Consider the following 916,612-nt stretch of genomic DNA (forward strand, 5'->3'; position numbering starts at 1 on the left):
CTTTGCAATATAATGAAAGAAGGAACACTGTTCAGTTTTGAAATGCTTAAAGAGAAACACTTATTAGAAAAAGAAGACTTTTATCGGTATTTACAGATGCGACAATATGTTAATAGGATGGTTAAAAATGTAACTAAGGCAAGTACATGTTTGATAGAGCTATTTAGAAAAGCATATAATTCAGATAACGGTGGTAGAATCATTTCAAGCCTGTATAAGGGTTTGTCAAATCTTAAAACACATTCGACTTCATACATTAAAATAAAATGTGAGAAGGAAGGAGGGATAATTATATCTGAGGAAGAGTGGACAATAATATGGAGGTATCAATGGAAGTGTACCAGTTCACAGAAATGGAGGGAGTTTGGATGGAAAAACTTGATAAGATATATTATCACACCCTCTCAGAAATCCCGTTATGATAGTAACCTCCCTGTTTGCTGGAGAAATTGTAGAAATCAAAATGCAAACCATTATCATATTTTCTGGGAGTGTCCCATTATCAAAGACTATTGGAGTGGGATACACAATGCCCTAAAAGACAGCTTTAAATGTGAAATACCCTTAGAAAGTAAGACAGTATATTTTGGATATATACCTCAAGAATGGTTGAAAAGAGATAAATATTTAATTAATATACTGTTGGTGACTGGTAAAAAGACTCTTACTAGGAAATGGTTATCATAGGAGAGCCCAACCTTAACTGCGTGGATGGAAATTACAATGGACATTTACAAAATGGAGAAGATAACAGCATCTGTTAATCATAAGTTGGAACAATTTGATTCGTACTGGGGAAAATGGTTTAATTACATAATACCTCATAGGCCTGATTTTATTCTCACAAATCAACGAATATGTTGTAAAAAATCACTCCCTACTTCTACATAGTTTTCTCCTTTTGCTTGTTCTTTCTTTCCTCTCTTTTCTATAAGTGATAAATATTATGTGTAGATTTTTGGCATATAATATCTGAACTACATCTTATGGAAATGTTTGATGTGAACTTCAATAAAAAATAAATTACAAAAAAAAAGAAATCGATCTCGCATGCACCACGTCTGCTGGCAGCACGTTCCACACTCTCACGATCCCTCAACTTCCCCTTAAAATTTTCACCTTTATGATGGAAATTTGAAACAAAAATTAAACGGTCCAACGTTTGAACGTAAGGATTCTGGTCAAGCGTGTTCATTTATTCCACTTTCGCTCAGCGCTGTCACACGTGAGAGTGCATTGAACCACGTGATCGGTAGAGCCGGGCCGCGTTTGGTTGCCACAGTTACGGTTTGGGAGTTGCCATGGCGACAGCTGGACAGTGGCCGGTGAAAAACATTGGGGCGAAGTCGTTACTTCAGCTCGTACTGGACCCCGATCTCAGCGGCTGCAGGTAACGGCCTTGTGCCGCTGTTGTGTCCCGATGGCCCCGATATCTCACCTTGTTCAGAAACGCCAGCAAAGGGAGGAGTAATTGCAGACGTTTCTTTGAGGGAAGCGCCGTTATTTACGCGCTCTTGCAGCAGATCTCTGGTGCAAAGGGGTCGATTCTCGGAATAAACAGTGGGGACTAGAAATAGCTATGATATCTTCGGGGTATATGCCCTGAGTTATTTGAGCAGGATAGGGACTTCCTGGGACTCGCTGGTTCGCCATTGGTCGAAGGCTGTCAATACCATGTTTGGGATTTGGACAGGGGACTGGTGAATTGAGAAAGGGTTAGAGTAGCGGAGAAGGTGAAAAGAGACAATGGACTAGAAATTTAAATGAAAATGTGATACCTACTGGAAACTGAACTATTTGATTGTCCAAAGGCCAAGCACGATTGTTTTATAAACTAAAAAGCAAGAATTGGAATTGGTTTATTCTTGCCATGGGCACAGAGATAATCAAAACTTTTCTTGCATACAGTTCATACAGATTTCAATGTCTTCTGCCTGAGGGAAGAGGAGAGAAGAGAGGAATGTCCGGGATGGGTAGGGTCCTCTCTGCGGATGCTGGAATTTAAAATAAACCAAAAATGATGTGGGAGGCTTAGCAGATCACAGACAACATCCGTGGAGAGGAAATTTGCCATAATAATGCGACTTGATAACCGTTCATCATCACTGGTAAATCGGGAAAATAAATGTGTTTAAAGAAACGGGGGGGGGGGGAGGTAGAAGTTGGAGGGAACAAAAGGAATGTGTGGGACAGGAGTCTAAGATTGTGCAGGAAGCAGAAAGTGTGGAGTAGTCCACTCTGTGAGGGCCAACTACAACCTGTTATGTACAAGTGAATTGTTCCTTATCCTGGAAAGATTATTTGGGTCACTAATTTGTGGGAAGGGACTAGGTAAGAGGGTTTAATATACCTTCATGTTTCCACAAAACTCCACTCAGTCAAATGTAGCCCGTGTCATTCTGTAGATAAATACAGAAAAAGGTTTCACACAGCAAGTCTGCAAAAATGACCTTTGTTGTTATTGGTGGGTATACAGTTGTTATATGGTTATACTCTTGTTCTTCTAAAACCGGCAAGGAGTATTTTTAAATTTACCAGAACAAAGCAATTCAGTTCAATATCTTACCAAAAGGAACACATCAGTACTTTATATACTGTATGCTATTAGGGTACTGAAATAGAATTTGAAAATGCAACCTTTTAATTAATGTAAAAAGTTGATATTTGGACAAAAAGATAATTGTGTAAAACTTTAGAAGTCATTGTCAGCTTTCAACAGTGTGCTCAGACTTGGGACATCTGATATTTAGGGATGATGCCCAGCTTCAAATACATTGAAATATATGGCTGTTGGAAGACAGAAAAAGGATACTTTGCCCAATACATTAATTTTCACTCTCAAGGAGATCTGTTTCATTATTATCACTGGGTCCATTAGACCATAATACACAGGAGTAGAATTGGGCTACTTGCCCCATTGAGTCTGCTCGGCCATTTCATCATGGCTGATTTATTATCCCTCTCAACCCCATACTCCTGCCTTCTCCCCATAACCTTTGACATCCTGACTAATTAAGAACCTATCAACCTCCATTGTAAATATAATGACTTGGCCTCCACAGCCATCCATTGCAGTGAATTCTGCAGACTTACCAACCTCTGGCTAAAGAAATTCCTCCTCATCTCAGTTCTAAGTGGACTTCCCTCTATTCCAAGCTTGTGCCCTCTGGTCCAAGATTCACCTGCTTTAGGAAGAATCCTCTCCGTATCCACTCTATCTAGGCCTTTCAGCATTCAATAAGTTTCAATAACTCCCCTCCCCCACCCCCACCAATTTTCTAAACTTCAGCGAGTACAGGCCCAGAGCCATCAAATACTCCTCATTTGTTAAACTTTCATTCCTGGAATAATAATCATGAACCTCCTCTGGACCCTCTCCAATGTCAGTACATCATTTCTTAGATAAGGGGCCCAAAGCTGCTCACAATACTCCAAGTGCAGTCTGACCAAAGTCTTATAAAGCCTCAGCATTACATGCTTGTTCTTATATTCTTGTCTTCTCGAAATGAGTGCTAACATTGCATTTACCTTCCTTGTCACTGACTCAACTTGCAAGTTAATCTTTAGGGAATCCTGCATAAGGACCTCCAAATCCATTTGCATGTCTGATTTTTGAATTTTCTGCCCATTTAGAAAATAGTCTGCACCTTTATTCTTTCTATCAAAGTGCATCACCATACACTCTCTATACTATATTCCATCTGCCATTTCTTTGCCCATTCTCCCAATCTGTCCAAGTCCTTCTGCAGACTCCCTGATTCCTCAATACTAACTGTCCCTTCGTCTATCTTTCTATCACCTGCATACTTGCCTTTGAAGCCATCAATTCCATCATCCATATTTTTGACATTTTACGTGAAAAGAAGCAATACCAGTACTGAGCCCTGCAGAGTATCACTTGTCATTGGGAGCCAGCCAGAATAGGCCTCTTTTATTCCCAGTCTTTGCCTCCTGCCAATCAGTCAATCTTCTATCCATGCTAGTATCTTTCCTGTAATACCATGGGCTCTTAGCTTGTTAAGCAGCCTCATGTTTAGCAGCTTGTCAAAGGCCTTTTGAAAATGCAGGTAAACAATATCCATTGACTCTTCTTTGTCTATCTTGCCTGTTCCAATTCATAGAAACATAGAAACATAGAAAATAGGTGCAGGAGTAGGCCATTCGGCCCTTTGAGCCTGCACTGCCATTCAGTATGATCATGGTTGATCATCCAACTCAGAACTCTGTACCTGCTTTCTCTCCATACCCCTTGATCCCTTTAGCCACAAGGGCCATATCTAACATCCTCTTAAATAAAGCCAATGAACCGGCCTCAACTGTTTCCTGTGGCAGAGAATTCCACAGATTCACCACTCTGTGTGAAGAGGTTTTTCCTCATCTCGGTCCTAAAAGGCTTCCCCTTTATCCTTAAACTGTGACCCCTCGTTCTGGACTTCCCCAACATCGGAAACAACCTTCCTGCATCTAGCCTATCCAATCCCTTTAGAATTTTATACGTTTCAATAAGATCCCCCTTCAATCTTCTAAATTTCAGTGAGTATAAGCCTAGTCGATCCAGTCTTTCTTCATATGAAAGTCCTGCCATCCCAGGAATCAATCTGGTGAACCTTCTCTGTACTCCCTCTATGGCAAGAATGTCTCTCCTCAGATTAGGGGACCAAAACTGCACACAATATTCTAGGTGCGGTCTCACCAAGGCCATGTACAACTGCAGTAGAACCTCCCTGCTCCTGTACTCAAATCCTTTTGCTATAAATGCCAACATACCATTTGCCTTTTTCACCACCTGCTGTACCTACATGCCCACCTTCAATGACTGGTGTACAATGACACCCAGGTCTCGTTGCATCTCTCCTTTTCCTAATCAGCCACCATTCAGATAATAATCTGTTTTCCTGTTCTTGTAGCCAAAGTGGATAACCTCACATTTATCCACATTAAATTGCATCTGCCATGAATTTGCCCACTCACCTAACCTATCCAAGTCATCCTGCATCCTCTTAGCATCCTCCACACAGCTAAGACTGCCGCCCAGCTTCGTGTCATCCGCAAACTTGGAGATGCTGCATTTAATTCCCTCGTCTAAATCATTAATATATATTGTAAACAACTGGGGTCCCAGCACTGAGCCTTGCGGTACCCCACTAGTCACTGCCTGCCATTCTGAAAAGGTCCCGTTTACTCCCACTCTTTGCTTCCTGTCTGCCAACCAATTCTCTATCCACATCAATACCATACCCCCAATACCGTGTGCTTTAAGTTTGCACACTAATCTCCTGTGTGGGACCTTGTCAAAAGCCTTTTGAAAATCTAAATATACCACATCCACTGGCTCTCCCCATCCACTCTACTAGTTACATCTTCAAAAAATTCTATAAGATTCGTCAGACATGATTTTCCTTTCACAAATCCATGCTGACTTTGTCCGATGATTTCACCTCTTTCCAAATGTGCTGTTATCACATCTTTGATAACCGACTCTAGCATTTTCCCCACCACCGATGTCAGACTAACCAGTCTATAATTCCCCGGTTTCTCTCTCCCTCCTTTTTTAAAAAGTGAGGTTACATTAGCCACCCTCCAATCCTCAGGAACTAATCCAGAATCTAAGGAGTTTTGAAAAATTATCACTAATGCATCCACTATTTCTTGGGCTACTTCCTTAAGCACTCTGGGCCCTGGGGATTTATCTGCCTTTAATCCCTTCAATTTACCTAACACCACTTCCCGACTAGTATGTATTTCCCTCAGTTCCTCCATCTCACTAGACCCTCGGTCCCTTACTATTTCCGGAAGATTATTTATGTCCTCCTTAGTGAAGACAGAACCAAAGTGTTTATTCAATTGGTCTGCCATGTCTTTGTTCCCTATGATCAATTCACCTATTTCTGACTGTAAGGGACCTACATTTGTCTTGACCAATCTTTTTCTTTTCACATATCTATAAAAGCTTTTACAGTCAGTTTTTATGTTCCCTGCCAGCTTTCTCTCATAATCTTTTTTCCCTTTCCTAATTAAGCCCTTTGTCCTCCTCTGCTGGTCTCTGAATTTCTCCCAGTCCTCAAGTGTGCCGCTTTTTTTTTGCTAATTTATATGTTTCTTCTTTGAACTTGATACTATCCCTAATTTCCCTTGTCAGCCACGGGTGCACTACCTTCCCTGGTTTATTCTTTTGCCAAACTGGGATGAATAATTATTGTAGTTCATCCATGCGATCTTTAAATGCTTGCTATTGCATATCCACCGTCTACCCTTTAAGTATCATTTGCCAGTCTATCTTAGCTAATTCACGTCTCATACCTTCAAAGTTACCCTTCTTTAAGTTCAGAACCTTTGTTTCTGAATTAACTATGTCACTCTCCATCTTAATGAAGAATTCCACCATATTATGGTCACTCTTAATCAAGGGGCCTCGCACGACAAGATTGCTAACTAACTCTTCCTCATTGCTCAATACCCAATCTAGAATGGCCTATTCTCTAGTTGGTTCCTCGACATGTTGGTTCAGAAAACCATCCTGCATACATTCCAAGAAATCCTCTTCCTCAGCACCCTTACCAATTTGGTTCACCCAGTCTATATGTAGATTGAAGTCACCCATTATAACTACTGTTCCTTTATTGCACACATTTCTAATTTCCTGTTTAATGCCATCCCCAACCTCACTACTACTGTTAGGTGGTCTGTACACAACTCCCACCAGCGTTTTCTGCCCCTTAGTGTTATGCAGCTCTACCCATATCGATTCCACATCCTCCAGGCTAATGTCCTTACTTTCTATTGCGTTAATCTCCTCTCTAACCAGCAATGCTACCCCACCTCTTTTTCTTTCCTGTCTATCCCTCCTGAATATTGAATATCCCTGGATGTTGAGCTCCCATCCTTGGTCACCCTGGAGCCATGTCTCTGTGGTCCCAACTATATCATATTCATTAATAACTATCTGCACATTCAATTCATCCACCTTGTTACGAATGCTCCTCGCATTGACACACAAAGCCTTCAGGCTTGTTTTTACAACACTCTTAGCCCTTATACAATTATGTTGAAAAGTGGCTCTTTTTGCTTTTTGCCCTGGATTTGCCTGCCTGCCACTTTTACTTTTCACCTTACTACTTTTTGCTTCTACCCTCATTTTACACCCCTCTGTCTCTCTGCACTTGTTCCCATCCCCCTGCCACATTAGCTTAAAGCCTCCTGAACAGCAGTAGCAAACGCTCTCCCTAGGACATTGGGTCCAGTCCAGCCCAGGTGCAGACCGTCCTGTTTATACCAGTCCCACCTCCCCCAGAACTGGTTCCAATGGCCCAGAAATTTGAATCCCTCCCCCTTGCACCATTTTTCAAGCCACGTATTCATCTGAAATATCTTCCTATTTCTACTCTGACTAGTACGTGGCACTGGTAGTAATCCAGAGATTATTACCTTTGTGGTCCTACTTTTTAGTTTATCTCCTAACTCCCTAAATTCACCTTGTAGGACCTCATCCCATTTTTTACCTATATCATTGGTACCTATATGCACCACGACCACTGGCTGTTCACCCTCCCATTCCAGAATGTCCTGCAGCCACTCAGAGACATCCTTGACCCTTGCACCAGGGAGGCAACATACCATCCTGGAGTCTTGTTTGCGGCCGCAGAAACTCCTATCTATTCCCCTTACAATCGAATCCCCTATCACTATAGCTCTCCCACTCCTTTTCCTTCCCTCCTGTGCCGCAGAGCCACCCATGGTGCAATGAACTCAGCTGCTGCTGCCTTCCCCTGATGAGAGATCTCCCCCAACAGTATCCAAAACAGTATATCTGTTTAGGAGGGAGATGACCTCAGGGGACTCCTTCACTACCTGCCTACTGCTACGCTGTCTAGTGGCCACCCTTTCCCTTTCTGTCTGTGTAGCCTTTACCTGCAGTGTGGCCAACTCACTGAATGTGCTATTCACGACTTTCTCAGCATCGCGGATGCTCCAGTATGAATCCAATCGCAGCTCCAGATGCTCAATGCGGTCTGCCAGAAGCTGCAGTTGGACACACTTCCTGCACACATAGTCGTCAGGGACACTGGAAGTATCCCTGATTTCCCACATGCTGCAGGATGAACAAACCACGCGGCCGATCTCAGCTGCCATGACCTACCCAATACTTGCCTCAACTTTTGAAACCTTCTCCTTTGAAAGGAACTTACCTGGCCTTACCTCACTTGGAGTGAAGCTCGTCCTCAGCCTCTTCTCGTCAAAGCCTCTTGAGTCAAAACCTCAAATCTCTACTCCTTCACTGGCCACTTTCCACAAAATTCCAACAAAGTTCAAAGTGCATATATTATCAAAGTATGTATACTATATACAATCTTGAGATTTGTCTCCTTACAGGTAGCCACGAAACAAAGAAACCCAAAAGAACCTATTAAAAAAGAATACCATCAAACACCCAATGTGGAAAAAAAATCAAATCATGCAAGCAACAAAAAGTAATCAATTAACATCCAGAACTAAAATTCACAAAAGTGCGTTCACAGCCACAAAGCCAGTCACAGCTTATCCAGGAGCCTGTTAGTTGCAGGCTACAGTCTCAGTTCAGCACAGAGACAAGTAAACCTCGATAAGCAGCGAGCTATCTGCCTAAACTGATAACACACAAATAATTTTACTTCTCATCAATACTGAGTATACCATTTAAACAATCACAGTCTAGGTTCAAAAAAGTATTTGAACCTCTGGGGTAATGTCTTCTACAAAAGCTAATTGGAATCAGGTGTTCCAATCAACGATTGCTGAAGGAGGTGAAAAAGAACCCAAGGGTAACAGCAAAAGAACTGTAGAAATCTCTAGAACTTGCTAAAGTCTATGTTCATGTGTCATTATAAGAAAAACACTGAATAAGAATGGTGTTCTTGCAAGGACACCACGGAGGAAACCACTGCTGTCCAAATAGAAACATTGCTGCATGTCTCAAGTTTGCAAAAGACCACCTGGATATTCCACAATACTTCTGGGACAATGTTCTGTAGACATATGAGACAAAGGTTGAACTTTTCTGGCAGCAATGCACACCGCTATGATTGGAGGAAAAAAGGCAATAAAATAATGCACAACACCACCTAAACCACATCCTAACTGTGAAGCATAGTGAAAGGAGCATCATGGTTTGGGGCTGTTTTGCTGCCTCAGGGCCAGGGCAGCCCACAATTGTTGAGGGAACAATGTATTCAAAATTGCATCAAGATATTTTACAGGAGAATGTCAGGTAGCAGTCCATCACCTGAAGCTTAATTGAAGTTGGATAATATGCAAGAGAATGATTCGAAAAATAAAAGTAAATCAACAACAGAATGGTTTAAAAAGAAGAAAATTTGTGTTTTGGAATGGCCAAGTCAGAGTCCAGACCTTAAACCAATTGAGAAGCTGTGGCATTACCTGAAGAGGGCTGTTCATGCAAAGGAATCCTAGAAATATTGATGAACTGAAACAGTTTTGGATGGAGGAATGGTCTAAAATTCCTCCTCACTGTTGTGCAAGTCTGATCAGCAACTACAGGAAATGATTTATGGAGGTTATTACTGCTAAAGGAGGTTCTATCAGTTACTAAATACAAGAATTCACATACTTTTTCTGGCCTGGACTTTGAATGATAAAACGTGTTTACTAAAGAAATGAAAAGTACAATTGTTTGTGCGCTATTAGTTTAAGCAGGTTTTGTTTATCTATTATTGTGACTTAGATGAAGATCAGATCACATCTTTTGAGTAATTAATGCAGAAACCAGGGTAATTGCAAGAAATTCACAAACTTTTTCTTGTAACTGTGTTAGATTTTGGGAGATCAAACTAGGGTAGCACTTAGGGGAGTATATGGAACAGAGGAACCTAGGAGCACAAGTGCTTAGTTTTTCTGAAAACTGCGTCACCAATACATAGGGTAGTGAAGAAGGCATTTGGCATACTGGTCTTCATCAGTTAGAACACTGAGTATAGAAGTTATAGTTATAGAAGACGTTGGAGAAGCTGCACTGGGAGTATTTTCGTACAGTTTTGGTCACCCTGTTATCAGAAAGATGTTAAACTAGAAAGAGTGTAGAAAAGATGTACCAAGATGGTGCTTGGAGTTGAGTTTCTGAGTTACAAGGCGAAGTTTCATAGACTATTTTCCAGAATGTAGGAAATTGAGGGGAGACCTGATATAGGTATATAAGATCATAAGGAGCATAGACAGGGTGAAGGCACATTGTCTTTTTTCCAGGGAGGGTTTAAGAACAAAGGCTGGGGATCTGGTTCACGAAACAATAGGCTAGAGATTTGAAAGGGACACAAGACGCAGTTTGTTGCACAAATTATGGTGTGTATTTTAAATGAGCTGCCAGATGTAGTGGCTGAAGCAGGCACTATTTAAACATTTAAAAGAATTCTAGTTAAGTGCATGGATAGAAGAGGTTTAGAAGGTTATGGGTCAAATGTAGATGTGACTCTCTGGGCAACACAGTCGGCATAGATAAGCAGGGCCAGGGTATCTGTTTCCATGCTGTATAACTTTTACCCCATTGGAGGCTTCAATGTCCATTACCTAGAAAGACATTATACCACTACCATCAAGCCATTCTAACTAAATTGCTTAAATTTAAGGGACATAGTTTCCAGATTGGTCCTACGGCAGTTACAAGGAAACCTCACATATGAGAGTGAATCGTACTTGTCCTATTTTCCATCAATCTGTATGTCACAGATGTCTGCCAAAGTACAGACAGAGTACCCATCCCACAGTCCTGTCTTTACACTGAGAATCCATCCTGTTGTGATTTATTTCCTTGTTCTACTCAAAACTAATATGGAAAAGAATTAATAGCTGGTTTGGCTATCCACAAAATACTCCAGGCCATCAACAGCAGGCATTTCCCCCCATTCTTTTAGTTTTATTTTCTTAAATCATAATGATTTAAATATCAATCACAATCTCATTGCAGATGATTGCAGGGAAAGCATTTCAACACAACACATTGATTAAATGTTCTACAGGAAGGAGGCTGAATAAGCTAATGAAATAATAGAAGAAACATTGAACTAGCTGTGAATACTTCATGTCAAATGTCTGCCATGAATTTTAAACTATCAGAATAACCAAGATATATTTAAGTTCAACAGATGCCACATGCCTTTGTATTTATAGCTCCAAGTCTTGTGGTATTGTTCTGAGGACTGCCAACACCAATGCCTATTAAAGGTATAAAAAGTCAGCACATTCCATGTGTCAAAGGATTTACATTAGGATAAGATCTGTAACTTATGCTTTCAGATATGTGCAAATGCATTATTTCCTTCTGTTCTTGAATATGTTTGCTTATTGGAAACAGAGAAATAATTCCACTTAAATTATATACTGTAAGAAAAATTAATGAACATTTGCAGTTTTTTTTTGTGCTGAAGCTCTTGCAACTTGTTTCAAACCCCCTGGTTTTATATTAGATAACTCAATGTGCTGCATATTTTACTCATTTCCATAAATAACCCTACTTGTAAGCTAATCTATTCAATATATTTGTTCTTGAAGTGATATGATGCAGACAAGAACCCTCATGGTCAATGCAAAGATTATTTTCCCCATTACATGCTTTGTCTAAGATAAAGAGCTTTTAAGTTTTTAATCATAGTATCTGCAGACCTATTCATGGAAGCTGACTCTTATAGTGAGAACAAGAAAAGTAAGAAGGATCAAGTGAAGGATTTACTGAGTGATTTATGAGTTGACCTTGCTAGATCATCTGCAAAATATCGTAGATACTAGAAGTGTGAAATATAAAGAAAATTTTCCAGAAACCCTTTGCAGATCAGGCAATGTCTGTGAAGAGAGAAACAGTTCAGATTTCAGGACAAGGAAATTACATCTCAAATTGATTTCAGCAAGAAACTCAGTAGCTTTTTTAACCATTTGCGATAAAAAGGCCTAAATGGGAATTTTTAAAGGAGAGATCATAGAAACATAGAAAATAAGTGCAGGAGTAGGCCATTCGGCCCTTCGAGCCTGCACCGCCATTCAGTATGATCATGGCTGATCATCCAACTCAGAACCCTGTACCTGCTTTCTCTCCATACCCCTGATCCCTTTAGCCACAAGGGCCATATATAACTTCCTCTTAAGTATAGCCAATGAACCGGCCTCAACTGTTTCCTGTGGCAGAGAATTCCACAGATTCACCACTCTCTGTGTGAAGAAGTTTTTCCTCATCTCGGTCCTAAAAGGCTTCCCCTTTATCCTTAAACTGTGACCCCTCGTTCTGGACTTCCCCAACATCAGAAACAATCTTCCTGCATCTAGCCTGTCCAATCCCTTTAGAATTTTATACGTTTCAATAAGATCCCCCCTCAATCTTCTAAATTCCAGTGAGTATAAGCCTAGTCAATCCAGTCTTTCTTCATATGAAAGTTCTGCCATCCCAGGAATCAATCTGGTGAACCTTCTCTGTACTCCCTCTATGGCAAGAATGTCTTTCCTCAGATTAGGGGGTCAAAACTGCACACAATATTCTAGGTGCGGTCTCACCAAAGCCTTGTACAACTGCAGTAGAACCTCCCTGCTCCTGTACTCAAATCCTTTTGCTATGAATGCCAACATACCATTTGCCTTTTTCACTGCCTGCTGTACCTGCATTCCCACCTTCAATGACTGGTGTACAATGACACCCAGGTCTCGTTGCATCTCCCCTTTTCCTAATCGACCACCGTTCAGATAATAATCTGTTTTCCTGTTCTTGCAACCAAAGTGGATAACTTCACATTTATCCACATTAAATTGCATCTGCCATGAATTTGCCCACTCACCTAACCTATCCAAGGCACCCTGCATCCTCTTAGCATCCTCCTCACAGCTAACACTGCCACCCAGCTTTGTGTCATCCGCAAACTTGGAGATGCTGCATTTAATTCCCTCTTCTAAATCATTCATATATATTCTAAACAACTGGGGTCCCAGCACTGAGCCTTGCGGTACCCCACTAGTCACTGCAGCCTTGCGGTACCCCACTAGTCACTGCACTAGTCAATTGTGAAGTCTTTGGAATTGAAAGGCAGGAGAGATTAAATGATAAAATAAGTTGTGTAAAATGAATTGGAGAATAAGTAAATGTGAAATGAAGTCTGGAAATCTGAAATTAAAAATATCTGAAATGTTGTCAATATGAAATTGAACTCCATATTGACTGAGGAAAAGCTTTAATGTCCCCAGTAGATCTGCTTGAAGAATTGTTAAGGAATGTCAAGAGTCATGACAAAAGCTGGCAAAGCCAAGACAAAAAGTTTTTATCACATTAAACTTACTGCAACTCTTTTCACTGTACATTGCATAGTCATATATTGCACTGTACATTGCCTGTCCTAGCCCCAGTTACAAGATTGTTATAGCCTCTAGCTGCACAATTTACATTCTAAATATTGAGCATTTATACCTATTCTTGTGGCTTCATAACTCAGTGTGTGTGGATCAAACACGGATTTATTTTTAAATCCTGCAGAATGGTTTTGGCCCGAAACTTCGACTGCACTCGTTTCCATAGATGCTGCCTGGCCTGCTGAGTTCCTCCAGCATTTTGTGTGTGTTACTTGGATTTCTAGCATCTTCAGATTTTCTCTTGTTTCAATTTAACATATCATAATTACAAAAAAATGTTAAAGAAAGGACAAAATCAGTATAAAAATCAGATTTGAGAAATACTAAATAAAACCAGTGAACAAAACAGTCAAAAATTGTCATCAAAATTTCATAGGATAAAAGTAAAGCTTTTTTTTTGTTAGGAATAAAGGAAGCAGCAAAGCAAATTGTAAATATAAACCATCTTTGAGTGGTATCTACTATTAAGAACTGATAAACAGGACACAGAAATAATAATAATTATAATAATAATAATAGTCAACAGGAAATTAAGAGAAGTAATTCATGTTTGGAAAATTTCTTTTTTAAGGTTATAACATATATGATGGCAGATAAGATGGAGATGACCCAGTCTGTCTTTTCTTTCTGTTTACTTTCTATCATCAGCAAAATAATAGGAACTCTTATTGACAATGCTTTATTCACCATAACTTGTTATTTAATGCCCATTTTAGATTTCCTCTGATCCATTTAGCTCCCAATCTCATCAAAGCTGTGATCCAGCTGTCAACCTAAGAATTGAATTCCAGGTGTGAAGCCACAATTAATGGCTTTGGCATAAAGGTAGCAGTTTACCAAGTGTGGCATCACAATACTCTGGTAAAACTGAAATCAATGGGAATCAACAGAAAAAACACTCCAGTGGTCAAAGTATTACCTTGCACAAGCCAATATATTTGTTGTGGTCAATCCCAACCTGGAAATCTGCAAGTACATTGTCCCATGCCCAATAATCTTCAGCTGTTTTATCAGCAACTTTCAATCAAAAGAGGACATCTTTGCTAATGATAGCACAATGTTTGCAACCCTTCAGTGAATGAAGCAGCCTTTGCTTGTATGTAGCAAGATCTAGATGATAAATGACAAATAACATTGTGCAGAAGTGCCAGGTAGCAACCATTTCCACCAAAAGAGAATCTAGCCACATACCCTTGACAATCAATAACATTAACAATACTGTGCCCCCCACATCAGTATCAACAGTAATCAGAAAATAGTAATCAAATGGACCAGCCACATAAATACCTTGGCAACGAGGGAAAGTCAAGTCTGGGCATCTTATGGAAAGTGGCTGATATTCCTGACACTCCAAGGCCTTTCCACCATCTACAAGTCTGGAGTGTGATGAAATATTCTTTACTTTGCTGATTAAGTGTAAGTCTAACAACTCCCCAGAAGCTCAACACCAACCAGGATAAAGCAGCCTACTTAACTGTCCTTTCATCCACCAGCCTGAGCATTCATTCCCTCTATCTCCAGCACCTAGTGATTACAGTGTGTACCATCTGTAATTTGCCCTGCAAGTTCTTGCCTAAGCTATTTTGACAGCACCTCCCAAACCCTTGATCTCTACTACCAAGAAGGACAAGGGATTTGAATGATGAGAACTCGTAGGTTCCCTCCCAAATTTCGTGTGATTCTTCATTGTCACTAGATCAAAACGCTACAGCACCATGCGAGTACCTTCACCAGAACGACTGAAGGTGTATAAGAGGGCAGCTCACCTCCACCTTCTCTAAGACATTTGGGGATGAACAATAAATGCTGTCTTTGCCAGTTCTGTCCAGACCCTGAAAATGAATAAAAGTTATGTTTTTTCTGAACTCCCAGAAGGTCCTCAATAAAGTGCCACACAAGAGATTACTGAACAAGATGTGACCTCAATAGGATTGGAGATTTAATACCAGTGTTGCTTAAGGATTGGTTAGTAAACAGAACAGGAATAACTGGATAATTTTTAGATAGTAGGTCCCTGCTGTTCAGTACTAGGATCCTGACTGCTTGTGATCTATATCCATAATAAGGTTGAGGAGTTCAAATGTAATATATAGAGTGTTTATACAAAGCTATGGGGTGGTGTGTGTTCTGAATAAGATGCTGAGATAATTGCTAAGTGAATGGGCAAGGACATAGAAAAGGGACATAATATGGGAAAAATGATATCTACTTTGTTAGAAAAAGTGGAAAACTGGAGTACTTTCCTTAAATGGTTTAAGTGTTCAGAGGGACATGTGTGTTCTAGTACATGAATTGCTGTTTATTCTGCAATTGGGAAAACAAATAGTAAGTTGATCTTCATTGCTAGGGCATTTGAATTGTGAGAAGAACATCTTACTTCAATTATTTAGGGTCCTAGTGAAGCTACATCTGGAATATGGACAAGGACTGATAAACTGGAGGGAGCACAGCATAGATTCACCAGATTGATGCCTGGGTCAAGACTAGATTGATATATGAGGAAACTAGGATTAGACTTTCCAGAGTTTAGAAGAATGAGAGGTAGTCTCATTGAAACCAAGAATTCGCATATGGTTTGACACAGAGATATTTCTTCTGATTGGCTCACTTTGAACCATTGGTTAAAGATTATAAATAAGGTGTTAGCTATTCAACAATGAAAGACACAGCACCACCCTAGGTTAGTGAAGCTGGAATTCAGCTATGTCACTGAGTGTATTCATGTCAGAGATCTATAGTTTTTTTAAATATTTGGACAAACAAGAGGTATTGGTTAAGTGCACAGAAGTGTGCTGAGGTGTAAGTTTAGGCATAACTTAATTGAATGCAAAACAGGGCTGCATTGCCTACTCCTGTTTCTGTTTGTAATGTCCTTGTGAATTCATGTGCATATGTATCAAAGAGAAAAGACAATTGTACAGTACTGTCTTTGGCAAATGCTCTGATTTCTTGTTGTAACAGGAAACTGCTATTTGAATGTACAATCTACATAACACCATATTTAATGATTTCATGTTATAGCTAACGCATGCAAGAATTAACTTTTGGGATTTAGAATTACAATTTAAATAATTATTATACCTATTATAATCAGTAGGTATGTATGGATAGTAATGTAAAATTTATTTTATGATGTTCCAGATTAATCTATCATCAACTGAAGGAGTATAATGAATGACTGTAAAATCATTGACCAATCTGGTAGGTAGTTTCAGAATTCATTGGTTCAAATATCTAATTTGATTTCATCATCAATTTGTAGTTTTTTATGGTAGAATAAGTAAATTATAATAAATCTAAATATGATGATAATATATCATAAAGTGATCTAAAAATATAACATCTCACTTTATTTGTTTGTAAGCATTGGTAATAATATCATTACCAAAAAAGTTTTAATTATCATATTTTGTCAATTATCCATTAATTCTATATTCATTATATATAATAATGGATTATTATGAACAGAGGACTATAATAATACTTAAATCTCCAGCAGTGTTGAAGCGATGTCATTACAGTTGACTGTTCAAGAAAAAAATATGCTTTGCTGATGGAGATTTTATTTTAATGCTTCCTGTCCTCCAGCATAACTTCTTTTTCATAGTGACTACCAGAAGCAAGCCATCCACAAAAAATCTTGAAGAACTATTCATACAATTTATCATTGCTTTCTATTTCAATAGTTTTATAACTAGAAATTTGATCATGACATTTTTTGCTAAATCCCCAAGCCACGATCCTTTACCAAAATGCAGATTTCTACCAGAACTTTTGTTCTGCTTTGCACCAGTAGGCATTGGAGGCCTAATGCATCAAATGTACACAGAATTACATCATACATTACATACATACCAGAGAAGGCACAGAAGAGATTTACAAGGATGCTGCCTGGACTGGAGGGTTTGAGTTATAGGAAAAGCTTGGCCATGCTGGGTCTTCATTCTTTGGAGTGTAGGAGGATGAGGGGTGACCTCACAGAGGTTTATAAAATCATGATGGGTAGGGATAATGTGGACAGTCATAATCTATTCCCTAGGCTTGGTGAGTCTAAAACTAGAGGGCACCGATACAGGATTAGAGAGAAGAGATTTAAAAGAGATCAGAGAGATAACTTCTTAACACAGAGGGTACTGAGTATCTGAAATGAGCTACCAGAGAAAGTGGTAGAAGCAGGTACAATTATGATATTTAAGAGGCATTTGACTGGGTACGTGGGTGGGACGGTTTTGGAGGATTACGGGCTGAATGTGGGTAACTGGGACGTTCAGGGAGGATGTTACGGTCGATATGGACATGTTGGGTCTAAATACCTGTTTCTGTGCTATATTACTCAATGATACTAGTTATAGTGAAACGTTCATCTAAAGTATTTGAAGCTGAAATAGACACATACTGTTTCAGAAAATCCAGAGAACCATGTTTTCACATGCTGTTTAGAGAACTGCTCAGCTACTTGATACTTAGTTTTCTGAATCGTCACTAGAAAGCTATTAGATATTCTTCATTGACTTTACCAATTTCTCATGTTGCATGTTTGGCAAAAGTAGTTTTGCAGTTGTATCACAGGATGTACTTCATGAGCTGGAGCCATCTCAGTCAGATCAAGGGTGACTGAGATCTGCAAGAGGGGATGCAAAGTCAGGCTTATATCTGCAGAAATAATCACATAGTTTAGGGACCAATCTACTATCTCCATCTCTCTGAAAAAATATTGCTGAGATAAATATTTTTTAAGTTAGTAGTGATAGAGAACTGCAACCTTTTGAGGACACTTTTGCCTGGACTGTGTCACTGAGTTCAATGTCAGTGACTTGAAGTTATTTTTGTACTGTCTGATCTATGCAATAGATCTGCATGGCAGCACTAGGGAAACTACATTTGTTCTCTGCTCAGGAAAACTGGACTTGGTCTGTGCTCAAGCAAAATGGGACAAGAGAAAGGAATACAAGTTTTCAATAATTGCAGATTTTGTGGAAGTTCAGAGAGTCATAGGCTATACTTCTAAATGAAATACAAGGCTCAACACTAATTGTTCATGTAACTAAACACATTCTCTAAAATTTCTCAAAGTCAGTGGTATGTACCAGGGAAGCTTGTATATTCTTTGACAGTCCGCCATTCATATTTCATTTACTACTCTGTAAGAGATGGATTTGTGGAGATAACAGGTTGAATCTTTGAAGGTAAGATATTTGCCCTCTTTCCTGACCCTATGTTCCAGCTAATGCAACATGCTCGTTTTTAATGGCTATGACCAGAGCCTGCAGGAGAATGATCTTGAGATCCTCAAAATCAAGTCTCTGCGTCATCAAGAGATTAAAATGGAAATAGACCCTGCAACACTCCAGAGATTCATGGCATTCAGAGTTCAGTGCATTGTTGATGAGAAGAGGCAGTGAGGTAGTTCCTTACTGTCTCAGGTGTGTATCAGTAGTAGGTCCTGAGACAACCATATTTTCAAAATGCAGTTCTGGCTTGAACCCCATTTGATCAGCCCAAGTCCTGACCAGCTCAGTTACTTAATCCTAGTCCCATTGCTCTTCTATTGTTTTGAGGCACTCTGTACCTCAGTATCCAAGCAGCTGCTCTGAGGCAATTCAAAGCTTTTAAGTTTGCTTCACACAATTAAAGAAAATCAATATTAATTTCAACAGTTAAAATTAAACTTACATTATCTTTTTTTCTGACTCTCCTGAATGCCAGTTAAGTAATGTCATTGTGGTTGAGGAGACAAAGAATTGATGAAACATCACTGAAAGTCAGTGATCTCAGAGGTCGGGTCAACAGGTATTGAGAAGACCAGCAATCCCCAGGTCGGAGGTTGTACAGGCAGGAGTTCTAAGTGACAGTCAGCAACCTGCCACCCCCTTTTCCCATTACCGGGGTTGGTGGTCCATAATCGAGACCCAAAGATCAAAGTCCTATGATCGGTGAGTCCTGGGTCGATACCCAGAGGTCACTGAGGTCTGGAAGGAAAAGACAGAGATCTAAGTGCAGAGGTCGGTGAGTCCTAAGGAAGAAGACTCTGCATCAGCTTGTCTGGAGATCAGAGGCCTGATGACTGCAAGTCTGTGCCAGGAACTTGAGGTTAGAGGCCCAAAGGCTGAGACTGAGAGTCCAGGGGCCAAGGACTGGAGACCTGCAGGTAGCCTTTCCTGAAGTTGGAAGCCTGTGCAAGTGGGTGGGTCAGTGGAAAAGAGCTTGATGTGCTGTTGTTGTTGCTGCTAATGCTTGTGTTGTTCTACTGAACATGGTGAACATGCTGTGTTGGCACCAGAATGTGTAATGACACTTGCAGGTTGCCCCCACAGATCTTTCAAACTACGTATCTCACTGTATGTTTCCATATACATATGATAAATAAATCTAAAACTGAACTTCAAAAGCATTAAAGTTAGGAGGCCAATAAAACATCAAACTAAAGTAAAATAAGTAAGATAAATCAAACACCTTTCTTACACTTTCCTATCTATTCCACAACATGAGCCTGAAAGAACAATTCCTCAGAGCCATGTTGTGGAGTGCCAGCCAGCACAATTGTCTCCTGGGCTGGCATAAGTCCAGGATTTACTTACCAGGAGGCAGCTGAAAGAGATGATTCCCTTCGAAATTCCAGCCAAGCAGTTAAGGCACATTAAATGACTAACTCAAAGGAGAGTATTTATTTTCCTGATCCTATTTCTGATTGTTTCATTTTTTTTTCCTGTTCTAATATCACTGAAATCAGAACAAATGTAATTCTTATTTTTTTTTATTTCAATGTGCTTAAGTTTTTAGCAAATTGAGAAGTGTTTGTGATGACCATTTTCTGTAAATAACAGTGCTGACAATGTACTTGTTTTCTGTTGTGTTGGTGCCTTGACTCGACTGTCCAAATCCAGGCATAAAACAAATGACTATGTTCACATTATTTGTGAGAGAATGCACCATTGTTCACTCATAGTTTAGACCGACATATGGAATAGGCAGTTGGATTACAAACAGAGCTTCAGAATTTCATGAGTGTTAGGAATTTGCAGTGTCTAAATCCAGGCCCTCATCCCCATAAGTAGCAAATAATCCATCCATGTCCAATTGATTTAAAAGCATTCCAAATCTGCAGTAAAGTCAGCAGAAAAAGCTATATTTAACAATGTTCTTTGAATAGATTGCATGCAATATATCTTCTCTGCTTTTGTTCAGTAATCATATCCATCTTGTTAATGCTGAGACTCAGTGATAGAATTAGCAGGTTATGAATTAACAGAGGTATTCCTTTATTATCTTCAATTCAGTTGTTTGACAAGAAGATTGAAAGCATGCTGAGTCGATACTTGAAAGTCCTTTCAGCACGTGCAGATGCTGCATATACCCAGTAAATGAAAGCGGTTTCTCTGACACAACAGTTCAAGCTGACAGCTAATATAAGGAAATGATGTACAATAGGATGATGCATTAGAAATATACTAATTCAATTCAATTCAAGTTTAATTGTCATTCAACCATGCGTGAATACTCATGAATACAGCCAAATGAGACAGCGTTACTCCAGGGCCAAGGTGCAAAGCACAGTACCAACAGTCACACATAGAACGAAGCACACATAACATGTACAAGGTAGGAAGCACATATTGGTATCGTAGCCACGCAAAAATAAGAGTCCAAACTCGAGCCATTGATCTACAGTCAACCGAAATAGAGCATGTTTTCTGCCGCGTGACCACTGGTGGCATCATCGACTCTAGCCTGGATGCCCTAGTGAAGTGCACCAGTTCCAAAGCCTCTCTCCTGGTGGCTGTAAACAGGCGACACTGCAGCTTAAGGCCTAGTCCTTGCATATACAAGGTAACAAGCACGTATAGTAGAATTAGATCATGCTTTGTTTTTTTTTTAATTCTGACCTGTATCATTGCAACCCTGGTACCAGGAACTCCTCTACTATCCTGGCATCCAGCTTCTGTGTGATGTGCTTAATGAGTAATTTTATAATTGACTCAGCACTCTATCCCCTTTTAATGGACATTTAAAAGAAAAACAAATTTACAGTTATCAGAAGAAAGAGATTCTTGTATGTAGTGGCTATGCAGTGCAACTGGTTAAAATCTATCTTTAGAGATTTCCTTCACTTAACTAAAATGTATTTCCAAATCACAGAGTCTCAAAAAATTTGGTTGCAATCAGGGATAGATCATTGATTGGACAGGGACTTCTCAATTAAACAGAGTTTTTTAGGATTCCCTAAAATCTTAAATCCCAGCTTAAGTGTCAACAGAAAAGTTAGGAAAAGTTAGGAATATAAATATTTGATCCAGTCTTCAGGGTATCTTGAGGTAGATTATACTGTAAGTGTTGTTTGCTACTTCCAACCAATAAAAAAGCACATAAAATGTCATGTAAAAAACTTTAAGAAATGCATTTCTGTTTTTTATGGACAGAACAATTGAAACCAATATCAAACATGAAAGAAGAAAATTCTAATAATAAACAACGGGAAACTTCACTGATGCCTGGTCTTGGCTACATGACAACTGGTGAGGAAAGATTCCGAGGACGCCGTAATGTCATTTTTGATTCTGATTCTGACTACGTGAAGTTGGCAAAGAGAGGTGGTCTGCGAGGTAATGCTCTTGTATCTAAAAAAATATTACCTCCACAACTGTCAGTGCTTCTCAGAATATAGCAAGGCTCGCAACTTCTGGAAGTCAAAGCAAAAAAAAGCAAAAAGCAGTGGAGGGACCTTTACAGAATAATGGAATGTAAATGATGTCTGCTAGTTTGCAGCAAGAGAGCATTTGATCTATCTAGTATCCTTGCACTTCTAGTAAATAACTTTTGATTCACTGTTTTCAACCCCCTCGTCACCTCCCTTTCTCCTACCAGCACAAAGTTACAGATTTCTGAAAAAGAGTTATTAAGAAAGAAGTCTGCATTCCCAGTTTGCATTCTCCCACCCCATCTGAGAAGAAAACTTACCTGCATTATTGAATTCAGCAACTAATGAAAATACCATTTTTTCTCAGCAGAAAAACATATCAGCTCATTATCGAAATCTACAATTTCAGATAACACTTTTGTCAGAACTGGCCAATTCCACTGTAAGCCATCTAGCTAAGATATTGGCTTTGTTTTTTTTGCTTTTATTAGCATAGCCTGACCAGGATATATATTGTGATAAGGTGATTTGGGGCAGGTTTGGTTGGATAAATAGAGGATTTAGCAACTATGGCCGAACTAGCAGAACCACTTGTGATATCACTCAGTAAGACTTGTAATGGATGGAGAGCCCGATATGTAGCTTTCACATTATGCAGGCTAACCTGATCAAACCGTTGGTGTATTTGGCTTGGAATGCATTGAGGATAAAAGCAGCGACTAAGTTTTATTCAGTATCATCAAAACAGTGTTAATGTATTTCAGAATTGTGCACACAGTAATGGAGTTTCTAAAATACCAGTATTATTGATAGTGGCAGCAAGGTCAAAGTGTCTTTCAAATATTTGTTTGCCGAAAGTGGATTCCTTTGAGATAAATTTCAATTAATTTGGTCAACATAAAGACATGTTCTGTTTAATATAAAATACGGCTGTCAGAAACCACACTGTGTGTGCACATTCCCCTTGCTAGCCTCCCATCCTTCCTTCCTCCCTCCCATCTCTGCTTCACTAACATAGATAACATTTCTAAGCTACTTTCTCTTTAGTCGGTGATTCTGTGCCGTTGCATGTACAAGCAAAATGCTACAACAAAACACCAAGAAACACCAGCAATCAGGATATTTCTGACAGCTAACTTTTGCCTGTTTATTTATTTATTTATTGAGATATAGCATGGAATAGGCCTTCCCAGCCCTTTGAACCTCATTGCCCAGTGATCCCCTGATTGGCCAGTAATCCCCTGATTTAATCCTAGCCTAATGACAGGACATTTTACAAGACCAATTAACCTACCAACCAGTTCATCTTTGGACTGTGGGAAGACATCACGGAGCGCCCAGAGGAAACCCATATGGTCACAGGTGGAACATACAAACTCTTTAACAGACAGTGGCGGGAATTGAACCTGGGTCACCTGTACTGTAAAGTGTTATGCTAACCACTAGACTACCATGCCCCCCCCCCCATGTGTTATTGACTATCAGATTGCAGAAATGTATTTGAAAATCTGGAAAACATTGCAGTTGTCCTTCAGCCCTCACAAATCAAAGCCATTCCAGAAATTAGTACTGTTATCGAACTGCTTTGCTGGTAATCGTGCCTCTTAACTGAAGTCTCTTAAAGCTTCCACCAATTCTAAATCTCCCAGTTCAGTAAATCTACCAGGAGAGGCATTATCAAAGATTCAAAGATTCTAAGTACATTTATTATCAAAGAATGTATAAATTATACAACCTTGAGATTGGCCTGATTACAGACAGCCACAAAGCAAGAAACTCAAAAGAACCCAGTTAAAAAAAGACCGATACCCAATTTTCAGAGAAAGCAAAAAAACCCCCACAAATCATGCAAATAATGAAAGTCAACAGCATTTCAAACCAAATTGAGCCCATAGTCCCAGAAGCGGGAGCAGCAGGAGTAGGCCCATAGTTTGGTGTCAGTTCATCACACAGCAGGGCTTCACACTGTGAAGCTCGCAGACATGAAAAGCATAGCAGCCGGAACAGTCTCACAGCCTCAGTGCTGTGATAGAGCAGGCGGAATCAGACTGACTCTCACCTCTGGTCCCAACACACAATCTCTTCAGTCAATGTGTTCTCTCTGAAATGAGAGCATCTATATACCAATTCACAATGGAGAAGTTTATCTGCTTCATTTCTATATTGCCAAGGGATAAGAATTCAATGATTTCTCATATACTTATATATCATTTGGTAATAATTTTAGTACTGTTAAGTTGAATATTGTTTTCATTTTGCTTACAGATTTATTGACTTTTAGTGACTTCCCCACAAAAACTGCATGTGCTTCCTTCAAGAAACCTGAGTGGCTGACTTCTGAGTCTACATTCCAAGGAAATAATCAGTAAGTGGCTGTAGAATTTGTTCCTCTATGACACCATTTTTCTTCATCTCTGAAAATAATTTGTGATGTAATTAGGAGCATTTTTTGTATCATAACAATATTTTACCACCCAAAAGATCTTGCAAATCTACAGATGTGATAGAAATGATTGGCTTCTTATTTAGTTCAACTGTTATGATTCCCTTGAAAGCCATAATAATATAACATTTAGGTTATTTTTATATTTTTAGTGAGTTGTCAAAGTACCTAAAGACTTAACACAATACATTGCTTGGAAACAGGCCAGTTAAAATAGGATGAGTGACTTTCCCATCCTGCAAAGTCTACCTATTTTCTGTTGTAATCTTGTCATCTGAGTATCCAGCTGGAGCATAAATTTGACTGTCTCAGATTACATTTTAGAGCATTTTTGAGCCCTGTAAGAAATGTTAACTGGCCACCAGAGCACAGATGTTTTGGAAAGAAATTCAGTGAAGGACAGAAGTAGCATATTTTATCTTCTGCACATATCATTTTGTAAGGATAAACTATGGACATTTTCTAATATTTTCAGAAATGTATCAACTTTCTTGTGGTAAACCATGTATATTCTGGTCATGCCCCTCTGCTGACTGCTCCTGTGGCTCCTCCCACAGACCCCTGGATAAAGGCAATTGTATCACTGCTCCTCCCACAATCCAGGGCGGTCATCCAGCATGGACGTGGTCCATTTTGCTGCTAATAAAAGCCTTTCAGTATTTACTCTACTTCCAGTCTTTTGGAGTTATTGATAGTGCATCATTTCTTCAGGTTCCTTTTGTAACCCTCAGGTTCTGTCAGCTGCATAAGTCTAGGAAAGACAATCTTTGGCCCCACCAAATGTATAAGATTGAGGTGTAAAACCTCCTGTTTGTGTGGATGCTGCGTGATGTGTCACCTTATTACAAATCAATACCACGAAATAACAGACAGTACATATGCAGACATATAACAGACATATGCAGTTAAATGATTTAGCCTTATAATTCGTAATTTGACTAAAGGGTTACTAAAGTAAAACAAAAAGAAAAGGGCCCATTTATATGGAACAGTCTAATGTGCACAAGTTGTAGCTCACGGTTTCCCTTCTGCTGGTCCTCCATCAATTTCCCAGGGCTTCGTCGACTCTTGGTCTTACTCCAAGTCCACTCCTTTCTGGAGTCTACAACCTCTCTGTTCTGGCACCTTTTCTCTCCATCTTCTGCCAAACAAAAGACCCAGATCACCTGGGTCTCAGGCACATATCAAGAAAAACACTTTCTCTTCATTGGACGGCGCACATTACAAAGCCCCCGTTATCTCTAGCCATAACCCAAGCACTGCTGCTACAGAAAAGCCATTACATTAACAGTGCTTCTACAGAAAGACCATTACATTAGCAGTGAAACCTTTCCCAGGGTGTTACACTTGCTAGTGGGAACCTGGTTATTGCTTTCAACATTAGATTCTGCCATCAGATGTACTATTTACGCTATGAAATATTACTCAAAGCATTCCCAATATTTCTCATACTTCCCTTACAAGATAAAAAGCCATTCAACACAATGGCTCTCAGAATTACCCCAACTATCTTATTCCCTTACTTATTTCTCTGTAATCTATTCCCTCTCACAAGCTCATTAACTCTCTCAATTCTCTTATCACCCAACTCCACTAGGGACAAATTACAGCTACTTACCAACCAACATAGATTTAGAATGTACGAAGAAACTGGAGCATCTGGGGAAAACCCATGTAGTCATGTGCTGGATGTGTAAACTCCATGCACATAGCAATTAGAGATCAAGATTGAACCCAAGCTAAAGCAGCAGCTCTACTTGACTTGGCACTGTGCTGACAATATAAAATACACTTTCTCCTTACAGGATAATCCAGAAGAAATTTTCAGATTCTATGTCTCAAGACACATTCCTAGATGAATCAGAGGGCAGAAACTGCAACCTTTCACCAATTGAGGCAGCTGAACGACAGTTACATGAGAAGGAAGAAAATCAGGAAGAGTCAAGAAACATTTGGGTAATATTGCAAATTATAATTATGCTGAAACTCATAAATATAATTGTGAATGTGATATTTATAAAGAACTCTTAATTTGGGGAGGGGGTTTGTCAAATATGTCATTTGGGCTCATCTGATATAGTTTTTCTTCTAATGCTAAAACAATGATGAATGATGGAAAGATTCTTTCAGTGGCAGAGGTTTATCATCACGTTCTCTCATCAATGGCATTTTAACCTACACTTTTGAGCAGATATTGAGTAGACAAACCTGGACCCAGCTGTGTTTTCATTCAGAAATGTATTTGGGTTCCTAAGATTTTATCAGTGCTGATTTTAATTTTAACCATGAGATGAGTATGTGAAGCCATTATAATTGAACTATCAGATGAAGGGGGCATTCATGTTTTTCTTTAATTTTGAAATCTAATGGTGATATTTATTCAGGTCTTTTGAGGGTTTGGACCTTCTTTATCCCATGTCTACCCTCATAATGGGTCTCAGCAGCAGTTTTTCTGTCGCTGAGTAGTCATAAATTCAGTTGGCTGGCACATTGGACCAAGTGAGAGCATATATGAATAGAAAAGAAAGATACTGGATTTATTTTGTATTTTTCATATAACCAGGGCAAAATGTTTCATAGCTAATTAAGTTCTTTTGAATTGCTATGACTGTAGAAAAGCAAGAAGCCACAACTGCCAATTGAGCACACGGCATCTCACATAAATACTGAGATTATCTCTCATGGAGGTGTTGTTTAAGAAAGTAGTGTTTACCAGAACTCTGCTGCTCTTTATGAAACATAGTATTGATCCACTTCCAATTCAGATTCAGTTTATTGTCATTTAGAAACCACAAATGTAATGCAGTTAAAAAATGAGACAACATTCCTCCAGAATGATATCACAAAAGCATATGACAAAACAGACTACAACAGAAAATCCACATAACGTTTGGCAATCCCCAATCCAGAGTCTGGAGAGGCTGCTGCGTATTAATATCACGCTACCGTCTTAGCGTGTTCCCCAGAAAGGAGCTCCAAATCCAAATCACTTGACACAGGAATCCCCAGTTTAATATCCCACCTGAAAGGCTGCACTTCCACTATGGCCAGAGCCCAATGGAGTCGATCACCCAATCACAACATAGCCTTCCTGGAGAAATTTGTCCACTTCTGGGAGAGACAGTCAAATTTTTAATTATTATTACCACCTAATTCATCTGCCACATAATCAATTCTGTACAAACAACATGCAGGCAGCGAGTTCAGATAGTACATGTACTAAACATAGAATAGTACAGAGAAAATCATCATGGCTCTAGATATGAGTGGCACACAAACTCATGAAGCATTTAAGAAAAAGGAGTATAACAAAGAGAGACAAGAGATGGCACCCCATGTTAGCTGCACAGAATGGATATCTGAACCTCTTGTCCTAGACTATCTTACCATGGGAAATAAATGGTAGAAGAGTCTAGTTCAAGAGGGCAAGACTTCAGGATTGAAGGATGTCCTTTTAGAACTGAGATGCGGAGAAATTACTTTAGTCAGATGGTGGTAAATCTGTGGAATTTGTTGCCAAGAGCAGCTGTGGAGGCCAAGTCATTGGGTGTATTTAAGGCAGAGATAGATAGGTTCTTGATTAACCAGGACATCAAAGATTATGGGGTGAAGGCAGAGGAGTGGGGATGACTGGAAGAATTGGATCAGCCCATGATTGAATGGCGGAGCAGACTCGATGGGCCAAATGGCCTACTTCTGCTCCTATATCTTATGGTCTTATAATTACAAAATTTCTCACAATATTACAATACCACTCTTCCTTGCATCAGCTGATACACAATACATGCATAGGCAATGATCTGAATGTTTCACTAAGAACCAAGAATTTTGAGGCTCAGAAATTTTTACTAGCTTTGAAAATGGGAATTAATTGTAAATGACTTTTAAGTTATTTTCAGTTCATGGTTAATGATGCTTTATCTTGAGGGATAACACCAGGCCATTTTCATAGTTATGTCCAAGAGCAAAAAGAATGCTATTCCCATTGCATTCCCAATGTATACAGGGAGGTAGCTACACCCAAATTGCAGGAAGCAGGTAACTGGGTGACCATCAGGAAGGACAGAGGAGATAGGCAACCAATGCAGAGTACCCCTATGGCCTTTCCTCTCAACAGCTGGTATACTGCTTTGGATATTGTTGGGGAGTTGAACTAGCAGAGGAAAGTCATGGTGGTCAGGTCTCTGGCATTGAGTCTGGCTCTAGGGCTCAGAAGAGGAGGGTGAAGAAGTGACGTGCAGTAGTGATAGGGGATCCATTGTTAACGTAGCAGACAGGAGATTCTGTGGACATGAAGGAGACATTCAGATAGTATGTTGTGTCCCAGGTGCCAAGGTCAGGGATGCCTCAGATTGGCTCCACAGCATCCTAAAGTGGGAGAGAGAGCAGCCAAATGTCATGGTACATATTGGTGCAAAGGTAAGAAAAGTGAGGAGATCCTAAAGAGAGAATATAGGGAGTTAAGTAAAAAGCTGAAATGCAGGGCCTCCAGGGTAGTAATCTCTGTATTGCTAACTGAGGGTAAGAATAGGATGATTTGGCAGATGAATGTGTGGCTGACGAATTGATGCAGGAAACAGGGTTTCAGGTTTTGGATCATTGATATCTCTTCTGTGAAAGGTATAACCTGTACAAAAATGGATGGGTTACACCTGAATCCTAAAGGGACCAATATCCTTCTGGGCAGGTATTTTAGAACTGTTGGGGAGGGGTTTAAACTACTTTGACAGGGGAATGGGAACTGGAGTGATAGAGCTGATGATGGGGTAGTTAATACATGTACATGCAGCGCATAGTGAGACTATGAGGAAATACAAGTAGAGGACAGGGCAAAGATTGCAGTCAGTTGGAGGTGTAGCATGGAAGCAATATTGGAAAGGGTGATGAATCCCTGGCTGAAGGTGTTATATTTGAATGCACGTAGTATACAGAATAAAGTAGATGACTTGTAGCATAGTCAGACATTGTCATGTGTGACATTGTGGGTATCACTGCGTTGTGGCTGAAAGAAGATCATAGTTAGGAGCTTAACATCCAAGGACTCACATTGTATTGAAAGGACAGGCAGGTAGGAGAGAGTGTAGGATGTGTCTGTTGGTAAAATATGAAATCAAATCCTTAGAAAGTAGTGACATAGGATTGGAAGTTGAAGAATTCTTGTGGATAGAGTTAAGAAACTGCAAGGGTAAAAAGACCCTGATGGGTATTATATACAAAGCTCAAACAATTGCCAGAATGTGGGGTATAAATTACGATGGGAGATAGAAAAGGCATGTAAAAAGGGCAATATTACAACATTTGTTGCTATTACTTAGAAGGCACTCGGGAGGCTGAAAGATCTGAAGGTAGGTAAGTCACCTGGACCAAATGGACTACACCCCAAGGTTAGTAATGGTTTTTCAAAATTCACTAGATTCTGGAATGGTTCCAGAGGACTGGAAAATTGCAAGTGTCACTGCACTCTTTAATAAAGGAGGGAGGCAGAAGAAAGGAAATTATAGACCAGTTAGCCTGACTTCAGTGGTTGGGAAGATGTTGGAGTCAATTATTAAAGATGAAGTTTTTGAATACTTGGAGGCACATGATAAAGTAGATCAGAATCTGCATGCTATCCTTCAGGGGAAATCTTGCCTGACAAATAACCGGCAGGATAGACAAAGGAGAGTCAGTGGATGCTTATACTTGGATTTTTAGAAGGCCTATGACAACATATGAAACTGCTGAACAAGATAAGATCCCATGATATTACAGGAAAGATTGTAGCATGGATAGAAGAGTAGCTGATTGGCAGGAGGCAAAGAGTGGAAATAAATGGGGCTATCGGAATATTGAAAGGCCTAGGAGGAGTGGATGTGGAGAGGACGTTTCCTATAGTGGGGGAATCTAGTGCCAGAGGGCACACCCTCAGAATAAAGGGATGTTCATTTAGAACAGAGTTGCAAAGAAATTTCTTTAGCCATAGGGTATTGAATATGTGGAATGCATTGTCAAAGACAGCTGTGGAGGACAAGTCATTGGGTATATTTAAAGTGGAGGTTGATAGGTTCTTGGTTAGTCAGGGCATCAAAAATTATGGAGAGAAGTCAGGAGATTGGAGTGAGAGGGATAATAAATCAGCCATAATGGAATGGTGTAGCAGAGTCGATGGGCCAAATGACCTAAATCTGCTCCTATGTCTTTTAGTTAATGTATTTGCCCTGTGACTGAATGTCCAATGAGTAAAGTGATGGCCTTCCATTCCTGATCTGAAATTGAATTTATATAAAATATGAAAACTTAAAGGAGGGGAGCAAAAGAAAACAGTTAAAGGTGTTTTGCTGTCAGGTGATACTTCTTGTAAATGGTAGATTGGTGTTTCTCAGACTTGAAATTGTATTCCAGAATTATCAAGCCTTAAAGTACCTTCAAGACAGCACTCTTTAATACAACCACGACCTGCTTTTTTTTTCGCAGATTTCCAGTGTATAAAGTTTTTTGATTTTATGAACCATTAACCTGGGATGCCTCTGTGATTATAATAATTTCAACAGTAACTCTAGTATTACTAAAGTTCAGTGTAGTGTCACAGTAATTCCCTGCAAGTAGTTAATTGTTTTATCTGCATTTAGTATTCAAACTAACTACACTCTATTTTTGACAATTCAGGTGAAATAGAGAACCTGTTTCAGGAAAGGAATTTAAAGCAAGCACTTACTTTCCATGCTCCTATTGATTTTTCAAAATAGTTTAAACACTTGACACAGGTCGTGGATGAAAGTCAGTTATTTTAGGATATTGTCTGTCTTCTAGCAACAGTCATTGACTGGTTGGCTTCATCTACATAAGACTACAGTCTCCTGCCCAACCATTTCACTGAAAATAATACATGGAGTAGAAAGAATAAAAACTAAAGAAATACAGTAGATTAAGTTGTAAAGATGAGACAGGCTGTTTTTAATCTGAAAGAATTGTTAACATCTGTAGATCCCTATATAATGAGAATATTAAAATCAATACCAAAACTTTTCATGAAATTTTTCTCTGGTGTAACATTTTCAGCACTCAGGGTCTCCGGAAGTTGACATTAGAAGGCAGCAGGATATAAATACACCAACCCAGCTTCAGATGGAGGCCATGACATTAGATACTGAAACAAATCAGCAAATGTTGCATCTTGCTATGCCGGTCAACCGAACAAGGTAAGTGCTACAAATTATTACTGAATAGAAAGATACCAAATAGAAAGTATCATTTTAAAAAATGGATATTATTTCCTTCTTCCTGGAAAAATCTAGGCTCAGATCAATGGCAGCATTTTAGTGAAATTCAAAGTTCCTTTACATGTTCAAGTTTGGGGGGTATATGTGAGACTCCTTCTGTATGAAATGTTGTGTTGAATTTTAAGAGGCCAAGTACTTCCAAAGATATGTATTGCACACAGGTAAAACTCCAAAAACCTTAGCTGGAATTTAGTACTGTGATGCACTATATACCTGTTTCATAACACTATTGAATGTCTGAAAAGACAATACGACAATGTTATCCTAAAAGAATCCTATCCTCCTCTGAAATCAGCAAAGGAGATAAAGGAAATGGCTGTTATGACAGAATTTTGCTTTGGGCTAGAGATGGGGAAACTCAGCAAAACAAGGTTCTGTACATGTACAGTAAGCATATTTTAATTTAAATGCATTTTCCATTAATATCACCAGTAGTAATTTACTCTTCGTAATAATATCAGTTGTATCAGAATTAGCATTTTACTTAGATACCATCCCTAGCATTTCAATAAGTTTATAACTCTGGCAAAAATAAACATCAATGCGGGTTCCAACGACCATGGATTGGCCCTGGCCGTCGATCTCGGCTGCCCCAGCAACCCAGGGTATATTCACAACCCGGACTCCGGCACCATCAACGCGGGTTCCAACGACCATGGACAGCTTCAAAGCGATTGCGCAACCACCGACTGCGACTCCAGCCTTGAACTCCAGGCCGGGTCTTCACATGCTGTGATTGTGTCTCCCGTTTCCCCTTCCCCCGTCACCACTCTGCAATCCCCTCTCCCTCAGATAGAGAAAAAAGAAGATGAAGGGTCTCAGCCCAAAACATCGACAGTGCTTCTCCCTATAGATGCTGCCTGGCCTGCTGCGTTCCACCAGCATTTTGTGTGTGTAACTTGTATGATATAAGCTTAGAGCCCAGTTAGCAATAAATTATCCTCCTGATTTGAATAATTACTAAAATACAGTAAGTTTGCTTGGAAGGATCAAAAGATTTAAATAACACCATTGTTCTTAAATATCTGCAACTCACCATCATTACGAGACCTTTCCTTTATATATTTTTAATATAACAGAAATGCTCCTATGTATCAAAGAAGCATTGTAATACTTGCATCATACACTGGGGTGCTCTCTTCAGTTACCTGATGAGGTAACCATAACCTTTGGCCAGGAGCAGATGGTGTCAGGTGGTGCCCAACCTTCATAGAGTGTTTCAACACTTAACCGCTGCGCTCTCCAGTTGGCAGATCAGCAGTGGTGACCAAGTCACTGTCCATCAGCTCCTGACTTCCAGCTCAACTCTTCTTGCCTGCTCCATATCCAGCAAGAGGTTCTTTCTGCTTCCCCCACCATCCTGCAAGCTGATTAGTTCCTGCTCTTTTCATCAAGCCCCAGCACAGACAGCAACCTCCATGCCAACCTTGCCGGGAACTCTCTACAGCAATCTCCGCATCTGCACTCCTGGACCTAGGACTGGTACTTCGGGGCCTTCCTCTCGTGAGCCTCCTCGCATCCTCCTACGGTACTGTGAGGTCCACCAAGATGATTTTCTTGTCTTTGGTGGATCACAGTATGATGTCTGGTCGAAGTGTGGTTTGCATCACCTCCGGGAACCGCAGCTTCCTCCCCACATTGGCCCTCATCTCCCATGATTTGGCAGTTTGCACCACATTTAGACCTCTCTGATATGACTGGCATGGCCCTCTCCTTGATGAAAGTGACTGCCCTGTTTGTCTCTCTGCCAGCTGGTCTCTTTTCATACATCTCCCACTCCAGTGTGTCAGCAAGGGACAGCAGGACCTTGTCATGGCACCACCAACACCTTGCTTGTGTTAAAGCTGTTTTGCATCCTGATAGTATGTGTGCCAGTGAACCTTGCTGACCACAAAGCTTGTAGCTAGGGTCCTATCTCAGCCCCCATGCGCGCATCTGTGTAGATGTAGAGAGATGTAAGGAATGCAGAAGGGCTCCAATCTCCAAAGCTCTGCCCAAGTGATCATGTGCTTGGGAAGATCCCATTTCATCCAGGCGCCCTGTGACTTCAACTCCACTGCCTTTGATAAACACCTATCATCCTCATGGTTCCGTACCTCTGCCTGGACCAGGTCATGCCTATCTCTTGCACTTGCACTCCCCCATCGTAGGAAATGTGCAGAGCTAAGACCTTGCCGTCCCAGGCATGGGTTGCTGATTGTGTCTCTCAATTGCAGGGAGCTCACTGCCTGGTCTGTGGTCGTTAGTGGCCCACTTTTGGCCCGATCTTGTTGTGACTCCTGCTTGGCTTATTGGCTTGTTGCTAGAGCCCCTCAGTGTTAGCACAACTCTACACTTTGCCACCTCGAACTCCTCCACTACCGATGGGAATGGGAGCTGCAGCTGGCCTGATCTTATGTAGAGCCCCACTGAAGAAAAACTTGGGGAGATCCCCAGCCACATTCGCAGGTGCTTGTTGACTTTCCTCTCAATCCTTCTACAGCGGCCATGGGGAACTCGTACATTGTGAAAAGCCAGGCAGTCTTGATAGAAGACCATGTTGGTACAGCCATGTCTTAAATTTATCAGAGAGTCCAGTTTTGTCGATCTTCTTCAGCCACTCTTCAGTCTGCTGTACAGTGTTGGTGATGTTAGTGCTGTCCACCATTGCTGCATTAAACCACTTTCCAAGACACTTTACTGTGTTGTCCTCTATGAATGGAATGACTTCCCCTGTACTTGAAGACTGAACTTGCTAGTAGCCTTTCCCTTTTTGATCACCATGCATCTGGACTCCTGGGCTTGAAGGGTATCCTAACAACATAGGTAACTATGTTGTCCAGGGTTTCCAATACCCACCTTGCTTGGACGTGGTTACAGTGGTTACTGTGATGTCATCCATGAACCCCTGTATTGCAGGTTGTCGGAAGTTGGGCTTCAACGCTGGCCCTCAGGTTACATCTGCTGCTGCCTATATGAGGAGGTTCATACCATGACAAACAAGATGGGGGAAATGGTACAGCTGGTTGGAATCCCTTTTTGGAGGTCTTGGTACCTGATTGTAATGTAGGCAAGAGTGAAACCCTGCTTGAATTCTTCTAGGTAGCTGGTGATCATGTCTTGTGTTACTGGCAGGATATGGTAGTGGTCCAGGGACAGCCTGGACCAGGATGGGTGGAATTGATCCATAGGCATTGGCTAGGTCTAACCAGATGACTGTTAGATCACCATTCTTCTGCCTGGCCTCACAGATCAATTGGCTGATTATTGAGGTGTGTTTAAGGCACCCAGGAAAACCCAGGATGCCACCTTTCTGGACAGATGTGTTGTTATAGTGGTTCTCCACTAAGTAAGATGTCAGTCTTCTCACAAGGACTAAGAATATCTTGCACTCCACACTAAGGAGTAAGATTGTCCTAAACTGTGTGATTGTGGAGAAATCTTCTTCCCTGGGAAGAAGATTCCTTCAGCCTTTTTCAGCGTGGTGGGATAGAGCCTTTGGTCCAAATCTTCCTCATTATCTTCTCTGGAGGAGTTTTGGGCACTTCTTATAAACCTTGTAGGGTATACCACTTTGTCCTGGGACAGCAGATGACTTTGTTTTCTTGATGATATCCTGGACCTCATGTCACGTGGGCTCTGCCATATTCAGTTCAATTGCTAGGATTCTTGGTTGGGGACTTTTGGATTGAATTTTAGTCCCTGATCCCTTCGGGGATCACTATGTGAATCCCACAGGAATTCTTCCACCTCCTGTTTTGACCTAGTTAGGGTGCCAGATTTTTGCTGACAGTGAAGAGCCCAGGCAAACCTAAATGGGTTTTTAAGAAACTGCGCTCTCTTCTCTCTTTCTTCCTTCTCCACTTTCTCAGCTACTCCACCCTCCTGAGCTTGTGCAGCTGTTCCCGCAGTTTGCTGGTTAGATCTTTGACTCCTTTTTTGTCAGGTGAACTGTTTTTGAATTGTTTGTTCAGGGTCTTTATTTTGCATCTCAGGTGACAAATCTCCATTTCCCTCCTGATTGGTTGCCATGATGGCACAGCAGCATCTCCACTTCCTGAGGAGATTGAGGCGAGTGAGGCCTCTCCCACCCAATTCTAACCAGTTTTTGCACCATTGATAATGTCTTGACCAGCTACATTGCCCTCTAGTATGGGAATGGCAAGGAATCTGACTGCGGATCCCTGCAAAAGAATGTGAGGATGGCTGAGAGGATTATCGGGGTTTCTCTTCTACCGATCAGAGATATTTATCAGGAGTGCTACTCACGCAGGGCCCTTGGCATTGTCAATGATCCCGCCCATCCATCCAACAATCTCTTTTATCCCCTACCATCAAGCAGGAGATACCATAGCATTAAGACAAGAACTATTAGGATAGGAAACAGCTTCTTCCCCCAGACTACTGAACTCCCGCCACCACCCAGGTCAAATCACATATGAAGTAGCATTAGTGTTATACTGCTTACTTTTTAACCTATGTCACAAATCTTATTTCTTATGCACTTTCTTATTTCTTAATTTATTTGTGGTAATATTACTTAGTGTTATGTTGTTGAGTTACATGTACTCTGTTGTGCACCTTGGTCTGGAGGTTAGTTTAGTTTGGCGGTATACATGTTGTATGGTTGAATGGCAATAAACTGAACTTGAACTTGAAGCACGAAACAGAAAACAAGTGAAGCTTTTAATAGACAGCTTAGTAATATAACCAGTAAATGCAGATTTCAGGAGATGGAGAGAAGTTAATAAGGTTCAGAATGCCCATACTTGCTGGAAATTTTGATTTTGATCAGACTAGAAGAAAATTTTTATCAGACTAAAAGAAGATTGTGCAAAAGATGTGGATAATTGGATGAAGTCACAATGAAGAAAACTGCATTCTGCATACAGATCAAATTGCAGATTATGCAGCAATCTCATCCATTCGGCAAAGAAAGTGCAAATTGAAAGTCAAAACATACAGAAAAGCTGGGACTACAAATGTGAAAGACCAAAGCAAAAGAATCAAAACCACAATTGTGTCATGGAAGCTAAAGTGTTTGAGAGCATATTAGGTATTGCAATTAAACATGTGCAAAGGGTAACTGTTCTGACAGTTATCAGATTATTTACATCAACTTAATTACTTATTACACAATTTATAATAAAATCGGTATTACACAAAATAGAGAATACCAAGAAGAAGTAAGGATAACAACAAGGGTACACACAAAAGAAGACTAACACTAAAATAGTACAACCTCCATGCTAAATCATCACCCAAGGACCAGCAGTCCATGTTAACATTCAATTATCAACAAAGACAACCAGGTTTAAGTCAAAAATGAACCTAATGCCCAAGAATGCATGTCATGGTCAACAGATGAGAAGAAACCAAATCTCTGTTCTGCAACAGAGCTGATAGAACGGGAAGTATTGGCAACAGTACCGGTGGTGAGTATTATCAGTCAATAAGTGAAATTTCTGCAGAAATAAAAATAACTAAATTTGTATCAAGAATGCAACAACCAATCATAGAATGCCTACAGTCATCAAAATGAATGCATACTATTTTCCTGCTTTAATAAAATAGGAGTAGATTTTTTGTAGCAAAAATATTCAAAATGAATTATAACAGATCATCGAAGTAAAACAAAGTTTCAAATACTTTTTATTTTCAACAAAGAAGATATTGATAGTTTATCTTGCAAGGAGAAGAAGAGAATGATATTATATGGTCACATATTCTGTGTTATGCTTGCAGTGCACACATTATGATGTTGGAAGAATAATCATGTTATGAGCCATAGGTCTGAGTTAGGAAATCTAATTATCAAATATTACTCTGGAAAACAAAACATCAGACTACCAGAATTTTGGATGTCTCCACATATTAAGATGGCTGTTTAGGAGTAGTGTTCAGGGATTGGAATCAACCAGGAATGTGCCAAAATAGTCAAAGCTAGAGACATCAAACCTAATTGAGATTTCAGTATCACATGTGTTAGGTAAAGTGAAGTGATATTGCCACATGCAAGTGGGAGGTTCTACTGATGGCATGGAAGTGAGATCCATAACTGGTGATGAATGTTCCTGTTTAGTTCCAGACATTTGCCAGAAAAGAAGAGGAGAGTTGTTGGTTAGTGAACAGCTAGTAAAAGGGACAAAAGAAAATAACTATTTCATTCATTATAATTAAGAAGACCATAAACTATAGAAGCAGAATTAGGCCAATCTCCTTCACCCCATATCCCTTCACGGCCTGTCCAATCAAGAATCTATCACCCTCTGCCTTAAATAAACATAAAGACTTGGCCTCCACAGCTGTCTACATCAATGAATTCCATAAGACCATAAGACATAGGAGCAGAATTAGGCCATTCAGCTCATTCAGTCTGCTGTGTCATTTCATCCTGGATCCCAATCAACCCCAGACACACACCTTCTTGCCATATCCTTTGATTCCCTGACCAATCAGGAAACTAACAACCTCTGCCTTAAATATACCCATGAACAAGGCCACCACCCCAGTCGTGACAGAGTATTCCACAGATTTACTACTTTCTGGCTAAAAAAAATACTTCCTTATCTCTGTTCTAAAAAGTTGATACTCAATCTTTTAGCTGTGCCCTCTAGTTCTGGGAATCCCCACCACAAGAAACATACTCTCCACATCCACCCTGTCTAATACTTTCAACATTCGGTAGGTTTCAATGAGATCCCACCGACCTCCCCAACATTCTTCTAAATTCCAGTGAGTACAGGCCCAAGGTTGCCAAACTCTCCTCATATGTTAACCCCTTCATTCCCAGAATCATGCTTGTGAACCTCCTCTACACTCTCTCCAATGACTATAAATCCTTTCTGAGATATAGGGCCCAAAACTGTTGATAATACTCCAAGTGTGATCTGACTGGTGTCTTATGAAGCCTCAGCATTATCTCCTTGTTTTTATATTTTATTCCCTTTGAAATAAATGCCAACATTGCTTTGGCCTTCTTTAACACAGACTCAACCTGTAAATTAACCTTATGGGAATCTTGCACAATTTTGAACCTTCTCTCCATTTAGATAATAGTCTGAACTATTGCATCTTTTATATTATTATACATTTGCCAATACTGTATTCCATCTGCCACTCTTTTGCCCATTCTTTGAATTTGTCTAAATCCTGCTGTAATCGTATTGGTTCCTCAGCACTATCTACCTCTCTGCCTATCTTCTTTTCATCTGCAAACTTTGCCACAAAGCCATCAATTCCATGAACCAAATCATTGACAAACAATGTGAAAAGTAGCAATCCCAATACTGACCCCTGAGGAACACCACTAGTAACTGGCAGCCAACCAGAGAAAGTCCCCATTATTCCCACTCCCTGCCTCGTGCCTCCTGTCTGTCAGCCATTTCTCTATCCATACTAGTATCTTTCCTGTAATGCCATAGGATTTTATCTTGTTAAGCAGCCTCATGTGTGGCATCTTGTCAAAGGCCTTCTGAAAATCCAAGTAAATGACATCCTCTGCCTCTCCTTTGTCCACTCTGCTTGTTACTTCCTCAAAGAACTCTAACAGATTTGTTGGTAAAATCAAGTTGGTAATAGATCTCAAGAGACGGCTTTGTAGAGCAGTTTGTTGTTGAGCCTACTAGGGGATCAGCTATATTGGATTGGGTGTTATGTAATCAACCAGAGACGATTAGCGAGCTTAAAGTAAAAGAACTCTTAGGAACCAGTGATCACAATATGATTGAATTCAACTTGAAATTTGATAGAGCAAAAGTAAAGTCTGACGTAGCTGTATTTCAGTGGAATAAGGGAAATTACAGTGGTATGAGAGAGGAGCTGGCCAAAGTAAATTAGAAGGTGCTGCTTCCAGGGATGTCAGCAGAGCAACAATGGTGTGTGTTTCTGGGAAAAATGAGGAAGGCGCAGGACATGTGTATTCCAAAAGTGAAGAAATATTCAAATGGTAAAATAGTACAACCATGGCTGACAAGGGAAGTCAAAGCTAATGTAAAAACAAAAGAGGGGGCATACAACAAAACAAAAATTAGTGGGAAGATAGAGGATTGAGAAGTTGTTTAAAACCTACAGAGAGCAACTAAAAGAATCATTAGAAGGGAACAGATGAAATCTGAAAGCAACCTAGCAAATAATATCAAATTGGATAGTAAAAGCTTTTTCAAGTATGTAAAAAATAAGAGATGAGAGTGGATATAGGACCGATAGAAAATGAGGCAGGAGAAGTAATAATGGAGGACAAGGAGATGGCAGATGAACTAAATTGAGTGCTTTGCATCAGTCTTCACTGTGAAGGGCACTAGCAGTGTGCCAGATGTTGTAGTGTGTGAAGGAAAAGAAGTAGGTGCAGTTAATATTACAAAGGAGAAGGTGTTCAAAAAGCTGAAAGACCTAAAAGTACATAAGTCACCAGGACCAGATGAACTGCACTCTAGGGTTCTGAAAGAGACAGCATGAGAGATTGTGGTGGCATTAGAAATGATCTTGCAAAAATCGTTGGACTCTGGCATGGTGCCAGCGGACTGGAAAATTGCAAATCTCACTCCACTCTCTAGGAAAGGAGGAAGGCAGCAGAAAGGAAATTATAGGCCAGTTAGTCCAACCGCAGTGGTTAGGAAGATGTTAGAGTCAATTGTTAAGGACAAAGTGATGGAATACTTGGTGACACAGGACAAGATAGTACAAAGTCAGCTTGGTTTCCTTAAGGGAAAATCCTTCCTGACGAATCTTCAGAAATTCTTTGAGGAGATTCTAAGTAGGATAGATAAAGGGGATGTAGGGGATATTGTATATTTGGACTTACAGAATCAAGTCCACACATGGTGCCACACATGAGGCTGCTTACCAAGTTAGGAGCCCATGGTATTACAGGAAAGTTACTAACTTAGAGCATTGGCTGATTGGAAGAAGGCAGTGAGTGGGAATAAAAGGATCCTTTTCTACTTGGCTGCCAGTGACTAGTGGCGTTCCGCAGGGGTTGGTGTTGGGACCACTTCTTTTTATGCTGTATATAAATGATTTAGATGATGAAATAGATGGCTTTGTTGCCAAGTTTGCAGATGATACGAAGATTGGTGGAGGGGAAGGTAGTGTTGAGGAAACAGGTAGGATGCAGAAGGATTTAGATTAGGAGAATGGGCAAGAAAGTGGCAAGTGAAATACAATGTTGGAAAATGCATGGTCATGCACTTTGGTAGTAAAAATAAATGTGAAGACTATTTTCTAAACGGAGAAAATCCAAAATTCTGAGATGCAAAGGAACTTGGGAATCCTTGTGCAGAACACCCTAAAGCAGGGGTGTCAAACTCATTTTAGGTCACGGGCCGGATTGAGCAAAATGCAGCTTCATGCGGGCCGGATCAGTCGGACGCGTGCGAACGCAGCTTTCGTTGCCTCCGTTTTTTCAGCCTGCTCTCATGTGTCTCAGTCTCTGCTATAACTACAAAGTGTTTCACTTTACAAATTCCGTTTCTTATGAAGAAGACTGCCGAATAAACACTAAAAACCCTGAAAACCTGGTACCTGAATAAACTCCGCATTAGCCATATCATACACCATAGGCGTTTCGATTACTGGGGCCAGCTTTAATAGTAATTAGATATTATCTCACGGGCCAAAGATAATTCCACCGTGGGCCGGATTTGGCCAGCGGGCCTTGAGTTTGACATATATGCCCTAAAGGTTAAACTTGCAGGTTAAGTTAATGGTGAGGAATGTTAGCATTCATTTCAAGAGGTCTAGAATACAAGAGCAGGGATGTGATGCTGAGGCTTTATAAGGCACTGGTGAGGCTTCACCTTGAGTATCATGAACAGTTTTGGGCCCCTCATCTTAGAAAAGATGTGCTGTCATTGGAGAGGGTCCAGAGGAGGTTCACAAGAATGATTCCAGGAATGCAAGGGTTATCATACAAAGAACATTTGATGGCTCTGGGTCTGTACTCACTGGAATTCAGAAGGATGACGGGGTTCTCATTGAAACCTTAGAATGTTGAAAGGCCTAGACAGAGTAGGTGTGGAAAGGATGTTTCCCATGGTGGGAGAGTCCAGGACAAGAGCCTCAGGATAGATGGACGCCCTTTCAAAACATTGATAAAAAGAAATTTCTTTAGCCAAAAGGTGGTGAATTTGTGGAATTTGTTGCCACATGCAGCTGTGGATGCCAGGTCATCGGGTGTATTTAAGGCAGAGATTGCTAGGTTCTTGATTGGACATGGCATCAAAGGTGATGGGGAGAAGGCTGGGAAATGGGGTTGAAAAGGAGAAAAAAAGAATAAGCCATGATTAAATGGCAGAGCAGACTCAATGGGCCAAATGGCCTAATTCTGCTCCTAGGTCTCCTTCCTCAGATAACGGACCCAAAATAGCTCACAATACTCCAAGTGAGGCCTCACCAGTGCTTTATAAACTTTCAACATTACATCCTTGCTTTTATATTGTAGTCTTCTTGAAATGAATGCTAACATTGCATTTGCCTTCCTCACCACAGACTCAGCTTGCAAATTAACTTTTCGGGAAACCTGCACAAGGACTACCAAATTCCTTTGCCCCTCACATTTTTGTATTTTCTCTCCATTTAGAAAATAGTCAACCCTTTCATTTTGTCTACCAAATTGCATGACCATACATTCCCGACACTATGTTCCATCTGCCATTTCTTTGCTCATTCTCCTAATCTATCTAAATTCTTCTCTAGCCTCTCGATCTCCTCAAAGCTACATGCCCCTCCACCTATTTTTGTATTGTTCTGCAAACTTCGCAACAAAGCCATCAATTCTATCATCCAGATCATTGATACAAAACATAAAAAGAATCAGTCCCAACACAGACCCCAGTGGACCCTTGTGGAACCAGCTGCCAAACAGAAGAGGCTCCTTTTATTCCCACTCTTTGCGTCCTGCCAATCAGCCACTGCTTTATCTATGCCAGAATCTTTCCTGTAATACCATGGGCTCATTGCTTGTTAAACAGCCTCTTGTGTGGCACCTTGTCAAAGGCCTTCTGAAAATCCAAGTACATGTCATCTGATTCTCCTTTGTCTATCCTGCTTGTTATATTTTCAAAGAATTCCAACAGATTTGTCAGGCAAGATTTTCCCTTGATGAAACCATGGTGACTATGGCCTATTTTATCCTGAACCTCCAAGTACCTCAAAACCACATTCTTAACAATCGACTACAAGATCTTCCCGACCACTAAGGTCAGACTATCTGCCTATAATTTTCTCCTTCTGCCTTTCTCCCTTCTTCTTGAAGAGTGAAGTGATATATACAATGTCCCAGTCTTCCAGAACCATTCCATAATCAAGGATTTCTTGAAAGATCATTCTGAATACCTCCACAATCTCTTCAGCCACCTCTTTCAGAACCTTGAGGTTTACACCTTCTGATCGAGGTGACTCATCTACCTTCAGATCTTTCAGACCTAGTAATGGTAACTTCACACACTTCATGCCCCACTGACACCTAGGACTTCCACCATACTGCTAGTGTCTTCCACAGTGAAGACTGATGAAAAATACTTACTATTTCCTTATTCCCCTCCCCATTATACCCCTCCAGCATCATTTTCCAGCAGTCCAATATCTACTTTTGCTTCTCTTTGTACTTCATGTATCTGAAGAAACTGGTATCTTCTTTAATATTATTGACTAGCTTAATTTCATATTCCATCTTTACATTCTTAAAATTGCTGTTTTCAGTTGCCTTCTTTTGGTATTTAAAAGCTTCCCAATCCTCTGACTTCCCACTAATTTTTGTTCTGTTATATGGCTTTTATGTTGGGTTTGACTTCCCTTATTAGCCATGGTTGTGTCATCTTGCCATTAGAATACTTCTTTCTCTTTGGGATGTATATATCCTGTGCCTTCCAAATTGCTTCCAGAAATTGCAGCCATTGCTGCTCTGCCATCATCCCTGCCAATGTTCTTTCCCAATCAGCTCCGGCCAACTCCACTCTCATGCCTCTGTAGTTCCCTTTTACTCTGCTGTAATACTGATATATCTGACTTCTCCTTCTCAAATTTCAGGGTGAATTTGATCATATTATGATCACTTGCCTCTAAGGGTTCTTTTACCTTAACCTCCCGAATTAATTCTGGTTCACCGCACAACACCCAGTCCAGAATAGCTGATCCGCTAGTGAGTTCAACCATGAGCTGCTCAAAAAAGCCTTCTCAGAGGCATTTTAGAAATTTCCCTTCTTATGATCCTGCACCAACCTGATTTTCCCAATTTACCTATAAGCTTCTGGTTTAAGACGGTGCTGGTGAACTTCTGCAACTTCTGGTTGGTGGCTAATGAAACAAGGAAAGCAATTAAATACTTTGTTAACCACATTTTTCTAGGAAACGATCATCACAAGTAATAGTTTGTATCTTCCATTTGGACTTGGAAGCAATTTGATGTGGCAGGATTAAGGCAAGGCAAGGCCTGTTGGTGAGAGTGTAGAAGAGCATGAAAGATTGGGCAGGGACTGAGTCAAATCCATGAGGTCCAGGCACCAGGTGCGACTGAGCACAATGTGTGGATGGAGGTTTACAGGTCAAATTGAAGCGGTGAAATCTGGCGTATCCGAGCGGCAGAACTTGTTGTTCGGACGGAGAGTTAAGCACTAGGCCAGGTTGAAAAGTTCAAGATGTCAGAAAGGTCAGGGTGTTGGGGCCCAAGGCAATGTACAGGCCAATTAAGATTGTTCCTCCATCACGTTTATTCGGCTCTGCACTGAACTATGGGACTCCCTTGTGGACTTCAATTCAGAAACTCGATTTGCTTGTGATTACTGTTTGCATGATGATGCAAACAGTAACCACACACCAAACAAAGCCACACCACCCCTTCTGCCTTCCTGCTTGTCCTTTTGTCACAATGTCTATCCTTGAACATTAAGCTGCCAGATATAATCTTCTTTCAGCCATGATTTAGTGATGCCTACAACATCATATTTGTCAATCTGTAACTATGCTGCAACTTCATTGATCTAATTCAGATTTATCACATTTAGTCCTGTATTCACCCTTTTCGATTTTGTCTTTACATTGCAATTCATCCTGTTGACTGTAATTTTGCCCTGTCATCAGCCTCTCCTTGTTAGGAGTCTCACTACACATTTCTCCTTTTCTAACCCAACTACCTCATCTTCAGCACCATCACTCCAATTCCCATCCTCCTGCCAAATTAGTTTAAACCCATCTGAACAACTTTAGCCAAACTGCCCGCATGGGTATTAGACCCCCTTGGGTTCAGGTGTAACCTATTCCTTTTGTATAGGTTATACCTTCTCCAGAAGAGATCCCAATGTTCCATAAATCAGAACCCATGCCCCCTGCACCAGTTCCTCAGCCACAGATTCTCCTGCAAAATCATCCTATTCTTACCCTCACTGGCACGTGGCACAGGCAGCAATCCAGCTTGTCTCTGTTGCTGTGTCTAAAGGATCTCCTATCAATACTGCAGTCCTCTTCACCTCTCTGCTCTTCTGAGCCACAGTGCCAGAGAACTGGTCACTGTGGCTCTCCCCAGTGGGTCGTCCCCCTCAATAGTATCTAAAATTATAGGCTTATTATTGAGAGGAATGGCCACAGGTATACTCTGCACTAGATGTGTGTTTACCCTCATTCTCCTGACAGTCACCCAGTTACCTGTCTCCTGCAACCTGGGCGTGACTACCTCCCTGTCTATCACCTCCTCATCTCTCCTGTGTAAGTCGAAGGTCATCCAGTTCCTTAATACATTCTCTCAGGAACTGTAGCACAGTACACCTGATGTAGATGTGTTTATCTGGGAGACTGGAGGTTTCCCAGACTTACCACATCCCACATGCAATACAAAATAATGCCCCCTTAGCCATTCTCACTATTGTATGCACTGATAGATGAGAAATGAACAAATAAGAACACAGAGAGAGTAACTTTCAAGACAAACTACCTCACCCAAGCCTGGACCTCACCTAAGCCTGAAGAGCTAAAGCCACTCTGAAAGTTTTTATATATAATTTATACTGTCGGATTCAGACAATTTAGATATAGCAGACAGGGTCAAAAGAGGTGATTGTATAGTAGCACTAGATACCAGGATATATTTGGAATCACACTGTATTTTTCAATGATATTGCCAGGCAGCATGGAAGTGAAATAGTAAGAGAGGTCAAAAGATGGAGCCCTGAAGGACATAACAGTGATGATAATGACTTGGTAAGGTAATCTTCTCCTGGTGATTCACTACGAATGGACACAGCCAAGTGTGTTCCAGCTGAATATGATGATAGTGGAGTGTTATTTGAGGAGGAGGAGGATACTTTGGTCAACCACAAAGTTAAAGACAGATTGTGAAGGACAAGGAGGAATCAGAATCAGAATCAAGTTTTTTATCACTGTGTTACATGACATGAAGCTTGTTGTTTTGTGGCAGCAGTACAATGCAAAGACATAACATTACTATAAACTACAAAGGAAATAGTGCAAGATAAAACAATAATGAGAACCAGTCAGAAATCCAGTGGTATCGAGGAAGAAGCTGTTTCTGAACCATTGAGTATGGGTCTTCATGCTCCTGTACCCTCTCCCAGATGGTAGTAAAGAGAAGGGTACATGTCCCAGGTCACAAACAATGATATTAACGATATTGATTAGGACATTTTTCAAAACTAAGGAAGTGATTGAAAACTGAAAGATTCAGAGAAGTTAAAGGATAAATTGCATCTGCAGCAAAAGAAAAGGGATTATTTATAGTGCTCCAACAGAAATATATGAACAGCACTGCATTATTAGATGGCAGTGGGAGGAGGTTCTAAATGATGCCTTTTATAGTTGCTGACTATATTCAGTACTTTGATAAATTCAGGAATGAAGATCACAGGTGGGCTTCTTAAATTGTTTGTGAACATTGAGGGATGTTTTTTTTAAGTGCAGCTGATTCTCTTTTCATTGAAACAGGCAATTTATTTCCACATAAATTGCATAACCATGTTTGTTTGTATTAATAGTTCATGCCCAGTAGGTGCTTTTTAATAATGGAACAGTATACATGAAAAAAATGCTGAGCAAATATTTTCATTGAGCAGGAAACATGCATAATTTTGGCAAGTGATCATTTTCTCCTTTTTGCAGCATTCCTATTAATTCACTGCCTTTATCAGTTTACTGTCACTCTGCTGTATGGCTGAAGGGTAGTTGCTGTGTTCCTGGACTGAGAGTGTGGAGAAAAAAGAACATGTTTTATCAGCTTTTATAGTTTGAGTATGAAAAGTACACATAAGAAAAATCAATAAGTGAATATGTTTCTGGAGAGAATCTGATAAAAAAAAAGAGCAGAAGGAAAAAAACAAGAACTTGAAGGTTTTGGCCTTAGCTCAGTTATAGCACACTAACCTCTGAATCTATAACAAATGAGAATGTATGCTATTAGAAATATCAGAGCTAAAAGTGGGAAACCAATGATTTGAATGTGAGGACCATGATCCAGATTAACCTGTTCCAATTCCACCAAGTGCAAACAATACTACACATTTGCTTATCCAGATATTTTCTTAAATGTTGTGAGAGTACCTGCCTCCACCTCTTTTCTCAGAAGTGCATTTCAACCATACTTAAACTGTGACCATACTCAAAGTGATAGAAGATTTTCTCATGTGCCCTCTAATTTTTCTGCTCCTCACCCTGTTTTAGTCGTCTCTGTGTCTCGGTTATGGGGAAATGTTTCTCACTGTCCTCTCTGTCTCTGCCCCTTATAATTTTGTACAACACAAACTGGGTTCTCCCCCCCCCCTTAGCTTCCTCTGTTCTAAAGTAAATAAATCCAGCCTATCCAGTCTCTCCTCATAACTAAAACATTCAATCCTAGTAACATAGTTATCCATCTCTGCTGACCCTATCCAATACAGTTAAGTCTGTCCTCTTAGGTGTGGCCACATATGCACACAATATTTTAGATGTTGTATAACCAAAGTTTTATAAAATTATATCATAACCTTCATGCTTGTATATTCAGTAGGGCAGAATCCAGAGTGCCTTCTTCATCACCTTCCCTATTTGTCCTACTTTAAAGGATTTATGGACTTTGGTACTAATTTCAAAGTTTTGAATATATTATCAAAATACTTATATGTTACCATATATAACCCTGAGATTCATTTTTGTGGGCATTCACAGTAAATACAAAGAAACACAATAGAATCAATGAAAAATGCACTCAAGAAGACAGAGAAAGAATCAGTGTACAAGAGACAACAAGCTGTAAATTAAAGATATTTTGGGGAAGGCATGACTTATACAGAAACGATGGGTTGCACCTGAACTCAAAGGGTACTAATATTCTGGTGGGATTGTTTAATATAGCTGTTAGGGAGGGTTTAAACTGAGTTGGCACTGGGAAGGAAACCAGGGTGTTAGGGTCGAGGAAGAGGAAAATAGAAATAAGTCAAGGAAGTCCTGCTGTTCAGGAGGATTTAAACTAATGTGGCAGCGGGATGGGAAAAAGTGCAGAGAGACAGAGAGGTGTAAAATGAGGGTAGAAGCAAAAAGTAGTAAGGTGAAAAGTAAAAGTGGCAGGCAGGCAAATCCAGGGCAAAAATCAAAAAGGGCCACTTTTCAACATAATTGTATAAGGGCTACGAGTGTTGTAAAAACAAGCCTGAAGGCTTTGTGTGTCAATGGGAGGAGCATTCGTAGCAAGGTGGATGAATTGAATGTGCAGATAGTTATTAATGAATATGATATAGTTGGGATCACAGAGACATGGCTTCAGGGTGACCAAGGATGGGAGCTCAACATCCAGGGATATTCAATATTCAGGAGGGATAGGCAGGAAAGAAAAGGAGGTGGGGTAGCCTTGCTGGTTAGAGAGGAGATTAACATAATAAAAAGGAAGGACATTAGCCTGGAGGATGTGGAATCAATATGGGTAGAGCTGCATAACTCTAAGGGGCAGAAAACGCTGGTGGGAGTTGTGTCCAGGCCACCTAACAGTAGTAGAGAGGTTGGGGATGGCATTAAACAGGAAATTAGAAATGCATGCAATAAAGAAACAGTAGTTATAATGGGTGACTTCAATCTACATATAGATTGGGTGAACCAAATTGGTAAGGGTGCTGAGGAAGAGGATTTCTTGGAGTGTATGCAGGATGGTTTTATGAACCAACATGTTGAGGAACCAACTAGAGAGCAGGCCATTCTAGATTGGGTATTGAGCAATGAGGAAGGGTTAGTTAGCAATCTTGTCATGCGAGGCCCCTTGGGTAAGAGTGACCATAATATGGTGGAATTCTTCATTAAGATGGAGAGTGACATAGTTAATTCAGAAACAAAGGTTCTGAACTTAAAGAAGGGTAACTTTGAAGATATGAGACGTGAATTAGCTAAGATAGACTGGCAAATGATACTTAAAGGGTTGACGGTGGATATGCAATGGCAAGCATTTAAAGATCGCATGGATGAACTACAACAATTGTTCATCCCAGTTTGGCAAAAGAATAAACCAGGGAAGGTAGTGCACCCATGGCTGACAAGGGAAATTAGGGATAGTATCAAGTCCAAAGAAGAAACATACAAATTAGCCAGAAAAAGCGGCACACCTAAGGACTGGGAGAAATTCAGAGACCAGCAGAGGAGGACATAGGGCTTAATTAGGAAAGGGAAAAAAGATTATGAGAGAAAGCTAGCAGGGAACATAAAAACTGACTGTAAAAGCTTTTATAGATATGTGAAAAGAAAAAGATTGGTTAAAACAAATGTAGGTACCTTACAATCAGAAACAGGTGAATTGATCATGGGGAACAAGGACATGGCAGACCAATTGAATAACTACTTTGGTTCTGTCTTCACTAAGGAGGACATAAATAATCTTCCAGAAATAGTAGGGGACCGAAGGTCTAGTGAGATGGAGGAACTGAGGGAAATACATGTTAGTAGGGAAGTGGTGTTAGGTAAATTGAAGGGATTAAAGGCAGGTAAATCACCAGGGCCAGATGGTCTACATCCCAGAGTGCTTAAGGAAGTAGCCCAAGAAATAGTGGATGCATTAATGATAATTTTTCAAAACTCTTTAGATTCTGGATTAGTTCCTGAGGATTGGAGGGTGGCTCATGTAACCCCACTTTAAAAAAAAGGAGGGAGAGAGAAACCAGGGAATTATAGACTGGTTAGCCTGACATCAGTGGTGGGGAAAATGCTAGAATCAGTTATCAAAGATGTGATAACAGCACATTTGGAAAGCAGTGAAATCATCGGACAAAGTCAGCATGGATTTGTGAAAGGAAAATTATGTCTGACGAATCTTATAGAATTTTTTGAGTATGTAACTAGTAGAGTGGATAGGGGAGAACCAGTGGATGTGGTATATTTGGATTTTCAAAAGGCTTTTGACAAGGTCCCACACAGGAGATTAGTGTGCAAACTTAAAGCACATGGTATTGGGGGTATGGTATTGATGTGGATAGAGAATTGGTTCGCAGAAAGGAAACAAAGAGTGGGAATAAACGGGACCTTTTCAGAATGGCAGGCAGTGACTAGTGGGGTACCACAAGGCTCAGTGCTGGGACCCCAGTTATTTACAATATATATTAATGATTTAGACGAGGAATTTAAATGCAGCATCTCCAAGTTTGTGGATGACACGAAGCTGGGTGGCAGTGTTAGCTGTGAGGAAGATGCTAAGAGGATGCAGGGTGACTTGGATAGGTTAGGTGAGTGGGCATATTCATGGCAGATGCAATTTAATGTGGATAAATGTGAGGTTATCCACTTTGGTGGCAAGAACAGGAATACAGATTATTATCTGAATGGTGGCCGATTAGGAAAAGGGGAGGTGCAACGAGACCTGGGTGTCGTTGTACACCAGTCATTGAAAGTGGGCATGCAGGTACAGCAGGCGGTGAAAAAGGCAAATGGTATGTTGGCATTCATAGCAAGAGGATTCGAGTACAGGAGCAGGGAGGTTCTACTGCAGTTGTACAAGGCCTTGGTGAGACCACAGCTGGAGTATTGTGTGCAGTTTTGGTCCCCTAATCTGAGGGAAGACATTTTTGCCATAGAGGGAGTACAAAGAAGGTTCACCAGATTGATTCCTGGGATGGCAGGACTTTCATATGAGGAAAGACTGGATCGACTGGGCTTATACTCGCTGGAATTTAGAAGATTGAGGGGGATCTTATTGAAACATATAAAATTCTAAAGGGATTGGACAGGCTAGATGCAGGAAGATTGTTTCTGATGTTGGGTAAGTCCAGAATGAGGGGTCACAGTTTAAGGAAAAAGGGGAAGCCTTTTAGGACCGAGATGAGGAGAAACTTCTTCACACAGAGAGTGGTGAATCTGCGGAATTTTCTGCCACAAGAAACAGTTGAGGCCAGTTCATTGGCTATATTTAAGAGGGAGTTAGATATGGCCCTTGTGGCTAAAGGGATCAGGGGGTACGGAGAGAAGGCAGATAGAGGGTTCTGAGTTGGATGATCATCCATGATCATACTGAATGGTGGTGCAGGCTCGAAGGGCTGAATGGCCTACTCCTGCACCTATTTTCTATGTTTCTATGTTAGGCAATAAATGTCAAGAACATGAGATGAAGAGTCCTTGAAAGTAAGTCCATAGGTCCTCCACCACCTGTATCAACATGTTGACATCATGTGGAGGCTTGCGTGCTTCAAAGACTCCATCAGGCAATGCCACCTCAGGGCCACCCATGTTGGAGTGGCTGTGGAGAAGATGCTAGATTTTGTTTAATCCAACCCTGTCTTCCGAATAGACAGACTCCCATCTGCCCCTCCTGGGCCACATTTCATCATGAATCAAGGAGGAGTGGCTGGACAAAAGCCAATTGGAAGTGTGAAGAGAAAAACACCTGCCATATGAAACAACAATGTCCATAGGTTGTGGGAACAATTCGGTGTTGGGGTGAGTGAAGTTGAGGGACAACTCTGGTTAAAGGGCCTGATGGTTGAAGGGTAATCATTTCCTGAACCTAGTGGTGTGGGTCCTGAGGCTCCTGTACCTCCTTTATTATGGCAGTAATGGGAATAGAGCATGGCCTGGATGGTGAGTTCCTTGATGATGGATGCTTGATTTTTGTGGCAACGCTCCTCGTAGATGTGCTCCGTGGTGGAGAAGGCTTTACTCTGAATGGATTGGGTTGGATCCACTACTTTTTTTAGGCTTTTCCATTTAAAGGCATTGATGTTTCCATACCAGGCCACAATGCAACCAGTCGGTACACTCTCCGCTGCACAACTTTAGAAATTCGTCAATGTTTTAGATGACACTTGTGAACTCTGGTCCTACACTCTCCCACCATAGGAAACATCTTCTTCATGTCCACTCTATCGAGGCCTTTCAGCACTCAATAGGTTTCAATTAAGTCAACCCTCATTCTTCTGAAATCTCTGCATATGTTGGATGGACAATAATGTGTATGTGATTATACCTTTCCCACTGTGTTGGCAACTATGACCTATACCACAGAGGTCCATTAATAACCAATTTAGAACTAATTTGACATCTACTGTGCCAAGATAATAAGCCTCAAGCTGCCAAATGTTGTGGCTACAATCTTATTAGCAAACAAGTAAACCAAAGCTCTCAAATTCATAGGTCACCTCAGGTAAACACAAAAAAATTCAAATATAATATTTTAAGAATAACAGAGGATATGTGCAGGATAACATTTGTCCCTGAAACAACGCAACTGCAGGAAATTATCTAGTCATTTGTCATTATACTGTTGTAGAATTGGTATGCACACATATAATGAGTCAATTTTCCTTAGGTCATAGCAGAGAGATACATTTTGTTTGTATTTCATTGACTCTCTAATTCTTCAGGACATCCTGAGACTGTGGTAGCTGGTATATAGGAGCATTAGAAGAGGAATAGACTAATAATAAATTTGAGCATTTGATGCACCATCAATAACTCACTCTGAGACATAAAGGCGAGATATCGGCTTTTATTGACTGGAAGAAGGAACAAGCAGTGAGTGACCACTATACTACATCCTGGAGACAGAGAGGCCGGGCTCAGACCTCCATCACCTTTATACAGGGGTCTGTGGGAGGAGCCACAGGAGCAGTCATCAGGGGGCGTGTCCAGACAGGTATATGTAGTTCACCACAGCATTTGCTGCCATTCAATTTGATTATGCGTAAGTCAGAGCCCCTATACCCCATCTCCTGATACACTTACAGAACAAAAATCCATCACCTTCAGATTCCAAGGTGGTTAATTTATCCACAGCCTTTTGGGAAGTGAGTTTCAAATTTCAACTAATGGTTATAATCTAGTGGGGTTCCTTGCTTTTGCTACTAAACAGCCTGGATAGACTACCACAAAATAATCTAGTTGTATCTGTTAAAAATTATTGTTATCTTAACCATTTTGTTCCATTCAAATTTTCCTTGTAAACCCTTATGTTCTTTCTTCATCACCTTAGAGCAGGGGTTCCCAACCTAGGGTCCACAGACCCCCTTGCTGAATGGTCTTAATAGTCCATGGCATTAAAAAGGTTGGGAACCTCTGCTTTAGAGCATCTTATAGTACTTATTTTTTGAAGTGTAGTCATTACAATATAAGCAAGTGTGTCAACAGAGCCACATATGCACCCACAAACAGAAAATGAAGTGCAAACCCATTAATGATATTGCACGAGTGATACAGTGTTAACTAAACCACTAGAATTACTTGCCTGCGGTTTTCAGGAATTGTTATGGGATTATTTATCCCCTAAAATGGACAAAACCAGGTTTCATTAATGTTCTAAAAACAACACCCACAACAACTCAAGAGTCTGATACAATTTGCTGAATTTTGTCCTTGTTCCTGTTATCAAGACTTGAAAGAAGCTCTTAAAACTACAGTCTGCTGGATCAGAGTTGAGTGTTTTACAACTGTATTAAATTGAAGAGTTTAATAATCATGCATGTAGCAAGCATGCCAATACCAAAAGAGAAGGGTGGGCTGAGTACGATCTTAACTAATTAAGGTGAACTATTTATTTCTGGTTACACAAGGGTGACAATACTTTTCATGAACAACACAATTTTTCTGAAGAAACTGCACTTTTATGAAACCATCCTGCAACAGTAGCCCAAACAATTTAAAATGTGCAACTTGAACCAGATACCTGAGAGATGCTGGCTAATGGATTATTTTGGGGAATGAGTTATTTTCTTTACAAAATAAATAATATCTGGTATCCAACAATTAGTAAGCAGAAAACTGTAGTAAAAAAAATAATAATACAACACTTGGATCATTTTGTTAACACCAACGAGGATTAAGAATTTCAGAAATATTGCAAGATTTTATTTATGTTCACTTATAAATATCAATGCATTATGGCTATAGTTTTCAATTATAACTAACTTGATATTATGTAACATGTTGACAAGCTTTGTGTGGGATTGCTTAATCAATTAATGTGTCGATTGGTGTATTATGACTTTTTATGCATGTTTTAATATATTTTCTGAAAAGCATGTTAATTACTTTAATTTTACCTTAAGTCTATAAGACAGGTGTGTAGTGAAACCTTTTCTATTGTAATATATTGTTTTCAATTTTCCTAAACAATAGATTTACACGTAGAAAGGAACCTCCAGTTAGCATGCAGAAGCTGCTTAGTTTTGGCTATGCTGATGATTGGTTTTCAGAACACAAGGATGCAAAAACCACCAAAGAGCAAAATATGGGTACAGTATCGTATTTGATCAGTTCTATGATAAATGAATGGCCGTGCATGATCATATTTTTGTAATTAGGAACGTTATGGCGAATGAAAAAGGATCTAGTGCTTTCCTGGAATACATGACAAATAAACTCAAGATGGCAGAGTTTTTCATTGAAACATTGGTTAACATCGACACCTGTACCCAGCTGGACACCAGGGAAGAGTTTATTCGTCTATGGAGGATGTACAATAAATGCCATGTCATATGCCTTGAGGTTTCAAATGCTAAGAAGACATGTGCTGTTATTTTGACATTATTTGCTTAGTGGGAATGCTCAGGCAACTGTGGTGCTTGTTTCTAGCAGGCTGCATCAGTGATACTGTCAATAGAGCTCAATTTTCTGTGGTTTCTAGGCAACAGTAGTGGGGTAGGCAATCTAATTCTGCACATGAGAGCCTTTAGGCAAGGGAACCAGTAATACCATGTTCAATGCTCATAATGCAGTACATTTTTCAATGATAGCTGTAATGGCAATTTGTGATTTCATTCCCCAATGTATAAGCCCCATGATTTGGTTAAAGTATCTGAATGCAGCATCCATTTTTAATGGTACAATGTAGAGGATCTGGAAGCTATTGTGACTCCTCTCTCGCTTAAAGAGGAATCTTACTTTTAACTACTGCTCTGTTTGCTTCTTAGTACAATGCACCTTTAATTTACTTTTTTTTATTGAAAACTGAACTTATTTAGAAATTCTTTACAACAATATTCCATTTTCTTTATATGACTCTTTCCTTAAACGTGCTGCTTGTAATAACTGTATTTTCACTCTGGTTATCTCTTAATTTGAAGGTTCTACAAGAGAGGATTCAGACCAGATATCAAATATAGGTTTGTACCTTGCATTTTTTCAGCAATCTTCTGACTGTAACCGAGCAAATCAAATAGAACCCTGCTTAACGCACCAGTGATATCGAGATTCTGTTCACCTACAGATCACCAGACTCATTGATGACATTGATGGTTTCCAGTGGAAACAAGCTGATTGTGTGAATGCTGCTTTCTCTCATGATGGCATTCCTCACACCACCTCTCAACTGACTATGAATCAGAAAACAGGCATGGTCAGATTGCTCTGCGGAATCTGAAGTTTGAAACTGATCAGGTTTCTATGCTCCCAAGAAGAGAGTATCAAATGAATTTCGGGTAACTCTTCTGGAGACGCAGGTGTAACTACTTCCCTTTACATTTCCAATAGGTTCAAACGAGAGGCAGAGTAAAACATCACCATGATAATCATCAGGCATGCACTGTTATTTAGATATAATATTGTAGCTCACTTAACACTGCATAATCTTGAATAATTTGATTAGGGTCATGGATCTAAAACCTATAGAACAAAGTAAGGCTAGTTCATTGGACTTAGCTGAGATGTCTCAGGATTGAGATGATGGAGCCTTTTTGAAATCCCAGATACCATCAAATTGAACCAGTGCTTTTTTTTTCGAACGTAGGTATTAGAAAATCAATGGTAATGTACCTACACTATTAGTCAATGGAAATGCTAGTTATATCCAGAGCCCACGTAAATAGCTTTATTGTAACTTTACCCTTGAGCAATAGATATTCAGCCATTAAATACCAACAAACTAATATGATGCATTAGGTCTTTATAAAGGTATCTGTCTTGATCTATGACAGGTTAAATAACTAATGTTATTGCAGAGTCTGGTCAAGAGTTGTTTTTTTATCAGCCTTGGTTTAGAAATGTCCAATTTCTAAGGATAAATCAATGCCTATTTGCATGTAATGCTAGATTCTTTCTGGCATTAAAATTTCATTAAAGTTAAACATAAAGTGAAATGTTTGAGCAACAAACTATGTTCTTTCTAAACCTTTTGGTTTTTTTTTTAAACAAGAGCATTCAGTTGCTGTGAAAGATGACATTTTGCTTGAGGGATATCAGCCCATATATCGAGGAAAAAGGATGACTGGCATCAGAGGATGTGGGAAGAGCAAAGGTACTCCTGAAAATGATTCCTTCTTCAAAATCTTTGGCGAGCACAGGCAAGTTATATTGTCACACCCAAAAACCTTACAAGTGAAGAGATTATCTTTTCTGACATTCATGTATAGTATAGATTGTAAGAAGGTTGAACCTTTTTAAAAAATATTTTTGTTATTTACTTTCTGTCAAGATCAGATCTTTGACATTAACGTTAAGTTACAAAATATTCTTGTGACTGAGCACTTGTTAAGCGTGCACACACACACACACACACACACACACACACACACACACACACACACACACACACACACACACACACACACACACACACACACACACACACACACACACACACACACACACACACACACACACACACAGAGTCATTTTTCTGTCATTGCACTGAGTGTGCCCACTTCAATGTCTTTTCCTGGTATATTCTCATAATGGGTCCTAAAGAGTTGGCTTTAGAATCAGAATCGGAATCAGGTTTATTATCACTGGCATGTGACATGAAATTTATTAACTAAGCAGCAGCAGTTCAATGCAATACATAATCTAGCAGAGACAGGAAAAAATAGTAATAATAAATAAAATAAAACATAATAATAAATAAACAAGTAAATTACACATATTGAATAGACTATTTAAAAATGTGCAAAAACAGTAACACTGTATACTAAAAAAGTGAGGTAGTGTCCAAAGCTTCAGTGTCCATTCAGGATCAGATGGCAGAGGGGAAGAAGCTGTTCCTGAATCGCTGAGTGTGTGCCTTCAGGCTTCTGTATCTCCTACCTGATGGTAATAGTGAGAAAAGGGCATGCCCTGGGTGCTGGAGGTCTTTAATAATGGACACTGCCTCTCTGAGACACCACTCCGTAAAGGCTGTATGGCACCTTTCCCAACATACACGGTGGAATATTCCATTTCATTAGTAATGAGGATATGTAAATGAGTATATGTTGTTTGTATACTGCATTTAGGGTCGAAACCTGATTGTAAATACATTATGGAGTGCATTATATTCTAATTCATGTGTAGTCTTAAGATAACTTGGTTGGCAATTAAAGATGGTATGTCCCAGTGCCTAAAAGAGAACTGGGCTCACTCTCAGTAGGAGGGAGAGATCGAGCTGCCATGAATTCATACTGAACAAATAGTATGGAGCTATTTGTTGTGTTTTCTGGCAGTTATCTTTTTCTAAATATTAGCAGTTTCTGCTATTTTCACAAATGTTTGACACACTTCGTAAACTTTTTGCTCCACAGTGCCAAGTGACTCCAGCCATTTTTTCCTTTCGTCGTAATCCACAACCTATTCGTGACTCATTTACTGGTCTGGTGCACTGTTTACTTTTTTTTACAATAGCTTCAATTATAGAATTGTGGGCTTAGTAGAAACCAGTATTGTAATGTTTATAAGTATGAATACAGAGAGAAGGGGTGGGTGATCTGATTTCAATACTGTATTTGTTTAATTGGCAGTTGGTGGAAGCTATGAGATATGAATGGCAATATTGAAATACTGTAGCTTGGTGCATTTTATGAGTGTATACTGTAATGTGATAAATTGGGCAAAAATTTGCAGTAAATGCAGGTGTTTCTGCAAGTACATTTCAATTCCAGTTCTACAATTTGCATTTGTATAGTCCTAGCACAGGAAATTCTGGTCCATTAATGCCAGTAGACAAGGACTACTACATGAAATTAATGTAAGCTTTAGTATCTTTACATTGTACTTGAATTGGTTAGGCTTATCTGAATAATTTTAGATTTAAAGTGCTTCTGAGTCTTATTTGTGTATCTTTGGTATCTTTTTATTGTTTCTTTATTTTAAAAAAAGTTTTAAACATGTGTTAATTATTTTTAGTGGTTTGGGACTATGCTTTGGCCACTTCTCAAATTGTACTCTGCTGTTTGATGGGTTTCCCTTCCAATGTCCCCCATATAGTGGGATTAACCAAGAAGGCCCTGCTGCCCCATTCACTTTGGCTCTGAAGTTACAGCTATTTTCTCCCAAAAGGTCACTGCTTAGGATGAGAATAAAATGTTCCCATTCTGTCCAGAAACTCGTTTTGGCAGCTCCATGTTGATGGCAAAATATGAGCCATCATTTCCAAACCTACTCAACAAAAATTGTTAACTAAGTTTGTGGCTGTAACACACAAAGTAGCTGGTGACGCACCTGAGTGTAAGGGATGTGAAAGTGTTTTCACTTACCTTGACGGTGTACATGAAATCATTAATATTCTTCCTGTCCTTTGGGGTGGACTCGGCAGCCTTCGAGTGAACCTTGATGTTTTGCCTTGAGAGTTTCTCCTCATTTCCTCATCTACTAGGGCCTTCAGAGTGCCATCTAGAAAATGTGGGACTCACTCTCTTCTACGCTCAGGCAACTCTTCCCTTGGTAAATTTGCAGCGGTGTCATGCCTTCCGGCATCATTTGTAGCCACAAAGCACCTGCTCTTTGGACACACTAGCCACCTTAGACACTGAAATAATAAGTAGCAACTGTCCAATCCGCATTGATTTGTCACCACATCATGGTAATGAAGTCTGGATTTTGCCCACAAACTTCAGCTCAAACATCAGCTGGAAATCATACATAGTGGCCCCTAATTTTCTTCTTGACTTTTAGGAATCAAATATTACCTATCCTTAAATTATTCATGTACTTTGCAATGTTTACAAATATTACCATGAGGTGAAGATCAATGTGCAAGGTTATTTTAGAGAGTAAACACTGATTTGTTTCTTGCATAACATTTAACGTTTCTTACAAATATTTATACAGTCATTGCAGAGATATATATTGCCCCTCCCCCCTCCATCTACCTCATTTTCTGATATATCCTCAAATATTGGGATACATTCAACCTCAATTCCAATGCTAATGATGTAAATTACTATGATATCCCATTAGAAGTCCCTCAGGATATCCAAAAGGGTGGTGTAATGATTTACAGGTCTCTTAGCTTCCAGGCTGGAAATCGCTGCAGAGCCTGAGCTAGTTTAAACCTGGCAAAAGCATGTCAGTCCTATTCAATTTATAGCAGACATTGCCTCTTGGAAAATAATATTATGTATTTGGTATTTTTTTTAGTTTCAATTATGTTTAGTGTGTGGAAGTACATTTTAAAGGTAAAAAATTTTCAATGGTTAGCAGACTTATTGTCTGTGTCCCAAGCAGACCCAGATGCTCCTAAAGGTCAGAGTCATTCATATTCAATGGCCAATGACAGTGACAACATTGACAGACTGTGAATCAGACATTAGAGCCATTCTGTTGTCCAAGTGCCACTGTGGCTGAAGCCACCTGCCAGTGGAACATAGAAGCATAGAAAACCTACAGCACAATGCATGCCCTTCAGCCCACAAAGCTGTGCCGACCATGTCCTTACCTTAGTAATTACCCAGGGTTACCCACAGCCCTCTATTTTTCTATGCTCCATGTACCTATCTAGGAGTCTCTTAAAAAGACCCATTGTATCCACCTCCACCACCGTTGCCAGCAGCCCATTCCACACACTCACCACTCTCTGCATAAAATAACCTACGCCTGACATCTCCTCTGTACCTACTTCCAAGCACCTTAAAACTGTGCCCTCTCATGCTAGTCACTTCAGCCCTGGGCAAAAGCCTCTGACCATCCACACAATCAATGCATCTCATCATCTTATACACCTCCATCAGGTCACCTCTCATCCTCTGTCGCTCCAAGGAGAAAAGGCCGAGTTCACTCAACCTATCTTTCATAAGGCATACTCTCCAAGCCAGGCAACATCCTTGTAAATCTCCTCTGCACCCTTTCTATGGTTTCCACATCCTTTCTGTAGTGAGGTGACCAGAACTAAGCACAGTACTCCAAGTGGAGTCTGACCAGGGTCCTATATAGCTGCAACATTACCTCTCAGCTCCTAAACTCAACCTCACGATTCATGAAGGCCAATGCTCTGTGTGCTTTCTTAACCACAGTGTCAACCTGCACAGCTGCTTTGAGTGTCCTATGGACTCAGACACCAAGATCACTCTGGTCCTCCACACTACCAGGAGACTTACCATTAATAAAGCTTATCTGGGTTGAACTCCATCTGCCACTTCTCAGCCCAGTTTTGCATCCTATCAAAGTCCCGCTGTAACCTCTGACAGCCCTCCACACTATCCACAACAGCCCCGACCTTTGTGTCATCAGCAAATTTACTAACCTATCCCTCCACTTCCTCATCCAGGTCATTTATAAAAATCACGAAGAGTAGGAGTCCCAAAACAGATCCCTGAGGCACACTACTGGTCACTGATCTCCATGCAGAATATGATCCATCTACAATCACTCTTTGCCTTCTGTGGGCAAGCCAGTTCTGGATCCACAAAGCAATGTCCCGTTGGATCCCATGCCTCCTTACTTTCTCAATAAGCCTTGCATAGGTACCTTATCAAATGCCTTGCTGAAATCCATATACACTACATCTACTGCGCTAACTTCATCAATGTGTTTAGTCACATCCTCAAAATAATTCAATCAGGCTCATAAAGCACAACCTGCCCTTGACAAATACAAATACTTTATTGTCACCAAACAATTGATACTAGAGCGTACAATCATCACAGTGATATTTGTTTCTGCTCTTTGTGCTCCCTGAAGTACAAATCGAAGTAAATATAATAAAAAAATTAATTATAAATCACAATTAGAAAATAGAAAAGGGAAAGTACAGTAGTGCAAATCAGGTCCAGATATTTGGAAGGTACGGCCCAGATCCGGGTCAGGATCTGTTCAGCAGTATTTTCACAGTTGGAAAGAAGCTGTTCCCAAATCTGGCCGTACATATCTTCATGCTCCTGAACCTTCTCCCGGAGGGAAGTGGGACAAAAGGTGTGTTGGCCATGCTGACTATTCCTAATCATACTATACCTCTCCAAATGTCCATAAATCCTGCCTCTCAGGATCTTCTCCAACAACTTACCAACCATTGAAGTAAGACTCACTGGTCTATAATTCCCTAGGCTATCCCTACTCCCTTTCTTGATTAAGGGAACAATATCTGCAAGCCTCCAATCCTCCGAAACCTCTCCCATCCCCATTGCTGCTGCAAGGATCATTGCCAGAGGCTCAGCAATCTCCTCCCTCGCCTCCCACAGTAGCCTAGGGTACATCTTGTCCGGTCCCAGTGACTTATCCAACTTGATGCATTTCAAAAGCTCCAGCACATCCTCTTTCTTAATATCTACATGCTCAAGCTTTTCAGTCTGCTGCAAGTCATCTCTACAATCGCCAAGAACCGTTTCCTAGTGAACACTGAAGCAAAGTATTTATTAAGTACCTCTGCTATCTCCTCCAGTTCCATACATACTTTTCCACTGTCACACTTGATTGGTCCTATTCTCTCACATCTTATCCTCTTGCTCTTCACATACTTGTAGAATGCCTTGGGGTTTTTCTTAATCCTGTCTGCCAAGGCCTTCTCATGGCCCTCTGGCTCTCCTAATTTCATTCTTAAGCTCCTTCCTGCTGGCTTTATAATCTTCTAGATCTCTATCATTACCTCATTTTTTAACCTTTTGTAAGCTTTTCTTCTTGACTAGATTTACAACAGCCTTTGTACACCACGGTTCCTGTACCCTACCATCCTTTCCCTGTCTCATTGGAACTTACCTATGCAGAACTCCACGCAAATGTTCCTGAACATTTGCCACATTTCTTCCATACATTTCCCTGAGAACATCTGTTCCCAATTTATGCTTCCAAGTTCCTGCCTGATAGCCTCATATTTCCCCTTACTCCAATTAAACGCCTTCCTAACTTGTCTGTTCCTATCCCTCTCCAACGCTATGGTAAAGGAGATAGAATTATGATCACTATCTCCAAAATACTCTCCCACTGAGAGATCTGACACCCGACCAGGCTCATTTTCCAATACCACATCAAGAACAGCCTCTCCTCTGTGTCAAGAAACCTTCCTGAACACACCTAACAAACTACACCCCATCTAAACCTCTTGTTCTAGGGACATGCTAATCCATATTTGGGAAATTAAAATCTCCCACCATGACAACCCTGTTATTATTACACTTTTCCAGATTCTGTCTCCCTATCTGCTCCTCGATGTCCCTGTTACTATTGGGTGGTCTATAAAAACACCCAGTAGAGTTATTGACCCCTTCCTGTTCCTAACTTTCACCCAGAGACTCTATTGACAATCCCTCCATGACTTCCTCCTCTTCTGCAGCCGTAACACTTTCTCTGATCACCAGTACCACGTCCCCACCTCTTTTGCCTCCCTCCCTGTTCTTTCTGAAACATCTAAAGCCTGGCACTCGAAGTAACCACTCCTGCCTCTGAGCCATCCAAGTCCCTTTAATTGCCACAACATCATAGCTCCAAGTACTGATCCTCGCTCTAAGCTCATCCGCTTTGTTCATAATACTCCTTGCATGAAAATAGACACATCTGAAATCATCGTTCTGAGCGCTTCCCTTCTCTATCACCTGCCTATTCTCCCTCTCGCACTGTCTTCAAGCTTTCTCTATTTGTGAACCAACCCCCTCTTCCTCCGTCTCTTCAGTTCAGTTCTCACCCCCCCCCCCCCCAGCAATTCTAGTTTAAACTCTCCCCGATAGCCTTAGCAAACAATGGTGATACCATTGCTGTGTTGGACCGTATAAAATCATTAGGAGTTGGGATGTGGCAGAAGACTGTGCTCTGGGCCACACTGAAGCAAACAGTGCAGCTGAGGAGCAGACACTCAGCAATTTGTGGGTAATGCATGGGAGATCTGCTCTTTAAGGAATATACATACCTCTATATACACAGAATACTTCGAAGGGCATCTGATTATCATTTCAAAAATAATCAAGACCTAGAATCAGGAGACACTGAAGCCTATAATCTAATGTCAAGGCAATAAATTAGAACAAGATCTGGTCTTGTAGCTCTAGCAGGATGTTAAGCCAAGGATCTATATTTCTCAGTACTTGTAGCAATTTTGACAAGATTGAGGCTTCAGGTAGAAATTGGAGCTTAAAATATATTAAACATTCATTTGCTTTGCTAAAAAGATCATCTTTACATCAGTCTATACCTATCCCACATTTACAAAATTCCTAGTAGATATCCCCTTTGCGGAAGTGAATTTACAGGTAGACGCCACATTATGGCAATTTTGGCAGAATGTTGTGGGCCTTGATAGGACATGATTTCAATCACTCTCAACCACAATACAACGATATCCCTGACAAATTCTAGACTCTTATCACACTATCCAGACCCTAAGAATAAGATGGCACAATAGCAAACACATCAATTTCCAATTTTGAGTTGCCAGATTACCATTTCACACAAAAGCATGTCAGTGCTTTCTCATAGAGCTGTTTCTGTGCCCCATACACTGTAATCTAGTTAAGCTTTCCATCCAAAACCTTATATGTAATCCAGTTTGATGCATGTGGTAATATTTTGTTTTGTATTTAAACGGATACAATGGAATTCATAATCTAAGAAACATATTTGTAACTAACACTGATCATACATGGAAAAATAAACAGATATGTAGAATTTAGTCTCCAAAACAGCAAAGCATCATGGGAAGTCCACTTTCTCATATAACATTGTTCATATCTAGCATTGTTCATATTGTACATCTTTGAATACAATTAGATTTCACACGGTTGTTAGTTTTGTTCTATCAAATGCACTCAATTTAGATTTCCATGTAACTATTTTAATACAAATTCAACAATTGCTATTTAAATTTAAATTTGTTTATGTGCACCATTCATAACCAAAAGAATCAAAATAACAGTGAAATTGTTGATTTTGTTTTGAAAAGTCCGTTATCATTTATTTTATCAGCATCCAAACCACCTTACCACAAACACCACTAACCAGCAGACTCGCCCCAAGCAGAAGTATGCAAAAAGCAATTTAACTTACCCATATGATTATTATAAATGCATCACAACAACTTCTGACCCCTAAACTAAACTTCTTTTCGGGTCTGATGATTGAGTTTATTGCCTATCCTTAAACTAGACACAACATTCCCAGGCCAGTCTCGTGCACAATGCCTCGGTTTGTCATTCAGCCCTCTTGAACACTTAGCACAGAATAGTACTTTTCCAGATTAATAGAAATAAGGAACATGATAAACTTGGTAGCTGTTCAAACCCAGCAGATCAACCAATTTGATAACACCTTCTTCTTTTTGCAGTAATTGATTTGTATCTGAATCCTGAGGATTCAGATATAAATCAGATCCTGAGGATCACTAAGAATTACCATCATCCATAATCAACATAAAGGAAACAATTTGGTAGTGTTTACCATCTCCCCTCCCTCAGCCCAGCAATAATCCTGAAGCAAATTCTTGGGTAATTGTAGAGTAGGAGGTAATTGTAGATAGAGTGAGAAATATAGGTGATCATTAAGATAATGGAATCATTTGCTCCAGAGAAAGATTTGCAAGAGATATTAGAAATATTAAACTCGCCTTTAATAAAGGGGACGAAGGTGAAGAATACCAATGAAGGAGGCCAACAATATGGCAAATTCTGTTAAAATTGTAATCAGAATTGTTTTTTGTTGTGTACTTTTAACAACAAAAGTCAGTTTTGCTGGTACCTTTGAAAATCCAGGAGAGCATAGCTAGTACAAATAGTACCTAGTCACTTGTCATAACCTTGCTTTATTTCCAGATCCTGCTAAGTGCTGGAATTGATCCTTTGATATCAGAGAAGTTGGGAATGAAGCTGATTGTTTAACAATTCATTGTGTAGTGGATATTCTTGGGCAATTGTATGTCAATGTCTTATTAGTACTGTGTCAACTTAGCTAGGTGCATAGCTATTTTTGGTATGCAGGTCAAACTCTATAAAAACCTCCGGACTTGGTTCCATATGGTGAATGAAAGCAGGGCTATATTTCTCAAGCATGGCGTGAAAGGACTAGCAATGTAGAATTTTGCCTTCTACACTAGAAACATTGAATATAATGAATCAGCTGGCTTCGAAAGTTTCATCATTACCAGCAAGAAAGTGCAACAGTTTCACTAATATGTTTCAACAATGACAGCCTTGACATTTGGCCTACATTGCCTTGTTTGTCTTTGAAAAAACAAGTTTTCATACTAATTTCAACCTTTCTAAGGCTGTTTGTGGCAAAAATAAGATAGCATTCAAAATGTAATTGTTGGTTAAATGAAGGCAAGTATAGAGAACATAAGAAATGGAAGCAACACTGAGTTACATGACTATTAATGTCAACACCACTACTCAATAACGTCTTACTATCTTTCCTTTCAGTTAGTCCTGACGAAGGGTCTCGGCCCAAAACGTCGACAGTGCTTCTCCCTATAGATGCTGCCTGGCCTGCTGTGTTCCACCAGCGTTTTGTGTGTGTTGCTTGAATTTCCAGCGTCTGCAGATTTCCTCGTGTTTACTCAATAAATCATTGTTTATCTTTCATGATCTGTTTCATTGCATCTATGCAAATATGTACTTATGCACATGACAATAAGCTCAGTATTGACTTTGACACTTTTGTTTCCCTTAATTTCTTTAGTATAACAAATTTTAATCATTGAAGTACTCATTGGCTGAGATGTATACCCCTTGGCTGTAGAGTTTCAAAATATACAACCCTTTGAATAAAGACATCTGTTTGCATTTCAGTCCCTAATACAGATATGATTGTTACCCCAACTCTAGATTCTCAGGCTACAAGAGAGAGTAGGCTATCTCTATATTAGTTTGAAAATCAGTGAAAGCAGAAAAACTAAGAACTTGATGAACATGACTTGTAATGGAAGTGCCAATCTGATGTTGCAGTTTTGTTGTTGCCATCATAGAAAATGGGATTATTGATATGTGACCTGGAATTCTCAAAGTGGAGGCATCGCGTCTTCTAGCACAGAAAGAGATCCTCTGGCTCATTGAGGCCATGCTAACCATCACAAATCTGAATTAATTCTCACCACTTCCCATAAACTTCCTTCAGCGCCTGCCACACTCTCACTAATGGCAATGCACAAGTAACAATTAACTTGCCAAATCACATGTCTTCAGGATATGGGAAGAAACCAGAGCACTTGGAGGGAACACACACAGTCACAGGGATATACCACACTGGTTTAGAGGTTAGAAATCAATCTGAGTTGTTAGAGCTGTTAGGCAATAGTTCTACTAATTGCACCTCTATGCCCCCAAGACCCAAATATTATATGGCCGTCCTGTCTCTAGTGAGTAGTTTCCATATTTATTACTGCATGTTTCCACCCTTCTGGATATACATGAAAAATGTGATTATTGTATTTTAATAGCGCTCTGCAGCAGGAAAATAATAGTGATTTGTCAAAGTGCTGTCACAAAACTTATGATCACATAAACTTTGGTGTCATTTGAAGATGCTCTTACACTGACAAGTTTCTGAGCTCATTATCTGCACGTTTAGTTTCTCTCTCATTAGGCAAATATTCCCACCAGAATCAGACCAAAAACTTTTAGAAGGTACTCAAAGAATAGTGGTTGCTGAGAAGAAAGGCATCTAATTAAAAACAAATTATATTTTGTAAATTTAAAAAAGATATCAACAGTTAAGTTATTAATGCACTAATATGCAAAATTAAGACAATTACTAATATTATATGTTACTTTCCTTTAAGATTTAAAATATGCTCTTTAACCACATTTTCTTAACATCGTGTTATAGGATGGAGAAAAAAAACACTCTTTAGCATGCCGATTGTACGATGAATTCAAACTCAAAATGAGTAGAAATGAGTTATCTATGGACTGAACACAAATCATAAAATGACAGTTCTATCAGCTGGATTCACCACTATTTTTTCCTAATGTCCCACACCTTGCTGAAAATTGAAGCATTTTGACTTGCTGAAAATATTTATTAAGTTCCTAGGTAGTAGAAGGCCCAGTTATGAATGTGAGGGTTCCAGTGGAGTGTAAAGGAACTGCAATAATTGGCAGGTGGTCAGGTCACTCCCAAAAGCCATTCTGAAATGCTATAGTTAAAAAGCTTGCTGACATGTTTATGAATATATTTAAATACTTTCAAAAACTTACACACTTCTGAAAATTATTGGTAAATTTGATAGTTCAATGTACATGCAAATTTTTCATAACTGTTTAGAATTTTTAATAATCAGTTTATCATTACAGTGAAGGTAGTGGAAAGTTATCAATTCTTGCAGTGTCTGACTCCCCAAACTGAGCTGAAGTATACCTGACTATATGCATTGGGTTTGGATGCAGTTGTACCATTCAGGCACAAAGAGAACGTGAGAGATGGCAGGCAGTGTAAGCTTGCAAGAGAGTAGGGGTCACAGAGAGAATCAATGCTTGCATCAAGTCCAGAAAATAAAATATAGGTTCTTGGGCATGTGTTGTGCCTGGACTGGCTGCTCTTAGTTTTGAACCCAGGCCGAACCCCAGTTTTATACCCAACCAGTCCTCTAAGTACTTGAAAAAAGTTAGCAGTTGTTGGTTTAAATGCTAATTTCAAAACTTCTGTATTAGTCTCTTTTTTCAAGTTTTCAAGTTATTTTTCTTTGTCTCCTTCTTTCTGTGCTAAGTTTGTCTTATTAATTTGCTCATTGTTACTGTCCAGGTCACATCATAATCATACCTCATTAAGATCAGTGGGGTTGCTGATCCTGCACTAAGACTATCCTGGAAAAGGATCTGTAAAGGTTTTCCACAGCATAACTGCTGGAAGTTCTCAGCAAGTCTATGTCCCTCCTAGGGAGTCCTCATGGTGTCCAGCAGAAGGAAAAGTTGATAGATTTGGGGCCAAATCCTTTGGTAAATTCAAGATTTCTGCAAGATGGCACACATACCAAACTTTATGACTTTAAATAGTTAAAATTTACCAATCTCTGTAATGCAACAAAAGAAACAGTTAGAACAAATAGGTTTATTTTATGCTGTGCCAATGTGATTTGAAGGGATAAGATTTGAAATTTTTATGGCATCAGTATTGTGGATTAACTATAGTGCAAGTCACAAGAAGCTTTTATTAAACACAAAAGAAAGTAGTTATCCATCTTCAGGAACCCAAGATCTACATCTAAGAAATTCACATGAGCTAGTCTTTCATGAGGGGAGAGCCTCAAAAGTGGTGCAAACTACCAAGGAAATTCATACGTACTTAAATATGAAGGTTCTCGGTCCAAAGCATCAACTGTTTATTCCCATTCATAGATGCTGCCTGACAACTGAGTTCCTCCAGCACATTGTGTATATTGCTCTAGATCTCCAGCACCTGCAGAACCTCTAGTGTCATACTTAACTGGAGTATGTTTCATTAATACACTAGCTCCAGTTGGTTTGTGCAAATTTCCCATGTGAAGCCTACATAAACTTTAGCCTGAACAGGGCATTCAAAACCCCATGCCAAGAGCAGTATGATAGCACCATCACAGTTGACTCCCTCATGATCTACTACCAGACAAGGTCTACAGTAGATGGTAAATGAACTAGCACAGGAATAAAGCCATTTGACTTTGTCCTCACAAGTTTACTCTTTGCAAATATATTTTTCTACAACAGTAGTGATCCCTTTATAAAAGGCAGCTGCCATCATGTCATGTGATTTTGTTTAGCGTATGCAATGTAATGTAGCTAGTATTGCCAGGTAGCTTCCCATCAAAGTACTGAATAGGCTTAAGTCTGCTTAACTGCATACTCAAAGGGAGTGCAACAAACATCTTGATCCATTGCTGTCCACTATTATGCTAAATGTGATAGAATCAGAACAGATCTGGCAACTCAAAATTCAGCACCCATGAGGTGCTTTTTGCCACCAACTACAGAAAAGTTCTGGATTGTACCACAATCTACAACCTTATGGTCTCTCATTTTCCTACCTCTGCCAATACCACCAAGTAGGTGGATCAACAGTGATTTAATGAAAACTGGCCTGCCAAGAGTGGCTTTATGTTTTCCAAAAAATGAGGTGACAATCTAACAAAGCTGTAACATATGACCATGTCCATGCTAAGGGACATGAGCAATATGCAATAAATAGAACTGAACAACTCCAGAGCCAACAGATACGATCAAAGCTCCACAGTTCTGTCATACTGAAACCTGCTGGAATTCGTTGAAGAGGTTACAAGTCAGATAGATAACGAGGATGCAGTGGATGTTGTATATTTGGACTTTCAAAAAGCCTTTGACAAGATGCCAGACATGAGACTTCTTACCAAGTTAAGAGCCCATGGTATCATAGGAAAGTTACTGGCATGGTTAGAGCACTGGCTGATTGGTAGAAGGCAGTGAGTGAGAATAAAAGGATCCTTTTCTAGTTGGCTGCCAATGACTATTGGTGTTCTGTAGGGGTCGGTGTTGGGACCACCTCTTTTTATGTTGTATACCAATGATTTAGATGGTTTTGTTGCCAAGTTTGCAGATGATACAAAGATTGTTGGAGAGGCAGGTAGTGCTGAGGAAACAGGTAAACTGCAGAAGAATTTAGACAGATTTGGAGAATCAGCAAGAAAGTGGCAGATAAAATACAATGTTGAAAATGCATGGTCATGCACTTTGGTAGAAGAAATAAATGTGCAGACCATTGTCTCAATGAAGAGAAATTCCAAAAATCTGAGATGCAAAGGGATTTGGGAGTCCTTGTGCAAAACAACCTAAAGGTTAACTTGCAGGTAGAGTCAGTGGTGAGGAAGGCAAATGCAATGTTAGCATTCATTTCAAGAAGTCTCAAATACAAGAGCAGGGATGTGATGTTGATGCTTTATAAGGCACTGGTGAGGCCTCACCTTGAGTATTGTGAACAGTTTGGGGCTCCTCATCTAAGAAAAGATGTACTGGCAGTGGAGAGAATTCAGAAGCGGTTCACAGGAATGATTTCAGGAATGAAAGGGTTACCGTCTGAGGAACTTCTGGCACCTGTGGGTCTGTACTCACAAGAAATGAGAAACGTTTGATGGCTCTGGGTCTGTACTCGTGGAATTTAGAGGATGAAGGGGGATCTCATTGAAACCTTTTGAATGTTGAAAAGCCTAGTCATGGTAGATATGGAAAGGATGTTTCCGATGGTGGGAGAGTCTAGGACAAGAAGACACAGCCTCAGGATAGAGGGGCATCCATTTAAAACAGAGATGCAGAGAAACTTCTTTAGGCAGAGGGTGGTGAACTTGTGGAATTTATTACCACAGGCAGCTGTGGAGGCCTGGTCATTGGGGGTATTTAAAGCAGAGTTTAATAGGTTCTTTACTGGACACGGCATCAAATGTAATAGGGAAAAGGCGGGAGAGTGGGGCTGAGGAAGGCATTAAAAAAAGGATTAGCCATGATTGAATGGTGGAGCAAACTCAATGGGCCAAATGGCCCAATTCTGCTCCTATGTCTTATGGTCTTATGGTCATATGAATGCAGCAATTAAACTGCAAAATAGGGTAAGAGTGGCAGAGCTCAGCAAAACTGTAGCATTTTACACCAACTAGAATCTATTCGTGAGGTTAAAAGTGTGAAGCAGCAAGTGGAAACATAGTAAGCCTTCGATTAGCCACCCATTCACCCAGTTTTCTTCGATTAGCCACTCATTCACCCAGTTTTCTTCGATCAGCCGTTCATTCACCCAGTTTTCTTCGAGGAAGATGGGTTGTGGAGATGGTGCAAAATTAAATCCTAGCCTAGTACAGGCATGTGAGAATTAGAAATGAAACTAGGTTTGAAAAAATATTAACTTATGTTAAACCATTGGCTCTTGGCACTCAGTTTAATAATATTTTATTCTTGCATAATAGGCTTAACGATATTCCTGGGAATGTGGAGAACCATACGCAGTCTGAAATTGCTCTTGCATGAAAACTGGATGACTCTTGATGGTAGATATTAAGTAAATTAATGTAAAAGTAGTGCATGTTTTTGAAATACTGTATTTTTATAGTATTATCTGATTGATACTCAAATAACTGAATAATGCATAAATATGAAAAATTAATTCAAATACTATCTGTTGATTTAATATCACCTACTTTTTGAGTTGAATATATTAATACAAATAAATACAACATTTTTATTGCATTGGTTAAGATTTAATTAAAGTACTATTATTTTGTGGAAATTGTTTAAGCATTGATGTTGAATTCAGTAATAAAATAATTGTTGTATAAAATGAAATATGGATTTGATCTTAAATTTGACTAGTTTTAAGAGGTCTAAGACATCTATGTGTTCTATAATTTGTCACCAGGGTCTCTGAAATACAAGAATATTGGCATGAATATTAACATAGTGAAAAAAACATACTTATTTAACACTTAATAAACATAATTTAAGATGGAGCAAATATCATTTTGAATTCTAGCATTCTTGTAATATTTAAGGGAACATATAATTAAATAGATGTATTCTTCAAGAGAATAAATGATCTCCATGCTGTATTTGAAGACAAATGAGTACTGAATAATTTTCTTCCTGCCTTTCCGTCATTGACTCACCCAGTTTTCTGAGTTGGTGGTCATTGAGTTTCTGGTAAAATTCATACTGTAGCCGTGTGCTACGCAGAGCGCTGGAATAATGACACGCAGACGGTGAGTTGCAGTTGCGTAAAAGCTTTATTCAAACTTCGCGGCCTCGCTTTTAAGCCTTCCCGTTTCCACCCTCCCGGGAGGGAATACTGTAGGGGGCGCATATTCACAGTCCCTTCCCATGCACGGGCTTTTCCCCTTGCTGGTGAAGAAGGCCTGGTGCCCTTTTTGGGGCTGGTCTCCCTGCCGGCGCGCGCCTGATGCACCATCAATAACTCACTCTGAGACGTAGGAAGCGAGGTATCGGCTTTTATTGACTGGAAGAATGAACAACACTACATCCTGGGGAATGAGGCTGGGCAACAGGCCTCAGTCGCCTTTATACAGGGGTCTGTGGGAGGAGCCACAGGAGCAGTCCAGACAGGTATATGTAGTTCACCACAGCGCCATTTTGTGAGCCGGTTCGAGTGCGCTGGAAAATGGGTCACCACAATACTGTATTTAGAAAGAGTTTGCAAATCATGGTCCTGCTACACTGACAGAAAATTCCTGAAGATCAGGGAGTAACAATCTTCTGCATGCCTCCACTTAGAAGCAAATTGGAGTTTATACAGAGGAAGAGGAACCCCATTCTAAACTCCTAACTCTCTGTGCCATACAACTCCTAACCCTCTGTGCCATACCCCAAAGCAATTGTCTTTACCCAGACAAACTTGCAGCATCTCTCAAGGCAATCCTGGGAACAGCTGTATTGGGAGTACAGTGATCCGGAGACCCTATCCGGCAGGTGGTATTTACAGTCTCAGGTGATGTAAATGCCTTTTGCCAGGGAATTGTAGGAGGGTATTGGGTTTAACATTATCTTTTGGAAAAACAGGCCATAAGCCACCTGATATTTCAGTCTTTATGATAGTCCCTTGATTTTTCCCCTTTTTAAAGCTTTCCCAGCTGGCAGCTACTGTAGCTGTGAAGGAAAACAGGGCTGGCAGTCTGCCGTCAGTTCTGCAACTCCTGAACTGCTACCAGGAAGCTCCTGAATTGATGGTAGATAATTCACAGATTTGTTTTCCATACTCTATGGAGATGTATGGTAAGTGGTCATCAGGACTGTGGCTAAAATTGGTGACTCAGTGAAGTTAACAAAAGAAAATCTGTGTGCAGATAGTAAAAGGTGAGCACTTATTAAGCATACTTGCATTACACAAATACAGATCCTTAAAATTCATCAATAATTATTTGGGAGGAGACCAGATCCTTTCTTGTTCCCACCTTAACACTCCTCAGGAGCCATACACAACCTGTAAATTGTGTCCTACCATTCAACAGCACAGCATAGTCATGTTATTTGAGCAGATTTGGTGGGAACAGCTGAAGTAATTGAAGTTGGTAATTTGAGGAAGAATTATACAAAGGAATGGATTTATACTTGTAGAAAATGTTCTTTGATCTCTCAGTACAAACCTGTTTCTTAAATTTGAAATTGGATGTTTGGTTGTATTTGATAAAGAAAATGAAACAGCAGAGTCAAGAATTATTTTATTAGGTTTACAAAATAGGTCTTGAACAAATTTCAAGGTTTTGTAGAAAGATTCTGATACCCTTGCCAAGTTAAATTGTTTTAGCTCATTAATCACAGACAATTTACAACAGAACCAGTTCCCTGTGCAGATCGTTGACTTTATTAGTGAACATAAAGAGTCTGTCCCTGAAGTTTATATCAACAGTCAAAAGTGTGCTTCACAGAGTTCTCTATTAATGAAAAAAAATGGCAACCTAAAGTGACATGATGCATACTCCCTGTAGGGAGGCACATAAGGAAAATATGCTTTTGTAGAAATGGACTTCATTCAAAGGTTCCCCTATTTTTTTGAGAAAACTGCAAACTAAAGGAATTAATGTGTGAGGACTACCATGGAGGAGTATTTTTTGAACAAGAGCTTCTTCATATATTGATCTCTAAGTTTTACCTTATCTTCTTCTTTGGTTGTCCATCGGAATCCGATGATGATGTCCACTCCTTTAGCGGTGAGATCTTTGATGACTATACAGTCCTATCCTGGACCAACAAGTTCTATTGCAGGTGGGACATGTATATGTGGTGGTAGTCGTGGTAGTGATGGCAACCATGGCTGCATTTCTCCTGGCTCTCTTCTGCTGTCTTCTGGTTGTTCTTTCCATATCCAGAATACGAACCCCATCCCTACACAGCTGTCGCCAAGTGTTACGGTCAGCAGCAACATCCTCCAGGTCCTCAGGTCTGATCTGGCACTTCCTTAAAGCATTCTTCATCTGATCCTTACAGCGCTTCTTATACATAACCAGGATACAATGTTTTGTTCCTGTAGCAAGCAAATTTTGTGCATTTAGGTGCTCTAGAAAATAAATAAATAAATAAATAAATAAATAACTAAATTATCTATCAGTCTGGGGAGTCAACAAACTAGACCTCAAAGGATACAGATTCAGATTTATTTATCATATACACTATACATAGAAACATGCAGTGAAATATGTCATTTGCGTTAACAACAATCACACCCAAGGATGTGCTGGGAGCAGCCTGTAAATATCACCTCACATTCTGGCACCCACATAGCGTGCCCACAATGCTCAGCAAAACAATGCAGAGCCCAAGGGACAAAGCAACAACAGCAAACCAAGCCTTATTCCACCCTACAGATTAACAGTCCTCTAAACCCAGGACAGTCTGTCTTCAGCCTCCAACCTCCAGTGGAATTGTGGATTTGCAGATGTCTGGGGCTCAACTTCCCCAATAGGCATGCAGTAAGTCAATTCCAGCAAGTAGTCTTACTTTTGTTGGAGGTCATTTTGCCAATCATGTTTATTTTAAGTTCTCCAGTTTGTTTCACTCCCTTCTCATCCCTCCACCACTTTAAAATTCCTTCCGTTTATTTATGTAATAAATTCCCTTTTGAAAGCTAGAATCGAATAAGTTTCCAGCACCCTTTTAATTTAAACAGTTCATTCTAAATCATGCCATAACAACAATACACACAATATACTGTAAATGTCCTCATGAAGAGCCTTGGCCCAAAACATCGACTATTTATTCCCATTTATAGATGCTACCTGGCCTGCTGAGCCCCTTCAATACATTGTGTGTACTGCTCTAAATTTCCAGTCATCTGCATACCTCTTGTGTCATGTCGTTTCTAAATATAATGATGTGAAACAGTTGAGTTACATTAATTTTTAAACATTAAAATTAATTAAAACATTAAAGTGACACATTTATTCAAAACTGCATTGATTTTTATGAAACTCCTTGAAACATGAGTTAAATAAAATAGAAAAATGAACGAGACGAATGTGATCAAGCTATTTTTGAAAAAGCTGAGGGTCAAATATAATTTGCTCAGGCCCACAGTTTTGTACTCTTAGGAATGACTCTAGATTAGCCATGAGATGTCAATGTGTCCACTTGTGACCTCCAGAACACATTATATCTCTACACTGATATACATACATGAGCTACTTTGATATGGCTGGTCAAATTAAGAAAGTGAATTCTAAAGCTTACAGCCAAAGCCACGGAAGTCATGGCAACTGAGAGTGGAAGAGAAAAAAATGGAATACATAGATATCTAGAAGAGTGCAAAGATTGTAAAATAATGAGGAGCTAGAGGATGTTATAATACGTGAAGCACCAGGAGAGACTTTTAAAATGGACACAAAGAAGTCATTATCAGTGAGTGAGCACAGGAATTATGGGTGGACTGGACGCTGCAGAGTGTTGGATGAACAAGTTTTCAGGCAAAATTCTGTCATCCTGTCCAAGAAAATAGTTATGATGACCCAAGTGACGTTGTTTATTTGTATTACAGTTAGTCCCCGAGTTACGAACATCCCATTTACGAACAACTTGTACTTACAAACTGAGGAAGGAGAACGCCGTCCGCCATTTTAAGTCGGATCGTGACACCGTCCGCCATTTTAAGTCATTGCTGTTGACACTGTGTTGAGTGTTTAACTTTGTATTTGGCTTAAATTTTTCTTAGTAAGATTCACCCTGACCCCACCCCCATTCCAGTCAGCTGGTGGCACATTGAGATCAGCGCGGAGCTCGAGAACAGAGGTTCCCGAGTTCGATCCAGTGACAGACAGCTCCCATGCTGGGTTGATGTTGATCCAGTGACTCCCGTAGCATTCGTGCCCGGTTGATGTCGAGCTCGCAACTCAACCTCGTAAAAAAAAACACTGTCACCTCCAGTTTAAATTCCCACACGGAATATTGTGGAGGATCGAATACCCAAACCCAGCACAGCCCCCACTTGTCTTATTTAGCCTGTCGCAGTGCGGTGGTCCTTAGGACCTAGCGGACCTTGGGACCCGCTGCCCACAGTGTTTCTGTTCCATTGACGGGAAGCGATCGCAATTGAAAATAAAGTGGAAATAATAAAGCATTTGGAAAGAGGTGAAACGCCTTCGGTCATTGGAAAAGCATTAGGCTACAGTCGGTCAATGATTGGAACAATTTTAAAGGATAAGGTGAGAATAATGGAGCATGTGAAAGGCCCTGCCCCGATGAAAGCTGCAATTATTACTAAGCAACGCAGTGGTTTAATTATTGGAATACATACGTTTCTTAAGAGTTTTATATGCATAGAAAGATAAAATATATACTATATACTGAGAGAAACGTTTGACTAACCGACGCTAAATAATACCGGATGAACTTGTTCCGACTTGCGTACAAATCCGACTTAAAGATGGACTCAGGAACGGAACTCGTACGTAACCCAGGGACTGCCTGTAATGTTAGATTTGGTAGATTAAGAGGGATTATCCCAGTTCTGGATTGGGAACAAGATACTAGTGGATAACAAATAGTTCAAATGGTTCCATTTTAAATCAGAGAATGTATACAGTATACAACCTGAAATTCTTACTCTTCGCAGACATCCATGAATAACAAAAAAATTAGAAACCCAAAGCCCCCTCTCCCCCTCCCCATACAAGCAGCAGCAAAACATCAAGCTCACCCCACCCATTTCAACAGAAAGCATCACCACCAACAACCAAGCAAAGAAAAGCCCCAAAGAGAGACCATGATCTGCAGTCAACAAAAATTACTGTTTACCCGACAGTTCAACATGCCACAGCTCTCTCTCTCTCTCTCTCACTAACAAGGGACAGAGAGATGTTACTTACTTTGTAGCAAAAGGGGAGACTAACAAACAGTTGCTGTTATGATGTTACAAACTGCTGTGTCGCTTTTTATTCTGAGATTCCCCGATTCAAGAATTGGCAGCAAATTCTCCCCACCATCAAGAGAAAGAGAGCGATTGGTCAGCTACAGAGACCTCCGTCACAACATCTGCCACCACAAAATCCTGATTTTCCTTCTCCTGCAACACTTCAGCCGGCAGCACTGGCCTCCCAGCATCCCAGAAGTGCAGGTCTCCCAGGCTGCTCCTGGAGAATGTCGGAAAACGGACAATCGGTGAATTCCAGGAGCGGGAACTCATTCACCATAAAAAAAAATGCAGTTTGAGTGCTGTTGCAGATCATGAACTTTGACAGAACCCCATCCATCTTGAAAAGGAAAGAGACATTAAAAAGAGGAATTCAAGCCGTTTCCGCAGTTGAACTTGAAGAAGCAGCCATTTGCTGCCATCTTAACTCTGCCCACACCCAATTAAATTTAATATGAATTATATTGTATTAGTTAAATCATTGACCCAGTAATTCCTATCTGTACAGATGATATAAACATGTGAGTTTGTAATTCCACAATGTTAGATGTGATTTTCAGACCTAATAATCAGACACATCTCACAAATAAATGGTGTCAGTAATGATGATTGTGAAACTGACAATCATTTATAAAGGTCCTAGGAATTCTCAATGATGACCCCAATCTTCATAAGGTCTCAAATGGAGACGATGAAACACTTGCCAATGATCACCTACTGCCCTTCGTCAGCTGAACAAACCAGTCCTTCCTCAGGCTGAACAATACTCAGAAAAAGGACTGAAAGAAACAAAGACACAAATTGTAGTTAGGAGTCTGTCACTGAGAATGGGTGGGGAACGTCGCCATCATGCAAAAGCCTGAATGATGTAGCTGCAGAATTAGATCTGTGTCTAATATTGAGAGACTAACATGAGAGACAAATCTACCTGATGTCATCAAGAAGCCAAAGTCCACCTATCGTCAAAACAAGAACGTTCCCTTTCAGTCATACGTAAAGCAATAAAGTGCAGAAATGGGCCCTTTGACCCACCAAGTTCATGCTGACTATCAAACAGCTATTTGTTACATTGGTCTATGGCCTCCTCTTGTACCATGATGAGGCCATCCTCAAAGAGGAGCAAGATCTTATATTCTGTCTGGGTAGCCTACAAACTGATGGCATGAATATCGATTTCTCCTCCCAGTAAAAATACTTCCCTCCTTTCTTCCTCTATTCCCCATTCTGATCTTTTACCTCTCCACACCTGCCTTTCACTTACCCTGGTCCCCTCCTTTCCCACCCACCTGGTTTCATGTATCACCTTCCAGCTAGCCTCCTTCCGGTTCCCTGCCTTTTTATTCTGGCATCTTCTCCATTCTTTTTCAGTCCTGAAGAAGGGTCTCAGCTCAAAACATTGACTGTTCATTCATTTCCATAGTTGCTAAATGACCTGCTGAGTTCCGCTAGCATTTTATGTGTGTTGCTCTGGATTTCCAGCATCTGCAGTGCCTCTTGTGTTTATGTTACACTGTTCTATGTTCCATAGCTGCCATGAGCAATGTTCTTAAAAGGTCTGAGGCCCTTCCAATGATCAGTGTAGCAGTTAGTCAAGGCTTTGCATGCAGCTCCCCTTTGGAGCTCCACATATCTTTCTTTGATGCATAATTCTGCATCAAATGCAGTATAAAAAGAAGTGGGTCCTTGTGGGTTTAGCTTCAGATGCAGCTTATTTAGTGCTCCAGAAAAAGATGAAATCTAATTTTTAGACAATCTTTAATTGGGGCATTGTCAAGTTCTGGCGCAGGCAAACACAAAGCAGACACAAGAATTTTTTAGAAGCGTGGTTCTCTTCTGATAGATAGATAGGCATCCGTTAGTCTCGTGAGACCATGGATTTGTGCCTTGGAAGGTTTCCAGGGCGCAGGCTTGGGCAGGGTTGTATAGAAGACCGGCAGTCGCCCATGCTGCAAGTCTCCCTCCCCACGCCACCGATGTTGTCCAAGGGAAGGGCACTAGGGCCCATACTTGGCACTGGTGTCATCGCAGAGCAATGTGTTGTTAAATGCCATGCTCTAGGACACCACGCACTGCCTCAGCTGAGGCTTGAACTAGTGACCTTCACATCACTAGACCGATGCCTTATCTAGGCCACGCGCCAACACTCTGATAACATAGTAAAGAAACATATTGAAATAGATGTTATCTATGAACCCTTAACAGCCAAGAAATATGAGCCAATAGAATTCAAAAGTCAACTGAAGGAGTGGCCAATCAAGACCAAGGCAAGCGAACAGGTGGCTATATAAATGCAAATACTCCTAAACAAAAAAAAACAACAATTACGCACTGAGAATGTCACCCTGACTGGTGATGAAACGCCTGCAAGCTAATTGCCGAGTTTGGCAAACACCGCAACATCAGATCTTCTCTGCACGTCACAGACAGCTTGTCCATCAGCTGACAGCTCACTTCAGTGCAGAAAAATATCCTTTCAGCCACTGTGGAATTTATTACTGGATGTATCATTAGCTGAAGGAGCACCATTAATGAGCCGGATCATATTCAGCTCAGGTCATGCATGTCTCACATTCAGCTCCCACAAGATACCCGGAGAGATGCTTTTCCACAGCAGTATCGCATTCCTGGTTGCACTTCCAGTCGGTGACATGGAGCAGTTCACAAGTGGCCATGAAACTTCAGGTAGCGCAAACAGTTGATACTATCAGAGGGCTTTTCTAGTGTCGCTAAGTGTCTCTGACGACCAGAAATTTACATAAACTATTGAGATTCATTTGAACAATTTTAAAAAGTTAGTTATTTTAAAGGTTCAAAGGTTCATTTTATTGTCAAAATATGGATGTACAATATAACTCTGATAATTGTCTTCTCCAGAGAGCCATGAAATACAGAAAGACCATGGAGTTGATGAAAGAAAAGACATCAACTACCTCCCCCCCCCCCACCCCCATCGGCATGATAAAGAAAAGATCAGAACTTGCAGACCCAAAATCCATCCCCACTGAAAAGACAACAACAATACCCAAATAAAATGACAGTAACTATCTCCAATCCTCTCACCCACAGAAAAAAATGTGACAATAACAAAAACATGGAAATTGGGTAAATTAATTTCAAAATCATTAAATAAATGAAAAATATCAAGTTGCTTGGCTTCACACATTTTTCTAATGAAAGTCAGCAATCGCATTCATATTATCCAGGATCATTGCTTGAACACCAGCTATGGTTGGGGTAAGACTGTCAGGAGAATTACAAAGTTCAATAGTACAGTGGGAGCTCAGATGGATCAGTATTTCAATTCCAGTGAGTTCGGAGTTTCGGTGTTACAGTGTGCATGCACAAAGGTCCAGAACGTGCTGACATACCCATTGCAACTAGCTACCTTGAGCACTGCCAAGGGTGGTTAGCATGATCCATTCAATGCCACCAACATCAATGGATTAGGGATAGAAGGTGCTGAGTCTAGGAACAAACAACTAACAATGCTTCCATTTCAACTGCTTGTTAGCGGGGGTGGCACAGTAGAGTAGTGGTTAACCAGCGACCTGAGTTCAATTCCTACCACTGTCTGTAAGGCGTTTGTACATTCTCACTGTGACCACATGGGTTTCCTCCAGGTTCTCCAGATTGCTCCCATGATAGAGTGGCGTACAGTTGTAAGCTAATTGTTCATTGTAAATTGTCCCATGATTAGGCTACGGTTAAATTGGGGGTTGCTGAGCAGAGCAGCTCAAAGGGCCTATTCCACACTATATCTCAATAAATAATAAATAAGTAAATAAATAAGGTTCTGTATCACTTCTATATTATTACATTGGTACTATACAAAATGCAGATATGCAGTACTTTAGTTAGATTGTAGATAAGTCCCCTGAAGCCTGTGATCAACAGTAAATTGGAACATAAGTACAAGGACAATATTTCCAGGCGTAGAGTGGAGGCACTCGGTTTATTATTCTGGCTGCAGACCTTTGACTTATTTAACAAAATGTCATTTCTTTTCCCTTTGGTGCAATATTTTTTGCCTATGTCTTTTCAGAAAAAGAAGTTCATTCCTTCCTAATTTGACAACAATGTTACGCAAAATTAACTTCACATCAATAATTGCAGACTGATATACTGTATTACTTTATTATTTTAAGTTAGTTTCCATGTCATTCTACAATTACTTCCAGTGCTGCTTCCACTGTTGTTAAATAATATTTCAAATGTAAATTAATTTTCACCACTAATATGCACAGGCTCCTCAACTTTCCAAGTTACACAAGATTGTACATAAACAAGAAGAGCTCAAAGATCATGTTAATCGATATGATTCTTTTTAATTAGAATTATAATCATGTTATCTTCAAAGAAAAATATGCTTTTCTAACATACAGTATATCGTTTATTGAGAATAATAAGTTCCTCAGATCTTTTTTTACCTTCCAACCATTTAGTGAAAGGTTAATGGTAATCATAAGATGATAATTACCACTCAGCAATCCCCTTGCTGAGCTTACTGAATTATTCAGCTTTTTGATGACAACTCCAAATTCAAGTTGCAGTGAACGTTGGTCTGGAACACTTAAATATTCAGAAACTACAGTAGGACTCCAATTAATAGGATCAAACCAGTAATAATGACCTATTTTTTTCTTTCAATTCCTGATAAAAGCAACTTGTTCAAACATAGGCTGCTTCCCATCCCTTTTCTCATATTAGTCGTGCACCGCATTTTTATATATTTTTGTCTCCTACAAATCTGAACTGTACACTAGCTTCAATTTATATGGTACTGTATCTTTAATATTTCATGACACAAGTACAAATTAAATGAAAATTTGGCATCAAGCCCTATAAAGCTTTATAGACAAAATATGCTGCATGTAAGCAGGAAAGAATGTTGCAAGTGCAACAATTATCCTTTTACTAAGATGCTTCACACCAGGGATCATACTGCATATTCAGAGATTTTATTTTATGAGTGGTCAGCACTACCATCTCTGTTAGAAGAAAGTGTGATCAATTTTCATTTCTCACATGGCAGGTAACTTCCATAAACTGTCTGATTTACTTTTCAGTTGAAGCCAAGTGAATTCAAGACTAAAACAGTATTTTATATATATTATCCATGCTGGCTTTTCAAGTTTGAGGAATGGTTAACACTGGAACTATCAAGGTTAAATTGGACAACCTTTGAAATTACCTGTGGGTATCATGATATATGATTATGTACACATTTTTACTTCTGTTACAAGCTACAGCCTACTCATTTACATGATTGTCACATTTAGCTAGCACCAGCTGTGCCATTTATTAACTGAATGTAGCAGCATGGAGGTTAAATTCAAGCATGAGTGTGACACTTGCAATAGGTCTGGTTTTTAACTCTGAACACTTCAGCAGCATTGTAACTGCAGGGGCTCGTTCTTAACCTGGTAAACAGTCAAGAATGGCACAAGGGAGAGAGCTGACATTGCACTTTTCAATCACAGTAATGGAGGTCTTGGTGCAGGGAAAGGAAAGGATGAAAGATGCCCTGTGTCCATCCAAAACAAGGAGGCTCTACAGACACAAGTACAAAATTGATGGGAGGAGATGGCTTTAATGATCAATGTCTAGGTGACTGCCAAAGGCCTGAATATGAGCATTCACCCACCAATAATCTCTATTAACCAAGACATACATATCACATGCTCCACTGCACCCTTAAACACTTAGCATTGCTGAGAGTCTCATGCCCACATATCATAGCTGATGACCTTGTCCAGAAATCAGCCAACCATGTGCAATATGCATTAACACACTTCACTCTCAATCAGGAGACACTAACTGACAGGGCACGGATGCTGCTGCCAAGCCACCGTGAAGAATGGCGCTCACCATCATTGTAACAGCTAATGCTGACCCATAGTGGCTAACGGAAGGCCTGAAAACATCCACAATGGCAAATTCTTCACGGTTAACCCTTTTTCATTCCATAATCTCATCTAATTTAAAACGTGGAGTTGTTGAAAACACATATGTAACTTTACTGAGACAGAAGAACTTACACTGTGAAATAAAGAAGTGGCTGAAATGCTAAACAAATATTTTGGAGTCTTCATGGAAGGAAACACAGAAAATCGCTTGGAAATAGAGGAGGCTGACGGTTTTAGTGTAACTCAAAGATATTAACAACAGTTACTTGGAGAAATTAATGAGACTAAAGGGCAATAAATCCCCAGAACATAATGAACATGATAAATCATCTAAAATATGATCATCTGCCTCCAAGGTTTTGGATGTAGATGACAATGGAGACAGTGGATCTACTGACTGTCATTTTCCACGTTCTATAGATTCTAGAGTAACATCTGGAGTAACAAATGTAACTGCACAGGGAAAATATCTTTAAGTCTGTCATCTATAGTGGCAAATATGCTGAAATCTATTATTTAAGTGGGAACAGGATTTTTGAATATTATAATAATAGGCATGAATGGGATGAATTTGGATTCATGAAAGGGAAATCATTATTTTATGAGGTTGTAATGAGCAGAAGAGATAAGAACCATCCAGTAGTTGTGCTTTACCTGGATCTTCAGGAAGCCTGTGACAATGTGCCACATTAAAAGTTGTTAAAAACAAAATTAGAACCCATGTAATTGTAGTAATATATTGTGGAAACAAAATCAAAGAGTAGGGCTAATAATGGGTGATTTTTGGCTTGAGAGAGTATATACATTAGTGAAGCTGTTCACGAACAATGCTAAGGAATTAGATAAACAGATTGAAATGTATGGATCTATCTCTTTTAGGGAATGACACCCCCTGCCCTTATTGATCTCTTGTTTGCGCATGCACTGTTGTCTACACATGCAAATTGTTCTCTCTCTCGCTGCAATGTGAATACACCAGTTAAAGCCATCTCCCACGTGCAAACTTTTATTTAATTGATATGTAGTTGTGTACAGATACAACAAATTGGCAACGAGTACGAACCGGAATGTCGGAGAGCATCACCAACTGCACCGATAGTTCCGAGATGAAACAACAAGAGTTAAACAGCACAAGAAGGCTGTCGCAGGTGCAAACAAAGGAACACACAAGTAACAGCAAAAGCCATGCTGAATTTAAAGTGGCGATGGATTCAGTCAGGAAAGTCGACGAATTTGATAGCACTAATGAAGACCGGGACATATATCGAGGGTTGAACTATATTGTAATGTGAACAACATGGAGGAGCAAAAGAAAGCCCCTACATTTCTTAATTTTGGGCCCAAGAACATACTGTCTCTTACACAACCTAGTAACCCCTGCAAGCAAGATGTTTGACAAAGTTGTTACAATTTTACAATTTTACAATTTTACAATTTTACAAAATCACTGGTATTAGCTGAGAGATTTAGATATTACAAAAGGAACCAGTCAAAAGATGAAAGCGTTTCTGAATACGTTGCAGAACTGTGCAAACTTTCCCAGTACTGTGACTTTAGAGATGGACTTTCTGATGCATTATAGGACAGGCTCGTATGTGGCATGCATATTCAAAACATTCAAATGAGGCTACTGGCAGAAAGAGACCTAACCTTTGAATGGGCATTGACCATTGCAATATCGTTAGAGACTGCAGTGAAGAATGCAGCAGAACTACAGAAAAGCAGGTTAGAATGTGAAATGTACAAAATGTCTCTGAATGATGTAAAAAGCCAAAGATGTTATAAATATAACAAATCCTCCCATGGATGCAAATGAAAAGGAAAAAAATGCAGAAAGTGTTGCAGACAAGGTTTCATAGACTTAGTGTACAAGGCAACAAAAAGCACAACTAAATGAAAAGTCTCAAACACTAAACTAAGCAAATTCATAAAGTGACTGAATGTAAAGCAGAATCAGACAACATAGAGTCTGACAGATTACAAAATAATCGGGACCACAATAGGTGTGTCCAGTGTAAATGGAACTGGATACGTAATTCCAGAGGCTGACTACAACAGACTGTTTTCTAAGTTTCTTAGAGAAGACCACAATATGCTAAAGACCCACACAAGTGAAAAAGTGTCTCCCACAGGCAAGCTGAAAGTAAATGTGACACATGGAAGCCAAACACAACAGTTAGAGCTTTATGTAGTGAAATGTGGAGGGCAGCACTTTTTGGATGTGAATAGTGAGAAAAATCCAACTAGACCGGCACTCAATCAAAGCTCTCAGTGTAACATCAACAGACAAAGGCAGCCTAATGGTAGCTCTAACTAGAGACTGGCACCACTGTTTAATGGAAATGGGAAGGTAATTGAGAAGGGAATAGATAAACAGATTGAAAACTTGGGCACAAAGTTCAAAATGCACCTCTACAGGCATTGTTACACCTGTGGGAGTGGCTGTGGTCACCATGGCAAAGAGTACATTTTGACTTTGCTGGGCCATTCATAGACTCCATGTTTCTGATTGCAGTGCATGTTCATTCGAAATGGCTGGTGGTCACACCAATGAAGTCAACCACCTCAGCAAAGTCTGTCTCTGCTCTGAGGGCTATCTTTGCCAGGAACAGCTTACCAGAACAAATTGTAAGTGACAATGGACCACAATGCATGTCAGAAGAATTCCAACTGTTCATGAAGAAAAATGGCAACAAACATTTCAAGACAGCTTATCGTGAATGGGATAGCTGAAAGGCTTATCCGAACCTTCAAGAAGTCCAATAAAGTGATGGACATGGAGGACATTTCTCTACAACACAAGGTGAACAACTTCCTTTTTGTGTATCAGAACTTTGCTCATGTGACGACAAATCAAACAGCCGCAATGCTGTTCGTGAACAGACCTACAGAGGGAAGTGCAGAATGCCAAGTGAAGCAGCAAGGAGACTCGAGGTTGAACAGGAAGTCCTAGCCTGTGATTACTGAGAAGACAAGTGGATTCCCAGTAGGATAGCTACAGGAACTAGAACACTGATATACACAGTGGATGTTGAGATCAGACATGGAGATGTCATGTGGACCAAATACTGGATGCTCAGCCAAAGAATACACCTGAGTCAACTGCATCCAACAAAATGGACACATTACAGTCAGCAGACCTACAGTGGTGCTAGAAAGTTTGTGAATCCTGTAGAAGTTTCTCTGTTTCTGCATAAATATGACCTAAAGTGTGATCAGATTTTCACATGTCCTAAAACTAGATAAAGCAAACCCAATTAAATAAATAACACAATAACATTATACTTGTTCATTTATTCATTGAGAAAAATGATCCAAAATTATATGTATTTGTTGGAAAAAGTATGTGAACCTCTCAGGTAATGCCTTCTACAAAAGGTATTTGGAGTCAGGTGTTCTAATCAATGAGATGAGATTGGATGTGTGGGTTGTAGAGGTGCCCTGCCTTAGAAAAAAGACACACATATTAAGATTACTGATAGAGCCTGCTCTTCTCAAGAAAGATCTGTTTATGTGCACCATGCCTTGATCAAACCAGCTTTCAGAGGACCTTGGAAGAATTGCAGAGGTGCATGAAGCAGGAAAAGGCTACAAAAGCATTTCTAAAGATTTGAGTGTTCATTGGTCCACAGCAAGAGAAATTATCTACAAATGGAGGAAACTCAGTCCTGTTGCTACTCTCCCTAGGAGTTACTTATTTAATTGGGTTGTCTTTATTCAGTTTTAGGACGCATGAAGGTCTGATCACATTTAGGTCATATTTTTGCAGAAATAGAGAAAATTCTACAGTGTTCACAAACTTTCTAGCACTGCTGTACCTCTCAGAGATGATGTCACTGACAGCAACATGACACCAGAAACTGGGAATGTTGTCTTAAATAAGACACCTGCAAACCCACTGCTACTCCACAGGTCCAGAGGTGCGATGAGAACGTTATTGTTGACAAGACAGCCACCATACCTGATTCCACTCCGCAGGTCCAGAGAGGTCCAGGTCCTGAAAGAAACAGAGCACCTTTAGACTGAAAGACTGAACCTTTAGAAATGTGAAGTTGGTTAAGGACTGTTATTGTGAAAGTATGTTTATTGGGAATATGGGTTCATGAAAGGGAAATTGAATGAATTGAATGTTTTGTACATATACAGTTTTATTTTGCATTAATCTAAAGGGGGAGAAACTGTAGTGTATAGATCTATTTCTTTTAGAGCAATGCACCCCCCCCCCGTAGAATGTATTGTCTGCACATGCACATTGTTTTCTCTCTCTCCCTCTCTCTCTCTCTCATTAGAATGACAGATCAAATTAACTTCTTGGAGGAAGAAATTTTTATGATGGGAGTGAAGTTTTTGTTTTAACAGTCCTATAGCATTTTCCAAAAGGCAGTTTGCAGGGTAGATAGACCCTGCAATGACTTTTTCCTGCATGCTTCTTTATCCTGGACACATGCATGTCCTGTGGTGATGATAGACTGAAACCTATGACCTTTTCAGCAGACCTGACAATTCATTTGTAGTTTGACATGTTCTGAGAGGATGCTGCACCAAACCAGACAGTAATGGCTGATGTGAAGTTGCTCTCTCAGATGGCAGTGTAGAATTGCTTCAGTATGTTCTCAGGAAGATGGAATTTTACCAGCTGCCACAAGAAGTACATCCTCTGCCAACCCTTTTTGTTAATGAAGGAGACAGTCCTCCCACATGAGGTCCTGCAAAATAATGATGCACAGGGACCTAAATGTTGGAAAGGTGCCAATTGTAGAATTGTCAATTATAAGCAGATGGAGAGTAGATACATTTTTCCTGAAGTCGATATGCATCTCCACTTCTCCAAGTTGTTATAATTACATCAGGACACAAGCTTGCTTATTTCCTCTGGTGATTGATTATCCAATGATAGTGGTGTCATCTGCAAACTTTATCAGATCACTGGAGATGCAATCATTGGTGTATGGAGAGAATAGGAGAGGGGATAGAACACACCCCTGTGGCACAACAGTGTGGAGATGTGCTTGCCTAGTGTCACATACTGCTTTCTGTTGGAGAGTTTCTCTTGCAGAAGTTCAGGGCTGAACTGAAATCATCAAAGAGAATCCTGCCACATGTACCAGGGGAATCGAGCTACTGCAGTATGAAGTCAACACCAGTGTTAACTGCATCACCTACGGATCTGTTGGCTCTGTAAGCGAACTGCAGGGAATCTAGAAAATCTTGAGTTATGGATCTGAGAAATGACAAGGACAGCCTTTCAAAAGTCTTCATTATGACTGAGGTGAGTGCAACTGGTCTGTAATGAAGTCCAATGATCTTTGATTTATTTTGGAGACTGGAATAATAGCAGATTTTTAGAAACATGCTGGAACAGTATAAGAGATTGTTTGAAAATGTTTGTGCAGACTGTAGACAGCTGGCTAGTGTAGTGTTTAAGGATGGCGGGGAGATAGAGTCAGGGGCAGCAGCCTTCTTGATATTTTGCTTCCTGAACACTTTTCTCACCTTCTCTTCCTTGAAAACAAATGGTGTGAGGCACTGCTGATAGTCTGACTGAACGGGCTCTAGTGTGATCTGTGAGTCAAATCTGCAGAGGAACTCGTGAACTGTTCTGGGAGGAGGGGGTCACTGGGGCAGGGTGGAAGGGGGTGTCTTCTTTTTGTGGATGGTAATGAACTGAAGGTCTTTCCATACTAGAACAATCATTTGTTGACAAATGGTTTTCCAGTTTGACTGAATGTTAGTATTTGGTTGTTCTGCTTGCCTCCTACTGCTCCTGCAACCCCCACCATTCACCAGAGCTGGTGCTAAAAGCAAAGTTAATTTTACTGCAGACCAGCACGTATTTGCATCCAGTAATTGTCCCGACAAATAAGATGCAAGAAAAGAAGGTGGAGGTAACATATACACTCCCTTTCCATCAGGGCTGACTACATTCAACACTGCCTCTTCTGAAGCACTCTAATGTAGTTGTTACATTACTGGACTGGTAACCTGGAGTTCAAGGCCAATTTTCAGGAGACAGGAAGTTAAATTGCACTCTGACAGCAGGGGACATTACATTCAGTTAATTAATTGAACGATGTGTGGTGGAGAGTATATTGACTGGCTGTATCATAGCCTGGTATGGAAACACCAATGCCCTTGAATGGAAAATCCTACAAAAAGCTCAGTCCATCATGGATAAATCCCTCCCCACCATTGAGCACATCTACACGAAGCGCTATTGCAAGATCCTCATCCATCATCAGGAGCCCCCATCTCCCAGGTCACACTCTCCTCTTGCTGTTGCCATCAGGAAGAAGGCACAGGAGCCTCAGGACTCACACCGGCACCATTTTCAGGAACAGTTGTTACCCCTCAACCATCAATCTCTTGAACCAAAGGGGATAACTTCACTCAACTTCACCTGTCCCATCATTGAAATGTTCCCACATCTTATGGATTCACTTTCAAGGATTCTTTATCTCATGTTCTTGGGATTTATTGCTTATTTTATTATTATTATTATTAATAAATTATTTTTGTATGAAACCCCTTTTTACTGGGCATCTCTAGAAACATTACTCGTTAGCCCCTTGCTAAGAGCAGGCATTACATGAAGTGCGCAAAAACAGTGCAGGCATTACAATAAATAATAAACAGGACAGTAGGGCAAGGTGTCAGTCCAGGCTTCGGGTATTGAGGAGTCTGGTAGCTTGGGGGAAGAAACTGTTACATAGTCTGGTTGTGAGAGCCCAAATGCTTCAGAGCCTTTTCCAAGATGGCAGATGGCAGTGGACTCAGCAGTGAGAAAACCACCTTTCTCGAACTCCATACATCTAGGGTCAATATGACTTGCGTCCCACCAAAACTGGGAAATTGGGATGTCTCGACCATCCGAAACCCAATCTGTGCAAATCCTGTGTAAATACAGCCCCCGTGCAACTATCCGCTGGCAAGAAGTAACAGATTGTACATTGCATACAATTATGAAGGAAGTGCAGCTTTATCAAACAGTTAGTAGGAAAAAGAAAAGAAAAATAAATAAATAAAAGGGTCCGTTACAGTTAACCCAGTCCAAACGTGTACATAAGTTGGAGCTCGTGTTGAATTTGACTTTAACTCACAAGTTGGACCCACTGTCTGCATGAAAGCACACACCATCTTCCAAACGTCGTTCAAAATCCATCTTGAACAAACAGGCTCCCCCACGGGAGTATTGGCCCTCTTTCTTGAAGCCATTCATCAGCACAAAGCACCTTGTGCAACAGGGACTGTATCCTCAGTCATTTTCCCTCCTGTCTTCTCCCAGCTCCTGCCAAAAAGACCTCGACCCACATCAGTGTACGTCACCAAAAACCCCTCTGCCCAGCTTTCTTTAGAACCTCCCAATTCCACCATCCTGATTGGCTGACACTACATTCCTAAGTTGAACAACATAGCCCATTAACTTTAGCTCAAACCCAAACATGCCAAAAGCAGAACAGACTGCTCTATAGAGCTGCTGAAATGAAATACCTACTTCATAGCAGTAAAAATCTTAACCAGGGCATTATCTGTACATGTATTTACACAGTTTGTTGTCTTTTGCACACTGTCTAAGTTCATGTGGTCTTTCATTGATTCTATTGTGGATTTATAGAGTATGCACACAAGAAAATGAATCTCACGGTTGGATAAGGTGACATATATGTACCTTAATAATACATTTACTTTGAACTTTGATTCTTGAATAACCTCCACCTGTGCCAGTAAAATTACAGAACTGTAGTAAAACCCATGTAATTAACTAATATTATTAAAATAATTTTGCATCCCTACCAGTCTCTTCATGGCAATAAATGCTCTCTCAAACCAATCAATTCAAGAGATTGGCACTGCTAAGCTTGTGCAGGAGTTCACAGACTACAGCACAAAAACATACTGAATATCAGCAAGAACAGACTGTCCAGTACACCAAACATCAGGTCACAGTATAGTAATTACGAATCCCATTTATTTGTAACAATCTGTCCAACTTCTTGATATCTACTAAGGTTTCTTTTACTAAAACTCGAACTAGCATTTCACTCTATAAACCTACCTCAGAGTAGATTTTCTCCTTCACTTCCTTCTTCCAAATTTCCTCTTAATTTTTAAAGGTGACTCTTGTATTTAAATTCTGCAAATGATATAAAAATTACTTAGATCTAACTTGTCTAAATTGTTTCTAATCTTAATTATATTTACTGAGGCTCTATTTGTATCTCTCAATTTCAAGAAGAAAGGAAACCAGAATAATGATTTAAAATTCTGGTATTTACTCTAAAATCCTTCTTGGGAGTATACATAGTATTTCCTTTGAGGTGTCTCTAGGGCCAAATATAGATTTAATGTAATCTCTATAGTTTTTAGTTTGCAGCTTACTAAATTCTCAATATGCCCTGTTTTTAATAGTTGGGGAGCATTGTGCGAATGCTTTTAGTAACTAATGTGTTACAACATAAATCCATTTCCTTCTCCAATATTACAGGTAGAGTTCTACTGAACACAAAATTCACACCATTCTACTAAATTGATTCTGCCTCTCTCTCCTCACCAGTTAATGGAGTTTGTAGATTTCCTTTGGAATTTCTGAGCGTTGATACTCATTATTTGCTACTGTTCCCAGAGTGGCTGCAGGAAATTGCAATTCCACAGCATTATTTTAGCTGGAAATCCAAGAAGCCATGAACTTCGTCAGACATTCTGAGAGTGTAAAGGGGACTCTGCGTGATAATAAAATATGGATTTCTTCCTCATCTTTCCAGGGGAACAGTGTTGCAGTATATATGGTAACAACCTCCAACTGCACTACAAGACCATGGAGATTCTGAACGGTCCCTAAAATCTGTATGTGGAGAAGGCTGTTGTTTCCTTTCAATCCAAATGGCATGTATGTGACTTATAGTCTCGTTCAACCTGAGGCACTTCTTTGTAAGGATGATGACAGCACTTATAATTTATTCATCTGGATGCTTCAAGTGGATAATTACGGCATTAATCATATAATTAATTCTAGGTACTCTTATTAGTGCAGGAGTTCCCAATCAGGGGTCCACAGATCCCTGGTCAATGGCATAATAAAGATTGGAACAAAAATTGTGTCAAGCTTTCCAGTCAATGTTGTTTTAAGGACATTCAATTGAAAATTAGGCTCGAAAAGGACCAGGGTTACAAGTTCCATATAGTCGATTAGACTTAAAATTACCATTTTAGCTGAACTGAACATAGTTTACTCCAGCAGGTCCAGTTAATAGGGGCCATAGAACCACATACTTCATTAATTTGAAACTAAAATACAAAGAAGAAAATTTGAAAGCAAAGGTATATTGATATTCAAGACAACTCTTTTAAAGAAGAAATTATTTTTCAACCACCCTGAGGGAAAAAGCCAACTGGTTTATTCTTAAAATGTCAGCAGCAAGTGCTGTGAAAAGATATTTTCTTATACACAGTGTTATTATTTCTACTTGGCTGACGAGCCGTGTTTGTAAAAGGCTGAAAGACACATGCTGCAGAACAGGCAAGTAGTTAAATCAGTAGATATTTGATTAATTTTTTTCAAACTGGTCCCTCAGAAAGGAAAAGATTAGAACTTCCAATAAAAAAAAACGACAAGAAGCAAGTCATAGGACATACAGCTCCAGCAATGGTGGACAGCATGTCATATTTAATACAAGAAAATGGAATAGATGAACATCATGGAGTTTATTTTAAAATCAGTTCTCCAAAAGGATTAATAATTACAGTAAAAAAAATGCTTCTAGTTTGTAAAAGAATTGAACCTGCTGACCAAGCAATCTTTTCACCTTCTGTGCTTTCTGAGCTGCATTAAAACTGCATAGTTCATTGAAAACAGTAAAATGGGTAGACAGGGTGGTGAAAAAGGCATTTAGCACACTTGCCTTCATCAGTCAGGATACTGAATGCACGAGCTGGGACACTCAGCTGCGGTTGCAGAATTCATTGGTGAAGCCACAGATGGAGTACTGTGTACTGTTTTGGCCATCCTAATACAGAAAAGAAGGGGTTAAAATTGAAGGAGTACTGAAAAGAGAAGGGGGAGGGAAAGGACTGCAGTAGTGATAAGAGATTCCATAGTTTGACACAGTATGCGCTGGCAACGACTGCACCTATGTGCGGAGGAACAACAGACTCCCATATAGAGCTAGAAACAGGAATTTATACATAGGAATTCCAACAGAACATTGATGGCTTCTCTAAGCGATACCACAGGAAAAATCATTCTCAGAACAAGGACTCTGGGATAATTAGGAGCCTGCTTTAAACAATCACAGTATGTGGAAAACCCATGCCAGTCAAAATAAACTTGACAAGATTAAATAGAAAGCACAAGGACTTCATAACTCTAGTTAAGACAACAATGAACAAATACAGGTGTTCCAGATATCTTGGGTCCCAAAGTTCTTGTCTAGCTGCACAGGCCCACAGTGTTCATGACATAGTTAGAAGAGTAGACACAGGATTCTGGATGGTGTGTTGCCTCCCAGGTGCCAGGGTCAGAGACATCTCAGATTGGGTCCATAGTATTCCAAAGGGGAAGGCAGAGCAACCTGAAATCTTGATACTTTTACCACCAATAACATAGTAGGAAAAGGGAGGAGGTCCTGGAGAGAGCATTTAGGAAGCCAGGTAGACAGCTGAAAAGCAGGACCTCCAGGAAAGCAATCTCTGGATTGCTAGTGAGGGTAAGAGGATGATTTGGCAGATGAATGTGTCACTGAGGAACTGGTGCAGTGGGCAAGGTTTCAGATTTATGGATCATTGGTAGCTCTTCTTTTGAAGGTATGACCTCTACAAAAGGGATGGGTTACACCTGAACATAACAGGGACAAATATCCTTGCTGACAGGTTTGCTAGAGCTGCCGGGGAGGGTTTAGACTATAATAATAGGGCTGAAGATGGGGCAATTGGTTTACAAACAGAGGTAATGTGCAATGAACTGACAGGAAGGACAGGCAGATGATAGAACAAAACTGTAGTCAGTGGGATGAGTTGCAGTGTAACATGTGGACAAAATCTAAAAGGGTAACACTTACAGGATTGCAGATGTTATATTAGAATTAATGCAGTATACATTGTAGCACAGTTAGAAATTGGTAGCTATGAGGTTGTGGGCATCACAGAGTCATAGCTGAAGGAAGATCATAGTTGGGAGCTTAACATCCAATGATACACATTGTATTGAAAGGACAGAGAGATAGGCAGAGGGGTGGGGTGGCTCTATTGGTAAAAAATGAAACCAAATCCTTAGATAGAAGGTGATATACTGTGGGATCAGAAGATATGGAATCCTTGTGGGTCATTAAGAAACTGCAAGCATAAAAAGACTTTGATGGAAGTTATATACAGACCTCCAAATAATAGCCAGGATGTGGGCTATAAATCACAAAAGGAGATAGAAAACACATGTCAAAAGGGCAATATTATGGCACTCAAGGGGCAATTCAATATGCAGGTAGATTTAGAAAATTAGGCTTGTGCTGGATCCCAGAAGAATGCCTGCAAGATGGCTTTTTAGAGCAACTTGCGGTTGAGCCCATCAGGGAAAGGCTGTTCTCGATTGGATGTTAAGACCATAAGACATAGGAGCAGAAATAGGCCATTCAGCCGATCAGGTCTGCTCCACTATGGCTGATCCTGGATACCCCCTCAACCCCATACACCTACCTTCTCACCATATCCTTTGATGTCCTGACTGATCAGGGAATGATCAACTTCTGCTTTAAATATACGCACAGACTTGGCCTCCACCGCAGTCTGTGGCAGAATATTCCATAGATTTAGTATTCCCTGACTAAAAAATCCTGCTTACCTCTGTTCTAAAAGGTCGCCCCTCAATTTTGAGGCTATGCCCTCTAGTTCTGGATGCCCCTACCATAGGAAGTATCCTCTCTACATCCACGTTATCTAGTCTTTCAACGTTCATTAGGTTTCAATGAGATCGCCCCGCAATCTTCTGAATTCCAGTGAGTACAGGCCTGAAGCTGCCAAATACTCATCATATGTTAACCCCTTAATTCCTGGAATCATCCTCGTGAACCTCCTCTGGACTTTCTCCATTTACAACACATTCTTTCTAACATATGGGCCCCAAAACTGTTGACAATACTCCAAGTGTGACCTGACCAATGTCTTATAAAGTCTCAGCATTACCTACTTTTTATTACATTTGCCTTCTTTAACACAAACTCAACCTGTAAATTAACCTTCTGGGAGTCTTGGACGAGGACTCCTAAGGCCCTCTGCACCTGTGATGTTTGAGCCTTCCCCCCATTTAGATAACAGTCTGCACTATTGTTCATTTTACCAACATGCAAAATCATATATTTCCCAACGGTGTATTCCACCTGCCATTTTTTTGCCCATTCTTCCAATTTGTCTAAGTCCTGCTGCAATTGCATTGCTTCCTCAGCACTACCTACCCCTCCACCTATCTTTGTATCATCTGAAAACTTTGCCACAATGCCATGAATTCCATTACCAAATAATTGACAAACGATGTGAAAAGTAGCAGTTCTAATACTGACCCCTGAGGAAAACCACTAGTCATTGACAACCAACCAGAAAAGTCCCCCTTTATTCCTTCTCACTGTCTTCTGCCTTTCAGCCATTCTTTTGTCCTTGCTGTATCTTTCCCGTAGCGCCATAGGATTTTATCTTATTAAGCAGACTCATGTATGGCACCAAGTAAATGACATCCGCTACCTCTCCTTTGTCCACCCTGCTTGTTACTTCCTTGAATAACTCTAACAGATTCGTCAGGCAAGATTTCCCTTTACAGAAGCCATGCTGACTTTGACATTTTATCATTAGTGTCCAAGTACCTCACAACCTCATCCTTACTAATGGATTCCAACACTTTCCCAACCACAGAGGTTAGGCTAGCTGGCCTATAATTTCCTTTCTTTTGCCTTCATCCCTTCTTAAAGAGTGGAGTGACATTTGCAATCTTCTAGTCCTCCAGGACCATGTCAGAATCTTCTGCTTTATATTTATTGGCTAGCCTGACCTCATATTTCAATTTCATTGTCTAAATCATTGACAAACAATGTGAAAAGCAACGGTTTTTAGATGTGTTGTGTAACGAATGAGATTTGACTTGGGAGCATAAGGTAAAGGAATGTTTAGGAGACAGTAATCATAATGTGATAGACTTCATCCTGTAATTTGAGAAGGAGAAGCTGAAGTCAGAAGTATCAGTATTATAGTGGAGTATGAGAGAGGAACTGGCCAAAGTTCATTGGAAGGGAACACGAGCAGGAACTGCAGCAGAAGAGCAATGACTGGAGTTTCTGGGAGCAGTTTGTAAGTTGCAGGATAAATACATTCCAACAATAGAGATGTATTCTAAAGGCAAGTTGGTGCAACCATGGCTGACAAGAGAAGTCAAAAACATTAAGGCAAAAGAGAGAACATACAATAGAGCAAAATTAGAAGGAAGTTAGAACTTTAGGAAACTTTTAAAAACCAACAGAAGGCAACCAACACGCCATAAGGAGGGAAAAGATGAAATATGAAGGTGAGTTAGCCAATAATATCGAAGAGGATAACAACAGTTTTTTCAGATATATAGAGTAAAAGAGAGATGAGAGTGGATATTAGACTGCTGGAAAACGAAGCTGGAGAGGGGGAAAAGAAAATGGTAGGTGAACTAATAATTATTTAGTATTTATCTTCACTGTGAAAGGCATAGCAGTTTGCCAGAGGTCTGGGAGAGTCAAGGAGCCGAAGTGAGTGCAATTGCTATTACTAAGGAGAAGGTCCTTGGGAAACTGAAAGGTTTGAAAGTGGATAAGTCACCAGAACTAAACTGACTACACCCCAGCTTTCTGAAACTGGTGGTTAGGGAGACTGTGGATCTTTCAAGAATCATTAGATTCCAGTATCATTCTGGAGGTCTGGAAAATTATAAATGTCACTGCACTCTTCAAGAAGGGAGGGAGGCAGAAGAAAGGAAATTATAGGCCAGTTAGCCTGACTTAAGTGGTTGGAGTCTATTATTAAGGATGCGGATTCACAGTACTTGGAGACACATGATAAAATAGACCAAAGTTAGCATGGTTTCCAAAAGGGGAAATCTTGTCTGACAAATCTATAGGAATTCTTTAAGAAAATAACAAGCAGGATAAACATAGGAGTAGAGTCCTAAAGAAGGACCTTGGCCCAAATTGTTGACAATATAAACATTTCCATAGGTGCTGCCTGGCTTGCTGAGTTCCTCCAATGTTTTGTGCATGTTGCTTTAGACAAAGGAGTCAGTGAATTTGTATACTTGGATTTTCAGATTGCCTTTGACAACGCATGGGGCTGCTTAACAAGGTAAGAGCCCATGATATTACAGGTGAGATACAAGCATTGATAGAGGATTGGCTGATTGGCAAGGGGCAAAGAATGGGAATTAGGAGGCCTTTTCCAGTTGGCTGCCAGTGATTAGTGGTGTTCCACAGGGATTGGTGTTGGGACTGCTTTTTATGTGATATATCAATAACTTGGATGATGGATTTAATGACTTTGTAGCCAAGTTTGCAGATGATAGTTAGAGGGCTGGATAGTGTTAAGTAAGTAGAGGCTGCAGAAGGATTTAGACAAATTAGGAGAATGGACAAAGAAGTGGCAGCCAGAATACAATGTCGGGAGGTGTGTGGTCATGAACCAGTAGAAGGAACAAAAGTGTAGACTTTTTTCTAAAATGGGCAGAAAATTCAAAAATCCAAGTTGCAAAGGTATGTTGGAGTCATCATTTAGGACTCCCTAAAGGTTAATTTGCAGGTTGAGTCAGTGTTGAGGAAGGCAAATGCAATGTTAGCAGTCATTTCAAGAGGACTAGAATATAAAGCCAAAGATACCCTCTTTTCCATGAATGCTGCCTGGCCTGCAGAGTTCCTCCAGCACTTTGTGTGTGTTGCTTGGATTTCCGGCATTTGCAGATTTTCTCGTGTTTGTCAAGGATGTATTGGCTGGAGTGTTATAGGACACTGGTGAGACCTCACTTGAACTATTGTGAACAGTTTTGGGCCCCTTATCTAAGAAGGAATGCTTCGACGTTGGAGAGGATTCAGAGGAGTCATGAGAATGATTCCGGGAATGAAAGCGTTATTGTATGAGGAGTGTCTGATGGATATGGACCTGTACTCACTAGTTTTTAGATGAATAAGGGTAAGGATTTCATTGAAACCTATGAAATGTTGAAAGTTCTTAGACTGAGTGGATGCGGAGAGTAGGTTTCCTATAGTGAGGAAGTCTAGAGGGCCTTAGAATAAAAGGGCGTCCATTTAGAACAGAGATGAGGGGGAATTTCTTTAGCCAGAGTGTAGTGAATCTGGAATTCATTGTCACAGGTGGCTGCGGAGGCCAGGGTATTGGGTATGCGTAAGGCAGAGGTTGATAGGTTCATGATTAGTCACAAAATGGAAGCTTATGGGCAGAAGGTAGGAGAATGGGTTTGAGAAGAAAAAAGAATCAACCATGATCAAATGGTGGCCTACTTCCACTCCATATGTTATGGATTAATGGTCTAAAATATTCACAAGCATGTTACCAGGACTAGAAGGAGTGAGTTGGTCAGGCCAGGCCTCTATTCCTTGGAATGTCGGAAAATGTGGAGCGACGTTAAAGAAATGTCTAAAATTGAGAATCAGCGACAAGATGGATGGCAAGAGTCCAAATCTAGGGGGCATATGCTTACAGTGAGAGGGGAAATGTTTAAGATGGTCCTGGGAGTTAGTTTCTTTCACAGAGATGAGGATGAGCATATGGAATATGCTGCCAGAGGAAATGGTTGAAGTAGGTAAAAAACTGTCATATAAGTAGCGCTTGCATAGGTCCATGAAAGGACAAGGCTTTGAGCATTATCAGCCAACTGCAGGAAATTGGGGCTAACTGGTTGGACATTGGGGTTGGCATGGACTAGATGGGCCAAAGAGCCTGTATGCATGCTGTGTTGCTCTTTGACTCATGTGAAAAATGTGAAAAAAAAACATTTAAACTGCCTACTCCCATCAACCTGCACCAGGACGGCAGCTCTCCATACCCCTACCATCCTTGTAACTGCCCAAATTACTCTTAAATTGTGAAATCCAGCTTGCATACACAATTTATGCTGACAGCCCATTCCACACTTTTATGACCCTCTGGGTGCAGAAGATTCCCCTCACATTCTCCTTAAACTTTTCACTTTTCACTCTTAACCCATGACCTCTGATTGTCATCCCACTCAACCTCAGTGGAAAGAGCCTGCTTGCATTTACCCTATCTATACCCCTCATAATTTTGTATACTTCCATCAAATCCCATCTCAATCTTCTACATTCCAAGGAATAAAGTCTTAACCTTTTCAATCTTTTCTTATAACTCAGGTTCTCCAGAACTGGCAACATCCTTGTACTCTTTCAACCTTACTTACATCTTTCCTGTAGGCAGGTGACCAAGACTGCACACAATACTCCAGATTAGGCTTCATCAACATCTTATACAACTTCAACATAACATCCCATCTCCTGTACTCAATAATTTGATTTATGAAGGCAAAGTGCAAAAAGCTCTCTTAATGACCCTATCTACCTGTGATGCCACTTTCAACTACTTATGTCCTTTCTGTAACCTGCTAGTGTAGGACTTATCCACTTTTCTTTATCCTAACATCTTATCACCTTCCTGTTTTTGAAATGTTATGGAAATCAGCACGTCTATGCTACTAATTCTAAATCAAGTTGGCAGCTTTGACAGACTAAAGCTCTCGTAGAACAGGAACAGCTAATTAATATCTTTGAGCCTTTTCTTCCAGCAAATTTTAATATTCATTACAGGTTTATACTATGCCTATTCATTAACTGTCAGGCCTGCATAGGCGGGCACCTCCTAGTCTCAACCTGCCATTCTTTTTCAACTCATCATCTGCAGCTTATTTAAACCCAGCTCTCATCCATAACCCTTATTCACTCATCAAATCAGCCAGTCTCAATCAGTTGCTCCTAGTTATCCTCTCCCAGCAAGAATCAGACAGGAGACACACCCTTGTATCCTCTTCTCATGCAAGTGTATCTCTACAGAACGCAGCTATGTGGTAGAAGATATGGAGCTACTTGCCATCAAATGGGCTTTGGAGGAATGGAGACATCTGCAGATGGGGAACACTGAGCCCTTCATTATCTGGACTGACCACAAGAACCTGATATCCACACAACAGATCCATCAACTCAACCCACATCAGACTCACTGAGTCCTCTTCTTCATGCAATCCAACCTCACCATCTCCTAATGAGCTGACACCAAGAAAACTAAGGCAGATGTCCTGTTATGACAATTCAGCCCAGATGAAATGGAGATTGACCCTTAGCCCATCATTTCATATTCCCAGAACCTCAACCTGATCATCCAGGACATTGAGAACCAGATAAGCCAGGCACTACAGCACGAGCCTTCTCCAGCTGACACACCTGACCACTGTATGTACTTGCTGGTGGCCATGTGCTCTGAGGCACTCCATTGGGCCCACTCCTCACCTCTCTCACGATGGATGCTACATTTTCTGCGATGTTGTTCTGGTGACCAACCATGATCATTAATATATGTTGCCGCTTGCTCTCAATGTGCCTACTCCAATTACTCCAACTAGCGGCCCTCTGGGTTCCTGCAGTCCCAGTCCCAAATCGCCATGGATCTTATCATGGCTTTCCCACCTTCCGATGAGGTCACGGTGATCATGATAGTGAACTGGTTCTCCAAGGAGGCCCAGTCACAAACAAGAAAAAATCTGCAGATTCTGGAAATCCAAGCAACACATATAAAATACCAAAGGATCTCAGCAGGTCAGGCAGTATCTGTGGAAAAAAGCAAACAGTCAACATTTTGAGCTGAGACACTTCATCAGGACCCATCATCTTTTTTCTGCAGTCCTGATAAAGGGTCTCAGCCTCAAACGTCGACTGATTACTCTTTTCTATAGATGATGTCTGGCCTGCTGAGTTACTCCAGCATTTTGTGTGTGCTCCAAGGAGATCCAGTTCACTGCTCTCCCCAAACTTCAAGGCAGCCACTTAGATGGTGGACCTGGTTCCCCAACATGCAGTTTGCCTCCATGGTTTCCCCCAGGACACTGTCGGACTGGAGCCCACTGTTCATCTCCCACTCCTGGCAAGCCTTCTGCTCCCTCTCCTGCATCTCAGTGACTCTGTCTTCTGGCTATCATTCACAGACTAATGGAAAGTCAGAAAGAGGCGATCAGAGAGTCTTTGGTGGTGCTTCACTGCTTCTAACCCTTCTGCACGGAAGAAGTATCTGCTCTGAGCTGAGCTGACCCACAACCTACACTCCTCCTCTACCATCAGTGTATCACCCTTTGATATGCTTCATGGCTACTAACCTCTATTGTTCCCCATGGAGGAGCTACAGTGAAGGTCCTATTTGCCAGGGCCTTGGTTCAGCACTGGTGGAATGCCTGGAAGGAGGCACAGATGGCCATCCTAGTTATCAATCACACCTATTACTGCTGGGCCAACCGCTGGTGCCACCCAACTGGATTACTCAGGCCAAAGGACTGTGTATGGCTGTTCACTGATTCCCACAAGTTCTCTCGCTGATTCATTGGACCCCTTCATGACTACCCATCACATCAATCCAGTCATTTACCATCTCCAGCTGCCACCATCTCTCAGGATCACACCTACCTTCCACATATCCTGCCTGAGGCCCGTGGTTCATGGAACACCCAATCCACCTGTGGAGCCTTGGTACACCTATGGAACCTCAGATAGAGGAAGGAGGTCCAATGTACATGGTTCATTGGTTGATGGATTCACGTCATCATGAACAGGGTATGCAGTACCTAGTCAATAAAAAGGTATGGCCCAGAGGTGAGGCCTTGGGCGTCACCTATTTTCATCTTGGATCCATCACCCAACGAGGAGTTCCACCGGACCCATCCAGATCACCCTGGGCTGTTGGATACCAGCCATAGGATGGTGTCCTGTCAGATCTGCACAGGAGGGCATTTCTCTGTCTCCTCCCAGCTAACAGGAACAACCTGCCATTTGTTCCCAACTCATCACCTGCAGCCTATTTAAACCCAGCTCTCATCCACAATCCTTGTTTACTCATTGAATCAGTCAGCAGCAACCAGTTACTTCTAGCCTTTAGTTACCATGTTGCCTTGTTGAGTTAAGTATCTGTTCTCTCTTGTTTGTTGGTCCCTCGTGACTTGATGATTTGCCGTTTATTATTAAAGTTATGACTCTCCACTAAATCATCTACACTGTTACATTTGGGCCAAGCCTCCTCTACGTCTTCTGACATTAAAAACATATTTGATTATTATAACTTGTCAAGTAAATAGATGATTTCAGACTGAATCAGAATGCACAGTTGGCTCAAACTCATCCAAGAGGCAATAAAATCTTTCAGATTTTATTTTTTATAAATGTACATTATTACAAATTTCAGTCCTGCCCTGTATATATCCTTGGGTTCAAACTCGCACTTAACATCCTCCAGTGTACACCATCATCAGGAAATTTACCTTATTCTGAGTGTCTAGTTATATGTTAACATACCCTGGGGTGCCCAAATACAAGGTCCTATTTTATGAATTGTATATTTGTGTAATCTTTCTAATAGTTCACAGATTTTTACTTAACATTAAATGCAGGCCATTAATCAGAATCAGGTTTATCAGAAAACTCAACAATTAGTATCCTGTTATAATATCTTATTTTCTATATACCTTACATTACGGAGAGTAACAATTTACTACAGTGGTGCTGTCAGCAGGCTATACATACTGTAGATGTTTTCTAGTGATGCTTTTCTTTATGCCTAAATGTACCTGAACAAGCTTTCTGTCTGTAATATCAGACTTTTCTGCAACTGTTCTCAAGTCATGACCTTTTCAGTCCTTTTTCTCCCTAATAGCAGAAGAGGTTATCCATTTTTTTTGATCTGTCAATAGATCACCTAAATAAAGCAGGCAATTGGATTCAGCTATTACTGTCCCCAAGACATGCCTCCCTTCATTCTTTGCTATTCTCAGAATGAATAAGCCTATCCCAACTCTGTGGTAGCTTGCTGCAAAGACAAAATCTACCCTCACTTTCAAAAACAGTACAAGGTTCCAAAAATAGGACCATCAGGCTCAGATCTCCATACTTTCCACCTGCCTCCATCCTACTAAGGCCGCAGGAATTCCTCGACATGAAATAACCATAAGTTGAGAAATGAAGCCGGCTCAATTGCAAAACTCACCACCAACAAACAACATCCACACAAGTAGAATTTGCTTCTGATTTATTTACTTCTCAAGATATGGCTTCTGCATTTATTGCCCATCCTCAAATGGCCTGGAGGTGATGTTTCTTCTTGAACCCCTGCAGTCTTTCTGGCAAAGGTCATCACACAGTGCTGACAGCGGGATGGGTTCCAGAATTTGGAATTGTGAATGAAATACTGCTGATCCATTTCCAATTATGGAAGCATGAATTGTGAAAGGACCTGCAAATGGTATTCCCATACACCTCATGCTCTTGTCCTTCCTGGTGCCAGAAGTTGCGGTTTAGGGAGATGAGGTCAGACCAGTACAGACAAGCAACCTTATATATTTTGTAGATGATGCACCAGTGACTATGGAATGAATATTTAGGCTAGTCACAGATAAGTGAAATGCTTTGTCACAGATATTGTTGAGTCTTGTTGAAGCCACACTCAGTATTACTAGCAGGAAGTAGAGTCATAGAGCCATAAAAATCTACAGCACAGAAACAGCCCCTTCAGCCTATCTAGTTCATGCCAATCCATTTAAACTGTCTAGTCCTATCGACCTGCTCCTGGACCATACCTCTATCATCCATTTATCGATCCAAATAACTCTTAAAAGCATTGAAATCAATATCATGTCCACCAAGCGACTGAACCTTCTTGACCAACCTTCCATTCAGGACCTTGCTAAAATGCCTTGCTAATGACCATGTAGACAACATCCACTGCCATGCCTTCTTCAACTTCCCTGGTAAATTCCTTGAAAAACTCTATAAGTTTGGTTAGACATGACCTACCATGCACAGAGCCATGCTGACTATCCATAATTAGTACCTGTCTATCCAAATACTCATATATCTTGTCCCTTAGAAAAGCTTCCAATATCTTCCCCACTACTGATGTCAGGCTCACTGGCCTATAATTTCCTGATTTATTCTTAGAACCTTTCTGAAACAGCGGAACAACACTATCCAATCCTCCAGTACCTCACCTATCACTAAGTATGATCTAAATATCTCTGCTAGGGACCCTGCAATCTCTGCACTTGCCTCCCACAGCATCTGAGGGAAAACCTTGTCAGGCCCTGGGGATTTGTCCAACCTGATTTACCTCGATAGCAAACGCCCCCTCCTCCATAATCCGTATAGGGTCCATGATGAGCTGCTTCATTGCCTCCCTTCTAGAGATTCTGTGTCTGTCTCCTGAATAAATACGGTTGCAAAAAATGTATTTAAGATCTCCCCCATATCTTTTGGCTCCATGCATAGATTACTGCTCTGATACTCCAGAGAACTAATTCTGTCCCTTACAATCCTTTTGCTCTTTACATATCTGTAAAAGTCCTTAGGATTCTCCTTCACCATATCTGCAAGAGCAAACTCATGCCTTCTATTAGCCCACTTGATTTCTGTCGTAAGTGTTCTCTTGCATTTCTTATACTCCATATGAAACTCATTTGTTTCTCTCTGCCTATACCTACTATGCACCTCCTTTGGTATCTTAACAAGGTCTCAATATCTCTCAAAAGCCAAGGTTCCCTAAACCTGTTATCCTCGCCTCTTACACAGGCATGTACAAACTTCGTAATCTCAATATTTCACTTTTGAAGGCATCCCACTTATGATGCACACCTTTGCCGGAAAACAGCTTGTCCCAATCCACACTTGCCAGATCCTTTCTGATAATACCACAATTGGCCTTTTTTTTTAAAAAAAACTTTTTTTATTGAGTTTTCAAATGATTACAGAAAGAAAAAAATATATACCCTTCCCCCCTCCCCTTAGCCCCTCCTCCTAACATCCCTATAGAAAAAAAGAAAAAGAAAAAGAAAAAAAAAGAAAGAAAGAGTGCCTGGATATCGGAAGATCCCCACATGCTCCACAGAGTTCGTAATAACTTTAGTATATATTTTATTATATATTTAAATAATTAATATATAGTATATTTATTTCTTTCCCCAAATAACCAATTATTTTATCTTTGGAGCACCTATATATTTAATCCTGTCTTTTGTAAATAAACACAATTGGCCTTCCTCCAATTTTGAATTTCAGCCCGAGGACCAGACCTACCCTTTTCCATAATTATAATTGTGTCCTTGAGCAAGGCACTTAACCACACATTGCTCTGCGATGACACCAGTGCCAAGTTGTATCGGCCCTTGCCCTTCCCTTGGACAACATCAGTGGCGTGGAGAGGGGAGAACTGCAGCATGGGAAACTGCCGGACTTCGATACAACCCTGCCTAGGCCTGTGCCCTGGAAACTTTCCATGGCGCAAATCCATGGTCTCGCGAGACTAACGGATGCCTATAATCACTAGATGCAAAGCATTCCACTACACTAAATGCTGTCACCTGCCCTGTCTCATTCCCTAACAGGGGATCAAGTACTGCATGCTCTTCCATTGGGACTTCTGTGTATTGATAAAGGAAACTTTTCTGAACACATTTGACAAACTCTTTCCCATTAAGTCCTTTTACATTATGAGAGTCCCAATCAATATGTGTAAATTTAAAATCACCTACAATCGCAAACTTATCTTTATTGCAACAGTCTCCAATCTCTCTACAAGTGTGTTCCTCTAAATCCTGCAGACTGTTGGATGGTCTGTAATATAGCCCATTAGTGTGGTCATACCTTTCTTATTCCTCACTAGATGAGTTCTCTAGTCTGTTCTCACCGGGACTGTCATGACATTTTCTCTGATGAGTGAAACCACCCATTCTCCCTTTAATCCTTCCCACTTTATCACGTCTAAAACAGCAGAACCCTAGACTATTGAGCTGCCAGTCTCACTAATGGCTGCAATATCATAATTCCAGATGTTGATCCATGCCCTGAGCTCATCTGCCTTTCTTACAACACACCTTGCATTGAAATATATGTGGCTCAGAACACTAGTCCCACCATGCTTAACCTTTCGATTCCTGATCTTGTCTGAGGTCTCAACATCATCTGTCTCCACAACCACTCTATTATCTGTTCTGGCACTTTGGTTCCCATCCCTCTGCAACTCTAGTTTAACCACCTCCCTGTGTAATACTAGCAAACCTTCCCACTAGGATATTCATTCCCCTTCAGTTCAAGTACAAACTGTCCCTTCTGTACACCTTACCTGGAAGAGAGCCCAATGATTCAAAAGTCTGAAGCCCTCCCTCCAGATCAGCCATGAGTTAAACTGTATGATCTTCCTATTTCTGGCCTTACAAGCACATGGAATGGATAGCAATCCTGAGATCATGACCCTGGAGGTCTTGTCCTTTAACCTAGCACCTAACTCCCTGAACATATTTTGCAGAACCTTATCCCTCTTCCTACCTATGTCATTTGTACCTATATGGACTTCTGGCTGCTCACCCTCCCACTTAAGAATGCTGAGGGCTAGACCCTGATACAGGGAAGGCAAAATACCACCTGGGAATCTCATTGTCATCCACAGAACCTCCTTTCTGTTTCCCTAACTAATAAGTTCCCTAACACTGCAGCTCGCCTCTCCTTCCCCCCACCCTTCTCAGCTACAGAGCCAGACTGAGTGCCAGGTACCTGACCACTGTGACTTTTCTCTGCTAGATCATCACCCCCCCCCCCCTCCCCGAACAGTATTGAGGAGGATAGCCACAGGGGTACTCTGTACTGTCTGTTTAACCCTTTTCACCCTCATGACTGTCACCCGGTTTCTCATGTCCTGCACCTTGGGTGTAACTATCTCTCTATATGTCCAATCTATCACTCCTTCAGCCTTCCGAATGTTAAAGATTTCCTCCAGTTCCAGCTCCAGCTTCTTAGCATGGAGTGCCTGAATCTGCAGCTGAATGCACTTCTTGCAGGTGAAGTTGTCAGGGACACTGGTGGACTCCCTGCCCTCCCGCATCCTGCGAGAGGAGCATTCATTCATCCTGCCTGGCATCCCTACTGCTCTATCTGTACAATTATAAAGAAAGGAGCTATTAATAAACTGAAAAAAATCTACCTACAGCTTTTCATCTTCTCTCACTCGCTTCTCCATGCAGAAGCTTCAAAGAACTAAAGCCTCAAACTCCTATACCAGCACTGTCGACTCCACCAATGGCTGGTCCAACAAAGGCTGCCTACCTACACTTGCCTTATTTTTATTTGCCCTTGTTAATGAATCCCGAGCTCTGATTGGCCACTGCTCCAATGGCGAAATTCCCGCAAAGCGGTGCCTTTTAATGCCCACTCACCGATCTGTGCGAGTCACCTCTCCTCTCATTCCCAATCTCTGATTGGCAACTGTACAAATGGCCAATCATTTGATATTCCACCACACTCCTGCTTTGTAGATGTGGCAAGGTCTTAGGGCATCAGGAAGTAAATCACCAGTCCTTGACCAACTAATTTAATTGCAGTAGTTATGTGGCTGTTCCAGTTAACTTTCTGGTCAATGGTGAGTGCAGAAATGTTGATGTTGGGAACCCAGCAAGGATAATAATATTTGATTAGCTTCTCTCTTGATGGAGATAGTCATTGCTAACTGTTAATAGAAAATAGTTGGATAGACTCTGAAGTTATGACATTATACAGTACCACTTCAACACTTATCCTTGTTTTATTTATAATTTGGGTTTTTAAGGCATCAGTCTATTTAAAATATGGAATGTCAAAATGGTCACCATGAGGATCTCTGAGTAATGATTGCATTTTCACTACCCAAACTCTTTCCACCATCTACAACTCAGGAATATGCTGTAATACTGAGCACCAAGGCAAAGAATCTCCATGTTTGGCACGGAATGCATCAACATAAACATCTGGTGCCTACAGTATCGGCAAACTCTGATATTGGTGCATTTCATCTACAAAATGCAGTGTTGTTCACCAGTGCTCCTCCTGCTGCGTTTCCCCAAGCACACAGGCCCTATGGACTGGAAGGACGGAGCCAGTGGGGACACAGGACATCACATCTGTGAGTTTCCCTCCAAGCCACACAAACCAATTTGGAAAAATAGAGCTTTTCTTTCATCATTACTGAGTCAAATGTGTGGAATGCCATAACTAATAATAATGTTTGTCACAGACAGTATGGTAGTTCAAAAATTGAACTTTAAGGTTTGGGAATGCAGCCATTGTCAACAATATCACACTATCCCTTGAAATGAGGTTTTTATTTTGAATTTCATGATATTGACTAACCACTGTGAACCAGGTCAAATATATTTACGGGTAAACAAACAGAAGTGACCAACATTGAGAGGAAAAAAAACAAAACTATCTGCTTACCAAACCAAAGTTCAATGCACTCAGAATGGAATGGTTAATATCACTTTATTAATGAGGGAGTGCAGATGGGTAATTGAACCCATGAAATAAAGAAGAGTATCCAGGTTCCAAACTCCAGAAGGACTTAAAACCATTTAAATTATACTTGAACAATTGTTTCATGTTCCTCTCTGCTACGTGGCTGTTACTGTAAGTTATTTCATTTATAACCAATTGCACTTTTCTTTTTAGAAATAATGTACTTTAACCCTTTGCTTTTATAAACTTTGATATTAAATTTCTGCAGATTATATAATTCTTGGAGTACATATTCAGCATGGCTCCAATTTTAACTCATAATTCTGAAGTGACTGCAAGTGAAAGGAGTGACAATAAAGAGTAAGTATTTTCTGTTTTCTGAATAAACTGGTAAAAATATCCAAAGTCATGAAGTGGTGAAAATCTGAACTATAAAGCTGTTTATTCTGACAAATGCAAAGTAACGTAATATGTAACACGGGAATTGAACATTATGAGCTAGATGTTTTTTCAATTATTTTAGAAATAGGATTGTGCAAGTGAAGAATCCTCATCTGGCATCAATGCCTGAAGATTATCTTTATCATTTTGATCTGGGAACACAAACACACAATCTACAAGCAATGTTTGGAGATGTAAAGGTAGGAAGTTTTTTGGAGAGCAAAGAATAAAGCTAAATGCAAACAAAAGCCTGCATTTCTTTCACGACGATCTTTTAAGGAATGAAAAAATGAATAATGATTAAAGAAATTCAGAGATTAAATTTAGTGGACAAAGTAATGTGAAAGAAATAAATATTGCATATAATAAATGTGAACCCCCCCCCCCCCCTCACCTTACAACTCCTCCCTCGGAGTGCCAGACACCCTGAGCCAATAGGCTGGTCCTGGACTTATTTCCACTTGGCATGATTAACTTATTATTATTTAATTATTTATTGTTTTATATTGCCATATTTCTTCACTATTCTTGGTTGGTGCGGCTGTAATGAAACCCAATTTCTCTCGGGATCAATAAAGTATGTCTGTCTGTCTGTCTGATATCGAGATTGCTAAAAAACTCTAATTCTGCATTGAGTTCATTACCCCTGCATGCCAACATTTCTTGCCTTATTCCATGCAGATTTTGCAGCCTTTGAAATAGAAATGGAAAGGCATAGATATAAATGTAAACCATCTGCCCACTGCCTCGTTATAAGTAAATTTATTTTAAAATTTTAATGGCCTATGTAGATCAAATCACAGAAAGCACAAAATTTACTTTTATGTAATAGTTCATTCATCTTCCTTTATGGTTGCTTAATTCAAATCACCAGTTAATTGCACAGAATTTTGTCCAATGCTATTATTTATGTTACTTGATTCAAATTATTAAATGATCATTTTTAGTTGAGTGCTCAAATGACAACTCTAAAGCACGTCCAGTCTGCTCCTCAAGTTCTACGATTGACATGGTATATCCATTTCTGTTTCCCTCCAGTCCTCTAAATTACCCAGTGCCTATTCCTAACTAACATTATGAAAATTTTCTGTCAGGACGACCTCTGCTTGTTCACAGGGCTGTAAGTGTGATTCAGAGGATGAATATAAATGTGTTTATATCAAGAAATGTACCACAGGAGGGTACTGCAGTGTCAGCTCAAGCCTAATTTCTGAATTAGACTTGAGCTTACACTAAAGACAAAATAGAGCAGTTCTAAAGGAGGGACATGGGTATTACAAACCATCAAAAGTGGCAGAGGAAGTTGAGAGAGTAGTTTGCAGAATATTTCAGATCCTAGCATTCATAAATAAAGACGGTTATTACAATTGGGGAAGTTATATTGAACTTTTACATAATACTAGTTCGGTCTTGACTTGTTCATTGCATTCAATCCTTCCATGACATAATACTTCTAAAGACTTTGAGAGGAAAGCATTATGATTATAAGTATAGTAAACAAATATTTTGCATCTGTCTTTACTCAGAAGATGTTGTTACGTACCCGTGACACGTGACAGTGGTACCCTTGTCACGTGACTGGGGTTGAAGTTATACTGGACTTGAGGTAATGGTCTTGTGATGGTGGAGTGACGTCATTTTCCCGCCAGTAGAGGTCATGTGACAGGTTTTTTTTACAGGGTATAAAAGGAAGACCCACCCTGTCAGGTGGGGCAGTTTGTGGCGGGATTTGCCAAGCTGACTTCATGTCCCTGCGTGATTTAATGTGATGACGCAGTTTAGTTGAAAAATGAAGTTTTATATATTGCCTAAAGTTTAAAAGGTCATTGCCAGCAGTTTCTTTACTGTGGAGAGTGAAAATAAAAGTTTGGAAGATAAAAATCGAGGAGAATCGATTTTCGACGGTGGATTGGTTTCGACCTTATTTGATCCTCATTCGGAAGGATTTCGTTGACTGTTCTCGTGTTAATCTCCACTGGGATAGCGGGAGATTGAGAATAGTGTGGAAAGAAGGTCAGTGCCTTTAAGCTGTTATATTTCATAAAATTCTTTGTGGAAAAGTTCGACGCCGGGGGAATCGAAGGACAACGACGTGGAAGAGAATTTAAATTGCTTTAAAAAGTCTCTCCTTTTAAAAGGACTGTGAGCTTTTGAACTTTCGGCATACCGCTTTAAAGAACTGTTTTTTTTCAATACCGCTTTAAGAACTGTTTGAATTGCAACGCTATTAAGAACTGTGAATCTGCCGCACAGCAGCTGAGTTCCAGTTAAGCTAATGTTTGTTTACTTTTGGGGGGTTTGTTTTCAGTGTTTAATAAACGTGTTATTTGTTATAAAAACCCTTGCCTAACTCATATATATTTATTGTTGCCTGAATACGTAACAATGTAGATTAAGGAAACCAGGGCCATGATGAATGTATGGAAAATAGAATTTCACAGCACTAATGATAAAGCACTGGAAAATCAAGGAGATCCAGACATATCCTAACAACCCTCCACAATTTTCAAGCTGGTATTTCATGGTTCTAAGAAAGGAGTTTATGTGTGGATGTGTTAATGATCATTTTCCAAAAATCTCTAGATTCTGGACCAGTCCTGATATTTTCAAAAACAGCAAATGTATTGGGACCAATTCTTTTCACATTATATCAGTGATTTGGATGACGGAATTGATGGCTTTGTGGCCAAGTTTGCAGATGATACAGAGATAGGTGGAGAGGCAGTTAGTCTTGAGAAAGAGAGAGTCTGCAGAAAGACTTGGACAGATTGGGAGAATGTGCAAAGAAGTGACATATGGAATATAGTGTAGGGAAGTGTATGGCAATGCACTTTGATAGAAGGAATAAAGGCACAGACTATTTTCGAAACAGGGAGAAAATTCAAAAATCAGAGGTGCAAAGGGACCTGGGATTCCTAGTACAGGAGTCCAAAAGGTTAACTTGCAGGTCTATTTATTTATTTATTTATTAATTTAGTTGGGTTGGTTGCAAGGAAGGGAACTGCATTGTTAGCATTCATTTTAAGAGGACTAGAATGTAAGAGCAAGGATGTGATGCTGACACTTTATAAGGCATTGGTCAGACCACACTTGGAGTACTGTGAGCAGTTTTGGGCCCCTTGTCTAAGGTGCTGGCTTCGGAGACGGTCCAGAGGAGGTTCACAAGAATGATTCCGGCAATGAAATAGTTGACCTATGAAGAGCATTTGTTGGCTCTGGGTTTGTACTCGCTGGAGTTTAGAAGACTGAGGGAGGATCTCATTGAAACCTATCGCATATTGGAAGGGCTAGACAGAGTAACTGTGGAAAAGATATTTCCTATAGTGGGTGAGTCTAGGACCAGAGGGCACAGCCTCAGAATAGAGGGACTTCCGTGTAGAATAGAGATGAGAAGAATTTTTTTTCACCAGAGTTTGGTGAATCTGTGGAATTCATTGCTATGAGTTCTGTGGAGGACAAGTCATTGGGTATATTTAAAGTAGAGATTGATCAGTACTTGGTTAGCCAGGGTGTCAAAGGTTATGGGGAGAAGGCAGGAGAGTGAAGTTGAGAGGGAAATTAAATCAGCAATGATGGAATGGCAGAGCAGACTTGATGGGCTGAATGGCCTAACTCTGCTCCTATGTCTTATGGTATTATGTAACATGGCTATTTCATAAATAAGGAAAAGAAATGACAAGAAACTCTGGACCTGCCAGCCTAACATCTTTTGTTGACAAAATGTTGGAATCCATCAAAAAGCACATGTTAACAGTATACTTAAATTGGTGAGGTAAGGTCAATAGAGTTCTAAGAAGGGGGTGGTGTGTGTTTTTGAAGGTGTAATTCAACAGGCTACAAAAAAGGAAACCATCAGTATGACGTACCTACATTTCAAACAGACATTTGAAAAGACACCACACAAATGTTAAATAAAAAGGGTACAAGGGTCTGAAGCTAACATATTAGCATGGAGAGAACACAAAACCCATTTGCTTTTGTGTCAGCAGACTGCTGGTGAGGAGGCACGGGTGTACGCTTAAAAAAATGAACTTTTTGAGGAAGTTATATGTACTGTTAAAGCATGACATTATTTAAATTATGACACTTAAAGTCTAAAATGTAACCTTGTATCTTTCAGTTTGCTTGTGTTGGTGGCAGTGCAAATCGAATGAGAACTTTTGCACAGTTTATGCACATGGAACTTGGATTAAATGGCAATGGGAGTAACATTCTGGATATTTGCGCAGGAACAGACAGATATAGTATGTACAAGGCTGGTCCTGTATTGGCCGTAAGTGTAAGTATATAGTATATTACGGACAGATTGTGCTGGTGAATTTTCTTGCTGTTTCTAGCATTCTGTGGTTGTAAAATGCAAACAATTCCCTTCAATAAAGAAATACTTCCTGCCAAAATTCTATGTTCAAGCAGCTCCTTCCATATTTGCTCTTGGTTTCTGCCATTTTCCAAGAAACATCAAATTACCACTTACCCCATTGAAGGGTCATCGACTTGAAACATTAGCCTGCTTCTCTTTCCACAGATGCTGTACAACCTGCTGATTATTTCAGAAGGATTTGAATTGACTTTACTTTTTACATCCCTCACATACATGAGGGGTAAAAATTTTCACGTTACATCTCCATCTGAATGTGCAATGTGCAAATTAGTAGTTTGGAATAAATAGTATAGCAAATAGAATTTGTAATTATACAGTAAGATATACACCCAAACAGACAATATAGCTTAGAAATACAATTGTGTCAGTGTGAGTTAATCATTCTGATGGCCTGGTGGAAGAAGCTGTTAAGTTTAATTGTTATTCAACTATACAATGTATACAGCTAAACAAAACAGTGTTCCTCCGGGCCAAGGTAAAAAAACACAGTACATGCAGTCATTCACAGCACAAAGCACATATAGTCACAAACATAATATTAGCCCAAGTCCCTGAGTGGCCTGAAGATTGATCCAACATTTTTTGCCTTTATTTCAGATTTCTAGTAATTGAAGTTTTTTTAAAAAATTTGAATCTCTGGCCTTACACGAATAGATTAAAGTAGGAGCCGGTGATAAAGAATGAAAGGCATTTTCTGCAGATAATTCAGCTATTTATATTGATTTCAGCTGATGGTGTCACAGAGTTATGAATAAATAATGATGTAGCTTGTGCGATCAATTTTCAGGCAAAAATTGTATTTGAAAGAAGATATCCAGAATTCATTTCTTCCCCAAATTAAATTATTTTTCAGCAATGCTCTATGGCTTAAAATTAAATAGTAAATCAGGCTGAATTTTTTGAAGCAGAAAATTGATTAGTTTGCAACACAGAAACTTTTCTGAATCAGAATCAGGTTAAATATCACCTGCCTATGGAATTAAATTTGTTAGCTTTGTGTCAGCAGTACGTTGCAATAAATAATAGAGAAAAACAACTGTGAATTACAGTAAGTAAAATATACATATATAATAGTTAAATTAAAAAAGTAGACATCGGAACTAACCACACTGAAAGGAATCTTTTGCTCAAACTATGGTGGTGTTATCCCTGTGGTAATGTCAGAGCCCCTAATTTAACAGGGCTGAAGGGTGCAGTAGAACTTAGGGCCACAACTCCTGCAGATCATGGTCTTAGAACCTGTGAGTCCTGGGTTTGGGAACATCTGAAAAGAGAGCTCAGTGTTTTGGATCATTAGCATTGAGAATCCAGAAACAGGGACCATGTGTCCTTCGAATTGGGAAGAGTGGAATATGAGGAACTGTCAAAAACCTGGTAGAAAAATGCCTTTTGCATAAGGTTGGAAAATAAATGTAGTGTAGTTGTTGTAGAATTTCCAATACAAGTTAAACATTTTCTTCACAGCAGAGTTTAAAGTATATTTTGTTTCAAGTTGATTTCTGATTTAACTTTTAGTATACAGTGGAGTTTTAAAACATGTTTCACCATAGATCGTTGTTGTTTTTGTTCTCAAGAGTAAGTTTTAAAATCATGAATAAATCAAATTTGGAAGTTCATTAATGAAATAAAATGTGATTAAAATTATGATTTATGATTTTCCTTTAGCCAAGGTATCAAAACTATAATTGAATATTTTTTGCTCTTTGCTTGTTGTTTAACCATTTTCTTTGAACATTAGAACTTCGGGCTTTTGCTGGTGCAAAACAAACTTAAAAAGCATACTAAATAACTAGATTCGGTCATCACCATCTCATGGTGACCAAACATTTAAATTGTATAGTGTCAAAATGAATGTCCACAGGGCCAGCTCTGCTGTTAAATACTGACACAATTATTTGCAAAAATTGCAACATGAATTGTGATTTTGTACTTAAGAATTATGATTTAATATGATATAAAAAATACCCACACACAGATGTTACATGACTGGCTGATTATTTCCACCATTTCTGATCAAGTTTTTAGATTTGTCGTAGGCAGCCCTTGTATCTAATGAACACAGGAACAATTACCACTCTACGGCTCACAACGGAATATCATCTTAGGTGATTCTTTATCAGGCATCCAGCCAACATGAATAGCTGAACTCAATCATCTCTTTACCATCATTGCTATAATGCAAGCACAATTGCCCTCGGGAGACCAGCACCTGTATCATTTGCCTCTGAACAGTTTTGTGACCTTTCTGAGGCAACCTAGGTGGAAGTGAATTTATTTTTAGATGTGTGTCTCTACAATATTTTGTATAGTTCTGTATTTGTGAAATACTGTACATTCAGCAAAACAATAGGCTAAGATAAAACTGTATGTATTCAACAAGTCAAGGTCACCGTGTGTGCAGAACCATGGATACTTTATGGAGCTTAGTGAACAAATCACCCATCTCAAGACAAATTTAGGAACAGACTTTCATGCAAACAGCAAAATTCACTACCTCATACAGTATTAGAACTAATGAGTGAGGCTACAGGTCGTGGTTGTAAATTACACAGAATGGCTCTTTATAATGGGGGAAGATCACTTTTGAAATTAAACTTCCAGTGGGGTGCTATATCAAGTGTAGAAGCACATACCTACTGATAACACCTTATCAAAGCTGCAGCCTGTTATGAAGTGTCTTACAAGACTCTTATCTCACATGCAGCTTTCCAAGACAAAAATGTTTTTTGATCATGCAATGGAAAAACGCTTTTAAAAAATCCATGGCTCTTTTTTTTGTCACATTAGGCACAGCCACTCCTCTAATCCTTAAAATAAACTTTTCATCTGATATAATGTCTTTGTGCTTTCGCCATTAACACTACTAATAGATGTAATCTGCTACTGGCCACTAATCCTCTCTAATAAATTAATATTGTGTCTCTCTTGTATCATCAAGGTGTGTTATTAACAGTTTAACTACGGTCAACCGTTGGATAAGGTTTTCCAGACCAGATTGGTACAAAATAATGCCATTTTTAAATTAATAATGAGGTCAGTGATACCCAAAGTAATGTAAATTGGATTTTGTTTTTCTCATAGCATGGAATGGGTGTGCCATCGATATCTATCATGCTTCATGAACTCATTAAGTTACTTCACCATGCCAAGTGTTGTGATGTCACTTTCATACGTCTGGGAACATCAGGTGGTATAGGTAAGTCAAGAAAATCTGAAGCTCTCTGTCTCTTCCTTTCCAATTAAATTCCAAAAAGGAATGTAAGGAGCTCATATGTGTCCAGCAGGACCTCAGCCAACCAAATAAACAATAAGCACGCTCTAGATAGATGTGTGTGTTACCAAAGTGATCAATGTCAAAATCTAGTCAATGTAATATTGACTAGAATATGAAAGCAAGGGTGAAATGGTGAGGCCTTACTTGGAGTATCGTGAGCAGTTTTGCGCCCCTTATTTAAGACAGGATGTGCTGACGTTGGAGAGGGTTCAGAGGAGATTCACAAAAATGATTGCAAGATTAAAAGGCTTATCATTTGAGGAGCATCTGACAGCTCTGAGCCTGTACCCATAGGAATTCAGAAGAATGAAAGGGGATCTTATTGAAATCTATTGAATGTTGAAAGGCCTCAATAATGTGGCGAGGATGTTTCCTATGGTGGGGGAGTCTAGGAACAGAGAAAACAGCCTCAGAATAGAGGGATGTCCATTTAGAATGGAGATGAGGAAGAATTTCCTCAGCAAGAGATTGATGAATCTGTGGTATTTGTTGTCACAGGTGGCTGCGGAGGCCAGATCATTGGGTATATTTAAGGCAGAGGTTGATAGATTCTTGATTAGTCAAGGCATGAAAAGTTAGATAGAGAAGACGGGAGATTGGGGCCGACAGTGAAGAAGGATCATCCATGATGAAATAGCAGAGAAGACTTGGTGGGCCAAATGGCCTAATTCTGCTCCTATATTTCATGGTCCATGATCTAAATAGACCTCTGTGCTTTTTTTTTGTTCATTTGTCTTCTTTCTTAATATTTAATCTGATGTCATATCATCTGTAGAAATTAGTTTGGTTTCCATTTATAAAACCATAGAACCATAGAACATTACAGCACAGTACAGGCCCTTCAGCCCTCCATGTTGTGCCGACCCATATAATCCTTAAAAAATGTATTAAACTCACACTACCCCATAATCCTCGATTTTTCTTTCATCCATGTGCCTGTCCGAGAGGCTCTTAAATACCCCTAATGTGTTTGCCTCCACCACCATCCTTGGCAAGTCATTCCAGGCACTCACAACCCTCTGTGTAAAAAAAACTTACCCCTGTTGTCTCCTCTAAACTTCCCTCCCTTAATTTTGTACATATGCCCTCTGGTGTTTGCTGTTGGTTCCCTGGGAAACAGGTACTGACTATCCACCCTATCTATGCCTCTCATAATCTTGTAGACCTCTACCAAGTCCCCTCTCATTCTTCTATGCTCCAAAGAGAAAAGTCCCAGCTCTGCTAACCTTGCTTCATATGACTTGTTCTCCAAGCCAGGCAACATCCTGGTAAATCTCCTCTGCTCCCTCTCCACAGATTCCACATCCTTCCTATAATGAGGTGACCAGAATTGAACACAATACTCTAAGTGCGGTCTCACCAGAGATTTGTAGAGTTCCAACATGACCTCTCTACTCTTGAGCTCAACCCCCCTGTTAATGAAGCCTAGCATCCCTTCTTAACTACCCTATCAACTTTCACAGCGACCTTGAGGGATGTATGGATTTGAACCCCAAGGTCCCTTTGTTCATCCACACTCTTAAGTAACTGATCATTAATCCTGTACTCAGTCTTCTGTACTCATCTTATATTTGAAGATATCCAGCTTTACCTCCACACCATCATAGAAAATGATAGCTTATATCTTTTGCTATCATTACAACCTCTGTAGCCTCATCACTGTCTTTTATTTCTTAGCTACTATATAAAGTTAAACCAGCCAATTTACATCATTGATAATCTTAATACTTTCAAGGAACTTTATGCCCACATGCTCACCATTTTCCACAAGTAATGGCTTCTAATCTATCTCACAAACAGTACTTTCTCATTCATGAGAATGAAAGGGTTAACTAAGAGGACCATGTGATAGCTCTGGGTCAGTACTCACTGGAGTTTAGAAGAATGAGGGGGGAATCTCATTGTAATCTATCAAATATTGAAAGGCCTAGACAGAGTGGAAATGAAAAGGCTATTTTATATAGTGGGAGAGTCCAGGATCATCAGGCTCCTATTCAGAATAGAAACACATCCCTTTAGAAAAGAGAGAATGGGAATTTCTTTCAACAGAGGGTGGTGAATCTATGGACCTCATTGCCACAAATGACTGTGGAGGCTAAATCACTGAGAATATATAAGGTGGAGGCTGATAGGTCCTTGATAAGTAAGGTATCAAAGGTTACAGAGAGAAGGCAGGAGAATGGGGTTGAGAGGGATAATAAATCAGCCACGATGGAATGGTGGAGCAGACACAAAAGGCCAAAAGGCCTAATTCTTCTCTTGTACCTGTGGTGAACTACATATACCTATCTGGACACGCCCCCCCCCCCCCCCCCCCGTTGACTGCTCCTGTGGCTCCTCCCTCAGACCCCGGTATAAAGGCGATTGGAGGCACTGCTCCTCCCTCAGTCTCCAGGATGCTGTGTGGTGGTCTCTTGCTGCTGACCGTGCTTTCTTCCAGCTAATAAAAGCCTATCTCGACTCATGTCTCCAAGAGTTATTGATGGTGCATTAGTACTATGTGGTCTTCATAAAATCTCAGCCATTTGCTGCTGGAACCTCATCCATGGGCATTTTTTAATACTTGTTCCAAGGCTCTCGTCTTCCATAAACGTCAGCTCATCTCAACAATACATGATACGAAACTAAATGTCCCAGTGAAATGTAGGTATCAACACTTCTACATACACAGAAAAGCCATCACTGCACTCTAAAGTGAAGAGGAATACATTAATTGTTGAAGAGGCAAAAAGCATAATCAAATATAAAATAGCATACAATCATTTTTTTAATTTCAAGGGCAAGTACTGACAATCAACTCATAGGAATGTCCAGTTGTCTTGAAAATAGTTCACTGCATTTCAGTCCTCTGGGCAAGAAAGCAGGCTTATTTTGAGTTTTTGGTATGTATTTTTTACTTTTAAAAGTTGTAACAAAAGATATTAAAACACTTTATAAAATTATCTATAGTAGTTACCGATTAGATGAAACACAAAAGATTAGCATGTAGTTAGAAATAGTAATTTTGGAAGGCTAATGAAATGTCTATTTTGAATTATAAATGCCAGGAAACTTTAATATAACTTTGCAGAACTTAGTTGAAACAGCATGTGGAGTACTGTATGAAACAAACATGTTGGAAAAGTTGAAAAGATTCAAAGGATATTCAACTAGGTAAAACGATGCTGTGATAAATGTGGAACTGGGTAGAACAACACTAGACAAAAACACTTCTATTGTAAAAGGTGTAGACACACATGAGATTTACTCCAAAGCATGAACACAAAGTGTTGGAAACACTCAGCCTCTCAGGCAGCATCAAGAGAAAGTAAAACATTCAAAATTTCAGTTGAAACCCTTTTGTCAGAATGAAGATTTTTCCACTTGGACAGACTGAGATGAAAAAGCCAATAGTTACTATGCTTTCAAAATTTTCTCATACTGCCAGCTATGTAAAAAAAAAATTCCTCCAAAATGTATGAATTTAACAGGATATAGGAAGAGACTGTTAAGTCTTTTGATCAAAGTAGAACAGGGTTGTGAGAGTTCAATAAAGATATATGTATTGTTCAGTAATGCCAGAAGAAATACTGAGAAACAGAATTATCTTTTAAATTTTAGACTCATGTCTGAGAAAAATTGCTTTGAGAAACTAACCTGACATTTGGGAAAACAGATGTGATTTATTATGCAGCAGAAATCAGGGAAGCATAAAGTCACCTGTGAGATAACAGGAAGCAATGTGAATGCAGTATACATATCTAAGCCAGTATCTAGGGATGACAGAGAAAGTTTTAAACTAAACCTAAAGAAACTTCAAGGCCATGAGTTTCTGGCAGGAAAGGAAAAAGCCACAATAGCTTCCTGCATTTCTTAAAATACGTAACAAAGGATGTAAGAGCCAGGATTTTAAAAAATGGCCGAGGACTTTGCACCAACCTTCACAAAATTTGCTATATCTATTGGCAAACCAAGAATCCAGTAAGTATGAGCAACTGAAAAAAATTATTAAAAATTGATGAGACTGAAAGCTGATAAATCCCATGGACCTGATGATCTATATCCCAGAGTTTTGTAAGAGGTAGCTTTAAAGACAGGTCCTTACTACTCACCATGGGTTTATGCAGAAGCAAAACTTCATTCTAATAACAATAAAATTATATCACTAACTCAGATGCTGGTCACAGTGAGTAGGTCAATGCCAAATATATAAATTGTCTTTGGAACATGGAACAAAGTCTTGGGGCACCTATGGACTGACTCTAAAGGAGCCTTTCATTCTGATGAAGCCATTGAGAAGAGGGGCACATTGTCCTGGCCAAACTATAGAGGGGGATATTATTACAGATTCTGGGATCTGAGAATGAGAATAATGCTGAGATTTGAGAGGTCATCTACAAATATACAGAGGTCATCTGCTCAGCTAGGTAGAGATGACAGACAGAGTAGTGCAAAGCTCCTCTTGTGGGAAGTTGGAAAACAGGGAGAGCTCCAGTGTCCTTGACAATACAACTGCAAGAAGTGCATCCAGCTGCAGTTTCTAACAAACCATGTTAAGGAGTTGGAGCTCAAAATGGATAAACTCCGGATCATTCGGGAGGCTAAGGGGGTGATAGATGGGACATAGAGAGAGATAGTTACACCCAAGGCAGGACACAGGAAACTCGGTGACAACCCGGAAGGGGAAAGGGATTAAGGAGCCATGGTGGAGTACCCATATGACCATCCCCCTCAACAAATGGTATATAACTTTGGATACTGTCGGGGGGATGACCTAAAAGAGGAAAGTGGCAGTGATGGTACTCTGTGGCAGTAGTCTCTGGTACTGAGACTACTTCTGTGACTCAGAGTGGAAGGGGGAAGAAGAGACACACTATGGAAATTCGTTAGTTAGGGGAATGGACAGGAAGTTCAGTGAGCAAGAACAAGATTCCAGATGGTATGTTGCCTCCTGGGTGCCAGAATCTGGGACATTTCAGATTGAGTCCTCAGCATTCTTAAGTGGGAGAGGGAACAGCTAGAAGACCTGTCCATATAGGTACCAATGACTTGGGTAGGACAAGTGACGAGGTTCTGCATAGGGAGTCCAGGGAGTTAAATGCTAAGTTAAAGGGCAGGACTTCCAGGATTGCTACCTGTGCCACCTTCTAGTGAGTCTAGAACTAAGAAGATTATACAGTTTAATATGTCGCTAAGGAGTTAGTGTAGGAGGGAGGACATAAGCTTTTTGGATCATTGAGCTCTCTTCAGAGAAGGTGGGACCTGTACAGAAGGGACGGTTTGCACCCGAACTGGAGGGGGACTAATATCCTAGCAGGAAGATTTGTTAATGCTGTATGGTGGGGTTTAATCTGGAGTTGCAGGGGAATGGGAACCAGAATGCCAGAACAGTTAGCGGAGAGATTGTGGAGACCTTAGACAAAGTTAGGAATCAGAAGATTGAGCACGGTGTGAAAAAATTGAAAAGGATGAATACAGGACTGAAGGTGTTGTTTGTATCTGCATGCGAACAGAATATGGAATAAGGTAGCTGAGTTCGCAGCACAGTTGCACATTGACAGGTATGATGTTTTAGGCATCATGGAATCATAGCTGAAAGATTATAGCTGGGAGCTTAAGGTCCAAGGATACACACTGCATCGAAAGGAGAGGCAGGAAGGCAGAGGGGGCGGTGTAGCTCTGTTGGTAAAAACTGAAATCAAATCATTAGAAAGAGGTGAAGTAGAGTCAGAAGGTGTTGAATCATCATGGATAGAGTTAAGGAACTGCAAGGGTAAAAAGACCCTAATGGAAGTTGTATACAGACCCCCAAACAATAGTAAGGATGTTGTCTACAAATTACAATGGGAGATAGAAAACACATGCCATAAGGGCAATGTTACAATAGATATAGGGGACCTTCAATGTACAGGTAGATTGGGAAAATCAGGATGGTGCTGCATTCCAGGAACGGGAATTTCTAGAATGCTTTCGAGATGGCTTTTTAGAGCAGCTCAAGGTTGAGTCCACGAGAGGATCAGCCATTCTGAAATAGGTGTTGTGCAATGAACCAGAATTGATTAGACAGCTTCAGGTAAAAGAACCCTTATAATGAAATTTACCCTGAAATTTGAGAAGGAGAAACTAAAGTCAGATTTATCAGTATTATAGTTGAGTAAAGGGAATTACAAAAGCATGAGAGAGAGAGGAGTTGGTCAGAATTGATTGGGAAAGAACACTGGCAGGGATGACAGCAGAGCAGCAATGGCTGGAATTTCTGGAAGCAATTTGGAAGTCGTAGGATATATACATCCCAAAGAGGAAGAAGTATTCTAAAGAAAAGATGACACAACCATGGCTAACAAGAGAAGTCAACACAAAAGCCATTGAGAGGGCATATAATAGAGCAACGATTAGTGGGAAGTTAGAGGATGAAATACCAACAGAAGGCAACTAAAAAAGTAATTGAGAAGTTAAAGATGAAGTATGAAAGTAAGTTAGCCAATAATATTAAAGAAGATACCAAAAGTTTCTTCAGATGCATAAAATGTAAAAGAGGGGTGAGAATGGATATTGGACTGCTGGAAAAAGATGGAAAAAGACAAGGAAATAGCGGATGAACTGAATAAGTATTTTGCATCAGTCTTCATAGTGGAAGACACTAGCAGTGTGGTGAAAGTTCCAGGTGTCAGGGGCATTAAGTGTATGAAGTTACCATAAGTAGAGAGAAGGTTCTTGGGAAACTGAAAGGTCTGAAGGTAGATAAGTAATCTGGACCAGATGGTGTACACTCCAGAGTTTGGGAAGAGGTGGCTGAAGAGATCATGGTGGCATTAGTAATCATCTTTCAAGAATCACTAGATTCTGAAATGGTCCTGGAAGACTGGATAATTGCAAATGTCACTCCACTTTCAAGATGGGAGAGAAGCAGAAGAAAGGAAACTATAGGCCAGTTAGTCTGACCTCAGTGGTTGGGAAGATGCTGGGGTTGATTACTAAGGATGAGTTCTCAGGGTACTTGGAGGCACATGATAAAATATGCCATAGTCAGCATGGTTTCCTTAAGAGAAAATCTTGCCTGACAAATCTTTGGAATTCTTTGAAGAAATAACAAGCAGGATAGACAAAGGAGAATCAGATGATGTTGTGTACTTGGATTTTCAGAAGACCTTTGACAAGGTGCTACACTAGAGGCTGCTTAACTAGCTATGAGCCCATAGTATTACAAGAAAGATTCTGGCATGGATAAAGCAGTGGCTTATTGCAAGGAAGCAAAGAATGGGAATAAAAGGAGCCTTTTATGACTGGCTGCTAGTGACTAGTGGTGTTCCACACAGTTCTGTATTAGGACCGATTCTCTTTACGTTGTATGCCAATGATTTGGATGAAGGAATTGATGGTTTTATTGCAAAATTTGCAGACTATATGAAGATAGCTAGAGGGGCAGGTAGTTTTGAGAAAGTAGAAACACTATGGAAGATTTAGATTAGGAGAATGGACGAAGAAATTGAAGATGGAATACAGTGTTGGGAAGTGTACGGTCATGCATGTTGGTAGAAGTGAAAGGGTTGACTCTTTTCTACAAAAAAACTGAGGTGAAACAGGACTTGGGAGTCCTTGTGCAGGATTCCCTAATGGTTAATTTGTAGGTTGAGTTTGTGGTGAGGTAGGTAAATGTGATGTTAGCATTCATTTCAAGAGGACTAGAATTTAAAAAGCAAGGATGTAATGTTGAGACTTTATAAAGCACAGGTGAGATCTCACTTGGAGTATTTCAGCAGGTTTTGCTCCTTATCTTAGGAAGGATGTGGTGAAACTGGAGAGGGTTCCAAGGAGGGTCACAAAGATGATTCCAGGATTGAATGGCTTTACATATGAAGAGCGTTTGATGGCTCTGGGCCTGTATTCATTAGAATTCAGAAGAATGAGGACTGCCCTCATTGAAACTTATCAAATGGTGAAAGGCCTTGATAGAGTGAATGTGGAGAGGATATTTCCTATGCTGTGAGAGTCTAAGGCCAGAAGTCTCAGCCTCAGAAAGAGGGACACCATTTTCGAATGGAGATTAGGAGGAACTTCTTTAGCCAAAAGGTGGTGAATCTGTGGAATTCTTTGCCACAGGTAGCTGTGGAAGCCAAATCTTTCTGTATATTTAAGACAGTATATGTTGATAGATACTTGATTGGTCAGGGTATGATAAGATATGAGGAGAAAGCAGGAGACAGAGGCTGAGAGAAAAATTGGATCAGCCATGATGAAATGGCAGAGCAGATTCAATGGGCCAGATTATCTAATTCTTCTCCTGTACTCTATGGTTTTATGGTCTAACTGTTAGGATACTGAGAAGTTTAGAGGAACAGAAGTGTCTTGGAATGTACATCCATAAGTCACTAAAGTGAACAGGACAAGTTACTAGCAAAAAGAAATGGATTATTTTATTAGATGTGGCACAGAATAAAAGAACAGGGAGATTTTGCACATATTTTACAAAACATCATTTAGGCCTAGGATTTGCAGCCTGGGGCTTACGGACTCCTTGCTCAATGGTATTAGTCCATGGCATAAAATGGCTATAAAAGATTGGATTTAGACCAAAGCTGGAGTACTGCAAAGAGGTCTCGTCATCATAATACAGAAAAGGTTTGATTACACATCAAAACTATCATCAGGACAGTAGATCTTTTTCTAAAAAGTTATAAGCTGGTTCTCTTGGCATAAAGGAAAGTGACATAAGATTTAATAAAGGAATATAAAATTATAAGAGGAATGAATGGCTGGAAAAAAATCTTAGTTGAGAGTACAATAACCAACGGGTATAATTTTAAATGGTTCAATAATTGGAAGACATGTTGTCACTCAATGATTAATGGGGTTCTAGAACTCATATAAAGAAAATGATCATGAATTCTGCTGCACCTGAATTAGCTACATTTCCAAATGCACCTCATACCATAGCCTACAGATGAAGAACTAGAAAATGGCTATATACGTACTCTTGAGATAGTCCTGACTCATGGGCTAAATGGCTTCCTTCTCTGCTGTAGATTTCTAGCACTCCATGATCATCTGACCAAGGCAAATATTATTGATTATATGCTGGCTGTTCAAAGGAAATTTGTGACAGAAATTCAAAATTGATATATGTAAAATATGAAAATTCAATCACCAGTTTTGTTTATTATAATTTTCAGGAAAGAAGCAAAGAAAACAGATTTTTATTTGTTTCACCTTTCACTTTATATGAGCACAAAGACAGCATAAATGGAATTCTGCAATTAGTACATACATTTGTGTACATTATTGAAAACTGTGGATAAATGCTACAACTTGGAACTATATTATTAGTCTCCATGTTTTTGAGAGGGCACAAATGCCCTTAAAATAAACTATTACATTTTTTAGACATTAAGGACAGGATAAAGTTTAATTATTCTGCTCTTATTTTGAACCATAGTTTTCAAATGTGGAAGAATTGCCAGTTATATTTTTTATATTTAGAGCGATTCAATTAATCATTGATAATGACAATCAAATATTCATAACATTTTTTAAAATACATGTTTAACTAAATAAATTCTGTATTAAAGGTAGACAGAAAATAACAGTAAGTTGACTACTGTAATATTATTTGGTTGACAGACAAAGCATGATTTGTTAAGAGATAGTTTACCTTGCAAAACATGAGAATAAGGCTAAGCTCATAGCATGGAGCTTCTGAAGATTAGAAACAGCTAACAGAAACCATCTTTTCTCTGAGATATCTTCCTATTTAGAGAGGCTTGACATAGACTGCAAATTTAAATTGTTATAATGTGACACAATGATGTCCCCTCTTGAAATATTAAATGCACTATATGACATTTTGTTGGAGAATTAATGTATTTCTGCAGGTCTGGATCCTGGAACTGTGGTTATAACAGGTACAGCAGTAGATTCATTATTACAGCCTCAGTTTGAACAAGTGGTTCTGGGAAAAGTAATTACTCGAAGCACCGAACTGGACAGGGAACTGGCACAAGAATTATTGAACTGTGGCAAAGAGATTGCCGAGTATCCTATTATCATTGGAAACACCATGTGCACACATGATTTTTATGAAGGTACGTTAAAAATATGTTGGGCTTTGGAAACCTGTAATATCAAACAAATTCTGATAACTTGGTATTTCGCCTGTACAAAAATCCCTATATGAGGGAACTTCTTCATCTGGCTTATCAGGTGATATTTCCCACACACCACCAAGACTCACCAGCCCATTTCCTGCACTCTTTTTCAACTTACTGAGTTCATTCAAAAGATCATGGCACTATTTAGAAACATCTTTTTAAAGTAAATTTATAATATCTTGGCAACAGATTTGCTTAGATTTCCAGCATCTGCCAATTTTATCTTGCTTATAATGCCTTGGACTACTTTTTTGGAAATAACAAAAATAGGCTGCAAAATCTGCCAGTCCCATTCTATTTCTGGTGGTTCCAGATTGTTGGAGCTTCACTTTGTCAGGGAACAAATTCTACCTTAAATAGAAAGGATGAATCAAGCTGGTTTCAGCTAAGACCCTCTCCACATGCTCCATGCATCTCAACACTAATCTGGACCAGATGCAGAAGGCCGACTGGGCTTAAACCCTGCATTTGGCAGGTGTTCATTTGGACAAAATGGGGTCTCAGAAGATCAAGACCCAAGAGCAACAAACAGGGCTGACTGGTAGGTTCATTGTTTTTTTTTCCCCTTTTCTTGCCCTATTTAAATAACCTCTTCATATATTGACTCTAATCTGTCTCTCCTTGGGCAGTCCCTTTCCACCTATATCCAGGACATTTTAGTCATAGAGTCATACAGCATGGAAATGGGTATTTCATCGCAATTTGTTGATGCAAACAAAGTCTAAGCAAGTACAAATTGCATGTTTGACCATACCCTTCTAAATCGTTCTTAACTATATGCCCATCAAAATGTCTTTTAAATGCTATTGTACCTGTTTTAACCACTTTCACTAGCATGCGCTCTACTATTTTGTTAATTTCTGAGTCTCCGCCCTCACCAGCTCATTTTCACTCCCTCCTTTTCTCTCTCTCTCCTTTTGATCCAATTCCAATCCTATTGTTGTGCCCTTTTGTCCACCTACTACCTGCCTACTTCAAGCACCATATCTCAACCCCAATGTGCTTCTATCTGCCTTTCAATAGGGCTTTAATAGGTACACTTAAAGTCAGAGAAATGTATACAATATATATCCTGAAATTCTTTTTCTTCGCAAACATCCTTGAAAACAGAGGACTGCCCCAAAGAATGAATGACAAAGCCCCAAAGCTCCTGCTTTTTTTCCAGGATAGGAGGACCTAAAACTAGGGTTTAAAGCAAAAGAGGAAATATCTAAAGGGAACCCAAGATATGAGCTATTAATACAGAGCGTGGTTGGTATGCAGTATATGCTGCCAGAGGATGTGGTGGAGGTAGATACAACATTTTAACCTATAAAGACCATGCAGGCAGGTACATGGGTTGGCATGATTTAGAGGGAAATGAGCCAAATGCAGGTGAATGGGACTAATGTAGGTGAATGTAGGAAGGCGCCTTTGTTGGCATGGACGAGTTAGGCTCAAATGTCTATATTTAGTATAATTTTATGACTATAACATATTCTCAATTCCATGCTCAACAGTAATATTTCATCTGATGTCCCATGTATCACTTCAAGCAAAATATTAACCATATGCACAATGATTATAATTTCCTTTTGTTTGCTGCAGGGCAAGGACGTTTGGATGGTGCTTTATGCTCATTTTCAATTGATGAGAAGGTGGAGTATTTGAAAAAGGCCTATAGAGCTGGTGTTAGAAACATTGAAATGGAGTCCACTGTCTTTGCTGCAATGTGCCACAGTTGTGATTTAAAAGGTACAAGAGTTGTAAGCGCAGGATAAGCTGGCACGTTTTTAATTGTTACTTAAGGAAGTAGAATAAACTTGACACTGTAGAAATTAGAAGAATATCATATTTAAATTTTTGTAGATCTTCATATTTGATGTTTTTACATTTTGACGTATTAAAAATCTCGTCTGCTATTGTCTACTTTTTCCTCAATCCCATGCCAATAACCAATTAAATTGAGGTATCTTATTATTCAAATTTAAGATACAAAATGATTGTTTCATCTAAAATTTCACATGTAGCTTACAGAAATAAGCTTGTCTGTATACTTTATTTTCTTGTGGCATCAATTTTTGGAAAGCGAGATTTAAGTCAAAAGAGAAATTTGATTGGAAAGACTAGAAAAAAATATGAAACTCAACCTTGGAGAAGAGGGGGAGAAAGAAACCTTAATGCATACTAACATTCAAAGCAAATTTATGCTTACTAAAAATAACAAATTAGATTGGTTTTTACACAACTGGAACATTAAATTTTACCTCAAAACCGTTATTGCTGTAACCATGAAGATAGAGTTTTAGTTGCACTCAGGTGTGCTATAGGCAGGAAGTTGATTGAATTCAGAATCAGAATCAGGTTTATTATCACCAGCATGTGCCGTGAAATTGGTTAACTTAGCAGCAACAGTTCAATGCAATACATGATAATATAGAAATGAATAAATAAATAACTCAATCAATTACAGTCAGTATATATGTATTGAATAGATTAAAAATAGTGCAAAAACAGAAATAATATAGATTAAAAAAAGTTTTTGCCCTCCACTTGTTTCCCATTGAGCAGCAGTTGTTTGATTCATCCAGAGTGTCAAGGAGCATGGCTCATTCAATACCACAGCATTACTGCGATCCCTGGTTTCATGCAAATTATATCAAAACATTATAAAATTTAAAAAATGATAAGAGCCTTCATTATTATTACCTTCCACGCTCCTTTGAAGCTGAAATAAGAAATATTCATGTGTCAAGCTGCACTAAAGTTAAAGATTTACATGTAGTTTTAAAAGACTTTTTATTGAACACTTTTTTCTACATTCAGAATATTTCTGCTGGCTAAAGTTTAGGGTTGTATTACATCAACAGTAGAATTATTCAAAAGCACATGACATTCATGCCAACCAAGTGAAAAGTGTTCGCAGATTAACCTTCATGCCACATTCCCAGTACAAATTAGTTAAACATATTCATATATTTATACACACGGTATATAACACATCGGCAGAGAAACAAACTGGAATTTTGACAAAAGACATTTTACTGTAAACACCAAAACAGCTGTGGAAATGCCAGAGGCCAGGCAGAGGGAAAGCCGCTTTCTTCTGAAGGTCACTGTGACACATAACAGATTGCGGAGCCCTTGCCTGCCAGAACATTTTTCCAAAAGATTGCTGCTAAAATCAACAGCAGTTTTTGTTCCACTTCTTAGAGTGGTGCTGAAGTCTGTTGCATCGGAGTCAGCCCCTACTCCAGAAGATATTTCTTCACAACATTCCCTGATACTTCATTGCCACTTTTACAGGATACTTCCATCACCGTCATTGTCCTGAATTACAAGCTACCTAGTGTGTACCATAGTGCTATTTACTCAAATGGCTCAAGTTCACTACAAAGTTGCAAAACTTTGGAAACAGTTGATAACTTAATCAATAAATTCCATTTCCACTTTTTAGAAATGCCATAAGGTCAACAATTTAAAAGCAAGATGCATATTACTATTCTTTTTCTTTTAGCTGCCATTGTGTGTGTGACCTTATTAAATCGGCTTGATGGTGACCAGATTACATCTCCACACGAAGTTTTACTGGAGTACCAAAAGCGTCCACAGAAAATAGTATCAATGTTCATCAAGAAACAGCTTGGGCTGTTAAAATAGAATGAAGTATGTCAGTGTAGGTGTACAGTAAATCGTAAACAAAAATAGAATTCCAGGTTTGCATGAGCCTGTCAGATAGACTGAATAGCTGGATATTAATTTCAAGAATAATGCTTACGATTTCAAATACTTAATAGAGATGTGCAAAAACAACTCTTAATTTTAATGAAATTCAGTTGTACTTATTTGCTTTATTATGGCACATTGATAGCTTTCAGTACTGTTGTATAATATAATACTATATATCCTGAAAGTTCTGATTTGACTGTCAATGTAATGCAACTGATTAGTTGATATTGATTTCTGATGCAATAAATCCCATGAAATTGGCCCCATTGTCAGATTAAATGCTTTTAGTAAAATATTTCACTTAACATTAATACTATGCTTTGCATATTGACACAAAATTCAAAATAATGTTTTACTTCAAAGATCAAAGTAAATACATGTCTCCATATTTTCTTGCAAGCATGCTCTATAAATCTATAGAATAATAACCATAACAGAATCAATGAAAAACTGCAACAACTTGGGCATTCAACCAGTGTGCAAAAGACAACAAACTGTGCAAATATAAAAAGAAAGAAATAATAATAATAATAAATAAGTAAACAATAAATATCAAGAACATGAGATGAAGACTCCTTGAGAGTGAGTCCACGGGTTGTGGAAACATTTCAATGATGGGGAAAGTGAAGTTGAGTGAAGTTATCCTCTTTAATTAAAGAGCCTAATGGTTGATGGGTAATAACTGTTCTGGACCTGGTGGTGTGAGTCCTGAGGCTCCTGTACCTTTTTCTTGATGGCAACAGTAAGCAGAGAGCATGTCTTGGGTGATGGGGGTCCTTGACAATGGACGCCGCTTTCCTGCGGCAACACCAAGTAGATGTGCTCAGTGGTAGCGAGGGCTTTCCTGTGATGGACTGGTCTGTAGACTACTTTTTGTAGGATTTTCCTTTCAGGGGCATTAGTGTTTCCGTACCAGGCCATAATGCAGCCAGTCAATATACTCTCCACCATCTATCTATTGAAGTTGTGGTCTTTCTTGATGTACAATATACAATATACATCAGTAGGATGTTTATGAAATTCCTGTCCATAAATCATATAACATTTGAAAACTAAAAAAAATTAGATTGCTCAAAACCTTTCAGATTCAATCCCATTAAAAAGGGATTCAAACAGACACAGAAGGCAAAGTGGTTATTGTATAAAAGAACTAAATTTGGTACAGAAAGATGCAATATTCAGTCATATGCATTGTCACACTGGATAAGGTCAAAAAAATGCCCCTTGCCCAAGTCTGAAGGAAATAATCATCCCTTTGTACTTATGAATAACAGGTCTTAACATATAATGGAGGTCATGTCTTCAAAACTGTTTACATTGAGGTCATTCATCTTACATACAGTAAGCAGTTATTAGAGCACATGCCAATCAAAAAGGCAATGACTTATCTGAATATGAGGCAGAAGGAAAAATTCTGCTCTTTCCATCAGTCTTAGAAGATCTATTTACTCTTCATCATTGACGTCACTTTTCTACATTGTACTGTACCTTGACTAATTCAATGTCTCACTCAAGCATTCAAGTTTATTTTATATTTAAGTTAGCAGCATCTAAAATCACAGTTATCAACAGTAAAACTGTGTGCAGGGGTGACACCATAGGTCAGAATTATGTGAATGGAGAATTAGAAGTCATTGGTAAAGCCGGGTATAGTTGCAGGGATGTTGTCTGTCACGGTCCAGTCCGTTGAGTCCTCATTTCTGTGAATTTCCTTTTCCCTGTGTTCTACCTGGCTCTTAGGGCAACTGGTTTTCATACAAACCAGCAGCATAAAAACTTCGGCTTACATCTACTTGGGGCTGGTCTGTCACCTCAGCCAGAGCAGCAATGCACATTCGGGGCCGCCGAGAATAGTGGACTCTAAGTTGCTTCGGTGCCTGGGGTTGCTTTGGGAATTCTGTCGTTTTCGTGTCCAGCTGAGTTTTGCAAACCGTTTCCCGCTACTCCGAGTCAAGATACAAATTCTGTCGTTTTCGTGGGCAGCTGAGAATTGCCGGCTGTTTGCCGCTACTCCGAGTCAAGATATGAATTGTCTGTCGTTGTTTGGTTCCGTTGTCTCGTGTCCAGCTGAGGATTGCAGGCTGTTTGCTGCTACTCCGAGTCAAGATACGAATCATCTGTCATTGTTTGGTTTTGTTGTTACAAGTTTGAGACCCGGCTCTGTGTCCAAGGTTCAAGTCCCAGCTCCGTGTCCAAGGTTCGAGTGTCGGCTCCATGTCTGAGTCCAAGTCCAAGTCCAGGCTCCATGTCTGAGTCCAAGTCCAAGTCCAGGCTCTGTGTCCGAGTTCAAGTCTAGGCTCTGTGTGTAAGCTCATCCTGTTTGTTGTCCAACGTTCACGTCTACGTAAGCAGCTAATCCTTGCTCCCCAGCTTTCCTTGCAACTACGATAAACACACTTCTGTTAATGCTACCTATGTGTCGGTGTCCTGCACTTGGGTCCGCTTCAGTCACTCACTGCAACAGTGTTGGGGTAGGGGTGGGTTTAAACATGCCACTAAGGATGATAGTGTTAGACAGCATATGCCAGTGAGAATCAATAAGGACATAGTAGATGGTTGATTGGCAAAAGTTGCAGTTTCAATGATATACTTCTATTCATCTTATAACCTGGACCATCAATTACAATTAATCCCCTGTTCCAACTCTCTCTGTTCTGATCTAGAACAAAGACAAAAGGGGATCCAAAGAGATGCAGCATTGATGAGATGGAGAGCACACAGAGGGCAAGGGAGTGAAGTGTGCAGTCCCTTGTCAGGGGTCAGTCATCACAGAGTGGGTAAATCATTCAGCAGAGTAAACTGTCTGGATCAGCCCACCCCACTAGTGACGGACAGCCAATGGGCTGATGGAACTGCTCCAGGGCTGGAGAGCAAATGCTGGTGCCACGTGTCCCAATTCTAACTTAGAGGGAGCAAAACACCTTAACTTACCCTCTCCCCAAATTTCATTTCTCATGCCTAAGCGATCAGTGCCCAGTTCACTTTCCCATTCTTACTTAACTATGATGCTGTAACAGCTGGCAGCAATTAGATCATTGTTTTCCTTTTTTAATGGTCCATCCATTACAGAAAAAATACCATTACCTCTTTGGTGTTTTCTTTATGTATGTTTCTAGAATACTGTACATTATTCAATAAAAAAAAACAATCCTATCTACTATAGCCTATCAGATGATTCCCCTCATTTCAACAATTCACGGAGAATATTATTGACAGCTGTCTCCAGTCTTTATACCACATAACTATTTCACTTCTCTTCTTAAGGTTGTATTTGAAATCTGTTTGTAAACATTTGCTATCTTGATCCTAACCAACAGTTCACAATCAGTAAGGATAAGCAGCAACATCTCCACCATTATCAACACTCGCACCCCATCAGGGTGTCCTCAGCTCGCTAATCAAATCAGATTCTGCTCTAATTCCCTCGACAAGTTTGCAGATGATACCACTGTAGTGAGCTATATCTCAAACAGTGATAAATCAGAATACAGAAAGGAGGCAGAGAACGTGATGACATGGTGTTATAATAATGACCTTTCCTCCAGTGCCAGCAAAACAACCGAGCTAGTTATTCACTTTTGAACGGGGACAGTGCACATGCTTCTATCTATATCAATGGTGCTGAGGCTGAGGGGTTTAAAAGCTTAAAGTTCCTTAAAGTAAACATCACCAATAGCCTGCCCCGATTTAACCATGTAGATGCTACAGCCAAGAATGCTCACCAGTGCCCCTACATTCTGAGGAGGCTAACCTGTCCACCCTCACCAATTTTTATTGATGCACCATAGAAACCATCCTATCTGGATGTGTCATGGCTTGGTATGGCAACTATTCTGTGAAGACCACAAGAAACTGCAGAGAGTTGTAGGCACAGCTCTGCACATCATGGAAACCAGCCTCCCCTCCATGGTCTCTGTCTACATACTTCTCAGTGCCTCTGCAATGTAGCCAGCATAATCAAAGTTCCCACCCACCCTGGGCATTCTCTCTTCTCCATCTTTCCATCAGGCAGAAGATTAAAAAGACTGAAAGCACATACCATCAGACTCAAGGACAGATTCTATCTCACTGTTGCAGGACCCTTGAAGGCTGTTCTCACGATGCATTTGCCATGTACACGTGACAAATAAATTTGAATCACGATCTCTTGAATCATAATCAGCTCTACATAACCTATACATAGACTACTTTTAAAATGGTTTCATACTATAACTTTTTTCAGTGGTAATCTATTGTTCGCAACTTAAGTTCTCAAATAATGATCTTTTAGAAGAAGTGGCCAACGTACTCTGTAAATAATGTACAACAAAAAAAGAGTAATTTAGATTCTACTTTGTATAGTAAAATGGTCATGCTGAAAGTGTGACAAACCTTAAGGAAAATCAGTCCTTAAAAATAGTAGATTCCATATCTCTTCTTGGAGGTCTTGCTGGAGGGATACTTGATAAAACTTCTCTTGCATAAAATGTATTGTGAAGTCCTGCTTCTCGCAGTGCATGTTCAATTCGAATACGAGGGTCAGATACTATCTGTTCAGAAATAAATGATATTTTTGGTTTATGGTTAACTATTACAATTGGAATACTACCAACAAAAAATTAATTTGAGTCATCAATTTATAGGATGAAATTCTGGCACTATCCAATAGGTCAGTGCAAGCACAGTTCACTTTAATAGAGTTGACCAGTGCTAAAACCAGCATATCTAAGTGCTTAAAAATAAATAATGGTTGTTTATTCAGACAAAAGAAAACTCACTGCACCTTATGGCAGAATACTATAGGAAGAGGAAGCTCTGACTATGCTAATTAAACAGTTATAATCTGGAAGCCTACATCACATTTGGTGATATTAATCTGTACTGTGATTATATGTTTAAATACACTTCTCATTTCCTCATCTAAATGATAAAAGTGCCATAAATACAGCATCCAAATGCTGTACTTTCCAGTTTTCCAGCATTGATTATATAACCCATACAAAACCTATTTCATGCATGACAAAACATAGAAATGAATTCCTATGACTTACTAGAATCCCTCTGACTTACATGGATAGGGACATGAGGTGTTCTTATAAGAATATGAGGCCAAATACTTCCATTGGATTTTTTCAGAGTCACAAACATAGTTTCCTAATGTAGTTACCGGTAGTTGTTCATGGCCTTACTAATTATAAAAAAGATGATGAAAAAGGTGATTGAACGAAGGCTGTCTCCCATTTCAGATTCAGATTCAGTTTATTGTCATTTAGAAACCACAAATACAATGCAGTTAAAAAATGAGACAAATCATTTCACAAATAACTTACAAGATATCATGTTGACAGTTAAAAGGGCTTGAAATGAGATTGTGCTTTCAATTAGCATGAGGAGGAAGCTTGCAGCCAACACCAAGAATGATATGTCAGCCTGGTATTCAAAAGCAAGTACCTGATCCCCTGATTCTAACTTCAATATCAAAAAAGTTTAATGATTTTGTGAGATTAAGAATAATGAAAACAATGTCACATTCATCTCCTCCTTGATATGAAGATATCTAACTGCTTCACTCTGCTCTTTTAAGTCCATTGCATCACCTTTCACACCTTTGCATCTGGCTGTAGAAATTGAATTAACTGATGCTTTCAAAGGAGAAAGATGTGGACACTTAAGAGAGAATAATTTCCAGAGGAAGAACAGGAAACAGGATTTGCAGAATTTCTCTATCAGAAAGCAGTATTGACTGAATGGAATAAATGGCTTCCTTCTGTACCACAACAATTCTATGATATCATAAAAAATGAGAAAAATTTTAAAAACAAAACCTGTTATTTAATTTTAGTGGATGCCCTGGAGCTGAAAGGCACCCTCAGCAAGCAGCTAATATTATAAAGCAAATGTAATCACATTGTACCTGTTTGTCAGTGTATGTACATAAATGATATAGTGGTTTTTGGGGCAACGCTTCTTCTTGTGCTACAAATCCAAACCGAGCTTTAGATGCTTCTGTGTTACTCATCGTTCGGACAGGATCGGCCTCTGCTGTAACAGCAAACTATGAAAACAGCGGATGAATCACAATTAGTGATTAGTGAATATACTAAAGTTTACTGGAAATATTATTGCAAATTGTCTTGAAGGTAAATATTATTGACTGAGTTACATATTTGAATTTGCTTCTGAAGTAATCATATAATATGAGCAGAATAAATCTATTCAAAACAAGGTACAAAAGTACAAAGTGCAAAGTAAAATTTATTATCAGAGTGTATACATGTCAACACATACAACACTGAGATTCTTTTTCCTGCGGGCATACTTAGCAAATCTATAGAATAGTAATTCTAAATAGGATCAATACAAATATAAACAAATAGCAATAAATAATAAGGGCATGAAATAACAAGATAGAGTCCTTAAAATGAGACTATCGGTTGTGGGAACACCAGAAATAGAATAAGTGTAGTTAACCCTTTTTGTTCAAGAGCCTGATGGTTGAGGGGTAGTAACCTTGTGATGCGAGTCCTGAGGCTCTTGTACCTTCTAACTGATGACAGCAGTGAGAAAAGGGCATGGCCTGGGTGGTGAGGATCTTTGATGATGGATTCTGCTTTTCTATGGGAATGTTTCAAGTAGATGTGCTCAATGGTTGGGAGGTTCAACAAACCATGGAATAGGCAAACATTTAGTCCACTGAGTGAACACCACTTTGATTAGGGTACCTAATATTAATTCAAGGTGCCCTCCAAAGCAGACAATCAGTTCCATTGTTTGTATAAGTTGGAGGCTGAATTCCTGTTTAGACTGCCAAATTAGATCAAGGTCAGTGTACAGGAGCCATATCAGTGGTCCCTAAAGTAATGTTAAATATGACACCAAAACATGAAGCACAAGGTAATATGCGTTCTTAACTGACTCTAAGGACAAAAGCCACAGGAATGTGCTTCTCAGTTCCATACTGTGATTGTTAAAATTGCTGGTTCACAAACACCAACATTGTTATAATTCTAGCCACCATCACTTCTCAAACTTATCTATTGCCTTTGGCTCAGTGAGCCAGCCAATTAATCTCAGCTCACTTCCTAAGTGGTAAGCTAATATCTGGTAGCATGATTCTTCCTGCATCTAATTAGTAACATTCAAGGAAGGTCAACAAAACAGCTTGCTTGTGGTCTATTTGGCCAACTATTGTAGCCATTGAATGCAAAGCTGAAGCAACCCTATTTCAGAATAAATTCTGATTAATTTGTGCAATAAAATGCACAGTAAAATTGCAGGTGGTTATTAATTTCAGATTTAGGACAACTAACTAGTCCAATGTGTTGACTGTGAAAAGACTAGAGATGTTTTAAGGCCTGGAACTCAACTAAACAGAACTCCAAAATGTCAACTGAGACCAGAATCATTATCGTGAACCTCCTTTGAACTGCCTCCAGTGTCAGCACATTCTTCCAAAGACAAGGTGCCCAAAACTGCTGATAATACTCCAAGTAAAGTCTCAATAGTGCTTTATAAAGCCTCAACATTGCATCCTTACTTTTATATTCTAGTCCTCTTGAAAAGAATGCTAACACTGCATTTGCCTTCCTCACCACAGACTCTACCTACAAATTAACTTTTAGGGAATCCTGCACAAGAACTCCCAAATCACTTTGCACCTCAGATTTTTGAATTTTCTGTCTATTTAGAAAATGATCTGCCCTTTTATTTCTTCTACCAAAGTGCAGTACACTTCCAAACACTGCAATCCATCTGCTACTTCTTTGCCCATTCTCCTTATCTAAGTCCTTCTGTTGCCTTTCTATTTCCTTAAAGCTACCTACCTCTCCACCTATCTTTGTATAGTCTGCAAACTTTTCAATAAAGCCATCAATTCCATCATCCAAATCATTGACATATAATGTAAAAAGAAGCAGTCCCAACACAGACTACTGTCGATCACCACTAGTCACCGGAAACCAACCAGAAAAGGCTCATTCCCACTCTTTGCCTCCTGCCAATCAGCCACTGCTTTATCCATGATAGAATCTTTCCTGTAATACCACTGGTTCATAGCTTGTTAAGCAGCCTCATGTATGGCACCATGTCAAATGCCTTCTGAAAATCCAGGTACACATCATCTGATTCTCCTTTGTCTAATCTGCTTGTTATTTCTTCAAAGAATTCCAACAGATTTGTCAGGCAAGATTTTCCCATGAAGAAACCATGCTGACTACCTCCTATTTTAGTGTGTGCCTCCAAGTATCCTGAGACCACATCCTTAACCAGCGACTCCAACATCTTCCCAACCACTGAGGTCAGACTAACAGGCCTATAATTTCCTTTCTTAGGCCTATCTCCTTTCTTGAAAAGTAGAGTGACATTTAAAATTTTTCAGTCTTCCAGAACTATTCCAGAATCTAGTGGTTCTTGAAACATCATTATTAATGCCTCTACAGTCTCTTCAGCCACTTCTTTCAGAACTCTGAGGTGTATACCATCTGGTCCAGGTGATTTATCTACCTTCAGACCTTTCAGTTTCTCAAGAACCTTCTCCCTAGTGTTGGCAACTACAAACACTTCATGCCCTTGACACTCTGGAACTTCCACCATACTCCTGGTGACTTCCACAGTGAAGACTGATGAAAAATATTTATTTAGTTCATCCACCATTTCCTTGTTTCCCATTACTACCTCTCTAGCATTTTAAAAATTATTAGCTAGCTTACCTTCATATTCCATATTTTCTTTCTTAATGAGTTCTTTTAGTTGCCTTCTGTTAGTTTTTAAAATCTTCCCAATCCTCCAAACTTCCCGCTAATTTTTGCTCTTTTATCTGCCCCCTCTTTGGCTTTTATCTTGGCTTTGACTTTTCTGGTTCACCATGGTTTTGTCATCTTGAATACTTTGGGATGTATATATCGTATGCCTTCCAAATTTCTTCCAGAAATTCCAGTCATTGTGCCTCGCCGCCGCTCCTGCCAGTGTTCTTTTCCAATCCATTTTGGCCATTTCCTCTTTACTCCACTGTAAAACTGATGCATCTGACTTTAGCTTTTTCTCAAATTCCAGGGTGAATTTGATCATCCAGGGTGAATTTGAGAAGACCACTACTTTCAAATCTCTTAGTATCTTTCCTTTCAGTTAGTCCTGATGAAGGGTCTCGGCCCGAAACGTCGACAGCGCTTCTCCCTATAGATGCTGCCTGGCCTGCTGCGTTCCACCAGCATTTTGTGTGTGTCATTTGAATTTCCAGCATCTGCAGATTTCCTCGTGTTTGATCATGTTATGATTACTTTCTCCCAAGGGTCCTTTTACCTTAAGCTCTCTAATCAATTCTGGTTCATTACACAACACCCAATCCAGAATAACTGACTCCCTAGCGGGCTCAACCATGAACTGTTTTAAAAAGTTATCTTGACGGCATTCTAGAAATTCCCCCTCTTGGGATCCTAGTACCAATCTGATTTTCTCAATCTACCTGCATATTGAAATCCCCCATGACTATTGTGACATTGTTCCTTTGGCATGTATTTTCTATATTATGTTGTAATTTGTAGACCGCACCCTTCCTACAGTTTGGGGTTCTGTATATAGCTCCCATCAAGGTCTCTTTAACCTTGCAGTTCCTTAGTTCGACACACAATGATTCAACACCTTCCGACTTCTGCAAAGCAAAGCTCAGACTACTGTTTATCGATTGCAGCTCAGCATTCAACAGCATCCATCCTTCACTACTAAAAATCAAGTTTCAAGAACCTGGGCCTCCTCTGCAACTTATCTTTGGCTTTCTTACAGAGAGACAACAGTCAATGTGCATTGATAATAACATCTTTTTGCTGATTCCTGATAACCAGCTTCACTAGTTACACCACCTATTTTAGTGTAATCTACAAGCTTACAAACCATGCCTTGTACATTCTCATCCAAATGGTTGATGTAGATGAGAAATAGCAATGGGCCTAGCACTGCCCTCTAAAGAACATCACTAGAAAGCCTTCAGTCCAAAAAGCAACTTTCTATCATCACCCCTGCATCCTACCTCAAACTGGTACACCCCAGCAGTAATGTGAACTATCCTTAAGGCATCCCCTATTTAACTATCTTAAGTTCCAAATGTTTAACTCCATGGTAAAAACAGTGAAGAAATATTCACTGAGGTTTCACCCATTTCTTGCAGCTTTACACAAAGATACCTAATTTGGTCATTGAAGGATCTTGTTCTTACCCTAGTTACTCTTTTCCTTCTAATATACTTATAAAATCTTTTTGGATTCTTCTTAATCTTCTCTGCCAAAACGATCCCATACCCCCTTCTGATTTAATTCTTGAGTCTACTCCTTCATCTAGGTCCCATGGAGTGGTCAGGAATTATAAATATGTACCTTTTGCCAGTAGGCATCAAGATACTTCTGATGTTCCTCTTCTTCTTGCATTTTCTTCAGAATGATTGCCTTCTTTTCTTGAAGACGAGTCTGCAACAGCTCCTGTCTGTATTTCACCCTATTAACAATCCAACATAGAGTTGACACTTATTAATAACCCTGCTGTGGAGGAGTGCACTCTAAGGAAAAACAGTTTTGAAGTGGGCTGAGTTATAGGTTGTTATATGAGTAAAAACAGTGAGGAAAAAAGAAGGAACAAGCGATAAAAAACACAATATAAAATCCATGAATCATAAGCACAAAAGAAGAATAAATTGACCAATTGATAGCGACAAACAGCAGATCAAAACTACCCATGCCACAGTTTCTCATCATAGCCCTATTGGAGAGAGTAAGCTTTAGCATCCTGCCAAGCCCAGCTTTGTCAGAACCTAAAATACAATCTTATTTTAAATTTAAATAGATCTAGTACATCAAATATATTTGCCACAAGGATAGAGGGATGCAGGTATTTTCAACAAAATTACTTTATATATCGTGTTTTCACCCTTCTCTGGTAATTCATTCCTATTTATAGGAAAAGCTTATTAGTTGAGAAATACAAGGGAAAGTTCCAGGTGATCAAAACAACTGTGCGTGTTTTGCCAGGAAGCAGTTTCATCAAATGAAATCAAATGGTTGGTATTTATTGTTGACAACTGTGCTTTGGGGTACTTGCTCCTGCCTGGATCTGATTGCTCTCTTCTAGTGGATTTGGTGCCTAATTAGCATTCTCTTACTCCAATCGTACACAAATCCCTTTTGTAATGTGTTATTATGCAGCAAATGTTTCTTATCTGGACACAATTGCAGTATTGTAGCACAACATACTATCAAAGTAGTCTAAACAACTGAACTATTGTTTGTCCATAGATCTTAGATGTGTTGCACTTTAACTTGGTAATGGCTACATTACCAATAAACTGCTCTGTTGGATTTCAAATTGATATCAGGAGCCTGGCTGTGATGGGTAGTGCCGGCTTCCAAATTGTTATCTAATAATCTATTGCCAGCTTCAAACAATAGATCAGATTTTGCAGTAAAAATAAAGTAAGGTTCACAATATTCAGTTTAATGAGCGTAAATAGAAACTTCAAATGATAAAACAGGAGCAAATTCAATAAATCTTAAATACTGCTAAGCAAATTCATATTTCATATCAAAGAAATCATAGAGAAATACAGCACAGAAGCAGACCCACCATGTCAGCATTCACTATCACATACGCAATAATATCTCAACACATGCTATCCTCCCTTCATTTCCATTCACTTTTCCCCACTCATCTATACGCTACAGTCACTATTCAGTGGCCAACTAACCTACCTATCGGCACATTTTAGAAATATGGGAGGAAACCAAAGCACCCACAAGGGGACAAGCCTTCACAGGAAGAACATGCAAACTCCACACAGACAGCACTAACTGGGTCTGGGTTACTGAGCTATGAGGTTACAACAGTATTAGTTGTGTCAATGTACCACACATATTTCATCATATGTTAATTAGTGTCGATATTTTAAAATTTGACTGACATTTATTTTGCCCTTACTTTTAGAATCTTCTATTGCTCTTTTAAACTCATTTTTCTTTCCCTGATGAACAATCTTTCAATCTGTTTCCTTCCCTGCATATGCTATTTTGAACAGCTAAGTATTTCCAACATTTTTTTAAAAAAAATTTATTTTCACTCTGTCATTTTATTTTCTGTATCTGATTGGACATGAAATGCTAACTAATACTTCCTGGTTCAGGCTTATCGGTACTCATTAACAAATTTTTAAACCTTATTGGTTAAAGTAATTGATAATTGAAATCCCTCTTAATATAATTCCTTTATTAAAATTTTGCTTTAATAAAATTTGGCTGACAAAGCAAGAGACCTCAGATTGTCTTTGGTAAGTGAAAATTAATGAAGCATGCTATTTAATCAGATGTGCTCCTGAATTTGTCATTTCTCTTTCACTGGTTATTGCATAAATTACAGAAATCAATAGTGTGCTTTTCTGGCTTGTTTATTTTAGAGTTTGTGAATATGTGCCATTATTAAACATGGTTCACCACATCTTCAGTGTGAATTTTGTGGTAGTCAATAGATTGTTTTCCAGTCTATTAGGTTATGTATGTATGTGCTCAAGCAAATCACTATTCTATTTTTGGTCTTTTTATTATTGCATTAAAATAAAATTACCATGTCTTTGGAGAAAATGTTAAGAATGAAACAAACGTATAAAATTACATAAGTCCACCTGATGAGACTGTCTCAATTTTCATTTACCTTTATCCTCATTTCTCCCTTTCTTGGATGAGCCCCTCACCTTCCATATACTGCTTGATCTTTCTCTCTCAAATACTTTCTTCAATATTCTTGTGCCACAAGTAAATTTAATACACATCCAAACATCAGCAATAGAGGGTAATTGAAGGACTCAAAGAATAGCACCCTACTCTGAATTTAATCAGTTCTCAGAATATCAACTTTTTGCCACAGAATAACACTTTCACATTTTTGTTATTCTTATTCCTCTTAAAAAGTAGACACGTTTGAAATCTGGTGTATTGCAGTTCATGATAGTGAAAATAATCTGTAGTTCCGTAAAGTTATGGAAATCAATTGGTGGAAGAGAATGTTTAAATGTAGGGTTTGGAATTCATACACACCTTTCCCTGTCTGTTTCTGCTTGCTTAGCCATTTCACTTTTCAGTTCTTCAAGTCGCTGTTGGTATCTTTGTTCTAAGGTTTCCCTTCTACATTGCTTCTCAGCATGACATCGCTCTATCTAAAGGCAAAGAGATGAATATTTTAATTTTTGGAAGCTGAAACAATTTTACTTTATGGAAAAGTGGAAAAAGAAGGCATTTAATCTCTTCAAAATAAAAAAAAAGATGAATATCACAAAAATGTGTTTGCATTTCTTCTTGATCCTTCAGTGTGTAATACAGCATGAAATGGTATAGCAAATTATGGGACCAGAAACAAGGCAAACATGAGCAGAGCTGCAAACAGATACAAACAACCAGGTTTATCATTCTTCATTATTTACACAGTTGTCTGATTTGAAGTACATATTCATAGGTGACAGGTAAAATCAAAACTGAATTACACAGTCTGCAACTATAACACTTGTAATGTAGAACAGAGAAGTGTACAACACAGGAACAGGCCCTTCAGACCACAATGCTGTGCCAAGCTATTTAAACTAGTAATTAAATGCCAAATTAAACTAATCCTTTCAGTTTACACAATGTCCTTATCACTTCCATTATTTGCACATTCATGTGCCTGTCTAAGAGCTGCTTGAACATCTCTATTGTAATTGCATGCACCAAAAACCCTGGTAATGCATTTCAGGTCCCTACCATTCTTTATGTAAAAAACTTGCCCCACATATTTTCTTTGAATTTACCATGCCTGTTAGTATTAAATACATACCTTTTAGAATAAGAAGTTTCGACTACTGAAGTCAAACATACAACACACATTCTTTGCCTCCCTTACAAGCTGGATAGCTCCTTTCAGGGAGCTATGGACCTGGACCCCAAGATGCTATTGTACACCGTTAGGATTCTTGCCATGAACAGTGTACTGCCCCTTCACATTAGATCTCCCAAAGTTCAATGCCTTACGTTAGCCAGGTTAAATTCCATCTGCCATTCCTCTGCCAATATCTTCAAATGATCTATATCTCGCTGTGTCCTTTGGCAATCTTCTAAATTATCCACACCACCACCAATCTTTTTTTATCATCTGTGATCTTGTTAACCTATCCATCTACATTTTTATCCTGGTGATTTATATATATATCATAAACAGCAGAATCCCTGCACAGATCCCTGTGGAACACCACTAATTCCAATCTCTAGCCAGAATAAATTTTATCAACCACTACCCTATGTCTTCAAACCAATTCTGAAATCAAAGGGCTTATTCACCATGAATTCCATGCATCTTAATCTTCTGAATGAGCCTAAACATAATTAAGATAGATATTAATTATATTAATCTCAATGCTCTATTTGTTTGAGTCACTGAGGATATGTAAAGAAGCACATTGCAATTAGCTATACATCATTTCATACAGTAATTTAAAAAGGGAAAGAAAGCTGCCAGATTACTAGTTAACAATTTGCAATGTACAAACCACCTACCTTTTCTTTATTGATAGCTCTATGGCACATTTCCTTTTCTACTTCTTTTTTATGTTGCTCTATTTCTCTCTCTTTTTTCTCAGCAGCTATAACAGCTTCCAGTCTAGCCATTTCTTCCTGTTGTGCACGCATTTGTTGAACCTGGATAGAACGGCCACAGTATTAATGACAATAGAAGTTCACACCTTTGAATGTTCACATTAAAATCACTTTCCTCTTCTTCAAAATAGAGTTCAGTAAAGGTAGAAGCACCACATAATGGATATGCCACCAGCTCAAGCGTAATTTGAGCAAAACACGCATCATCCGAAGCTCACCCACAATTGAAGGATGATGAATTGGGAGACAAGTTGACAAGGTGACAAGATATAAGAGTATATTAAAAAATTTTGTAAAATAAATATCTACTAATTCCTCAATTTAGCACTACAATCATATTTTAATGTCTCTATGAATCAATATTTCTGCATACCTTTTTGTTTAATTCAGCACAGATTTGTCGCTGCTTCTGTCTGTCATATGCTTGTATCATCTCAGCTTCATGAGCAATACAGGCTTCAGCAAATATCATCATCGTCTTTGTCAGTAGGTCTTTCTTGTCTCGGGCCCAGCTTTGAAGCAAAATCTTCCAGCGTTCTCTCTTATATTGAAATGTGTCCCATAATCTCCAATGATCAATCTGGAACAAGTACTTTATTATTTTCTCAGCAATAATCTATTTTTCACACATTTCTCTTATTAATTGATTTTATTCTAAACTCTGTTCTGTGAAAGAAAGTCTTAAAGGGAAGTCATTTATGGGATAATGTTATCTAGAAATCAGGTAATTATTTAGTGTTGATGAATGGTATACATATGACTTAATTTGCCCAGTATCAAATATTTCTAGCTAAGGCACCCACTATTCTGATCATGTGATCCCATTTCCAAAAGATCCATTTTGTTAAATCAGCATGAAATCTTGATGTCTATACAAGTCACATAAAATGTGGAGTACTAAATTTTGTAAATGTATTAGATGAAAGTCTGAACAATTCCAAGTGACACTTTAACTCTGTGTGAGCTTACAGCATTTAAGGTGTCTATACAAGTTAAACATTGTAGGTTTGTTAAATGTTTGTTTATAGTGGCTGGATTCTTTCTGGCCTCAGGCACAACGGCATGAGAACAAAAGATCAAATAGTTTGTCTCTGTGTGTCTCGCTATACTTGTGGATTGAACCACTGATTTGCTTCGTTCTTGGGACTTCAGCTAGACTAAGGGATCGCGATCGGTGCCTAGGATGGACCCAGGGTGATTTCACAAGTTGAAATTCAGAATTCCCCGGAGAACAGCAACAATCAAGTAGGGACTATGAATCACGAGTCCTGAAATCTTTGTGGAAATCTTTGTAACTTACTATGTAGCATTTTGTGTGGTTTATTTTGTGCCTTCTATTTTATGTTAATAAAGTAGGCTTAAGTTACTTTGTTGTCCATGTATGCATATTTCCACATTTCCTGGACACACACTTGAATTGGTTTGGGTCTTTTGGATCTGATTAACCCAGGCCATTACAGACACACACTATTACGATAATGTGATCCCACTTCCAGAAGAGCTGTATTGTTAAATCAACTTGAAATCTTGATGTCTATACAAGTCACATTAAATGGGGTCACATTTGTCCGGACCAAATCTGCCAATTTCATTGGAGCAAATTTCCAGCCATCAACACTGAATGAATTACACACGTACTCAATCAAAGAAAGTGAGCATTTACAAATAAGTAAAAGCAGGAGCCAAGGGGTTCATTCATAAGATTTTCCAAAAGACACAAACTGAAATAAATTGAACTTGGTTATTCCCACTAAATGTCACATCCTGAAGCAACTGAGAGCATTAAATACATGAAAGCTCCTGAGACTAAACAGCTACAGTGCACTCCAGAACTAACCACTTCTCTAACCAAGCAGTTTTAATAGTTACAAAACTGTTATCTATATTAGTAACAAACAAGAGAAAATCTACAGATGCTGGAAATCCAAGCAACACACACAAAATGCTGGAGGAACTCAACAGGCCAGACAGCACCTATGGAAAAAAGTACAGCTGACGTTTCAGGCTGCCTGGCCTGCTGAGTTCCTCCAGCATTCTGTGTGTATTGCATCTACTTTAATAAATTTGGAGTCCTGATACAGGGCTTCACCACAAAATGTTGATTATCTCTTTGCCTCTACTGCCTGACCCATTGAGTTCCTCCAGCAACTGTTTTTTTTTGCTCCGTATTCCAGCATCTATGGTCTCTTGTAGTCCGCCTTTGGAAAATTGCTCAGGTACATTCTATACACAGAAAGTAGAACAAATCCAGTATATTTAAGTCCCACAGTTTTATCTCAATCATCAGCATAGTTTTGCAAGATGCTATCAACAGTTTATCAATGGGCACTTATTCATCACTGACTTCCTCACTGATGCTCAGTTCAGTTTCACCAAGAGCACTTAGCTCCCAATATCATCTCAACCTTAGCCAAAATATGGACCAAAATGACAGCGATTATCCTTGACATCAAGATAGCAAGTGATGACATGAGACATCAAGAAGTCCTGGTGAAACTGAAGTCAATAGTTATCAAGAGGAAAACACTCCGAAGGTTGCAGAATAATGCAGGGGAAAAAAGATAGTAATTGTTGGCAATCAATCATAGCAGCCCCAGAAACAGCTGTTGTATATTCAACCATCTTTAACTGCTTCATGAATGATTGCTTGCATTCATAAGTTTTGAACTTACGTCAATTGTTGATTTTACCATGTGCAATTCCATTAGTAAATCCTCCATTTGGCCCATCAAGTCTACTCTGCAATTCCATCATGGTTTATTTATTATCCCTCACAATCCTATTCTTCTGCCTTCTCCCTGTAATCTTTGACAGCCTAACTAATCAAGAATCTATCAAACACCACTTTAAATATATAGAATGACTTGGCCTCCACAGCATGAATTCCACAGATTTACTACCCTCTGGCTAAAGAAATTCCTCTTCATCCCTGTTTGAAATGGATGTCCCTCTATTCTGAGGTTGTGCCTTCTGGTCGTAGGATCACTTTCTATAGGAAACATCCACTCCACATCCACTCTACCTAGGCCTGACTTGTACATCATTCAAGGATGGTCTAATAAGCAACATATAGATACAGCTGTGATCCATTGAACAGAGAGTTGGCAGAAAGAGTACAGAAGACCTAGCTAATCACTGATGTGCAGATTCTCCAGTGCTGTGAAAGCTATCTGCTGTCCAAACATCCAAGGGACCAAGCCTCTATGACAAGAATGGAGGTAAACTTATGAAGGACTGAGAAGCAATCAATGCTTACTTTGAAGAAATCCTCACCTGAGACTTTATTTTCGATGAAGGCGCTTTTGGCTCCATCTCACAGCACCCTATCAAGTCTGGTCTTGACATCGCCCTAGACTGATAAGGTCAACTATCGACTAAAATTAAGAAGGCCTCAGGACTAGATGGCATCCCTGCTTAATTTATAAAATTTGATATATGTTACAAATGAATAACTTCATCTCCTGCATTCAGGAAGAGGAGGCTTGCTTGGAGGCCTTAGAGATGCTATAAAGTTGTCCATCTTCTAAAATGGAGACAAATCCAATTATGGTAAATCTCTGCCATCTACTACAAGAAAAATGATCACAAAGTTCCTCCTCAACACCTCCCTCCTAATGGTCAAAGAGCTAATCTCTAAATTGCAATGTGGATTCCATCCATCGAGAAAGACGATGAGTATAATCTTCATAATGTGAAAACATCAAGGAAAATATAGTGTGGCAGGATTAACAATATATGTCCCTTTTTTTAACCTTATAACCTTACAAAAGTTTTTAAGCAAAGGGGATTATATGCATCCTTTGCACAAGAAATTCATCTCAATTCCATATCTGCTATATGAAAATATGTAAACCATAACTCTAATCGATGGGTTCACTATAGACAAAATTTCAATGAAAACTTGAATCAGATAAGCTTGTTTCATCATTTCAATCCTCTTTAAAATCTTTTGCACAGCATGTTCAACAAGCTCCTTGTGGGGTGATTCTTCCTTAATGATTAATGTGAAACTCTTCAACCTGGAGAGTCAAGTTCCAAATCATCATCAACTCATTCACTGAAGTGTTAAAAAGGAGGTTTTAAACTAAACATTCTGTCTGGTACTACACCACTGCATTTCCCAAACAATAAAGGTCTGCAACAAGGTCATGGAAAACATATTATGGGAGCTCTTTCTCTGTGAAGGATGACATAGAGGGCTGTAGTTATGAGGTGTGATTAGTTAGGGTGAGTTTATTCTCATTTAATTGAGAATGACTTTATGAAGATTATAGTATTAATAGGGACAAAGATAAGGTGGATAGTGATAAATATTTTTCCCAGGGCAGTAAGTCGAGAGTTAAAGTCCACATGTTTAAGGTGTAAGGGGACAAATTTAAAGGAGATTTAGGCCTAAGCGTTCATATACAATTGTGAATATATGTAACAAGCTGCTATCAGTGCAGACAAGGTGATTATTGTTGGTGAAATTCACCACCACTTCAAATACAATAGCACAAATGGGGGAAAGCATGTCCGGAGATTAAGACTTTAAAGCAAGAGCAAAGCTTACACTCTACCAGCTACCCGCTATAGAATATTTTCAGCTCCACACTGGTGCAGTTAGTAGATCTGCTGTTGCATAGCTACTGCATTCCAGATTCAATTCCTGATCTCCATTGCTCTGTGTATAGAGTTTTTAACTTCTCCTTGCAACTGTATGATTCTTCAAGATGCTCCGGTTTATTCCAACATGCTGTTGACATTAGCAGGTTTAAAGGGTGGCTTTCAGTCCCCATGTACTTCAGTCATTCAGTATAACATATGCCCCAGGGAGAAGGTGAAAACAGTTCAGAAATCTACAGCACATTACCATAAGTCCATAAGATATAGGAGCAGAAATAGGCCATTCGGCCCATTGAGTCTGCTCCACCATTCAATCATGGGCTGATCCAATTCTTCCAGTAATCCCCACTCCCCTGCCTTCTCCCCATGACCTTTATGCCCTGGCTAATCAAGAACCTATCTATCTTTGCCTTAAATGCACCCAATGACTTGGCCTCCACAGCCACTCGTGGCAACAAATTCCACAGATTTACCACCCTCTGATTAAAGTAATTTCTCTAGAGTAATTTAGAATCTCTGTTCTAAATGGACATCCTTCAATCCTGAAGTCGTGCCCTCATGTCCTGGACTCCCCTACCATAGGCAATAACTTTGCCATATCTAATCTGTTCAGGCCTTTTAACATTCGGGATGTTTCTGTAAGATCCCCCCCCCCCCCCCCCCCCGATTCTCCTATACTCCAGGGAATAAAGTCCAAGGGCTGCCAGACGTTCCTCATATGGTAACCCTTTCATTCCTGGAATCATTCTCATGAATCTTCACAGAACCCTCTCCAATGTCAGTATATCCTTTCTAAAATAAGCAGCCCAAAACTGCACACAATACCCCAAGTGTGGTCTCACGAGTGCCTTATAGAGCCTCAACATCACATCCCTGCTCTTATATTCTATACCTCTAGAAATGAATGCCAACATTGCATCCGCCTTCTTCACCATCGACTCAACCTGTAAGTTAACTTTTAGGGTATCCTGCACAAGGACTCCCAAATTCTTTTGCATCCTTGCATTTTGTGTTTCATTTGCCACTTCTTTGTCCATTCCCCTAAACTATCTAAGTCTCTCTGCAGGCTCTCTGTTTCCTAAACACTACCCGCTCCTCCACCTCTCTTTGTATCATTGGCAAATTTAGCCACAAATCCATTAATCCCATAGCTCCAATCACTGACATCATAATACATTGTAAAAAGGATCGGTCCCAACACTGACCCCTGTGGAACTCCACTGGTAACTAGCTGCCAGCAAGAATAGGATCTTTTTATTCCCACTCTGTTTTCTGCCAGTCAGCCAATGCTCCACCCATGCAAGGAACTTCTCTGTAATTCTATGGGCTTTTATCTTGCTAAACAGCCTCATGTGCAGCACCTTAACAAATGCCTTCGGAAAATCCAAGTACACCACATCAACTGCATCTCTACCCTGCTTGTAATTTCCTCAAAAAATTACAGTAGGTTAGTCTGGTATGCTGGTTTTGGCCTATCTTGTCATGTGCCTCCAGGTATTCCATAATCTCATTCATAACAATCGATTCCAACAAATTCCTAACCACTGATATCAGGCTAACAGGTCTATAGTCTCCTTTCTGCTGCCTCACACCCTTATCAAATAGCGGAGTAACATTTGAAATTTTCCAGTCATCTGGTACAATGGCAGAATCTAACGATTCTTGAAATATCATTGTTAATGCCTCTGCAATCTCTCCAGCTACTTCCTTCAGAACCCAAGGGTGCATTCCATCAGGTCCAGGAGACTTATCCACCCTCAGACCATTAAGCTTCCTGCACACGTTCTCAGTTGTAATTATCACTACACCTACTTCACTTCCCCGACACTCTTGAATGTCCAGTATACTGCAGATGTCTTTCACTGTGAAGACTGATGAAAAATACCTGTTCAGTTCCTCTGCCATCTCTGAGTCTCTCAATATCTCCAGCATCATTTTCTATTGGTCCTACATCTACTCTCAACTCTCTTTTACCCTTTATATACTTAAAAAAGCTTTTAGTATCTTCTTTGATATTAGTTGCCGGCTTCTGTTCATAATTCATCTTTTCCTTCCTAATTAGATTCCTTCTGCAAGTATTTAAAAGCTTCACAATCCTCTATCTTCCCACTAGCTCTGGCTTCCTTGTACACTCTCCCTTTTGCTTTTACTTTGGCTCTGACTTCACTTGTTAGCCACATTTCTCCATTCGAAAATTTCTTCTTATTTGGAATATATCTGTCTTGCACTTCCATCATTTTTTGCAGACACTCTAGCCATTGCTGCTCTGTTGTCCTGCCTGCTGGTGTCCCTTTCCAGTCAACTTTAGCCAGTTCCCCTCTCATGCCATTGTAATTTCCTTCATTCCACTGAAATACGAACACATTGGAATTTAGTTTCTCTTTCTCAAATTTCAATGTGAACTTGATCATATTGTGATCACTGTTTCCTGAGGGTTCCTTAATCTTAAACTTTGTTATCACCTCCGGATCATTGAACAGCACCCAATCCAGCACAGCCAATCCCCTAGTGGACTCAACAACAAGCTGTTCTAAAAAGCCATCCATATATAATCATATAACCATATAACAATTACAGCACGGAAACAGGCCATTTCAGCTCTTCTAGTCTGTGCCGAATGCTTACTCTCACCTAGTCCCACCTACCTGCACTCAGCCCATAACCCTCCACTCCTTTCCTGTCCATATACCTATCCAATTTTTTTAAATGACAAAATTGAACCTGCCTCTACCACTTCTACTGGAAGCTCGTTCCACACAGCTACCACTCACTGGGTAAAGAAGTTCCCCCCTTAGACATTCTAAAAATTCTCTCTTGAGGTCCAGTACTGGTCTGGTTTTCCCAATCCACTTTCATGTTAAAATCCAAATGATTATCATGACATTGTCCTTCTGACATGGCTTTTCAATCTCCTACTGAAATTTGTAATCCACATCCCGGCTGCTGTTTGGAGGCCTGTATACAACTGCCATTAGCGTTCTTTTACCCTTGCCATTTCTTAACTCAACCCATAGAGACTCTACACCTTCCGACCCTTCGGCCCACAATGTGCTGACCATGTAACTTACTCCAGAAACTGCCTAGAATTTCCCTTCTGCATAGCCTTCTATTCTTCGAAGCTCCGAGTTTGCATCGATTTACTCAAATACACATTGAATAGATTTCTTTCATATTTTTGGAAATATTTTGTAAATTACTTGAGACATAACGTGGTAAATACAACACACAAACTCAAGGCTAATTAACTGGAGTGCTTAGTCAATTACATTATTAATGTTATTTTATTAGAAAGCAAAGCAAATGAGTTTATATCTTAGACTCATTTGTCCAGAAATGCTTCATTTCATAAATTAATGGGATAGCATTCCAGAAGCAAGAATACTAGCCAATTTTTACTTAACCAGACAAGTGGTTGACTAACTATCGAAAAAAGATTGCTACATGGGCTCAAATATTTAACTTATCATGACTGGGCATTCTTGGACTGCACAATTGACTCCATGAAACATACATTTAAAATACTGGATAATAGTGTCATGGTGGATGTGAGGATTTTTTGTTAATTTAGAATGCAGTCAGCATGTGGAATTCGTTTGTGTTGCAAAGGTGCTGAAAGCATAATTAATCAGAGCTTTCAAAGATGAATTTAATAGGATTAAAGTGAGACTTCACATGTTATGTAGAAGTAACGGAAGAATGAAACTGATTGGATTGCTTTGAAGTGGCATTGACTTGTGGATTAAATGGCCTCAAGTACCAAAGCTATTTTATGATATAAAAATGCAAAAAAAAAGATTTTTGATTTAAGTCAATCAGCCGCCTCAGTTATTTTGGTTTGAAAGAACATAGTATATTTACTAATATAAGGAGTACAGACATTCCTTTGCAATGCTCCCAAAAATGCTTGAATTTTCTGTGTGATGGGTGTTTTCGATATTAGTCCCAAATTTTACTTTTGAAAATATGAATTTTACACCACAACCCTGCTTTCAAAGAGCAGTGTCAGTTTCATCCTTGGATTCCAACATTTATATAGCAAGATCAATAGCAGGTCAAGTGCAACACAGCACCTCTCCAACAGCAGGCAATATTATTTGGGACTGTTTTATAATATGTTAAGCAATCTGGCTACATCCAGATGGTTGAGGAGCACAGTGAGACCTTCATGACATATCAAAGGCATTTAATCAGTCCCAGTTTCATCTACAGCCCTTTAAGGCATTATCTGGCTGAAATACAAATATCAAGAAACAACAAATGTAGTAATAAAAAACAACACACTTGCTTCAAGTTCATCCTTTAGAGTATGGGTAGCCATAGACGCTCAAACAATATTCAACCAATGATGAAACAAACTGATATACTACATACTTTGCCTTACTTAACCATGTTCTAAGCAATAGTAATTCTTAACATCAAGTTCTGCATTATTTTCAGAATTTGCATGTCTCTATTGTATCTTGAAAACCAAGTTAGAGCACACTTTTAAGGTGCTATATAAATGATAGCTTAAATAATTTTAGTACCAATCTACTGTACTGATAACATCATTCTCCAGTATATTCTTATGTGCAATAATTTACTTTTTATTAATTTTACATAAATTGTCTGTTTCTAAAAAGACAATCATTTATTGACCCACACCTGTTGCTCTTGGTAGGTGCTAAGGAACCAACTTTTTCAACAACTGCAGTTTAAGGCTCTCTCAGGGTTGATGAGTGGAATATTACAGAACTGAGATCTGGCAATAATGCCAAACAGCAATATATTTCAAAGTAGAGATGATGTGTGACTTGGAACTTGGAGGTGGTGGTGATCTCATTATGCTTCTGTCCCTGTGCTTCTCGGCAGCAGAGGTCACAGATTTGGAAGGCACTGGAAATACTGTACTACTGAATACTAGAAGCCCTGTGTAGCCTTTATGGCATTTGTTTAGTTTATAATATTTTCACTTTAGTAATTTGTTTGTTATCATTTTCTAGTTAAAGTTAAGATTGTTTAAAGTAAATTCGTTGTCTGTGATATATCGTGGCATGCGATGACGTCACACTCGGTTTCCCACACTTGTGGGAAAATACCGGTTTGGAGAAACGGGAAGGAGGGGGTTCACGTTGCAGGATCAGCGCAAGAAAAGTTTTCTTTCTACGCACTAGAAACATCAGTGAAGCAACGCCGTAAGTTCATGAGATAATCGATATGTTGAATTAAAAATGTTAACACTGATTCTGTTAAAAGTAATGACAGTGATAAGGTTTATGTTTTTGTTATTTAAAGAGTTGCGGATAGTTTGTGTTGAAGTGTATTTAAAGCAGTCAATGGCGTAGGTAGATTCTGACTGTATGTTGCACTTTAATGTAATATAGTTGTTGTAGTTTTACTTTTGCAAGTATTTACGATGTAAATGTGATATCAAGAAGGAAACAAATAATGTATATATTTTGTATTGTTTTATCAACAGTTTTCACCATACATTAATGTGGAAGAGTGAACAGTAAACGGTTAATCTTACTGCGATCCTGTCTTCATTGACTACGGTTTACCTCGGTGTTTAATTCAGAGTTCTTTTACACCTGAGCGAGAACACTACAGTGAAAAGGCGGCATTATCAGGTGTTTCAAGTGCTGCAATGACAACTCGATCCAGCATCAAGTCGTTGCCATCCAGCGACAGGGGCAGTAGGGCATCAACAAGTAAGGCTGCCCATGCAAGAGCTAAGGCAGAAGCCGCCAAGGTGCGAGCGTTCTACGCTGAACAAGAAGCAAAATTGAAAATGGAAGTGGCTGCCAGAAAAGCCAAAAACCAAAAGGAAGCGGCTGCCAGAGAAGCCGAAAACCAGTTGGAAAGGGTAAGGATAGCGTCAGAGTTAGAAGTGCTAATGCTACACCGAGAAGCAGAAGCTGCCAGGGTGGAAGCAGAGTTAATACAAAATGCTGAAGAAATGCATGATCTGGTTGACGTAAAATCTATTTCAGAAAAGATCAGATTGGAACGCACAAGCGACTATGTCTGATCTCAAATAGACTTGAAGATTCGTTCTTCCTCTCCATACTTATACGCTAACGTCCCATTTCATGAGGAGTCTCAGAGAGGCCCAATTGCATCACATCCATCCGAGGAAGACAATTTACCCTTGCAACTCCGTGATGAATTCAAGAATGAAAGGGCTGATGACAAATACTTCTCGACACCAAACTTACCAGATTTGGCGAGAAGAGAGGCAAAGGCTGAATTCAGAACAGCAAATTCCATAACAGATGTATGCCCTCAGTCATATACCCGCTGACATATTCCCCCAGCCCGCATGCCACTTGCAGTTGAACCCATGGCACAGTATTTAGCACGACGAGATCTCGTCACTTCAGGACTATACGAGTTCGCCGATAAACCTGAAAATTACCGTGCATGGTACTCCACATTCACCAATGCTATCCACGGAGTCCAGCTCGGAGCAAGCCAAGAGTTAGATCTTATGGCGAAATGGCTGGGAAAAGAACCATGCGAACAGGTGAGACGCATATGTTCAGTGTACATTAACAACCCCAAGCTAGCCTTATGCAAAGCATGGGAGAGACTTCGGGAGTGCTATAAAGCCCCTGAAATTATTGAAGCGGCACTATTCCGACATCTGGAAAATTTTCCTAAGGTGTCAGCTAAGGACCACACTAAGTTAAGAGAGCTCGGAGATTTACTTATGGAGATTCAAGGCGCCAAAGAAGATGGCTATTTAACTGGGCGACGGCTATTTAACTGGTCTATTATACCTAGATACTTCATACGGGATTAGACAAATCGTGGACAAACTTCCATTTGGGCTGCAGGAAAGGTGGGTGTCTGTTGGCTCAGAGTACAAGGAAGAGAACGATGGTCGATTTCCTCCCTTTGAGTATTTCATTAGGTTTGTGTGCAAGGAAGCGAAGAAGCGAAATGACCCTAGCTTCATGAGTCCAGATAGCAGTACAATTTACACCAAGCCAGGTAAATCCACTTCGAATAATTTCAACATTAATACACCTGTTTCAGTGCTTAAGTCTTTACAACTAACAATGACCCTAGCAAGAATTGTCCATTGCATAACAAACCCCACCCCCTCAAAAAATGCAGAACGTTTAGGGAAAAACCCCTTGAAGAGAGGATGGCCCTTCTCAAGGAGAAAAAAAATATGTTTTAAATGCTGTTCCTCTACCTCTCACCTTGCTAGAGAGTGTACGATCTCCGTGAAGTGCCCGGAATGTAATAGCACTAATCATGATGGGGCCATGCATCCCGGCCCGTTACCGCAAACCGACAAAGCTCCTTCACCCTCACAACAGGACGGCGGGGAGGGAGAGGCTCACTCCAGGACAACCGTTGTCAGCTCGAGCTGCACAGAAGTTTGCGGTCAAGCTCAGTCAAGCCGTTCTTGTTCAAAGATCTGTCTCACTAAGGTGTACTCTAAGGGAGCCAAAGACAAGGCCATCAAAGCCTATGTAATTCTGGATGATCAGAGCAATCGCTCACTAGTCAGACCAGAGTTCTGTGACTTGTTCAACATTGAGAGTAATCAGTTCCCATACTACCTTAGAACTTGCTCAGGCAGCGTGGAAACTTATGGAAGGAAGGCAGAAGGCTTCCAGCTCGAGTCCCTGGATGGTAAAGTTGTCAACTGTCTCCCTCCACTCTTAGAGTGCAATGAAATTTTGAATAACCGCACTGAGATCCCGACGCCAAGTGCAGTGCTACACCAGTCACATCTCCACCACATTGTCAATCACATCCCAGAACTGGATCCAAAAGCAGAAAAACTCCTGCTATTAGGAAGAGATGTTCTCCAGGTGCACAAGGTTAGGCAGCAGGTCAATGGACCACACGACGCCCCCTTTGCCCAACGCCTGGATCTGGGCTGGGTGGTGATAGGAGAGGTGTGCCTTGGCAATGTACACAAACCGACAGTTAACACACGCAAGACCAATGTGTTAGAGAGTGGCCGCCATTCAATTTTTCAACCCTGCACAAGTTTCATGTGTATCAAGGAAGCATGACAAGGCTTTAACAAATGTAAAGTAACCGACAAGACACTGGGTCAGTCAGTCTTCGCTCAAACTGAGCATGATGATAAACTTGCTCCATCAGCTCAAGATGCCATTTTCTTCAAAATAATGGACACCAAGGTCTTCAGAGAGGAAGCAAATAATTGGGTCGCCCCACTACCTTTCAGAGAACCACGCCAGTGCTTGCCAAACAACAAAGAGCAGGCAGTCAAGGTTCACGTCCTTGCAAAAAACCCTGAAAAGGAAACCTGAGATGCAGCAACAATACGTAGCATTTATGGAGAAGATCTTCGCTAATGGACATGCTGAAGTAGCACCGCCACTGAGGGAAGGCGAGGAGTGCTGATACCTCCCAACGTTTGGGGTTTACCACCCACAAAAGCCCAATCAGACCAGGGTGGTCTTTGACTCCAGTGCTCAGTGCATTGGTGTCTCCCTTAATGACGTGCTCCTTACAGGCCCTGACCTTAACAATACCCTTCTTGGGGTCCTGCTGCGCTTCCGGAAGGAGAAGGTCGCAATCTTAGCGGACATCCAGCAGATGTTCCATTGCTTCTTAGTACAGGAGGACCATCGCAACTTCCTCCATTTCTTATGGCACAAATGTAACTTCCTTCGCACTGCGGACGAATTGGCCCAGGCAAAAGACGCCATCTTTAAAGCAACTCAAAGAGCGGCTTTTGCAGGGGAGTTTTCAGCTCTCCAAGTTAATAAACCAATACCAAAGGACAGCCCTTTGAGGAAATTCAGCCCGATCCTGAAGAACAATATCATCTGCATTGGAGGCCGGTTAATACACTCCCAACTTACAGCTGCAGAAAAGAGTCCAGTAATCCTGCCCAAAGACAGCCATGTGTCCTTACTGCTCACTCGCCATCACCATGAACAGGTAAGGCATCAGGGCCGTCACCTGACGGAAGGAGCAGTAAGGGCAGCGGGACTGTGGATCTTGGGAGGTAAAACACTGATCAATTCAGTACTTCATAAATGTGTAACCTGCAGGAAACTGCGAGGCAAGTTGGAAGCTCAATTTATGGCGGACCTCCCACCAGAACGCCTCGAAGCATGCCCTCCTTTTACATATGTGGGGCTCGAGGTATTTGGTCCCTGGACTATCACTACGAGACGCACCAGAGGAGGACAAGCAGAGAGCAAGCAGTGGGCCATCATGTTTAGCTGCATGAGTTCAAGAGCGGTACACATTGAGGTCATCGAATGTTTGGATACATCCAGCTGCATTAACGCTCTCAGGCGCTTCTTTGCGCTAAGAGGCCCTGCAAAACAGTTAAGGTCTGATTGCGGCACGAACTTTGTTGGAGCATCAAAGGAGCTGGGGATGGACAAAACGGTGCAGAAGTACCTCAGTCAGCAGGGATGCAACTGGGAGTTCAACACACCACACACCTCTCACATGGGAGGCGCATGGGAGCGGATGATTGGTATTGCCAGAAGAATTCTTGATTCAATGTTTCTGCAGCAACGCACCCGATTGACCCACGAGGTACTGTGCACACTAATGGCAGAGGTCACAGCCATTATAAATGCACGACCACTCCTACCTGTGTCTTCTGACCCGGAAAACCCCTTCATACTCTCGCCATCAATGCTCCTTACGCAGAAGGCAGGAGCTCCCCCTCCACCAGGGGACTTCTCTGATAAGGATTTGTACACAAAGCAATGGAGACAGGTCCAGGCTCTGGCAAATCGGTTCTGGTCTCGTTGAAGACATAAATATCTACCTTTGTTGCAACACAGACAAAAGTGGACAGAACCCTGCAGGAATCTTCAAGTTGGAGATTTAGCCCTGCTCAGGGACAAGCAAATCGCCCGCAACAGCTGGCCAATGGCCAGAATCACTGCCACATTCCCTAGTAGGGATGGACATGTCAGGAAGGTTGAGTTGAAAACTACCGACCAAGGTGATGTGAAAATTTACCAAAGGCCAGTTACAGAAGTCATTCTACTTCTACCTAAGGACTGATTTAGAGACTGAAGTTTGTATTATGTTCATTGTGACCCTACGAAAGTCAAGCGGGGAGTGTGTTGTCTTTATGGCATTTGTTTAGTTTATAATATTTTCGCTTTAGTAATTCGTTTGTTATCATTTTCTAGTTAAAGTTAAGATTGTTTAAAGTAAATTCGTTGTCTGTGATATATCGCGGCATGCGATGATGTCACACCCAGTTTCGCCGCGTCTTGTGGGAAAATACCGGTTTGGAGAAACGGGAAGGAGGGGGCTCACATGTGCAGGATCAGTGCAAGAAAAGTTTTCTTTCTACGCACTAGAAACATCAGTGAAGCAACGCTGTAAGTTCATGAGATAATCGATATGTTGAATTAAAAATGTTAACGCTGATTCTGTTAAAAGTAATGACAGTGATAAGGTTTATGTTTTTGTTATTTAAAGAGCTGCGGATAGTTTGTGTTGAAGTGTATTTAAAGCAGTCAATGGCGTAGGTAGATTCTGACTGTATGTTGCACTTTAATGTAATATAGTTGTTGTAGTTTTACTTTTGCAAGTATTTACGATGTAAATGTGATATCAAGAAGGAAACAAATACTGTATATATTTTGTATTGTTTTATCAACAGTTTTCACCATACGTTAATGTGGAAGAGTGAACAGTAAACGGTTAATCTTACTGCGATCCTGTCTTCATTGACTATGGTTTACCTTGGTGTTTAGTTCAGAGTTCTTTTACACCTGTGCGAGAACACTACAAGCCCCTAGATTTCTTTCTCAAAATCAGTCACAGGAATTGTATGTTACTATTTTAAACTCCTTACAGCACTCTGAATTTTATTCACAATTGGAGAAGTATCATAAATACAGGTATTTTATCTATTTGGTTTTATCGATTCTTAAGTTTCAATTACAAACCCAGCTAATCATTTGTTGGAAGTTTGACTACTCAAGGAACTCTAGCAGTTTCATATCACATATCTGGAAAAAAGAGAAATTACTTCAAAATAACATTTTGAAACAGTGCACACATCTTTCACTGTTTAAATGACAAACCATATCTTGCTTCGACTTGTGTGGTAGCAACCTCATCATCATATCCAGGTAAAGCATGTTTCGATTCTGTATCTCATGAGAATACAAATCCGCAATAACTTGAAAAGTCCAATGTTCTTCTTCATTCCAACCACAATTTCTGAAAAAAGATATGCTAATCATTATAAACACAAAAACATACTTAATCATAACTGTAATATAATAAAGGTAAACTTAAAAGAAGTGCCTTTTCTTATTTTGATGAGCAAGATGAAAGGAATAAGTATGAAAATTTCCATATGGATATTTTCTGCTCATTCTGATTCCTGTAAGTTTCAAAGATACTTCTCTTGAGTTGCTTCACACATTTGGAGCCTTCCAGTGATAAAACTGCCTATTTTCCACTGGAATTATTTGAAAAAGTTAAAATTCTGAAGATTTAGTTTTGCCCAGTTATGCCCCAGTATGAATTGCACTTAATTAAGATAGCAGACACAAACAGTAGGTTTCTGACAAAAAAATTGTACTTTTCTTAGAGCAAACTCTTTAAAAAAATTTAAAATGTCAAGACAAGTCAAGTTTATTGTCAATTAACATACATGTATGTAACATGCATAACCATATAAGGTATATAGAAACAAGTTATTTCTCTGAACCAGTGTGTAAAGCATAGTAGTACACATACACACATAACACACAATAACTTATGAAGGCAAGGATAACATCTACAGATGATTCACACATAAATAATAAACTGAAGTGGATTAATATTAAATATTGTAAGGTACAGAATAGACTAACCCGTAACACTTTGAATAAAGTACAGCAGGGAGTTCAGGAGCCTAATAGCCTGGGGGAAGAAATTGTTTCTCATCCTGACCATTCTTGTTTTTATGCTCTGTAGTCTCCCGTCTGATGGTAGAAAATCAAAGAGATTGCTGAATAGATGTGTGGGATCCTTCATAATACTAAGGGCCCTGCATATGCAGTGCCTCTGATAAGTGTCCCTGATGGATGGTAGGGAGACCCCTATGATGCTTTCAGCTGTTCTCACAGTCCTTTGTAGGAACTTCTGTTCTTATGCTCGACTGCTCCCATATCAGATGGTGTTGCAACTTGTCAGGGCGCATTCAATGGTAAAGCACAGTAATGATGAGGAGGGGGGCTTGTATTCGCAGAGGGAGGTTGGTTCATCTGCACCTTCCTGAAGCCCACAATGATATCTTTTGTCTTCTCCACATTCAGGCTTAGGTTGTTCTTCTCACACCAATCCACCAGCCACTCCACTTACACTCTATAATATTTCGTCTCATCATCGTTCTTGATAAGGCTAAGCACTTTTGTGTCATCCACAAACCTGATGACACGGATTGAGCTAGGTCATGCGACGCAGTCATGCGTCAACAGTGTGAGCAGCAGCAGGCTGAGCACACAGCCTTGGTGAGCGCCAGTGCTCAGTGTAATGGGATGAGAGACATTGCTGCCCACGTGGACTGACTGATGCCTTACTGTTACGAAGTCTAGTGTCCAAGGGAGGAATGTGCTAAACAACACAATTACTGGAGACAAGTTGGATGTACTGGTATATGCTTTCTCCCATGGTCCGCTCTTCTCTTCTATCAGATGCCCTTTCTCCCATGGCTCACTCTCCTCACCTATCGGATTCCCTTTCTCCCATGATCCACTCTCCTCTCCTATCAGATTCCCCTTCTCCCATCGTCCACTTTGCTCTCCTATCAGATTCCTTCTTTTCCAGCCCTTTTACCTTTTTTCACCTATCACCTCTTAGCTTCTTACTTCATCCATCCCCCTTCCCTCACCCATCTTGCTTCACCTATCACCTTCTAGCTTGTATTCCTTCCTGTCCCCCCCACCTTCTTATTCTGTCATCTTTCTAGTACTGATGAAGGGTCTCAGTCCAAAATGTCGACTGCCTAGTCTCCCCCATAGATGCTGCTTGACCTGCTGAGTGCCTCCAACATTTTGTGTCTGTTACTCTGGAAGATCTTTTCCCGGTTGCATTGTTTCACATTTATATATACATATATTGCTTCAGAACTGAGGGAATACCATCTTATTTGAATGGAAGCCAGGTATAAGTTGACCGTTGTCTATGGCCTTTAAGCTTGGGAAAAAGGATGTAGGAAGTCAAATCCTGCTGCTGTAAGATTAACAACAGGTCTTTTAATCCACTGCCAGAAGAAGGCATTCAGCCCAAATCTCTGACTCAACTTTGTGAAATGAAACTATATCTAATTTTTTGAGGGCTCTGATATTTGTGTCCAAAGTCCCCTTGTTGGCAGAAAATCTTGGAGCAATGCAAAAGTTGCAGAGATTAATGATATAAATGTATCATGCTGTCACTTTCAATATACTGATTGTTCAAAAGTGTCATGATTTTGCAATTCGACTTCATTGAATCATACAGTCACAAAACAATACAGCAGAGATATCAGTCCCTTGACCCCATGAGTCCATGCCAACTATGGTCCCAATTTCCTGATTTTGGCCCATATCCCTCTATGCCCCACCCATGTGTATACCTATCCAAATGTTCCTTTCTGATACTATTGTACCTACCTCAACCACTTCCTCCCGTTATTTACGCCATATGCTCACTACTTTCTGCATGAAAAGTTTGTCCCTCAAGTCCCTTTTAAATTTTTCCCCTTACCCTAAATCTATAGTTCCCAGTTTTGGACTCCCCAGAGCTGGGAAAAAGACTGCCACTCATGATTTTATTAACTTCTATAAGCCTTCTTCATTCTTAGTTGCTCCAAAAAATAAAGCCTAGCCTGGCCAACCTCCCCCTATAACTCAGTCTCTCCGGTCCTAGCAACAATTTTGTGGATGTTTTCTGCATGTTTTCCAGTTTAACAATGTCTTTCTTATAACAGGAAGACTAAAACTTTAGAAAGTACTCCAGGTATGGCTTCAGCAAACACTTATACAACTGCAGCATAATGTTCCAACCCCTATATCTTGATGAAGGTCAGCGTGGTAAACTCTTTCTTCACCTCTCTGACACTGTCTACATATGAAGCCACTTTCAATGATTTATATAACTGTAGTCCCCAGTTCCTCTGTTCCATTACATCCCTAGTGTCCTACAATTCCTAGTATAATTCTACGCTGGTTTGGCTTTCCAAACTGCATCACGTCAGATTTATCTGATCCATTTGCCATTCCTCAGGCCACTTCTCCCCCTGTAATCTACAAGAATCTTCTTCACTCTCAACAACACTTCTTCAACTCAACAAAATAATTTTGTGTCATCCCCAAACCTACTTGTGAAGCTTTCTGCATTCACATCTGAATCATTCATATCAATAACAAATAATAAGGGTGCCCATGTCAACCTCTGCAGCACACTATTAATCATGAACCTCCATTCTGAAAAACAAACCTTCAACCAACACCATTATTTTTCCTACCTCTGAGCCAATTTTGAAGCCACCTAAGAAGCTCTCTCTGTATTCCACAGAACCTAATGATCCAGACCAACCGACCATGTGGGACTCTGTTGAAAGCCTTGCTAAAGTCCAAATAGACCACATCCACTGCTCCATGCTCATCGACCATTTCAGTTACCTCTTCAAAACAACTCTAAAATGTTCATCAAGGTTTGACTTTTCATGCAAAAAGCCATGCTGACTACAAATAATCAGTCTCCGTCTATCCAAATTTTAGTAGATCCTGTCACTCAGAATTCCCTCTGGTAACTTACTCACCTCTAACCTCAGGCTGACTGGCCTGTGGCTCTTTAGCTTGTCCTTGTTACATTTCTTAAACATGAACCACCTTCCAGTCTTTAGGAACTTTGCCAGTTGTTAATAGTGAAGCAAAAACACCTCTGCAATTTCTTCTTCAGCTTTCCACAAAGTCCTAGGCTGCACCTGGTGAGGCCCTTGGAACTTATCTATCTTAATATGCTGTAATTGCAGATTTTCAGTCATCCACAAACCTGTTGATCTAGTTTACCATATTATCAACTAGATGATAAACATAAAAAGAACCCAATGCCAATCCCTACAGCACTCCACTAGTCCCAGGCTTCCAGACAGAGAGGCAACCATCTACTACCACTCTCTGGCTTCTCCTGTGAAGTCAATGTCGAATCCATCCTGAATGCTCAGTGACTAAATTTTCTTGACCAACATCCCATGTGGGACCTTGTCAAAGGTCTTGCTAAAGTACATTTAGACAACATCTACTACCTTTTCTTCATTAACTTTCCTGATAACCTCCTTGGAAAAACTCTATAAGATCAATTAGATACGACCTACCATGCATAAAGGAAGTCAAGCCATAGTCTTGATTTCACTGGACAACAAAGATTTTGCTTCCTGAATACTTTTGGCTGTACCTTATGGATTTTAGGCTCCTGATCATGAAAATCATGGAAGTTCACTATGAAGCACCATTTTTTAAAATAGCCTATACATGTTATTTCAATTCATAATTCAAGTCAACTAAAATGCTGCCCACAATACTGGCTGATGAGTGTTGGACACTTAAGCAAGAAGCCTCAGACACTGAGTACAAATGAAAATCATCAACAAAACGTTTTTAGCTTAGTTGCACAATTCAAAGCATCAGCAGTTCTATGCAATTAAATGCATTATATTCAATAAAAGTTAATTTATTGTTTCTCCAAATTCCTATGTGATTCAAGTACCGTAGTCTGAAATTATGTGTTCAGCTTCATGTCATCTATCTTAAACAAAAAGCAGTTTGAGGAAGCAACACTTCCAAAACATATTGTTGTCCAGTGTATTACATATGAATGACAAATTAAGATTGACTCACATTTCATATATATTCTTTACAACTACATATATTACATTTTCATGAATTAACCATTCATAAAACAGGAAAATGTTTGGATTCATTCTTTGTACATTTGTTAATTACCTGTCTGCAGACTTAAGTTGTAGATTGATCTCCTCGAGCTGAGATTTATATTTTGCATTGAGATTCTGGAACTCCTGCATGACAGAGGCCTTTAACCCAGGATAGGGGCATTTCAAATAATGTATATCCTCTGGAATGTCATCAAGATGAGGGGGAATTTCTTTCTGATAATACGGGAAAACATGTATAGATATTGGTAAATATTCTCATTGTAATCATGTCCATGCCTAATAATATTCTAAATTAAATTTGTAATCAGCACAGAACTTGTTAACAAACAAAAGAAAATCTGCAGATGCTGGAAATCCAAGCAACACACACAAAATGCCGGAGGAACACAGCAGGACAGGCAGCATCTGTGGAAAAGAGTAACGTTGACGTTTTGGGCCAAGACATCTCAGCAGACCTGCTAAAGGGTCTTGGCCCGAAATGTCGACTGTACTCTTTTTTTCGCAGAACGTGTTAATGCTGATTGAAAAACTACAGATCTCTACCAAATGAGAGAGTAACAATTGTTGGCAAATATTTCAGAATATGCAAGCTCAATTATATTTGAGTATTAGTAAAAATTTCAGTATTTCCTATTTGCATTGAATGATGTTTGTCAAGTTCTAAAGACTTCTATGACATCTCAGAGGTTGACGCTTTATTAGTTAAATTTTGAATATACATATCCACAGACAATACAATGTTTTATGTCATGCTGAATAGTGTAGACAATTACCAAAGGATACACAACAGGATTTAGATCAGTAGCAAATATGGACAGATAAATGGCAAATGAGGTTTAATCTAGCAAAGTGTGAAGCACTACACTATGAGAGATCAAGTATATGGGAGAACCCTAACAATGTTGATGTACAGAGGGATTTTGTGGTCTAAGTTCATGGCTCATTGAAAGTAGTTGTACAGGTTGATAGGGTGGAAAATAATACAAACGTTTGTATATTTTGCATTGTATTGTTACTGGTTTATTATTGTCACTTATACCAAGAAATATTGGAAAGCTTGTCTTGTATATCACTCATACAGATCAAATTATTATGCTGCACATTGATATAGAACAAAGTAAAACAATAGTAATGTAGAATAAACATGAAACTACAAAGTAAGTGTAGTGTTGATAAACAATAAACAGCAAGATCGTAACAAGGTAGATTTTGATGTCAATAGTCTGAGGTTCATTCAAGAGTCTAATAACAGTGGATAGAAGCTGTACATGAATCTGTGCTTTCAGGTATCTTCTGCCCAATGGGAGGGGTGAAATGAAAGAGGGAATAACCAGGGTGGGTAGGATAATGCTGGCTGATCTACTGAGCAGCAAGAAGTTTGGGCAGTGTCCATGGGGAGGTGTGGGGGAGGGGAGAAAGACTGGTTTCTGCCATGTGCTGAGCTGCATCTACAACTCTTTACAGTTTCTTATGGTCAAGTGCAGAACAGTTACCATACCAGGTTCTGATGCATCCAGTTAGAATGTTTTCTATGGTGCATCGATAAAAAGTGGTTGATGCTGATAAGCCAGATTTCTTTAGCCTTCTGAGGAAGGAAAGTAGTTAGTAAGATTTTATGGCCATGACATCAATGTGGTTAGACCAGAATTGGTGATGTTCACACCTCAGAACTTAAAGTTCTAAAGCTTCTGAACATTGTTGATGTAGACAGGACCATGAGCATTGCATCTCCCCTGCACCCCCACCCCAACCTCCCTTTCTGAAGGCCATAACCAGCTCTTTTGTTTTGTTGACATTAAGGGAAAGGTTGTTGTCATGACACCATATCACTGAAGTCTCTATCCCAATTCATCATTATTTGAAATATGGCCCATAATTGGTGGTATAATTTGCATATTTGAAGATGGAGTTGAAGCAGAATCTGCCCATGCAGTCATGAGTGTACAGAGAGTAGAGTAGGGGGCTGGGGACACAACTTGAGGAGCACGTGTGTTTAGAATAATTCAGGTGTTGCTGCCTACCCTTACTGATTGCAGTCTATTGGTCAGGAAGTCAAAGATCCAGATACAGAAGAAGACACTGACTCCCAGGATCCAGAGTTTGATGATGTGCTTGTTTGGAATAATTTATGGAAAGTGGAGATGGCATGAATTCATGAGTCAGGAAGTTACGTTGCAAGTTTAAAAACTCTGGTGAGGTTGCATCCGGAATATTGCATTCTTTTGTTTTCTCTGAAGTAGCAGAGGCTGAGGGGACACATGACAGAAGTTTATAAGGTTATAGGAGACACAGAGTACATGACCAGTATCTTTCTTCCAGGGTCAAAATGTTATTTACCAGACAGCATGCATTTAAGGTGAGAGGAGGCAAATTCAAAGGAGATTTGTGGGGCAAGACTTCTACTGCATGGTATGTGCCTAAAGTGCTCAATCAAAGTTGGTAGAGGAGGCAAAAATGACAGAAACATTTAAGTATCTTAGATAGGCACATAAATGTGCAGAGAATAGCGAGATGTGGACATTTTGTAGTCAGGATCAGTTTAGTTAGGCATTTTATTTAGATCATCAGACTCTCTTCCAGGGCAGGAAACACCTATACAAATGGGACAGTTCCCACTTGAACTGGAGGGGAAGCAAAATACTTGCAGGAAAGTATGCTAGAGCTATTTAGGATGGTTTAAAATAGAATTGCAGGGGATTGGGAACCGGAGAGGTAGGGCAGTCAGTGGAATGGCTGTGGGGAAATGAATACAGAGATTACTGCATGATGGCATGTCAGCCACAGTATTCAGCAGTAGTGTCACTGAATCAGAACCTTTCACTCTCAAGACAGGAGTCAAACAGGGCTGCATCATCGCACCCACCCTATTTGCTATCTTTATTGCTCCCATCTTCACCTCACTGGCCAAGAATTGTCAAGAATCATGTATAGAATGGACAAGAGGATTTTCAACATCAACCAGTTCAAGGCCAAGAACAAGGTCACTATCAAAGAGCTTCAGTATGTGGATGACAATGCAATCACAGACCTCTCAGAAGAAGACTTCCAATGTATCCTAAATGCCTTTGCCAAAGCATGTAGAGCCCTGGGCCAACCAGCCATTTATGCAACCCTCCATAAAAGTTGATGCTATTGCTCTTGAAAAAGTAGGCCACTTTCCCTACCCTGGCAGAATTCTCTCCTCAAAAGCAGATATCAACTAAGAGATCAACCACCACCTGAGTAGTGCTAGTGGAGCCCACGCAAGGTTAAGGAAAAGAGTCTTTGAAGACCATAATCTACAAGTCCAAACAAAACTTTTGGTCGTTAGAGCAGACGTCCTTCCTACATTCCTGTATGTAGCTGAGTCATTGACCACTTACAGTAAGCACTTGAAAGCTCTGGAATAGTATGACCAAAGAGACTTATAAAAGATTTTGAGGATCCACTGAAAGGACATGCACACTAACACCAGTGTTCTAGAAGAGGCTAAACTGAACCTTGTCTCCAGTACAATAAAGTAACGCTTACTCTGATGTCATCCAGTTGCTGAACTCCATCTCCCCAAACAGATCCTTCACTCCCAGATGAAGGAAAATTAGCGAGCTCCCGGTGGGCAAAGGAAATGCTTCAAAGATAACATCAAAATCAGTCTGAAGAAATTCAAAATTACATCTAAAAACTGGGAGGACATTGTACTCAATAAATACAACTGGAGGAAATCTGTTCAAGACGGAACTGTGCTATATAAGAGTGACCTCCACTGTGCTGCAGAAAACAGTAACTACAAAAAGAGAGACAAGCAATCAAAAGACCCAATCACTAACTACAGCCACTGTTTACTTTTGCCCACACTGCACCAGAACGTATAGATTCAGAATCAGCCTCTACAGCTACATGAGGACCAACCAAATGACAACCCCTTAGGATAACAACATACTTCACTCAAGTAATCGCATTACTAAATGTCTAACCAATCCAATAGCTTTTCAAGAAGGTGACTAAGAAGGTTGATGAAGGAAGGACAGTGGACATTGTCTACATGGTCCAGAAGGTTAGGTTACCAGACATTGTGGATGAAGTAATCAATTAGATTCAACACTGACAGAGACAGAAGTCCGAGAGTGGTTGCTGATAATTTTGTCTCAAGCTGGAAGCCTGTGTCCAGAGGAGTGCCACAGAGATCAGTGCTGTATCTATTATTGTTTATAATGTATATTAATGATTCATTTGATAATGTGGAAAACAGGATCAACAAATTTGTGGATGACACCAAGATTGGGACATAGTGAACAGTGAAGAATACTATCGAAGCTTGCAATGTGATCTTGACCAGCAGGGAAAATAGACTGAAAAATGGCATCTGGAATTTAATGTAGAGAAATGTGAGGTGTTGACTTTGGAAGGCCAAACAAGGATAAGACTTATGCAGTGAAATGCTAGAGGGTTTCACTTCATGTGTGTTTCTTGAAATTTCCAGCATCTGCAGAATTTATGTTGCCACTTTGTGCGGGTTTTTTGAAGGTTTGTGAATTGAATTGCTACTGTTGAGATCAGTGTTTCTCATCTGTATCTACCAAGAACAACATGGAATAGTGTGCAGTTCTTCTCACCATACCAGAGGAAAAATCTAATTAAGTTAAGGTTTGTGCAGAAAAGGATGTTGCTTGGTCTGGAGTGCTTGAGTTATAAGAAAGTACTGGATATACAGTCCAGGGATTGTTTTCCATAGAGCAAAGAAGCCAAGAGATAACATTATGGAAGTTTATAAAATCATGAAGGGGCATAGATAAGGTAACTGGTCACAGTATTTTCTCCAGGGTAGAGGAGTTTAAAACAGGAAGACTTAGGTTTAAGTTGAAAGGAAAAAGATTTAAAAGGTACTTGATGGGAAAGTTTTTCCACAAAGGGGCTTGAGGGTACATGAAACAAGCTGCCAGGTGAAGTAGTAAAGGTGGGTACAATTACAACATTTAATGAACAGGTACACAGATAGGAAAGGTTTAGAGGGATATGGGCCAAATGCAGGTAAATGGGACTAGCTCACCAGACAGCTTGGTTGGTATGGTTGAGATGGGCCAAATGGCATGATTCCATCTGACTCTATGCACTAGTCACAGTCCTCCAAATGGAAAAGTATTGCGCCCTCTACCTTCTACCAGTTTTATATCCAGTTGGCTAGCTCACCTGCGATAACTTTCCAGACCATATGGAACTTTGTCAAAGGCCTTGTTGAAGTCACTTATACAAAATTTACAACCCTGCCCTTGTAATACCTCATATGTAACTGAGGTCAATAAGCTTTCCATCAATGATACAGAAATTATTAGACATTTTGATAAAAAGGGGCTAATTAGAGATGGTCAGTATATCTTATCTTGTTAATTTGATTGAACTTTATGAAGAGGTAACTTAAAAGATTAATGAAGGTGGAATAATAGACGCTGTCTATATCAACCAGTAAGACATTTGATAAGGATCTACATAATGTACTCGTCCAGAAGATTAATCACAGAAATGGCTGTATATTCTTTTCCTGATTGCGTGGGAAAGTGAAGCTTTTGCTGACCTAAGAGCTGTCTTATTACCCAAACTGAAGGCAGTATCCTGATCTCTCAGCAGTGCCTGGACCTCTGCTGTCAACCTTGGCTTCTAATTTACTCTCACAGAGACATATTTAATAACGGTGACATCCTCTTTATATAGCCAGTCATAGATCTCGGATATTCATCGGTGTTAATATGAGTCGTAAGTCACCTCCTCCCTGAACATGCTCCAGTCCCTGTTTTCAAAGTAGTCCTGTAATGCTCCTTCTCCCCAGGTATTTATCTCCCTTTGAACTGGTTTGACACATTTATTCAGAAGTCCATATGCAGAAATTAGCATAATAGTTAAGTGGTCTGAGTATCCAGGATGGGGGCAGACAGCAGTCTTGTGTGCAGCATGGATTTTGGTATAAACCATGTCTAATGTGTTCTCACCTCTGGTAGCAAAGCCAACAAGCTGATAGAACTTAGGCAGGACTGTTTTTAAGTTAACATAGTTGAAGTCACCAGCAACAATAAAGAAACCATTAGGTATGTGGATTGGAGGTCACTGGTGGCACCTGATTAAAAGTCTTCCTGATTGGAAGTCTGTGACGTGTAGTATACTACAGGGGTCAGTACTGGGAACCTCAATGTTTGTGGTATATATTAATTGCTTGAATCGAACGTATGAGATCTATTACTGTGAAAATTTGTGGTGTTGTGGATAAGGAGAAAAGTTGTCTAAGGCCAGGATATAGATCATATGGAATGTAGGCGAGGCATTGGCTGATGGAGTTTAATTCGGCAGTGTGAGGTAATGCATCTTGGGAAGTCACAGAGAGGGTAGGACTTGTTCAATAAATGGCAGAGGGCTAAGTAATTATTACAGGAACCTTGGAGTTTCGTCTATAGTTCCTTGAAAGTAGAAAGACAGTTCGATAGAGTGGCAAAAAAGGCAATATGGCATGATTGCCTTCATAGGTCAGGGCATTGAATGTTGGGATGTTTTGTTGTAACTTCAAAAAGCACTGATTAGTCCAAACATGGAGTATTATGTGCATTCGCCACATACACTACAGGAAAGATGTGATTACACCAAAGGAAGTGCAGAGGAGCTGCATTAAAATGTTACTTTGATTGGAAGTCCTTAGTTGTAAAGGAAGATTGTAGAGTTTGGTCTTGTTTACCTTTAAGTGAAGCAGGCTGAGAAGTAACCTGAATAAGTATATAAAATTATGAGAGGCAAAGACAGGGTTGATGGTCAGAATCTTTTTCTCATAATAGGGTTATCAAAAACAAGGTGAGAGAAGGAAGTTGTAAAGGGGATTTGAGGGAAAGTTTTCTTTTTAACAAAAAGTGGTTGATATCTAGAACCAATGCCAGAAGAGGTGGTGGTGTCAAATATAATCACTACATTTAAAAGATACTTAGGCAGGCATTCAGATAGGCAAGATAAAGGAGGACACAATTCTAATGCAAGCAAATAGGATCACCAATAGACTGTACTTGTCCAACCATGTAGACACCATACCCAAGAAAGCTCAACTCTGCCTCTTGTTTCTCATGAGACCAAAGAAATTTGGCATGTCGCATTTGACTCTCATAAATTTTTCCTGATGCATCATAAAAAAACATTCTACCCCGGTGTTTCATGGCTTGGTATGGCAACAGTTCTGCCTGTGATCGCAAGAAACTACAGAGTCATAGACAGAGTTCAGCACATCACAGAAATCAGTCAACAGTCTCCCCTCCATGGACTCTGTCTATACTTCTCGCTGCCAGCATAATAAAAGACAACACATCACTCACACACTCTCTCTTCTACCCTCTCTCATCAGACAGAAGATACAAAAGCTGAACACACATACCACCAGGTTCAAGGGCAGCTTCTATCCCATTGTTACAAGACTATTGAATGATAAATGGACTCGGCCTCCAAATCTACCTTTCTATGGCTTTGCTCCTCATTGTCTGCTTGCAATGCACTTTCTCTGCTACTGTGACAATTTATTCTGCATTCTATTATTGTTTTCCTTTGTACTACCTCATTGATATGGGAACATCAATGCCTTTGAACAGAAAATCCTACAAAATGTGGTGGATTCAACCCATCACAGATAAAACCCTTCCAACCATTGAGCACATTTACATGAAATGTTGTCGTAGAAGAGCAGCATTCAACATCAGAATCAGAATCAGAATCAGAATCAGAATCAGAATCAGACTTTAATCGCCAAGTACCTATGCACATACAAGGAATTTACTTCCGGCAGATGTTGTCTCTCTGCTCATAACAGTAATAATGATAAATATAAATGAAAATATAGATTATACATACAGGTAGTGCAATCCAAGTAATAGTTAGCCGACAGTTAACCGGCAGTTAACTGTTCAGCAAAGTGACCGCAGTAGGGTAAAAACTTCTCCAGAGATCATCAGAGATAATCACCACCCAGGCCATGCTCTTTTCCTGTTGCTGCCATCAGGTAGAAGGAACAAGAGCCTCGGGACTCGCACCATCAGGTTCAAAAACAGTTACTACCCCTCAACCATCAGGCTCTTGAACAAAAGAGGATAACTACACTCATTTAAAGACTCTTTTATCTTGTTATTTCATGCTCGCTATTTATTATCTGCATTTGTACAGTATTCTTTTTACAGTTTACGGTTCCTGATGTCTATAGTTTACAGATCCTGTTTACAGTTACTGTTTTATAAATTTGCTAAGTATGCCCACAGAAAAAGAATCTTAGGGTTGTATGTGGTGACATGTATGCACTCTGATAATAAATTTTACTTTGACTTTGACTTCAATGCCTTGTTTCAATGAAATGATGTGTATGGATGGTGTTATGTTTTGTAACTTCAAAACATTTAATTAATTCAAAGGAGACACGAGAGTACAGAATGTGGGTGTAACTTCATCTTTACTTTAAGTGGAGCATGAACATATCATGTGGTAGTGTGATGATGATGCAATTAATGTATTTTTACATATAATCCATAATTAATTATTTAAACAAACAAGAATATTTAATCAAACAATATACAAAGTGCCAATAAAAAGTATTCACCCCACCCCCCTTGGAAATTTTCATGTTTTATTATTTTACAAATCACACGGTTTTAATTTGGTTTTTTGACACTGATCAACAGAAAAGACTCTTTTGTATCAAAGTGAAAACAAATTTCTACAAATTGGTCTAAATTTATAATAATTGTTAAACACAAAGTAATTGATTGCACTATTTCTCACTCCCTTCAAGTCAGTATTTAGTAGATTCAACTTTGGCAGCAATTACACTCTTGAATCTATGTGGATAGGTCTCTATCAGCTTTACACATCTGGACATTGCAATTTTTCCCCAATCTTCTTTACAAAACTGCTCAAATTCTATCAGATTGCATGGGGATTGTGAGTGAACTGCCCTTTTCAAGTCTAGCCACAAAATTTCCATTGAATCGAGGTCTGGACTCTGACTTGGCCACTCTAGGACATTAACTTTGTAGGTTTTAAGCCTGTGTAGATTTCGCTTTATCCTTTGGTCATTGTCTTGCTGGAAAACAAATCTTCTCCCAAGTCACAGTTCTCTTGCAGACTGCATCAGGTTTTCGTCCAGAATTTCTTCTATTTTGCTGCATTCATTTTACCCTCTACCTTCACCATCCTTCCAAGGCCTGCTGTAGTGAAAAATCCCCACAGTATGATGCAGCTACCACCATGCTTCATGGTAGGGATGGTATGTTTTTGATGATGTGCAGTGCTTGGCTTATATCAAACATAGTATTTAGTCTGATGGCCAAAAAGCTCAATTTTGGTTTTATGAGACCATAGAACCTTCTTCCTGTTGACTTCAGAGTCTCCCACATGCCTTCTGACAAACTAGCCAAGATTCCATGTGAGTTTTTTAACAGTGGCTTTCTACTTGCCACTCCCCCATAAAGCTGTGACTGGTAAAGGACCCAGGCAGTCGCTCCCATCTCAGCCACTGAAGCTTGTAACTCCTCCAGGGTTGTCATAGATCTCTTGTTGGACTCCCTCACTAGTCCCCTTCTCAGATGGTCACTCAGCTTTTGAGGATGGCCTCTTTGGGCAGATTTACAGCTGTGCCATATTCTTTCTATTTCTTAATGATTGACTTCACTGTACTCCAAGGGATATTCAGTGTCTTGGAAATTTTCTTGTATCCATCTTCTGACAGGTTTTTCAATAACCTTTTTGTAGAGTTGCTTGGAGTGTTCTTTTGTCTTCATGGTGTAGTTTTTGCCAGGAGTCACCGGCAGTTGGACCTTCCAGATACAGGTGTATTTTTACTGCAATCAATTGAAAAATCTTGACTGCACACAGTGATCTCAATTTAACTAATTATGTGACTTCTAAAACCAATTGGCTGCACCAGTGATGATTCGGTGTGTCACATTTAAGGGGGTGAATACTTGGGCAATCATTTATTTTGTGCTTAATATTTGTAATTTAGAACAGTTTGTAGAGATCTGGTTTCACTTTGACACAAAAGAGACTTTCTCTGTTGATCAGTGTCAGAAAAGCCAACCCAAATTAAATCCACTGTGATTCAATGTTGTAAAACAATAAAACATGAAAACTTCCAAGGTGGGTGAATACTTTTTATAGGTACTGTATATACAAGATCATTCAAATATTGAGCTATTAAATACACAACAGGTGGCATATAAAAGAAAGATTTTCACTGTACTTTGGTTCATGTGACAGTAATAAACCAATTTAAAACTAGTGTAAATGAGCAAGAAAGTTAGCATGAATGTGGTGGGCCACAGGGCTGTTTCTGTGCTATGCAATCCTATGACTCCATAACCCTGTTATCATCAATATCTGTAGCTACTCAAATACACATTGGTAAAGACAGCTACTTCTAAATGCTCTAGATCTGCAAGGAACCAGTTGCAAAGATGTGTCGTCCACCAAACATAACAAAACACCATTTCACTTTGAGTTATCTACAACTTCCCTGATATTGAAAAGATATAATTCTGAATCCTAAATGATAAAGGTAGTTTTCTGCAACTTCATGATCAGAAAATACACCTTACTTTTTTTTTCAAAAAGTCACTTACCTCGAATTCAATATTTTTGATTTCTTCTTCTAAGGTCCGTCTCTCTTGTTCAAGCTTGTCTATTATGGTCTTCTGTTGTTCTTTTACGTATTCCACCTAATTTAATGGAAACAATATGAAAATGATGTTTCTTAACCGTGCAAATAGTATAAACATATTAAGTATACTAAGTCTAAGTCTGCAGCACTGAATAGTCCACAACTAAGTTATGCTGATAATTATACTTTTATGGAAGTTTCTAGTGAGGGCATTCAGCTGTTCATGGATAGACTGTCAAATTTCACTGGTAGCCTCAGGCTTGATATTCATATAATTCATTCAGCAACTCCAATTGACCACCAGTGGCAAAAAATAATTTAAATGCTTTTTGGGAGTTCACCTTTCCAACAGAATTACATCTCTTGAAACAAAGTCAAGAAATAAATAACATACATAAGACAACAATGTCTTTTGATGAATTATTTAAGTCTGCTGAATAAGTGTGGTAGTGAGATTGTCACTAAACCAAAGGTTCATAAGACAGTTGTTGATAAAATATACCCTAGAAAAGTTTCACTAAAGTGACCTTTATTTTCATCTTCATTTGGTTTAGACACATGCTGCTATAGAACTGAGGTTGAAGACTATGAAATCACTCCCACTCAAAGGATGAACGCATAACATGCATTAAGTTCAAGTTCAGTTTATTGTCATTCAACTGTACACAAGTATATGGCCAAACACAACATTCCTCCAGACCAAGGTGCACAACACATAACACAAAGTAATATTACCACATATAAATTAACAAATAATAAGTTGCATATATGATACAAGTTAAAAAGTAAACAGTATAATGCTACTGGCACTTCATACATGATGAGAATGTATGATGGGAGTCTTACAGCCTGGGGAAAGAAACTGTTTACATCCTAACAGTTCTTGCAATTCTTGTCTAAATGCTACGGTACCTCCTGCCTGATGATAGGGGGTCAAAGAGATTGTTGGAGGGATGGGAAGAATAGGACAGTATTAATTTGATACTTGAACTATTGAAGGTACTGTACTACCATTCAGAAAAGATGTTTAACCAATAGCCTATCTCCCCACTTAGATAACATAAGAATAATCTCATGATACTATTTGGATGAGTATAAAAATTCCATTTCCCTGTAATGTGGTGGCAAATATTTATTACACACAAAAAAAAATCCAATCAAGTTATTTTGAATATCTTGAGAATGTGAAAATTTATAGAAATAAGAACATCTTTTTCAGTAGCAGGTTAAAATCCTTAATAACCAGTCAGATGTTGCTTTGTGATTATAATATTTAACGTTCAGATCTAATGAGTTAGAACTATTGTTAGGAGAAATATTATAAAGAGGATGTCAGAGCTTTTTCCCAGGGCTGAATGGCTAACATGAGAGGGGACAGTTTTAAGGTGCTTGGAAGTAGGTACAGAGGAGATGTCAGGGGTAGGTTTTTTACTCAGAGAGTGGTGAGTGCGTGGAATGGGCTGCCGTCAACACTGGTGGAGGCAGATACAATAGGGTCTTTTAAGAGACTCCTGGATAGCTACATGGAGCTTAGAAAAATAGAGGGCTGTAGGTAACCCTAGGTAATGTCTAAAGTACATACATGTTTGGCAAAGCATTATGGGCTGAAGGGCCTGTATTGTGCTGTACGTTTTCTATGTTTCTATATAGTTACTGAAATGGACGCTTTATTGAAAACCAAAAAGCTGTAAAACATTGGAGGGCAAACAACAAAAGCATTACAGATATGAAATGAAAATTAGGTTAGAGCATGATCTTCAACTCTACAGAATCTTTCCACTCTGACTAAAAGGAATGTTACAATGAGGAGGAAGAACCAATAAAAGGTTCTGAGCTGGATAGAATGGCAAAAGGGGTGTATTTGAAGGGCTGGCATTGTCAAGGAATCAATAGTAGAATCCTTCAGGGATGCAGGCACCATATAGTCATCAACTGACCTATTTCTATTATGGATAAGTATGTTTTCTACATTGATAACACTGTCAGCTCCAAGACTACTTCACTTTTTTTTTTATCACATTAGCCTTCTATTTTAATGCTACTAAGCAATGAATTCATGTACAGAGCATTAAATGTGTAGCATTATTCTAGTGTGATATGATATTTCAGTATGAAGTAATACAAATACAAAAGCTAAACATTAATGGAAATTAGTATACAAGTGCAATAGGTTAGATGCAAAGTTGGGAAAATATAATTCCATGTTTAGTCAACAACTTTGAAATAACAAAAAGATCTAAGTGAAACTAAAGTCAGATTAAGTATTTTCATACCTCTTTTAATATCTGACTGGAATTAAATCCATCCTTCTGCAAAGTAAAATGCTGCATTTCAATTTGTTTTTGTTTCAAGTCTCTCTTTAATTGTAGGATGGGATCCACTGTAGCTATTTTGAAGACTTCTTGGTCTCTGCACAACAATATACCTTGAGTTGGACAAAAAAAATCACAATGTATCTACTATATAATGATTTTTGTTTAGAGGGTCAGGTTCATACAATGTCAGTTTAATGCAGTTTAAACATTAAAAACATATTTATTAGATGTCTTCAGCCCTTCAAGATGGAAATGGAATTGATTTATTATTGTCACATGCACCAAAATACAGTGAAAAGCTTGTCTTGCACAGAGTTTGTGCAGATCAAATCATTACACTGTGCATTGAGGGAGAACAAGGTAAAACAATAACGAAGCAGAATAAAATGTAAAACCTACAGAGAAGGTGTTGTGCAATAAGAACACAACGAGGTAGATGTTGAGGTTAAGAGTTTATATAATCATATGAGGTCTAACTAAGAGCCTAATAACATTAGATAGAAGCTTAGAAGCTGTCCTTGAGCCTGGTGATACATGTTATCAGGCTTTTGTATCTTTTACCCAATGGGAGAGAGGGAAAGAGAAAATAATCAGGAAGGGTAAGGTCTTTGATTATGCTTGCTGCTTTACTAAGGCAGCAAGAAGTATAGACAAAGTCCATGGAGGGAAGGTTGCTTTCCACAATGTGCTGAGCTAATTTGGCAGTTTTTGGCTGTGACACGAAACGCAGTTGCTCTGCTAAGCCATTATGCATCCAGACACAATGTTTTCTAAGGTGCATCAAAAAATGTGTAAGAGTTGCTGGGAACATGCAAAATTTCCTTATCCCTGAGGAAGTAGAGACATTAGTGAGCTTTCTTGACCATGGCACCTACCTGGTTGGATCACAACGATTGGTGATATTCATTCCCAGGAATATGAAACCCTCAAACTTCTCAATCTCAACACTTTTGATGTAAACCAGGAGTATGTGCACTGCAGCGCCTCCTTCCTGAAGTCAATGACCAGCTCTTTTGCACTGTATCATCCCATATTAAGGTATTGACAAACACCATATAAAGGGGACATTTCAAATATGTTTAAAGCACCTAAAACTCCACCAAATTCACATCTTGACTGATTTCAATTTCTGGTCTCACCCAATCAAGAACATCGAGGTTTCAAGATGAATTACAATAAAATAAGGAAGAGAAGTTATTTTACTGGGAAGCATTCAGTAGCTGCCTTCCAGAACCTTACTCAAATAATCGTCCTTCTTAAATGAAGTTTGCCTGTGTTACTGCACACAAATGACTACCATCTACATTTGAGTTTAGGTAAACCTGAAGATTGCACTAATTACCCAAGATCAGTTATTAGCTAAAGACATTGCTGGCTGGAAACACTGAAGCCTGGTCAAGTTGGTGGGCAGGTTCATCTGCATTCAGGAATTGTAGTGTGTAAATTTTATTTGGTATTTAGTTCTGGAGAAGGGTCTCGCCCAAAATGCCAACTGTTTATTCATTTCTATAGATGCTGTCTGACTAGCTGAGTTCCTCCAGCATTTTGTGTGTGTTACTGATGTTCTAACTTTCCAGGTGGAGCTCACAGATCATTCTCAAGGGAAATTAAGAAAATTAAAGCATTTTAACATCTACTCAGAAGGAGAAATTGAATATATGACATCAAAGAGCAATGAAAGGGACATTCTGGTCAGTTTGACTTATTATTCTTAACATAAAATTGCTACGAAATTCTAGAGTAAGCATCTTATTTTCAAACCTTAAAAACTGTAGATACACAAAAGTGAACTGGGAATTCAATTTACAAGATTTTTTTTTGGGCTTCAGCAACTTACACTATTTTTAAGTTGCTACACAAATTTCTTACTACTATTTCAGTGAGATATTAAAAGTCTCATGGAATTTCAAAATAGCCACTATTTCCTTGTTCCAGACATTTCCACAAACAAAATGAACTATATGCAGATAATACACACCATACTTCTTCATTTCAAAATGGAATTCATTCTCAAAGCTTCCAACTTCAAGGAAGTTCTGAAGATGCAATTCTAACTTTTCCCTATTAATAGAACAAACATTGGAAGTTTAGTTTATTTGTTTAAATTATAGCAGTTGTACCATTATTAAATTAATAAAATTTTTAACAAAGAAAACAAAAAAAAAGCAAAATCTCTAAACTGTAAATAAGAGCAAAACTTACGATTGCTATGAGGAGTTGTAATTTCTCTCTGACCATTGTATATATAACAGCATAATATATTACCTATTTGAGTTTGATATTATATGCTTTTTGTCTTTAATATTGCTGTTTATATGTCTTTTATATTATCTACTTGTTAAACTCCTCTTTCGATTTGTATATTCTTTATTTGAAAATCAATAAAAAAGATTGAAAAATGAAAATGAAATGAAAGAGCAAAACTGTATAAACTAGGGGAAAAATATCAAAGTGGCTAGAATAAAGATTTTGAAAATATTAGAAGACCCAAGCAGAAAAGAGGACAAAACAAGAATATCAAATGCTTAAATACTTGTTGGTTGTAGATAAATAATAAGGCTGGTGAGGAAGGGGCTGTGGGGAAATGATGTGGAAAAAGTCAAGGAAATGTAAACTGAAGCTCCAGCTAAACATGGATAGATTTGTACAAGAGCTGAGTTATTTAAAGCCAGTTCAGTGGAGAACAAAAAATGTCAAAGACAACATAAGCAGATCACCATATAGAATTATTGAAGCAAGCAGAAACAAATTTGATGAGCACATTGAATGATGCCCACCACAGAAAAATCAAATATGAATTTCTATCAGATTCACTGATGATACAAGCGATTTTCAAACATGGATAACCAGTACTTAACAGGTGAAATTTACAGACAATACTTCTAAAGAAAAACAAATATCAGTCCATCTTTATATATTTAAGTGGAATCAACATCAAAGAAGCAATTAAGTTCATTTAAAACAAAGATTACTGAATTTCTGTATGTTAAGGGATATTAAAAGAATCAACGGATAAGGAATGAACACAGGAAGAACAGTGTTGAAGGACAGTGTGATCTTGACGAATGCCTACTTTTTGTGTTCTTATTTTCTTTGTTGGTTAACAATTTGCACCTAGCCTAAATGCATAAAAAATCTCTATTTGATGCTATCAGTTGAGAAAAATATTGTTTAGGGCACACAGTGAACACAAAGTTGTCTTTGACTTGTGATACGCAATATTTTATGACCATCCTAAAGGGAAGGAAAGACCTTGTTTTAGGTTTCAACATCCTATCCATGAAAAGTGGCCAAAATTGGAACATGCTTAAGAATATGTTAAAGCATTATAGGGAGATCAATACTAATTTTGCCCAATGGTCCTACGTGAAATAATTTAGGTGCACAAATCCCACAGAAACATACACAGTAGAATAGGTCTTACAACAGTTTACTAAACCTGTCTCATACTCTGATTAGGGACAGTCAGTATGGTGCAAGTCATGCTTCACGAGCCTGAATGAATTCTTTGAGGATGTGACAAAGCACATTGTTGAAGGTAGAACAGTGGACATAGTTTATATGGATTTTAGTAAGGCATTTGATAAGGTTCCCTATGGTAGGCTAATAAGTCAGGAAACATAGGGTCCAAGGAAATTTGACAGCGTGGTACAGAATTGGTTTTGCCGTAGAATGTACAGGGTGGTTCTAGATTGACAGTATTCTGCCTAGAGGTTGGCAACCAGCAGTATTCCACAGGAATCTGTTCTAGGACCCCTGATCTCTGTAATTTTTATAAATGACTTAGATAAAGTGGAAAGGTGGGTTAGTAAGTTTGCAAATGACACCAAGGTTGGTGGAGTTGTGGATAGTGTAGAGGATTGTTAAATGTTGCAACAGGACATTGACAAGATGCAGAGCTGGACTGACATTGGCAGATGGAGTTCTACTTGGAGAAGTGTGAAGTGATTCATTTTGGAAAGACAAATTTGAAGGCAGAATACAGGGTTAATGACAGGATTCTTGGCATTGTGGAGAAACAGAGGGATCCATTGATTCCTCCCAGTTGACATACAAGTTGATATGGCTATTAAAAAGGCATATGGTGGGTTGGCCTTCATTAGTTGGAAGACTGATTTCAAGAGCCTTGAGGTAATGTTGCAATTCTATAAAACCCTGGTTGGACCACATGTAGAACATTGTGTTCAGTTTTGGTCACCTCATTACAGGAAGAATGTGGAAGTGTTAGAGATGGTACAGAGGAGATTTACCAGGGTGCTGCCTGAACTAGAGGGCATATCTCACAATGAGAGGTTGAACGAGCTAAGGCTACTCCCTTTAGAGTGGAGGAGGATGAGAAGTCACTTGATAGAAGTGTACGAGATGATAAAAGACATAGCTAGAGTGAATAGCCGAAGACACCTTCCCTGGGCGGAAATAGATAGTTCAAAGGGCCATAATTTAAAGGTGATTGGAAAAAGTACAGCATGATATCTAAGTTCTTTATACCAAATGGCAGGTGTGTGGAACATCCCACCAGAGGTGACATTAAGAGCCAGATACATTAGGGTTAATAAACTCTTAGATCGGCACATGGATGACAGAAGAATGGAGAGCTGTATAGATAGAAAAGGTTATATTGATTTTAGATTTAAAGGTTGGCACAAGATCATGGGCTGAAGGGCCTTATTGCGTTCTAATATTCTATGTTCTATATTATGCCCATTCCCAGATCCAAGATAGCCTGCATCTTTCTGGTTAGCTCCATTATATATCATTCCAGAAAACCATCCTAAATTTACTCTATGAATTTGTTCTCATAGCTACTATTTTCAATTTGATTAGACCTGAACATATGAAGATTGAAGTCTCCCATAAATGCACTGTAGTTTTTACAGGCTCTCATTAACTGTTAATTTATACTTCCTCCAGCTACAGTTTTAAAATTGATTAAGCTCATTTATGTGAAATTAAAGTCTGCCATAATATAGCACTATTCTCTTTGCATGCTCCCATTAATTGTTTACTTATACCCCTTCCAACAGTATGGCTACTGTTTGGGGTCCATATATGATTTCTACCAGTATATTCTTTATCTTGATATTTTTGATTCTCCACTCAAAATAGATTCAATATCTTCTGAGGCTAGATTATCTCTCATAACTATATTTATTATCAGAACCACTGCAGCAACGTTTTGTGAACTATCCTTCAACATTAAGTGTCTATTTTCAATCCCTTTGCAACTATATTTATGTAGTGGCTGTCGGATCAACTCCATTTACTTCTATTGGTGCTGTTAGTTCATCAACATTATTATGAATGCTTTGTACATTAAGATACAAAGCCTTAGGCTTATATTCTTGCCAATGCTAATCATCTTGCCTTTTTTAAGTATGTGACTTATTGGTCTCTTGTCCTTAATTGCCATGTTTTTTGTTTTTACATTCTATTGTTCTTTCTTTCATTTCTGTCATTTATCAACCTGCTTAAGTTCCCATGGTGAAGAGATGAAGAAGAAGAGATTGTTCCACTGAGGCATAGCCAGAAAGGCATGGAGGTACAAAATACTGATGTTAGAGACAAAAGATACTGTTAAAGATGGTGGTTAAGGTGGTTTTAAGAACATAGGAAAAAAAAAGGGACAAGGGATTAAGATGGAGAGTATTGAATGGTTAGACTGCTCATAGTTTCATACAACATGGCAAAAGGTTCTATGGCCCACAAATTCTACACTAACTATCAAACATCATCTATACTAATCCGACATTGATCCCATTTTATTTCTCCCATGAAGGTCTCTCTCTGTGATAAATATATGCCTATTTACCATTTACCTTCTTAACAGCTTTTTACACCTGGGCATTTGTTTCAGTGACTTGTTTACAGGACATCCATATCTCTTTGAATATAATTACTAGTTAAGCAAAACTCTGCCTTTCAATTTTTTTCTAGCAAAGTAGGTAACTTCACACTTATTTACATTTTAGAATTCAGAGCATAGAAACCTACAGCACATTACAGGCCCTTTGGCCCACAATGTTCTGCTGTCTACTTTTCTAAGCTCCATGTATCTATCTAAGAGGCCTTTAAGAGACCTATTGTATCCACTTCCACCACTGCTGCCAACAGTGCAGTCCACGCACTCACCACTCTCTGTGTGAAAAAGTTACCCCTGACATCCCCTTGGTACCTATTTCCCAAGTACATTAAAATTATACCCCCTCGTGCTAGCCATTTCAGCTCTGGGAAAAAGCCTCTGGCTATCCACATGATCGAGGCCCCTCATCATCTTATACACCTCTATCAGATCACCTCTCATCCTCTGTCACTCCAAGGAGAAAAAGCCGAGTTCACTCAACCTAATCAAATAAGGTACACCGTCCAATCCAGGCATCATCTTTATAAATCTTCTTTGCATTCTCTCTATAGTATCCACATCCTTCCTGTAGTAAAGTGACCAGAACTGAACACAGTACACCAAGTGGGGTCCTACCAAGGTCTTATATAACCATAACATTACCTCATAACTGTTGAACTCAATCCCACAGTTGATGAATGCCAATATACCATATGCCTTCATAACCACACTGTCAACCTGCGCAGCAGCTATGAGTGTCCTATGGACATGGACCCCAAGATCTCTCAGATCCTCCATACTGCAAAGAGCCTTACCATTAATATTACATTCTGTCTTCAAATTTGACCTACCAAAATGAGCCACTTCACACTTATCTGGGTTGAAGTCTATCTGCTACTTCTCAGACAAGTTCTGCATTCTATGCAGGTTACCTGCTGTAACCTCTGACAACGCTCCAGACTATCCACAACATCCCCAACTTCTGTGTCATCAGCAAACTTATTAACCCACCCTTCTACTTCTTCATTCAGGTCATTTATAAAAATCACAAAGAGGAGGGGTCCCAGAACAGTTCCCTGTGGAACACCACTAGTCACTGACCTCCATGCAGAATATGAACCATCTACAACCACCCTTTGCCTTCTGTGGGAAAGCCATTTCAAGATCCACAAAGCAAGGTCTCCTTGTATCCCATGCCTTCTTACTTTCTGAAGGAGTCTCATATGGGTGACCTTATCAAATGCCTTACTGAAATCCATATACACTGCATCCACTGCTCTACCTTCATCAATGTGTTTTGTTACATCTTCAAAGAATTCAATCAGGCTTGTAAGGCACAACCTGCTCTTGACAAAGCCATGCTGACTATCCCTAATCAGATTATGTCTCTCCAAATGCTCATAAATCCTGCCTCTCAGGATCTTCTTCAACAACTTGCCCACCACTGAAGTCAGATTCACTGGTCTATAATTTCCTGAGTTATCTCTACTCCCTTTCTGAACAAGGGAACAACATCTTCAACCCTCCAATCCTCCTGTACTTCTCCCATCCATATTGATGATGCAAAGATCATCGCAAGAGGCTCAGCAATCTCATCCTTCGCTTCTCACAGGTATATCTGATCTGTTCCTGGTGATTTATCTAACTTAATGCATTTCAAAAGCTCCAGCACATCCTCTTCCTTAATCTCTATATGTTCAAGCAGTTCAGTCCATTGTAAGTCATCCCCACAATTGCCAAGGTCTTTTTCCCTGGTGAATACTGAAGCAAAGTATTCAATAAGTACCTCCACTACCTCCTCCAACTCCATGCACACATTTCCACTGTCACACCTGATTGGTCCTATTCTCACATGGCTCATTCTCTTGCTCTTCACATACTTGTAGAACATCTTGGGGCTTTCCTTAATCCTGCTCACCTTAATCATTCTCATAGCCCCTTCTAGTTCTCCTAATTCCATTCTTGTAATTTTCTAGAGCTCTAACAGTAACTACTTTCTTGAACCTTCTGTAAGCCTTTCTTTTCTTCTTAAGTAGATTTTCTACATCCTTTGTACACCATGGTTCATTAACCCTATCATCCTTTCCCTGCCTCAATGGAACATACCTATGCAGAACTCCATGCAAAAGTTCCCTGAATATTTGCCACACTTCTGTTGTGCATTTCCCTGAGAACATCCATTCCCAATTTATGCTCCCAAGTTCCTGTCTTATAGCATTATATTTCCTCCTACCCCAATCAAATGCTTTCCCAAATTTTCTGCTCCTATCCCTCTCCAGCACTATGGTGAAGGAGATAGAGTTGTGGTCACTACCTCCAAAATGCTCTCCCACTGAAAGATCTGACACCTGACCACGTTCATTTCCCAATACCAGATCAAGTACAACCTCTCCTCTAGTTGGCTTAACTATATATTGTGTCAGGAAACTTTCCTCAACACACCTAACAAACTTCACCCCATCTAAACCCTTTGCACTAAGGAGGTGCCAATCAATATATATCGAGATACAAAGGGGGGAGGGGAACCAGAGTGTAGGAACACTCTCGATGTATGGGAGAAGGAATAAAAAGAAGATAGTAAAGTTGTTTGTACTGTTAGTGATAAGTAAAGAGTAAGAGGTGGAGAATTTCTTAAATGCATTTATTTTAATGCTAGGAGCATTGTAAGAAAGGTGGTTGAGCTTAGAGCATGGATTGATACCTGGAAATATGATGTTGTAGCTATTAGTGAAACATGGTTGCAGGATGGGTGTGATTGACAACTAAATATTCCTGGATTTCGTGCTTCAGATGTGATAGAATTGGAGGGACAAGAGGGGGAGGTGTTGCATTGCTTGTCAGAGAAAATATTACAGCGGTGCTCTGGCAGGATAGATTAGAGGGCTCATCTAGGGAGACTGTTTGGGTGGAATTGAGGAATGGGAAAGGTGTAGTAACACTTATAGGGGTGTATTATAAACCACCTAATTGGGAGCGAGAATTGGAGGAGCAAATTTGTAAGGAGATAGCAGATATTTGTAGTAAGCATAGGGTTGTGATTGTGGGTGATTTTAATTTTCCACACATAGACTGGGAAGCCCATACTGTAAAAGGGCTGGATGGTTTGGAGTTTGTAAAATGTGTGCAGGATAGTTTTTGCAGCAATACATAGAGGTACCAACTACAGAAGGGGCGGTGTTAGATCTCCTGTTAGGGAATGAGATAGGTCAGGTGTCAGAGGTATGTGTTGGGGAGCACTTCGGGTCCAGTGATCACAATACCATTAGTTTCAATATAATTATGGAGAAGGATAGGACTGGACCCAGGGTTGAGATTTTTGATTGGAAAAAGGCAAACTTTGAGGAGATGCGAAAGGATTTAGGAGTGGATTGGGACAATTTGTTTTATGGGAAGGATGTAATAGAGAAATGGAGGTCATTTAAAGGTGAGATTTTGATGGTACAGAATCTTTATGTTCCTGTTAGGTTGAAAGGAAAGGTTAAAAGTTGATAGGGCAATATTGAAGTTAACAGGATGAGTTACAACATAAAAAGCAAACAAAATCGAAAAGGGTGAATACAGGATTGGAGGTGTTGTATTTGAATGCGTGCAGTATATGGAATAAGGTAGATTAACTTGTAGCACAGTTGTCAATGGGCATGTATGATATTGTAGGCATCACTGAGTCATGACTGAAAGAAGATTATAGCTGGGAGCTTAATGTTCAAGGATACACATTGTATTGAAAGGACAAGCAGAAAGGTGTTGCTCTGTTGGTAAAAAATGAAACCAAATCATTAGAAAGAGGATGACATAGGGTCAGAAGGTATTGAATCATTGTGGATAGAACTAAGGAACTGCAAGGGGAAAAAGACCCTGATAGGAATTGTATACAGACCCCCAAACAATAGTAAGGATGTGATCTACAAATTACAATGGGGTATAGAAAATGCATGCCAAAAAGGGCAATGTTGCAATAGTCATAGGGGATTTCAGTATGCAGATAGATTGGGAAGATCAGGTTGGTGCTGGATTACAGGAGGGGGAATTTCTAGAGTGCCTAGGAGATGACTTTTTAGAACAGCTTATGGTTGAGCCCACTAGGGGATCAGCTATTCTGGGTTGGGTGTTGTGCAATGAACCAGAATTAATTTAAGAGCTTATGGTAAAAGAACCCTTAGGGGAAAGTGATCATAACATGATTGAATCCGCCCTGAAATTTGAGAAAGAGAAACTAAAGTCAGATGTATCACTTTCACAGTGGAGTAAAGGGAATTACAGAGGCATGAGAGAGGAGTTGGTGAAAATTGGTGCTGGGGAGTAGGTACAGAGGAGATTTCAGGGATAAGTTTTTTTACACAGAGAGTGGCGAGTGCGTGGAATGGGCTGCCAGCAACAGTGGTGGAGGTGGATACGATAGGGTCTTTTAAGAGGCTTTTGGATAGGTACATGGAGCTTAGAAAAATAGAGGGCTATGGGTAAGCCTAGTAATTTCTAAGGTAGGGACATGTTCGCCACAACTTTGTGGGCCGAAGGGCCTGTATTGTGCTGTAGGTTCTCTATGTTTCTATGTTAAGAGCTGCACTCTCATGTGCCATCAGGAAGGAAAAGTGTGAGTACCCAAAGAAAACCTACAGGCACCTTTGTAACACCTAGGACACGTGGTACATGTGGCATAGTGTACAAACCATAACCAATTAGAAGTCCACCATGCATCTCAACAACAGCAATGGCTCCCTTTCTGAGGACTTGTCCAATTGAGTGATGTGACATTGAGGAAAGCCACCTCTCTTCCCAAGGAACAGGCACCCTGTCTGATCACAGCTAAGGTGAGGAGGAGCTTAGCCAGGGTGAAGTCATGCAAAGCTGCAGGGCTGGACAACATACATGGTCAGGTGCTGAGTACCTCTCTGAAACAGTCCACAGTCCCTGCAGGCTGCAAGGTAGCCACCATCATTCCAGTGCCCAAGAGAGCAATAATAACTGGCCAAAATGATTACCACCCACTGGCAGGGACTTCAACAATTGTGCAATGCTTTGAGCAGCTGATAATGGATTATATAAAATCCCACCTTTCAGCTACACTGGTACCTTTCTAGTTTGGCTACCACTCAAACCAGTCCACCAATGATACAATAGCCTCAACTCTCCACTCCATCCTGTCCCAGCTAGAAAATAATGCCAGGATGTTGTTCATCGACTTCACCTAGGCATTTAACACAATCATCCCTCAGAAGCTGCTAGGTAAACCACCTTCATTGGGACTCAACACCCTCTATGCAACTGGATCTTGGACTTCTTGACGGAAAGATTGAAGTAGGTCTGATTTGGCAGCAACATCTCAAACTCCATCATGCTGAGCACTAGTGCCCCCCAGGATTGTGTGCTCAGTCCACTGCTATTCATGCTGCTGACTCACAAATGCACTGCCAGATTCAGCTGAAATGTATCATCAAGTTCACTGATGATACCACAGTGATTGGTCTCATCAGAAACAATGATGAGTCGGCATACAGAGAGGCTTGTGAAATAGTGCAAGAACAACAACCTGAGTCTCAACATGGACAAGACATAATAGATGATTGTGGGCTTCAGGAAGGCACAGGTTGACCACTCTCCATCACACGACAATAGTTCTGCTGTGGAGAAAGTGAAGAGAACAAAGTTCGCTGGTGTGTGCACATAACAGATGATCTAACCTGGACCTACAACACCTCCTCTCTAGTCCAGAAGGCACAGCAGCGTCTACATTTTCCAAGGAGATTGAGATGTGCAAAGCTCTCTGCCCTCATTCAAACAACTTTCTACAGCAGCACCATTGAGAGTATCCTGTCTGGCTGCATCATTGTGTGGTATGGAAGCTGCAAAGCATCGAACTGCACAACCCTACAGAGGATAGTAATAACTGCTGAAAGAATCATCAGAGTTTCCCTCCCTCCTATGTGTGAAATTTGCTGGAAGTGTTGCAGAAGAAGGCCAAAAATATTATTGAGGATTCTTACCACCCATCCCACAATATCTTTTGACTCACTATCATCAGGAAGGAGCTAGAGAAGCCTCAGGACTAGGACTGCCTGACTGGATAGCAGCTTCTTCCCTCAGGTTATGAGGCTAATAAAAACCCATCCATGACAGAGGTCTTGTCACTAGGATAGCGAGCTGTTTACTTCACGGTTTACTGTTTACCTGCGCTATGCTTTATGACATGCATTTTGAATTATATTTTGTTAACTTATTTACAGTATATGGTTTATGTGCTGTGTGTGATATATGGTGTGTGGGTGCACTGTGGGACAGAGAACTTTATTTCATTTAGTTGTATATATGTATAGTCAGATGACAATAAACCTGAACTTGAACTTCAATTTACAAAGAAGTTGTGGAGATCTGTTTAAAATTTAAAGAATACTTTGCAGTATAGACCATACATAGGAGCAGAATTTACCCATTCAGCTCATCGAGTCTGCCCCACCATTCCATCCCGTCTGATCCAGCATCCCACTCAACCCCATACACCTGCCTTTTTGCCATAGCCTTTGATGCCCTGAGCCATCAGGAAACTATCAATGTTCACTTGAAATATACCCAAGGTCTTGGCCTCCACAGCTGTCTGCCTGTGGAGGCCAATTATATTACATTATATGCCTTTTCTGTGGCTTTTATGCAGTCCTTAACTTCACGTCAGCCACAGTTGCCTATGTGGTAAACCATGTATATCTGTCTGGACCTGCCCCTCTGCTGACTGCACCTGTGGCTCCTCCCACAGACCCCTGTATAAAGGTGATTGGGGCACTGCTCCTCCCACAGTCTTCAACATGGTCATGCCTATTTTTGCTGTTAATAAAAGCCTATCATCTTGTACTCTACTTCCAGTCTCCTAGAGTTATTGATAGCGCATCAGCCTACCCCTACCATTTGAGAATTTCTTCTACAGAACATTTCTGTCCTGCACCTTGTGAACTATTCCCAGAAACTTCAGCCACCTTTGCTCTGCTATCATCCCTGCCAGTATTCTCCTCCAATTCACCCGGGAAAGCTTCTCTCTTCTACCTCTGTAATTCTCTTTATTCTATTGTGATACTGATACATCTGAACTTCTCCCTCTGAAATTGCAGTTTGAATTCAGTCATATTATAATCAATGCCTCCTAAGGATTCCTTTACATTAAGCTCCCTAATAAAATCTGGATTATTACACAACACCCAACCTAAGATAGCCTTGAACAGAAACAGCTCTAAAAAGCCATCTCATAGGCATTCAACAAATTCCCTTGTTTGCGATCTGACACCAATCTGATTTTCCCAATCCCCTTGCAGATTGAAGTCCCGCATTACCATTGTGACCTTACACTTATCACATGCCATTTCCAGCTCCCTTTGCAATCTTAATCCTACATCTTGCCTACTATTGGAGGCCTATGTATGATTCCTGTAACGGTTTTTTTTACACTTGCAGTTTGTTAACTCCACCCACAAAGATTCAACATCCTCTGACTCTATGTCACCTCTTTCTAAAGATGTAAATCCACCTCTTGCCAACAAAGCCATACCCTACCTGCCTTCCTGCCAGTCCTTTTGATACAAAGTATATCCTCTGCTAACCCTTTTTACAAAGTATAATCTCACTGGATCAGCAACAGGAGACCCAACTTGCTGGAGGAGACTATGGAGTGAAAGATGACAGAAAGGGAAGTGGTTTATTTTTCTGCAGAAGGCAACACACCAAGATATGGTAAGTATTGTTCAGGATGCAAAAGACAAATCGATTAGAAAAGAAGCAACACTGGGAATAGCAGCTGGACAACAGATGTGCAAGTGCATAGAAACAAATGGCATAGAAAAATAACTGGGGAAATTGTCCAAACATAAATTTCAGAGACCTTAAATAGAGGATGACGAAGATATGCTTAAGGAACACTCAGGTATGGATATGGTATCATAGGATATAAACTACTGCTCTATAAACCTGTCCAAGAACTATTCCAGATGTCCCTTGACCCATAGCACTTTAGTACAGTATAACAAAAATAGTAGCTCTCAGATTCACCACTTTAGTTCATTTAAAAAGAACACTGGCTGATTGATTGCCAACCTGAACCTTGAAATAATATACTTCTTAATTACAATAGTCAACGGCCAATGAGAACCCACTTACGTGATAGAGGTCTTGATTTTCTTAACAAAAAGCAATTTTAAAAAGTAATCTGGTGAATAAGGGTCTCCTAATGTCCCATAAATCTAGTGTTAGGAGGTATTATTTCATTTTTTTAAATATTTCATTTCATACTTCAAAGTTAGAATTTTCAGAAAAGCCTTTATGCTTTAGGAAGTTCATTTCATTTAAATAGCACAATACGTTTTGAGTAAATGTGAATCTATTTAACCTTCCAAACTGAGAAGGAATCTACCCTTCAGATTCTTGTGGGTGGAGTTCAGAAACTGCAAGGATAAAAAGGCCCTGTTAGGAGTTATATTGTAGCAGGATGTAGGCTGAAGATTATAATGGAAGAGAGAAAGGCATGCAAAAAGGGAGATGTTGCAATAATCATGGGAGATTTTAATATGCAGGTAGATTGAAAAAATCAAGATGGTGCTAGATCCCAAGAGAGGGAATTTGTAGAATGCCTATGAGATGACTTTCTAGAGCAGCTTGTAATTGAGCACTTGGAGAAACAGCAATTCTGGATTGGCTGCAATGTAATGACCCAGATTTGCTAAGGGAGCTTAAAGTAAAGGAACCCTTAGGAAGCAATGATCATTATATGATAGAATTCACCCTGCAGTTTGAGGAAGAGAAACAAAAGTTGTATTTATCAGTAATAAGGTGAAGTTAAGGGAATTACAGAGGCATGAGAAGGGAGCTGGCCAAAGTTGATTGAAGGGACACTAGGAGGAATGATGACAGAACAGCAATGGCTTGTGTTTCTGAGGCAAATTCGGAAGGTGCAGGAAAGATAACATCCCAAAGACAATGAAATATTCTAAATGGAGGATGGGACAAATGTGGCTGACAAGAGAAATCTATGAAAGGACAAAAGCAAAAGAAAGGGCATATAGTATTGCAAAAAGTACTGGGAAGGAAGAGGATTGGGAAGCTTTTAAAAACCAACAGAAGTCCAATAAAAAGATATAAAGAGGGAAAAGATGAAATAAGAAGGAAAGCGAGCCATATTGTAAAAGAGGATACCAAAATTTTTCAGATATGTAATGAGTAAAAAAGAGTCGAGAGAGGGTATCAGATCATTGGAAAATGATGCTGGAGAGGTAGTAATGGGGAATAAAGAAATACCAGACAAAATTAGTAAGTATTTTGCATCATCTTCACTGTGGTAGACACTAGCAGAATACCAAAATACAAGAGTATCAGCATCAGAATTGAGTGCCATTCCTATTACTAAGGAAAAGGTGCTTTGAAAGCTGAAAAGCCTGCAGGTGGAAAGGTCACTTATACCAGATGGACTTCACCCCAGGGTTCTGAAAGAGACATTATAGAGACATTAGTAATGATCTTTCAATAATCACTAGATTCTGGAATGGTTTCAGAAGACTGGAAAATTGCAAATGTCACTCCACACTTTAAGAAGAGAGAGAGGCCAATGAAAGAAAATTATAAGCCAGTTAACTTGACTTCATTAGTTGGAAGGAAGTTGGAGTCTATTCTTAAGGATGAGGTTTCAGGGTACTTGGAGGCACATAATAAAATAGGACATAGTCAGCATGGTTTTCTCTAGGGGAAATCTCAACTGACAAATCTGTGGAATTATTTGAGGAAATAATAGGCAAGATAGACAAAGGAGAGTCAGTAGATGTTGTTTATTTTGATTTTCAGAAGGCCTTTAACCAGGTGCCATATATTAGGCTGCTTAACAAGATAACAGCCCATGGTATTACAGGAAAGGCATTAACATGGTATAGAGAATTGGCTGACTGGTGGGAAAGAAAGAATGGAAATAAAGGGGGCTTTTTCTGTTGGCTGCCCAAGACTAGTGGCGTGCCAAGGGTGTTGCTTCTTTTCACATTATATGTCACTGATTTCAAGAAGGAATTGATAGCTTTATGGCCAAATTTACAGACAATGCAAAAATAGGTGAAGGAGCGGATAGTATTGCGGAAGCAGGGTGGATTGGGGAAATATGCAAAGAAGTGGCAGATGTGAAGTATAGGGAAGTGCATGGCCATGAGGGAATAACGGTACAGACTATTATCTAAACATGGAGAAGATTTAAAGATCAGAGGTGTAAAGGGACTTGGGTGTCCTTGTGTAGTATTCCCTAAAGGTTACCTTGCAGGTTGAGTTGGTGGTAAGAAAGGAAAATGTAATGTTAGCATTCATTTTGAGAGGACTGGAATACAAAAGCAAGGATGTAATACTGAGGCTTTATAAGAAATTGGTCAGACTCCACTTGGAATATTATGAACAATTATTGGTCCCTTGTCTAAGAAAAGATCACTTATAAAGTCTACAAAAGTGTCCAAAGCTTCTCAAGAGGATGTGGATGCTGATGAGAGTCATCTGGTGGAAGGGCCAGATTCCACCTTGCTGGCAAGTGGCTGAAGGTTGGTTTGTGCCAAAAGAGGAAAACTCAACTGAGATCAAGCAGTTCAGAACCATTTCCCTCCTCGACATCGAAGGAAAAATCTTCTTTGCTGTTCTAGCAAGACAGATTACATCATACATGGTAGAAAACCAATACATAGATATGATAGTATAAAAGGGAGGGATTCCTGGATTCCCAAGATGTCTGGAACACACAAGTGTTATATCCCAGCTGTTAAAGGAGGCTGAGGCAACCAAAGGGAAAGTGATGGTTGTGTGGTTGGATTTAGCCAATGCCTATAGCACAGTGCCGCACCAGGTCATCAAGACAGCACTGAAACACCACCATATCCTGGAGAAGGTCACCAAGATCCTAGCAAGCTATTTCGAGGGGATTCACCTAAGGTTCAGCGTGCAGGACTACGTAACATCATGGCAGCGAGTAGAGAAGGGCATTGTGACTGGCTGCACTATATCCATAGTCCTCATCGTCATGGCCATGAGTCTACTTATAGAGGCTGGGAAAAGGGAGACCAGAGGGCCAAGGACAAGCACCAATATCAGACAGCTGCCAAGCAGAGGATTTATGGATGACCTTACAATTACAACCACAACACATATCCAGGCCGGATGGGTACTCCAAGCAATGGATGAGACAGCCACACAGGCGCAAATGAAATTTAAACCTGCCAAATCAAGGTGTTTGGTGATAAAGAAAGGCCAACTTACACAGAAGTTCACCTTGAAGATCCAGGATGAAGAAATTCCGTCTATCATAGGTAACACCATCAAGTGCCTAGGGAAATGGTATGATGACAGCGAGATAAGGAAGAAAGAGGAGAAGGCTAAATATGTGCGAGCAGTGGAGATGGGGAGTCAAGGGACCTGGACAAAGTGGGAAACAGAACAGAGAGTGTTGACATCGGATGACATATGGAAATATACATCTTTCCAACTCCAGTTCTTACTGAGGGCTGTGTACGATGTACTACCAACTCCAACAAACCTGCGGAACTGGGGAATAACAGAAGACCCAACGTGCCACCTGTGCCAGAAACCAGCCAGCCTAGAACATATTCTTTCTTCATGCCAGGTTGCCCTTTCTCAAGGACAGTACAGATGGAGACATGACCAGGTTTTGAGATCACTCACCCACACTTTGGAGACAGAGAGGAAGAAGGACCACAAAAAGGATAGCCAACCAAACTTCATCAACTTCATCAGGACCGGGGAACATGCTGCAGCAACAAACAAGTGCAGAGACTGTATCCTGAGCACGGCAAAGGACTGGGAGATGAAGGTCAATCTTGAAAAGAAGCTGGTGTTCCCACCAATAGTAGAGGCCACACTTCGACCAGACGTTCTACTATTATCAGAGAGTGCAAAGAAGCTCATGGTGATAGAGCTAACAGTACCATGAGAGACCCGATGCCAAGAGACCCACAAGAGGAAGCTTGTGAGGTATGAAGACCTGGTAGCGGACTGCAGACGACAAGGCTGGCAGACGTAGAACTTCCCTGTCGAAGTGGGGGCAAGAGGGTTTCCCACCATGTCATGCTAGAAGATGATGGCTGCTTTAGGCATACAAGAGAGAACCAGGAAAAGAGCCGTTAACACCATGGCTCAAGCAGCAGAGAGAACGTCCAGTTGGCTTTGGCTGCGAAGGGACGATAGTAGCTGGAAGTCTGACCATCGGGGGTAGAAGATTGATCACCTTCTGCTGTCCCACCATCCTGAGGATGTTCCAGGTTAGGGGATGAAATGTCTGGAGACGGATGGACCCAGCTGATGACTCAATGGTCCAGCAGCAGATATATCACAGCTATTGAAGGTAATGCTGGCATTGGAGAGGGTCCATAGGTGGTTCAGGAGAATGATCCCAGGAATGAAAGGATTAACATATGAGGAACATTTGATGGCTCTGGGCCTGTACTCACTGGAGTTTAGAAGAATGAGAGGGGAGGTTCTCATTGAAATCTATTGAATGTTGAAAAACCTCAAAAGAATGGATGTGGAGAGGATGTTTCCTATGGGTGAGTCTAGGACCAGAGGGCACAGCTGCAGATTTGAGGGACATCCATTTGGAACAGAGATGAAGAAATGTTTCTTTAGCCAGAGGATGGTGAATCTGTGGAATTCATTGCTACAGACAGCTGTGCAGGCCAGTTCATTGGGTATATTTAAAGCAGATGTTGATAGGCTCTTGATTAACCAGAGCATCAAAGGTTAGAGGAAGAAGGCAGGAGAATGGGGTTGAGAGGGATAATAAATCAGACATGATGGAGAGGACTTGATTGGTGAAATGCCCTAATTGTGCTCCAGTGTCTTATTGTCTTATGGTCTAATTTAATGCAGTAGCAGATAGTTTATGTACACTTTAAAATAACACCCAGTAACACAGTGCCACAGTATTTTACTAATGGATATGCATATTTATTGTAATATTCTTGTGAAATTCAATTAAAAATAACTTTCAAATGAACAATTCATACATAAATCTTACCTAGCTTCCAAAAGTTTTGAATGCTCCTGCCACCATGCTTGCTGATGCTGTTTAATAATTGTATTTTCTTTGTTCGTCTTTGCTGCTTGTAAAATTTTCTGAATCTATACCCATGATAATAAAAATAAAAAGAATAAGATTCTCCACTTATTATTAGTCAGAGGATGGTGAATCTCTGGAATTCATTGCTACAGACAGCTGTGCAGGTCACTTCATGGGGTATATTTGGTGGTTGGCCTAATCAGAGGGGATGACGAGATGGCCTACAGGGATGAGGTCCAGCACCTGGCCGCATGGTGTGCCGACAACAACCTGGCCCTTAACACCCAGAAGACCAAGGAGATCATTGTGGGCTTCAGGCATGCTAGGAGCCACACTCATGTCCCCATCTACATCAATGGAGCTGTAGTGCAGCATGCATCAAGCTTCAAATTCCATGGTGTCCACATTTCCGATGATCTCACCTGGTCCCTGAACTCCTCCATCCTGATCAAAAAGGTGCAACAGCTCCTTTATTTCCTGTGGAGCATCAAGAAAACTCACCTCTGTCCCAGAATACTGACGGACTTTTACCGCTGTACCATTGAGAGCATACTCACCAACTGCATCTCAGTGTGGTATGGCAATTGTCCCGTATCGGACCTCAAAGGACTCCAGCAGGTGGTGAAAACTGCCCAGTGGATTATCGGCACCCAATTGCCCACTATTGAGAACATTTACCATAAACGCTGCCTGGGCAGGGCGAAGAGCATTATCAAGCATGCATCTCACCCTTACCATGGACTTTTTACTCTCCTCCCATCTGGTAGGTGCTTCAGGAGCCTCCGCTCCCATACCAGCAGGCTCAGGAAGAGCTTCTTTCCTGAGGCTATGACCCTACTGAACCTCACATCACAGCACTAAGTAGTATTGCACCCATATTGTACTGTCTCAGTACAGTACTTTTATATTTGTATGCTGTAGCACTTACTTTTCATTCACAGTTATTTTGTAAATAACACAATTCTTTTGCACTTCTGGTTAGATGCTAATGGCATTTCATTGGCTTTGTATCTGTACTCAGCATAATGACAATAAAGTTGAATCTAATCTAATATTTAAAGCAGCTGTTAATAGGTTCTTGATTAACCAGAGCATCAAAGGTTAGAGGAAGAAGGCAGGAGAATGGGGTTGAGAGGGATAATAAATCAGACATGATGGAATGGCGGAAACTGGTTGAAACCAAACTCAATCAATAAATCTGGTTTCATTTGAGTTGATATTGAGAGATATAATCTCAGGTAACAGCAAGAATGTTATAATTAATAGAGGATGAAAGGGAAAACAGGACAATTAGACTTTTGTTTTTGACTTAAAGAACTTGATCCTTTCATCCAAGTGTGGATGTTAGCCAAGGGCAAAATTATAATTGGTTCTGAAATGGCTTGTTAAAATTTCAAGTACTCTGACATTTAGCAATACTGTCTACGTGAAGGATAAGTCAAGTCTGACAAACCTATTTGAAGAAAACTGAAACTGTGGACAGGGGAATGTCAGTGGATGTTATTTATGTGGACTGCCCAGAAAGTAATTGACAAAGTCTCTCAAGAGCCATTATTTAAAATTGAAGTCTGTGGAATTGAAGGCAAATTATTGGCTCACCTTGAAGAAGAGCACTACCCTAGACCAATATGCAAGTCTAAGGTGATCTTATTCTCAGATATGTCAGGGTGAGAAACAAAAGATGGAGAGTGAAAAAAGGGGTGGGGGTATGGAGGGAAAGAGTTTGGGAGAGAGAGAACATAGAAAGGGGTAAAGAAAAGGGAAAGAGAAATGTCATGCCTCTTCCTCTCCTATCTTATTTTCTTCTTCCCTCCCTCTTTTCACATTTCTCCACCATATCTTACCCCTATCTCCCCTCCCCAATACCTTCCTCACAATCTCAATGCTGTCTGCTTCTCTCAATTTTCTCTTCTCTTCTTTCTTTTTTCCCCCTGCCATAACAATCTTAAAAATCCTGTTTCTCTTTCACACAATAGTTCACTGGATTCAGAAGCATAACCCAGCATTATTACAAGAACCCAGGGCTGTAGTGGTAGTAAATATTTTCAGCCACAAGAGCTATGTGTATATTTCATTTCAACCAACTTCCCTGGGTCCTATACTGAGAGAAGCAAGCTTACAATAAATTTGATGTTCCTGGACCCAACACTATTATGGAAGGACCACAAATCTTTAGTACTATGGCTGGGTCCTGGCAAAATCCCAACAAATCCTTATCTAGCCTCTCCTCCAGTCTTCTATTATGGCATCAGCCTGGCATTAATCTAATGAGAGTATCATGTCTCTATGTTATTTACCTCACGCGTAGACATCAAACTGAGGTACAGCTATAATTGAACATACTTTATTGGAGATAGTTAATCTCAACTGAATGTCAGTGTTCGGTTACAACAACATCCCAGCTAGTACAATTAAATATACTGCACATTACATCTCTTCTCCTTTAAATGGAAGTAGCCCCATAAAATTAATTGAACCATTTACCCATGAAGTTATTAAAAAATAAATAGCATGCATTACACAGTTGTAAATCACATGTCTTCCTCCTCAATGAGAACTATTTTTCCTAAAAATATACTTCATTTAAAATAGATGAAGTAATTACAGATGGGGGTTCATGTCCCCAACATTTCAATACATTTTCTTACTATGTGTCAACACTAATGTTTCTCCTTAAACAATGCACCTGTGAAGTACTTGAGAGGCTTTTGCACAGGGCCCAGCCCTTAATACCCAGTAGGAACAGAACCCTAGACTGTAGATCTTCCTCAGAGAGTCTTTGCAATGGCTACATTGAGCTTCAGTGCATCCTTCAGCATAGACTCCTGTATATCCTTGTTTCTTCAAGATGGCGCCAGCGACCAATGGCGACACCCTACATACAGTTCACAAAGCTTCTTCTTCTCCTTCTTTTAAGTATGCTTCTGCTGCTAAACTGTATGTGGTTGGAGCCTGCAATTTATATTTTGACGAGGTGTTTTTGGGCTAACTGGTGCTTTTGCTGTCTTAGAGGGAATTCGGCATGGTTGAGACCAAGGTTGGGTGACCAAGTTGCAGAGTGTGAACACGTGATCAGCTCCATTGCTCACTGATTTCGTTGATTAAAGTCGATGAGGACAAGAGTGGAAGTGAGCAGGTGTTCAGCGTCATTTGTCTGTGTTTGACTTCTCCCTCTCCCTCTCTCCCTCCCCTCCCCCTCCCTCTCACTCTCCCTCCCTCCTCTCCCCCTCTTCCTCCTGCTTGCAGCTGCTGGAGGAAGTTGCAGGAATCAGGTTTTGGGCGAGATTTGATTGGCGTGGTTTGTGGATTGGACTCATTTTTAGAAGCCTCTTTAGTTCATGTTACTTGTGTTTCTGGTTTCTTTTTTTTGCTGTTTTGCAGGATTTGAATGCAGTCAATGAATGACACTGCGCTAAATTGAACTGAACTGAACTGAACATTCCTAGACTGGTTCAAGAACTCCATGGTTTGATGTTTAATATTCTGAGTGTTACTTGCTCATTTTATGCCATTTGCACAATTTGTTCTTTCTTTGCATCTTGCATGTTTGATATTTTCTCTGAATGGTGTTTATTTGTTTCATGGCTGCCTGCAGGAAGACGAATCTCAGGGTTGTAGACAGCATACGTACTTTGATATTAAAAGTAATTTGAGCCTTTGACCTTGGAACATGACTGTCTATATGGTGGAAAGGTGTGAGGAGTGGGCCCACTGGAGTGTCCACTGGAATTATCATTCATTGCTGAATCATCTCCGCTGCTCTACTTTTGGATCAAACCTCCTCTACATTTCCTGACAGTATGGGTGAACCAGCACTTGACCCAGCAAAGTTTAGTTGCCTAAAGAAAGTCGTCCATCAACATGAGTACATGATCCAGAAGCAGCAGGAAACCATTCACCATCTGCATGCCACTCTGAGCCAACTCTCCATCACATTACAGCAACCCCCTAGCAGTGCTCCTGGTATGATCTTCTCTACGTTGGAGAGATAAGATACAGATTGTGGGATTGCTTTTTGAGCACCTTCACTTTATCTGCCACAAAAGGCAGGATCTTGTGATGGCTAACCATTTCAATTCGACTTCCCATTTCCATTTTGACATTTCTGTCTATGGTCTCTGATGCACCATCAATAACTCATGCTGAGACTTAGGAAGTGAGATATCGGCTTTTATTGACTGGAAGAATAAACAGCACTACATCCTGGGGAAAATGAGGGAGAGCAGCAGCCCACAGTCGCCTTTATACAGGGGTCTGTGGGAGGAGCCACAGGAGCAGTCAGCAGGGTCTGTGGGAGGAGCCACAGGAGCAGTCAGACAGATATATCTAGTTCACCACAGTCTCCTCTGCTGATGAGACCAAACTCAGGTTGGAGGAGCAACATTTCATATTCCATCTGGATAGCCTCTAACATGATAATATGAGCATCAATTTCTCCAACTTCGAGTAATCGGTCCCTTTCCCCCCTTCTCCCTTTTTCTATTCCTCATTCTGGTTACCCTCTCACCACTTCTTTTCTCCTTGCCTGTGCATCACCTCCCTCTGGTTCCCCTTCTGTTTCTTGTTCTTACATGAGATACTATCCTCTCATTTGATTCCTCCTTCTTCAGTCCTTTATCTCTTCCATCTATTCCCTCAAAGCTTTTCACTTTATAACACTCACCCACCCACCCACCTACTTTACTTCTCACCTGGCCTCACCCATCATCTGTCAGCTTGCACTTCTTACCCTCACCCCACCCTTCTTATTTTTGTTGCTGTCCCCTTTCTTTGCAGTCCTGAAGAAGGGTCTTGGCCTGAATTGCTGACTGTAGATTCTCTTCCATGGATGCTGGCTGACTTGCTGAGTTCCTCCAGCATTCTGTGTATGTTGCAACTAAATTGAATGTTGCATAGCAATGAGGAATAGGTAGAACCTCAATATGTAGTGACATTTGGTGTTAATATATTCAGGCTCCATGTTCAACTTGATACAGCCATACAAGTAAGTGACCATTAGTATGAGGACTCTGTAGGATACATTTCACCCCTGCCATTCCCTAGAGTACAATTTATCAAATTCAGCTGGATTCGATCCTTTCTGGATTTCCAGATAAAATGAAGGACAGCTTGGTTGTCTGCTGCAATGCAAACCACACCTGCACCACATATAGCAATAATGAGATCACCTCACACCTGATGGGCAGGTCCTTACCATACACTGTGAGGGAACTCCACTCCCACATTGCCAACTCCTGTTTTACCTTGGCTCTCGACTTATGTCAATTCCTGCCACATAATCTTGCTCCTCTGATCCAGATTCCCAGCACCTTCAGGTAATTAGACTTGACGGTTAACAATAAAGGAGGTCATTCAAACCATTTGAAAAAGAAAATGACTATTATTTCTATTATTAACTATGGACCCTGAAATCAGTTCAAATAGGTCATATTTACTCAAGTGCAAAAATGCATTTGTTTACAGGGACCTGAAATTTTTGTGGATTGCCTTCTCATGCAGACTGTGGCACATCTAACTCTTTGTGGTCACAAGTGCCTCCTGATGCAAATTCTGTCTAGGAAATGCTGCATCTTAATAACTGTTTTATATCTCAGGTCCTCGACCACTCTAATACTCATATTCCTACGCCATTTTCTTGGGTATTTAGTGCACACACAAATTCATTTATATGATCTTTCAACAGCTATTACCATCTGTACTGTTTCAGATTTGTCTCTGAATGATTTGCAGCTGAAGTTATTGTACAAAGCTTATATGCCATCTGTTCCCCTACACTCCAATGCCAAGACTCCTCTTTCTGCAATAATTCATGAACATGATTTAATGTGGTGGCCAAACTCAACAGAATCATCAACTAATGCTGGTGCATCCTTGGTGAAGAGCTAAGCTCAGTGATGTTGGTTGGTTCTATTGCATCCAACAGTCTTCATCTTTTCCTAGACTTTATTTTTCTTTCTTATCAATTCTGAAACCCAGATAAATGATTTCAAGTTTCATAAACACTTTTTTCATTTCAATTTTTTGAGAGGATATCAATTCTACAACTAAATCCTGTGAGATAGCACTGTTTTAAATAAGTTCTTTTCAACTGATTCCCCACGACTTTCTAGTATATAAAAGTTTGTGGAATATCCACTATTTGCTTTGAAGAGCAGAGTTCCAAAAGCACTCATATAGTTTCGTGTCATCCAGGACCAAGGATTCATATCCTATTGATCACCCTCAACATTCAAATTCATTGCTGCCAAATTGCTATATGTACGATCCACAGCTATGCTGCAGCACTTTCCAAGGTGTCTTTCAAAGTTCCTCTGAAACTTACTCGAAAAGGACAAATGCACCAAATGCACAGTAACAATATTTTCTGCATGCATTCTGCTAAATCACACATTATAATGATCTGACTACTTCTTTATTTTCATACAACTACTTCTTTATTTTCATTGGGTCAGAAACCAGGAACTCTCTTAAAAATAGCATTGTTCCTCTACCTTTAATTACTGGAAAGTGGTGGATGTTATTGCCTTTTCAGAATACTACTTGTGATAAGTATTAAATGCTGCTCTTCCATCAATGTCCATATGCCAAAGAGGTTATCCCAGATCCAATTTCCACACTTTTGCCCTCTTCAACACCTTTTCCTTCATTTTGGATATTGGATGTTCAATTTTCATGACCCATCCCTAATGATTGGTATGCCTTCCTATCTCTCTCCTTTGCCTTTGTGTTCTCCTCCTCCCTGACCACTGTCATTTCGGTCCACCCCTTACAACTAATATCCTTTTATCTTTTTGTTCAATTTTCTTCATACTTATTTCCTTTTCTGGATTACTTTATACATTAAAAGACAATGAATACCAGTAAGCCAAGAAAAGCTGATTAAATTCCATATTTACAAAGCCATTTTCAGGATGCAGGGAAGTTTAGAAATATACTAATACCAGAGCATGGGGTGCATGGGAGGGGTAGCACCTCTAGATGGGGGGGCTTGTCGCACTCCTTGAAGTGGCTCATCATCTATTGGTCTCCACCAACGCACAACTCTCATCTGTGGCTCCTCGTTGCTGTTTGCATGCGACAGCGGCCGCACCCCGGGCAACTGCTTCGACAGGTCAGCTAAACCAGGTGAGGGTAACCAATGGGTCTGAAACTCTTGGTGAGATAGGAATTTGCTCATCCCAACATGCAATGACTGCTTCGGTGGATCAGGCGGAGGAAACCCTGGGGGCTCAATGGCTGAGGAGGCATTGCAGCAGCACATTGTGGAGAGTGTAGGGCGCGACAGAGCACTTAAGAAGACGCGGCCATCCAATGCAGCCAAGGAAGTTGCCAGACATAACAATTTTTCGTACCACTAGATCCTGACTTTTGAGACCGAGAGAGTGGGATCGTCTCTGTGCAAGGTTTTTCCACTTTAATATCTTTCACGCACTGGTTACATTGTGCAACATTCATCTTCCAACTTTCAATTCCTACCAGTCTTCTACAAGTCCTACGGCGAGGGGGGAGTGGCGAATCAACAGGTGGACGTGACCACTGGGAGCTGTAGTCACAAACCCGCACGTAGGCAGCCTTTGGACAAGTGGTTGTTCTTCTCTTTACCCAGGGCAGCAGAGGAGTCCGGCAGCACCAATGGCGACTGAGCAGCCCTTTCCAGAACAGCACTGCTCACCCTTTGTTAGGGAGGGGCATAGAAAAGGTGTTCTAGGATCATGGAATGTCTGCACACTCATGGACAGAGAGAACTCAGCAAGATTCCAAAGAAGAACAGCCCTTGTTGCCAAGGAACTTTCACATCAACATCGCAGCCCTAAGTGAAACCAGGCTTGCGGAGGAAGGATCCCTGACTGAAACCACTAGTGGCTACACTTTCTTTTGGAAAGGAAAAGCGCAAGATGAAGAGAGGATTCATGGAGTTGGGTTTGCAGTCAAGTCCAGCTTCCTGAAACAACTCTCTGACCTGCCCATGGGAATCAATGGAAGGAACTCAGCAAAGGAACTATTTACGAGGAACTAGATGATCCTCCCTCGATAGATGAAGTTAAGAAGGCTATCACGCAGATGAGCAGTGGCAAGGCAAGGATGGAATACCTGCTGAACTGTACAAGGCACTCAGCAAGGAATCACTTGAGGCTTTCCACAGCACCCTGACTAGCATTTGGGAAGAAGAAGAGATGCCCCCTGACCTCAGAGATGCAACGATAATCGCCCTCTACAAAAAAAAAGGTTCAAGGACCAACTGCGGGTATTACAGAGGCATCTCACTACTTTCCCTTGCCAAAAAAATCCTCACCCACATCATCCTCAACAGACTGATTCCAACAATGTCAGTAGAGAACGTTCCCGAGTCGCAATGCGGCTTTTGTCCCGAACGCAACACTGTCAACATGATCTTTGCAGTGAGACAGATACATGAGAAATGCCTGGAACAGAACATGACATTATACTCTGTCTTCATTGATCTGACGAAGGCATTTGACATGGTCAACAGAAATGCGCTGTGGATCATCCTTAGAAAGCTTGGCTGCCCACAGAAATTCACTACACTCATCCGCCTGCTACACGATAGTATGACAGGAGAAGTGTTCTCAAGAGACTTTCAACATCTCAAATGTCATGAAGCAAGGGTGCGTTCTAGCACCAGTGCTCTTCAATCTCTTCTTCACCCAAATGCTGAAGCATGCTGTTAAGGACCTAGACCTGGGTATTTACATAAGATATCGCCTAGACGGATCAATGTTTGACCTGAGACGCCTTGCTGCAAAGACCAAAACATTGAGGAGGCTCATCACTGAAGCCCTGTTTGCTGATGACTGTGCCCTCATGGCCCACCAGGTGATCCACCCGCAGACAATTGTCGACAAGTTCTCCACAGCCTCAAAGCTGTTCTGGCTGACAATCAGCCTCTGTAAGACAGAAGTTCTCCTAAACCTGCACCAAACAGTCACCCTCCATCCTGAAAAATGTGAAGAGCTTCAAGAATCTAGGAAGCACCATCTCCAGTGACAGATCATTTGACAAAGAAATTATAGCAAGGATCCAGAAAGCCAGCCAGGCACTCAGAAAACTCCGTGTCAAAGTTCTGGAGCACAAGGACATTCAGCTTTCAACTAAGCTCAAGGTGTACAAGGCTGTGGTTCTCACCTCTCTCTTGTACGGCTGTGAAACCTGGATTCTGTACTGCAGGCACATCAAACAGCTGGAGCAGTTTCATATGCACTCTCTGCGGTTGAACATGAGGATTCGATGGCATGACCGAATCACCGACCAGGAAGTCCTTGACTGGACTGGCCATGTAATCCGCATGGATGAAACAAGAATACCCAGGCAGCTGCTCTACAGTGAGCTTGAGCATGGCAGTCACAATCAGGGCCATCCCAAAAAAAGATTCAAATACAATTTGAAATCGTACTGTACATCAAATGGGCAGACCTCCAGCCTCGACAACTTGAGGAGTCCACAGCCGACAGGGCTGCTTGGCGCGCCCTGACCAGAAAAGCTGCATCTGACTGAGGATGACTGAAATCAGCGTCTTGCAGCAGCACGAGACCGACACCTCAAAGCTGTGTACGCACCTGTTCCAACAACCACCATTCCATGTCCAACCTGAAACCGCATGTGTGCTTCGGCCTTCGGCCTCCGAAGTCACAAGCATATCCACAGATGACTGCACAATGTTTAGTCTTCCTCAGATCCCGAGAGACAACCACCACTGCCAGAGCAGAAAGAGTATAATATTACTCCATAACTAGCAATATAAATGGAAAGGTCTCAGGGAAATTAGTAAATTCTACTTTAAGCTATGAGATTTTCTGCCCTTCACCTCAACACTATTTACCTTACATCTACAATCAAAATTACAGCCTCATGATCTACTCTTCGGCTTTCACCTTCAGAGTCCTCAGAGTATAAAGGCAGGACACAAGTAGGGTAATATTGGTAACTTTTACATCTCAATATTTCTTTGGAATTGTTGTCTTTATGCAACCCTTGCTCAACTCAACAACACTTGCGAGTTCTGGAATTTAGTAGAATGCAAAATGTACTGTATCTGGGTTGGATAGTAAAAAAACAGTGCCCATGGTGGGGATTTTAAGACAAGGCAGTATAAATTTAGGAAGATGGAGGAGGTTTGGAGAGGATCTGAGAACATTTTTCACACATACTATAGGATGATTGGTGAGTCAAATGTACTCCCTTAGGAGGTGGTGGAGGCAGATATTCTCACGGCAGACAGGTAGGTAGGATGAATGTAGATAGACATAAGAGGCAGCATATCCATAGTGTGCCGAAGGACCTGTTTCCTTGCTGTGCAACTGGAAAGCTCTGACATCATACTTGCTTCCAACAAATGGTGACATCAACCTCTAATCACTGGAAATCTGCATTAATTATCTTAATTATTATAAAAGGAAATAGTGCAAAGTAGAATTATTTTAAAATGTTTAAAATGCTGATTAAGTTTTGTCATTAATGAGAAATTGACATAGATCATGTGTGGGTGTACATGTATTGTAAAAGGTAAACCAAGTGTGGAAAGTTCTATTAATCCCTGCAATTAGTTATTCAGCATTGTCTGTGGCACTTTGCCCATAGAGACAGGCTTTGTAAAATTAAAGGATGCATATAAAGTAAATGAACCATTTTCAGTTTTGCTTTAATCTACTAAAGAATTAAATTTGTATTTCCAATCTTAAGTTTTCAGATTCTTTTAGATTTTCTCTGTACTATTCCAAATGAACTGCACTGCACCGTCATGATTCTATAAATACTAGGTTTGCATCACTGACTAAAATGTGTGCAATTGCATTATGGCTTGAATTTTTCCCTTTGTTTTGTGGGATAAGTATGTGTTTGGCACTTATTTCTGATATTTAAGCATATAAACCATGGCCCTTTCCATCAATCTTTCAAATATGAGAAAAGGATCTTACTCATGTGTCCAACTGCACCAGAAATGTGTTGATTGTCCATCTTGTTTGATGCTTCGCTGATGAATACATTTGGGATGAGGTTCCACTTCATGAACTTCAGAGTTGAATTATCAGAATCATACACATTTATGCTCACTGTCCTGGCAGCTGTCAGAGTTTATTTAGTTTATAATAATCAATGGCTTATTTAGTGCAGGGTTTCCCAACAATTTTTATGCTATGGACCCCTACCATTAACCGAGGTGTCTGTGGGCACAAGGTTGGGAATCCCTGATTTACTGCATTGAATGCATAATTGAGTACGTACTCGAGAGACACAGAAAAGCAAACCTCCATTATTTTTTAGCTTGTTAGTTGGTAACATTTAGATTATCAACATCATGATTTTGGCAGCATATTCAAGAATACAGTGATACACCTTTAGTCTGTTGAAAGAAGTATTTTGATAATCACACAGTCTCTTTTATATTTGCTTTGTCAATCAAATGATGCTGCCAAATATAACTAAATCCTTGTAAGGTAGGCTTATCTAAGAGGCCAGTCTCACATACACAGTTGGAGGAAATCTTCCTATGTGTCACAGAAATACAATACAATACAATTTGAGCTTGAAACGATCTGGAGCACAGCCTCATCAAAATACCTAAAATTATTTTAGCTTCTATTTGTTCTATATGTTTTACTATAAAGGAGCATTCTTATTGAAAAGAGGCAACTATAAACAGTGGAAGAAATGTACCTCAACTGGGATTCAACCAGAAGTGGTAATAAAAAGAAATGGTTTTACTACCAGCAAATCAAGATTGCATTAGCAGATACCATACAACAGTAAAACTGAGAGGATTTTTAAAATTTCTAATATTCTACAATTCCTTACAGCCAAGAAGTTCTTTTAAATTGCAGAATTATTGTAGGATAGATAATGTCGCTACTAATTTGCATAAAGCAAGGTCTCACAATACTGGCAAAACACATGACCCTTTTTAGTTTTTTGTAACTGTTGGTCTGTAAATTAGGAGAACTTTGCTGTTCATATTAAAAAGTATTACAAGATCTTTTATTTCCACATGAAAGGACAGATGAACCGCCGCTCAATGACGATCTATCTAACAATACAACAATCCTTCAGTATTGCTCCTAGTGTCCCTCAGGGATCTGTTCTGGGACCCTTACTCTTCGTAAGGGTTTTGTTAAAAATGACTTGGATGAGGAAGTGGAGGGATGGGTTAGTAAGTTTGGTGATGGCACAAAGGCTGGGGGTGTTGTGGATAGTGTGGAGGGCTGTCAGAGTTACAGTGGGACATTGATAGGATGCAAAACTGGGCTGAGAAATGGCAGATGGAGTTCAACCCAGATAAGTGTGAGGAAGTTCATTTTGGTAGGTCAAATATAATGGCAGAATATAGTATTGATGGTAAGACTCTTGGCAGTGTGGAGGATCAGAGGGATCTTGGGGTCTGAGTCCATAGGATGCTCAAAGCAGCTGCGCAGGTTGACTCTGTGGTTAAGAAGGCATACAGTGCACCAGCCTTCATCAATCAGGGAATTGAACTTAGGAGCCAAGAGGTAATGTTGCAGCTATATAGGACCCTGGTCAGACCCCACTTGGAGTACTCTGCTCAGTTCTGGTCGCCTCACTATAGGAAGGATGGGGAAACCATAGAAAGGGTGCAGAGGAGATTTACAAGGACGTTGCCTGGATTGGGGAGCATTTCTTATGAAAACAGGTTGAGTGAACTTGGCCTTTTCTCCTTGGAGCGACAGAGGATGAGAGGTGTATAAGATGATGAGAGGCATTGATCATGTGGATTGTCAGAGGCTTTTTCCCAGGGCTGAAATGGCTGCCACAAGAGGGCACAGGTTTAAGGTGCTTGGGAGTAGGTACAGAGGAGATGTCAGGAGTAAGTTTTTTTTACGCAGAGAGTGGTGAGTGCATGGAATGGGCTGCCGGCAATGGTGGTGATTGCAGATAGGATAGGGTCTTTTAAGAGACCTTTGGATAGGTACATGGAGCTTAGAAAAATAGAGGGCTACGGGTAACCCTAGTAATTTCTAATGTAGGGACATGTTCGGCACAACTTTCTGGGCCGAAGGGCTTGTATTGTGCTGTAGGTTTTCTCTGTTTCTATGTTTCTAAAATGTAGTCTGGATGATGTACATTCACCTATGGAGAAGGGATAGATCACTGAAAGTTTCTCAATTGAGCTATTCTTCAAGTCTTTGTATATAAGTAGATACTTTAAATTTTGAAAACAAAGTTAGATTGCAAAATGAATACAACTTGTCAGAATAAAAGTGGAGTATAGTGAATCCAGTATGTGGACTGAAGATGAAAATAATGGTTTAAGCAAGAACCACAGCTGCAATGAATATCTCACAAAAGCACAATGAACAGATCAGATGAATCCAAAAAGATAATGAGATTATGATTAAACTTTTATTGAAGTGGTCACCCCTGGAGTTCAGGCTTCAGATATAGATGGGTGACCACCAGGAGAAGTAAGGGGAGTAAGCAGTCAGTGCATGATGGCCATTCCCCATAGCAGTGTATCTGTTTGGATTCTGCTGGGGAGGGGCGGGCGACCAATCATGGCACAGCAGCAGCCACAGCAGCCAGGCCAGTGGCACTGTGGCCAGCTCCAAGGCTCAGCAGAGAAGGGGAAAGTGAAGCAGAACAATGGTGAAAGGAGGCCCGACAGTTAGAGGAGCAGACAGCAGATTTTGTGGCTGAGAAAGATACACCAGGATGATGTGTTGCCTCCAAATTACTAGGATCCAATTGTCTTGGAGCGGCTGCAGAATATTCTTGAGGGAGAAGGTGAGCAGCCAGATATAATGGTGCACATTGGCACAATGACATACATAGAAAGGGGGGAGAGGTCCTATATAGAGAGTATAGGGAGTTAGGAATGAGTCTGGATAGTAATCTCTAGATTACTCCTGATGTCACATGCTAGTTAGGGCAGGAATAAGATGATAGTACTGAGGAATGAGTGGCTGAGGAACTGGTGCAAGATGCAGGATTTTAGGTTCTTGGATCACTGAAACCTCTTCTGGGGCAGGGTTGACCTGTATAAGAGGTGTGTTCCCAGAGGACTGGTGAGTGTTCAAGAAGAAAATCAGGGATAATCCTGGAAACCATAGGCCAGTGTTTCTCATGTCAGCAGTAGGGAAATAACTGGACAGAATTCTTAGGGATAGGATTTATGAATATTTGAAAAAAACATGGCCTAATTAGGGACAGCCAGCATGGCTTTGTGCAAAGTAAATCATGCCGTACTAACTTGTTTGAGTTTTTTGACAAGGTGACGAGGGTGATTGATGAAGATAGAGCTGTGGATGCTGTCTACATCAATTTTTAGTAAGGTGATTGACATGGTCCCACATGAGAAGCTCATCCAGATAATTAAGGTACATGGGATCCATGGTGAATTGGCCATTTGGATTCAGAACTAACTTGCCCATAGAAGACAAAAGGTGATGATTGAAGGGACTTAACCTAGCTGGAGATTTGTGATAAGTGGTGTTCTGCAGGAATCTGTACTGGGGCCTCTGCTGTTTGTGATGCATATAAATGACCTGGATTAAAATGTAGATGGTTGGGTTCGTAAGTTTGAAGATGATACAAAGATTAGTGGTGTTGTGGATAGCGTAGATGACTGGCAAAGAATACAGCTGCATATAGATCAGTTACAGATACGGTAGAGAAATAGCAAATGGAGTTTAACCCAGACAAATGTGAAGTCTTGTAGCCTGATAGGTCAAATATAAAAGGACAGTACACTGTTAATGGCAAAATCCTTAACAGTGCTGATGAGCAGAGGGATCTTAGGATCAAAGTCCATAGCTCCCTGAAAATGGCTACACAAGCTGATAGTGTGGTTAAGAAGACATTTGGCATGTTTACCTTTATTCGTTGAGAGAATTATTTCAAAAAATCAAGAAGTTACATTGCAGCTTGATTAAACTCTTATTTAGGCTGCCTATGGAGTACTGCATACAGTTCTGGTCATCCTATTTGGAGAGAGTGCAAAAGAAGTTTATCAAGATGATGCCTGGATTACAGGGCATGTGCTATAATGAGAAGTTGAACAAACTTGGTTTATTTTTTCTAGAGAGACAGAGGCTAAAGGGAGATCTGATAGAGGTTTATTCGTTTGTGAGAGGTATAGAATAGACAGGATCTTTTTCTGAGGGTTCATATTTCTAGTAGCAGAGGGTATGTATTTCAGGTGACAGCAGGTTACTTTAAAGGAGATGTTAAGGGCAAGTTTGTTTACATAAAGAGTGGTTGGTGCCCAGAATGAGCTGCCTGGAGTGGTGCTAGAGGTATATACACTAAGGACTTTCAAAAACATTTAGACATGAATGTGAGGAAACTTGAGGGATATGGACATCATGTAGGCAGGAAAAGTTAAGTTTAGTTAGCTGTTTGATTACCAATTTAATTGGTTCAGTACAACATTGTGGGCTGAAGGGGCTTATTCCTGTGCTGTATTGTTCTATATTCTAAGATTGTCATAAATATGAAAGGTTACTATGCCTTGAGGAAAATCAGGTTACTAATGATATAAAAATGACAAATATTTCAACTTTTTAATGTTACTCAATTTAGAAAGAAACTTCAGGACTTCCTGGACAGGAATAGAAATTGAAACCAACAGATGCAAAAACTATTTTTTATGCTCTTCAAAGATTATGACTGAAGATGACAAACAAAATTAGTTACATCCCTTAGACAACTTTAGACAGCCTGGGGGAATCAGGAAATGGGGAAATTGTCAAGGAACAAGAGAAAGGTAAAATATTTTACCTTTTTCACTATTTCACAATTCACAATTACACTAAGGATCCACAGGTAACAACTGGGGTGGCAGATATATCATATCATTCCTCTGTTTTGTAATTGGAAAAAGTGGACATGACATTGAGGACGGGTACAAGGTTATGAGATAAGTACATTTAGAGGATTGGTGGATAATTAACATAGTATCTGTGTTTAAGAAGGGATAAATATGTCTAGCAAATTAGAGATTATTTATCTTTACACAGGTGGTAGGATATAGAAAGAAATCTTCACTAAAGATGAGAATACAAAGACATGATCTTAAAGAAATGTATAATAATGAAGAGTGGGCATGGATTTTGAAAGGGAAAATCTTGCTGGACTATTTTTATCAATTTTTTTGAAAAGGTAACAGAGTGAACAGGCAATGATAATGCTGTAGTGGTAATTTATCTAGATTTTCAAGAGAAATGAACAAGGTCAAGAAGTTCAATTGAGGACAAGTACCAGAATGGATTGCTTGTTGACTTCAAGTTAGGATACAGAGAGCAGGAATAAAGAGTAAATATTCAAAGTAGAAGAAGGTGAGTACTGGCATTCTGCGAGGATCAGTGCTCTGACTACTATTATTATATTAATGATTCAAATTTCTAGATAATACCAAATTAAAGATGAATACTCAATCTAGAGAAGTATTGAAACAAATTACATGAGGATGTCAATAAACTTGCAGACAGAAAAATATTGGATGTTTATAACATTGTATTGGGTGTCCAGTGAGGGGTAGCAGCTCTGGAGGCAAGCATGTCATTCTCCACCCAGAGGCAGCTCATCCACCTTTGGTCCCCACCTGCCACCCAGCTTTCATCTGTGGCTTCAAGTAACTGTTTGCATGCGACAGTGGCCACACCCCAGTACACTGCTTCAACAGACGGGCTAAACCAGATGAGGGTAGCCAGGAAAGTCCAACCCTAGTGAGATAGGGATATGCCTACCCCAGCATGCAAAGCCAGTTCCAGCAGACTGTGTGGATGAGATCAACTACAAGATCCAATGGCCAAGTAGGCTGTGCTGCGACACTTTGTGGAGAGTGAAGGGCATGACAAGGCACAGAAGGCGTCATGGCTATCGACTGCTACTGAGGAAATCTCCAGACCTGACGACTTTTCGCACCATCGGATCAAGATTTTTGAGGCCAAGGGAGTGGCCAGTGCAATGGCTTTTTCCATAATAAAACTGGAACTGCCCCAGTGCAACGGCTTTTTCATGATAAAACTCCTCCCGCATAGGTTTTTCCCCATGCAGCTCTATGAGCTACACAGACAAACATAAATCATTGGGAATGACAAACAACTAACACAAAAGGAATTCCAGAGAAGAGAATGTAGTACCAAATTATAAAGAAAGCATGAAATAAGCCAGAGAAGTCTGTGGATTTTATATCAGTTGCAAGAGAAATAATATAGAATTGTGAATATTCACAGAATGATTAAAATGTATTTCATAAAAATTACACATTGAAGAGTATAAGAAATGCAAAAGAACACTTAAGGTGGAAATCAGGAGGGTTACAAGAAGGCACTAAGTTGCTCTAGCAGATCAGTTGAAAGAGAATCCCAAGGGCTTTTACAGATATATTAAAAGCAAAAGGGATAGCAAGGGACTAAATTAGTCCTCTTGAGGATCAGCATGGTCATCTATGCATGGAGCCAAAAGAGATGGGGTTATCTTAATTGTATATTTTTTTGCATCTGTATTTATTCAGGAGATGGACACAGAGTGTAGAGAATTAAGGCAAAATAGCAATGAAGTCATATACAGATTACCAAGGAGGAAGAGTTTGCTGTCTTGAGGCTACTAAGGATGGATAAATCCGTGGGGCCTGACAAGGTGTCCCCTCAGATCTTGTTGGAGGCTAGTGCTACAATTGTACGGACCTTAGCAGGGGAATTTAAAAAGTCCTTAGCCACGGGTGAGTGCTAGAGGAGTGGACAATAGCTAATGTTGTTCTATTGTTTAAGAAAGATTCTAAGACTAAGCCGGGAAGTTATAGTCTGGTGAGCCCAAGATCAATAGTGGGTAAGTTACTCGAAGGTATTCTAAGGGACCAGATATGTAAGCATTTAGATAGAAAAGGACTGATTAGGGATAGTCAACATGGCTGTGTGCATACATGTCTAATGAATCTTGTAAAGTTTTCCGAGGAGTTTGCCAGGAAAATTGATGAGGAAATGCAGTGGATATTGTCTACATGGACTTTAGCAAGGCCTTTGACAAGGTCCTGCATGGGAGGTTGATCAAAAAGGTCCAGTCGCTTGGAATTCAGGGCTTCTTGGGAAAAGCAAGAGAGTGGTAGTAGGTGGTTGCCTCTCTGACTGGAGGCCTGTGACTAGTGGTGGACCACAGAGATCAGTGTTGAGTCATTGTTGTTTGACATCTATATCAATGATATGGATGATAATGTGAGAAATGGATCGGCAAATTTACAGATGAGGCCAAACTTGGTGGTATAGAGGAGAGCAAGGAAGGGTATCAAAACTTGCAGCAAGATATGGGCCTGCTGGAAAAATGGGCTGGAACTGACAAATGGAATTTAATTCTGACAAGTATGAGGTGTTGCACTTTGAGATGACAAACCCAGATAGAACTTGCACAGTGAACAGTAGGGCACTGAGGAGTGTGGTAGAACAGAGGGATCTGGGAATGCAGATCTATAGTTCCTTAAAAGTTGTAGGTAGCCAGGTAGGTAGTGTCGTAAAGAGAGCTTTTGGCACGTTGACCTTCATAAATCAATGTATTGAGTACAGGAGTGGGGATGTTATGTTGAAGTTGTATAAGACATTGGTGGGCCTAATTTGGAGTATTGTGTGCAGCTCTAGTCACCAACCTACCGAAAATATATCAAGAAGTTTAAGAGTACAGTGAAAATTTACATGGATGTTGCCCGGACTTCAAGACCTGACTATTGGAAAGGTTTGAATAGGTTAGGACTTTATTCCCCAGAATGTGGGACAACGAGGGAAAATTTGATTAAGTATATAAAATTATGAAGGATATAGAACACAGAACAGTACGCCACAGGAAGCGCACAATGTTGTGCAAAACCAATTAAATTAGTAATCAAATGGCAAACTAAACTAATCCCTGCTGCCTACACACTGTCTGTATCCTTCCACTTCCATCACAGTCATATGCCAATTTAAATGCCTCTTTAAAAGTCCCTAATGTATCTGCCTCTACCACCAAGGCATTGGTGTTTCCGTACCAGGCCATGATGTAGCCAGTCAATATGCTGTCCACCACACATCAGTAGAAGTTTGTCAAAGTTTTAGATGTTATGCCAAGTGTTATGTACCCCTAGGGTTTATATTTTCTGTGGACTATTACTTTAAAATGTCAGGAGAATGAGACTGGTTTTTGGATACTTTGAGCTGCTATTAAAAGAAAGAGGGAGGCATCCAACGCAACGAGAGAGAGGGAGACAGAGACTGCTCGAAAGATTGATGTTATGGTTTCCCTACATGCTTGTTTACCTTTCCACAAGGACACTTGCCTGCTTGTAAAACTCTTACAGAGAGAGGAGGGAGGAGCAGGTTGATGGACAGCTGGTGTTGAGCATGCTGAAATGAATACCAGGTGAGCTGTTGGACCCGGACACACATGGTTTTGGACACTGGATGAGTTTGTTATGCCCACAGAAAGGTGGGTTTGTGGAAGATTGATTCGGGGAAATGGATCAGTGGCTCTCGCAGTACAGAAAAGGTGTGACTGGTGGGGAGTTATCTGTGTGTCCAAGCCTGGCCTGGGTTGATAATTCCACCATGGAAGAATGGTCACCTTTGTTTTGTGGTCACATTCGGTGACTTTAAAGGAAGAGAAGAGGGGAGAGGAAGGTTTGAAACAGAAGAAACCTAGTGACCAAGAGGTCACTGTTTGGACTCTCTCCTCTGTAGCCCGTAAGGGTGAGTTTGAGTTCCATTCGAATACGAAGGTGTGACTGTCATGTAGTTAATCCATAGGAGTGGGTCCTCTGGTGAGGTGGAACCTTTGTGATTACCACTTGTGTGTTACCCTTGTTTAGGTGTGGTAGTTCACTGAAGAAAGGCATCCCTGTGGCAAATCACTGTAGGAGTTATTCCGTATGTCGTGGAACTGGATAAGTGGCTATCACTGTTGTGTGTTTGGGGTAACCTTGTGTGGAAACTACCTGTGTGTGATAATCCTGGCCTGGGTTGGTAGTTTTACCATTTGAAGATGGTACCTCAGTGATAAGCTACTGTTGGTGATAATCCATACATGGATTCTGTTTGAGTATCCTGTAGCTACCACTTTGGGATGACCCATAGTTGAATTTGGGTGTGGTACCACTTGTGTTAAAAGGATATTTGTTGAAGATCACTGTCGTTGATACTTTGTGTGTGGAGTGGAACAACTTCAGAGATAAAACCTACTGTTATTGTTGTTTTGGAATATCGACATAATTGCCTTCTCACAACATACGCCTTTGGATTACAAATCTCTCTCTCTCTCTCCAATGCTACTCAACTAAATACCTCAAACTGAACTGAATTCTCTTGCATCATCATAAGACTATATCCATTCGCCCCCTAGGTTTGGAAGAGCCTAGTTTTGTTCCTATTTCCACACTTAAGTGTGTGTGTATATATATATATATATCTCATTGCTAACCTGTTTGATATATCTGAATTTATAGTACTGTATTGCGTAGTTACTAATAAACACTATTAGTTGATAGCAATACCAGACTCCAATGTGTTTTCCATTTCTGCTGGTTCTTTAACCCGTCACGGGGTACGTGACGCAAGATACTGCCACACTTTCTTCATAATGGCAATTAAGTGCTGGGCTGAGGATAGATCCTCTGAAATTACAATACCAAGAAATTTGAAGTTGCTGACCCTCTCCAATTCTGATCTCCTGATGAGGTTTGGCTCATGGACCTCCAGTTTCCTCCTCCTGAAGTCAATAATCAGCTCTTTGATCTTGGAGAAGTTGTTGTTGTGGCACCAATCAGCCATATTTTCATTCTCCCTCCTGTACACTGATTCGGCCAATGACAGTGATGTGTGCTTAGCCTCACAGTTATAAATATAAAGCGAGTAAGTGAGTAGAGCCCGGGGCTAAGCATGTAATCTTGTTATGCACCTGTGCTATTGGAAATTGTAGAGGAGTTGTTGTTACCAATCCAAATTGACTGGGGTCTGCAGCTGAGCAAATTGAGAATCCAAGTGCACAAAATTATACTGAGGCCAAGTTCTTGAAGCTTATGATTAGATTTGAGGCAATGATAGTACTGAATGCCAATCTGTAGTCAATAAAGAGCATCCTGATGTATGTATCTTTGTGTCCAGGGTTGAGTGAAGAGCCAATAAAATTGCATCTGCTGTTGTGATGGGAGGCAAATTGCAATGGATCCAAGTTGCTTCTCAGGCTGGAGTTGATATGCTTCATCACCAAACCCGAAGACTTGTTGCCACCTACATTGCATGATTTCACTTTGTAAAAGGTAATATTGTTCAAGCCCTGCCACAGTACATGGATGGGAAGGGTATGGAGGGCTATGGTCCAGGTGCAGGTCAAAGACACTAGACAGAATAATAGTTTGCCATGGACTAGATGGGCCAAAGAGTCTACTTTGTGCTATGACATTGAAGCTCCTGTTTGACAAAGCTATTTGAATGGTTTGAGTACATAATTGAGTTAGTTAACTATGCAAACTCATCAGACCAGTAGTGTAAAGTGCATAGTTTGCATGGCCTGGGGCAGGGGTGTTGAATCTTTTTCAGAATGTGACCAAATTGACAATACTGTTCTAAAAATAAACTCTCTTGTGTCATGGTAATTTTGAACAGAGATTATCAAAGATTACTGAATTAGAATCATTTTTTTAATGGAAAATTTCTAGTTCTAGTTCAGCTCTTAAATTGATAAATTTTTGCCTCAAAATTGAGCTGTTTTGTAAATCAATCCATTACATTTCAAAATTATCAATCAATTCACTGCAACACTTCCAAATTCAGTTTCTCTAATATTACACTCTCTGCTATACCACATGCAATATTTACTGTTAGTATCACTGAAGATCCATGTTTACTCTCAAACGAGAGAAGAAAAAATATAAGCAGAGTGAAGCTTGTGCAAATTGGTCCATCCGTTTACTACCCAAATACTGATATGTGCGACAAGTCTGCAACAATTTCAAAACATATTGTATAATGTCATGTGTTCTCGCAACCATCTAGCTGTGAAAACATCTCACTGCTCTCAGGCTGTAAAAATTCATTCGTTGCTTCATTTGGCAACAAAGATAATCATTATGTATCTTTTTATTATGAAGTGGGTTTTGAAGAATCAAGTGGCAGGACTGTATGCTACATGCCAACAAAATGTTTGCACATGCCATTTTAGGTTTGCTACCCGTATCCCAGGGAGACACACCACTTCCTACTGGTCCAAGGCAGATTATTTATGCACTGAACCTTTTTACATGCTTCTATTTACCATCTTCTACAGGTCATAAATAACAACTGAAGTAAAATGAAAATCTACGGACTCTCACGGCTACCTGGACTATTCTGCTTCCCACCTGTCTCTTGCAAAAATGCCATCCCCTTCTCGCAATTCCTCCGTCTCCGCCGCATCTGCTCCAGGATGAGGCTTTTCATTCCAGGACGAAGGAGACGTCTTCCTTTTTTAAAGAAAGGAGCTTCCCTTCCTCCACCATCAACTCTGCTCTCAAACGCATCTCTCCCATTTCACGCACATCTGCTCTCACCCCATCCTCCCGCTACCCCACTCGGGATAGGGTTCCCCTTGTCCTCACCTACCACCCACCAGCCTCCAGGCCCAACATATAATTCTCTGTAATTTCTGCCACCTCCAACAGGAATCCACTACCAAGCACATCTTTCCCTCCCCCACTCTTTCTGCTTTCCACAGGGATCGCTCCCTAAGCGACTCCCTTGTCCATTCGTCCCCCCCATTCCTTCCCACCGATCTCCCTCCTGGCACTAATCCTTGTAAGCAAACACGTGCTACACCTGCCCTTACACTTCCTCCCTCACCACCATTCAGAACCCCAGACAGTCCTTCCAGGTGAGGCGACACTTCACCTGTGAGTCGGCTGGTGTGATATACTGCGTCCAGTGCTCCCGATGCGATCTTCTATATATTGGTGAGACCTGACGCAGACTGGGAGACCATTTCGCTGAACACCTACGCTCTGTCCGCCAGAGAAAGCAGGATCTCCCAGTGGCCACACATTTTAACTCCACATCCCATTCCCGTTCTGATATGTCTATCCATGGCCTTTTCTACTGTCAAGATGAAGCCACACTCAGGTTGGAGGAACAACACCTAATATTCCGTCTGGGTAGCCTCCAACCTGATGGCATGAACACTGATTTCTCTAACTTCCGTTAATGCCCCTCTTCCACTTCTTACCCCATCCCTTATTTATTTATGTCCCCCCCTTTTTTCTTTCCCTTTTATTCTCTCTGCCCCTCTCACAATCACTCTTTGCCTGTTCTCCATCTCCCTCTGGTGCTCCCCTCCCCCTTTCTTTCTACGTAGGCCTCCCGTCCCATGATCCTTTCCCTTCTCCAGCTGTGTATCCCTTTTGCCAATCAACTTTCCAGCTCTTAGTTTTATCCCTCCCCTTCCTGTCTTCTCCTATCACTTTGGATTTTCCCCCTCCCCCTCCCACTTTCAAATCTCTTACTATCTTTTCTTTCAGTTAGTCCTGACGAAAGGTCTTGGCCTGAAACATCGACTGTACTTCTTCCTATAGATGCTGCCTGGCCTGTTGCATTCCACCAGCATTTTGTGTGTGTTGCTAAAATGAAAATCTGTGGCTTTCTTAAAAGTTTTCACTGGGATGTTTTGGTCATCTTGACTAGCTAGCCACATTCTTACCCATGAAAAGATAAGACTTACAAAACAATCCAATTCCTTAAGAATATTTTAACCATATAACCATATAACAATTACAGCATGGAAACAGGACATCTCAGCCCTTCTAGTCCGTGCCGAACGCTTACTCTCACCTAGTCCCACCGACCTGCACCGACCCTCCATTCCTTTCCTGTCCATATAACTATCCAATTTTTTTTTTTAAATGACAATATCAAACCTGCCTCTACCACTTCTACTGGAAGCTCATTCCACACAGCTACCACTCTCTGAGTAAAGAAATTCCCCCTTGTGTTACCCCTAATCTTTTGCCCCCTAACTCTCATGTCCTCTTGTTTGAATCTCCCCTACTTTCAATGGAAAAAGCCTATCCACGTCAACTCTGTCTATCCCCCTCATAATTTTAAATACCTCTATCGTCCCCCCTCAACCTTCTACACTCCTAAGAATAAAGACCTAACTTGTTCAACCTTTCTCTGTAACTTAGATGCTGAAACCCAGGTAACATTCTAGTAAATCTCCTTTGTACTCTCTCTATTTTGTTGACATCTTTCCTATAATTTGGTGACCAGAACTTTACACAATGCTCCAAATTCGGCCTTACCAATGCCTTGTACAATTTTAACATTACATCCCAACTCCTGTGCTCAATGCTCTGATTTATTAAGACCAGCAAACCAAAAGCTTTCTTCACCACCCTATCCACATGAATTCCACCTTCAGGGAACTATGCACCATTATTCCTAGATCACTCTGTTCTACTGCATTCTTCAATGCCCTTCTATTTACCATGTATGTCCTATTTTGATTAGTCCTACCAAAATGTAGCACCTCACACTTATCAGCATTAAACTCCATCTGCCATCTTTCAGCCCACTCTTCTAACTGGCCTAAATCTCTCTGCAAGCTTTGAAAACCTACTTCATCATCCACAACGTCACCTATCTTAGTATCATCTGCATACTTACTAATCCAATTTACCACCCCATCATCCAGATCATTAATGTATATGACAAACAACATTGGACCCAGTACAGATCCCTGAGGCACACCACTAGTCACCAGCCTCCAACCTGACAAACAGTTATCCACCACTGCTCTCTGGCATCTCCCATCCAGCCACTGTTGAATCCATTTTACTACTTCAAATAATAATACCTAACGATTGAACCTTCCTAACTAACCTTCCATGTGGAACCTTGTCAAAAGCCTTACTGAAGTCCATAGAGACAACATCCACTGCTTTACCCTCGTTAACTTATTTAGTAACCTCTTCAAAAAATTCAATAAGATGTGTCAAACATGACCTTCCACTCACAAATCCATGTTGACTGTTCCTAATCAGACCCTGTCTATCCAGATAATTATATATACCATCTCTAAGAGTACTTTCCATTAATTTACCCACAACTGACGTCAAACTTACAGGCCGATAATTGCTAGGTTTACTCTTAGAACCCTTTTTAAACAATGGAACCACATGAATAATACGTCAATCCTCCGGCATCATCCCCATTTCTAATGACATTTGAAATATTTCTGTCAGAGCCCCTGCTATTTCTACACTAACTTCTCTCAAGGTCCTAGGGAATATCCTGTCAGGACCCGGAGATTTTCCACTTTTATATTCTTTAAAAGCGCCAGTACTTCCTCTTCTTTAATCATCATATTTTCCATAACTACCCTACTTGTTTCTCTTATCTTACACAATTCAATATCCTTCTCCTTAGTGAATACCGAAGAAAAGAAATTGTTCAAAATCTCTCCCATCTCATTTGGCTCCACACATAGCTGTCCACTCTGATTCTCTAAGGGACCAATTTTATCCCTCACTATTCTTTTGCTATTAATAGAACTGTAGAAACCCTTTGGATTTATTTTCACCTTACTTGCCAAAGCAACCTCATATCTTCTTTTAGCTTTTCTAATTTCTTTTTTAAGATTCTTTTTACATTCTTTATATTCCTCGAGCATCTCATTTACTCCATGCTGCCTATATTTATTGCAGATCTCTCTCTTTTTCCAAACCAAGTTTCCAATATCCCTTGGAAACCATGGCTCACTCAAACTTTTAACCTTTCCTTTCAACCTAACAGGAACATAAAGATTCTGTACCCTCAAAATTTCACCTTTAAATTACCTCCATTTCTCTATTACATCCTTCCCATAAAAAAACAAATTGTCCCAATCCACTCCTTCTAAATTCTTTTGCATCTCCTCAAAGTTAGACTTTCTCCAATCAAAAATCTCAACCCTGGGTCTAGTCCTATCCTTCTCCATAATTATATTGAAACTAATGGCATTGTGATCACTGGACCCGAAGTGCTCCCCAACACACACCTCCGTCACCCGACCTATCTCATTCCCAACAGGAGATCCAACACTGCCCCTTCTCTAGTTGGTATCTCTTTGTATTGCTGCAAAAAACTATCCTGCACACACTTTACAAACTCCAAACCATCCAGCCTTTTTACAGAATGGGCTTCTCAGTCTATTTGTGGAAAATTAAAATCTCCCACAATCACAACCTTATGCTTACTACAAATATCTGCTATCTCCTTTTTGGTTGCCCATTTCCTCTAATCAACCTGGAAAGTGAACAGGTGAAAAGTTATCATATTTATAATTTGTATACCCCTCCTGGCCACAATCCTCGGGGAGTAATTTCTCATTATACCACTAAGTGAGCAAAAGTCAAGATTCAAAGAATTTATGCACCATTATTTTTAAAAGTATACCCATCCCTTCAATGCACAAAGCTGAATTGGGGAAAACTGATATAAATGTGGCTATAAGATCATGAAACATAGGAACAGAATTAGACTCTTTGGCCCATCGAGTCTGCTCTACCATTCCCATTCTCCTAGCTTCCCCAGAAACCTTTGGCACCCTTACTAATCAAGAGCCTATAAACTTCCACTTAAAATATACCCATTGACTTGGCTTCCACAGCCGTCAGTGACAATGAGATTCACCATCCCTTGGCTAAAGAAATTCCTCCTCATCTCTGTTCTAAAGGATGTCCTTGTGTTCTGACACATGCACTCTGGTTCTTGACTCTGCCACTATTGGAAACATCCTCTTCATGGCTATTCTATCCAAGTCTTTCAATATTTAGTATTTTTCAATGAGACCCCTCCATATTCTTAAAAACTCCAGTGAGTACAGGCCCTGAGTCATCAAACACTCCTCATACATATACCTTTTCATTTCCTGGATCATTCTCATAAACCTCCTTTGGACCCTCTCCAATTCCAGCACATCCTTTCTTAGATAAGGGTCCCAAAAATACTCCAAATCTGGTCCAGCCAATGCCTTATAAAGCCACTGTATTACATCCTTGCTTTTATTTCTAGTTCCCTTGAAATAAGTGCTAACATTGCATTTGCCCTCCTTACCCAACCTGCAAGTTCCCTTCAAGGAATTCTGCACTAGGACTCCTAAGTCCTTTACGCCTCTGCTTTCTGAATTTTTTGCCCACTTAGAAAATAGTCTATGCTTTTATTCCTTCCTCCAAAGTGCATAACCATATACTTCCTTACACTATATTCCATCTGCCACTTCTTTGCTCATTCTTCATAATCTGTTCCAAGACCTTGTGCAGTCTCCCTGTTTCCTCAGCACTACATGCCTTGCCACCTATCTTTGTATTGTCTACAAATCTGGCCACAGTGCCATCAATTCCATCATCTGGATCATTGACATGCAACGGGAAAAGAAATGGTCCCAACACCGATCCCTGTGGAACACCACTAAACTCCTGCAGCCAACCAGAAAAGGCTATCTTCATTCCTAGTCTTTGACTCCTGCCAGTCAACCTATATTTCTGTTCATGCTAGTATCTTTCCTGTAATGCCATGGGCTCTCATCTTGTTTAGCAACGTCATGTGCAGCACTTTGTTGAAGGCCTTCTGAAAATCTATGTAAGTAATTCTTCTTTGTCTAGCCTGCCTGTTACTTCCTCAAAAGTTCCAACAGATTTGTCAGGAAAGATTTTCCCTTCAGGAAACCATACTGACTTTAGCCTATTTTATCATGTGCCCCAAGTACCCGAAAACCTCATCCTTAATAATGGGCTCTAACATCTTACCAACCAGTGAGGTCAGGCTAACTGGCCTATAATTTCCTGTCCTTTTGCTTCCTTCTCTTCTTAAAGAGTGGAGTGAAATTTACAATTTTCCAATCCTCTGGAACCATTCCAAAGTTTTAAGGATTCTTGAAAGATCACTACTAATGCTTTCACGATCTCTTCAGCTACTTCTTTCAGAACCTCGCAAGATTCTAATACTTAGTCTTATAGTATCAGGAAAATAGTATTAGATAAAAGGAAAAGGACAAGAAGAGTAATAAGACTGAGGATTAGGAACATGTTAGAATTTAGCAAAGGATGTCCAAGGAATTTACAAAGTGTTAAGTAGAATATGAACAAAATTTAAACATAAACTTTGATACTAAACCTTCTGTGCAAGATGAAACAGAACAAATTACATTGGAGACTAAGAAAATGGCAGAGAAATTGCAGAACAGTTGGCTAATAGTATTAGTAAAAGTAAAAGTTAGAATTTTTATTAAGAAATGATAAAGGATAGAGAATGTAATAATAGGACTGGAGTGAGTCAATGTGGATTTATGAAAAGGAAAGCTAATCTACTGAATTATTTTGACGTTGAAATTATAAGCTGATAGATAACAGAAAGCCAGTGGATATGATGTCTTTGAACATTCAAATGTCCTTTAGTAACGTGTCATTAACAGGTTATTAGGCAAAATTAGACACATTGAATTGATGGCAAAGTACTGGCATGGATTGAGGAGCGAAAAACTTCTCCATCTCCAGCCCATTTCCTGTCCCACCAGGAGCCTAAACACTCTTGAGGATTGCTACACACCAACAAAGATGCCTACTAATGACTCAGTATCAGATGCACTTAGAAGTTTGCGTAGATTTGGTATGCCAGCGAAAATAATGACTATTTATTACAGATGCACAGTGGAGAGTATCCCGAATGATTGCATCACAGCTTGTATGAAAACACCGATGCCCAAAAACAGAAAAGTCCATGCCCTCTTCTCACTACTGTCATCAGGCAGGCAGTACAAGAGCTTTAGGTCCCACACCAGCATGTTCAGGAACAGTTATCACCCTTCAACTATCAGGCTCCTGAAACAGCATGGATACCTTCCTTCATTTTAATGCTGAACTGAATCCACAGCCTAGAGACCCACTTTCAATAACTCTACTCATGTACTCAGCATTATTTACTTTCTTATTTATTTATTATTGTTACAGTTTGTCCTCTATTGCACATTGGATGTTTGTCAGTCTTTGTTATGTATAGTTTTTCATAACTGCTATTGTATTTCTTTATTTTCTTGTAAACACCTGCAAAAAAATGAATATTGTGGTAGTATATGGTGACATAAATGTACTTTAATAATAAATTTACTTTGATCCATCTCTCACTCACACTTTGGTAAGCCAGACTAATAGGTTGTGCAGCTTCTCTCTAGGTTCAAACAAAAACTAAAACATAAGGATCTGGTACTGAAAGTCATACAGTGCTAGTCAATGGAATTAGAAGAGCTTCTACATGACTGTATTGAGTTAATAGAGCCAACCCAGATGAGTATTCACCAACACTATAGATTTATCACCAAGTGTATAGAGGACTGTGTACCAAAGAATGCAAGCTGGCCATTCCCAAACCAGAAATCACAGATGAATGAAGAGATCCACACCCAATAGGGGTCCAGGACAACAGTGTTCAAATCTTTCACCCCTTCACTTCTCCTTCCCTACCCTCATGGCCATCACCTCTCTCTGATTACTCACCTCCTTCTCTTTATTCTATGCTCCACTGTCCTCACCAACTTGATTCATTCTTCTTTAGCCATTTATCTCTTCAACCTATCACCTCCCAGCTTCTCATCCCTCCCCCAACCATTCACCTTTCTCCTCATCTATCACCTGCCAGCTTATACTGCTCCCACTCCCCTCACCTTGCAGCCCTCTTCTTTTCCAGTCTTGATGGGCCTCAGACCTCCATAGATGCTGCCTACTTGCCATGTTCCTCCAGCATTTTATGTGTATTGCTCAAGATTTCCAGCGTCTACAGAACTTTTTGTGTTATTATCACGACCTCCTAATTTATACAATCAGCAGACCTGCTAATTATGTCATGAACATACATACCCAAATCATTTATATACATAACGAATAACAGAGGTTCCAACATTGAATCCTGAAACACCCTACTTGCCACAGGCCCACAGTTGGAAAATTGACTTCTACGTGTCACCTTCTGCTTCCCATCATCAAGCCAATTCTAATCCACCTCACAAGCTCCCCCTGAAACCCATGCAAACTAATTTTCCAGATCAGCCTGCCATATGAGACCTTATCAAAACCATATCTAAGTTAATTTCCACCTCATTGACAATCACACAGCAGCAGATCAAAGATGAGTGATTGGCCCATTGCTCTACTCTCTCTTCATTCATGACTGTACGGCTAGGCACAGCTCAAATGCCTTCTCCTAATTCACCGATGACACTACTGTTTGTTGGCAGAATCTAAGGTGGCAATGCAGTGGAATTAATGAATGAGATAGATCGGCTTGTTGAGTGGTGTTGCAACAACAACCTCGCACTCAAAATCAGCAAGACCAAGGAATTGATTGTGAATTTCAGGAAATAGAAATCAGGATAACACACAACAGTCCTCACTGCACAATCAGTGGTGAAAAGGATGAGCCACTTCAAGTTTCTGAGCATTACAGTCTAGAAGATCTATCTTGCGTCCAACACATTGATGCAATCATGAAGAAGACATGCCACTGGCTCGACTTCATTAGATGTTTGAGGATATTTGATACAAAGCCAAACACTCTTGCAAATTGCTACAGATGTACAGTGGAGGGCATTTTGTTTGCATCACAGCCTGGTAGGAAGCCTCTAGTGCACAGAATCTCAAGAGACTGCAAAGGGTTGTAGACTTAGCCAGCTCCATCGTGGGCACAACCCTCCCCATTATCGAGGATATCTTCAAGAGGCAGTGCCTCAAGGAGGCAGAATCCGTCATTCAAGACCCTCACCACCCAGGACATGCCCTCTTCATATTAATACCATCAGGGAGGAGGTACAAGAGCCAGAAAACCCATAGTCATCATTTTAGAAACAGCTTCTTCTTCACCATCAGATTTCTGAAAGGTCATGACCAAATGAAAGCTAACTCATTAGTCTTCTTCTGCACTATTTATTTATATTTGGAACTTGTAGTAAATTTTATGATTTGCACTGTACTGTTGCCACAAAACAAGTTTCACAACTATTGTCAGTTGTAATGAACCTGATTCTGTTTCTCACATCTGCTGCCCTACCTTCATATACTGTATTTTATGCTTTAAGTGAATGCCAAGGTTACTCTTCAGGAATTCAAGATACCGTGAAATAGTAAATAAGTTTTTTATTTTCAATATGAACCAGTTAAGAGAAAAACATTAGTCCACTGCCGTTCCTCATTCCCAGATATAGTAAAACTCTGTTAATCTGGCTTCTTTGGGACTTCGGTGGTAACAGACTGGCAGATTTTCAGGACATCTGAATAGTATTGTAATTAATACTGCAACATACTTTCAATCTGATCTTTTCTTAAGAGATGTTACACAGAATAATTACAATAACTTTTAAGTGAATGTAGTAGGTTTAAAGAAAGCACAGGAAAAAGAGCCCCACTGAGTTCAAAGGGAACACGATGAACAGAACCAGATGAGTTGAAAGAAGCACTGGAACCAAGGTCAATGCATGTTAAAGAGAGCACAGTTACCAGGGCCCTTTGTTAAAGGGAGTGCAAGAATGGGGACCGCAGTGTGTTAAAGGAAGCATCCACTGTTTCCATGGCAACTTCTTTTAGTAGTTTGGGATTCAGATGATCAGGTTTTAGTATTTTATTGGCTTTCAGTCTGATTAATTTCTCCAGTAATTTAGTTTATTTATACTATTTTCCTTCAATTCCTCCTTTCCATCATACTCTTCATTCTCTTGCATTTTGCCTTCTTTCATGAAGACCAAACCAAAATATCTGATTATTTGTTCTGTTATGTCTTTGTTTCACATTATAAATCCTCATTTTCTCAGTGTAACAAAAGAAAAGAACAAACACTCAAGAATAAGTTCTAAAGTAACACCTCAAATAAAATTGCCTTTTATTATTTGGTAATTACATAGGGTTGATATTTCCAGTCTTCAAATAATATTGCAGTTCTTTGAATAGTCCTAATATGTTAAATGAAATCAGCCTTCAATATACAGTCGGCCTGTCATGGTCCCTCCTGGCAATCGCCCACCTGGCTATTTACCTCAGCAATTGGGCCTCAATCACTAAACGTTCCAATCATTCCCAGGTTCCACTAACGACAAACACCTGCTTTCCATCAGCAAGTGCAGTATAAAAACTCTGTGTGCACAACAAGGAGCTGCCAGTTCACTGGTTGACTCCTGTGTGAGTAACCTTGGTTCATGGTTCTTAGGACTGCCAGTTCTAAGTCTAGCATTGCTCCTGGATACCGATTCCACACTCACTACATCAAGAACGCCTCCTGACTCTGCCTCTGTGCCCATGTTCTGCACTTAGGTTCATCCTCGGCCTTGTCCTTGCAACATGGCCCTCCTTAGCTGCGGGGGATTGGTTACGGGACCCCCCCCATCGGCAGATACCAAAAAATGCGGATGCTCAAGTCCCTTATTTAACCTGTCTCAGTGTGGTGGACATTAGGACCTGGTGGTACAGCTCTGAGTCTGCAGTGTTCATGTTCATGAAAATAATGACAATCACGATTGAAAATAAAGTGGAAGTAATAAAGCGATCAGAAAGAGGTGAAATGCCATCGGTCATTGGAAAAGCATTAAGCTACAGTTGGTCAACAATCGGAACAATTTTAATGGAGCATGTGAAAGGCCCTGCCCTGATGAGAGCTCGGGACCTGCTGCCCACAGCTATTGCTGCTGAATCCGCAGTATTTCTGTTCTGTTGACAGAAAATTATCACGATTGAAAATAAAGTGGAAATAATAAAGTGGTCAGAAAGAGGTGAAACTCCATTGGTCATTGGAAAAGCATTAGGCTACAGTTGGTCAACAATCGGAACAATTTTAAAGGATAAAGTGAGAATAATAGAACATGTGAAAGGCCCTGCCCGGATGGAAGCTACAATTATTGCTAAGCAATGCAGTGGTTTAATTAATGAAATACATATATTTCTTAAGTGTTTTATATGCATAGAAAGGTAAAATATATACTAAGATAAATGTTTGAGCTAAATAATACCGGATGTACCTGTTCCAACTTCAAATCTGACTTAAAGACAGACTCGGGAACGGTACTCATTCATAACCCGAGGAATGCTTGTACTTTAAAATCATCTCTAGATTACTTATAATAGCTAATACAACGTAAATAGTTGTTATACTGTCAACACAAGTGAATCTGCAGATGCTGGAAATAAATAGGGTTTCGGCCCGAAATGTCGTCACTACCTCCTCCCATAGATGCTGTCTGGCCTGCTGAGTTCTGCCAGCATTTTGTGTTTTTAGTTGTTATACTGTATTGTTTAGGGAATAATGACAAGAAAAAAATTGTCTGTACATGCTCAAACAATGAGTGCTGGAGAGAGAACTTCCGGGTTTTCCCGATCAACGGTTGATTGAATCTGCGCATGCGGAACCCACGGATAAGGAGGGCCGACTGTACTACAAAACTTTAGCAAGTCTACTTGAAATTAAGATTTTTGTGACTAGTGTGCACTTTATTTTTCTCCTGCTTCTGTCCCTATTTCTTGCTTCATTACTATGTTTAAGTCCTCAGCAGTGAAGACAAGTTGGCAACCTACTTCCTAAAAGTAAATCTATTTCTTTATTTTTGAGATACAGCACAGAATAAGTCCTTCTGGCCTTTCGAGCCATGATGGTCCAGCAATCCCCCAATTTAATCCTAGTCTAATCATGTAACAATTTACAATCGAATTGTAAACCTAACAAACCAAACAGTTTGACTTTTAACTATAGGAGGAAACCGGAGCACCCGCAGGAAACTCTCACAGTCATGGGAAGAACATACAAACTCCTTACAGGCAGTAGCAGGAATTGAACCTGGGTCACCTGTTCTGCAAAGTGTTTTGCTAACCACTACACTACCATGCCGCCCAAACATGCAGAGACATACAACAATAACTTAAGATATTTTTCATTACAGTTAGATACTTATAATTACTTAATGAACAAAAATGTGAATCTACCACAGAAGGAAATAAATTAAAAAAAAAACAAAACCTTTAAAAATATATGCGAATATATCTTTGATTATAACTAAGTCTGATATAGACATTTGGCTTTGAAATTGATTTACCTTACGATCAGTATTAAGGCATGCCATTCTTTTGGCTTCAACGAAGGCTTGAAGTTGTTCATAATCAATTGGTTTGTATTTCTGACTTCCAAGACCATTTTTTATTCTTATAACCAGCTTCTCTAACGGAAAATTATAGAAACAAAAGTAAGTTGCAAATACAGTCCCACATGTGCAAGGGAAACCTCTGTACAAGAAAACTAAAAATAATTAAGTCACCAGTTAGTGTGAGATCTTAAGTCATCCAATAATATTTAATCTTGTATTGACTACTACAACTTATAATGTTTATGTGCTATTTTACTGTTAACAAAATTCTGAGTCCCCCCTATTCCTGCTGTTTAAGTTACAGGATAAATTCTGAATCCATTGATATTTTATTTGGTACATTTGAAATTTATAAATTTCAATCAAACATCATGTAATTCTTAGAGGAAAAAGATTAACACAATGTTCAAACCACATTTTGTATTCAGACAGGTGTCCTTGACAGTGGCAATTATTAGTTTTGTTTCATAATTCAGCAATTTATAGTGAATGTAAGTAAAATATACAAATAACCGAAACAACTGATAGGATAAGAGAACATGACATTGTAGGATACAATACAATGATTATTGTTAAAAATACTTAAGGGCACCTCAAATATACAGTTGATACATAAAATACATTCATGGCTAATTGTACTGATTGTTGGTCCACTTTCTGCAAGATGTTCAGATGAATTCAGTGTTTATCTTTGTTAAATAATGTTTATGTTTGGATTATGGAAAGCTCCTGTGCACACTGTCAATGAGAAGTCAAATTACTCAAGATGAAGCTGTAAGTAGTTTGTCTTGGGGAATGAAAAAATTATTGATTTAAGAGACATTGAAGCATACATTATTGATAATAGTCAATTACAATTTCAATTTTATTGTGGTTACCTTAGATTTAAAAAAGAATAGTATGAAATTGTGACTTTTTTAACAAGTGGTCACTTCAGAATACAGTATGTGTGTCCATGAGTTTTGTTTGCATTTTTCATTCACTTGATTTTTATTAACTTTTTTATCCCATCAAATTTTACTGCACATGAAAAATAAACTGCCTCTAAATAAAATGCAGGTAGTTCATGAGAAAAACACAGTATATTGATTTAGTTTTGTAAATCTCAGAACTTTCCAACTGAGGTACTGAGTAGCAATTAGAAAAGACTAAAAGTGATTTTTGTCTTGCTTAAAGGCATCAAGCCTTCAATCTGTCTTTCCAAGATCATCTAACTCCATACAAGTTGAAATTCAAACCTGAGGTTTTCAATCTGTGGAGCTCAGCAACATTCTACCTGTAGTATCAACAAACAGTCCACACATTGGTTCATTCACCTGCCCTTTCTAAACTCCAGCCCTGCTCCCCTCCCTTACCTGGTAGAACCTCCCTGTCATCTTACACCCCTTCTCAGTCCACTAATCACCTCACACTCCTTTATCATCACTTTCCTTCTCCTCTTCATATTGCCCATCCCGCCTCTCTTGGTTCTGATGTTGGGTTTTGACCCCCAAAGCTAACTATTCCTTTCCTCCCACAGAAACTGCTCATCTCACTGGGTTCCTCCAGCTTGCTCCATATTCAAGTTAAACCACATTCTCATAAATATACTAAAACAGGAAATTAAATCTTCTGCTTTGTAAAAACCTATTCACACTTATTTTCCTGTTCTCGCAAGGCCTTTTGCTACATCACTCCCTCTGAAAGTATTTTCCCATTACAATTTTTACTGCTCAGGTCCATTTGTTAAACTGTACAACTAACATTTGAAAATTAATTCTCGTGATTTTTGTGTCGATTCAAATCTATATACATGCAGTTTACAACAAAGACATCAGATAGCAAACGAGAATGATAAAGCGGGAGGCATGAGTCTTTATTAATATAGTATTTCTTTAACAAATAGGAATGCTAAAACAACCATGGAGCTCAGCTTGAGGATGCCCAGCCTAAATTGAATAGATAATTGCATAAACCAGCATAGGAGAGGAAGATTTATTATACACTACCTGCATCTTCTGCTCTGTGATTTGTGATGAACATTCTAAGGTCTCTTCCACTCATTATTCCTATGAAAAGTGAATTGCACAAATCATTAAAACTCTAATTGTGAACTAGACTATTTTCTTAGAAGAAAGCTGGAATGTAAAATACCAATGAACTATATTCAAATTATGAACTTGTTAACAATTATGTCTATATCAAGTGAATAGATTTGGTCAGTAGCCCTAACACATCTGAAGCATTAAGTTAAGGCTCAAGACCCACTGCAGAGCAGAAAGGTCCAGGCTAATCTCTTAGTGCAACACCAAGTAATCTTGCACTGATGCCATCCTTCTGATACCAAATCAAACAAAGACTCCATCTGCTTTCTTAAGAGGATGTAAAAGAAAATACGACTCTGTGATTTTGCATGGTCAATTGGGTGTTGTTTCTAATTATGGTGTCTAGGCCAACACCAGATCTGATATTATTCTTATTACGTTTAGTTGTGCTAGTTTTCTGCTGTAAATCATTCATTTCAGAGGATGATTAAGAGTCATCAACATGGTTGTCATTCTGGATCAGCAATAAAGGACTGTGGAATAATTTAGATGTGGAGCTTATAAATGGCCCTTGTAGACGCAGCATCCGAATGCTTATGCAGTTGAGTTTCTAGTCATTAGCGACCTTCAGAATGGTGCCACTGATGGTCAAGGATATTTGATTCAATTCTCTTGTACTGGGCATGGCTATTGCCTGGCAATTCTATGGTACAAAATGTTACTTGTCACTTACTGACCTGTATCCAGGTAGTGGAGGGAGAAGTGTTTTCTTCTTCCTCACTTCAAATAGAATTAAACATTGCATCAGCAAAATTCCTCAATTCTGACCTTGATGAAATAACCACAAAGGGTTAGGTCTAGGACACTGCCCTTGGGCTGGGACAATTGCCTCCAGTAACCACATTGTTTTGCCTTCTGCAGGTTATGACCGTTGACCCCTTGATACCCAATTACTTCAGTTACACTAAACCTTCCTGTTGCAACACTTGGTCAAATGCAATTTAGATCCCAGATACCTGACCTATGAAATTTGGCTATGTTTGGATTAAACCTATGATGAGACCTAGAGTTCAATGTTCCAAGTGAAACTGTGCATTGATGAGCAGATAAGTGGGAGCGAGTGTTGCTTGAAGGTAACTTCCATCACAATGCTGATGATAGAGGAGGCTGAATGGTAATTTTATGAATTTCAATTGCCCTGCTTTTTATTAGAGGCATACACGAGCAAATTCCTACTTCTTTGAGCAGATGCCTGTGCTGTGACTGTTTAGAACAGCTTGACAGCTGGGGCCTCGAGTTACAGAGCCTAGATCTCCAAAAAAAACTCTTGACAACTGTTTCCTCAGTTAGTCCAGTTTATTAAACCATGATATTAAGAGTTAATATTACTTCAGTTAGTAAGTAATAACATTTTAATAAGTTAGTCAATTTATTGTATTTCAGAGGAAGGATTAATCGGCAAAATCTCCTCTCTGAATGTTTGAACTGATCAAACTATAACTCACGCCCGAGTTGTCCCGGTAGTGACAATCACACGTTGATTTCACGTGGAATCACTGAGGAGAAACGGGGATGATGGCCCAAAGCACCTCTCCGGCTTCCAGCGCCCTGAATCACAGCGCCGCGGATTGTTGACAGCCGACACCACGATGGCAACCAAGTACGTGCTTCCCAGTTGGCTTATTTTTGCACCGGACTGGGCCAATGGAAAGGAGGATAGCTGATGGGCTGACCAATGCGGACTGGCCGTGCCTAACTCCAGGGCGGTGACGCATCGGCAGTCGGCTCGGATTTTGCTCGGTGCTGGGAGATGTAAGCACGAGAGGTCGGGCTTTGGATGGCTTTTTTGCTCATCGCTAACCTTTTGTGGCGTCCTTTTCCGAGGCCACATCTGGTTGTGTATCGTTAGCCCGAGCGGTAAGTGTTTCGTTGTGTGCGGGACCGCGGGCGGAGGTTGGATCTCGGGGTTACAGACAGGTGTTCATGGCCCCGGGCCGGCAGAGTAATGTGTTGGAAGCTGGAAAGGGTAGGGAGCCGGGTGCTGGCTGTTTGCCTTATTCCCCATCTCTTCTTCTCTCCCCCCCATGTCATTAGTGATTACTTTTAAGGGAATTTGTTCCACTTCTATTCTCCGCAATCTTTGATTTTTTCCCCCCATTGTTCTTGGGGTGAATCCCAAAGCAACACTCTCTGAAATGTTTTCTGTTCATTGAAATGGGGTTTCGATGTTCCTGTATACTTCGATGAGTGCCGAATACAGTGAAGGTGTGGCGATAAAGCTTTCTATTTGAGCTGTGTTTGGAATTCGAGTACCGACAGACCGTATTCTCCTGTTCATGTGTTTTCCAGTGTAGTGATCGTGAAATATAAAAAAAAGCTTGCATTGCAACTGGAGGGATCTATCGTTTGTTTGTATCATTTACTGGAACGTAGTACGCCTTTGCGCCAGTTATGCTGCATTGGCTATACTAGTCTGTCGAGAATATGATCGCTGATTGTGAATGGTGATAAAACAGCCCTTGTGCAGTAATTGGGCGTAACTAAATCTCAGCGGGTGTGACTGGTTTTTGTTAACTTTTAACTGGAAAGCAAATTTTTTTTTAGATAAGGTAATTTCACAGTTGCATATTTAAGAATTTTAATCCTGTTGATTATGAATTATTGCGGAACAAAATTCGAAACATGCAGCGCTCAGTGTATTTCAGATCGATAACTGTCTTATTTTATAAGCTTACTTCAACTCGGCCAATTTAAATGAAATCATCAATTGACAATTCAGTACTTAAATTTCTTTTTAAAAAACAAATATGTGGAGCAGGGGTTTTACGGAAACGTATAGAAACCTGTGAATGACTTGAGACTAGGTTCGTGTAATTCATCGGTTTGTCAAATCCCTTATGTTATCGATACTTCATCATTCAGCATCTTGTTCTCAGATGAAGTATTCTTAATAATGCTTTTGTTTTGACCATGAACTTATTGTCTTTGTTTTTAAATAGAAATGTGCCTTTTATCAAATCTATACCATCTTGAAAAAGAGCTTGATCGTGTATTCTGCTTTTTATTTCAAAGATGAAAACAGCATAGGAACCGAAAAATCATAAAATAAACTGTTAGGTGGCTTGTAGATCATGCAGTAGAGAGAGAGAGACCCATAGAAATTTCAGTCTTGTACTAAATTTAAATTCCAGAGAATTTAGCTTTGTTAGATTAGATAAATGTTAAAAATGTCATTGAGAGTAAAGACGGTAGTATTTACAGCATCATTTGGCTCATGTACTGAACATGAATTGCTTTGAGGTTCAAGTAAATACTATAGATGCAACTGTTTTGTGTACAAAAGGGTCGAGCGATCAACAGACTGCAACACAATATTAAAATGCTTTTCTGTATTGCACACAAGCCTTACTGTATGTATTGTATCTCATTGTGTGCCACAATCCTCAGGTGCATCAATATCTTTTGATGTATTTAAAAACAAAATTTGAAGATCTGTAATAGACTTAAAGGAAATGTGGACGAAATAGGCAGATGTACAATAAAATGTAATGCTGGGAAGTGTGGAATTTGGTAGGAAGAATGAAAAGAACCAATAGTGACTTTCAGAATTGTGCTGACAAGAACTGGTTGTGTGTGTGTGTGTGTGTGTGTGTGTGTGTGTGTGTGTGTGTGTGTGTGTGTGTGTGTGTGTGTGTGTGTGTGTGTGTGTGTGTGTGTGTGTGTGTGTGTGTGTGTGTGTGTGTGTGTGTGTGTGTGTATAACCTGTTGAACTTGAGAGTGTAGGTTGGAAATGTGGTTTAAGTGCAGGTGGAATCTCTAATCTTTATAAGCAGCATAAAGTATATTAGCATGAATGTGACAATGAGCCCTTAGAAAATGCATTTGCCTGCAGCTGTAGTATCCAATTAGATCAGGGGTTCCCGACATTTTTTTTACGCTGTGGACCCCAACAATTAACCAGGGGTTCTGTGGACTCCTGCTTTAAATGAGCCACACTTTTTGGGAAAGATGCAGAAGCTTTAGAGACAGTGTAGAAGACAGTTTCCAAAGGATTCCGGTGATAGGGACCTTATGTTATAGATTTGTCAAAGAGTGACGTAGAGATTGTGTTTACACGGTAGGATCAAGAATTATGGAATATAGAATGAAGGAAGGTGATTTGCAAATAATAAAAAAGTGTGATTGTTTAGGTTCTGAAATGCAGTGCCAAGGGTGGTGATGGGAGGCATGTTCATTTGTAGTATTCATATGAAATTGGGTATGTATCTGAAAGGCAAGAAGTGGAGCACATAGTGCAGTCTCTGCCTTCTAGCACCAGAGACCAGGGTTCAGTGCTGACTATGGATCCTTTTGTGTCAAGTTTGCACCTTCTACCTGTGACCATGTACGTTTCCTCTGGATGTTCTGATTTCCTTCCACATCCCCAAGACATGCAGATTAGTGGGTTAATTTACCGTGATAAATCTGTAGGTGTGGTGAATATGGGGGGAGTTTATGAAAATGAGGAAATTTGCTTTAAAAAAGGAATTGGTGCAGATGGGTGGCTGATGGTCAGTATGGACTCAGTGCAACAAAGACCCTGTCTCTATGAATTTACAGATCAATGAATAGTGCTTACAAAGAGCTCGTACTACTAACTTTTTTTGCAGAAATATTTGGTGATAGTGCATTATATCCTAGTGTCTGCTAATCCTAGCTTCTTAAATTTCAAGGGTGAAAATGTGTGAATTGCTGCTGAAGATGCCATGTTGAATTGCTGCACTATCATTGTAGATGTATTACAGAATCATTGTATTATTATGGAAATAGTAAAAATTTAAGGTACTGGATGTTGTAGAATCACACAGCTGAATTGTAGTTAGCATATAGTAGGAAATAGGAAGGTAAGTCTCTAGTCTGCTTCTGCAGTGTAGTATTTTTTGCAGCAAACAAATTTAATTTTCTGTCAATAATAATCTCTGTGCTTTTGGTAGGGAATTCAACTCTGGCTGAAGTACTTGACGGTCAAGATAGGTGGACTCATTACTCCTGCAGTTGGTCCCAAAGCTTAATAAACAAATAATAAGTCATGGGTTTACTGGAAATCAATTTTCTCACTGAAATTGGTCTCAGGTTACAACATTAGCTTGAGTTCTCAGTTTTGAGCTTCTAAACACCATTTTGATTTTTCTTTTACAATGAGCATAGAACTTTACAGTACATACAGGCCCATCCCTTTTGTACAGGTCATGCCTACCCTAAAAGTGATTCCAGGGATCCACAAGAGGAAACCTTGCTCCCTGCTCCAATTCTTCAGCCACACATTCATCTGTCATATCCTATTTTTACTTTCACTGGTGTGTTCAAAGTACATATATTATCAAAGTGTGTATACCATTTACAACTTCAATTTTTCTCTCCTTGGAGGCAGCCACAGAACAAAAAAAAACAGTAGAACTATTTAAAAAAAAAAGTCAGACACACAATGTGCAGAGAAAATTGTGCACAGTAGTACTAATGTGTATCACAACTTCTGTCTGCACACCCTCCCCCTTAAGAATGCTGTTGACCTGAGCTGAGATGTCCCTCAGCTTGCAACTGGGAGACACCATCCTGGAGTCTCATTTTTGTCCACAGAATCTCCTGTCTCAAACATGAGAAAATCTGCAGGTGCTGGAAATCCAAAGCAACACACACAAAATGCTGGAGGAACTTAGCAAGCCAGACAACATCTATGGAAAAGAGTAACCAGTTGACGTTTTGGGCCAAGACCCTTTAGCAGGACTTCATCAGGAATCTTCTGTCTCTTCCCCAAGTATTCAATCTGCTATTTTTTTTCCCCCTTTCCCTTCTGAACTGTAGAGCCAGACTCATTGCCAGAGACCTGGTCATTGTGGCTTACTCTGGTAGGTTGTCTTTCCTCCCATCCACCAGCATACAAAGTGGTATACTTGTTATTGAAGGGAATGGCCATGGGGTACTCCACATGTCCACTCCCTACTCACCTGACAATCATCCAGCCTCCTGCAACTTGGGTATGACTGCTTCTCTGTAGCTCCTACCTATTAGCTTCTCATTCTCCTGAATGAGCTTTAGGTAGCAATTAAAGACACCGCAAGTCTTCCAGATCTCTCGTATCTTGCAAGAGGAGCACATCACTGCGAGGGATTCCATTCTTGCTGCTAATAATGAATGAAACTAATAAAGAAGAAAAACAGAAACCTCAACCAAGCCTCCATCTCTTGCCAAAGCCTCAGGTCCCTGCTTGAACTCTGCTGCTCACACAATGACTTAAACTTTTTATTGCCCCTTGCCAATTGTCTAATAACCCAAACAATCCTAAGCTCAGCAGAAAGTCTTGGAAGTTTCAACTTGCTTCATAAATCTGACACTAGCTATGATCTCAAGCTCAGCAGAAAGTCTAACACATGGTAAATAGTATGTAACCTGCTGTTCATTATAAATAATAGTAAATAACACAGTAACTCCACTAACTCCAGTACTACTTAATTGTTTTCCCCTCAGTCACCTTATGTACAGCCTACAATCACTTCATGAACATACAGTCAATCTATGTATAAAAGCTACCTTGTGTGTTTATATTTTTTATTACTGTTATGTTCTTTATCTTTTGTGTTTTGTTTTGTACTGCATCGGCTCCGGTGTAACAGTTATTTTGTTCTTGTGTGCAGGAAATGACATTTAACAGTCTTGAATTTTGAAATGCCATGTAACACAATGGAATTCCTCATCAATGTAACAATAGAGCTTATCTCCATGAGTATTGTTTCTGTCTTCAATGTGACTTTATTCTGCAGTTTACTTGATTAGTCTCTGAGACAGCTTTCCTTTCTTTATCAATCTTTTTATTAGTTAAATAAAAGAGTACATATATAAACAAGAGGAGAATTATCTCAAATATCTATATCAATAACAATTCATATAAAAGGTAAAATAAACATTATCAAGATGGTACATAGTATTTATCTAATAGTATATAATAAAGAAAAACATAATTGATTCTCCTCTTATCCATAAAAAGAAGAAAAAAGATAAAGAAACTTTTATAATTAAAATGTACACAAAAAACCCCAAAACAAAAAACAAATTCCAATTTAGACATATATTGATGCACAGAAAGTGGGCTTTGATGTTGGGCGTGCTGAGCCTATTGCCTGGGTTAGTGCCATATGATCTTTAACCTTTTTATATAACACAATACATTACTACAGTACTGCATTTGTGGTCTGATCAATGCCTTAAAAAGCCTTAACATTGCATCATTGCTTTTATATTCTAGCCTTCACGAAATGAATGCTAACATTGCATTTGCCTCCCTTATCACTGACTCAACACACAAGTTAACCTTTAGGGAATCGTGCACAAGGATTTCCAAGGTCCTTGTACCTCTGACTTTTGAATTCTCTCCTCTTTGGAAAATAGGCTATTCCTTTCTTCCTTCTCCCAAAATGCATGACCATACACTTCCTATACTATATTCCATCTGCCTCTTTACCCATTCTCCCAATCTTTTCAAGCCCTTCTGCAGACTCCCTGCCTTTTTAACACTACCTGCTCCTCTACCAATCTTTGTATCATCCACAAACTTGGCCACAAAGCCATCAATTCCATCATCCAAATAATTGACATAATGTGAAATGAAGTCCCAACACTGATCCCTGTGAAGCACCACTAGTAACCGGCAGCCAACCAGAAAATACCTCCTTCATTCCTATGCTCCTGTCAGTCAACCAATCTTCTATCCATGCTTGTACATTTCCTGTAATATCATGGGTTCTTGTTAAGCAGCCTTGTGTGGCACCTTACATGGTTGATACAAAATACTCAAGTTTGTCTGCCATTTCTTTGTCTCTTACTACTACCCCATTCAGCATCACTGTCCAGCAGTCTTAAATCTCCAACATCCCACTAATTTTTGGTATATGCCTTATCTTTAATTTTTATCTTTCACTTCCCTTGTCAGCCTGTTTCTGTCATTTTCCCCCTCCCCCTTTAGAATACTTATTCATCTTTGGGATCTATTCTGTCCCTTCCAGATTGCTTGCAGAAACTCCAGCCATTGCTGTTCTGCTGTTATCCCTTCTAGTTATTGTTGCATTTTCTTTAGCATTTGTGTTTTTTTTTAAGAAGCAGAATTGCTAGCTCGATTCTCAACCCTGCACAGATGGAAAGTGTGCAAGGAGCTGACTGGATTTGAACCCTGGACCATTCGCCTCGAACTCCAGTGCAAATACCATTACGTCAATCACCAACTGCATCCCATCTAGTGTCCCCTTACAATCAACTTTGGCCAGGTCCTCGCATACCTCTGTAATTCCCTTTATTCCACTGTAATACTGATATTATCTGACTTTGCTTCTCCCTCTCAAGCTACTATACATGTTGAGTTCTATCATATTATGATCACTGACTCCTATAGGCTCCTTTATCTTAAGCACCCTAATCAAATCTGATTCATTACTCGACACCCAATCCCGAATTGCCTTTCACTTATTGGGCTCAACCACAGGTTGCTTAAGAAAGCCATCTTGTAGGCATTCTATAAATACTCTCTCTTGGGATGCAGCACCAACCTGATTTGCCTAATCTATTTGCATATTGAAATAGCCCATGACAATCATAATGCTGCCCTTTTCACATGATTTTGTTATTTCCCTGCGTAATTTGAATCCCACATTGTGGCCACTGTTCAGAGTCCAATATATAGCACCCATCAGTGTCTTTTTATCCTTGTAGTATCTTTACCCACAAGGATTCTACATCTTCTGATCCTATGCCACCTCTTTAAGGATTTGATATCATTTTATACCAATGGAGCCACCCTGACCCCTCTGCCTACCCACCTGTTGTGGATAACACTTCGGTCACAAATAAGCTGAGACTGGGACAGGGCTGAAGAGAGAAGTTTTGTTGATGGTATGGATACGAAATTAGAAAAACTAGGTTAAAAATGACACCCATGACTGCTAGTTGCGGAGAGAGGCAGGGAATTTGTGATGGTGATCAATAGATGTTTTGCTTTCTTCAATGTTCAATTTCAAATTTCTGCATATTCAACATCTAATAATGAGCAAGCATTCTGACAGTTGCCGTGTAGGAAATGTGAAAGGAAATGGAGATGTGATAGAGCAAACTGTTATTGCGTGCAAATAAAATCTCCTTTTTCCTCAATGATGTTACCAACCGCCAACATGTAGTTCATGCATTGGGGAAGAAGAAGGTCGAGGCACAGGTTTGGAATTGGGAAGAGAAGTTAATGCTGAGTTTCCTATAGCTATGACTATATGTATAAAAATGTAGCTAAGTATGGGAAATACTTTTATCATCAAGCTTTGGAGCTCTTTGGTGTGGTCAGCAGTGCTGAAGGTTGAAGGTAAAGGGTGATGACTGAGCAAGAATAGATTGCATTTGTCACAATCGCATATCTTAAGTTACTTGTCTCTCTAGTTATACATGTTTTAGTGTGCTATCTTCCAGCAAAGATTCTAGTATTTTCCATACTGTTGGATAAGATACACGAGCAGAAATTCTATGTATCTGAAGTACTGACTTAATGTTGATTAGAATAATATCCCAAAGTACATTGATTATGTCATATACTACCATTTTCGTGCCTCTTCCTTGATACTATATATAACAACTTAATCACTTAGTTTTTGCATATATTATGTGTTAGAACAATATTAATGTGATTCTTTGTGCTTTTCAAAATATTTCATTTTATTAATTTTGAATGGTCCCTTGATAATTTGTTAACTTATGTGTTGTCAAGTTTGTGGATGGTGCAACGATAGGTGGAAGGACAGGTCATATTGAGGAAGCAGTGAGTCTGCAGAAAGACTTAAACAGATTAAGAGAATCGGCATACAAATGGCCAATAGTATTAGGTGTAGGGAAGTATTTGATCGTACACTTTGGTAGGAGGGATAAATGTGTCAATTATTTTCTAAGTGGGAAGTTAATTCAGAAAGTGGAGCTACAAAGTGACTTGGGAGTCCCAGTACAGGGTTCCCTGAAGATCAACTTTCAGGTTGAGTCGGTGGTAAGGAAGGCGGATGCGATGTTCATTTTAGGAGGTTTTATAAGGCATTGGCCAGACCACATTTGGAGTATTGTACGCAGATTTGGGCCTTTTATTTAAAAATAGATGCGCTGGCATTGAAGAAGGTCCAGAGGAGGTTTGCTAGAATGATACTGGAAATGAAGTAGTTAACGTGTGAGTAGTGTTCGAAGGCACTAGGCCTGTACTTGCTGAAGTTTAAATGAATGGGAGGGGGGGGGGGGAATCTCATTGAAACCTCAAATGTTGAAAGACCGAAATAGAGTGGATATGAAGAGGATGTTTCTTACGGCAGGGAAGTCTAGGACCAGAGGTACCAGCATGTCCCTTGAGAACAGGAAGGATTTCTTTAGCCAGCAGATGGTGAATCTGTGGAGTTCATTGCCATAGATGGCTCTGGAGGCTAAGTCATTGGGTATATTTAAAGCAGAGCTTGATAAGTTTTTAATTAGTAAGGGTGTTAAAGGTTATGGGGTGAGAGTAAGACAGTGTGTTTGTGTGGGGATTGAATGGTGGAGCAGACTTGATGAGCCAAATGGCCTAATTCTGCTCTTGTAGCTTAGGGTCTTCATAGAAACAAATTTTCACTTATTTTCTCTATCCCTCACAGCATGTAAACGATTGGTCGCTATTCTATGCGCCGGAGAAAAGCTTTCATTCTTTCTCATCTAATGTCCTGTCACTTGTAAAGTGAAGCTAAGTTACGACCTTTTTCATGACTGTCCTTGAAGTTGCAGTACCCAGCAGTGCATGCAACTGTTTCTAATTGTGCATTAGCTACTAACCTCAGACAAGAATCTCAGTTTTTGGGATAAGGTAAGTTTAGTTGCTGACTTTTGAGGGTATTATTTTAACCCTATGATGAATAGCAATGAAAAAATCTGCACTATGTATTTCTATGCAACATTCAAATTGCTTCTCAGATCGGAGTTCTGAGAAGCGGGACTGCGCAGGCGCGTGAAGGAGGCCTGGGAAGGAGGGAAGATATAAAAAGGAGAGAAAGAGTGAGGTAGTTCTCTTTTGGAAGGAGACAGCGAGGCTTTGAGAGGAAGTGCGGCGGCGGCCATTTTCAAATTGCTTCTCAGATCGGAGTTCTGAGAGGCGGGACTGCGCAGGCGCGTGTAGGAGGCCTGGGAAGGAGGGAAGATATAAAAAGAACGCAGCCTTAAGCAGCGGGCAGCTTCGTTTGCGGGCAGCGGAGTGAGCCGGGAGCAGAGTGTAGGGCTTGGGCTCAGAGGGCTTAGGCGGAAGAGGGCACAGTAGGCTTATCTTCTAGTTCTCCTTGTTATTTTCAGTTATTCGGGAAGTATGAGTGTGAGGGCAGCTTCTTGTTCTCGGTGTCGGATGTGGGAGATCCTGGAGTCCCCGAGCCTCCCGGACGTCCACATCTGCACCAGGTGCGCCGAACTGCAGCTCCTGAGGGACCGAGTTAGGGAACTGGAGCTGCAGCTCGATGACCTTCGCCTGGTCAGAGAGAATGAGGAGGTGATAGAGAGGAGTTACAGGCAGGTGGTCACTCCGGGGCCACAGGAGGCAGATAGGTGGGTCATGGTCAGGAAGGGGAAGAGGCAGTTACTAGAGAGTACCCCGGTGGCTGTACCCCTTGACAATAAGTACTCATGTTTGAGTACTGTTGGGGGGGACAGCCTACCTGGAGGAAGTGACAGTGGCCGGGCCTCCGGCACAAAGGACGGCCCTGTAGCTCAGAAGGGTAGGGATAGAAGAAAGAGGACCATAGTAATAGGGGACTCGATAGTCAGGGGTTCAGACAGGCGGTTCTGTGGAGATGATTGGGAGTCCCGGATGGTAGTTTGCCTCCCTGGTGCCAGGGTTCGGGACGTTTCTGATCGTGTCCAAGATATCCTGAAGTGGGAGGATGAGGAGCCAGAGGTCGTGGTACATGTAGGTACCAATGACATAGGTAGGAAAGGGGAAGAGGTCCTGAAACGAGAGTATAGGGAGTTAGGAAGGCAGTTAAGAAGAAGGACCGCAAAGGTAGTAATCTCGGGATTACTGCCTGTGCCACACGACAGTGAGAGTAGGAATGGAATTAGGTGGAGGATGAATACGTGGCTGAGGGATTGGAGCAGGGGGCAGGGATTCAAGTTTCTGGATCATTGGGACCTCTTCTGGGGCAGGCGTGACCTGTTCAAGAAGGACGGGTTACACTTGAATCCTGGGGGGACCAATATCCTAGCGGGGAGGTTTGCTAGGGCTACAGGGCAGACTTCAAACTAGTAAGATGGGGGTGGCGGGAATCAATTTGAGGAAACTATGGGAGAGGAGGTTAGTTCACCAGTAGAGCAAGTAAGTAGACAGTGTGTGAGGGAGGAAAGGCAGGTGATGGAGAAGGGATGCGCTCAGCCCGAAGATGTAGGGGAGAAGAAAGAAAAGGATAATAAATTTGAATGCATTGTTAGGGATGAAAAGAGAGGAGGAGGTGGAGAGTATCTTAAATGTATCTATTTTAATGCTAGGAGCATTGTAAGAAAGGTGGATGAGCTTAAAGCGTGGATTGATACCTGGAATTATGATGTTGTAGCTATTAGTGAAACATGGTTGCAGGAAGGGTGTGATTGGCAACTAAATATTCCTGGATTTAGTTGCTTCAGGTGTGATAGAGTAAGAGGGGCCAGAGGAGGAGGTGTTACATTGCTTGTCCGAGAAAATCTTATGGCGGTGCTTTGGAAGGATAGATTAGAGAGCTCCTCTAGGGAGGCTATTTGGGTGGAATTGAGGAATGAGAAAGGTGTAGTAACACTGATAGGAGTGTATTATAGGCCACCTAATGGGGAGCGTGAGTTGGAAGAGCAAATGTGTAAGGAAATAGCAGATATTTGTAGTAAACACCAGGTGGTGGTTGTGGGAGATTTTAATTTTCCACACATAGATTGGGAAGCTCATTCTGTAAAAGGGCTGGATGGTTTAGAGTTTGTGAAATGTGTGCAGGATAGTTTTTTGCAACAATACATAGAAGTACCGACTAGAGATGGGGCAGTGTTGGATCTCCTGTTAGGGAATGCGATAGGTCAGCTGACAGATGTATGTGTTGGGGAGCACTTCGGGTCCAGTGATTACAATAGCATTAGCTTCAATATAATTATGGAGAAGGACAGGACTGGACCTAGAGTTGAGATTTTTGATTGGAGAAAGGCTAACTTTGAGGAGATGCAAAGGGATTTAGAGAGAGTGGATTGGGTCAAGTTGTTTTATGGGAAGGATGTAATAGAGAAATGGAGGTCATTTAAGGGTGAAATTATGAGGGTACAGAATCTTTATGTTCCTGTTAGGTTGAAAGGAAAGGTTAAAGGTTTGAAAGCGCCATGGTTTTCAAGGGATATTAGAAACTTGGTTCGGAAAAAGAGGGATGTCTACAATAGATATAGGCAGCATGGAGTAAAGGAATTGCTTGAGGAATATAAAGAATGTAAAAGGAATCTTAAGAAAGAGATTAGAAAAGCTAAAAGAAGATACGAGTTTGGTTTGGCAAATAAGGTGGAAGTAAATCCGAAAGGTTTCTACAGTTATATTAAAAGCAAGAGGATAGTGAGGGATAAAATTGGTCCCTTAGAGAATCAGGGTGGTCAGCTATCTGTAGAGCCGAGGGAGATGGGAGAGATTTTGAACAATTTCTTCTCTTCGGTATTCACTAAGGAGAAGGATATTGAATTGTGTAAGGTGTGGGAAACAAGTAAGGAAGTTATGGAACCTATGACAATTAAAGAGGTGGAACTACTGGCGCTTTTAAGAAATTTAAAAGTGGATAAATCTCCGGGTCCTGACAGGATATTCCCCAGGACCTTGGGGGAAGTTTGTGTAGAGATAGCAGGAGCTCTGACGGAGATCTTTCAGATGTCATTAGAAACGGGGATTGTGCCGGAGGATTGGCGTATTGCTCATGTGGTTCCATTGTTTAAAAAGGGTTCTAGAAGTAAGCCTAGCAATTATAGACCTGTCAGTTTGACATCAGTGGTGGGTAAATTAATGGAAAGTATTCTTAGAGATAGTATTTATAATTATCTGGATAGACAGGATCTGATTAGGAGTAATCAGCATGGATTTGTGCGTGGAAGGTCATGTTTGACAAACATTGAATTTTTTGAAGAAGTTACGAGGAATGTTGACGAGGGTAAGGCAGTGGATGTAGTCTATATGGACTTCAGCAAGGCCTTTGACAAAGTTCCACATGGAAGGTTAGTTAAGAAGGTTCAGTCGTTAGGTATTAATGCTGGAGTAATAAAATGGATTCAACAGTGGCTAGATGGGAGATGCCAGAGAGTAGTGGTGGATAATTGTTTATCAGGATGGAGGCCGGTGACTAGCGGGGTGCCTCAGGGATCTGTTTTGGGCCCAATGTTGTTTGTAATATACATAAATGATCTGGATGATGGGGTGGTAAATTGGATTAGTAAGTATGCCGATGACACTAAGGTAGGAGGTGTTGTGGATAATGAGGTGGGTTTTCAAAGCTTGCAGGGAGATTTATGCCGGTTAGAAGAATGGGCTGAACGTTGGCAGATGGAGTTTAATGCTGAGAAGTGTGAGGTTCTACATTTTGGCAGGAATAATCCAAATAGAACATACAGGGTAAATGGTAGGGCATTGAGGAATGCAGTGGAACAGAGAGATCTAGGAATAACAGTGCATAGTTCCCTGAAGGTGGAGTCTCATGTAGATAGGGTGGTGAAGAAGGCTTTTGGAACGCTGGCCTTTATAAATCAGAGCATTGAGTACAGAAGTTGGGATGTAATGTTAAAATTGTACAAGGCATTGGTAAGGCCAAATTTGGAATATTGTGTACAGTTCTGGTCACCGAATTATAGGAAAGATATCAATAAATTAGAGAGAGTGCAGAGACGATTTACTAGGATGTTACCTGGGATTCAGCACTTAGGTTACAGAGAAAGGTTGAACAAGTTAGGTCTCTATTCATTGGAGCGTAGAAGGTTGAGGGGGGATTTGATCGAGGTATTTAAAATTTTGAGAGGGATAGATAGAGTTGACGTGAATAGGCTGTTTCCATTGAGAGTAGGGGAGATTCAAACGAGAGGACATGATTTGAGAGTTAGGGGGCAAAAATTTAAGGGAAACACGAGGGGGTATTTCTTTACTCAGAGAGTGATAACTGTGTGGAATGAGCTTCCTGTAGAAGTAGTAGAGGCCAGTTCAGTTGTGTCATTTAAGGTAAAATTGGATAGGTATATGGACAGGAAAGGAGTGGAGGGTTATTGGGCTGAGTGCGGGTAGGTGGGACTAGGTGAGATTAAGAGTTCGGCACGGACCAGGAGGGCCGAGATGGCCTTTTCCGTGCTGTGATTGTTATATGTTATATGATTATATGTATAGTACATATTAAATTATTTGTAAATTGCTAATTATTTCCATTTGATCGCTTATCCTTCACAACCAAGTGTTTTCCAATTCCATTTTCTATTTCCTGTTTTTGAGAGTGGTAGGATGGTGGAAGAAGGTGAAATTGCACAGTCATTTAAGTGCCCTTAAAATTGAATTTTCAAGTTCTAACAGCTTGCTGCATGTTCTTTCTTCACTGCACTACCCCAATTGTTCCCTCTCTATCTTTTAAAACAAGAACAGCCCCACCCACCCTCCCTCAGTCCACTCTGTCTGTACCAACCTAGATCTAACCGATGGTCTGTTACCTTCAGTTCCTTGTTAGTTCACGTGTGTCTAAATGCTGTTGTATCTCAAGTAAACTCTTCTCAGGCTTCCAGCCTGATACAGGTATTAACTTTAACTGATGTTTCAATGACAAACTCTGCCATCTTCATCAGGGATGATGCCTGGGAATGTCTTGTCTGGTGGTGTTTGTACCTCCTTCATCTGTCCCTCTTGATTGGTTAGTCCTTATCCAATCAGGTTTCTGCTGTCACACCTTTACAATTGAATTCCAGTTTTTACTTAGAGTGAGACCTTCATCTTTGTTAAAATTCTTTTCCTCTAGTTTTATTCCACAAATGAAGGTCTCGCTCTAAGTAAAAACTGGAATTTGATTATAAACCAAGTGAGACAGCAGAAACCTGATTGGTTGGGGCCTCATCCAATCAGGAGGGACTGAAGTTGGGAGTATAAATACCACCAGACTAGATATGCCCAGGCATCATCCCTAATGATGAATTTGTCATCGTAACGTCAGTTAAAATCGATATCTGTACCCGGCTGGAAGCTCGAAGAGTTTATTCGTCATATACGCTAGATCCTTTTTCGCTATTGTATCTTCTCCCACCTATCCTGCAGAGCATTCCAGGCATCTACCAATCTTGTTTTCTTCAAGAAAATCTTGTCTTCTATGTCTGTGAATGAACATGCCATTTTTGCCACTAACCTCATCAAGACCTGAGTATGGCTTCAAGACCCTTGATGAACCAGGAGATTTGCAATCTTTTGAGGGCTAGATCTGTGGTGGTCAAGACCAATGATCCGGAGTCCTAGAAGAAGTACAACTATGACCTATAGAAAACCATAGAGAGCAAAAAGGCATTTTGTGTGAAGAGACACGTGATAGCTGTGACAGTGTTTGTATACTATCACTTACAGTAACGCAAAAACCTATCAGCATAAATGGCTGTGATGCTTCACACCCTGGTGAACTGAGTGACTTCTATCCACAATTTGAAAGGGAGAATTTAAACTACAATTGTGTGACTCCCAAGAGCATCTGGCAAGCCCTGATCTGTGTCAGAGGCCAAAATCAGAACATCCTTCAAGAGTAAAACCAGCAAGGTGTCTGGCCCAATAGTGTACCTGGTAGGGTAATGAATACTTGTGCTGACCAACTAGCTAGAGTGTTCAAAGACATCTTCAGCCCTTGTTGCAGTTGGAGGTTCTAACCTGCTTCAAAAGGGCGTTGATCATACTGGTACCTAATTGATAAGCTGCCTCAACAGCTATTGCTTGGTACCACTTAAATTTAATAAATAAAGTGTTTTGCTGGTTGGTCATGGCTAGAATTAGCTTCTGCTTGGGCAAGTGCCTGGACAAATACCTGGACTAGTTGCAGATTGTCTACTGCCACTACAACAGATGCTACCTCATAGGTTCTCCATTCCGCCTTGGACCATCAGGACAACAGCAACACCTGTTTCAGGTTGATGTTGATGGTTTACAGCTTGCCTTTCAATTCCATCATCCTGCAGTACTAATCCAACAAATTTCAAAACCTGGGCCTCTATCTCCCTCTGCAGTTGGATCCTTGACTTCATTACAACAAGACCACAGTCAGTGCAGACCAGTAACATCATCCCTTTGTGGACTATGAACACATCTGCATATCCAAGGATGTGTGCTTAGCACATTGTTCTACTCTTTCTACTCTCATGACTGTGGCTGAGCACAGCTCAAGCACCATTTATAAATTCACTGATGACACCACAGTTAACAAAATCTCAGATGGTAATGTGGAGGCATACAAGAGCAAGATTGGCTGGTTGAGTGAAATCACAATCGGCCTTGAATGCAACATCAGTAAGATCAAGGAATTGATTGTGGACTTCAGGACACAATGTTCTGTGGACAGATGAGACAAAAGTTGAACTTTTTGACAAAAATGCCCACTGTTATGTTTAGAGGAAAAAGAGCACTGCACACAAACACCAAAATCTCATCCCAACTGTGAAGCATGGTGGAAGGAACATCATGGTTTGGGGTTGCTTTGCTGCCTCAGGGCAGCTCTCAATTGTTGAGGGAACAATGTATTCAAAATTGTATCTAGACATTCTGCAGGAGAATGTCAGGGCAGTGGTCCATCACTTGAAGTTTAATAGAAGTTGGATAATCCAATAAAACAAGAGTAAATCTCCTTGGTTTAAAAAGGAGAAAATTCATGTTTTGGAATGGCCAAGAGTCCAGACCTTAACCCAATTGAGATGCTATGGCATGAGCTGAAGAGGGCTGTTCATGCAAGGTATCCCAGAAATATTGATAAATTGAAACAGTTTTTTGCAGAGGAATGGTCTAAAATTCCTCCTCACCATTGTGCAAGTCTGATTAGCAGCTATATGAAATGTTTGGTGGAGGTTATTGTTGCTGAAGGAGGTTAAATACAAGAGTTCACATACTTTTTTCAGCCTGGACTGTGACTGATTTAAACAATGTGTTCAATAAAGGCATGAAAAGTACAATTGTTTGTGTGTTTATTAGTCTAGGCAGATTGTGATTTAGATGAAGATCAGACCACATTTTAATTCAGAAAACCAGGTAATTGCAAAGGGGGCCACAAACTGTATATTGACTATTACGTTCTTGTGTGCCACATTTCAAAACTATGACTAAAAAGTATTGGAATTGGTTTATTCTTGTCACGTGTATTGAGATAAAGTGAAAAGCTTGTTTTGCGCACTGTTCATACAGTTCAATTTATTACACAATGTGTTGAGGCAGAACAAAGTAAAGCAAGAACAATGCAGAATAAAGTGCAACAGTTACAGACAATGTACAGTGCAGATAGACGATAAGGTGCATGGTAATAACAAGTTAGTTTGTGAGGACAAGTCCATCTTAATATACTAGGGAACCATGTAATAGTCTTATGCCAGCAGGGCTGTAACTGTCCTTGACCTGGTGGTACATGCTTCCAGGCTTCTGTATCTTCCACCCAATGGGAGAGGGGAGAAGAGAAACTGTCCAGGATGGGTGGGATCTTTGATTGTGGTGGGAGTTGTGCAGAGGCAGTGGGAAATATAGAGTCCATGACTGGGAGGCTGGTGCCCATAATCCTTCTGTTCATGTGGTCATGTGCAGCATGGTTGTTATACCAAGCCATTATGCATCCAGACAGGAAGATTGGAGCTTTGAATTACAAAATGGAGATGGATACTCTTTTAAAGTAAAGGATGGAATAACAATCTAAATCACTTCCAAAGGTTATATTCATGCAATGTTTTAAATTAAAATCACAAACTGATGCAAGTTATTAGTGTCTGGGTTTTTTTTTTACACGCACATACTAGAAGCATTAACAACCAAGCTTCTGTTAAGATCATAATGGAACTACTGCAAGATAACATTTTATTTAAAATGCATGGAATTATGATACTTCCAAGCAAATGTGTTTTGAAAAATATAAAATTAGGCTTCAGTGCTAGACCCTCACTCAGAAGAGCATTCAATTTTCAAAGTAAATTTATTACAGAAGTACTTGTATGTTATCATTTGCTATCTTGCATTTTGCCTTTTTGCATAAGTAAGTAAATATAATAGATTTTTACAAAAAGCTGTACACAAAGGCTGACAATAACCCAATCAAAAGAAGACTGCGCTAATAAAAATAATGCTGAGAACATAAGACATAGGAGCAGAATTGGGCCATATGGCCCATCGAGTCTGTTCCGCCATTCAATCATGGCTGATCCTTTTTTCCCCTCAGCCCCACTCCCCAGCATTCTCTTCCAAGCCTTTGATGCCATGACCAATCAAGAACCTATCAAGCTCTGCCCTCAATACACCCAATGACCTAGCCTCCACAGCTGCCTGTGGTAACAAATTTCACAAATTCACCACCCTCTGGCTAAAGAAGTTTCTCAGGTATCTCTTTTTTAAATAGACGCCCCTCTATCCTGAAGTTGTGCCCTCTTGTCCTAGACTCCCCAGCCATGGGAAACATTCTTTCCACATCTACTCCGTCTAGGCTTTTCAACATTCGAAAGGTTTCATTGAGATTTCCCCCTCATCCTTCTCAATTCCAGTGAGTACAGACCCAGAGCCATCAAACATTCTTCGTATCATAAGCCTTTCCTTCTTGGACTCATCCTTGTGAACCTCCTCTGAACCCTCTCCAATGCCATCACATCTTTTCTTAGATGAAGAGCCCAAAACTGTTCACGGTTCTCAAGATGAGGCCTCATCAGTGCCTTATAAAGCCTCAGCAAACACATCTCTGTTCAAGACCTCTTGAAATGAATGTTAACATTGTATTTGCCTACCTCACCACCAACTCAACCTGCAAGTTAACTTTTAGGGTGTGCTGCACAATGACTCCCAAGTCCCTCTGCATCTCAGATTTTTGGATTTTCTTCCCATTTGAAAAAAATGCACACATTTATTTTGACTACCAAAGTGGATGACCAAGCATTTTCCAACAGTGTATTTCATTTGCCTCTTTCTTGCTAAGCTAAGTCCTTCTGCAGCTTACCTGTTTCCTTAACACTACCTGTCCCCCCACCAGTCTTTGTATCATCTGCAAACTTGTCAACAAAGCCATCAATTTAATTCTGTAAATCACTGATGTACAGCATAAAAAGAAGCGGTCCCAACACCAACCCATGTGGAACAGCACAACTCACTGGCAGCCAAGCAGAAAAGGATCCTTTTATTCCCACTTGCTGCCTCCTGCCAATCAGCCAGTGCTCTAACCATGCAGCAAGTTTCCTGTAATAACATGGGCTCTTAACTTGGTGCCACACATGAGGCTGCTTACTTTGTCAAAAGGCCTTCTGACAACGGAAACCATGCTGAACTTGTCTTGTCTTGTGCTCCAAGTAAGACATAACCTCATCCTTAACAATTGACTCCAACATCTTCCCAACCACTAAGGTCAAGCTAATGGGTCTGTAATTTCCTTTCTGCTGCCTTCCTCCTTTCTTAAAGAGTGGAGTGACATTTGAAATTTTTCTGTCCTCAGGCACCGTGCCAGAGTCCAATGATTTTTGAAAGATCATTACTAACGCCTCCACAATATCTACCACTACCTATTTCAGGACCCTAGAGTATAGTTCATCTGGTCCAAGTTCTTTCACCTTTTTGAGCACCTTCTCCCTTGTGATAGTAACTGCACTCACACCTGCCATACCGCTACTTCAGCATCTGTCACATTTCTAGTGTCTTCCACAGTGAAGACTGATGCAAAATACTCATTTAGCTCACCTGCCATCTGTCCCCCATTATTATTTCTCCAGTCTTTTTTTCAAGTGGTCCTATATCCACTCTCATCTTTTTTTTTTACATACTTGAAAAAGCTTTTACTATCCACTTTGATATTGTTTGCTAGCTTGCTTTCATGTTTCATCTTTTCCTTCCTAATGGTTCTTTTAGTTACTCTCTGTAGGTTTTTAAAAGCTTCCCAATCATCTCTCTTCCTGATAATTTTTGCTTTTTTGTATGCCCTCTGCTTTTACATTAGCTTTGAGTTGGCTTGTCAGCCACGGTTGTACTATTTTGACATTTGAGTATTTCTTCATTTTCCCCCAGAAACTCACGCCATTGCTGCTCTGCTGTCATCCCTGCCAGCAGCTCCTTCCAATTTACTTTGGCCAACTCCTCTCTCATACCACTGTAATTTCCGTTACTCCACTGAAATACTGCTACATCAGATTTTACTTTCTCCCTATCAGATTTCAAGTTGAACTCATTCGCATTGTGATCGCTGCCTCTAAGGGTTCATTTACCTTAAGCTCCCTAATCATCTCCAGTTCATTAAACAACACCCAATCCAGTATAGCTGATCCCCTAGTCGGCTCAGCAACAAACTGCTTTAAAATGCCATCTCGTAGGCATTCAACAAACTCACTCTCTTGACTTCCATTACCAACCTGATTTTCCTAATCAACCTGCATGTTGAAATCTTCCATGACATTACCCTTTTGACACACCTTTTATGTTTCTCATTGTAATTTGTGGTCCACGTCCCAGCTACTGTTTGGGAGGCCTGTATATAACTGCCACCAGGGTCTTTTTCCCCTTGCAGTTTCTCAGCTCAACCCACAAGGATTCAATATCTTCTAATCCTATGTCACATCTTTCTACTAATTTAATGCCATTCTTTACCAGCAGAGCCATGCCACCCACTTTGCCTACATGAGTTGTAAAGAGTCCTTGAACATTTTTAGGTCGTAGAATCAGTTCATGTAGTGGTGAATGAGATTATCCACACCAATTCAAGAGCTTGATGGTTGCAGGGTGATAACTATTCCTGAACCTGTTGTGTGGAACCAAGCTTCTGGACCTCCTAACCAATTGTAGTAGCAAAGAAGAGGGTATGGTCTGCATGGTGGAGGCCTTTAAAGGATACTGCTTTTTTGTGACAGCACTCCATGTAAGTTTGCTGAGAGGTGGGGAGGGCTTTGCCTGTGATAGACTGAGCCTTTTTCAGTGTGCAGAACATGGCACAACTAGTTAAGATGGGCTCCACTGTATAGAAATTTTGCAAAGTTTTTGACATTCTATCGTTGGTTTTAAAGTACTCACTGGTTTGCAAATCAAATTAAACTTCCATTATTATTAAAACAATATAATCTTTCATTTATCTACTCCTGCGCCAACCAGTTCATGCCCAGATTCATATTGCTTGGTCACTTGGCTCTGAACACCCAAACAGCTTCAGTAGTACAATGTTAGAATAACTGAAATTCTGTTGGTTTAGCATGTAATAGATGTCATTCATTTCTCCAGCTTACACTTTAGAAATTTGGAATAGTCGATGTGTTTCAATATTGAAACATATTGAAAAGCTTAGATCGAGTAGATGTGGAGAGGATGTTTCCTATAATGGGAGACTTGTGGACCAGAGAGCACAGCCTCAGAATAGATCGGTGTCCATTTAGAATGGTGATAAGGAATTTCTTCAGGCAAAGGGTAGTGAATCTGTGGAATTTGTTGCCACAAGATGGCTGTTGAGGCCAAGTCATACAGCATATTTAAAGTGGGAATTGATAGGTTCTTGATTAGTCAGGGTGTCAAAGGTTATGGGAGAAAACAGGAGAATGGGGTTGAGAGAGAGAATAAATCAGCCATGATGGAATGAATGGTAGAGCAGACTCAATGGCCCAGATGACCCAATTCTGCTCCTTCATCTTACGGCCTTTAACAAAGGGGGGAACCAACATTGGGAGCTACCTGAATACGCATCGGATAGGTACCAGTGTTTAATAAACTAAGAAGCAAAACATCTGATCCCATCAGAGTACTAAACTCACATTCCAAAGGGGAGGAAAGGCATTTACTTTAGAAACTGGTGGAACTACTTTTCATTTTAGTAAAAGGCATAATTAATATTTCCCAAGAATTTCCCTGCTTACATATTCAAATTACCAAGACTTTTGTGGGGGGGGGGGGCATAGAATGGAAGAACATCTATAAGCATATCTTCCAAACAGAAGTTGTACAAGTTAAAACACTTCATTGACTTGATACAGAAATTCTTCGTCAAATACCTTTTTAGTGGTGAGAAAGTTCAGTGACTGACAAAATATAATAGGTTTTCATCAACACTGTAGGAGCAAAGTGAAAAGGAGACCTTGCTTATCCAATGCAATGCACTTTATGTATCATGTGGAATGCGGCCATTAGCATCATGCTCAAGAATGGTTCTAAACTCTCTCTCAATATGCATGACAAACTAGTATAATTTTCAACATTCAGGAGACTGGGTAGAGAAGGTAGATGAACTCTGCCTTTAAATGGATTCTCGTTCGTTTTCTTCTCCAGAATTGTTTGACTTGCTTTAATCTTTACACACCATGCAATTTGCACTGACCCATGGACAGCTTTTGTATGTTGGAGAATGGGCTCCAGCCTCAACAGATTTGAAGAAACAAACCTGTAAAAGTCTATTGAGCAACTCCACAATGGTTTGCATTTGTAAGATAATCTGCTGGATCTCTGCTTGAGAGTAAATGTATTTTATTGCAATTAATCAAATGCTGCTGATTTCTGATATTAATTTGGAGATGAGGACAAAACCTTATTGATGAAGAAATTATTAGATGATTGAAAAATACAGAGATGAATGGTCTACATGCTTTTATTCAGTATTAATCATTTTGTGTTTGAAAACTGGATGTTGGTGGATTTAATTCATTTCACTTCGTAAAAGCAGATAGTTGTAAGTTTATTCAGTGTTGGAAGATTGTCATCACATTGAAGGGACATTTGCTGACCTGAAGTACTTCCCATGTGTATGATACTTATTTGAGAACATGGGGTGGATCAACCTTGATGTGGACTTTTTTGTATTACTGTACACAACATACAATGTACTTCTATATTTCCTTTACCTCTTTTAAGCTTCTATTCCCCCCCCCCAAGTGAATCAAAAGTACGTTAGTGAATTCTAGACATTGTGGCCCAAAAGAGATGCAACAATGGAGCAGTCCATCCTTAGCATCTCAGTTGTGGCCATCATCTTGGCCACCTTGTCCAATTGGTCAAGATGCTAACTAATCTTTACAGGAATCCACCTGAAAGTTTGCTCTGCTCACTGGCCCTTCTAGGTTCTGCTTTGCCCTTAAGTGTTGTTCTGTTGTTTTTTTTTGAGACAGGAAAGACTATTCCAAATCAATCACTGATTTTGATGCAATTGGAAAGATGATGAGGGATGTCACAGACCTGTCTCAGAGCTCATTTGCGTTTCAGGACAATTTCCAAAGGGCACTTTGCTAAGAAAAAAAAGTCTAAACATTGCCAATCCTGACCATCTTTCACTTCAGCTGGATTAAATGTGGCCTATTTGTCTGTTCTGTTCTGCTGATTAATGTCTACTATAAAACATTTTCACTGTGTATCCAAAGCTGTGCTGAAATAGCTAAAATAGCTGGATAACAAAAATAAGTTCAAATCCAGACTTTAAAAAGGATGGCTTCTTACAATGGCTTGGCAAATTTGGATTTTTATAAATCTAGTCACTTTTATTTGTTGTGTTACAGTATAGTTCTGCTTTGTTTAATGCAGTATTTGTTTAAAAACGGTGGTAATCCTGGTTTCATTATCCAAAGGATTATTGCAATAAAATCAGTATAGTTTATATGACCATTTCTTCTGGAACATTGTTACTTCTTTTCCTTGCACCACTTTTTCTATTTAGTCTCAAGAATTAGATTTTGACAGGTGTACTTGGGGGTAAAATTTTAGTCTTGGATTTGTAAATGCTTATGGTGTAGTAGTGTTATAAATGAATGTGTTGAGATATTTGTATTGCATCCTTTCTTGATGTGTCTTTCCATTCTTGCAATGTGCAGATATTAGCATGCCATTACCAAATTCAGAATCTCATATTCTAACTTACTGCTTAATGAATTTGTGATTGGAAAATGTTTGCTGGGGTTGAGTTAAGAGAATTGGTTTATGCAATTTTTGGAGATGATGGTTCACTGTTTCAGCATGATTTTTATGCCTTTCATACAATATTAAATGGGATAATATTGCCATGTGTTTTGCTGGTAAGGATATTAGTAGAATTTATTTCTGTGGCAATGTATTCCTTTTTTGTAGACATTGATATCTAAGACTAGTAGATTATTGAATTGTGATTTAGATTAAATTGAGTTTTATAAAATACTTACTATAACACTTTAAAACATCTTAATATACGCCACAGTGTCATTAAGCAAAATTTTACTCTGAACCATTTGAATAAATAGGATGGGTGAACAACATTTTTGGTCAAAGAAGTAGGTTTTGAGCAGGGAGGTTTTAAACATAGAATTTCAGAATTTTTGCCTTGGCACCTGAAAGTATGTAGCCTGTCACCAAAAAATTAGATGCCCAGAGCACCAGTGTTAGAGGAGCGCCCAGATTTTGGCGATTGGAGAATTTCAACAGAATGGAGGAGGTTACAGAGATGAACAAAGTCCAGGGAGGATTTAAAATAAAATAAAGAATTTTGAGGTAAGCATTGATTAAGTTAATGAAGTTAAGCATGAAGATAGGATTCTATTGTTTATATGTCATTGACAAGGTCCTGAAAGGTTGGGTCACGTGGGATTCAGGGTGGAATTAGCAACAATAATTGAGATTGGTTTGATGGGAAGCAGAGGGTGATGGTTGACTCTCTGACAAGAGATCTGCAACTAGTGGAGTGCCCCATGGATCAGTGTGTGACCACTTATCCATTGTGCATGGAAACTATTTGGTTATGAATGAGGGTTTTGTTGATCATGAAGCAAGTTACATGAATTACAAAGAGATTTTTATATTTTAGGGAGATGGGCTGAGGAATTCCAATGGATTCCAACTTGGATAAGTGTAAGGTGGTGCATTATGGACAATCAAACCAGGGTAGACCCTATCAGTGAATAAATATTGTTAGAGTAGAGCAACCCAGGAGTAGAAGTGTGGATGCTTGTCTTCATCACTCAGGGCACTGAGTTTAGGAGTAAGGAAACTATGTTTCAGTTACACAAGTTGTTGGTGAAGCCAAATTTGGAGTATTGTTTAATTTTGATTAACCTGTCACCGGAAAAGCTATCAAGTTGGCGAGGATGCAGACGAGGTTTAAGTATGCTGCCTGGAAGGGAGGGCTTGGGATTTGGGGAGTGGTTAGCTGTGCTGGATGTTTTTTTTGAAGCATAGGAGAAATGAGGGGTGACTTGAAAGTTTATAAAATCATGAGGGGTATGGCTAAAATGTTTTTCTAGGGTTAGGGAGTGCATAACTAGAATGCTCCCCACTGATCTCCCTCCTGGCACTTAGCTTTGTAAGCAGAACAGGTGCTACACCTACCTCTATCCCTGCCCCGACCTCACTACCATTCAGGGTCCCAAACAGTCTTTCCAGGTGAGACGACACTACCTGTGAGTCTGTTGGGGTCATGTACTGTGTTTGGTGCTCCTTGTGTGGCCTCTTGTATATTGGTGAGACCCAACATGATGGTGTAAGGGGTTTCTTCTTTTATGTTACTGCTAAGGCTAATAAAATGGCTTCTTTGTTATGTTAAAAGTAAAAATGCCTCTTTGTTATGTTAACTGGTGAGAGAGAGCTTTCTCTCGCAGCTTGTTTGTGTTATAATTGCTGATAACGAGAATTGTATTCATTTGTTAACCAATTGGGATAGCTGTTATTCTTTCTTGTGGGTCTGTAAGCTACTTTTGGGGAGACAGCGCGAGGGGGTTAGAGGGAGAAGACACGATGTTGAGAGCTGGGCGACGGAACGGACCCCAAGTGGGGGTCTGAGGCCCAGGGTTTTCGGCGAGGAAAGGAGACGAGGACAGATTCGTGTGGAGCGTCTGGTCGACCACCGTGGTTGGTCCCCGGTGGTGGGTCAAGGAGGTCTGAGGGGATCGAATGGTGGCAAGAAGACGTCGTTAACTGAGCTCCAACGGTTGTGCACGAAGTGGTTGAACTTTGATAAGTTTGGCTCCTTTTACTTTTCCTTTTATATTGTATCTCTATTAAGTACATAGTTCCAGTACAATCTATAAAGTGTAATCATTTAATCGCATATGGTATACTGTCTGTTTTTTGGCATGGTGGGGACATCACATAGCGTCTACACAAGCTGATTACCCAGTTTGGCGGGGCTGAAGGCTGCACCCCCTAGACGGAAGTGAGCTGAGCGAGCCTGAGGCTTACCAGTGGGCTACAATGGTATTAGGAGTCTGAAGAGATTTGGCATGTCAACAAATACACTCAAAAACTTCTGTAGATGTACCGTGGAGAGCATTCTGTGACAGGCTGCAACACTGTCTCATATGGGGAGTGGGGCGAGGCTACTGCACAGGACCAAAAGCAGCTGTAGAGGGTTGTAAATCTAGTCAGCTTCATCTTGGGTACTAGCCTACAAAGTATCCAGGACGTCTTCAGGAACTGGTGTCTCAGAAAGGCAGCGTCCATTATTAAGGACCTCCAGCACCCAGGACATGCCTTTTCTCACTTACCGTCAGGTAGGAGGAACAGAAGCCTAAAGGCACACACACTCAGCGATTCAGGAACAGAGTCTTCTCCTCTGCCATCTGATTCCTAGATGGACATTGAACCCTTGGACACTACCTCACTTTTTTAATATACAATAATTCTGTTTTTGCACAATTTTTAATCTATTAAATATATGTATACTGTAATTGATTTACTTTTTGTCTTCTATATTATATGTTGAACTGCTGCTAAGTTCAACAAATTTTACGCCACATGCTGGTGATAATAAACCTGTTTCTTATTAGGAGACCAGTTCATCAGCGCATCTACACTCCATCTGCCGGAACAAGCGGAATTTCCCAGTGGCCACCCATTTTAATTCCACTTCCTATTCCCATTCTGATATGTCTATCCATGGCCTCCTCTTCTCTGAGTATAAGGCCACACAGTGTCTTGGAGGAACAATGCATTCTTTGGGTAGCCTCCAACCTGATGGCATGAACTTTGATTTCTCAAACTTCCAGTAATGCCTCCCCCCCCCCCCGCCCCCACCTTCACCATTGCCCATCCCCTTGTCCCTTTCTCATGTTATCTCCTTACCCACCCATCACCTCCCTCTGGTGCTCTTCCTCCCCACTTTTTCTTTCTTCCATAGTTCCTCCAGCATTTTGTGTGTGTTGATCAGATTTCCAGCATCTGCAGATTCTCTTGTTTGTAAGAAAGATGTTTTAATTGGTATTGGTTAGCTGAGCTAAAAGACCTGTTTCTGTGCTGTTTTACTCTAGACCAGTGGTTCCAAGATTTTGGCTCCAGACCACATCCTCAGGCGATTGTACATAAAAAGTTAAGAAATTTGACTTGCAATACAGTGGAAGAAAATAGAAACTACAAATTGAAAGCAGCGACAAATAATTGCAAAAATATTGAAATTTATATCTAAAAAAATTATTACAGTGAAAATGATTTTCATCAACAATTATGTTGTAGTCCAACTGTTCTCTACTTCATTGCTTTTTCACCTTTGATTGAAATGGATGGACGTGTTGCAGTGATATCAGCTTCTCAACGTTAGGCTGAAGGTCACACAGGAGTCTCACATCCCCCATGTTCAGTAGTTTGTAGTCTGTTACGTTGCTTTGAGTGAAGTTGGGCAACTTTATTGAAACTGTTCTCCACTGAATATGATTGTTGGAAAGGCAATAAAGAAAATTTGACTTTCCACAGCGCAGGAGAACATTCAGAGATTGCTGCAACCAAAAGTCTTGACATGAATTATTTTGAATGTTGGCTTCAGTTCAGAATCATTTTGTAGTGAGATCAGTTCTTCCTCCATCCTTCCTGTTAATTCCTCATTGCGAATGTTCAACAATGGATTTATTACCCAATCTGGAATTTGGATCCGGAAGAGATCCTGAAAATTCTCTGACATGTCTTGTGGTGGCTTACCCGGATAGGCACAATATACACTTGAAGATCATCATCTGGTATTCTTTCTTTCTCTTCCAATTCAGAGAGGCTTGGAAATTGGAAAAGGTAATGACTGCCAGTGTTTTAAATAGGGTTAACTTGGATAGAAATGTGGAGATGACTGATTTTGACTCTGATAAGATTCACATAATTTCATTGCAATTGAAGATTGATTTCATTAAACTTTGCGAATAATTCTGACAAATAAGCAATGGTATGCCTTAATATTTTTGAGTTGATTACTGAATGAAGTGTTCAAGACTTCAAATAGTTTTTATCACAGTTTCAAGAACTGCAAAAAGGCATCTCAGGCAATTTCCTTTTGAGAGCCATCTGACTTCTGTGTGCAACAGCAAGTATTCCAACTCTATTATTCTCAAAACACAGCTCTGATTGAGAATTGAGAGCATGGGCCTTGATTTCATTTACCTCTGATAACAATAATTAATGATTTGTGCAGCTGATCACTTAGGTTTTTCTGTGACAAGATGTCTGCGAATTACATAATGAATGGTAAATATACCATACACCTTTTTCAAGAAAGTAATGACTCCGTGGTGACGTTCTGTCATTGATGGCGTCCCATCCATTACACAAGGAAGAATGTTGGTGAGCAGAATATCCCTTCCTTTGAAAAATTGCTCTACAACCTGAAATGTTGACTTCCCTCTAGATATATCTACTTTTAGTCCCCTTGCTATAACAACTCATGCTTTCATCTTTTATGAAGCAAACATAACCAAGAAGCAAAGATGCGTTGCCCGACAAAGTTGACTCGTCCAACCACAGAGCAAATTCTGTTGGCCTAAGTATGTTGCACAATGTGTTTTAAACATCTCAGACATTTTATCTATCCATCTTTGAACAAAGCTGTTGCCTAGCAGAATCACTTTAATTATTTGGACTGGTGACTTATCCAAATCCATACTTCAAATTTCCCTTGCTTCTGGCAAAATCAGTTCTTCTCCATTTATATGGGGCTTTCCAGATTTAGCAATGAACAATGCAATGTTGTATGAAGCATGCAAACCATCACACTTCCGTTGTTAAGTGCTAGCAAGTGTGTTTTGAAATGTTTTAATGCTTCTGCAAGTTTTCATGAAGTGACTGAAAATAAGTTCTTGTTTGTTCTATCAGAGTGTTTTCTCTTCAAATGTTCAAGGAGCCTGGACTGTTTCAGTGCCTCAAGAGTGGAAGCTTTTTCACACATCAGACACATTGACTGCTGTTGATTGCTTGATGCTGGGCTGCTGCTGCCATTGTCGTTTTGGATAAACGACCATGGTCAATCGTCTATTGTTTAAGTCCAACCTCAAGCACTGCAATCAATAAATGAGAATGTTATGATGGCATAATAGCTCAAGCAAAACCTGATTCTGCTTGAAGATACATCGGTTGGGCCAAGAGCTAGAGAAATGCAGTCAAGGCCATTCAAAAGGGTAGATTCTGAACTATATGCCATTGAACGCCATACCATAATTCACAGGAATTGCATCACTCTGATTAAAGTGTGGGAATCCTCCAAGCTAACACTGTACTATAGTAGTCAATAGCAATAATGTGCGGGTCAGACCCAGAAATAACACTTCTTTTTTAGTCCAGATTTCTCATATACCAAATACAGAAGTGTCATGTTGGTTTTCAACAGCTATAACGTGCTTCAAGCAAAGTCCAAGAGAATGGTGGGCTAGCAAGAGATGAGGTAATTACACAATTATTGTAATCAATTGAGGACTGAGAATCCAGTGCTTATAATAAATAATTCATTTCTTATATTAAGCCTGTATTTTCCTCAAATCTTCTCCTTTCTACTGAGCTGCCCCTTGCCCCCTGCCACTCCCTTTATCTTTATCTTTAGAAACACCCACCATCCCCAAAGGGGGCAATATTGCCTGCTTTAGGAACCAATGCTCTAGACTAACTTGGAGCTAGTGTAGATCAAGGGTAAAGGGAATTTAGTATGAATTCAGATATGGATGAAACAAATTGCTAATGTGTGCTATGGATGTTCTCATGAAACTGTAGGTTAAGGAAGTCTGAAACGAAGATAAGGTGTTTGTCAAAGACATCTTCCTACTGCAAGTGCATCGTTGGGTCATAATATTTTCAGAAATGTTTACATGTGAAGAAAAATTCTGATCCAGTTAATAGGCAGTGAGTTAGAACAAGAAGTTGTACAGTTAGGGCTCAATGTATCTAAAGTCAGTGTGAACGAAAATCAGAAAAGAACCCAAAAGGTGAGGTTTTGAGGAATTGCTGGGATAAGCAGGAGAAATATTGACTGTACTTTTTTCCCATAGATGCTGTCTGGCCTGCTGAGTTCCTCTAGCACTTAGTGTAAATAAGTGGAGTGTTTTCAGTCTAGAGTTTGGTTGTGAATGTAATCAGATAAGTGTATTCCCACTTGCCTGAATGATGGATAGAAACATAGAAAACCTACAGTACAATACAGGCCCTTCGGCTCTCAAAGGTGTGCTGAACATGTACCTACCTTAGAAATTACTAGGTTTACCTATAGCCCTCTATTTTTCTAAGCTCCATGTACCTATCCAAAAGTCTCTTAAAAGACCCTATCATATCTGCCTCCACCACCATTGCCGGCAGCCCATTCCATGCACTCACCACTCTCTGAGTAAAAAAACTTACCCCTGACATCTCCCCTGTACCTACTCCCCAGCACCTTAAACCTGTGTGCTCTTGCAGCAGCCAGTTCAGCCCTGGGAATAAGCCTCTGACTATCCACGCGATCCGTACCTCTCATCATCTTATATACCTCTCATGTCACCTCTCATCCTCTGTCGCTCCAAGGAGAAAAGGCCGAGTTCACTCAATCTGTTTTCATAAGGCATGCTCCCCAATCCAGGCAGCAACCTTGTAAATCTCCTCTGCACCCTTTTATGAGGAAATCTGCAGATGCTGGAAATTCAAGCAACACACACAAAATGCTGGTGGAATGCAGCAGACCTGGCAGCGTCTATAGGAAGAAGTACATTCGACGTTTTGGGCCAAGACCCTTCGTCAGGACTAACTGAAAGAAGATATAGTAAGAGATTTGAAAGTGGGAGGGGGAGATCTGAAATGATAGGAGAAGACAGGAGGGGGAGGGATGATGCTAACAGCTAGAAAGTTGATTGGCAAAAGGGATATAGAGCTGGAGAAAGGAGAGGATCATGGGACAGGAGGCCTAGGGAGAAAGAAAGGGTGAGGGGAGCACCAAAGGAAGATGGAGAGCAGGTAAGGAGTGATTGTGAGAGGGACAGAGAGAGAAAGGGGGGGGGGGGGAACAATAGGACAATAATAAATAAATAAATAAATAAATAAAGAATGGGGTAAGAAGGGGAGGAGGGGCATTAATGGAAGTTAGAGAAATCAATATTCATGCCGTCAGGTTGGAGGCTACCCAGACGGAATATAAGGTGTTCCTCCAACCTGAGTGTGGTTTCATCTTGACAGTAGAGGAGGCCATGGTTTCATCTTGACAGTAGAGGAGGCCATGGATTGACATATCAGAGTGGGATGTGGAATTAAAATGTGTGGCCGCTGGGAGATCCTGCTTTCTTTGGCAGACAGAGCGTAGGTGTTCAGCGAAACAATCTCCCAGTCTGCAGTGGGTCTCACCAATATATAGAAGGCTGCACCGGAGCACCGGACGCAATATATCACACCAGTCGACTGTACTTTTTCCTATAGATACTGCCTGGCCTGCTGCGTTCCACCAGCTTTTGTGTGTGTGTTGTCTGCCTTTCTATGGCTTCCACATCCTTCCTGTAGTGAGGCGACCAGAACTGACCACAGTACTCCAAGTGGGGTCTGGCCAGGGTCCTATATAGCTGCAATTTACCTCTCGTCTCTTAAATTCAATTCCACGATTAATGAAGGCTAATACACCGTATGCCTTCTTAACCACAGACTCAACCTGCACAGCTGTTTTGAGTGTCCTATGGACTCGGACCCCAGGATCCCTCTGATCCTCCACACTGCCAAGAGTCTTACCATTAATACTATATTCTGCCATCATATTTGACCTACCAAAATGAACCACTTCACACTTATCTGGGTTGAATTCCATCTGTCGCTTCTCAGCCCAGTTTTGCATCCTTTCAATGTCCCGCTCTAACCTCTGACAGCCCTCCACACTATCCCCAACACCTCCAATCTTTGTGTTATCAGCAAACTTACTAGCCCATCCCTCCACTTCCTCATCCAGGTCATTTATAAAAATCACGAAGAGTAAGGGTCCCAGAACAGATCCCTGAGGCATACCACTGGTCACCGACCTCCATGCAGAATGTGACCCTTCTACAACCACTCTTTGCCTTCTGTGGGCAAGCCAGTTCTGGATCCACAAAGCAATGTCCCCTTGGATCCCATGCCTCCTTACTCTCTCAATAAGCCTTGCATGGGTACCTTATCAAGTGCCTTGCTGAAATCCATATACACTACATCTGCTGCTCTTCCTTCATCAATGTGTTTAGTCACATCCTCAAAAAAAATTCAATCAGGCTTGTTAGGCATGACCTGCCCTTGACAATGCCATTTTGACTATCCTTAATCATTTTATACCTCTCCAAATGTTCATAAATCCTGCCTCTCAGGATCTTCTCCATCAACTTACCAACCACTGAAGTAAGACTCACTGGTCTATAATTTACAGTGCTATCTCTACTCCCTTTCTTGAATAAAGGAACAACATCAGCAACTCTCCAATCCTCCGGAACCTTTCCCGTCCCCATTGATGATTCAAAGATCATCGCCAGATGCTCAGCAATCTCCTCCCTCGCCTCCCACAGTAGCCTGGGTTATGTAAAAGCCTCCAGCACATCCTCTTTCTTAATACCTACATGCTCAAGCTTATCAGTCTGCTACAAGTCAGCACTACAATCACCAAGATCCTTTTCCATAGTGAATATTGAAGTAAAGTATTCATTAAATAGCTCTGCTATTTCCTCCGGTTCCATACACACTTTCCCACTGTCACACTTGATAAGTCCTATTCTTTCACATCTTATCCTCTTGCTGTTCACATACTTGTCCAATGCCTTGAGGTTTTCCTTAATCCTGCCCACCAAGGCCTTCTCATGGCCCCTTCTGGAACTCCTCATTTCCTTTTTAAGCTTCCTGTTAGCCTTGTAATCTTCTAGATCTCTAACATTACTTAGCTCTTGGAACCTTTTGTAGGCTTTTCTTCCTGACTAGATTTACTACAGCCTTTGTACACCACAGTTCCTGTACCCTACCATAACTTCCCTGTCTCATTGGAACATACCTTTGCAGAACTCAACACAAATATTCCCTGAACATTTGCCACATTTCTTCTGTACTTTTCACTGAGAACATCTGTTTCCAATTTCCTGCCTGATAGCCCCATAATTCCCCTTACTCCAATTAAAACAATTTTCTAACTTGTCTGTTCCTATCTCTCTCCAATGCTATTGTAAAGGAGATAGAATTATGATCACAATCTCCAAAATGCTCTCCCACTGAGAGATCTGACACCTGACCAGGTTCATTTCCAAATACCAAATCAAGTACAGTCTCTCCTCTTGTAGGCTTATCTACATATTGTGTCAAGAAACCTTCCTGAACACACTTAACAAACTCCACCCCATCTAAACAGATGTTCAGAGGATGGTGTGCTCTCTGTGTCAATGTCCACAGACAAGTTGAAAAGATGAACAATGGTGCTGGCAATGCACACAATACGTGAATTTTTTTGGCACTGATGTGAATCAAGCCTGGAGGTTGACATTCGTGTTTGGTTTCAAAATTTGTTAACTAGTGTTCCATTAGTAATTCTCACTCAGCTGAATCCTGGGATGTAAGCAGTTGGTCTTAGTTGGTTGATAGAAAAAGCTAACGGACTGGGATTTAAAATAATGCGAGGTGATTATTAAAGCATAGGTTCTGACAGGATTTAACAAGATAGAATTAGAATCAGGTTTATTATCACCAGCATGTGACGTGAAATTTGGTAACTTAGCAGCAGGAGTTCAATGCAATACATAATCTGGCAGAGAGAGAAAAATAATAATGAATAAAACATAATAAATAAGCAAGTAAATTAATTACATATTGAATAGATTCTTAATAAATGTGCAAAAACAGAAATACTTTATATTTTTTTAAAAGTGAGGTAGTGTCCAAAGCTTCAAAGTCCATTCAGGATCGGATGGCAGAGGGGAAAAAGCTGTTCCTGAATCGCTGAGTGTGTGCCTTCAGGCTTCTATATCTCCTACCTGATGGTAACAGTGGAAAAAAGGGCATGCTCTGGGTGCTGGAGGTCTTTAATAATGGACATGTTTCTCCACCCCCCCCCCCCCAACAAAGGAATTTGGAACATTATTTTAGATAAAGGAGTTATTCATTGAAGATAAATTTCTTCAAAGATTGTTAATCTTTGAAATTATCTACCCATAGACCTGTGGATATTCAGTTGAGTTATGCAGATATTTGGTCTGTAAATGTATCAAATGGTCTTGAGTTGTATCCATGCCAGGACCACCAGATTTAAAAACAATTACAGTCAGCCCTCCTTATCTGCGAGGGATTGGTTCCGGGCCCCCTCGTGGATACCAAAATTCGTGGATGCTCAAGTCCTTTATTCAACCAGTCTCAATGCAGTGGACTTCAGGACCCAGCAGAACCCCAGACCTTATTTAACCTGTTTCAGTGCGGTGGACATTAGGACCCAGCAGCAGAGATCTGAATCCGCAGTGTTTCTGTTCACAAAAATAATCACGATCGTGTTTGAAAATAAGGTGGAAGTAATAAAGTGATCGGAAAGAGGTGAAACACCATCAGTCATTGGAAAAGCGTTAGGCTACAGTTGGTCAACAATCGGAACAATTTTAATGGATAAAGTGAGAAAGGCTGTGCCCTGATGAAAGCTACAATTATTAGTAATCAATGCAGTGGTTTAATTATTGGGTTTTGGGGTTTCGGGTTTTTGATCCTCACATCAACCCGGCATGGTGGAGAGCGCACTCGATAGTGGTCTGACACTGGATCGAACTCGGGAAGAAGTTCCTGAGCCCGGCGCTGAAACATACGTTCTTAAGTGTCTTATATGCATAGAAAGGTAAAATATATACTATATAAGATAAACGTTTGACTAACTGACACTAAATAATACCGGATGTACCTGTTCCGACTTACTTAGTAAGAGAACTTCCGGTTTATTTCGATCCCGATCCACGATAACCCACGCACACGCACATCCTCTCGTATACTTTAAATCATCTCTAGATTACTTATAATACCTAATACAATGTAAATGCTATGTAAAATAGTTGTTGTACTGCATTGTTTAGGGAATAATGACAAGAAAAAAGTCTGTACATGCTCGAACAACAAGTGCTGAAAGAGCACTTCGGGTTTTCTCAGTTCGCGGTTGGTTGAATTTGCGCATGCAGAATTCGCGGATAAGGTGGGCTGATTATACTTTCCTGAAGCAGTACTTCTGATTAACACCTCCATCCACTAACCCACCCCCACCCCTCCACATCTCACCCCCCACCCAGCCATCACTACAGTACTTTTAACTTTTTCTGTTAGTCACCTTGTGTCAAGCATCACTTTATGGACATACAATCAATTTATGTGTGTAAGCTATATATTTATATTTATTGAGTTTTTTAAATTATTGTGTTCTTATTGTGCTTTTTTTGTGCTGCATCAGATCCAGAGTAACAATTATGCCCTTTCCGTTTACATGTGTATTGGAAATTACATTTAAACCATCTTGAATCTTGAAATGTGAGAGCCTCTGCTCAATGACTCCTTCAAGCACTGTGTTCCAGATTCCAGCCATTCTCCCTCTGGGAGAAAGAATACCTCTTCCAATCCCTTCAAGCCTCTAACCTTCCCTTAAACTGTATAATCTTGCTGTATACCTCATTACTGTACTTCGGGTTCTCCCTCAGAAAGGATTGGATAGAATTTCAGTTGTCATGCAATGAGAAGGTTATACTTAAACTGGTGAAGTTGCAGAGAAGGTCAGTAAAGTATCACTTGGGATTGAATGTTTCGGTTCTGAGGGGTCTTGGTACCTTAATGGTGAAGGGAAAGTGATGTTTGAGGCATAATCTTTTTTCAGTAGTTCTAGAAATTTATTCTGTTCATTGACAGTCTCCTTGAATAAAAATCCTGAATTTAAACAGCTGTACTAAATTTCCCTCTTCTTTCTTGAATTTTAAAGTCTTTGTTAGGATCTAGGCCAAGGAAATGTAACTTGTCATTTTCTGAGAGCCAATCTTGTCAGTACAAGTGTGTGCATGCATAGAAAATGTAATCTTGGTAATGCTGGTGTTAATTTGTCTGATTGCTAGATGTAATTGCTGTCTATTTTTTTTCTGGGCTTTCATCTTGAGCTGACAAGGAAAGTCCTCTGGCAGTCGGGGCCCAAGCAGACACTGAATGCAGATAGAAAGCTTGTGTTGAAATTCATAGCCCAAAAAAATTCTATTCATCTGGGCTATGATTAGGTAGGAAGATGTTAAAACTTGCCCAACCCAGAAACTGAGAAGAGTAGTTCTGTGGTCCAAATTGCTTATTACTGGAACACCAGGCAATTTATTAATTTGCCAAACAGTTAAGGTAGATCATATTCTGTTGTACAACATGTGCTGTCTAGGTTTTCTGTTCAGATCTTGTAACTCAAGTAATCCTCCATGTATAGTGTAGTTTGCAAGCTATCTAAATGTTCAGCAAGCTGTACTGGATAACTGAGTTTTCCTGGCAGTGATGGAAACATTTGAGTATTAGGTAGTTCTTCAGTTCTGAAGTTGAATAGATCTAATATCATTATTGTTGCTATCGCTAAATAAGAAAGTAACTGACAGATTCCAAACAAACTGTTTCTATTTCAATAAATGTGGAACTATTTTTTTTAGACTGTTTGAATAATCTTTGGGCCACTTGTCGCATTCTTGGTCAGAAATTCTCTTCTCATGGTAACTCAAAGTTCCATAGAGATTTAAGAAGAAAACTATATAGAGAATACAGTTTCAGATTTTTAATTGGTTGAAATGGAAGATACTTAGTAATGCAGGCAATTATTATGTACAGTACTAAATCTTAAAGCGCTGGAAGCACTCTAATCAACCAGAATATGGAAGAAGTATGTATAACACTTCAGGCTGAAGTCCCTTTGTTAAAACTAGCAAAGACAAAATGAATTAATTTACAGAGAATTTGGGAGAGGAATAAATAGGGAATATCTATTAAGGATTGTTAGTGTCAAATATTGTGAAATAGTGGCTTCTGGAAATTCTTGGCAAGTTAGGCTGTGCAAATAGAGAGAGCTAATACCACAGATGATTTGAGGTGGAAAGGACAAGTTCACACAGAGCTTTCAGGGGTAACATGCTAGGAAGGAAAAAGTCTGAAGAGTAGACCAGAGAACTTGCTGAAAAGGTGTTTGACCGCCTGTCCAAATAACGACCAATGCTTTGATATTCTATGGGCAACTATTGAATGCTAACTAGAAGGAGGAGGACCCATATTTTAAAATTTGGATCGAACTGTTCCTGAGGTTCAAAGGTAAGTGAAGTACAGCAACTGGTCAGGTCTGAAAAGTAATTAGAGGATGACAGTGGTATTGCATGATAGAAGCTTGCATAAAATGAACATCATATAACAGGAAATTGTTCAGAGATTTAAAAACAAATTCTCTTAAATATTCCAAGTCAGGAAGCATCTGTGAAAAGTGAAATGTTTAGTGTCTGGAAGCCTTTGTCAGAACTTCAATGTTTCCATCAATTTCAGATTTACAGTATCTACAGATTATTTTTGTTTTCATTTTCATTTCAAGGAAATGTCCAAGAGATCCATGTAAAATGCCAGGAAGAGAATTTACAATATCAACAGATTATTTTTGTTTTCATTTTCATTTTAAGGAAATGTCCAAGAGATGCATGTAAAATGCCAAGGAAATTTATGAACTGGTGATGATTGGTGAAGTTTACCAGTAGCAGATCAGAAGTAGAAAAGGGACTGGAAAAGGAAGGGTCCGTAGGATGGAGAAAAATAGTTCCACTAAACTCTGACTTGGAATATAAATCTGAATGAGCTGAAGAGATGGCAGTGAATTGCTGTTTTTCCCAATGTTCATTTTGTAACCTTGGAATTTGAACGTGGTAACTATGGATGCTTAGAGAATTTGGGCTGAAAAATGGCAGATGGAATTTAATGTAGATAAGTGCAAGGTGTTGCACTTCAGTAGGACCAACCAGGTTAGGTCTTGCATAGTTAGGCATTGAGGAGTGCAGTATAGCAAAGGGATCTGGGAAAACAAATCAAGAATTCATTGGAAGTTGTGTCACAGATCGATAGAGTTTTAAAGAAAGCTTTTGGCACATTGGCCTTTACGTCAAAGTATCATGTATAGGAGATGGGACGTTGAAGTTGTATAAGACATTGGTGAGGCCTAATTTGGAGTACTGTGTACAATTTTGGTCACCCACCTACAGGAATGATGTCAATAGGATTGAAAGAGGACAGAGAAAATTTACAAGGATTTTGTCAAGTCTGGAGAACCTGAGTTGTATGGAAAGCTTGAATAGGTTAGGACTTTATTCCTTAGAATGTTGAAGATTGAGAAGAGACTTGACAGAGGTATACAAAATTGAGGGGTATAAATAGGGTAAATGCAAGCAGTCTTTTTTTCCCACTGAGTTTGGGTGGGACTACTACTAGATGTCATAGGTTAAGGGTGAAAGGTAAAAAGTTTAAGGGGATCATGAGGGGTAACTACTTCACTTGAAGGATCATGAGTATATAGAACAAGTTGCCAACTTAAATGGTGAATGTGAGCTGGATTTCAATGTTTAAGGGAAGTTTGGATAGGTACATAGATGATAGGTGTATGGAGGGCTATGGTACTGATGCAGGTCGATGGAAGTAGACAGTTTAAATGACTTGGCATGGACTAGGTGGGCCGAGGTGCCTGTTTCTGTGCAGTATTTTTCTGACTTTAGATTCTTCAATCCACTTCTTTAACACTTGGCTACTGGCTGAGTATCTAGAGACAGTGGGAATCTCTCTGCTGGTCCTATCAATAAAATGTTATCTTGAGTTTCAATTAGTTAAAAGTTTGTACTGAACGAATGAAAAATTTACTATCATAATCACCTTACAATTTGACTGCACCCAGTTGCTCAATCACATGTTGAGTCAAGGTTGAAATAAAACAGTATTGCGTTCTGAAATGGGCATGTAATGAATGACTAATATATAGAAAGTGCTGTGTTTAAAAGGAAATGCTCTGACAAGTTATAACACTTGAACTATTAATGTCAGTCTTGAGCAACTTCTGCTAGTTTTTCTACCGCCTATCCCTCCTTTGCTGCTCCCTAAGCAGGGTGTTAGTGACAAAGCCATGATTCTCTGCAATTGCAAAATTCACATTGCTATGACTAATACAGAGAAATATTTAACTATAGGTACTATTAGAATGTGAAATGAATTTACTTTTTGTAATACCATAATATGAACAAAGCAATTTGGTTTTACCCTTTCAAGTATCAAATTCAGTTTTAATTGTTTCCTTTTTATAACTTTTGGACTTGCAGAGCCTTTGAACAATATTTGAAGTTATTAAACAAAATAACTCTGGAATCTAGACTAAATGTGATGATTAGAAATACTTTTAAATTGTTTTGGCCTTATTGGTTAGTGCGTATATCACAGCTTTGTTCCAATTAATTAGGTAGGAGCGCCATGGTAAATGCTGAACGATTAAAACTAAGAACTTTACTTGCCTTCCTCTGACCTCCTCCCTGCTGTCCCAATCCTTTGAGTCTAACATTTTATTATCAGAAATGTTGAAGGAAAAGATTCACTGGGAAAACAGATTGATAGAAATGATAGCAATGTTGATTATAAATGCATAAATTTATGTATAAATCATAAATGCATGAACAATCTATAGAAGTTACCTTTTTCATCCACTCCAAATGAATAGCATTTTGATATGAAAAAACAAAACCTCAGAAGATTTACTGGAAGTGTTCAGCAATTGATTGTCGTGGCAGTGTAGTGATTAACATGATAACACTATTGCAGCTCGGTATCAAAGTTCAATTATGCCATCATCTTTAAGAAGTTTATTATTTTCCCGTGAATGCATGGGTTTCCTCCCACAGTCCAAAGATGAAGTTAGTAGATTAATTGGCCATTGTAAATTGTCTCATGTTTCGGTTAGGGTGAAATTGGTGGGTTGCTGGTGGTGTGGCTTGAAGGGCGGGTAGGGTCTGTTCCACACTGTTATCTCCAAATAAATACTAAGTAGGGCAACATTAACAGAGATGATTTTTTTGGAATTTTGAGGAAGCAGTTGGTCAACAGTATAGCTGCATACAATCACAGGTGATGCAGGGGGTATGTGAAGTGGCAGATGGACACCTCTGCCTTTTTTCATTGGTGTTCTGCATACAAAGAGACATGAGTTCTTGGTGCCAGAATAAATATTGACCTCCCAATTTGAGTGGCCACAAGAAATTTGAAATCGTTTTTTTTTATTCTCACGTTCATCTGGGAATCTCTTCTGGTGATGGTGCTCAGAATACTGAATTTGTTTTGGGAATCTAGTGTTGGGTTCACAAACAATTTGAGCCAAATTTGTGTAATCAGAGCATGGATCTTAGCCTGGGAAGGGACTTTAATCTGTTGTTAGATTTGGAAGATTTTGAAGATGACATCGCTATATCAGGACTGAAGGTGCAATGTCTCAGAAGCAAATAAGGTAGGGGTCAATGCTTCCCAGTAGAGTGTGGGCAGCCTGTTATCTGTGGCAGGACATTCTAGTGTCTGGAGCTGGCTAATTAACCAAATAACTTGACTGCCTTACTTCTGCAGTACTAATTCATCTGGTTGTCATTGGAAGTTTATAACTATAGTTATTGGCACAGAAACATGCATATCATCCAAATGATCAAATGGCCCAGTCTTTGAGATCCAAAGATAGGCCTGCATTCATCTTCATCTAGAAGTCTTCAGGGATGAATCTTCTTGGCCTTTGAATGAAATCACACCTGAAGATAATTTACTTCACTTCCATGTTGTCAAAAAGCAACACCCGAGTACTTGATAATCTATACTGCTGTAGAAATAGATCCCTGGACTACACACAGTTAGCTTTAATCTGTATAATTGTAATTCCAGCACCTGCACAAAGGAAAATTAGTTCTGTTCTATCAACAAAAGAAATTTAGACTGTATCTTATTGATAAAACGTGATGTTGATTGTGATATAGAGTGTTTATTCTCAGTCACCTGCTTGTCAACATTTAACAACTGATCACTGAAAATTTGGGTATAAGATCTGGATTCAAAGGAGATGATCAATGTCTTTGCAATAGCATTTGATTGTGACAGGTGAACTAAGAACCCTTGCAAAACCTGTTGTTAAATGGGAAACAAGGTGAAAGTTCTTCACTAGTAAGATTCATGTTCTCAGATGAAAGATGGGTTGTGGTTGTTGGCTGTCTTGACTCTGGAAGTACCTCAAGTTGGCCTGCCTCATCAATGACTCTGCATTGGAAGTAAGGCTGCTCACTTGTGATTACACACAATTTGTATTGGCATCTTGAAGGAGTTGCACCACTATGTAGACAGTTTGGATTTGAGAGATAAATAATAAGTGTCCCAAGTGCCAAAGAATTGTAGTAATCAAAAAAGAATTTATACCTCCTGATATTCCATGGCATTACCATCATTTAATCCCCTAATATCCAAAGGAGATCATTATCAACCAGAAGCTAAATAAGGCCAGCCTTATGAAAGCAAAATACTACAGATGCTGGAAACCTGAAATATTTTTTAAAAAACCAGAATATTTAAAGTACTTAGTGAAGTGGTCAGCTGGAGGAGTTTTCATCAGAGCTGATTATCATCACTTGTGATTCAGGTCATAAAGCTGAAACTATAATACTGCTTTTCTCTCTGCAGATGCTGCCTCAGCAGCCGAGTAGTTCAGCAATTTCACGTCATTTACTCCCCTCCAAAGACTGCAACGACAAGAGCAGGTCAGAGTCTTGGTATCTCGTGGTAAGTCACATGCCTACCATATCTCCATAACCTTTTCCAGAAAGCAGGTCAGGAATGCCATGGAATTGTTCACTTTTTGCCTGAATGATTATAAGATCAGTATCAGTTGGAGTTCAACACCCTTTAGTATGTCGCAACCTGTTGGTGCCAATTCATCACTTGTTGATCCACTTCATTCTGACTGCAATTTGAACCAACAACAACTTGTACTGCAGTTACCTGTCATGTTAAATGGTGGCTAATCAAACCTGCAGGCTCTTATCTCCACATAGATATGTACAAACACAATTACCTGCAAATTTCCCTATAAATTATTCATTATCCTGACTTCAAAAAAACATAATGGGTATTCTGTACTGGAATCTTCGGGCATTGTCAGAATTTCACAAGATGAACTGCTTTTGTTCATGTTGGTGGCTGGTTACCACAAGCTGGGCTTTAGGGGATGGAAAAGAGGTCCTGATGTTTGTGGTGAGACATGCATTCTCTAAAGGAATTGAGTATACTGGGAAAAGAGTACATGAAGTAACAAAAAGAGGTCATGAATGCAGGCTATAAAGGTCCATCATAGTAGACCTTCCTGGGAAGGTATGCAAATATCTTTAGCTTGTTATGGTTTACTCAAATGTGTTTAGAGTGAAACAACTATGCAAGAAGGGGGAAATCTGCTTTTTTAATCAATTGAATTGCTGTTTAGAAATAATATGCTTATTGAGTTCTGATTATCAGGGAAATAATCTTTTTAAAGAATTAATGAATGTTTCTTAATTTTTAGGGAACATGTCAACAGCTTTGGATTGATGGAATAGGGGCTGCTTCCCATGTGGGAAGCCTCCCACTCATCTAGGAATGGAGTCTGAGACGACAGCAACCACCATTTTGGCTTCAGTCAAAGAACAGGTATGATAGTTGTGTACAATTTTGATTAATTTCATTTCGTTCTAAGCATAAAGGCAATGCTTGATTTTTAACATTCTTGCTTTATCATCTCCTGAATTATACTGTTCTGTAAATACTGAACTGATGAACTATAAGTGCAGGTGAACCTCCCCGCCCCCCACACCCACCTGCATTTGCAGCCATTCAGATTACAGAAACTCATCCTTGAGAATTCACAAGTGATTACCCAAAGTTGTGAGATGTAGAATAAAATTCACTCTTGTGAAAAGCTAAATTCAGTCTGTTTTTGGTCTTCCAGTAGTGAGGCAATAAGATTTGGATATAGTATCAATTGTGTTGGCAGTCCAGGCCCCTCTGCTGTACCTCCTCTAGTCCAAGGGTATGAACAACACACTCTTAATATTCAAAGTATTGTCTCTGGCTGCATTGTGGAGAGCTGCAGTAGCCATGGTCAGCTCCTTAAAGTAGTCCCTCTGCCTTTTACCACTTACACAAAATCACTCTGTTTTAACCCTTAACCCTACTGATCTCCTACACCACCTTTCTTCACGTTCCTATCCCAATTAGCCTTGCACGTCAGAGAAATGCCTCGCCAAAGAATGCAATGAGGGTGATTAAAACTAAAAATTGACATTTGTTTCTTTTGCACAAGATTTGTTTATCCCTAAATCTAATGTTAATGTTGAATATTAAATTAAATGGCAGTCACATTTGACATACACAAAAATGCTGGAGGAACTCAGCTGACCAGACAGCATCTATGGAAAAAGGTAAACAGTTGACGTTTCAGACCAGGACCCTTCATTAGCACTGGAGAGGAAGGGGAGAAGTCAGTGTAAAAAGGGGGGGGGGTGTGGAGGAAGAAGTACAAGGTGGTAGGTGAGTGGTGAAACTGGGAGAGAGGGTGGAGTGAAGTAAAGAGCTGGGAAGTTGGTTAGTGAAAGTGATAAACGGCTGGAAAAGGGAAATTCTGATAGAGGACAGAAGACCATGGAGGAAAGGGAAGGGGGAAGATTACCAGAAGGAGGTGATGGGCAGGTAAGGAGACGAGGTGGGAGAGAGAAATGGGTATGCGGAATGGTGGGTGGGGGGGTGCAGTTAGTGGAACTTCGAGAAATCTATGTTCATGTTATTGTCAGGGGTTTTGGGCCCCATACCTCAGAAATGTTGTGTTGTCATTGGAGACCGTCTGGAGGATGTTCACAAGGATGATTCCGGGAATGAAGGGGTTTACATATAAGGAGCGTTTGGCAGCTTTGGGCTTGTACTCACTGGAACTTAGAAGAATTTGGGGAGGGGGGAAGATCTCATTGAAACCTACAGAATACAGGTGTCCCCCGTTTTTCGAAGTTCACTTTACAACAACTCGCTGTTACAAAAGACCTACATTAGTACCTGTTTTCGCTAACCAAAGAGGATTTTCACTTTTACGAAAAAAAGACGCCTGCTTTATACGTGTGTTTACCCAAGAAAGACTACAATGACCATGAAGCCTTGTGTGGGCAGTTGTTCGCACATGCGTGTATGTGCCGATTTTGATATGTGAAACTACACTGTACCTACAATATTTCTACTTTATATAGGGTGTATATTTATCATATCATTCCTGCTTTTACTATATGTTAGTGTTATTTTAGGTTTTATGTGTTATTTGGTATAATTTGGTAGGTTATTTTTTGGGTCTGGGAACACTCAAATCTTTCCCATATAAATTAATGGTAATTGCTTCTTCGCTTTACGGCATTTCGGTTTACAAACAGTTTCATAGGAAAGGTCTACCTTTGGAATGCGGGGGAAGCCTGTATTGAAAAGGAGAAGGTAGGGTGGATGTGGAGAGGATGTTTCCTATGGTGAGGGTATCCAGAACTAGAGGGTACAGCCTCAAAATTGAGGGGTAATCTTTTAAACAGAGGCAAGGAGCAATCTTTTTAGCCAGAGAGTTGTGAATCTGTGTAATGCTCTGCCACAGACTGAGGTGGGGGCCAGATCCGTGGATATATTTTAAGCGGAAGTTGATCGTTTCCTGAACTGTTAGGGATATGGCGAATGTATGGGGTTGAGTGGGATCTGGGATCAGGTATGATAGAATGATGGAGCAGACTTGATGGGCTGAATGGCCTAATTCTGTTCCCGTGTCTTATGGTCTATGCCATCAGGTTGGAAGCTACCCAGACAGAGTACAAGGTGTTGCTCCTCACACCTGAGTGTGGTCTCATTGCAGCAGTAGAGGAGGCCATGGACGGAAGTGTCTCTTGTTTGTGGATCACTTTGTCATCTGATTAGAACAGTGTAATATAGGGGAAAACAACATCTTGTAAAAATGTATGTTTGTTTATAATATGGGAGTTAATGGAGAACAGTGGGTTCACATTATAGAAAATAATGGTTTTCTAGGAATGTAATGCAACCACTACAGTAAGGTGGGAGTGGTTTGCTTCTACTGAGCTAATTGCCAGAATTATTTCTAACTATTCTCCATTCCAATTCATTTGAAAGTGATCAAAATAGCACTTTCCTAAAATTTAGTCTGCATCCATAATTTACAGAACCTGAAGCAATCTTGTTTAACTTGATATACTGAGCTCTGGAGAGCATCTTCTGAAATGGATTTCTTAAAACTCTGAATTTTAAAAGAAACTTGCAGCATTTGAGGTTTGTGCTTCAGATAGTTTTTGAGAATGTTCCAAAGAATATATTTTTATGAATAAAGTTGTTAAACTATTGGTCACTTTTCAGCTTGTTCACCAGTGTTTTTCTGTGTCTGTCAAATAATGATAGAGGGTATCAATGAGGCATTGTGCAGAGGCTGCCAGTGAGGACCAGATAGGGCTATATTGGGTGGTGCAATTACTTAGTGTTCAGATGCAGGCCTCAGTGCTACACCCTGGCTGTCATGAATGCAAGGCATTGTTGGGGATTAACAATAGCTGTTCCATGTGTTGTTACACTTCTTATACAGGCCTTGTAGATTTTTAGCATCTCCTTTTGGATATGGTAGAAATTCTCCATTCTCTTGTGTTTATAATGCTCAGCCTGAAGATTGTGATTTAAAAAGCTCAATTAACTATCCCAGCCTTCATAGGCAACCATTGTACCTTGAGCTATTGTAAAGCAAAAAGTTTGGGGAAACAAAATACATTTATCGGTAAAAGAATGGAATGAATAATGGAGACCTGCAGTTAAAATTGTATTCATAAAATTAATATGTCATTTCAAGCAGGGTGATCTTCAACGTAGTAAAGAGGAATTGGTAAATTATCTTGCTTGGTGGGATAGCTTTAGCATTGTCATAAAATAAAGCAGCATCTGATCTAAAATTTCTAAACTTTTGGAGAATGATTATTAATCTTTAGCATGCTTCCTGATTCCAATTTGACTTTTATTTCTTACTTTATTAGTCAACTGCCAAAGGATTATCTGAATGTTAGTTGCAAACAGGTTTTTTATTTTGGTCCATAAATACTGAGCACTGACATCACCATTGTTTTGTTTGCTTGTAACAAAAGAGCATTGCATTATGAAATGATACCACTTGAAATTTAAGATCCAAGTGATCAAACTAAAATTTGTTTAATAATTTTGTACTATTTTAGTAAGAATAAAGAACAATATGAAACAAAAACACTGAGTAAATGGATGTGCATAGTGGTTTAGATGGCATCAAAAGAAACTGAACTTGGTAACATTTCAGATTGTCCGCAAAGGGAAAGTTTTACAGATTGGCAAAACCTAGGGAGGAATGGAATTAAGACTTCTTGGAGGAAGACAGAGGGGAAATTTAGGAGGAAAATTTAGAGAGAAAAAATCAGTGTAATCTCCATATTCATCCAACCTGGATAAAAATATCTTAATTGGCTTTTTCAAAGAACTCTCTGGCTCTGTTGCCAGCTGTTTACCATTGCTTTTCATTTCATATCTATGTTTGTGATTATTATTTTTTCATTTATAAGCATTCTGCAAGTTAGTGCCAACTATTTGTTTGTATACTCACACACTTGCATCGCTTGTGTTTTGCTGTTGTATCTGACTATTTATCAATTAATATTAGAGTACCAGCTAAATTTATTTGATGGTAGCATCTTTTTTTTTGGGTGTAAACCGTTTCAATTTTGGCAAAATACCAGTTTAAAACACCAGGAACTGCATAGTTCATTTCTGGGAAGCCGTATCTATGAATGTAATATTGGTTACTTTAGCACATGTATTTTTCTGCAAGAATTTGTTTGTGCCACTTAAAGAAGTAAAATTTAAAAATTAACAAAGTTTTGTGTGGTATTTCTGTTTCTGCCCTTGCTGCCTTAAAAATGAGATTTGACTTTTTTAATGATCAAACAGGGCACTTTCTTATGCTATTCTATCAATACTTTGTGACGAGTTAGGGTGATGCCTGATGGATTTGTGTTTTATAACTGGTTTACTGTAAATCTTTTTGAATTTCAGCCACCAGAAGCACTTCCCTGAAATTTGTCCAGTTCATTAAGTGATCCACTTGGAGTGGATATTGTCTCAAAATAGCAGAGATTTAGATCTGACACCACAGCTACTGATGTTATCAATTACGATTAATTTTTACATCTCATTTCCAAAGAAACATGTTTAAGTTATCTTGTTACTTGTATAATCTCAATGGATAGCAGCATTACATTTAATATACTCCCAGTTTGTATTTTGATACTACAAATAGAAAAATGAAAGAAATCTCAATTTGTTAAGGAACACATTGACAAAAAACCCTAAATTATTATCAATAGTGTGTTGACTCTGTTACTCCCACCTCCGAAAACTTAACATCTACATTTATTCATACCCTGTATGTAGTTTTATTCTTAGCGCTCACTGAAATGAAGATAATTCAATTACCATTCAAACTTCGTGACTTCACTGCTACAGTTGACAGTAAAACAAATATGCAAGTTTGATTTCATTCTCTGCATTTTTCTTGAAAAGATCCTGTTTTATTGGAAGTAGCTCATTAGTTTTTCTTCTCTGTAAACGTTTATTAACCATTGTTTACTGTATAGTTCACCAACTTTGTAACTGCAGACCTAGCTTTGCAGCACTGAATGGTACAAGTTCTTGATGCTATTTACTTTAACCTACTACAAGCCAAAGTGTAATGCTCTTCTGTTTTACTAATAGGGAATTTTTGATACGTTTACAGGAGTAACACCAAAGGAGGTTATTTTTGCCTTTTAAGTTGTAGAGGTTAATGATGAAGGTAGCTTTGTGTATGTGGCTTCAATTATAGACTCTCCTTGCCTAATGAACAGATTCCATTTTCACAGACATCCTTAAGTCTATTTTGTCCACAAGTTGGAAAATAAACAAATAATTTGATTATGGTAACCATATCTCCATAGTGCTCTAATGAATGGTATCTGAAGCACATTGGACTGATAAGAGCAATTACTAAAACTGGTAGAGTGATAGGAACACACACAAAATGCTGGTGGAATGCAGCAGGCCAGGCAGCATCTATAGGGAGAAGCACTGTCGACGTTTCAGGCCGAGACCCTTCGTCAGGAGTGATAGGAAACTAGCTCTACTGTTCATAAGAAGAAATGCATGTACATCAGTCTTCTGAATTTAATAGCATTTTGGAGCTCATTCCTATGAAGGGTTATCCATATATCAGGAATTTGTGACCAGAAGATGGCTTGTATTTGAAAAGACTGAAAATTGTTTTCCTTTAGACAATGAAACCTTTCTTTTCTTGAAATAATAAACTAGGATATATTGAACCAAAATAACAGGAGTTCCAAAATTTAATTATATTTGTTCTGATTGGTATCATTCCAGAATTTGGAATGGTTGACAATGATAAAGCCTACAGGTCTTAGCAATAAGTGAACTATTAAGACTTTAGTTAGGACTTGTCTATTTTTCCCCATGCATAAATAATTTTTTGCCTAACCAGGGAAAGGCGGGGACAGCTAGCCATTTTTAAAAATAATCTCCAGGGTTAGTCATTATTTTCTATTTAAAATAGTTGATTAACACAGTTTTAAGTTAAGTAATCTTACCTGCCACCTGAAGATTTTGCCAGTTTTACCAAACATTGCCAGGAAATGCTATTAGAAAAATACTGGTCTTGCTGTATTTTCCTGATTCTGGTATAATGGGCAATATGCTTCAAACCTCAAGGCACGGGCACTCCTTTTGTTCCTTCAGCCAATCTTCCCTTTTAAAGTGCACTCCCTAGAATTCTTCCTGTTGAATGTGAAATGCAGAAGTACTGGTTTCACTGACTGTACTTGGCCGGATTGAATTTGTTTGATGTCTAAGAAGATCAATGTGTATTGCATTCCATTATTTGGCCAGTGATCAAAAGTCAAGTTGATGTTTGCATGGTAGGATATCAGTGTGAGGAAGAATATGCAGAGTAGTGCAAACACTTTTGTGGGGGGAAGGGGGCAGTTACACTAGGATTGAACTTGCTCTTGCTTACCTTTTTAACCTCTCCAGTCTCTTTGTTTTGAGTGGTTAGATGTGCTGTTGGTCTGTTGTGAGTATGCTTGCAGTAGTAAATTTTGTTCATTAAGACACCACAGACTTCCGTGCAATTGGGAAACCAGGATCAAGCCGATATATGCTTGCCTGATTTCACATTTCTCTATCCAGACTTCAAGCCCCTTTCCTTTTATATCTCATTACAGGGTTATGGAATCAGGAGAGTTAGAGGTGGGACAAGCCCAAAGAGGAGCTTAAACATAATATGGTGGATTCTGGTTAATTAGGCCATCATTTAATCAGAGTAGCTTCTCATTTGTGGTAAATCTTAAAGAACAAAAACACATTGAGAAAATTGCCAGGATTCCCTTCGTTTAGTAGGGACCTACTACTGATCTACTGGGAAAGGAGACTTGCTGAATAGGTTCTAACAAGCATGAGTCGCTTACACTTGTGTGGCCATTAGAAACTACACAGTGCTAAAAGCAAACAGTTTTTAAAGTGTCTGTTGCATTTGTTTTGTTCAAAAAAAAGTGATTTTTGTATTTTTGTCACTGGTGGTTGGTACGAAATAAGCAGTAAGACTATTCTGAGCAGTTTTGCTCACTGTGGTTTCAATCATTCTGGCTTAGAGATGCCAGAAACAGCAGGGAGTGAAAATGAAACAATTTCACAGCTTCAGGTTAGGAACAACAAAGAATATGAAGATATTGACAATCATCTTGAATGTTACAATGAAAGTGAAGGGTTGGAGATTGCAATTGTTCATATAAATATTGCATATTGCAATTATCTGTACTGGCTGTACTGATTTTTGTTCATTGCATACACTGGATAAATTCTTCCAGTAACCATAGGAAGATAGTAGTTTTACAATACTGTAGTATTACTGGTAGTGCATTAATTCAGTCCTGTATTTGATTTAAATAAATAATTGCATCAGTTCGTCTTTTTTTAAATACCTGTTTTAACTATTTCTGTGAATCTTTGGCTAACTGGGGCAGCTGCTTAATTGGGCTGAAATGTACTGGCCCCAATGTGTCCCAATTAACTGGAATCCGCTGTAACTTGCAGTATGGTGCAATAGTCTTGGGCACCCTAGATTAATTTTGTATGGTTCCAGATGGCATGACAGAACCTGGATCTCAACATCACATGGAGGCTGTCTGGAATTACCTGGAGAGGCAGAAGCAAGTGAGACAGCCAAAGTCTGCAGAAGAACTGTGGCAAGTTCTCCAAGATGTTTAGAACAACCTACCAGCCGACTTTTATTTTTCTCTTATAAAACTGCACACCAGTGTACCTATTGATTTGATTTTGTGTTTTTTTACTGTCTACTGCTCTTTATAACTTTTTTGATATTTAGAAACTTTTCATTTCATTATTTTTGAAATCATCTTTGCTTTACAGAATTTTTTTTACATGTGCCTAAGACTTGCACAGTACTGTATGAAAATGTAATTAATTCTGATGAAGGCAGAGACATTTTCCTTTGTGTTTAAAAAAAAAAAACTGATCTACTAGTGTTTAAGAGTGCAATGAAAACTGAGTATTTCTCAATTAATGCCTTAAGGTAGCATAACTCTACCTTGGCTAGATTCCCTTTACAGATGAATAAATTAATGTTGACAGCTTACCCATACTCTAAATGTTTAGCTTGATTGTTTTTAAAGAAGGCAGGAAATGTTAGTTTATTTATAAACTATTATATAAAAACAATTAAAGAGGAAAGTGTATAGTTCCTGATCACATGGATAAAAATGATTTGTACAATTTGTAGTAAGTGAAATGGACTTTGATCCCTTGAACACTATGTTAATACTTTTTTCTCTTTTTGCACTACATATTTAACTTTTTTAATAATGATATTAAAGTATATTTATTATGTATTGCAATGTACGACTGCCACAGAACAAATTTCATGAATATGCCAGTGATATTAAACCTCATCCTAATTATTGATTCTGGAATATATCCAGGTCTGTTAGTGTTTATCCTGTATTCTGCACTAAAGAAATTATACAGTGAGATGTTTGAGTCTCTTTTTACTCTCTTCGTTTGATCTTCAGGTTAACTATGTTTGCTGGTTCTGGTCCATATAGTCAAAGCATTTTTTTCCCCCCTTTTGAATGACGGAGTTTCCAATCTCGGAATCACTTGCACTTATAATTCTTGATTTACGTCATTCTCCATCCTGATTGTTCCTGATAGAGAGGCCAAGTCTCCTTATAAGTATCAATTATAATGGATTTCAGAGCAGCTGTAAATACCTGACAATCCCTACAGGCAGGGTTGGTATAGCACTAAGTGAGTTGAGCTACCTGTTCTTAACTTTGATATTGGTCATCATGTGATGCAGCTGTTGTTTTGAGGCTATGTCGTTAGAGGTCATAGAGGAGATTCAGCAGTCATCAGTCTAAGCAGTCATTGGTGCTTGTCATGGCACAGGTGATAATCATCTTTAAGTCCCTTGTTCAGACAGTAATCAAACTTGGCACGTGCAAGTCCTTAAACCGGCAGTGTTCTGAGGTCCTTGTCATAATAGCCTGTTTAATTACAAAGCCATGCTTCGTGCCTATTGTCAAGAGAATGACACTGTTGGAGAGTTGGTTCCTATTCCTTCCCTGCTGATCACACCTTGGTAGAGGATCGAGTCCCTCTTCACACTGACATTGAAGTCACAAACAAGGATCAATTTGTCTTCGTTTGGTAGGCAGAGCACTTTCTTTTATAAGTGCTCTTTGACTTCATCCAGAGCTTCCAGGATTGGGACCAACTTGTTTACATATCTGACACCAGCCTCCTGAAACTTAAGATGTACTTAAAAGCATCATCCCCATAAATTCCTAGGAATCTCTAGTCCTTGATGCTGACAATCTTGGGTCCCTGCAGCAGAAGCACACTTGCGGCTCCTCATAAGCAGAGGATGGAGCAGACTGCTGAGTAACTTATAAAAGTACCCACCAGGCTTCCATATTAGCCTTGTGTTTCACAACCCTCTTAACTGTCTTAGCAGTTTATCCTCAGTTTCAGTCACTGCTATGAGTGAATTTTGTAAATTCCTTTTGAAGAGTGGTGATGGGGAATTCAAACTCTGGGCTTCATAATTAAAAATAATATAATAACCTGCAGATGCTCTTAAATTAGCAATTAAATCAAAATAATAACATCACTTATCTCCTCATTATTTTTCATCTGTTTTTACAGGGCCACTGTATATGCATCACATCTAATCTGAGGCAGTATTAGATTGGCAGTCATGGAGCTTGCATGTATGGAGTTTGGCACTTCCCCATTCAGCTCCATGCTGTGGAAACACTTGCTTCAGTTCTGGACCATCTGTGGTGCTGGCTTGAGTAGAAGGCTGTGTTTCAGTCTACCCTCAGGAATGGCCCAGCTTGTAAGAAAATCTGAGTACCCCTCAGTGGAAAATTGACTTGCAAAATTTATCTGAAAGGCACAGCGGTAGTTTGCCTGCACATGTCATTGGGATTCTCTATATATTTAGTTCTGATTAGCCATCAGAGTTTTATATGAATAAACATGTACAGAAACAAACTCTGGAAATCTAAGTTTGCCTCTTGATAACCTAGTTAAATTATAACTTTTTTATTCTAATTGGGAATTCATAAGTTTAGTTTGCATTTGAAAGTGTAAATCAGGAAAACACCATATGATTTTTGAGTTTGTGCTCAGATTTACACCAGATGAAAGTTGAATCCCCTATTCCTGCCATGAAATGGACATCTGTGCTCTTCACATGGAGAGAATCAGGCAGCATTTTATGAAACTTGAACATTATGCTGGAATTGAATTTGAATTGAATTGACTTTATTTCTTGATCCTTCACATACATGAGTTAAAATCTTTACATTATGACCCTGTCTAAATATCCAATGTGCAATTTATTGTAATTTGTAATAAATAGTATGTACAACAGGACAGTCAATATAACATAGAAATACAATTGTATCAGTGTGAATTAATCAATCTGATGGTCTGGTGAAGGAAGCTGTCCTGGAGCTTGTTGGCCCTGGCTTTTATGCTGTTGTACCATTTCCTGGATGGTAGCAGCTGGAACAGTTTGTGGTTGGGGTGACTTGGGCTCCCAATGATCCTTTGGGCCCTTTTTACACACCTGTGTTTGTAAATGTCCTGAATAATGGGAGGTTCACATCTACAGATGCACTGGGCTGTTCACACCACTCTCTGCAGAGTCCTGCGACTGAGGGAGGTACAGTTCCCATACCAGGCAGTGGTGCAGCCAGTCAGGGTACTCTCAGTTGTGCCCCTGTAGAAAGTCCTTAGGATTTGGGGATTCATGCCAAACTCCTTCAACTGTCTGAGGTGAAAGATGTGCTTTTTTTCCCACTACACAGCTGGTATGTATGGACCACGTGAGATTCTTGGTGATGTGTATGCTGAGGAACTTAAGACTGTTCACCCTCTGCAATATCAAACCAGCTGGTAGCTTACATTACCTCAAAAAGGTGGCAGCCATTAATAAAGACCCTCACATGCCACAACATGCCCTCTTTTCAGTAAAGGTCAACCTTCTATAATCCGGCACCATTGGGACCTGAGGAGTGCTGGATTAGTGAAAAAGCCGAATTACAGAAGGATCATATTAAGCAATAGCTAACTGCCTCATCTTACCTTTAAAATATCATGTAAATCAGTACAAGTTAGATAATAATGAAACAGAAATATTAAATGAGTAGCAAGTGAAATTTTAATAAAGTAATATAACGTACAGGCACAGATAAAATAAATGGTACAGGAATTAACTTACTCAGGACAGTTGAGTACTTACACTTCTAAAGTGAGCTGTTTAATATACCTTTAGGCAAAGTTACATGTCTGCAAGTGTGGGGTTGTCAGGATTATCAACATCTTCATCTAGAAAAATGAGTGAAGCATCAGGAATTGGTGCTGAAACTGGCACAACAATTTCTTCAAAAACTGTTGATATTGGTTGCAGCACATTTGGGTGAGCAGAAGCAGAAATCGGAGAAAGGAGGTTTTCTATACATCACATTTCATGCAACCGCCAGGTGGCCAGGTACTCGGCTGAGGGAATCCTCATTAGTTTCTTTTCCTCCGCTTAGTAATATGCTTAAATTCAGCGGGTCTGATCTGAGGTCATAGGCAGAAGAGAACGGCGCGCTGGCTGGGCGATGCCAGCAGGCGGGCGAGAAGGTGGACCGAGCCAGCACATGCCAGCTCCCCAGCCGCTGGTGGGTAAGACGGGCGGGTGCTGGGCGGACGCTCCTCACGCAAATGATATTAATAAATGCAGGAAAACGAGCAGGAATCACCTGTCTGCACTTACAAGAGTGCGCCAACACGTGAACAGATCTAGCGGAACCAAAACAATGCACAGCAGTTTGGTATGGTGGCCCGGGAAATTTGAAATTACAGTTGCGCTGAAAATTTGAAATCAGTGCTGGTTTTTTGAAGGAGCCGGATTACAGGTAGTCAGATTAGTGAAGGTCGACTGTACTAACGTCAGGGAGGAGGTATCTGTGTCTGAAGGCTGACATTTACTGTTTTCAGAGCCGATCTTCCCCTCAACTATCAAATTTCTGACTGATCCATGAACACTACCACACTACTCCTCCTGCACTAGTTATCTTTTTATAACTTGTTGCAGTTTTGATGTACTGTACTGCAAAATAACATCTCATAAATACGTCAGTGATAACAAACATGGTTCTGATTTAAGAAGTCTTGCAGTGCATGCAAGCTTGCACACATACTTTATAAAACAAAACAGGCACCCCGTTAAGATGTTTGCTGACTTGGCTAGCTGTAAGATATGCTCAATGTACTGACGTTCAGAAACTTTACAGCTTGAATTTTAATATTTAGAAAGTAATTTTGTTTTACAACACAAAGTTTAAATTTAACTTGCAATAATCCTTTACACCTATGTCTTCCATATCAAAGGAAGGAATTCCAAGTTTAGGAAACAGCATTTAAAAAAAACAATTACTGCATAGTAGCTGGAAAGTGTGTGCAAGTGGTGGGGAGGAAGAAAGCTGAAGGGGTCACCCGGGTGCCTTTTAAGCTCCTGACAGTAGAGCTTCTAGAACCTACTACGGCAATTACTTGTGAACCTGAAAATGTCACTTCAAAGTGGAGCACATCCCTTCCTGTGTTGTTGAGAAAATATTGTTTAGGTATAGCATGAGGAGGATAGAGTTGTGGTTCTCATGGAATTTGGCATGGGGAGCATGGATGAAATTGGAAGCGAGGTGATACAGAATGTGTGAAGAAGACTGAGGACCAAAAGAAAACTGGAGAGATGGTCCTCATACAGAAAGTGAAGGGAAGAAGAACAGTCAAAAGAGTGAGGCTTTATACAGTGCCCATAAAAAGTATTCACCCCTTCTGGAAGTTTTCATGTTTTATTGTTTTACAACATTGAATCACAGTGGATTTAATTTGGCTTTTTTGATCAACAGAAAAAGTCTCATGTTAAAGTGAAAACAAATTTCTACAAATTGATCTAAATTTATTACCGTTATTAAACACAAAATAATTATTTGCATAATTCCTCACCTCCTTCAAGTCACTAATTAGTAGTAGGCAGCCATTTCTGGCCTTGAGTCTGTGTGAATATGTCGCTATCAGCTTTGCACACCTGGACACTGCAATTTCCCCCCATTCTTCTTTAGAAAACTGCTCAAGCTCTGTAAGATTGCATGGGGGTCATGAGCAAACAGCTCTTTTCAAGTCCAGCCACAAATTCTGAATTGGATTGAGGTCTGGAGTCTGATTTGGCTGCTCCAGGGCATTAACTTTGTTTTAAAGCCATTCCTGTGTAGCTTTGGCTTTATGCTTGGGATCATCATCTCGCTGGAAAACATATCTTCTCCTAAGTCACAGTTCTCTTGCAAACTGCATCAGGTTTTCCTCCAGGATTTCCCTTATTTTGCTGCATTAATTTTATCCTCTATCTTCATAAGCATCCCCACAGCATGATGCGGCCACCACCATACTTCACGGTGGGGATTGTGTGTTTTTTGATGATGTGCGGTGTTTGACTTACACCAAACAAAGCTTTTTAGATTTCTGGCCATCATACTCAATTTTGGTTCCATCAGACCATAGAACCTCCTTCCAGCTGACTTTAGTCTCCCACATGCCTTCCGGCAAACTGAGATTTCATGTGTGTTTTTTTTCACTCTTTGCCACTCTCCCATAAAGCTGCAACTGAAGCACCAGGGCAGTGTAGTCTCTCCCACCTCAGCCACTGAAGCTTGTAACTCCTTCAGAGTTGCCCATAGGTGTCTTGGTGGCCTCCCTCACTAGTCCCCTGCTTGCATGGTCATTCAGTTTTTGAGGATGGCCTACACAAGGCAGATTTACAGCTGTGCCAAATTCTTATCATTTCTGGATGATTGACTTAACTGTACTCCAAGAGATATTCAGTGACTAGGAAATTTTCTTGTATCATGTGCTTGTCAATAACCTTTTTGCAGAGTTGCTTGGAGTGTTTTTTGACAGGATACTGACTCATCAGCAGTTGGACTTTCCAGATACAGCTGTTTTTTTACCACAGTCAGTTGAAACACCTTCCCTGCTCTCAGTCTCCAAAAGCAGATCTCCATTTAACTAATTATGTGACTTCTAAAACTAATTGGCTGCACCAGTGTGATTTGTTGTGTCATATTAAAGGGGGGGGGGGGGTGAATTCTTAGATAAAACACAAAATAATTGATTGAATTTATAATTAATTTGGATCACTTTGTACAGGTCAGTTTTCACTTTGAATGAGTCTTTTTCTGTTGCTGATTGTTAAAAAAAAAAGCCAAATTAAATCCACTGTGAGTCAATGTTGTAAAACAATAAAACTTCCAAGGGAGGTGAATACTATTTATAGGTACTGTATATCATATTTCCTTGCAACAGAAAATCAGTTTGACCGTTTGAATCTGTCAGTTCAGAGTAATCCAATATCTTGCTAAGCTTTTCAGCAAGTTATTATCCCACTATTCCCATCAACAAACAACATCCAAAATTGGAAGGGTGGGTTCTCAGGGAGGGTGGGAGAGGTTAGAGAACAAGAGCATTATTGAAATCAAGAATCATTTATGGGGCAGTGGGACATGAGTGACAGTTGGTAAAGGTATTAGTGCCTGAGCCCACACTGATGAGCATCTATATGTGTGTGTGTTCATGTTTGTAAGGTTTGGTCTCTGGTTGCTTTGGGCCCTCTTCTTGCTGGAACAAAGTTTTGCTTTATTAAGTAGTAATGTAGTTGATATGCAATGCCTATTCCACATTAAACAAATTGTGCAGAAGTTTGCACTCCTGAAATTGAAGTCCCTACAAGGAAGAAATTTTAATTTTATTCTACAATCATAGCACAGAGATCTAGGTGCTTTGAGATTTGCATAATACCTTATGTAAGACTTTAAAACAGCTTAAATAACTGGATGTCAGGTTTATCTTCAGGAATGGCAAACAATGAGAAGAATGGCATCTTCATTTGGTGGGTTTTTGTATGACAAAGGGGTTAGTCTGACATTTCATTAACACGCTCTGAAATGGGACTGTGGTGTGACTCTTGGCATGCCTCTGGCCTTGGCATATGTATTCATATTACAGGACCAAGGATGATGTACACAATCCTTGGAAAACTACTGGGCCATATCTCTGAGGGAAACAACTCAATCTGCCAAAGTGGATTTTGTGCCAGATCCAGGAACACGTACAATTCTCTGGCGAAGCATATTTGGCCAGGGGAGGGAATGACTTCAGAGAGACATGGATAAGACTTTATTGCAACACCTCTGTCCAGGCACTGGCACATGTCTGAGTAAAAGAGCTCTAAGGTGTCCTACTACTCATGTGATGACTGGAACTGGTGAAATCTAACACATGGTTCATGTGTGAATCCTCCAAGATAAATTTTTTTAAAAATTGATTGTTATATCCATCATTTGTTCTGTAGCATAACTTAATAATGTTTATCAGAATCAAGTTTATTATCACCAGCATGTGTCACGAAATTTTCATTATATTCATTAGCGTGACCTCAAAGCAACTGAAAACAGAAATACGCAAAAAAAAAGTTGAAGTTCTCAGAGGCTTCATCAGGTGAATTCTTTGTAACACTTCACAGATAATCAGACAACCCATGACCAATTGGTGCTCCAAATTTTCTGGACTGCCATGAAGTCTATCATAAGTAGCATCAGTAACAAGACTCTGTTCTCTATCAGAAAGCAAAAGGACTGGTTTGAGGTGAATCACTGAAGAAATCCAAAAGCTAATTAATTGCTACAGCCTCCTAACTCTTCCACAGGTGATATTTTTGCCCATTGAAATAAATCCCGAAGCATCAATCTTGTGCAGAATATTCAAATGGATTTCTCGTGTGGGATATTCAAATTGGTTCCCCACTGTTGGATTTTGATGCTTTAATCTGAGGTTCTTTTAGAAGTCAGGAAAAAGGCACAAAACTGGTTGCTTCACAATCATTTTGTTAAACATTAATAGAAGAGAGTTGAACACAGACAGTGATAGAGGTCAACAATTTGAAGAGAGGGAGATTCAAAAGATCCAAGATCGTTCTACCTCATGGTGCAGCTCCTTTTATACTACAAAAAAGAAAATTCTATTCAAATTTGTAGATAAGAGTTAACTAATGAGAAAGCTCTTATTCAAATAATACACAACCAAGAAAAGCTTCCAGATTTATACCAGTGTGACCAGTAGGAGTTATATTAAACAGCAGTATATACATACTGTGTCCACTAGGAAGCAGTTACTTGTATAATGATATAAAATACAAGCAGACTATTAATTGTTAAACTGCAAAGAAAGTAACCATTTAACAGTCTAATCTAAGAATTAAACAGTTGGATCCAACACCAAACAGAACACCAGAGTTGGAATGCAGTTGGAAGAATATTTATTTTGAAAGTTGGGGCTGGAGGTTTTGGAAAGTTCAAAATGATATAAGGTTATTTGCCTTTCATTCAGAACCATTCCTTCTTTCTATTTAAACAAGCATGCCTTTTAAAGTTTGAGACTCATTTATAAATTTGTTTTTCAATATGTAGCAATGATTAATGGGTGTCATGTTAGCGTGGAGGTTAACACAACATTATTATAGCTTGGGCAGTCCGGAGTTCAATTCCTGTGCCATTCCGTAAGGAGTCTCTGTACACCCTCCCCATGAAATGTATGGGTTTTCTCCGGTCCTCCGTTTTCCTCTAACAATCCAAAGACGTACTGGGTAGGTTAATTGGCCTTTGTAAATTGTCCTGTGATTATGTTAGGGGTAATCAGGTTTGTCTCAGGTTGCTGAGGCAGCACAGCTAGAAGGGCCTAATCCATGCTGTATTGCTAAATAAATGTGCCATCAGTGTTGTTTGAAACTGCCCGAACCCTGTTGTTAGCTTAAAATAAAAGTGAATTGAACTCAGATTAGTTGCAATCACAGAACACTGACATTGCAGAACATTGTGAAAATAAAATGTAAGTGAAAAGGGGTAAATACATGTGTAACAGCAGAATTTATTAACTGATTGTACAGTACATCAAAATGCCTCATACTTTTTAAATAAATGTTTGTTTAGGTAAAGAGCATAAAGTGGTTAAGTGAAATCTTGATTTCTATAAGATCAGATAATCAATAAAGGTAATATTAAATGTCCAGTGAAAACTACCTATTGAATGATGCATCAAAATTTATATTTTCATGTCATTAATCTAGTTGTATCTAGGAGTTTTAGTTTTTGAAAAATGGTTTATTGATAAAATTATAAATTTGTTTGCATCCAAACTTACCCTAGTTATTGGAGGATAAATTCTATAAAATAGTTGAACCAATTATTCATAAGTGCAAATAGTTGCTAATATAGTTGTCTTTTAAAAATTTTTCCCCTTCCTCACCCTCCCGCCAACTTTCTACTTTCTGTAGAGATTGCTCTCTACGTGACTCCCTTGTCCATTTATTCTTCCCCACTGATCTCCCTTCTGGCACTTGCCCCACAAGCAGGGCAAGGGATTTGCCAATACACAGCTGTTGGCAGATTCTCAGATGATGATGAGGTGGTGTGCAGGAGTGAAATGGATTGACTGGTTTAGCGACAACAATGTTGCTCTCAACATCAGTAAGACCAAGGAATTGATTGTGGACTTCACAAAGGCAAAATTGAGGGAATACACATCAGTGCGCATTGGGGTGTCGGTAGTGGAAAGGTCGAGCAGCTTGAAGTTCCTAGGTGTCAATATCTCTGAAGATTTATACTGGGTCCAACATATTAATGCAATTACAGAGAGGGTACACCAGTGGTTATATATCATTAGGAGTTTGAGGAGACTCTAGCAGATTTCTACAGATGTACATTGGAGAGCATTCTAATTGATTACATCACCATCTCAGCCTGCTTCATCATGGGCATGAGTCTCCACATTAACAAAAAGTGATGCCTCAAAAAAGCAGCATTCATCATTAAGGAACCCCACCACCCAGGACAAACCCTCTTATTATTACCACAGAAGAGGATCCAAGAACCTGAACACTCAACATTTAAGGGACAGCTTCTTCTCTTCTGCCATCAGATTCCTGAATGGGCAACAAACACTACCTCACCATTTTTGCTCTCTTTTTACACTACTTTATTCAATTTATATGCATGTTTCTTATAATTTATTGTATACTGTATACAGTTGCAAGATAATTTGTGAACTCCTTGCAATTACCTGGTACAGTAATTACTGATAAAATGTGGCCTGATCTTCATCTAAGTCATAATTAAGTCTTCATGCAAGACTCCCAGAGGTTAATTTACAGGATGAGTCTGTGGTAAAGAAGGCAAATGCAATGTTGACATTTATTCCAAAGGGAATAGAATATAAAAGCAAGGAGATAATTCTGAGACTTTATAAGACACAAGTTAGGCTGCACTTGGAGTATTGTCAACAGTTTTAGGTCCCATATCTCAGAAGGGATGTGTTGTCATTGGAGAGAGTCCAGAGGAGGTTCACGGGGATGATTCTGGGAATGAAGTGGTTAACAAATGAGGAGCGTTTGGCAGTTCTAAGCCTGTGTTCACTGGAATATAGAAGAATGCAAAGAGATTTAAGTGAAATCTATCAAATGTTGAAAGACTAGATAGGGTGGATATGGAGATAATCTTTCCTATGGTGGGGGTATCCAGAAATAGAGGGCACAGCATCAAAATTGATGGGTGACCTTTTAGAACAGAGGTAAGGAGGAATTTTTTTTTTTAGCCAGAGAGTAGTGAATCTGTGGAATGCTCTGCCAGACTGCTGTAGAGGCCAGGTCCATGGGTATATTTAAGACAGAAGTTGATAGTTTCCTGATCGGTCAGGGCATCAAAAGATATGGTGAGAAGGCAGGTGTATGGGGTTGAGTGGGATGTGGGATCTGGGATCAGCCATGATGGAAAGGTGGGGCAGACTATGGACTGAATAGCTGAATTCTGTTCCTATATCTTATGGTCTTTATTGAATACGTTGTTTAATTATTCATCGTCCAGGCTGGAAAAATTATGGGAACACTTGTATTTAATAACTGATAGAACCTCCTTTAGCAGCAATAACCTCCACCAAATGTTTCCTGTAGCAGCTGATCAGACTTGCACAACAGCAAGGAGGAATTTTAGAAATATTCCATACAAAAGCTTTAGACAATTATTCCACACAAAACTGTTTCACATCATCAATATTTCTGGGATACATTACATGAACAGCCCTCTTCAACTCATGCCTTAGTATCTCAGTTGGGTTAAGGTCTGGACTCTGATTTGGCCATTCCAACACACAAATTTTCTTCTTTTTAAGCCATTCTGTTGTTGATTTACTCTTGTGTTTTGGATCAGTGTTCTGTTGCATCATCCAACTTCTGTTAAGCTTCAGGTGATGAACCACTTCTGTAAAGTGCCATGATACAATTTTGAATTCTTTGTTTCCTCAACGATTGCAAGCTATCCAGATGCTGAGGCAGCAAAGTAGCCCCAAGCCATGATGCTCCTTCCACCATGCTTCACAGACGGAATGAGATTTTGGTGTTGGCATGCAGTGCCCATTTTCCTCCAAACATTGTGGTGTGCATTTCTACCAGAAAGGTCAACTTTTGTCTTACCTGCCTTCAGAAGATTGTCCCAGAAGCATTGTGGAATATCCAGGTGGTTCTTTCCAAAGTTGAGAGATGAAGTAATGTTTTTATTTTGGAGAGCAGTGGTTTCCTCTGTGGTGTATTTCGATGAACACCATTTTTGTTCAGTGTTTTCCTTATAGTGGATACATGAACAGAGACTTTAACAAGTTCTAGAGATTTCTGCAGGTTTTTTGCTGTTACCCTTGGGTTCTTTTTCACTTCCTTCAGCATTGCACATATATGTGCTCTTGTGATTTTTGCAGGATGTCCAGTCCTAGGGAGAGTAGCAGCAGTACTGAATTTCCTCCATCTATAGAAAATTTCTCTTACTGTGGCCTGATTGAACACGCAGGTTTTTAGAAATGCCTTTGTAGCCTTTTCCAGCTTTATGCATCTCTACAGTTCTTGTTCTAAGGTCCTCTGAAAGTTGTTTTGACCGAGGTATGGTGCACATAAATAGATCTTTCTTGAGAAGAGCAGAAGTAACTTTGTGTGTTTTTATAGGGCAGGGCACAAGATCCTAAGAGCTAGGAGTACAGGTTTCATATTTGGTCTGGCAATCCAATGATTTAAAGCACAATTGATTTTTGGAGTCCTTTTAATTGAGTTCATAAGTCTTCATTGTTTTTCAGGAAGACTACACTAATAGAATATTACTTTTCTTGGTATTATCCTTACCACCTTAAATAAAAGATGAACAAAAATTATGCACCTCGACAACCCACACCTCCAATCTCATCTCATTGTTGGAACATTTGGCTCTAATAGCTTTTGCCAAAGGCATTACCCTAGAGGTTCACGTACTTTTAAAAAATCTAGACCGTGTTTGTTTAAATGGTGTAGTCAGTATTAAGAAGAAGTACAACTGTTTGTGTGTTATTAATTTAGGCAGATTGTGTTTGTCTATTGTTGTGACTTAGATGAAGATCAGACCACATTTTTTGAGCAATTAATGCAGAGAAACAGGTAATTACAATGGGTTCACAAACTTTTTTGCAACTGTATATTGCAGTGTACTGCAGCTGCAAAACAACAACTTTCAGTTGTGTCAGTGATAATAACCCTAATTCTAATTCTGAAGTGCTACACCTGTCCCTACACTTCTTCCCTTACCTCCATTCAGAGCTCCAAACAGTCCTTCCAGGTGAGATGACACTTCATTTGCGATTCTCTTGGGGTCAAAACTGTATCCGGTGGTCCTAATGCGGCCTCCTCTATATCAATGATACTCGGTGTAGACTGGGGAGACCACTTAATTGAGCACAAAAAAGTAGGGATTTAGCCAGTGGCATTTCAATTGAACTTCTCATTCTAACATATCAGACCATGGTCTTCTCTACTGTCACAGTAAAGCCACACTCAGGTTGGAGGAGCATCATTTCAAATTCTTGTCTGAGTAGCCTCCAACCTGATTGGATGAACATCAATTTCTCTGACTTACAGTACTTTCTCCCCCCTCCCTTCTCTCTTTCTCCCCTCTTCACTGCTAACCGGCCCATCATCTCCCTCTCGTATCTCTCTTCATTCCCTTTCTTCCATGATCTCCTGCCCTCTCCTATCAGATTCTTTCTACCTTTATCTCTTCCACCTATCCCCTCTCTCACCCATCCACCCACCACTCATACCTGGTTTTAGCTATCATCTGCCAGTTTGTGCTCCTTCCCCTCCCCTACCTTCTTATTCTGGCTTCTTCCCCCGTTCTTTCCAGTGCTGATGAAGGGTCTTGTTCAAAATGTTATCTTGTTTATTCCTCTCCATGGTTGCTCCTCCAGCACTTTGTGTGTTTTGGTCTGGATTTCCAGCATCTGCAGAATCTTGTGTGTTATTGTATTAATCATAACTTTTCACTGGAACATTGTGATACTTCAATTTCTAATTGTACATAGGCTTGAATTTTACAATCTATTTTGTAACCCTCAGGTTTGGCCGGTGGCGGTGTCTAGGGGAAGACAGTCTCCAGCCCCTCCAAACTTGTGAAATCTTGTTTGTGTGGATGCTGTGTGATGTGTTACCCTGTTACTAGTCAGTACCACAAAGTATCAGACAGTACACCATATGCAATTAAACGATTGAGCTTTATAATTCTTAATTTGACTATAGGGTTAGTAAAGAAAACAAAAAAAAGGGCTCATTTTAACGTAACAGCCAAATGTGCACGTTGGAGCTCATGGTTTTCCCGTCCGTTAGTTTCCCATCAATTTCCCCCTGGTGATTTCAATTCTTGGCCCCATTCCAAGTCCACTCCATCCTGCAGTCTACAATCTCTCCGTTCCGGCATCTTCTCTCTCCATCTTCTGCTGAACAAAAGACTGCCAATCACTTGCTCTTGGGCACAGAAGAAAGAAAAAACACTCCCCTCATTGGATAGCGCACATTCCAAAGCCCCCGTTATCTCTAGTCATAACCCAAACACTGCAGCTACAGAGAAACTATTACATTAGCAGTGAAACCTTTCCCAGGGCGTGCACATTGTTGGAGTATGTGCATAATTTTTGTTCATCTTTTATTTAAGGTGGTAAGGATATACCAAGAAAAGTAATATTCTATTAGTGTAGTCTTCCTGAAAAACAGTGAAGACATATGAACTCAATTAAAAGGACTCCAAAAATCAATTGTGCTTTAAATCATTGGATTGCCAGACCAAGTATGAAACCTGTACTCCTGGCTCTTAGGATCTTGTGGCAAAGGTGGACATTTCTGCCCATTAATACCGGCTCCCTGCTATCACATTGATCTAGAAATTTCACTTTTCACTGCCTTACCTCTCCATGTAACCATGTTACTTTTTATGTACCTCTTAAGCTTTAACAGCCATTCATAACATTGACTGCCACTTGTATTACAACGTATATCAAAATTGTAATTCAAAATTCATGTAAGAAATGTTACAGTCCACCTAATATTCTAATGCATTAGATGTTACCACGTTCTCGTGTTTAATATCAGCAGTGTTCCACACTCTCATCACCGTCTGAGTGAAGAAGATCCCCCTCCTGGTGTCTTAAACATTTCACCTTTCACACTTAATCCATGATCTCTATTTTTAATTTCACCCAACCTCAGTGGAAAAGGCCTCCTTGTTCTTACCCCTCATAATTTTGTATGCCTTTATCAAATCTCTCCTCATTCTATGCTCCCGGGAATAACATTGTAACCTATTCAACCTTTCACTATAACTCAGGTCCTCAAGTCCTGGCAACATTTCTGCACTCTTTCAATCTTAATTTCATCTTTCTTGTAGATAGGTGACCAAACCAGTACACAATACTCCAAATTAGGCCTCACCACTGTCTTATACAACTTCAGTATAACATTCCCACTCTTGTACTCAATACGTTGATTTATGAAGGCCGATGTGACAAAAACGTTTTATATCTACTTACCGTATCTACCTGTGACACCACTTTCATGGAATTATGGATCTGTATTCCCAGATCTACTGCACTCCTCAGTGCCCTACTGCTCATTGTGTAAGTCGTACTCTGGTTTGTCTTCCAAACATGTGTCTGCATTAAATTCCATCTGCCATTATTCTAGCTGGTCCAGATCCCACTGCAAGCTTTAGTAGTCTTCCCGCTATCCACTACACCCCAGTCTTGGTGTCATCCACAAATTTGCTAATCCAGTTTACCACATTATCATCTAGAACATTAATTATAGATTACACACAATAATGGATACAACACTGATCCCTGCAACACTCCATTAGTCACAAGCATCCAGTCAGAGAGGCAACCTCTCTAGCTTCTCCCACAAAGCCAGTGTCTAATCCAGTTTACTACCTCTTTGAATGCTGAGTGACCAAAATTTCTTGACCAACTTCCCATAAAGGACCTTTTCAAAAGCCTTGCTAAAGTCATTTAGACAACATCTACAACTTTGCCTTCATCCTTTCCTGAATGCTTCCTTGAAAAACTATGATTGGTGAGACATTTATTTACCATGCATAAAGCCATGTTGACTTTCCTTAATCAGTCCCTGCCTGTCCAAGTACTTATATATCCAGTCCTGTAGAATACCTTCCACTAAGTTTCTCACTTATAATGTCACCTCACCAACCTATAATTTCCTGGCTTATTTGTAGAGCCATTCTTAAACAATAGAACAATATTAGCTATCCTCCAATCCTCCAGCACTTCTCCATGGTTAAGGATGTTTAGAATATGTCTGCTAGAGCCCCTGCAATTTCTGCAAAGGCCTCACACAAGGTCCGAGGGATCACCTTGTCAATCTCTGGATTTACCCACCCTAATTTTCCTCAAAACAGCAAATACCTCCTCCTGTCTAGTCCATATACCATCCATGACCTCACTCATGCTTTGTTTCACTTCTGTAGATTCTGTGTCTGTCTCCGGAGAAATATAGATGCAAAAAATTCATTCAAGAACTCCCACATCTCTTTCGGTTCCATGCATTGAATACCACTCTACTGTTCCAGAGGACCATTTTGTCACTTGCTATCCTTTTGCTCTTAATATAGCTGTAGAAGTCCTTGGGATTCTCCTTCACCTTTTCTGCTAGGGCAACCTTGTGCCATCTTTTAACCCTCCTGATTTAACTGTTCTCTTGCATTTCTTATACTCCTCAAGTACCTCAGTTGCTCCTTCTTGCCTATAATTGCTGGGCACCTCCATTTCATTAACCAGGTCCTAAAATCTTTCAAAAGCCAAGGTTCCCTAAACCTGTTATCTTTGTCTTTTATTCTGACAGGAACATATAAACTCTGTATTCAAAATTTCACTTTTGAATGTCTCCTACTTATCAAGTACATTGCTACCAGAGAACAATCTGTCTCAATCCACACTTGCCAGATGCTTTCTGAAACCAATGGCATTATGATCACTAGATGCAAAGTGTTCCCCCAAAGCGTCATCAGCCCTGTGTCATTCCCTAATAGATCTAGTATCGCACTCTCTCTAGTTGGACTTACATGTACTGATTAAGGAAACTCTCCTGAACACATTTGACAAACTCTGTCCCATCCAGCCTTTTAGAGTATATGAGCCCGAGTCAATATGTGGAAAGTTAAAATCACCTCAGATTCAGATTCAGTCTATTGTCACCTATTTATCACAACCTTACGTTTCTCTCAACATTTTGCAATATCTCTACAAATTTGTTACTCCTGCAGACTGTTGGTAATCCCTTTCTTATTCCTCAGTTCCACTCTGGCAGCCTCAATGGACAAGCTCTTCGGATGTCCCATCTGAGCACTGTCATTTTCCCTGACTAGTACTGCCACCCTTTCCCTTTTAATCCTCCAGCAATATCACATCTAATACAGCAGAACCCTGGAATATTGAGCTTCCTGTCCTGCTCCTCTTGCAACTAAGTGTCATTAATGGCTCTAACATCATAATGCCTTGTGCTGATCTGTGGCCTAAGCTCATCTACCTTTCCTATAAAACTCATTGCACTGAAGTATACACAACTCATGACTTTAGTCCCACCATGCGTAATCTTTCGATTCCTGACTTTCTATGTAGGCTAAACACTGTCTTTCTCCACAACCATTCCACTAACTGCACTGGCACTCTGATTCCCACTTCCCTGCAGTTGTAGTTTAAACCACCCCCTTTCACCCATGCAGCACTAGCAAACATTCCTGCGAGGATATTAGTCCCCCTTCAGATCAGGTGCATACCGTCTTCCCTGGAAGAGAGCTCAATGATCTAAAAATCTGCATCCCTCCCTCCTACACCATCACCTTAGCCAATTGTTAAACTGTATGATCTTCCTACTTCTGGCCTCACTAGCATGTAGCATGGTAGCAATCCTGAGATCACAAACCTGGCAGTCCTATCCTTCAACTTAGCACCTAATTCCCTAAACTCACTTTGCAGGACCTTGCCACACTTCCTGTCCATTTCATTGGTACTGATGTGGGCCACTTAAGAATGCTGTGGACTCAATCCAAGATGTCCCTGACCCTGTCACACAGGAGGCAGCATACCATCCAGGAATCTTTTTCTTGTCCACAGAACCTCCTGTCTGTTCCCCTTAGCACTACGGCTTGCCTCTTCTCCCCCTTCCCTTCTGAGGGGGAGCTGTATACCTGTTGAGGAGAACAGCCGCCACAGCGGTACTCTGCACTGGCTGCCTATCCGCTTTTTCCCCTCCTGACAGTCATCCATTTGACCGCGTCCTGCATGTTGGGTGTAACTACCTCCCTGTGTCGCCCTTCGATCAACCTCTCAGCCTTCCAAATGATCCAGAGTTCATTCAGCTCCAGCTCTAATTCCTTAACATGGTCTGAAAGGAGCTGCATCTACATCCACTTCTTGCCATTGTCGTCAACAGGAACACTGAAGGTCTCTGCCTTTCCACATCCTGCAAGAGGAGTATGCCACTATCCTGTCTGGTATCCCCATTGCTCTAACTATGCAATAAGAAAGAAAGAAAACATAAATGAAAAAGAAATGTGCCTACAGCCTTTGCCTCTCCTCATTGGAGCTTCTATGAGTCAGTCTGAACTCCCCACTCACACAATGGTCACTCTGCTTAAACTTAACTCCTTTTTATTGGACCTTAACAAGGGCCTAATTACACACACTCAAACATCTCCTCAGGAACAGTGGCGCACAGAATGTTCCAACTGACCCCACTCGCTTCTTTAGAAATTTCTCTCCTGCTATGCAGTCTATCATCTCCTCTGTATCCACAGCATGCAGAATGTCTTCTGGAAATCAATAACAATGACATTTAGTAGTTTGCTTTCATGAACTTTCTCTTGTTACCTCAACAAAAATTCAATTCCAAAAATAAAACAGATTTTTTAATAAATCCATGCTGAATCTCCTTGATTTAACTCAAAGGTTTCCTATTCCCTATTTATTATTGAACTCATTATGTTTCTATCAGCTGCATCATGAATATAGTTTCTGACCAGCCTGTAATTATTGGGTTTGTTCTGAACCACTTTGTGGTCAAAGGTGTAACTATTACCACTGTCCTGTTCTCTTAAGACCATCATTCTCTTGGACGGTCTAGAGTATGATGGCATGCCCTTGACATGATGTGCCAACTCCGTGCCCATCTCCACACCAAGTATTACAAACAGATTAAGAGATTTGTTTATTTTCAGCACAAACAGATATTGAAACCTCCTCCTTAACAACCTCTGCCTCAACAGGGATATTGGCAGTATGTATTTCTCTGGCAGCAAATAGTACAATTGCTCATTGCATATTCCGCTCCTCTGCACCCTACCAATGAATAGATTAAAGCGGAACTGTGTCTGGAATAAAAATAAAATTGTGATTGACCCTCAGATCAATTGAGATTATTGCTTTCTGTTTGTATCTAGTATGCATGAGAACTATTATCATGGCAGTAAAATGGTATTAGATATTGTTGCTAAATGATTAGGTAAATAACTAGTTTTATTTGTATGCATCTGGATTCCTGATAAAGCCTAACATTGTACATTATGCTTTCTGATACTTTTTTATGACACTATATGAATAGTGTCTTCAGATTGCAAATCCTGTGTATTCATCTCTCTCCAGCACAGTTTACATGTGATCAGCTTTAGGGAAGGGTGCTATTATGATGTAAAGCTATGCTGCTGAATCTGGCCAATAGAGTTCAGAGGGTTTTTTTCTCCGTCTCTCCCTCTCCCTCTCTGTAGTCTGAAAATATATTTTTAACAGGCAGGAATTACTTGCAACAGTGGTATCAGTATAGACATTTTAGCTGATTTATGCACTGAAAATAAGTTTAAATTGCTAAAAATATGGGAAATAACCACTAGGGAAGCGTAGATGATGTCTTTTCCTCCATTTAAAGACAAAATTGAAGGATTTCTATGTTCAAGCCACCATGTCATATACTGCATGCTGCAGTAGTAGTGATTGTTGGAACGCTGCATGTAATTGCTGAGAGGTATGTGTGTAAGATTATTAGGAAATGTTTGATCTTTTGCTAAGATCTCAGAATCTGAATGCAACAAATTAGGATTTTGACAAGAGATTTATTTTGCCACAGGGGATAGATGTTGATAATGAGTAGGAGGAGTAAAAAGAGAATAAACAGTTTTCCGACAAAGTAGAATGCAGCCGTTAAAGTAAATTTGAACTCATTCAGGCATGCAACAGAATCAAATCAATTTTTGTTTCATATTACTTAGCTTGTTGAACTTACTATCTTTTTCTCTTTGATGCAGGAGCTCCAATTTGAAAGGCTTACAAGAGAGCTAGAGTTGGAGCGGCAGATTGTTGCAAATCAGCTTGAAAGATGCAAGCTGGGAACTGAATCACCAAGTGGCGCAAGTGTCAGGTACAGACCTGTGTTTTGTTTTTTTTGCTTTAATTATACCTGGTTTTGCCTGAGTAAGCCAAATGTTACTGACTCTTCTCTGTACAAATCATCTGTCAATGAAACAACATTTTCAATTCATGTTTTATTTCCATGGGGGAAGAAAAGTCTTTTATGGTAATGACTTTAGTTGCCTTTACTAAGTGTTTATCAAGTCAATATGAATTGCCTGAATAGTTTTATTTTCACTCATACAGTAAGTTTGATGAATTCTCAGCAAGAAGACATGATTTTGTTAAATTGCTGGTTTTTACGTTTGAACATTCCAGTGTGGGGAAATAGTGAAATGTTCAAACAGAATTTCAGCCTTCTTAAAAAGCTTTTTAGGGAAGTCCTGAACAGTAACCCTCTAGCTTCAAAAGTTATTCCCTATTGTGTTATGAAAAAACTAAATCCAAACTGATGAATAGTTGGTATTATTGATACTATATTGATAAGTAGTTGGTATTATTGGGAATCTTAATTCCATCAAAAGTAGAACACATGCCAAAGCAAATTGGTAAGTCAATTACCTAATATAAACTCTGTACTTGTAAATAAAAAACAGCTCAACAAGAGAACATAGTAACAGCTAACACAGGGAGCATAGTGCTTCTAAAATGCATAAGAGTTAACAAAGGGAGCATTGATGAAAGCAGCATTTTCTTGTCACCATACCAGCCTAGCATAGACTGGCTGTCATTGGTATCCATATACAATGCTGGACATGCAGTATTACATGTGATGCAGAATTATACAGTGTTCTAATGATTAAGGTGGGATTGATGGCATTAAAATGGGGTGTAATAGCTCTATACTTTGAATGTTTTTTTAATTGAGGTAGTTCTGCTTAACACAGATCCGAAGTTGCTAGATGGCAAGCAATGTCTTTATTGTAGCCTTCTGTAGGGGAAACAAACTTGTACTCTATGTCTAACTTTGTTCTATTTAATTTGGGACAAAATAAAAAATATTATATTGCATGAATCCTTTAACATTTTTTTCTCCAAGGTTGACCAGAAATTTCCTGGCAGAATATCATTTTGGATAAAAAATATTTTAAAAATATAAGAGCCAAATCTTTATTGCCTGATTCTATAACCTAGAATCACTATCCATTATTGATGGTCTCCGTATACTCATACTTAGCAGACCCTGCCTAGCTAGCCCGAAGAATCCCATTTTCTAGCTTTGCCCCAAATTTGCCATCTGCCAAAGATATAAATGCATGAAATGCCCAATATATTCAAAAACACATCAGAGAAACTTTTAAAAATGAAACAATTGATATAACACTGTGTAGGCTCAGGTGACCCTGGATCCTCCCCCACTTCATCCCACTCCCTGTCCTTACTAAATAAAAGCTGAGAAATCTAGACAGGTTTGAGCTCTATCACATGTCTTCCCAGGAATTTTAGTGCAGAATAATCTGATAACTTTGACATTCCAAATCTGTGAGTAAGTTCTCGGGAAGGAGTCAGGGCAAGGTTTTGGAGAACCTTACTTTCTGTCTTGTCACATACTGAAGTAAGACTTTCTACCAAGGAAAACTACGATTGGCTCTTCCCATGAGAAGTTCAGTTTATTATCAAAGTATATGTATCTCACCGTATACAACCGTGAGATTCATTTTATTGTGGGCATACTCACTAAATCTATAGAATAATGACCATAACAGTATCAATGAAAGACGTTCGACCAGAGTGTAGAAGACAACAAACTGTGCAAATACAAAAAAATAAATAAGTAAGCAATAAATATCAAGTACATGAGATGGAAAGTCCTTGCAAGTGAGTCCATTGGTTGTGGAACATTCCATGAATGGCATTTCTTAGATTCCTCAGCCCCCATCTTAAAAACAGCATCATAAAGCAGATGGTACACATAAATGTCCAACTGATCAAGGCAGTTTTTAATAGGTGCCATCTGTCTGCCTTCTCAAAATAAACATGGCTAGCATTATTAAACTTGCCTCATAATTTCAATCAGTGATGCCCAGAATTTTTATTCTAGGTAGTTTTCCCCAGGTTCAGATTTTGGACAAGGTTGAAAATTTGCTCATGCACATTTTAAAATCATTGGTAGAGAATCATGTTGGAACATTCTTACAGCATTTTCCCTTGCAATCACAAGAAATGTAACACTTGTGCTTTCACCTCTTCCCACTATACAGTCTTTCCAGGCGAAGTCACAAAACACTTGCACTTCTAATGTGCTGCATTTGGTGTTCACAATGTGTGATTGTGAGTTTTGTTTGCAAAAAGAATTGCTTTTTAGTGACTACTGGGCCAATGGACAAGGGGCATGTTCTTAGCTGTGATTCATTGACCTTAGACAGCTGGGAGATCTTTGACCAGCTTTGCCTCAATCTATATGCTGATTCTGAAAATCAGCTAGTGTATTGTTGCTTGTCATGAGACTGTATCTGCTTATTAGATGATTGTGGATTAGTAAAGCCAGTAGTTTCATTCCTCAAAAGTTCAATGTACTGTCATTCACCAATTTCAGTTACTTGTTAAATGTTTCCTCATGTTTTGCTTGCTGTCCGTGCATATTTGATGACCTATTTCAAGTGGTGAATTCTGAGTGAAAATGGATTTCTTGATATTAGATGTAAATTGCAGGTCAGCTTCAATCCAAATCTCCTTGTCCTTTCCTGACTTAACTTAAAATTTTATAGGTTTTTTTTGCCATTCTGGTAACAGTCATGGATCATGTGTTCAGATTATCCCTACTTTTAAAAAGTGCAAGTTTATCAAATTATGTAACATTTCAATGTTGTAGCATTAGATTTTTACACAGGCTTCAATCTCCTTAGATCTCTGTCTTGAAGGCTGACGTCAGAACATCATTCAAGAGGGTGAACCCTCACAAGGTGTCAGGCCCTGATGATGCATATGGTACGGCTCTGAAAACTTGTGCCAACCAAATGGCGGGTGTGTTCAAGGACATCTTCATCTCTCACTGCTGCAGTTGGAGTTCCCCATTTGCTTCAAAAGGGCAACAATCATACCAGTGCTCAAGAAGAGCAGGGTGAGCTACCTCAATGACTATCACCCAGAGGTGCTCACATCTACTGTGATGAAATGCTTTATTTATTTATTTTTTATTATTTAGTGATACAGTGCAGAATAGGCTCTTCTGGACCTTCAAGCCGTGCCACCCCAGCACCCACCTAACAACCCTGATTTAACCTTAGCCTAATCACAGGATGCTTTACCATGACCAGTTAACCTACTTGGTAGGTTAACGGATGCTGCCCGACCTGCTGAGTTCATCCAGCTTGTTTGTATGTGTTAACCTACTTGGTATATCTTTGGACAGTGCAAGGAAACCTGAACGCACAGGCAAAACCCACAGATTGCACAAGGAGGACGACCAGGGAAGACTTCTTACAGATGATGCCGGAATTGAACTCCAAACTCCAGTGCTTTGATCTGTATTAGCGTCATGCTAACCGCAGTGCCCTTTAAGAGCTTGGTCATGGCTAGAATCACATCCTGCTGAACCAAGAACCTGGAAGAGCTGCAATTTGCCTATCTCCACAGTGGATCTACAGCAGATGCAATCTCGCTGGCTCTCCATTTGGCCTTGGATCACCTGGTCAGGCTGCTGTTTATTGACTACAGTTCAGTATTCAGCACTATCATACCTCAGTTTTAATCATCAAATTCCAGACCTTGGGCCTCTGTTCCTTCCTCTGCAACTGGATCCTTGACTTCTTTACCAGGAGACCACAGTTGATTCAAATTGGAAATAACATCTCCTCACTGACCATCAACACAGACAAACCTCAAGGATGCATACTTAGCCCACTGTTCTACTCTTTCAGCACCCATGAATGTGTGGCTAGGCACAACTCAAACACCATCTATAAATTTGCTGACCACACAACTCTGGTTGGCTGAATTTCATGTAATGAGGCATACAGGAGCTAGATAGATCAGCTGGTTGAGCATCTTCTTATTGCTACCATCAAGGAGGAAGTACAGGAGCATGAAGACACACACTCAAAGTTTCAGGAACAGCATCTTCCCCTATGCCATCAAATTTCTGAATGGACAATGAACCCATGAACACTTACTTCCTCTATATCTTATTTTCATCTCTTTCTGCAGCAACGACCCTGAACTCGGTGTCATTAAGATCAAGGAACTGATTGTGGACTTCACGAATGGGAAGTCAAGGGAACATACACTAGTCCTCATCGAAGGATCAGAAGTGGAAAGGATGAGCAGTTTCAAGTTCCTGGCTGTTAGCATCTCTGAGCATATATCCTGGGCCCAGCATATTGATGCAATTACAAAGAAGGCACTGCAGTGGCTATATTTAATTAGGAGTTTGAAGAGAATTTTTATGTCACCAAAGGCACTTGCAACTTTTTATAGATGTATCATGGGGAGAGCATTCTAACTGGTTGCATCACAGTCTGGTATGGAGGGGCCAGTGCACAGGATCGGAAAAAGCTGCAGAAAATTGTAAACTCAGGCAGCAAAATAGTGGGCACAAGTCTCCCCAGCATCCCAGACACCTTCAAATGGCAATGCTTCAAAAAGGCAGCATCGATTGTTAAGAACCTCCATTACCCAAGATCTACCGTCTTCTTATTGCTACTATCAAGGAGGAAGTACAGGAGCGTGAAGACACACACTCAACATTTCAGGAACAGCTTCTTCCCCTATGCCATCAAATTTCTGAATGGACAATGAACCCATGAACCTTTACTTCCTCTATATCTTATTTTCATCTCTTTCTGTACTATTTATTTAATTTTTTATGTATATGTATCATAATGTATAGGTTTTTATTATGTATTGCAATGTACTACTGCTGCAAAGCAGCAAATTTCATGACATGCCAGTGATATAAACCTGATTTTGATTCTTGGAGCCTCAAACTGAACACTAAGTTTGCAGTCTGCTGGATAAGTCTATTGGAGCTCTTTGGGATAGATGGCTCTGCATTCTTTATGACTGTTGATTACTGCACTAAGTTGGATATGTTGAGTGTAGAAGGTTGAAATGTATCTTCCTTTCCTTAGCTTGTTTCATTCCTTAGCTAACAAAAAGTACACTGCAGATGCTGTGGTCAAATCAAGACGTAAAAACAAGCTGGATGAACTCAGCAGGTCGGGCAGCATCCGTTGAAATGAGCAGTCAACGTTTCGGGCCAAGACCCTTCGTCAGGACTGAAGAAGGAGGGGGCAGGGGCCCCATAAAGAAGGTGGGGGAAGAAAGGAAAACCAATCAGAGGAAAGATCAAGGGGTGGGGGAGGGGATAGGCAAGAGAGGTGAAGAAAGAATCTAAGGGGAAGCACTATAGGTAGTAGAAGAAGGCAGAATCATGAGAGAGGTGATAGGCAGCTAGAAGAGGAGACAGAGTGAAAGTGGGATGGAGGAAGGGAGAGGGAGGGAATTACCAGAAGTTGGAGAATTCAGTGCTCATACCAAGGGGCTGGAGACTACCCAGACGGTATATGAGGTGTTGCTCTTCCAACCTGAGTTTGGCCTCATCATGGCAGTAGAGGAGGCCATGTATGGACATATCCAAATGGGAATGTGAAGCAGAGTTGAAGTGGGTGGCAACCAGGAGATCCTGTCTGTTGTGGCGGATGGAGAGAGCTGCTTTATTTAAGAATCGTGGTTTTCCTTCTGCCGTCATCAACGATGCCCTTACCCGCATCTCCTCCATTTCCCGCACTTCAGCCCTCACCCCATCCTCCCATCACCACAACAGGGACCGTGTTTCCCTTGTCCTCACCTACCACCCCACCAGCCTCCGGATCCAGCATATTATCCTCCACAACTTCCACCACCTTCAACAGGACCCCGCCACTAAGGACATCTTTCCCTCTCTACCCCTCTCTGCTTTTCGCAGGGATCATTCCCTCCGCAACTGCCTGGTCCACACGCCCCTCCCCACAGATTTCCCACCTGGTGCTTATCCCTGCGAGTGTAAGTGCTACACCTGTCCCTACACCTCCTCTCTTACCACCATTCAGGGCTCCAAACAGTCCTTCCAGGTGAGGCAACGCTTCACTTGAGAGTCTGTTGGGATAATCTATTGCATCTGGTGCTCCCGGTGCAGCCTCCTCTACATCGGCGAGACCTGACGTAGATTGGGGGACTGCTTCGTCGAGCACCTCTGCTCCGTCCACCACAACAGACAGGATCTCCCGGTTGCCACCCACTTCAACTCTGCTTCACATTCCCATTCGGATATGTCCATACTTGGCCTCCTCTACTGCCATGATGAGGCCAAACTCCGGTTGGAGGAGCAACACCTCATATACCATCTGGGTAGCCTCCAGCCCATGAACATTGAATTCTCCAACTTCTGGTAATTCCCTCCCTCTCCCTTCCCCCATCCCACTTTCACTCTGTCTCCTCTTCTAGCTGCCTATCACCTCTCTCATGATTCTGCCTTCTTCTACTACCCATAGTGCTTTCTCCTTAGATTCCTTCTTCACCTCTCCTGCCTATCCCCTCCCTGCTTCCCCTCCCCCACCCCTTGATCTTTCCTCTGATTGGTTTTCCACCCTCCCCCCACCTTCTTTATGGGGCCCCTGCCCCCTCCTTCTTCAGTCCTGACAAAGGGTCTCGGCCCAAAACATTGACTGCTCATTTCAATGGATGCTGCCCAACTTGCTGAGTTCATCCAGCTTGTTTGTATGTCTTCATTCCTTAGCTAGTGCACAATGTTTTGTAATTGTTTCCTTGTATAGTACTATATATTTTATACATTATGTTTTATTTATTGACACCTTTATACACTTTTCTGTCACCTGAAATGTCTGACAGCATGCAGCTTTTCTGTTTTTTATTCATTGAAGGCTGAAGGCTGCCCTTTTCTAACCCAACATATAAAACCCTGAAGTTGAAATTCTAAAATCAAGGCAATTCATGCAATCCCAAGATGGGTTTTTTTGTATATTTTGTAGTCATGATGTGTTTCTATCAAATGGGACTCACTGAACTTCTGTGCTGAGCACCCATTGTATACCCAACACTTAGCTCTTTACAGAAGGAAAAATATAACAGTGATTCTGCACATTGATAGCTTTGTTTCTGTGGTTCCTGACATGTTTCATAAGTTAATATTATTTTTCCCAAAATTTCCATGAATGGATTCTATAATATTTATCAGATTGAATTGTTCTGAATCCAGAGGGCAAAAATGAAAAGATAAAGAGAATGGGGGAGGAAACAGAAAAGGTGAACCATTATCACAGATGTACAACAGAGAAATCAAGTTACCTGAAATTGTAGAAATCAGTATTAGAATCATCTGGATGTGGAAGATTTGCTCGACCTCAACTGGCAGTCATGCCTTCCTGCACTGCCTTTTTGTAACACTCTTTCTATGTTCTCACTCTCTGTTTCCATTCACTCATTTATCAGATAACCTTTTTTTTTTACAGTTTATCTCCATGCTCAGCAGATTTCCTTCTGTCAGAGACACCCCACCCTCCTCGCAGTTTAACAAGCTTCTTTTGTCTTCTTTCCAGTTCTGATTAAGGTTCTTTAACCTGAAACATTAACTCTGCTTGTCTTCCCACAGACACAACCTGACCTGCTGAGTATGTTTTCACTTTACATTTCCAGCATCTTTAGTGTTTGATTTTCACTTTGTCCATCTCAGGATTGTGTACTGGAAGCGTTGTCCATTTTAATTCATTACATAGACTTCTACCACTAATTATGCAAAAATGGAAATCTCCCTTTCTTATTGTCATACTTTGAGTGCTGAATTAAAAGTAGAAAACACTCAGTCAGCAGATAGAATTTACTTCCATCAGAACTGGTAAGAGTCTGTGTTGCATGTTCAGAATATGTACGAGGGGTGATTGATAAGTTTGTGGCCTAAGGTAGAAGGAGTCAATTTTAGAAAACCTAGCACATTTATTTTTCCTACATGTACACACTTAGTCCAGTGGTCATGGAGCATACGGGTCCCTTCTTTGTAGAAGTTGGCGTCTTGGACCTCCAGAAGTGGTCCACAGCATGAGGTGATTGATAAGTTTGTGGCCTAAGGTAGAAGGAGATGAGTTACTAACTTCAAACTTTCCGCATTATCACTCAAAGAGTTGAACTGCATGTGCATTTAACGAGAGCTGTTTAACTCATCTCCTTCTACCCTAGGCCACAAACTTATCAATCACCCCGCTGTGGACCACTTCTACAAAGAAGGGATCCGTATGCTCCACGACTGCTGGACTAAGTGTGTACATGTAGGAGGGGACTATGTTGAAAAATAAATGTGTTTCTACCTTAGGCCACAAACTTATCAATCTCCCCTCATATAGGGACAAGGAAAGACATAATAAGGAGTAAACAAGAAAATTTATACCTTTAGTTTTCTTTTCCCCATTGATTGAGATGTTAGCTTCTCTGTGATGTTACTATATATATTTGCACTTTCCCCATATCCCTTGAGAACAAAGAAAGTAATGGGGTAGAAGGAAGTAATGGGTCAAGTGACAGGGATTACATTGGAAAGCAAAATAGAGGAAAAGGTTGCAAAGGGGAATTACAAGAAATGAATGTTATTTTAACCTCTTGTTTATTTCTTGGTGAACCTTTTTTTACAAATGTTGAATAACAATTTTAATTGAAATCCAGGAGCTTCATTCGTGTAAATATAGAAACCTAAATATCCCAGAATATAAATGAACTTTTACCATTCAAAAAGGTCCTCAGTTTAGAATTCAATGAGACAGGTATATGTGTAGTTCCTATGGTGCATTACAACTGTAATATGCCTTTTGAATGAACTTTTTTCTTTTTTTTCTTCCCACCACCCCAACCTCTCCCAGCAGCTCAACTGAAAAATCCTTCCATTGGAGGCCAACAGGTATTAGCAAAATGTGATTTGTATTTGTAATTTTGTTTTTGCTTGTAGCTTAGAAATGCAGTTGATAAATTGAATAATAAATTTTCATTGTTGGAACTGTGTGTTGCATGCATTCATTTTAACCTGGCTGCAGCTGTTTGCAGAATTTAATATATCTCTACAGATGGTTATGGGCAATGGGGCAAAGGAAATTTATCACTTTTTGAACTCAAAATGGGAGGAAGGAAACATCAAAGGTTTTGGTGCCAATTTATGTTCCGTCTTTAAATATGCTGTAGTTACATGTATTTTGGATTTAATCTGTAATTCTTAAAACACTGGTTGCATATCCAAGTCAAAATATTTTACGCTTAATTTGCAGAATAGTAACACTTCCCATTACTTATCAACTTTGGAAGAGTCAATAACGCAGAAGCAATCCTCTTAACGGATTACCTCTCAAGTGAAGAGTCAAATGATTTACAATGATTATGCAACCTTAGTTTCATTTTTCAATAAGACAGGAGCAGAATTAGCCAGTCAGCCCATTGAGTCTGCTGTGCCATTCATTTGTTTTCCCTCTTATTCTCCTGTTCCCATAACCTTTGACCACTTGTTGTTCTTTTTCATGCCTTGTGACGCATTGGGCAGCTTTTGTTTTGCTGTTTCTGTAAGCATTTGATTGTTTTTTTATGAGGCTGAGTTGCTAGCTCAAAGCTCAACCCAGCACAGATGGAAAATGTGCAAGGAGCCAGCCGGATTCGAACCCAGGACCACGTGCCTCGAAGTCCAGTGCTGATGCCACTACACCACCATTGATGCACTTACTAATCATGAACATGTCAACCTCCACTTTAAATATACTCAGTGATTTGGCCTCCATGGTTAACTGCGGCAATGAAGTCCACAGAATAACATTTCTTTGGGTAAAGTAATTGCTCCTCATCTTGAAATATCCTCTCCATGTCCACTCACTATAAGCCTTTCAATATCCAGTAGGTTTCAATGAGACCCCACTCATTCTTCTAAATTCCATCATGGACAGACTCAAAGCCATCAATCGCACCCCATTTGTTAATCCTTTCATTTCTGGGATCATTCTTCTAACTCTCCTCAGGACCCTCTCCAATGCCAGCACATCATTTCTTAGATATGAGGCCCAAAACTGTTCACAATACTCCAAGTGTGTTCTGACCATTACACCCTTGTTTTTGTATTCTAGTCATTCGGAAATTAATGTTAACGTTGCATTGCCTTCTTTGCTATCAACTCAACCTGAAAGTTAACATTTAGGAATCCAGCACCAAAACTCCCAAGTGCCCTTGCACATCCGATTTCTGAATTCACTCCCCATTTAGAAAATAGTCTGAGCCATTATTCCTTCTACCAAAATGCATGATGATATGCTTCTCTACACTTCTTTGCCCATTCTCCAAATCTGCCCTAGTCCTTTTGTAGACCCCCTGCTTCTTCAACAATACCACCTCTCCATCTATCTTGGTATCATCCACAAATCTGAAGACAAAACCATCAATCTCATCCTCCAGGTCATGAGAATATAATGTGAAAAGTAGTAGATCCAAGAACAATAACTCACATTGTTATATATGAGACATTAAATGGTGTGCAGTTCAAAATGTCCATCTGCAATGGAGGACATTAAGCTGGATAGAGTGCAGGAAATCTTCACTAGGATTTTACCAGAACTGGAGAGCTTGAGTTTTAAAAAGAGCTTGAATAGGCTGGGACTTGTTTCCCTGAGGCATAGGATTTTGAGAGGAGTAAATAATGGATGGTCAGTCTTTTTTTCAGGGTATGAGAGTCTAAAAATCAGAATGCATAGATGTAGGGTGAGGGGGGATTTGTTTTAAGTATCAAAGGAGCAACATTTTCACGTAGTGTCTGGGTGTAAGGAAGAGCTGTGAGGAGAAGCTATAGAGCTGGGAACAATTATAATGTTTAAGGGACACTTGGATAAGTCCATGGTTAGAAAAGACCTTGAGGGATATGAGTCAAAATGGGAATAGATCAGATAGCCATCTTGCACAGCATGGATAAACCATGTAACTCTATAACTCTTAATATTTTTTGCTGGAAAAGGGGGAAGAGGTAGAGGAGAGAATGGTTATAACTTTGAAACAGTAAAGGGCACACTATTCTCCTCAACTCATTGAGGCAAATGTAATAAACAACTTGGATGTAAGACAGGATTGATAGTGACCTTTAGGAAAGTAGATTAACTAAAGGTAGGATGGCATGGATTTTTTAAGACTTAGCAAATTGTGGTTAACCAACTCTACAATTTTATGATGAGCTAACAGATGCTAAGAGTAATGTAGCTGATGTAGACCTTAAAAATGCTGATGACAAAGTGCAATATTACAAACGTATCAGAAGAGTTGAAGCTCATTACATAAGGCACATTGGTAGCATGACAATGAGCTAAAAACAGAAAATGCTGAAGGCACTCGGCAGGTCAAGACAGCAGCTGCGAAATGACAGTCCCACACCTAAAACTATTTCTTTTTCCACCGATGTTACTAACTTGATCATTCCTAGAACTTGCATTTTTTAGTTCCGATTTCCACTATTTTTAGTTTATTTTACTTACAGCATCTTGAAAGTGCAGTAGGATAAGCTGCAGATGGAAGAGAGTCATGAAGAATGTTTTTTCAGACTAGGTAAAAGTGAATAATGGTGTTCTCCAGGGATCAGTACTAGAGTCAGTTCTTCTTCTTGATCTACACTTGGGTGGATGTGGGGTGAGAAGAAAGAGCCACAATTTGTAAATTTGCCCATGTGAAAAATTTGCAGTATTTTGACGTGTGAATGTGAAATTCATAACATGAAATAAACAGTCTGAAGTAATGGACTGATGCATAACAAATGAAGTTAATGTAGAAAAGTATGATGTAATTTAAAATGAGGAAAGGCAATATAGGTTGAAAAATACTGTTCTAAAATGATTATAGGAGAAGAAGGACCTGAGTGTTGATGTGCACAAATCACTGAAAGTGGCAGGGCAAGTTGAGAAACCAAGTGATAAGGCATCAATACCATTGGACTTTATCAAAAAAGGCAGAGTGCAAGAGAAGGGAAGCTTTGATGATCTGATGGTCTACCCTAAAGGGAAATACTGTGTTCAATTCTGGTCATCACAAGAATGGTTTCTGGAGTAAAAGACTAACGCTACAATGATAGATGAGAGAGGCAAAGTTCTTTTTTCTTTGGAGAAAAGGAGGCTAGGGGAAGATTATGCAGAGTATGTAAAATGATGAGAGGTTTGGAGAGAGTGGAAGGTCTTTTTGCTTTGGTGGAGTTGTTGAGGACTGGAGGTCATAGGGACAAAAGGGGAAGCAAATAAAATAATGCTTTTATGCATTCTATGATTGGAATTTGACTGACATGCTTGCAGATGTGATGGAGGCAGATTCCATTGTGTCTTTTAAGAGGAAACAGGATAAGTGTTTGCTGAAGAAAACTTGCCAAAGGTATAAAGAAAGATAGGTGGCGGTGTAGATTTAAGTTGCTCTTCCTTCTGCTAGCCTGCAGGTCACCCTTGGACAAGGTGTAGCACCTGCTTAGAATCCTGATCAGGGTCCTGTGAAGCCATCTGAGCAGATGGTGGATGGTCATATGAGCAGCTGGCGCATATCAGCAAGTCCTGGTTATGTGACCACTGACGCCAGGAAGACAATCTCTGAAGAGTGTTGATAATGGCTGGGGTCACTTGTCTTGTAAAAACAATGGCCAGAAGAAGGCAATAGCAAACTTCTTATGTAGAAAAATATGCCAAGAACAATCATGGTCAACATACTGATCACATACATCATACAATGCAGCTCTGTGTAAAAATCCTCTACCTGACATTCCCCCCCCCCCCCCCCCCCCCCATAATTTCCTACAATCAACTTAAAATTATGCACTGCTGTATTAGCCATTTCTGCCCTGGGAAAACAACTCTGGCTGTCCACTAGATCTATGACTCATCACCTTGCACACTTCAAACAAGTCACTTTTCATCTTGCTTTGCTCAAACTATCCTCATAAGACATGTTCTCTAATTCAGAATCCTGGTAAATCTTCTCTGCATCTTCTCTAAAGCTTCCACATCCTTAAAAGGAGGTAACCAGAACTCTGTGTGTAGTCTAACCAGGGTTTTATAGAACTACAACATTACCTCATGGCTCTTGAACTCAATCCCCTGAAGTACACTGAGCTGTAGCTCCTTAACGACTGTGTTAAAGAACTGGAGCTGCAGCTGAATGCTCATACAAGCAAATCAGGAGGTGATAAATAGGAGCTACAGGGAGTTTATCACCCCTAAGTTGCAGGAGGCAGGTACCAGGGTGACAGTCAGGAGAGGGAAAGGGTATAGGCAGCCAATGCAGAGTACCCTTGTGGCCATTCCCCTCAATAATAAGTATGCTGATTTGGATACTGTTGGGGGAACGACCTACCAGGTGTAGCTGCAGCTACCAGGTCTCTGACGCAGTCTGACTCCACGACTCAGAAGGGAAGAGTGCAGTAGTGATAGGGGATTCCATACTCAGAGGAGTGGAAAGCAGATTCTGTAGACGTGAAAGAGACTCCTGGATGGTGTGTTGCCTCCCAGGTAGGTACCAGGATCAGGGATATCTCATATCAGATCCATGACATTCTGAAGGGGGAGGGTGAACAGCCACAAGTCATGGTACATATTAGTACCAATGACATACAGTACTGAAGTAATTTTATATATTACACTGTACTGCTGTCACAAAAAACAAACTAAATTTCATAATTTCATGTGAGTGATGATAAACCTGATTCTGATGAGGGTCTCTATTGTGGACTGAGAGTGGAAAGGGGGCAAAGAGAGAGAAATCATAGTTAGGGATAAAGGGAGAGGAGAGGGAGAGAGAGCACAGAGAGGTATTCTGTAATGACCAATAAATCAGTTGTTTGGGATCAAATGACCTTGCCTTGTATCTCAGGTCTGGGTGTGTCTGCACCAGTGCCAACCCACTGCAAACACACCCAGCTGTGAGACACCATGCAAGTCATTAAATTCCTAATAGCTAGAATCCTATCAGATTTACAAATTCACTCTCTGCTCCATGTTGACAAATGCAGTCTTACCTACCCTAGCTATATATATGCCTATGATCTTTGCACAGTACTGTAGGTAGGAAAAGAGAGGAGGTACTAAAGAGAGAATATAAGGAGTTAGAAAGCTGTAAGGCAGGACCTCCAGAGAAGTAGTAATCTCTGGACTGCTGCCTATGCTACGTGATAGTGAGGGTAAAAATGGGATAATTTAACTGATGAATGCATGCTGAAGATTTGGGGCAGGGGCATTCCAAATTTCTGGATTATTGCTATCCCTTCTGGGGAAGGTATGACCTGTACAAAAAGGATGGGTTACACCTGAACCAGAGGGAAACTAATATCCTTGTAGGCAGGTTTGCTAGAGCTTTTGAGGAGGGTTTAAACTAATTAGACAGGGGTGTGGGAACTGGATTGATAAGGCTGAGGATGGGACAGTTGGTTTAAAAGCAGAAGCAGTGTGTGATGACATTTTAAGGAAAAACAGGCAGATAATTGGGCAAAATTGCAGTCAATGGGATGAGTTGAAGGTTAACATGGGGGAAAATCATAAAGGGTGATGAGTACAGGATTGAAGAAGCTATATTTGAATGCATACAGTCTACAGAATAAGGTAGATGATCTTGTAGCACAGTTGGAGACTGGCAGGTGTGACATGGCCATCTCTGAGTTATCACTGTAAGAAGACCATAGTTGGGAGCTTAACATCCAAGGATGCACATTGTATAGAAAGGACAGGCAGGTAGGCAGAAGTGACGGGGTGGCTCTGTTGGTGAAGAATGAAATCAAATCCTTAGAAAGAGTGACATAGGATTGGAATATATGGAATCCTTGTGGGTAGAGTTAAGAAACTACTAAGATAGAAAGAGTTTGATGGGAGTTATATACAGGTGTCTGAACAGTAGCCAGGACATGGGCTACAAATTACAATGGGAGATAGAAAAAGCATGTAAAAAGGGTAATGTTGTAATAATCATTTGAAATTACAATATGCAAGTAGATTCTGAAATTCCCAAGAGAGGGAATTTGTAGAATGCCTACCAGGTGCCTTTCTACCGCAGCTTGTGGTTGACCCCACTAGGGGAATGGCATTTCTGGATTGGATGTTATGTAGTGACCCAGATTTGAATAGGGAGCTTCAGGTAAAGGAACCGTAAGAAGACAGTGATCATAAAATGATAGAATTCACACTACAGTTAGAGAAGGAGAAGCTAAAACTGCATCTATCAATATTAGTGGATTAAAGGGAATTACAGAGGCATGAGGAAGGAGATGGCCAAATAAATGGTGGACGAATTTAGTAAATATTTTTTTTGTCTTCATTGTGGAAGATGCTAGCAGAATGCAAGCAATGTCAGAGTGTCAGGAGCAGAAGTGAGTGTCATTGCTATTACTATTAAGAAGGTACTTGGGAAGGTGAAAAGTCTGAAGGTAGATAAGTCACCTGTACCAAATGGAGTACACTGCAGCGTTCTGAAAGTGGTAACTGAAGAGATTGTAGAGACATGAATAACGTTCTTTCAAAAATCACTGGATTTTAGAATGGTTTTGGGGGACTGGAAAATTCAAAATGTCATTCCACTCCTTAACAAGGGAGTGAGGCAGAAGAAAGGAAATTATAGGCCAGTTAACCTGACTTCAGTGGTTTCAAAGATATTGGACTCTATTATTAAGGATGAGGTTTCAGGGTTCTTGGAGGCATATGATAAAATAGGCCAAAGTCAGCATGGTTTTCTCATGGGGAAATCTTGCCTGACAAATCTGTTAGAATTCCTTGAGGAAATAACAGGCAGAATAGACAAAGGAGAGTTGGTGGGTATGATTTATTTGGATTTTCAAAAGGCCTTCCTTTGACAAAGTGCCACACATGAAGCTGCTTAACAAGATAGGAGCCCATGGTATTAAAGGTACTAGCATGGATAGAAGATTGCTGACTGGCAGGAGGCAAACTGTGGGAATTATGCGGGCTTTTTCTGGTTGGTTGCCAGTGACTAGTGGTGTGTTGTAGGGGTTGATGTCAGAACCGCTTCTTTTCATGGTGTATGTCAATGATTTGGATGAAGGAATGGATATATTTGTGGCCATGTTTGCAGATGATATGAAGATGGGTGGAGTGGCAGGTAGTTTTGAGGAGAAGTGTGTCTGCAGAAGGACATAGGCAGATCGGGGGAATGGGCAAAGACGTGGCAGATGGAATATAGTGGCATAGCTCAAATACCATATGTAAATTTGCTGGTGATATAACCATTGTTGATAGAATCTCAGGTGGTGACGAGAGGGTGTATAGGAGTGAGATATGCCAACTAGTGGAGTGGTGCCGCAGCAACAACCTGGCAGTCAATGTCAGTAAGACAAAAGAGCTGATTGTAGACTTCAGGAAGGGTAAGACAAAGGAACACATACCAATCCTCATAGAGGGATCAGAAGTGGAGAGAGTGAACAGTTTCAAGTTCCTGGGTGTCAAGATCTCTGAGGATCTAACTGGTCCTAACATATCAATGTAGTTATAAAGCAGGCAAGGCAGCGGCTATACTTCATTAGGAGTTTGAAGAGATTTGGCATGTCAACAAATACACTCAAAAACTTCTATAGTTGTTTTACAGGAAGGATATTAATAAGGTTGAAAGAGTGCAGAGAAGGTTTACAAGGATGTTGCCGGGACTTGAGAAACTGAGTTACAGAAAGGTTGAATAGGTTAGGACTTTATTCCCTGGAGCGTAGAAGAATGAGGGGAGACTTGATAGAGGTATATAAAATTATGACGGGTATAGATAGAGTGAATGCAAGCAGGCTTTTTCCACTGAGACTAGGGGAGAAAAAAACCAGAGGACATGGGTTAAGGGTGAAGGGGGAAAAGTTTAAAGGGAACATTGGGGGGGGCTTCTTCACACAGAGTGGTGGAAGTGTGGAATGAGCTGCCAGATGAAGTGGTAAATGCGGGTTCACTTTTAACATTTAAGAAAAACTTGGACAAGTACATGGATGAGAGGTGTATGGAGGGATATGGTCCAGGTGCAGATCAATGGGACTAAGCAGAAAAATGCTTCGGCACAGCCAAGAAGGGTCAAAAGGCCTGTTTCTGTGCTGTAATGTTCTATGGTTCTATGTACTGTGGAGAGCATTCTGGCAGGCTGCATCACTCTCTGGTATGGGGGTGAGTGGGTTAGGCTACTGTACAGGACTGAAAGAATCTGCAGAGGGTTGTAAATCTAGTTGGCTCCATCTTAGGTACTAGCCTATAAAGTATCCAGGACATCTTCAGGGATCAGTGTCTCAGAAAGGCAGCGTCCATTATTAAGGACCTCCAGCACCCAGGGCATGCCCTTTTCTCACTATTACCATCAGGTAGGATGTACAGAAGCCTGAAGGCACACACTCAGCGATTCAGGAACAGATTCTTCTCCTCTGCCATCCTATTCTTAAATGGACACTGAACCCTTGGACACTACCTCACTTTTTTAATATGCAGCTTTTCTGTTTTTTGCACGTTTTTTAAATCTATTCAATATACGTATACTGTAATTGATATATTTATTTATTATTATATTTTTTAAATTTCTCTTCTATATTATGTATTGCATTGAACTGCTGCTGCTAAGTTAACAAATTTTACGTCACATGCCAGTGATTATAAACCTGATTCTGATTCAGAAAGTGTAGGGAAGTGTATTGTCATGTACTTCGGCAGGAGGAATAAAGCTGTGCATTATTTTCTAAATGGGGAGACAGTTCAAAACTCAGCAGTGCAAACGGACTTGGGGATCCTCATGCAAGATTCCCTAAAGGTTATTTGCAGTTTGAGTCAAAGGTAAGGAAGGCAAATACAATGTTAGCATTCATTTCAAGAGGACTAAAATACAAAAGCAAGGATGTAATGCTGAAGTTTTATAAGGCATTGGTCAGAGTGCTCTTGGACAATTGTGTTCTGTGAACAACCTCCACATTTTCCTTATACATTTTCCTAAATACATCTGTTCCCAATTTACGCTCCCAAGTTCTTTCCTAATAGTATCATAATTCGCTAATACCGTCTGCTTCTATCCCTGTCCAAGGCTATACTAAATTTTAAGGAGTTTTGGTCACACAAAACGCTTACCTACTGAGAGATTTGTAATCTCCATATCCTGTACTTAATTTCTAACCACGTGTGTTACTGATTTTAATTCTTCTGAATGAGCCAAGGATTTCCATGAGTTAGTGGCATATTGCATCAGCACTGGAAATCTTTGCCCCTTGTAGCTGAAAGTAGGTCTTTGATGCTGGAGATTTTGTTCTGGGAGAAAAATTGTGTGATATGCTCCACAGCAGTAATTGTTCTCTGCTTCTGAAAGGACATTGAATGCAAAGTCATCCTTTTTTCTTTTCAACAGTGAATGATGAGTTGGAGCTTGCCTCTGGGAATATATAAATGTAAGCATTATCCACATTCTGCAGCTTTATTTCTGAGGCCTGGGTGATCTTGGTTCTGGAATCTACAAACGCCATTTCCAGAAAAGTTGGGATATTTTCCAAAATGCAATAAAAACAAAAATCTGTGATATGTTAATTCACATGAACCTTTATTTAACTGACAAAAGTACAAAGAAAAGATTTTCAATAGTTTTACTGACCAACTTAATTGTATTTTGTAAATATACACAAATTTAGAATTTGATGGCTGCAACACACTCAACAAAAGTTGGGACAGAGGCATGTTTACCATTGTGTTACATCACCTTTCCTTTTAATAACACTTTTTAATCGTTTTGGAACTGAGGATACTAATTGTAGTAGATTTGCAATTGGAAATTTTGTCCATTCTTGCTTGATATAAGGCTTCAGCTGCTCAATAGTCCGTGGTCTCCGTTGTCTGATTCTCCTCTTCATGATGAGCCATACATTTTCAATAGGCGATAGATCTGGACTGGCAGCAGGTCAGTCAAGCACATGCACTCTGTGTCTACAAAGCTACGCTGTTGTAGCCCATGCAAAATGTGGTCTGGCATTGTCCTGCTGAAATAAGCATGGACATCCCGGGAAGAGACGTTGCCTTGATGGCAACATATGTCTCTCTAAAATCCTAATATACGCCTCAGAATCAATGGTACCTTCACATACATGCAACTCACCCATGCCGTGGGCACTGATGCACCCCCATACCATCACAGATGCTGCCTTTTGCACCTTTCGCTGATAACAATCAGGATGGTCGTTTTCATCTTTGGCACGGAGAACTCGACGCCCGTTAAAACTAGCTGAAATGTGGACTCATCTGACCACAGCACACGGTTCCACAGTCTTTCGGTCCATCTGAGATGAGCTCGGGCCCAGTGTACTCGCCGACATTTCTGCATAGAGTTGATGTAAGGCTTCCTCCTTGCGTAATACAGTTTCAAGTTGCATTTCTGGATGCAGCGACGGACTGTGTTAAGTGACAATGGTTTTTCAAAGTACTCCCGTGCCCAGGTGGCTATAATTGTCACAGTAGCATGACGGTTTCTTAGGCAGTGCCGCCTGAGGGCTCGAAGATCACGCGCATTCAACAGTGGTTTCCGACCTTGCCCTTTATGCACTGAGATGTCTCTGGATTCTCTGAATCTTTTCACAATATTAGTACTGTAGATGTTGAAAGACCTAAATTCTCTGCATTCTTGCGTTGGGAAATGTTCAGTTTGAACTGACTAACAATTCTCTCACAAATTTTGGCACAAAGGGGTGAGCCACGACCCATTCTTTCTTGCAAAGACTTTTAATAACTTTGATGGACGCTAGTTTTATACCCAGTCATTATACCTCACCTGCTACCAATTAGCCTGCTTAATGTGGAGTCTTCCAAACCGGTGTTACTTGAATATTCTGTGCACTTTTCAATCTTATTTTAACTCTGTCCCAACTTTTGTTGAGTGTGTTGAAGCCATCAAATTCTAAATTTGTGTATATTTACAAAATACAATTAAGTTGGTCAGTAAAACTAGTGAAAATCTTTTCTTTGTACTTTTGTCAGTTAAATAAAGGATCACGTGAATTAACATATCACAGATTTTTGTTTTTATTGCATTTTGGAAAATATCCCAACTTTTCTGGAAATGGGTTTTGTAGTAGCAGTAAAATTGGTCCACTACTGACAAGCATGTTTCAAGTCCTCAATACTGGAATCCCTGACTAAAAGCACTCCATCTCAATCTCTTCTTTTCAAAATGGTCTGTTATAAGTACATCTGACTAGTTCATCTCTTAAGTACCTTGATTAAAATTTGTCAACACATCTGGAAAGTGTCTAAGGATATTTTCATATAATAAAATAATTATAGTGGTAGTTTGATACAAGGCATGTGTGCAAACAGCTAAGCATCAATTAGTCTACAAATATATAAATTCTCAATTATTGCCAGCTTTTTTTGTTTAAAAATTCTGGACATTGTTGCACCAAATCTAAGAAACAGAAGTCATATTACATCTTCAAATTAGCTTGAATTTTATTTGAAAATTGGTAATACTGGAAGTTAATGGAAATTTTATTGCCCTTTCAGAGAAGTTAAAGTTCTACCATTTTGTGATTTACAATTCAGAGTATTTGCTTAGAAAGAAGTATTTGTTTTAAGAAAATGGAAGGTAGATATATGTATTTGTTTTTGATAACTAAACCATGTTAGGCGTTTCTGTGCATTTAGTAATTTTCTAGACTAAGGCATTGTGAATGGTAATGCACAGAAGTACTGAAAAAGGTTTAACCTTTAAATTGTTATGACTGAAACAAGGAAATTAAATACATTATTTAGCCCAACATTTAGAAGTTTGACTAATGTAAGATATTCAATTTAAATTCTAAAGTTAGTGCTTCAGTAACCTAATTTATAGTGCATAATCATTAATCAGATCAGGTATTTTAGTTTGTACCACTATATACACAAATTTTGAAACTACTTTAAAACATGTATTCAGAATTCCTTCTGTAATAATGAAATAATTTCAAAATGGTCAATATATTGATCATGGTTGCAATATTTTCTAACCCCTGCAAAAGTTAAGGCAGAGAATCTAAAAAAGGGAGCAAAATATGAATGGAGTCATAGTTATACAACAGAGAAATAAGGCTGTTTGGTCCAACTCATCTGTGATAAAATGGAGGAGAGGGGAGATTAAGTCCATAAGATATAGGAGCAGAATTAGGCTATTCAACCCATCGTGTCAACTCTGTCATTTCATCATGGCTGATACATTTCCCTCTCAGCCTCAATCTCTTGCTTTCTCCCCACATCTCTTCATGCCCTGACTAATCAATAAACTATCAACTTCTGCCTTAAATATACCCAATGACTTGGCTTTCACAGCTGCCTGTGGCAGCAGAATCCACAGATACGCCACTTTCTGGCTAAAGAAACTCCTCCTTTCCATTCTAACTAGACGTCCCTCTATTCTGAGGCTGTGTCCTCTGATCCTAGACTCCCCCACCATAGTAAACATACTCTCCACATCCATTCTATCAAGGCCTTTCAACATATGAGATGAGATTTTCCCCCTCATTCTTCTGAATTTCAGTGAGTATGGGCCTAGAGCCACCAAATGCTCCTCATATGATAATCCCAAAATCATTTTTGTGAACCTCCCTTGAACCCTCTCCAGCGTCAGTCCCTCCTTCCTTAGATAAGGGGCCCAAAACTGCTCACAATACTCCAAATGAAGCCTCATCAGTCCTTAAAGCCTCAACATTACATCCATGCTTTTATCTTCTAGACCTCTTGATATGAATGCTAACATTTTAATTGGCTTCCTCACCACTCACTCAACCTGCAAATTAGCCTTTAGGGAACCCTGCATGAAGACTCCCAAGTCCCTTTGTGCTTCAGATTTTTGAATTTTCAGTTCTCTCTCCATTTAGAAAATAGTCAACCCTTTCATTTCTAACACTAAAGTGCATGACCATACACTTCCCAACACTGTATTCCATCTGTCTCTTTGTCCATTCTCCTAATCTGTCTAAGTCCTTCTGCAGCCTTCCTGCTTCCTGCCCCATGTAGTTATTTACTAACTCATAAATAGGATGTGAGCTAAATTGGAGTGCAATGAAATGTCAGCAAAAGATGAAAATTAACTGAAGTGATTTGCTATTTCTAATTGAAAGGAGTTCATCAAGCTACATTTCATGAATATTGATATATTTTATGAAACTGAGGGCAGAGAGGGAGTGAGAATGAAGCAGGGAATTGATAGTCATTAAGCAGTCAATCATTTTATTTGGCCTCCTGACTTTGGAGGAGGTTACACAATGAGCAACAAAAATATAAGAAAATCTGTGTGTGCTGGAAATCCAAGCAACACACACAAAATGCTGCAGGAACTCAGGAAGCCAGGCAGCATCTATGGAAAAGAGTAAACAGCATTTTGAGCTGAGATCCTTCATCAGGACTGGAAATAAGAGTAAGAAAGTGGGGTGAAGGGAGGAAGAAGTATAAGGTGGTAGGTGATAGGTGAAAGCAGCAGAGGTTTGATAACCAATCAACTTCCCAGCTCTTTGCCTCACCCCTCCCCCTCTCCCTTTTTCACCTTTCACCTACCATTTTGCACTTCTTCCTTCCCTCCCCCTTCTTGCTCTGACTTCTCATCTTTTTTTCCAATACTGATGAAGGGACTCCGTCTGAAACGTTCACCGTTGACTCTTTTCCATAGATGTTGCCTGACCTGCTGAGTTCCTCCAGCATTTTGTGTGGGCAACAAAAATAGCCCATCAAATTGAACAAAATATATATATATTTGCTGTTTTTACTGGAAGCAATGTTTGTAGCTCTGAAAAGTGGGACTGTAGAAGGAGCAGAAGTTGAATCATCTGCACTCTTATCCATAAGCTCTTTGTAAAGAAGAACTGTTGGAGTTTTCAGAGAGTGGTATTATCTCACTTCCTTCAGAATATAAGCAAATGAACATTAATATTAGAAGCTTGAGCAGGAATAGGCTGTTTTGCCCACTAATTAGGCTGTGCAATTCAGTAAGATCACAGCATTCTTCCCAATATCCTTTCCAAGATTCTATCTAGCTATGGTGGTGGGTGTGGATATGTCTGTACCAAAGGAGGTATAAGGTACTCCTTCCCTCTGCTAGCCTGCAGGTCACTCTTGGGCAAGGTGTAGTACTTGCTTGGCCCTCCTGATCAGTGTCACGTGAAGTCATGGGAGCAGGGGGTGGATGGTCGTATGAACAACTGGTGCATATCACAAGTCCTGGTTATGTGACCACTGGCATCAGGCAGACAATCTCTGAAGAGTATTAATAATGGCTGAAATCAACCATCTTATAAAGACACTACCTAACAGAAGGCAATGGCAAGCCACTTCTGTAGAAAAATTTGCCAAGAATATTTGTGATCAAGACCATGATCGCTCACGTCATACGACATGGCACATAATGAATGAATCTATCTCTGCCTTCAAAATATTAAAAGTCTTTGCTTCCTCAACATTCGTAGGAAGTCTTGTGACCTTCTAGCTTAAAGGGGCAATTCTTATCTTTAGATGGTAACATCTGTTTCTTAATTCTTTCACAGATAGAAGTATCCTCTCCATATCCATTCTATCAAGATCACATAGGATCTTATGTGAAAATCAAATCACTATGCAGTCTTCTAAATTACTTTGGATTGCCCATCCAACCTTACCACATAAAACAGCCCACGCATTCAAAGTGTCATCCAGTAAATCTGAACTGCTTCCAACATATTAACATCTTTAAATAAGTGCAACAGATGTGCTCTCATTAAATTTGCACATAACTGAAACATGACATCCCTACTTGTGTATTCAATTCCCCAAGCTGTGTATAATAATGTCCTGTTAGCTTTCCTAATTAAATTAAGAAAGATTTTATTTTAATTATTGCCTACTCGCCTTCTGCAAATTATGTACCAGGACACTCAATTCCCTCTGCATTCAGAGCTCTGCAGTCTTCTCCTTTTTATGGTTATTTTTAATCTACTGTACCAAAATGGACAATTGCACATTTTACTTGTTCACTATTTGGGGAAGCTTTGTGCAAGAAAGTAGAAGTAGAGAAAACAACTGAGAATCATCCTTGAAGGTGGAGGTTTGTTGCATTCATAAATGTCCCCAGAGTGACACTTGTGAAGTAATTTCAACCTGCAGTATATGTCTGAGCATAATATAAAGTAGATGGTCATCCAGCAAACTGTCCTTAAATCCTCGGTGAGTGGCACTCAAGCGGGTTCTCAACAACTAATTTCAGTGATAATGGCACTTTTTTGGAATGCAGTTTGATGACTGCTGTGAAGGACAAAAAGTGTGCAGCTTGAGTGCTCATAGAGGATTCTACAATTGAGTTGCAAATGGGAATTTAAGCATGAAACCAAAATGAATCCACCATTATGTATTTTCTTCTGTGGCCCCAGAAAAAAGACAAAGACAAATAGAACACAGAAACAGTCCTTTCAGAGTGATTCATCCACATCAACAAGGTTAGTTCCATTTACTTGCATGTGGCTCCCATCCCTCTAAACCTTTCCTAATCATTTACCTGTTCAAGTATCATTTACATGCTGAAATTATACATTAAAATGTTTCCACTGGCAGTTTGTTCCATACACCCACCCATCGCCCTCAATGTTGAAAAACTTGCCCTTAGATCCCCCTTGAATGTTTCCCTTTCACCGTTCATCTATGCCCTAAAGTTTCAAACTTCCCTATTCTGGGTAAAAGATAGTGAGTATTTTTCCTATCTCAAAGTTCTAAGCATGTTTATTATCAGAGTATGTATATTTTATACAGCCTTGAGATTCATCTCCTTTTTGACAACCACAAAACAAACCCTATATAACCCATTTTTAAAAAAAGACTATCAAACATCCAATGTGCAGAGAGAGAAAAGAAAACAAATCATGCAAACAATAAAAGTAAGCAAATAGCATTCAAAACTAAAGTTTATGAAAGTGGGTCCACAGACATGAAGCCAAGCATCACTGCAGCTAAAGCAGGACACAGCCTCAGTTTGGTGCAGACTCGAGTAAACTAACTATGTCTCTCATCATTTTATAAACCTCGATAAGATTACCCTTCAGTGTCCTTTGCACTGGATGATTGGAAGGTGCTGAATAATTTTAAATGGATGTAGAGGCAGGTGTAATAACCAAAAAAAATTCATGTGGGGCCAGATGACATGAACAAAACGAATAGAGTATGTACAGTTAGATTCAGGATACGGAAGATCATAAAGCCAACTTCAATAATTGCCTGAGGTACTTGTATTGCCAATTGCTAAGGAGCAGAGTTGTAGAAGATACGACCCTGGGTATGTACCATGGATATGAGTTTTGTTCTTTGGCAGGAGAAGCCGATTCAAGACAATCAGTGCATGATGGCCTGTCTTGTAAAAGCTGAGACCTTTTGGGGTGCACTAGTATTGGTGGAAAGTAGCTTGACACAAATGTGAGTGACCTGTCATGCAGCAAACTGAAGAGCAGTTTATGTTAAAAGTAACATCCGACCACAATATAATCAATGAAATACTTTTAAAGTTTTGTTACATTCGTATATTCAAAAATGCAGTGGTTGATGTGCAAAGACAGATCCTAAACCCAGTCTGTTGGTTAAACACATGAGATTCTACAGTTGCTGGAAATCTTGAGCCACGTGGACAAACTGCTGGAAGTCCAGTGCTGATGAAGAATCTCAGTCCGAAACATTGACTGTTTACTCCCCTCCAGAATATTACTTTTTTTTTGGATGTTAATCACTGAATAGATATTGGGTTACAAAAGCTGGACTAACTCTCTTGCTCAAGAAGATAGTATCTTTTACATCTACCTGAGAGAGCTTCTATTTAATCTCACATCTGATAAGAACATTCCATCGTTCAAAGTGGCGTTCCCTTAATGCTGTACAATATTAAAACATCAATAGACTTTGGACCTCAGATTTCTGGGCTAGAACTTCAACTCTTGACCTTATCTTTCCAGTGAGAATACCACCCATTGTTCCATGGCTGAGAGTTATAGAGTCATAGAAAAGTACAGCACAGCAACAGGCCCCTCAGCTCATCTAATCATTTAAGCAGCTTACTCCTATCAAGCTGCACCAAGACTATAGCCTTCCATACCCCTACCAACCATGTACCATTAACATTGAAATCAAGCTGGCATGCACCACTACCACTGGCAGCTCGTTCCAGTCTCACAACCCTCTGAGTGAAGAAGTTTCCCCTCATGTTCCCTTAAACTTTTCACCTTTTGCTCTTATGCGCTCCTTGACCTCTAGTTGTAGTCCAACACAACCTCAGTGGAAAAAGCCATGCTTGCATTTACCCTATCTATACCCCTCATAATATTGTATCTCTCTATTAAATCTCCTCTCAATCTTCTACGTTCTGAGGAATAAGGTCCTAACCTATTCAATCTTTCCTTTACCTCAGGTCCTCCAGACCTGGAAACATCCTTGTAAATTTTCTCTGTACTCTTTCAACTCTATTTACATCTTTCCTGTAGGTAGGTGACCAAAACTACACACAATGCTCCATATAGGCTTCACCAATGTCTTATACAATCTCAACATAACATCCCATCTCCTGTATTCAATACTTTGATTTATGAAGGCCTATGTGCCAAAAGCTTTCTTTACAACCCTATCTACCTGTGATGCCACTTTCAAAGAATTATAGATGTGTATTCCCATATTCCTTTGTTCTGCTGCATTCTTCAGTGCTCTACTGTTCACTGGGTAAGACCTACCCTGGTTGGTCTTACTGAAATACAACAACACCTCACACTTGTTTGCACTAAATTCCTTCTGCTACTTTTCATTCCATTTTTCTAGCTGGTCTAGATGCTAATGCAAGCCATGATGGCCTTCCTCAACGTCCACTACACCCCCAGTCTTGGTGTCATCCACAAATGTGCTGATCCTGTTAATCACATTATCATTCAGATTGTTGATGTAGATGACAACAACAGATCCAGCACTGATCCCTGCGGCTCTCCATTAGTCTCAGGCCTCCAGTCAGAGAGGCAGCCATTTACTACCACTCTCTGGCTTCACCCACAAAGCCAATGTCTAATCAAATTTATTACCTCATTTTAAATGCCAAGTGACTGAACCACATAAGGTCTTTCTGACAAATATTATGGCTCAGTTGTGCATCAGTTTTTCATCGTGTGTTTTTAGAAAGCATATGATTTCCTTTTAGGTTAGTCTGTTTTCACATAGTTCCTAATATTCTTTTCTGCAACATTTTACCATTTAATAACATGTCAAGAAGGTAAATGCAATGCAAAAGACAACTTGTGCAAATACAAAAAGAAATGAATAATAATAATAATAAATAAATAAGCAATAAATATCGAGTACATGACATGAAGAGTCCTTGAAAGTGGTTGTGGGAACATTTCAGTGGTTCAAGAGCTTGATGTTTGAGGGATAGTAACTGTTCCTGAACCTAGTGGTGTGAGTTCTAAGGCTCCTGTACCTTCTTCCTGATGACATCAGCGAGAAGAAAGTGCGTCCTAGGTGATGGGGGTCCCTGATGAAGGATGTGGCTTTCCTGCGACAGTGTTTCATGTAGATGTACTCAATGGTGGGGAGGGCTTTACCTCGATGACTGGACCGTATCCACTACTTTTTATAGAATTTTCCATTCAAGGGCACTGGTGCTTCCTTCCATACCAGGTTGCAATGCAGCCAGTCAATATAGATAGATAGATAGATACTTTATTCATCCCCATGGGGAAATTCAACTTTTTTTCCAATGTCCCATACACTTGTTGTAGCAAAACTAATTACATACAATACTTAACTCAGTAAAAAAAAATATGATAAGCATCTAAATCACCGTCTCAAAAAGCATTAATAATAGCTTTTAAAAAGTTCTTAAGTCCTGGCGGTAGAATTATAAAGCCTAATGGCATTGGGGAGTATTGACCTCTTCATATACCCTCCAATTCAGATGTATAGAGGTTTCTCAAAGTTTTAGAGGTCATGCTGAATTGCCGCATACTCCCAAGATCTTCTAAGTAGTAGTTAGTCATGTGTATGGTTGAATAACAATTAAGCTTGAACTATTTCATGACTATTAAAAATTAAATCAAAGATTGCCTATGTTGATATTCAGCCTAAAGATACTCCAGCTTATTGTAGCATTAGTCACATTGAGAAGATATGTGTGATTCTCAGCCTGTAATTCATTAAGTAATTTGTGCCATCATAGCACTTAATCCTTGAAATTACTTTAACTATCCCTGGGTTGGGAGGGAAAAAATCAATCAGAATTCCCATTCCTGATTACTTTCTAGTGATTCTTCATATACATTTCCTTTATGGATCAATATAAATATTCGGCAAATATTTCAAATTTCCAGGATCTCTGGTGTTTTGCTTTTCTTCTGCCTAAATAGTCTGCTGACAATCAGATGGCTATCTGGACAAGATGCCCAAGATGTTATGTATTGATGAACTATGCAAACTGATAGGCAATCCTGTTAGGATGGAAGAAAATTGAAAATATATCATTGTAAATTTGAAAACTTAGGTTTCATCCATCGTAAATAAGGCATTGGAGCTGAATCAGGCCATTCGGCCCATCAAGTCTGCTCCATCTTTTGATCACGGCTGATCCATTTCCCTATCAACCCCATTCTCCTGTCTTCTGCCCACAACCTTTCACACCCTGGCATAAAAAATCTTATCAACCTCTGCTTTAAGTACACTCAATGACCTGGCCTCCACAGTCACTTATGGCAACAAATTCCACAGGAATGAATCTGTAAATGCAGCCAACATTTTTTGCACAATTGAGTTTATCCCTAAATGATAATTCTTTTGGCTTCAGACTAATAGAGGACCTTTGAATATGTTCCCTTTCTGCTTTTAAATATGGAGGCTACCTGGAATAAAGCAAGGTAGTTTAGAAGTGGACTGTTTCGCCTCTCAAGCCATCATTTGCCATCATTTGTAAGATATTTTCTGATTTGTGAATAAAATACTTACTTCTACTGTCATTTGCAGCAATGTGTTCCAAACTTTTAGACATCTGCGTTTCTTATTTTTACTCCTGAAAGCCCCAGTTCTAATTTTTATACCAGACTCCTCAATCAAAAGAAATAATCGTATTTCTGTTAATATCATGAAAACTTACTGCAAATCAGCCTCTGACAGTCAAAATTCCAGGGAAAGCAACAATTTATTTGTTTAATTGAATAAAATCCAAGCAATTTAATGCTTGGCCTCAGTTATTATTCCACCAGGTCTACACTGCACTCCCTCCAAAGTCATCTTATTTGCTCCCTATACAATACACAGATAATGACAATGTGTAAGTATAGCATCTTCTTGCATTCTCATCCTCTAGTTAAAAAGGATCAGAATTTTGCTAACATTTTTAGTCATAGAGTTGTACATCTCAGCAGTGGGTTCTTCAACCCACGATGTCCATGCTCATGGTTTCACACATCTGCAGTGATCAAAATTTGTTGGCATAAAGTTCACAGCTGTCTATGCCATCCCAATTCAAGTACCAGTCAAAACCCCTCTTAAACACGGTGATTGTATCTGCTTCCGTAACTTCTCTGGCTGTGCATTTCAGATACCAACTACTTCTTCCCTCAAAACTCCTTCCTCTCACTTTAAACCTGGATTGTCTTCTTTTTGATATCTCAACATGAGAAAAGCATCTTGTCCATCTGTGCTATGTCTCTCATAACTTAAGGCCATACCTCAGCCTCTTTTCCTGCAAGGAAAACAAATTGAGTTTATTTAGTCTCAATGCAAAACATATTCTCCAAATCCAATAGATTTTTATCTCTATGCATTTATGGCATTTACTTTTGATGCTTCCTCGCAATTGTTTATGTTTCTGCTGCCTCTACTATATACTTTGTCTTCTGATGTTGAAAGTAAATGACCTCAGGCTGTGAAGATTAATATACAGTATAATTAGTATACAATGTGACAATCAGAATACAAATTCTGTTTTTCCAAGCTGATAATTAATCTATTAATATCTTTGTAATTATTGCAATGCTTATTTTGTCCTCTGCTATGTAATTCTGACTGTCAATCTTCCATCCTCACTTTCTCTTGACACTTATATGAAGTTTACATCTATGTCATCTTGTCTATGCCAGCAAAAAATGAGCTATTCTTCTGAATTTATCTTCCCTGTACTTAAACTTTTACTTGAAGGTTAGGGCAATTCAGATGCTTATCTCAGCCACTAACTGCAGGTAATCATATTTCAGATCAGTATTAGTACAGCTGGTCCAACTAAATTTCTGGTCGGTGACCCTCGCAATGTGGATGATTGTGGAACTGCTCTTAAATTATTCCCTCTATTTTGTCATCCTTATGCTACTCCATAGCATCATGATATAATGTCTGTTTCTGTCTGTACCCAGGCAACACTTATCACCATCTCATCACCAATCTTGCTCTGTCCTGAAGAAGGGTCTTGGCCTGAAGTATCAACTATTGTATTCCTTTCCATAGATGCTGTCTGACCTGCTAGGTTCCTCCAGCATTTTGTGTGTGATGCTTTGGATTTCCAGCATCTGCAGACTTTCTGGTGTTTATCCTTGTCCTTTGCACTTTAGAATGCACCTCCAACAACCAAATCAGATGAGCAGAAATTTCTTGCAACTACATTTTGGAATGTCTAAGGTGATTGTCTTCAACTCTGTCACCAACTCCTCAGCAAATCTTGAAGCTGACGAGGTTATTCACAACACTGAGGTTCTGAGATGAGCTTAGCCACAGGGAATATTGTGTTGCTGGTTCAAAGATTCCTTTTTATTTTCAAAGTATGCTTGTACAGTACAACTCTTAATATTTTTCTTCTCTGGATAGCCAGAAAAACCAAGGGAGTTGACATCAGCACCCCCCACCCCCCAGCACAAAAACGAAAAATAACAAAACTTGCAGACCCCAAAAACCCCCACTACCTCCTCTGCAGAAAAAGCCATGTAATAACAATCCGCAACTCCCTCACAGAAAAATCAGCAACAAAAACAATCCCCAACCCCCTCACTCGAAGAAACAAAACAGTGAGTAGTACGTCAGAAGTCCAATGCCACCATTTAAAAAAGAGCATAAAGACCCTTTGAATATTTTGCCAACACCACCTGTTTTCTTTTATTTTCAGATCTTATCTGAGCAAAGCAGGGGTTGTTTGCCAAAAGTGACTACAATAATGTTTCATTTGTTCATGACTCAAACACGTAAAAGTTGAGATGCATATTTTTTCTTGTGATAAGAGAGATGTGGGTATCTGATATGTCTCCCTTGTCTAAATTTTCAGTGTGAACAGTGAATGACCAAATTTTGTTTTCAAAATTACCTTGGAAGCTTGTCCAAAATAATGTTTGAATGGCCAGGGAATAGATGGCTGGAACTCCTATCTCAATATGCAGGAGACTTAGTGAAATATTTGATTGGATGTTGTTTCTCATGTATAGGAACATGGTCCAATATTTGTCTTCCATTAGATGGAATAAGCTTGGAATTGCATTTTAAGCAGCTCTACTGAGATTGAAATAAACATTACTGGAGGGTACTCAGGGAAAAAAAACAAAGAGAATTTTGAGCATTTTAACATATGAGCAGATTTGGACAAAAAGAGGTTGTATTTAATCTTAATATCTTCATTGATTTAAAGTTTTATCGGTTTGTTATTGTGTACTGGCACAGAAGTTAGCCAATCAGATCATAGGATGAAGTCCGATCAAGGGAAAACAGTACTGAGCTATCTACTGCAGTCATATGCATATGCTTCTATAAAGGTTTTATTTTTAAAGAGCTCTGAATCACATTTTTTCTTGCAGAAGAATCAACAGGAGGAATTAATCGATGCAGAGTTTCAGAAAGCTCACATCCCCAGTCCTTTAATATTGAAATAGGACGTGAACAATTGCCAATTCTTGGAACTGAACAAACATCTCTTCATGAAAGTGAGGGTCTGTTCTGTATCAATTTTAAATATCAAGAATATGTCAGAATTTTAAGATTTTTAAAAGTATTTGCTGCAACAAAATGCAGTTCTATATTTTCCCCAGTTCATTATTATAATAAAAATGTACTTGTCTCTTTTAACTGCACAGGATCGATTGGAAACTCACGAAGCTCCACACAAATGAATTCCTATTCTGATAGTGGTTACCAGGATACTGCCAGTTACTACAGTAGCCAGAATTTGATCAAGACTATCCCAAGAAGTCTACAGGAATCTGTTCACATTAGCACCAACAGTAATCACCTAACACGAAATTCTAGGCCGGAGGGACAGACAGTAGGCCAGGTACTATAGCTTTAAGCAAAGTAATGGCTTGTGTAAGATGATTTTTCAATCACATTGTTCTTGCTGGTATTTTTAAAAAGTGCAGATGCATTCATTTGAAAGGTTGTTGATTGCAGTTAGCTGCAGTCTGTGCTTCAGAAGCTCCAGACCCCAGAGCCTTTTGGTTGGGTTCTGTCACCTGAACTCTGTCTTTTGTTTGCTGTATCCTAGAAATAACCTTACTGGTTATAATTTGTGAAGAAATGCAAAAGTAATCCGTGAATACTGTGTGAAATTGACATTCTGTTTGCAGTAGAGCAGAACTGAGAAAATTCTAACTTCTTATTTTGTAGTAATTTTCAATGATGTGTCATTGGGCGAAATTATAACAATATAGTAAAATGCATTTTCTACAAAAATAGATGTACAGGTGCTAATAATATATCTTTAGTTGCTATATTAATGGACAAACTTTATGAAGTGCAAGAGCAGCATTGAGAATTTTTGCTGATTTGAGATCGTATTTGTGTCACTGTGTTTGACCATTTACATTTCATCTATAGAATTTGTGTGTGGCCATATGTGCTTCCAGGTTGGCATTAATGATGCTGTAACTCTGTTTAGGAGAAGTAGCCCCATTTCCCTTTTGTTTTTAACCACTGTCCCATGAAATGATATGTCATCTCCAGTAGGTGTCTCGCAACTATAATGGCAATGGGTCCGGGAATCTTGCCAAGTTGGGATTCATCCTGGCATTTTATGGCATTGTTCCTATAAGCTGCACTGTGTTTGTTTTTTCTTATTTAACTGTTTTAAAATTTGTGCTGTATTTTTAAATACAACAGGCATATTTCCCTGACTTGTAGTGGTAGATACCGTGAAACTTAATGTTGAGCATGTAATTATTACAATGCTTTCAAGGGCTACTTATTTACTTATTTGATACAGTGCATAATAGGCCCTTCCAGCACTTCGAGCCATGCCACCCAGTAATCCCCCTATTTAATCCTAGCCTAATCATGGGACAATTTACAATGACCTATGAACCAGTATGTCTTTGGACTCTGGGAGCAAAACATAGCACCTGGAGAATCCACACGGTCTCGGGGTGAACATGCAAACTCCTTAGAGACAGCAGCAGGAACAGAACCCAGGTTGCCTGCACTATAAAGTGTTGTGCTAACCACTTCATTTCTGGTATCTTAATAGTGTCAATTTACTAATTTGATGGATAAAAAAACTGTTGAATTTTCCTCATGATAACTTCCCACTCTTGATCCATTGCCTTGATCACTTTAGGGAAAATAGAGTCAGTATTCAAAATCTGAGCAAAGTGGTACATGCTGATTTTTATGAGGACACGTATAATGTTACCATAATACAAGTAGCTAATACATTTTTGTTACTTGAGTTTTCCTTTGTACATAGAGTTGGGATGCAAGAGTGTCTTTGCCAATCCCATAGTTACTATTTTTTCAGTGTAATGTCTGTACCTAATTCTATTCAATTTAAATTTTTAATCCCATTTTTCCAAAACTTCTGTCACGTAAAAGACGCACAAGGGAAGGATGAGGATTGTAATGAAGTAGAATTTTTTTGTGTGCTGAAATAGTCTAATTCTGATCAGCTGTATTGTGTATGCTTCTCTCTGTGCTTGTTCAGAAGATTTAATTATTTGATATCATCTTTTTCAAACAGGGTCCAATGAACACTGCTGTTGCCACAGGTAGGGCAATGAGGAGAGTTAGCTCAGTTCCATCTAGAACACAGTCACCATCTTATGGTACAGGAATGTCACCATCAAGGGGCTCTCTTAGAACATCACTAGGAAGTGCTTATGGCTCACCAGCATTAACTGAACCTCGTTCCAACAATTCTGCTGTGTATTTGTCCTCGACTTTGCCTGCTCAGAGAGCGGGCTCGCCACGTACTACACAGAGATCAATGTCACCAGCTACAATCAGACGAATTGGTTCAGTTACAAGGCAGCTCACTAGTTCCAGCAGGGCGACGTCTCCATATCAGACTTTGGGCTCTTCATTGAGAATGGGATCGCCCCTCGCCTTAACAACTGTACAGACGAGAGTAAACTCTTCACCCCAGGCTCAAACCGGATCGTCATCTCCAGCAAGATCCACAATGACTGCTGTCCCACAACGTATGGTAACACCACTACAAAGATCTCATGCCATCGATGGTGATTTTTATTGTCTCCAGTCACCAGAAATCTATGAGAGGATGGTTCCAACACGACCAGACAGCCTTGCAGGTCTGTTTTTGTGAAAGAAAACGCAAACGCAATATTCATAAATGATAAGTGGCTCTTTAGGCATTTTTCTTTGGTAGAAACTGTGAAATATTTATTGAAAGGCAAACAATTCCAGCTGTCCTGGCTTTACCAGCTAGAATTTTTACTTACATCTCCCTATGCCTATACTAGCTTGGACCAGATGAGGAGCTTTTGTTCTAATTATTTTCAGCTCTGAAGGGTGCAAGGTTCAAAAATTCTAAGTAAATTTGTTATCAAAATACACATGTATTACCGTATACCACCTTGAGATTCATTTTCTTGCAGGCATTTACAGGCAAAAAAGAAATACAATAGAATTTTATGAGAAACTGTACATGAACAAACACTGACACAAATACCAGTGGCACAACAAAAGAAACTGTGCAAGTGTGAATGGTAAATAGTCCTTGAAAGTGAGTCTGTGAGTCATAGAATCAGTTCAGAGCAGTGGTGAATGCAGATATCCACTCTGGTTCCGGAAACTAGTGGTTATCGAGTAGTAACTGTTCTTGAACATGGTATGTGGGACCTAAGGCTTCTATACCTTCTATCCAATGGTAGCACAATGGGTGCTCAATATAAATACTAAATACTGTGGAGGGCTTTGCCTGTTGTGATCAAGGCCGCTAGTAGGACACTAATGAATCACCATCCTTGAAATGTCCCTAAAGGTCTTAATAGCTAACCAAACTTAACCTCCAGCTGTGCAGTTGTCAAGGCTGCAATAAATTTTTGATCATTTTTGTAAAGATTTTTAATATAAGTGAAGTAACCATTTTAAAATGTTATCTAACAAAAGAAGTACCTCAGAACTCCTTTAATTAATTAAAAATCTTTTAGATGAACCGAAATAAATATACCCTTAAGCTGCTGCCCTGCAGTCATTACTGAAATCAGTGGATTTCTGATTCAACATTAGGTTGACTGTCTGTAGTTTGTCCTCCTCATTATCTCCTCCTCCAAGATAGACATCACTATAAGATGGAGTTCAACCACTCTGAGCTGATAATAAGTGAGTTTGAAACTTGAATAATTGGTAGGAAGTCCTGGACTAATTGTCAGTTGAGGTAGAACTATCAGCATTTATCAACAAGATTTGGGAACTAAGTTCAATCAGTATGAAGCTCTCTATTAAATTAGCAGCATTCAAATAAACATTCAAAGTTTCATCTCAGCAAAATAGCATTAAAATGATACCATACAAAAAATTAAATCTTTATGAAATTACACCGAATCGGTTGTCTTCACCTTTTCTCTTGTTCCCGGTTAAAGTAAGTAATCTCCCAATGATGGATCACTTTGTTATGTGATTTTTATGGAGTAGGGAAGAAAAGTAATAGAGGCATAAAAGAAGAATTGGATTTTCAAGAGTTTTTAATCTTTTTAACACTTCAATTGCTTTTGGGATAGGGTTATTGGAGGATAGGGACAAAGCAGCAGATCCTTTGCACACAGCACACACAAAATGCTGGAAGAACTCAACAGGCCAGGCAGGATCTCTGAAAAAGAGTACAGCCGATGTTCGGTCTGAGATCCTCCAGCAGGATCCTTTGCACTTTTAGCCATTCTGTGGCTTTTCTAACACTCATTATAATGAGCTTGTTCTTTTCAGTTGGGAGTTGTCTGTCCATCCTCAATTTCAACTGTCTTCCTACAGTCTTCATCTTAGTATAATTCTTTTAAAAATATTTTTATTCTCAGTTGCTTTCAGTAGTAGCAACGTGACGAAATACCAAAGTGTGGGACTATCATAGGCCTTCATTCCAACATGGTTTGTACAGAAATGAGAATGTTGAATTGACACATTATCTCAAACTGTTCCTGAATGTTTCACTTTTGCATTCATAACCTTGCCTAATCATATCACAAGGAATAAGCAATTTCTATGGAATGCAATTGTCATTTCTGATTAATCATAAAATTAATTCATCATTCTGATTATACTGGAGTATAACTCAATTCTTTACCCATCTTGAAAATATTTTAATTTGGTAAATATGAAAGACTGGGTCAAAGGAAAATTCAAACATTCTAAAGATTTCAAAAGATAAGCCTCCAGGATAATACCAAAGCAAAGATAAGAGAAATTAGAAAGGGATCATGGATAAAGGAATTTATTTTAAATACAATTTTACAGAATAATGAAGCAAGGAAGAGAAATGAATTCCAAAGTCATACTCCAAATGAAAGAAACCGTTTGTTTTATGCTGATTAGCGTCCAGTCAAGCCCTTCCAATGTTTTAAAATTAGTAAAATAAGTCATTATAATTAAATCTAACGCTTTGTAAATTGGATCATAAGAACATAAGATATAGGAACAGGAGTAGGCCATCTGGCCCTTCGAGCCTGCTCTGCCATTCAATAAGATCATGGCTAATCTGGCCATGGAGTCATCTCCACCTACCTGCCATTTCCCATAACCCCTAAGATTAGATTATATTCAACTTTATTGTCATTGTGCCGAGTACAGATACAAAGCCAATGAAATGCAATTATCATCTAGCCAGAAGTGCAAAGGAATAGTGTTATTTACAAAATAACTGCGAATAAAAAGTAAGTGCTACAGCACACAAATATAAAACTACTGAGACAGTACAATATGGGTGCAATACTGTTTAGCGCTGTGATGTGAGGTTCAGCAGGGTCACAGCCTCAGGGAAGAAGCTCTTCCTGTGCCTGCTGGTGCGGGAGCGGAGGCTCCTGTAGCGCCTACCGGATGGAAGGAGAGTAAAAAGTCCATGGTTAGGGTGAGATGCATCCTTGATATGCTTTTCGCCCTGCCCAGACAGCGTTTATGGTAGATGTTCTCAATAGTGGGCAATTGGGTGCTGATAATCCGCCGAGCAGTTTTCACCACATTCTGGAGTGCTTTGTGGTCCGATACAGGACAATTGCCATTCCACACTGAGCTGCAGTTGGTGAATATGCTCTCAATGGTACAGCAGTGAAAATCCGTCAGTATCCTGGGACAGAGGTGAGTTCACTTGATGCTCCGCAGGAAATAAAGGCACTGTTGCACCTTTTTGATCAGGATGGAGGAGTTCAGGGACCAGGAGAGATCCTCGGAAATGTGGACACCAAGGAATTTTAAGCTTCCCCTACTATGTAAAAATCTATCCAACCTTGTCTTACATTTATTTACTGAGGTAGCCTGCACTGCTTCATTGGGCAGAGAATTCCACAGATTCACCATTCTCTGTGAAAAGCAGTTCCTCCTCATCTCTGTCCTAAATCTACTCCCTCGAACCTTGAGGCTATGTCCCTTAGTTCTAGTCTCACCTACCAGTGAAAACAACTTTCCTGCCTCTATCTTACCTATCCCTTTCATAATTTTATATGTTACTATAAGATCTCTTCTCATTCTTCTGAATTACAGCGAGTACAATCCTAGGCAACTCAATCTTTCCTCATAGTCTAATCTCTGGAATCAACCTGGTGAACTTCCTCTGCCAAAGCCAGTATATATTTCCTCAACTAAGGAGACCAGAACTGCACACAGTACTCCAGGTGTGGCCTCACCAGTGCCCAGTGTACAGTTTAACCTTCCTGCTCTTAAATTCAGTCCCTCTAGCAATGAAAGCCAGCGTCCCATTTGCCTTCTTGATAAGCACGTACAAACAAGCTGGATGAACTCAGCAGGTCGGGCAGCATCCATTGAAAGGAGCAGTCAACGTTTCGGGCTGAGACCCCAAAGCAACCTTTTGTGATTCATGCACAAGCACTCCCAAGTCCCTCTGCACAGCAGCATGCTGCAATTTTTTATTATTTAAATAATAATCTGCTCTTCCATTTTTCCTTCCAAATAAAATTCTTACAGTATCACCTTGTTTTTACAATTTCTGCAACTATTAACAAAGTCAAAGAGTTCCCATGTTTGTTATGGCTTTCTTAAAACAAAACAGGTGGACAGATAGCTTTCTGAGCCTGCTCTGTCATCCACTAAGTTTGTGGCTGTTCCTTTATCTCACTCTTCACTAGCTGCTCCCACCACACTCAAATCCCTTTGTCTCCAAATGTCTATCAGTTTCGAGTAATAAAAATAAGTGTACACAACCCTCCAGGTTTCATTTTGCCTCTCCATTAGGAATGCAGCTTTCAGTTTGTATTTCCTCACCTAATTCTTCCAACGACATTTATCACTTGATGAGTTAAAGTTGAACTGTAAGTTGACCACTTTGCCCGCCTCTGTCCACCTCAAGCCTGTTGTTAAGTTTCACAAATAAGAAGTCCGAAAATAGACCATCATCAATCTATTATCCTGCCAGAAATAAGCATTTTTAAATATGTTTGCCACTGCCACTTTTAATTTAGTTTTTTTCACCAGCTCTATTGATATTTCTCTGAGAGAGTTTTTAAAAGTGGGTTGTGAGCTGATTTGCTGCAGGTTTGGAATCAAGATCTATATGTACTTAAAGCACAATACTTCTGAAATAACCACAAGAAATTCTGCAGATGCTGGAAATCTAAATCAACACATATAAAATGGTGGAGGAACTCAGCACAGATTCCTTGGAAATGAATAAATAGTTGACATTTGGAGCTGAGACTCTGCTTCAGGACAGACAATACTTCAGACAGTTCACTGATTATCATGGCCAAATGCTGCTTTAAAACCCATCGTGGCATAAATTGTTTTGTCCTTATTAATTAAAGGCATAATTTTGCATAATTAATATTGATTTCTGTATTTCCCTACTATCAACATTTTTGAATTGAATTGACTTTATTACTTACATCCTTCTTATACAGGAGGAGTAAAAATCTTTAGGTTTCATTTCCATCTAAGTGTGTAAAGTGCAATCTATAGTAATTTATAAGAAATAGTGTGTACAACAGGACAGTTGATATAACATAGAAATACAATTGTATCAGCATGAATTAATCAGTCTGATGGCCTGGTGGAAGAAGCTGTCCCGGAGCCTGTTGGTCCTGGTTTTTATTCTGCGGTACCATTTCCCAGATGGTAGCAGCTGGAACAGTTTTTGGTTGGGGTGACTCGGGTCCCCAATGATCCTTTGAGCCCTTTTTACTCACCTGTGTTTGTAAATGTCCTGAATAGTGAGAAGTTTTACATCTACAAATACGCTGGGCTGTCCGCACCACTCTCTGCAGAGTCCTGCAATTGAGGGAAGTACAGTTCCCATACCAGACAGTGATTCAGCCAGTCAGCATGCTCTCCATTGTTCCCCCTGTAGAAAGTTCTTAGGATCTGGAGGCCCATACCAAACTTCTTCAACCGTCTGAGGTGAAAGAGGTGCTGTTGTGCCTTTTTCACCACAGAGCCGGTATGTACAGACCACGTAAGATGAATGAAGGACTTAGTCACTGAGCTGACCTATCTTCTCTTTAACAAGAGCTATAACATTGCAAATGCACAACTCTCTGAATCAGTTATTGTCAACCTTATTGATTGAAAGCCCAATTGTTCACACTTGGTAAAAAAAAATATACTCCTTCTCAAAAAACACACAAACACACAAATAAATATTAGTGATGTCATGGGCTGCACCTTCTGAAAAGTTAAAACAGTTTTGGAAATCCCACAAACGGCTCACAGCCCATAAATTGGGACAGATTAGCATGCAAGGGTCCTGCTAACTTTTTTCTCCAGCTGTGCAGACCAACCATTACTCTGAGCAGGGAATGTTCACATGGCCTGAAAACTGCACAGCTTTTTAAATGTGTTGTTTTGTAATATGCAAGATATGAATATTTCAAATGAAAATTGGGGGGGAAAAATTACATACCTTTGATTTTATTTAGTAATTGAAAAGGCACAATAAAGTACAGTACAACAAAGAAATCTTTCATGGTTTGTAAAATTTTTCTAGCTGCGTCCAATTCCAGCTGCACAGAAACAAGGCTACGTGCACGCGAACATTTCAGTTACTGTACAGCCGCACACCCGTGCAACTTAGAGGGAATAGTGATAGTATGCCAAGTATTTTCTGTGAACATTATCCCAATATTATAAACCATCTGGTCAGAGTGTAACCTTGTTCAGCAAGATTATACTTCCGCATAATATGATGGAGGTTTTTCATAAGGATAGGACTTAGTCTCCACGAGGTCTGTGCAGTGATCACTTCTACCATTATTAGCATACTCAAATGCAATTCCACAGTAAGTTTGTTGTGGTCAAGTAGGTTTATTTTTTCTGCTAGTTTGTTCATTAAATACCACCAATCCAAATTGCAGCTAAATCCTTTAGGATACTGCTTTGGTGTAGAAATGGCCCACAAAACTCAAATGGTCAAAGCCTACTGCATGCTACACAGAAATCTCTTCACACCCTCTAAAGCCTCTACTTATTTTTGTCTTGGTTCTTTCCTCTTAATTTCAACAGTGCTGTTGGCCTCAGTACTTATTCTACATTCTCCTGAATTCCATGTTATTGGTGACAGGAAACTAGCTTAAAGACAGCAAATTCTGGATTCTTCCTGAGATTCATGATCACATGTCCTTAGAGTAAAGTTTACTGTATGAGGTAGATCAGTTAACAATGATGCATCAAATGAACTTATTTGTTATTAATTATTTTTAAAAGCTATTAATGGAATACACACAAAATGACTGGAGGAACTCAGCCAGCCAGACAGCATCTAGGGTCCCGATGAAGGATCTCAGCCTGAAACATCGACTATTTACTCTTTTCCATAGTTGCTGCCAGGCCTGCTGTGTTCCTCCAGCATTTTGTGTGGATTGCTATGATTTAGGGCATAGCTATTAATGGATAGTTTATATTCTTTGTACTATTGTTAGTTTCTTTTTACAACACAAGAATACTGATCAATGTGAGAATTTGTGTGTACCAAATGAAATCTATTTGAATCAGTCATCTCTGGCTTCTGTTGTTTTTCAGGATTGCGCAGTTCATATGCCAGTCAACATAGTCAATTGGGAAATGAATTTCGTCCTGCCATGTCACCTGATTTACATATTACTCCCATCTATGAAGGAAGAACACTTCAAAGCCCAGTTTTTTGCAGTCCCACTCATGCAGGTGTGGAGCTTCATCATGGCACTCAAACAGCAGTATTCCGTACAGGCTCAGGTAAATAGTTTTTCTTCTTCCTGAGACCACATCGAAGAAAACAGTTTTAATCTAGGGAGCAAGCTGTTCGAAAATATGTTTACTGGGAAGTGGTAGCAAACTATGAAATGGTGGGGCAGGTTAGCAAAAGCCAGTTAGCCTATTCCTGCATCCATTTTCTTATGTTTTTGGATGTATTAAAATATTTTCTGGCAGTTAAAATCAGCAAATTAGTGCTAAAATTATCTATTTAACAGAGAATATTAAAGTGCAACTTACATTACTCTACCTCCAAGAGGACCACAACCTTGTCGTAGGGCTTGGACGCTTGCATATTACAATGACCCAGTGAGCTATGTTGGCTGGAGTCAGGGCTTTGTGCTTTTATTCTTGGTAGGGCCACCCATGCCAAACAGGTTGAAGAGTAGAGGCCAGACTAAGAGTGGTGTACCCATCCTCCAGGTTCGGAGGTTCACCTCAGGGCTAACAACCCTAACTGGTTAAAGAAAGATGTTATGGAATCAGCAATGAAGATGGAGGACCAGCGGCATAACGGACAATAAGTAAATAAGTTCACTACTCAAGTATGAAGTTATTTTTTCCATTTTGAACTCCTTTGTCAGGAAGAGTAATTTACCTTTATACAGTAAATGCCATTTGATGAACTGGATAAATATTTACATTGTAATTGAACACCTTCACGGTATCACTGGAAACCTCATTTCCATTCCAGTGCCCCAAAGAAACAAACATTGCACCCCCACCAGAAGCTTTGAATAGTCAGTTGAATATTGAAACAAGTAATAATATTAATTGGTGGATAAGTCTTTTCTGTAGTTTAAAGGTTTGTTTTCTGGTGCATAAACATATAATTGTCAGTTTGTGATATTAAGGAGCTGTTGGTGCTAATGTACTGTTCTCCCTTGGTAAATGTAGGTGGAATTTTATTCCTCAGCTTTGTTAGTTTTTGGTCTTACCAAACTTTGTGATTCCAGCCTTCAGGGAAATGCTGCTTATTCGGTTATTCTGTTATCTGATTATTTTGAAGAATTGTTCTGCCCACACATCCCCAGGAGAATATCTTCCCAATCTTGTGATACTCTTTTCGTAAAAATCTTACTTTAAACACAAGAAAGTCTGCAGATGCTGGAAATCCAAAGCAACATGCACAAAATGTTGGAGGAACTCAGCAGGCCAGGCAGCATCTATAGAAATGAATAAATACAGCATCATAAATAAATTCTGCATCCACAGATTCAACCAACCACAGATCGGGAAAACCAGGAAATTCTCTCTCCAGCACTTGTTGTTTGAGCATGTACAGACTTTTTTTCTTGTCATTATTCCCTAAGCAATACAGTATGACAACTAATTACATAACATGTACATTGTATTAGGTATTATAAGTAATCTAGAGATGACTTAAAGTATACAGGAGGATGTACGTAGGTTACCGTGGATCGGGAACCGAAAAAAAAACTGAAGTTCTTTAAGTCGGAACAGGTACATCCGGTATTATTTAGCGTCAGTTAGTCAAATGTTTGTCTTGGTATATAGTATATATTTTACCTTTCTATGCATATAAAACACTTAAGAAACATATAATTAAATTAACATATAATTTCAATAATTAAACCACTGCGTTGCTTAGCAATAATTGTAGCTTCCATCGGGGCAGGGCCTTTCACATGTTCTATTATTCTCACTTTATCCTTTAAAATTGTTCCGATTGTTGACCGACTGTAGCCTAACACTTTTCCAATGACTGGTGGCGTTTCACCTCTTTCCGATCGCTTTATTTTTTCCACTTTATCTTCAATCGTGATCATTTTCCAGAATAGAAACACCATGGGCGGCAGGTCCCGAGCTCCGCCCAGTCCTAAAGTCTGCCGCACTGAGACAGGTTAAATAAGCTCCGGTGCTCCGCCGGGTCCTGAAGTCCAACAACTTGAGCATTGTTTTTTTGGTATCCGCGGGGGGTCCCGGAACCAATCCCCGCAGATAAGGAGGGCCGACTGTAGTCAGCATTTCAAGCCAGACCCTTCTTCAGGATTTCTTACTTTATCCTCCTTTTTGATTTTGGTGCAGCTTTTAATAGTAAAGACTGACACAGAATGAAACATGCAGTGTTAACTTTTGAAGAACAATGTTTTGTCATCCACAATTAGGCATTTAGGAGACTATGCAGTGACTTTGACACTAATACTTGTGTAGTGATCTAACAACTAAGGAGCTGGATTGGCACTACATAAATTAATTTAACAAACAAAATAAGGCCATGGTATTGTATTAGTCAGCATGACACTATTACAGCTCAGGGCATCAGAATTCGGTATTCAATCCTGGCGTTCTCTGTAAGGAGTCTCTATATGTCTTCCATGTGGAATAAGTGGGTTTTCTCCAGGTCCCCTGGTTTCCTCCCACAGTCCGAAGACCTACCGGGTAGGTTAATTGGTCATTGTAAATTGTCCTGCGTTTAGTTTAGGGTTAAATCAGGATGGTCAGGGATTGCTGGCCAGTACTGCTCAAAGTGCTGGAAAGGTCTTATCAGCATTTTATCTCTAAATAAAATAATAAATACATAAATACCTTTTGATCTTGCAGAAGCAAGTTCCACCCTTGGGGCCTAGCTAAGTTTAAACCTAATTTCTACATGTGAAATCTCATTCAGCTTTTCTCGATTAATTTCATTTGGCTGGAGATACAATTAAATAGTGGTTATATTACTGAATTAGAAGCACATTTGATTAATCTGTGCAATGTATTTTCTTTAATTTGGAACTTAAAAGTGTTTGTAGCAGTGAACCTCTAGAAGTTAGTTTATTCATCAGGCACAGCTAATTTACTAGTGACCTTTGGGATAAGAAACCTGCCCGTAACTATTCAGGCTTATGCATGCAGTTCCAGTCACTTGCTGAAAACAAAAGGGATTCTGGAATTTGGAAAAGAAAACAGAACTCGGGAAGAAATCAGCTGGTCATGCTGCATCTGGGGAGACAAAGAGGGATGTGTTGATGTTTCAAATGGTTCCATTTATTATCAGAGAATGTATACAGTATACAACTTGAAATACTTGTCTTCGCAGACATCCACGAAAAACAGAAGAACCACAAACGACAGAAAAATGTTAGAACCCAAAATCCTCCTCTCCCTCCTCCCCTGTGCAAGCATCAATGCATCAAACACCCCCCCACTGCCCCTTTCAGCAAAAAACATCTGTCCCTCCACCCACCAAGCAACAGCAAAGCACCCAAATGAGAGACCATGGTCTGCAGTCAACAAAAACTGCTGTTTACCTGACAGTTCAAAATGCTGCAGACTCTCTCTTTCTCGCTCGCTCTCTCACTAACAAGGGACAGAGAGATATCACCCATTTTCACAGTGAAAGGGGAGACCGACGGTCCTTGTTACAATATTATAATCTGCTGCGTTGTTTTTCCATACATCTGCCGCAGCAAAATTGTGATGTTCCGTCTCCTGCGATGCCTCAGTCAGCAACACTGGTCTGGAATTGATCTTCCACAGGGCCTCACAGTGCTGCACCCCAATGCACCATCTTCCAAGCCGTGCCTGCAGAATGTTGGAGAACAGTCGGCCAACGAGCTCTGGAAAGGGAACTCATCCGCTGTAATTGACACTTGTAGATCAGGACCTCGATAGAACCCTAACCGCCTTGAAACAGAAAAAAGAGAGACATTAAAGAGAGGAATTTAAGCTGTTTCTGCAGATGAGCTTGAAGAGGCAGCCACTTGGTGCCATCTTAACTCCGCCCACCATTTTGGATCGAGGCCTGATGTTGGGTCTCAATCCCAAACATCAATATACAGTTCTAGTCTCCAGAGAAACTTTTCAATACAGGCGCACCTCAAGGATACATGCTCAGTGCACTGCTCTACTCTTTCAACACTCTCTGACCATGTGGCTAGGCACAGCTCAACCACCATCAATAAATTTGCCAATGACACAACTTGCTGTTGGCAGATTCTCAGATGGTGACAAAGAGGACTGCAGGAGTGAGATTTATCAGCTGGTTGAATGGTGTAACAACAACAACCTTGCACTCAACATCCTTAAGACCAAAGAATTGATTGTGGCCTTCAAGAAGGAGAAGTTGGGAGAATGCACACCAGTCTTCACTGAGGTGTCAGTAGTGGAAAGAATGAGCAGATCCTAGATCCTGGGTATCAACATTTCAGAGGATCTGTTCTGGGCCCAACATATTGATGCCCAACACAAAGAAGCCAGCAAATACATTTCATCAGGTGTTTGAGGAGATTTTGTATGTCACCAAAGACTAGCAAATTTCTAATGTGATGAGTATTCTGACTGGTTGCATCACTGCCTGGTCTGGAGGCTCCAATGCACAGAATCAAAAAAGCTGTAGTCTCAGCCAGCTTCATCATGAGAACAAGGGCTCCTCTTCACAAGGATATCTTCAAAAGGCAGTTCCTCAAGAAGGAGGCATCCATCATTAAGAACCTTCACAATCCAGGACATGCCCTCTTCTTATTACTACCATCAGGGAAGAGGTGCAGGAGCCTGAAGATGCACACTCAATGTTTTAGGAATAACTTCTTCCCCACTGCCATGAGATTTATGAACAGTCCATGAACTCATTAATACTACCTCATTCTTTTGCTCATTTTGCACTTTTTTTTAAATGTTTCTTATTGTAACTTATGGTAATTTTTTAGGTGTTACACTATACTGATGCTGCAAAACAATAAATTTTGTGACAGTTCAGTTAAATGTATCTGCCGATTCTCATTTATCTGCTGAGATCTTCCAATGTTATGCTTTTAGTTATAATCTCTGGCAAACTAGCTGTAAAGTGGCAGGCAATGTCTCTTACCATCTTCTCAGGATATCTGTGGATGCGCCAAAGTGACAACATTGCCAGCAAACCTTGTATTCCAAGAATGATTTTTAAAGTTACATTTTTGACTTGACAACTTCAAATAAACTGAAATGCTGAACATTCTTAAATAACAAACATGAGAAATTCTACAGATGCTGGAAATACAAAGCAACACGCACACGATGCTGGAGGAACTCGGCAGGTCAGGCAGCATCTATGGAAATGAATTGCAGAGATCTGGAAATCATCTCCATAGCTGCTGCCTACCCTTCTGAGTTCCTGCAACATCTTGAGTGTGTTGCTTTACATTCTTAAATAAGTCGACTTCAAGTGAAATCTGTGAACATCCTGCAATTGGAAAAGTTGATCACTTTTGAAGACATTAGCAAAGATTCATGCTTTTAGTTGAAATGATGTATATTTTTAACATAAACTGTGCGATATTGTTCAAGAAAAATTACAGGCAATATGCACATAGGTATTTGTCTGGAATTGTATTCAGGGAATAATTGTGATACCCAAGAATAAACTGCTACATTGAATTCCTATGTTGGACAGCAGAATTGATTTAATAACAAAGTCAAATAACTGGTAAGTAAACGGTTAAGACTTAATATATTTTATGTATGAATTTCACTAATGGTGTTCAGACCAGTATGAAATTAAACAAGGGATTTAAAGGAGATACATTGAAGGTATTTTCATTAATGGCATTTATTCCATATTGTAATTCAACAACAGGAATAGTTGGATTCAATTTGCGTTTGAATTTAAAGACCTTGAATAATGTAGAGCAACTTTGTGTGTGCTTCATATATATTAATTTTTTTATTTGTGAAGTATAAATATCTCTGTATAGATTTCTATATACAGGAAAATGTTTATGAAATGTTATTTCTTACCATTTTTAAATTAATATAATCCTTGTATAATGGCCATACTTTAATCTAGTTCTAATCACTTCATTCAGACAGTAGCTAATTCCTGCTTTTTAGAAGATGAGTTTAAAGATGTTGATTTAAGAGCAAATGTTCAAAAGTGTTTAAAAAGACTCAATAGTTTAATGTTTTTTTTCCCTATCTGTAGGTATTGGAAACCTACAACGATCAGCCAGTCAGCGTAGCACAATGACTTACCAAAGAAGCAACTTTGCTCTAAATTCAGTGGGTAATTATGGTGATCCATACAGAGCAGTTCCATACCGGCCATCTGAATCTAGTTATTCTAGACTTCATTATAACATTCCAGCTGATGAAACGACAACAAGATCCCCATCAATTGACAGCATACAGAAGGATCCAAGGCAGGTGTAACTGGGCTTGAAGTGTTGAATTACATATGGGACATTATATATCTTAACTGTTCCAGCTACATTTTCCTTGGATTTGTTGATTTGTAATAAACAGTTTGTTCATTATGCACCACGTCGTATGACGTAGGTGATTATGGTCTTTCCATGACCATGATTGTTCTTGGCAAAAGTTTCATCAGAAGTGGTTTGACATTGCCTTCTTCTGGTCAGTATCTTTACAAGACGAGTGACCTTAGTGATTATCAATACTCTTCAGAGATTGTCCAGCATTAGTTGTCACATAACCAGGACTTGCACTATGCACCAGCTGCTCATATGGCCATCCACCATGTGGATATGGCTTCTCATGACCCTGATCGGGAACTAAGCAGGGGCTACACATTCCCAAGAGTGACCTGCAGGCTAGCTGAGGGAAGGAGTGCCTTACACCTACTTTTGTAGAGAGATACCTCCACCCCGCCAACCTATAATAAGCAGTAGTTACTGAATCAGAATTCTGGTAACTGCAGCTGTCCTTGCATTCCCCTGAACCTAATACAAACTTGAGTCATTGCACATATCACAGGATAATTAGAAATGAGAAAACCACTTAGGTGTATCAATCTAATCAGAGCAAGAAACAGCTCTAAAATTTTCCATTATAATGGAAAAGGGTGTAAATGATGGACTCACATAGATGCAGTGCTTTGCAGGCGTCTCCAGAGTAACCTGTAGAATTTATTAAACTGATAAGAGAAAGGTATCTACAAACAATGCTTATTATTTTAAAAAATATTAAGGCAAATGTAAAGAAGAAGAAAAAAAGCCTATTAAATTTTTGAACTTAGAATACCAAGAATTTTTATACATGAACTAAAATATACGAATCAAAGTTGAAGAGATAAGCTTCAATGTCCATAAACGTAATTTGTGCATGTAAGCACTATTTGCCTTGAAGAACAAGGTTGTTATTTAAAAATTGCAGATTCGGGTATCCTCTAATCAAAAACAAAATGTCATTTTTGGAAAAAGATTGTAATAGGTTGCTGACATTGGAGAGGGTCAAAAGGAGGTTCACAAATGTGATTCCAGGTTTGAAAGGCATATCAAATGAGGAGCGTTTGATGGCTCTTGGCCTGTACTCTCTGGATTCAGAAGAATGATGGAGTATTTTATTGAAACCTATCGAATGTTGAAAGGCCTCAGTATACTGAGTGGATGTGGGAAGGATATTTTTTATGGTGAGGGACCAGAGAACACAGCCTCAGAATAGAAGGATGTTCATTTAGAACGGAGATGAGGAAGAATTTCTCCAGTCAGATGGTGGTGAATCTGTGGAATTCGTTGCCATAGGCAGCTATGGAGGCCAAGTCTTCGGGTATATTTAAGGCAGAGATAAAAAAATTCTTGATTAGTCATGGCATAAAGGAATACAGGGAGAAGGCAGGAGATCGGGGTTGAGAAGGAAATAGATCAGCCATGATGAAATGTTGGGGTAGACTCGATGGGCTAAATGGCCTAATTCTGCTCCTGTGTCTTATGCTCTTGAGCACTGAGTATGGAAAGGCTGGGAAGAACTTTGTAGAACAAAGTGTTTAGAGTTAAATTTATGTGTTCTAAATTAATTTGTCAAACTTGTAGAGAAAGATGCTTATGGAAGAAACTCACTCGTGTTTATGACTTCATTTCTTTTTAAATCAGGGAGTTTGCTTGGCGTGACCCAGAGTTGCCAGAAGTGATTCATATGCTCCAACACCAGTTTCCTTCAGTTCAAGCTAATGCAGCAGCTTATTTACAGCACCTTTGTTTTGGAGATAACAAAGTGAAAACAGAGGTATGATTCAAATATAAAGAACTTTTGTTTTCTTTCTCAGGAGAGGTATAAAATAACATAGTACAAAAACAAAATAAGTTTTAGGACATTACATGATTTCTGATGCTCAGGCGATGAAGACTAGTCACCTGCAGATGTTTATTTATGTTTTTAAGTCTAGAACTTCCTGATTAATGATAGTTCCTAAATTTAATTAAGAGGAATTCTATAATATGTGCCTTTCTCTCTTGGCTTCTCTTCACAGTGCTGATTTTCTCAGTCTGAAAACTACTGTAATTGATAAAATAATCGTAGCTAATTCCTCTTGTTAATCTACTGTATGTCCATTTAGGTAGGCTTTTACCATCATTATTGCAAGGAGACAAATGGAAAAAGGATGCAGGGACAAGGAAAATAAAATCAGGACATGCCCTCTTCTCTGTACAGAACTCTTTCTGCTTCATTCATTTCCTTCATTACCAAGCATTACTTGATCAGTTGCACCATCGGTTCCGCTCTCATCAGAGCACTATTGTTCCTTGATTCTCCCAATAATCTATTCTTGGCCACCTCATCTGAAGACAAAGCACCAAGTTCTCCCTAAACTTGGATGGCACGCAGATCTGTCTCTTTTCTACTCTCTCTACAACCTGTGTGTGGTTAGATTGTTTGTTGGTCATACAAATCTGAAATTGGTTTCCTGGACTGGTTGCATCATGGCCTGGAATGGAAACACTAGTGCCCAAAAACAGAAAAGCTTACAAAATGTGGTAGATACAGCTCAGTCCATCACAGGAAAAACCCTTCTGCCATTGAGCACATTTACAAGAAGCACTGCCACAAGAAAGTAGCATCCATTATCGAGGACCCCCACCATCAGGAAGGAGGTACAGGCACCTCAAGACTCACACCACCAGGTTCAGGAATAGTTATTACTCCTCTACCATCATGCTCCTGAACAAGCACTTCACTCACTTCAACACTGAACACTTTCAAGGACCCTGCAAATCATGTTCTCAGTATTGTTGATTATTTATTTATTTGTTTGTTATTATATTTGCCCAGTTTGTCTTTTTTTGCACATTGGTTACTTGTCAGTTTGTATGTAGTTTTTCATTGATTTCTATTGTATTTATTTGTTCTACGGTAAATTTGCAAGAAAATAAATCTCAGGGTAGTATATAGTGACATATGTACTTTAATAATAAATTTACTTTGAACTTTGGAAATGGCTGGATTGCTGAGCTTTGATCTGTCATGTGGGATTGCTTATGCCTGTGCTTTTTCAGCATGCCTTTGATTCATCAGTTGACAGCATTTGAGATGCATGCATTTGCTCTTGACAAGTTCTTTAATACTCTTTGCAAAAATTTGTCATGTGACTGGTGTGTTTTAAATGATATCTCAGGTATGTAAAATGGTGGAATGAAGCTCTGCATGGCTTTGACATGCTATATGTATTATTAGTCTATCCCTCCTAGGATAGTGGCAGCCCTCATTAACTTTGGTCTGTGTTTGAAGATAATTTTAACAAGGAGCATAGCAGGTACAAAGTTTGTAACCAGTGCCAAAGACTGCAGCTTTATTCTTTTTGAAGTTGATATCCCTGATTATAAAACTTCAGGGCCCATCATAATTTGTTGTCATGCTGTCCATCTGATAAAGTGTACCTAGCACAATGACAGGAATTCACTAGCATCCTGTCTGGAGAAAGACCCAAATCCATCTTGGTAATAAAGTGCTGATGTTTGTTTTCCATTCTCTTTCCAATGAAGGAGTTTGAAATTTGGGGTGATGTAAAAGATTTCTGAACGAAGTTGCACAATTGTGTTAGTTGTATCATAATTAATTTTAATTGGAGAGGACTGCACATGCATGTTAAGTCATGGATTTTTGGAGTATGCATGCAATGTCATTGATGGGAAATTAAAAATTGCATGAAACAATGTTTTGGCACTTGGATGACAGTATTATTTTGAAGATCTGTTACTGCATGATGTCCTGGAAGATACAGGAAAGGAACATAAATTAATCTGATTTATTTTGTGTTGGCAGGAAATAGCTCTTTGTTTCAAATTATTATAAACATGCTGGAAGCGAAAACATAGGATTGAGTGAGCTTTGTGTGTGAGATAGCCAAAACTGGCTTCAAAACAAGCTAAAAATTAATTTCACCCTTTACAAGTTAAAGTCATGTTTATATTATGCAGGGACAAGACCAGCTGCAAATTAAAGCATGAAGTCAAACATTAAAAATGATTATGTAACTTCAATATAATTACAAAACCAGATTTTGTTTTTGCCTCAATTTACTTGGCAGATAATTTTTTCTTTATCACACACCTTTTAAAGTGTGAAATGGTTGATTTTTGTACTGAAAAGATTTACATGCCAGCAGCAATTACAAATTTAGTTGGAATGACTATTTCTCATATCTTGAAATGAATGTCATAAAGAATATCTACTTGAATACTTTATTATGCAGAAGTAGAGAAGGATACAGATTCTCAGTGATCCTTTTCCATGTATTGTCCCCCAAGGCATATGGATAAACTGAGTACCATTTAATAGACTATTTAATGAAAGGGATTGCAGCTTTGAACTTTAAGTATTTAATTAATGGTGGTAAAATTACTATTTTCACAATATTACATTATTTGAAACCTTAAAATTGGCATATATTTTAAATATACTAATTGAAACTGCTTAATTGGAACATCTCTGCAAAATAATTGTTTATCAAACAGCCTCCTATTCCTGCTTAAAGGATAAGTACCCTTAATTTAATTTCCAAAGATCTCATAATCAAGAATATTTAATCGGTTTTGAAGAAAGGTGTAGATTTCTGACATTGTTCATAGTATTAACGCATGGAAAAACTTAAATAGCAGCAATTGTGTCTAGCAAGGCATGACGAGATTTTTTAAAAATGGAATGGTTCTTTCAGCTGCTCTTTAATGGTCCCTGGTAGCCACTTACAAAGTTGCATTAGAAAGAAAATAAATCCCCAACTGGAATAACTTGGCCAAAGTTAATGAGGAATTTGACTTTTCTAGAGTCAGATAAATTTGAATGTTAAATGCTAGATGTTTTTGCACCTTCCTCATTGATCTAAACAACCAGGGATATATTTGACAGCATTCAGTGTAGATTTGAACAGGAGTTCCCAAACCCGGGGTCCACAGACCCCTTAGCTAATGGTAGGGGTCCTTGGCATAAAAAAGTTGGGAATCCCTGATCGGAAAGACATTAATGGTTTGTCGATTTATAAGGTGCCTTGATATGATGAGGGTTAAATTCAAATGTATAAGGTCTTGAATTCAAGAGATTTGTACCCTGTAGTTTTTGTGAGATTACTAATGAATTATTTTACTTTGGAAATTTCAGCAGAATATCAAAAGATGTACAGAATAATAAAGATGAGTTATATATCTTGCTTATTTGCTCAAGGTGTGCTTATTAGGTGGAATTAAATACTTAGTTGATCTTCTGGATCATAAAGTTCTTGAAGTACAAAAGAATGCATGTGGTGCCCTTCGCAATCTGGTTTATGGAAGAACAACTGATGACAATAAAGTAGCTGTGAAAAATGCTGGTGGAATCCCAGCTTTATTGCGCTTGTTACGAAAAACTGTCGATGCTGAAATGAGGGAGCTTATTACTGGTAAGTGTTGGCTTCTTTGACTACTTTAATAAAATAAAACGTTGGAACTGATTCGTTTTATACTTATCGAGTTTTGCCTCATCGTGGATTCTAAATCCTTGTCTTGAGGGTCTCAACCTTGGGGCAAATTTTACTTTATGTGGCTCAGTACCAAGACGTGTTCACCAAGCCGTCTAAAGGTGATTGCAAATCAATATTCTTTATAATTTTTAAAAGGCAATTTGTGTGGTTTCAATTCATGGTGGCAGTAATTTAACTTTAATTATATTTGTGAAGTTCTGTTATTGATTGCTGTGAAGAATGCCATTGCTTGGAATCTAAAACAAAGGCCTGATTGCATCATTATGTACTGCATCATAATAATACTGTTCAATTCATGTAATTTACTGACCTCCTTCCTTCTCTGCAATATGGTTGTGTCTTGAATGGTTCATTTCAATCAGCTATAATTTGGCAGAGTGTCACTTATTGGTAATGACATGATAGTCCAAACTACTGCCGCTTGTAGTTGATGTTCCATAATTCGACAGTAAGCATAATCAAATAAAATGTAGGGAATAAATAGAAAACAAAATAATTTCAAGTTATTTATAATGCTACTTTACAGATCTAGATTTCACAATGAAAGACCATCTGGTCCAATTTCTAAGATTCATTTTGGGTTTTTTTCTTTCATTGAAAATCGTTAATTCTTCAAATTTTAAGTAATTTTGGATATTCTTCCTCTAATATTGACACCCTGTCGGGAGGTTGACACACAGGAGGCTTGAGTTTTTCTTCTTATTTTCTGTTTTTAATGCCAGTTGTGGGATTTTTGGAATGTGGTGGATGGCATTCTGGAATAGAGATAGTCATAAACTTCAGAGGGTACATTTGGTTTAAAATTAGACTTTATGCTGAATAGTGTGACTGAAGAACTGCTTCCTCACTCAGTATGCATTTTGCTCAGATAAAACACATTTGAGGTGTATGTTACCTGCTTTATTATGTTAAAGCCTTTATTTTTAAAACAAAAGCATTTTCTATTTGTAAGTTAAACATCTTCCATAATTTTATTTTGAGCAATAAATTTTGGCTATGGTTGAAGTTTTCACCTTGGCATGATTAACATTTTCTCGGTATCCTTGTCAATTACATTGCACTGATAACAGTCGCCAACAAAGTTGGGAGAATAGGAGCCTCTTTCAGTGTACAGATTATGCCACAATAGTAAGACTAATTTAAAATCGTACAGATGTTTCAAGTGGGTATTTGCTACCCTTATCAACCAGTGTTCACAAACCATACTGCTGCTGCTTCCGGGATTTGCTGCAACCACTTTTGTTTCAACTCCCTCTGCACCTATAGCTGAACACTCTTCTTGATGTCACACATCCTGTGTAATGATTTTGTCATAACTTGCTATAATTGCTAATATCTAATATAACACCTGCTGACATTACTATTAATGAGTAATGCTATAACACCTGCTTGCATTACTGTTATACTTACCTTTCATTGCCTTTCAGTTCTCCCATATAGGCAGCATTAGCCCATCTGACATTTTCTTTTTCAACCTTTTTAACTGGTAAGTTTTGTTTTTAATTTTTATCTCTCTTTTTAACATTATATTTTATGTATGCTCACTGCTCTATTGCTTGGCCAGTATAACCTTTGGCACACTGCTTGTTGCTTGTGACCTCTAGCTGCTTTTTATTATCGTCCTCAGCTCAGCATTATTTCTGTCCAGCTCTCTACTCACCTCAAAAGCCCAAGCAGCCATTTTTTGAACACTTAGACCACAGCTGTTGGCTCTGCTCTTCTGGGAAAAGTAACAACTCTGACAAGAAATACTGCACAGTGAGAACCACTGAGGGAAAAATTATCAGGAAATGTGGAGAGCAACTAACAAGGGGGATGATTGCTGACTTAGCATGACAATCACATAAAATTTGCTAGCAACATTTCTAACTGAATTCCAGTACAACATGTAGCCTTCATAAATTGACTACCATAAAATAGCCGGATCATTTATTTGAAAACCAAGTATTTTTTCTGACGTTGTTATATACAAGGCTGTCAAGAGTGAAAGAATTGGGATGCTTTTTCTCATTTGAGATATTTGGAACTGCAGTGATTTAAGTGGAACCTGTCATGAAAACAATTCATCTGTAAAATGAAGTTCTAAATGAACCACCAGTATAATAGTTCCAAAAAACACCAGAAGACAATAGCATTTTTATTAATTTTAGGTAATTCCTAAAATATGTGAATTATTAAAGTGCCTATGTACTTTTAAACACAACTTAAAAGAAACTCCATTATAAAAAGAAAAAAATCACAGCACTTTGATTTAACGCTCTGAAAAGTGTTTCAAACCTGTATAATTTTTGAAAATATTCATTAAATATCAGAGAATATTACAATATCTCCTAAATGTCTGGTTTTCTTAAATGAAGCAATTTTTTTCTAGTAGCAGTATTTTTCAAAATACAGTTGATGAAGAGGTAAGAGGAGATATTAAGACGAAGAATAGGTAATGAAGGAAGTTAAGAAATTAACCTTAAATATTTTGCAGTAATAAAAGTGCTATTAGGAGGGAATTGATTGAAACATTGCAAAATATCCTGCATTTTAAAAAACATTTTTGCAGAAATCAAAAAAGATGAACGTAAAAAGATAAAAAGAAACAAAAAGAGATGAACATGCAAAGATGAATAAGGGGATTATTATAATAATTCTATCGGAAGATTTATGTGGTAGTTTGCAAATAGTAACCAATGGGTACTAGCAACTTCAAAAGGTAAAAACTACTTTGTCCAAGGAAGAATTGCAGGAAAATTGTCTATTGAATGGATTTTACAAGAGCAATAAGAAATGTTCGGTAATCCCTGGCCAATGAATAGAATTCATTTTTTACCGACCCATAAGATTTTATTCATAAGTTAGAAAAAGAATACAAAGATCACTCACTATGGTAACTGTTGCTCCACAGTATTATAATGAATAACATCAAAAACACATATGACTAATAAGAAAGGACAATTACTGAGAGTGGAGAGAGAGAGGAAACTAGTTCTGCTGTTAATGTCACTTTTAATGATATTATGGGAATATGTTGGTAGATATAGGTGTCCATAAATTGAGCATTTGTAATCTGAAGATGACCTGTGATATGAAAATAATTCAAAAGATTAAAGGATATATAAGAAGGATATGAAGGGAGAAAAGTGCAGTGTATACCGTCAGTGTGATTTGGAAAAATCACAGGGCAATGATGTTGTGCAATGGTTACAGATTTTGCCTTCAGTGAGTACAATAAGTTAATCTGTCCAGAATTTTTGATTGAATGAGCCAAAAAAGGCTATACATTTTAGAAAGTTGTGTTGCACTTCTAACAGTTAAGCTTGTTATTCTGAAATTAAGTGATCTGTTCTTCTCCTGTATTGGCAACAGGGATTGAACATAGGGCTCGATCTTCCTGAACCCTGCCTGCCAGAGTCCATACCTCTTTGACCCCACCTATCTGCAGTCAACTGCTGCTGATGCAAGGGCCTTTCACTGGAGTCAGTTAGCAAAGTCTCAATAGCAGGCATGCCTCAGGCAATGCAGTGGTGAAGATCCTCATAGTAAAGATCTGACAGGCCTTTACAGAAGACAAAAATTAGTGAAAGAACTTGGCTTCTTGATTTAAACAATTGAAATGTTGCTAACATTTAAAATAATAAAATTAATCTTATTTCTAAGACTTACTTACAAATATAAAATGTATTAAAAGAAGTGAAGAGTAAACAATTAGTAATAAAAATGATATAATAATTAAACATATTTTATCTTGGGTCTGGCATTACATAGGATTGAAGTGTGAGTTTTAGTGACATTTCCAACCTGCGAAATCTTGAATTTGACATTTGATCTGTAAGCAATGGTCAGCAAAGTGCAGAATATTCTGTTACCTATTGTCTTCTGGACAGGAATTGCAGCCTCCATGAGGCTTTGCCTGGCACCACTGCCTCTGTCCTCCCACCCCATCATGTCTCAGTACTGACAAGTCTAGGCACCCTTGGTCTGCTGGTATACCAGATGTGATCCTCAGAACATCTTATCCCTTTTCTGTTTAAACGTCTTGGGCCCTTGGCTATATATTTCTATGCTTCATCCTTCTGGAAATTCTTTCTTATATCTTGTTCATTCTGCATAGCCCAGGGAGGAATGATTATAAGCTTAAATAAAATTTCAATTGATCTTAAAATAATGCCAAGTATGGCTATTTGTGACCCTTTCATCATTTGTTAGCTTATCCAGCAATTTAGTAGTATTTCAAACCATGTATTGATGGATCTCTTATTGGAAATGCATTGTTTGTGGTCTTCAATTCCACAAAGAGTGATATATTCTCTGAAGTTCCAAGTCATTTCAGCCTTGGATACCACACAAAAAAAATCTCCAACTGGTAGAAGGCAGATGGTGTTTATTTTTTTAATGGGGGGAGGTTCTTTTGCTTTTGAATCTCACTTCCCAAGCATTCCTATCTTGATAATTTTACAAAAAGGTTAGATACACTGTCACGTTTCAAAATGCATTCGGAAGTTAAAAGGTAATTTTCTAACAAAATAAAAGGTAATACTTCTCATTTGTACTTATTGTGGAGAAGATAGAAGCTAAGAAATTTAGTGAGGAAAATTGAGACAACCTGAAACATAACCACATAACAGATGAGGAGGTGCTGGAGGCCTTAAAACACAGGAGGTGGATAAACCCTCAAAGTCTGACCAGCTGTACCTCAGAACATTGTGTGAAGCCAAGGAAGAAGTTGCTGATGTTTATACTTGATTCATTGTTAGCAATGGGTGGGGTACTGAAAGACTAGAAGATAGTTAATGTTGTGCTTTTATTTAAGAAGGGCTGCAGGGACAAGCCAGGGAACTACGTCAGTGATGGGGAGGGGATTCTGAATTTGGAATGGTAATACTGTGTGGGAAATTGTGTCTACAATTTTAGAAAAGTCATAGAAAGGTTTAGCACAGAAACTGGCCCTTTGGCCCATCTAGTCTATGCCAAACCATTTACACTACCTACTCCCATTAGCCTGTACCGGGACCATAGCTCTACCAAATTTCTCTCAAACATTGAAATTGAGCTTGCATGCACCATGTGCTGGCAGCTCATTGCACACTCTCACGACCCTCTGAGTGAAGACGTGTCCCCTCACGTTCCCCTTAAACTTTTCACCTTTCACCCTTAACCTATGACCTCTTGTTGTAGTCCCATCCAACCTCAGTGGAAAAAGCCTGCTTGCATTTACCCTGTCTATACCCCTCATAACAATTGTATATCTCCATCAAATCTCCTCTCAATCTTCTACGTTCCAAGGAATAAAATCCTAACCTATTCAATCTTTCAGGTCTTCCATACCCGGCAAGATTCTTGTAAATTTTCTCTGTACTCTTCCAACCTTATTTACAACTTTCCTGTAGGTAGGTGACTAAAACTGCACATAGTACTCTAAATTAGCCCTCATCAATGTCTTTTACAACTTCAACATAACATCCCATCTGCTGTACTCAATACGTTGATTTATGTAGACAAATATGCCAAAAACTTTCTCTATGACCATATCTACCTGTGATGTTATTGTCAAGAAATTCTGGACCTGTATTCCCAGATCACTTTGATCTACCACACTACACAGTGCCCTGCCATTCACTTGTGTAAGACCTACCCTGGTTGGTCCTACTGAAATGCAACACTTCGCACTTGTCGGCATTAAATTCCATCTGTCATTTTTCCAGCTGGTCCAGATCCCACTGCAAGCCTTGATAGCCTTCTTCACTGTCCACTACACCCCCAATCTTGGTGTCTTCCGCAAAATAGCTGATCCAAATTTTTTGATTGAATTATTTGAAAAGATTACGAAAGCAGGGTGGTAGACGTTGCCCAAGTATACTTCAGTCAGTTCTCATATGTAGGCTAGTCTGGAAGGTTAGATCACATGGGCTCCAAGGCAAACCAATCATTTGAATACAAAATTGTCTTGATGGTAGGAGTGAGAGGGTAGTGATGGAGATTTGTTTTACAGCTGAGAAGCCTGTGGTTCATGGTGTGTGCAGCTAGAATGCTGTTGAATCCCCTGTTGTTTATCACCTATATTAATGTCTGGATGAGAATGTTGGTGGGATAGTTAGTCATTTTGCAGATGACATCAAAAACTGGGGGTGTAGTGGACAGGGAAGAAAGTTATTAAGATCTAGATCATCTGGGAAAGTTTGACAAGGAATGACATGTGGAGTTTATTATGGACCAGTATGAACTGTTGCATTGTAGGATGTTAAAACCGTGCAGGATTTGCACAGTGAATGACAGGACCCTGGAGAATGTTGTAGGGGTACAAGTACATAGTTCCCTGAAAGTGATGACATGGGTAGACGGAGTGGTGAAGTGGCATTCGCCAAGGCATGAGTACAAGAGCTGGAACATCATTTAAGCTGTATAAGACATTGGTGAGACTGCGCTTCTAGTTGCCGAGCAAGAGGAAGGATGTCATTAAGAGTAGGGTAGTGTAAAACCAGAGAGCACTGGCTTACACTGAGAGAGGAAAATCAAAAGGGAACCTGAGTGGCAAGTTCTTAACACAAAAGGTGGTGGGTATATGAAATGAGCTGCCAGAGGAAGTGGTAGAGGCAGGTACAATTACAATATTTAAAAGACATTTGGACAGCTATGTAGATAGGAAAGGTTGTGACGCGATCTGGCTAAATGTAGGCAAATAGGATTAGCTCATGGAAGCATGAACAAGTTGGGACGAAGGACCTGTTTCCTGTATTCTGATTCTATTATAATTCAAATGTAAAAGTTAATAGCTAAATAATGAAGAACTTAATGTGGAGACTTCCAGGATCCACTTAGTTCGTACATGTACTGTATAGCCACACACAAAGGCTCAAAGAATCAGTAATAATGAAACAAATAAAACATGCCTAGTTATTATTAATGACTCCAGTCTTCATCTACAAATCACAAAGTTGCAAAACGTTAATCACTATTGTTCAGAGCACAGAAAATGCCTTTTATAATTTTATATTGTCATTTGGTTTATTGAGTGTAAGTTGATCTGTATTACGTCATTGGGCTAAGAAATAACACGTATCTTAATGCATTGCAGAAGTAGAAATGTGTGTATTGGAATGTGAATGTATTTATCAGTGAATTTTCTTTAGCAAAGCTAATAATAATAATATAGTCATAATCTTAAGTAAAACTACCCAATTAGTGTGAAATAATTAAGTAGGCTAAACATTTGAAATATTAAATAAAGTATAAGATTGCTGTATTACAGAGAGAGTTACTAGTGTGCAGGTAATCTGGAGATGAGATCATATTAAGCTAATTGGGTCCCCAAACATTTACTTTATTTAGATAGCGGACCATCAATGCATTTGCTATTATGTTAAATACCAGTTTCTTTATATAACTTGTAAGCCAACCACTAAAGTCTCATGTTTTATCAGTCTTCCATGTCACAATATCTTCATGTGCATTGCCAACCCTGACATAGGTGGAGCGCCTACTGTTCAAACTGCCTCCTGGAAATGGTGCTTCCTTTATCACACCAAGTACTTTTTTCTTTTCTACCTCTCAACTCTTTATAACCCAACTCTTTGCATTATTTAAATACATGCCAAATGAGATCCTTGTGGTACCGCTTTCTGATTCCTCGACAAAATACAAGAAACATTTTGCCACACAGTATGATCCTTCTCTTGCTTAAATTCCCAGCTTTTTTTTTTCTTTTTTTCCCTATTTCTTGGTCTTACATTAGCTATTATTCCCAGTACTATGAACTTCCATATTATTCTTATTCTAGAACAGGGGTTCTTAACCTTTTTTATGCCATGGATCCTTTTGCCAGTCCAGTGAAGCCTATGGACACTTCCTCAGAATCATGTATTTAAATGTATAAAATTAAATATGTAGGATTATGAAAGAAAACAATTGTATTGAAATACTTTTAAAAACAAGTAATTGAAGGAAACACTAAATTTCAGTAAGTAGTTAGTGAAAATAAAGATGTAATTTTTTTCCCCATCCAAGTTCACAGATCCCCTGGAATCTTATCCACAGACCCCAGGTTTGGAACCCCTTTTCTAGAAGTACATCATCATTTATTAATTTTCTGCACACGAATCCCATTGAAATCAAGATTCATTGCTTCCCACAAAGGCAACAAGTTAAATGTCTTCCTTCTGTGATTCAAGTCTTTGTGATCTTATGTAATGTTCTGAGAAACATTTCTAAAGAGTGCAGGGGTAAAGAAAAAGACCAATGTAATTCAAGAACTTTAGGACCAAAATATTTCCAGTTTAAACATCAGTCTATGTTTTACTAAAAAAAATTCTGCTAGGATTTTACCTCAAACAATGGAACACTATATCAGTCACAGCTTCCACTCTTTTCTAAAATAGAGTAAAGTCTACATTCACAAGTTGAAGGCAATTAATTCACAATGGTCTTTAAGTAAAGAAATACTTATAAAAATAACATATAATGCTGAAATTACTTTACAGAAAGGTCATCAATTTAAAAGGTAGACCTTGTATCTCTCTTCATAGATGTTGCTTGATGTGCTAAGTATATCCAGCATTTTCCCGTTTTTAATTGACATTGATACTTACCATCTACATTCATACATTAACCTTTGTCATTAAGGCAAATTACAAGGAGCAGTGTCCTAGCAAAAGGCAGCAATTTCAGAAAGGTAGTGTCACATGAACACCCAGACTGAAATTTATTTCTCTTTCTCAATTGATATCTCCACCCAAATTTCAAACTGTATGACAATACAAAAGGTTAAGGTTAATCGTCTTGAAATTAACTGAGGCAGATATATGCAGTCTAAAAATCTAGAAAATTTAGGAATGGATCACAAGGATAAGTAATTTAACTTAGAAATCTTAAAAAGAAAGCTGTAATATGAATTGATTTATATACAAAATGGGATTTAGGATTTCCTATTTATCTTAATTATAGCTAATGTTTGTCAATTATAAATATTTTGCTTCTTATCTATTAGCATGTTTATTAATATTCAAATTTTCTTGTATCAGTTTTTGATATCTGAAATCCAGAAAATCAGAATTGCAAACTTTAAAACATCATCATTTCTGGTGATTAACAGAAAAGTTTTGAAAAGAAAGATGACAAATTAAGTGCTGAAATATGATTTCAAAATAGTTGCCTGTTATTTCCAAAGGGATTCTTTAAATAGCCCATCATAACTAGAGAAAAGAATTGGTGGAAACCTTGGAGCTATAGTCCTTTCAACCTAATTAGCAAAAGACAAACTGCAAATCTACTTAGAAATGATCAGTAATGAAAGCAATGACAGGAAAAGAGCCTGTGGTCTATTCAGCTGTCCCTGAAAAGGCGATCATCCACCAAAACACAAATCTGCACAATTGAATTTCTTTCACTCCTAAGAAGCAAGCTACAGGTATAAATCCAGTAAATACTAGGAAATGAATGAACACTTTTTTTTGAAGGAGTCCTCTGGAATTTGTCTTCATGTGATGCAGTGAAGATGCCAATTATCCGCGATGCTCTAACAACTCTCACAAACAGTGTAGTGATACCTCATTCTGGATGGAGCAGTTCTTCTTTTGATGAAGACAGGAAAGTGAAATTCCATACTTCATTAGTTCTACGAAATACTACTGGATGTCTAAGGTAAATAACCCAATAGTCTTAGCTTTTTAACAACATTTTAGGCTTGATGTAAAAGAGGTGGAGCTAAAACAAGTCCTTGATTACAAACGGTTCAGTTCCGAGGCTGTTTTTTCCATAAATCAGAAATGTCTGTTTTCTCTCATAATCCATACCATATCACCATTTGCTATGTCTTTTGTTTCATTGAAAAATCACCCAAAAGTTACCCATAATTAAAGTAATAAAATATGTACCATCTACCATATGCTGTCATTAACATGGGAGAATTTGGGAGAATTTGCATAATATTGGATTTTTCTAAGTCTGGTCAATTTTTAACCCAGGGAGCCCCTGTAGTAAGTATTTCATGTAAAAAATTATTGATAATCCTTGCTTTACTTGTTTTTTTACTAGCTAAGCCATAAAACTATTTCATAATGTTTAGCTAATTCTTCTTGCAAAAATTCACCTCTTGTCACCCCTTCACAAAATAATAATTCTGAACATAGAAAAAGCAAAAAGCTGTCTAATTATCTTTAAAATAAGTTTTAATACATTCACTTGAATCTGTTGGCCAATTGTAATTTAGTAAATTTGTTATCTTCCAGAAATCTTAGTTCTGCAGGGGAAGAAGCTCGTAGGAAAATTCGATCTTGTGAGGGTTTGGTGGATTCCCTACTATATATAATCCAGATGTGTGTGAATACTGCAGATTATGATAGCAAGGTTTGTGATCTCTCTTTCCTGAACAGTATGTTTCTCTTTATATATTGCTGTAATTTTAAGTTAGTCCATTTCTGTAAGTCCAGACAGTTTAATAACAGTCATGGCCAGCTGGTGGCGCAATGGCATCAGCGCCGGACTCCGGAGCGAAGGCTCCCGAGTTCGAATCCAAGTCGGGCCATCCCCCGAACACGCTTTCCATCCATGCCGGGTCGAGCGTCAAACTAGCCACTCAGCCTCGTAAAAAAAAACAAGGGTCGTGTCAGGAATGTTCATATCGTGACCCGGTTAATCCGAAAGGAGACTAATCCTGACACCACGCGCCAGACAAGAATGGCTGACTGGTGCGACATGCTTAAAAAAAACAACACAACAGTCATTCAACTTCAATATACAGTATAGTTCTCATTTTTTCCTCCTAAAGACATCAAGATTTGGTTTTGAAAGCAGCAGTGTTTTGAAGAATCACTGTTAAGGGTATTTTTAGGTGGCACAGTGGAACTATACAATGATTCAGCACAGAAAACTATTCAGCCTCTGTGCCCATGCTGGTTTTTTGTTCAGTATTGCTATTATCTCTGGATATTTCCATCCTTATAATTATCCAATTTTATTTCCCAGTATTATTTTTGAACCTGCTCCTATCATGGTCAGAACATAAAATTCCACGTAATCACAAACAGTACTCCATCTGAACACAATGAGCTGAGCACACCAGTAGGCAGTGAACTAGACATATTGCTGTTGGTTTAAACCACAATAGAGCTGTGAGAAGCTTTCAAAAAGTAATTTAGACCATTATACCAGACAGGAGCTCTAGTTACCACATAAAACATCCATGGACAATCAAAGGAACAATATAAAATTAAATATATTTAAAAATGCCAAAGACTAACAGATCCTAGTGATGGAGAAAGAAAACACAACAAATTGCATATAAAAACTCTGTGACATAAGACCATAGGATATAGGAGCAGAAATAGGCCATTTGGCCCATCGAGTCTGCTCCACCATTACATCATGCCCGATCCATTTTCCCTCTGCCCAAAATCCTGCCTTCTCCCTGTACTCCTTCATGCCCTGTCTAATCTAGAATCTATCATTCCCTGCCTTAAATATACCAGTGACCTGGCCTCCACAGCTGCCTCTGGCAATGAATTTCACAGATTAACCACTCTCTAACTAAAGAAATTCTAAAAGGATACCGTTCTGTTCTAAGGCTATGTCCTCTGGTCTTAGGCTGTCCCATCAGAGGAAATATCCTCTCCACATCCACCTCTTTGAGGCCTTTCACCATTCAATAGGTTCAATAAACACAGAATTTAAATTATATTTAGGGTCCATCAAAACAAATAATAATGATACCATAAAATAAAAATCAAATGATTTTACTTCCATTTACAGCTGATGAATGAAAAGGATAGCAATATGACTCAATATTCTCAGGAACAAATATCAGTACCTTCAGGAATAGCCTCAAATAATGTAAGCCAAGTAGTACTAAAGAAAATATTGACACTGAGGAAAGACAGATTGCCAAGTCCTGATAGCTTCTATCCCAGGGTTTTGAAGGAATTGCATTTTTGGCTTTTACTGTAGATTAATTTTTTGGGATTTGGGTAGTACATGCAAGATAAATTGCCCATCCCTAATTGCCTTCGAGACAGTGGAGGTGGGCCGCCACCCTGAACTGCTGTAGTCCCCTTGATGAAGGTATTCCCACAGGGCAGGGAGATCCAGGATTTTGACTGAGTGACATAGAAGGAACAGAATCAGATTTAATATCACCGGCATATGTCATGAAATTTGTTAACTCAGCGGCAGCAGTACATGATAATATAGGAAAGAATAAATAAGAAAATCAATTACAGTAAATATATATGTGTATATTAAATATTTTAATCAAAAACAGTGCCAAAACAGAAATAATACAAAAAAGTGAGGTAGTGTCCAAGGGTTCAATATCCATTTAGGAATTGGATGGCAGAGGGGAAGAAGCCATTCCTGAATCACTGAATGTGTGCCTTCAGGCTTCTCTACCTCCTTCCTGATGGTAACAATGAGAAGAGTGCATGTCCTGGGTGACATATCAGTGATATATTTCACAGTTTCTCATGCTTTTGCAGACCTTGTCCTGCTTGATGGTAGAGCTCTGCAGTAAGGCAGGTGCTGGTGAATAATCTGTGCAAGTAAATACAGTACATTTGTAGATGATTATGAAGTGCAGTGGCTTTAGATTGTAAAACCAGAAAAGGTATACCTGTGAAATGGAAATTCGGAGATTTAATTTCTGTTTAGAAGAAGGCTTTCTGCTATTGTGGCACAACTCTTCACTGACTGCACTGCTTCACGAACGTCTACTTTTCTGTCCCCACTGCACTATCAGACCTTTATGGTATTGCTCAGCTTATTCTGATCCTGAAATTGTATGTTAGCCTAGGTAAAAGAAAACTTGATCATTTTATTTGATTAATACAGGTATAGTTTAGACTTAATTTCAATTTGATCTACTGCAGAAACGGACCTGCAAACGCATATTTTCAGCCTTTAAGTAATCTTTTAACTCTAGTGCCCTTAGCCACAGAAATAATCTGATTTAATATAAGAAAACAAGTAACTTCAAACAGAAGATAAGCTGGCTTAGTGGAGTCCTGCACTTGCTGAAGAGTGTGGTGCACAGTTTGGAGAGGAACCAGCAGCTGAAACATATCTTGTTCATTACCCAGACTAAACTTTTACTTATTTATTGATATAGAGATACAATGCAGAATAGGCCCTTCCAGCCCTTTCAACCATGCCACCTGCAACCCCTGTTTTAATCCTAGCATAATCACAGGACAATTTACAATGATCAATTAACCTACTAACTGGTACTTGTTTGGATTGTGGGGTGAAACCAGAGCACCCAGAGGAAACCCACGTGTTCCACAGGGGATGTACCAACTCCTTACAGAGGATACCAGGATTGAATTCTGAACTCTGATGCCCTTTTTTCACATATTTCAATGGCTCACTCTGACAGATGCAAGACACAATTCTTGAACTCAATCATTTTTCAAGGATTAGGCATCTCAGCACTTAATGCCCATTGCTAACTTCATTTGGAAAGGCAATGAACTATTGTTGGCAGAATTTCAGATGGTGATGAGGAGGTGTATGGGAGTGAGATAGATCAACTGGTTGAGTGGTGTCACAACAACAACTTTGCACTCAACATCAGTAAGACCAAGGAATTGATTGTGGACTTCATGAAGGGGAAGTCGACGGAACACACACCAGTCCTCATTGAGGGGTCAGCAGTGGGAAAAGTGAGCAGATTCAAGTTTCTGGCTATCTACGTCTCTGAAGATCTATCCTGGGCCCAACATATTGATGCAATTACAAAGAAGGCACAATAGCAGCTAGATTTTATTTGAAGTTTCAGGAGATTTGTTATGTCATGAAAGACTCGAGCAAATTTCTACAGATGTACCGTGGAGAACATTCTAACTGATAGCATGACTGTCTGATATGGAGTGGCCACTGCACAGGATCAGAAAAGGCTGCAGAAAGTTGCAGACTCAACTAGCTCCATCATGGGCACTATCCTCCCCAGCATCAAGTATATCTTCAAGAGGCGATGCCTCAAAAAGGCTGCATCAATCATTAAGGACTCCCCATCACCCGGGACATCCCCTCTTCTCATTTGTACCATCAAGGAGGAGGGACAGGACCCTGAAGACACAGACTCAATGTTTTAGGAGCAGCTTTTTCCTCTCCGCCATCATATTTCTCAATGGATCATCAACCTAGGTACACTACCTCACTGTTTTATTTTGTTCTCTTTTTGCACTGCTTATTGAATTTAAATGTTTTAAATGTATATTTCCTTATATGTACTGTACAGTATTGCTTCTCAGTAATAGAGTCACAAGTTTTGCAGGTGCTGTCACTGTAGCTTAGGCAGGTCACTGTATCGCATTTTATAAATAGCACTGTTCTCATGGCACTGTGAGTTTCCATAAAACCTTTCAATATCCCAGCCAAAGCAACAAAACTTGAATGTGGAGGTTAGGTAGGTTTGGCAATCAGGATTGAGGTTTAAATTTTGTCGTTTTAAAGTGATTCCACTTTTCCGCAGTACACTCATTGAAAATAAAAATGGTGTTAATTGAAATGCAAGGTATTTATGACATCCGTGAACACTTCTTATTTTAGACTGTTGAAAACTGTGTTTGCATCCTGAGAAACCTGTCATATCGTCTGGAACTAGAAGTTCCACAGGCTCGTTTGATGGGAACAAGTGAACTGGACGGATTACTTGGTAGTGACTCTCCCAATAAAGATACTGAGACCAGTTGCTGGGGTAAGAAGAAGAAGAAAAAGAAAAAGGAACCACAGGAAGAGCAGGTAAGTCTTTGTTAGTCTCTGAAACAATGAGGTATAATTCTGAGACTTAACTGCAGTTAGGAGTTAAATAACCAATAAATTTATGGGCCTTTAGCAGAAAACAATATGCTGAAGGAACTCAGAGGATCAGCCACCATCTGTGGAGGCAGACGGATGCTCAGTACTTTGGGTTGATGAAGGATCTTGGCCCAGAATATCCACCATTCCACTGCCTCCTCAGTTGATGCCGGAGTAATTAGTTCCTTCAACACTTTGCTCTTTGCTCCAGATTACAGCATCAGCAATCTCTTGTGTCTCCCAGTTTGTAGGCCTTCATTGTCTTTTTTTTTTAAAGTAACCACCATTGTGCATATTTAAAAAGTATTTCCGATTCAGATTCAGTTTATTGTCATTTAAAAACCACAAATGCAATGCAGTTAAAAAATGAGACAACCTTCCTGCAGAATGATGTCACAAAAACACATGACAAAACAGACTACACCAGAAAATCCACATAACGTTTGGCAATCCCCAATCCAGAGCCCGGAGAGGCTGCTGCGTATTAATATCATGCTACCGTCTTAGCGCGTTCCCTGGAAAGGAGCTCCAATCCCACCAGACAAACAAGACCAAAAACTAAAGCTACAAGACCTGCACAAAACTACATAGTTACAACATATAATTACAACAGTGCAAACAATAGCATAATTAATAAAAAACAGACCATGGGCACAGTAAAAATAGTCCAAAGATGTTAAAAGACTATAAGTTCAAAAGAAACCACCACACAGTTTCCACAAGTCCTCAGGGTCCCCGATTAACTCATCATCCCACGAAGGCGGCAGAAGGGAATACCCCCGCTATGGACTTCCATGGCACCGCCCGACTCAGCCTCGCAGATGCAGCACACAGTGAAAGCGACCTGACCACAGCGGACTCTGAGTCTGTCGAACCTCCGAGCCTCCGACCATCCCCTCCGAGCACCATCCTCTGCCGAGCGTATTAAGACGCCCCTGCCAATGGCCATCAGCAACGCGACCCCGAAGACTGGGGGCCTGTTCTTCCCAGCAGAGACCCGGACCTCACAGCAGCAGCAGCAATGAAGAAGGTCTTCCTGGAGATTTTCAGATGTTCCTCCGTGCTCCCACATCCGTTTTTCATCCGATTATGATTGCGCACGACACCCCGCTTCACAAATAACAGATAATCAGCTGAGGAGTGGCCGCTGCAAGCTGCGTTGCGCCGCCATCTTGGATTACTTGATTATTTGCTAATACTTGATGTTTTGTCACCCATTTCAGAGAATGCAGACTGTTTGAATACAAGTTTTTTTTTAACATGGTGACAAAATCGAATCAAAAATTTATCATCTACCTTCACTACCTTAATAGGCCTGACTTTAACCACAGATGGTAGATTTCAGTAGGCCCTTCCTCCTCATTATTTAGATCCAGATTGGGGCAGCTGCCACAGTTGATCAATAAAACCAAGATTCCCTGACATTTGTTGTTATTCCAGTATAAATATTAGTTGTTTAATCTCTTTATATTTCAGGATGTAATCATTCCTCTCAGAGCTACTCTCTATTGTTCATCCTTAATTGACCCTGAACAGAGCAGCTTGCTGGGCCATTTCAGAGCTAAAGCACAGTGTTGTGAGTCTGGAATCATACGTAGGCCAAACTAAAAAACTGTAGCAGGTTTTTGCCCATAAATTATACTAAGGATTGAGATGGGTTTTTAGGAAAAACCAGTGATTTTATTGTCTTGGTTCGTGATTGGCTGTTAGTAATTGAATGTAAATCCACAGTTGTCAGCGTGGGGTTTGAAAATGGATCTCTGGGCTGTTATGGGTTTAGATGGAGTGGAGTTTGTTAGGTGTGCTCAGGAAGGTTTCCTTTAAAAATATGTAGATAAGCCAATGAGAGGAGAGGCTGCACTTGGTCTGGTATTGGGAAATGAACCTCGTGAAGTGTCAGATCTCTCAGTGGGAGAGCATTTTGGAGATAGTAATCACAACTGTATTTCCTTTACCATGGCACAGGAGAAGGATAGGAGCAGACAACTTGGGAAAAAATTTAATAGGGGTAGGGGTAAATATGATGCTATTAGGCAGGAACTTGGGAACATAAATTGGAAGCAGATATTCTCAAGAAAATGCATGGCAGAAATGTGGCAAATGTTCAGGGAACATTTGCATGGAGTTCTGCAAAGGTATGTTCCATTGAGGCAGGGAATGGATGATAGGGTTAAAGAACCATGGTGTACAAAAGATGTAGAAAATCTAGTTGAGAAGAAAAGAAAAGCTTTTGAAAAGTACAAGAAACTAAGTACTGTTAGAGCTCTAGAAAATTGCAAGGGTGCCAGGAGGAGCTCAAGAATAAAATTAGGAGAGCTAGAATGGGCCATGAGAAGGCCTTATCGAGCAGGATTAAGGAAAACCCCAAGGCATCCTACAAGTACGTGAAGAGCAAGAGGATGATACGTGTGAAAATAGGATCAATCAGGTGTGAGAGTGGAAATGTGCGTGGAGCCGGAGGAGGTAGCCGAGGTACTTATGAATACTTTGCTTCAGTATTCACCAGGGAAAAAGACCTTGGCAATTGCGGGGATGACTTACAGCAGACTGAAACACTTGAGAGTATAGACATTAAGAAAGAAAATGTACTGGAGCTTTTGAAAGGTATTAAGTTAGATAAGTTGCCAGGACTGGACGAGATATTCCCAGGCTACTGTGAGAAGTAAGAGAGGAGATTGCTGGGCCTCTGGTGATGATTTTTGCATCATCAATAGGGACGGGAGAAGTACCAGAGGATTGGAAGGTTGCAAACGTTGTTCAAAAGGGGAATAGAGTTAACCCAGGAAATTATAGACCAATGAGTCTTATTTCAGTGGTGAACAAGTTATTGGAGAAGATTCTGAGAGGTAGGATTTATGAGCATTTGGAGAAACATAATCTGATTAGGGATAGTCAGCATGGCTTTGTCAAGGGCAAGTCGTGCCTAACAAACCTGATTGAATTCTTTGTGGATGTAACAAAACACATTGATTAAGGTAAAGCAGTGGATGTAGTCTATATGGATTTCAGTAAGGCATTTGATAAGGTTCCCATGCAAAGCTCATTCAGAAAGTAATGAGGCATGGGATCTAAGGAGACTTTGCTTTCTGGATCCAGAATTGGCATTCCCACAGAAGGCAAAGGGTGGTTGTAGATGGTTCGTATTCTGTATGGAGGAGAGTGACCAGTGATGTTCCACAGGGATCTGTTCTGGGAGCCCTCCTCTTGGTGATTTTTATAAATGACCTGGATGAGGAAGTAGAAGGGTGGGTTAGTAAGTTTGCTGATGACACAAAAGTTGGAGGTGTTGTGGATAGTCTGGAGGGTTGTCAGAGGTTAGAGCACGACATCGATAGGATGCAGAACTGAGCTGAGAAATGGCAGATGGTGTTCAACCCAGATGACTGTGAAGTGGTTCATTTCAGTAGGTCAAATTTGAGATCAGAGCTTTCCTTCTCCTAGATGAGTTGGCAACCACAGCTGACGAGCTCCATCTGCCCAAAGTAACTGGTTTTAGGCCCACCTTTGCCCCTTCTGTTGTCATTAGTAACAGGTCTGCTGGGCTTAGTAGTTAAGCCACGTGTGAAGGCTAGGAACTGGATTTCGTTATCAGAGGCTATTTGAGACACACGCCATTGAGAGCATTTTATAGGTAGTGTGAGTTCATTCCCAACCCACTCCAGTTATGACAACCTTAAGGAACCTTTAAAATTCTTATAAACAAACTAATCTATGACTAAACCAACAGTAATTTCCCAATTTGATACAAAAGCATTGTCCAAATTAAATACTGAAAATTGTAATTCTTTAACAAAAATGTATTTTACTCCAGAATGTATCTTCATCGAAAGGCTTAATAGACTCGTGTTACTAATTACAGCTGTAGTTTACGTCTAATTTCTCAGATAGTCTCGCCATTTAATGTCTGTAGAATTAAGCAATAATTTAAATTAAACCATGTCATTTAAATATATAGGAAATAATACAAGAAAATTAAATTACTGGACAAAATAAAATTCTAGAGATTTTGTTGTTCACATTTATGCTTTCTTTTAACAGTGGGATGGAGTCGGTCCAATCCCTGGGTTTTCTAAATCTCCTAAAGGGGTTGAAATGTTGTGGCATCCTTCAATAGTGAAACCCTATCTTACACTTCTCGCTGAAAGTTCAAACCCAGCTACACTGGAAGGGTCTGCTGGATCACTGCAGAATTTATCTGCAGGAACCTGGAAGGTATGTGCAGAATTACAGATATACACTTTTAGTTAAGTTTAATTGTTTATTATATATGTTTGTACTCATCAGAAGTGAATGGTGTCATTTTTACATTTTACACTTAGTTCTCCATGATGGGAGCAGACTATTTTAATATCTACTGATTTTAATTTTGTTTTGGTATATCCACATGTGGGCTTAAAGCCCTTTTCCATGCTAATCTTATGTTCTACCCTTAAAATTGAGTTCCACCTGCTGCAGTAGTACATTCATTTATCATACTAACAATTCTGAATGACAAATGAAACAAGGCTGTGCAAGTTTTGATGAGACTTCATACCAACATAATATGGTTACTGTTGATCACAGAACCCTGCACAAAGAGAGCAATCATTTGGTTCACCTTACTTTTAATAGGTTTGTGAAGCTTGCCACTTGATTTCATTTCCTGGCCTTTTACTTACTGCCTTCTTAATTGTTCCTTCAATGAATACAGACGTTTTTGGAGTATAAAAACCACAATGGGCTTGTTCGGCTGAACAGTTTATCATTATTCACTGCAATTGACTTTTGAAAAGTAGAAACATAGAAAACCTACAGCACAATACAGGCCCTTCAGCCCACAAAGCTGTGCTGAACGTGTCCTTACCGTAGAAATTACCTAGGGTTACCCATAGCCCTCTAATTTTCTGAGCTCCATGTACTTGTCTAGGAGTCTCTCAAAAGACCCCATCGTATCCGCCTCCACCACTGTCGCCGGCAGCCCATTCCACGCACTCACCACTCTCGGTGTAAAAATCTTACCCCTGACAAGTAGTTACAGATCCTTATTCCAACATATTTCTAGTGTATTGTATCACGCAATCCTCAGCAGGAAAAATATTATTCTTCTCGTCATTCTTTTTCATGATGGTGACAAATTATTATTATCCTTGCGAAAAGTGTTACTGGATTTGTTTTCTCAAAATCTGGACTCAGTTTTAAACATCTGTTCTAGCTCTCCATTTACATAAACAAAACAGGCTGACCTTCCATCATATCACTGCATCTCTTGTGTGTCTCTAAAGTCTTCCTAAAACTGAACAGTAGATATACCAATAATTTCATGTCTTCTTACACAATGTAGAATCTGCCTTGTTTTTATTTTTTTCATTATCCTTTCACCTCAGAGGTGGATCAAGTTTCATCTGCTTGGTCTAAATATGAGTTAGTGAAAGCATAATGAGTTAAAATGTTATATGGCTGATGCTTTAGAGAGAGTGATTTTTTAAAAAGGTATTTGCATTAAAATTATGTTTTCACCCCAGAAAGCTTGATTAATCATTTCACACATGCACTGTGCCAACAGAAAACATTAACCTGAAAAACAGTTGCCTTATAATGCCTAAAATGAACAAAATTGATGTGGCTTTCTGCATTGAAATATATACAACTGCCTCATGAACATCACCTAGTGACTAGAACTGAGTATTGCGACTTGATGGGAAATTTTTTTAGGCTCTATCATAGTGGAAAATTCTTCATGAAGTTAATGTGAGTTTTAAAATGTTGAATCATGGTTTATTTGGATCTGATGTTCTAAAAGCCTCAAGATAGATATAACTTTCAACTTTGGTAAAGTAGCAATTGGTACAACACTTTACAGCACTAGTGATCACCAATCAGGGTTCAATTCTTGTTGCTGTCTGTAAGGAGTTCGTGTGTTCTCCCCATGTCTGCATGGGTTTTCTTTGAGTGCTCCCACATTCCAAAAGGGTATAGTTAGGGTTTGTAAGTTGTGAGCATTCTATTTTGGCGCTGGAAGCATGACTGCCCCCAGCATAATCCTCAGGCTGTGTTGGTTTTCGATGCAAAGGATGCATTTCATAGTTGTTTCAATGCTCTGATAAAGCTAATCTTAAAGATATTTTATCTTTTCAAGCAGAAGATAATCAGAGATTTTTTCAGACCTATAAATTGGTTTTAATCGATTAATTTTTTTTCATTGGATGTCCAATTTTCCTTCGTTCCCTCATTCAATAACTTAGTCCTGGTCCTGACTTCTTAATTGCTTACAATCTAGAAGAACCAGACAACCCCAGGTTATTTCATCCAAGTAGTTGTTACTTAAATGAGCATTGACTGATGTGTGAAGCACACTCGAAGGGCTGGATGGCCTACCACTGCTCTGAATTCATATATTTTAACTAGTATCAATTTCTCATCTTGGAATCTGGGCATCATTGGTAAGGCCAACATTTATTACCGTACACTTATTGTTCCCAATAAGATGTCGGTAAGCAACTACATTGAACTTATGCAGTCCTTTTGGGCTGGGTGTTCCACAATGCTATTTAGTAAGGGATTTCAGGATTTGGACCTAGCAACCAGAATCCATCAGTGACATATTTTAAAGTCAGCATGGTGAGTGAAGGAATGAAACACTAATTGATTCTTCTTCATGATAATCTTCCATGTATTAAAGTGCGTAAAGTCTTCCTTTATAGTTGATGTTGACAACATTATCAAATTTCACTGCGTATTAGATAAGAATTTTCATTAACCTACCTTAATATAAGTGGCAATTTAATGTAAATTGAAATGTTATGTACTGTATATAAACTATAATTTTTACATTTAGTTTTATGATAAGCAGGGCAGTTTCTTTGTCCATTATCATCAGTTGGATCTAACTGATCACCACCAGAACAATAAGACATTAATAACACTTAAATATCCTGGTGAGATCTTCGTATTTATTGACAACACAAATGTTACAACTGGACATTAAAAATTTAAGAAAGATAAAAGTTTGTGGAAATATAAAAACATATGTCACAATTTTGGAAAATCATTCCAAACGGGCTTAGAATAGCTCGTATTTTTCACTAAAATCCTTTGCCGAAGTTCATGGGTTAAAGGGGTAAGAAACAACGGACACAATTGGAGTCACGCATATGCAGGCTGGGAGCTGTGCTGGATGTACCAGTCACATGCCTCAAAATGGTGTCATCCATCATTAAAGACCCCCATCCCCAGGTCATGCCCTCTTCTCATTGCTACCATCAACGAGAAGGTATAGAAGTACCTGATCACACACACTCCTGTACCTATTTTAGGAACAGCTACTGCCCCTCCACCATCATATTTCAAAATGGATAATGAACCAATGCACACCACCTCACTATTTTCTCTTCTCTTTTTGCACTACTTATTTAATTTGATTTTTTTAATATATATATATTTCTTAATTTATAGTGCATTTATTATGTATTGCACTGTACTGCTGCCACAAAGCAACAAGTTTCACGGCATATGCCAGTGATATTAAACCTGATTCTGATCCTGATGTGGACTTTGCCAGCAGATGGCACAGCTTTGCAAAAGGCTTAGTTGCCTTAAACACAATGAAAGTATTTGTGCATTGAATTTGCACAAATGAATTGAATTTGTTCCGAAGTAACATGTTAAACAAACATGCATATATTCATCCATCATTACACTGCTTAATGATTATTGAGGAGTTTGTGTCCTTGCTGCCGTCCCTCCCTCATGATGTCGCAAAGTAAGAGAGTGGCACTGCCAGTAAAAGTTAATTCTGGCTGATCACCCTGCATTCAGAGTTGGTTGAATGTAGAAGTTAGAGAAAATGTGTTTAAAATATGGATATTTTGAGCATAAATAGTGCCACTTTGCTGTATACATATTTGTGCAAGTCAGGTCAAGTTTATTGTCACTTAACTATATACATGAAAACGGTCATTGAGACAATGTTTCTCCTGACCAGGGTATAAAGCACAGTAGTACAAATAACACACATATAACCCATAATAACGTAGGAAAGTAAGGATAAAATCTACAAATGAATTTCATGTAAACAAAGTAAAGAGCATAAATTAAATATTGTCAGGTACAGAATAAATTAACTGGTGATACTTCAAATGCGATGTGGCAGGGCGTTCAGAAGCCTAGTGGCCTGAGGGAAGAAACTGTTTCCCATCCTGGCTGTTCTTGTTTTCATGCATCGGAGTCTCCTGCTTGATGGTAGAAAGTCAAAGAGGCTGCTAGATGGATGGATGATACCATTGATAATATTAAGGGCCCTGCATGCGCAGCGCTCCTGATAATGTGCCCAATGGCTGGTAGGGAGACCCCACTGTTTCTCTCAGCCGTTCTCACAGTCCTTTGTTGGGACTTCGGGTCCTATACTCAGCTGCTTCCATACCAGATGGAAATACAATTCGTCAGGACGCTCTCAATAATACATCCTAACCGGTGCTTCAGTGCTGCAAACATATTTGAGTTATTTTTGTCTCCTGAAATATGCTTTCCAAAAAAGAACAAAGATTTGAATTCTGAAACATTGTCCTTTTTTTACTGGTTTGTAATAGTTATATACAAAGCTTTGGGAAAAAGAAACTCTCTCTTTTGTGTAGAACTGTTAACAATTCTTTTGTGAGGGATTACACACACAAAATGCTGGAGGAACTAAACAGACCAGGCAGCATCCATGGAAATGAATAAACAGTCAACATTTCTGGCTGGTCCTGGTGAAGTATCTTGCCCAAAAACATTGACTGTTTGCTCATTTCCATGGATGCTGCCTGGTCTGCTGAGTTCCTCCAGCATTTTGTGTGTGTGGCTCTGGATTTCCAGCATCTGCAGAATCTCATGGTTTGTGAGGAGTTCCTTGACAAAGTGAGGGTAAAGTAAGATATTATTAAGCATTAGCAAATAGTTTGTAAGGCATAATGTATTAAGTTTTCAGTTTTACCTTTTTTTTTGCTCAGTGCAGCTTTCTTTATTTCTGGCTGTTTTCTATGCTGCTATTATTAAAATGCCCCTGGGAATCATGCTGGGAAAATGACTGCTGTTGCTTAGCTCTGCTTCAAGTGACAAGAGTTTCTTCTTCCATTCATGTGAATGACTAGATGGCACAGAACATACCATAATAATCCAAAATAATTATGTTGAAAAGCTGAATGGAAGACTAGAAAGTGATAGATCATCAAAAGTGATTGTTAATTGTTATCTTGGATAAAATACATTTAGAATGATGATATGCCAATAAAAATTTGAGATACATATGAATTGAATCCATTCAGAACTAGATTAGACTTAAATTGTGTAAAGCATCATTTTCTGTCTCTGTCTAACTATGATATTTTTCCCTTCTTGTTATTAGTGGGCAGCATATATTCGTGCCGCAGTCAGAAAAGAGAAAGGTCTACCAATCCTTGTGGAACTACTAAGAATGGATAATGATCGCGTCGTTTGCTCTGTTGCTACTGCCTTGAGGAACATGGCCCTTGATGTACGAAACAAAGAACTTATTGGTATGTGACAAACAATATTTCAGAAGTGAAAGGCAGGGGGTCCCAATCAGGGGTCTACAGGCCCTTCAGTTAATGGTAGGGGTCCATGGCATAAAAAAGGTTGGGAACGTCTGGTGAAAAGGGTGCCCTCAGATTTTGTGCTAATAATAATGATGACTCTGTCTGTAATATTACAACATAGAAATCTAGTGCAGCCAGTTCTGTCATAATGCGTTTCCATAGTGCGACTGATGGATTGGGGAACACTGTTTGCATTATGTGCCACATTGGGTGTAATGCAATCGTGAGCAGGAAGACCTGTTTAACTTTGTTCTTTGAAGGCAAGTACAGCCTGTTCTGCTATAACAGACTTACTATAACACAAGGTTTCTTAGAAATAAAACTATTGCATTTTAGCAGAACTACGAGCAGTTGTCATTAGTTACCTTATTTCTCTATTAACTGCACTAAAACTGTACTTAGCCAATAAGCTCAATGATCACATTCATAACAGCAGTACGAAGTTGGATTTCATACCTAATGGTGGCAATTACTATCAGGCAGCGGGCAGCAGTGATTTTAATTGTACTAATGTGTTACGAGAGCCCATGCTTGCTCACTTTAGATACCAGAGCACATGGGTATGGGTGGGGCAAGATTGCAGTGAGGAAGGAATGAGAGGACAGGGAAGCCCATGCATTCATGAGAAAATAGTGCATAGTCCACATGGACAACACCAGAGGACTGAACCAAGTCAATAGAGCTGAAGCAGCAACCATCCCTGATGTAACAGTGTCCAATCACTCCTTCTATCCACCTCCCCTCTCACTCCCCTTTTTACTGTATCTCAACTTAATGATTATTTAAATAAAATTCATTAAATTAAAATGATTCAACTGTTTTCACTGTTTCTTTTACAAGTCATTTCAAACCTATAACCTCTAGTTATCAGTCATTCTGTCACATGGCACAGTTGCTCTTCATTCACTTTATAATAGACAATAGACAATAGGTGCAGAAGTAGACCATTCGGCCCTTCGAGCCTGCACCGCCATTTTGAGATCACGGCTGATCAATTCCTATCAATACCCGGTTCCTGCCTTGTCCCCATATCCCTTGATTCCCCTATCCATAAGATACCTATCTAGCTCCTTCTTGAAAGCATCCAGAGAATTGGCCTCCACTACCTTCCGAGGCAGTGCATTCCAGACCCCCACAACTCTCTGGGAGAAGAAGTTTTTCCTTAACTCTGTCCTAAATGACCTACCCCTTATTCTCAAACCATGCCCTCTGGTACTGGACTCTCCCAGCATCTGGAACGTATTTCCTGCCTCTATCTTGTCCAATCCCTTAATAATCTTATATGTTTCAATCAGATCCCCTCTCAATCTCCTTAATTCCAGCGTGTACAAGCCCAGTCTCTCTAACCTCTCTGCGTAAGACAGTCCAGACATCCCAGGAATTAACCTCGTGAATCTACGCTGCACTTCCTCTACAGCCAGGATGTCTTTCCTTAACCCTGGAGACCAAAACTGTACACAATACTCCAGGTGTGGTCTCACCACGGCTCTGTACAAATGCAAGAGGATTTCCTTACTCTTGTACTCAATTCCCTTTGTAATAAAGGCCAACATTCCATTAGCCTTCTTCACTGCCTGCTGCACTTGCTCATTCACCTTCAGTGACTGATGAACAAGGACTCCGAGATCTCTTTGTATTACTCCCTTACCCAACTCTATACCGTTCAGATAATAATCTGCCTTCCTGTTCTTACTCCCAAAGTGGATAACCTCACACTTATTCACATTAAACGCCATCTGCCAAGTATCTGCCCACTCACCCAGCCTATCCAAGTCACCCTGAATTCTCCTAACATCCTCATCACATGTCACACTGCCACCCAGCTTAGCATCATCAGCAAATTTGCTGATATTATTTTCTATGCCTTCATCCAAATCGTTAACGTAAATGGTAAACAGCTGTGGTCCCAATACCGAGCCCTGTGGCACCCCACTAGTCACCACCTGCCATTCCGAGAAACACCCATTCACCGCTACCCTTTGCTTTCTATCTGCCAACCAGTTTTCTTTCCATATCAGTGCCTTCCCCCCGATGCCCTGAGCTTTGATTTTACCCACCAATCTTCTATGTGGGACCTTATCAAATGCCTTCTGAAAATCGAGGTACACTACATCCACTGGATCTCCCCCGTCTAACTTCTTGGTTACATCCTTGAAAAACTCCAACAGATTAGTCAAGCATGATTTACCCTTGGTAAATCCATGCTGGCTCGGCCCAATCCTATCACTGCTATCTAGATATGCCACTATTTCATCCTTAATAATGGACTCTAGCATCTTTCCCACCACCGATGTCAGGCTGACAGGTCATATTCTTACACATCATATTAAATTTCTTCTTGGGTTATGTTTAATCTAATGAGAACAATCCCACCTTCTCCCAAATCTCTCATTCTCAGAGCTCTAATAAATACATTTTCCACAGCTTTCATATCTTCCTAACGATAAGTTCTAGGGCTTTCGTACTGTTCTTATACATGGGTTTTGACCAGAGAAAAGATGGCTTCAGTCACTTAGCACTCATGCAGGGGTGTTTAAGTGTGACAAAAATCAAACTTACAAAAATTAGCAAATATAGTGAAAACTGCAAATATTTACAAAAAGATATCTACCAGAAAACACAATAAATTGCTCTATTCTATTTACATTGTGAACTCCTGGCCACCCGATCATTTGCTCCCTCTCTACTGAGAGCTAACCACCCCATTTTTCTCAGGCACCAGGACATACCACCTTTAATTACCCACAATGTTAACTTAAGACTACACATGAATCAGAATATGATGCATTCCACAATGTAGTTACAATCATTATACAAAATAAACAGAAATAATCTACCTTAAAAACAGTATACAAACAATATATACATATTTACACATCCCCCAATACTGAAGGAATGGAATGTTCTGAAGTGTATGACAGGGAAGGCACCATAAAGCAAAACCCTTTAGGAACCATTATTAGAATATACCAGAGGGAAGATGTCAAAGTGCAAATACTCAGCACAACAGCAGAATGACAAGGCAATGTTTGTGTGTGTTTTTGTGTAAATACCCATGTGTAAGGAGTGCGTTTAGCACGATCTCTCTGTCACACGTACCCTTCCTAAAGTATTTTGACCATTATTAGATGCTATAATTCAGTTCCAGTCAAACTATTGTTTTGTAGAGACTCAGTGTTACTACTTTGATTTTGTACTCCACAAGCACAATACAAGGCATATAGACTTTACCAATCAGTCTATCTTTTCAGTGTCAAACAACTTTGCAAATTTCCCTTTTCCATCCTTCTCTTTAGAATTGTATATTGCTTCACTGTTCTTTGTTCTTCCTAGCAGAATGCACCATCAGGTTAAATTTCATCTGGCAGTATATCATCCATTCCAGCAGCCTGAGAACATCACTTTGAAGTCTTAGCACTATGCTCTTTGTTGTTTATTAATTTTAGCTTAAGATCATTTATAAAAACTGCATTTTGATTTTATTCTGAAATCCAACCTCATGTTTATTTTATGTCATCACTTGGTGTTAAGGATGTGGCTTTCCAACTGCAGTCATTGTTGGTAAATTATGCCATGTGGAAATAAGGAAATAAATTCTAGGAGTTTACAGAACATAAGAATACATATTAAGCATTTTAAAGAAACAGTAATGACAGATAATATTTCACCTAAATTCGCTTAAAAACTGTTTGCTGGTAATAAATTAAAATCACTGAAGCAATGACTCATTTGAAGTGGTAAATATATTATCATTATGACATTAATTGAAATTTATTATAGAGGTCAAAAACTGAAGCATAACTGGAAATAACTGACCTGGTCTTGAAACTGTGATGTCTGTAGGAATGACTGGCAATACTTTATTCAAGAGTGAACCCAGGGGAGACCTGAATCTTGTTAAATTCCCTGAAGATATTTCTCTGGGGTGAACTGCGATTTTTAATAACACCCAGAAATGTTTAATAATAAACATAATGCTAAACATGGGTTATAAACAGAATCTGAAAGAATTGATTTGCTTTGTTGGTGATAATTCCTAGTTCCAGCCAGTGCCAAACAAGGCCCGATTATCCAAGCATTTAAGATCAATTTGATTTAATTAAATAAAAATTATTAAAAGAATAAATGCATTTAAATACATTAAATGGCATAGATGGGATTATTAATGAATTCCTTAAACATCTTGGACCTAAAGCACTCCACTAGCTTCTGTCCCTTTTTAATTGTGGTCTAAGATCATTAAAAATACCTAAAAAGTGGAGAAGAGCCAAAGTTGGTGCTCTCCTAAAACCCAATAAAGACCTCAACATTCCTAAAAACTACAGACCGATTTCCTTGCTCTGCACCCTCTACAAACTCTACGAGAGACTCATACTGAAAAGAATATCCCCTTTAGTCAAAGATCTTCTAACACCAGACCAAGCCGAGTTCAGGCCAGGCCACTGTGGTCAAGTCCCGAACTTAACCCAGTATATTGGGGATGGCTTTGAAATGCGACAAATTACAGGGGCCTGTAAATTCGTTGACTTTACAGCAGTATACGACGCTGTGAATCGCAGAGGCCTTCTACTGAAGTTATCTAAAACGTTAAAGAACAAAACCACACTCAACATAATAAGAAGCCTCCTAGAAAATTGTAGATTTTGTGTAGAAATGATTGGAATTAAGAGTAGGTGGCATCCACAAAAGAACGGACTACCACAGGGATCAGTCCTGGCACCTCTACTATTTAATGTTTACACAAACGACCAACCAACCTTTCCTAACACACACTGGTTTATCTATGCAGACGACCTATGCATAGCAACACAAGCTAACTCCTTCCAAGAAGTTGAAGTACGACTTACAGCAGTCCTCGAAGCAATGAAGAAGTATCATGAAAAATGGTCACTGAATCCAAATCCATCAAAAACTCAAGTGTGTGCATTCCACCTGAGGAATCGAGAAGCAGCTCGGAAACTCGATCTTCTGGTGTAGGAAGGAGCTTGAACACCATCCGACTCCAATTTACCTGGGTGTGCCGCTGGATAGGACGCTCTCATTTGCCACCCACATCCAAAACCTCTGAGGGAAAGTTGGCTCTCACAATTCTCTCTTGAAAAAATTAGCAGGCACAAAATAGGGAGCTAATGCTCACATACTTAGATCAACTGCCCTAGCACTCTGCTATACACCTGCAGAATACTGTGCACCTGTGTGAGGCAGATCAGCCCATGTGAAGAAAATAGACCTGTTGCTTAACAAAGCCTGCCGCATAATCACGAGCACACTGCATCCCACACCCACTAACATCATTTACAGACTTGCAGGCATTGCTCCCCCAGAGATCCAAAGATACACTATAACAAAAATTGAAAAAGGTAAACAGAACTTGGATCCACGGCACCCACTACATCATCATGTGCCAGTTTCCAACTGCCTAAAATCGAGGAAAAGCTTTGCTACAGTGGAGGAACTACCACACGGAACATCTCCCCAAACATACAGGATTGACCTCTGGCAACAAACAGAAGGCAGAACCCCACCAAACAATACAGTGCGAGACCCCACAGAAATGTTGCCAGACGGGGCACTGTTTGACAGACAGAGAGTTGCACTCTCAACAGAGCGAGAGCGGGAGTTTGTAGGACGGGAGACAATATAGTGAAGTGGGGTTTAAAGACCAGCGAATCCTGTGAGTGTGGCAAAAGGGTGCAGAATATTGAACACGTTCTGTGCAACTGCCCACTCTCACCTGATTTATATAACCATATAACCATATAACAATCACAGCACGGAAACAGGCCATTCCGGCCCTCCTAGTCCGTGCCGAACTCTTAATCTCACCTAGTCCCACCTACCTGCACTCAGCCCATAACCCTCCACTCCTTTCCTATCCATATACCTATCCAATTTTACCTTAAATGACACAACTGAACTGGCCTCTACTACTTCTACAGGAAGCTCATTCCACACAGCTATCACTCTCTGAGTAAAGAAATACCCCCTCGTGTTTCCCTTAAACTTTTGCCCCCTAACTCTCAAATCATGTCCTCTCGTTTGAATCTCCCCTACTCTCAATGGAAACAGCCTATTCACGTCAACTCTATCTATCCCTCTCAACATTTTAAATACCTCGATCAAATCCCCCCTCAACCTTCTACACTCCAATGAATAGAGACCTAACTTGTTCAACCTTTCTCTGTAACTTAAGTGCTGAAACCCAGGTAACATCCTAGTAAATCGTCTCTGCACTCTCTCTAATTTATTGATATCTTTCCTATAATTCGGTGACCAGAACTGTACACAATTAGCTGACACTGACCTGCGCAACATCAACCAAACACCACTAGAGTGGCTGGCTGTCTGGTGTGACAAGCTATGATGAATACATTAAATTGTTCATGTGACAAATAAAGCTAATCTTCAGTTGGTACATTTAATGTCAGAGAAATGTATACAACATGCATCCTGAAATTCTTTTTCTTCGCAATCATCCACGAAAACAGAGGGCCCCTGATAAAATCTTAGGGGATTTTCAGATTCCTGTAAATAATGGTTAAGGTTGAGTCTGTGTATTCTGGTTTGAGAATGGCTGCAACGTGTTTGAGCAGCTGCTCTTTGGAGTGAGATAATGTCTCCTGATTTTTCACACCTTTTGGTTTGGACAAAAGGTGGTTGCTGATGGAGATTAGACAGAACATTTCTTTCTTAATTAAAGCATAAAAGTCGGTGGATGTTCTTATCTTTGTAATTTAAGTTTTGGCTCCAACAAACCAGGTAGGGCACTCCTTTCTTAATTAAGGTGGCTGAAGTATCTATCAAACTGATTGTCCTTGTGTATCAATAGTCCACTTACTTGACAGGATGTATTTTAGTATTTTCATTCTGCACTCTCTATAGGACATTCACATCCTTTCTAAATCCAGGAATTGGGTTTAGTTTTCCAGCTTTAGACCTACTGCTTTTGTTTATAGGTTCATCATTACTGATTTTGTCCTAGTGTGAAAAAAAGGGGCTGATCACCCTCAGTGTGAGAAGGAGATCGGGAGTGTCTCTATTTACATGTCTCCAGTTTCCATTTGCTACATTTGTTGATCTCTAATCATATCCTGCCATTGTAAGGAATTTTTAGATACAGAAGGTATAACCAAAGGAAAAATGGCTGGAGTCGCTTTGCACTTCAGTGCAAGGGTGTTTATTAGGTGCGTCAAAAACCAAACTTACAGAAATTAGTAAAAATAGTGAAAAGAAAGGTGCCAATGTTTACAAAATTATATCTACCAAAGAACACAAAAATGGTTCCATACTTATTATAGTCCAAATGTGAACTGACTGTCCCGATCTCCCTCTCACACTGAGGGTGATCAGCCCCTTTTTTTCACACTAGGACAAACCATCTTCAATTACCAACAAAGTTAACTTGGACTCCAGTATGCATGAATTAGAATATGATGCACCCACAATGTAGTTACAATCATATTACAAAATAAACAGAAGTATCTGTATCCAGTATATAAACAACATATACATACTTTCACATCCCCATTACAAAAAAGTGGAATATTCTGCTGGAAAAGCACCATAAAGCCAACCCAAGTGCATCAGCCCGGTTTAGGACCCATTATGAGAATATACCGGGGAAGACACTGAAGTACACACACTCAGCACAATAACATCAGAATGACAAGGCCACGTCTGTGTGGAAGTGTGAATGCGCGTGTGTAGGGAGTATATTCACCAAGTGCTCTCCATCACAGGGATATACCCAAGCTGCACTGGTCCTGCACTCCTGTTGGAATTGTACTGTTTATTCCACATTATGCCACATTAATACATTCATCAATTCATACTTATTTATATTAAATTTCTTCTGCCACTTGTATTCCAATCCTTCCAATGTGTCTGTGATTACTTGGAGTTTATTGCTATTCACATTTTTGTTTTGTTAAAGCATCACTTGTTCTGACCCAGTAGGGATTTAAAATAATGACCAGCTTCTCTGTTGGGAGGTTGTTCTATCAATTAATAAAGAGAAAAGAGAAGCAGTATGATGAGCAGTCCAGGGAAGCAAGGAAAAATATATTCTACTCAGTGATGGACACAAACAAAGTACAATCAGATTGCACAAAATATTGAAGAATCATCTACAAAAGACTTCCTATTACTCTCTGTAATAAAACTGTAGGGATAGACTGTGTATTTTCTCTTCATAATTGACTTCTATGTAAGTGGGTAATACTGGGCTGGCACAGAAGCACAGTGCTTAGCACAATGCTTTACAGTACCAGCATCCTGGGTTTAATTCCTACCACTGTCTGTATGTTCTCCCTGTGACCACGTGGGATTCCTCTGGATGTTTCGGTTTCCCCCCACAGTCTAAAGACATACCAGCTGGTAGATTAATTGGTCATTGTAAATTGTCCTGTGATTAGGCTAGGGTTAAATCAGGGGATTGCTGGGCAGCACAGCTCGTAGGGCTGGAAGGGCCTGTTCCACGCTGTATCTCTAAATAAATAAATACAAGCAAGCTTTTCCTTATTTGTGAAACTACTTTCAAAAATATATACGGTAGTTTTAGTAGGGTTCTGAGCTTTTTTCAACAGCTTTGAAGTTTTTAGTCTTTTTTTTATTGTTTTTAAAGTTATGTACGTAACTAAAGGGACTGCTGAGCACAGAGACACATTGAAATAAATTAATATTGTTTAGTAATTCCGTTTGAACTTTTCCTTTCCTCCAGGCAAATATGCAATGCGGGATCTTGTGCATCGTCTCCCGGGAGGCTCAACACTGATCATGCTTTCGGATGACACTGTTGCCGCTGTATGCTGTGCTTTACATGAGGTTACTATAAAGAATATGGAGAATGCCAAAGCATTAGCTGATGCTGGAGGGGTTGAGAAACTCGTAAACATTACAAAAGGGAAGGGAGAGAGGCAAGTACAAACCTGGGAAATAAATCTCCCATCATGTTATGAGTACTCTGTTTCACAATGCTTTATGGTACCAGCGACACAGATTCAAATCGCGCCGCTGTCTGTAAGAGTTTGTATGTTCTCCCGCGCCTACGTGGGTTCTCTCCTGATGCTACGGTTTCCTCCCACAGTCCAAAGATGTACTGGTTGATAGTTTAATTGATCATTGTACATTGTCCTGTGATAAGGCTAGGATTAAATCAGGGGATTGCTGGGCAACACAGCTTGAAGGGCAGAAGGGCCTGTTCTGTACTGTATTTCAATAAGTTAAATAAATAAGTAAACAAACAGGGTTTAAAAAAAATATTCAGCATAATAAAGTTAAAATGTAACAACTCCTGTAACATGTAGTTCATAAAGCTTTCATCTAATAATTTATTTTGTCTTTCTTCAATCTATGGTTTTTTTTCTGAGTACTTATTGATATTTGACCAGGTGGTGACTGCCAGGAGTGATTTAAAGATTCAAGCCTTTTCCAAAAAAGTTGAACAATTTCATATGACACACACTCTTAACCTATCTGTCCATCAGAGCCTTAGCGGATTGCACACTTGCACACATGTTACCAAAGGTTATGGAAGTTGTTAGCTGCAGCCAAATAGATTTGGTTCTTTGATTCCTGAAACAAATATTGTTACAGTTGTCATGTAGTCTCCTTATTTTAAACTGTGAATAGATAATAGAGCTGAACTAAAAATCATTTATAGTTAGGAAAATTTGTAGCAAATGGGAAAGCTTGCACTGATGACCAGTGTAATCCTTATTTGAATACAGATTATACACAAGAGGCAATATTTAATTTCACTTTTCTCAGTTGATTTCTTCTCTCTATGATTTTGCCATTTAAAAAATAACACCTGTCTAACTTTTTTGTTTGGTCTACTGAATCACAATGTAAAAACATTTATTTCCATTTGTATCCCCAGAGTAAAAGGCTTTTTTTTAATAGTTTCTTATAGTACAGGTTGAGTACCACTTATACAAAATTCCAAAATCCGAAAACCTCCAAAAAATTTTTGAGTGCTGACCCAAATGGGAAATTTCCATAATGTGCTGGGATGATTCCCAGGTGATGTGCAGGTCTGTGCACCACAGGCAGTTCTGAGAAGTGACCTCATATATGTAATGAAAAATGAAAAACACTGCATAAAGCGAAAAGATGAAAATTTCATGTGTATTGAAAGAGTGAATTCATCAGCATCTGAGTGAACGTACACTGCTTAACAGTATGTTGATCATGAAACAAGTGAAGATCTATCACGACAAACTGAAAATTGAAGGTAATCGTGAATATTCAACAGGCAGGTTGCAGATATTTAAGAAAAGACACGGCATTATATTTTTAAAGATTTGTGGTGATTAAAAGCGTCTGTTGATCACAAAGCCACAGAAAAATTCTTTGATGATTTTGCCAAGATCATCACTGATGAAAATCTAACATGCTGAATGGCTGCATCTTTAAGTATGTGTGATGAATAAGTGTAAGACAAAGACTGCCTACCAGTAGCACATAAACTCAGAGTTGGAAATAGTGGTGATCCCATGCTATCTCATTATATAATTTGAAAAAATGAGAAATCCAAAACACTTCTGACCCCAAGGAATTCCCTAAGGAATACTCAATCTATACTGATTTTTAATGCAGTGGAACTTACAAGGAATTATAACAGGAATTCCTTAGAGAATTCCAATAGCTCAACATTGTAGAGCTCAGCGCTTTCTGATTTAGTTGAGTTTGTGAAAGTTTATCATGAAATCCTGTGATCCATGAAAGACGTTGCCACCTAAATGGGCCTGCCAGGAATCCTGTGTTCATTTTTTTAATTTAAAGTACTGTGCAAAAGTTTATTCATTACCCCAACCAGAAATAATCAGTTGCGGAGATAAGATTTCTTCTATGAACAAAATAGTGTGGGAATGATCACTTTCCAAATTTTTTAAAGTTAATTGGCAATTAGTAGAGATAAAATAAATAGAAAACTCCCTTGATCAACTCCCTTGATATCTCATCATAAGAAATAGGAGCAGAAGTAGGCCATATGACTCAGTAAATTGGCTCTACTTTTCAATGACAATAGACAATAGGTGCAGGAGTAGGTCATTCGGCCCTTCAAGCCAGCACCGTCATTCAATGTGATCATGGCTGATCATCCACAGTCAATACCCCGTTCCTGCCTCCTCCCCATATCCCTTGACTCCGCTATCTTTAAGAGCTCTATCTAACTCTTTCAACTCTATCTAACTCAATGAAATAATCGTTGATCTGATTCTGGTCTCAGTTACAATTTGTTGCCTGTTCCCTACAAGTCTCAAATCCACTGAAGTTCAGGACACTATTTTTCAAACCTTGAGTATGTTCAGTGACTTGACTTCCCTAATTACCTGTGACAGAAAATTCTGAAGGTTCAAAACTCATTGAAAGAAGAGCTTCCCCCACTGTTTTAAAGAGGCAGCCCATTATTCTGTTCTGAAATTATGGCATCAAGTTCAGGACTGTGTACGAGAAGAAACACCCTCTCATGTTGTCTTCTATGATTTAAGAAATAAGGCCTATAAGGAACTTGTGAATGCGGGTTAGGGGTGGGGGGGGGGGTCTCTGAACTATAATTGAACTGGGGAAAATTTTACCTAGTCCCTGGAAAAATGTTTAAGAAGTCAGTAGAAAATGATTTATGCAGAGGGATATTTAGGCATGAAATGATTTATAAGAGATGGTAATGAAAGCTGAATATAGAATTCATAAAAGAGAAGTGGGTTAATAGTTGAAGTAAAGTTTGAACAGGTAGAGAAACAGAGCTAAGTGGGTAGTTGTTTTTCCAGGATTATTTCTTGAAATGACACATTTCTGATAAATTAATATTTGTTCTTTTTTAAATGAAGGTGGAATATTTAATATTATCTGGAACATGTTAATATAGAAGTAACATATAGAACATAGAACAATACAGCACAGTACAGGCCATTCGGCCCACAATGTTGTAACATACTGTAGAATAACCTTAAATGACCACACAAATGTAAATTTATCCACCATATTTTTCAGAACCTGGTGTGAGCAGTAAGTTCACTCAAATATAAGCACAAAATCTGTATGTATTAAATTTAGCGATACAGCCCTTCAAGCCGCACTGCCATAGCAACCCCCAACAAACCCAATTAACCCTCATCTAATCACAGGACAATTTACAATCACCAGTTAACCTACCCGTTGCATCTTTGGATTGTGGGAGGAAACTAGAGCAGCTGGGGAAAATTCACTCATTCCACACAGAGACTCCTTACAGAATGACGCTGGAATTGAAGTCCAAACTCGGGAACATCCCGAGCTGTAATAGCATCGTGCTAACCACCACACAATCGTGATGCCCACTTGGGAATGCTTATTTTTAGAGTTGGGGATCACCAGAATCAACCTTTCAGATCTGTTACGTTTCAGAACTGAAAATTTGTTCCAATTTAGATCTCCCATAGTTAATTATCATTTCCTGAAAGATTCTTTGCTATAACAAAGGGCTTTATGTAATTTTCCATTTAACAAAGGTGTCATTTAGTACCAACAAATGTAGGCAATACATTTCAAAGTTATCTTTCAAACATACGACTGTGAAAATTAGTAATATTTAACTGTGTTTTTGCTCGGGTTAATGGAAAAGAATTTGAAATAAACAAGCTACTTAAAATGGTGGAAAAATTCTCTTGAGAACCTGTACTCTTTCATCTGGCAACAGTGGCCATTAGATGACTAATATGTAAGTTTCAGCTGGCGTGTTTCAGCTTGTCAAAACAAGTGCAGATTGTTTTTGATTTACAGGGAGGAGATTGGTTCAAAAAGCTACTCAATCTCGACAGCTGTTATCCTCTGCATTTACTGTACTTACTGGTTTGTGAATTTTTGCACAACAAAGAGCTCTTTAAGAACCTAACCCTCTTGTAAACTGAGGAAAACCTATATAACCTGTTTTAGGCAGGGAATGGGGCACTGAAGAAAAGAAGAAAATGAAGGTCTCTAATAAGCTGGGAAAGAGGAGTGATCTGATCTCAAAGTTCAAACTTAGAAGTTCAAAGTACATTTAGTATACGACCTTGAGATTCATCTTACAGGCAGCCACAAAACAAACAGCCTCAGTCCAGTGCAGAGATGAGTAAACTTTTCATTGACAAAAAGAATTATTATGCCAAGGCAAGGAGATTGGTACTGGGACAAGTAAAGGAACAAAAGAGAGATCTCAGAGTTCTAAGTAGCAATGTATTTTTTTAAAAAGCTGCAGACTTTTCAACTGGCATTTGACATTTCCAGGGTCAATAGAGAGATGTTCAATGGACGGTTGAATGCATATTATGTAGAAAGAACTGAAAAAATATTCAACTTGAATTAGAATGTGTTTGATGTGGAAAAGTAACAGCCCCTACTGCTTCTTGAATAGAGGATAACATGCTGGAAATATTCAGCAGATCAGTCCTCATCTGTGGAAAGAGAAATTCAGATTCAGATTCAGTTTATTGTCATTTAGAAACCACAAATGCAATGCAGTTAAAAAATGAGACAACGTTCCTCCAGAATGATATCACAAAAGCATATGACAAAGCAGACTACACCAGAAAATCCACATAACGTTTGGCAATCCCCAATCCAGAGTTCGGAGAGGCTGCTGTGTATTAATATCGCGCTACCATCTTAGCACGTTCCCCGGAAAGGAGCTTCAAATCCACCAGACAAAACAAGACCAAAAACTAAAGCTACAAGACCTGCACAAAACCACATAGTTACAACATATAGTTACAACAGTGCAAACAATAGCATAATTGATTTAAAAAAAACAGACCATGGACACAGTAAAAATAGTCCAAAGATGTTAAAAGACTATAAGTTCGAAAGAAACCACCACACAGTTTCCACAAGTCCTCAGGGTCCGGATTGACTTGTCATCCCACGCCGGCGGCAGAAGGGAATACCCCCGCTATGGACTTCCACGGCGCCGCCCGACTCAGCCTCGCAGACACAGCACACAATGAAAGCGACCTGACCGCAGCGGACTCTGAGTCCGTCGAGCCTCCGACCATCCCCTCCGGCACAGCTTCTCTGAGCACCATCCTCTGCTGAGCATATTAAGACGCCCCCGCCAGCGGCCATCGGCAACGCAACCCCGAGGACTGGGGGCCTGTTCATCCCAGCAGAGACCCGGACCTCACAGCAGCAGCAGCAACGAAGAAGGTCTTCCTGGAGATTTCCAGATGTTCCTCCGTGCTCCCACGTCCGTTTTCAACCGATTATGATTGCGCACGGCACCCCGCTTCACAAATAACAGATAATCAGCTCCGGAGTGGCCACTGCAAGCTGCGTCGCGCCGCCATCTTGGAACTCTTGCTTTTTAGATCAAAGACTCATCAGTGTATTTCATGCAGATTCTTTAGGCTTCTACGACATTCATCCCTCCTGCATCATTCCATCCCATATCGCTTGATTCCAATAGTATACAAGAATCAAGAATTGCACCCTTAAGAATGCTCAGAGCTGAGCGTCCACAGATCTCTGATGAATGAAATTCCAGGTTAACAACCTTTCATCGCTCAATCTCAAATGATGACCCCTTATTTTGTACTGTCATTCTTGGTTCTAATGTTTCCAGGCAAGGGAAACTAACTCTCAGCATGCTAAATGCCCAGCCCTCTCAATACATCATACATTTCAATGAAATTACCTCTTAAAACTTTTAAATTCTAAGAATATATCGACATTTTCTATCAAATCTCTCCAATAGAACGACCCTCTTAATATGAGCAATCAATCTTATGAAATAAAATACAGCTGACCTTTATTTATATTGGTTTTGTATTGTCACATGTATCGAGATACAGTGATAAACTTTGCTTTGTATGCCATCCACACATACCAGTTCGGATCAGTACATTAAGGGAAAACAACAACACAATACAGAATAAATGTTGCAGTTACAGAGCAGATGCAGTGAAAGGCTATAACCAGGTTTTAATTTCTTTTCTGAATTTCCTTCTGGAATCATTGTAGATTAGAAGATAGAACAGTACAGCATGGTACAGGGCCTTCAGCCCACAATGCTGTGCTGACTCTTTAACTTATTGTTAGATCAATCTAACCCTTCCCTGCCATGTAGCCCTCCATTTTCCTTTCATCCATATGCCTATCTAAGAGTATCTTAAATGTCCCTTAGGTATCTGCATCTGGCAGTACAATCCACACACCTGCCACTCTCTGTGTAAGAAGAATACCTACCTTTGACGTCCCCTGTATAATTTCCTCCAAAACACCTTAAAGTTATGCCCCCTTCTATTAGCTATTTCCACTCTGGGACAAAGTCTCTGCCCACTCAAATAATCCCTCAAAATGTAGTTTACTCTTTATTAATTCACCTCTCATCCTTCTTCACTCCAAAGAGAAAAGGCTTAGCTTGCTCAATCTATCTTCATAAGAAGCGATCCCTAATCCAGGCAGCATCATGGTAAATCTTTGCAATGTCTCTAAAGCTTCCACATTCTTCCTATAATGAGGCAACCAGAACTAAACACAATACTCCCAGTTTTATAGAGCTGCAGATTACCCCACAACTCTTGAACTCAATCCCCTAACTAATGACAGCCAGCAAACCATACACCTTCTTGACCACCCTATCAACTTGTATGACAACATTCAGGCATCTATGGATGTGGACCCCAAGATCCTTCTGCTCCTCCACATTGTCAAGAATCCTGTCGTTACCCTGGTACTCTTCTTTCAAGTTCGACCTTTCAAAGTGAATCACTTCACACTTTTCCAAACTTATCTCCATCTGCCACTCCTTAGTCCAGTTCTGCATCCTATCAATGTCCCATCATAACCTACGACAACCTTCTACACCATCCACAACCTTTGTGTCAGCTGTAAACTTACTAACCCACCCTTCCACCCTTTTTGTCCATGCATTAATAAAAATCAAAAAGAGCATGGGTCCCAGAACAAATCACTGTAGAACACCACTGGTTACCAACCTCCAGGTAGAATACACTCCATTGGGTTAAATTGGATTGAATAGGGCTAACGTGTTACAGATTGCTGACATATGTAATATTTACATTAAATTTTATATTTCATTAAGATATTCGCTGAAAGTAGTTAAGGCAGCAGCTCAAGTCCTAAATACGTTATGGCAATACCGTGACCTTCGCAGCATTTATAAAAAGGTAAGTAAAAATTCGAAGACGTGTTGTTTTGCATTGAAATCTAAAATCTAATAATTATACTTGCATCATGACTTTCTTTTATTTCTTTGAAGGACGGATGGAATCAAAGCCATTTCATTACACCAATTTCTACATTGGAGCGAGACAAACATAAATTTTCCACATCTCACCCAACGCTATCAACAACTAATCAAAATATGTCACCTGTTCTTCAATCTGGTGAGTTGTCTACAATTAACTTAAGAAAATTGAAATTGTTACTTGAGAAAATTTAGCTTTGTAAATAATTAACAATGCATTTGCAACAAAACTCCCAGTTAGTTCTGTCAAACTGAGTACTTAACGTCATTCCATTCCCATACAAAAGAATGCAGGATAAGTTTCCTGGATTTGTGCCTGTCTTGTGCAACTTAATTTGTGCCCTAAATCTTATGCACAGGAAAACTCATGCTTTCAATTGCTTGATTTCAATAACAATTCACAAACATGAAGTCTGCAAATGCTGGAAATCCAAAGCAACACACAAAATGCTGGAAGAAATCAGCAGGTCAGACAAGATCTATGAAAATAAATCCCTTCTTCAGTTCTGAAGAAGGGTCTCAGCCTGGAACGTCAACTATCTACTCATTTCCATAGATGCTGCCTGACCTGCTGATTTCCTCTAGCATTTTGTGCGTGTTGGCTTCAATAACAGTTGATTCACCTTTGAGAATGACATGGTTAACTGCACTTAGTTTCCTTGAATCAGAAGAAACCACACGTTGGGCACAGTATATTAGGTTGTTAAGTGGGGAGGCCAAATTATTTATGTGGTTAGGATTGTTTACAGCAGATATACTAGAGGTTGTATGTATGTGCAGAGCAAGATTAACAGAACAGTAGGAATAAACTTTTTTTTGAGTCATGTTAGCCAATGTACACACTGAGCAACTTACAGTGTCAGAGCTAAGATGAAAAGCAAAAGTCCGCCCGAAAAGAGAGAGCCCTCCACGTGTAGGAGGCTCAATCGATTCACTGCGTAATCCATCGACTGCATACGTACTTGCCACATTCTTGCAATTGATCCGATACAGTTCAAAGGCAAATGTTTTTTGAGCTACGTATGAAAGCTACAATGAGAGGAGGAGGGGAGGAGGATGCAGAGATGATAAAGGAATGAGCCAAGTTACCCTGGGAAGAAGAACAACAGAAAATCAAAGGGGTGGGCGTTTGTAGTGAAGTGCAAGATATCTCTGCAAGTGAGATTGCAATGGATGGTGGTTAAAATACTAGATTTTATTGTCAGTGCAGAAGATCATGGGGAAGAAAGTTCTGGTAAGCAAGATGGAAAGTGTATTTGTTGGAATTAAGAAATACAGAGTTCAGGACTTTGTCAACCAGGGTACAGTGCTGATCTGTGGATATTGCAACCCAGTGATGAAAAATCCAGAAGTCTGTATAGGAAGAAAATATGAAAAAGAATATCATTAAGGCAACTGTTAGAATTGATGTATTTGGTGAATATATTAGAAGGTAGTTTCTGTATCAAGATAGAGCAGTTACAAAATGCATGAATGGTAGAGGTGAGCCTGAAGCATTGAGAGTTGCAGGGGAGTAAAGTGAGGGGAAATGGAACAAGTGGAATTGCTGCCCTGGAAGCTGTAGTAAACTAAGTGGGCTAAATGGTTATTATAAGATGACAAAAGCCAATGAATCGTTAATTCAATTGGCTCCACAAGGTATCAAAAAATGGCTGGTAGCATGGCATATAACTAGGGCTATCAGATCTGAACACCTTCTTGCTAAAGTGATGAAGACTTTCATTCCAGGACTAACCATGCTTCTAACCAAGCTACTTCAGTATAGTAACAACAAAAGCAGTCACCTGGCAATGTAAAAAATTTGCTCTGGAGTTTTCTATTCAGTCTGGCTAATTTCACTCAAATCAGTTTACTCTTGAATAGCAATAAAATGCTGGAAGGTTTAATCAACATGATCATCTAACAGCACTTAACTTACAAAAGAGTTGTCAGCTGTATCCAGTTTAGATTTCAGCAAGAGCACTTGCTCCATATCTCGCCGCAATCCTGTTCCAAAGTGTTAAGTTCCAAAGGTGAGCTGGCAGTGACCGCCCCTGATATCATGGCAGCAATTGATGAACTGTGGTATCAGCAAAACCTGGTGAAACTGAAGTCAATGGACATTAACATAGAACATAGAATAGTACAGCACATTACAGGCCCTTCAGCCCACAGTGTTGTGCCGACCCTCAAACCCTGCCTCCCATATAACCCACCCACCTTAAATTCCTCCATATACCTGTCTAGTATTCTCTTAAACTTCACTAGTGTATCTGCCTCCACCACTGACTCAGGCAGTGCATTCCACGCACCATCCACTCTCTGAGTGAAAAACCTTCCTCTAATATCCCCCTTGAACTTCCCTCCATTTACCTTAAAGCCATGTCCTCTTGTACTGAGCAGTAGTGCCCTGGGGAAGAGGCGCTGGCTGTCCACTCTGTCTATTCCTCTTAATATCTTGTACACCTCTATCATGTCTCCTCTCATCCTCCTTCTCTCCAAAGAGTAACGCCCTAGCTCCCTTAATCTCTGATCATAATCCATACTCTCTAAACCAGGCAGCATCCTGGTAAATCTCCTCTGTACCTTTTCCAATGCTTCCACATCCTTCCTATAGTGAGGCGACCAGAACTGGACACAGTACTCTAAGTGTGGCCTAACTAGAGTCTTATACAGCTGCATCATTACATCGCGACTCTTAAACGCTATCCCTCAACTTATGAAAGCTAACACCCCATAAGCTTTCTTAACTACCCTATCTACCTATGAGGCAACTTTCAGGGATCTGTGGACATGTACCCCCAGATCCCTCTGCTCCTCCACACTCCCAAGTATCCTGCCATTTACTTTGTACTCTGCCTTGGAGTTTGTCCTTCCAAAGTGCACCACCTCACACTTCTCTGGGTTGAACTCCATCTGCCATTTCTCAGCCCACTTCTGCATCCTATCAATGTCTCTCTGCAATCTTTGACAATCCTCTACACTATCTACAACACTATCAACCTTTGTGTTGTCTGCAAACTTGCCAACCCACCCTTCTACCCCCACATCCAGGTCTTTAATAAAAATCACAAAAAGTAGAGGTCCCAGAACAGATCCTTGTGGGACACCACTAGTCACAACCCTCCAATCTGAATGTACGCTCTCCACCACGACCCTCTGCCTACTGCAGGCAAGCCAATTCTGAATCCACCTGGCCAAACTTCCCTGGATCCCATGCCTTCTGACTTTCTGAATAAGCCTACCATGTGGAACCTTGTCAAATGCCTTACTAAAATCCATGTAGATCACATCCACTTCACTACCCTCATCTATATGCCTGGTCACCTCCTCAAAGAACTCTATCAGGCTTGTTAGGCATGATCTGCCCTTCACAAAGCCATGCTGACTGTCCCTGATCAGACCATGATTCTCTAAATGCCCATAGATCCTATCTCTAAGAATCTTTTCCAACAGCTTTCCCACCACAAACGTAAGGCTCACTAGTCTATAATTACCTGGACTATCCCTACTAACTTTTTTGAACAAGGGGACAACATTCACCTCCCTCCAATCCTCCGGTACCATTCCTGTGGACAACAAGGACATAAAGATCCTAGCCAGAGGTTCAGCAATCTCTTCCCTTGCCTCATGGAGCAGCCTGGGGAATATTCCGTCAGGCCCTGGGATGTCTCTGACCGGGTGCATGACATCCTGGTACGAGAGGGAAAGCAACCGGAAGTCATGATACATGTTGGTACCAACGACATAGGCAGGAAGAGGAATGAGGTCCTGAAGTGTGAGTTTCAGGAACTAGGCAGAAGGCTGAAGAACAGGACCTCAAGGGTAACGTTCTCAGGATTGCTGCCAGTGCTACGTGATAGTGATGGTAAGAATTGGAGGAGATGGCAGTTGAATGCGTGGCTGAGGAGTTGGTGCAGGGCGCAGGGTTTGAGATTTTTGGATCATTGGGATCTCTTCTGGGGAAGTTGGGACCTGTACAGATTGGATGGGTTGCACCTGAACTCGAGGGGGAGCAATATCCTTGTAGGTAGGTTTGCTAGCATGGTTCGGGAGGGTTTAAACTAATTTGCAAGGGGGATGGGACCCGGAGCGATAGAGCAGTGAAAGAAATGCATGGAGTAAAGCCAGATGTAACATATAGAGAGGTTTAAGGAAAGAGAAGTAGAATAAAGGGTGTAAAGGTAGTAAGGTAGAAGGGCTAAAGTGTGTGTACTTCAATGCAAGAAGCATCTGGAACAAAGGTGATGAACTGAGAGCTTGGATACATACATGGAATTATGATGTAGTGGCCATTACGGAGACTTGGCTGGCACCAGGGCAGGAATGGATTCTCAATATTCCTGGATTTCAATGCTTTAAAAGGGATAAAGAAGGGAGAAAAAGGGGAGAAGGGGTGGCATTACTGGTCAGGGATACTATTACAGCTGCAGAAAGGGTGGGTAATGTAGCAGGATACTCTTTTGAGTCAGTATGGGTGGAAGTCAGGAACAGGAAGGGAGCAGTTACTCTACTGGGGGTATTCTATAGGCCCCCTGGTAGCAGCAGAGATACCGAGGAGCAGATTGGGAGGCAGATTTTGGAAAGATGCAAAAATAACAGGGTTGTTATCATGGGTGACTTTAACTTCCCTAATATTGATTGGCACTTGATTAGTTCCAAGGGTTTAGATGGGGCAGAGTTTGTTACGTGTATCCAGGATGGATTCCTGTCACAGTATGTTGACAGGCTAACTAGGGGGAATGCCATACTAGATCTAGTATTAGGTAACAAACCGGGTCAGGTCACAGATCTGTCAGTGGGTGAGCATCTGGGGGACAGTGATCACTGCTCCCTGGCCTTTAGCATTATCATGGAAAAGGATAGAATCAGAGAGGACGGAAAAATTTTTAATGGGGGAAGGGCAAATTATGAGGCTATAAGGCTAGAACTTGTGGGTGAGAATTGGGATGATGTTTTTGCAGGGAAATGTACTATGGACATGTGGTCAAAGTTTAAGGATCTTTTGCAGGATGTTAGGGATAAATTTGTCCCGGTGAGGAAGATAAAGAATGGTAGGGTGAAGGAACCATGGGTGACAAGTGAAGTGTAAAATCTAGTCAGGTGGAAGAAGGCAGCATACAGGAGGTTTAGGAAGCAAGGATCAGATGGGTCTATTGAGGAATATAGGGTAGCAAGAAAGGAGCTTAAGAAGGGGCTGAGAAGAGCAAGAAGGGGTCATGAGAAGGCCTTGGCGAGTAGGGTAAAGGAAAACCCCAAGGCATTCTTCAATTATGTGAAGAACAAAAGGATGACAGGAGTGAATGTAGGACCGATTAGAGATAAAAGTGGGAAGATGTGCCTGGAGGCTGTGGAAGTGAGCGAGGTCCTCAATGAATACTTCTCTTCGGTATTCACCACTGAAAGGGAACTTGATGACGCTGAGAACAATATGAATGAGGTTGATGTTCTGGAGCATGTTGATATTAAGGGAGAGGAGGTGTTGGAGTTGTTAAAATACATTAGGATGGATAAGTCCCTGGGGCCTGATGGAATATTCCCCAGGCTGCTCCACGAGGCAAGGGAAGAGATTGCTGAACCTCTGGCTAGGATCTTTATGTCCTCGTTGTCCACAGGAATGGTACCGGAGGATTGGAGGGAGGTGCATGTTTTCCCCTTGTTCAAAAAAGTTTGGCAGGGTTTGAAGGTTGACACAACATTGTGGGCTGAAGGGCCTGTAATGTGCTGTACTATTCTATGTTCATAAGAATGTAGTAAGTAAATTTGCTGAAAATAGCACAGTTCAATTCCATTCACAGCTTCTGATTAAATGAAGTAGTTCATGCAGCAAAGATTAAACAATGTAAATGGACTGAGAAGTCCCACAAGAATGCCAGTCAATATTCAACTTCAACAAGAGACAGTGTAATGACTTCCCCTCATTGTTCATCGCATTGCTATCACTGAGAGCCTAACATGCAAATTCTGGATCAATACACACAAAATGCTGGAAAAACTCAGCAGTTATGACTAGGAGCACAACTGGAAAACTATATAAATACTGTGGCAACAAGAGCAGGTTTGGAGAGCAGGTACGATACCTTCCAACTACCAACAATTGAGTTATCTCCTGACACCCCAAAGCCTTCATGTCTACAAGCACAAATCATTTGCCTTGATGAGAACAGCCCCAGTAACATTGAAGAAGCTAACCTGTTTCCAAGACAAAGCAGCCCATCTACTACTTATTCTCTTTCTCTTCCACCTCTAGCAAACAACGTGTACAACTTACAAACTGTCCAGAAAAAATGTGTGATATGGCATCGTCCTGTGTTCTGGTGTTGTTCACAGAGTGACAATAAAGTGATTCTGATTCTCGTTCTGAAAATTACTTAGCTTGTCTACCACAACACTTCCCAAAACCATGACTTCTACCTCCAAGAAAGACATAATACGTGCATTGGAAGGCTGCCACTTGCAGATTTCCCTCAAGGCCATGTACCATCCTGACATAAAAATATATCACTGCTTCTCCACTGTCCTTGTTCTAAATACCAGAACTCTCTCTCCAAGAGCAGCTTCACCATAAGTACTGTAGCTGTTGAAGTAAGTGGCTAAACTACTTTAAAAGGGCAAGTAGGCAAGGACAATAAATTCTGGCCTTGCTATCTTTGCCCAGGCCCCAAAAAATGAAATTTAAAAATGGAAGCAATATTAAAAGCCTCCCAACTTAAGGTGTTCACAGCAAGTAATATCAGTGGTGATATTGAGCTTCAAAATGTGATCTTGAATAGGTATAGAACATGTAATGCACAAGCATTATTAATGAAAACAAATAGTAAGGATCCATCTGGGTTCCCATTGCAATACTTTATTTTGAGGGAGGTGAAAGGAACATTACTTGAAATTGAGAGCTTGTTCAGCCAGGAGGAAGCACTAGGAGAAGGAAATGACACCACTCTTCAAATGTACTCTACTGTGCAGTTAATCACAAGACCTGAAATGTGAACAAGTTCACATTCAAGTTTACTGTCATCTGACTGTACATAATGTATATACAACCAAACGAGACAACATTCCCCCAGACAATGGTGCACCCACAATGCGAACAGCACATAGTACATATTATCACACACAGCACATAAAACTAAATATTATCACAAATAAGTTAATAAAATATAATTAAAAATGCATGTGAAGTACGCACTGCAGGCAAACAGTAAACACTAAACAGCTCGCTGTCCTATTGATGACACCTCACTGGTGGCAGTATGTTCATTTGCCTCTCTGCCTGAGGGAAAAAGCTGCTACCCAGTCTGGCAGACCAAGTCCTGATGCTCCTGCACCTCTTTTCTGACAGTAGTAGTTCATAGATTGTGGGGTGAGTGGTAGGGATCCTCAACAATGCTTCAGACCCTTTGTATACAACACTTCTGGTAAATGTCGCAAATGGGAGTGGGGGAAGACCCCAGTGATCCTCACAGCAGTTTTTACTACCTTCTGTAGGGTCTTGAGATCCTCTGCTTTCCACCTTCATACCACACAATGATGCAGCCAGATAAGACACTCTCAGTGATGCTCCTTTAAAAAGTTTTTAGAATGGAGGCAGGGAGCCTTGCACACTCCAGTCTCCTCAGAAAGTGTAGATGCTGTTGTGCCTTCTTGACTAATAAGGAGGCATTGTGAATCCTGGCTAGATCATCTGCTACATGGAAACCAAAGAACTTTGTGCTCCTCATTCTCTATTGGCAGAGCCATTAATGTCCAATGGAGAGTGGTCAACCTGTGCCACAGTCATCTCTTTTGTCATGTCCACATTGAGACTCACACCATTTGACAAGCCCCTTTACCTCCTTTCTGTATGCTGACTCATCATTGTTGCTGTATCATCAGTGAACTTGATAATGTAGTTTGAGATGGATCTGGCAGAGCAGTTGTGAGTCAGAACCATGAACAACAGTGAGTTGAGCACTCAGCCTGGGATGGAGCTTGAGATATTGCTGCTGACTTAAACTGTTGAATCCTTTATTCAAGAGGTCTAAGATCCAGTCACAGAAATGGGGGTTGAGTTCCAACAAGGATAGTTTACCCACCAACCTCTGAGGGATGATCATGTTACACACAGAGCTGAAGTCGATGAATAACATCCTGGTGTTTGTGGCATTGTTCTTTGCAAGTGGGAAGGGACAGAGTGGAGGGCTGAGGTTATGGCATCATCAGTGGTCAAGTTTGAGCAGTAGGTAAACAGGAAAGGGTCCAATGTAGCTGGAAAATGGGATTTTATACAATTCATTACCAGCCACTCAAAGCACTTCATGATTGTTGAGGTCGGTGCCACTGGGCAATAATCATTTAGGCCAGTTACCATCACTATCTTGGGCACTGGAATGATGGTGGCTGCCTTAAAGTCTGCAGGGACAGTTGACTGTTGCAGAACAGATGTTAAAGATGTCTGTTAAAACCTCTATTAGCTGAGCCATACAATCCCTCAGGACCTGACAAGATATGTTGCCTGGCCCCACATCTTTGTGTGGGTTTACCCTGACTGGAATCCTTCTCACTTTGGTGTGCCCAGAAAAGGTGCCTGTTCCTCAAAGGGGGAGAGGACTTTCCTCAATGTCACATCATTCATTTGGTCAAATCATGCATAGAAAGCACTCAGCCTATCAGGAAGGGAGGTTTCACTTTTGTTGATGTGTAGGGTAGACTTGTAATCTAATAAGGTTTGTATACATTGCTCCATGTACCGTAAGACCCTGGTGTCACAAAAATGGCTGTGAAATTTCTTCCTGATGACACGGGAGAACATGGCTCTTGCTGACCTTGGGGGTCTTCTTATTTCCCAATCTTGAAGGCGGCGTCCCAATCCCTAAGCCGTGAACAAAGCTGTATACAATCAGCCATGCTTTCTGATTTGCCCTGGCAGTATAGTGTTTAATCACAGTAACATCATCAATGTATTTTCTTATGTAGCCAGTCAATGAGCCTGCATATTCATCAATGTTGACATGATGATCGTTGGTAGCGCTCTCCCTGAATACTCTCCAGTCCATACTTTAGAAGCAGTCCTGTGATGTTAAGCTAATACCTTCTGGCCAGGTCCTGATTTCTTTGTGAATTGGTTTGTATGCGGGTCCTGAGGGATTGTATGGCTCAGCTGATGGAGGTTTTAACGGACATCTTTAACATCTCTTCTGCAACAGTCAACTGTCCCTGCAGACTTTAAGGCAGCCACCATCATTCCAGTACCCAAGATAGTGATGGTAAAAAATGGATATGTGGTCTGCATATCTGAGATGGGTCAAGATCAGTCTTGCAGGCTCCACGAACATCAGTACAGACCAGGTCTAGTATATTCTTTCCTCTGGTTGTGTAGTTGACATGTTGGTAAAACTTTGGCAGGACTGTTTTTAAGCTGGTATGGATTGCAGTCACCAGCAATAATAAAGAAACCATTGAGGTGAGTAACAAAAATATCACAATGACAATGAACTCTCTTGGTAAGTAGAAGGGCCTGCATTTCACCATTAAAACTCTATTTGCGCTGAGCAGTGGGCTATTACTTCTGAGATGTTCACACACCAGTTCTTACTGACATAGGCACACAGACCTCCTCCACGGGTCTTAGCCGAGGTCGCAGCATTTCTGTCCACCCAAAAGGAGATTAGGTCTTTCAGCTGGATGGCTGAGTCTGGAATGGTGTCCTGGAGCCATGTTTCTGTCAGTAGCAGTCCCTCATCTTGCATTGGCTCAGACATAGATGCAGGTAATCCAGTTTAATATCTAGCGATTGGATGTTAGAGAATAGAATTGACAAGAACACTACTTTCCCCTCCCTACTAAACACTTATTTTTTGACCAACTTCCAAAACAACTTCGTGTTGGACAAAGTTGTTTGCAACCAAAATCACTTTAACTTTCCTTAGTAAAGACATAATAACTGGGTTACCATTACATTCTGGTTTAAAATTTGGTCAATGCAACACATGTAGAGTACTGTCAATACATCAAAACATACATTTTTGGTTATAGAGTGCTTTGTAAGTCAAAGTATTATCAATAATTATTGATAAATAGATACAAGTTTTTGAATTAGTTTGAATGTATTATTTACAGTGGCTAGCACAACATCTTCACCAGCACTCTTGGGAATCAAGGATCAACGATCTAATTACGAGAAGACAAAGACTTCTGTGCAATATTACAACAGCCAAGGAGATGGTATAATGCACAAAGATTTAACCATGGGTAAGAAATGGAATGATTACAACAGTATGTATAGGTAAAACTTTTATAAACATAAAACGTGTTTTATATTTTTTTATTGGAGTTGTTGAAATTTGGTTTGCTAAGTTGTTTGGTAAATTCACATTGAAGAATTAGAATTCTTTCCAAGTATCAGAGTGTCATGGTGATTGTAATTTACAAGTAAATGTATGAAGTAAGAGTAGGAGTAAAAATTTCAGCCTCTCAGGCCTGCTAAACCATTTAATAAGTCCATGGCTAATTTGATTATGACCTCAACTCCACATTCCATCTTTTCCACAATAACTTATTTTCTTGCTTATGTAGTATCTACCCATCTCTGCCTTAAAAATATTCAAAGACCTCTTCCACCACTTTTTGAGGAAGCAAATTCCAAAGATTCCTGGTCTCTGAAGAAAAAGAAAATTGACTTGCTGTCATCAATGGACATCTGCTTATACAGTGCCAGATGAGCTCAATGCTCACTTTGACCATCCAAACATGGAGGAACCATCATGAACTCTCACCACCCCTGACGATCTTGTGATTTCAGTCTCTGTGGCTGACGCAAGAACATCCTTCAGGAGGGTGAACCCATCCATGGAAAGCATCTGGCATAGATGGGATACCTGGCCAAGTAAAAGACCTGTGCTGATCAACTGGCTTGAGTGTTCATTGAGACTGTTAACCTTTCACTTCAACTGTTTGAGGTACCAACCTGCTTCAAGCAGCTTCAGTTGTACCGGTGCCTAAGAAGAATGTGGTAACCTGCCTCAGTCACTATCAATCAGTACCACTTACTGTATATCTACAGTGATGAAATAATTTTAAAGGTTGGTGATGAAAGGTTTCAACTCTTGCCTGAATAGTAACTTGGATCCATTTCAATTTGCCTACCAGCACAATAGGTCCATTTCATTGGCTCTTCACTCAACCCTGGGACATCTGGACAGCAGAGATGCATACATCTGTGTTCTCTTTATCAATTACAGTTTGGCATTCAATACTATCATCCTCTCAAGTCTAATCAATCAGCTTCAAGACCTTGGCCTCAAAACCTCCTTGTGCAATTGGATCCTCGATTTCTTCACTAGTAGTTTCCAGTCAGGTCAAATTGGCAACAACTTCTCTACCACAATCTCCATCTGCACAGGTGCACCACAAGGCTGTGTGCTTAGCCCCCTGCTCTACCCATTTTACACTTATAACTGTGTGGATAAGCACAGCTCCAATGCCATATTTAAATAAAACCACCATCAAAGGCCACAACAATCTCTTACTCAATGTCAGCAAGACCAAAAAGCTGATATTTGACTTCAGGAGGAGGAAACCAGAGGTCCATGAGCCAGTCCTCATCAGAGGCAGAGAGGGTCAGCAACTTTAAGTTCCTCAGTGTTATCATTTAGAGGACCTGGCCATGGGCTCAGCACGTGAGTGCAATTACAAAGAAAGCACGGCAGCGCCTCTACAGCCTTTGGAATTTGCGAAGACTCAACATGACATCTAAAATTTTGACATACTTCTATTGATGTGTAGTGGGGAGTATACTGACCGGCTACTTCCCAGCCTGGTATGGAAACATCCTTGAATGGAATATCCTATAAAAAGTTGTGGATACAGCCCAGTCTATCAGGGGTAAAGCCCCCATCACCATTGAGCACATCTACATGGAGGACTGTTGTAGGAAAGCACTATCCTGGAGAACCCCACCACCTAGGTCATGCTTTCTTCTCACTGATGCCATCAACAGGTTCAGGAACAATTACTACCCTTCAACCATCAGGCTCTTGAACCAGAGGTAATAACTTCACTCAACTTCACCTGCCCCGTCACTGAACAGTTCCCACAACTATGGACTCAGTTTCAAGGACTCTTTATCTCATGTTCTCGATATTTATTGCTTACTTATTCATTATTATTATTGCTTTTTATTCTTTTTGTATTTGAATGAATAGAATCTTTCATTGATTCTATTATGGTTTTTTGATTTACTAAGTATGCCTGTAAAAAAACACAAATCTCAGGGTTGTATATGGTTACTTTGATAATAAATTTACTTTGAACTTTGCTCCTTGTTTTATATCTTGCAAAAGAAAACATCCTTTCTACTTCGACCCTGTCAAGGCCCATCAGGATTTTCTGTGTTTCATCTGAACTAAATTCCATCAGATATAAACCTACCCTGTCCAGTTTTTCCTTATAAGCTAATCTACCCATATCAAATATTGGTCTCTTACACTTTCTTTGAAGTACTTCCAGCACATTTACAATCCATCCTTAAAAAGGCCAATACTTTATACACTATTCTACATGTGGTCTCTCCAGTGCCCATATAATCAAAACATAACCTTCCTGCCTTTGTATTCAATTCCCTTTGCAATAAACAATAACATTCTGCTAATTTTCCACACACTAACATTTGTAAACCGGGCACCGGGTCACCCAGAACTCAATAGTCTTATAGAATTCAGAATTGTTTTCCCTGCCAAAAATTTCATATGTTCCCACCTTATATTCAGTTTATCAAATGTTTGTCCGTTTGGTTAACCTTCCCTTGTAGCCTTTTAATATCCTTTTCACAACTTATATTACTATCTTTCTGTCATTAATAAATTGAGCAACAACCATACCTTTGGTGCCTTCATCCTATTCATTTGTAGAAATATATCATTCTCATAGTTGATGCATACTGTTTTTTTTGTTGCATGTCACTGCAACACACCACAGCAAATTTCCAATAGTTGTAAATGTATAAGGTAAACCTTTGATCTTTGAGATTGTAAACAGTTTAGGCTCCTTGCTCGTCATCACATCGTACCCACACAATAAAAATAGTGCCTGGTCTATTTCCTTTTAGCTGACCAATTGATGATCCTCAGCAATGTATGATCTCCTACACAATAATCTTTAATTTTTTGCAATAACTTTCATTGTAGCATCTTATCAAATGCAAATTCGAGATTAGTACATTTGACAGTTCCCCTTTATTCACAGCTTGCAATAGAACATAGAATAGTACAGCACGTTACAGGCCCTTTGGCCCACAATGCTGTGCCGACCCTCAAACCCTGCCTCCCATATAACCCCCCCACCTTAAATTCCTCCATATACCTGTCTAGTAGTCTCTTAAACTTCACTAGTGTATCTGCCTCCACCACTGACTCAGGCAGTGCATTGCACGCACCAACCACTCTCTGAGTGAAAAACCTTCCTCTAATATCCCCCTTGAACTTCCCTCCCCTTACCTTAAAGCCATGTCCTCTTGTACTGAGCAGTGGTGCCCTGGGGAAGAGGCGCTGGCTGTCCACTCTGTGTATTCCTCTTAATATCTTGTACACTTCTATCATGCCTCCTCTCATCCTCCTTCTTTCCAAAGAGTAAAGCCCTAGCTCCCTTAATCTCTGATCATAATCCATACTCTCTAAACCAGGCAGCATCCTAGTAAATCTCCTCTGTACCCTTTCCAATGCTTCCACATCCTTCCTATACTGAGGCGACCAGAACTGGACACAGTACTCCAAGTGTGGCCTAACTAGAGTTTTATAGAGCTGCATCATTACATCACATCTCTTAAACTCTATCTCTCGACTTATGAAAGCTAACACCCCATAAGCTTTCTTAATTACCCTATCTACCTGTGTGGCAACTTACAGGGATCTGTGGACATGTACCCCCAGATCCCTCTGCTCCTCCACACTACCAAGTATCCTGCCATTTACTTTATACTCTGTCTTGGAGTTTGTCCTTCCAAAGTGTACCACCTCACACTTCTCCGGGTTGAACTCCATCTGCCACTGCTCAGCCCACTTCTGCATCCTATCAATGTCTCTCTGCGATCTTTGACAATCCTCTACACTTTCTACAACACTATCAACCTTTGTGTCGTCTGCAAACTTGCCAACCCACCCTTCTACCCCCACATCCAGGTCTTTAATAAAAATCACAAAAAGTAGAGGTCCCAGAACAGATCCTTGTGGGACACCACTAGTCACAACCCTCCAATCTGAATGTACTCCCTCCACCACGACCCTCTGCCTTCTGCAGGCAAGCCAATTCTGAATCCACCTGGCCAAACTTCCCTGGATCCCATGCCTTCTGACTTTCTGAATAAGCCTACCATGTGGAACCTTGTCAAATGCCTTACTAAAATCCATGTTTATCACATCCACTGCACTACCCTCATCTATATGCCTGGTCACCTCCTCAAAGAACTCTATCAAGCTTGTTAGGCACGATCTGCCCTTCACAAAGCCATGCTGACTGTCCCTGATCAGACCATGATTCTCTAAATGTCTATAGATCCTATCTCTAAGAATCTTTTCCAACAGCTTTCCCACCACAGACGTAAGGCACAATACTTTTTAAAATTCCATCTACTGATCAAAAGAGATTGAATGTGTGATTCAACAATTTAAAGTAACCAGTCTTTCCTGTTTGTGTCTAAATCAATGGTGCTGAACTTGCAGATTTTTTGAACTATTGGATCCTACCCCAAGATACTTTTCATTCATTTTTTGTTACATCACAGCATAATACATTTTCTTGTGAATATAAGAAGTTTAAAGTAAGCTGAAAACAGATCCCCCAGTATGATTAAAGGGAACATGAGAAATTGGAACCCATTGTCTTTAAGGGGAACATTGGAGATGGTGTATGAGTCAGTGCCAAACCTTTGAGATTTCCAAGCAATTGGACAGCATATTACCAGAATTTTATGGTATTTCATAGGAGTGAATATGATTACCTTTGTATTATTACTTTGAGAGTGTATGGAAAGAAAATAGTTACCAGTTTATTATGATTACACAATATTGTTTTTTCCTATAGCATTTTATATTTAAATTTATAAATTACTCTCTGCCATTTCTGCATTAATAAGCAGTATACTGTAACTTCTGCCTAACTTGAATCATTATTTAATATACTATAAGATTATTTACAAAATGCATAATGTAAACTTTGATGCACATTTTCCTCATTTCCATATATTTCACTTTCCACACTTGTTTTTCATTCTGCCTTTATGCTGAATTATCACAATTATTGTGTATCTTTTAACTGATTGAGTTCAATGTATTGATCTTCAGGTTCCAATAAGCTGTCACCTATTTACATAGGTTCCTATTCTTCACCAGCAAAGGAGGAATCTAGACGACTTCATGTAAGTATTGAATAAGAAACTATAAAGTGGAAAATATCTGCATCAGAGCATTCCATAATCATGAAATAACCTTGTGGAAAATGCAGGACTCAAATCTATCTGTTTTGAGATTATGTCCAGTAGATATGAATAATTAAATCTTCTTTGCCTATAGCAGTTGAGATTTCTGTGAATTGAATTGAGAAATCTCAGTCCATTTCAAGCAAATACGTTTTATGACTTGACCAACTGGAAAGAGTTAAAGTTAGGAATCATTTTTAAATTGTCCTAGGTCATTGAGGGTCAAGGAACAGAATCATAGAACATTACCCATTGTAGAAAGAGACACCTTGACTCATCGTGGTTGAGAAATGTACAGTATAACAGGTTAATCCTATTATCTGCAGCAGATCCATAGTCTTACAGATTATTGTTCTGCAAATGCTTATCAGGGACCTCTTAGTTTTCCTGTACAAAGACTTTCAGAATTGAGCTCCAGACGTCTATCAATGTGTGAGCGAATTAAGTAGTAGATATCCTCTTCAGAATCGGAATCAGGTTTAATATCACTGGCATATGTCATGAAATATGTTGTTTTGTGACAGCAGTACATTGCAATACATAATTTTAAAAACTACGAATTACAATAAAATAATTGTAATTTGTACAATTTTCAATAATAAGTAGTGCAAAAAGAAAGCAAAAAATAAGAAAAGTAGTAAGGTAATGCACATGGATTCATTGTTCATTCAGAAATCTGATGTCCATGGGGAAGAAGCTGTTCCTAAAATGTTGATTTCACGTTTTTAGGCTCCTGTACCTCCTCCTTGATGGTAACAATGAGAAGAGGGCATACCCTGTGTGATGGGGATCCTTAATGACAGATGCCGCCTTTTTGTGGCATCGCCTTTTGAAGATGCCCTCTGTGCTGAGAGGCTAGTGCCCATGATGGAGCTGGCTGAGTTTACAAATTTTTGCACCTTTTTCTAATTCTGTGCAGTTGCCCGTCCATATCAGACTGTGATGCAACCAGTTAGAATGCTCTCCATGGTACATCTGTAGAAATTTGTGAGACTTTGTTGATATGCCAAGTTTCCTCAAATCCCTAAGGAAATATAGCTGCTGTTGTGTCTTCCCTGTAATTACATGAATATGTTGAGCCCAGAACAGATCTTCAGAGATGCTGACACGCAGGAACTTGTTGATCACTCAAAGGGGATGGTTTATGGTTTACGTTCCCTCGATTACTCATTCCTGAAGTCCACAGTCAATTCCCTGGTCATACAAGGTTGAAAACCTGTGTAAACCAAAGGGCAGTAATGTTCAAAGACATCTTCAATTGCTCATTGAGATTGTTGTTTTGACACCACTCAAAGAGCTGATCTATCATCACCACCTGAATTGCTGCCAATAATAGTGTCATCAGCAAATTTATAAATGGCATTTGAGCTGTGCCTAGTTACACAATCGTGGGTGTAGAGAGAGTAAAGCAGTAAGCTAAGCACGCATTATTGAAATACACCAGTGTTGATGTCAGCAAGGAGGAGATGTTATTTCCGATCTTCACTGACTGTGGTCTCCAATGAGGACATCAAGAATCCAGTTGCAGAGGTCAGAACAGAGGCCCAGATTTTGGAGCTTGTAATCAGGGTATGATGGTATTGAATGCTGAGTTATAATCAATAAACAGCAGCCTTAGGTATCATTATTGTTTAGATGATCCAAGGCCAAGTGGAGAACTAGTGACATCGCATCTGCTGTGTAGCTATTGTGGCAATAGGCAAATTGCAGCAGGTCCAGGTCTTTGCTTCAGCAGGAGCTACTTCTGGCCATGACAACCTGTCAAAGCATCTAATCACAATAGATGTGAGTGCAACTGGGCAATAGTTGTTGAGGCAGCTCACCCTGCTGTTCTTGGCCACTGGTATGATGGTGGCCCTTTTGAAGCAGATGGGAACCACCGACTGCAGCAGTGAGAGGTTGAAGGTATCTTTGAACACTCCCCATTTGGTTGGCACAGGTTTTCAGTGCCACACAGGAGGTACACATCAGTGCCTGACTCCTTGCAAGCGACCACACTCATAAAAGATGTTCTGACGTTGGCTCCCAGACCAAGATTACGGTGTCACCAGATGCTGCAGGGATTTGCACAGGTGTAGTTTTATTCTTCCTTTCAAAGTGCACATAAAAGGCATTGAGCTCATCTGGGAATGATGCATCACAAGCATTCATGATGCCAAGTTTCAGCTTGTAAGAAGTAATGGCCTTTAAACCCTGCCAGAGCTGACATGCATCCAAGTACATCTCTAACTTCAATCAGGATTGTTTTCTTGCTCTTAAATAGCCTTCAATAAATCATACCTGGACTCTTGTATATTTCTGGATCACCAAGTTTTGATGCCACAGATCTAATTTTCAGCAAACTGTGAATCTCCTGGTTCATCTACGTCATTTGGTTTGGGTATGTCCCATAAGTTCTTGAAGGCACATACTCATCCATACTGGTCTTGATGAAAATGGTGACAACTGTGGCATATTCATTCAGATTTGAATGCAGAACAGTTCTATAAGTGCTTCTCCGTCTCCCTTGAGAATATCTTCTTGGCCTGTATGTCTGGAGTAGAAGTACAGCCAGTTGATCAGACTTTCCAAAGTGCAGTTGTGGGATGGCACAGTAACTCTTTTTGATGGTGGTATAACAGTGGTCAGTGTGCTAACACCTCTGGTTCCACAGGTGTTTATGTTGGTGGTAGTTGTTCAAAGACTTCTTCAAGCAGGCCTGGTTAAAATCCCCCGCAGTGCTAGGGAAGGCATCAGGGTGTATTCTTTTATGATTGCTGATCATGGTGCTCAGCTCCTCCATTGCCTGCCTGAATATACTCCTTCCCCCTCCAATTCTTTTACTAGTTATATAAAATCGATGCCTTTTGGTTTTTGACCCTTCTGCTAAGGAATATAAGTCATTCTGATATCTCAAAGCCAGAAGTCAAAGTTTATATCTAAGCTCCTTATATTTTTAGACACTTCAGTTAAAACTCCCCTCAACCCTTCTGTTTGAAAGAAAATAACCCTTGCCAATTCAATTGTTCCTCAGCTAATCCTGGCAACATTCTTGCACTTCCTCTGCAATTTTACATCTTTCCCGTGATATTGTGACCAAATCTGATCATAGAACTTAAATTACCATCTTACTGGCAATCTAACAGAATTTCTTTGTTCTTAATTATATATCATTGTTAATAAAAGGAAGCATTCCTACTACTTGTTTAACCATTCTGTTAAAGCAACTTGCTACTTCGAAGGATTTATAATCAACAGTCCAAGATCCATCTGTCCCACCATATCTTAGATTCCCTTTCATTTTATGGTATACTGTCTTGACTTGTACCTCTCGAAATGCATGATTTTGCACTTCTGGATTTTACTCTGAGTGCCACTTTTCTACATAGTTTATCAATCCATCAACATCCTGCAGGAGCTGAAAATGTTCTCCTCACTGTTAATCTCAAGAACAGTTTTTGTATCACCAACAAACTTCTCTATAACAACATAATAAAACAGAAGTAGAAGTAAATTCTTTGTCTCTTCGTGCCTGTTCTATCATCCAATAAGATCATGCCTGATCTTTGGCTTTAGCAACATTTTTCAAAGATCAAAGTAACTTTGTTATCAAAGAACATGTATGTCACCATATATTACCCTGAGATTCATGTTCTTGCAGGGATTCACAGTAAATACAAAGAAACAGAGTAGAATTGCAGAAAAACACACACAGCAGAGATGGACAAACAGCCAATGTACAGAACACAACAAACTGGAAATACAAAAAATAAAAAAAGTAATAAGAAAAAAACAAGCAGGTTATAAATATCGTGACCATGAGTTGTAAAGTCCTTGAAAGAAAATTTGTAAGTTGCAGAATCAGTTCAATGCCTGAAGTTGAGTGAAGTTAACCCCTTTGGAGGGGTAATAACTGTCCCTGAACCTGGTGGTGTGGGATCTAAGGCTACGTCCACACTACACCGGATAAATCCGTAACCGAAGCTTTTCCTCTTCATTTTAACCCTTCGTCCACACTAAAACAGTGTTTTCGTCCCCCGAAACCAGAGCTTTTCAGAAACTCTGTCCAAAGTGTGTATTTTTGAAACGCTGGATTGGCCAGATCAGTGTAGATGGGGTAACCAGAGACTTCTGAAAATGCTGTCAGACGGCAGCGCGCTATTTCATTGTTTTCTTGAATGCAACCTAACAATTTCAGAACAGACGGCAACGAAACTGACACCAGAAGAGTTAGAAATGTACTCACCAAATACTTTGACCCATAACTTACTGAATAAATAAGTATACTCACTTTGCCCTGTTTTCTGTCCTTGCTTGTATGAAGGTGGTTTACCTATTTATGCAAGTACTTCTCTGACAATAGATGTTTAACAGCCTAATGTAACATAGTATGGAAATACAAGATAACACTGATGCAGACATGTTTTATACGTTTAACAAGTTGCTTTATTAATGCAACAGAGTTAGTCAGTTTTTCAATGTTCGTCGTCAGCCAGGTCAATCTGTCCATGAACTCCCTGTTGGTTCCCTCCATACGCGCCAGTATTTGGTTTTTTTTTACTTTTAAGTTCTGCGCCAAAGCCAACAGCTGTCCATCGTTTTAAGTTTTTCTAGTCTGTAACTGCACAAACGCGCACTTTTACGGCGAGATTCGACACCGAACATGTCGCTTGTTTTTGGTAGGTGTGTCCTGCGCATGCGCAGGAGGAGGAGATTCGCCAAAATCTCTGTTTCAATGTGGATAGAGATATTTTTTAAAACGCATAGTGTGGACGCCTGTCGTTTTTACGCGAAACTGGCGTTTTCAAAATTATCCGTCAAAATTATCCGGTCGAGTGTGGATGTAGCTAAGACTCATTTATCTCCTTCCTGATGGCAGCAATGAGAAGAGAGCATAGCCTGGATGTGGGTGGGGGGGGGGGGGGGGGATCCTTGATGATGGATTCTGCTTTCCTGCAACAGTGCTCCTTGTAGATGTGCTCAGTGGTGAGAGGAGCTTTTTCTGCAGTAAATATCCTATCCCTTGTTTATTTTTCATATCTCTAAGTTTGTTAACCTCAGTCTTAAATATGCTGAGTGACAGAGTCTCCTCTATTTTGGGTAGAAAATACCAAAATTTCACCATATTCTGGGTAAATAAGTTCTCTTTATTATGATTGGCACTATAAAAACAAGAAATGCCCAGCAGGTCAGACAACATCTGTGGAGAGAGGTACAGTTAATATTGCAAGTTGATATCTAGTATTAGAACTGGTCAGTCTTTTTAATATTTGATATATATTGGAAAAACTGATTATTAGATATTGTTGGACTCAAAGTTCAGTCCTTAGAGCTGTAATGCACCTAACAGGGATTTGCAGTCTATTTCTTGAGCTTATGTTGAGCTCAAGGGGCCAAAGATGCCCCTTAAAGTGCATAATAATCTTTGCAAATTGATCAGTCTGATTTCTCTAATGTAGAGGAGGCTGTGAGAAATACTGAATGCAGTTTACTAAATTGGAAGAGATACCATGAATTTCTACTTCACCTAGACGCAATGCTTGGTAAGAACGTAAGAAGTACAAGGCTGATCTTGCATCTCCTGTAGTTGCCTTGATAAGAAATCAGGTATTGGCAGATGGTGATGAGAGTTTCAATTTCTTTATGAGACCAAGAAGCACCATTAGTATTCATCAGTGTACTGGAAAATGAGTAAAGAGACAAGAGACTGGACGAAATTACACTGGAACTTTACAGAGACTTACAAACCATTACAGAGAATTAGTTGAAGGAACAAGACTGGATGATTAATGTTCCAGTCTTTGAATATTTCTAAAAAGATTGGGGGAAGGGTAGTGGAAGCCACCGCTCAAAAGCCATCGATAAATATGCCAGTGACACCACTGCTGCTGGCAGAATGTCATGGCAAAGAGGGAACATACAGAAAGTAGATAGATCAACTGATTGAGTGGTGTCACAACATCAACCTTGCATTCAACGGCAGCAAGACCTAGGAATTGATTTAGAAAGGGGAATTTGGGAGAACACACACCAGACTTCATTGAGTGGTCAGCACGATGGAAAGGGTGAGCAGCTTAAAGTTCCTGGGTGTCGTCATCTCAGTGGATCTATCCTGGTCCCAACTCATTGATGTAATCATGAAGAAGCCTTGCCAGTGGCTATACTTCATTAGGAAATTGAGGACTGCACAGGAACAAAGTAAGCTGCAGAGAGTTGTAAAATTAGCCACCTCCATCATGGGCACCAGCCTCCATAACCTTCAGGTCATCTTCAAGGAGTGGAAGGCGGAGTCCATCATTAAGGACCTCCACCACCCAGGACATGCCCTCTTCTCATTGTTACCATCTGGAAGAGGGTACAGAAGCCTGAAGACATAGACTCAGTAATTCAGGAACAGCTTCTTCCCCTCTGCCATCTAATTTCTGAATGGAGATTGAACCCATGAACACCACCTCATTACTTTTTTTAAAAAAAATTATTTTATTTTGCATTACTTATTTAACTATTTATATATATATATACACACACACACACACACACACACACACACACACACACACACACACACACACACACACACTCACACACATATACTCATACATATTTACTGTAATTCAGTTTTATCATGTGTTGTACTGCTGCCACACAGTTAGCAAATTTCACAACATATGCTGATTCTGATTCTGAGCCACCAGGACATTGAGAAACAGATATACCGGAAGATTAGGGAAAGGTATAAAAATAGCACAGAGTTATTGTCATGGGTGACTTCAACTTCCCTAATACAGAATAGGACCTCCTTGGTACAAGCGGTTTAAATGGCCAGAATTTGTGAGACACATCCAGGAGTGTTTTTAAATCAGTATTTAGATAGTCTCAACAAGAGGACGGGCTGCACTGGACCTGCTGTTGGGTAATAAGCCTGGCCAGGTGACTGACCTTTCAATGGGAGAACAGTTCAGGAATAGTGATCACATCTCCTTAAATTTTAAGGTAGCTACAGATAAGGAGGGTATTAAATCTGAGCAGGTCAAATCACCAGATTATTTGGTAGGAACTCGGGAGAATTAACTGGCAACAGTTGTTTTTGGAGAAGTCCATATCTGACATGTGGAGGGTGTTTAAAGACCAATGCACAGAGTACAGGATAAGTATGTGCTAGTAAAAAGGAAGGACAAGAGTGGCAAGGTAAGAGAATCTTGGACGTCAAAAGAGGTGGTGAGTTTGGTCAAGAAGAAAATAAGTGTATGTAAGGTTTAGGAAACTAAATCAGGGCCTTTGAGGATTATAAAACAAAAGCCAGAAAAAATTCAAGTAAGGAGTTAGGAGGGGGCCATCAAAAGTCGTTGGCAAGTAGGACTGAAGACAATCCCAAAGCATTCTATGCATGCATCAAGTGCAAGAGGATAAGTAAGGAACAGTTAGGATGACTCAAGAATAATTGAAAGGTCTGTGATTAGTGGTGTTTGACCTCTGCTCTTTGTGAAATACATAAATAGCCTGGATGAAAATGTAGATGCGTGAGTTAATAAGTTCACAAATGAAATAAAGATTGGTGGTGTTGTGGATAGTGTAGAAGATTGCCAAAAGATGTTGCAGGATTTAGATTAGTTGCTAAAATGGGTAGAAACAGCAGATGGAATTCAGTTCAGCCAAATGTGAGGTGTTGCTCTTTGGGAGATCAATGTAAGGGGACAAATGTGCAGCATAAGTAACAGTGTTGATATACAGAAAGATCTTGGGGTCCAAGTCTGTTGCTCACTGAAAGCAGCTGCAGAGGTTGATAGGGTGATAAAGGCAGAGTATGACCTGCTTGCCTTTAGTAATCAGGGTACTGAGTTCAAAAGTCAAGAAGTTATGTTGTAATTTTATAGAAGTCTAGTTAGGCCACATCTGGAGAATTGCATTCAATTATAGTTGCCCCATTATAGGAAGGATGTGGAGGGTTTGAAGAAGGTGTGGAAGATGCTGCGTAGATCAGTGATTTACCAAGGTGCTGCCTAAATTAGAGGGTGTATGCTTTAAGCAAAGATTAGACAATTTTACTTTGTTTTCTCTAGAGCATCAGAGGCTGTGGGGAGACCTAATAGAAGTTGATATGATTATGAGAGGCCTAGGCAGTTGATGTTTTTCTCAGGGTTGAAATGGCTAATAGTGGAGGGCATGTATTTAAGATGAGAGGGGAAATTCTAAGGAGATGTTCAGGGCAAGATTTTACACAGAGTGGTGGATGCCTGGAGTGCACTGTTGGAGTGGTGGAGGAGGCAAATACAATGGACATTTTTAAGAGAATTTTAGATAGGCACATGAATATGCAGAGAATGAAAGGATATGGGCATTACTTAGGCAGATGGATTAGTTTAGTTAGACATTTAATTACTAGTTTAAATAGTTTGGCACAACATTATGGGCTGAAGGGCCTGCTCCTGTGCTGTACTGTTCCACGTTCTAACAAGGACCATTGCGCGTAACTCATAAAGTGGACCCACACAGATTTCCACAGTTCTGCCTACTGCTTTCAACAGCCTGGGATATTCTCCTTTTTCATGTGCTGATTTTAGCTGCTTTGAAAGGAACTCAAAATTTTTTATTACTTCAGTCTTTACCTTCTTTATCTCATCCAAAATATTACTTTTTAGAAAACAACATTGTTGGCATAATCTCCTCCTTCAGTAAATACAGTTGAAAAATATTCATTAAGAACATTACCATATCCTCCATATCCACATAATGGTTACTCGGTTTGTCCTTATGAGACCCTACTCTTTATTAATAACAGAAAATTCTGAAAATATTCAGTTTCTCCAGAAAAAGAAATAAAATTAATATTTCAGCTCGGTGATCTTTAATCTGATTGAGGACTTGCTCCTATCCATAAGAAATAGGAGCAGGAGTAGGCCATCCGGCCCATCGAGCCTGCCCCGCCATTCAATAAGATCATGTCCGTAAACTCAGCTCCATCTGCCTGCAACCCTTAATTCCCTTACTATGTAAAATCCTAACTGTATCTTAAATATATTTAGTAAAGAAACCTCAACTGCTTCCCTGGGCAGAGAATTCCACAGATTCACCACTCTCTGGGAAAAACAGTTTCTCCTCATCTCCATCCTAAATCTTCTCCCCTGAATCCTGTGGCAATGTCCCCTAGTCTCACCTACCAATGGAAATAACTTTCCTACTTCTATCTTATCTAACCCTTTCAAAATTTTGTATGTTTCTATAAGATCCCCTCTCATTCTTCTGAATTCCAGAGAGTATAGTCCCAGGTGACTCAATCTCTCCTCATAGGTTAACCCCTTCATCCCTGGAATCAACCTGGTGAACCTCCTCTGCACTGCATCCGAAGCCAGTATATCTTTCCTCAAGTATAGAGACCAGAACTGCACATAGTACTAGGTGCAGCCTGTAGAGTTGCAGCATGACCTCCCTGCTCTTGAATTCAATCCCTTTAGCAATGAAGGCCAACATTCCGTTTGCCTTCTTAATAACCTGTTGTACCTGCAAGACAACTTTTTGCGATTCATGAACAAGCACTCCCAAGTCCCTCTGCATAACAGCATGCTGCAATCTTTCACCATTTAAATAATAATCTGCTCTTCTATTTCTCCTTCCAAAGTGGATGATCTCGCATTTACCAACATTGTATTCTATCTGCCAGACCTCGGCCGACTCACTTAACCGGTTTATATCCCTCTGCAGACTCTCCACATCCTCTGTACAGTTTAGTGTCATTAGCAAATTTTGCTACGCTACACTCAGTCCCCTCTTTCAAATCATCAATGTAAATGGTAAACAGCTGCGGGCCCAGCACCGACCCCTGCAGCACCCCACTCACCACCGACTGCCAACCAGAGAAACACCCATTTATACCAACTCTCTGCCTTCTATTGGTTAATCAATCCACTATCCATACCAATACACTTCCTCCGACTCCATGCATCTGTATCTTATTTATAAATCTCTTGTGCGGCACCTTACCGAACACCTTCTGGAAATCCAAGTATACGACATCCACCTGCTCTTCATGGACAGATAAAACATCCTTGGATTTTATTTGATTTTGCCTGTAAGTCTTTACTTAATGTTTATAATTCTTCATAATTTCACCTTGCATTTTTTACAATACATTATAGCAGTTACGCTGTACTGAGCTTTCAATATATAACCCTCTACGCAGTTCATCAAATGATGAGCTCTAGGTTTTGTCCTAAACTGCTTCAATGTTTTTATTGAGTGCCTTGCACAGCCTTGATGCTGATGTATCTCAGGTAGCTGTTTCCACTAGCAAGAGAGCATTTTGTGGAAAATATCGTGACAAGTCTTCAATTTTGCATTTAATCTTGTCTAAGAATATGTCACAGCTAGCTGATGAAAATTACTGGCCAGTATTAAATCAGATTAAATTCTGAAAATGAATCTACCACATTTTCAAGCCTATGGGAACTTCTGATAAATGTCATGTTTGGCTATGAAACAATTTCCTCAACTGCTTGAGTGAAAGACTAGAATGGAACAAAAACTCGATACAAAATCTATCTTAAATCAAGTATAGTACCAATATTTCATTTATAACCTGCACATTGTGTAACCAACTGCATTTTTTACAAAATATTTTAATATTTAATCTGTATTAAATATTACTGGGTTGGTAGTTCATATGGTGTTGCTATAATTCTGCTTTATTAATTGTGACATTTTTACAGCATCCACAGATGTACTATGGTCAAGATGACTCAAGCAGAAGAAATTATGATGCTTACAGAATGTATATGCAGTCTCCCCACAGTTATGAAGATCCTTATTTTGATGACCAAATACATTATCCTGCAGTCACAGATTATACATCACGTGGACTAAAAACTTCAACTAATTATGTAGACTTATATTCCGCAACACGACCGCCTTACAGAGCAGACCAGTACCCAGGATCCCCAGACTCCTGGGTTTAATATTAGGAAGACAAAATAGAAGAAAAATGTCTTTTTGCTCCATTTTTGAGATTTGATTGTAAGTAATCATTGATGTAAAAGATTTCCAGTGGAGACAGTGTGAATGTAACTTTTAAGAAAGGGATTGAGGATGTGGATCTATTGAATAAGGATATGAAAGGAACAGAAAAGGAAAATTGATGAGCGTCTTAAGTCAGACTAGATTTAGATTACTTATGTAGCTTTTATAGTTTGGTGGTGGTGTGGGAAAAGTGATGAAAGGTTTGCGATGGAAGAAAATAGTTGGATAATGTATGAGCAAAATAAAATGTGAAACTTCTGTGAATAAAGTGTTACCTTTGGTTTGTACAGACATTTTAAATATATATGTCCATTTTGTTTTATTGAAATATTGGATCTTCAAATTATGTATACCATATACCTTGTAAATTTTGCTTTCTTTGGTGTAAATATGGAACTGCCATGTGAACAAGGTTGAAATCATTTCTTAAAGGAGTGTCCTGTATTGAAATTAATTTTAAAATACAGGACTCTTAAAATAGATGAATTAATCCAAATGAAAATAAGTACATTTTGTTTTAAAGAAGTTTTGTAATTTCAAAGAATGTGTATTTCCCAGTAAACTGAAAACTTATTTTTCCATTCCCATTCTGTGGCTGGTTTCACTGCCATTTGCTATATGCATTTATAAATAAATGTGATCATTCCATACACTGAAGTTCTGAGCTCAAGATTTTTTTCTTTTTCTTCTCCAATTTAGCAAGATTTGCTCTCTGATACTAATATTTATTAGAAATAGAAAACTGCAGGTGCTGGAATTCTGAAATTCAAGCAAAATACTGGAAATACTCAGCAGATTAGTCAGTTTCTATGGAGAGAGACAAAGTTAATGTTTCAGTGTGATGACCTTTATCATGATGGATCTCAATGTTCAAAATAAATTTATTATCAAAGTGCATATTTGTTAAAATTTAAAACCCTGAGATTAGTTTTATTGAGGGCATACTCAAATTCATAATGCTGAACAAATTTTTTTTCCAAAAGTATTGCTCCCTCAGAAATTACTTTTGGTTATGAGAGATCACTTGAAGCTGAACACAAATATAATTTCAGATGACTTGTATCACATAGGAATTTGGAGAAACAAGAAATTAACTTTTATTGAATATAATATGTTTAATTGCATATCAGTGCTAATGCTTTGCAATAGTTCAACTCAGCTAAAAATGTTTTGTTGATGATTTTTGTTGTATTAGGTGTCTGAGGCTTCGCGCTTAAGAGTCCTACAATAATGAGCCAGCATTAATGGATTCCAGTTGTCCTGATACAGTGTTTTCATGACCGCACTGTCCTGGTGAAAACTTTCACCGTGCTCATCATTGACAGCGCCAAGATTTGTAGGGAAGAAGCCTAAATGGAAATGCAACAAATGTGAGGAGCCCAGGCTTTGTCTTGGTCGCCAATTTTACACCCAAAGTAGAGCTCATCAGTATTCTTAATAAGAGGAGTTATGCTCCGTCGTTAAGATTTAAGCGTATACTCGCCAGACAGAAATATAGCCAAGTACTTGTTTCGCAACTGTTGCAACATTGGCAAGATATTATGCCGTCACAAAAAGTCCTGAAAATGTAATTATTTTATTATAATGAGTACACACAGTATGCTATGCACATAGAACATGTGCATCAGCTTGAGCATAAACCAGCATATGAACATGTAAATGCAATGCATGGAATGGAGTGTGCATGATGCTCTTGTAGTCTTTCTAAAACCTGTCCTGCCATGTCTACGCATGGGCAAGATAAAAAAAAACTTTTCAGCTTACATTATGGGCAACATTTTAATTGGCTTGAATTATTAATTTAAATAACAAATATAGGTGATTACAAAAAATGGTGTATGATAGGGAAATTTCATGGTGATTTCATAATCAGCAGCCCAAAATCCATAAAATACACCGGAATGTATTCAGGAAGCAAACCTTTGTTGTCCAGTGTAACCATAATAGAATCAATGAAAGACCATACCAACTTGAGCATTCAACCAATGTCCAAAAGACAACAAACTGTGCAAATACAAAAAGAAAGAAATAATAATAAAAATATCAAAAGTATGAGATGAAGAGTCCTTGAAAGGGAATCCATAGGTTGTGGGAACATTTCAATAATGGGGCAAATGAAGTTATCCCCTTCGGTTTAAGGGCCTGACGGTTGTTCCTGAATCTGGTGGTGTGAGTCATGAGGGTCCTGTACCTTCTTGGCAGCAGTGAGAAGACAGCATAAACTGGGTGGTCAGGATCCTTGATGATGGACACTGCTTTCCTGCAAAAATGCTTCGTGTAGATGTGTTCAATGGTGGTGATGGCTTTACCCGTAATGGACTGGGCGGTATCCACTACTTCTTGTAAGATTTTCGCTTCAAGGGCATTGGTGCTTCCATACCAAGTTGTGTTGAAGCCAGTCAATATACTTTCCACTGCACATCTATAGAAGTTTGTCAAAGTTTTAGCTGTTATTCCAAATCTTCACAAACTCAAAAGGAAGTAGAGGCACTGTTTTGCTTTCTTCATTATTGCACTTACAATATCAATGACATTTTCACTTTTTACGACCAGTATATTAACTTGATATTCTAGATTATGAGTTTCCAATATTAATGAATTCCAAACAACTTTTATTGCTATTATTGTGCAGCAACATCAGGTTTTATTCCCTCTTGATTTTAGCATACATTTTTTATGTCTGTCTTTATAATATTCTCACACCATGTTCAAGACAATCACTGCTTATCAAGTATTTACTTTAAGTTATTTTTCATATCTTTTGGATCACAAAATTAGTGTTGCTATCAGCATAAGCTTATCTTCTCAGAGGTACACATGCCTTGTAAGTAGCCTTGAAAACAATATAATTTGCTCCATTACTGTCCTTACATCCTGTCTGCATTACTTATTGCTGTTAAACTTTTCATCATACATAAGTAATATAATTAACTAAAATGTTTCCCATCTAGTACAGGATTGTTGTCTTCCCCTTTGACTATGTTTACAAGAAACCAGCAGAGAAGATCCTGATTAGCTGTGGTGAACCCTGTCATGTCAACAAATACACTCAAGAACTTCTATAGTTGTGCAGTGGAGAGCATTCTGCCAGGCTGCATCACTGTCTGGTATGGAGAAGCTACTGCACAGGACTGAAAGAAGCTGCAGAAGGCTGTAAATCTAGTCAGCTCCATCTTGGACTCTAGCCTACAAAGTACCCAGGACATCTTTAGGGAACAGTGTCTCAGAAAGGCAGTGTCCATTATTAAGGACCTCCAGCACCCAAGGCATGTGATCAAGTTACCATCAGGTAGGAGGTACAGAAGCCTGAAGGCACACACCCAGCGATTCAGGAACAGCTTCTTCCCCTCCGCCATCCGATTTCTAAATGGGCATTGAATCTTTGAACACTATCTCACTTTTTAAAAAATATACAGTATTTCTGTTTTTGCACCTTTTTAAATCTATTCAATATACATTGTTGATTTACTTGTTTATTACTATTTTTATTTTATTTATTATTATTGTTTTCTTCTCTGCTAGATTATGTATTGCATCAAACTGCTGCTGCTGCTAAGTTGACAAATTTCACGTCACATGCCAGTGATAAACCTGATTCTGATTCTGAAGGTTGAGGGGAGATTTGATAGAGGTATACTGTACAAAATTATGCAAGCAGGCTTTTTTCCACTGAGGTTGGGTGAGCCTACAATTAGAGGTCATGGGTTAAGAGTGAAAGGTGAAAAGTTTATGGGGAGCATGAAGGGAAACTTTTTCACTCAGATGGTTGTGTGTGTGCAACATTCTGCCAGCACAAGTGGTGCACACATGTTCGATTTCAACACTTAAGAGAAGATTGGATAGGTACACGGATGGTGGGGGTATGGAGGGCTACAGTCCTGGTGCAGGTCAATGGGAGTAAGAAGTTTAAATAGTTTGGCACAGACTAGATGACCCAAAGGGTCTGTTTCTGTGCTGTACTTTTCTATGACTCTATAAAGGAGAGAGGGAGGGCAGAGGGGAATGTTAGAGAGAGGGGATAAGACTGTGTAGCAGATGGAGAAAGAGGGAAGGTGTCGGGTGATAGGACGATTTGGGTGGACCAGAAGGGGAGAGATTAGGACAATGGGAGAAGCAGTTCTCTGACCTTTGAGAATGCTAACTTACTAAAAACTGTTTGGGGCCTCCACCAATCTCATTGACACCCATGTCACTAAGGTTCATCTGCATTAACAGGGTTAAATGTTATATCTTTTAAATGCTTTGAATCTGTTTTTAATTATTTCATCTGCAGTTAAATCAAGTGATATCATTGTATGGAGATACCGTGCAAATGATTGCCTCCAATGAACCGCTTGCAATCAAAAATAAATGCAAAACCAGCTGTTACGGGTCCTTTCTATCACCGTGGAAAAAGTTGCTCGTAGTCTCTTGGAACTGAGGCGCTTTCACATTTGGAATATGAAAGACGGTAAAAGTGAATTATTCTCATTGTGTGATTTGATTTTTTTCTGCTTTTTGTCTCAAGGTGTTTTTAAATGTTTTAACTTTTCTGGAATGCGCTCAAGTTGTCATTCCCAATAGGCATTTTCTAGGTATAAACAGGAAATAAATACTGTAGAATGTTTCGCGTAACATAATAGAGAGGGGGCAAGCTAACGTATCTTCACATGGGGAGAAGCTCCCTTTCTCTAGTGGGAAATAATTTTCCTTTTGGGCACTGGATTAAGGTGTGGGTAATTACTGCAAGAACTTTTTGATGAAATTCTTTTCGTAGTGTTCACGTTTTTGTCCATAAGTTCTCCGTGTTACACCATGTTTTTTTTATTATAAACTGGTAGGGTTATTACTTAATGTGCGGAGTAGGATGGCTAAGTGAAGCGATATTGAGGAATATTGGGTCTATTGAGGAATATAGGATAGCAAGAAAGGAGCTTAAGAAGGGGCTGAGAAGAGCAAGGGGGCATGAGAAGGCCTTGGCGAGTAGGGTAAAGGAAAACCCCAAGGCATTCTTCAATTATGTGAAGAACAAAAGGATGACAGGAGTGAAGGTAGGACCGATTAGAGATAAAAGTGGGTAGATGTGCCTGGAGGCTGTGGAAGTGAGCGAGGACCTTAATGAATACTTCTCTTCAGTATTCACCACTGAGAGGGAACTCGATTACGGTGAGGACAATATGAGTGAGGTTGATGTTCTGGAGCATGTTAATATTAAGGGAGAGGAGGTGTTGGAGTTGTTAAAATACGTTAGGACGGATAAGTCCCCGGGGCCTGACGGAATATTCCCCAGGTTGCTCCACGAGGCAAGGGAAGAGATTGCTGAACCTCTGGCTAGGATCTTTATGTCCTCGTTGTCCACGGGAATGGTACCGGAGGATTGGAAGGAGGCGAATGTTGTCCCCTTGTTAAAAAAAGGTAGTAGGGATAGTCCAGGTAATTATAGACCAGTGAGCCTTATGTTTGTGGTGGGAAAGCTGTTGGAAAAGATTCTTAGAGATAGGATCTATGGGCATTTAGAGAATCATGGTCTGATCAGGGACAGTCAGCATGGCTTTGTGAAGGGCAGATCATGCCTAACAAGCCTGATAGAGTTCTTTGAGTGTGGGGGTAGAAGGGTGGGTTGGCAAGTTTGCAGATGACACAAAAGTTGGTGGTGTTGTAGATAGTGTAGTGGATTGTCGAAGATTGCAGAGAAACATTGATAGGATGCAAAAGTGGGCTGAGAAGTGGCAGATGGAGTTCAACCCAGAGAAGTGTGACGTGGTACACTTTGGAAGGACAAACTCCAAGGCAGAGTACAAAGTAAATGGCAGGATACTTGGTAGTGTGAAGGAGCAGAGGGATCTGGGGGTACATGTCCACAGATCCCTGAAAGTTGCCACACAGGTAGATAGGGTAGTTAAGAAAGCTTATGGGGTGTTAGCTTTCATTAGTCAAGGGATAGAGTTTAAGAGTCACGATGTAATGATGCAGCTGTATAAAACTCTAGTTAGGCCACACTTAGAGTACTGTGTCCAGTTCTGGTCGCCTCACTATAGGAAGGATGTGGAAGCATTGGAAAGGGTTCAGAGGAGATTTACCAGGATGCTGCCTGGTTTAGAGAGTATGGATTATGATCAGAGATTAAGGGAGCTAGGGCTTTACTCTTTGGAAAGAAGGAGGATGAGAGGAGACATGATAGAGGTGTACAAGATACTAAGAGGAATAGACAGAGCGGACAGCCAGCGCCTCTTCCCCAGGGCACCAATGCTCAGTACAAGAGGACATGGCTTTAAGGTAAGGGGAGGGAAGTTCAGGGGGGATATTAGAGGAAGGTTTTTCATTCAGAGAGTGGTTGGTGTGTGGAATGCACTGCCTGAGTCAGTTGTGGAGGCAGATACACTAGTGAAGTTTAAGAGACTACTAGACAGGTATATGGAGGAATTTAAGGTGGGTGGGTTATATGGGAGGCAGGGTTTGAGGGTCGGCACAACATTGTGGGCCGAAGGGCCTGTAATGTGCTGTACTGTTCTATGTTCTATGATATTGAACGAGGTAATGGTGATGTCCAAAGCCGGACTAATATATCTACACTTAGTAATCATTCGAGCTTCGGGTATATTAGAACATACTTATTCGAAGTAATATATCAAACTGATTAAGCCTAATCCCCATTTAATAAAACTTGCAATTTTCACTATGCATTCTTGTCTACCCGCTGTAACCTTTCACCTCATTGTTGATCAAGTATTCTCCAAACTCCGTCTTAATTTTATAAAAATACTATTTTAAAGCACTTTCACTGTTCTTTGAGGAAGGACTCAAAATATCATTTCCCTCTGAGAGGAGATGTTTTGGCCTCATTTGCATTAAATGAGTGAACTGTTATTTTTAAATATTGACCTCTCCAATTTTAGATTCCTCAATAAGAGAAAACATCCGCTCTCTCAAAAGTCCCCGAGAGCTTTTGTTTCAGTCGTGTTTTTTGAAGTTCCCGAAGTGTTTTCTTTCCCCTCACACACACCCTCCCAATCCTTTGCCAATTCATTTGGCAATTTGAGAGCTTGTGATAGAGGTCATTATGCCCATATTTCTTACAGAATTATTGTCTCAATATGCAATTTTAAATAAGCTTTTCATAGGGTAACCAGGAAGGAGTTTAAGAAGGCATTAGGGAACAGCATTAAGGGAAAAAAAAAACTTCCTACTAGTACGAGAACGGGTCAATGACTGATCAGGAATAAAAGAGGCAACGTATGTGTGAAGTTAGAGGAGGTCCTTAATGAATACTTTGCTTAATAATCATCAGTGAGGGGGATATTAGTGAATGAGTTTAGTGTAAAGCAGGTTGCTATTATGCTAGAAAATCTCGATTGATGTTGAGAAAGAGACGTTTAAACTTTTGGAAAACATTAGGATAGGTAAGTACCCCGAGACAGATGGGATAGACCCCTGGTTACTACGGGAAGTGAGGGAATGGGTCATTGTGCATTTGGTGATAATCTTTGCGTCCTCACTGGTCGCACAGAAGATTGGAAGATGGCAAATGTTATTCCTTTCTTTAAGAAAGGTAATGGGGATAATCACGGGAAATGTAGACCAGTGAGTCCTCCGTCAGTGGTTAGAAAACTGTTGGAGAAGATTGTTAAAGACAGGATTTCAGAACCATTGAAGAAGCATAGTCTGATTTGAGGGCAGGTTGCCCACCGCTAGCCTGATTGAATCCTTCCAGGTAGTTACAAAGCAATTTCATGAAGATGGAGCAGTGGATGTGGTTTACATGGAATTTAGAGTCTACAATGAGGCAAAGGCTAATAGAAGGGAGCATAATTTTAAGGTGATTGGACGAAAGTTGGGGGAGGGGCTTGTTAGAGGTATTTTTTTTACACGAGTGCCATGCGTGGAAATGGCTGTTAGAGACGGTGGTGGCAGTGGACACATTAGGGAGATTTTGAAGACATCCTGGATAGGAATATGGATGAAAGAAAAAATGGAGGGCTATGTGAGAGGAATTGATCTTAGAAACACACAAAGTATGGAGGAACTCAGCAGGCCAGGCAGCATCTATAGAAAAAAAAGTACAGTCGACATTTCGGGGCGAGACGTTTCGACAGGACTCAATCTTGATCTTGGAGTAGGTTGGCACAGCATCGCAGCCAAAGGGCTTGTCTTTGCTATACTGTTCTACGTCTAACATGCAGTCCACTCATGGTTGAATGCAATAGCTGGGATAGTTGTGGAAACAGATTCAATTTGAATCGGGAAGTATTTTCCCATCTGGGGGGAGTTGGGGAGCCTTGTATATGAAACTGGTGCAAACTCAATGGACTGGATGGCTTCCTTTGGTTTTGGGAAACTTTGGCCTGTTTGGTCCTTGAGGTGAGGATGACTAAAATTTGGGATATGTTTTCATTAGTTGAGAATTAGGTTATGAATTTTAGATCTAGTAGTAGCAGCACTATTATGGGTGCCTTGGTTAGCGCAATGTTACTACAGCTCGGCCCGCCGGAGTTAATTCCAGCGTCATCTGTGAGGAGTATGTACATCCTCCCCGTGGAATGCATTGGTTTTCCCCGGGTGCTCCCGTTTCTTGAGTATGCCAGCAACAAAACGAATTTCGGTTGCATATGAGCGACATACTCGGTATAAATTTGAACCGTGAACATCAGAAGTTTTGCTTCCGGTTACTTATTCACATTGAAATACTAGGACTTCCTCTATTCTAATTGAGGTTCCATGAGAATCACCCTTACTAGTGCGATCTGTTTTGTCTTTTATCTCAAGAATTTTTCTACATTGCATCTAACACTTTAAGCGTTTGTTTTGCGATCAGACTTGATTAAGTTCTCACCAAAACACTCAACCATCGTTCTGGCTTTCACAAAGTAAATTGACAAAACTCTCGCTGTTCAGCACTGATTGAAAGTAGCTGTTAATAGCCATTCAAACCATCAGTTGTAGAAAATTGCCTTGAGTTTCGGGCACAATATACTTCGAAAGCACATTCAGCTTCATCTACATTTCGCAACCAGCGAATGGCTTCTCGTTCATTGAATCTTCATGATCACCAAAATACTCTGTGTAGATTTGGGTTGAAATCCATTGTTTTCCTTAGGAATGAAACTAATATTAAGAGGTTTTCTTGCATGCATTTCGTATTTCTCTATCACAACGTTTGTTTGTGCTGATTGATGTTTATTATAACAAAATAGGTCGTGTGTTAAATAACACTTTATTTTCAACCCTTCATATAATTAGTTTGGCATGGAAAATACTTTGCATTAACTCCTTGTGGCTGACTAGTATTATTGGGTGGTATATATTTGATTTTAATGTTGTTAACTTGACCTCCCACTCAAGGATATATAAAAAAAGACAATAATTTTGTAGTATTACCATAATTTTCATCATTTTAATATTAAATGGTCATATTTGGAATAAGATTATCTTCAAAAGAAAGTTTTAATGGAATATAAATTACTGATCCAATACAAAACACAATGGTTGGAAATAGAAACAAAACAAAACAAAATGAAAAGCTTTGCTGCATCTGTAGATAAACATTTCAACATTACAAGTTGGAAGATAAGATGCTATTGCCACAGGGATTGAGGCTAGAAGAGAAGCAAAATGAAATGGGGCATCTAAACCTTGTGCCTTCAGACTAAATGGAGGCATTCTACAAAGCAGTCTTTGGTCCCCATTTTCAAGATAACCATGTGAGGAGGAATTTTTTAAGTTAAATTGTTGTAAATCTAGTCAAGAAGAAAAGAGCTTGTGAAAGGTCCAAAAAAACTAGATAATGAAAGAGATCTAGAAAATTATAAAGCTAGCAGGAAGGAGCTTAAGAATGAAATTAGGAGAGACAAAAGGGGCCATGAGAAGGCCTTGGCGGACAGGATTAAGGAAAACCCCGAGGCATTCTACAAGTATGTAAAGAACAAGTGGATAAGACGTGAAAGAATAGGACCTATCCTGTGTGACAGTGGGAAAGTGTGTATGGAACTGGAGGTACTTAACGAGAACTTCAGTATTCACTACAGAAAAGGATCTTGGGAATTGTAGGGATGACTTGAAGCAGACTGAAAAGCTTGAGCATGCAGATATTAAGAAAGGGGATGTGCTGGAGCTTTTAGAAAGCAACAAGTTGGATAATTTGCTCGGACCAGACAAAATGTACCCCAGGCTACTGTGGGAGGTGAGAGAGGAGATTGCTGAGCCTCTGGTGGTGATCTTTGCATCACCAGTGGGGTCAGGAGAGGTTCTGGGGGATTGGAGGTTTGCAAATGTTGTTCCCTTATTCAAGAAAGGGAATAGAGATAGCCCAGGAAATTATAGACCAGTCTTACTTCAGTGGTTGGTAAGTTGATGGAGAAGATCCTAAAAGGCAGGATTTATAAACATTTGCAGCATTAGGAATAGTCAGCATGGCTTTGTCAAAGGCAGGTTGTGCCCTACAAACCTCATTGAATGTTTTGAGGATGTGACTAAACATACTGAAGCTAGAGCAGTAGATGGCATGTATATGGATTTCAGCAAGGCATTTGACAAGGCACCCCATGCAAAGCTTATTGAGAAAGTAAGGAGGCATAGGATCCATGGGGACATTGCTTTGACGATCCAGAACTGGCTTGTCCACAGAAGGCAAAGAGTGGTTGTATACGGGTAATGGAGGTCGGTCACCAGTGGAGTGCCTCAGGTATCTGTTCTGGGACCCTTACTCTTCGTGATTTTTATAAATGACCTGGATGAGGAAGTGGAGGGATGGGTTAGTAAGTTTGCTGATGACACAAAGGGTGGAGGTGTTGTGGATAGTGTGGAGGGCTGTCAGAGGTTACAGCGGGACATTGACAGGATGCAAATCTGGGCTGAAAAGTAGCAGATGGAGTTCAAACCAGTTAAGTGTGAAGTGGTTCATTTTGGTAGGTCAAATATAATGGCAGAATATAGTATTAATAGTAAGACTCTTGGCAGTGTGGAGGATCAGAGGGATTTTGGGGTCTGTGTTCATAGGAAACTGAAAGCTGCTGTGCAGGTTGACTCTGTGGTTAAGAAAGTGTATGGTGTATTGGCCTTCAATTGTGGAATTGAGTTTAGGAGCAGAGAGGTAATGTTGCAGCTATATAGGACCCTGGTCAGATCCCACTTGGAATACTGTGCTCAGTTCTGGTCGCCTCACTACAAGCAGGATGTGGAAACCATAGAGGGTGCAGAGGAGATTTACAAGGGTGCTGCCTGGACTGGGGAGCATGCTTTATGAGAATGGGTTGAGTGAACTCAGCCTTTTCTCCTTGGAGTGACGGAGGATGAGAGGTGACCTGATAGAGGTGTGTAAGGTGATGAGAGGCACTGATCGTATGGATAGTCAGAGGTTTTTTCCTGGGGCTGAAATGGCTAGCATGAGAGGGCAGATTTTAAGGTGCTTGGAAGTAGATACAGAGGAGATGTCAGGGGTAACTTTTTTATGCAGAGAGTGGTGAGTGTGTGGAATGGGCTGCCGATGATGGTGGTGGAGGCGGATACAATAGGGACTTTTAAAAGATTCCTGGAGAAGTACATGGAGCTCAGAAAAATGGAGGGCTATGGATAACCCTAGGTAATTTCTAACGTCAGGACATGTTCACCACAGCTTTGTAGGCCAAAGGGCCTGTATTGTGCTGTAGGTTTTCTGTGTTTCTATGATAGTGTACTGAGTGAACCCTCAGAGCTGAAGTGGGGGGGGGGGGGGCGGCAATGGGTGATTGGAAAATCTTGAATGTGGTCCTCCTTAGACGAATGTAGGACAATTTCCTGGACATGGCATTTGAGCTCCGCTAACTTCTGGTAATTTCACTGTTTCTCTTGAACCTTGTACTTTTTTTCTTGATCTAAAATGCACAGGATTCCTTTGTTTCACTCCCTACTGCAGACTTTTACTTTTGTTCTTTGAGTTCTTTGAGGCAAAAGTACTGGTAATAACCGTTCTTTAAAAAATAAACAATTGAACTTGAGTTGAAATGGGTAAGCCAAGCAATAAACATGTTTCTCTTTTAGACTTGTTATTTTCCTGCATTAACTCGAAAACTTGATTTCTATTATTTCTTTAATTTTAGCTGTGGAGTTCTTGTTCACTTTAAGTTCCAGTGATCAAAAGTGATTCTTTCATGCATTTAGATCATAATTTAATTTTCAAAACGGTCTAATGCAGAGTTTTGTCTGGTTAGTCAATGAAGAAATATTGTTATTACTGCAGAAATTTACAAAGTAAGAATAGAATTACTATTGAATTCCTGGGTTTTCAAAATAATACTGTAACTATCAACAAATGTGATTATAGAGAATAATGTGAGCTGCTTTAATGACTATCACCTGGTAGCACTCACATCTACAGTGATGAAATGCTTTGAGAGGTTGGTCATGACTAGACTGAACTCCTGCCTCTGCAAGGACCTGGACCCAATGCAATTTGCCTATTGCCACAATAGGTCAATGGCAGATGCAATGCCAATGACTCTTCACGTGGCTTTAGACCACCTGGACAACACAAACACCTATGTCAGGATGCTGTTCATTGACTATAGCTCACACTTATACCATCATTCCCACAATCCTGATTGAGAGGTTGCAGAACCTGGGCCTCCGTACCTTCCTCAGCAATTGGATCTTCAACTTCCTAACTGGAAGACCACAATCTGTGCAGAATGGTGATGACATCTCCTCCTTGCTGACGATCAAAACTGGTGCACGTCAGGGGAGTGTACTTAGTCCGCTGCTCTACTCTCTCTCTCTACTCATGACTGTGTGGCTAGTCATTAGCTTAAATACCATAATTTAATTTGATGATACAACTATTGTTGGTAGAATCTCAGATGGTGACAAGAGGGCGTACAGGAGCAAGATATGCCAACTAGTGGAGTGGTGTCTCAGCAACAACCTGGCACTCAACATTAGTAAGACGAAAAAGCTGATTGTGGACTTCAGGAAGGGTAAGATGAAGGAACACATACCAATCCTCATAGAGGGATCAGAAGTGGAGAAGGTGAGCAGTTTCAATTTCCTGGGTGTCAAGATCTCTGAAGACCTAATCTGGTCCCAACATATCGATGCAATTGTAAAGAAAGGCAAGGCAGAGACTAAAGAATTTGAAGAGGTTTGGTACATCAACAAATGCACTCAAAAACTTCTATACATGTACCATGGAGAGCATTCTGACATGCTGCATTGCTGTCTGGTATGGGGGGGGGGGGCACAGGACTGAAAGAAGCTGCAGAGGTTGTAAATTTAGTTGGCTCCATCTTGGGTACTAGCCTACAAATTACCCAGTACATCTTCAAGGAGCGGGATCTCAGCATCAATTATTAAGGATCTCGAGCACCCAGGGCATGCCCTTTTCTCACTGTTACCATCAGGTAGGAGGTACAGAAGACTGAAGGCACACACTCAGCGATTCAGAACCAGCTTCTTCCCTTCTGCCATCCGATTTCAAAATGGACATTGAACCCTTGGACACTACATCACTTTTTAAATATATATTTGTTTTTTTGCACAATTTTTAATCCTTTCAATATAGATATACTGTAAATGATTTACTTATTTATTATTTTTCTATATTAGTATTGCATTGAACTGCTGCTGCTAAGTTAACAAATTTCACAACACATGCCGGTGATAATATACCTGGTTCTGATGATTCTGATTCTGAATATCATACACCTTTCTATTCAAAGGTATGAAAGTCCTCAAACAAGAGGTGAAGCATGATCAAAAAATCAAATCTCGTCAAAACTCAAGGTAAATGATTCTACATTCTTTCCAACATGTGTTGTAGTGAATGCATAAAGCAAACTACTTTCCACATGATATGAGAATATAATAATAGCTTTTCAATCCTGCCAGTAGTGGCAAGGGATTAAAAACATTTTTTAAATTGAGGTTAGTAATCTGAACCAAAGCCATTCTTATTTTGAAGCCAATTGCCATGTTGCTTATGGTGCTCAGTTCTTCATGAGTAACTGCCAATGCATCCTTCATATTTGGAAAAGATCTTCTGCATGAATAAACTCTCACTCCCAGCCAGGTACAGGTATTGATAACAAATTCTGCCATCTTCATCAGGGATGATGCCTGGGATGTCTAGTCTGATGGTACTTATACCTCCATAGACTGCCCCTCCTGGTTTGGTTGGTTCTCCTCCAATCAGGAGGGACGGACTACGATGTATAAATACCACTGGGCTAGACATGCCCAGGCATCATCCCCAATGAAGATGGCTGAGTTTATAATCAACATTTTGATGACAATTGATATCTGAACTCAGCTGGAAGCCCGAGAAGAGCTTGTTCATCATATACTCAGGGAAAGCACTAGATCCTTTTTCACTATTTTGCATGTTTGCCTCTTGTGTGAATCCCTATTTGAATCTGTGACAAATTTAACATCAATAAATTGAATATCTGAATTTTTTCTTTTTAAACTGTCAGTGCCTGCTCAAATTCTGAACTTGGTTCAGAATGTAAATTTTGTTGAGCTGAAGTAACTGTAAATGCTGGAGGAACTCAGCAGGCCAAGCAGCATCTATGGAAAAGAGTACAGTCAATGTTTCGGGCAGAGACCGAGTTACTCGAGCATTTTGAGTGTGTTGCTTGGATATCCAGCATGTGCAGATGTTCTCTTGTTTGTGTATTAACTGTACTAACCTTTAGGTAAAGGAAAATTCATCAGGGTTTTTCCACTGGAGTTGTATTTGATTCTCTATTGATTGGGAATTTATTTGAGGTTTTGGACAACTTCCCAAACCAAATAGTTTTGTTTTCCAGTTTAGTCACTGTTTTAGAGAATTGGTCATTTCTGTTATAGTTCATCATTAGTCCAATGTAACTGAAAAATTGAGTGAACAAGTTGACAATAGAATAGAAAACTCTACCTCCATATAGGTTTCCTTACAAGTCTATAAATTCAACTTGGAGCTTTATCCATTTTACCTATTTGGGAGACAGTAGACCATAAATATAAAATTATTGATACTACCTTGCATTCCTCCTGCCATACAAACCATTTAAAATCTGGATGTTTAAAGTTCTTGGTACAGTCATGTATATACAACATTATCAATCTTGCTTCATGGGAAAACACATTTTAGAGGGTCATTCAGTCCAGTATCCTGGCATAAATGTTTAATAAGCAGCAACTGCATAAATTATTTAACTATGTTAAAGAATATTATTTAAATTCCACTTTATTTAATGTGTGAAATTGGATTTTCCACCATGATGATATTAGTCAGTCCAGCATTTCACTTCCTACTTTGATTTTTTTTTTGTTTGCTTGGGGGTGGGTTTTGAGAAACAATTCCAGTTAATTAAGACAACTTTTTAAAAAAAAAGTAATGGAGAAAATGGCTTGAATTCCCTTAGTTTATCTGGTATATTATGCTGCTTAATTGGAACAGGAGACTTGCAGAACAGTTTCTAACTGGTGTCATTCACATGCATGTGTGTGGCTATTGGACAGTACACAGTGCTTAGAGTGAGCAGTTTAAAATAGCATCAGTTGCCTGTGTGTGTGTTCAAAAAGCAGTGATTTGAACAGTAAGACAACTCAGAACTGTTTTGCTCACTGCGGTTTCAAACAACGAAGTTTGGAGATGTCAGAAACGGCCAGGAGTGAAGATTAAATGATTAAGTTGGGAATTATGAAGAATTTGAAGGTATTTGCAATCATCTTGAGTGTTACAATGAAAATGAAGACTTGGAGAATGCAATCATTGAAAGCATTGTATGAAGGCAGTCCATTATCTGCTTTAGATGTCTGCATTGATTTTGTTCATTTACACTGAATAAAAAGAACACCAGTGTACAATGAATTCTTCTGTTGATAATTGTTAGGAACTAATAGTTTTATAGTTCTGTAGCATTATCAATGTTCTAATTTGTTACTCAGTTAAATGGTAGTTTTTATACTTTTTAACTATATTCATTAAACCAGCTAATTGGGATAGTCACTAAATTGGGACAAAATATACAGGTCCTGATGCATCCCAATTAATTGGAATCCACTGTATTTTTCCACAGCTGAAGCTGGTGATATTTACTCTTTTCATTGCTTGTGTGGTAGTGCTTGTCTGCTTTGCCTTTCAAGTGTTATTTGTTTTCAGCTTCCTGTTGAAACGGATCACAAATGCACCAACTTCCAGATACTGTATGTAATAGAATTAATTTATTTCTATATTTTTCAGAGCTATCGATGCATCTAAAATGAGTTTTGCCTTGGCTAGAACTATTTACAAGGTGAGTACTTGAATAAAAATATTACCACAGGCAATTCAAAACAATAAGCTTGCATAAATTAGTCTGCATTCTTTCTTTTATATGCTTATGAAAAAGAATTGTTTGTAATATTGATGCACATTTCTGCCTTCCCTATGAAAATTCATGGTCCAATAACTCAAACATCTATGTTTTGAGTTTGAAATGCCAGAAACTGGCTCGCACCCATGTAACTATTACTGTCTTTCCTTTCCTTTGTAGTTCTAGTTGAAGTGGGAAGGAGAGGGTATTGACAAAAGAAAGGTAACATGAGTTAATTTCATGTGAAATTTTGCACAATAGCTTGATTGTAGCAGTCAGTGAATTTTAGGTTGTGCCTGTAATTTTTAAACGGCACTTTTTGGTTGTCTGTAATTTGAACTACATAACAGGGCAGTACAGTAGCATAGTGGTTAGCATGCTTTACAGTACAGGCGACCTGGGTTCCATTCTCGTCGCTGTCTGTAAAGAGCTTGTATGTTCTCCCCATGCCCATGTGGATTTCCTCCAGGTGCTCCAGTTTCCAGATAGTAGGTTAAGTTGTCATTGTAAATTGTTCTGTGATTAGACTATGGTTAAATAGGAGGGTTGCTGGGTTGCATGGCTCAAAGGGCCTATTCTGTGCTGTACCTCAATAAAATAAATTGCTTTGATTTATCCCTTTTGGTGGGGGTGAGTGGGAAAGAGGGCCCATACTGGAGTGAATGTGACTCTAATGTGGATTAATTTATGTAATGTCTAAATTGTGATTTGTGGTTAGCTTTAAAATTATTAAATTACAAGAAAATGTTATGCAAGTTCTGTAGTCAAGCTCAAATTTTAATGAAGTAAGAATTATAGATACTTGTCCAGAATGGCAAATATGGGAGATGCCTTAGCATCTATACTTTAGATCTTGGGTTGTTTCCTTTTCAATATCACCTTAATAAACTGCCAGTCTAGTTCAGCAGCAGTAAAGCCCTCCCTTGAACAGTCATTGAGATGGTTTAAGATTTAAACATAGCATCTATTACACTGTATGGTCATCACTTACTTGCATCTGGTAACAACAGCTGGTGGGGTGGGGAGAAGATAAGGGAAGAAACTAAGAAAACAAAGAAACCAATTGGTTTGGAGTTTTTGGCATTATGCTGGTTGGGTGTCAAAAGTGGTACTTCATATGACTGTACAGAAAAGCTATAATTGCATTGACCCCAAAATTCTGGTCAAATGACCATAAGGGTTATCTTCCTTGATAGGCTGGGTATAATTTTGCTGTTTTTACAATATGAATGGTGTTAATAAATTGCTTACAAGCTCCACTTTTGAACCTGCACCTGAAACAAATCCTTCAAAGATTAGGCTAGTATATATTGATTTCCAATTTTCAGCTGAGCTATAACTTTCCATGTACAATTGCACATCAAAAGTCTCTGCCAGCTCAGAAGTTCTCATCACGAAGGTACATTCACCTTATTCATCAGCCACGGAAGTGTTGAAATGTGATTACTTGCCAAGTGTATATCCAGCAGCAGCCACTAAAAAGATTGAAGAAAACAAGATTAAAACTTCAGCAACTACAGACCTAGAGCTTTGTATCTTTGTAAAAGTTGTTTCAGTGCATTCGGATGTTTCATAACATATTGGCTCAAACTGCACACCATGAAGTGACCTAATTAGTTCCTCTGGTGATTTAATTGTAGAAATTTGAATTAATTTTGTGGCTGTCTTTCAAACTAAATGATTAATTTCAAGACATGGTAGATGAACTTTCAAAAGATAATTGACTTGCAGTTATTAGGGAAAAAATGCAAACTTGTTTAACCTTCCCCTGTTGTAAATAAACCATTGTTGACCTACTCATCTATGCTAACTTCTAATGATGCATTTTAATTCCTTTAACTACTATCCTCCTTTGCCTGAATATTTACCACATGGAAAGGCATTTTAGGATTAAAGTCTGTACAGGCTTTTGTAAGAATAATCTAGTGAATTCCACTTGCTTGCCTTCTACTATTATGCCTCTGCCACTCCACCCCCAACTTCTCTCCATCAGCTATCCAATTTCCCCATAGCTCCAAGTTATTCTTCCTATAGTTGCACAGGGTAACTCATTAACCCATCTAGCCAACTAATGAATAATGAATCTTGCTCCTATGGTTTGGTTTGAGGACCAAATCTGTTGCAAATATATCCATGATGATGCCAAAAAAACAGATAACAAAAGAGCTAGAATGAATGAAAAGCTAATAGAAATCCAGTAATTTTAAAAAATGAGACTGAAACTCTAATCTCCATCCTGTGGTGAATGACATCTGATTTAGTTAGGTAGAAGACCATTCCAGCAGCAATATAAATGCATCAACTGATTATTTCATTAAAAGAAATGTCACAGATCTTTATACAGATTGAGGAAAAGGATGGAGAGGTAGTTATATGATTTCAAATTTGAGAACTAAAATTCTGTCAATTTATTCATGAATAAATATGTACTTGTGTGAAGTGGCTTGCTTGTAGAAGGATATTCCATTAATATTTTCATTCTCAAACTGTCAAAGCCCAGCCATTAGTACAGGAAAATGAAACTGAAGTATTTGCAAGCTTCATGAAGTTGATCCAGTTTAACACTCCTTACTGAAAATGTAGAATGTGGCAAATCCTACGGAACTTGCGAATTTCAGACTTGCCTTTCTGGGGTAAGTTTTCCAAGCAGAGGTATATTAATTACCCAAACAATAAATGCCCAATTATAGAAAATCTCATTAGCAATGTTAAATGAGATTGCATTCATTTGCTATTAACCTGCTTATTGAGGTTCAGATGGCATGGTTGAGATGGGCTGTAAGAGCCCTGTTTGTGTGTAATCTTATGAAATGTAGGTCAGATGGCATCCACAAAGGGAAACAATGCTTCAGGCTGATGATCTTTCACTAGGAATAGTAGTAATAGAATGTGCATTGTTTCCAAGGAGTGGTTGGAAGGATTCAGAAAATGTCTGCTTGGAGATCAAGAATATGTAAAGAGTGGGGTTAGTTGAGAGGAGGTAGTGCAGGCTTGTTTATAGCAGCTAATTCCTCTAGAATCAGAATCTGGTTTAATATCACTGGCATATCATGACATTTGTTAACTTTACGGCAGCAGTACAATGTGATACATGGTAAATACAGAGGGAGAAAACTGAACTACAGCAAGTGTCTTAAATAGTTAAGTAGTGCAAATAAAAGGGGGGAAAAGTAGTGAGGTAGTGTTCATGGGTTCAATGTCCAAGAAGCTGTTCCTGGATCACAGTCTGTGCCTTCAGGCTTCTGTACCTCCTTTCTTATGGTAGCAATAAGAAGGAATGTTCTGAGTGGTGGGGGTCCTTAATAATGGATGCCACCTTCCTAAGGCATTACTTCTTGAAATGTCTTGGATACCATAGAGGCTAGTACCCATGATGGAGCTAACTAATTTTACAAGTTTCTGCAACTTTAATCTTCTACAGTAGCGCTGTCCACAGTCAGAATGCTCTCTATCTACATTTGTAGAAGTTTGAGTGTTCTAGTTGACAAATCAAATCTCCTCAAACTCCTAATGAAATATAGCCACTGTCTTGCCTTTATAGCTGCATCAATGTGTTGCCACCAGGTTAGGTCCTCAGAGACACTGATACCCAGGCACTTAACATTGCTCACTCTCCACATCTGACCCTTCTATGAAGACTGGTTTCTGTTCCCTCATCTTGCCCTTTCTGAAGTCCACAATCAGCACATCACTGCAACATCACTCAACTAACAGGAATATCTCGCAATAAAGATTAGAGTGAGGACAGAGGGAAATTTAAAAAAGAAAATCCTGTAATTAGTGGTAATGGAACCCAGCAACCGCTAGAAAACTGAGCTTTAAAATGATCACTTATTTCAGAAGGACAGGCAGCTTCTGTGGAGAGGAGAAATTGTGATGTTCTACATTGATGAATTTGCATCAGCTCTGGCTGCAGCATGGAAAGCAAAAGCTGCAGATGCCAGTTAGCAGAAATAAAACCAGTTGGTGGTTGATAGAATGGAAAACATCAGTAAAGAAAAAAATTAAGCCAATGACTCCAAGCTATTAGTTTGTCAAGTGCAATGAGCATGAAATGTAAACTTACTAATTAAACCATATGCTGAGAACAAATGGGTTCCCATACCAGCAAAGCTGATCTGCAGATAGCATCACCCTGTAGCACAACTCAAGCCACTCTACCACATTAAGGGCAAATATTGAGTATCTCGACTAAATCTCCCATTCGTCTAGCTGGTTTTCTAATTTTGTCAAGTTCCCTTGATTTATAAATTGGCATCAGCTATCACTGCAAACCAGTAAACTGCACTCCAAATGGGATCTTATTTTCTCCCATTACCCTCTACTTTTCAAAGTGGTTGATTTCCTTCAACACTGAAGTACACAACTTCATAATTTCCCACAAAATGATCCATGTCCACTCTTGACCGCTCCTGTACTCTACCCGAGTCTTTTGCCTGAAATAGCCACCTTTTTAGTTGCCGCCGACGGTCTGGGTACCACTTCATTGTTCAGGTGACTTTTAAAGTGAGCATCGTAGTCAACGAGGCAAGACGTAACCTGTTCGGTGGGCTTCTCTCAGTGGGCGAGCCAGGAGGAAGACTGACAGTCTGGAGCCCAGTTATCCAATGCAGAAGGTGTACGGGGAATTGCAGACTGTGAGTGAGCCAGTGAGGATCAGGAAGAAGAGGCGGGATCTGGGTTTCCATTCCAATGACCTCATTGGTGTCGGTGGGAGGAGAATGGCTCTCGGTTGGGTCGTAATGTGGCGAAGGGCGGCTGAAAAATAGGAAAGTTCCATCCCGAGTCGGCGAGTCTTAAAGCTCAGCCCAGGAGAACCCGCTTTCATTTACCGCCCCTGGTAAAGCCTCCTTGGTGAGTTGGAAGGTTTTCTTTTTGCTTTCCCGAACTTTTCTCGGATCAGTTGCGTGGGAGGATTGCGGATCCTTTGATGACGGCGGATTGAGAGCGGTACTGGGCCGAACGGACTGGGGACCCGTTGCCCCGGCGGCGCTGGGGGAAAGTTCTGGAAGATTGGCGGGGCGCGGGGAGCCCCGGTCCCGGAGCCGGAGCCGGGAGGCAGGTCGCCCGCCCGCTGGTGGTGGTGGCGGGAGGGGGGGAAGGGAAAGCAGCGCACGCTTGTTGTGTCACTGGCTGGAAAGGGCAGGGTGCGGGCTGGCTGGCTGGCTGGCTGCGAATTGCAGCTGCGACGACTTGTTGCTGAGTCGCTGGAAACGCCCTGACCACCAAAAGAAGTTGATTGTTTGATGTGGATGTCGACCGACGGGTGTGAAGCAGACGATCCCAATCACTCAAGCGACTGTATGTTGTTTTTAACCGCACTCGCTCTCTCTCCTGTATGTGTGTGTCACTTAGACTTCAAATCGTCCTTTTCTGATTACAGATTACATTTTTTTTCAGAAAAAGTTGTAATTGATGTCTATACGCTTAGAATAAAGAGTACCGAAGACGGACTATCATGTAAAAAAAATGTGGTGAGGGGGGACTTGAGACGCAAAGTTTTGAGTAAATTGCAAGCAGATTCTGTAAATAAGAACCGTTCAAATTATGATTATAGTTCTGAGCTCCATTACATGTACTTTCATCCTTCTAGAAATGCTTAGTTATTTAAATAGGTGGGCATTACCAAATGTAATCATTCAAAAACAATTAAACTAGAGGAAATCAGAGATGCAGAATTTAATGTTAATGAACATAACATTTTAACATAATGAAGCATACAAACGGACAGAGACTGAAAGAACTCTGTGGTGTGAAAGTATAAGTACTGTCTGTGGCTTCTTTCCTAGCCTATTTTGGTTCATCTTTAACCACAGACCCTAATTTTGTGTTCTGTTTGTTCTAAAATAACTTCAATCTAAAACATAAATAAAAACAATGAATTTTGGAATATTATCCTTCTTGATCAGAATACATTCTATCCTTGAGTTTTGCACCATTTGAGAAGGTTTCTAGTGATCTAATGGACACATACAAGCCCGTATGCTTCCTATGCTCTAGGCTTGAATCTCCCTTGGAAGATAACAGGTGGTCATCCCAGTTTCTGAATGATTACTTGGCCAGGCCCAGTGAGGAGATCCCCCTTAACTGCTCCACCTCTGACCAGTTTCTTATATGAGACCAGATCAGAGGCCTTACTGAAATCTACATTGATTATATGTAGATCTCAATGATGTACTATGATATCAGCCAGCTCCATGGGGGGGGCACAACCCTCCACACAATCAAATGCACCTTCAAGAGGTGGTACATCAAGAAGGCAGCATCTGTCACCAAAGATTCCCATCATTCTAAGATATCACCACTTCTTGTTAATACCATTGCAGAGGAGATACAAAAGCCTGAAGACCCACATTCAGTGATCAGATTTGAGGTCCCTGAATTTGAGGATTATTTCATCATTCCCTTGTCTTTAGCACTATTTATTTATTTTATAATTTATAGTAACTTTGTGTTTTGCTCTGTGGTGTTGCTGCAAAACAAATCTCACCACATAAGACTGATAACAAATCTGATTCTGTTATCTTTGTGCAAAATTCAGTCAAATTGGCTAGACAGGGTTTCCCGCAACAAAACCACACTATCTTTGATTAACCTCTGCCTTTCCAAGTATAAATTAATCCTGCTGCTCAGATTTTTTTCCAATAACTTCTCAAAAGTTCAAAGTAAATTTATTATCGAAAATACATATGCATCACCACATACAACCCTGAGATTCATTTTCTTGCAGGCATACTCAATAAATCTAATAACCATAATAGAATCGATGGAAGACTGCACCCAACAGGGTGGACAACCAGTGTGCAAAATACGACAAACTGGGCAAATATAAAAGGAAAAAAAGAAATAATAATAATAATAATAAAATGAGCAATAAATATCGAGAACATGAAGTTGAATCCTTGAAAGTGATTCTTTAGGTCGTGGGAACACTTCAGTGATGGGGCAAGTAAAGTTATCCTCTCTGGTTCAGGAGCCTGTTTTTTTCAGGGATAATAACTGTTCCTGATCCTGTTGGTGTGAGTCTTGAGGCTCCTGTACCACCTTCCTGATGGCAACAGCAAGAAGAGAGCATGACCTGGGTGTTGTGGGTTCCTGAAGTTAGATGCTGCTTTCTTGCAACAAAGCGTTACCACTGATTTGAGACTTAGGCTTATAATTACCTCACTTGTTCCTCCTGCCTTTCTTCAAGAAAGCTATCAGATTTGTAGATCTGCTATATTCATCATTTCACCTTGACCAGCAAAGATTTAAACAACTGTTTTCTAATTATCTTTGAGTTTCTCAATGAAAATATTTGTTGTTATCTTTTACCATGGCCACAAATTATTTCTTTGCCAATATCTTGGGTTGTACCAGATTATTTATATATTTTTATGTGTGTATTTCCTCAGTTCAGCCTATCACTCCAGCTTGCACACCTACTTAATTTGTATATAGGTCCTTAAATGTAATCTGAATTCTCCTACCAAGCACCTTTGTGGAAACAGAGGCACTGCAAGGGCTGCAGTCGTTCTAGTAGAACTGCCTTTCTGGACACCCCATCTCAACATTCTGTAGATATGCTGTTCGGCCTTGCTGCCCAAACAGGGAACAAATAATAAAAAGTTCATTGCTCATCTATTAGAATTTTTCCTTCGATATCTTTAGATTTGATTATCTTAATCATTGTCGTGGCTGACCACTCTGCATAAATTTGTTCAAACAAGACCATATTCTGTTCTGTGTCAGTCATCATACATGATTGTCAATGTCAATGCATATCGCTGACCTGTATATTGAGATGCTTCAAATGTTAAAAGCATTTACTTTTTCATTTATATCACAATTTTGCCTTTCACTTCCTTGTAATCCAATCACTTTTCACTCTTTAAATTGAAAATGAATTAAATCCAAAACTCTGGCTCATTTTCTATTGTTTGTACAACCCCAACCATAATGTTATACACTGTGCAAAATTATATATTCAGAATGAACACTTCACACTAGTATGTCTGTAATGTATCAGCACTTGGTTTAAGGTTAAGTGCTCTGCCCACAATTCCTCAGTGGTTCTTGGCAATGACTATGCTGTTAATAGTCAATTCACCTTCTGGTTCAGTGAGTAATGCTGTGGGAATGTACCAAGTGGATATTAAAGGGGCAGGTCATGTCTTTAAAGACTTGACTGAGTTTTTTTGAGGAGGTGACCAAGGTGGTTGAGGGTAAGGCAGTGGATATTGTCTATGTGACTTTAGTAGGACATTTGATATATATCCGAGATGACTTGAGTCTCGATGTGGACTAGACCAAAGAGGTGATTGTAGACTTCAGGAAGGTGCAGGCTGACCACTCCTCACTGTGCATACATGGCTTTTCCATGGAGAGAGTTGGAAGCACCAAGTTTCTGGGAGTGTGCATAATGGACAATATCAGATGGTCTCTCAACACCACCTCTTTGGTCAGGAAAGCACAGCAGTGTCTCCACTTCCTGATGAGATTTATGCAAATTAGCCCCCTCACCTCCATTTTAACCACATTTTACAGGAGCACCGTTGAGAGTGTCCTAACCAGCTGCATCTCTGTTTGGTGCGAGAATTGCAAGGCATCTGACCACTGTCCCTACAAAGGATTGCGAGGACTGCTGAGATATTTATCAAGAGCACAGGGCCCTTAGCATTGTCGATGAATCCTCCCATCCATCCAACAATCTCAGACCCCTAACCATCAGGCAAGAGGTACTGTAGCATTAGGACAAGAGCTGTTAGGATCGGAAACAGTTTCATTCCCCAGGCCTTAAGACTAGTGAACTCCCTGCCACCATTTAGACCTCCTCTTGCATGAAATGCCAATAGTGTTAATTCTCAAGCACGAGGAAATCTGCAGATGTTGGAAATTCAAGCAACACACACAAAATGCTGGATTGAACGCAGCAGGCCAGGCAGCATCTATAGGAAGAAGTACAGTCGAAGATTCGGGCTGAGAACCTTCGTCAGGACTAACTGAAAGAAAAGATAGTAAGAGATTTGAGAGGGGGAGGGGGATATCCAAAATGATTGGAGAAGACAGGAGGGGGAGGGTTTTTTCCTCCTTTCTTTTCTTTCTCTGCCCCTCTCCCAATCACTCCTTGCCTGTTCTCCATCTCCCTCTGGTTCTCCCCTCCCCCTTTCTTTCTCCCTAGGCCTCCTGTCCCATGATCCTTTCCCTTCTCCAGCTGTGTATCCCTTTTGCCAATCAACTTTCCAGCTCTTAGCTTTATCCCTCCCCCTCCTGTCTTCTCCTATCATTTTGGATTTCCCCCTCTCTCTCCCACTTTCAAATCTCTTACTATCTTTTTTTTCAGTTAGTCCTGATGAAGGGTCTTGGCCAGAAATGTTGACTGTACTTCTTCCTATAGATTAATGGTCACCAACATTTTTAAGCCCGGGATTCCCTACCTCGGCCTTAGTAAAAGGCAAGATCAACCCCAGATCAATTAGTTACATGCATGCGTGCCGGGGCAGAAAAGACAGGAAGTAGAAATAATGTATAAACACCGGGGGTACCCAACCTTTTTTTGCACTGTGGACTGGTTTAATATTGACAATATTCTTGCGGACCGACCGACGGGGGGGTGGGGGTGTTAAACACGAAGGGAATACAGCAGTACTTGAAGAAGGTTCCTTATGTCCAGTCTATTCTGCAATTTAGTTTCGCGGCTCTCAGCACTTAGTTTCTGTCCCGCACTGCTCACGTTTTTTCTGCTGAAAAAACTCAACGGGTTTGTCTTTAAGTGCTGGGTGCTTGGACTCAGGGTACCGAAGCAGTTTTGAGGGCTTCATTGCCTCATTAGACAGCCTCTGGGTCCAAACTCCAGCCTCCTGCCCACCCGCCACCAGACGCCTTGGCCAGGTGGGGTTGGTCATGGGTCAGGTGAGAGGACAAGGTCAGGGCCGGAGGTCCCCGTGCCGGGGCCATGGCAGTTGCAGTCCGGAGAGAGCGACCGACCGAGCAAGGAATGTGACAGGGCGCGTCCCTGTCCACCCTTGTAGGATCTGTCGGCCGACAAAAGTTTGTTTCAGTAGATCGCAGCAGGGTAGCTGCTCTGATACTTATGAAACCCTGAGCCCAAATTAGGTCGTCTGCAAATATTTTAGGACCGGGTTCCCCACGAACATTCAGTGTGGTAAACAGGTTTAGAGGCAGCGCTCTAGGCCAGCAGCAACGGTACTTCCCGCCAGCAGCCCGAGGCCAACCAGTGATTCCTGGCGTGAGGGTATCACTGCGGTTAGGCGACTGCTGACCTCGCATGTATTCAAGTTCAACACTTGACCGGCATGACAGGGAATGAGGAAAGGTGCAGCTGACTCATCGTTTTCTCGCGGCCCAGTGGTTGGGGACCACTGAATTACACTGTGCAGTGCGGGGGAGCTACACTCATGCACACTGGACAGAAAGAACGGAACTAAAACCCCGCAACCCGGAAACAATCTCTCAACAGTATTTGTGTATTTATTTTTCTTTTTTTTCGGGATCTACTGGGAAAGTCTCAAAGATCGATGGGTTGGCGACCACTACTATAGATGCTGCCTGACCTGCTGCATTCCACCAGCATTTTGTGTGTGTTGCTAGTGTTAGTTCTATTTATTTTGTAACTTGTATCATAAATGCACCTATTTTTGTTAACTTGTTTGTAGTAATCTTACTTTGTGTTCTCTATGTGAATTATATGTACAGGTGGCCCCCGTTTTTTGAACGTTTGCTTTACGACAGCTCACTGTTACGAAAGGCCTATATTAGTACCTGTTTTCGCTAACCAAAGAGGATTTTCGCTTTTACGGGAAAAAAAGGCATCCGCTTTATACTTGTGTTTACCCCGAGAAAGAGTACTATGACTGTGAAACCTTGTGCGGGCAGTTGTGTGCGTATGTGCCGATTTTTTTTTCTCCAAATTGATTTTGGTTCACTGTCTTTCCGATTTTGATAAATGAAACTACACCGTACATACAATATTTCTAACTTTATATAGCTGTGTCTTTATCATATCATTCCTGCTTTTACTATATGTTTGAGTTATTTTAGGTTTTATGTGCTATTTGGTATGATTTGGTAGGTTATTTTTTGGGTCTGGGAACGCTCAAAAAATTTCCCCATATAAATTAATGGTAATTGCTTCTTTGCTTTACGACATTTTGGCTTACAAACGGTTTCATGGGAACGCTGTACTTTTGGATAGCGGGGGAAACCTCTGCAGTGTTGTGCATTTGGTCTGGAGGAATGTTGTTTCATTTGGCAGAGTGCAATTGAATGACAATAAGCTCGAAATTGAAGCGACTTGGGCAAAATTGTAGATGGATTGGTTAGCAGGTTTGCCGATGAATGCAAAAGTCAGTCCAGTTGTAGACACTGAAGGTGGTTACCAAAAAAACAGAGCGGGATTTTGAGTACCGGTAGTTACTATTATTGGCAAAGAAATGGTAGATTGGAGTTTAATCCAGCAAATGTGAGTTGTTGTACTTTGGGAGGTTGAAAGTATACAGTAAATTCAAGGGCTTATAGCAGCATTGATGTACCTAGGATTTTTGGTGAGTAGGTGAGTGGGAAAGAAGCCAACTTCCCTTCAGTGCGAGGGGCATAGTATTACTTGGGTAGTCATGATGCACTGGTACATAACTTCAGCTAGGATACATTAGGAGTATTGTATATAATTTTTTTTGCAGCCCAGTAACAGGGCTTTTCCAGCCCAATCCTGTGCCATCTATTTCATCCATGTGACCTATTAACCTGAAAGTCTTTGGAATGTGGTATGAAACTGGAACACCTGGAGGAAATTCACACAATCGGGAGAACAGAGGCGCTGGAATTGATCCTGGGTTGTTCGCACTGCAGCGGTGTTACTCTAACCAGTATGCTACTGTACCATACCATTTCTGGTTGGATTCCAAAGTGGAGGCTTTGGATAGATGGCAGAGAAGAAGTACCAGGGTGCTGCTGGCATTAGGTATAAGGAGAGGTTGATAGACTTGGATTGTTTTCTCTGGAGCATTGGAGACTGAGGGAAGACTCGATAGTTTATAACATTTGAGAGATAGGCTAGATAGCCAGAATATTTTTCCCAGGCTATAATTGTTAAATACAAGAGAGCATGTGTGTGGGTGGGTGGGGTGGAGTTTAAAAGAGTTGTACAGGCCAAGTGTTTTTTTTCACATAGTGGTATGTGCCTGGAATTTGCTGCCAGGGATGGTAGTGGAATCAGACACTATAGTGGCATTCAAGAGGCTTTTAGATAGGCACTTCAGCATGCGGAGAATGGAGGGATATAGATGCTGTGCAGACAGAAGGATTAGTTTAATTTGGCGTCATGTTTTTGTTCCAAGTCTGGACTCCCAAGGAATTAAGGAGGCTTTGGAAAGGTAGAAAAGAGAGTAAAATGATTACTGAAATGGCGAGGTTCTATTAATTTTCCAAATGTGGAAAAATCATTGCTAATGAAGCATTTAAAGAATTTACCCCCCTCTCACACCCACCCTTTGGATTCCCCATTTTGTTCCTCCTTGGCATATTACCAAAGAAAATATTGACATTTAACTATTGCTGTACCCTAAAATTTGCTTTCACATCAGTATCCCACATCCAGTGCTAATGTGCTGGCACTTGCATCTCATACTTTGGCGACCAGTCAAAAATCCCTCCTGTCTTGGCATTAGCCCCATGGTTATTATTCATCCATACATGGTTTTGGCATTCCACAAGCTCCTGCATCCGCTTCTTCTCTACCAGCTCAGCACTTATACCCCAACAAATTCCTTGAAACACTCTGCAGATTAGAAAATTTTGAAAATTCACTTAAGCTCCCAATTTGGCAATCTGACTATATAGTTCATCGAATCTCTTTATTACTTATTCATGGAAGTTTGTATTGGTGTGTATTTTTCTTTCTGGTATGGCTACTTTTTTAAAACTTGAGGTAAAATTATCTCCAGTGAACACAAATATTGGAAGTGGACAAATGGTCAGTCAGCATCAGTTGAAAAAGAAATCAGTTAACATTTCAATCGGGGACCCTTCCTTTCAACTGGGATTGGAGTGAAGGATCAGCAGTTTTTAAAACCAAGTTAGTGGAAAAATTATTTACCCAATTAGTCTTTCTTTTTAAAGTAGTCAAGCTATTAATTAATTAACAAGTTCCTTTCAAATATGCCAGAATAATTGTAGAATTTCATCCCCAAAATATCACAAACATTCAGTGTATACTGAATAAGGATCTAGTGCTTTCCTGGAGTATATGACAAATAAGCTCTTCTCGGGCTTTCAGCTGGGTACAGGTTTCAGTGACAAACTCCACAATCTTCATTAGGTTTGATGCCTGGGCATGTCTGGTCCGGTGGTATTTATGCTCCCGTAATCTGTTGGTTCGTCCTTGTCCATCGGGTTTCTTCTATCCCACCTTGTTTATAATTGAGTTCTAGTTCTTTCTTGGAATGAGACCTTCGTCTAAGATTCTTTTCCTCTACTGTTATTTCAACGGCTTCCTTTACCAGGCAGGCTCAGAGGACATTGGCACAGCACAGTAGTTTTGTGTTGTCAAAGTCAATCCTGTGTTGTTTAACAAAGTGGAAAGTCTCACTCCAAGTAAGAAATTGAAGTTGATTGTAATGAGGTGGGATTGCGGAAACCTGTTGGATGCAGACTGACCAATCGGAAGGGATGGATGCGGGGGTGATACCACCAGAGTAGACATGCGCAGGCATCATCCCTGATGAAGATGGCAGAGTTTGTCATCGAACTATCGGTTATAGTCGATACCTGTATCTCACTGGAAGCCTGAGAAGAGTTCATTTGTTATCTTGAATAAATTAAATTGTTTTATGACTCATACTTTATATTTCTTACAATAAACACTGTCTGTCATACCACAAGATTTGTAAATTGAAAGATTTAAACCTTGTCTTTGTTTAAAGATAAAAATTTTCTGGACTGTTTTCTCATAATCTATGAATTTGAGATTACTAATTTTTTTCCATAACATTGTTCTCACCTACTTCTCTACATCCTTGAGGTCTTTGAAATCAAGCCTAATCATCATAAGTATCCTTGGTTATTCCCTGCTTCCTCCACCTGTTAGTCCCATATACTTACTTTCTTACTCTTTCTACCACCTTCTCACTACATTGATTTGTCTCTTTGGTAAAACCTCTTGAGGTAGTAAAAACAGGTGCACTTCAAAAGGAAGATCTTTCCAAATCTTTGCTAAGAATTCTGTTATATTTTTTGTAATTGGTTTTTACAAACTGCTTACCCTTAGTTATTTTTAAACATCTGTCAAAGCATGAAAGAGTGTTTTTTTTTTAGTTTATCAAAGCTTTCTGTCAGCCATTTTTCATGGTGATGTGTTCAACTTCACACTTCAAGTTTTATTGTTACGTTTTATGGGGCCTTGTGTTTAGGATTGGGTTGCATCATTTTCAGCAGATCCAACATAAGCAGGTGATAAATAATACTGTACCATGACAAATGAATTCTGAAGAATTCCTGAAGGTTTGCAGTCATGCTTCTCATTGCCTAATTGCCTGTGTCACTTTTAAACAATGAAAAGTATAAAAGCAATTTTGGTCAAAATGTAAATTATTTGTACTTGCCTATTGCTCTGTTCCTTTCCTTTCACATGAATAGAATTAGGCCTTTCTGGCCCTTCAAGCTGTACTGCCCAGCAATCCCCCGATTTAATGCTAGCCTAATCGTGGGGCAATTTACAATGTCCAATTAACATACCAATTATGGGAAGGAAACCCACACGGTCATGGGGAGAATGTGCAAATTTCTTGCAGGCAGTGGCGGGAATTGAACCTGTGTTGCCTGTACTGTAAAGCATTGTGCTAAACACTACACTACCGTGCCACCTACTTGGTCATGCATGGCATAAATTCAATAGGGAGATCCCTTATGTTAACTGTTTTTGTACTGAGAATTTGTGGATGACTTGACCTGCAATTCGGTCCACTCAATTTTCCCTTTGCCATATTTTTCCCCAGATTTTAGCTAATATTTGTGTTCTTTTGCCTTCAGCCAATATCCAGTGACCATGAATAATCTCTTTGAAGATCCAGAAGTGTCATTACAGGTCCTGGTTTGATCCATAATCCATACTTGGACTGTGGTTGATTCCCCAAATATGGGCTATAATTTGGTGACCGTGGAACTTCCTTTTGCTTTTCTCCTGTCTACGGACTTCCACTGAAACTACTTTTCCCACATCAGAAGCCTTCTATCAGTCTTGATTTATTTTTCATTCTTGACTTCAAACATCAGGAGCCAGCATTATTTTTTTTACCAAGTGTATGCTCATTATTTATCTGGGAACCTAAAAAAAATTAAAAATTATGCGGTTGACTAGTCCTGTTTTGTTTTTGTTGAATCCAAAACTGTTGAGGCATTTTATCTAGAATTGTAGAGATATTTGGCATATTGTAGCTGAAGTTCAGTCTCATTTAGTCAACCAACTAATGATACATCAAATGGTTATCCAGATACACTGTAAATGTTTTTGTTATAGCTCTAAAATAGATCAAGTTCCAGATATTAATTTCTGTCTTAGGTGCAAAAAAAACCTTTGATTCTCCTGTAATCCTTCTACTATCTCAAATCTATGCAATAGTCATTGATCTCTGTGTCAAGGGAAATAAGAGTTTTCCTTCAAACTTTCATTTCACTTGAAATTCTTCAACACTTCAGCCTCTTTAGCCTGTTCTGAAGGAAATGACCTCACCCTAGATGTCTTTACTCAAGGGCAAATTTCTCTGGTACTGACAACATTGTCATAAATCGCCTCTCCCATTTTAAAGAAATTGCATTCTTTCTTTTAAAATGCTGAACAGAAATGTTTTCAGTTAACACTTCTATATTCTAGCATAGCCTTTCTATTTTCGTATACACTCTGCATGCATTCTTATCTATTGTATACATCCTTCAGGAATCTATAGACAATCCTCTTGTATTACCATTTACTATGTGCTCCTCTCTCTCTCTTTCTCCCTAATGAAGAACTTCTGTAGATAGAACTCTTTGTTAATTTATTGCTCTCCTGATTAATCTGCTGATATCTTCAGTTTCTTCTTAGCAACCAAATTTGTATCAGGCCATCTTTTATGGTTGAACTTTTAATCCCATATTTCCACACATATTGTTTTGATTTTTAAATAATTTTTTTCTTTACCATCACAGATGTTGTTTACTCTCTGCTTTTTGACCATACCCTCATTGGCATGGTACAATTCTCCTCGTGACTGACTGACATTAATTTGCACTTGTAAAGTGAAGGATTGGGGAAAAATAGCTTAAAGCTAAATTCTGTTGCTATGATGGATGATCGTAGTGAGAAAATGAAAAGGCATGACAAGAATGTGCAAAGCTAAGACTGACAAAAACAAAAGCCCATACAAGGAAAAATGGCAAAAATGAGGGAGAGAAGAAAGTGCAAAGTATTTCTTACATCCTTCACATACATGAGGAGTAAAAATCTTTACATAATGTCTCAGTCTAAGTGTGCAATATGCAATCATAGTAATTTATAATAGAACAGTCAATGTAACACAGAAATACCCTCAAATTGGCATGAGTTAATCAGTCTGATGGCCTGGTGGAAGAAGCTGTCCTGGAGCCTGTTGGTCTGTCTTTTATGCTGTGGTACAGTTTCCCGGATGGTAGCAGCTGGAATAAGTTGTGGTTGGGGTGACTCAGGTCCCCAATGATCCTTCAGGCCCTTTTCTCACACCTGTCTTTGTAAATGTCCTGAATCATGGGAAGTTCACAACTACAGATGCGCTGGGCTGTCCACACCACTCTCTGCAGAATCCTCCGATTAAGGGAAGTACATATCAGGCAGTGGTGCAGCCAGTCAGGATGCTCTCAATTGTTCCCCTGTAGAAAGTTCTTAGGATTTGGGGGTCCATACTAAATTTCCTCAACCATCTGAGTGAAAGAGGTGCTATTATGCCTTTTTCACCACACAGGGTCCTCAGTGATGTGGATGCCAAGGAACCTAAGCTGTTTACCCTCTCAACCTCAGCTCCATTGATCTCAATGCGGGTTAGCCTATCTCCATTCATCCTGTAATCCACAACCAGCTCCTTTTTTTAGCGACCTTGAGGAAGAGGTTGTTTTCTTGACACCACTGTGTCAGAGAGATGACTTCTTTCCTATAGGCCACCTCGTTATTGTTTGAGATTGGGCCAATTAATGTGTCATCGGCAAATTTATGTAGCAGATTAGAGCTGTGGGTGGTAATACAGTCATGGGCATACAGGGAGTAAAGGGTGGGATTTAGTACACGGCCCTGAGGGGCTCCTGTATTGAGAGTCAGAGGGGTCGGAGGTGAGGGAGTCCACTCTTGCCACCTGCTCTACCATTCGATCATGGGCTGATCCAATTCTTCCAGACATTCCTACTCCCCTGCCTTCACCCCATACCCTTTGATGCCCTGGCTAATTAAGAACTTATCTAGCTCTGCCTTAAATACACACAATGATTTAGCCTCCACAGCTGCTCATGGCCACAAATTCCACAGATTTAGCACCCTCTGACCAAAGTAATTTCTTCACAGCTCATTTCTAAATGGAGGTCCTTCAATCCTGAAGTCATGCCCTCTTGTCCTAGAATCCCCTATCATGGGAAATAACTTTGCCATATCTAATCTGTTTAGGCCTTTTAACATTCTGAATGTTTCTATGAGATTCCCCCTCATTCTCCTGAACTCCAGGAAATACAGCCCAAGAGCTGCCAGATGTTCCTCAAACGATAACCCTTTCATTCCTGGAATCATTCTTGTGTATCTTCTCTGAACCCTCTCCAATGTCAGTATATTCTTTTAAAAATTAGGAGCCCAAAACTGCACACAATACTCCCAAGTGTGGTCTCTCAAGTGCCTTATAAAGCCTCAACGTCGCATCCCTGCCTGCTATTATATTCTACACCTCTAGAAATGAATGCTAACATTGAATTCACCTTTTTCACAACTGACTCAGCCTGGAGGTAACCTTTAGGGTATCTTGCACAAGGACTCCCAAGTCCCTTTGCATCTCTACATTTTCAGTTCTCTCCCCATCTAATTAATAGTCTGCCTGTTTATTTCTTCCACCAAAGTGCATGACTGTACACTTTCCAATATTGTATTTCATTTGCCACTTCTTTGCCCATTCCCCTAAACTATTCAAGTCCCTCTGCAGTCTCTCTGTTTCCTCAACACTACCCATTCCTCACCATACCTTTGTATCATCGGCAAATTTAGGCACAAGTCCATTAATACCATAGTCCAAATCATTGACAAACAACGTAAAAAGCAGAGGTCCCAACACCGACCCCTGTGGAACTCCACTGGTAACCGGCAGCCAGCCAGAATAGGATCCCTTTATTCCCACTCTCTGTTTTTTGCCGACCAGCCAAAATTCCACCCATGCTAGTAACTCCCCTGTAATTCCATGGGCTCTTATCCTACTAACCAGCCTCATGTACAGCACCTTGTCAAAGGCCTTCTGAAAATCCAAGTACACCACATCCACTGTGTCTCCTTTGTCTACCTGCTTGTAATTTCCTCAAAGAATTGCAATAGGTTTGTAGACAGGATTTGGTTTTCAGGAAACCATATTGGCCTTGGCCTATCTTGTCATGTGCCTCCAGGTACTCCGTAATCTCATCCCTAACAATCGATTCCAACAACTTCCCAACCACTGATGTCAGGCTAACAGGTCTAGTTTCCTTTCTGCTGCCTCCCAACCACCTTCAATAGCAGAGTAACATTTTCCAGCCATCGGGTACAATGCCAGAATCTATTGATTCTTGAAAGGTCATTGTTAATGCCTCCGCAATCTCTCCAGCTACTTCCTTCAGAACCCGTGGGTGAATTCCATCAGGTCCAGGAGATTTACCCACCCTCAGACCATTAAGCTTCCTGAGCACCTTCTCAGTCGTAATTTTCACTGCACATACTTCACTTCCCTGACACTCTTAAATGTCCGGTATACTGCAGATGTCTTCCATTGTGAAGACTGATGCAAAATATGCATTCAGTTCCTCTGCCATTTCTGCATCTCTCATTACAATATCTCCAGCGTCATTTTGTATGGGTCCTTTATCTACCCTTGACTCTCTTTTACTCTTTATATACTTAAAAAAGCTTTTAGTATCTTCTTTGATATTTGTCACCAGCTTCCTTTCATAATTCATCTTTTCCTTCCAAATTACCTTTTTAGTTTACTTCTGCAAGTTTTTAAAAGCTTCCCAATCCTCTATCTTCCCACTAGCTCTGGTTTCCTTGTATGCCCTCTCTTTTGCTTTTTCTTTGGCTCTGACTTCACTTGACGGCCATGGTAGTGCCCTTCTTCCCTTTTGAAAATTATTTCTAATTTGAAATGTATCTGTCTTGCACTTACCTCATTTTGTATCTGTCTTGCACTTACCTCATTTTTCACAGAAACTCCAGCCATTGCTGCTTTGCTGTCCTTCCTGCATATGTCCCTTTGCAGTCAACTTTGGCCAGTTCCCCTCTCGTGACATTGTAATTTCCTTTATTCCACTGAAATCCCGACACATTGGATTTTATTTTTTCCCTCTCAAATTTCAGTGTGAACTCGATCATATTGTGATCATTGTTCCCTAAGGGTACCTTCTTCTAAGCATCTTTCTTCTCCAGATGTGAAAGGACAATATGTTGAGCAGTGGCTATTATGTCGTCTGTCGATCAGTTGTGTTGGTAGGCGAATTGTAGGGGGTCCAGTTTGGGTGGTAGCATGCTGCAGATGTAATCCTTGACCAGTCTCTCAAAGCATTTGCTTATTATTGAGGTGAGTGCGACAGGACGCCAGTTGTTCAGGCACCTGCTGCACACATCCTGAGTACTTGCCCTGGGATGCCGTCTGGTCCCGTAGCCTTATGACTGTCTGTTCATTGGAAACCTCATAGATGACCAGGTTGCAGGTTGTAGCAGTGGCTTTCCTCGGAGGCTCAGAGTTAGCGACATTGAACCGAGCATAAAAGTAATTGAGTTCATCTAGGCGAGAGGCCGCAATGTTGGCGGCACCACTGTGTTTGGCTTGAAGTCTGCGATGGTCTGCAACCCTCGCCACAAGTCACCTGTGCTATTCGTTGTGAATCTTGACTCGGTCTTGAATCCTGTAGTTGAAATTTCTTACTTCACTTTCAGTGCAGGGCATTGCTAGGTTCTGTTTTTATAGGCATCCAAAAGTTAATTTTGTCCATAAATTGGGAAGTACACAAAATCACTATGATCATTGTACCTCCAGAGTATAGTGATCAAAAGCACGTAAGACCTATGAATTGCTAAAAATGGAGAAGGGAGGAAATTAATTCTGTTGCCTGTAGGAATGAGTGTATATATGTACATCAAGCTTTTAGATTTAGTAATATTGAAGGAGCTGTTTCAGGTGTGGGGTGTCAGTAAGTTGGACTTCCTTAAATCGGGGATGAAAGAATTCTGTAAAGGCAGCGTCAGAAATCGGATTCATAAAGGTGAGACTTAGCCATAAAATAGAGGCATTATCAATGCAGTCATCCACTGTAGACCACAGAGGGATGCACAGTAATCTTGTTAGTAAAGTATATGTTAGACATTGGGCAATGTGCTTGATTTGGATGGAGAAACTTGTGAATATTCTTCTAAACAATTGCAGAATTTTGGTGCCTGATTCACAGATTTTCCAGAACATCCAGTTATAATCTTGTAAATACCACTAAACATTTTAAATTGATTTTTTTAATGTTATGCAGTAATGGAACACATTTTTTGATTACTCAGGCAGTTTAAAGAGAGCATAGGAAACTAAACCCGGCAAATTTAAGAGAGAATAAAGAATTTAAAAGGAGTGCTGCAGTTGTGAATGGGGGCCCCAGCGGTTTAAAAGGGCTGCAGTAAATATCAGTTGGTTAGCTAGATACTGAACCTCAAAATTTCTGATCACTTGGATAGAGCAGATCATCAATATTTTCTGTATTGCTGTCTGTTTACATATGACTTCTGGTTGAAAACATTTGTGTCAAATAAGATGTTGAAAGCAGAGTAAAATAAGAGGGGAAATAGTCCTGAGATTCCTAGACTGTTTCAATGACTTTGTGGTTTGTTGTTTTATATTCTGTTTTTTTTCTCACTCGTTTTTTGCTGTTAGCGTAATTTGCTCTTTTTTTGCATGTTGGGTGTTTGATGTTTTCTTGTTTCATGACTATGGGAAGACAAATTTCAGGGTTGTATACTGCATACATACTTTGATAGTAAATATACTTTGAACCTATCCTCCTGATGGTGCCTCTAAGTAGGATGCCTGTGCTTTGTCCTTGTGTTTTGTAACAATTCAAAAAAGTTTAACAGGCACAAAAAGCCACTTGGAAAATGATGGATGTATGATGTCACATGTAATAATAAATTATTTTTTTAATATACAAACCAGCTTTAATATTTTCTGTTAATACTTTAACCAGAATTTCTTTATAGTTTTGCACTGGAGGTTTTAAAATTTAGGCTGAACTTGCCAGGACAGTTGAAATGTTCAAATCTGAGATCAATTGATTGATATCTGTGTATTATAGAGTATAGAAAAAAACAGTACAGTGCAGGACTTTCATCCTATGATGTTGTGATGACCTTTTAACTTACTCCAAGATCAGTCAAACCCTACACTTCCACGTAGCCTTATATTTTCTTTCAGAATATATCTGCCTTCACAGCAGTACATTCCACACACTTACCATTCTCTGTGTGCAAAAGTTCAAAGTAAATTTATTATCAAAGTTAGTATATCTTACGATATACAACCCTGAGATTCATTTTCTTGTGGAGATACTCAATAAATCCAAGAATTATAACAGAATTAATGAAAGACCGCACCAATTGGGCAGACAACCAGTGTGCAAATGACAACAAACTGTACAAATAAAAAAGAAAGTAATAATAATAAAAAAACAATAAATATGGAGAATATGAGATGAAGAGTCCTTGAAAGTGAGTCCATTGGTTGTGGCAACATTTCAATGATGGGCAAGTGAAGTTGAATGAAATGATCCCCTTTGGTTCAAGAGCCTGATGGTTGATGGGTAGCTTTCCTGAGTCCCTTCTTCAGCTCTTTCCTAGTTACTTTATAACTCTCAAGCACCCTGTCTGATCTTTGCTTCCTAAACTTTATGCTTCCTTCTTCCTCCTGAGTAAATGTCCACTTTCTTGTCAACTATGGTTCCTACACCCTACCATCCTTTCTGTGTGTCAATGGGACAGACCTATCCAGAACCCCATGAAAGGCTCTAAGCAACCTCCACATTTCCCTGCGAACGTTTGTTCTTAATTTATGCTCCCAAGTTCCTGCCTAGTGGCATCATAATTTACCCTCCCCCAGTTACCTTCCCATACCAACTGCTCCTATCGTTGTCCAAAGCTGTGCTAAAGATCATATTAAAGTATATTGAACAAGGAGGTAAATGGCATTGATTAGATCATCCATGATCTAATTGAATGGTAGAGTAGGCTTAGAGGGAAGAGTTAAACAAAGCTTCATAAACCTTAGAGGAATACCTATGTAATTAGTTTCTAATTAAATTAGCAATGAAGATCAAATTGGATGGCTAGAAAACAAAACCTTGTGTTTTTATGGTAGCTTCCACAATCTCCAGGCTATCTCAAAACATTGCACAGCTAATGCATCTTTTGAGGTTTGATAAATATGAAGGCTATTTACATTGCAAGATTGCATAAATAATAGTAATAATAATGAGTTGATCCAATTTTAGACATTGCTCGAGGCATAAGTTGAGCTAGGGTTGTGAACTCGTAGGGTAAGAAATGGGATACATGGAAGGAAAATGAGTCACTATGATGGCATTTGGGTCCTTTTGTTATGCTCACAGCTTGAATTGAATCAATCTGACACAGTTAACTCTCTTTAATATGGCAGTCTTCACAAGAATCTTCCAGTTTCATATTTCAGCCCAGGCAAAAAAGGAAGTTGGCTTTAATATATGTTATATTGAAACTGTCTGTCAAAATTTTATTCTTCATTCAAGTAATGATATTGCATTTTTCGGATATTTCCATTAGTTTTGAAAAATTCCTTGAGCCTATTAACCACAACAAAGATAAACCAATTTCACTTTCCAAACCGTAACGAAGTGTTACGATGTCCTATTACTTTAAATTCTTTATTATTCCAGTGAATTTTCATGCCCAGAAGATTTTATTTCGAAGTGGAATGTCCAGGCCTAACAACTGCAAAAATTAGGTACATTTTTGAATGCTGTTATTGAAATTCAAAATCCTTTTTCTCTTTGTTACCTATTTCCTACTTTTTCAACTATTTCTGTCCTTGTACTTTTGAAAAGTTAATTTAGATTTCCATCTTGAGTTGCTATTATGCACATACAGCAATAATACAAAAGAAATCCTCATACTAGCATTTTGTTTTGGCTCTGAGGAACTATTCCGCTTAATTTGTATAATCAAGCTCTTCATAAACGTAAAACGAGGTTCTAATATAGAACTGTTGGCATTTTATAATCTATATTTTGCCAAAACACAAGTTCATCTATCATTTCTATCACCATCTTAATGAGACTACTATTCCTTTAGTACCAAGGGAATATTGTAGCGATGTGCTACACACAGCGCTGAAATAACTACACGCAGTTGGTAAGTTGTTTAGAGACTAGTTTATTCAGACTTCGCGGCGCTGGCATTTAATCCCTAGCGCCCGCCCTCTCCGGGCGGAAATGACATCAGAGATGCATTACCAAAGTCTCCTCCCGCGCGCTGGCTATTTGTGAGCCAGTTCGCCTGCGCAGAAAGTGGGTCACCACAATATCATAATTTTATCAATGGTTTCTAAATTATTCCACTGTATTTCCTTTATGTAATCACTTTTATTATAAAAATATTATTGGATGTTTTCTTGGTTTCTTGGATTCTGATGATTAATGTGATGTAGTCTCTAACTGTTAACTGGATTCTTGTGTAAAGAACTTTGTGCATAGTTTGGATGGAAATTGTTGAGGAGGTTGGAATGGGGTTGGATAGAGAGTTTCATTTCTCATCTGCTGAGAACTGTTTGATCACCTTGAGATTGAGCACAATCATATATGTGCAAAGAGTTTTGGATTCACCTGTTGTTTTTCAGCTTTTTGAAATATTTATATAATGTTGTCATATTTGTAGAGGGCTGTTGGATTCTGGGGTTTTAATCCAAGGTACCTTTAGAAGTCAGGAACGAGGCACAAAGCCTGTTTTATTAATAGTTGATAAGAACGGAGAAAAACAGGACAGTGCTTTGGGGTCTACTAGATGAAGAAGACCGAGAAACTAAAGATGGCGTCTAGCATAAAACAGCTATTTTTATACTACTGATAAGGAAAATTCCATTCAAATTTGTAGATAAGAGGTACATTAGAAAGTGCTCATTCAAATGCTGTAGTGCCAAGTTTATGAATATGAAAACACTTGAGGCAGAACAAAGAAACTTCCAGAGTTTGCTAGAATTATACTTAGTATAACCATTAGAAGCACATTAAACAGTTCTGTGCATACTATAGCTACTAGGAATCATAGTAAGCAGTTACAGTACTTGTATATAAGTAATTATATAAAATACAAGCAGATATTTACTTGTTAAACTAAAAAGAAAATAACAATTGAACAGTTTAAGAGTTAAACAGTTGGATCCAACAATTCCCTCCCTTTGATTCTAAATCATATGTTTAGAATCATTACATCTGAAAATTCAGAGGTAGAAAAACTTGTATCTATGCTATGTATGAAATAAAAAATGAATTACCGTAGATTCCGGATTATAAGCCGCTACTTTTTTCCCACATTTTGAACAGCTTTGAACTCTGCGGCCTATAATCCAGAGCGGCTAATACATGGTTTTTTTTCATGCCGCCTCGTAAACATTTTGCCTCGTAACAGTAGACCAATAAAATTGATGAGTAGTTCACAGAGGTCCAATGAAATTGTACGATAAATCAAGCGCACTTTCACAATTAAATTATTGTAAATCAGTCATTTGTACTCACCCTCATCAACATGGAAAATACTCGAAGAAAAGCAAGACCCGAGCGCGTCAGACCCGATTAGACCCGATCGCATTGCGCAAGCGCGTCAGACCCGATTAGACCCGATCGCATTGTGCAAGCACGTCAGACCCGATTAGACCCGATCGCATTGCGCAAGCGCGTCAGACCCGATTAGACCCGATCGCAATGCGCAAGCGCGTCAGACCCGATTAGACCCGATCGCATTGCGCAAGCGCGTCAGACCCGATTAGACCCGATCGCATTGCGCAAGCGCGTCAGACCCGATTAGACCCGATCGCAATGCGCAAGCGCGTCAGACCCGATTAGACCCGATCGCATTGCGCAAGCGCGTCAGACCCGATTAGACCCGAGCGAAAACGCTGCTTTTAAGTTAAAGTCGATCAATAACTTTTCCTGGTAAGCTGCAGTATATATATTTTTACCAGTCGCTAGGAGATATTGGAATGTTGTTCGTGCTGTTCAGTAAAAAAGTATATGCAACGTAATTTGTGTTACCGATACGTATGTATATTTAAAAGTAGCGGTGCGGCCTAAAATCTGGTGCGGCCTTTACAATTAAAAAATTGATTTTATTTCTAAAATTAGAGCCTGCGGCTTTTAATCAGGTGCGCTCTGTAGTCCGGAATCTACGGTAAGTTATGAAATATCAAAAGGTATTTATTCTTTAAAGTATTCATAAGATTATATCATGATTAGGAAAATTAGTAGGCACACTTACCTGAGTTTGAACTATTAATCATTGCGTTAAACAACTAAAGAACATATAAATTATGGTAAAACATGTTAGTATGAATATTGTACTCATAGTAGGCAAAATTGGCAAAAATATGTTAGAATATATTAGCAACTGATGTTAGAATAAACTTCATAATATTTACCAGTTGTCAATTTGCTTGAAATCTTCTGGCTGGTTAGTGATTTGCTCACTGTAGCCCAGCAGTGTAGGCACTGTGACCAAGAGGTTACCGGCACATTAACCACAACACTTGGCTGTCCTCATCATATACCACTTTAGCTTGCTTGCAGTGGCTGATGTGTATCCACTTAATTTTACATTTTACTTTCATGGCCCAGTTGGTAATTAACAGCACTTGACAGGAACCTTTCCATCTATCTCCCAGTGGATCCTTATGTGTTTCTTTTTAATCAGGACCCACCTTTTAGGAATCAAGGTGTGTCCACCTTCTGTTGGATCTTCCAAAGTGGCAGGGAAGCTTGTTGAGAATTATACTGGACAGCTTTGGTTAATTTCCTACAATAGTTAACAAATCATCTGCCATAATGTGTATATCAGCCTCTCTGAGATCGAGGGTTCCCAATAGTGACATAGGATGCTCTGTTACCACCTTGAATAGGCCAAGTTTAGTTTTCTTGTTTGGGGTTGCTCTGATGCAAATAAGACCACAGAAAGACTATAGTACACCTTCTTCATGATATTTAGTTGTTGTTTGATGGTTCAATTTCATTCGTTCAACTTGTCCTGATGACTCTGGGTGATGTGGACAATGAAAAGGCCATTCAATGTTCATCAGTCGATATAATTCCTGACAAATGCTCTCGGTGAAATGTGTTCCTTGGTCAGAGTCGATGTGACATAGTAATCCCCATTTAGGAATGTAGTCTCTGATCAGAGATTTTGCTGTGTGTGTGGGGTAGTGGCTTTCCTTGCTGGAATAGTTTCCACCAATCTTGAAAGCTTGTCCATTATTACCAGAATGTCGAGGTAAACAAAAGTAGTCCACATGTAAGTGTAAAAATGGATCAACTGGGCAGGAGCACTTAATTGTGGTAGCTTTTCCAGTACTCTGGGATTTGTTTTCTGCTATACCAGACTTTTTTCAAAATGTTTGTCGAGCTTATGCCCTGAACTTTGGATTCCACCACCTTTGGGAGAATCTGTTGATTATGTTTTTTAGTCCATTGTCTCCTAGGGAGTATATTTGCTGTGCTAGATAAGGAAGCAATGTAGTTGGGGCTACCAGTCTATGTTTATTACCATATTCCTTACTCTTATCTCTGCTTGACTTCCTGACATTTTCCAACCTGAACTACTTTTCCTGTCTAGAGCATTGAACTTGTATAGTAACTCTCAAATATCTTGTTGGCTTCTCTGTGAAATAGAGTTCAACTTTGTTTCCACAATTCCAGTTGTCGAGTTCACTGTATATGTTCTTTGTACTTATTTTACTCCTTCCCATGCTGCCCATTTTGCAATTTAATCTGCAAATGCATTTCCACAGCTTTCCATTGTAGTCATATTGGATGGCTTTTACATTTTAATACAGTAACTTTTGTCTGTAGTTGTATGTCATCTATAAATTCTTGCACTAGTTGGCTATTCTTGATTGGGGTTCTTATAGCCATAAGAAATTCTGTTTTTCTCCATATGTTTCCAAAATCTTGAACAACTCCAAAAGAACATTGAGAATCAGCTGATCTTCCTTCTGCCAACTTACTGGCTTCAATTAGAGCTTTTAGTTCTGCATGCTCCACAAAATTACCAGGAGCTATGCTTCCTTATGCCAGCATTTCAGTTTCAGAAACAATTGCCCATCCAGGAATTCGAATTTCTCTCAGTTGTTCAGGAGCCATCAGTGTACAGAATCAGATTTTTGGCGGAGTGATTACCAACAGGATGCTGTTGGTCTCCATGTTCTGGAGTTAAGACTGCCATCATATGTTTCTGGTTGACAGACAGGGTAAATGGTGTACCTGTATCAGGGATTCTTGATGTAGGTGCCGTACACAATATCACCTTTAAAGTTTGAAATGCTTTCATTAGTTCTTCATTAGAAGACTGCCCTTCAGCAGATCATTAAATGATTAATCAGTAGTTGATGAATCTGCCACTGGCTTGTCAATACATTGATTAACAATGGTTTCATCTTCAGTCCTGTGTGTCTTCACTCCCAGGGTCTTTTTTGGAGCAAGCTGTGCCATAGCTGTCATTCTTACTGTTTTGTCACACTCATCTTCACTTGAGTCACCAGAGACCACTGTAGAGTCCATGTTACGTCTATCCTGTAATTCTCCAGAGTTTAGATGATGTCACTGTCTCAGAGGACTGTCTGATATAGACTGTAATTCTTCGGAGTTTGGATGGTGTTCCTCTTTCCGGGGACTTTTCAATATTCATGGTGGAGCTTCAGAAGTAGGTGTTTCCCAGAGCGAAGCACCATCAGTGACAACACCAACAGGACCGCCAAGTTGAAGTGCAGCTCTGCTTTCTGAATTTGTTTCAGTTTGCTTTGAAACTCCGTATAATGCACATTCCAATTGAATTACAGGTCTCCCCCGTTTTTCGAAAGTTCGCTTTATGACACCTCGCTGTTACAAAAGACCTACATTAGTTTCCTGTTTTCGCTAACAGAAGGTGTTTTCACTGTTACGAGAAAAGGCAGCGCATGCCTCGAACAGCCAAGCTCCTCCCCCGGAACTGCATTCTAGCCGGCATTGCTTAAACACATGCCTGTGAGCATCTGTGCTTTATGTCGATTTATTTTGTGCATCCGTTAGCAAGATGAGTTCCAAGGTATCAGAAAAGCCTAAAAGAGTGCGTAAGGATGTTACACTTGGCGTAAAACTAGACATAATTAAGTGTTTCGATCGTGGTGAACGAAGTAAGGACATAGTGAGTTTGGCTAAGGAGGGTGGGTTTGTGGAAGTTGACAAAGATGACGTTGAAGAGGTTTTGGCATCCCATGACCAAGAACTGACAGATGAAGAGCTGATGAAGAGGAAAGGATAACAATTGAAACCGAACACAGTAGAGAATGGCCCAAAAGTGAAGTTATCCAGGAACTGAATGTGAAGCAATTGCGTGAGATTTTCACTGCAATTGACAACGCTGCAGTGATTGCAGAAAAGTATGACTTTAATTTTGAAAGGGTAAGTAGGTTTAGGGCATATTTGCAGGATGGTTTGAGTGCTTACAAAGAACTATGATAGAAAAATGCACGAGGCTAAGCAGTCAAGCATACTGTCGTTTTTCAAGCCTTCCGCATCAGCCACAGCAGACGACAAACTTCGACATTGAGGCAGGCAGACATAGAAGAAGGGACCTGCCTGCCCTGATGGAAACATGATGATGAGATGACACCCCAGTCTCCCACCACCCCAACCTCAGATGAATCAGCCTAACATACCATCATCAGTGTGCTCACTGTCTTCCCGATTCCGATAAGTGAAAATACTCTGTATGTACATTATTTCTACTTTATATAGGCTGTGTATTTTTATGTGTTATTTGGTATGATTTGGCAGCTTCATAGCTTAAAGGTTACTGGAAAGAGTGCTTCTGCTGAGAGTGCTTGCGCCGTGTGTTTCTGCCAAGAGCACTTATGCGGAGTGTTTTTGCCGCGAGTGCTGCTCAGAGCACTTGCACCAACTGTTTCTGCCGAGAACGCTTGTGTGCGATTTTCACTACGATGGACTGTGCTGCAGTGATTGCAGAAAAGTATTCCTACTTTATATAGGCTGTGTATTTATCAGATCATTCCTGCTTTTACTATATATTACTATTATTTTAGGTTTTATGTGTTATTTGCCATGATTTGGTGGGTTATTTTTTGGGTCTGCAAATGTTCACAAATTTTTCCCATATAAATAAATGGTAATTGCTTCTTCACTTTTTGATATTTCAGCATACAAACATTTCATAGGAATGCTCTACCTTCGGATAGCGGGGGAAACCTGTACCATGTTATTCTTTCACTCGTTTGGTTAATGCAAAGATTTGCTCTTTAGACTTTTACAGTCTCTATCATGCTGTTTTTGTAGTCTATCACAAGTTTTGCATTTCTTTCAATTAGAAGATTTTGCTCACCTTGTTAACTTTCATTCGGACTCACACTTGCTCAAACTGATCACGCAGTCTTATCTCTAAATAAGTAGCAGAAGTTTTCTTTATCTGAGGCATTTTCTGGATTTTAATAAACTTCATTGTTGGTGTTTTTCCTCTGGACTTTTTCATTAACTCTATCAAACTGAGATGTTCTCGTCAGGTAAGAGCTCTTGGAAAGTTTTGATTATGACTTTTGCTTTGATTTACTTTGACCACAATCTCAAAATATCAAATAGATTGATCTAGCAACCAATTAAGTTACAACCAAATAAGTTGTACAACCACTGAGTTCACCAGGTACCGAAATAGATCACTGTGAAACCAAAATAGATCGTAACTGAATAGGTTATGGCTAAATAGGTTACAACCAATGTTTTCACAGCTGTTTTTGTAGTAACACAGCAGTCCTCAATCCTGATTTCTATCCAGTATTCCAAGCCAGAACTTTCCTTTAAAAAAGGGGAACAGAAAAGTTCTTACCCCTTTCGTTTAGGTGCCGAAATTTCAGAATCCTGCCAACTATGCCACATGTTGGATTTTGATGTTTTAATCTAATGTTCTTTTATGGGTGTCATGGTAGCATAGCGGTTAGTGCGACACCATTGTACCTTTGGGGCATCTAAGTTTAGAGTTTAATTCCTGTGTCCTCTGTAACCAGTTTTTTTAATGTCCTTTCGCTTGTGCGACTGAGTTTCCTCTGGGTGCTCTGATTCCCTCCACAGTCCAAAGGCATACCGATTAGTAAATGGTCATTGTATATTGTCCTCTGATTAGGCTAGGGTTAAAATTGGTGGCTTGCTGGGCAGCATGGCTCAATGGGACTGATGGGTCTGTTTTGTGCTAATGTCAGAGCAGGTCTGTCACAAGTAATTTCTCTTCCTCCCCACCCCCCCTCTCCTGTGGCCTTGTAATTCTCATTTTCCTGTCTTCTGGCAGTACTGAGGTAATGCTCATCAGGTGCATGTATTCATTGTGAGACGGTGCCAGAGACACTCGCATGAACACCAGGACACCAGGGAAGCGTCTCTGGCACCGATGAACATGGGTGCAATGAGCATGTGCTCCTACTAAGCATTACCTCAGCACTCCAGACAGAACAATGAGAATTACAGAGCTTCTGGGAATGTAGGATAGGTAGGAGAAATTATTTGTGGCAGACCTGCTCTGTCATAGTGCAGTATCTCTTAATAATGTAAAAATAGAAGTCAGGAACGAGGCACAAATGAGAATGTTATTTATGCTTTATGATGATCTTATTAAAAGTTGATAGAACAGGAAAACTGAACAGACAGTGGTAGGGGGTCTGCTAGTTGAAGAAAAAAGAGAAACTAAAAATGGCACCTAGCATAAAACAGCTATTTTTATACTACAGCGAGAAGGAAAATTCCACTCAAATTTGTAGATAAGAGATAACTATTAGAAAATATTCATTCAATTTTATTTTTATATTTATTCATTTATGGGATGTCAACATTGCCAGCTAAGCCAGCATTTATTGCCCATTCCTAGTTGCCCTGGATAAGGTGGTTATGAGCTGCCTCCTTAAACTGCTGCAGTTCCTGAGGTGTAGGTACACCCACAGTGCTGTAAGGAAGGGAATTCCATGATTTTGACCCAGTGACAATGAAGGAACGGCTATATGTTTCCAAGTCAAGATGATGAGTGAGGGAAATTTCCAAGTGGTGGTGTTCCCAGGTATCTGCTGTTATCCTTCTAGATGGTAGTGGTCATGGGTCTGGAAGGTGCTGCCTTAGGAACTTTGGTGTGATGTTACAGTGCATCTTGTAGATAGTACACACTGCTGCAATTATCTGTCAATGGTGGAGGGATTGGATGCTTGTGGATGGGTACCAATCAGGTGGACTGCCTTGTACTGGATGGTATCAAGCTTCTTGTGTGCTGATGGAGTTGCACTCATCCAGGCAAGTAACGAATATTCCATTACACTCCTGACCTGAGCCTTGTAGATGGTGGACAGGCTTTGGGGAGTCAGGATGTGAGTTACACACCACAGGATACCTAGCCTTTGACCTGCTCTGGTAGCCACTATACCAGTTCATTTTCCTGTCAATGGTAACCCCCAGGATGTTGATGGTAGGGGATTCAGTGATGGTGATGCCACTGAATGTCAGGGGCGATGGTTAGTGCCTCTCTCGTAGGAGATGGTCATTGCCTGGCACTTGTGTGGCTTGAATGTTTCTTGCCACTTGTCAGCCCAAGCCTGGATATTGTCCAGGTCCAGCTGCATTTGGGTATGAACAGCTTCACTATCTAAGGAGTCATGATTGGTGTAGAACATTGTGCAGACTTTTGCAACCAACCCCACTTCTGACCTTAAGACGGAAGGAAGGTCAATGATGAAGCATCTGAAGATAGTTGGTCCTAGGACACTTCCCCTAGGAACTCCTGCAGTGATGTCCTGAGGATGAAATGACTGACTTCCAACCACCAGAACCATCTTCCTTTGTGTCCGGTATGATTCCAACCAGTGGAGGGTTTCACCCCAATTCCCATTGACTCTATTTTAGCTAGGAAACCTTGATGCCATACTCGGTCAAATGCTGCCTTGATGTCGAGGGCTATCACTCTCACCTCACCTATGGTATTTAGCTCTTTGGTCCATGTTTGGACCAAGGAAGTGATGAGGTCAGGAGCTGAGTGGACTTGACGGAACCCAGGCTGGGCATCTGTAAGCAGGTTATTGCTGAGTAGGTGCTGCACAATTAGCACTGTTCATGACCCCTTCCGTTACTTTGCTGATGAGTGAGAATAGACTGATAGGACGGTAATTGGACGTCCTGTTTCTTGTGTACAGGACAGAGCTGGGCAAATTTCCATGTTGTTGGGCAGATGCTGGTGTTGTAGCTGTACTGGAACAGCTTGGCTAGTGGCACGGCAAGTTCTGGAGCACAAGTCTGTAGGACTATTGCCAGGAATTTGTCTGGGCTGATAGCCTTTACAGTATCCAGTGCTTTCAGCCATTTCTTGCTGTCACGTGTGGAGTGAATTGGATTGGCTGCATACTGGCATCTGGGATGCTGGGGACTTCTGCAGGAGGCCGAGTGGATCATTACTTGGAACTTCTGACTGAAGTTAATTCAAATACTGCAGTACCAAGTTAACCAATGTGAAAACACTTATTCACTTAATGTAGAACAAAGAAACTTCTAGAGTTTTCTGGAATTATACTTTGTATAAGCACCAGAGGCATATTAAAACCACTAGGAATCATAGTAAGCAGTTACTAGTATATAAGTAATTATATAAAATGCAAACATATACTTGTTAAACTGCAAAGAAAATATCAATTAAACAGTCTAATCTAAGAATTAAACAATCGGATCCAACAAGGCAGAATAGTATTTGATTAATAATTTGAACAGGGTTGGTGCAGTCACATTTTGCAGAAGTTCTGAAAATTTCACGAGTACCAAATGCATTTTGGATTCAATTTAGAATCTCCTGTATGTTTATGTAAGGTCAAAACTAGAAGACTTAATTGTTGGGTTGAAACTTAATATTCATTCCATTTGGTTGCTTCATCCCACAGTTTACTCTAAGCTGTTGTATTACTGTATCCTATTAAAACTTCTAGACATCTCCCAGAAACCATAATGGATTAGGTGAGATTCTTTAAGCTTCTAAGAATGGGGATGTATAGTTTGGTTTTCATGCAACTGCGTCTTGTGTTAACAACTACCTCAAAAAGCAGCATTGACCAGAAACAGTAACTATTAAGATGGTGTTGATTCTATGGATCTTTTGAAATTATACATTGGAGAATTTATCATTTTTACAATTCAGCCATGCTGGCAGAGCTAGTATTTATTACCAATCCTTAACTTTCTTGTGAAGTTGGTGGTGAGCCATCTTTCTCAAACTACAGTCCTTTAAAGTGTACAATGCTGTTGGGTGGGTGTATCAGGGTTTTGACTGAAAATAAAAAGAGAATGGTAATACATTTTGATGCTTGCATTGTAAGGCAAAATGCAGGTAGAATTATGTGGCATCTACCCTTATTGGTAGAGATTTGGGTTCATGACGGGCTATGAGAGTAGGTTAGGTGAGTAACGGCACTTAGAGATGACATATTTTGTAATCACAGCAGGAGAGCGAATGAAAGTTTAGAATAGTGCTTTTTCTGGATGGTATTGATTTTCCGTTATTGGAACTCATCAGAGAGGCAGAGAGTATTCCTTGGGGTCTTGTGCATTGGCAATGATTAAATGGCTTTGGGAAATGAAACCATGGCATTAGTCTCTGACCTGCTCTTATAGCTGTAGTGTTCACAGTAAGGCTGATAATTTGTTCTACCCTCTGGTAACTTGAACACTTCCATTTTGTTTTCAGCTTTTACACAGGTATGCTCCTTTTAAAAAGAAGGTATGTTTAAAGGGATCATATAAATAGTGCCTCAGCAAATGTGTGGTAAACAAGATCCCAGTAAATGTTGAACAATCAGGATTTCTGAAGTTAGGTGCATTTCCTGCAGATTTAGTCATCTGGAAGACTTAAGTTCCCTGCAAACCCACATCTTACAGGAGTATTCCACTGTGTACACTTGTTATACCTTTGGGGGTCCAATATCCTTGTGGGCAGGTTTGCTATAAGTGTTGGGGATTGTTTAAACCATTGATAGCACTGTCAATAACCCTGATAATTCCTGATCATGAATATATCATTTAAAAAAAAAATATACCGTAGATTCCGGACTACAGAGCACACCTGATTAAAAGCCGCTGGCTCTAATTTTAGAAATAAAATCAATTTTTTACTTGTAAAGGCCGCACCGGATTTTAGGCCGCACCGGATTTTCGGCCGCAGGTGTCCCACGTTGTAATATGAGATATTTACACAGAAAGATATTACACGTGAGGATTTTTTAACTTTTAATTAAATCCATATGGTAACAAAAACAAATACATATTGCAAATGCTTTTTTTCGAACCGTGCCCGTAACGTGGCTACTTTTAAATATACGTTGCGTATACTTCTTTACTGAACAACATTCCAATATCTCCTAACGACTGGTAAAAAATATATATACTGCAGCCTACCAGGAAAAGTTATTGATCGCCTTTAACTTAAAAGCAGCGTTTTCGCTCCGCCGCTCGACCCCCTCCTTTCCGTTTATCGCAAACGGCATTTTTCCCACAAGACGCGGCGAAACCGGGTGTGACGTCATAGCATCCCGCGATGTAGTACAGAAAACAAATATAGTTAAAACTCTTCTAACTTTAACTAGAAAATGAATTACTAAGCGAAAATATTATAAACTAAATAACTGCCATAAGGCAGCACAATGCTTCGAGTGTTTTCCATGTTGATGAGGGTGAGTACAAATGACTGATTTACAATAATTTAATTGTGAAAGTGCGCTTGATTTATCGTACAATTTCATTGGACCTCTGTGAACTACTCATCAATTTTATTGGTCTACTGTTACGAGGCAAAATGTTTACGAGGCGGCATGAAAAAAAATCATGTATTAGCCGCTCCGTATTAAAGGCCGCAAAGTTCAAAGCTGTTCAAAATGTGGGAAAAAAGTAGCGGCTTAAAATCCGGAATCTACGGTATATATATACATACACACACACACTGCGTGAGTGTGTGTGTATGTATATATAATATAATGCTTGCACTCACAGTACAGATTGAGTTTAATGAAAGCTGAATTCATTCATGAGGTGGAAATGGATTATCCAGTCTAGAAGCCTGGTGAAGTTTGCTGTAAACACTCCAGCCTCAACTTTTATTTTGCTTCCTCCTGGTAGTTTTTTAATTACTCATAACCAAGACAACATAGTAGACCTATAGACCTCTGACCCAATGTACTGGTTTTGAAATAGCTCAGCTGTTTCCTGCAGACTGTTGCTAGTGCCAACCAAGTAACCCTGTGACGCAGCTTTACAAGGCAAGCACTTTATTATTTACACATTACTGGAGCTCCTGCTGCTGTCTCACCTTTCTGTATTTTACTGAATAAGTTTAGCTCTGCTGGTACAGTGAGAAAAGCAACTGGCTGCAGATTATGATGGAGTAAAATTCTGCTGCAACTAATGGTCCACAATTCCTCAAATCAAAGTTCAAAGTAAATTTATTATCAAAGTACATATAGGTCACCATATACAGCCCTGCGATTAAATTTCTTGTGGACATACTCAATAAATCCGTAATAGAATAATAACCGTAATAGAATCAATGAAAGACCGCACCAGCTGGGTGTTCAACCAGTGAACAACAGACAACAAGCTGTGCAAATACAAAAAGAATAAATTAGTAATAATAAATATTGAGAACTTCAGAATCAGGTTTAATATCACTGGCATATGTCATGAAATTTGTTAATTTTGCGGCAGCAGTACAATGCAATACATGATAATAGAGAGAAAAAAATATATATACACATACATGTGTGTGTATATAAAAAATACACACACACTTGCAAGAAAAAGTTCTAAGTCACTATAAGAGACAAACACAATCTGCCTAAACCAATAACACACAAACAACAGTACTTTTCATGTCTGTATTGAACATTTTTTTTTTAATCATTCACAGTCCAGACTGGAAAAAAAGTATGTGAACCCTTGCATTTAATAACTGGTAGAACCTCCTTTAACTGCAGTAACCCCCACCAAATGTTTCCTGTAGCAGCTGATAAGACTTGCACAACGGCGAGGAGGAATTTTAGACTATTCCTTCATACAGAACTGTTTCAGTTCATCAATATTTCTGGGATACCTTGCATGAACGGACCTCTTCAGTCATGTAACAGCATCTCATTTGGGTTAAGGTCTGGACTCTGACTTCTTGTGTTTTGCATCATTGTTGCATCATCCAACTTCTACTAAGCTTCAGGTGACAGCCTGCTACCCTGACATTCTCTTTTAAAATGTCTTGATACAATTTTGAATTCATTGTTCCCTCAATGAGTATAAGTTGTCCAAGCCCTGAGACGGCAAAGGAGCCCTAAACCATGATGTTCCTTCCACCATGCTTCAGAATTGGGATGAGGTTTTGGTGCTGGTTTGCAGTGCCCTATTTCCTCCAAACATAGTGGTGTGCAATTCTGCCAAAAATTTCAACTTTTGTCTCATCTGTCCACAGAATAATGTCCTAGAAGTGTCATGGAACATCCAGGTGGTTGTTTGCAAATTTGAGATGTGCAGCAGTGTTTCTTTTTTGGAGAGCAGTGGTTTCCTCTGTGGTGTCCTTCCAGGAACATCGTTCTTGGTCTGTTTTTCTTATAGTGGACAGAGACTTTAGCAAGTTCTAGAGATTTCTGCAGGTCTTTTAATGTTACCCTTGGGTTCTTTATCATCTCCTTCAGCATTGCACTTTGTGCTCTTGGTGTGATCTTTGCAGGACATTTGCTCCTAGGGAGAGTAGCAGCAGAACCTAATTTCCTCCATTTATAGACAATTTTTCTTATTGTGGACTGATGAACCTGCAGGTCTTTAGAAATGCTTTTGCAGCCTTTTCCAGCTTTATGCATCTCTACAATTCTTTTTCTAAGGTCCTCTGAAAGTTGTTTTGATCAAGGCATGCTGCACATAAAGATTCTTGAGGAGAGCAGGCTCTATCAGTAACCTGACTTTGTCTTTTATAGGGCAGGGCACCTCTACAACCCACACCTCTAATTTCATCTTATTGATAGGAACACCTGACTCCAAATAGCTTTCGTAGAAGGTCTTTCCCCAGAGGTTCACATACTTTTTTTTTAACCTAGACTGTGATTTGTTTAAATGGTATACTCCGTATTAATGAGAGGAAGTTCAATTGTTTGTTACCAGTTTAGGCAGATTGCGTTTGTCTATTATTGTGACTTAGATGAAGATCAGACAACATTTTATGACTAATTAATGCAGAAAACCAGGTAATTGCAAAGGGTTCGCAAACCTTTTCTAGCAACTCTGTGTGTGTGTGTGTGTGTGTGTGTGTGTGTGTGTGTGTGTGTGTGTGTGTGTGTGTGTGTGTGTGTGTGTGTGTGTGTGTGTGTGTGTGTGTGTAAAGATATATATATATACACACACACACACACATCACATACAGTAAATATATGTGTGTGTCTATATATATGCACACCCCCCCCCCCCCCGAAAAAGTATCAGCCCTCAACCCTTTGTTTATAAAAATGGTTATTACAACTAGGGATTTTGACCAATTTAACTGAGATTTTTTTATTTTTGAGTCACATGCTCTTTTTTTCACAATAGAGCCCAAAAAAGGGGGAAATTATAAAGCATAGAAAATTAAAAAATCAGAAACTGAAATGTCAGCAGTTTAAAAGTATTCATCCCCCTTTGCTCAATTCTTAGTTGAACCACCTCTTGCAGCTATTACAGCCAGTAGTCTTTTTGGATAAGTCTCTATTAGCTTTGTGCAATGTGATGGAGCAGGATTTGCACATTTCTCCTTGCAAAATTGCTCAAGCTGAGCCAGATTAGTTTGGTTGTGGTGGAGGACAGCAATCTTGAGGTTTTGGATTCAATCGGGTTAAAGTCAGGACTCTGTCTGGGCTACTCAAGGATGTCAATTTCCTTCATTTGAAGGCACTCCATGGTTAATCTGGTAGTGTGCTTTGTGTCGTCGTCCTGCTGGGAGAAGAATTTCCTCCCCAGTTAAGCTTTATGGCAGAGGCTAGCAAGTTTTTATCCAGGATCTCTCTGTTTCACAGCATTCATCTTTCCATCAACCTAACCAGATTTCCAGTCCCTGCTGCTGAAAAGCATTCCCATAGTATGATCCTTCCTCCACCATACTTTACAGAAGGGATGGTGTTACCTTGCTAATGTGCAGTATTAGATTTACACCATATGTATCACTAAAAATGCATATCCTTGTCCATAAAGACTTTGCAAAGTGCCACTTGGAAGATACTGTAATGACATGGAAGAAAGTCTTGTGTTGGGACGAGAATAAAATGGAACTTTTTGGCCTCAACACTAAGCAGTACCTGTGGTATTTATCTTAGACTATGGCAGAGACTGGAAATCTGGTCAGGATTGATGGGAAGTGAATGCTGCTAAACAGCATCCTGGATAAAAGCCTGCTAGCCTCTGCAGAAAGCTAAAACAGGAAAGGAAGCTTGTCTCTCAGCAGGGCAACGGCCCAAAGTACACTGCAAAAACAACTATGGAATGACTTCAAATGAAGAAAATTGATGTCCTTGAGTGGCCTGAATTTGCCTGACCTTAACTTGATCGAACCTCTCTGGCAACCTCAAGATGGCTGTCCACTTTTGCTCCCCAAATAAGCTGGCACAGCTTGAAGAGTTTTGCATGGAACAATGGGCAAATCTAGCTCCCTCACATTGTGCAAAGCTAATAGAGATTTATCCAAAGACTACTGGTTGTAAGAGCTGCGAGAGGTGGCTCAACTAATTACTGAGCATAATTAGTGAGGGAGGGATGCATACTTTTGAACTGCTGACAGTTCAATTTTTGAGCAACATTCAACAGGTTGGGCAGCATCTGTGGAAACAAACAGTCAGCATTTTGGCCTGAGACTCAAGTGTCTCAGCCCGAAACATTGACTATTCAGTCCTGACAAAGGGTCTCAGCCTGAAACGTTGACTGTTCGTTTCCACGGGTGCTGCCCAACCTGCTGAGTTCCTCCAGCGTGTTGTACGTGTTGCATTGACCCCAGCATCTGCAGAGTATTTTGAGTTCAATTTTTGAGTTTTTAATTTTTCATGCTTTAAGACTTCCCTGTTTTTTTTTTTAGCTCTACTGTGGAAGAAAAAGGAACATGCAATTCACAAATAATAATTCTCAGTTAAATTGATCAAATGGGTATTACAATGAGAGATTTTGAAGGGTTGGGGGCTGAATACTTTTTCAAAGCACTGTGTGTTTGTGTGTGTAATATATATTAAGCTAAGATAGATTAGAGCAAAAAAAGGAAATAATATATCCACACAGAAATCAGATGGCAGAGAGAAAGAAGCTGTATCTGAATTGTTGAGTGCTTGCCTTCAAGCTTCTGTATTTCCTTCCTGATGGCAATAATGAGAAGAGGGGATGTCTTGGGTGGTAGAATGGTGGTGGAGAAGTGGAGAGAGTGAACAGTTTCATTTCAAGTTCCTGGGTGTCAAGATCTTTGAGGACCTAACCTGGTCCCAACATATCAATGCAGTTATAAAGAAGGCAAACAGTGATTATACTTCACTAGGAGCTTGAAGAGATTTGGTATGTCAACAAAAACACTCGGAGGGAGAAGAAAGGAAATTGTAGGCTAGTTAGCTTGCTTGCCTAGTAGGGAAGATGTTGGAGTCCATTATTAAGGATGAGGTTTTGGGGTACTTGGAGGCACATGATAAAATAGGCCAAAGTCAACATGGTTTTAGTAAAGGGAAATCTTGCCTGACAGATCTGTTCGAATTCTTTGTGGAAATAACAGGCAGGATAGATAAAGGAGAGTCAAGAGGATGTTAGTTACTTGGATTTTCAGAAGGCCTTTGACCAAGTGCTGCTCGTGAGGCTGCTTAATACGGTAACAGCCTATGGTATTCCGACTGGCAGGAGGCAAAGAGTGGAAATAAAGAGGGTCTTTTCTGGTTGACTGCTGGTGACTAGTGGTGTTCCACAGTGGTTGATGTTGGGACCACTTTTTCATGTTAATGTCAATGATTTGGATAACAGAATAATGGGCTTTGTGGCCAAGTTTGCGGACAAAGTGAAGATAGGTGGATGTGGAGAGGATGTTTCCTGTAGAAGGAGAGTCTTAGACCAGAGGAAAAGCCTCAGAACAGAGGAACATCCATTTAGAACAGAGATGGAGTTTCTTTGAGAGGGGAGTGAATCTGTGGAATTAATTGCAGCAGATGGCTATGACAGACAAGTCATTGTGTATATTTACAGTGCGAGAGGCAGGAGAATGGGTTGAGAGGTATAATGAATCAGCCATGATGGAATTGCAGAGGGGACTCAATGAGCTGAATGGCCTTAATTCTGCTGCCGTGTCTAATGGTGTTATGGTCAAAGCCTCCCAAAACTGCTTGTCATACTTAAAATGTAGCCTACAAATGTTTAATAGAGCTGCAACTTCACTTGACAATTTCATTCTCAATACCTCCAATAAAGGCAACTACACCATATGCCTTCTTTACTACCCTATCTACTCATGTTCATGAAGCTATGGGCTTACACCTTAAGATCCCTCTATACATCAGTGAGAGGTTTGCCTTTTGGCCAAGCCAACTTTGTGTACGTAGAAAATAGTCCACATCCTGACTTTTCTATAAAAACACATGTGAAGAAATGCAAGTTGATTAAAAAATAAGTTAGTAGGAATATAGGGGAAAATCCTAACCTTCACGAAAAGCTTCATCAATGAACATTCACCACTTGGTCAGTAACAGGAATGTTTGCAGATGACAGGATATTTCAGGATATGAATGACATGCAGTGCTGAGAAGTGGTAATATTTTGTGGTATAGTACTGTGCAAAAGTCTTGTATATCTACACCTAACGTGCCTAAGACTTCTGCAATGTACTGTAGTAATTTTATGTATTGCATTGTACTGCTGCAAAAAACTAATTTAATGATATATATAAGCGATGATAAACATGATTCGGATATGAGTCTATTGTGGACGAAGGGTGGGAAGGAGGCGGGGAGAAGGAAATCATAGTTGAGACAGGGGAGGAAGTGGGCAGCACCGGAGAGATATTCTGTAATAATCCATAAACCAGTTGTTTGGAATCAAATAACCTTACCTGGTGTCTCAGAGCTGTGTGCGCCCTCACCCATGCTACCCCCTGCCCCAGCACACCCCTGCCACCAATCCCACACCCCACCCTCGACACTCGCCCTTGCCATTCTCAACATCCTTTGTTCCCACCAGATTTACAGTGGAGCTCTCCACTCCAGGTTGACAAATACAGTATTGTATATAGGTGCATGGTAATGGCCATCACTAATAGGGGAGTCTGAAATACTTTCTTCAGCAATCAACACTCTTTTCTCTCTACTAGTTGAGCAACATTAGTGTCAGAACCTCAGTTGATCTGGCTGCATATATACTGTGACTACATGAGCAGAACAGACTTGACCTGTTGCAAAGGCTGATTCCCTATTACTTTTCCACCATTTGCAAGAACAATTCAGCTGTGGTTCAAATTCCAGTTTATTGTCACGGGCATAAATGCCATGAAAAAACTGTTGGTTGCATCAGCAGCAGAGTAAATTACATTCATGACAAACATAACATGAACTTACCATAAAATTATGCATAACTTATGACAAAGTAAACATAATGATGTTAGTGCAAGTTGAGAGAGAGAGAGAAAAAAGATATGTAGTCTGAGGTAGTGTTTGGGGTTTTCAGGTCCTTTCAAGAACATGATGACAGTGGGGAAGAAACTATTTTTGAAACTTCAGGTCTGAGTCTTCTGGCTCCAGTGCCACCAGCCTGATGGCATAATTGAGAATGGCCTTTGTCAACTACAACACTGCATTCTGTGCTATCATCCCCTCAAAACTAATCAACAAGCTTCAAGTCCTTTGCCTCAATACCTCCTTGTAACTTGATCCTTGATTTCCTTACTTACAGATCCCAGTCAATTCGGAGTGGCAACAATATCTTCTCTACAATTTTCATAAGCACAGTTGCACCAAAAGGCTGTGGGCTTAAATCCCTGCTCTACTCCCTTTACTCTTAAGACTGCGTAACTAAACACAGCTCCAATGCTATATTCAAGTTTGCTGACGACACCACTGTTGTAGGCTGAATCAACATGTAGGAGAGAGGTTGAAAATCTGGTTGAGTGGATAGTAATATTCTCTTACTCAATGTCCGGAACACCAAAGACCTGATTATTGACTTCAGGAGGAAGAAACCAAAAGACCATGAGCCAGTCCTCGTCAGAGTATCTGAGGTGGAGAGGGTCAACAATTTCAAATACAAACTTCAAAGTAAAATTTATTCTCAGAGTACGTACATGTCACTATATAAAACCCTGAGGTTCTTTTTCCTGCGGGCACACTTAGCAAATCTGTAAGACAGTAACTGTAAACAGGATTAATGAACAACATACAAATATAACAAATGCAAATATAAATAAATAGAGTATGATATGAGTCCTTAAATTGAGACCATTGGTTGTGGGAAGTTCTCACCTTTTGCTCAAATTCCTCAGTGCTGTTATTTCAAAGGACATGTCCTGGGCCCAGCACAAGTGCAGTTACAAAGAAAGCGTGGCAGCGACTCCACTTCATTCGGAATTTGCGAAGATTCAACATGAGATCTAAAACTTCGACAAATTTCTATAAATAAGTGGTGGAGAGTATATTGATTAGCTATATCACAGTATGGTATGGAAACACCAATGCCCTTGAACAGAAAATCCTACAATAAGTAGTGGTTGAGACCCAGTCCATCAGAAGTTTAGCACTCCTCACCATTGATCACATCTACACGAAATACTGTTGCAAGAAAGCAGCATCCATCATCTGTGACCCCAACTGCCCAGCTCATGCTCTCTTCTTGCTGCTGCCATCAGGAAGAAGGTACAGGAGCCTCAGGGCTCATACCATCAGGTTCAGGAACAGTTATTATCCCTCACCCATCAGGGTCTTGAACCAAAGGATATAACCACTCAACTTCACTTGCCCCATCATTGAAGTGTTCCCACAACTGTGGACTCACTTTCAAAGGACTCTTCATCTCATGTTCTCAATATTTATTGCTTATTTATGTATTATTATTATTATTTCTTACTTTTTGTATTTGAGCAGTTTGTTGGTTTTTGCACACTGATTGAATCCCAAGTTGGTGTGGCCTTTCATTGATTCTATTATGGTTATTATTCTATTACGGATTTAATGAGTATGCCCACAAGAAAAATGAGTCTCAGGTTTGTATATGATGACATATATGTACTTTGATAATAAACATATTTTGAACTTCCAACTTTTTGAACATTGAGAATGGGTCATGGCCCAGTTAGTGGAGGACTCTATTGATGCATGCTGCCTTCCTGAGACATAGGCTCTTGTAAATGGTCTTGACAGTGGGAAGGTAAGTACTCATGAGATGGCATCTTCACTTATGTTTGAATGTGTTTTGTGTAATCCTGCAGAAGATTGCCTATTTGATACCCATCACTTTAAGCATTCATTAATTAGTCCACTTTGTGTACCATCTATTAAATGCAGTGCAGTAAGGATTCTTGACTAGCACCTGCGCACATAATGTTGAGAAACAGCATGTCATTATCACAGGGTCTGAATCCTATTCAGTGGCATGACAGTAGCACTTTGAGAGTTGCATTTACTTACAGGTGGACCATAAATGCTAACCTTTCCAGTCATTTCTGACTGCACCCCCATTCTATAAATTAAAAGGTTCCTAAAGTTATTTTCAAAAAATATTTAACAATCCTGAGTGCATAAAATTGACAATCTTGTACAGTTAATTTTTACCTTATTATTACAGAAAAAAGAGCTCCAAAAGTTTCTGAGATGTTCAAAGCTGTTTTGAAAAAAAGTCGAGAAGGTGGAAAAGGGAGCAAGAAAGACTTTGGTATGTAATTGAACTTTGTTTTTCACTTAGTCTAACAACATGACTAACTAGCCCCTTGGACAAAGCACTCAATCCAAGGAAATTAAATCCTGACCACCTTTAAAGTGAGAGGACAGAAAGGAAAAAAATAAATACAGGCATCTACTTTATGAAGAGGTGAAGAATCAGGAAGTGATGCTAAAGCTCTGGTAAGGCTGCAGCTAGAATGGTTGCTTCAGCTTTGGGAATATCTGGGATGATGATTATCAGAGACTTTTAGAATTACATAGGAGATTAATTAAAATAAGGCCATGAGTGTTTTGGCCTTTGAGGATAGACAGAAATTTCGTTAAAATAAGAACTACAATAAACCTTTTTTTCTAACAAAAGGATGCATTTTACTATTTCCAACTGAGGTAGAAATTTACAACTATCACCAAAGAAATGACGAACAAAAATTTGTTTCTTGTACTTTGCTCTAAAATTTGTTGGAATAAGAATATGCAATTACTTTAAAAAGAAAAGCTAAAAAAGGCAATTACATGGAGTGTAAACTGTAATACATAAAATCTGTAGCACAGCTGTGAATTATTCAATCCAGTTGCTCAACACTGGCATTTATGTTCCCCGTATCTGCACCCTGATGAAGGAAAAATTCAGAAGGCTGCTGGTCCAAGGTAAGGAATTGGAGGTGGGTAGGTATTTTCGTGACATAATGGACCAATGTCCATGTTACAAATTTCTGTGACTGTGCAGTCAACGAATGTCCTCTTGAATGGCATGAACTCTCATTAAAATGTACATAATTTTGCTTCATTTGGCATTAAGAGTTGCTAATATAACATGGAAAATCCACTACTGCAGCTGATGCTGCTTCAGTAAAAACAGGGCATCAAATCATTAGGCAAGCTTTAAAAAGAGTTGAAATCCATATGTAGATACCTGCTAGATGCCAAAAATGTAATGTAGCATAGAAATGACAACAAGCACTTTTAGTGAAGACAAACTGTTTAAACAAATAATTAACTAAATACAAACATTTTCACATGTAACTTCAAATTTACCTTTTAAGTTCTTGCAGGTGAATTCTGTAGGAAATTAACAGATCATTTCAACATAGCTGGTTTCAAGTTTTCATAAACAAGTGTTGAGGTACAGTTTCACTATTGAAGGATAGGTACATTATGTCATAAATGGAATGAATAACTAAATGATAATAGAGCTGGTGGTGCAAAAGTAAAACGCAAAGGTGCAAAGGATATATAAAATTTGTAAATGACAAGTGCCAGAACTTTTGATAGAGATGTTTTTAAAAGTGATGAATGATGATTATACTTGTACAAAACTTCTTTGAATTTGTATGCAGTACTTACTGTTTATACTGCATTAACCTCTACGCTGGAGTTTGGATGCTTGAGCGGCAGGCTAGAGTTGGCTTGGTCATGAAGGCATGGTCCACTTTAAATGCTTAAAAGAAATTTAAATTACAACTTGTTTTAATTAAGTTTTTGGGGTGGTTTGGCAAAAGATATCCATGGGGAAACACTGTCGAGTTAAACTCATTGTTATAGAATATTTTATGAATAAAATGATGACACCATTGCCAAAAAATCTTTACTGGCACTGGTCACTGCTCTTAACAATATGTAGATCTTGCTTCTTGTTCAGTTTTGTGCAATATTTTTGTGCACAGCCTCAGAATAGAGGGACGTTAATTTAGAATGGAGATCCAGAGAGATGAATTCATTGTCACAGATGACTATAGATGTGAAGTAATTGTGTTTATTTAAGGCAGAGATTGGTAGATTCTTGTTTAGTCAGTGCATGAAGGGTCACAGGGAGAAAACGGGAGATTGGAGCTGAGAGGGAAATGGATCAGCCATGATGAAATGGTGGAGCAGTTCAATGGGCCAAACGGACTCATTCTGCTCCTATTTCTTATGTTCTTGTGTTGACATATTCAGAAGATATTCTGGGTCATGGGGGAAAAACAACCAAAGAAGCAATTGTTTTCTATTGTAAATTAATTAATTACTGTTATATTGCTGTCAATAATTAAAAACATGTAATTTTTGCATATGTTTTACATATTATTTTATTTTTTCTACTATTTTACTTGATAAATGTCTGATTACACTAACCCACAAAGTCAAATCTATGTGATTTTCAGAATTAATTACTTGATTTGCAAGATTTGGAATTTTTGTTTTTGAATTTATGATTTTATACATACTTGCTTATGTAGAGTTTTTAATGAACACAGTTCTACCAGTGAGGGTGACTGTCTTAAATATTAAAGAAACTTTTGACTGAATCAGGCATCAAGAAAATCATGTAAAACTGAAGTTGATGTGAATTTGTGAGAAAACTAGCTAGAGCTAAATCATACAAAGATCATCGTGATTGGAATTTGTTCATCTTGGCCATAGAACTAGCTGCTGACTTCCTTGCATCGTGTCATTGGTCTAAGTATCTTCAGCAGCTTTACCAAAGGTAAACCTTCCATTATAAGGTTAGAAGTAAAGTTTTTTGCTGTAGATTCCACATTGTTCAATTGATTTGTAACTCTTAAATAAAATGAAGCAGCTCTTACCTGCATATAGCAAGATGGCACACAAGATTTATGCCACAATTATGCCTGGCACTAGCTATCCCTAATAAGAATGGGTTTAATTTTCTATCCTGTATCTTCAACAGGACTCCCTAAAATGTTTCCACCAAAATGCAAGACATAAGACAGGAGTGTGATGGTACACTTTCCACATGCATGACTGGTTATGCAGACAATTGCACTTAAATTCAAGAACAACCAGGACAGCCTTGTTGATTGGTGGCAGCAGGGTGAATATTCTCTCTCTGCACAAACTGGCAGCTATGTGTAACACTGACAGAATTCTTTGCAATTGCTAGCCAAGGTAATGTCCCTACCACCTCTCAAAACCACTTGAGGACACCTCATCCAGATTTGGTATTCATTCACCTTGCCTGGGTGATTGCATCTCAGACAACATTTAAGAAGCTCAATATCATTAAAGTCAGAGCAGCCCATTTGATTCACATTGCATTCATAAGGCTAAATATTTACTTTCTGCACCATTGACACACCACTAAGGCAATCACACACTATGTTCAAGTGCATTTTGGTTGCATTTCAGTGCTCTATCCACACACAAAACCCATGATCATTCACAAGTTATTCTGATTTGCAAACATAATGTCACACTGTCATTGTCACTAGTTCTAAATCTGGAACTCCCTATGCAATAACACCATGTGAGTCAGGTCAGTGGAAGGTGATTGCAGAAGGCCCGCTTTTGATCTATTTATTTGTCTGAGCGAGGAATAGGCTGTTCTGAGCCACGCCACCCAGCAATCTCCTAATTTAATACTAGTCTAATTGTGAGACAATTTTAAATGACCAATTAACCTTCCAATCACTGCATCTTTGGACTGTGGGAGGAAACCAAAGCACTTGGAAGAATCCCACAGAGTCACGGGATTCCTTACAGGCAGCAGTGGGAAATGAAACCAGGGTCACCAGTACTGTAAAGCTTTGTGCTAACCACTACACTACTGTGTTGACATGTTTTGTGATATATCATCAGAAAATCTTGTCTTTACTAAGCAACAGGTAATTAAAGTCAGTTTTAATTTTGTTTTCATCCTTTCAAATTGCTGGCAAGGTTTGAGCATCATTCAGCTTTCTGGTCATAGAGGAGAAGATCCCCAATGGACAGAAAGCCACCTTGTACTGCCCTTCTTGGCTGCTTCTATTGAAACCACTCTTGATATTGGCCCTGACCTTTTTTTTTTGAAATTATTGAAATAATTTATTAATTTCTGCTGACTTATGGGAAACTTCACTCAGTAGTGATACATCTTTCTGCGTCACCATTTTAAAATTTACTTTGTGTAATCTCATATTCTTTTATAACAGGTTTTCTGTTTTAAAATATCATGTCTTTATACTTTATCAAGTAGCACTAATTGTTTTAACCAAAAGAAATGCCACTAATTTCTTGAATTTACTTTGTAATAAGTTGTTTTAAATTCTATCTAATAATTGTCAACAATTTTATGAAGTAATTTTCCTCTTTCTCATTGCCTAGAAAAAACAGAAGCATGTAAAATGGAACACCGAAAAGATAAGCTGCACCTTGGTGTTGACCGTGGACAGCAGAGGCAGAAGAAGGGTAAACAATATAATGCATTTTCTTTCAGTCTAATTACACTGTTTTATGTGAAAAAAAACGAGTATGAGAACATGCAAAATATAGGGCATTCAGCCTTTTGTGCCAACTCTGTTATTCAGTGAGATCATGATTTCAGCACTACTTTACTGCACTGATACCATGTCTCTTGAGTCCCTTTAATGTGTAAAAATCTTTCTGACTTTGTCATGAATCTACACATTGACTAAGTTTCACCAATCTTCCAGCATTCCGAAGGTTCATTACTTTCCAGGTGAAGAAATTACTTTCCATCTTTGTGCTAAATGGCTGAACCTTTATTTTGATGCAAGCATTGGTTGGAGATTTCCCTCAGCTAGGAAGAGCATTGCTCCTGAATCTATCATAGCATATGCCACCTCACTTGAAATCTTTGTCCTTCACTATTCCTAGGTTGATTTTAGGCACATAAATATTTTCATTGTATCTTCCCTATTCCCTAATATAACTTTAATGTTATTACTGATTATTATTATTGATTAAATTGAAATTAAATGAATTAAAATTAAATTAATATATAAACTAACAACAATTTGCAAAGGAAGCTCAGAAATGTGGGATACAAGGAAACTTGCCTTTGGCACCATAATTCTAAACTAATTCATCTCCAAGGAACCTATGACATAGCACCACCCTCTGCAAGTGGATCCTTGACTATCTGACTTAACACTGAAGTCAGTGAGGATGGACGGCAACATCTCCACCATGATTATTCTCAACACTATGACCTGCAAAGCTGCATTCTCAGACCCTTTACTCCCTGTGCACTCATGAGTGTGTGGCCACATTCTGTTCTGACTTTAACTGCAATTTTGTAGATAATACCACTGTAGTGGGCAGAATCTCAATGACTAAATGGAGTACATGAAGGAGATAGTGAGCATAATGGCATGGTGTCAGAAAAACAAAAGAACTGCTCATTGGTTTCAAGAAGCAGCATGAAGCACATGCACCCATATGTATCAATGGTGTTGAAGTGGAGGTGGTTGAAACTTGTAGGTCCCTAGATGTAAACATTATCAATAGCTTGTCCTGTTAGACTGTATAGTCAGAAAAGCATACCAGCACCTCTACTTTCTCAGAAAGCCAAAGAAATTTAGCATGTCTCTTGACTCTCACCAGTATTTATAGAAACCATCCTAACTGCATTTTTCACACTGGTATGGCAACTGAAGACCACAAGAAATTGTAGAGAGTTGTAGACACTGCTCAGTCTGTTATGAAAATCAACCTCCCCTCCACTGACTCTATCCACACTTCACCCTGCCTTCAGGAAACAGCCAACATGATCAAAGACACCTTCCAACTCTGTTACTCTCTCTTCTCTCTGATTACAATGGGCAGAAGATACAAACGCTTGTAGGCATGTACCATTAGGCTCAAGGGCAGCTTTTATCCTGCTGTTAGAAAAGTCTTCAACAGTCCTCTTGTTTGATATAGATGAACTCTTAATTTCACAATTTACCTTGATTGTGCTTTACTAGCACTTTATTTGTTACCTGCACTGCACATTCTCTGTACTTGCAACGCTATGTTCTACTGTGATTGATTTTTTTCCTTGTGTCTCCTTATTCTGGTGTTAAGGATGGATGAGAATTGCAAAGTTTTTCACTTTAGCTGGGTAGGAGTAACAATGATAAACTGATTGCCAGTTTTCAAATACACAACTTTCAAAATATCAGAAGTCATGAAATGCAGTCTGAGGGTAATGAATGATATGGCTTGTTCTGCTTTTGTCCAATAATGTTTTGCAATTCTTCATTTACCTCCTTGCAACATTTACCTCATTCATCAGTTTCATTTGTCATGCTTCTGCTGCCTCTCTAACCTTGGGGCACCTTTATTTCTTGTTAGAATACATACACAACGCTGGAAGAACTCAGCAGGTCCGGCAGCATCCGTGAGAAAAGAGTAGCCAACGTTTTGGGCCGAGACCCTTCATCAAGAATGGGGGGGGGGGGGGGGGGAAGAGAGGACCAAAGCCCAGTAACAGAGATAGGGGAGGGGGTAGGGCCTAGAGGCACCAGGTGGAAAACCAATCAGAAGAAAGATAAAGGGGGGAGGGGGAGGGGATAAACATGAAAGAACTGTAGAGATAAAGAAGCAGAAAGTTGAAAGGGGAGAGAGGCAGAGGAGGGACCTGGGATAGGGGGAGGGGGAGGGAACTACCGGAAATTGGAGAATTCAATGTTCATACCACCAGGCTGGAGGCTACCCAGACGGTAGATGAGGTGTTGCTCCTCCAGCCTGAGTTTGGCCTCATCATGGCGGTAGAGGAGGCCATGTATGGACATATCCGAATGAGAGGCAGAGTTGAAGTGGGTGGCAACTGGGAGGTCCTGTCTATTGTGACAGACGGAACATAAGTGCTCGACGAAGCAGTCCCCCAATCTGCGTCGGGTCTCGCCGATGTAGAGGAGGCTGCACCGGATGCAATAGACGACTCCAGCAGACTCGCAGGTGAAGTGTTGCCTCACCTGGAAGGACTGTCTGGGGCTCAGAATGGTGGTAAGGGGGGAGGTGTGGGGACAGGTGTAGCATTTGCGCTTGCAAGGATAAGTGCCAGGTGGGAGTTCTGTGGGGAGGGACGTGTGGACCAGGTAGTCATGGAGGGAACGATCCCTGCGAAAAGCTGAGAGGGGTAGGGAGGGAAAGATGTGCTTGGTGGCGGAAGTTGCGGAGGATAATATGTTGGATCCAGAGGCTGGTGGGGTGGTAGGTGAGGACAAGGGGAACCCTGTCCCTGTTGTGGTGTTGTGTTTTTATTTCTTGTTATTTCATTGTCACCATCCTATACTTTTAGCTTCCTCCTTTCACCATCATCTGCTTACGCTTATTTATATTGGACACAGTGATTGAAGCTGTGCAATCAAAACTATGAATGGTATTTTTAACAAATGGCTATTGTTATATTGTGAAAACTATTATTGTTATATTGATACATTGAGAAAACTGCCCAGCGGCACCCAATTGACCACCATTGAGAACATCTGCCATAAACACTGCCTGGGCAGGGCAAAAAGCATTATCGAGGATGCAGCTCACCCTAACCATGGACTTTTTACTCTCCTCCCATCTGGTAAGTGCTACAGGAGCCTCTGCTTCCACACCAGCAGGCACAGGAAACATCACAGCACTAAGCAGTATTACACCCATATTGTGCTGTCTCAGTACTTTTATGTTTGTGTGCTGTAGCACTTACTTTTTATTCACAGCTATTTTGTAAATAACACTATTCTTTGCATTTCTGGTTAGATGCTAACTGCATTTCATTGGCTTTGTATCTGTACTGGGCACAATGACAAAGTTGTATCTAATCTAAAATCTAATGTTTTCATTCAACAGGCAACTCTGGTCTTTCTGGGCAAGTCGGCTTTTCAGATTGCAGTTCTGCCCCATTTTCAGTACAAGAGGATATATGCAAAATGAATGTCTCCAAAGGTGTATCTATGTCTCTTCCATCTTCACCTCTCTTACCACGTCAGCCATTTACAATGCATGCATGGACAGGCAAAAGGTCCCCAGGTATAAATTTTGAATTGTGCAGCCTTCTTATTACTTGAAGTATCTCTAGAAATGTTGAATTTATAGCTATTGTTTTTTCCCAAAAATATATTACAACTGTGTGTGTTTTAATAACAGGCTTGAATACCATATCTTAATAATTTTCTCTGTTTTCTTTGTTAAAGTATTGAGTTTTTTTCATTTGTGTAGGATTTGTTTAATGGCTTGATTCTCCAGGGGAAGTGAATACATAAGTAAGGAGGTTATGCTTTTCTATTGAAGTTTAGAGGAGTGACTTGATTGAAATGTGGAAAATCCTGAAGGGTTTTGACAGAATGGGTATGGAGAGGAATTTCTCCTGTGGGAGAATGTTGGAATAAGGGTGACATTGTGTGGTGTCAAAACAAAGGTGAGGTGAAAATATTTCTTGGGTGTTAATAGTCCTTTAAATGTATCATCAAAGAGTGGTTTGTTGAATATTTTTATTCCAAAGGTAGATAGTTCCTTGATAAGCAAGGGATGAAGAAAGGTATGTTAGAGCTGTTGCTAAGTGTTTAAATGTCACGGCTGAAAGAAGATCATAGTTAGATAGATAGATAGATACTTTATTCATCCCCATGGGGAAATTCAACTTTTTTTTCCAATGTCCCATACACTTGTTGTAGCAAAACTAATTACATACAATACTTAACTCAGTAAAAAATATGATATGCATCTAAATCACTATCTCAAAAAGCATTAATAATAGCTTTTAAAAAGTTCTTAAGTCCTGGCGGTTGAATTGTAAAGCCTAATGGCATTGGGGAGTATTGACCTCTTCATCCTGTCTGAGGAGCATTGCATCGATAGTAACCTGTCGCTGAAACTGCTTCTCTGTCTCTGGATGGTGCTATGTAGAGGATGTTCAGAGTTTTCCATAATTGACCGTAGCCTACTCAGCGCCCTTCGCTCAGCTACCGATGTTAAACTCTCCAGTACTTTGCCCACGACAGAGCCCGCCTTCCTTACCAGCTTATTAAGACGTGAGGCGTCCCTCTTCTTAATGCTTCCTCCCCAACACGCCACCACAAAGAAGAGGGCGCTCTCCACAATTGACCTATAGAACATCTTCAGCATCTCACTACAGACATTGAATGACGCCAACCTTCTAAGGAAGTACAGTCGACTCTGTGCCTTCCTGCACAAGGCATCTGTGTTGGCAGTCCAGTCTAGCTTCTCGTCTAACTGTACTCCCAGATACTTGTAGGTCTTAACCTGCTCCACACATTCTCCATTAATGATCACTGGCTCCATATGAGGCCTAGATCTCCTAAAGTCCACCACCATCTCCTTGGTCTTGGTGATATTGTGATATTGAGTAGGGAGCTTAATATCCAATGATACACATTGTATTGAAAGGGCAGACAGGTAGGTAGTCAGGGTGGGGTGGCTCTTTTGGTAATAAATGAAATCAAATCCTTAGAAGATGTAGAATCCTTGTTGGTAGAGTTAAGTTGTAAGAATAAAAGGACCCTGATGGGCCTCTGGCAATAGCTAGGATCTGGGATACCAATTATAATGGGAGATGGAAAAGGCACATAAAAGGGGCAATTTTACAATAGTCATGGGGGATTTTAATGTGCAGATAGATTGGGAAAATCAGGATGGTGCTGGATCAAAAGAGATGGAAGTTGTAGAATACCTATAGGATGGGTTTTTTTTAAGCAGCTTGTGGTTGAGCCTACTAGGGGAAAGGCAATTCTGCGGTGGGTGTTGTTTAATGAGCCAGTTTTGATTAGGAAGCTTAAGGTAAAGAAACCCTTGGGGCACAGTTCAACACAATACAGTACTGTGCAAAAGTTTTGAAGTTTGAACTTTGACCACATTGGTGTTCATTATCCTGCTGGCAGTTGTCAAACTCTCAGTGAAGATTCTCTCCATTACCTCTTCCAAATCGTGATTCTCCCTGCAGACAACAGACAACTCAAACATCGCCAGCGACCACTCAAATTCCTTAAACCTGATTCTGATTCAGTCCCCTTATTTTGTCAATCATCTCGTGAAACTACCACATGATGCAGCCTCAAACCATCTTGGAAACAGACATCAGAGCATTGAGTTCTCAAATGCTTGAAGGTAGATTCAGTAATATTACATGTACCGGTAGTTAAATACTTGAAGTAGAAAAGTATTTCAGTGCTTTGGATAAGAAACGGGATTGGAAATAATTGGATAGATTTTTTCAACGAGTGTGCTTCTCAGAATGGGTATAGATGGCTTCCTTCTGTGATTTTCAATTTTCTGAAATGGAGTTTGAATCTACAAAACTTTAAACTCTCATGTGAGAATGTTATTATTTATGATTGATGCTTGATAGGATGAAAGAAAAGAGGCACTGATATGAAAGGGCATCAAATTAGTTCAATGTTCTTAAAACCAGGAAGGAAAGTTAACTTAATAAATGAATAACAAGAACAAAATAAACTATGTGTTTTAAAGTGTATTATTCTAATGATACCCACACTGTCATTGCTTTGACTTTGTGATATGGTTTACATTACTTTTGATTTTCTTTCATACAGGTCCAATCAGGAAGCTGAAATATGTAGAAAGCCCAAAGATACCAGGAGATACAATTGCCTCTGCATTGACCAAATTGGCAGAGAAAAAGGACCATTCCCAGTTTGTACATAATGGTAGTTATACCTTTTAAAACTATTACCCTCTTTCAGCAGTCTTAAAATTGTTGACACTGCTGTAGTGTAAAAGCACAAATAGTAAGATGGTGGTGATGGGTTGGTAGGGTGCAGATAACTGAAGTATTAGTTACATCAGCATTGTTTTTCCATTCTACACAATTTTTGTACAATGCACTTAATGTGAGCATTAATAAAACAACGTGGTTATCAATTTTGTTTGTTTTTGCCTGACCTATTAAATTTGAATCTATCTTTACCTGTGAAATTAAATAAATAATTTGTTCGGAAATTATAAATATTTCCTAGAGAACCATAAAATGCCCAGAAAGCTCAAAGTATATCATACATCCTGATGGTTTGTGATTCAACTGTAACCATTTTGCTCTTTTTCTGAAGTCTATTATGTTAAGGCAACAGCTGGAAGTACTCAGCATGTCATAACTTTTCATCGAAACTCGGAAAGATTAGAGATGAATGTTTAAAAGATATGTCAAAGATTAGAAAAAAGGCAAAGTCAATGACAGGAGAAATTAAATGAGAAAGGTGAAAGATGGTGTAATCAGAGATTTTAAAAACATTGGTTTTGGTTAGTAGTTGTGTAGAATGATTTCCTGACATAAAAAGATAAAACAGTCTTTTGGATATCTAAACACTGGAAAGTTTATTGTTTGAAATTACTGAACTTGTTTTTGAATCTGAAAAGCAACAATGTGCCTAATTGAAAGATGAGGGGTTTTTTCCCTTGATTTTGCTTAAAACTTTGAATGGAACATTAGAAAAGGGTGAAATCTGAGAAGCTTAGAGTTGGACGTGGAATAATAATTAAATAGACGGGACTGGGAATTTTGTGTCATGCTTGTAGACCAAGTGGTCCTCAAGCTATCACCCAGCCTTCATTTAGTTTACCTGTTGTTTTTTGAATAATCAATACTAAAAGTAAAATGGTATGGGAAAAGAGGAAGTGAAAAAGCAAGTTTTGTGTTTTTCTTTGCTGCATTGCAGTACATAGAAAGGCAACAGTAGGGTATGCCATTTTCTGCATCACCAATGTCCATCACCTTTGCAATGCTGAAAGGAATCAGGTTTATTTATACTTACATATGTTGTGAAATTTTTTGTGTTTGTGGGCAGTAGTACAATGCAAGACATCAAAATAAAACAAAGTGTAAAAGAGAAATACTGAAATAATGTCCATAGTTTCAAGGAATATTCAGAAATCTGTTGCTGGAGGACAGAAAAATAGCGGATACGTTTGGTGTCGTCATGTTGGAAAATTTTTAAATAATAGAGGATTTGTTGAACAGCAACCTATTATGATTTGGAGAGGAGGAAAGATGACAGTAGAAATATGGGGATAGAACTGCCACGGTAACGGTCCTGTTCAACTATGGTGGATGAGAATTAAGACATTGAAGGCATGGAAAAGGAACATGTGATGTAGACAGTAAATTTTTTGAGAATGGAATCAAATCTCTCTGGAAGTAGATTGAGAAAGTATAGTCAATATAGTCATGAGCACATGTAATCATGTAAGAACATAAGAAATAGGAGCAAGCCATCTGGTCTGTTGAGCCTGCTCTACCTTTCAATAAAATCATGGCTGACCATTGACTAATCTCCACCTGCCTGCCTTTTCCTCATAATGCTTAATTCCCTTACTGTGCAAACATCTATCCAATCTTGTCTTAAATATCTTTACTGAGGTAGCCTCCACTACTTCATTGGGCAGAGAATTCCACAGATTCACCACTCTCTGGGAAAAGCAATTCCTCCTCAGCTCCATCCTAAATTTATCCCCACGAATCTTGAGGCTATGTCCCCTAGTTCTAGTCTCAACTACCAGTAGAAATGACCTTCCTACCTCTGTCCTATCTATCCCTTTCATAATTTTATGTTTCTATGAGATCTCCTCTCATTCTTCTGAATTCTAGCAAGTACAGTCCCAGGCTACTCAATCTCTCCTCATAGTCTAACCCCCTTATCTCTGGAATCAACCTGGTGAACCTCCTCTGCACCACCTCCAAAGCCGGAATATCCTTCCTCAAGTAAGGAGACGAGAACTGCATGCAGTTCTCCAGGTGTGGCCTCACCAGTACCCTGTACAGTTTCAGCATAACCTTCCTGCTCTTAAATTCAATCCCTCTAGCAATGAGGGCCAATATTCTATTTGCCTTCTTGATAGCCTTTCTGCAAACATGAACAAACACTCCCAAGTCCTTCTGCACAGCAGCATGGTGCAATCTTTTACCATTTAAATAATAATCTGATCTTCCATTTTCCCTTCCAAAGTGGATGACCTCGCATTTACCAACGTTGTACTCCATCTGCCGGACCCTTGCCCACTCGCTTAACCTATCTATAGCTCTCTGCAGGCTCTCGCTATCTTCTGCACAATTTGCTTTTCTATTCAATTTAGTGTTACCAGCAAACTTAGATACACTACACTCAGTTCCCTCTTCCATATCGTTAATGTATATTGTGAACATTTGCAGGCACAGCACCAACCCCTGTGGCACAATGCTCACCACTGATTGTCAACCAGAGAAACTCTCATGTATCCCAACTCTCTGCTTTCTATTGGTTAACCAATTCTCTATCCATACTAATACATCACCCCAAACCCTATGCATCCTTATCTCATGGATGTCTTTTATGTAGCACCTTATCGAACGCTTTCTGGAAATCCAATAACGCCCATCTGTTCCACTCTATCCATTGCGCTGGTTATATCCTCTGAGAGCTCCAGTAGTTTGTCAAACAGGACCTGCCTTTGCTGAATCCATGCTGTATCTGCTTGATGGATCCATTTCTTTCCAGATGCCTTGGTATTTCTTCTTTAATGATAGCTTAAAGCATTTTCCTAACTACAGATGTTAAACTAACTGGCCTATAGTTACCTGCTTTATGCCTACATCCTTTTTTTGAACAGTGATGTGACATTTGCTTCCAATCTGCTAGGACCTGCCAACAGTCCAGAGAATTTTGATAAATTATCCCTAAAGCCTCACCTATAACCTCTGTCATTTCTTTCAGTACCCTGGGGTGCATTCCATCTGGACCAGGGACCTTGTCTATCTTTAGCCCCACAAGTTTGCTCAGCACTACCTCTTCAGTGATGGCTATTGTATCAAGGCCGTCACCTCCCATCGCATCCATATCATCTCTCTTCAGCATGTTAGCGTGTCGTCCACTGTGAAAACTGACACTGAATAGTCATTCAAAGCCTCAGCCATTTCCTCATTACCTAATATCAATTCCCCCTTCTTGTCCTCCAAGGGACCTATGTTCACTTTGGCCACCCTGTTCTGCTTTATATAATTATAAAAACTTTTGCTATCCATTTTTATATGTAATTTTTTTTATATATAATCTATCTTCTCTTTATTGCTCGCTTAGTTGTTCTGTGTTGCTTTTTAAAGTTTTCCCAATCTTCCTGTTTCCCATTACTCTTGGCGATTTTGTATGCACAAGCTTTTAGTTTGATGCTTTCCTTTATTTCCTTAGTTATCCATGGCTTGCTGTCTCCACACTTACTGTCCTTTCTTTTAACTGGATATACTTTTGTTGAGCACCGTGAAAAATCTCTTTGAACGTCTTCCACTGTTCCCCAACCATCCCACCATATAGCCTGTGTCTGTCTTATCCAACTCCTCCCTCATCCCGTTGTAGTCTCCCTTGTTGAAGATTGAACTGGTTTTAGATTGAACCCTGTAGATATTAGTCTCTCCTCTGAAGCGGAAGTGAAAATGAAGGAGTCGAGGAAGGAAGCTGTTGAGGATTAACCTTATGGGAATCTGGGGTCCAAATGCAAAACTCCCTGAAAGCAGCCATACTGGTTGATCGGGTGGTAAAGAACGTATATGGTATGCTTCCTTCGTTGGTTGGGGCACTGAGTATAAGAGAAAAGGAAATGATTTTGCAGCTGTATTGGGCCACATTTGGATTATTGAGTGCAATTCTGGTTGCCCCATTACAGGAAAGATGTGGAGACTTTGGAAAGACTGTTGAAGAGGTTTGCCAGGGTGTTGTCTGGATTTAGAGGGCATGAGCTATATGTGGAGGTTGGACAAACTTGGGTTGTTTTCCCTTGAGTGCCGGAGGCTGAGGAAAGACCTAAGAGACGTTACTAAAATTATGACAGGCATAGATAGGGTTAATAGTCGGAATCTTTTTTCCAGGTTAGAAAGGTCAAGTACCAGACGACGTGCACTTAAGTTTAGAGAGGGAAATTTTTTTTAATGCAGAAAATGGTAGATGCTTGGGATATGGTGGAAGTAAATACAATAGCAACGTTTAAGAGGGTGCTGGATAAAGACATGAATATGCAGGAAATGGACGGGTAAAACAGTAAAACTATCAGCTTGTATGAAAAGAAGCAGAAAAACTGAGTTGAACTAGTAAAGCAGAATACTCCTTGCATCCATCAGAAGATGGGCATAGTCACCCTACACTACTGTACTTGTATACCAGTTTCTGCAAATATAGTTTTGATTTTACTTTAACCTTTGAGGTCTACTTACTCTCCTGCACTCACTTTTTATTTAGAAATGCTGCTTTGTGTGGACATTTTACTGTCCAGGTTCAGTAACAGTGATAAATTTTTGTATGTTAAAATAAATACAGCTTTGTTTTGATAATTAGCTTAAATCAGACCATCTAGAGTAACTTTATTCTTGGTGTGTAGCCAGTTACATTGAATTAATCGCAAACTACTTTTGATAAAGTATCTCCATTTTAAAAAGTTTGGTGATCTTTTGACAGATGGTGTTTGACTTCATGTTTAAGCATTTCCTGCTTTTGTGTTAACTTTCCAGGAACTGCATTGTTAAAATTGGTTTGAAACCTAAGATGCATGGTGAGCCTACTGTGAATGAATATTGAAAAGTCAGATGAAAAAATGTATTCTGTGTAATCTGGGACCAGAATTCTCTAAATGGTCCATATGCTTGTTACACAACTATAATTGAGATAACCAGGTAAAACTTCAGTTGCAGCATGCTGAATAATTTATTTTTAACAGAGTCACAGAAAGGTAATGAACGAGGCTCTTCCCCTGCTGCTCAAGAACTGATGACAAGATTGGGGTTCCTATTGGGTGAAGGGGTTCCAAGTGCTGCTCGTCTGCCTGTAGAAGAAAAGATCGAAAAAATGGTATTTTTATCAAATATGGTAAACCAGATATTACCTCAGAATAATGCCTGCCTGTATGAAATATGTTAGATTTTATAAGCTCTATTAAATATGAATTTTGAAAGTTAATTGAATTTTTTGAGGATTTATTGCAATATGTTGATTATTCCACCTCTGTCCAACTGAATCTCTATCTCTCTCTCCTCGTCCTCTCATCTTCACCTGTCTGCCTAACTCCATGATTCTGTATGACATAGAAGGAAGGAGTGTTTTGTGCAGTGTGATCACCTACCCACAGGAAAGATAATAAGATTGAAAGAATACAGAGAAAATTCACAAGGATGTTGTGGGATTTGAGGCCCTGAGTTGTAGGGAAAGATTGAATAGGTTAGGACTTTATTTCCTGCATCAGAATGTGGGGAACTTTGGTAGAAATAAACAAAACTATGAGGGGTATGGATAGGGTAAATGTAAACCCCAAGGTTAGATGAGACTAGAACTAGAGGTCATAGGTTAAGGATGAATGGTGAAATGTTTAAGGGGAACATGAGGAAGAACTTCAGTCAAAGGGTGGTGCAAGTGTGGAAGGAGCTGCCAGAAGATGTGGTGGATGCAGGTTAGATTTCAACATTTATGAGAAGTTTGGGTAAGTGCATGGATGCGAGGGATATGGAGGGCAATGGTCCAGGTGCAGGTTGATAGGACTAGTCAGAACAACAGTTCAGCACGGACTAGGTAAACCAAAGGACCCGTTTCTGTGCTGTAGTGTTTTATAACTCTATGACTATGAAGCCATTTCAGTCTCTGCTGGCTGATATTTCCTGTAACCTATTCTACAAGCACTCTCCCTACTGACATCTCCTGCACACCAAACCTTTCTCACTGGCAAATTTGACCTCGGCATACAAATTAGGTGCTTGCAGTGGCCAGTTAACCTATGGAGTCCCATTTCTTTGGCATGTGCAGCTTCTATCCTGGAGAATGTGCAGACAGTGCCGCGAAGTCAGGATTGAGCCTGCGTTGCCGGATCTGTGAAGCACCAGCTCTGCTAGCTGTGCCTTTGTTCTTCTATCTTTAAGCTTGCTCTCTCTTTCTCTTTTCTTTTCTCGCCATCTCATGCTCTTCCGTTTTATCCTGATATAAAATAGTAATTTAAAGTTCACATTTTCATCTGCAAAATCTTTCGATTTCTTGAATAGTTATCAAACTCTTGTCCTACAAATGTTGACGGAATTAATCTTTCTGTTTTAAATCCTTCATGGTTTTCAACTGCTGTTCAGAGAATCAGTCCATGTTCGACACTAACAAGCAGTACTGCATCTCCAGGCACGGACAGCCCAAGCTCAACTCTGAATAGCTCTATCAGCAAACCACCTCAAAAAAAGAACAGTCCTTGTGGAACTATTACCAGCTTAAGCTCCACATTGGAAAGCAAGGATAGTGGCATTATAGGTAAGACAATGCATATCCTGAAATGTTCTCAATATTTGTTTCTCATTTCAGCTAAAGATGGATCAGTGACTCCTGAGTCAATTCATAAGAATTACAGTTCATAATCACTTGCTTTACTGAAAGCTAAATATTCCAAATCAACCATGAAATATTCTAATAATTTATAGTTAAGGTGCAAAAAAGTTGCGAGGTAGTGGGGAGGGAGTGCTACTGCACAGGGTCAAAGTCAGCTGCAGAGAGTTATAAAATGAGTCATCTCTATCATGGGTACTAGCCTCCATAGTATCCAAGGATCTTCAAGGAATGGTGCCTCAGAAAAGGTGACTTCTAACATCAAAGGCCCCCACCACCTAGGACATACCTCCTCTCGTTGCTGGTACCCAGATACAGAAGTCTGAAGGCACACACTCAGAGTCAGGAACAGTTTCTTCCTTCCTGCTAACTGATCCCTAAATGAACATTGAACCCATAAATGCTATCTCACTACCTTTTTTTTTACACTACTTATCTTAACTATTTAATATACATATATTTACTGTAATTCAATTTTTTAATATATTTATCATATATTGCATTGTAATGCTGCCACAAGGTTAACACATTTCACAACATATGCTGGCGATATTAAACCTGATTCTGATGTTATCCTTGCAAATTTTTTGCGATTATGAGAACATCTCAGTTTTTACACAGATTGCCTCAGAACTGCTGGCAAATGTGCATAGGTGAATATGATAGGAACAATGAGGTAGATCCCTTCACTCTCAGATCCACTGCCTTTGAATTTTATTCCAGTGTCAACCCTGATTACTGTGCTGTACTGGAGGACCCCTTGTAGGATATATGGTGGTAGCACAGACTTATAGTTTTCTCGTGCATGGGCTATAAGTTCTTTCTGTTGAGCCTACGCCCAGTTAATCTGTTGCAAGAACTGTAGCACCATAGAAATCAATAGGAGGACACAGCTACAGAGAGAATAGTTAAATAGAAGATCTAATTTTCATTTTATAAAATTCTGGTTTTTTATTTTTATTTCATTTTTAATCTCTTTTTAATTATGTCTGAACTTGAGTGTTGAAGTAACATAATTCTGAGGAGCAGGTTGAATCCATTCCATCAGGATTGCTTCCAATTGGCAAGCAATTCTGCAGTTCAGTAGATTCATTATCGAAACTAGTTTCTCAATTTCAGAATTTGATTAGCTTAATTCTAGTTCTATCTCTAGTAAAAATATTGTTGACCCAAGCACCTTTTTCTGTTTTGTGTTCTTGGTGGTTGCTTGGTGTTTTTTTTTTTGAAGATGCATTGTAAAACATTATCATTTGTTGCCAAATTTATTTCATTGTTTCAAATGTTTATATATTTTTAAAAATCTTATTGTTAACTTATTCTGTGTCATTTGGCCTTTTGAGTATACTATAGTGGATATTTGCACCTGTTTAGTTGACATCAGTGTTTATTTATTGAGATACAGCCGTACAGCCCAGCAGTTCCCCCGATTTAATCCAAGCCTAATTACGGGATAATTTACAATGGCCAATTAACTTAACAATTGGTAGGTCTTTGGACAGTGGGAGGAAACCAGACCACCCAGAGGAAACCAATGCATTCACAGGGAGAATGTACAGACTCCTTACAGGCAGCGGGAGGAATTGAACATAGGTAGCCTTTACCATAAAGCCATGTGCCACCCCGCTATCAAGCAGTTGAAACAGAAGCACTTTTAGCTGTTTGTTCATTGACTGCATCTCTATCCCAAAAAATGAACCAAAATTTGATACTGATATCATTTTGATTCTGAAACCAATGATATACTGAATGAAAGGCTAATTTTGGGGATCCATATAAAATCCAGAAGGAAAGTAGTTTTATTATTCTTTAGAAGAACACAGAGAATTTATGGAATTAATAGCACATATAATACATGTCTAAATATGCTTGCACTTTGAAGTTGGGAAGTTTAGTTAATTAAATAAATGTAGAATTAAAGGCTACTTTCACTAATGTCATCCATGAAACCACTGGATTAAAATCCATCTGGTTCTGGAAGGAATGTGAGAAATAGAGATTGGCAATATATGTAAGCTCTTATTGAGAATTAATTTAAAGAAAATTGATAGTGCCGTAGAACACTATAGCAAGAAGCAGGCACTTTTGGACCACCTAATCCGTGCTGAACCATTAATCTGCTTACTCCTATTGACCTGCACCCGGACTATTGCCCCCCCATACCCCTCCCATCCATGTACCTATCCAAATTTTTCTTAAATACTGAAATCGAACCGACGTTCACCACTTGTGCTGGCAGCTCATTCCACACTCTCACCACTCGGCGTGAAGAAGTTTCCCTTTGTGTTCCCCTTAAACCTTTCACTTTTCACCTCGAGTTGTAGTTTCACCCAACCTCAGTTCAAAAAGCTTGCTTGTATTTACATATCTATACCCCACATAATTTTGTATACCTCTCTTAAATCTCTCCTCAGTCTTCTACGTTCTAGGGAATAAAGTCCTGACCTATTCAACCTTTCCTTATAACTCAAGTCCTCAGGTCCCAGCAACAACCTTGTAAAATTTTCTGAGCACTCTTTCAATCTTATTTACATTGTACCTGTAAGTGGGTAGCAGGGTAGCGTAGTGGTTAGGACAGTGCTTTACAGTCATGCAGCAAACTGAGTTCAATTCCCACCGCTGCCTGTAGGGAGTTTTGTATGTTCTCCCTTTGACCATGTAGGTTTCTTCCGGGTGCTCCGGTTTCCTCCCACAGTTCAAAGACATACCAGTTGGTAGGCTCATTGGTCATTGTAAATTGTCCCTCATTTAGGCTAGGGTTAAATAGAGGGATTGTTGGGCAGTGTGTCTGGAAGGGCCTGTTCTGGTGCTGTATCTGAATAAATAAATAAAACTGGACACAATACTCCAAATTATGTCTGATCAATGTCTTATACAATATCAACATAACATACCAACTCCTATACTCAATGTGTCAAAAGCTTTCTTTATGACCCTATCTACTGTGACCATTTTGCAGGAAGAAGTGGATCTTTAACTGTTGATCTCCTTGAATTTCTAGCTACAATCACCAGCTCATCTGAAAATGAAGAAAAAGCTTCTAGCCTGGAATGGAACAAAGATGGAAGCAACTGTTTACAGCTTGGTATCGCAAAGAACTTGAGACTTGAGGGTAGCTTGCCTGAAGTAGAAGAAGACACACACAGTTCCGCCTTAAGTCTGTCTAAAATAGAAGCCGGTTTAGATGGCTCTGCTGGTTATTTGAACCAGTCTGCGTCATCATATCTTCTGCCACGACCTAATTCAGTTGCTGGTATGTTCATTTATATTCATAGGCAAAATTCTCTCTTAGATTAAGTATGGAAGAGGTATTGATATTGAAACTATAAAATAAAAAAATGCATAATGATTCTGTGTGAGATCACTGACTTGGGGATAGCTATCAGCAGTTTTAAATGATGGATTTGATTTCCTTCATAATTCATGCCTAGAATTGTGATAAAGAAATTGTTATTTTGCATTTTTTTACAGAAATATATGATTGTGACCTGTATATTTAAAGAGGGAGAAACCCACAGTGACTTTTCATTTTCTTGTCATGTTTATTTGGAGAATGTTCAATTTCAAAGCATTTATGATAATCCCAAATTAAAATAATATTTATTGATTTCAAGACATTTTGTATTTAACATATTATTATTCCTTATTTATTTTGATGTTCTATCAGCCCATTCCAGAAAACTTAAACTGGAGATAATATGCATGAGTTGGTACTGGATTTTTAAATGCTGCACGTGTGGTGGATTTTTTTGTTGATCTACGTAGCTGAGAATGTTTTGGGCATTGCTGCTTTTTTTAACTTCCAGGATGGGAAGAGAAAATTGGTTTTGCTCTATTCCCATAATGCACATTAAAGCCAACCTCAAAACAACAAGATTCAGATGAAAGGTTGTCTCCCTGAAATGTGACTTAAAGAGGCCTACCCAGTTGAGGTTTTAAGTGTCTTTAGTGTTTTACTCCAAAACACATTCCTTTTCTGCTGTTCACAATTATTTTTGAATTCTGTGATTCACTAATGTCCTCCAAGTATTGCTGCCAGTTTGTGATAATTTCTTTAAAATTTGGTTCTGTAACATGTACCCTTTAGAATTCAAGGGTTTTCAACCTAACCCCCTCAGTTAATGGTAGGGGTCGACAGGATACAAAATAGTTAGGAATCCCTGCTTTAGATTCTACATTATGCTGTTTTTAAAAAAAATACTTGTATAGGCAAATTAAAATTCTTGAAACCTTTTGTTACATTTATAGGTTCAACGTGTGCCCTGACAACACAAACTTTGTAAATAATTTCTTTATAATTAAGAAAATTCAGTTGAAAATGTTCCATCATATCATTTAATTATGATTAATTTTCTGTAGTGAATGGTACTAGTTACCTGAAAATTGATTTATTTTCAGGAACCAATGAGAAGAAATCACAGGAAGTTCAAGATGAGCTCCTGTGGATGGAAGTCAGATGCTTTTCAAAACAGTTGGTCCTGTGCTTCCTGTTGTCTACTGCTTAGATTTTCTATTGCAGTCCCATTCTGACTTAACTGTGGCATCCTGCATAGTGTCAATAGGGCTCAATGCAAGCTTTTTACTGTTAAGCATGTAAGCGTATGTCTTGAATAATATGGGAAACTGCAGAAACAATATGTCAGATGATACCAGAATACTAAATACATTAGAAGTATTGTGATTTTAACCATTGGGCTACATAGTATAGAATCTGTTAATTGTACACTTATATTTTATAAAGATATGGGACTGTGTTTAGCAAATATGACATCACATGGTTTAACCTTTTTATTGTCACAGCAACTAGCTCAGCAAAGTTGGAGGATTTGAATTATTTGGATGAAAGAAACACACCACTGCGTACCTCTATTAGGATGCCCTGGCATAATACAGCTGGAGGAAGGGTACAGCAAAATATAAAAGGTTTGGATTGTGATACCTTTTTGTAAACAGATTAACCTTTAGATTAGTCATTCTGTAGTATGGTCCTTTACATTAAACAAAGCTTATTTTTCTAATCTTAATTATTATGAAACCTGAGTGTTACAGAAGAAAATCTGAAAGGAAGTATGACATAATAATTCTGTGCTTTTCTTGGAGTTGAAATGGAGATATGTATGTGCTATTTGTAATTTTCTTAAGTACATAATTTCTCCTAAAATTTATTAACATTGTCTGAAATTAGAAGTTTCAGTTATCTCTGAAGAGGATATGAATCAATTAAGCTGTAGTTCAAACTTGAAACTCTCTTTAGGTGCTGTCATCACATGGTATTTTTATGTGTTGCCCATAACATTAGCTCCTCTTCCCTCAAGCAAAGTGTTAGGAGTTTAAGATTCTGAAAACATATCTTTGGAATATATAAGCATAGAACTAGTTGAATGTAATAATGAGTGCTATGTTCTTGTATATAAATTTAGATAAATTGAATGGGATACTGCCAGCATTTGACAGAGACAAATGAGAGTCAATTGCCAGAGAAAATATATTTTGTTTTTATTTTCTAATTTTCAAAATAATCATAACCTGAGGAAAGATCTGTCTGCTTTCTTACATACAAACTGAACTTGCTAACCATGACCTTCATTTTATGTGCCATTCTTGTATTTTACTTTTGGTTTGTTCATGTCAATTTACCTTGCAATTCACTGTACTGAATATAAATGTTTCTGTTCGAGTGAAATAGAGATATTTTGTTTATCCAAATGTAGATATATATTTTGACATAATTAAAACCAGTGATATTTTTGCACCATTAGTGCAAAAGAAGTACTGTGATATGCTTTATTAATGCCTGTAATCTGTTCTTGTAGAATTTGGGGATGGATTTTGTTCTAGCTTGCTTGCCTGTGTCACTCAGTCAGAATATTGAAGGTCAGCTGTCCTTCAAGAGCTTACTCCCCATCTCCAGTGCCTATGGGCCTCCCTGATAAACTTACTAATTCTGAACAGTTAAAAATTGTGGTTTGTTCTTCTTTCTTGTAATACATCTGTTTATCCTTGATTAGACTTGATGAGCACATACTTAACTTTGGTTTTCTACTGCTAGGGTGATTTTTTTTGAAAACTATTTGCTGAGTAAAAAGTTTGCAGTTATGTTTGAATGAATTTTAATGAGATCTAAGTTTAAGAAAATAATCCAATCTTTTTGTTCTTTTTAGCACGATTCACCCACTACAAGCCAGTTGATATTATCTTAAAGCCGTTATTATTTGAGGTGCCAAGCATTACCACAGATTCAATATTTATTGGTCGTGATTGGCTGTTCCAGAAGATAGATGAGAATTTTAAAAATGATGCTTCTCCAAGGAACAAAGGAATAATAATTGCTGGAAATGTTGGATTTGGGAAAACAGCTATTATTTCCAGACTGGTGGCACTGAGCTGTCATGGGGGTCGAATGAGACAAATTGCATCAAATAGTTCCAGCGTGTTGTCAAAAAGTGGGTATCTTCATTTCAACAGTTGAATTATGGTGGGGTATACCAAGGGCTATCTTAAAAATAAAGTAATGCAGACTTTGGCTGAATAAGTTTTAGTATCCTGCTGGTAGAGGAATAATGGTATTTGCATATTAGTGAAATAGATACACTACACTATGTTAGTGTAATTTAATGTAGTTGTATTTAAATAATAGAGGCAGTCTTATAGCAAATTCTGAAACAGCAGCATCAATGGGGTATATTATTAAAATCAACTTTTAAATAGTAATTTTTTTTGTGCTGTGAGTAGGGGTCTGCAGATGCATACCTGTTAACCGTATCCTTTGATTGTTGCAGATGCAAAATACCTACTGATGCCTGATATTTATTTGAAATATAAACAGAAAATAGTTGAAGTACTCAGCTGGCTTTTATAACTTTCAGTACTTAATTTTGAGTTCAGATTCGGAAAGTGGGTGTAATTATTTTGCACAATTCCTCAGTATATATTTTCTTGTCTTTATTTACCTCTTTACTATTAATTTCTTATTAACTGTTCATCATTCTTCCATCCATTCCTTTTGTTCTTTCTTCCCCTCTCTCTCATTCCAAACCTCTGTACTTGTAATATTGTCTGCTTCTGATAGAAGTTCATTGATCTGATAAATTAGTTCCATTCTTCATTCCTCAATTGCTGCCTGACCTGTTACTTTCAGTATTTCCTGTAGTATTTTCAAATGAGATATTGCATATATCTTTCTTTGTTCCTTTTTTCCACATAAAATTAGCTTTAAAGATCGTAAGGAAGCTTCAGTAAAGGATTAACATTAAATTCATATTCAGACAATTAGCTGTTTTTGGTAGAATATTTACATGTAAAAATGGTTGTTTTTGATTTATGCCTTCTTTGAAAGACACCTTAATTTTGTTCCCTGTTAGATTTCCATATATTTATTTTTTGACCAAACATATTAGTTTGTTTTGTGTGTTAAACTTTTATTTGCAGGGATGAGGAGAAAGAACCCCTAAGCATGTATCATTGTTGCTTTAGTTATTCATGAATTTATTTTTAAAGAAATAGTTGAATCATGATGGAGCAGGAAGTCTTGTACATTAATTAAATTTTTATGCCATTGAGATGAAATATAGTTTGTGAGATATAGGGACCAATGACATGGGTAGGTTGAGTGATGAGGTTCTGCATAGGGAGTTAGGTGCAAAGTTAAAGGGCAAGACCCCAGAGTTGTGATCTCAGGATTGCTACCCGTGCGAATTGCTAGTGAGGCCAGAGCAAGGAAGATTATACAGTTTAATATGTGGCTAAGGAATTGGTGTAGGAAGGAGGGCATAAGAGTTTTGGATCATTGGATTCTCTTCCAGGGAAGGTAGAACCTGTACAGAAAGGATAGTTTGCACCTGAATGGGAGGGGGACTAATATCTTAGCGGGAAGCTTTGTTAATGCTGCATGGTGGGGTTTAAATTGGAGTTGCAAGGGAATGGGAACCAGAGTGCCAGAACAATTAGTGAAGAGGTTGTGGAGGTAGATGTTGGTCAAACTTCAGACAAGTTGGGAATCAGAAGGTTGAGCATGGCATGACTATTGTCCTGAGCTGCATGTATTTCAATGCAATTTGTAGCAAAGGTGGATTATAGTGCTAAAGATGAGACAAAACACACAAAATACTGGAGGAACTTAACAGGCCGAGGTAGCTGGTTTACAAACTGAGACAAGTATAGTGAGCAGAGGCTGTTGATATGGCAAAATTGGAGTCAATAGGATGAACTGCAATGTAAAAGGCAGACAAAATCAAAACGGATGGATGCAGGACTGAAGGTGTTACGTTTGAATGTGCGCAGTATATGGAATAAGGTAGATGAACTTGCAGAAGCTGTAGGCATCACTGAATCATGGCTGAAAGATTGTAGCTGGGAGCTTAATGTCCAAGGATACACATTGCATCGTAAGGACAGGCAGGAAGGCAGAGGAACTGGTATTGCTCCGCTGGTAAAAAATGAAACCAAATCATTAGAAAGAGGTGACATAGGGTTGGTAGGTGTTGAATCATTGTCGATAGAGCTAAGGAACTGCAAGGGTAAAAAGACCCTGATGGGAAGTGTATAGAGTCACCCAGACAGTAGTAAAGATATGGTCTACAAATTACAACTGGAGATAGAAAATGCATGCTAATAGGTTAATGTTACAATAGTCGCGGGGGACTTCAGTATATGCAGGTAGATTGGGAAAATCAGGTTGGTGCTGCATTCCAGGAGGGAGAATTTCTAGAGCGCCTACCAGATAACTTTCTAGAGCAGCTCGTGGTTGAGCCCACTAGGAGATCATCTATTCTTAAATGGGTGTTGTGCAATGTACCAGAATTGATCAGAGAGATTATGGTAAAAGAATCCTAGGGGGCAAATGATCATAATTTCATCCTGAAATTTGAGAAGGACTAGATAAAGTCAGATGTTTCAGTATTACAGTGGAGTAAAGGGAATTACAGAGGCATGAGAGATGAGTTTGCCAGAATTGATTGGAAAAGAACACTGGCAGGCATGACAGCAGAGCAGCAATGGCTGGAATTCTAGAAGCAGTCAAAAGGTACAGGATATATACATCCCAAAGAGAAAGAAGTAATCCAAAGGAAAGATGACACAACCATGGCTAATGAGAGAAGTCAAAGCCAACATGAAAGTCAAAGAAAGAGCATATAATAGAGCAAAAATTACACCCCAGGGATCTGAAAGAGGTGGCTGAAGAGATTGCGGAGGCATTAGTAATGATCTTTCAAGAATCACTAAATTCTGGAATTGTTCCAGTAGACTGGAAAATTGCAAATGTCACTCCCCTTCAAAAAGGGAGAGAGGCCATTTTGTCTGACCTCAGTGGTTGGGAAGATGTTGAGTTGATTATTAAGGATAGGTCTCGGGTTACTTGGAGGCACATGATAAAATAGGCCATAGTCAGTGTGGTTTCCTCAAGGGAAAATCTTACCTGACAAATCTGTTGAAATTCTTTGAAGAAATAACAAGCAGGATAGACAAAGGAGAATCGTTTGATGTTGTGTACTTGGATTTTCAGAAGGCCTTTGACAAGTTGCCACACATGAAGCCACTTAACAAGCTGCGAGCCCATGGTGTTACAAGAAAGATTCTAGCATGAATAAAGCAGTGGCTGATTGGCAGGAGGAGAAGAGTAGGAATGAAGGGAGTCTTTTAATGATTGGCTGCTGGTGACTAGTGGTGTTTCACAGGGGTCTATTGGACTGATTTCTTTTCACATTACGTGTCAGTGATTTGGATGAAGGAATAGATGGCTTTGATGCAAAGTTTGCAGATAATACGAAGATAGGTGGAGGGCAGGTAGTTTTGAGGAAGTAGGCTACAGAAGGACAGACAGATTTGGAGAATGGGTAAAGAAATGGCAGATGAAATACATTGTTGGGAAGTGTATGGTCATGCACTTTGGTAGATGAAATGAAAAGGTTGGCTATTTTCTAAATGGCGAGAAAATACAAAAAACTGAGGTGCAAAGGGACTTTGGAGTCCTTGTGCAGGATCTCCTAAAAGCTAATTTGCAGGTTTATGAGCAGTTTTGGGCCTCTTTTGTAAGAGAGGAAGTGCTGTTATTGGAGGGAGTTCAAAACAGGTTCATGAAAATGATTTCTGGATTGAATGGGTTGTATGAAGAGCGTTTGATGGCTCTGAGCCTGTATTCACTAGAATTCGGAAGAAATGAAACCTATTGAATGGTGGAAGAGTTTGATAGAGTGGATGTGGAGAGGATATTTCCTATGGTGGGATAGTCTTTAAGACCAGAAGACACAGCCTCAGAATAGAGGAGCATCCATTTGGAAAGGGGATGAGGAGGGATTTCTTTAGTCAGAGAGTGATGAATCTGTAGAATACTTTGCCACAGGCAGCTATAGAGATGAAGTCTTTATGTATATTTAAGACAGAGATTGATAGATTCTTGATTGGTAAGAAATTGCTGAACGTGCAAGCTGGTGCAGTGTGGTGGAATTAGATTGTGTAACTGTTGACATGGACACTATAGGCCAAATTTGCGCTTTTTGTGCCATACATTTTTGAGATTCTGTGACTTCACAAGTGCCCAAAGAAGTTTTTTTTTCCAACACTTTTTTACTCTCCTGCCTATGTGATCTGATATACGAATATTGAGCAAGGACGTGACATCATATCGATCAGCTGATCAAATCAGGACACGTATATTCAGATTTGTCTCATGATCAGGCAAATGTAGGGCAACTCAAGCAGCAAGAGTAGACGTGTGTCCCTCTCTTTAAAATCTAGGTTGTAAGGTGATTGCTGACAAATCTTTATTTTTTCAGCTTATCTGGCCACTTAATAATCCAAATTAAATTCACATTAAAGGGTAATTGTTCAGAATGCAAGGTCATATTTGCTAGTGATGTTTTGATGCTTGGGTCTTTTCCTTTTTTTGTAGAATCAGGGAGACGTGCTAAATAATAGACACGAGGTTCTGCAGATGGAGGAAATCTTGAGCAATGCACACAAAATGCTAGAGGAACTCAGCAGGAATGTGCTGATGAAGGGTCTCAGCCCAAAACATCAACTGTTTATTCCCCTTCATAGATGTTGCCTGACCTGCTGAGCTCCTCTAGCATTTTGTGTGTGTTGTTTAAATATTTTTATTAATATAATTCTTATTATTTTAAATGACAATTGATCTACTTTCACCATTAATAGATGTAGACCCACAACAGGAGCATCATCAGAACCAGCCACTCCAAATCTCTTCGTTTCATTGTTCTGTCCCATTGGGCAGTGAGAGTTATTCTGGAACATCTGAGTTACAAAGACAAAGGGAAGAAGCTTTGAAAAGACTTGGAGCAGAGGTAAACTACAGATTTGTACTATATGATGCAGAAATATTTGCTTTTGTTGTCTGTTCTTTTCAGAAAGAGGGCAAATATTTTGGGTTTTCTCAAAACTTTGAAGTAGTTAGAATTATGCAATACCAGTCTCAATCTATTTATGTTCTGAGAAAGAAGTATCAAGTTTGCAACAAGAGGCTGCCATTTTTTGCCTATTAGTTTGTAGTGAGAAATGTAAAATACTCCTTTCTCTTAAACTGTATAATCTTTCCCAGTGTTCTAGGAAACACATTTCACAATTCTATCCCATTCTTCAATGAAAGTTGAGAACAATGGCGTTATAGAATGTTCATTGAATACTGGGTTTGTAACTCACTATTTTGATGTCAACAAAGTACTGCAAAGAATAAATTCTGTTTTTTTTTTAATGAAAGTAAATGAATTTTATAATTAAAAATGCAAACACAGTTTTAAACAAAAATAATGAAATGATCTATAGATTGGGAAGAACATTCATTAGGAAAGATTATCAAAGTTTTGCTTGATTTGTCCTTTCCACACAAATTGAAAATTTCACCGCCACTCCCTGATAGCGATCTCAGTTGTATCCCTATAATTTTGACATATCCTGCTAGTTTTTGGAAATTCTACAGTATTGGCACTTCATTAAGTGAATAATGATTCTGCAGCTCTCATTGCATATAGGCAATCCCCACATTAGGGACATTTGGATAACAGAAATTGACCCTTATGAAGTTCACAAATCTCTAATTGAAAACTTGAGATGGAATATTATTGCTCTTACAGAATTTATGTGGGGATAAGTAAATAAACAGAAAATGCAGCAGAAACAGCAGATGTTGTTCATTTTTGTCTCTAGCTACTCACTGCAGTGGAGCAATAAGTTTTGGTGTGATAGTGCTGTGTCAATTGGGTTGGCAGTCACAGCTGAGTCTTTCCTTTCCATTGCCTTACCTGGTCTGAAAACACTGCTGCACTTTTCATCAATAAGGCATTTTCATTCTAGCTGAATATTCAACAGGCAGACATCAAATTGTCAGTAACTACTCCTTTTTAATAATTTTTGCAATTAGTCATATTTGAAAGCCTGAGGCCCCAGATTCAAGGTATGAAATTCACTGTTACTAGAACAAGTATGAGAATGGCAGATATTTTTGCTTCCCAGCCCTTTCTTAGTTGCTGAATACCTCCTGGTAACTACATCCCTCTCCCTAATAAAATTCTGAAGTTCAACCATACTTTATGCAATCTTGCTGCAATATTTGTCTCTGAGATCACTATTCAGATCCATGTCATTACCCCATTTCAACCTTACTGATCTTATGAAACCTTTATTACCTTGAAGCTGTTATTCCAGAACATTCCAAGTCTGGCCTCCCTTTCTGTTACAGATTATCTTTGCAGTTTTTATGTTTTTTCTCTGCTGCCTAGAGTTAGCAGGGTAACAATGCTGGTTGTAACCACTAAAGTGATCAGATGTCGCAATGCAATAGGAGTACATTTGTGGATTGAAACATTAGTTGATTTATAGTTGGAGATAGTTAAAGTACTTGTCAAATGTTATCTTGTAAAATCTTTGTATATTTTTCTGACTGTAGTGCCTGGAGCTAGATAGTAATTGGCGTAAGAGTTAATTTTTGACTGCCAGGAAGTGTATTTTGCAGATTATATTGTTTGCTCTGACCTTGGACTGCAAAATCAATTGTTTTGCAATTCTTCAATTCCATTACATTGGCCGAGGAAGGATGCTTTATCGGCGATTAGCTGTGTGTTTCCTCATTTTGAATATTTGAAACCCACCTGTTTTCCACACTCTCAAATCTTCCTGGCTGCAAACTTGCCAGTGGTAGTTACTTCACAAATTGCTCTGATTACTTTGCTGTTGTGCTAATTAGAACAGTCATTTTTCACTGCCTGTTTGTTAATGTTGTTAGCAGGCTCACCCCTTTATGCACACTTATTCGGGAAAGGGGGCGAACGGTTTATCAGTCACAGAAAGTGAGATTTAAAGCAGGAGAACCAGAGAAACCAGTGGGAATTGAATGCTTAACACAATTATAAGATGAATGTGTATTTTAGAAGGCAGAAAATCTTTATAAAATACTCCTGTTTAGCCATTAAGAGCCAAAAACCTTGATAAGTTAAAGTTGTGTTTTTTTTTAAACAGGTTGTTGCATATCACTACTGCCAGGCTGACAATACATATACCTGCCTTGTACCAGAATTTGTCCACAGTATAGCAGCTTTACTTTGCCGTGCACCTCAATTAACAGCCTTCCGTGAATTGCTGGTGAAGGAATCACACCTTCAGAATGTGCTCAGTCTGCGTTCTTGTGTCCAAGATCCAATTGCTGCATTTCAGAGAGGTATTTTGGATCCACTTGAAAACCTGATGAAGGGTAAGGTCTTTTTTTTACTATAATGGTTGACAAAATGTGTAAAATTTTGCTGAACTTCTGTTTAACAGGAAATTATTTAAGAAGTGTGTTTGAAATCTCTAGAATTCGTTGCCACAGATGGCTGTGGAGGCCAAATCATTGGGTATACTTAAGACAGAGGTTGATAGATTCTTGATTACTCAGGGCATGAAGGGATATGAGGAGAAGACAGATTGGGGCTGAGAGGGAAAATGGATCAGCCATGATGAAATGGTAGAGCAGACTCGATGTGCCAAATAGCCTAATTCTGCTCCTATATCTTATGGTCTTAAGTTAATAACATTTGTTTATGTCCACCCTGTTGGTGTTGTCTTTCATTGACTCTGTTATGGTAATTGAATTTATTGACTATGCCTGTAAGAAAATGAATGTTAGGGTCTGCCATATGTGTACTTTGACAATAAATTTACTTTGAACTTTGATCTAGGGTATGTTGAAAGTTTTTAAAATGAAACATTAAGACAGGCTATAGAGGGCATTTCATGGGGTACCCTAAGACAAACTTGTGCATATTTCCCTGTGACACGTGTGGCCAGTCAGCCCATCATGTCTTTGCTGGTTCTCAGATTATTTCCACCAGTTTCAATCCTCCACTTATTTTGCTGTAACCTGTTCTCAGTTATGTGCCTATCAATTATTCCCTAACTCTCCTGCCAGGGACAAGGTACAATAGTCAATTAAGCTACCAACTCATTTTTGGGATGTGGGAGGCAGCAAGAGAGCCTAGGAAAAGCCTGCACAGTTGTATGGAGAATGTGCAAACTGTATGCAGTCAAAATCTGAAGTCAGGATGAAAGCTGGGTTGCTGTAGCTATGCAGCATCAGTTGTACTACTGGGCTCTATTTGTTTTATGGAGGTACAGTGTAGAATAGGCCCTTCTGGCCCTTGGTGCCATGCCACCCAGCAATCCCCTGATTTATTCCTATCCTGATCATGGGATAATTTACAATGACCAGTGAACTTACCAACTGAACTGTGGGAGGAGACCCGAGCACCTGGAGAAGACACTCGTGGTCACAGGGAGAAGGTACAAACTTCTTACAGACAGCGGCGGGAATTGAAACTGAGTTGCTAGTACTATAACGTGTTGTGCTGCCCACTGGAAATAAGAATTAATAAAAAGTGCATTGAGGAAAATGGAACCCCTTGGACTGTAGTGAATAATGGGACAAACAGTGCATTTTTTCAACAAACTAAATTGCTAGACTGAAAAGTAAAGAGTTGAATTAGAGTTGGTGAATTGAAATAGGTACAAAAGAAATACATAGAAATGGAAAAAAGGTTAGAATAACAGATGATAATGAATTTTATCTTTGTCCTACAGAAAAGAAGATCTCTGCAGAGGAGTATATTATTTTAATAGATGGCTTAAATGAGGCAGAGTTCCACAAGCCTGATTATGGTGACACAATTACTTCTTTTATCATTAAAATAATTTCCAAGTTTCCATCTTGGCTGAAGCTGGTTGTTACTGTAAGAACCAATCTGCAGGTTTGTGTTTTTTTTTCGCATTTCTATAACTCAGAAATTAACAATTCATGTTTGAAAAGCAACATAGTGAAGTATTAACTTAAGTATATTATTCACAGCTATTAATGTTACTTCCCTGTTTCCTCAATATGCATTTGTAGACTTATCATAAATCAACAGGTCTATCGAATTGAAACTTATCAAATGTTGAAAAGCCCTGATAGAGTGGATGTGGAGAGGATGTGTCCTATAGTGGGGGAGTCTTGAGACCAGAGGACACAGCCTCAGAATAGACGGGTGTCCTTTTAGAATGGAGATGAGGAGAAATTTCTTTAGCCAGAGAGTGACGAATCTGTGGAATTTGTCGCCACAGTTGGCTGTGAAGGCAAAGTCTTTAGGTATATTTAAGGCAGCAGTTCATAGGTTCTCAATTAGTCAGGGCATGAAGGAATACAAGGAGAAGGCAGGATATTGGGGCTGAGAGGGAAAATGGATCAGCCATGATGAAATGGTGTACTCTAAGGGCCAAATGGCCTAATTTTACTCAAATATCTTATGGTGTTACAACTTAGAGTAGGAGATAGAAAAGGCATGTCAGAAGGGCAATGTCATGATAATTATTTGGGGATTTTAACATGAGAGTGGATTGGGAAAACCTGGCCAGTACTGGACCGAGAGCGAATTTGTAGAATGCCTAATGGATGGCTTTTTAGAACAGCTTGTTGTTGAGCCCACTAGGGGATCAGCTATGCTGGATTGGGTGATGTGCAATGATCCGGAAGTGAAAAGAGAGTTTAAGATTAAGGAACTCTTAGGGAACAGTGATCACAGTATGATCGAGTTCACTTTGAAATTTGAGAAGGAGAAACTAAATTTCAGTGTGTGGGTATTTCAGTGGAATAAAGGAAATTACAATGTCATGAGAGGCCATTGTTGACTAGAAAGGGACACTAGCAGGAAGGTCAGCAGAGTGGCAATGGCTGGAGTTTCTGTGAAAAATGAGAGAAATACAAGATAGATTCCAAATAAGAAGAAATTTTTGAATGGAAGAAGAACACTACCATGGCTGACAAGTGAAGTCAGAGCCAAACTAAAAGCAAAAGAGAGGGCATACAGTGAAGCCAAAGCTAGTGGGAAGATAGAGGATTGGGAAGCTTTTAAAACTTGCAGAAGGAAACAAAGAAGGTCATTAGGAAGGAAAAGATGAAATATGAAAGGAAGCTGGCAACTAATATCAAAGAAGATACTATAAGTTTTTTAAGTATATAAAGGATAAAATAGAGTTGAGGGAAGATATAGGACCCATACAAAATGACGCTGGAGATATTGTAATGGAAGATGCAGAGATAGCAGAGGAACTGAATGCATGGTTTGCATCAATCTTCACAGTAGAAGACATCTGCAGTATACCAGACGTTCAAGAGTGTCAGAGAAGTGAAGTATGTGCAGTAAAAATTATGACTGATATGGTGCTGAGGAAGCCTAATTGTCTGAGGGTGTATAAGTCTTCTGGATCTGATGGAATGCACCCTCGGGTTCTGAAGGAAGAAGCTGGAGAGATTGCAGAGGCATTAACGATGATCTTTCAAGAATTGATAGATTCTGGCTTTGTACCGGATGACTGGAAAATTGTAAATGTTACTCTGCTATTTAAGAAGGGTGGGAGGCAGCAGAAAGGAAACTATAGCCTAACATCAATGGTTGGGAAGTTGTTGGAATCGATTACGGAGTACCTGGAGGCACTTGACAAGATAAGCCCAAGCCCACATGGTTTCTTGAAAGGAAAATCCTGCCTGAGTAACCTACTGCAATTTTTTGAGGAAGTTACACGCAGGGTAGACAAAGAAGATGCAGTGGATATGGTGTACTTGGATTTTCAGAAGGCCTTTGACAAGGTGCCATACACATGAGGCTGCTTAGCAAGATAAGAGCCAATGGAATTACAGGGGAGTTACTAGCATTGGTGGAGCATTGGCTGACTGGCAGAAAACTCAGAGTGGGAATAAAGGGATCCTGTTTTGGCTGGCTGCCAGTTACCAGTGGAGTTCCACAAGGGTCAGTGTTGGGACCGGTACATTTTACGATGTTTGTCAATGATTTGGACTATGGAATTAATGGATTTGTGGCTAAGTTTGCTGATGATACAAAGATAGGTGAAGGAGCAGGTAGTGTTGAGGAAACAGAGAGACTTAAGATAGTTTAGGGGAATGGGCGAAGAAGTGGCAAATGAAACGCAATGTTGGAAAATGTATGGTCTTGCACTTTGGTGGAGAAATAAACGGGCAGGCTATTTAGATGGGGACTCAAAGTGCCGAGATGCAAAGGGACTTGGGAGTCCTTGTGCAGGATACCCCCTAAAGGTTAACCTCCAGGTTGAGTCGGTGGTGAAGAAGTCGAATGCAATGTTGGCATTCATTTCTAGAGGTATAGAATATAAGAGCAGGCAGGGATGTGATGTTGAGGCTCTATAACGCACTTGTGAGACCACACTTGGAGTATTGTGTGCAGTTTTGGGCTCCTTAGTTTAGAAAGGATTATACTAGCATTGGAGAGGGCTCAGAGAAGATTTGCAAGAACAATTCCAGGAATGAAAGGGTTACTGTATGAGGAATGTCTGGCGGCTCTTGGGCTGTATTCCTTGGAGTTCAGGCGAATGAGGGGGAATCTCATAGAAACATTCTAAGTGTTAAAAGGCCTGAACAGATTAGATATGGCAAAGTTATTTCCCATATTAGCAGATTCGAGGACAAGAGGGCATGACTTCAGGATTGAAGGATGTCCATTTAGACCAGATATGTGAAGAAATTACTTTAGTCAGAGGGTGGTAAATCTGTGGAATTTGTTGCCACAAGTGGCTGTGGAGGCCAAGTCATTGGGTGTATTTAAGGCAAAGATAGATAGGCTCTTGATTAGCCAGGGCATCAAAGGGTATGGGGTGAAAACAGGGGAGTGGGGATGACTGGAAGAATTGGATCAGCCCATGATTGAATGGCGAAGCAGACTCAATGGGCCAAATGGCCTACTTCTGCTCCTGTGTCTTATGGTCTTTCAAGTACATATGTATAAAGTAGCCATAGATCATACATGTTGTGGTCTTAATAGTGTTATGAACTAAATAACTTCTTTCAGCAGTATGATTTGCAGTTGAGATCATTTAATTTATTTCACCATGAATTACAAAAAATTAAATAATCTAAACTACAGATCTTTCTATTAGTAGTCTCTGCATTTAATGTTGTACTTTGTTATGACATCAAATTTGTAAATGAGGACTCATTGAAACTAGTTCAGCTTCAATATTTGGTGTGAACACTTACAATAAAAACTACCCAGATACAAAGTTGGAAAAATAAGAATCTAAGATTATTACCATTATTTTTACTACCAGAACAACAATTCTGTAATCTAACCAGGCAGAGCAGTGAAGAGGAAACATTTTCACATTCTATTGTTTATTTTACTGGCATGAAAATAAATTTATTGGTTGAAAGCCAAATGGCTGAAAACCAGTGCAATTAAAATATTTGAATGTTTGTTTCATTCATTTGGCTGGCAAATTTAGCTTAATTGCTCTTGTAGCTATTTTGCTGAAAGGTTTTCTGTTATTTCCCAATACTGCAAATTGCTTAAGTGTTGCTGGAGAATATTTGTCATTCAGTATGTGATCTTGTTTAACAGAGCATGAGGTGATATAATGCAGAAGCTGGCAAAGTGCCATACCAAGCTCAGTGCTGGAAAACTGAAATATGTTCCCATCACTTAAGTCTTAGTTATTTTGTATATCTTTAATTCCTCAGTATGATACAACACTCTGTGGTAGTACTTTTTTATAACTGGAAATTGACATAATTATGAATTGTAGGTTAATTGACCTCTGATGTAGATTTAATGATCTGTTCCATCTGTTGCTTGTTAAAATTTAAATTTCACGTTTTCCATGTATATCACTAGAAGAAAATGTTAATTTATGCAACATATTAATCTGTAATAAAAAGAATTGCTTCTGTAAACACTTTCTCCCAATCTCCCCATTGTTAGTTCCTAAATTCAAATTGGTAACAAAAGCTCCCATGAAAATACTTCAATCACCATTGTATTCCCTACCAGTTTTTGAAAATACTTGTTTTGCATTTAATTAAACATGATAGGTCAGGATTTTTTCCAAGTGGGCATTAATATATGTTGGTTATATCAGAATAAGGATAAAATGTTCAATCTCAGAATGTGATTGAATGGCATTGCTCAAACATCTAATTAATGTGGTTGTGTTCCCTTGCGGCAGTTCATTTTCTGAACTTATAAAGAAAACAGATTTGTTAAGTGAAAGATTAACAGAAGAGTTATTTATTCATTCATAGCCTGTGGATGTCAGTGCTAAGATCAGCATTTGCAGCAATCCCTAATTCCCTTCTGAGGAACTCTTGATGATGATTACCTAGAGCTATTAAAGTCCATTGGTTGAAGTTAATCCTACAGTACATTTAAGTACAGAGGCTCTGCCTTTAACAATAAAGACACAGCAGTGTATTTCTAAATAGTAAGGTATAAAATCCTGGTTTGTAAGGAGATGTTTTGGAGTTGCTGTGTTCCAGATTCTAGATGACATTGTTTGTACATGGTAGGTAAATATGGTAACAAACTATATTGTGATGGATATAGTTGATGCCTGCGTTCACCTGAGGCCAGATGCTTGAAAAGTTTTATGACGTCAGAAGGTAAGCTAGGTGTAAAGGAAATTTATTTACTTTGTAAATATCCTTTGAACTTTGCCTTTTTTTAGCCTCAGTATTTACTTAATGCAGTTATTTTTACTTGTGTTTTTGATGGTGGAATTATTGCCTGGTGAGTGTTATGATGGATTAGACTCTTTATTGGAGATAGTTATTGCCTGGCCCTAATGAGCCAAGTATCACTTGCTGCTTAGCCCCCTGATCTGGCTCACTTGAAGCCATGGAGCAGGTGGTGGATGGTCATATGATTAGCTGGTGCATATCTCAAGTCCTGGTTATATGACCACTGATGCCAGGGAGACAATCTCTGAAGAGTATTGATGATCGCTGGGGTCACCTGCTTGAAAAGACACTGCCCAGAAGAAGGCAATGGCAAACTACTTCTGTAGGGAAATTTGCCAACAACAATCATGATCATGAATTGCTCACGTCATACAGCACTGCATATAATGAAAGAACGATTATTTGCTGCACAAATCAGCCAAGCCTATGCACTTTTCAGGACTCTGAACTTATAGGAACAAGCTGCTTCTTTCTCTGAGAAAGTTTGAATGTTATAAAGCAATAGCAAATGATTCTACAGAGGTCAAATACTGCTTTGATCTCACAGAGATTTACATCTTTTTCTGGCATTCAGTTACTTTGTCCATTTGTGGGCTGAGAACGCTGTTCCCTCTAAGCTGCACGGCCATGCAGTAACTGAAATGCTGCTGGCACACAGGCTTCGTTGCCACACAATTAACAAGTTACAGTCACAATATCTTGACGATATCATTTAATGGATATAAAAAGTGTAATTGCTTGTATCTGTGAGTTCTGAGGTTGATACTGCGCCCGTAATTCGGTTCATTCAATGTGTATGTAATCACTTGGCTAATAAATTTCCTGGTGATGAGTTCAGAGAATGGCAAGCTTTTGAGCCTGTTGGTATTGCAAACGCAACCAACTTTGAACTTGGAAAAGAGAATATGATATGACTGACAAAAAAAATACTCGGCTATTATTATGTATTACAATGACGACGTTACCTCAAAAATATCACAGCAATACTGTGAGTTTAAATCTGTCGTTTCTGAGGAAGTTAAGACTGGTTCAATTAAGACATTTACTGATGTGTTGAACTGTGTGCCTAGAAACAAAAAAATTGAAGAATTGTCAGTTCTTGTTGACATCGTTAGAATATTTCAAATTTCTAGTGCTGAGGGTTAACATGGATTGTGTCTTATGTAGTCAGTCAAATATAAATCCAGAAACAGACGAAAAGTGGAACATTTGGATGATCTAATGAGAATTAAGATGTATCTTTCTTCTGGATGCAAATTAATCTGGAAAGTGTTTATAGATAATGGAGTTGTAACAAAGAATGATGAGAAAAAGTTTACGTAATGTGAATGATTTTTTTTGTTGCACCACGTTATTATACCCTTCAATTAATAAATAAAATCAAACATATTTTCATTATAAATATTCATAGTATACATATTACCAAAAAAAAGCGCATGGCCAAGTAGATAAGGCATTGGTCTAATGATCTGAAGTTCGCTAGTTCGAACCTTAGCTGAGGCAGCGTGTTGTGTCCTTGAGCAAGGCACTTAACCACACATTGCTCTGTGACGACACTGGTGCCAAGCTGTATGGGTCCTAATGCCCTTCCCTTGGACAACATCGGTGGCGTGGAGAGGGGAGACTTGCAACATGGGCAACTGCAAGTCTTCCATGCAACCTTGCCCAGGCCTCAGTCATCATCGAAAATTGACGGACAGCCAAACATTACAAAAAAAAGCAATTAAAGTGCCATGCAGTTTTCAGGCTCAGATCAATGGCTGATCTGTGCAGCTTGAAAAAAAAACAGAGCGAATATTGGCTGAGTGTGATAATTATGATCATCAGAGTTTTGCTTGTCTGATCTACAGAGGAATTCTCCCAATTTTTGCTCATTTTCACACAATGGGGAAACTATTATAGGATTAGGAAGGCTTTTATATGTCAAAAATAACTGCTGAGGTCAGTACTGTTTGATATATTAATCATTAGATAATGTATGAATCATTATGCAGTATATAGTTGAATGCTCATCTTATAATTTACCATTAAATTTACTCTTAAGTATATAGTCAGATTCACTAGTGTTTTAAAACAAAATGTCTGAATCATTCTTAGATTGCATTATTGTATAGAAATTTCTATTTTACTTGGGAGTGACAGGAGTACATTGGGAGATTGAGGATGTGGGACAGGAGTGCTTTGAGAGGTTTTAAGGGAGGGGTGGGAAAAGTAACCTAACCACTTTTTTTTATTATTGTGTGTGACTTTTGGAATAAAGAAAAAACAATTTGCATTTATGTACAGTGGCATGCAAAAGTTTGGGCACCCCTGGTCAAAAGTTAAGTGAGTAAAAAGTCATAAAGTTAAAGATGAAATGTTCTTTTCAACATTTTAAGCAAGATTAGTGTATTATTTTTATTCTGTACAATTTTAGAGTGGGGAAGAAAAGGAAAGGAATATAGAACATAGAACATTATAGCTCATGCAAAAGTTTGGGCACCCTGAGAGATCTGAGCTATCAGATAACTTTTACCAAGGTCTCAGGCCTCAATTAGCTTGTTAGGGCTATGGCTTGCCACTGTAGTGCCTTTTAATTTAACAAAACATCCTGAAGTCAAGATTTTAATGCCTAGTGGACTAAGGGAAGTAGCATGGCTGATGGCCAAGATGTTAGTTGAAGCAATAAGTTTCCGTGAACTGAGTAAAGATTAGCGATGAGTTTAGGGAGGAATCTAAGCCATAGAAGAAGAAGTTAAAATGTGGAATATGAAAAATGTCAGAATTGACAGAATGCAAAGTTTGTAGGAATATATTGAAATTAAGAAAAGCAACTGTATAAGGAAAATTGAAATCAAGGATGAGAATCTTAAAGTGAGATGTTTTTAGAATAGATGTGAATATAAGTTATCAAGTATGCATGAAAAGTGAATATGACTTCTGTTTAGAAATAACAGAAGACAATGAGACTGATGAACTGAGGTGGGAACAGAGTCTGTCAATGTTATGCAAGTTGAAACAGGTCATTTTGGTAAAAGGCATACACAGTGATCACGGTTAAAAACAAGATCATGAATTGTCAAATATAGCCTTGTCTGGGTTCTGTAATTTCTAACAGACAAAATGAATTTAAGAATAGCAGAAGATGCTTCCTAATTGATAACGACTGTTCTTTATAGTTCACATTTTGTGATCTCTTCATCCGTGTTTCAATTCTAAACTTGTTCTACTATTATGAGGTTCTCTAATACAGTGGTCCCAACCTCCGGGCCGTGAAGCCGGGCGACACCTAATTAATTAGCTTGTTTATTTCGGCTTTTTTTTTTAAAGATGTGCTGGGTGCGTTCCAGCTGCCGCTCCACCCCAGCATGCTTCGCGGCCCGGAGGTTGGGGACTGCTGCTTTAATAGATTCTCCCATAACCTTTTAATTACTAATGATGTATGTAGGGGAGGCTATCTGGAGGAAACATAACTTTACTAACAAACAATAAATAACATACATATACTTTAACACAACATTGAGTAAATAACATCAATGTTTATTAAACTGGCAAACTATAATTTTCTTGGGTATATGGAGGTTAGAACGAAAGCTTTAAGGACACTTAGCTATATGACCTTTCTGCTTGTGGAATGTGTATTTTGTTACCTGCTAGTGAATATGGATCTGTGTGTCCAATTAAAGTTCACTCTAAGATTAAGGACATTAGTAAGAAGCAATCTGTTCAAGTTCATAAGGGATGGTTGTTTAGTTTTGGCGTGATCAGCTCTTTCATTCTATGTCTGGGAAGTCTCTCTTGAAAGAAACAATGTTAACAGTTTCCTCTGGAGTTTCCGGAAAGAAAAATGTCTCATGGGCTGACATGAAGGAAGGCTATGTCCTTGTAAACCAGCAAGGAGGTGAGCAGGCATGTACATTATGGAGATTCTCTACTACTATGACTTTGCAACAAATAAACAGTAGAATACTATTGAATCTTTATCTTTTAAAAGGAACAATACCATTGTATGGTTGGTAGGGTGGATGTGAGAAACAGTGAATTTTGATCTGCTTTAATGAAGGGATGTTAAAATTGTAGCTAAAAGTTCTGTTTAAAGTTCAATATGCAGAGAAAGCATGTGACATTTATAGAAAAATGACAGAATTCATAAGGCATGTCCAGACTCCCAACGTTCCTGCCCTTCCAGATGTCACTTAAATGACAAAGGATGCAGGAAGGAAGAAGGGAGCATTGTGTAAAATTGAGGGAATTTCATATTAGAGATGAAGTATGCATCTAAATAAAATCATGTTGCTTTCTATAATGAATGGCTTTCACATGCCATAGTTGTGAAGAAAACTGCAGCAACTGTAACATGGACTTGCCGTTAGTAATTACAACCATGTTACAATTGCTGAAGGAGAAAAAGGTTGAAGGAATTGGAAAATGTGCTGTAATTGCCTCTACCAAAAACAGTTCACTTAGTTTCCCATAGAGCTGATAGAAAATGTAGAATATTTCTTTTGAATATCAGGAGATGTGTATTGAAAATCTGTCATCTCATGATAGGAGATTCCAAAGAGAGCTTACAAGGCATTATGGTTACCAATATATCCCATTTTAAAGAATGATTTTTGGTATGCAATCTAAGTTATTACAATTTGAACTGAACATCTTAAAATGCATAAGAGTTCATTTGAATAAACATGATGTAAAGTTTCATTTTGGATTGGTAATAGTAATCCCTTATAGGTAGAAGCTTGTAGGTCCAACCATATGCTCCCAGAACTTGCATAAAATTAAAAAAATTAATACTACAGTACATTATTCAGGGTATGTTACATTATTGGAGATGTTTAAAAAAGTGTTCTGCCTTATCTGCTCAATACTGTGAGAATATTGAAATGTATGGTGTTTCTCCCAGTGTCCTGCTGTATATGTATCCCTTAAGCTAACACTATGAATATGAACTGATTACTTACTTTTCATTTCCTTTTTTGGGGTTACTCTATGTGAACACTGTTTGCATTCATGAGTACTTTGCCTTAAAGGAAATTAGCAGATTTATAAGATGGCACGGATGGCCCATTTCACTGCATGTAATTTGCATCGAAATAAATCCTGTTGCATGACAATAAATATTCAGAGAATTAATGGAAAAGAACTTTTTGATAGAATTCAGATTATTAAAGGATAGAATCTGGGGGAAAAAGTACATGTACATATCAGAAAGACTGATTTTTAAAAAATATGCCTTTTGAGGTAAAAATTGTTAGCATTTTGGAAATGTGAGGTTATTATAGTATGCATTATGTCACAAATTTACATAAATGTTTTGTAGTTTTTAAATAAGTGACGAAAGTTATAGAAATCTATGGCAAGTGAATATAAAGCATAAATGCTTTTGCAATAGAACAAAGGTTTGAGATTAGATTTAGAATATTTAGCGTATTTGTTCTCATTTCCGATTTGCCTCAAAATTTTTTTAAAAACTTTGTTTCCTATAGGATATTACTCGTCTACTTCCATTCCATAAAATTTCTCTGGATGATTTTCCAGAGAATGAAGATATTAACAGGGACCTGAGTGCATTCATCCATCACAGAATTAACAATAGTCACAGCATACTCAGTAACATCTCTTTGAGTGGAAAGACTGATACCATTACTGTGAACAAAGTCACCAATCATCTTATCATGCGAAGCCAAGGATCTTACCTGTATTTGAAGTTGACTCTGGATTTGTTTGAAAAAGGTCACCTAGTCATTAAGAGTACAAGCTACAAGGTAGTGCCTGTCTCCCTGTCAGAATTGTACCTTCTCCAATGTAACATGAAGTTTCGAACACAAACTTCCTTTGAAAGGGCCCTTCCTGTGTTAAATGTTGCTTTGGCATCCCTTCATCCATTGACAGATGAGCAGATTTTCCAAGCAATAAATGCTGGCTATGTGAAGGGAGAATTGGAATGGACGGATTTTCAACAGAGGATGGAAGGCCTTTCAAGTTTCCTCATTAAACGAAGGGACAAAACACGAATGTTTTGTCATCCATCATTTAGAGAGTGGCTGGTTTGGAGAGCAGATGGTGAGAACATGGACTTCCTTTGTGATCCAAGGTTAGTATATAAGAATTGGAACATTGGAAATGCATATACAGATTAAACTAGTTTCATTCACTTCTGTCCATTTATTTTAAAAAACATTTGCCATTGGGATGGATTTGCCAGCTGCTGTGTGGCTGCAAGTATCTTCTGTCACGTGTGAATGGAACATTTCTGCAGGACTTCCCTTATTCCCTTCCCTCCCTCTACCACTCCCGATCTGCAACAGCCAAGCCATATGAAGTTCGGAGTGTTGAGCAGCCTTGCCTGCTCACTCACAGAGTCACTGAAGTGGAATTGGTATCTGTACAGAGGTACAGTGAAATGCTTGTCTTGCTTATTGTTTGTACAGATCTATTTGTTGCGCTGTACATCAAGGTAGTACAAAGTAAAACGATAATGCAGAATAAAGTGCAGCAGCTACAGAGAAAATGCATCGAGATGCACAGAAGGTGCAAGATTATAGCAAGGTAGACTGTGAGGTCAAGAGTACATGTTGTATTAGAGAACCATTCAGCAGTTTTATAACAGTGGGGTAAAAGATGTTCCTTGAACCTGGTGGTACAGTACTGTGCAAAAGTCTTAAACATAGACGGCTAGGGTTCCTAAGGCTTTTGCATTGTACGGTAGTAATGTTATGTATTACACTGTACTACTGTCATTAAAAAAAAAACAAATTTAATGACATGTGAGCGATGATAAACCTGATTCTGATATGGGACTCTATTGTGGACTGAGAGGGGAATCATGGTTTGGAAAAGGAGAAGGTTGAGGAGAGGGCATGGGAAGCACCAGAGAGACATTCTGCAATGATCAATAAACCAGTTGCTTGGAATCAAATAACCTCGCCTTGTGTCTCAGGGCTGGGTATGTCTGCACCCACCCTACTCCCTGCCCCTGGTATCCATTCTGTCTCACCTTCAGGCTTTTATTTTTTTATATCCAGTTCTCTTCCTGTGCCTGCTGTCTCCTCTTAGCTTTCTATTGTTTGCAGTCTTCTCCCATGCATTGTTTTTGTTCATTTCCAACTTGCAGTAGTTCTCAGGAATGGAACCCTGTTGTAACTTAGTGTGTAATAGCTTTAACAACGCCACAACAATCCAGCTACACAAAATTGCACTTCCCTGCAGTGGAATATAGCACACCGGCGTGGTCACAAGTGTTAGAACTATCCGCTTTGTGGGAAACTTGATATTTTAGTAGAAGTTTCACCCATTAGTTTGCAATAATAAAAGTAAACTACATTTGTCCAGAAATTATTTAGTTCGGGTTATTTGTAAAGCTGCAAATAGTTAAACAGTGTCTGCATTTATGTGAATGGGTATGTTCATTAGTTTATAAGTACACATAACTGGCCAAATGTTTATCAGCTGTAAGATGCCTCTATCTTTCTAGAAAAGCAATTTGGAAGTACTGTGAAAAACATGGTCTCACTTAAAAGGTGCCAGTTTTCAGGATTGAGACTTGACTGGATTGGAAGTACTGAAGGAGAAGGTGGTCTTTTCTGCTTTAGATGAGCCACAGGGATTAGCTCTTGGATTAAGAGTTTGTTAAATATTTGCACTCTTACATTGCCTGGAATTGGTAAAGCAACTGAATTCATTTGTTTTTTTTAAATTAAAGCCCCAGGATGTGTGAGTGCGAAGGTAAAACAGATCAAGAGAGATCTTGATCCTGAGGAAGAAGGACCAAAAATACTTGGGCAGCAGAATTTGCACATTTGCATTGTTTACAGGAATCAAACAGTACCTGGGTATAGATCATGTAGTCTTAGGTTAAGTGTAAAGCTCAAGATTTGACAAATTATGTTTAGACCTTGAATCGTCAAATGTTCCTTCTATTTCTTTTGTCGACCTGTCTTTATTTTGCATCTTAATTGCAGTGCACAGTTTGAGCCTTTGTCAAGCAATTTTTGAGTGTAAGTTTCCATCAGTGGGCAAATCATGCCTCATATGTTTCATTGATATTGATATTCAAGATTTTAGATAATTAGAATATACTTGACCCACAAAAAATAATAACTAACCAAGATCAAGAGAGAGTAAGATTTCTGACTGACATAAAGTAAATCAGGAGAATCCAATCTCCAGCTAGGTTTAAATGATTTAGAAAATTAAATTTGTTTAAAATCCCTCTATGGGAAGCAGAGTGGAAGAACATTGATATCAGATGGAGACAAGAGAGCATACAGGAGCGAGATATATCAGCTAGTTGAGTGGTGTTGTAGCAATAAATCTGCACTCAGCGTCAGTAACACTGAAGAGCCGATTGTGGAGTTCAGAAAGGGTAGGACAAGGAAACACAAATCAATCCTCGTAGAGGGATCAGAAGTGGAGAGAGTAAACAATTTCAAGTTCTTGGGAATCAAGATCCGTGAGGATCTAATCTGATCCCAACATACTGATGCAGCTATAAAGAAGGCAAAATAGTGGCTATATTTCATTGGGAGTTTGAGGAGATATGGTTTGTCACCTAAAACATTCGACCTCCTACAGATGTACCATGCATTCTAACATCATTCTCTGGTATGGTGGGGCTACTGCATAGGATTTAAAGAAGCCATAAGAAATTGTACAATCAGTCAGCTCCATCTTCAGTACTAGCCTCCAAGACATTTTCAAGGAGCAGTGCCTGAGAAAGGTGGCATCCATTATTAAGGACCCCCATTACCCAAGGCATGCCGTCTTTTCATTGTTAGCATCAGCAAGGAGATACAGAATCCTGAAGGCATACACTTAGCGATTCAGGAACACTTATTCCCCTCTGCCATTTGATTCTTAAATGGACATTGAACCCATGAACACTACCTCACTTTTATTATTTCTGTTTTTCACTATTTTTTAATTTGACTATTTTATATATTTACACACACTCTTATAGTAATTGATTTACTTTTTTCTATATTATGATGTATTGCATTGTACTGTTGCTGCTAGGTTAGCAAATTTGATGACATATGCTAGTAATATTAAACTTTGATTCTGACCATAGCATGTCTATGTAATTGAAATATTGCAGATTCCCCTCTCTTCTCCAGTGCTATATTCAGCAAAGAAGACTATATGTAGCACAGTATTATTGGAGCTTGAATAGTCTGTTATGAAAAGCTAGTGACTTTTTTGTATTGTTCTACAAATATTTAAATTTTTATATTCTGGCCTTTTGTCTTTTCACAGAAGCGGACATGCACTTTTGGCATTCATGTTCTCTCGCCAAGAAGGAAAGCTAAATCGACAACAGACTATAGAATTTGGCCATCACATACTGAAAGCACATATTTTTAAGGTGATTATAGGAACGTATTCACATAAGAAAAAGTGGATCTTCAATATAATTTAGATGGTATTCTAAATAATTATTCCCCATAATTTAAACTTAGAGAAATTTATTAAATAAAACTACATCTGTTAAGAAACTTGTTTAATCCTAAATGTATAATCGGATCATTCAAAAAGAATTATTACATACAGTAAAACTCTGATTATCTACCATCCTTAAGACTTTAGTCATGGGTAGCACACTTCCCCGACTATTGAATATTACTCATATTAAAATCCCAAAACAGTTTTGTTTAATCTTTTGTAACATATTGTTCAATTATATCACTTTTCCATTGAATCTATTAAGTTTAAAGGGAGTGGAAATTGGAACCCGATGAATTTTGGCTTGAATGCTTCTGGCACATTGGCCTTCTAAATCAAAGTATTGAATACAGGAGTTGGGATGTTATTTTGAAGTTATACAAGATATTGGTGAGGCTGAATTTGGAGTACTGTGATCAGTTTTGATCACCTACCTATTGGAAAGATATCAATAAAATTACAAGACGTTACCAGGACTTGTCATGCTTTCCAGGATGTTCCCTGCACCATGACAAGTTCTGCACCTACCCCCGTACCACCTCCCTCACTACTGTTTAGGGCCTGGTGAGGCAACACTTTACCTGTGGGTTTGTGGGGTTATCTATTGTATCCGGTGCTTCTGGTGCAGCTTCCTCAAGACCAGTGCAATCCCACACAGAATGTCAAGAACCTTCGCTGTTTGCCTCAATGACCAGTGGCTACCCATTTCAGTGCAACCTCCCATACCCATTCTAACATGTCAGTCCATGGCCTATATTGCCATGGTTGGACCAAACTCAGGTTGGAGGAGCAACACCTTGTATTCTATCTGGATAGCCTCTAACATGATGGCATGAACACTGATTTCTCCAAATTCCCATTTTTTGTCTCCCCCCCCCCCTCCACTTTCTCCCCTTTTCCATTCCCTATTCTTCTCCTCACCTGACCACCACCTCCCTGGGTTTCCCTGGCTCTTTCTCTTTCTACCATAATTCACTGTCCTTCCCTATTAAATTCCTTCTTCAGCCCTTTATCTCTTACACGTGTCCCCTCCCTGCTTCATACTTCATCCATCTCCCTCACCCACCCACCTGCTCCCTCAACTGGTCTAATCTATCATCTATCAATTTATATTCCTTTCCCTCCCCCACCTTCTTATCCTGGCTTGTGCCCCCTTCCTTCCAATCCTGATGAAGTACCAAGGCCTGCAGCATTAGCTGTTTATTCCGCTCACATGCTGCCCGACTTATTGAGTTCCTCCAGCATTTTGTGTATAATGCTCAATATTTCCAGCCTGTGCAGATTATCTTGTCCTTATTTCTATGCATGTGCTAACTTTGCCTTTCCAGTTGGCATTCAGATGAGGAAATGATGCTGTAGAAGCTTTAAGTTCCTCCATCTACAGAGGTTATGCATTCTAGTCATTGTAGTAGTTGAAGTATTCAATTTTTACATATTCAACTTCTACTCACTATGCTGGATTCATAGAGAATCATATTTTGTTCAAATTGTCTACCAATTTATAGTTACATTTTTTTATACCTTTCTATTCCCCGCACCACAATAAAGTACTCTCTCACAATTATTCCTAACCTTTCCTTAAAGTACTTTAATTCAGTATTCCAGTTTTGATAGAACTTAGAACAGAACAGAACTCTTTGGCCCATGATGATGATCAATCTGATCCGTCCCTGTCACATAGTCCTCCATTTTTCATCCATCCATGTGCCCATATAAGAATCTTACATATCTTTAATGTATTTGTTTCTACTACCACCTCCATTCCAAGCACTCATCATTCTATGTTTTAAAAAAAATATACCCCTGTCATTCCCCCCCCCCCATACTTTCCTCCAGTTACGTTACAGTTATGCCCTCTTGTATTAGCCAGTGCTGCCCTGAGGGAGATAAAGGCTCTGGTTGTCCACTCTATTTATGCGTTTTATCATATAATACACACCTATCAAGTCACCTCTGATCCTTCCTCACTCCATAGAGGAAAATCATAGGTCACTCAACTTCTCCTCAAAACAAATGATCTTTAATCCAGACAACATCCTGGTAAAATTCCTCTGCATCCACATTATTCCTATAATGAAGAGACTAGAACTGAACACTATACTCCAAGTATTGTGCTCCTTCCTCTGTTCAACCTGATACACTCCTTCACTCCTATATACTCTCTTGGTCGAAACTTTTGGTGTCTCTCCTTCATTATATTTCACTGTACCTTAAATGCCAGTAAAGATAGAACAGTCCTATAGTTACACTAAACTGAAACCATAACTTGAATGGATTTGCTTCACAGCTAATAGCAAAGATAGAATGGGTTTTAAATATCTGTAGCTTTAAATATTTAAAAGACTTCCAATAATGCATATTAAAATTTGACTTTGAAACCAGTGATCATGATTTCCACATTTTTTAGGGTCTGAGCAAAAAGACAGGGATATCTTCTAGTGTCCTTCAAGCCCTTTGGATGAGTTATAGCAGTGATGGGTTGTCTGCTGCATTCTCGTCCTTGCGAAATCTTTACACTCCCAATGTGAAGGTAAGGAAATCTGTGTACTTGCATTACATGATCGCAAAAGCAGTAATTTTAAGAAAGGTATTTTTCTTTAAAACCATGAAGGATACCTGTCTTTCACAAAACTGGAATGAGATTTAGTTATGAAGGCATTGATGAATATACAGGTTACTAGTTTGTAATCCTAAGTATTTCATATTCACAGGGATTTTTACTGATACTTTATCTTCATTTTATGTATGGTGATGACATTATTTTACTTTATGTATTTTGATAGTTATAAATGTTAATAAGTAAACAACAATTTTAAGATGAAAAGGATGCTTGAAAGAAAACTAATGGAATACATAGAGCTGGTGGCTGAGAACAGAAATGATTGCTGTTTGCAATAGAACTGTTGATCAAAATCTAGACTATGCAGTATCAAAGAAAATAATTGATATTCCCTTAATAGAGAGATTTAGATATGTGGGTTGTATTTGAATAACAATGCACTTAGGGGTATTCTCATTGTCACTTAATTGCACTCCACATCTTCATAGCAGAAGTAGCTGAAGGATGCTTGGTGTCTCTATTGAGCTACCTTCTAAGTAGAGATTGTATTAAGATGCTTTGTTCTATGTCATGGGGAAATAACAGTTTTACTCTGATTTGGTATATGTATCACCGACTTTAAACATTCCATGACCAGAAGCTGTGGATAGAAAAGCAGACGAGGCTATGGTGGCTGGGTATCCTGATTCCTCAAAGTCCTCCATGTGGTCGACTACTGTTAAATTGCCTGGATAAGTGGAGTTCTAACAATGAGAAAAATAGGCTGTTTGATTGGCAACCATTGCTGTTGTAACTGTTCATGCGTCCATAATTTATAGATGAATGTTGTAGCATGTTTCATCCACAAATTACATTCATTTGCTCACCTAGTTTACTGTCATAGTACCTCACGGACAGGAGAACTCTACAAGAGGAATAAGAGCAATGAAAGCTGCATCACCTCTGGGTTCCCTTTGAAGACGCACACCAGACTTCCTTGGCAATATACACTTCCTTCATCTCAAGGAATTTACTGCACAGTGTCATTTAACATCTTCAGCAGGAGGATTGTAGTTGTTCATAAAAGTGCTTGGTATCATTTCAACAAGCAAAACTAAAATAGGCATGGTCAGAAATGCTCACTAATGCTTACTTATTAATGTAAGTTAATAATATAATGCCATTGTTATTGTTTTGTGGAAAGTTGTATCGAAAGTATATTTATATTTTTTCTAAATTATTACTTCCTAAAATTATTTAAGATATAAAACAACTGTTGAAATTTTCAACTTGGACTATAACCTCATTTGGCATCCAGGATGTGTTCCTGAGAACAAGAGGACTAAATAACGATTTTTTTTTGAGTTGACACAATAAGTACTGTGCCCTCATTGGTCGAATGCCAGTAACACAATGCGCCGTCATTGGTGGAAGGAACAAGAACAATGTGGCTCTTGGCAGGTTGTCAAGTTTTGCTGATGGATTTCTGTTTTTGTTTGGCTTGTTTTGGTAGATTCAGTCAGAAGCACTGAGTATTTCATGCTAAGCAAAGTAGCAAAATAGCAGTAATAAAATAAATTCATTTTAGACCATAAGACAATGGAGCAGAATTAAGCCATTCAACCATTTGAGTCTACTCCACTATTCAATTGTAGTGGATTTAGTTTCCCTCTTGAACCCATTATCCTCCCTACAACTTCTGACACCTTGCTAATCAAGAAACTATCAAACTCTGGCTTGGGCTCCACAGCCTTTTGTGGCAATAACTTACACAGATCCATTACCTTCTGGCTGAAGAAATTCCTCTTTATCTCTGTTCTAAAGGGATGTCCTAAAATTCTGAAGCTGTTTCTGGACTCCCCCACAAAGAAATACCCTTTCCATGTCCACTCTATCTAGGCCTTTCATATTCAGTAGGTTTCAATGAGATCTCCTTATTCTTCTAAGCTTCAGTGTGTACTGGCCCAAAGTAATCAAACACTTCTCATACTTTCATTCCCGCAATCATTCTCATGAGCTCCCCTGGATCCTCTCCAGTGCCAGCACATCCATTCTTAGATAAGTGGCTCTAAATTGTTTAAATACTCAAGATGACATTAGTGATATGCAGCAATATTTTGAGGGCAACAAGCAAAACTACTAACTATTCTTCTAAATATGCTTTTTCTGGACTATGATCACTGCAATGCACAGCCTTCAAGAGATGTGCTTTTTAATTGTCTGTACAATCTGACGTTTATGTGGTATCCTGAAGGATTCAGCGAACTGCACTCTTGAGAAAGCAGATGCTGCTGGAGTGAACTTTGGGCCAGATTCAAGCGGTGAGGCCTGGGCCCGAGAGGGAATAATTAACTGATGTTCACCCGATTTAAGCATTAAGACAGATTAAAAAGATTGAGATGTTGAAGCCAAGGCCGGTGGATAAATTGGTGTACTGCTCACTACTTCGCATCTTACTTGCCTCAGCACTGAATGGACTGTGCAACTGTGGCCTGTAGCCGTCAGGCTCCTGGATGGCTGCACTCGTCTTAGCACTAAACTGGCTCTGTGGTTGTGGACTCACTTTCAGGGATCCTGTGATTCATGTCCTGTATATTATTTATTTACTTTTTTAAATGTTTACACAATTTGTTCTTTTTTCCACACAATGAGTGTTTGACGGTCTTTGTTGTGTAGGTTTTTTCATGGCTTCTATTGTGTTTCTTTGTTTCAATAGCTGCCCACAAGAAGATGCATCTTAAGGTTGTGGTATACATATTAGATAATAAATGTACATTGAGTTTTGAAATGTGGTCTGACCAAAACCCCAGTATTACATCCTTGCTCTTGTATTCTAGCCTCTTGCATTTGTCTTTCTTGCCATTGATTCAACCTGCAAGTTAACTTTTAGGGAATCCTGCACAAGGACTCGTAAGTGCCTTTGCACCTCTGATTTCTGAATTTGCTCCCTGTTTAGAAAGTAGCTTATGCCTTTAACCATTCTTCTAATCTACTAATCCCTCTGCAATCCTCACCACCATCTGCTCCTCTAATAATCTCTGTATCGTCCAGAAATTTGGGCACAAAGCCACCGATTCTGTCATCCAGATCATTGACGTGTAACATGAAAAGATGCGGTGCCACTGCTGCGGAACTCTGTGAGTCACTGGCAGCCAACCAGAAACGGCCGCCTTTATTCCCACTCTTTGCCTCCTGCCAGTCAGTTAATCTTCTATCCTTGCTAGTATCTCTGCTGTAATATCATGGACTCTTGTATAGCGCCTTGTCAGAGGCCTTCTGAAAATCCAAGTAAAGAACATCTACCGACTCTCCTTTGTCTATCTTGCCTGTTCTTTGCTCAAAGAACTACAACAGATTTGTCAGGCAAGATATCCTCTTAAGGAAACCATGCTGACTTCTGCCTATTTTATCATGTGCCTCCAAATGCCCTAAAGCCTCATCCTTAATAATGGATAAGTCAGACTAACTGGCCTATACTTTCCTATCTTTTTGCCTTTCTCCCTTCTTAAAGAGTAGAGTGACATATGCAATTTGTTAATCCAGTCCAGTCCTCCAGAACCATTCTAGAATCTAGTGATTCTTGAAAGATCAAGCTATGCTTGAGATATATAACTTTTCAAGATTTTAAGAACCTTAAGTCTTGCTGGATCAGAATTGTATAACTCTTAATAGGGCTGAGAAGATGTGTTCACCACAACATCTGAGGTGGTTTATTGAAGGCTAACAGTTATCATCTTGGTGAAGGCTAAATGCTGTCCTTACCAGAAATGCCAAGAGTTAATACATAAATGAAGGTATGTAGCAGTCAAGTTTAATCTGAGCAGTCTGCGTAAACTAAGAGAAAAAACACTTATTAGTAATGAACATTATGAAATAAAGGTTTTGCGAATTGGCCATCTATAAAAAAAGAGCAATTAGTTGATGTTCCGGAGAGCTTTGAAGAAAGATCTCATCCCGAAATGGTGACTGTTTACTCTTTTCCATTGATGATGCCTGGCATTTTGAGTTCCTCCAGCATTTTGTGTGTGTTGTTTGAATTTCCAGCATCTGCAGGTTTTCTCGTCTTTATGAAAAGCAAATTTTGTCAAATACATGCAGGGTAAGGGGCATGTACGTTTCAAGTCATGATAGTAGAAATACTCAGCAGAAGAACATAAGAAACAGGAGCAAGAGTAGGCCATCTGGCCCATCAAGCTGCTCCGCCATTCAATATGACCACGGCTGATCTGGCCATAGACTCATCTCCACCTACCTGCCTTTTCTCCATAACCCATAATTCCTTTCAACATCAGTAATACTGATTAGAGTATGCAAAATGCTGTTAAGAGTAGTCATGATGTTTTAAGTAGTATCTTACATTGACTTGGAACAGTTGCTCCAGCAATATTCAGAGAACCATACCTTTTTTGATTTTGTAGATTGCATGTAACTTATATTATAACGAGGACAATTCTGTATCTGCTCCCGCCCTTTGGAAATTAATGGTCAGGCTGTGTCTGGGGTCAAGTCATTCAAATTCCTGAGGACGACTGTTAACAATACATTGAAGTAGGACAAGCACATTATGCTCATCACTTGGAAAGCCCTGCAGAAATTGTTCTTCCTAAGCTAGTTTAGGAAACTTAATATCTGAGGATGTATTCTGATTTGAATTTTTACTAAGTTATCATTGAGCACTAGAAGGTTGCGAATGAACGGCTGATTTCGGGAGCGAAGGCAGTTTTACTACTTGGGGTAAAAGAGAGGCAAGACTGCACAGGCGCATGACGTCAGCCAGTAGAGAGCGAAAGGTTTAAAAAGAAGGCCACCATATCCAGCAGGCAGTTTTCAGAGTGGGCAGCAGAGTGAGAGGCAGCAGAGTGATAGGGCTTTGGCTCAATGGGCTTAGGCAGTAACGGGACGAGACGAGGTAGGTTTACCTGTGTTATTTGTGGAAAGAAGGAAGTCTGTGTGTGAGGTCAGTTTTCTGTGCTCCGTGTCAAATGTGGGAGGTCCTGGAGTTTCCCATCCTCTCAGATGGCCATATCTGCTCCAGATGGATCGAGCTGTAGCTCCTAAGGGACCGAGTTAGGGAACTGGAGATGCAGCTCGATGACCTTCGCCTGGTCAGGGAGAGTGAGGAGGTGATAGAAAGGAGTTATAACCAGGTGGTCACACTGGGGCCACAGGAGACAGACAAGTGGGTCACAGTCAGGAGGGGGCAGGGGAAGAGTCAGGTACTAGAGAGTACCCCTGTGGCTGTACTCCTTGACAATAAATACTCCTGTTTGAGTACTGTTGGGGGAGAACACCTACCTGGGGGAAGAAACATTGGCTGTGCCTCTAGCACAGTCTGTCCCTGTGGCTCAGAAGGGTAGGGAAAGGAAGAGGAAGGCAGTAGTGATAGGAGACTCTATAGTTAGGGAGTCAGACAGGCAATTCTGTGGATGCAGGAAGGAAACTTGGATGGTAGTTTGCCTCTTAGTTCCCAGGGTCCAGGATGTTTCAGATCGCATCCAAGATATCCTGTAGTGGGAGGGAGAACAGCCAGAGGTCATAGTACATATTGGTACCAATGACATAGGTAGGAAAAGGGAAGAGGTCCTGAAAAAAGACTACAGGGAGTAAGGAAGGAAGTTGAGAAGCAGGACCACAAAGGTAGTAATCTCGGGATTACTGCCTGTGCCACACAACAGTGAGAATAGGAACAGGATGAGGTGGAGGATAAGTGCGTGGCTGAGGGATTGGAGCAGGGGGCAGGGATTCAGATTTCTGGATCATTGGGACCTCTTTTGGGGCAGGTGTGACAAGTTGCACTTGAATCCCAGGGGGATCAATATCCTGGTGGGGAGGTTTGCTAAGGCTACTGGAGAGAGTTTACACTAGAATTGTTGGGGAGTGGGAACCGAATTGAAGAGACTGGGGAAGAGGAGGTTGGTTCACAAATAGAGAAAAATTCTAGACGATGCAAGAGGAAGGATAGACAGGTGATAGAGAAGGGACGCGCTCAGACCGAAGGTTTGAGATGTGTATTTTAATGTAAGGAGAGTTGTGAACAAAGTGGATGAGCTTAGAGTGTGGATCAGTACTTGGAGCTGTGATGTGTGGCCATTACAGAGACTTGGATGGCTCAGGGACTGGAATGGTTACTTCAAATGCTGTGTTTTAGATGTTTCAGAAAGGACATAGAGGTAGGCAAAAGAGGTGGGGCGTGGCACTATTGATCAGAGATAGTGTCACGGCTGCAGAAAAGGTGGAAGCCATGGAGGGGTTGTCTACAGAGTCTGTGTGGGTAGGGGTTAGGAACAGGAAGGGGTCAGGAACAGGAAGGGGTCAATAACTTTACTGGGTGTTTTTTATTGGCCGCCCAATAGTAACAGGGATATCGAGGAGCAGATAGGGAAACAGATCCTGTAAAGGTGTAACAATAACAGAGTTGTCGTGCTAGGAGGTTTTAATTTCCCAAATATTGACTGCCATGTCCCTAGAGCAAGGGGTTTAGATGGGGTAGAGTTTGTTAGGTGTGTTCAGGAAGTTTCTTGACACAGTATGTAGATAAGCCTACAAGAGGAGAGGCTGTACTCGATTTGGTATCGGGAAATGAACCTGGTCAGGTGTCAGATCTCTCAGTGGGAGAGCATTTTGGAGATAGTGATCATAATTGTATCTCCTTTACAATAGCATTGGAGAGAGATAGGAACAGACAAGTTAGAAAAGTGTTTAATTGGAGTAAGGGGAATTATGAGGCTGTCAGGCAGGAAATTGGAAGCTTAAATTGGAAAGAGATGTTCTCAGGGAAAAGTACGGAGAAATGTGGCAAATGTTCAGGGGATATTTGTGTGGAGTTCTGCATATGTATGTTCCAATGAGACAGGTAAGTTATGGTAGGGTACAGGAACCATGGTGTACAAAGGCTGCAATAAGTCTAGTCAAGAAGAAAAGAAAAGCTTACAAAAGGTTCAGAGAGCTAGGTAATGTTAGAGATCTAGAAGATTATAAGGTTAATAGGAAGGAGCTTAAGAATGAGACCTTCTGTGCGGAACCTTGTCAAAGGCTTTACTGAAGTCCATATAGTGGATTTTGTCTATATGGACTTCAGTAAGGCCTTTGACAAGGTTCCGCATGGAAGGTTAGTTAGGAAGGGTCAATCTTTAGGTATTAAAATTGAAGTAGTAAACTGGATTCAACAGTGGCTGGATGGGAGATGCCAGAGAGTAGTGGTGGATAACTGTTTGTCAGGTTGGAGGCTGGTGACTAGTGGTGTGCCTCAGGGATCTGTACTGGGTCCAGTGTTGTTTGTCATATACATTAATGATCTGGATGATGGGGTGGTAAATTGGATTAGTAAGTATGCAGATAATACTAAGGTAGGTGGCATTGTGGATAATGAAGTAGGTTTTCAAAGTTTGCAGAGAGATTTAGGCCAGTTAGAAGAGTGGGCTGAACGATGGCAGATGGAGTTTAATACTGATAAGTGTGAGGTGCTACATTTTGGTAGGAATAATCCAAATAGGACATACTTGGTAAACGGTAGGGCATTGAAGAATGCAGTAGAACAGAGTGATCTGGGAATAATGGTGCATAGTTCCCTGAAGGTGGAATCTCATGTGGATAGCTTGGTGAAGAAAGCTTTTGGTATGTTGGTCTTTATAAATCAGAGCATTAAGTATAGGAGTTGGGATGTAATGTTAAAATTGTATAAGGCATTGGTAAGGCCTAATTTGGAGTATTGTGTACAGTTCTGGTCACCGAATTATAGGAAAGATGTCAACAAAATAGAGAGTACAGAGAAGATTTACTAGAATGTTACCTGGGTTTCAGCACTTAAGTTACAGGGAAAGATTGAACAAGTTAGGTCTTTATTCTTTGGAGCATAGAAGGTTGAAAGGGAACTTGATAGAGGTATTTAAAATTATGAGGGGGATAGATAGAGTTGACGTGGATAGGCTTTTTCCATTGAGAGTAGGGGAGATTCAAACAAGAGGACATGAGTTGAGAGTTAAGGGGCAAAAGTTTAAGGGTAACACGAGGGGGAATTTCTTTACTCAGAGAGTGGTAGCTGTGTGGAACGAGCTTCCAGTAGAAGTGGTAGAGGCAGGTTTGGTATTGTCATTTAAAGTAAAATTGGATAGGTACATGGACAGGAAAGGAATGGAGGGTTATGGGCTGAGTGCGGGTCAGTGGGACTAGGTGAGAATAAGTGTTCGGCATGGACTAGAAGGGCCGAGATGGCCTGTTTCCGTGCTGTAATTGTTATATGGTTAAGGAAATTAGGGGAGCCAGAAGGGGCCATGAGAAGGCCTTGGTGGGCAGTATTAAGGAAAACCCCAAGGCATTCTGCAAGTATGTGAAGCGCAGGAGGATAAGACGTGAAAGAATAGGACCTATCAAGTGTGACAGTGAGAAAGTGTGTACGGAACCGGAGGAAATAGCAGAGGTACTGAATGAATATTTTACTTCAGTATTCACTATGGAAAAGGATCTTGGTGATTGTAGTGATGACTTGCAGCAGACTTAAAAGCTTGGGCATGTAGATATTAAAAAAGAGGATGTGCTGGAGATTTTGGAAAGCATCAAGTTGGATAAGTCGCTGGGACCGGGTGAGATGTACCCAGGCTACTGTAGGATGTGAGGGAGGAGATTGCTGAGTCTCTGGTGATGATCTTTGCATCATCGATGGGGACAGGAGAGGTTCCGGAGAATTGGAGGGTTGCGGATGTTGTTCCTTTATTCATGAAAGGGAGTAGAGATAGCCCTGGAAATTATAGACCAGTGAGTCTTACCTCAGTGGTTGGTAAGTTGATGGAGAAGATCTTGAGAGGATTTATGAACATTTGGAGAGGTATAATATGATTAGGAATAGTCAGCATGGCTTTGTCAATGGCAGGTCATGCCTTATGAGCCTGTTTGAATTTTTTGAGGGTGTGACTAAACTAAAGGAAGAGCAGTAGATGTAGTGTATATGGTACCCTATGCAAGGCTTATTGAGAAAGTAAGGAGGCATGGGATCCAAGGGGATATTGCTTTGTGGATCCAAAACTGGCTTGCCCACAGAAGGCAAACGGGTTATATTATGCATGGAGGTCAGTCACCAGTGGAGTGCCTCATGGATCTGTTCTGGGTCCCTTACTCTTTGCGATTTTTGTAAATGACCTGGATGAGGAAGTGGAGGAATGGGTTAGTAAGTTTGCTGATGACACAAAAGTTGGAGGTGTTGTGGATAGTGTGGAGGGCTGTCAGAGGTTACAGCGGGACATTGATAGGATGCAAAACTGGGCTGAGAAGTGACAGATGGAGTTCAACCCAGATAAGTGTGAAGTGGTTCATTTTGGTAGGTCAAATATGATGGCGGAATATAGTATTAATGGTAAGACTCTTGGCCATGTGGAAGTTCAGAGGGATCTTGTGTTCCAAGTCCATAGGACGCTCAAAGCAGCTGCGCAGGTTGACTCTGTGGTTAAGAAGGTGTACAATGTATTGGACTTCATCAATCGTGGAATTGAATTTAGGAGCTGAGAGGTAACGTTGCAGCTATATTGGACTCTGCTCAGACCCCACTTGGAGTACTGTGCTCAGGTCTGGTTGTTTCACTACAGGAAGGATGTGGAAGCCATAGAAAAAGTGCAGAGGAAATTTACAAGGATGGTGCCTGGATTGGGGAGCATCCCTTATGAGAATTGGTTGAGTGAACTCGGCCTTTTCTTCGTGGAGCGATGGAGGATGACAGGTGACCTGATAGAGGTGTATAAGATTATGAGAGGCATTAATCGTGTGGATAGTCAATGGCTTTTTCCCAGGGCTGAAATGGTTGCCACAAGAGGACACACGTTTAAAGTGCTGGGGAGTAGGTACAGAAGGGAAGTCAGGGTTAAGTTTTTTACTCAGTGTGTGGTGAGTGCGTGGAGTGGGCTGCCAGCAACGGTGATAGAGGCAGATACGATAGAGTCTTTTAGGAGTCTTTTGGATAGGTACGTTGAGCTTAGAAAAATAGAGGGCTATAGGTAAGCCTAGCAATTTCTATGGTAGGGACATGTTCGGCACAACTTTGTGGGCTGAAGGGCCTGTATTGTGCCGTAGGTTTTCTATGTTTCTATGTTATGTGACCTCCTCTAGTCCAGGTTGCAACGAGTGGTCCATTCAGCAGAGATCATTGGCTGTCAGCTACCAACATTAGAAGACCTGTTCATCGCCAGAGCGAAGAAAAGAACTGCAAAAATTACTGCTGATTCCATCCCCCCTAGCAGTCACCTATTCACCAAATTGCCATCAGGGAGATGCTACAAGTCCATCACCACCAGGACTATACGTTGTCTCCGAGACTTCTTTCCTGAAGCTATCCAGCTTCTCAAAAAAAACTCACTCAGATTTAATACCCCTACTGTCCCTGCACAGCATCTATTAAATGGTTTTTTCCTGCTTCTCCTTGTTCTGTTGATAATTATTGAGATTGTCATATGTTCATTTATTTAAGTTTGATTGTTAACAGCTTTGCTGATTGTTGATTGCTTATGGTTGTTTGCCCTATTGTCTTGTAAATTGTTGGTTTCTCTTGTGCTGTCTATTGTATTCTGTATTTAATGTTTGGCACTGAACCATAATCAATTCTGGTCTGTTGCATTTACTGGTAAAAAAGTGGTTCTGATTCTGAGGCGCCCACTATAGGTATTCCAGGTCTTGGAGGTTCACTTGTTTTGTGCCAGGTCTGAGGTCTTGATTTTCAAGCAGTCTTTTCTCAATCAACTATTGCAGCTTTTCCTGCTTTATTTATTATAATCCGTAGCTTGGATGCGTTTGGGGGTATTTTAATGAAGCTTTTTCCTTCTCAGATTTATAGTTGTATTTTAAGCTTAATATCTAACTGTACAGTATCTAAAGGAGACTTTGCAGTAATATTCTGTTTTTGATCCAAAATACAGGTGAGTCGATTATTGATTTTGGGAGGAGCCAGCGTGAACTACCAAACTGAGGTTTTAAACAATGCTCCAATCCTTTGTGTTCAGTCGCATCTTGGTCATCAGGAAATGGTAAATCTACTGGTTGAATTTGGGGCTGCAGTTGACCATGCATCTGAAAGTGGTGTGACAGCCTTATGCCATGCTGCAGCTGCAGGACACCTGAATATTGTGACTCTTTTGTGCAAGAAAGGAGCTAAGGTAAGGATCTGGTATTGATGTTGATTTCCATGATTCATAAAATGGGCGTGATCTAATTAAAAATACTATGATTTTAAGCGTTAGGGTTAATGTCCTTGAAACATGAGAATTATAGCAGGTAGAGGAAGCCGGTGATATATAGTCTAAGGAATTTACTTAAAACTGCAAAAGGCAAACTGAGCATTTTATTGTTCCTTAAGATTAGGTTATGAGCAAATAAATGAATAATATTTTTGAATTACGGTACTACATCAGGCATACAGGCTGATATTGTTCAGAGGTAACAAAATGCTGGAGGCATTTCAGCAAGTCAGGAAGCATCTATGAAGGAAGAAACAGTCGACATTTTGTGCTAATACTGTTCACGATTGATGAAGTCTTGGCTCGAAATGTCAACTGTAGTCTAGTGTGAAATACTATTTATTCATTGTCTTCTGAATAGTAGGTAAGGTAATAGCTCTAAAGGAAATATTCCCTTTTTGCTTCTCTTATGAAACGTAGCAGAGTGATGCAGCAACTAGTGATGTGTTTTACAGCTCCAGCAATCCAGACTTGATCTGGACCTCTGATCTCTAGAACTATTTGTGTCGAGTTTGTACTGTCTGCAGTGTTTCGCTGGTGTCTCCATTTTCCTCCCACATCCCAAAGATGTACTGCTCAGTAGGTGAGGGAATGGAATAATTGTGGGGAAGGGGATAGTTAATGGGATTTTGTGACAGAATAGATTACAGAGAAATAAATGGGGAATTAGGATTCATGTGATTCCTTGAAGAGCTGGTGAAAACTCAATAGTGAGGCTAGTGGCCTTGTGTAGTATAGAAAATAAGCCAAGGAATAATGTGCAGCTAGTGCATTATACAAAATTGTATTAGGTAACTGGCAGTAACTCTACGATGGTTAGTAAATCATCTACTTTCAAATCTCTTAGTATCTCTCCTTTCAGTTAGTCCTGACGAAGGGTCTCGGCCCGAAAAGTCGACAGTGCTTCTCCCTATAGATGCTGCCTGGCCTGCTGTGTTCCACCAGCATTTTGTGTGTGTTGTTTGAATTTCCAGCATCTGCAGATTTCCTCGTGTTTGCTCAGTAAATCATCTTGACTGTATCACTGAGAGCCAAAGCAATTTTAAGTTTAATACTGCAGAATAAAATTATTTGTTGTGTTGATATTCACTGTGTTTAATGTACACAGTGAATACTGGTTAATTTGGCCATTGATTAATCAGGGCAGCCCCTTATTTGGGACAACTGCTAAAGAACAAAAGCTAGTTAAAAATATAGTCAGGATTCTCTTTATTTATCTGGGACACTATGCTGCTTAATTGGGATAGGACAGTTGCTGAACAGTTTCTAGCTAGTGTTGGTCTCGTACACTTTGTGTGACTATTAGACACTACATCGTGCTTAGAGAAAATAGTTTTTAAATACTGGCAGTTTTGTGCATTTGTGTTTTAAAAAGTAGTGATTTTTGTCTCTGATGGTTGACAAGAAATAAACAGTAAGGCAGTTCAGAATTGTTTTGCTCACTGCGTTTTCAAGTATTCAGACTTGGAGATGCCAGAAACGGCTGGGAGTGAAAATAAAACGATTAACACGTTAGGAACTATGAAAAATTTGAAGGTATTGACAATCATCTTGAATGTTACAATTAAAATTAGGATTTGGAGAATACAGTCGTTGAAAGCATTGTATGAAGGCAGTCTATTATCTGCATTAGGTGGCTGTGCTGATCCTGAGTTGGAAATTCTTTTGTTTCAGCAGCAACATTTAAGAAAACACTTAACAGTGTTCAAACTTAATTAATAATGATGGTAGGCAGCCGTTGATCCTAGGGAATCATGGGTTTGTCCCTCTAGTGGGCTGTGTCCTCTTCAAGGCACAGGCCTGGGCAGGAAGATTTGAAGAACTAGCTGTTGCCCATGCAGCGGGTTCCCTCTCTCCACGTCATTGATGTAGTCCAAAGTAAGGGCAAGCATCAATACAGCTTGACACCAGTGTCGCCGCAGAGGTTGCCAGAGTGAGGTTGTGAATGACATCTAACTGCCTTAGGGACCCCGGCTCGGGAGTCCTTCCCCAGGGTTTACTCCCGAAGTCTTTCCCATGAGTATGGCTGGAAGACAGCAGAGGTTTAAAATCAGAGTTTCCCTCTCCTAGGTGAGCTGCTGTCTGAGGCTGATGAGCCCCACCTGCTCGATAACTAATAATAAAGTACAGAATAATAATATACACAATGATAATATATCAATGTGCAATAATAATAAAACAGAAACTATTCTACAATGATGTGTTCTCCTGTAACACAGAGATGAACTGTTGTACAGGTGGCCCCTGTTTTTCAAACGTTTACTTTACGACAGCTCGCTGTTACGAAAGACCTACATTAGTACCTATTTTCGCTTTTACGAAAAAAGATGCCCACTTTATACGTATGTTTACCCCATGAAAGAGGCAGTTGTGTGCGTATGCGTGTACGTGCCGATTTTTTTTCTCCGAATCAATTTTGGCTCGCTGTTTTCCTGATTTTGATAAGCGAAACTACACCGTGCATACAATATTTCTACTTTATATAGGCTGTCATTCCTTTATGACAGCCTATATATCATTTATGATATCATTCCTGCTTTTACTATATGTTAGTGTTATTTTAGGTTTTATGTGTTATTTGGTATGATTTGGTAGGTTATTTTTTGGGTCTGGGAACACTCAAAAATTTTTCCTATATAAATTAATGGTAATTGCTTTTTTGCTTTACGACATTTCGGCTTACAAACGGTTTCATGGGAACACTACCTTCGGATAGCAGGGGAAACCTGTATATGCTTATTGCATTTGGTAGGAAAGATTTTCTGTAACGATTCTTATGACAGCGAAGCTGATTGAGCCTGTTTGAAAGTGTCCTCCGCTGCTTATTCAGTAGGTCATGGAGAGGATGTGCTAGATGGTCCATGATGGATAACATCTTGTTTAGGGACCTCCTCTCTCTCTCTCCACCACTAACTCCAAAGAGTCCAGGTTGTAACCAAGGAAGGATCCAGCCTTTTGATGAGTTTATTTAGACTTCTTGCATCACCAGCACCGATGCTTCTTCCCCCCCCGTAAGCAGCAAAGAAGACTGAACTTGCTACAACAGACTGGTAAATGATTTCCAAAACCCTGCTGCACACATTGATCTCAGCTTCCTTAGAAAATAGAGTCTGCTCATTCCTTTCTTGTAAACTGTATACAGTTAATGAAAAGAACACGGTATCGTACACTGGATGAATTCCTCTGTGATAACTGTTAACAACTAATACACAGTTTTACAGTAATATTGCTGAAGTTCTAATTTGTTCTGCATTTCATTTAAAAGCATAATTTGTTACTCTGTTAAACAGTAGTTTGTCTTTTTTTATATAGCTTTTAAACTATTTCCATGAAACTTTGGCTAATTGGGGCAGCCACTTAATTGGGCCAAAGTATACTGATACCAATATATCCCTATTAATCGGAATCCACTGTATTTATATTCTGTATATTATCTGTAATGTTTTAATTAGTGAATATATAGGGAACTATTCCACATTAATTCAGTGCTATTGCTAACATAGTGAAGCAGTCTCTTATGGTAACATTATTTATGGACGTTTTGGAAGTACAATAGATCCTGATTAATTGGGACACATCAGGACCAGTGCATTATGGTCCAATTAAGTGACTGTCTCAATTAGCCAAACTTTATTTGGAATAGTTGAAAAGGTATTAAAAAAAACTGAGTAACAAATTATGTATTTAAATAAAATACAGAACAAATTAGAATATTACCAATACTACAAAATAATTGTGTATTAGTTCCTAATAGTTATCGACGGAAGAATTTATGCTGCTGTTTTGATTGAATTGTAAATGAACAAAATCAGCACAGACACCTAGTGCAGGTAACAGACTCCCTTCATTGCCTTCCTGCATGAAGTAGTTTCGTAATCCAATGATAAGATTCCTGGCATCCTGTGTAGTCAGTAGCTCACGATCAGATGTGTCATATTTTCCACTGTCTCATCTTCATATTTCTCAACTTAGTGTTTTAATACAATGCTTTTGACAGTTGCATCCTCCCAAACTACATTTTCATTATAATATTCAAGATAATTGTCAATAACTTAACATGTTCATAGTTCCTAAATAGTTAGTTGAAGTAGTGAAATAATTTCATTTTCACTCCCGGTTGTTTCTGGTGTCTCCAAGCCTGAATGCTTGAAACCACAGTGAGCAAAATAGTTCTGAATTGTTGTACTGTTCATTTCTCACCAACAATCAGTGACAAAAATCACTGATTTTTGAATACAAGCACAAGCAACTGACACTATTTAAAACCTGTTCACTCTAAGCACGGTGTAGTGTCTAATGGCCACACAAGTGCACACAACTTACGCTAGTTAAACTGTTCGGCAACCATCTCCTGGCCAAACTGAGCTGCATATTGTCGAAATAAACAAAGGGAATCCCACCTATTTTCTTGATTAGTTTTTGTTCTTTAAGGCAACCTAAGTAAATGGCTGTCCTGATTAACTGACAGCCCAATCAACTGGAATCCACTGTATATAAATGATCCATCTAACTCTATCGGTTTCGAATGAAAAGAACTTTGATTATAGGATTTACCATTTATCTCTGTACGTGTCATATCAAAACACATATTTGTAAAAAGCTACTAAACAGATAAAATTATCAATAATAGAGCATTCATATAATTAAAGTTTAATAAATCCCATGTTAGTCTTTGAAAGCAGCATAATGTGTGTGTGTTTGTTTATTTAAAAGTAATATGTATGTTTTAACTCCCAGGTTGATTGCACAGATAAAAATGGCCAATGTGCATTGGTTCATGCTGCTTTAAGAGGTCACCATGAAGTTATTGAATATTTACTCAAAGCAGATTGGACATCGAGTATACAGTCTTTCAAGAAAAGTCAAGCTCTTCAGCAAGCACTGATTGCAGCTGCAAGCATGGGACACACTGAAGTATGTTTTCAGAAGTTGTTAAGTTGACTTCTTTAAACTATACATAAATTAAATAGACACTTTGAGGAATATCTAATACACTATACAGCATCTGGAATTGCAACCATTTTAAATCTTTGGATGCAGATCTTCATTAGATGATCCTTCTATCATGGAAATCAGCCCTTTGGCCCAATTTGTCCAGGCCAACACAATTTTTTCCTGAGCCTGTCCCAAGTGCTTGCATTTAGCCCATGTCCCTTCAAACCTGGTGTATCCATGTACCTGTCCAAATGCCTCTGGCACATTGTAATTATACCCACCTTTGCAACTTTCTGTGATAGCTTGTTTCATACACAAATTGTCCTTTGTGAAAATCCTTTGCTGCTCATATTGCCTTTAAATTTTTACTCATCTCTCCTTAATCTTATATCCTTTAGATATTCCTGCCCCGGGAGGAAAAAAAAATGCTGTGACCATCCATCTATGTCCTCATGACTTTCAAAATGTCTATAGGATTTCCCCTCAACCTCCTTCGCTCCAGGGAAAATAGTTCCAGACCATCCAGTCTTAACTCAAGCCTTCCAGTCTCAGCAACATCTTTGTGAATCCTTTTTGCACACCCTATAGCATAATGATGTCATTCCTGTAATTGCACACAATATTGCACAACATTGTGAGCTGAAGGGTCTTTTCTTGTGCTGTACTGTTCTGTGTTCAAGTATTGCAGGTGAAGTCTCACCAATGTCCTGTATAGCTAGCTGTGGTATAGCTTTTCAACTCTTGTATTCGTTGTCTCCATAGGCTTTCTAAACCACCTCATCTATCTGTGTTGTCATGTTCAGAGAACTATGTACTTATTCTACTTGGTGTTTCTGTTCTTTCAACGTTCCCCAAGGCTCTGTCATTCACTGTGTATGTCCTACCCTTGCACATCGAATGTTGGAGCACAATTTTACTGAGCTGCAATAAGGACTTAGTATATAATTCTCAATAGCCAAATTTATTTGTTGTTGAAGAAGTCACCTTTAATGGCTCTCATGTTGCTTGGTGGTATCAATGTAGGTAAACACAAAATAACTAGAAACCAGGGAATAATTTTTTAAAAATTATTAATAAATATGCTTTGTACTATATTTCAGTCCATAAAAATTAGAAGGGAACCTTTTAACTTTGCTTTTTAAAAAGGCACCAATGCATGAAGAGAAGCGATCTGTTTTAACTAATTTATGCATGCAGAGCAGAGAGAAGGGAATCCCTTTTCTACATTGTTGTGAGAGAAGAGCATCCAGAAATGAATTTTGTTATATTCTGTTTGTTGGGTCCTGTATACAGTCCAAATAACCAGTAGTACTCAACCAAACTGGTAATGTTATGAACATATAAATAGTTGACTTATCTTCTGTGTGCTAACCATTCACTTAAACCCATTAATGGAAAACCTTTTAAACATTGGAAGTAATTTGTGCACATTATATTTAATTACACAAGTTAAGTGCTTTCAGTTTTTCTGTGCTATTTATAGGTTGTGAAGAATCTTCATGCTCTTGATGGTGAACACAGAATAGACATCAACAGCTTTGATACTCTTTGGGGTGAAACAGGTAATAGAGGTTTTTCTGTGTTTCCTTTATAACTTAAATGTTGCCTGTTAACATTATACATTTTTATTACTTTTCAGAACAAAGTTATTCTTTATGATTTCTTTCAATTCACTTTTAGTTACTCATTAGTGAATGTTACATATATAGAGTAAGTTGGATAAAAAATATTCACCATATTGGAGTTACTACCTCAAATTTCAGTGCCATTTCATGTCATTTCTGTAAACAACAATTAAGTATTCACTGGAAAAAAGCAGTTTTACTTTGTTTTATTGCATTTGTTAATTTGGACTGTTTATACTGATCCAAATTAGAGTAATTTTAATCAGTTATTGTCATTACAAGTTGGAAACCATAAGAATGCAGTTCTTTGTACGACTGATAATTAGTGAATTGAGTCGCATAAATAAAAATCAAAACAATTGTGGGGGGCAAAATATTTCCTCTGCTTGGTCACCAGAGTTTGTAAACTTAAAATAATTTGCAACATAGCAGGAAGAGAGGAGTGTTTTTTTTTAAAAAATGAGGTCCTTTGATGCTGAGCACTGTGTTTGAAACGTTTGTATAATCATATTCAATTAGATAGATAGATAGATAGATACTTTATTCATCCCCATGGGGAAATTCAACTTTTTTTCCAATGTCCCATACACTTGTTGTAGCAAAACTAATTACATACAATACTTAACTCAGTAAAAAAAATATGATATGCATCTAAATCACTATCTCAAAAAGCATTAATAATAGCTTTTAAAAAGTTCTTAAGTCCTGGCGGTTGAATTGTAAAGCCTAATGGCATTGGGGAGTATTGACCTCTTCATCCTGTCTGAGGAGCATTGCATCGATAGTAACCTGTCGCTGAAACTGCTTCTCTGTCTCTGGATGGTGCTATATTATAGCACTCAAAAAGAATAAGATATATAAAGACAAAAAAAATTGTAGAACAACAAGCAAAGGCAAGGAAATGGGACACTGTCTCAATCATCCATCTATTTTATAGTCTCAACTTGGTGTTATTCCTTGTGGCATATCGGGCGGCATTTTTTGCTGTTTCTTTAACATCTGTCTTTTTTTTAATGAAGCCAAGTTTCCAATTCAATGCTCAACCCAGCAAGGGGCCTGCTGGATTTGAACCTGAGACGATTTGCCCCAAAGTCTGGTGCTGGTACTACACCGCCACTGGCCAGCAATTTCAACTTGTGTAAGTGACTATTTTTTCTTCACTTTAGCTCTCACAGCAGCAGCAGGAAGGGGTAAGTTGGAAGTATGTGAACAACTTCTGCACCGTGGAGCTGTGGTGTCACATCCCAATCGAAGGGGTATTTCTCCAGTATTTTGTGCAGCAAGGCAGGGCCACTGGCAGGTAAAATATTTTCTGTTTGTTGTCATAATGTTCTTATTTGCTTGCAAAAGGCATCTTATTGTTCATTATGAAATTTTTAAAACATTAGCAGAATTTTAATTTCTGTAGAAGTCACTTTTGCTTAAAGTATGTGTTGATTATAATGTGATTTGCATTTCTGTTCATCCTTTGCATCGCTGCACTAGTGTCAATTTGGAATCATGTATTTCACTAAAATATCAGTAAATAATCTAAAATGCCAACGACACCACAAAATATTATTTTGTTTATCATTTTGAACATTTAAAAACATTCCTTAAATTGTTAAAGACAGGAGCATAGAAAATGGCAGCATGTACAGGACCTCTACTTTTTAGAGTTGGCTGTGTCATTCAGTGTGTCGTGGCTAATTATCCATTTCATTGCCTTATTTCTGTTTTCTCCCCATATTCCTCTACATTAAGAAACATATCTATCTACTTGAAAATATATTTAACAACAAGGTCTGTGCTGTTTTCTGTTGTAGAGAATTCTACACCAATTGGGCGAAGAAATTTCTCCTAATCTTGATTCTAAATGGTATTCTGGACTCAGCAGCCTTTAGAAACACCCTTCCTATATTTAGTCTGTTCAGTTTTGTTTGAATTATTTAGCTTTTGATGAGAGCTCCTCTCATTCTTCTATATTGCAGTGATTTGAAGTCTAACTGACCTAATCTCTCATTGTACACTGATGCTATTCCAGGACCAATCCAGTAAACTTTGTAGCATTCCTTCCATGGCACAAGCATCCTTTTCAGCTAAATCCCATGGTCATCAATCTTGTGTTGATTGTCAGAGGCCATCATAAAGCCAGAATGATGATGTTTACTGAGTTTAGACTGCCCATTTTTGTTGACATCTCCTCAAAACTATGTGCTTCCTTGAGCAAGATCTGGATAATGTTTAGGCTGATGCTGATAAGTGGTATGTAGGGTTTCCCCTGAGATTGGGTAACTACTTACCCATGTAATGTGGAATTATTAGTGCAACATTTACATCAGTTAACCATTCACCAGAGATTCAATTGACCCGGCCACATAGATGCTTTGATAGAACTCGGGGAAAATTGAACCAAGTGGTAAGTTTCCAGACTCCTAAAGTATCATCTCCAAGGTGCACATCTATAGCATGATGGCCTATTTTCTGATTGTTATTTGGAGATGCATTCATCCAAATATTCTGGATGTTCAGTGGATCAAAGAAAAAGCAGTCACTGGCTTTGACCTCACAGCTTTAAACACTATGGCTGCAGTGTGTGAAATCAACAAGGTTCACAAAGACATTTTGCAAAAGCTTCTTCTACCGAACTACAAAAAAATGGCATCTAACCAGATGAAACAGCAAGGCATAAAGGTATAAATATATCCTTATTGACCATCGTTCAGATGGCAAAGAGAATAATTGGCTGGTTTTAGGCAATTGTTTAGTTTTGAATGTAAATATTTTAAGTGCTCAGACTAATTCCATTGGAATGCTGATTGATTTATCGTTTTGAACGTTTAGATTGCTGACCTACTGTTTAGGCATGGTGCTGATGTGAACACAACCGATAAGCAAGGTCGTACACCACTCATGGTGGCTTCTTGTGAAGGACACGTGAACACTGTTGAATTTCTACTTTCTAAAGGTAAAGGTAAACGTAAAAGAAAACAACCTCTAACTCAATGTCACAAAAACAAAGAAACTGGTTGTGGATTACAGGAGGAATGGAGACAGGCTAACCCTTATTGACATCAATGGATCTGGGGTTGAGAGGATAAACAGCTTTAAGTTCCTCAGCATCCACATCACTGAGGACCTCACGTGGTCTGTACACACCTGCTGTGTAGTGAAAAAGGCACAACAGCGCTTCTTTCACCTCAGATGGTTGAGAAAGTTTGGTATGGGCCCCCAAATCTTAAGAACTTTCTACAGGCGAACAATTAAGAGCATCCTGACTGGCTGTATCACTGCCTGGTATGGGAACAGTACTTCCCTCAATCGCAGGACTTTGCAGAGAGTGGTGCGGACAGCCCAGCGCGTCTGTAGTTGTGAACTTCCCATGATTCAGGACATTTACAAAGACTGATGTGTAAAAAGGGCCCGTAGGATCATTGGGGACTTGAGTCACCCCAGCCATAATCTTGTTGCTACCATCTGTGAAACTGTACCACAGCATAAAAGCCAGGACCACAGGCTTCAGGACTGCTTCCACCCGGCATCAGACTGATTAACTCACACTGATTTGAGTGTACTCTATGTTACATTGACTGTTCTATTTATTGTAAATTATTATAAATTAGTATGAGTGCCCTTTGCACATTTAGTTGGAGACGTAACATAAAGATTTTTACTCTTCATGTATCTGAAGGATGTAAGAAAGTCAATTCAGTAATGTCAATTCTGTAATATTATGGAGTTGCATTATTCTTGGTATCAATATCTGTTTGGTTTTGATCTTAGGTGCTTCCATATCTTCAGTGGATAAGGAGGGGTTGACTTGCTTGAGCTGGTCCTGCCTGAAGGGACAAAGAGCTGTGGTTCAGACTTTAGTGGAGAAAGGTGCATCTATTGATCACACAGATAAGAATGGTCGAACTCCTCTGGATCTAGCGGCATTTTACGGAGATTCTGACATTGTGAGTCCTATCAGACTTTGTTTGACATGTATTGATTTTTTAGTTCCATCATTGCAGAAGATCATTGGACTTTTTATATTTGAAATGCCATATTAATGCATATTGTGTCTAGATGAATTGTCTGGCAAACTCAAAATTGAATTATGTCATGTGTAAAACACAAGAGGCTAACTGGCTCCCATAACTTAAAGGTGTAACTGTCTTTGTAAAATGGTTTAAAGGCATTGGTTTTTATTTTTAAAAAGGTTGCTAAGATTGAGTCTGGATGTTTATCAAGCTATGTCGGAACAGTAGCAGCTTATATTTGAGGGGAAATAATGAAACTTTATGGATTTCAAAGGGCAAATACCCTCTCAGAATAAGCTATCAGCTCTTTCCACCTCATGTTATCACTAGTTTTTCATATAAAATATTAAAACTGTAGCAACACTAATAAAATGCTGGAGGAACTCATTAAGTCAGCCAGCATTTGCGGAACAGAATAAATGGTTAATATCTCCGACTGAGTCTTCAAAAGGGGGCCAGAAGCCAAACTTGGAAGGTGGGAGGAGGTACAAGCTGGCAGGTGATAGGTGAAACCAAATGAAGGGTAAGCTAAGTAGGAGAGAAGGAGTGAAATAAGAACCTGTGAGGTGGTAGGTGGAATAAGTAAAGGGCTGAAGAAAGAGGAATCTGACAGGAGAGGACAGTGGACCATGGGAGAAAGGGAAGGAGGAAGGTTATGAGAAGACTAGAATACAAGAGCAAGATGCGCTGCTGAGGCTTTATAAAGCATTATTTAGACTGCACTTGGAGTACTGAAGCAGTTTTAGTCCCAGGTCCCTTTTGTGCCTCAGTTTTTTGTATTTTCTCTCTATTTCGAAAATAGTCAACTGTTTCATTTCATCCACCAAAGTGCATGACCATACATTTCCTGACACTGTATTCCACCCACCATTTCTTTGCCCATTTCCTAATCTGTATAAGTCCTTCTGTAGCCTCTCTACTTCCTCAAAACTACCTGCCCTCCGCCACACATCCCTGTGGAACAACACTAGTCACTGGCAGCCAACCAGAAAAGGCTCCCTTTATTCCCACTATTTGCCTCCTGCCAATCAGCCACTGTCTTATCCATGCTAGAAACTTTCCTGTAGTACCATGGGCTCATAGAAAATAGGTGCAGGAGTAGGCCATTCGGCCCTTCGAGCCTGCACCGCCATTCAGTATGATCATGGCTGATCATCCAACTCAGAACCCTGTACCTGCTTTCTCTCCATTTCCCCTGATCCTTTTAGCCACAAGGGCCATATCTAACTTCCTCTTAAATATAGCCAATGAACCGGCCTCAACTGTTTCCTGTGGCAGAGAATTCTACAGATTCACCACTCTCTGTGTGAAGAAGTTTTTCCTCATCTCGGTCCTAAAAGGCTTCCCCTTTATCCTTAAACTGTGACTCCTCGTTCTGGACTTCCCCAACATCGGAAACAATCTTCCTGCATCTAGCCTGTCCAATCCCTTTAGAATTTTATACGTTTCAATAAGATCCCCCCTCAATCTTCTAAATCATAGCTTGTTAAGTAGCCTCACGTGTGGCACCTTGTCAAAGGTCTTCTGAAACTCCAAGAAGACAACATCAACCAATTCTCCTTTGTCAATCCTGCTTGTTATTTCTTCAAAGAATTCCAACAGATTTGTCAGGCAAGATTTCCCTTGAGGAAACCATGCTGACTATGACATATTTTATCATGTGCCTCCAATTACCCTGAGACCTCATTCTTAATAATCCAACATTTTCCCAACCACTGAGGTCAGACTAACTGGCCTATAGTTTCCTTTACCATAGAACCACAGAACATTCCAGCACAGAAACAGGCCTTTTGGCCCTTCTTGGCTGTGCCAACCATTTTTCTTCAGCTTCTCTCCCTTCTTGAAGAGTGGAGTGACATTTGCAATTTCGCAGTCTTCCAGAACCATTCCGGAATCGAAGTGATTCTTGAAAGATCATTACTATTGCATCCACAATCTCTTCAGCCACCTTGGGGTGTACACCATCTGGTTCAGTTGACTTACCTACCTTCAGACCTTTCAGTTTCCCAAGGACATTCTCTCTAGTCATCTATATCATTGGTACCAATATGTACCACAATTTCTGGCTGCTCACCCTCCAACTTTAGAATGTTGTGGACCCTAATTGAAACTTCCCTGACCCTGCCACCCATGAGGCAACGTGCAGTACCCCATCCATGTGCCTCTTCCACATCCACTGAATCTCCTGTCTGTACCTCTAACTATAAAACCCCCATCACTACTGCATTTTTTCCCATTACTTTAATACATAGGCTACACTAGTGGTCGCCAACCCGTCGATCAAAATCGACTGGTCGATCTTTGAGACTTTCCCAGTAGATCCCCAAAAAAAAGAAAAATAAATACACAAATACTGTTGAGAGATTGTTTCTGGGTTGCGGGGTTTTTGTTCCGTTCTTTCCGCCCAGTGCATATGTGCTCCCCTGCCACGCACTACACTAGTGGTCACCAACCTTTTTAAGCTCAAGATTCCCACCTCGGCCTTAGTGAAAGGCAAGATCGACCTACTAAATCGATTAGTCATGTGCATGCGCACTGGGCAGAAAAGACTGGAAGTAAAACCTCGCAACCCAGAAGTAGAAATAATGTATGAACACCAGGGGTCACCACCCTTTTTTGCACCGCGGACTGGTTTAATATTGACAATATTGTTGTGGACCGGCCAACGGGAGTGGGGGGGGGGGGGGGGGGGTGGGTGTTAAACACGACCGGAATACAGCGATACTCAAAGCAGGTTCCTTCTGCCCAGTCTATTCCACAATTTAGTTTATGTGGCTCTCAGCACTTGGCTTCTGTCCCGCTTGCTCACATTTTTTTCCACTCAAAAATCTCAGTGGGTTTGTCTTTAAGTGCAGGGTTCTTGGACTCATGGTACCGAAGCTGTTTTGAGGGCTTCATTGCCTCATTAGACAGCCTCTGGGCCCGAACTCCAGCCTCCCGCCCGCCCGCCAGACGCCTTGGCCAGGTGCAGCTGGTTGTGGGTGGGGTGAGAGGACAAGGTCAGGGTTGGAGGTCCCCGAGCTGGGGCCGTGGCGGTCGCAGTCCAGAGAATGCGACCGACCGAGCGAGGAGTGCGACAGGGCGCGTGCCTGCCTGCCCTCCTTGTAAGTAGGTAGGATCTATCGGTCGACAAAAGTTTGTCTCGAGGGATGACTTTCAGTAGATTGCAGCAAGGTAGCTGCTCTGCTACTTACAAAACCGAGCCCAAATTAGGTTGTCTGCAAATATTTTAGCACTGGGTTCCCCACGAACATTTGGTGTGGTAAACAGGTTTAGAGGCGGTGTCCATCTGTCCGCGCTCCAGGGCTGTACCAATGGCACTTCCCGCCGTCCGTGTGAGGCGGCTGGTTACCCGAGGTCAACCAGTGATCCCTGGCACGAGGGTGTCACTGTGTTTAGGCAACTGATGACCTCACGCTTTCAAGTTCAACAGCAGGCATGACAGAGTGAGGAAAGGTGCAGCTGACTCATATTACCAAATCATATCGTTTACTCGCGTGGTGGGGGAGCTACACACATGCACGCTGGGCAGAAAGAACGGAACTAAAACTCCGCAACCCGGAAACAATCTCTGAACAGTATTTGTGTATTTATTTTTCTTTTTTTTTGGGGATCTACTGGGAAAGTCTCAAAGATCGACAGATTGGCGACCACTACACTACACAGTGTACTTCATTGGTCCCCAACCACCGGGCCGCGAGAAAACGATATGAGTCAGCTGCACCTTTCCTCATTCCCTGTCACGCCCACTGTTGAACGCATGCGAGGTCATCAATCGCCTGAATGAAGTGATACCCTCGCACCAGGGATCACTGGTTGACCTTGGGTAACCGGCCGCCTCTTGCGACCGGCGGGAAGTGCCGTTGCTGCTGGCCTGGAGCACAGACAGATGGACGCCGCCTCTAAACCTGTTTACCACACCGAATGTTTGTGAGGAACCCGGTGCTAAAATATTTGCAGACGACCTAATTCGGGCTCAGGGTTTCGTAAGTAGCAGAGCAGCTACCTCGCTGCGATCTACTGAAAGTCATCCCTCCAGCCAAACTTTTGTTGGCCGATAGATCCTACCTACCTACAAGGGGGGGGCGGGCACGCGCCCTGTTGCATTCCTCGCTCGCTATGTCGCTCCCTCCGGACTGCGACCGCCGCGGCCCTGGCACGGGACCTCTGACCCTGACCTTGTCCTCTCACCCCACCCATGACTGGCCGCACCTGGCCAAGGTGGCGGGTGGGCGGCAGGCTGGAGTTCGGGCCCAGAGGCTGTCTAATGAGGCAATGAAGCCCTCAAAACTGCTTCGGTACCTTGAGCCCAAGCACCCTGCACTTAAAGACAAACCCGTTGAGTTTTTTGAGCGGAAAAAATTGTGAGCAAGCGGGACAGAAGCTAAGTGCTGAGAGCCACGTAAAGTAAATTGCGGAATAGACTGGACATAAGAAGCCTGCTTCAAGTATTGCTGTATTCCAGTCATATTTAACACCCCACCCACCCACCGTCGGCTGGTCCACAAGAGTATTGTCAATATTAAACCAGTCGGCGGTACAAATAAGGGTGGCGACCCCTGGTGTACATACATTATGGGTTGTGGGGTTTTTCTTCTGGTCTTTTCTGCCTGGTGCGCATGCATGCGACTAATCGATTTAGTACGTCGATCTTGCCTTTCACTAAGGCTGAGGTAGGGGATCTTGGGCTTAAAAAGGTTGCTGACCAGTAGGCTACACTGTCCTGCCCAAAAGTTCAACTCAATCCTTTCTGTTTGGGAATTCCAACAGTCAGTCAAGCTGACTGGTAATATGTTTAGTCATGGTGGGCAGTTTGAGGGGAAGAAGTGCTGATCTCCTATTTGCTATTATACTTAGTGAGATTGGAGGTTCTGGTTTTCAGGATTTCCCTAGCTCAAGCAGCTTTCTGCTTCCTTCCAATCTTTAAGTTAATTTACAACTCAATAAAGAAAACAGTAAAATCAATTTGCTAAGACACTTGTTGGATCCAGAGATAATATTATCCTGAAGGTTTTTAAGAAGTCAAGAATGAGGTGCAAATCTTATTACGTCCATTTTATTAATGTTCATAACAAACTAGTAAAGCATGACAGTAGATTACTATAACACTTGCTCTACTGTAAGTAAGGAGAAACACAAAGAACAGCAAACTTGCCTCGTTGTCGATCTTTATACTGAAGCTAGTTCAAGCTGGATAGATGAGGAAATTCTCTGATAAGAACAGCCTGAGACAACCAGGACAGCTTTGATTTATTTATGTTGTCATGTAGGTGAGACTACAGCTAGAGGTCATGGGTTAAGGATTGAGGATGAAAAGTGAAATGTTTAAGGGACCATGAAGGGAAACTTCTTCACTCAGAGTGTGGAATGAGCTTCCAGTGCAAGTGGTGGATGTGATTATGATTTCAAAGCTTAAGAGAAGTTTGGATAAGTACATGGATGGGAGGAGTATGGAGGAATATGGTCTAGGTGTAGGTGAATGGGACTAGGCAGTTCAGATGGTTTGGCATGGACTGGAGGGTCTGAATGGTCTGTTTCTGTGCTGTAGCTTTCTGTGGCTCTTTGACATTCCAGGCCTACAGGCAAAGAAACTACAGAAATGTAGAACCAGCTAGACTGCAAATTACTGAAAATTTCTTGAACATTTCCAGACAGACGGTTGTACAAACATTTAAGCAAGCATAAAGAAAGTTAAGCTACAAGAAAAATGATAATTTAGACACCTGTCCAACACAATGAAAGACATTTTGTCCTTTGTGCTATTATAAAGCTTGCTATTTTATTTACAGGTTCAGTATCTGGTGGAAAGAGGTGCCATGATTGAACACGTTGACCACAGTGGAATGCGTCCATTAGACAGAGCAATTGGATGCTGCAACACTCCAGTTGTAGTGATGCTACTTAGGAAAGGTGCAAAACTAGGTATGGATTTAAACTGACAGGATGCAGAGCCTCTGTAATCAACAGTAATATTTCTGATTTGTTATTTGTGGATTATTTATTGGTTGAGTTCATTTTAAAGAAGCAGTATTGTCCTGTATTTCTCTGTAAATTTTTGTACTGAGTTGTAAAGAATACAGTTGTCTTGAGGCCCTCCATTGGTCAGGGTTGACCATGGATGTTGTGTCCCAGCTGTCTACGTGATACACAAGCCAGCGCAGAGCAAAGCAAGCTGTTGCCCATGTAGCAGGCTCCCCCTCTCCACGCAGCTGATGAATCCAAAGGAACGGCAGAGACCGATACAGTTTGGCATCAGTGGTGTCGCAGGAGTTGCCAGTCAGCACTGAGCTCCTTATGGACTCCAGCTCCAGATCTTTCCCTTGGTGTTTTCTCCTGAGTGTTTGCCCATGAGTGGGTTTAGCCACAAGGCCGCAGAGGTTTGAGATAACAGTTTTCCTTCTCCTGGATGAGCTGCCAAACATGAGCCCCATCTGCCCAGCGACTGGTTTTAGGGCATCGTTTTTGCCTCTTCTGTCAATAGAAATGGTTCCGCTGGGCATAGCAGCGATCTGAAGGCCAGGAGCTGGACTTAGTAGTCAGAGGTTATTTGAGACAAGTGCCATCGCAAGCATTTAATAGCTAGTGGGAGATTATCCCCATTACCACCCCTTGCTATAGCAAATTTAAGGAAACATGGTTGTGTAAATTGATTATATTGCTAATTTGAAATTGTCCCTATTTTTTAAAAAAAAATCACAATTTATGATCAGTTGTATAATATGTGCTGATTATTTTTGGATTTGTATTGCTGGTGAGGTGAACATTGTCTGTCTGGTTGCCTTGAGCAAGTAATGGTGAGCTATCCTTTTCAGAGCTGTTCTGGAGGGAGCTCCAAGATTTAGAAGCAGTGACAATGAAGAACCTGCAATATATTTCCAAGTCAGGAAGTTGTACTACTCGTGCCTTTGTACTTGGTCACCAAGTTTGTGGGCTTGGGAGGTGATAGATGGAAGAAGTAAAGGCCAGAAGAAGGAATTTGATTGGAGAGGACAGTAGACCATTGTAGAAAGGGAGGGGGAGGGGCACAAGAGGGAGGCGATAGATAAAATTATTAAAGATGAAATAGTGGCATATCTAGATAGCAGTGATAGGATTGGGCCGAGCCAGCATGGATTTACCAAGGGTAAATCATGCTTGATTAATCTGTTGGAGTTTTTCGAGGCTGTAACCAGGAAGTTAGACGGGGGAGATCCAGTGGATGTAGTGTACCTCGATTTTCAGAAGGCATTTGATAAGGTCCCACATAGGAGATTGGTGGGTAAAATCAAAGCTCATGGCATTGGGGGGAAGGCATTGACATGGATAGAAAACTGGTTGGCAGATAGAAAGCAAAGGGTAGTGGTGAATGGGTGTTTCTCGGAATGGCAGGTGGTGACTAGTGGAGTGCCACAGGGCTCGGTATTGGGACCACAGCTGTTTACGATTTACGTCAACGATTTAGATGAAGGCATTGAGAATAACATCAGCAAATTTGCTGATGATACTACGCTGGGTGACAGTGTGACATGTGATGAGGATGTTAGGAGAATTCAGGGTGACTTGGATAGGCTGGGTGAGTGGGCAGATACTTGGCAGATGGCGTTTAATGTGAATAAGTATAAGGTTATCCACTTTGGGAGTAAGAACAGGAAGGCAGATTATTATCTGAACGGTGTAGAGTTAGGTAAGGGAGAAATACAAAGAGATCTAGGAGTCCTTGTTCATCAGTCACTGAAGGTGAATGAGCAAGTGCAGCAGGCAGTGAAGAAGGCTAATGGAATGTTGGCCTTTATTACAAAGGGAATTGAGTACAAGAGCAAGGAAATCCTCTTGCATTTGTACAGAGCCCTGGTGAGACCACACCTGGAGTATTGTGTACATTTTTGGTTTCCAGGGTTAAGGAAGGACATCCTGGCTGTAGAGGAAGTGCAGCGTAGATTCACGGTTAATTCCTGGGATGTCAGGACTGTCTTACGCAGAGAGGTTAGAGAGACTGGGCTTGTACACGCTGGAATTAAGGAGATTGAGAGGGGATCTGATTGAAACATATAAGATTATTAAGGGATTGGACAAGATAGAGGCAGGAAATATGTTCCAGATGCTGGGAGAGTCCAGTACCAAAGGGCATGGTTTGAGAATAAGAGGTAGGTCATTTAGGACAGAGTTAAGGAAAAACTTCTTCTCCCAGAGAGTTGTGGGGGTCTGGAATGCACTGCCTCGGAAGGCAGTGGAGGCCAATTCTCTGGATGCTTTCAAGAAGGAGCTAGATAGGTATCTTATGGCTAGGGGAATCAAGGGATATGGGGACAAGGCAGGAACCGGGTATTGATAGTAGATGATCAGCCATGATCTCAAAATGGCGGTGCAGGCTCGAAGGGCCAAATGGTCGACTTCTGCATAAATTGTCTATAAGCAGAAGAGAAGGGTTTGAAGGGGAGCCAGTATTCATGCAGAAGTAGTGAATGCGGGATTGATTGCATTTAAGAGAAGTTTGGCTAAGTACATGGATAGGAAGGGTGTGGAGGGCAATGATCCAGGTGCCAGGCAGATCAACGGTTTGACTTGGACTAAATGGACTGAAGCAGAGAACCAGGTGCTGTAGTGCTCTATGACTTGGCTTCCACAGCCATATGAGGCAGTGAATTCCTCCGATTCACCACCCTCAGGCTAAAGAATTTCACCCTCATTTCTTTACTAAAGTCTCTGCTCTTTGGTTCTATACTCTCTCCCACTATTGGAAACATGCACTCCGTCTAGGTCTTTCAATATTCGGTAGGTTTCAATGTGATCCCACCTCATTCTTTTAAACTCCATTGAATACAGAGTCATCAAATGTGCCTCATATATTAACCCTTTCATCCCTAGGAATATTCTTGTAAACCTTCTCTGGACCCTCTCCAATGCCAGGACATTCTTTATTGGATAAGGGGACCAAAATCACTCACAAATCTCCAAATGTGTTATGGTCAATGCTTTATAAAGGTTCAGCATTTCATTTTATATTCTGGTTCTCTTGAAATGAATGCTAATATTGTATTTGCCTTATGAATTCCCCTTTCTTCCCGGGCATCTTAGTAAATGGCTTGTTAGCCCTCACTGGCAGTCTCCCAATTTAGCGCTGAGAAACCTACCTTTGTCCAGCCTCGTACATCTTGGGTATACACACTCTGGTCCCATCAAATCCGTGAGATTGGGACGTCTCAGCCACCCAAGCCCTGGTTTGTGTGAGTGCTGTGTGATTTGCTGTCCTGTTACAGCTCATTGCAGGAAATAACAGACTGCACACGGCATACAATTAAAAGGAGTATATTTATGAAATTTAACTTAACTAAAGAGTGAGTAGAGAAAAGAAAAAAACAAAAAGGGCCCATTATAATTAAACAGTCAAATGTACACAGGTTGGAGCTCAAATCTTCCAACAGTCATATTCACCTATCCCTAGTAGACTCTCGTGCCTTGGCTCCATTGAATCACAGTCCCCTGCAGATCGAATCCTACGACCAGTTCTCTCCAGTGTCTTCTCTCTTTGTCTCCCTCCAAACAAAGATCAAGATTTCCACTGGTGTCAGGCACAAAGGACCTGCTCCTGATTAGACGGCCCACATTCCTAAGCACCCCTTACTTTTTAACAACAACCCAAACACTGTTAGCAGTGAAACATTTACCAGGGCATTACACTTACTACTCACTCTACCTACAAGTTAAACTTTGCGGAATGCTGCACTAGGACTCCCAAGTTCTTGTTATGGATGTTTGTTGCTAGCCTGTTCCCTGAGACATGGATGGTGAGATGCAGAACCCACACATACAGTCAACAGTTTCTTCAACTTCACCCATGTTATCCAGATCATGTGAAGCTATGGTACTTGTATGGGACCAAGATTTGTAAACAACTTTATTTTAGTCCTCGAGAACCACTCCTTCAACACTCTCTCTGGTACACTGATGCTTTGCTTCTAGTCCTTAAGCAGAACTTGAAATTGTCTTTACTTTTGCTGCTGATTTGCACTCGTCCCCATTTTTAATCCCCTCTTTACTGCTTTTATTAATACATTACAAATGCTACAGAAGTTCTTATTGTCATTCATGTAAATGTGTTTTAAAAAGAAGTTGCGCTACTCTGTTTTAAGTAATAGAACATTTTTCCCAAGTAATGGTATGAGTTTACCTTTTAGTATAATATAGCCATGTTATTATTCATGCAGGTAATGCAGCTTGGGCAATGGCTACGTCCAAACCAGACATTCTGATAATTTTATTACAAAAACTAATGGAAGAGGGAAACCTACTTTATAAGGTATGTTATCTTTTTGAATTTCCACTTTGATTTGGAACCATGTCCACACCATAGTGTTTCAGAGGATGTACTGAATTCAGCTACATTCACTACCTTAAAGAGACATCTAAGTAGGCAAGGATATGAAAGTAATGCAGGCAAAAAGGATTAACGTTGATGGGGGGAGAAAAGTTCAGCGTGGACATGATGGACTAACGGATCCATGTCTGTATGGCTTTATGACTCAAGTAACATCAGTGAGAGAAGAGGAGTGCAATAGTGATAGGCAATTCCATAACTAGAGGAGCAGACAGTAGATTCTATGGACGTGAAAGAGATTTGTTAACTCCCAGCTGCCAGGGTCAGGAATGTCTCAGATTGGGTCCACTGCATTCCAAAAAGGGAAAGTGAGCAGCCGGAAGTCATGGTACATATTGATATTAAATGCCATGGCTAGAAAAAGGGAGGAAGTCCTGAAGAGAGAATAAAGGGAGGTAGAAAGCAGAAAAGCAGGGCCTTCAGAATACTAATCCCTGGATTATTGCCTTTGCCACACGCCAGTGAGGTTCAGAATAAAAGATTTGGCAGATGAATGTGAAGCTGAAGCATTGGTGCAGTGGACAGGGTTTCAGATATCTGGAGCATTGGGATCTCCTCTTAGGAAGGTTTGACCTGTACAAAGAGGACAGATTGCACCTGAACCCAAGGGGGACCAATATCCTTGTGAGCAGGTTTGCTAGAGCTGTTGGGAAGAGTTTAAGTTAATTTGGCAGGGGGATGGGAATCAAAGTAATAGGGCTGAGGATGGAGTAGTTGGTATACAACTAGTTGCAGTATGTAGTGAGACTATGAGGAAGGACAGGTAGATGGTAGGGCAATATTGCAGTCATTGGAATGAGTTAAAGTGTAATGGGGCCAAAATCGAAATGGATTATGGATACATGATTTAAGGTTATATTTGAACGGACACAACAAATGGAATAAGGTAGCGCTTTTGGGATTGTCAGGTAAGATGTGGCATTGTTGAGTAGTAATGCCACAGCAATGAAAGAAGATCATAGGTGGGAGCTTATTATCCAAGGGCATGCACTGCATCAAAAGGACAGGCACGTAGGCAAAGGGGGCGGGGTGGCTCTGTTGTTTAAAACATTATATCAAATCCTTTGAAAGAGGTGACATCAGGTCGGAAGATACCTTGTGGGTACAGTAAATATTGCAAGGATTAAAAAGAGGAACTCAGTGGGCCAGGCAGCATCTATGGAAAAGAGTGAACAGTCGATGTGTCTCAGCCTGAAACATCATCAGGTCCTGATGAAGGGTATCATCCTGAAAAATCAACTGTTCACTCTCTTCTGTAGATGCTGCCTGGCCTGCTGAGTTCCTCCTGCATTTTGTGCATGTTGCTTTGGATTTCCAACATCGGCAGATTTTCTCATGTTAAGGGTAAAAAGACCCTGATGGGAGTTATATACAGACCTCTGAGCAGTAGCCAAGATGTGGGCTACAAATTACAATGTGAGATAGAAAAAAGCATGTAAAAAGGATAGTGTTGGAATAGTCATGGAGGATTTCAATATGCAGGTAGATTGGGAAAATCAGGTTGGTGCTGGATCCCACAAGAGGGAATTTGTAGAATGCCTATGAGATGAATTTTCGGAGCAGCTTGTGGTTGTGCCTAGCAGGAAATTAGCAATTCTGGATTGGGTGCTGTGTAATAAACCAGATTTGATTAGGGAATTTAAGGTAAAGAACCCTTAGGAGACAGTGATCGTAATATAAGACCATAAGATATAGGAGCAGCAGTAGGCTGTTTGGCCCATCGAGTCTGCTCCGCCATTCAATCATGGGCTGATAAAAATTCTTCCAGTCATCCCCACTCCCCTGCCTTCACCCCATACCCCTTGATACCCTAGCTAATCAAGAACCTGTCTCTCTCTGCCTTAAATATGATAGAATTCACCCTGCAGTTTGAGACGGAGAAGCTAAAATCATAAGTATTATTGCAGTGAAGTAAATGGAATTACGGTGGCATGAGAGAGTTACTGGCCAAAATTGATTGAAAGGGGGCACTAGCAGGATGGCAGGAGAACAGCATTGGCTGGAGTTTCTGGGAGTAATTTGGAAGGCACAGAAAAGGGTAGCAGGGAGGAGAATGGGGTTGGGAGGAATAGTAAATGACCCATGATAGAATAGTCGAGTAGACTTAATGGGCCAAATCGCCAAATTCTGCTCCTATGTCGTCTTATGGCAGGGAAAAGCTAAAATCAGATGTAGCAGGTTGACAATTGAGTAAAAGTAACTACCGAAACATGAGGGAGGAGTTGGCAAAAGAAGATTGGAAGGGGACACTAGGAGGGATAACGTAAGAGCAAACTTATTCTCAGAGCTTTTCTTAAACAACAGAACAATGTCAGCCATCCTCCAATCCTCCGGCACCTCACCCTTGGCTAAGGATGTTTTAAATATCTCTGCTAGGGCCCCTGCAATTCCTGTTCTAGCCTCCCGCAGGGTCTGGGAGAACACATTATCAAGCCATGGTGATTTAAACCCCCCCCACCCCCAATTTGCCTCAAGACAGCAAAAAACCCCTCCAGTGACAATGAGGAGGTAGTCATGGGGAACAAAGAAATGGTGACTGAGTATTTATATCAGTCTTCATGGTGAAGCCACCAACAACATGATGGAAATTCAAGAGTGTCGGGGCAAGAATGAGTGTAATCTCAGTATTACTAAGGAAAAGGTGCTTGAATGGTCTTAAAATAGGTAAGTCACCTGGACCAGATGGACTACACCCCAAAATTCTAAAAGAGGTAGCTGAAAAGATTATGGAGACTTAATAGTGATCTTTCAATAATCACTAGGTTCTAGAGGACTGGAAATTGCAAATGTCACACCACTCTTTAAGCAGGTAGGGAAGCAGCAGACATGAAATTATAGGCCAATTAGCCTTATTTAGTGATTGGTAATCCATTATTAAGGATGATGTTTTGGGGTATTTGAAGGCACATGATGAAATTGGCTCGAGTCTTGACACATAAAGCACTAAACAAGATAGGAGCCCATGTTATAGGAAAGATGTCAACAAAATAGAGAGTACAGAGGAGATTTACTAGAATGTTACCTGGATTTCAACACCTAAGTTACAGAGAAAGGTTGAACAAGTTAGGTCTTTACTCTTTGGAGCGTAGAAGCTTGAGGGGGGACTTGATAGAGGTATTTAAAATTATGAGGGGGATAGATAAGCGTTGACGTGGATAGTATTTTTCCATTGAGAGTAGGGGAGATTCAAACAAGAGGACTTGAGTTGAGAGTTAAGGGGCAAAAGTTTAGGGTAACATGAGGGGGAACTTCTTTACTCAAGAGAGTGGTAGCTATGCGAAACAAGCTTTCAGTAGAAGTGGTAGAGGCAGGTCCGATTTTGTCATTTAAAAAAAAAATTGGATAGGTATATGGACAGGAAAGGAATGGAGGGTTATGGGCTGAGTGCAGGTAGGTGGGACTAGCTGAGAGTAAGCATTCGGCACAGACTTGAAGAGCTGAGATGGCCTGTTTCTCTGCTGTAATTGTTATATGGTTATATGTTATACAGGAAAGATGCAATCATGGGTAGAATCTTGCCTGACTGGCAGAGGGGGAAAAAAGTGGGAATAAAAGGGGCCTTCTCTGTTTGCCTGCTGGTAACGAGCGGAGATTTACAGTGGTTGATACTGGGTCCACTAATTTTCACGTTCTGGATGATAGAATTGATGGTTTGTGGGCAAGTTTGCAGACAATACAAAAATGGGTGGAGGGGCGGGTGGTGTTAAAGGAAGCAGGGAATCTGTAGAAGGATTTAACCAGAAGAATGGGCAAAGAAGAGGCAGATGGAATACAGTGTAAGGTAGTGTACAGTCTTGAACTTTGTTAGAAGCAATAAAGGCATAGACTATTTTCTAAATGAGAAGAAAATTCTGAAATCAGAGCTGCAAAGGAACCTGGAAGTCCTCATACCAGATTCTCTAAAGATTTACTTGCAGGTTGAGTCGGTGGTAAGGAAGACAAATGCAATGTTAGCATTTGTTTTAAGAGGACTAGAATATATGATCAAGTATCAAATGTTTGTTGATACTGAAACAAAATATAGGTTCCAAAGATTACAAATGAACTGACTTGCAGGAATCTAGCTTTACACAGATTTTCCCATGCTTTTTAAAAAAATATTTTCAAAGATATTAGTGATGAAGTTTAGCAGTGTTCATTAATGACTGAATGGCATGTGTGTTCATTGCTTTAGTTATAGGTAGCATTAGGGGGAATTACTCAATTAAATGAAAGCATTATACCAAGTGTACATAGAGCGATCAGATATGGTAGCTATGGAAAATGGGTGTTTCTGTGGAGAAATCAGTTAGTGGACAGTACTTACGAATGGAACCATTACATTCTAGGAACTGTCGGTGGTATTATTTTTTATTTAGGAAAACCAGTAGCCCAAGTTCAATAAATGTTGATATTTTTCACTTTGTAACCTGAGAATCATGATTCTGGATCAGATGACTCATTCATTCACTTAAAGCATAGTCAGAATTCTTAATACTTATTTGTTGATACTTACCAATTTTTGATCTATCATCACTATTTTCTTCGGTTTACTGAGATAGCTACATCCTTCTTTTGGTAGAGTTGAAGGTGACTATGCTGTAGGTTCCTAATTAGCTTCACCCCTGGTCTGACTATTTACTGAGATATACAGTTTTGGCTTTCTTTTTATTTAACGTCTTCTATTTTCAAGATCTTTTAATATATTTTTCTTTTAATTCTCCTGTTAAGTTACTATATTTAGCCTGATTCGCTAGAGTCTCTACATATACATTAACTGCCCCTTTCCAACTTGAGCTTTTTAGTCTTCTGCTGCTGGATGCTAAAAACTGTCCTTTGGTCTACTACTAGTGCTTGCTACTTTCTGTACCCTGCTTTCAATTTAATATCCTTTATCTCCTTTGTTGACTACAGATGTAACTCTCATGGTATTCCTATTTTTGATTGGGATAAACTTGCTGAGCTGTTTAGATCAGCAATTCAGCTTTTAGTTTGAAGCAGCCCAGAACTTAAGGTAGCAAATATTTTGTCAGTGTTCATTGTATCAGTGGTATTTTCTATACATCGGATTTCATTCAGCAAAGTAAACTAATGCATTATGGCTATGCATTCTTCTGCATTTAGTTATGTATTTGGCATCGTGTCAGAACTTGATAACCATCATATTAGAAAAAATAATATGTTGTCACACTCTACTTCTGCAGAAAGGAAAGATGAAGGAAGCAGCCCAGAGATACCAGTATGCTCTAAGGAAATTTCCAAGAGAAGGATTTGGGGATGAAGTGAAATCTTTCAGAGATCTGAAGATTTCTCTTTACTTAAACTTGTCAAGATGTCGGAGGAAAACTAATGTAAGTTAGTCTATGTGATTTTGTTACATTCCTGATTAATTTCCTTTAAACTTTTACTTGTTATAATCTTTAAAATTTGAAAGGTGGGTAGATGCATTTGAAAGTTGTCATGGTGGAGTTGTGACTGTAGTTGTGAATGCTGAGAATTTAAGTTAATAACTAGTTTCTGCTCTGTCATAGTTGACCAAGATTAGTTTCCTACTCATTTTATGCATGTACTGTACCCGTTTTCCTATAGTGATCTTTGCATCTTAGTTTGGCACATTTGTATTTAGCTGTTCATCAGAAATTCCTTTCCAGGATGGGGAAGCTTCTAGCCATGACAGCTAAAACAGGTTTAAGACAGTGCTAAGCTCTCAAATATTCAATCACTCGATCATTAAAAAGATGTGATAAAAGCATTATTTGTCTTAAGAATAACACTTTAATTTACACAATAACACTGTATGGGAGAACACATCTACTTAGTGTATAGTAAGTTATTAGATGTATTGTGTATGTCAGATTAGAACCCTGTCTGTGCCTGATCTGTTTTATTGGTAATAGATGAAAATAGGCCTGGATGCTTCTAGCTTTCAAGACGTTTGCTTTTGTAGCCCTCTGACTGTCTTTCACACCTAGGTGGTTGTATATTTCAGCTATGAGTTGCTTCTGGTAGATAGCTGGTTCAGACTCAGCAGCCTCTCTGAGGCCAAACAAAGGTGCTTTTGTCTTTTTGTAAGTTTTTTATGATCGCAAGACAATGCTGAACATTAAGAATTTAATTAGCAAGCTGCTTGTTAGCGCAGGAGCTGGACTTGCTGCGGACTGTGCTACTGCCTGCTGTAGAAAGGCTTTGGAGTTGGTGCATGAAGAAGGTGTGCAGTCTACCAGTGACTGATTGTCTTGGACATTTCTTGTGATCACAAGACCCTGTTGGACATAGGTAATGTAAGATACTGCAAATCCGTTTCCATTGCTTATATTGGGAAGACAGGCAGTCGGGAGCTGTGTGGCCTCAGTTGCAGTGAGGTCTTAGCCTCGAGCTGCGGGCTTGCAGCATTCCAGGAAAGGAGGAGCCAGAGGTGGTGTAGCACAGTTTCCAGGGTGGGTTGCTCCCTCCCGTTGGTGCTGCCCTCCACTGTTTGCTCAGTGGAAGGCAAGCTGGTTTGAATGCATACTTTTGTCTGTGGACTGCTGAGAACTGTTTGTTCTTGCCAATAACACCACACATCATTAATTTACAGAACAAGTCAGTCCAGGACATGAGCTATATATACAATATATATTTTATTTTTGTTGGACTGTATGGTTACCGCTATCTTATGTGTTATATGTGCCTTGTGCTCTGTATGATTGTTGGTATTGTGTTTTGCACCTTGGCCTCAGAAGAACACTGTTTCATTTGGCTGTATTATTGGGTATTTATGCATGGTTGAATGATAATTAAACTTGAACTTTAAAAATGAGATATTTGAATGGAATGAATCAACTTCTTTGGCTGTTGCCTACAATGAAGTTAAACATAGTTTTGTATGCATTATTACTGATTTATTTACAACATTTAATATTGTTTTTGACATCTTTATGTTAGATATCAAAAACAATACATGCTGAAGTACAAACTAATTAATTAGGTTGTCTTTACAGGTAGATATTGTTTGTGTATTGAAGTTTCCTCCTTTTGGAATTGTATTCTCTTGATTTTGTTGGTACTTTTCAAAAATCCTCTTATGGCTTAGCAAAGCAAGATAAGTAGTTTGTACTTTATGGTGATAACAACTGAACATTTGGATTATATTGCGACATGAAAATCCACTGCCCTTCATTTTGATTGGATTTTTAGCATCTCCCTTTCAAGGGGTCCTTTTTGATGAATTTATGCTGCTGTTGTCTGAATTCGGGTAACATGATTCGTAAATCTGGCACATATGTTTTTCTATACTGCTGCACTGTTAATAACTTCTTTATTCACCTATACTATATAATTTAGGCCATTATTCTAATAAACTACTAACATACCTTAATCCTAATTACACTCCTTTTGCTTTTATGATACTGCTTTGTGTCTTTATATGGTTAATATATTTAAAAATCATGGCACTCTGCCAACCAACTTGCTTATTTGCATTGCTTATCCCAATCCTCTCCCGCCCTTTGTTCCAGTCTGCTCAGGGAGGACAAACATGCTGAAATTTTTGGAATTAGTTGGGAATAGGATGTTTTCATTGTGTTATTTTCCTAGCTATGTCACCTGTATTGGCATATTGGATGAAATGTTAAATGAATACAAAAATGCTACCGAGACATAGCTGCCAGCACACCGATGGAAAAAGAGACCAGTTAATGTTTCTGGTTGAAGACCCTTTATCAGACCTGCGTGAAGCATTTCTGTTTTTGTTTCTGATTCCAGCACCTGCAGTCTTTTTTTTTGTTTCCCATTTGATGAAGTGTTGATGAGAACCAAGTGTCAGTTGCTTTTAAAAAAATACTGAGCATTTAGCAGCTGTGGGAATCATACAGTCTTAACAAGTTTTTCATTAATGAGCTGCACACCAGTAGTGTTCGGTAATGATGAATTAATTTCCTTGAATTTATATTTAATTTCCCTTCTTTCCTGAAACAATCAGAATCGGGTTTATTATCACCGGCATGTGATGTGAAATTTGTTAACAGCAGCAGTTCAATGCAATCCATAATCTAGCAGAGAGAGGAAAAAATAATAAAAAATAAAATAAAACATAATAAATAAACAAGTAAATCAATTACATATATTGAATAATTATTTTAAAATGTGCAAAAACAGAAATATTGTATATTAAAAGAAGTGAGGTAGTGTCCAAAGCTTCAGAGTCCATTTAGAAATCGGATAGCAGAGGAGAAGAAGCTGTTCCTGAATCGCTGAGTGTGTGCCTTCTGGCTTCTGTATCTCCTTCCTGATGGTAACAGTGAGAAAAGGGCATGCCCTGGGTGCTGGAGGTCCTTAATAATGGACACTGCCTTTCTGAGACACAGCTCACTAAAGATGTCCTGGGTACTTATGGAGCTGACTTGATTTACAACCTTATGCAGCTTCTTTCAGTCCTGTGCAGTAGCTCGTCATACCATTCAGTGATGCAGCCTGTCAGAATGCTCTCCACAGTACAACTATAAGAAGTTTTTGAGTGTATTTGTTGACATGCCAAATCGCTTCAAACTCCTAGCCTTCTTTAAGACTACATCAATATGTTGGGACCAGGTTAGATCCTCAGAGGTCGACACCCAGGAACTTGAAGCTGCTCACTCTCTCCGCTTCTGATCTCTCTATGAGGATTGGTATGTGTTCCTTCATCTTACCCTTCCTGAAGTCCACAATCAGCTCTTTCGTCTTACTGATGTTGAGTGCCAGGTTGTTGCTGCGACACCATTCCACTAGTTCGCGTAAACTCCTGTACATCCTCTCGTCACCGCCTGAGATTCTACCAACAATGGTTGTATCATCAGCAAATTTGTAGATGGTATTTGAGCTATGCCTAGCTACACTGTCATGTGTATACAGAGAGTAGAACAGTTGGCTAAGGGCACACCCCTGAGGTGCACAATTGTTGATCATCAACGAAGAGGATATGTTATCACCAATCCGCACAGATTGCGGTCTTCCGGTTAGGAAGTCGAGGATCCAATTACAGAAGGAGGTACAGAGGCCCAGGTTCTGCAAGTTCTCAATCAGGATTGTGGGAATGATGGTATTAAATGCTGAGCAATAGTTGATAAACAGCATCCTAACGTAGGTGTTTGTGTTGTCTAGGTAGTCTAAAGCCATGTGAAGAGCCATGGAGATTGCGTCTGCTGTTGACCTGTTGTGGCAATAGGCAAATTGCAATGGGTCCAGGTCCTTGCTGAGGCGGGAGTTCAGTCTAGTCATAACCAACCTCTCAAAGCATTTCATCACTGTCGATGTGAGTGCTACCGGGCGATAGTCATTAGGGCAGCCCACGTTATTCTTCTTTGGCACTGGTATAATTGTTGCCTTTTTAAAGCAAGTGGAAACTTCTGCCCGTAGCAGTGAGAGGTTGAAAATGTCCTTGAATACTCCCGCTAGTTGGTTGGCACAGGTTTTCAGAGCCTTACCAGGTACTCCATCGGGACCTTCTGCCTTGCAAGGGTTCACTCTCTATTTAAAGTCTTCACATTGCCCTCTGAGACAGAGATCACAGGGTCATCAGGTGCAGCAGGGATCTTCATAGCTGTAGTTGTGCTCTCCCCTTCAAAGCGTGCATAGAAGGTGTTGATTTCATCTGGTAGTGAAGCATCGCTCCCATTCATACTATTGGGTTTTGCTTTGTAGGAAGTAATGTGTTGCAGTCCCTGCCAGAGTTGCTGTGCATCTGATATCGCCTTCAACCTCGTTTGAAATTGTCCCTCCGCCTTTGAAATATCCCTCCGCAAATCATACCTGATTTTCTGGTACAGGCCTGGGTTGCCAGACTTGAATGCCACAGATCTAGCCTTCAGCAGACGATGTACCTCCTGGCTCATCCACGGCTAATATTCATTATCCTAGCTCTTCTACATTTGTACTTACTCTTGCCTCTATGTAGTTAATTCTGGTTTTTGCTGCTACTTTTTTACAAAACATTATTTGTAAAACACTTGAATTTATACTCAATTTTTATCTTCTCTATAAATCATGTTAATTATACTTGTTCCTAAAAAAAAACCATTCTGACTTTCTGAAATATATTCTTTTCAATCATTTAAGGATATTCTTTTAATGTAATAATATGATTAACCGGAATAGAATTAAAGACACCTGCAGACAATCTCTAACTGGATTTATGGACTCATCACAGAGTGTCTTTTGTTTCCTTAGTGCTTCATTGATGCTGGGTTTGAATGGAAGTGGTTTTATAGTATCAAGGTAATTAACAATGATTGTCATCAGCATTTGTACAGAGATACTGATTTTTTTTTTCTTCTCCATTTTGATAGGACTTTGGAATGGCCGAGGAATTTGCTTCTAAAGCACTGGAATTAAAGCCAAGATCATATGAAGCTTACTATGCCAGAGGAAGAGCCAAAAGAAGCAGCAGGTGAGATGTGCCATCCATATTTGTTAATAGAACCTGTAACTCTTTTAAATATGATAATAAAAATCAACCAAAATTATACTAATTGCTATAATCTGTACTCTTTGGTTGACATTTTTGTAACCAGAGTAAGACAATTCTTTGTCTATTTAGAAAGCAGTTTGAAAACCATTAATTGAACAGTTACTTTTCTCTGTGATAAAATGAATATTATTTTCTCAGACAATTTGCTGGAGCTCTTGCAGATCTACAGGAAGCTGCTAAGCTTTGCCCTAACAACCGAGAAATAAAGAGGCTTCTGGCGCGGATTGAAGAGGAATATAAGCAACTGCAACGTGCACAACAACAGAAACAACAACCACAGCAAAATAATGAATCTGACAATGAAGAAGAATTGTTAGGCCAGCACCCTGAAAATGTACCATTTGGTGTTGGACTTGATGACTCTGGTGTTGCAGTATCTAATGAAACAATGTCTGCCTCATTGAGGTCTCAGCAGTGTCCAGTCCCATTTAAAAAAGGTCTTCAAGATGAAGTAGTTTCTGAGAAGTTAAGGCCTTCATCACCTCAGAATAAAATAACACACAAATATCTTCGAGAGCCACTCGCACAAGGACCAGTTATGCAACCTCCTAAACAAGCTCAGATTGTGAAAACAAACCAACATATGAATTTATTACAAGCTGGGGGAAGAACTACAAGTTGTCAACATAGCAGCAAAACTCCAGTCCAAACTCAGTTTCCTCCAATTTCCATGCCTAGCAACAGAAATGTACAATTGGAGTCTGCAATCAGTAGTGGAAATTCTGGAACTTACGGAGAAAGATTGGCTTCTGCTAAGTCTGTGAAGCAGAAACTTGGTGAAAACACAGCAACTGAGGTTTTTCTAAATACAGAAATGTCTGCAGAAGTGTTAAATATACAGTCCCGGGAAATCTCAGAGTTATCAGAAAGTTTAACTCAAGGAGTTAAAGACAAGCAAGGATCTGTGACAGTTATTTCTACACCAATGCATGAATCATCCTTGAAAGTTACTGGTTCAACAACCAGTGTAGTCTCAAATACTAGCGTACCTGATAGAGGACACATTCCAGATGCAGTGCCAATATCAGATGCTGATATCAGAAACAGCTTGGAATGCAAGATGGAAAAATCCAACCAAAACTTGAGTGGGACAGATTACAGACCAAGGACTACACCTTTCATGGGAATAATAGATAAAACGGTCAGATCACAGCAACATCAGCCCAGCTTACAACAGATTCGTACCTGGCATGATCAGTCAGCAGATGCTACAGTAGTTGCAAATCCTACCTCAATTACTAGTAGTCAAAATATTCAAAATGGAATGCATTCCAAACCCTCTCAAACAACCAAGAATGTTCAAGAATCCAAATCATCCATGACTGCTGCACATTCTTTTCAAGAAAATATTTCTAAACCACAGTCTAATGTAGCTAGAGATGTTCATTCGAGTAATATTAATCCTGTTAAGCCAAAGCGATCTTTTATAGAATCTAATGTGTAAAAACCATTGGACCACATAACCCAAACTAGTCAACAGTTAGTAATCTGAAATAATTCCTTTCTTCTCCCCTTCTAATTATAATTCACTAGTGGAGTTTGCTGCCCTGGTACTGTACTTGTCAGGATGATGCTTGTCACCAAGATTTGAGTGTTACAGAACAACATTGCATGTTGATTATATATATAAGGTTTAACCCAGCTGGCTGTTGCACTGACTATTTTAATATGGCATTTAACAAATAACTGCACTTTATGAACGTACAAATTATAAAATGCCTTAAAGTGCTTTTGCTGTAATTTATAAGTATTTATATAGTATGAATTAGATTAATATACAATATGCATCAGCATTGTTAATCAGCACAAAGGGAGTTATTAAAATTTGATAGTGTTTTTATTTCAACCACTTATAATTTTTATAAGAAATCCAACATTGGAATGGAACAAATACAAGTCCTTCACTTTCGGGAAGGGTTATGTATTCCTAAAACAATTAAGTACAGTGGACTCCAGTTAATTGGGCTATCGGTCAATCAGGGCAGCCACTTATTTGGGACAACTCTTTTTTAAAAAAAAAACACAAAAACTATTGAGAAAATTGCCAGGATTCCCTCTGTTTATTTGGGACTTAATTGGAGCAGACACATGCACTTGTGTGGCTATTAGATACTACCCCTTGCTTAGAACAAACGGTTTTTAAATAGTGTCAGTTGCTTGTGCTTGTGTTCAAAAAGCAGAGATTTTTATCACTGATAGTTCACCAAAAATTTAAAACTGTTTTGCTTGCTGTGGTATCAAGCATTCAGGCTTAGAGATGTCATAAATGGCTGAGAGTGAAACTATTGAGTTAGGCACTATGAAGAATTTGAAGGCATCGACAATCATCTTGAATGTTACAATGAAAATGAAGATTTGGAAGATGCAATTTGGAGGGGCATTGTATGAAGCCAATCCATTACCTATACAAGGTGTCTTCATTGATTTTGTTCATTTACAGTCGATCAAAAGAACAGAGTACAATGTATGAATTTCTCTGATAACCATTAGCAACCAATACAGTTTTATTGTACTGTAGTAGTATTGTAATGTTCTAGTTTGTTTTGTATTTCATTTAAGAACATAATTTGTTACTTAGTTAAACGATAGCTTGTATTTTTTTTTATGTACCTTAACTATTTCCAAGAAACTTCAGCTAGTTGGGGCAGCCACATAATGGGCCAATAAGTACAGGTCCTGATGTGTCCCAGTTAACTGGAATCCACTGTATTCATTTGTAATCAGTTTCACATTAATCAAATTAAAACATTTTAATCAAGTATAGTCAGTGTAAATTTTAAATACAATGGTTTGTTAAGTACTATTTATTTGAGATTGCTCATGCTTGAGAATTTGTAAAAGCATACTTTTTATCTAGTGACTTTCGCACAACTTGTGTAACTGTTTCATTAAGAGGTGCCTAAATTTTTATTGCTGCTGCTTAACTCTGGTTAGAAGCAGCAGTTCTGAATGTTTGTAATGACCTTCCAATTTCATTTACAACTCTATTGCAAATAGAGGAAAAAAAATACAATTCTATGTATTGTTTGTATAGTTTCCAACTGAAAGCCTGGGTTAAAATATTGTTTTAACTTTTTCTTGGAAAGCATATAGCACATTAATGCAAAAAAAAATAAAATCACATTCTAATATTTTTGGGTCATGACTGACATTGGTATACCCTTCTACTAAATTTGTAGGCACAGAAAATCCAGTGATTCTTTCAGTAGACAGCCGAAATGATTTCACCTGAATGAACTCGAGGTTAGGGTAGCAGGAAATTGTTCATTTGAGCTTCCTAACCAGGTTGTGGCAAAGGTATTCAATGACTGATGTTTGTTAATATTGTAGTTAAGCCTTACTCTGTGTGTCCTTGTTGAGATTCTATTTGTTGTAAATCAGATTTGTTATTGACATGTTATGAAATGTGTTATCCAGCAATACATAAAGATGGGTTGACTTATTCCTAAAAACAGCATAAATCAGTTCTGCAATATGTCCAATTAAGTACGTACCACTTGAAGGACATAAACTGCTGTTGCAAGTCTAGTGAATGGTTCCCTAGTATGATAAGGTGAACTTTTTTGCATTTTGTGATTGTTTCACCTTGTACTACCTCACTGTACTGTGTAATGAATAGATCTGTATGAACAACGTGCAAGACAACCATTTCACTGTACATCGGTACATGTGACAATAATAAACCAATTCCAATAACTGCTTGGGACAATAGAGAATTTTAACCCCTTTATTAAATTATTCATTATTGACACATGTTAACATTTAATCAGTTTTAAATTATAAAAGAAATGAAACAATTTTTCTGTACAAGATTATTTCCATTACTCATTAGTTCATAAAGTAAGGATATAAGAATGCAGTGTTACCAATGTTATTTTTGTTGCACTGTCGTTTGTAGGACTTGTTGGGCATCTATCCAGCGATCAATGGCCATTTTAAGTGTCCTGTTGGGCGTTATTAATGTAGACTCCAAAGGGATATTTGTCATAGGACTTGTACGCTTTTTAGTATTAATCCAGTTTTCAATGGCTTCTCTCTCATACGAATAGCCATCTATCATATGAAAAGATTTTTTTGAAGTTTCTGTGCATGCAAAATAATTTTTTGGAACATAGGATCCCCTCATACTACCTGAATATGCTATGTATAATTAAACATTATTAGGATATCTTGAGTAACAGACATTTTGCTTCTGGAAATACAATTCATTTGTAACCATTACTAACAATGCAGCACCCAAACCCTGCAGAAAGGAAAACAAAGATTCTTAAAGTGCTCGTGACTGACTCTCTCCCTTTCACCATTTCCCCCACTCCCTCTTTGCCTCTCCTTTTCCTTCACAACCCCTCTTGGCCTTCCCACTCTCCTCTACTCTCCCACCATTTTACTCTCCTCCACACCATCCTTTCCGTATCCTCCCTTTTCGCCCTTGCTCTCCTTCACTCCACCTCTCATGCATGCTCCCTCTCCCTTTAGCTCCCCTCTTCCCTCACTCCTTCCACCTCTCTGTCCCTCCTTTCATCCCCTGCCTTGCTCACTCACATCCCTGCACCTTCCCTGCCTCCCCGACTCATTATCATTCCCCTTTCCTCCCTCATGCCTTCCCCCCAATATTTAGTTATGCTAATTTATGTACCTGCAGCAATCACTGGATCGGTCATAACCTCTCTAGATATTGGACAGAGAAATTCATCTGGTACACCAACACAAGTAGATTCCATCTTTGATTTTAGTTCTTCAATTTTTCGCATTGCTTTATTACGCAGTCCAAGCGATTCTGCAAAATACAGAATTGCAGCAAACCTTTCAAAGTAAGATTTTTTTTGTGCGGTGATTGTATAATTACATTTAGATTTAATGCCATTTTCTGAAAATCTACATAAAAACATTATACATTAATCTTCCGAGCTGGAGTCCAACTTTGACCTCCATCTTCATTTCCACTGCTCTTCAAACACAAGCTTTTTTTAAAATCACCCACTGCCAACAGATTTCAGGTTATGCTAAGGTATTATTTATACCCCTTGAGCAGCTTTAGAAAATATTTAACCTATTTATCAATAAATTTATTGAATATGTTTTCATGCTGAATTACATAGAACAGTACAACACATTACAGGTCCTTCGGCCCACAGTGTTGTGCCAACTCTCAAACCCTGCCTCCCATATAACCCCCCACCTTAAATTCCTCCATTACCTGTCTAGTAGCCTCTTAAACTTCACTAAGTGTATCTGCCTCCACCACTGACTCAGGCAGTGCATTCCACGCACCAACCACTCTCTGAGTGAAAAACCTTCCTCTAATATCCCCCTTGAACTTCCCTCCCCTTACCTTAAAGCCATGTCCTCTTGTACTGAGCAGTGGTGCCCTGGGGAAGAGGCACTGGCTGTCCACTCTGTCTATTCCTCTTAATATCTTGTACACCTCTATCATGTCTCCTCTCATCCTCCTTCTCTCCAAAGAGTAAAGCCCTAGTTCCCTTAATCTCTGATCATAATACATACTCTCTAAACCAGGCAGCATCTTGGTAAATCTCCTCTATACCCTTTCTAAAGCTTCCACATCCTTCCTATAGTGAGGCAACCGGAACTGGACACAGTACTCCAAGTGTGGCCTAACTAGAGTTTTATAGAGCTGCATCACTACATTGCGTCTCTTAAACTCTATCCCTTGACTTATGAAAGCTAACACCCCATAAGCTTTCTTAGCTACCCTATCTACCTGTGAGGCAACTTTCAGGGATCTGTGGACATGTACAGCCAGATCCCTCTGCTCCTCCACACAATTAATTAGAAACACTGAAATTCAGAGAATGTTTTAAAGTATTGCTCTTTTAAATTCTTACCTATATTTAAATCAGACACAAGGTTTTTTTCTGTAAGATTCAGCAGTTCCTGGCCATCAATATTGTTAGACTTGAAAACAACCACTAATTCGTGTAGTTCCTCTGCTGACAGCCAAGAACAGACGTCATCTTCTGACCAGTGCTGAACGGAATGTCTAATTTTTGTTGATGGATGATCATCTTCAAAAAAGAATATTTAAGACAATAATTTAGAACCTTAACGCCTCTGCTCAGATTTAATAACTCAGTAACAGTGATGTTCTCTTTTGGTACAACTTGCAAATGATCCAAGTAGTAAGTGCTTAACATCTACGTAAAATTCAGTTCTTAAAGGTAAGTGCTTACCAGATGATTTTCTTAATCCAATTCTCCAAACATTCACTGTTTTGTCCATAGAACCAGTAGCAATCAAGGGAAGATCATGTGCAAATGCACAAGCTGTCACATACCTGAGAGAGTTATCAGGCTTAGCTATAAATTTCAGCTTTATGAAGTCAACATGATAGCAAATTTAATGACAATTTTTAAGCATTCAGCTACGTTGTGTACCACTAAAGTTAAATAAACTCTCCTTAAGATCTTGGAAGTTAAGTCATTATTTTAATAAAATGAATTAATATGATGCATAGAGTCAGAGAAAAATACAGCACTGAAAGAGGCCCTCTGGCCCACCTAGTCCATCCTGAACCATTTAAGCTGCCCACTCCCATGACCTGCACCGGGACCATAGCCCTCCATACCCCTACCATCCATGTACCTATCCAAACTTAAATTTTGAAATTGAACGTGCTGGCATCTTGTTGCACACTCACTTTCCTCTGAATGAAGTTTTCCCTCAAGTTCCCCTTCGATTATTTTTACCTTTCACCCTTAACCCATGACTTTTAGTTGTGGACCCACCCAACCTCAGTGGGGGGGGGGGGGAACCTGCTTGCATTTACCCTATCTACACCCCTCATAATTTTGTATATTTCTTTCATATCTCTCCTTAATCTTCTATGTACCAAGGAATACATTCTAATCTATTCAATCTCTCCCATAACTCAGGTCCTCCAGTCCCACCAACATTCTTACCAAGGACACCTTTGCCAGAAAACAGCCTGTCCCATTCCACACTTGCCAGATCCTTTCTGATACCTTCAAAATTGACCTTTCTCCAATTTAGAATCTCAAACCACAGACCACACCTATCTTTTCCCATATTTACTATGAAACTAATGGCATTGTGATCACAGATGCAAAGTGTTCCCCATACACAAACTTCTGTCACCTGCCCTGTCTCATTCCCTAATAGCAGCTCAAGTGTTGCATGCTGTCTCGTCGGGACTTATATGTACTGATTCAAGAAGCCTTCCTGGACACATTTGGCAAATTCCATCCTATCTAGTCTTTTCACAGTATAGGTGACCCAGTCAGTATGTGTGAAGTTAAAATGACCTCCTATAACCATATAACAATTACAGCACGGAAACAGGCCATCTCGGCCCTTCTAGTCCATGCCGAACTACAACAACCTTACGTTTCCTGTAATAGTTTGCAATCACTCTACAAATTTGTTCCTCTATATCCTGCTTACTGTTGGGTGGTCTATAATATAGCCGCATTAACATAAGGCTATAAGACACAGGAGCAGAATTAGGGGTCATCTGTCCCATCGAGTCCGCTCCACCATTCAATCATAGCTGATACTGTTTTTCTATCTCTTCTTCAACCCCAGTCCCAGCCTTCTCCCTGTAACCTTGAATGTCATGTCCAATCAAGAACCTATCAATCTCTCCCTTAAATACACCCAATGACCTGGCCTCCACAGCTGCATGTGGCAACAAATTACACAATTCACCACCCTTTGGCTAAATAAATTTCTCCGCATCACTGTTTTGAAAGGGTGTCCATCTATCCTGAGGCTATGCCCTCTTGTGCTGGACTCTCCACATCTACTCTGTCTAGGCCTTTCAACATTCAAAAGGTTTCAATGAGATCCTGCCTCATCCTTCTGAATTCCAGCGAGTACAGATCCAGAGCCATCAAATGTTCCTCATATGATAACCCTTTCATTCCTAGAATCATCCTTGTGAACCTCTTCTGGACCCTCTCCAATGCCAGCATATCTTTTCTAAGATGAGGGGCCCAAGACTGTTCACAGTACTCAAGGTGAGGCCTCACCAGTGCCTTATAAAGTCTCAGCATCATATCTTTGATCATGTATTCTAGACGTCTTGAAATGAATGCTAACATGGTATTTGCCTGCCTCTCAACCTGCAAGTTAACCTTCAGGGTGTTCTGTACAAGGATTCCCAAGCCCCACTACATCTCAGATTGCTGGATTTTCCCCCCATTTAGAAAATAGTTTGTACATTTATTTCTACTACCTACGTGCATGACTCAATTTTCCAACATTGAATTTCATTTGTCACTTTCTTGCCCATTCTCTTAAATCTGTCTAAGTCCTTCCGCATCCTGTTTTCTCAACAATACCTGCCCCTCCACCAATCTTCATATCATCTGCAGACTTGGCAACAAAGCCATCTATTCCATCATCTAAATCATTTATATATAGCATAAAAAGAAGTGGTCCCAACACCAACCCTGCGGAACACCACTAGTCACTGGCAGTCAACCAAACAAGGATCCTTTTATTCCCACTTGCTGCCTCTTACCAATCAGCCAATGTTCTAACCATGTTAGTAACTTTTTTGTAATACCATGGGCTCTTAACTTGGTAAGCGGCCTCATGTGTGGCACCTCGTCAAAGGCCTTCTGAAATTCCAAATATACAACATCCACTGCATCCCCTTTATCTATCCTACTTGTAATCTCCTCAGAGAATTCCAACAGATTCGTCAGACAGGATTTTCCCTGAAGGAAACCATGCTGACTTTGAACTATATTGTCTTGTGTCTTCATCACCTCATCCTGAGCAACTGACTACAACATCTTCCCAACCACTGAGGTCAGGCTAACTGGTCTATAATTTCCTTTCTGCTGCCTCCCTTCTTAAAGTGGAGTAACATTTACAAAATTTCCAGTCCTCTGGCAGCATGCCTGAGTCCAATGATTTTTGAAAGATCATTTCTAATGCCACCACAACCTCTAACGCTACTTCTTTCAGAACCCGAGGGTGCAGTTCCTCTGGTCCAGGTTACTTATGTACCTTCAGGTCTTCCAGATTTTTGAGCACCTTTTCTCTTGTAACAGTAACTGCACCCACTTCTCTTCCTTCACACACTACAACATCAGGCTTACTGCTAGTATCGTCCACAGTGAAGACTGACGCAAAAGTACTCATTTAGTTCATCAGCCATCTCGTCCCCTGTTACTACTTCCCCAGTCTCATTTTCTAGTGGTCCTATATCCACTCTCATTTCTTTTATTTTTAACATACTTGAAAAATCTTTACTATCCACTTTGATATTATTTGCCAACTTGATTTCATAATTCATCTTTTTCCTTCTAATGATTTTGTCGTTGCTCGCTGTAGTTTATAAAAACTTCCCAATCTTCTATCTTCCCACTAATTTCTGCTTTGTTGCTGCCCTCTCTTTTGCTTTTATAATAGCTTTGACTTCCCTTGTCAGCCACGGTTGTACTGTTTTACCATTTGAGTATTCCTTCAGTTTTGGAATGCACGTGTCCTGCATTTTTCCCAGAAATGCACACCATTGCTGCTCTGCTGATAACCCTGCCAACAGCTTCTTCCAATTTACTCCTCTCTCATACCACTGTAATTTCCCTTACACCACTGAAATACTGCTACATCAGACTTTACTTTCTCCCTATCAAATTTCAAGTTGAACACAATCATATTGTGATCACTGGTTCCTAAGGGTTCTTTTACCTTAAGCTCCCTAATCGCCTCTAGTTCATTACATAACACCCAATCCAGTATAGCTGATCCCATAGTAGGCTCAACACAAACTGCTCTGAAAAGCCATCTCTAAGGCATTTAACAAACTCACTCTCTTGAGATCTATTACCAGCCTGATTTTCCCAATTGACCTGCATGTTAAAATCTCCCATGACCACCATAACATTGCCCTTTTGACTCGCCTTTTCTATTTCCTGTTGCAATCTATGGACCACCTCCCAGCCACTGTTGGGAAGCCTGTATAAAACTGCCATCAATGTCCTTTTACCCTTGCAGTTTCTTAGCTCAGCCCACAAGGATTCAACATCTTCTGATCCTATGTCACATCTTTCTACTGATCTGATGCCATTTTTTTTCCCCAGTATAGCCACACCACCCCCTCTGCCTACCTTCCCATCTCTCAAATATATCGTGTAACCTAGGGACACCCAGATGGTATGCTGCCAACTATAACCATCCTTAAACCATGATACAGTGATAGCCACAACATGATACCTGGCAATCTGTAATATTACAACAAGATCATCCACCTTATTTCTTATACTATGTGCATTTAGATACAACACATTGAGTACCGCACTTGCTGTCCTTTCTGACTCTGCATCCCTAATGATTTGATGCTCAGCCTGTTGGCTGCAACTAAGTCCCATCACCTGCCTGCCCTTCTTGACAATCTGACTGCACACTGTCTTTACTTTTTTTACCATCTGTCCTTTCCTGATTCACTCTGGCTCCCACTCCCCTGCCATGTTAACTTAAACTCTCCCCAACAGCTCTAACAAATCTGACTGCGAGAATATTGGTCCCCCTTGGGTTCAGGTGCAACCCGTCACTTTTGAACAGGTCATACCTCCCCCAGAAGAGATCCCAATGATCCAAGAACCTGAAGCCCTGCCCCCTGCACCAGCTTCTCAGCCACGCATTTATCTGCCAAATCATCCTGTTTCTTCCCTCACTGGTGCATGGCACAGGTAGTAATCCAGAAATCACTAACCAGGAGGTCCTGCTTCTCAGCTTTCTACCTAAACACAAAATACTCTGCAGATGCAGGGGTCAAAGCAACACGCACAACACACTGGAGGAACTCAGCAGGTCGGGCAGCATCCGTGGAAATGAACAGTCAATGTTTTGGGCCAAGACGAAGAGTCTCAGCCCGAAACGTTGACTGTTCATTTCCACGGATGCTGCCCAAACTGCTGACTTCCTCCAGCTTTCTACCTAGCTCTCTAAACTCAGGACCTCATTATTTTCCCTTCCTATGTCATTGGTAACAATATGTACCAAGACATCTGGCTGCTCACCCTCCCTCTCCAAAATGTTGTGGACATGATCTGAGACATCCCTGACCCTGGCACCTGGGAGGCAACATACCATCTGGATGTCCCGTTCACATCCACAGAATCTCCAGTCTGTTCCCCTCACTATTGAGTCCCCTATCACCACCACTCCCTTCTTCTCCCTCTTTCCCTTCTGTACTACGGACCCATCCAAAGTGGTATACTTGTTTCTGAGAGGATTGGCCACAGGTGCTCTGCTCTAACTGCCTATTTCCATTTCTCCTGATGGTCACCCTGCTACTCGCCCCCTGCAACTTTGGAATGACAACTTCCCTGCAACTTTGATCAATTATATCCTCACTCTCCCGTACAAGCCGAAGGTCAACCACTTGCTGCTCCAGAACCCTAACACGGTCTTCAAGGAGCTGCAGCCAGATGCACTTCACACAGATGTAGTTCCCTTGGAGACCTCAGATCTCCCAGTTCTCCAACATCCGGCACGAAGAGCACACCCCAGCCATTTAAATGGTACAGTAAGAGATGGAAAAAAAATCCAAAAGGAAACCTTAGTAGACGCTTTACATAGAGCCAAAGCATCTTCTGAGCCAAAGTCTGTCGCTTCTACCCTCACCACTGGTCTATTTCCATCAACGGCCACTCCGCTTATCCCTTCTGTGCTTTTATTTAGTTTGTAGAGCTCTGCTGATGCCACTGATAGGCCACACACAATGGAAAAATGCTCTTGATGCTCCCTTTTTAAATAACCGCTGCCGACCTGTGAGAAATCCCTCTTGGTAGAGTTCTGTTGATGCCACTGATAGGCCACGCACAATGCTCATACCTTTCTTATTCCTCAATTCCACCCATAAAGCCTTACTAGATGAGTTATCCAGTCTATCCTGACTGAGCACTGCCATGACAATTTCCCTGACTAGTATCGCCACACTTCCTCCTCCAATCCCTCCCACTCTGTCACATCTTTAAAAAAAACAGAACCCCAGCATTATGTGGTGCCAGTCCTGCAACCAAGTCTCACTAATGGCTACAATATCATTATTCCAGGTGTTGATCCATGCCCTGAGCTCATCTGCCTTTACTACGACGCTTTGTGCATTGAAATATACACAGCTCAGGACGCTGATTTTTTTTCAGTCCATCTGGCCAGCTGTAATTTATACCTAAAAATATATCAATTACCTTCTTCCCCAAGGTATCAATTTGGCTTCTCCAGAATCATTGCTTTGTATATTTGCAGATTAGTTTATGGTGAACTATTTCTCACTTTCAGTATCTTTGTTTTGGAGTGGATAACATCAACAAGGCCCATGTACAACACACCCTTCGTCTTGTCAGAGATGGAAGGTAGGGCAGGGGCAGCATTTTTTTTCCTTCATATAATTCTAACACTCAATTTATAATAAATGGACAATATATCCCTCTTATTTGGTTGGGAAGAAATCTCAGTCCCACCCATATAACAAATTACATTAAAAGAAAGTAGCCATTAGAATTACTAAGTGAAGAGTCTTAAATTTTTAGAGGCTGCTGTCCCATTTCTGAACAAAAGAGAGAAAATTGTTCAACATACCGTTTATGTTGTGTCAGTATGTGAAGAGGGACCCCGTTAATCTGCAGAAAAGTAGATGAGTGATCTTTTTTAAAAACAATACATCTTACACTTACTTAACACAAATTATCATGTTCTTACAGCATGGATTCATGCAAAAATCAAGTAGCAAGTACTAAAACACAGTGCACTGAAAAATGTTATGTAAACAGAATTAAAAATTTCTCATTGGTTTTCTCATGAATTTGCTACTACTATGGGCTACAAAAATACAGCTGAGGATATGAATAGAATAAAGTAGAATCTCTTATTAAAATAAAACCTGAACATACTCGGTAATTTTGAAAACTAACATGCTGGTATTGCCAACACTTTCTACTACTCATACCAAAATAACTACTAATGCTGGAAATATGAAAAGATATTTTATATCAGCATTTCAGATACTTCTGAATACATCAATGTGACATTTTCAATTAGCTAAAGCTGATTTTTGTACATACAGTACTTACAGAATCCCAAATTATAATAGACTTGTCAACAGACCTTTAAAGAAAAAAAGCATTAAAAGCTGGAACTTGAAAATTTTCAAAAAAATACATTGCACCAATTCGTGTTGTGCTAAAGCAACATCAGTTTCACTTAGATATATTTATTTCATAGCTTGTATTGTTACACAGATGAAATCCTGGTTACTTTTTTATTTGTAGCATGCACTGGCTAGGCAGTATACAGCAGACGTTATCCATTGAAGCTTTGCAACTGTTTTCAGTATTAGTGAATGACACAAGAACAATGTCAACATTCAGGATATGAAACATGTATGAAAACAAAACACTTAAAAGGAAATTGGAAATGAGATGGGTAAATGTGAAGTGCATTCTCACATGGACATTAACCGTAACACAAAAGGGCCACACAACAATATTTTAGTGATACCTTTTCCATCATGACTCTGTGAAGTGATGCACTTTGGCAGAAAGAATAACGTGAGTCAACATAGGGCAAATGGCACAGTCCTCAACATTGTGCTGGTGTGGGGTGGTTGGGGCAGGCTGGATTTGCAATGGTGTAAGTTCTTGTAAGTGACAGGTATATTGGTTTATAACAAGTGATTGAAGAATTTTTATCAGAGGAATAAAGTACAAATTCCTGGAAGTTACTTAGAACCTGTATAAAACATTGATTAGGCGGCAACTAAGTACTGCATCCAATTCAGGACACCTAATTTTAGGAAGAAATTAAGAGACTTCTACAGAAAGGACTTAACAAATGATCCCAAGGATGAAAAACTTGAGTTACAAGGTTAAATTGGAGAAAACTGGACCGTTCTTCCAAGCAAAGAAGGTTCAGAGATCTCTGATATAGCAGCATTTTAAGTGACTGTGAATAGAGGGAAGCTGTTCAAGGACAAGACACACACTTAAAGTCTTCATGAAACACCCAAAATGGATGTGAAATGTGAAATTTAAAATTTAAACAAAATGGGGAAGTTGTGGTCTAGAACTCTCAGCCTTTAAGAATACTGGAAGCAATTAGGTCTTTCAAAATGATACAACATGGATACTTGGGAGTTGATGATTTTCAATGCTTTGGGATAGAAGAAAGGTAATGGAATTTAATGTATTGCAATCATAGGGACCAGTAAAGATTCAAATGGGTCAAATAGCCATAACAATCCAATGACTATGCATCTTTATTTAAAATATTTAAAAATCACAAAATTTATTTGGAAAAATTTTCCACAAAAAAATGAATTCATGATCTAATCACAAACGAGAAAATCTGCAGATGCTGGAAATCCAAGAAACTCAGCAGGTCAGGTAGCAGCTATGGAAAAGAGTACAGTCGACGTTTTCGGCTGAGATCCTGGGTCTCAAAACAGCGACTGTACTCTTTTTCATTGATACTGCCTGGCCTGCTGAGTTCCTCCAGCATTTTGCGTGTGTTGGTTAAAGATCTATTAGCTCTACCATTCCATCTCCTACCCCACCTTCATCTGCACTATTTTCCCACCCCATTAAAGTTTAAAAATAATCAGTTTTGCCACACTTACCCTTATGCAATTTTCTGCAACCAATATATAAACTACAAGTGCTTCCTGTTTCCATATAAAACAATGATATACTTCTGCTGATGGAACAACTAAAAACATCACATCCCTTCTGCCTGTAATGTTCCATCTTAAAAACTGTTTCTCAGATGGTTCCTTCCATTGCAAAGGTTTAATAATTTCATATTTATTTACCATTTACTTCACACCAGCCCATATTCCTGTATTATTTACTCAGGCGACACCTTCTGAATTTGCATCTTCTAGATTTGAAACCTTCCCCATCTAGTCTTAGCATAAACTCTCCAACTTCAATTACATGTTCCTCCAGTTCTGGATTCACTTCTTTGTGAATACTTAAAAAGAGGATTAAATGATGAATGATTAGGATTGTCGCAAATAGAAGAATATATTTTTGCAAAGGAACTGGATTACAGGACTGGTGCAGGTCAGTGTTCAACTTTGACATTAATGATGTTTCTGTTGATTCACAAGGAAGGGCGAATCAGATTTTTGACCTATGGTGTCTGTGCCTACCAAATGGCAACAAACAAATCCCATTAGCCCAGCACATTGTCTATATACTTCCATTCCAAGCTTGTCCACTCCTCTCTAAGTACTCTCTCAGCATCGCTATTGTATTTGTTTCTACCACTTTCCCTAGCAGCATGGTCCAGGCACCTAGCACTGTAAAAAGAGCTGTCTCACACATTTCCTTTAAATCTTCCCCCTTTCACATTAAACTTACATCCTCTTGTATTTGGCATTTTCATCCTGGGTTCAGGTCATCTCTTAACCTCCAGACAAAACAATCCAAGTTTGTCCAAACACTCCTTATGACTAATGCCCTCAAATCTAAGCAACATCCTGGTGAACATAAAGAGTAAAACGAGGAAATCTGCAGATGCTGGAAATTCAAACAACAACACACACAAAATGCTGGTAGAACACAGCAGGCCAGGTAGCATCTATAGGGAGAAGCACCATCGACATTTCTCGGCCCGAAACGTTGACGGCGCTTCTCCCTATAGATGCTACCTGGCCTGCTGTGTTCTACCAGCATTTTGTGTGTGTCCTGGTGAACATCTTCTGATCCTCTACTTCCTGACCAATAGACTGCAATCAGTAAAGATAGGCAGCAACAGCTCCGCCATGGTTTGTTAACCACTGGTGCTCCACAAGGCTGTGTAGTCAAACCCCTAGTCCACTCACTGTACACTCATGACTGTGTGATCAAATTCTGCTCTAACAATCCACACTATCCATTCAAATTCCCATAGTTGGCTGTATCTCAAGTAATGATGAGTTGGAGTACAGGGAGGATATGAAGACCTTAGTAATATGATGACATGACAACAATCTTCCCCTCAGTATCAGCAAAACAGCCTGGCCATTGACTTTAGGAAGGGAGCAGTGCACATACTCCTGACCTCATCAGTGATGTTGAAGTTGAGAGGGTTGAAATTTTCAGTTCGTGGAGTGAACATCATCAAAAGGCTGTCCAGGTCTAACAATATAGACATCATGGCCAAGACAGCTCACCAACTCTTCTGTTTCCTCAGGAGGCTAAAAAATCTTGTTATGTCCTTGTCGACCCTTAACAATTTTTATTACCTCTGCATGGTAAGAAACTGCAGAGTTGTGGATATAGCTCAGCACATCATGGAAACCAGCCTCCTACCAGCTCCCTTCCCCACCCCACCCTCGGCCCATGGTCTCCATATATATTGGTATCTCAGTAGTCAGCATCATCAAAGACACACCCACCCTGAACATTCACATCTCTTCTTCATTGGGCAGAAGATACAAAAGACTGAAAGCATGTACCAAAAGGCTCAAGAACAGCTTCTGTCCCACTGTTAGAAGACTACTGAGTGGTTTCCTAGTACAATAAGATGTATTCTTAACTTCACAATCTACCTATGTTATTGCATATTGTTGTCTACCTAATGATTTGATCTGTACGAACAGTATGCAAGACAAGTTTTTTTTATGGTACCTCAGTAAATGTGACAATAATATTCCATTACAAACCTTGCACACCCCTCCTGTATCGCGCCGACCAAAACTGCACACAATGATGGTCTCACTGAAGATTTATACAGATGCAATCTGACCGACAATTTTGATATTTAATGTTCTAACCAATGAAGGGAAATATGCTCCACATTTTCTTTACCACCCTATCCAATTGTTTAGCCACTTTCTGGGAGCTACAAAGTTGCACCCCGAAATCCCCTCTGTGTATCAGTGCTCCTAAGGGTCTACTCTGTCCATGTTTCCATCTAATCTCTATCCTGTATCTACATCCTGCAGACAACCTAATTCACTATCTATACAAATTCACTAATCAGCCCACCATTTTTTCTATCCAAATCATCTATATCACAAACTATAGAGATACTAACACTGATTCCTGCAGAACACCACTGTTCACAAAAAAAGAAAAAAAAAACCTTCATTACCATCCATCATCTATAGCCAAGCCAATTTTGTAAATTTGCCAAATTTCTACAGATAAAAAGTGAAAGGCATTCTGACTGGTTGAATCATGGCTTGGTGTTCAAATTCAAGTGCATAGGAATGCACAAAGCTACAGCTCTGCCCACCACTGAAGATATGTCAATCCATGGCCTCCTCTTTCTGTCAAGATGAAACCACACTCAGGTTGGAGGAACACCACCTTATATTCCGTCTGGGTAGCCTCCAACCTGATGGCATGAACATCGATTTCTCTAACTTCCATTAATGCCCCTCCTCCCCTTCTTACCCCTTCCCTTAATTATTATCCTTCCCTTTTTCCCCCTCTCTTTTTTCTCTCTCCGTCCCTCTCACAATCACTCCTTGCCTGTTCTCCATCTTCCTCTGGTGCTCCCCTCCCCCTTTCTTTTGCCCCAGGCCTCCCATCCCATGATCCTCTCCCTTCTCTAGTCTTGTATCCCTTTTGCCAATCAACTTTCCAGCTCTTAGCTTCATCCCTCCCCCACCTGTCTTCTCCCATCATTTTGGATCTCCCCCTCCCCCTCCCACTTTCAAATCTCTTACTATCTCTTCTTTCAGTTAGTCCTGACTAAGGATCTCGGCCCGAAACTTCGACTGTACTTCTTCCAATAGATGCTGCCTGGCCTGCTGCGTTCCACCAGCATTTTGTGTGTGTACCTAGAAATATATTTATTTTTTCTCTCTTTCAATATTGCACTAATGTTATGTTGATTTTGTTATTTTGCACTTGGATAAATTATGCATAGCTTATGTCAACTTAAGTATATATTACTGTTTGTCCTCACCTTGTAATGTACTGTGTTGCTGCTACATAAAGATACTTTTCACAGCACCCATACTCTGTGCCTATGTCATCAACGAACCTGAAGGCTCCCAAAGTGCTCTGTTGTGCATGCTTTACTCTGCTTTTTAAAAGAATCTTTGAACTAATTTCTGATGTTATCATATGACCTAAACACCAATGCTTCTCCTCTTTGGAAGTTTGCTTTGAAAAACAGTCTACTATAATGCATTATGGAGCTTTGTTTCACTTCTTAAAATTGCAATCTCAGAGAGTTCTTCACAGCCGCACCCTTTACACACAAGAGCTAGCAGCTGAGGCTCTGTAATCACTAAGTCATTCTGACACAGCATATCTATGCAAGTTTTTTTTAAAAGAATTCCTGCAAAACTAAGGTTGGGTAATCCAAAAGCTAAAGAAGTCAGTAAATACAATTATCAGTTGAACCAACCTTTGTAAGCTACAAAGTACAGATGCTTATAATCTTCTGTGATATTTGGTTATGACTACAAGAAATTTCAGAGCTGAAAGAGCGTGGAATGGATGTTCTCAATGAAATCTCAATGTGACATCACCAACAGTGTAAAGACACAGCGTAAATAAACACAGCCAAAAATTACACCTGTAACTTACTGAAAAATTGAGAGGGATGTTAAGCTCTAAACTGATATTAGTCTCAACAGCTTCTAACAATTTAAATCACTTCTGTTATTCTTATTAAACATATTCAAGCTAACCAGAACTCCACAAATGGAAAGAATGCATACATCATACTCACCCAGATACCAATAAATGTCCATCAGGTGAAAAACAACATGAAAGAACAGGAGCCGTATGATGGTTTAATGAGTATTTCATTTTAAGTTCACAACCTATTAATGTAAAATAACATGAAGGTTCAGACAATGAATATCTTGCCATTTATTTTGCACCAGTAACATCACTTTCAAAAAAATACACACAGAAGGTTGATCAGAGGGTAAAAGAGAAGCAAAAGACAAACTTAATGCTTCATATGGGTCTTCTTCCAACCACCTTCATCTAATAATCAGCAGTGTCTTGCATTCTAGACTCCTCTGGTTAAATAATTCTTGTTTTATCTGTTGTGTAATGAAGGAGGCCTCAAAGTCTCACATATGAGAAGAGGAATGATTTTTGTTCCTGACCTGAATGCTTTCATCTTTGTATAGATGTGTTATAATACATGACAACTGATGGCACAAAAGACATTTAATAATTTTCTAACATTGTTATTCTTTCAACTGTTGCAAGATTCAGTTTTTGATCATGTTCCCAATTCTTAGCAAAGCAGTATTAACATTCTATACAAATTAACAATAAATACCAAAGAGCAATAGTGCAGCTAAGTTGATAAATTAAACCTCAGAAAGTATTAGCTTTGATTCGAATTGTACCATATTCCTCTGAAATACTTCAGAATTAATAAATAGGAATCATATATTTAATTTCTCATCTTTTAAACAAGGCTAGATTAATGTGATAATAAGTAAGCATTGCAATTACATCTGTCAATTTCCTCAATGGTAGAGTCCAGAAGCAGAACAGAAATATAAGAGAAATCCCTGGACAGGTGAAATAACGAGTAAGTTAGTAAAAAGGTACATCAAAAGGAGATTGAACCGAATGAACAATATATTTGTGAATCATATCTTAACTGCCCTAGATTCTGTAATTTCATATGGCATGTGTCACGATCATGCACGTTACCAGAAAAGGATTTTCTCTCTTTAAGTTCTAGGTGAACTCATTACCTTATCTGTCCTAAGAATAATAACAAACTTGCACAAAGATAATACACCAACATGACTGTGGAATGGCTGTGGTTTAATGAACAAGGCATACTCTAATTTATCAATGGGGCTGTTTATGATTGCACCCTTGATAGCTAATACTGACTGGCCCTACTGTTGGTGTTTTTAAGGGTTGTCATTTGTCATGAGCGGGAGGGGAAGGAGAGAGAAATAAAGTAAAATGAAACAGGAAAAGACTACTGAAACCCTGAAACTCACTCTGTCATTCAAACAGGATTGTGGCTGATTTGACATTTTTAGAGTCTACTTTTCTGCCTTTCCCCATAACCTTTAATTCCTTTGTTGTTTAGTAATCTATCTCTGTCCTAAATATAACCCAAGGACTCTGCCATTACAACACATGACATAAGTGTGAGGTGGTTCACTTTGGTAGGTCAAATATGACGACAGAATATAGTATTAATGGTAAGACTTAGCAGTGTGGAGGATCAGAGGGATCTTGGGGTCCGAGTCCATAGGACACTCGAGGCTGTTGTACAGGTTGACTCTGTGGTTAAGAAAGCATACAGTGCATTGGCCTTCATCAATCGTAGGATTGAGTTTAGGAGCCGAGAGTTAATGTTGCAGCTATATAGGACCCTGGTCAGACCCCACTTGGAGTACTGTGCTCAGTTCTGGTCGCCTCACTATAGGAAGGGAGTGGAAACCACAGAAAGGATGCAGAGATTTACAAGGATGTTGCCTGGATTGGGGAGCATGCCTTATGAGAATAGGTTAAGTGAACTCAGCCGTTTTTCCTTGGAGCAACGGAGGATGAAAGGTGACCTGATAGAGGTGTAAAAGATGATGAGGGGCACTGATTGTGTGGATAGTCAGAGGCTTTTTCCCAGGGGTGAAATGGCTAGCATGAGAGGGCACAGTTTTAAGGTGCTTGGAAGTAGGTACAGAGGAGGTATCAGGGATGTTTATTACGCAGAGAGTGGTGAGTGTGTGGAATGGGCTGCCGGAAACGGTGGTGGAGGTGAATACGATAGGGTCTTTTAAGAGACTCCTGGACAGGTATATGGAGCTCAGAAAATTAGGGCTATGGGTAACCCTAGGTAATTTCTCAGGTAAGGACATGTTCGGCACAGCTTTGTGGGCTGAAGGGTCTGTATTGTGCTGTAAGGTTTTCTATGTTTCTATTCCAGATTTACAAGCTGCTAACAGTTCTTCCTAATCTCAGTTTAAATGGGTGCTTCTTTATTCTGAAATGAAGGAGAAAACTTTCTCTCACCTTTTACCCCACACAGGACAAAAGGAATCTTGTTTTTTCAATAAAATGGCCTTACATTCTTTTAAACTCTAATTAGTACTGTTCTCAGTCTGTTTAATCTTTCATTGGAAGACCATCCATTCAATCCTGGCTCATTCTACAGAACCCTCTGGGAACATCTCCAATGAAATATCTTAAGTAAGGAGACACACAGAACTCTAGATGTGGTCATATCAGTGTCTTGTACAACTGAAGTAAAACTTTCACACTTTTATATTTCATGCCTTTGAAATAAGGATTAAAATATTAGCTTTCTGTGTTTTTCACACACAAAAAAGATTGTTTGAGCACTTAGAATGTTTTATTTAAGATACCTGCATATGATAGCATCCAAAAAATTATTTTGTTGTCCTGACCACAAGAAGCCATCAGAAAGCCCTGTGATGTAGAACCATCTGTGTCACCTAGCAGTACAAAATAAAGTTATGTAATACAACAGTGCAGACAACTGTACAGAAGAAAACATGAGGTGAATTAATGCACCTGCTATAATCAACAATGCGATTGTAGCTGTAACCATTAACCTGGCCATTTTTTATCAATCTAATTAGCTCAATTTTGAATGTTAAATTCTGACTGAACTATGCTTAGAGTATTTTAAAAGCAATTGAAAAATTGGCAAACTTTGTATTTGATACACAACAAAATACGGTTTCTGGAATCTGCGGCAAAACACAAACTGGTAAAGGAACTCAGAGGGTTGAATAGTATCTGTGGGGCTGGGAGTGGGGAGAAGGGAATAAGGACTGCCAGTAAATCAGGTTGAGACCCTGAAACAGGACAGGTCAGGGAGAAGAGGATGCACAAGGAAGAGCAGTCCAGGAAGTCGGAGAGGGGTTTGTCCATGTGGAAGGCAGAAAAATGAATCCTGATGCATTGGTGGGATTGAACTCAGGGAAAATGGAGCCCTGATACATGGGGATGGCTGAAGGGTTTTGGCCCAAAACGTCGACTGTACTCTTCTCCATAGATACTGCCTGGCCTGCTGAGTTCCTCCAGCATTTTGTGTGTGTTGCTTGGATTTTTAGCATCTGCAGATTTTCTCTTGTTTGTGATTAGATCTCATCACAAGATAGAATTAAGGGTAAAATCGAGTGCTGATGTATGGTCTCAACCTCAACTGACAATTCCTTTTCACTCCACAGATGCTACTTGACCAACTGAGTTCCTCTAGCGATTGTTTTGCTGTGTATTTAATTTGCAAGTCACTCTTGGTAAGCTATTACTTATTAGACTATTTAAATTACATACAAACTCTGTCATCAATTGTTTCTTTTAATCTGACCAGTTTCCAGTGAATGGTTTTAGTGCCTTACAGTTTCAGTGATTAAATGGGCCCAAACACCCAGAAATTATGCCATAAAATCTGTGTAGTTCCCAGATTTACTAAAAAGACAATACGGGGAGAAAAAATGAGGTACGAACGCAAGCTAGCCAGGAATATAAAGGAAGATAGCAAAAGCTTTTTTAGGTATGTGAAGAGAAAGAAGATAGTTAAGAACAATGTTGGGCCCTTGAAGAATGAATTGGGTGAAATTGTTATGGGAAACAGAGAAATGGCAGAAGAATTTAATGAGTACTTTAGATCTGTTTTCACTAAGGAAGACACAAGCAATCTCCCAGATGTATGGATGGGCCAAGGACATTGGGTAACAGAGGAAATGAAACAGATTGGTAATCATTTTCCAATGTTCCTTAGATTCAGGATCAGTTCCTGAGGATTGGAGAATGGCTAATGTTATCCCACTTTTTAAGAAAGGAGGGAGGGAGAAAACAGAGAACTATCGACCTATCAGCCTGACATCGGTGGTGGGAAAGATGCTAGAGTCCATTATTAAGGATGAAATAGTGGCATATCTAGATAGCAGTGATAGGATTGGGCCGAGCCAGCATGGATTTACCAAGGGTAAATCATGCTTGACTAATCTGCTGGGAGTTTTTCGAGGATGTAACCAGGAAGTTAGACGGGGGAGATCCAGTGGATGTAGTGTACCTCGATTTTCAGAAGGCATTTGATAAGGTCCCACATAGAAGATTGGTGGGTAAAATGAAAGCTCAGGGCATCGGGGGGAAGGCATTGACATGGATAGAAAACTGGTTGGCAGATAGAAAGCAAAGGGTAGCGGTGAATGGGTGTTTCTCGGAATGGCAGGTGGTGACTAGTGGGGTGCCACAGGACTCGGTATTGGGACCACAGCTGTTTACCATTTACGTTAACGATTTGGATGAAGGCACAGAAAATAACATCAGCAAATTTGCTGATGATACTAAGCTGGGTGGCAGTGTGACATGTGATGAAGATGTTAGGAGAATTCAGGGTGACTTGGATAGGCTGGGTGAGTGGGCAGATACTTGGCAGATGGCGTTTAATGTGAATAAGTGTGAGGTTATCCACTTTGGGAGTAAGAACAGGAAGGCAGATTATTATCTGAACGGTATAGAGTTGGGTAAGGGAGTAATACAAAGAGATCTCGGAGTCCTTGTTCATCAGTCACTGAAGGTGAATGAGCAAGTGCAGCAGGCAGTGAAGAAGGCTAATGGAATGTTGGCCTTTATTACAAAGGGGATTGAGTCCAAGAGCAAGGAAATCCTCTTGCATTTGTACAGAGCCCTGGTGAGACCACACCTGGAGTATTGTGTACAGTTTTGGTCTCCAGGGTTAAGGAAGGACATCCTGGCTGTAGAGGAAGTGCAGCGTAGATTCACGAGGTTAATTCCTGGGATGAAGGAGCTAGATAGGTATCTAATGGATAGGGGAATCAAGGGATATGGGGACAAGGCAGGAACCGGGTATTGATAGGAATTGATCAGCCATGATCTCAAAATGGCGATGCAGGCTCGAAGGGCCGAATGGTCTACTTCTGCACCTGTTGTCTATTGTCTATTTTGTTTCTGGTCTACAGAAAATTCACTGATGTCATCTGTGTTTGACTTCAGAGAGAGAAAAGAAAAATGAGCTACAGTTCTAGCTGCTAATTAATATTTAGTGAGAACAAAGTGAATTTTGATTTTGTAACTCACTATAACTTACACAAAATAAACTCCCATTTTAATCAGTTAACATTTCAATGCAAACATGAAAATGCATAAAAATAAATCTACATGAAAAAAGATTTTCCCATTACTGCAACATCAGTTTTACTTTTTCAGTCTTCCTGCATGGAAAACAACCGAATGTGCCAAGAAAATCTTCCTGTGAACAGTATTTTTAAAAATGTAGCATCCACTGAAAAATAACGTCCTTCTATATTTTCATATTTGATCTTAAGTGTTTTTAATTTGTTTCTCCATACCATTCAACATCCTCCCACTTCTTGTCATGCTGCACCTCCCAAATGTGTTTCCTCACACTTTGTGTTCCTTTTGCCATTTATCTGCTCAAATGACTGGACAAGTTACATCCTCTTGAAATGCAACACTTTCATCTTGAAAACCACATGGTGAATATTTGTTTATATGCAATCTTCTTACTGTGTCTCCTAAATTTAAGTCTGGACTATTAGTACATATTAGAAAAAAGCAAAGGACTGACCCTGTGGAATATCTCTTAACAGTCTTCCAGCTACATAGTGTTAACCATTATCCTTTGCTTTCTGCCACTGAATCAATTGAGGACCTGATTTTCCATTCTTCTCTGAACCCCAATTGATTTTACCTTTTGATCTGCTGGGATCTTGTCAAAGCTTTGCTAACATTCTTGGAGGTGATACTGCCCTCATTGGTCCTGGACCAAGAAGATATGATCAAGAAAGGCGGAGGACTGCTTACAGGGGTGGACAATATTCAGGGATTCATTGAGTCTGAATGGATACACCACAGTTGACACCAGCTTCATTAAGACTTGTGTGGATGACTGCGTGCCTTCGAGAATGTACCCAACATATCTAAACCGAAAGCTGTGGATGAACCAGGAACTTCATAGTCTGCTGAGGACTAGATCCGTGGCATTCAAGACCAATGATTCAGAAATATACAAGTCGGCTAGGTACAACCTACAGAATGCTATTTTAAGGGCAACAAAATTATTCCAATTGCGTTGGAATCAGATGCATAGGTGGTACAATAGCATAAAGACCCTGTAAGGACTTTGTATGTTCTCCCTGTGACTACAAGGGTTTCCTCTGGGTGCTCCGGTTTCCTCCCACAGTCCAAAGACATACGGGTTAATTGGTCATTGTAAATTGTCCATGATTAGGCCAGGGTTAAATCTGGGATTGCTGGGTGGCCCGGCTCAAAGGACCAAAAGGGTATACTCCACACTGTATCTCAATAAAAAGTAATGCCAGCTCTGACAGGGTTTGCAAGCCATTATTTCTCACAAAGCAAAATCTAACATCATAACTGTTGTGATCTTCACTCCCAGATGAGTTCAACACCTTAGTGCACACTGTGAAAGGGAGAATCAAACTAAACCTGTGCGAAACCCTGCAGCATCTGGTGACCCTATGATCTCCATCTTGAAGGCTGACATCAGAACATCTTTCAAGAGGATGAACCCTTGAAAGGCTTCAGGCCCGGATAGTGTAACTGGTGAGGCTCTGAAAACCTATGTCAACTAATTGGTGGGAGAGTTCAAGGACATCTTCAATCTATCAATGCTGCAGTTGGAGGTTTCCACCTGCTTCAAAAGGGTGACAATTACACCAGTACCCAAGAAGAGCAGGATGAGCTGCCTCAATGTCTATCGTTCAGCGGCACTCACATCTACTATGATGAAGTGTTTTGAGAGGTTGTTCATGGCTAGAATCTTAAGCAAGGACCTGAACCCACCGCAATTTGCCTATCGCTACATAGATCTACAGCGGATTCAATCTTAATGGCTCTCCACTTGGCCTTTGATCACCTGGATAATAGCAACACTGTTACTATTTATTGACTACAGCTCAGCATTCAACACCATCGTACCTTCCTTCTGCAAATGGATCTGTTGGCCAAACCTTCAATCAGTTTATCTATTCCCAGCCACATGTAGCTCCAGGCAAGATTCTTCATCTTGACTGTACAAGGTCTCCTTCATGCAGATTCTCTAATACTCTAGTGTGCACTTTAGATGGAACCACAGATCAGGGTTCTTTGACATACAGACAGTTAGTCTCGTCTCACTGAGAACTCAGGAAACACAGGATTACCCTGAGCTGGCCACCCTTCCATGGTGATATCGTAAACTTTTGACAATATCAGGTCATTTCTTTTTGTATTTCTGAATTTGTTACTGGCAACTGGACCACCAATGCTATGTGAAACGGTACCAATGCTGGGTCAGAGTATGAAGACTTTTCTTCTTCAGTTGCCAACAGTGGAAGACGTGTCAAGCCATCAGCATTGCTGTATTGTTTGGTATCCTTGAACTCTATGTCATAAGAGTGGGCTCCTAGAAAAAGTGCTCAATGTTGCAACTGGGCAGCAGTCATCACTGGGATTGATAATGGACACAAGTGGCTGATGGTCTGTCACTAGAGTAAACTTTTGTCCATAGAGCAAGCAGTAGAACTTCTTTATTCCCCATACAAGACTAAGTGCCTCTTGGTCGATCTGTGCATAGTTGCGTTCCGCACTCATCGGTGATCTTGAAGCAATTGCAATAGGGCAGTCAGAGCAATCTTTCATAATGTATGACAAAATGGCTCCAATGCCATAATGGGATGCATGACATGCCAGTCTGATTGGCAGGGATGGGTCATAATGGGCGAGCAGTTCATCTGATGTTATTAGTCCCTTTGTCAGAATCAGAATCAGGTTTGTTATCGCCAGCATGTGTTGTGAAATTTGTTAACTTAGCAGCAGCAGTTCAATGCAATACATAATATAGTAGAAAATAATAATAATAATAATAATAAGTAAATCAATTACAGTATACATATATTGAATATATTAAAAGTTGTGCAAAAAACAGAAATGATATGTATTTAAAAAGTGAGATACTGTTCACGAATTCAATGTCCATTGAGGATTCAGATGGCGGAGGGGAAGAAGCTGTTCCTGTATTGCTGAGCATGTGCCTTCAGGCTTCTGTACCTCCTACCTGATGGTAAAGGTGAGCAAGGGCATGCCCTGGGTGTTGGAGATCCTGAATAATGGACAATGCCTATCTGAGACACCACTCCTTGAACATGTCCTGGGTACTTTGTAGGCTAGTACCCAAGATGGAGCTTTGTTTCCTTGCATGCTCTTTCACATCTTTCTGACCATTCCCACTTTGCTCCTGTCTGCAACTGTGCATTCAATGGGTGCAGCACTGTAGCAATGTTTGGGAGAAACAGATGGTAGTAGTTTACAAGGCTCAAGTATAACCTGAGTTGTGATACATTTTCCGGCCTGGGTGCCGATAGCACTGCTTCAATCTTCTCCTGTGACTTATTAAGCCGTGCTTGTCAATGACTTGTCCACAATATGAGATTTCATTCTTGAAATACTCATGTTTCTCTCTCTTTGCACGTAGACCATACTCACAGTCTAGTAATAACTTTGCCAAGGTTCTGGAGGTGCTCTTCATCATTCTTGTCAGTCACAATGATGTCATCAAGGTAACACTGTGTTCCTGGGATATCTTGGAGCACTTGGTCCATTGCTCTTTGCCAAATTGACGGAGCTGATGTGATGCCAAAGACGAGATGATTACATTGGAATTGTCCTTTGTGAGTGCTGATTATGAGGAATTTCCTGCTTAACTTCTCAATCTCCATTTGCAGGTAGGCTTGTGACAAGTCAGCCTTTGAAAACCTCTCTGTCTGGCTGCCAAAGATGCAAATATGTCTTCTATTTGTGGCAGGGGATACAACACAGTATGCAGCAGAGGGCTGATGCTCACTTTGAAGTCCTGGAATATTCAAACAGCTCTGGCCTTCATGCCTTTGAGTTTACCAATCCTTTTCTCAAACACCTCCACATTAGCATTAAGCAGCTGTTACAGTGTCTGGTTAGTGCTACCATTTGGGCTGCAGTCACCTGTTGATGACACATTGATGGAGTGCCAGTCTAGTTGGATTTTTCTCAACTATTTACTTCCAAAAAGTGCTGGCTCTCACTTTTCAACACATAAAGCTCTAACTACTGTCTTTGGCTTCACATTCACTTTCAGCTTACCTTTGGGAGACGCTTTTTCACCTGTGTAGGTCTTTAGCATCAATGAGTTCTTTTCTAATGGTATCTTAGAAAACAGTCTGTTATAGTCAGCCTCTGAAATTATAGACAAAGCTGACCCTGTTTTCAGTTCCATTTCCAGTTTAACATGAAACACATCTATCATGATCCATATGATTTTGTGATCTGCTTCAGTAAAGCTATACTGTTCTAGGCACGACAGCTAACCTGTCATACTCTGTGTTGTCTAATTCAGTTGAACGTTGAGTCACTTCCTGCATCTGCTTGGTTTTGTGTTTTCACTCTGTGTGGTTTTCTCTTTGGTTGCGTTTTTTTGTCTGATTTGCACACTCTCTCTATGTGACCTTGTCTGTGACACTTTCTGAAAACTCTTTCTTTGAATCAATAGTCATTTGCATCATGAGAGGATTTGCCACATCGATAACATTCTTGGCTTTTTACACCATTTAGAGATATTTTGTGTGTTTCACATTCTAAACTCTTTTTCTGTAGTTCTATTGCATCCTTTTCTGCAAATTGCTAATGATATTGCAATGGTCAATGTCCATTCTATGTTTAGGTGTCATTCTGACAGTAGCCTCTTTTGAGTATTTGACTATGCATGTCACATACAAACCTGTCCCTTAATGCATCAGAAAGTCCATCTCTAAAGACACAATATTGGGAAAGTTTGTGCAGTTCTGCCATGTATTCAGCAATACTTTCATCCTTGGACTAGTTCTTGTTGTAAAATCTAAATCTCTCAGCTATTACCAGAGTTTTAAGGCTCTGATTTTAGAAAGTTGTAAACAATTTCAAACATCTTGCTTGATGGTTTTTCAGAAGTTACTAAGTTGTGTTAAGCTAAGAAGCATGGTGGCTTTCTTTTCCTCATCCATGTCATTCGCCTTACAATACAGTTCAACCCTCTCGATATACAATTCCCAGTCCTCATTAGCACTATCACTTTCCCGACTAAGGCCACTATCACATTATTTTCACTTTAACTCTGCTAGTTGTGCATCTTTCACTGCATCCTATGCAGTTACTCATGCGCCCATTAGTTAGGATCCATGACCAACTTCTCTGTACTGTTAAAACCCTTTCCTCTCAGTGTCTCTTCCCCCAAATTCTGCATTCCCATAACTGTCAGTGCTATTGCTGATATTCATTGAATTTCAGGTTTGTACTCGTCACCAATTTGTTGTGTTTGTTCAACTACATATCAATTAAAAGTATGCATGCTGGATAGCTTTAACTGGTGCATTAACATTGCAGGGAGAGAAACAGAGATCAACAAATCAATGCCCATAGGTAAGTCATCCGTCCATATGTGGTGCTAAAGAAAGTCACTGCTCTAGAAGAAACAGATCCATTCATTATACTTCTCATGCAACACACCTGCATTTAGGGAAGAAAGAAAAATATATTGCAATGATTTCTTCCCTTACTTACCTGTAACAGCCGAGGATAAATTTAACCCAGACCTGTTAATTCATCCTCTTTACGTATCATATTTTTATGACATAAGAGGAGGCATTTTGGCCCACTGTGCCTCTGCCAACTCACAAAACAATTCCATTAATTTTTTCCTTTATGCTATTATCCTCACTTTCCCATTAACTCCTCCCAGATTCTGCCACACAGCTAGGACTCAAGATCACATCTGAATCATGATCATTGAAAATATGAAGCTCCAATTTATCAAATGCTTAAACTGTTTGGTTATGAATGATACAATGTTTAAAAATGTTACAACTTCAGATGAATTATAAAAACACAGGCAAATAACTAAATATTTCTACATATACATACCTTTGATTGGCTGAGGCGAAAACTCACAGCAAGTAACTCCCAAATCATGAGCTGTCTTCACATTGAGAAGGCACTTCATCTGACAATCCCAAACAGTCAGTTCTCCAGAGGTTGAGCCCGTAATGAAATAGTTGCCACCAGGAGAAAAGTCACAGGCAATTACTGATCCATCCTCAACAGTGCTTGTCCTGAATTTAATTAACAATTCATTTCAGGTTCTTTCTCACAAATTAAGACTTTCTAAAGAATCAGCAAAAATTAACCTTTCACAGAAATTTTATACTAAAATGAAACAAGTTCAAAGTAATTTTTCTTATTTTTGTTGTGAAGAGGACATTCTTGATTGACCTGCAATGCCTATAAAAAGTATTCACCCCTTCTGGAAGTTTTCATGTTTTATTGTTTTACAACATTGAATCACAGTGGATTTAATCTGGCTTTTTTTGACACTGCTCAAAAGAACAAGATTCTTTTGAGTGAAAGTGAAACTAGATCTCTACAAGGTGATCTAAATTATTTACAAATATAAAACACAAAAAAAAGATTGCATAAGTATTCACCCCCCTTAGCATTTAGCAGATGCAACAATTACAGCCTTGTGTCTGTGTGTATATGTCTCCATCAGCTTTGCATTTCTGGACACTGCAATTTTTCCCCATTCTTCTTTCAGAACTGCTCAAGCTCTATTGGATTTCAACTCCATTTAACTAATTATGTGACTTCTAAAACCCAACTGGCTGCAGCACCTGTGATTATCTGGTTTGTCATATCAAAAGGGAAAGGGGGGGTAAATAATTAATCAATTATTTTGTGTTTTATATTTATAATTAATTTAGATCACTTTGTAGCAATCAGTTTTCACTTTGACATGAGAGTCTTTTTCTGTTGATTAGTGTCAAAAAAGCCAAATTAAATACACATGATTCAATGCTGTAAAACAATAAAATGTGAAAACTTCTGGGGGAGGGGGTAAATACTTTCTGTAGGCACTGTACAACAACTGGTAGGTTTACTACCGTTAAGATCAAATTGGAACAGAAGGTACGAGTTGTTCTACGGCATAAATCTTTATTACATTAACCCTAATGCGGTCTGGCCTCTTGTTGCATTGAGTTTCACAGCCATTTCATTTATAGCGAATCAAATTGACTGAAGTTTGGCTTCTGTGAGGATGGAGACCATGATGGTTAATCTAACTTCTGCCTGAATCTGATTGTTGAATGCTTTAGTTTTATCTTCAGCATTTCCATGTAACGCTCTCACCTCATTAAGTACTGTCACCTCTTCTCATTAACTGCTTAGCTGTTTACGAGATGCAGCAGGAGCTTTGACTGTATATTGCAATCTGCTTTTGTTGTTTGGTATGTACGTACTATCATGTTGCAGATTCATAAGGGTGGCACCCTGCTTTCAGGATTCCTTGGTTTTGCTTGCAGCAAAACCCTCAACATTCTTTAGACCAAGGTGAATCCTCCGGCTTAATAGCAATATTTTGAGTGAAAAGTGATCCAGACCACAAAATTACTGATTGTAGTGAAAACAATTCAGTTACTGTTGCTGAGCCCATAATTCCTCATAGATGCCTAGCTTTAAATGCCAGATTTGTTCAGAGCCTACCTTGTTTATTGTTTCTGTGATTCCACACCACAGAATGGACATAATGCACTAAGTATTAAGATGAGACTTTGCCTCCACTATATTTAATTACCTAAGGAGATCTTAATAAACAAGCTGAGAAAGCAGATAATTGCTGCAGTCAAGCGTTGATGCCAACTGGCCAGACAGGACAGTATGAAAAGAGGAATGTGAAGTTCAACAATGAATGCATTTGACAACCTTATTAAAAGAAAACTGACAGACAGCAACATCATGGAAGTATGGGTACAGTTAGATTTCTATTTAGAAATATTGGATTATATTGTTAGAAATCAATTTTTCTGGTAGCCGAAAGATGAAACAAGACTAAAATGAGTCAATAATAAGTCCTACTTTCTTTAGTTCACTTTTATTATCTCCATATTCTGTTAATTTAAATATAAAGATAAAATGTAATTATTTACCACCAAAAATGTTCAAATTAAAATAAAACTTTGAGACACTGCATGCAAAAAAGTATATGCTCTGTATCTAACTAACCTGCGTAGCTTCTTCCAGCGAACATCCCATAATGCCACAGTTCCATCAGCTGCACCAGATACCAAATAATTGGTGTCAGGGGAGAATCTGCAAACCCGTACTGGACTTTCACTCGGCTGCCTCAATACTGCCAACTTCTCTCCAGACTGCGGATTCCATAACACAGTCGTTCCATCAGTTGAACTCGAAGCTAGAAAATTCCCACAGGAACTAAAGCAACAAGAATGTACCCCATAGCTATGGCCTTTTAGTGGTGAGAAAGGAAGCTCTGAGAAATCCTTCAATAAATAAAGACGAATTGTTTTGTCCAGTGAGCAGGAAGCCAGATAAGTGGAAGAAAAGGCACAGCAGTTAACATCATCAATGTGATCAGTAAGAGTTTGGACAAGTGTCACCATGGCCAAGAGCTGTAATTCTTGCTCAGATTTCCTCCTTATTAAAAACCTATACAAAATAAGGAAAAGGTTAATGATGTGAAAATTATTTAACAAAAAAATTATTGTAAAAAAATCAGTACAACACAACTTTTACTTCACAAATTTGAAAAAGCAAATACATTTTCAAAATATTTTGATTCAGTTATGTGCATTAAACTGAACGGAAAGCAAATATAATAAAATACAAATTCCTGCTTTCAAAGGCATTAAATTGATCTGAATTTAAATTTCAAGAAAACCTAAAACTATTTATGCAATCAATTTAATGAATGAAATTTCAATTCAATGAAATTTATATTTATGCAATATGAAGTTGATTCTTCATAAGGGCACTAATATACCCAGTCCCTAAGCTTCACATTAGCAGATTCCTTACCAACCTCCTTTACAGTTCCATCAATAACTTAGCTTCCATTACTAATATAATTCATTTCTGTATACAGTAAACAAAATCCTTATTTTCTGATCATTCGTATTTGGGCTATGGTTACTGTGTCAAAAGGAATTGCTTTCCTTGATCTGCATCATCATCCTTGATATCTCTCTGTTTTTATGTTTCTTTAAATGCAGCCCCTTGATTTATTCACATAATCTCAGCTGAGGCTTAATCATATCCTTCAACATCTAAGCCACTATTTATACAATTAAGTAAGGCATTTTTAAACCACCCCATCATCTTGTCATTATACCTTTCAGCATTTGTAAACACGGACACAAATGCCATCTTCCAAATGCCATTTTTTGTATACTATCTTTCCATTTCAATTTTCCCGAACAAATCACATCACACTTTTTCTCCACTGAATTCTATATATCATCCTGTCAACATTGCCGTATTTGATGTTTATAACCATAATAATGATTATTTCCTTTGCTGCCCTACTCTTAAATCACATTGAACTTCTTACTATAGTATCTATGCCACTGTCTAGATCTTATATCAAAATATCTTATATTAAAGCAAGCTGTCCATTTAGTTGTATATTTGCTCGTTTTTGCAAAGACCTACACATTTTCCTGTTACCTTTTGGAAGCTGCAATGCAATTAGCACCCATGCCCGAATTGTCCTATTTAGGAAGTTCTTTCAGAATGTAATCTCACTGCTTTTTTAAAAATCTCATCTATCCATCTTTATAATCAAACTTTAAATCTTTGCTTCCTGCCTACTGACCCTTGTGCCGCATAGGTCCCTGCCAATGTCTTTTGCAAGCTATTATGAACTGGTTTTGAATGTCTCTGATAGACTATAACATAAAAAGTTTAATAGATTTAAGTAACTAAAAAGAGAATTAATTAAATATCTTGTACTTCTAGTAAATACCTAAGGCAAAACATTAAAAATATATAAATCACCCAATTCAACAATCTTGATTTTATATCTTTCTGTGATTGCCTATATATTTATTATCCTGTCCCTTCTGGTTACTGGGAAGCCAAAAGTATAATCCATAAATTGTGACTGCATCTTTCTTATTCCTGAACTCTAGCCATATAGGCCTTACACAATATTACTGATTGTGATATTTTCCTCAATCAGTAATGCGACTTACCCACCCGTTTTACATCCCAGTATATCATATCTAAACCCTGAGCTGCCAATCCTGCCTTTCTCTCAGTTAAGTTTTTGTAATAGTGACATCAGTCCTACTTAGTCATCCAGGCACTAAGGTCATTTGCCTTACTTGTTATACTCTTTGTATTAAAATAAATATACTTCAGATTGTCAATCCCAATGTGTTCACTAACCTGGCTCCACCTGCTCTTCCTATCAGACTTACTTGTCCTTAACCTTTGAATTTTCCACAATCCCTCTACCTTCTAACCTACTCATCTGCTTTGCAACCCCAAACACACTTTCTTAAATCCCCTGGAGAAGTGGTTCCCAACCTTGGGTCCAAAGACCCCTTACTTAATGGTATTGATCCATGGCATAAAAAAGGTTGGGAACCCCTGCTTTATCATTAAATATTATAGCCACATTTTTCCCTTTTATGTGAAAAATTACTTTGAAAAATTCATCCAACCCCTGCCCAAGCCAATCTCTTACACTTTATAAAATATTTTGGAGTTCAATTTCGCCATTAACCTTGCTTCACATGCTCTCTACACCTCCATTATCAACACTTTGAATTGCCTTCTTTCTTAAGTAAAGTGGAACTCTAGTGCACAGTCACTGGAAACTATTTGAAAACACTTTAAGTCAACACTAAGCTCACCATAGGCACACATAAACCCCACCTACCGGTACTTAGTTTGCTAAAAGTCAATAACGGTTTCAAAAATGAAAAATAATTGTGCATGAAGGGCTAATGGGATTTCTGCCTTAATGAGATCACTGCAACTTAACCTCCAAATGTGTTGAAGCAAATGCTTTTTATCCCCCAATTTCATAGATAAATCAATGTTATTTCATGTAGGGAGAGTGGCAGGAGGGCACTACTGTTTAGAAACATGTAGATGGAAACAAAAGGTTCAGATAGAATGTGAAATTAGAATAGTTTCTACCTCTCAGTAGGTTACTTCACCTGGTAAACTATTTCTGAATCCTGTGAGTAGAAGCAGAGTTCCATGTACATGGGAAAACTGGGAAGAAAGGTTTCCATGAGCTAAACATTGAGGCACTTTGGACCACTGGGAAACAACTCCCCAATCACAACGAACAAAAGAGCTGGTTCTAAGTAAATAGAATTTTACAGGAATTGGAAGAGTACCTCAGTACATCTGAAAAGTGGGAAAGTGTCATGTAGGAACTTGAGAGTACAGTGATAACTAACAGATAAATTACAGGGGTAAAGAGAGGGTGAGTGAAGTAGAGGCACTGGAATGTCAGGAAAGCTGGCATGAAGCTGTATAAAAGCTTCTGACAGCATTGGAGGAAGGACGGAAATCGTGTAGAATCATGAAAAGGAATGACAAGCAGAACCTGATTTCTTTCTCAGCCCAAGAGGAATTTATTAGTATGTGAAAAGGCAAGTTCTGATGAGGGTCAGTCAGCATGGCTTTGTGAATGGTAAATCATATCTCACAAATTTGACCGAGTTCTTTTGAAAAGGTGACCAGATTAACAAAGGCTTAGGTGGTAGGCAATTCTAGCAAAGCTTTTGTTAAGTCCCACATGGGTGGGTTGATCTGGAATGTTAGAACACATAGGACTGAGGGTGAATTAGCAAACTGGGTACAGATTTGGCTTGGTGGTAGTGGAGAGTTATTTTTCGGATTGAAGCCCTGTAACTCGTGGTGTGTCACAGGGGTTGATACTTAGTCCTCTGTTGTTTATCGCATATATTAATGACTCAATGAGAATTGAGTGGCATGATCAACAAGTTTGCAGAGGACAACACAATTGGTATGATGGAGATAGAAAAAGGTGGTCTGGGTTACAACAGGATATAGATCAACTAGAGAGATTGGGCGAGGGAATGGCAAATGGAATTCAACTCAGACAAGAGCGAAGTGAATCATGCATTTTTAAACATTTCAAAACTGGACTTTATGAATAATAAAAAATCAAAGAAAGAAAAAGTGCAAAATAGCTCTATACTTGTGGTTGATACATTCAGTAGTGTAAACTTTTAATGGAAAAAATAAAGAGACATAGCAGTATTGCCACTCAAGCAACACACACAAAATGCTGGTGGAACTCAGCAGGCCAGGCAGCATCCATAGCAAGAAGCACTGTCGACATTTTGGGCTGAGATCCTTCAGCATCTGTAGGAAGAAGCACCGTCGACAGAGCCCAAAGCGTCGACAGTGCTTCTTCCTATAGATGCTGCTTGGCCTGCTGTGTTCCACCAGCATTTTGTGTGTGTTGCTTGAGTTTCCAGCATCTGCAGATTTCCTCGAGTATTGCCACTCATTTGTTTTCCTAAGGAGATACCCCTTTCTCTATTCAAAGGTCTTCCACATCCAACACCACTCCTCCATGTATGGTACTGGAAGGAGACCATACTGTGGTCCTTTCCTACAGAGTGGCTGCACCAAGTTTCACTGTATCCCTCAGCACGTACCCTAGTAGTCTGAACTGTGTCAGTCTGCAGCATTCCTTTTCAGACATCTCACATTCGCCGAGAGAGGTGACCGAAACCTGAATGTGAATTGTGGTCCAAGTCTCGAAGGAGGTTTGTATTTCATCTTACTACAATGACTGTGAGAACCTATAAAATCTTTCAGCCCTTGCTCTGTTTAACATATAAAGAGAGGGTATGACCATGAAAGCAGAATTTATGTGACAAATTATCAGACTATTAATTTTTCCATTGCTTCATATTGTTCTCCAGTGGCAAAGGATGTGAAAATACAAAAACAAAAGCTGATTCCCACTGGAGCAAATCTCCACAGATCTAATGCCATTCCTTTGCTGCCATTCTGGATTCCAGACTGGAAACTACATCACTCTGAAACAATCCCCACTTCTCTGCTGGATCCTGAACTTTTGTCACCTCAATTTTGATGCTGCAGTTAAGCACAAGTTTTGACTGTATCTCTTTCATTCCCTCATAAAACACAGCATGCACAGGAAGCCATTCATCTTAACTAAATCTGAACAGTACCGCAGTTCTTACTTGCCTCAGGACCATAATATTTTTTGCAGAACATAGATTTTTAAATTTAGAGTCTTGATGAAAGGTATTGACCTGTTTTCTCTTTTCCATAAATGCTACCTGGCCTGCTGAGTTCCTCCAGCATTTTGTATGTGTTATTCTGAACAGTAATCAACTTAGTCCCAGATCCTCCCACTTTCTCACTACTTTTTTCTCCTGTAAATTTTCATTCAATTCACTTTTGAAGAAAAACACTCTATTGAGAGATTTTGAGGCCCTGGTTAAGAAAAAGAAGGACGTGCATAGCAGGTATATGCAGGAAGGAGCAAATGAGGTAGTTGATGAGTATAAGAAATGCAAGAATAAGTATAAGAAATCCGAACACATACGTTCGGATGCTGTTCATAGACTTTAGTTCAGCAATCAACACAATCATCCCTCAGAAACTGATTGGAAAGCTGAGCCTATTGGGCCTGAACACCTCCCTCTGCAACTGGATCCTAGACTTCCTGACTGGGAGATCTCAGTCAGTCCAGATCGGGAGAAACATCTCCAACACCATCACATTGAGCACGGGGGCTCCCCAGGGTTGCGTGCTCAGTCCACTGCTGTTCAATCTGCTGACCCACGACTGTGCTGCAACACACAGCTTGAACCACATCATTAAGTTCGCCGATGACACCGCCGTCATGGGTCTCATCAGCAAGAACGATGAGTCAGCTTACAGAGAGGAGGTGCAGCGGCTAACGGACTGGTGCAGAGCCAACAACGTGAACAAAACAAAAGAGATGGTTGTTGACTTCAGGAGGGCATGGAGCGACCACTCCCTGCTGAACATCAACGGCTCCTCGGTAGAGATCGTAAAGAGCACCAAATTTCTTGGTGTTCACCTGACGGAGAATCTCACCTGGTCCCTCAACACCAGCTCCATAGCAAAGAAAGCCCAGCAGCATCTCTACTTTTTGCGAAGGCTGAGGAAAGTCCATCTCCCACCCCACATCCTCATCACATTCTACAGGGGTTGTATTGAGAGCGTCCTGAGCAACTGCATCACTGCCTGGTTCGGAAATTGTACCATCTCGGATCGCAAGACCCTGCAGCGGATAGTGAGGTCAGCTGAGAAGATCATCGGGGTCTCTCTTCCCGCCATCACGGACATTTACACTACATGCTGCATCCGCAAAGGAAACAGCATTATGAAGGACCCCATGCACTCGTCATACAATCTCTTCTCCCTCCTGCCGTCTGGGAAAAGGCTCCGAAGCACTCGGGCTCTTACGACCAGACTATATGACAGTTTCTTCCCCCAAGCTATCAGACTCCTCAATACCCGAAGCCTGGACTGACACCTTGCCCTACAGTCCTGTTTATTATTTATTGTAACGCCGGTACTGTTTTTGTGCACTTTATGCCGTCCAGTGTAGGTCTGTAGTCTAGTATAGCTATCTCTGTGTTTTTTTTATTACGTAGTTCAGTCTAGTTTTTGTACTGTGTCATGTAAACCATGGTCCTGAAAAACGCCGTCTCATTTTTACTATGCACCGTACCAGGAGTTATGGTCGAAATGACAATAAAAGTTGACTTGACTTGACTTGAAGAGAACATTTAAGAAGGAAATCAGGAGGGCTAAAAGGCGCATGAGGTTGCTCTAGCAGACAAGGTGAAGGAGAATCCCAAAGGCTTCTACAGATATAGTAAGAGCAGAAGCATAGCAAAGGTCAAAATTGGTCCTCTGGAAGATCAGTCATCATCCATGCATGGAGCCAAAAGAGATGGGGAGATCCTAAGTGTATTTTTTGCATCTGTATTTATTCAGGAAAGACACAGAGTCTACAGAAGTGAGGCAACGCAGCAATGAGATCATGGGCCATATACAGATTACAGGAGAGGAGGTATTTGCTATCTCGACCAAATTAGGGTGGATAAATCTCCAGGTCCTAACAAGGTGTTCCCTTGCCCCTGTGTGAGGTAAGTGGAGAATTTGCACGGGCCTTAGCAGAAGAAATGAAAAAGTCCTTTGCCACAAGTGAAGTACCAGAGGATTGGAGGATAGCTGAAGTTGTTTTGTTGCTTAAGAAAGGCTCTAAGAATAAGCCAGGAAATTATAGGCTGGTGAGCCTGATATCAGCAGTGGGTAAATTATTGGAAGGTTTTCTAAGGAACTGGATATACAAGTAGTTAGATAGACAGGGACTGATTAGGGATAGTCAACACACACAAAATGCTGGTGGGACTCAGCAAGCCAGGCAGCATCTATAGAAAAGATAAACAGTCCATGTTTTGGGCCAAAACGAAGGGTCTCAGCCTGAAATGTCGACTGTTTACTCTTGGATTTTGCTTGGATTTCCATCATCTGCATATTTTCTTGTGTTAGGGATAGTCAACATGGCTTTGTGCATGGTAGGTCATGTCTAACAGCATTTTTGAGGAAGTTACCAGGAAAGTTGATGGAGCCAAGGCAATGGATGTTGTCTACATGTACTTTAGCAAAGGCCTTTGAGAACATCCCATATGGGAAGCTGGTCAAGAAGGTTCATTTGCTTGGCATTCAAGATGAGATAGTAAATTGGGTTGGACATTGGCTTCACAGAAGAAGCTATAGAGCGGTAGTAGATGTCTGCCTCTCTGAGTGGAGGACTGTGACTAGTGGTGTGCTTCAGGGATTGGTACTGGGTCCATGTTATTTGTCACATATATTACCGATCTGGATGATAATGTGGTAAACTGGATCAGCAAATTTGCAGATGACACCAAGATTGGTTAGGACTTACACAGTGATCAGTACGGCACTGAGGAGTGCAGGTGAACAGAAGGATCTGGGAATGCAGATCCATAATTCCTTGAAAATGGTGTCACAAGTAGATAGGGTCATAAAGAAAGCTTTTGGCACAATGGCCTTTATAAATCAAAGTATTGAGTACAGGAATTGTTATGTTATGATGAAGTTGTACAAAGTGTTGGTGATACCTAATTTGGAGCATTGTGTAGTGTAGTTTTGGTCACTTAACTATAGGAAAGATGTCAATACGATTGAAAGAGTGCAGAGAAAATTTACAAGGATTTACTTGAGGACCTAGGGAAAGGTGAATAGATTTGGACTTTATTCTCTAGAGTGTGGAGATTGAGAGGTTTACAAAATTATGAGGAGTATAAATAGGGTAAATGTAAGCAGCTTTTTCAGCTGACATTAGTGGGGAGAGATAAATGGACAAGGGAATCAAGGACTATACAATCCCTGTACAAAAGAGAGAGATAGGGGAGGAGGTAAAGATATTTATAAGGGAGGGAAACTGGAAATATTATCTCTTACTCTATTCTTGCCAATTTTATTTCAAGACACTAAGAAATACAAAAACAACTTCTGAAACAGAATACTGGCCTTTGATAAAAGCAGAGAAAGAGATACAGACTATTCCAAATTTGATTGAGCACCTTTACTTGCCTTTGTTTACTTTCAGATAAAAATATTTCCATCAATATTCCTGGGCATTTTTAAATGAATAATTTGAATACAAAATAAAAATAATTATCTAATGAAGTTATAAATTAATTATTCCAACACATATATCAAGTAAAGATAATTCTATTGGATCAAATCTCATAGGGAAAAAGTCAGCTCAGGATTCTTATATGCATACAATAGATGCTGAATTTGCTAGCCACTTCTACTGGCAATTTGCACTCTGACCTTGGACTCCTTGTAGGAAAATCTGCCTAGATCACCCACAGTAACTCCACTTATTTGACTGGTTGGCAACAGGTGTATGCAAAGGATAAAAATAAACTTTAGATGGTTCTGCTTTTGAGAACTGCTGGAGTCTAATTTGTATTTGCTTAAATGCTTCAAAGTAACATCAGGGACTGTTGATAATTGAAAGTAATACAAGTTATTTCAAAAGTTACTATTTGTGAAAATTCAGCCTCTTAATGCTCATTAAGTATCCAAAAATTGTTGCCTATATTTGGCATAAAGCAGCAACACATTTATCTTCAGCTCCAAGTCAGGGGAAAAAACAATCCTTCAACTCAAAACTATATTTATCTTTGATGAACCAATCAGAAAACACATACTATTTAGAAACAATGCCACATGATGCAAAGATGCCCTCTTTACAACACTAATATCAAGCCTGATTATCCCTCAAGGTAACGGGAGTCCCGAGTGTCTATTAGTATGGCAAACAACACACTCAGTCATCTAGATCTTCCATATGCTTTCCCATCTAAATCTGGAATGTCAATCAAGTTCATTCTCCCTGTGCTGCTAAAGCCCAATACTGAAAACGTAAAGGCTTCCAGAAACCCCCTAATCCAAGTTAACACAGGTATGCATTTTGATACATATACTGGGAATTCAAAGAGCAGAGATGTGAAATGATAAAGGAAAATACATATAAAACTGAATATTCAAGAAGGGCCTCAGCCTGAAATGTCAACTATTTATTCATTTCCATAGATCCTGCCTGACCTGCTGAGTTCCTCCAGTACTTTGTGTGTGTTGCTTTGGATTTCGAGCATCTGCAGACTGTTTTGTGTTTAATATTCTAATCCTTCAAAATCAATGTATCCAATTTCAGCTTCCTTTTCCTACCACAGTATCAGAACAGCCTCTATCAGAGCAACCAATGCCATCTATGTGTCTAACCTCTCTCTGTCAAGTTGGATAGGACTGCACTAGCCTCCTTCAATAGTTAGCCAATTACTGCCAGGGAATCAACTGCAATGGTTCCTCCTAGGATATACTCCAAAGCAAGGGGGAAGATGAGGAAACCAAGTCAACACAATCTAGTTCAATTATATTTTTGGGGTTTCCAACTCAGGCTCAGTTGTTAACATTCTCGTCCCTCAGAATCGAAAAGTTCATTTCTGCACTTCCCCCAACCCCCCAGGAGTCCCAGCCACAAAAATCTAGTTTCACTCTAGTGCAGTATTCGAGGACACTATTAAGACAAAAGAGACTGCCTCAGCTGATATGTGGAACAATAAAAAATACAAGAATTCAGAGGCTCAAACCCGAACACCGACATACACCCCTTCCACATATACTGCGTGTGCCTTTTGGAGTTCTTCCAGTAATTTTTGTTTTGGCTTTGGGAGACCGCATCTTTGTCAATGAGATCTTTCTAATACGATGTTAAACTTCGTTCCTCCCTGTGTTCATCCAAATCAAAACTTTGACGACGGACAAGCCTGTCATTTTACCAACAGTTACTCATTCTAAAGATATATTTTCTAGTTAGTGTTATCTTTTTAATGGAGTTCTGTGCGAATTTGTACATTATTGGATGTCAAGTACATTGGGACGTTTCGAAACTAGCATGAAATGCCCTTTTAAAAAAAGTGTTACCATCTCTTTCTCCGAGCTTTCTGGAGCGACTTGAGGATCACTCCCGAATAAGACAGGGAGGACGCCGCCAGCCCCAGAGAATGAGCACCGCCTTTCTAAGAGACATTTCCCAGAGGCTACGCATCTTAAAATGGGTGACGTTTTTTAAGAGATAGTGCCTAGAGGCACGGGTACACGCACCGGCTGTTCATGGACCCTAAAATAAAATAAACAGTTCAATCAGGGTGCCGCAAAGAAAAACAAACCCATTTCCGCCAGCGGCTTTCAGCGCAGAGCAGGGAAGGGGGGCCGGGCTCGGCCGACATAAATACCGCCGCCGCTCCCACCCTCTCACCGCCGATCCACGACAGCGGCGCCCCAAGGCACGGTCGCTCTTACCGTGCACAGGACCGGGGAAACGGAATGCGTAACTACTCGCCAGAAGACGGCAGCAACGACGGGCCCGAGTGCGGACGACAACTCACGCCGACCGCGAAGGGCGAATGCGCGCACGTCACACCTTCGGGCGGCAGCGGGGCCACATGACCGACGCGCAGGTCGGACCGGTCCTGCACACGGCGACGCGATCAGATCAGTCCGGCCGGCCTGCGTTTGTCAGCTTACCCCCCCCAAACTGTCCTTCAGCGGGCGAAAAGGAAACCGCCGTCATCCCTCTGCCATCCTTCCCGAAGTAACCTGACCTTCTGAGAACTTGCTTCCAACATTGTGTCCATATTTCAGATTTCCAGTGTTTTAAAAAATCATTGCCACAACTGCAGGATTTTGACCCAGCATGGGTGATTTTCCAACATTTTAGTGCGGATTAACGGTTAGAAATGTGCCAAATGTTCAGGGGATATTTGTGTGGAGTTCTGCACAGGTACGTTCCGATGAGACAGGGAAGTTATGGTAGGGTACAGGAACTGTGGTGTACAAAGGCTGTAATAAATCTCGTCAAGAAGAAAAGCTTGCAAAAGGTTTAGAGAGCTAGGTAATAATGTTAGAGATCTAGAAGATTATAAGGCTAATAGGAAGGAGATTAAGAACAAAATTAGGAGAGCCAGAAGGGGCCATGAGAAGGCCTTGGCGGGCAGAATTAAGGAAAACCCCAAAGCATTCTACAAGTATGTGAAGAGCAAGAAGATAAGACGTGAAAGAATAGGACTATCAAGTGTGACAGTGGGAAAGTGTGTATGGAACCAGAGGAAATAGCAGAGGTACTTAATTAATACTTCAGTATTCACTATGCAAAAGGATCTTGGTGATTGCAGTGATGACATGCAACAGACTGAAAAGCTTGAGCATGTAGATAATAAGAAACAGGATGTGCTGGAGCTTTTGGAAAGCATAAAATTGGATTAGTCGCCAGGACCGGATGAGATGTACTCCAGGCTACTGTGGGAGGCGAGGAAGGAGATTGCTGAGTCTCTGATGATGATCTTTGCATCATCGATGAGGACAGGAGAGGTTCTGGAGGATTGGAGGGTTGTGGATGTTGTTCTTTTATTCAAGAAAGGGAGAAGAGATAGCCCAGGAAATTATAGACCAGTGAGTCTTACCTCAGTGGTTGGTAAGTTGATGGAGAAGATCCTGAGAGGCAGGATTTATGAACATTTGGTGAGGTATAATATGATTAGGAGTAGTCAGCATGTCTTTGTCAAGGGTAGGTTGTGACTTAGGAGCCTGATTGAATTTTTTGAGGATGTGACTAAACACATTGATGAAGGAAGAACAGTAGATGTAGTGTATATGGATTTCAGCAAGGCATTTGATAAGGTACCCCATGCAAGGCTTATTGAGAAAGTAAGGAGGTATGGGATCCAAGGGGACATTGCTTTGTGGATCCAGAACTGGCTTGCACACAGAAGGCAAAGAGTGGTTGTAGATGGGTCATATTCTGTATGGAGGTCAGTTACCAGTGGTGTGCCTCAGGGATCTGTTCTGGAACCGTTACTCTTAGTGATTTTTATAAATGACCTGGATGAGGAAGTGGAGGGATGGGTTAGTAAGTTTGGTGATGACACAAAGGTTGGAGGTGTTATGGATAGTGTGGAGGGCTGTCAGAGGTTACAGAGGGACATTGATAAGATGCAAAACTGGGCTGAGAAGTGGCAGTTGGAGTTTAACCCAGATAAGTGTGAAGTAGTTCATTTTGGTAGGTCAAATATGATGGCGGAATATAGTATTAATATGGTAAGACTCTTGGCGGTGTGGAGAATCAGAGGGATCTTGGGGTCTGAGTCCGTAGCACACTCAAAGCAGTTGTGCAGGTTGACTATGCGGTTAAGAAGGCATATGGTGTATCGGCCTTCATTCATCGTGTTATTGAATTTAGGAGACGATGGGTAATGTTGCAGTTATGTAGGACCCTGGTCAGACCCCACTTGGAGTACTGTGCTCAGATCTGGTCGCCTCACTACAGGAAGGATGTGGAAGCCATAGAAAGGATGCAGAGGAGATTTACAAGGATATTGCCTGGATTGAGGAGCATGCCTTATGAGACAGAAAACCTACAGCACAATACAAGCCCTTCAGCCCACAAAGTTGTGCCGAACATGTCCCCACCTTGGAAATTATGAGGCTTGCCTATAGCCCTCTATTTTACTGAGCTCCATGTACCTATCTAGAAGCCTCTTAAAAGACCCTATCGTATTCGCCTCCACCACCGTTGCTGGCAGCCCATTCCACGCACTCACCACTCTTTGAGTAAAATACTTATCCCTGACATCTCCTCTGTACCTATTCTCCAGCACCTTAAACCTGCGTCCTCTTGTGGCAACCATTTCAGCCCTGGGAAAAAGTCTCTGACTATCCACACAATTAATGCCTCTCATCATCTTACACAGCTCTATCAGGTCACCTCTCATCCCCCTTCGTTCCAAAGAGAAAAGGCCGAGTTCACTCAACCAATTCTCGTAAGGCATGCTCCCCAATCCAGGCACCATCCTTGTAAATTTCCTTTGCACTTTTTCTATGGCTTCCACATCCTTCCTGTAGTAAAGCAACCAGAACTGAGCACAGTACTCCAAGTGGGGTCTGACCAGAGTCCAATATAGCTGCAACGTTACCTCTCAGCTCCTAAATTCAATTCCATGATTGATGAAGACCAATACACCATACGCCTTCTTAACCATAAGAGTCAACCTTCACAGTTGCTTTAAGCGTCTTATGGACTCAGACCCCAAGATCCCTCTGATCCTCCACACTGCCAAGAGTCTTACCATTAATACTATATTCTGCCATCATATTTGACCTACCAAAATGAACCACCTCATTCCATGCAGAATATGACCTGATTGCAATCACTCTTTGCCTTCTGTGGGTAAGCCAGTTCTGGATTCACAAAGCACTGTCCGCTTGGATCCCATGCCTCCTAACTTTCTCAATAAGCCTTGCATGGGGTACCTTATCAATTGCCTTGCTGAAATCCATATACACTACATCCATTGCTCTTCCTTCATCTATGTGGTAAGACTCACTTGCCTATAATTTCCTGGGCTATCTCTACTCCCTTTCTTGAATAAAGGAACAACATCCACAACCCTCCAGTCCTCCAGAACCTCTCCCGTCCCCATTGATGATGCAAAGATCATCGCCAGAGGCTCAGCAATCTCCTCCCTCACCTCCCATGGTAGCCTGGGTACATCTCATCCGGTCCCGGCGATTTATCCAACTTGATGCTTTCCAAAAGCTACACATCCTCTTTCTTATTATCTACATGCTCAAGCTTTTCAGTCTGCTGCAAGTCATCACTACAATCACCAAGATTCTTTTCCATAGTAAATACTTAAATAAAATATTCATTAAGTACCTCTGCTATTTCCTCTGGTTCCATACACTTTCCCACTGTCACACTTGATAGGTCCTATTCTTTCATGTCATATCCTCTTGCTCTTCACATACTTGTAGAATGCATTGGGGTTTTCCTTAATTCTGCCCACTAAGGCTTCTCATGGCCCCTTCTGGCTCTCCTAATTTCCTTCTTAAGCTCCTTCCTATTAGCCTTATAATTTTCTAGATCTCTAACATTACCTAGCTCTCTGAACCTTTTGTAAGCTTTTCTTCTTGACTAGATTTATTACAACCTTTGTATACCACGGTTCCTGTACCCTACCATAACTTCCCTGTCTCATTGGAACGTACCTATACAGAACTCTACTCCCTGAATATTTGCCACATTTCTTCCATACTTTTCCCTGAGAACATGTTTCCAATTTAAGCCTCCAATTTCCTGCCTGATAGCCCCATAATTCCCCTTACTCCAATTAAACGCTTTTTTAATTTGTCTGTTCCTATCTCTCTCCAATGCTATTGTAAAGGAGATAGAATTATGATTACTATTTCCATAATGCTCTCCCACTGAGAAATCTGACACTTGACCAGGTTCATTTCCCAATACCAAATCAAGTACAGCCTCTCCTCTTGTAGGCTTATCTACATACTGTGTCAAGAAACCTTCCTGAACACACCTAACAAACTCCAGCCCACCTAAACCCCTTGTTCTAGGGAGATGCCAATCGATATTTGGGAAATTAAAATCTCCGATCACAACAACTCTATTATTACACCTTTGCAGGATCTGTTTTCCTACCTGCTCCTCGATACCCGTTATCATTGGGTTGAGTGAACTCTGTTTTTTCTCCTTAGAGCGACAGAGGATGAGAGGTGACCTGATAGAGCTGTGTAAGATGATGAGAGGCATTGATCGTGTGGATAGTCAGAGGCTTTTTCCCAGGGCTGAAATGGTTGCCACAAGAGGACACAGGTTTAAGGTGCTGGTGAGTAGGTGCAAAGGAGATGTCAGGGTAAGTTTTTTACTCAGAGAGTGGTGAGTGCGTGGAATGGGCTGCCTGCAACGGTGATGGAGGTGGACACCATAGAGTCTTTTAAGAGAGCTATAGATAAGCCTAGTAATTTCCAAGGTAGGGACATGTTCTGCACAACATTGTGGGCCAAAGGGCCTGCATTGAGCGTCTGGAGCTGTGATTGGATTCATACTGGAGCATCCGCGATGCTGAGAAAGTCGTGAATAGCACGTTCAGTGAGTTGGCCACACCGCAGGTAAAGGCTACACAGGCAGAAAGGGAAGGGGTGGCCACTAGACAGCATAGCAGTAGGCAGTTAGTGCAGGAGTCCCCTGAGGTCATCTCCCTCCTAAACAGATATACTGTTTTGGATACTGTTGGGGGAGATGTCTCATCAGGGGAAGGCAGCAGCAGCCGAGTTCATTGCACCATGGGTGGCTCTGTGGCATAGGAGGGAAGGAAAAGGAGTGGGAGAGCTATAGTGATAGGGGATTCGATTGTAAGGGGAATAGATAGGCGTTTCTGTGGCCGTAAACGAGACTCCAGGATGGTATGTTGCCTCCCTGGTGCAAGGGTCAAGGATGTCTCTGAGTGGCTGCAGGACATTCTGGAATGGGAGGGTGAACAGCCAGTGGTCGTGGTGCACATAGGTACCAACGATATAGGTAAAAAACGGGATGAGGTCCTACAAGGTGAATTTAGGGAGTTAGGAGATAAACTAGAAAGTAGGACCACAAAGGTAATAATCTCTGGATTACTACCAGTGCCACGTGCTAGTCAGAGTAGAAATAGGAGGATATTTCAGATGAATACGTGGCTTGAAAAATGGTGCAAGGGGGAGGGATTCAAATTTCTGGGCCATTGGAACCAGTTCTGGGGGAGGTGGGACCGGTATAAACAGGACGGTCTGCACCTGGGCTGGACTGGAACCAATGTCCTCGGGGAAACGTTTGCTACTGCTGTTCAGGAGGCTTTAAACTAATGTGGCAGGGGGATGGGAACAAGTGCAGAGAGACAGAGGGGTGTAAAATGAGGGTAGAAGCAAAAAGTCATAAGGTGAAAAGTAAAAGTGGCAGGCAGGTAAATCCAGGGCAAAAAGCAAAAAGGGCCACTTTTCAACATAATTGTATAAGGGCTAAGAGTGTTGTAAAAACAAGCCTGAAGGCTTTGTGTGTCAATGCGAGGAGCATTCGTAACAAGGTGGATGAATTGAATGTGCAGATAGATATTAATGAATATGATATATTTGGGATCACAGAGACATGGCTCCAGGGTGACCAGGGATAGGAGCTCAACATCCAGGGATATTCAATATTCAGGAGGGATAGACAGGAAAGAAAAGGAGGTGGGGTAGCATTGCTGGTTAGAGAGGTGATTAACGCAATAGAAAGGAGGACATTAGCCTGGAGGATGTGGAATTGATATGGGTAGAGCTGTATAACACTAAGGGGCAGAAAACGCTGGTGGGAGTTGTGTACAGGCCACCTAACAGTAGTAGAGAGGTTGGGGATGGCATTAAACAGGAAATTAGAAATGCGTGCAATAAAGGAACAGTAGTTATAATGGGTGACTTCAATCTACATGTAGATTGGGTGAACCAAATTGGTAAGGGTGCTGAGGAAGAGGATTTCTTGGAATGTATGCGGGATGGTTTTCTGAACCAACATGTCGAGGAACCAACTAGAGAGCAGGCCATTCTAGATTGGGTATTGAGCAATGAGGAAGGGTTAGTTAGCAATCTTGTCGTGCGAGGCCCCTTGGGTAAGAGTGACCATAATATGGTGGTCACTCTCCATCTTCATTAAGATGGAGAGTGACATAGTTAATTCAGAAACAAAGGTTCTGAACTTAAAGAAGGGTAACTTTGAAGGTATGAGATGTGAATTAGCTAAGATAGACTGGCAAATGATAATTAAAGGGTTGACAGTGGATATGCAATGGCAAGCATTTAAAGATCACATGGATGAACTACAACAGTTGTTCATCCCAGTTTGGCAAAAGAATAAACCAGGGAAGGTAGTGCACCCGTGGCTGACAAGGGAAATTAGGGATAGTATCAAGTCCAAAGAAGAAACATATAAATTAGCAAAAAAAAGTGGCACACCTGAGGACTGGGAGAAATTCAGAGACCAGCAGAGGAGGACAAAGGGCTTAATTAGGAAAGGGAAAAAAGAATATGAGAGAAAGCTGGCAGGGAACTTAAAAACTGACTGTAAAAGCTTTTATAGATATGTGAAAAGAAAAAGTTTGGTCAAGACAAATGTGGGTCCCTTACAGTCAGAAACAGGTGAATTGATCATAGGGAACAAAGACATGGCAGACCAATTGAATAACTACTTTGGTTCTGTCTTCACTAAGGAGGACATAAATAATCTTCCGGAAATAGTAATAGGACCAAGGGTCTAGTGAGATGGAGGAACTGAGGGAAATACATGTTAGTAGGGAAGAGGTGTTAGGTAAATTGAAGGGATTAAAGGCACATAAATCCCCAGGGCCAGATGGTCTGCATCCCAGAGTGCTTAAGGAAGTAGCCCAAGAAATAGTGGATGCATTAGTGATAATTTTTCAAAACTCCTTAGATTCTGGATTAGTGTCTGAGGATTGGAGGGTGGCTAATGTAACCCCACTTTTAAAAAAAGGAGAGAGAAACCGGGGAATTATAGACCGGTTAGTCTGACATCGGTGGTGGGGAAAATGCTAGTCGGTTATCAAAGATGTGATAACAGCACATTTGGAAAGAGCTGAACTCATCGGACAAAGTCAGCATGGATTTGTGAAAGGAAAATCATGTCTGACGAATCTTATAGAATTTTTTGAAGATGTAACTAGTAGAGTGGATAGGGGAGAGCCAGTGGATGTGGTATATTTAGATTTTCAAAAGGCTTTTGACAAGGTCCCACACAGGAGATTAGTGTGTAAACTTAAAAGCACATGGTATTGGGGGTATGGTATTGATGTGGATAGAGAATTGGTTGGCAGACAGAAAGCAAAGAGTGGGAGTAAACAGGACCTTTTCAGAATGGCAGGCAGTGACTAGTGGGGTACCGCAAGGCTCAGTGCTGGGACCCCAGTTGTTTACAATATATATTAATGATTTAGACGAGGGAATTAAATGCAGCATCTCCAAGTTTGCGGATGACACAAAGCTGGGTGGCGGTGTTAGCTGTGAGGAGGATGCTAAGAGGATTTAGGGTGACTTGGATAGGTTAGGTGAGTGGGCAAATTCATGGCAGATACAATTTAATGTGGATAAATGTGAGGTTATCCACTTTGGTTGCAAGAACAGGAAAACAGATTATTATCTGAATGGTGGCCGACTAGGAAAAGGGGAGGTGCAACGAGACCTGGGTATCATTGTACACCAGTCATTGAAGGTGGGCATGCAGGTACAGCAGGCGGTGAAAAAGCCAAATGGTATGTTGGCATTCGTAGCAAAAGGATTTGAGTACAGGAGCAGGGAGGTTCTACTGCAGTTGTACAAGGCCTTGGTGAGACCGCACCTAGAGTATTGTGTGCAGTTTTGGTCCCCTAATCTGAGGAAAGACATTCTTGCCATAGAGGGAGTACACAGAAGGTTCACCAGATTGATTCCTGGGATGGCAGGACTTTCATATGAAGAAAGACTGGATCGACTAGGCTTATACTCACTAGAATTTAGAAGATTGAGGGGGATCTTATTGAAACGTATAAAATTCTAAAGGGATTGGACAGGCTAGATGCAGGAAGATTGTTTCCGATGTTGGGGAAGTCTAGAACGAGGGGTCACAGTTTAAGGATAAAGGGGAAGCCTTTTAGGACCGAGATGAGGAAAAACTTCTTCACACAGAGAGTGGTGAATCTGTGGAATTCTCTGCCACAGGGAACAGTTGAGGCTGGTTCATTGGCTATATTTAAGAGGAAGTTAGATATGGCCCTTGTGGCTAAAGGGATCAGGGGGTATGGAGAGAAAGCAGGTACAGGGTTCTGAGTTGGATGATCAGCCATGATCGTACTGAATGGCGGTGCAGGCTCGAAGGGCCAAATGGCCTACTCCTGCACCTATTTTCTATTATGCTGGAGGTCTTCTATGTTTCTAGACTGGATAAGATACTGTACTGTCAGGGATACTCAGAATAAAGAATGAAGTCACATTTGAGTTCTTTTTTCAAAATGCTCTTTCCAGCATGTGCTGCTTCCATATGCCAATAGTGCTGCTCTATGGTGAAGCCAATGTTTCTTCAGTTGTTCTGAAGAACTTCTGGGCAATCCATCATTCACTAAGGCTACCGTAGGTTAGCAATTGTCAGTTTGCTTCTAAGACCTTGTCTGCAAAGAGCTTTCCTTGCAGACCTTCAAAATGATTGACTGCTGCATAATTTAAGTCATCATCAGTACTTGTCATGCAAACCTCACATTGTCAATGAGATGGAGCTAGCAGGTTTCAGTTGAGCACCTGGATCAAAGCTCTTTTATTTGTCTCTGATGAAACTGGCTAGTGATTTCAACCAGGTTGCTTTCCAAACATTATATCTTAAGAACTCTTGCAATTTGCTTTTCCCATTATGCCATTTCAGAGGGGCATATTCTTTCCAACCCTAGTGCTGTTAGACTCCATTAGACTTACTTTGGAATAAGACCGAGCTTTCACAAGACTGAAAAAAGCTTACTGCTTCAACCTTATCAAATCCATTAGAATTGAGGCATATGGACTGATGGCTGTATGAGGCTAGTTCCACAGAACATTGGAAAACAGACCAACTCAGTCTTGACAAAGGATGAGTTTTCAAGAGGGATGTTGATTGACTTGTACTCAAGTGCTCTAAATAATATGATCTGCTGTGTATTGTGGGTATGTTGCATTGTTCTGCCAAGCATAGTGGGTATGTGTGGCAACACTTGTGGGCTACTCCCAACAAACTCTCAGGCGTGTTGGTTGTTAATGCGATCAATGCATTTCTCTGCAGAAAGGTCTTGGCCCAAAATGTCGACAGTTTATTAATTTCCATAGATGCTGCCAGACCCGCTGAATTCCTCCAGCATCTTGTGTGTGTTGCAACATATTTCACTGTATGTTTCAATGTACATGTGACAAATAAACCTGGATTTTGAATATAATGAAGACTGGAAGGGTGGACACAAGGACCATTCCCTCAAGCTTCATTGTTGAAATCTAGCTCAGCAGGTAGTAAAGCCCATGATATACACAATCAGCTGTAAAACTATTGACTGATGCAGCAGGCTCTAAAAGGCCTTCAGACTTCCAACTGCCGCTATTCTGTAGCAGGAATGGGGAATTGTAATTTTAGCTTTTCGCCACCAAAAAAAAATGTCAAAGTGTGCAATGTTCAATATAGCTAATTTAACAACTTTTCTTACAGTTTAGCACACATTTAAATAAACTGATGGTTTAGCTAAAATACACAGGAGTTCTTAAGTAGGATCTCAACCCCGAACATCAAAACCTTCTCATTTCCTTTACTGCTTCAGCTCAACCCACAGAGTTCTGCCAGCAAATTATGTACTGAGCTGTTAACAAGGACTAGTTTAAAAACAAATTTCATATTACTCAGAATAACAGATGTGAATGGAACATTTTGTTTACCAAAGTAAACAACTATCAGAACAAAACTGCACAAATGTTTTAGAAAACAAGCAAGCAAACAGAATTGAAAAACACCCTTTTATTATGTCCGTGCCACACATACTAGTGAAAAATAATGCTCCTAAAAAAGAAAACTACCCTTTTTCACAACATATTTAAATAAAATAACTTCAAGTACTTTGACTCAGGTACAAAAGTTTCTGATCTGAGCTGAGCTGCCTCCAATAGGCCACTGTAACTTACAGCAGTTAAACAGTGGTTAAACACAGTGGTTACAATGAGCCACTGAGTACCAAATTCTATGGCAAGGCAGATGGAGGGAAATGCATTATGAAAAATACTGTGTATAGGAAATTGTAATTTATTGTGTGGATATAAATGATTATATTGGAATGAGACCACAGTGGCTCAAAAATTATATAACAAAAATAGAAAATGGAAAACCTAATATCCCCTACACCCTGTTTTGAAGGCAGGCACTACCCAACATTAGGAGACTCCACAGTGTTTGTAGAGGATATGTACAAGCCATATATGTATAATCATTTTAAGACTAAAATAAAATGCTACAGTTATTCTAAGGCATAACAATATTAAATGCCTGGAAACAATATGTACACATCATACATATTTGAACAAGACTTAATTAATATTAACATTAATGAACAATTATATACAGATGTTTCTTTGTTGATCCACTGTTTTTGAATTTACTTTGAGACTAAGTAGGTGGTGCATTGATAAACAGAGCTGTAAATTTATGTCTACAGTAACAAGAGGTTCTCCAGTGCCCTCCTGGACAGAACAGTGTAAACAGTTTTCAATTGGCTTTGTTTTATTCTTCAAAAACATTCGCTGTTTTATTTCCTTTGAAGACTTAAAGCAATTTTGCTGCCTCTTCCTTTTCATAGAAAATGAAGACTTGACATTTTATTCATAAGTTAACAAAAAATTAAATACATTCACTAAAATATAAGCTACAAAAGAAATTCAAGATTTTTTCCATTTACTTCCATGTATATTGTTTTTTTTTAAATGAGGGAAGAGGATTTCCCGTCCCCTATTACAGCTCTGGTCATTGTATATTTATTCAGTGCGTTTGAAATATTGGTTGCTATTGCACTAGGACCACCCCATGCCTCTGAACTCTTTGGGTGTGCTTCCCTGTTCTTCCGAAGCTGTCCATAAAATATTTCTATAGTTCAAGAGCTACAGTCTCCAAAGGAGTGAACCTCTTTTAGAGTAATCCTTGGCTGGTATTTCCACATTTTAACAAGTGATGTGAAATTTCTGCTGATTTGTGCAAACAATCTTGCACTCCCCGTATATATGAAGACACCAGTATTTCAGGCTGCCGGCTCAAAGTCTTTAATTCATAAATTGATTGCCTTAGCTTCCCTTAAAAAGCTCAGCCCATCGCTTCTCGAAAAATTTCCTCATATTATGACCAGCTCTGCCAATGTCCGATTCATCTTCATTAAATGTTTCACAGTTGTCAAAAACTAATCTGGCATCTACCGCAAATACTTCAGTATTTGGGTACCTGTGAAAAAAATTATATTTGGTTAAAAAACAATTTTAAAAATTGAACTAATTCAAATCTCTTACATATAAGAGAATATTCAGAAACTTACAGTCCATTGCTGAGTTTCTCTCTGATAGTGGAGAAATCCATTGGTTTTTTAATAACCTTTCTATACCCAGGTACTAGTTTGGAGTTCACAGGTAACAAGAAAGGCCATGCATCCTCATGTGTTTCCAATTCCGATAACATTATGCTGGAAATAATAATAATAATCTTTAAATTAGGAAAACTGCTGAAACAATCAAACACAATTCATAGGTGTTTTACCCAAACAACTAGAAATACTAAAAACATCATAATCACACACTATCTTCTTCTGGAATGGTCCAAGAAATTGAAAATGGAAGGCACCACTAATATTGAATTAAAGAAAAAAAATGGCAGAGTGAAAAGTTCAGAAAGATTGACAGTACCATAGAAATACAGTGGCATGCAAAAATTTGGGCACCCCTGGTCAAAATTTCTGTTACTGTGAATAGCTAAGCGAGTGAAAGATGACCTGATTTCCAAAAGGCATAAAGTTAAAGATGACACATTTCTTTAATATTTTAAGCAAGATTACTTTTTTATTTTCATCTTTTACAGTTTCAAAATAACAAAAAGAACAAGGGGCCGAAGCAAAAGTTTGGGCACCCTACGTGGTCAGTACTTAGTAACCCCCCCTTTGGCAAGTATCACAGCTTGTAAACACTTTCTGTTGCCAGCTAAGAGTCTTTCAGTTCTTGTCTGAGGGAATTTCACCCATTCTTCCTTGCAAAAGGCTTCTAATTCTGTGAGATTCTTGGGCTGTCTTGCACTGCTCTTTTGAGGTCTATCCACAGATTTTTGATTATGTTTAGGTCGGGAGACTGTGAGGGCCATGGCAAAACCTTCAGCTTGCGCCTCTTGAGGTAGTCTATTGTGGATTTTGAGATGTGTTTAGGATCATTATCCTGTTGTAGAAGCCATCCTCTTTTCATCTTCAGCTTTTTTACAGATGGGATGATGTTTGCTTCCAGAATTTGCTTGTATTCATTTGAATTCATTCTTCCCTCTACCAGTGAAATGTCCCCGTGCCACTGGCTGCAACACAAGCCCAAAGCATGATCGATCCACCCCTGTGCTTAACAGTTGGAGAGTTGTTCTTTTCATGAAAGTTTGCACCCTTTTTTTCTACAAACATACCTTTGCTCATTGCGGCCAAAAAGTTCGATTTTAACTTCATCAGTCCACAGGACTCATTTCCAAAATGCATCAGGCTTGTTTAGATGTTCCTTTGCAAACTTCTGATGCTGAATTTTGTGGTGAGGACACAGGAAAGGTTTTCTTCTGATGACTCTTCCATGAAGGTCATATTGTGCAGGTGTCGCCGCACAGTAGAACAGTGCACCACCACTCCAGAGTCTGCTAAACCTTCCTGAATGAATTTTGCAGTCAAACAGGGGTTTTGATTTGCCTTTCTAGCAATCCTACGAGCAGTTCTCTCAGAAAGTTTTCTTGGTCTTCCAGACCTCAACTTGACCTCCACCGTTCCTGTTAACTACCATTTCTTAATTACATCACAAACTGAGGAAACAGCTTTGCTGTCTTCTTATAGCCTTCTCCTGCTTTGTGGGCATCATTTATTTTCATTTCCAGAGTGTTAGGCAGCTGCTTAGAGAGCCCATGACTGCTGGTTGTTGGGACAAGGTTTGAAGAGTCAGGGTATTAAAAAGCTTTGAAATTGCATCACCTGCATCACACTAATCTTACTTAAAATGTTGAAAAGAATGTTTCATCTTTAACTTTGACTTTTGGAAATCAGTTCACCTTCTACTCGCTTAACTATTCACAGTAGCAGAAATTTTGACCAGGGGTGCCCAAACTTTTGCATGCCACTGTATTACTGGTATAATTATATATGAAAGATTCTGTTAGAAGTTGCCCATATATAGAATTCCATGCATAGAATGGAAATCTAAGAGACTATATAACTGAATGCAGTTACATTGGGAGATTTATTATTGACAGACAGAAAAGCAGAAGAGCTTACATGATACGTGTAGTCAAAATGTTGACAGTAGCTTTCTAAAACAAATGTTTTAGAGCTAATAACTGAATAGGCTTTTATTAATGAAAATAAACTTAATTAATGGTTTCCAAATATGTATGAGGGACTAGGGGAAAGTCACATACTAAAATTTTAAGTTAAAACAAGCCAAAATTGAAAAGAATCATAAAGATTGGGAAGCATTCAAAAACTTAAGACAATATCAAACTCACCGGCTGCATGAGAACATTTTAACTGTGAGAAATATTGCAAAGGCTGGGGATTGTTTCTCTGGGATAGAAGGGAATGAGGGGCAATTATTTGAGTTGGGTACTTCACACCCATCGCAAAAGACAACATCAATCAAAAATAAAAGGTTTGGACAAGTGCAAGGAAAAGTGGAAATATGTCTTTCTGGGAGAGCTCTGAATAGCAATACAAATAAAATGCATATAATATGAAGCACTGAGGTGAATTATGCAGTTTTGGATACGATAAAAAATAGTTTGCAGGTGATACAAGTGGCTACTTAGTTAAACATGGAGAACAGACTGGAAGAAGCAGTTAGGGAAAATGGAACTCAGTACAGAAAAGGTGAGGTTATGGATGTGGCACGTCCAATATGGCAAGGGAGCCTAAAATGAATGGCAGGGTATTGAATGGTGAGGAGGATCAAAGGGCACTGGAGAACCTCTTGTTACTGTTCTGACTGACACATTATTTATTTGTCACATGTACAGTATATAGAAACATACAGCAAACTTGTGCATTTCACATCAAATCAGTCACAAAGATTGTGCTGGCCACAACTCTGGCACCAACATAGAATGCCTGACTCACGAACACAAATCCGTATATGTCTGTGATAAGTTGTAAGTTGAGATTTGAGTCATTGAACACTTTAGCACAGAAGCAGGCCATTTGGCCCATCTAGTCAGTGCCAAACCATTAATCTGCTGAGTCCCATTGATCTGCACCGACCATAGCCCTCATCCATGTACCTATCTAAAGTTCTCTTGTGTTGAAATCGACCCCATATCCACCATCTGCACTAGAAGCTCATTCCACACTCAACACCAAGTGAAGTTCTCCCTTAAGTTCCCCTTAAATATTTCACCTTTCACCCTTAACAAATGACCTCTAGTTGTTGTTTCACCAAACCAAAGTGCAAAAGGCCTGCTTGCATTTATCCTATCAATACCCTCATAATTTTGTATACCTCTATCAAATCTTCCCTCAGTCTTCTACATTCTAGGGAATAAAGTCATAACCTATTCAACCTTTCCCTATAACTCAGGTCCTATAACTCAAGTCTCGGCAACATCCTGGCAAATTTTCTCTGCATTCATTCAATCTTATTGACATCTTTCCTGTGGGGAGGTAACCAAAGCTGCAAACAATACTCCAAATTAGGCCACACCAATTTCAACATAACATTCCAACTCCTGTACTCACCCCTTGTCAATGAGTGAGGTCAGAGGAGAAAGGACCTGCAAGCTGACAGGAAGGCAACACCAACCAAATAACCATGTGTTACAACAGTGGTGTGCAGAAGAGCATCTCTGAATGCACTACACGTCAAACATTGAAGTGGAAGGGCTACCGTAGCAGAAGACCATAAACATACATTTAGAGGCATAATGAAGTGGCCAGTGAGTGTACATCCTATTCCATTTTGAAAGTGGTTTCACTATCCTTTCATGCAATATATACCAATTTTTAAAAAAAAAAATCAAGGAATTCCCATTCCCTATCCATTTCTTCTGTCAATTATTTACCTATTTTACAATTAAGGATAGAGTTCATTATTCATATTAGGCATGCTCATATACAGTATTTAAATGTTTAACTCATACCTGCACAAGGACAAATCCTTGCTATTATCTTTTATGATTTTCCACTTCTTGTTAGGTGACGGGCCCTCTAACCTGGGTGAGTTCATAGACGGGCTATCCTCCACTTTTCGTTTTTTGGATTCTTTACTTCCTTTCTTTGGGGTACTGCTTGTACTAGCCGTCTCCTCTTCATCACTAATACCTGCTCCAGATAACCTCCTCGTCTTCTTCTGTTCAAAATTCTTTTTTGGACGATTTAGTACTTTTTTACTCCGTGGAGACTGGCCGCTTGCCTATCAAAAGGAGATATTGGATGGAATAGAAAAATTAAAATGAATACTGTCCAATTTAATATTACTATACACATCAATGAGACATTGACTGCTATTATGTCCATACAAAATCATCTGCTTCACACAGGTGCAAAAAAATCAGTGTAATTAACAAGGGAGAGTGCTACCCTCTATGGTGCTACCCACTCCCTCCCCTCTCCCTGCCCCTTCCCATTCTCGGTCCACAATAGAGACCCATATCAGAATCAGGTTCATCAGTTATATGTCATGAAATTAGTTTTTATTTTGAGGCAGTAGCACAGTGCAATACTTAATATTACAGTTTTGTGCCAGTCTTAGGCAATACATTTATACCCACACATACATATTTATACACATACACACATTATATAAATATACACAGTACTGTAGATTATTGGAAAATCTGAATATATAAAAAATTGTTGAGATGTCACTGCAGGAGGCAGAGTACAAGAATAGCTAATGTCACTGCTAGTTGGGACAGACTGCAGAGGACTACCATATGGAGCACACAAGCAGACAATTGTCAGCTGCAGCTTAACATAAAGTTGTGCATTTAGGAATAAAGGAAAACAAATGGATTAGAAAACTAAAACCAAAGCTAACCAAAATTTAATCAATGTCTACCAACTGACAAAGCTAATTAATTTTGAGCTGCTTAATATAGTATATTCTATGTAATCTTTTATATTGCAGAACATCTGTTAGGTCTGTCCAAAGTTAAATTCATAACTTTGGAAAAATGTAATACAAAGATGATATGGTTGAACTAGAAAAAGAAGAAAAGCAATGATAGTGGTTTAAAAAAAAGGTCAATCTCAAAGAACTGAAACCTTTCCTTTGGAGAAAAGGAAGCTGAGGAGGTATTTATTTGAAAGTTTAAATTATAAGGCTCAAAGACAAAGACAACCTATTAGTACTGATGAAGGGTTTCAGCCCGAAACGTCGTCACTACCTCCTCCCATAGATGCTGTCTAGCCTGCTGAATTCCCCCAGCATTTTGTGTGCACTATACTGGCATATTATGGAAGGTATATTTCACAGCAATTTCTATAAAGCATTAAAAAAAGCCACTTTAGCCCATTGAGTCCATGCTGGCTCAGGGAGCAATACAAATCCATAATGTTCCTCTGTAAATTATCTTCCACAAATTCCCATCGACTGTCCCAGATTGTAAAATCTAGGGTCAATTTACATTGGCAATTAACTTACCAAACTGGGATGTGGATATGGAACTAGATCATCCAAGGAAAAACCCACACAATCACAGAGAAAACGTGCAAACTCCAGTAAGACATTCACTCGAGGTGAGGGTTGAACCCAGGGTATTGGAGCTGTGACAATAGTGGATTTAATCAGGATGTGGAGTACTATTCTAATGATGGTCTGCAGAAGCATGATTGTTAAAAATTAGTCACAAATCATGAACGACTATAAACCATAACTGCTGAGACAACAGGAATCTAGATATTAGATGTCTCCACTTCTAAAAGCCTATAAAACATTGGGGAGCACATTGTATAGCATTTCTGCTCCCTCCATCAAAAATGGCTGGAAAAACTAAAATGCGTGATTAACTTCCTCCCTATCTGCCATGCAGGCAGCATGCCAACTTCCTGCTATCTGCAGATTGATATTAATTTGTAGCTGGTGCTAATCATGAAATAGCTGGACTCGACAGCAGAGAGCAAATATCCTCAGTAATCAGGTCCAGATAAATCCCCTTGATGTTTCTTAAGAGTCAACATCCAATTCTTAAGAGGAGGAGCATTATGTCTTCAGAAAATACAGGCAGTTGTGTAGGAAATTGATCTGACCAAGGGACCAGGAAAATGACACAACAGAGTTAAGGATTAATACCCTAGTCCTGACAAGGAGTCTCAGTCCAAAATGATGACTGTTTATTCTTTTCCATCGATGCTGCCTGACCTGCTGAGTTCCTCCAGCATTTTATATGGGATAATTGGCATTTTGTGTTGAAACCCTTGTCAGGACTAGGATCGGGACTGGTAGTATTATCACTATGGCAGATAGGGAGGGGGATAGTCAATACAGACTGCCAAAATTAAATTTGGTGGGATTGGGGAATGCTAGAATTAAGTTAGGCTCTCAGGGTCAGATGCAGATCAGAATGTACTGCACTGTGAGGAAGAGTATGTTTTCCAGGGTGTCCAACAGACAATCCCAGAAAAATCTGATCAAAGTTTCCTGCAACAAAAGTTGCTCAAGGAATAGTAATATCATTCCATGTGCCTTTGATGTGGGAATATCAGTGGTTCAAAAATGACATATCTGGAAAAAAATAGTCACCTTATACTTTCAGTTTTGAAGTAGAAGAATCAGAGCAACAACAAAAAGATAATCAGCATTTAAACTCAATGAAGTTGATGGCCCCTTTAAAGATGAATAAAGTTGATCCTTCCTGTGACTCAATAGTTAGCTAGCATTTATAGTTAGAGTAGGTACTGAATAGAAGGTTAAGAAAATGGCAACACCAGTATGAAATCAGAAGTGGACATTTACTGATGTCATGATATTCAGTAAGATGTACTCCACATCTGTCTGTGCATTACAAAGAAAGCCATTTTGGAAGTGTAAGACCACTAATTATAATAATTTTCAAGTTATCATGGATATAATGATGAACCACAATGATGTAAGAATTTAATTATCACTTCAGATTTTACAAAGAGACAGATGTCCACACACATTCTTATACCACATGTGTGATGCTTCTTAGAGCTACATCACACGAAACCAGGTATATTTGATGAAAGACAAAAAACAAATTGTAAACTCAAAACTATAATTATCTTGTAAATACCAATACAACATTTTCCATGCACATTTTCACCTGTATTGTATAAATACATCTTTTTTACAGTCTAATAATCACTATAATTAACAAACCAGAAAAATGCAGATAAGCTAAATCAGTGCTTCTCAAATTTTTTCTGCTCGTGGCCTACTTGTGAGTTTCATTTACTTCTGTGGCCCCCACTCTCCACTGTCTCTGTTAGTTGCTAAAGTTTTTTAATCAACTGTACTAATTATTCTAATATACACTCAATATTTGTTTTAACAGGTTATAGGGATTATATAATATTATATTTAATACAGTTGCATATGAAAAATAAAACTATTTTAAAGCTCTGAATAGGAAACTTTATAATAAATATAATATTCTTCCAACAGCAGTGAAAAATTGATTAATATTGTTACTTTAGATTTTTAGTGAGATCCTTGCAACTGGTGCAAACTAGCGAGTTTTTGAATATCTGGCTGCACTTGGTTAAACTTCGTTGAAGATAATCAAAGATAACCTCCTTTCACAATATCAAGAAAGTTAATAGCAGGTGAAGAGCTTGACTAAAATCACACACACACACAAAGCTGTTTTGCTGCCTCATTTGCATCATCTAGCATATTTTCCTATTCATTTCATTGTGTTCCAACTAAATTACATACAGTATATTCATTTCGTCCTATTTATATATTTTAGTAATATTTCATTAAAACAGTAAAATTAGCATGGCCTATTCAGAAACACCTGTGGCCCAGTTTCATGTTTTTTTATTTGAGGTCCCTATGAAATCCGGCACAGCCTTCTGGAGACAATATGGCTCACATTGAGTACCACTGATCTACATTATAATATAAATTTAACGAGTTCTAATTTGAAGCCTCCTTATTTTTTCATGAATTAAGCCACAAAAATGCAAAATTGTAATGAATATATTTATTGATATGTAAAGCTTTAAGAACAGGTAGTACATAGTCTAAAAGTTACAAAGTGAAATCAAATATACCACTCATGATTGTACTCGAAAACATCAGAAAAACATAGAATACGTACACAACGCTGGAAGAACTCAGCAGGTCAGGCAGCATCCGAGAGAAAAGAGTAGCCAACGTGTGGTGAACTACATATACCTGTCTGGACACGCCTCTCTGCTGACTGCTCCTGTAGCTCCTCCCACAGAGCCCTGTATAAAGGCGGTTGGAGGCACAGCTTCCCCCCTCAGTCTCCAGGATGTTGTGCGGTCGTTTCTTGCAGCTAATAAAAGCCTATCGTTTGCCTGCCGTCTCCGAGAGTTATTGATGGTGCATCACAACGTTTCGGGCCGAGACCCTTCATCAGGAATGGGAGGGAAGAGAGGGCCGAAGCCCGGTAATAGAGATAGGGGAGGGGGTAGGGCCTAGAGGCGCCAGGTGGAAAACCAATTAGAGGAAAGATAAAGGGGGGAGGGGGAGGGGATAAGCATGAAAGAACTGTGGAGATAAAGAAGCAGAAAGTTGAAAGGGGAGAGAGGCAGAGAGGGACCTGGGATAGGGGAAGGGGGAGGGGGAGGGAATTACTGGAAATTGGAGAATTCAATGTTCATACCACCAGGCTGGAGGCTACCCAGACGGTAGATGAGGTGTTGCTCCTCCAACCTGAGTTTTGCCTCATCATGGCAGCAGAGGAGGCCATGTATGGACATATCTAGATGGGAATGAGAGGCAGAGTTGAAGTGGGTGGCAACCGGGAGGTCCTGTCTATTGTGACGGACGGAGCGTAGGTGCTCAACAAAGCGATCCCCCAATCTGCATCAGGTCTCGCTGATGTAGAGGAGGCCGCACCGGGAGCGCCGGATGCAATAGACGACTCCAGCAGACTCGCAGGTGAAGTGTTGCCTCACCTGGAAGGACTGTCTGGGGCCCGGAATGGTGGTAAGGGGGGAGGTGTGGGGGACAGGTGTAGCATTTGTGCTTGCAAGGATAAGTGCCAGGTGGGAGTTCTGTGGGGAGGGACATGTGGGCCAGGTAGTCGCGGAGGGAACGATCCCTGCGAAAAGCTGAGAGGGGTAGGGAGGGAAAGATGTGCTTGGTGGTGGGGTCCTGTTGAAGGTGGCGGAAGTTGCGGAGGTTAATATGCTGGATCCGGAGGCTGGTGGGGTGGTAAGTGAGGACAAGGGGAACCCTGTCCCTGTTGTGGTGATGGGAGGATGGGTTAAGGGCTGAAGTGCGGGAAGTGGAGGAGATGCGGGTAAGGGCATCTTTGATGACGCCAGATGGGAAACCACGATCCTGAAAGAAAGAGGACATTTGAGAAGTCCTGGAACGGAAAGCCTCATCCTGGGAGCAGATGTGGCGGAGACGGAGGAACTGGGAATAAGGAATGGCATTTTTGCATTGGGCAGGGTGGGAAGAGGTATAAGTCAAGATAGTTATGGGAGTCAGTGGGTTTGTAGAAGATGTCAGTGGATAGTCTGTCTCCAGAGATGGAGACTGAGAAATCAAGAAAGGGGAGAGAAGTTTCCGAGATGGACCAAGTGAATTTAAGGGCTGGGTGAAAGTTAGAGGCAAAGTTGATGAAATTGACGAGTTCAGCATGGGTGCAGGAAGCAGCACCAATGTAGTCGTCAATGTAGCGGAGGAAAAGTTGGGGAGTGGTGCCAGTACAGATTTGGAGCATAGACTGTTCCACATAACCCACAAAGCAGCAGGCATAGCTGGGGCCCATGCGAGTGCCCATGGCTACGGTTACCTCCCGGTTGCCACCCACTTCAACTCTGCCTCTCATTCCCATCTAGATATGTCCATACATGGTCTCCTCTACTGCCATGATGAGGCCAAACTCAGGTTAGAGGAGCAACACCTCATCTACCGTCTGGGTAGCCTACAGCCTGGTGGTATGAACATTGAATTCTCCAATTTCCAGTAATTCCCTCCCCCTTCCCCTATCCCAGGTCCCTCTCTGCTTCTCTCCCCTTTCAACTTTCTGCTTCTTTTTCTCCACAGTTCTTTCATGTTTATCCCCTCCCCCTACCCCCTTTATCTTTCTTCTGATTGGTTTTCCACCTGACGCCTCTAGGCCCTAGCCCCTCCCCTATCTCTATTACCGGGCTTCGGCCCTCTCTTCCCCCCCCACTCCCCCCATTCCTGATGAAGGGTCTCGGCCCGAAACATTGGCTACTCTTTTCTCACAGATGCTGCCTGACCTGCTGAGTTCTTCCAGCGTTGTGTACGTATTCTTTGATCCACAGCATCTGCAGTTATATTTTTGTGTTCAGAAAAACATAGATGCTGGAATCACTGCAAAAAAAATCAACTAGCGAGGCAACGTCCGTAGAAAGAAGAATTGGTTAACACCTTCAAGTAGAAGGGTTTTCAATAGAACTGTGAATTTAATACTGTTAACATAGCTTTCCCCCACAAAATCATGGCTGCACATGTTCCAGATTCAAAATCTGTCTGAATAAGTCAGTGAAATATTAACTTAGCTCTTCAACTTCATTCTCATTGTCACCAGATTCAGAATATTGACCCATCAAACTAGCATCACTGTGGGAGTAACATGACCACACAAAACAGATGCAATTATGTATCCTTAAAAACCTCATGGGTTCAAATGGTGCATTGGCAACTAGATGCTTAATAAATCTTAGCCATAATATCTAGAAAACGAGCTCAAAAATTAATTCTTGTCATAATATAATATCTGCAATAGAAGCCACATAAAGATCATACAAAATCTAAACACAAGAGAACTGCAGATGCTGGAAATCCAAAGCAACACAGACAAAATGCTAGATCAATTCAGCAGGTCAGGCAGTGTCTATAGAAATGAATGAACAGTCGATGTTTCCGGCTGAGACCTTTCTCCCAGACACAAAAGTACAACAGATTCCGACAAAAACAGCCCAATACTGTATTAAAAGTTTAAGGTTAACGATGCTGGATGTGGAACTGTAACCTCTGGCGCTCACTGAGGTTATAAATCTCAAGCAGAGCACAAGAGAATCCAAGCATAATGTTAAAGTGGGCCTTATTTAGTACCATGAGACATATCTATCAGACAAGTTCCTAAACATGTTTTACTCTATGTTTTAAAATAATTTGCCTGCAAATTAGCTGAAAAACTCAATATTCATGTTAAAAATGTAACAGAAATCTGGAAACAACAAGATGGTACATTTCCTTAGAGTTGCACATTAAAAATATATAAGAACTCAGTTCTATATTCATGATAACGCAATCCCTTATCATGATTTACATTCCTCTGGTATGGAAACTCTGAACATTTGATGTGATTCAAAGAAGTATTTTTTATATTTCTATCTCCAGAAAGTAAAACCCATTTCTTTTTAAACTTCCCTCACAAGACAACCTCCTTAGCAATGAATCAATTAATTGAACCCTAGCTGCATGCCCTTCCAGGTCTTGTCATTTCGTAAATAAGGAAACAAAAGCAGACATTTTATACCCTCTACCACTTAGTCTTATTCTATTATTCAATTAATGTATAAAAACCTTTATTGGAACTAATGACTTTGAATTTCAAAATAATTATTGCAAATGCCCTTTCTCTTGCCCAGGAAACTATTTTCCTTGTTTCTCTTTGTAGTAGCAGAAGCAACACACTGCCTGTTCATCTGAGTCATAATTATACATTGCCCATCATCACTGGGTCTAAATCCTGTACATCTCCAACTAATACTGCAGTTAGGAAGCATCTTAACTACAGTATTCAAAGGGCAGCTCACCACCCTCTTCGAGGGTAATAAATGCTGATCTCCCCAGCAATGACCAGCTGAATAGAAAAATGAATAGAAAACCAAGGCAGAATCACTGCTTTGGTCTCCTATACTTCCCATAGAACCACAGAACATTATCCACTATAGTCTTGGAGATGCCAGGAAACACCAGGAGTGGAAATGAAACAACTTCACTACTTCAACAAGTCAGGAATTACAAATTAAGATATCGATGACTATCTTGAATGTCACAATGTACATGACAATTCGGAGGATGCAATCATTGTATAAAGGCAGTCCATTGTGTCTGCACTGATTTTGTTCATTTACAGTTAATCAAAAGTGTACACTGAATGAATTCCTCCATTGATAACTATTAGGAACTACAATTTTATTGTACTGTAGTAGTATTGTTAGTGTTCCAATTTGTTCCATATTTCATTTAAGCACATAAGTTTGTCACTCAGCTAAACAGCAATTTATCATTTTTATACATTTTTACCTATTTCCATGAAACCTTGACAAATTGGGGCAGGCACTTAATTAGGCCAAAATATGTCCCAATGTGTCCCAGTTAACTGGAATCTACTGTATTATAACTTCTCCTGAAACATGTAGGGAATCAGATTTCAGGGCAATCAGTAATTTGTTAAAAGGGCAGTTCACGTGCTCATTACCAGATTGTTCTTCAGCATGTTTGCCACAATAACATCCTGAATTTGCCATCTTTCTAGCACTCTGGCTATCACACAGGAGTATAGTCACTCAAATTTTGACTCTTGTCCAAACAAGGACATAAGAGTATATGATCAAAGCAGAACATTTTAAGCAAAATCTTAAAGGAAGAGGGAGACAACTTTAGAGTGGGATTTTTAGGTCTTACAGTATTAATGCTGATAAGAGTGAGGTGCTACATTTTGGTAGGAATAATCAAAATAGGACATAAATGGTAGGGCATTGAGGAATGCAGTAGAACAGAGTGATCTAGGAATAATGGTGCATAGTTCCCTGAAGGTGGAATCTCACGTGGATAGGGTGGTGAAGAAAGCTTTTGGTATGCTGGCCTTTATAAATCAGAGCATTGAGTATAGGAGTTGGGATGTAATGTTAAAATTGTACAAGGCATTGGTGAGGCCAAATTTGGAGTATTGTGTACAGTTCTGGTCACCAAATTATAGGAAAGATGTCAACAGAGAGAGTACAGAGGAGATTTGCTAGAATGTTACCTGGGTTTCAGCACCTAAGTTACAGAGAAAAGTTGAACAAGTTAGGTCTTTATTCTTTGGAGCCTAGAAGGTTGAGGGGGGACTTGATAGAGGTATTTAAAATTATGAGGTGGATAGGTAAGAGTTGACGTGGATAGGCTTTTTCCATTGAGAGTAGGGGAGGTTCAAACAAGAGGACATGAGTTGAGAGTTAAAGGGCAAAAGTTTAAGGGTAACACAGGGGGAACTTCTTTACTCAGGGAGTGGTAGCTGTTTGGAATGAGCTTCCAATAGAAGTGGTAGAGGCAGGTTCGATTTTGTCACTTAAAAAAAAATTGGATAGGTATATGGACAAGAAAGGAATGGAGGGTTATGGGCTGAGTGCAGGTAGGTGAGACTAGGTGAGAGTAAGCGTTCAGCATGGACTAGAAGGGCCGAGATGGCCTGTTTCTGTGCTGTAATTGTTATATGGTTATTGGCAGCTGAAGGCAGAGCTACAAATACTGAAATGATTAATATCTCACACTTTGTACCTAGGGACAGTGCTCATATTTTGCATGAAATTGCAATCTGTATATCAGTTTTCTGTAATATGAGTTACTGGATCTTCACTACCCAAAGAAATGTGAGCATCAGGAATAGTAATAGGCCATTTTGTCCATCACTCCTGCTCCACAATTGAAAAACATCAAGACTGATCTTTTACCCCTCTGCTACCTAATCTCATATCATGATTCCTTTAATATTTAAAGATCTTTATTAGAAATATATACACATACACACACACACACAAACAAGCCATTCAAAGTAAACAAGAACCTCTTTTTTATTGAAATTATTCATTCTTCAACTTGACCACCAGGGTAATCACACTAGCAGAAATACAGCAAGGTCAAAGCTGGGGGTTCCCAATTTTTGTTATGCCATGGACCAATACCATTAAGCAAGGGGTCTGTGGATCCCAGGTTGGGAACCTCAGTAGCTTATGCTCTTTCCAGATTTGTATAAATTCTCTTATTTACCATGCACATAATGATCATTTCCAAGATACCTGAATTACAAAACTCATGATGATTATTTATGTTTTGTAGCAAACCTAGTAAATCAGTGTATTTGGGGAGCAGGCATATATTATACTAAACTGAAATTAAACATCTGCACATCAGTTTCATCAGCTACTTTGCAAATCTTCTGTAAAGTTACAAGAGCAAATTCAGTTTTCCAATTGCTTCAAACGTATTCTGTTTCAAAATATACTAAAAGCACAGGAAATCTCTCAACATTGAAGTCTATGTGCATTGATGCAGTTCAATTTGCTGCAGGTCTTCTAGATCTAATTTCACTTCATCTTGCAAAAGTAGTTTATAGTTTTGTCATTTATAGTAGCATATCAATGTCACAACACAGTTGAGCACACGCCCATAAAAGGAATCTGGATATACAATTAAGGAATAAATAAAAGTTTCACTTTGGTGGAAAAAACATCACAAAGATTACATAGCACTGAAATGCAACAAAGTAAATGACTTTGTTTTAAACTCAAGCTACTCAAGACCATTGGTTCAGAATCTCCAATTAGTTACAAAGTTTGATGACTAAAGCTTTCTGCTGACAGGTTATTTGCTAAAATTTGTATTTAAATTGGTCATTAATAGAACGTAGCCTGGATGAGAAACCTGACGGAGTATGAGATGGTCATGTTAGAAATCTTCTCATACAACACTATGATAAAACCAAGAATCAAAATATTTTTATTCATTTTTTTTCTCCATCTATTGTTCTCATCATGTTTCACTTTCTGCCAAATTTCAGTTTTTTGGCAATTAGTGGAAGCTTTCTAGTAAATAGTATTGTGTAAATTTGGAAGTTCAGTGGGAGACAAATAAAAATCAAAAGCACGAGTGTGAACAGAAAAATAATCTGCCTGAGACAACTAACATTGCTAACCAAAGAGTGTGTATTTGAAAGTTCAAAGTTTACAAACACCTGATTTAAGAACACCTATAAATAAGCTCCCATAAATATCAAATTCAAATGAGAACCAGACTCGATACGCCAAATGGCCTAATTCTGCTCCTATGTTTTATGGAAATAGCCTGTTTTATGCACAACTCCACTGCAGTAACCATACACAATTCTCTCTTAAAAACAGTCTGACAGTCTCACCACGGGAGACATCCTAAGAGTTGCTTTGGAAATTGATTAGTAAATGTTTCTATCGATACTAGTACAAGAAAATTCATGTAAATAAAGTACCATCCTGATTCTGTACCATTGTAACCAAATGGGAACACAATAAATAAATATTAACTGGCCTTTATCAACACCATTCATTTCTATACTGTGGAGGGGAGGTATGGTTAAGCTTATCATGTGATTCTGTAAAAATGTAACCCATTCATAACCTGGGAACAGCCTGTATTATTCCTCTCTAGATAAAGCACTTATGATTTACAGGTTCTGACTTAACTGCTGATCATAGGTTTTGCAATATAACAAAGAGATACCTATTATCAATTGCATAGATTCAGACTTTCCAATTACATTACCTTAGCAATGCAGGCAGGACAAAACCAGTCACCATCTGGAATAGTAGTGATTTTGGGCCTGTGACAGTAAGTGTGACATCCCTTGTCACAACCATCACATAGAAGAAGCAATTCTTCATTATCTCCCTTTCGACATATCTGGCAGTACTGTTAAAAATTACAAATAAAAACTTTGATCAACTTGTGAGCAAGACTATCTGACTCACCTGTTGTCAAATCTTTCTAATGGTAAGAGAGGCCAAAACCCTCATTGCTGATAAGCCTCTTACCCTCTATGCCAAACTCCTGATTCCTTCCTTCATGTGCAATTGTGGCATAAGCCTTATAGGTACAACTCCAAGAGTACCTGAGAGCAAATCAGTAGAGCTTTTCTATCATTAACTCTGATTAAACCAACTGTCATACTTTTTAATCTCATTGTTAAAGAACATTTTGTGCTAGCTATGTAAATATGCCCTGATGTGGACAGTACAGAGTTTGAACAAAACTTCACATGAAGCTTGATCAGAGATTTTTGGGTTCCAGTATGCTGCTCCTACAGGGATCTTGTCATGGTTTGGAGGCTTGCGTGCCTCAATGACCCATAGAGCTACGTTGGCTGAAGTCAGGGCTTTGACCTGTTTGGCATGGTTGACCCAACCAGAAGCCAAAGGATAGAGGGCAGACTAAGAGTGGTCTACCGGTCCTCCAGGTTTGGGGGGGTTCAGTTCAGGGCTAACAAACATGACTGGTAAAACGATATTGTTATGGAAACAGCAATGAAGAATCCTTCTACATCTGAGTGCGATAGTATATTTGAGACTCTACCTGGAACTTGCATAACTGACACGTGAAAACTGAGAGGAAGCTACTGACATGATGAAGGTAGCCCTGAACACTGCCAGAGATCGAGCATTTTCATTGCTGTCCTAAACACCAGCGGCGTAATGGGCAGTAAGTAAAGTAAAACTATGAAGCTGGACACTACTGATCAAAAAGATCACTTTACCCTTCAGTGGAGTTGCTGTACGAGTTATAAATGTAAACATATACTATGCTATTATATACTGTCTAGTATGATGAGAAAGCAATATTTATCTGTGCAATCAGCCCCAAAAGCAATACATTTTCCATATTGTTCTTAATACTGTGCTCAGTTCTGGTTGGCTCACTACAGGAACCATGTGAAAACCATAGAAAGGGTGAAGAGGAGATTTACAAGGATGTTGCCTGGATTAGGGAGTATTCCTTATGAGAATAGGTTGAGTGAACTCAGCCTTTTTTCCTTGGAATGACGGAGGATGACAGGTGACCTGATAGAGGTGTATAAGATGATGAGAGGCATTGATCATGTGTATAGTCAGAGGCTTTTTCCCAGGGCTGAAATGGCTAGCACGAGAGGGCATAATTTTAAGGTGCTTGGAAGTAGGTACAGAAGAGATTTTAGGGGTAAGCTTTTTTTAAAAAAAAACACAGGGAGTGGTGAGTGCGTGGAATGGGCTGCCAGTGATGGTGGTGGAGGAGGATATATGATAGAGTCTTTTAAGAGACTCCTGGACAGGTACATGGAGCTCAGAAAAATAAAGGGCTATGGGTAATCCTGGGTAATTTCTAATGGCACAGCTTTGTGGGCCGAAGGGCCTGTATTGTGCTGTAGGTTTTCTGTGTTTCTACAGTACTCCTATTTTAAGTTAAATTTGTAAGAATTATTAGTGGGATGGCACTTTAGTTTATTGATCTAAAGTAGCACTTTCTAAATGAAGAGAAAGATATTACAAAGCATCGCATTTTATGTCATTTTTCTACATTTACACTGTGCACAATGTTTATTAAATAGTATTTATCTCAAAGTTCTATTGATTTAAATGTAAAAAATTGGACTCATCCCAGGTTATGATGAGCTCATGATTTACTTTTCAAATTCAGCAATAATCTCTATTTAAATAAATCAATAAAGAAAATGTTGAATACATACAGCAGGGAGTATTTTTAAATAGAGAAACAGAATTAATGTTTCAAGCCAAAAAAACCATCATCAAAACCAGGAAAATGAGAAAACATTTAGGATCATATCACAGGAAATGTGTGATTGGAAAGGATCCTCGGCCAGTCAGGTTGATGTCAGTAGTGGATAAATTACTGGAAGGTATTCTAAGGGATGGGATTCACAGGGTCTGATTACGGCTGATGGATCAGCTTCATTAACAGCAGCACAGCTAAAGGTTGAGGAATTGCTCTGACTGTACAGAAGTGTTTCTTCTAAAGTGCTTCACCCTAATGCCCAACATTTTGCTGACTGATAGTTTTATCCAATAGGGGAAATGGAGAGAATACAGATTAATGAAATAAATGGGCATGCTTATGAAAAGAAAAAGAAAGCAGGACTCACAACTTTCATGATTGATTTCTCCCATGCTATTGTCTTCTCCAACTGTTGAAGGCACATTGCTACCTGAGCAGCATTGTGAGCTTGAGACAAGGCTTTCCTCCACATTTTTAGTCCAGGGGCAATATCTTCATCACTTCTGTTCAAAGCAATAAGAACTAAAATTATTAAAACGTTGATGATGTTGGGACTGTATTCCCCTGAACAAAAATGTCACATCAAGCCAAAATGTTTTTAAACAGCAGTGTGCACAGCCAGTAGAGAGTTGATATAATGTTTAGGCACTGGAACTTCCCTTTAGCATTGTGGCAACATGACTTAAAGCTAATATATGATCAAATGACGTTGGACATTCCTGCAGACAAAAACATCCACAGTAAAAGAAGTCTCTACAAAGCACCATGCAGATAAGGATGATCCACATGGATCACACACACACAAGAAACAAGGGGGAAAAACAGGCAAGAAAAAAGGCTCCAATTAGCAGAAAAGCACAATAATTTTCCAAGTTAATCTCGATAACCTACCCATCACCATCACCTGTATTGGATGGTGCAGGAGCAGGAACTGTAACTGTGCCCACATTATCCAGTTTGATCTGAATGGTGGTACTTAAGGGGCTCTTCAGATACCTTCTCTCTATGTTCTTCTCCAAATCAGCCAGTCTTGTTACAGCTATATCTAGAGGGTTGCCATCTCGCCGTTCTATACTGCTGCCACTTTCCTCTTCCTCTTCCCCAGTGTGTTGGCCAACAGCGTGTTCCGCATTTAAAGGTTTGTGTTCATAGTAGACCAGATCATCTCTGTCAGAAGCAGGCTCAGGACATATCCAACCCTGTAAAAAGAGGAAAAAGTTTTTTCCTTTGAAATTTCTCAGTAAAGTACAGTCTTATACTTTGCAGGTGTTGGTATCCTTCAGATAAATAGTGTAAAAACTTCGAAAAGTAATACAAATGGGTTAAAAAGCTGCAGAGAAAGAAAGAACTATCATCAAACCTTTCCTTTCTCTGAGATAACACATCTTCAGGGAGGAACCATTTGATAGACACTACTCATTTTAAACATTTTAGGTTGAAATGTTGCTGCACTCTGAATAGAACATAGAAACATAGAAAACCGACAGCACAATACAGGCCCTTCAGCACACAATGCTTACATTAGGAATTACCTAGCATTACCCATAGCCCTCTATTTTTCTAAGCTCCACGTACCTATCCAGGAGTCTCTTAAAAGACCCTATCACATCCACCTCCACCACAGTCACTGGCAGCCCATTTCTTGCACTCACCACTCTGCATAAAAAAACTTACCCCTGACATTGAGCAATCTGTTTCATAATTAAACACTTTAGACAATTAAAATCCATCACTGCTATCTGTCCAGACAGCTTCATTTATGAAGTTATTTCTTGCATGGAGTAATTACAAATGCTGAGAAATTTTACATCAGACTGTTACACCATTAAATCTTCTCAAACGTGATAAATAGGTAGGAAACTCCCTCAAAAACAAAGAATTGGATAACAAGCTGCATATTGGATTTTGGTGATAGACTATTTTTTTTGACAAAGATTTTGTGTGCCACAGTCCCGAGGAGACAACAGATAGTGAAGAGAGCATTTAAAAAATATTGAGTGGGGGCAGTCAGTATATATTGCAGCAGGGAGGGCTTCCTTTTTTTGGATCTTTGGGCTTTCTTCAGGGAAGGTCTAACCTGTACAGGAGAGACTGTTTGCACCCGAACTGGAGGGGGACTAATATCCTGGTGTTGCAAGGGGATGGGAACTAGAGCACCAGAACAGGTAGTGTCACAGTTGTGGAGAAAGATGTCATTAAGCCAACATATGAGATCAGGAATCAAAAGTTTGTGCATGTTGGGACTAGAGTCCTGTACATAGCTGTGTATATTTCAATGCAAGGAGTATTGTAGGAAAAGTGGAAGAGCTCAGGGCATGGATCAAAACATTGAATTATGACATTGTAGCCATTTGTGAGACTTGGTTGCAGGAGGAGCAGGACTAGCAGCCCAATATTCCAGGATTCCATTGTTTTAAATGTGATACAGCAGGTGGGATTACAGGGGAAGGGGGTGGCATTACTAGTCAGGGAAAATGTCACGAGAGTGCTCCATCTGGACAGACTGGAGAACTTGTCTACTGAGGCTTCATGGGTAGAATTCATGCATAAGAAAGACATGACCACATTAATGGGATTATACTTATAGACCCATTTGACAGTCCACAGGATTTAAAAGACCAAATTTGTAGAGAGATCACAGACTGTTACAGGAAACAAAGTTGCAATAGTAGCTGATTTTAACTTTCCAAATATTGACCAGGACTCCCATACTGTAAAAGAGATGAATGGAAAAGAGTTTGTCGACTGTGTTCAGGAAAATTTCCTTAATCAGTACACAGAATCCCAACCAGAGAGAGCACGATTCATTATGAAACGAGACAAGGCAGGTGACAGAACTTTGTGTAGGGGAACACTTTGTTCCATAATGCCATTAGTTTCAGGGTAATTGGGGAAAAGGATAGGTCTGATCCATAGGTTGAAATTCTAAATTGGAGAAAGGCCAATTTTGATGGTATCATAAAGGATTCAGAAAGCGTGGATTGGGACAGGCTGTATTTTGGCAAAGGTGTACTTGTCAAGTGGGAGTCCATCAAAAGTGATTACAGAGTGCATGTTCCTGTCAGAATAAAGGGTAAGGATAACAGGTTTAGGAAATCTTAGTTTTCAAGAGATATTGAGGCCATGGTTAAGAAAAAGGAGGAGGTGCATCAGGTATAGGCAGGTAGGAACAAATTAGATACTGAGTATAAGAAAAGCAAGAGAACCCTTAGGAAGGAAATCAGCTGCGCTGAAATTCGACATGAGGCTGCTATAGCAAACAAGGTGAAAAGAGAATCCTGAGGGCTTCTACAAATATATTAAGAGCAAAAGAACAGAAAGAAACAAAATTCGTCCTCAGGAAGATCAGAGTGTGGGGCTGAAAGAGATGGGGGAGATCTTAAATGGATTTTTTGCATCTGTATTTACTCAGGATACGGACAGAGAGTCTATAAACTCTTCCTCCCTCCCCTCCCCCCAGCTTCTTACTCTTTCTCCCCTTCCTTCCCAGTCCTGAAGACAGACCTTGGACCGAAACGTCAACTGTTTTTTCTTTTTCATAGATGCTGTCTGGCTCACTGAGCTCCTCCACCATTTTGTGTGTGTTGAGGCAATGCAGCAGTGAAGTCATGGACCCTATACAGATTACAGAGCCCTTGGACCCTGTGGGAGACTAGTGCAGGGACCCTAGATAATTAAAACATCCTTAGCTACAGGTGAGGTGCTGGAGGGTTGGAGGATAGCTAATGTTGTTCCATGGTTTTAAAAAAAAGACTACGAATAAGTCAGTAAATTATAGACTAGGAAGCCTGACATTGGAAGGTATTCTAAGGGACCAGATATATTTGGATAGGCAGGGATTGATTAAGGATAGTCAACATGGCTTTGTTAAGTCATGTCTAACCAATCTTAGAGTTTTTCAAGGAAGTTACCAGGAAAGCTGATGAAGGTTGTTGTCTATATGGACTTTAGCAAAACCTTTAACAAGATCTCGTGAGGGACTATGGTCAAGTAGATTCAGTTGGTTGGCATTCAAGATGAGGTAGAAAAATGCATTCGATACTGGTTTCATGGAAGAAGCCAGAAAATGGGAGTAGATGGTTCTCTCTCTCTCTCACTGGAGACCTGTGACTAGTGGCATGCCAAAGATATCAGTGCTGGGTCCATCTATATCGACAATCTGGATGATAATGTGGAAAAACTGAATCAGCAAATTTGGGATGACACCAAGACTGGGACTGTAGTGGACAGTGAGGAAGACTATCAAGTTTGCAGCAGGATCAGGGCCAACTGGAAAAATGGGGTGAAAAATGGCAGATGGAATTTAATGCAGACAAATGTGATGTATGCACCAACCAGAGTAGGTCTTACACTGTGAATGTTAAGGCACTGAGGAGTGTGGCAGAACAAAGAGATCTGGGAATACAGGTGCATAATTTGTTGAAAGTAGCATCACAGGTAGATAATGTCTTAAAGAAAGCTTTTAGCACATTGGTTGTCATAAATCAATGTACTGAGTACAGGAATTGGGATGGTATGTTGAAATTGTGTAAGATGTTGATAAGGGCTAATTTGGAGTACTGTGTGCAGTTTTGTTCATCTACCTACAGGAAAGATGTAAAGAAGATTGAAAGAGTGCAGAGAAAATTTACAAGAACATTGCTAGGACTTGAGGACCCGAGTTATAGAGAAATGTTGAATAGGTTAGGACTTTATTCCCTAGAACGTAGAACATTGAGGGGAGATTTGATAGAGGTATGCAAAATTATAAGGGGTATAGATAGACTAAATGCAAGCAGGTTTTTTCAACTGAAGTTGGGTGAGACTACAACTAGAGGTAATCAGTTAAGGGTGAAAGGTGAAAAGTTTAAGAGGAACAAGTGGGGGAACTACTTCTCTCAGAGGGTGGTGAGACTGCCAGTTCAAGTGACAGATGCATGTTCGATTTCAACACACAAGAGAAATTTGCATAGGTACATGGATGGGAGGGGTATGTAGGGCTATGGTCTATATGCAGGTCAATGAAACTAGGCAGATTAATGGATCAGCAGACCTGATGGGCTGAATGGCCTGTTTCTCCACCACCGAACTTGTGTCCTCACACTACAACTCCATTCTATCCCTCTTGGTTCAGTCCCTTCCCACCTACAACCGCAACACTTCTCAGACTCTCGATCTCCTCAATGACTTTCAATTCTCTGGCCCTGACTGCCTTATTTTCACCATGGATGTTGAGTCCCTATACACTTCTACAATCCTCACTCCCACCCCCCATCCACCACATCAAGGAGGCCTCAAAGCTCTTTCTTTCTTTCTCAATAAAAGAACCAACCAGTTCCACTCCACCATCACTCTCCTCCACCCGGCAGAACTGGCTCTCTTCAGGCTCTGACTTTCTCTGGACTTAAGGGGGAAGTCATGGGCATCCACATGGGTCCCAGCTATACCTGCCTTTTCTTTGGATACAAAGAACTGTCCACATTTGATGTCTTCTCCAGTAATACTCCCCATCTCTTCCTCCGCTACACTGACAAGTGCATTAATGCTGCTTCATGCACCCATGCTGAGCTTGGCAATTTAATCAACTTTGCCTCTAACTTCCACCCAGCCTTTAAATTCACATGGTCCGTTTCTGACCTCTTCCCTCCCCTTTCTCAATCTGTCTCCATCTCTGGAGACAAACTGTCAACTGACATCTTTTATAAACCTACCAATTCCCATGGATATCTTGACTATACCTCTTCCCACCCTGTCTCCTGTAAAAATGTTATTCCCTTTCCTCAGTTCCTTCACCTCTGCCACATCTGTTCCCAGGACACAGCTTTCCTTTCCAAGACATCAGAGATGTCCTCCTTCTTCAAAGAACGTGGTATCCATTCATCCACCATTGATGCTGCCCTCACCTACACTTCCTCCATTTCCCGAACATCTGTGCTCACTCCATCTTCCCACCGCCTTAACAATGATAGTTCTTGACCTTATCTACCAACCCAAGAGCCTTCGCATCCAACACATACATCATCCTCCACAACTTCTGCGATCTCTAAAGGGATCCTACCACTACCTCAATTCCCTCTCCACTTTCCATAGGGATTTCTCCCTCTCGGATTCCCTCATCCATTTGCCCCTCCCAACTCTTATAACTGCAAGTGGATAAAGTGATATACCTCCTCCCTCATCTGCATTCAGGGCCTCAAAACTCAAAAGGTCCTTTCAGGTGAAGCAACACTTCACCCAGGGGCACCTATTGTGTTGAGTGCACCTGATGTGGCCTCCTCTACATTGGTGAGACCCATCATAAATTGGGGGGGCCACTTTGTCGAGCACCTCCGCTCCATCTGCCAAAAGTGGAACTTCCTGGTGGCCAAACATTTTAATTCTGATTCCCATTCTGACATGTCACTGTATGATTTCCTCTTGTGCTAAAGTGAGGCTACCCTCAGGGTGGAGGAGCAACACCTTATATTCAGTCTGGGTAGCCCCCAACCTGATGGCATGAATATTGATTTCTCCTTTGCTTAAAAAAAAATTCCCTCCCCTCTTCTTCTGCTCCACACTCTAGCTTCTTAGCTCTTCCCCCTCCTCTATGGTCCACTCTCCTCTTATCAAATTCCTCCTTCTCCAGCCCTTTTATCTTTCCAACCCACTTGGCTTCACCTATCACCTTCAAATTATCTTTCTTCCTCTCTCACCCCTTTTTTATTTTGGTCCCTTCCCCCTTCCTTTTCAGCCCTAAAGAAAGGTCTCGTCCCAATGTGTTGACTGTTTATTCATTTCCATAGATGTTGCCTGACCTAATGAGTCCCTCCAGTATTTTGTGTGTGTATTGCTTTGGATTTCCAACATCTCCAGACTTTCTCATGTTTCTGTGCTGTTGTGTTCTTGTGTCTATGTCAAAAGAAAACTCAGTGGGCATGACTTATCAGCACAAGGCCACATTTGGCTTCTTTGGTAATCAAAATGCAACTACCATTTATCTGTAACAGAATTTGCTTAAAAGGTCTTTGGATTTATCACTGTCTAATAATAGGGTTAATAGTCTTAATGATTGACAACTAAAACATTTAGCAGAGTAATTTAAGATGATTAAGAACGACTGGTATACCAAAGAGAAAATCAGATTTTTTATTTGCTTTTAAAATCCTGAATAGTAGCACAATGGACGTGTAATTTAAAGACTGGATCAATAACTGCAAGAAAAGTTGAAATTCCACATAGCAAAGATGACCATGAAATAGGGCCATGAGGAAAACTGGATAAAGATAAAATTAGAGAGGAATAGAATTGCATAGGGTCAAACCAATCTGTTTTGTTCTTATTGAGTCTTCGGTCGTAGGAGGCATTTAAGACTGTGGTGATAGGAGTGAGCAATACATAGTCCTTCTTGGCCTAGGGTAACACCATGATCTCAGTTTCAAGTAAAGGAATCAAATACCTTCAGTGAGGAATGTAGGAGAGCATGCTTGGCGCAGCATCACTCATACCCAATGAAGTGGCAACTGATGAATATACATGCTCACCATGGCCATAACTAAGCAATAGTTTTGCAGTCCTACTACAGTCACTTATAATGATAGTGGAAAATTAAATAATGGGAGGAGAAAGTTCCACCAACATTCCCCTCAGTTTTAACTAAGCCCAGCATGTAAATGCAGTAAGGATGCTGAAAGCTTTTCCGTCATCTTCAGCCAGGAGGTGTTAAGCTGATTATCTACCCGTGAATGTATGAGCTTCCTCCAGGTGCTCTGATTTCCTGCCACAGTTCAAACACATCGCAGTCAGTGGGTTAACTGGTCATGGTAACTTGTCCCATGATGAGGCCAGGTGGGTTGCTGGCGGCACAGCTTGAATCTCTAAATAAAATAAACAAACTTATTGTCCAAAACTAATTTCACCTTGAAGTAATCTGAATTGTACGAGATGTAACACTGGCAACTATCTCAACAGAGGGGAAAATTGCCCACCCAAGATCTGTATGGACGGCACAAAGTACATCAACCTTCCTAATACTTCACTATTTGTTCATTCTCAAACATCTCATAGTGATGGAAGGTGTTATTGACAATGATGTATCAAACAGCACTTGCTCAACAACAAGCTCACTAATCGTCAGTAACACTAAACCCCAAACTTCACTGCAGCATCACTCCAAAAGCTCTTATCTTAAGGCATCTCATGCTAGAGGTGAAGTCATACAGGCAAAGCATTTGGTCAAGTGTGACATCATGGAACAACGACTGAAGTGAAGACAATGGGTTTGGAGGGGACTACACTCAAACAGCTAAAGTTATCAAAAGTTAGAATTTCAGTCAAGAACATGTGTTCTCAAACAGGAGTCATAATCAGAATCAACATCAGATTTACTTTCACTGGCATATGTCATGAAATTCAATGGACCCCTTGCTTAATGATATTGGTCTATGGCATACAAAAAGATTAGAAACCACTGGTCTAGAACATTGCTTTGGAATTCTGAGTCCAGAAATCTTGAACTGCATCATGTGTGATGATCATGAGGTCAGTAGTCAAAAAACACACTGAATTACAATACTGAGCTCCTTTCTCAGATCTTCACGTAATGAAGAAGTGCCTGGACAACAGTTAGGCTTGGGCTAATAAGATGCAAATAATACTCAAATCACACAAGGATCAACCAGGGTTCATCTCTGATAAGAAAGAGTCTAAACCTCTCTCTCTGGCATTAACATCACCAAATGACACAGGAGAAGAAACTTGACTGGATCATTCAAATAAAAATAGTGCTCACAAAGACAGAGGATGGGAAACCTGTGATGAACAAATCAACCTGATTTCATCATCCACAAGGTTCACATTAGAAATGTGCTATACTGCACTTACAACTGAAACACCATCCAGTACATCTACAATAGGATTCATCATCACTCCCTCCCCCCTCCACAATCAGCAACCTTGCAAGTACAGTTCATTTTGTCTGCTCCTCACAAATTAAAATCACTACCCAGAACAAAAGACTACATGAGCACAGAATCACCACCACTACCATACGTACTTAAAGTCACTTGACATCCTCAGTAAAATACTTTGTACTCCATTCATTTTCATTAGATTAAAATTTTGGAACTTTCGACTGATGAGTCCCGTGCAAGTGGCTTCACAAGGACTCCTCTACTGAGGAGACTGTCACCAACTCTCCAAAGTTGGCAAAGGCTACGGAGGATTAGAAAGGTATGTGGCTCAAAGCATAGTATGGTAGAAATGGGGTTTAATTTATGGAATACTGGCACCATTACTGAGGAACAAGAGAACTGTTTCATTGGGATGGTTTTCATCTGAAATGGCACTGGGACCAGGGTGGTAGACAGGGCTTTAAACTAGATAGATCTGGGAAAGGTTTCAAGAATAAATCAAAATGCAATCAGAGCACAATATCTCAGGATAGAAGTGGGTGAGGGTGGGTGGAATTTGACAAGTGTGACTGGTACACAGAAGTATGCGGCACAGAGTAAATCCAGACTTAGTAAAAACTATATAAGAAAACAAAACCTTAACAGTCTTGGTTTGAAAAAGTAAAGCATTTACAATATGATTATTTGGACTTCTCTTTCTTTCCAGTCCTGAAGAAGGGTCTTGGCCTGAAATGTCAACTGTTTACCTTTCTCCATAGATGTTACCTGGCCTGCTGAGTTCCCATTACAGAGATGAGCCTTCTGGGTGACCTTGATTAGGTGCTCAGTTATCCAGGTTATATGGCATGCCAAAACAGCAACAAAATTAGGTAATGTTTGAAATCAAGGAAGGTATCCCAGCAGTGTTGAGTCATAATAATAATGTGAATAATAATGCAGAATCAGGTCGGGCTGAAATCATGAAAACCAGGGGAAAGGAGACATGCGTGGGAGTAGTCTTTGGCCCTAAAATGTGACCTTGCAATGAGGCAGAGCATAAATGGGAAATATATATACAGCACATTACAAGGGAAATACAATTGACGTGGAAGATTTTCATTTATGTAACAAATGGACAAACCAAACTGGCAAATGTGATAGAGAAGAACTTGAGAAGTGCTTTTTCTAGCAGTGTGTTATAGAAACCAGCCAAGATCAGAGTAGTTTGGAAATGGTCATGAGTGATAAGGAAGTATTAATAAGAGATCTTGCGGTGGAAGATCCCCTACGAGGTAGTGATTAAAATATAATGGAATTCTACATGTATTTTGAGAGTTCACTGGACCAAAATCAATCTTCAGCTTAAATAGGTCAATTATAATCGCATCAAGGTGAAATTGTCTAAGATGGACTGAGAAAAATAAACTAAGAGACAGGTAAATAGATTATCTGTGACAGACAATCAAATAGCTAGACCACAACACGCAGCAAGAATTCATCCAAATTAGAAGTGATTCTATGAGTAAGGGGCATATTCAGTGGTTAACAAAGGAGATCAAGGATAATAAAAAACTGAACAGCAAGGCACACAAATTGCCAGTGGTATATCGGAGGATTAAGGTGGTCCGGATCCATCAGCTAAGCTGTCAAGAGAATTGAATTTGAGAGAAAATATAATTGTACACTCAGGCCCTGCATAGCACTGATTCGTTACAACGCAATTATTCAATTTTTTATTGACATTTTTTTTAAAATACAGGTGTTCCCCCCCCCCACAAAGGTAGAGCATTCCTATGAAACTTTCCTTAAGCCAAAATGGCATAAAGCAAAGAACCATTAATTTATATGGGAAAAATTTTCGTAAAAGCAAAAATCCTCTTTGTAATGTGAAAACAGGTTACTAAGGTAGGTCTTTTGTAAAAGCGAAGTGGCGTAAAGTGAACATTTGTAAAGCAGGGGACACCTGTAACAAAAACTAATTCTAAAGAACACTTAAAACTTCTCAAGAGCAGCCATCATTACAGTAAACATTCAATCAGCCAATGAGACTGTTTTACACATGCTGAGCCATTCACAGCCAATCGCTTATTAGTTCATGCACTTCCTCCCCTGCGTGTGTAAACATTCTTGCTCCTTCACCATTCTATTTTTTTCCACCCACCAAGTCTGGAAATGGCCTGCAACTTTCAGTGAGGGTAGTACACCTAAGATGTCTAGGAAAAGCATTAGCATCGATGTGGAACTGCAAGTGATTTGGCCTTTGGAGGCTGGTGAGACTCAGGTTGATGTTGGCGCCTCTTTGAAATTGGCTGCATCGACGATCAGAGCAATTTTTAAAAATATGCAGACAAGATAAAAGCTTCTACAACAATGACCTCAGAGTTACCATTAATGAAGGTGACTTGTTCAATGAGACATTTGCTTGGAAAAAAAGAAAAACAGACCAAATAAATGGATGGATGACCAAACACAACGAAGTAAGCCCCTAAGCCAGCTGGAAGCATCTTCAATCATATTCAAGAAGAACATGATACATCGGTAACATTCACAGCCAACAGAGAATGGTTTGATGGATTTAAACAGCACAATAACCTCCATGGTATACCCATCTCTGGTGAAGCGGCTAGTGCAAACAGCAAGGCAGCCTAGGAAATACCATCAAGAAACCTCACCACCAGCATCACTACAATCATACAAATCATGGACCAGTTCGTCGATAATGATTCTGACTGGGAGTAAAGCAATGAGGCAAAGAGTAATTCGCGACATGATTTCATGCCACTGAGAACTGCTTCAAGAGAAGAAACTTGAGGAAAGGCAGTCAAATCTCAATACTTACTTGAAGAAGAAGCCAAAGTTAGAGGACCCACAGCCTGGTCCCTCCTCTAATGTGTAACCACCGCCTGCTTCCCCCTGCTGCCGCAATGTGATACTGCTTCACTGATGTACAGGTTAGGCCTATTTGCATGTTTGTTCCCTCCACAAATTAACAAATTACTGTGTCTACATAAAATAATATCATATCTTGGGATTGTTTTTTTATTAAATTGGGCACATATAATATCAAAACAAACTGCAGTTGCTATGGGTTATAAATAAGGAGGCTAAGGTACATATAGGACCTTTAGAGAACAAGGCTGGTGAAATAATAACAGGAAATAATGGAATTTCAGATGCATTAAATAGTTTTTTTTGCATCAGTCTTTATATATCCCTAAAATATCAGATAGGCAAGAACTTCTAAAAATTTTAACCTAGGAGACAAAGTATTAGAAAAGCTCATAGACTGAAGGGAGACTAAATTCTAGGAAGATACCAAAAGATTGGAAAATAGTTCATAACACCATAAGACTTAGGAACAGAATTAGGCCATTCGGCCCTTTGAGTTTGCGCCACCATTCCATTATGGCTGATTTATTTTCTCCTGCGTTCTCACTGTAACCCTTGATGCCCTCACTAACCAAGAAACTATCAACTTCTACTTTAAATAAACCCAATGTCTTGGCCTCCGTAGCCATCTGTGGTAATGAATTCCATAAATTCACCATATTCTGGCTAAAGAAATTCCACCTCATCTTTGTTCGAAAGGGATGTCCCTCTATTCTGAGGCTGTGCCCTCTGGTCCTAGACTCCCTGACTAGAGGAAACACCCTCTCCACTTCCACTCTATCTATTCAATTAAAATCCACTGCAATCCTCTGCTCCAGTGAGTAGAGCTACAGGGCCATCAAACTCTACTCAGTATTAACCCTTGCATTCCTGGATCATTCTTGTAAACCTCCTCCGGACCCTCTCCAATGCCAGTATATTTCTTAGATCTGAGGCCCAAAACAGCTCACAATGCTCCAAATGAGATCTGACCAATACTTTATAAAGTCTCAGTATAATATCCTTGTTTTTATATTCTGGTCCTCTCAAAATATCTCTATTCTTTCCACCAAAGAACATGGCTATATACTGTATTCCATCTGCTGCCCATTATCTGAATATGTCCACGTTCTCCTGCAGATTCCCTGATTCCTGAACAGAAAATGCTCCTCCACATACCTTTGCATCATGCACAAACTTGACCAAATGCCTTCATCCAGATCATTGACATATAACATGCAAACCCACCACAGACCTCTGGAGAAAAGCAATAGTCTCTGACAGTCAATGAGAAAAGATGCCCTTTATTTGCACTCTTTGCCTTCTGCAAGACAGCCAATCTTCTGTCCATGCTTGTATCCTTTTGTAATACCACGGGCTCTTATTTTGTTCAGCTGCCTTATATGTAGTTCCTTATCAAAAGCCTTCTGAAAATCAAAACAAAAACAAACACCGATTCTTCTTTATCTATCCTGCCTGTTATTTCAACAAGTAACAAATTTCAACAAATTTGTTAGGCAAATTTCCTCTCAAGAAAACCAGGCAGACTTCGGCCTATTTTTATCAGCCTCCAAATACACCAAAACCTCATCCTTAATAATGAACTAACATCTTGCCAACCACTGAGGTCAAGCTAACTGGCCTATAATTTCCCGGTCTTTTGCCTCCATCCCTTCTTAAAGAGTGGAGTACATTTGTAATTTTCCATCCACTAGAACCATTCCAGAATCTAGTGATTCTTGAAAGATCGTGACTAATGCCTCCACAATCTCCTCAGATACCACTTTCTGAACCCTGGAGGGTAGTCCATCTGGTACAGGCGACTTATCCACCATTAGATCTTTCAGTTTTCCAAGCACCTTCTCCTTAGTAACAGCAACCATACTCACTTTTGCCCTGAAACTCCTGAATTTCTGGCATACTGCTGGTGTCTTCCATAGCGAAGACTGATACAAAATACTTAGCAGTTGGTCCACTATTACTTTATTCCCCATTCCTCTGTCTGCAGTGACATTTTTCAGCAGTCTGATTGTCCACTCTTGGTCTTCTTTCACTCTTCACATGCCTAAAAAATCTTCTGGTATCTTCTTTTATATTATTGGCTAGCTTATCTTCATATTTCAAGAATACTGTTCTTGGACTACAATTCAGCATTCAACATCATAATTTCCTCCAGGCTTGACAAGAAGCTCAGAGACCTCAGCCTTCACCCACCTTGTGCAGCTGGATCCTGGACTTGCTGTCAGATCACCAGCAGGTGGTAAAATTGGGCTCCCTCACCTCTGACCTTCAACACAGGAGCCTCTCAGGGCTGTGTCCTAAGCCCTCTCCTTAACTCTCTGCATACCCATCCCTGTGTCACCACCCACAGCTCCAATCTGCTAATTAAATTTGCTGACGATACTACATTGTTTGGCCTCATCTCAAATAATAACGAAGGCAGCCGACAGAGAAGAAGTCATCACCCTGACATTATGGTGTCAAGAAAATAACCTTTCCTTCAATGATGCAAAAACAAAGGAGCTGGTTGTGGACTACAGGAGGAATGGAGACAGGGTAACCCCCATTGACATAAATGGATCTGGAATTGAGAGAGTGAACAGCTTTAAGTTCCTTGGCATACACATCACCGAGGATCTCGTGATCTGTACATATCTGCTGTGTTGTGAAGAAAGTACCAGAGCGCCATTTCACCTCAGATGGTTGAAGTCGGTTGGCATGAGTCCCTAAATCCTAAAGACTTATTACAGGGGCACAATTGGGAGCATCCTGACTGGCTACATCACTACCTGGTATGGGAACTGTACTTCCCTCAATCACACCAGAGTTTTCCATGGCCCTAGTTAGACAATTCACCAGGACCTTGGTCTCAGCATGGTTGAGATGGAGACCGTCCTCAATACTGGTGCCAATGTTACATGAAAACAAAACTAAATTCAATCTCACTTCTCTCACACCAATCTTTGAGGCACACTTTGATCTTATTAACCCCACAGCAATTTAGTCAAGATGACTCCTTGCTCAAAAAAGGATGAAGGCAGGCAAGAACATCTATTGTTGGCAAGAAGCTGGAGTTAATAAATCAAAGAGGAAATAACTAATAATTTAGAAAAGCTAAATATAATCAAACTTGTCAACATGGAAAGTACATCATGTTTGAGTTGACAAATTAGCTCCAAATCTTTGAGGACATGACAGGGAGAGATGATGGAGTGAAATCTGTAAATGTGTTTTTAGATTCCAAAAGGCATTGGCAGGGTGCCACAAAAGAGTTTGATGGATCAGTTAAGAATACAAAAGGTACTGGAGAAAGTGTTAACATAGATTAAAAACACGCTAATACATAGAAAACAAAGTTGGAGTAATTGGGTCCTCTCAGGTTGGAGGGATACAACTAGCGAAGTACCCTCTCTACATTAATGACCTGCAGAAAGGGAATTAAACATAATATTTTTAAAGTTTGCCAATGATATAAAAATAGATGGAAGGGTACATTGTGATGAGGACACTTCTTCAACGGCACATATACAGATTTACAAATTAGTTGACTGGATGAAACCCTGGCAAATTAAATTTAAAGTGGAAAAGCGCAAGGTCAGGCACTTAGAGGGGTGTAAAATGAGGGTAGAAGCAAAAAAGTAGTAAGGTGAAAAGTAAAAGTGGCAGGCAGGCAAATCCAGGGCAAAAAGCAAAAAGGGACACTTTTCAACATAATTGTATAAGGGCTAAGAGTGTTGTAAAAACAAGCCTGAAGGCTTTGTGTGTCAATGCGACGAGCATTCGTAACAAGGTGGATGAATTGAATGTGCAGATAGTTATTAATGAATATGATATAGTTGGGATCACAGAGACATGGCTCCAGGGTGACCAAGGATGGGAGCTCAACATCCAGGGATATTCAATATTCAGGAGGGATAGACAGGAAAGAAAAGGAGGTGGGGTAGCATTGCTGGTTAGAGAGGAGATTAACGCAATAGAAAGGAGGACATTAGCCTGGAGGATGTGGAATTGATATGGGTAGAACTACATAACACTAAGGGGCAGAAAACGCTGGTGGGAGTTGTGTACAGGCCACCTAACAGTAGTAGAGAGGTTGGGGATGGCATTAAACAGGAAATTAGAAATGCGTGCAATAAAGGAACAGCAGTTATAATGGGTGACTTCAATCTACATATAGATTGGGTGAACCAAATTGGTAAGGGTGCTGAGGAAGAGGATTTCTTGAAATGTATGTGTGATGGTTTTATGAACCAACATGTTGAGGAACCAACTAGAGAGCAGGCCATTCTAGATTGGGTATTGAGCAATGAGGAAAGGTTAGTTAGCAATCTTGTTGTGCGAGGCCCCTTGGGTAAGAGTGACCATAATATGGTGGTCACTCTCCATCTTCATTAAGATGGAGAGTGACATAGTTAATTCAGAAACAAAGGTTCTGAACTTAAAGAAGGGTAACTTTGAAGGTATGAGACGTGAATTAGCTAAGATAGACTGGCAAATGATAATTAAAGGGTTGACGGTGGATATGCAATGGCAAGCATTTAAAGATCGCATGGATGAACTACAACAATTGTTCATCCCAGTTTGGCAGAAGAATAAACCAGAGAAGGTAGTGCACCCATGGCTGACAAGGGAAATTAGGGATAGTATCAAGTCCAAAGAAGAAACATATAAATTAGCAAAAAAAAGCGGCACACCTGAGGCCTGGGAGAAATTCAGAGACCAGCAGAGGAGGACAAAGGGCTTAATTAGGAAAGGGAAAAAAGATTATGAGAGAAAGCTGGCAGGGAACATAAAAATTGACTGTAAAAGCTTTTATAGATATGTGAAAAGAAAAAGATTGGTCAAGACAAATGTAGGTCCTTTACAGTCAGAAAAAGGTGAATTGATCATACGGAACAAAGACATGCTGGCAGACCAATTGAATAACTACTTTGGTTCTGTCTTCACTAAGGAGGACATAAATAATCTTCCGGAAATAGTAAGGGACCAAGGGTCTAGTGAGATGGAGGAACTGAGGGAAATACATGTTAGTAGGGAAGTGGTGTTAGGTAAATTGAAGGGATTAAAGGCAGATAAATCCCCAGGGCCAGATGGTCTGCATCCCAGAGTGCTTAAGGAAGTAGCCCAAGAAATAGTGGATGCATTAATGATAATTTTTCAAAACTCCTTAGATTCTGGATTAGTTCCTGAGGATTGGAGGGTGGCTAATGTAACCCCACTTTTTAAAAAAGGAGGGAGAGAAAAACCCGGGAATTATAGACCGCTGAGTCTGACATCGGTGGTGGGGAAAATGCTAGAGTCGGTTATCAAAGATGTGATAACAGCACATTTGGAAAGAGGTGAAATCATCGGACAAAGTCAGCATGGATTTGTGAAAGGAAAATCATGTCTGACAAATTTTATAGAATTTTTTGAAGATGTAACTAGTAGAGTGGATAGGGGAGAGCCAGTAGATGTGGTATATTTAGATTTTCAAAAGGCTTTTGACAAGGTCCTACACAGGAGATTAGTGTTCAAACTTAAAGCACATGGTATTGGGGGTATGGTATTGATGTGGACAGAGAATTGGTTGACAGACAGGAAGCAAAGAGTGGGAGTAAACGGGACCTTTTCAGAATGGCAGGCAGTGACTAGTGGGGTACCGCAAGGCTCAGTGCTGGGACCCCAGTTGTTTACAATATATATTAATGATTTAGACGAGGGAATTAAATGCAGCATCTCCAAGTTTGCGGATGACACGAAGCTGGGCGGCGGTGTTAGCTGTGAGGGGGATGCTAAGAGGATGCAGGGTGACTTGGATAGGTTAGGTGAATGGGCAAATTCATGGCAGATGCAATTTAATGTGGATAAATGTGAGGTTATCCACTTTGGTTGCAAGAACAGGAAAACAGATTATTATCTGAATGGTGGCTGATTAGGAAAAGGGGAGGTGCAATGAGACCTGGGTGTTATTGTACACCAGACATTGAAGGTGGGCATGCAGGTACAGCAGGCAGTAAAAAAGGCAAATGGTATGTTGGCATTCATAGCAAAAGGATTTGAGTACAGGAGCAGGGAGGTTCTACTGCAGTTGTACAAGGCCTTGGTGAGAACGCACCTAGAGTATTGTGTGCAGTTTTGGTCCCCTAATCTGAGGAAAGACATTCTTGCCATAGAGGGAGTCCAGAGCGAGGGGTCACAGTTTAAGGATAAAGGGGAAGCCTTTTAGGACCAAGATGAGGGAAAACTTCTTCACACAGAGAGTGGTGAATCTGTGGAATTCTCTGCCACAGGAAACAGTTGAGGCCGGTTCATTGGCTATATTTAAGAGGAAGTTAGATATGGCCCTTGTGGCTAAAGGTTATCAGGGGGTATGGAGAGAAAGCAGGTACAGGGTTCTGAGTTGGTTGATCGGCCATGATCATACTGAATGGCGGTGCAGGCTCGAACGGCCGAATGGCCTACTCCTGCACCCATTTTCTATGTTTGGACATCAGAAATCAAATGACAAGGATCTAAATGCAGAGAGACTGCAAGTGAGTCAAGTTCAGAGGGATCAGCTCTACGACATTAAATCAAAAAAAGCAGAGAACACAAACAACATGCTGCCTTTATTGAGAAGAGATCAGGGTTTAAGAATAAGGAGGTTTTACTGCACTTAAAGGTGTCAGCATGGTCACACCTAGATTACTGTGCACAGTTTCAGTTGTCCTATCTGAAAAAAAGATATGGCTAACACTGGAGGCGGTCCAAAGATACACCAAGGTGTATCTGGAATGCAAATGACTGTCCCATTAAGTCTGAGTCTGTATTCACTGGAAGTTAGAAGAATGATAGGTGACTTTATTCAAACATGCAAGATCCTAAAATGGTAGATAGAGATATTTTCACTTGTGGGAGAGTCATAACAAGGAGATACACAGCTACAAAATCAGAGTTCGGTGATTTAAACCTGAGGTGCATGAAAAATGTATTCTCTTAAGGTAGCACGTCTCCAAAATCCTCTGTCCCCAAGGATGGTGGAGGCCAGACCATTAGATAAATTTAAGCTGGAGATAGCTAAATATTTGAAAGAGTGAGGAACTGAGAGTTATGGGAAACTGGGACAGAAGAGGATTAGAAGCTAATATAAATGGCCATATTGCATGGCAGAGTAGAGTTAATGGGCATGGTAGCCTATCCAGTTCCTCGTTTCTTGATGTGTGTTCACTGAATGCAGTCTGGGAATATTATGCAAAATGCAGGAAGTATTCAGCAATATGGTGTGGCATTCTTCATTAGAACAGAGAAAGTGAAAAATAGTCTAGGTCGTGTAGAAGGCAGGGGTGGAACAAAGGGAATTTATCAGATATGATGGAACAACTTGGCAGTTAAAGGGTAGTTAAACTCCTTTGTCTTTGTGATATGTTGCTAATGTTACATAGTCTGTGTAATATTGTATAGTCTGACCTAATGCTGCATGCCTAGCAAACAAAACTACCTAAATGAAGGGCAAAGAAAAGAGGGCTGGCAAGCAAAATGGCTTTTTCTAACAGTAACAGAAAGAAAGAGCATTATGTAAAGTTGAAAAATTCAATATCAAGTCCTGCAAGCTGCAACTTGCCCAGATGGAGGATGAGCTGATGTTTCTTGTGCTTGCTTTGGGCCTCACTGTAATCATACAGACCACCAGTTTGATAGATCAAAGTGAGAGCAGCAAGGGGAATTAAACTGGCAGGCAACTAAAAGGTCAGTCACTCCTGTGGAAGGAACACTAGTGCTCCGGAGAGCAGTTTCATCCAATCTGCATTTTGTTTCTCCAATTAGAGCAAAATTCATCTCTGACTACAATACTACAGCTTGGAAGAAGTGCAAATGAATCGTTGTTTCACCTAAAAAGACTGTTTGAGTGGGAAGGGAAGAGGTGAAAAGTCAGGTGCAGTACCTTCCATGGTTGTGCAGAAAAGTGCAATATGAAAGAGTCAGTGGGGACAGCGGAATTTTATCAGGGTGCATCCCTTTGAAATGTTGAAACAGGACAGGTGGGATTGCCTAACTGGTAGCACAATCATGTCAATGCTATCATAAACTGGAAAGGAGTAGAAGGCAAGGATCAAAGGAACTTTGTTCTTGCTCCTCCTAGGAGAAGGGGTGAGAGTAGAGGTGTGGGAAAGAGATGATATGCTGTTTTATCTTTGCCACTTGGCTTTGATTTTTTCTTTAAATCAATAATGCTTTTCTCCCCTGTTTCTGTTTTGTAACCCTCTCCCCTTGTCTGGAATATTGTAACATTAAGCTGCTAGTCCTGCCTATTTCAATAACAGGTGATGTTTATCAATCCCCTCAACTTATTTGTCAACTTTAGTGAACTCCACATTCAGTAGTTAGATATGGAATCTACTAAGCATATTCAGGCTCCAGTTCTTGGCCTATTCTGTTGACACACAGAATATTTTGTCATCTTAACTATTATATTTTTGTGCCAGTTTGCACATTGTTAGTGCTGCCGAAGAGTCTTGGCACGAAACATCGACTGAACTCTCCCATAGTTGCAGCCTGGCTTACTGAGTTCCTCCAGCACTTTATGTCTGTTGCTTGGATTTCCAGCATCTGCAGATTTTTTCATTTGTACATCGATAGCAATAAACAGCACAATGGAGCGTGTACGCAATGTGAGAAAGTCGTAACTTTCCTTACTCAGACATATTTGCATTGTAGGCTACCATGGCCTCCTAATAGGTTATTCCCTCAGATTGATCCGATCACAAGCCCACTCTGGCAGCTAAATCCAACTAGTTCATTCTACCAATTAAAATCAGGCTATTAGAGTACAATTTGTACCAGAATTCCAGCATCTTTGTCACCAATGAAAAGAAAATTTAACTGATTCAGGTGCATCCCCATCTCACTCCAGTCTGTTGATCTCTTGCCAAGCTTTATTCCATCTAATTTTAATATATTAGATTAATTTGCTAATCCACTTCAGGAGGCAGATAAAAGTGAATCACATTGGAATGCGATTAAATTCATACGCAGTACAAAATTAGGTAAATTTCCATCTCTACAAATAAGTAATGAATCAACCTTTTTTTAAAGCAACAACCTGAAAGACAGACAGCTACTTTTACCAATATTAATCTCTTCATTGAGATTTTTGAAATCAAATTAATTCTTCCAAAGAACCACTGTTGGATTGAAATTTTAGTTCACAGGATTATTAGACCATCTTTTTGGTTTATTAATCCAGTTAACATAACTGCTGGAAATACTAGAGTCATCACTGTGCCTGGTTTTAATTGTAAAATTAATCCTATTCATTGCTATTGTTAATTATCATTTCATGCATTATGTTATCAGCCTATTGCTTTCATTCATTCATGCAAGCTTTCATATTGATTTTCAAAATGTTACCAAAATAGTCCCTTACCTTAATTTGGAGACTTGCTGATGCCACTTTCCTTTCCAGCTCTTCAACTTGCTGAAGAATGGCTACATCAATTTCAAATGCTTGATCCTCTATTGACCAGTTACGCACAGCTACATCAGTAACTTGGTTTTCTTCATCATCTTTATTTATTTCAAAAATTGCAACTAAATGGGAAATAATTTTGAATTGCTTAAAATGGTTTGGTGGCAATTAATTATTCTCGTACAAATTTAGTATATGGCCTCAAGCTGCAGTGTGGCCTGCTTACAGCCATCAGGAGAGAGGTGTTGGAGCTGGTACGCTCTTCCAGGAGTGGTGTGGCATGGCCCCCAAGTTGAAGACGGTGCTGCCCCCAGTTTTCGCTCAGCAGAAGATATGCTCTATTGTGGCTCAAGTCTGGACTTTTTTAATTGCATGGTTGTATCTTACTGATATCTTTATACGCTTGTATGTGCTATGTTACGTTTATCCAGTTATGTTATATGGCTCAGAATGTTGGACAATATCTAGTAACATGAGGAAACGAATTGAAGCAGCAGAGATGTGGCTTTTGAGGAGGATGTAAAGAATATCATGGACAAAATAAATATCTAACAAGGATGTCACAAACAGAGCAAGCACAAAAAGAGAAATAATGTATGAGATCACGAAAAGGCAAAGTGACTTCATTGGACATGTGATTAGGACAGAGGAGTTAGAATGCACGGTAATTATGGGAAAGATTGAAGGGAAGAAAGCAAGAGGAAGGCAAAGACAAATGATGATGGAGACAACAGCCAGAGAACTGGAAATGAATACCAGTAAATTGATCCACTTGACCTGAAACAGGAGTGTGTGGGCCATGGCAGTCAAAGCTCAAACTGGGCATGGCACCTGATGATGATGATGATATGCTATGTGTACTTTGTGCTGTGTGATGTTTGGTACTGTGTTTTGCACCTTAGCCCCAGAGTAACGCTGTCTCATTTGGTTGTATTCATGGGATTTCAAGTATAGGTGAATGACAATTAAACTTGACTTGAATTGAATTATAAAGTTTGTACTCCTATCGCTTTAACACTTAATGACAAGTAATTTGAAAAAATCAAAATAAATTTATTGTTCAAATACAGACAGAACAACATTTAACAACGTACCATCTTTACTTCTGATGCAGGCCTGACTGATGTAATCCATGTGTTTTTGAAGCTGTTTCTGCATAGCCTTTTCTCTTATTCCCCTGAGATGAAGTACTTTGAATAGAGTCTTCATCTCCTCAGGATCAATTATTCTCCACCATCCTTTCTGCATTTCTTAAGAAAGTAAAAAAAATATATAATACATTTGATCTCACTGAAAGCTTCCATTACATTCTATTGTTCAATATGAAGATTCAAACAATTTAAATGTCTGAATGGCATCTAATCAAGATAGTTCAGCAGGACAAATGTTGTTGTAACCAGTTTTTTTTTTAAAAGAACAGGATATATCTAAAGGCAAGTATAGCAAAGCTAATTCCACCACAGTAACATAGCTACTGACATTATCTATAATAATACAAGGCAAAATATACACAAGATGCAACTTTAAAAAACCACTGGTTGTCAAAAGTAGAGTAAAAATGTACCAAAAGCTAAAACTTAATTTTACACTTCCATTACACATATTCAGGATGTAGAAATACTTTACACGAGGAAATCTGCAAATGCTGGAAATTCAAACAACAGACACAAAATGCTGGTGGAATGCAGCAGGCCAGGCAGCATCTATAGGAAGAAGTACAGTCGATGTTTCGGGCCGAGACCCTTCAACAGTCCACCAGCATTTTGTGTGTGTTGTAGAAATACCTTTTCTCTTTCAGGAGATCAAGTTCAACTTTCTGGATGATTAAGTATTATTTTACCTTTACCTTTAAGTTAGAACCTAACATCACAAGAATGGGGAAAGGTGAGTCTTCCAGTACTGATTCTCTCTATATACATAGTTTTTAATAAGTTATGATTAATACCAGTGTCTTCCTTCCAGAGGGAAATACAGCATAGTTCCTATGATGCAGAGCACTTAGAGGTTGATTTGGAGGGCCAAGATTACATAATCAAAATAGGCTAATAGGGATAAATAGCAAATTCCTTAGTTGCATGGGCATCTTGCCAGCAGAGTGGTGCATGAAGATGATTCTGTCCAAGGTGAATTAAATAATCACCTCTAACACAACAGGAACATTCATCAGCATGAAGTCCCCAATAGCTTTTTTCTTCTTAAACCAAACTGGAAGCTTGGACAGTTGGCATTGCAGTTTTGGATGCCAATACTCAGTAGAAAATTAAGTGCTCCTTGGTGTTCTCACGTAGAAAAATACTTAATTGGAGCATTAAACTAAGTGAACAATTATACGAGAGGTTCTACGAACTTAGCATAGGCCAATTAGAATTACTTCCATTACCTATTTATGGCTGGAATAGAGTTATTTAATAAATTTATTTCCAAGTAATTTGGTAGATTTGATTCTAGTTTTTAAAGAACTCCCAAGATACAAGGAAATTCTTGGATTATGGTAGGCAGGGCTATGCTTTACTAAGTATTTGAGATGTAAAGGATGGTTTGAGAGAAGCAATCAGCTAATTATTCTGACTGCTCTTCCATCATTGGGCACTGTTGATCAATGGCACTTCATTCTTCAGCTACTCCTTCCTCATTTATTCCATTTGCTAATACCAAGGTGGAAGCAGTAGCTGGTTCCATCCAACAGATGGATCATGGAGCATGTCTCCATTACAAGCAATCTTCCAAGTTTTTCCCAGCAACAGGCATTCAGTCCAGAAATTTACAAACAACTTATTTGGAAGATTCAGGTTTTGAAAACAAATTATTCATTCATATGAACATATAAAGTTGGTAAACAAAGTGTACAATTTGTTTTCTTTAATCCATTGAAATTAGTTTCCACAAACATGCAACGATGCAATAATTACTCATTTATGGAAACATTTATTTTTTGGTCATAAACATAATGGAGTTTATCCCCCAATCAGCACTACCTAAACCAACAAAGATGAATCTAAAACTAAATGCATAAATTGTCAAAAAGTAATGAACTAAACAAATTTACCCTCTATAGTAGCAGAATGTGTGGTTTAACTTGTCAGAAAAAAGTTAACTACAATTTAAGACTGATAAGTCAATCACAATGTTGGATTATATTTATGACTGCATATAGCACAATACATCACATTTACCTTCTGCAATTGGCCTTGGACTAGGATAATCCACTGATTTTGTTGCTTCAACTATACAAGGTGCACTATTCTGCAGTTTTTCATTTTGTGGTGCTGGTGATTCATCTGCAGAAATGCTGGGTAACAGAAAAGGATTTGCATTTCCCTCTGTTAATCCAAAGCCTACACCCAGGCCAGGTGAGGAAAAGGCAATACTTGGATTGAGTACTCCAGGTGGCCATCCACAGAATGGAAGTCCTATGAGAGGTATCCCTGGTTTCATCTGCAAAAGAATAACTTTATATGCATTTACCAAAAACAATTATTGTAATGGAAAAGTTGGCAAGGAGTTCAATCTTATAATTTATCAAGAATACATGGAGCAAACATACTGGCCACTGTATCTACAAGATACAACTACAAGGCAGGAAATCTTCCTGTGTGACTCAAAAAGTTCCTTGGAGAATTCATCGGGTATATACAATTGATCAGCGGGTATCCCTTTGGAAATTTGGAAAGCATGCAGTCTAGGATACTGCCACATGAAGAATTGAAGAGAAACTTGATTTCAGGATAAGTCTATTGAATCGAAAAGCAAACTGAGGAACTCCATTGCCAGGGCCACAGAAGCAGATTGGAGCTTAAGAACTGGTTCAATTGCACAAAATGGCTACAGCAGAAAGGAAGCTAAATTGATCTGTTGAGTCTCTACCAACTTTTTGTAACAGCAATCCAGCTGGTCACACTCCCCCCATCAACCCACTCCTATAGCCTACTACAACTCCATATAACTCTATTTAGATACTTAACCAGCTCCCTTTTGAACGCTACAATGGAATGTGTCTTGTACTTCCTCTGGAATTACATTCCTGACCTTAAAGGCACTCACTTCTAAGATTTTCCCTCATGGCATTTTTAGTTCTTTTATAAACCATTTGCATTTTATATCTTCTAGTTGTTTTAAAACACAGTCTACCATTTGGAACAATCTCTCTCTATTCAGTCCTGTCTATAGATTACTTTTAAAAATAAAATCTGTCATCTCTCTTAACAATAACAACACAATCAAGTTCTTAATAACTAGTCTCTCAAAACTAGAATAATTTTAGCAAATTACTACTAAAGCCCTCACTCATCATTCCTGAACTGTGACACTTAGAATTAGACAGTACTCCAGTTGGGGCCAAACCCAGTGTTTAATAAAGGTTCATTTTGACTTTTATGTCCTTGTATTCTATTCCTTCATTTGTAAGCCACTGAATCCTATTTACCTTTCCAATCACTTTTTCAACCAGGCCCACCACTTTCAATGAACAATTTACACATCTGCCTCTGCAGTTTCATATTTCCATACACATCCCCCTGTTCTTGGATCCATTTTAGAAATGAGGAGCATTAAATTTCATCTGCTAAATATTTGCCTATTTCAATCCATCTTTCAACACCATCTTCAAATACTTCTCTAGTACTCCACCCCTAACCTCCATTTCCTCCTTCTTCTTTTCAAATACTCATTAAAGTCTTAATTGTTTGATAGCTTGTGTAATGAGGCAAGATAGCAAATTTTGTTTGATAATGAATGTGGAACTACATAACGTTATTGCCAACATTCGCCAAAGTAGCATTAAAATCATAGTCAGAGTAATACAGAACGGGTAAAGGCCTTTGGCCCAACTAGACCTTGCTGACCACATGGGACTAGCATCCTCTCTGCTAGTCTTAGATGCCTATAACCAGCCCATAACCCTTTAAGCCCCCTCGCCTCCATGTACCCATCTAAACCCCTCTTAAAATTTGCAATAGTACCAGCCTCAACTACCTCTTCTGGGAGCTCATCCCATCTATGCAATGTTTCTGTGTTAAAAAGTTACCTCTCTGATCTTATTTAAATCTCTTCCCTCTTATCTTGTATCAGTACTATCTGCCTCAATCCTGGGGAAAAGACTATGACCATCCACCTTATCTATACCCCTCATGATTTTATAAACAACAATGATATTGCTTCTCATTCTATGCTCCAATAAATAATGATCCACCGTGGTCAACCTCTGCCTGTAACTCAGGCCCTTTATTCCAAGCAGCATCCTTGTACATCCTCTCCATCTTGATGTCTTTCCTATAACAAGGTGACCAAAACTGTACATTATATGCCAAACGCAGTCTTACCAATGATTTATATAACTGCAACATTATGTCCTTAATCCTCAACGCAATGCATGCACTGATGAAGGTCAGCATATGCTGAGCATCTTCTTTACCACCCCTGTTCACCTGCATGCCTGCTTTCAGTGAACTGTACACTTGTACTCCACACCACTCGTCAGTGCCCTCCACTGCATGGGGCTTCCCCCGTTTGAATATCCAAAATGTATCATCTCCTTCATAATTTAAGTTGAAATGCATTTGCCATTCCTCAGCCCATCTCCTTAATGATCAGGATCTCAGTGCAATTCACAATAACCTGCTTCACTATCAAGACGACCCCCCTCATTAAGCATCATCAAGACTTGCTAATTAGGCCATTACATTCATATCCAGATCATTTACATATATGAGCAATAACAGAGGTCCCTTGGGCTCCTCGCCACCCACAGGTCCTCGGTCGGAGAATTAACCTTCAACCATCATCTTCTGCTTCCTATCATCCAGCCCATTCTGAATCCACCTCACTTGCTTCCCATAAATTCCATGTGACCTAACCTTCTACATCATTCTATCTGTAGATCTGGCCAAGAGAGAGCCAATCAAACATGTAGAAAAAGCAAACTTTGTTCGTTATAGCTTAAAGTGTTTTCAAGATGTGTCAAAGCTATATTCTAAGATTTATCTTTGTTCAAACTATAAATTGCTACTTCTGCAAAGCAGTAAATATGTGCAAAAATATATTATGTATATTGGGTTGAAAATCAATTATTTGAGATGAGGCTTACAGAGAATTGATTCATCAAAGATAGGAAAGGAGCCCGTAAGTCCACCATAAATGGTTTGGAATATTTCTTTTTTCAGACTGAACATTTTTCTAAATTTGGTGCCAGATTCCCAAGCAGTGTTTTACTATCCTTTGTAAACTGTTCACTGGATGTTATAAAGCTTGCAGTTCCAGTTCCACAGGATCTGTATGAACTACAATTGATACTAAATATTACCACCTCTGAAAATATGTGGGGACTTTTATACTATTTTAAAACTCACAGCCAAGGCAAAATATAAAAGTCAATGGCTGCAGTTTGGTGAAGAGCAGACAAAATAGCTGACTTAATTTCCACATACTTTATCATTTGAATGGCAAATTTCATTAGATGTTCAATAAAGAAGAATTTTTCCAAATTATTAAATTAACTGGCAGAGTTCACAAGTTTATTATTACTCCCTTCAGGTTTGTTTGGAAAGACAGAAAACTCCAAGACGACTTGACAATCAAGCTTACAGGGTGAAAGGCCTGCTTACTACTCATGTCTCTGGACATAAATCGAAATTTTATGCTCCATAATATAACAATTCTAACATGTCGCTCTATTCATGTCTGCCTTACATAATTGTATAGCTTCAAAAAGCTATGCTTAATTATTTGGCAGTGATTTATGGATTTTCAACCATCTGAAAGTTTCCCCAGAGTTCTATAACTTGATTCCCCAGTGATTCCTAAATTCATGGCCAGTGGTGATTTAGAACATGTCCGAACATGGTTAATAGTTACACAGCTTTTGGATACTATTTTTTTTTACCCCCTCATTCCATGGCTTTGTTAATCGGCATCATTGGACTCAGAACAATACAGTGCAGGAACAGGACCTTTGATCCACGATGCTATGATTAAGCTAGCTAATAATACCTAATCTCTTCTGTCTATATATAGCCCACAGCACTTAATGATTTGTGAACATGTATCTTGAATCCCTGTGAACCTTTAGCCCATTAATTTTCAGAGCATAAATGGTGTTCTTATTCCTCCTAATTAGTTTCTTGCCACTTACAAACCTATTTTGCATGCTTGAACCACTGTGTGTATTTTGCTGGGCATACACCTTCTACAAACCCAAGTGACCCTAACTTTTATCCCAATTCATTCTCTCCTGATCTATCATAACTTTTGTCAAGTCACTTTTATTGTCATTTCGACCATAACTGCTGGTACAGTACAAAGTAAAAATGAGAATGTTTTTCAGGACCATGGTGTTACATGACACAGTACAAAAACTAGACTGAACTACGTAAAAAACAAAACACAGAGGAAGCTACACTAGACTACAGACCTACACAGGACTACATAAAGTGCACAAAAACAGTGCAGGCATTACAATAAATAATAAACAGGACAATAGAGCAAGGTGTCAGTCCAGGCTTCGGGTATTGAGGAGTCTGATAGCATGGGGGAAGAAACTGTTACATAGTCTGGCCGTGAGAGCCCGAATGCTTCGGAGCCTTTTCCCAGATGGCAGGAGGGAGAAGAGATTGTATGACGGGTGCATGGGGTCCTTCATAATGCTGTTTCCTTTGCGGCTGCAACATGTAGTGTAAATGTCCGTGATGGCGGGAAGAGAGACCCCGATGATCTTCTCAGCTGACCTCACTATCCGCTGCAGGGTCTTGCGATCTGAGATGGTGCAATTTCCGAACCAGGCAGTGATGCAGCTGCTCAGGATGCTCTCAATATAACCCCTGTAGAATGTGATGAGGATGGGGGGGTGGGAGATGGACTTTCCTCAGCCTTCGCAGAAAGTAGAGATGCTGCTGGGCTTTCTTTGCTATGGAGCTGGTGTTGAGGGACCAGGTGAGATTCTCCGTCAGGTGAACACCAAGAAATTTGGTGCTCTTTACGATCTCTACCGAGGAGCTGTCAATGTTCAGCGGGGAGTGGTTGCTCTGTGCCCTCCTGAAGTCTAGTTACTCAGGTCGTGGATCCCCAAGACCACCTACTCATAGCCTGCTTTGCAGGACCCTGCTGTAAGTTTTTCCATCACAAGATATGAAAGTCTGAGTTGAACATGTTACCCAGAATGGTTTGATAAGCACACAATCTGTAGTGCAGATCTGGGATGGCGCGAAGGACCCGGAAGGGAAACCTTACCAGAGACTGTGTTTTCACATAGGAAATCATGGGAGAAGTTCTCCAAATTGTTTAAACAATCTAACTGACAGAGTTCAGGAGGAGGAACATTTTGAGAACTTATCATAAAAATAAATAATCATTTAAAACAAAGACTTGAGTTACATACATGAATGACTTGTTGAACTTTGATTATAGCCAAGAACATTAATATGTTGAATCAATTTCTGAAATGTAGATATAAAATCACATTCTGCTAATTATTCCAATTCAAGCTATGAGTATTTCAACTATGCTCTTACCATGTTATTCTAGTTCACACATGGTTTATTTGTTTTCCATTTATATCAGGTTAAGCACTAATGATATACTTCTTGACCTGTGATCCCACTGGTTATGCCATTTCAAGTTCTCATAAAGATACTGTAACTCAAATCTGATGAAGGTTTCTGCCTCCACTGTTCGTTTGTGCAATAGTTTCCAGATGTGAAAAATCTTTAGATGAAATGTTTTATTTTCCCCTTTAACTACCTCGAATCATTCAACAAATTAAATCTAATTATCTGGACAAAGAGATGAAAACTCCGTGACAACGTTAACAGTGACAGTGATGGCCGAGATCTTTTGGTCCAATCGTAATGAGTAGCTTTTTGAAAAAAAACATACGAGAGTTCTGGTAATTATCACACCTGGTAGGACAGCACAATGGTCAGGTCGGCAGGCAGAAAAGTATGGTAAGTAAGGAGAGAAAACACTTGGGTTATTTAATGATACTGCATTACTATCCATGTTGATAAGAGCATGCCAATTATGTTATACATGCTCTGATAGTTATCTTAAAGAATCCCATGACCAAGTATTTTGTCATCACAAAAATAATGCTGCACTTCACCAAACCAAGTTACACCCTGCATGAACTTAGCACACTGGGTCATGTCAAGTTGCAAAACCATCACATCAAACTGTAATATGCTGCTATAAAGCCTACAGCCATTTAGACTATTTTTAGACATATTAAGTCCTGCTTGTTGCTTGATAATTCAGTGTACTGCAACAAGGACCATGAGGTGAAGGTCAAAAAATGAAAATCAAATAGGAAAAGATCACTTGACATTCACGTATGCCTTCATGGGAAATTTTACAACAGAAACAACCAACTTACTTAAACACCACTAACTTTGAAAGGAAGAACCCAAGTTATAATGATGACAAAGATCAAGTAATGCTGCTAATCTAGGATCCCCAGATGAAAATTCATTGATATAAATAATCATGTTCTGAACTTCCTAATGTTACACATACTTCTAAAATACAAGTAAATGTTCAGGGGGTCTCAAGAAAGAGATATCAGAAAATCCTGAATGTAATCTGAATGAAAGACAATTATTGATTTTCATCAGTGTTATGATCAATTAACTTCTAGAGGTGAGAAAATGTTTACAAGTTAAAATTGAACGTGACAATATAATATCTGCTCTGAGATTGGAGCCCAATGTAAATCTGCAGTTCACCTGAGAAGATTAAAGCTTTGTAACTTCCCAATAATTGAAACTGTCTAATCTTACATCATTCTAACTTCTGTTCTTAACTCCACTCAAGTACACAAACTTAATAGTATGAGTCTAAGTAGTTGGGCTTACCATATATGCCCAGCTTCAAAGATTATTTCAGGTGTTGTCAAGAGGAAGAAATCTCAGCTACCATATTGCATTTAGAAATGCTAATGGTCAAAAACAAATATGTATTTTTATTTCTTTCTTTGGAATTTGTATATCTTTGGTCAGCAAAATTATTATAAAACCAAGGAGGAATCAATTCGAGAAACTGGCTATTGAAATATCGAGTTATAGGTCGCACATTCCGAGAAAATTAAACAAGACAAAATTAATCAGGAGCAAACAGAAAAAGGAAAGAGAAGAATTTGATGTCTGCTATTATACTTGGTAATAGGTGAGTTGTCTATCAATTACTTAAATAGGTTGAAAATTTTATCTGAAAAGTACAAGAACTACTCCTTTTTTATTAAGGTATCTTCAAACCAGAATAAGAAATACAAGCAGTGGTATCAGCGGGAGTGGGGGAGGAGGGAGGGTGAGAGAAATCACAAATCCCAAGAAGATGCAAGTAAAAGAGTTCAGAAACATAACTGAGGAAGTTAGATTTTAGGATCTCCAAGGATCAGTGGAGTCATGGAAATAACTCTAGTTGGTACAAGGAAGGCTGCATAAAAGGGCATTTACTGAAAGAACTCAGAATTCAAGGAGCTGGTTTAAGGCCATTAAAAATTTGAAAACACAAACAAGATTTCAAAATCAGAGATATAATCAAAATAGGTCTAAGAGGACAGGAATAACAATGAGTGACTTAATACAAAGTATGTGATCTCAAGACAATTCACTTGGAAATTTTCTGTGTATTTTAGCCTATGTATTTTAAAGAACTGAGAGATAAAATACAAAATCTAGATATAGCTTTGATTTATTTCCTTGCCTAGTTAACACTACATCCAATCAACTATGTACAATATTGTGCAAAAGTCTGAGACATTCCAGATTTCTTCTCCATATGGTTTCAGATGTATGGCCTCCACAGAGCCTGATATCAACATCATTGAGGCTGTCTGGGATTACTTGGAAAGAAAAAAGCAAGCGAGACAGCCAAAATCTGTAGAAGAACAATGGCAAATTCTCCAAGGTGCTTGGAACTACATACCAGTCAATTTTCTTATAAAACTGCATGACAGTGTACCTTAGAGAACTGATGAAGTTTTAAAGGCAAACGGTGGTCATACCAAATACTGATTTGATTATTTTATTTTACTGTTTACTGCTTTTTATATATTTAGAAACTTCTCATTATTTTTGAAAACATCTTCGCTTTACAGAATTTTAAAAAACACATTCCTAAGACTTTTACACAGTACTGTAAACATGCATGAAAGACACTTTCAGTACCATCTGATAACATGCAAAGCATTTTCCAATGAAATTAATCCATGCAAGTAGTTTTGAGCCACAACTGCGAATAGCCAATAATTTATTTTGAATGCAGGTAGATCTGATTGTGGCAAAACCTACATGAAGAATTGGACGGGATAATATGATCATGGTCACAGTCAGAAAGTCTACCTTGTTCTAGAATTAGGATTATTTCAGTGCTGCAGCATATAGAAACCCAACTGGATGAAATACATCAGTTGTGAAGTAATGTGCAACATCGACACAGGTTTGAGTGGCAACAGGGAAAAAAACACTAGAGATGACAGAGTGATGTGTAAGAACACAAGGGCTTAGGGTTGCTTCTTTTGAAGAAGATGTGCTAAAGGCAGTTTTGAAATATAGGGAAGATAGCATACATAAGGCTGAAATCCTTTAAAATGCCAGTATATTAGAAAGTATTAAATGGATTGATAAGTATAGGGCCAAAGAAGCAGGAAGTGGGCTTCATGGATAAGCTTGAGGGTGGAATAAGTGAAATAAGACTAATACAAGCTATTACTTATATTAGTCTCCACAATGGCTGGCAGCATTTGCTGCAACGCTTAATGCTAATTAATGTCTATTGAAGTGTTAATGCTAACTCAACCCAGTGCAGAAACAAACTGTAACCACATACAGATATGGAAACTGAAAATTCTGTTAAAACTTGACTGTGACGAAAAACATTCAGATGCAAAATTTACTTTTACCATCAAAATGACTGGAAAAATGAACAAATTTCAAATAGCCAATTTTATATGATGGAAAATATAAATGGTTGGAAGAATACAATAGGTGCAACATCTAGGTTGGCAAAGGGATGTTGACTTTTCAGGTTGAGACTCCAATTCAGGAGCATAAAGGGAAGACAACCATTATATAGAAGTGATAGGACCATAATGGGCAGATGGGGAGGGGCAGGCAATGCACTTTGAACCCAAACATCAGCCATTTCTTTGCCCATAAAGCTGCTTCATATACTGAGTTCTTCCAGCAATTCATTTTTTGCTCCAGTTGCAGCTGCTGTCTCCAATATCACATCATATACTTCAATCTCTCTTTACCATCAACCAACTGAATGGCACCATGCCAAAATACTAATTCTCAGTCCCACTGCCAATTTGACCTCTCTCATCCACATGTTATGGCTCTCCTTTTGACAATATACATCACAAACTTCTGGATACAAGTTCAATCCAATTTCAGATGACAATTCTGCTCTTTCCATTTAAACTATCAATGAACAACTTTTTTCTATATTTGTCTGATTATCATCTGCTCTTCTCTCACCTTCTCTTTTTGTTACCGAAATTTTACCTTCCACCCTGTTAGTATATTTCTTTTGTTTAATTCTCCCCTCCCCACTTTCTCTGCATCTTAAAGTTCGTTTAATCTGTAACTTTTCTCAGTTCTCATGAAGAATCACAAACTCTTCTCTCCAAAGATGTAATAAGAGCAGCTCTGTATCTACAGTAGTGGCTTTATTTTAGATTTCCAGTATCTGTGGTTTTTAACCTTTGCACTACTGAGTGAAGAATAAATGAAAAATTCTGTTTTTAAACAATTCAGCTGTCACTTCAACTATTTAAGATGCATCTTTCTTAGATTGATGCATAGACACTTGTCAGATTTGCAATATATGATATGCAAAATTACTATTTCATGAAAACATGCTTTACAGTTGTAGAAACTGCATATTGGCCTTCTGGTGCAACACAATGATATATCAATTATCTAAAATAACACTGATCTCCTCTATTGTTTCTAAATGCTGAACTTGAGAAAATGGCCAAGAAATTAAAGCAGTACAGGAACTAAGCTCAAATTACTTTGCTAGAGACACAAGGAGATACGAAGAAAAACACCATGAGGAAATCTGTTTATGGCCTACATTACCAGAATGTGGATGAGTGTTGGGCAATGTCTGCACTGAACACTGCACATTTGGCCCCACTTACTTCAATGAAAACAATTATGTAGAGGTGAATATCAGTGACTGTGGTGAACTACATATACCTGTCTGGACTGCTCCTGTGGCTCCTCCCACAGACCCCTGCTGACTGCTCCTATGGTTCCTCCCACAGACCCCTGCTGACTGCTCCTGTGGCTCCTCCCACAGACCCCTGTATAAAGGCGATTGAGGCCTGAGCCCGGCCTCATTCTCCAGGATGTAGTGTTGTTCATTCTTCCAGTCAATAAAAGCCGATATCTCGCTCCTTACGTCTCAGAGTGAGTTATTGATGGTGCATCAGTGACAATTGATACTATCACAAGTGCTTGGTGCTAACTGTCACAAGCAAGCTTCTTCAATATGAACACTGAGTACATCTCACAGAGGATTAAAATATGTCTATATTCAAAAGACAATTTTCAAAACAGAGCATCTCAGTGAAAACCATAAATAATACTTAGGGGCTCAGGAGAAAAATAAATTGAGTACTCCCTTCCATTTGTATTTTTAAAATAATTAGCTTCTCAATGCTGAAAGGAAATAATTGACATTTAATATTTTCTTCTCTGCAAAAATTACTTAGCTAAAATACTAACTATACGAAGATAAAATACATACCTGTAGTGCTGATAATGCAAATGGATTGAGTCCCATTGGATTCTGAAGCGATCCTGAACCCATAAGTGGTGAGGACGAAGACTGGCAGTTAAGTTGAGATTGTGCCATTTGTTGTGAGGAGATTGGAGGCACATTTGTACAGGTGATGGAAGAATCATCACAAGGCATTCTTGGTAAGAGACTGAACCACTGTCCACCTTTCTCTGTAAGTACTTTCAGCAACTGGTCATTTTGGAGTAAAGGAGAGTTGTAGAGTTTCCCTGTGCCAGTTATCAGTGGATTAAATAAGTTTGCACACGAGTCTATCTTTTCCGAGTTGCTGGATGGAATAGTAAGCTGGGAATTTGAGATGGAGTTCTGTGAGATACAATGACTAGGAGATGATGTTGGTGTTGTATTTATTTGGTTCACTGTTTGCTTCTGAGTCACAAAGTCTGATTCAGGAGGCATTTTTGCTACCTCTAACAGCTTACTCAGTTTAGAAAAAGAACCTGGCTTTTGTAAGAACAGGTTAGTGCTGCTTCTCTCTTTTGAATCGTTTCTGCATAAATCATCACAGTTAGTTGCTGTACAAGAACGGTTTAATTTCTCTTCAGGTGTCTCAGGTGGCTCTTCCTTAATCTGCAAGTTGTTTGCATTTTTTAGTTTTTCTCTCTCTTTCATCATCTCCTCGGTACCTGAAATAATAATGCAGTTTGTAAAAAAAAAAAGCTGAAGATGAAAAGAGGATGGCTTCTACAACAGGATAATGATCCTAAACACACCTCAAAATCTACAATGGACTACCTCAAGAGGCGCAAGCTGAAGGCTTTGCCATAGCCCTCACAGTCCCCCCAATCTAAACATCATCGAAAATCTGTGGATAGACCTCAAAAGAGCAGTGCATGCAAGACAGCCCAAGAATCTCACAGAACTAGAAGCCTTTTTGCAAGGAAGAATGGGCGAAAATTCCCCAAACAGGAATTAAAAGACACTTAAGCTGGCTACAGAAAGTGTTTACAAGCTACAATACTTGTCAAAGGGGGCGTTACTAAGTACTGACTATGCAAGGTGCCCAAACTTTTGATTCCAGCCTTTTCCTTTTTGTTATTTTGAAACTTTAAAAGATGGAAATATGAAAGTAATCTTGCTTAAAATATTAAAGAAATGTGTCATCTTTAACTTTATGCCTTTTGGAAATCAGGTCATCTTTTACTCGCTTAGCTATTCACAGTAACAGAAATTTTGACCAGGGGTGCCCAAACTTTTGAGAGTCTGCATACATACATATACACATATATACAGACACACACACACACACACACACACACACACACACACACACACACACACACACACACACACACACACACACACACACACACACACACACACACACACACACACACACACACACACACACACACACACACACACACACACACACACACACACACACACACACACACACACACACACACACACACACACACACAGTCGGCCCTCCTTATCTGCGGGTTCCGCATGTGCGGATTCAACCAACTGTGGATCAGGAAAACCTGGAAGTTCGCTCTCCAGCACTCATTGCTTGAACATGTACAGACTATTTTTCTTGTCATTACTCCCTAACAATACAGTATAACAACTATTTACATAGCATTTATATTGTATTAGGTATTATTAGTAATCTAGAGAGGATTTAAAGCACAGGCAGTCTTTAAGTCAGATTTGTACGCAAGTCGGAACATGTACATCCAGTATTATTTAGCGTCAGTTAGTCAAACATTTGTCTTAGTATATAGTATATATTTTACCTTTCTATGCATTTAAAACACATAAGAAACATATGTATTCCAATAATTAAACCATTGCATTGCTTAGTAATAATTGTAGCTTTCATTGGGGCAGGGCCTTTCACATGCTCCATTATTCTCATTTTATCCTTTCAAATTGTTCCGATTGTTGACCGACTGTAGCCTGACGCTTTTCCAATGACCGATGGCGTTTCACCTCTTTCCGATTGCTTTATTATTTCCATTTTATTTTCAATCGTGATCGTTTTCCGTCAACGAAACAGAAACACTGCAGGTGGCAGGTTCCGAGCTCCACCGTGTCATAAAGTCCACCGCACCGAGACATGTTAAATAAGGGACTTGAGCATCCACGTTTTTTTGGTATCTGCAGGGGTCCCGGAACTAAATCGCCCACAGATAAGGAGATATATACATACATAAGGATATATATACACACACACATATAGTTTAAGCACTAGTTCATTTAAATAATTTATTATACATGGTATGTATAGATACACGATTTGTATACATCATCACACACATGGCACATATGCACCTCGTTTAAAGTAAGCAGAGTTACACTCACGTTGCGGATTCCTGTATCTTCTTTTGAAATAGTTTAATGTTTTGAAGTTACAAAATATAACAGACAGGAATAGCTTGATTGTTGTCCAAATTTGGGACACCTAGTTTAAGTCACGTGCCTGCTACATCTGTGGAACTAGTTAGAGATGACTGCCATTATGTTGGCCAAAAAGACTAAGATTGATCAGTGTAAAACAGATAGGAAATAACAATGTCTCTGTTGGTACAGAATTCCTCAAATGTCTGGAGAACAAACTTTTTAATACAATTTATAGACCTCATCAGAATATAATTTTGCTTCTCACATTATTTGTAACAATGTTTTTTCCTTTATATTTTATTGCCAAATGCAGCAAAAAAACTGCAATTCTTCCTTGCTCTGTACTTCACCAAAATTAATATTGAACTAAGCAACATAACTTAGATTTATACATTGTTCAAGTTCAGACTAGCTTTAAATAATTTTTCTAATGTTTGATCATTTACAAGGTTTATTATGATGTTTGCAGATTTCGATGTTTATTCTTAACAATACCCTGGAATCCATTGGAAAATATTCCTTCCATGGCTTGGTTACCTGACCCAAGCATATGGGACAGGTACAGTACAGATGTTAGGTCAGCTCTGAGAAAAAAATTTAAGTATCTGCACTACTCAGGTCATCTGACTACAATTGTATTTAAAAATTGCTGCTGCTTAACTTCATTGCTGGGTGATGGTACAAGGTGGGAAGAAATATAAACAAACTGATCTCTTGTATTTAGACACTGAGCAAACAGACAAGAGGGGTCCTGAGGATAATGCCCCCAGCAGTAGCTGTAAACTGGTGCCACCTTGAGCTGGAAAAGCAACCTTTAACTAGAAAGGAAATAAAACCTAAAGGATTTGACTGTTATTTTAATGGGCAGATATAACAGTAGACAATGATTGAGAATGTTGCATTGTAACAGCTGTGAGCAAAAGATAGGAACAAAATATGAAAATAATGATATGTAAACAAGAAATAAGGTGGCTTTTTGATCAATTATCAAAAAGTTAACAAACTACAGACACTACTAATTTCAAAATTACATATATCCAAATATAAGCTACTGTATATTGTTTTGCATTTACCAAGTGACCATATAGAAATTAAAGACAATAAAAGATAAACACAAATACCTTGATGTTATATATATCATTTTTTTTGCACAGAAGTATGTTTCCAGTCAGTGGTTCTGTGGCTATTTGAACTGACATAATTTATAATCACAAGATACAGAAGACCAAGAACCAAAAACTTAAACTCAGTAGATTCCACAGATGCTGGAAATCCAGAACGAAGCACACAAAATGCTGGAGGAACACAGCAGGTCAGGCAGCATCTATGGAAATGAATGAATACTTGACGTTTTGGGCTGAGACCCTTCTTCAGGACTATCCAAAGCTGTTAACACGATGGAATCTAACTAAACAACACAAGTTCAATTTTAATCCAATTGTGTTGGGTAAGATAAGGTGTCAGACAGATTTTAGGAATTCAGGCCTGAATGGTGCTTTAATTTTATGCCTGAATAGAGTTCTCCTACTATTGGAAAAGGTACTTCAGAGCGTAAGAATTAAGAAAACAGGAGAAGTAGGCCTGAAGCTTGCCCCATCATTTAAATATGATCACAGTTCTTAGATGCCAGCTCCACATCTCCCTCAATTCCTTGATCATTCAATAACCAGGCAGCATCTTGGTGAGTCTCCTCTACAATCACATCCTTCCTTTGGTGTGATGAACTCAACTGCACACATTACTCTAGGTGTGCTCTGACCAATGTTTCGTAATCCTTTCAAAATTTTATGCCCTATGAAGTGAATTATGCTGTACATCTTCCTTGTTACCCTATCGACCTGTGTTCCCACTTTCAGGGAATTATGGATCAGAGGAACTATATTCACCAACGTTCCTTAGTGTGCTACCATATACTGTATGTCCTACCCTTATTATGACTTCCCAAATGCATCATCTCACACTCGTTTAGATTAAAGTCCATCTGCCAATTCTCCATCCAACTTTCCAGTTGATCTATACCTAAGACAACCCTCCTCACTATCTACAGCAACATCAATACGTGTCATCTGCAAACTTCTGAATCAAACATTCACAATCAGATCACTTATATGTATTACAAACAGTAAAGGACCTAACAACCAATCCCCAGGGTTCACCACTCGCCAAAGCACAAAAATACAACTGCAGATGCTGTGGATCAAATACGTGCACAACGCTGGAAGAACTCAGCAGGTCAGGCAGCATCCGTGAGAAAGAGTAGTCCCTCTCTGCCTCTCTCCCCTTTCAACTTCCTGCTTCTTTATCTCTACAGTTCTTTCATGCTTATCCCCTCCCCCCTTTATCTTTCCTCTGATTGGTTTTCCACCTGGCACCTCTAGGCCCTACCCACTCCCCTATCTCTATTACTGGGCTTTGGCCCTCTCCCCCCCCCCCCCCCCCCCATTCCTGATGAAGGGTCTCGGCCCGAAACGTTGGCTACTCTTTTCTCACGGATGCTGCCTGACCTGCTGAGTTCTTCCAGCGTTGTGTACGTACCACTCGCCAAACTTCCTATTAGCAAAACATTCTTCTACCACTCTTCTCTGCCTCACATCACCAAGCCAATTTTTGATTCAATTAGCTAAGCTCAACTTGGATTCCAAGCAATTCTGTATCTCCTTCCTGTACTCTGACTCATCATTTTTTTGAGAATCAGTCGCTATGATAGCATCATCTGCAAACTTGTGGATAGAGTTACAGCTGAATCTGGCCATGCAATCATGAGTGTATTGGGAGTAGAGTAGGGGCTGAGGAGTTGAGGACACTGACTTGTGTGGCACTGGTGTTGAGAATATTCATGGAAGAGATGTTGCTATCTATCTTTTCTGAGAGTAGCTGAACCCTTGACTTTCTGACCAACAGATCACAAATTGAATCACAGGTCTAGGAGGTTTAGATGCAGGTTATTTAAAATCAGAAAATTTACATTTGGCCTCTCTGCTACAATGGCGAAGGATGAGGATATAAAGTCCGCGTTAATATGAAATGTAATAGGAAGCTCAAGACAGCTGTTGCAGAGCATGATCCTCGGCAAAATGATCACCATGGATCCCATGGGGTTTGATTTTTTCAGACCAGCTTACCATGTTGGACTTTTTCAAATGCCTTACTAAGGTCTATGATAACAACACCTACCACTCTGCCTTCATTAATCTCCTTGATTACTGACTCTAAAAACTCAAATTAATGAAATCGCATTTTCTATGCACAAAGCCAAGCTATCCCTTATCAATCTCTGCCTTTCTAAAAGTACATAAATCCTATCCCTTAGAATTCTCTCCACAAATCTGTTCAGCACTGATGCAAGGCTCACCAACCTACAGTTATTTTGTTTATCTGTGTTGGCCTTCCTATCCCTGGTTGCTTAAAATAGACTTTTAATGATGCCATTGGAAGCTATGAATTCACCTTTTGGGAATATACTGTCACCCAGTATGAAGAGAAGTTCACGACCCTTAAAGCCAATACCCTGCCTGCCTACCTATGATGACAGCCTGAAGACTTCACATAGACATCATCAGCCATCTCAAAACACACAGATCTGGTGAAAAAGCAAGTTATACTCAATCTAGAACAACATTTTATTTGATTTATTCTTTTTTTGTGATTTGAGCACTGCTGTCAAGACCAGCATTTACTGTGTGCCCTTAAGTGCCCCTGTGAAGGTGGCAGTGTGCAGCAATCTTGCAGTCTATTGCTAGAAAAGGCAGTGGCCAGAACAAAATGAATCCTTAAAACCCACTCCTCGTCTTGCAAATGAATATTAAAAGCACTTTCCTTCCTAAAATATCTCCCTCACACAATCCACTGCACTAGTTAGTGCAAGCATAAAACACAAGTCTGATATACTATTGTCATTCATTCCGCCTACCTCACTTCAATTGAAGTGATCCATGATAACACAAATAATAAAATGCAAACCTTCCAATAATTAAAGGCTAAAAACGAATCAATCAGATTTGCCCTACACAAATTAAATTTCAGTTGGTTCATACAAAATATAGAAAGAATTCATTGAACCAAATTGACAGTACTCACAATGATTCTTGGAATGGGTCTGTATTTGAAGCCCCGAAATATGAAGCAGCATTATAGCAGAAGAGGGTCAATACCATGAGTGGTGTAAATTAGCCTTGAGTGTTGGCAGTCACTCATGGTATTGACCCTCTCTGCTATAATGCTGCTTCATGTTAATTAGCGGATGGTGCACAGTTGCTTTGCTGCAACTCCCAGCATCACTGAAATCTAAAGAATTACATTTTGGTCATCACATTCATTTTTACAGGGATGAATCAAGGATGGCTTGCTTCCACGCCAGTGTTGTGGATCCTGAGGTAGCTAAAAGACCAGTGTGGAATCCAGACTCTCTTGCAGATGGAGCAAGAAGTACGCACTGAGACGGGCAAACTGATGGTTGCTGAGGTGGAGTACTCCCTATTTCCACTGGCTTCCGAGTCCAATGCTACCATCAGGAAGGAGGTACAGAAGCCTGAAGGCACACACTCAATGATTCAGGAACAGCTTCTTCCCCTCTGCCATTTGGTTTCTGAATGGACATTGAACCAATGAACACTACCTCACCACTTTTTTTTTTTATTTCCAATTTTGCAGGTTATTTAATTTAACTATTATATATATTGAATTTCACATTTTTCTACTATTATGCATTATTGCATTGTATTGCTGCTGTAAAGACAATATATTTCAAAACATAAGCCAGTGATATGAAACCTGTTTCTGACTTACGGATCAAGGTTCTCCATACCATTTCAAATGCTCCCCGTCTATTCTGGGTGGTCAAGGGCCAAAACAAATCTAGGAGTTCAAAGGGATTTTGCATTTTTCCAAGAAGGGAATTTTTTCCCCTAAATGTCTGGTAAGCTCTTCATATGACAGAGCTCAGAAGAGCCCATCTGTTTCAGGGGACTACTGTAAGACGTACTAATAAAGTGATCTGCGCAGCTGAGTTAAGAATAACTAGGAATGCCTGGAATGTTGACCTAGAAGAGAGCACTAAATGTTGGTTTACCTTTCTTTCCAGTGAACCTGGAAGATTTTGTAAATCTTTTATTGAGATAACTCTCAAAAACATCAAACATTATACTATCCCAGTTCCAACAACTAACCCCAAAGTCACTAAGGATACCTTTAAATAGTACTATTGTACAAGTTTTTCCTGTTATTGGTATATTATTCAACTGTGTCATTAATAAAAGGCACTTAATGCACTGAATTCTAAAAACAGGTGGTGCGCATTTGAAATCTGGTTATTGTGCATGTAAATCTTACAGCCAGTACTTCTACAAAGAGCATGTTTTATCAGAGGCTATTTTTAAAGCACACTGACACCAAACCATGAATCAATGTTTTATGAGAATGAAGTTATTTCTAACAACTTGGTATAGGTCGTGTAATTAAGTTTAAACTCCAATCTACAATACAAGGAAGATTATGCAAGAGCAAACACCTATCACCTTAATAAAAAAAACAAACAGCTCTTCATTTTTCATCAATCCCTCAATGCGCAGTATAAAACAGGAAAAAATGACATCTGCCTTCAGAACTGAATGCAAGGCAGTTATCATTTAGATAAAGCTTTTTGGAAATGTAATGCAACTAATAATATAGTCTTTCTTTAACCTGCACTTCAAGATAGATTGTGAAAAGCTACCAGTCCAATTCTTCCACAAGATTCTTAACCAAAGATACTATAGCCTGTCTCAGAGAAAATTCAAAAACCCAAGGTGCAAAAGGACTTGGGAGCCCTTGTGCAGAATTCCCTAAAGGTTAACTTGCAAATTGAGTCAGTGGCGAGGAAGGCAAATGCAATGTTAGCATTCATTTCAAGAGGACTAGAATATAAAAGCAATGTTGTTAAACTGAAGCTTTATAAGGCACTGGTGAGGCCTCACTTGGCGTACTCTGAGCAGTTTTGGACCCTTATCAAAGAAAGGATGTGCTGATACTGAAGAGGGTTCAGAGGAGGTTCATGAGAATGATTCTGAGAATGAAAAGGTTATCATACGAGGAGTGTTTGATGGGTCTGGGCCCTTACTCGCTGAAATTTAGAACATAGGACATAGAATAGTACAGCGCATTACAGGCTCTTCGGCCCACAATGTTGTGCCAACCCTCAAACCCTGCCTCCCATATAACCCCCCACCTTAAATTCCTCCATATACCTGTCTAGTAGCCTCTTAAACTTCACTAGTGTATCTGCCTCCACCACTGACTCAGGCAGTGCATTCCACGCACCAACCACTCTCTGAGTAAAAATCTTTCCTCTAATATTCCCCTTGAACTTCCCACCCCTTATCCACTCTATCTATTCCTCTTAATATCTTGTACAACTCTATCATGTCTCCTCTCATCCTCCTTCTCTCCAAGAGTAAAGCCCTAGCTCCCTTAATCTCTGATCATAATCCATACTCTCTAAACCAGGCAGCATCCTGGTAAATCTCCTCTATACCCTTTCCAAAGCTTCCACATCCTTCCTATAGTGAGGCAACCGGAACTGGACACAGTACTCCAAGTGTGGCCTAACTAGAGTTTTATAGAGCTGCATCATTACATCGCGTCTCTTAAACTCTATCCCTTGACTTATGAAAGCTAACACCCCATAAGCTTTCTTAACTACCCGATCTACCTGTGAGGCAACTTTCAGGGATCTGTGGACATGTACCCCAGATCCCTCTGCTCCTCCACACTACTAAGTATCCTGCCATTTACTTTGTACTCTGCCTTGGAGTTTGTCCTTCCAAAGTGTACCACCTCTCACTTCTCTGGATTGAACTCCATCTGCCACTTCTCAGCCCACTTCTGCATCCTATCAATGTCTCTCTGCAATCTTTGACGATCCTCTACACTATCTACAACACCACCAACCTTTGTGTTGTCTGCAAACTTGCCAACCCACCCTTCTACCCCCACATCCAGGTCGTTAATAAAAATCATGAGGTCCCAGAAGAATGAGGGATCCCATTGAAACCTATCAAATGTTGAAAAGCCTAGTTTGAGTGAATGTGGAGAGGATGTCTATAGCGGGGGAGTCTCAGACCAGAGGGCAAAATCTCAGAATAGAGGGACGCTCATTTAGAATAGAGGTGGGGAAGAATTTCTTTAGCCAGAGGGTGGTGAATCAATGGAATTTGTTGCCACAGGTGGCTGTGGAGGCCAGTTCATTGGGTGTATTCAAGGTGGAGGCTGATGGGTTCTAGATTCCAAAAACAAAATTCCAAAGTTAAGATGGTGCTAAACGGCAACTCCTTTGCTTGCATCTTCGGAAACAAGCTCTATTTCCATCTTTAATATCTTTATTTTTCCTTTTCAGGGTTCTTTTGAAGATCCTGACCTGGAGTTACACGCTGACTTTGGTTCTTTGCGGGAATGGGATCCGTTCTCGGGGTTTCAGGGCTGGCCATTGCTCGGCATGCCAAGGGTTCGGTCTGAGAGCCCGGCTCGAATTCAGAAGCCTAGGATCTCAGGGTTCTGGAGACGGGCAGATCAAGGGTCGGTGTCACGGTAGAGACCCATGTGTCATCCGGGGGGGGCAGTCTGGATATCTCTTTTGGGCCCGAAGACCCAAGATCTTTGCAATCTTCGGGCACAGAGCTTAAAAAATTTTAGCATCTTAAACCAGCGAGTTGTTTGTTATGTCTCCCTACTCGCTGGGAAAATGGAGACACCTTTTTCTCCCCTTATTAGGGACAGAGAGAATCTGCAGTATGTCAAATGCTGGGTGTAACACAAAGCCTTTAGGTAACTGCAAGTCTGTGTCTTTGCTTTTGCTTTGCTCACACTGAGTGTTTGGTGATGGTGCTGATGCTGATTTTTTTGCCAGTGGGATTGTTGTGCGCTGCCGCTTACATGCAAGAGTTGTAGGGAGGGGCTTTGGGGTTATGTTCATCTGTCTTTCATTCTTTGGGGCACTTCTCTGTTTTCGTGGATGTTTGCGGAGAAAAAGCATTTCAGAATGTATAGTGCATGCATTTCTCTAACATTAAATTTGACCTTCGAACCTTTGATTACTAAGATTAAGGGATACAGAGGGAAGACAGGAGATTGGGGCTGAGAGTGAAATGGATCAGCCATGATGAAATGGCAAAGAAGACTTGATGGGCTGAATGGCCAAATTCTGCTCCTGTGTTTTATGGTCTCAATGAACCAGATAACTTTAAAAAGAACACAATGTTTTCTGGTCTCTCAACATTTCTCCTGAACCACAACCACTCAAGTCAGGTCAGCTTAGGTCCAGCACAAAAGTCAAAGCCTAGAAATTTACCAGTGCTAATTTCCTCATGATAAAGTTCTCGTATAACAGTTTTGATAAGCTTTTTTAAGAAATGTAATAAATTTGTTGGAGAAGTTCAAAAACACTCTAGCAGCTAGAATCTAGCCCATTCTCCTTTGCGTAACTTCTGTTTCAGGAACATTTGGTATTGGGGATTAAAGTTATCACATTAAATGAAGTTTCCTTCCCTTTCTCCACATCACCAGTCCTAAAACATAGCACTTAAAATGTGACATCACTGTACAAACAGTACTCTTTTGGAGACTGATGAATGCTGCCACGTGGTGACTGCATGCCACAATAATGGGAAGGGTGGAACAGTTGGAGGCAGAAGAATCTGCAGAGCTGGTTCGTCTGAGTGAACAGCATAAACTGTGATTCATTCAGAACAATAGGATTGAACAACTTGATAGAAACTAAATCTTGGGCTCTGCACCGCAGTTATTTAACCATTAAGAGAAAAAGAAACACTAGAGCATGCTCAGATGAAAGAAGCATGTTAATATTAACAAATGATAAAGATTTGCCCCAAATTGCTAAATAGTGCATTCTCATATGACTTTTAGAAGTGCAATGTGGATTCTTTTTGGTCATTTTGCATGCAGATTGAGATTAAAGTCATCTCAGTAAGAACATTAATGAATAATAGTCTTAATGTAGTAATAATAATATTAATAGGAGGCCCATTAATCAGCTTAGCTTAATTATAACAGGTCAATTTACAAAGATTGTAGATAAATTGCTTTTAAGATTTCTAGGCCATTCAGTGAAGAAAGAAACTTTTCATAAGGTTACCTTCTGCGCTTTCCATGCCTTCAACATACACACCACCACACTGAGGAAGTACCCAGTAGCGTCGCTTGTAGCGATCCTGTCCAAATGTCATGGCACGCAATGAATGAGAGGCCTCGAACAGCTTCTTACGGTATTGGCTTTGTTGCTATGCAAATAAGACATCTACCATCAATGATATGAACTTCTAGAAATACAGTTCTAAAATAACAGACATGACTTAGAAATAACACAATCAATGCTACATTCAATTACAGGCATATTTCACATAAAACAGAGTATTTTCAGAATTCTGATTAGTACAGAAATATATCACAAACTGCATGAATTTAAATACAAATTCAATTTTCCAGATCAACTTGGCATCAGAATGTTTAGGCTCCAACATGATTTGATATTCAATAGAAATGTCACCACAAAAATTATCAAAAAAAAAACAAGAGTGAAAAAAAACAAAAATTTACCATAGTTGATGGTCATGGAAATGGTGACCAAAATACTGACCGAAGGTTTGGGTTGCAGGGATCATCACATAAGAAAGATTTAAATGCAGAGGTATGTAAGAAAGTGAGCACATGTTGCAGGATAAAGGCAAAAGGTAAATTAGTTATTACTAGTGACATAAAGGGGGAAAGAAGATGCATAGAGTTAGAATTACAGAGCTTGTAGAAGGGACAGCAGGAGAGACTGCACTTTTAAGAAGAGTCCAGTCATGGGTACATGTTGAGAGTAAAGGTGCAACCACTACCCTGGCGGTTTATGTCACTAAGCTCAATACTACTCATCTTGCATTTCCTAGACACAGATTCAGAGTTGACTTCCAATATTGTATGTAGTGAGGTGACTACCCGTGATATTAAGGCAGCAGCTAACCTGAGAGAGGCATAAGGCTCACAGAAAGCAACAAAAAAATCTCTTGGCTGAAGTTATACCTTGTATAAAGGAAGATGTTTGTGATTATTCTTTTGGAGCAGGGGTTCCCAACCTTTTTTTATGCTACGGGCCCTTACTATTAACCAAGGAGTCTGCAGACCCCAGGTTGGGAACTCGATTTAAAGGAGAATTAATTCCACTGCTGAACATGGAGCTCACCGGAACATTGTCCTGGGCTCAATCATCTCCCGCTCTTTCAACAATATGCTTCCTTCCCTCATAAAATCAGTAAAAAAAAATGTTTGTTCTTTCACTGTTCTACAAATACTTTATTGTCATCAAACAATTGATACTAGAGCGTACAATCATCACAGTGATATTTGTTTCAGAAAATAAAGTAGCCCATGCCTGCACACAGCAGGACCTGAATATCACGGCAAGTAGCAATCACACCATACTGATGCTAAGGAATAACTATATCCTCAAAGACTCTAACCATCTTTTCCTGACACAGCCATTAACAAGCACCAATCATCCAAACTTTAGGATTATTTTTGGCCAGAAGTTTAAGTCACCCAGCCATATAATCATGTTGACTGAGCAGGTCCACAACAACCAACTCAACTTCTAACTTCTTTCTCAGCATCAAAAAGGCTGAAGCTCAGAATATAATGCGATTCTCCACACTTGTATGGATAGATACAGCTTAAAAATAATCACAATCACAAAATGCCTAATTGGTACTCCAGCCATCACTTTAAACTTCTGCTTCCTCCCACCCATGAAAACAAAGTAGCTGCAATATACACCAAATGAAAATGTATTGCAATGTAGCAACATGCCAAAACTACTTCAACAACATTTTCACAAGAGAAAATCTGCAGATGCTGGAAATCCGAGCAACACACACAAAACTCTAGAAAAACTCAGCAAGCCAGGAAGCATCAATGGAAAAAGTCCTGCCAAAGGGTTTCGACCCGAAACGTCGACTGTACTTTTTTTTCCCATAGAAGCTGCCTGGGCTGTTGAATTCTTCCAGTATTCTGTGTGTGTTGCTCAACAACATCTTCCCTATCTGTAGCCACTATGACCAAATAGAACAAGGTCAGTATGCAAAAGGATGCTCCAACATCTGTAAGTTTCATTGGAATTACACACCACATCATCATACCTTCATTATATCACTGGGTCTAATTGTACAACACCTTGTACCGAAAAACATAAGGTAGAACTTCACTAGTTTATGAAGGTTGGTCACTACAAGTCAAGGGCAACTAGGAATAAACCATAACTGCTGGATTAGTTAGCAATGCTAACATCAAATCTTGGCACTTTGTCCAGTCCTTCTCCTACTTACACTTATGACTTTGCTATTCACTCATTACAGTATGTTCGACTGGGTATTTAATATCCTAGTCTGAATTTATTATTATAATTGAAGCTCATTATGTGGGGGGGGTTCCTAGATTTAGCATTCTTAATCTGGGATTGGCCTGCATTACGTATCTTGACAATTTTCTAATACATCACCTTAACAATTAGTATATTTTACTTTTCTCTTTCCAGTATTATTTCCTCTTGATAACTCACTGAATTCCTACTCCTTCCCACATTTCACAACATTTGAGCTTTTTTCCAGGCAAGTACATTCCTCAACAGCCAACCCCACACCCTGGCCCAACCTGGCATTTTCCATTCAACCGTGGTTAATTAAGTCAGTGTGCATCAACACCAGTCCATGCAGAATCTCAAAATACTCATTTGGATTAAGAATGCACGCTTATGTCACTATTAATTTCTAATCCACACCAGTTTTTGCTTAATGCCTGATGCCCTTTTATATTGAATAATAAAAGAAACATCCATTTTCTTTCCACAAATGTGATTTCAAGTTACACAGGACTCAATTTAGGTTGAAGGAAGATTCAAACAGCCTCTCCTCGTGATGTAGTCAGTCCTTTAGAATTTAATGCAAGAAGGCATTGCACAATTGTGGAATTGCTGGAAGTGTCCCAAAGAATCTGATAAAAGTTGATAAGCTACAAGAGATAGATTTCCCAAAAGAGAGAGAATGAAAACATCTAACAGAACTGAGATCACACAGTTCCCCTTGAATTTCAAAGGTGTCAGTGTCAAATTCCCCAGCAACAACCTCCTGCGGGCAGTGGAGGGCAGCACCACCATTGACCAGAAACCCTGGAATTCCCATATTACACCACTGTGGGAAAAATTTTCACCACAATGACTGCCCACATACAGTTAAAAGAATTTTTTAAAAAGGGCACTGTGTATTAGGAAACATTATCCCTAAACTTAGACATAGGATGTTTTCTTAGAGCACATAGTTAAATGTATGTTCACAGACACAAAGAATTTTGTAAGGTAAATAGACTATACTTTTGAATATCGCACATCTATTTCATATGCAAATTTACATATGTTCAACATTTTCATATAGTAAACATTGATTTTATTATAAAAATCAATGTTTAATACCTGATTTTTTAACATACATAGATACAAATGAAATAATTTTCTCATGCAAAGTGCATTATTAGAAAGAGAAAATGAAAATACATGGAGCTGTTTTTTGTCTACATTTGCAACATGCAGAAATTAATTTTGAACGAATTGATGACAGGCACTTATCCTATAACAAGTAGATCAATAGACCAGATTTTATTCTATTTTTTCTTTTATCAAAATGCTTTGATACAAAACTAACAACTGACCAAGTTATTCCCCATTTACTAATACAAAGGGAAAAACACATCATGTAAAAATATTTACTAGTGTAACTAAACTATAATATTAATGCAAAAAGACTTCTACCTTGCTCAGTTTTTCAATTTGCTTCTCCAGTTCTTCCACACTAGTCAACTGTTCCCCATCATCCTTAAAAAAAACCAAATAACTGTAATTATGAACAATTATTAAACATCATATAAAAATTTTCAAATTCAGATCTAGTAAAGCTAACACAAGATAGGCTCTGATAATTCTGAAGGGGGCAACAAAATCTCTATTTTTCACAATGAAAATTGGACAAAGAGGTTCAAGCACCATTATTACACCTCAATTATTGATAGAAATCTCAGTAAACATGGCTTTCAAAATATGAAAAATAAAATTATAAATGATCACAAAAGGGATGTTTTTTCTTTAGAGAAAAGGCTTTATACCATACTGACAAACGGGTGCTGAAGACCTTTGCACAGTACTGCATGCTTTTCCAATTCTCCTGTCATTAATTTGTGATGCAATGGAATTATGGAGTGTTGAGATCACATGCTTCAGTTGCAAATTAAAAAGGAACAAACCTAACAATTTGAGAGCCAAGAAAAACTTTTCAAAGCATCCTACACTGTAAGTAGCACAATTTTTTTTAAATATACAAAGAATTTTAAGAAACCATTAATGGAAAATTGTATACAATTTCCACAAAAACTTCAAGGACATTTTAGAAAGAAAATTAAGAAAACATAAAATTCAATTGCAAAAGTAGAGCCAAAGCACTACTAACAACCTATTAGTGCATGAAATGACTGTGTCTCGATGTCTAAACTGGGATATAATGTTTATAATTTTGGATGGACAATCAGAATTATACCAAATCAAACTGAAGAGTACTACTGTACATTCAGTAATGGCAAATATCTTTGCATGTATTTATGAAGTTTATTTACCTTTATCCTAAGCCAGAAGCAAAATGTGCATAAATTTTATTTCATATCAGTCTGAATAAGTACTCACAAGGTTGCCACTCCTGTACGTCTGTGGTATGGAGACTTTATCCACGGTCCTGACCACAACACAAATAACACTGATCAACTTACCTCATCTTCAGCAATTTCTATCTTCTTTGCCTTCTTTTCTTCATCTTTATCCTCCTCCTCCTCCTCATCTTCACCCTGATCATCACTGTCATCATCGTCGTCATCATCATCATCACTGTCACATTTTCGCTTTCTCTTTCGGCCAGGAGTGGGAGTGCCCAATAACCGCTGCTCTCCATTACTGTCGATACCACCAATTGACTCTTTCTTACCAGTTCGCTTAGCATGAATAATTTTAAGCCTAAGAAAAATTAAACTGTAATCAGCATTTTTTTTAAACTAGAATGTGGTATTTGTGACAGTTCAGAAATATATTAAAAAGGATTATTTAAGGGGAGAGAAGGAAGTCAATAGAATTTTTATGCCGCTTCTTAAATGTAAGTTAACAAATGCTAACCTATCACAGTATACTTTCTTTTTCAGAAATGCCATTTATTGCAACAGAGCGATGCAGTTGAAAAACTGCACACTAATAAAAGGGACAAAATAACTTAATGATGATAAATTTAAGATACATCAATATTGCAAAGTAAAATATAAGTGCCATTAAAACAGCTCCAGCTACCAAGTTCAAGAATGTAACTTACTTCCGAAGTTTGCCTTCTACAATCCATTTGTCTCTTCTCAGATTGGACATATGATCAATATTTTTATCAATTTCACTAGAAAAAAAATAACAAAATGCAAATCAGCAACAGTCCCATTTTAAAGAGGTTTGACTTACATGGAAATTCCAGTTAAGACACTTACTTGACCACAACCTTGCTGCATGCAAGTTCATTAACTAAGAATGCAAGTACAGAAGCCTTTTGAACTGGAGCGTGTGCCTGGAAAGGCTTTGTGTTCAAACTTTCTGTAAGCTCGGTTTTTCCATTATGGGCCTCCATATAGATTTGCAAAATTTCTGAAACTGTGTCCTTGTTTATCCTGACATTGGCGATATGATCTCCAAGAAAAGTCCTTGCCTGTGGAAACAATTTTTTTAGACAAGTAAATCACCTTCACTGTTTAATTGTAGAATACAATGCCCAAATTGAAATTCTACGGTGAAATAGAAAGGGGCAGCCATTATTTTATGCATCAAAGAAGATGAGGAAGTATAAATTGAGCTGTGTGACATTGTACTCAGTAGTCTTAAATAAAATAATCTTATTTAAAGTTCAGTTTTGTTCTAGTTAGAATGCCTTCTAGTCAATGGTTGAAAAGAAACAAAACTACTTGGAGGCAGACAAAATATTCCAGAAGCAAGTGTATGTTACTGAACTTCTTGCTTGCAACATCTAAGCATTCTTGTAACCAGGATAGATGCACAGAAAAAGATGAATATTTAAAGCAGGCATGGAATTAAAGATTGTGACTAAGTGTAAGAAAACAAAGCATCCGCAAATAATACAAACATGCTGGAAATGCTCAGGACAAGTATGTAAGGGGCCTATTTTCGATGATGCTCAAAACTAAAGAAGCACATGGAAAGTAAAACACCTTTGTAAAAAATTCCCAAGCGTCATGACTTGTAAACTTATCACATTAGTCTGCCAGTACAAGGCCCATCCATGAAACTGCCAAGGAAACTTTTAGGAGATGGCAAAAGCACTTCAACTAAATTTTTTTCATGCTTCACTCCAACTAACAATTTATAGATGCTTCTGAACATCCAAGACCTTCAGAAACACCCAAGAGCAAAAAAACATTCAAACCATAAGTCAAAAATATATGGTCACCCAGATATTTAAATATACAAGTAAACAATTAAATGTTAGTGCTGTCAAACAATTAGCTGTGAATTAATGTTTGAAGTGAAAAAAGTGAAAGGTCAGAATTTTAAGTTGTCCCAGTTATACTTTATTGAGAGAGAATGACAAACTGAGGGCCAAGGGAGAGGTTAAAGTGAGGGCTGCCAAACCATTTTGCCAAGAAGCATGATACACTTGAGATGCCCAAGCTAGAGGAACACTTGTAACTCTTGCAAAAGCATGTCAATGGGCTCCTACAGAACCAAACTTCATCTCATCAGTGCAGACTGAGGCTCCATGACAAAAACTGGACTAATTCATTACAATTATCTGACAACTGTCTTCCCTAATAAAGGATGTACATTGCTAAAATGCCATGCTATTTTTGCTAAAATGCCATACTATTTTTCTAAAGATAAATTAATTACTAATTATCTGAAGGTAAATTCAAATGACATTTACATTGTTTTTGGTTACAGTCCCCAGAAAGAATCAGCTCCACTGCTGAGTTACTAAATCTAACTGATATCCTGCATATTCTTTTTATAGTTTTCAACTGCATAGGCATATTGTTAAAATGTATTACGAGGATCAGCTTCTTTTTAAAAACACTTTCTGTTCTGACAGTTGATCACAAATTTAAACACTCAAAACTGCTGAATTCTTCAAATCTTTGTTGTGAAAAATATATGGCATTGATTTTTGCATGCAAACTAATTCAATGAGTAAAATGCAAGCTGAATCGATAATGAAAGGTGAGTAAGCATTTATCTTAGCTCCATGAACAATTTTTTATTGTTATTAATGAAAATTAACAAAATGCAGGTCATACCTTATGTCCTGGTGGTAGTCCTGGGTCATGGATAGCAGCACTTAAAAGTCTCACCAACAAATCTTGGATTTCTCCCATGCTTTCACCCACATTAAGCAGTCCTTCTTGAAGTACATTCAAAGTTGGGACATCAATATTTAAATCAAAGCCAAGAACCTTACCAAAGTTGTGAAGGAACTGTACTACCATAAGGCAATCTGCAAAGGCACCTCCAGGCAGTACAAGACCAGGAATGGGGAGAAACTCTGGTAGAGGCTAAAATCAGACAACAAATAATTATGAGCTCAAAGAATCAAGGAACAATTAACCATATATTTATTTTACTGTTTATTAGATCAGAATTAACATTTACCAAGCAATATTTGATTAGTTGTAGCAAATTGCTAAGCCCACTTCTAAAAGTTCAATATTCAACTTTACCATCATCAGAGATCCTCACCACCTAGGTCATGCTCTCTTCTTGCTGCTGTCATTAGGTAGAAGGCAAAAGAACCTCAGGATTCACACCACCAGGTTCAAGAACAGTTATTACCCTTCCACCATCAGCCTCTTGAATAAAAAGGAGATAGCTACACCCACTTGCCCCATCACTGAGATGTTCCTACAGCCAATGATCTCACTTTAAGGACTCTTTCTCCTTATCTCATATTCTTGTTATTTATTGCTAGTTATTTATATTTGCAGTTTGTTGTATTCTGCACTCTGGTTGATCTTTCATTGATCCTGTTATAGTTACTATTCTATAGATTTCCTGAGCATGCCCACAGGAAAATGAATCTCAGGGTTACAGATGGTGACATATGTAATTCAATAATAAAATTTACTTTGAACTTCCCTTTGAAAAATCACCCCCCTCCCAAAAAAATTGGAGGCAATACACAAATATTGAAAGTTTGAAAATGTAACGAATGTGGAGCAACTCTGAGGGGCCAAAGGGTACAAAGTCACCCCCTCCTTTTTGAGAATCTCAAGATCGCTATTATTTCGGGTCTGAGACCCAGGAAATGACAGAGATACACATCATGTCAATAATGAGAGAGAGAGACGCAGAATACACAAGGTTTGGAATGTCTCCTGACATAAGCGGAACGGAACACTGACTACTGCTTGGAGACGGAATTGTGTATTGAGTACTGTACTATTCATTGAAACTCCTCAGGGGACAACCAGAGTGGTCTGGTTGAGGGATTGCATCATCCCAACCTGATTGACATCTGAGACCCCGTGAGTGAGGATAAAAGACAGGTCAGGGGAACACCCCTTAGCTGCACCAGGAGAAACGCTAGAAATCCGGTGACAGCGTTTTATAGCGAAAGCTGGTGGGAGCTCGTGTGCGTCCTCCGTGGCGGGCTCATCACGGAACGGTCTAGCTAAAGGACGGATACGGATCAAGACCGTACCAAGGAAAGTTGGCAAGTTTTTCTCTTTCTCTCTCTCTCTCTCTCCAACAATTATAACACAGCGACGAACCAATGGCTGCAGCCTGTGTGAACTAAAGCGAACTTTATATTTCCATCGGACAATTCATTATCCCCTAGACAACGATAGAGCTTGTTTCTTATTATTATTATACCCGCACTTTTAGGTTTAGTATTGATGACATATATTATCTGTATATTTGCATTGATATTATTTTTGTGTATTTTTGCTAATAAATACTGTTAAAAATAGTATCATCAGACTCCAACGGACGTCTCTATCTTTGCTGGTAAGTAAGCCAGTTACGGGGTTCGTAACAAAAACAAAATATTGTTTATCTTCATCTTGTAAGTACAAAAAGCTAAGTATGAAAATAATAAAGAATTATGATAAATTTGAACACCATTATCATGACCATTTTTAGAGGGTCTCCTAAGGAAATTAACAGAAATAAATCTTCTCATTTAAAAGTTCTGGGCTGATCAGACAAACTCTCAGCATTTTTTCATATTAACAACCTCTCATCAAATTGTAAGCTATTCCACTCATAGAACTAAAGAAATTCATTGCACAAACCAAAGGTCATTCTGATCAGTTGATAGCTGGCCAAAATAAACCCATTGAACCAGTGTGTAAAAAACAAAAACTGTGCAAATACAAAAAAAAACACTAAATAAGCAATATCAAGAACTAGTTTTACACCAGTCAGTATGACTCCCTTGCTCTGCCAATAAAAATCGTCATAGGGTCATTGAGAAGTACACCATGTATCCAAATAAGGCAGCTTGACCTTGTTTTTTGTGTTCAGCTAGGTATCTTCACAGATGTGGACAAACACTCGAACATCCCCTCATTTATATCCACCTCTTCACGTCTTACAGTTATTGTGGATTCTCTTCCACGTGGAGATAATTGTCCCCACCATCAAACACATCTTCAAGAGGCAGTGCCTCCAGGTGGCAGCATCTACCACCAAGGACTCTCACCACCTGGGGCATCGCCACTTCTCATTACAACCATTGGGGAGGTGGTACAGGAGCCTGAAGACTGAACTCAAAAGTATTTAGGAACTATTTCTTCCCCTCCCCCATCAAATTTCTGAAAAGTCCATTCACTCATGAATACTACTTCATTATTCAATTTTTCAACTATTAGCTTATTTTAAGCTATTGTACTACACTGCTGCAAAACAAATTTCACAACATTCATGTCAGTGATAATAAACCTTATTTTGATACTTGCATTGATCGCCTTGAGGTGCATTACCTTACTTCTCCAAGCTGACTTCCATTTCCCACTTTCATGCCCATTTAACCTGTCTACTGATAATTTCCCTGAAGCCTACAAGTCCCTTCTAGAGTACTGAACCCTGCAGAATCCCAATAAAGTCACTCCTCCACTAACATTCGCAACAAATGTTACCATTTACCCTATTCCCCCTACTGAACCAAATTTTTCCAACCAATTCTTCTTTGAATTTCATGAGTTTCCACATAGCAGATAGATCAAGGAACTGGAATTCAGGCCAACAACACATTGCTAAAACTCAAGTATGTTCATTGCATTATCCTCATACAGTCTCCCTGTTACTTAAAGATTTCAAATTGACTAGACCTGGCCATCTCTCAACAAACCCATGCTGACTGTTCTCAATTAACCTGCGCCCACCAAAAAGTTGATTTTTGTCATTTCAGATTTTTCTCCCAGTAACTTGCCCAGGTAATATTATATTAACTGGTCTTGCTTGTGCTTTGGTTCATCATTTTGGTCTTTTGAAAAAGAAAACATTTCAGCTATTATCATTCTCCCCTTAAACCATACCCAAATACATACTAGTGTCATGCTTTTGGTGTGTAACAATTGATCACTACATGTTTCTGCTACATAAGCCTGACAAAGCAAGGAAAATGCACGCATCCTACAACCTTCAAATATAGCATCCTTGACAGTCAAATCAATGGACATCACCTTTTATCTTAAATTCTTTCATCTTAACTCTACTAACTCACAATGATTCACAGTTATTCATCTATGTTTAAACTAATCTTAAAGATAATGTCTGCTCCTTCATTAGTAAAACTACTCTTCCTCCAAATTTCCTTCATTTTTTTTGGTAATGGTAAAGATCATCTGACACTTGCATAATGTTATCACAGGAGCCAATTCCAAAAACCATTCTCACACAACTGGACAAGAAAAGAATTATATTTTGATCAGTTACATATCATTTGTCTAATGTCACTCTTCCACCATTTCCTTTATGATATTTTCAGCAATATCAATGTTTAGCAGTACTTTGAAATTTCTTTTCAGTCACAAAGTTCATTTTTGTTCCTTCATATTTTTAGTATTCCAGTTGTGATTTAATGGTTTTCTACTGTATTTATATTGATTTCAAGATTTAGAAACTCTGCCCATAATCTTATCTTTTACTTTCAAGAATGCATCTCTTAATACCTACTTTTTGATTCATATTGTCTTCTTCAATATTAATTGTGCCTGGGAACACACACTCTACACAATGATTACCTGATAAGAACAAACACTACAAATTTATTTGAAAATATATTGTTACTTTAAACTCCATACATACATACATATATTTGAGACCCGATTGAAGAGGATTGTATTCTGGACAATAACATTTGTGGAAATCAGAAGAAATTTGTTCATTCTTCCAACAGACTTACCTTGTGGTCTGACAAACACATATCTTCATTGGGTTTCTTTAGCTCCTTTGCCATTTGCAGCTCCAATTTCTTCTGTTCTAATTTTCGCTCTTTATTTAAACGTTTCTCAACCTTTTTCTCTTGCTTTAGCCGTTCCCTTTCCTTTGAATATTAACAGATTGCAACTTTTATTTATCAAATCATAGAAACACATTCAGATACAATAATCCTTCATTAAAAATTAGAGTTTAAGAATAATCCTGGTTTCAAAAAGAACTGATTAACAGATCACACAGTTCACAAAAAAATTGCACCGCATTGAAATTACAAGTGCAAGTTAAAAGCCACTGATAATGTTGATACATGTGCAACAAGGTAAGCTTACAAGGAAAAGTATGGAAGTTATATATTCTGTAGAAGTCCCATTTTAATAAACTATAATTTACGTAAACAATCTTAATTAAATATATGAGCCTATTAAAAAGTAACCCCCCCCCCCCCATCCCTTTGGAAGTTTTCATGTTTTATTGTTTTACAACACTGAATCATAGTGGGTTTAATTTGACTTTTTTGACACTGATCAACAGAAAAAGACTCTTTCATGTTGAAGTTAAAAAGATCTTGACAAAATGTTGTAAATTATTTACAAATATAAAATATAAAATAATTGATTACGTTAAGTTTTCACCCCCTCCCCCTTTGCAGCCAATTGGTTTTAGAAGTCACATAATTAGTTAAATGGAGATCTGTTTTTGGAGACCTGTGTTTCAATTGATTGTAGTGAATATAAATCTGTATCTGGAAGGTCCAACTGCTGGTGTCAGTATCCTGGCAAAAACTACACCATGAAAACAAAAGAACACTCCAAGCAACTCCCCAAAAAGGTTATCGAAAGGCAGCAAGTCAGGAGATGGATAGAAGAAAATTTCCAAGTCGCTGAATATCCCTTGGAGTACAGTTAAGTCAATCATCAAGAAATGGAAAGAATGTGACACAGCTGTGAATCTGCCTAGAGCAGGCCATCCTCAAAAACTGAGCGACTCTGCAAGGAGATTAGTGAGGGAGGCCACCAAGAGACCTCTGACAGCTCTGGAGAGGTAACAAGCTTCTGTGGCTGAAATAGGAGAGGCATCGCATTCAACTGTTGCCTGGGTGCTTCACCAGTTGCAGCTTTATGGGAGAGTGACAAAGAGAAAGCCACTGTTGAAAAAACCTCACATGAAATCTCAGCTAGAGTTTGCCAGAAGGTATGTTGGAGACTCTGAAGTCAGCTGGAAAAAGGTTCTATGGTATAATGGAACCAAAATTGAGCTTTTTGGTCATCAGAGTAAATGCCATGTTTGGCATAAGCCAAACACTGCACATCATCAAAAACACACCATCCCGACTTCGGAGTAGATTTGTTTTCCAGCAAGACAATGACCCCAAGCATAAAGCCAAAATTACACAGGAATGGCTTAAAAACAACAAAGTTAATATCTTGGAGTGGCCAAGTCAGAGTCCAGACCTCAATCCAATTGAGAATTTGTGGCTGGACTTGAAGAGCTGTTCACTCACGATCCCCATGCAATCTAACAGTGCTTGAGCAGTTTTAGAAACATAGAAAACCTACAGCACAATACAAGCCTTTCAGCTCACAATGCTGTACTGAATATGTACTTCCTTTAGAAATTACCAAGGGTTACCCATAGCCCTCTATCTTTCTAAGCTCCCTGTACCTATCTAAGAGTCTCTTAAAGAAAGACCCTATTGTATCTGCCTCCACCACCGTCGCCGGCTGCCCATTCCATACACTCATCACTCTCTGCGTAAAAAACTTACCCCTGACATCTCCTCTGTACCTGCTTCCAAGCACCTGAAAACTATGCTCAATCATGCTAGCCATTTCAGCCCTGGGAAAAAGCCTCCGACTATCCACATGATCAATACCTCTCATCATCTTATACACCTCCATCAGGTCACCTCTCATCCTCCATCACTCCAAGAAGTCCAAGTTCACTCAACCTGTTTTATATAGAAGAATGGGGAAAAATTGCAGTGTCCATATCTGCAAAGCTGACAGAGACCTGTCCACACAGACTCAAGGCTGCAATTGCTACCAAAGGTGCAGCTACTAAATACTGACTTGAAGGGGGTGAATACTTATGCAATCAATTATTTTGTCTTTTATATTTGTAATTCATTTAGATTATTGTTGAGACCAGTTTTCACTTTGACACAAACGAGTCTTCTTCTGTTGATCGGTGTCAACAAAAGCCAAATTAAAATCACTGTGATTCAATGTTGTAAAATGGTATAACATGAAGTGAATACTTTTGGGGAGTGAATACTTTTTATAGGCACTGTATTACATAAATACGGATCATGAACAGACAGATATGCTTGTATCAGCACCACTCTCCTTTGTCCACCTGTACTCTACTTTCGCTGTAATTGCAAGAACATATTCTGCACTCTTTTTACTACCTTGAAGTAGTTATGTCACAAGCTGTCATCCAGCACAGAAAAAAAAAGACATTTTGCTGTATCTTTGCAGATTTGACAATAACAAATTAATCGAATCCATTATTGTTCATGGGTTGAAGGGTTTGATCCGGTAAGGCTCAATGTTCTACATTAATGTAACTAAGAAAATATGGTAAGTTGATGGAAATCATCAAAGCAGCTGTGGAGGGCAAGCAAAAGTTTGGCACCATCTATGGCCTCTTGCTCGCAGTCTGCATGTGACTGTCTCTCACTGACTGTTCCTGAGGAAAGATCCCTGCATATAAATGATCTCTCCCTCTCCCTTGTTGCTGAAGGAGCAAGGTTTAATTGACATGCTTTGGGGATTGTGGACTCTAATTCAAATATGATGTGTTTCTGCTCGCTCCTCATTTTTGTTACTAGTTTGGGCGATTTTGATAACAAACGCTGAGATGAACTGAATAAGCCTTTTGATTTTGTGATTTATGCTCTGTGTTTTTACATTTTTTTTGCTGCTGTTCGCGTGATCTGTTTTGCACATGGGGGTGAGGGGGGCTTGATGGTTTTTTTTCTTTGAACAGGTTCCATTGCTCTTGTTTCATGGCTGTCTGTTAGGAAGACGAATTTCTGAGTTGTACACTGAATACACACTTTGATAGTAAGTGCACTTTGAATCTTAAGTTACTGTAAGTTACATAAACTGGACAGTATTACAGAGAATTCTGAGAAAATTCACTTCAAACAGTCACATGCTTTTGTTAATTCAAGTAAGATTTGTATTCACTGTTTTACTTACTTCAGCTTTTTTCCGTGCTTCCATTGCCTTCATGAGCATCATATGTTGCCTTCTCCTTTCCTTTTCCTAACAGTGTACAAGGTAAATTTCAGGTTTAAACAGTTAAGTATCAATATTATATAGTTTAAAGTTTTAAAATGTATTTTTACTATTTTTAGAATTAAGTTAGACAACCGTGAACAGTTTAAAATAAAAACAGACAATGGCCAAGTTTGTGTACATTTTAGTTGAGGATTAGGAAATAACATGGACAATCAAAAGCAAAACAGAAAAAGCAACAGATGTAAAGACAGTGTAAAACGAAAGCGTATGCTTTAAGTTATGTACATAGTTCTTGGAAAAGCAGAGCAAATCAGTGCGATGCTTCTCCATAGCTGTCAGGGATAAAGCGCAATGGTCGGCTTCAACAGGCTAATTACCTTACATCTGCTTCAGTCAAAAATCATTTCGCAAAAGGCCAATTAGTATAAATTATTTGTTGTAATTAGCCAATTTTGTAAAATAGCATTTACCGACATATCTAAATTTCAATTCAAGATTGAAATCAGTCTTTCAGAACATCCACTAGAGAAGAAAAATTAAGATATCCCACATCAACTTCATTGTTGAAAAATTCACTACATTAATATGGTATGCTCATTTTCCAGCAAACAAAATTATGCTATTGACTAATATTACAAATTCTAAATTTAGAATAAAGAGAACTTTGAGTATAGGAGGGTGGCATAAGGAGGCCGTATAGCTAAATTATATTTATCTTTTCTTACTTGGATCTATGTGCATGGGTCTTTAGGAAATATTTACTTTCAGCTGTCATTATTACTCCCAAACCTTCTAAATCTGTGAATTCCTTCACGTCCATGATTATAACAGGTTATACGTCAATTTGAAATGTTTAAGGGGAATATGAGGAACTTCTTCACTTAGAGGGTGGTGAGAGTGTGTACGAGCTGCCAGGACAGGTGATTGATGCAATTTTGATTTCAATGTCCAAGAGAAGTTTGGATAGGTACTGGGAGGGCTATGGTGCAGGTGCAGGTAGACGGGACGAGGTAATTTAAATGGTTCAGCATGACTGGATGGGCCTATTTCCGTGCTGTACTTTTCTATGACTACGTATTAGCTTTATGAAGTTACTGTATATGCTCTTATGCTTCAAATTTTCATCTCCCAACTCCTTAATTGCTCCTAATCTACTGGACTATAATCAACCTTACTTCCCCAGTTACAAAGCTTTTCTATAGTATCATGAGAAGATATCTAAATAAAATACATAAATTAACTCATCCTGGTCCAATTACTCCCTCTTGTTTACTCTTCACTTAAACACTAACTGCGATTCAGATACTCCAAGTGAAATGCCAACAGAGATCAACAAAACTAAAATTAAATTCACATCCGTGAATGAAGGAGTTATTCATTTGTATTTATCTTAAATTTGAAATAATCAGAAATATATGGCATTCATACAAAAGCTTGGTCAGATAGTAGAAGCCAAGAAAGTATTTTGGGAATAAGTGTACTGATGCATTATCATGAAATTCCTCTCTCATGATATTATAAATGGAAATAGTATACTTATAGGAATATATTCAAAACAAGATGCGGAGATCTGCTGCTGATAATCTGTCTTCCTTGCTTTACTGAAATACGGGTGACTCAAAAAACTGTGGTTAAGTTGGAAGAAATTTTCTCAAATTTGGTTTGCTGGAATGGCATTGCTCTGGGACGTTAATTATAAATAGAATGTGGGACAAGGGAATAAGTTGTGGTAAAAAGATTGAATGTTTATAGGCAGTGACCATTTCTGAAGAACTGTAACTACTTTCAGAACTTGTATATTTATCCTTTTGTTGTCTCCTGTTTAAAGGTGACAATGAAAGTGTAAATTACATTAGCTGATTCAAAAAGAAATTTTTCTTTTGTAATTATAGCAGATGTATGCAATGCACTGTGCTGTAAAAGCCATGCAGAAGTATGTAATATGACAGCAGCCAGTGCTACACTTTATGCATTACTATGACAATCATATCACAACCAAATCACGATGCGGTGTTAGATGTACAAAAAACATACCCATACCATATCTAGTCTATGCCTCTCCAACTCCTGGTAGAAAGAGTTGGCACATTATTATGAAACAGTAATCACAATTTGTTAAAACCAGTGCATATTATTAAAAAAAAACGATTTTCCCCAATACCAAAGCAAGCTAATTTAAATTGAGGAAAATTATGCATAATAATAAATATGTTTACTTCAATATTTGTCCCCAAGGTACAAAAAAGTCAATAAAGCAAAATTCACTAAATATTGTTAGAATACTGTATATATCATTTACCAACCTGATGCTTAAGCAGGACAGCTTGCTGCCTTCTCAATTCCTTTTCCTTCAAAAGTAACAGAAAATACAAATGGTTGATTATATCAAATGTGCAGATGAAATGAACATTGAAATTGGAAACAAAATGGTGATTACAACTCAATAATATGCCAAAGTTTTCTGAAATTAGTTACAGATAAAAGTAACTTGAGATGCTTGAAGTACCTGGGTAGAAAAGAAAAATTATCAACAAAACCTTTCACATTAAACTTTCCATCTCATGACATAACTATGAACATGGTCCTATGGTATCACTCCCTGCATTATTTCCTCCACATATTACTCAGGGTCCTATATAATGTTTATCACCTGTCTATACATTATTAAAACGATTACAAAATCTCCCTACGTAATTGTTCAGTAAAGTTCAATGATCCAGAGATCCTTCTAAACTAACCTTCATCCGTTTCTCGGCTTCCAATAACTTTGCATTTGCTGCTTCTTCCTTCTTTTTCCTCTTAGCCTGTGCATGCAAAACAGGTCTGGAGGTCATGCAAAAAGCACTACTGGAACTTGAAACAATCTCAAACTTTTAAACGTTACATGCTAAACACACCAAAATACAATGAACTAGAATTTCTACAAAACATCAACTAGAATACAAAGACCACAAATATTGCTAACAGCTTACAAGTCAGGCAAAATTTCTGTAAAACATCCAAAAGACAAGAGTTAATAGACTAATTAGTACAAATAATTTGGAGAGAAATGAAGAGAAGATATATTTTTAAGGGCTATTCAAGAACTCTCTGTATCAGGACCAAATATTTGCCCACACTAACATCTAACAGTAATATGAGATTCAGCAAACAGCTGAACACACAAGCATCTCTCACTACCAGCACAGTCTGTGACGAGCAAACTTCCTCCAAGTTTTCTTGGATAACAATCAATCTGTGAAAAGCATTTTGAAACTCAGAATTAGAAATCCACCTAACTGCTATAGTTGTAATTAAAACAAATTATGATGCTTAAAACGAAAATAAGCCAATTATAGGACAGGAACAGGCCCTTTGGCCCATCTAGTCCACGCTGAATTGTTACTCTGCCTAATCTCATCCACCCACACCTGGATGATGACCCTCGATATCTCTCACATCCACGTATCGATCCAAATTTCTCTTCAATGCTGCAGCTGACACTACATCCACCACTTCTGCTGGCAGTGCACTCCATACTTGCACGATCGTTTGAATGAAGTTCCTACTCATAGTCCACTTAAATATTTCACCTTTCTCCCTGAACTTATGACCTCTGGTTTGAGTCTCATTCAACCTCAGTGGAAAAAGGCTGCTTGCATTTACCCTATCAATAACTCTCATAATTTTGTATACCTCTATCAAATCTGTCATCAGTCTCCCATGTGCCAGGGAATAAAGTGCTAACTTATTTAATTTTTCCCTATAACTTAGTTCGTCCTGGCAACATCCTTAAAAATGTTATCTGTACTCTTTCAATCTTATTGATACCTTTCCTGCAGGTAGGTGATCAGAGTTTCATACAATACTCAAAATCTGGCCTCTCTGCCTTATAAAACTTCAACGTAATATCCCAGCTCCTGTGCTCCATGATTCATGAAGACTAATGTGCCAAAAGCTTTCTTTATACCCTCATCAAGGTCTATCATCATTCCTTAAGGAAGTATGGATCTCTATTCAAGATCCCTTTGTTCTACCACTCCCCTCAGTGTCCTACTATTCACGATGCAAGTCCTACTCAGGTTTGCCCTTCCCAAGTGAAAAACCTCACAACTGTCTGCATTAACTTCCATCTGCCATTTTTCAGCTCATTTTTCTAGCTGGTCCAGTTCCCACTGCAAGCTGGGAATCTTCCTCACTGTCCACTACACTCCCAAAATTAAGTGTCATCCACAAATTTGCTGATCCAGTTTGCAACATCATTTAAGTCATTAATATAGATAACAAATGACAATGGACCCAGCAGCGATCTCTACTGCACACTAGTCACAGTCATCCAGTCAGAGACAACTATCTACAACCACTGTCTGGCTTCTCCCGATAGTCACTGCTGAATCCAATTTACTATTTCATCCTGAATGCCACAGGAAAGCAGCATCCATCATTAGGGACCCCTACCATCCAGGCCATTTCATGCTCTCTTCTCACTATTACCATCAGGGAGAAGGTACATGAACCTCAGGACAGTTCAAGAACAGTTAATACCCCCCCCCCCCAAACATCGGGCTCTTAAACCAAAGGGGATAACTTCATTCAACTTTACCTGCCCCATCACTGAAATGTTCCCATACCTATGGGCTCACTATCAAGGACTCTTCATCATAATTATTAAAATACTCTATTGATCCCGAGTGGGAAATTATTTCATTACAACAGCAACACTTAGCAGCGTTCAGATTTAACTAACATAGTAAAGTACAGAACAATATACCAATGTGCAATAATAACAAATAATAAAACAGACTATTGTACAATGATGTGTGTTCTCCCGTCACACAGGGATGAACTGTTGTATATGCTTATTTCATTTGGCAGGAAAGATTTTCTGTAACGATCCTTATGACAGCAGAGCTGAAGAAACATACTCCGCTGTTTATTCAGTAGGTCATGGAGAGGATGTGCTAGATTGTCCATAATGGATAACAGTTTGCTTAGTGACCTCCTCTCCACCATTAACTCAATAAAAGTCCGGGCTGTAGCCAAGGACAGATCCAGCCTTTCTGATGAGTTCATTCAGCCTTTTTGCATCACCAACATTGATGCTGCTTCCCCAACATAAAGCAATAAAGACCACGCTCGCTACAACAGACTGATAAAAGATTTCCAACATCCTGCTGCACACATTGAAGGATCTCAGCTTCCTTAGAAAATAGAGTTTACTCATCCTTGTAAACAGTCCCAGTGTTGGTTTTCCAGTCGAGTATGTCGTCAAGGTGAACACCCAAATATTCGTACTCCTCCATCACCACAACTTCCTCTCCCAGAATGTATACAGGACTCGTCACAGTTCTTTTCCTCCTAAATCAATCACCATATCCTTGGCTTTGGCCACATTCAGGAGCAGGTTCATGATATTCATCTCATGTTCTTGGTATTTATTCTTTATTTAATTATTATTTCTTCCTTTTGGTATTTGCACAGTTTGGCATCTTTTATTCATTGGTTTTACACCCAGTTGTTGTGGTCTTTATTAACTATTACGGTTATAGGACCTATTCAGTATGCCTGTAAGAAAATTAATCTCAGGATTGTATTTGGTGACATATATGTACTTCAATAATAAATTTACTTTGAACTTTTAACACCAAGCAACTGACCCTTATCAAAGACCTTGCTAACGTCCATGTAGACAATGTCCACTGCCTTTCCCGGTTAACTTTCTCGAAAATCTCGAAGGTACGAAGTCTCGTACTCTCAATCGCTTCACGCCACAGAAACCAACCTGATAAGCCTAGAAGGCTCAGGTCAGACTTTAACTATTGGGAAGTCTATAATATAATTCCATTAATGTGGCCATCACTTTCTTATTACTCAATTCCACCCATACAGCCTCAGTAGACAAGGTCTCCACTCTGTTCTATCTGAGCATTGCTATGACATTTTCCCTGCCGAGTAATGCAACCCTCCCTATTTAATATCTCCCTTCCAACATATCTAAAACAATAGAACCCTGGAACATTGATCTGCCAGTCTTGCCCTTCCTGCAATCAAGTCTCACTAATGACTACAATATCATAATTCCACATGCTGATCCATGCTCTAAAGTTCATCCGTCTTACCCACAATAGTCCTTGCATTGAAATAAACACAACTCGGAATTTTACTTCCATCATACTCAATCTCCTAATTCCTGTCTTTGTATGGAAACAAGACACAGGAGCAGGATTAGGCCATTCAGCCCATCGAGTCTGCTCTGCCCTTCCATCATGGCTGATTCTTGATCTCACTCAATCCCACACACCTGCCTTCTCGCCGTATCCTTTGATGTCCTGACTGATCAGGAAATGATCAACTTCTGCCTTAAATACGCACACGAACTTGGCATCGACTGCATTCTACACATTCAGTACTCTCTGTCTAAAGAAATTCCTCCTTACCCCTGTTCTAAATGGTTACCCTTCAATTTTGAAGCTGTCCCCTCTAGTTCTGGATTCCCCCACCATAAGAAACTTCCTCTCCACATCCACCCTATCTAGTCCTTTCAATATTTGGTAGGTTTCTGTTGCCTCTCCTTTGTCGACTCTGCTTGTTAATTCCTCAAAGAACTCTAAAAGATTTGTCAGGCAAGATTTCCCTTGACAGAAACCATGCTGACTGACCTATTTTATCATTGGTCTCCAAATACCTCAAAACCTCATCTTGAATAATATTCCAACACTTTCCCAACCAGTGAAGTTAGGCTAACTGGCCTACAATTGCCTTTCTTCTGCCTTCATTCCTTCTTAAAGAATGGAGTGACATAACACTAACTTATTCCCACAATCACTCCACTATCTGCCCTGGCACTCTGGCTCCCATCCCCCTGAAACTCTAGTTTACATTCCCCACAGCAGCACTAGCAGACCTGCCCACAAGGATATTAGCCCTCCTCCAGTTCAGGTGCAAACTGTCCTACTGAACAAAGCAAATGATCCAAAGATCATTGAACCCATGAACACTGCCTCACTACTTTTTCAATTTACATTTTTCACTACTGATTTAACATACATACATAAACACACACATATATACATACACACACTGTAATTTACAGCTTTTTTTCTTTTATATATTGCATAAGTTAGCAAATTTCACTACATATGCCAGTGATATTAAACCTGATTCTGAAAACCAAATCCGTCTTCCTGCACCACCTCCTTAGCCACGTGTTAAGCTATATTATCTTCCTATTTCTAGCCTCAATAGTACATGATACAGGTAGCATCTAACACCCTGAACTCACTTTACAAGGCCTCGTCATCGGACCCAAGTCACGTGGACTATGACCTCTGGCTGCTCCCCCTCCCCCTTAATGCTATGGACTTGGTCCAAGATGTTCCTGAGTGACAAAGCACCCGGGAGTCTAATTCTCATCCACAGAATCAATGAATCCTCTGTCACAGTACTCACCTCTTCTTGCCCTTCCCTGCTGAGTCACAAGCAAGCTTTTGTATGAAAGACCTGATATTATATATTTGCATACTCAACTCATTCAGTTGTTTACTTAATTTGTAATGATTAGTCATACAACACAATGACAGGCCCTTCAATATACCATGACAGGCTCATACAACAAACACCAATTTTCACTAATCCTAATTTTTATTACATTCCCCCCCCATATACCAAGCCACTTATTAACTGTATTGACTGGCTGCATCAGGGCCTGGTATGAAAACACCAATTGCCTTTGAATGGAAAATCCTACAAAAGGTAGTGGATTTGACCCAGTACCTCATCAATAAAGCCTTCCCCATCATTGGGCACATCTACATGAAATCCTGTCGTAGGAAAGCAGCATCTATCAGAGATCCTCATCACCCTCATGTTTTTGTCTTGCTGCTGCCATCAGGGAAAAAGTACAGGAGCCTCAGGACTCGCACCACCAGATTCAAGAACAGTTACTACCCCACAACCATCAGGCTCTTGAATAAAAGGGAATAACTACACTCACTTGCCCATCCATTGAGATGTGCCTACAGCCAATGATCCCACTTAAGGATTCTTTATCTTGTTATTTCATGTCATCATTATTTATTGCTATTTATTTATATTTGCATTTGCACACTTTGTTGTCTTCCGCACTCTGGTTGATCTTTCATTGATTCTGTTATAGTTACTATTCTATAGATTTGCTGAGTATGCCTGAAGGAAAATTAATCTCAGCATTGTTTATGGTGACACATATATACTGATATAATAAAATTTACTTTGAACTCCACACCCAACCCCAGCCCCAATTTACCACTAGTTTACAAACAGGTACAATTTACCTACAAAGCTGCATGTCTTTGGGATGTGGAAGGAGACCAGAACACTTAGTGGAAACCCACACAGTAACAGTGAGAACATTCCAACACCAAAAAAAAAGCAATAGATGTCAAAACTGAATACTGGTTACTGGAAATGTGAGACAATGGCTCTAGAGGCTATACTGTGCCATATTCAATTCAACAAGCAAAAAGAATGCCTTTTATTTAAGGAAGTCTGTTCACCACACAAGATTCCACAACATACATTAAGACTTTCAGGTAAAGACAGAACTGTATTATGGGAAGAACGCAATGCCTAGAAAAAAGAATTAAGGTTCTAACTTACCAATAAAAATTGCCCATAGTGTACATTTGCTTAACATTGAACAGAAGAGTACAAATCCCTTGGCCCCCTATATTATGTCAAACTAATGAACCTAACAACACCTAATCCCTTCCATGTCCCACCATTCTCTGCATATATGTGTCTAAGAGACTTTTAAATGCCTCTATAGTATCTTCCTCCACCACTACCCTAGCAGTACATTGCAGGCACCTGTGTGAAAAAAAACTTCCCCTGCACATCTCCTTTGAACTCCCCTCTCACCTTAAAGCATGCCATCTAGTTTTAGAACCTGATCTTTGAAATTACTCCGCAATGTCTTGAAGAAAATAAAATTTAGAACATTAACTATTATTATTGCCACCTTTTATTTGTGATGTATTTTAAATCATAATCTCAAGACCTTATGCAATTAAATAACCAACATGGCCACTCAATCACTATGATTTTATTTCGCACAGTCATATTCAAACAGTTCAGCGAACCGGTCCCTTGCAGCAACCACAGATGACCAAAACAAAAGTACAGAGGATTCCGGTTAACTGGGACACACCAGCACCTGTACATTTTGGCCCAATTAGCTGAAGCTTCATGAAAGTAGCTAAAAAGGTATTTTAAAAAGACAAAATGAGCAACAAATTATGTATTTAAATGAAATACAGAACAAATCAGAGAAATTCATCTATGTCACATTCTTTTGACTGTAAATAAACAAAATTGGCTCAAACTTCTAATGTAGATAATGGACTGCCCTTATACAATGCTGTCAAGGATTGCATCCTCCAAATTTTCATTTTCATTGCAACATTCAAATTCTTTGTAATTATTAATTTGTTAAAAGTAGTGAAATTCTTTAACTTTCACTCCATTTCTGGTATCTCCAAGCCTGAATACTTGAAACTGCAGTGAGCAAATCAGTTCTAAGTTGTCTTACTGTTCATTTCTTGCCAACTATCAGTGACAAAAATCGCTGCTTTTGAAGACAAATACACACGATTGACACTATTTAAAAACTATTAGCTTGAAGGACAGTATAGCCATCTCACGGCCACACAAGTACACGCGGTTGACACTAGTTAGAACCTATTCGGCAACAGCTTCCTGCCCCAATTAATCAACAGCATCCCAAAGAAATGAAGGGAATACCAGCTACTTTCTCAATTAGTTTTTGTTCTTTAAGTGCTGTCCCAAATAAATGGCTGTCCTGATTAACTGATGGCCCAGTTAACTGGAATCCACTGCATTTTGTTCCTGCTATTGGATGGGAATTTGCAAAGGCCAATTGGGAGAGTCAATTAGCAAGTTTTCAAGAAGGCTGAGAAGTTAAATCAGAGCAAGACCTAACAGTGAATGGTAAGCTGGGGAGAGACAGAGACAGACACAAGGGTACATGTATATTGTTCTCTAAAAATGATGTCACAATTAGACAGGATGGTGAAGACAGTGCTTCACTGAGGCATTGAATACAAGATCTTGGTGAGACTGGTCTCTATGCTATAAGAAAGAATGCAATTCAGCTAGCGAGGGTGCAGAAAAGATTCACAAGGATGGAAGGAATGAGCTACAAAGTGATATCATACAAACTAGGACTGTTTTCTCTGGAATGGAGGAGGTTGAAGAGCAACCTTATCAAGGTTTATGATGGGCATAGATAGGTCAGATAGCCTGAATACTTTTCCCCAGATAAAACTAGAGGCACAGGGTTCTGGTCAGAGGAGAAAGATTTAAAGTGAACCCAAGGGCAAGTTTTTCCTCTTGAGCTGCAAGAGGAAGTGGTAGTGGTGGGTACCATTACAACATTTAACAGACATTTGGTCAGCTACATGGATGTCAAAGGTTTAGAGCAGGGTTTCTCAACCTTTTTTATGCTATGGACCCTTACCATTAACCGAGGGGTCCAAAGACCCCAGGTTGGGAATCCCTGGTCTAGAGGGATATGGGCCAACTGCAGTCAAATGGGTCTAGCTCAGGTTGGCATGTATGGGTTGGGCCAAAGAGTCTGCTTTGTGCAACATAACTTTGGCTGCACCAGCACACAAAACTGATGAAGTACCTTATATCATCAGGTTTAAAACCCAAATTTTGCTGCAATAGCAGATTTACAAGAAAGCGTCATAAACTATTACTTGCATTTATCTTCCAACAACACATTTGCACAATTACTGAAATACATTATAATAAATAATGTGTCTAACACATCGATAGTGCTTTAGGTTAACAAAGAGCGGATAGACAAATTTTTAAATGGCCCAAATTTTGTAGTTGGCAGCAAAGGAATATCTTGGAAAAATAAATTGTCCACAAATACTTATCAGGTTCCAGAACATTTACTGTCCAAGTCTAGTATAACCTTGAACTAATCCCATCATTTACAGCAACTAGCAAAGCTAAAACTACAAGCAGACTAAGCAGCCAATCAGACTGAGGAATTCTCAGACAGAAATCCAGAAAAGCCATCATTATAATTTGTAACTGATTAAAGATTATAGAAGTGATTTCACAAAAAGCAAGATTATTTAGGCTAAACACTGAATAAAGATGACACTGCACACTTACAAAATTAATACCTTATGGGTCAGAACTATTATTCCACATCTATATTCAACATAGAGTACTGTATAAAAGTCTTAGGTACTTGTAAAAAAAATTGTAAAGTGAAGATGGTTTTAAAAATAATGAAATGTTTCTAAATATCAAAAATACTATAAAATTCAGTAAACAGTAAAAAACTAAATTAAATCAATATTTGTTATGACCTTTAAAACTGCATAAATTCTCTTGGTATACTGCTATGCAGTTTTATAAAATAAAATCAGCTGGTAGGTTGTTCCAAGCATCTTGAAGAACCTGCCACAGTTCTTCTGCAGACTTTGGCCGTCTCACTTGCTTCTGTCTCTCCAGGTAATCCCAGACAGCCTTGATGACGTTGCATCTGGGCTCTGTGGAGGTCATACCATCTATTGCAAAACACTTTGTTTTTCTTTTCATTGAAGATAGTTCTTTATGCCCTTGGCCATGTGTTTGGGGTCATTGTCATCCTGCAGGATTAAGTTTGGACCAATCAATACCTCCCTGATGGATGAGAATCTGTTTGCACTTCTCAACATTGAGGAATCCATTAATTCTGACCAGATCACCAACTCCATTTGCAAAAATGCAGCCCGAGCTTACAGGAAAACTGCTTCGAGCTTATTTGTTGGCTATAGACACTCATCTATGTAGAGACCACCAGCTCTTCTATGGACAAACTACCTTCTGCTTCAGTCTCCTTCAAGTCAGTAGCTGTCTTTCAGGAAGAGTTACTGCCGAAACAAAGCCAAGAGACTTACATATGCACAGAAATGAGGTTGGCGATTTGGTCAAAATTAATGGAATCCTCAATGCTGAGATGTACAAGCAGATTATCATCCATCATGAAACGCCACCAGACAGGCATCTGACTGGTCCCAACTTCATTCCGCAGCAGAACAATGACCCAAAACACATGGCCAAGGTCATAAAGAACAACCTTCAGCAAAAAGGAGAACAAAGGGTTCTGTAACAGATGCATGGCCTCCAGAGAGTCCTGATCTCAATATCATCAAGGCTGTCAGTGATTACCTGAGTGACAGAGGCAAGTAAGACAGCCGAACTATGTAGAAGTATGGTAAATTCTCCAAGATGCTTAGAATAACCTGCCATCCAATTTTCTTATGAGACTGCACAACAATGTAACCCAAATGTTGCAATTTTAAAAGGCAAAGGCAAGTCAACTTTAAAGTTCATAAAAAGTTCATGAAATAAAATTATTTCATTATTTTTGAAAGCACCTTCGCTTTACAGATGTTTTACATGCACCTAAGATTTTTGCACAGTACTGTAGATTTGAGAATCATAGTTCAACCTTACACAGTGCTATAGCATCTTAAATGGGTTTAACACAGTAAACAATGCATAGAAAACAATCTGGCTTCATGTCAAATTGCATTGGTTCTGTGTACAACAATACATCTCTAGGGAGTGGGATATAAACAAAAATAATTTCTATACTTTAGCATTTAACTGTCAGGGGTTGCCATCTTTTCTGCATGTAAAAAGATGCTACAACTGACAACTACAAAATCAGGAGTAATAATCTGCACAGATTTAAAGGAGCTAAAACAATTATTCATGGTTATTCATTAATATTTAAAAATTTGATCACAAATAGTTGCTTTAAATTTTAAACAAAATAATATAGAATTGATAATCATTGTTTAAAATCAGCATTGCAGAAAATGCATTCCGCTAAAATAGAGGCCTTTCTTTCATTTTGTTACAAACCCTGGACTCTGGCAAACTTTTTAAAGATAAAAGATTAGCTTTATTTGTCATATGTACAATAATGTGCACATATTTATAGCTAGGGTGCCTAAAACTTTTGCACAATACTGTGGTAATTTTACAGTGTGTATTGCAAGGACAGCTGTCGCAAAATAATAACGATTTTCATGATATGTGAGCGATGCAGAAGTGTGGCAAACCCAATTCTGATACAGGTCTCTATTGTGGACCGAGAATTGAAAAGGGATGGGGAGAGGGGAATCATGATTGGGAAATGGAGAAGGAAGAGGGGAGGGAACAGGAAGCGCTAGAGAGACATTCTGAAATGATCAATAAACAAATTGCTTGTAATCAAATGACCTTTCCTCGAGTCTCAGGGCTGGATGTGTCTGTATCCTGGCCACCCCCCCTGAGCCGGCACTCCTTTTCAGCTACCTGTCCCACATCCCTCCGGTAGTGCTCCACCCTCACCATTTCCAACAACCTTTGCTCCTGCCAGATTTACAAACTCACTTTTTGCTCCACATCAACAACTACAGTACTGTACCAGAAGTCTTAGGCACCCTAGTCTTACACACCCTAGCTGTACAAGACTTTTTCCAGTACTGTATAGTGAAATGCATTTTTTACATCAATAACCAACACAGTCAGAGTTTGTACTGGGGGCATCCCACAAGTGTCTCCATGCTTCCAGTGCCAACATATCATGCCTACAACTTACTAACCCAACCTCATACGTCTTCAGAATGTGAGAAGAAATTGGAGCACGAGGCAATCAAGGGGAGAATGTAGAAATTGCTTACAGACAGTGGAAGGACTTGACCCTTTATCACTGGCACTATAAACCATCACACTAACCTCACGCTACAGTGCTGCCCCCTTTACTTTCGATAATAAGACATGGTTATTAATACTTTTACTTAAGCAAAGTGGCAACATTAAAGGAAGACTAGCTTGACAAAGGAGCACAACAACTATTAGTTCCTCTTGCAAGAAACCTCCATGTAACATAGTGGCTATTTGAGCTGAGCACATCATGGAAACCAGCCTCCCCATTATGGACTCTTCTCACTGCCTCGGTAAAGCAGTTGGTAAAGATCCCACCCTCCCCGGAGATTCACACTTCTCCCCTCTCCCATCAGACATGGAGTGTAAAAGCCTGTCTAGGATACCATCAGTTATAAGACAATTGAATTCCTGAGTACGACAAGATGGATTCTTGACTTCACAATCTACCTTATGATCTTGCAACTTACTGACTACATACACTGCACCTTCCTTCTAACACTTTAGCCTGCACTCTTATTGTTTTCCCTTGAACTACCTCAATGTACTGTTGCAATAAATTGGTTTGTATGAACAGTATGAAACATGAGCTTCTATCACAGTTCCTCATTACATTTGACAATAATAAACTAATTTGCCAATTTAAAATCGGATGGGCCAGTGCTGAATTCACAGTAATGGGGAACCCAAAAAAATTACCCTCGACAGATACTACAGCCTTTGGTAAACAGTAACAGACTTGATTCTGTCCTAAAATGGTGGATAACAGTGATTCTATTTACAACTATTACCCTCCAAAATTAGGGCAATAACACATCTTTGAGCCAAGGAACATACCGGTACTTTGAAACAGGGTGATTCACAGTTTCATTAAAACAAGGAATCTGATGAACAATTGCTTTCTATCAAAAAATAAAAATTTGAATTCTTTAAAAGCTGGATAAAGCATGTTTCATGCGACTTGAAAAACATTTCACATAGCCTCAAGAGAAATCATCAATTCACATTATAGCTAAATGACAAGCTACACATCTAAATGATTTAAATATATAGCATATACACCAAAAGTAACAGGCAAAATAACAAGACAAAAAAAGAAAAATGAATTGAAGGAATTCAATTTTCCTTTACATTCCAAACCTGTCTTTCAATTATCAGCAAATCAAAGAAAGCCTGCTCACTCATCAACATTACTGACCATTATTTGTTTTACTTAAATGACTATAAATCAAAGAAACAATGTTAAGAAAAATACAGTTCTCAAATTAAATTAAATTAGATATAATGCTAAAACTGGTTACAAAATATTAGACATCCCTGCAAGAACTTACTTCACATTCTAGTCTAAAACCAGAGACTCGAAGTGGAAATTTATTGTTAATTTATTAGGAAATTGGGATTTATCACCTTTAGATATCAATTTCAGGAATTTTAACATGTGTCACTTCAACAATCCATGTTAGAAAACAAACGGAAAATGAGAATTCTACCTTCTGTGGAAGAACAGTTTTCAATATTTTGGATAATTGGGACCCTTAATTAAAAAAAAACTAAAACCACATAATTTGCATTGTTTAAATATCTGGATTGTGAACAGAGGCACCAGTTAGGCAAGCCCAAACACAAGTAGAATGATAATTATTTTTTTTAAACATGAAATTGGTCCTTGGAGATTTAATCAAGAGAAACACTGCCAAACATTTGGATAATAAGATTTACAAAATTCACCATGTGGAAACAAATGTGAGAGAAATATGTTTTCAAATAATTAAGCAACAGCAAAATTATTTTGTAGAGGAGATGACTGAATAAGCTTCTGATGGTTTAAGCAGATACTGCAAATCCACAGTAAAAGGTTGAACAAAAATATGGTAAAATGAGCTATTCAAGTTACCGAAAATCCTAAAAATGAATCCTCCGTAGCTGGGCTTTTTGGTGAGGGATCCAGTTTCTTACAACCTGAGAATGGAGTTGTACTTAAGCTAAAGCTTTCACCAATGCTCTGTTTGGCCAAAGAATTATAATTCCCTAATGCTGTAAGTTATATTTCTGCATTTCATTCCTTATGTTTGTCTTCCTTTAATTATTTTTGATTCCACATACATTAACTTTGCCAAGAAATGTTACCTCCTTATTTATTAGTTTCTGGAATAGCCCTTACACAACACACACACATACACTAAAACACAAAACAAAACTGAACAATCTAGACATCACATCAGATAATGCATTTTATCTTAACATGCAAAGTAAAACCTATTGTGATTCTACCTCTAGAATTTGTTGAGCTCTCAGTTCCTTTTCCATTCTAATTTGCTGAATTCTTCTGATTTTTTCCTGTCAAGAAATGTACAGAAGGAATATTAATAAAATTAGTTCATAAAAAAAGATGCAATCATTACGGCCAGTATTATACTGTAAATATAATGGAACACACACTTATAGGAACATTTCTTTACCTGTGAATCTGAGTAGCACTTCCAGAGGCCATAGTTTTGAAGATCAGAACAATGTTAATTGCCTTCACTGGAAATGGCACTCAGGTAACAAAAGTACAAATCGTACTGAAACTGGCTTTGAGCAACTAACTTCTAGATCTGCACAATCAATTTGAACTAATGCTCGTTTAACAAGAAGATGAAATCTATATTTCTGCAATGGCTACTTTTCTGATAATCTGATCAAAATTAATTACCTAATAATACACTTATAACATAATTACACAATACAGTGGGTGTTAAAAAATTTAGTAATAGGTTTTCAGTGAATATTTTATCTTTCAATGCCCCAGAATTTTAGTCCATTCTTGAAAAATATATTTATTATTAATGTATTTTTCTACAAAACTACTGCCCAAGTCCAGAGGTGCACTGCAAAAAGACAAAGCTGAGTAATATTTTCCAGTAATTATATTTGAACTGGAATATGCAACTGCTACAACAGCAATACATCCCAGCCATGCAGTAATCCTGTCATATTAATCACTTTAATTACTTTGTGTTTGCTCATTACTTTTTTGTAGTCACCTACTTTTATGCTCATCAAAAAAACCCCACAATGGAACAGGTCAGGTTCAGCTGCAGCCTGACTCAGAAATATATTTTATATAATCCTGTAACAATCCTATCAAATGAATAGTTTTCTATCCTTCACAGATATGAAATTCACATTTTGAACATGAGGCACTTTTATATATTCCAAAGTGCATCAATAATTGGTGACAAACAATGGGGATGTCCATAACATGAAGTTGGATCTTTTGGAAAGTTGGTTACAGCTGGCCGAGAAGATGAAAGGACTACTGAGCTTAGAATCTTGGCAGTTGAAGCTTCAAATGGTGGTGAAAGAGGGAGTAACATGAGGGACAAGCAAACACTTGCTTGAGGAAAGCTTCTTTATCAAGTCATTGTAGACTGAAGGAGATGACGAAGGTGCACTGCAGAAAACTGCTGGAGAGATTTGCAAATAAAATTGTCACTTTGAAATTGCTTAAATAGAGGCCAATATAGGTCTGCAGGAAACAGTGAAGAGTGTTAAAGCAACCCAAAAACAGAATGTGGACAAATAAGTTAATAGATAGATAGATGGGAACCAAAAGACAACTTACTTCTATAATTACACATATGACACTAATATAATCAGCTGTACACATAACAGTAGATGTACAAGATGCATAAAAATCCTTTTCAGACCTGGGATTAACAACCATCGGCAAAAGTGTAGAATAAAATTATACTTCACAATATTATGCAATACATTGTCTACAATACATTGATTAATACTGCACAGAGCAAATATGCATAGACCAAAAATGTAAACAAGACCAAAAATACTAAGAAAACACACAAGGGTTGCGAAACTGGCAATCCTCAAAACAGCAAATGACACACATAGGAGAGTACCTGCTGTCTCATCATCTTTAGCTGCTCCTTTTGTTTTCGTTTTTCTTCAGCCGCCATTATTGCTGGAAAGAATATTTGTTCAGTAAATTCAGCTGGTCTAAACAATCCAAAATTTAAATCTTTTTCTGGAATATCTAAAATTCAATTCATTCCCATCGGCACTTACCTTGTTGTTTTCTAGCTTCCTTAGCTCTTTGTGCCAATGCCTGCTTTTCAAGTTTCTGCATCATCTTTAATTCTGCTGCTTTCCTGGCATAGGCTGCACACACATTTAATTTAAAAAATTCAATTCATTAAGTAACTTGTATTACATAATAAGATGCAGAACTAGTAACTTGTACAGGTTTACCTTGGGCTTCCAGTTTCCGCAACAATTTTGCATCACAATTCTTTTGTAAGTCTGGCCTTGCGATATTTGGAGGCCTGCCTTTCCTACGCTTCATTTTTGACTCATCTCGAGCACGCTTTTCTGGATTTGGTGGGCGACCTCTCCGTCCTTCCATTGCCTTTATTTTTGGAATTATTTCCTCATTTTTTAAATGGCACCACTGCATACCCTGAAATAAATGCAAACTTTTCTTAAACATTAGTCTGAGCTACACCTTCTTTCAATGTTAAATTCAAGCTCATCATGTTCATGGATGAATTTAAGCAGTATTTCATAATTTTTTTCAAAATAATCTCTCATAAATTGACTCATGCTAAGAATTAAACCAACAGGGGAACAGTAACTTATCTTCCCACTAGGCAAATTACAACTCAGCATTTTTAAACACAGAACGTTAACAATTTCATGTTATAAGCATTTTCTATATATACATTTCATATTGTTTGTCCCACAATATTTTCACTTCATTATTTCAGATAATCTATGCCTGAGAGATTTACTGTTTCTCTTTTCATTTACTGTAAGTCACTCTGGTTATTTCCAACTTGCTTGATTTTATTTCATTCCCAGTCCCAAACCTATCTATCAGTCCTCAGCATTCTCCACAGAAAGGGTGAGGCCAGACACAAACTAGAAGAACATCACTTCATATACTGCCTGGGTAGTCCACAATCCAATGCCATAAAGACTATATTTTCCAATTTCAGGATGTCCTTACCCCACCCACCACCACCAGACCTCCAAATCTTTGACCCACTTTGGTCTTCCCACTTGTTTTCCCCATATGCCCCCAGCTCACTTCACAGTTTTATCCCCTCCCCCACCTGGTTACATTCACCTGTCAACCAATTTTTTCCATAAGGTCCCCTATCCTCTTCTGTACCTGGATTCAGATGCTCACCAGCCCTTTCTTACCTGGTTCATATTATAACCGTCCCTAGCTATTAGGGTCCAGTATTTGTTCATGTCTCCAACTATAACCCTCCAAGCTTGCTTTACCTTCTCTCTCCCCTCCCCCTAAGCTGTTGGCCTTTTTGCTTCCTTCCTTGACAGTCTCTGTCTACCACAGCAGGCCTGTCTCCCAGCCTCTCTTCTCCCACCTGGCTCCATCTGCCCATCACCCCTTGCTTCTCCTTGATCCACTTACCAGCACCCACCACACCCTCTCTCCCCTTATTCTGACTACCCCTTTCTTCTCTGCTCTCAGTCGTGGTGCAAGACTCACCGAGTTCCTCCACCAGCTTGCTTTTTGCTTCAGACTTCAGCATATGCCACCTTTCCATTTTTGCCCCCTTTCCCATACTCCCCACCACACATTTTTGTCACCCTCCCTCTCCTAATTCCACAAAACTACAACCCACACATTTCACCCACCAATTTAATCCCTGATCACCCCCATTCCCTTCCTGCTTCTGGTTGTAAAGGCTCTATTATCAGATTGACATAATGGCAATCTTTGTGTTCTTGTGTATTACCCTCCTGGATGTCTGCATTTTCACCATTCCCTCCTGTGCCACCTGGTTCCACCTGTTTTTTTTCTTTTAATCTTCCTAGATCTATCACCCATCTGCCAGTTTTCCAAGTCCAAACCAACTTTAACCCCACCTCCCCACAACTTGGCTCAAACTGCCCAACACCCCTCCTCAATCCACTTCACTTTAAGTCCTCATGAAGGGTTCCAACCCAAACCATCATCAGTTTCTTCACCCCTACACAGATGCTGCTTATGTGCTGAGTGCCTCCATCAGGCTGTTTGTTGCTCTGAGATCCAGCACTTACACTCTTTTGTCCCTCGTTCCATAAAGGTAGGTTCATGTTAGGAGTATTTATTAAACTAATCACCTTCTTTTACCTTATTCTGATAAGAAATTTGCTTTTAGTTTAGCTTGAATACCATCAATGGAAATTAAACTAAACACAACTCTCTTCTCTCATGCATTCATGGAAGCCTGAGCAATTTTTTCCATCTTTAGTTCACAGCTAAAATCTACATCTGAGTATCTTACTCTGCGTGGTAAAATATACATGCACCTGAGGTTTGATCGCAGATCCTCCTCATACCCTCAGTCCATCACTATGAAACACAGACTCTTGGTTTCAACTGATGAGAATATCCAATATTTGCAACATTACCTGAGGCCCATCTCTGGCTTCATAGAAGTCACCAATATTCATTTTTGAACTGAAGCTGAAGTTGTCCCTTGTAATGTCTGTTATTCCATTCCTTGCAAGATACTGCAGAAAAAGTGACAAAAATAAATAATTATTTTATATAAATGTTTACAGGATGATGCAAATGTAATTTAAGTTGATGCAAGTAAATCAGCCAGTGAATTCCCTGCATTAATGATTCAATTTCTAAGCGGTTTATTTAAAAAATGTTAGACATTTGCATTATAAGAATTAAAACCAGGACATTCAAGGAAGAAACTAAAATTATCCTCATTGTAGAACAGTATTTTCTGGGAAATTATAATGAATACATTATAAATATTATGCTGCTTTATAAGTGAGAGGGTATGACTTCCACAGCTGATTGTGGGCAATAGATTCCACAGATTCACTACCCTATGGGCTAAAGAAATACCTCATCTCTGTTCAAAATGGACAGGCCTCTATTCTGAGGCTGTGTCCTCTGGTCCTAGACTCTTCCACTAGAAGATATATCCTCTCTTCATCCAAATTCACTATTTGATAAGTTTCAATGAGATCCCTCACCCCACCCCATTCTTCTAAACTTCAGCAAGGCCCAGAGCCAGAGTTAACTTTTTCATTCTTGTGAACTCCTCTGGACCCTCTCCAATGCCAACACGTCTTTTCTTAGATAGGGGCCTGAAACTGCTCATAATACTCTTCTGCAGTCTGACTAATGGCTTAAAAAGCCTCAACATTACAACCTTGCTTTTATATTCTCGTCCTCTTAAAATGAATATTAACATTGTATTTGCCTTCCTCACCACTGACAACCTGAAATCAAGGAATCCTGCACAAGGACTCCAACACCTTTTCAACTGGCCCTATCCCCTTTCCCTCTCCAAACAGTCACGCAGTTACCTGTGCACTGCACATTGGGTGTAATACCTCCCTTCATATCTTGTTGATCAACCCCTCTGCTTCCTGACACAGTCTGAAAGAAGCTGCAGCTGGACACACTTGCTGGAGTAGTTGTCAGGGACACTGGAGCTCTCCCTGCTTTCCACATCACACAAAAGGAGCATTTCACTATCCTTCCTGACATCTTCACTGCTCTAACTATGTAATAAGAAGGAAGAAAAAAAAAACAAAAATATCTACCAACAGCCTTTGCCTCTCCTTGCCAAAGCCAGAGCTGCCCACGCTAACACTTGGTCACTCACAAAATGGATCGCTCCATTTAAACCTAACTTCTTTTTATTGGCTCTTTTCAAGTGCCTAATTATGCACAATCCAACTTCTTCTTGGGAACTGTGGCATGCAGAATATCCCAACTTGCTTCTTTTTAACTCTCTCTCCCACTGTGCAATGCAACATCTCCTCAGGAACTGTAGCATGCAAAATTCAATAATTTCTTTAAATTGTGCCTAAGTAATGTTATTTATAGACTAAGTGAAGTAATTTGAGGTTTAACAAGATCTGGGATTTTAATAAGAATAAAATTTATTTCTGATATATTATAAATAAAGTATTAGAAATACTCTAGAGTGGGTTACACGGTTAGCACAACATTGTGGGCCAAAGGGCCTGTAATGTGCTGTAAATTTCTATGTTCCAAATACATGCAAAGGAAGAAACACAGAAAAACTTGTATATTCCTGGTCATACATTCAGTAGTGTATTGCCATGCCACTCATGTGGATATTCTGAATACCTGAATGCAGTAATTACCTTTATCACTTCAGGATACTGACGAAGTTTCTTCCCACAAGGAGCATAATAAATCACCTCTCCCTGAAGACGGCCACCAACAGTCTTAATTCGTGTTTCTCTCTGCCACCTAAACAACAAAAAAAAAAATCCATTCCAATTGTGCAAGTGACAATTGCTTTTCTCAACTGGAAAAAGTTTTAGTATTTTGTTATAAGACCATCTGGCCCATCGAGTTTGCTGCGCCATTCAATCATGGCTGAACATTTTTTCCCCATCTCCCCCTCAATCCCAGTTGCCAGCCTTCTCCCCATAACCTTTGATGCCATGTCCAATCAAGAACCTATAAATCTCTGCCTTAAATATGACCTGACCTCCACAATTGCATGTGGCAACAAATTCACCACCCTTTGGCTAAAGAAATTTCTCCGCATCTGTTTTGAAGAGCGCCCCTCTATCCTGAGGCAATGCCCTCTTGTCCCAGACTCTCTCACCATGGAAGACATCCTTTCCACATCTACTCTGTCTGGGCCTTTCAACATTCGAAAGGTTTCAATGAGATCCCCCTCATCCTTCTGAATCCCACTGAGTACAGACCCAGAACCATCAAACATTCCTCGTATGATAACACTTTCATTCCTGAAATCCTCCTTGTGAACCTCCTCTGGACCCTCTCCCATGTCAACACATCTTTTCTAAGGGGCCCAAAACTGTTCACAATACTCAAGGTGAGGCCTCACCAGTGCCTTATAAAGCCTCAGCATTACATCCTTGCTCTTGTATTCTAGACCTCTTGAAATCAATGCCGAGATGGCATTTGCCTTCCTCACCACTGACTGAACCTGCAAGCTAACCTTCATGGTGTTCTGCACAAGGACTCCCAAGTCCTTTGCATCTCAGATTCCTGGATTTTCTCCATGTTTAGAAAATAGTCCTCACATTTATTTCTACTTCCAAAGTGTATGACCATGCAATTTCCAATGGTATTTCATTTGCCACGTTCTTGCCCATTCGCCTAATCTGGCTAAGTTCTTCTTCATCCTACCTGTTTCTTCAACACCACCTGTCCCTCCACCAATCTTCGTATCATCTCTAAACCTGGCAACAAAGCCATCTATTCCATCATATAAATTATTGATATACAGCATAAGAAGTGGTCCCAACACTATGACCCCTGCAGAACACCACTAGTCACTGTTAGCCAACCTAAAAAGGATCTTTTTATTCCCACTCGTTGCCTCCTACCAATCAGCCAATGCTCTAACCATGTTAGTAACTTTCTTGTAACACCATGGGCTCTGAACTTGGTAAGCAGCCTCGTGTGCACCTTGTCAAAGGCCTTCCAAACATCCAAATATACAACACCCACTGCATCCCCTTTATCTATCCTACTTGTAATCTCCTCAAAGAATTCCAACAGGTTTGTCAAGTAGAGTTTTCTCCAAAGGAAACCATGCTGACTTTGTATTATCTTGTCTGTGTCACCAAGTACTCCATCACCTCATCTTTAACAATTGACTCCAACATCTTCCCAACCACTGAGGTCAGGCTAACTGGTCTATAATTTCCTTTCTGCTGCCTCCCTTCTTTCTTAAAGAGTGGAGTAACATTTACAAAATTTCCAGTCCTCTGGCAGCATGCCTGAGACCATTGATTTTTGGAAGATCATTTTTAATGCCACCACAACCTCCAATGCTACCTCTTTCAGAACCCGAGGGTGCAGTTCCCCTGGTCCGGGTGACTTATGTACCTTTTGGTCTTTCAGCTTTTTGAGCACCTTCTCTCTTGTAACAGTAACTGCACCCACTTCTCTTCCTTCACACACTACAACATCAAGCATTCTGCTTGTGGCTTCCACAGTGAAGACTGATGCAAAATACTCATTTAGTTCATCAGCCATCTCCTATTATTATTTCTCCTGCCTCACTTTCTAGCGATCCTATATCCACTCTCATTTCTCTTTTATTTTTAACATACTTGAAAAAACTTTTACTATCCACTTTGACATTATTTGCTAGCTTGCTTTCATATTTCATTTTTTTTTCTTCTAATGATTTTGTAGTTGCTCTCTGTAGGTTTTTAAAAGCTTCCCATTTTGCTTTGTTCTATGCCCTTTCCTTTGCTTTTACAATAGCTTTGACTTCCCTTGTCAGCCACGGTTGTACTATTTTACCATTTGAGTATTTCTTCAGTTTTAAAATACACATGTCCTGCACCTTCCTCATTTTTCCCGGAAACGCACACCATTGGGGCTCTGCTGACATCCCTGCCAGCAGCTCTTTCCAGTTTACTTTGACCAACTCCTCTCTCATACCACTGTAATTTCCCTTACTCCACTGAAATACTGCTACATCAGACTTTACTTACTCCCTATCAAATTTCAAGTTGAACACAATCACATTATGATCACTGGTTCCTAAGGGTTCTTTTACCTTAAGCGCCCTAATCGCCTCCAGTTCATTACATAACACCCAATCCAGTATAGCTGATCCCATAGTAGGCTCAACAACAAATTGCTCTAAAAAGCCATCTTGCAGGCATTCAACAAACTCACTCTCTTGAGATCCATTACCAACCTGACTTTCCCAATCGACCTACATGTTAAAATCTCCACTGACCATCATAACATTGCCCTTTCAACACACTTTTTCTATTTCCTGTTGTAACCTGTGGTCTACCTCCCAGCCACTGTTGGGAGGCCTTTTTACCCTTGCAATGTCCTTTTACCCTTGCAGTTTCTTAACTCAACTCACAAGGATTCAACATCTTCTAATCCTATATCAGATCTTTCTATCGATTTAATGCCATTCTTAACCAGTAGAGCTACACCATCCCCTCTGCCTACCTTCCTATTCCTTTGATATAACCTGGAACCTTGGACATTCAGTTCCCAACTACAACCATCCTTCAGCCACAATTCGGTGATGGCCACAACATGGCCATCAATCTGGCAACCTGCTAACAGTGCAACAAAATCATTCACCTTATTTCTTAAACTACGTGCATTTAGATACAACACCTTGAGTACCGCATTTGCTGTCCTTTCTGACTCTGCATCCCTAATGATTTGATACTGTTTGTTGGCTGCAACTAAGTCCCATCACCTGCCTGCCCTTCCTGACAATCTGACTGCACACTATCTTTACTTTTTTTATCATCCATCCTTTCCTGAGTCTATTCACTCTGGTTCCCACCCTCCTGCCAAGTTAGTTTAAACCTTCCCCAACAGCCCCAACAAACCTGCCCGCGGGAATACTGGTCCCCCTTGGGTTCAGGTGCAACCAGTCACTAACAGATCACACCTCCCCCACAACAGATCCCAATTATCCAAGAACCTGAAGACCTGCCCCATGGACCACTCGCTGTCAAGCAGGCAGGTTTGTGTCACGTTACTGTTATCAATGGCCAAGCAGAGTTGTTTAACCTTTTTGCATGTTATACAGTAAAGTGATTTAAAAAAAGAAAAAAAGACCTGCCCCTTGCACCAGCTACTCAGCCACACATTTATCCACCAAATTATCCTGTTTCTACCCTCACTGGTGAGTGGCACAGACAGCAATCCAGAAATTACTACCCGGGAGGTCCTGCTTCTCAGCTTTCTACCTAGCTCTCTAAATTCTCTTTTCAAGACCTCACTGTTTTTCCTTCCTATGTCATTGGTACCAAAATGTACTAAAATATCTGGCTGCTTCCCCTCCCTCTCCAAAGTGTTGTGGACGCGATCTGAGACGTCCCTGACCCTGACACCTGGAAGGTAACATACCATCCGGGAATCTCTTTCACGTCCACAGAATCTCCTGTCTGTTCCCCTCAGTACTGAGTCCCCTATCACTACCACTCCCTGGCTCTCAGCTTCACCCCACCCCCTCCGATCTTCTCCTATCATTTCGCATTTTCCCCTCCCCCTCCTACTTTCAAATCTCTTACTATCTTTCCTTTCAGTTAGTCTTGACAAAGGGTCTCGGCCCAAAACATCGACAACGCTTCTCCCTATAGATGCTGCCAGGCCTGCTGTGTTCCACCAGCATTTTGTGTGTGTTACTACCACTTCCTTCTTCTCTCTCTTCTCCTTCTGCACCAGGACCCATGCTCAGTGGCTGTAACCCAGTCAGCGTGGCATTCTCCCGGGAGGTCAACTCCACAAAAGCCTCCAAAGCGGTATGCTTGTTTTTGAGGGGAATGGCCACAGGGGTGCTCTACTCTAACTGCCTATTTCCAATACCCAGCTATTCGCTGTCCACAACTTTGGGGTGACTACTTCTCTGTAACTTTTATCACTTATATCCTCGCTCTCCCGTATAAGCTGAAGGGATCTGGAACAGCAACTGGATGACCTAACATGGTCTTCAAGGAGTTGCAGCCGGATACACTTCACACAGAATATTAATATCTGAACATTGACCACTTCCCCTATTGCACATGTACATCATCAGAATGGAATTTCTTTCAGCAGCAGCAAGACAGGAATTGGTTTGGCTATGAAAAAGTCACTAACAATTTCCCATGAACAGCCAAATCACTGGCCAATTCTCTTACCACATCACTAACCACTTAGTCAACATGGAGAAAAAACTGTAATGTCAAAACAATTACAGGGAAGTCAAACATGAACTTTTTGGTTGCAAATAATGACCGCCTAGCTGGGAATATAGTAGCTTACTTCTTGGGACAGCTTATGAAACCTTTCCAAGCTGAGATCATAGGTACAGATGGGAACAATACACCCGGCTGACTGAGGAAAATATTTGGTAATTTTTTCTAGGTTTTTGTTTTGAAGGTGAATTGAAATTTATGAGTAACAAGTTGGAAAGTGGAACTGAGACCAATAGTTGGACAGCCATGAACTTGTGAAGCCATAGGGCCTACATGCATTCTTATCCCCACTGTCAAATAAAAGACCTCTTCCATCCTATCTTACTACTTATTAGAAGCAAAGCTTTTTTTGAACCTTTTAAGAACCAATGAATGTTTAAAATGTAAAGAAATCTAATGCGATGTAAAGATAGAAGAGCATCTTGTAAATTACAATAACAACCAGCACAAAGCATGCACAAATTACATCTTTTTGCCCTGTGTAGAAGTTGAATGCAAAACTCTTTCATATTTCAGTCTACGCAGCATCAAAGATGATCCCTTTCCTCTGTATTTTCATAGCAGCCTATTGCACAGAAGTAGGATCTTCTACTAGGATCCATGCCAATCATTGTGAGGAGCCTCAATCCAAAACACCCATTGTCCATTCCCCCCGAGATGCTGTCTGATCCAAGTTCCTCCAGCAATTTGCATATTGATCAACATTTCTAGCATCAATAGTCTTTCTTCTTTATCTGTTGTAGTCAACTTTGTAGGGTAATGTAAAGGGTGACAGATAACTATTATGAACAATATGTAACTCTTCTTCTGCATAACAGACAAAAACCATAATTGAATTGTCATATTCACTTTAAGAGACTGTGTCTAACGTAATGACATCAGTGCAAGGTGACTACTTTAGGTTTGTTCTTAATGGAAGCCAAGGCTGTGGCTTTTGTTAAGCACATAAAACAATTCACATGTTTTATCTACAATTGTACTAGTTTCCAAAAAACTGCTCATACGTTTCAAATATTTGTCAATTTTTTAAAAAAGTTATTAGAAATGTAACAGCTGGTGCAGATTGTTTTGATATTTCATGATTTTACAAAAATCCCCAAGCTTTCTTCTTTACTTGTGCAATGACGTTAATGCAGTTACAAGGTCAATAGGCCTCAGGAAACTTTCCTTAATTTACATTTTTAAAGCTTTCTACATCCCCATTAATTACAAACCAATAACTCTAGTTTTTGCTGACTTATTTTCCTGCTTTCCCAAAAATGATCTTTAAAATCAACATATATTCAAGCCAAAAATCTGAAATAAAAACAGAAAATACATGAAGCACACTTAAGATAACAGTGGAGAATTTAACATTTTAGGTCAATATCCTTGACTACTGACATCGATCCAAGATGTTAAGTTCGCTATATCATTCAAGGGAGCTGATCTATTAAACAATTTCTTTAGTTATAAAATTATAACAGACTGGGATGATTAAAGTATAACATAAAGTATAATGCATCACATATCTGAGGATCCATAAGTGAATCTTAACCATCAGTATTGTCATTTAAAAGCTATATCAGGTTTACAGTGTATAACATGCAATACTGATTTCAACAAAAAGGATTGCAATAAGTCAGTGGATGAAAATAATTAGATTTATATAACATCTTTCATGTCCTCAATAAATCCCAAAATCCTTTACAACACCTCTTAGACTCTTCAATTCCGATCCTGGAATTAATTTTTAACATTTGGTGTAATCTTCCCTTTGATTCACTGCAGTAGGAATTCATGCCATGAACATTATTTTCCTTGGCTAGTGAAGAACATCACATGGAAAATTGAAATTGAATTATTATTATTGCCCCATGTACAGTGAATATTTTGTCTTATTCACTGTTCACACCCATCAGTTCATTACACAGTACATTGAAACAGTTCAAGGTAAAACAATATCAGAATGCCAAATAAGGAATAACAGTGAAAGTGCAGTGCAGGGAGACAATTAGGTGCAAGATTATAAGGAGACTTTTTCTATTAAGTTATGACGTGTTTTGCAAGGCAGATTGGAACAGTGCAAATTAAATACTTAACTGGAATGTAAATCACATGTAATTTGCAAAGTATTTTATGCAAAACAATTACCCATATTCCAAAGGAATACGCAGTTCTTTTTCATCTGTGACTCTTCTCCGTTTACCAGAACCTGTGAAAAAAAGAAAGGCACATTAAAAACTGCACCAGTTAACAAAGAAAGATTGGCAACACTTCCAGAACACAAACCTCATAAGCTATGAATACAAATACTGAAAAATTATTAAATGTAGCTGCAATTGTAAATTACTTCCAGATTTCACAATTTTAATTTCATTCCTTTATTGCTTTAAAGCTTGAAAACAATCCAATCACCATTAGTCATGTTGATATTTTAAGATGAATGACAGCAATTAAAACACACCAGTAACTAATTAGACCCCTTATTCATTAGTAACCTAGCATCTTGAATATCTCGCTGATGTTTGCTCTCCATCTCTTAAGGTTAAAATACAAGTACTTCATAACAGAGGAAAAACCAAGAAATACAGATATATAGTAAATGACATAAATTAAAGATACAACTTACTGATAGCCTCAAACATAACCTTCCTGAGATATGTTGCCCTTACTTCAGACTGTGAACATACACTTGAAGTCACTAGCTGTTAGAGACATCTTGTCCCTCGAACAATCAAGTTTCATACCACTAATTCATCATTTATCATTATCAGACCAACAGAACTTACGATGACCAAGTACAAACTGAAACACAGCATTTAAAACCCTCCCCCCCACCCATGAAAACCTGATGAAATTATTTCTATCATGGAAACAAAAGATTTTTAGCCCAAAACACCAGAATGTTAATTTTTTAAATGCTTTAAATGATTTTTTAAAAAATTCAGACCTTGTTCATTCATTATTTAATGATTTACCACGATACATTTCTACTGTAGTACACTATTTGTATTTGGTTGGACAGGGAATCTGTTGCATTCTTGTCAAGCAAGGCACAACTTTCACTTTAGACTCAGACATAGACAAAGTTATTTACAAACCATGAAGTCAAGTACAGCTATAGCACAGGAAAAGAATTTATCAAGATAATTAATCTTGAGGATTTACATGGTAAGAGAATTACATTTTTTTGAAGGAGGCATTGGGCACATTGTGGACCCTTTTCCTCCAATAACTTGGTTCCCTCAATAGTGGACATTACGAAGTGTTTATTTCATGAGCCCGGTGTCAAGCATACAGACACTGCTGCCTGCCCAGCTCAGCCAAAAGAGAGTAAGTGACCTCTCTTGGTTTTAATATTAGAGATGTTGGTGTGGGAGAGTACGTTGACGTTGGTTCATTTCACCTTTCCAGAAGTTTGCAGAGATGATGTTGGTGTTATCTTTCTGTACTTCTTGTCAGGGTTCAGAAACATATAGGAGTGCAGTGATTACTGCTATCTGGTAGACCACGAGCTTTGCCTTGGATCTGAGGTCGAGATCTTCTACCATCCTTTCCCTCCAACGATCAAAGGCTATGCTGGTGTTAGTGCAGCTTACTACACTGTCATCAGTGCTTGCTTTTCCTGTAAGCTGACTCTCAAGATAAAAGTAAGATCCCAGTTTTCCAGGATCTCACCATGGACTTTAATTATTAATGGGCAATTTACACAATTGGTACAGGGTGGGTAGAAGACATTGGTTTTAAGGATGTTCAGTATTAGGCCTATCATCTCATATTCTTCATTGAACAAGATTTGCCTCAGACTGCACATACGGTTTCCAAGTTTCCTTCCTTTATACTTTTGCCTACATTTTCTTGTTCCTTCTGCCCTTCCCTTTCCCGTGACTTAAAACATGCTCATTTTTTTAACTTCACTAAAAGATGAAGCTATTGAGATAGCTATTCTCAGATGGAAGCTATTGAGCTGAAAAGTTGATTTTGTTTTCTCTCCACAGATGTTCTTCAATTGGCCCAGTACTTCCACCATCTTGCATTATTCCCTCAGATTTCCAACATCTACATATTCATGTTGCAACCATACCTGCATGCTAACTTCGAGTTGCATGTCTGAAGACATCCAGATATCTCTGACCATTATTTAAAAGGTGGAAGAATATTAACTGCTTCTAACTTCCAGCCATTACCTCACATTTTCTACACGCCTTTAGACAGTGTTCTTCTTGAAATTAATTTCCTGCTTATCTTTAAACAATCAGCAAATGCGGATCTATTACATCTGACCCTTCATTATTTATTGAAGATTGTAAATAGCTGAAACAGTCACACTGCCTGAAGGTCTGTATCAGGTACATCTTGCTTGCTTGAAGATGACCCATTTATTCTAACCCCGTGTCTTCTGTTTCAAGGACTTCAGCGATGACAACATGTTTTGTCAACCCCACAAGCCCCCATCTTTTACAGCAACACTTTAAATGTTACCTTATTGAATGCCTTTTCCAAATCCAAGCTTCCTAAATATACCACTTCTTTAATCCATTCTCAAGACGAATTGGGATGTGCCGACAATTTCTCCTGCTTTGTGGCATTGTCCTTCAGCAGTTAAGATTATGCTGTTAAGGGTGCGTGTCTCCTAGTTATCATCACATTGGACTATACAAGTTCAAACATACTGAGCAGCACTAGGGAAATTGACAATAGAAACTAGATCCGACAAAAGCACCAACAGACGTGCTCTTTGCTGAGTTAGCAGTCTGGCTTTCTTCACCACTTTGGACTGGCTTGAGGTAAATTGTTACAAAAGTCACAAACATTGGAATGACTGCTCTTACAGCCATAACCCTCAAACAGGACTACCGACATCCCTTAAAAATTTAGTTTCTCTACAACTGGGGTTCCCAACCTGGGGTCCATAGCCCCCCCCCCCACGGTTAATGGTTGGGGTCCATGGCATAAAAAAGGCTAGAAACCCTTGATCTACAACTATCAATTTCCCAAGCTCTGGAATTCTCTGTCATTTTTTCATCTTTTGTGGTATTCCTTTGAATTTAGCTCCAATCAACAAGCACTGATGTCATGGCTTTCTGCCAGGTTTGTTGATAATCTTCCCATTAAGTGGCATTTATTAATATTAATGGTGTTATGCAAATACTAGCTATTTTTATCTCATTTAGTAACATATTCCAGAAGAAATTCTCAGGAAAAGCATCAAGTAGATCAGGTGGAAAAAGCAAGTATTACCAGATGGTGTAGGTGGACCATATGAAGACGTTGGAGTTCCTCTGTAAGTCTGTGTTGTAGATCCTGATGGCAATGGACTAGATGATGACTTTGAAGTCTTCATTACACTGAGTCCAACTGGTGTAGAATGGGATGCTTGGCTACAAGCAGCATGACTTGAATAAGTAGCTTTCTTGAATTTATGAGGAATTTCATCTCCTTCATTTTCTGTTTCAAGCTCATCTTGTTCCTTAATATCATTGTCAGATCCATCTGTTTCTGTCTCTGAGTCACTGTCAGCCTCTAATTGGCAGAAAAATTAATATTAGGATTTCCTAAATTCATGCGCAGCCTGTAATAAATCTGATGTCATTACTCATGTCACTCACCAAAAATATTGTTAACTTATTTTGAAGTTATAACTTTAAAGTTTGAGATCTTCATTTGCAGGGTTCACAGAATTATAGTGTCAGATTTTGCTGTGTAATGCTGAACTGATATGACTGGTTTGAGCAGAGTTCAGTATCAACATATTGGGTATGAGGGCATTGGTGATTGCAGAGAAAGCACATGCTTAAAATGATACAGAAGTAGGCCTGTTGGCCCATCTAGTCAGTCCATGGCAAACCATTTAAACTGCCTTCTTCCATCAACCTGCATTGGGACCAGAGTCCTCAATACCCATACTATCCAAACTTCATTTAAACGTTGAAATCGAGCTCACATGTGCCACTTATGTTGGCAAGTTATTACACACACGACCCTCTGAGTGAAGATACCACTCGTGCTCCCCTTAAACCTCTCATTTTTCACCCTTAACCCATGACCTCTGGTTGTAGTCCCACCCAGCTTCAGTGGAAAAAGCCTGTTTGCATTTATCCTATCTATACCCCTCAATTCTGTATGTCTCAAATCTCCCCTCATTCTTCTGCATTGTAAGGAATAAAGTCCTAATCTAGTCAATGTTTCCTTATAACTCAGGTCCTTCAGACCCTGCAACATTCTTGTAAACTTTCTCTGTACTCTTTCAATCTTATTTACATCTTTCCAGTAGGTAGGTGATCAAAACTGCACACAAAATAGGCCTAATCCAAATTAGGCCTCACCAATGTCTTATACAACATCAACACCCCATCTCTTGTACTCAATACATTGATTTTTGAAAGCGAAATGTACCAAAAACACGAAATGTCAATAGATATATTAAGAGCAAAAGAATAGCAAGGGACAAAATTGGTCCTTTTGAAGATCAGAGTAGTCATCTAAGCATGAAACCAAACGAGATGGGGGGATCTTAAATTGATTTTTTTGCATCTGTCTTTACTCAAGAGACAGACACAGAGTATATAGAAAAGTCAGGCAAAGCATCAGTGAGGTCATAGACCATATATGGATTACAGAGAAGGCACTTGCTATCTAGAGGAAAATTAGGATGAATAAATCCCCAAGGCCCGACTAAGTGTTCCCTTGCTCCCTGTGGGAGGCTAGTGCAGAAATTGCAGGGGTCCTAGCAGAGATATTTAAATCATCCTTAGTCATGGATGAAATGCCAGAAGATTGTAGAAGATGTAATGTTGTGCGCTTGTTTAAGAAAGGCTCAAAGAATATACTTGGAAATTATAGTCTGGTGAGCCTGACTTCATAGTGGGCAAGTTACCAGAAGGTATTCTAAGGGACCAGAAATACAAGTATGTAGATAGACAGGGACAGATTAGGGATACTCAGCACGGCAGTTAGTGTCTGACCAATCTTGCAGAGCTTTTCGAGGAAATTACCAGGCAAGTTGATTAAAGCAAGGCAGTGGATGTTGTCTACATTGACTTTAGCAAGGCCTTTGACAAAATCCCACATGGGAGGTCGATCAAGGTTTAGTTGTTTGGCATTCGGGATGCAGTAGTAAATTGGATTAGATGTTGACTATGTGGCAGAAGCCAAGGAGTGGCAGAAGACGAATACCTCTCTGACTGGAAGCTGTGACTAGTGGTGTGTCGCCGGGGTCAGTATTGGGTCCGTTGTTGTCTGTCATCTATATTAACTATCTGGATGATTATGTGATAACCTGGATTAGCAATTTAGCAGATGACAACAAGGTTGGGGATGTATGTAATGGACAACAAAGAAGACTTGAAAGTGGTGTCACAGGTAGATAGGGTCACAAGGGCAGCTTTTGGCATACTGGCCTTCATAAATTGAAGTACTGAATACAGGAGTTGGGATAGAATGGATAGAAAACCTACAGCACAACACAGGCCCTTCAGCCCACAAAGTTGTGCCGAACATATCCCTACCTTAGAAATTACTAGACTTCTCCATAGCCCTCTATTTTTCTAAGCTCCATGTACCTATCCAAAAGTCTCTTAAAAGACCATATCGTATCCGCCTCCACCAACGTTGCCGGCAGCCCATTCCACGTAATCACCACTCTCTGAGTAAAGAACTTACCCCTGACATCACCTCTGTACCAACTCCCCAGCACCTTAAACCTGTGTCCTCTTGTGACAACCATTTCAGCACTGGCAAAAAGCCTCTGACTATCCACACAATCAATGCCTCTTATCATCTTATACACTTCTAGCAGGTCAACTCTCATCCTCCGTCGTTCCAAGGAGAAAAGGCCGAGTTCACTCAACCTATTCTCATAAGGCATGCTCCCCAATCTAGGTAACATCCTTGTAAGTCTCCTCTGCACCCTTTCTATGGCTCCCACATCCTTCCTGTAGTGAGGCGACCAGACCTGAGCACAGTACTCCAAGTGGGGTCTGACCAGGGTCCTATATAGCTGCAGCATTACCTCTCGGCTCCTAAATTCAATTCCATGATTAATGAAGGCCAATACACCATATGCCTTCTTAACCACAGAGTCAACCTGTGCAGCTGCTTTGAGCGTCCTACGGACTCAAACCCCAAGATCCCTCTGATCCTCCACTCTGCCAAGAGTCTTACCATTAATACTATATTCTGCCGTCATATTTGACTTACCAAAATGAACCACCTCACACTTATCTGGGTTGAACTCCATCTACCACTTCTCAGCCCAGTTTTGCATCCTATTTAATGTCTTGCTGTAACCTCTGACAGCCCTCCACACTATCCACAACACCCCCAACCTTTGTGTCATCAGCAAATTAACTAACCTATCCCTCCACTTCCTCATCCAGGTCATTTATAAAAATCACGAAGAGTAAGGGTCCCAGAACAGATCCCTGAGGCACCTCCATGCAGAATATGACCCATCTACAACCACTCTTTGCCTTCTGTGGGCAAGCCAGTTTTGGATCCACAAAGCAATGTCCCGTTGGATCCCATGCCTCCTTACTTTCTCAATAAGCCTTGCATGGGGTACCTTGTCAAATGCCTTGCTGAAATCCATATACACTACATCTACTGCTCTTCCTTCATCAATGTGTTTAGTCACATCTTCAGGTTATGTTGAAGTTCAGTAAGACATTGGTGAGGCCTAATTTGGAGCATTATGTGCAGTTCCGGTCATCTACCAACAGCAAAGATTGAAAGAGTACAGAAAAATTTGTAAGGATACAGCTGGATCTTGAGGACGTGGGTTATAGGGAAAGATTGAACAGGTTAGGATTTTAATCCATACAGCAGAGGAGACTGGGTGGAGTTTTGATAGAGGTATAGGTATACAAAATTATAATGGGTACAGATAGAGTAAATGCAAGCCAGCTTTTTCCACTGGGGTTGGGGGAGACTAGAGTTCATAGATAAAATGTTTAAAGAGGAACATGATGGGGTGCTTATTAACTCATAAAGCAATGAGAGTGTGGAACAAGCTACCAGCAGTAGTGAAGAATATGGATTTGATTTCAACATTTTAGAGAAATTTGGAGAGATACATGGATGGGAAGGGTATGAAGGGCAATGGTCTGGGTGCAGGTCAATGGGACCAGGCAGATTAATGGTTCAGCACAGACTAGATACACCAAGGGCCCATTTCTGTGCTGTTCTATGACTCTATACTGAAGAATAAAAACGTGTGCAGAACATGAAGTATATTTCCTGCCACAAATTATTTCTTACATTCCCCCTTGATCTTCATAGCATTTAGTGGATGGAAATCCATTAATTTAGTGGATTACAGCTAATTAGTTCAAGCAGAAAGCATGATAGTTTAACTGGCATAAGGCATTTATGTACAAAGGTTGACTGTTCTACCATAAACAAGTAGGAATCTCAATAATTCAGAATGGTTGGAATCAAACAAGTCAAGCCTTTCCCTTCAATTCATATCACCTGAGGTTAATGACCTGTAAATCTTCTTTTAAAATTAGGCTTTTTTAAAGCCGTTTAATGCATTTGCTTTCATATTGCTATGTCTTTATAGTTTCATGTTTAAATAGAATTAATCTTGTAGAGCAAATTCTTTGTTCTTCTGAAGCTGAAATTATCACATAGCAACAAGCAATATCCTTCATTTAACTGAAATACCAAAGTAATGGTTTTCTCCACTTGGTGTTATACTTGCACATTTTTATACGTTGATTGGCAAAAATGTCAGCTTGTGAGAATGTCAGCTCTGATACCCGGATATGGCTCTTAGAGAAATCAAAAAGCTCTACATCTGTCAACTGCTGCAATAACACGTACTATGGACAAAACATGTGACATCCACTTGATATACAAAATATTTAATTGGTAGGAAAGTCCTTAAAAGTGCTAAATATCATTGAAGGCATTTAAATATTATAAGATCATTGAATCTGGCTGCTCTGTTAGACAGTCGTCTGGAAAAGTGCTGCAGACATACATCAGACATTCCTCATCATAGCAAAGCTGACATTTGGTCACCATGAAAACAATGTATTAGACACCATTCATTCAGCTGCCTACGAACTCCACCAAGTGACTCTACATCAGAAGTCCTTTCTGTTAATATACTCTTTTCACATCTTCCAAATCCTCACTCTTAGCCTTGATGAAGTATAACAAACATTTTGAACACATTTTGCAATGTTCTAAAGGTTGTGGAATCTTATTCAAATCTATACAGCCAGATATGATTACATTCACAGTTTTCATAAGTGCCTAGTCAGGTAAGTTGTCAATGTTAGGCTAATAGTGAGCTGAAATAAAAGTTAATTATTTCCATGATGTGCTCAATAAAACTGAGTGCATGATATCAACAGCTCAAACAAACACCACACAGCAACAAAATAAAAGGAAACAAAGGTAACCCAAGTTTGCTTTAAAGAACTGATGCCTCTTTACAGAAATGCGATGACCTTTAGAGCCCTGGAATTGCTAGAAATGAACTAGCAGGACTGATGTAGCTTGATATTAATCATCTTGGCATTACTTATGACTAGTTATAAGATGGGAACTATTCCGCACGAACAAACTAAAGAGCATATGACCCAAAGATATAGGAACAGAATTAGGCCATTTGGCCTATTGAGTCTGCTGCACCATTTCATCATGGCAGATCCAAAAAAGACCAAGGTAACATGCCTGAAGGACTGGTATCTTGTTGCACTCAACTCAATAATAAGCAAATACTTTGACAGCTGGTCAAGGATTACATCTGCAGCTTGCTACCACCCAAACCGGACCCCTACAATTCACCTACTAACACAACTGACAGAGGACGCAATAGCCACTGCTCTACATACCGTTCCTACACATCTGGAGGAGGATGCTTATGTGAGAGTGCTGTTCTTGGACTACAGTTCAGTATTCAACACCATAGTTCCATCCAGGCTCGACAAGAAGTTCAGAGACCTCGGCCTTGACCCTGCTTTGTGCAGCTGGATCCTGGACTTCCTGTCAGATCGTCGGCAAGTTTTAAGAATGGACTCCCTCACCTCCAACCCTCTGACTCTCAATACAGGAGCTCCTCAGGGATGTGTACTGAGTCCCTTCCTTTACTCCCTGTATACCCATGACTGTATCACCACCCACATCTCTAATCTGCTAATTAAATTTACCAACAACACTACATGGATTGGCCTTATCTAAAAACAATAATGAGGTGGCCTACGGGGAATAAGTCATCACTCTGACACAGTGATGTCAAGAAAACAACCTCTCCCCTCAATGTTGTAAAAACAAAGGAGCTGGTTGTGGATTACAGGAGGAATAGAGACAGATTAACCCCTATTGACATCAGTGGATCTGGGGTTGAGAGGGTGAACAGCTTTAAGTTCCTCGGCATCCACTTCGAGGACCTTACGTGGTCTGTACACACCAGCTGTGTGGTGAAAAAAGCACAACAGCGCCTCTTTCACCTCAGACAGTTGAGGAAGTTTGGTATGGGCCCCCAAATCCTAAGAACTTTCTACAGGGGCACAATTGAGAGCATTCTGACTGGCAGCACCACTGCCTGATATGGAAACTGTACTTCCCTTAATCGGGGATTCTGCAGAGAGTGGTGCGGACAGCCCAGTGCATCTGTAGTTGTGAACTTCCCATGATTCAGGGCACTTACAAAGACAGGTGTGAGAAAAGGGCCCAAAGGATCATTAGGGACCCGAGTCACCTCAACCACAACTTATTCCAGCTGCTACCATCCGGGAAACGGTACTGCAGCATAAAAGCCAGGATCAACAGACTCTGGGACAGCTTCTTCCACCAGGCCAGACTGATTAACTCACGCTGATTTGAGAGTACTCTATATTACACTGACTGTTCTATTTATTATAAATTATTATAAATCACTATGATTGCACATTTAGACGGTGACGTAACGCAAAGATTTTTACTCCTCGTGTGTGAAGGATGCAAGAAATAAAGTCAATTCAATTTTTCAATGACTCAATAAAGTCAGGCCAAAAAATATGGCAAAAGGCTGTACTGAATCAGAATGTTGTTTTCCTAATGCAATGTTTAAGGATAAAGGAAAAAAAACAGCTATATTACTTCCTGTACAATAAATAAATAACAGATAAAATTATGAATCCATCTACATAAATCAGCTGTGCCTGATGATGAGTGGCAAGGAATATCACAGCATCAATGTAACATTGCACTAACATGTTAGTTAACCTTTTACAATTTGCACACTAATGTTATGAAGATAATTCACAGCTACAAATATTGCAGTCATTCGATTAAAAAGGTAAATAAGATGAGACGCTGGATTATGGGAATTAAATGTTCTGCATCTAAATAGAAACTTTAGTGGAAAAAAATACTGAATAGAATTTAGCCAATTTTAAAACTTGGGAGAAGGCTGTCAGTACAATTAGGCGAAATTCAGCTCAGAACAGTGTGAAGTGGGAAAATCCAAGTCAAGATCATGTTTTACCACTCTTCTAGTTTCAATGTGCAGGCAGGCTGCAGTTCAGCACTGTCCATTTTGCACTATTAAACAATTTAGTGCCAACACTTTGTTGAAAGCCTCTACTTAAAGCAAGTCTTAAATTCTAACCTGATTGACTGTTATTAGAATCGTCTTCATCATCATCTTCATCATCATCTTCATCCGACTCATCAGAATCCTTGCTACTTGGAACATCGGAATCATTCCCTCTGAACTGATCAGCCAAGGATTGGGCAGAAAGATGCTGATGTTGCTGCTGAAGAGGTGCAGTGACCTTGATGCTCACTGATTTGTCATTGGCAGAACTCTGGGATAACACAGGAGAGGTAGAATGTCGAACTGGTGTCACATGATTGCCCGAATGATTCTTTAAATTAGTACCTAGTGGAACTGGTGAAAAGGGTGCGCTGCTGTCAGAGTTTGTAATTATTTTATCTGTATTCTTAACTTGGGTTCTAGATTTGGTCGTAAGTGCCAAAGGGGCTTCCTGAATGACACTCTGAATTACTCCATTAGGTTGCTGCTGCACAAGTGCACTTGTTACCGAGGGGTTTGACTGGTTACCATCAACTGGAGGCAGTTTCTGGTGTGCTGGTGAACTAGCAGCAGATTTTGGACTAGACAAAGGGGTTTGGAAGCTCTTGTTACTGCCTGCTGCTGCCTTCTTTTGGGCCTTATACTGCTCCTGTTGTTTCTTTAATTGTGCTGGAAACGACTGCTTAAATAGTTCCTGTAAATAAACAGAACATTAAATAAAGAGCCAGCAATACAAAGTTAAGTGACGATATAAATTTAAGGCAAGATTTCCAGTCAGAGCTGTGCATTTACAAAAATAGCCCTCAAACATACAACTTCTTTAGGACAATGAAGCACAGGTGGCAGATTTCATAAATATCACCACTATCATCATTATGTGCCATTTAATGAAGTAGTTGATCATGGTCTTTTGACCTTGATTGGTCTTGGCAAATTTTTCCATTGCAGTAATTTGCCATTGTCTTCTTCCGGGCATGACGTGCCGTGTGACCCCAACCATTATCAATACTCTTCAGAAATTGTTTGCCTGATATCAGTGGTCGCATAACCAGGACTTATGATGTGCATCAGCTGCTCATATGACCATCTACCACCTGCTCCCATGGCTTCACGTGACCCTGATCTGTCGGGGGGGGGGGGGGGGGGGGGGGGTGAAGAGAGGGATGAGTGCTAAGATGGTGCTAGACCTTGCCCAAGGATGACCTACAGGCCAGTGGTGGCAAGGAGCAGCTTACACCTCGTTTGGTAGAGACATTACCCAAGCAATCATATTAATATCATTTCTTTAAAAAGCAAAAAACTAAACAATAAAACGCAATAATATCACAGATTGATAATGACTGTGTATCTCAAGATGTCAATCTGCTGTTCACAGCCTACTAATATTAACACATCACATACAGGCAACATTACGGGAGAGAAATATTAGAAGGAGAATTTTTCTAAACTATTACATGAGGTATATCCTAATCATAAAAATAAATTTACAAACCTCCAGAGTTACATAGACAGCACTGACAGTGTCTATACATAAATATTTCAAAAGATGCAGTCATATGACAAACTAACAGATCTATGATGATTCTTTCAGTCGGCATTGCATAACATGTTCAAAAATAATCTCATAAGATCCACATTAACACAAATTAAATAAGAATATCTACAAATATTTCAATAAATCTGAAAACCAATAACAAAATGTGGAGATTGCCAAAAGTCATCAACTAGATGGGATGAGGGGCTAGTTTCTGTGCTGAAGCGCTCTATGACTTTATGTAACTCTAACATATAAAAATTAATGCATCAGCTCTAAGCTCAATTCAAAGCTTTTAAAATATGAACTTTGGATACCGTGCTGTTTCTTATCAAATTAGCATTCATTCCTTTCCAGAGAAAGGAATAATGAGCCTGTGGCCTAAATAATGAGCTTTGGCCTAGTTTGAAGGTTCGTCGCTTTTAAGAACTGAAATCATTATTATTGAAATTGCATCAACTTGCCTGCTTCAAACGAAGATCATGTGGTGACCCCAGTTCTTCAGGAACACATATATTCCCTGCCTTAAGTTCAGGTAAAGCACCAGCTGGTTTTGGAGAAGATTCTTTCCTTCCCTGATTGACCAAAGGCACAGGTTTCATCCCAACTGTTAGCCCAGTGGACTGAATGACACTCTGTTGTTTTTTGCCAGACTCATCATTTGCATGAGAGCTCTGGAAAATGAGGGAAAGTTGCGACAAAACTGGAGGTTGTTTCTGCTGGGATTGGAATGGATGTGAAGTTTGAGAATCTGTGGCAAGATGCAAATGCTGGTTCATTCTTTTGTCATAGGAGTATTTAAGGTCACAAGCAGTTTGGCTCAATTCTTTAGACTCTTTCATACTGTGCATCAAACCCTGCAAATTAAAATTAAATTCATTTATTAAGACAAAATTATTCTTAAAGAATTACAGGTCCTTTAAATATTTAGGTCTCTTAAATATGTTATGCTCAGTAATGTTCTTAAACTTAACTTTCCAAATATCCACTTTAAAGTAAATATGAAACTTTATGAAGTAACTGGAATCAGCACATCTGATCTAGGCATGTCCTGGGTGCTGAGGATCTCTGACGATGGAAGCTGCTTTCCTCCAATAGCATGTAGATGTGCTCAATGGTTGGGAGGGCTTTACCTGTGATGCACTGGCCCGAATCCACGACCTTTTGTAGGATTTTTCTTTCAAAGGCATTGGCATTTCCATACCACACCATACTGCAGGCAGTCAATACACTCTCTAGTACACATTTATAGAAGTTTGTCAAAACATGCCAAATCTCTGCAGACTCCTAAGGAAGTAGAGATGCTGCCATGTTTTCTTTGCAATTGCATTTACATGCTGGGTCCAGGACATGTCCCTCTGAATTAGTTATATCTAGGAAATTAAAGTTGCTAAACCTCTCGACCTCTGACCAAGAATGGCTCATTGACCTCTGGTTTCCCTCTCCTGAAGTCTATAATCAGTTACTTGGTCTTGCTGACATTCAGAGGTTGTTGTTATGACACCACTCAGCCAGATTTTCAATCTCCCTCCTGTATGCTCATTCATCACCATCTTTGATACGGTCAACAACAGCGATTCAAATAACAATATCCAATAAGATTCAAAATGTATGAATAGTCATTTAAGTGTAAAAGTTAGGTGTACATGCAGATAATGCCATGGACCATTCTAACCAACGTGTGTTTTATCCAAGCTAATATCTTTAAATGCATCAGCTCAATAATGTACTTTTTCTATAGTGAAATCTATTTACCATCTAAAAATTACAGTTCCTTGTTTTTATAACTCAAATGTTGGATGCAGAGGAATCTATTTTCGAGTACATCTTCTCCCTTGTCCTCCAAGTCAGCAGTGACCTGTGTCAATCTCTGGGCAAGTACCTGGATTTTCAGTTTTATAAAACAGAACCTATGCTAAGGCTTTATCCCAGTTACTCTCCTTCCACCACTTTTTTTAAAAAAAAACCATTCTCATCTTCCAAATATCCTCTGCATACAATCCAATAGCAGAACCGCTCAATCAACATATGAGCAAGGCCTCCGGCGGTCAGGGTCAACAAAGGATGTTGCGTCCTAGCTGTCTAGATATCCAAGTCTGGGCAGTATGATATGGAGAGTCAGATGTTGCCCATGTAGCAAGCTCCCCCTTTCCACACATCTATTGAATTGATACAGTTTGGTTGGAGCAGCGTTGCAGGAGTTACCAGTCAGTGTTGAACTCAACTTAGGACTGTCTTAGCTCCAGATTCTTCCCTTGGGGTTTACTCCCCAAGTCTTCCCATGAGTGGGTAAAGCTGCAAGGCAGCAGAGGTTTCAGATCAGAGTTTTCTTTCTTCTAGATGAGTTGCCAACCACAGCTGACAAACCAAATCTGTCTAAAACGACTGGTTTTAAGGTGATAATAGCCCACCTTTGCCCTTTTTTCTGCCAGTACAAAAGGTTCCACTGGGCTTAGTAGCTAAGCCACACTTGAAGGCCAGGAGATGGACATGTGATTGAAGGATATTACTTGACTCAACATACAAGCAATTTGAAAGAATTATAATATTAGTCCAATTCCCATGTTGCTCTCCAAATATGCTGACCATTCCCCCCCCCCCCCCCTTTTTTAAGGATTTTTTTCAGGCAATGCTCTCCAACTCATGATACTGAACATTCTACACTTCCATATCCGGTTCCTGACTCCTCCAAAATCCTGTAGTCAATTATCTTTAAAATATCTTTTTTTATATATTTGTTTCAGCCTTTTGTTATTAAATAACCCATTTAGGCCCCAGTTGGAGTCAGATGGAAGAGAGGCACATCCATGAGGAGGGACAGAGAAGATTTAACATATGGCAAAAATTTACTGGAACAATGCAACACACGAAATGCTGCAGGAACTCAGCAGGCCAGGCAGCATCTATGGAAAAGAGTAAACAGCCAATGTTTGGGGCTGAGTCCTTTCTTCAGGACTGGAAAGGAAAGGGGGGGCGTAGTCAGACTATGAAGATGGGAGTTGGGGAGGAAGCAGTACTAGATGGCAGGTGATATGGGAGAGTGAGAGGGGTGAAGTAAAGTGCTGGGAAGTTAATTGGTGTCAAGTTCCTCCAGCATTTTGCGTGTGTTACTGGACCTATGTTCATGTGGAAAGACTAGGGAGGTTCCTCACAACTGACAAAGTCGTGGGGAAAATTGATGGAGACATTCCTAATCATATTAGGTTTGAATACAGCAGAAAATGTAATCAGTTGCAGAAATGCACCATATGAATGATGCAGGATGAACAGAAGTGACATTTTATATGGAAGATGAAATTTGACACAGCTTCTGTCATATATTGCCTAAATTAATGATGGAAAACAGATAGAATAGCTCCTTTCAAGAGGGCATGCCTCAAGGAGCCTGCACTGGCAAAATAAGCCAAGGATCTCCCAATGCAGTATAACTTTATATGATTCTACATGCAATTTTAATATATTTTCTTCTTGTCCTAAAGTCAACATATTAAAGAAAGAAAACAGGAACAAAATACTGAAGAAGCAGGAGCCTAATATTTCCAAGGTTACAACTAGACAGGAAGAAAACAAACAGTACATTTTAAAATGCCAAGAAAAGTGGCATAAGAAGAATGAAATCTACAGTCTATGGTGGGCACATAGAAGAAATTAAGCAATAAGGGTGATCTATATCTCCCTCCTTATAGACAAGTGGAATTGTGGTAAAGATAGCCAACTATTATATAAAAAAATCCAAAGAAATAGGGAGAGAATGCTGAAAGCCTGAAACAGAAATACTAGAAATGCTCAGGATCTGAATTTGTGCAATTCCAGAATGAATCAGGAAAACTGTCACACGTCCAGTCAAAAGATGAGGCGTTGTTCTCTAACTTCCAATGAGCTTCATTAGGAGGGCGCAAAAGAACAATTACAGACCAGTGCAAAAGGAAGAGACTCAAACGATTCAAGTGATGTGGGAATGCATGCTTAAGGTCATGCTTTCAGAATAAATGGAGGTGTCCTTTAAAGCAGTCACATATTCTAAATTGCCTTCCTGAAATCAGAATACTACAATGGGAGGATTAAGTAGTCATTCAAGTCCACCTTTCATCAGGGACATTGTATGATGGAAACAGAGTATGTAGAAAAGGGCAGGTGATGCATCTTCTGGATCTGCATGGGGAATCAACAAGTGGTGTGTATATTAATAAGCCATAGCATCCCAGATAGAACAGTCCTTTTCTGTGGTTACGGGCATGATTTCATGATGGCTTCGTGCAGGGGTTCCCAACCTGGGTCCACGGACCCCTCGGTTAATGGTAAGGCTCCATGGCATTAAAAACGTTGGGAACCCTTGGTCCAGTACCTTTTTAGTGCCAGGATTGAAGCTGCCCATTACTGGCTGCACTACATCCCACAAAGGCAAGCAACTGGAAGCTGTGATAAAGAGAATGATGAGGCCATGCAAGCAGATTTTTGGGAGCTTAAAACAAAATTATTTCATTTTCATTTGAAAATGAAAATGAAATGAAAACAAAATTAAGCAAGATCTCAATGACAGTGCAGCATTATTTCCAGAGTCACCTAATAAAATGTACAGTAATAGGAGAAATCAACAAATGAAGGCTTGGCTGGAAAGAGGAACCAGGAAGAAGGCTTTGAGAATCCAGAATTAGAAATATTTCTAAACATACGAGTACATATTGGGCAGGTAACACCTCAGCTACATTGGTTCAATATCCTTACAGGGAATTTAAGTTAGCCTGATAGGGAGATGGGAACACAAGCAGAAACAAAACCAGGAAAGGAAATTTAAAAAGTAGCAAGTAAAACAGGTAAAGACAATAAAGACAAACAGCAAATAGTGGTTAAGGCTCAAAGAAATTTAAAAGGGTATACCTCAGATACGCAGCATTCACAAAAAAAAAAGCAAATGAATCAACTCCAAGCTACTGACCTATAGTTGTAATATTTCTTGAAATTTATGGATTGTACCAGAGCTTGTTTTCTTTTTTTAAGATCAACATGTTGAGAACCACCAACTAGAGGAAAGCCATTTCAGGTCTAATATTGCCTTACAAGAAATTATTTATTTATAACCAAATGACCAACAAGTCATTAGGGAAGATTATTAGTATACAAGAATTATACAACAAATTTGAAATTGATGCACTTCAATCCAAAATCATAGTCTTAAAAAGAAACCCAAAAAATTACATAAGTATAAGAAACAAGATGGCACTGGGTGATTCAAAACTAGATTAAACTGGTATGATAGTATACCAGCAATGGATAACACTTAAGATAATTAAAAATTAGTAAACCAAAAAAAACTTACAGCCACAAACACCCTGAAGATAAAGTAGTACACTGTCAGCTGAAATTAAAAGATACTGTTCAATCAAAGGTTGCAAGATACACCAGAGGAAGAATAAGAAATTGATCAGAGATTAAATATCAGAATTAACAGGAGAGAAATATCATAATGGACTATAAAAGCTTCTATACGCATGCAAAAATCAAAGCACCAGCAAAAGCAAACATTTGGGGTGGTAACGTAGCAGATCAGCTCGTGTAATGGTATGACAGCACCAGCGACCAGAGTTCAAATCTGCAGTTTTCTGTAAGGAGTTTATATGCTTCCCCCAAGACCGCATGGGTTTCCACCGAATGCTCCAGTTTCTTCCCATATTCCAAATATGTATGGGGGACTAGGCTAATTGAACACATGGAGATGTAATTGGGTGGTGTGGAGTCATTAAGCCGGAAGGGCCTGCTACTGTACTGCATCTTTAACTAAAACATAAATTAGTTCTTCACTGATGAGACAAAAGAATTTCCTACAAAGATCTAAGAAAAGTTTGCACCTGTTTTTACAAAAGCAATCGATAAACTGCAAAGTACAAAGGTGGAAATGAATAACTGAAGGTAAATCTTATTTAAGAAAAAAGGCAGGAGTGAAATTGATGAGATTGAAGCCGATAAATTCCAAGGATTCCATCATCTGCATCTCAGAGGTTTTAAAGAGGTGGCTGTAGGGCTGATGGATGCAGTGAGAGTCATCTTTCAAAACTCAAAAGATGCCAGAATGTTTCCAGTAAATTGGGGGAGGAGAAATAGCAAGTGTGACCCCATTTATGGAGGGAGAGAGTAAAGATCAAATCACAGATTTAGTCCGACATCAGTAGCAGGGAAAAATGTTGGATCAATACTAAGATTTGCACTAATTTATTTGGGTTCTTTGCTAAGCAGGATAAATCAGGGAATTAATTGATGTTGGGTATATAGATTCTCAAAAGATTCTATAGAAGATCTCAGATGAGGGTTGGTCAAGAAGGTCAGAGGACATGGGATTGAGAACAACAATGGCATGGATTGAAAACTGGTTAATAGAAGAAAGCAAGGAATGCAAATAAATAAGAAATTGGACCTGTTACATCTAGCAGAATATTAGCAAGCTAAGATAAATAATTATGTTCTGAAACTCATGGATGAGGATGTCAATCAGGTTACTATGAATGCAGAAGAAAAACTGAATTTCCAACACAATCATTTGAAAGTTCAACATATTTCATCCTTAAACAAAATAATCAGTCCAAAGATAAAAATCAAAAAACAGACCAATTTATGGAAATGATCTCTAATTTTACCTTTGCCTTCTTTGAATGTGGGGATTCAGTTTCAGAATCTGAATCAGCCTCCTCACTGTCATCTTCTCCAATACTATGTTCATCATCTTCATCCTCATCGTCATCATCATCATCGTCATCATCATCATCGTCCTCAAAGTCATCAGAATCACTGCTGCTCAAGCCTTCGCTGGAAGAATCTGATGATGTACCTGATTCGCTTTCACTGTTACTGGAGCTTTCAATTGCTCTCTTTCTGGGCTTCTAGTAGGAATATTGCAAATTGAAAAAGAAAAATCACATTCAGAGATGAAAGCATTTGATTTCTTTTAAAATACTGATTGCACCTTCTGATCTCTCTATACTTGCACAACACTCACAAAATCAATTGACTAGTGAACAACCTGCTCCCACAACTCTAAATTCACCAATTTAATTAAAAAGATTTGAAACTGCTGACAGAGTTATCTTGGAAAAATTATCCATATGTTTCCCCATTAAAATACCTTTTGCAGAAGCAACACAGTATTCCAAACCTCTCACAGTCGGTGTCTGAAAAGAGGTATATGCAAATTTCATCTTGAAAATAATTAATGGAGCCCATTAAGTTGAGGGGCAGCACTATCAGCAAATACACTATCAACATCAAAGCAAAAAAGTATCAAATCGTTTCTGCAAGATGTATTTTTTTAAAATCAACAATTGAAGTACATCTTTCAGAATCAATAACAAAGTACACTCAGTGACCATCATAACAATCAAAAAGCATCATGTTTAATAGACCATGAGCTCTTGAATAAATAAATGTCCATTTTCTCAATAAGCTATAATGAGTCATCACAAGTTAAACCGAAAAACAGCTGAGGCGTACAAATTTCAGTTTATAATTGCAAATACCACAAGAAACACCTCTTAGCCTGACTAGAGGTACACTTTTCCTTATGTTGTTATTAAATCAATACAGAATGAGAGTCGTTATATATCACAGCACAGAAACTGTCACATTGGCCCATTTAATCCATCCTGATCCCATCTACCTGCACACAGACCATATCCCTCCGTTCTCCTCCCATCCACATAGCTATCCAAACTTCTCCTGAATGTTACAATTTAATCCACATCTACCACTTTGTGGGCAGGTCATTCCACATTCATACCACTCACTGGGTGAAGAAGTTGCCCACAGATTCCACTTAAGTATTTCACCTTTCACCCTAAACCTTCTAGTCTCATACAACCCAAGGAGAAAAGCCTGCATGCATTCACCCTATCTATACCCCTCATAATTTTGTATCTCTCTACAGGATCTCTCCTCATTCTCCTGTGTTTCAGGCAATAAGGGCCTAACCTATTCAACCTTTCTCTATTAAATCCTGTCAACATTCTTGTAAATCTTATTTGCACTCTTTCTAGCTTACTGATACCTTTTCTATAGATAGGTGACCAGAATGACACACAATACTCCAAATCCAGCCTAACATCTTGTATAGCTTCAACATAACATCCCATATCTTATACTAATTTATGAAGGTCAATGTGTTAAAAGCTCTCTTTGCTACCCTACCTACTTGTGATGCCAATTTCAAGGAATTATGCATCTGTAATTCTGATTCTCTTTGTTCAACTGCACACCTCAGAGCCTTACTACCAATTGTGAAAGTCTCACCCCGACTTGTCCTGCCGAACTGCAAAACCTCACACTTATCTGCATTAAATACCAGTAGACAATAGATGCAGGAGTAGGCCATTCAGCCCTTCGAGACAGCACTGCCATTGAATGTGATCATGGCGGATGATCCACAATCAGTACCCCGTTCCTGCCTTCTCCCCATATCCCTTGACTCCGCTATCTTTAAGAGCTCTATCTAACTCTTTCTTGAAAGCATCCAGAGAATTGGCCTCCACTGCCTTCTGAGGCAGAGCATTCCATAGATCCACAACTCTCTGGGTGAAGAGGTTTTTTCTCAACTCCGTTCTAAATGGCCTACCCCTTATTCTTAAACTGTAGCCTCTGGTTCTGGACTCCCCCATCATCGGGAACATGTTTCCAGCCTCTAGCATGTCCAATCCCTTAATAATCTTGTATGTTTCAATCAGATCCCCTCTCATCTTTCTAAATTCCAGTGTATACAAGCCCAGTCGCTCCAATCTTTCAACATATGACAGTCCCACCATCCCAGGAATCAACCTCGTGAACCTACGCTGCACTCCCTCAATAGCAAGGATGTCCTTCCTCAAATTTGGAGACCAAAACTGAACCCAATACTCCAGGTGTGGTCTCAGGGCCTTGTACTACTGCAGAAGGACCTCTTTGCTCCTATACTCAACTCACCTTGTTATGAAGGCCAACATGCCATTAGCTTTCTTCACTGCCTGCTGTACCTGCATGCTTACTTTCATTGACTGATGAACAAGGACACCTAGATCTCGTTGTACTTCCCCTTTTCCTAACTTGACATCATTCAGATAGCAATCTGCCTTCCTGTTCTTGTCACCAAAGTGGATAACCTCACATTTATCCACATTAAACTGCATCTGCCATGCATCTGCCCACTCACCCAATCTGTCCAAGTCACCCTGCATTCTCCTAACATCCTTCTCATATTTCACACTGCCACCCAGCTTTGTGTCATCTGCAAATTTGCTAATGTCTTCATCTAAATCATTAATGTATATTGTAAATAGCTGTAGCCCCGAGCCTTGCGGCACCCCACTAGTCACTGCCTGCCATTCTAAAAAGGACCCGTTAATCCCTACTCTGTTTCCTGTCTGCCAACCAATTTTCTATCCATGTTAGTACCCTACCCCCAATACCATGTGCTCTAATTTTGCCCATTAATCTCCTATGTCCTATGTGGGACCTTATCAAAGGCTTTCTGAAAGTCCAGGTACACTACATCCACTGGCTCTCCCTTGACCATTTTCATAGTTACATCCTCAAAAAATTCCAGAAGATTAGTCAAGCATGACTTCCCCTTCGTAAATCGATGCTAACTCGGATCGATCCTGTTACTGCTATCCAAATGCGCCACTATTTCATCTTTTATAATTGACTCCAGCATCTTCCCCACCACTGATATCAGGCTAACTGGTCTATAATTACATCGGCGAGACCCGACACAGATTGGGGGACTGCTTCGTCGAGCACCTATGCTCCGTCTGTCACAATAGACAGGAGCTCCTGGTTACCACCCACTTCAACTCTGCCTCTCATTCCCATCTAGATATGTCCATACATGGCCTCCTCTACGGCCATGATGAGGCCAAACTCAGGTTGGAGGAGCAACACCTCATCTACCGTCTGGGTAGCCTCCAGCCTGGTGGTATGAACATTGAATTCTCCAATTTCCAGTAATTCCCTCCCCCCACCCCCCCCCCCAGGTCCCTCTCTGCCTCTCTCCCCTTTCAACTTTCTTCTTCTTTATCTCTACAGTTCTTTCATGCTTATCCCCTCCCCCTCCCCCTTTATCTTTCCTCTAATTGGTTTTCCACCTGGCGCCTCTAGGCCCTACCCCCTCCCCTATCTCTATTACTGGGCTTCGGCTCTCTCTTCCCTCCCATTCCTGATGAAGGGTCTCGGCCCAAAACATTGGCTACTCTTTTCTCACAGATGCTGCCTGACCTGCTGAGTTCTTCTAGTGTTGTGTACGTATTCTTTGATCCACAGGATCTGCAGTTGTATTTTTGTGGTCTATAATTCCCTGTTTTCTCTCTCCCTCCTTTCTTAAAAAGTGGGATAACATTAGCTACCCTTCAATCCTCAGGAACTGATCCTGAATCTATAGAACATTGGAAAATGATTACCAATGTGTCCACGGTTTCTAGAGCCACCTCCTTAAGTACCCTGGGATGCAGACCATCAGGCCCTGGGGATTTATCAGCCTTCAGTCCCATCAGTCTACCCAACACCATTTTATGCCTAATGTGAATTTCCTTCAGTTCCTCAATTACCCTAGGTCCTCTGGCCATTATTACATCTGGGAGATTGTCTGTGTCTTCTCTAGTAAAGACAGATCCAAAGTACCTGTTCAACTCATCTGCCATTTCCATGGTCCCCATGTTATGACCTCGGCCCCCTCCTTTGTGAGAATCGCAAGAGCCCTAGTCAAGGGGGGGTCAACTGACCCAAGAGGGGGAGAGACGTGCTGAATAGACAGAGGAAATGGGAGAGAGAGAGGGAGACGTGCAGAAGACCACGTTCTCCCGAGAAGCAGAATAAAGGCAACATTGACTATTGTCTCATGGAGACCACGTGAAAAGCCCTCGGGCAAAGTGGGCTGGTTGAGAGAGAGATCGCATCACCTGCAACCTGATTGACACCTGCGATCTCGTGAAGAAGTATAAAGGAGGGTCTGAGGGGGGGACAACCCTCAGACGCACCAAGGAGACACCAAGGAAGCACGATACCGATTCCCGTGGAAGCGGGAAGCCATTTTGAAGGAAGCCACATGCGTTAAGATTCCGAATTTTGAATCTGTGGCTGGAACCAATGGAAGACCGCTTTTAACTAACAACGGGGAAGCCTGCTCCCCTGATTCCAAGGATTTGCTCTGTAAAGACAACGGGCAAGTGTTTATCCTTTCTCAACCATCTCTCTCTCTCTCCACAACGTGAAACCCCAGCGGTTCCCAAAAGGGAAAAGCCTGCAGACTTCTGAGTGACTCTTTATATTTCAATTGGACTCAGTATTATCCCCTAGACAACGATAGAGCTTATTTCTGATTGATTATTACTATACCTGTGTTTTAGATTGAGTTGTGACGACGTATATGATCTGAATGTTTTGTATTAACCATACGTTTGTGCCCCTTTATAAATAAAAACGTTTGAAAATAGTAGCATCCGACTCAGCTGATCCCGCTATCTTTGCTGGTAAGTTACCTGGTTACGAGGTTACGTAACACCCATAATAAATTCACCCGTTTCTGCCTTCAAGGGTCCAACTTTGGTCAACTATTTTTTTCCTCTTCACATACCTAAAGAAGCTTTTACTATCCTCCTTTACATTCTTAGCTAGCTTACCTTTGTACCTCATCTTTTCTCCCCATATTGCCTTTTTAGTAATCTTCTGTTGCTCTTTAAAAGTTTCCCAATCCTCTGGCTGCCCACTCATCTTTGCTGTGTTATACTTCTTCTCTTTTATTTTTATACTGTCCTTAACTTCCCTTGTCAGCCATGGTCGCCCCCTACTCCCCTTAGAATCTTTCTTCCTCTTTGAAATGAACTGATCCTGCACCTTCTGTATTATTCCCAGAAATACCTGCCACTGTTGTTCCACTGTCATCCCTGCTAGGGTATCCTTCCAGTCAACTTTAGCTAGTTCCTCCCTCATGGCTCCAGAGTCCCCTTTGTTCAACTGTAATACTGACACTTCCGATTTTCCCTTCTCTCTCTCAAATTGCAGATCAAAACTTATCATATTGTGGTCACTACCTCCTAATGGCTCCTTTACCTTGAGTTCCCTTATCAAATCCGGTTCATTAGACAACATTTGCCATTTTTCAGCCCATTTTTCCATCTGGTCCCGATCCTGCCTCAAGCTTTGATAATCTTCCTCATTATCCACTACACACCCAATCTTCATGTCATCTGCAAATTTGCTGATCCTGTTTACCATATTGTCATCCGGATTGTTAATATAAATGACAAATAACAACAGACCCAGTACCAATCCCTGCAGTACACCACTAGTCAGAGGCCTCCGGTCAGAGAAAAAAAAACATCTGCCAGCACTCTCTGGCTTCTTTCACTGAACCAAAGTCAAAGCCAATTGATTACCTCATCCTGAATGCCTTCTTGATCAGCCTCCCCTGCAGGACCTTGCCAAAGGCTTTCTGAAGTCCATGTAGACAACATCCATCACCTTTCCTTCATTAACATTCTTGGTAACCACCTCAAAAAACTCAAGAAAATTTAGTAGAAGTGACCTACCATTCACAAAGCCCAGTAGATTATCCCCAATCAGGCCCTATTCTAATCAAAAAACTTGTATATTCTGTCCCTAGAAAACCTTCTAATAACTTACCCATCACTGATATCAGGCTCATCAGCCTATAATTTTCCAGTTTCTCCTTAGTCTTTCTTGAACAGAACAATATTAGCTATCTTTCAGACCCCGGCACCTCAATCACAGCTAAAGATGTTTTAAATATCTCTGCCAGTGCCACGGCAATTTTGGTATTAGCCTCTCAGAAGGTTTAAGGGGCATTTTGTCAGGGCCAGGGGATTTAAATACCCTAATTTGTCTCAAGACAGCCAACATCTCATCTTCAGTAATCCAGCAAATCAAAAAGTTTCATACCTTTTCTTTAACCTTATCTTGGGTTTCTGAATGTCTACTTTGCTCAAGAATGCATTTCCGACTTTTTCCAGAAACTGTCACGTGCGCTTGTCCAGACGAAATCATTCCAATGGTAGCCAATCCAGATGTGCTGACTCCTGATACGGCAGTAATGCTGCTACCATTCAATGATCCATTCATACCTTGAAAAGAAACTGCAAGTTGTGGGAAAAGCACCAACTTTTGTATAACTAAGGCTACATCCACACTATGCCGGATAAATCCATAACCAAAGCTTTTTCTCTTCGTTTTTAACCCTCCGTCCACACTAAAACGGCGTTTTCGTCCCCTGAAACCGGAGCTTTTCAGAAACGCTTTCCAGGGTGGGTTATTTTTGAAAACGCTGCTCAGGCAGATCAGTGTGGACAGCGTAACCGGAGACTTCTGAAAACGCTGTCAAACGGCAGCGCACTATTTCATTGTTTTCTTGAACTCAACCTAACAATTTCAGAACAGACGGCAAAGAGACTGAAGCCAGAAGAGTTAGAAATGTACTCACCAAATACTTTGACCCATAACTTACTGAATAAATAAGTACACTCACTTTGCCCTGTTTTCTGTCCTTGCTCGTATGAAGGTGGTTTATCATTTATGCAAGCACTTCTCTGACAATAGATGTGTAACAGCCTAATGTAACATTGTATGGAAATACAAGATAACACTGACACAGACATGTTTTATACATTTAACAAGGTGCTTTATTAATGCAAGAGTTAGTCAGTTTTTCAATGTTCGTCGTCAGCCAGGTCAATCTGTCCGTGAACTCCCTGTGGGTTGCCGCCGTACGCTCCAGTATATATTTTTTTTAGTTTTAAGTTCTCCTGCGCAAGAGCCAACAGCTGTCCGTCATTTAAAGTTTTTCTAGTCTGTAACTACACAAACGCGCACTTTTACGGCGAGATTCGACACCAAACATGTCGTTTGTTTTCCGTAGATGCGTCCTGCACATGTGCAGGAGGAGGAGATTCGCTGAAATCTCCGTTTCAGTGTGGATAGAGATATTTCCAAAAACGCATAGTGTGGATGCCTATCATTTTTACTCGAAACCGGCGTTTTCAAAATTATCCAGTCTAGTGTGGATGTAGCCTGAAGCAAAGGTTTGTAAAACCACAGTTCTATTTTCAGTGTATAGTAGAAACAAGGAGTGGCTGCATGAAATGCTTATCAATAGGATTATGTATCCTATTTCAGTAAACTCTTGAATCACCTTATTTCATGCACAAAAGTAAAAATCTTTCAGAATGATAGCATCTACAGAATGCTGAGTTTATGTATGTTTAACTTAAAGGGGTGGCAAGTACTGCATGAAAAGTGAGGGGTACAGAGCAGGAATTCACTGAAGTATTTATTTACTCAGAAGGAATTCTAGAATTTTGAATAAAGAAAATTAAAACTTTCACTGCAACCATCAGCATTCCAAGGCTGATGTAGCTTAACTATGATGTACTACTACAATTCTGCAAAGCGACTCTAGTAGCTAAGGACTTCCCCAACTAGAGACAAAGTTAAAAAAAAAAACAGCTATCAACTTGATAGTCCATCAAGGGGAAAGTCCCTCTCGACCACTGAGCACTTCTACATGAACTGCAGTCACAGGAAAACAGCAACCATCAAAGGAACCCCCATCACCCAGGACATGCTCTCTTCTCACTGTTGCCATCAGGAAGGTGGTACAGGAGCCTCAGGACTCACCATAGGGTTCAGGAACAGTTACTATCCCTCAACTATCCGGCTCTTGGGCATAACTTCATTTAACCTCACTTGCCCCATTATCATTGAAATGTGCCAACAACCAATGGACTCACTTACAAGAAGTCTTCATCTCATGTTTCCAATTATTTTTTTATTTATTTTTTGTATTTGCACAGTTCATTTTCTTCTTGAATGCCCAAGTTGGGTGGTCTTCCACTGATTCTGCTATAGTTATCATTCAATACAGTTACTGAGTATGACCACAAGAAAGCTAATCTCAGGGTTGCAAATCGTGACATATATATGCATTCTGACAGGCTGCATCATTGTCTGGTATGGGGGGGGGTAAACAGAAACTACTGAACAGGGTTGAAAGTTCCAGAAAGTTGTTAAATTAGTCAGCTCCATCTTGGATACTAGCCTCCCTAGTATTCAGGCCATCTTTAAGCAGCAGTGCTCAGAAAGGTGGCATCCATTATTAATGACCCCCATCACCAAGGACATGCCCTCTTCTCATTGTTACCGTCAGGAAGGAGGTGCAGAAACCTGGACACCCACTCAGCAATTCAACGGCAGCTTCTTCCCTTCTGCCATACAATTCCTAAATGGATATTGAACCTATGAATACAACTATATATCAAATTCACTGTGATTGACTTATTTTTTCTATACTATTATGGATTACATTGTTTGCTGCTGCTAAGTTAACAAATTTCACGATACATACCAGTGATATTAAAACTGTTTCTGATAATATGCTTCAGTTTCCAAAATACTATTTGGCACTTGAAAATGCAACCATTTACAGTCATGTAGCGTCTAACAGAAATAAGCTTGAATGGCTGGTGCTTTGACACGCTTGTAACTTTTGTCCTTTGATGTGCTGTAGAGCACAAGTTGTGGATGTCCTAGGAAGGAAGCCTCAACAAATCGATATTTTGCAAAGTGAAAATATTATGCTGCATATTTTGAGGAAGAAAGTCAATAATCAGCCACAGAGGTGCATTGTTGATCAAAATTACTGCTTCACTATAGATGATATTAATGTTCTTGAGTGTTTTAGGAGCTGCACCCATCTAGCCATGAGATTAACTTTGGACTCCCAATAAGTGACTTCTGATATGGATCCTTTAGGGAATCCCCAGCTCCCGAGCTGATCCAGATGCACCTCTGATCAATAGTCACAAGTCATTATCACAAGAAGGTGATTAGACCCTTGCTAATGGACATTATCTGGCACTGTGAGATATTTGTTGCTTGTCGTACATCCCCACAGCTTTGAGCACTTTCCAGATCTTGCTGGAGGTGGGCATATAATGTTCAATTATCTGGAGGAACCGTAAATAGAAATCATCACTGTGCAATCATTAGAAAACAACCCATCAGCTGTCTTCATATTGGAGAGATGGTCGCTAATAAAGTAGCTGAAGATAATTGTATTAATGATGCTATCTTGTCTTGGGCTGAGATAGCGGGTGTGGCTTCAGCCCTCAATAAGCTGTCTTCTGATCCTCGATGGCCTTTCCTGGCAATTCTTTGGAGCCACATTCAGTGTAAATGATATGATGTCAAGGCAGACTATTACCTGAGCTCTAGAATTCAGCTAGTTTGAACCACTTCTTTGAGAAACACTGAGCCAGTCCCAGATGTCATGTAAAACGAACAGGGTTGGCTCAAGATTTATATTTGTTATGGTTAGACTCAGGTAAAGTCTGAGAAGGAATATCCTTCTCAGGGCTTGTCTAAAAACAACTCATTTATGCTTCATATTGATGCACAGATCTCAGTGTTTATTGAGAATATTAGTGAGCCACCTTTTCCAGAAGTTCTTTGTTGTCCACCACCTTAAGCAATTTTATACAACAGCATTGAAGAGATTTGACTGGGTATGTTGATCAGAGGATCACTGGAGATCACTCACAAAATTTCATCTCTTGAGATTTAGGTCACCACATCAATTTAGGTCTGGACAATTCAAATTTATATCTTGGAGAAAAACAAAATGGCCAAATCACAATTATTATTTTTTTTAAGCACAGGAAGCCTGGGCCCACTCTGCCTGAGCCAGTCTTCATACACTGCCTATTAGGAGCATTTCTTCAGTCTTTTTCTATCGAGTTTTACACATACAAAATGAAAAAAAAAGTGTGAAAAGCATAATGTAGACAATGTTCCCAATAACATCTTGAAGTGGGTGTGGTAATTCCTAATTCTGGTTTGAGCCATGATTAATGGACGGCATAAAAATATCTATCCAAAATTGAGAAGCCAATCTATCTTCTCCTTGCTCTTCTTGTCAGCCAACATGTTCCTTACTTGCAACCACATACAAGTGTTTTGGATGACTGCAATGATTTGATGACCAACTCCTAAGCAGCTGACTCCTATGCTTTTACCAGAAGGTGACCTTCAACTCCAAACAAGCCAACCCCCTTAGATAATTGTCAGCATCAAAGGGAACAATGCTGTTCACATGCATCTACAGTGCCATTGTAAACAATCAGTAAGCTTTGCTGCTGCCAGCAGAATTTCTCCTTTAAATGGCAACCTGCAACTCAGTAACTATTGCTACCATGCCACATTCTGGGCTATGCAGATCTGTACAACATGCAGAGTTTTCTGAGAAAGCAATTCCTGTGTCAGTATTGTGTTCAACTTAAGAATTTGGGAAGGATGAAGCTGAAGTAAGGAAAGTGTTCCACAACATTTGGAAAGCTGCACAAACTGAAGTACATACGACAACTTCATAATCTACTTTCATCTGATTATGGCATGACTTAAAATCAGAATCTTTCATGGCAAATTTTTCTACAGAAGCGGTTTGTCATTACCTTCTTCCGGGCAGTGTCTTTACAAGACTGGAGACCCCAGCCATTATCAATACTCTTCGGAGATTGCCTAGCTGGCATCAGTGGTCACATAACAAAGACTTGTGAAGCCATGAGAGCAGGTGCTGGTGCATATCACGTGACCCTGATCAGGGGCTAGGCTGATGCTACACCTTGCCCAAGTGTGACCAGCAGGCTAGTGGAGGGAAAGAGCACCTTTGGTAGAGAGGTATCTCCACCCCACCACCCAATGACTCAAAACCAGAGCTTAAATTCCTACACTTTGTTTGGTTACAATGTTTAATTTTTTCCCCTAAAGACCAAATTAAATAAACCCTTGAGTTAATGTTCAGCTTTGTTGGGGCACCATGAAGCCCCCAACTTCTTTCTTTATTAAAAGTGGTAAAATGTTTTAGGATTAATATTACCAAAGGAACTGGGTTGTAGAGCTTCTCACAAAGTACATCTAGTTGGTATTCCAAGATTGCTTTCTTCAAATAAAAAAATCAAAAACTTGATTCAACAGATTTGCATGATATTAAAAACTTATTGTTGAGCTGATTATAAATTACAAGGATTTATTTTAAATCTTCATACTGCAATGGATTATTAATTTAACCCAATAATCAAAAATCTAGTTGCTCAAAAGACACCAACTTACAACATATTTCAAAGAATGGAGACTGCATTTAACTTCTATGTAACTATATACTTTAAGGAAATATGGTCTGCTATCACTCACCTTTTTGTGTCCCTCGACCAAATTTGTTTGTGTTTCGGGAATGGAATGGATTAGAATCGTGGTTTGGACTGGAAGCAGCGAACACTGGTGGAATTCTTAACATGCCCGATGGGAAAAATGTTCCTGCACGAACCTGAGTGTCTGTAGCTCGCCACCATTCAGTGCCTTCATAACACAAAGATAACATCTTTGTATTTTATACAACAATTTACTTTTTTCAAGTCTTATACAACTTTTTTATATTACTAGGGTTTAAACAAACCAGTCACTTTTAATGAGAAGTCAGAAAATCAGAAACCTCTTGCACTCTCAACCCCAACTCCAACTTATTTTCAGATAAGCAATCAATGTTATTAATTTATCTAATGAACATTCTTTTTTGACATACGAGGTATATTTTGAGACACTCTTATTCAAGATTGTTAATGTATGCTAAATTATTCTGTATTTATTTCCTTATGAAATTTCTCCCGATAAACAATAAACAACACATAATCCATTGGAGACATTGTAAGTCATGCCTACTTCAAGAAATCCTTAATTTGCAATACCCTTTCTTACACCTGATGTTGAATATAGCCTGGAGATGAATTAATATAATGTTTATTATGATGCCACTTGTGTTGCCTTTTATGACTTAGCAAACAGATAAATATAATGTAACTCACTTGTGTATTGTTATAAATCATGCAACATTGTTCAAATGAGGAAAATTATATCTGCAATTATTAAATAATTTACTTTTTATATACATTCATACTACACTGTACAAAATGGCAGTGAAACGAAGTACCAAAGAAACTTTTAATGAAATTCTCCATTTTAGCTCAAAAAGTGCACCTGCATACTTAAAACTGTGCTGCTGAAATGTCTTCCTTCTTTCTTAACTTGTTAGAGCCAATGACCACATATTGCTGATTCCCACTCTTACTCCTTGGAAAGAGTGAGAACAGAGTTCCTCTGGCCCTAACTTTCCTCGCTATAATCCAACAGGTTATCTTTTGTATTTTCTGCCAGCTCCTACAAGGATCCAACATTCCTCCTTTATGCGGTTCCAGTCTTCACATTCCTTTCGCATCAGACTTCATAATCTACAGCACTTTGTCGTTGCTATTTATCTCTTTTTTGCCTGTCACCATCGTCATCCTTTCCTCTTCCAAGTCCAACTAACAATCAACCGCTGCTCATCTGGATCCACTTACTGCCAACCCCCACTTCTTTATATTGACCTCCCACTATTCTCACTCCAGCTAACAGATCTTATCCTGGAATATAAATTGTTTCTTTCCACCCACAGCTGCCTCTACAAATGAGTTTCTCCAACAGCTCAACTTTTTTTGCTCCAAATTTCAGCATCTGCAGTCCTCTCCTCTGTTAGCTTTTTCATGGAAGTTGCTCATTCCATAATTTCCTGGTCTGCTCTTTGGCAACCCACTCCACCATTTCCCATTGTACAGAACTTTTTAACGCAAATACAGGAGATAAAACACCTGTCTTTTTATTGTAAGGCCATAAAACACAAGAGCAGAATTAGACCAATGCAAATGCAATTCATGTCAAGAGGACTAGAAAAAAAAGCAAGGTTGCAATGCTGAGGCTTTATAAGGCATTAGTCAGACTGCACTTAGAGCGCCATGAGCAGTTTTCAATAGGTGCATTTAATGTCAGAGAAACGTATACAATATACATCCTGAAATTCTTTTTCCATCAAAAACAGGCTTGCCCCAAAGAATGAATGCTAGCATTGGAGAGGATCCAAAGGACGTTCATGAGAATGATTCTGGGAATGAAAGGGTTGACATATGAGCAGAATTTGATGGCTCTGAACCTGTACTCACTGAAGTTTAGAAGAATGAGGGAGATCTCATTGAAACCTATCGATTACTGACAGGCCTACAGTGGATCTGGAGAAGATGTTTCCTGTATTGGGGAAGACTGGGACCAGAGGGTACAACCTCAGAATAGAGAGACATACATTAAGAACAGATGAGAAGGAATTTTTTTTTAGCCAGGAGACGGTGAACCTGTGGAGTTCAGTGCCCCAGACAGCTGTGGAGACAAAGTCATTGGATATATTTAAAGAGAGGTTGATAGGTTCTTGATTAGTCAGGGCGACAACGGTTACAGGGAGAAGACAGGAGAATGGGGTGAAAACGGATATTAAATCAGCTATGATAGAATGGTTCGATGGGCTGAGTGGCCTAATTCTGCTCCTATGTCTGAGGGGCAGGTAGTGCTTAGAAGGTAGGGAGTCTGCAGCAGGACAGACAAGTTAGGAGAATGGGCAAAGTGCCAAGTGGAGGTGTACAGTTGTGTACTATGGTAGAAGGAATCTGTGTATCTTTTCCTTTCATATAATCAGTGAATATACCTTCATCATAGCACGTGGCAGAAACATCCATGAGCTCACCACCCAGAATGAGGCAATTTCCATTCCTGTTGATCCTAAATGTCTACACAGAGTTCTGGAACTGACACCCCACACCTCCCCAGATTGCAAATGTAATCTCCCTGCATTCATCACGGTAAGACCCATCAGAATTCTATAGACTTCAAACAGATCTGTTCTTATACTTCTGTACTCTAGTGAATACAAGTCAAATCAATCCAATTACAGCTCATACAACAATCGCACCATTTCAGGAACGAGTCCAAAACTGAACACAATACTCCAGATGTGGCCACCTGTAATTGTAATTAAGACATCCTTGCCTGCTTATCGCAAGACTTCCAAGTTACGACAGCTATTGTGACATATTCTCTACCTCCATATTTGCACAGTGACTGGTGTACAAGGACAACCAGATCCCTTTGCACCTCAATATTTCTCAAATTATCATTCAAATGTTAATCTGCCTTTGTTTCCCATCAAGATGGAGAACTTCACAGTATAGTGTAGCTTTTACGCATTTGCCCATTCAATCAATTTAGCTAAATCGCCTTGAAGCCTCTTTCCATCTTCCTCACAACTCAATCACATCCAGTTTCATTTAATAAATAAAACTTTAAAAAAAGAAAATAATACATTTAGTTCTCTCGTCCTTAGTACTGTATTATTTAACTGTGAATGCCATTTATATAGGAAAAGAAACAATCAACTTCAAATCACCTGGAAAAGATGAAAGTTGTGTGTGTCCCACCAAGGCTGAAGATGCACCAATTGTTCCCAGGCCACCAAACTCTGAACGCCCTGAGCTTGTAGTGTGCAGTCCAAATGCTGCGTGGTTAACCATAGGGAAGGCACTCGATACTGCGGACAGATTAAAAGGCTGATCTCCAGCTGCTGCTCTAAACATTTGTCCTGTAAAAATGAGATGAGCAGTGAAAGTATTATGAAACAAACTGTATGAATTAAAATGGTGCTTTGGTTTTACAAATTGCATTGAATTACATTATAAAAATTTTCTACATTTGTTGCTGATGAAAATCTGTGACCACTTGCAGAATTAACTCACCAACAATAAGTATTCTATCCATACAGGTCACAGAGCCCATTGCCTTTGTCAAAGCTGAAGACAAAACACAGCTTCAGCCCAGAACATCAACAGATTTGCTCACCACCGCATCTGATTGGCAACTACAAGTCTGTCTTACCAAGCAATTAAAGTTCCCTGATCTCATCGCATCATCATTACTGAGGTTTGACATGGTCATTGTCAGAAACTTCAGAGCAGGTGGTTACAGTAGAACTGAATGTTCTTGAGAAGGCTAGATTGAGGAAGCGTTGAGTGTAAGAAAGCCAGGTATCAGGAGCTAGTAGAGTAGTGCCAGAGAAAGAGGTGGAGGGCATGTCGTGAGACTATAGAGGTGGGGTGTAGTGGTTTTGTTAGCTGCTCACCTGGCAGAACCTACTCTCTCCTTGGCATTAAGGGGGCTGCAAAGAAAAGAGCCATCAGGACCATCACAGAGACTGCTAAGCAAGTCCCCAGATGGCTGGTGATCAAGAGGCATGACCCATAGACCGATACTGCTGGGTCAGAGGGCAGGGCCTGATCAACCCTTACTGGGATGCCTGGCCAAAAGGGTCTGATGTTGGAAGACCTGAGACATTTGATGACCCCAGGTTATATCGGTGATGATGTGTCCCAGCACATCCTAGGAAGTATCTCAGCATCATGAATGTTTGGAAACAAGACAGCAAACACTAGCATCCAGTTCAGTAGCACATGTGCAAATATAGTGCCTACAAAAAGTATTCACCCCCTTTAGAAGTTTGCATGTTTTATTGTTTTACAACATTGAATCACAGTGAATTTAATTTGACTTTTTTGACAGTAATCAACTGAAAAAGATGATTCCATGTCAAAGTGAAAACAGATCTCTACAAAGTGAACTAATTACAAATTGAAAAACACAAAATAATTTATCACATTAAGTATTCACCCCCTTTAATATGACACACTAAATCATCCTGGTGCAGCCAACTGGTTTTCAAAGTCAAGGTGTTTCCATTCGTTATATTAAAAATGCACTTGCATCTGGAAAGTCCAACTGCTGGTGAGTCAGTATCCAGGCAAAAATGACAGCACAAAGTCAAAAGAACACTCCAAGCAACTCCATGAAAAAACTATTGAAAAGCACAAGTCAGGAAATGGATACAAGAAAATTTTCAAGTCACTACATATCCTTTGGAGTACAGTTAAGTCAATCATCTAGAAGTGGAAAGAATGTGGCACAGCTGTAAATCTGCCTAGAGCAAGCCGTCCTCAAAAACTGAGTCACCATGAAAGGAGGAACTAGTGAGGGAGGCTACCAAGAATCCTATGACAACTCAGGAGGAGTTGCAAGCTTCAGTGGCTGAGATGGGAGAGACTGTGCTTACAACAACTGTTACACAGAAGCTTCACCAGTCAGAGCTTTATGGGAGAGTGGCAAAGAGAAAGCCATAGTTAAAAAAAGACTCACATAAAATCTCGGCCAGAGCTTGCCAGAAGGTACGTGGGAGGCTCGGAAGTCAGTTGCAAGGAGGTTCTATGGTCTGATGATTGAGCTTTTTGGCCATCAGACCAAGCACTAAGTTTGGTGTAAGCCACACTATCCCTAACATGAAGCATGGTGGTGGCTGCATCATACTGTGGGGATGCTTCACTGCAGCGGGCCCTAAGGTTTGTGAAGGGAAATCCTGGATGAAAATCTGATGCAGTCTGCAACAGAACAGCAGCTTGGGAGAAGATTTATTTTCCAGCAGACAATTTTGCCAAGCATAAAGCTAAAGCTACATAGGAATGACTTAAAAACAACAAAGTTAATGTCCTGGAGTGGCCCAGTTAGAGTCCAGACCTGAATCCAATTGAGAATTTGTGGCTGGACTTGAAAAGGGCTGTTCACTCTTGATCCCCATGCAATCTGACAGAGCTTGAGCAGTTTTATAAAGAATAATGGTGGAAAATTGCGGTGTCTAGATGTGCACAGCTGATAGAGATCTAAACACGCAGATTCAAGGCTGTACCAAAGGTGCATCTACTAAATACAGTTCTCACTTGAAGGAGGCCATTATGTAATTATGTAATCAAATAACGAGGTACTCTTCAGCAACACCTAGAGCAAGGCGAAAGAGTGATCCTGAGTCACATCTGAGGAGCGGAGAGCTAAACGGAGAGCACAGTGGACAACAATTCCACAACGCCCTACACATGCAGCAACTGTGGCAGAGCCTACCGTTCCAGAATCGGCCTCAATAGCCACAGCCGACGCTGCTCGACAAACCAGTGCCTACCAGAGGCGCAGCACCGATGGTTGACCATGACCAATGGACGCCTCACACAATATTTCATGTTTAGTAACTGAAATAAGTTTGGACCAATTTGTAGAAATTTGTTTTCACTTTGACATGAAAGGGTATTTTCTGTTGATCAGAGAAAAGACAGCTATATTAAATCCACTGTGATTCAATGTTGTGAAACAAAAAAAAAACATGAAAACTTTCGAGGGGGGATTGAATACCTTTTATATGCACTGTAACAAGAGAGTCAGTGAAAATAACTTAATTTACATCCATAGTCTAATTTCAATTTAGAAATAAATGGAGACAACAACCTATACAGAACTGCTATCACGAAAAGACAAATTTCTCATTTGGAATGTGTGATTCAGGGACTAAAGAGACCAGAGGGATGCATATTCAGTTTCCGAAACTTGAGAAAATTGAGTCAATCCTGGTCAACAAGTATATGGAAAGACTGGGGATGAACAGAAACACAGATTAAGCACTGTCACATGATTATGTGATCAATTGCGTCAAGGTGGTGAAAGGGGAAAATCATGATCAGAGGAATTATGACCCAATAATTCGACATGGAAACAGTCCCTTTGCTCAAACCGGTTCATGCTGACTAAGACTTTCATCTAAGCAAATCCCATTTGCCTGTATTTGTCCCATACTGCTCCAAGTACTTCTACATGTTGTTAATGTACCTGTCTCAACTGCTTGCTCTGGCAACACTTTAAAATACTTAACAGATTCTGAGTTAAACTAAAGTTATTCCTCAGGTTCCTATTAAACCTCTCCCCTCTCAACTTAAACAGACATCCCCCAGTTCTTGATTCCCCAACGTGGGAAAAGATTGTGTACATTCACTTAACTATCTCAATTTTAGACATCTCTATGATCACCACTTATCTCTACTAAATAAAGTCACGATCTGCTCAACCTCTCCCTGTAATTCAGTCCTTTGCATGCCAGCAGCATCCTCAAATCTCTTCTGCAATCTCTCTATCTTAATGCACCTTTCCTATAGCAGGTTGAACAAACTGCACATGATATTCCAAAGGCAGCCTCACAAAATCTCTTACAAAATGCAATATATATCATCATTCTGAGTGTTAAGTAGAAGTTAGGAAGGTCAATTTCCCAAACGCCTTCTTCACCACTTTGTCTGCCTGCAGTGTTACTATCAAAGAAACATGTATTATAATCCTAGGACCATCTGTTCTACAACATTCTGTGGGGTACTGTGACAACCACTATGCAAGTCCTACCATCATCTGTCAATGCAAAATGCAACACTTTGCACTTATCAGAATCAGACTTCATTTACCATTCCTCAGTTCATTAACCCAGCTGATAAAGATCTCTCAGTTAATCCATCTTCACCATCATGACACAAGCCACTTTAGTATTATCTGCAAACTTGCTAAGCATACCTTGTACATTCTCATCCAAATAACTGATATAGAGATGACAAATAGCAATGGATCTAGTACAGAGACCTGTGGAACACCATAAGTCACAGGCCTCCAGTCTGAAAAACAACTTTCCACCATCTCACTCTGCATCCTACTATCGAACCAATTCTACTTCAGATTAGTTAGCTCTCCCTGGATCCCAGGTAATCTAACTTTCTATAGCATTTTCTCAAAGTGAGGATCTTAAGGCGTTACTGAAATCTATACAGACAACATCTTTCACTCTGCTCTCATGGAACTTCATCGTTAGTTTTTCCAAAAAAACTCAATCAAACTCCTGAGACAATCTCTGATATATAAAACATGCTGATTACCCCTAATCAATCCATCTTTCCAAATATTTGTATATCTCATGCCTCAGAATCCTCAAAGTAATTATCCTGTGTTAGCTTTCACATGTAGTGGCTATACCCCAGTCTGTCATGAATAAAGCCCTCCCCAGTATTGAGCACATCTACTTGGAGCATTGTCACAGGAAAGTAGCATCCATCATCAGGGACCCCACCACCTAGGACATGCTTTCTTCTCACTGCTGTCATTAGGAAGGTGGTACAGGAGCCTTAGGACTCACACCACCAGGTTCAGGAAGTTACTACCCCTGAACCAACAGGCTCTTAACTCACAGGGGATAACTTCACTTGCCCACCATTGAAACGTTCCTACAACCAATAGTTACTAAAGAAAGGGACATGGATTTGGGCCATGCATATTCAAAGACCCATGAAAGAAAAGCTAAGAAATTGCATGTTAAGGTTGGAATTTCTGAGAGTATGACAGATCCTTCTAGTTAATATTTTGTTTTACAGGTATAGAATATTACAGTCAATGGTGAATGGTTATTCAAAGTTGCCTTGGCTTCCGTCAAGCTTGTATTTCAACTTCAATTCCTCTCAACTATGAAGTATTTCTACAAGTGTTATGCATTTCCAAATCTATGTAGCTAAAAATTAATTTCAACTTAACATTGATTTATCCAAGTACAGATTCAACATCAAATTTAAATTTCTTGGACTTCAAGTTTAAATTGACAAATCAATTACTTTTGTTGCTTCAACTACAAGAAACCAATCACAAATCAGAAAAACTTTAATTAATGCAGTTCAAGTTATTACCATCAGAAAATATTAAATTATAAAACCCAGAGAACAATTGCAATGAAAATATGGTACACACGAGGTAATTGGCATAAATAATAGAAACACCTTTTAATAATTAGGTAAGCACATAAGGAATGTGTAAATAGGTTACATAAAATAGGTGGAAAGACGCATAACCAAAATACTAGCTCAGATCATTTGGGTTGAAGAACTAGTTTATTTGCTAATCTATATTCAGTTAAACTTTCACAGAGAGGCACGCACAAGAAAACTTAAATAACGCCAAACAGCTTGCATTACATTGCATACAACTTTAAAATGATAGCATTGACCCCATTTGCCACATGAAGTATGCCAAACATGCAGATAAGCACGCGACCAGAATTGATTTTTAGAAGCAGCTTTTGTAGACATCTCATTCTTCAACATTTATGGCAAAGACCTATAGTATACCACAGAAACTGGCGAGCTTCAATGCTATTACAGATGCAGTGCAAAATAAAACTATTCCACAAAAGCCATAAGATATAAGAGAGAAGCCAGTACTAGTGGGACACCTCTACTTTTCGTGATTTTTATTAATGACCTGGATGTGGGGGTAGAAGGGTGGGTTCGCAAGTTTGCAAACAACACAAATGTTGGTGGTGGTGTGGATAGTGTAGAAGATTGTCGAAGATTGCAGAAAGACATTGAAAGGATGCAGAAGTGGGCTGAGAAGTGGCAGATGGAGTTCAACCCAGAGAAGTGTGACGTGGTACACTTTGAAAGGACAAACTCGAAGGCAGAGTACAAAGTAAATGGCAGGATATTTGGGAGTGTGGAGAAGCAGAGGGATCTGGGGGTACACGTCCACAGATCCCTGAAAGTTGCCTCACAGGTAGATGGGGTAGTTAAGAACGTTTATGGGATGTTAGCTTTCATAAGTCGAGGGATAGAGTTCAAGAGTCGCGATGTAATGATGCAGCTCTATAAAACTCTGGTTAGGCCACACTTGGAGTACTGTGTCCAGTTCTGGTCGCCTCACTATAGGAAGGATGTGGAAGCATTGGAAAGGGTACAGAAGAGATTTACCAGGATGTTGCCTGGTTTAGAGAGTATGCATCATGATCAGAGATTAAGGGAGCTAGGGCTTTACTCTTTGGAGAGGAGGAGGATGAGAGGAGACATGATAGAGGTATACAAGATATTAAGAGGAACAGATAGAGTGGACAGCCAGCGCCTCTTCCCCAGGGCAACACTGCTCAATACAAGAGGACATGGCTTTAAGGCAAGGGGTGGGAAGTTCAAGGGGGATATTAGAGGAAGGTTTTTTTACTCAGAGAGTGGTTGGTGCATGGAATGCACTGCCTGAGTCAGTGGTGGAGGCAGATACCCTAGTGAAATCTAAGAGACTACTAGACAGGTATATGGGAGGAATAAGGTGGGGGGTTATATGGGAGGCAGGGTTTAAGGGTCAGCACAACATTGTGGGCTGAAGGGCCTGTACTGTACTATTCTATGTTCTAAAATACTCCAGGGCACTTCCTCCCACAACTTCTAATTGTTGGAGACAATTCTAATTTTACAAGTATTATTTATGTTAAGCATGGTAATTTGGATAAGTGTGAGGTGTTGTATTTTGGAAAGTCAAATCCAAGCAGGGCTCTCACAATGAATGGCAGAGCTCTGGGGAGTATTGTTGAATAAAGGGACTCTTGAGTGGAAGAGCACAGATCAATGCAAGTGGAGTCACAGGTATACTGGGTGCTGAAGGCAGCTTTTGGCACATAAAACAGGGCATTGAATAGATACAAGTTGGGAAGTCATGGTGCAACCATACAGAACACTGGTGAGGCACTTGGTATATGGTGCTTGGTTCTGATCACCCTGCTGCAAGAAATATGTTGTTGAACCGGAAAGAGTGCCGAAAAGATTCTGAAGGATGCTGTCAGGATTTGAGAGACTGAGTTATAGGAAGAGGTAGGATTGGCTAGGACTTGAAGTGTTAGAGACTGAGAAGTGATCTTACAGATGTATAAAATCATGAGGAGCATACATAGGGCAAAAGCTGACTTATCCCCCCCAAGACTGAAGTATCAAGAACTAGAGACCTAGGGTGATGGCAAGAGTGCACAGATTTAAGAATTATAGATAATGAATTCTCCATTGTGGCTTGTGGACAAATAGGTATTGGGCCTTAGGGAACACAGAAGTTAGGGGAGAGAAGTGAACTAGGTAACACGAAATGGGAGCTCTAAGAGGCTTTAATTTGAAAAACCAGAAGCTGTAGTAAAACGGGAGACAGGTAGTGGTAACTGAAAGTGTGTTAGAACCAAACTGGGAGAAAGAAGTCAGTTTCTTAAACTTTAGAACTTTTTACTAAAAAAAGGACAGTGAAGTATTGATCATCTCCCATTCCAGCAGGCTTGCAGATAATGATAAATTGCTAATTAACAAGACCTTCAGCAGTTCAAACATTAACTATAATAACATGCCAAGGGAGAAGATTAGACAGTCTGACTGCAGGACATGAACTCCCACCCAATTTGGTTGTGAACTCCTAGCCACTCACCAGCAATCTTCTGATAAGAAAACCTGTCTAGGATCAGTAGATTCTCTTTTAAGGAAGGAAGGCAACCAACAAACATCAAAATTTACTGAACAGAAATTAGAACTGAAATCATATGTTGCCAATGAGACTCTGGAAACAGTCAAACTTCATTTGGGACTGGATGGCGTGAACCCCAGGGTCCAGAAGGAGTGCGCTGAGCAGTTATGTGGAGTTCTCCAGTGCATTTTCAATCTGAGTCTCAGCCTGGAAAGGGTCTCGACTGGGTGAAAAATATCATATGTGGTCCCAGAACTCAAGGGTCATCTGAAAGTCTTGAGTGACTACCGTTCAGTGGCCCTGACCTTACATCATGAAGACCCTTCAGAGCCTGGTCCTGGATCACCTCCAAACCCTGGTCAGATCAGCCCTCGATCCCTTGCAGTTTGCCTACCAGGAGCACACTGGAGTCGATAACTCTGTCATCTACCTCTACCTGCTAAATAGAGCCTACTCCCATTTGGATAAGCAGGGCAGCACTGTTTATTTGATCTTTTAAGTGCCTTCAATGCTACACAACCCTCACTGGTGGGGCAGAAGTTCTGTTCAATGCAGTTTAGCACTTCCATTGTATCTTAGATAATGGACTACCTGACTAGCAGAGCAGTTTGCAAGGCTTCAGAGCTGTGTTTCAGACATGGCTATAAACAGCCACAATGGTGTCTATATTGGCTCCCTTCCTGTTTACCATGCATACCTCAGATTTTAGATACAACACTGAGTCGATGTCATCTGCAGAAATTCTATGATGACTAAGCAATAGTTGGGTGCACAAGGGTGGACAGGAGGATGAATATAGGGCCCTGGTGGAGGACTTTGTCAGATGGTGCAAGCTAAATCATCTGCAGCTGAACATCAGTAAGACAAGGGAGCTGGTGATGGACTTAGAGAAAACCAAGCCTGCACTGCTCCCTGCTACTATTGATGGTGAGGACATGGATGTGGTGAGGACCAGCAAGTACCTGGAAGTGCACCACGATGACAGACTTGAATGGAACACCAACAGAGACTGTGTACAAAAAGGGCAAAAGTCGCCTCTACTTCCTGAGAAGACTGAGGTCCTTTGGAGAATGCAGGCCTTTCCTTCGCATGTTCTACCAGTCTGTTGTCACCAGTACAATATTCTATGCTGCAGTGTGCTGGGACAATGGCATTAATATGGGTGATGGCAACAGGCTCAATAAACCGATTAGAAAGTCTAGCTCTGTTACAGGAATCAAAAGGGACACACTGGAGGCCGTGGTAGAATAAACGATCCTATGAAAAATCCTGGCAAATCTGGACAATGTTTCTCACCCTCTGCATGCCACCTTGGCTGAAAAGAGGAGCAATTTTCGTAAAAGACTAAGACAACTGTGCTGCTCCAAAGAGTGCTATGTGAGGTCATTCTTTCCTTCAGCCATTAAGTTCTATAACGAGCCATCCTACGGCCGGGGAAGTGATGACCCCCTCCTGTTAGAGTGTTTATGGTAACTTACTTTTTTATTCTTTCTAATTCCCTTCTAAATACTTATATCTGTGCATTTGTACATCTGTGTACTGTGACACTGTAACTTTGTGATCAATAAAGTATCTATCTTCCCAATGACAGTACAGTAATGTTGCAGAAGATAAACACTATACAGGACATCTGTCTCTCTTTAGACCATAAAACACAGGAGTAGAATTAGGCCATTCGGCCCATCAAGTCTGCTCTGCCATTCCATCATGGCTGATTTATTGTCCCTCTCAACCTCATTCTCCTGCCTTCTGCCAATAACCTTTAACACCCTAATTAATCAAGAATCTTTCAACCTAAGTCTTAAATATACCAAATGACTTGGCCTGCACAGCAATCTGTGGCAATAAATTTCCCAGATTCACCACCCTCTGGCTAAAGAAATTTACTTCAGAGGCTGTGCCCACTGGTCCTAGACCCACCCCCACTATCCTCTCCACATCCACTCTATCTAGGCCTTTCAATATTCAACAAGTTTCAATGAGATCTCCCCTCGTTCTTCTAAACTGCCCCAGAACCATCAAGTGCTCCTCTTTCATTCCTGGGATCATTCTCATGAATCTCCTCTGGACCCTCCAGCACATCTTTTCTTAGATAACAGGGCCCAAAACTACTCACAATACTCCAAGAGCGTTCTGACCATTGCTTTGTAAAGTCTCACCATTACATCCTTGCTTCTGTATTCTAGTCCTTAAAACAAATGCTAACAGTGCATTTGCCTTTCTTACCACTGACCACAAATTTACTGCCATCTTGAAAATATACTTGCAAATAAAAGGTGGTGTAAATAAGCATTGTGTAAGCAGCTTTGAAGTTCTTAGAGTTACAATGAAACATCTAAGTAACAGGTCGGCACTAAGTTTATGGCAATAGTAAATTCCACGAGCAGTGTATTCCCTACCGCAGGTCGACAACGTGGAGCTGAACCCTCCAGCTCCTGCAGAAATGCTGCCTTTGGAAACAGCTGCTGTTGTTGCTGTTGATGTAGAAGATGCAGAAGGGGTAGAGGAAGTAGATGTCAACCGCTCCCCTGATTCCATATCTGAAAAGTAAAAACAAGTTTAGAGATCCCAAAAATCTCCTTGTCAATGCAACTACTTAATTCTAACTTACACCTTCCCCCAAATACAGAGGGGGGGGGCTCCCTGGGTTATGAATCACCCCACTTACAAAATAAAATCCAACTTAATACAAATCCTCACATACACTTTAAAGCATTTTATCAAGCTTATAGTAATGCTGAAATGTTTCATGGTATTCATGAGTAACTGGATACAGTGTATATTTCATGAGTTGAAGTATGGGTAGTATTAGATAGTATAACAAGTTTATGTCAAGTTGTACGATTATAGGTAGCTACAGAAGAGGACATTTTGGATTTGCAGAAAAATCCTAAATTGCAAGGATTGCCTGTAGTATGAAAAACAATTAAATGAAATGAGAATAGTTACTTACTAACAAAAAGAAAAACCATTTTGGCTCCGTGCTATCTTCCTTAAGCTTAGATTTTAGGCAATAGCTCCATTCCCTACATTTTCTATCTCAATGATTTTCTTGGGATAAATATCAAGTGTTATATTTTGGATCAGGAATTGTAGTGCTTTTCCTTAAATATTGAAATCATTTATATGTGCTTAGGAGTTTGGTTCTCAAAGATAATGAAGCCAAACCAGAGAGCAGAATTTGAGGACATGGGGCCAGATGACTCATTAGTGTAGTGGACAAATTGCTTTTGCAGTGTGAAAAGCCATTGTTTTTCTACAGAAGTTGATAAACTAAACTCACTAAAGTGCATCCGTGGATGAGGCAAGCAACATCATATCCTTTGCCAATCAGATTGAAGAGTCTGAGCAGAAAGCAGTTTCATCCAGGAAATGTCAATAATACAATGATAAGACATGAACGGGAAAAGATAACATGGGGGGGGGTTAAGAAATTAAACTAAGATTGATAAAACAAATTATTTAAAAATTTGAAAATAACTAGCAATAACTAAATTCTGTATTAAAGTTAATTTTTAAAATTTGAGGTTATGAATGTAATTTACCAGAGCATTAAAAAGCTACAGACTGGAAGGGCAGCTGAAATTACTTGGTATTTATAGAATGTTAATGAGGTAGATGCAGGAGCTCCTTGCAACCATTTTAACAGTGACTGAGGAGACAAGATGTTGTTGTGCACAGAATTTGGAGCAGCTTAGCATATCAGATGACAACTTCCTGACTTCCATGTTTAACTATACATATATGTCCACAGGAAGTTGCTGATTATGAATAACAGTGGGTTGTTGGGTGACGTGAGTGATGGCAGATGATATTCTTAGAACAAAATATTACATTAGTTGCACAATGGGAGCAAAATACACTGAACATTTCTGAATGTGCAGTTGCACATTTGCAACTCTAGGCCAAAATTCTTTTTGAAAATGATGCAAGCTGTGTAAAGTATATTTCTGGCTGCATCCGAGTTAATACCCTTTTCTCCCATGCAATTAGGATTTTGATGAACTATCGGAAAACTTCCCGGGATTTTGAATGTTACCATGATTCAGCAAAGCAGAACAAATTTATACACATTTACTATTTTAAAATAAATTCTAGTAGCTTCAAAGGTTGAACCACAGAACACTTTATACCATACTTTAACCATTTTACCATTAGGATAACATACAGAAAGCAATAACACTAAATAAGCATCAATATATAAATCAACAAAAATAAAGTGATTAGAAAAAGCCATATCTAAAGGTTGAAAGACACCCCTATATTAAGACACCAGAAATATTGATCACATTTATACAACCTTGTGTAATAATATATTTAAATAGCTAGCTTTCCTCCTTGTTTTAATTGATACAGTTGTAATTTATAAATGATTGAACCAGAACATTCCCTCAATATTTTTAGGCTGAGATGGGTTTGATCATTAAATACAAAAAGTGAAACAGTGATTTTGGTGACAAGCCAGACTAACAGAATTCAGAGTTAGAACTTGACTGGCTAAATACATGGACAACAATTCTCCCAAATGAGGGACAGTAAACTTGGGGTCATTACCAAAATAGTAATAATAATATTTACTGATCTCAATATTATTACTGTAACTATTAGATGAATAATTGCAAATGCTGTGCATTTAATTATCACTTGCCCAAAAATGAATGCAACAGAACCTTCCCCCCTCCCCCACAGTAATTACCATTTAAAATGCTTAAAACACAGAACTACACAATTTAAAGGAAACTAGTACTTGATTCCTACAAGTCAAAATAAAGCAATTTTCAAATACATCTTACATTTCTTCAATAAAATATAAATAATGAAAACATACTGATAACTAAACATTAAGGAACACCGAAGTTCTCTTATCCTTGGCTTCAAAATTGATATTTTTATGACAAGATCCCTTAACATTTTTGTTGTTCTATTTGCCAGCACAGGAAGTTGCAGTAAGAGTAGGGCTTGTTTAACAAGAAAAAACTCCCACCTAATTGTTTTGTACTACAACAGCTAGCATGAATCTGGCATACCACAACAAAACTGAGGGAGGTTATGTGTATTTTGTTTTGCACCATTGATTAATGTTTGAATGCAAAGCCAGAAACTTCACACTACATCTACTGTAATATGTTAAATGTAATATGCTGTAATATGCTGGTCTCTAAACAATACTGAGAAAGATTAAAGGCTGATGCCCTGTAAAGATATTTACATGCAATTAATTGCACTCTGAATTGCAACAATGCATTGTAGGAATGCAAGAGACCATCTAGACCACCACAGTAGGGGATGCTGGCTGGCTTTGAAAGACCTTCCATTAATTAATTAGCTTTGCTGTTGGGTTAAACATTACTCTTTCTCTCATTCCCACCCCCCCCCCACCCCCATACCACTTGAGGGAACTGAATGAGAACTAAGGCATATACACAAAATAAAAATTAATCTAAATATTAAAGTACACGGCATTTAAAGAATGAAAAATGAAATTCAGAATTGATTCAATTCTACAGTACAGGTACCTAGATTTCAAAAGACTACACATACAATCACACCTATGAATCACAGATTCTTACCCACTGATTAGATTTCCCAATGATTCTGTCCCATTTTCCAGTCAACTCAAAGCACCAATGGCTTAAACTTCATTGCCATGTCTACAGAGAGAAAAAAAAGTGACAGTACTTCTACATCCTCCATAATAGAAATGCTGGTGCATGTGTCAAGGATGTGAACTCACTTTAGATGATGAACTAGTGAAAGAAATTTTAAATGTTGAATACTAATGCTTGAAAGACACTATAATAAAAGAAACCCTCTCACAACTGACATGAATATTGGAATATCCCTAAAGAAAATACTGTACATTTATCAGACTTCCGTGGATTATCAAATTATGCAAACTTCTATAAAACCCATAGAAAAGTTCTCTTCAACTTCTTTTATAAGTGTATAGTTTTGACCCCTTTCATAACAAGAGTGAAAACAGCATCAAATGAATGATAATCTTTAAACAAAAACTGCATGGCTGAAAATCTGAAATAAAACAGAAAATGCTTTAAGGCAAGTTCCATCTATCGAAGAGAAGTTAACGTGTCAGATTGTTGATTCTGTTTCTCTCTTCACTGATACTGCCAGACGTGTAGAGTTTATCCAACAGATTTTGTTTTATTTAAGTGGAGTGATACTTTTGAGTCATATTTCACGGAATTACTTTGGCAGGGGATATAGCCAAAATATCCATCAAGAACTTGTACCCTTTTTGTAAAGAAATCCAGTCAATCCCAAAAAGCAACAAGCAATATATGCTTTTGTGAAATGCATAACTTCTGATACTTTCAAATGGAATATTAGAAATAACGATTCCAGTTAAAACAACTGGCAAGTAATGTTACTTTCAGAAGTGACTAGTTCACCTTTATGAAGTTTTGCCTTGTGGCAGACTTTTCTAAACGGTAATTTTGGTTTCGAATATAAAACAGTACAGGACAGGCCCTTCAACCTATGATGTGCCAACTAATACAAACTTACTCCACAATCAATCTAACCCTTCGCTCCTACACAACCTAGAACCCTCCAAAATGTCTCTATTGTTTCAGCCTTGATGACCACCACTCCCAGCAACGCATTCCAAGCACATACCTGCATGAAAACCCTCCCTCTGACAATCCCCTGCTCACCTTAAAAGGTTGTCCTCAGGTATTAGCCATTGCCTCCCTGGGAAAAAGGCACAGGCTGCCAACTCTATCTATACTTCACATCTCAGCCCCAAAGAGAAAAGCCCTAGCTTACTCATTCTTTCCTCATATATTCTCTAATCCAGGTAAATTTCCACAGCTAATCAGCTTCTAAAACTTCTATATCCTTCCTAATGAGGCAAACAGAAGTGAACACAATATTCCAAGTGTGGTGAGGTGGAGATATGTCTCAACCAAAGGAAGGTGTATTGTGCCCTATCCTTCTGTTAGCCTGCAGGTCACCCTTGGGCAAGTTACAGCACCTGCTTAGCCCCCTGATCAGAGTCACGTGAACATGGGAGCCGGTGGTGGATGGTTAAATGAGCAGCTGGTGCATATCACAGTTCCTAGTTATGCGACCACTGATGCCAGGCAGACCAATCTCTGAAGAGTATTACGTAATAATGACTGAGGTCACTCATCTTGTAAAGACACTGCCCAGAAGGCAGCAATAGCAAAAAACTTATGCAGAAAAATTTGACATGAACAATCATGGTCATGAGATGATTGCCTGTGTCATACAACACGCACATGTTGATGATGATGATGACGACGACGATGACAACTCCAAGTGTGGTCTGACCAGAGTTTTACGGAGATGCAACATTACCATGCAACTCTTGAATTCAATCCCCTAACTGAGGGCCAATACACCATACGTCTCAATAACACTACCAACATGCATTGCAACTTTAAGGGATCCATGGACTTGGACTTCAAGATCTCTCTGACCCTCCACACAAAGAATCCTGCCATTAACCTTGTGTTCTGCCTTCAGGTTCACTCATTTCATGTCTCACCATGTAGCCAATTAGATTATCAAGAGATTCTGCAGATGCTGAAAATCTTGACAGACAGACAGACACACAGACACACACACACACACACAGAAATAAATAGCCAATGCTTCAGGCTGACACCTTCATTGCCTGATGACTGAAATGAGGAGTTCTATTTCCGCCAAAGGGTGACGACTCTTTGGAATTTTCTACGCTAGAGAGTTGTGGAGGCTCGGTCAATGATAGAACTATGGGTACTGAAAGAAGCGAGGACATCAGAATAATTTTAAAAAGTCAGCCATATTGAATGGCAGAGCAGACACGAGAGGGTTGAATGGCCTTCTCCAGAACCAGTTTTCTCTGTTTTGAATTACTGCCTCACAGCCTTCAAGATTCAAGATTAATAAAGCCTCACAATCAATACTCATGCAATCCTTGCATTACTCATGCAATCCTTGCATTACTCAGGGGCTCATTCCTAGAAAATAGTCCAGATCGTGATTTTCTGTAACGCAAAGCTATGTGATCTGCACATGCATCAAGACACCCGAGTTGTGTTTACTTGCTTTACTTTGTCTGTGCGAATGAATCTTATTCCCTATCTCAAAAATTTCTACGCAGTGATTTGAGAGTTATGCAAGGTCAAATTTCCATTACCAAATGGCGGTTTAAATGGGGATTGCCTGTATTTATTTCAGGTTTGCAGTATTCACTCCATGTTACTCTTGCTAATTCTTCCATTTTGTGCTATCGCCCACCTTATCATTTCATCAGGTACTTTCCACTATCACAAATTATTCTTTTTATTCCCTCCTCCACATTCTTCTCCAACCCACTGAAGCTCAGCAATCAGCTGTTTCTCTGCTCATGATGCTGCCTAACCTGTTCATTCTAAAAAAATCTTCAGTGTTTTTAAATTTTCAATTTCCTGCGGCTTTTCACAAGACTGCTCTTCCATTGAGGCAGGTGATAAAAACAGGAAATATTTTGAGAAAGGCACACAATCATAAAGATTCCAATTTGAAAGTGAGATTTTCCCAAAATTGCAGCAGAAATATGCTAAACAACTTGTTTTTTTTTAAATAATGTCCATTTTGTTTAACAAAAAAGTTGTAATCAGGTTAGGACCTACCAGTGTGGATTCTTATTACTGTAGGATCATGAAAGTAATTAGTAACAATACATCTGTGCAAGGTGGAAGTTGCCATAGAGAGCAATGCAACTTCAGCTCTCGGCCCATTAGTCCCAAAGGGTGCCATTTCATATGCTCATCCAGCTAATTTTAAAATGTGGAGATGAAAGAGACTACAGATGTTGGAAAATAGAGAGGAAAAAACTGCTGGACAGAGCAGGCAGCATTTGTAGAGGGAAGTAAACAATCAGATGAAGGGTCTTAATGTAAGCATTGCCTACCCATCTCACTACACCAACACACGCAAAGTGCTGGAGGTCAAGCAGCCATCTACAGAAAAGAGTAACTAGTCGAATTTTCAGGGAGAGACCCTTCTTCAGGGTTGGGAAAGGGGAAGATGCTTGAATAAAAAGGTGGGCCCTTTTACTCTTTGCTATAAATGCAGTCTGACCTTCTGAGATCCTCCAGCATTTTGCGTACATTGCTTTGGATCTTTAGCATCTGCAGATTTTGTGTTTGTGATTCTTTCCACAGATGCTGACTGGCTCACTGAGATACACCAGCAATTTTGTTTTACCTAAAACTTTTAGATATGATGAGTATTTTGCCTCAACCATCTCTTTAGGCAGCAAGTTAAAGAATCTCACCACACATTGGCATAAAACCTGTTTGCCTAAATCTACCTTCAAACTATACACTATTCCTCTTCTCAAGGAAGAAAATCAGTTTCTTTCTATACACCTGAGGTTTATATCTCAATTAAATATCTCCTTGGCAATCTCTGTTCCAGAGAAAGCCACTTTAAGTACAACTCGACTTTCCTTGTGACTCATCATCATAATTTCTGCCAGTATTTAGATTCTTCCTGTAAGATTATCAAAACCAAACAATAGTAAAGCTAGTATTTTATACAGTTCTTGCTACAATTTCCTATTTATTATTCTATTTTCCATACTGCCCAACCAACCAGTGCTGGAAGGTATTGTTATGGTTATGGATCCCGCAACCTGCCCAGGTTGTAGGGGCGCTGAGGAAAGAACCCAGTAGGGTGGACGGGCATCACTGGTCCTCATCCATCTCCAAAATCTCTCACTTCTGCCTCCCTGTGGCACACTCCAGTACACTACTTTGGCTGGCAGCTAAACAATGTGAAGGGCTGGTGTTAATATAGGCGAAGGACCTCGTCGACAAAGTCACCGGCCAGGTTGGATGACAAACAGTTGTTGGATCCCCAAACAACTACAATGGCCACTTGTTCAAGACCAGGGTGAGCCACTGAGTTGGATAACATCAGCTGTAGTCTGGCCTGGAGAGGGATGGGTGCCGACAGGCCTCACCAGCCCAAAGACACATGGAAAGTATTGTGCTCTCCTTAAAATAATAATGGCTGACGCAGTTCCCTTGGCAACGATTACATGGATCCACATAATCAAGGCAGTTTGGTCATGTGCTTCCTGTTCAGCAGAAACCTTTGAGATTGGTTGCCCACATTTATTTGGAATTCTTTTACAAGGTAAATTATTGACCATCATTCTGTGCTATATTTAAACTTAGACCCTAGAGGTAAAAAGCCAATTATTAATTCACTCCATCAACCATTACCACAACCCAAGTAAACATTTTCCCTCCAGTGTGACATGGCATTAGTATAAGTTATTCCCAAGCTAATAACTGTATAACCAAACAGGAATGTTCCTGCTAATATTCCAAAGGGGAAACAAAATTGACAATCTGCCCATCTATTCAATCCAAGATGAAATTAAAGCCACAATATTTCAAATATTTCTCTAAGGCATGTTGTGTCCTGTCCTTTGAATCATTAGCAACTAAAACCCAACTAATCAGTAATCAAGCATTTAAACTGCAGGATCAATGATATAGTTGAAGATCTGAGATTCCTAATTTCAAAAGCAACATTTTAAACATTACATTAAATTAACTTCCTAACTAGCACCATTGCTGCTCCAACTTGAATTCAGAGAGTTTTAAACTAACAAATTCTGAAATCTTTCTCACCTACTCAATTATAACATGCATCATGCAAAAAAATAATAGAATATGTACTAGCAGTCAAAAATTCAAAAATCACAACAGAATCTTAGATTTTTTTTGTTAAATACAACCTGCAATCATTCAAAGTCTCAACAGAAATCTCTCCTATCACCTAATGAAAAAATGGCTCTTAGAACCGTACAACATTACAGCACAGAAACAAGCCTTTTGGCCCTTCTTGGCTGTGCCAAACCATTTTTCTGCCTAGTCCCACTGAACTGCACCTAGACCATATCCCTCCAAACCCCTCTCATCCATGTACTTGTCGAAGTTTTTCTTAAATGTTAAAAGTGAGCCTGCATTCACTTTTGTTGAGTTTTGTTCAGTCTTGTTGAGGACTTTTCCTCCTCCACCTAAAGAATTTTATTTTTATGTCTGATCCCAAAGAATTTCAATTCCATGCTCACTTGAAATCACACATCTACTCTTCGCTAAAGGAGTCAACAGCCAGCAAACAAGATTTGGTTTCTATATTCAAATAAGTAATTATTAGATATAAAGGATTTTTCTGGCAAGTTGAGCTACAACTACCACCCTATTTTAGATCAGAAATCCAAGGTAATGCTTTCTGATAGGTATAAATTGATACCATGCCAAGTGGTGCAGCTACCCTTTAAATAATGAGACCATAAGACACAAGAGCAGAATTAGGCCATTTGACCCTGCTCCACTGTTTCAATATGGATGATCCATTTTCCCTCACAGCCCCGATCTCCTGATGCCCTGACTGATCAAAAATCTATCAATCTGCCTTAAATATATCCAATGACTTAGCCTTCACAGCTGCCCTTGGCAACAACTTCCACAGATTCACCACCCTGGGTAAACAAATTCCTTCTATTTCCATTTAGGACGCCCCTCTATTCTGAGGCTGTGTTCTCTGGTCCTATGCTTCCCCCACCATAGGAAACATCCTCTCCACATCCACTCCATCAAGGCCTTTCAACAGAGACTCAACCTCCAAATTAACCTTCCGGGAATCCTGCATGAGGGCTCCCATTTGCACCTCAGAATTTTAAATTTCCTCTCCATTTAGAAAATAGTCTACCATTTTATTTCTTCTACCAAAGTGCAAGACCATATACTTCCTGACACTGCATTCCATCTGCCACTTCTCTGACCATTCTCCTAATTGGTCTAAGCCTTTCTGTAGCATCTCTACTTGTTCAAAACTACCTGCACCTACACCCATCTTCACCTCGTCCACAAACTTAGATACAAAGCCATCGATTAAAAATCAGAATCAGATTTATTATCACCGGCATGTGATGTGAAATTTATTAACTTAGCAGCAGCAGTTCAATGCAATACATAATCTAGAAGAGGAAAAATAAATAAATAAATAAATAAATAAAATGATAATAAATAAACAAGTGGTAGAGGCAGGTTCGATTTTGTCATTTTAAAAGAATTGTATAGGTACATGGACAGGAAAGGAATGGAGGGTTATGGGCTGAGTGCAGGTAGGTGGGACTAGGTGAGAGTAGCATTCGGCACAGACTAGAAGGGCCGAGATGGCCTGTTTCCGTGCTGTAATTGTTATATGGTTAAGTAAATCAATTACAGGATACATAATTTGAATACATTTTAAAACCTTGCAAAAAACAGAAATACTGTATATTAAAAAAAGTGAAGTTGTGTCCAAGGATTCAACTTCCATTAAGGAATCGGATGGCAGAGGGGAAGAAGGTGTTCCTGAATCAGTGAGTGTTTGCCTTCAGGCTTCTGTACCCCCTACTTGATGGTAACAGTGAGAAAAGGGCATTCCTTGGGTGCTGGGGGTCCTTAATAATTGACACTGCCTTTCTGAGATTCTGTCATCCAAATCATTGACATATAACTTAAAAAGCAGTCCTACACAGATGTAGAATACCACTAGTCACTGACAGCCAACTTGAAAAGGTTCCCTTTATTCCCACTGTTTGCCTCCTGCCAATCAGCCATTGCTTTATCCATGCTACTATCTTTCCTATAATACTATGGGGCACTTAACTTGTTAAGCAGCCTCGTGTGTGGCACCTTGTCAAAGGCCTTCTGATAATGCAAGTACACAACATCCATCGATTCTCCTTTGTCTATCCTGCTTATTATTTCTTCAAAGAATTCCAACAGATTTGTCAGCCAAGATTTTCCCTTGAAGAAATTATACTGACTACAGCTTAGTTACTTGGTGTGCCTCCAAGTACTCTGAAACCACATCCTTAACAATCGACTCCAACATCTTCCCAAACACTGAGGTCAGACTAAATGGCCTACAGTTTCCTTTCTTCTGCATCTCTCCCTTCCTGAAGTGTGGTGCGATATTTGCAATTTTCCAGTCCTCTGGAACCATGATGGGATCGATAGATTCTTGGAAGATCAATACTAATGCCTCCACAATCTCTTCAGCCACTTCTTTCAGGACCCTAGCAGGGATACCATCTGATCCAGGTGGCTTATCTACCTTCATTTTCACAAGAACCTTCTCCCAAGTAATGGCACATTCACACATTTCTGGCCCCTGACATTCTCGAACTTCAGGTAAACTGCTAGTGTCCTCCACAGTGAAGACTGATGCAAAATACTTAATTTGTCCACCATTTCCACCTGCCCAGCATCCCGATATCTACTCTTGCCTCTTTTGCACTATGTATCTGAAGAAACTTTTGGTATCCTCTTTAATATTACTGGCTAGCTTTACCTTCATATTCCATCTTTTCCTTTTTTATGACTTTATTTTAAAAGTTTCTTCTGTTGGTTTTTAAAAGTTTCCCAATCCTCTCACTTCCCACTATTTTTTGCTGTTATATGCCCCCTGAATCTTTTATGTTAGCTTTGACTTCTCTTTCCAGGTATGCTTGTATCATCCTGCCTTTAGAATGCTTCTTCCTCTTTGGGATGCTCTGAGAAATTTCAGCCATTGCTGCTCTGCCATCATCGCTGCCAGTGTTCTTTCCCAATCAATTCTGGCCAACCTCTCTCATGCCTCTGTAATTTGCTTTACTCATTGTAATACTGATACATTTGACTTTAGCTTCTCCTTCTCAAATTCCAGGATTAATTCTATCATATTATGATCACGGTCTCCCCAAGAGTTCCTTTACCTTAAGCTCTCTAATCAATTCCAGTTCATTACACAACACCCATTCCAGAACAGCTGACCCCCTAATGAACTCAACTATGAGCTGCTCTAAAAAGCCATCACATAGGCTTTCTAGAAAATTCCCCTCTGGGAATTCAGCACCAACTTGGATTTTCCTTAAATCTACCTGCATGTTGAAATCCCCTATGACTATCATAACGTTGCCCTTTTGGCATGCATTTTGTATCTCCTGTTGTAAGTTGTAGGCAACATCCTCACTACTGTTTGGTGGTCTGTATAACTCCATCATGCTCTTTTTACCCCTGCTGTTCCTTACCTCTAGCCAGAATGATTCAACACCTGCTGAGCCTATGCCACCTCTTTCTAATGATTTGATTTCATTTTTTTTTAAAAACCAACAGAGCCACGCCTCCCCCATTGCCTACCTGCCTGGCCTTTCAATACAATGCACATCCTTGGATGTTAAGCTCCCTGTTATAATCTTCTTTCTGCCACGATTCAGTGATGCCTACAGCATCACACATGCCAATCTGTTGCTGTGCTACAAGTTCATCTACTTTATTCTGTATACTGTGCACATTCAAATATAATAGTCTTAATGAAACACTCAATAATTGATACTGAATTGTTAAATTACTCAGAGGAAACCAGGCTGATGTGTACTACACTGGGATTAAAAGTGCTGTAATGATAGTTAGATGTTGCTCAATGTTAGAGCAAGACATTTATAACTGCATTATACATTTACACCAAACCTACACAATATGACCAAAATTAGAGACTTTCATTCCCTATGAACTTTGAACTATACAGAAATTTTACTGCTTAAACATCTTAAAAATTTTACTGCTTAACTGCTTTAACAAAAATAAAGTTACTTCTCTCCCAACTTAAATAAATTCATTGAAGAAACAAAATGACTGCATAAGTTGAACTTACTTTACAGCGTTCATACTTAGGTTGGTAAGTAAGTCAGGACTTCAAATTCCAATACATGAGCTTTTGTAAATCATCATGATTGTTCTTTTTAAAGAATTTAATAGTGGAAAGTGGAGGAAGGAATGGAAACCATGATAAATAGTAGAACAATGTAACTGGTACATTCTACAAATACAAATTTGCTTGAAAATCCTCAAAACAATATTCCAACTTTTTTCCAGTTACCCTTCAGTATTTAAAAAGAATGTTAATTCAAGGCAATAAATAGAGTGGCTGACAGCATAATTTCAACAGGAATATGCAGTCAGTAGCCATGTTGCCATAGCTCCGCATTTGACAGATGGAGCTTTAATGGTTGCAAGAGCACTCTATTTTAATAGGAATAAAAATTAAGCTAATGGGGAAAAATTACCCATGTATCCCAACTTATAATATTTCTAGATTCCAAATAATATCATCTGCTATTTGCCCTTGTTATAATCAGCGTGGACATCTATTTTACAGAAGCTCAATCTATTTAACATCTTAATATATTTCATATTTTACATTGCACATGAAGCTAATTTTCATATTTAAAAACAAAGCAAAAGTACTAAGATGTTTAATAAAGGTGCAACCTTTCCCCCTGTGTACTGGGGTAAGAAAATTCATATTTAAATGCTTAAAGGAAAGAAATACACTTATATTCATTTAGTCAAAAGAACATATGTAGGAATATTTTTGTTTTGATAATCGTACAAAAAACAACCATCCTTGAATGGTCTGGCCTAAATTTAGCCAAAACTTACAAATAAAATTAGTAGTAGCTCTACACTATCCTGTAAGATGACTTTGTAAGCCACTAGGTTCAAGAACAACAAATGATGACCTAAGTAGCAACACACATATCATGAAAGTGAATGCAATAATTTGCAACAATATGAATTAAGTGCCTCTGACATAATTTTATGAAGGTGAAAGAAGTGTCGATTTTATCTGATATTCATCGAAGTGATAAACATTAGCAAGTTGCATGCAAATCTGGGCAAGGAATGATGTCATTTGTCTTTAATTTGCATTGCTAGTCAGATCTTCATCAAAATCTTACTTGTCAGTAGATCAAAAGTTTTTTTAGAATTCCATTGACATACAGTGTGGAGTTGACCCATCCAGCCTTCAAGCCACACCACCCAGCAATCACCCAATTTAATACTAGCCTAATCACAGGATAATTTACAATGACTAACTAAACTTTCAACCAGTAGGTCACTGGACTCTGGGTGGAAACCGCAGCACCCGGAGGAAACCGACGCTGTTACAGGGAGAAGGTACAAACTCCTCTGAGGCAGTTGCAGGAATTGAACCTGAGTCGCCTGTACTGTACTGTAAAGTGTTGTACTAACCACTACACTACTGTATCGTCTCCCTTTTCTGTACATACTTCGAATGCTAATTAAAATGAGCACTATTTAAATAGGAATAAAACTTAAGCTGGTACAGAACATATTTATCATGCAAAATTATAAATAACTATACAAGTTTTCTTTTCAAGAAGTATTTTTTCATACAGTCCCTCTCAAAATGTCATTTCAAAATTATATTCCATTGCTATTGCATTACTAATTCAAGATTTTTTTCATGATGCTAGTAAATAATTATTCATAAACAGTAGGCATAAGAAAAAATTTAACTACTTTAAACAAATGGAAGGTATTTTAATTAAAAGCCTGGTTGCTGAAATGTTAGTGGCAATAGTCAAGTTGCATTTTAAAACCATGTAAAAATGGACTCACTAAGCATTCCTGCACAATTTCTCTTTGGACAAGATTACAGCAGATGGCTGATGCTACAAGAGATAATCCCAGCAACAAAGTCATCAGCATGGATCTGTAATAACCAGGCTGTCAACACAATGTCTTTCTACTAATGGAAGGTGCAGGCCGGAAAATGCATTTCATAAAACTCCTCGACTCTTATTTCAAAGGCAAAACAGTTGATAGTGTATTTTCTATTCTCAGAAAACTGCTCATTTCTTTATTTACTACTACAGAACTACAAGAGTATAGTCTGTGTGCCAAAATAGCCAATATATTCATTCCAGGTAATAAACAATACAATGCATTTATAAAACAGGTTATTACCAGTAAGAATGATTTCTGCAACACGATCACAGAAACTTTCAAAATGTGTCAAGATCTTACTGGAATCATTGGCAACTTCAAACTCTTGTCATTTTTCAGTCAAGTGTTGGAAATATTCACTAGCATCAGGGTGTGGGTTACTGTCCATACCCAATAGCTAATCTCCACTGGTCACTTCCTTGTAAGCAGCGCCTCTGAATTCTCCCAGGAGTTTATGGTGAGCAATTTGCTCTCACCATAGCAGTGGCAGGTTAAGGAGTGAGTAAACTTTTATAGTTTCTAATTATATGTACTGTTAAATGTTTTAAAGCAACTTGATATGACTTAAATATTAACATTAGGTAATGTTTTATCTGTTCATCATTGAAACCTTCCCATGAACCTGACAAATTCTCTCTCTGCTCATTGGATCAGTGGAGAGCCCCAAATGTACAAAATCAACCCTACTTTGCTCTATTTTCACTTTTAAATTAAAAACTTTAAAATGAAAGTTACTTTTTAATATTTAAATGTATCAGAATTTTAGAAAATCAGGAACACCAAAAGTTTTGTCTAGGGAATTGACTTTGCTCCCAGAGGAATTTTGAGATGGGAAATCGTTGTGGCCCAATCTCATCACCCAATAATGTAGCTAGAGGCTCTATTGCTGCTTAATGCCCCAACACTCAATTTGGAAACTGCAGGTGTACAAGATTTAACATGCGTAAGTTCAGGGGACTGGAGTTCACAGGCAAACAGATCCACATATTAGTAAAATCTCATATCATATGACATTATGCCTTAGTCTTAAAAAGTACAAGAACGTGAATGTCAATTATATTCAAGAATGATTTTAAATGTTCCTTTGCATCAATGAAAACAATTTCCTTTGCAATTTTTATGATGTATTCAAGGTAAATTTGTGCCATTCTACATCGAAGACCACAATGCTTACAGGATGATGCTAGTCACTATACAGACGTCCAACATAATGCTTCTGAAAAAACTAACAGAACACTATTTGGTAAAAACTTTTGATTGGTATTTTAAATTTGAAAGTTAGGATTTTAAATGTACTTTACCCATATGACGGGTTTATATCAGATGTTTGTACAGTTACCATATTAAGCCATCTCCAATTCACATATTCTGCATAATTCCAGGTTTAAATAAATTTAACATCGTTGAAGGAAAATCCAGAAACCTAAAAATATCTTGTTTCAATAAAATTGCTCAGAATTAATTCAGGGCTACGTAAGAAATCTAGTGCTGAGGTGGCTTGTATTTGTTTCATTAGTACGACAGTCAGAATAACACATTTTCGTTTTAATCCACTAACAACTAAAAGTTAACTTATTGGTAATAACCTGACAAGGAATGTAGTAAAAAAAATGAGCAAGTCACTATTAGTTCAAACTCTTACTTACACTCTGTAGCCACTTCAATAGGTACACCTACTCATTGATGGAAATATATAGTCAGCCAATTATGTGGCAGCAAGTTAATGCCCAAAAACATCCTGACATGGTCAAGATGTTCAGTTATTGTTTAGTCCAAACATCAGAATGGGGAAGAAATGTGATCTAAGTGACTTTTTCTGTGGAATGATTGTTGTAGGGGGCAAAATAAACTCAAACCCATCAAAACATCAATTTTCTAACTTCTCAGCATGACTGCATTGACGGGAAACAGTTTTTAAATCTGTCATCTTTTCAACTTAGGAAATAGTCATGATTTCCATTTGGTTTTATGGAGCATTACTATTTGTATCTACCATCTGTTCTAATAAAGAATCAAAAAGTGGCCATTTGGGAAAGTCAGGCAAGTACCAACGACTGTTATCTGACATAGGTCTGAATTTTATCATCTCAATTATTTGAAAACAGGAAGACTGCAAGCAGTGTGAAAACGCAAAGTTTCTGCATCATGTTTAACAAGGCAAAAATTTTAATTTCCCCCTCAAGACCAATCATTCATCCTCACCTTTCCTTCAATATTCTTACTTCAGTGACTCCAATAAGAGATATTTGTGTTTTCACATTACAGATGAGCAAGAGCAGAAGGTGGAGACAAACAGTTGTAGAAAATTGATAGTGGAGGATGGAGGAAGGTCCAAGCACCACTCAGCTAGACACCGATGCTCTATTACGATGTTCATCGACGACTTGGATGCTTTTGGCATAGCAGCAAAGAAGGTCCAAGCTGCAGGCAGTCATCTCAGCCAAAATGTGCATACCTGGAATGAGATTGAAGAGTCGGTCTTGAGCATCACATCATAAACTTCTGCAATAATGTCTTCACCAATGGTGAAAGTGGCCATCTTCATGAGGCTCAAACACGACAATCACATGCCCAATGAGGCCCTCATGCAACTTCAAAACATTTTACAGATACCCACAGATGGCTGTTCAACACTCAGCTGATTGACAATGAAGCATGGACACATGAATTACTCGCTCCCCGCCAAGGAAATGGAGTTAGTGCAAGTGGAATATTAGACTGAAAACATGGAAGCAGGAACTTTGACCAAATGCTTCACTTTCTCAGATGTTTCCAATTCTCAGTGTGAGAGTCTATACTTCACAGGTTCACTTAATGCCAAATTTCCCAAACAGCAAATTATACAGCCCACATCATCTCAGCTGTAAGGGAGTGGATCTAACACAGGCATTTTAGTCAATATATTCGTATTACAATTCAGATTTTTTTTCACCAGAGGGTGGTGAATCTGTGGAATTCATTGCCATAGAAGGCCCTGGAGGCAAAGTCATTGGGTATATTTAAAGCGGATGTTGATAGGTTCTTGATTAGTAAGGGCATCAAAAGTCATGGGGTGGGGGAGAAGGAGAATAGGGTTGAGGAGAATAAATCAGTCATAATAAAGCCTGTATTGTCTTATGGCAATGATCTAAATGAGCATTTCTCCAGAAATTCTAAAACTACTATTAAAACTGTTCTTAATGAATGCTTAACATATTTGTCATTCACAACCCTGTTACAGCTTCACAAGGCAAAACCAAATGCAGTGGATTCTGGTAAATTGGGAAAAATCTTAAAGAACAAAAACTCATCTCGAAAATTGCCAGGATTCCCTTTATTTATTTGGGACACTATGCCACTTAATTGGGACGGGGAGTTGCTGAACAGACAATAATGAGTGCACTAGTGTTGGTCGCTAGCACCTGTGTGGCCATTGGATGCGACACCATGCTTAGACCAAACAGTTTTTTAATAATGTCAGTTGTGTGTGTTTGTGTTTTCAAAAAAACTTTTGGGGGGGTAAGGGAGAGAATCAGAATGGGGAATGGAGGGGGGGAAGCGAGGGAGAAATTACTGGAAGTTGGGGAAATCAATGTTCATGCTGTCAGGTTGGAGGCTACTCAGACAGAATATGAAGTGTTGTTCCTCCAACCTGAGAGTGGCCCGAATTGTGGCAGCAGAGGTGGCCACGGATGAGCATACCAGATTAAACTGACCATCGTTTTTACAAGTCTTAGGCATTTTTGTTTATAAAAATGTAAAAAAAAATTGATTGATTTCAAAACATAACAGCTATTTGGTGATTCTGGCTGTTATCAAGTCCATATTCCTTACTGTGTATCAAGTAGTACATACATGATCTGAGGTTAAGTGAGAGCCGAGCATTTTCAGATGTACTGAAGAAAACAGGCAAATTTCATGTTATGCTGGGGAGTTGGAAACCTTCAATGGAATGGTGCACTTGATGTCTCGGTGGTGAGACAAAAGAATATTTTTTGGGTCATGATAAGAAAGGATTACTCCCCAGATAATCCATGAAGATGCCTCTTGCAGGATCAGACAAAGTTAAGAAAAACACACCTCATCAGTGGAAAAAAGAAACAGGTTCATGTACCAGATATTACCCTTCAAATAAAATGAATTGACGTTTCAGATTTGGGATTTTTTTTTACTAAACTCTTTCTAATAAAATTTATTGATATAAAATTCAAATTTGAGCAATACTACAGTAGTGAACAGTTAAAGTGCAATTTAAAATCAAAACAAATACTTCATGATTTTGACTTAATCTTGACAGTATAAAATTTATGCACAAAACTATTTTGGGTACAACCATTTTACAATTCTCATGTAAATCGTACAAAATAGGCACATAGAATAATTTGTGGAACTATATGCATGCCCTTTAACGAATTACAATGCTCCTTTTCATTTAATTATAATAATTTGCCAATTAATCATAGTAGAACATGTTTTTGAAACAAGAAATGACACAACTGCAGCAAAATTAAAATTGTATGAGTTTTAGTATTACAGCAATGCAGAATGAAAAAAGTATAAATCTAATTATATAATGTTATGCTATGGTACAAATATGATAGTCTGCAAGACAGCTTGTTTTGAACACGTAGCTGCTGTGCAAATTTTATTATCCAAAAATTGTACTAACTGTAGACAAATCAAACAAAGTAAATACCTATCCCTGTTTATTTAACCCAAATAAACAACATATGTTAATTTAATGAACAGCAAATGAAGAAGCTACTTGGAAGTACATTGTAAAATGCTTAGCAAGTGTCAGCTGTGCAGGGATTTACAACCCCAGTCACACAGAATATGCATAATGCAGAGGATAAGCATATGAAAAGCAAGACAAAGGAAAAAGGTTACTCCTTGGTGGTGAAGATAATTTCATAAAATCACTGTGCCTTCTGTGCAACCATTTGCTCTCCAGAGATCAAAAACATCCAGTTAAAAGCTATGCTTTAATAGTAGGAACCCGAGGGCTCAGACATACAATTCCTGGCAACAGACATGCAATCTCAACCTTACGAACATTTTCTTTCGGTTTTACGAAAACTAATCCTTGTGAAAGAGAATAAGCAATACCATAATAAGTTTAAGCAATGTCACAAACCAATAAGGAATATTGAATATGTTTTAAAAAATTTAACACCTAATAATCCCCCCCAGGAAACATTTTCCTCCGTTGGATACAGAAACGTAAAGGGTACTTTACAAACTGTAAGTGGTGAAACAGACCAAAAGATCACTGATTCCCAGCATGTTTAGCCATTCCCAGCCAAGTTAAAATGCAGTCTAAAAGTAAACAACCGTACATGTACCTTTAGGCGAAAAATAGAGAAAGCAAGCAAACATTAACATTCTTCATAGTTTACCAGTGATCTCTGCTTGAAATTGTTACACCTTACATAGGAAGAAGAGAGAGGGACCAGCATTTAACTATTTAGATCCCTAACATACAATAAAAGCCTGAAAAAGACAGTCCACTAATTTAAGACACAAAATCATCACTGTATGAATGGATTCAGATTGTCACAACATGCTTTAATGCTTCAGAGAGAATACAACTGTTTTTTTCCAGTTTAATCTAAGCCCATACTAATAGTTACCAAATGTTCTCTGAAAAGGCCTAGAACATGCAGATCTACTAAACAGCTGTAAATTACATTTTTATTAGAGAACAATTTTATTTTTCAGTTCTGATCTAAACATCAAATCAGGAGAATACAGAACATTTACCTAAATTGAGCTGTGTGTTTCGAGTATGGTCTTGAAAACTAAATAACTTGAAATAATCAGGCTTTCTGAATGACACCTACAAGTTTAACCCCAAGACTCTTCTTGCATCACTAACAGGATGCTCACATTTCTACAAATGGTTGTCAGAGAAGCTAGCTTTCTCTATCAATGAATCCAAGCCCATAATTTCAAAACAAAAGACAGAGAACCCAATACTCTAAATGTGATCTCCCACCTTCCTAGTTATTGAACTAATACTCCATGTTAAACACCAGTCAGACCACCAAGGATACGAAATATATTTTGTGTGGGAGGGTGGAGATTGCACATTACCAAGAAAAAGGCTACACAACTCCACTCCTCAGATGAAAGATGAGCAAACTAGAAAAAAATTGACAAATAGCGGTACTAGAAAGTTTGTTCATCCTTTAGAACTTTCTCTTATTTTTGCATATGACCTAAAATGTGATCAAATCTTCACACAAGCCCTAAGAGAACCCAATTAAATAAATAAAACAAACACATTACACTTGCTCATTTATTTATTGAGAAAAATGATCCAATATTACATACATTTGTTGGAAAAATCACGTGAACCACTGGGTAATGCCTTCGACAAAAGCTATTTAGAGTCAGGTGTTTCAATCAATGAAATTAGATTGGAGGTGTGGGTTGAAGAGGTGCCTTGCCCCATTAAAAAAAAGTCAGGTTAATGACAGAGCCTACTCTTCTCAAAAAAGATCTGTTTATGTGCACCATGCCTGGATCAAAACAAGTTTCAGAGGACCTTAGAAGAAGAATTGTAGAGATGCATTAAACTGGAAAAGGCTACAAAAGCATCATCAGTCCACATAAAAGAAATTGTCATCAAATGGAGGAAACTCAGTACTGTTGCTACTCTCTCTAGGAGTGGGCATCCTGCAAAGATCACACTAAAAGCACACAGTACAGTGCTGAAGGAGGTGAAGAAGAACCCAAGGGTAACAGCAAAAGAACTGTAGAAATCTCTAGAACTTGCTAAAGTCTCTGTTTATGTGTCCACTATAAGAAAATCACTGAACAAGAATGGTGTTCATGGAAGGATACCATGGAGTAAAAAAAATTGCTGCACATCTCAAGTTTGCAAAAGACCACCTGAGTGTTCTACAATGCTTATGGGGCAATATTCTGTGGACTTATGGGACAAAAGTTAAACCTTTTGGCAGAATTTGGGCCCGTTTTGCTGCCTCAGGGCCTGGGCAGCTTGCAATCATTAAGGGAACAATGAATTCAAAATTGAATCAAGACATTTTTTTACTGGAGAACGACAGTAAAATTCATTACCTGAAGCTTAATAGAAGATGCATATTGCAACAAGACAATGATCAGAAAAACAAGACTAAATCAACAACAGAATGGTTTAATAAGAAAAAAATTGTTTTGGAACAGCCAAGTCAAAGTCCTGACCTTAATCCTATAGAAATGTTGTGGACAGACCTGAAGTAAGCAATTCATGCAGGAAAGCCCACCAACATCCCAGAGTTGAAGCAGTTTTGTAATGAGGAATGGCGTAAAATTCCTCTAAGCCAATGTACAAGACTGATCAACAGTTACTAGAAACGTTTGGTTAAAGTTATTGCTGTACAAGGGTGTCACACCAGTTACTGAAAGCAAAGGTTCACATACTTTTTCTAATAAATACATGTAATATTGGATAATTTTTCACAATAAATAAGTATAATTTTGGTGTTATTTAATTGGGTTTTCTTTATCAAGTCGTGTGAAGATCTGATCCCATTTTAGGCCATATTTACGCAGAAATAGAGAAAATTGTACAGGGTTCACAAACTTTCTAGCACCACTATTTATGGTATTTTTCCAAAGGAATTCCCATGCAAATACAGAATTCACACAATGCTGGCCAATCTTCACAAATTTCTTAGTTATATTTCATTACAAACGTGAACTTATAGGGGTAAATCTGTCCACTGAATATGCATCTTTTTAGTACAGAAACAATCCATTCACCCATCTGGTGGGAAAAAAGTGAAGGAACAAATGTATGTATATTGAAATCAGTTAAAGCACTGAGTTCAAGTTTAATTTTTCAGTTTACCATATTTCACACAAGTTAATTGGTTAGTTTTTAAGTAGTTCTTGAAGGCTCCTGATCTTCAGGGACAAGCATAAACATTTTTTCTCTGGCAGATTAAAGCTCTGCCCAAGCCATTGGGCAGCTATTGAAGATCTTATAGAATTTCCAGCATTCTCCTTTTGATTTCAGTCTCAAGAACTGTTTTGGTCTGTATTTCACAATTTTCACGAATACAATTTAACACTTACTTTATCTTGGTCTGATTTCCCTTATTAATCAACCAGGTGGCACTATTAGCAGTCGAAGCACCTCAGCAATGCTGGCCTGGCTTCACCCTATCAGAGATATTTGCTTTATCAGATCCACCTCTCCCTTGCCCTCTCATTTCCTCTCCCCCACCACTTTACCACTTTTGATGCAGGGTTGTAGCTTTGAAATGTTAACTGTTTCTTCTCCCCCCCCCCCCACCCCCCGCCACAAAGATAATGTCTGACTGACTTACCATTTATGGAATTTAGGGGGGAAAAGCAAACAATAGTTCTTACAATACCTTAGGGAGAGAAAGATGGTCCTTTTTTTGTTACAAGCCAATGACATGCTGATCATTCTTTTCACCAACTAAATTTAACCTGTTCCTCAAACAACTACCAGCATTCTATACCTACAGAGAAATATTCCCAAACAGAATAGACATTAGGCTTCTGAAAAAAATTGCACTAGGTGTAATACTATACTCCTGCATCAAAACCTATAAATTTGTTCAGAAAATAATATCCTTTCAAGAAGGCAGCGACATAATAGCCTACATTATAAGCAAATAACAGCTGCTAGCAGTGAAGCAGTGAACCTTTTCTGGAGCCAAGGTTACAATACACATAATACATCTTTATTGCTTAAAAAGTTGCAATTCAGCATATAAAAATTTTGATCATGATAATACATCCAACTCCGGCTAATTACAGATAAAAATTTTCTACAGAGATTGAATTTAAACCAAGCAAATTTTCATTTGATTCAATTAATATTTTCATTGTTTGGTTGCTAATAAGCATCCACCAATTAAAGCACATGGTGCTAATGGCCCTAAAATCTTAGTTTTGCTTGATTTGGTTTTGTCTGTAGCTTTGGCTTTTGTTTGCCAATCATCCACATGACAAACAAGTCTAGCAGGTGTTTAGTTGAGCTATACTTCTGCATCATTTAACAATTTTGTGATGCAGCATCGCTGCTCTGTGCAGTGTGCAACAACTGTGAAAGTCATATTTCTCGATTGTGCTCGAGTCTTAAACTGGGCTGCTCCGGTGAATTAGAAGCTACTATTCCGGACAAAATAAGCCCTTTGTGTGATTATCTTTACATTACATTCTTCAACTAGAAGATTTGACAACATTTCTGTGGCAATATTCAAGTGATGGTTCATTTCTAAACCAACTGGAAAAAGTGTTCATATTTTAAATGACTAAAACTGTTTTAATAGAACTAAGCAAAATTTTGAAAATTTGCAGTTAACCTTCAAAATATAATTGGAATAAATATACTGCTACTTGCCTCATATGGTTGCAATAATAATAAATTAAACTACAAATTACAGCCAAGGTAACAGCAACCACAAAACTACTAATGTAAACAATTTCCTTCAAAAGATGATAGGGAGGTAAGTTTTTTTTGAACTACACTCCTAAACAGTGAAATTTAATACCTAAAACTCCAAGGGATGCAGACTCGCTTGACACTTAAAATGGCAGCTCAGAACATATTTATTTAACCTTCTTTTTAAATCATCTTCGTCTTTTATTTTCATGTTTGTATTTTTATCCCATTGTAACAAACTTTAAACTAGATTATCTATATGAAAAGTACTCTATAGTTATTAATTATAACAGTAATATTTATTTGAGGAAAAACTACACAGTAAGACAAGAAATTTTGTCTGACTAGGGAGTCACAGTAGCGTAGTGGTTAGCACAACACTTTACAGTACCAGGGTTCAATTCCCGCAGCTGTCTACAAGGAGTTTGTACATTCTCCCCGTGACCACTTGGGCCTCCTCTCAGTGCGCCAATTCCCTTGCACATTCAAAGATTGGTTGGTTAACTGGTCATTGTAAATTGTCCCGTGATTAGGCTCGGATTAAGTATGGGGATTGTTGCGCGGCGCAGCTCGAAGAGCTGGCAGGGCCTACTCTGTGCTGCATCTCAAGTGATCCATAAATAAACAAATAAATCCCATGGCTGCTTCCCCCCCCCCCCACCCCCAAGGTATTTATCTAATTCGTTATACTATTTAGATTGTCTCATTGTCTTTATCTTGTGCTAAATTAAAGGAATTTAATGTTCTGTGTATCTAATGCTGACCTTTGCTCTGAAGAAAACTGCTATGTTTATCAGAAATTATTTTCTAATGTCTTATTTTTATGTAATCCAACAACCAGGCTATTGGCATAATGTCAACTACTTTTTTTTTGTCCACTATAGAGATTACTGGATTTGCCTAACACAGATGTTAACTTTATAATGTGCACCGTCAACTCTTTCATTTTTAAATCTAATATCTGGTGATATTCAGAGCCAACCACTTTTTAAAACTATAAATCAGCAATGAGTCATTCCCTGAAATAACTAGATTAAACGTAGTGTTTGGTCACTGGACTCAGCAATTTTACTAACTTACAAAAAATTATACCTGAGGCAGATCCTTGTGTTAGCTCACTTGTGGGGTAGGTTTTTTTAAAATTTGACTCATTGGTTTATCTATAGCTGCACTGTGCATTTACATGTTCTCTTTGCAGAAAGCAAGATGGGAAAAACAACAAAATTCATATTAAAGAGATTAAGTGATAAATGGCTATGTTGCAAGATAGCAATTATCAAGAACGACACATTCTTCAAACCACAAAGCTTTTGCAATTAACAATTATCCAAACCTTATGTGGCTACTTATAATTCACTACAGTTTGCTTATTACTCCACAAAAAATCTTTTAAAAATGTTATTTGATATATTCTTTTTGATGACACACCAACAATTGTTGCAAACCAAATCAGTTGATCTGTGATATTTTACCATATTATGAATAGAATTTCAGATTACAAAGTCTCATCATTTGCCCATTGAATCTATAAACTACTTGCAGAAAATTTTCCGTGCAAAACTCAGTGCAATTACTGATCAATATGACATTTCAATTGAACATGACATAATTATAAATATATTAAATACCCAATAAAAATACCAGTACATTTTCTAATCCATAGTTGCTAATAAATGAACAGCTTTTATCAATAATATTAGTACCAGTCGTTGCCATTTCTTTTGTAATACACAACCCATTAGAATAACTTTGTCCAATTGGATCAAGGTCTACAGTTATTATAATATAGATTACAACTTCAGGTGTTCATATAGATTGTGGTCAATTAAAATGATATCCTGATGAAGACAAGCTCACAGACTTTATCATGTAAACAGTTTTCCCCAATTTGTTCCAAGGGTTCTGGCACATGATCAATAATCAATCATGCACATTCCATCAATCACACCTTTTCTGAAAAAGGCACATTATCATTGAAAACATGCATTCGACAAACCACTTACAAACGTTCAAAACTAAGTTTCAAAGTAGTCTTCATATACTTACAATGACGCTTTTCAATTTATATCATTTCTGATGCAAATCTTGACATGACATTGTTTTACTTAAGCCAGCCTCAACTTGCAGAACACAGCAATTTCTGTCTTTCAGCGAATTAGAAAGTGTCTTCACTTGGCACAATTATAAATTATAATAAAGCAGGACAAAAATTTTCCATTTAATCTTCAAATAAACACAACTTGTTCTGGAAATCTATTATGATAAAATACACAAAACAATGAACAGAATCTATCTATTAATAAAAGTTAAGTTAACCCCACAAAAATGCAAAGTGAAGAAAAAGGGGAAATTATTTACAGCACAAAAGCAGGCACTTCGGCCCAACTCGTCCATGCTGAACTATTAACCTGCCTAGTCCTACCAGCCTACAAGAAGACCATAGCCCTTCATAACCCTTCCATCCACATTCCTACCCAAATTTGTCTTAAGTGTTGAAATCAAACCACATCTACCACTCGCGCTGGCAGCTTGTTCCTCTGAGTGATGAGGATTTCCCTGGATGTTCCCCATAAATATTTCACATTTTACCCACAACCTCTAGATCTAGTTGCACCCAACCTCAGTGGGCAAAAAAGCCCATTTCCACCCCTCAATTTTGCGTACCTCTATCAAATATCCCTTCATTTTCCAATCTTGGCAGAATAAAGTCCTAACTTGTTCAGTACGTTACTTTATCAAATCTTAAAGTTCTTTTTGAACTCTAGGCAGAACCAGATTAAAAAACACATTACACTGGATCATAATTAGAATGGTTTGCCTGCAGAACTGCCTGATTCTAACAAATAGGCTTATAAATTCTGCAGCACAGTGCACTGTTCTTTAATGGGCTATGTCAATGATTTAAAGTTGAAATTCAATTGCAGAACACAATTGCAATGTAAAGCTGTCTCATGAGTGATGCATCTACACAGAAGCCAATGCAATAGGTACCACGTAAATCAACAGTCTCTGATCTACATCATAGATACAAAGTGATAATGCCAATTGGTGTGCGGTTTTGATTCTGCAACACAAAAGGGAGTCTCAAATAGAAAACTAATACTTAAAAGAAAAAAGATTGCAAGTTTAAAGCAAGCAGCCCTTAGCTGAGGTAATGTTGAATTTGCCACTGACGACAATCATTAAACCATATCTGACCAATCAGGTGTTTTCTAATATTCCAGTTCAGATACATTGCTTTGTTTGGGAAGCAGTGGGATGGTGGTGCTTGAGGTGGACTGGCATCCTGAATGATTTAATACGTTCCCTGTCACGATGATTGATCATTGCTGGAGATGCATGCTCAGTCTTCTCCACCCAAAGCATATTATTCAAACACTTTTAACTGAAGTTGCTGCTGTTATTGAGAACCTTTGATTTTGGAACCGAGCCTCCCCACCCCCAACACACAATATGGTGGGGATTGAACTTAAGTGTTAAAAAGTATCACTGTGTGAAGATCATTGACAGCTCAGGGTTTACGAAACATCAGCGCAAGATTCCTTGAACATCATGCATACAAGAAAGTCACTGCGTGGCTCTGCAAGAATATGACAAATTGCCCATGCAATAATTCTATATTTCTATATTGTTTAAGAAATTCAAGCTCATCATTTTATTAATACGGACTAGCATGTCGTTCATTACAATCCTTTGGATTTACCCTTTTCCATAGATGCCACCTGACCTGCTGAGTTCCTCCAGTATTTTATCTATGTTGCTTTGAATTTCCAGCATCTGCAGAATTTCTTGTGTTTGCAATTCTACTAATAAACTTACAATTTTACTAAAAATGTATTACAGTGCAGAAATGCCACTGTCAAGGAAATAATGGAAGTGACAGCAAAGCAAAGCATGGGTATAGAATCCAAGTTTTATGATAGGGCAATTGTAATGGACAATTCTGAGAACTTTCGTGGAGGATAGATAAGAGAAACCTAGCAATTGTGGTGCATCTGGATTTTGAAAAGTCACATGATAGACCACCAAGACATGCTTTTAAGGATATAATAAGGTCTTAATAGAGTTAAGATGATCCTTAGTTGAATGGAGGACTGAATAAAAAGATAAAAGTAGGAAGGAACCGGGAACCTTCAGTAGAGTACAAAGATAATTTTTTTCCATTTCCACTCAGAAGGACTTGGATGAAGGGACCAAGTGCTGATGATACAAAGGTAAATGGTAAACTGTGAGAATCCAACAAAGATTGCATAGTGAGGCAGGATAACAAGATGAAGTATAAAGAGAGCAAATAGAAGGTTGCTCAATCTGTTGGGAAGAATAGTACAAAATGCTTCTAAGAAACTAGATAAGCTGTATCAAAGGATTTGGGTACATTTGTACAAAAGATAAAAGTTAACAATAAAAACCTGAATTTTTTGGAACTGCTCAGTAGATCAGGCAGCACAGAGTAAATCTTCTAAGTCAGTCTAGTGACCTTTCATGATCTAATGAAATATCACAGACCTGAAATACTAACACTATTTCTCTCTCCATTCATACTAAGTATTCATCACATCTTTTTTTAATATGTAGTTTGATTTTGCAAGTCAAACACCTAATTAGAAAAGTCAGCTGTATTGATATTAATTACACTGGTACTGAACTATATATATATTTTTAAAAATCAGCCTGGCTTAGGACAGAAACTTGGCTTGGATTACTTATCCCTATACTTGCATTGATGATGGTGTGACAAAGTTTCACCAGAATGAGACGGTGATCTCAAAAATCATGAAGTAAAATGCTTTTATATTCCCTGCAGTTTCAATTTGAACAGTGATCACACTGGATACTAGACTTCCTGACTGGGAGACCTCAGTCAGTCCGGATCGGAAGCAGCATCTCCAACACCATCACACTGAGCACGGGGGCCCCCCAGGGCTGTGTGCTCAGTCCACTGCTGTTCAATCTGCTGACCCACGACTGTGCTGCAACACACAGCTCGAACCTCATCATCGTTCGCCGATGACACAACCGTGGTGTGTCTCATCAGCAAGAACGATGAGTCAGCATATAGAGAGGAGGTGCAGCAGCTAACGGACTGGTGCAGAGCCAACAACCTGTCTCTGAATGTGAACAAAACAAAAGAGATGGTTGCTGACTTCACGAGGGCACGGAGCGACCACTCTCCACTGAACATCGACAGCTCCTCCGCAGAGATCGTTAAGCGCACCGAATTTCTTGGTGTTCACCTGGCGGAGAATCTCACCTGGTCCCTCAACACCACCTCCATTGCCAAGAAAGCCCAGCAGCGTCTCTACTTTCTGCGAAGGCTGAGGAAAGTCCATCTCCCACTCCCACTCCCCCTCCCCATCCTCATCACATTCTACAGAGGTTGTGTTGAGAGCATCCTGAGCAGCTGCATCACTGCCTGGTTCGGAAATTGCACCATCTCAGATCGCAAGAGCCTACAGTGGATAGTGAGGTCAGCTGAGAAGATCATCGGGATCTCTCTTCCCGCCATTACAGACATTTACACTACACGCTGCATCCGCAAACCAAACAGCATTGTGAAGGACCCCACACACCCCTATTACAAACTCTTCTCCCTCCTGCCATCTGGGAAAAAGGACCAAAGCATTCAGGCTCTCACGACCAGACTATGTAACAGTTTCTTCGCCCAAGCCATCAGACTCCTCAATACCCAGAGTCTGGACTGACACCAACCTACTGCCCTCTACTGTGCCTATTGTCTTGTTTATTATTTATTGTAATGCCTGCACTGTTTTGAGCACTTTATGCAATCCTGGGTAAGTCTGTAGTCTAGTGTAGTTTTTTTTCTGTGTTGTTTTTCGTAGTTCAGTGTACAAACGTTTGTAGTTTTTGTACTGTTTCATGTAGCACCATGGTCCTGAAAAACATTCTCTCGTTTTTACTGTGTACTGTACCAGCAGTTACGGTCAAAATGACAACAAAAAGTGACTTGACTTGATTGAATCATAGAATATTCAACAGATTGGGAGGCCACTTTACCAAGCACCCACGCTCCGTTCCACCAGAAAAAGCCGGATCTCCCAGTGGCCACCTATTTTAATTCCACTTTCCATTCCGACATGTCCATCCATGGCCTCCTCTACTGTCACAATGAGACCACACTCAGGTTGGAGGAGCAACACCTTACGTTCCATCTGGGTAGTCTCTAACCCAATGGCATGAACATTGGTTTCTCAAACATCCTGCCCCTGAACCCCCCACTTCTCTATTCCCCAAACCCTTTTCACTCTCTCTCCTCATCTCCTTGCCTAACAATCACCTCCCTCTGGTGCTCCTCTCCCTTTTTCTTTCTTCCATGGCCTCTGCCATCTCCTATTAGAATCCCCCTTCTCCAGCCCTGTATCTCTTTCACCAATCAACTTCCCAACTCTTTACTTCACCCTTTCCCCTCCTGGTTTTACCTATCACCTTGTGGTTCTTCCTCCCCTCCCCCACCTTCTAGTGCAGACGCATCTTTTACTCTTTTCCATGGATGCTGCCTGGCCTGCTGAGTTCCTCCAGCATTTTTGTGTGTATGACTTGGCTTTCCAGCATCTGTAGATTTTATCTTGTTTTAGACATTGAGTTTGCTTCCTTTGGCTAGAGTGTCCAGAACTTAGGAGGGGTTAGACTCTGGAAAAGTGGTCAGCTATTTAGTAATTCCTTTTAGACATTATCCACTCCAGGTGTTGTGAATTTTGTGTCTCCTCCCTCCCCCCCACCACTGCCCCCCCCCCCCAGGGTAGAAATGTCTTATCGCTGAAAACATTTAAGGGCAAGTTCAATAAATTTTTGGACACAAAATAGAGGTTGGACAAGAGATACTTCCAATTTTCCAAACTGTTCCACACTAACCACTTTCATTTTTATTTAAATTTACATACCTCTCAGACCAAACATAAAACATCAGCTATGAACAGGTATAAAATCATAGCTTCTTGGGTTCAAGTCTGAATATTTTGCTAATTAAAGCAAAGCATTGCAGAAAGCAAAACTGTAAAAAAAAGTGTCTAGGCTTTAAAGAATAAATCCAAAATTGGAAATCTACTGTATGTAAGTCATATCATAATACTTACCCATTGATATCACAGAATATTCACATATTTACTTACAAAACCAAAATATCTAGCTTTCAAGTAAAAATAAAACACATTTGTAAAATAACAGTGCACTGCAATTGATTCAATTGATACAAATTAAAATCCTTGAAATAAAGCAATTTATTAAATGGACACAAATTTCTTTGCTAACGGTTCAAAAGAGAAAGCTACTAAGCAAGACCAAATTCCTGCTATGCCACAAATTTAATTTCACAAAATTATACCAACAGCATCCTACATTGTTATTCACATCAACAATAAAACTGTTTCAACTACAGAGTGAAAATCTGATTTAACACCATTATCAAAGTCATAATGCAATCATATAGAATTGCAAACAACAAATTTATTGCTGTTTAGTTAAATTTATAACAAGAAACCAGATTTGTCATGCCACACAGGACATTACAAGTTCTACTGTACATTTTCAGAATCTTTTCATTCGTTCAGTATTTTGTGCCAAAACAATCAAATAAATGACTTGGCAATATTATTTCCAAATAAACAATTTCAGCATATTATAACTAGCTTTTTATTGTACAGTAATGGTTTACTGATTATCTGGCTATGTAAGATACAGAGAAAATGTGAGAGATGTTAAAAAAAACTGTACTACAGAAAAGTAGATCAGTAAATTCTGATCTAAACATTATTCCAAGAATTGCCAATGCTAATTATTTTCAATTGTAAAACTTATTTTTAAAACTTTCCATTAAAAGAGTAAAAGCAGAAAAATACATACAAATTAACAAAAACTGCTAAAAGTGAGTTTCAAGAATTTTTTTGTAAATTACTGTACCTGTCAACCAGCAGGCCTTGCAGAAAAAGTTTTCTGAATATGTCTAGGTAGTATGTGGGGCAGCACCATTTTCATTGTAACTCTGAAGCTTCCTTAATTTGGCAAAGATTACTAACATTTTAAATTTCTACATTCATCACTCCATTCATCACTCCATTTCTGGCTTTGGCATTTGTTTGGCATTTGTTCTTTCTCCCCTTGATAGTATTGTCCCTAATTTAAAAAGTATAAATGTAAAGATGTTTCGTTGTTTCAAAAAGAGAAAATGGTTAAGAACACTTCCGCATACTGTAGTCTCTTGAGGAACAAGCAGTTATTTAATATCAGCTGCATGAACGGTGGTTTAATCAGGAAGTAGCCATTATCATTCAACTGCACAGTACTGACAGCTCTCGTAACAGACAGTTTTGTTTTTCAGTTTATGTGAATGAAAGCATGAATACATACTGTATTGCTAACAGCTGACCTTTGAGGTCAATAACACACAAGAGACAACTGTGTTAGTTTGACAAGAAAAGTACTTCCAAATTAAGCACAAGCTAAAAGAGTCCTTGTGTATTTTAAAAATTTCTAGGCAGCTGATCTTCACCACACCATCTTGTCTCATTCGCAAAACATGGCTGTCTTACTCAGATTAGCAATTATTGCAATGGGAAACGGTGTATGAGGTCAAAGCAATACTTCCTGCTGTTCACAAATCACAATTTCTTGGAAGCAACTAAACAGTCAGGTGGAGCAGTCAGCACATTGATCAGCAGGTGAAGCACACAAATATAACTGTCATCAGATATAACCCTAAATATTCTATTGTATAACTTGACAACGTCTTGGAAGCATACCAATGCAGAATCAACAAACTTTCAATTGTGCCCTTCAAGTTGATCTTTTTTTAAAAAAAAAGATATGCAAGTTTTACATAAATTTAGCATTTTTGAAATTACAATTCTACATTCAAATTGAAAACTTATTTTTTAAAAATCATTCTTCTATTCAAAAAGCAAAATCTTCAATTATAATAGTCAATTGTAAAATGAGAATTACAGTGAATGTGTAGAAACAGGAAAATCTAACAAAAATATAAACACAAGAGTTAATGCGCAAAACAGCTTAAGAATCAAGAGTAAAAGGTGTTAGAATTTGAACAGGAGAGCAATATGGCAGAAACTGACATGATTTCATTATCTTGGTTAGAGTAATCCGATTTTCCATTAAAATTTAGGTACTACAGAAAAACACATTACCAACAGCACATAGCACAAATCACATATATGGTTGCAAGTTCAGAAAAACATATAGTCACCAAGGGAGGAAAAAATACATAGCCAAAGTCCTCCAGTTGACCTGGTCCAGCTCATTCTTCCACCAAGCACAGGAGGAACCAGCCCCCAACCCAGTATGAAATCCAGCAACACATAGCTAACTCCAGCATCTCCTTCAATGGTGACGCAACAGTCCAGTCTGAGGCATGTGGACCTTGTCCACGTGACAACCGTACTGTCGGTCTTGTCAATGAACCAGTGAACCCAGCTTAAGGTATTCTACTTTACCAAAGTCCAACAGGGTCTTGCGATCACAACAGAAACACCCAAGGGAATCACTTACACCATTATTTTTTGGACCGCGCACTGCCTCAGTACAGCTGTATGCAACAAGTCCAGGCGACAACACAACAGTACACAAGTCCAGCTCCATTGATGGGATAGTCCTGTAGTACTTGATGTTCTTGTTATCCAGCAGTGACTTGCAATTGTAAAAGAGATGCACAAAACAAACATATACACCTTTGATTGGATGCAGAGTGGCCTCTGCATCTGAGCCACCGCTGATCAAGGATGGGTGATCCCCTTATGCATTCTTGACCTAATTTATGTGACTGGACAGGGTCTGCATATAATTTCAAAGGCTTCCAAAACCAAACCCTCCTCTTTTATTGTGACAAGAGGACCCCAGATATTGTTAGAGCAGTGAGACTTTAGCTAAACATACAACACTTGGAACATTACTACCTCATGATTTATCTTACTATTTGTAGGATTGCACTCCCACCTTAAACTCCAAACCTCTGATGTTTCCAAGATAAATTTCCATCATGTTTAGACACTGGCCCAACCCAGTTGCAATCTTATGTTGTTTACATTTAGTAGTCCAATATGCTCCAGATGGCTCTTGACGTGAGTTGGCAACAGCACATGACGAATGTCGAGCTCTATGACGACCTACCGATGCTCACTACTAAATCGAAGCGAGAAGACTGCAACTAGCGGGGCACTGTCTACGCCACCCTGAGCTACCTGCCAGCCTAGTCATCACATGGGAGCCCAAGCATGGGAGGATGAACCCTGGGCGCCCTCCCAAGACTATGGTCAACACGCTCCTAGAAGATAGCAGCACAGCTAATGTAGATGAACTGAACACACTGATGAGGGAGAGGGAGGAGTGGAGAATCCGTCATTGTGCCCAACGCCGGCCCCCTAGGCCTGAGTCAACATAGTAGTATTAGCAGCCCAATATGCCACATCAGTGAACTAAATGGGCTTTCAAATTAATCTGTTGGCTTCTGGCCTTTAAGTCCTACTTTAAAAGTAAGGAATATCAACATATAATTCAATTCTCCTGCAACCCTAAGTGCTTTCTCATTGAATGTGCACTACTTGAATAAAGACTTTCTAACTGTAACTCAACTGTTATCTATAAATTTGAATGAAATTCTTCCTTTACGACATAAAATAGCTAAACATAAAGCAGTGCCATCTTCTTCACAGCAACTTAGTCTCTTGTCTTTAAGCCTTCTGCTACTAGCTTTTGCTCCTGTCTATCACTACTTAATAAAACAATCATAAAGCAACAAGTTTTGTACCTCATTCCTGACTTCTGAAAGAACTTTAGATCAAAAACACAAGAATCCAACAAGTGGGGTAGTCAGCAGGTCTATGAATTTTAGTATTTGAAACAAATCGATAAACTGGAATTTTTAGCACTTAAACAAAAGGGACAAGAACTTCACTGTTCCTCTGTTGTCTGAGAGAGAAAAAAAACTAGTTTGGCTTTTATATCATCCAATGGCAGTTAGGAGCAAGGAACTGCTATGTTATTATTTTTAAAACATATCTGTAAAATGGCAATGCAAACCAGTAGAGCCACATACCAAGTGTTTAGGTATGGATGAAATACACAAGCCAGTAGAACATCAAAAAAATTAATTAAATTCATGCCAGCAGTGGAACATTGATTAAAAAAAGCTAAAACTCATGCAAGCCAGTACAGTGCGTGAGAAAATTTAAATACGTGCAAGCTAGCAGAGCATGGGGAAAAAAAAGAGTTAAATTCAGGTTGCAGGACAAACTTAAAATTTCAGCTGCAAACTTAATATTTTGAGATCATGGTAAAAGTAATAACGTCTGAATTAAGATTGAATCAGAGCAATGGCCAAAGATGTGAAACCCACTACATAATCTCCAGTTACATGGGAATAGATAACAGAGTTTGAGATCCTACTTAAATAAAACATTGCAGTCTGATAAGGTTAATAAGAGAATCCAGACAAAATATATTGCTGTCGAGTCTGACAAAACTTGGCTCCTAGATAATTTTGTGAAATAGTGGGATAAGCACCAGAAAATGCATACTACTGATTGAGAGGCAAGACCATGTGGTTGATTTGATCAAATGCGTGAGCAACTGAAAGAGTTAACAGGACAAGTCTTTTACTGGAAATGGAAAATTTGCGATAAGCTACAAAAACAGCCATTCTAGTGACAGTAATGTCTAAGCAGCAAATCTTTACATCAACTGAATGAGCAACAGAACTTAGTAATTCAATTGAAGTGCATTTTGCAGAGCTCAGAAGCAAACTAAAACGAACTGGAAAAGTACAGTCAAGACTTTAAGTGGGAAATCCTGTTAGTGATGCTGCTAGTGAGGCTAGTGACACTGGTGCTCCACCCTAGGAAACACCTTCTTCTGAAGCTCCACCCAAGGAATTGCAGTCTGCAAACAGACCCCAGAGATAACGACAACATCTGAACTCCAAGGAACTACAGACATGGACTCCACAGCGGCCCCTAGCGACTCAAGTAAGAATGGAAATGATGGAACAAGATTGACTTCTATGTCCCATAAAGACCCAGGGAGTGAAGACACACAGGACTGAAGATGAAACCACTGTTAATCAATGTATTGACAAGCTAGTGGCAGTTTCAAAAACTACTGCTTAACTATCTGCTGTAGGACAGGAAGCACTCACACAAACCTGTGACTCTTAGCAACTGGAGGTTTTTCCAAACTTTAAAGCAAACATTACGTACTGCACCTGCATTAAGAATCCCTGATACAGGTACAACATTTACCCTGTATGTTAACGAGAAACACGTATACACATTATGGCAGGCAGTTTAGTTAACTATTGTGCAAAATTGACCAAAGTTGTTCAGTCTGCTTCTCAACAGGTTTCTGCCGCTTGGGAAGACCCAACAGAAGGACACACCCCGATCCCTGGTCAGTGAGTCCTGATTAAAAAACAACTGGGAGCTTGATGGGAAAGAAACACTTAATTACCAACTCAATGGTGAAAGAAAGTGGATACACGCCAGCAATTACAAGTGAGCTGAAGTGGTATATGATGAGGGCAACAAATGATGTGGTTAATAAATATCTGTTCCTTTACACTTGATTTTTTTTATTATTTCTGTTTTTGTACTATTAATTTAACTGTATAATATGCATACTTACTGTAATTTATTTATTACCATCTACTGCATGGTAATATTACCACTAAGTTAACAAATTCGTAACATAAGCTGGTGATATTAAACCTGATTCTCATTCTGTACTGGAAATGACATTAAATATTGAATCTTGAATGGAAAGCTGTTCCCATTAGCAAATTTATTCAAGAAATAGTGGATACCAACTGAAGGCTTTGGACAAAAAGTGCAGTTATTGCAAGGACAAACATAAAAATAATAGTTGGAAACACTGTCTTACAGAAATGATGGAAGCAAGAAGGGCTTTCAAAAAAATGATTGGCACAAGTTAAAAATAAACTAGAGCAATGGTGAAAGAGAAAGAAAATAGATTAATTCCATCAGGAATAGAAACAGACACAAAGGCTGAATAAACATCTTGTTTGCCATAATCAATCTATAGCACTCTTCCATGCAACACAGGAAAGTTCTGTTACACAACTCCAAAAAAAACCTAGCATCTGTTAAAACATGTTTAACCCAGAGCAGAGTGATTTGAATACATACGAATGCCTGAGCCCTCCTAAGGAAATTTTAGTTCCTCATTTTTCAACTGGATTTCCTTGGCTCTTTCCTCTTACCACACTATCCCAATGTACAATTCCACCAAATGACATCAGCTATAGTTTGGAAACAAAAATTATCTTTAACTTCAAAGTAGGCCGTACAGATCACACTACTGGGCTTAAATACCAGCAGGCTGAAGGCTTACAACACATTACTAGAGAACATCACACTAAAACTGCATGCCATTTTCAGTTTGGTGTTATATTGGAAACTGAAGTGAAGATCTTCATTATTGATAAAATTTCCACAAATGGAGTTAGGGTAGCAAACTTTATTATTTTAACACCACTAACATGTATTAATACAAGCTCTGGTCCAATATTACCTTACCTTTCCACAAGAAAGGATTATAGTTTTGAATGCTTCCATTACTTTTTCTCTTAACCTTTTAGCTTTACCATCTAATTGAAGTCCCTCATATCATACCTAAAGCAGAGTATTTAAAATTGAAAACAACATTGCAGCTATGAAATAGCTAGCTTTTTATCTCACACAAAGTAGTACAACATATCCTGGGATTTTAACTCTATTCACTAATTCAAAGTCGAGGATCCTAGGTGATTTAAAAACCCTTTTCAATTTGCCCTACCACTATCAATATTTGTGCAAATATACACCAAAGACCATCTTCCTACATTCCCTTCAAGAATAACATGATGCTTCATTTTATTCATTCACCAGGAATGAATGCTGCTGGCAAGGACAACATTTAATTCTCCAGGGAGGATCATGATAAATGAAAAAGGAGTGGCTTGTTTGGCCATTTCAAAGTCTGAAATCACATGCAAAGATGTGTGAGATCAACTGATCTCCTCTCCGAAGGACATCAATGAATCCAAAGTATTTTCAAAAATGATTTTGTGGTTTCATGGCCAACAATACCAATATTTTTAAAAAGATTATTCACAACCTTATTAAGGTTAAACTCCACATTATTTTTCCATTATATCAACCATTATGCAATCAAACCCTTTAACAATGTCTCTTTTCATTCATGCTGCTAAATACACTTCATATGCCATGCATCAATCCATTTCACAAATCTGTCTCCCAGAAGTGTTTTACTCCTCTCTTCACTGTAAACCCTGAAATTGTACAGTGTATATATGCTCAAAGCTTACATGTGTATCAGAAAGTTAACAGATCATAATATTGAGCCCCACAGAATATATTTTTAAAATATGGTCAATAACACAGCCAGCATTTATTGTCAATCATTAATTGTGCTAGTGAACCATCTTCTTGAGCCACTGCATTCCTTCTGGTTATGCTACTCCAACAAAGTAGCTCAATAGTAAAAAAAAATAGTCACAGGTTCCAAGAATTAGACCTTGCGGCAATATCGCAATGGCAACATATACAATGAATTCTGGTTAACTGGGACATATCAAGACCAGTATATTTTATCCCAATTAGCTGAAGTTTCATGAAAATAGCTTTAAAACAATTACCGGTATTAAAGAAAGACAAACTACTGTTGAACTGATAACAAATTATGTATTTAAATGAAATACAGAACAAATTAGAACTCTCGCAATACTGCTACAGTACTATAAAACTATGTATTAGTTCCTAATAGTTACCAAAAGAGGAATTCAACCGGTGTACACTGCCCTGTATGGGATGTCCAGGAAGGGGTAGCACCTCTGGTGAAGGAGCTTGTCATGTCCATTCTGGGGCAGCTCACTCACCTTTGGGCCCCCACTGGACACAGAGCTCTCACCGATGGCTTCGTAGCTGTTTGCACACGACTGCAGCCACACATTGGCACACCACTTCAGCGGGCAGGCTAAACCAGGTGAGGGTAGCGGGCAGTCTTCATACCTCAGTGAAATAGGGTCACATCTGCCTTTGCATGTAAAGTCAACTCCAGTAGACTGGGCAAATGAGACCAACACTGAGATCCAATGGCAAAGGTGGCAGTTCTGCAATGCTTCATGGAGAACAAAGGGCATGGTGAGGCACAGAAGTAGTCATGTTTATCATGTGCAACCAAGACCACAGTTTATGGTGACTATTCTCATCAATGGACCCAGGCTTCCAAGGTTGAGAGAGTGGAACTGACCCAGTGCAAGTTTTTCCACTTTTAAAAACTTTCCCATACAAGTTTCAGTGTCCTCATAGGATACAGTCTTCAACCAACTTCCTGCTGTATTCTTTTGATTGACTGTAAATGAACAAAATTAGCACAACCAGATAATGAACTGCCTTCACATTATGCCTTTGACAAATGCATCCTCCAAATCCTCATTTTCATTGTTCGATTCAGGATGTTTGTCAATATTGCACCTTCAAATTCTTCGTAGTGCCTAACTTGTTGAAGTACGTAGTGAAATGGTTTCATTTTCCCTCCCAGCTCTTTCTGGCACCTCCAAGCCTGAATGCTTGAAACCTCAGTGAGCAAAACAATTCTAAATTGTCTTACTGCTTGTCACCAACTATCAGCGATGAAAATCAAAAGTTTATTTTTAAAAAACAAACACATGCAAATGATACTCGTTGACAACTGTTCGCGGCATGCATATTAGAGTCTAACAGCCACTGACACTAGTCAGAAAATGTTTGGCAACAGTCTACTGGCCCAATGAAGCAGCATATTGCCCCAAATAAACACAGGGAATCCCGGCTATTTTCTCAATTAGTTTTAGTTCTTTAAGAGTTGTCCCAAATAAGCAGATGTCTTGATTAACCAATGGCCCTATTAACCAGATTCCACGGTATCTAACTCAGGATGCTGTGTGACTTCATAACATACAGGTTGCATTGATTATTGCAGGTTTTGGAGGTGCTGTAACAACAGGCTAAGTGAACAGCTGCAATGCTTTTGATACATATTGCACACTCATGATTAAGAGATTAGTGTTTAAGATGCTACATCAAATGCAAAACAAGCACGTGCCACTTGCCCTGCGAGGTGCGGATCATTCTGAGTGATCTTGGAATTGCACTCATCCAGAAAAAAAAAATGTACTTTTCCTCACCATATATTTCGTCTAGGTAGCCTCCAACCTGATGGCATGAACATCAAATTTTTCCTTCTGGTAAAAAAAATACAGTATTTTCCTCTCTCCTTCTATTCTCCACTCTGGCCTCTTACATCTTCTCATTTGCCAATCACCTATCCTCTGAATCCCCTTCTTCCTTCCCTTTCTCCTGTAGTCCACTCTCCTCTCCCATCAAATGCCTTCCTCTCCAGCCCTTTACCTTTCCTATCCTGCTGGTTTCACTTATCACCTTCTAGCTATCTTCCTTCCCCTCCCCCTACAACTTTATTCTGGGATCTTCCCCCTTCATTCCCAGTCCTGAAGAAGGGTCTCAGTCCGAAATGTCAACTGTTCATTTATTTCCACTGACGGAAATGAATAAACAGTCCACATTTTTGGCAAGACCCTTCTTCAAGACTGAGAAGGAAGGAGAAAGGCGCCAAAATTAGAAGATGAGGGGGAGTGGAAGGAGGCTAGCTGGAAGGTGATTGGTAAAGCCAGCTGGGTGGGAAAGGTCAAGGGCTGGAGAAGGAGGAATCTGATCGGAGAAGAGAGTGGACCAGAGGAGGAAAGGGAAGGAAGAGGGCCCAGGGAAAGTGATAAGCAGGCGAGAAGAGGTAAAAGGTCAGAATGGGGAAATGGGGGGGGGGGGGGTGAAATGTTTAACAATGTCCATATAGGTGCAAACAGCTTGATTTCTGTCCTCAAGATGCAGAAGCATTGATGAAGCATCTGAAGATAGTTAGTCCTGAAGCCAAGTCAGATAATTACAAATAACTGGAAGGAGTCTAAACTAAATCAGATGTGCTCAAGGTTATGAAATGAAAGCTGCAAACATTTGTCAGCAAATGTATTCGTAAAAACTTTCCTTATTATCTGAACAATAAGCATTCACATTCCATCAGCAATGAACTCTCCAATTCTGTTTCTGAAGACAATTAAAGCAGAGGAAAGTAGCATACATCTGCCTTTGCTACTGAGTAATTTTAGCACTTTGTTTTTATTTCAGATTACTCTATCTACAGTATTGAACTTTTAAAAACAACACCAGCTGGCTAAGCATCCAAGCTACATTAAGATAATGAAGTGACCTTTTCACTCCAGCAGGTCTTTGGGGGTGGGGGGAGCTTCCGTTACTGTTGCCAAAGATTACAATAAATTGTCCTATGTACTCTCTACATATTAACTGCCAGTGGGACTGAGGAGTCTTTGAGAGACATGATTTGACAGCTTGAGAAACAGAATAAACAAGTTTAAATGTAATTTTATTCAACCTTTTACCATGGCAAAATCTTAAAGCATGGTTGTTTTAATAAATCATTCAAATATGTATTGTAATGCATTAGACTTCTATTTGAAGAGATAAAGAGTCAAAGTTCAAAGTAAACACGAGGAAATCTGCAGATGCTGGAAATTCAAACAATAACAACACACAAAATGCTAGTGGAACACAGCAGGCCAGGCAGCAACTATAGTGAGAAGCGCTGTCGATGTTTCGGGCCCTGAAACGTCGACAGCGCTTCTCACTATAGATGCTGCCTGGCCTGCAAAGTTCAAAGTAACTTTCTTATCAAAGTACAAACGTTACCCTGAGATCCATTGTCTTGCAGGCATACTCAGTAATTCCAAAAAATATAATACATCATTGAAAGACTGCACCTAACAGGACAAACAACCAATGTGCAAAAGGCAGTAAACTGTAAATACAAAAGAAATAATGATGATAAATAAATAAGTAGACTTCAGACTTATGGTTTTTATATTGGATTTTTCACCCGTTCCTTTCTGTTTTCTTGTGTGGGTGAAGGGGGGTTTAAGGGTTGATGTTCTTGTTGCATTCTGTTAGTTTTTTTTGTCTTAGGAGGGGGTTTGGGAGTCAATGTTCTTGTTCTGTTGTGTGTTGGAGGAGGGGTGTTGGGAGACGTTAATGATCAGGATGCTGTTCTTTTTTGTGCAGGGTATGGGTTTGATATCTCTCTGAATGACTTCCATGGTTTTCTTTGTTTCGTGGCTGTCTGGATAAGACAAATCTCAATTGTATAGGGATCCATACTTTGTTAAGAAATGAACCTTTGAATAAATATCAAGAACATGAGATGAAGAGTCCTTGAAAGCCCATAGGTTGTGGAAACAGTTCAGTGCTGGGGCAAGTGAAGTTATTCCCACTGGATCAAGAGCCCAATGGTTGAGGGATGATAATCTTCACATATCTGAAGGAGGAAGGAGATAACTGACACAAGGGCATTAAAGTAATATTTCACATTCAGGATCTCAGCTGATCTGAAATTTCATCTTCACTGGAAACAAATGTACAAAAATTTATGATGTTATTGCACATTCAAGTAGCTTTTAATGCAAATACTCAGCCCCTACATAAGCATATTCATTACTCTTGCATGAAGAATTTTGTATACGAGCTTTTTTAAAAAATTTAAAAATTGAAGAGTGAATTTATTTTTGCTTAGAAAAATTACACTATGCACTCAAAACAGTTATATCTCTGTATTTAGAAAGAGAAACTTAAAAAGGTATACTTTCATAACATGTAAATTTATGTGACATGTTGAAATGCATCATCCTTTTTATACATGATATTAGAATATTCATTTTACTGCAGAAGGACAGGCAGTGCATATAAATGAGAAACACTAATGAAATCAACTATCATTCTGCACCTACATGTGTACATTACAATCTCCCTTTCCTGGCCATATAATATAATGTATTTTCATAATGATTCATGTTTTTCTTCTACGGTATGTAATTATGGGACAATTAGTTGTATCAATGCAAAGTAAAAATTTAGCTCCATTTGCAATTACACCTCAAATGCTTTCATTCTTTCTCTCCACAATGCATTTCCCTGTTGTGATTCTATCCAGATGACATTGCATCATCCTCAATGTATTCAACTTAAACAGCGTTAACAATTACATTACCTTTGATTAAATGTTTAATAAGCTTAACTTTGCTACTTGGCGCAAGATATCCAATTTATTCTTTGGTTTTATATAATTTTAATCTTGTAAAGTGTTTATGTGCATGCTATATTCCATAAACTAATTATTGGTGGATTTTTGTGCAAACTACTAAATCTAAATAACCTTCGCTCAAACAGAATGCAGTAAATGCACCATCAAACTTGACTAACACTAAAAAGAATTTTATGTGCACAGAAAGCTGCCCAACAATACTTTACAGATGACATATTATTCTCCACAAGGCTGTGGAAACAGTATCATTAAGAATGATACCAAAGGAAAGTCAAATGGTTGGGTGGGGGGGGGGGGGGTTAGAATCACTTTTACAATACAGCACCACCACTCTGTTGCATTATTCTGAATATCTCTTCCCATTTTAGTTAGCAAGGGATAAAATATTATCCAAAAAAAGCTATAGAAGCCTAAAATAATAAAAACTTCTAAAATATTAAATTATACACATCTGTAGAGAGAAGCCAATATTCAGATTAATGGTCTTCCATCCGAATAGCTGTGATGAGAGCTCAATATTGACCAGAAGTGTTAACTCTGCTCTTCCCTCCACACATGCTCTTTAACCCAAGTACTTCTAACATTTTCTATTTTCATAAAATATCCCCTCATATAATGTAATTTGAAAGTTATCTATTAATGGCATGAATGTGAGAAACATGCAGCAACATTTACCTCATCCAGTTTCTCTTCTCGACGAGCCAGGTATATTGGTCTATAGTGAAATTTATATTTCAATACACAATGAGGTAGGCAATCGAGTAACAACAAATTCACAAATATATGAAGAGGTAGGGGTAAGGAAGAAACAATCAATGAAAGAAAACCGATGTGAAACATTGTCCTGCATTTGTCAGCAGTGATTAATAAGGGGATTGCTGGCTTGGGAGAGTAGGCTGCTGATGATTCTCTCATCCTGCCAGTGAATTTAGGGAAACATTGTTGATGGAAATTTTCTAATCCATTGAGATGGTTTGAGGCCAGCAGTCTCTGAAGCATGAACTATGTGCCAGGTTTCGAAGTTGTAACCTTCAAATATTCTTTTCCATAGATCAGGGATTCCCAACTTGGGGTCTACGGAACCCTTGCCTAATGGTATTGGTCTACAGCACAAAAAAAAGGCTGGGAGTCAAAGGTGATATTTGTGCAATTTCAATCCAGAGATAAATCAAGTGAACCAAGTTTCCTAGAGGCTTCTCCTAGGCCAATGTTACCTCCACATCAGGCTCTTTAAACAGGCACTCTGCTCCTAGCTCCATAAAAGGAAAGGCTCACCAGAAGAGCAGAGCTTATGATTCATGGTTATTGTTCTTTCAAATTCATGGGAATCATTGCCCAAACAAAATAAAGGAGGAGCATCAAGGATGAAGTCCTCGTGGAAGCTAACAAACACAAAGGAAGGAGTGCACCATCTCTCACATTTGCTATGTACCCATCTTATTTTGCACTTCTTTCCTCATTTGTGGTAGCTGCCAGCCCACCCAGAGAACGAGCAAGAAAGCAAACTGTCTTTGACATTGGGGGCAGGGTATAATCTAAAATGGGACAGAAAAATGAAGTGCACATTTACTCTCCTCTAGGACCTCAGAAACAGGTATTTTCAAATATCTAAGATAATTTAGAGGACAATTTCCACTCTGCCATGTGGATCATATAGTCCTATGGAAGGATACCGATTCCCTCAGCTCTACACAAGAGCAGCCTAATATACAAACAGTCGTTCTATTCACTATTTATAAACTATAAAACTGACCCATGGGGAAAACAAATCTGTAATAATGTGCTTATTTTCTGTGGTTTTCATTACTGTATTTACTATTTTAATATGTCTCAACACCTCCCTCCGAAACTGGAACCTGGACTTCTTAACGGAAAAGCCACAGTTAGTCTGTGTGGGCAGCAACATCTCTAGCCCCATTACACTGAGTACTGGTGCTCACCAGGGCTGTGAGTACAGTCTGATGCTGTTCACACTGCTGATGCATGACTGTGTCATAGGTTTCAGCTCAAACTGTGTCATCAAGTTTGTGATTGACACAACAGTGGTTGGTCTCATCAACAATAATGACGAATTGAGGTAGAGAGAAAGTGAAGCATCTGGTGGACTGGTGTGAGAACAGCATACCAAGTCTGAACATGGAGAAGACCATATTGGACGTTAGGAAGGTGCAGATGAACTATATCCCTCTGCACATACATGGCTCCTCTCTAGAGAGAGTTAAGTGCACCAAGTTCCTGGGAGTTCACATCATGCATGACCTTACCTGGTCCCTCAATATCACCTCCCTGAATAAGACAGCACAACAGCACCTCCACTTCCCATGGAGTTTGAGACAAGCAATGCTCCCTCCTTTCCTCCCCTGCCCCCAATCACAACTGAATTTTATAGGAGCACCATTGAGAGGGTCCTGACAAGCTGCAACCCCATCTGGTATAGGAGCAGCCAAGCATCAGACCGGAGGTCCCTACAAAGGACTGTGCAAATGGCTGAGAGGATCATAGGGGACTCCCTGCCATCCATAGAGACATTTAATCAGGAGGACTCCATATGCAGGGCAGTTCGTATTATCAAAGTTCCCACCCATTCATCATCCTCTTTGTATTCCTACCACCAGTCAGGAGACTCTGCTGCATAAAGACAACTAAAGTCAGGATGTGAATCCATTTCTTTCCTCAAGCCATTAGGCTTCTGAACTTCCTGTCATATCGCATTCAAAGTGTCACCTGTTAATTTGTTCTGTACTCTACAATATTTAATTTATGCACTTTATTTTGTTTATATGTGCATAATTCATTTGTAGATTTTATTCTTTCCTAAATTATTATGAGTTATGTGTACTATTATGCTTTAAACCTCAGAGAAACATTGTCTCATTTGACGGCATACATGTATATGGTTAAATAATAATAAACTTGACTTAAATAAAATTAAATTATTTAATTGCTCCATCCTTTCTTTAAAATTTTTAAATCTTTTTGAGTAGTTTTAACATTTCTCCTAAGGAAGACATTTAAAAACAATTTTAAAATTTGCTATGAAAGACAGTTAGGTTACTTTTAGGGGCAAGGCCTAAGGATCCACCTGCAGAGTTAATTATGTCTTGCAAGCACTTCTTAAATACAAAAGGGCAGCTAAAGCAGCCTTCCTTACCTGAAACAAGTCAGAGTGAGCAGACAAGCATGTTAAGTACTCTGTTCAGGAATGAGCTAGATCCAGGACAATCCAATTCAATGACCTTGTTACTCTTACCACAAATGATGCCAGACCTGTATGCTACCTTCAAGACTTTTTGTTGCTTCTAGGTCAGCTAATTTTGGGATTTGAGTAACTTAAAACAAAAACAGCAAACCAAAATGACCAATAGCTGTGAACCAGTTAAGCAAAAATAAATATATCACTCTTGCTCAGCTCAAAGTGCAAGGCAGGGTCAATTAAGGAAAACATTTTGAGTTACTGTACTATTAAATCAGCAAATATCTCAAGCTTCACCCTCCAGATTAGGGATTCATTAAAACATCTCCGTTGCAGTGCTGACCTGTGATGTGCTTGCAGACAATTGTCATTCTATATTTATCAGATCTTCCCATACTTCAGAATATAACCATTAAAATCTTTTTAAATACATTGTTTCTACCAAAATTACAGGAGTTCTGTTGGGTAGTTTTGACTATTTTGTGCAGTCTTCTTGTCCACTGCAGTGTAGTTTCCATGCCAAACAGTGATGCAGCTTGTTAGGATGTTCTCTACTGTGCATCGTAGAATGACTTAGAACCATAGAACACTACAGCACGGTACAGGCCCTTCAGCCCTCCATGTTGTGCCGACCCATATAATCCTTAAAAAAAGTACTAAACCCACACTACCTCATAACCCTCCATTTTTCTTTCATCCATGTGCCTGTCCAAGAGGCTTTTAAATACCCCTCACACAAAATGCTGGTAGAACACAGCAGGCTAGGCAGCATCTATAGGGAGAAGCACTGTCGACGTTTCAGGCCGAGACTCTTCGTCAAGACTAACCGAAAGGAAAGATAGTAAGAGATTTGAAAGTAGTGGGGGGAGGGGGAAATGTGAAATGATAGAAGACCGGAGGGGGTGGGATGAAGCTAAGAGCTGGAAAGGTGATTGGCGAAAGTGATACAGAGCTGGAGAAGGGAAAGGATCATGGGACGGGAGGCCTCAGGGGACACGTTCCAAGGAAGGATATATGGCTGTAATAGCAGGTCTGGGTCAAAATATGATCGAAAAGTTGAAGGGCCGAAGGAATTATAGATGGGGAGCAGCGAGAGAGGGTTTCACTGAGCTCCCAAAGAGAAGATTTAAACTTCTTCAGTGTAGGCATCACGTCGACAGCGCTTCTCCCTATAGATGCTGCCTAGCCTGCTGTGTTCTACCAGCATTTTGTGTGTGTTGTTGCTTGAATTTACAGCATCTGCAGATTTCCTCGTGTTTGCTCTTAAGTACCCCTAATGTTTTAGCCCCCGCCACCATCCCTGGCAAGTCATTCCAGGCACTTACAACCCTCTGTGTAAAAAACTTACCCCTGATGTCTCCCCTAAACTTCTCTCCCTTGATTTTGTACATATGCCCTCTGGTGTTTGCTATTGGTGCCCTGGGAAACAGGTACTGACTATCCACCCTATCTATGCCTCTCATAATCTTGTACACCTCTATCAAGTCCCCTCTCATTCTTCTACAATCCAAAGAGAAAAGTCCCAGCTCTGCTAACCTTGCTTCATATGACTTGTTCTCCAAACAAGGCAACATCCTGGTAAATCTCCTCTGCACCCTCCCCATAGCTTCCACATCCTTCCTGTAATGAGGTGACCAGAATTGAACACAATTCTCTAAGTGCGGTCTCACCAGAGATTTGTAGAGTTGCAACATGAAAGTTGACTTAAAGTACGGATATGCAAAGTCCAGCTCCCTTCAGCCTCCTCCAAAAGCAGAGCTGTGTAGGATTCTTGACTGTGTAGGATGTGTTCTGGGACCATGAGAGGGTGTGTGTGATGTGCACTCCCAAGAGTTAGGAAATGTTTGCAGTTTCCATTGCTGGGCCATCAATGCCACCCACCCCATGAGAGTTCTTCTGAAGCTGATAACAATCTCCTTTGTCTTGTTGACGTTAAGGAAGAGGCTATTTGCCTGACCCAGTCCTCGAGCTCTTTCATCACCTCTCTGTAGGCCATCTCAATGTTATTGATGACAAGCCCCACCACTATGCCGTCATCAATGAACTTGACAATGACTGCTCAGGTGTTTGGCTGTGCAGTCACATGTGAGCAGAGTGTACAACAATGGCTAAGCAAACAGCCCTGGGATGCACCTGCGCTGAGGATGATGGGGAGGGAGGAGCGACCGTGTGTCCTGACTGTCTGAGATCTGTACATTAGGAAATCCAACATCCAGTTGCACAGTGGTGTTTTTAGACCAAAGAATTGGAGCTTGTTCAAAGTCTGTGGGACATTAGTGTTGAATCTGAAATCAAGAAACAGCATTCTGACAATAACGTCATTGTTTTCTAGGTGTGTCAGGGCCAGCTGCATGACAGATGCTATGGCATCTGTCGTAGAGCGGATCTGTCGTAGAGCGGATCTGTCGGTAAACATATTGGTGAATGCCCGATGTGGCAGAAGTGGTGTTTTTGGTATGTGCCACTTTCAAAGCACTTCATGACAACTGGCCATGAAGGGTAGTGGTTAACCTGAATTAATTTCATCCAATTGTAGACAATGAGACCTTGCCAACAATATTCATATACCACAAAAGAACACAATATTTGTGTCTAAAATTAGTATGTGCATGCGTGATCCATTGGTCAAGCAAGTAGTTCTATTTGTCAAGCAGCCAGTCTTTGGTTTGTCAAAATTCCTTTCATGTGCATGACGCAACATACACCCACTTGCTGTAAAGATAATGAAACTGACTTTCATGATGTAGAGTGTTTGGTCAGAGGGTGGTTCAAGTGGTGGAATTAATCTTTAACAACTGGTTAGATTAGACATCTTGGCAAAACCTTCCACAAGGCTAGTCCTGCACTACTTGCTTGCTCCTGGACATGCTCCACTTCAACAGAAATACTCCCTAATGTAATCTAGGAACATCTGTTACATCCAAAAAACCTGAGGTCAAGACAACGTCCTTGAGCACCTTCGCTTCCTTTCCTGCAAACTAGAAAATCTTAGAAAAAGCTCTGCAAGAGTTATAGAATTTCACCAAAGTCCAAAAGAAATCAATCAGCAGCCAACCTGTAAATTACGGCACATTCTCCCAGCTAATGAATTATGCTTATCGGTGCAAGGTTAATACAGAGAGCTCCTGAAGTGTCATTCAAGTATAGCAATGCAGATGCAATTCAGCGTTACGTACCATGGATCCACCTTTGCTGTCTACTTCCACCAGGTGTCAGCATTACACATCAAGCCCTTAATGGAATCACATCTTGCACCTACTTACAGAAATACTGTTCAGAGGTAGAAGGGGAGCACTACTTACAACCTACCTGTCCACCAAATTCTGTCTCATTTGTGGTACAGTCTGCACTTTATTAGTCATCTCAGAACCCCCAAAATAAGAGAAGTAAATCACCTCAATGCTAAGCAATTATATTATGAGAAAATCAGCATCCTTGGTCCAACCATGCTTGAACAATTATTTCCTTTCACCATAGGTGGAAATACACATTGTACAGATTACTAAACTTACATCAGTAAGACCTACCTATAAAATTGTATCTTGCATGTTCACACCACACGAGAAAGGTAATAATGATCGTCATATCTTTCCATCTGCCCTTGACATTCAATGGCATTGCTATCACTCCAATACTAACAACATCCCAAAGGGTCATCGTTGACCAAAAACCTCATTTGGACCAATGACAGTGTTATTATTTCAGAGGATCTGTTCTGTGTAATTACAAAAAAGCACAGCAGCACCTCTGCTTCCTTAGAATTTGCAAAGATTCGGCACACCATCGAAAACATTGACAAACTTCTATAGATGTGTGGTGGAGAATATATTGATTGATTGCATCACGGCCTGGTATGAAAACACCAATGCCCTTGAACAGAAAATCCTACAAAAGGTAGTGGATACGACCCAGTCCATTACAAGGAAAGCTCTCCCCATTATTGATCACATCTACACGGAGCCCTGTCGCAGGAAAGCAGCATCCATGCTCAAGGACCCCCACCACCCAGGCTATGCTCATCACATTGCTGCTATCAGGAAGGTGGTACAGGAGCCTCAAGACACATCAGGTCCAGGAACAGTTATTACCCCTCAACCATCAGGCTCTTGAATCAAAGGGGATAACTTCATGTGCCCTATCACTGAACTGTTCCCATAACCTGTGGACTCACTTTCAAGGACTCTTCATCTCACATATTTATTGCCTTTTTTTTGTTATTTTTTGTTTGCTGTCTTTTGCACATTGGTAGTTTGTCCATCCTGCTTGGTCTTTCATTGAAATGTTGTGTTTCCTGGATTTACTGTGTATACCTGCAAGAAAATGGATCTCAGGGTTCTATATCGTGACATATATGTACTTTGGTAACAAATATACATAGACGTTTTAGGTAGAAGTACATCAGAAACAAGTTCCCATTAACTACACTTACTAACCTATATTAGAATTAATTAATACTACAACTTTAAAACCTGCACCAAGATCTTTCTATTCTCCAGTTCCAAGTATAACAGTACTCCTCCATTTCTTTCTCTTTCCCAAAATTAATTATTCCATCAGTGGCAGTGTCATCAGCTTTTTTCCCTTCTCTGTTTTAAATACACCTTCAAACTTAAATTTTGGAATAACTTGTCCATTTTCCCTAATTAACATATTAATTTAAAACCTTTAAAGTTCAACGTACATTTATTATACAACCTTGAGATTTGTCTTACAGGCAGCCACAAAACAAAGAAGCCCAAAAGAACCCATTAAAAAAAAAGACCATCGAACACCAAATGTGGAGGAATAAAACAAATCATGCAATCAATAAGAGTAAGCAAATGGCATTCAGGACAAAAGTGAGTTCTCAGACACAAAGTCTGGAGCATGTTAGCTACAGCCTCAGCTCCACCTTACTTTGTAGATGGCAGCCACCTTCCAATGAAAACCTTCTGACATGTGAAAAGTTGTTATTTCAGCATCGTTGTGCATATATTTTTGTTTTTTAAAAAGCTCATCAGATGTTCATTGTTTTATGATATCAAGTCCAAGAGAAAACGAGGATTCTAAACAAGGATTCTAAATTATGAAAACTATTAAACATCCTATTTTACAGCTTAGTGCAAATTTTAAACTCGTAAATTAAATTAATTAATCTAATCGCATTAAATTTGTGGTGAATTTTATTGAACACCTACAAGTAATGATGTAGCTGAAATTGCAAGTATCCCTTGCACTGAGAACATACGAACAAAATTGCTTACCAAAGTGTGCTGTCAATATTTGGAACTGCTAAAATACAGTGCATTTCAATTAGCTGAATAAGCTTTCCTTGGTGCATATTTCCACTCGGGCTGAAATAATAATATCAAATCATAGTGTGGCATTTACAAAATTAATCCAAAATGCTTGGAAGGAGCGCAAGCTGCTATGTATAACAATAGATTTTGTTTTACACTTTATTAAGGTTTGTATTTCAACATTACCATAAAAAGACTTTACAATAAACACAGAAGAATGAAACCACACACCAATATACAACAGAAAATTCCAGATCGAGCAGCATTCATGGAGAGAAAGAATGAACATTGCAGACTGAAAATTTCAGATTTCTACTTGAAATATTAATTCTCTAAATAAAGATGCTTTCTCAACTAATATTAAGAAATGTTCTCTTTTTATTTCATTTTCACCACAGTATTTTGTTTTCAAGTTGCACCATTCATTAAATGAAATCTGCATTATCTATAGTCTGATTAGGTGACAGGGTATTCCTATACCCCAATCTGGCAGATATGGACTAGGATGAAGAATTTTTGTAACGGGGTTCTGTTAAAGTCTGCTTTTGCTGAGGATCTCTCTGTGCTGTATACCAAGTGGAGTGTCCCAGTTTTGTCAGACTTTATGTGAAATGAACTGCAGCCAGCTTGCAATATGAAGAAGGGATCATTTATTCAGAGTACAGAAAAATATACCTTGCTGAAAGCTGCTACAGCAATGGACGTTAAAAAATGACTGATCATAAATTGATTGTTCTGTGCAGCATTATATACAAAATGGTACCATGGATGGCTTGCAACTCCATAATAACAAATGAGAAAATGGAAAAAAAGTACAATTATTGCACACTGTTCCACTATCAAGAAGATGGCCCCAATCAGTGACGATCCTTGCATGCAGCTTCGATGGAAATCACCAAATATTCCCATTTAGGACTACTTCAGCTGAAATCCACAGTCACAGCCCTGCATACTTCAGTAAGCAACATCATTTTAAGATGTTCCATCTATACTCTGAATCTATCTATCAGTCTATCAATACTCTGGATGGCAGACTTGGGTCATGAGTGCAGTTCCCCTTTAAGAAAATAGAAGCATGGAAGGCTCGCTGGTCTACAGGTATAATTGAAACGCTGAGGCCTTAGGGCCCCACTCCCAACTATCCTGCTGGCAAACAAAAAGTCTCTGTAAAATAAAACTGAAGACCTCAGTCACTGTGTGTACTTTGCTTCACAGAAACATGGCTTACGCCCGCCATTTCAGATGCACTGCTGCAGCCCAATGGCTTTATCATTTCCCACAAAGACAATACGGTTCAGTCTTTTAAAGGTAGAGGAGGAGGAGTATGCTTGGTGATTAACTCATCATGGTGCACAGAGAGGCGGCTCTGTCTCAGTTCTGCCCACCTGACCTGGAACATCTAATTGTCAAGGATCGTCCATTTTATCTGCCATGGAAGATTTTGTCATCACCCTAGTTGGGGGATGTACAGTACTTTCCACCTCACTGGAGCAGCTGAGCACAGTGATCAGCAGTCACAAATCAACGCATCCTGATGCCTTCCCAATCATCGTGGAGGATTTCAACCGAGCCAATAACCACCAACATATCACCTGTGGAACCAGTGACGCCAACACACCACCACTGTCATACCACTATCAAGAACGGTTACTGTGCCATCCTACATCCGCACTTGGGCAAGTCTGATCACCTGGCTGCACTCTTACTCCCAACGTACAGGCAGAGACTAAAGACTGCAGCAACAGTGGTGAGGACCAAGAAACCATGCTTAAGGAAGGCAAAGGAGTGCTTAAGGGACTGCTTTGAGTCAGTGGACTGGACAATATTTAGGGATTCATCTTCAAATTTGAATAAATACGCCACAGTTGACATTGATTTCATCAAGACCTGTGTGGATGAGTGCGTGCCTTTGAGAATATAGCAAGTGAAAGAATGAATATGTATTAGTTATGTACAATTCATTTGTACAGACTCATCTATTTTCAAAATGGCCTCATTAGGATCTAGTCAAGATAGAACCAGGAAAATGTGAAGCCACCTGCTTATCTCTTGTACCTTAAGACTCAAGCCATCTCTGTTCAGAGCCGAATAGCTTCCTTTTTATGGCAAGGCATTAAGGCTTATTGAATTTTTAAATGGGGTTTGGCAATTATCTGGTTAAATGCTGGTCTCGTAAGTTGCTAGTCTTTGTTCCCTCCATCTGAAAGTTTGGCAGAAACAAATGGAAATAATGCAAGGTGTCTGCTGTAGTGTGGCAAAAAGGATTTCTATAAAAAGAGTAAAGTCATTTGTTGGAATGCTCCTTGATGGAGCGAAAAAAAATATAGAGAGATCAAAAGGGGAAAGAGTGCAAAATTTATAAAGTTATAATTTGATTGTGGGCCTTATATTTACTATCATTTATTACTTTTTACTTCTGTTCCTATTTACAATTTTGTTATTTCATTACATTAATGGCTGTACATATGTAAAAAAAACTTGATTGGCTTTAAACCTGAGAATATATTAAAAAAAAACCTGCAGCTGTTGTAAATCTTGTTGCTATATCCTACGGACCAGTTATTGCTCTTTTCTGTGCCTTGTGGCGCATTTTTTTTTGCTATTTTCTTAGCAATTGTCTGGTGTTTTTTTTTTACAAGGCTGTGTGGCTAGCTTGATGCTCAGGCCAGCATGGATACAGAGCGTGCAAGGGAACGGCCGGATTCAAACCCGGAACCATTCGCCTTAAAGTCCGGTGTTGATGCCACTACATCACTAACAAGCAACAAACTAGAAGAGCACGGTTAAAAATATATCTTTGTTCTTCTTAGCTATGAAAACATAGCATAGTCATCTGATAACCTTAAAGTGTATCTAAATCAAAATTTTTTGTTATCCTTATGTGATGTACCTTGAAATTTTATCCCACGCTAACATGCGCAGAATTGATGAAGGTAGAGCAGTGAACACAATGTATATGGATTTTAGTAAGGTGTTTCCAACAAGGGTTCTGTTATGAACATTCCCATGATAGGTTCATTCAGAAAGTCAGGAGGCATGATCCAGGGAAACTTGGCTGCATGGATTCAGAATTGGCTTGCCCATAGAAGGCGACAGTAGATGAAGCAGATTCTACCTGGAGAGGTTGGTGGCCAGTGGATTTGTTTTGGGACCCCTGCTCTGTGGTTTTTATAAATGACTTAGATGAGAAAATAGAAAGGTGGGTTAGGAAGTTTGCAGATGACAAGGTTGGTGATGTTGTGCATAATGCAGATGGTTATTGTAGTTACAACAGGACATTGATAGGATACAGAACTGGCAGAAAAGTGTGAAGTGATACACTTTGGAAAGTCAAACTTGCTGGGCAGAATGCAGGGTTAATGGTATGATTCTTAGTAGTCTGGAGGAACAGAGGGATCTTGGGGTCCACATCGTTAGATCCCTCAAAGTTGCCGAGCAAGTTGCTCGGGCGGTTAAAACTTAAAGGCATATTGGCCTTCATTAGTTAGGGGATTGAGTTTAAGACCGAGAGGTATTGTTGCAGCTCTATAAACCTCCCGTTAGACAACATTTGAAATGTTCTGTCAGTTCGGTTTGCCTCATTATAGTAAGAATGTGGAAGCTTTAGAGAGGGTGCAGAGGAGATTTATCAGGATGCTTCCCCTGGATTAGAAAGCATTTCTTATGAAGAAAGGTTGAGCAAGCTAGGGCATTTCTCCTTGGAAAGAAGGATGAGGGGCAACTTAGAGGTGTACAAGAGGCATTTATAGAGCAGACAGCAAGGGCCTTTTTCTCAGGGTGGAAATGGCTAATATGAAAGAGCAGTTATTTATCTATCTATCTATTTATTTATTTATTTAAACAAACACTAAGTGGTGGGTGAGTGGTAGAAGCAAACATATTAAGGACATTCAAGAGACTCCTTGATGGATGAAAGTAAAATGGAGGGGTTTGCGAAGAAAAGCATTAGATTGATCTGTGAGTAGGTTAAAAGGTCCATACAACATAGTGGGCCAAAGGGCCTGTACTGTGCTGTTCCATACTTTACATATTCTATCCAAATCAAAAGGCATGAATGAACTAAGAGACACAATCTGCTCTTATTCCTTATCTTCAAAGGAGAGAATAGCTGCAGATGCTGGAAATCAAAGTAATACACCCAAAAATGCTGGAGGAACTCAGCAGGACAGGTGGCATCTATGGAAAAGAGTAAACAGTCAACATTTTGGGCTGAAACCCTTCATAGGGACTGGAAAAAGAGATAAGAAGTCAGACTATGAAGGTGGGGGAGGGGAGGAAGTAGTACAAGGTAGTAGATGATGGTGAAACTGGGAGAGGGGGAGGGGTGAAGAGCTGGGAACTCAATCATTGAAAGACAAAGGGCTGGAGAAGGGGGAATCTGACAGGAAAGGAGAGAAGGCCATGAAAGTAAGGGAAGGGAACGGAGCACCAGAGGAAAGTGACAGGCAGCTAAGCAGATAAGGTGAGGAGGAGAAATGCAAATGAGGAATAGAGAAGGAGAAGGGGAGGGGGAAATCACCGGAAGTTTGAGAAATAAACGCTCATGCCACCAGGTGGGAGGCTACCCAGACAGAATACAAGGAGTTGGTCCTCCAGCCTGAGTGTGGCCTCATCGTTGTGGAAGAGGAGGGTACGGACTGGCATGTCAGAATGGGAATGGCAAGTGAAATTAAAATGGGCGGCCACTGGGTTATCCACTTTTTCTGGCGGATGGAGTGTAGATGCTCAATGAATGGTCTCCCAATCTGCATGAGGTCTCACTGATATATAGGAGGCCACATTGGGGGCACCAGATACAGCAGATGACCCCAAAAGACTCACAAGTGAAATGTCACCTCACCTGGAAGGTACAGTAGGTGACCTCAATAGACTGACAGTTGAAGTGTCACCTTACTTCTCCTACTTTCCCTGCTTAAAGATGAAACTTGGGATCAAAATATTTATTTTTTTTTGAGATTTTGAACCCAAGTCTCAATTTTTTTTCAGCAGGGCTTCCCAATCAATCACTCAAATTCTACCTATTTGAATATTCCAAAGGTTTTGCCCAGAACTCAAGATTTCTGTCCTGGGCCCCAGGACCTGGCTTCCATTTGCACCCTACCCTAACAGCTACTCAGCTCCAAGCTTTGTGTCTGTGAACAAGCAGTCAGCAGAGATGCATACTTTATTGTTAAAACTGTTTGAAGATAATAGCCATAAACCCATCCTGTAATGAGTATTTTTGATCAACTTCTAATTATAGGACAGTTTTTCTCTTTCTACAGTCAGTTCAAATCCCAAGACAATTGGGCTTTGGTGACTAGAGCAAGGAGTGACAAGGTTTTATATCCTCTATTTTACTGTCTTAGTTAGTAAATCACAAAGGTTATGGAGGCCGCGACAGTAGAATGCTCCTCCTGCAGGGAGTGAGAGATCAGATACATATCCAATATCCCTGATCACTACACTTGTAGAAGTTTAAGGATGACACAGCTAGGTGGAATCGTTGATAGTGCGGCAGATATTGTCTCGCTGTGTGACACCTCTGTCCTTTTATTAGGGAGAGAGAAAGACAGAGAGCCTGTGGCACGAAGTGTCAGGTAATGATTAGTTTTTGTTGGTTCTGTAGATCATGGTCTTTATTCGGGGCCTCACCATTGTATGCTTGGTGGGTGGAGGGTGCTGATGCTTTTTGTGAAATAAGTGGGGGAGGAGAGGGATGGGTTAATGCTTTGCTGCTGCTTGTGCATGGGAGAGGGGAGTAGGAGGCTTTGTGGTTCTACCAATTTTACTGTCACTCATTCTTTGGGGTACTCTTCTGTTTTGTGGATGTCTGTGAAGAGCAAGAACTTCAGGCTGTGTATTGTATACATTCTCTGATATTAACTGGAACTACTCAACTATTGATAGTCTCAGACAGAGGGAGATTAACATGTTAATGAAAAAGGCTGAAAATGGCAGATGGAGATTAATTCTTATAAATGTATAGAAATGCATTTGGGAGTACTAATAAGGATAGGACATGCATTTCATGAATGGTTGGGTCTTGGAGAGTTTTGAGGAACAAACAGACCTCAAAGTCCATATATCTTTGAAGGTAACAACACAGACAGATAATGGGATCAGGAAGATACATGCAATACTGCCCTTCATTAGTTTGAAGACAGCAGGGAGGTGATTCTCCCAATTTATACAACCTTTGTCAGACCTCATCTGGATTACTGCATGCAGTTCTGGTCATTATGATGTAGGGAAAAAAAAGTGTGCCAGCACTAGAAACAATGCAAGGGCAATTCTCCAGAAGTTGCCCAGATGGGAGTAGTATGGAGAAACCAGGTTCATTTTCCCTGGAATGAGGAGGATATGAAGGGACACAAGTAAAATATACAAAATTATGAAAGCATAGATTGCATAGATTCCATAATCAGAGGTAAATAAAACTAGAGACATAGATCTAAGATAAGAGGGATGATGTTTAGAGGGGATATGAAGAAGACTTTATTCATCTAAAGAGTAGCAAGTACAGGTGGCCCCCGTTTTTCGAACGTTCGATTTACATCAACTCGCTGTTATGAAAGACCTACATTAGTTACCTGTTTTCGCTAACCAAAGAGGATTTTTGCTTTTACGGAAAAAAAGACACCCGCTTTATACGTGCGTTTACCCCAGGAAAGACTACAATGACCGTGAAGCCTCGTGCGGGCAGTTGTTTGCGCATGCGTGTACATGCGTAGGTGTGTACGTGCACATGCATGTCAGTACTGATTTTTTTTCTCCAAATCGATTTTGGCTCGCTGTCTTCCCGAGTTTGATAAGTGAAACTACACTGTACATACAATATTTCTACTTTATATAGGGTGTATATTTATCAAATCACTCCTGCTTTTACTATATGTTAGTGTTATTTTAGGTTTTGTGTGTTATTTGGTAGGTTATTTTTTGGGTCTGGGAATGCTCAAAAATTTTTCCCATATAAATTAATGGTAATTGCTTCTTCGATTTACACCATTTCGGCTTTCGAACGGTTTCACAGGAATGCTCTACCTTCGAATAGCGGGGGAAACCTGTACTTAGAAAGCACTTAGAGAGAGTGCTTGAAGCTGGGCTGCTGAGAACATTTAATGTCCAGATAAGCATCTGAAACATTCAGGCATAGAAGACTGAACAAAGCTCTGAGAGACAGCATTAATACAGAAAGATGCCCACTAGTTAGCATGGACAAGTTTGGCTGAATAGCCTATTTGCATGCTGTACAATTTCATGACTCTAGTTAATAAAGGGAATATTTACATTGGATTAAATTGGTAGGCACTGTACCATAGGGGTCAGCACAATGCTTTACAGTGCAGAAGACTGGGCTTCATATCCCATCGCTGCTTGTAAGGTGTTTGTACATTACACTTGGGTTTCCTTCGCTGCTCCGGTTTCCTCCTAGTCCAAAGACATACCAGTTGGTAGGTTAATTGGTCATTGTAAATTGTCCCATGATTAGGCTCGGATTAAATTCGCTGATTGCTGGGCAGCACAACTCAAAGGGCTGGAAGGGCCCATTCCACACTGTATCTCAATAAATAAATCCAACTAATGTAAACAAGTTTTTAAACAAGGAACTTTATAATATTGAAATCTTTCATCTTAAGAAACCACAAAAAAATGCTGACTGCTTAATATACAAAATAAAAACCCTGAAAATACTGATATTTCTGTTTTAAAAAATCATTTTTTTTAATCTTAATGATTATTGATATGTTTTGCAACTACATTTCAAGGACAGTTCCCTTTAGTTTCTTTGAAATGTTCTTTTATCAGAAGCCTCTTCTGCTTCTCTGCCTTTTTATTTGTTACTTACAAAATGTTACCTCATTAAACTTGTTCAAACTGGCTTTCAGTGTTGTTTAACATACTTACCTTGCAAACAGCTGAGCCAGATCTACCAGGAAGTTCCAAGGCCCAAGGCCTAACTCTGTACTGCACTGAGCTGTTAGACCTCAGAGGAGGCAGCTGGGAGAAAATGATCAACCTTAACTGCCTTTAACATCATAGATCACAGCCTACAAATCTGACAGTAATGACTGACCATACCCCAACCAAATCAATAACTTCTGGATTAGATTGAGTCCCTCAAGTGATTTTAGTTTTCGTCAGGTTTCTTATTCTTTTAAAAGACCACTATCACTAACTAAGAGTGCTGTCTCAGTTTCTGACTTTTGCTGAAGATTTCACTGAGGCAGCATAACAAATATACAAAAAAGGCAACATTTTATAAATTTTAATGAAGTATAACTTCAAGCTGTTTTTCAAAGATTCAAGTACATTTATTTTTAAAGTATGTATGCAGAATACAACCCTGAGATGCATTTCAAATAAGCTTAGGACATGTTTTATGTTCCCAAGAACATAATTAAACAATAAATGTGTTTCATCCAGCACACGTCAAGTAACACTGGCAGCAACTGAGGAAGGAAATGGACAGTCAACATTCAACCCCCTCCGGTCTTCTCCTATCATTTCGCATTTCCCCCTCCCCCCACTACTTTCAAATCTCTTAGTATCTCTCCTTTCAGTTAGTCCTGACGAAGGGTCTCAGCCCGAAACGTTGACAGTGCTTCTTCCTATATATAGATGCTGCCTGGCCTGCTGTGTTCCACCAGCATTTTGTGTGTGTTGTTTGAATTTCCAGCATCTGCAGATTTCCTTGTGTTTGCTAGTCAACATTCATTTCCCACCATAGATGAGGCCTGACTGCCGAGTTCCTCCAGCACTTTGTTTGTTGCTCCAGATTCCAGTATTTGCAGTCTATTGTATCACAAGTTAAATTGTTCCCAAGTTTTCAGCAGTATTACCCAACTGTCAAGTTAGCTAATGGCATTTACATTACAAACAAATCATCTGGAATGCCCCAATCAAAGTTAACTTTTGGTCTGGATTCCAAAGGATAGAACTTTTTCCAGAATGCATCTGCATTCTTGCGTCTCAATAAACTTCTTCCCTTTTGATTTTTCACTAATATTCGCCACCCTGTTCTGAAGACACAGACTGGTGAGGATCTGTGATCCATAATGACTAAATATTTTCTGGTAATGTTTTCATTTACAACAATTCAATATTATAAGTTATCTGCTTTAACCTGAAACCTGAGCTCTTTATATATTCTATCACACTGAATCAATTTTATTGATATCCACAATGTACCAGCTAATTTATATTTATAAATTTCACTGTAAAACAATTTAAGCCAGACTATTAATAAAAATTGAAGCTGTAATTAACCTCCCAAACCACTGACAATCAATACAAACATCATTAAGGTAGATAAAATCTTGTTGCCCAGAAATTTCCAAACTCTTTCTTCATCATCTTATCCACACCTTATATCAACATTGCTCATCCAATTACGGTAATATTCATTTCTATTTTATTTAGCGATAGCAAATCTGCACTTCTAGGCCTTCTAGCCTTGCCACACCAGCAAACCCAATTAACCCTAACCCAATCATGGGTCAATTTACAATGACCAGTACATCTTTGGACTATGTGAGAAAACCAGAGCACGCAGGGAAACCCCACACATTCCAAAGGGAGGATGTACAGACTCCTTACAGCACGGCACAGGAATGGAACTCTGAAACACCCCAAGCTGGGATACCGTCACACTAACCTTTTCACTGCCATAAATTTAACTGCAAAAAAATTATTAAAGGAGCTGGAGCAATTAAAGAAATTCATGTTGATATTTAGAACTATAATTTCTAGAAGTGATATGTTTTATAAATTTCAAAACAATGTCAAAATATTATATCCCTATAGCTAATATATATCTTCTATATTTTTATGCTGCATTTTGAAAATCATACACAATTCTTATCCTGATGTCTGCTGTGAATACCAAAATATTTTGAGAAATTATATGATATAGCTATGGAAATGCAGAATACAAAACTTAACACTCCAGCTTTATTAATTAAATTTCTGCAGCAAGGTATACATTTTAGGTAATCATATTACATTTATATAGAGATTGCTTAAGATATTTCCATTAGCAAGTTAGTTTAGCATCTTTAGGGAACATAACTGCTCACCAGCTAAGACATCACATTTGGTTTATGTTCATCTCACTAAAAAGAGCTCCTAAATAAAATGAAAGGAAGCCTATTTAAATAATTGATACAAAGGGCTTTGAAACCCTTTGATTTCTTCATAAAAATAGTGAAAATATAAACACCAAGATGGAAACACATTGTGCACTTCAAAACTAAAAATTATGTACCCTTCAAAAAAATGTTAAATTTCCAAAAGGAATGCTAGTTTTGCTCTGCTTTGGTGACTTGTTGCTTCGCTGCATAGCTGTCTAAAATTAGTTTTTTTAAAATTAAACACTGCTCTTTTCACGACTGCCTTTACTAATATGAAAGGTCTCACCCAAAAACTTCTATTTATTCATTTCCATAGATGATGCCAGACCTGCTGAGTTTTACTAGCATTTTGTGGGTATATGTTGCCTTTACAAACACATAGTTTTGTAGTAACAGTTCAAGTAAATGTGTAAAAGTGCAACAGGTTTAGTTTCACTAGTATCCTGGAAGCAAGCTTGCTTGTTTATACTGACATAAAGCAATCTGGCTTCATATTTAGTCAATGATAGCTCAGGACAGTTAAAAAACATGTTTTTACCAGGTGACCTTTAATCCACCTTTGAGTTAAATAATAGGAAATAAATTGCCACCAGAAACCAAGAAACACAACCTATTTTAGTTAAGCTCGGCTCTGCTTGGCAAAAGACTCAACAGTATAGACCTTTATACTTAAGTAGATTCTGAAGTACAAACAACCTTGAAAAATATTATTGAATATTAATTATACAATGAAGCACTCCCATCTAGTGGTTTAAAGTGACAAGCAAAAATCTGTCTGAATACCCAGGCATCAGCTACATTTGCATTTAATAGTTAGGGCGCCAGTAATCAAACTCCTTTGCTCCTTTTTAAATTTGTAATCTATCCCTCGGATTTACATTCATTTAACATGCCACCATTAATTACTCTTCATACTAAAACTGAGCGGATAATTTTAACAAACTGGCCTTTAATTCCCTGCAAGCTGCCAGGCTAAGTATTCTTGCTGATAAACCATATGGCAAGAGTGGTTTAGCTTTTACAAACCGTCACTGTTAAGTTCCTGACAAAAGTCACCCTGTTTATTTTAATAATTGAGGTCCTGCACAACGATAGTGCATTGCACACAAGGGCATCAAGTGTTATTGTGGGGTTTTGGGCAAGACTACACTTATGTAAAAGTTGAAAGCCACTTCAACAAATGACAGAGTTGTGCCTGTCAATATAGCCAGCTACTAAACATGTCTAAAACCGGAAATGTTTCTGAAATATTTAAAAATCATTTAAAAATTATTAAAAGTAAACAATAAAGATTAAAAACCCAAGAAGTTTAGCAGATTTAGAAACAATTAAGTGCACTTAATTAAACTGAATAATTCAAATAAAAATTAAAATTACCCAAACAACACATACAAAACACTGGACGAATTCAGCAGGCAAGGCAGCATCTATGGAAAAAAAAGAGGATACAGTCGACATTTCAGGCCGAAACCCTTCACCAGGACTAGAAAAAATGAGGAGTCAGAGTAAGAAAGTGGGGAGGGGAGGAGAGGAAGGATAGGGTCTTCACCAGGATAGGGTCTCACCCCAAAACATTGGCTGGTTATACCCCGCTATAGATGGTGATAGATGAAACCGGGGGGGGGGGGGCGGGGAAGAAAGGAGAAAGAGATACAGGGCTAGAGAAGGGGCAATGTGATAGAAGGCCATGGAAGAAAGAAAAGTAACCCAAAATTAACTATTGCCCTTTGGAGCAGTTCCTTTAAATACAAATGAACGCTATTGCTGATCCTGTGTCTGGTCTCACCTGGCATAGGTAATGTGAGTTGATTCCTGAGCAACACACAAAATGCAGGAGAAACTCAGCAAGTCAGGCAGCATCTATTGAGGGGAGAGAAAGTTGATGTTTCAAGCCAAGACCCTTCACCAGGATAGGGTCTCAGCCCAAAACATTGACTGGTTATGCTCCGCTATAGATGCTGCCTGACCTGCTGAGTTCCTCAAGCATTCTGTGCATTACTCTGGATTTTCAGCTTCTGCAGAATCTCGCGTGTTTGTGAGTGGATTCCTCATCCTTAATGCTGGCTGAATGTCACAACTCCAAGATCCAGTGCTGAGTAGCACAAGGAGTACAAAGTTAGAGCACAGTCAAGAAAAGGTTAGCACAGAAGCCAGTGAGTTCAGAACTTCTGCATTCAGGCGCTTGAGAGGGCAGCCAGAATTCCAGAATTCAGCAGCATAAATACAAGGAAATGCACTTCCCAACCAAAACTGAGTTTTTGGAATGTCGAGAGTAGACATTGTTATGAATGTACCACAGCTCTGAGGGGCCGAAGGGTGCGGGACCAGCCCCCTCCTTCCGGAGAATCGCAAGGTCGCTATTAATTCGGGTCTTGGACCCAGGAAATGAGAGACAATGCAACGGATTTGACCATTGTTCTTAGAGACACCTGTGTGAATTGCGACTCTATACTACGTGCCAGCTATCAGGGACATGGACACCCTCGGGCAATGTGGGGTGGGGATTGTATCACCCTACCTTGATTGACATCTACAAATCTGCCAGTCACGATAAAAAGGGGACTGCAGGAGGCAGTACCCCAGCGACGCACCAGAAGGAGACCATCGCTCATCGCTCCCGTGAGGACGGGAAGCTGTTCGGGAGCCACGTGTGATTTGGTTCCCCTAGCTTGGGGAACGAGTGGCTGATAACCCCGAAAAAGAGTTCGAACTGACAACGGGGAACCCACGTTCCCGATTCAATGAGTTGAGTCCAAAAGGCTGGCAAGTTTATTTTCTCTCTCCAACACGTGAGACCCCTGTGGTCCCCGAAAGGCTAAAAGCCTGCATGAACTTCAGAGACTTTGATATTTCCATCGGACAATAGTTTCACTCCTAGACAAACGATAGAGCTACTTCTTAATGTTGATTATTACTATACCCGCGCTTTAGATTGAGTATTGATGACGTATATTATCTGAATGTTTGTATTAACCTTACTTTTGTGCCCCTTCATAAATAAAAACATTTAAAAATAGTACCATCAGACTTCAGCAGACCTCTCTCTCTTTGCTGGTAAGTGACCCAGTTACAGGGTTCATAACAACATACACAATTAAAGTTTGGATTTATCTAAATTTTGATTGTTTATTGGCTAATCAAAGCTAATAGTTCATACAAAAATTATCAATTAATCAGATATAATAAGCATCTTGAGAATTTACCCATAATGGAACAACCATTTATAAAATTGCTCAAGGTGTGAATCACTGGGATTCAGAATACATTTAAGTTTTAGTTTAGGACTGATGGGAACACAGAAAAACAAATTGCTCATGCTAGTTACCCTGAGACCATCTAAAGTCATGTATAGTCAAGAATTGAAATATGATTAGTGTTAGGGTGAGCTAAAAAAGAAATGCCCATTGGTCAGCTAACAACCAATCCCAGGCTAACTTTCACTACCTGATTGCTCCAATCAACGTCTTGAATGTTTTCTTTGGGTAAACCATTTAAATAGTCAAGCTTTGAGATGTACATTTGAGTTTTGAGATTTGTAATTGATAGGGTTTAATGAATAAAGGAATATTTCAAGTTCCAGCTTTGTCCCATCTCCTGGCTTCAGGCCTCATCAGTAGTTATCAGTGAGTGAACACGACAAGTAGGAAAGGAACAAGTATCTCCGCCTCAATTATATTATAAACAAATTGCGTTTTCAGAAAGATCAGCAGCATTTTCAGGTGCCTGTCTGCCCATATGTACCTGATAATATTGAATTCTTTTTTCAGCTAACCATGATGAATTAAGTATTATCAACATTTGCCTGCTAGGCCATAACTAGGCCACTGTACTCATGAGTAAATCTGAGCTCCTAAACTATAAAAAGGATATCAATACATCACACAGGATTATACAAATGTGATTTTATGTCTTAAATTTAGAAGTGTAACCACAGACTCAGTGAGGAATTTGTTGATATTACAAAAGGTGGTGGGAAATAGAATGAAAACCCTGGCTCATGAAGAAAAAAAGCATGAATGATGAAGCTACAAAAGGAGGAAAGAACTGCATAATATATAGCCAATTTACAGCTTAAAGATCAAAACCATTTTGTCATGAATTCAAGATGAATAAAACTCAAAAACATTAAGAATATTGAGAAACATTTGTTCAATGTTAAAGTTTGGTTTTTGAACACATTAAGACAAAAACATTTGATTACCAAAAAATCTGCTTGAAGAGGTAAAACTTCCAATGTTTACTTTGTCAGCAGACATTAAATATTAAAAGATAAAACATCAATTAGTTATTCACAGTCTGGAAACTCACCACTATTCAAGATGCTCTTAGTGTTGTTTAATGCACATCACACCAATCAGAACTGAATTGTCCACTCTCATTTGGACGACAGGATGATCACCTTACTGGTGGTATTTTCACCTGAGAAAAACCCAAAAATGGAGAATGATTCATTTCATGTTATTTTAAGCTACAAATTAACTACCAACATTATCTGATTTCTCATGTGAATACCTCAACTATTTACTTACTTTAAAGTCAGTTATTAAGTTACATGAAACATCTTGTCCTCAGTAAATAATCAAATAAAACATTGTTTACGAACATTAGTGCACCTACATTTACTGAGGAAAATTTAAAACGCAAGAATACATTACAAGAACCTTCAATTGAACTGCCTCATAATACAAGGTCATAATTGAAAGACAGCTGCATAAATCACGTTTCAGAATTAGTCATGTAATCATAAACAGGATAGTAACAGATCCTTTGGCCCACTGACTTTGCATCAACTATCAAACACGATTTGCAAATATCTAATTATTCTCTATACATTACCATCAACTTTTCCCCCACCACACCCAGATTGCACCTATGTACAAGGGATAACCTACTAGCACATCTTTGGAATATGGGAGGAAACAGCAGTAGTGAGAAGAAACCCACATGGTCACAGACAGAATGTGCAAACTTGACACCAGACATCAGAAATGAACCACGGCTGCTACACATGCAAGGAAGCCACATTTCAGATGCACCACAATATCTCTAAAAATTTGATGAGATTTTTTGCATACACAACCGAGAACCACAATTTCTAAATGGGTGGTACTTTTCACTTTTCAAGTGAATGAGAGGTTTAAATCAACCCTGATGTTATTTTAAACTAACATCTTGCAAGTATACTTCAAGTCTTGTGCCAATATCAAGTAGGAACGTTCAAAGGAAATTATATATGTCACCATATACAACCCTGAGATTCATTTTCTTGATGGCATACTCAATGTCCAATAACGTTAATAGAATGAAAGACCGCTCCAACAGGGCAGACACCAGTGGGCAAAAGACAACAAACCGTAAATACAAGAAGAAAGAACAGAAGAAATAGTAATAAATAAATAAGCAAATCAATGGAGAACATGAGATGAAAGTCCTTAAAATTGAGCCCATAAGTTGTGGAACAGTTCAGTGATGAGGCAAGTGATGCTGAGTGAAGTTATCCCCTCTATTTCAAGAGTTTGATGGTTGAGGGATAATAACCAATCCTGATCCTGGTGGTACTGAAGTTCCTAAACCTCCTTCCTGATGGCAGAATCAAGAAAAGAGAATGATCTGGGTAGTGGGGTTCCCTGATGATGGATGCTACTTTCCTGCAACAATGTTCTGTGTAAATATGCTTAATGGCAGAAAGATCTTTACCCATGATGGACTGGACCATATGCACTACTTTTTATAGGATTTTACGTTCAACTATATTGGTGTTTCCATGCCCAGCTGTGATGCAGTCAGTCAAACTCTCCACCACACATCAATATAAGTTTCTCTAAGTTTTAGATGTCATGCCAAATCTTAAAACTTCTAAGGAAGCACAGGCATGTTATTCTCAAATTGGAAGTATGATTCCAAAACAATTATTGAAAACTTGCATACATGCATGGAGCAAAGTCACTGCCAATGTATAACATGTAGTTAAGCTATATACAGTGGCATGCAAAAGTCTGGGCACTCCCTGGTCAAAATTTCTGTTACTGTGAATAAAAGATGTAAAAAAGATGTGAATAAAGCGAGTAAAAGATTACCTGATTTCCAAAAGGCATAAAGTTAAAGATGACACATTTCTTTAATATTTTAAGCAAGATTACTTTATTTGCATCTTCTACAGTTTCAAAATAATAAAAAAGGAAAAGGGCGCGAAGCAAAAGTTTGGGCGCCCTGCATGGTCAGTACTTAGTAACGCCCCCTTTAGCAAATATCACAGCTTGTAAACGCTTTCTGTTGCCAGCTAAGAGTCTTTCAATTCTTGTTTGGGGAATTTTCGCCCATTCTTCCTTGCAAAAGGCTTCTAGTTCTGTGAGATTCTTGGGCCGTCTTGCATGCACTGCTCTTGAGGTCTATTCACAGATTTTCGATGATGTTTAGATCGGGGGACTGTGAGGACCATGGCAAAACCTTCAGCTTGCGCCTCTTGAGGTAGTCCATTGTGGATTCTGAGTTGTGTTTAGGATCATTATCCTGATGTAGAAGCCATCCTCTTTTCATCTTCAGCTCTTTTTTTTTTTAAACACAGTGTGATGTTTGCTTCCAGAATTTGCTGGTATTTAATTGAATTCATTCTTCCCTCTACCAGTGAAATGTCCCCATGCCACTGGCTGCAACACAAGCCCAAAGCATGATCAATCCACCCCTGTGCTTAACAGTTGGAGAGGTGTTCTTTTCATGAAATTCTGCACCCTTTTTTCTCCAAACATACCTTTGCTCATTGCAGCCAGAAAATTCTATTTTAACTTCTTCAGTCCACAGGACTTGTTTCCAAAATGCATCAGGCTTATTTAGATGTTCCTTTGCAAACTTCTGACGCTGAATTTTGTGGTGAGGATGCAGGAAAGGTTTTCTTCTGATGACTCTTCCATGAAGGTCATGTTTGTGCAGGTGTCGCTGCACAGTAGAACAGTGCACCACCACTCCACAGTCTGCTAAATCTTCCTGAAGGTCTTTTGCAGTCAAATGGGGGTTTTGATTTGCCTTTCTAACAATCCTACAAGCAGTTCTCACGGAAAGTTTTCTTGGTCTTCCAGACCTCCACCGTTCCTGTTAACTGCCATTTCTTAATTACATTACGAACTGAGGAAACAGCTACCCGAAAACACTTTGCTATCTTCTTATAGCCTTCTCCTGCTTTGCGGGCATCATTTATTTTAATTTTCAGAGTGCTAGACAGCTGCTTAGAGGAGCCCGTGGCTGCTGATTGCTGGGACAAGGTTTGAGGAGTCAGGGTGTTAATAAAGCTTTGAAATTTGCATCACGGGCCTTTCCTAATGATGACTGTGAACAAGCCATAGCCCTAACAAGGTAATTAAGTTCTGAGACCTTAATTACCTTGTAAAAGTTATCTGAGAGCTCAAATCTCTTGGGGTGCCTGAACTTTTGCATGGTGCTCCTTTCCTTCCCCCCCCCCCACTCTAAAATTGTAGAAAACAAAAATAATACACTAATCTTGTTTAAAATGTTGAAAAGAATGTTTCATCTTTAACTTACAACTTTTGGAGATCAGTTCATCTTCTACTCACTTAACTATTCACAGTAACAGAAATTTTGACCAGGGGTGCCCAAACTTTTGCATGCCACTGTAAGTAAATACTTTGAATAATTTAAGTCTTCAGTACAAATAAATAGATCAGGTAGCATCTGGAAAGAGACTAAAGATAAACTAAGATTACATGTGGATGACACTGCATTTGGATTAGCCAGTTTTGATACAAACAGGAATGGCTGGTAATCGGAAACAGTCAAAGTTAATAAAATGTCCCACAAGCCGCAAACCTTAACAGAAGATGTAATACTCCTTGAGTCAATTTTTGGCTTCACTGGAATTTAGTAGGAAAGTGAAAAATGGAAAAGTGATAAGCATTGGAAATTTAGGGTCACTCTTACATATTCAATGAAGTTGTTCAATCTGCATTTACTTTCTCCAAGGCAACACACCAAAACATGAAACATGCAAGTGTTTGGATGCTTTATGTGAAACATTCTTGGCACATTCTCACCGTGGCCAAATAGGGTGCCTTTGGATTCTGGTAGATTTGACTACTATAGATTGTCTCTTTCAAAAGGTAAGTGGCAAAACAAAATGAAAGGAAAACAAAAGGGTTGTTGTACAGGCATATGAGCAAGCACGTGTTGTAGGGCTGGAGGGAAAGGGCCTCGGATTGGTCTGCTGGCAGCTGGCATGGGCTTAATGGCCTACTAGTGTCACAATGAACAAATTGGTTCATGTGCCGAGAAGTAAATGATTTCAACAGAAAGCCAGTTGCTGAAAGCAAGAGGTAATAAATGCATCTATCACAAAGTAGCAAAAACATTCAGGAGTCCACTATGGACATGGCACAGTTATGTATGCAGACACCCATCCCTGGGAATCCCCAAATGCAAACTCAAACAGGATGGATTGACCCATGCAGAAGAAATGCAAGGTCTTATTCAATGAGACTTAAAAATGACTGCATCAAAAATAGCACCTTCAAGTACGTGTTGTTATGATTCAGTCCTTAGCCCTTGTCACAAGCATTCTTTGGTGCAGGGTCTTCATCCAGCACCCACATTTTTAAAAAAATAAACTATACCTCTGCTATACCACTATGGAAGTCAGTAATGACTACTGCCAGTCCTTTCAAATTCTACCCCAGACACATGCAAATATACAATAGGCCTCACTCTGGAGAGGTTCCATCAGGACAACAAAGAGGTGGTCAAAGCAGGCAAAGGAGCTGCAATGGGAATGGTTTGAGTCAATGGACTGGGCCATGTTTAAGGACTCAGAGGGCCTGAATGAATATACCAGTACTATCACAAATTTTATAAAGTCACTCCTGTAAGAGTTTGTCCCCACAAAAATCATTCAAAGTCTTTCCCAAACAGAAACCTTGGATGAACCAAGAGATGTACAATTTGGAAAGGATTAGATTAGATTAGATTGGAAAGGATTAGACCCAGGAAAGTATAAGAAAGTATGATCTCTGGATAGCCATCTCACAGATAAAGTGGCAATTCCAGACCAAACTTGGAACACAGAAGGATGTTCAACAACTATAGCAAGGCTTGAGTACCAACCCCTCCTGCAAAGCAAAACCAAGCAACATAAATGACCACATGGTTTCACTCACAGATGAGCTCAATGCCTCTTATACTTGATTTGACCGACAAAATATGGAGGCACCTCATGAACTTCCACAACCCCTGACGGCACTGATTTCAGTCTCTGAGACCAATGTGACAGCATCCTCTGTGGGTAAATCCACAGAAAGCCTCTGGCCAGACAACATACATAATAGGGTATTAAAACCCATGGTAATCAACTGGCTAAAGTGTTTACAGTCATCTTCAAGCTCTTGGCATTGAGGTACCCACCTACTTCAAGCAGGCTTCAATTATACCGGTGCCCAAGAACATGACTATCGTCCAGTAGCACTTACATCCATCATGATGAAATGCTTCAAGATGCTGGTTGGGAAGTATATCATCTCCTGCCTGGGGAGTGACCTGGATCAGCAGCAATTTGCCAACCATCACAACAGGTCAATGCAGATGCTATTTCTTTAGCTCTTCACTCAGCTCCGCATTCAACACTTTCATCTCCACAAACCAATCAATACACTCCAAGACCCAGGCCTTGATACCTCCCTGTGTAACTGCATCCTCTATTTTCTCACTTGTAGATTCCAGTCAGTTCAGATTGGCAAAAACATCTCCTCTACAACCACTGTCAGGGAGCTTAGTCCCCTGGTCTACTCCCTTTTACCTATTATTGTGTGGCTAAGTATAGCTCCAATGCCTTATTTAAGTTTGCTAACAACACCACTGTTGACCAAATCAAATGTTTTGACAAATTGGCATGTAGGAGGAAGTTTGAAAATACATCTGAATTGTGCCACAACAATAACCTCTCACTGGTAGATCAGAGTTGGAGAGGGTCAGCAACTTTAAATTCCTTGGTGTTAACATATCAGAGAATCATTTCTTGGACCAGCACCCAAGAGGCATGACAGTACCTTTACTTTCTTAGAGCTCTGTGTAAGTTTGGCTTGTCACCAAAATCACATTCTGTGAATGCACTGGCTGCATCACGGCCTGGTATGGAGACACCAATGCCCAGGAAGAGAGAAGTCCACAGAAGTGATGGATACAGCCTAGTCCATCAAGGCCAAAGACCTCCCCACCATTGAAACAACACAGACAAAATGCTGGAGGAACTCAGCAGGTCAGGCAGCTTCTATGGGAAAAGTGTACAGTCAACATTTCGGACCAAGACCTTTCACCATTGAGCATATTTGCAGAGAACACTAACACAAGAAAGCAGCATCCATCATAAAGGTCTCCCACCATCCAGGCCAGGCTTTCTTCTCACTACTACCATGGGACAGGAGGTACAGAAGCCTTGGGTTCCACATCACCAGTAACAGTTAATACTCTACAACCATCAGACTCCTGAACTGGTGTGAATAACTTCACTCAACTCTGAACTGATTCTACAACCTACAGACTCACTTTTAAAGACTCTACAACTCAGGTTCGCAGTATTTTTATTTGCATAATTTGTCTTTTGCACATTGGTCAGTCTTTATATACAGTTTTTCGTAACTCAAATATTTCTTTCTTTTGTAAATGTCTGCAAGAAAATAAATTTCAAGGTAGTATATAGTTAATAATTTTTACTTTGACTTAACCTGATTTCCACCATGATAGTTCACCACTCCCCCCCCCCCCATCCCAAAAGAATTAAATACAGAAGTCACCAATTTCTTATTGGAGAATATGTTGCCAGAAGATACACTGATGTTCCAGCAGGCTTTTTCCACATACTTGGAGTATTGCGTACAGTTTGGGGCTCCTTATTTTAGAAAGGATATACTGATATTGGAGAGGTTCAGAGAACATTCACAAGAATGATTCCATGAATGAAAGGGTTACCGTATGAGGAACGTCTGGCAACTCTTGGTCTGTATTCTCTGGAATTCAGGAGAATGAGGGGGAATCTCATAGAAACATTCTGATTATTAAAAAGCCTGAACAGATTCGATATGGCAAAATCATTTGCCATGGTATGGGAGTCTGGGACAAGAGAACAACTTCAGGATTGAAGGACGTCCATTTAGAACAGAGATGCGGAGAAATTACTTTAGTCAGAGGGTGGTAAATCTGTGGAATCTGTTGCCACGAGAGGCTGTGGAGGCCAAGTCATTGGGTGTATTTAAGGCAGAGAAAGATAGGTTCTTGGTTAGCCAGGGCATCAAAGGGTATGGGGAGATGGCAGGGAAGTGGAGATGACTGGAAGAATTGATTGAATGACGGTGCAGACCCAATGGGCCGAATTGCCTACTTCTGCTCCTATATCTTATGATGTTATTTTACTCAAAAGTGTTTAAACTGTGCTCTTAGTCACACAGCCAGCCCATAAATTTCAGCTGTGATTTCTCACTTCTGGGGAACCATTAATCAACAAGTAAAAATAAAAGTCAGTTTGGGAAATCCCACACTCCAATCCTAAAACTAAAGGGATGCCCTAGAGGAGACTGAACTCCACAAAGACAAGAGGATTCATTTTGCAAGCTAGGCCAACTTGCTTAGAAATCTTCGAATATAACATAGAATTTTGTAATAATTATAACATCACTGCCTCTCCAACATACAATTGCTTGAAAATGTTTAAAAATATATTTAAAAGCTTCATTATCTCTTAACAAAATATTCCAATTCATAGCTATCGATGTTCACAAATCAGTTTATAGCTGTGCTCACCTAATTATATTGAATGGGATCGATTATCAACCTTAAATTTGACAGATTATCATTTACTTTGAGTACATTAAATAAATTTCTAATCTAAAAGTAAAAAATTGCCCAATGTTGAGAACCTTGCATGCAATATTTTATTAGCAAAGGCTAATCTTTTAATGTAGAAACTTTCCTAGTATTAGGAAGTTGAATCATCCTACAAATACGTGGTATTTTGTATTACACAATGGATCTATGGAACTAGAAAGACTTCTAGTCAGTAAAGATTAAGGAAAGGATTGGAGCAGCATCAATTTGATGTGAACCCACTTGGAAATCAAAGCATAACATTCAAACTATTTTCAGCTGCTTGACATATCTTCCTTCTGTCAAAGGAAAAAGTGATTGTTCACTGATGACTGTACAGTGCTTAGCCTCAGTCACAACTGCTCAGCAAATGAAGCAGTCCATGCCTGAGTACAGCAAAACCGGGGCCAATAAACAGAGAATGAGCCAATTTGTTTCCAAATCAACAAATAATATTCATGGCACAAAAATTCCAGGCAATAACCATCTTCTAAAAAGAAAACCAAACCACATTACAATTGCCAACTCGCTAAGAACTAACAAGCATACATTTCTTCCCAAAGAGTGACTTATGACCAAGAACTCATTGCCTCCTCCTGGAAGAATCATAGATGCCCAAGGGAATTTCAAGTTACTACCTATCATTCCAGTTCCCAAGAAAGACAAGATCACTGGATTTGATTATAGGCCAGTCACTTTGAGTTCAGTAATATGAAAAAATTTGAACTCAGATGTTGAGCTACCTTAAATCCATTACTGATCCTCTTCAGACGTGCTACTGTCTGGTTATAGAGCAAATCGTTCAGTTAAATATGCAGTTCTTGTGTCTTCACTACATTCTTCAACATTTGGACTTCCCCCAACACCTATGTGAGGATCTTGTTTGTCGATTTTAGCCTTGCCCTCAACACTATTGCTCCGGAGTTGCTCCACAGCAAGCTAACCCAGCGAGCTGTACCCTACAGCATCTGTCAGAGGATGACAAATTTCCTGACAGGAAGGAAGCAGTATGTAAAGCTGGACTCCTACTTGTCCAATCCAATGTGTATTCTTTCACCCCTCCTGTTCTCACTTCATACAAATGACTGTATCTCCACAGACAAATCCATTTAAATCCTTAAGTTTGTAAGTGACACATCGGTAGTTGGTCTCATCTCTAATAATGATGTGACCTGCTACCAAAAAGAGGTAGACTGTCTTGCAGCAGGGTGTGGTCATAACAATTTGGAGGCTTAATGCAATCAAGACAGTGGAAATGAGGATTAATTTCTGTTGACAACCCCCTAACAGCCCCCCACCACTTGAAAATTAATGGTCAGGCTGTTTCTGTGGTCAAATCATTCAAATTCTTGGGGACTACCATTATCAATACATTGAAGTGGGAAAGAGTCATTCAAATTCCTGGGGACTACCAATACACTGACATAGGAAAAGCACATTATGCTTATTACAAGGGAAGCCCAACAGAGACTGCTCTTCCTTTTCCACCTTAGGAAACTTAACATCTTAGAGCGTAACATGACAAATTTTTACTCAGCCATCACTGAGAGTGTTGTGACCACCTCTATCACCATTTGGTTTCCCATTATGTCCTCCCTCTCCACATCCAGATTGCAACAAGTGGTCCACTCAGCGGAGATCTACCAACATTAGAAGACCTGTTCATCACCAGAGCAAAGAGCGGAAAAAATTACTGCTGACTACATACACCCTAGCAGTCACCTATTCACCAAATTGCCAGAGAGACGCTACAAGTCTATCGCTACCAGCTCTATATCATCTCTGCAGCTTCTTTCTAAAACTCACTCAGATATAATACCTTAACTTGTCCCTGCACAACATCTGTTAAATGGTCTTTCCTGCTGGCCTTGTTCTGTTGATAATTATTGAGTCTGCTCACGTTTAAGTTTGATCATTGATGTTTGCGCATGTGACCATTCTGCTAATTGTTGATTGCTCATAGCTGTTTGCACTACTGTCTTTGTAAATTGTCGGTTGCTGCTGTGTTGTCTGTTATGGTATTGTCCTGTGTTTTATGCCTGGCACTGAACCACAATCAATTCTGGTATCTTTCACATACTGGCAGTGAAGTGACTCTGATTCTGAATTGTGCAGAAGAATATACTGATAGTTGGCCATGAAGAAGCAATCAGCAAATGAAAGAGGTATGTATGCTCTGGCAGCATAAGACCACAAGACAGAGGAACAGAATGAGGCCATTTGGCCCATCAAGCCTGCTCTGCCATTCAATCATGGCTGATCCTTTCTACCCTCTCCCTCAGTCCCACTCCCCGGCTTTCTCCCCGTAATCTTTGATGCCATAGCCAATCAAGAACCCATCAATCTCCGCCTTAAATACACCCAATGACCTGGCCTCCACAATTGCCTGGGATTACAAATTCCACAAATTCACCACCCTCTGGCTAAAGAAATTTCTCCACTTCTCTGTTTTAAATGGACACCCTCTATCCTCAGGCTGTGCCCACTTGTCATAGACTCCCCCAAGGGAAACATCCTTTCCACATCTACTCTGTCTAGGCCTTTCAATATTCAAAAAGTTTGAATGAGATCCCTCCTCATCCTAAATTCTAGCGAGTACAGGCCCAGAGGCAAACGTTCCTCATAAGATAACTCTTTCATTCCAGCACTTCTTTTCTTTGATATGGAACCCAAAACTGTTCACAATACTCAAGGAGAGGCCTCACCCAGTGCCTTATAAAGCCTAAGCATCAATTCCTTGCTCTTATATTTTAGGCCTCTTGAAATGAATGCGAACATTGCATTTGCCTTCCTTGCCACCAACTCAACTTGCACCTTTAAGGTGTTCTGCACAAGGACTGCTAAGTCCCTCTGCATCTCAGATTTTTGGATTTTCTCCTAGTTCAGAAAATAGTCTGCATATTGGTATCTTCTACCAAAGTGCATGACCATGCATTTTCCAACATTGTATTTCATCTGCCACTTTCTTGCCCATTCTCCAATCGATCCAAGTCCTTCTGCAGCCTGCCTGTTTCCTCAACACTACCTGTCCTTCCACCAAGCTTAGTATCATTTGTAATCTTGGCAACTAAGCTATCCATTCCATCATCTAAATCATTGATATACAACATAAAAACACCGACAGCTGCAGACCACTAGTCACTGGCAGCCAAACAGAAAAGTATTCTTTTATTCCCACTCACTGCCTCCTACCAATCAGCCAATGCTCTAACCATACCAGTAACTTTCCTATACCACAAGATCTTAACTTGGTAAACAGCCTCATGTGTGGCATCTTGTCAAAGGCCTTCTGAAAATCCAAATATACAACATCCACTGCATCTCCTTTATCTATCCTACTTGTAATCTCCTCAAACAATTCCAACAGGCTCATCAAGCAGATTTTCCCTGAAGAAAACCATGCTGACTTTGTCCTATCTTGTCCTGTGACACCAAGTACTCCATCACCTCACCCTTAACAATTGACTCTAACATCTTTCCAACCACTGAGGTCAGGCTAACTGGTCTATAATTTCCTTTCTGCTGCTTCCTTTCTTTTGTTTTTAAAAAAAAGTGGAGTGACATTTGCAATTTTCCAGTCCTCCGGAACCATGCCAGAGTCCAATGATTCTTGAAAGATCAATACTAACGCCTTCACAATCTCTCCCGTTACGTCTTTTAGAACCCTGGGATGCAGTTCATCTGGTCTGGGTGACTGATGCACCTTTAGGTCTTTCAGCTTTTTAAGCACCTTCTCCCTTGTAATAGCAACTGAACTCACTTCTCTTCCCTCACACACTACAACACCTGGCACTGCTAGTGTCTTCCACAGTGAAGAATGATGCAAAACACTCATTTAATTCATCTGCCATCACCATGGCCTGTTATTATTTCTCAGGCCTCATTTTATAGCAGTCCTATATTCACTCTCATCTCCCTTTTATTTCTTATATTCTTGAAAAAGCTTTTTCTATCTACCCTGATACTGTTTGCAAACTTGATTTCATCTTTACCCTCCTAATGATTCTTTCAGTTGCTTTCTGGCAGATTTTATAAAAGCTTCCCAATCCTCTATCTTCCTACTAATTTTGTTTTATTGTATGCCTTCTCTTTTGCTTTTAAATTAGCTTTGACTTCCCTTGTTAGTCACAGTTGTACTATTGTCAGTTGTACTCTGAACATCCTCTACATAGCACCATCCAGAGACAGAGAAGCAGTTTCAGCGACAGGTTACTATCGATGCAATGCTCCTCAGACAGGATGAAGAGGTCAATACTCCCCAATGCCATTAGGCTTTACAATTCTACCGCCAGGACTTAAGAACTTTTTAAAGCTATTATTAATGCTTTTTGAGATGGTGATTTAGATGCATATCATATTTTTTTTACTGAGTTAAGTATTGTATGTAATTAGTTTTGCTACAACAAGTGTATGGGACATTGGAAAAAAAGTTGAATTTCCCCATGGGGATGAATAAAGTATCTATCTATCTATTTTGCCTTTTAAGTATTGCTTTGTTTTTGGAATACATCTATCCTGCACCTTCCTCATTTTTTCCTCAAAACATAAGCCATCGCTGCTCTGCTGTTATCTCTGCCAGCATCTCCTTCCAATTTGCTTTGGCCAACTCCTCTTTTCATACCAGTGTAAATTCCTTTACTCCACTGAAATACTGCTACATCAGAATATCTCCCTATCAAATTTCATTTTGTGATTACTGTCTCCTAAGGGTTCCTTTACCTTCAGCTCTGTAATTGCTTATGGTTCATTATTTAACACCCAATCCAGTACAGCTGATCCGCCTAAGTAGGCTCATTGACAAACTGCTCTAAAAAGCCATCTCATGGGCATTCAACAAATTCACTCTTGAGATCCATTACCAACCTGATTTTCCCAATCTACCTGCATGTTAAAATCTCCCGTGACTATCATAACATTACCCTTTTGACATGCCTTTTCTATTTCCTGTTGTAATCTGTAGTCCACTTCCCATCTATCGTTTGGAGGCCTGTGTATAAATGCCATTAGGGTCCTTTTACCCTTGCAGTTTCTTAACTCAACCCACATGGATTAAACATCTTCCGATCCTGTGTCACAACTTTCTAATGATTTGATGCCATTCTTTACAAGCAGAGCCACACCACCCCCTCTGCCTGTCTTCCTATCCCTCCAAATACAACATGCAACCTTGGACATTTGGCTCCCAACTACAACCATCCTTTAGCCACAATTCAGTGATGGCCACAACATCATACCTGACAATCTGTAATAGTGTAACAAGATCATCCACCTTATTTCTTATACTCCGTGCATTGAGATATAACACCTCGAGTACTGTATTTGATATCCTTTTGATTTCTGCATCCCTAATACACTGATACTCACCCTGCTGGCTACAATTTTGTCCTGTCGTCTGCCTGCTCTTCCTGACAGTCTGACTGCACACTATCTTTGCTTTTTTACCATCCGTCCTATTCTGAGTTCCTTCACTCTGGTCCCTATCCCTCTGCCAAATTAACAAACCTGCTCACGAGAATATTGGTCCCCCTCGCATTTAGATGCAAACTGTCTTTTGTACAGATAATATTCTCCTCTGCTAAGATTGTGTTTTTATTCTCAATCCAAGGTTCAAACTTTCCTTTGTGTTTACTTACTTAGAATGGAATCTTCAATCTCCAACTGACTGGTGCCATATTAAAACAATTCCAAAATGAAATGGGTAATCAGTTTCTTTCAATTATGTACAACTACACTATTATTTGAGTCTGCCTGAGATTACACTTCCTGACTCACAAGCACAAGTTTTAAAACAATATAAATTTAATCTCATCCAACAGAATTTATACAACAGTACACTCCTGGGCTACAAATGAGTGTACTTTAGCCCTGACTCTGCCCTAAAAGTGCTACATCACCTGAGGGCAGGAAATTTAACCTGAAACAGTGCTTCATTCAAATGTACAAAGTACAATATTCAACAAACTACTCAGACTTAAAAATAGCATCTGGTTTCCACCCTTTGTCCCTTACAGAATTAAACATTTATTTAGCTCCAAGCATTTTCCATTACCCAAGAAACACAATTTCCCCAAAACATGCTGACTTTGTGTTAGTCCACAGAATGTTATCCTTATCAGCTCCTTCACTAACTTTGTACTGCTTCTGTAGAATTCCTTTCCTTGATTATCTGCCAATAAGAAATTCTCAAACTATTCTCAACAAGTATTCATCATTCAAATGATCCCTCTACCCTGCGCCTCCACCTTTCAATAATGGAACATACATATGTTGAACGTACATTGCTTTGGTGTAACAGTGCAAGAGACCTCAGAGAGATAGGTCAGAGTAGAAGTGGGATGGATGATCTAAGTGTCAAGCAATAGGAAGCAGTCCCACTGCTAGTCTAAATATTGGCATTCCACAAAGTAAAACCTAATCCATACTTAGTTCCTCCAATGTAGCAGAGATCACTTCTCCAAGGATCGTCATTTTGTCATAATGGAGAGGCTTGTAAGTTCCTAAGAGCAACAGGTTCTGAAGAGGTGGCTTTGGAGATTGTGGAGGCATTGGAAATGATCTTCCAGGAATCAATAGACTCTGACATGGTTCCGGAGGACTGGAAGGTCGCAAATGTAGTTCCACTGTTTAAGAAAGGAGGGAGGCAGCAAAAAGAAAATTACAGACCTGTTAGTCTGACATCAGTAGTTGGAAAGTTATTGGGAGTTGATCCTCAAGGACGAGGTTAAGAAATACCTCAAGGTGCATGACAAGATAGGCCCAAGCCAGGATGGTTTCATGAAAGGAAGATCCTGCCTCACCAACCTATTGGAATTTTTTGAGGTAATCTCAAATAAGATTGACAAGGGAGAGGCTGTGGATGTTGTGTATTTGGATTTTCAAAAGGCCTTCGATAAGGTGCCACATAAGAGGCTGCTTAATAAGATGAGAGCCCATGGAATTACAGGAAAGATATTGGAATGGGTGGAACATTGGCTGATAGGCAGAAAGCAAAAGGTGGGAATAAAGGGATCCTATTCTGGTTGGTTGCTGGTTACTAGTGGTGTTCCGCAGGGGTTGGTGTTAGGGCCGCTTCTTTTTACACTGTATATCGATGATTTAAGATTATGGATTAAATGGTTTTGTGGCTAAGCTTGCGGATGACACCAAGATAAGTGGAGGAGCAGGAAGTGTTGAGGAAACGGAAAGGTTGCAGACAGACTTGGTCAGTTTAGGAGAGTGGGCAAAGAAATGACAGAAGAGATACAATATTGAGAAATGTACAGTTGTACATTTTGGAAGAAGAAATAATTGAGCAGATTATTATTTAGATGGGGAGAAAATTAAAAAATCGGAAGTGCAAAGGGACTTGGGGGTCCTCATGCAGGATACCCTAAAGGTTAACCACCAGGTTGGATCGGCAGTAAGGAAAGCAAATGCTATGTTGGCATTCATTTCAAGAGGAATAGTGTACAAGAGTAAGGAGATGTTGATGTGACTCTATGGGGCACTGGTGAAACCTCATTTGGAATACTGCGTGCAGTTTTGGGCCCCCCATCTTAGAAGGGATGTACTGATGTTGCAGAGAGTTCAGAGAAGATTTAGGAGGATGATTCCTGGAATGCAGAGGCTAACATATGAGGAGCATTTGTCCACTCTTAGATTGTATTCATTAGAGTATAGAAGAATGAGAGGGGATCTCATAGAAACAGTTCAAATGTTGGAAGGGTTGGACAGAGTAGATGTGAAAAGGCTGTTTCCCTTGGTGGGTGAGTCCAGGACAAGAGGCCACAGTCTTAGAACTAGAGGGTACCCATTTAAAACAGAAGAGGAGAATTTTTTTTAGCCAGAGGGTCGTGGATTTATGGAATTCATTGCTACATACAGCTGTGGAGGCCCGATCATTGAGAGTGTTTAAGGAGGAGATTGATAGGTATCTAATTAGTCAGGATATCAAGGGATATGGGGAAAAAGCCGGAAATTGGAACTAGATGGGAGTATAGTTTAGCTGATGGTGGAGTGGCGGAGCAGACTCGATGGGCCGGATGGCCTACTTCTGCTCCTTTGTCTTGTGATCTTGTGAGCATAAAGAAAATTGTTACCATAAGAAAACCTTCCACAATTCAGCCTAAAATCTTGGCTCTATATTCTGCATCCCTGCTAGTACAAGATTATCTTAGTCATTTAAAGATTCAACAAGTACAAGTTATAATTACAGTCCTTGTACATCTGCATTGAAACTCAGCTAAGAGTCAACTAATACATCAATGTTCCAATCCTATAGCAGTAGATACCCAAAGTCTATGCTTGCATTACAAGAATCAATTAATACCCTTAAGTTTAATCTTTCTAGAGGAAACTGAATGATAATAAAGCAGCTGCAGCTCATCTACACAAAACATAACAGTCATCAAACCCAAAAGCGAAAGGAAAAAGTCCATCAACTTATTACAAAACTTTGGGTGTGGGGGTGGAGTCATTCTTATTAATAAGCTGTACTGTTGGAGCCTTGAAGCATCTGGCCACATCACCTCCTTTGTAGAAGATAAGTTTATGCACACATAATAATACAAAAATACTAAGGACTAATTGTGAATAAGATCCTGAATGACAAAAATCATGCAGAGGAGGAAAGTACCCCAAAGCCTTAGTATCTAAATTTTCGGTCATGGTAGCTACCAGGACAGTTTTACTGCTGTTACTTGAAATAAGTTGTAGGAATGTTAATTAAGGAGTGGAACAATGACAACTGAAGATACACTTGAAATCTTGGAGATGAGAAACAGTAGTTCAGGACATTTAGGACTTATGGGATGGATATAGTGGAAAAAAACATCCACTCATACAACTTTTCAGCTTGTTTCAAAGCATTAAGTGTAATTACTGTAAACATAGTTAAATATAGCAGCCAATTTCAGCTTAGCAAGGTTGCACAAACAGTAATGAAATTAATAGGCACATAATCAGCTTCACTAAAACAGATTGAGACATAAATATTTGTCAGACTCTCTTGTTCTTTATTGAATAGTACCAGGAAAGTACTATTCAACCAAGAACAAGGCAAGAGAGTACACAGGCCTCAGCATAACATCTCAAAAGACAGTTCAACTCCAATCAGTGCCAAGCTTAAATGTCAGCCTTATCCATGCGATCACGTTCTTGGGTGAGACTTAATCAAGAAAGTGTTACACTGAAAATTAAAGAACAAAATTAAAACCATGACTAACTTTCCTGAGACAGAAACAATTATTCCAGTTCTGGGAGTCTGCTGATACCTAGACACAAAGACAAAAAGAGGGCCTGGTATGTGAAAAGTTGAATTAATAAGGAGCATGTCTAAGATGAGGATATTCAACAGGTCACCTGCCCTTAGTCCATGGGCCAAATCCAGACCAATTTCTAATATCATCCAGCTTGTCATGACACACATCAACTCCAGCCTTCCACACAACCTCCGCCCACTGTAATTTGCCCAACACCGAAACAGGTCTAAGCTAGACACCATCTCCTTGGCCCTAAACTCATGTCTGGAGCATCTAGAAAGTTTGGAAATATGCAAACTACTGTTTATTGACTACAGCTTCACCCTCAATACTATAGTCTCTAAGCAATATCATAAAACTTCAGACCCTGGGAGTCAACACCTCCCTCTGAAACTGGATCCAGACCAACATACTGCAATCAGTAAGAATAGGCAGCTACATCTTCACCATTATTATTCTAAACACACATGCTCCATGAGATTGTGTCCTCAGCCCCATGTTGTACTCCCTGTACACTCATGACTGCGTGACCACATTCCACTCTAACTACAAGTGTCCAGTTGCTACCACTATAGTGGGCCATATCACAATGAGTCAGAGTAAAGGAAGGAGATAGAGAACTTAGTGACATGTTGTCATGGTAACGTTTCCCTCAATGTCAACAAAACAGAACTGCTGAACACTTAACATCAAGGGGAAGGGGTCATTGTTCATGTTCCTGCCTACAACATGTTAAGTTGAGAGTTTCAAAATCCTAGGGGTGAACATCATTAATAGCCTGTCCTAGACCAACCACTTTGATGTCACAGCTAATAAACCTTACAAACACCTCCAGTCCCTCAGGAAGTCAAAAAATTTGGCATGTCTCCATCGATACTTATCAATTTTTAAATTGTAGCACCATAGAAAGCATTCTATCTGGATGCATAGTGGCTTGGCATGGCAACTCTCCTCACTTGACTGCAAGAAACTCCAGAGAGCTGAGAACACTACTCAGCACATCACAGAAATAAGCCTCCCTTCCGAGGACTTTGTCTGTACTTCTCACTGCATCAGTAAAGCATAATCAAAGACCCTTCCTCCCCAGACAGTTTCTCTTCTCCCCTCTCCCACAGGGCAGAAGATACACTTACCACTGGGTTCAAGGACAGTTTCTTTCCCACCGTTATCAGATTCTTCAAACAAACTTCTTGCATGACAAGATGGACTATTGACCTCACAATCCATCTCATTATGATCTTGCACTTCATTGTTTACCTAAACTGCTCTCTCTGTCCCTTGCACTTTATTCTGTATTCTAATTGTGTTAATTTGTTCTACCTCAATGCACTGTTTAACCATTTGATCCATTAAAACTGTATGCAAGACAAGCATTTCACTGTGGCTTGGTACATGTGATAATAATAAACTAATTCAGGTATCAGAGAAATTGCCAATATAAACTTGTGTAGCTCACCTACATTTTAATTAAGTTGTAAGAGTGATAATAAATCAGCTGTGCTGGAATGGCAGAGCAGACTTTATGGGCTGAATGGCCTAATTCTGCTCCTAAATGTTATGGTAATATAGACAACACAAGGACTTACTTAAAATATTTATCACATACAAGAAGTGTTCCAAAAACAAAAATTACATAAAAATCCGACCAACACTCTTACAACTTACACTTAATTTTACTTATTGAGACGCAGTGTATAGGAGGCCCTTCCGGCCCTATGAGTCATGCTGCCCAACATCCCCCAATTTCATCCTAGCCTAATTACACGACAATTTACAATAACCAACTAACCCACCAGCCGGTATGTCTTTAGACTATGGGAGGAAATTGCAATACCCAGAGGAAACCCATGTGGTCACAGGGAGAATAGACAAACTCCTTACAGGCAGCAACAGGAATTGAACCCAGGTTGCTGGTACTGAAAAGCATTGTGCTAACTGCTTCAGATTTGGGTTGAGGGGCATCAAATCTGCCTACCCCAACTGACGAGCTAAAGCCCAAGTATGGAAAATGGTTTGCTGGTCAGCAATATTATGGCTGTAAAAGTATTTAAGAATATATTAACTGAAAAGCTTAACGGGGGGGGGGGGGGGTACAATTATAAAAAATATGATAAACAATATCAGTTTATTTTGATCAGACAATTCAAGATAAATAGAACAGAAATCAAATAAAAAGCAAGAAAAAATTATTCAAAATGTGTAATCTTTCTGCCCAAACTGTTATCGAAGCAAAGTTCAGAAAAGGTGTTAAAAGGAAATTAGGTATTTGAAAAGAGTAATATTAAAGAGTGTGGTAAGCAAGCAAGAGAGTAGGATTAGATTTGGCTACATGGTTTTATGTGAAAATAAAACTTGGGTATATTTGCTGTAAAACCCCACACAACAATTTCCCTGCACAAGAATATGTCAGCTAATCTATTTTACCAAGACCAGTACATACCACGCTATATTTAATTTTAGTATTATCGGACTGGAGAATTACACTGCAAGTTTGCTCTAATTCAAAGCATTACAGTTGTCACGAGTCAAATATTTGACATCCATGAGCATTATGGAGCAGTGAAAGATACCTATAATCCCCAAATTCAGTTCTATCTGGAATATTGGTTGGACTATTACAACATCTTTATGTTCTTTGACTTCCAGTTTAAGATTGTGCTGGGGAAGCCCAGCAACTATTTATCAAAGGCAAACAAAAAGAATATAAGTAAATACTTCATTAATGAACACTTTTCCTGGCAAAATTTCTGGTAAAAGATCACCGCAAACATGGAGGTGAGGCAGAGATGAGGCAAGCAGAGGGGAGACAAAGTCAAGGCAGAAGCAGGCGAGTGAGTGCAAGGCCGAATTGAAGCAGAGTTGAGGCGAGCAGAGGCAAAGCAAAGTCAATGTGACCAAAGGAGAGGCCATCCACCAAACCCGAGAACATGGAATGGCTCAAGGTTTGATTGATCTAAGTACCGGGTCAATATGGAAAGGTCAGGTACAAGATGAAACGTGGCGGCAAGGTCCAGGTCCAGAGCGTATTGAATTGACAGGGCCTAGGTCCTACAGCGAGGAACAACATGATGTTTGGACGATTTAAAGGCAGGACCAGATTGAAAACGCAATGTGTCGGGACCAGAAGCAAGAGTCGGGCCAGCTCTGTTCCGTGCATTTACTCAGCTCTGTGCTGAACAGAGGCTGTGACCTGCTCCGGCTTTGTGTCTTCATTCTGGGTGCTGTCTGCTTGCTTTTGTTGTATGCTTGATTTATTTTTTCTCTCTGCACATTGGGTGAATCACAGTCTTTTTTTTAAAATGGGTTCTTTTGGGTTTGTTTTGTGGCTACCTGTAAGGAAACAACCCTCAAGGTTGTATAATACATACATACTTTGAGAATGAATGTAGTTTGTAATTGCACTTGCAGAGGAGGAAAAACAGCCAAAGTTCTCCCAAACTCTGTTCAAAAATTATAGAAATCTGAACTTAGATCTCACATGTATTTGAAAAAAGTTCAAAGTAAATTCATTATCAAAGTACATATGCAGTATGTCACCATATACAATCCAGAGATTCATTTTCTTGCAGGCATACTCAATAAATCCATAATAGAATAATAACCATAATAGAATCAGTGAAAGACCACATCAACATGGGCATTTAACCAGTGTGCAAAAGACAACAAACTGCAATACAAAAAGAAAATAATAATAATCAATAAAGAACATGAGATGAAGAGTCCTTGAAGTTCCATAGGTTACCTCAGTTGTACTCAGCTAAGTTTCCACCATCATGATGGTGAAGCTTTAACTATTTAAATGGAAATCTGAAAATGGAAATGCAATACTTGCAACATTAGTGAAGCTACCAACTAGGATTTGTGGAGTTGTATTTAGCTTCAGAAATAAATTGATTGGGCAAAAACAGAAAGGAGGGTGGGTGGCTTACCAAAAGCATCAATCCATCTCTAAATCTCAAATAGTTATCTACATTAAATATATACTCAGTGGCCACTACATTGGGTACAGGAGTGGAACCCAGTGTGAACCCGGGTATAATCAGTGATAGAAAATGAATCAGAGTCAGCCATGGCAACATTTAGGTACCTCCTGTAATGTTTGTGATCTTCTGCTGCTGCAGCCCATCAACTTCAAGGTTCAACATGTTGGACATTCAGATGTTCTTCTGCACACCGATATTGCAACATGTGTTTGAGTTACTGTCACCATCCTGTCAGCTTGAAACAGCCTGGCCATTCTCCTCTGACGTCTCTCATTAACAAGATGTTTTCACTCACAGAAATGCCACTCATTAAATGCCATTTTAGTTTTTCCACATCATTCTCAGTAAACTCTAGAGATTGTTGTGCATGAAAATCTCAGGAGGTCAGCAGTTTCTGAGATAATCAAACCATCCCGTCTAGCACCAATCATTCCACAAAGTCACTTAGATCACATCTCTTCACCACTCTCATGTTTGGTCTCAACAACTGAACTTCTTGACTATATCTGCAAGATGTTATGCAATGAGTAGCTGCCCGATGACTGGCTGATTAGATACGTATTTGCATTAATGAGCAAGCATACAAGTGTACCTTATAAAGTGGCTACTGAGTATTTCTATATAATCAACTATGTGAGGAATATGGATAAAGGTTTCTTTAAAAAAAGCAAAAAAAGTTTCTCTGGTGAATATGGGACTTTAAAGTGTGTCTGCCCTAATTTCACAAAAGAAAATGTTACCCATATCATTCCATATCAAATCACCAATGAAGCACAAAGTTCAAAGAGTTCAAAGTACGGTATGTATCCTACATACAACCTTCAGATTCATCTCCTTATAGGCAGTCACACAACAAAGAAACAAAAAAAAAAATCAAAAAACAGACCAAACATTGTACGTGCAGGAAAAAAGCAAATCATACAAATAAAATAAGAAAATAACATTCAAGACTGAAGTTCACAATAGTGAGTCCACAGCCACGAAGCTAGTCACAGCTGATCCAGCAGCCCGCTAGTTGCAAGCCACAGTGTCAGTTCAGTCCGCTCCAGGAATGGCCAAACATTGGCTCATTCCCCACTTTTGGACCCAGGTCTCACTGCCTCCATTCGAGCCATACACACTACGCTGTAACTGCCCTACGCCTTTGAGACTCCAGTTCACACTACAGTTACAGACTATTGATTGCAGAGACTGTTTTGAGAAAGCAGGAATAATAAAGTATTTAATGGTCATGTTTGCTGCCAGCAAGTCATCGCTGTGCTTCACCAGTGCCATCTTAAACCAGAACTTTAAGCAGAAGTGGCTGTTGTGTTCTTTACACGTAACGTGGGTTACTCATAAAGAAACGTATTCTGGAAGAACATAACTAGAACTTGTATAAAGAACACAACAGTGGCAAGTTATGGTAGAACTGATCTACACTCACAATTGCAACAGATTATGTTGTTGTTCCTTTTCATACCTCATGGCACAATGGGGAGTATTTTTGCCATTTCTTTTTCTTACAAGGCCAAGTTGCCAGCTCGGCACTCAACACAGCAAGAAGCCAGCTGGTTTCGAACCCTGGACCAAAGTCCAGTGCTGATGCCACTAAACTACCAGCTGGCTTGCAACAGACTACATATACCAATTTATTCTCACACGCTCTTAGCCAACTAACGAACACCACCCAACTCCACCTGATCCATCTATTTAAAAGCAAAAGGAGTATCCAAATCGTAAAGTTCATAACCAAATTATCCTGACAAAACTGATTAATTCACAAAACATGGTGCCAAAACATCTGACATACAAATCTATACTGATCATAGCCAAAACCTAATATTCATTTAAATGGCACTAAAAGTAAATCATGAAGAATAATAACTTTTCAGAACTGCTACCACACACTGAAATCGTAGACATTTCTTTGTTATCAAAAATAAAAACACCAGTAACTAATCCAAAACATAGGCCATAATTATAACTAGCTGCTTCTGCGACACCCTTCCACTGGTACAAGAGGCCTGTGACAAAATAACGCTCCTGCCTACAGCTCCTGACTGTCACCAATAACAACTGATTTTTGACGAGCTCATCTGAAGATACTAAAAGAAAAATTTTCATTATATTGCACCTTCCACGTCCCTACAGAAGAAAGCTAGAGGTCCATGAGCCAGTCCTCAATGGATCACAGGTGCAGAGGGTGAGCAACTTTCATTTTGGAGGATCTGTTCTGGATCCAGCAGGTTGCCATTGCAAACGACGGCATTGCAGCACCTATACTTTTTTTTCTAAGAAGTTTGCACAGATTCAGCATGTTATCTAAAACTTCTACAGATGTGTGGTGGAGAGTATACTGACTGGTTGCATCACGGACTGGTACGGAAATGCCAATGCCCTTGAATGGAAAAGCATACAAAAAGTAGTGGATACAGGCAGTCCATCACAGGCAAAGCCCCCCCCCCACCCCCCATCACTGAGCACATCTACAAGGAGCTCGCAGGAAAGCAGCATCCATCATCACAGACCCCCACCATCAGAAAGTCCCACACCACCATTTCCAGGAACCATCCACTTAATCATTAGACTCTTGAAACAGACAGGATAATTTCACTCATGCCAACACTGAAATGATTCCACAACTTAAGGACTCGCTTACAATGGCTCTACAACTGATGTTCTCAATATTTGTTTTTTTTTCTTTTTGCACAATGGTTGTTTATCCATCTTTGTTATGTGCAATTTCCCACTGATTCGATTGTGCTTCTTTGCATTTACTGTGAATGCCGGCAAGAAAATGAATCTCAAATTCGACATACATGTTCATTGATATTAAATTTACTTGGAAGTTTGAACAAAGAAAATCTCAAAAAACCTGGAGACAATTACTTGTAAAGCAGGGGTTCCCAACCTGGGGTCCACAGACCCCTCAGTTAATGGTAGGGATCCTTGGCATTAAAAAGACTGGAAACTCATTTTAAAGTATGCCATCGTTGCAAAGTAAGGAAAAACTTTGACCAATATGCATGCAGCATGATGGCAGAAAGAGTAGGTGCTAAAACAGCAATAAACTGTTTTTGAGGTATTAGTTTAGGTCAAGTATTGGCTACAGTCAAATACTGGTCAGGTGTGTGGTGTGTCAGAATTCTTACCATTCCAACTGCAATACTTGTTTAATGTACAGCATTTTTAAAAATTGTTTTCATTGTGGGAAATTTGCATTAAAGATCCAAGGGTAGAAATGACTGATACCAGAGAGCATGCATTGAAGGTGAGTGGATGTAGGTTTAAAGAGGATGTGAGGGGTAATTTTTTTTTTGCTCAGGGTGGGGTAGGTGCCTAGAATGCATTTCCTGGTATGGTGGTTGAGGCAAATACACAAGAGGCTTTCAAGAGATGTTTAGATAAGCACATGAGGAAGATGGAGGGATATGGACATCATGTAGGTAGGAGGTACTAGTTTTTGGGGGACTTTGATTTACTTTTTTGCTGATTTGGCTCAACATGTGGGCGAAGGGCCTTTTCCTGTACTGTTCTATTCAATGTTCTATCCCTTGACACTAAATAAAACTGGGCCTTGGACAAGTGTTTCTCAAAACAAAAACAGGTACCCCAACACAACTCTTCCTTATAAACTGTATTGAAACCGCAGCCTGGATTGTATGTTCACAATGCCAAAATGGAACCTGATTTGAAGAGGTCTTATTCAGCGGAAAGCCCAAGGCCATCAAGCCCAAAATACTAAAATCTTCTCACCTTAAATAAATGGGGACAATATGGAATCTGCCTGCATCATATGGATTACTTCAATATGTTTTTTTTTTCTGTTTTCTATTACCTGTGCTTAACTCTTATGCTTATGTAATCAGTTTTGCTACAAGTGTATGGGACATTGGAAAAAAGTTGAATTTCCCCATGGGGATGAATAAAGTATCTATCTATCTCTTAAAAAGGGCAATTTCAAAGCTCAACTGTAAATGCACTGAGCCAAACTTTCTTCAAAGTTTACTTCCCTGTATTATAACGGGGTCTGAACTCAAGAAGAGGGAAACTTCATTTACTTATCAAGGTATGTTTTCTGAATAAACAAAAATATCTTACATTTTGTAAACACAGTAGGGTAATAAAGTGACTTGATAGTTTGAATTTAGAATTGGTATACTCAGAGAAAACAGAGGCACAGGTGGAATGGTGTTACTCTCAATGGAGGCCCAAGGTCAGTGGTGTTCCACAACATGCAGTAATACGTTACTCTCAAGAAATCCACGGCCATTGGTGTTCAACAGAGACTAATAGGGCTTCTGTTGCTTGTGATATATATAAATGACTTGGATGAAAACGTAGATAGGTGGATTGCAGCTATATAGGACCCTGGTCAGACCCCACTTGGGAGTACTGTGCTCAGTTTTGGTCGCCTCACTACAGGAAGGATGTGGAAGCCATAGAAAGGGTGCAGAGGAGATGTACAAGGATGTTGCCTGGATTGGTGAGCACGTCTTATGAGGATAGGGTGAGTGAACTCGGCCTTTTCTCCTTGGAGGGACGGAGGATGAGAGGTGGTCTGATAGAGGTGTACAAGATGTTGACAGGCATTGATTGTGTGGATAGTCAGAGGCTTTTTCCCAGGGCTGAAATGGTTGCCACAAGAGGACACAGGTTTAAGGTGCTGGGGAGTAGATACAGAGGAGATGTCAGAGGCAAGTTTTTTTACACAGAGAGTGGCGAGAGCGTGGAATGGGCTGCCAGCAACAGTGGTGGAGGCGGATACAATGGGGTCTTTTAAGAGACTTTTGGATAGGTACATGCTTAGAAAAATAGAGGGCTATAGATAGGTAAGCCTAGTAATTTCTAGAGTAGGGACATGTTCAGCACAATCTTGTGAAGGTTTTCTATGTTTCTATGTGGGTTAGTAAATTTGCTGTGTAACTCTGGTTGCTCCCATTACATGATGTAGAGACTTTGGAGAAAATGCAGAGAAAGTTTACCAGGATCCTGCCTGGATTAGAGGGCATTAGCTACAACGAGAATTGTTTTCTCTGAAGCGTTAGAGGCCGACGAGAGAACTGATTGAAGTTTATAACATTATGATAGGAAGAGCTAGGGTGGAAATGTCAATTATTAAAGGATATGCACTTAAGATGAGAGTGGGGAAAGTTCACAGGAGATATGTAGGATAAGAATGTGGTAGGTACCCGGAACAGGCTGCCAGAGCAAGAGATGGAAGTAGATTCAACAGTGGAATTTAAAAGGCTGCTAGTCTTAAACATGTAGGAATGGAGGAATATGGATCGTGCACAGACAGAAGAGAATTAGTTTAATTGAGCATCATATTCAGCACAGACATTGTGGGCCTAATGGCCTGGTGCTGGGCCATGTTCCACATTCCAAATATTCATTATGACACTTCACCATTTCAAAAATTCATAACACAACTGAATCAAAACAAAATCTATGCCAGTTATCTCCATGGACTGCAGTAAATATTACAGAATCAAGGAGTGATCTGCAGTGAGTGAAGGTGAAGATCAAATAATTCAAAAGGAACAACACTCTGGAGTTTAACAAATGTCCTTCCCTCACTTTTGATGGTTTAATCCACTTGTAATATTGAAAGTTCAATCACCTCCACTTGTAACACAAAAACATTACTTCTGACAAATTTCCCCATCCATATGAAAGCCTTCAACAAATAGAAATCAAACGCCCCTAAAATCTGCCACCACTTACACCGCACATGTGCAATACAAGTCTTATTTACTTATTCAGATACAGCACAGAATAGACCTGGTGCTTCCGGCTCTTCGAGCTATGCCGCCCAGCAATCTCCCAATTTAACCCGAGCCTAATCACCGGACAATTTACAATGGCCAATTCGCCCACTGATTGGTACGTCTTTGGAATGTGGGAGGAAACCGAAGCCCCTGGAGGAAATCCACGGGATGTACAGACAGCGGAGGGAAATTAACCCAGGTTGCCCATACTGTAAAGTATTGTGTTAACCACTATGCTACTGTGCCACCCAGGTAAGTTCAGCTCCAACAGTTTAAGAGCTTCACACAATTAAGTTGTCAACTTGATTAGCATTCCCTATAAACATACTCAATTATTCCTTCCACAACAAAATAATAGATATACGTACACAACATATTTTACAGCAACTCAATCACCTGAACTCACTACAACTGCCCACTGAAAGAACACTGACACCAAACACATAGAAGACTGTACAATGCAGGAGTAGAATTAGGCCACTCAGTCATCGATTCTGACCTGAAAAAGGAAGGAGGGAGAAGGGGAAAGGAAGGAAGGAAAGCTACAGTGAGAGATCACTATCCTGGCTGGTGTAAGAACACAGCGCCGTACCCCCAGGAGATATGGCCAACCCCAGTAAACGACGGGCACACCAGTTTAATTTCAGTTTGTGCATGCAAAGGATCTTCCCCATCCCCAACCTTGCCCAGCACATCGCCCTAGTATGTACAAACTTCCTAGGCAGCAGGAAACTGGCCTTACTACCATCTTGGAGCCTTGACTTGCTCAGAGGAGAAATACCACAGCTGTGGAATAACTCCAAATTATATGCTAGCCTGACATAGAATGATATCACTACCACCCTTTTATTATTGCAAGGGCACAACACAAGAACTCCAAATCTTTTCACCATGACATCTACTGAAAAAGATGGCTCATTATCACCATCTCAAATGCAAATAACAATGGCTATTACAGTTTGCAGGTGAGGCACGATCAAATTGAAGGCAGGCTATGACTGTTTATGCACTTGTTCAGTGCATTCTGTTGCAAGTGCAAAATTGTTCAAAATATTTTCAAGTCTTGAGTAAATACAGTAACTTCCACATCCTGATCCAAGCAAAACAAGTCACGGATTTCAGTCTAACAATTGCAATAAGTTTATCAACAAGCCCTCAACTCTGTGCCCCAATTTTCACCATTGATTTTCATGATAGAAGCAGTTAGCTAGATGAAGGGTCTCGGCCCAAAACATCGACAGTGCTTCTCCCTATAGATGCTGCCTGGCCTGCTGTGTTCCACCAGCATTTTGTGCGTGTTGCTTGAATTTCCAGCATCTGCAGATTTCCTCGTGTTAGTATAATTTTTTTTGTTTTGGATGGACCATGAAGGTGAGGAGTAAAGAAGTAAAATAAGATGCAAAATTCATTGTCCGAAGCAAAATGATTTGGGATACTTCACAAAAATATGTCCTTGTAGGGCAATAGCTAATTGTTCCATGGCAACAAGTCTATCTATTAACAAGCTAAATTTAAAAACTGGCGATAAAGAGATGTTTCCTACTTCAGATAATGCTTGTTAATAGAAAAACTAAATCATTCATCATCACTATTTACATTGTATGTGTATTAAATCAGCTCAAACCAAGCAGATTTTAAAAAAGGCAACTAAAGTATAAGAAAGGCCACTTTTCGCAAGAAAGTACAGCAGCTGTTGGAATTCTTTAAAAATAGCTGACAAAGACAAGAAATGGCACCTGTGGAAAAAGAAGCAGTCGGTTTTCTTTCAACAGATCTGACTTGCTGAATAGTTCCAATATTTTCTCTATTTCAAAAAAAAAACTTCACCATTGTCCTAATCAAAAAAAAAGCATGATGGAATTCTTAAATAATTTTAGCTTTAGTATGCTTCTATGGACTACCAACTATACAGTTTGTAACACTGATCTATATCTCACCATTTTATGAATTTAATCTACATTATTAATTCAAAAGTGAAGCTATGCTGCAAGCACAGCACTAATGAAAGGCTATGTGACAGAAGTGACCAGATTCCTAAATGAAGAAGATCAATAGAAACTATTGCTATCCAATGCAGTTCTGATGTGCAAGCCTTATGAAATCTGTAAATGGAAGTATGCTTGCTATCACTGCCGTAAATTATTGAGGGTTGCCTCTCCTCCAACAGGCAAATCTCAGTATTATTTCTACAGCAAAAAATTCAGTAGTTCATTCATGTAAAACATGCTAGCCGTGTTAAAAGTGCAAACAGCGTTAATCTGAAGAACAAACAGGCAAAACTACTGGCATTTGAAATACCGGCCTCTATTATCACAGTTGGAGACGTCAATCATTCCGATGTTCTTATAACTGCACAGGCAATATGACAATGATCTCAGAGAAAATCAGCAATCTCTGCAGCATACTCAAGGCCTCCCCTCCCCCGCACACTGAAATTTGACCAATCAGAAGGTGTCATCCATGACCTACTGGAAGACTTGCATCAAGCTTCAAATCCTTAAAAAAAACATCAATCATAGAAAACAGAGAAAGGACACTGAATTATACAGTATTAACCTCTAGGGTTTGCATACAAAGACCCCAGATTTATTTATGCCCTTCCTTTAAGAGCTTCAGCACAGTTCTTAACACTAAACCAACTACCAATTTGATGAACCTCTCTGCCCTCACCAGGAATAATGCTCTTGTGATTAACGAGTATCTGCTGTGGAGAGACCAAGAAAAAAAACCAGGGTAAAAACATAATTATCTCCTTCATAAAAATACCACCTCAATAATTATACTGATGCCTCTCGTCAAGGGTGGTATACTTGGTCTACTATGTATGATCAGTGCAATGATCCTACACATTTGGATCTTTTCATCTTCACTTCTTATTATAATTAACCAGTTTTACGTTTTAACACCCTCAAATTGCAACTCAACATTTTGTGCTACTTATTAATATCAAGCTTGTTATTAGAAATATTGTGCTGAAGGTACACTTTTTCATTTGGCAGTTAAAATGGCAATGATTAAATGCTGGTAATTTTTTTTACTGCAGCTGCTTTCTGGACATTTCCTTTGTTTCAAAATTCTGATCAGTGAAAGTACCAACAAAAAAAAACTGCTGACCTGTTTGATTTTGCATCTCTCTGCAGAAGATTCAAGGACAGTTACATGCCACTGAAGAAATGTAGCAAGTGCAAAGAAAAAATATATAATAAGCCATGGGCCTATTATTCAAGCTGCTACTGATTACTGCCCATATTGCAGGGAAGAGTCAACAAATGAAGATGTCCATCAAATTATCTATTTACTATTTGAGGCACAATTCCTCTTTGTCACGGCTTTAATTACCAGCAGCTCATCAACAAAATAAAATCTAAAAAAATTTGGTTTAAAATTTACCCTTCAAGCTAAACTACAGAAAGAGGATCCAACTTCTATAATTCTGAGCTATCAAAAATGCACCCACGAACCTTGCTGGAACTAAAGTAAAAATAAAATTGTACAGAAATAGATAAGCTTGTGTAAATCTTGGTAAATCTGTGAAAGAACTGTCAGCATGCAACTGCTTCTATGATTTTAATTTACAAAGTTAAAGTCATGTTAATTCTGAGACTGAACTATGAAGTTTTAATTTCCGTTTAGTTCAATAAGATTTCACCTTGTCATAATTCTATTTTTTAAATTCATTTCTTAATGAAATGATTAAATTTACCACATATACTTCAGGTATAATATATCAACTTGGTAACTTTACAATAGACGTAAGCTGGCACAATAGTGTAATGATCAGCACAATGCTTTACAGTACAGGCAACCTGGGTTCAATTCCCGACTCTGCCTGAAGGGAGTTCGTACGCTCTCCCCATGATCACGTGGCTTTCCTCGAGGTGCTCTGGTTTCCTCCCACAGTCCAAAGGCATACCTGTTGGTAGGTTAATTGGGCCTGGGTTAAATTGGGGATTGCTGGGTAGCACGGCTTGAAAGGGCTGGAAGGACCTGTGCACTATTTCAATAAATGAAATAAAGAAATATTCAGACTGAAATACACAAATTTCACAACTGATTCCCATTATTGGAAGTTTGATAACAAGTTTCAACTTTATCAAATATCTACATTTTTTATATCTACTAAATATAACCTCCACATTATTACAAAGAAACACAGAACAGATCATTCTCTTTTGTTCTACCACAACTTAACAGATAAGTAAACCTTCACAGCACGACACAGGATTCAGCATTAACAGCAAGGCAAAGTATGATCATCCACTGATAAATACAAGGACTGAAGGTCCAGGAAAAAAAATCCCAGAAAGAATGAACAATGAAAGCACAAGAAATCAAGATGAAAGTCAAAGGAATGAACAAAAATGCAAAAGAAAATCTGCAGATTCAGGAAATCCAAGCACTCAGTTTCTCCAGCATTTTGGGAATGAAAATAGAAGTACATTAAAGAGAATAAAAAGTGGATCAGATTAAAGTTCAAAACAGATCCAAAAAGACCCCTAAAAAAATATCAAGATGAAAAGATACAGTACACATAATCAGTGAGCAGAGTCTAATTACATCATCATACAATTCAAAGGGAGGGGTCAGAAAACAACCTGTACACACTTATAGCCTTAAACACAACAATGCTAATTCAAATCAAGAATTACTGAATGCAAGATCATAAAATTCTGTTAATACAATCCTTCACTACAATACCTGGATGATGCACAACAGAACACGGGAACAGGCCATTCAGCCCATGATGCAGAGTTAAGGCATTATCAAGAACACTCTAACAACTACCGGTACTTGCTAACATAGAAAGACACCTAAAGCCTCACACTTTTAAAGCAAGAAAACATTCATAACAGCACAAGAGGCAGTAATTTCCAATTCAGAAATTAAGGAAGCTTGCTTAATTCCAGCAACAAAATTTTTCTACTAGAATTCCAGCAACATCTTCAATATGCATTCAATATCTTCAAAGTCTCTACAACTAAAACAGTTTTTGTTTTGATGGCAGACATCATACAGTGACCACTTCAATTGACAACTTAGGCACACACTCAATAAACTGACCAAACAGCTTCCACTCAATATTCCTTGGGATGATTTGAGCCCAGAGATTTGTTTTTGTTAACAGGAGTAGGAATTTCAAAAAAATGAACTAATTCAATTATTTCTGGTACAAAATACTCATGAGTACTCGTGACAGGTTGCCTGGATACTTAATAAATTACCACGGAATTATTAACACCTGAATTATTAGCTTCATGGACTTTACAGTAATGAAGTGCTCCTGTAAAATTTCCATAAAACAAAATATCATTAAACAGAGCAAGCCCATGTTTATTCCTTACATCGGCAATGCAAAACAAGCATGCAGGGAACAAACCTCATCAAATAGTGATATTAAAATCTCTGGTGTTGCAGATATACAACAATTGAAGACATTTGGAATTACAATTCAAGCTGGGAGTGACTGCTCGGTTTCAATTCAATGACACCACTAATGGGTTCTTAGCAGCTCCATGAAATCAAGCAGCTGTCAACGCAATGATCAGAAGAAAAAGTCATACACTCCCATAAGGAAATGAGCACATCAGGATGTTTGGCAAAACATCTGCTCCTTCATATTTCATCTGACATAACAAAAAACAGCTAAACAAAGAAATACAAGCACAGCTTTGTATTTTTTTTGTTTAAAGTGCATTAACATATTTTTAACAACAAAAGTGATTTACCAATAATATCATTAACACTACAACCAACTTTCACACAAATAATTCTGATGGCTGGCATTAAGCTAATTGTAGACAGCCTTAATGCACGTTAATATTGCTTTATTTTTAAAAATAAGGTACGCAATCAATAACCAACAAAATGTTGCATCTAAAGTTTTAAGATGACAAATATTAAATGTTTCAAACACCTGCAGATATATTGTGCTTATTTGGTTGACAATGCAATTTTATTTTAAGATTCATTTTTGTCCTTGGGACAAAATGATAATTGATGCCAACTGGTGTTACGGTAAAAGAAGGTTAGCTTTGATATATTTTCTTTTAAGCAGAGGTGTGGAACCTTTGTGGAATAAAATCAGAAGCACACTGCATTTCAGCTGCAAAGTTCACATCATTATTTAATATTTCGTTTAAGTGTCCACACTACTCTTTTTTTTTAAAGGTTCTGCTTCAATAACCTAATCCTATAAATTTGGATTTTTTTTTACTTATTGGTTTTCAGCACCAAAAATGCTAGGTCCCAATGTATATATATCTGTATACCTGTACATATATCCTAAATCTCTCACAAATTAGTATCACTCCTATAAAACGGGGGAAAATCCAACAATAATAAAAACGCAGCATTTCAAGCAACTTTGCAAAAGAAATGCAATCATGATGCACCAATATTTTGTTTTTCTTTGATCAGCTTATCTCCCCTGCTTAATCTGCCAAATCTTGCAGGCTTTTGTTGCATGTATAATTTAAAGCCATCTGCTGTTTGGGCTTTTGCATTTCCAAAAAAAAATTAACCCCAAGATAGGAGTGGGTTTGCTACTAATATTGAAAGTATCCTGTTACACTGCGTTCTTTTCTCAGAATATTAATTACATATATTCACAATAAAAGAGAATCCTCCACGTCTTCAAAATTTGCCCACTACAAACACTTTAAAAAATGGCAGCTTACAAACCACAAAACCACTTAAAAGCCCTGACAACATTTTCAAGTTAGAATACTGACGACTCTGGCTGGCATTCCAACTTTATTTTTTTTTAAACTTTCTGTCAAGATACCGACAGAACTTTGTACAATGAAGAGCTGTAATCTATTGTTCCTAGGTGTATATAAAAACTTGCACAAATCTAACATGTGGATATAGTCAGTAATAAGTTTAATTTTAAAACAAATTCAAAACAGGTTTGTGTTCACTGCCAATCATGTTGAAATAAGCACTATAATTGAAAAGTTACATGTAGTACTCTTCAAAATTAATACAAATCAAAAAATGGAGATGAAGGCATCATCTGAAGGTACTATGGATGTTTTAAGATTTTGGATGGTACAAATTCATATTTTATGCAACTTTATACAAGGAATATGCATTTCCAAAGCGACCTTGTTCTGAAGAAATATAAATAGGATTGTAAGAATCAATATTGTTCTAGGAAACGTTGGAATCCGTTCACAAGCATACTGTATTTATAGATACGTCTACAATTCGAGATTCGTACCTCAGTGGGCAATTTACAAAACGCTTCCCATACTAAACAAAATAAAATGTCAGCATTTATTGCTGTTTAAAATATTCACATTTGCAAGGGTGTCTATAATACATTCAGTATGAAGTGCTGACACTCCAATATTCATTCCCTGTTCATTTCATAAACATATTCATCTATTTATGCTAACTCTTCAAGTACCACTGTTGAAGTTGTTTTCCTTCACATAAAAACAAACCCTAAGTATACTGTCGACAAAGCAGCAGCATCATTCTCGGTGCATAAATTGCCCAATTTTACGACTGGGTTTGGTATTGGCAAGTCCAGCCCTAATAAAGCTTATCTGAAGTTTCTACAGTTTCATTTTTAAAAAGCTTGCAACTCAAGCTGGCAACAGCCAGAAGTTGAAAGAAACAAAGTCCTTTTCAAGAATAGGACAAGGAACAAACAACCATAAACACAAGACTTGGTAAATTTCACTAAAACTTTATATGACGTCACTGACCCCGAAACGATTCCTAACTTTAGGTTGTCTTTTATTTTTTTTTTTAAAAAGTCTTCCTCCAAACAAAAGGCTTTTAAAAAACATTACCCAAGATGGCGAAGGGTTGTTGTTTTGAAAAGAAAAATGGAGGATATTGTAATATACACAAAGGGATAAATTTCAACAACTCGCCTGCAGCCGGCCTGAATAAGGAAGCAGCGAAGATACAAAGCGAGGAGGAGGGGAGAGGGGCAGAGATGGAGCGGCAGGGGAAAGAGAGCAGAGCGGCCGGACATGGGCACGTAACCTTGGGGGGTGGGGGGGGGGAACCAGCCAGATTTATTTTAATAAGAGTTATCGCCTAATTGATCTGAATGAATCGCGGCGGTGTTTGTGTGCCCGGAGCTGACGGAGAGGATGGGAACGCAGCTGTGTGCTGGGTGACACCGAGGCCGTGTCGTTTAGCCCGGCCCAACTCGCCTGGCGGCCGGACTGTCAAAGAGATGAGGAGGGGAGAGGGGGGCAGCGTTGAGGAGGGGGCCCGCTTCACACCACCACCACACGCACGGTACCCCCACCCACCCCACACACACACACACCCCACCCCACCCACTCCGAGTCACGGGCTCTGTCCGCACTGGCACCGGCTCGCAAACCACTCGGCCCGGGGTTCTGCCTTCGGCCTCAGCGCCCCGACCGGTTGCCCACCTGCCTGTCCGGGGCCCGGGCACAGGGCCGCCGGCCGCGATCCCGCTCCGCGTCGCGTCCGTTTGTTTTCTCTCTCTCTCCCCCCCCCCCCCCCCCCACCACCACCCCGTTTGAAAAATAAACTACGGGAGAGAAAGTGGATGGGAAACTGGGTGCGAGCGGAACACAAAGCGCCCGCTCTCAGAAATAAATCAGAAGGAAAACACACACACACGCACCATAACGCGACTGACAGAAATCCAGTGGAAATGGTACGGTTTGGTGTTTAAAAAATCTGTCCGTTGAGGTGTTTAAAGGGAAAAGTCCCTCTCCAGTGAGCTCGCAGTTACAAAAGGATCTAATTAAAGCGACATGTAAGACAGAGACGGTTAGAGACACAAAGTGAAGAGCGAACAAGACTCAGCCTCACCGGCTGGACGTTACCGAGCAACCCGAGAGCTTCTGGGGCCCCAACCTTTCCACGATTTGCCCCCTCACTAATATTTCAGCTGCCCCCCCCCCCCCACACACACATACACTTGGTGTTTATTTTTTTTTCAGAAAGAAAATGCAACTCACCTAGCTCGCAGATGTCATCGACTTCCCTTCCGGATACGTCGAGAGTTAGAGGACAGATGGTGGAATTATTTCTTAACGTTCTTGTTTTCGTTTCGAAACTTTTTTTTTTAACTGAGGCGGGAGGAGAAAGGGGAGAATTCGTTAATTCACCAGAAGCTGTGAGGGAGACCGAGACTTTTTCAGCTTCAATGCATGTGGTTCACGAACTGGTGACGTCAGGCATGGCTCAAACAATGAAACTTACTGCTACAAGAAACATTTTCCTAAATGAAACCAACAGCTATCAGCTAGCGGCAGCAAAAATTAGTACATTATAGTTCTCCTTTTATCGGTTCGATCAACGGCAAGATCGCTTTTAAAATACACTTCTTGATGCTTAAGGATTATATACTAGATTGTGGGCACGTGAGAAATGCACAGCCGAGTAATTCATTATAAAAGCTTCTCATCCCTTTTTTTGCAGGCGATGCGAATGTCAGCTCAGCTTTACCGCGGTCATTTGTAACATAAGTGATTGCAATCCATGCACGCACACATAGGAAAGATGTGGAATATAACTATTCAAATCGTGAGTCTTAAGAAAGCATCTTGTGTGGAAATCTTTACATTCATTTTGCGGTAGATGGGCTAACATTTAAAAATGTTTGAAGAACATTCTTCTGTAAAATAAACGAAGTGTTCAATTAGTTATTCGGTATTAATTATTTTGATAATAACTGACCAAAGGATCTGCAGTAGACAGCTGCGCTGTGCTTGCAGTTATTGATTTTTCACTGCTACATTCCGGGAATACAAATTTGATCGCTTCCGTATAACGGGTAGTAATTTTATCAAAACTAGAAAACAAAACATCTAACTTGAACGGAATACAAATTGTCTTCATTGCCATTAGAAAGATGCAATTCTTGTGAACCCCCATGACTTGTAAATGTTTTCACTTAATTATTGGATTAATAATTTTTAATGAACAACTTTCATTTACATTAACCAAATTATGTCATTGCTATAGAGGAGTATGTTAGACCACTGTTTATTTTAACATATCCGGCTTATGCTTGCAAATCAAGTATATTCGTGCAATATGGGAAGCGACACCAGTGACCATTACTTGAGTAACATTTGCAGGAACAAAACAAATCCGAATTCAATTATTTGAACACATAAAATAATTGATTATATGTATTGTATTAACAGAATATAAGTATTTGACAGAAAATATTAGTGGATGTTAAAAGCATAAAGTTCAAGGAGTACATAATAAAACTTCTATATGTATTTTAGCATTATATCGTAGAATTGTAATGTTAGTTTTTTGTGCTACAGTGGCAACTTTGGGCAAAGTATAATCAGAAATATATTAGTCTGTGGACAATGCTAGTTTTAAAACAAGGTAGAGTCAATATAACTTTTCTATTCTGTTTGGTCAGAAAATATAAATATACAAATGTTTGTAAAATGTTGCATATGACAATTATATTTTATGAAGGTTCTCGCACCACTACTTGTGAAAAGTAACAAGTGGGTTATGATTACATCAGGAATAATCAAGACTAATTTTTAATTAATCAAAACTATTCTATTTTCGCAATGTAATAAATTTTATACCTTGCAAAAGCAACTAATTGTATTATACTATTCAAGTTACATACACACACAGTACTGTGCAAAAGTCTTAGGCACCCTAGATTTTTTATATGGTTTCAGATTATATGGCCTCCGCAGAGCCTTGATCCCAACATCATCAAGCCTATCTGAAATTACCTGGATACACAGAAGCAAGAAACAGCCAAAGTCTGCAGAAGAACTGTGTTCTAAATGATGCTTTGAACAACCTACCAGCTAGTTTTCTTATAAAACTGCTCAACAGTGTACCAAAGAGAATTGATGCAGTTTTAAAGGTCATACCAAATATTGATTTGATTTAGTTTTTCATTGTTTACTGCTCTTCAAAGTTTTTTTTAATATTTAGAAACTTTACATTTCATTATTTTGAAAGCATCTTTGCTTACAGATTTTTTACATATGCCTAAGACTTTTGCACAGTACTATATATATATATGTGTGTGTGTTTACAGGGATATGTTGAAGTAAATAAGTTAATTTGTGTATCACAGATGTCCTTTTCCAAATCAAGTATCATTCTCTTATAATTATTCACAAAAAATACATATCAAATCAGTTGGAAAACCTGTCGGGTAAATGCTTCATGTTCTCTGTCTTTCTAACTAAACGTGCACCAACGCGACACTTCCGCCGACAACTAAGTGAAACTGCCGTGATTTGAAAGACTTTTAGCTATCCAGTGAACGATATAAAATCTACATTACCCCTAGACGACGATCGAGCTTGTGTTTTGAATGATTATTATTACACCGGTGTTTTAGATTGAGTTTTGATGATCTGAATGTTTTGTATTAACCATACGTTTGTGCCCTTGTTGAATAAAACGGTTGAAAATAGTAGCATCCGACTCAGCTGATCCATCTATCTTTGCTGGTAAGTTACCTGGTTACGGGGTTTTCGTAACAATGTGCAGTTCAATTCAACCAAAATATGTTGTATAATTACAAAATGAAATTTTCAATCCATTTACCTATTAGTGATATGTAGGTATAATTGTATAAATATTCTAAGGAAAGCAAAAGGTTTCAAGAGAATATTATTTGGGCTCCCATAATGGTGTGACATCTTGACAACAGTTAATGCCAAGTTAGGGAGCAAAAATCAACCGGGGATACATTTTACTTCCAAAGTATATGGTTATGGATATTTTGTGAGTATGGGATTATTTCTCCATGATGTAACATCACACTGACATTTATAAATAAGGTTTATGCCTGCCTTGAATGAGAGTGCCTGCTAGCTATACAACGATTGCTGCTAGCTTTCATCAGTATCTTCAGAAAATTTTAAAAAACGTGAGAGAGTAAATGAATATAGGATTTGTACATCTTAAAAATGTTGCAGAGGCAATGTATTATGAAGGTGCAGTCATACAATGAAGTAGGAACCAACCCATAACATTGAATATAAAGGAGGTAATAGATTTTTTTTGCCAAGAATCCAAAGCAGCAGAAATGAGGACTAGCCTCTCCAAAATGTCAGTCTAATTTTAGTTTGTACAACTATTTCCCATTTTCACGCAATTGCAAATGTAGTTTTGCTCCAATTTTTAAACTCTCCCACAAAGTACATGAATTTTCAAATATCTAAATACCAGTCCTAAATTCATTCTGAAATAGGGCTATAGCATGAGGCAAAGCAAGTCCCCAGTGCCCTCGAGGCATCACCATTGGGAAACTTGAACCAAGCACAAATTAGATGCTTTGACTCTAATAGTCTTTAACACTGTACTCAGTGTGTGCCTCTACCAATAGCACAATGGAGCAGAATTTCACTGTTTCCATTGCTCTAAATTTAATCCTCAAACTAAACATTTATCCATACAATTAACTGTTGTAATTAACACACATTTAACTTTTTTTCACAGAATCGCTTTCAGACATAATTTAGTTTTTGTGTCCTTTACCTCTCAGATCAGTATGAGAAATATGATCTGCTTATATTTTAGATGATCCAAACTCTCATTTTCAAATATAGACATTATGTCTTACTTTCCTTTATTTCTCTAAAAAAAAGTAATGTTGAGTTCTTCATGTCTTAAAATAAAATCCCCAATAATCCTTGCTTAATTATTTTTCAAATGACCTTCAATTTTGTTTTGATAACAAGGGGACTAAAATTATTTTCCATTAGTCTCAATAAATTTTACAGACTTTGTCATTTCTTTGCCTTGTAACAGCTTTAAAACATTTGATTCAGCACTATTACCATCCATAAGAAAGTTCATTGGCTTAGAACTTTGTTTTTCTTTCCACAGATGTTACCAGACCTGCTAAGTATTTCTTTTCCTGTTTTTATTTCACCTTCATTAATGTTGACTCCATATTTTTGGTAAATATTCTATAAACAGATTTGTTTTTTTCTTATTTAGCTAATGATACTTATTTTATTGCATACACTTTCATGCTTCTTCCTTCAAAGTTCAGTATCTTAATTTATTTAGACAAAATTCATATTGTAATGATTAAATTTGGGGGTTTCGGTGATCTGTTAGTTTTTGTGCGAGGGAAGGGTTGGGGTGTTTGGGGATTGTGAGTTTTTGTTTCTTTTCCTTTTCGTGTGGGGAGGGATTGATGTCTCTCAACTACTTGTATGGTTTTCTGTATTCTGGTTATCTGCAGAAGACAAGATTCAGAGTTGTATTCTGCATAGATACTTCAATAATAAAATGACTCTTTGACCTTTGATCTAGAACTGTGGAAATGACTTTCAACAGTGGACAGCAGTTGCTAGCTGGGAGGGGGAATGGTGCAAATTCCTATGGATATAATAGTAACCTAACACTACTGGAAGTAAAAAGGACAAAAATGTGTAAAACAGGTGAAGCATAAATATGTAAGAAAAACAATTAGATATAGAGAGTGATTCCATATCTTATTTAAAAATACAGGGGTAATGAAAAACAAGATTTATCTCTATTACAATATTCAGTGCATCAGGAAAGTGTGGTGTGTTTAAAGTGAAGAATTAGATGAAAACAGATAGCTGAAGTCTAGCTGCAGATGGATTGGCACTAAGTATTGCTGGCAATAATGTACTTTCATTTGATATTGAAAGGGGAAAGTCACAGCAGGGTTGCTGTGTTCATCAGAAACCATAGAAGGACATAACAAAACTGAAATGTTCAGTATAAATGTACTTAAATCATAGGAAAAGATTGGTCACATTAAGGATGTGCCCATGAACTAGCAGAAGGGAATTAGGGGTGGGCGAGATATAAAGAAAAAACATATAACTATATGTATATAAAGATTAACATATAGGATGAGAGTTGATCTACTTTGTAAATGAAACTTACAAAAAGCTCAACAAAATTAATACAAAGAAGTTGTTTCCACTCACTAAGGAGCCCAGAAACAAGAATCACCTTATCAGGATTACAATGAGAAGAAATTTCTTCAGATGATCATGAATCTTTGACATTCTCATTCCTAGAGGGGAAAAGAGACTCAATCATTGTGTTAATTCAAAATGGAGATCATTAGATTTCTCAGTATTTAGGGAATCAGGGCATCTGGGGATATTGCATAAAACAATGGTATTGAGGTAGAAGACCAGCTGTGATCTTAATAATTGGCAGAGCACATTTGAAGTTCCACTCTTAATTCTTACGTTTTAAAGAAAATAAACATTTGGATGATTATAGAATTTTAAATTATGAGAAAATAATGTAATTTAGGCAGAAACTCAACTATCATTTAGCAGTTAATCAAAATGCACATTCATTTGTTGATCAATTGCTATTTGTAAAATTTACAATTTTTTCTAGAGGTTAAAAACATAAAACAACGGAAAAATGTATAGAAAATTCCAACCTACCAAGAACCATTGACCATATACAAACGTAATTTCTAATAATGCTGCCACAAACACTTTTATTCCACAAGCTTATATCTTGATGACAAGCATACTAAAGCAATACTTTATCAAATACTCTCAGAAAGTTTGTAACTACCTATTCAACAGCAGGTCTTTTATCCACACTCTCTCTGTTAGCTCATCAATAAAGCTTCAAGTTAGTTAAATGTAACACAATCTTTAGTAAAACTATTTTTGGCTTTCTCTAATCAATCTACACATCTAAGTGACTGCTAATTCTGTGTCTGTATTATTGTCCAAAGTATCCCCCACATACACATACACAGATATATATATATATATATATATATATAAGAATCAGAATCAGGTTTAATATAACAGCAGATGTCATGAAATGTGTTAACTTAGCAGCAGCAGTACAAAGCAATACGTGATAATATAGAAAAAAAGTCAATTACAGTAAGTATATATTTAAATTAAAAATAGTGCAAACACTGAAATAATGTAAACATCATGAGGTAGTGTTCATGGGTCAATGTCGATTTTGGAACTGGATGGCAGAGGGCAAGAAGCTTTTCTCAAATCACTGCGTGTGTGCCTTCAGGCTTCTGTATCTCCTTCCTGAAGGTAACTATAAGAAGAGGGCATGTCCTGGGTTATGGGGGTCCTTAATAACGGATGCCACTTTTCTGAGGCATTGCTCCTTGAAGATGTCTTGGATACTATGAAGGCTAGTACCCAAGAAGGAGCTGACTAATTTTTCAACTTTCTGTAGTTTCCTTCGATTCTGTGCAATAGCATCACCACCTCCCATACTGGACAGTGACGCAGCCTGTCAAAATGCTCTCCACGGGTACATCTGTAGAAGTTTTCAAGTGTTAAAGCTTCTCATTTTTGAATTATCTCTACACCCTTTTTTTCAACAAAGATGTATAATTTATAAATCTGTAGGCCCTGGGTCCACTGCGTATCAACAAACATATAAATTATTATGCAACAAAATGCTGAAGGAACTCGGTGGCCCTGGCAGTATCAGTGGAGGGGAATGGACAGTCAATATTTTGGGTTGAGATTCTTCTTACAGCTAACACCTCTGGAATTTTCACTCTTACTTCCGTCAGAAGCCCATCAGGTCTGGATTATTTATCCACTTCAAATGGAACTAGCCTTCCTGAAGTCTGTTCTTCAAGAATTTTTAACTCATTCGGCATCAGAATTAAGCACTCCTTTGCAGAGATGACCTCTGCCTTCAAGAGCAGATACTCTGTTTGGGCTCTCAACACATCTACCTCTCATTACTCTGCTAGATGCCGATAGAAAATAGTTTATTCCCTTCTGTCTTTTCCACCAGTCTTTCCTCATTCACTCTTTATGCACATCTTACATTCGTTTTCACTGCGACTCTGAACTTTGTATAAACAACCCGATTCTTACACATCAACCTGACCTATTTATTTATACCTCAGACCACACCTTTTATTCTCTGTCTCTTTGGTTATCCAATAATATCTTTCTTATAATGGAGTGACCAAACCTGAACACAATACTCTAAGTGTGGCCTCATCAATATAACTGCATCACAGCTTCCCAACTCCTACACGGAATGCCCTACTGGGTAAAAGCCTGCATGCCAAATGCCTTCCTTACCATCCTATCTACCTGTGATGCAGCTTTCAATGAACTATACATTTGCACTCCTAGGACCTTCGGTTCTACAATACTCCCCAGAGCCCTAGCATTCTTCTACACTATCTACAATACCACCTACTTTAGCATCATCCATAAACTTACTAAGCAAGCCTTGTACATTCACATCCAAATCATTTATATAAATTAGAAACCAAAGATCCCGGCACTGACCCAACGGCACAACACTTGACACAAGCCCCCAGTCTAAGAGGCAACCCCTGACTATCACATTTTGCATCCTACCACTGAATCAATTTTGAGTCCAATCCACTACCTCCCTGTGGATTCCATGTCATCTAAATTTCAGAATCAGGTTTATTATCACCGATGCACGTATGTGATGCACCATCAATAACTCTCGGAGACGTGAGGCGAGATATAGGCTTTTATTGGCTGGAAGAAAGAACAAGCAGCAAGTGACCACCGCACAAAATCCTGGAGACTGAGGAAGGGTCTGTGCCTCCAATCGCCTTTATCCAGGGGTCTGTGGGAGGAGCCACATTCAGTGGGAGGAGCCACAGGAGCAGTCAGCGGGGGGGGGGGGGGGGGGGCGGGGGCATGTCCAGACAGGTATATGTAGTTCACCACAGTATGTCATGAAATTTATTGTGGCAGGAATACAGTGAAATACATAAAAATCACTACAAGTTAACAGTAAGGGATATTAAAACATGCAAAAAGAGAGCCAAATAATGTGGTTGTGTACATGGGTTCATGGACTGTTCATAAATTTGGTATCAGAGGGGAAGCTGTTTGTAAAGCTCTGAGTGTATGTCTTCGAAGTTCAAAGTAAGTTTATTATTGAAGTACATATGAGTCACCATATACAGTACAACTCGGGGATTCATTTTCCTGTGGGTGTACTCAATTAATCTATAGAATAATAACCATAACAGAATCAATGACAGACCACCCACCTTGGGTGTTTCGACCAGAGTGCCAAAGACACCAATCTGCAAATACAAAAATAAATAAATTTCTAGATAGATAAATAAATTAAGTAAATAAGCCAGCAAGCAATAAATATGGAGAACATGAGATGAAGAGCGCTTGAAAGTGAGTCCATTGGTTGTAGGAACATTTTAATGACAGAGCAAGTGCAGTTGAGTGAAATTAAGCCCCTTTTGATTCAAGAGGCTGATAGTTGAGGGGTAGTAACTGTTCCTGAACCTGGTGATGTGTGTCCTGAGGCTCCTGTACCTTCTTCCTGATGGCAGCAGCAAGAGGAGAGTGGGCTTCCCTTATGATAGATGCTGCTTTAACGTAACAGTGATTCATATAGATGAGTTCAATAGTGGGGGGGGGGGGGTCTTTACCCGTGATGGCCTGGGCTGTATCCACTACCTTTTGTAGGATTTCCATTTCATGGGCATTGGTGGCTCTTGTACCTCCTCACTGATGGTAGTCATGAGAAGAAGGCTTGTCCTGGGTGGAGAGGGCTCTTAATGATGCTTTCTGCCTTCTTGAGGCATCTCCTTTTGAAGATGTCTTTGATGATGGGGAGGCTAGTGCCCATGATGGAGCTGGCTGAGTAGTCTACCATGAGGGACCTTGTCAAAGGCCCTGCTGAATCTCATATAGACAACATCCACAACTTATCTATCCTCATGGTTACCTCTTCAAAGAACTCCAAAATATTTATCAGGCACGACTTCCCATGCACAAAACCATGCTGACTGTACTGAATCAGTCCCTCCAACTTAGCTATTCCATTGAAACTGGTTCTTTTCCACATTATTTCCACGTTCTGAATCCTCATCCTTTTCCATTGCTATTTTAAATCATATGATGCCATAACCATTGCTCCACTGATATCTGCTCCCTCCCCAGAGCCAAATCCAAGAAGGCCTCCTTCCTTCGTGGGCTGGAAACATTACAATCAAGCAAAGTTGCTCAAACACAATTTCAAAAGTACCATCTGCTTTTCCCCCTTATTTTCACCATTCCACGTACATTTGGATAGCTGAAGGCACTTCTTTCAGCACTAGATGGGTTTTCACAGCTATGTAATTTCCCTGCAAATCAAAAGACTTTAAGAAATAGGAACTTAAAGTCATGTACTTGTTTCATCCCTGGAAGCTTTTGAGAACATAGCAGGGGCAAGTAGGTTGCATTATTTTGCCATGTTTGATTGAGGATTTAACTCAAAGAGTTTAAGTTCTTTTCTATCTTCACCAATCAGTTGTGATACACCACAGTGGCTTACCACTTCAGAAGGAATCAACCTGTAGATCAAAAATCACTTTAAGTCATTCACGAACCAGAGATTAATGAACTAAAGCAGATGATTTTTTTTAATGACGAAGCTGTAGTGATGAGATTTTTAAAAATTAATCTCAGTTTAAATTCCTCTGCTGCCATTCTTGGATTTGTACTTGTGAGTCTAGGCCTCTGGATTGTGAGTACAATATATTAACCATTACTATGTATGCAAGAATGTGATCCTGACTCAATTAGCCTTGATTTTATTGAACAATAAAGCAGACTTGAGTGTCCCTGGGAGATAAGAGGAATAATTAAAGCAAATGCAAACAATATAAGAATACAAGAAATAAGAGCAAGATTATGGCTGATCTTCCCTTCCCACCATCCAACCTTTAAACCATCTCTTTAAGAATTTTGTAACTTTCAGTGAGATCTCCTTATTCTTCTAAACTCTGATGAATACAGTCCTCGTCCAGTCTCTCCTTTTACAGAAAAGCTGCCATGTGTGGAACCTGCCTTGCGAATATTTGCTACACTTCAGATACAGCCTTTCTTAGGTAAGGAGACCAAACCTACACCAGGTGTGGACTCATCAGGACCCTACAGTGATTACAAATAGGGCTTCCTTACTGCTGTACTCAAACCCTTTTGTTTTAAAGACAAGCATATTGTCACTTGCTGCACTTGCATGTTGGCCTAGAGTGATGTACACAAACATACCCTGGGTCCTTTGAACATCAACGTTATCCAATCTCTCATTATTTAACAAATACTCCACTTTCCTTCATGCGTAGTACTGTGGCGACCCACTTTCTGCGCAGGCGAACCGGCTCACAGATAGTGGGGGGAGACTTTGGTAATGCACCTCTGACGTCATTTCCGCCCGGAGAGGGCGGGCGCTAGGGATTAAATGGCAGCACCGCAAAGTTTGAATAAACTAGTCTCGAAACGACTTACCGACTGCGTGTCGTTATTTCAGTGCTGTGTGTAGCACATCGCTACAGTACAATGCAGTGTAAGACATTGATGAGGCCTAATTTGGAGTATTGTGTGCAATTTCGGTCACCCACCTACAGGAAAGATATAAATTAGGTTGAAAGAGGACAGAGAAAATTTATAAGTTTGATTTCAATGTTTAAGAAGTTTGGTAGTGGTATGGAGGGTATGGTACTGGTGCAGGTCAATGGGAATATGCAATTTAAATGGCTTGGCATGGACCAGATGGGCCAAAGTGCCTGTTTCTGTGCTGTATGTTTCTATGACTCTCTGATTCTATGTCAGATTTACATTTTTCTACATTATATTGTATCTATTGTGTCCTTGCCCACTTACTAATGTTACTTGAAGTTGTTTTATATCTTCCCCTGCACTCACAATCTGATCTTGTTGAGTGTCCTAAGCAACCTTAATAATATGACTTTTTCCACGGTCAACCCGAGTGCCCTAACTGGGTGGCAATGGAGTTGAGCTCCACTAAAGAATTATCTATATCTGCACTTCTTGGCTCTGCACTCCCTAGCAGTCTGCCCAGATCAATAGCTAACCCTCTGGTTAGACACACTTTGCGTATATGGGCTCAGTTCAGGAAATGCTATGGTTTCCAGGGGTTTTCCGTTTCTAGCCCTGTCGCACATAATCACCTTTTTTTTTTACCTACTATGTACGATTCAGCATTCCATGTTTGGTACAGGAAGGGCATTAGACATTTTGAAGATCTCTTCATTGATAATCGCTTCGCTTCTTTTCAGCAGCTCTCCGTTAAGTTCAACCTGCCTAACGCTCACTTTTTCAGATATCTCCAAATCCGACACTTTACTGCTCCTTTAATTCCTAACTTTCCTGAAATGCCTGCAAAAAATGCTATGGACCTATTTCTTTCCATTAATCCACTAGGTAAAGGTTTAATTTCAATTATCCGAGATAAACTAGCAGCCTTACGACGGGCCCCTGTGGATAAAATTAAAATGGCCTGGGAGCAGGATTTAAATATCTCCTTATCCGAGGAGAGCTGGGACTCAGTTCTCAAATCGGTTAACTCAACCTCCCTTTGTGCTCGCCATTGCCTCTTACAGTTTAAGATTGTTCATAGAGCCCATATGTCTAAATCTAAACTATCTCGATTCTACCCTGGCATTAGTCCGCTCTGTGATAAATGCAAGAGGGGCGTGGCCTCTCTCATCCATATGTACTGGTTCTGTCCTAGCTTGGAGAAATTCTGGAAAGATGTCTTCACTACATTATCGGGTATTCTGAATCAGCACCTAGAACCTAACCCCTTAATTGCTCTGTTCGGTTTTTGGGGCGAGACAGATTTATGTCTGGGTCCGACCAAATGCCGAATACTATCCTTTGCCTCTCTCCTGGCGAGACGCTTGATCCTCCTCAGATGGAGAGATGTTGCCCCGCCCACTCATGCGCAATGGCTTAACGACATTATGGCCTGCTTGGACCTCGAAAAAATTCATTATTCAGTTCTTAATTCGGATCTAAAGTTCCATAAGGTCTGGGGACCTTTTATCGAGTACTTTCATAACCTTCCTCCTGACTAGGGATTTTTTTTTCTTTTTTTTTCTTCTTTTCGGTCCCTTGCTTTCAGCTCCCTTTTTTTTCTGGTAGTAGGCATTATTATCCTCTGTTGCTAAGTGTATTCACAGTCTGGGAGTTTGACTGTCCGGACTTATACTCTTTATACTGTGTGGTGGTTGGTCTGGAGTTGTTGTTGTTTTTTTCTTGTGTTGTGGGGCTTGGGGAGGACACTAAGCTCACTTGTCTTTAATTTAGGTGCTTTTTTGTTAAATTCTCTTCCTTTGTAGCATATTGTTATTGTATGCCTAATTTTGCACTGTATTAATGCTCCTCATTGGGATTTGGGGTTTTTAATTTTGTAAAATGTTTTGAAAAACTAATAAAAAATTTTTTTAAAAATAAAATAAAATAATATGACTTTGGTCCCACAGCCAAATTATTGATATAAATGGCGAAAGACCGGGGCATAATTATTAGCCTTTGCAGAACCGCATCAGCCACAGTCTGCCTACCTGAGAACAGAATGTTTATTCCCACAATATTTCTTTCTATTAAATCCATGTCAATATATAACCTTCAATTCCAGACAGGATGCACAGTGGAAACCCACATCAGGGAGCACAGGAGGTGTATCCACTTAGGTTACCTGGAGAAATAGCACTGGCCATAGGATTGACTTCAACAGAACTACTGTGTGTGCCAATGGTTTTTGGAACTACCTAGCAAATGAAGCCATTGAAATAAAGCTAGAGGAAAAGAATTTTAACAAAGACAAAGGTCTTGCTCTAAGTAAGAATTTGATTTGTAAACAAGATGGGAGAGCAGAAACACGATTGGATGAGGACTAACCAATCAGGAGGGATGAGAATACAAGGGTATAAATACCACCAGACTAGACTTACCTAGGCAGCATCCATGAAGAAGATGGCAGAGTTTGTTATCGAACTGTTGGTTATAATTAATACCTGTACCCAGCTTGAAGCCCGATAAGAAATTATTTGTCATCTGCCGGGAAAGCACTAGATCCCTTTTCCAGTTCCACATGTTCTAAATTTGCTAATCTCCCTTCTTTGTGGAATCCTGTTGAATGCCCTCTGGCCTCTTACTTCCAGTTTCAGATGGAGCTGGTGAAACTCAGCGACTTCTGGCCGGTTGCCAATGAAACAACGAAAACAACTAATTACTTTGTTAATTCTGGTAAATGATAATTGCAAACAATAGCATGTAACTTCCCTTTGGACTTGAGGCTATTCAATGTGGCTTGTGTTTATCGTTTGCATGATTTGTTTTTTTCCCCTGCACCTTGGGTGTTTGACGGGTTTTTTTATTTCATTGTTTTGGATGCTTTGTTTTGTGGCTGCCTATTAGGAGATGAATCTCAAGGTTGTATAATGTATACAAACTTTGATAATAAATGTACTTTGATATTTTTACTTGTACTTGAAGGTTCAATACTGCACATCCACTAGTTCCTCATTATATATTCTATCTGTCACATCATTAACTCCAGTGAATTAGTCAAACATGACTTTCCTTTCATAAGTGCACATTGGCTCTACCCTATTGGTTAAGGTAGGGGTTCCCATCCATTTTTATGCTACGGACTAATACCATTAAGCAAGGGATCCATGGACCCAAGGTTGGGAACCTTTGGTTTAAGATCTCTACATCCTAAATTATTGATTCCACCATTTCCCCTCCACTGCTGTTAGACCATAGATCAATAATTCCTTGTTTTCACTTTCCCTCTTTTCTTCAGAACCAGAGATACATCAGCTATCCTTCCATGCACAGGAGCAATTTCAGAAACTAAAGCACTTTGAAAAATGATGATATTCAGTATATCTGGTATCTCTATACCTCCTCTTTCAAAACTCATCACTTTAAAGTAAAATGTTTTATCTTAATGTAATACTTTGATAGAATATTATCAAATTTGGTAACATGAAACAAGAGTTCCTCTTCTTGAAGCTTCTGTGTATTTCTATAGTGTTGGCTGGACTGAACTGGGATATTTTTTTTAAAACTGCATGATAATGCTAACTATAAAGAGAGTTGAATTGAACATCAAATGTTTACATAGATAATTTCCAAATTTCTATTAAATATTGTATATTTAATTATGAGGCACACAGTTCAGTGAAATTCATTAAATGTGTCAATGGTACCTTGTAGACTAAAAATTGTAAGTTCTTCAACAAAAGGTAAAGTATAGCATATCATACAATTTGGTTGCCAATCTTTGAATTCTTTCGGTATCCACGTGGATTTAAAAGGAATAATCTTGAGGTATGAACAACTTATGATGATATATCACAAGCAATTCTCTGAATTCTGATACTGAATGGTAAATAAGAATAGTTTGATTTTATTCTGTTATTCACTCCATTTTAAAGCATGTCTGATAACATTGTTGAGCACGGAACATTGCTGTAAATTACTATGGTGCCTCACCAACTTTTGCTTATAAGTGGGTTGCTCATGGACCACATTACTTGAGGAACATATGCCCAGGCATAGTCTTCTACTGAGAGGCCAGAGCCTGGCTGACCAGAGGGATGCAGTGGTGCAATTATTCTCAGCAAAATCTCATGTTCCAGCCTTAGATAGGCTAATCAAGTTAAGTCAAGTTTATTGTCATTTCGACCATAAACTGCTGGTACAGTACACAGTAGAAATGAAACGTTCCTCTAGGACCCTAGTGCAACATGAAACAACACAAAACTACACTAGCCTATGTGAGATAGCACAAGGCTACACTAGACTACGTAAAACAACACAAAAACTGCACTAGACTACAGACCTGCACAGAACTACATAAAGTGCAAAAAACAGTGCAGGGCAGTACAATAATTAATAAACAAAACAATATGCACAGTAGAGGACAAATTACAATATAATAATAAATGACGTAGATGTCAGTCTAGAATCTGAGTATTGAGGAGGCTGATGGCTTGGGGGAAGAAACTGTTGCACTGTCTGGTCGTGAAAGCCCGAATGCTTCGGTACCTTTTGCCAGATGGCAGGAGGGAGAAGAGTTTGTAGTTATGCCTCACCAGCTATCAAAGATATCATTCAAGTTAAATGTTTGTGACAATCTTTGACATCAGAATCAGGTTTAATGTCACTAGCACGTGTTGTGAGATTTGTTGCCTTTGCAACAGCAATACAATACAATATATAATATGAATATATAGATAGTTAAATTAAGTAAGTAGCGCAAAAATAGAAATAAAAAAGTAGTGAGGTAATGTTCATGGTTTCAACGTAAATTCAGAAATCGAATGGCAAAGAGGAAAAAGCTGTTCCTGAATTGTTGAGTGTGTGCCTTCACACTTTTGTGCCTCGTTTCTGATTGTAGCCATGAGAACAAGGCATGCTCTGCATGATGGGAGTCCTTAATGATGGATACCACCTTTTTGAAGCATCGCTCCTTGAAGATGTCTTGGATACTACAGAGGCTAGTGCCCATGATGGAGCTGACTGAGTTTACAACTCCCTGTAGCTTATTTTGATCCTGTGCAGTAGCCCTCCACCACTCTGCCCCACCCCACCCATACCAGACAATGATACAGCCAGTTAGAATGCTTTCCACAGCAATCCGTAGAAGTTCGTGAGGGACATTCACGAACACTCAAATAAAATTACCAAAAAACTTAAAAATCAAAACCACCAAAAACAGTTAAATAATTAATGCAAAATATTGAATTAAATCAAATAAAATGATATTAACTTCTACTTTAAGCACAAGAGATTCTACAGATGCTGGAAATCTAAAACAACAGACACAAAAAATTCTGGAGGAACTCAGCAAGTCAGGTAATGTCTAAGAAGGGTGCTGTAATAAATAGTTGTTGTTTCAGGCTGAGACATCTCATCAAGATTTTTTTTTTACTTCTTGCACTTTTACTCAGCAAAATACTCATATTACAAACTTGCCAGTCTGGCAGATGGAGCACAATGTTGGTAAATGCAAGGTCATCCAATTTGGAAGGAAAAATAGAAGATCTGTTTATTATTAAAATAGTGAAAGATTGCAACATGTTTTTTGTACAGAGGGAGTTGGGAGTGCTAGTGCATGAATCACAAAAGATTGGGTTGCATGTGCAACAAGTTATCAAGAAGGCAAATGGAATATTGTCTTTCATTGCTTGAAGGTTTGAATTTAAGAACAGAGAAGTTAAATGGGAATCCCTCAACACCCCACCACTACTTTATCATTTCCTGTCAACCACTTTATATACACACTCCTGTGCTCAGGATCACTTTATGGACATAAAATCAATCTATGTATATAAGCTTTCATGCATTTATAGTTGTTCTTTTCAAAAATTGTGTTCTGTATCCTATTGTGTTTTTATTTGTGCTGCATCCGATCCGGAGTAACAAATATTTAATTCTTCTCCACACCGGAATACTGAAGACGAGATTAAACAATCTTGAATCTTACGTTGAAACTATACAGCGTACTGGTGAGGCCATACTTGGAGTAGTTCATGCAGTTCAGGCCTTCTTACTGGAAAGGCATACTGGCTTTGGAGGCAGTGTAGAAGTGGTTTACTGGATTGATTCTGGAGATAAGGAGGCGGCACGGTAGTGTAGTGGTTAGCACAACACTTTACAGTAACAGCAATCCAGATTCATTTCCTGGTGCTGTCTGTAAGGAGTTTGTTCGTTCTCCTCATCACCACGTGGGTTTCCTCTGAGTGCTTCGGTTTCCTCTCACAGTCCAAAGACATACCGGTTGGTAGGTTAATTGGTCATTGTAAATTGTCCTGTGATTAGACTATGATTAAATCAGGAATTGCTGGGCGGCGTGGTTCAAAGGGCCAGAAGGACCTGTTCCACACTGTATCTCAATGAATGAATAAATATATATATATAGTGCCTATAAAAAGTACTCACCCACCCTCCCTTGGAAGTTTTTATGTTTTAATGTTTTTCAACAGTGAATCACACTGGATTTAATTTGGCTTTTTTTTGGGACACTGATCAACAGAAAAAGACCCTTACGTGTCAAATTGAAAACAGATCTCTACAAAGTGATCTAAATTAATTACAAATATGAAACAAAATAATTGATTGCTTAAGTATTCACCCCCTTAAAGTGAGTGTTTAGTAGGAGCACCTTTGGCAGCAATTATAGCCTTGAGTCTGTGCGGATACGTCTCTATCAGCTTTCCACATCTGAACACTGCAGTTTTCCCCAGTCTTAACAAAACTGCTCGAGCTCTGTCAGATTGCATGGGGATCATGAGTGAACCTTCTTCCAGCTGACTTCTGAGTCTCCTACATGCCTTTTGACAAACTCTAGCTGAGATTTCATGTGTTTTTTTCCCCACAGTGTCTTTCTCTTTGCCACTCTCCCATAAAACTGCAACTGGTGAAGCACCTGGGCAACAGTAGTTGTAGCCACGGTCTCTCCCACCTTAGCCTCCGAAGCTTGTAACTCTTCCAGAGTTGTTGTAGGTCTCTTGGTGGCCTCCCTCACTAGTTCTCTTTTTGCACAATCACAGTTTTTAAGGACAGCCTGCTCTAGGCAGATTTACAGCTGTGCCATATTCTTTCCATTTCTTGATGACTAACTTAACTGTACTCCAATCAATATTCAGTGACTTGGAAATTTTCTTGTATCCATCTCCTGCTTTTCAATAACCTTTTTGCAGAGTTGTCTGAAGTGTTCTTTTGTCTTCATGTGTCGTTTTTGCCAGGACACTGACTCACCAGCAGCTGGACCTTCCAAATACAGGTGTATTTTTACTACAGTGAATTGAAGTACTTTGTCTGCACATGGGTCTCCAACAACAGTTCTCCATTTAACTAACTATGTGACTTCTAAAACAAATTGGCTGTACCAGTGATGATTTGGTGTGTTATATTAAAGGGGGTAATTAATTTAGATCACTTTGTAGAGATCTCTTTTCACTTTGCCAGGAAAGAGACTTTTTCTGTTGATCAGTATCAAAAATGCCAAATTAAATCCACTGTGATTCAATGTTGTAAAACAATAAAATATGAAAACTTCCAAGGGGGGTGGGGTGAATACTTTTTATAGGCACTGTAAGTGAATTCAACTGTAGAATGATTGTTCGTGCCAGGCAGGGTTTTTCTTTATCTCAGAAATGGCTGATTTGGATTTTCATGCACAACTGTCTCTAGAATTTACAGAGAATGGTGATTCAATGTTGTAAAACAATAAAACATGAAAACTTCCAAGGGGATAAGTACTTTTTATAGGCACTGTTTATGTATAGACATGAGGGGAGATTGAGTTGCCTGGGATAATACTCGCTAGAATTCAGAAGAATGGGAGAGGGTCTTATAGAAATATAAAATTATGAAAGGGGTACATAAGATAGAGGCAGGAAAGATATCTTCACTAGTTGGTGAGACTAGAACTAGGGGACATATTCCTTGGAGTGAAGGAGAATGAGAGGTGACCCTGTAGATGTTAGTAAAAAATAAAGAGGGGCACAGATAAGATGGGTGGTAGCAGTCCTTTTTCCAGGGTAGTGGAGACTAAAACTAAGGGCCACAGGTTTGGGATGAGAGGGGAAATATTAAAAAAGGGGCTCAAGAGGCAACATTTTCCACACAAGGGCAATGAGTATATGGATTGAGGAAGTGCTTGAGGCAGGTTCAATCACATCATTGAATCTGAGTGAGATGGAGGAAAATTGAGACGAGTTGGGTGGGCACGATGGTTGCCATGAACTGGTTGGGCTGAAAGGCCTGTGTCCTTGCTGTATTGTTCAATGACTCTATGTCTGTATCATTTAAATTTGCCACAAATTATGGAAATGATCGATTGTTGAGACTGGCATGCTTTGAAAGATGAGGATCAGGTGAAACTATCCTTGTTCTGCAAGTGACAGAAAGGGTGAGAGCAGAGATGTAGAAAAATGGAATAGATGAACTTTTCACCTCTTCAGAAAAACAAATACATCAGAAACTCTGGTAAGGAAAGTAACATCTTCACTGTGTCTGACGGCTCCACTGTGTTTACTCGGCTCTGCACTGAACTGAGGCTGAGGTCTGCTCCAGGCTCCATGATGTGTACTCAGCTCTGCACTTAACTGAAGCCAAGGCTGTGGCCTACTCTGGCTGCTCCAAGCTTCATGTCTGTGGACTTACTTTTGTTCTGAATGCTATCTACTTACTTTTATTGTTTGCACTATTTGTTTTTCTCTCTGCACATTGGGTGTTTGACAATCTTTTTTTATGGGTTCCTTTGTTTTGTGGCAGCCTATAAGGAGACGATTCTCAAAGTTGTATAATGCACACATACTTTGATAATGAATGTACTTTGAACTTTGAACAGATATAGAGGAACTTCAGAATGAAATTGAGTCATTTGAGGAAGTGAGGAGGGAAGATGTTTATCAGGAGCAAGTCAGTGGACTTAAAATGACTATCAGTAGCTTGCCTGTCCCAAGATATTGGGAGTGAAGGGATTGTGAGGTGTGTATATGGAGATGTGGGAGTGGTATCCATGAATGGGAGACCGGGATGGAAGTTAACAGTAAATCTGATGTAAACCAGTGTGTCAAGAAAGAAGCAAAGGAGGAGGCCAGAAATTTCTTTCCATGTATTCCACAAAGAAGCAAGTGTATACAAATCCACATTTGAAAAAAAAAGTCACACCTGTTGGAATTCCAAAATAAGGACAGAAAATACAGGAAACATTCAACAGGCAAGCACAATTTTTCAAGTTTTGGGGTACATATGTTAAAATTCATGTTACAGATCCTGTCCTCTGCATATCATTTATTGTCCTCTTAAATCCAATGTTTTCTCTTGGAATTCTCAGAATTCTTATCCCCTATTATATTGAACTATGGCAGGGTTCTTATCACTGGTGATTTCAATGTTCATATTAATGATCTCTTAAATGCAAACTCTATGGTAGCTGTATGAACTTACTAGACAGCCCAGATCATCATGCCACTGAGCTCACCCATGGGCTTGAAAATACACTTGATTTAGTAATAACAAAAGGGTTAAATATTATTAATGTCTCTCTGTTTGATACCACTATCTTCGATTATTTTTGTGTACTTTTAAATGTCCTCCTTCATGGAACAAGACCATAAAGGAAATTACAGTTCAATGTTTTCTTGATGCTGCAACATGACCCAAATTTTCAATAGACAATAGGTGCAGGAGTAGGCCATTCAGCCCTTCGAGCCAGCACCGCCATACAATGTGATCATGGCTGATCATCCACAATCAGTACCCCGTTCCTGTCTTCTCCCCATATCCCTCGACTCCGCTATCTTTAAGAGCTCTATCTAACTCTTTCTTGAAAGCATCCAGAGAATTGGCCTCCACTGCCTTCTGAGGCAGAGCATTCCACAGATCCACAACTCTCTGGATGAAAAAGTTTTTCCTCAACTCTGTTCTAAATGGCCTACCCCTTATTCTTAAACTGTGGCCTCTAGTTCTGGACTCCCCCAACATCAGGAACATGTTTCCTGCCTCTAGCATGTCCAATCACTTAATAATCTGATATGTTTCAATCAGATCCCTGCTCATCCTTCTGAATTCCAGTGTATACAAGCCCAGTCGCTCCAATCTTTCAACATATGAGAGTCCTGCCATCCCAGGAATTAACCTCGTGAACCTACGTTGCACTCCCTCAATAGCAAGAATGCCCTTCCTCAAATTTGGAGACCAAAACTGAACACAATACTCCAGGTGTGGTCTCAGGGCCCTGTACAACTGCAGAAGGACCTCTTTGCTCCTATACTCAACTCCCCTTGTTATGAAGGCCAACATGCCATTAGCTTTCTTCACTGCCTGCTGTACCTGCATGCTTACTTTCAGTGACTGATGAACTGGCTAGTTTATTTGACCCATGTGACTTAATCTGCTCAGTAAATGAAATGGTTGATTCTTTCAACAATAAATTGACAAATATATTAAACATTGTAGCCCCACTTAAGGTTAAATAGAAATCACTTAGTAAAACATCACCATGGTTAAACAGTTCTGTCTGCAAGCACAAGAGATCATGCAGAGTTGCTTTTTATACATTTTTTAAATTGAATTTTCGAATGGTTACAGAAGGAAAAATTTTTTTTAAAAATTAATTTAAAAAAGAGTTGCTTAAACATAGAAACATAGAAAACCTACAGAAAAGGTTTTACTGGACTGCAAGGAAAAACTAGACTCCTTTAATGCTGTTATACACTTTGCAAGAAGAGCCCATTTTTCCAAGATTATAACAGAGGATAGTGGGGGTTCAAGAATATTATTCTCAGCTACAAACTGAGTGTCGACCCTGCTCCAACCTTTAATATTCTCAGTCAAGCATCTGCCACAAAGCATGAGGAATTTGCAGCTTTTTTAAAAATCAACAAAATTACTTCCACTAGGAAGAGTATAGCTACAGGGACTGGTAACATCTACAGCAAACCTCTTAAAAAGGTGATAACCATGTCAAAATTTACAAGTATTTCTGACTGTAACAAGGAGTAAACCATCTACTTGCTGTCTTGTCCCTTTCCCAACTACAGTTTTTAAGGGCTCTTTTAATAGTGTTTTCAATTCTGTTAGGAAAATTATTAACACATCTCTTGAAACTGGAGTTTTTCCAGATGCCTTCAAAACTTAACTGTCAAACCCACAGTTAAAAAGCCAAATTCTGGTAGTAAGATATGAGCTAACTACAGGCCAACAGGTATATCAAATCTGTCCTTCCTGGCCAAGATTCTTGAGAAAGTCACTTTCAACCAACTCAACAACTTTCTGAATGAGAATAATGGTCTAGAAAAGTTTCAGTCAGGTTTTAGAGCAAACCACAGCATGGAAACAGCCCTTACCAAAACTGTCAGTGACGTTTGTTCTAATTCTTCTCGATCTAAGAGCTGCCTATGACACAATTGATCACAACATTTTCCTTGATCACATTGCAAATTGGGCTGGCCGCACTGCTAGTGGCCTTAATTGGTTTCATTCATATATCTTTGAGAGAAATCATTTTGTCTATCCTGGAGCCAATTTTCTAAGAGATGCGATGTACCTTTTGGTGTTCCTCAGGGAAGCTGTCTTGGTGCCCTAATCTTCTCCTGATACATGCTTCCCTTAGAGACATCATTAGAGAGCATAAACTTGATTTCCAGTTATACAAATACCATACAAACGTACATCTCAGTTGAGCCTGATGTTGATATCACCCCATCATCTCTGACTTCTGGGACACCTGCAATATGGATCAGCATTAGTTTTCGAAAACTAAATGAAGACAAAACTGAAATACTTTTGCCAGTCTCAAAGCCAAAAGAGATAAACTTAATCATAAACTTGGGAACTTGGCTCCCCTTGTAAAATCAGAAGTAATAAGCCTGGGTGTTATCCTTGATTCAGATTTGAATTTTAAATCCCACCAGAATGACCAATATGACCAGAGCAGTATTTCTACACCAAAGAAACCTTGTCCAGTGCTCCTAGTATGGCCTCCTCTACACTGGTGAGACTCGTTGCAAATTGGGGGACTGTTTCGTTAAGCATCTCTACTCCATCCACCAAAAACCAAAACTTCCTGATGGCCAAACATTTCAATTCAAATTTCCACTTCCGTTCCAGCATGTCAGTCCATGGCTTCCTTGTGCAAAGATGAAGCCTCCTTCAGGGTGGAGGAGCAACACCTTATATTCCATCTGGGTAGCCTCCAACCTCCTTCTGGTAAAAACAGATTATTTCCCCACTCTGGCCTTTTACCCCTGGTTTTTAGAGTGTAAGTGGAATTACTTTAATCTACAGACATGGTTTAAAAAAAAGCTTGTAAATATAAAACAAGTAGTTCCAGGATTTTGAAGGATTTCAGATAAAGTTTCATAGACTGAATTTAACCTGTGTGATGATATAACCATAAGCTACTTCGAATTTGAGAATTGCTGTCAAGGATAGATTAGAAGTTACTGAGGCTTCTTGAAGGCAGTGCACACTGCAGCCCTGGTGAGTAAATTTTGCGGGAAATGAATGATTACTTTGCTGGGCAGGGCACTCAGTAAGTGGAGCTGCTTTATCCCAGATAGTATAAAGCTAAAGGGATGGTGTTCAAGTTGCAGCAAAGCAGGCTGTTAGAAAATACTCACTGAACTGATGACATCTGCTTGGAAGCCAGCGGGCCTTTAAAGAAAATCAGGTCAATAATTCAATGCAGAATTCACAACCACTGACCTGCTTTAATCGCCACAATACTTACATAGTTAATGCAACTGAATTTCTGGTTAATGGTAAATTCCCATCATTGTTTGTGGATTCTGCCTTGGAATGTAAACACACACAAAATGCTGGTGGAACACAGCAGGTCAGGCAGTATCTATAAGGAGAAGCACTGTCAACGTTTTGGGCCGAGACCCTTATTAGAGATAGTCATTGTCTAGATTTTCTATGATACTGTTGTTAGTTCCCCAATAATAGCTCAGACTAAATGGCATTCTTGAAGCATGCAGATATTGGCTTCTCTACTGTCTGATAAATGCAACATCACCTGAAAACATGCTGTGACTTCTAGAGCAAAAAAGATCGTTAATAAAATAGCAAATGATATTTGGAGTTGGATGCTGCTACTTGGCATTTTGGGAATAAATTTCTAATGCTGAAATATTGCTCTCCCATTTTGAAAATGAAGCCCATGAAGTTGTTTCCCTTGATCCCAAAGACTTGAATCCAACTTTGCTTTATGAGATTATTCTTTAATAACCTCAGCTGCAGTGTTTTTGAATGAAGTGCCACCAGATATCAACTGTGCTCTTCTTCAGGGTTGATCCTAATCCAACCAACCATCTGTCAAGTGCTTATCAAATTCCCCAGATTATTCCAGGAACAAAGAATCAAGGAAACTCTTTTCTTAGACCCAATAATGGAATCATTGGTTCCATTATTTCAAATTAATTATTTAGGCAAGGTATTTTGAGATTTTATTGAATATAAAAAGATATTATTACAAGTCAATTGTTAAGAACAAATACTAAAGATTAAAAATCTGGATCTTCAGAAATTAGTTTGTCTACTTACTTAACCAGGCCAATTTTCGAGTTTTAATTTGCTTTAGTATTATTTGAAAATGAAAGTGTGTTGCATTTAATTTGATTTCATAATTTGAATGAGAACTACATGTACCAAGAATAAATCAGTCAACTGTAAAACTGTTCAACAGAATTACTGTTACCTGAGTAAATCTACCTTTCTGCAGTTTCCCCCACAAACCATGAAGTGATTTATACATAAATGCTATTGTGATATTCAAAATATACTTTATTAAATGTATCATGTTGAGGTTAAAAAGGAGACTTTGATCGTTATGTGCCCACCAACCACCGTATAAAATATTGCAAAATTACTTGCAAAATGAAAGTGAGAAAATTATTATTAAAATCATCTGGTATCTGAAGACGACAAGGTGTACAGGAGAGAGATTGATCAACTGGTTGATTGGTGTTGCCATAATAACCTGGCACTCAATGTTATTAAGACCAAGGAATTGATTGTGGACTTCAAGAAAGAGAAATTGAGGACACGCATCAATCCTCATCCAGGGATCAGCAGTGGAAAGGGTGAGCAATTACAATTTCTGGGTGTCAACGTCTCCGAAGATCTGCATTGTATCCAGCATATTGATTCAATTACAAAGGCGGCACATCAGCCAGCTATATTTCGTTGGGAATTTGAGGAGACTTGATATATCACCAACAATTCTTGTGAATTGCTACAGATGTACCATGGAGAGCATTCTAACTGGTTGCATCACCGTCTGGTACAGAGGAGCCACTGCACAGGATTGGGAAAAGCTGCAGAAATTTGTAAACTGAGCCAGCTCATCATGGGCACTAGCCTCCCCAACATTGAGAGCTCCTTCAAAAGGTGATGCCTTAAAAAGGCCGCATCCATCATCATGGACCCCCATCACCTGCTCTTCTCCCAATTCTACCATCAAGGAGGTGAACAGGAGTCTGAAGCCACACACTCAACTTTCCAGGAACAGTTTCTTCCCTTCCATTATCAGATTCCTGAATAGACAATAAACCCATAAGCACGACATCCTACGTTTTTCTCCCTTTTTGCACTAATTCAATTTTTTAAAATATGACTCAATGTAATTTATAGTTTTTATTATGTATGGCCATGTATTACTGTTGCTAAACAACTTTCACATCATTAAACCTTATTTTAATTCTGATTTCCATACCCAAGTTATAAGGGGCACCACAGTTGCATAGCGGTTAGCGCAATGCTATTACAGCTCAGGACGTTGGAGTTCAATTCCAATGTCATCTATAAGGAGTCTGTCCATCCTCCCTGTGGAATTTGTGGGTATTCTTCAGGTGCTCTAGATTCCTTTCACAGTCCAAAGATATACCTGTTGGTGGGTTTGTCAGCCATTATAAATTGTACCGTGATTATGCTAGGGATAAATCAAGGGTTGCTGGGGCGGAACAGTTTGAAGGGCCAGGAGAGCCTATTCTTCGCTGGCTGTCAATAAATAAATAAATGCAAGAATACACTCTACATTTTTTTCTTACCCTGGCCAGCTGCTTCCATAATCTCAGTTACGAATTTGCAAATTTTGATTCTCCCTTTCTCCAATGTATTATTTCACATTGTACAGACTCGGTAATTATATTTTTCATTTTACTCACCTATTGTCTTACATTATTTGTTTGGATTTGCCCATTTGGATTTGGCATTACTGGATTAGTGTTCAGATCCTAAAACCCAATTGGTGAGATGAAGGGCTGTATGTTGAAATATAAGAAAGCAAATTCTATCCAAACAGATAAATAATTCAGCATTTGCCAAAATATCAGCTCCTGACCTTTCAGACTATATAACACAGCTTTGGCTCACATGTTGAAACAAAACAGTTATCTTTCAAATTTTGTACTAGGGCTGCAGATTATTTCCATTTCTGGCATTCATTATTACTATCTAGAAGTCTGCAGCCATTGCAGGTCAAAGATCATTCAGGCCTAGGCTAGTCCACATTTTGTCATAAAAGTGAATCCACAGAACTAGGCCTCATATGGAGCCAGTGATCATTAATGGAGAATGTGTGGAGCAGGTTAAGACCTACAAGTATCTGGGAGTACAGTTAGACGAGAAGCTAGACTGGACTGCCAACACAGATGTCTTGTGCAGGAAGGTACAGAGTCGACTGTACTTCCTAAGAAGGTTGGCGTCATTCAATGTCTGTAGTGAGATGCTGAAGATGTTCTATAGGTCAGTTGTGGAGAGCGCCCTCTTCTTTGTGGTGGCGTGTTGGGGAGGAAGCATTAAGAAGAGGGATGCCTCACGTCTTAATAAGCTGGTAAGGAAGGCGGGCTCTGTCGTGGGCAAAGTACTGGAGGGTTTAACATCGGTAGCTGAGCGAAGGGCGCTGAGTAGGCTACGGTCAATTATAGATAACTCTGAACATCCTCTACATAGCACCATCCAGAGACAGAGAAGCAGTTTCAGCGACAGGTTACTATCGATGCAATGCTCCTCAGACAGGATGAAGAGGTCAATACTCCCCAATGCCATTAGGCTTTACAATTCTACCGCCAGGACTTAAGAACTTTTTAAAAGCTATTATTAATGCTTTTTGAGATAGTGATTTAGATGCATATCATATTTTTTTACTGAGTTAAGTATTGTATGTAATTAGTTTTGCTACAACAAGTGTATGGGACATTGGAAAAAAGTTGAATTTCCCCATGGGGATGAATAAAGTATCTATCTATCTATCTTTTATCTATTTCACTTCAAGATGAGAATGGGATCCTGTTCCCACTATTATTTCTAGAATATGTTCTACTCCATTTCTTTCATCCTATTTCCTTTCTTTCTAAAGTTTAAATCCATTGATTACTTGCAGTGATAACTTGAAAACAAACCAAACAATGCTGAAAGGCTTAGTGAGGGAGTATCTCACTGTATGACATGCTTCCAACTAACTAAAAGATACTTTTTTTTCTTCAAATTACAAACCAACAATAAAATTATTTGACTCTTTCATAATTCATGTAAAACAAGATAAATGTAATTGGATCAAATTCAAATCAAGACAAATGGTCAACAAAAAATGTGTTCCCTACCCAGCCCCTCTCTATGGCACCATGCAGGTGAAGAGATGACTATATTCATTTATTTCTACCACCACTCAAACCCATGAAAAATTACCTTAACCCAGACTGGAGATGTGCAATATAAATACAGATAGACAATAAATATACATGGGGGGTGTGTGGAAAAGGAGGAGAAACACTGGTGTAGAAGAAATTCTTTTTATTTGTGGTTTGTCATCTTTTGCATACTGGTTCTCCATGCTGTTGGTGCAGTCTTTCATTGATTCTATTATGATTATTGGATTTATCGAGTACCCCCACAAGGAAATGAATCTCATGTTTGTACTTTGATAATACATTCACATTGAATTTTGAAAATGAAACAGCTAGGATAGACTTTGACAAAAGGGATGATGATCTTAAAAATGTGTTAATATTATAAGCAACAATAAATTGCATCAAATGTTAAAATGCAGTAATGATCACCATCTATTAAAAATGGATTTGAGACTAAGTTATTGAGTATGAAGCTGTCTCTTGCACTGGAATGCATTTTTTGCAACAATGATACATTTAATTTCCACTTAATGTACCTTTAGATTATTAATCTGCCATTTCTATTTCCAGTTTGTAAAGCAAAAAAACTACAATTCTACAGATATCTGGAACAAATCCCTGCAGCCTATTTAAGACCAAACTTCAAACCAAGTTTAAAAAAACACCTTTTCTAGGACATTTATGTATACAATTCTTAGACACTTCAGAAACTAAAGGGAAAATTACATGGATCAACGTGTAAAACATCTACTAAGAGTCGTGCAACAACTGAACTGATTGACACTGTATTTGAGTTTTGCATCTCCTATTCATGCTAAGGAAATATCCTCTCCCTTCATAACACCTGCTCCAGTTGCCAGCCCGCTACTGAGGGATTCATTCATGCCTTTGTTACTTCAACTATTCCAGTACACTAAAACTGCACCACTCTATTTCTAACATACTTTCATTTATACATTAAGAACAAAAGGATAAACCGGGAGAAGGTAGGACCATTCAAGGACAAAACAGAGAATTTATCCCAGTAGCTAACATGGGCAAAGATACTAAATGAATACTCACATTGGTGTTTACCTATGAGAAGAACTTGGAAGATAGTGAGGGGTATTCTGATATTCTAGGGCATGTTGCATTTAAGTACCCCAGGCCTAATGAGATCTATCTATTACTAGGGGCATGAGAGGAGATTGCTGGGGCCTTCATAGAGTTCTTTGTATCTTCTTTAGCCAGAAGTGACATCCCAGAGGACTGGAGAATATCTGTTGTTCCTGTGCTACAGAAGAACAGTTAAAGAGCCTTATATCAATTATAGAGAAATTATTGAAGATTCATACAGATAGGATCTATTCATAGCTGGAAAAAGAACAAAAGATTTCAATAAAGTTAGAATGAATGACAAAAGTAATGAAAATACAAGGAACATATGGAATTAAGAAAGCAGAAACAGGTCTACTGAAGGTTGAAAAAGCAAATTATTACATGCAATTATTGAATAAATAGAGCACACAAGGTTATAATGCATCTGGTTACAATATGAAATTGACCTTGTGTCATAAGAAGTACAGCAGAGATACAGGCTAGTTGGCTCCATGTTGTTCACCCAGCTAGTCCCAATCTCCAGCATGTAGTCCATATCCCTCTATGTAACCAAGTACTTAAAAAAAAATTGCACCTGCCCAAACCACATTCCATGTGTTTATCACCCTGTGTGTGCAAGAGTTGTCCCCTTAGGTCCCTTATTAATTACAGTGGCATGCAAAAGTTTGGGCACTCCTGGTCAAAATTTCTGTTACTGTGATTAGCTAAGCAAGGAAAAGATGACCTGATTTCCAAAAGGCATAAAGGCACATTTCGTTAATATTTTAAGATTACTTCTTTATTTCCATCTTTTACAGTTTCAAAATAACAAAAAAGGAAAAGGGCCCAAAGCAAAAGTTTGGGCACCCTGCATGGTCAATACTTAGTAACACCCTCTTTGGCAAGTATCACAGCTTGTAAATGCTTTCTGTTGCCAGCTAAGAGTCTTTCAATTCTTGTTTGGGGGATTTTTGCTCATTCTTCCTTGTAAAAGGCTTCTAGTTCTGTGAGATTCTTGGGCTGTCTTGCATGCACTGCTCTTTTGAGGTCTATCCAGATTTTTGATGATGTTTAGGTCAGGAGACTGTGAGGGCTATGGCAAAACCTTCAGCTTGCGCCTCTTGAGGTAGTCCATTGTGGATTTTGAGGTGTGTTTAGGATCATTATCCTGTTGTAGAAGCCATCCTCTTTTCTTTTCTTTTTTTTTAAATTTTTTTTTATTAGTTTTTCAAAACATTTTACAAAATTAAAAACCCCAAATCCCAATGAGGAGCATTAATACAGAGCAAGGTTAAGCATACAATAACAATATGCTACACAGGAAGAGAATTTAACAAAAAAGCACCTAAATTAAAGACAAGTGAGCTTAGTGTCCTCCCCAAACCCCACAACACAAGAAAAAAAAACAATTCCAGACCAACCACCACACAATATAGAGAGTATAAGTCCGGACAGTCAAACTCCCAGACTGTGAATACACTTAGCAACAGAGGATAATAATGCCTACTACCAGAAAAAAAAGGGAGCTGAAAGCAAGGGACTGAAAAGAAAAAAAAAACCCTAGTCAAGAGGAAGGTTATGAAAGTACTCGATAAAAGGCCCCCAGATCTTATGGAACTTTAAATCCGAATTGAGAACTGAATAATTAATTTTTTCGAGGTCCAAGCAGGCCATAACGTCGTGAAGCCATTGCGCATGAGTGGGCGGGGCAACATCTCTCCATCTAAGGAGGAAGCCATCCTCTTTTCATCTTCAGCTTTTTTTTTATATAAACAGATGGTGTTATGTTTGCTTCCAGAATTTGCTAGTATTTAATTGAACTCATTCTTCCCGCTACCAGTGAAATGCTCCCCGTGCCATTGGTTGCAACACAAGCCCAAAGCATGATCGATCCACCCCCATACTTAACAGTTGGAGAGATGTTCTTTTCATGAAATTCTGCACCCTTTTTTCTCCAAACATACCTTTGCTCACTGTGGCCAAAATGTTCTATTTTAACTTCAGAGTTACATAACCAATGAAAGAAAATACAAGGATATTTTCCTCTGGCAAAAAAAGGTGACACAACATACATGTTCATTGACCATAACACATAGGAGTAGAATGAGGCCATTTGATCCACTGAGTCTGCTCCACCATTCTATCATAGCTGATCCATTATCCCTCTTAAAACTCATTCTCCAGGTAACTCAAGACCAATTGAAGTAGTCACGCAGTCTGTATTTTTTTTTTTTTGTTTTTAATACAGAAGGCAGCATCTTTGGGATGTGTACACAGAACTCTAAACTGTCAGCAAAATAGGAGCTTCACCTGGAGTAATTTGGACATTGCACGTTGGAAAAAGAGATAGGTACAGAGTTAGCAGGAGAAAAAGGATGGGTACAATTGGTGATGGAAAATGAATAAGAGCAACATTTGGGTACCCTCTGTAGCATGTTCATGGTCTGCTGCTGTAATCCATCCACTGCAAGGTTTGGTGTGTTGTGTGTTCAGAGCAGCTCTTCTGCATGCCACTCTTGTAACATATGGTTATTTGAACTACTGTTGCCTTCCTGTCAGTTTGAAACAGTCTGGCTATTCTCCTTGACCCCTCATTACCAAGGTGGTTTTACCCACAGAAATGCCACTCACTGGATGTTTTATGTTTCTCACCTCATTCTCCAAATTCTAGAGAGTGTTGTGCGTGAAAATCCAAGGTGAATAGTAGTTTCTGAGATACTCAAACCACCTTGTCTGGCACCAACAATGATTTCACAGTCAAAGTCACTTAGATTACATTTCCCCACCGTTCCGATGTTTGGTCTGAACAACTGATCTCTTGCCACTGCATGCTTTTATGTATTGAGTTGCTGCCACATGATTGACTGTTTCAATATTTGCATTAATGAACTGAATTTATTACTTACATCCTTCAAATACATGAGTAAAAATCTTTGTTACGTCTGTTCAAATATGCAATAACAGTAATTTATATTATGTACAACAGGGTAGTCAACATAGCATAGAAATACAGTAGCGTCAGCACAAATTTATCAGTCTGATAGAAGAAGCTGTCCTGGAGCCTGTTGGTCCTGGCTTTTATGCCATGGTACCTTTTCCCAGATGGTAGCAGCTGGAACAGTTTGTGGCTGGGGTGACTCCGGTCCTTTTTACACGTCTGTCCTTGTAAATGTCCTGAATAGTGGGAAGTTCACATCTACAGATGCGTTGGGCTATCCGCACCACCCTCTGCAGAGTTCTGTGACTGAAGGAAGTACAGGTCCCATACCAGGCAGTGACGCAGCCAGTCAGGATGCTGTCAATCATCCCCCTGTAGAAAGTTTTTGAATGGGGGGGGGGCATACCAAACTTCAACTGTCTGAGGTGAAAGAGGCACTGTTGTGCTTTTTTAACCACACAGCTCATGTGTACAGACCACATGAGGTCCTTGATGATGTGGATGCCAAGGAACTTGAAGCTGTTTACCCTCTCAACCCCAGATCCATTGATGTCAATAGGGGTTAGCCTGTCTCCATTCCTCCTGTAGTCCACAACCTGCTCCTTTGTTTTAGCGATATTGAGGGAGAGGTTGTTTTCTTGACACCAGTGTGTCAGGGTGACTACTTCCTCTCTATAGGCTGCCTTATTATTATTTGAGATTAGGGCAATCACTGTAGTGTTGTCAGCAAATTTATCCCAATTAGCAGGTTAGTGCTGTGGGTGGCAATACAGTCATGTGTATACAGAGAGTAAAGGAGAGGCTTAGTACCCAGCCCTATAGGGCACCTGTGTTGAGGATCAGAGGGACAGAGGTGAGGGAGCTCACTCTTATGACCTGCTGGCAATTTGACAGGAAGTCCAGGTTCCAGCCATATAAAGCAGAGTGAAGGGCGAGGTCTCTGAGCTTCCTGTCGAGCCTGGAGGGAATTATGGTGTTGAATGCTGAACTGTAGTCCAAGATCAGCATTCTCACATAAGCACCCGTTCTGCAGATGTGCAAGGACGGTGTGTAGAGCTGTGGCCATTGTGTCATCTGTCGATCAGTTGTGTTGATAGGCGAATTGTAGGGGGTCCAGTGTGGGTGGCAGCACCTGATAAAGTGGCTACTGAGTGCATATTTGTAATGCTGAAAGGGACGGGCGTTTAGTTCTGGTAGGATCAAACCAAATCTTATCAAATACACTATCTGTTGCTATTTCATTGTGAATGGAGTAGACAAAGTCAAAGGGAACCCAGTTATGATTCCCCAAAGGGGTGGGAAATGATAGGAGTAGAAAAGAACAGGGCACTTACAACTACGTTTGCTCTCCCAATTCAGTATAAAATCTTGCTTGATCTTCTACCTCAAAATCAATTTCTTGTATTAACCCCACACCTCTCAAGTCAAGCCTGGCTTTGAATTCAGAAAGCAAAACTTGGTAGAATTGTGTGCCAAATGCCCAGCTACCACTTTCAGAATAATTCCAGTATTTTCCCTGCTAATAACAGCATAGCATTTCTGTTAGTTAGTTCAGTTATATTTGTTATTTTCCCAATCTGTGGTAACCATTCCAAAATTCGTAGTACAGGCTGTCCCCAGGTAATGAATGGGTTCCATTCAAAAGTCAAAATACACTAAAAGCTATATGGTAACCATTCCTGCACAGTGCTGCAAGGAATTTCAGTAAAAACAAGTACGAAAAGAAACAAATTACTGAAGTGAATATAGTGACATCTTAATTTTGAATTCAATATTATGAATGATTAGGAGT

The 916,612-nt window shown here is 39.5% G+C and overlaps 7 protein-coding genes across 32 annotated transcripts; 4 read left to right on the plus strand and 3 right to left on the minus strand.

Annotated features, from left to right (window-relative positions):
• Positions 1–1,272: 1,272 nt before the first annotated feature.
• On the plus strand, positions 1,273–71,750 carry c5h7orf57 (chromosome 5 C7orf57 homolog). Of its 4 annotated transcripts, none has more exons than XM_073044689.1 (10): positions 1,273–1,390; positions 16,513–16,572; positions 21,789–21,971; positions 24,272–24,371; positions 26,255–26,405; positions 31,488–31,627; positions 54,245–54,360; positions 55,192–55,230; positions 56,259–56,406; positions 71,124–71,750. In XM_073044689.1, exons 2-10 carry the CDS (start codon positions 16,542–16,544, stop codon positions 71,182–71,184), a joined length of 969 nt encoding a protein of 322 aa, XP_072900790.1. In that variant the 5' UTR covers positions 1,273–1,390; positions 16,513–16,541; the 3' UTR covers positions 71,185–71,750. The 4 variants fall into 4 exon arrangements, with proteins under 4 accessions (XP_072900790.1, XP_072900791.1, XP_072900794.1 ...); XM_073044690.1 differs by having other exon boundaries at positions 56,259–56,360; XM_073044693.1 differs by having other exon boundaries at positions 21,789–21,884.
• A 36,776-nt stretch (positions 71,751–108,526) lies between these two features.
• Positions 108,527–130,677, plus strand: upp2 (uridine phosphorylase 2). 2 transcript variants are annotated; one of them, XM_073047357.1, is made up of 8 exons: positions 108,527–108,659; positions 108,757–108,848; positions 109,012–109,129; positions 113,050–113,208; positions 116,392–116,506; positions 126,433–126,642; positions 128,296–128,442; positions 130,205–130,677. In XM_073047357.1, the coding sequence occupies exons 2-8, from the start codon at positions 108,787–108,789 to the stop codon at positions 130,345–130,347; spliced, it is 954 nt and encodes a 317-aa protein (XP_072903458.1). In that variant the 5' UTR covers positions 108,527–108,659; positions 108,757–108,786; the 3' UTR covers positions 130,348–130,677. The 2 variants fall into 2 exon arrangements, with proteins under 2 accessions (XP_072903458.1, XP_072903459.1); XM_073047358.1 differs by lacking the exons at positions 108,527–108,659; positions 108,757–108,848; positions 109,012–109,129 and adding an exon at positions 110,679–110,942.
• Positions 130,678–131,631: 954 nt separating this feature from the next.
• LOC140728520 (coiled-coil domain-containing protein 148-like) lies at positions 131,632–235,157 on the minus strand. Its single transcript, XM_073047359.1, has 16 exons — positions 235,024–235,157; positions 233,483–233,542; positions 231,447–231,568; positions 197,352–197,455; positions 180,473–180,555; positions 178,453–178,604; positions 176,142–176,237; positions 165,590–165,753; positions 160,697–160,835; positions 145,420–145,626; positions 144,948–145,088; positions 143,460–143,578; positions 140,760–140,877; positions 136,310–136,450; positions 134,788–134,945; positions 131,632–132,798 (listed from the first exon to the last, which is right to left on the minus strand). The coding sequence occupies exons 2-15, from the start codon at positions 233,535–233,537 to the stop codon at positions 134,799–134,801; spliced, it is 1,788 nt and encodes a 595-aa protein (XP_072903460.1). The 5' UTR covers positions 233,538–233,542; positions 235,024–235,157; the 3' UTR covers positions 131,632–132,798; positions 134,788–134,798.
• A 106-nt stretch (positions 235,158–235,263) lies between these two features.
• Positions 235,264–426,282, plus strand: pkp4 (plakophilin 4). Of its 7 annotated transcripts, none has more exons than XM_073047360.1 (24): positions 235,264–235,435; positions 276,573–276,671; positions 277,447–277,571; positions 305,330–305,442; positions 314,276–314,313; positions 329,755–329,820; positions 337,165–337,296; positions 337,441–337,637; positions 339,315–339,885; positions 346,769–346,960; positions 352,884–353,104; positions 354,794–354,922; positions 358,352–358,565; positions 368,084–368,267; positions 368,855–368,972; positions 373,167–373,358; positions 377,454–377,627; positions 382,774–382,924; positions 391,704–391,899; positions 399,048–399,132; positions 399,225–399,351; positions 409,287–409,418; positions 414,503–414,576; positions 425,319–426,282. In XM_073047360.1, exons 3-24 carry the CDS (start codon positions 277,521–277,523, stop codon positions 425,562–425,564), a joined length of 3,603 nt encoding a protein of 1,200 aa, XP_072903461.1. In that variant the 5' UTR covers positions 235,264–235,435; positions 276,573–276,671; positions 277,447–277,520; the 3' UTR covers positions 425,565–426,282. The 7 variants fall into 7 exon arrangements, with proteins under 7 accessions (XP_072903461.1, XP_072903464.1, XP_072903463.1 ...); XM_073047363.1 differs by having other exon boundaries at positions 337,165–337,290; XM_073047362.1 differs by having other exon boundaries at positions 314,279–314,313.
• Positions 426,283–446,447: 20,165 nt separating this feature from the next.
• Positions 446,448–581,046, plus strand: LOC140728523 (protein TANC1-like). Of its 2 annotated transcripts, XM_073047368.1 has the most exons (27): positions 446,448–446,762; positions 486,231–486,317; positions 490,406–490,489; positions 493,871–494,050; positions 496,591–496,704; positions 501,728–501,858; positions 503,118–503,289; positions 506,360–506,611; positions 508,159–508,281; positions 509,520–509,801; positions 514,510–514,658; positions 516,826–517,057; positions 518,422–518,588; positions 528,829–529,436; positions 532,598–532,706; positions 535,191–535,313; positions 546,218–546,454; positions 551,273–551,449; positions 552,954–553,032; positions 554,262–554,395; positions 555,919–556,042; positions 556,858–557,033; positions 562,889–563,021; positions 567,284–567,375; positions 572,637–572,783; positions 577,734–577,834; positions 578,054–581,046. In XM_073047368.1, exons 2-27 carry the CDS (start codon positions 486,257–486,259, stop codon positions 579,357–579,359), a joined length of 5,493 nt encoding a protein of 1,830 aa, XP_072903469.1. In that variant the 5' UTR covers positions 446,448–446,762; positions 486,231–486,256; the 3' UTR covers positions 579,360–581,046. The 2 variants fall into 2 exon arrangements, with proteins under 2 accessions (XP_072903469.1, XP_072903470.1); XM_073047369.1 differs by lacking the exon at positions 551,273–551,449.
• Positions 581,047–581,628: 582 nt separating this feature from the next.
• On the minus strand, positions 581,629–620,783 carry wdsub1 (WD repeat, sterile alpha motif and U-box domain containing 1). Of its 2 annotated transcripts, none has more exons than XM_073047370.1 (11): positions 620,629–620,783; positions 609,925–610,368; positions 607,789–607,976; positions 599,208–599,297; positions 596,585–596,678; positions 590,983–591,016; positions 590,492–590,532; positions 584,107–584,210; positions 583,762–583,941; positions 582,552–582,692; positions 581,629–581,968 (listed from the first exon to the last, which is right to left on the minus strand). In XM_073047370.1, exons 2-11 carry the CDS (start codon positions 610,320–610,322, stop codon positions 581,787–581,789), a joined length of 1,452 nt encoding a protein of 483 aa, XP_072903471.1. In that variant the 5' UTR covers positions 610,323–610,368; positions 620,629–620,783; the 3' UTR covers positions 581,629–581,786. The 2 variants fall into 2 exon arrangements, with proteins under 2 accessions (XP_072903471.1, XP_072903472.1); XM_073047371.1 differs by lacking the exon at positions 620,629–620,783 and adding an exon at positions 620,251–620,353.
• A 9,896-nt stretch (positions 620,784–630,679) lies between these two features.
• On the minus strand, positions 630,680–884,030 carry baz2ba (bromodomain adjacent to zinc finger domain, 2Ba). 14 transcript variants are annotated; one of them, XM_073047375.1, is made up of 39 exons: positions 883,834–884,030; positions 848,354–848,464; positions 785,831–785,911; positions 782,660–782,800; positions 772,501–772,692; positions 769,392–769,556; positions 764,091–764,272; positions 757,811–758,053; positions 751,646–752,038; positions 749,720–750,341; positions 742,357–742,638; positions 739,267–739,327; positions 732,562–732,670; positions 730,831–730,932; positions 728,659–728,866; positions 728,476–728,568; positions 728,310–728,371; positions 726,679–726,744; positions 713,445–713,510; positions 713,010–713,054; positions 712,747–712,773; positions 710,665–710,730; positions 707,424–707,564; positions 703,315–703,569; positions 701,500–701,714; positions 701,337–701,411; positions 700,750–700,990; positions 699,746–699,808; positions 696,044–696,188; positions 684,520–685,196; positions 673,947–674,208; positions 671,868–672,023; positions 670,732–670,895; positions 650,524–650,831; positions 650,000–650,135; positions 647,632–647,778; positions 636,065–636,336; positions 632,250–632,393; positions 630,680–632,158 (listed from the first exon to the last, which is right to left on the minus strand). In XM_073047375.1, the coding sequence occupies exons 4-39, from the start codon at positions 782,796–782,798 to the stop codon at positions 632,005–632,007; spliced, it is 6,678 nt and encodes a 2,225-aa protein (XP_072903476.1). In that variant the 5' UTR covers positions 782,799–782,800; positions 785,831–785,911; positions 848,354–848,464; positions 883,834–884,030; the 3' UTR covers positions 630,680–632,004. The 14 variants fall into 14 exon arrangements, 12 of the variants coding, with proteins under 12 accessions (XP_072903476.1, XP_072903475.1, XP_072903485.1 ...); XM_073047374.1 differs by lacking the exon at positions 785,831–785,911; XM_073047384.1 differs by lacking the exons at positions 848,354–848,464; positions 883,834–884,030 and adding an exon at positions 799,058–799,186 and having other exon boundaries at positions 749,720–749,918.
• Between the last annotated feature and the right edge of the window lie 32,582 nt (positions 884,031–916,612).

Source organism: Hemitrygon akajei, chromosome 5 (assembly GCF_048418815.1).
Source record: "Hemitrygon akajei chromosome 5, sHemAka1.3, whole genome shotgun sequence".
In the NCBI taxonomy this organism is placed as follows: domain Eukaryota; kingdom Metazoa; phylum Chordata; class Chondrichthyes; order Myliobatiformes; family Dasyatidae; genus Hemitrygon; species Hemitrygon akajei.

Coding starts and splice junctions, on each gene's coding strand:
- c5h7orf57 (XM_073044689.1), top strand. CDS start 16,542: ATGAATGACTGTAAAATCATTGACCAATCTG. Junction 21,972..24,271: donor AAAGAGAGGTGGTCTGCGAG/GTAATGCTCTTG, acceptor TTTTGCTTACAG/ATTTATTGACTTTTAGTGAC. Junction 26,406..31,487: donor AAGAGTCAAGAAACATTTGG/GTAATATTGCAA, acceptor TAACATTTTCAG/CACTCAGGGTCTCCGGAAGT.
- upp2 (XM_073047357.1), top strand. CDS start 108,787: ATGGCTCCAATTTTAACTCATAATTCTGAAGTGACTGCAAGTGAAAGG. Junction 109,130..113,049: donor CAATGTTTGGAGATGTAAAG/GTAGGAAGTTTT, acceptor TGTATCTTTCAG/TTTGCTTGTGTTGGTGGCAG. Junction 126,643..128,295: donor CACACATGATTTTTATGAAG/GTACGTTAAAAA, acceptor TGTTTGCTGCAG/GGCAAGGACGTTTGGATGGT.
- LOC140728520 (XM_073047359.1), bottom strand. CDS start 233,537: ATGAGTGGAAGAGACCTTAGAATGTTCATCACAAATCACAGAGCAGAA. Junction 143,579..144,947: donor GAGCTATCAATAAAGAAAAG/GTAGGTGGTTTG, acceptor CTTTGCCTTTAG/ATAGAGCGATGTCATGCTGA. Junction 140,878..143,459: donor GCAGAAACAGACAGGGAAAG/GTGTGTATGAAT, acceptor GATTGTTAATAG/GGTGAAATACAGACAGGAGC.
- pkp4 (XM_073047360.1), top strand. CDS start 277,521: ATGGAGTCTGAGACGACAGCAACCACCATTTTGGCTTCAGTCAAAGAA. Junction 305,443..314,275: donor CCAAGTGGCGCAAGTGTCAG/GTACAGACCTGT, acceptor AACCTCTCCCAG/CAGCTCAACTGAAAAATCCT. Junction 346,961..352,883: donor AGTATTCCGTACAGGCTCAG/GTAAATAGTTTT, acceptor CCCTATCTGTAG/GTATTGGAAACCTACAACGA.
- LOC140728523 (XM_073047368.1), top strand. CDS start 486,257: ATGTTCAAAGCTGTTTTGAAAAAAAGTCGAGAAGGTGGAAAAGGGAGC. Junction 563,022..567,283: donor TAGGAAAGGTGCAAAACTAG/GTATGGATTTAA, acceptor TTATTCATGCAG/GTAATGCAGCTTGGGCAATG. Junction 572,784..577,733: donor GATGTCGGAGGAAAACTAAT/GTAAGTTAGTCT, acceptor CCATTTTGATAG/GACTTTGGAATGGCCGAGGA.
- wdsub1 (XM_073047370.1), bottom strand. CDS start 610,322: ATGGTGACACTTGTCCAAACTCTTACTGATCACATTGATGATGTTAAC. Junction 599,298..607,788: donor TTCGCCTCAGCCAATCAAAG/GTATGTATATGT, acceptor TTGTACTGCTAG/GTGACACAGATGGTTCTACA. Junction 596,679..599,207: donor TTGGATGCTATCATATGCAG/GTATCTTAAATA, acceptor TTACATTAATAG/GTTGTGAACTTAAAATGAAA.
- baz2ba (XM_073047374.1), bottom strand. CDS start 782,798: ATGGAATCAGGGGAGCGGTTGACATCTACTTCCTCTACCCCTTCTGCA. Junction 750,342..751,645: donor ATGATCTTCGTTTGAAGCAG/GCAAGTTGATGC, acceptor GTTTATTTACAG/GAACTATTTAAGCAGTCGTT. Junction 647,779..649,999: donor AGAAATCAATCATGAAAGTT/GTGAGTCCTGCT, acceptor AATTTTTAACAG/TACTGCCAGATATGTCGAAA.